This window comes from Chiloscyllium plagiosum, unplaced genomic scaffold (assembly GCF_037043375.1).
Source record: "Chiloscyllium plagiosum isolate Xiang-an unplaced genomic scaffold, Cpla_swu_hap1 HiC_scaffold_4, whole genome shotgun sequence".
NCBI classification, from domain to species: Eukaryota; Metazoa; Chordata; class Chondrichthyes; order Orectolobiformes; family Hemiscylliidae; genus Chiloscyllium; species Chiloscyllium plagiosum.
In genome coordinates, this window is record NW_028270142.1 from 104,100,914 (window position 1) to 104,994,695 (window position 893,782).

At 40.7% G+C, this 893,782-nt stretch overlaps 9 protein-coding genes and 1 pseudogene across 21 annotated transcripts; 2 read left to right on the forward strand and 8 right to left on the reverse strand.

Annotated features, from left to right (window-relative positions):
* Positions 1-48,024: 48,024 nt before the first annotated feature.
* LOC148150194 (uncharacterized) lies at positions 48,025-50,203 on the reverse strand (annotated as a pseudogene).
* Positions 50,204-153,795: 103,592 nt separating this feature from the next.
* Positions 153,796-251,540, reverse strand: cdh17 (cadherin 17, LI cadherin (liver-intestine)). Of its 5 annotated transcripts, none has more exons than XM_087986533.1 (18): positions 251,441-251,540; positions 247,255-247,324; positions 232,675-232,776; positions 226,636-226,770; positions 225,323-225,461; positions 211,484-211,642; positions 207,273-207,463; positions 191,827-191,964; positions 190,370-190,520; positions 186,896-187,114; positions 185,754-185,830; positions 183,937-184,128; positions 175,390-175,634; positions 171,539-171,666; positions 165,969-166,199; positions 163,800-163,919; positions 157,287-157,403; positions 153,796-157,163 (listed from the first exon to the last, which is right to left on the reverse strand). In XM_087986533.1, the coding sequence occupies exons 2-18, from the start codon at positions 247,309-247,311 to the stop codon at positions 157,045-157,047; spliced, it is 2,520 nt and encodes an 839-aa protein (XP_087842659.1). In that variant the 5' UTR covers positions 247,312-247,324; positions 251,441-251,540; the 3' UTR covers positions 153,796-157,044. The 5 variants fall into 5 exon arrangements, with proteins under 5 accessions (XP_087842659.1, XP_087842660.1, XP_087842663.1 ...); XM_087986534.1 differs by lacking the exon at positions 251,441-251,540 and adding an exon at positions 251,301-251,427; XM_087986537.1 differs by lacking the exon at positions 251,441-251,540 and adding an exon at positions 251,187-251,292.
* On the forward strand, positions 204,305-593,974 carry rnf41l (ring finger protein 41, like). Of its 2 annotated transcripts, XM_087986538.1 has the most exons (9): positions 204,305-204,563; positions 396,441-396,551; positions 559,981-560,206; positions 566,347-566,486; positions 577,301-577,327; positions 579,070-579,232; positions 581,515-581,635; positions 583,265-583,510; positions 591,293-593,974. In XM_087986538.1, the coding sequence occupies exons 2-8, from the start codon at positions 396,461-396,463 to the stop codon at positions 583,502-583,504; spliced, it is 1,008 nt and encodes a 335-aa protein (XP_087842664.1). In that variant the 5' UTR covers positions 204,305-204,563; positions 396,441-396,460; the 3' UTR covers positions 583,505-583,510; positions 591,293-593,974. The 2 variants fall into 2 exon arrangements, with proteins under 2 accessions (XP_087842664.1, XP_087842665.1); XM_087986539.1 differs by lacking the exons at positions 204,305-204,563; positions 577,301-577,327 and having other exon boundaries at positions 396,487-396,551.
* On the reverse strand, positions 295,975-317,297 carry gem (GTP binding protein overexpressed in skeletal muscle). The gene is made up of 5 exons (XM_043688060.2): positions 317,173-317,297; positions 316,148-316,489; positions 304,572-304,648; positions 303,439-303,643; positions 295,975-299,340 (listed from the first exon to the last, which is right to left on the reverse strand). The coding sequence occupies exons 2-5, from the start codon at positions 316,467-316,469 to the stop codon at positions 299,063-299,065; spliced, it is 882 nt and encodes a 293-aa protein (XP_043543995.1). The 5' UTR covers positions 316,470-316,489; positions 317,173-317,297; the 3' UTR covers positions 295,975-299,062.
* On the reverse strand, positions 329,571-540,430 carry rad54b (RAD54 homolog B). Its single transcript, XM_043688055.2, has 14 exons — positions 540,173-540,430; positions 504,225-504,426; positions 413,222-413,488; positions 403,889-404,182; positions 397,833-397,995; positions 396,796-397,021; positions 382,417-382,624; positions 381,238-381,377; positions 373,820-374,110; positions 362,213-362,397; positions 353,687-353,948; positions 351,006-351,072; positions 341,721-341,921; positions 329,571-329,901 (listed from the first exon to the last, which is right to left on the reverse strand). Exons 1-14 carry the CDS (start codon positions 540,290-540,292, stop codon positions 329,678-329,680), a joined length of 2,850 nt encoding a protein of 949 aa, XP_043543990.1. The 5' UTR covers positions 540,293-540,430; the 3' UTR covers positions 329,571-329,677.
* On the reverse strand, positions 448,107-456,700 carry LOC122548990 (uncharacterized). 2 transcript variants are annotated; one of them, XM_043688058.2, is made up of 2 exons: positions 455,947-456,700; positions 448,107-451,919 (listed from the first exon to the last, which is right to left on the reverse strand). In XM_043688058.2, the coding sequence occupies exons 1-2, from the start codon at positions 456,633-456,635 to the stop codon at positions 451,364-451,366; spliced, it is 1,245 nt and encodes a 414-aa protein (XP_043543993.1). In that variant the 5' UTR covers positions 456,636-456,700; the 3' UTR covers positions 448,107-451,363. The 2 variants fall into 2 exon arrangements, 1 of the variants encoding a protein (XP_043543993.1); XR_015756853.1 differs by lacking the exon at positions 455,947-456,700 and adding an exon at positions 454,348-454,404 and having other exon boundaries at positions 451,795-451,919.
* Positions 478,696-502,630, reverse strand: LOC122548991 (fibrinogen silencer-binding protein-like). The gene is made up of 2 exons (XM_043688059.2): positions 502,088-502,630; positions 478,696-479,290 (listed from the first exon to the last, which is right to left on the reverse strand). The coding sequence occupies exons 1-2, from the start codon at positions 502,486-502,488 to the stop codon at positions 478,729-478,731; spliced, it is 963 nt and encodes a 320-aa protein (XP_043543994.2). The 5' UTR covers positions 502,489-502,630; the 3' UTR covers positions 478,696-478,728.
* Positions 593,975-597,910: 3,936 nt separating the features above from the next.
* Positions 597,911-706,710, reverse strand: virma (vir like m6A methyltransferase associated). 3 transcript variants are annotated; one of them, XM_043688053.2, is made up of 26 exons: positions 706,649-706,710; positions 694,776-694,888; positions 694,358-694,444; positions 693,035-693,083; positions 689,531-689,762; positions 686,919-687,041; positions 674,330-674,581; positions 671,037-672,183; positions 666,559-667,050; positions 664,115-664,269; positions 659,504-659,586; positions 647,266-647,368; positions 645,374-645,918; positions 641,528-641,763; positions 641,021-641,273; positions 637,416-637,633; positions 624,844-624,976; positions 620,777-620,929; positions 617,166-617,326; positions 616,486-616,582; positions 613,538-613,704; positions 609,802-610,127; positions 606,183-606,242; positions 601,788-601,850; positions 601,210-601,344; positions 597,911-598,296 (listed from the first exon to the last, which is right to left on the reverse strand). In XM_043688053.2, the coding sequence occupies exons 1-26, from the start codon at positions 706,706-706,708 to the stop codon at positions 598,160-598,162; spliced, it is 5,580 nt and encodes a 1,859-aa protein (XP_043543988.1). In that variant the 5' UTR covers positions 706,709-706,710; the 3' UTR covers positions 597,911-598,159. The 3 variants fall into 3 exon arrangements, with proteins under 3 accessions (XP_043543988.1, XP_043543987.1, XP_043543989.1); XM_043688052.2 differs by having other exon boundaries at positions 694,776-694,891; XM_043688054.2 differs by lacking the exon at positions 601,788-601,850 and having other exon boundaries at positions 694,776-694,891.
* A 21,827-nt stretch (positions 706,711-728,537) lies between these two features.
* On the forward strand, positions 728,538-812,749 carry esrp1 (epithelial splicing regulatory protein 1). 5 transcript variants are annotated; one of them, XM_043688051.2, is made up of 16 exons: positions 728,540-728,807; positions 728,980-729,108; positions 730,612-730,725; positions 731,058-731,172; positions 737,999-738,097; positions 738,176-738,230; positions 746,112-746,222; positions 753,458-753,590; positions 755,890-755,932; positions 757,120-757,421; positions 764,571-764,789; positions 769,324-769,522; positions 781,116-781,290; positions 793,639-793,783; positions 808,505-808,627; positions 810,270-810,403. In XM_043688051.2, exons 1-15 carry the CDS (start codon positions 728,676-728,678, stop codon positions 808,592-808,594), a joined length of 2,061 nt encoding a protein of 686 aa, XP_043543986.2. In that variant the 5' UTR covers positions 728,540-728,675; the 3' UTR covers positions 808,595-808,627; positions 810,270-810,403. The 5 variants fall into 5 exon arrangements, with proteins under 5 accessions (XP_087842667.1, XP_043543984.2, XP_043543985.2 ...); XM_087986540.1 differs by having other exon boundaries at positions 808,505-808,631; positions 810,270-810,377; XM_043688049.2 differs by lacking the exon at positions 808,505-808,627 and having other exon boundaries at positions 728,539-728,807; positions 810,270-812,749.
* Positions 812,750-883,348: 70,599 nt separating this feature from the next.
* On the reverse strand, positions 883,349-885,213 carry gbp (glycogen synthase kinase binding protein). The gene has a single exon (XM_043688047.2). It carries the CDS (start codon positions 884,809-884,811, stop codon positions 884,218-884,220), a length of 594 nt encoding a protein of 197 aa, XP_043543982.2. The 5' UTR covers positions 884,812-885,213; the 3' UTR covers positions 883,349-884,217.
* Between the last annotated feature and the right edge of the window lie 8,569 nt (positions 885,214-893,782).

Below are 893,782 nucleotides of genomic sequence, written 5' to 3' on the forward strand. Positions count from 1 at the left end.
CAGTGGGTGTTCTTGAAGCATTTTGAGATCCATCCAGACCATATCAAACCCACAAAGCATTCAAGAATATCCAAGGGCTTGACAGTGTGTTTCCTAGGAGTCTAGGGCCAGAGGTCAGAATCTCAAAAGAAGGGGGTCACTCAATTTGGATAGAAGAGGAATTTCTCCTGAGGGTAGTGAAGCCTTTGAGTAGGAGAATTCATCATTCTAAACTCAGCTGGTTCAGGAATTTACCATTTTGATCAAGTTACCATGAGCCCACAATCAGACATTCTAAATTGACCTACAGCTGGAGAAATTTGGGTCTGACAGAAAATTGGCCAGACTAAACTAAACAGCAGCCAACAGCTATTAGCTAAGAGAACAGTGGAAACCAAGGACAAAAAAGCTTCAAGGGGAACCAGTTACAACCAGCCTGAGGATTGATAATTCTCCAATACACAATCAGACTTTCTGGCACCTTGACTGCCAGTCAGCACCTAAGGGTGTGTATTTTACTGCTCCCTCGCATGGCAACAGTGAAGGGTGTTTTTGCAATCCTGTTGGTTGCTTTGAACTATGCTCATCACCACATTGGCCAAAGTCACAGAACATTCAGGAAGGTCTGGGGCAAGGGGGATAAAAAATACACCTCTGGAAGCCATCATCTCACTGAAGAGTTACAGCAAGACTCAAAGCAGCAGGGATGTGGTGGCCCTGGAGAAGATACCCCTTGACCTGCAAGACCCACCTTTGTGGAAGACAGTTAACATAGCCCTACAACAGAGAGGAAGACTAACAGCCCAGCTGAAACATATGGATCATTGTGGATAATACCTTTTCCCAGGTAGACAGAGCTAGATAAAAGGTAAATATTGTGGAAATTTGGGAAATGCTGACATAGTATTTTTGATAAGGATATTTTGTTAATAAAATTCAGTTGAACTACAAACTGAATTCTGTGTCCCTTTGTCCATCTCACTAATAAGAGTGCTTGGGTCAAGAATTTTAATGCACAAACTGGTCAAAGTGTCCAAAGCATGAACTATAGCTTACACTGTTGACATCACTGTGCATTGCAAACCAGCTATCCAGCCAACTGAGCAAATCAGTCCCCTCTCAAACACTCATTCAACTAACACAAAAGAAAAAGACTTTGCAGAAGTGATATTTTAAACTCATGAGAGAAAAGATCTTTTTCAAACCAGCTTTGCCTCAGTTGGAAATCAGCTGGGTCCAAGTCCGTGGAGAGTGGTCAAAGTTCTGCTTCTTAGGGTTTACAAAGTAGTAAAAATACTACAGAATAGAATGTTTATTAGGTTCTCAAATATCTCAATCAAAAGAGGAAGGGAAAGACTTGCTTTTAATGCAAACTTTGGAGGCTTTTTAAATTCCGATTTTCAAGGTTTATTAAACGGAAACCAAGACGACAAAGAGTTACTATGCAACCATCAGTACAGCACCCAGAGGTTAAGGCCAATATGCCTTTAAAAATTTTGCTTGCCTGTTTTTCCAAAACCATTTGACATTTTTAGGTGACTTCAGCCTACACTAAATCATTGAGCTCAATCCTTAGGAATCCAGTTCAATATAGAAAATGTCCATATTGCACAAAATCTTCCAATTTTTCACTAGCCCATAAATATAGATTCGTAGTCCCAGAAATAACTCTGTTCCTTGTCCTCCCTAACCTTAATGAAATGACCTATCCATAGATTAGATTAGATTAGATTAGATTACAGTGTGGAAACAGGCCCTTCGGCCCAACAAGTCCACACCGACCCGCCGAAGTGAAACCCACCCATACCCCTACATTTACCCCTTACAAAACACTATGGGCAATTTAGTATGGCCAATTCACCTGACCCTGCACATCTTTGGACTGTGGGAGGAAACCGGAGCACCCGGAGGAAACCCACGCAGACACGGGGAGAACGTGCAAACTCCACACAGTCAGTCGCCTGAGTCGGGAATTGAACCCGGGTCTCTGGCGCTGTGAGGCAGCAGTGCTAACCACTGTGCCACCGTGCCGCCCACAAATTGATAAAGTCTAATTCATTCATTATTTTAAATATCGGAGTCATCCTTGTCTGACTTTTTAAATACTGCTTACTTTTGTAGCAACTTGTCAACCAGGTCTGAGTGTAGTAGTCCTACTTTGACAACTTCATAAGGCCTGATTAAACCTACCAAGTGAGAGGATCAAAGCTGGACACCTTGTATTCTAAATATGAAATAATTATCAAAAACAGTATGGTGTACGAGTTTATTCATCCAAGGAATATATCCTAACAGTTATCTGCTTCTGAAATATATTGGTCATGCATTACTGGTCATGAGCAGTCATCGAGTCATAAAGGTGTGCAGCACGAAAACTGACCTTTCGTCCCAACTTGTCCATGCCGACCAGACTACCTAAATTAATCTAGTCTCGTTTGCCAGCATTTGGTTCATATCCCTCGAAATCCTTCCTGTTCATATACCTTTTAAATGTTGTAATTGTGCTAGCCCCCACCACTGGCATTTCATTCCATAATACGCATCTCCCTCTGCATGAAAACATTACCTCTATGCTCCCTTTGAAATCTTTCCCCTCTCACCTTTAATCTATTTCTCTAATTTTGGACTCCACCACCCTGGGAAAAAGACCAAGGCTATCCACTCTATCCATGCCCCTTGTTATTTTAAAAACTTCTATAAGGTCACCCCTTAGCCCAGCATATTCAGCATCTCCCTGTAGCTCAAACCCATTCAACCCTGACAACATCCGTGTAAATCTTTTCTGAACCCTTTCAAGTTTCACAATATCTTTCCTACAGCAGGGAGTCTAGAATTGAACACAGTATTGCAGAAACGATCTAACCAATGTCCTGTACAGCTGCAACATGACCTCTCAACTCCTATACTCAATGCACTGACCAATAAAGGCAAACATACCAAACTAATCATATTTTGCAATGCTTTCATCTTTCTTGCACTCAAAAGCCAGGATCTCAATCCTTTTTGGCAGTGTTTAAAGTACAATTTGAGAATAGCCATCCACACTTGCCTACAAAATTAAAGTCAGTTTACACTCAAAAAAATTAATTTGATCTTGAGGATATGAGAGGAGGTGAAAAGGTTTGTGAGTTACGTTATCATAGAGATGTACAGCATAGACACAGACCCTTTGGTCCAATCCGTTCATGCCAACCAGATATCCCAACCCAATCTAGTCCCACCTGCCAGCACCCGGCCCATATCCCTCCAAACCCTTCCTATTCATATACCCATCCAAATGCCTTTTAAATGTTGCAATTGTACCAGCCTCCACCACATCCTCTGGCAGCTCATTCCATACACGTACCATCCTCTGCATGAAAAAGTTGCCCCTTAGGTCTCTTTTATATCTTTCCCCTCTCACCCTAAACCTATGCCCTCTAGTTCTGGACTCCCCGATCGCAGGGAAAAGACTTTGTTTATTTATCCTATCCATGCTCCTCATAATTTTGTTTAACCATGAGGGAGAAGTGAGGTGAATGGAGAAACTGAAGAAGTTAATCAGGAAACTGGAGTATCCGTTAAACAAGGGAATTGAATTTCCGATTGAGTGTGGCTATGGAATGTAAAAGATACAATATTAATTACATACATGGAACTTCCACAGTGCTGTCCGTTTTCACAATGGTTAATTAATTACAGGAAGGACATTATTAAGCTGGACAGGGTTCAGAAGAGACTTATCAGGATGTTGCCGGGAATGGTACGTTTGGGATATAAGGAGAGACTGGATAAACTGGGATTCTTTCACTGGGCATGAGAGGTTGAAAGGTGACCTTATAGAGTTTTATTAAATAATGAGTGGTACAGATAAGGTGAACGGCAGGTGGGGATTTGAAGACTAGGGGACTATTTCTTTTAGGTGATAGGAGAAAGATTAAAATAAGACATGGGCAACTTTTTTTAACAGAGTGGTTTGTATGTGGCATGAACTTCCAGAGGAAGTGGTGGGTGTGAGTACAGTCGCAACGTTTAAAAGACATTTAGATAAGTACATAATAAGAAATGTTTGGGTGGATATGGGCCACACACAGGCAATTGGGAGTAGTTTAGTTTGGGATTATGCTCGGCATGGACTAGTTGGACTGAACGGTCCGTTTCCATGCTGTATGACTTTATAATGAATGAGTTGAGAATGTGGAAAAGCACAGCAGGTCAGGGCAGCAGCTGAGAAGGAGAATCAATGTTTCGGGCAAGAGCCCTTCATCAGGAATGAGACCCGTGAGCCAAGGGGAGGAAGAGATAAATGGGAGGTGGTAGGGCTGGGGGGGAAGGTAGCTGAGAGTGCGATAAGTAGATGAAGGTTGGGGTAAAGGTGATAGGTCAGAGAGGAGGGTGGAGCGGATAGGTCGGAAGGAAGATGGACAGGTAAGACAGATCATGGGGATGGTGCCATGTTGGAAAGTTGAAACTGGGATAAGGTGGGGGGAGGAGAAATGAGGAAACTGGTGTGGTTGGAGGGTCCCAAGGCAGAAAATGAGGCATTCCTCCAGGCGTCAGGTGGTTAGGGTGTGGCGATGGAGGAGGCCCAGGACCTGCATGTGCTTGGCTGAGTAGAAGGGAGATTTGAAGGGTTTAGCCACAGGGCAGTGGGATTTGTTGATGTGGGTGCCCCAGAGATATTCTCTGAAGCACACTGCAAGTAAGCATCCTGTGTCCCAAATGTAGAGGATACTGCATTGGGAGCAACGGATACAATAAATGATAGCAGAGGCAGTGAAATTGGGAATAAAATATTGTGTTTTTACGCGAGGCAGGGTGGGCGAAGGCATAATCCAGGTGGGTTTGTAGAAGATGTCTGTTTGGCGCACTGTCCTCTACACCGCTGAAGCCAGGGACCAATCTGAAGACACTTCCTGCTGCTCCCTTGACCATGACCTCAGCGCCCCCATCACCAAACCATCATGTCCCAGACTGTGCACATCCTCATCATCTCAGGGGACCTCCCACCCATAGCTTCCAACCTCATCGTTCAGGAACCCTGCACCGCCTGGTTCTATCTCCTACCGAAGATTCACAAACCTGACTGCCCTGGCTGACCCATTGTCTCAGCCTGCTCCTGCACCACCGAACTCATCTCCACATACTTTGATACCTATCCACCCAGTACAGGAGCTCCCCACATATGTTCAGGACACCACCCACGCCCTTCACCTCCTCCAAGACTTTCGTTTCATGGCCCCCAATGCCTTATCTTCATCATGGACATCCAGTCCCTAAAAACATCTATCTGCCATGACGTAGGCCTCCAAGTCCTCCATTTCTTCCCCTCCTGGCGTCCCTACCAGTACCCCTCCACTGACGTTCTCATTTGTTTGGCTGAACTAGTCCTCACTCTCAATAATTTTTCCTTTGAATCTTCCCACTTCCTCCAGACGAAAGGTGTAGTCATTGGCACCATCACGGGCCCCAGCTATGCCTGTCTTTTTGTCGATTACATGGAACAGTCCATTTTCTGCAGTTACACCAGCACCATTCCCCACATTTTCCTCCACTACATTGATGATTGTATCTGCAATACCTTGTGCTCCCACAAGGATGTTAAACAGTTCATTAACTTCATCAACATATTCAATCCTGACCTTAAGGAAGGGGAGGACACCTCACTCCCCTTCCTGGACCCCTCCATCTCCATCAACGAGGACCGACTCAACATTGACATCTTCTACAAACCCACCGACTCCAACAGCTACTTGGAATACACCTGCTCCCACCCCGCCTCCTGTAAAAATGCTATCCCTTATTCCCAATTCCTCTGCCTCCCCGCATCTGCTCCCAGGAGGAAGAGTTCCACCAACAACACACCAGATGGGCTCCTTCTTCAAAGACTGCAATTTCACCTCCCATGTGATCGATGATGCCCTCCAGTGCATCTCATCCACTTCCCACATCTTAGCCCTCAAACGCCACCCCTCCAACTGCAACAAGGACAGAAACCCCCTGGTTTTCACCTTCCATCCCACCAACCTCAGTATACATCGCATCATCCACCACCATTTCCGCCACCTACAAACGGACCCCCACCATCACCAGAGATACATTTCCCTCTCCACCCCTATCCATTTTCCGTAAAGACCATTCCCTCAGCGACTCTCTCGTCTGGTCCGCGCTCCGCATCAACCGACTCTCCCCTCCTGGCACCTTCCCCTGCCACCACAGGAATTGCAAATCCTGCACCCACACCTCCCCCTCACCTCCGTCCAAGGCTCCAAAGCAGCCTTCCACATTCATCAGAGTTTTACCTGCACTTTGACACGTCATTTACTGTATCCGTCTCTTCTGATACAGTCGCCTCTACATTGGGGAGACAGGACGCCTACTTGCAGAGCGCTTCAGCCAACAGCTCTGAAACACCCACACCAATCAACCCCACCCCTCCATGGCTGAATGCTTCAACTCCCCCTCTCCCTTGGCCAAGGACATGCAGGTTCAGGGCCTCCTCCATCACCAAACCCTAACCACCCGATGCCTGGAGGACGAACACCTCATCTTCTGCCTTGCGACCCTCCAACCCCTGGATTTCAACAGTTTTCTCATTCCCCTCCCCCCACCTTTTCCCAGTTCCAACTTTCCAACTCAGCACTGCCTTCATGACCTGTCCTACCTGACCATCTTCCTTCCCACTATTTGCTCCACCCTCCTCTCCGACCTCGCACCTTTACCCCTACCTCCATCTACCTATCGCCATCTCAGCTACCTTCACACTAGCCCCACCCTCTCCCATTTATCTCTCCACCCCCGTCATTCCTGATGAAGTGCTCTTGCCCAAAACGTCAATTCTCCTGCTCCTCGGATGCTGACTGGCCTGCTGTGCTTTTCCAGCATCACACTCTGGACTCTGATGTCCAGCATCTGCAGTCCTCACTTTCTCCTCGATAATCTATGATTAGATTAGATTACTTACAGTGTGGAAACAGGCCCTTCGGCCCAAAAAGTCCACACCAACCCTCCGAAGAGCAACCCACCCATACCTATTACCCTACATTTACCCCTTCACCTAACACTACGGGCAATTTAGCATGGCCAATTCACATAACCTGCACATTTTTTTTGGACTGTGGGAGGAAACCGGAGCACCCGGTGGAAACCCACGCAAACGTGGGGAGAATGTGGAAACTCCACACAGCGAGTCGACTGAGGCAGGAATTGAACCCGGGTCTCTGGCACTGTGAGGCAGCAGTGCTAACCACTGTGCCACCGTGCCTCCCACTATGAGTCTGGGATCTCAATTTTGCACAGCCACCTAGTGGCAGTATTTGGTACTGCAGCCAGATTTAAACCGAACTCTTCAATCATGAATTACATAAATTCACAGCAGATTTTGACTTTTGGGCAATTAGCCAATTGTTCAATTTTGACCTTTCTAAGTATACAGGATACATTGTTGTAGCTTTAGAGACAGTTTACTAATGTATTAAAAAAATAAACAACTTGTCCAGGCACATACATCGAAATACCCCTCTCTCTTCGATTCCTCCTCCATCACCCAACTACTAAACAGTGTTCATAACATTCTTACAAAGTGCAGTGCAGGAAGATGTTAACCACATATGTGCACAACAATTCTTAGCATCATCTAGGATACTCAGTGATCAGTGATGGATCAACCCAGTCTCTTTCATCCAGGTCAAACATAATCCCACAGGTTACCATCTATCCGTCTGATCACTTCCCCACTCCATCCCCACCCTCAGCTGATAAACCAACATTCCCCATGTTGAAAATCAAGAGGGTGAGAAAAGCATAGAATGTACTTTGAGTGGGTGGTTTCAATGATAACCATCAAGAGTAGCTTAGTAGAACCATTACTTAACAAGCTGGCAAAGTCCTAAAGAACATAACTGCTAGGCTGGAACTGACAGAAAGAGAGAAAATTCCAAACAACCTCAGCCTCCCTGAGCTATCTGTTACAGATGCTGTGACCATCAACAGCAGAAGAATTGTATTAAATACCATGCAACATTGACTTTGATTTTTGAATTCTATCATTTGATTTTAATACTTGAGATTTTTATGCACCAAAATAGTTTTTAAAAAGACTTAAAATGGACACAGGGATTTGCTGACGACACACGTTCACGAAGCTTCATGAAACTAATGTAAAGTAAATGAAATTATCTGAAGTGAAATTAAAATGTTATAAAAAGATGTTGAAACCCGTCCACCCAAATCAGATGTGAAAGGCCTTTGGATGATCCCAACTCGATTTATACATGTACGATAAATTTCATATATTGGAGATGAAATACATCATGTTTCAATTATTATGCTTGGAAGTAACAAACTGTAAAATTGAAACACAAAATACAAAAATCAGTTTACATTTCATAATGACTGCATCTGCTTTTGCCTCTCTTGGCTCAACAAGAAGGAGAAATACCTAATGACATAAATTGTTTAAAAGAAACACCAAAACAGCAAAAACTCAAATTTAAACTTACATCAAAACCTTACAACTCAATGTCACCCTAATAACTTTAAAGTGTATATTCCTTTCATTTTCCTTTTGTACTGAACACTATACTTTTTTTTAACTTTATACATGAGTGTGTGTATGCTTGATGTTATATCTTTAGTGTGTTTTTTTTCAGGTTCGCCTATAATAATAATGCTGTTTCTTTTGCTTAAGAAACCTGACAAATAGCTCCATATTGATACTGTAGTATTGGTAACCTATTTTCCTTTGAGAGTGGTGTAGCTGGTGTTGTGAAAAGAATTTGTAACGTTTGTTGAAGCTAAACATGGAGATTTAAAAAAGGGAAGGCAACTTGCACCTCCTCACTTTGTTGTAAAATCAGCCACAATTTGTAACTTCATGGCCCGGCTTAGCACCCACAGTTACTACTGAGCCGGATGATCAACTTTGTTTCAATGAAAAGTAAAGGAATGCAGGAGCGTTCAGCTGGGGACCCTACAACACAAGATAGCAGGAATCCCTGATAAAATTTAAGAAACACCCTTAAATGTGCACTTGCGATGCCAAGGCATATAGAGCTATCGGCAAAAGTGAGGACTGCAGATGCTGGAAACCAAAGTTTAGATCAGAGTGGTGCTGGAAACACCTGATGAAGGGCTTTTGCCCGAAACATCGATTTTCCTGCTCCCTCAGATGCTGCCTGACCTACTTGCTTTTCCAGCACCACGCTGACCAAAAATATAAAGCTATAGGCCAAGTATTGGAAAATAGGCTAAGAATAGCTAGATGCTTGTTTTTGACCAGCACAGACCTGATAGCCTGAAGGGTATTTTTCTTTGCTGTAAACCTCTATGAGTCTATGACTTTATCTCAAGACTATTTGAATGCTAAGCATCAGAAATAGCATGCAGCAAAATGTTCCTACAATCAATGGATGAAAACTATGCTCTGCAATCATGACCTATCCAGTTGTGAATGGTGGTAGACAATTAAACAACTAACAGGAGGAAGGGGATCCACAAAAATCCTCTTTCTAAATATTGGGGGAGCCTGGCACATTAGTTTGAGGGCCAAGGCTGAAGCATTTGTAATTATCTTCAGCAGAAGTGATTGGTTGATTTATTGTCGCATGTCATGAGATACAATAAAAAGTGTTGTTTTGCATGTTATCTAGTAAATGCACCAGGATAGCAGAACAGAGTGCAGCATGCTGTGTTACAACAACGGAGAAGGTGCAGAGAGAAAAATCAGAATTAATATTTGAGAGGTCCATTCAAACGTCTGGTAACAGCAGGGACCAAGCTGTTCTTGAATCTATGTGTGCATGTATTTACACTTTTATAACTTCTGTTTGTTGGAAGACAGAGGAAGACGGTATATCCAGGGTGGGAAGAATCTTCGATTATGTTGGTTGCTCTCCTGCTCTCAGTTCCAAAACCGTACAACCCAGATGGCCTCCTTCTTCAAGGACCGCAATTTCCCGCCAGACGTAGTCGACGATGCCCTCCACCGCATCTCTTCCACTTCCCGCTCCTCCGCCCTTGAGCCCCGCCCCGCCAACCGCCACCAGGACAGAACCCCACTGGTCCTCACCTACCACCCCACAAACCTCCATGTACAACGTATCATCTGCTGTCATTTCCGCCACCTCCAAACAGACCCCACCACCAGTGATATATTTCCCTCCCCTCCCGTATCAGCGTTCCGAAAAGACCACTCCCTCCGTGACTCCCTCGTCAGGTCCACACCCCCCACCAACCCAACCTCCACTCCCGGCACCTTCCCCTGCAACCGCAAGAAATGCAAAACTTGCGCCCACACCTCCCCTCTTACTTCCCTCCAAGGCCCCAAGGGACACTTCCATATCCACCACAAATTCACCTGCAATGCCACACACATCATCTATTGCATCCGCTGCACCCGATGTGGCCTCCTCTATATGGGGGAGACAGGCCGCCTACTTGCGGAACGTTTCAGAGAACACCTCTGGGACACCTGGACCAATCAACCTAACCACCCCGTAGCCCAACACTTTAACTCCCCCTCCCACTCCACCAAGGACATGCAGGTCCTTGGACTCCTCCATCGCCAGACCATGGCAACACGACAGTTGGAGGAAGAGCGCCTCATCTTCTGCCTGAGAACCCTCCAACCACAAGGGATGAACTCAGACTTCTCCAGTTTCCTCATTTCCCCTCCCCCCACCTTGTCTCAGTCAAATCCCTCAAACTCAGCACCGCCTTCCTAACCTGCAATCTTCTTCCTGACCTCTCTGCCGCCACCCCACTCCGGCCTATCGCCCTTACCTTGACCTCCCTCCACCTATCGCATTTCCAAAGCCCCTCCCCAAGTCCCTCCTCCCTACCTTTTATCTTAGCCTGCTGGACACACTTTCCTCATTCCTGAAGAAGGGCTTATGCCCGAAACGTCGATTCTCCTGTTCCTTGGATGCTGCCTGACCTGCTGCGCTTTTCCAGCAACACATTTTCAGCTCTGATCTCCAGCATCTGCAGCCCTCACTTGCTCTCCTGAGACAGCAGGAAATAAAGATGGAATCAATGGATGGAATACATGATCCTCCCTGAGGTCCCCAGCATCATCAAAGCAGTCTTCAGCCAATTTGATTCATAACATGTGATGTCAAGAAATGGCAGAAGGCATTGGAGACTGTAACATAGCTGACAACATGCTCCAGAATTAGCCATGCCTCTAGTCAAGCTGTTCCAGTTCAATTACAACTCAGACATCTACCTAGCAGTATGGAAAATTACCCAGGTCTGTCCTGTCCAAAAGAAGCAGGACAAGTCCAACTCAGCCAACTACTGCCCAGCAGTCTATGCTTGCTCATCAATAAAGTGATGAAAGGGATTGTCAGCAATGCTATTAAGCGGCTCATGCTCAGCAATAACCTACATACTGACAGTCATGTTATGTTCTGCCAGGGTACTTAGCTTCTGACTTAATTATAACCTTGGCCTAAACATGGACAAAACAGCTGACCTTGAAGTGAGATTAGTATGATTGCCTTGACATCAATGCAGCATTTAACCAAGTATGGCAAAATGAACTCTAGCAAATCCAGAGACCATTTTTCTTTTAATTTCCTCAGTTTTTTGGCTTGGAACTAAAAGTTGAAATTAAGAATTGAACTCTTAATAGCAGATTTTTTGAAAAGAAAATAGAATAAAGACAAATGTTTTCTGTTGGGAATTCTCCGGAAAAGTATGTGACTTAATTATTTATCTTAGGATACTGCCGATGAATTGGCATGGATGCTATACTCAAAGCTAGCAGTAAGTTGGGAATATAGAATTGGTCAGTAAAGGGAGAACTGATGCTGAGCATAGAGAATATTGATTGAAAAGAGAGCAAAGAGGACTGCTTCTGACTAGGTTTTGGCAGGAGCCAGTATTATTTTTGTGTGTTTCTGGAGATTGAACTGCTTTGTTTTATACTCTCTCTCTCCTTTCTCTCCAGTTATTTAATTGTTGAATGTTCTGAGAAAAGAAACCATGTATATAAGAAATAAATAAATGTTTCTAGAAGCTTTTGAAACTGTTTGTATTAACTGGTAACATCAGAATTCAAGCAAGATATACAGTTCTACTATCCTGTGAACAACTCCATTGTCTGAAGATTACATGAAGCCTGGTATTCAATGTTTGAAACTGTTAATTTTCCTGGGAAATTGCAAAACTTTTACTTTCTTTCTAATATTATGCCTTCACTGCATTTGTCTGTCTGTATGAGTGGACAGTTATGATCAAAAGAAGATTGGGCTTTAGATCATAGATATTAATGAAATCACATTATTGATTCTCTTTATTTTGTTAGTTAATTATTAATAATAATCTGTTAACTTTCATTTAAGTTATAAACTTGGTGTCCAAGTTATTCAGAAAATCTGGTTAGGAACAATTAGGGAATTAGGTGGGACATCGAATGTTTCAATTTCACTGCATTGCTAATCCAGTGATAGTAAGCTGATTTGGTTCGGATTGCTATCCCTATGTTGTAAACAAGAGCCAATGCAGTCAAAAAGAAAACTTTCCACTGATTGAAGTCATACCTATTACAAGGCATTCCTTCCCTTGTTATACTAGAAATCAAGATGTTCATTGATCTTGTATAATAATCAGCACCATTCACAACTCCTCAGATGGAAGCAAGCTTTGTCCATACACAGAAAGACTTGGACAACATCTAGGCTTGGGCTGTTAATTGGCAAGTAACATTCGAACTATGTAAGTGTCACACTTGATAGAATCCAACGAATTATCCCTGACATTCAATGATATTACTATCATTGAACTCTACCACTATCACCAGTTTCTGTCCACTTCCTACATACTGGTGATAGTGGCGGAATTTCCACTTGCCTGGATGATTGCAGCTCCAACTATTATCAAGGACCATGGCACCATCTGGGAAAAGGCACTGCACTTAATTAGCAGCCCATTCACCTTCCATGTGGGCTAGGTCAAGATATTCTAGAGATTATTCCTTCTGAGGTTATGATTTGAATTTGGAGCCTAATTCCTCGGACTCTTTCAATAGAACACCATTCCTATTTATGTCATTGTTTGTTATGTGGACCAGGACAACTGGATCCCTACTCCCCCATTGAAACTTCTTGTCCAGCAAGAGGAGTTCTTTAACACTGGCACCTACAAGTTACATAACTTTTGTGCAGACAAGATGAGCCTAGTGTCCTTCTTATGTGCTTAACAATTCTGTGATTCTGTGAGAGGTGTGGAAGTCGAGAGTTTGACTTCATGGGTCATTGGCATCTGTTCTGGGCAAGGAGTGATTTGTTTCATTGGATCTAGCTCCACTTTACACCAGGATTTAACCAGTGACTTGGTAAATAAGTAGATTCGCTGATGGGACTTTAAACTAAAATGTGAGAAGGAATGTGATGTAGGAGAACTAATCTTTTATTAATGTGACCATCAAGTGCACTCATTGTACAGTTCTTGTGATTATTCCCTGGTGAGTGATTTACTTATCAAATATTAAATAGGAGGATTCAAGAAAAGAAAATATTCAACAACAACAAGAAACATGTCAAGACTCTCAAGCAGGTTAGGATTTTGATAAAAATAAGAAGAGTAGATCAAGGAGGGATAAAGAGAGTAGCAAATGTATAGAGCATTAATGGCCAAAATGATTTCAGGGAAAATTGCAAAAGAGTAAAATCTAAATGCTTAAAATCTGAAAGTGCAGTATATTTTAAACACATTGAATGAATTAATAGCACAAATATAAATCAATAAGTTTGTTCTAATAAACACGAATGCAATGTGGTTGCAAATTGGCTTAGTTGTGTAATAAACATTGTAAAATACTTAACCTTTATACTTAACTTGACAAAAAGAGAAAAAGCAGAAGGGTAACCCTAAAATTAATGAATAAGATAAAGACAGCAGAGAGAAAACATTTGTTCAGGTAAAATCAAGAAGTAGAGCGAAAAAGCTTCAAGTGGCAGAAAATCTAATGGGAGTTGTTCTGTGTGGAGTTTGCACATTCTCCCTGTGTCTGTGTGGGTTTTCTCTGGGTGCTCCGGTTTCCTCTCACTGTCCAAAAATGTGCAGGTTAGGTAAATTGGCCGCGCTAAATTGCCCATAGTGTTAGGAGAATGGGCTTGGGTGGGTTGCTCTTCGGAGGGTCGGTGTGGACTTGTTGGGCCGAAGGGCCTGTTTCCACACTGTAGGTAATCTAATTAGTTCTGGTGTCAGGCCGGGTTTGAGTCAGGGAACAAATAACAAAGAAGTTATAAGCACAGGGAACTTTCAACTTCATATAGACTGGGCAAATTAAATTTATAGCAGTGCTGGATGAGGTTATGGAATATACACTCAATGGTTTTCAAGATCAGTCTAGAAACCAGGAGTGGCAGTAGGCCATTCAACCCTTTGATCCAGATCCACCATTTACCATGACTGCGGCTGATCTTCTATCTCAATGTTATATTTCTACTTTCTCTCCAGAGCCCTTGCTACATTTAATATTTAAAATTTATAATAGTTTTATTAAATATACTCAGTATCATGGCCTCCCAGCTTTCTGTGGTAGAAACTTCCACAAGTTGACCATCCACTGAGTGAAGAAATGTTTCCTTGTATCAATAATAAATGAGGCACCCATATCCTGAAACAGTGTCCCCTGGTTCTCCCTAGTTAGGCGAAGCATCTAGTCTACCTAGTCTAAAACTTTATGTGTTTTAATCAGATGCCATCTCATTCTTCTAAATTTGAGTGAATCCAAGCCCATCAATCCAATCTGTCCTCATACAACAGTTTTGCCATTTCTAATATTAGTCTGGTGAATCTTCACTGCACTTCATCTATGGCAAATATATCCCCTTTTTAATAAGGAAACTAAAACTGCACACAATATTCCAGTTGTGGTCTCTCCAAGCTCTTGTATCCCTACTTCTGAAATCAGATTCTCTTGCAATGAGGGCCCATATACCATTTGCATTCCTAATTGCTTGCTGCACCTGCCTGTTTGTTTTAATTGAGTGGAGTACAAGGACACCCAGATCTTTTTTGAACAACCATATTTCCCAATGTATTACCACTTAAATAATACACCGTCTTTCTGCTTTTCACACTGAACTGCACAATTCCATAATTATCAACAAATCACTGTGTTTGCCTGTGTTGATTACTCTGAAGCCTCCTTACATCCTCCTCACAACTGACAATCTCATCTAATTTTGTGTCATCAGCAAACTTGGAAATATTGCATTTGGTTCCCTCACCTAAGTGATTCAGTAAATAGCTGGGGCCCAAGCACCGATCCTTGCAGTACATCAGTAGTCCACACCCAGAAAAAGATCCATGTATTCACAATCTTTGTCTGTGAACTCTCTCTCAACCCACACCAGTACATTGCTCCAATCCAATGTGATATAAATTTACCCACTAACCTGATATGTGGGACCTTATCAAAATCCATTTTGAAATTTGACTATGTCATAGTCACTGGTTCTCCCTTACCTATTCTCCAGTTACATCCTCAAAAGATTTCGGAAGATTGAATAAGTATGATTTCTCTTTCATAAACCTATGTTGACTTTGTCTAATCCTATTAATGCTTCCCAAATGGTCCGTTATCACATTTTCTATAATAGACTCACATTTTCCCACTTCTGATGTCAGGCTAACAGATCTGTAATTCTTGTTTCTCTTTCTCTCTCCTTCCCTTTTGCAGGGTGACATTCACCACCTTCCGATTTGACGGAACTACTCCAAAGACTATGGAATGTTGGAAGATGATCACCAATGCTTCCAATATTTCCAGGGCCATTTTCTGGGATGTAAATTATCAGATCAAGGTGACTTGTCAGCCTTTAACTGCATTAATTTATCTTGCTGCAATTTTCTTTTACTGATTAGTACTGGTTTCTTCTGTTCCTCCATGTAACTGGATCCCTTGTTTCTTACATTTCTGGGAAATTATGTGTCCTCTTCTGTGCAGACAGAGCCAAACTATGTGTTCAATTCTTTTGTCATGTCTTTGTTCCTCATTATAATTTCCTTTATTTCTGACTGTGAATGACCTACATCTGTTTTCACTAATCTTTTTCTCTTCACATATTAATTGTAGCTTTTATGGTAAGTTTAGTCTCATACTATGCTTTCCTCTGCTTGATCAAACTTATTATTCCTTCTGCTAAATTCTAAACCATCTCCCTGTCCTTGGGCTTGTTTTTTCTGGCTATATTATATGTCTCCTGTTTGGTTCTTATACTATCAGTAAATTCTTTTGTAAGCCATAGTTGAGCTGCCATTACTGTACTATTTTTGAGTCAGATGGAAATGAATAACTTTTGTAACTCATGCATACATTCCGAAATATTTGCGATTTTCTATCCACTGCCAACTCTCTTAGTAAAGTTCCCCAATCAATCATTGCCATCTTGCACTTCATACCCTCATATAGTATGTCTTCATTTTGATTTGGAACATTAGTTTCAGATTCAAATTCTTCACTCTCTGTCTTAATAAACAACATTATCATTTCATGGTCGTTCTTTCCCAATGAACACTGCACAAAAAGATTGTTAATGAATTATTTCTCATTACACAACACCCAATCTGTCATGTTGGTTCCTCTTTAAAAAACACACACACTCCAGAATCCTTCTCCACAGTATTGCTACAAGTTTGATTTATCCAATTTATATTTAGGCTAAAGTCACTATGGTTACAATTGTTCCCTTATTGCTTGCATCTCTAAGTTCCTGTTTACTAGCTTCCCTTACATCTCTTCTATTACTCAGCAATCTATAGACATTGATATTTTCTTGGTGTTTCATACCCTCACCCATACATATTCTGCAGCACGATTTTGTGAGCAAATATCCTTCTTCACAATTGCAAATTTTGCCTTCAATAAAAATGATACCTCATCTTCATTCTCTATTTGTCTGTCATTCACAGCTATTGAATATTCCTGAATGTTCCCAACCTCGGTCACTCTGCAGTCAATCCTCTGTAATTGCAACTACATCAGAACTATACATCTCTCTTGTGATGTTAATTCATCTACCTTATTTCAAATATTCCATATGTTAAGACACAATGCCCTGAGACTCATTCTTTTAACCTTGTTAGTCAACTTATTTTAATTTGCACTGTAGCCCCATTTGTTTCTCGTCCTCGTATCTGCTTCCACTTTTGCTTCTGATTTTTCGGTATTTTATTTCTCTCCTTGTTTCCCCCCCTCTCTGTCTCCTTTTTCAGGTTCCAATCTCCCTGCTGTTCTAGTTTAAACCCTCCCTAACAGCATAAGCAAATAGCATCCTGAGGACATTAATCCTAACCCTGCCCAAATGCAACCCTATTTGTTAGTATCAGTCCCGGAACCGGTCCCAGAATCCCAGGAATCTGAATCCCTTGCCCCACACCATTCCTTCAGCCACGTATTTATCTGACATATCCTGTTATTTCTACATCACCAGTACATGGCACTGATAGTAATCCTGAGATTACTATCTTTGAAGTCTTACTTTATAATTTAAGTCCTAGCTGCCTTGTAGGGTCTCATCCTTTTTCTAAACCTATGTTGTTGATACCAATACGTACCATGATCAAAAGCTGTTGATCTTCCACTTCAGAATGCCCTATGGCCTCTCCAAGATTTCCTTGACCCTGGCACCAAGAGACAATATACCATCTTTTTTAGCTACAGAAATATCTGTCTGTTCCTCTTAACATTCAATATCCTAAAACTATAGCCCTACCATTTTCCTTACTGCCATCTTGTAAGCCAATGCTACCTGGGGTGACGTGGACCTGGCTCCCGGCTCTATCGTCTGAGAAATTATCTCCACCAACAGTCTACAAAGCTATATATCTGTTAGAGAGACAGATGGCCACAGGGAACCCCTGCACTACCTGCCTTCCTTAACTCTGCCCAATGAACACCCACCACCTTTCTGCTGTTCAATCTTTACCTGTGGTGTGACCACTTCACATGGTGTGCTGACCACGACTTTGTCAGCATCACAGATATTTAACGGTGAGTCCAACTTCGAAACATGATTGGTCAAGATGGTCACCAATGATACTGGAAATGTCAATGAATTTTCATATTGCACAGGAGGAGTATATCATAGATATGAGCTCTACTCCCTTTAAAGAATATTATTTACACTAAGGTCCTTTTACAACTTTGAATACTCCCACTATTGGACTTTAAGGTATTGGACTGCAGCAGTTTATTTAGTAGAAAATGTGGAAATAGAAATACTTATCCTACTCTGGGTGCTTCCTATTTTAGAGTTATTTAAAAATGTATCCTTCAGCACTTAGACTAAGTTTACCACTCTCCTCATGTGCTCCTTTATGCTGAGTTCTTCTCAGTCCACTTCATAATGGAATATGATTTGGAGATGCCGGTGTTGGACTGGGGTGTACAAAGTTAAAAATCACACAATACAACCCACCTGATGAAGGAGCGTCGCTCCGAAAGCTAGTGTGCTTCCAATTAAACCTGTTGGACTATAACCTGGTGTTGTGTAATTTTTAACTTCATAATGGAACAGTGTTCCAGTGAATCACAGCGCAAACTAGAGGAACAACACCTCATCTTCAGACGAGGCACTTTACAGTGTTAATATTGGGTTCAACACCTTTCAATTGTGAAACCATTTCTTTCCTTTCTTTTAGCTTGCTATCATGTTATCTCTCCCCTCCCCCCATCCCAGGAAAGGAATGACTGTCCTTTCAAGTCTGGCAGGAGACACACCATTGTTCTGCCATTGTCACATTCCAGTCACTTAATCAGTCTCCATCAGCACTCTACACTCGCTACCCCCACCTCCAAACTATAGCATAAATACTCCCCCCTCCACACTTCACCAGTTCTGATAAAGAGTCATCTGGACTCAAAACATTAGCTTGCACTCCCCCCGCGATTTCATCTGATCTGCTGTGATCTCCAATATTTGTTGTTTTCTTTTTTTTAATTTGTTGCAAAATATACTTTATTCATAGAAAGAAATTTTGGTACCGATACAGTTAATGTAGCCATTTATATCCATACCCTCTTTACTTACACAGATCAAATTAAGTCTTTTATGTTCACCATTCTCTATATTTGCAGTCAACCTTATTTTCTTTTTATTTTATTTCGAAACATATTTTATTCATAGAAAATAAATCTTTGGTACATGGACAGTTAATGAACCCATTCAGATTTATTCTCTTTTTACTTACAGATGACAAATTAAGTTTTTGAGGATTTGGAGATGCCGGTGTTGGACTGGGGTGGACAAAGTTAAAAATCACACAACACCAGATTATAGTCCAACAGGTTTAATTGGAAGAACACTAGCTTTCGGAGCGACGCTCCTTCATCAGGTGTTGTGTGATTTTTAACTAAGTCTTTGATGTCCACCATACTCTACATTTACATATAATCTCTTGGCCTATAGCTGAGGTGACAGCGGGGCCCAGTTGTTGAATGGGCCATCCCTTATTCTTTGGCAGAGGGACCTTACACGGTGGTCTTTCCCTACCGTGCCTTGGCAGTAGCTGGCCCAAGCTTCAATGCGTTCCTCACCACTGGACCTTGTCCTGGACCTTGGAGTGGGCCAGTTTGCGACACTCAGTCGGGGTCAACTCCTTCAGCTGGAAGACCAACAGGTTTCAGGCAGACCAAAGAGTGTCTTTTACCGAGTTGATGATCCTCCAGGCACAGTTGATATTCAACTCGGTGTACGTCCCGAGGAACAGGCCATAGAGAACAGCATCTCACGTCACAGAGCTGCTCGGGAAAAACCTTGACGAACACCACTGCATTCCTCTCCAGACTTCCGTTGTGTAAGCATATTCCAGAAGTAGGTGTGTGACAGTCTCATCCCCTCCACAGCTGCTTTGAGGGCAGTGTGCGTGGTGCAGAGAATCTGGGCATGCATAAAGGATCTCACAGACAGAGGCCTTCTCACCATTGTCAAACCATATCCTGGTGCTTGTTGGAAAGTTCTGGCAATGAGACATTCTGCCAAATGGTTTTGACAGTCTGCTCAGGGAACCGTTCGATAGGATCCGCCCTCTCCTTTTCCCGAAGAATCTCAAGGATACTACGTGCTGACCACTTCCTGATGGACTTGTGGTTAAAGGTGTTTTTCTTCATAAATTTCTCCACGAAGGACAGGTGATACGGAACGGTCCAACTACTCGCAGCGAGGCCAGGCCCATCCTTCGTAGTGACACTTGGTGTTTGCGTACCGGGGATCCACGCACAGCTTGATGCAGCCACATGCAAAGGTGGCCTTCAGGGTGAAGGTGGCATTTGTTGTGTTTTTCCCCCATTGCCCAGAGCTTTGTACAGCGAGTCCCATCGGACTCTGGCCATCTTTGATCTCCATACAAAATGGAGGATGGCCCAGGTGACTGCGACTGCTCAGGTCCTAGGAATAGGCCAGACCTGTGCCACATATAACAACACTGACAGTGCCTCACACCTGATGACCAGATTTTTTCCCGCGATGGAGAGCGACCGTAGCTTCCATCTGCCCAGTTTCTGCCTCACTTTCTTGTTACGCTCCCCCCAAGACTTGGCTCACGCGCAAGCCCCTCCGAACCAAATACCCAGCACCTTCAGGTGGTCAGTCCTGACGGTGAAGGGGATGGAGGATTAGTCGGCCCAGTTCCCGAAGAGCATGGCTTCGCTCTTGTCTCAGTTTACCTTGGCCTCTGAGACCTGTTCGAACTAGTCACATATGCATATGAGTCCGTGCACAGACAGCGGATCCGAGCAGAAAACGGCGACGTCATCCATGTACAGGGAGGCCTTGACCTGCAGGCCCCCGCTGCCAGGAATAGTCACCCCTCTCAGGCTCGCATCCTTCCTGATGGACTCGGCAAATGGCTCTATGCAGCACACAAACAAGGCAGGAGAGAGATTTGACTGGGAAGCTAGCTGATTCCCACCCACTGATTGAGACTGCACTGACAATGTTAGTGAAGAGCAGTCTGATCCAACTGCAGATTTCTTCCCCAAAGCCCATTTTGGAGAGAACCTCTCTCATGTACGTGTGCAATATCCTGTCAAAGGCTTTCCCCTGGTCCAGGCTGATGAGGCAAGTGTCCATACCCCTCCTGCACGTAGGCAATCATATCCCTGAGGAGTGCAAGATTCTGATACTGCACACGTTTGGTCGGGGTGAATCACTGATCTCAAAGCAGACCTGACCCATTCGGCAATGACCTTTGACAAGATTTTGTAGTCCACATTTAACAGTGAGATTGGTCACCAATTTCTAATTTCCTCTCTCCCCCTTCCACTTGAAGATGAGGGTGATGATGCCTTTCCTCATGGATTCACTCATGGTACCTGCCTGAAGCATACTGACATACACCTCCAGCAGGTCCTGGCCGATCGAGTACCACAGAGCGGAATAGGGCTCGACCGGTAAACCGTCGCTTCCGGGAGTTTTATTCTTTTCGAAGGACTTGAGGGCCTTGGGGAGCTTGTCCAGAGATAGTGAGGACTGCAGATGCTGGAGATTGGAGTCAAGATTAGAGTGGTCCTGGAAATACACAGCAGGTCAGGCAGCATCCGAGGAGCAGGAAAATCGACGTCAGATGCTGCCTGACCAGCTGTGTATTTCCAGGACCACTCTAATCTTGTCTCCACATAGTGGCTGGTCCAGCCTCTCCTGCGTGCTGTCACCTAAGACCTCCGTGATAGAGGACAGGAACGACTAGGAGGCCGTGCTGTCTGAGGGCTTCGAGTCATACAGACTGGTATAAAAGGATTTACTGATCCTCATGATGTCAGCTTAAGATGACATCACCAAGCCATATTCTTCCTTCAGGCTGCTGAGCACGGAGCTCTCCTTGTGCACCTTTTGGAAGAAGAAACGTGAGCACATCTAGCCCTGCTCCACAGAGTGGACCCTGGACCGGAAGATTTTCTTGGAGACCTCCGAGGTGAAGACCTCCATCATCTGCAGCAGGAGCAGGTTCTGCATATGATCCTGGAGTCTGGACTGTTATCCCCGCCTCTCTCTCACCTTCTGAATACCTTTGAGGATGAGGAACCTCTTAATGTTGCCTTTTATCGATTCCTACCAGTCTGCTGGAGACTCAAAGAGGGGCTTCATCGTTCTCCAACCTATGTAATCCTTCTTGAGCTCCTCAATGTTTTCTGGGGTCAACAACCTTCCACATTCAGCTTCCACGTTCCCTTACCAGCCCGCTGCTCGGCCTGTAGGTGACAGTCGGCCAGCAGGAGGCAGTTGCCGGAGAAGAACACCAACTTGACCTCGGCGGATCTGACCAAGAACGTTCAGGACACAAACAGGTAATCTCTGCTTGAGCAGTCAGACCCATCCGTCTGTGACCAGGTATATCTAGGCTGTGCTCCGTCTGCAGGGGTGCTGAAGACTTCATGCAGCTTGGCATCTTTGACCATTTCCATCAGGACTCTGGACGTGGCGTCTAGTTTACCGAACCCCCAACCAACACTGGATCATTTGTCTGCATCAATGATACAGTTGAAGTCTCTGGCCAGAATGACCAGCCTGGATGTAGCCAGCAACAGTGGAAGCTGCTGCAGGATGGCCAACCGTTCACTCTTACCCACTGGGGTGTACACATTGATTAGTCTCAGGGGAGCATTTCTGGGCACAACGTCGGTGACGAGGAGGCACCTCCTTAACCTTGGAGATGGTGAAGTTGTCTCTTTGCAGCAGGATACCCAGGCCGGAGGGGCAGTTATCATGACCCCACTCCACCTCCCACCGAACAAACCTATGGCCCATAAGCTCGACCATCTCCTGTGGCTGCTGAGGTACGATATCCCACAGTCCTGCAGAAACAGTACATCTGCTTTAATGTTGGTGAGGAAAGCCATCTTGGAAACACTTTGTGTAGAAGATATGATGCCACACATGTTAATACTAGCAATTTTAGCACCCATTTTACGGTTTATGAGGTTACCGTTGTCCATTTACCGATGGTTCTGTCCCTGGACAGCTGCCTGCATCCCCGTGATGTAGGTGAATTGTTGGACCCTCGTAAGACTGAGGCAGCTATCCAATTCTTCCTTGGGGTCATTTCCACACTCTGGTGTCATCAGGCTGAGACCAGGATCAGCAGAGTCCAGTTCTGAGTCTGAGAGCGGGGCTGCCAGAGGATCGCGGCTCCCAGTTACCTGGAGTTTTGGGGCAGTGGATACCTCCTGGTTCTCACCGGGTGGGAGCTGAGCTTTATCTGTACCCTTGGAAGGTCTGTCATTTCCAGGTTAGGGTGGCACTCCTCTCCTTTTGCACCGTGGCACTCTGCCTCTTTTTTTGGTGATGACCATCCTTCTGCCTGTCTTCGCCATCTGAGTTGCTGCTGGAGTCATCCTTGTGCAGCTGTCATTCCCCCCTTTCCAGTGAGGCTTTGGGGGCCTGGCAGGTTTTCCTTTTCCTGTATTTCACCAGAATCCATGCACCCGCTTCCTGGGTTTCCTCCTCCTCCATTGCTTCCACCTGTCCAGCTGGAGCTCGGCTCGGCTGCTCTGTCTCCACGCTGGCTGTTGTCTGTCCCACTTCAACCTGTTCTTCCTTTAGGGTGCTGCCTGACTCTATTCCCCTGTTGGATGGTAGTGCCTTGCTGATCTTTGGGGGTCCACGACCCACATTGCCACCTCTGGCATACAGGGCACACCCCACCGTCTTGGGCAAGTCTTGTACATGTGGCCCGATTCTCCATATAGGTTACAGCTTTTCAATTCCTTACAGTCCTTGGTCAGGTGACCTTCCTGTTTGCAGTTCCTACAGATGGTCACCTTACAATCCGCTGTCATTGCCCAGCCCTCCTGCAGGCTCGGCACACTCTGGGCTGCCCTATATACATCAGGTAGCCCCTTCTCCCTCCAATTGTGAAGCTGGAGGATGGGTGGAGGATGTTTCCACTGGCATCCACCCTCAGCCTTAACCTGCCACTTGCTAGTTCAGATTCCAAAGGAGTCCATAACATCAGTGCTGTCTCCTTCAAGATGCACATACCTTCCCAGGAAGGTCAGGACATCAACTACTGGGACATGTGGGTTGTATACATGGATTGCAACAATCCAGCTCCTCTGTGCAGAGAAAACACACAACAGCACCACAGATGGGATGGAGAACAGAGCCTCCCTTTCTTTCTCCTTGAATACCTTCAGGAGATGCTCACATTGCTTCACACTCCTGAAGATATTCAGCATTGGGGAACTCCTGCAGGCAGATGTCTGCTGTTTGGATTTTCTTTTTTTATTTCAAAAATATACTTTATTCATAAAATATTTTGATGATCTGTACAATTGGTCATGCCATACATACGTAAACATTCCATTTCTTTGCACACAAAGATCAGAATTTATCATTTCTATATACAGGTCTGTACGTTTACCAATCATATATCCATATGTTTAGTTGAGGCGTCAGCAGAGCCCACTTACTGCGTGGGCCCCTGTTCTTTAGCAGGCAGATGTTACACGGTGGTCTATCCCCACTGCGCCTTGGCGGCTGCTGCCCCAACCTTCAGTGCGTCCCTCAACACCTAGTCCCTGACCTTGGAATATGCCAGTCTGCAACACTCAGTCGGGGTCAACTCCTTCAGCTGGAAGATCAGCAGGTTTCGGACCACCCAGAGAGCGTCCTTCACCGAGTTGATGATCCTCCAGGCACAGTTGATGTTCATCTCGATGTGCGTCCCGGGGAACAGGCCGTACAGCACAGAGTCCCGCGTCACGGCGCTGCTCGGGATGAACCTCGACAAACACCACTGCATTCCTCTCCAGACTTCCTCTGCGTAGGCACATTCCAGAAGGAGGTGTGTGATAGTCTCGTTCCCCCTGCAGCCGCTTCGAGGGCAGCGTGCGGTGCGGCTGAGAGTCCGGGTGTGCATAAAGGATCTCACAGGCAGAGCCCTTCTCACCACCAGCCAAGCCATGTCTTGGTGCTTGTTGGAAAGTTCTGGCGATGAGGCTTTCTGCCAAATGGCTTTGACAGTCTGCTCAGGGAATTGCTCGATAGGATCTGCCCTCTCCTTTTCCTGAAGGGTCTCAAGGACACTACGTGCTGACCACTTCCTGATGGACTTGTGGTCAAAGGTGTTTTTCTTCATAAACTTCTCCACGAAGGATAGGTGATATGGAACGGTCCAACTACTCGGAGCGTTCCGCGGCAGCAAGACCAGGCCCATCCTTCGCAAACCGGGGACAGGTAGAACCTCAGTACGTAGTGACACTAGGTGTTGGATTTTCTGTAAAAATTCCAGCATCTGCAATAATTTGTTCCTCCACCTTACTATGATCCTGCCAGTTGCAGGCTCCTCCCAGTCCACTTCACAGTGGTACTGACTGCTACACACATCTAATTCAGATAAATGCGAGATTCTGCATTTTGGGAAAGCAAATCTTAGCAGGACTTATACACTTGATGGTAAGATGAGGGAGTATTGCTGAACAAAGAGACCTTGGAGTGCAGGTTCATAGCTCCTTGAAAGTGGAGTCACAGGTAGATAGGATAGTGAAGAAGGTGTTTGGTATGCTTTCTTTTATTGGTCAGAGTATTAAGTACAGGAGTTAGGAGGTCATGTTGCGGCTGTACAGGACATTGGTTAGGCCACTGTTGGAATATTGAGTGCAATTCTGGTCTCCTTCCTGTTGGAAAGATGTTGCAAAACTTGAAAGGGTTCAGAAAAGATTTACAAGGATGTTGCCAGGGTTGGAGGATTTGAGCTATAGGGAGAGGCTGAACAGGCTGGCGCTTTTTTCCCTGGAGCGTTGGAGGCTGAGGGGTGACCTTATAGAGGTTTACAAAATTATGAGGGGCATGGATAGAATAAATAGTCTGGAACTAGAAGGCATAGGTTTAGAGTGAGAGGGGATAGATATAAAAGAGACCTAAGGGGCAACTTTTTCACACAGAGGGTGGTACGTATATGGAATGAGCTGCCAGAGGAAGTGGTGGAGTCTGGTACAATTGCAACATTTAAGAGGCATTTGGATGGGTATACGAATAGGAAGGGTTTGGAGGGATATGAGCCGGATGCTGACAGGTGGGACTAGATTGGGTTGGGATATCTGGTTGGCATGGATGGGTTGGACCAAAGGGTCTGTTTCCATGCTGTACATCTCTATGACTACATCTGTATGACCTCACTGTGATGTGACTGCTGCACATTCCTCCCGCTCTCCTTGACACCCTCTCAGTCTGCTTCACAGTGATTTTTTATTTATTCACGAGGGTTTTTAATCCCGAATTATTCAGAAGGTAGGAGTCAACCACATTGCTGTGGGTCTGAAATCACATGTAAGTTATGGCAGGTAAGGATGGCATAGTGAATGTCCTTCACTAAAAGACATTAGTGACCCAGATATGTTTTTTCCAACAATTCATGCCTTAGACTCCTAATTCCATTTTATTGAATTCAAATTTCACAATCTGCCATGGTGGGAGTTGAATACAAGTTCCCAGAGCATTATCTGGGTCTCTGGGTTAACATTCCAGTGATAACACCACTAGGCCATCTCCTCCTCTTGATGTGATTACAGCACACTCCTCCCAGTCCATGTACTCCTCAGAGTGAAAAATGAAATAAACCACTGCACTACTCCCACACTATCTTGTTGCTGTGTACACATCATTCCTTATGAGTGAATGAGGTTCTTAGTCGACCTTGATTTTGATGAATTTCAATGAAAACAATTAATTCAGACACAAGATGGCAGTGTAGGAGCAGACATAAATAGCCAAGTTAAGACTTATCAGTGAATTGGACATGATTTGGAGAAGACGCTGTTGGACTGGGGTGTACAAAGTTAAAAATCACATAACACCAGGTTATAGTCCAACAGGCTTAATTGGAAGCACTAGCTTTCAGAGCGCTGCTCCTTCATCAGGTGGTTGTGGAGGACACAATTGTAAAGCACAGAATTTATAGCAAAAATTTACAGTGTGATATAACTGAAATTATACATTGAAAAATACCTTGACTGTTTGTTAAGTATCTGGGCTGACACTAATTGTTACAGTTAACCTGAGAATGTTACTTTAAAAAAAATGTTTTGTGATTTACACATGAAAGAAGTGAAACCATCACGGTCATTCTAACAGATGAGAGACTCAACAAACAATCATGGTATTTTTCAATGTAGAATTTCAGCCACACCACACTGCAAACCCTTGCTATAAACTCTGTGTCTTACAATTGTGTCCTCCACAACCACCTGATGAAGAAGCAGCGCTCTGAAAGTGTGCTTCCAATTAAACCTGTTGGACTATAACCTGGTGTTGTGTGATTTTTAACAGTGAATTAGAACTGGCATTGTTGAAGCTGATCTCGGTAATGGAGAAAGGGAGGGAGATGCTATTTAAATAATCTTGGTGAGTTGCTGCTCTGCATCCTAAAATTGTAACTACCATGAACTGGTGATGCAGAATAATGGATGTTGATTCCATAACATTCACTGGAAAGCAAATCGCTGTATCTTCAAATGGTGGTCAGAGGCTTGCATTTTAGTGTAGCTGCACCTATAGGTGGTGATTTCTCCATTACATTCTTGACTTCGATGGTGGAGAGACTTTGAGCAGGAGGAAGGTGAGCCGCTTGCCACACAATGCTCACTCCCTATTCTTCTGGGTTTGTCCAAGTGACTGCTGCTTCAAAAACAAAATCCCCAAGATCAAGGTCTTAATGCTAATTATGCTACTGAAGTTATAGAGTGATATATAGGATTTCTCTTCATCACAATGGTTAACATCCAATAATATATTACAACTGAAACTGGACAGGCCATTTCTTAATTCGATAATTTATTAATGGAGAACTGACAGCAAGTAACTCCACTCTTAAACTTAATATGGAGGAAAGGTCATTGATAAAACTTTAAGCCAGGAGTTAATCTGAGGACCCTTATCTGGAAGACCTCTGCAAAGAGATTCTGAGGTTATGATGATTGTCCTCACAACCATTTTTCTTTTGAAACATGGAAACAGGGGAGCAGCAGGAGGCTGGCTATATCACCCTGAAACTTCTTTATATCTGCCTCACAACAGCTTATACTCCCACCAAGTTTTGTATCAACTATAAACGTGAAAATATTACAACCGATGCCCATGTCCAAATCATTGATATAAATTTTGAAAAGCTGGAGCTCAAACACTGATTGTTGTCGTATCTCACTGGTCACAGCCTGCCAATCTGAGAATGACACTTTATTTATATTCTCTGCTTTCAGACTGTCAACCAGTCTTCAATCTCTCCTTCGGATGAGTCCTATCACTGATTACATTTCTCTTTGTTCTTTTACCTCAGTTTTCCAACTTTCTTATGTGTATTAAAAACAAAGCTACTCTGATGTCATCTAATCAACCTGCTCAGAGATGTTATTGCACACTGCTGGAACAGCTGAGACTTAAACCTAGGCCTCCTGGCTCAGACCTAGAGATGGTACCACTGTACCACTAGAGCCTTCCAATAAATACTCTCTAACATCAGACAAAAGAGGCTGGAAATTTGAAATAAGAAGAAGTACTGGAAATGCTCAGCTGATCAGAGAATATGCATTGAGACAGAAAGTCTTCAATTCAGATTTTTGATTTTCAACAAAAATTGAAGCTGAAATTTCCAAATTCTAACAATAGGCCTTTGACCTAAAACACAATTCTATTTCTCCTTCCACAGATTTTCCCTAAGATATTTAGCAAAGTTTATTTTTATGTCTTTAAAAAATGTTGATTACAACATTGTAGAACAAAGAGACATGGGGGTTCAGGTTCTTTGAAGTTTGCATTACATATGGTGGTTAAGAAGATGTTTAGCACGCTTGCCTTCATTGCTCAGACATTTGAGTACAGGGGTTGGGATGTTAAGTTGAGGTTGTACATGACGTTGGTGATGCCACTTCTTTAGTACTGTGTCCAGTTCTGGTATCCATGTTATAGGAAGGTCATTATTAAGCTAGAGAGGGTGCAGAAGCGATTTACCAGGATGTTGCCGAGAATGGAAGCTTTGAGTTAGAAGGAGAGGCTGGAATGGCTAGGGCTTTTTTCACTGGAGTGTCGGAGGTCGAGAGGTGATCTTGTAAAGGTTTATAAAATCATGATGGGTATAGATCAGGTGAATAGAAGGTGTCTTTTCCCTAGGGTGGGAGATTTCAAGACTAAGGGACGTATTTTTAAGATGAGATGAGAAGGACTTTAAAAAGACATGAGGGCCAATTATATTACACAGAGAGTGGTTCATGTGTGAAATGAACTTCCAGACGAAGTGGTGGGTGTGGGTACAGTTACAACATTTAAAAGACATTTAGGTAAGAATATGAATAAGAAATGTCTGAATGGATATGGGCCAAACACAGGCAGGTGGGAGTGGTTTCATTTGGGATTATGGTCACCATGGACTGGTTGGGCCAAAGGGTCTGTTTCCATGCTGAATGACTGAATGACGCTATGATTCTATCTGAGATACTCAGCCTTGAATTAATTAATTATGTAATTACTTCGATAGCAAGCATGATTTTTATCTCAATAGATCTCTGAAATTCATACCGAAGACCTAATCTCAGAAAGTATTCTGACTGCTACTCAATTTTTTGCTGGCTTTCATGGCAATTTTTTTTATGGACAAGCCTATCTTGAATTGGCAGGGCCTCCAGTTCGTCATAAAGGAAGTTCATCAGATATTTACGGCAACTCTAAAATAAACCCATCATAGTTACAAATATTTAACTATTTTTCCCCAAATATTTTTCCTTCTGATTAAGGCAGATAACATGAAGGCAAGAGAGTTAAAGACCCTTTTTTTTATAAAAAGGAAGCAAAAAGAATTTATATTTACTGAAAGCTATGTGGAATTTCAGGTTGTGTCTTTGTGTTTCTCTGCCAGTCATGTACTTTGTAGGGTAGTCGCTCTTGTAATGTAGGAAAATGTGACTGCCAATTTACATACAGTAAGATTTGGCAAGAAGCAATGAAATGAATGATACCTTCAGGTCCTGATGTGCATTATTTCACCCACTCCCTTCAACAAAAGTAAAATATTATTTTAACTTAATTGGTTAAGTTTCACTTTTTTCATTATAGAGCCCCTTTGATTGGTTATCAATTAGTTAATTTTTTTTTGATAGTTTTGTTAAAAAATTGTACTCCCAGCATCAATCTCTGGGTACTGCTTTCCACCTTGCTCCCCAAGTACCTTCTGATACATCACATTATGAGTTATCAGTTTAAGAACACACAATCTTTCTCTCTTATTCTGTTGATCATTTTTTAATAAATGATGTGCTCTATTGTTGTTGGGGGATGTGGTGTCAATTAAATCAGCTGTTTTGTCCTGGGTTGTGTTGAGGTTCTTGAGTTTGTTGGATCTGCATTCATCCAGAATAGTGGAAAGTATTTCTTTCGGGGAGGTGATGCCCCAGAGGCATTATTGCTAGACTATTAATCCAAGGAGAAAGTGAGGACTGCAGATGCTGGAGATCAGAGCTGAAAATGTGTTGCTGGAAAAGCGCAGCAGGTTAGGCAGCATCAAAGGAGCAGGAGAATCGACGTTTCGGGCATAAGCCCTTCTTCAGGCTTATGCCCGAAACGTCGATTCTCCAGCTTCTTTGATGCTGCCTGACCTGCTGTGCTTTTCCAGCAACACATTTTTCAGCTATTAATCCAAGGACCCAGGTAATGTTCTGCAGACATGGGCTCAAATCCCACCGTGACAGCTGGTGGAATTTGAAGTCAATATAAATCTGAATTAAGAGTCTAATGATGACCATTGGCAATTGTTGGGAAAATCCATCTGGTTCACTAACAGATTCACTAATCTGGTTTGGACAGCTCGGTGGGTCAGTGGTTAGCACTGCTACCTCACAGCACCAGGGTCCTACGTTCGATTCCAGCCTTGGGCGACTGTCTGTGTAGAGTTTGCACATCCTCCCTGTGTCTGTGTGGGTTTCCTCCAGGTGCTCTGGTTTTCCTCCCACAGTCCAAAGATGTGCAGGTCAGGTGAATTGTCCATGTTAAATTGCCCATAGTGTTAGGTGAATTAGTCAGAGGTAAATGGGTTTGACTGGGTTACTCTTCGGAGGGTCGGTGTGGACTTGTTGGGCCGAAGGGCCTGTTTCCACGCTGTAGGGAATCTAATCCTTTGGAGAAGGAACCTGCTATTGTTACCTGATAAATCCTACATGTAACTCGAGATACACACCAATGTGTTGTTGAATCTTAACTAGGGATGGACAATAAATTGATGAAGCAGATGAAGATGTTCGGGCCTGGGAACTCCAACGAGGATGTCCTGGTCTGAGATGATCATCCTTCAACAACCAAAACTATTGTCCTTTGGGCCATGGCAATCACACTTATCTCATCTTTTGAGTTCAGCAGCTTTGTGTATACTTGGGCCAAGACTCTAATAAAGTCAGGGGGAAAGTGGTCCTCGCAGGACACAAACTGAGAATTGGTGAGCAGGTCATTGCTTTATAAATGCTGTATAAATACTGCTTGAAGGCACTGTCCATTATACTTTCCATCACTTTGCTGATGACAAAGAATAGGTTGTTGAAATGGTAAGTGGCTCCATTCTCATCAAATGCTGGAAGACCCAGTCTGGCAAAAATGTTCTTCAGAACCTATCAGTACAAACAGTAACACCACCTTTCAAGATGGACGTTGAAGCACCCCTTGTAGAGTGCATTCTGTGCCCCATGTTAATGCTTCTTCCAAGTGGTTTACAACATGGAGAACTTTATCTGGCAAGAGGTGTGGTAAGTGGAAACTTCCTTGCTCATGTTTAACCTAATGTTTTAATACTTAATGGGGACCTGAGTCAATGTCACAGCCTCCCGTAGCAACTACCTTCTTAAAATAAGCAAAATACTGTGGATGCTGGAAATCTGAAACAAACTCAGAGAAAAAGACTTAAGTTTCAACTCCAGTATGATCTTCTTCAGAACATCAGTAAAAGAAACATTTACTTTGTTTCTCTCTCCACAGATGCTGCCAAATCTGTTGAGTTTCTCAGCATTGCCTGTGTTTACACTCTCTTGAATATGTAGCTCTGAGCAACTGCAGTCTCTGCTGGCTCTGTCTTTCTGGTTGAAGAGGGCATATCCAAGAATAATGAAGGATATGCCTGAGACATTTGGTGAGGGGTATGCCTATGTCAGGCTGTGGAAAAACGTACCTGTGGACAAGCATTCACAATTTTAGGCACAAACCTCCAGGTTACTGAAGAGGGCTTTGCCAGGCCAACTGATCCATTGTAATTTCCAATGCCTAGATTGATGCCCCAGGTGATGTGTCTGACTTCAGTCCTTTTTGCCTTTTCCCCAGCCCATAGATACAACTAAATGGTTTGCTAGATCATTTCAGATGGCAGAGAGTTAATCATATTGTATGAGTCTGCAGTCACATGGAGTTCAGTCCAGGTAAAGATGACAGATATTCTTCCTTAAAAAGCATAAGAGAATCAAATGGGTTTGATGGCAATCAATTAAGTTTCAATGAAGCTGCTCCTGAGACTGGCTTTAATTGATGTATCGATTGATTTGTTTTTCCACTAGCTGCCATGACCATGAGCATCAGCATGGACCTAATCTATCAACTCTTCCACTTTTGCAGTATCTTCTTCCCTGATAAAAGCTTGAACATACTCTTTTTCTGCTTTATGTGTAGCTCTCTATCCATTCCATCATGGTGAAAATTATTTTGTGAAAACGCAACAGCAGAGCTCATCTTCAAGAGTCTCTGTCATGTGGATATAATCACTGAAACAAATGCAGCATCACCAATCTGAAGCTGAGTGGAAAATGGAATCATGGAAAAGTGATTTAAAAAGCACTTTGGGAAGAATTCCAATTTCTAGTTACGAAATGGTTTTATGAAAGCCACAAAAAGATCAGCCAAATCTAAGAAAAGATCATGTGAGCTTGTAACAGACTTTAGTAAAGGAAATTATGAGTAATTAACAAATCAGAGGAAGCAAATAGAAATTGAATTTGCACTGTTTTTCTTTTGGAAAAGTAATAAAAGATTGTGGAAAAGCCTTTTTGTGGTAAATTCAGACTTAAACGTTTAGATTTAGACTTTATTGTCGCATATAATCAAGTACAGAAGTATAGGAGTACAATAAAAAGTTTTCAATGTTGCCACACACAGTGCCATCTTAGGTACAATTACCTGGATACAAAAACTTAAGAACAAAGTAAAAAGAAATCGGAACAAAGTTACAAGTTAAACATTATTGGAGCTCTTAGTATAGTCTACAAAGTAAAGAAATAAAGCTAAAAGTTAAACATTACAGTCATTCTTAGTATTAAGTTGAAAAATAAAGAAATAAAGCTAAACGTTCAACCACTATAGTCTTTCTTCAGTGCTTAGCCATCCCAGGACTGCACTTCTTACAAGTGCTTGATCTCTTCCATTTTGGCATGCTTTACAGTCTCACTTTTCAGATCTTTGTCTACCATAGTCTTGAACCAGGCTTGCAGCCACTGCCACATACAAGACTGCTAAAGCCTGATCCATGTGCTGTCCATGTCAGGCTTTGGCCTTGCCTTTGGCCTGTGCACTGGGTATTGGGAACTCACCAAGAGTCCTGGGTCAGGCCCCCAGCTGCTGCCTCTTACTGGATAAACAGCTGACTGCGAAATTCAATGAGCCCAATACCACCACCACTACTGCCTCTCACCTAAAGATAAGTTAGTAGAAAAAAAATTAGAGCCATTCTTATCCCCACACTTGGTGTTGCTTTTCCATGCTGCTCTCGGTGTTGTTAATTTAGGATGAAAACTAGAAATGTGGGTGTTGAGCAACTAAGTAGTATAGTGATAGATAAAGATGAGGTGTTATAAAGGCTGACAGCTCTCAAGGTAGGGAAGTCACCAGGCTCAGAAGCATTGTTGCCGAAAGAGGTGAGAGAGTAAATTGCGGCATCATTGATAGAGATTTTCTAGGCCTCTCTGAGCACAGGATTAATCCTGGGGGACTGGAGGATTGCAAATGTAACACTGTTGTTTAAAAAAGGGGCAAATGATAACTCAGGAAACTGCAGACTTGTCAACTTGACATTAATAATGGGAAAACTGATGGAATCCATAATATGGGATAAATAAATATACACTTAGAGAATGTAAGTTAATACAAGACAGTCAACATGCTTTGTCAAGGGCAGGTCATGTCTGACAAATTTAATTAAATTATTTGATGAAGTGACACAGACAATGGATGAGGGTAGTGATGTGCATGTTATACAATTGAACTTTCAGAGACCATTTGATATGGTGCAACATGGCAGATTAGTTAGCAAATTATAAATGTTTGGAATTGATGGGTCTTTGTTGGCATGGATTAGAAGTTGGCTATTATATAAGAAGGAGAAAGTGAGGTCTGCAGATGCTGGAGATCAGAGCTGAAAATGTGTTGCTGGAAAAGCGCAGCAGGTCAGGCAGCATCCAGGGAACAGGAGAATCGACGTTTAGGGCATAAGCCCTTCTTCAGGAATGAGGAAAGTTTGTCCAGCAGGCTAAGATAAAAGGTAGGGAGGAGGGACTTGGGGGAGGGGCGTCGGAAATGTGATAGGTGGAAAGAGGTCAAGGTGAGGGTGATAGGTCAGACTGGGGTGGGGGCGGAGAGGTCAGGAAGAAGATTGCAGGTTAGGAAGGCGGTGCTGAATTCGATGGATTTGACTGAGACAAGGTGGGGGGAGGGGAAATGAGGAAACTGGTGAAATCCGAGTTCATCCCTTATGGTTGGAGGGTTCCTAGGCGGAAGATGAGGCGCTCTTCCTCCAACCGTCGTGTTGTTGTGGTTTGGCGATGGAGGAGTCCAAAGACCTGCATATCCTTGGTGGAGTGGGAGGGGGAGTTGAAGTGTTGAGCCACAGGGTGGTTGGGTTGGTTGGTCCGGGTGTCCCAGAGGTGTTCTCTGAAACGCTCCGCAAGTAGGCGGCCTGTCTCCCCAATATAGAGGAGGCCACATCGGGTGCAGAGGATGCAATAGATGATGTGTGTGGAGGTGCAGGTGAATCTGTGGCGGATATGGAAGTTTCCTTTGGGGCCCTGGAGGGAGGTGAGGGGGGAGGTGTGGGCGCAAGTCTTGCACCTCCTGCGGTTGCAGGGGAAGGTGCCGGGAGTGGAGGTTGGGTTGGTGGGGGGTATGGATCTGACGAGGGAGTCATGAAGGGAGTGGTCTTTATGGAATGCTGATAGGGGAGGGGAGGGAAATATATCCTTGGTGGTGGGGTCCGTTTGGAGGCGGCGGAAATGACGGCGGATGATGCGCTGTACATGGAGATTGGTGGGGTGATAGGTGAGGACCAGTGGGGTTCTGTCCTGGTGGCGGTTGGAGGGGCGGGGCTATAATATAGGAAACAGAGAGTAGGTATAGATGGGCATTTTCAACTGAGACCATTTGAAAATAGTGTTCCCCTGGGACTGGCTTTGGGACTCTAGCTTTTTCTGATTTTTATTAACAACCTAGAGATGGATTTTGAGGTAATGCATTTTGTTTGAAGAAACATGGAGAGACAATACAGGCTCGATGGTACAACTCTGAGAGGAGTACAGGAGCAGAGGGATTTCAGGGTTCACAAAATTCTCTGAATGTGGCTTGGCAAGTTGAAACAATTGTTAAGAAAGTTTATAGTATCCTTGAGTTTATAAATAGAGGCACAGAATATAAAAGCAAGGAACCAATGCTACATCTCTACAACACATTGGTCAGACCACATTTGAGTACTGTGTTCAGTTCTGGGCATCTTATTTAAGGAAGGGTGTTAAAGCCTTGGAGAGAGTGCAAAAGATATTTACTAGACCGAGAACAGGAATTAGGGATTTAGATACAAAGAAATATTCGAGAAATTGGGCTTATTGACCTTGGAGCAGAGAAGATTAAGAGGTCACTTTGTTGAGGTATTCAAAATTATAAACAATTTTGACAGGACCAAGAAGGATATTCTGTTTACATTAATAGGTACATCAGTAGCTAGGGGTCACATTTTCTTGATTGTCAGTAAGAGAACTAAGAGTGAAATGAGGAGAAACTTCTTTATGCGGAGTTGTTGGGATTTGGAATGTGCTGTTTGAGAGGGTGGTGGAGACGGATTCCATACGATGTTTCTAAAGAGAGATAGATATAAATTTGAAAGTGATTAATTTAAAGGGGTACAGATATAGGGTGGAGAATGAGACAAGTTAGGCAGCTCTTTTGGCAACTGGTAAAGGCACAATGGATCAAATGGCCTCCTATTGCACTGTAACCTTCTCTGGTTCTGTGAATGCAAAGGGTGTGAGGCCCAATCATCCTCACTGCAGGTAGTAAAGGTGATTAATTCAGGCTATCCTCAATAAGCAAGTTAATATTGGAATGAATCAGTGATACTAATCTGTGGCAACCAATTCATTCTGTGAATGTTAATGGTGAGAAATTTCATTGATACAATTGCACTGATATTGCCAAATAACAATACTATTGTAAAGAGCATTTATACATAGGTTGTTGCTCCTAAACGTTACACCATCCATGTTTAATGTATAGAATGAGTAGATTGGAGACCCTTTTGTGGGACCAGTTCCTGGCCCTGGCAAAATCCGCTGTGTGTAGATTGTCAGGATGTGTTCTCCCACTAATGATCTATACTGAGTCAAAAGAGAAGCTTCAATGTTTCTGCAAATATACTGACTGCAATGACTGCAGTGTTAGAACTGCCAGCTGGAGGACACCCTTAAAGATTGCTAGTGCCTAAAATTAGATGAGGTTTTGAAAAACAACCTGACTTTTAGGCACATGGTTTGGGTCACATAAGGTAATAAGCAGTCATCTCTTCACCCTTTATTTGCTAAGATATCGACTGAACTTCACCTATAACTCCTCCCCCACCCCCATCTCTCATATGAATCACCCAGTTCAATGTTTTCACTTTTATTATCTATTGTATCTGACCTGATGAATAAGAATGAAAAAGCAAGTGACAACTGGGTGATTGGAGTAAAGAAATGGGGCAGCATCTTGTTCCTAGGACTCCTGCTTGTTCTAGTACTCATTCTCCTTATTATCATTGTCAATAAGGAAAAACATTTATTCCCTGCTATTCTAGCTCCTGATCATGATACTGGTCCTTCTCCACATTATCTGTTATACATTGCTACGATGCATCTATAGGAGAGAGGATAAGTTAAGATTGACCTCTGAAATTATATTGACAAAGTAGGTATGGGAAACTTTTGTTTGGGTTGTGATTCACAGTCACGCTACAATTATATTATCCTGTAAATACTAAACATTGCAGCCACGGTAAGTCAATTGTCATGGGAAAGTGACTTTCCATCAGCTTGACAGCCTAAGTGGGAGGGTATGAGATGTTAAATTTGCCAAAGTTGCAGGTTCCCCATCAATATGCTGCTTTTCATGGACATTGTGTACATATTTCCCCTGTAGCAAAGTTAAATGCTTTAGCTGGTGGCATCAAATGATTGGTGTCAAGATTTTGTCTGCAAGCAATTGCTGTTAACGTGAATGGCAAGAGGCCTTGTTAGTGACTCCATTCACCACATAGTGCACACAAGGTGATATGTGAAAGTAAAATGTTTGGAGGCTGAACATGCTTCTCAAGGAAGGGAAAGTGACCCATGTGCTGCCTATAACTACAGAGTGTGCTTGTACTGGAAGGAGAGTGTAATAAAAACTATGGTTTTACATGAAAATGTTTCATTCTAAGTCTTGACAAAGCAATTAATTAAAGAAAAAAAAGCAGCAAATTATTTGGTTACTTATTTGAAGGTTGTATTAAAAAAGCCAGGTCAGAACGGCACGGTGGCACAGTGGTTAGCACTGCTGCCTCACAGCGCCAGAGACCCGGGCGACTGACTGTGTGGAGTTGCACGTTCTCCCCGTGTCTGCGTGGGTTTCCTCCGGGTGCTCCGGTTTCCTCCCACAGTCCAAAGATGTGCAAGTCAGGTGAATTGGCCATGCTAAATTGCCCATAGTGTTAGGTAAGGGGTAAATGTAGGGGTATGGGTGGGGTTATGCTTCGCGGGTCGGTGTGGACTTGTTGGGCCGAAGGGCCTGTTTCCACACTGTAATGTAATCTAAAAAAAATCTAATGTAATCTAAAAAAAAGAAAGTCCTACTGAAACAATGACCTAATCCAATAAGCGTCAGTTAGCAAGGAAGCTCTACACAGTTAAGAATAAATGTTTGTATCCTGGTTATTTATAACTGACAGATAAATGTTAAAGATCTCAGACAAAAATAAAAATTGCTGGAGAAACTCAACAGGTCTTGCAGCATCTGTGAAGACAGAGTTAGTGTTTCAAGTCATAGAGATAGACAACATGAAAACAGACCCTTTAATCCAACTCATCCATGCTAACCAGATATCCTAAATTACACTTGTAACACACTTGTAACACACAAACCTTTGTTTACAAGGGGCATTTGTTTGTCGTAGTGATGTTGAGAAGTCACATCATACTGATTGACTCTTGCAACATAATCAGCACTAGCTTACATTCCTGCTTCTGAGAGAGTTTGCTCCTTCCAGATGAGGGCTGTGCATGAGTGCATCTTGATATTTCTTTAACATCTGTCTCTTTGATCAAGCAATAGTTAACATTGAATTTTACTTGCTAACATGCTCATGAACCTTTGATGCTCTACTATATTGAAGGCAAAGTTAAAAAGGGATAGTTATTGTGATTACAGTTATTACAACTGTTGCTAATGAGGTAATGTTCTTTCACAATTTATCTAATAAATTGAATGCTTCCAAGAGGACAGTTTTTGGACAATTGTTGATGATATATTTTATAAATCCGTACTGGCCTTTTACCATTGTTAACCTTACAAATGTTGATATGGCACAGTCATCAAGCAATATATTTCTCCTTCCTCCTTTCCTCTACCTCCCTCAGGCGACTCTCTGTGTGGAGTTTGCACATTCTCCCCGTGTCTGCGTGGGTTTCCTCCGGGTGCTCCGGTTTTCCTCCCACAATCCAAAAATGTGCAGGTTATGTGAATTGGCCATGCTAAATTGCCTGTAGTGTTAGGTGAAGGGGTAAATGTAGGGGAATGGGTCTGGGTGGGTTGCGCTTCGGTGGGTCGGTGTGGACTTGTTGGGCCAGAGGGCCTGTTTCCACACTGTAAGTAATCTAATCTAATCTAATCTAATGTGAATATAATGGCCAGCTTTATGACAGTTTAAAGTACCTACCATCCAGCACCACTTTCTGTTCATTATATATTGGTTTGATATATTGAATAGATGAATGCTCGCCCATTTCCTTTGTCTCAAGTATTAATCTGCCCTCAGATCAATTTAAATAAGATCTGAGGATTTAGATTAAACAGTGAATTAATCTAGTTCAATATTACTCTTTAAACTTAGAGAGGGAACATATATTTGAACTTGTCGCAACTAATTGTTTAACAGGAAAGATTCCATTAAATGTGAGTTTTTCATTTTGATCTGAAGAGTTATGCTGCTAAGCAGTGGAAATTATTTTATTTGCTTTCTTAATATGACAATTTCATAAATTTATCTAACGTGAACCAATGTAAATAAGCTTTGGTGTGAAGGTATGGGATACAGCTATGTTCTTGAACAACAACTCCCGCTATCTGTTTACAACTATTGTATGTTCCACTATGACTACATTTAGATTATTGCAAAGGTTTCTTGTGACATGTTGACATTTAAGAATAATTTATTATAAAGATAGCTAAATGTCTCAATCAGATGCTATATTCTACATCAGAGTCTGGGTAATTTTGTATTAATTTCAATAGTAGGCAATTTTAATTAAGGAAGCACAACAACACCTGAAAGAAATGTACCACAAAAAGGCAGAAGTAAGCCAGCCAGTCCTTTGAGTTTGTTTTAGTCAATCATGTAGCAATTTGACAGTATGTTGTTCACCCACAAGCACAAACACCATCTCCTGGGAATGGACTTTTTAAAATCTAACCAAATTAGGGGGTGAGTACTTGTGGGAGATTCCTCTTTGATCCCTGAACTCAATTGAAATTTCCTAAAACAATTCAATTAGCAGATCATCAACACTGATCTTTCAGAATCATAAAATGGAAATAAAAGAAACAAGAAAAGCAAAAATGGAACCAATGAGAGAAATAATGAAGATGAAATAAGTGAGTTTATAATTGTCATTTGATACCAAAGAACTTGAGTATTACTGAATAAAGGCACATTTTGCCAAAGCTTTTCATTTTGTATTATCAGGTTATTTATCTTTTAACCCCTTCCCCGGTTACTTTTTTAGGAGAAAACGTTTCATTTTCAGACGATTTTTTAATTGCTTTTTTTGATAGTTTTTTAATGCTAATTATGGAAATAACTTTTGTTTTTATCTATGTCCAATATTTTACTTGAAATTTTATTTTGAAGATACCATTTTCGGCAAAAAAAAATTGGTCTTTCAAGTAGTTCATCTTTCGACCAGTTCATTTCTTGATCTGGCATTTTCACAATACCCCCAAGCATTTTCAAGGCGAAAAACACACAAATTTCTGCCTTTGTTACAGGGCGCCACATACAATCTCTTTCTCCAGTTTGTTCAGCAAAGCGATTAGTTTCGTCCACAACTCGATCAATAATTCTGTTGTCACATAAAAGACTAAAAAAATCCAAAGGAGTCATATCAGCTGTGTCTTGATCAATTGATATTCCAGGATTTCCAGTGAATGGAAAGCGTGGTGGTGGAGGAAGCATGCATTCTTCCGACACCACATGGCGACACCAAATTCGTCCATCCTCTTCCTCCTCTTCCTCCTCACTTGAGAGGGAATAGCCATTATCAGACGAGCTTGCACTCTCATCTGATGTATCCAAGCTTCTAATAGAAGGTTCATACTCATTGTCATCTTCTGAGCTCGACATCTGGGCGTAATTTGTAAAAAAACACAGAAAAAAACGAATGACAGTGTGTGCCCAAAAGCGGTGTGTCGATGTTTCTTGCAATGCCTGAGACGGAAGAGACACAGCTACCAGACGTATGAGTCACCGAGTTTACTCGTTTCTAGCTGAGAAGGGCCCAGAAATGCAGAGAATTGACGTATAAACTCATCTGTGGCTGTTTTTGAAATTATATGTTTTGGACGAGTTCACTGGTCACACTCTGAAAAAGACAAATTGGGTGAAGACAAGTTAACTCGTCTTTGCTGGGTAAGGGGTTAATTTGCATTCTTGCAAAATGTCCTGATGACTGCAAGATGAAAAGCTTCAACAAAGTATGTCTTTTTTTCAGAAATATTCCAGCTTACAATTGTCAGTTGATAATCTTGTATCAGCCTGAGTGAACAAATCAAAAAAACTATGACAATGATTATATTCCTTCTGTCTTTTGGATTTCCATTCTTGTGTAGATGCAGGAAAGTACATAGGGGAAAGAACCAGGAAAGTAAATGCAGAAACAAAGATATGTTCTATTGTATAACAGGACAGCTCCTGATATAGGAGAATTGTAAACACTTCCAAAGAATTACACATGATAAAACTGCTCTTCCAAAAAAATACAATTCCTCTCTTCACATTAACATCATGTAAGTTATTTCAGCTTTGTGACTTAAAAATGGGGATTCTAACAGTTGAGAGACCTATCAACAACAATCAAAACTATGTATGAGTTCAACTCAAAAAATTGGAATAACAAAGATGAATGATTTGGAATCAATCTCATTGTGCAAATCTCACCGCAATAGCATGACCTAACTCAGCAACGGAAGTGGGTAGTTTCTACATTGTGCTGTTTTTTTTCCAGCAAGCCGATACACAGAGCCATTTTTAAAAGAAAGCATAAATATTTGTTTTATAGCAGCAACCACTTTTGAAGCTAGGGATTGTTATTCCAATGAGTAACATTTTATTTGTTTAATTTGTGACATGCTATTAAAACAAAATACTGTCCCTTCAGGATATCATGTCACTTATTTATAATGGAATATGAATGAACAGTAAATCTTCATTACAAGCTTATTTACATCAGAGATTATAAAGTTTTACTTTCTGATGTAAGTTTAACGTTCCTAAACAGGATTCCAAAGTGATTATTACATCAAAGTGTCTGATGCTGTTTATACACTGCAGTTTTTTTCCTTCTCTTAAATGCATTCATTTGTATGTGAGCATGCTTCATAACCATGTTTATCAGTGTTTCATGTTAATACAAATCCATAATAAAGTGTGGCATGTACAAATAATTTGTATTTATTCATGGGTGGTCTAAATTATGCTAAAGGTGGATAGCACGCCTGAATTTATTGTATCTTTGCTGTCTGTAAATTTCATAAACTACTTAACTGCTTTACTTCTGCCAACATCATAGCAAAGATACCAAGATAAGAAATTTGCATGTATTATAATACAGAAGGTCTACACAATTGCTAGGAAGTTGAAATGGAACCCCCTCAACCCCCAAACAACCCATAGCTGGATTTAGTGCTGGCTATAGGTATCTTGCCATTGGACCCAAAAAGGAATTGTGATCCTGCTATGGCAAACGATGGGACCCATGTCAAGTCTGCCATCCCCGTTCAGAACCAGGTAATGTGTTGGCTTCTTCAGCTGTGCTTTCAGGAGAAGGCCCCATTTATATATGGTCCTGTATTAGTAAGAAATGCCTTGGTTTTCTTTTGGAACTGCAGGGAATGCCAAATTCCAATGTTTGTTTGTTCTTTGTGTGTAAGGACTGTACAGGAACACTTCAGCAACTGTGTATGTATATAAAGTGTTTTGCCTGAATAAAGTCATTTTTGCAATACAAAACGGAGTGTGAATTGATGGATAGCCTACAAACAATTATGTAGGATCTGGGACATTTAACACTAGATAGGGAAGATGAGGCAAGTGAGACTTAGAGATGCTGTTGCTACTGGAAAACACTTCTGTGGGTCAAAAACTGGCAAAAAAGACATGTTCCCCTGCCCTCCCAGGGTATACCTGTTGGCTTCCTCACAAAACATTGCCCACAGCTCCACCTTAATTCATTGAATGTCAATAAGACATTGAAACAATTGATTTTGTGAGTTGATTCAATTTGGCTTTGGGAAGAAAACCATCTGCCACCTTTCCTACTGCTAACAGGCATTTTATTAGCCCACTATTACGCAGGCAATCCCCAAATGACTGGAAAAATACAGCTCAGTTTGTCCTTTTAATCAGAACTTTGTTTTCTGTTATCAGCAGTGACCATGATTCCAGGCAAAGCACTTAAACCAAATAAAAGTGTTCAACCCATGCAAACTGCTGTTAATTACCAGACATAAAGCCAATTGTTTTTATCCAGATTTTCAAAAAAAATTGCAACTTTCCATAGCACTTTATTATTAAACAATGTTCATACATTCAGTGATTAATGGTTTGCTATTGCTTGTAATGACTTGCAAGTTTTTTAAACAAATGCAGTGTGCATCTGTGTTTGCAATCTGTGATTTGCCAAATGTCTGTTTCACATTAATGAAAAAAAGTAAAAAATCACACAACACCAGTTCCTTCACCACCTTCACCAGCGCCGTTCCTTCACCACCTGAAGAAGGACTGGAGCTCCGAAAGCTAGTGCTTCCAATTAAACCTATTGGACTATAACCTGGTGTTGTGTGATTTTTAACTTTATACACCCCAGTCCAACACCGGCACCTCCAAATCATAAAAAAAAGTTATTCCAAGTCAAAGTTATGATTCAGATTGGATTTCTGTCAGCTCTGTCCTAATCTATGCTCTTTACATGACATTTCCATTTCATTTGGGAATTTCCAACTTTGCACATTTGTTTCTGGAATGCCTGTATCTGGAATTTGTTCCAACAGCTCATGGTAATCAGCTGAGAAATCTGTGCTCTCCAGATGGCAATTTCGATTTTCCATTTGAGATCATTGGATCACTGGAGTAATTTTGGGAAATGGAAATGGATATTTCTTTACAAATCACTCAACTCACTATTAGTGAGTTTTCTGCCAAAAGTAATGAAGATGGATCCACCCATATGTGGGTGACAAGATTATCCAATGTATTTTGAGGAGAAAATGAAGACTGCAGATGCTGGAGATCAGAGCTGAAAATGTGTTGCTGGAAAAGCGCAGCAGGTCAGGCAGCATCCAAGGAGCTGGAGAATCATGCATGAGCCCTTCTTCAGGAATGAGGAAAGTGTGTCCAGCAGGCTAAGATAAAAGGTAGAGAGGAGGGACTTGGAGGAGGGGCGTTGGAAATGCAATAGGTGGAAGGAGGTTAAGGTGAGGGTGATAGGCCGGAGTGGGGGTGGGGCGGAGAGGTCAGGAAGAAGATTGCAGGTTAGGAAGGTGGTGCTGAGTTCGAGGGTTGGGACTGAGACAAGGTGGGGGAGGGGAAATGAGGAAACTGGAGAAATCTGAGTTCATCCCTTGTGGTTGGAGGGTTCCGAGGCGGAAGATGAGGCGCTCTTCCTCCAGCCGTCATGTTGCTATGGTCTGGCGATGGAGGAGTCCAAGGACCTGCATGTCCTTGGTGGAGTGGGAGGGGGAGTTGAAGTGTTGAGCCACGGGGTGGTTGGGTTGGTTGGTCCGGGTGTCCCAGAGGTGTTCTCTGAAACGTTCCGCAAGTAGGCGGCCTGTCTCCCCAATATAGAGTCCCTCCTCCCTACCTTTTATCTTAGCCTGCTGGACACACTTTCCTCATTCCTGAAGAAGGGCTCATGCCCGAAACGTCGATTCTCCTGCTCCTTGGATGCTGCCTGACCTGCTGCGCTTTTCCAGCAACACATTTTCAGCTCGTATCCAATGTATTTCTCCTACTTGGTGCAATAAATTCTGTTTCCCCTCAATGTATTACATTATAATTGTTGATAGTAACGACTTTTAAATGAGCAAAAAAGATATGATTGGTTGTTTTTGCATATTTTTAAAGTTTTTAATTTAATTGCAGTTAATATTTGTTGACCTTTGTCAGTAATCCAAGTGATATTGAAGTTGCAAAAATCAGCCCAATAATATGAGTATGAACCTTGCACCAAAGCTGTGAAAACAGAAAATCTTGATAATACCATCACTCTGAGTGATCGCTGGGTACCTGCTCTTTTTGAATACACTGTATAGATGATTTTCCTCTGCTCTTCATAGTTCCTCTGTGCTGCAGTGTGTGGCGGTTCTTTGAAGTAATGTTTTAATGCAGCTTTGTATGTGCATGTTGTCATTTACAAAATACCTTGCAGGAACTGTAACCAACACTACATTGGACAAACAGGCAGAAAACTAACCACCAGGATACATGAACATCAGTAGCCACAAAAAGACATGACCCACTCTCACTGGTATCCTTACATACGAATGAGGAAGGACACCATTTCAACTGGGACAACACATCCATCCTAGGACAAGCTAAACAAAGACATGCACGAGAATTCCTAGAAGCATGGTATTCCAACTGAAACTCTATCAACAAACATGTTGACTTGGATCCCATTTACCACCCTCTGAGAAAAATAACAGGAAATGACATCACCATTGGAAATGACGTCACCAGAGGAAATTGCACCACCAACCCATGGAAACCCAAATATATAAATAGAAAGCAGGTTACATCGCCAGTGCTTCATCTGTTAGGCAGAAGTGGATACTGCAAATGCTGGAGATTAGAGTCAAACTTACAGTGATGCTAGAAAAGCACAGCAGGTCAGGCAGCTTCTGAGGAGCAGGAAAATTGACATTTCGAGCAAAAGCCCTTCATCAGGAATGAACTGAAGACGAACCTTCCAGCTCAGCGAGCAAACCTACATCCAGATCCTGCAACTCTCTTCCTAACAGTATTGTTGATGTAACTACAGCATTTGGACTGCGGGGGTTCAAGTAGACAGCTCGCCATCACCTTCTCAAGGGCAGCGAGGGTAGTCCTCACTTTCTCCAAGACAATAAATGATGGCCTAGTCTGCTACACCCATATGCCATGAAATAAAAATGTGAATCAGCAGGGCTATGTCTTCGATAAAACAGAATCAGAAGCAGGCCAATAAACTGGGTTTGTGGAATAGATAATACAGTCAGTTCTGCTATAAGGTGTATTTCTTCAATGTGAATTGGTTTTAACATGATTGAAGAATTTAGACATCATTTGTAGAATTTGAAGTTTCCTTACCTGTATGGGCTATAATTCAATTCCAGTTCCATTAGGTTAAATGGCATGGCTATTGCACAATTTTCTTATAACGTGAGATCGCACAAGAACAGACCTATCGCATTATATCAGAATTGTCTGTATTCATTATGAATACACATATATAGGAAACAATTATAATATATTATGAGAGGTTTTAGAAGAGGCTGAAGAACTTCAAGTCATGGAAAAGTTTGTGATCTTATTGTATCTTGAGACATATCTTGAGATTTGACAGGCTATGTCATAGTCATTAGGCTTTCATTCAAAGTGAAACAATGGGAGCTAGAGAGTTTCTCTTGTATGAATTTTCCATCAGAGATTGACAAAAAGAATATGCTTTGTAGCTTTACCATGCTTGTAGATTGTTATACTGAAATAGCTGATAACTATGAAACCTTTGCAGGCCATCTTCATTGTGCAAACAGAAATGGGTTATTCAATAGTTTATATCATGTTATCACATTCAGAGTCTTCATTTTTTCTAAGTTACATTTGTGGGAAGCTGAACAACCACAGCCTGCCTGGCCACCCAGGTCTGCGGTGGAAGGTCCAGCACGGATCTGATGACTGTTCAAAGAATAAAAGTGACTTTTTCTGATCCACAGACCAATATTTAACCTCAACCAACCATGAAAGAAAGGGCTGTCTGGTCACCTATTACTTGTTTATTGTGAATTGGTACACAAAGTAGCAGCAACATTAGGTAAACGATTGACTCCTTTAATAACATATTGAAAATGAGACATGCTGTATAAATACAAGCTATTCTCCTTTCTTATTATGAATAGTTGCGCTATGTAACTTTGTTGATTTAATTCCAAAATGTCTTTGTGTGCTTTGACAATCCTGTATTTGGTATTAATTAGCTCAAAATTATATGTACTGCAGGTAAAGGTAGATAATTCTTTTGTATAGAAATGAAGGATCTTCTTCCATTAATAATTTTGAAAGAACATAAACCCAAGAAAACGATATTGAAACTGTTTTGCAACAGATCCGAAAGAGGCCCTGTTTGTAATTGGGTTATTTTGATTATTTAAGTTAAATTATTAAATTGTTTAATTTTTTTAGGGGAAGTTAGGACATTATATTCAATATGCAAGAAAATGCCTCTTGCCTATAATCACGTTTGTCATATATTAATTCAAAAAAGGCCCTGAATTTCCAGGGAGTTTCTAACAATCTCCTCAACAGAATTCCTTACCAGAGAAACGGAGCAAACTGCTACATAAAACAAGGAAAATCACTATATGTCCTTGGAGATGATTCTGAAGAATAGGTTTGATATGCATTTGGAGAGGCAAGGAATGATTAGGGAGAGTCAGCATCATTTGTTCAAGGGAAATTGTATCTCACAAACTTGATTGAGTTTTTCTGAGGAAATTACAAGAAGATTGATGAGGGTAGAGTGGTAGATATTGTTTACTTGGACTTTAGTAAAGCCTTTGACAAGGTTCCATATGGTAGACAAATTAATAAAGTTAGATCACATGGGATTCAGGGTGAGCTTGCCAGTTGGATACAAAATTGACTCAATGGTAGGAGACAGAGATTGTTTTTTGGACTGGAGGACTATTACCAGTGGTCTTCCAAAGGGTTCAGTGCTTTTGTTTGTCATTTATATAAATGATTTGGATGAGAATACAGCAGGCATGGTTAGTAAGCTTGCAGATGGTATCAAAGTTGGTGGTATAGTGAACAGTGAAGAAGGTTATCTAAGATTACTAAAAGATCTTAATCAATTGTGTCAATAGGCTAAGGAGTGGTCAGTAGAGTTTAATTTGGATAAATATGTTAGCGCGGATGAAATAATATCAGTCCGAGCCCAGAATGCGGTTCAACAATCGGTAATGTTTATTGCTACAGTAACGCCGGCGGAGACCAACCAAGGTCCGAATCTCAGCTGCTCTGCTCTTCCCGCGCGAAGCTACATATTATATACTTTTAGTTGTCAGGATGTGTGGAATTTGAGGATGAATGGGATGATAGTTCCCCATCATCACTGGAATAGGTGCAAACAGTATGTTTCCTGCCGTCCCAGGAGAGTTGCAGGGCACGCACAATAGGGTGCTAATTGGTTTATGTAAAACGGGTCCGGGTATTATCTGCTTGTCTCTCTCTGTGAGGGCAGGGGCTAGCACCTCCCTTTGTTCCCTTGGGGTGTTGGTGTGTATTGGTCTGTCCGTTCCTGTATGGTAGATGCCTGTCCTTTGTGTCAGAATGGCTCCGTATCGATGGGTATGAGTGTGTTTCAGTCAGTCTCTTGATGTGATTAGGAGATGGGTTTCCATATTAATTAATTCCGGAGTTTTGGTCCATGAGTCATGGATAATGTTGGTCTAGTGTGGATTCTATCTGTCCTCTGTCTCCTATCTCCCAGTCACGTGGGCGGACCGGCAGCTGCTGAGTTTTTGTGGGTTTAAAGCTGCGACTGCTGTTTAAAACACAAAATGAATTCTTATCGTTTCCTGATGTAGGCATAGTCCCGTGGCAAAAGCAGGGCGGCTCTGATGCCCGCTTGCAGTCCCCCCTTTCGGCAAGGGGTTGGACACGTCCACACCCCCGATGCCGATATTTTAAAAGTCGTTTCCTCACCCGGTACATTCCGCCAGCCGTCATGCTGCAGTCATGGGGCCTTTGGATAGTCCCGGGAGAAGGTCACATTAACTCGAGCCCTGTGAGCTCACGGTGCCTGATCGCCCGCCAGGAGTCGATGGCGTGGAGCATGGTCTTCCTGGCCTTTCGTTTCTTGTGCTGGCGGCATGAATGACACGCCAGCAGGAGCCAGGCCTGAGCCAGCAGTAACTGTATGCCTACAATGGTGTGCGAGATGATTCGGATCTAGGGATGGATGTTTACGTTCAGGCCCCAATCCCACACCCTCTGCGCCCATCCCTGGGACTGCAGAGCTGTGTCTGTGTCCTCCTCTAGGTCCTTTACATGCAACTGCAACTGGTGATACAATTTCACTGAGTGTCCTACTCGGGTCCTAAGCTCCCGTAAGACCTCAGCCAAATGTGGGACGGGGCTTGTTCAGGCTCCTGATATTCCCTGAGGGTGTCCCTGAATTTATCAGTAGTTTGTATGGACTCGGGGTTCCGTCGTCGGACCTCTGAGATGTGAGCTTGCCCAACCGTGACTGGGCGCCTGGGGGTGTAGCAGAACTCGTGCTGGGGAATCGGGCACTGCAGTCCATTATACCAAAATGAGGTTTCAAGAGTGGAGACACAATATCGTCCCCCCTCCACCATACCCCGCCCTAGTGAAGTGGGGGCCCGTGTGTTCGATTTCAAGGGTGCAGCCCTGTGTCCGGTTGAACCCGCAGTCCGCTGTTTCACTCCTTCGTAAGGGGTGAGGGCAGATGGTAATTGCCCCCCGCTGCTTGCAGCCTGCAAGCGGCACCCCGTACACAGCGCCGTTTTGAGATATGGCTATGTGGTGAGCTAATCGATATTTGAGGGAAGCGTTTTCCCGTATGACTCCGATGTTCTCAATGTGAAACAGGGGAAATGGCCCCGATTCTGGGGTGACCATGGGGATCAGGAGGACAATCCCGACTCCTGTCGCCTCACTGACATCACAGTCGGGAACCACTGGGTATACTCTGGTCATACCCTTCAGAGTCCGGCTGTCGAGCGGCCCGGAGCGCCCCGCGAGTGAGGCCAGTTTGGCACTGTCGATCCAGTTGGGCACCTCCCCCCCTTTGGACCTGGTCAAGATTATGCCGGATCTGGGCTACCATCCACAGGCCATACGCATGGCACAGCTGTCCCTCGTGGATATGGGCCGTGTTTTCCCTTTCCCGGTCTATAAGTCGGTTAATGGTGTGGGCGTGTGTCTCCAGGACTGCAATGCCGTCGAGCTGGGTGTATGCTCCCTCTTCCCCCAGGCGTGCCTGGTCTGCCTGATTTGTGAGAGACCTCTGTAGCAGGTCCCTCATTACCCCTTTTAGTTGCTCGACCTTTTCGTTAAGGCCCTGGATGTCTAGGGAGTTTACTACGGATGTTCCCGTGTTGAGTCCTGTGAGAGCATCGTTGAGTATGTCCCGTCTGTGTCGTTGTGTGTGCGTGTTATGTATGTCATTTCGGTAGTGGGTTGCCCCCATGGCGTCTATGGCCCTCTCTATAACCTCCTTCCCCATCATGGCGTATAGGTTCCGTACCTGTGCTGTGCAATAGTCCGGTACCCGGATGCCCGATATATTGACCAGCACAGGCACGATCTCATGTCGGACGTTGCCATAAAGGGCCTCTCCCTCATCCCACAATACCAGTCCCCCGCGGGCCCCGGTCCCAGAGAGGGGCATGGCAATATCTCGGGAGTTGTGGTCGGGGGCGGTGTGGTTGGGGCGGGTGGAAAGCACAAATACAAAGAGACTACCACGGCATCAGTAGGCTCGTAATATCCGCAAACAGACAGATCCCGTACAGTAAAGGCATCAAAGGCCGGGGCAGAGGAGAGGTCCTCTGGCATGGCACACATTGTCCCGAACATGCAACCCCCAAGTCCATCGCCTCAGCACGCCGGAGGCAGGTCGGCCGCGGGTCGCGCTCCGACGTGCAGAATAAACACATGTGTCTGTACGCCAGGGAGAACTTCCAGCCAGGCATTGTAGAACGCGTCGATCACATCGGGCTTGTCCCTTGCAGGAATACAGATGGCGTCGGACGCGTTGAAGGCAACACCGTGGCGGTAGAAGTTGTCATATATTTCGGGGAAGGAAGGCACTAGTCGTAGGGCGAAGAGGAGAGCAGGGAGGAGAGCGGTGCACCGGTGAAGAGAGGGAGAGAGGCACCCTTACCAAGGGTGTAGGGTTAGTGTGTGTAGGAGCAGGTCTCCCTGGAACCGGTCCACCTGTTGCACTGTAAGGAGAAAGAGGGGCGGTTAGAGTCAAGTCAAGGTGGGGGGGGGGGGTGGGGGGAGTGTCTGTCCGGTCGGGGCTTAAGGGTAGGGCTTAAGCTGGGACCAGTGTTTCCACCTGCCCTTTCCCTTCATGTCGACACAGGCGCATGTGTCGCTGGTGAGGATGATTTCGTGCGGTCCCAGCCACCGGGAGGCGAAGCCGGGCTGTTCGGGGGCAGCCCTGACTAGGACTTTGTCCCCAACGCCGGGAAGGGGTTGGGCGGGCAGATGCGGCTGCGGTTTTGCCTGGTCCCTAATGTCCTGCTGGTCGCGTGCAGTTTGTCTAAGGGCCCGCAGCTGCGTGTCCAGCTGCCTGATATAGCGCGTCACCCTGTCCCTCAGGGGGCCATGTCTTCCCCCCCGACCATGACGTTCTCTGGTAGTCGCATGGCCCTCCCCGTCATGAGCTCGAAGGGAGTGAGGCCAGTGGAGCGGCCTGGGGTGGCCCTTAGGCGCATCAGTATGCAGGGCAGAACGTCCACCCAGCCCTGCCCTGTTTCGGCGATCACCTGTGCGATCGCAGCTTTGAGGGTCCGGTTCATGCGCTCGACCATCCCGGAGCTCTGGGGATGGAACGGGACGTGGAAGCACTGTCTGATGCCGAGGAGGCGGCAGGCCAGTTTCATTGCGCGCCTGGTGAAGAGCGTGCCCTGATCTGAGTCAATCTAGAGGGGGGCCCCCAGTGAGGGAAGATGTCGAAGGCCAGCACTCTGGCCACGGTGGCGGATGTACAGTCCCGTGTAGGGAAGGCGCGTGAAATGGTCAACGATCACCAGGCAATACTTCTTGCCACGGCTGGGGGGGTAGGGGTCCTGTGAAATCAACTTGGAGGTTCTCCCAGGGCTCCTTGGGCCGTGGCTGGTGCGCCAGGGGAATGCGCAGGGACCGCCCCGGGTTGTGCTGGGCGCAGACAACGCATCGGCGGCAGTGTTTGGCCAAGTCGCGGCCGAGGCCGGGCCACCACCAGACAGTCGGGAGCCTAGCAAGTGTACCATCACGGCCCGCATGGTCCGGCTCGTGGTGTAGTTGCATCAAGGTCGTTCTGATAGCCGCGGGTGCCACGACCCTGTCGCCGTGCCGCCACACCCCATCGGGGCCGCAGGCTGCGCCCTTTGCCAGCCAGTCCTCTAACTCACCGGGCTGCGCGCAATTCTGGACGTCCAGGACATTCACGTTCCGGACCTCAGTAGTGGGTGCTGCATGCGTGGGCAGTAGCGCTGCGCCCGCGGCAGCCTTGGCGGCCAGGTCGGCCCAATGATTCCCTAGCTGTTCAGCGGTGGTGACCCGCTGGTGTGCTTTGATTTTTATCACCGCAGCGATCAGGGGGAGGCATGCGGCCGCCACCAGGTCGCGGACCGTATTTTCGTGTTTAATCTGACCACCGCCGGCCGTGATAAAGCCCCGGCGGCTCCATGCTGCCATGTAATCATGGACTACCCCGAAAGCGTACTGGCTGTCGGTAAAGATGTTTACCCACTTGCCTGTTCCCAGGCGGAGTGCGGCGGTGAGGGCGACCAACTCCGCGACCTGGGCGGAGGTGTCGCCCCCCATCGTTCCTAGTGCTCGGGTGGTCCCGGTATGGTCAACCACCGCCCATCCCGTTTGGTAGGACCCCTCGACAAGCCTACGTGAGCCGTCCACATACAAGGTCAGGTCGGGATCAGGGACCGGGCTGTCGGCCACGCAGTCCCCCTCCGCCGAGTCGATGGCGGCCTGGCAACGGTGGGGTCACCCACCGCGATAATCCCGTCGGCGGGGTTTGACCCTGTGTCCCTAACGATCTGAATGGACTGGTCCCGGGGGAGGAGAACCGCCTCCCAGGTTGCCCTGCGGGCATCCGAGACCGTCCGGAGGCGGCCCGTGTTCAGGAGTTCAACTATCGTGTGTCTAGTGTGTAGTATTATCTGTCCGGACATAGTGACCGGCTCACACACCCGGACCGCCCATGCGGCGCAATCCAGCGCCGCCACACAGCGGTGCATGCCCTTCACGACTGGGGACTCCTTTGTGGAGTAGTAAGTGAGGTCTGCAGATGCTGGAGATCAGAGATGGAAATGTATTGCTGGAAAAGCGCAGCAGGTCAGGCAGCATCTAGGGAACAGGAGAATCGACGTTTCGGGCATTAGCCCTTCTTCAGGAATGAGGAAAGTTGGTCCAGCAGGCTAAGATAAAAGATAGGGAGGAGGGACTTGGGGGAGGGGCGTTGGAAATGTGATAGGTGGAAAGAGGTCAAGGTGAGGGTGATAGGTCAGACTGGGGTGGGGGCGGAGAGGTCGGGAAGAAGATTGCAGGTTAGGAAGGTGGTGCTGAATTTGATGGATTTGACTGAGACAGGCTGGGGGGAGGGGAAATGAGGAAACTGGTGAAATCCGAGTTCATCCCTTGTGGTTGGAGGGTTCCTAGCCGGAAGATGAGGCGTTCTTCCTCCAACCGTCGTTTCGCTGTGGTCTGACGATGGAGGAGTCCAAAGACCTGCATATCCTTGGTGGAGTGGGAGGGGGAATTGAAATGTTGAGCTACAGGGTGGTTGGGTTGATTGGTCCGGGTGTCCCAGAGGTGTTCCCTGAAACGCTCCGCAAGTAGGCGGCCCGTCTCCCCAATATAGAGGAGGCCACATCGGGTGCAAAGGATGCAATAGATGATATGTGTGGAGGTACAGGTGAATCTGTGGCGGATATGGAAGTTTCCTTTGGGGCCTTGGAGGGAGGTGAGGGGGGAGGTGTGGGCGCAAGTCTTGCACCTCCTGCGGTTGCAGGGGAAGGTGCCGGGAGTGGAGGTTGGGTTGGTGGGGGGTGTGGATCTGACGAGGGAGTCACGGAGGGAGTGGTCTTTACGGAATGCTGATAGGGGAGGGGAGGGAAATATATCCTTGGTGGTGGGGTCCGTTTGGAGGTGGCGGAAATGGCGGCGGATGATGCGCTGTACATGGAGGTTAGTGGGGTGGTAGGTGAGGACCAGTGGGGTTCTGTCCTGGTGGCGGTTGGAAGGGCGGGGTTCAAGGGCGGAGAATCGGGAAGTGGAAGAGATGCGGTGGAGGGCATCTTCGACCACGTCGGGGGGGACATTGCGGTCCTTGAAGAAGGAGGCCATCTGGGATGTGCATTTTTGGCACTGGTCCTCCTGGGAGCAGATGGGGCGGAGTCGAAGGAATTGGGAGAATGGGATGGCGTTTTTACAGGGGGCAGGATGGGAGGAGGTGTAGTCCAGGTAGCTGTGGGAGTCGGTTGGTTTGTAGTAGATGTCCGTGTTGATTTGGTCGCCTGAGATAGAAATAGAAAAGTCGAGGAAGGGGAGGGAGGAATCTGAGACTGTCCAGGTGAATTTGAGGTCGGGGTGGAAGGTGTTGGTGAAGTGGATGAACTGTTCAACCTCCTCGTGGGACATCGATACAGTCATCAATGTAGCGGAGGAAAAGGTGGGGGGTGGGGCCAGTGTAGTTGTGGAAGATGGATTGTTCCACATATCCTACGAAGAGGCAGGCATAGCTGGGGCCCATGCGGGTGCCCATGGCTACTCCTTTCGTTTGGAGGAAGTGAGAGGATTGGAAAGAGAAGTTGTTCAGGGTGAGGACCAGTTCAGTCAGTCGAAGGAGGGTGTCTGTGGAAGGGTACTATTCGGTACGGCGGGAAAGAAAGAAGCGGAGGGCTCTGACACCACCCATGCCCTCCACCTGCTCCATGATTTTCGCTTCCCCGGTCACCATGGACATCCAGTCCCTGTACACCTCCATCCCCCATCACGAAGGACTCAGTCGCTGACATCAGCCTTGAAGTCGGCGAGGGCAACCTCCTGTTCGCGACGGTTGTCGCTGAGGTCAGTGCACCAGGACCCGGTCTGGTGCGCGGGCCGGAGCCTGGACCACAGGTTCTCCGGGAGTTTGGTCCAAACCAGGCCGGCCACGTCCCTATTGTGAAGGTTGTGGCAGATCTGCATCTCCCTAAGCCTCTGCCAAAATTCAGCGTTATTGTGCCGGGGCTTAAGGGCGGGGAGTCTGTCCAGAAGTTTCATGGTGTCGCCCGGGGTCAGGGAGACGTAGGTCATCTTAAAGAGGGGGTTATGGGCAAGGGTCGTGGCCCGTCCCCTCTCCCCTCCCCCAGGGGTATATTCAACATTTACCGGGGCTGCACGGGCATAGCCCGAGCATGATTCCCGGGGGTCCTGATTGTCCGTGAGCCCCTCCCAGTCCCAGGTGGGGGACGGCGGGGTGCTGGGTGCATCGGTTAAGGTCGGTAAAACTGTACGGGCAGCAAGCGCCTGGGTTTCTAGGTGCTCCGTGGCCTGCTGCTTCTTGTCTTCGGCATAAAGCTGAACCTTGCCAGCAAGCCTGACGTGTGCCTGCAGCACCAGGACGCAAGCTTTCTCGTACTTATCTTTCTTCTGGCGGACCCACCACTCGCGAAGTACATCCAGCGGGTCAGCGGGCTCCCAGCCTGAGCGAAGCATAACCTTAATAAGTGTCTTATTCTTGTCGGGTATAAAACGGGTAAGGGAACCCTCTGGCCCCCAATCTAGGTCTTCGGCCGCGCTCCCACCCATGGTAGGGGCGCAGCGGGTGTAACTTAACAGAAGCTAATTTAAAGTAAAGCTAGCAGGCGTGCTAAGGGATGTTGCTGGCACTGGCTTATTAATCTCCCAGTCGGGGAGCCCACCCCCTCTAAGTCGAACCCTAGCCCCGCGGGTCAACTTGGACAGGGGGGGGAATAGTTACAGACGGGGCGCGTGTCGATTCCTGAGCGCGCAACCCCGGGTTTCCGTGAGTCTCTCTCTCACCGCCTGACGTTCAGCGGCCGTGTGTACCCCACAACCACTGGGCGTGAACCCGGGGCCCGAGTGCAAGGGGGGGGGGGGCGTGAAGTCAGACCTAACCGCGCCTGATCCTACAGAGGCCAATACCTCAGGACCGCGAGGTCAATGGGCAGAGCGTATAACCGCCGGTTGGCCCAAAGGCCCCGCGTCTCGGGCTGGTTTGGAGGACTTCCCTTCTTGTAGCGCGCGTAGACCTCCCAGCCTCTACCGCGTACGCAAGGAAGGCGCTAAAACCGGGCTCAACGTACAATGGGGTCCCCTAACTCCCACTGCAGAGGTCAACCAGGAAGGCTTGTTTGGTCGGTTTTTAAACGGGGGGGGGTCAATCTGTCAGGGTCTCGTACCTAAAGTCGTCAGTCCAAGGATAGTCCGTCAGTCACAGTAGCACATTGACAATAAACGACAATAATAATAATCACGCACACTTTTACTGGTGTTCCGCGACCCCAATCGCCCACCCATGAAGGATTACTCACACACACACACACACACACACACACTTTTAAAGAGTACTCTACCGTTACACGACTGCCGGACTCACTGTTCACAGGTTCAGATAACGGCCAGCAGTGAAGTCCCTTGCGGGGCACTGGGAGACTTTTACACGAGAAGTAAAAGAGTAAAGATACTCACCCAGTGCCGTCGCAGGGATCCAGCAGCCGTCGTTAACCAGGATGAAGCCCCCAATTGTTAGCGCGGATGAAATGATATCAGTCCGAGCCCAGAGTGCGGTTCAACAATCGGTAACGTTTATTGCTACAGTAACGCCGGCGGAGACCAACCGAGGTCCGAATCTCAGCTGCTCTGCTCTTCCCACGTGAAGCTACATATTGTATACTTTTAGTTGTCAGGATGTGTGGAATTTGAGGATGAATGGGATGATCGTTCCCCATCATCACTGGAGTAGGTGCAAATAGGCTGTTTCCTGCCGTCCCAGGAGAGTTGCGGGGCACGCACAATAGGGTGCTAATTGGTTTATGTAAAACGCGTCCGGGTATTATCTGCTTGTCTCTCTCTGTGAGGGCAGGGGCTAGCACCCCCCTTTGTTCCCTTGGGGTGTTGGTGTGTATTGGTCTGTCTGTTCCTGTCTGGTGGATGCCTGTCCTTTGTGTCAGGATGGCTCCGTATCAATGGGTATGGGTGTGTTTCAGTCAGTCTCTTGATGTGATTAGGAGATGGGTTTCCATATTAATTAATTCCGGAGTTTTGGTCCATGAGTCATGGGTAGTGTTGGTCTAGTGTGGATTTTATCTGTCTTCTGTCTCCTATCTCCCGGTCACGTGGGCGGACCGGCAGCTGCTGAGTTCTGTGGGTTTAAAGCTGTGACTGCTGTTTAAAACACAAAATTAATTCTTATCGTTTCCTGATGTAGGCATAGTCCCGTGGCAAAAGCAGGGCGGCTCTGATGCCCGCTTGCAAATGCGAGCTGTTGCATTTTGGTAAAACAAACAAGGGCAGGACTTGTACCATTAAAAGTAGGGCTTTGAGTTGTATTGTAAAACAGAAAGACCCAGTAGTTCAGGTGGAAAGTTCTTTGAGTTTGTGTTACATGTAGACAGAGTGGTTAAGAAGGTGTGTAGCCTTCATTGCTCAGACATTTGAGTATAGGATTCGGGATATCATGTTGAGGTTGTTGGTGAGACGACTTCTTGAGTACTGTGTCCAGTTCTGGTCATCCTGTTATAGGAAGTATATTATTAAGATGGAGAGAGTTCAGAAAAGATTTACCAGAATGTTTCCCGGAATGGAGAATTTGGGTTATAAAGCGAGGTTAGATAGAGTGGGACTTTATCACTGGAGCATTGGAGGTTGAGGGGTGACCTTTTAGAGGTATATAAAATGATGAGAGGTATAAATAAGGTTAAAGGAAGTTGTCTTTTCCCTAGATTGGGGAAATTTCAAGACTAGGGTGCATATTTTGAAGGTGAGATTTAAAACGGACATGAGCGCAACATTTTTACACAGAGAGTGATTTATGTGTCAAATGAACATGCAGACGAAGTAGTGGAAATGGGTGCCGTTACAATGTGTAAAAGACATTTGGATAAGAAATGTTGGAAGCATATGGGTCAAGTGGAGGCAGGTTGGACTAGTTTAGTTTTGGAAAATGGTCATTCTGGGCTGGTTGGACTGAAGGGTCTGTTTCCATGCTGTATGACTCAATAACAGTCGTGAATTATTAACATCCTTTCTTCGTCATATGATGATTTCAGTAAATTGCACTAGTTGAAATAAGTAGGAAACAGGGAAATATATCTTCTGGCAACCATGTGCAAGAATATCATAAACAATTGTACAAATAAAACATTTGTAATGTGTTACTAATAGTACATAAACAAAATATCCCCCAATCCTAACCCAACCCCATCATGCAAACAGTCTCTTGTTTTCAAAGATATTCTAATCTTCAGTTCAGAACAGCCAAAAAACAGGCAAATTTGCATTTAATGTCAAGTTAAATATAGTTTTTAGCATACTGGTTAAAAAAAAGCTCTGACATTTCTAGCTTTCCATTCATTGAAGCCAGCGACATCAGAAACCTCCTGACATCTGACTGTTAAGCTGCTAACGATTTCTCTTAAACAATTAAGGATAGCTGCTATGTGCGAATGGAAAACAGTCACTTTGAAAGATGGGTTTCAGTGTTGCAGATGAATCGCTAAAAAAAGAATGAGGGCTGGGAAGGAAGCTGGTTATTGCAAAAATGTTCTTTCTACTAAACGTAAACTGTTTGGGGTCTGGAATCTTTCTATAAACACTCAGCTCCTAACTTTTTGTTATACAAATATTGATAAGGTTCACAGCCTCATTGTTTTTCATCAGCACTGATCAGATCATATAACTAAAAGTTAAAAAAAGGTTGGGAGGAAAAGGGCTCAAGAACATTTTTTCCGAATAAGCTCACACAGCAAAAATTATTATTGTTAACAAATGGAATGAGTAGTTAGAATGGAAATATGATCCCCTGTGTGTTTCAAAATCAAGCTCTGCTGACAAAGAAATATAGAGCTGTTGGAAAGGGTACAAAAAGAGCAATTAAGGATATATCAATTTATATAACAGAGGATCCTCTAGAGGATTAAAAAGAAGGTAGAATTCAAGTTAAAGACATAGCAGAGAAAAGGCACTTTGTGTACAATGAGCAAGCCTGAGATATACTGAACTTAAGAAACTTCTATCCGTTGTAAATCCTATCCTCACTTAGCAGGAAGATACATTAGTTCTAATGAGGAACCTGACAAGAGTGTGATCAATTCGGTAGTAAAATGTTGACAATGGCAATTTGGTTCAATTGATATTATTTATGCTTCAATCATGTAAGACACTGGTGAGACCAAATCTTGAATACTTTGCCCTCCCTTTTTTAAGGAAAGATGGAAATGCATCAAAGGCAGTTTGGAGGATGTTTACCAGATTGTAACCTGGAATAGATATGTCTTGCACAGCTGGGATTGTATACATTGGATTTTAGAAGAATGAGAGGTATCTTGATTGAAGTGTTTAAGACCCTGAATGGTTGTGGCAAGGGAAACATGGAAAGAGAGTGTCCTCTTATGGGTTAATGCAAAGCAAGGGGGCTGTGCTTTTAAAACAAGGGTCACCCTTTGGGACTGAGATTAGGAGAAATTTTTCTTTCAGAGGATTGTGCAACTTTGGACACCTCTGTCTGAGAAGGCGGTGGATGTGGGATCATTGAATACTTTCAAGACAGAGATGGATAGATTCTTATTAGAATGAGGAATCAAGAGGTTATCAGAAGTAGGTGGAAATGTGGAATTTAAATCACAAACAGATCAACCATAATTGTATTGAAAGGCAGAGCAGGCCTGAGGAGCTATTTCTGCTCCTATATGGTATGTTTTCTTTTTGTGTGGAAGAGAATTTGTTTCCAGATTGTGAAAAGGCAAACACTAGGAAGAAGAAGAAAACAAAGTGTTAAGTAAAAGCATTGTTTGAACTTGGTAGGTAGCAGTGATGCAAAATCAATAAAGTGGATTTCTTTTATTTGCTTTTTACATTATAATTTAAAGTTGATTAATTTAGAAACACTTTAAAACTTTACATTAAGGTATTAAGTAGAGAAATCTTTCATCAACATACTTACTATATCCTACACATAATGAGCGTGAGAATTCTTCTTACCCTAATGCACTGAAATTGCACTGTGATTAAGTAGTAATCACACTAATGTGACTATTACCAAACACTTTACCATATGGAAATTTTAACAGGAGAAAGTTTAAACAAGGAAGGCAAAGTGACTGAGCATAGAAGTGAGGAAAGATCATTTCAAAGAAAGGGGAATGATAGTGTGGGATTTTGTTAACTAAATATGAACAAACTCACATGAAATTCTTTGCTCACTAGTTGAAGAAAAGTTTATTGGTTTGCTATAATTGTTTTTAAACAGTGAAGGCACATATTTCACAATAATTGCTAATACTTTTATTAAAATCAGTATCATAATATTATACTTTTAGCCAGACATCTTTGAAAAAGCTAATATTATCTCAGAACAATGTGAAGAAGCAGCTGAAGTCTATAACAAAGAAAACAAAAGACAAAATGTAACACTATTTTATTATTGACTCTAATGAAAAGGAAACTAGTTCTTAGAGCACACTTTTGGAGGAGGCTATAATGCTTTCACCAAAACAAATACTTGAATTGCTCCAGCCTTATACATGCAGCACAGATATAGATAAACCAGTTTGCAGCCAGGATAGTTATTGCTGTATCTACAATATTTATTGGTTGAAATATCAAATTTAAAATGATTTCAATTTCATTTCACTTCAGTGTGGTAAAATTATAAGATAAAGGTAGTTTCACCCTTGTACATGCAGATGAAAAATGATTTGCTGTTAGTGAATATTTGTTTCAAATCGAGAAAAGTCTTGACATTTGAATGAATGACATAAGTTCAAGTACATTAGTATTCTTCCCTTCACCACCTGGAATAAAGTTACAGAACATAAAATAATGTGGCCAAGAATACTTATCTTGGACTTGGGATTCGGCAGGCCAATTTTTGTTTTTTCCACTTGAGCAGTAAATTGGCAAACTATGTGAACCGACGAATTAGGAGTTTAATTACCTACAATCTGCATTTCCTTGTTTTCAAAACTTCCACCAGTGGGAACAATGTTTTCCTACTTAGTCTGTCCAAGATTTTGAATACCTCTCTCAGCTTACTCTTCTCCAAGAAAAACATTTCAAACTTCAACTGAAGTTTTGCATTGCTAGAACTATTCCCATGAATCCTTGCTTCACGAGGTCTATCTTCATATCCTTTCTGAACTGGTGTGCTCAGAACTGGACACAATAATCCAGTTGAGGTTAAACTAGTATTCCAGACAATTTGATATAACCTACACGCTTTTACATTTAATGGTCCTCTTAATAAAGCCTAGGTATCTGTATGTTTTAGTAACTTTACTCCCAACATGTACCGCTATCTTCAATGATCTATGTGCATATACATCCATGTTCCTCTTCTCCTGCACCCGCATTAGAATTTTAAATTGTCTACCTGAGTCCTTCTGAACAAAATAAATTACTTTGCACTTCTCTGCATTAAGTGTTATCTGCCACTTTTTTTGCCTATTCTACCACCATCTTTACATCCTTTTGATGTTATCCATTATCATTCTTACATTTCACAATGTTTCACATCATCTGCAAATTTTGAAATTGTCTAGTGACTCCACAATTTCCTTTTTCACTTCCCTCATTATCCCTGAATATGTCCTGGCCAATCCTGGTGCCTCATCTTATCAGAATATTGACAGCCTATTGAATACTTCCTCCTTATCAATTTTAAACCATTCAAATGTTTGAATTTGCTCCTATTTCTTGAAGGAAAAAGCAGCATCAAGTTGATTGATAAAGACAGATGCAAATATGAATTTATGACTTTAGCCATACTCCCTACTTCCAAGTGTACATTTCCTTTTTTGGTCTTTAATCAGACTCACCCCTCCTTTTCCATCTTGTTAATATTTATAAGCCTAGACAAGACTTTTGAATTTCTTTTTATTTTAGCTGCTGATCTCTCCATACTTTTTCTTTGCTTTTCTTGTATGTTGTTCACTTCCCCTCTAGAGCTTTTACATTCATCTTAGTCCCCACCTCTTCAATCAACCAGGTAGTTATAAGTATAATATTATGATACTGTTTGCCCCACCTCTCCATTTTTGTGAGAATTTACCTTGCCTGTGCTAGTGGTCTGTTTTATTATCATCTTTGTTTTGCATGTGAATAAAGATTGTGAAATTTATAACAATATGCTTCCACCAGCCATAAAAATTCCATCATGAAACAAAATTGTTGGATGAACCAACTATGAAGGTAATGACTGGTATGTGAAGACTTAGCAAGGGTTTTCATTTTGAACATTGATCTGCTGCCATCTTTCCCTTGGCAAATATATCCTGGATTTGTATATTTATGATGATATCTTTTTCCAACTCCACAGCTTCTGAAATACTCAGAAAAAGAATGAAGTAAGTGATGTATGAAGTATTTACTTTGTTTTACAGAGTCTGGAACAAAGTGAAATAACAGTTCAGACTTCACTATATGGAAAAGCTCAAAAGAAAACTATTAGCTTTTTAAATATTATGCTTCTTTAGTAATTTTGAATGTTCGTTATTTAATAATTCCTTTTTGACAAGAGTTGGTGAAGAATTTGCTTTTCTTGTGTTGCTTTTGTGTGTACGAAAGTAGACATGAGCCAAACAAACAGTTTTATCCTGAGGCCTGATCAAAATTGAGCCTTGGGTTTTAATTTTAAATATTTGGCATTCTTGCAATGTGAGCTTGGCTGACTATACCAGCATTTATTGCCCATTTAGCAGATATGCGTTAACCTCATTCTTGTGGATCTTGAGCTGAATGTAATTTAGACCAGGAAATTACTGGCCCTGGAAGGCATTAGCAAACCAGATGAGTTTTTATAACAATTAACAATGGTCACCTGGTCACCATTAAGCCATCTTTTAATTCCAGGTTTTTTCTGAATTCAAATTTCACTGTCTGCCATGATGGGATTTGAACTGACATCCTTGGAACATTAGTTTGAGGTTCTGGATTACTTACACATTACCATGACATTATTATTATGCGACTGTTCCCCACTTCTGTTTGCAAAGGTTCAGTAATCTGGAAATCCCAGTATGGCTTTTAAAAGCAGTTTGATAACTGAAGATTGAACCACTCATATTGGCTTTCAGATTAAGTCAGACTACTGTATGTCCTGGAGAGATTGGAGTAGGGAAGGGGAGGCAGAGTGGGCAGAGGGAGGGAAGTCCTGACCACTAATGTGGATAATTCTTTTGTGGACTTACTACTGCTACCCCTGGATCCATTGAAAAATGACTTGAAAATATTTTCGGATGGTGTTGTTTGGAATGGGGTCCAGTACTCTCTTTAAGGACCACTCATTAGATAGATGGAGAACTGGAATGATCAGGTGGACTATGCATGTTTCATATTTGCTGACTGATTGCAAGATCCAATTTTAGATACATTGATAATTTGTTTGTATAGGCCCCTAGCACCTGTTTCAGCTGTGTGTATCCTTGCGCGTAGGAGATTGAGAAGCAACCTGATAGGAGTTTATAAAGTAATGAAAGGTATAGATAGATTTAATGGTAGGTGTCTTTTTCCTAGGACGTGGCATTTCAACACTAGGGGACATATTTTTAAGGTGAGAGGAGAGAGAATTAAAAAAGACATGAGAGGCAATTCTTTGACACAGAGGGTGGTTCACATGTGTAATAATCTTCTTGAGGAAGTGGTGCATGTGTAGAGTAGAGTACAGTAGCTTTTTTTTTCATTTCTACCATATACAACTGATACAGTAAAAACAAGACAGCAGTCCTCCAGGACCAAGGGTGCTACGTGTACAACACAAACTACACAATTGTATGTAGTGCAATTAGCATAAACTGCATTAGAAGTGCAAAACACGCAAGTTACAGTGTAATAGAAGAATGAAAAATAATAGACATTTTTCTAGCAGCAATACAAAAGAATTTTCAGATGGAAAAGAGACTGATCATTCTATGTTAAGGAGCCTGATGGCTTGGGGGGGAAAAAATTGTTGCACAGTTTGGCCATGAAAGATCAAATGCCCCGATGTCTTCTGCCAGATGGCAGGAGAGAAAAGAGTTTGAGTGAGGGGTGTGTGGGGTCTTCCACAAAGTTCTTAGCCTTTCGGATGCAGTGTGTGGAGTAAATGCCTGTAATGGAGGGAAGAGAGACCCTGATGATCTTTTCAGCTGTCCTCACTATCCATTGTAGGGTCTTACAATCAGAGACAGTGCAATTCCCGAACCAGGCAGTGATGCAACATCTCAGGGTACTCTCAATGAACCCTCTATAGAATGTGATGAGGATGGGGGGGTGGGAGGTGGGCTTTCCTCAACCTGCGCAGAAAGTAGAGATGCTGCTGGGCTTTCTTGGCTATAGAACTGGTGTTGGGGGTCCAGTTGAGATTTTCCACCAGGTGGACACCAAGAAATTTGGTGCTCTTCACAATCTCCGCTGGGGAGCCGTCGATGTCCATCAGAGAGTGGTCGCTCTATGCCTTCCTGAAGTCAACAACCATCTCTTTAATCTTGCCCACGTTCAGAGACAGGTTGTTGGCTCTGCACCAGTCTGTAGCCTCTGCACCTCCTTTCTGTATGCTGACATTGGTGTTTTTTTTAGATTAGATTAGATTCGATTCTTTACAGTGTGGAAACAGGCCCTTCGACTCAACAAGTCCACACCGACTCTCCAAAAAGTAACCCACCCAGATCCATTTCCTTCTAACTAATGCACCTAACACTATGGGCAATTTAGCATGGCACACCTTTAGACTGTGGGAGGATACCGGAGCACCCAAAGGAAATCCATGCAGAGACGGGGAGAATGTACCAACACAGACAGTTACCCAAGGCTGGAATCAAACCTGGGACTCTGGTGCTGTGAGGCAGCAGTGCTAACCACTAAGTCACCGTGCTGCCCCATCAGTTTATGCTGATGAGACCCACTACAGTCATATCATCAGTGAACTTGATGTGATTTGACCTGTACATCAGTGCACAGTTGTGTGTCAGCTGGGTGAACAGCAGTGGACTGAGCACACAGCCCTGGGGGACCCCCTACACAGTTTATTAGTGTTGAAGATGTTGTTCCCAATCTGGACTGATTGAGGTCTCCCAGTTAGGAAGTTCAGGATCCAGTTACAAAGGGAGGTATTCAGGCCCAGTAGACTCAGCTTTCCGATCAGGTGCTGAGGAATGATAGTGTTAAATGCAGAACTGAAATCTATGACAGCAAACTGACATAGGTATCCTTCTTCTCCAGGTGGGTCAAGACCAGATGGAGGGTGGTGGAAATGGCATCATCTGTTGAACGGTTGGATTGATACATGAACTGCAGGGTGTCCAGTTAGGGGGGCAGCAGGGTCTTAATAAGCTTCATCACAAGCCACTTGAAGCACCTCATTATGATGGATGTAAGATTAGATTAGATTACAGTGTAGAAACAGGCCCTTCGGCCCAACAAGTCCACACCGACCCGCCGAAGCGAAACCCACCCATACCCCTACATTTACCCCTTACCTAACACTACGGGCAATTTAGTATGGCCAATTCACCTGACCCTGCACATCTTTGTAAGTAGTCATTGAGACAGGACGCTAAAGACTTCATCGGCACAGGGACAATGGAGCACATTGGAACTATGGCGCAGCTCAGGCAGATGTTGAAGATGTCCGTGAGAACATTCACCAGTATGTCAGAACATCCTCGGAGCACCCTGCTCAGGGATGTTATCTGGTCCAGCAGCCTTCCGTGGGTTGACTCTGCATACGGTTTTCCTCATGTCAGCCGTGGTAAGACACAGCACCTGGTCATTGGGAGGGGAAGTAGACTTCCTCATTACCACATCATTTTCATGCCTCAAACTGTGCATAACAGGGTAGAAATACAATGTTTAAAAGATGTTGGATAGGTGCATGAGTAGGAAAGGTTTGGAGGGATACGGACCCGGAGCAGGCAGGTGGAACTAATTAAACTTGGGTTATGTTTGGCATGGACTGGTTGGACTGAAGGATCTATTTCCATGCTGTATGACTCTTTAACAGAGCATAAGAAAAACAAAGTCACAAATCCAACTTGGCAAGATTGCAAGAAGATTAAACATAGGAGATTATGACCCAAAAATACATCCCACCAAAATTTATTTTCACATTTGACACTCACAAAATTGGTGCAAAGATATTCCTACAGGGAACAATCTGAACTTGTACGAACAAGTCAAAAGAAATAGAACTAGGCCATTCACTTTTCAAATGTGTTCTACTATTTAATTAGATGGTGACTGACCCAAACTTCTTCTTTATTCACATGTCTTTGTTCTATAACAATTGATGGTCTGACGTAATATAAATTGATTTCAATATGTAAGTTTACGTTGTTCCTGCACCCAAAGGTTTCCAGGGAACATTGTCACCCTTCTAGTATTCTTAGAACGAAATGTTAAGATTATGCCTTATTGTTACTGCATTCCCCAACTTTATAAAAATAATTCTTTGTAATAACCCTGACAACTTCCTTCACCATTTTACAAACCTAAATTAAATTACTCTTCCCTACTCAAGGGAATAAAAACCATGTTTATAGAATCTGTCATCAGAATTTACCTCTTTAGTTTTTACTATCATTTTGATAAGTCTGTGACACACTCCTTCCACAGCGTTGTATCATAGAAACTTCTTTTACAGAATTCGTAATGCACAAGAAGAGATTATTGATGCGACAAAACGATAGAGATCATTATGAAGCGATAAACTGATCCAAGAAGACCTCTTAATGCACTTTAAAACTACAAGGAAATTGCTGTTTGGATTTTGCATCTGGAGTCCCAGTTTGCATCCAGAATTCAGTTGTCGATGCTGGTGGATCAGAGCAGACAGGTCAACTTGGAAGGTGGAGGCTAGATCCAGGAGCTGGGAATATGCAAATATCCTCAGTTGTTGCAACAGTTTTTGTTGTCTTCAAGATAGCATTAGTAAATCAAAGGTTGACATAAGGAGAGTTGAGGACGTTTTGCAGCTGTATATCATTTTGGGGCCCCTGATAGAAAGCATGGGGGAAATTTATTTTTAAGTAGTAAATGGTTATGATCTTCAATGTGGCAACCATTCTGCAATTGTCTGGGGAAGGTTTTGCTGTGGACTTTGGGATTTTGATTTTGGGATGAAATGGATGTTCCTTGCTAGCATAAGAGCATATGCACACACTAAAATCTTAAAAAAAGTAAAGTTTGAGTTAGTGAAATCAAAACCATTTGGGACAAATGCAAACTATTTCATGTAACATGGCAATGAGAGACCCAGGCCAATCAAAGTACAGTCAGTAACCCATTTTTGGAATACCGTTGAATATCCACCCACTTGGAATGCAAGTATGTAATTTCCTTCTGGTTTTTGGGAACAGTAAAGTAAAGGTAATGTTGGCAAGTCATCAGCCAAAGGAAATGAGTAAAATAAACACCACAAGTGCTCTGATCAGAGTTACAGTCACTTCTTAACTGTTCTGACACTTCACAAGACTCACAATTGATGCAGTGCCCTGATCCATTTTGAAACCATTATGCTGTGGCTCATCAGCAAAGCCTATGTGAAGACTTTCATGTTAGAGTTGAATCAGCCAAAATATTTTTCCCACTACATCTTTCATCTAGCGATGTCTTATTTTCCAGACAAATTTAGCTAGCTCTGGATGAATTCAAATTACTAAACCATGACCGAATGAACGCTGTTTTGACAGTTCAGCAGCTGTTTGGAGATTTGCCATCATTTTTAAAACATTGAAAGCAAATGCAATGCTGTCTTGAGGTCTTTGTTCTCAATTATGGAAAATAATATCAAATGTAAATTGTCAGTTCCGAGATAATTCATTGAAACATTCAAAGTGAGGATAAACATTTGCATCAAACTAACAGATATATAAACTTTCACGGTCCAGATTCTCAGGCCATCACATGAAGATGACCAGCTTTGAAAAATAAAAAGGCACAAAAACAGAGTAGATGTAAAAGAAAACAAAATCGCAGATATTGAAAATCTAAAATAAACAACAGAAGTTGAATGCTCTGTATACTACTATCTGGACTGTTTAACGCACCACATATCCACCATTCCCACCAACAATCATGACTTTTGCCTGACTTACAAAGCTTCACCTGACTTTCATTTATTTCACACTGTTCCAATCCTCACATCTACATCTCACAGCTCACACACAGTGACAACTGGGCCAGTGGGCTGAGGAATGGCAGATGGAGTTTAATTCAGATAAATATGAGGTGTTTGTTTTGGTAAACAAACCAGGCAGGACTTACACAGTTAAGTTAGGGTCCTTGAGAGTTTTATGGAACAGAGAGACCTCGGGGTGCAGGCATATAGTTCCATGAAAGAGACATCACGGTTAGACAGAGTGATGAAGAAGCTGTCTACAATGTTGGTTACCCTGCTTTGGGAAGGATGTTATTAAACTGGAACGGATGCAAAAAAAATTTACAACGATGTTACCAAGCCTGGAAGGTTTGAGTCAAAAGGAGAGGCTGAATAATTTGGGACAATTTTCCCTGGAGCATCGGAGGCTGAGGGGTGACCTTATAGAGGTTTATATAATCATGGGGGCATAGAAAAGGCGAATGGCCAAAGTCTTTTCCCCAGGGCAGGAATGCCCAAAACTAGAGGGCACAGATTTAAGGTGAGAGGGGAAAGATTTAAAAGGGACCAGAGGGGCCACTTTTAGCACAGAGAGTGGTGCATATACAGAAGGAGGTGCCAGAGGAAGTGGTAGAGGCAGGTACAATTACAACATTTAAAAGACATTTGGGCATGTACATATATAGGAAACATTTAGAGGGATGTGGTACAAATTGAGGCAAATGGGACTTGTTTAGGAAACCGGGTTGGCATGGACGAGTTGATTGTTTCCAGATGTATGGCTCAATTAAACTATAACAGTCACATAATCTAAATGATTGTGTCATGTTCATTGGCATACTCCCCACCCTCTTGCGCTTGCAACTTTCTTCTTCTGTACTCAACCTGATCACGTAGTGATGGGACAACAAGAAACTGATAAGCAACAAGTCACTGATAATGAAGGAGCATCAACATGTGATTTGATATTCACAGACATCAGTTGAAATATTGACACTTCGCATTGTTAACGCTTTCATTGATTTCTCGTTATTTTTGTTTCATTCTTTTATCAGTTTTGGTTTAGAGCTGTGAAGTAGGAACTATGAGCTAAAGGTGACTTTTGGACTATGGGTAACAACTTGTGTGGAAAGAAAAACAAAGAAATAAGCTTTTGCTTATTTGTGAGGCCAGGCTTTGAAGTTAATTACAGTTTGGTTCCTGACAAAGGTTCAGCAGATGCTTCATCACTGGGGAAGATCACTATCGTTAAACAGAGATCACTGTTCAAACAGAGAGCGGAAGCAAGTACCTGGGACTAAATCTGTAAAAGACCTTTATGCTCTAACAGATGGCAAAAATGGAATGGTAATGGGACCTTGCAGAGGAGACAGTCAGTGTGTCAGAGAGTGGTCAGAGTTGAATTGCAATTTGGACTGTGTTTTCTGCAAAAAAGGAATATAGCTGTTGGTATACAGCTTGAAGACTTGAAAGCTGCCTGCCTAACTTCCTACGATCACCTATTAGAAGCTCAGAGAGTAGAAGCTAAGTTATAAATATTATTGCCTTTATCTGAGTGAACTGCAAAGGTGATCTTTCTTCAGAAAATCACCAAGAAACTATTATCTATGCTTGTGGAATAATGCATCAGAAGAACATAATCTGGCCAGTTTTGTTATTTTCTTTTACTTATCCTTTAACTATTTGTTTGTTGTCTTTTGTATGAATGTGGCTGAAAGCAATGTGGGCAGCACGGTGGCACAGTGGTTAGCACTGCTGCCTCACAGCGCCAGAGACCCGGGTTCAATTCCCGACTCAGGCGACTTACTGTGTGGAGTTTGCACATTCTCCCCGTGTCTGCTTGGGTTTCCTCCGGGTGCTCTGGTTTCCTCCCACAGTCCAAAGATGTGCAGGTCAGGTGAATTGGCCATGCTAAATTGCCCGTAGTGTTAGGTAAAGGGGTAAATGTACGGGAATGGGTGGGTTGTGCTTCAGCGGGTCGATGTAGACTTGTTGGGCCAAAGGGCCTGTTTCCACACTGTAATGTAATGTAATCAAAGCTTTTTGGGTTTATTGCTTAGATCAATTAGGTAACTGTTCAATTTTGTTATACTAAAGTTATTGTATTGTAAATAAATTGGTATGTCTTTTGTTTAAGATACAAGCCAGTGTCTGGAATTGAATTTATTAAAAATCTTGTTCGCATCCATTGGTGATGACTTTGAAGGTATTTGAAGGTTTTAATTTTATTGTATTGTGAATACAAAGGTAGAAAGGCTGATTTGGTTTGGCTGTCTGTCTCCAAAATGTAACAACATGATTAAAAGAAAGCAATAAAGTGGAGTGTAAAAGGGTATGAGTGACTAGTGACCTAGGTAGAAGAAAATGATAATACGTGTGCTGGCTTGCTAGGGTGGGTGGAAGTCTTACATGACTTATACAGCAGACTATCTACATAACTGCAGTGAGGTAGACTACAAGAAAATGATTAGTACAATGACATGCCTGCCAAAATGCAGGTGTGTAAATCCTAAAAGTATGGAGGGGTCGGGCATCAAATTGTAATAGAGCTTTATGCAGATCTGAGAGGCCAGCCTTTCCAATTTGGGAGGCTTGGCCAAATCATTAGCACATTAGTGGTTTCAGCCATGAATAAATGTTTGATCCAACAATCAACATGGTAGTGCTGTAATTGAAGGTGAGACTGCTGTCATACTGGATCATTTAGGTATCAAGACTGAGATTTGCTGCCTTTGCCCGATATTCCTTAATATCTTCGGTTAACAAACCTAGCACTAATTGTCATTTGAAGAAGAGTATTATAAACTTCGACCATCCTCATACAGAGATGTTCCTAATTTCAATTTTGTGAAGTCTGGCCAAGTTTTAGATTATGTGCCCTAGCGCCAGCCATCCCAACCAGCAGGAATAGTTTATTTCAATTGATCTTAAAGTATTCAAAATCTCAATCAAATCACCCCCTCATCTTCCAAATTCCTAAAGTGCAGTACATTGGACAGTCCACAAGACTCCATAGTTGTAGTATGAACTGCTTCATAATTTCAATTCCCCACCATCATTACACATCATGTCTTTGGTATAAAGGGCAACATTTCTTTTGCTTTTCTGTTAATGCAAAAATGGTAGATGAGCCTGAAAATCAGAAGTCCTTCCCCTGGGCAGCTTCCATTTCTTGCATAAATATTCCCCAAAGACAGTTGCTCAAATAAATCTGCAGCTGCCTCCACTTGTGTGCTTTGGTGTCACAGATGTATAGCTGTCTTTTTAACGTGACAGGCAGCATTTTATAGTGAAGTATGTCACTTAGGTTGCCTTTTCATAAGTTTGCACAAGATGCAGTGAGAAATTATCTGATTAGGGTAATCATTACCCCACAGAATGATTTACTGCACACTTTTTCAGCAGCAAGTTTACAGATGAACAAATGCCTTGGGTAATATTTATAAGGTAGCTGAGAAGGCCAATTGTTTCGTGCATGGAACTGTAGGTATCCCAATGTCTGCACGGACTAGTGAAAGTAAGCTTACAGTTGATAGTATTGGACAACCCCTTTGTTGATTTCTTAACTAGAATATTGAGGAAGGTGAGCTCAGTTGACTATTCCACTGCAAATTTTGAGAAGTATGGCACTGGAAAAGCATAGCAGATCAGGCAGCAGCTGAGGAGCAGGACAGTCGATGTTTTGTGCATAGGCCCTTCACCTGCAAATGTAATTCAGTGCATTCACAGGCTCCCCTTTATCTGATTTGCTTGATGTGTCTGAAAAGAACACCAGCAATTTAGGCAAACATGAATTTCCTTTCACACAATCATGTTAACTGTCAGATTGCATTGAGTTATTTTTAAAGTATCCTGCTAAACCCTCCCTAATATTAAATTCCAATATTTTCCCTAAGACAAATTTTGCGATAACTGGCCTAGAGTTTCTTGATATGGTGTTGCACAGGGGTGGTCAAAGTCACATGACACCACATTTTAGACCAACAGGTTTATTTAAACAAACTAGTTGGACTAATGTGGTTACTGACTATAGTTTCTTGAACAGGGAAGGATTTCTCGAGCTCAGGCACTAGGCATCTGAAGGCATGGTCAACAATGACAGAGCAACTAAATAGGTAGTCATATTCTGACAGTTTTGGAAGACAATCAAGGTCTTCAAGAATTGCTGGGTTGGAGAAGGTTGCAGGGATAGGGAATGAGGAGTCCATAAAGGGATTTGAAAACTTGTTTGAGAACTTAAAAATTGTGGTTGGCTGATCTGATGCCTATGTAAATCAGCAAGCTGAGGGGTACTAATGGTGTTAAAATTACTCTAACACACCCATTGAAATCAACAATGTTCAACAACTCAATTAAATTGCCTTCCAAATTTTTTGGTTCATATAGAATTCCCTAGTTTAATCATTTTGAATGAGTTGCAGGTAACTGGCTTTAAGTTGTGAGCCAATTATAAGGAAGGAAAAGTTACAACTTAGAAATGGTGTAATTTCTGGCAATCCTGTACTGCCCGCAGGAAATGTGCTGAGACCGCAGAATGAATTAGACATTAGATTCTGTCTACTCCCTCATCATTTAGATAATATTATATTCACAAAGTATCATATGAAAAGGTGTCAGTTCTCATTCAAAGTTGCTCAGTTGCAATTAATAGTGAGAAATGTATTTGCTTAAGGATTGCTGTGACTGTTAAGGTCAAAGCATATTTCTGAGTTCTAATATCTGACCCAGTGGGACCATCACAACATCAACAGCCCACAACATGGCAAGCTAAGTGGAAACTGGTGACCTGACCCTGAGAGCATGCCAGAAGCTAATTCTGACAGAATTTAGCTGCTGGAGGATTTGGATTATTGCATTGTTTTTATTAGGTTGCACACTAACAGAAGTTTTCTCATTTAGTCTGATCTGATAATATTGCTCCCAACAATAAATTACATAAGAAGGATAAAAGAATAACTTTATTTTTGCCAATATGTTTTTAGATTTGTCACAAACTTTCAAGGTATAATTTATTAAATCATTACTAATCTGTCTTGAATTCTTTCCATTGTTTTGTCATATTCTCTTTTCCATCTTCAGAAGATAGAAAGCATTATAATTGTCAGAAGATATTTCTGTAATTATGTTTGCAATAGATTTCAAATGAATGAAGACTGTCTGCATACAGAAGGAAGGAAGGAAGTTTAGAGATAGTGAGACAAACTCTATAAACAAAAGCAAAATACTACAGATACTGGAAATATGAAAATAAAAATAGAATAAGTTGGAAATGCTCAACAAGTCAGATAACATCTGTGGAGAAACATAAGTCAGTCAGTCATGCTTTCAAGTTCAAAGGTCTGTCTGGTTCTACAGAGATGTCGCCTGACCTGTTGAACATTTCCAACTTTTTCTGAGTTAAAACTTTCAGTGCACATCACCATGAAGGGATGGTGTTGCTGGCTGAGGTAAGTGATTGCTGGCTTTCATATCTTTCTGCTTTTGAACAGACATCAACCCTCTGTTATTTCTTGAAGGCTGACAAATTGTTTCATTCTTCTGCTGGGTAAGTCTGTAACATAACTTACGGAGTGAATTAACTTTTACAAAGGTAACTGGTTACTCTTCTTGCTGCTTCATCAGCAAGAATGGTGCTCCAGTGGGATTCTACTCACAGCATCTCTAATGTGCGAATCTCTTATGTGATCTAGAGCAAGAATCACAAAAAATTAGTACACACGTATTCGTTAAGGATGTTATGTTTATTGCAAGGGGAATTGAAAACAAAACTGGGGTGATTATGCTTCAGTTGTACTGTGCATTGGTGGATTACTGGGTACGATGTTAATTAACAAGGAATAAACAATGTTGGAAGGAGTTCAGAGAATGTTTACTAACTAATATCTGGAATATATAAATGGTCTTATGGAAAAAACTTGGACAGGTTAAGGTTGTGAACACTGGAGTTTAAAACTGTAGGGTGACTTGATTGAAAACAATTTGATCCTGTGTCGTCTTGGCGGAACATGTGGAAAGAATGTTTTCTCTTCCGCTGATGTCTGCTGATCACCGTATCTCTGTTTTCAAAACCTATGCCTATATCATGATCTAATTGCGATCTGATACATCCTGATTCATGATATGCACTCTTTGTTTTAACTGTGAGGAGGATACAGTGAGTCTGCAAAGGAATGTACAAAGGTTCAGTATGTCGGCAAAAATTTGATAGCTGGAGTATAATGTGGAAAATGTGAGGTTGTTGACTTTGTGAGGAAGTAAAGTAGTACATTATTTAATGGAGAGAGACTGCAGAACTCTAAGGTACAGAGACATCCAGATGGCCTTGTAGATTAATCACAGAAGTTAAAATGTAAGTCCAACAAGTAATTGAGAAAGCAAATAGAATATTGGCCTTTATTTCAAAGAGGGTGGAGTTTAAATTTGGGAGGTCTTCTTACATCTGTTCAGGACATTGATGTAACTGAACCTGGAGTAACATAGAATCCCTACAGTGTGAAAACAGGCCATTTGGCCCATCAAGTCTACACCAACTCTCCAAAGAGCAGTCTACCCCTCTGTAACCCTGCATTCCCCATGGGGGATCCATGTAGCCTGCAATTCCCAGGAAACAATGGAGAAATTTACTATGTCCAATCTACTTAAACTGCACGTCTTTGGACTGTAGGAGGAAACCCACACAGACACAAGAAGAATGTGCAAGCTCCACCCAAGCAGTTGCCCGAGACTGGCATCAAACCCAGGTCTGGTGCTGTAAGGCAGCAATAGTAACCACAGAGCTTTCATGCCCTATGTACTTTGTACAGTTTTGGAGTCTTTACTTAAGAATTTGAAACAGTTCAGAGGAGTTTCATTAGGCTGACTCCTGGGATGAAGACATTGTTTTATGAGAAAAGGTTGAACAGCTGGAGCCAATACTCACCATGTCAAGAAAAACGAGGGGTGATTTTATTGAAACATACAAAATTCTGAAAGACACGGCAGGGTGGAAGCTAATTATATATATAAGATGGAGTCATTGAGGAATTTCTTCTCTCAACAAGTCTTTGGTCTTTTGAATTCTCTTTTTACAGAAAGCAATGGAGGTTGCGTCATGAAATGCATTCAAGGCTGAGTTAGGACATGTATTCGATCTATAAAAGAATTAAGGATTATGGGGAGCAGTCCAAAAAATGGATTTAAGGCCACAATCAGATCAGCCATGAACTTATTGATTGGTGGATGAGGATCAATTGGCTAAATGACCTTCTCTGGCTCCTAGTTCTTATATTCTTACCTCCTTCTTAAATTATGATAAATATTTGAATTATTGAGTGGGTACAGGAAATAAATGATGCACACAGAATGTGAATCTTTGGACGTAAGGATTTTAAGACCTTGAGACTTAAAAGCAGTGAACCATTCAGCCCATTGAGTCTGCTCTGCTATTTTATTTCATCATGGCAAATCTAGTAACCCTCAACTCCACATTCTTATCTTTTCACCAGAACCCCTTGTGCCCTTACTGATTAAAAATCTGTCTATTTCAGCCCTGGATACAGAGGAACCTCAAGTATTCAAAGAACACGGGCGGGGAGTATTTTGTATGGTTAATCAATTCCTGGATTGATATCATCTGGATAATATCATCTAGCCAAGTATCAGGACCTTGCAATCTTGCTCGGATAATCCGAAATTTGGATAATAGAATGCCAGATAATCAAGGTTCCTCTGTATACTTAACAACCCAACCTCTACATCCTTTGCAGTAAAAATCCACAGATTCACTAACATTTGAAAAAAGAAATTTTTCTTCTCATAAATGTCAGCCCACCTTTCTGAGACTCTGCACTCTGGTCCGAGAATCTCCCATTACTGGAAAAAAGTCTCTTCAAATCTCCCCTGTCAAGTGTCTTAAAAATCTAATATATATTTAAATACATGACTCAAAACAAGAAGGACAAAGGAGCAGCACTCTGAAAGCTTGTGCTTTCAAATGAACCGGTTAGACTATAATCTGGTATCATGTTATTTTTACTCATGATTGAAAGGACAAATCAATATCAAATCAAAGAGTACAATAGAGAATCTTCATAGTGGAAGAGTTATCTTCACTGTTAACTGGTCTTCTCTTTAGGGTTGCAATATGATCTTGCTGTCTGTTTTTAGTATGTTCTGTTTGTTTTAATTTTGCAGGTATCAATGGCCAGGCAAGCATGTAACTTTAATGTTAGGTGATCAAATATGTGTCACGTTACACCATGTGATGTTGTGCTATGCTCATGTGGTATTCTTGTTTAAAAGTATCGGTCTCCACCCTGTGAAGAATTTGCCCCCTTATTCCCCTTGACTCCTGTTTTGATAGGGCCCCTTGATGTGACATTCAGTTAAATGCTGGCTTGATGGCAGTCACTTTCCCCTCACCTCTGGAATTCTGCTGCACGGTGTTGCCACCAAGTATTGAAGAATCCTGAGTACCATTGTCCATGAGTACTAAATACCAACAGACAGGTGTGGCAAAGTATTAGGTAGGCAAATGGTTGGCCTACATTGCGATAGGATTTGAGTACATGAGTAAAGGTGTCTTATATTGTCTTTATATAGTCTTATATAGTTTTATATAGTCTTATATAGTCTTATATAGTTTTATATTGATGCAGATATAGTTTTATGCAGTTTTATATAGTCTTATGTTCAGCTGAAATGTTCCGGTTCCAATTTTGGTTCCCTTATCTAAGGAAGGATATACTTGTCTTCAAGCAAGAGAAATTATGGTGTGCCAGATTGATCAATGGGGCGGTAGATTGTTTTATGAGGCGGGATTAAGGAGACTGGAATCTTAAAGAATGATAGGTGTGACCTCATTGAAATTTATAAAATTGTTACAAGTATGATAGGGTGGAAGTAAATTAGGTGGTTCTCTGACTGGTGAACCTTTCTCTACATCTGTCCATTGGTATTTAGTGATACTCAGGACTCATCAATATTTGGTGGCAAGACTAAACAGCTGAATTTCAGAGGTGAGGGGAGAGTGACTCCTTTGACATCAAGCTGACATTTGACAGAGTGTGACATCAGGGACCCTCACAAAGCAGAAGTCAATGGGCAGTAGGGAGTAAAGACCAATTGTTTTATGGTTCAGATGAGGGAGCTCTTTCTGTAAGAGTCAGTAAAATTATAAGTATGGAATACAATAAACTTGACAAATTTCCAGATCCACTAATCTCTTGAAAAGAGACAGCTGGCAGTTGTTACCATAAAATTAGTGGCATGCCTTCGAATAATAGTTCCATACTGCACTTAAAGTGCCCAAGGAGATCCCTAAACAAGAGAAGCCAACAATCAGCAGCTTAGCGCTTCAGCAGTATAGAGTCTTTTTGCCAACTTGAAATGCTGCTCACAACCTGTTACACAGAACAGATGACCTCACCCTCAACTGTTTATAGTCAAGTTTGTCAGCTTTTCATTTGTACTCTTAATCACCAAGTGGCTGTCAAAAGTGACAACAATTACGCACCCACAACACACATAAAACATGCACCCAAACAACCTCTTTTAGACTGTGTGATTAATTACCCAAAATATGTACAAATAGCATTTCCCATCCCTTACCATTCCTGGCATTGCCTATTTCTAATTACTGTCATACTTCACAACCAGATGGATAAAAAAAAAATTGCTTGCTTCCAAAAGAAAGTGGGGGAAAGCTTTTATAATATAAATTACAACTACTAAAGTAATTATAACAATCATTTGTTTATACATTTTTAGTATTTCTCCAGTTTAAAATAATAATGATTATAAAAGAAACAATGCCACAGTAATTTAAATTTGATGATTTCATATGATTTTACTCCTTTGCTTCCAAAAGTGAAGGGAGAAGGTGTATTTTAGATATATGTTAATATAACAAAGCCCATTTACCATTTGTCGTCACCTGTTACTTTTGGCAGTGGCTTTCTTTGTAGGGCAAAACGATGTGAAGTCAACTTGGGATACAATTACATTAAAACGAGAATAGTGAAATGTGCTAAGGTGTATTTGTAATCTAACAATAAAAGACTCCTCGAGGAACAAGTGATCATAGAAACATAGAAGATAGAAGTAGGAGGAGGCCATTTGATCCATCGAGCCTGCTCTGCCATTCATCATGGTCGCAGCTGATCACCCAGCTCAACAGCCTAATCCCTGATTTCTTCTTATGGCCTTTGATCCCATTTGCCTCAAGTGCTATATCAAGCCACCTCTTGAATACATACAATGTTTTGGCATCAACTACTTTCTGTGGTATGAATTCCACAGGTTCACCACTCTGAGTGAAGAACTGTCTCCTCATCTCCGTCCTAAATGGTCTACCCTGAATCCTCAGATTGTGACCCCCTGGTGACATGCCCACCATCGGAAACATCCTCCCTGCATCTACCCTGTCTAGTCTTGTTAGAATTATGGTAGAATTCCATGCTAATTTTGAATAAAATGTTCTCCAGTTTAAACTTAAAGCCAACTTCATAGATGAGTTGGGAGTTGGGATAAATAGGCTAAAAGGTAAGCATCGCTGGGCAATCCAAGATTTTTTGCCCATCCCTAATTTCCCTTGAGGTGGTGGTAATGGTAAGCTGTCTTGTTAAATCATGACAGCCTTGCAATGTAGGTACATACACAGTGCTGTCAGGAAGGGAATTCCATAACTCTGATCAAAGAAAAGTGGAAGAATAGTGAAAATCTTCTTAAAAATAAAATTGGTAGATAGTTTGGACTGTATTTTGCAGATGATCATGTTCCTATACTCCTGCAATGCTATCCTAACACTGAGATCCAATTGGCATCCAACAAACACAACCATACTGTCTGCCTTTGTGTGAGATATGGCTCCAACTAACAGGTAAGATTTCCTCTTGATTCGAATTGACACTAGGGTTCCTTATGTCTGGAGAAAGAGAGGACTGCAGATGCTGAAGATCAGAGTCAAAGAAGTGTGGTGTTGGTAAAGCACAGCCAGTCAGGCAGTTTCTAAGGAACAGGAGAGTCAATGTTTCAAGCATAACCTCTTCATCCTTGGGTTCCCACTCATTCCTGATGAAGAGCTGATGCTCAAAGCATCGACTCTCTTACTCCTCAGAAGCTGCCTGAGTGGCTGTGCTTTTCTAGCACCACACTTTTTGACTTCTTTTATGCCAGACTTAGTCAAATGCTGGAGTTCAGCTCTTTGTCCATGTTTGAATTGAGGCTGTAATGAGGTTAGGGAGGATGTCAGTGGCCCTGAAAAATCCAAAATATGTGCCAGTGAGCAGTTTCCACTGACCGAGTACAGCTTTGTAGGATTGTAGATGGACCATTCTATCATGTTGCTCATGATCAAGAGCAGACTGATGGGGTGGTAAAGAATCAGGTTGGATATGTCCTGCTTTTTGTACATAGGACCTTCCTTTCCACTTTGCTGGGTAGATGTCCGTGTTGTAAACACACTACAACAGCATTGTTAGGGGCACAGCTAGCCCTGGAGCACAATTCTGTACTATTGCCAGAATATAGTCAGGGCCCATAGCCTTTACAGAATCCAGTGCTTTCAGCCATTTCATGATATTCCACAATGGACTTGAATTGTTTGATATCTATGATATGGAGGAGGCCAAAATCGATCATTAACTTGGCATTTGTAGCTGAAGATGAATGCAAATCCTTCACTCATCTTTTGCACTGATGTGCTGGTCTCGTCCAAGATTAATGATAAGGAAATTTATAAGACAACCACCTCCTGCTGGTTCTTTAGTTATTCCCCATCATTCAGAAGTGCCTTAGTAACTGCTCTCTCAACCTGTCCAATCAACTTTATTGGTCCCTGAGGATTTGAGTACAAGAGCAGAGATGTCTATCTGCATTTGTACAGGGCCTTGGCAAGACTACCCCAAAGTAACTGTATGCAGTTTTGGAATTCTTATCTGAGGAAGGATGTGCTGACTATCGAAGGAGTGCAATATAGACTTATAAGACTGATCATAGGCTGGCAGCACTGACATATGGAAGATAGAAAATATGAGCAAGAGGAGGCTGTATGCCTCTTTGAGCCTGTTCCATAAAGTTGGACTGGCTTGATGAGGACTATATCCACTGGAGTTTAGAGGAATGAGGAGAGATCTCATAGTAACCTCTAAAATTCTGAGGACTGAACAGGGAAAATGCAGGGAAGAAGTTCCCGATGAGCAAGGAGTCAAGAATTGGAGCTCTGCAAAATTTTCTACTGGCTGTTTCTTTATCTTTTTTGTGGAAGAGATTGTATTTTCCATATTTGAGTGAAACTGAGGAGAAGGCAAGATCTTCCACACAGGATAGAAAATGATTACTTGTGAAGTATTTACAGTTCCTTATGTTGGAGAGATGATTATAATATAAACATTAAGTGCAATGTCCCCTGGCTGATATGTTAAACTTCTTTCAGTTATAATTAGTGTTTGTCAACCAAAGACTGTCTGTCTGGCAGTAGCAGGAGACACTTGAGCCCATGTCTATCTTTAAATTCATTAAGATATCCATTAATACAAATGCTTGCATGCCAAAATGTTTGGTCTGGGCCACTGATTTTCCACAGAAAATCTTTGGGTTTATCTTCTACTGGAGAACATCCTCCCTCGCTTATCTACGTGTCTTTTGCTTGTCTCTGATCATGTCCTGCTTTAGAGCATTTTCGAAAAGCAACTTACTCTCTTACTACAAAAATATTCAGATTCAGAAGCTGGGCACAGTTCATGCCTGGCTGGTTTATTTTCTCCACAAGCATTGCCAAGGACTTCTAGTGCCTGGTATTTGTCTTACTTATTTCAGTGGCTTAACTGGAGTGATTTTCTTTTAGTAGTTATTTACCTTAAGAAAATAAGGGAAGTTTTATGTTTTCCTCTGACAATTAGTTTGTTTTGCTTTAGACCTCTGCTTCACTCACCATCTGAGTTGTATTTTCTTTGGACTGTAATAAATCTGAGATAGACTTACAAATAATACCTAGGAGAAAGTGAGCACTGTAGATGCTGGAGATCAGAGTCGAGAGTGTGGTGCTGGAAAAGCACCGCAGGTCAGGCAGCATCGAAGGAAAAGGAGGATGGATGTTTTGGGCATGAGCTCTTCATCAGGAATTCTTCATGAAGGGCTTATGCCCGAAGCATCCATCCTCCTGCTGCTTGAATGCTGCCTGACCTGTTGTGCTTTTCCAGCACCATAATCTTGACTTGTCAATAATATCTACAACAATCCCATATCCGATGAATTATGACTTGAAGTCACCATAATTGTATCTCGCTACTAGCCTGTGGAGATCATTAATCAAACCATCTACACAGTCATCTATAAATAGTGCTGGTCACCACAGCTTACAATGTTGTGCAGAAATTCAGCATTGTCCCCATGTTGTGTGTCAGTTCCTTCAAGCCTAAAGTCATTTGGCTTGGATTAAGATACCCATCTTCCTGGTCTAACTAGAAGAGTCTTGTTGGGTAAACAATATGAAATTTATTGCATTCCTATTTACAGATTACATTAAAATGATCTAATGGGATTAGATAGAGTAAACGCAGGAAGGATGCTCCCAATGACTGGGGAGCACAGAAACATGGGTCACAGTCTAAGATATAAGGCAGGTTATTTTAGACTGAGAAAAGAAAGCATTTCTTCATCTAGAGAGGGGATGAGCGTGTGGATTTCCCTGCAACAGAAAGGGGTGAGACCAAAGCATTCAATGTTTTCAAAAAGGAGATACAGAGGAACCTCGATTATTCGGCATTTGATTATCTGAATTTTGGATTATCTGGACAAGGTCGTAAGGTCCCGATGCTTGGCTAAACTGTGTTATCCAGCATTCGGTTATCTGAACGTTCGATAATCCGAGCAAAATACACCTCACCCGTGTCGTTCAGATAATCAAGGTTCTTCTATATCTCCTTTTTGAAAACATTGAATGCTTTTCACAGTTCTTCAGGCTAAACGAATTGAAGTGTATGGGGTGATAGCAGAAACAGGGGTACTGAGTAGGATGATCAGCTTTGATCATATTGAATGGTAGTGCAGGCTCAAAGGGCCTAATGGCCTTCTCCTGCTCCTATTTTCTATGTTTCTATTATTACTTAGATTGTGAGGAGCTCACTAATCCCAAGTCTGTCTCCTACAAGCTCCTTCTTTATTCTGACCAAGTACCCATGGCATCATCACCATGGGTTATTGCACTCAGTCATTTATTAAGACTTTCAGACTCATATGCAACTCTGCCAACTAAATTATCTGGTTGTGTATGTCTTACATTTTACTGCATTATAAGTGCTATAAAATTGCAGGTTACTGCTGCTTATATGCTGCCAAAGAAAGTGCTCTAAGATCGCTGGCTCTATATGTCGAGACTGTTTATGTTAATTTATGAACTGCTATTTAATGTTTTTTTTTATGTTTATTGGGCATAATTGATCACTGGGGAATTACTGTGAGTGTTTGAAGATAAATTAAAGATTTTCTAGTCATCGTTTCTGGAGCACCCTGATTGTACTTTCAAGTTCTTTAACAAGCTTCATACAGCAAGATTTTGTTACTGTAACATATCATATTTTTGGCAAGAAGAGAAAGAAGTGTCATTGTATGAGTTGTTGAATTTTAAACTATAGCTAACTGATTTTTCTGTTGACTGTATTTGCTTACTCTATTTGTTTTATTTCTTTTAAACAAATGATACTGGCATGAAGTTCCTCACCATGAATCCTTAAGTGCTGAATGTGACTGTTTGCTAGATGGTGCTAAAACATAAAGCCCAAAAATGGTCTTTATCCACTACTCCTAAGGATGTACTCCACATATTTTACTGTAAACTTACTATGACTGATGAAGGCTTACAAACCTTCAGTACACCCTTTTACATGCATTATCATCTGTTTGATGGTTTGTATGGACCACTGTTTTGGAACATGTATCCTAGATACTGCTGTACCCTGACCTCAATCATCTAAATAAAGTCAACTGACATTAACGGAAAGCATAGCAGACTTAGGATTCAACGCAGATTGATTCAATGATTCAGGCAAGATGTAAAGTAATAAAACAGAGAAAATTTATAGAGTTACAAAGACCAGAGAGGCTTTTCATACTTCAATTCCAACTTTTCTTTTGTGACACATTAAAGAAAATGTGCTTTGTATATTTTATTGCCCTTTTTTAATGGTGAAAATATATAACAAACATTGTGGAAGTGAACGTTTTATACTTTACTTGTTTCAGGTATGTCTTTTTCCTCTGATCTTTTTACTTTTCTTTTTAACTTAGTATTCCTTTTTAATACCCTAATTTTTTTTTAATATGGGTCAGTGATTATTTTCTTCCCAAAACTTTACCACTGTTATCACGATTATGTATTGCACTATACGATTAGGGGTGGTCTTAAAGTGTTTGTACAAGAATATTTTCACTTTGAAGGCATCATTTGTTTAATTTTTACAGCTATTTGCAATCGAGGTTATCATATTCTTTACTAGAAATTTAGTTTATATAAAGCTATGCACACCAGGACCTATTTTTCCAGGAAGTGTTTTTTTTTATACTTAATTTGTGGCCACTATCAGAAGTTTTATCTGCTTTCAATCATTTTTGGTTTCCTTAGTTTCACAAGCTCACAAGTGCATTTTGAAATGACAGGAATAAAAATTGTGATAAGTTATGTTACTTTTCTGATTGAACAAAACAGGCTCAAAGCATGTGAAACTATCAACAAAATAGTCTACATCCACAAAGGAGGTTGATGAGGGGAAAGCGGTAGATGTGGTATATATGGATTTTAGTAAGGCGTTCGATAAGGTTCCCCATGGTAGGCTACTGCAGAAAATACGGAGATATGGCATTGAGGGTGAGTTGGAGGTTTGGATTAGGAATTGGCTGGATGGAAGAAGACAGAGGGTAGTAGTTGATGGCAAAGTTTCTACATGGAGTGCCGTCACTAGCGGTGTTCCGCAAGGATCTGTTTTGGGACCATTGCTGTTTGTCATTTTTATAAATGACCTGGAAGAGGGGTTAGAAGGTTGGGTGAGCAAGTTTGCGGATGACACGAAAGTCGGAGGAGTTGTTGACAGTGAGGAAGCATGTGGCAGGTTACAGCAGGATATAGAGAAGCTGCAGAGCTGGGCAGAAAGGTGGCAGATGGAATTCAATGTAGCTAAGTGCGAGGTGATTCACTTTGGGAAGAATAACAAAAAGATGGGGTACTGGGCTAATGGTCGGATACTTGGTAGTGTGGATGAGCAGAGGGATCTTGGTGTCCATGTACACAGATCTCTGAAAGTTGCCACCCAGGTAAATAGTGCGGTGAGGAAGGCATATGGCGTACTGGCTTTTATTGGTAGAGGAATTGAGTTCCGGAGTCCTGAGGTCATGATGCAGTTGTATAAGACTCTGGTACGGCCGCATCTGGAATATTGTGTGCAGTTTTGGTCGCCATACTATAGGAAGGATGTGGAGGCATTGGAACGGGTGCAGAGGAGGTTTACCAGGATGTTGCCTGGTATGAAAGGAAAATCGTATGAGGAAAGACTGAGGCACTTGGGGCTGTTTTCACTAGAGAAAAGAAGGTTTAGGGGTGACTTGATTGAGGTGTACAAGATGATTAGGGGGTTAGATAGGGTCGACAGTATGAACCTTTTCCCGCGTATTGAGTCGGGTATTACAAGGGGGCATAGCTTTAAATTAAGGGGGGGTAGATATAGGACTGATGTTAGGGGTAGGTTCTTCACTCAGCGAGTCGTTAGTTCATGGAATGCCCTGCCAGTAACAGTGGTGGACTCTCCCTCTTTATGGGCATTTAAGAGGGCATTGGATAGGTATATGGAGGATAGTGGGTTAGTGTAGTTTAGGTGGGCTTGGATCGGCGCAACATCGAGGGCCCAAGGGCCTGTACTGCACTGTATTCTTCTATGTTCTATGTTCTAAAAGTCAAAATTGCTGGAGAAACTCAGCAGGTCTGGCAGGTCTGTGGAGAGAAAGAAGAGTTAATGGTTAGAGTCCAGTGACCCTTCTTTAGAACTCCTGGACTCAAAACGTAAGTCTGCTTTCTCTCCACGATACAGAATGCAGTGAAGATTTACTAGAATGTTGCCAGGGCTAGAGAATTGTAGCTATGAGGAGAGATTGGAGAGGTTGGGATTGTTTTTCTTGGAACAGAGAAGGCTGGGGGGTGACATGATTGAGGTATACAACATTATAAAGGGTAGACAGGGGGAACCTTTGGCAGGGAGTTCAAAAGCCAAGCTAGATAGCAAAAAGATTAGAGGGGACATAAGGACAACTTTTTTTAATGCAGAATGTGGTGAGTATCTGGAATTCGCTGCCTCTGTTAGTAGTGGAAGCATTGACCCTAAACTCTGACCAAGTAACAGTTGTGTCAAGTCTTTAGAGGGTGTCTTACAACGAGCTCTAACAAGGTTTCTCACCCCACCTCTGTGGTGTTGCATCATCTGATTCTGGCCTCATCATACTATAGACCAAGTCCTGGAACAACTCATCCCTCAGCAGATAACCATCAAAAACCAACATCCCTGGTCACCCATGTCAAAGGCTGCTCGACACATGGACAAGCATTAGTGCTTTAAATCTGCCCTGCATGGTGATGGACAACCGTGTTGAAGATGTCACTAAAGTGAGAGATGGCACTGTGATTCTCCAATAAGGACTTCTCCTCAGCAGGATGTCCTGGCTGAGTGGTTGGTACCATAAAGATGGGTAATCATCATGGACATCCACAGATATGACTCTTCTGGGCCAAAATAAATAGAGTAAGAGTAAATAGCATAAGAGTTGAAACTTTATTGCTGGAACAGCACAGCAGGTCAGGCAGCATCCAGGGAACAGGAGATTCGACGTTTCGGGCACAGGCCCTTCTTCAGGAATGAGCAGAGAGTGTTCAGCAGGAGAAGATAAAAGGTAGGGAGGAGGGACTTGGAGGATGGGCGTTGGAAATGTGATAGGTGGAAAGAGGTCAAGGTGAGGGTGATAGGTCGGAGTAGGATGGAGGCGGAGAGGTCAAGAAGAAGACTGCAGGTCAGGAAGGCGGTGCCGGGCTGGAGGGATCCGGCTGAGACAAGGTGGGGGGAGGGGGGTGAAGAAACTGGTGAAGTCCAAGTTCATCCCCTGCGGTTGGAGGGTTCCCAGTCGGAAGATAAGACGCTCCTCCTCCGACCGTCGGGTTGTTGTGGTTTGGCGGTGGATGAGTCCAATGACCTGCATATCCTCGGTGGAGTGGGAGGGGGAGTTGAAATGCTGTGCTACAGGTTGGTTGGGTTGGTTCGTCCGGGTGGCCCAGAGGTGCTCTCTGAATCGCTCCGCAAGTAGGCGGCCTGTCTCCCCAATATAGAGGAGGCCACACCGGCTGCAGCGGATGCAGTAGATGATGTGGGTGGAGGTGCAGGTGAATCTGTGGCGGATATGGAAGTTTCCTTTGGGGCCTTGGAGAGAAGTGAGGGGGGAGGTGTGGGCGCAAGTGTTGCACCTCCTGCAGTTGCAAGGGAAGGTGCCGGGAGTGGAGGTTGGGTCGGTGGGGGGTGTTGATAGCATAATAGCATAAGAGCCCAAGTATACAGCAAAACAACAGCTCTGTTTTAGGTCTAATGCTTCCCTATGCTGTCTATCCATAGTTAAACAAAGGTACACGGTAGATACACAAAGAATATGATTGCTCAAAAATAGAATATGTTAGAGAAACACAGCATCTGCAGTGAGAAGAATGTGACCACCTTCCCCTGTGATGATGACCCTCTCCCAACACCTCTAGGTCCTGCATTGCTCCCTGAACAGCCAAATAATTTTTGACTATTCACACTTTTCATTAGCTTCCTGTCAAGCATTTGTCATTCTCTTGGCTTACCATTAGCTGCCTCTTTGTTAGCCTATCCCTTTCTTTCCCTCTCTCTCTCTCTCTCTCTCTCTCTCTGAGCTCTGTCACCATTCATTTTATTCACTCCACGATCCACTGCCTCCCCCACCCACATTATCAGCATAAATGCCACCTTTTCCCAGCTATCTTTGATTCTGATGAAAGGTCTCTGAACTCGAAACGTTAACTTTGTTTTCTCACTGCAGACGCTGCCAGATACGTTTCATCCAACACTCTTTGTTTTTGTTTCAGATTTCCAGCATCCACAGTTTGTTATGTTTAATTAAGATAATGTGCTCCCTAAGCTAAGGTGCTGTGGCACCTACAGCAGACTTGTAATATACCAACTTTGATCTTTTTTATTTTCCTTTGGTGTGCCCCTAATATTGGATTTCATTTTCATAAAGGGAAGGCTATTGCTCGATTCATTGGAGTCAATACTAAACTTTGAAGGGTTAATTGCATTGCTATCTGTAAATCTATTTTCCTTTCAGAAATAAAAATATGAAGAAGCAGAGTATTAAAAAAAAATTCTTAAAAGATCATCTATGTGGACTGTTGCACAGGAATTAATCTGGCCTTAACATCTTTCAACTATGATCTATATGTCTGAGTGAAAATTGTCACTTCTAAGATGTGACAATTGATGTGATTATTATTGCTGCAAATATAAACTGTGAGCCAACTTTTACTCTGAATTGTAATATTGGATAACAATGGTTTCAAAGCCACACCAAAGTTCTAAATAATAAACTGGTTTCAAGCTGGTAATAAAAGCATAATCTTAAAGAGTCAGGCTCCTTCAACTGATAAAATGAGATCTAAATCTAAGCTCAACAGTAAGACTCCAAAACATTCTATTTCTGTTCATTAATAAGGTGGAGGAAAAATTACACAAATTGTCTGTGGTCGTGCCAAATGAAGTCATGTTTTAATATTTCCAGGCAACAGGACCAAAGGTAATGATACTTTCTGGAAACTGTTAACATTAAAAACTTCATTCAGTGGCTTTTCAAAAAACAGAAGTTTCAAAGCGTGGAATAATAGCAGGTTAAATTTCATGATTGATGTTCCTGGGTGCAGAAACAGAAACATACAGCATAATCTGTTTGTGGCCAATTTACATCATTCAAATGAAAATCATACAGGATATGAATCAGGTTTCCTTGCCTAAATTACTATGCAAAGCCGTGTACCCAGAATGCCAGGATATCACCATGATTCTCATTTTAGAGTTATGCTCAATTTAACTGCCACCATAGATAGGCAGCACTGTGGCACATGGTTAGCACTACTGCCTCATAGGGCCAGGGGTCTTGGTTTGATTCTAGTCTTGGGTGACTCTCTGTGTGGAGTTTGCATGTTCTCCCCACGTTTGCGTGGGTTTTGACTGGGTGCTCTGGCTTCCCCCCACAGTCTAAAGATTTGTAGGTTCGATAGATTAGCCACGTAAATGTGGAAATAGGGTGGGGTGTAGGTCTGGGTGGGGTGCTCTTTCGAGGGTAGGTGCAGGCTCAATGGGCTGAATGGTCTCTAGCTGCACTGGAGAGATCTTATGATTCAAAGATAAATTCTAGAATTCAATTTCTGGACAGGTCAGATATGAAGAGAATAGGAAAGCCTTCACCCTATTTCTTGTGTTCTTTGATGCAAATGTTCGCACTGCAAAGTGACAAGGCCCCATGTAATCCACCTCTGAATAGGAGGGTGTTGAAACCTCTTGGAATGCATCATCACATCATTCCCTGCACTCTTCTTAAAGCAGCAGGAACAGATTCAATGTTTTAATTTTCTTCATGGAGTATAGCACTGTAAGGTAATGACCTGTGATTATTGATTGCATTCTCGTGTGCTTGATTTTACTGACTCACACATTCTGTTTTGGAATAATTTCATAATATAAACGGTGTGCATCATAGCCACTGAGTATCTACAGGGAGAGACAAACAGAGTTCATGGGTGGAATTTATTTGAGGAGATCGGAGTGCTGAATTCTGGCTGGAGAACCAGTGAAAGCTCTAAATCATCTTACCATGGAATTTTGAACACATTTTAAGAACAGTGACTTGGACAGCAACATGCCATGAACTCAGTCAAAGCCTCCCTTGGGGAAAAATCCAAGCACCATTAATAGATTGGCAACTCTCCAGTACCATCAGTTACTTTTGCTAGAAATCTACTGACCCTCAGGGATTGTTGCTAGATCCCCAGATGGAGTGAGATTTATTATTGGTGGGGTGAGAGTTCTCTGGTGAGGAATCTTAGCCAGACGCAAGGGCATGTGTGTAGCTTTCAGCAGCCTCTACCTTTGACTACTGGGCACTGACTGAGAGAAACGGCTGCCCACCCCCTTACAGGCTGGCAGGATTTTCTGGGTGCATTTTGGGAGATGCAGGAGACCTGTGTCAGTCACATTCAGTTCTTGAGTCACAATTAATTCCAGTTGAGTTTAAAGATAATTGCTGTGCACAGGCTCATGAATGAGCCTAAGAGACATCTCACTGCCACAGTGATGATTCTCGTGGCATTCCTTCCTCCAAATCTATCTGCCTCTAAATTTATTTAATGGTTCTGCATCCACTGCCTTTTGGGGAAGGGAATTCCAAAGATTCACAAACCCTCTGAGAGAATGCCTGTGATGGGTGGGAATATAGGAGAATGAAATGTTAAAACATTTGATGATGCAAGGCCAAAGTGAGTGGGAAAAGTAAAGAAACAAATGGTGCAATTGGAGAAAGTGTGAATGTCTGAATGCTAGTTTCTCTGTCTCTTACACTACATCTACTTTGAAGATGTAAACTTCCATATAAGTGCTTCTCATTCATCCTCCTTCTTCCTCAGCAGAAGATTCTTCCCCCACATCAACTACAGGACATAGTCATGTCCATTTATTTCCCACAATTCCACATTAATCTCTACACCTCCCTCCCAGAACAATGACACGATTCCCCTCCCCCTTACCTTCCAGCTCTCAAGGCTTTATAATCAACAGATCATCCTCCATCATTTCTGCCATTATCTATGATGACCCCATTCCCAAAAGTTCTTTTGAGGATTTGAGGTGCCTCTTTCCTCCATCACATGCTTGTCCATTTCTCAAACATCCCAATACTCCTTCCCTATCTTTGGCAGCAACCATGCAAGTGCAGAAAATGCAACATTTATTTTACATATTTGTGGAATGTGGACATCTCTGCCTAGACTGACATTTATTATCCATCCTTATTTACCCTTCAGAAAGTGGTGGTGAATTGCCTTTTTGAACTACTGAAGTCCATGTGCTGTAAGTAGATCTACAATGTTGTTAGGGATGGAATTCAAGCATTTTGACCTACTAACATTGAAAGAATAGCAATATATTTCCAAGACAGGATGGTGAGTGGCTTGATGGGGAACTTGCAAGTAGTGGTGTCCCCAAGTATCTGCTGCCTTTGTCCTTCTAGATGGAAGTGGTCATGGATTTGAAAAGTGTGTCTAAGGTTTTTGGCAATTTTCTGTAGTGCGTCTTGTAGATAGTAGACACAGCTGCTACTGAATGGTAGAAGGAATGAATATTTGTGGATGCTGTGCCAATCAAGCAAGCCACTTTGTCCTGGGTGGTGCCAAGTTTCTTGAGAGGTGTTGGAGCTTCACCCTTCCAAGCAAATGGGGGGTATTCAATCACAGTCTTGATTTATGCCTTGTAGATGGTAGACCAGCTTTGGGGAGTCAGGTGGCTAGTTACTCACTGCAGGATTATCATCTCTGACCTGCTTTTATAACTATTGTTTTATATGGCTAGTTCAGTTCAGTTTCTGGTTAACCCCCACAACTTTGCCACCAGGTTGATATCCTTGGGGGTTTCAGGGATTCAAAACCATTGAATGTCAAGGGACAGTAGTTAAATGATCTCTTGTTGGAGTTGGTAATTGGTTGGCAATTGTATAGTGCAACTATTCCTTGCACATTTCTGAGCTCAAGCCTGGATATCATCCAAGTTTAGTTGCATTTGGGCATGGATTGGTTCAGTATATTTGGAGCTGAGAATGGTATTGAACACTGTGCAATCATCGAAGGACGTGCCACCTCTGCCCATATAATGGAGGTAAGGTCATTGATGAAGCAGCTGAAAATGTTTAGGACTAGGACACTATCCTGAGAACTCCGGTAGAGATGTCCAAGGACCAGGAGACTGATCTCTAATAACCACAACCATCTTCCATTGTGGAAATTATGACTCCAGTCAGTGGAGTGTTGTCCATGATACACATTGATTCCAGTTTTGCTATGGCAAATTGATGCCACACTCAGTTTAATACAGCCTTGACACAAAGAGCTGTCACTCTTACCACGCCTCTGGAATTCAGTTCTTTTGTTTGAACCAAGACTGTAATGAGGTCAGGAGCTGAGTGGCTCTGGTGCAACCCAAACTGGGTGTCACTTATTGCTGAGCAGGTGCTGCTTCTGAAAGAAGAAATTCCTCCTTATCTCTGTCTTAAATGTCTAACCCCTTATTCTGAGAATATGCCTAGACTGTCCTACAATGGGAAACAAGATCTCCAAATCTACCGTGTCAACTCCCCTAGAATCTTATATTTTCAAAAAGATTGCCACTCATTATTCTAAACTCAATGAATACAATACATGTAAAAGGTCAAAATAACTACAAAAGTACAAAACAATTTACAGAATCCAATTCCAAAATAATGCCCACATACTACAGGCTTGTTGTGTATACTTTTTTTTTTAAATAATTTTTTCCATAGGTACTAAATTAAACTCAGCCAATTTCAAATCAAAAGTATTTCACTTCAAAGCTTTTATTGTATCCTCCAATAAAGCTACAAAAACCTCTCTCTCACTGGAGTAATAACATTACAAACCAATATATTCTTAAATTTAACCATGTGGCAATACTGACTTAAATAAAATGTGTCTTACGTTGACTTCAGTTAAGCAGAATATTATATTAGTACCTCACTTTCTGGATTAGGTCAAAATAACTAAACTAAAGCTTTGTTAATCATTAGCCTTCCTACAAGTCCACTCTGACAGTCTATTTGCTTTCTTTGTTTTCAATTTTTCCTCATCCTTCACTGGTTTCTAAAATTTCCCAATCTTTTGCCATACCACTAATCTTCGCAGTTAAAAATCCCACAACACCAGGTTATAGTCCAACAGGTTTAATTGGAAGCACTAGCTTTCGGAGCGACGCTCCTTCATCAGATGGTTATAGCTACAACCACCTGATGAAGGAGCAGTGCTCCAAAAGCTAGTGTGCTTCCAATTAAATCTGTTGGACTATAACCTGATGTTGTTTGATTTTTAGCTTTGCACACCCCAGTCCAACACCGGCATCTCCATATCATGACTAATCTTCACAACATTGTATGACTTCTCTTTCAATTTCACCTCATTCTTAATTTCTTTTGTTCATCATATATAGTTTATCATTCTCATAAGTTCTTATTTCTCAATGAAATATATCTGAGCGGAAACATATGAAGTACCTCCTTAAATATCTAACACTGCTTATCCACCATTTTATCCTTTTTAAATCTAGTTTTCAATCCAACCATTGCATTTGCCTTTATTTAAATGTAAGAACTAGTGTTTGATCCAGGTTACTCACTATCAAACTGAATGTGAAATTTCAACCTGGTATAATTATTCTTCCAAGAGGATTCTTTACTGTAAGATCATTAATTAATCCTGTCTCAGTACACATGATTGGACTTAAAATAACCTGTTACTTGTTTGGTTATACAATGCATCAGTCTAAGAAGCCGTTCTAAATACATTCTTTTACCAGATTTGGGTCTGGTTATATCAATTGGCTAAATTGCTAGCATGCAGTGTGAAACAATGCAGCCAGTGCAGTTTCAATTCCTGTTACAACTGTGATAGGCTTGGGATAAATTTCCTTACCCTGAGAATGGAATATATCAGCATGCCATTGCTGACACAATCCAACTATGTGAATTGCAAAGAACTTATGGGATGAAGTATGAAGATTGAAGTAGCAATAATTATTCTAACATCTTTCTGACATGCCCGAATTATTTCTTGATTTAAGCTTCATCCTGCAGGTAGCTACTATTCAGGGATTCATAGGCAACTCCGAATGGTGACTTCTTTCCCTTGCTTTGCTGACCTTCTCCCAAATGGACACCATATCTTAATTTTCTGAATCAAGAGCCTTTCACATTACTGCACTGAACTCATTGTATATTAAAGAGCTATTGTATCATATTTACCTTTCTGCCTGTTGTTCCAAAATGTCAAATATTACTGAATATTCAGTTCCTAGCCTTATTAACCTTGCAATCATATCAATGTAATGGCCATTATCTCATGTCAATTTCTATTTATGCCATCATCATATCTACCTTTAATGTACTTTTGCATAAACAGTCTCTAATTTTATCCTTTTTCCATCGAATATGGTTATATTTCACTACCCTGACCCTTCCCCCTTCCTCCCCGTATATCTTGAACTAAATACTAGGAACGATAAAATTTATTATAGCTCACACTAACATGCAGAGTTACAGCAGCACTTTGGCCTTTTTAAATTCGTCTTTTGATCTTTATAAATAAATGTAATTTTAGCTTGCATGCAGTTAAGGACAGAAATTGCAAATAAGGAGCAGGCACAGAGAATGCCACATTCAGTGAAACTTAAGTGCTTTGTTATGATATAGTAAATCAACTTTAAATCTGATTCACTTGGGAGTAGTCCAGGATTGCCTGCAGCAAAGAGCTTTGAAAGGATTGGGCAAATTATTTTGAAGGGTCAGCAAGGTGTCTGTAGCTGTTCAAAGTGCTGCAGGCTGAAAAGGTTTATTTGTATTTTCAGATGAGAAGCTGACTCCAACATAACTAACAAGGAAATCATTGTGGTATGAATTAATCCTACAATATGGTAATCAATAATAGCTTTAGCTGGCTATTAAAATGTACATTGGGGTTATAATACTTTGCCTGTGAAACAGCATCAGGAATGCCAATGCTGGACACAAGACTCTGCTAAGCGAGAGATATAGTTTACTTCAGGGGATGAAGTTTGGTGTAGGAACCACAGGAATGGCCCTTCATGGGTAAGGGGCATGATCGACATGAGGTCAGGTCCATTGACATATAAAATTCAGATATTTGCAAACAGTGTGGGAGCAAAACATGCCTGGCTTTCCGACAGCTCTGGAACCTGTGGGTTCTCTCTCTCCATGAAGCATTGAAGATACCTTGGAATCTAAAATGGTCACAGAAGATGTTACTACATCAACAACTTGCTACCTGAAGAAGAGAATGAATTTCTTCTGAGACATTCTGGGTGCATGAGGCAAGCTAGTGTTCCAGTGCAATGTTCCAGTGAAGCTCAATGCAAACTGGAGGAACAGCATCTCATCTTCCAACTAGGCACGTTACAGCCTGCTGGTCTCAACATTGCATTCAAAAACTTCAGATGATTATCCCATCTCGACCCCTCTGTTTTCATTGAGCTCCACAATTTTATTTCATTTATTTTATTTACCCCTTTAAAAATATTTTTTCACTGTTCTGTACCTCTTATTTCTTGATTGTCTCTCTATCTCTCTCTTACCCACTCTCTCATCACCTTTTTCCTCTCCTCTTCCCCCTTGCTACCCTTCTCCCCTGTTTTTCATTTTGCCTCTGCTGCACCCATCCCCCCATCCCTCCCATATTTTGTCACATAGCACCGGCTTCAGCCATGATCATTCACAGCTCCTAATCTCCCTATAATCTCTCTATGCACTGTCATTATCACCTCTTTATTGCTATCTTTGCTTCTGGAGTCATGACTCACCTTCTCTCAGCCTTGCATAAATACCTCCCTATTTCTCCCTTTTTTTTAACTTTGACAAAGGGTCAGTTAGACTTAAAACGTCAGCTCCTTTCTCTCCTTACAGATGCTGCCAGACCTGCTGAGATTTTCCAGCATTTTCTCTTTTGACAAGGATATGAACTTCCGTTAGCCTACCCTGTAGCTCATATGCTCCACTTGCTGCATTTTCCAATGACAAAGCCCATTTGTAATGCCTGTTTGAAGTTCAATTGGGCTTCAACTAGTAGGTGCTTTTGCACGGATAAATCTTTAATCTCACATACCAAATGGTCTCTCAGCACTTCATTGAGGATTAAACCATAGTTACATGTATCTGCCAGTTGTCTTAACCTCGTCGAAAATCCCAATATGGATTCCCCTGATTTGCACTCTTGTCTCATTGTTTCGTGGGGTGGGATTTTCAGGTAAAATTTTGGGCCTGGTTGGCTGGATATCTGATTTTTAGCCAGTACAATCTTTCACCTCTAATTTTGTGGGTTACACACGAGAGACGTTGTACTCTACTGCTTGAAATTGTAATGCAGGTCCTGCTGCACAAAACTGTACCCAACTGCTGGCGATATTTGTCTCATGCATGTTTAATTAAATGTGCTGTTTGGTAATGGAATCAAGTGAGTTTTAAACTCAAACCAGTCCCTAACTTGTTAACATAAGTCAACCTTATTACTAATTGGTTTGTCATTTTCTTCATGTTGTAGTTGACTATTGGTAAATGGAAAGTTGTAATACAATAAAGTTGGTGTTGGCTCAGGAACATAGGAAGATAGCATAGAAGTTATCAGATTTTGAGTCAGAGAAAAATAAAGCATGAATCAATGGATTAATGACTATAATGCATAAAAATTGATAAAGACTACTCGTGGGGGTGCTGCACTAAACTAATCCCATTTCATAGCATTTAAAGACAAGTGACAAGTAATTAAATAAACTTGACATCTATTCGCTAACTTGACTTCATAAGGCTGTGAGAATCTGGAGGTCTGAGCCATTGATCTGGCTGTCCATTACTCATGTCTCCCTGGTTTGTGACCAACCATTTTTGCACATATAAAATAAATATATGCCATGACAATCATTAGTAGAAGGTACCAGTAGATGTATCTAATTTAACTATTTTTATTATAATTATTTAAACAACTTATACTGTTATAGCATCTTTAATATAACTAAATATCACACAGCACTTCCCATTGTAAGACAAGGTATTATACTGAGTCACATAAGAAGATATTAGATCAGATGACCATAAAATTGAGTCAAAGCTCTAGGCCTGATGGAGATTCTTAATACAGGAAAGCCAAATACCAAAGCAGAGAATTGTTAGGGTGAGTAATTCTGAACATGAACTCTAAACAAACAAAAACATCAGTACCAATAGTGGATCAGTTAAAATTAGCAAGGCACAGGATGCCAGGTGTTGAAGTGTGCAGATACTTTGGAAGGTTGTGGGGCTGGAGAAGTTTTTATAAAGAAAGGCAAGACTAAGCCCATGGATAAATGTGAAAACAATAAAGTTGACTTGGTGAGGAACTAATGTGTTCAACTAACACAGTGGTGATAGGGGAATGAGTCTTGCTGCAATTTAAGACATGTGAGAAGCAGAATTTTGGGTGAGCTCAAGTTTATAGAGAGTAGAAAGTGGGAGACCAACCTGGACAATGTTGGAATTGTCAAACCTGGAGAAGCTAAAGGCATGAATTAAGGTTTTGGTGATGGATGAGCTGAGATAAGGGTAAAGTTGGACAGTCTACTGCAGGTGGAAATGGGAGGCCTTAGTGATAACATGAATATAAATAGTTTGTTAGGATCACATGTGATGCCAAGGTTAGGAGCAGACTGCCTTAAACTCAAGCTGTTGCCCAGGAGATGGGTGGAGTCAGTAGTGCGAATAAAGAGTAAGCGATGAAAACAATGACTGAATACAGTGTTCCCAGTATTTAATTGGAAGAAATTTCTGCTCATGCGGTATTGGATTTCAGACAAGCAGTCTCATAATTATTGAAGTCAGCTGATGGTTTATATTTCCAAATTCATCATGTTCACTTTATATTTTCTACGAAAGGCCTTTGGCACAGTCGCTGTGATTCTCAATCCAAGAAAGTAAAACAGAGTGATACCAGAGCAGAAAGAACAATGTAACTTTATGGAATGGCCAGCAGGAGGCGTGCACTGTCCATAAATGTGTGAGCCAAGATTTCCCTTTCCAGCCAATAGCTGTCATTTGATCGTGAAATGTCCCACTGTGTGGTACAGCAGAAAATTGACCAAATTACTGATGCATTTGTCACAAAGGTTGAAATCAGAGCCTGGAAGTGCAGCATGTGATCTGGATCCGTCCTGAAATTATCCTGCTGCTACACAAGGAGACTGATTGCCTGCTGCTCTTTTCAAGACAATCTGAAGGAACAAAAACCTTATAATTTAAATCCTTGCCTGCCAAACAGGTTATTGGAGCATAGCTCTTTTAACCTGCTTGTGGAACTGTATTCCATAAGATTTTAAATGTTCAGAACTGCTTTCAATCTACAAGACATGAAGCAGTTTTTCACTTCCTGCCTCTTTTAGACAACTTGACCACTGAACCTAGTCCCTGGAATGGAAAAACTGAGCATGAAAAGTAACTATACATGACTTCCAGCTGGCTGATAGATAGTTTCTTGTGAGTCATATATTTTTCAACAAAAAAGCCTGGAGAATATCAGCAATTAAAGTGGAAAAAATGCAACCTGGGTGGTTTTAGTTGGAACACAGAACTTATAATGAGAGTGAATAGGGTAGGAGGAGGGATTCCAATTTCACAGTCTTTATACTGATAGCTCACAGAGTTTGATTACAAGCCAAGCATTGACTGATTTTTACTTAAGCATGTAAAGATTCATACTATGATCATCTGCATTTAATAAACAAACATACAAATGCTTAGACATACATTAATGCATATACATTTATAAATATAATGACACATATAATCTACACATCGTGCATTTTGATATGATCCCAGCTGATGCTCACACCAAGCAGGTCAGATCCAAAAATGAAACCTGGCTTGATAGAGCATGCATTTTGCAATTTGTTTACCATGGCCTCAGTCACTGAATATATTCACAAGAGGCTGCCAGTACAATTTTAACAAAAGAAATGCAAAGCTTGTTCCAAGTAAAAGGGAATAAGCTCATCTATTTTAGATTAGAAGAACTATTTAAAATGACTGTTATTGCAAATATTAGAAATAAAATGTCAACAATTCCGACTATCAAAACAATAGACAAACCTCAGTGATGACCTACCTTCTTTCTACTTCAACATTTCTCATTTGGTTTGCATAACTATACCTTGTTTCTTTCTGCGTTCACACCATCTTCTTTAGTTAATGTATCATCATGAGACTTTTAAACAAATATTAACAAGGTTCACTTAATTCTTAACATAGATTCCTTAAACTCCTCTTCCAAACCCTTCTCTTTTGTGAGCTTCTCATACAGGTATCAAACCACTCAGGACTTCTTTTCTCCAGCCCTGACTGTTTGGGAGATGGCTAAACTGCACAGTTACTCTTTCAGGCCTTTCTCCATGAATGATATGCTCTCTCACTGATTTTCTAGATGCTCCTACATTTCTAAAAGGAAACTGCTTCTGCCTCTGTTTCCATATGTCATATGGCACTTCATGAGGGACATAAGACAACAGTCCTTTTTTTCTCTTCTACTCTTCATTTTCTAAAACACTGAATGATTCACCTCAAAGGTTTTTTATAAAATCTCATTAAAATTGTTGTTAACAAATTTCCAGACAATCCACCTACATTCACAGATGCAAGAAACGAAACCATGTCCTTTCCTTTGGAAAGCACACATTATTGAATTGATAATCCAATTTAAAGCTGTATAATGTTCTGTCGATTTCAGAATGCAAGTTTCCTAATAATGCATCATGAAGCTTTATCAAACAATTGACTGTTCTGGCAAGTTGGAAATCATTTACCCACAGATCCTCAGTCATTCTGATTAGTAAAATAAAACACTTTTGTTATGCTTTTCTTATTTTTAAAATATAGGGTTATAGTCATACTCATTATACTTTAAAACAAACATGTACTTGGGATGTGTGTGTTTCGGACAAAACCAACATTTCTAAACCATCCCTATTTGCCCTTGAGGAGTTGGTGCTGAACCTCCTTCAAGAACTGCTGCAGTGAATGTGGAATGGGTGCATCCACAGAGCTGCCTGGGAGGAGATCTCAGGATTGCAGGAATGGCAATGTTTATTCAAAAAGAGAAGAAAACCAAAAGCAGTAGACTACAGGCCAGTTAGTCTAAAATCTGTCAAAGTGAAGATGTTTAAATCCATTATTAAAAATGTTACAACAAGCTACATAAAAAAAGTTAATCAGGCAGTTTTCGTCAAAGGGAAACTATATTCAACCAAGTTATTGGACTTCTTGAAGAAATGACATGCACCCCAGATAAAGGGGAATTAGTGGATATTCTGTGCTTAAATTTGGAGAAAGTCATTTGATATGTGCCACATCAAAGCTAGCTGTGATAAAGTAAAAGTTCATGCACTTGGTGATATAATATTAGCCTGGATTGGCTAGTTAATGGGAAAACAGAAAGTTGACCTAAATCAGTCATTTTCAGAAAATAAATGGGCCATCTTCAGCGAATAAATTAGTTATTTTCAAGTTGGCAAGGTGTAATGACATGTGTACCACAATGTGTTGTGGCCTCAACATTTTACAATCCAAATCAACATCTTCATGAAGGGATCAAAGATAAGGCTGCGAAGTTTGTTGATGACACATGGATAGGTAGGAGAGTAAGTTGTGAAAAGAAGTGTGAAATTGCATGAGGTTAGAGGTAATTTAGCATGGATAGAGGATTAGCTAACCAGCAGAAAGCAGAGAGTCAGGATAAATGAGTCTTCTTCAGGTTGGCAATATGTAATTAGTGGGGCACCACAATTATAACCACAGATTATGGCAGTGATCGGTGAGCCTGGAGTGGGTTCTGGCGGCGGCATTGAGGATGTTGGTGGAGGGGTGAGTACGGGACCCAGTATTGGCTGTCACGTCAACGGAGGCAACGTCAGCGTCGAACCAGTGATGAAAGTTGGCGCCTGAGGATTAGCGAATTTGATATCGGTCGGGTCCAGTTTTGGCAGCAGCAGAATTCAAAATGGTTCCAGATCATGGTGACAGTAGAAGGATTTCATTGTATTTTACTGTAATTTTCACTGTAGAATACATGTAACAATAAAATCATTCATTCATTCGCAAGATAAAAAAAAACAAATCGTGGATGCTGGAAATCAGAACCGAAAACAGAAATTGCTGGCAAAGTTCAGCAGGTCTGGCAGCATCTGTACGGCAAATCAGAGTTAACATTTTGGGTTCCGTGACCCTTCTTCAGAACTGTTCTGAAGGAAGGGTCACCGAATCCAAAATAATAACTCTGATTTCTCTCCACAGATACTACCAGACCTCCTGAGATTTTCCAGCAATTTCTGGTTTTGATTCATTCATTCATAAGGTTTGCTCCTCGAGGACCAAACTATTTATGATCAATGGTAATGACATGAATATAGGTATAGGAAATACTATAGTCAAATTTGCAGATGACTAGGGCGGCACGGTGGCACAGTGGTTAGCACTGCTGCCTCACAGCGCCTGAGACCCGGTTCAATTCCCGCCTCAGGCGACTGACTGTGTGGAGTTTGCACATTCTCCCCGTGTCTGCGTGGGTTTCCTCCGGGTGCTCCGGTTTCCTCCCACAGTCCAAAAGATGTGCAGGGTCAGGTGAATTGGCCATGCTAAATTGCCCGTAGTGTTAGGTAAGGGGTAAATGTAGAGGTATGGGTGGGTTTCGCTTCGGCGGGTCGGTGTGGACTTGTTGGGCCGAAGGGCCTGTTTCCACACTGTAATGTAATCTAATCTAAATCTAATCTAAATGAGAAAGTAAATTGCAATGCAGAAATAAGAAATTTATAAATGGATGAAGATAGGTATGGTGAATGGGCCAAAATTTGGCAGATGCAGTTTAATGTGTGTAAGTGTGAGCTTATTCATTTTGCTTGGAAAAATAGAAAAGTAACATATGGTCTAAATGGACAGAAAGTTCAGAGTCTTTCAGTGCAGAGGGATGTGGGTGCCCTCATGCTTGTATCGCAGAAAACTAATATGCAGGTACCGCAAGTAATAAGAAAGGGAAATGGAATTTACATTTAATATGCACATATTTAAAGTAGTGAAGCATTGCTGCAGCTGTATAAGGTATTAATGAGATGACACCTATATTGCGTCCAATTTCTGGAGTGCTGTTCTGCATGGAGGCAATTCAGAGGACATTCGCTAGATTGATTTCAGAGGGAAAGGGCTTGTCTTACAAAGAGAGATTGAATAGTTCAGACCTATACTCTCTAGAGTTTAGAACAATGAGAGGAGATCAAATTGAGGTACATAAGTTGCTACAGTGGATTGACAAAGTAGATGCAGACAGAATGTTCCCTCTTTTGGGGCAATTGAGAATGAGAGGTCATAGTTTTAGGATAAGGGAAAGCAGATTTAAAACGGAGGTAGGAAGAAATTACTTCTTTTAAAGGGCCATTAATCTGTGAAATTTATTAGGCTGAGTGTGGTGGATGTCAGGACATTGAGTAAATTTAGAAAGTGATAGACAGACTTTTAATCAGTAATGGGTTGAACTGATATTGAGAACAGACAGGAAAGTCAAATTGATGCTGAGATGAAATCAGCCATGATCATATTAAAAGGCAGAAACAAGCTTGAGGGGCTGAATTCTCCTAACAGTACTACATCTTTTATTCATTGGTCAAAAAATGAACTGAGTTTCTCACTAGGCACTGGTGAGTTGTCATTGAAGGGAATTGTTGCTTGTTAAGCACCTTATTAATAGCACAACTCATCCCATTAGTATCAGTTTCCGATCTTACCAAACATCCCAGACAAGCTAGACATTAAGAATTCTTGGTGTGCAGGTCAGAATTGATAGCTGGCAACTTCAGTTGACATCTGGCCCCAAATTAACTCCACGTTGCGCTCTGGACACCAATATCTTGGGACTTGCGCCATGGTGACTGGCCACAATCACCCCAGATCCATGGACATTGGCATCTGACATTTGCCAGCCTCTGAGTACTCTCGTTGCTCATCTTAGTGGTTCCATGCTGCACCTTGAGCTGCACCAGCAACTACCATTGTAATGCTGCAGTAAGGACACTGTGTGCTCAGTGACATGCACCCAGCTCATGGGCTGCACCAGGTTGCATCTCTGTGTTCTTCACTTGCTCTCATTCACTCACATTGAGATCACCTGGATACTAATGGCCTCCGTGCCTTGCATTATCTTTTTTGTGCTTTGCCATCTCAGCCAGAGATATCAGAGTTTTTATTACTTCTATTTGCTTTTGTGCATTTAAAGCAGACACAAAGCAAGGAGGGTTATCATGGTAGTCAGCAGGCCTCTGTCAAGTCCAGTCAAGGGAAGTACTTTCGCTCAGAAGGGAAGTCAAGGGCAGTTTCTGATATCAGTCCTGGGTTTTGGATATGGTCAATCAGCCATGCAGGATGATCAGAGTCAGGATGTTAAATGCAAAGGGACTGAGAAGCTGAATGGAGGACAGCCCACCTCTTTCTGCTCTATTGTGGACTATTTTCCACCTGGGATGACAAAGAGGCGAACATCAAGGGAGACAAAATTGGGTGCTACAGTAGTTATTTTTGGTTCAGATGGGGAGGTGTCCGAAACAAATGAGTAGGCAGCAGAGAGGGCTTACAGGGTTAGTGTTTTTGGGAGGAAAACTGCTAGTCATGGGACAGAGGACATCCTGCATCTTTCATCACCCCATTTACTTGGAGCTGTAGGTCCCTGTCTGCAAAACTGGGCACCAATTTCACCTTGTCTATCTTGCCTGAAGCAAATATCAAGGATTGTGCAAGGCAGCTTCTCAGGGTACATAACAGGCTTTTGTAGATGGCATGGGCACAAGGATTCTAGTCTTCTTGCAGATATTTGGTGAGCGGTGAGTTGTCAAAGGAATGGTGTGTGGTAAGATATGGATAAATTCAAATATAAAGGACAATGTGGAAGTGAAGTCAGTATTTAATAAGCTGAGTTTAGTAAGGTATGGTAGGAAATCTTACTACCCTCATAGAAAGAAACTCTCTGAAAAATTGAAACATTACCTGCCTTTAGCAAAAGCAATGTGAGATTCCTTAGGACTGATGGCTAAAAACTTTTTTAATAGGTTTCTTTTGAGGCTGGAATCATTAGGGAGGTAATTCCAGAGTTTAGGGGTCTGAACTTGATTGAGTTGTTTGAGTAAGTAACAAAGAGGATTGATGAGGGAAGAGTGGTAAATGTGATCTATATGGACTTCAGTAAAGCATTCAACAAGGTTCCCCATGGGAGACTGATTAGCAAGGTTAGACCTCACGAAATACAGGGAGAACTAGCCATTTGGATACAGAACTGGCTCAAAGGTAGAAGACAGAGGGTGGTAGTGAAGGGTTGTTTTTCAGACTGGAAGCCTGTGACCAATGGAGTGCCATAAGGATCGGTGCTGGGTCCTCTACTTTTGTCATTTACATAAATGATTTGGATACGAGCATAAGAGGTATAGTTAGTAAGTTTGCAGATGACACCAAAATTGGAGGGGTAGTGGACAGCAAAGAGGGTTACCTCAGATTACAACAGGATCTGGACCAGATGGGCCAATGGGCTGAGAAGTGGCAGATGGAGTTTAATTCCGATAAATGTGAGGTGCTGCATTTTGGGAAAGCAATTCTTAGCAGGACTTATACACTTAATGGGAAGGTCCTAGGGAGTGTTGCTGAACCTTGGAATGCAGGTTCATAGCTCCTTGAAAGTGGAGCTGCAGGTAGATAGGATAGTGAAGAAGGTGTTTGGTATGTTTTCCTTTATTGGTCAGAGTATTGAGTACAGGAGTTGGGAGGTCATGTTGTGGCTGTAGAGGACATTGGTTAGACCACTGTTGAAATATTGTGTACAATTCTGGTCTCCTTCCAATCGGAAAGATGCTGTGAAACGTGAAAGGGTTTAGAAAAGATTTACAAGGATGTTGCTAGGGTTGGAGCATTTGAGCTCTAGGGAGAAGCTGACCAGGCTGGGGCTGTTTTCCCTGGAGCATCGGAGGCTGGGGGGTGACCTTATAGAGGTTTACAAAATTATAAGGGGCATGGATAGGGTAAATAGGCAAAGTCTTTTCCTTGGGGTCAGGGGGTCCAGAACTAGAGGGCATGGGTTTAGGGTGAGAAGGGAAAGATATAAAAGAGACCTACGGGGCAACTTTTTCACACAGAGGGTGGTACGTGTGTGGAATGAGCTACCAGAGGAAGTGGTGGAGTCTGGTACAATTGCAACATTTAAAAGGCATCTGGATGGGTATATGAATAGGAAGGGTTTGGAGGGATATGGGCCGGGTGCAGGCAGGTGGGACTAGATTGGGTTGGGATATCTGGTTGGCATGGATGGGTTGGACCGAAGGGTCTGTTTCCATGCTGTACATCTCTATGACTCTATGACTGAGGCATATGCACCAACATTAGACAATTAAAATGAGGGATGCTCAAATGGCCAGAATTAAAGGTGTACACAGTGGTAGGGAGGGGCAAAGTTATAAAGGAACTTGTAAACAAGCATGAAAATACTACAATTGAAGTCTTGCTTAATGGGAACAAATTAGAATAAAGACAAGAATGACATGTAAATGGGGCATGGTATGATGAAGAATACTGGAGAGAGATTTCAGTTTCTTCAAATTTAAGGTGTGTGAGGACTTTCATCCTTGAATATGTTGAAATAGGCAAGTCTAGGGGTAACAAAAGGCGTGGATAAGATTTTAATCAGGAATACATAGATTTTCATGATATTTCAGAGGTAGAAATAGGTGATTTTAGCAATGTTGTCTGATTCTCTATGAGAAAATCCCACTTCACGGTTTAAAGAAATGAACAACTATCCTCCCTCATCCAATATCACCCAAAGTAATTATCTACTAATATAAATATATATTAGTGTCATGTTCAGTGACAGAGCTCACCTCTCAATCAAAAGGCTTGGGAATTTCGAGGCTCAAACCAGAGATTTGAGCACTTAATGTTGAATCATCAGCTACTTCCTGGCTGCATTTACAGCAAATCAGACGTTAAGCTAAGGTTTCATTCATCTCTTTGCAAATTAAAATATACCAGGTCATTTTTCAAAGAAAACAGGCAAGTTTGCTCTTGACCAACATTACTAAAAATAAAATATTATCTGATCATTTACCTTATTGTTTGGATTACCTTGCTGTGTGAAAACAGTTTGCCATATGACAACCAAGACTACACCCTGAAAGCTTATTGATTGACTATCATATATCATGTGAAGCTCAACAAGCTGTTTGGGAGAGTTCCGTCTGTTATTTTAACAGAAGGCGGATCCCATTTTAAACATAAAGCCTAATTAATACTTTGATGTTGGACAGACAGTAACTTCTCAACCTTCCAAAAAAGTAGACTTCCATCTTTGCTCTTGTTATACTTTGAGCTATTTTGTGTTATATAATCACTTTATGTCAAAAAAATAACTTATATCAACCATTTGCAATGGCACCAAGGGTTGATGATAGTTACACTGTACAAATCAATATAATGATACTTCTTCTGAGATCCTACTAACAATTTTCCCTCATCTCCAAATGCAGTCTCCACAGGATTTCTTTACACACACATTTGCAACCTAGCAGCCTTCAGCAGTCCCATCTTTCTTTCCACTCTTCAATATATCGTGCGCAAAAACACAATTCATCCTGTAAAATAAAAGCAAAGTACTGTGGATGCTGGACAGATTAAATGAAAACAGAGAGCGCTGTAGAAACTCAGTAGCTCTGGCAGCATATCTAGAAAGAGAAACAGAGCTAGTGTTTTGAGTCCTGCATGACTCCTCTTCACATTGGTTATAAGATTATATGTGTTATCCTTGTAGAGAAACTGAACAAATTGAGAAATTGAATTAACTGAGATTTAGCATGTATGATGAGTCATACTCATGTAATCCCCAACAGGACAACATAATTAACTGTGTGACACATACTCACATGCCTATTATTCCTGGTGAGGTGGTGAGTTTTAGGGGATGTGTGGTCTCTGTAGATACAAACAACGTTGTATAACTAGGAGCAGAAATTGCTGCACCAATTATGAGACAATTGCACACCAGTTGAGATATGTAATGCTGTGGCATCCTTTTCAAGACCCAGAAAAGATAAAATCAATGGGTAAAATGTTGTCAGCAACAACAAAATCCTTATATTGTAAAGTGGATGGCATCTCTGTGCAACCAGAGACTTACAAAGGAATGTTATTGTTACTCTCTAGTTAATGAATGGTGGTCAGGGGTCGTGGCTAATTAAGGAAGGTAAATCAGCCGTCGACAATGTTGCCCCCACCAAAGAAATGACTGTTTTCCATCTTTAAAAACATCTCCACAAGAGATGGCCAACACTAAGGATATAGATAGAAATTCGTTGTTATTATATTTGTGAAAATACAGTAAAACGTGTATAAGTCACCACGATAATAGAGCCATTTAATTACATAAATTATACATTTCAAAAAAAAGTTAAAACAAATATTATTTTTTGCTCATTCCACGGCCTCTGGTTTCATGAACTGGCACTGCCAAAGACTGGGGCCTGTCCAACTACTGAAGATAGTACAGGGGGAGCCTCCAGAAACCTCCAAGAATGCGGCGGCTGTTGATGATCGGGCAAGCCTGTTGAAACTGCCCAAGAGCCGGGGCCTGTTGAAACTGTCGATGACCGTGCAAGCTTCTTGAAACTGCTCTAGAGCCAGGGGCGTATTGAAACTTTCGATGACCGTGCAAGCTTCTTGAAACTGCCCAAGAGCCAGGAGCCTGTTGAAACTGTCGATGACCGTGCAAGCTTCTTGAAACTGCTCTAGAGCCAGGGGCCTATTGAAACTTTCGATGACTGGGTAAGCTTCTTGAAATTGCCCAAGAGCCAGGGGCCTATTGAAACTGTTGATGACCGGGCAAGTTTCTTGAAACTGTGAGGAGGCAGGGGCCTATTGAAACTGCTCAGAACCCGGGGCTATCCAAAACTGCCATACCTCAGCCACAGACAGAAGGAAAAATAAATTTGATACAAAAGATGAAATAAAAAGTAATATTAAGAAATAATAAAAATAATTTTAAAAAGAATGTGGCTGGTCAGCTGAAAGGGAGTGTATGGGCCAGGAACCCAAACACTACCTAATCTGTTGTCTCCACCATCTTGCCGGCTTTAGGGATTGTCCCAAAGTGGCTCCCCAGCTAACATTCTTCCCAGTGCCTCATCCCCCAGCTGGTAACATCCCAGCCATTGTCACCAACAATGTTGCCTGGTTGGCTCCCTCCTGTTCAGGGACTAAACCAACTTTTTAAAAGTTGGAATCAAATGATCCTAGATTCCAGTGGCACTAAATTGCACAGTCACACCTTTACTTTGTCTAAAATTTGGCTCACTCTAGGTAGAGTAATTTTGCTCCTAATTACACATTGCGGTTTATATCTGCACAGACACATCAGGAGTAAACAGCATGCAAAATGCACAATCAATTGCGTTGATCTACAAATCTGAGCCATTGTGCATCTAAATGTAAACTGTTCCTTTCAGTTTCTATTTTGTTTACTCATTCATGGGATATGAGGTTAAAAATCATACAACACCAGGTTATAGTCCAACAGGTTTATTTGGAAGCACTATCTTTCAGAGCACTGCTCCTTCATCAGGTGGTTATGGAGTATAGAATCCTAAAACACAGAAGTTATAGTAAAAGTTTACAGTGTGATGTAATTGAAATTATATATCAAAAAACACCTGGATTGTTTGTTAAATCTCTCATCTTTTAGAATGGGTATTTTGGTTTCAGTTCTTTCATATGTAAATTGCAGAATTACACATGTCGGCCCAGATAATGCATTTAAGGTGTGAGGTGCCCTGTGTGAGACTGTAAATGCCACAATATTCAGACTGATTCTAATCTAAAAAACAGATTTACAAAATCTTACATGGATTCTTGCAGTTCTTGAGCAAAATAAAGTGTAATTTTGCAAGTACAAATTCACCCCACAAACCTATGTGTGTGTGTGTGTGCATGTGGGTGTGTGTATGGAGGGGGGATGTTATAAGTGTCTGTGAGAGAGTGTGTGTATGTGTGTGAGTGTGGGTGTAAAGGGGTATAAGTCTGTGAGAGGGTGTGTGTGCATGTGAGTGTGGGAGTATGTGTGTGTGAGAGCTTCCATATGAGAGAGGGTCTGTGTGAGTGTATGGGTCTGTAGGAGTGTGTATGTGCTTGTAGGACTGTGTATGTGGCTGTAGGAGTATGTGTTTGTAGGAGTGTCTGTGTGTGTGTGTATCTGTGTCTGTGTCTGTCTGTCTGTGAGTGTGCATCAGTCTATGTGTGTGTGTGTGTGTGTGTGTGGGTGTAGTGCAGTGGGGTCCCCTGTAGTGTGACATAAACTCAAGGTCCCGGTTGAGGCCATCCCCATGGATACCGAACTTGGTTATCAGCCTCTGCTTGGCCACTTTTCGTTGTTGCCTGTCCCAAAGTCAGCCTTGGAGGATGGTCACCTGAAGGTGCGAGGTCAAATGTCCCAGACCGCTGAAGTGTTCTCCGACTGGGAGGAACATTTTTTCAATATATAATTTCAGTTAAATCACACTGTAAAGCTTTGCTATAAATTCTGTGTCTTACGATCTTATACTCCACAACCACCTGATGAAGGAGCAACACTCTAAAAGCTAGTACTTCCAAATAAACCTGTTGGACTATAATCTGGTGTTGTGTGATTTTTAACTTTGTACACCCCAGTCTAGCACCAGCACTTCCAAATTATGGGATATAGGCATTGCTGGCTAGGCCAACATGTATTGCCCATCCCGAATTATCCAGTGGGCGGCACGGTGGCACAGTGGTTAGCACTGTTGCCTCACAGCGCCAGAGACCCGGGTTCACTTCCCGCCTCAGGCGACTGACTGTGTGGAGTTTGCACGTTCTCCCCGTGTCTGCGTGGGTTTCCTCCGGGTGCTCCGGTTTCCTCCCACAGTCCAAAGATGTGCAGGGCCAGGTGAATTGGCCGTACTAAATTGCCCGTAGTGTTAGGTAAGGGGTAAATGTAGGGGTATGGGTGGGTTCGCTTCGGCGGGTCGGTGTGGACTTGTTGGGCCGAAGGGCCTGTTTCCACACTGTAATGTAATCTAATGTAATCTAATCTAATAATTAAAAGTCAATAATTGCTGTTGGTCTGAAGTCACATGTAGACCAGACCAGACCAGATAAGGATAGCAGTTTCCTTCCCTAAATGGCATTCGGGAACCAAATGGGTTTTTCTGATGTCAGCAATGATGTCATGATCATTATTTTTTTCTGAGACTTAGTTGTTTGAGCAGTAAAAATGTAAAGCTCCAGTTTCATACCTTTATACAAACCAGATCTCATAATCCCTTAATTTGTGAATTTATTAGAATATCAAAGATTGGCAGTATTTATACACGTGGAATACAGACAAGGAACAGTAAACTGCACACTATCTGCTGTCTGCACACCTGTAGTATAAAAGAGTTTAGTGACACTAATGCCAAGAGGGTTACAGTTTGCTGGGTGGGTGCATTTTATTATCCTTTCTTCACAAATCAGTTACTTTAAAGCTCAGTCACACACCTAACCTTTAGCTGAACTCTTAAAAATGGATATTATCAGTCAGTATTCAGTTGACTGCTGCTGTATTCTTGGGAGCTGTCAATGTTGGAACAGGGATAATGGTCATGCAGGTGAAGTGTATAAGTGAATCAGACCTTTAATACATCACATACCTTTGGCATGCTGTGTTAATTCAATGCTTATTCAGTTATGCAGCTGTTCCTTGGGGATTTCCACTTCTTGTTAATGTTCTGCACATGCAAAGCTGTTAAATATAAGCACTGAGGTGACTTCGTACTAATTGAGATCTAACATCATGCTCTGAAAACACTGCTCATTTTTTGACAGGTGTGGCAAATTCTATCAGAACAGCTCAGACAACTTATTACATTCTAACCAAACGGCAACATTCTACATATTGCAGAAAAAGACATAATTTGTCAAAGTTTTTTTTACCTTGAACTCAACAGAACAATTCATAAGAACCATCAAGGTGAAGGAAATCAGTCCATTTGTTTATACTATAAGATGGGAGTTCTGGTTAGTTGGCAAGTCAATTCTGATTGGTAGAAGCATTATCATGGGAACTGCAACAGTTAGATGATGACTGACAGTTAGCTACCAAACTTTGCTTAAGTATTAATCCAGGCAGATTGACTCTGCTTGGTCAAAGCATTGTGCAGATAAACGAACCAAACTGTATCCTTCACCTGTTTTGTTGTGTTATGTATCTGTTCTTTCTGTCTGCAAAGAACAGAACCTTGTGTGTTAACATACATAGCTTCAAATGCACAATATTGCAAGCCTGATTGACAATATTGGTTATCTATAAAGTTACCAGGTAAGTTTGGCTGAGTTTCTTTCCTAAAGGATATTCATAAACTCATCAGGATTTTACAACAAGCATCAATGGTCTCATAATAGCCATTCCATGATGCACATTAGATGCATATTCCAAATTATTAATTCAATTTGAATTATACCAGTGGAATTTGAACCCATGTGTTTATATTATATTATATCAGAATTATTATTATTGAGGATATTGATTAATTTTTCTAATTCTGTTTCTGAGTGATTCAAGATATTCCAAGTCATCACAGAGCTGTCCTTACAATATAATTGCATCACATAATAAATTAGTTTGTGAAAATGACAAAGGAGGCCCTAAAAATGAAATTATTCCCCCAAAGTCTTGAGAAAATCTCAAGAAGAACCTTGAAAAGAAAAATTGTGCTCTTCCTCAAGTTCATTTATGAATTATAAGGTGGTGAATTGGCACTGTACCGGAATATTTGAGGCTAAGTGTATTACAATGGATCAGACAAAAGCCCCTCAAAATATATTTAGAAGATAGCCTAGAGCCTTTCTTATTACAAAGTTAAGTGTAAGGTATTGCATTCCAGATGCAATTTAATTGGTCAAACTACTTGACTTTAAGCAAAACGTACTTTATCTTTACAGTTAAAATACAGACAAAACAAAATAAAAGAAAATAATTGGCATAACTGTAACTCTATCAAAATGCTTAACAAAATAATGCAACACCAGGTTATAGTCCAACAGGTTTATTTGTAAGTACTAGCTTTCAGAGCACTGCTTCTTGATCAGGTAACTAGTGGAACCTTCCAAAATAAACCTGTGGACTATAACCAGGTGTTGTGTGATTTTTAACTTTGTCCACCCCAGTACAACACCAGCACCTCCACATCATAACAAAATATTAACTACTATCAATTAACAGGTCCAATATAATAACATCCCTTGGTAAAAGAAAATTTAGTAAAATAAATTGTCTGACATAGAATTCTAGCAGCAGGAAGATAACCCCAAATTATAGCTGTAACAGAGAGAGGAATAAGAGCTTCCACATCTAGCTTCAAGATTCCAACAGCTGAAAGCTACAACTAAAAATCCTAGTTCTAGTGGAAGTTTGACCCGACCCATTCAGGCTGCTTCTATTGCTCCAAGTTAAAAAAAAAACCCAAAGGCCTCACAAGCTGTTAATTTCATTGGCTTAGAACAGATTACTTGGTTCATTCATCTCAGCCTTTCTTCATCATAGAAAAGGACAAAATATACCTCTTAAAGCCATTGTACTATCAAAGTATTTATTTTTTAAATGTTGTAAATGCATTATGGACACTGTAACGGAAGTGACATTTTCATATTAATGTTGCAAATGGACAAGGACCCTTGGTATTTCCATAAGGAAGGATCAAATATGTAAAAGAACAAAACTGTTGAGCCATTACTTAGATCACGACTGAAATAATTTAGAAAGAACAGAACCTTGAAAGAGACCCCAGGATATGATGTGTTCCCAGGAGAACTGAGCATGGGGAAACGGGTAAAATGTAGTCAGTAACTTATATACGCAAAAATGTAACCAGAGTCTGGTTAACACCGATTCTTGCATGGTGCTAATGATATAAAGTATTTTAGGACAGGGTTAAGCTTTAGCAATTTATAATCTGGAACATTTTTAAGAATGCAAATCAGTCAGCTTTAAAAACTTGAAATACCTTCACATGTAAGGATCTTGGATGCCATGTTACTGTGCTCACTGGATATTAACTTTCATTCCATTATGAATGCTGTTACAATCCTTTTATGCACCTATCGTATGTAGCGATTTTTCGTTTTTGCAGACATGAGACTTGAAATGGATTATTAAGTCCAAACTAGGGCAAAATATTGATGCATTTTTAAATTGTTGCAGACGCTTGCTTTATTTGCCAGCTGTATAGTTGTAATACTTGGAACTTGATGAGACCAACAATTGTGGAGATGCCTTGCAAAAGCATAGTGTTACTGATTGTTTTGTTCCTCCTCACTGATAATTGAGTTACTGTTAAGGTAATAACATTTATTTCTGAGAAACATGAAAAGCATGCAACAAAATAAATGTGTTTTTGCCTTACTTAAATACTTTATAATGTCTTCCCACACAATTGAAATCCAACTGACTTAAAAATATATATTTACATCAGGGTAAAACATATGAGAACATATGTTTTGCATCAGGGTTAATTTTCAACTATAGAAAAGTGAAAACAAGCTTATGATTCACTATAATTCCATTTTGTGTAAATGGTACACAATCTGAGAATGACACTCAGTGTGTGAGGCTGACGTGATGTGGCTATTCTAGTTAACTGACACCAATATGAAAAAGCTATGCGATGTGGGCGAGAATTAAATGACAATGACTAACTTCATTCCCTTAGTCTTACACATCAGCTCATACAGTCATACAGCTCTAAAGCACAGAAAAAAGCCCATCATGTCCTTATTGGTCAAAAATAACCACTTAACTATTCTAATCCTATTTTCCAGCATCTGGCCATTGCCTTGTACATCTTGGCATTGCAAGTGCACATCTAAACATCTCTTAAATACTATGAGAGGTTCTGCCTTAACCACCTTCATCTGAGTCCCAGATTCACTCCACCTTCTGGTTGAAGACATTTTTCCTCACATCTCGTCTATAGTTCACAATGGAAGCAGCATAGAAGGACTGGAGAGAACAAGGGGGCACTGCATATTATAACACTTGTGAAGGAGTAAGTGCTGCATATGAAGGAATGGGGCTTTAACAAGATCATTTTGCTGTGTACTTCCTGCCACAAATATAGATGTCCATTTTCAAGAAGGGAGGTTGACCAGCCACGCTCATACCAGTGGTAGAGAAATTATGGGAGAAAATTCTGAAGGAGAGAATTAATCTCCACTTGGAAAGGCAAGATTTTGATCAGGGATAGTCAGCATGGCTTTGGCAGAGAGCTAGGAGAAAGTGAGGACTGCAGATGCTGGAGACAAATTGGAGTTGAAAAATGTGATGCTGGAAAAACACAGCAGGCCAGGCAGCATCCGAGGAGCAGGAGAATCGACATTTCGGGCATAAGCCCTTCTTCAGGAATAAGCCTGAAACGTCGATTCTCCTGCTCCTCGGATGCTGCCTGCCCTGCTGTGTTTTTCCAGCATCACATTTGGCAGAGAGCTGTCATGCCAAATAAATTTAACTGGGTTTTTCAAGGAGGTGTCCAGATGTGTAGGTGAAGTTGATGTAGCTTATATGGATTTCTGTATGGCCCTTTGACAAGGTCCCAGATGAGATATTGGTAAAGACGGTTAAAGCACATGGGATCCAAGATGACATTACAAGTTAGATCCAAAATCTGTTTAGTGGTAGGGGAGAGGGGACAGTGATAGAAGGCTCCTTGTGGTACTGGAAAACAGCAGTGTTCAGTTAATATCAGCCCTGCATTGTTTGTGATATAAATAAATGATATAGAAGAAAATGTTTGAGAGATGATAGGTAAGTTTTAGGTGACACAAGAATTGCTGGGAGATTGACAGTGAGGAAGAAGGCTACAAGAGGAAATAAATGGGTGAGTCAGTCGGACAGGTAAGTGGTGAATGGAATTCAACCCTGACAAGTGTGAAGTGATGCACTTTGAAGAAGTTTCAAGACAAGGGAATACTTAACGAATGGCAAGACAGAGAGGGATCTTGGATGCTATGATAGATTACTTAAGGCAGCAGCGCAGGTGAATCAGATAGTTAGGAAGAATTTAGGACACTTGCCATTATCGGCCGTAAGACAGATTTTAAGGGCAGGGAGATTATGTTGGAGCTCTACAAGACGTTTCTTAGGTCACAATTGAAACAGTGTATTCAGTCTGATCACTACACTATCGGAAGGATGTGATTGCATTGGAGGAGCTGCAGAGGTGATTCACCATGATTTTGTCAAAGATGGAGCAGTTTAGCTATGAAGGGAGGCTAGATAAACTCAGATTGTTTTCTTTCACGCAGAGAAGGCTAAGAGAAGACCTGATTGAGTTGAATACGATTATGAGGGATATGGAGAGGATCAATAGAAAGCAGCTGTCTTCCCTTAGTTGAAGGATCAACAACAATGGGGAATAATTTAAAAGTGAAAGCCAGGAGGTTTTGACAGGAATTAAGAAAAACCCTTCTCACCCAGAGGGTGGTAGGAATCTGGAATGCACTAGTGCAGGATTGTTGAATCAGGAAACCTCACAACATTTAAAAATTACTTGGATGAGTAGCCAAGAGCTGGAACATGGGACTAGTATCGATTTAGAGTGATTTTGTCAGCATAGGCTCAGTGGGCCAAATGTGTCTTCTGCCTTATTAATTTTTTATTCTATTCTATGATCTCGGACCGTAAGTGTCAAACTGTGTGTGTTTGGTACTTCAAACACAGGCGCTATGCAGAGCAATCCAACATCAAAATCCTTCAAGAGTCATCTATCATTTCCGTCTCTAATACTCTTCACAAAGTTCTGTTATGCTATCTGCTGTACAGTTTCAAATGAATATCAAAGCAATTCAAAAAAATTATTTAGAATAATCCCACAACAGACCACATGAGAAACAGGAGGAGCAAATTTTCCAGGAGAATATATAAATTAGGTTGCTAAAACAGCACTGTCCAAACCCATGACCATAACTTTTTAGGAGAACAAGGGAAGCAGAAACACCATTGAAATGGGAACATCACCATTTGCAAATTCCCTTCCAATCCACTCACCATCCTGACTTGGAAATAAAGCATTGTCCCTTCAGTGTCATTGGATCGATATCCTGGAATTCTCTCCCTTATGGATCTACCTCTGCACATGGATTGCAACAGTTCAAGAAGGCAGTTTACAAGTACCTTCTCAAGGGCAACTAGGGAGATGCAATAAATGCTGGTCCAGCCAGGAACATCCACGTTCCATGAATGAATGAAATAAAGAAATAGTCTGACATTGTCTGGGCTTCAATCCTTTTTGCATTAAAAAATGTACCATTGTAAAGGCCAGTTTATAAACTCCATTCAATAACCAAGGATTTCTTAAGTTTGATTCAGAATCTCCTTGGATAATGGGAATGCAGTAGACAGCTGGCAGTCCCATTGACTCTTTAACAGGATTAAATATTAACCAGTCCCTGAAATACAGGGAGGTAGGCATTGAGCTCCTTTTGAGGCAGAAAACAACATTGTAGTGATCAGCATAAATTGGTTGATCTATAGTCATTCTCTTACACTTGGGTAATGATTTATAGCATTCTATGGTACAGACGTTCATTCAATTAAACAGAACTGTAGAAATCCTTGTCCAATTCAGCATTCGATATGGATGCTGATACCTCAGATTTCAAAAACTTGGGTATTTCCAGCTGGAATGGCTGTGCACTTGATCTGCTGTGCTCATCAACTGCTCCTGATTAGCTAAAATTTATAGAAAGCTGATCTCATGCAGCAACCATGACTCAACTGATCATTCAGCATGCATATTCTGAATAATTGCAGTGCACTCAGCTGTGCCTTAAGACAATTTTTAACCTCCACTGCAAACTTTAGAAGGTCAAAGCCTGCTTGTGGTTCATTCCATTCCTTAGATAGATGTTGTATCTATTCTGAGAACAAGTCCTTGACCTTCAGCTCCTCCCTGATGAACCCTCTACTGAGGTATCTGTGTCCACACCTGACTCTACGTTCTTTAAATACTCAAATAGAAAATTGCCTCACGTAGTTCCCTGCTGTCAATGGAAGCCTTGTGCTTCTTTCCTTGTCTGGATACAGTCTCAGCTGCTTACTATGTGACTATGCAGTGTTACTGAATGAGCAAGGCATGAAGGGGTGTTTCCTGCCTGTACCACTTGGCTTTGAATCAACACTACACCAAGGCCACATATCCCAATCAGCTGGCGTGATGCCAAGTTTTCAAATTTGGGCAGTTCATGGCCACGCAGCTTCCTCATGATTTATTTTGCAAATAAGAAGCATGAAGCAGCAACATGAGCCCTGTGCTAAGGTAAGTGGTGATGTTGTAATAATGTCACTGGACTACATTTCTAGAATCCCAAGATAGTGTTCTGGGGTCATGAGTCCAAAACGCCATCATTGTAGATGGTGAAATTTGAAAGCAATAAAAAATCTGGAATAGAAAGCTTCCCTAATGGTCACCTTGTAACCCACTCTTGGTTGCCTTAAAGACCTGTCTGGTTCAGTCATGCCATTTAGGAAAGGAAATTTGCTAAACCTACTTGTCTGGCCTACAAGTGACTGCAGACAGCTATCACAGCAATGTGTTTAACTCTTAACTGCCCTCTGAACAATTACAGGTGGGCATTAAAAGCCAAACTATGTAATAATGTCCCCAACCTTCAACAAATAACAAAAGCACCCTAAAACAGCAGATAAGATAATCTTTTGGATGTTTTTGATTGAAAAGTGTCTGGAGATATTCTAGCTCTTTTCTGAAGGTGTTGCAGAGGAAGTCTTGATTTGGCAGAAAGTATTGTTGCATCTCCAAAGATGGAGCAGAGGTGTGGTTGACCTGTCCACCACACAAAGGCTGCAAAGGTTTAGTGGACAGTGCTGCCAGTGCTTCTGGATTGGTACAGCAATACAGAGAAGTAGCAGAGCCCACAGAGATGCAGGTTCTGTTTGATTATATCAGACATATTGAAACAAGACTCCTCCTTGCTCCTTGACAGTGACAGGAGGCTGATACACCCAATATCTCAAATAAAAGCAAAACACTGCAGATGTTGGAAAGCTGAAACAAACAAATCCAATGCTGAAGACATCCAGCAGATCTGGCAACATTTGTGAAGAGAGAAAAACAGAGTTAATGCCTCGAGTCCAGTGTAATTCATCTTCAATTCTGACTGATGAGCTCAGGTTAAAAGAAAACATTCACCAGGTTTCTGTACTTAGCAAAAAATAATTGTTTATGGGACTTCTTTCTTTGGAGTGTAGAAGGTTGAGGGGTGACCATATTGAGGTTTATGAAATCATGAGGGCTTTAGATAAGGTGAATAGCAAGTGCGTTTTCCCTAAGGTAGGGGATTTCAAGACTAAGGTGCATATTTTTAAGGTGAGGGGAGAAAAATCTGAGGGGCAACCTTTTTATATAGAGTGTGGAATGAACTTCCCCAGAGGAAGTGGCAGATGCAGGTATAGTTACAAAGTTTAAAATACATTTGGGTAAGTACGTGAATAAGAAATATTTGCAGGGATACGGGCCAAGCACAGGCAAGTGGGACTAGTTTATTTTGGGATTATGATCGGCATGGATTGGTTGGAATGAAGACTCTGTTTCCATTCCGTATGACTCTGTGACTCGGTTACAGTTTGTCTTTAACTAATAGCATTTATAAAATATGAATTGCTAACTCTACATATTAAACTATATCCTCCTTCAATTTCCATCTTCACAAACAAAGACAGTAAAGATATGGATATTAAGGGTGAGAAAAGAAAAAATAAATCAGGACAATATAGTTCAATGGCATCAATCTGGATCATGGTTCAATGTGTTGTTTCTTTTTCTTCCTTTCTTTTCAGTTCTTTGCTGCTGACACACTCTTGTCTGCGCACTCTGAAAGTATGAAGGCTCTGAGGGTCACTTGACCTGAAAAGTTAACTCTGCTTTCACTCCACAGATGCTGCCAGACCTACTGAGTTTTTCCAACAATGTCTGATATTGTTTGCATGCATTCTGTCTTTCATGTATCGATTATAAATTTGTCCTTTCACTGTCTTTGAAGGCATTTTATTCCTTCAACAAGGAATTTGCAGAGAAATGTGAGTGAAAGGTGTTCAGCTGTTACTGGAAACATTCTAGTAACCTCCACATCGGAGAGACAGACAGAGAGAGAGAGAGATAGACAGAGAGCTTTCACTGGTCTCTCTTTGCAGACTAGGTAGTTCTCTGCTGCACTAGTACCCACACAAGCCATAATTACCTGCTCAGGGCTAATCAGAACATTATTGCTTCAATCATAGAATCTCTACAGTACAGAAAGATGCCACTCAGTCAATCGAGCCTGCACTAACCTACAAAGAGCATTCCAGACCCTCATAATCCAACTAGACTGCACATCCCTGAACAATACAATTTGGCAATTCAGGATAGTTAATCCACCTAACCTCACACAACTGTGGAAAGAAACGGAGCACCCAGAGAGAATGGACACAGGAGAACATATAAACTCCACACAGGCAGTCACTCAAGGCTGGAATCAAACCCAGGTCACTGAGTCACAGTGCTGCCTTGTCAAACAGCTCTCCACTAGTTCTGCTCAATGATGACTGCTTTAGCCCTCACTGGTCAATGAAAGCAAGATTAGATACAACTCACAATATGCTTCAATAAATGTGATTTTTAAAATTCCAGTATTCCCTTTGCACTGTCACTGGACTTTAGTAGAATAGAGAGAGATCTAATATAAGCCAAGAATATTCTAACATGCTTAGACAGGGTAGATGCAGGAAGGATGTTCCTGATGACAGCAGAGTCCAGAACTAGGGGTCACAGTCTAAGGATACAGGTAGACCATTTGGGACTGAGATGAGGAGAATTTCTTTCACCAGGGAGTGGTGAGCCTGTGGAATTTGCTACCACAGAAAACAGACAAGGCCAAAACATGATTTCAAGAAGGTATTGATTATAACACTCGCAGCTAAAAGATAGTTTCTCAAGCCCTATAGACTGGTGCTAATGAACTGTGTTTCCCCAGTGTTTTTCATTCCACCCATTCCTGAAGAAGGGCTTATGCCCGAAACGTCGATTCTCCTGTTCCCTAGATGCTGCCTGACCTGCTGCGCTTTTCCAGCAACACACTTCCAGCTCAGATTCCACCCATATTGCCAATTTATTTGTCTGTGTATCTGCATGAGTGTGTAGGGGTTTGGGGAAGGTTGGTTAGCTCAACTGATTGGATGGCTGGTTTGCGATGCAGAGTGAGATCAACAGCATAGCTTCAATTTCTGCACCAGCTGAGCTCACCATGAAGTTCCCACCTTCTCAACCTTACCCTTCATCTGAGGCATGGTGACCCTTACATCAAACTGCCACCAGTCAATTCTCTCTAATGAGAGAATAGCCCTATGATACTCTGGGACTATGCTGATTTTACTTGTTTAGGTCTTTAAAAAGGGGGTAGAGTATCAGATAATAGAGTTATTTGAATGACATATTTGACAGTTCAAAGTTTTGTTTACCTATGCCTTACTTATTTGTAAGAAACAGTAGTTTCTGTTAAGTGCAAGAACCTGGTCAATATTTACTGTTAATCTTATACAATCAGACAGATTAATTTGGAACTATGAATCCTTTGATTAAATTGTTACCTTTGATGGTGACCCGGAGAGTAGTGAAGTACAAGAATCAGTGCATTTTCTCAAGTTGGTCCAAACAGAAGCAGGCAGACCAACCGGCAGTGGACCTGTGTCAACAATGATATTTAAAGTGGCCACAAGAACATGAATATCCCAGAAACAGATAGAGCTGCTTCAACAATGTCAGAGTTTGAGACAGCAGGAGAACAGATGAGTAAGTAATGGGAATTTCTCTCTCATCTCTTGTGCCTAGATATTACATTAAAGTAAGGCCCTGTGAGACACTGTGTTTCTTTAGGTTAAAGGTAAGTAAAGGTTATCTTTACTACTCACTCACCAGCTTGTTATATTAATCAATACTGGGTTCCTGTTCATTCATATTTCTTTACTAGCCTGTTATTTACTAATACACAGTTTCATTCATTCATTCAGAAAACCACAGTTTTGTAATATATTTTACTATCATAAGGTAGACAAAATTAAAGCAACACTTTCTGATTAAAACAACTCTTTCAATCATTACTGCTTTTTCACACCTTCAATTCTTATCAGCCTTTGCTACAAGCAGTGTTTAGGCCTAGCTACCTCTGAAAAGGTATCAATATCGTAAACAATACCATCCCCATCAAGTCTCCACAAAACATTATAACATTAATCAATCCTTACCAACCACCTCCTGGACCGGAATAGATTACAGAACACCAGTTTCCCCAATTAGCATGTACTGTTTAAAATACCTTTTAACTGGGCCGTTATCCCTTTAAGAAACTAACTGTCAAAACATTGTTTAAGTGAAATTGCATGAATAAATGAAATTCACATCAGCAAATAGTAAACCAATCTACAACCCAGCTGCAGTAATCAGTTTAATATCTTCTATTCTTTTTTGAAGTGCAGGTGCAATTTCTAACTTATTCAGAGCATATAAGCCTATTATTTTCCCTAACATTTAGTAACTTAAAAGACCAAAGGACTAATGTCTCTTAATTATCAAGAAGACCAGACAGATACTCTTAATTCCATCAGAAAGAACAGCCAGCATTTAGTAATAGAGTCATAGAGATGTACAGCATTGAATCAGATCCTTCAGTCCAACCCATCCATGCCAACCAGACATCCCTATCTAATCTAGTCCCATTTGCCAGCATTTGGCCCATATCACTCTAACCCTTCCTGTTCGTATATCCATCCAGATGCATTTTAAATGTTGTAATTGTTCCAGCCTCCACCACTCCATCTGGCAGCTCATTCCATACACACACCACCCTCTGTGTGAAAATGTTGCCCCAAAGTCCCTTTCAAATTTTTCCCCTCTCACACAAAACCTCTAACTCTGGACTCTCCCTCGCCAGAGAAATGATTTTGTCTATTTATGCTATTCATGCCTCTCATGATTTTGTGAAAAGGGCCACCTCAGCCTCTGATGCTCCAGGAAAAACAGCTCCAGCCCATTCGGACTCTCCCTATAGCTCAAATCCTCCAACCCTGGCAACATCCTGGGGCAGCACGGTGGCTCAGTGGTCAACACTGCTGCCTCACAGGGCCAAGGACCTGGGTTTGATTCCAGCCTCGGGTGACTGTAAGTGTGAAGATTGCACATCCTCCCTGTGTTTGCGAGAGTTTCTTCCGGGTGCCCCGGATTCTCCCACATTCCAAAAGATGGGCAGGTCAGATGAATTGGGCAATGCTAAATTGCCCATAATGTTAGGTGCATTAGTAAAGGGGACATTTAGGGAAATGAGCCAGGATGGGTTATTCTTCAGAGGATCAGTGTGGACTTGTTGGGTTGAAGGGCCTGTTTCCACACAGTAGGGAATCTAAACATATAAAATCCTTGTAAATCCTTTCTGAATCCTTTCAAGTTTCACATTATCCTTCCATTAAGATGGAGACCAGAATTGCAAGCAATATTCTAAAACTGGCCTAATCAATGTCCTGTACAGCTGCAACTTGATCTCCCAACTCCTATACTCAATGCTCTGACCAATAAAAGAAAGCATACCAAACGCCTTCTTCAGTATCCTATCTACCTGTGACTCCACTTTCAAGGAGCTATGAACCTACACTCCAAGGTCTCTATGTTCAGCAACACTCCCAAGGGCTTCCCATTAAGTGTATAGGTCTTGCTCTGATTTGCTTTTCCAAAATGCAGCACCTCACATTTATCTAAATTAAACTCCATCTGCCACTTCTCAGCCCATTTGCCAATCTGATCAAGACCCTGTTGTACTCTGAAGTAACCTTCTTCACTGTCTATGACACCTCCAAATTTTGTGTCATCTGCAAACTTACTAACGATACTCCCTATGTTCACATCCAAATCATTTATATAAATGATGAAAAGGAATGGACCCCTCACTGATCCTTGTGACACACCACTGGTCACAGGCTTCCAGTCTTAAAAGCAATCAACACTCTCTGTCTTCTACCTTTGAGTCAGTTCTGTATCCAAATCCCTAGTTCTCCCTGACTTCATCAAGGTATTTGATAAGGTTCCCCATGGTAGGCCCATTCATAAAGTCAGGAAGTATGGGATACAGGGAGATTTGACTATCTGGATTCAGAATTGGCTGGCTGACAGAAGGCAGAGAATGGTTGTAGATGAAAAGTATTCTGCCTGGAGGTCAGTATTGAGTGGTGTCCCGCAGGGCTCAGTTCTTGGGCCTCTGTTCTTTGTAGTTTTTATAAATTACTTGGATGAGGAGGTTGACGGGTAGATATGTAAATTTGCAGATGATATAAAGTTTGGAGATGTCATTGATAGTATAGAGGGCTACTGCAGGCTGCAGCACGATACAGACAGGATGCAGAGCTGGGCTGAGAAATTGCAGATGGAGTTCAAACTGGATAAATGCGAAGTGATACATTTTGGAAGGTCGAACTCGAATGCTTATTATAGGATTAAAGAAAGGATTGTTGGCAGTGTGAAGGAACAAAGGGATCTGGGTGTGCAAGTTGCCTCAAAGTTGCCAACCAAGTGGATAGGGTTGTTAAGAAAGCATATGGTGTTTTGGCTTTCATAACCAGGCGGATTGAGTTTAAGAGCCACAAGGTTTTGCTACAGTTCTACAAGTCCCTGGTGAGACCACACTTGGAATATTGTGTCCAGTTCTGGTCACCCTACTATAGGAAAGATATAGAGGCTTTGGAGAGGATGCAAAGAAGGTTTACCAGGATGCTGCCTGGACTGGAGGGCTTGCCTTATGAAGAAAGGTTGAATAAGCTCGGACTTTTCTCTCTGGAAAGAAGGAGGAAGAGAGGAGACCTGATCGAGGTGTACAAGATAATGAGTGGAATAGATACAGTCAATAGCCAGAGACTTTTCCCCAGGGCAGGATTGACTGGTACGAGGAGTCATAGTTTGAAGATATTAGGAAGAAGGTATAAAGGAGACGTCAGAGGTAGGTTCTTTACGCAGAGAGTTGTAAATGCATGGAATGCATTGCCAGCGGTGGTGGTGGAAGCAGAGTCATTGGGGACATTTAAGCGACTGCTGGACATGCACATGAATAACAGTGTGTTGAGGGATGCATAGGTTAAGTTATTATATTTTACATTAGGATTTAACTTTGGCACAACATCGTGGGCCAAAGGGCCTGTTCTGTGCTGTACTTTTCTATGTTCTATATTCCACGTACTACTGCCTTCATACTCTTCTAAGGATTCACTTCATCTCTGTTATCTATATCTGACATCTGTTTCCTTCTTTTCCTTAACAAAAACCCCAATTTCTCTAGTCATCCAGTATTCCCTACACCTACCAGCCTTTCCTTTCATTTTAAAAGGAGTATACTGTCTCTGAACTCTTGTCATCTCATTTTTGAAGGCTTCTCATTTTCTAATCGTCCTTTACCTATGAACATCTGCCCCCAGTCAGCTTTTGGAAGCTCTTGCCTCATACCATCAAAATTGAATTTCCTCCAATTTAGACCTTCAACTTTTAGATCCTGTCTATCCTTCATCACTATTTTAAAACTAATAGAATTATGGTTGCTGGCCCCAAAGTCTTCCCCCACTAATACCTCAGTCATCTGCCCTGCCTTTTTTTCCCAAGAGTAGGTCAAGATTTGCATCTTCTCTTGTAGATATATCCATATACTTTAAACCACATGTTTTAACCCATTCCTGTCTCCCAGGACAGAAACCCTTCAAACCTTTGTGTACTATAGATAAAACAATGTATCATCATAATAATGGAATTTTCCTATATGTAAGAACTGTGTATAAAGGGGCTCTTGTAAGAACTGTATTTTGGGATTCTTTTGCCGCCTCACATTTGTGCTGAATAAAGGGGCTCTTTTCACCACTCACTGTCCAGTCATTATTTGAACATGATCCCACAGCCATAAATAAAGCTTAAAAGCTTATATTGAAAATTAAGGAGCATGAGCCAGATGAGCTGAGGGTACTGATGGCACATGAAAATATAACATCATAATTGATCCAAGACTTGACTGAGAGATAATCAGGATTGGTGGTTCAACATACATGGTTATCAGGTATTCAGATGAGATATTGAGGGGGAGAGAGGTGGTAGGGGTGATGGATCACAATATTGATTAAGGAATGAATTATAAAAGTGAGGAGGGATGATATCTTGGAAGGATCATCGAATGAGGTCGTTTGGTTAGAAGCAAAGAACACAAGGAGGACAAATCCTCAGTTGGGTGAGTATTGTTGTCACCCAAACAATCAGGAGAGATAGGAGATTACATTTATTACCAAATTTCAGAGATGTGTGGGAATAATAAGGCAATATCATAAGGGATTTTAACTATCCAAGTCTCAACTTTGTTAGTTTTATTGTGCAAGTTAGGCAGGAGCCAAAATTTTTAATTGGCATCCAATAGATCCTTTTACCCATCACATAGAAATTCCAAAAAGTTAGGATGTCATTCTGGACCTTATATTCAGGAAGGGGAGCATTTTGGAGATAGTGACAATAATGCAGTTGGATTTTAGATAGTTGTGCATAATTATAAGCCAAGAATAAAAATTGTTAACTGAGGAAAGGCTAGTTTTACCAAAATAAGACATGGAAGCAGTTACTTGCCAATAAAACATTGTCAGAGCAGTGGGAAGCATTCAAGGAAGAAATAGGGAGAGTGCAAGGCAAATATGGTCCCATAAAGACAAATAGTGGGACCAAGATAGAGTACTCTGCATGTCAAGTGGCATTAAGATTAGAAGTAAGACAAAAGAGTTGTGTGTGGCAAATACTGAGGACAATATGTGAGAATTTTTAGAGGACTATAAAAAGTGCAACAGGAACTTTAAGGGAAATTAGAAAAGCTAAGCGAGTGCTTAAGAAATCATTGGCAGGTAGAATAAAGGAAAACCTAATGAGGTTTTTAAAAGATATATAAAGAGCAGTGTTAATATAGGCAATGCATTTAATATGATCCACATGGACTTCAGAAAGATTTTTTGAAGTTCAAGTAAAAGCCAATGGAATACAAGATAAATTAGCATATTTGCCACTTGCCAATTCAAAAACAAGAAGGTTATGCTGGAACTGTATAAAGTGCTGGTTAGGCCAGAACAGGAGTACTGCATATAATTTTGGTCACCATGTTATTTGAAGGATATGATTGCACTGGAGTGGATGCAGAGGACATTTACCAAGATGCTACCTGGGCCAAGGTATCTGAGATCTGAAGAAAGATTGGATAGGCTGAGTTATCTTCCTTGGAGAAGCAAAGGTTAAGTAGGGGACAGATGTGGGGGAAGGCATAAGAAGGTACACTTTTCATTAGTAGATGTGTCAATAGCCAGAGAACATGGATTTAAGGTAAGAGGTAGAAGGCTAAGATAAGAATTGAGGAGAAGGTGAAGGAGGCCTGGAGCTCATTGAGAAATTGTGGTTGCGTCAGAAACTCTTGAAATATTTCAGCAGTATTTAGATAGTCATTTGCATTGTTACAGCCTCCACATCCAAGAAATGAAAGTTAGGATTAGTGGAGTCAAAACTTTGTTAACCAGAGAGGGCATGATGGGTCAAAATGACCGCCTTCTGTGCTGTAAATGTCTACAAGTTTATAACACTAGAACATTATTTGGTAAATTATGGAGTCAGTTCCTATTTTGCATTCTTTTTCAAAAAGCAGTGAATGAGTCTGGTTCACAATGTGTCTGCAGATTATCGGTATTAGCAACAATTCCACATTGAATTATGGAAAGCACCATGCATTTGACATAGAACAGCTTTGAAACCCACTTAATAGAGTGCTGTAGCTTGATTCAAGTGCCAAAGTTTGTATTACAATCACCAAATAATAACAATAAATTAACATATGCTGTTAGCAGCTCTACAATGGGCTTGTAGACAAAGATGTTTCTTGAAGCTCATAGTTCAATACCAGTGCAGGGAAACACCACAATGTAAGTCAGCACATAGCTCTGCAGAAATATGATGCTTAAACCCTATAGCCTGGAGGGAATCCATGCAGTAATCTCTGTGGCATGGATTTCACCTTTCCTGACATTTATTTATTTTTGGATGCCAAGCTAAGGGACTTTTCAGGAATGCAGCAACATTGATGTCATCAAATAGATCAGCAGTCTATCACAATGATGATTTCTCACAGTTACCAAACAAGGAAATTTTCCAGCATGTTAAGACAGAAAATATGCAGCAAGACCTGGGACAACACCTTGGTTTGGGCTAACAAGTAACAAGTAATATTTGCACCACACAAGTGATAGGCAATGACAATCTCCAAAGAGACCATCCGAATATCACGTTCAAACATTCAATTGCATCCTCATTAACGAATCCCCAACACCAAAATCCTGGAGTTTATCATTGGTCAGAAACTAAACAGGACTAGTGTACAAGAGCAGGGGCTTGGCATCCTGCAGCAAGTAGCTCATCTTCTTACTCTTCAAAGCCTGTCAACCATCTCCAAGGCACAGATCAGGAATGTGATGGAATATTCTCCAATTGTCTGGATGAGTACAGCTCCAACATTCAAGAACCTTGACAAAGCAGCCTGTTTTTCTGGCATCATATCTACAACATTCAGTCTCTTCATCACTGACACTCAGGAGTAGCAGTCTGTACTATCTATAAGATGCACTGTTAAAATTCACTTACAGCACCTTCTAGATCCACTGCCATCTAGAAGGAGAATGGTAGCAGATGTGTGCAATTTGCAAGTACCCCTCTAAGTCACTCAACATCCTGACTTGGGAAATATATTGCCTTTCTTTCAGTGTTGCCGGGTCAAAATTTTGGAATTCCTCCCTAATGATATTTTGGTCTACCTGTACGAAGTGGATTCCAGTTCAAGAAGGTATTTCACCATTACCTTCTCAAGGGAACGAGGAACAGACAATAAAAGTTGGCCCAACTGATAATGTCCATATCAGATGAATGAATGAATAACAAAAAGATAAAATGTCACAAACAACCTTAAAAAAATATTATTAAAATATGTGGATTACTTTTATTCTAATGGAGAAATTTGACATCCACTAAATGACTCTTTCAGGGCAGGTGAGGATGTTTATCTATACCTGTGAACTTAACATTTTATTAAAAACCCAGTCATGCCTATTGAACAAGGTTCCTCAAGTCCAGAAAGAGCTTCCACTTACATTGAGATTCAATGAAGTCATCCCACGGATTTGGGAGGATAAAAATCTTCCCCGCTTAATTTGCAAAAATGTTAATGCTCATCAAGAAAGTTGATGTAACATATTGTGAAAATGATCAAGATTTCTGTATCTCTCAAGATTTTTCCTTCTTATCCATAGAAGGGAAAATCCTACTTGCATTCTCCAGAATGAATTATTTCCTGGCACTGAGGAGGTCCTTCAAAATGCAATGCTTTAGACCTTCCAGAGGAACATTTAAGATGGTCTTCATTATCAAACAAATCTAAGTAAAATGTCAAAAATAACAACAGTAACTTATCATTGACAAAAACATCAAAAAACAGTATCAGTAACTCATACTGTCAATTTGCTGTAGCTCATTTTTACAGCAAATTGACAGATGTAAGTAGAAGTGTTCATCAATTCAGTGATTTCTAATTATTTGCAGTCTTCAGGAGATAATGCATCGTAAGGAGAAGTGTAGAATCATGGTTAGGAGCTTCGGCATTTAGCTGCACATGTGAATATTCCAGGGTTGAATTTCACCGCGGGGAATGGAAACAGGAGTTAAGTCTGTTCCTGGGTCAGAAACCCATCTCGAATGGGAATTTCAGATTTTCCAAGAGTGAGCTTTTTACTGGCAATGAGATGAGTTTCCTTAAACTCACTATCCTTGCCTGGTTATTTACAGCCAGCGCTGGATGGGTGTCTTGAAATTTGCACACTGCCTGGCGCTCGTATTTTCAGGCAACTCACTGCACTTCACTTCACCCCACTATATTCCAACATCCAGGAAAACCCATCTCCAGAAATTTTGTCCACAGAGGTTCCTGCTAGTTTTAGATGAGGAACGACAGCAAGCATTGACAGTTTAACATTACTTCTATTACAAAACTGAAAGGTCATAGAATCATAGAGTCATACAGCATGGAAGCAGATCCATCCATCCAACTCGTAGGTGCTGACCAGACGTCCCATTTGTTTGACCTAGTCCCATTTGTTAACACCTGGCTGATATCCCTCTAGATCCTCCCTATTCATATATCCATCCAGGTGCCTTTTAAATGTTGCAATTGTACCAGCCTCCACCACTTCCTCTGGCAGCTTGTTCCATCCACCCTCTGCCGTGAAAAAGTTGCTCAAGTCCTTTTTAAATCTATCTTCTATCACCTTAAACGTATGCTCTCTTGTTTTGGACTCCCCCACCCTTGGAAAAACACCTTGACTATTTAACTTATCCATGTCGTTCATGGTTTTATAAACCTCTATAGTGTCACACCTCATCCTCTAACACTCCGGGGAAAAAGTGCCAGCTTATTCAGCTTCACCCTATAACTCAAACCCTCCAACCTTGGCAACATTCTTATCAATCTTTTCTGCACCTCTCAAGTTTAACAATATCCTTTTTACGGAAAGGCAACAAGAACTTTACGCAGTATTATTTTTGTACAGCTACAACATGACATTCAATTCTCAATGTCCTGACCAATGAAGACAAGCATGCCAAATGCCTTCTTCGCCACGCTGTCTACCTGTGCTTCCACTTTCAAGGAACTATGCACCTGCACCCCAGGTTTCCTTGTTCAGCAACACTCCCAGGGCCCTACCATTAACTGCATAAATCCTGCCCTGATATGCCTTACCATAACGCAGCACCATTGAGCCCATTGAGACTTTGTGCATTTACAATAATCATGGGATGTGGACCAAAGTGTACTCCAAACTCAGTGGTGTGATTTCAATCAATTTCTTTAATCTTTGAAATGAAGTCAGATTTAACAAATGTATGTTAGTGAAATTGTTTTTTTTTTCAGTTCACTATAAAGACTGGAAAAAAATTTGTGGTTCATCATTGACTAATTAAAAATGTCCATCTGCTTTGCGTATGCCAAAGCCACACATAACACTTGAGGGAAATATTCCAAATTTTATTATATATTTACCAGGTGAACTATGTTCAGGAGAATTAGAAAGGGAGGACTGAAAAATTGCACCCCCCCCCCCCCCAGTTTCCTTTATAATCCTTACACAAATTAGAGTGGACCTTTTCTCCTATATAATTCTTTCCACTGGCATATCTGAGCTGAACAGAGGTGTTCTCTCAGCTCCTATCACAGTATGCTCCCTGGCATTAATTATTTCTTAGATCATTGGCACTCAAAACTTCAAGTAAATTCAGATACTTTGGTACAAGTAATGGTGTGAAGTCATGAGTAACTCTCTTTAAGTTGACTTTCTTGAGTTACTAAATAAGTTAACCTTACTGCAGTAAAGGTGTTTTAGTTAAAGCAATGTTCAGTTTTACATTCTTAATAAGCTAACATCAGTGCTATATTCTTTCATGTGCTGGAAACAATATAAATAAAGGCTACACAAAGCTTGATTCAGTGCTCAAGCTGGCATCAAACTAGACTGCGTTGGCAGGGGACAAGGAAGCTTTCATCAAAGTGTACAAGCCTTACAACCTTCTGCTAACAATTTATACATGGTGCAAAGTTTAGCAAAGGATCATGACACCCGTCAACTCTCCAACAAAATGCACATAAAATACATAATCACCCTAATGTTAAGACATAAAACCCTGATAGGATGTCATGATAGGAGAAAGTGAGGACTGCAGATGCTGGAGATCAGAGCTGAAAATGTGTTGCTGGAAAAGCGCAGCAGGTCAGGCAGCATCCAAGGAGCAGGAGAAAGAAGGGCTCATGCCCGAAACCTCGATGATTCCTGAAAAAGGGCTCATGTCTGAAACGTCGATTCTCCTGCTCCTTGGATGCTGCCTGACCTGCTGCGCTTTTCCAGCAACACATTTTCAGCTCAGGATGTCACTAATAGTCAGGAAGGTTAAAAGCTAGTTAGCCATGGTGGCATAAGGAGTAGTGAAAGGAGTAGTTTTGAGCAGATTACTCTAAATGATGCAGGAAAGTCAGTTACAATGAAGATATAAGAAATTTACAAATGAATATGGATAGGTTAGGTGACTAGGTCAAAATTTGGCAGATAGATATGAACGTGGCAACTTATGATCTTAATGGAGAGGAACGTCAAAGTACTTCAGTGCAGAGGGATCTGGATGCCCTCATGCATGAATCACAGAAAATTAGTGCCCAGATACAGCAGGTAGTAAGGAAGACAAATGGAATTTTGGCATTTATTGTTAAAGGAATAGATTACGAAGCTGAAAATGTGTTGCTGAAAAAACGCAGCAGGTCAGGCAGCATCCAGAGAACAGGAGAATCGACGTTTCAGGCATAAGCCCTTCTTCAGGATGCTGGATGCTGCCTGACCTGCTGCGCTTTTCCAGCAACACATTTTCAGCTCTGATCTCCAGCATCTGCAGACCTCACTTTCTCCTCAATAGATTACGAAAACAGGGAAGCATTGCTGCAACTACACAAGGCATTAATGGGACAGCATCTGGGGTTTTGAATTCAGTTTGGTCCCCTTTCTTGAGGTGGGATGTAATTGCATTGAAGGCAATTCAGAGGACATTCATTAGATTGATTTCAGGGATTTGTCTAATGAAGAAACAATTAGCAGGTCAGACCTATACTCTCTAAAGTTTAGAAGAATGAGATGTAATCTAATTGAGTACATAAGATGCTAGATTTGATTGGCAAAGTAGATGTAGCAAGGATGTTTCCTCATGTGGGGCAATCTGGAAAGACAGGAGCATAATTTTAGGACAAGGAATGGCAGATCTAAGATGGGGATGAGGAGAAATTCTTTCAAAGGGTGATGAATCTTTGTAAATAACTCGTGGATGCTGGGACACAGTAAATTTAAGGAGGAGATAGACAGATGTTTAATTAGTAACAAGTTAAAGGGTTATGGAGAGTGGGCAGAAAAGTGGAATTGATGTCATAATGGGATCAACTATGATCGCATTGAATGGCTGAGCAGGTTGGAATGGCTGAATTGCCTATTCCTGCTCCTAGTTGTTATGTTCATATGTACAGGAGTCGTGAAGTCTTACTTCAATTGTATAGAAGTTCGGTTAGACCCCACGTAAAGAGCGTCCCATGCAGTTTTGAATCCTTATCTTAGGAAGGACATTATTGCCACCAATGGAGTAAAATGGCAGTTTGCCAGTCTTGCCCCAGAGTGGCAGGACTGTCCTCTGAAGAGAGATTGGATAATTTGAGTATATATTCTCTCGAGTTTCACAGAATGGGCAGTGATCTCATTGAAGCTTACAAAATGCTTAATGTAATAAAACAGGACAGATGCAGGTAAGCTGTTTCCCCTTGTTGAGGAGTCTAAAACCAGCGGGCAAAATTTAAAAAATAAGGGAATGTCATTTGGGACAGAGAGTAGGTGAACTATTTTTTACAGTGAGATATCTGGAATTGTTTAAGGCAGAAAGCTGTGGAAGCTTAGTCTTTGGGTATGTTTAACATCAAGATTGATGGATGTCTGACAACAATGAAGTAAATGGTTAGGAGGATAGATTAGATTACCTACAGTGTGAAAACAAGCCCTTCGGCCCAACAAGTCCATACCGACCCTCCGAGGAGTAATCCACCCAGACCCATTTCCCTCTGACTAATGCACCTAACACTATGGGCAATTTACCTGGCATTCAATGGCTTCCTACCTGAGCACCTGGAGGAAACCCAGACAGACACAGGGAGAATGTGCAAACTCCACACAGACAGTCATCCAAGGCTGGAATTGAACCTAGGACCCTGATGCTGTGAGGCAGTATTTCTAGCCACCATGCCATCCCTACTGTGGCTAAAAGCCATTGAAGTGTCCAACAGCCATATTTGTAAAAAATGATAGAACAGGCTTGACAGGTTGAATGGTCTGTTCTTGTTCCTCTGACCTTCCGTCTCCAAGAAAGCATTTCAAAACATATTGCAAAGTCTTCGGAAACTTTATGAGGTAGAAAACAGATCTTTTTACTTGAAAAAAAATAAGATGCGAAAAGTTGAAGTTAAAGAAGAAGAAAATAATTTGTGATTATAGGTCCCAACACACTGTCAATGGGGAGAAAGGGTTGCACTGTTGGAAGGGTCTTAGAGTGTGAGGCTGCTTGAATCGTGCTGCTGTAGGTAAAGGTACAGGAGATGAAACTCCATCTATTGGCAGACGTTTGCAGCCGCATGAACAACTGTGAAACAATGAAGATGCCTGTATAAGGAGTGGAGAATACTTGTATATTACAGATTGAGCCAATGCTGTGGTCCCGGTTTCTGCACCAGGATTCCTATCCCTTTGGTAGTGTGTGCACGTTTTCCATAAACTGGCACTTAAGGTGACTGCTCCCTGCTGAGTCTTACTGCTTTGTACCTCCAGCCATCTGTTTTCCCTGCCTCCTAATAATAGCTTCGATTTATTAGCTGAGACTGCCTGCTCCAGACCACATTGTGCTGTCTTTCATTTGGATTCTGCTTCTACTGCCAAGACATTGCACGCAAAGAAGACTGACAGTTTTCTTTTTTAGGAATAAAATCAGAAAGTCCTGCAAACACTCAGAAGGTCTAGTAGCCCTTGAAGAGAGAGAAATAGGGTGAATATTTCACATCAATAATTGCTCATCAGAACTGCAAATCCTTAAAGCTACTAGAGGTTTTAAGCAATTACAAAGCAAGAAAAGAATGGAAAAGAAGGAAAGAACAAAATGGATTATGAAACATGTCTTAACAATTCACTTGGAAATTTTGGTATGATCAGGCAGTGACAACATGCTTTACAAATGGGAACTCATGTTTGTCAAAACTGAATGGTGAGGTCAAACACTATGTTGTCTGTGCTGACACTAATACCTTCCAGGCACATGTTTCTCCAAGGCTTACATGGTCTGGTAGGGATGAGAATAGCCACCTCCAGGTCTAATTGAAAGGGACTATTATAATAAATAAGGCATAATTTATTGCATCTCTACAACTATCTCCATGTACAAGGATATAGCATGTTATATTAAAGAGACTGGAGACCTAAGACTTATAATACAAACCTAAGAGACTCCAACAAGAACCTTTGTTACCCTACCCACGAGTCCTCCTGACATCATCAAAGGGTGATGCTTATGGGACTCATACAGTATTAACCCCTTTAGATTCTTTCAGACCTTCATGTAGCATCAAATTCACAAAATAATTTTTGAGGATCTAATTTCTTGGTAGATGTAAAGGATCCAGTAATTTCTTTTCTTTACTCATTCACAGAATGTGAGTATCAGATATTGCAGAGAAAAAAGCACTCATTGGGACACTTCACATGAATTATCAACGCTGTATTAGCCTTGCCCCAGAACTGATACCCACATACCGATATTAATCATTTGTATAATAAGTTTAGCTAGGTAAAAAGGGCTGTACATCCCAAACACTTATGGTTCATGTCAAACTGCACATCCTTCTGGTTGTTCACTGCAAGCAGCTGTTGACCATGCCAAATCAGTCTGTGCTTGCAAACCTCATAACACAGTGCCCAATATAGATGTCATTCTGTGAATGGGTAACATATGCTAAAATATCCTGAGTGTGCACACAATTATGCTGATAGCCAATTTAGGATTGCCAGTTAGTCTCAGTGTGGTGCACTTGCATGCACTGAAGACTACACATCTTAATGCACAGGGCTCTGTGCAGCCAAATAATTAAATGGTCTGTTTCTACACTGTAGGGATTTTATGATTCTATGACAAGTCTTCCTGCCTCCCCATTTTGCTCCTCAGCTACTGTTATGAAGATGTGGGTATACTGTACCTTTAAGAGTTAAAGCTAGCAGTGACAGCACCAAATGTTCTCAATAAGACACAATGTAACATGTGCTCCAGCGTAGCTGGTTGCCTGGAAACAACAAAAAAACAGATTCGAATTAGAACAATCAGTTTAAATTATACCCCGAAAACTACCAAATTCCAATCAAGTTTGTATTGAGTATACTGACAATCTTAAAAGCCAATGACACAATCTGATGCTCTGGGGTATAAGACTGGAGAAAACTTGAACAGTTGGGAGGAGAACTGCCAAGATACCAACATGTAAAAAGATTGCCTGAAAAATATCTCACTTAAAAGTATCTTTATCGATCAGTAACTTGTGAAGCAGATATCCCTACGAAGAAGAAAATAAGATTTAGGAAGATCCAAATAGAAGAACCGAAGCTGTCTTTTTGAGATAAGAAAGTTTGTTTTGTAAATTTTAATTGGGAGTTTTATCGGATTAGTATTATAGTAGAGAAGGTAAAAGATAGGTTAGAGTAAGGACTTGTGAATATAACTTGTTAGTTGATTATACCTCTGTTATACTTTAAGAAATAAAGTTGTTAATTTTTACTTTAAATAGTATTTGGCTACTTGAATTTTTACAGATTACTGCAGAGGATAAATCTTTTCTGTGTTGCTGGTTTTAAATTAAGCAGGAAGGCTTACCCCATGTCATAATAATTACCCAACAGCGGGATGTCCAAATAAAGTATATAGAGAAGTTTGTGCTGAGAACCCCAGAATCTGGCCAGTCTTTAGATGTCCAAAGGAAGCTTGAGGATGCCTTAAAAGAGAAACAGAAATCACTTTGTAAGTTTTCAGGATCTCATCTCTTTCTCACGCAACCTTCCAGTCCTGATTTTCTTCTGTTTTGTGGGTTGGTTGCAAACTAAATGTACAAACCAGTATAAATTGCAAATCACACATATTGGTCTGACTTTTATACGTCAGAACAGTGCTTCAGTACAATCCAAGTATTTCTCTTTTTTTCCCTGTGGGGAATGCTTTGCCCTGTCAGGGTTCAGAACTTCACTTGAAATATATCTGCATTCGGCAAACGGTCTGTCATGGAAGAAGTGCAGGAACTTCTTTCCTTGTAAGTACAGTACTTTGCAGATACACAGTTCCTAACAGGTCCCTGAACAGCAAAGTGTAAACTGCATTCCTCTCATCTTGTTTATTATTTTAGTGAAGGAGTAGCCTAGTTAAATATTTGGTAAAATGAGCAAAGTCAAAATTATTTCCTCAATATAAGTTGCATTAAAAAATGTAAAGCAAGGTTCAGATTTGGCTCTCTGGCTTAGTTTCTCTTGCTAGACCTAAGAATAATAGCCAAATAACTACTAATAAATGTTCGACTGATAGCTGGTAGCTGGTCGGATGGGTAGATGAGTGGCAAATGGAATTTTAGCCTGGAGAAATGTGAAATGATGTATTTGGGATGTCAAATAAGGCAAGATAATCTACAATTAATGGGTGAATATTGAGGTATAGAGGAAGTGAGGAAACTCAAAGTGAATGTCTACTGATCCCTGAAGATGGCAGGATATCTTGATAGTTGGCAGGGAAAGCATGTAGACACCCTCCTTGTATTGGCTGAGGTATTGCATGTACAAATAGCAGGGTTACAGCTGAACTGTGTAAACATTAATTTGGTCACGAAAAGACTAATGTGTACAGTTCTGGTCATCACATTACAGAGAAGGATGTAGTTATGCCCAAGTGGTTACAGAATCAATATTCACTAAATACCTTAGAATTAGATTTTATTGTCATGTGTACTCAAGTACAAGGATTCAGGAGTACAGTAAAAAGTGTACAAAGTTGCCATTCCCTGAACCATCTTAGGTACAATGGTACAAAAGTACAAAATCTTAGGTATAAAGTAGAAAAATATAAGTTTAACATGACAGTCCTTCTTAAGTGCTTAGCTGTGGGCATGAGTTGAGCTCTTCCACCCTGACTCTGAGACCAAGCACGAAGCAGTTGGCCAGCCTTGAGTCCCTTCACCGTACTGCTGCCACAGAATGGTATCACCATTCTTCGGCAGCATCTTGCCTTGACTGCTGCTGCCACCATGAATGTGCACCGGACCAATGTCGGCAATGCAGCTGCCACTGAAGCTGTTGGGTCCCACACTGAACACTAGGCCCAGATTCACCTCCTTTTGCAGCCACCAGGAACACAATCTAACCTCCCTCTGCCACCACCACCACCACCAGCAGCACAAACCCAACTCCCACTGCTACCATCGCCGACAAGAAACATTGCACTGGACACCGAGCTCTCCACAGAAGGTAGGTAAAGTTAAAGCAAGAAGAAAAATCAGAGGATAAAGAAAAAAAGATTACAAGCAGATGGAGTTGATGGGCCCACGCTCTGCGCTGCTACTCCACTGGTACTCTGTTCAAAATAAAAAAAAGTATGATTTGGAAAAACAGTAACTGTCAATAGAATGGAAAGTACAGTTGGCAACTGCAGTTTGGATAAACAATAGGAGACATGTACTCTGCTACACCAGAATAATTTAGGGACATGCTGCTGTTACTCGAAAAATGCTGCATTGTGGAATGATTGGCTAGATTGGAGTTGTTCTCCTTGGAATATGGGAGTCTGAGGGGAGACTAGATTAAGTTGTATAAAAATGTGTGGGGATTGATTATATTTACTTTAGCAGAGCAGTTAGTGACTAAGGAACATTAAATTTAAAATATTGATAGAAAATTTAGAGGGAAGATAAGGAAAATCATTTTTCATCCATAGGCTGGGAAAGGTCTGGAACTCACTGACTAACAGGGTAGTAGATGTAGAAACATTGAAAAGGAGGCTAGATCCAAACCTCAAGGGCCGTAATCTGCAGGGCAATGGGCATAATACTGGAAACTGGGATTAGGCTGGATGGTTCCATTTTCAACGGCCACAATGGCTGTTTCTCTGTTGCAAATATGTTTTGATTCTATTATACTCCTCATGGTCTTCAAATTATAGTGCCTTGCTCGGTAATTAAAAAAACGACAAGACTGGAGTCAAATCAAATTGTAAGTAAAGCTTCCAAATTTAGTCTTGGATGGAAGGAACTGCAAAACCAGTCTATCAATTTGACTTTGTATAACGTGGTTAGTTTCACACGTAGCTTTCTTTCTTGATATGATAGGCTGAATTTTATCCCGGGCTTCAAGACTCTACTGTCAGGAATGGATCAACAATTTCATCAGACACCCTCATCTGATTAAGGAGCCTGATGCTGCCCGCTGTAATGGAGAAAAGGCAGCTTTGACCATTCAGCAGCTCCACTTATAGAGGGGGCAGTGCTGAGGCAAGCAGATCAACCTTACGGGAGCCCCCAGTTAAATAATCAAATTAAAATAAGATCAGGGTACTGGGGGGATCGGAGAGGAAGCCCCTCTTGGGGAATTATTGGCCTTGCATTCGCTGCCCACATTCAATTCTTTGCCCCATGGAGCCTCAGCCTGCAATGGCCTGATAGATTGTGACAAGAAGCTGGCATGAAGCTGGCAGCCTTGCCATGTGGCTGCAGACCACTCTCCATGAGTAAAATCCCAGCAGGCTCATTTCATGATTCCCAAAAAGGACCTTTTGAAGTAAAAGCAGCTAAGTGAGTCAATCCACTCTCCAAACAGTGACTGGGAAGCCTCCCTATCAAGGGACAGAATCTGAAAACCATCATCATTCAACACCCAGCTATTTTACCAGCATTCCAGTTCTGTTCCTACCACTGACCAGCCTGTAAGATTCAATCCATGTTGCTCAGCAAAGTATCAGAAAGATGAACTCTCTGATTATGGGGCTGACAGAATAATTGATTCACAGAATAATGGAAAACATTAAGTTCAATTATGGAAAATTAACCACTTAAAGCTGTGTTGATGTTAACTGTAATAAAAATACCAGGCTGGACTTGAATTCAAACATAAGTATTTTGAGAGTATGGAAATAAAAAATATCTGATTTGGAAAAAGGGCAGCTGTCAGTTGCCAACTGCAACTGAGATAAACAATAAGAGACATTCACTCTGCTGCACCAAGATAATCCAAGTTATTTATGACCTTCACGGAATCAACCCCTAACTTAATCATACTCTCCAAGCTTACTCTCCTAAAAAAAAGTCCCTAATTAAATTAACATGTCATCAAAATGACTGTAACTCATCACTTTGATCTTTATCTCTTGTCTGATATGGGCATTTTTGAATGTTCTATATACGGGGAAGAAAATCGCCTAAAATAATATGAAGCCAGAGATGGGACTACACTGGAAAAATTAATTTCAGGCAAAAGTTTTTCTCCATAGGGAGAGAGAGTGAAAAGAAAATGTATCTTTAACAACTGGACTGAGAACTTTCTTTATTTCTCTGAACATCTCGAAAAACAATGCTGAGTGATAAAGCAAATCAGAGGAGAATCCATGCACAAATTTTGTCACTGCTGATTATTCAATGCATCAATTGAAGAACCGCGGTCTAAAGTTAAAATCTAGCACCAAAAGGAATCCAAGGACTTTTTGAACTGCCTATACTTGGTTTCCTATTTTGTTTAAGGCACACTCCTTTTTTTCCAAACTTTATAACTATACTTGTGTGTGTGTTGTATTTTATTAGTTTTCTTAGATTACTGAGTAACAAAATTCTTCTTTCATAATGAAAACCTTGTGAGGTTGCAGCCGATTCACTCCTCTTCACCTGCTCATAACATCTTCCATCAGTTCCAGCCCTTCTGTCTTTTCTGAAAAAGAGAAGATTATTGTGGTATTATTGATGTTTTGAAAAGGCTCTTATTTTAAAGAAAATATATCAGAGTCCTACTCTATTTTAAAAAATATAGGCTCAGTTGTCATCGACAATATAGGCTAAATAGCCTTCTTCTGCATCCTACTAATTCTGTGATTCTGTAAAAAATGAAAATGCAGTAAATACCCAGCAACTCAGACAGCATCAGCAAAAAGGAAAACAGTATTAACATTTCAGGTATGTGGGACCTTTTAAAAATAGTTATCACAGAGAAACAACCCTTTCCTGGATGATTCATTGGCTTCCTTAGTCTGTTGCATTTCCCTACAGAACATCATTTGATACAAAGCACTGGGGAATTAGCTCAAATGGTAGAGTGCTTGCTTTACATGTGAGAGGTAACGGGATTGATGCCCGCATTCACCACTCCCTTTTGGGTGGCACGGTAGCACAGTGATAAGCACTGCTGCCTCACAGCGCCAGAGACTGGGGTTCAATTCCTGCCTCAGGCGACTGTGTGGAGTTTGCACATTCTCCCCATGTCTGCGTGGGTTTCCTCCGGGTGCTCCGGTTTCCTCCCACAGTCCAAAAAATGTGCAGGTTAGGTGAATTGGCCATGCTAAATTGCCCGTAGTGTTAGGTGAAGGTAGAGGAATGGGTCTGGGTGAGTTGCGCTTCGGCGGGTCGGTGTGGATTTGTTGGGCCGAAGGGCCTGTTTCCATGCTGTAAGTAATCTAATCTAATCTAATCACTGGTGGGACATCTTAACATTGGAATGCTGCAATACAAATGTCGCCTCAGTTCTACACTTAATTTTACAGTTATAGCAATTCAATTAATCTTGGATTCTAAGTAGTATCATTTAAATCCATTATCCAGTGAATTCCATTAATATCTTATCTTAACTAAGTAGTGTTTGGATAATATTAACAAATTACTTTGGAATTTGAAATGCAGTTTAAAGAAACGCAATTGGCTTTAAATGCATAAAGATCATTAGTTTTTGTAAATTTGACAGACTTGATTTTGTAGAAGTGCTAGGAAGTTCGATTCTGTCACTCTTAATTGACCTTACCAGATTTTTTAAAAATTGCACAGTACTTCTAGCAAGTGTAGTCCTTGGAATCACTTAACAGCTACTCAATACATAAGATATGCTCAGAAACCTATCCCTCAATTTTACTTCTCTAGCCCCATCATTTTGTGTGTTTACTTGAATTAGCTCTTTCTTTCCTGCTGCATTAAAAACAAGACCTGTTGTCTCCCCAGGCATGTTCGAAGTCAAAATATTTTCCATATGAGCTCAGCAGTAGCTCAAGGCTATGAGCTGATATATGAGTTGAGATAACAGCTTGTATGTAAGCAAAAAGATAGGAAACTCAACAAAATATCAGAGGTGAAAGGAATGGAGTTGAGCCACAATACTTTGACATAATTTAACATTTTAATCAATCAGAAATGATATCACTTTTGGAAAATAGATTACAAGAGATTATTAAATGGAAAGAAGAGATTAGTATAGTAGAACAACATATGCGGCATTCGCTTGGTTCAGAGGATAAGCTCTGAAATTGTACATGTTGTACCTTTGAAATGACCTGGATTAATGTTGATCAAAAATGTAATCGTATTTAAGCCTCGATAACCACAATGATTTGGATTTCTTTGATTATGCAAGTTCTCCAATGCCAGATGTTGTTATTTTTTCTTCTTTTAAGTTCTCATTGAAATGAGGAATTTAAATACTGAGAACTGTTTGTATCTTTTCATTTCCAGTGTCAGCATCAGATTGTCTAGCTCAAGCCAACACAGCCAGATGTAGATTAAAGCACCCTCCTTGATAATATGCTTTTGCTCTTAACCTTAGTAAAGCATGAGATTTTTTTCACTGCTTTCTCCAGATGCAGGCTTCAGACCACACTCCAAAGTGCACAGAAACCAACAACAAACAGCAGTGTGAACGGAACTGTGATGTAGATCTGGTTTCATTGATTTGAGTTTCTGGACATCAGTTTGTATCAAACACCAGAAAGGAGCACACATGGAGAGTCAGGTAAGATCGTAGAGAGCCAACCCCACTTGGAATTCAATCCTGGATCAAACAACAAGAAAAGATGATCAGATATCAAATTTTCTATTGATGTGATAAGAACCAATTACTGCTATCTGCAAACTGATTAAACTCACAGTCCTGAAAAGGATCCTACATCATACTGTGCAGCTGCCCCCTTATAAGATGAAAGCAGTTTCACATTCTGAAATGGAAAAGGCCTTGCAGCCAACTTCACTTCGGTTGTTGTGTACATATCATGCAGATTAGTGGAATTTATTATGCCAGCTGATCCTATCTTTTTATTTTTAAAAAAACTACTTTTGTCCTTTAATACTGGTATGCAGAAGATCAGGACACAAGGAAATTGAAAAAGAAAAATGTTTTTGAGAATTCCAATGAAATAAAGAAAATTCGTGGAATTAAGTATAGAGTTTCATCATTTCAACACCCCCTTTAAAACGATAGCATTTTGAGACCAGGTAGGCCTATATCAAACATTATCAGAAATAAAGACACATTAATAAACCTTAAATAAAATATTGAACTGTGGATGCCAGAGATCTGAAACAAACAAAAACAGAGATTGCTGAAGAAACTGGCTGCATCAGTGGAGAGAAAAAATTAACATTTTAAGCCAGTGACCCTTCTTCAGACCTCATGTTTCTGTTTACTTGCATTAACTTTCGTTGTTTGTAATCAGCCCTCATTTTCAGAGCTGTGCTAGTGGTGGCGAAGGTGACCACAGCCCATGATTTTATCTGCTGAAATTTCTCCAGCTTGCTACATGTGATTTGATTTGACCTGTTGTAGTCACATGTACCTAAGCACGGTGAAGGTTTTGTTTTGCAGAATCATACAGGCAGATCATAGCAAACAAGGACAGATAGATCATAGGGTGTTTAGACAGGGTGAGGCATATAAGGTTACGGCTGCACAGCAAGTGTGCAAAGCAAGATCAACATTATTTGAAGTTAGTGAGGCCCATTCATCAGTTTAATAACAGCGGTTCTTGAACTGGTTGGTGCATGCATTCAAGCTTCTGTATCTTCTACCTGATGGAAGAGGTTGAATGACAGTGTTACCAGGATGGGAGGGGTCTTTGATTTTGGCAGTCTTTCTGCAGCAACAAGAAGTGTAAATAGAGTCCATGGATGGGAGCTTAGCTTCTGTGATGGTCTGGGCTTTCTATAGTTTCTTACAGTCCTGGGCAGAGCAGTTGCTGTACCAGACTGTTATGCACTTGCATAGAATGCTTTCTTTGGTGCATCTGTAAAAGTAGGTGAGGGTCCTTGTGGACATATCAAATTTCCTAAGCCAACTGAGGAAGAAGAGGTTTTTGTGCCTTCAAGTTCTCAATTCACTTCATTTCTGCACCAGAGAGGTAACAAAGGCATTGTGATGCAATGGAGCTTTGTTGCATTCTCTGTAAACAGAGAGAACTAGCAAGAGTGTATGGATGGTTTTGCCGAAATAGCAGGTTTTCTCTTAGTATGTGATACCATCAGTTGTAGAGACATGGCTTTTCAAGTGTTGTGTCTCAGTGCTTAAAAATACTGGAGCCACATAAGTTACCAGCAACTCAGTGGGCTGTTAATGCGTGATCACATGCTGGTGAATGCTAGCTTTGTTGGCAGGAATTAAGCTCTCCCTCACTGACCTGTTACCAGGGTAATTCCTCTGAATTCCACTGAATTCACCATCACTATCTGATGAGCCTCCAGACCCCCTGATGTTTATAAAACTCTCTCCTCCAGAGTACCTTCTAGATCAGGACCTCCAAAAACCTTGAGGCACATCTTCTAACTTATTGTGACATTTCAAAGCACTTTTCTGAGCAACATAAGAATATGAACATTAGTGGAAAGTCCCTCAAGTCTATAGAATCCTATAAGCTATTCAGCCCATTGAATGACTGACTCTTAAGAGCATCCCGCCCAGACCCTACCCCATCCCCAAAGCCTTGCATTTCCCACAGTTAATCTACCTAGCCTGGACATCTTTGGACTGTGGGAGGAAGCTGGAGGAGCCAGAGGAAACCCACACAGATGGGAGGGGTGAGGGGGGGGTGGGGTGGGGGATGAGCGGGGGGTGGGGAGCAGAGCTATGGTTGTGCAAACTCCACACAGACAATTGCCTGAAGGTGGAATTGAATCCAGTAGGTTTGACTCTAGTGTGAATCAGCACTGCCAATCTCTGAGCCACCATACTGCTCCATTGGCTCTGCCATTCAATATAAATTTTAATAGATCTTTTGCCTCAACATTAATTCAGTTTCCCTTTATTCTCTGAAAGACCAAAATGCAATCTATTTAAATGTATGCAACAATAGAGTACCCAAAAAGTTCTAGGACAGGAAATTTCAAAAGATTCTTAATCCTTTAATTGAATCGATTTCTCATCCCAGCCAGTAATGATCAAACCTTCAGAAAGACAATCACTCTACATCCATCTGTCCTGATTTGGAGATGCTGGTGTTGGACTGCGGTGTACAAAGTTAAAGTTAAAAATAACAAAACATCAGGTTATAGTCCAACAGGTTTAATTGGAAGCACTAGCTTTCAGAGTGCTGCTCCTTGATCCACAACCACCAATTAAACCGTTGGACTATAGCTTGGTGTTGTGTGATTTTTAACTCCATCTGTCCTGTCATTTTAACAAAAACATCTCTAAATCATCCTGACTCCAAAAATCATGCACACAATTTATTCAGCCTATCAATATAGGACATCCTTCTCACCCTGGGAATCAATCAAGTGAATTATTTATTGTGCCAAACCCAAAGCTGAGGTGGAGATCAGGAGGACCTGAGTCTTAATTCTTCAGTAACCAATTCAACTCCTGCTACCTCTCTGCAGTTTTGATTTAAGCAGATTAAGTCTAACCTCAGGTGTCTGCTGAGGCTTGCAGTCACTCAAAAGCGGGTTCTGCAACTCACTATTATAATTAGAAGCACAACATTTGCTTACAGCCTGCATGACTTTGAATGGGTGTGGATTAATCATTAGCCACAATCCTGGTACCTGATCTCACACCCCATTCTTTAAGTAATTAAAGGAGGGACAGCACTGTTTTACACTGTTTGCAGAGAGATTTTTACCTGATTTCTATATGGATTTATGTAAGGTTAAAGGTTATTTTAGCCACACATGAAAACATGCTTTAACTGAACACTTTACTAATAAGAAATTCACAGTTGAAAATGTGGATCTACCTTATAATTTGGGAGGTGGGAAATGATTAGCAGGTTTTAAACATGCCTGTAAGTGCTGAAATCATTAGTAGTAGGTTCAGCTCTCAAGTGCTGATTAGATACAATTTTCCTGGAACTGTCTATGTAGGTTTTACTCACCCACTTGCGCTGAAGGTGTGGAGTGGGCTGTTTAACACATAGGGTTAGGTTTCAGAAAGGCCCAGGGACCACAGTGGGAGCACAGATTCTCAGGTATGGCACTAGTCCAAGTGGAGGAGTTCCTGTATCTGGAGCAGCAGATGAGATCCACTTCATTCTTCCTGTCCCTTTTTTTAAATCTGAAATCATGTTCTTTCATTTCTCCTTCACACCAAAGGAAACTACTAGAGAAAATTCTGAAGGAGAGAATTATTATCCATTCAGAGAAGCAAGCTTTGATCAGAGACAGTCAGGATGGCTTCGTCAGAGGCAGGTCATGCCAAATAAATTTGATTAAATTTTTAGAGGAGGTGATTAGGTGGGTAGATGTGGGTAGTGCAGTTGATGTAGTTTATATAGATGTTAGCAAAGCATTTGACAAGTTTTCACATGGGAGGCTGATAAGAAGGTAAAAGCACATGTGGTCGAAGGTAACTTGGCAATTGTATCCAGTTGTAGCTGAGTGGCAGGCAATAGAGGGTAGTGGTAGAAGGCTTTTTGAGTGACTGGAGGCTGGTGTCCAGTGACGTATCACAGGGATCAGTACTGGGTCCCAATTTGTTGTGATATATATAGACGATAGAGAAGAAAATATGGAAACAATGGTAAATTTGTGGATGATACAAAGATTGGCCAGGCGCTGGACAATGGGGAAGAAGTTCTTTGGTTATAGGACAACATAGATGGATTGCTCAGATGGGCAGAATGGAACTTAACTTAGTGGGCGGCACGGTGGCATAGTGGTTAGCACTGCTGCCTCACAGCGCCAGAGACCCGGGTTCAATTCCCGACTCAGGCGACTGACTGTGTGGAGTTTGCACGTTCTCCCTGTATCTGCGTGGGTTTCCTCCGGGTGCTCCGGTTTCCTCCCACAGTCCAAAGATGTGCAGGTCAGGTGAATTGGCCATGCTATATTGCCCGTAGTGTTAGGTAAGGGGTAAATGTAGGGGTATGGGTGGGTTGCGCTTCGGCGGGGCGGTGTGGACTTGTTGGGCCGAAGGGCCTGTTTCCACACTGTAAGTAATCTAATCTAAAAAAAAATTAACGCTGATACATGTAAGATGATGCACTTTGAAAGAAGTAACAAGACAAGGGATTACACAGTAAATGACAGGACAAATAGGAAGCTCAGAGGAACAGAGGGATCTTGGAATGCTTATACACAGATTCCTAAAGGCAGCACGGCAGATCAATAGGTTATTTAAAAAGACATATGGGACAATTGCCTTTACCAGTTGTGGCATAAGTCGTATGAGCAAGGAGATCATCTTGGAGCTGTATGAAATTTTAATTAGACCACAGCTGGAGTACTGTGTGTTTTTTTCAGTCACATCACTATACGAAGGATGTGAGTGCACTGGGGGGTGTATAAACGTGATTCACGAGGATATTTTCTGGGATAGAGCAGTTTATCAATGAAGAGAGGGTGGATGGGCTCAGGTTGTTTTCTTTAGAGCAGAGAAGGGTGAGGTGTATAAGATTTTGAGATTTGGAGTTGCTGGTGTTGAACTGGGAAGGACAAAGTTTAAAAATCACACAACACCAGGTTATAGCCCAAGGTTTATTTGGAAGCACTAGCTTTTGAAGCGTTGCTTCTTCATCAGTTGGTTGTGGAGCAGAATCATAAGACACAAGACTTTATAGCAACAGAATTGCAGTGTCATGGAATACAATATTAAACAAATTTAGCTTAAGTCTTTCATCTTTTAGAATGACCATGTTAGTTTCACTTCCTTCATATATAAATCTCAGAACTTTTTTAAAGTTGCACTCTCAAGATAGCTTTTAACAATAGGTGTCTTCTCAGCTCAGAAAGTGCATTGAAGGTGTGAAGTTAAAGTCTGTGTCCCAGTGTTAGGTGAGACTGATTCTATTTCTAAAGTGGGAGTAACAGAATCTTGCATGGATGTATGCAGTTTTTAAGCAAAATAAAATGTAATTCTGCAAGTACAAATTCACCTCAAACTTTTATGTGTGTGTGTGCAGGGAAGACCGAGTGAGTGTATGCATGTGGGTGGGTGTGTGGGGTGGGGGGGGGGGAGAGGAATCTGTGAGAGACTTGTGTGTCTGTGTGTGAGTGTAATGGGGTATACGCCTGTCAGAGGGTGTGTGTGAGGGTGAGTGTGGGGATGGTTGTGTGTGTGAGCATATGAGAGAGAGCTTGTGTATGAGAGAGGGGCTGTGTGAGTCTGGAGGAGTGTGTGTGTATGTGTATATATACAGTGTAGTGGGATCACCTGTAGTGTGACATGAACCTAAGGTCCCGGTTGAGGCCATCCTCATGGGTAATGAACTTGGCTATCAGCCTCTGCTCAGCTACTTTTCATTGTTGTCTGTCTTGAAGTCTGCCTTGGAGGATGGTCACCCAAAGGACCGAGGCCGAATGTCCTGGACTGTTGAAGAGTTCCCCGACTGGGAGGGAGCACTCCTGCCTGGTGATTCTTATGCGGTTTCCATTCATCCGTTGCCATAGCTTCTGCTCGGTCTCGCCAATGTACCATGCCTCAAGGCATGGATAGAGTGGATGGAAAGCAGCTTTTCCTCTTAGTTGAAGTGTCAATACAAGGGGGCTATAATTTTAAGGTGAAAGGCAGGAGTTTTAGTGGGGATTTGAGGAAAACCTTTTGACCCAGAGGATGGTGAGAGTCTGAAATCCACTGCCTGGGAGAGTAGTCGAGCCAGAAAACCTCACAACCTTTAAAATGAACTTGGATGAGCACTTGAGATATCATACATTCAAGACTGTGTGGAAACTACTGGAAAGTGGGACGAGTGTAGGTTTTATGTATTTTTTGTCAGTGCAGACTTGATGAATCAAAGGGCCTATTTTCCACTGTGTAATTGATTCTATAACCCCTCGCAAGATGCCAGTGATGAAACATTCTCTCTCTGAGGTTGGTACTACAGGTATATAATCTTTATCCGTGAAATATCTGAAGTCAAACTCGATATTAATAGATTTTTGGTGAAGTATTGACAATATGTCTTCAGAAAGTCACCCAATGTCAACATTCGTCTTCAAAGTTCCAATAACAAACAAACAGAAAAGGTAATATAACTTTCAATAACATTGGAACCCCTCAGCACCAATTTATTTAAGAACATAGGAGCAGGAGTAGGCCATCCAGCACCAAGAACTTCTTTACCATTTAATGAGATTGTGCATGAGTTTCTACTTCAACTCCATTTCTTGCACTATACTAATATCATTCAATGTATTTAATTTGTAGAAATCTGTTGACCTCAGCCTGGAATATACTCAATGACTGACCCCCCCATAAGGCTCTTTTAAAGAAGAGCTATCAGACTCAAAACATTAGCTCCTACTCTCTCTTCCAGGTGCTGCCAAGCCTGCTGAGTTTCTACAGCACTTTCTGTTTCTATTGCAGCTGGGGCTTTGTGTTTTCAAATGATGTAGAAATATTTCTTGTAAATTCAACACTGATAGAAATAACCGTAATATAAATATAACCATAAGTTGGTAAGACCTTTTATTGGTATGACTCAGATTCAGTCAGGGATCCTGTTGCTACTTTATTTTCCTGTTAAATTATACTTCATTGTTAATCAATAGCAGTAGGTAGGAAGCTGTTATACAACAGCTCTTCCTGAATGGTTGTTGCTCAATGGCAGAAGACAAACACTGTAATAAAAGAAACTCAGCAGGAAAAGGTAGATTGAAAGGAAGCGGGAGCCCATTGTGTAGCTGATCAGCTCACTAATTTAAAACCTACTGCCAAAATAGATTGAAAAAAGTTTTAAAATCAGGGCACCAATGATCCTGCACTGACAGAGTCACAATTATATCAGGAAGCGTGGGAGGAAAAGGCTCCTTTTGCATGTGATTCCCCAACATCGCTACAACTAAAAGTCGAATGTTAGTAAATGGCAGTCATTCGTGCTGACAATTAATTTTCTTTACTGGAAACAAATATTTTCTGTATAAGTGGAATCTGATTTTATTAAAAAGGTTGTTGTTAAGCTGGGTCTCATAAGTTCTCTCTCCTTGACACAAAACAATTTTCACAAAACCAATAATTAAGTTTTACAGAAGACATTTATTCCGACTTATGTGGATGGGTTGTTTGTACGACCTTTCAGTTCCAGTTGGAGCAGCCAGGATCTGAAAATTGTAGAATATGTGACAAAAACTTTCGGAGCTGTTTTTATTTTTGCTGAGAAATCATGAGCTAGAAACATGAGAATTTGGAGCACGAGTCAGCCAATCAACCCATCAAGCATACTTGGAAATATGTTGCTGGAAAAGCGCAGCAGCAGGTCAGGCAGCATCCAGGGAACAGGAGAATCGACGTTTCGGGCATAAGCCCTTCTTCAGGAATCCTGAAGAAGGGCTTATGCCCGAAACGTCGATTCTCCTGTTCCCTGGATGCTGCCTGACCTGCTGCGCTTTTCCAGCAACACATTTCCAGCTCTGATCTCCAGCATCTGCAGACCTCACTTTCTCCATCAAGCATACTTCACCATTCTGAACCATGGTTAATCATTTATGTCTACACCAGTATCCACCTATTCTTCGATGGCATTGCTATCCAGAATTCTATCAATTTATGTCTTGAACTTGTTCAATATTTGCACATTCATAGTCCTTATGGGTAGAGAATTATAAATGTTTGTCACCCTCTGAATGAAGAAATTCCTCTTCATCTCAATTTTAATGGGTTTCCCTATATCATGCAACCATAAATCCTGATTTCAGACTTTGTAGCCAGAGAAATTATTCTATCTAATCTGTCTTATCATGTCCTGTAAGGATTTTCTCCGAAGATCTGGAGAAATAGGTCAAGTTTCCTCATTCTGCCATCCTGGTAGTTGGTCTACTGAACATCTGTTGCACTCCCTCAATGGCAGCAAGACCAAAATTGTACACAACAGTCCAGGTGTAATCTCAGCAAGGTGATTTACAATCACAGAAAAATAGCTTTATGTCTTGTACTCAAATCCTTTTCAAAGGAAGGCCCATCATCATCTGCTTACCCATTTGTTTGTTGCATGGGCAAGCTAGCTATTAGTGCCTCATGAACAATGACACCCCAGGTTCCTTGAGTATCAACAACTTCTCCCTTCTTACCATTTAAGAAATACTCTGCCTTACACATTCGCATTATATTTTATATCCTAAGTTCTCGCCTATTCACGTGGCCTGTTCAAATTCAAATGAACCTTCATAACAACTTACATTCTCAATTATATGTGCAATCAGCAATTTTTTAATTCACTTGTCAAATGTGAGCAACACTGGCTGGACCAGCATTTTTTGCCCATCCCTAGTTGCCCTTCAGAAGGTGTCATGAGCAGTCTTCTTGAATTTCTGCAGACCATGTACTATAGGTAGACACACAATGCTATTTAGGAAGGAATTCCAGAACTTTGATCCAATGATAATGAAGAAATAGTTCTGTATTTCTTAGTGTGGATGGGTTTGGAGGGGAACTTGTAGATCGCGGTGTTCCCATGTATCTGCTGCCCTTGTCCTTCTAGATGAAAGTGATCATGATCGAGAGTCTGGTGCTGGAAAAACACAGCAGGTCAGGCAGCATCTGTGGAGCAGGAGTATCGAAGTTTCGGGCATATGCCCTTCATCAGAAATGAGGCTCGTGGGTCGGGGCTGAGAGATAAATGGGAGAGGTATGGGTTGGGGGGAGGTAGCTGGAAAAGCGATAGGTGGATGAAGATGAGGGAGAAGGTGTTGGTCAGAGGGGGCAGTGATGGATGGGTCCAGAGGGCAGTGTCGAGTTGGAGGCTTGGGACTGGGATAATGTGGGGGCAGGGCAAGTGAGGAAGATGTTGAAATCCATATTTATCCCATGTGGTTGCAGGGTCCCAAGGCGGAATATGAGGCGTTCCTTCTCTAGGCATCAGGTGGTAACGGTTTGGCAGTGGAGGAGGACCTGCATGTCACTGACGGAGTGGGAGGGGGAGTTGAAGTGTTTTGGAAAGTGCTACATAAGCATCTTCGGCATATTTCTGCAGTGTGTCCTGTAGATAGTACACAATGCTGTTACTGAGCATTGGTAGTAGATGGAGTGGATGCTTGTGGGTGTTGTGCCAATCAAGTCAGCTGCTTTCTCCTCAATGGTGGCAAACTTCTTGAGTGTTGTTGGAGCTGCACTGCAAGTGCCTCGTGGATGGTGAACAGGCTTTGGTGAGTTACTCCCTATGATATTTCTAGCCTCTGACTTGCTTTGGTAGTCACTGTACTTATATAGCTAGTCCAATTCAGTTTCTGATCGATGGTAACTCCAGGGTGTTGATGCAGGAGGATTATGTGATGATCTCATATTCGAGCTGGCATTGCCTGGTGTGACTGTTACTTGCCATTATTCAGCCCAAATCTAGGTATTGTCCAGGTCTTTTGCTTCAAGTTCAGGAAATATTATATTTGGGTCCAAAATCAAAATCGTTTATATATATTTTGAAATCATTTTTGCTAAATGTGATTTCTTAAAATAGTTTGTCTTAATGTAGCACTCTTCATTAACTCCCCTCTTTCACAGTTAGTTGAGCTATTTTTCTTTCTCTCATCCTGTACCCTCTCTTAATGCCACGAGTCCACTCTTCCCTTACCTTTAGGGTTCTTTTGCCTTCACTGTGACATTTCTCTCCTGATAAGTTTCATCCTCCATTTTCTGCAGGTATTATGTCAAGGAGTCAATTGTTGTTACATACTTTAGAAAGAATTTTCTTTATCTCACAATTTCTAGGCGGCATTTTGTTTGGATAATCAAATGTGTGGATAATTGAAACCCAGATTACACATTTCAGCCAAGTACTGGGACTTTGTGATCTTGTCTGGATAATCTGAAATTCAGATAATTGAATGCCAGATAATCAAGGTTCCTCTGTATATATATTTGCACTCTAAACATTTTGATAATAATCTGTGTATCCTTACTTGAATAGATTTTGGTTTGTAATAAATGAGTTCAGGAGGCAGTGACATTGTGATAGTGTCACAAGTACTCCAGAACCCCAGGTAATGCTCTGTAAACATGGAACAAATCCCAACTTGGCAATGGGGCAATTTGAAATCTAGAATTACGAATTTGTCCAATGTGATGTGTAATCATTGTTAATGTCTTAAAACGATTAAAGGTGGATAAATCCCCAGGACCTGATCAGGTGTACCCGAGAACTCTGTGGGAAGCTGGAGAAGTGATTGCTGGGCCTCTTGCTGAGATATTTGTATCATCGATAGTCACAGGTGAGGTGCCGGAAGACTAAAGGTTGGCAAACGTGGTGCCACTGTTTAAGAAGGGCGGTAAGGACAAGCCAGGGAACTATAGACCGGTGAGCCTGACCTCGGTGGTGGGCAAGTTGTTGGAGGGAATCCTGAGGGACAGGATGTACATGTATTTGGAAAGACAAGGACTGATTCGGGATAGTCAACATGGCTTTGTGCGTGGGAAATCATGTCTCACAAACTTGATTGAGTTTTTTGGAAAAGTAACAAAGAGGATTGATGAGGGCAGAGCAGTAGATGTGATCTATATGGACTTCAGTAAGGTGTTCAACAAGGTTCCCCATGGGAGACTGATTAGCAAGGTTAGATCTCATGGAATACAAGGAGAACTAGCCAGTTGGATACAGAACTGGCTCAAAGGTAGAAGACAGAGGGTGGTGGTGGAGGGTTTTTCAGACTGGAGGCTTGTGACCAGTGGAGTGCCACAAGGATCGGTGCTGGGCCCACTACTTTTTGTCATTTACATGATTTAGATGCGAGCATAAGAGGTACAGTTAGTAAGTTTGCAGATGACACTAAAATTGGAGGTGTAGTGGACAGCAAAGAGGGTTACCTCAGATTACAACAGGATCTGGACCAGATGGGCCAATGGGCTGAGAAGTGGCAGACAGAGTTTAATTCAGATAAATGCGAGGTGCTGCATTTTGGGAAAGCAAGTCTTAGCAGGACCTATACATTTAATGGTAAGGTCCTGGGGAGTGTTGCTGAACAAAGAGACTTTGGAGTGCAGGTTCATAGCTCCTTGAAAGTGGAGTCGCAGGTAGATAGGATAGTGAAGAAGGCATTTGGTATGCTTTCCTTTATTGGTCAGAGTATTGAGTACAGGAGTTGGGAGGTCATGTTGCGGCTGTACAGGACATTGGTTAGGCCACTGTTGGAATACTGCATGCAGTTCTGGTCTCCTTCCTATCGGAAAGATGTTGTGAAACTTGAAAGGGTTCAGAAAAGATTTACAAGGATGTTGCCAGGGTTGGAGGATCTGAGCTACAGGGAGAGGCTGAACAGGCTGGGGCTGTTTTCCCTGGACCGTCGGAGGCTGAGGGGTGACTTTATAGAAGTTTACAAAATTATGAGGGGCATGGATAGGATAAATAGACAAAGTCTTTTCTCTGGGATCGGGGAGTCCAGAACTAGAGGGCATAGGTTTAGGGTGAGAGGGGAAAGATATAAAAGAGACCTAAGGGGCAACTTCTTCACGCAGAGGGTGTATGGAATGAGCTGCCAGAGGATGTGGTGGAGGCTGGTACAATTGCAACATTTAAGAGGCATTTGGGTGGGTATATGAATAGGAAGGGTTTAGAGGGAAATGGGCCGGGTGCTGGCAGGTGGGGCTAGATTGGGTTGGAATATCTGGTCGGCATGGACGGGTTGGACCAAACAGTCTGTTTCCATGCTGCACATCTCTCTGACTCTATGACTCTAATTGTTGTGAAAGCTCACCTGGTTTACTAATGTCCTTTAGAGAATGACCTTACTGGTCTGGCCTACATGTGACTTCAGACCCATAGCAATGTGGCTGATTCTTAAATGCCCATTGAAATTTCCTAGCAGGTACTTATGAACAATTACGAATATGCCAACAACTTCCACAATCCATTATCAAATGAAAATTAAGTTATTTTTAACTAAAGACGCCTGGCTTGCTTATTTTGAATCCTGAATTAATACATTATACAGATAACATAATTGACAATCTCACCATCCTTTTTTTAAATTCACATTTTGTTATGACCAGAGAAGCAGCGGGATTAAGAAAGGAATCTGTTCCCGTTTCCAACCTAATGATATCAATAAGCTTCTTAACAAGCTTCTTAAGCAGCCAGACAGAATGATTGGAGATGGAAACTCAAAGAATTTTCCCCTCTCCAAGTTAAAGGCGCTGAGGCGTTCTCAGCTCCTCCTCCTCCTCACTGGAATCAACATAGATTGCAGGTCAAATATGGGTCTGTGCCAGACAATCTGGGACTTTTTAAAAACACTTGACTCTTCATCAGGCTATGGTAATACCGCAGCTGATATGATTCTATCATGAAATTATCTTCTAAATGTATTCTATTCCAGATCCACTGCACACTGTCGCTTCACATCCCAATTATAATCAGCTCATACTCTTTTTGAGAATAATGTTCAAAATCAGAAATCTGTCAATGGTAATTAGTGACTAAAATCACAGTCTTTCTAGAAATAGTTACTTCTCATTTTATGAAGGGTACCCTCAATTTCTCCTAACTTTTTTTTCTAACTTGATTTTTGAATTCTTCTACATAGATGTGCACACCCACACAGAAATCTAACAACTAACTAGATAATTAAAGCATCAGCATTTGAAGAAAGAACATGGACGTAAGCAGAAAATCAACAAGGTAAATATGAAAGGAATCTAAGTTTACAAAAGCAGATAAGAATAAGCAAATCAGACCTCTTAAAAAGTACGAAAATATTTTTTTCAGAAAGACTTGCAATCTTTTTCTCATTTTTAAAATTTATTTTTTAATACCCAGATCATACAAAAATGTTACAACAAAGTAGCTTAGTTCCGTTTCAGCTTTTTGCAGTTTTCATCATCCCTAGTGCTGAGGATAGACCGTGTATAAAAACATTACAGATTGGAATTATATGAGCAATATAGTTGTACAAAAACATAACAGTGGCATTACAATAAAACTGGATTGTAAAAATGGCTCAGTCCCATTTGTGAATATGTTTCTATTCTTGTGACTGCTTCTAAATTGGCACCCAATGCCAGTATAGAACACCTTTCAAGTCTCATGGATAGCACAACTTTGATGAAGAGCAACACTTTCATGCTGTAGTATAATATGTTTATTATACTATTAATCACTTTAGCTATCCTCATGGCCATTTTTTTCCAGGATTCCCAATTTGTATTGCATTAGAAACTAAAACCATCCAAGCTTATTTAAACAAAAAGCTAGCAGAAAGAGTAAACTTTCATCCCATTGATTTGAAACCAAATACCACAACTAAAAGGATAATTTGCTAACTCATTGCAGCACCTGATTCTTAAATAGTAACAACCTGATATCAAAGCGCTATACTGACAATTCAGCATCATAGTCTTTCATCTGTGTTCTTCCTGTGGCTCAGTGATCAGTGTGGAATTGAGATACACTGATCCTGAAAATCCCAGCTTTGTATGTGCTGACTTAGTTAATCTGAATCTAGAAATTTATTTTCACTGAATATAGAAATCATGATCAGTTTTCACCCTCACAAAAGTATTAATGCTCGGGCTGTTAGATCCTCATCCTGATTAAAATCCATCAGCAGCACGTAATATAGGTTCAAAATAAAACCCTTACTGCCACATTATTTACTGAACCAACAGGGAAGCAAAGGTACAATTACCTAGATTTGAGTTTATAAGAAAAAAAAGACTGGCCAAGCTTTTCTAGTTATTTCATGTTGGATATTGGGAAACTCTTACAATTCAACTAAGAAGCTAAATGTGTTTCTAGGTAAAAAGCAGTTATATAACATGCTACTCTGATTTCCCATCACTACATCAGAAAAGCTAATATGTTATACAATATTCACTCCTTTACTTGAATGCAATAAGCTACTGAACTACGACGCTTCAATCTCTTTCAGTGCAACACTGCAATATCTTAGCAATCCAATCTTCAAGAGTAATTCAATTTTGAAAATGACGTTCCAGGTATTCCAAATGTATATCTTGCAGGACATTTAATCTCAAGTACTGGAATATGCCACATAACAAGGTTTCGTGCTGACGTTGGATAGTAATTGCACCAGCTTTCAGAGGTAGTGTGCATCTTTAAATGCCTTTATTATGACATTTTCCCCATGACAGGAAAGTAAAGGTGATAATTTAATAATCAGATGATTGAGGATTCACTCTGCTCATTCGCCTCACAAGGTTTGTTAGCATTTTTGGAACGTTCAAGAATGCTATTACAGCATGGTTTAAAACAATTCAATAATTTTTAACAAACTAGTCACCAGGTCCTTTGAGCATGATATTCTTGGCATTCAACTGTTAATTATCAGTAGTACTAGTTATCCCTGAGTTGTAGTAAAAAGGAGCCCCATGAGAAGATTATATGCAAAAGAAAATGATCACTGCACCACAAAAAGTTAGAATGGCTTTCTTTTACATTGAACTTATCACATACAGCCATTAAGGAGAAAACATTTTGAGGTTGAAAAGGATTTCCATATACATAACCAGCACTATTTCAAATATGATCACAAAAGATTACAAAGGAATTGAATTAAGTTGCATTTCCTTTTAAAACCTGTCCTTTGTTCTTCTTGTGCTGTAGCAGAAACATCATAGCATTTACTTGTTGTCATTAATATTTCAATTAATATTGTGGAAAGATATGTAAAAACAGCTGGTACAAAAACACTATCATTCAAACATAAATCCTATTTACATAGCACTTTCTTTGGCATGAAGACTCAGAAGGAATGAGAAGAAGTATATCCTTGGAACAGAAATTATTTCAACAAACAACAGTCTCTTTAACTGGAGTGCGACTGAAGTGGTGTATTTACAGCAAGTATTTCTCCTTCTCCCTCACCCACCTAATTTATCTTTGCTGCTTACTCTTGTTTTCCTGAAAGCACTGATGTTTGTTTGGATACAGCTATCCAATATTCTGCCCTGAAATACTTTTGTGTGAAACCTAAATAATAAAATGCTATCAGGCTGTTCACAACAGAGATCATTAGAGCCAAGCTCTAACCATGTCTCATCTGATATTCACACACGTCTGTTTTGTACAAGAAGTCATTGGATAATGTTCAGGAATGAAATTCCTGGCTACTTTTACAATTCCTTAGTCTGGTGATGCACTAACAGCAATGCCTGCATTGCTGCATTTGTTTACCTCATCAAATGCAGCACTGCTCATTCATCAGAGATAATGCCACACATTTCTCAAGCATTTTTCTAAGCAGACATGAAACATAATAATGAGCATCCAGACAAGCTGTAGGCTTGCATCACTGCCATGTAATCTCAATGAAATCAGAAAAGGTGCATGGTTTATACCACATATTAAACAAAGGATCAGGGCATAAACTGCCATATTTGACTGAAGGCCGAAGCATATTTTAAAATAAAAATTGAAAGGCTTGGTCCTTCAATTTTGGATGTCAAAATATATTTCATAAAGTCAGTGCCCTTTTGATATGTACAACAGGTATATGCTTGTCCTATATGAGTGGTTCATTTTGTGTTCACTTAGAGTCATCCCACTTTATGTATTTTACTAGCTGACAAAGGAAATAATGAAATTACATGTTGGTATTTTGGCAAGAAGTATGTGCAGACTGGCATAAATCAAATTTTAATTGTAATTTACAAAAAACAAACAAATTCTGACAAAGAGAACTCTGAGAATGAATTCTCTGGTCACATTCACTCAAAACAAGCTTCAAATTAATGTTCTAACAAGTGAAATTAATGAATAGCATTCGAAATACTATACATCACACTTAATGGAAAAGTAGAGAAACGAACACACTCTAAGCACACATCCTTCAATTTTTTTTGAGGACTGTATAAAATTCTCTAGTTATAAATAAATGTTTTGAGTAAAATTAACACCAAATTAAGTTGCATTCAAAATGTTTGTCACTCATAAAAAGGTAAGGAAAGAATGCGAAATTGACCCTGAAAAATGATTTCCTTCGGGTGCGGGATATTCAAGCTTCTTGCATTATGCATTAGCCAGGGGTATTGTTTCATTCTCAGTCCGTGCTGCTTTTGGATCTATTTTATCACCCTTTCCGCCTTTCTTGCTTTTCATTTTTAAAAGTACCACTGCAAGGATCAAACCTATGGGAACATTTTGAGAATAAGTGTTATTATTTAAGTCAATTCTTGGAAAAAAAATGAAATGACATTTTAGCCACAGAAGCTTTTATCAGACCAGTAATTTGGTTCTTGGTCTACACATACCTATAAAAGCAAAGGTTCCAAGCAATATTCCAACTGCAAGAGCGACTTTTGATGATCCAGATAAACCTTCTACTGGAATGAAGCATACATTTTTATCTGTGCATTTACAGACAGCAACTGAGGAGGAAGAAAACAGAATGGTAAAAAATGTATATTTGACTGTTAACATCACATTAAATGCTGAAATCAATGTGGTAAATTACATAGAGACATGGAAGATAGGTGCAGGAGGAGGTCATTCGGCCCTTTGAGCCTGCTCTGCCATTCATCACGGTCATGGCTGATCGCCCCACTCAAAAGCCTAATCCTGTTTTCTGCCTATAACCTTTGATCCCATTTGCCCTAAGTGTTATATCTAGCTGCCTCTTGAATCCATCCAATGTTTTGACATCAACTACTTCCTGTGGTTATGAATTGCACAGGCTCACCACATCTTCATCCTAAATGGTCCATCCTGAATCCTCAGATTGTGACCCCTGGTTCTGGGCACACCCACCATGGGAACATCCTCCTTGCATCTACCCTGTATAGTCCTGTTAGAATTTTAAAAGTCTCTATGAGATCCCCTCATTCATCTGAACTCTAGCAAAAGCAATCCTAACCCAGTCAATCTCTCCTCTTACGTCAGTCCCGCCATCCCTGGAATCAGCCTGGTAAACCTTCACTGCACGTCCTCAAGAGCAAGAGTATCCTTCCTCAGAAAACTGCACACAATATTCTAGGTGTGGCCTCAGCATTTGATCTTACGGCATGGCTAAGCACTGAGAAACCTAAGTGAGGTTTAAAGATGATACGCAAGTTAATTCTGAAGACAAGATGAGATTGGCAATAGATGCAACCTTACTTATTATGGTCACTGAGAGCGAATAGTACCCAGGAATAACACACTTTATATCTAGTTTAAGGCAATGTAGATTGGAGGCTTGCTACATTTATTTTTATTCTGCGCTAATTATCCAACCATTCTTGACAATTTGCCAAAGGACCAAAGATTTTAACAATTCCTGCTAAATCTATCTGTTACAAAAGGACCTCAGGTGAGGTTCTCCGATTTGTTAAGCTCTCATGTGTGGAAGGTTGAACTGACTGACTATGTTTATTTATTGCCCTCTCATTTGGTCATAACATGGTTAATTTAAAAAGCATCACTTCCCCTGTGGATACCTTTCTCCCTGATCATTTTTTTTTAAAGGAGCCCACTTAACCTAGGCTTTCTTAAATTAACAAAAAGACGGAATTTATTAATTACTAAACATGAGAAAAAATAGTAATGGAGCAACACGTATACTCAGAACAGAATTTTCCTAGCCCCTAAATGACACGAGTGAGTTGGGAGTGTATGGCAACAGCTGAAAAATAAGATTCACACCTCTACAAAATTGTTCAATTCTACAAATACGTTTTAAACGATGTGGCAATAATCTCACTAGTGAGTGGTGCGGTGCATATTTGCATGCACTTGCATGTCATTTGTAACTAATCTCATCTCATTTATATGCAGATTCCTATTCTCCCACGCGCTGGAGAGAATTTAGACAGTGATAATTCCCAATATGAAAGTCAGAGCAGGTATCTGCTGGCTCCAGTTAATCACTTGCTGTACCAAGTGTCCATCTTGGACAGTAGTCCCCTGCAATAGATGTTACATTCCAGAGGCAGCAACCGCCTGCAGCACTCCTATTCACACATTACGACATTAGACATGGACCAGCCTCATTACATCCTCATGGCACATCTCTGGCTCACTTAGAGTACAGTTCCCTACTTCAATGCTACATTTTGAAGCTCACCATCATCTTACATCATTATACTGTTGTCAGGTCACTTTGAGCGCAGCGCCAAGCACCTGTCTCACGGATTGCACCAGCGTGCATGCAGAGCTCCCAGCTTGCTCTCATAATGCTCACTCAACTGGAACCTACTTGGATACTCACAGTATCTCTACCTTGCTTTGCCTTTTTGAGGTGTGCCGTTTCACATAGACCCTAAAACTACTTCTGCTCTATTTTGTTGAGTGGGAAGTAATGGCTTAATGGTATTAATCCGAGGACCAGGTAATGTTCTGGGTTCTGGGTTTGACTACCACCACAGCAGATAGTGGAGTTTGAATTTGATAAATATCTGGATTTAAGAGTCTAATGATGACTATGAATCCATTACTGATTGTCAGAAAAACTCATTTGGTTCACTAGTGTCCTTTAAGGAAGGAAACTGGCAACCTTACCTGGTTTGGCCTACATGTGAGTCCAAACCCACAGCAATGTTGTTGATCTTAAAAGCACTTTGGAAAGGGCAATAGATGCTGGCTTAGACAGAAACACCCTGATTCTATGAATACTTTTTTTAAAAAAAACAGGCAGCTCATCGTAGCTGTCAGCAACAGTCAGCTAATGGGGTGGATACCTTGCTGTATGGCACCACGCTACATCAATGTCTCGCATACAGCATGTGGCAACAGCCTATGTGGCAAACACAGTGTATGTGTCTCAACCAAAATCTAATAAAGCAATTCTCTGGAAAGTCAAAGGCAATTGTCATCAGTGAGGGGGTCTGCCACAGTCAGTCAAGGGTAGCACATGATCTCAGTCGAGAGGTTTGGACTTCATCAGTTCAGCCATTTAGCATTGTCAAGGTACATGGGATTTGTATCGCATAGTCCAAGAAGTCGGTCCCAGTCATTGTCTGTCCTGTAAGTCCAGTTCAACCAGTGCAGGGCGGGCGGGGAGGGGGGGAGGAGGGGGTGGGGGTGGGGATGGGGGGGCAGTACGTCAGTTAGAAGCTGCACAGAGATCAGTCAGGAGTCTGGGCACTCTTCAGTTGGGGTTGTCTGTCCAACTTAGTCATTATCAGTGCTGGGGATCTGCTCACTGAAAGTCAAGCGGCGTTAACAGGACCTCTGCTGTGTTAGGGACACTGAGAATGTCAATTGGAGAGAGTGAGCTAGACTGCAGAGTGGTAAATAATTGTGAAACTGGCATAACTCAACTTTTAAGGATGGGAGACAATAATGCCCTGGAGGACATGAGTTACTATGAAGGAGTCTTCATTATCCATGATCTTCCTTATTTTGAGAGAGGAGTGTGCAGTATGTTTGGCATGACTAAGCTGTAGGGTTGAGGCTTAGGGAGTGGGAATTTGAGAGATGAAAATGTAAATGAAGGAGTTTGGTGGGAACATGTAGAAGCTCACTAATGATGGGGTCACTGGGGAGTATAGGATAAAAAGAACATGGAAGTTCAGGAGGGTTCCTTGATTCCCAGGCTGAGACCGCAACTCACTCTGCCAAGCTCCATCTGAGCTGCCTCAAATCTTCATCTGAATTGCAAATGAGGACTGGAATTGAAAATGACTTTGGCCACACCTGGAATGGGTAGCATGTTTTTAACCCTCCTCGGCACATGGGCTCTCTATGTACGTGATTTGAGGCTTTCAAAGGGATTTAGATATCGACACAGATAAGAAATCAATATTCATAGTATCCTGTATGTGAAATGCAGACTGTAACCAACAATGTGGGATTCAAATCCTGTTCATAAGCAATCTTATTCATGTTATTGTTCATTACAGATTGATCACCGTCATCTCCAAGAAACAAACATAATCAGACACAAGGTGAAAGTGAGGACTGCAGATGCTGGAGATTAGAGTTGAGAGTGTGGTGCTGGAAAAGCACAGCAGGTCAGGCAGCATCCGAGGAGCAGGAGAATCGATGTCTCAGGCAAAAGCCCTTCAATCAGGAATTCTTGATGAAGGGCTTTTGCCCGAAACGTCGATTCTCCTGATAATCAGATGCAAACCTAACAGTCTCACCAATGGGCCCATAATTCAAAGACAAATCAAGATCCCAAAGGCTGCAGGAAGGGCATGGAGCAGATTTCTTCTCACCTTACCTGTAAGCGTTCACCAGCATGCTCTTACATGTAATCCTACCCTTCATGGGTGATGTAGGAGCACACATATTAGAAATCCTACAATTTCCATTTGGAGAGCAAGATTTGGAGATGTATATATTGGAATAAGGTTCCCTATCTCAAAGGTCAATATGGAAAAATTCCATGGCCCTTCCTTACCAGAGTTTCCATGTACCACACATTCAAGACAATGCTAAATCGTAATCCGTATGTGATGTGAATGCTAATTCGCAGATTACTCAGAAGCTGTTCTGGTTCTGATATTCCTTTTACAGGTTCACTCAAACCGAGACCAATGGATTCAACCAGACTAGATGTTGTCATCACTGTGATTACAGTGCATTGAATCATAGAATCTTAGAATCCCTACAGTGTAGAAACAGGCTCTTCAGCCCAACAAGTCCACACCGACCTTCTGAAAAGTAACCCACCCAAACCATTTCCCTCCCCTCTTACTCTACTTTTACCCCTGACTAATGCACCTAACCTACACATCCCCCTAAACACTATGGGCAATTTAGCACGGCCAAGTCACCTAAACTGCACATCTTTGGATTGTGGGAGGAAACCGAGCACCCAGAGGAAACTTGCGCACACACAGGGAGAATGTGCAAACTCCACACAGACAGTCACCTGAGGCTGGAATCGACCCTTTAGTTTTATTTTTATCTGTTTTCTACAGAGTTACTGACTCGCACAGACCAACACAATAACTTACCTGTTAACATTTTGGGTAATTTCTCAACTTAATGCCGTAAAATGAATTAGTTTTCTTTATCTTTCTTAACAATGAACTAAATAATGCAGACTGAGTTTTGGTGTCAGTAAATGAAGAGTGCAACACAGAAATATTGGCTTACACATATGACAGACTGATTTCCGATTAATATGAATAAAGGCAAAGAACTGATAAGAGTTAGAATTCTAGCTTGGCCAAGGGAAGCATGATATGCATGCAAAGGAATGCATGACATGCCTAAATTATCTCACCTTGAAACATGTCCTAACATATACAAATAGTGATCCTGTCAGCAGGCATCCACAGAGAAAAGGCAACCAGAGAAACGACTGGATTAAACATAGATTTTGTGGTAAGCATGATGTATAACTCAACCTGAAGAGGAGAGCTTTTGGAATATTTGACACACAACTGGCACACATCCATTCTCAATCTAGTTCAATCATAACAAGTTCCATCTGGCCTCATTTGCTGCAGAAACAATTCACTATCTAATATTTTTTAATTAATCTGTTCAAAAATGTTGGAATAGGTGGGATTTGAATCTGGGCCTCCTGAATCAGAAGATTCTGTCACAAGATCCAGTCACTGTTCAAGGATTATATTGATCATTGATTGAACATGTGACTTGTTTTCTTAATCACCAAACATCTCCGAGAACTCACTTTTCTTCTCCTGCAAACTCATATCACCAACTTGGCAGGGCTCAAGAAATTCTTTATTAAGTATAGATTCTCCAGTGGGTTAGATCAGAGTGGTGCTGGAAAAGCACAGCAGGTCAGGGAGTATCCGAGGAGCAGGAAAATCGACGTTTCGGATAAAAGCCCTTCATCAGGAATAGTCTATTGGTCTTTCCTAAAGTGTCTAGAATTGGTCACAATATCAATGGTTCTATAAAGTTTGTCATAACTCGTTTGCTCTGATACCCTATTTTTCTATTTATAGAGCCTAAAATCCTACATTCCTCATTAACTACTTTCTGAAGAGCCCTGTTACCTTATTTTATGGAAGTAAGACTCAAATAGAGCAAAGAAAAAATTGACACACATTTTATATGTCACTTTCATAGCCAACAAAATACCTGTGAATTTCATTCACTATTGCGATGTCAGGAGATTTACTGGAAAATATACGTTTTAGCCTGATATTTTCCAGATTGGTGCAAATTCTACAACCGCAAGGTAGGTTCATGCTTTGAAAAGTGAAGGCCCATATCAGTTAAAAATTAATTACATAAGAACTTAAGAATTAGGAGCAGGAGTCACCAATTCAGTCCCTTGAGCCTGCTCCACCACTCAATACAGTCATGGCTAATCTCACTCTCAGCCTCAACTTAATTTCCTGCGCACTCTCCATAACCCTTCAGTACATTACTAATTAAATATCTGTCTATTCCTCCTTAAATTTACTCACTGTCCAGGCATCCACCACATTCTGGGGTAGTGAATTCCACAGGTTCACAACTATTTGAAAGAATGGTCTCTCCTCATTTCTCCTCATCTCTGTTTTAAATCTGCCACCCCTAATCCTAAAGGTGTGGTCTATTGAAAGTAACAGCAAGGGACAAACTCACAGAAGCATTAGAGACAGATAATACTGAAGCAATTAACAGAGATCCATGAAAGAGTGGACAATTCAGAAATATTTATTTTTGGGGCCAACCAGATAAATATTGACAAAAATATTTGCCATTGGGAGAAAGTGGGACAAATATTTGCTATTGTCTTTCTTAAGAACCTTGGGTTGATGAGTCATGAAACATAAACCGAATGACCCACCCCTAAAATGGCTATTTTTCCTACATCATATAAGCATTTATGAAAAACTAGTTGGCATTTTAAGATGATACCATTGAAAAATTACCTGTTATGTTATCAATTCCTTGTAGAGGTGGAGAGCCACTATCAGTGATTAGTACACGAAGATTATATTTTGTTTCTTCACTGTGTCGGCCAAATTTCATGGTGACATAGGCATGAGTACCTGTGAAGACAATAACCATGGTAGTGACATTATTCAGGTACAGTACAAGCATTTGCAGTTACACTAGAAGGATTGCAAACATCTGTTTCAAATTTCTTCTCATTAATCCCAAATGTCGGTTACATTTACATCAAATTCTAACTGGAAAAATTTGCTGTAATACAGTAAAAATGCAACATTGAGTTTTAAAAAATGATTTCTCTCCTAAAATTAGAAGTGCTTTAAGATAAAAGATGCCTGATGTTCAGATCTAAACATAAATCCAGATGTGAGTAGATGAAGTGATTTTTTTCAGCCTTCAGTCAAGGCAGGTGACAGTTTTTGAGTTTGCAATCTTTCTGCTGGTTGTGATTAAGCTTCAGAAGTGAAATGCGTTCTCCATCATCCATAGTTAGTCCAAACTTGGGGGAGGAAAATGAATTTCTGAGCATTTTTTTGGAGAGTATACTTGTATACTCTATATCTTTAAGACAAAATTGGATTATGTCCAAATTCAAAGTTCAAAACTTATTACTCTGGTTAAAACAAACAATAGGAACAGCGTCCGGCTGAGCACCAACGTAAATCTATGGAAATGGCCAACCTCCCCTCAGCAGACAAAGAGAAGCAACTGTAGAGGTTCTAGAAGCATATAAGGCTGTTGAAGATTAAAGTTAATCACGAAAAAAAGAGCTTGAGTGGATTGCAGTCAAACAGAATTGAAAGTCTAACTATCTCAAAGAGTCTGCTCATTTAAAAGCCCAGCTATTGGAAGTTATAGGACAAAGTTAAGCTTTGAAAACTGAGATGGAAAAAGCCTCAGAAGATCTTCAGAAATCCTCTGCATACACAGCCAACGTTCTCAAGTGATTGACACAAAAAAGATACATTGATGTACAAAATAATCTCTCCTTAAAAGGAATATTCAAAGTTTCAAAATCACTGTGCGCTATTATAGGAGGACAATATTCACTCTTAATTAATGAGTGATGATTTTCTGTTTAAAACAGACTCTTGAGAGAGAAAAAAAAAGCTTTCCTTTATGATTGCAACAGATTATCACAGAGAAGCAAGTCCTTATTTAGAATAGAGATCAACTGCTGCATTACCATGATATTTGGAAAAAAGGCTTAGAAAGTTAAGGGCCAATAAAGCAAATTGCCATCCAGTTTGCAGATCATTGTGATGTGCAAGGACATCTTATAAATTCTGCTCCAGATTCTTATTTCCTCACAAGCAATGATGCACTTCTCTTGTCTTATAGAACTAAGAAATGTTTTTGTCTGTAGAGAAGCTGTCATCTGACTCAAATTCTATGGTCACCCTGACATCAATAGGGGGTTCATGCATTATATACATTCTTCAAGAGAGCCGAGAGTATTTTTCAAGATTAATGCCTCAAATCAAAGAGACTTGTGGAGTTTTGGGGAGATGGGAATAAAGAGTTAAAAGGTTATGGTTAAATATACTTCATAAAAAAACTTGGGGTGGGTGTAGAATAAAGCGTTTCTCTTACGATGACGATTGAGCGTGTGCGAAAGGAGCTATATCATAGCAACATCAGATCACATGAACAAAGGTATGAGTCTATAAGATTGCAGTATAGTGTGTCCTCAACACACCCAATTCCAACCTTTCTGGTCCCAAGTTTCCACACAAGCTGCCATTTTCTTGCTTCTTTTCATTATGTCACAGAGTTCAAAAAGGTTATCGCTGACTGCATAAGGAGTCAGTTAGCTGGACAGCTGGTATATGATGCAGATTGATGCCAATAGCGTGGATTCAACTGCCGCAATGGCTGAGGTTACCATGAACATTTCCTTCTCAAACCTTCCCCTCACATGATGTGTTGTGACCCTTAGGTTAAACCACCACTTCTCTCTCACAAAAACACAGCCATATTGCCCAGCAGGACAATGTTAATTTTACCTTATCCTGACCACTCTTCTTATAATCTAAAAGATATACACATGAAACAATGAATTCAAGATACAGTTTATATGTAAATTTATGAAACACTGACTTGTATTATTATGCTTAAAAAGACATGAGTTATTGGTTTTCATTTACCATTTATGGTTTCAACTTTCAATTCTTTGCCTGGGTCTGCAGGAATAGAAAACATGAACGGTGGACCATTTTCTTTATCATCATCTACAGCATGAATTATTATTTTCTTCTCTTCTACAGCTGGTAAGCAAATGGAAAACTGAGAGGAATCTTTTGCTAATTTGGGAGCATTGTCATTAACATCGTTAAAGTAAACGGAGACTTCCACCGAAGATCTCTTTTTAGGTCTGTCTACAATAAAACACAAAGCAAATATTTAGTTAACATTAAACTTTGAATGATTTTTATGCGAGGTCAATTGAATCAAAATTGGAACAACTTGAGAAACAATAATTGTACAAATAAATTCTTAATACCTTGTGAACAAAAGAAATGGACATTCATGTATGAGCCTCAATTCAATGATGTCTCAAATTCTTTTAGATAGAACTGAAGAGGACTTTGAGCAAGACATAAATGAATTTAGACCTCAGTCACTAAACTCGTTGCAAGTTTTTAAATGACTGTTGAAAACAGAAAGTTAGAAAATCAGAGAATTCTAGGCAGAACAATTACAGAGGATTGAATAACCCTGGCTGGTTGACAGAATCCCAACAGTGTGGAAGCAGGCCATTAGGCCCATCAACTCCACACCAACCCTCTGAAGAACATCCCATCCATACCCACCTTCCAACCCATCCCTGTAATCCTGCAATTCCCAAGATTAATCCACCTAGCCTGCACATCCCCATTCACTGTGGACAATTTAACATGGTCAATCCACCTGACCTGCACATCTTTGGACTGTGGGAGAAAGCCAAAGTACCCAGGGGAAACCCATGCAGGTCTATATCCTGCTGTATCCTTTGACAACCTTTTTCACTATCCACAACTCCACCATTTTTTTGTCATCTGCAAACTTACTTATCAGAGCACCTACATTTCATCCAAATCATTTATATATATTACAAGCAATGGAGTGGACTAATCTTGGTGGAACACCACTGTTCATAGACTTCTGGTCAAAAATACACCCCTCCATAACTACCCTCTGTCTTCTTTGACAATTTTGAATCACCAACTCACTGTGGATCCCATGTGACTTAATCTTCTGGATCAGCCTACCATGAGGGATATTGTCAAATGCCTTAATAAAATCCATATAGACTACATCCACTGTCCTACACTCAATCATCTTTGTTATTTCCTGAAAAACTCATTCAAATTTATGAAACAAAACATGCCCCTCAAAATACCATGCTGACTATTCCTAGTAAGTCCATTATCTTCAAATGTGAGTAAATCCTGTCCCTTTGTACCTTTGCTAAAAGTTTCACTATTGCTAATGTAAGGCTCACTGACCTATGCTCAAATTAATTCATATTTGAGGAGTGAAACATTTGGTTTGGACCTGGATCCCATAAAAGGGATGAGTCAGGAAACAGATAATTATATTTATCTAGCAATCATATAGTCAGGGAGCAAATCCTTCTATAAACTATTGTGGTTATCTCAAACAAAAGAAATCTTCATCGTACTCATACAATTATGAGTTTCATTGTGTGATATATATAGGGACGAAAGCCAAATACAATAAACTTAAGATCAATCATTAACTGATGAATCAGTCTTTACGTATCTTGATTAATTCAAGTGATGTGGGTGTTGCTGGAAAGGTCAGCAATTATTAACCATTCCTAATTGCTCTGAAGGTAGTGAGGGTGAGCTGTCTTTTTGAACTGCTGCTGTCCTTAGGTTGTAGGTTGACCCACAATGCTTTTAGGAAGTTTTTGACCCAGTGAAAGAATGACAATATAGTCCCAAGTCAGGATGACACATGGCTTGGAGGGGAATTCACAGTGTTCATATTTCTTTGCATTTTGTAGATGTTAGTCACTGTGAGTTTGAAAGGTCCTGTCAAATGAGCCTTGGAGAATTGCTGGAGTGCATCTTGTAAACACATATATTGCTGCCATTATGTATCAATGATAAAGGGACTGAATGCTGAAGGTGGTAGTTATGGTGTTAATCAAGTGGGATGCTTTGCCCTGGATGCTGTCAAGGTTCTTGCATTTTGTTGGAGCTGCACTCATCCAAGCAAGTTAAAGTACTCTTTTCCACTCTTGACTTGTATCTTGTTGATAGTAGACTGGCATTGAGGAGTCAGGAGGTGAGTTACGTGTCACAATATTCCTGACCTCAATATATCTTTAAGTTTGAATGGTTGCTTATAAATGAGAAAACTGTAAATTTTTGTCATTCTGCCCTGTCAATAGATATGACATCTCCTGCTATGTGTACTGAAATGGAAATAGGAAGCCCATTTACTCTAACTGCTACTTTATCAAACACCATTCCTTACATATTTTCTCATTCAGCCTGTTCCCAGCACCAGTATGGGGTCCACTGCAGACCAACTGATAGACATTGTCTGTTATTTCCCAACCTCTTCCTTCTTCTAGCTTGGTGATTCCCTTACCTCACTTCAAAGCAATTCCATGGAGATGTAGAAGACCATTAAGATCTCAGACACAAAGTTTAGAGCTTAACAAAGAGTAAACTGAATGTGGTTGTAAACCAAATTCTGATTTCAGTATTCCAATTCAGTTGTAAACTAATTTGGTGCTCACATCTATCCTGGATGACCAACTCTGGGGACTCAATAAAAAGAGAGATTTTGACGTGAGGTGGGCATGCAGTAACACTGGAGAGACTACAGACTGGGCTAGGTTGAGGGAGATAGAGGAGCAATGGAGAGACTGGAGTATGGTGGGGTGGAAAAGAAAGTTTAATCATTGCCAAGACAGCTAAAATCCTTGCTGACAGATTTGAGAGACAGTTTTGTGTAGAAGTCGGGTTTAAGGTTGTATAGTGATATGATTCTGCATGAATCACTCTGAAGTTGTTGCTGTAGTTATGTTGGTTTCAAACAGATGTACGATTAACTTTTTGTCAGTTTGCTTTAAATGTTATGTACACGAGTGTTGTGCTTTATAGTCACATTGATGTCTTGTCAAAAAGGCTAAACAATCCATTTGCTGATGTTCTACACTAAGTTGATCTGTAAGCTGACTCTGTGCAATGCTGATACTGTGTTAGGCAAGACAGGACCTTAAAAGTTGTAAAGAACTAACATGACATATCTAGGGGCATAAATGATTTTATCCTGAGGTCAAGTTTTTATTCATTCTCAGATTGTGGGGTCATTGATAAAACCAGCTCTTAGTTTTCATCTCTAATTGCCTTGAAATGGTTTCATACACTGAGTGGTATGGTGAAATATTTAACAGCTGAGAAAATCACATTGAAGTCCCATTAAAATTGGACCAGGTGGAGTCTGGAACATTCCCTTCCCTGGAGGATCAGTTGAGTTTTTAATGGCACTTCTAGAATTATGACTCATTCAAAACTAGATATAAAACAGGCTAGGAAGTTGATTCATTAGAATGGAAATTCTACTTACAGGTTTAAAAGTAATCCTGAACTCAAGAAAATAATCTAGAGTAATATCTTAAAATTACAATAGCTTTAAAAGTATCTTTTTAAATATATGGATGAAAGCTTTAATTACGCCATCATGTAAGCAGATACTGGATTGTATTATTCAAAAATATTTAGAACAAAATAAAATTCAACTGAATAATTACAGTTTATAATTAAATCACACCATTGAAATAATGAAATATCCAAAAGGCACCTCACAGGAGCATTATAATATATAATGTGGCATTGAGCCACATAAGAGAGGGCTTAGAATTTCACCAAGTCAGGTAGACATGTGAATCTTATAGAAATGGTGGTCGGGATCCAATTGTGGGATTTCTGACCCGATGTCTGGGGTTTCAGGGCTATCTTTTAGGGAGGGAGGCTGGTTCAGATTGCAAGCTCACATCCAACTGTTTCCACTGCAGAAAAAAAAATGTGACATGCTTCTCCACAATATTTACGGAGTTGAACCAACTTTTGAAAGATTCATGATTCATAGATTGACAGGGATGGCATGAACTGTAACCTGTATGAGGGAACCTTTGAAAGTTGAGATCAGAAGGTCTGCCTGACACACCCCATGCCAAGGTATGCCCCAGAAATCTCCTCTTGCCTCCTTGTACCTCCATGATAAAGTATAGCACTTTAATGCCAAATCATGCACTTTATATAGGCAAAAAGCTCAACTGCATGAGAGTTGCATGTGTAAAAAAATGTTTTCTTTGGAAGAGAGTTGCTTATAATTTTTCAATATGTTAAAATGAACATGTTTTTTAAAAGCTCCCTTCTACCATAGTGCAATAAAAGCAATCATCCACATGCTTTAAGCTTCAATATTTGAAAACGCAAGGGATTTGAAATCACTTAACCTTCTGTGAAAAACAATTGTGAAATTGAGGTATCAGACAACTAGAGCTGTCAATCAAGCTGCGTGCTACTGTTTCAACAATTGAATGATATCTAGGCACTTGGAAAAGAATGCAATGCTTGTCATGGGAGCATGATGGGTCACAATGACGTCTGCATGACCATACTTTGGACTGAGTTGAGGGGTTGCCTATTGTGGGGCAGGGAGTTGGGTTGGTGACTTGAGGAAAGGTATACATATATAAGGAGCAATGGGCATGTTTGGATTGATTAGGATGTAATATGGAAATGGCATGTGAAGAATGTGGATGTGAGGAGATGTGAGGGGTGAGGACTGCTGGACTTTTTTTTAACAGCTGAGGTGAACAGTACTGAGGTAGGTTTTTTAAAGTGCCCGTTTCTGCATTCTTCAGCCAACAGACCTGTGTACGAAGCTTTGCAAAGTTGGTTGACCTGACTTCAGCAGACACCAAGCTTCCTTCAATAAATATCTCATCTCACGAACTGGTGTTCCCCAAGATGGAAATGTAAAACTTTCATCACTAAAACTTGTCTTAAAAATTGTAAGTTCAGCCCATTAAGTCAGATAAACAAAAGCTTAGACAACAAAGTAGTTTTAAGGTGAATCTTAATGAACAAAAAATGAAATGAGAAGGTAGAGAAGTGTTGGGAATGAATTCCAGAGCTCAGGGCCTGGACAATTTAGGACACAGCTACCAATTACAGAGCACATGTAATTGAGAATGTACAAGAGGCAAGATTTAGGGGAACACAAATATTTTAGAAATTGAGAGCCTGGAGGAGATCACAAAAATGCCATGAAGAGATTGAAAATAAACGACGAGAATTTATAAATTCTATAAGAACAATTTTCATGCTGTGTTGGTGGTGGAAACCAGAACAAAATGTAGGATCATTGTGTTTTGAAATACCAACTATCATACACATGTTGCCATAGAACATTGTTAGTTTATATTAATCCCCTACTGTTCCTCCACAATGTTGACAGTGATCAGAATTGGAATGGTCTCTCTGGTGCAAACTTAAGTTTGTTTTTACTTTAAGCAAATTAAGGGATGCAGGGAAAGTAAAGGATGGATTTGAGGTAAAAGATTCGCCATGATCTTGGTGAATGGTAAAGCAGGTTTGAAGAGCCAGTTGGCCTACTCCCACTCCAATCATAATGTTCATTTAGTTTTATTATTCTCTTCTTCAAAGCATGAATATACAGTTCTTACCTTTCTCCATTGCAAAAGCCTTAATCTTAAGATGATTTTGCTTTTCTGCATCCAATTCATTCTTAACGAAGATTTCTCCAGTTTTTGAGTCAATCCTGAACAATTGAAGTGGATCTTGTATGCTATAGCTAAACATTCAAATTCAGATCATTAGTCTTATTTCTCAATCCAAATAATCTCTATCTGCCTGCATCAGTCACATGGTAAAATTTAAACAGCTATGTTTAGATTTTCCCAAATCATTTGAAATGGCACTTTGACAACAAAAGAACAGCTAAAGGATAAAATGAATTTTAACAAAAGTTACTAAATGTACTAAATAACTTTGAAACATTTCTCTTCATTATAATTTCCCTTATTATACAGATACTGCTCAAGCAACAAAATGCTTACAGCTTGCTTGCACTGACCACTGTGAAAGTTCACATGACATTGCGAGTAATGACCATCTTTAAGGATGCTGGGCAACAGAGGGTTAATATGAGAAGAATTCCAAATCTCAGTGGCAGGTTTATCCCACCAGATTCCATTAACAATCCAACCTGCAGTTCTTGGGAAGTTAGTTGTGAAAGCAGCTGTACATCTCTCTCACATACAGCTAAAAGCTTGGGTTCTATCTCTGTTACCAGAATTACATGTGAGACAATCTGTTTTACTAACTTTGCTCTTGCCAAGGGTTATGTGGTGTTATTATATTAGAGTAGTTGCTGTTTAGTAGTTAAATAATCCATTATTCTGACAGGTTTTCCAATAGAGTTAAAGTTATATCAATTCTTCCTTTTTATTTATCTTTAAACTGTAGAGTGAGAATAAAAAGTGTTTTCCTTCTAGCCAAGTAGTGTAACCAATCAAATTACACCTGGAGCAAAGCACCTTATGCTTGCCTTTAAACAAGATAAAAGTTAGGGTACAGGTTAACTCCTTGCTATATTTAAAAGTGGTTTGGTTTGCAACCTGTAATTGTTGGAGTACCAGAGATGCTGGAGCCACAATTCTTTCAATATATATCAATAAAATGGATGGGAAAGTGAATGTATTATAGCCAAATTGCAGACCCCATTTGTGGGATGGCAAGTAGTGAGGATAACACAAAGAGATTTCAGAGGGATATAGGCAGGTTAAGTAGGTGGGCAAAATTTCAGATGGAATAGAATGTGGGAAATTGTGAGATCAAGCACTTAAGCAAGATGAACAGAGGAGCTAACTATTACTTAAGTGGGGAGGAAAGACAGCAGAGAAACTGTGACACAGGATGATTTCGGGGTTCTAATGCATGAATCACAGAAACAAAACTGGCATCTGAGTTCAGCAGGTGATAGGGAAAGGAAATCAACTGTTGCTATTTATTTAAAGGGAATGAAGTATAAAGATCAGGAGACCTTGCTAAAACTATACAAGGCACAAGTCAGACCACAGCTGGAATACTGTTTCCCTTATTGAATGAAAGATATCCTGGGATGGTACACTCCCTCACAGAGCCAGAGACCTGGGTTCAGTTACACACTTGGGTGACTATCTGTGTGGAGTTTGAACTTCTTCCTGTGTCTGTGTGGGTTTCTTCCGGTGCTCCATTTTCCTCTGACTATCCAAAGGTGTGCAAGTTAAGTGGATTCTTCGCTGTGCCCATAATGGGTCTGGCTGGGATGATCCTCAGAAAATCAGTATGGGCTTGATGGGCCAAATGGCCTGATTCTACATTGTAGGGATTCATATGGGCCAACCCAGCAAATGGTCACTAAATTTATACCCTGGTACAGAATGGCTTTCTTATGAAGAGAGGTTGAAAGGGTTGCAATCATACCTATAGGAGTTCAAAAGAATGAGAAGAGACCTTATTTAAAGATCCAAGATTCTTAGGCTGTTTGATAGGCTTGATATGGAGAGGTTATTTAATTGGTGGGAGATTCTCAGCCCAGAAGGTATCATTTCAGAGTCAGTGATCATGAATATAATGCAGAGATGAGGAGGAATTTGTTCTCTCAGAAAGTAGTGAATTGATGGATCTTATTTTACCGCAGAGGGCTATTGAGGCTGGTACATTATGTATTTTCAAAGGTGAGAGACAGAATTTTAAGCAGTAATGACATCAAGGGTTATGAGGAAAAGGCAGGAAAGTGGAATTAAGGATTTACAGATCAGCTGTGATCTAATTGAATGGGAGGGGATGTTCAATGGGCCAAAAGACCTACTTCTACTTCTATGTCTTACAGTCTTATTATTCTTTAGCAATTTCTTGGTCCTCATTTGCTAAATTCTAAAGTGACCCCGTTTTCAGACTGCCTAGTTTTTTTTGACGACTTCTCTTGTTAGCCACGTGCATTACCTTTACAGCTGGGTGTCAGTGTCTCAAACAAATGCACCTTTGTTCCAAACCCTGAATTTTTTTTTTATTTGTTAAAATTAATTTGCCTGTCTGTTATCATACCTTTTAATTTATTTTCTGAACCTAACATAGCCAATTTAATCATCATACCTTTGTAGTTTCCTTTCTTTAGATTTAAGACCCTAGTTTCAGAAAGAATTAACCTAATCCGTGGTACAGCACTTTCAAATTTCAACTAAAATTCTAAATATTATGGTCATCCTCCCCAACTGGATTTTTAATTAGCTCATTCTCATTACTCGATATTTGATCTGATGTAACCTACTCTTTAGTTCCCCAATATTCTGTTCTACAAAACCAATCTACATACATTGCAGGAATTTATGCTGTGCAGTATTATTTACGAGGTCAATACATAGATTGAATTATCAGTTTATTAGTCTTGTACAAAGCATTTGGTGCCCTTTCTTATCATTATTATTTGGTGATCTAAAAACAGCTCCTACCAGTGGGCGTCACGGCGGCATAGTGGTTAGCACTGCTGCCTCACAGCGCCAGAGACCCGGGTTCAATTCCGGCCTCAGGCTACTGCCTGTGTGGAGTTTGCACGTTCTCCCCGTGTCGGTGTGGGTTTCCTCTGGGTGCTCTGGTTTCCTCCCACAGTCCAAGGATGTACAGGTCAGGTGAATTGGCCATGCTAAATTGCCCGTAGAGTTAGGTAAGGGGTAAATGTAGGGGTATGGGTGGGTTACGCTTCGGTGGGTCGGTGTGGCCGAAGGGCCTGTTTCCACACTGTAATGTAATCTAATCAGTGTTTGAAGCCATTTATTAGCTTTACCCAAACTGAGACTATATTGTGATTTTCTGATCGTAGATCCTCTCCACTAATTTAATAATCTTAGCCTTTATTAACAGCGTCACCCCTCTTCCATTTTTTTTCCTTACTAGTTGTTCCTAAACATTGAAATTCTTGAACATGCAGCTGTCACCCGTGGTCATCCTGCAGTGACATCTCCATAATGACAGTTTAATCACATGTGTTTAAATCATGCCTGCTTGCTCCTATGGTGCACACAATTATTTCTATATTGAATAATTTAAATGCTTTGTAACAAAATAATCAATGGACTACCATTCTTGGGAGTATGTTTTTCTTAATCTTTTTACTAAGGCTTTGGCTTGTTATTTAAATTTCTGAAAAATAATTCTGCAAGTCTTCAATCTTAGCCGCTTGTGTCCAATATGGAACCCATCTGGTTCACTAATGTCCTTTAGAGAAGGCAACTGCCATGCTTACCGAGTTTTGGCTACATATGACTCCAGGCCCACAGCACTGTGATTGATTCTTAACTGCCTTCTGGGCATTTAGGGATGGACAACAGATGCTGGCCCCTCCATCAGTACCCATAATCCCATGAATGAATAAAAAAAAATTTCCTTTGAGGCTCTGATCTTGAATAATCTCTGGCATTGTGCTTGTGTAAATGTTTAAATGTGTTTTAGTAAGCAGAGACTGACTATTTAGTACCTCACTTCAGCACCTTCAGGATCTTTGGCTTCCACTTTAAGCAAGAAATCACCTAAGGAGGCATTCTCGAATATCCATTTTCGATACAAAGATTTTAAGAACTGTGGTGGTTCATCAGTATCGGTCACATTAATGAACAGGAAGGCAAAAGAGCTTGAGTTGTACTCCACTCCTTCCACAAGCGGTTCTGGATTTGTGGCACTGATCGTTAACATGTAAGATGAATACTCTTCAAAGTCTAGTGGCTGAGGGAACAGACAGTAAAAACAATTAACTATCTCAAGCGGAATAAGTCTCTCTATTCCTAAAGAGAATTAAATTTCACTGATAACACCTAGGTTCACACATCAACTTTATTGTTATATCTTGGCAGGACTGTGTACTGTGCAAATGTAAGCATTTTCTTACTGGACTTCAAATTATGACCAATATTCTCTCTACCAAGACTTACATCAGCCTACATGATCCAACCACAGCTTTTAAACTAATATTCATTTTACCTCACTTGCTCTTCTCTTTGCAATTCTCATTTGAACTTTTTAATTTCCATTCTTCTCAATTTCATTTCACCTTAATTCCAATTCCCTTGTCTTACCTTTATCTGTCCTTGGAGAAAGTGAGGACTGCAGATGCTGGAGATCAGAGCTGAAAAATGTGTAGCTGGAAAAGTGCAGCAGGTCAGGCAGCATCCAAGGAGCAGGAGAATCGACGTTTCGGGATTCCTGAAGAAGGGCTTATGCCCAAAACGTCAATTCTCCTGCTCCTTGGATGCTGCCTAACCTGCAGCGCTTTTCCAGCAACACGTTTTTCAGCTCTCTATCTGTCCTTGCCTTCTTCTTTTCTGCCAACTTTAGTTTCTTAATTTTTCTCCTCATTCTCAAGCTGCTTTTACTGTAATTGAATATCACCTGATTCTGATGCTTCAGTAATTGATGTATTTGGTCTCTCTAGTATTTCCTCTGCATTATCAGCTCAGTTTCTGTGCCTTTCTTATGCTACTAGGCAATGCTATCACCAGTATCTGCCAATTCAATCAACCTGAGCTTTGAAAGTTTCTTTAAGACTAACAGTGACAATGCTGCCATTGTCAAGAAATTGTTTGCCAATTCCAGTGCAATGTTTTATTTGCAGTATATAATCCTGTGTTTTCTTTCTGTGTTATTTAGTAATACCTCACAGTCAAGCCCCACACTTTGTTACACTCACTCACAAAAGCTAGACTTTTTTTTAAAATATGGAAGATTCCCCAATTTATGGTTTCTTCGACCCAGATTAACAAAGCATGGACCAGGTTTCCATACTCCAGGCAAATTGCTATAAATAAATAGATTCTAGCTAGAGATAAACAATTATGAGCCATCAGTATAAAATCTATTAATTAAAACTCTCACTCCCTTATGCAAACACACACAGACAGACAGACAGACAGAGATAGGAAATATCACATGGATGCAATGGGTGATGGAAGAGACTGGAAGGTTCATCAAGATGATCATTTTGTGTGTCAGAACATGATGCTTCCTTATTTTTCTTCTCCAAAGTAGTGATTCACATTTTAGAAAATCTCTGACTTCCTTGTCAAGAGTCATAGCTGACTGGAACTGCTGAGATAAGCTGTTTTTTTTTCAGACTAATGGTGTACTTTTAATGCAGAGAAAGGAAACAGCTCCTGCTCTTGCATGGATCCAATGGTTTCTCTCAAACATTCATTCCTACCCAGCTGTTCAGCTACCTGGAAGTCAATCACACTGTTGTTGGCAGGCAGAAGACCTTTGTTGTCAATTACTGATCAATAACCCACAAACCAATCAGCTACTTGTTGCCAGCCAAAGCTCCATTCATACAGAGTCCTTGGCTCCAGATCATCTGCAAACCATCATTCTCTGTCAAGTTGTAAGTACTTTCAGTGATATAACCACAAATCTCCACAGTAAGAATTCCAGATATTTACTACTTCTGCAAGAAGAAATTACTTCACATCTCAAACATGAATGCCAGCCTCCTTGTGCTATAATTCTGTAACTTAGTTTCAGATAACCTCACTAGGGAAACATCTTCTCAACATCTACTCTATCAAGCACCTTCAAAATCTTGTACGTTTTAATATGATCACATCCCATTCTTCTAAAGGCCTTATCTGTTTCATTATTCTTGATAAATTAACTCCTTTATCCCAGGAATGAGCCTAATGAATCTCTTTTAAACTGTCTGTAATGCCTGTATATCCTTTCTTAAATATGGGGATTAAAATTGCACAAGGTACTCCAGGTGTGGACTCACCAATACCTTGTACAGTTAGTGAGTTTTGACAAGATTTGTAGCTCAGGTTGTGGTTCTGGATGTAAGTTTGCTCACAGAGCTGGAAGGTTTGTTTTCCGACGTTTCATCACCATACTAGGTAACATCATCAGTGAGCCTTTGGTGAAGCACTGGTGTTAGTGGCCCACTTTCTACTTATGAACATCATAATGTTGTTATCAACACATGAACATCAACTAGCCACAGAAAGACATGACCCACTCTCACTAGTATCCTTACATATAGATGAGGAAAGACACAATTTCAACTGGGACAACACATCTATTCTAGAACAAGCCAAACAGAGACATGCACGAGAATTCCTAAAAGCATGACATTCCAACCAGAACTCTATCAACAAACACATCAACTTGGACCCCATTTACCACCCTCTGAGAAAAAGAACAGGAAATGACATCACCACAGCAAAGGACATCACCGCAGGAACTAACATCACCACAAGAAATAATATCATCAATCCAAAGGAACCTGAACATGTAAATAGAAAGTGGGATACCAATACCAGTGCTTCACCGGAGGCTCACTGATGATGTTTCCTAGTATGGTGATAAAACATCTGAAAACGAACCTTCCAGCTCAGTGAGCAAACTTACATCCAGAACCTCAACCTGAGCTACAAATCTTCTCAAAACTCGCTAATGCCTACTGGGGCAATATGCTAAAACTGGTCTGAAAATAGGAAACCAACACCATCTGACAGACCGCCACCCCGAAAAAGCTGTACTTCCTGCACAAATGCCTAAGGAAAAAGCTACTATGAAATGTCTTAAATACAAACCTCCCCTTAACACCCTACTAGCCAAAAGAACAGCAGAGTAAAATGGCCACAGAATGTTTAGAGAAATGATTAATGATGTCCACAACAGACTCTGTAAATACAATTGATAAATTTCGCGCCAAAAAACATTACTCATTAATGCAACAGACCATGAATGGATGGACACAGTATAACAAGACATAGACATTAGACAGTGACACACACAGAAAATGAAAAGACTAGACCTGCAGAAAAAAACAAGACAAACACACTTTAGGATGCTTGACAGTCATTTTAAACCAAACAGACTACATTGAGAAAGCAAACGCACTGCTTACAGATACTGACACTTACCAACAGGTGGTGACAGACCCAACCCCGCAACTAGAAAACTGAATCACAGCCCTACTCAAAAAACTTCGGAAATCTAGAGAATTAAACAAGACAGACATCCAAAAAATGAAACCAGATGGATCCAACACAACACGCTTCTACGGATTACCCAAAATTCACAAACGAGGGCCCCCCCTCAGACCCTTAGTCTCCCTACCTGGAACACTAATGTACAGATTAGCCAAGGAGCTACACAAAAGACTAAAACACTTATTAGAAGACTCAGACCACTCCATCCACTCCACCTAAGGATTCCTGAACACCATCAAAGATACCAAGATAGAAGAGGATGAAATAATGGTCTCCTTTGATGTAACAGTCCTGTTCACATCCATCAACATCAACCTGGCCAAGGAAACATGAGTACACTTTTAGAACCATAGACGCTTACTCCAAACACCACCAACTTCATCAGCAAGGACAATGTTGTTAAGCTACTGGACCTATGCCTTACCACCCACTTCACTTGCAATAACAAAACCTGCAGACAAACCAACAGAACACCCATGGGATCTCCGATATCAGAGTTGATAACAGAGGCAGTAATGCAGAGACTCAAGCAAACAGCTCTGCCAATCATCCAACCCAAACTTTGGGTCCGCTATGTAGATGACACATCTGTCATCACTCAACAAAACAAATTAGAGGAAACCTTCAAGACCATCAATAATATCTTAACAGCATAAAATTCACTAAAGAGGAGAAAAACAACAACAAACTGCCATTCCTAGATGTCACAGTAGAGCAAACAGACATTGGGGAACTTCAAACCAGCATCGACAGGAAAAGAACACGTATGAACTAAATACTGAATACACCTACACCTACAAACAAAGCTGCATTAGATCATTGTTTCAAAGAGCCATCACACACTGCAGCACAGAGGAACTACGAAGAGCAGAGGAAAATCACTTATATAGTGTATTCAAAAAACACGGGTACCCAATGAACACAGTCCACCAATTTCTCAGCAACAAACCTAAACAAGCAGACAATACATGTCCAGAAACCCAAGTCATTCTCCCCTACATCAAAGGCATCTCGGAAATGACTGCCAGACTACACAGACCTCTTGGCATCATGGTAGCCCACAAACCCACCAACACACTAAAACAGCAACTAATGAACTTGAAAGACACCATACAGACGTCAAGCAAAACTAAAGTCATTTACAAAATACCTTGCAAGAACTGTAATTGGACAAACAGGCAGAAAGCTTACTACAGCATACATGGACATCAACTAGCCACAAAAATACATGACCGACTCTCACTAGTATCTTTACATACAGATGAAGAAGGTCACCACTTTGACTGGGACAACACATTCATCCTAGGATAAGCCAAAAAAGAGACAGGCACGACAATTCCTATAAGCACAGCATTCCAACTGAACTCTATCAATAAACACATCAACTTGGACCCCATTTACCACCCTTTGAAAAAAAGAACAGGAAATGATATCACCAAAGGAACTGGAATCACCAACCTAAGGAAACCTAAACACATAAATAGAAAGCGAGTCACTAACACCAGTGTTTCCCAGAGATTCACTGATGATGTTACCTAGTATGGTGATGAATCATCTGAAAACAAACTTTCCAGCTCAGCATGCAAACTTACATCCCGAATCTTGTACAGTTGTAACAATACTTCATTATTCTTACATATCCTAACAATGAAGTCCAAAACTCCATTTGTCATCTTATTTACTTACACGCAAACTTCTTGTGTTTCATGCATAAAAACACCCAGATCTCTCCACACTGCATGTTTTGGAGTTTCTCTCTCTCTCTCTCTCTTTTTCTCTCTCTATTTAAATAATGGCCTGCCTTTGGATTCTTCCCACCAAAATACATGACCTCACACTTTCTACATAAAAGTCCATTTACTAAGTTTGTGTCCACTCACTCAACTTTTCTATCTCCCATTAGAGATTCTATATATTCTCATCAAAAACATAGTCAGCAAATTTGGATACACTATTCTCTGCCCCCTCTTCCAAGTCATTAATTGTGCTATTTCACTAGTTACTTATTTCTAACCTGAAAACGATCCATTAATACAGACACTCTGTCTTCTGAGTGTTAACCAATCCTCAATTCATGCTAAGGCATTACCCTAATACAGTGAGCCCTTTTTTCCCCAATAACCTTTCATGTGGCATATTATTGAATGCCTTCTGGCAATCCAAATACATCTGTTAGTTACTTCTTATCAATTCTGCTTGTATATCCTCAAACAACTCGAGCAAGTATGTCAAACATGGTTTCCCTTTCACAAACCATTTTGATTCTACTTGTTTTTAATCAAGCTTTTCTAAATGTCCTGTTATTGCTTCTCGAATAATGGACTCTAGCTTTTGCCCAATGACAAATTTTAGGCCATCTGGCTGATAGTTTCCTCCCTTCTGGAATAGGGGCATCACATTACCAGCTTCCATTTTACTGGAAGCCTCTTGCAATACAATGATTTGTGGGATATTTTGACAGATGCCACCAATATCTCTGTACCCACTTCCTTTAAAACCCCTGGATGCAAACCATCAGATCCTGATGACTTGTCTGACTTTAATACCATTAGTTTGTCAATACTTTGTGCCATATGCTGAGTCTGTTACAATACCTTTTCTCTCATTAGCACCTCACTTACTTAATATCTTTGGGATGTTTATAGCATCCATAAAAAATACTGTTTTAAATTATCTGCCATTTCCCTATTTTCTGTTTTTATTTCCCCAGCTGCATCCTTCACACTTACTTTAGCTACTCTCTTTTTTATTTATCCATTAGTTATTGTTAATTGTTATTATATTTTTTGCCAATTTAATTTTATAATCAATTTTCTCCCTTCATGTTAGTGTTTTAGCCATCTGAGCTGGCCCCTAATAAAAATCCCAATATTCTGACCTACCGCTTGTTTTAAACCATTTTGTTTTTGATTGGATACTCTCCTTGACCACCTTTGTCAACCATGGGTGGTTTATGCTTCTCATTGAGTCCTTCATTTTGATTAGAATTAATTTTTTTATGAATGTTATGAAATATCTGCCTAAATGTCTGCCACTGCTCATCCATCGACATCTCCTTTAGTCCATTTTCACCACCTACTAAAGACAATTCTTTCTTCATACCTCTGTAATTGTGTTTAATTAAGCTGAAGACACTGGTTTGACAGCAGAGTTTTAAATTCTATCATACTATGATTGCTACACTCCCAGAGGATCCTTAACTATGAAATTTCTTATTAATCCTACCTCATTGCACATTAGTAACTCAGTTTGCTGGACAACTGCAATATGGAGTGATATCAACAGTGTGGGTTCAATACCTGCACCAGCTGAATTTACTATGAAGGACTTTCCTTTTCAACTTCTTCCCTTGCCTAAGGCCTGGTGACTCTAGGTTTAAAACACCACAAGTTGTTTCTCTTTAATGAAAGAACAGCTCTGTGGTCCAGTAAGATTATGGCTACTTTACCTTTACCTTACACCCAAAATATCATGTTCTTGTGTAGTTTTACAGTATATTCCTCACACACTCCACAAATTTCTCTTCCTTGTTACCATTGACCATCCGATTTTTCCAATCCAAATGCAAATTAAAATCATCCATACGAAGTAGGAGCAGAAGTAGACTAATCAATGCATCCTGTATGCTCTGCCATTTAATGAGACAATGGCTGAGTGATAATCCTCAACTACATTTTCCTGTCTTTTCCCCATTAGCCTCGATTGCTACCAATTGTTAAAACTGTGTCTACCTCAGCCCTGAATATGCTTTACAATCCCATCCAAGGTAAAGAATTCCACAGATTCAACACCCTCTGAGAAAAAAATGCATTTATATAGCATCGCTAATGTAGCAAAATATCTCGAAACACCTCAATGAATCTGAATGAAAAGTATGACAGTCAGCCACACTTGGATATGGCAATACGTAATTTGACACAGGTTTTAAAGAGAGAGGTGCAGAGGTGTTTAAGAGGACATTTCCATGTTACCTCAGTATACCTTATTAAGGCACTACAAAAGTGCCGAATCAGATATCAGAAGTGATTAGTTCACTAGTGATCACTACAGACAAATTAGTAGTGAACCACTTGGCCATTTAAGCCTGCTCATCATTCAGTAAGTTCAAGGTTGATCTGGTTACTCCACTTTCTAGCTTAACTCGAAAAATCTTTAACCCCCTTGTTTCCTTTGGGATATTACTGAGGAATTTGCTGAGCATTGCATCACTGAAAATTCTTCTTTGCTATCTAGCTAACAACAGTCTTGATGGTGGGGAAACCCAAGAGAGTGAACCTCAGAGAAAGAAAGGAAAATGTTTCACTCCAGGCAGAGAGTAGAAGCAATCTTTAAACCAATTTAATTATCCAAGCGGATTGTATTCCACAAGACAGTGTTTGTGTAGGGAAACAGAGTTCTTGAGATATCACTGTCCCACTGTTGAAAGCCTCAAACCAGCTAACAACAAAATTGCACAGCATAACAATTCACCCCTTCCTAGCCCAAATGCGCTCACTGAACTATTTCCAGGTTCGTACCTACTAGATTACAATAATTGGATATTTCCCATCCACTCCAAGTTCACATGCAGCCCAGAAGAGATGTTCTTCACAAACATTTTCCTGACTTTCTTCTTAGCTCTCCCATAAAGCCAAGCATTAACCATCAGAAACATTTATAGTAAGCATTTTATTTTCTAAGTCTAATGCTATAACCCAAATTCCATTACCGCCAGAAATGTATTCATAGCCTTTAGAAGGAGCTAATCAACTTCACGGTTTGTACAGTTAGAGCTTATGATACCCTCATGCTCATTGGCTTTTTCTTGGGTATTTCATGGGGAATAGACAACACAGAATAGGTGAAAGAGAAAGAGATAACATAAAAGTAATATAAATACAAGAGTATAAAGTATCACATTGCTTTACCCAGCCTGAGCTCAATCATTACAAAGGATTCAGCAGTTGATTGTCAGGAAATTATTGATAAGAAAACAGTTCAAAAGTGCAGCCCTACAAACACAAACTACTTTGCAAGCACAAAAGCTATAATGCTTTTCAAAACCTTACCTTCACCAGCTGCACTCTTCCTTTATTTGTTTTTGGATCGGTTATTATTTTGAAAGTCCCATTGGTATCACCCTCTACAACATGATACTCAATCTCAGAGCTGCCTGTGAATGGCTCATCATCATCTGTTGCCTGAATCTCTATCAGTACCGTGTCCAATGAAGTATCTTCTCGTAAAGTGATGGGACCGTACTAGCAAAATCAGAACACAAAGCATTAGCAAGTAAAGGCACATTCATAAGAATAGTTTTGCCTTTAGTTAAGAATATGTCCCTCAATTGCTTGTTGTCAGTGTGTGGACCTCTAAGGTCCATTCATGGCAGTGACTTGTGGAATTGGAAGTCAATGCGAAACAAAAACAGAAGTTGCTGGGGAAATTCAGCTGGCCTGGGGAGAAGAAGCAGAGTCTCCATGTTGGAATCCAGTGACCCTTCTTCAGTGTGCACGGAAGCTCAGATTGGCTGCACAGCCACTTAGCATACAGAGGTCACTGCAGGATTTTATTTTAATTTAACCTATTTTTCAAATCAATTTTATTACACTACAGGAGCATGTGGGACTTGAACCCAGGCCTCCCAGTACAGTAGTAGGGGCACTAACACTGCATCAAAAGAAGGCCCTAAACAGGATTTATTATGGCTGATTGAGATAGATCTCAATTGAAAGGGCTATAAATAGACCAACTGAACATCAAAAGTTTTCAAGCATTTTAATAAGCTGTGTTTGTATTTCTATGATGCAAGAAACTCAGCTGAACCTTGAACTCCTGTGCTAACTAGTATTAAACACATTTATCTGAGGTTCCATCACTATTTCAATTGTTGTGGTTATGCTCCTTACACAAACCACAAGAGGACTCAAGAACACAGATGAACTTTGCATTTATCCAAACAATCTCTGTGTTAGATTGTCTAAACAGAATTCTGTACAATACTCTGTCCTGGCTGTGTTCCATGTCTCGGCCCAACGGCTGTCTCTCATTGCTCTCCCACATCTATCCATTATATCCAGAAAATCATCAATCTTTATGCACATGCACTGGTTACACTTCATTCTTGTACAAAAAAGAGAAATCTTCTAATCTTAGAATTTCATTTATCCTGTATACAAGGATCTTTTTACATTCTAGTTTGCTCTCAAGTTTGATAAAGGCCTTAGTTTGTACAAGGTTACTTTCCAGTCATTTCTGCTGACGTGGACACTTAAGATGTTCAAGGTTCATGCCTTCTAACATAAGCTTTACGACATGTAGCTTATAAGGTGCTACCTTTCTCCCATCGTAACATTTTTTTTGTAAAATTTTATTTAACTTGCACTACGCCTGCAAGGACGGAAACAAATAATGACTATAATGAGTAATTTTCAAACTTCAAAAGCAATCTCAATAAAAACGAGTCAACCAATGTCACCTAAAATTATATTTGTCAAACAATATATCTTGAAGTATCCCAAATTTCAAATATTACATATTTGTTTAATGTAGGGACAGCAAAAATATATAGTAAGAAATATTGAGAGTAAACCATTTCAAACAAATAGGTTTTAACATTGACTTGCTGATCTTAGCCAAAATCTGGATCCAAATATGAAGAACGACAGCTTGTGTGTTAATAATTGCATTGATGTATGTTACTTTGCACTATACTGGCTGTAGTGTTCGGACAAAAGTATGTCGATAAAAATAAAACATTAACATAAGTAAATTCTAATCCATAATCAGGCCTTGTCCTACATTCTGCTGCAATAAACTGCAATAATGCACCCTCTTTACGTTCTTCAAATATTACTGGTCTGGTGAAATTTTCTTTACTTTTTACCTCTGATTTCTGAAAGATAGGAATCTTGTCATTGATATCAATAACAGAGATATTGACAATGCATTCAGTGGACAGTCCTAGGAAAGGAACAAGAAGCTTTAATCATTAAATAATACAAACTGTTATTAGAATGACTGTTAATAATCTGGAAATTACAACAAATTTTGTTTGGTATAATATGTGCCATGCAAATATTTGAGCATGTAAATTATAGACTGAGGAAGGGAATCCAAGGTAGGTCAAGAACGTAGATGGCAAAGGTAGTGAGGACCATGAGTGAAGAATTGAACTACTTCTGAATTTTGAATCTTGCAGAATGCAAGATCTTTTAAAATCTAACCCAAGGTCTTTGCAACCAGATGTGCCTGAGTTAACTCTTTCTGTGTGAGACCCTGTGGAGCTTCCTCCAAACTAAGGACCCCAAGATATGCACTCAGCATCACCCTAGAGGAAGTTTGTCAGAGGAAAAAACTAACAAATGTTCAAGGGGATTTTTGTGGTGGAATGTCCAGCTGAAAGCGGTTTGGTAACAAGGGTACCTCTCAGGTTGCTCTCAGCAGTCATGCCTCTGTCAAAGGTTCATGTTTTCAATCATGCACAATTTATTGTAGATTGAGCGACTCTCACCACCACGCCTCTCCAGTTGTACAGGCTGCATGTCAACAGATTCATTTGGAGGTGGTAATAATGCAGCTGAGGCAAGAAGAGATCCTTAAATGGTCACTAAGTGTTCATTGATTGACCACTTAAGGCTCTTAAATGGATGTAGGGTGGGTTGGCTGCCCATGGACCTTCCCAATTAGAAATTAATTGCACAGCGGTGAGAAGGATCAGCAATTAGTCCTGTTGACAATTCACCTCATTGTCAAGGCACCCACCTCCTTTCTTGCTTCCTGTAGTCTCAGAATATTCTGCCCTATGCTTGTGCAAAAATAAAATGGCCTCACTGCATAAAGTGAAGTTGTCTTATTTGTGGTTTAAAAAGGGAGGAAGGGATAGACAAAGTAATTACCTAGATGGCCTGGGCAATTTAAAAACAATAAAAGCAAAGCATTTACAAGAGTCATGAACTCTTCTAAGTGTGTGTCAATATATCATATTACTTCTGGCTTGTTGAGATTTATACAGATCTTCCCTTTTACCTGGTTGGTCGCTGACTAGGACTGTTAAAATATAATCTGGTGCAATGCGTTTCAGTAGATGTCCTTGGAAACGCTTGATCTCTCCTTTGAAATCATCAATACTGAACATTTCATCCTCTGGAATTTTTGGTTCTTGATCAATGATTTTAAAGCTCAAAAGAGTATTAACTGATCCATCTTCATCCATGTCATTTGCAAGCACAGTTCCGATGTAGCTTCCTGAGTTGGAAAAGTGTAGATGTGACATAAAGTAAAATATGTTTTAAAATTCATCAAAGACAAAAATAGAAAGTGTTTAAAGTACTCAGGGAGTAATTGGGAGTGAGAAGCAGAGTTAACTTTTCAGATTGGTAACTTACCTGCAGTTAACAGCAGTGACTTAAAGGTGTAAAGCATATTAAGCAAGAACAGGAAGCAGAAGAGAGGGGAGATATACATTAAAGCTTTGTGACAAACTGGATGGTAGGAGAGATTAACTTACAAATATTGATGGTGCAAGAATAATGGAGGTGGCTAACATGGCAATTAAACAAATACAAATATGATCTAATAAAGGTGTAAATTGGAATTATCAAAAAGAGAAGAAATATTGACTTATGATACGGGTATTTTTGCAGTTCAGCACCTATTCTTGGAGGGTGTTAGTAAATATTGATGGTTGGGCAATATTGAGGTGAATAACAGTGCACTAAGGGTTCAAGTTGACCATGTAAAGATGGGGTAATACTAGACACGAGGACTTAATACGAAGCATTTATGGAAGGTGAACTGGAGGATAAAATGGGCTTTGGCGTAAGAGTAATTGGTGAAGGAGAAGGAAAGGGAAGATCACATTTTCCTTTAACCTCTGTTCCAAATACAGAGTGGAGGATTCAATTGATCCTTTATTCACTGAAAACAATGCCACTTGCCTCCCACCCAGATGGAAAAAGAAAAGATTTTAATTGGCTATCTTTTATCTCATGAATATAAAATGTATCACCGTGATCTACACACATCTGAATTCCAACAGCATCACTTCATGGATCTGAGCAAAATATCTTGTCACAGGTCAGTTTACTTTTGGCAGACGGGAGGTGAGTAATGGAGAATTTAGGAAATACTCTCATCCCACCAGTGCACCTTTTACTGTCGGTTTCCACAGAACAGACAGAACTCCCACCCACCTCCAGCCATCCACACCTAACCCTCTGAGACTATTCTCTTCAAGTGATCTTTCAGTTGAAGGTACAACTCCAGTTTCCTTCATGTGTTCCTGCCTTCAGGGTCAATAATTCTCTACCTCTAAATGTGTGAAGGAAACAGAAAAGGAATAATGAGACCGATTGGATACCTAACAAATTTGTTATTTTAAAAAAATGACCTATTTAATCACCATCACTGGGCAGGGCTTAATGTAGGTGTCAAGGATGTTGCTGCCAGATGGGGAGCTGAGGGGCACACATGACTTACTTTTGAAAAAGCTTGCTGACGTAAATGCAGCATCAGGCCTGATTTGGGATCAAGAACTCTGGAGCTCTAAATCCATCTGTTCTTTGATGTTCAGTAGTGACAGCAAGGAAATGGTGGCTGCTGTCAGTACTGCAGCCACTAAGACCCAGGATTGCTGATGGGCCCAGAAGTAGATAAGTGATGGCAGGAGAGATGTTCCTGATGTGCGGGACATAAGAGGGAGAGTTGGCGGCAAGGACACAGAGCTGGTTCTTCCCTCCTTTCCAATGGTGGGTCTCAATCATGCACTGAGTATCTAACGAGGGACCTACCTCATCCCCTCCAGAAGACCCCAGCTATCTCCAACAGCATATCATTTTGAGCTTTCCATAGGACAGTCTTCCCATTCTCTACTGGGGCAGAAGCAGGCAATTGGGTCTCCACCTGCCACAGCCCACTGAATTAAATGCCCTAAACACCAAACCTTCTGGGGAAAGGGCATTTAATTTAGCCCATGATGACTGCTGGGCACAGGGGGCATAATAAAGTGCTTATAATATTGGATTAGTAACCCAGAACCCAAGGCTAAAGTTCTGAAGAACTGGATTTGAAACCCACCATGGCATATGGTGAAATCAGAGTTTGATAAAAAGCTAGTCTAATGGCACTCCTATAAATACTTTTGTTTGTTGTAAAAACTTGTTTGTGTCATCAATGTCTCTTTAGGGAAAAGAAATCTGTTGTCCTTAGCTGCTTTAGTCTGTAATTCCAGAACTGAAAATGTGTTGCTGGAAAAGTGCAGCAGGTCAGGCAGCAACCAAGGAACAGGAGAATCGGCGTTTCGGGCATAAGCCCTTCTTCAGGAATGAGGAAAGTGTGTCCAGCAGGGAGGAGGGACTTGGGGGAGGGGCATTGGAATTGCGATAGGTGGAGGGAGGTCAAGGTGAGGGTGATAGGCCGGAGTGGGGTGGGGCGGAGAGGTCAGGAAGAAGATTGCAGGTTAGGAAGGCGGTGCTGAGTTCGAGGGATTTGACTGAGACAAGGTGGGGGGAGAGGAAATGAGGAAACTGGAGAAATCTGAGTTCATCCCTTGTGGTTGGAGGGTTCCCAAGCAGAAGATGAGGCGCACTTCCTCCAACCGTCGTGTTGCCATGGTCTGGCGATGGAGGAGTCCAAGGACCTGCATGTCCTTGGTGGAGTGGGAGGGGGAGTTAAAGTGTTGGGCTATGGGGTGATTGGGTTGGTGGTCCGAGTGCGCCAGAGGTGTTCTCTGTAATTCCAGAACCACAGCAATGTAGTTGATTCTTAACTGCCTTCTGAAGTGGCCTCAGAAGGTACTCAGTTCAAGGTGAATTAGGAACATGTGTCAAATACTGGCCTTGCCATACATTTCCACATCCTATGCAAGAATGTTAAAAGTTCAATCTCTTTATATTGCTTTTTCACTCTGTGGGCCAGTCTAAGCTTCTATTTTATTACTATCATGTGAATTTTTGTGCCTAACTGTGAGATAGTTGCACAAATGTGTATTTAATTTACAAAATAATGCCTTTTAAAAAATCTTAAACCTTGAAAAACATTTTTTTTTTAAATAGACCCATGAAGGAAGTAAACTATAAATATTACAAATTTTGAACATTAGCAATTTGTACACCTCAACTACGGTGCTTGGCACATTGATTACAAAACTACTAGTGCTCCAGCACCTCATGAGCTGAAAGACTCTGAAGCAGCAACTAAGTTTGTCGCGAGTCAATGTTCACACCTGGGAAATAGTCATTTATAAAAAGACCTTAACTCATTTAACTTAGGTGAGGCAGCACAACTTTAAAAAATAAATCCAGCATCATACATATGAACATTTAACAGGGAAACCCATTGGTGGGGAAAAAAACTAGAAAAAGGATTACACTACCTGAAATGTTTTATTCTTTTTATCAGTTATTCATTTTAGTGGTTTTGACTATATATGGTTAATTCTAACCCAGGTGCTTTTACACAAAGAACATGATATCTTACATTTTATGATGTGACTGTGCTCACCTATAGGTTCATTTTCTTGGACTTCAAGAAACTTTACTTCTGGGTTACAAATGGGGTAATTATCATTGATATCTTCCACGATGATCGTAATTTCCAATGGCTCTTCCAGTGGCTGTCTGTTTTCGTCCAGTGCGTAAACTAAAAGTATATACTAAACACATGCCAAAAGAAATTAGACAATGAGGAGTATTAACCAGTAGGTAGAAAATTGCACAACTCCTACACCACCAAAATGTAGTCTTATGCAGATCACATTATCTTTTCCTATAGATTTAATAATATTACTACATCACTTACAAAAGTCATGGTTAAGCTGTGAAATATGCAAGAATAGTAATTCTATAAAAAGGAAGACAAAGCATTTTCTGTTCAAGAACTGTAACTTCTCTGTAACTTGCCAATTGCAAATCAGTTCCCATGTGGTTGGCGAGTGCCAGCTGAAACGCTGATCGCAAAACTGACCAGAGTGCAGCCCACCTCAAAAAAAGTGACCACTCTGGGACTTGCCACAGTAAATAAACTTTAGTTCAGGTAGTAATAACAGGAACAGTTTCCACAATGAATACCCTCACAGGATTTCTGAAGACTTCAATTTAAATATATGGTTTATTGTAATGTGTACTCAAGTACGGGTTCCAAGAACACATTGAAAAGTGTACAGTGTCACCACACACAAAATTCCTACATGCAAAATCTTAGTTACAGAATTGGAAAAATTGAGAAATAAGTTAAAATGTTCAGCATTACAGTCTTTAGATTAGATTTCCTACAGAGTGGAAACAGGCACTTCAGTCCAAAAAGTCCACACCGACCACCCAGACCCATTTCCCTCTGACTGATGCACCTAACACTATGGGCAATTTAGCATGGCCAATTCACCTAACCTACACATCGTTGAACTGTGGGAGGAAACCCATGCAGACATGGGGAGAATGTGCAAACTCTGCACAGTCACCAAAGATTGGAATCGAACCTGGGTCCCTGGCACTGTGAGGCAGCAGTGGTAAACACTGAGTCATCGTGCCAACTCAAAATGTAATGTCTTCCTAGTATGGTCTTCTCTTTTCCTGATTCCACATTAAATTTTACAACTTAATTTGAACAAAACTCCCTCAGATTGCTGAAAATGAATAAAAAAATAGAAGTGGCATGGTCGAGGGCAACATCACATTTGCAGCAAATAAATGCCCAACCCAAAACAACTTGAATTTTTCCAAAGTTTTTATGTTTTGTGTATAATAGGTCAATTAAATTCTACATTTAGAAATCAATTGAATCAAAATCAGACAGGTTCTACAGCGACCAGGCAATCCTCTCTGCCAGATTATCATGAATGTTGTAAAGCTATATCTCGAAATACAAAAATATCAATTAGTTCCGCTCCTCAACCACTTTAAGAACTTAGTACCAACATTTGAAGAAAATATGTTTTGTAACTTGTAGGCATGGCAACATACCTCACTAATCTGTTCTCTGTCTAATGGTTCTGTCACACTAATGTTGCCATTCGCATCGACTGCAAATGGAAACTTGGGATAAGCAAGCTCGACCTTTGGCTTGACTTCATATATTGCACCAGGTTCATTCCATTGCACCTGAATTAGAGAAACAATGCAGAGTTATAATAATTAAGGAATTATTGTCCATATTTTCTTCCTTAGAAATTAAGTTAATAAACCTTCATTTTTGTCAACGTTTTAACTTCTACTATTTAAGATGGATTATCAGCACATATTTTCATAAAATGTGAATAATTTTGCAAGAACACTATATCTCACATATATAAAATGCCAAAAAGCTGATGATTTCATTGTGACATATATAATAGTGGCACAAAATCAGTGAGTCACAGTCTACCCATTGGCAGCCTATGGGTAAACTGTGACTCACTGTTTTTGTGGCACTGTTATACATGTGATCAATCTTCTTTGTAATAGTGTTACTGGAAATGAACAATAGTCCATTGAATAACTGAATAAAAACCCCACACCTCCCACATTTAAAAAAATGTAAAACCAGACTGTGGGTAGACAGTTCTTGAATGAGTCGGCAAAAGTGAGGACTGCAGATGCTGGAAACCAGAGTTTAGATCAGACTAGCGCTGGAAATGCACAGCAGGTCAGGCAGCATCCAAGGTGCAGGAAAATCGACATTTTGGGCAAAAGCTCTTCATCAGGAATAGAGGCAGAAGCCTCCAGGGTGGAGAGATATCTGCATTTGTTTCTCCTCAGCTAGGATTTTAAATTCCAGGAAAATAGCTGAGTATGTTGGATATGCTGCCTACCTGGGAGTTTCAATTGGAGGCCTGACTGTTATTATTTGTTGAGACTGACAAATGTTGTCAACTGGCCTCCCAAGTAGGCAGTCTATCTTTTCACTGCTTCTTCCTCCTGAGAAATAAAAGTTTCCCTGCAGTAACAGCTACAAGCAGGAGGTTGATTTATGTAGTCAACCCAGCTGTTGTTTTCCATTGCAATATTGTTGGCAAGAACCTTTCTACTTCCTTCCTGAATTTTCCAAATATGTTCGTCTATGTGATTTTGAAGTATTTTTGTCCACATTCAATTTTAACATAGATCTTCAATTTCTGACATTTTTTTCAAGTAGTTTTGTGAAAACTAACAGTTTAATATTTCAACAATTTATAAGTTTTCAATCAACAGTTTTTATCAGTGTTTTTTAAATGATCCATCCTACTTTGTAGCCTTTCTTAAAACCTGATATGCTTGAACACTAATATACTTAAATTTTAAACTATATTTTTCTCACAATTCATCTTTGCTGCCCTTCTCAGTTTCTTGGCACCCCGAGTCTATTTTTATAGCGATTTATATTTTGTCTTCCTCCCTAATGCCTTTCAGTAAGTGTCATGGATCTAATTTGTTTGACCAATCTCTTTGACAAATTTCAAATATACAGTAAGTTTCCCCTTAAAATAACCTCTTCATCTACCCTTCAAATACTTTCATTTCAGTATCTGTTCCAATATTACTATTCCTATATCTTCCCCCAGAATTAGTATTTTACACACATCTATGTTCCCACCTCTCAACAATGCATTCACCTCACTTTAATTAATTCTTGGTCTGTTGAATATTATTATTGCCAACATTTTCTCTTGCCATTCAAAAAAGACCCCAAACCACTTCAAGCATTAACTCCAATGTACTCAGTCCTCCCTTACAAATAATTCCACCTCACTTCCTGTTTTCTCTTCACAGTGCTTTCTGAAACACAAATCACTTGCTATCAATGAAGTTCCAGTTATCCTACAATATCCAGTTGTTGCTTATATTCTAACATTTCTCAACATCAATAACATATTTGACCCATATAGAATATCAAACATACTAAAATGTGGTTAGGTACTTCACTAGAGCATAAAAAATTGATTCTGAGCCACAAGGAGAGATATTAAGGCTGATGATCAAAAATTTGGTCAAAGAATAGATTTTAAGTAGCATTTTAAAGAAGAAAAGAGAAGTGAAAGGTTTAAGCAGGGAATTCTAAACCTCAGACTTGGTAGTTAAAGACACACCCAGAAACATTCATAATAAGAGACCAAAATTGCAAGACTGCAAATATCTTACATGTTGTGGAACTGGATGAGATTAGAAGCAGGGAGGGGTGAAGCAATGCAGGATTTAGAAAAGAAGGATGAGAATTATACAATTAACTCATTGCTTAACTGGAAGCCAATGTAAGTCAATAAACACTGGTGTTATGGATAAATAGGACTAGTTGTGACTCAAAGTTTACGCAAAATTTACACTCCTTGCATTCACATAAGCACAATTACCCTATTCTTAATATTCTTTCTTTCTCTTTCCTAATTATTCTTGATCTATAGGCTGCCATTGCTTTCCATTACCACTGCCATATTAATTTAACTCTACCCTCATTTCCTTATTTATCCTTTTACCAGAAGATATTACAGAATTATAGAATTATAGAATCATACAGCACAGAAACAGACCCTTCAGTCCAACTCATCCAAGCCAACCAAATTTCCAAAACTTGACAAGTCCCATTTGTCTGCATTTGGCCAATATCCCTCTAAATCTTTTATATTCATGTATCTGTCCAAGTGTCTTTTCGATGTTGTAACTGCACCTGCATCTACCAGTTTATCTTGCAGTTCATTCTACACACGAACCACCCTCTGTGTGAAAAAGTTGCCTCTCCTGTCCTTCTTAAATATTTCTCCTCTCATCTTAATATTATGCCCTCTTATTTTGAACTGCCCAATCCTAGGGAAAAGACTTCTGCTATTGCTTTCTGCCCATTGAGCCTGCTCAACCATTCAGTTATGGCTGATATGTTGCTCAACCTCATGCTCCTGCATATAATATCACTGCGCTAGAAATTCATAAGTCCAGACTAATGTTTTAGGGATGTTTGTTCGAAACCCACCTTTTCAGATGGTGAAACCTGAATTCATTAAACAATCCAGGATATAGATCTGGCTTAATGACAATCATGTAACTGCTGCTATAAAAGCTGCTCTAGTTTACTAATATTCTTCCAGTAAGGACATTTTGCCTGTGTGTGACTTTGGGCCCACAGTAATGTGGTTGACTCCACCTGTCCTCTGAACAACTAAGAATGAGCAACAAATTCTGGCCCACCAGTGATGCTGACAACTCATGAAAGAATGTTTGAAAAAGCCCTGAAGTCACATCTAATCGAGTTAATCCATCTAAGTCGAACCCATATGATGAAATAACCCTGAGATTCCTCCTTTAAGAACTTGTGCTGTAGTTTTGACATTAACTCTCATACTACCTCGGCAAAACCTCCTCCTTTTCTTATGTCCATCCTTTTCCCAAATTTCAGAAATTTCAGAGCTCAGGTCCATGGCATCTGAAGATTCAACAACTTAATGAATGTTTGTTGATGGCTCTTCACTGTTTAATTATTTTCCTAAGAATGGTCATTTATATTTTCTGTTCATTGCTCTTGCCCTAACCCTGAACTTACATCTTTCTCAAGGGGTTCCCTATCTGCCCTCATGCTGTCTCTGAACTCATCTAGTCCACAAATCCCATCTTTTGCTTTCTTGACCATTTTTCCACGAAACTGCTGGCCATTCAATTTCTCTCCTTCACACAAATCTTATGGATGGAAGGAAGCCATTTGTGCCTTCACTGACTCACTAAAAGAGCATTATTACCTCATGCCAATCTTCTACTTTTTCCCCATGCTCTTTTATACTGTTTTTAATCCAAATAGTTATCCAATACCATCTTCAATTGAACCTGCCTCCACCATAATTTCAGGTAATGCTCTCCAGATCCCAAATGTTCACTGAATGGAAATGTTGCTTTGTTTGCAAATCACTTTCAAGTCATTGTGGTCTATCACTCAGACAATTTTTGAATCCATATTGCTACTGACATTTTTAATCATGACCTATAACCTTCCCACATGTTGGTGGTGTGACATTATATTGAAACACCCTCTGAAAATCTGTGTGCCCATCAACATCAATACCATTTCCTATATTGAGTCCATCTGATACCTCTTTAAAGAACTACAGAAAGCTAGTTAAACATAAGTTCCTCTTAATAAATCCTGGTTGGCTTTTCTTAAACAACCCATCATTTCTACATGACTACTAATTCTGTCTTGGATCATTGTTTGCAGAAACCTCCCCAACAACAAAGTTAAACTGACTATTCCTTCTTGGTATCAGTGTCACTGATACTGTTACATAGTGAATGGTTTCCTCTCTCCAGAGACTTTCACCCACTCTTTAAATTGTGCACCATTAACCTCCCCACAAAAAGAAATGTCCTTCATTTAGACTCTGAAGGCCAAACTCTCTCAAGTTTAGACAAATGAGAGGAAATCTAATTGAAATATATAAGCTGCTAATACAGATTGACAAAGTAGATATAGAAAGATGTTTCCTCTTATGGAACAATCTGGAACGATAGACTATGGTTTTAAGATAAAGGTAGCAGATTTAAAACAGATGAGGAAATATTTCTTCTCTCAAAGGGTTGTGTATCCGTAGAATTCATTACCCCGAGTGTGGTGGATGCTGGGAATAAATTTGAGGAGATAGACAGATTTTTAATTATTAATAGGTTGAAAGGTTATGAAGACTGGGCAAGAATGTGAAGTTGAGGCCAAGAAAGATCAACCACGAAAATGTTTAATGGTGGAGGAGACTCAAAGGGCTGATTTGCCTACTTCTGCTCTTGGTTCTTATGCTTTTCTGCCCTGCAAATCTCCATTCATCACTCATTTCTCTTTCCTGTCCAAAATCTTTGAACATACTATTATCATAAAGATGTGACCATCTTTTTCACAGCTCTACAATACTTTCCAATTAGGATTCTGACACTGCTATCGAACTGAAACAGCCCTAAGCTCAGTCACCAATTGCTTGCTCTATAATTCACTTTGCAGCACTATTCCTGATTCATCTAAACTGGCAACAGGTCAGCTCCTTGAAATTTTAACTCACATTTATCACTCCACAGATGCTGTCAAATCTTTTGAGGTCTTCCAGAACTTTTTATTTTTATTTCAGATTTCCAGCATTTACAGTATTTTGATTTTGTTGAAGTGAATGCAGACAGACTGCAGTTCTTGAACCTCCCAGACAGTAAACAAATCAAATGAAGTTTGCTAATTTTTAATTAGTAGCTATATTATGCCATGTCTACTTGGTTCACTAGTTTGCTTATACCTCTGTGTGGAAGTATGTAAGCACTTTATTTCAACATGTTGATTAGGTCGGACATGTTCATTCTCTGTCTATGGTTGTCTTACAACACATTTTCACCTCCTCAGTCATTTTACTGAAGGATTGTTGTTTACTTAGCAGTCTCTTTGCCTAATTTTTAAAAAATAATTTAAAAATGAAGTATTGAAATGTTACTCTTGAACTTGCTTTGGCTCATCATTTGGCATCAAAGTTAAATCTACTTTATCAATATGCTCAGTGCTATCTTGTTGTCTGAAAAACCTTTATAAAAAATTCAACAATTAGCTCAAGTGGGATATATTGCTCATCCTTGTTCTCAGTATGTGCGACTTCAGGCAATTGGCTGATATTTGTCTTCTGAATTTTCTCCAGTGATGATAGGAAAGGAAAACATTTCCACCAGTCCTGCAAAGTCTATGTGTTCTTTGCATTTGATAATATGAAACAATTCTCTTCTGTCACCGTACATAATTCCAATAGATTCATTCTTCTTTGTAGGTTCTGCTAGGAAGCCCAAAAATATCTTCTATTGGTTGCACCTTAACCAGTTAGATGTCACTGGTTTGTGTTTAAAGCTGCTGTTCTGTAGGAATTAGTTGAATTCTGACTACTATAGTTAGGACATTCATGCAAGTTCATGCATGAGAGGGATTGATGATAAGCTACATTTTCAACTTTCCTCCCCAATTTTCACTGCAGTGTTGCTCGTGCCAGACTCTTGCTCTGAAGAGCTACTCCATCTGTGCCATGCAATATCATCTCTGTAGGCTGTAACTTCTTCAGTCATGGCATTTCATCCAAAAGAACTCTCATCTACATCAAATTGCAAATTAATGGAAAGGCCATTGACATAGATAAATTCTGTCAAACCCGAATGGGATACATCATCAATTTCCCTCGAGAGTCTATCAGGTATCTTTTCCAGTGGTCATTGTGCAATTGGTTTGAGTTCTATGCACATGTAACCTCTATTATGTTTGCTACTCTGATATTATCCTTGTTTTGCACATCATGCAGAAGTGATCTATTATTTTATACATATAGTAACATTTTGGTTGTACAGAGCACTGCTTGTTCTTGTGAGGCTTTTATGTTCCACAGCGCTGACATTGACTCTTTATATCTGCGGATTGGCTTACTCTCTGAAATGGTTTGTCATTTGTGTCTGTAACATGTTATTAAGTGGATGAGTCTGAGGTCTGCTCCCGTAAGACTCCTTCCCAGGATTTGTCTGTGAGTCTTTCTAGTTTCTGTTTCTAATACGATTTGAATAGTCTCCTTCAAAGTCTGATCTTGCTTGGACTGTAATAAATCTGACAAGATTCATCAATAATTGCAAAAATTGCTCTGGCTCTTATGAATGCTGGCTTCATATTTCCACAGTCGCAATTCTCCACTAATCAGCAGAGGTCATTAGTGAATTTATTTCTAGACTCCCTTGATGCTGAACACTTCTGTTAAATGTTGTTTTTTTTAAATAGAAGTTATTTAATTTCAGATTGAAGTGCGACCAAAAGCTGTCAGAACTTTTTCAAAAGTATCTGTGTTATCTTTTATATTTTGGTGAGTTACAAGGTCATCTGCAGAAGAACCTACTGAATGCAATTGTTTATAGACAATAGACAATAGGTGCAGGAGTAGGCCATTCTGCCCTTCAAGCCAGCACCACCATTCATTATAATCATGGCTGATCATCCTCAATCAGTATCCTGTTCCTGCCTTATCCCCGTAACCCTTGATTCCACTATCCTTAAGAGCTCTATCCAACTCTTTCTTGAAAGTATCCAGAGACTTGGCCTCCACAGCCTTCTGGGGCCGTTTACATCCTGTTGATATTTAATATTTAATTTTAAAGCAATACATTAGCCTAAAATCAATATGTCCAATTGTCACTCAATTTGTCTTATCTCTGACAATAAAACTTGATGGCAAGAAGATATTTTCTACCTTTTTTTTCTTACCTTTTAAGATCTGTTGGATAGGAGTTAGCAACACTGAATCTCCGTACTACTTACTCGGGACATGTTTGTTCTTATAAAAAACCAAAATGTTGTTTCCTAACATCTGAAGTGGGCGGCACGGTGGCACAGTGGTTAGCACTGCTGCCTCACAGCGCCAGAGACCCGGGTTCAATTCCCACCTCAGGCGACTGACTGTGTGGCGTTTGCACATTCTCCCCGTGTCTGCGTGGGTTTCCTCCGGGTGCTCCGGTTTCCTCCCACAAGTCCAAAAATCTGCAAGTTAGGTGAATTGGCCATGCTAAATTGCCCGTAGTGTTAGATGAAAGGGTAAATGTAGGGGAATGGGTCTGGGTGGGTTGCGCTTCGGCAGGTCGGTGGGTTGGTGTGGACTTGTTGGGCCAAAGGGCCTGTTTCCACACAGTAAGTAATCTAATCTGAAAGTTTTCTTGCTTTCTGTGGCTAAGATGGAAGTTTCCTACTTCTTAATGAGCAAAACTCAGAACTCAAGAAAATGTATTGATTTGATAATTTCTTCTGGTCTCAACGTAAATGTTGAATACTACCGTTTCAAAAGCTCTCAAATTATTCGAACAATATTTGTTCCCTAGATTGTGAATATTACAATATTTCCACTCTTCTTGCTAAAAGTGTAGATTTTACAGATGAGACGGGTATAAATCCTGTCACAGTTGATGTTGGCAGCCAAAGAGAAATCCCTTCCTGATAAAGAGCTTTTGCCCAAAACATTGATTTCCCTGCTCCTTGGATGCTGCCTGATATGCTGTACTTTTCCAGCACCACTCTAATCTTGACTCTAATCTCTAGCATCTGTAGTACTCACTTTCGCCTAGCCAAAGAGAAATGTTGAGTAATGAGAAACGTTGGACTGTTCCGAAAGTAGAACCAGTTTTAGGAAGATGTAAAGATTGTTCTTCAGGAACAAGCAAAATTGTGATATATTGTCTCAGCACAAATACAGGGAAGGGCTGAAATAGTGCAGTGCTCACAAAGAGAAATTATTGACTTAAATTTATTATAGGTTATGGTACAGCTATTTTAGTTACATGTACTACCTTTAATAGAAGATGCCTTTAAGCACATCATAGCTATGCTGTTAACATGAACATGGTGTGGTTTTAGAATTTTGAAATAGCAAGATACATAGTGCCATTTGAAGGTGCCACATAAAATACCAGTAGATGGGGTTGTAAGAAGAAGCAGAAAACCTCAGTATTGTAGGAACATGTCTCATTTTTACTGTTTCAGATATATATGAGAGAAATGACAAATAAAAGCTACTCTATTTTACTCCACCCTACTTGAAAACATGGAATGATTGTTTAATAAAAGAGCCATTTTGTTTGTTCATGCAATATTGAATCTTGATCTGTCTCTAGCAGTACCAAAAACCTGCACCAGCCAAGAATGAATTAATAGAACCACTGCAACTAAAAACACTCACACACTCTGCTTTTTGTTTTTCTTTTGTTTTGCCATGTTACAAACAAATGCATTGAAAGGAAAAAGCATAAAAACCATTTACGATTCCTAATCAGAATTGCAAATTTGTTATATTTAGACATGTTCTCAGGATGCTCTATCACTAGCAAGTTCACATTTTTTGCTTAGTCCATCTGAGAATGTACTTTGGTGCTGCCTTTAAAGCCTTCAGTTGTTGATGTTGTGGTGCTCTCACCATGGGGTTGCATAAGAGACTCAAGGATTCTGACCTGGCAACAATGAAATCCTTTCATATTTCAGGGAATGTACTAATACTCATAAATATCTAACTTATTCCAGAAGGTAACAACTAAAAAGGTATTTATTGATTTGCATATGAGATAAACATGCACTGCTGACTATTTTAATTCTAACTACTTAAATACTTAACCTAACTCTTATGATAATATTAATTACTGCAGAATTCGTATGTTGAAAGTCTCAGCCTCCAGGCAATTGCTTTCCCAAGTCTTACCAAATTCTGAAGTATCTATTCTAATGTCCTTCTTATTTTATACCTACCTGTCACTCTAGTTACATGAGAATAGATATGTTTTTCAGTAATACTTTGTCCCTTATTCATTGAATGAATTTTGGTCTTAATAAGAAAGTTTCCCACACATTTTGTCAAGGTTTCTTTTGACAAAGTCATCAATCAAGTCATACAGTTGCGTGAGTTTTCACTTGTCTAATGCCTCCCTAGGAGAATACTTGTTAGGGCAAAGAAAATTTGTAGCTGCATGCTATCAGCTGAAATCTCTGAAAGTCTGTTTTTTCAATGGAAGTGAAACTTATTTTTAAAGACTTTCAACAGAAAGTCACTGTAAAGCTAAAATTAACATAGCAAATTTAACTACCATATTTATACCCATTTGTTTTACATGACTTATAACTGAGAGTATTAACAATATCATGACACAAAGAATGACTAACAAAGCCCTGATGCCAAATAACTTGGTAAGTAACTTATACATTTATAGATAAAGCATCCATTTCATAAAAGGTGAGACTATTTTCGCACCTGACAAATATTATAGAGAACAGAATTCAGTGCACATACGAAGGAATTTCTCCACTTTCTACTTGTACCAAACATCTAAGAACAGCTTAAAACGTACATTTTCACAATAAAAAGGGTGAATACAATATGACACAATTGATATTTTACTTTTGTTTGGATAGTTGCAATAGTTCAGTTTAAGGGCTTTATCCTATTTCGGGTTTCTTTGGCAGGTTTATGTAGGACTAGAGTATGTGACATATCTGTGGCTATCAATGTCTCCAAAGGAACGACAGAGCTGAAGTATGATCAATTTGAATGGCAGGACTATAGAACTTAGATGAGGGACAATAAAATAACATTAAATTAGTTTAGTATAAAATAATATTTTTTCTAATACCATTTGGCTGTAAAAGGCTGTAAATAGAAGTAACCAAGGCAAGTCAAAGACAACTATCATTAAAATAGTACTACATGGACACTGTGCACTTAGAAAGATATCCTCAGTTTGTGGAGTGGACTAGGCTGCATCTTCAGCCTTTTTTGCTTGTTCTGTTAGCATCCACTCACTCTGAACTTATCTGAATTCGCACAGCATAAAGACAAATGCCTTGTCTTTCTATACTTTGCCGCCTCAACCAGAGATATCAGACTCATACAACTTCTGCCCTGACTTGCTGCTTAGTGTAGACACAAAGCCAGGAAGCCTGTTATAGTTATCAGCAGGCTTTAGTCAGATCAAGAGGAATAGCCTTCACAGAGTAAGTCAACAGCAGGCTCCAAAACTGGTCCAGGGACTTGCAGATGGTCAGTCAGCCACATGGAACAATCAGAGTTAGGATTCTGTCTACACAAGGGGAGGAGCCAAATGATGAGCAGAATACTTGCTGTTTTGATGCTTCCTTCCTATTGGGAATTGCTTTCCTCCTGGAATGTGAAAGACACAGCTATCACCTGAGATGAAAGTGGGTGGCATAGCTATTACTCTTGGTGTTGGTGGGGAGATGTGGATTGTAATGGGTGAGAGCAGGATGCGAAGATGTTGCAGGCATTAGTGAGAATGGTAGAGCATGACCCTTGGTGGCTATATAGAGTGAGTTTTCAGAGAGACGATGGTGGCATTTACACATGTGGTGTGGAGGAGGACATTGACTTTCTTCTTACAGTTCTGGACATTCCTCCAAAGGCTGCTTTTTTACCAACGTGGCAACTTCAGACTGGGCTATTGTGGGCTCCATCTTTCGTCCTAGGGGAAGAGGAAGTCCCATTCACCTCAAATCCCTCCAGCAGGACGCCCAAGACACTGACAGCAAATCGAGGCACTGATTTCCCCATGTCTGCCATGTCTAGCGCAAATGTCAGGAACTGAACAGGACATCTCCAAGATGACTGGTTGCACAGTGATCTTTCAAAGGTGGTGCAGGCACAAGTATTTCACTGGCTGTCTGCTGTGTGGTGAGCTGTTCTAGGACCAATGCTTCGTAAGATGCAGCAGAAATTGAATGTGAAGGATACCGTAGTGATCAGGATGGATAAATAATGAGACACTTTTGGTAAGATACAGTGAGAGAATTCACTTGATCTTGCAGTGACAAACCCCAAAAGCTTCATGGCAAGGCAGGTTTTGCCAAATCAAAAACATAAGGTTCAGGTCAGAAATTTCAGCAGTTAATATTATAAAAAATGTTAATGCAATTCCAGGAGTCCATTTTAATCCAAGCAGTTCAGCAGGAAACTAACAGAATCAAACCAACTGTTACTTAACATCTGACTTTAGTTTCCAATGAAGTTAAAACAACTCAAATTTATTACAAGAGTTATATAATAAATAAGCCAAGAGGTAAAACTATATAGAACCTTAGTAAGACCTCAGTGTTTTATTCAACTTGTGCACAGTGTTGAACCCCCAGTATAATGGATATTGAGACTTTAGAGAAGGCACAGGGAGGAATTATAGTGAGGACTGCAGATGCTGGAGATCAGAGTCAGAGAGTGTAGTGCTGAAAAAGCACAGCAGGTCAGGCAGCATCCGAGGAGCAGGAGAATCGACATTTTGGGCATAAGCCCTTCATCAGGAAATGAGAAAATCTAGAGAAGGTACAGTGCGGATTAATTATGAAGCTATCTGCCTTATAGAATGTGAATAAACAGAGAATGCAGAAAATTAAAAGCAGAGTACTATGAATGATGGAGGTTTGAAATAAAAACAAGTGCTGAAGAAGCTCAGTCATTCTGTGGATCATAGAAAATCCTTTACAAAGAGACTTGAGATGGTGGAGTTCACCTTAAAGGATAGCAGTTTGTTCAAATAATGTGCCAACATTCAAAATTAGATTGGATAGGTGGATGAAGACAAAGGGAGGAAAGTGGAATGGGAACTGAATAATTAACTGTAATTTGGGATCATTTGCTGTTGTGGAAAATAAAGACTAGCAGAGACTGTTTGGTTCAAATGGATTGTTTCTGTATATTTCGAAGAGTTTCTCCACAGAAAAAACTCTGCAGGTATGCCGGTTTCTTGGAGAATCACAGCAACGAAAATCAATGGCACAGACATTCTGCTTTGTTCTCCAATTATCCATTTCAAGTTTGGCAGACACCCCAGGAAAATTATGTAAATTGTTGGAACTTTGTTTAGAGACCAGGAGAATGTCTGGGGAGTTCTCTGCCAGTGACCAAAACCGCAGTCCAGTTTTTTTGGATGTGGGATGTATTGCAACATAGCTTGTTTATTTCAAATTTTTGTTCACTTTTAGGTTTCAAGAAATTCTGCATATGAAGTTTCTGTAATTATAAGGTGATGTTTGTGGTGAATAGGCAATAGGACATCTGACATCTCTCTGAACAATGGGACAAATTTATTTAACAGTGAAATTAAAGGACGGAGGAATGACCAAAGAAAAGGCTGGAAAGAAGAATCTCATCAAAGTGAATTCAACTTTACTTCATGCACAAAAATAACGAGGAAGAAAAGTGAATAAAGATAGAAAGAAAACAATTTGTTGCGAAAGCAAGGTAAGGAATTTAAAGGAATTCACTTCAAAAGTATACAAAAACCTGAAATGTAACGTTTTCAAATCAACAACAAATATTCAATATTAATGAATAAGATTTCTTTAATTGCTCACTTTTTGAACAAGGATATTGATTGGAAATCATCAAAATGATCATTTTTTTACTGTACTTCTGTTGTTAATTGCTAGATGGCTCTCTGGGGTAAAGTCAATGAACAATTAATGTCTAAATGCAGCAAATCCATGAAAAGTAAAAGGAGGTTACATCCATGAAGCAGAATTTGCAGAACAAATTCTGCAATGTATACAATGCATAGTTCACAGAACATCTCTTTCTGACCTCAGGTTGATGACCAATTTGTTTACTGATAAAAGCTTACATTCAGATACCATTATCGTTTTAGCAAAATCTGAAGCAATATTATTTTGATAACTTATTTCAGATTTAATATTAATTGCACTCCAAAGTCCTTCAGGAAATGGGCATAATGAATTGGAAAAAGGGGTGGAGACCCATGATCTTGGCTTTTCACTCATTTTTGTAGAAGCAGTTGTTGGCTATTCGGTTCATCATGTCTGCCATGACATTCAATAAGACCAAGGCTAATATAGTTATCCTCAACTCCACTTCCTCGCCTTTTCCACACAATGCTCAAATCCCTTACTGATTAAAAGTCTGTCTACCTTAGACATGAAAGTACTTCGTGACAGAGCTTGTACATCCCTCTGACATAAAGAATTCCACAAATTTACTGCCATCTCATAAGACAAAATCCTCCTCATTTCTGCTTCAACTGGTCAACCTCTGAAATTGAGATTATGCCTTTTATTTCATAGAATCCCGACAGTATGGAAACAGGCATTTCCCATTTCTGATCTACCTAGCCTGCATGTCTCTGGATACTATGGGCAATTTAGTATGGCCAATTCACCTAAACTGCACAACTTCAGACTGTGGGAGGAAACCTGACCACCTGGAGGAAACCCACACAGAGAATGAGCAAACTCCACACAGGCAGTTGCCCGAGGGTGGAATCAAACCTGGATCCCTGGCATTGTGAGGCAGCTACTAAGGACTGAGCCACTTGCCGCCCCTCTTCTCCCATAGGGAAACAACGTCTGCACCTATGCCCTACCAAACCCCCTAAGAATCTAAATGTTTCAATAAAATCTCCACTCATTTCTTCTAAATACCAATGAGTACAAGTCCAAACTGCTCAACCTCCCCATAAGAAAATCTATCTATTCTCAGAATTAAACTTCTCAACCTTCTCTGGATTGCCTCCAATACCAGTATATTTTTCCTTAGATAACAGGACCAAAACTGTTCAGAATATTCTAGATGCAGTCTGATTAATGCCTCATAAGGTTTTAATAAGACTTCCCTAGTTTGAAATAAGGGCCAATGTTCCCAGCCAGCCTCTAAACTTGGATGCTGGCTTTCTGTTAATTATGCATGAGCATTTCCAAATCCTTCTGTGCTGCAGCTTTCTTCAATTTTTCTTTGTTAAATACTATTCAGCTCTTCTATTCTCCCTCTGCAAAGTGCATAACCACACATTTTCCGATGTTATATTCCATCTTTCAAGATTTTGCCCACACAGGTAACCTCCCGATATCCATTTGTAGACTCTTAGTGACATTATCTCTATTTACATTCCTGTATATCTTTGTGCCATCTACAAACTTCCTGATAGTACATTCACTTTCCTCATGAAATTCATTAGATTAAATAGTCAATGAATGTGGCCCCAGCACTGATCCCTGTTAAACTCTATTAATTTCAGCTTGACATCCTGTTTTATCCCAAACCTCTGACTTCTGTCTTCTAGCCTACCCTGTAAGCAAACTAAATGCAACCCCTAACACAATGGGCTCTTATTTTATTAATTAGCCATATATGTGCTATGTTATCAAACTCCTTTTGGAAATCCAAATACATTATAACCGCTGGTTCCACTTTACTATCCTGCTTGTTACTTTTTCAAAGAATTCTAATATATGTGGCAGACATGATTTCCCTTTGAAACCATGTTGACTCTGTTTGATTGAAATGTCTATTTCTAAATGTTCTGCTATCACATCCTTTACAATATACCATAATAGTTTCAAAATGGCAGATGCTTAGCTAACTTGCCCATGGTTACCTGTTTCTGCCTCACTCCAATTTTGAATAAGGGTTTTACATTAGCAGTTTTCCAATCCCACTGGAACTGTTTCAAAATGCAAGGACGTTTTAAGGACTGTTGCCAATGTATCCATTATCTCTGTATCTAATTCCTTTAATATTTTAGGATGCAACTCCGCAGTTCCAGGGGATTTATCGGCTTTAGTGGGATTAGTTTCCCTTGCATGTTTTCTCTAATGATAGTTATTTATTCATTTTCTCCCCACCTTTGGTCCCTTGATTATTTCATAATTTTGAAATCCCATTGGTGTCCACAACCGTAAACACTGATGCAAAATATTTATTCAATTTGTCTGCTTATTTCCTGCCTCCAATTATTATTTTCTGGATTAGTGGTGTTGGAAGAGCACAGCAGTTCAGGCAGCATCTAAGGAGCTCATCAGCCTCGAAAAGCATGTTCACTTTTGCCAATGTTTTCCTTTCTATATATTTAAAGAAGCTCTTGCTAACATTCCTATCTTACCTGCCACCTTAATGTTCAATTCAGATGGACATAGGGATAAGCATTAAAAAAAAGCCTACCCGTATGAATGTCTTTGGATGAGGGTCTGTAGAATTCTCGGTAATGCTTATTTTACCAGGTGCCTTCCACAAATTTTCTTTTACAGTAATCTTTACTGCAGCATTTGTGCTCAGCGACAAGACAGCTGCATCGTTTGCACTCACTATCAGCTGGTAGTTGTCTTGTACCTTTGGATCAAGTGACTGGTATCCTGAAAAAACGCACATATTAAATAAAATGTCACTTGTTATCATTCATCACTCTTCCTGATTTAGAAGCAACAAAGGCATAAGGCACTATTGACTTCACGAGGTGAAAGTGAGGACTGCGGATGCTGGAGATCAGAGTCTAGATTAGAGTGGTGCTGGAAAAGCACAGCAGGTCAGGCAGCATCCGAGGAGCAGGAAAATCAACATCAGTTTTCCTGCTCTTCGGATGCTACCTGACCTGCTGTGCTTTTCCGGCACCACTCTAATATAGACTATCGACTTCACTATTAAGCAGTGTACTACAGGCATTGAATGGGATGCCATCCACTTTCAATGCTCAAGACAAATTTCTAGCTCTGCAAATTCTTCCACCTGTGAGCAACTTTACAGCAGACCAACTTCAACTTATGGTGCTTCAGGCGTTAATTATCGCAGTATTCATTAGAGATGGTGGGCTATGGTCTGTGTGCAAGAAGATGGGATGAGAAAGCGCACTGGATATCTTCATTAGAGATGCACTATACAACGGCAAACATTTATGTTTCATCATGAATTTATTTAATGTGATACTTTAATAATATTTGTATTTTAAATGTGCTAATATAGTGGTAAATATATTTTATTATTATAGTGATGTGGGAAGTAAAAGGTTACCAGGGTTCACATTAAAATTTGTTTTCTGTCTCTAGACCACTGACTGCTCTGGCAAAAAAAACCCATGATCAGTGGATTCCATAAGTTTAACAATGTTAGCTTTATATCAGCCCAAGTTTATTTGCATCCAATTGACTGCTGAGGCCTCCTTGGAAACTCAGAGATTGTAAAGTATGGCATGGTCAGAGTGACGAAAGGAGAAAAGAAAAGTACAAGAAACAAGATTGTATTTAGCATCACCAATGCTAACAAACAGGCTGTGGGAATGGTCTTAGCACGTACTTCGATGAGTTAAGGAGCTTTTGGATTGAGGGCTAGGGACACTGGCCAATGGATTGGTCATAGTCAGAAAATTTAGTGCATATTTCTAAAGGTAAAGAACATTTTGTACAAGAGAAGGACCAGAATAGTGAGACAAGTTGCAAGCACTGAATAATCAAGTACCAGGTGTTTTACTGAACATAGCCTAAGAAGATAGTGGAAGAATGAAATTGGCGCAAGTGGCCCTTCACTGAATACTTGTTCTGCAAATACAGAAATTTAGGATTTAATTGGTTGGATTATGGAACAGCAAAGGTATTGGAGTGAAAAAGAACGAAAGAATAAAACAGATAAGTGAGTCATAGCTCTGTGTTATGTGCACGTACAATTGTGTAAATCAACGATCAAGCTCAAAAATGACAGAATTGATGTAATGTGGAGGAGTTGGTATTGAACTGGGGTGGACAAAGTTAACAGTCACACAACACCAGACTATAGTCCAACAAGATTAGTGAAGTACTAGCTTTCGAAGTGCTGTCTTTTCATCAGGTACCCGATGAAGGAGCAGAGCTTCAAAAGCTAGTGCTTCCAAATAAACCTGTTGGACTGTGACCTGGTTTAGTGTGACCTTTAGAATTGATGTATGAAGAAAACTGGATTGTTAGGACTATTTTAACTGAAGTTTACAAGAATGAGGGGCACTCTCATTGGAATTTATGAAATTCTAACAGGACTAGACAGATAAATATAGGAAGGATCTTCCCAAACCAGATAGTCAAGAACCAGGGGTTGCAAACTAAGGATACAGGAATAGGACATTGAGAACTGAGATAATAAATTTCTTCATCCAAAGAATGGTGAGCCTGTGGAATTCTCTGCCACAGAAGGGAGTTGAGTCCAAAACATTGAATATTTCATTAGGGAGCTGCCATAGTTTTTAGAGCTAAAGGGATCAAAAGCAGAAAGAGGGTGTTGATCAGCCATGACCATGTTAAATGAAGGGCTGAGTGGTCTATTCCTGCTCCTGTTTTCTATGTAACTACATAAAAAGGAAAGAAGAACTTGAAAGAGAATTATTTAAGGAAGTGGGTCTGTTATATGTGGCAATCACAAGGAAAGATGATAAAGCAACTCCAAATTAATTACTTATGACCTTCTTAGATCTAACCTGTACTGACTAAGTTTAGAGTCAATGGAAAAATTGCTAGAATCAATCCTGAGAGTTTGGATGAACTGTGACTTGGAAAGACATAGACTCTTCAGGGATAATTGGCATGGTCTCTTTTAAGCGAATATCGTGCCTCACAAATTTGATTGAATTTTTTGAGGAAGTGACAAGGAAGATCCAATGAGGGTGTGCTGTGGATTTGTCTACATGGTTTTTAGTAAGGCATTTGACAAGGTCCCACATGGCTTACTGGCCAAAGAAGTAAAAGTATATGAGATAGACGGCAATATGTTCAACTGGATGAAAAGTTGGCTCAGTAATAAGAAACAAAGGGCAATTGTTGATGACTACCCTTGCGAAAGGAAAGCTGTTTCAAACTTTGTTCCAAAGGGTGTTGAGATCCCTGTGGGGTGCTATGGGCTGTGTGCAGGAAGATGGGATGAGAAAGCGCATCAGGTGTCATAAGGTCAGCATGGGCATGATGGGCAGAATGACTCTCTTCTATGCTGCCTCTTTTCTATGGTTCTAGGATAGCTAAGGGAAAGTACATTTGAAGGGCCAGAGTAAACCAACATACTGTTGGAAAGATTAAAACAGAAGAAAGCATGTGTGCCTTCTTCTCTTTAGATTAGTTGTACAACAGAAATGCCAACTCTTTTAAACATGTGTCACAATGAGAAATATAAGACAGATTAAAAGGATGACATAACTAAACTAACTAGAAGTTTTGCTCTAAGATTTAAGTTTAGATTCCTGGTTAAAAAGCACAAGCTGAACATATTTTAAATGTGGGAATTGTAATCTGGATATAAATTCACAAATGAGAACAAATGGTGACATTTAACTTTGGATACTGCTAATTGGAATTGAAAGATTGCTTGGGTCTGAATTAATGCATGTGTATTCAGTTTGAATAAAAGGAAGAAAATTTGACAGAGAAATCTAAAGGAGAACTTGAAACTTTGAAACACTATTCTGAAATTCTCAAATTCAACTTCCTCACTTGCTTGAGAAATATCAATTGAGAAGATTCCATTGCACATGGTTTGTTCTGTTTTCACAGACAAGGGGTGGTGACATCATTACTATTAGATCTGAGAATTTTTACCCACCCCCTTTTAGACAAAGTTAACCTTTTGCACTGGCAGTTTAAGCTGAACATATAACTTTCCAAATGTATTTATATTGAGCATCATAAGAACTTTTAAGTTTGTGAATTGTCAGATAGGTCTGAATGCATTAATTCATCCTATTTTGAGCAAAATAGATCTTTGTAATTTCTACATCTAAGTAATTGCAATTGCAGGCAGCTTCGGTTGTTTGGTCAATCATCAGCAATGCATTAACGTTGATAAATCAAATTCAGTTAAACTAAATTAAGTTGGCATTCTGAAATTAAATTTTAAAATGACAGTAGGAAAACAGCTTTAATGTTACAAGCTCTGGTAACGAGAAAGAAACTCAATTTTAATTCTATAAACTCTGATAACACTTTACTTTTTATGTCAACAGAATCTTTTGAAAGTATCTACATTGAACGGTAAAGATGGCAATTTCAATAATGATGATACAAGGATACGGTGGCACAGTGGTTAGCACTGCTGCTTCACAGCCCCTGAGACCCGGGTTCAATTCCCGCCTCAGGCGACTCTCTGTGTGGAGTTTGCACATTCTCCCCGTGTCTGTGTGGGTTTCCTCCGGGTGCTCCGGTTTCCTCCCACAATCCAAAAATGTGCCGGTTAGGTGAATTGGCCATATTAAATTGCCCGTAGTGTTAGGTTAAGGGGTAAATATAGGCGAATGGGTCTGGGTGGGTTACGCTTCGGCGGGTCGGTGTGGACTTGTTGGGCCGAAAGGGCCTGTTTCCACATTGTAATTAATCTAATCTATATAGTTCAAATAGCCATTTTAGTAAAAGAAATGGTCATGATTAACATACCTTCTTCTGTTGTGGAGATTTTTCCTGTTTGGTTATCAATCTGGAAAAACATGATGTCATTACTGTTTGGGATTTGTTGTAAAATGCTGTAGTAGATTTTAGCATTAGGAGTTTCAGGATCATCCAAATCAGTTGCAGTTACAGACATGAAAGGCTTCCCTGTAAATAGATTTAGAAAATTACATTATAAGCACACAAATATAACTTCCCCTTACCCAGTGTGAAAGCTCCACTTTTCATTGCTCGAGAGTACCCTCCCCAATATCTCACGAAGTAGCCATTCGTCAGGGGAGAATATGTGTTACGACATGGGGTATACCCCTCTGCTAATTTAAACCCGATACACAGAGAAGCTCACCTCGCGCTATAATCTGTTAAATTTTGAGAGGCAAAAGAATTATCCTAGATTTCACTATTGAAAGTAATAGTTAATAATTGTATTCTTGAAGTCCAACAGAGAACATTAGAACCACTACTTACAACTCCTTTCTCGTAAACCTATCTTTTACTTCCCACTCTACAATACTGGTCCAATAAATTCCCTCTTAAATTTATGGCAAAATCATTTTCAAACCCAGGTATAGTCTTCAGCTGTCAGACTTTCTCTGTACATTCCTCTAGGTTGACTTTGTGTTCTGCTGCACAAATTTCTTAAGGACAGGTACCTTCCAGAGAGTTATTCTGCTGGCAGTTGTTGCTTCTTGGCAACTCTTTTTTGTTCTCCTCCTAACTGTTCAAAATGTCCGGTTTTATACCTCAAAACATCAAATCATTTCACTGGTTTGATGTCCTCCCAAACAGTAAAATTCAAATTCAGTTGGATTTTTGTATCTGGGCATAATTTAAATTGATTGCCCGAATTTGAATTTGTTTTTGTTCCATGACAACACAATTCCAGCTATTTGTTTCAACCAAATGTTACATTTTTAAATTGTTCAGCACACTCTGTGTTTCTGTCTCTTAAAGGTACAGTACACCTCTACACCTTCATAACATACTGATGGAATTTAATGGGAACCAGGCCTGCAACTTGCTCATGGTTGAGAGTGCGGTGCCAGAAAAGCACAGCAGGTCAGGCAGCATCTGTGGAGCAGGAGAATCGATGTTTTGGGCATAAGCCCTTCATCAGGAATGAGGTTTGTGGGCCAGGAAGGCTGAGAAATAAATGGGGGGTGTGGGTTGGAGGGAAGGTAACTGAGAATGTGATAGATAGATGAAGGTGGGGGAGAAGGTGATAGGTTGGAGATGAGGGTGGAGCGGATAGATGGGAAAGGTAATGGTCTGGTCAAGAGGGCAATGCCAAGTTGGAGGCTTGAGACTGGGATAATATGAGGGGAGGGGAAATGAGGAAACTGGTGAAATCCTCATTGATTCGGTGTGGTCACAGTGTTCCAAGGCGGAATTAGAGGTGTTCTTCCTCCAGGCATCAGGTGGTAAGGATTTGGCGATAGAGGAGATCCAGGACCTGCATGTCCTTGGTGGAGTGGGAGGAAGAGTTGAAGTGTTCAGCCACGGGGTGGTGGGGTTGGTTAGTGCGGTCATCCCAGAGATGTTCTCTGACATAATCCACAAGGAGGCGTCCTGTCTCCCCAATGTAGTGGCAACCACATTTGGTGCAACGGATACAGTAGATGACATTGTTGGAGGATACAGGTAAATTTCTGTCGGATCCTCACTTTCTCCCTGCAACTTGCTCACGTAACATGACCAATGGCTGTCACTCCTCACTGACACTGACATGTTTGTGAAGTCAGCCCAAAGTCTAATCATTCAACAGCAACTTAATATACACTTACTATTGTAACCTACTCAACAATAGTATTATTAAAAACAAAACAGTTTTGACATTTCTTAAATCCAAGCCATAGAAAGAAAATTTAGGAAAGATGAGTAAAAGCCTGTTTGAAGTAATAGCTTTTTAAAAAGACATCTTATAACAGAAGAAAGAGAAAGAAGTTTCATTGGATGAAAAGTATCATCGTCTCACAGTCACATCTCTGCCAAAACCATTTAATCAATATGATCATCAGTAGTAAACCCAAGAATAGCAAAGGCTTTCTTCAAGGACGTCATTAATTCTAGGTCCAAGTGACACAGGAAGCATTGATAGTTCACCTGTCATTCTACCAGGGCAAAGCTGAGAGCAATAAACAGAATTGCAAGGAGATTGGCAAGAATAAGCCATGGGTTAGGAAGATGTTGAATAGATTAGGTTTGGGCAGTTGAGGTTGCTGAGCCTCACACCCATTGTTGAGACAGAAGGGAGTTGCAAACCTATTTAAGACAGAACCAAACCTGGCAACAACAGAGTAGGAAAGACACTGTACCGGAAGAATTAGCACTTTCAAGAGTACATTACTCGAGGTCAAAGAAAGAAAAGCAAGCATAGCAGCAGGGTGGGAGTGGTGGGTAAAGAGAGAAGAGGAGATGTGAGTTTTAAATGTGGAACTTTTAAATAATCTTATAATTATGGGAATTTTTGACTTTTTTCAGAGTTGTGGAGATGCAACAGAGCTTTAAAAATGATGGATGTGAACTGATTCCAGATCCTTATCCCCATTCCCACTTCTCACATCTTTTGATATGAGAGAAGGCCACAGGCAGAAATCCAAGCCCTTCTGTTCTGGACCTGGTTGGCTACACTGTGGGTGTCAGTATCTCCTGGCTACAATCAATTATCAGGGAGTCTGGCTTACCTCTCAAGGACTCATTGTTCACTTCGTCTAAGAGAAGTAGTGAACTATAGTCCAGATATGGGGACCTTTGAAGAGATAACTTCAGAAGGACTTAGACATGCCCCAGACCAATGCATGCTCTCTGATCCACCTCCAGTAGCCCTTCATAACCTCCCTACATCCTCTTCGAACTCCCAATGGCCTCTCATTCCCTCCATGAAAACTCATAATACACCTATGTTCATTCATCCAGTACACACTATGCATAAATTCAATGAACCAGACAGTAACAACAGTATAGGAAAATATGTTTAAAAAAAAAGCCAGGTGTAAACTTTCTTTAAAAAATGCTGCTACAAAACCCATTAAATTCTCTATCAACCAGACCTTTAAATTATTAATAACAGAAACTAAAAGCATTTGGCAGCTCTGTAACTTGTGTGACTAAACATTGAACCAGTGACAAAATTAAACCCATTACTGTCTGTAAAGCTGGGTTTTCTCTTCTGTGCATCTGTTTCAACAAAGTAATGGAGTGCTGGGGCATTCAATAAGCTTCATCGTGCATTTGTTTTGTTTTATCTGCAAACATGTATTCCACTCAGAGTGACAAACTAAGGCCCCAGTAGCCAGCTTTGCAGCATCTTTCTAATAACTGCCAGCCAATCTTTAAATTACCAGATTATTTTTATTCTTTGTTTTCTGTTGTTTAACCGCTTTTTAAAATCCATGCTAATATTCTCCTGACACATAAATAGGGAAAGGAAAGCTGCGATGAAACTGGAGCCATCAAAGTCGGAAAGGATAAAATCACAAGCAGTGCTGGAAGTATAGAATAATTATTTTACTTCAAAGAGGTAGAACCAGTAACATTTGGTTTCCATATTGTAAAAAGGCTGTAAAGGCACTGGGGAGAATGCAAATATGGTTTACATGAAACAGTTGCAGGAGGTTGCAGTATATATTGACGTTGCTATTTTCAGTGCAACTTCCTGCACAAGATTAGATTCTCTACAGTGTGGAAACAGGCCCTTTGGCCCAACAAGTTCGCACCAACCCACCTCCCTCTGCCTAACACTGGGCAATTTAACATGGCCAATTCACCTGACCTGCACATCTTTGGACCATGGGAGGAAACCCATGCAGACACAGATAGAATGTGCAAACTCCACACAGTCAGTCACCCGAGGTGGGAATTGAACCTGGGATGCTGGTGCTGTGAGGCAACAATGCTAACCACTGAGCCACCGTACCACAAGGTAAGCATGGCAATAGAGCAATGATTCACTTTCTTCTGGAAGGGTAAACCAGAGAAGGGTCTTTGTATTCATTATGTTGTGTTTGCCATCACGAATTAAATCACAGATATGCTGACAGAATTTACAATTGATATTAACAAACAACTCATGACCCTATATCTTCAGCTTAGTGTCACACTAATCAGTGATTGTGCCCTCCACTCAATTTTACTGATGAAACCCAAAAAGCCTTTATGCAGATTTAGATTCTGTATTGGCTGCCATACCAAAAATAAAACAAACCAGTTCTACTGGAAGATTTTAATATCAGAGTTGGATTTGCCTATATCAGTCGTCGAAAAGTGTGGTACTGGAAAAACAGAGCGGGTCAGGCAGCACCCAAGGAATGTTCCTGATGAAGGGCTTATGCCCGAAACGTTGACCCTCCTGCTACTTGGATGCTGCCTAACCTGCTGTGCTTTTCCAGTGCACACTTTTCAACTCTGACCTCCAGCATCTGCAGTCCTCGCTTTCTCCTCCTTCACCTACACCATTTTGAAGAGTGCCATCGAGAAGGAAGGGTGGACAAATCAAATACCAAGAGACCCCAACCACCTCATCAAGTACACTAATTATGGTCTCACCATCGCAAATGTATTTTCATCAGAAAGATAAATACAAGGCAATCTCAAAACACCCTGATCCAACCATTGACACCTCTAGGACTATATCACTGTCTGCATCTGGGCTGGGAAGGTTCCAGACTTCATTCACATCATTCAGCATGAAAATAACTGCTAGATAGGCCACAGGCATTTACACTCCCCCATGAGCTTGCACCTGTCATCAAAACACAGGATATACACAACAAAATCAAGGAGAAAACTTAACATCTCTTTCTCTAAGATATAGAGATAAGAGAACAATCCAAAGTGCAATATTCCTCCTGTCTTGTTCTCACCGGCTTGATAGATAAAGAAGGTCAAAATATTCAATTCTATGCAGTTCTGCACAATACAGATAGCTTCTTCCATGTGATCAATTCTATAAAAAGCAAATGGTGCACACCCCCCACTCAACCGAAAACAGCAAAATTCTTCCCAAAGTCGATGCAGCTATCGCAAGAAAGTCGGAAGGAACAGGACCGAAATCTCTCAACCAGGTACCTTTAGTATCAGACAAAACAATCAAAACAATCTTTCAACAACTTCAAAGATCAAATTTGGGTGAGCTGCCAACACTTGTTGAATTACAAATGTCTGTTCTACAGATGATGAATAACAAGCTGTGTGGTCCCAACAACATTCCTGTATTCATTATGAAGAACATTCATAAAGCTGGTGTTCATAAACTCAATCTGAGATCTTGTTGCAAAAATCAGTGAAGAGCAGGTATGTACTTCATGACTTCCACAATGTCATCACTGGTTCACTTTTCAAGAAATAAATTTGTGAAATCTATAGAAGCATCTTCTTTCTGTAGGGAATGTTTCCACACAAATCCTTCGGGAAAACACCCCGTCCACCAACAAACATATAAATCTGACAACCCCTGTGCAGTTTCTCATCATCCACTAAACCGCAGGCATGATATTTGTTGCTCAACAAATCCAAGGGGAGTGCCTGAAAGAATGCAAATTGCTCTACAAGACATTTATTGATGCGTAAAAGGCAGACTGACAAATAGCCTTACATTTTTTAATGATTGTCCCTTATTTTGATTGTTTCTACTGGAAAAAATGGCAAAGTGGCCTACTGCTCTGAATCTAAATATTTTATCCATCATTTCTAGAACAGGTCTTGCTCTTCTGGTCACCACCATCTCTCTACTGTAATGATTCCCCTTAGAAGCCCTTTCAAGAATGCTCCAGAGACATGACTGTACAGCAAATTTGTTACTATTCTGCAATTTTCTCATAATAGTATGACATCTTTTACAATGGAATGGATGCTAGGCCTTTTTGGGTTCAGATTAGCACAAGGTAAAATAGTGTGATTGTGATAACTGACTGCAATGTCTACCACTTTCTTTTCATAGTAATTTGAGTCCAACTTTCACATGATATGATTGAATTTCACCTTGGTTGAATGTTTTCAACTTCAACAAGGTGAAAGCCAAGACTAAGACAGCTCTCCAAGTTATCTAAAACTTATAATATCCTGAAAATTGCATTTTCATGGCTCATAATAGAAGCAAGCTCTTCAACTCTGTGTATAAATGGTTGTTCTCTCACTTAACTACAGCAAGACCAAAATACTCCATCAGCCTTCCCCTATAGAAGCACCTACAACTATTATTATTGACAAGAGATGTGAGAGGTAGCTGAATACCTTTCAAATCTTAACAATTTTGTTTTTAAAAGGATCCTATCAAAGTGGAATGCTACAATGCTAACAAAGACATCCAAAAATTATGCAAATATGTCTTTGACAAAGGACATTAGTGGACAAAGGATTCAGGCTCCAATACTGTTGCTGTCTGTACTTTTTTACATGGCAGAGCGATTAGGTTGACCTACAAAAGTCACATCTGGATGCTGGAGAATTTCCATCATGCTGTTCTTATAGGATACTCAAAGTCACGTGAGAAGATAGCTGAACAAACTTCAGCATCCTCAGCAAGTCCCTCCAGCATTGTAAACATGATTGTGCAAAATCAGAACTGCTGGTCCATGGCATCCTCATGACAAATCACTAGCTTCCAAAGCAGACTGCCTTTTCACAACTTTAATATGACACCTAATCTTGAGGAGGACAGGGTAAATGTTTTTTAGAACACTTTGAAAGTCTCAGTGAAAGGGAAACAAATTGACATCAGCGCAGAGGAGGAATTTGTTATGAACTCTACCATATGGCAACATTTCTTCCAACAAGCAGGAACATAATCAAAAACTGACTGCAGCGAAGTGGCAAAAGATGAAAGCGAGAGTAAAAACCTAACACAAAACACCCCCATTCCATGGGATGGCTCTCATTCTCTCTGCCCAAGATTATGTAGCTTCAGGATTGACCTGTTGAGTCACCTGAGGATGCACAAATCATGAAGCCAGATAGATATTGGCTTCATTTCAAGAGATTGACAATGGCAACAGCAAGAAATGCAAGATTATCCCTATCAGGAAAGGATGTGCAGGCTGAATCCCTTGAAAGGGTTGGCTAAGTATTGACCTAATTTGAGAGCTATACAATTGGCAGTGGTTTGAATGGAGTAAATAGAGAAAGAGACCTGATTTCCAGCAAGCTGGCGGCGCGGTGGCACAGTGGTTAGCACTGCTGCCTCACAGCGCCAGAGACCCGGGTTCAGTTCCTGCCTCAGGTGACTGACTGTGTGGAGTTTGCACGTTCTCCCCGTGTCTGTGTGGGTTTCCTCCGGGTGCTCCGGTTTCCTCCCACAGTCCAAAGATGTGCAGGTCAGGTGAATTGGCCATGCTAAATTGCCCGTAGTGTTAGGTAAGGGGTAAATGTAGGGGTATGGGTGGGTTGCACTTCGGCGGGTCGGTGTGGACGTGTTGGGCCGAAGGGCCTGTTTCCACACTGTAAAGTAATCTAATCTAATCTCTGGCCGTGAAAGTGACAGGGTTTGTCATAAATTGTAGGTCCTTCCCCAAATCCCAGCCTGCCTCATTATCACTGAGTGAGATTGGGGATAAGCCAGTTTTAGGACACAGATAATCATTTAAATGACCATTTACCTGCAGTGATTTCTTTTGGAGTCTGTGAAATGTAGAAGCTAGAGTGGGAAAAATAGACTGGGAAACAACAGATCTGTTTTCAATGTGTTTCTTTTGGATAGATGGGGTACTCCTTTGGAGAACTGAGCTACGCCTTCAAATATGGTCCTGGAACAGATTAGAGATAAGAGTTCTTTTGGTAAAGGCTTCAGTTATCCTTTGGAGGTAGGTGTCAGTAGTCCTTTGGGGGTAATTGTGATCAGATGCCCTTGGGACTGTTAACTATGGAAGGGATTGTGCATAAATGTTGCATAAAGCCTTTGAAATTGTCAAACTTATCACAAGCTATCAACAACAGCTTCACCTGTCAAGAGGTGTCTGGAAGTATCAAAATATCTATTTATGAATAACAAGAGAGCAATCTGCAATATAGAGGTTTATGTACTACAAATATATTTCTTCTCCTATGTGCATGGGTAGTTGTGGATTTGTTTTTATTTATTCATGGGATTTGTTAGTCATTGCTACAAAAGCCAACATTTATTATCCATCCCTAATTGCCCTGGAGAAGGCAAAGGCGATCTACCATCTCAAACTGCTGCAGTCCTTGTGGTGTTTGTTATGCAGTGACAAAAGGTTATGCAAAAGGTTTTTGGAGAAGGAATACTAGGATTTTGACCAAGCAACAGTAAAGGGAAAATAGTATTGTTCCGAGTCAGGATGGTGTATGTTGGAAGGAAATTTGCAAGAAGTGGTGTTCCCATGCAACAACTACCCATGTCCTTCTCAATGCTACAGTTTGCAGGTTTGAAAGGTGCTATTAAAGGAGCTTTGGTGAGTTGTTGCAGTCCTCCTGTAGATAGTACATTCTGCTGCCACTGTGAATCATGGCAGAAAGAATAAATGTTGCTTGGGTTTAATGGGTCCTCAATTAAACAAATTGTGTTGGTCTAGGTAGTATAAAATTTCTTATTGTAGGAGTTGCATTCCAGAATATTGTACAGTTAGCATGGTAAGTAAAGGGCAAACTGCAGGTGGAATTAGGCACTACGTTGGTATATAGGGATATGGGATACCAGGCCAATGCTCACAGTGGATTATGTTGTATGGCTGGGCACACATAAGACAAGGGATTGAATGGTGATGAGGGAAGTGAAGTGGTGTGAGCTGAATGTTGTTTTTGGGACAACTTTGGTGGAAGTAAGATATCTTTTGGGATTGTGAAAAAGCATGCTTGTGTGTAGAAAGTACATATGCTCATTGGGACTTGCATGGTTGTCAAAAAACTGTCCAAAATGTGCAGTTAAAATAAGTGGGTATTTGAGAGTATCTTTTTGTGCAAATGCATTATAGGTTTGTGCTGCTTAATTGATGTTTCAAACTCTCACTTTCATAATTTTCTCCACTAGGTTGTTGAACAGAATTGTTTACTGACATAAGGTTTTAGTACTTGAGTGCCAGGTTTGTTGACATAAGGTATCTTAACTGTCTTAGTAAAATGGTTTACATAAATTATTAAAAACTTAAATGAAAGTGTTATCATTGAGGATTTGTTGAAACAATTTCACCATATTAGATGTATGCTTTGCATTAATGAGAGGGTTATTTTTATAATAATAACATAACCAATAGACTGGTAACACTACTTTGTGTCATAATGCTGCCAGGTTAATACGCATTCTGGATAATAAGTGGCCTGATATGGAAAGAAAAGGGAAAAGTGTGGTGAGTGAGATATAAAGGTTGTCAACAGAGCTATAACGATCCATGGAGATAACTGAGACATATGGTGGGGCAACATGAAATAGACATAAGGTGGCAAGGAGGGCCAGTAAACCTGTACAAAATGTATGAAGTGTCATGGGGGTTAATACAGGGGCATGGGCTGACACAGGGTATATGAGGGACATGTGGATGGATGTGTGTGCAAAAGGGTTATGAGCTTGAAACAGGAGGATAGATTATTTATTGTTATAAAGGATATGGGCATCTCTGACAATCACCAGCACTTTTTGTCCACCCCTTGTTTCATTTGAACTGAGTGCTTGTTAGAACGTTTCGGAGAGTAGTTAAGAATAAACCACATTGCTCTGGGCCCAGAGTGGCATGTGGGCCAAACTGGTTAAGGATGACATATTTCCTTCCAGAAAGGATTTTGGTAAACTAAATCAAATTTTACAACTATTGGCTGTGGTTAGTTGGTCACTATTAGATTAGATTTTAATTCCATATTTTTGTGTCGAGATTTGAACTCATGTTTCCAGATCATCAGCCTGTGCCTATGTGGGCGGCACGGTAGCACAGTGGTTAGCACTGCTGCTTCACAGCGCCAGAGACCCGGGTTCAATTCCCGCCTCAGGCGACTCTCTGTGTGGAGTTTGCACATTGTCTGCGTGGGTTTCCTCCGGGTGCTCCAGTTTCCTCCCACAATCCAAAAATGTGCAGGTTAGGTGAATTGGCCCTGCTAAATTGCCCATAGAGTTAGGTGAAGGGGTAAATGTAGGAGAATGGGTCTGGGTGGGTTACGCTTCGCCGGGTCGGTGTGGACTTGTTGGCCGAAGGGCCTGTTTCCACACTGTAAGTAATCTAATCCCACGTGGTTAAAGATGCCCTCCAACGCATCTCGTCTACATCCCACACCTCCGCCCTCAGACCCCACCCCTCCAACCATAACAAGGGCAGAACGCCCCTGGTGCTCACCTTCCACCCTACCAACCTTCGCATAAACCAAATCATCCGCCGACATTTCCGCTACCTCCAAACAGACCCCACCACCAGGGATATATTTCCCTCCCCACCCCTTTCCGCCTTCCGCAAAGACCGTTCCCTCCGTGACTACCTGGTCAGGTCCACGCCCCCCTACAACTCACCCTCCCATCCTGGCACTTTCCCCTGCCACCGCAGGAAATGTAAAACCTGCGCCCACACCTCCTCCCTCACCTCTATCCAAGACCCTAAAGGAGCCTTCCACATCCATCAAAGTTTTACTTGCACATCCACTAATATCATTTATTGTATCCGTTGCTCCCGATGCGGTCTCCTCTACATTGGGGAGACTGGGCGCCTCCTAGCAGAGCGCTTTAGGGAACATCTCCGGGACACCTGCACCAATCAATCAAACCGCCCCGTGGCCCAACATTTCAACTCCCCCTCCCACTCTGCCGAGGACATGGAGGTCCTGGGCCTCCTTCACCGCCGCTCCCTCACCACCAGACGTCTGGAGGAAGAATGCCTCATCTTCCTCCTCGGAACACTTCAACCCCAGGGCATCAATGTGGACCAACAGTTTCCTCATTTCCCCTTCCCCCACCTCACCCTAGTTCTAAACTTCCAGCTCAGCACTGTCCCCATGACTTGTCCGGACTTGTCCTACCTGCCTATCTCCTTTTCCACCTATCCACTCCACCCTCTCCTCCCTGACCTACAATCTTCATCACCTCCCCCACTCACCCATTGTACCATATGCTACTTTCTCCCCACCCCCACCCTCCTCTAGCTTATCTCTCCACGCTCCAGGCTTACTACCTTTATTCCTGATGAAGGGCTTTTGCCCGAAACGTCAATTTCGAAGCTCCTTGGATGCTGCCTGAACTGCTGTGCTCTTCCAGCACCACTAATCCAGAATACATAATCCTTTGTATTACTAGTCCACTGACAACTCCACTAGACCACTGATGACCCCGTGAAGGTTGACAAATACAAGTATAAAATATGAATGCAGGAGTAGGAGGGATGTATCCTATTTTTCCTTTATTTCCAAACTTGTGTAATGTGCTGCAGTTTCCAAGAAGACTTTTTGCCCAGTCATCCTCAGGTACCAGGATGTCTCCCTGGATCTTCCTGACTCGCCTGGTCAGGCTCCCAATCCAGTGTGTATTCTTGACTGAACTCCGAAGTGTAGCAGGTCACTTGTAAAAGTGAGGTTCACAAAACTGGGATTTCTCCCACTTCTGATCCTCATTCAGAAACCAAATGGCCTTTTTTCTGTGCTGCATGTTCTATGTAATTCATTATCAATGGATCAATGACCTAGAGCAATATCCCACTTACTATAGTGGGAAGTCCAATGCTACAAAGATTGCACCAACTGAAGAACTCCACAGGCAAGGACCATCTTCTAGGGTCAAGTGAGAAATGAATATGATTTTGTCAGGGTCATACATGTCTCAAGTAAGTCTTTTTTTTAATAAAATGAATGTATTTTAGAGAAGCAGAGGACAAGAGAGGACACCTGAAGTAGAGTGCAGGAAACACTGGCAATAGCAAAGCAGGAATTTGCCCACCGGAAGCGAAGAGTTTTTACAAGCAGCAATGGAAACATCAAACGAAGAAGTGCAACAAAATAAATCAGGACAGAGAAGCCTTAAGAAATAGCATGAGAAACATCAGCAGAATGATAGCAGTAAAACACTGTGGGAGGAAAGAATAATGGTAAAAAGCAGAGGTATATCACAAACTGCTGCCACAGAACAAGGGGTCACATGGGATGAGCACAATCAGAATTGTTTTTTTCATTTTAAATTATGTTCTTAATTGTTATTATACTTTAATTAGGCTAACTAACTGTAAAGTAAGTCCAAATGAGTTCATTAGTACAAATTAATTTGTCATTTGTCTTATCACTACAGTTTTCAAATAATAAATTAAATCTAAGGATGTTTAAAATGAAAAAGAAAGGGAATGCAATTTTAAAGAGTTCTGAATTTTTCAGTATTGTAAATAACAGGACTTAAGTAACATGTTGAATTTAACCACCCTGGTGAGTAACGTGGCATCAAATTAAGGAAATGAGCTGATTAGTCAGTGGGTAGTGAGCTTTTATTTGTGTCTGAAATTCACTTCTGCTACATCAATTAATGGTGTAATAAGGGCAAGGCAGAACATCTCAACTCCTTGGAATAATAATTTGTTGCACGGCAGGGCAACAGGATGCTGTGTATCATGCACAATCACGTGTGCAGAAAATGTAATAGTCTTGATAAGTCATATTGCAGGTTTTGGAGTTTGAGCAGCGCTGCCTTCACTTTATTGCATTGTGACATTGACAGTTTTGAGATGTTTTGTGAGGCTGAGTTTATTAACATGCCCAATCCATACTTTAAGAGCTTGTAGGTAGGTAGAAAATAGTGACAGCCAGGCATTCAAGGAGGACCAGGCAGATTGTACAGCATTCCCTCAGTACATCTCACTCTCTAAACCATAGGTGAGGCAATGATCTAGTAATGCATCGTCACTGGACTAGTAATTCCAAGACCCAGGTTAATGTTTTATGTTCTGAGTTCAAATCTGACCATGGCATATGATAAAATTTGAATTCAATAAGAGTATGAAATTTAATTCTAAAAATTAATTTTTAAAAAGCCTAACGGTGACCATGGAAACATTGGCAAATGTCATTAAAAAATCTGATTCACTAATGGCATTTAGGGAAGGGAATCTGTGATCCTTACTTGGTCTGGCCTATATGTGACTCCAAACCCACAGCAATATGGTTGTCCATTATCTGTCCTCTGAAATACCTATAGCAAATCACTTAGTTCAAAGGATAATTAGGTTCTGACAATAACAATGTTGACCCAGCCAGCTATTCACACATCCCATAAATGAATTTAAAAAAAGACAACTTCATTCTGAGCTATACAAGAGAAGGTAGGGAAGAGGGAGCAGGAGGAAGATTGGGAAAGCAGTAGTGATGGAGATTCTGCAACTGGGGAATGGACACTATTTCTGCAGCCAGAGTTGTGAGTCCAGGATAATGGGTTGCCTCTTAATGCCAGGGTCAAGGATGTTACTAATCAGCTACAGAGCATGCGCAACAGTGACAGTGAATAATTTCCCAATGTTCATATTGATATAAAGAGGGATGAGGTCCTACAAAATAGCGTTTAAGGAACTAGGAAAGGAATTAAGAAATCACAAAAGGGTTCAATTAACCTCCTTGTCTGGAATGCCCTTGGAGTTAAGACTTCCAACACAATTTGGTTCTCTGCAGACAACAACTATGGTTTTTCGCATAGCTACCACTGACTTTACTCGACAATTCACAACTGAACCTGGGACTGTCTGCCCCATTACACTCTCAATAGCAGTTTTTTTGTCATCCAATTGCTTCATTCATTCATTCGCTGGCTGTGCCAGCATTTATTTTTCATCCCCAGTTGCCCTTGAGTGGATAGTGAGCTACCTTCTCGAACTGAAAAAGTATCAAAATTATCCACATTTGTAATTGGACCTTAGTTAGAGAAATGTCACATACCAGGCCTGGAATTCTGGCGGACAACTCCATCAAACTGTTGTTCTGTGAATATTGGTTGATTGTCATTTATATCACGAAGTAAAACGGTGACAACTTCAGGTCCTTCAACTGTTTCGTGAGCATCATTTTGACCTACTATCTAAAAGCAAAGAAGGTGAGACAACAATTATTTTTTAAAAAATTAAATTATTCTATTCACCAATAGAGAATTGCATGAAAAAGAAGCCATTCAAATCTATCACTTCTCCACCAAGAGAGGGGGTCATGGATAGCATTTTTCGTGAATTGGGAGGGAGGCCGAGATGATCACCCACTCAGTGCTTCTGGCTAAAGCTAGATGCAAATACTTCAGCCTTATCATTTGCACTGATGTGCTGGTCTCCCACATTGTTGAGGATGAGGATGTTTGTGGAGTCTCCTCCTCTTGTTTAATCATCCACAATTATACACAACTGAATGTGGCAAGAATACAGAGCTTAGATCTGATCCACTGGTTGTTAAACTGTTTAGCCCTCTGTTCTGCATATTGCTTTTGATAGTTATCTTGCATTGTAGATACATTGTTTCGATATTACTGATGCAGTTTCTGGCATGATGGCAATAGTAGAATGTGGGTTGCACTAAGCCGAATGGTCACAGATTGTGTTTGGATCAATTCTACTGATGGCCACAGTGTCTCACAGATACTCAGTTTTGAGTTGCTAGATCTATTTGAAGCCTGTCCATTTTACACAATGGTAGTGCCATACAATATCATGGATCGTAGCGTCAACGTGAAGATGAGTCTTTTTCTTCACAATGATTGTGCCGTTGTCACTCCTACTGATACTGACATTGATGGATGTATATGTGACAGGTTGTTTGGAAGGACATTGTTGAATAGATTTTCCCTCTTACTCATTCCCTTACTGTGTGCCGCTGACCCAGTTTAGCAACTATATCCTTTAGGACATGGCCCTCATCATCAGTAGTGCTGTTACTAAGCCACTGTTGATGAAGAACATTGATGCTCTCAACTAGACTACGTTCTATACATTCGGCACCCTCAGTTCTTATGGAATAGGATCCTCCCAGATGTTAGTAAGAAGGACTTTACAGACACAACAGGCCTGTGTTTGCCATTGTCATTGCCATCGGTGAATGTAAGATGCTCCCCAAGACTAAATGTAGACTCAGAGACTGGTTTGCGGAGCATCTGCGCTCTGCACACATCAACCAATGTAATTGGCTTCATCTCTTTTCAACCTATATATTTGCATCATCGCTGACATACAGCAATGTTTCAGTATTTGGAATTTATTCTTTCTGCTTACCTTTAATTCATACGACGCTTTTTCTTCACGGTCCAGGGTCACATTGGCAACCAACCAGTTGTCTAAAATGTTGAACACGCCTTTTGTTTCACCAATTATTGCAAAAGTCGTCACATCAACATTCTCTGATGTAAACTATAGTGAAGGAAATGATATAATAATCTAGTGTGGGTGCGACACTGTAAACTTTACAATCAAGTACCAAATTATTCTACTATCAGCAATAAAAATAACTAAAGTAAAATTCTATTGTATCTGCATGAGTATCTTAGGAGTTACAGGGTGGATGTTATGGGGCAGCTAGGTCCTCAGCAACCTGACTATTGCGCTCAGTAATTTAATGCTGGGAGCAGGAATAATTGCTTTAAGGTGGGACCTCTGCTTCCCCAATTACCATGTTGGTGGTGGTGGGGGGTGCATGTGGATGGAGGGGTGGGGGGTTGCTTCTGGCCAATCAGAGGCCCAGCAGCTCAGTAGTCCCTGCAGCCCCAGGTTTAAAAACTGGCTACTGCTGGGACTACAGACAGTCCCAGAACACAGGAGCTTTTGGAGCCCTGACTCAGGGGGTTTCTCTGATAGGCCTGGATGAGAAGAGTGGGAGTTGGAGGGCCCAAGTTTGACAGACTGGGGGAAAGTTGGTGTAGTGGGTGACAGGTGGTGGAATGGTGCCCTATTTGAGCCTAGGGTTCTACAATGGAGTACTCCTCAGTTTCCTGACACCAGTCCATATTCCTAAAGCCACCAGGCTATCATTTGACAAGGGTGATTTCCTGCCAAGGGTAAAAGAACATAATAAAGCCTTTCAGTGGCCATTAATTGCCATCACCTCCATTATCCCCATAACAGCTAGCACTGGTTGATGGTAGCAGGCAGACTACTCAGTGAATTTTATGAGCCCCTACCTACTTTCAAACATATAAAATTCAACTCACAGTGTACCTCAACAAGGCTCCAATGTGAACCTAACACCTGTTCTCCATTTCTAGTTCTATGGAGGGGACCTATACAATCAATTATAACCTATGTAAAATAAAGGAATTGGTAACAAAGGGGCTGGTTTATAACCGCCTGTGGATTACCTACCATTTGGCATGTGTGACACGTATGGTAAAAGTTAACCACATTCTTGTGCTTTCCAGCCAATAAAACTGTTTTTGTACCTTAGCCTGAGTCTTTTGTATCCCTAGATGACCTCCTACAGGTAGTTCATGTGCTACCCATAACACTTCTTGTCTGTATTCTATCTGCAATACAATCTGGTGCACGTCAGCCCATTACTTCTCTGCACTAACCTGCCTTGGTCTCCATTTCTGTTTTAGGGTTCTATCTTTCAGATAAGAACCCTCACAAATATCGAGTTATAGTCCAACAGGTTTAATTAGAAGCACTAGCTTTCAGAGCACTGCTCCTTCACTTGATGAAGAAGCAGCACACCGACAGCTAGTGCTTCCAATTAAATCTGTTGGACTATAACCTGGTGTTGTGTGATTTTTAACTTTGTACACCCCAGTCCAACACCGGCCTCTCCAAATCATTATTCATGAATATCCTCTGCCTCCTTTTCAGAGTACGCATTCTCATATATATCTTTTATTGTCTTGTCTTTCTGTTGCAAGACCCTTAGCCTTTCAGGACTAAACACTTCTGTCTAACCCTTTGCCTGTTTAGGTTTTTCCTGCACCATTACGTCAAACAGGGTATCCACTAACTGAACCTCAACTCCATAATCTTTCTCTTTACTTTTTGCTTTGTGCTGTGACTTAAGATAGTGGAATCTGATTACTACACAGTCTGGGAAAATACCAGGATATTTCTGATTTAACTCCTCAGTTTCTTGGTCTTCTTTGGGCTTTTCCACAACAAGGAGTGTCACTCCCACCTTGGATCCTGCTTAATAATTCCCAAAAACAAACTGGATTCCTGGAACTGATACTCTGTCAATCACTCCCACTGTAACTTCCCCAATCTTGAGTTGGTATTGCAACTTGATCTTGCAGTTTAGATTAGATAACTTACAGTGTGGCAACAGGCCCTTCGGCCCAACAAGTCCACACCAACCCACCGAAGCGCAACCCACCCAGACCCATTCCCCTACATTTACCCCTTCACCTAACACTACGGGCAATTTGGCATGGCCAATTCACCTAACCTGCACATTTTTGGAGTGTGGGAGGAAACCAGAGCTCCCGGAGAAAGCCCACGCCGACACAGGGAGAATGTGCAAACTCCACATAGAGAGTCGCCTGAGGCGGGAACTGAACCCGGGTCTCTGGCACTGTGAGGCAGCAGTGCTAACCACTGTGCCACTATGCCGCCCTATCTTACATAGGGGAATGCTAAATTTCTGTCCATCGATCCCATAAATTACCATACCCTAGGGTGACAGATCAGAACGAGTGCAAATTTGCTCATCTCTTACTATTGAAGACTGGTTAGATGCTGTATCTCTCAACATTATAACTTCTTGTCCTTCTCCCCCTGTTTTTCCTGAGTAAACTTTACCCAGAGACAAACTCTTTGTAGAGATCAGGTACTAACTCCATACCCAGCCCCTGCCAAGGCTGTGCACTCTCCTGCAGATCCTCAACTCTTCTTGGGGTTTCCTTTACTACTTTCCCTATTGCCACTGGCTTAGCTTCTTTTACCACATCTTTTCCCACAGTGCCTTTCTTTAATGACCAGCACTGTGATTTTACCCATCTTCTGGCAGTGAAAACACCTTTTCCCAGTACCCTTCTAAACCACCAGCATTGTAATTTTCTTTGTCCCACTCCATTACAGTGAAAATGCCTGAGGCCTTTCACCTGCTTTCCACCCTCTTGGGCTTCTTTAACCTATGGTACACTCTTGCCAGCATTTTCTACTCTTTCTTTCATAGTGTAGGATCTCCTCTTTTCCCTTCAATCCCTCACAGGATAAAATTCTGGCCAGAAGCTTGTCTTATGCTCCAACATGTAATCATCTGCTAACTCTGCTGCCCTTTTCACTTCCTGAAATTTCTGTTCCTTGACCTGAATTATTATCATCTCTGGAAGTGAATTTTTAAACGCCTCCAGCAGAATAATCTCTCTTAGAGCCTCATAGGTCTCATCTATCTTTAAAGCCCGCACCCATCTATCAAAATAACTATGTTTAATTCTTTCAAACTCAAGTAATTCTGACCTGGTTCCTTCTTTATGTTTCTGAACTGCTGTCTATAGGCTTCTGGTACCTTTTCAGAAACATTTAAAATAGTCTCTTTGACCTCTTCCTAATCTCTTGACCCCTCATCTGACAGCGCAGCAAATACCTCACTAGCTCTGCCTACCAGTTTAGTCTGAACTAGCATAACCCATAAATCCTCAGATCACTCTATCATCCTAGCCAATTTTTCAAATGAAATAAAGAAAGCTTCAACATCTTTCTCATCAAAATGTGGCAGAGTTTTGACATATTTGTATATATCGCTATCTTCTCTTTTAATCTCCATCCTGTTAACTTGACTTGGCTGACTAAGTTGCAACTTCTCAAGTTAAAATTCTCTCTCTTTTCGCTCAGCTAAGAATCTTCTCTCTCTCTTTTTCCCTCTCGCTCTCTCTTCTCTCTCTCTCTCTTTCCCTTTCTCTCTCCCTTTACCTTCTAACTCCATTTTCCTCAATTGTAATTTAAGTTTTTCAAACTCTACTGCACTTGTCTGTTTCTCTGACACACCTAAGTGTTGGAGTAACTCCCTTACAATTTCAGCTTTACTTTTGTGCTTGCTTAACCCAAATCTAACTTCTTTGCTAGTTATAAAAGTATGGCCTTTTTCTTTCCTTCTAAACTTACTTGGCAAATTTGAGAATCATCTTCAAACTCCAGAACTTCTTTAGCAATTTTAAGAGCTATTTCTCTCACTTTTAATTTAACCAACCGCAAACCACCTAAATTAAACAAATTGACTTACCTGCATTTTGTTTAAAGATCTAGGACACTAACCTGCATGCGTTTAAATTTGTGGGGCTTTTTCATACCCCAAATTTATTCCAACCTGTCCAAATTCAGACTGGATCTGTCTAAACCTGTTCACATCAGACAAACACCCCCAAGCTGTTATGACACTAGGTAAACCCCTCTGCTAATGTAAACCCCACACACAGAGAAGCTCACCTCACGCTTTAATCTGTTAAAGTTTGAGAGGCAAAGAACTATCCCAGAGGTCATTATTTAAATAAAAAATTGACAACCTTATTCTTTAAGTCCAACAGAGAATACTAAAACCAATAACTATTTACAACTCCTTTCTCTTAAACCTATCTTTTACCTCCCACTCTACAATGCTGGTTAGATATAAAATTACGATTAAAATTTACAAACAAAAAATCATATTTCAAATCCCAGTCCGCTTTGTCGATTCTCCTTTGTAGATTAAAGTTTGTGCGAAGATTTGTAGCTCGGGTGTTCGTTGCTGTGGTTCTGTTCGCCGAGCTGGAAGTTTTTGTTGCAAACGTTTCGTCCCCTGGCTAGGCGACATCATCAGTGCTTGGGAGCCTCCTGCGAAGCGCTTCTTTGATGTTTCCTCCGGTGTTTATAGTGGTCTGTCCCTGCCACTTCCGGTTGTCAGTTTCATCTGTCCGCTGTAGTGGTTGGTATATTGGATCCAGGTCGATGTGTTTGTTGATGGAGTTTGTGGATGAATGCCATGCCTCTAGGAATTCCCTGGCTGTTCTCTGTCTGGGTTGCCCTATGATAGTAGTGTTGTCCCAGTCGAATTCATGTTGCTTGTTTCTGCGTGTGTGACAACACTACTATCACAGGGCAAGCCAGACAGAGAACAGCCAGGGAATTCCTAGAGGCATGGCATTCATCCACAAACTCCATCAACAAACACATCGACCTGGATCCAATATACCAACCACTACAGCGGACAGCTGAAACTGACAACCGGAAGCGGCAGGGACAGACCACTATAAACACCGGAGGAAACATCAAAGAAGCGCTTCGCAGGAGGCTCCCAAGCACTGATGATGTCGCCTAGCCAGGGGACGAAACGTTTGCAACAAAAACTTCCAGCTCGGCGAACAGAACCACAGCAACCTTTGTAGATTTTCTACTGTAGATGTTGTTTAGGTCAGTTTCAATGTTCTCCTGTGCAAACCTATTATAGACAGTACCTTTTGTACAGCTGTTCAGCTAGAGGTTTATATTTGTTGATGTCCTTGGCAGTTCTCTTTTTTAACTGTTCAAAATGTTTTATACCCCAAAACATTGGATCATTTCATTGGTTTTAATATTATGGAAATACTAAATTTAAGTTTGGTTCCATTTTGGTTCCTTGGGACATAATTTAAACTGTTTGGCTGCATTTGAATTTGTTTTTTTGTTTCATGGCAACTCATCTGCAGCTATATGTTTCAACCAAGTGTTACATTTTTACTTTGTTTGGGACTCTCTGTGTTTTGTCAGTCTTTGCAAGCTTTTCAACTCTTTTAAAGGTACAGAACTCAACTACACCTTCATGACATTTGACCCCACATGAAAAGAAAGCAAAGCCCATTATTGGACTGGCGAGTTCAGATGATGATATGAAGACTTCTGTTCCTTCACTGAGCTTGGGAAAACACACACCTTTTGTTTCTTTTTATTCCAAATTTCAGCACCACAATTGCTTTCCTCATAGAACACAAGATAGCTGATTGAGGCAGTATGCTGTTCAATGCACTCCATAATTAACAGTATTAGATTTTTGTTCTTGAGATGCAAAGTCAGATAACAATGGAGAAACTTTTTGAAAGAGTGAGATCCTTCCTGCCGTTAGGAATGCCAGCAATGGCCCACCAACCCATACGTTACTTAGCAACTGAGGCACTCACTTAAGGTAGAACAAGTAGTGTGGATGGGAAAGTGACATGTGGTGTCAAGGAAACTTGGGGCACCATTTTTGAGAGTTGGTCTTCTGTAGTTAAGTAAAGGAGTAAGATATGCTGTCAACAATTTTATGACATAAAATTTACTTTTTATTTACTATTCACTGTGTAGAGGTCAAGATGAAACAAATGCAACCATAATTATGAATGTTACCTGATATATCATAAAAGGAGCGGTGAATTCCTCAGTAATAGAAAGTTCCATTGTCGTCAATGGGCCTTTGGGCAAGTTTGCATTAATTCCAGTGGTTAAAATCTGCAGTTAACATAAAGAAATGAAATCAAACATGTACAGAAGCTATTTTTATATCAAAATATCAATACTTAACAAGATATTACTGTTAAAAACATGCCATCATATTTTGTCATAGTCATAGAGTCATAGAGATGTACAGCATGGAAACAGACCCTTCAGTCCAACCCGTCCATGCTGCCCAGATATCCCAACCCAATCTAGTCCCACCTGCCAGCACCCGGCCCATATCTCTCCAAACCCTTCCTATTCATATACCCATCCAAATGCCTCTTAAATGTTGCAATTGTACCAGCTTCCACCACATCCTCTGGCAGCTCATTCCATACACATACCACCCTCTGCGTGAAAATGGTGCCCCTTAGGTCTCTTTTATATCTTTCCCCTCTCACTCTAAACCTATGCCCCCTAGTTCTGGACTCCCCGACCCCAGGGAAAAGACTTTGTCTATCTATCCTATCCATGCCCCTCATAATTTTGTAAACTTCTATAAGGTCACCCCTCAACCTCCGACGCTTCAGGGAAAACAGACCCAGCCTGTTCAGCCTCTCCCTATAGCTCAGATCCTCCAACCTGGCAACATCTTTGTAAATCTTTTCTGAACCCTTTCAAGATTCACAACATCTTTCCAGTAGGAAGGAGACCAGATTGCACGCAATATTCCAACAGTGGCCTAACCAATGTCCTGTACAGCCACAACATGACCTCCCAACTCCTGTACTCAATACCAAATACCTTCTTCACTATCCTATCTACCTGCGACTCCACTTTCAAGGAGCTATGAACCTGCACTCCAAGGTCTCTTTGTTCAGCAACACTCCCTAGGACCTTACCATTAAGTGTATAAGTCCTGCTAAGATTTGCTTTCCCAAAATGTAGCACCTCGCGTTTATCTGAATTAAACTCCATCTGCCACTTCTCAGCCCATTGGCCCATCTGGTCCAGATCCAGTTATAATCTGAGGTAGCCCTCTTCGCTGTCCACTACACCTCCAATTTTAGTGTCATCTGCAAACTTACTAACTGTACCTCTTATGCTCGCATCCAAATCATCTATGTAAATGGTTGTCAAGCGTACACCTTTGAATAAAGTAGACTTTGTGCCCGTCAATTTAGAATGCAGATAGTTTCAAAGCTTTCTCAAATTTTTAACTGTGAGAAAACTCAGTCAATTAAATCCATCTGGATTGTAATCATAATTGCAACTAGGAAAACACAGCAGAATGTATGTACAGAGCAAGCTCTCAAAAACAATAATGAGATAAACAACCAGGTAATTTCTTTTCATGCTTGTGTTTGATGGATAAATATTCATCAAAACTCAAAAAGTAACTTTCCTGCTCAACTTTGCGTAGTTTCCTCAAATATTTACACCTACCTGAGAGGGCAAACAGGATCTCAGTTTAATGTCTTAATTAGAAATCATTGGGGGAAATTGCGACCTACCCATGATTGAATGCCGAATAAGTAGCCATCGTTAATTGTTATTACCAAGGCGTTAGATGGGAAGTTTGGAGCTGACCTAAGAACTGGAGGTCTCCTTAATATTTCAATAATAATCAGTTGAAAATTATGAAGGCAGTACGTGGATAATTACTATCACTGAAAATCCTTTGAAGAAGTTAAATGATCTCACAAGGTCAGTAAAGCTAAATATGATGGCAGAAAGCTGCTACTCATCTATTGTTAACATTCAAGGTGTATGTCATAACAATAAACATGTTGTTATATCCAGTGTGAATTAAGTTTAGAGACTTCTTCACAACTAAGCAATAAAGTCTGTGCTTGTAGAATCGTGTAATGCATATAACTCCTTCAAGCAATATTTCTTGCTATGAATATTCTATGAGACATTTCCAATAATTATGAAATAAACATGTCTGAGCTTGAAAATGACAAGCTGGTGCACAATTCCCACAAATGACAAGTTTCAGGGAAAATTACAATTGGTTTCACTGAGCCCAGTTTCAGACCTCACTTAGAGGTAGCTTTCTTAATTAAAAGATAATAGGGTCGACCCCTTTTCCTGAAGATCTCACAAATAATAATAGAAAAACTGGCTTATCAATCTGTTGTAGCTGGTATTGGCTCGGGCTTTATGAAAACACCTTGTCTTTGAATAACTGTACAGAAAGGGGATAGTCAGCCAATCAAGTTCAGCCTGGAACTGTGATATGAAACTTTAATTCCACCCGTGTGAGAGCAAGCTAATGTTTCGAGTCAAGATGACTCTTCATCAGAGCCGAAATGAAGTGTGGAGGGGGCAGCATTTATTCAACAGTTGGTGCGCAGAGGTGGGGGCGGGCATGTGGCAGTGGTGGGGTGTAGAATGCTAGTGGAGAAAAGATGGTGATAGTTCAGATTAAGTGAATGGAATGTGGGAAGGTGAGAATGAAGGAACAAAAGAAGAACAAAGGAGCTCCAAGACTTTCTGCCCCTCTAATGGAGGTGCACAGAGAGACAGGGAGCCCTTCAAACACATTATTGAAAGGCAGCAAGTGAGAGCAGACAGTTGTGGAGCTAACTGTCAACAACCAAGCTCCAAAGACTTGGATGTAGCACTGCAAAAAGCGAAATGGGCTCAAACGAGTAGACAAGGCCATTAAATGGATCTTCATATGTCATATCCTATCAAGTGCTCAGCCAGCATCAGCCATTTCATATTTCAGCACAACCCAACATACTAACAATCTCTACTGATCACAATTCGCACCCAACATTCACGGACTCCAATGCATTCCTATGCACTTAGAGCAGCTGCAAACCTCTCACACACATATCTCACAGGGTTTCATGCTCACAGCTATTCAAACATGGCAGCCACATTATTCAAAAAGGGATTTCACAACCTCAACTGACAAACTTTCCTCCTTGTTGCAGGACAAAATGATGCACATATGGAGGCAGCAAAAGGATATGTACAATTATATATCCTAAACCCTGTGAAGATCCTGGAGATGCTATCCATTACTGGAACATCCAGTGGTGAATGAGTTGCTAATGGCAGAGCTGAAACCATTTAATATGACAATCTCCTCTTATGTAAACTTCCCCACTTCCTACTTAATCCCATCCTACAATCTCTCCTGATTTAATAGCTGCGGATGATGTTAGCAAGCCCTTGGTACTTTTCTCCCTCCTTGTACCACTACCCTTTCTTGCAGAATGCAGTTGTAACTAGTATTGAGAGCAATTTTGAGCCCCATACCTCAGGGAAAATGTATGGACACTGGAGCAGCTCCAGAGGAGATTCACGAGAATGATCCCAGGAATTAAAGTCTTATATGAGGAATCTGGGACTATATTCAATGGAGTTTTGAAGGATGAGGAGGGATCTTATTGAAGCTTTCAGAATATTTAACAGCCTGGGCAGCGTGGACATAAGGAAGATGTTTCCATTGGCAGGAGAGATGAGAACATGAGGGCACAGCCTTAGAATAAAGGGAATATCTTTTAGAACAAACATGAGGAGAAACATCTTTAGGCAGAGACTGGTGAATCTGTGTAATTCATCACCACAGAAGACTGGAGGCCTAGTCATTGAGTATATTTAAAACAGAGAAGATAAGTTTTTGATTGCCAAGGGGATCAAAGGTTACAGGGAGAAAGCGGGAAAATGGGGGATGAAAAGCCTATCAGCCATGATTGAATGGCAGAGCAGACTTGATTGGCTGAATGGCCTACTTTCTACTCCTATGTCTAATGGTCTTAAATGTTAGCAAGTCCCCTGGATCCAATTGCTTGAATTCTAGGGTCTTAGTGGCACTGATTGCTAAGGTAATGGATGCATTCGTTGAAAGCTTCTGAAATTCCTGAGATTCTGGAAAGATTTCAGTGGATTTAAAAAGTGCAGATGTAACACTACTAATAAAGAAAGGATGGAGACAGAAATCAGGAAAATACAGAACAGTTAAAATAATATCTTTGCCACTGAGAAAATGCTAGAATATTGTTAATGAGATAGAGCAGGACATTTAGAAAATCATAGTACAATCAGACAGCGTGAACGTAGTTTTGTGAAGGAAAAATCAAGCTTGATAAGGATAGAACAAACAGCATAGAATCAAAGGAAACCAGTGGGTGTAGTCTATTTGATTTTCCAAATGTTATTTGCTAAGTGCCACATAAAAGGTTTCTATACAGGAGGTTATGGTAGTGGTGTTGATACAGGAGTAAGAATAGAGTATTGCCCAACCAGCAGGAAATAGTAAGTCCAGATAAATGCATCATTTTCAGATTGCCTACCTGTAAGTAATGGTGTGTCGTAGGGGTCAATTGTGGGGCCACAACTATTTTAAGCTATCTTAATGACTTAGGTGAAGGAAGCAACTACATTGCAGCCAATTTTGATGGTCATACAAATCCAAGCGGGGAGGTAAGTTGTGAAGAAGATACAAAGGCCTGATTTTTATTTCCAAGTTGGATGTGCAGAGTTAGAAGAAATTAATTCAAGAACAGAATGGACATGGCAAGTAGTTCTGCAGATACCATAGATAGAAAATATATTCAAAAAGGATATGCAGATTCTGTGGACCAAGAGTTTAAATCACAAGGGTGGCATGAGCACCCTCCTCATAGCTCTTTTGGTTTTTCATGACAGCAGATTATTGTTAACAGAGGAAGTCTTCAATTTGGTAGCAGGTCAATTGGAATTAGATTTTTCTTTAATTATGAACTTTGAAAGTCTTTTAGTGCTTTGTTTTCCCACTTACAGAGAGAGAGGGAGACTTGTCTTGGCTTGTAGGCTTTTTGGAAATCTGAGTGCAATTTACTTTCCACAACTTAATGATAACAATGGTTACTAGGTAGTTTTTAACCCAAAGGAACGAGGTGCCCTCTAGTCTGATAGGAGAATAAAATCTAGCTTCTCCAAAAGTTACATGACTTTATGTAACCACACACTTCCATTTTTTCCTTTGAGTTGGTTAAAAAAAAGTACATTCTCTGCATCACAGCAAATTATTGAAGCTTTCATTTTCCGGGCTCCAATGAAGTATATGTAGTTTTTACAACATTTTGGAAGGCCCTGACACCTCTTGACAGATTGACACTTGTTAACACTATGTAGACAATTCTTGACAAGTCTTTACATTTGTAGACACTCATGATACTTCTTAACATGTCGACACCTGTTGTACCCTTTGTAATGTTAAATAGTACCAAGCAATGTATGCTTGCTTTATGTATAATCTTCTCCACAGCTAACAGTCTCAAAGGAGACCTAAAAATCACCCAAAGGAGCTCTGTTTCACTCCCCTGCCCCTCTCCCAGAGTATATCTGATGGTCATCCTACCAAATAATCCCTCTTCCTAATTCTAATCCCTGTAAGTTATTCAGGGGAATTATTTTTAGGCAAACCTCAACTCTCCAAAAGGGTATCCTGGATACTCAAAAGAAATAAACTGAGGGTAAACCTCTTCTCTTCTCTGGTCTAGCTTCCACACTGTGTTCCAAACACTTGGGACTCCAAAATCCAATTTCAGTGGAGACAGATGGTCACTTAATTAGCTAGCTGTCTCGAGGAATGGGGCAAGCCCAAAATAAGCCCATCTGACAATCTCGCCTTAGTGGAAATTAGAAATTCTGGATGCAAAGGCAGGTCTTAGACTCTTTATATTTTCTGATGTTTCAGTGAGTTCTGGCAAACATTGAGGCTGAAGAGTCTGAAAAGGGATATTGATTTGTTGAGGGGCAAGGCAAAAAATTAACAGATGGGGTATTATGTGGGAAGATGTGAGGTTGGTCAGTTTGTGAGGAAGAGTAAAATGCTCATCATAATTTAAATGGAAAGAGGTTGCAGGATGCTGCAGTACAGAACAACTTGAGAGTCTTTGTACACGTGTCACAAAATGTTTGCACACAATACAGCAAGTAATTAGGAAGCCAAATGGAAACTTGCCTGTTTGTATAAGCTGAATGAAATACAAACCTAGGCAAGTCTTATTGCAACTGGACTAGGCTTTGTTGAGACCTCATCTAGTGTACAATGTACAATTTGGCCTCCTTACTTCAGACAAAATCACAGATGTGATATGGCAGAGGAGGCCAATTAGACTTTCAGAGAGCATTGGGAAACTCACCCCGGCGTGGCAAGGAGAATGGGGCCTACTGAAAAGCTGGCAGACATTTGGAACTTAATCTTCAAAGGGAACATAAACTGAACATGTTTCAGTTAAGTTAGTCATTGGAGAAGTACATTTTATCTTGTCTTTAGTGTATTAGTTGTGTTTAATAATGTTTAGTCTATGTTAATTTTAGTTTGTTTACTACATACAATGAGCAAGTAAAATACGATGGAGATCACCTGTTATAGGATTGCACCAACAGTGGAGAAATAAATCAATGAGCAATAAATACCTTTAAAAAACCATTTTAAATAACACTGATCAATGATTCTTCATGCTGCTTAATGTGTCAGTTGTGCAACATAAGGCGTTGCCTGGAGCATGAAACTCCAAGATGTCAATGGTGGTGTCAATTCATTTACAAGGAACTGGTATAAAGCTGAAAACAAGAAATGCTGGAGAACACAGCGGGTCAAACAACATCCATGGAGAGAGAGTAAGCTAATGTTTTGAGTCCACACTGCACTTCAACTTTGATGAAGAGTCACCTGGTGTACCCTAGAACTCTGTGGGAAGGAAGTGATCCTGGGCCCCTAGCTGAGATATTTGTATCATCAATAGCCACAGGTGATGTGCAGGAAGACTGGAGGTTGGCTAAAGTGGTGCCACAATTTAAGAAAATCCAGGGAAGTCAGTCAGCCTGACATCAGTGGTGGGCAAGTTGTTAGAGGGAATCCTGAGGGAGAGGATTTACATGTTTTTGGAAAGGCAAGGACTGATTATGGACAGTTTACATGACTTTGTGCATGGGAAATCACTAACTTGATTCAGTTTTTTGAAGAAATAATGACGAGATTGATGAGACCAGAGCAGTGTATGTGATCTCTATTGACTTCAGTAAGGCATTCTACAAGGTTCTCTGTGGGAGATTGGTTAGCAAGATTAGATCTCACTGAATACAGGCAGAATTAACCTTTTGAACACAAAACTAACATGAAGGTAGAAGACAAAGGGTGATGGTGGAGGGTGGTTTTTCAGACTGGAGACCTGTGACCAGCAGTGTGTCACAAGGATCGGTGCTGGGACCTTGTTATCTAAATGATTTAAATGTGAACATAGGAGGTATAGTTAGTAAGTTTGCAGAAGACATCAAAATTGGAGGTTACCTCAGAATATGACCAGATCTTGACCAGATGGCCCAATAGGCCAAGGAGTTTAATTTAGATAAATGTGAGGTGCTGCATATTGGAAAAGCAAAACAGGGCAGGACTTATACACTTAATAGCAAGGTCCTGTGGAGTGTTACTGAACAAAGAGACCTTGGAGTGCAAGTTCATAGTTCCTTGAAAGCAGAGACGCAAATAGACAGTATAGCGCAGAAGGCATTTGGTAAGCTTGCCTTTATTGGTCAGAACACTGAGTATAGGAGTTGGGAGGTCATGTTGTGACTGTACAGGATATTTGTTAGGCCAGTTTTGGAATACTGTGTGCAATTCTGGTCTCCCTGTTATAGGAAGGATGGTGTGAAACTTGAAAGGATTCAGAAAAGATTTACAAGGATGTTGCTGAAGTTGGAAGATTTGAGCTGTAGGGACAGGTTGAATACACTGGATCTATTTTTCCTGGAGCGTCGGAGACTGAGTGGTGACCTTATAGAGGTTTATAAAATCATGAGTGGCATGGATAGATTGAATAGCCAAGGTCTTTTCCCCAGGGTTTGGGAGTCCAAAACGAGAGGGCATAGGTTTAAAGTGAGAGAAGAAAGATTTAAAAGGGATATAAGGGTATTTTTTTCATGCAGAGGGTGATGCACGTGTAAAATGAGTTACCAAAGGAAGTTGTGGAAGCTGGTATAATTAGAGCATTTAAAAGGCACCTGGATGGGGATATGAATAGGAAGGGTTTAGAGGGATATGGGCCAAGTGCTGGCAAATGGGACTAGATTAATTTAGGATATCTGATTGGCATGAGCCAGTTAGACAGAAGGGTCTGTTTCCATGCTGTACAATTCTGTGACTCTACGACTCTATTTAGACTCGAAATATTAGCTTGCTCTCTCTCAGGGATGGTGTCTGACCTGCTGTGATCTCCAACATTTGTTGTTTTCAATACAGATTCCAGCACCTGCAGTATTTTGCTCCTACTGGTATTGGGGCAGTAGGGGAATGAATTGAGTGAGTTAAGAAAGAGAGAGAGCTGAATTTTGAATGATCTCAAGTTCCCATAGGGTAGAATGTGGCAAGCAAGTAGAAGTGCATTGGAATAGTCTTCAGGTATGAGGGTTTCAGCTGCAGATGAACTGGGACAACAGGAGGTTGGGCAATGTTACAGAGGTGGAAATAGGCACGGATATAAGGTCAGAAGCTCACCTCCAAATCACATGTGACACCAAGGTTACAAGCAATGAGGCTTAACCCCAGATTGTTGCCAAGGAGAAAGATGGAGTTGGTTGCTATGAAACTGAGGTTGGAACCACTTCAACAAGAAGGTACTCACTCAACCGCTCCTTAATCAAGATTTGGCTGAGCGCTCAACCGAAGAATCATATTTAACTCAAATGTTAACTGTTTCTCTTTCCACAGATGTTGCCAGATCTGCTGAGTATTTCAAGCATTTTCTGTATTTCCTACTTGAACGTTTTACAAGGACTGGCATTGTGTATGGCATATTAATCCACTCTAATGAATATCCTATCTGTCTTTTTTGTTTCTGCTTTCATTAATTTATAATTTGCTGTCCATTAGGAAATTAAGGCCTTATGCCCCAGTACTGTACTTCTGAAAAAGAAGGACATAACAATCCTTCACAGAATTGCGACAGTGCAAAAGAGGCCATTTGGCTCATCTTGTCTGCACCAGTTCTATTGCCAATCTCCTTCCTTTTCCCCATATCTTTGCACATCAATTGTATCCAAATAATCATCCAATGCCCTCTTGAATGCCTCAATTAAACCTGCCTCCACCATCTTTCCAGGCAGTGCATTTCACCCCTTAACTACTCACTGAGGGAAAGCATTTTTTCTTACATTACCTTTGATTCATTTGCACATCACTTTAAGCAAAGTAAAAATGAAGTTTTTGATGCCACTACCACAATATAGAGTGGATATTAGTATGAAGTTCGGGTCACACCTGCAATTGCTAATTTGAAAATTTCTGTCATGATCACAGAGAGAAATATGGTATAAGAACTTGTATGATTGGTAACAGATTGAGGGGATGACCTAGTGGCATTATTGCTGAACTATTAATCCAGAGACCTGGGCAATATTCTAGGGACCTGATTTTGAATCCACTAAAAATAGTGAAATAAGAATCAGGGATGACTATAAAACTGATGTCATTTGCTAGAAAAAAAAATCATCGGCTTAACTAATGTCCCTTGAAGGAAACTGTCATCCTTACCCTGCCTGGATTACATGTGACTCCAGACCCATAAGCAATGTTGTTGACTCTCATTGGCCCTCTGGATGGGCATTAAATGATGGCCTAGCCAGCGATGCTCTCTTCCCATGAATGAATATTAAAAAAACATGGGCAACACAATAATCATGGTGACTTCAATCTACATATGGACTGGATAAAACAAATGAGAAGTAAAGTTGTGGAGGATAAGTTTCTGGAATATGTTTTGTTTGGTCTTCCAGAGGAGCACGTTGAGGAACTGACTGGAAGGCAGGATATTTTAGACTATTATTAAGTTCTGGAAAAATGCAAGTATTGTAAAAGAACCTTTAGAGTTGAATGACACAATGTGATAGAATTTTACATTATGTATAAAAGAGACGTAGTTCACTCTGAAGCAAGGATGTAAAATTTGATGAAGGGAAATTCTGAAGGCATGAGGCACAATTGACTGAGCTGAATTGGGAGAATTCATTAAAAGGCATGATTTGTGTATAGGCAATTAGCAGTCTTTAAATAATTACATGGCTTACAGCAACTGTACATTCCTTTGAGGTACAAACATTCAAAAAGATCAGTTAACAGTAACTGACAAAGGAAGTTAAGATTTGCATAATATTTAAAAATTAAGTGGTCAGAAATAGTAATAAATCTGAGGATTAGGAAGTATTTTTAAATACAGCAAAGGACATCCTTGGAAAAGAAAAGGGAAGTGAGAATAGGATAGCAATGAAATTTAACAAAACAACATTAAAACAGATTTTTAAAACTTTAGCATGTGCGCAGAAAGGAAATGTTGGCTAAGACAAATGGGGAATCCATTTCAGGCAGTGTCAGGAGAGTTTAGAATACTAATTGATCTCAAAACAGTAACTCCATCTCACACTTAGGGCTTGAAGCTAAGATGTGAAGGTGAGCATGGGTGTGAATGTTCAAGAATATTGAGAAATTAAAAATGCAATGAAGAAAATGAGTTAAACTGCAATGTATAGAAGCAATGCACACACAACTATATTCATGATCTGGAGATGCCGGTGTTGGACTGGGGTGTACAAAGTTAAAAATCACACAACACCAGGTTATAGTCCAACAGGTTTAATTGGAAGCACACTAGCTTTCAGAGCGTCGCTCCTTCATCAGGTAATTCATCAATCACCTGGTGAAGGAGCAGCGTTCCGAAAACTAGTGTGCTTCCAATTAAACCTGTTGGACCTGGTTTTGTGTGATTTTGAGCTATATTCACCTAACTATTGCATCACAGAGGTACTCATTACCTCTAGAGTACTTTGAAGTGTTCTGATATGTGAAAAGTAATACATAAATGCAGATCTTTATCAAGTTATTTGAAGAATGTGGGAGTTGAAGCATGCTGAACAATCATCCAATGGAAAGGTAAGGGTTAGGGACAAAATTCAGGATGGCACTGAGAGGGAAACTCAATGTACTGCTTAAAACAAAAAAAATTCTAAACAGGTTGTAAAGATATGGAAACTAAGTCAGAGAGAATGCCAATTAATTATAGGACAATAACAGAGAGATGAGTCAAATTAGGTGGGCAGTTGACAAACCTTTAGCAAACATTCTAATAGATTTTCCACCTGTTAATAAATCCAGTATTTGATAAAATACCTATTGACCATAAATGGAAATATAACTGCAATAAAGGTTTGGACTACCAGTCCTCAAGGAAGAAGTTTCAAATTTTTGAAAAGTTTGGATACTGAGTAAGAAGGAACAATAATACAGTTTGACTTAATTCTGGCATTATGTTTGAGGAATGAAACAATGAGGACTAATGTAGGGAAATCAAAATGTTTAACAGTGAAAATATTGAGTTTTGAGGAGAAATTTCCAATCAACAACAGGAATTGGGAGGGTGGTGATTTCAACTTAATCAGGTGACTTACCCACCAATGCCCCTCTACCACCATTACAACCCCCCCAACCCCCTCCAGATCCTGTGAGCTTCGATTTTAACCAGTTTTCACCTTCTGAGTGGGTGACTAAAGCATATACCTGAAGCAATACACATTTCTCTTTTCATATGAGGATCAGGGTACAATGATGTCAGGGGGTTTTGATTACAATTTTAACTCCAGACTGAGTGAGGAAGCCATTACAGTTTGTCCTGCCATTTGAAATCAAATAATAAACTAATGGCAGACGAAGGCATTAATTTAATAGCTTCCCTTTGTGCGGGCAGGGGGAGCTACCTAGGTCCTCTTAAGATTTTCAAATGTTTGTGGGGGCAAAAAGAGGATTGGATGCACCTTGCAAATAATATGCCCAGATGTCATGCCTATGTCCCAACATTAGCAATACAACACAATACAATGCAATACAATTCAAACTGAAGGCCAAGAGTTGGGACATTGGAATCTGCTCATCCTCAGGTTAAGTTCCATGAGGAGATTGTTCATGAGACAGGAAGGATGAGAAGGCAATTTTCAATTTGTGAATACATTGTTTATGTTGAAAAAGTTTAGAACCAGAGGATTTTGTTCCATATTGAATGCCAAACCTCACAATTAGTCATTTGGCCGCTCTCGCATACGGTGAAGTTGCTGCACTTTGAAGGTGCTGCCTTTTCTCTTCTGCAAAGCAGCAACATCGGCCCTATCAAGGCTGACATCAACCTTTCTGTTGCACCCACTCCCCCTACCCCATAATGCTCAGTACCGCTAACTGGCACCAAGCTTACTGCCAGCTCAATTAGAGCATTTGCCTTTTAAAACTGTATCCCACCAGCAATGCAGATGTTGTGTCGTGTTGGGACCCAGGGTTTTCGAATCGAACTGAGAAGTCAAGACCCAAGTCCCCACATTTACCTGGAAACTACTGGACACTCATTAAAATACATCTATTTCTCTGCAGGGTCTTTGCATCCTTCTCATAACTTGCTTTCTTGTCGAGCTTCATATTATCAGAAGACATGGATACAACACAATTGGTCACATTATCCAGATCATTGGATCACTAATAATAGAGGGCCCAACACTGTCACAGTCTACCATCCTGAAAATGACCCTCTTTCTGAGTTCTGAAGAAGTCATTTCGAACTTGAAAGACTAACTCTGTTTCCCTATCCACAGCTGCTGCCTGACTGATGAGTTTCCCCACCTTTCTCTGTGTCTACCTCCTCATTATCCTCCCTGTTTGTCAAATCCTCAAAGAGTCTAATAAGTTTGTCAAACACTATTTTCCTTTCACAAAACAATGTTGATATTGCCTGGTTGTATTTTCTAATTGTTCAGAATGTTATTGAGCATTTTCCCAAAGACAGACTTTAGACTAACTGGCTTACATTTTGTCTCTTCCTTCTTTTTAACAGCAGCTTTACATTTTGCTGCTTTTCAATACATTGAGACTTTCCCAGAACCTCTGAAATGTTGGAAGGTTACAGCTAATGTGTACCCTATCTTTTATTTGAAGATCCTACAGTGTAGGCCATTAGGGGGCATGTTAGCTTTAATTTCCATTAGTTTGCCCATTTTGTTATTCTTTAGTGCAAATGATTGTTCGAAGTTCATCCATTTTCCTCCTAATTTTCTCCTACTTCTGACTGTTTTTTATAACTTCTTCTGTGAAAGCAGATACTAAGTACTTATTCAAACTCTCAGCCTTTCCTTCATTTCCCAATATAAACTCCCCAGTTTCAGGAACTTTAAGGAATGTTTAGCTATTCTCAATTCCTTTTAGCTTGGAGAAGAATTTACTGACTGTTTCTTTTCCTTGATAATTTTCTCTCATATTCAAGCACTCCCTCTTCATTTATTTTTTAAGACATCCTTCGTTGGATTCTAAACTTTCCCAATCTTCTGGGCTACTATTAATTTTTATAACTGTTTCTTCCAATTTGACACCACCCTTAACCTATTTAGGTCAATGGTCTCTCCTTCAGGTAGAGTCTTCCTTCCTTAATGGAATATATGGTTTTGAGAGTTAGAAATGTTTCCTTAAATGTCTACCATGTGCTGCACTGTTAGCTTCCCTTTTAAACTATTTTCCCAATACTCTTTGACAAACTCTATCTTCATACCCTTATAATTTATTTTATTTAAGTTTAAGGCATTTGCATTTCTCACTCCCAAACAGAATGCAAAGTTTTCAGCTAGGATCACTCTTGCCTAGAGGATTCATTACTATGAAGGCTTTAATTAATCTTGTCTTATCACACATTATCAGATACAAAATAACCAGTTCCTTGTTAGGTTCAAGACTGTATTGTTCTATTAATATCTGTCCTCCTGTTTCATTCATTGACTAATTGTTTTATCTTTATTTAATTTATTATTAATATTAATTTGTGAAAAAGCCCCTTGCAAAGACCTATTTCTGAATGTAATAGGTGTATAGGTCAAATTATTTATGAGAGGTGTCACCTCTTTTGAAACTTGTTTTTTTTTGTACGGCATATGTAAGTAAGTTTCCAGCTTCAACTGCGCAGCAAGTTTTCCAATAATTTTCTTCCAATAAGATCCTTCCAATAAATTCAATGCTTAATAAAGTGCCTACTAGCCCTTGCTTCATTAAGCACAATTAAAAGTGATGTAAGCAGTCTTAAAACGGAATTAGTGTCAACTTGTAGCTGGTGGTCCTATAAGATATTTCTACTGCCAATTGTTAAACTGCTGAAATTTTAAATTATTCCCTCAGGCAAACTGTTTCTCAGTTGCCGCCTTCCTGTAACTGAACAAAGAGATCTGTCTCTAAACTCAAATTCCAGTTAAGCAATCTGTTCCTGTCTCCCAGTATTGAAGGTGTGGCAAAAGATAATTTGGTAAATATTTGTGCAAGAAACATTCATGAGAGTATCAGAAACAGGGCACTGGCCATCTCACTTTGTTAATAAGATCCTGAGAACATTAGAACAACTCATACTTAACTTCACTTACACTCAATGAAAATCATTCTGCCAATCAACTGTACAATTCAACTCACATAAAGACATCATTAATTGTTCATTAATAATATAAATTATAAAATAAAACTGACACAGCATGAAAACTTACCACTGCGAGAATAAGCAACAACAGTTTATCATTGTTTTGGTATTTGGATGCCTTCATGATGTCTGAGTATCTGTAACATGGACACAAATTAATAACAAAATTGTTAATTGCAACAATTGCGTGGTAAAAGAACTTTCCATATTCCATCAGGAAAATTTAAATCACTTTATATAACACATGTAGGATTTTTTGGCTAGTATTTCACTGCTTGAAAAAATATTGGGGAAGGTTTCCATTTCCATCTGATAGGACAGATAACAGCCTCTTTATAAAATTAACCTGATTGTCATTCCACTGAAATAAATGGAAAGGAAATCAAGAATGTTCTGCAAAGAGTATATAATTATCCTGCCAGATTACCAGCCAGGCGCTAAAGAAAGCATGTCTAACCTATTATTAAACTACAAATCATATTAAGCAATATAGAACTTAAATATAACTCCTCATGTATACAAAATGCCTTACAACTGAGAGGTGAACAAACATGTATTGAAGGTGCTTTGGGCATAAACAATGTTACAAGAGGAAAGGTTAGAGATAATGAAAGGCTTTTGAAGATGGACAGAGATACAAGTCGAAACATTTAAGAAGAGATGTGAAGCGTGATGATGTCATGAGGCCAAAGACTCTGCCACTTAAAGTAGAGATGGGCATGGGCGCAAACATACATCTGAAGCAATTGTAGAAATAAATTAGAATTAGATCATATCTTATAAAATAAGACTGGCATTTGGGTTCAACAGATGGCAATGTGGACTAATAAATCAGTTATGCAGGTGAAGTATAAGTATAGAGACATAAGCAAGAGTGGAAAGAGTCAAGGTCCTGAAATTTGGCTGTTCCAACTTTTGGGCACATGCTTGAGACAAAGAGTATTCCTGATGTCTGAATGGTGAAGCTTTAGGCCCATAATTATTTGAGGTTCCGGCTTTTATGTTAGAATTAAAGCAATCTTAGAGGAAAACAGTAAGACAATATCAGGCTACAGCTGATGGAATTCAGGTGAATTGGTCTAAGGTTTCAGGCTGGGATTCAGGCCCTGATCAAATTTAGACTGGAAATGGGGATCTGTAAAATGACAGGGGCACTTTCTGAAGTTGATTGAGGATTCAATAGACCTGCAATTGAGAAAGGCTCTACAATCAGCTCGATCTTTCTTGACTGACAGGTGATTTGAATGGATTGATCCCCGGCCAGTGATGCGAGCTCCAACCACTGGTTGCTTCATGGTAAACTGACTCTAGAGACAAGACCTCAATATGTGCAAAAGGCAAGAAGTTTGCTTGAAGGTATGGATAAAGCATGTCGTTTCTTTGTCCTTTCCCAATGTGGTGGATTGTGCAACATTGACTTAGGAGCAGAACTCGGCTACTCGGTCCTTCGAGCATGGTCTGTCATTCAATAAGACCATGGCTTATTTGGCTGTGTCCGCAACAGCACTGTGCTGTCTCTCTATCATAACCCTTTGCTTCTATCAAAAATCTATCCAACTCTGTCTTGAGAAAATTTAATGGCCAGCATCCACTGCTCTCCATGGAAAAAAACGTTCTATAGACCAACAATTATTTAATAGAAGAAAAGTTATCGTCATTGATTCTTTCTCTTATAAGGCAGATCTCCTCAACTGTGTTTCGAGTTCTAGTCTTCTCACAAGGGGAAATATCCATCTGGGTTTCTACCCTATCGGGTCCCCTCAGAACCTTATAAGTTCCAGTAAATTTGTGCACATATTTCACTTCTGCCATGTTTGGGAGTTAGTGTGCAAGTTAGCTACTGCAAATAGTTGTTCACTGAACATATAGACCAATATATCTTCAGGCCTCACATTCCCATCAACTCCACAATTTCATTTATATTTTATCCACAATGTTTGATTTACTATTGAAAACAGTAAATTAACACACAAATATATTATGTTTAACATTGGTATCAGATATAGTAAACAACTAGCATTGTGTTAAAAGTTGAAACCCTATCTCAAGGAACCATCACTCTCTGTAAATTGCTTGCCCTGCTTTCACTTCTGTTTGCTAAGACATTATTAAAGTACTTGCCTTGTAACTCCTAGCTATTTCATCACAAGCAAGGAAAGCAGTCAGCCAGAATTCACTTTTGTGGTATGGATTCCGCAGAACTATGCAAGATACCATCATGCAACAGGACACAGCACTGGTAGTCATGCCATAGGTAAGCAGGATCTACTGGCAGGGCCTCCTAACAAAAGTAGAATTTGCCTCTTCAATTAAACCTAACTAAATGACAATAACAGATTCCTGTGTATACAAATCAGACAAATATAGGATTATTGCCCAACGCCTTAATTTTTCAATTAGATCTGCATAAACATGGTAGCAGTGAGGTATATATAAAATTATACACATGCAAACAAAAGTAATGTCACATTTGAATGTTTCTACATTATCTGAGTTAAAGCATAACAAATGAGTATATATTTTGTTAAGATTAGATTTTGGAAAATAAATAATAGAAAACCTGTTTTATTTTCATCTTTTAATTTCTACAATTAGTTTTCCTTCTTTTCTTTAGACATCTTGATGCACATGAATTCCCAATAGCAATGACAGTTTGGAGACCTTACTTCTCAATCATTATGAATACTGCTCCTTAAATTACTATGCAGTGTTATATAATGAGGACAGCCTCATGTTGGTTTCTTTGGGTGGGATTGAAGCTCCATATTTAAATCTGCGATGGGAGGAAGCTTACTTTTCTCTCTTTGCAAATTGACTTATGAAATGGCTAGAATTTATGGAATGATTTGCTTTTATAGAGAAGAATAATTTGGATTCTTTCAAATAAAAGTCTCTTCACTTTTTTATTATCTTTTCCTGACAATGTACCAAAATCAAGAACTCTCTGACTGTAGCAGCTCTGCACTCAATCAAAAAACAAAGATTATGTCACCTCCACCTGCACTGTCTATTTCAGAGGCCTATGCATGGCTGAAGTTAATCATTACTAGATGTTAAGCCATACTTTATTTCTTTTTCATGAAATCAATCCCATTTTTGTTGGCAATGTTTTACACGCAAATGGAACTAACAAATTCCTGAAAATCTGCTTAATATTTAAACTCTGGGCTTTTTTGAAAGGCATTTAAAAACAGCGATTAAAAGCACAGAAACTATAAAATTTCAAATAATCTGTAGCTTGGAAATTATGCTGCGATATTGTCCAAACACAGATTAGCTTTGTGTTCAATGTTTGTACAATCTCTTCCATCTGCTATTTTACAGGAGATAGTAACCTGTTTATTTTTGTCATACAATACCATACAGAAAAATAACCAGGCTTATTTGTTTTTTTTAAACACCTAAAAAGCATAGCAACCTTTCTAAAAATTCAAATTTTACATATGAGGTACATTTACTATGATAATAAAGAATGGTTCTTGATATATAAGGGCAGTAGAAGCTGTCATCATTTATAAATGCATGTTTTATAAGAATCCATACAGAAGCATAGCAAACAAGTTTCTACAAACCTGTTGGACCTGATTGTAACAGACTGTATTAATCGGGTGGGTCTCAATAACAACCTGAGACAGTCACCATTTTTACATTAACAAGAGCTGGTTAACAATTCTTTTTCTTTCAAAACAGCCCCTCAATCATCAATTGGATAAAGAAAACTTCAATCAGCACCTGAACAAAAATACAAATTGGTCACAAGACTGTATTGAGCTGATTTTCTTCATACACAGATTATTGAAGATTTCACTGAGACAAATTGGTGAAATGATTACATTTTGCAGTATGTTTCCACACTATTAAATAAAGTTATTTTAAGACATGTTGCTTAAATCCAAAACAGAAACTTTTCTACATATGTTAGGTTGTAGTCTAAGCTTGCCACCAATTGTCAATTGCATAACATTAACCAAGAACTACGCCCTTTTGAAAAGTCTTCACCTTGCTAAAAGGTTGTGCTTCTCTGTAAGTTTGATTGCTGCCTTACTTTAAATCTTAAATCTTCAAGCTACACACAAACAGCAGCTGCAACTTATAAACTAAATATTCAGTTACCTGTCAATCAGATTGTTCACTTTTGCTCTATTTCCTGTGGTTTAGAGACTAAACGTAACAAAATAAAACCTGATTCAAAATAGGCGTTGGCAAACTTTAACCGTCACTTTATTGCAGCTAATGATTTGCTCAGTCCATACCTGATAAAGTACAATTGGTGTACTTTAACAAATAAAGTGGAAAGATCCCTCCTTCAACTGGTTTCGGTGATGTACAAAGGTGCAGAAACAGCAGTCTACAGTTTTGTCAAACCCCACAATAAAACTATCAAGACACGCCCCTTTGCTATAATCATTTGAATTTCTGTACTGCTTAACAATTTCCAACTCTACACTGTTGCACAATTTGCATTGCCCATTTACTCCCAAGATGAGCAAGCCTGTTTCTTTTTCAAATAAGCCAGTTTATTTTCTTTTCAGTGGAAAATCTTCCCATTTCATTTTTAGAAAAATAATTTAACTTGCTTTAATCTTTTTAAAACATAATATCCTACCTATCGACTGTTAATGAAAATCATCGCATTCAATGTCAGCAGTAGTCTTGGTTAGAGTGGACAGCTTCAGTAGCAATGAGATGCCTCCATTCCAACTGTCAATGTCCCTTCTTAGTCTGAAATCCTGGGATCTGCAAAACCAAAATACGTTGGGCAGGCACCTGAGTCATCATCATGGGCCTACCTGATGGGTAGTTATTGGGTGTCTGAGTTAGATAGGAAGTAGCAAAAGTTCTGTTGAAGAAAACGTGCTGCTCGAGCTTAATGGAACATTATTGAGCTGAAAGTATCTCTAGGAGTGGGACTGAGTGGAAAAGGAATGAAAATTTTAATCTATCTTAATTAGTTATTATACTTTATGATGTCAAATTGAAGACTGGAACATGGCTTTTTCATCAGGTTACTGCGTGAAGAGAATCTTTGATCAGTTGTTGTCCAGTTCGTATTCTGTAAGTGACCTCAAGATAGTGAAGCTTTGTGATCAGTCCACTTTGAGCATAAATGTCAAAACATGTGGTATGCTATATTTCTATGATTTTTTAATGTCTTTATTCTTTTGTGTGATGTGAGCTGCACTGGTAAGACCCACTCTTGTTGCCCAATCTTAAATGCCTTGAGCTGAGTAACGTTGTGGACCATTTCAGAGGGTGGTTAGGCATTAAACATTGCTGTTGGTGTTGATCTGTGAGTGGGCCCAACTGGGTAAAGATGATGGCACTTGCTTCTCTAAAAGACATTAGTGAACCAGATATTTGTTTACACTAATCGATAGTCACCTTTACTGAAACTTGTTTTATCTTCCAGATTTATTCATTGAATTCAAATGTCACCACCTGTTGTAGTGGGATTTGAACATATGAACCTATCAAATTGAATCAAAGATAGGACATTTGACTCTTCAAACCTGCTCTACCATTCAATATAATTATGACTGATCTGTTTATGTTTAAAATTTCATTTTACATCTACTCCCAATAACCTTTGATTCCCTTATCTAATAAGAATCTATCCAACACTCCCTTAAAAATACTAATTGACCCCACCTCCCTGACCTTCTGAGGCAGAGTTCCAAAGCTGAACAACTCTCAGAGCAAAAGATAATGTCTCCTAGTTCTCCTTTTCCTGTTCACCTTGCTAAAATCATTCAGAATATCATACATTTAAATCAAATCAACACTCAATCTTCTAAACTCTTGTGGAAACAAGCCCAGTCTGTCCAATCTATTCTCATTCCAGATATCAATGTAATGAACCTCCTCTGAAACACTTCCAATACATTTACATCTTTCTTTTAAAAAAGAGGAGACTAAAATGTACACAGCATTCAAGATGTGTTGTTGGCAAGTGTAATACATAGCTGAAGCATAACATCCTCAATTTCTTTCATAATAAAGAATAATATCATCAATCTTCTTGATTGCAGTAATCTAGCAAAGAACATAAAAATGGACTGTAAAAGTTTCTTTAGATGTATAAAAAAGAAACAACTAGCTAAATCAAAATTAGGTCCATTACAGGCAAAGTCAGGGGAATCTATAACCTTGAGGCAGATTCAATTGAGGCATTCAAGAGAACATTGGATGATTATTTGGGTAGAAGTGATGTGCAGGGATATGAAGAAAAGGTTGTAGATTGTCACTGGGGAATAGAATCAATACAGGCACAATGGGCTGAATGGCCTACTTCTGCACCACAACAATGCTGTGATTACATGCATGTATCTGCATTCTAACCTTTGTGACATGTAGTTCCCTATGCACCATGGAATTCCACCATTGTTCTTCATTTAAGTGACGCCCATGCTTTTATTCTTCCAGGCATTGTGAAGAACTTCACATTTTCTACGTTATAATCACTCTGCCAGATGTTTGCCCACCCTCTCAACCAATCCATTTCTGATGACTTCACAGCATACCTTACTAGCTATCTTTATATTGCACGTGAATTTCACTCCATGCCTTCACTTCTGTTATCCAATCATTGATGTAAGTTGTAAAACAATGAGACTCCACTCATCACATCAAAGTAAAAATTCTGCAGATGCTAGAAATCTGAAATGAAAAGAGGAAATGCTGGAGAAACTCAGCAGAACAGGCAGCATCTGTGGAGAAACAAACAAAGTGCTACTGGTCATGAACAATTTTTTATTACAAGCTCCCATCAACTCCCTTCCCAGCCATGTCTTGTTTGAGTCATGCTGGTTTTGCTTTCAGCAGAACAGAACCATTTTCTCCTTACCTCACCAATCCTTTATAATTACAGTGGCGCCTCGGAATCCAAATTTAGTTCGTTCCAGGAGGCTGTTCGGATTGCGAAAAGTTTGGATTCCGAAACTATTTTCCCCATAAGAAATAATGGAAAGTGAATTAATCCATTTCTGGACCCAAAAAAAAACATTTTCAAGACACTTTTAATAAAAGCAAGAAATAAATGTACTAACATGAAAATAACTTCATTTACCTTAGTGAGGAGTGCTAATGGTGAATGCACTTATTTGCTCCACTGCTATTCTTGGTTGCAATGGCACAACGGTGATAATTAAAAAAAGCAGCACAAATCATGAGGTAAACTAGTGATGGACACACGAGAGATGCTTTCACGACTACTTCCAGGGATAAACTGAACAAACAATGTGCGACCTGAACAGTACGTGATGTTCAGATTCTGAAAATGTGTTCGGATTTTAGCGCAAAATTTTCTCGAAATAATTGTTAGGATTCCGATTTGTTCGAACAATAGGGCGTTCGCATTCCAGGGTCACCACTGTATTTTATTTCTCTATTTCGCCTTCACCTATTGAGGCCTGTCAAAGTGGCTGCAATAGCAGTAATTCTATTTGATTAGGAGGTTTTTAGAACACGGCAAAGGAAGACCAGGAAACTGATAAGAAAAGGGAGAATGGAATATTAAAACAATCTTGCAAAAGACTCAAAAGCCGGTTGTAAAAAGCTTTTATAGATATATTAAAATGATTGACTTTGCTAAGACAAGTGTGAATCTGTCACAGGCAGTATCAGGTGAATGTGTAATGGGAAGTAGAGAATTGTGCAGAGAAGTTAAATAATTACTTTGCGCCTGTTTTCACTGAAGAAGATACCAGAAACCTCTCAGACCTAGAAATCCAAGTGTCCTGCAAGATTAAATAGTTGAAGGAAATTAGCAAAAAGATCAAGATTGTACTGGAGAAATTAATAGAACTGAAAGTTAAATCCCTAGGATCTAGTCTACATCCCAGAGTGTTGAAAGTGGTGGCTGGAAAAGGGTAAGGAGGACAGGAGAGAGTAAAAGGGGAAAACCATATGGAAAAGAATGGAATACTGTAAAAAAACAGAACACAGTAGAGAATAAGCTTGGACGTGAGTAGGCTAAGAGAGCAAGGAGTAGTGCTTAAAATTCATCTGAGGAAATAGATAGTGCGACATAGGCAATTCAACCCCAGAAACATAGAAAGGGAATAATCAGCAGTTACTGAAGGAGCAGTTGTTATCTGTGTTGGGCAAGATGGTCATGCTACATGACCCTAGACCATAGGTTAGCTATGTATAGGTATACAGAATGTGGAAGATAGACTGTGAAATCAGATTAGCACTGTGTGGGAACAGGGAAACAGAGGGTCTGGTGGAAACATGAAAAACAAAATTGGGAGCTGACAAGTAAATAATTGACATGGTACATAATTTATACCAAAGCTTCATGAAAACATCTTGACACAAAAATATGTAATCATGTTTTTTTGAGCCGGAAATGAAAGTGTCCCTGAGCTTGATTTAGAGACATCTCCTGCATATATATGATAAAAACATGAGTAAATTTACATTGCTACTAAGTAAGTAAGTTAGCTCACTGAGCTGGAAGGTTTGTTTGCAGACATTTCGTTACCTTGACTAGGTAACTTCATCAGTGAGAGTCTCCAGTGAAGCGCTGGTGGTATGTCCCCACTCTCTATTTATAGATCTTGGTTTCTTAATGTGCATGATGTCATTTCTGGTTCATTTTTTCAAGGGAAGGTAGATGGAGTCTAAGTTGATGTGATTATTAATGGAGCTCTGGTTGGAATGCCATGCCTCTGAGTATTCTCATCTGTATCTTTGTTTCACCTGTCCTAGGATGTGTGTGTTGTCCCAGTCAAAGTGGTGTCCTTCTTTGTCTGTATCTATGGAAACTAGTGATGGTGGCTCATTTCTTTTTGGTGGCTTGTTGGTGTCGATGTATCCTGATGGCAAGTTGCCTGCTTGATTGTCCAATGTAGCGTTTTTTTTAACAGTTCTTGCATGGTATTTTGTAAATGACATTAGTTTTGCTGGTGGTATCTAATAGATCCTTTAGGTTCATTAGTCGTTGTGTTGGTAGGTATGTGGCTACTATGATGCCAAGGGGTCTGAGTAGTCTGGAAGTCATTTCTGATATGTTTTTGATGTAAGGTAATGTGACTATAGTTTTTGGTTGCATTGTGTCTGCTTGTTTGGGTTTGTTTCTGAGGAATCGGTGGATTGTGTTTATTTGGGTACCCATTTTTCTGAAAATGTTGCAAGATATTTTTCTTGTGCTGTTTGTCATTCTTGGGTGCTGCAGTGTGATGTAGAATGTTAAAATAATGTCTTGATGCAGCTCTATTTATGGGTTTTGGGATGATTGCTTCTGAAGTTAAATATTTATTCTGTGTTTGTTGTTTTACTGGTGTTGTGTGTTTTCTCTAATTTCCCTGTACCAGTGGCTACAGAAATATATTATTATTGATGATTATCATCCAAAGTTCTACAGATTCTGGAATGATTCCTCAGGATTGGAATGTAACATAATTATTCTGCTATTTTAAAAGAGAACAGAAGAGAAAACTGGGAACAACAGAATTGTTAGCCTTACATTAGTAGTAGAATAAATGCTATGATCGACTGTAAAGGATGGAATGAATAGACATATAGTAATAATGATCTAACTGAGCATAGCCAGCATGGATTTGCAAATGGAAAATCATATTTGATAAACATGTTGGAGTTTTTTTGAAGATTTTTCTAATAAAATGGATAAAGGAGATCCGATGAGCATAGTATGCTTTGATTTTCAAAAGTTTTTTGATCAAAACTCCATCAAGAGGCTGATTAATAAAATTAAAGCACATGATGCAGAAGGCAATATGCATAGATGAATGATTGACTACCACACAGAAAACAGAGAATAGAAATAAATGGGTCATTCTCATGTTGGCAGACTGTGACTAGTGGGATACCACAAGGATCAACAGTTGGGCCCCAGCTATACACACTGTAGATCATTAATTTAAAGGTGATGATCAAATGTAATATTCTCAAATATCTGGCTGATACAAAGCTTCGTAGGAATGTGTGTTGTGAGGAAGATATAAAGCAATTTCAGGAGGATTTGGATGGGTTAGTGAGTAAGCAAGACCATGGCAGATGGAGTCTAATGTGGAAGATGTGGGGTTTTTCACTTTGGTGAGAGAAACAGATATGCAGAGTATTTCTTAAATGACAAGAGATTGGAAAATGTAAATGTAATGCAATTGAATGTCAAGGAGAGATGGTTTAATTGTTTCTTGTTCGAGATGGTCATTAACAGTGACACATGTGTGGTGCAAGTGGTCCATGTCACTTATCAGAACAAGCCTGGACGTTGTCCAGATTTTGATGCATCTGGTTCTTCAATACCTGAGGAATTGCGAATGGTGTTGAACATGTGCAATAATTGGTGAATATCCCACTTCTGATTTTATGATGGAGGGAAAGTCATTGATGAAATAACTAAAGATGGAGGGGTCAATGACACTACCCTGAGCAATTAGAAGGTCTCTTGTGGTGTACAGGTAGTGTCTAGAGTAGTGTAATGACAGGTTGATTAGAAAACATCTACCCTGAGGAACTCCAGCAAAGATGTCCTGTGACTATGATAATTACCCACCAACAATAACAACTATTTTCCTTTTGATCAGGTATGATCCCAACCAAGATAACTACTCCTAAATTCTTAGGATATTTGTCAAATCCTTTAACATGTTCTACTTGATAAAAGTCATTTGAGGTAGTTTGCTGGCATCAAACCACTAAGTCTTTTTTTTTACCACATGTTTGCCCTAGCATTTCTGACCAGTTTCTGAAGGAAGGTTTCCCTTTGAGGTGCTGAGTTGCCTTTTTGCCACTGCCAGGTTATTATAGTTGCTCTCTCTATCGGCCATCATGTTTCAGCTGCTGATTGCTTGTTTTCATAAGGCTTTAATGCTTTTAAACTGGTAAACTCACCTGCTTGCAAGTTTTTTTCTTCTGGCTCTCTTGAATTTCTTCTCATATTGAGGGTCAGATTCACACTACTGCAACAAAGTGGCATTTTCACAAATTATCGCTCTTGTACGTTGTGATATTTGCAACTCCTACCAATGTGGGGCAGTGGGTAAGGGCTGTTTGTTTTTGCTTTGCCTTGGGCTTTAATAGCATACAGGACAAACTGGATAAAAATGTTTCAGAAAAGTACTAATGCATTGACGCAACAAGCATTACTACTTGCCAGGAGAAAGTGAGGTCTGCAGATGCTGGAGATCAGAGATGGAAATGTGTTGCTGGAAAAGCGCAGCAGGTCAGGCAGCATCTAGGGAACAGGAGAATCGACGTTTCGGGCATTAGCCCTTCTTCAGGAATGAGGAAAGTTGGTCCTCCTGTTCCCTAGATGCTGCCTGACCTGCTGCGCTTTTCCAGCAACACATTTCCATTACTACTTGCCAGTCATACATAAACATCGGGAACTTTAAGACCTTCTTACTTCCTTCAAGAGTCTGTGTGCGACTTCAGTAGAATGGATGATGCTATTTAACATGCACATTGACCCCTTAAGAACTACTACCTCATGCAACAGAGAGTTTTCCCTCCCAATTCCCATTGATTCACATTTTCCTAGGGTTCCTTGATGTTACACTTGGTCAAATGCTACACTGATGTCAATTGATGGAGCATAAATTATCATTTGTGGAACGATTATCCAAAACATGCATCAAACTTCGCATGAAAAAGCATTTCCTAAGTTCATTCTGAAAATTTATGGTCCTAATTATTTGACCATGCCCTTATCCCTAGACTCCTCAACAAACCAGAATCACTTTTCCCAATCTGGCAAATTTTCTATGTGTGATATCCTGAAAATATTCTTCAAACCTATCATACCTTTAATCATATGTCAACTTTCAAAATTCTGTGAATTACAATGCTAATTTATGTAAATTCCCCTTGAAACTTAACACTTGGTAAATCCTGGTAAATCTGTAGTGAAATCCCTTTGAAGTCTTCTTTCTAAACTGTAGCACCCTGAACTGTTCAAGTCTTCCAACCATTGTCTGACATGGGATATTTTATTGTTCATTGAGTAGCCCCACTGTGGAATTACTTATTGTGACCTTCTTCCATGACTTTGTAAAATATAAACGTGACCATATAATGATATATTAGCTGGCTTGCCACTTTCCACTTGCCATAAACTTGAACTCCTCTTATCTTCCACCAATCACCTATCATTCCTGTGCTCACTGATCTACTTTGGCTCCTGGCCTGACACAGTTTGATTTTATAATTCTTCCTTTTTTTTAATTCCTGCAGAGTCCAACTGCCCTCAGCCTTTATAATATCTAACAATCCTTTAAGATCTCAGCTGCACTCCTCCAATTCTGTGATTCAATGAATTCTGCCATTTATGCAAGTCTGCTTTTAATCACTCCACTCATGCCAGTCATGGATTCCACTACATGTGCCTTAAACACAGAAATTCTCTTCCTTAACACCTCTGTCTGTCTATCTATCTACCTTTAAGACATTGCTTAAAGCACAACTATTGTCATCATCCCATTGTCTCCTAATGTGGACTCATGTCAAATTTTAATTATGACACCTTAATAAAATGTCTTGGGATTAATATTCTTGCTAAACTATGCAGTTGTGCATCCATACAGCAGCCTGACAGCACAGTTGCACAGGCGTTATTCTAGAATCGAATATCCTTTATTGTAATGTGTACTCAAGTACAGAGGAACAGGAGTACAGTGAAAAGTTTACAATGTCACCTCTTATGGCACCAGCCTAATTACAAGTTACCTAGGTACAAATCTTAGATACAAAAATATGAATAAAAAAGGAAAAGTAGAGTCATAGAGATGTACAACATGGAAACAGACCCTTCGGTTCAACTCGTCAATGCCGACCAGATATCCCAACCCAAACTAGTCCCACCTGCTAGCACCCGGCCCATATCTCTCCAAACCCTTCCTATTCATATACCCATCCAATTGCCTCTTAAATGTTGCAATTGTACCGGCCTCCACTACATCCTCTGGCAGCTCATTCCATACACGTACCACTCTCTGTGTGAAAATGTTGCCTCTTAGGTCTCTTTTATATCTTTCCCCTCTCACCCTAAACCTATGCCCTCTAGTTCTGGACTCCCCCACCCCAGGGAAAAGACTTTGTCTATTTATCCTATCCATGCCCCTCATAATTTTGTAAACCTCTATAAGGTCACCCAGATCCTCCAACCCTGGCAACATCCTTGTAAATCTTTTCTGAACCCTTTCAAGTTTCACAACATCTTTCCAATAGGAAGGAGACCAGAATTGCATGCAATATTCCAACAGTAGCCTAACCAATGTCCTGTACAACCGCAACATGACCTCCCAATTCCTGTACTCAATACTCTGACCAATAAAGGAAAGCATACCAAACGCCTTCTTCACTATCCTATCTACCTGCGACTCCACTTTCAAGGAGCTATGAACCTGCACTCCAAGGTCTCTTTGTTCAACAACACTGCCTAGGACCTTACAATTAAATGTATAAGTCCTGCTAAGATTTGCTTTCCCCAAATGCAGCACCTCGCATTTATCTGAATTAAACTCCATCTGCCACTTCTCAGCCCATTGGCCCATCTGGTCAAGGTCCTGTTGTAATCTGAGGTAACCCTCTTCGCTGTCCACTGCACCTCCAATTTTGGTGTCATCTGCAAACTTACTAACTGTACCTCTTATGCTCGCATCCAAATCATTTATGTAAATGACAAAAAGTAGAGGACCCAGCACCGATCCTTGTGACACTCCACTGGTCACAGGCCTCCAGTCTGAAAAACAATTCTCCACCACCACCCTCTGTCTTCAACCTTTGAGCCAGGTCTGTATCCAAATGGCTAGTTCTCCCTGTATTCTGTGAGATCTAACCTTGCTAATCAGTCTCCCATGGGGAATCTTGTCGAATGCCTTACTGAAGTCCATATAGATCACATCTACTGCTCTGCCCTCATCAATCTTCTTTGTTACTTCTTCAAAAAACTCAATCAAGTTTGTGAGACATGATTTCCCACACACTATCCTGAATCAGTCCTTGCCTTTCCAAATACATGTACATTCTGTCCCTCAGGACTCCCTCCAACAACTTGCCCACCACCGACGCCAGGCTCACTGGTCTATAGTTCCCTGGCTTGTCCTTACCATCCTTCTTAAACAGTGGCACCACGTTTGCCAACCTCCAGTCTTCCGGCACCTCACCTGTGACTATCGATGATACAAATATCTCAGCAAGAGGCCCAGCAATCACTTCTCTAGCAGTTGCATTATTTCACAGTGATTCATAGTATGAGTTAGAAATATGACATAATTGAAAGGATAGACATCACAGTCACATAAACAAATTACAAATTAACATTATATTGCAGTAGCTCAGCGCAGGGGCTTCCACACGTTTTCTGACTATTCATTCCAGGCCACAGTCCAACAATTATCCCTACTCTGCACCAAGCCTCCAGTCCACTCCGCACCAACTCTCAGCTGCTCCAAGGTAAGTTTTCTCCAGGACTTGTTTCCCCATGCCAGCCTCCGCTCCAGGACTCTCAGATTAATCAAGTGCAGTGCAGAAAATATTGTTATTGTAGTCTCTATGAAAAAAAGGGTGTGCTCATCAGCTAAATAGGGCCTCTTAAAGATCAACAATGTCATCTATGTGAGGAACCACAAGAAATAGATAAGATCCTAACTGAATATTTCTCATCAGTATTTACCATCGAGAAAGGCATGGGCTCTAGGGAACTTGGGGAAATAAATAGTGATATCTTGAAGAGAGTTTACATTATAGAAGATTCTATGATTCTATGAGGAGGTGCTGGAAGTCTGAAAATACATTAAGGTAGCTAAATCCCCAGGGCCTGATGAAGTGTATCCCAGGACCTTATGGAAACTAAGGAGGAAATTATGGGGCCCCTAGTAGAGATATTTACATCATCGACAGCCATGGATGAAGAGCCCAAAGATTGGAGGGTGGCTAACGTTGTGTCATGATTTAAGAAAGGCTGCAGGAAAATGTCTGCGAACTATAGATCAGTGAGCCTAATGTCCGTGGTGGGTAAGTTGCTTGAGGGGATTCTGAGAGACAGGATCTACAGACATTTGGAGAGGCAAGGACTCATTTGGGATCGTTAGCGTGACTTTTTGCATGGCAAATCATGTCTCACAAATTTGACTGAGAATTTTGAAGAGGTGACCAGGAAAGAAAATTAGGGCAGTGCAGTAGACATTGTCTACATAGACTGTAGCAAGGCCTTTGACAAGATACTGCATGGTGGATTGTTGAGTAAGATTAAATCTCACAGGATCCAGGGACAGCTAGACAATTGGATACAAAATTGGCTTGAAGGTAGAAGACTGAGGGTGATTGTAGAGAGTTGTTCTTCAAACTGGAGACCTGTGACCAACGGTGTGCCACAGGATTTGGTGCTGGGTTCATTATTATTCTTTATTTATATAAATGATTTGGATGAGAATTTAAGAAGTACAGTTAGCACGTTTGTGATTTACACCAAGGTTGGTGTTATAGTGGACAACGAAGAAGGTCATCTAGAAATACAGTGAAATCTTGATCACTGGGCCAATGGACTGAGGAATGGCAGGTGGAGTTTAATTTAGATAAATGGAAAATGTTGCATTTTGGTGAGTTGCACCAGGGCAGGACTTACATAGTCAATGGTGGGGCCCAGAGTGTGTTATAGAACACAGGTTCATAGCTCCTTTGAAAGTGGACTCACAGGTAGACAGGGTAATGAAGAAGACTTTCCGTATGTTTGCTTTCATCAGTCAGAGCACTGAGTACAGGAGTTGGGCATCTTATTGCAACATTGGTAAAGCCACAGTTGGAGTACTGAGTGCTGTTCAAGTCACCCTAACATAGAAAGGATATTGTTAAATGAGAATGAGTGCAGAAAAGATTGACTAGAATGTCAACTGGACTAAAATGTTTGGGTTATTAGGAGAGGCTGGATAGGCTGGGACTTTATCTCTGGAAGTAGGAGACTGAGGGGTGATCTTATGGAGGTATATTGAAATAACTGCATAGAGGTCAGATCCCTTCACCAAATCACACTTTGTTTACTGGAGCATAGCACATGGTTGTGGCTAGCCAGCTTGGAGTCAGTTCTTGAACTGAAGAGATTCGGATCTCCTGGTTATATTGGCCAGCCAAGGCTTTCCTGATTGGCCCAGGTTAACAACCCCAGTAAATGGGCCTCGTGGTCAACAGGATCCATCTGGTTGCAGTCACTACATTTGTAAAATTATGACAGGTACAGATAAAGTAGATAGCCATGGTAGCAGAGTTTTAAACTAAAGGGTGTAGGTTAAAAGTTCAAGGTGAGAGATGAAAGGAGAGAGGTACGGAAGGGTCTAGAAGGGCAATTTTTCCATACACAGGGTGGCGACTGTCTGGAACAGGCTGCCAGAGACAGTGCTGTAGGTGAGTACAATTTTGTCATTTAAGAAACATTTGGACAGGTACATGGATGGGATAGGTATGGTGGGGCATGGACCAAATGCAGGCAAATAGGACTGGATTAATTGTCAAAACTGGGCAGCATAGACAAGTTGGTCTGAAGCTGAAAATGTGTTGCTGGAAAAGTGCAGCAGATCAGGCAGCATCCAGGGAACAGGAGAATAGACGTTTCAGGCATAAGCCCTTCTTCAGGAATGAGGAAAGTTTGTCCAGCAGGCTAAGATAAAAGGTAGGGAGGAGGGACTTGGGGGAGGGGCGTCGGAAATGTGATAGGTGGAAAGAGGTCAAGGTGAGGGTGATAGGTCAGACTGGGGTGGGGGCGGAGAGGTCAGGAAGAAGATTGCAGGTTAGGAAGGCGGTCATGAATTCATGGATTTGACTGAGACAAGGTTGGGGGAGGGGAAATGAGGAAACTGGTGAAATCCGAGTTCATCCCTTGTGGTTGGAGGGTTCCTAGGCGGAAGATGAGGCGCTCTTCCTCCAACCATCGTGTTGTTGTGGTCTGGCGATGGAGGAGTCCAAAGACCTGCATATCCTTGGTGGAGTGGGAGGGGGAGTTAAAGTGTTGAGCCACAGGGTGGTTGGGTTGGTTGGTCCGGGTGTCCCAGAGGTGTTCTCTGAAACGCTCCGCAAGTAGCTCTGAAGGGCTTGTTTCCATGCTGTAACATTCTATGACTTTATAAATTTCAATGATACTACATTTTAATATCTTAAAGGGTCCTGCTGTTGTTGCTATATATGATGCTATTGGTTTGTCTGTCATGTTTTTTGTCGCAGCTTAAAAGCAACCAACAATGATTGTGCGTTTCTCAGCTAAAGCATTCCAACTGACACAAAATGTCCATTGAAAAGAACTTCTGGGTCACATCAGCTTTCATTTACTTAATACTAATTCCTTCATAACCTTAAAAAAGGAGAGAGGCAGAGAAAGAGGGAAAGAGAAAAGTAAAAGACAGACAGTCTGACCTGTAGCCACCTAATTACTGATTGTAAAAATGCAAGCAATTACAATTTAGCTAAGCATATGCCTGATTATTATCACCAAAGTTTTATGTTAAACATTATCTAAAGTCTTTCTAAAGTTGCACATGTTATGACTTAGTACGAGGAGCCACATTCTTATGAATTAGTTAAACCTAGTATAGAATCATAGAATCCCAACAGTGCAAATAGAGGCCATTCAGCCACCGAGTCTGCACTGACCCTCCAAAGAGCATCCCACGCAAACCCACCCTTCCCTGTAATCCCACGTTTCCCATGGTTAATCTATAAGCCTACTTTTCCCTGAACACCAAGGAGCAATTTAGCATGGTCAATTCACATAACTTGCATTCCTTTAGACTGTAGGAGGAAACCAGAGGTGTTAAGATCTACATTTTCTGTTCAGATTACCATACCAGGTGTGTACTTGGTGAGCTTCATTTCTTCCTGAACTTTGGGGTGAATACTTTTTGCTTTGCCCTTCTCCTGATATGGGTTTCATTAATGCATGCACTGATTTGTGTGAAATTCCTCCAAACATACTCGAAGCTTTGAAGGGGAGGACTGGGGCTGTGTCTGTGGTGTAGTCTGAATCAAAAGCATCCAAGGGATAGGAGACTTCAAGTTAGGGAGGGTCATTGGATTGAGGATGAGCCACTATCTCTTCAGTGGTGAGATATATTCTAGACAAAGATGGGGAACTGTCTGTTCCAGAGTCAGATACAGTCTGGTCAAAGGTGAAAGGTGATCTCTCAGTTGCTTGTTCAGTCCTGCACATTTGGGTTATGGCTAGCACAGGACAGTCAGAGATGCCTGTCAAAAGTGGGGCTCTTGCTGTAAGAAGCTCCTGTGTGCTGATGTCTCTTGGTGGTAGTCAGTCACACAGTCACGAGGGTGAGGTTGACCTGGTCAGGTGGCAGTTGGAGAGCATATTGTGTCTAAGTGGAAATCTTGGAAAATGATAGTCCAGGTAACATCAGTAATAGGAAAGTAGAAGGTTAGGAGGGTCACTAGGATCTGGATTACCAGAGGGTCTGAGAGGGTAAAGTGAGCAAGTTAATGAAAATATGGATAGGATCGCGATAAACAGAAGGCGATTATGGGGTTTCAGGGTTGCAGAGATTGGAAAGGACTCTAGGAAGTAATTGATTTTTATGGGTGACAGAGGGGGGTCTAACCAATTATTTATGAAGCAACTTTGAACATCCCAAAGTTGTTCTTAATAAATGCATTTTCTTTCTTTATTTACTTGTTTTTCTTTAGTTTTTCATGAGATATGAACATGCCTAAAAAGGCCAGCATTTGTGGGCCAATCTAATTGAGTGAATTCACTGGCTTACTAGGCCATTTCAGAGGGCAGCTAAGAGTCAACCACAGTTAGGGATTCAGGGTCTCATGTGTGAGACATCAGATAAAGATGGCAGATTTCCTTACACGAAGGCTTTAGCAGCACTGGTTACATCTAATTACAAACTTATTAATTGAATTCAATTTGTACCCACTCTTGTTTAGATTAGATTACCTAAAGTAACAACAAGGCCACACCGACTCTCCTAAGAGTAATCCACCCAGACCCATTACCCAATATTTACCCCTAACTAATGCACCTAACACTATAGGCAATTCAGCATGGCCAATTCAACTGACCTGTACATCTTTGGATTGTGGGAGGAAACTAGACCACCCAGAGGAAACCCACACAGACACGGGGAGAATGTGCAAACTCCACACAGGCAGTCAACCAAGACAGGAACTGAATCCAGGTCCCTGGCGTTGTGAGGCAGCAGTGATTAACACTGAGCCACCATGCCACAGATCAATCCTTTGTCACCAATGCATTAATCTGATTCCTTGGATTCCTAGTACAGTGCCAATAACACCCCACTACTACTTCACTCTTTATTTCATTGTAAAACATAAAGGATGGATTTGGAAGTTGCATGCATCACAGCAGCTACCAGCTGCAGTCACATGATGGAGCTGGCACCTGGTATGAGATCACTGTAGGAAATGCAGAAGTTTCAGTACCGACACTTAGAAACTTTGTCAGTGAGAGTATCGTGTTGCTCAATTCATTATGAAATCCTTTAATCGTCTTAAATATATGTTAATATTAATGGCTCAGTAATCTGTCTTACAAAAGATAGCTGTTTGAAATGATTCATACTCAAAAGTTATGTGTGACAGCTCAGATAAAGTAAACTGCCTTTGTGACTCTTCCTGTTGTATGTTTGGTTAATCTAGCTGTTGTACCTGTGACTTGCATTTAAGGGAGTTCACCATTAAGGACTCCATGGGCTGGGCATATTTTTTGTTCAGTTCACCTGTGGGAGGTGGGCATCACAGGCTAGACCACCCGTCATATTTGCCACTTGAACTGCTGCAGTCCAAGTTCTGTACCTGGACCCACAATGCTGTTAGGGAGGGAATTCCAATATTTTGACGGAATGGCACTAAAAGAATTATAATATATTTCCAAGTCAGGATGGTTGAAGAGGAACTTGCAAGTGATCTTGTTCCTACACATTTAATTTCTGGTCCTTCTAAATAGCAGTGGCTGTGGATATGGAAGATATATAAAGACTTTTAGTGAATGTTTGCAGTGCATATTGTAGATAGTACGCACTGTTGCTACTGAGCTTCGGTGATGGAGTGACTGAATGTTTGTGGATGTGGTCCCAATGAATCAGATTGCTTTGTCCAGGATGATGACAAATTTCTTGAGTGTTGTTGGAGCTGCATTTATCCAGATAAGTGGGCAGTATTCCATCACACCCCTGATTTGTGCCTCGTAGATGGTGGACAGACTTTGGGGTGTCAGGAGGTGAGTTACTTGCTGCGTTATGTCTAGCCTCTGACATGTTGCAGCTATTGTATTTATGTGGCAAGGCTAGTTCAGTTCTGGTCACGCCCAATTGTTGATAGTGGGGAATTCAGTGATGGTAACACCATTGAATGTCAAAGGGTGATTAAATTCTCTCTTGTTGGAGATGGTCACTGTCCAGCATTGGTCAGGCATGAATGTTACTTGTCACATCTCAGGCCAAGCCTGGCTATTGCCCAGATTGTTGCTGCATTTGGACATGAACTGCTCAGTGTCTGAGGAACTACAAATGATGCTGAAAACTATGCAATTATCAGCAAACATTGCACTCCTGACCTTATGATGGAGGGTAGGTCATTGATGAAGCAGCTCATGATGATTGGGCATATGACATCATGCTGAGCAACTCCTGCAGAGATGTCCTGCAATTGAGATGACTGACCTCTAATAGTCACAACCATTTACCTAGTGCCAGATATGACTCCAACCAGCAGAAGGCTTTCCCCCATTCCTATTTATTCCAATTTTACCTGGGCTCCTTGATGTCACACTTGGTCAACTGCAGCCTTGGTGTCAAGATTAGAGTAGTGCTGGAAAAGTTTGGTGTCAAGGGCTAGCACTGTCATCTCTCCTCTGGAATTGAGCTCTTTCGTCCATATTTGAACCAAGGATGTAATGAGATCAGGAGCTGAGCAACTCTGGTGCAACCCAAACTGGGTGCGTCACTGAGCAGGTTATTGCTGAGCAACACTATTGATGACATCACTTTACTGATGATCAAAAGTAGACTGATGGGGGCGATAATTGGCCAGGCTGGATTTGCCCTGATTTTAGTGTAAAGGACATACCTAGGCAATTTTCAACATTGTTGGGTAGATGCCAATGTTGCAACTATACTAGATCAGCTTGGCTAGGGGAGCAGCAAGTTATGAAGCACAAGTCTTCAGGACTATTGACAGAATGTTGTCTGGGCACAACAGCATTGTGAATAACACTTGTGATAAGGTAAAAAACACATGAGAAACTTGAGAGACAATTGTTGTGGCTTCAGTCGAGTAATTCGTACTTTAAAAAATTGTATACAGGGATTGATTAACTCCCTGGATTAATTTATTTAAAGCGGAAAAACATATTATAATATCCAAAGCAGACATTAGAGCAAACCAGCTGATTTCTCTGTGTGCAGCATTCAGACCCACATCAGCTTAACTGCTAAGCAAAGTCACATTGTAAACTCCAGAAGAATCTGCAACTCATGGCCCAGCATACCCCCACTCTACTAATACCATCAAGCCAGGGTATCAACCCTGGCTCAATGAAGAGTGCATGAGGGCATGCCAGGAGTAGCACCAAGCATACATAGAGTCATAGAGATGTACAGCATGGATACAGACCCTTCGGTCCAACCCGTCAATGCTGACCAGATATCCCAACCCAATCTAGTCCCACCTGCCAGCACCCGGCCCATATCCTTCCAAACCCTTCCTATTCATATACCCATCCAAATTCCTCTTAAATGTTGCAATTGTACCAGCCTCCACCACATCCTCTGGTAGCTCATTCCATACACGTACCACCCTCTGCGTGAAAAAGTCTCTTTTATATCTTTCCTCTCTCACCCTAAACCTGTGCCCACTAGTTCTGGACTCCCTGGCCCTAGGAAAAGACTTTGCCTATTTATCCTATCCATGCCCCTCATAATTTTGTAAACCTCTATAAGGTCACCCCTCAGCCTCCGACGCTCAAGGGAAAACAGCCCCAGCCTATTCAGCCTCTCCCTATAGCTCAAATCCACCAATCCTGGAAACAACCTTGTAAATCTTTACTGAACCCTTACAAATTTCACATAGGAAATCTTTCCGATAGGAAGGAGACCAGAATTGCACGCAATATTCCAAAACTGGCCTAACCAATGTCCTGTACAACCACAACATGACCTCCCAACTCCTGTACTCAATACTCTGACCAATAAAGGAAAGCATACCAAACGCCTTCTTCATATCCTATCTACCTGCGACTCCACTTTCAAGGAGCTATGTGGCATGTGCCCTCCTGTAGTGCCCTCCTAGCATTGGCGTGGTGACCTCCTGACCTAGTGCTGCAGCCTCCTGACTTGGCGCAGTGGCCTTCTCCTGTAGGGGCCTCCCACGTGGCGTGGTGACCTCCCAGTCTGGTAGCAGCCTCCTGACGTGGTGCATCGCTGGTGTGGTGTGGAGCCAGGGCCGGTGCAGACTAGAAGTTAGGTGCCAATGTGGTTTGCTGTACTGAACTCTTTTCTTTAATGCTAGGCATTTTATTCCTGTAATGTCTAAAATCTCTCATCAAAAGAAGCTGTTCCTAGATAGTTTTGTATCTAAGTTAGCGCTGTAATTGACGATATATAAACTTTTCACTATGCTCATTGAGTATATGTGACAGTAAAAGCTATTCTATTCTATTCCATTCTACAAAACTGGACACTTGTGAGTCAAACAACTTCAGCAGCAAGTAATAGACAGAGCTAAGTGATCCCACAACCTGCTGTGTTTTATCTGGATTCAAGAGACTCCTAGCTAGTTCTCTACAGCAGATCTAACTCTAACATTTCTTATAACCATTCTGCCCACCTTATGATCTGTATGTCTTTGCTTACTAGGATCTGTCTCTACTGCTCAGTAAACAAAGCTTTTCATTGTACTTAGGTCACATGACAATAAATCAAATCAAATCAAACAATCATAAATGGTAGTGGACAATTGAACAGGATGAAGAGTTTCCACAAATATCCCCAAATATGGGACAGTACACCACAACAATACAATGATAAGGCTGAAACATTCGCAACAACCTTCAGCCAGAAGTGCCACATGGATGATCCATCTCAGCCTACTCCAGAGATCTTCAACATCATAGATATCAGTCTTCAGCTAATTTGATTAACTCTGCATGATGCTAAGCAATGTTTAAAGCCACTGGCTGCTGCAAAGGCTATCATCTTCTTATCAAATTTAGAAGGTCAGTAGTATTTCTCAGAACTCTAGTTTCTTTGTTTGGATGGACTTAATTGAAGTTTGTAATATCCTATTCTTTCTACATTTCTGGTTCATCTAATTTGATGATGGATTGATGCCTTTGATGAATAGAAATAAGATTCCTCCAGCTTATTTTTCTAGTACAACTTGAAATATGTATTAAATATCATCACACTGGAAAATTACTTGTCTCTGTCTTGGTCTCAGACAAATGCATTTTCTCTTCCCATCAACATGAGAGGTTCTTGGTGCAATATCTCTTGTTATAATTATAAATTTTTTGCTTCATGTGGATGACTCAAAACTTGGTGGCATAGTAGACAGTGAAGAAGGTTTTCTAAGATTACAGTTGGATCTTGATCAAATGGGTCAATGGGCTGAAAATGGCAGATGGAGTTCAATCTGGATAAATGTGAGGTATTGCATTTTGGAACAACAAGCAAGAATAGGTCTTATACAATTAATGGTAGCATCTTTGGTAGTGTTGTAGAACAGAGGGACCGAGGGGTGCAGGGATGTAATTCTTTGAAGTTTGCATCACATATAGACAGGGTGGTTAGAAAGGCATTTGGCATGCTTGCCTTCATTGCTCAGTCCTTTGAGTGTAGGAGTTGGGAAGTCATGTTGAGGCTATACAGGACATTTGTGAGGCCTGTTCTGAAATGTTACATTCAGTTCTGGTCGCCCAGTTATAGGAAGGATATTATCAAGCTGGAGAGGGCTCAGAAGAGATTTACCAGAATATTACCGAATATGGAAGGTTTGAGTTATAAAGGAAGGTTGGATAGGCTGGGACTTTATTTCACTGGTATGTAGGAGGTTGAGAGGTGACCTTATCGAAGCTTATAAAATAATGAAGGATGTAGATAAAGTTAGTGATAGTTGCCTTTTCCCTAGGATGGCAGCTTTCAAGACTAGGGGGCACATTTTTAAGGTGACAGAAGAGAAATCTTTAAAAAGACGTGAAAGGCAAGTTTTTTTATACAGAGGGTGGTTTGCGTGTGGAATGAACTTCCTGAGAAAGTGGTGGATGTGGGAACAATGACAACTTTTAAGAGCCATTTGGATAGGTACATGAATAGGAAAGATTTAGTGGATATGGGCCAGGAGCAGGCAGGTAGGATTAGTTTAGTTTGGGCTTATTTCTGAATGGACTAATTGGAACAAAGGGTCTGTTTCTGTGCTGTATAACTTTATGACTCTATGACTTCTTTGTATGAACTCTCAGACAATTCAGGACTTCTACCCTAGAAATAATATCTTTGGGTAGGATGGGAATTTGTGTTCTGAGTTTTCTTTCCACCAATAGTTCTGATGTAACATTTGCGCCAGGCTATGACCATCACAATACCGAGCTATGACCATCACAATACCAGGCTATGACCATCACCAATAAGAGACAACCTAACCTCCACCCCTTGTCATTCAATGGTGTTACCAACACTGAATCCCCTACTATCAATATTCTGGGAATTACCATTGACCAAAAACATACCTGGACTCACCACATAAATACCGTGGCTGCAAGAGCAGGTCAGAGGCTCGGAATACTGCGGCATGTAACTCATCTTCTGACCCCCAAAGCCTATCCATCATCTACAAAGCAGGAGTCAGGAGTGTGATGGAATACTCCCCACTTGCCTGGATGAGTGCAGCTCCAACAACACTCAAGAAGTGTGACACCATCCAGAACAAAGTAGCTTGCTTGATTGGCACTACATCCACAAGCATGCACTCCTTTCACCACTGGCGCTCAGTTGCAGAGTGTGTTCTATCTACAAGATACAGTGCAGAAACTCATCAAAGATCCTCAGACAGGATCAGTTACATTATGATAATTTACAGGAATCCCATTAACTTTAATTTCATTGTTTTAGATGAAATTTGGACACTGCACACCTGAATTTAAAGGTTGCTATATCTAGCACAGACCACAAAAGATTTTTATTGCTAAACCACAAAATTAGAATATTACAGAAAGGGTGATAAGGTACATTTGGACCACTTTCTATGGATGCACCATAGAAAGCATTCTATTTGGATACATCATGACTTGATACAGCAACTGCTCTATCAAGACTGTAAGAAACTTAGAGAAAGTTGTGAACACAGCCCAGACCATCACGCAAGCCTATTATCCATTGACTCCATCTTCACCTCCCACTGCTGTGGAAAGGCAGCCAACATCATCAAAGACCCCTCCCATCATGGTTATAACCCCTTCCAACCTCTTCTGTCAGGCAGAAGGTGCAAAAGCTTAAACACATGTACCAACATGTTCAATAACACATTCTTCCCCATTGTTATTAGACTCCGGATGAACCTTTCAAATTTCAAAACTAATGTTAATCTTGTTTTTTGTGCACTTTCTCTGCAGCCATAACTTATTATTCCTCACTCTGTTCCATCACTCTATAATCTTTGTATGTTATGATCTGCCTGTACTGCACGCAAAACAGAATTTTTCACTATACTTAGGCGCATGTGACAATATTAAATCAAATCAAATCAAATCAGAAAACAAATGCCTTTGGGACTGCAGTTCTGCCTTTGAATTGTCCAGGCAACAACATTTGTTTAACGAAGGTGCTCCATAGAAGGAACAAAGGTTAAAACAGTTAGGTGCCCCTTTTGATTTTTAACAGTTTGTTGGTGGAAAGGGATTGTATCTACTTCTCTCCCTCATTCCCAGTAAAACTTCTGTCAAATTCTGAAGAAGATTGAAATTCAGCTGAGCTGGCTGCCACCCTAAGTCCAGACCACCTGATAAACGACCACCAACATTGTATTCTTTGTAAACTCCTGGGTTGCATTTTGAATGATCCTGATGATAAAATGCATTGGATAATTATAGGGCTCAGAACCCACCCTTGGTTTTGCCAAAGGCAAGTCTCAGTTTGTCCTAAACAAAAACAATTAGCATGAGAGAAGTCAAGGCTTTGGGAGCAAGTATTCTCTGCCTGGGAGATTCTATACTCTCAGCCTGGGAAAGTGTAGAGCAGCAAAAGAATAAAGCATATCAGCCTCAGGAATGACATTGGTGTGTTTCACAGAGAGTCATATGTAACCGATTTGTAGGAATTTGAAAGAGTAACATGCACTGTGGATAAGGGGGAGCCTGTAGACTCATACTGCAATTCCCAGAAGGCATTTTATAAGGTGTCACATCAAAGGTTATTGAGTGAAATAGTGTAGGAGGTAATATATTAGCATGGATAGAAGATTGACTGCTGGTACAAAACAGAGAATATGCAGAGATGGGTCTTGGTCTAAATGGCAGGATGTGATGAATGGACTCTTGTGGGAGTCTGTGCTAGGGCCACAATTCACAATAAAAGGAGCTAAGGCATGACGTTTTCAGGTCAAACCAACCTGGGTAGGTAAGCATGGAAAGTAGGAAATCCTACCATTGCAATTTAAATCATAGCCCTGATCCTTGAAATGCTGGAAGGATCAGGTTTAGAGGTCTATAGTAGAAACATTCCACCACTTACAGCTAAACATGCCTTTCCTACTCAAATCCCCAAGGATTTTTAGCCAATATATATTTCAACGAAGTGTGATTAAGGTTATGCACAACATTGTCTTTCATGTACTTGAACAGTGCACTAACTACTTTTTCTAAGAAGCGCTCAGTATCCCTAAAAGGGCATGATGTTATAATTTTCACACAGCACTAGTATTCTGTGCCTAAGTTATAGCGGCACTCTCATGCATGGCTGGGATTCTGTCAGCACAAGTGGCAGATTGCCTGAAGCTGGATGGACTGTTATTTGAAACCAATGGTGAAATGTATCTTCCAGATAAAATTCTGCACCTTGTGACCTGTTAAGCTTCATATCTGATGGCATATACAAAATTTGAACCACACCACAACTGGTTACAAGAATTATCCAAAGGCTTTCTGCTGCATGTCTGCTTGGTTTCCGTTTGCTGCAATTTCAACACAGTTCACTTCTGAACCTGTTAAGGCATACAGGGAACTCTCAGTAATGTATGCCAACTGGAGTTCTTAACATTGATAGGACCTTAGAGTCATAGAATCATAGAGATGTACAGCATGGAAACAGATCCTTTGGTCCAACTTGTCCATGCCAACCAGATATCCTAACCTCATCTAGTCCCATTTGCCAGCACTTGACCCATATCTCTCTAAACCATTCCTATTCATACACCCATCCAGATGCCTTTTAAATGTTGTATTTGTACAGGTCTCCACCACTTCTTCTGGCAGCTCATTCCATACACACACCACCATCTGCGTGAAAAAGTTGCCCGATAGGTCCCTTGTAAATTTTTGCCCTCTCATCCTAAACTTTTGCCCTCTAGTTCTGACCTCCCCACCCCAGGGAAAACACCTTGTCTATTTATCCTACCCATGCCCCCCAGTGCTCTGACCAATAAAGGAAAGCAAACTAAATGCCTTCTTCACTATCCTATCTACCTGTGACTCCACTTTCAGGCAGCTATGAACCTGCACTCCAAGGTCTTCTTGTTCAGCAACATTTCCCAGGGCCTTACTGTTAAGTGCATAAGTCCTGCTGGGATTTGCTTTTTCAAAATGCAGCACGTCGCATTTATCTAAATTAAACTCCATCTGTCACTTCTCAGCCCATTGGACCAGCTGATCAGGATCCAGTTGTACTCTGAGGTAACCTTCTTCACTTTCCACTACACCTCTAATTTTGGTGTCATCTGCAAACTTACTAACTATAACTCTTATGCTCACATCCAAATCATTTATATAAATGATGAAAAGTAGTGGACCCAGCAACAATCCTTGTGGCACACTGCTGGTCACAGGCCTCCAGTCTGAAAGGCAACCCTCCACCACCACCACCCTCTGTCTTCTACCTTTGAGCCAGTTCTGTATCCAAATGGATTCTCCTTGTATTCCATGAGATCTAACCTTGCTAGCTAGTCTAACATGAGGGACACCCTCATCAATCTTCTTTGTTACTTCTTCAAAAAACTTAATCATGTTCGTGAGACATGATTTCCCATGCGCAAAGTCATGTCGACTATCTCTTATCAGTCCTTGCCTTTCCAAATAGATGTAAATCTTGTTCCTCTGGATTCCCTCCAACAACTTGCCCATCACCAATGTCAGACTCACCGGTCTATAGTTCCCTGGCCTTTCCTTACCCTCTTTCTTAAATAGTGGTACCACGTTAGCCAACCTCCAGTCTTCCAGCACCTTGCCTGTGACTATCAATACAAATATCCCAGCAAGGGGCCCAGCAATCACTTGCCTAGCTTCCCAAAGATTTCTCGACTTTTATATGTTTTAAAACATTGAGAACTCCTCTGTAATATGGACATTTTTCAATAAGTCACCATCAATTTCCCCACATTCTATATCTTCCATGTCCTTCTCCACAGTAAACACTGAGTCAAAATACTCTTTTTTAGTATTTCCCCATCTCCTGCGGTTCCACACATAGACTGCCTTGCTGATCTTTGAAAGGCCCTATTCTCTCCCTAGTTACCCTTTTGTCCTTAATTTATTTACCTTGATGGAATAATAACAGCCCAATGGGAACGCTGCATCTTATGGACATCCAACTTGGTAAGGTAGTAGAGGAGGCCGTCAAAGTCAAATACTTGCTTTAGTGGAGACAGAATGCAAATGAGCGTACCTTAAGACATCAAAGTAAAAGTCTTAATCGCGACTGTTCTGTGTTTCCTCCATGCTGCCCCCAATATTCCCTCCAAACCTACTTCGGTGTTGGCAGACAGCAATTGAATCCCATAATTCCGACCTGCTTGAATCCATATTAGCTGCCTCTCTGCTTGTCACCAGGCAAGCTATTAACCAGCAATTGTAAATGAACTCTGGTTGTTAAAATCATCTGAGTACTGCAATGGGGATTCTCCTTATGTAAGATGTGTAGAAAAGGAAATGAAGTTGCAATGTTGTATGATGAAATATTGACCAAAATTTCCACATTTATGAATAGTACTACATTGACTGTGGTGTTCCGTGAAACTAAGAATTATAATCTAAAATGTGAAATTCTGAGATTAAGTAGGAGTTGGGTAAGAAATAGGAGAAGAAGTAGACTATCCAGCCCATCACCCATGACCCACCATTCAATAAGATCATGGTTGATTAACCTCCCTTTAAACACTTTCAGCGATCTAGCCTCCACAGTTTTCTGAGATAGAGAATTGCAGATATTTTTACTACTGTCTGGCAGAAGAAGTTTCTTTGTGTCTCACTTTTAAATGAGTGTCCTCTTATTCTGTATTGTCCCTTAATTTGAGACTCCCCCATGAGTAGAAACATCTTCTCAATATTTAGCCTTTTGATTTTCCTCAGAATCTAACATGTTTCAATATGATCACCCATCATTCTTCAAAATTCTAATGAATAAAGGCTTAGCCTTTTGAGCCATTTTTTGATAGGTTAACCCCTTCATCCCATAAATCAGCCTACTAGATCCCTTTTAATGTATCTCCAATTCCAGTCAGCAATGCTATTACACACCTCTGCAGCATATGGGACTTGAACCTAACTCTCTTAGCTCAGAGTTAGGAACACAATCACTGTGCCACAAGAACCCATCAATGCCATTGCACTGGTGTTTTTAAAAAGGAGGACCTAAACAATACACAATATTCCAGGTGTGGCCTCCCTAATAACCTGTATAGATAAGACTTCCCCATTTTTAAACTCCGTTCCTTATCAATAAAGGTCAAATGCATAACCTGGATTTTAAACTTTCGGTGTTTCACCCATTTCAGCACCCAGATCTCACTTGCTCCACTTTTTTTGGAGTCTCTCTCTCTCTCTCTCTCTCTCTCTCTCTCTCCATTTAAATTACAGTCTGCCTTTTGTCCTTCCTACCAAAATGCATAACCTAACACTTTCTTACATTGAACTGTAACTATCAAGTTTTTGCCCACTCACTAAACCTATCTATCTCTCCTTGCAGGTTGTTAGGTTCTTAGGACAACATGCCTTTGCATGTTGTTTCTGAATCATTAGCAAATTTGGATTCATTACACTCTATAGTCTCCTCCAAGTTGTGAATATAGGCTATAAATAATTGAAGGCCTCGGACTGATCCTTGTGAATGCCGACTCGTTACATCTTTCCAACCTGTAAAAGGCCCATTAATCCCGACAGTGTTGCCTGTGTGTTAATCAATCATCAATCCATGTAAAATGTTACCCCCAATACCACAAGCTCCGATCTTTTGTGATAATCTTTCATGTGACAATTTATTGAGTACTTCTTGAAAATTCAGATATGCTGCCATATTGAATCTGCTGATTGCGCCATGCTTTTCCAAATGTCCTGCTTTTTCTTACTTAATTATAGACCTTAGCATTTTTCCAGTGACAGATGTTAGGCCAACTGATCTTAATTTCAACTGTTTTCGATAGCCAATAGCAGCTGGCTGCTGTTTAATGTAGTTTGGCCAATTTTCAGTCAGGCCCAATTTCTCCAGTTGTAGATCAAGTTAGAATGTCCACTTTTGGGCCTATGGTCTCTTAACCACACAGGAACTTTGAGAAAGTGAAGCAGTGGAGCGGTGGAGAGGTGAAGGGATTTAACGAGGAAAAGACAGGGTGTGAGGACTACACAGGCGATTGCATGGTCAGGTGAAGAAATGGCAAGGAAGTGAAGTACAAATGTTTTGTACTGCATTGTTGGGCTTGTCTCTAGTGTCAGAACAGTATGTTGTTGCTCTGAGACTCTAGCCAATGTATTGGGAGGTTTTATTGATGTTCTCCGATAGGCACGCTGCACTAACAGGGAAAATTTAAATAGTGCTTCCCCTAACTAGGTGTAAGGTGGTCAGAGTTTCAACAAAAATTCTTCCCACCTCAATTTTCTGCCCTTGTATCTTGAAAACATAAATGCATTCCACAGTTGTCAGTTATTTGTCTGTTATCTCACTTAAGTAGCATTCTTCATGCGTCAACTTCGCGTAATGGTTGGCTGTTTGACTATGAAAACTGTAAGGACTGATTCCAGCTTTTATACACACACAGCTTTTAAAAAACAACACTTTTCAGCAATCCAAGAGGAAATGCCGCTGATTTTTCAAATGCCGCGACCTCAAAATCCAATGCTGACATTTGTTCTGCATTCTTGCCAAAAAATCTGTATGTTACTATATCTGAAAGTTTCAATTCTTAGGAAAATAAACCAAACAGCTGAGGGCAACTAACGCTAACTTTATGCTGACAAGACAATTAGGAAAGGGCATTTTCATTCATAATGGCAAGACTTCTATGTCTTGCTAATGATCAAGGAACACTTCAGTCCTTTGAAGGATCTGTCTGGACAGGTTTGGAATGAAGATACAGATAAGCTAACTAAATATTTTGAAATAGTTCTGAGGCCAATGGCACATTTCCAATTTTCAATGATACAGATAAAACCAATTCAACAGAATTAAAAACAAAAGTAGTTTTAGCTTATATTGCAAAAATGTGCTTAAAGCTGATAGTAGAGCTGAAGCTGAAACCATACATTCCCAGGTAATGAAGTAAGTGGCGGTTATACATGGGATGCTCGTTCGTGAAGGTAGTTCCCATGGATTTGATTTTTTTTTAATAGATCTGTTCAGACACCCATCGCACACCTCTGGAGCAAATGGGACTTGAGTTAGTTCCTCCCATGGATAAAAGCTGTCTTATGTGATCACATAGTTTAAGAAAGGGAACCCAAACTGAGTCCTGGAAATAAGAAGACCATGTGCTTGACTTCATATATATATGTGCAAGCTGATGGTAACTGAGATTGGGATTTGATGTTTTGAAAGATGAGCCGCATACCAGTTTTTGCTGACAAAAATGTGAGCATGAACAGTGCCTCTGTTTTTGAACACTCTTCCTGAATAAATTCTGTTGTGAAATGGTTCCTATATTACGAATAGAGATTTTCATGTGGACAGATGTTTACTATCCACTAGCAATATAACTTCTGCAGTCAAACTAGTATTGATTAAAGGCAAAGGAAAGAGAAGAATGGGTAAAAATGAAGGAACAAAATACAATTCAGTATGGAGTTGTGTTGAAACAGATGAATATTTATCTGCAAGACAATGTTAAAATTGATGGGCTACGGCCACAGAGTTGGAGTGCGATCACAGAATCACTGAGAGGTTATGGCACAGAATGAGACTATTCAGCCCCTTATTCCTGGACCAGCTCATTAGAAAAGCAACAATCATTATCTGATGTCAATCTCCTGCTATTCCCCAAACCTTTCGAGTTATCTTTATCCAAGTAATCATTTAATGCCCTCTCGAATGCTTCAATTGAACCTTCCTCTGCCATACTTCCAGATAATGCATTCCATACCATAAGTACTCACTTCAGTGAAAATGTTTGACTTCACTTCATCCTTGCTTCTTTTGCAGATCACTTTAAATCTATAGCTTGTTGAGGTATCGGTTATACAAGTTTCAGTCTGGTCAATCTACTAAAACTTAAATGTTACTCTTTCTCCTTTCTCAGTGTGAAAACTCATTGGTATGTAAGTGCTTCCATTTAGCCAGAAAAGAAGCTAAGGAAAAATATGTAATATTTTTTGTCCTGGGACTTCTTTGAATTACACCACCATTTCCATTTGCAACATTTGCATTTTTCACTTAAAATTTTGATTTTTAGCGTATTTATTTGTTAGTCCAACACAAGTGGGCGGCACGATGGCACAGTGGTTAGCACTGCTGCCTCACAGCGCCAGAGACCCGGGTTCAATTCCCGACTCAGGCGACTGACTGTGTGGAGTTTGCACATTCTCCCCGTGTCTGCGTGGGTTTCCTCCGGGTGCTCTGGTTTCCTCCCACAGTCCAAAGATGTGCAGGTCAGGTGAATTGGCCATGCTAAATTGCCTGTAGTGTTAGGTAAAGGGGTAAATGTACGGGAATGGGTGGGTTACGCTTCGGCGAGTCGGTGTGGACTTGTTGGGCCGAAGGGCCTGTTTCCACACTGTAAGTAATCTAATCTAAGTGCAAGAGTAACTAGAGAATACATGGGAAATATTCTGTAGGTAAGTCAGCATTTATAAACGAGCTGTCAAATTAATAATTCAAGTGAGGATACTTCTGCAGTTGTTTTTCATGCATTTATCCAATGTGTCACCATTGCTTATATAATAATAACTTCATGTTTTGACACGTTGCAGGGTTATAATCCAGGTATTTTTTTCAACGATAGAGTGTTTTTGAGGTCTATTTTTCAAACATGCCCAGCTCGCACCCCTTGCCCAGCAAGGTCACAGAAATCTACTGATCGTGCAGGTGACAGGCTAAGCATGGACAAGGGGTGGGGATTCACTGGAAAATACCCTCCAATTTTTATGAACTTTGCTCAGCTGGGGAAGGGAGTGTTCATTGGTGAAACAATCAGGAAGGCAGTACTATATCTTTATACTAACACAAAGATCAAAGACAGAACCCACTCCTGAGCCAGTGTTGCAAGGAACAAGTGAAACTGCTTTGGATGTACTTATTACTAATTTAGATTAATTTATAACCTACAACACAAATTTTTATTTGTTTTCCTGACTGTCACTGATAAGTGAAGTGAGCTCCTTCCTGCTCTGTTACTTCAAGAAAATTGACATAAAATTCAGCAGGAGAGAGGAGGATATGCATACAGTTGCCAGCATCTAAACAAATTGAGGGAAGGAGGGCACTGTCATGTGAAATAGCATCTGAGCGAGCACACACAGGAAGAGAGAGCGAGGTCTGCAGCTGGTCAAACAGCACAAGAGAGCTTGTGGACAGCAGCTTCACAAAGAGAAGAGCAGAACCAATGAGAAGCCGGGGCAGCAGGATTAAAACTGGCACCAGAGAGCCCCTTCAACCTGTTTCTACCTGTCAAAACCAAAATATCACTTAACAGGAAAACTTATCTGATGTTGGTGGGTATTTGTTCTGTATTTCTTTTGATTGATAAAGTGGTTTAGATCAGGAGGTATTATTAAAGCTGAAGAATACAGTGAATATACTCATAAACTGTTGAACATCCAAATTAATTCATTAACTGAATAGAGATAACAGGATAGGTGATTTGTTGCAGCTGTAGTATGTAGGAGCTGTTGGATGCTGATGTAATCTATGGTAACCACCTAAAACCACAGATCAGGTTCACTGAGGTAACCCCTGGTATGGAGGGATTGTCTTATGAGCAAAAGCTAAGCAGGTTGAGACTTAATCACTGAGTTTAGAAGAATGAGAGGTGATCTCATTGAAACATATAGAATTCTTAAGGGGCTTTCCAGGATAATGCTGACAGGATGTTTTCCCCCATGGGAGAGTCTGGGACCAGAGGGAATAGTTTGAGAATAAAGAGACTTAGTTAGGATTGAGATGAGGGGGAATTTCTTCTCTCAGAAGGTTGTAATCTTTGGAACTCCTTGCCACAAAGAGCTGTAGGAGCCTGTCCTTGTGTGTATTTGAGGCAGATTCTTGATCAATAGGGGAGTCAAGGGTTATGTGAATATGCAGGAAATTGGATATAAGGAATGTCAGATCAGCCATTATCCTATTGAATAACAGAGCAGGCTCAAGGGGCCAAATGGCCTTCTCATTTACTACCTTTTATGGTCTTACAAACGGCTAGTATTTGTTGCTCAAAGAACTTCGGCTTAGAGTTAATGAGCTGGAGTATGAGTTTCCGACACTATCACACATTAAGCAAACGTGGGAGGGATACCTGGAACACATGCTTCAAGGGGCAGTCACACCGCTTAGAGTAATTACATCAACATTTGGTTTATGGTTAGGTTTCAGGAGGATGTGAGTGTGAGTGGGACATTTATGGGGATCCAGAATTTAGCTTTCCAATTGGTCTAAAGTATCTGTTCCAGGTGTGGATGATGTTAGAGACAGCAGAGTGAACTGACAAAAACTAAACAGCTAATGCCTATATTCATTGGAGTTTAGAATAATGAGTAATCTTACTGAAAATTATAAGATTCTGAGGGGGCTTGACAATGTAGTTGTTGTTGCACTAGTTGGAGGAGCTCAAATTAGGGAATATAGTTGTAAAATAATTGTGCACTCATTTAAAGCAGAGGCATGTTAGGGATTTCTTATCCCAGAGGGTAGTGAACATCTGGATTTCCTCATCTCAGAAAGTCGTGGATGCTAGATCACTAAAAGCTTTTAAAGAAAAGGTAGACAGATTATTTTTTAAAGATTGGGAATTTGAGGGCATTTGAGGAGCTGGAAGGAAGGAGGAGTTGAGGCCTGGGGGGGGGGGGGGGGGGGGTGGATTAACATAATGTTATTGAATGATGGGCCAGGTTTGATAGGCTGGACAGTCTACTCCTGCTCCTATTTCTTAGGTTCTTATATTCAGAATTTTCTGAAATAATGTGGTACTGCTAGACCTCATTACTGAAACTGAGATGGGATAAGTGCATCATTTAAAGAATATTTTAGGAAGCAGTGCTGAATATATCATAAGATTTAGGTTTGCTATGGAATTGTACAAAAAAAGATATAGTTATTTGGAAGGAAGGTATCATCATTGAGATAAGAATAGATAAGGGTCAGATGAATTGGAATCAATGATTGGAAGGGAAAATAGCAACTGAACAAAAGGCAACCTTGACAAAAGGAGAGATTTAGGCACAGACAAAGTAAATGCCCACAAAGGGTGAAATAAGGCAAACAAATCCATAACTCTTTGCATAATGAAAGAGATTAAAATGAAGCAGAAAAAAGCATGTGCATCTTGGGGGTTTTATCTTTAATCTTATTCCTTCTCTTTCACCATCTCCAACCAAAGAGAGGAAAAAAGAATCTTGGTCACTGAGGCTTAGCTGAAATAGGTCAATCCTGGGCTTTCTTGGGGAGTGGGGCCAGGGGGAGAGAGTGAAGGAAGGTGGGCAGGGAAGAGAGAGAGGGATGAGTGGGCTGGGAAAAGAATTTAAAAAGAGAAAACTTAAAAATAACAAAAACAAAGGATGGCACCATGGCTCAGTGATTAACACTGTTGCCCTGGACTAAGGTTCAATTCCACCCTCAGGCGACTGTCTATGTAGAGTTTGCACACTCTCCTTAGGACTGCAAGTGTTTCCACCAGGTGCTCCAGTTTCCACCCACAGCCCAAAGATGTGCAAGTTAGGTGGATTGGCCATGTTAAATTGACCATAGTGTCCAGGGATATGCAGGCTAGGTGGATTAGCCATGAGAAATGCAAAGTTACAGAGATAGGGTTTGGGATGTGTCTGGGTGGAATGTTCTTTGGAGGGTTGATGTGATATCAATGGACCTGCTTCCACACTGTAGGGATTCTATGATTCTAGGTGTGCTCATGACTTAATGTCAGGTGAATGAGAACCCAGAGTGAATATAGACTGTTCCGAGAGAAAATGGAAAAGTCAATAAGAAAAACAAAGGATGTACGAAAAGAGACTAACGTGAAAGGGAAATGTCTGCAATAAACTAATAAATAGTAAAATATTGACAAAAGGAAGAAAAGTTGGGCTGATTAGGGACCAAAAATGGATTTATTAATGGGAGCCAGGGCATTACTGAGGTAGTTAATGAATACATTGCATCTGTTTCTATCAAGGAAAAGATGCCACATAGGTGATAGTGAAAGAGGTTTGAAAATTGATAATGAATATGTATAAAATAGGCTGTCTATATTTAAGACTGAAACGGCACCAAAACCAGAGGAGATGCTTTGAAGAATATTAAAGGAGGTGAGACTGAAAATTCTGAAGGTCCTGGTTATAATTTTCCTTAGACTCAGGTGTAGTTCCAGAGGACTGGCAAATTGCAATAGTCACACTATTCCCCAAAGCTAGGCCTAGCAACTGCAGGTCACAGATTAACTTTAGTGATAGGGATATTTTTAGAAGCAATAATTAGGAACCAAAATTGAAAGTCATTTGGACAAATGCAGCTTATGGGTTACAGAGGAACCTCGATTATCCGGCATTCGATTAACTGAATTTCAGATTATCCGAACAAGATCGCAAGGTCCTGATGCTTGACTAACTATGTTATCCGGCATTTGATTACCCGGTATTTGGTTAACTGAACAAAATACTCCCTGCCCATGACCTTCGGATAATCGAGGTTCCCCTGTAGTTAAGGGAAATCATACTTAACTAACCTTCTAAGGTTTTTGACAAGGTAGGGATTGATCAGAGTATTGTCATAAGTGTATTTTACATAGACTTTCATAGTCTAAGGTCTGTTAAGACCATAAGACAATAAGAAATAAGAACAGGAGTAGACCTTTTGGCTCCTTGAGCCTGCTCCTCCAGTCAATAGGATCATGGCTGATCCAACAACATCCCTCCCTTCCACTTTTCTGTATTTCCCCATAACCCTTGATTCCCCTACTGGTCAAGAATCTATCTATCTCGACCTTAAATACACACAAAGACTCTGCCAGCATAGCTCTCTATAGCAAGGAGTTTCAAAGATTACAAGCTTCTGAGAGAAGAAATTCCACCTCATCTCAGTCTTAAATTGAAGTCTCTTTCTTCTGAGACTCTCCCATGAGGGGAGACATCCTCTAAGCATTTACCCTGTCTAACCCCTTAAGAATCCTTTATGTTTCAATGAGATCACCTCTCATTCTTCTAAACTCCAGTAAGTAGAACCTCAACCTGTTTAGCCTTTGCTCATAGGACAATCTCTTCATATCACTGACCATCCTAGTGATCTTTCTCTGAACTTCCTCCAAAGAAGTGATATCCCTCCTTGGGAATTGGTTTAGTTCAATTGGCTGGAATGTTGGTTTGCAGAGCAGTGTGGGTTCAATTCCCATCATTGGTTTGAGGTTACCATTTCTTCCTCAACCTCTTCCCTCACCTGAGGTCTAGTGGCGCACAGATTAAATCACCACCAGTTGCTTATCTCTAATAAGAGAGCAGCCCTTATGAACTGTTAAGACTATGGTGACACAACTCAACAATATTTCCTTAAATAAGGGGACTAAAAAATCTCACAGTACTCCAGATATAGTCACACCAGCCCCTTATACAGTTGTAGTAAGATGTCCCTACTCTTATACTCCTACCTCATTGAAATAAGGACCAACAATCCAGTAACCTTCCTGATTACCTGCTGTACCTGTGTGCTAGCTTTGTGTTTTGTGCACCAGTACCAAGTTCCTTTGCGGTGCAGCTTTCTCCAGTTTTGTCCTTTTTGTTATTCCTTTCAAAATGAATAACTTTGCATTTTCCCACATTACACTTTATTTACCAACTTTTTATCCACTTAGTTAACCTATCAATATGTCTCTGTAAACTGTTTGTATCCCTCTCACAACCTGCCTTTCCACCTTTTTTTGTGTTGTCAGTAAATTTGGCTACAGTGCATTGACTTCCTTCCTCCAAGTCATTAATATATAGTGTAAGTAGTTGTGGTCCCAGCATTGATCTTATATTAGATACTAACAGTGTGGAAACAGGCCACAAGCCCACACCAACCCGCCGAAGCGCAACCCACCCAGACCCATTCCCCTACATTTACCACCTTCACTTAACACTACGGGCAATTTTAGCATGTCCAATTCACCTAACCCACACATTTTTGGACTGTGGGAGGAAACCCACGCAGACACGGGGAGAATGTGCAAACCCCACACAGTCAGTTACCTGAGACGGGAATTGAATCCAGGTCTCTGGCGTTGTGAGGCAGCAGTGCTAACCACTGTGTCACTCGATCTCTGTGGACTTAAACTTATACTAAACACAGGTTTAATATAACATAGATTCTGGATCAGTGGTGATAGCACAGTGGCTCAGTGGTTAGCACGCTGCCTCACAGTACCAGGGTCCCAGGTTCAATTCCAGCCTTGGCTGACTGTCTGTATGGAGTTTGCACATTCTCCTCGTGTTTGTGGGTTTTTAATATAACACAGTCTCACCTAGAAGATTGCATTTAATACTGGGTGCTATAGTTTAGAAAATATGTGAAAACATTAGAATTAAGAAAAGGCACTTGAGAATAGTTCCAGGGATAAGGAAGTTCAGTCACTTTGATAGATTGGATAAGATTGGAAGATTCAGTGATTCTGCAATAACTAGGAATCTAAAGATCAAATAGAATACATTTTCAAAAAAATAAAATGAAGTGCAGAATTTAACCCAGCAAAAGTTTATTTTGTTACTTTTTGTTATACATTGGGGATCAAAAGTCAATTGTAAAATGGTACACGCACACACATATTAATCTCATAATGAGACTCTGAATCAGAATTGTTATCTCAATGCGCACTGATTGAACTTTGGTCCTGCAATTTGTCTTTGCTATAGTGAAAGGTGTGTTACTAGCACACACATTGTGTGACATTGACCAAAAATCCTGTGTGGCTTCCAAGGTCAGAGTCATAGTAATTGTGAATGAGGAAATCAGATACCACTAATGTACTGACTACCAGATAATATTGTACCTTCCACAAATCAGGGTCCACTATAGACAAATCATACAGGTACCATCACAAAACAGTTTTCTTCTTGACATCAGAAACATGCCAGAATTTAAATTCATGGTTAACAGCCAATAAAATATTATCAGCCAGATTAATAAAGAAAAACAGTTACATTGTACTGCCAGTTTCTTAAAGGGTTAAACGCTTTTGAATCAGGATCAGGACGCAAGACAGTAATTTGGATTTCTTTCAAGATGCCTTCCAACTGCATGAGAATATAACACTTTTTTATTATCTTTTGAAGTTAGCAATTGAAGTTTATGAAGGTAATTACCCACAAAATACAATTTCAATTATACTATGGAAACTGCAGTGTCAAAGACAGGACTTGGACATGAAAAGTAAAGTGCAGAATGAATTTTGCTTACTTTTGGCTAAATCTCAGTTTTGTGAGGTTTTTGGAGGGTTTTCTTGCTGCAAGGCCTAATGAGATCAGTTGCCAATTCTGACCAAACCTGTCTGATGAGCTCCCCACCACACTCCTATGATGTTCCTCTGCCAAATTCTAGTCCACCATGCCATGCACTGTTCCTGTTACAACTTGTCATGCAGTTGACATCTGTCAAAAAAATCAAAATGCCTAGCACCCATGCTACACTCCAAAGGCTGCAGAGCACAAGAAGTTGCCCTGCTCAGTGATGGACATTCAGTCAAAAGATGTCTGAGAAGGGACAAATGGAGCCATGATTCTCTGAGGGGGACCTGAAGCTTCTGGTGAATGAATGGACTGGCATCCTCTTCCAGCAGGACTGGCAGAGAAAGCCATGACACCAAACCTTTAACCTATTCCTATCCTAACCCTAAACTTAATCCTAACCCTAACCCTAATCCTAACCCTAAATCTAAACATAACCCCATCTTAATCATAATCCTAATCCTAACTTTAGACATTCTGTTTTTAAGCTTAGCTGCTAGCTGCTCAAATTATTTCGGTTGAACTTCCTTTCCAGTCCTATGAATGTACTTGGTACCAAGTGAATGTCAAGATTTTGGGCTTTCCCCTCCCACTTGAATTTTCTCTCTATCCCTGAGGAGATGCCCTTAACCCTAACACTAGGCTGTAAATACACAGTCACAGCTGCAGAGAACATACCATATGACATAAGAGCAAAGTAGGTCATTCAGCCCATTGAGACTGCTGTACCATTCAATGAAATCATTGCTGATCTGATCATTCTTAACTCCACTTTCATGCCTTATTTCCATAACCTTGATTCTCTTACTGTCTACCTCAGCCTTGAATATATTTAATGACCCATTGTCGATGGCCACCTGCAGAAGACCATAAGATACAGGGAGAGCATGAGGCTATTTGGTCCATTGAGCCTTCAACACCATTCGATCATACCTGACATGTTTCTCAACCTCATTCCCCTCCTTCTCCCCTTAACCCTCTCCCCTTCGTGGGTGGCATGGTGGCACAGTGGTTAGCACTGCTGCCTCACAGCGCCAGAGACCCGGGTTCAATTCCCAACTCAGGCGACTGACTGTGTGGAGTTTGCACATTCTCCCAGTGTCTGCGTGGGTTTCCTCTGGGTGCTCTGGTTTCCTCCCACAGTCCAAAGATGTGCAGGTTATTGGCCATGCTAAATTGCCCGTAGTGTTAGGTAAGGGGTAAATGTAGGGGTATGGGTGGGTTGCGCTTCGGCGGGGCGGTGTGGACTTGTTGGGCCGAAGGGCCTGTTTCCACATTGTAAGTAATCTAATCTAAACCTTTGATCCATTTACCAGTCAGGAACACATCTATCTCTTTCTTAACTACACTCAAGGACTTGGCCTCCACAGCCCTCTGAGACAATGAGTTCGCAGATGCACCACCCTCTGGCTGAAGAAATTCCTCCTCACCTCAATTTGAAAGGATCTCTTCACTCTGAGGCTATGCCCTCAGGTCCTAGTCTCCTCTACTAATGCAAACATCTGCTCCACATCCAATGTCTCCAAGCTTCTTAGTATTCTGTAACTTGCATCAGGCCCCCTCTCATCCTTCTAAATTCTACCGATTACAGACCCAAAATCCTCAATCACTCCTCATTTGGCTAGCCTTTCATCCCCCAGATTATTCTTGTAAACCTCCTCTGGACCTCCTCCAATGCCATCTTTATCTAGATAGGGGGGGGGGCCAAAACTCATCACAATATGCCAAATGCAATGTAATCAGAGCCTTATGCAGCCTCAGCAGTGTATCTCTGCTCTTGCAGTCTAGCGCTCTTGAAATAAATGCCAACAATGCATTTGCCTTCCTAATTGCTAATTGAACCTGCATGTTAACTTTAAGACAATCCTAAACCAGTACTCAGATTACCATAGCCTTTCCCCATCTACAAAATAGTCTACACTTCTATTTTTCCTAAAGAAGTGTATAATGTCACAATTTCCCACATTGCATTCCATCTGCCATTTCTTTCTAGCCCATCCAAGTCCTTCTGTAGCTTCCCTGCCACCTCAGCAGTATCTGTCTCTCCACATATCTTTGTCTTTCCTGCAAACATAGCAACAATAGTCACAGTTCCTTTGTCCAGACTGTTAATATATAACATGAAAGTTTGTGGTCCCATGGTTTCCTGCGGACCTCCACTAGTCACTGACTGCCATCCTGAAAAAGACCCCTTTATCCCTACTCTCTGCCTTCTATCAATCAGCTATCTTGTACCTTGCCCCTATCACCACAGGCTCTTATCTTATTTAGCAGTCTCCTTGATGGAAACCCAGATTGATAGGGTTGTTAAGAAGGCATACAATGTTTTGGCCTTTATTAGTAGAGGAATTGAGTTCCGGAACCAGGAGGTTATGCTGCAGCTGTACAAAGCTCTGGTAAGGCCATACTTGGGAGTATTGTGTACAGTTCTGGTCACTGCATTATAAGAAGGATGTGGAAGCTTTGGAAAGGGTGCAGAGGAGATTTACTAGGATGTTGCCTGGTATGGAAGAAATGCCTTTCGAGGAAAGGCTGAGGGCCTTGAGGCTGTTCTTGTTAGAGAGAAGAAAGTTGAGAGGTGACTTAATAGAGATATACAAGATAATCAGAGGGTTAGATAGGGTGGACAGGGAGAGCCTTTTTCCAAGTATGGGGACGGCAAACACGAGGGGACACAACTTTAAAGTGAGGGGAGATAGGTATAAGACAGATGTCAGAGGTAGTTTCTTTACTCAGAGATTAGTAAGGGTATGGAATGCTTTGCCTGCAACGGTAGTAGATTCGCCAAGTTTAAGTGCATTTGAGTCATCATTGGACAGACATATGGACGTACATGGAATAGTGTAGGTGGGATGGGCTTCAGATTAGTATAACAGGGTGGCGCAACATCGAGGGTCGAAAGGTCTGTATTGCGCTGTAATGTTCTATGTTCTATGTCAAAGGCCTTCTGGAAATCCAAACAGGTTGTGTCTACTGGATCTCCTTTGTCTAAATTGCTCATTATCTCCTCAAAGAATTCTGACAGAATTTTCAGTCATGACTTCCCCTTGACGAAGCTGTACAGTAAAGAATTCCACAAATTCACCACTACCTGAGAGAAGAAATTCCTGTTCATCTCTGTTTTCAATGTGTGACTCCTTATTTGAGATTATGTCCTCCAGTCCTAGACTCTCTTGGTTTCATATAACTGTTTTCTCAGCCTCATTCTGTAGGGGTCCAATGTTCATTTTGTCTCTCTCCTTTTTTATGTATTATATACTTAAGGAAACTCATAGTCTCTGGCTTTATATAGCTTTCTAGTTTGTTCTCATAGTTTACTTTCTCCCTTTCTATGGAATTTTTTTTAAAGCTGTCAATATTAATCATTTCACCTCAGTGTTGGCTTCCTAGACATTATATGAAGCCCATCTTCAATCTATTTAAGCCAATCTTTATTGTCAATTTGCTGCCACATTTGTGTTGAAGTATGTAAACACTTTTTTGGTTAATTTTAGTTTAGGTTACAGATTTTCATTCACTCTCTGTGACCAGCTTATGAACAAACCCAACATGTTCATATCCTTCGCAATACTACTTGAAGATTGTTGCTGACTTAGTTCTGTCACTGAGATTTTCCTTGAAGGTGAAGAATTGAAAATTCCTTGTGCAGTTGTGTCATTCTAACATCTGACAAATTTGAATGAAATTGCAATTTGTTCTTGAGGCTGTGTTGACCATTTCGCTTCAAGAATAATCAATGAGGTCAACTAGATTGTACAGCTCATATTTATTCTTCTCATCTGCATCTTCTCATAAACTTCTCTGTTTCTGATATCTGAATATTATTCTGTGATTAAGACTGTTTTTCCATCCTGTGCATTTGCAGATTTTATAATGAGTTATTAGCCTGAGCTCTCTGGTCACCACACTGTTAGCTGTCCACCTGGAGACTCCGAAGATGTCTGGTGTATCCTTTCCAGGTCAGCTTCCCGAAAGCAAGCTGAAATAACTAGTCTCCTGTCATACTCAAGGAAGTCAAGGTTTGGTCAGTTATGATTGGTATGGCTTTGTCAGAGGGAGATCATGCCTAACAAATCTGATTGAAGTTTTCAAGGTGGTTTGCAGATGAAGGCAGTGCAGTTGATGTTGACAAAGCCATTGACAAGGTCCAACTGGGAGATTGATAAAGAAGGTAACAGCAAATGGGAGTAACTTGGCAATTTGGATCCAAAATTTTCTTAGTGGTAGGAGAGAGGGTGAAGGTAGAAGTCTGCTTGTGTGACTGGATACCAATGTCCTGTGGAATGATGAAGATGATCTTAGGTTACAGGAAGATATAGACAGATTGGTCAGATGAGCAGGTCAGTGGCAGATGGGCTAAGTGGCAAAAGTGTAAGTGTACAATTTGGCAGAAGTAACAAATAAGGGAGTACTCAATGCATGGCAGGGCATTAGGAAGCTCAGAGGAACAGAGGAAGCTTGAAGTGCTTGTTCACAAATCCCTGAAGGTGACAGGACAATTTAATCAGGTAGTTAAGAAGGCATATGGGATAACTGCTATTATCAGTCATGGCACAGATTATAAGGGCAATAAGATTATGCTGGAGCGGTACAGGACTTCTGAGGCCACACTGGAGTACTGTGTGCAGTTCTGGTCACGATACTATAGGAAGGCTGTAATTGCACTGGAAGGGATGCAGAGGAGATTCATCAAGATATAGTCTGGGATGAAGCAGCTTAGCTCTGAAGAGAGGCTGGATAACCTTGGGTTGTTTTCGAGCAGAAACGTTTAAGGCGGGACCCAATTTGAGGTGCATAAGATTATGAGGTGCATAAACAAGGTGGATAGGAAGCAGCTGTTCCCTTAGTCGATGGTTCAATAATAAGGGGGGTCACTAATTTAAGGTGAAAGACAGGAGGTTTGTAGGGGATTTGAGGAAAACTTTTTTCACCTAAAGGCTGGTGGGAATCTGGAATGCACTGCCTGGGAGGATTGTTGAAGTAAGAAACCTCACAACCTTTAAAAAAATACTTGCATGAGCACTTGAAATGTCATGACATTCAAGGCTATGGGTCAAGTATTGTAAAATGGGAGTAGTGTAGATTGAGAGCACATTTGTGACTGTGCAGAGTCAATGGGCCCAAGGGCCACTTCTGTACTGGATGATTCTAAGTTATCTGTGAATGGGAAATGCGGTTGGTACTCAAAATATGTTTGCTTGGCCAACCTTTAGTGTGGCCATCCTTTAATGCAATACCAATGAATGGCAGCAAATCTCAGTCAATCTGTTGTTGAATTACTTGAGTGTATTTTTGATCTGGTGACTATTAATTCCTCTTGGCAATAAAACACATATTTCTTATGCCATCACAGCTAATCTCAATGGATTCTTTCTTTTTTGTGACCCATTATAAGCTTAGGAAGCCCAATGAAATATGCCAGCAATGGTTGCTTAACCAATTGTTCAATGTTTTTTTCATTTTTTTGCTTTGGAATCGTGAATTGAAGTTAAGAATTGAACTTTGACCAACAGTTTTTAAAGAGAAGAGAACAAAGTCAGATGAGTTCTGTTGGGAACTGGGCTGAAAAATAATGCAACTTATTTACTGATCTATGAAAATATAAATGAATCAGCACTGCGCTGTTGTTATGCTGAGTGTCGGCAGCTGGTTGGATGTTGAGTTGGTTAATCGAGAGAGTATTGGTTTTGACTGGGCTGGCAGAAAGCAGAATAATTTTTGGAAATCTCTACAGACAGAGCTATTTTATCTTTCTCTGTCGGTTTTTTTTCCAGACATTGAATTATTGAAGATTCTGAGAAAAAAATCCTGGTCTGAAAGAAATAAGTAAACATTTCTAGGAGGCTGCTGAAAGCATTTGCAGTAAATGGCGACTTCAGAATACAAGATATACAATTCCACTTGCCTGTGAACACCCCATTGTCTATGGATTTGATAAAGACATCGTATCATTCATTGGAAACTGTTTACAGAGGAGTCTTGATTATCCGGCTTTTGATTATCCGGATATTGGATTATCCGGCAAGATCACAATGCTCTAATGCTCCGCTAAACTATGTTATCCAACTTTCAAATATCTGGAATTTGATTAACTGAACAAAATACTCCCCACCCGTGTCATTCAGATAATCGAGGTTCCTCTGACAAATTATAATTCTTTTATTTTCTTTTTTCATTTATCCCTTCATGTGTCTATCTATATGTGAGTTGGGGTTTGATCAAAGCTCGAGATCATAGAGATTAATTAGATTACCTATTATTTATCTATGTTCTGCTAAAGTTACATTACTATTAATAAATTGTCAATTTTTGTATACATTATACTTGTATAAGTTATACTTACAGTTTTTGATGTTTGAGACGGTGTTGAAATACTGTGTAAGTACAACAAACTTTTATCTACCTCCCCTCCATAACCAGCGCTCTTCAAACATTCCAGAAGATTCCCCCGGCCTCTCTCCACCCTGCAGGCACTCTGCCTCTATTCCTGATGAAGGGCTTTTGCCCGAAACGTCGATTTTCCTGCTCCTCGGATGCTGCCTGACCTACTGCGCTTTTCCAGCACCACTCTAATCTAGAATCTGGTTTCCAGCATCTGCAGTCATTGTTTTTATCCAATGCAAATATCCAAACCAAACCAAAGAAATCCTTGAGCCATTTCTGCAGAAATATCCATTACCATTAAAGCAACTCATCGCACAGATAATAAATTTCTCTGGTGATGCCATTAACTGCTGAGTGAGAATATGCAGTAAATACATATTTTCCATTGTTCTCTTTGTCAACATTCATTGCACCATTTTCAGGAATTATGTAGTTGCCTCCAACAAAACAAAATCGAGTCATACAGTCATAGAGATATACATCTTCTTAATAAAATTTGATAGATAAGTGACTCTTTTTAAAATTTGTTTGTGGGATGTGGACGCTATTGACTAGACCTGCATTTATTACCCATCCCTATTTGCTGTAAGGGAAAAATCAAACATATTGCTATGATTCTAGAGTCACACGTAGGGCAGATAGGGCTAGATAAGGATAGAAGATTTTCTTCGCTGAAGGACATTGCTGAAACAAATGTTGTGCTTTAGTAATATAGATCAGCGGTAAGACTACATTTTGAATACTATGTGCAATTTTGGTCTCCTGATTTGAAGAAGAATGAAAGTAAATTGGAGGCATTTCAAGAGGTTGATTAAATTGATATTTGGAATAAACAGGTTAGCTTATGAGAGAGGGACTCACTGGGCTTGTTTCCACTAAAGATTAGAGGACAGAAGCGTGGCTTAATTCAAATATATAAGGTCCTGTGTAGTATTAACAAGGTGGGTACGGAAAGGATATTTTCTCTTGAGGGTTAGTTCAGAATTAGGGGACCCTGTTTAAAAACTAGAGGTCGCCTTTTTAGTACAGAAATGAGAAAAAATGCTTTTCTGAGGATTGTTGTTTGATTTTGGAACTTTCTTCCTCAGAAAGTGTGGCAGTGGAGTCATTCAATAATTTTAGGGCAGAGGTATGAAGATTCTTCTCAGGCAAGGGAGTCAAATGTAATCGGCAATACATGGGAACTATGGAAATCATAAGACAAGCAAACAAGCCATGATCTTATTGAATGTTGGAACAGGCTTGAGGAGAGGAATGACCTACTTCTATTCATAACTTATATGTTTAAATGTCCCCTCTGTATAAACATTTAAAATCATCCAAGCATTGGGCGGCACTGCAGATCAGTGGTTAGCACTGCTGCCTCACAGTGCCAGGGAGCCAGGTTCGATTCCAGCCTCAGGCGACTGTGTGGAGTTTGCATGCTCCCTGTGTCTGCGTGGGTTTCCTCCAGGTGCTCTGGTTTCCTCCCACAATCCAAAGATGTGCAGGTTAGGTGAATTGGCCATGCTAAATTGCCCATAGTGTAGGTTATTAGTCAGGAGTGAATATAGGGTACAGGAATGGGTCTGGGTGGGTTACTGTTCGGAGGGTCAGTACTTCGTTCAAAAACTGCATGAATCCATGTAAGATTCTGTAAATCCATTTTTTTAGATTAGAATCAGTCTGACCATTATGGCACAGGCAGCCTCACATACAGAAGCTCACACCTTCAATACATTATCTGGGCCAACATGACACCATTTGTTAAAATTCACTTGAGAATGCAACTTTTAAAAAATGGCTTTGTGATTTACATATGAAAGAACTGAAACCAACATGATCATTCTAAAAGATGAGAGACTTAACAAACAATCGAGGTCTTTTCCAATTTATAATTTCAGTTACATCACACTGCAAACTTTTGCTATAAATTCTGTATCTTACAACCTTATTCTCCACAACCACCTGAAGGAGCAGCGCTCCGAAAGCTCGTGCTTCCAAATAAACCTGTTGGACTATAGCCTGGTGTTGTACAATTTTTTAACTGTGTACACCCCAGTCCAACACTGGTGACTTCAAAGCAGGAGTAAATAGAGGTGGGCCTTCTAGCATGTTGATTCCATTTTCTGCCCAGCTGCCTTGGTCCCTCGGGTGGCAGCAGGCCTGATTCCATTACTTTCCACCTCCTCAGAACCAAACTAATTTTAAAGAAGATAGATTTGGCAAAGTGGGAAGCTTCCCAACTCAACATTGCCCTAATTCACTTAAGGCATGTGAAGTCACTCATGCTCGGTAGCCATAAGTAATGAAAAAATACACAGTATGTACACCATACAATAAAACCCATAGAAATGCGTATTTCTTTTGAAAAAAGGATTTTATTAAATATCTGTATGTTGTTATATGAATGGTATACTTTGATGATTAAAAGCAATGTTCCAGTACAAATATGGAGCCATATTATTTCTCCATTGAAGTGTAGAAACAAAGTATAAAATTGAATATAAACTGAATTTGTCAATTGCATGAAGATCTTGAAACTGAGAAAATAATATTGAACAATTTAATTTTGTTCTATTATAAATCGCAATTTCAAAACATTGTCTAAATAATAAAGGACCAATTTCAAGACCAGATTATGATTCTCATTCAGTCACATTTATACCTCACTCTCTTTATTAAACATCATGCAGGAGATTTATTGCAAATTAAAATAACAAATTTAAATAAAAGTTCAACAGGACCAAAACAATTTTTGTTTGATTTCCCAAAGATATCTAAAAGGTATCGGTCATTGCATTTTTAAAAAAAATAAATCTCTTGATTCTCCATGCATTATTTTTCTACCATATTCATTAGCGAGATTTCTTTAATAAGACTAATCTAGTTTTTTTTCCTGCATTTCTCAAAGTGGTAGCTACCTATTGAAAATCAATGAAGGTGTCAATGTTCACAGTCCTCTATTCACGTACTAAAAGTTACTGATCAATTACAGGGCGACCCCCTGTAATTGTTTTCTGTGGTTTCAGTTACCTTTGGTTTACCGTGGCCCAAACATATTAGGGAGAACCTTCCGGAATCATTGGCCTACCGGGAAGGTAAATTTCCCATTTAAATAAATGGGTTTGCACAGTTTCGGGCTTCCACGCTAAGTCTTGGAACATATCCCCCATGGGTACAGGGGGACTACTGTATATAATTAAGTAAATCAGCAATAATCCAAAAATTATTTGCCATTCAATGGAAGTCATTTATTCATGAATGCATAGATTAGTAATTTTCCCACAACCTGTTGTTCATTAACTACCTGAAACTAATTTCCAACTCACTCCCAAACAATCAAAAATACTCACATTCATCTCACAGTGTCAGCATATTCAACTGAACAACAAAGAGCAGACAGACTGAAATATTCAATCCTTTTAAGACGGATTCAATCAAAATCAGAAAAGAAACATCAGATTTTCTTCAAATAAATTAGAGCTTTTATATTATTTTGGGATATAGGCTGCAAAATGTCTTACTAAGTTGCTTTTCATGGTTTTTATATGTGGAAATTGCACATCCTTGAAAACATCATAAGTTAAACAGTTCTACAACACTGAATGTCAACAATATGTAAGAGTTTACATTGTACAAACAAAAATACAAAACTGTTGATTAATGGACAAAAGGAAAAATAACAAATTTATTTCAGGAGCTAAAGTTTCTCTGCAAACAAATTGGAGAATTTACTTGTCTGGACATATAAAAAAAAGCTTAATTTTGAAAAACCAGATTATTGACCCTAATGCTCAGTTTCAATAGATCTTCTTTCACCATAATGCACAGATTGTTTGAAGTACAAACCAGTATACTTTACACAAAGTAATAATTTGAAGGTAATCATTTTGTAGTAAAATTAATAAAGTACATTATTTTGCTTAAAAGTAGAATATTATAAGTAGAAACTTACAAAATAAATACAAAATATTGTCAACACTTCGTTATAAAAGACATCTGGTTAGATTGTTCATAATAAATACACAAACCTTGTTTGGAAAAATATATAAAGCTACATATAATGTAGTAAAAATTAAACGTATTCAAAAGGGATATAATGCAGTTCAGAAAGACGTTAGTTTGTTCATCATATTTGTTCATATAAACAACGGCATTTTAAATAAAGCACACTTTTAATACTGACAGTAAAAAGGTTGGAAAGTTGAAAAATCTAAAACGTATTAAGAAATGAATAATAGCTTTCAGGGGATTGGAACAAAGTTACATACGCTATAAGTTTGTTGAACTGAATATCTCCTTCTATAGCATAAAATTTGATGGTTCAATTTTAGATCTCATGCTCTTTTCATCCATTCTGGTGGCGAATATGATCAGGGTGCAGCATTTTGAGATATTAATGTGCCAAATACACAAATTCGCCCTTCTCTCCTCCCAGCTGTACCAAGTAAAATACTGGAGACAGGTTGATCAGTAAGACATTTGTGTTGTCATGGAAGGAGACAAAAATTTCCATATAGTCCCCTCATAATTCCTGGTGGCTGATACAGACCAACAATATCAGATATCAAAACATATTTCTTATCTTTCTTCTTAAGTGGGACAATTGGTGGAAGTTATCATCCTTACTGTAATAGCAAATAATTGTCCAAAAGGTTTTGCTTTGGAAACTCAACATGATTCATTTTGAGGATACTTACACGACTATACCAAATGATACTCCTATTTTTGGCATGTCTGACAAGTACTTTGTTGTTGCTGTCATAATAATCAAGCACTCAAATCCGGCTTCAAAGTTTCTTCACTTAAAGGAAGAAAATATTAATTTAGTGCGATAAATGTGGTCATGTAGCTGAACTGCAGTTGTCATGTTCCACTGTCTATGGTAACAGAAAGTCATGACAGAACACAATTGTGACCTTTGGCTAACAATCATAAGGCAGAGTATGGAATAGAACAAGAACAATCAACCTCTATTTCATCTTACTGTTAATTTTCTCTTTTTTTAAAAAAACAGGCCTTCATCAGAAGGTCAAAAATTATTTTTATGGTAGAAATGCTTGTAAGTTTGAAACTTCCCTGTCACAATTCCTTTTGGGATATGTAACCCTAAGCAAGTCCCCGTTTCAGGTGCAATACAAAATTAATACTGGAGGTGCCTCACTGACAGGCAATGGAGAAAATTCACCAACACAGGAAGTTGTGTCATTGTTAATTCAAATATATTGTAAACGAACTGAGTCCAATAGACTGCCATCTAATATAGATTGATTATCCCATAACCTTCCAATAATCCAAATGCAGAAGGTTCTAATGAAAGGACATCAATCTGAAGTGTTTCGCTCTTTACAGATGCTGCCAGTATTTCCAGCATTTTCAGTTTTTTATCCCTCACAATAATAACTTGATGATTAACAGTCACTACTTTCATGTCTATCTGTACATTTTATAGTACAGACAGATCATGACAAGATTTTGATCTCACTTTATAAGCCATTTTTTTATTGTTCTTTGCAACGATTCTATCCAAAAAGCGTCGGGCCTTCCTAGGGAAGCTCTCCCTTCTTTTGTACAGTGCCATTCTTCGCTCATTTACTTCTTTGCTGTCTCTCCTGAGCCGTACCTGTCGCACAATTCCTTCAAAGAGTTCTTGTACATTGTGCTGGACTGCAGCAGAGGTCTCGATGAACTTGCAGTCAAAAACAACAGCACAAGATCTGCCCTCTGCAAATGAAAAAAAATTCAATGTTTAAAAGAGAAGACGTACATCTGCCTTCTGCTTAACAAAATTAGTCATTTGGCTGTTGCCAATCTGTTCCTCAACAAGTGATGCAGAATTCTTTGAAATTTTTTATATGAATTGCAAAGTCTTTGATGTTATGGTTGGAAGTAAGGTGTTCCCCCAAGTAAAGCAAGTGCAACTGGAAATAACTGAGATTTAACTGGTTGTGTACTGCTAGTTGTGATCACTGCAACTTAGTGAATGTTGCATCTACTGACATACCAACTGCTGAAACGGTGTATTAATAATAAATAATACTTGCATCTATGTTGTGCTTTATCAAGTCAGAATATCTCAAATTGTCAGACACACAATGTACTTCAAAAGTACAAAAAAACTGTTATGCAAACAATGCAACCAATCTGAAGAACGAAATGATGAATCAATTAAATTTCTGAGTGTTTTTGTTGGTGAAGCAGAAATCATTGGTTTTCTTTGAATACTGACATGAGAGATTAGGATCCATCATGCTATAAAATTCCTGCATTCATGGGTTTTTTTCTTTTGTCCAAATATTGGCCAATCTTGATCATTCCTGTCAGTTTTAAGGTATTGACTCCAGACCAGAAATCCTTAGTTATTTCCCCACCTGGTTTATTCATCAGTTTTGACAGCTAGTATCAGGAGGCTGTAAAACTGGAGAGCATTCCCAGCCAACTCCTTATTGTGACAGTGATTGAAATTACTTCAGAGTTCAGATTCTTTATGTAACTACAACAACAATAATAATAATAATGATCTGAATGTTGGTCATGAATGTTTACAATAACAGTACACCTCCAAGATTTTGAAAATTGGAAGCTCAGAGTAGGTTGTGAAATGCACTCACCTTGATTCAACCAAACTCTATTTGGTTGGGGGAAATCCAACAATATATATGCCTTTGGTCCTTTAAGATTTAACTTGGAGCGCTCCTCTCCCTAAAATGGTTGGTAAGATCAGCTAAAGAGTCTTGGAGGGGATGGAGAGAAGGAGTAAGGGGTCTTACAAAGAGGACTGTTCTTAAATGTAAAAGGGAAACACTATGGCTCTTCTAAATCTTTTCAAACCTTTCTTGATGGGAAAATTAGCATCTATTGTCCATTTCTAAGTCCTCTTGGGAAAGTGGTGAGCAACATTCTTGAACAACTACAGTTCATGTGATGTACCTAGAGTGCTGTGAGCAAGGGAGTTCAGGGATTTTGACCCAATGACACTAAAAGAATGGTGATATAGTTCTAAGTCAGGATGGTGTGTGCCTTAGAGAGGATGGTAGGGAGGTAGTGTTGTCCTTGTCCTTCCATGTTGTAGAGGAGGTTACCTTTTCTATCATGTTGCTACACCTTCCCTGTTTATTGTTCCATGTAGGCTCGATCTCAAGAGTTGAACATCATCAATTCTAATAATGGAGGGAAATTTAGGAAATTTCACATTGTTTGGGATTTGTCCCTGCAATCCAGTTGACAGAAATCTGTATCCTAATGTTTGCATTAGGATCTTATAGCAGCCAACACGAGATCTGAAGTAATTGAGACATATGACTCTATATCCTACTGTTTCTTGATCAAATGGATTGATCTAGATCATTAGACAATGCCTGTGTCATCATCTGCAGCCATGCTCAGCAAGGCAGCAGCTGTGGGACCTACAGTCTAGGGATTAGAGTATAAATAAGAAGTTACTCTACTTGAGTTTCTTTGATGATGACTCTTGTTGGAAGAAATAGTGATAAGGCAACTAGCCTGCTTTTTACTTGCTACATTGGCGTGGCTTGCCTTCTCATGGTGTGCTCAGCAACGCCAGCAAGCATGTACAGATGATTTACTTCAGCTTTCAGTCAGCGAGTAACAGCTCTGCAAGCTGTGAAAAGTAACGGATCCAAATTTGTCATGGAGAAAGCATTTTCAGATTGGATAGGCATATTCCCGCTCCTAGGTAACACAGAGAATGGGTAGCTGTTTGCAATGCTCTTGAGTCAGTTCTTCATTTAGTTTTGATGAGCTTCCATAAAAGTTTGGTTGTGACCACTTTGATGGCATGATCTTTGACACAACCGCTTGATGAAGGAGCAGCGCTCCCAAAGCTAGTGCTTCCAATTAAACCTGTTTGACTATAACCTGGTGTTGTGTGACTTTTATCTTTGAAACTTGGCATGCAATGTAACATTGCTCTAAGCTATATTGGCATAACTTTGTGAGCTAGCATTCTCTCGTAACAGAATATTTGAAGTTCATGTCTTGCACTCATATTCTCAAGAATGAAAAGAACTGATCTTTGATTTTTCAGCCTTGGCCTACAGATGAATAAATGCATGGCAGTTGGTTTGCTATGATATTGCTGGTGATTGAGAATAGATTACTGGTTGGTAATTAGCTGGATTATATTCATCCTACTTTTTGTGGGCAAGTCATCCAGGGTAATTTTTCTGGATTTTCTGGAGCACAGATGTTCAGTACAACAACCAATTCTTGATATCAGGTTCTGGGCTTGGACTGAAGGCTTGGGCTTGGAACAGGGCACTCCTGGAACAGGATTTATTAATTTGGTTTTACTTTTTGTTGAAGGTGAGACTGAAGTTATCGCATGGATTGGTGAACAAATCCATATAACACTGCATGTTTAGTTCTGGATGAGCAACCAGTCACAGTTCCTGGCAAACAGGAAACTGCAAGGTATGTTGCTGGAGATCTTGGTCTTTGCCTGGTGTCTTCTTAGTTTGAGCATCTTTCCATCCATGTGACATATGACTTCACTGTCATGGAAGGCATTGGGCAGCATGGCCAAGAAATCCATGCTGTAGAGGAATGGTGCGAACACGCAGTCTGGTTTAACTCCATTAATGACTGGGAATGGTTCAGAAGACACCATTATCCAGGACAAACATATTGTCATAGGACTATTAAATTATTGAGAGCAAATAAATTTATCTATTACTTTCCAAGAGTCCTCACTGATGTCTGGGTCAAAGGCTTTTGTCAAATCAACAAAATAGTATTGAGGTCCAATAGAGGTACAGCCACACACAATGATGCAAGACTGAACTTTGTTTCCAAAAGGAGTGTGCTATGGACTCCTCTTCTACCAATAGTGTCATACAATAGGCAGCTAGGTGAGAATTAAGTTTTTTTTTCCTCTTGTTGGTTCTTTCACCTCCTGTTACAGGTCCAGTCTGTCAGATAAATCATTCAGAATTCGATCAACTTGATCAGTGGTACTACCAAGCCATCTTGGTAATGGACAATGAAGTTCCCCACACAGAGTATATTCTGTGTCATTGCTACCATTAACATGTCTTCCATGTGGCGATTACAATGGTACTTCTTAACAGACTGATATCTATATGTTGAATTAAGAAGCAAAAGACTTTATGACATGTACAATTGTTTTATTGTCAATCTATAGTTTAGCACAAACACCAGTTTCTACCTTTTCCTTCTGGCCCTTTTCTCTATCCACATGCTGAAACCTATATTGATAAAAAATATGGTTCTTTTTCAAAAAATATACCAAATTAACAATGTAACAAGTCATCCAATTAATAAGACAGCTCCTTTTTCCTTATTTTTCTTTTCGTTTTTTTATTAATTAGAAGTGTTATCACACAGAATCAAATGGCTTTTTCCCACCACCAAATCGCCAGCATTTAGTTTTCATCCATTAACCACCACCAGTAAATCAGCTGTGTTTCCAATTGAATAATTTTCATGAAAAACCTGTTAAGGGCAATGCAGGCTACCAAAGGGTAGACAGAGGTAGGGAGAGGGAAAGGGGGCTAAATCAAATGGAGTTGGAAGGGAGGGTAGGCACTCCACCCCTGTGGTGTCCACCTCCCTCTCTAAAAGCATCAGGAATATTGGTGGACACCAAGAAGAGAGCTCTTTTGTTTTATAGCCAGAAGTGCTATCACATACTGTTTTTAACTACTAACCACCTCCAGTAACCACCATGTAGTCAAATCAAACAAGCAAAACCCAAAGTAGGCAATGTTGATTTAAAAAAAAAATCAAGAATCAACTTATTCACATCCCAATCTGGAGTATTGAGTAAAACAGGAGACATACCTGCCACAGAAACTTCTCGACATCGCACAAGGTCACACTTGTTCCCGACTAATATAATTGGAATATCCTCAGCCTGTCGTGTTCGCCGGAGCTGGATGCGAAGCTCAGAAGCTTTCTCAAAGCTTGCTCTGTCAGTGATGGAGTATACAATGAGATATGCATCGCCTATCAGCATACAATGATTCTGTTTCCAGTTGTCTTCATCCTACCAGCAGACAAAAGTAAAGGCTAAGATGTCAGCTTCTATTTTAATTCTAGAAATAGAAAAATGATTGGATGCAACAACTGAAAGAATATGTTTTACAGTTTATAGGCTGCTGTGAATTACAATGCAAAAGAAACCAGCTGTTAAGGAAACTCAACTGAACAGAAAATGCAGCTGGTACTATTTACTCAGATCAACTGATTTATTGTTAGGTTTAGAAATTTGTTGGCATAATCTTCATGAAGCAAAATGTACAGCATATTTAACCATTTCACACCTAAACCTCTCATGTGGCTTTTCTGGATTAATTTCCATGGCATCATCCTCAGAGTCATTAACATCTAATTAATGCGTCCTTTTAAGGTGATTGGCTTGAATACTGATTAAACAAACTGAGCTTTTCTTTTTAAGGAATAATTATCTATAAATACTGAAATTAAATCTGTTTGAACAACGTATGTGATTGGCATATTCTGAAATTTCTTAAATGCAAAATGAATACTTGGCACAGTTCTGGAAGGAATTTGCCACAATCTTATCATTTGTTCCTTTTCTGAAAAAATTTAAGGTCACCTTTGTTCCGATTATTGATCTATTTACAAAGGAATCTTCAGGGATAGTTCTATTGATAGTAGAAACGTGTGAAACATAAATATGTAATATTTGTGTTTATATAGTTTTCTTGTTGCAGCAACTCAAAATGTTCTACGTAGCATTTTCTTTCCTCCAGATGTGGTGGCTGTTATGTTAGCAGGGTTAATTATTGTTATTAGGTTACTTTACCAGGGACATAAAAGATGCAGTATTATAGCACTAAGGTTAGCTTTCCAGACTTAGCATATGTCAACTATAGGAGAAATCCACCACTCTGTACTACATGGTCAACTCATACACTTGCATTCCAAGCATTAAAAAATTGTTGTACTACCTTATTTTCCCACGTGTCCATCACAACAAGGGTAGCTCCCTCTCCATCTACGGTGATTGTTCGCTCATAGGTGTCTTCTACAAAGAGTAAGGAAAATGACATTTATAAGTGAACACATTATGGAAATTTAGCAATTTAATAAATAGAAGAATGTCACAGATCAATGATAATTAACCCATATAGATAGTTGCTGAGGTACACTGTATGGCACTGACAAACTACTATAAATGACCTTGATCAATTTTGGCCTTTACCTCATTTGGTAGCTGTGCTTTCAGGCATCTAATTATTAATTGGTTTCTCTCAATAAGCCCTTTCTTCTCCTGTCCGACTGTAAGTCAGTACTTAAAATCTCCTTCATAGACTGAGCTTTGGCCACCTGTGTTAATGTCTACTTATGTGGTCAGGCATCAGGTTTGTTGGGAAGCTTTTCTATTAAGCAACTTGGGATTTTTTGATGACTTTACAGTTGATGACTTACATTAAGTTTATGCTCCTTGGTAGTTGACTAATGAGAAAGGTTTCTCTCTGTCTTTGCTCCTCATTAATTTGTATACCTCAATCAGGTTTTCCTTCAACCTTCAGGGGAAAACAGTCCCAGCCTACTCAGCCTCTCTTCACAGCTGATTTGCTCCAGAGATAGGTAACATCCTGGTGAAAACAGAAAGAACTGTGGATGCTGTAAATCAGAAACACATACAGAAATTGCTGGAAAAACTCAGCAGGTCTGGCAGCATCTCTGGAGTGGAATCAGAACTGAGGATGGGTTACTCAATCTGATACGTTAACTGTGATTTCTCTCCACAGATGCTGCCAGACCTACTGAGCTTTTCCAACAATTTCTGTTTTTGTAACATCCCCGTGAATCTCTTCTACATCCTCTCTGGCATAACTGCATCCATCCTGCAGTATATTGACAAGAACTGCATGCAGTTCTCCAACAATGGCCAAACTATAATGTTTTAAAAAGCTATTTTGAAAGAAATTATATTTAAACACTGAATACTGACGGTATAATTAAATAACTTTTTTTAGGTGGGGTTTTGTGAAATAAATTTGGACAACCGTCTTTCTGACATCCAGCTTCAGCAAGAAACACACAAGACAGGGGTACACTGCAGAAAGCTGCAGGTTAAAACTCCCAGTGGTGTACACAGCAAAGAATATGGAACCTGACAACGTCCAAAACAGCACATTACAGTCCTATCAACAATATGATGGAAGGTGACATCAACAGTATTATCCAGCAATACTGACTCTGCAATAAATGCTCACTTTTGAATCCCCAGGAGTACTCAGTTCAATGTTTCATTTCTGTCTGATGTGTCCTTTACTTCAGATTTGATGAAGTATGGCATTTAGAAGGTTAAGGGGTGACCTGACCTAATTTCAAGATATTATCAGGGAAAGGCAGAATAGATAAAGATAAAACTGTTTTCACTGGTTGTAAATTCTAGAATTAAGGGGCATAGTCTAAAAATAAGGGCCAGACTGCTCAGGAAATGTTAGGATGAATTTCTACACACAAATGGTATTAGAGATTAGGCACTCCCTTCCTCAAATGGCACTTGATGCTAGATCAGTTGTTCATTTTGAATCAGAGATAGATTGTGTTTTGTTAAGCAAAGGTACTAAGGGATATGGGCCATAGATAGTTATAAGGACTTACTCCACAGATCAGCCATGATATCATTGACTTGGCAGAACATGTTCAAGGGGCTGAATGGCCAATGCCTGTTCCTATACTTGAAAACAATGGGAATCAGAGACAAACACTCCACTGCTTGGAGTCATTCAATCCCAAAGGATGGTTGTGATTGATGAAGGTCATTCATCTGCGTCCTAGGACATCACCAAGAGCTCCTCAGGATAGGTTCTAAGGCCCAGTCATCTTCAGCTGCTTGATCAATGACCTTATTTCCAAAATAAAGGCAAAAATGGGAGATGCCTGCTGATGACTGCACAGCATTCAGTAACATTCATGACTCATAAGCTAGACCAACATCTACTGGACATCCCAAAATGCCTTTGAGAAGTGGATAATTGGTTTCGTTCTGAACAGCTACCATCGTTAAGGTGCAGGAACATCCACAACACTGTAGGGGAAAGGAGTTCCAGGATTTTGACCCAGCAACATTGAAGCAACAACAATGTATAGTTCCATATCAGGATGATACGTAGCTTGGAGGGAAACTTAATGGTGGTCCCATGCTGCTGCTGCCCTTAACGCTTTAGGTGGTGATGGGCATGGGTTTGGAAGGTGCTGTTAAAGAAGCCTTGGTGAATTGCTGCAGGACATCTTATACATAGTACACACTGCTGCCCCTGAGCATTGATGGTGAAAGCAGGGAGTGTTAAAGTGGTGGATGTGGTGTCAGTTAAGTGGCTGCTTTGTTCCGACGGAGCTATCAGGAAATTGGAGAGTATACCTTCATACTCCTGGCTTTGGCCTTATATATTTTGAACAGTTTTTCGGGATCGGGAAGTGAAGTACCTGCATCAAGATTTCCAGCATCTGGCCTGTGTCGAGTGCAGTTCTTCTTTTGCTCATTGGTAGTCCCAGGATATTGATAGTGGTAATGCTATTGAATGCCATACAATTCCAAGTCTTTGAACTGCTACCATAGCCAAAATGTTCAGAAGGCCAGTTCAATTAAGCCTCTAGTTATTGGTAACCTCAAGGACATTGATTGTGGGCGATTCAGTAATGGTAATGTCATTGAATATTAAGGTGTGAATGGTTCAATTCTTTTTTTATGGAGATGGTCATTGACTGGCACTTAACAGCCTAAGCCTGGATGTCATCCAGGTCTTGCTACATGTGGACACAGACTGCTTTAATGTCTGAGGAATTGTAAATGGCATTGAATATTATGCAACCATCAGTAATTATCATAAAATCTGGCCTTCTGACGTGGATGGGCAAGGTCATTTCTGAAGCAGCTGTCAATAGTTGGGCCTTGGACATTATTTTGATGTAGCCAAGATGATCAACCTCCAACAACCACAATCGTTTTTCTCTGTGACATGTACGGCTCCTACCAGCAGAAAGATTTATCCCCAGTTCCCACTGACTTCAGTTTTGCTAATGCTTTTGCTGCCACATTCAGTCAAATACTGTTTAATGTCAAAGGTACTTACTCTCAACTTACTCTGGAGTTCAGCTCTTTAGGTCCATGTTTGTCACAAAGCTACAAATGAAGTAAGGAGTAAAGTGGAGGAACTCAAACTGAGTAAGTTAGTTCTTTGGAAATGGCACTGTTGACGGTCCCTTTTATCACTTTGCTGATGGTCGAGAATAGATGGATGGGTGTTAATTAGGCAGCTTGCATCTTGCCCATTATTTTTGTGCACAGGATGTATCTAGGGATTTTTTCACATTGTCAGCTAGATGCCAATACTGTAGCTGGTACAGCTTGCCTAGGGGTGTAGCTATTTATGGCAAACAGGTCTTTCGTACTATTTCTGGAATGTTGTCATGGCCCATAGTTTTTGCAGTATCTATTGTCTTCAGTCAATTCATAACATCATATGGAGTGAATCTAATTGGCTGAAAACTGCCATCTGTGATGTTGGATACTTATAAAGAAGCCAAAATAAATCAGCTGAATGAAGTTTTCAGCCTTGTCATTTGCGTCAATTTGCTGGGCTCCTTCACTATTGATTACAAAGATATTTGTGGAGCCCCACCTGCATTAGTTATTTAACTGTCCACCACCATTTGCAACTGGGTGAGACAGAACTGCAGAGCTTAGATCTGATCCAATGATTGTGGGATCATTAAGCCCTCCCTATCAAGTATTGCTTCCGCTGTTTGGCATGAAAGCAGTGCTGTGTTATAGATTCATGAGGTTGACACTTTATTTTTCGATGTGCCCGATGGTGATGGCATGCCTTCCTACACTCTTTATTGATCACCTGGCTTCATAGGAATGGCAACATCTCAGCATGAGGTTACAGATTGTGGGTGAATACAATTCTGTTGCTGCTGATAGACCACAGTGCCTGATAGATACCCAGTTTTGAGTTGCTGGATTTGTTTGGAGCCTGCCCATTTACAATGGTGGAACGGAAAATAACCTCAACTTAAAGTCAGGACTGTTGTCTCCACAATTATTGCATGGTAGTCACTCCTACAGATACTGACGTAGACGGATCAGCCTGCGAAAGGTGACTTGATGAGGATATGGTTAAACAGATGGTTTTTCCTTTTGTTGGTTACTTCACCATCTGCTACAAACACAGCTTAGCATCTATGTCTTCTGGCATTTGACCAGCTCAGTCCATTCTGGTGCACTGAGTCACTTGTGGACATTGAAGCCAGGGTACATGCTATGCCCTTTACCACCTTTGGGCTTCCACCAAATCATGTTCAACATGGTGGAGTACTGGTGTATCAGCCAGGTAGAAGGGTGAGCAGGTTGGAGAGATGAGGGAGGGGGACAGAGAGAGAGAAAGAGAGAGGAGAGAGAGAGGAGGGACAAAGAGAGAGAGAGACAGACAGAGAGAGACAGAGACAGAAAGAGAGACAGGCAGAGACAGAGAAAGAGACAGACAGAGAGAGAGAGAGAGAGAGAGAGACTGGGAGAGACAGAGACTGAGAGAGACAGAGACTGAGAGAGACAAACAGATAGAAAGAGCAGTCAGTTGTAATCAGCATGAGGTTTCCTTGCTCCAGTTGACTTGCTGCCATGAGACTTTGTGGAGCTTGCAGACAATGTTGAGGGCTCCCAGTACAACTCCTTCCTGATCATATTCCATTGCGCCTCCACCTCTGATGGCTCTGTCCTGCAAGTGGGACAGGACACATCGAGGGAAGGTGATAATTGTGTCTTAGCCAGTGTCTGTAATTATGACTATGTTAGGCTGATGCTTGATTCGTCCATGAGATATTATTAGGGAGGATTGTGCAGAAATGATTGCCTTGGGTTTACCATTGTTGTTTCCGTTATCTAGGTCAATTCTAGTGTTCTGTCTGGTTTCATTCTTTTGTTTAGTCTTTTTATGAGGTTTGGTTACAACTGAGTAACTTGCAATGCTATTTCAGAGGGCAGTTAAAAGTCAAAGACTTTGCTACAGATTTAAATGACCATGTAGGCCAAACTAGGTAAGGATGACAGATTTCCTTCCCTACAGGATATTAGCAAACTTTTTTACAACAATAACAATAGTTACATTGTCAAGCTAGATTATAATTAAAAAGTTCTATTGAGTTCAAATTCCACTATCTGCCATGGTGGAAATCAAACCGTAATCCCTAAGATATGAGTAGGTCCGAGGCTAGGAATGCTGTGGCTCACCTCTTGACTTCTGAAACTTCCCAACATCAATACACACAAGTCACAATGGTGAGTATTAGTGAAAAAAGTTCAACTCTATTCAGGGGAAAGTAGCCTGTTGGATCAGAACGCTGTTTACCAGTTTAAAGAGTCAGTCACTTCACAACTGGTGCACAATTGTGCATACCATCTGAAGTATGCACTGCAGCAACTCACCTTGACACCTTTGACAGAATCGTTCAAACCTGTGACCTCTACCATCTAAAAGGGCAAGGTTAAAGATGCAAAGGAACTTTACCACCTGAAAAATTCCTCTCCAGGTTACAAACCCTGCTCCACTTGGAGCTATATGACTGCTCCTTTGCTGTCACTGTATCCACTGTCAACATCCAGGAACTCTCCACGTAACACCATTGGAGATGTACCTACCCCACATAGTCCGCAATAGCTCAAGAACAGCTCATCGATATCTTTGCAATATCATTTAAGGATGGGAAACAAATGCTGCCTTTGCCCATGGCATTCATGTCCTATTAATGGATAATAAGACCTAAACTCAGTCCAAGACCTTATAGCTTTCCTTTTTATCATGTCAATCGTGTTTATTGCATATGAGGAAGATTTTAAATTTTATACCCAGTACAGTGTAAAATTGATAAATCTACAGTTGCTAAAGAGTATTAGTCCCTGGGTTGCTTTTAATGAGTTGAAGTTACAAGTTAATTTATTCCCGCCTTTAATTAATCTGTTCAGATATGTCACGACACACCTCTGAAGCAAGTGGGACTTAGCCTAAGTCTAAAGATGTACAGGTCAGGTGAATTGGCCATGCAAAATTGCCCATAGTGATAGGTGCATTAGTTGGAGGGAAGTGGGTCTGGGTGGGTTACTCTTCGCAGGGTCGGTGTGGACTTGTTGGGCCAAAGGGCCTCTTTCCACATTGTAGGTAATCTAATCTAAGTCTCCTGGCTCAGACGTGGGGACATGACCACAGCACAAGATCCTATTTATCCCCTTCTTCAGTCAATTTCAGAACTCCGACAGCAACTTCTAATAGTAACATTATCATGCTTTTACAGAGGCTTAGAATTAAACCAATTTATAGCTGAGTCCAAAATTCCCATTTAGATCCTCTATCTGCTGAATTAGCTCAGTCAAGCTTCCAATCTTCGGCTCGAAATAACCTGTCTTGGTTCCTTTTCCTTCGCATTATTCAATGACTCATGTTGGTCAGGAAATTTTAAGTTGTGTCGACTAAAGCAATTGTGAAAATACATCCCTTTCAGTAATATGCACAGGCTAAATAATATCCCACAACATTCAAAGATTCAGGTCTGTCAAAAAAAAGTTCCTTTAAAATGATTTCATTCAACAATAACAGTTGTACTAAATTAAATACATCCAGGCGTACTTCTGTTATTCAATGAACAAGACATCTGTGAAGAAACCAGGTAATCTCTTGTGGAGGACTCCAGAACCTTCTGCAAGGTGAAAGAGCTCATGAGGTGCAATGGGAGTGAGCGACCTCTGTTCCAGGAGGCCTGGTTCAAGTCCCACCTGCTCCAGAGGTGTGTTATAACATCCCTGAACAGGTTTGTTTAAAAAATATACTCTGCTCTGCAAGGTGGATTTACATTCAGTCAAGGGCTCTTGTGTTGTAGTGGTTCTGTCCCTACTTCTGACCCGGGAGGCCCAAGTTCAAGTCCCAACTGCTTTAAAGATATGTAATAACATCTCTGAACAGAATAATTAGAAAACATTCTGGCTATTGAGGGAGTGCAGCGTAGGTTCATGAGGTCAATTCCCGGAATGGCGGGACTATCTTACACTGAAAGATTGGAGCGATTGGGCTTTTATACGCTTGAGTTTAGAAGATGAGAGGGGATCTGATTGAGACGTATAAGATTATTAAAGGATTGGTCACTCTGGAGGCAGGAAGCATGTTTCCGCTGATGGGTGAGTCCCGAACCAGAGGACACAGTTTAAAAATAAGGGGTAGGCCACTTAGAACAGAGTTGAGGAGAAACTTCTTCACCCAGAGAGTAGTGGGTGTATGGAATGCCCTGCCCCAGAAGGCTGTGGAAGTCAAGTCTCTGGATACTTTCAAGAAAGAGTTGGATAGAGCTCTTAAGGATAGTGGAATCAAGGGTTATGGGGATAAGGCAGGAATAGGATACTGATTGTGGATAATCAGCCATGATCATAATGAATGGTGGTGCAGGCTTGAAGGGCAGAATGGCCTACTCCTGCACCTATTGTCTATTGTCTATAAAACATCTATTTACCTTCAGTCAAGGGCTCTTGTGGAACAGTGGTAGTGCCCCTACCTCAGATCCATAAGGCCCAGGTTCAAGACCTACCTGATCTAGAAGTGTATGACCATTTAAAAATACCTAGTTACCTTCAGTTTTCAATTGCATGTTATGTTTAGTTACAATAGGAACCAAGAATTGCAGTCTGTTTAAAACACAATATACTACTGAACTGGATAACTTACTCCAAACCATACTCAACTGTGCTCATTGAAAAAAGTTATTAAACTGTTGATTAAAATATTGCAGCCTATGACTAAAATAAGTACAAACAACCACATAAATATTGATCTCAATCTCCTGAATTTGCAGTAATGAATTTTCGAACTCTCAGATTTAAAGGTCATCCCACAAATAGTATATTGTGAACTGAAAAAAGACAGCTAAGGAAACAGCTACACCTACACACAGATCTCTCAGATTGAGGTGGTAACGTTACAAGAAGCTCCCAAAAGGAATGCAGGCTTAAGGTTCTGATTCTTTACTCAACAGCAAATTATGCTTGAGATACTAAAGATATAAAAATGTCATAGCCGCATAGAAGGAGACCATTCAGCTCTCAGAGTCCATGCCAGCATTTTGTTGAGTAACCAAATCCATTTCTCTGCTCTAACCATTATTCCTACAAGTTCAATTCCCTCAACTGCCCATTCAATTTTATTTGAAAGCCTGAATTTTCTACAATTCCACAAGTCTTGTAGATTTGTCAGATATGGTGTTAATGTATTGCATAAAGAAAATGTACTGGCACAGGGATTTTGCAGAGGCAAAATGAATATTTAAAGGTTTAATTACCAGAAATTGGCATTATTGTTAAGGCCAGGATTTATTACCCATCCCTAATTGTGCTTGAGGATGTGGTGATGGAACCTATTCTTGAACTGCTACGATTCCATGCAGACATGTTCTTTTTCCACAATATTGATGTGTAGAGATTTCTGGGATTATATTCATGACTGCAAAAGAATGGGCATAGATGTCTAAATCAACTCATTGTGAGGTTTGGAGGTGCTCTCAAAGAAGCTCTGACAATCTCTTACAATGCATGCTGTAAACTGAAAATTACAGCCATTGCCTGCCATGTACAGAGGGAACAATGTTTACGCCAGTGGATGTGATAATGAACATGCAGATTGGTTTAGCTTAGAGGGTATCAATCACTTTGATTTAGGTTGATTAGGAAATTATGTTATAAGGATAATGGTACATCTTTAAAGAATAATGTGGCTACCTCACAGGGCCAGGGACTTGGGTTTGATTCCACCCTTGGGTGGAGTTTGCACATTTTCCCTGTGTCTACGAGATTTCCTCTAGGTGGTCTGGTTTCCTCCCACAATCCAAAAATGTGCAGATTAGGCGGATTGGTCATGAGAAATTTAGTGTTACAGAAATAGAAGAGGGGGTGGATCTGGGTGATGTCAGCATGAACTTGATGGGCCAGATGGCTTGCTTCCACACTGTAGGGATTCTATGAAATATACATTCCTTGAAGGTGCAAACATTTCACAAAAAATTATCCAAATGTGACTAATAAGAAGAGTTACAAGATCCTTACATGAAATTCAAAGATATTGCCAAGACATTCTTAATGTTGCCAAAAGGAACAGGAAGTATGATAGTTTGGAGGATTTTACAATTTAGATTTTAGAATGGATGACATTGACAAAGAAAAAAGAAAGAATTGAGAAGACTAGCAAGAAACAAAAAGAGACTTTAAACATTTCCATAGTTACTTAAACAGGAAGAAATTAATAAAAGTGAATATGGCATATTAGACACAGTAATATCTGAAATTATAATGAGAAGGAAGGTGATGGTCGAGATATGAAAAAATATTCTGGGCAGATTTTTTTCCTGTGAGTTTCTGAAGCCCACCATCAGGCTGAAAAGTGGGACAGACACTTGGGGTGTGTGGAAAACAGTCATTTTGTTGTGGCTTTCATTTGGGCAGCTAATTAATGGCCAAGGGCTGGCCCTGCTGTCAACCTAAGTATGCAAAAGTGAGGACTGCAGATGCTGGAGATCAGAATCGAGCGCGTAGTGCTGGAAAAGCACAGCAGGTCAGGCAGCTTCCGAGGAGCAGGAGAACTGACATTTCAACTGCATGCAACTCCAGACACACAACAATGTGGTTAACTTTAATTGAAATAACTTAGCAGGTGCCTCAGTCATATCTACTTGTTACAAAGTCTGATAAAATGAATGAAAATGTATAAACCACCTAGCAATAACTAACTAACCACAAAAGGCAATCTTGTAAACTTTCCTTATTGACATCTGGGAATGTATACCAAACTTAGGTGGATTGGCCATGGAGAGAGCTGATCCACAGACTTGGCAAGGAACAGCCTGGACCTGTCTATCAGATATGATTCCATGAGAATGGCTATGTCCCAGACACCACCACCACTATCTCTCGTTACATTCCAACTGGCAGGACAGACCCATGAGAGGTGGCGGCACAATAGGAATTAAGTAGAAAGGAGTTGCCCTGCTAGTTCTCCACAGTGACTATGATCATGAAGTCTCATGGCATCAGGTCAAATCAGCAAGGAAACCTCCTGCTAATTACTATCTACCACTCCCCCCCTCAGCTTTTAGATGACTACTGTCCACATTAACACCACTTGGAGAAGCATTTATGGTGGCAAGGCTACAGAATATATTCTGGGTAGAGGACTTCAATGTCAGCCACGAAGGGTTTCTTGACAAGACCATTATTTACTAAACTGACCAAATCCTAAAAGTACATAGAGTTATAGAGACTGACAACATGAAAACAGACCCTTCGGTCCAACTCGATATCCTAAATTAATCTAGTCCTATTTGCCAGCATTTGGACCACATCCCTCTAAACCCTTTCTATTCATATACCCATCCAGATAGCTTTTAAATGTTGCAATTGTACCAGCCACCACCACTTCCTCTGGCAGCTCATTCCCTAGACGCACCACCCTTTGTATGAAAATGTTGCCCCTTAGGTCCTTTTTAAATCTTTCCCCTCTCACCCTAAATCCATGTCCTCTAGTTCTGGACTCCCCCACCCCAGGGAAAAGACCTTGTCTATTAACCCTATCCATGACCCTCATGATTTTATAAATCTCGCCAAGGGCACCCCTCAGCCTCTGATGCTCCAGGGAAAACAGCTCCAGCCTATTCAGCCTCTCCCTATAGCTCAAACCCTCCAACCCTGGCAACACTGGGCCTGTGCTAAGTGAATGAACTAACAAGAGCAATAAATTTTCTTGACCTTATTCTCACTAATGTAAGGAGCAATGCTCCTGAAGATAGTACTTCCAAATAAACCTATTGGACTATAAACTGGTGTTGTGTGATTTTTAACTCTGTCCACCCCAGTCCAACACCAGCACCGCTGCATCATAATTTATTTATAGCAGATGTATCTACACGTCGTTTTGGTTGGAATGATCCCCGCACAGTCCAATGGAAATGAATTCCTACCTTCACATTTAGGATACCCTCTATCACCATTGCATGGAAATACTACCATGCTGAATGGCATAGATTTTGAACAGACCTAGCAACTCAAGACTGGGCATCCATGACGTGCTTTGGCCAATCACCAGCAGCAGAACTGTACTCAAACAAAGTCTGCAATCTCGTGAACTGTCATATCTCCCATCCCCAACAAGCCAGGACATCCATGGAAGAGAGCAGGAAAGCCCACCTAAAAATGAGGTGTCAACCTGGTAAAGCTATAGCGAGAGCAGCAGATCAATGACACAACTAAACGATCTCACAGTCAATGAATCAGATTTAAGGTCTACAGTCCTGCCACACCTGAACGTTGATCTCAGTGCAAATTTGTGGAAGTTTTGCTCTGCACAGAACGAAAGTCGTGCGTTCTCACTTTACAAGAACGATTATAATTCAGACGTACTTCATTGGCTGTGAAACATGGCGGTGCAGTGCAAATTTTTTCTTTAAAACGAAAATGAAGGGTGCACGGTATCAGAATTCTTACCGCCCAAAACGCCCCAGTTCTCCAGATTGTTTTGCAGTCCAGCAAATATACTTGTCAATGTGGACTTTCCAACTCCTGTTTCTCCGATCAGGACCACCCTGTACAGGTTGTTGCCGGAATCTGTGGATGTGACCGAGTCGGAGGACTCAGAGGACCAGCTCCCTCTGCAGGGTTCTCCAGGGTTCATGCAGGATTTCGATCGCACCACATGCGTGTCCCCCCTCCACAGCTGCCTGCCGTCTGCTGGAATGCTCCAACGCTGCTGTACGGGTGTCGGCGTCAACGACGAGCTACTTCGCCTCCTAGTGTCGTTTAAAGTCATGTTTCACACCATACAGGGCACTGCCAACAAAGATCAGAGCGATTCAATAGACTGAGCACAGGTTAACGACTGTTGATTTTACCGATCAGGGCGAACAATTCAAAAACATTCGGTTTGTGCTTCGGGGACAGACAATTAACTGGTGAGCTCCTTCCATCGTTGGTTCATCATTAACAAACTTTACGGAATAAAAAGGACCCAGTCACTGAGGAAACTACAATCAGATAGTAGCAGAGAAACTGAGCAACTCCGTAAGGATTTGTGGAGGGAGAAACAGAATTCACGTTTCGAGCCCAATCTGACTTGTTTGCAATTAGTTGAATTGGCCACTTTCCCTCCAGATCTCTCTCCTCTCTCTGGTTAAAGTTCTTTGCTCGTAAACTTTTCCAGGACGCCTGGAGTTAGCATTCTGGGTAAAAGGACAAAACTAAAGGACTTTCGTATTTGGGGAAAAAGGTGGGAGACTAACATTGAAAAGCCAAGCCTCCCTCTTTCACCACTCACTAATATCTTGCAAATTTATATCGTTAATAATATTTCACAAATATTAAGTCTTGTCTACACAGAAGAAAGACAACACTCGGTGATTGTTTAGAAACAGCCCTTAATTGATTTGACAATTGCATTAAGATATATATTTTTAAAGAAAAATGCTATTCAAAATACACTGTAAGTGTAATAGTTTGTGGATAAAACATCTTACCCTGCAGTCTCTTTGCCGTTCTGGGTTATTTCTAATTGAAGAAGTCTGCGGGTGCTGATTTATACATTACCCCCCCCCCCCCCCCGATGGTGTTGTCGTCCTGGCTCTAATTCTTTCTGATCTCTCCTCTGGTTTATATTAAGCAGATCAGATCAGAACAGGGCTTTTCCGTGATGTCACTAAAACTCCAAGCTCCCCTGACAGCTCCTGGAGATTTTAAAACAGACCACAAATCCCATCGTCTCCTCCTCCTCTTCCAATACCCCCCTCCCCCTCCAGAAGGATGTGAGAAAGTTAAGAGGGTTCTGATATGAACAGGAAAAGAAAGTAACGGTGCAAGTAGCTAGTGGTGTAATTCAACCTCAACTAACACTGTAACATTGAAAAGATACGAATGAACATTTTAGCAAAATGTTCAGTTTAAATGAGAAAAGTGGCCAGATGGAGTTATACAATATAGTTAGCAATGATTTTGCTGAAGTACGGAAGGAGTCTGCAAGTTGTACCCAAGTCCCCAAGGCGGCTTCATAACGAGGCATCGTGGTCATGGCTCCGCCTGTCTCCACTTCTGTGTCGCAGAACCGGGCAGTGTTCTGAAGATGTCAGCTCCTTGTTAGATGTATATTTTACACAAGTATAGCTCATTGAAAGTTATACTTAAGTATTTTTTGAGAGGACACTGCTAGCATGACAGGAATAGCTGGGATCAGGAGATCTGCAGACCCATATCTAACTTGTGTTTCTAATTTCTTTATTTACATCATGCTCGATTTCGGGGTAACCCTCGGTTTGAACCGCATGCACCCCCACTTTCACCAGCAATTGAAAATTAACGAAATTCGTATTGGATGAACCAACGCAATGGTAGTGCAGACCAGAAACCGAAACCATATATCTTTTTCATATCCAGAAAGGAATAAACCTAGATCTAAAATAACATAATTACAGCAACCGTGGAGCAAACCCATACTTTTTGATGTTCCCCCACAGGCGTCAACAGAACATCAGACGCTTGCTAAAATAAAACAAATATTTATCCTTTCTGTTAATAGAAAATAGTATTGTCATAGACTCCCGTACTGATCCCGCAGGACTCTGAATTAACATAAATAAGTTTGAGTTGTAAGAGTAGTATTGGTAGATCTAACAATGTTATGCTTGTAAGGATTAGCAAACTGAAGTTCCTGCCTTTAAACCGTCGACATACTGATCCCGGCTGAGGATGGGGACTGGAATTCCTTTCCGTTATTGGTTCATTGCTAAAGAAAGGCCAACTGGGATAAGGCATTGGATAGTGCTTTAACCCATGAAAAAGTACATTGTGCAAGACGGCGAAAGAGCAAAGCAATCTTAGAAATGTGATAGAGAAATTGATGGAGTTCAATTTTAATAGTTTTGCTGGTAGTAGAACCCTGTTTTTAGCAAACCATTTGTGAAAACTTATATTTTGTAGTATTCCGAATTTTGAAATAATTGTAAACAAAGTCAGTTAAGTAAAATTACACATGTCAAATTTAATATTTGACCAATGCCAGAAAACTATACGTAATCAAATAAAGTTCAATATCCTCCAGAAGTTGCCTTTCAATTGAAATTCAGTCATGGTCTGTTTTAATGATAAAGATTAGTGTTATCAAAGATAAGTAAAAATAACAAGCTATAACATTTGGATATGGAACTCTAAATTTCCGAATCCCAGCCATTCCTGTGAATTTAGAATTGTCTTTAATAAAAAGTATACCTGGGTCATCGTCTGAGTACCGCTATTGGCTACTATGGGCTCTATTTGGGAGATGGAACGTGAAACATTCAGTGAGGTCACATGGTGGGTTCCTTCAAGTCACTGTAGGTCCTGCAAGAGCCTAGTTGCTGACTGCAGCATTTTGCCTTGCACTGGGCAGCTTACTCCAGCTATCTATGGCACCTAACAAGGGCAGTACTGGTGAGGCATGCATGCTGTCATCTGGAGTGAGGAGAGCAGGTGCCTTTCATATATTATTTTTCCTCTGAGACTGTCTCAACACACCTTGGGCTCTGCATGAGACAGTGCACGAGTAATGTGACACTCTGGAAGTTCCTGTCAATATTACATCCAGAGCTAAATATTATAACCATCCATCCATGGCTGGCTGCCATGAAAACTGCCTGGGGAAGTTCCATTAAGTTGGACACTGCTGTCTTATTTAGAAAGCTGACCACACATTCCACATTTGGCAAATAAGCCCCAATGATCTGCAAAACCCAGACACACTGGATTCCTCCACATTCCAAGCTATTAAATGCAAGGTAATTGACAGGCTGCCCAGCATACCAACTATTTTATGGTGTATTCCCACAGCTTTGCTAAACCAGGTTTTCAAAGTTTTCTGCAGCAGAGCTAGTATTTGATCAAGCTCTCCAGCAAGGTTAATATTTAGTCTTATCACGTGCACATCACAGAATTGCAGGCAGTGTTGTCCCAATTTGTCTGCTTTCTTTTTTCCAGACTAGTGTTGTTGAAGGACTCTAGGATTGATGCTGCATCTAATATATTGTACACACTGTTGCTGTAGTATGCTGACTTAATGTTTATTTTGTTGGAAGGGATACTGGTCAAATATGATGCTTTGGTCCAGATCCTGTCAAGTATTTGGTTGTTGCTGGGGTTACATTCACCCAGCCAAGTACAGGGTTTTCCATCATTCTGCTGACTTGTGTCTTGCAGATGATGAATAGAGTTAGGAAGTAAATTGTTCACTACAATATTCCAGTGTCCATCTTGTTATTGTAGCCACAGTATTTATAGGGCTGGCCCAATTAAGATCTTGGTCAATAGTTACCTACATGGATATGGATAATGAAGAATTCAGTGATAGTAATGCCAGTGAAAATCCAGGGGAAATGGTTATATTCTCTTTTGTTCAAGATGATCATTACCCATCAGCTAATTGCTCAGACATGTACTGAACACAAAAAGCAAGATATAATCCAACATGCTCAATTTTTACCCCCTTCATCAGTACAGTATTAGAAGGTGCCACTTGCAGTGCTATCAAGCAGAATTTGCTGAGCAATAATCTACTCAGTTTGGATTCTACCAGGGCCGCTCAGTTCCTAAATCTCATTACATCCCAAACATGGACAGAAGAGATGAATACATAGTGAGAGAAGAATGTTCACCCATGATGTCATGACAGTATTCGGCAGAATGTGGTATCAAAGTGCCTAAGCAAAACTAAAGGCAATAGAAATTGGGGAAATCTCCCCATCATTCATGTTTTAGTAGTGCAACGGAAGATGATTCTGATTGTTGGAAGTCATTCGCCTCAGAGCCAAGTCATCACTGGAATATTTCAGGGCAGTGTCCTAGGTACAACTATCTTCAGCAGCTTTATCAATTAGCTTCCCTATCATAAGGTCATAAGTTAGAATATTGTTGATAACAGTATAATATTCACCAGCATCCATAACTATTCAGATATTGATGTCAAAACATAGCAAAACCTGTACAACATTTAGGCTGGGGCTAATTGAAAGCTACTAGCATTTTTGCCACCAGGTAATGACCATCTGCCCTTGACATTCATTAGTGTTACCACTACAGAATCCCTGCACTATCAATAATTTAGTGGCTAACATTGACCAGAGGCTGAACTGGACAGCCTTATTAATACTGTAGCAACAAAAGCAGGTCAGAGGCTGGGACTACTGTGGCAAGTAACTCACTCCCAAAGCACAAGTCAAGAGTGTAATGGAATATTTTTCATTTGCCAATATCAGTGCAGCTTCAACAACACAAGAAATACAGTGTTAAAGTACCTATCTGAGGTCGCTCAGGAAATCCCTAATGGACTTGATCTGTAGCCTCTCTTGGTTCTTCTTGGAGATTGTACTCTGCGGTAATCTGGAATATAACTCTTACAGACAGTTTAGTTTAAATTATTACCTTTATTTACCAATGGCATAAATGTTACACTATAACATAGATACCTACAAGCCAGGCTTGAGCTGAGGCTCTAAAGCCTTTAGCAGAGGAGTGGTGCCAGCTCTTAACCCGAAGAGCTCTCTTTGGCTTAACACCCCCCCACCCCGCGCTTATTGCTGCAAACAAGCTAACTTTATACAGAAATTGATATTAAAATTACAAAAATGCTACATGTCCTTAATCAGATAAGCAGCAATAAAATGGTAAAAGTTTGCAGAGGAAGAGAAACTCTGACAGGTCTGAGTATGCTTGACTAATTAAGTTACATGCACATCAAAGTGGGAACCCTTGATCAAGTTTGGCCAATTGCTTTGGCTAGTACATCATAACAAGAGACTAGTCTAAATTATGTGGGAAAAGGTCATGAGGTAATCTTGCTCAGCTAACATGTTCAGTATCACTGTCCTACAAAATGGCTTTTTCCTTTTAAAATCATCTTAGATTCCCAGAATACAAATTAAATACATAACATTCCCAGATCTCAAACTCCAGGGAACAACACACACACACACATTCAATCCATGATAAGCCAATGCACACTCAAATCAGATCATAAAGAGTTAAACTTTCCACCAGCTTCCGTCCTGTCTCTCTCCCTCTCTCCATGTCCCTTGAACCCTTGGGTCAATGAATGTAATTTACAGAAAAATGTTTTCTCTTTCTCACTCACACATGAACATCTTCCAACTTTCAGCCTTCATGTTTTCCTAGCCTGTAAGGGTAATGAGACATTCACTTTCCAGAACAGTCAAGATGAGGGAGCTGAGTTTCATAAATTCAGACCTGCTCATTGTGGTACACATGAAAATGTATTAGGATTGTTCTATTATGTGCTTATTCCACTCAGCTTATTAAATTACAAGTTATTTTCCTATTGAGTATGAGCTTTGTTAAGAGTTTTTGATAGAACCAGAAGTTTTAGTTATCCGACATCCTACTGTGAAAATGTGCAATCTTCCAGCCCTGGGGTGAGAAGGAAGTACTGCCACACATTCCACAGTGAACAAATGTTATCACCTTGTTTACACCGACCCATTGACATTAACAAATATCTTTAATTCTTCTGAACAAATGCCACCCCCACCCCCACAACTGTGGTCAAGCACTTTCCCACATCTTCTGTAACAGATGTGTCACATCTAAAGCTACAAGCTTTCTCAACAGCAATCCATTTTCAACATTCACTCACCCCATGATTGGCGCATTATGATAGCAGTATGCACTGTCTACAAGATGCACTGTTTAAATTAATCTAGGTTCCCTTAACACACCTTCTAAACCAATTTTTATCATCTAGAAGGACAAGAGCATCAGGTACGTAGGTACACGACCCTTCTGCAAGTTCCATTTACAAGTCAGGATGGTGTATGCTTGAAGTATATCACTTCTCCTGGATTCCAATCCCAATATTAATGTGAGTGTTCCTACTCCCCAAACATTACACAAATTCCAAAAGGCAACTCAGCATCTTCTTCTCAAGGGCGTTTGGGAATGGGCAATAAATGCTGGCCTAGCAAGCAATACTCTATCTCACAACAGGACATTTTTAAAATAATATATAGACATTGAGTCTTTCAGTATGTGAAATGTTACAGTACCAACACAATGCACTGATTGCTGAATATTCTCACTTCTGACCTTATGATGGAAGGAACATCATTGGTAAAGCAATAATGTGATTGTTTGGATTCTGTGAAGACTCCTTGATGCCACACACTATCAAATGCTATCCTCATTTCATCTCTTGATTTCAGTCTTTTCTCCATGGTTTATTTGATAATCATGCATGAACCTAAAATAGCAAAACCTCCCTCCAACATTATCTTTCATTCTCTTCACTCTGCTATCCCTCTGCTATCTCTGGGATGAAGCTTCCTTATTGATTGTTCCTAAATCTCTACCCAAGATGATATGAAATGTGTCAATGGGGCCTTGATTGATCCATTCTTCATCTATATCATCCTCCTGAAAGAAAATCACCTTACTTAAATTTGATTCAAATTAAGAGTTAGTCTTATAAAGGACCCATGGAAGAAATTTACCTTCCCTGATGGGATGTATCACCAGGCCACAATCACAGCTTCAGTATGAGGACTATTTCACAAATATCATGCATTATTATTTACAATCACACTAAATGCACATGCCACTGTCAACAGAAATGAAAAACAAAATTTATATTGTCTGAACATATAGTATTGTTATTATTTTATTTAATATTTGAGAAAACACGTTCATATTTAAAAATATTTAGAAGATATTCACTTGATGGGTTTATTAGAAACATATTGTGTAGTGCAGAAGCACATTTATAATCTTTTACCTACATTGAGATAGGTGACCTTATCCAGTTCAGCAGTTGGGGATTATTTACCAGTATTATAACATAGGAACTGTCGAATTTCAACTTACAGTATCTGATTGTCATACCTGAGATTTTTCATGGAATAAGATGTTTTTTGTTTGAAACTAAAGACTGAAAATAACTGCCATGATCACCTAGCCACAGGTTGAGATAATTCCAGGAGACCCATACAGAATCAAATAACAGTCTGCACTAAAATTAGTGCTTTACCAAATAAATCAAAACCAGACAAGCGAATCAGTATCAAGAAATTTGTTTCTTCTGTTTTAAATTCATACTTGTATGATATTTCACATACTGAGATGAAAGGGTTATCTGAAAGATAGCTTGAGAAAACAATGAAGCTAGGCTGAGGAATATACACTGGGTTATATTGTGAACTGTATGAGAAATCGGTTCAATTGGGCCTGCATTTACTAGAGTTTAGGAGAATGAGAGGCATCTGACTGAAATGTATTTTAGACAGACGTGGTGCAGAGAAGGTGCTTCCCCACCTGATGAGCCTGAAGCGAGGGGTCACTGTCTCAGAATATGGAGTAGGTCATTTAAGACGGAGATAAGAAAATATTTCTTAACTCACAGGATGGTCAACTTGAGCAATTTTCTACCTCAGAAAGCTTTGGGGGCTATGTCACTGAGTATATTAAAGGAAGAGATTGATAAACTTTACTTTTTTTAAATTCACTAGTAGGAAGTGGAAATTGCTGTCTGGGTTAGTGTTTACTACCTGTCCCTGGTTAACCTTGAGAAGATGATGGTGAGCTGCCTTCTTGAACTGCTGCAATCCAGGTTCTTTTAGTGATGGAATTCTAGGATTTTGACCCAGCAACAGTGAAGGAATGACAATATATTTCCAAGTCAGGATAGTGAGTGGCTTGGAGGGGAATTTGCAGGTGGTGTTCCAATTTATCTGCTACTCTTGTTCTTCTGATGGAATTAGAATGTGTAATCTAAGGATCTTTTGCGAATATCTATATTACACCTTGCAGATAGTACACACTGCTGCTACTGAGTATCTATGGTGGAACAACTGAATGTTTGTGGATTTAGTGTCCTTAGTGGACTCCTTTATCCCAGATGGTGTCAAGCTTCTAGAGAGTTGTTGGGGTTGCACTGATCCAGGCAATGGGAAGTATTCTAATACACTCCTGACTTGTGTCTTGTCGCTGGCGGTTTTGGGGAGTCAGGTGTTGAGTTACTTGCCACAGCATTCCTAGCCTTTGACCTACTCTTATAACCAATGTACTTATGTGGCAAGTCTATTTCAATTTCTGGTCAATGATAATATTGATAGGAGGGGTTCGTGATGACAACAATATTAAATGTCAAGGGGTGGTGATTACATTGTCTCTTTTTGGAGATGGTCAGTGCATTGCATTGGTGGTGCATGTTACTTGCCACTTTTCAGTCCTGGTCTGGGCGGCATGATGGCACAGTGGTTAGCACTGCTGCCTCACAGCATCAGAGACCCGGGTTCAATTCCCGCCTCAGGCGACTCTGTGTGGAGTTTGCACATTCTCCCTGTGTCTGCGTGGGTTTCCTCCGGGTGCTCCGGTTTCCTCCCACAATCCAAAAATGTGCAGGTTAGGTGAATTGGCCAGGCTAAATTGCCCGTAGTGTTAGGTGAAGGGGTAAATGTAGGGGAATGGGTCTGGGTGGATTGCGCTTCGGCAGGTCGGTGTGGACTTGTTGGGCCGAAGGGCCTGCTTCCACACTGTAACGTAATCTAATACTGATCTTAAACACAGCACATCCCAAACATGCTGCAGCATAGCAAGCTATCCACACAATGGCATCAGTGGGATTTGAACCCACACCTCTTTAGAGATTGGAACCTTAATCCAGCACCTTACACCACTCTGCCACACCACCATTCCTGATGAAGAGCGTTTGCCTGAAATGTCGATTCTCCTGCTCCTTGGGTGCTGCCTGACCTGCTGTGCTTCTCCTGCACCATACACTTGACTCTAATCTTCAACATTTGCAGTCCTCACTTTCTCATAATTAAAATTCAATGTGAGGAGTTGGGTGGGTGGGTGGGATTATAAAGAACAAAGAATATTGCAGCACAGGAACAGGCCCTTTGGTCCTCCAAGCCTGTACCGATCCAGATCCTCTATCTAAACCTTGACCTATTTGGCAACGATTTGTATCCTTCTGCTCCTTGCCCATTCATGTATCTGTCTAGATTCACTTTGAATGATGTGATCATCCCTGCCTCTACCACCTCCACTAGCAACATGTTCAAAGCACCCACCACCCTCTGCATAAAGAACTTTCCATGCATATTTGACTTAACTTTTCCCCTCTCACCCTCGAACTCGTGACCCTAGTAACGGAGTCGCCCCACCCTGGGGAAAAAGCTTCTTGCTATCAACCCTGTCTATACTTCTCATGATTTTGTAGACCTTAATCAGGTCCCCCCTCAACCTCTGTCTTTCTAATGAAAATAATCCCAATATAATCAACCTCTCTTCGTAGCTAGTGCCCTCCATACCAGGCAACATCCCTGGTATGAACCTCCTCTGCACCCTCTCCAAAACATCCCCATCCTTCTGGTAATGTGGCAACCGGAACTGTATGCAGTATTCCAAATGTGGCTGAACTAAAGTCTTATACAACTGTAACATTAGTAATCTAATCTAATCTAATCTAATCGTTCAGTATTGCTGCATTAGTCAGTTGGAATACTATGAACAGTTCTGGTCGCTTTACCTAAGGAAATAAATATCGACATTGGAGGCAATCTAGAGAAAGTTCACTAGATCAATCCTGAGTTTGGAGGGATTTTCTTATGAGGAAATGTTGAAAAGGTTGGAGTTTCAGACAATGAGAGGATACCTTATTGAAACAGACAAGATTCTTAGGGAGCTTGACAGGGTAGATTCAGAGAGACTGTTTCCCTTTGAAAGTGTGTCTAGGAGCAGATGGCATCATTTGAGAGTTAGGGACTGCCCATTTAAACAGAGATGAAAGGATTTTTTTTTCCTCTGAGGGTGAATCTGTATAATTCTTTACTGCAGACTGCTGGGTTGATAACAACATTTCAAGACTGAGATATTAAGGGAATCGAGGGTTATGGGGAAAATGTCGAAAGTCAATTGAGGATCATCAGATCAGCCACAATCTCACTGAATGGCATAATGGACTCATTTGACTGAATGATCTACCTCTGTTCTTATGGTCTTATCATCCTATCTCCTGAAAAAGCCACTTTTTCAAGGTTATAAAAAATAAGACCTAAAACATATATTTTAAATTTGGAATATTTTAAATATATTTGCAGAGACAATCCTAGTAAATAACAAGATACAAAGACTGTACCTAGGCCTGATTTCAGTAAGTGTATGCTAAAACCACACTGCTAAATACTATTTGAGCAAACTTTCAAAGCGCAATTGAAGCAGCAGTAGGAATGCCAACAGTTACTTCAAGAGATGAAGTTTGGTGTTGGAGTCATGGAAGTGGCCCTGCAAGGGTACGAGATGCAGTCAGGTCCCGTGTCACACAAAATTCATGGAGGTGAGACAGTCCTGAATAAACACGTAAATTACTTGAAAGTTGCTACCTCGCAAACAGGGCAGGAGCAAAACATACCTGGCCCCTTAGAACAGCCAGAAAGACTATCAGAAACCGTGGGTTCTCCCTCTCTGTCGAGAAACCTCAGAATCCGAGATGGATGTAGCCTCAATAGCATTTCTGCCTGAAGAGAAGGAGGAGGCTCTCCCGAGACACTTGGCATAAGAGACGGGCTACGGTCTGGTACATACCGCTTATGTCCAAGTCAAGAGTTGGAGGTCTGAGGCAAAAATATCCCAGGAGAACCTACAAGAAGCAGCCTACATCCCCAGACTTTTTATCACGCAGCCCGGTAGTGGGGTGATGTAATGATTGGAACGAGGGCAAGGTTGGATCTCATTTCCAGTTGATCCAAAATCACATGCCTCTGCCAGTTATCTTACCCTTGTCAAAAATACCAACATGGATTCCCCTCGTTCTCAAATTGCCGAATAAAACTAATAGCATCTCAGAATTAGAGGCTTGGGGTCTAATATTACTTATAAATGTCAATTCTTGAATGATTTTAGTATGTGGTGCCACAGGGAAAGTAAGGCTCCTAATAACCCAACTGCTGCAGGTCCGCAAGCAGTCAGAAAGATTACTCATTGCTTTTCATTGGCCTCAATGTCATTCATTGGAAAAGGTAACAGATCTTTCCACATACTGGGCCCAATCTTCTACAGCAGGATCAACAAGACATGCTTCCCAAATAAAGACAAGGTGCCAGAAATGCTTACCCCAACTCAAAGGTGACTCTGTGAGCGAATTTTCTTCAATTGTGTACTGTTTTCTCTCATTGCCACTAAAATAACTGCAGAGGTCGGTATCCCATCACCAAGTCACCCTTTATTTACATGTGCACAGTACACAGGTTCTGACCAGCCAGCTCAGAGCAAGTCCCTAGAATGAGACTTTCTGAATCTCTTGTTTCTATGTAATCCAAGGTTCCCTGATTGGCTCAGGTTAACAACCACACTGCCGCGTGACCGAAGAACGCCTCATCTTCTGCATTGGGACCCTCCAACCCCATGGCATGTCTGTGGATTTCACCAGTTTCCTCATTTCCCCTCCCCCCCACTTTACTCCAGTTCCAACTTTACAGCTCAGCACCGTCCTCATGACCTGTCCCATCAGTCCTTATTCCTTTCCACCTATCTGCATCACCCCCCCGACCTATTATACTCTCAGCTACCTTACCCCCAGCCCCAGCCCCCTCCCATTTATCTCTCCACCCCCGAAGCTTCCAGCCTCATTCCTAATGAAGGGCTTTTGCCTGAAGTATCGATTCTCTGCTCCTCAGATGCTGCCTGACCTGCTATGCTTTTCCAGGACCACACTCTTGACTCTAATCTCCTGCATCTGCAATACTCACTTTCACCTCAGATTAACAACCTCAATCAAGGATCTCATAGTCAATGAGATCCACCTGGCCCCCGTTCCAATCACTACAGTAATGTTAATCTTCTCTGAGTTAACAATGAAATAGAGAACAATTGAACATCTTACAGGAAAACAGCCTTACTGAAAAGGCTTGCTGGATTGTCACTAGCATTACCATGAACAGTTTTGCAGACAGAGCAGATCTTTTAATGACTCTACAATTCACCAGCTCGCACAAATAAAAGTTATAGATTTTGTCTGAACGTAAGAATCTTTTATTTTCCCTTTCCAAATAAAGCATAAATCCACTTCTTTACATGATAAACTTCCCGCATATTGGCATGCTAGCTCCCCCATTAGTTGAACAAGTAAATTCAGACCTTATTTTTTATGAAGTATAACCAGGAAGGTTTGATCCCTGACCAGTGATGAGCTAGTTGAGCGAAATTCTCCTAACTGCTTCAGGGCTAGGGTGGAATCCGATTTGGTCTCTATCAAATTCGCTACCTACAGGACAAAGGTTTTTTAAAATTAAATTATCAGCTGTAGAGCTTTGCGATGTCCTGGAGATGCGAAATTTGTTATACAAGTACAGTTTATTTCTAGCCAATGACCCCTACTGGAAAGAATGTGTGGAGTGTCTGTCAACAGCGAGCTAGAATCAGAACTATACTTATGATCACCAGAGCTTACAACCATACAGAATATTTTATAGCAAACTGCAAAGTAAACAAAATTTACTCACGATGTCTGTTTTAACAGTCTCTATGACTTCCAGCAAACAGAATTAGTGTCTGTAAAACCATTTCTACTCACTCTCATTACTAGAGTCTCCTGACATGATTGGCAGGGCAAGTATCCAATTCTAAGGCCCCAAGATGATATGTCAATTTGCTATGCAAAAATAATGGGGCACGAACTGACAATGTCAATATTATCACACTAAGTCAGCATCAGAGTGGTTGGTCTGAGAAATAGTTGGAATTAAGGGATGGTGTTGGGATGGGCTGAAGGGAGTTTATTCTAGTCAAACTGATGGATTGCTGACTCTACTTGTTTAAATCAGTGATATCAAGTTCATAAACTGCAAAAAACAAATACAAAGTAAACCCCATGAACTCAGACAGGGTGAGTACAGTGCCAAAATATTTATCCAGAACTTATAACCAAGTTTCTAAAAAAGGGTAAATCCAATTACAAATTTAATTGCATGTGTACATATTTTCATCCTTTCCTCAGCTGGATATGGCCGATGGTTTTGTTGTGTTTTGAAAGATGAAGGTGATATTTTCTTTAGCTTTTTCAAGAACAGGATCAGGGAAGTGTTGAGTTTCTCCAGAAAAATGTTTCCAGTACATCAGATCTGACATAGAGAGGTGTTTTTGGGCATCAGACTTCTCTGAAGTATGGCCAAGTTGACAGGCTCTAGGAGTTGCAGCCTTTTTAGTAGTGAGATTATCTGGAATGAAAGCATGAATTCATTTAAATATTAGAGATTCGGTTGAATGTTTTTATATTTTCAGAACAGTTCTGACAGTTAAAACTGGTGAAGTTCAACCTTTGGTATGACACATTATCAAGCATTCACATTGGGGAATTTCAGAAAGATGATGATGATAATGCAACTAAAATGAGGGTAACCAGAGCCTGTAGTAAGAGAAAGGACCTTAAGGGAGGGTAAATCAGGAGACAGAAATGTAAAGAGTGGCTTGAAAGAAACAGAAATGGAAAATCAGGAAACAATTCAAATCAAGTAATACTGGAAAAAAAGGCAGCAGAATCTGAGAAAAGCAAACAAACTGATTTTTAAAAGGTCTCAGAATGAAATATACCACAGTAAGGCACAATTAACGTACTGCACATTCAATATATCAACAAGAGTAAAGGGAGAGTTTCCAGGCCAATCTTTAAATCTACTTATGTGCTGTAATTTATATAATAGTTTGGCCTTTTAGACAGTGTGATAACATCAGGATGATGATGCTTTGAACAAAATTACTTCACTGTCGGCCAACTATTTAACTGACCACTGAACATTCCAGTTCTGCATCAGTGATACTAAGGAAGATTCAGCAGTCAAGCAACATAGCTAAATCCAGTAATGCAAAGAAAACTGCTGGTGCCAGTGAACAACATGCATGTCTGCGTAGGAAAATTTTAACTTTTTTTCACATTAATCCCATAATGAAGCAGACTAATGCCAGAACCAGCGAGAGAGATTGATGGAAATTATTTATGTTTTCTAGATTAGGCAATAAAAATAAATCCGGAACTAAATTGGGGATATGGATTAAACTCATGTTGGCAGATTTGGGTCAGTCTGTTATCCCAATATATGATAAAGAATAGGACTGTGTGTGTGTATTTGTGGGTAAGAAAGTCTAAATCTTCAATTTGTATAAGCCTAAAATAGTTGGTAGTTGACAATAAAATGAAACCTACAGCTTGAAATATTCAGAAGCTAGCCTTAAGCAAGGTTTTGCAGTGAAAGAGCAGACTAATTAAGAACCAGCTGAAATTAGACTCTCATCGATTGACTAAGCTAGGCCTTTATGTTCAGAGTGTATACATTCAGCAAGCAAACTGAGTTCAAGTTAAGACTGAGTGCATGCATTTTCTGGGTAAGAAAGTTTAAAATTTCAATTTTTACAAATCTGATTCAGTTTAATTTAGTTTGTTGTTGGCATGAAACTGAAATCTACTGTTTAAATTCTAATGGCGCTAACCTTAAAAGATTTCTTTTTTCCAAACTTTGCAGTGAAAGAGCAAATTAATTAAGAATCATCTGAAACTAGAACATCATTAAGTGACTCAGATAGACCCTTTAAGTTGTGAGCAAATACAGGTAGCCAACTTAATGCAACTTAGCTCCTGAAAGTGCAATGTGCATTAGAGTGCTGTAGTTGAGCATCTCAAGGAGTTAAATGGAGAAAGGAGTGGGGTGTTTGATTGTTTTTACAGAAATAAAGCAGCTGATTGGTTAAATTAACAATTTCCTTTCCAGAGACATAGATGATGTTCACCGCATAGGCATTAGCAACCATTTTGTGCCTATAAAACAACTGATTGTTGAGTATTTCTAGTCTTTAGAGTAAAACTAAACTACATAGTTTGTTTAGGTTGCCAGTTCTTTTTCTTTAATTTTTTTATAAATACTTTGCTAGGTTTAAAATCAGTGGGAAAAATAATTAGACTAAACAATAAAGAGCAAGGATAAATGAAATATAATATGATAGAGATGGTAGGTCACGTGCTGCATTTCTACGTGGCATATAGGAGCTGCTGGATGCCAAGGTGATCCAGACTGAACATATTTGCAGCTTGAGCAACTTTGGACCCAAGTTGAGGATCTGGAGACCAAGCTGCAGACCTTATTCCAGGAAAAAGTACCTGGGCTCTTTAATCCAAGAAACAATGACAACCCTCATTCACATTTGTTCTGCGATCAGGAACTGGAGGCTGCGACTGCATGAAAGACAGATACAGGACCCAAAGGATAACTTTTGAGGAGCCTCAGCCCAGCAACTGTCTGACAATAATGAAAGCTGGATGGATGGAAGCAGGGAGTCCAAGGAGGCTGAAGGAACTGACAATGGCAACATGATACAAGGAACCATTCAAATGGGGGAGTCAATACGAATATAATGTTGTCAGGGGAAAATATAATTAAGGATATAAACACTTGGCATTCATCAGCATGAATCCTGAAGGCTGTGTTGCCTGCCTGGTTACAGGTTAAGAACATCTCCTCAGGACTGAGGAACTTGGAAAAGAAGGTAAGAATTCAGCTGTTGTATACATTGATACCAACAGCTTAGATGGGAAGGAGGATCTGCAGAAAGATTTTGAACAGATAGCAGCTAAACTAAAAAGCAGAACCTCCAAGTTAATAATCTCAAGATTACTAACTGAGCCACAGGCAAATAAATATAAGGTAAATAAAGTGAAGTAACTAAATATAGTGTAAAGTATCAAGCTTTATCCCCCAAGGTGGAGGGACTAATTACTGGGGAACACAGGTTCAAGGCGCGAGGAGGGAAGTTTAAAAGAGATGTACATGGCACACTCAAAGGTGGTGGTGAGTGCCTGGAACACGCTGCCAGAGGTGGTGGTCAAAGCAGACATAATAGCAGCATTCAGAAAGCACCTGGATGAATACTTGAATACAAAGGGAACGGGGGATACGGATTCTGTAAGTGAAGACAGGTTTAGTATGGAAAGGCAAAATGTGTCAGCGCAGGCTTGGAGGGCCAAAGGACCTGTTCCGGTGCCATATTATTCTTTGCTCTAAATGCGTGGCTGAATGATTGGTGTACAAGGAAAAGGTTTCAGTGCACAGGGTACTGGCACCAGTACTGGGATAGAAGGGAACTGTTACTGTGTAATGGGCTTCACTTCAATAATGCTGGGAACAGTGTCGTGGTGAATAGCTAGTTTGTAGAGAGAGCATTAATCTAATTGATGGGGTGGGGAGAAGATTGGAGGAGGGTTCTGGAGAAGAGACACATTGGCTGATAAAGCAGAAGACTAGGGCAACATTATAAGGCAGTTAATTAGGCAATGATTCCCAGAATGGGACTGCAATGGACAGAGTGCATAAACCTTTAAAAAACGCAAATATGGTCAAAGTGAGAAAGAATGGCAACAAGGCCAAATTAATGGCTCTTTACTTCAATGCACATAAAATTCAGAAGAACATAAATGAATTATTTCAAATAGAATAGAACAGTAATTAATGGGTATGATCTTATAGCCACTATAGACAGTTACATGGAGATCAAAGCTGGGAAACAAATATTCACAAGTTTCTGACTTTTCAAAGGGCAAGATTTCAAAATTTTGGTGTGGTGGAGTAACTTTGTGAATATAGAATGGAATAAACATGATAGCAAGAAATGATCTGCATTGGAAAATGTAGAATCATGGTTGGCGGTAAGAAATAATAAATGGGAAAAAAAAAGACATTAGTGGGAGCATTCTATTGGAAGACCAGAAAAGGTTTGCTAGATGATCTTGAGTATGAAAGGATATTCTTGAGGAAAGGTTGAGTAGACTGGGCATGTACTCCATTGAGTTTAGAAGAATGATACATGATCTTTTCGAAACATACAAGATTCTTAAGGGTTTTGTGAAGGTAACTGTGGAAAGGTTGTTGCCCCTTGTAGGAGGAGTCTGGGACATATGATCATAATTTCGGAGTAAGGGAGTGGCTATTTAAAAAAGATGAGGAGGAATTTCTTCCTTAGAGGGTGGTGAATGTGCGGAACTCTGTGCCACAGCAGGCTGCAGAGGTTAGATATTTAAGAATATTCAAAGCTTAGATGGAGTCACACATAGAAAGCGTAGTAAAGGAGATGTTTGGGACGTTTGCCTTTATTTGGTCAGTGCATTGAATATGTCATGTTGTGACTGTACAGGACATTGATTAGGCCACTTTTGGAATACTGTGTTCAATTCTGGTCTCGTTGCTGTAGGAAAGCTGTAGTTCAACTTGAAAGGGTTCAGAGAAGATTTACAAGCATGTTGCCAGGGTTGGAGAGTTTGAGCTATAAAGAGAGGCTGAATAGACTAGGGGTATTTTCCCTGGAGCATTGGAGGCTGGAGGGTGACCTTATGGAGGTTTATAAAATCTGACAGGCATGAATAGGGTGAATAGCCAATGCCTTTTCCCAGGCTAGGGGAGTCCAAAACTAGAGGACACAGGTTTAAGGTGAGAGGGAAGGAGATAAAAGGACCTAAGGGGCAACCTTTTTACGCAGAGGGTGGTGGGTGCTTGAAATGAACTGCCAATAGACATGATGGAAGCTGGTACAATTACAACATTTAAAAGGGAGATGGATGGCTACATGAATAGGAAGGGTTTAGATGGATATGGTCCAAATACTGGCAAATGGGTCTAGATTAATTTAGTTGAAACTTTATTGCTGGAACAGCACAGCAGGTCAGGCAGCATCCAGGGAACAGGAGATTCGACGTTTCGGGCACAGGCCCTTCTTCAGGAATGAGCAGAGAGTGTTCAGCAGGAGAAGATAAAAGGTAGGGAGGAGGGACTTGGAGGAGGGGAGTTGGAAATGTGATAGGTGGAAAGAGGTCAAGGTGAGGGTGATAGGTCGGAGTAGGGTGGAGGCGGAGAGGTCAAGAAGAAGACTGCAGGTCAGGAAGGCGGTGCCGGGCTGGAAGGATCCGGCTGAGACAAGGTGGGGGGAGGGGGGATGAAGAAACTGGTGAAGTCCAAGTTCATCCCCTGCGGTTGGAGGGTTCCCAGTCGGAAGATAAGACGCTCCTCCTCCGACCGTCGGGTTGTTGTGGTTTGGCGGTGGATGAGTCCAATGACCTGCATATCCTCGGTGGAGTGGGAGGGGGAGTTGAAATGCTGTGCCACAGGTTGGTTGGGTTGGTTCGTCCGGGTGGCCCAGAGGTGCTCCCTGAATCGCTCCGCAAGTAGGCGGCCTGTCTCCCCAATATAGAGGAGGCCACACCGGCTGCAGCGGATGCAGTAGATGATGTGGGTGGAGGTGCAGGTGAATCTGTGGCGGATATGGAAGTTTCCCTTGGGGCCTTGGAGAGAAGTGAGGGGGGAGGTGTGGGCGCAAGTGTTGCACCTCCTGCGGTTGCAAGGGAAGGTGCCGGGAGTGGTGGTTGGGTCGGTGGGGGGTGTGGATCTGACAAGGGAGTCGCGGAGGGAGTGGTCTCTACGGAAAGCTGATAGGGGAGGGGAGGGAAATATATCCTTGGTGCTGGGGTCTGTTTGGAGGTGGCGGAAGTGACGGCGGATGATGCGCTGTACATGGAGATTGGTGGGGTGGTAGGTGAGGACCAGTGGGGTTCTGTCCTGGTGGCGGTTGGAGGGGCGGGGCTCAAGGGCGGAGGAGCGGGAAGTGGAGGAGATGCGGTGGAGGGCACCGTCGACCACGTCGGGGGGGAAATTGCGGTCCTTGAAGAAGGAGGCCATCTGTGTTGTACGTATTTTGAACTGGTCCTCCTGGGAGCAGATGCGGCGGAGACGAAGGAATTGGGAGAATGGGATGGCGTTTTTACAGGGGGCAGGATGGGAGGAGGTGTAGTCCAGGTAGCTGTGGGAGTCGATCATCTCAAGGTCACAAGCGTTTTCTATAGTTTTGCTAAGCATGAGTTTCTCACCATGAGTGGCAGGCTGCCAGTTAAGGGGGTTAACACTTGTGAAGCACCTTAGTGAGACCACAAAACATCATATTATGCCTTAGTGCCTTTTTTCCCCTCAACCAGAGCTACCTGGCTTATATTACTTCTGTCTAGCCTTGATGATTACTGTAGGCACAAAGTCCGAAAGCATGTCATGGTTGATAGCAAACCTCAATTCAGTCAAGGGGTCTTTTCAGAATTCTCAGAACAGTAAAGAAAAGGCAGCCTCCAATACCTGTACAGGTGTTTGGACATGGTCAATTAGCTGGTTTGGAGTGGTCAGATTCAGAATCCTCTCCCAGTAATGTAATGGAACCGAACCGACAAGGGAGCAAGCTATCCTAGATTAATTTAGGTGATCTGGTTGTCGTGGACAAGTTGGACTAAAGGGTCTGTTTCCATGTTATACAACTCTGTGACAGATTTTTTTTATATAAGTAAGAGAATCAAGGATTATGGAGAAAAAGCAGGAAGTGGAATTGAAGGTTCCCAGATTAGCCATGGCCTCAATGAATGGTGGAGCAGACTTGACAGGCTGAATGGTCTACTTATGGTCTTCTGATAATTATATAAACATGATGCACTTAAATATTTTGTGACTTGAAATACAGGTTGGAATCTTTTAAGGCCATGTGACTTGGGCTATGATGAAATTTGATGCAGAATCAGATGAAAAGTTTGAAAGAATCATCTCAAGGTCACAAGCGTTTTCTATAGTTTTGCTAAGCATGAGTTTCTCACCATGAGTGGCAGGCTGCCAGTTAAGGGGGTTAACACTTGTGAAGCACCTTAGTGAGACCACAAAACATCATATTATGCCTTAGTGCCTTTTTTCCCCTCAACCAGAGCTACCTGGCTTATATTACTTCTGTCTAGCCTTGATGATTACTGTAGGCACAAAGTCCGAAAGCATGTCATGGTTGATAGCAAACCTCAATTCAGTCAAGGGGTCTTTTCAGAATTCTCAGAACAGTAAAGAAAAGGCAGCCTCCAATACCTGTACAGGTGTTTGGACATGGTCAATTAGCTGGTTTGGAGTGGTCAGATTCAGAATCCTCTCCCAGTAATGTAATGGAACCGAACCGACAAGGGAGCAAGCTATCCTAGACCTGGTCCTGTGTTATGAGACAGAATAATTAATGATATCATAGTTTGGGATTCTCCTGAAAGGCGCAATCACAGTATTGTTGAATTTAGAATACAGATGGACAGTGTGAAGATAAAATCCAATACCATGATTCTGTGCTTAAACAAGGGAAGCTACACAGGATGAGGGAGGACTTGGCTAATGTAGACTGGAAACAAAGACTTTATGGTGGGACAGTTGACGAGCAGTGGAGGACTTTCAAAGCAATTTTTCAAAGTGCTCAGCAGAAGCATATTCCAATGAAAAGGAAGGACTGTAAGAAAAGGGGTAATCTGCCATGGGTGTCTCAGGAAATAAGGAAGGCTAACAAATTGAAAGAGAAGGCATACAAAGTGTCCAAGCTCAGCGGGAAACAAGAAGATTGGGAAAGCATTAAAGGTTAATAGAAAGCCAGAAAAAGAGCTATAAAAAAAATTAAGACAGAACATGAGAAAAAAACTGGCACAGAATATAAAGACAGCTAGCAAATGTTTCTATAAATATATAAAATGAACAGGAGTGACTAAAATAAATCTTGGTCTTTTAGAGGATGAACAAAGAATTACGAAAATTACAGCACAGGATCAGGCCCTTTGGCCCTCTAAGCCTGCACCGATCCAGATCCTCTATCTAAACCTGTTAACTATTATCTAAGGATCTGTATCCCTCTGTTTCCTGCCCATTCATGTATCTGTCCAGATACATCTTAAATGACGGCATCATGCCCACCTCTACCACCTCCGCAAGCAACGCGTTCCAGGCACCCACCACCCTCTGTGTAAAGAGCTTTCCATGCAGATCTCCCTTAAACCTTTCCCCTCTCACCTTGAACTCATGACCCCTAGTAATTGAGTCCCTCCAATCTGGGAAAATGCTTCTTGCTATCCATCCTATCTATACCTCTCAGGATTTTGTAGATCTCAATCAGGTCCCCCAAACCCCCAACTTCTGTCTTTCTAATGAAAATAATCCGAATCTACTCAACTACTCTTCATAGCTAGTGCCCTCCATACCAGGCAACATCCTGTTGAACCTCCTCTGCACCCTCTCCAAAGCATCCAAATCCTTTTGGTGATATGGCGACCAGAACTGGATGCAGTATTCTAAATGTGGCCGATCCAAAGTCCTGTACAACTGTAACATGACCAGCCAACTCTTGTACTCAATACCCTGTCCAATGAAGTATGCCTTCTTGACTACTTTATCGACCTGCATTGCCACCTTCAGGATACAATGGCCTTAACACCCAGATCCCTCTATACATCCATTATCCCCAGGACTTTTCCATTTACCATATAGTTCACTCTTGAATTGGATCTTCCAAAATGAAAACCTCATATTTGCTCAGGTTGAACTCCTTCTGCCAGTTCTCTGCCCAACTCTCCAATCTATATATATTCTGCTGCATTTTCTGACAGTCCCTTCACTATGTGCCACTCCACTAATCTTAGTGTCATCTGCAAACTTGGTAATCAGACGACTTATACCTTCCTCCAGATCATTTATGTCTATCACAAACAACAATGGTCTCAACATGGATTCCTGTAGAACACCACTGGTCACAGTTCTCCATTTTGAGAAACTCCCTTCCACTACTACTCTCTCTTCTGCTGGCCAGCCAGTTCTCTATACATCTAGCTTGAACACCCTGGACCCCATGTGACTTCACTTTCTCCATCAGCCTACATGGGGAATCTTATCAAACGCCTTACTGAAGTACATGTATATGACATCTACAGCCCTTCCTTCATCAATCAACTGTGTCACTTTCTCAAAGAATTCAATTAAATTGGTAAGACCTGACCTTTCCTGCACAAAACCATGTTTCCTATCACTGATAAGCCCATTTTCTTCCAAATGTAAATAGATCCTATTCCTCAGTATCTTCTCCAGCAGCTTCCCTACCACTGACATCAGGCTCAACAGTCTATAATTAATCTAGATTATTCCAGCTAGCCTTCTTAAACAAAAGGACACTATTAGCAATTCTCCAGTCCTCCAGGACCTCACCCATGTTCAAGGATGCTGCAAAGATATCTGTTAATGCTAAAGGTCTGTTAATCATAGAGTATGATGAAATGGCCAGGGCATTGAATAGGTATTTTGTGTCAGTCTTCACAGTGAAGGACACGAATAACATGCCTTTAATTGACAAAGAGACAAAAGTAGTTGAGGATCTGGAACAAATCATTATCATGGAAGTAGTAGTGTTAGGCAAGCTAATGGAGCTAAGGGTAGATAAGTTCTCTGGCCCTGATGGAATACATTCCAGGGTACTAAAAGAGATGGTGGGAGAAATAGCAAGTGCACTTTTGTAATTTTTCAAATTCGCTAGACTCTGGGGCAATTTCAGCAGATTAGAAAACAGCAAATGTGATGCCACTGTTTAAAAAGGGCAATAGACAAAAGATGAGGAATTATAGACTGGTTAGCTTAACTTCTGTAGTGGTGACGATCCTTGAGTCTATTATCAAGGAAGAAATAGTAAGGCATCTAGATAGACCCCTTGGGCAGTTGCAGCATGAAGGGCAGGTCATGCTTATCTAATTTTTTGGAATTCTATGAAGACATTACGAGCACAGTGGACAACATGTATCCAGTAGATTTAGTGTACCTAGATTTCCAAAAGGTGTTCAACAAGGTACTGCAGAAGAGACTGTTGCATAAGATAAGGATGCATAGCATTAAGTACAAAGTATTAGCAAGGATAGAAGATTGGCTAACGAACAGGAAGCATAGAGTGGGCATAAATGAGTACTATTCTGGTTAGCATTCAGTAACTATGGGTGTGCCTCGGGGATCAGTGTTGGGACCGCAATTACTCATAATTTACATAAAATGGAGTTGGAGGTCACGTGTCAAAGTTTGCAAATGAACATAGATACTTTAAGTGAGTTGGCAAAAGCCTGGCCGTTGGAGTACAATATTAATAAATGTAAAGTCATAAATTTTGGTGGGAATAACAGTAAAAAGGACTATTACTTGAACGGTAAAAAGTTACAGCATGTTGCTATGCGGACAGACCTGGGTGTCCTTGTGCGTGAATCACAGAAGGTCGGTCTGCAGGTACAATGGGTTATTAGGAAGGCAAATGGAATTTTGTCCTTCATTGCTAAAGGGGTTGAGTTTAAAAACAGGGAGGTTATATTGCAGTTGTACAGGGTGTTGGTGAGGCCAGTTTTAGTCTGCTTACTTGAGAAAGGATATACTGGCACTAAAGGGGTTGCAGACTAGGTTCACTAGGTTGATTCTGGAGTTGAAGGGATTGGCTTATGAGGAGAGACTGAGTAGAACGGGATTATATTCATTGAAATTTCGAAGAATGTTGGGGGGGGGTTCTTGTAGAAACATATAAAATTATGAAGGGAACAGGTAAGATAGACATAGAGAGGATGTTTCCACTTGCAAATGAAACTAGGACAAGAGAACATAGCTTCAAAATTAGGGGGAGCAGACTTAGGACTGAATTGAGAAGGAACCTCTTCACCCAGAGGATTGTGAATCTATGGAATGTCCTGCTCAGTGAAGTAGTTGACGCTACTTCAGTAAATGTTTTTAAAGCTAAGATAGATTTTGTTTTGAAAAATGAAGGGATTAAGGGTTACGGTGAAGGGCAGGTAAGTGGAACTGAGGCCATGAAAGGATCAGCCATGATCTTACTGAAAGGCAGAGCAGGCTGTTCCTGGTTCTTATGTTCTTCTCATAAATGGTGAGAAGGGCCCACCAACCATGCTGATTATTTCCAACCTAGTGTAGGCTTCCTGAAATGTGAGAGATGCAGTTTTAACAGGACTTGAAAGTGCCTGGTCCAGTTGTTGCTTTCAGCGCAGATGGGAATGAGTATGTAGAGCGGAGGGCGTCCATGGTTGAAATGTTGTGGGTTGGAAGGGAATATCCTGAATGCAAGTGTGAGTGGTAGAGCTTGAATTTTGTTTTTTTTTGGGGGAGGTGGAGAGAATGGCAGAAATAGAATGAGGTAGCAGGGACAAGATGTTGGCAATTACACTGGTAGAGTGGAACAGGTTATTGATCTTCCTATATTTTTGGGCTACCTTCAAATGGATGAGCCTGAAATGACCTCGGTGGTAACCCCAGATCAGGTTGGAATGGTCTAGTGTTTTGCCTCCTCTGGTGTTCCTGGGAAGGAGGATGTACTGTGTCTGCATTATCCCCTCCACCAGAACCTCCAGGTTATGATGCACACAATGAGGTTCCAATTTCTGGACCAAGTTTGATGATCAGCCATATTCATATTGAATGCTGGAACAAGTTCAAGGAGTCAAATGGCTCCTGTCTTTCTATGTTATCCCTGAATTCTCTTCTAACTCTATGAAAGCTCTTTAACCACTTACTGCACTCCCAATTTTTGTGCATTCTGTCATCTGCAATTCAGTCTCCACCTACCAAGACTATCTTCTGGAATTCCTTCCTGAAACCTCTCTCCATCTCTACCACTACATTCTCTTTTCAGGTGCTCCTTAAAACTTATTGCATCTGTCTTGATATCTCCTTGTATGGCCTGATGTCAATTTGTGCTTGATAAAGCCCCTATGAAGTCCCTTGTGAGGTTTTACTGTGCTGATGGTGTCATAATTGTAAGTTGGTAATGTTGCTCAAGATTCCTCAGTGGAGATTCCAAAACATCATAAAGTCAGTGGAGGAATTATTTGCTTCTCTGCAGCAAGAAGGATAAATGGTAGATGTATCAACTCAGGTTAATTCTCAGTGGATGGTCACAGAAATTCACATAAGTTGATAGATTCTGAGAAGGGCAGATATTAGAAGTTGAATGTCAATAAGGAAAAACGTATCTACTTTGAACAAGTGCTGGTACTCTTGATTCAAAGATAATCAATCTGAAGGGGCATTATACCAAAACGTTTTACCTCTTATTATCTTGGGCCTACTTCTACTGTAATAATTACATACCTCTACTTTATCAGCACTTAATTAAAATAGGTTTATGATGCTCAACAAAGCCCAGTGCTTACCTATTGGCTGTCCGTTTCTCAAGCAGTTGCAATATAGGAGGTCATGGGTAAGACAATTAGTATCTTCTTCTAATTGGAAAAGATTTCGAAGTTCTTCTAAAGAAAAGCTGGCATGCTCACTCTTCTTTTTTAGGTCAACCACTGTTCCAGACAAACTTTGTTTACTGACCTGCCGCTGATAAATTTTCTCTTCTATGGTCCCTGAAAATGGAAAAATGCATTAAATTTCTTTGCTGATAATGCATGTCTCATCTCTGTATCTTTTACCAACTGACCCCATAATATCATTATATATTGGCTAAGATTAACTATCTAGCTGAACCATAGCAGGAAAATGAATAAATATTTACAATGTTATTGGGAACAAGTGTGATATTGGGATTAACTTCAGATTAACTGAGCAAACAGCAAATGCACACACGAGGCAAAATTGTCATCTGATCTGCTGTAAACTTAAAAGTTTCAACAGCTTCCTAATAATTATTGTCAGAGAGATATCTTCTTTGACTTACATACTTTTACACCTGCCTGAGAGATTCACTGGGCTTCAGTTAGGATTTCTCTCAGTACTGTATTGGAGTACCAGCACAGATTTTGTGTTCAAGTTCTCAGGTGGAACTTAAACCCATAAATATTTGAAATGGATGTTACCAACTAACAGTGGCAACTCTCAGAATTGACAAAGCAGATCACTCTCTTCAGTCACAAGTCATTTAATGCTCAGGAGCATCAGAAACGATAAAACAATAAGAATAAAACCGTTCTTTTTCAGACCTCAATTGCAAGACTCAAAATGACACAGTAAAAAGATGGATTTCCTATATTTTATGACTGCTGGTCAATCTTTATTACAGACACACTGTGACAAAAATGTAATCACCAAATTAATGTTAAAATACTGTGGGCACAACCTGTCGGCATTAGAAAAAATACCCTTTTTGAGGAAAAGGCATTTTACTTAACCAATTGGAGTTTTTAAAGCCACTCTAATTATTAAGTAAAATCTCACAATGTAATTAATCAGTGTTGGAAATGCCAGTATGTTTATTGCTTCCATAAAACTAATTTAAAGTCAGTGAAAACCATGGAAAATATGAGCAACCAGTGACATTTACTGATACTGATGATGTAGCATGATAATTTAAAAATGAACTCAACTACTGAAAGTCATGCCAAATCAGTTCAAAATCTGCAATTTTATGGTTTTAAAATCTTGGGGTGATTGATTTGTATTCATAGACAAAAGGACAGAGACAGATACAGATGTAAATGTGTTTGCATTTTTTAATGATTTATGGAGGATAGCATGGCTAATTTGTCAGGAAACTTGGATTAACATCAACAGTAAATGCTAATGAAGAGAGTTTCCACAGAGAGGCAAACTTCTCCATTTATAATCCAATTGGTCTGTTTTTATTAGAGAGAAAAAAATGCTGCAATGAAAAGCCATCAAAGTCTTTTTTTTAATAAAACCCACAGTGTTTTGGTTAAAAGATTTCTAAATTTTGTAACTGTTTAGACAGAAGACTATGAAAAATGTTCAGTTTAAATTTATCCGTTGCAGCCATGCTCCATCTTGTGGCTGATTATGGTAATAGGTTTTGCACTATTACGATAGTAATGGGGGAAGGGGGGGGGGGGAGGGGGGGGATTCCGATTTACTAGAGAGGAAGAAAAGGACAACCAACTCCCATTCCTAGACGTGATGGTACAGATAACACCGAACGGAGAATTCACCACAAAGGTTTACAAGAAAGCCATACATACAGACCAAGTCCTAAACTATGAAAGCAACCACCCCAACACACACAAACGAAGTTGCATCAAGACACTATTCAAAAGGGCCACAACACACTGCAGCACACCAGGACTGCAAAAAGAGGAAGAGGAACACCTATACAAGGTATTCGCCAAAAACGGATACCCTCGCAATTTCATCAATAGATGCCTAAGGGAAAGACAACGGAACGAGGACATGCTGCAACCCAAAGGACTAGCCACATTACTATACATCAGAAGCATTTCCGAACTGACAGCCAGACTACTGCGACCACTAGGACTCATAACAGCACACAAACCAACAGCCACTCTCAGACAACAACTCACCAGAACGAAGGACCCGATACCCAACATGAGCAAAACCAATGTAGTGTACAAAATCCCATGCAAGGACTACACAAAACACTACATAGGACAAACAGGAAGACAGCTAACGATCCGTATCCATGAACACCAACTAGCCACGAAATGACTCGACCAGCTATCCTTAGTAGCCACACACGCAGATGACAACGAGTTCGACTGGGACAACACTACCATTATAGGGCAAGCCAAACAGAGAACAGCCAGGGAATTCCTAGAGGCATGGCACTCATCCACAGACTCTATCAACAAACACATCGACCTGGACCCAATATGCCGGCCACGACAGCGGACAGCTGGAACTGACAACCGGAAGCGGCAGAGACAGGACACTATAAATGCCGGAGGAAACATCACAGAAGCGCTTCACAGGAGGCTCCCAAGCACTGAGGATGTCACCTAGACAGGGGATGAAACGTTTGCAAGACAAATTCCCAGCTCGGCGAACAGAACCACACCAAAAAACCCATAATGTTACTCAAACTGCTAAATAAAATCGATTATGACCCAGAGTTAGAGGCCTGGGGTCATAATATTCCTTAATTAAATCTGTCAGCTCTTGAAAGTTTTTAGAAAGTTAGGTTCCGAAAACCAAAAATGCTATAGGTCAGCAAGAAGACAGAAGGATTATTCATTGCTTTTCAGCTGCTCTGTTCGTCTAGAAAAAAAAAGTTTCTTTCCCCATGGTATGCCCAGTCTTTGACAGCAAGATCGAACAAGTCAAGCTCCCCAAATAAAGGCATGATACCAGAAATGCTAATCCCAGTTCAAAGATGACTGGTGCAGCAAATTTTCTTCAGGAGCAAACTGTTTTCCCTTGTCAACATTTCGGGCACAAGCCCTTCTTCAGGAATGAGGAAACGTCGATTCTCCTGTTCCCTGGATGCTGCCTGACCTGCTGCGCTTTTCCAGCAACACATTTTCAACATGGACTCCCAGCCAACTAAGAATCAGATAACTGAAGTCTCCTCACAAATTTGTTCCTCAATTTCCCACTTTGAGGGGGTCTATAATACAATCCCAATAAGGTGATCACCCCTTTCTTATTTCTCAGTTCCACCCAAATAACTTCCCTGGATGTATTCCCAGGAATATCCTCCCTAAGTGCAGCAGTAATGCTAAGACTTATCAAAAATGCCTCTCCCCCTCCGCTCTTGCCCCCTTTCTATCCTTCCTATCACATTTGTAGCCTAGAATATTAAGCTGCCAATCCTATCCATCCCTTAGCTATGTTTCCGAAATTGCTATGATATCCCAGTCCCACGTTCCTAACCATGCCCTGAGTTCATCTGCCTTCCCTGTTCAGCCTCTTGCATTGAAGTAAATACAGTTTAATTTAGCAGTCCTACCTTGTTCTCTGCTTTGTCCCTGCCAGCCCTGACTATTTGACCCGTTCCCTTTCCCAACCGTACCAGTCTCAGATTGATCTCTTTCCTCACTATTTCCCTGGTTCCACTCCCCACCCCACCAACATTGCTAATTTAATTCCTCCCGAGCAGCTCTAGCGAATGTCCCTGACAGCATATTAGTCCTCTTCCAATTCAGGTGCTAGCTATCCTTCTTGTACAGGTCACTTCTACCCCAGAAAAGATGCCAATGACCCAAAAATGTGAACCCCTCCCCCCCAGCACCAGTTCCTCAGCCACGCATTCATCTGCTCTATCCTTCTATTCCTACACTCACTAACTCGTAGCACCAGTAGTAATCTAGATATTACTACCCTCGAGGACTTCCTTTTTTAAATTCCTGCCTAACTTTCTATATTCAGAATCTCATCCTTTTCCCTTCTTATGTTGTTAGTTCCAATGTGTACAATGACCTCCAAATGGTCCCTCTCAACATTCTGTACCCTCGCTAAGATATCCTTGATCCTGGCACCAGAGAGGCAACACACCATTGTGATTTGTAGCTGCTGGCCACTGAAATGTCTGTCTGTGCCTTTGACTAGAGAGTCTCCTATCACAATCGATCTCTTGGAACCCGACATACCTCTCATAACATTCAATACCAGAAACTTGGTTGGTCGTGCTACATTCCCTTGAGAGTCCATCACCCCCTACATTTTCCAAAACAGCATACTTGTTTGAAATGGGAATAGCCACAGAAGATTCATGCACTACCTGCCTACCCCATCTACCTTTCCTGGAGTTAACCCATATACCTCACTATATTTGTGTCTTTTCTCCCTTCCCCTAACTACCATCCATCACACCCCTAGTTCTTGTAAATTCATCATTGCCTCTAACTGCCACTCCAACCGATCCATGCGATCTGATAGGATTTGCAACCAAATACACTCCCGGCAGACATGATCATCAGTAACATGGAAACTCTCCCTAAACTCTCACATCTGACAGGAAGAGCAAATCACTCTACTAAAGGACATCTTTGCTCCTTCACAAGCTACAGACCCAGAAAATAGCACCGTCATTTTGCTCTGAAAGTGCTAAAAAGAAACCCTGGCTAGTAACAAGGCTAACTTATTACTTGTGGTTTATATTTTTAAAATTTAATCAACAAACAGCTCTCAATAAAATATATAATCAAGAAACCACTCTACTCACTACTGTCAACTTACAGCAAGGTTACATGTTAAAAACTGTGCACTTATCAGTTCCTGTGCTGTGAGATCTCCCACACAGGTTCCTCCAAGCTCAACTGTGAATTTCGCTGTTTGTTAATTTTTCCTAAACGCATTCCGATGTCAAGAGATACATGAACTCAAACGGCAAAGGTAGTAACTGTGTACATTCACTGCTGTGTCAGATTTCTTTCTCTCTCTCTCTCCCTTACTGACTGTGTGCTCACTACGTTTTATCTGTAATTTCTCCTTTTAAAAGTGCCATTGTTGGTCTTTTTCCCCAAAGTCCCAAAGCAATACAACAATTGATAAAACAGTAATTGCTACTTCTGGAATTCAAGGAAATCCCCTCCAACACCTAAAATACCTAAAAAAAAAGCAGCTCTTATAGCCACAAGGTTTTCCCGTCCTCTTTCTTGGGTTATCCAAAATAATGTTAAAAGTCAACCTAGTTATAATAAAGGCACATACTCAACAGAATTCAGTGGATTATTGGCAAGAAACAGTAATTTGAAGGAGGATCTTACTAGTATGAAAACAGTTTGGGAAAATTTATAAAAGCTAAATTATTGCATAACTGGTGAGTACAGGTTCTTTTGGTAATTACATTCTTCGATGACAGCTTTGCTTTTTTTCTGTATCCTCACCAATTTCAATTCAGTGAAACACTTAAAGATGTTGACATGGATGCCATTTGCATTTGGTCATTTCTTGAACGCTAGATCATGGATCAACCATTATCTTCTTGCCCACTTAACTCTCGAATCAAGGTAGGGAGCATTGTAGGTCTTTTAGGTTTTATGGATGTAGTGATTGTAATAAGGTCAGCCAGTTGGACTTCACAGAATATGAATTCCCTGATTGAGGCTGTTAATCTGCCCAATCAGGGACCCCTGACAGACATAAAAGGATGAATGCCAGAGATATTGAGCCAGAGGAATGTCTGAGACAGTGAGATGCCATGCTAACGCCAAAGGTTATGCATTTGTAAATAAAGGGTGTTTGGTGACAGGATGCCAACCTCTGAAGAGTTATTTCAGTGGCGATGAGTTTGGGATTTTAAATAAAGAGTAAACTGTTTCTCGCAGTTGGATAAATATCCAATCCCTCAGATAGAGGATTCCTACGCAAAGTTGGCAGGAAGTTTGTCCTTCACAAAGCTTGACATGAGCCATACTTACATATACAACAGGATTCTCAGAAGTATGCTACAATTAATACCCATAAAGGCTTGTGCCAATATACCAGACTACCGTTTGGCATATCATCAAATGTTCAATATTTCAGCTGACGACCGGGAGCATTTTGCAAGGTCTACCTCATGTCGCTATTTATCTAGATGACAGGGAAAACTATTAAGGAACACTTTAAGAACTTTGATATCATTTTAAGGAGTTTTTCCGAGTTAGAAATATGCCTATGAAGGGAACATGTGTTCCAGGCCCCAAGTGACCTCCTGGGCTACAGGGTCAACAAGACCATTGCAAGATAAAGTGAGGGCGATCAAAGGTGACCTGGCCCACATGTCTGTCCAGGAGCCCAAGTCATTTCTGGGTCTGGTTAATTATTATAGAAAGTTCATACACAATCACATAGTTCAATTCCCGCCTCAGGCGGCTGATTGTGTGGAGTTTGCACATTCTCCCTGTGTCTGCGTGGGTTTCCTCCAGGTGCTCCGGTTTCCTCCCACAGTCCAAAAATGTGCAGGTTAGGTGAATTGGCCATGCTAAATTGCCCGTAGTGTTAGGTGCAGGGGTAAATGTAGGGGAATGGGTCTGGGTGGGTGCGCTTCGGCGGGTCAGTGTGGACTTGTTGGGCCGAAGGGCCTGTTTCCACACTGTAAGAAAGTAAAGTAAAGTAATCTGGCATCTATCCTAACCTATCCAGCACCAATGCATCAACTCCTAAAAAAGGGTCAGCTTTGGAAAAGCTCTCTTGGAAAGACCCTAGCTTTCGATGAAGTAAAGAAACAGCTGACCAACTGGAGAGGAATTCTCAATAGGAACTCTCAAAATCCAAGACTTTGATTAATGCAGAATGCCCAAGTAGAAAAAGAATGATCAATGATCATATTTGGAGTCAGAAAGTTTCACCAATGCCTCTATGGGCGAAGATTTGTAATAATCATGGACCATAAACTCCTACTTAGTGTGCTTAAAGAAGATAAGGTATCGCTGCTCATAGCATCGGGCCCTAATGTTAAGTGCTTATAATTACAAATTAGAACACTGTCTGGGAGGCCAAGGAGCGAATACAGATGCACTGAACTGCTATTCATGGCAAATATGCCAGTATCGTACCCCCAATAGAAGAGCTGGTCATGAAAATGAATTTATTGGACACACTGCCCATCACAGTTAACAACATCAGAATTTGCACACAGAAAAATCCAATCCTTTCCAACTGAACAACTGGTATTAATAGGGGAAACCAAAGGACCACTGCAGCTAGAATTAAACCTTTTTTTGGACCCAGAGAGACCAGCTCGCAGTAGAGGATGGCATTTTGTTAGGGGAAGCAAGAGTGATTGTCCCAAGTAAAGGTTGCCAACAAATATTGGCTGAACTTCACCAAAATGAAGATGCTGGCTAGAAATTATATCTGGTGGCCAGGCTTGGATGCAGACATTGTTGTGTTGGTAGGGAGGTGTCCAGAGTGCCCACAATGAAAAAGATTACTGCCAGTAGCTTCCCCACATCCGTGGGAATGGCTGGGTAAACCTTGGACTCTTGTTGCATGTCAATTGCGAAGGTCCTTTCATGGGTTCAATGTTTTTAGTTATTGTAGATGCCCATTCTAAGTGTTTGGATATGCATGGAGTCCATTCATCAAATACTGGAGTGACAACAGAAAAGTTACACTCCTCTTCTGTGACACACGGAATTCTGGAAGTATTTGTTATAAACAGGCCATCATTTACCAGCAGGGACTTCAGTACTTCTTAAAGTTCAACATGATTCATCATATTAGAACTGTTCCATACTACCCATCAGCCAATGGCTTGGCAGAAAGAGCAGTCCAAACTTTAAAGGTGGACTTACAAAACAGCCAATAGCCTCATTAAATACTTTGCTTGATTCTAGGACCACAACACCACTTGCAAATACAGGCAAAGCACTGGCACAGGTGCTAATGGGTAGAGGACTGTACACCAGTCTGATCTTCCTGGACCTGGGAGAGGGGCAGCAAGGTGAAATAGCATCAGGAACTCCAATGCTGAATCCAAGACTCTACCAAGCCGGAGAAACATTTTGATATGGGGTCAACGTTTGGTACGGGAATCGTGTAAATGGCCATGCATACAACGCGAAATCAGGACCAATGACGTATGAAGTTCAGGTAGGTGCAATTGTCCTGAATAAGCATGTGAACCATTTGAAAGCCGCAAATTTGCAGACTGCTCAGGAGCAAAACTGGCCCTGCCCCTTGGAGCCTTCAGAAATGCTTCAGGGACCTGGTGAATCACCTCTCCATCAAACATTGTCAAGGTCTCTGAATCAGAGACAGACATGACGGAAGTAGCCGCCTCAAAGCTTCTGCCTCTCTAAGAGGGGAATGAAAGTCTGTGGAGGCACAAGAGGCGAGTTCCCATTTGTTACATGCCTCCCGTGTTGGATTCCAATTTGGAGGAACCTGACCCAATGAACCTGACACTCTTGGAGGTTCTCAAAGGAATCAACTGCACTGTGTCCGTGGATTCGGAGGGGAAGGGATGTAGCTATTGTAATGAAGTCAGCCAGCTGGACCTCATAAAATATGAATTCCCTCATAGGGCTGTTAATCTGGTCCAACTGGGGAGAATTGGCTGACAATAAAAGGAAGAACGTTAGGGATATTAAGCCTCTGGAATGCCTGACTCAGTGGGAGGCAGCGCTATTGTCAAAGGTTTTGCATTTGTAAATAAAGGATGACTGATGATGGAATGCTGGCTTCTGAAGAGTTATTTCAATAGGGTAATATCACAATCTTGGACTGCTCTTATATCGCTATCAACACTGAACAGTGACAAATGGGAAAACAGGATATCAAGTAGGAACACACAGTTGGGCTGATTTTTCTCCTTGTTTAGTGATATTATTATACTCCTCTGGAGCAGGTAAGACTTGAACCTATGCCTCTTGGCTCAAGCTCTTATCAAATGATTTCTGACAACCAGTCAGTTATGCTCATTGTATGGCTTGTAACCTTGTCAACAGATCCAGCTTGTGATCTTACTCCTAAAACCACTGTAATTACTTGTGATGGTTACTCTGCTCCTGAGACTAGTATACCACTTATCTGACAGACTAAACCCATGCTTTCCATCATCACAGATTCTGCAATACTTCGCATCATTGTTTCATGCAATAAAATCTTTAAAAATGGTTATATCTGTTGCTTAGCAGAAAAACCATTATGTTCAGGTTATTTAGAGACAATTTAAAAGAATATCTAATTTTCCAATTTAGCATTTAAGTCTGTAAACTTTCAGCTGACATTTGAGGGGACATCAATACTCAAATTGCAGTTAAAAGTGGTAATTTTAATAATTATCAAATATGGAATAAGGCATCAAAACAAACCTGTTGTTAGTAGTCTGTAAATATGTACAGATCTCTTTTGACCATCTCTCCATACTCTAGCCATAGCCTTGAGGAATAGAAGCATATAAAATTAATGTTTGCAAAGAACAGCAGCCTTCAATCATACGGCGTGTGCACTGATACTTTGTACTGGTAGTAGTGGGTACTGGCAAAATTAGCTCAAAGGCTTTCTTAGGATATGAGAGATAGTGGGATCAATGCATCAATCTCCACTTTAGCAAGTTCAATCAAGGCATTTAAAACGAAAATAGATTGTGAATGAAAAGGAACTGAGAGAAGGCAGGATAATGACACTAAATGAGGTGTTCATTTGGACATCTGGCACAAATACTGTACATAGGAAACCAGGAGAAGGAGGTGGCTGCTCAGTCCATCAAGCTTAGTCTGCGATTCTGTTAGATCGTGATTAGTCTTCTATACTAGCAAGTGTGATTCTAGTGCTGCAACATAGACTCTTTTCCAGTTTTGGTCATGCCAGGACATGAAGTTTGGAACTATACTAAAAAAAACTTATGTTATCAGACTTATGAACTGATCTCCCATATATTAGGACCTTTGCACCTTCTCTGTAGCTGGATCACTATATTCTGCGTTTTGTTCGATTGTGACAATAAATCAAATCAGACGTCAGAGATGAGGTTAAGTGTAAGAATGAGGAAAATAATGCTCAGTAAATTGTGCCAAGGGAATCGATGAATAGAAAGGTTTGATGTGTTTGGGCACAAATCATTGAAGGTACCAGGGCAGGTTAACAAAGTACACGGAACTATAAGCTTTAGAAATGGAGTACAAAAGCCAGGAATTTATGTTAAATCTTCATACACACCAATTTGGCCTCAGTTGATATTGCATCAGAATCTGGACATCTTACTTTGGGAAGGTTTGGAGAGGATGAAGAAAGTATTTAATATAATTGTTTCAGGGCTAAGGATGTCACGATAATTCACCATAGTCATGGATTACTTCCAGACATATTAAGCTTTGAAGTAAAATGAGTTGTTTTAATAAAAAGGACATGTAGGCCAAAGATGGTTGAGAATACAATTCAGTGGCCGACTGAAAACATTTCTGTCAGTTAAGAGAAGCTCAAGAGAAACCATGGACAACTGGACAACTATCCGTCTAAGGTGAACAGCTACGCAGCCTCACTGAGTGCACATGCACCCCAAATAGCATGTCACACCCTTCAAAGCATTGAATTCCAATTTCAGAAGTCACTGACGTGCATGGACGTCAGAAGTTGGCACAGATGAACACAAAGTTAGGGGGAACATAGCACCTGGAAGGTTGTCGAGATATTTGAGAAAGACACTTTAGAGAAAGAGATACAATGCAAAAACCTGAAGCATCTCCAGTGAGTTACATCCTCGACTGGAAACGTACTGACTGGCAAAGGAAAGCAAACTGGACAAAAGATATGTATTCCTGCCAAAAGACACAAGAGCGGGCTTAAAAAAAAACTGTACTTCTAGTGTGTGCACTCTAGTATTGGGTGCTAGTCTGGTGTCCTAGTGCACTCTTAAGGTAACAGATGAGAACAACTTGCAAGACTCCGTGCTTGCAAGTGAAAAAAAGGACAAAAGGACATGGAGGCTTTAGACAGGGTGCAGAAGAGGCTGCCTAGATTAGAAGGTATGAGCTATAACCAAAGTCTAGAAAAACTCGGATTGTTTTCTCTGGAGCGGCAGAGGCCGAGGGGAGACTTCACAGAAATTTATAAAATTATGAGATGCATAATTTAGTTGACGATCAGAATCTTTTTCCCACAGAGTTGATGTATCTAATATTAGGGGGCATGCATTTAAGATGAGAGGAGGAAAGGTCAAATGAGGTGTGAAGGGCATTTTTTTTTTAAACAAAGAGAGTGGTAGGAGTCTGGAACTCACTGCCGGGGTGGTGGTGGAGGCAGATATGATAGTGGTGTTTAAGAGATTTTTAGATAAGCACATGAATATGCAAGGAATGGAGGGACCAAGGGCAGGTTGAAGGGCTTAGTTTAATCTAACATCAGGTTTGGCATGACACTGGGCCGGAAGGCCCATTCCTATATTGCACTGTTCTATGTTCTATGACACGAAGTCTTTCTGTCTCTGATTACGGGGAGCAAGTTTCCGGTCAAAAGCCACTAGGAAACCTGACAACTTTCTGACAATCTACTCCAAAGTTTAGGTTTGGCGTGTAAAATACAGGCAGTGGTACAGTGGTTAGCACTGCTACCTCACAGCGTCAGGGACCCGGGTTCAATTCCCGTCTTGAGCAACTGTCTGTGTGGAGTTTGCACATTCTCCCCATCTGCATGGGTTTCCTCTGGGTGCTCCAGTTTCCTCCCACAGTACAAAGATGTGCAGGTTATGTGAATTGGCCATGCTAAATTGCCTGTAGTGTCAGGTGAAGGGGTAAATGTAGGGTTGCTCTTTGGAGGGTAGGTGTGGACGTGTTGGGCTGAAGGGCCTGTTTCCACACTAAGTAATCTAATCATCATTTATAAAAAAAGTGGATTATATCTTTACCTCGGAATGATTAATTATAACTAAAACAAAAGCTGAACGTCATGAACCGTTAGCACACTATTAATTAAAAATAGTTTTAGCCTCAAAAATTAGTGAGTTTATGTAGTATTTATTACAAGAGCATTCTGTGTATATTTCTTGTCAAGTTACCTGAACATCATTTGCAGGATTCCAATCGATATCATACAGAACCAACCGAGATGCTCCAATTAGATTTAATCCAACTCCGCCAGCCTTTGAGCTGAGCAGGAAGATGAAAGTCTGGCTGTGTTTGTTATTAAATGAATCCACAATGTTTTGTCGGTGGCTGACTGCGGTTTGTCCATCCAGTCGGGTATAGCTATACCCAAAACACTTGCACATTTCTTGCAGTACATCTAATGTCTGAGTATAATTTGAAACCAGCACAACTCTGCAATAAAGTTAAAATAAACGTTTAAGCAATGGTGTGCTGTCACTACCTTTCATTTACAAACATAGTACAACGAATTTGTGCAAGTGTGAACTTTTAGAGAGAAATACAATCCTGAATAAGAACTTTTAATGTTATGATACTGGTTAAATATTAATTAACAATATCTGACTTCCATTATTAGATTTTAATACCCAAGATCTCCATGGACTAAAAATGGTTTTAGTGAGGATAAATACTTATATAAAATTGCTGCTGTGATCACTTGACTAGGTTTAGCCAAACTTACAAAACCATCAGTTAATAAGGACAATTTCTAGCTGAAGTCCCCAAAATACTAATCAGGGTCAAAAACTCTGTTTCCAACCATCAGATTAAAAAAAAATACACATGACTTATTTCTAAATTTCTTGGACAGGAGCTGCCTGTTAAACTTCGGGGGAGACCGATTTAGGAATCCTCGCAGCGAGTAGGGAAGGATCATCGTCAAAATCACCCCTATTGCAGCAGTAAGTGTTTTAAAATGTCTAGCAGCTCAGCCAGACACTCTGACAGCTCCTGCGAAAGTATTAAGTATGTAACACAGGTATGGGGCTGGTATAGCAGGTAGCTGGGATAGACTGGCAAGTTGCAGTTGGGTAAAGGGGGAGGGGGGGAAGAACAGCTGCTGGGTGAATGTATGTTTAAGGTTATTTGACAGATTGGTCTTAGGGAAGTGGTTCAGTCATGCACAGTGATGGGGGATAGGCACGGGATGGGTAGATTGTCAAGTCATCTCCAAAGGCAGGGAATGACAGGAGTGTCCAGTGGGGTCAGGATAACAGCTGAACAGTTCAGATTTCACACAGGTAACCCAAGGACTTTAAAAAGCTTTAAATTGCCTTTATTTTCCAGTCCACAGACACCCTGCCATCCTCTTCTCTTCATATGATTACCAGTGTTGTGCCCTGAATGTTTGAGACTATGTTTTCTTATATATCTAAGATATAAAAGATAAAAAAATTCATACTCACTAACAAGATCCTTGAAACTGGCACTCTTTTATTTTCAATCTGGTTAACAGTTTAATTGAAATGTGATGGTTATGTGCTAACTAAAGAAAATGCTGCCACTACTGAAAGCGGCTTCTGTAGCCAATCACCCACCCTCTACACCTTGTTGTGACATTAACATGAATAGAAAGAATTTGGAGAGATATGGGCCAGGAGCAGGCAAGTGGGACTAGTTTAGTTTGGGATTACGTTCGGCATGGTCTGGTTGGACCGAAGGGTCGGTCTCCATGCTGTATGACTCCATGACTTCATTTTATAGAGGTCGTAATGTCACTGGGACCACATCGAAATCTATCTGTCTTATATAATCCTTATTTTATTTTTCCTTGACTTTTATTTGAACAAACATTTTGTACAGAGAATAATCTGACTGGATGAATTTTTAGTTGAATTTACATTGGTACAAATAGAGTCAAAGGCTCAGATCTTGCTGTCTCCAGAATTTTAAATTTCCAGTGGCATTTGGAAACCTCCAAAAACATAAAAATAACTAAGTCGGCTTACTATAAAACCAGCATGCCCACCGCAACCCCCATGGACACCCAACCTGACCACACATCTCTACCAACTCCACATTCCCACCCACCTCAGACCCGCGCATTCCTTTTCCTCCAAATCCTAATCAACTCAACCTTCCACCAAACTTGACCAATACACACGGTCACCTCACCCATCATGTCACCCAACTATCTTATCACACACTCCCATCATCTTAACCTACTCACCTGAAATACACAAACTCACTAACACGAGTAAGAACTGTTTAAATGTCTCACAATTATTCAACATGAGAGTAAATTAATGAATCTACAACCTAATATTCTGGTAACAAAAGGGGATGGCTTGCTGAATCAAAAGGTACAATGTACATTTCTAAGGCCTCTAGCATGGAATGTCAGCCCAGGAATGTGACAGATGGACACTGAAAATTTGGGTACAAAGGCAGCAATCTGACAATGATTGCTGCACTTGGATGATTCAAGCCATTATTCAGCTAAGATGTCCACTCAGCTCCCTCATGTGGCTAGTTTATCTACATCTCAACTTCACTATAATTTTTTTAACCAAAGATGTACACAAACTCTCTATCAAATTATTACCTTGAATACATTTCAAGGAAATAAATCAACATTACAAACAACAATGTGCATGTATAAAAATATTTAACTCAATCTGTGTAGGCATGTTATGGCATGTGAGCAGATGGGACTTGAACCCAGACCTTCGAGCGCAGAGGTAGGGACTATAACTGCACTACAAGATCCCTTACAACTTGCATTTAATGTAGCAAAATGTCCCAACTGTGTCACTGATTAAAAATATTTATAATGCTGCAGCCACGGGATATATCAAGGCATAAAAATATTCATCTGTGCAGTGATGAATGGGAAAAAATTAGAATTAACAAAATCAAGTCTAAACGCAGGGATGTGGAGGTGGGTGTGAGGCGAGCTAGGAAGAGGAAAAACAGAACTTGTGAAAGGTAGAGATTAAATTCTAGAATTGTAACTACACAGATCATTCAGGCTATCGAGCCCATGTCAGCCCTCTGAAAGAGAGGTTGAGTTATGTCTATACCTTGGTGACTGGGATAGTGAAAAGAGAGGGGATAAAAGGTGTTGCATTTCCTACGCTTGCATGGAAAGGTGCTGTGGGAATGGGGAAAAGTGTGTTCAGATGACTGAGGAGGTACCAGGATGTTGCTGAGGAAATGGTCCTTTTGGAATGCTGAAAGGGGAGCAAAAGGGAAGACATGTTTGGTAGTGGCATCATGTTGGAAAATGTTATTACAGGGACAGTCAAATAGAATTACATGTGTGTCTTTCATAAGAGAGCTTCAGTTCAGTGGCAGAAATCATACTGGATAGATTCAAATACAAAATTATAGGAAAAATGAGCATAGATTTGGAAGGTGACAACATATTTGAGAGAAAAAGGTGACTGGAGATAATGTAGTAGTTTGTAAGGACAATGGTATCCAGGGTAGGTTTTTGAGCAGAGAGGTAATGACATTAGATTTAAAGCAAAGGGATACAGTACTTGAGAAGAGAGAATTGCTAATATGATTTCGAAATTGAAATTTCTAAATTTTCCAATCGAAATTAGGTGCTCAATAGTTTGATAGGAATAGGGATAGAGAAACAGAAGGTGGGCCTCAAGATCCACTTGGAGACAGCTGAGGGATGGGATAGTTACTGAAGAAAATTAGGAGTTTAGAGTTAGAGCAGAAGGAAATATTAGGAAATGTTTGGCCCAATGGACTAGGGGAAGCAAAGGAAGTAGCAGAGAATGGTCTTATGTTTGTGATAAGAATATCCACCTTTTGTTGGAATTGATGAGAGTAGTCCAAGAAGTCTGCTTGTTGTGGAAAAAAAAAACGGAAAGTTATTGGTGCATTCCAGGTTCAACCTTGAATTGTTATGAATCAAAAGTAAGCTTCAATGGTGTTTTAAGAAATTCAGTTAAACCACAGGCATTCATATGTGTCCTTTGGACTTAAGACTACAAAGTAAGTGGGAGAATGCTCGGGATGATGGTTTTATGATATTAAGGGCGTCAAGATTAGCAAATTGTCAGCTGAAAAAAGTATGAGGAGTTGCGAGTCAAAGGTTACATGATTGGAAACTTAAAGGTGTGGTGTCTAACAAAACAGACTCAGAATAAAAGTAAAATAACAGTAAACAATTATGCCAAATCTAAATTTTAAATAAGTTACATCAGATTTTAATTGAAAAAAGATGGTATGATTTAAGGGCGGCACAGTGGTTAGCACTGCTGCCTTACATCGCCAGAGACCCGGGTTCAATTCCCGCCTCAGGCGACTGTGTGTGGAGTTTGCACATTCTCCCTGTGTCTGCGTGGGTTTCCTCCGGGTGCTCCAGTTTCCTCCCACAATCCAAAAAGATGTGCAGGTCAGGTGAATTGGCCATGCTAAATTGCCTGTAGTGTTAGGTGTAGGGGTATGGGAGGGTTGCGCTTCGGCGGGTCGGTGTGGACTTGTTGGGCCGAAAGGCATGTTTCCACACTGTAAGTAATCTAATTTAATCACAGTACTGGTTGAATTTTATTCTCAGAGCCTAAGGCAACAATTGAATCTCTCAATGTATTTCTGTTTATTTATGTCCTCCAGCAAATGCAGCACCTCTTATCAAAATAGGAAAGCAATTAATCAGAAAAACATGGACCAATCTATTCAATAGCAGCAGTAAAATAAAAAAAGAATAAAATTGCTGTTTAAAAATGCCGCAGATTTATTAAATACAGTTGGAAGATTTGTAAAAGCACACATTTGTCTAACAAATGTATTACTTCTTTATATAATGACATGCCACAGAGGAAACTTGCTGATTAAAGGGAAATTAAAGATTAAAGGGAAAGTGGCAGGATGGATAGCGTGTTGACGAAAAGGAAAAAAATAACAAAAACAAATGTGTTTTTCATATTGTACCTTTCATGACCAATAGCTTACTTCAGAAATAAAGTCAACATTTTTATGCAGGCAAATACAGCTGCCAATATGCACAATGCAAATGAGTTGTAACGATTTGAATGCCCACGTAATCTGCTCTTGCTCACAACAATTATTCGAGGGAAGAATGCTGATGCGACAGGGTGAAGGACAAATTTTCTAATGTTTTAACAATAACTTGCATTCATAAAGCATCTTTAAAATAATAAAACATTTCAAGATGCTTCACATAGGCAATATAAAACAAAATATGATTCCAAGCCACATAAATGGGCGGCACGGTGGCACAGTGGTTAGCATTGCTGCCTCACAGCGCCAGAGATCCGGGTTCAATTCCCGCCTCCGGCGACTGACTGTGTGGAGTTTGCACGTTCTCCCCGTGTCTGCGTGGGTTTCCTCCGGGTGCTCCGGTTTCCTCCCACAATCCAAAGATGTGCAGGTCAGGTAAATTGGCCATGCTAAATTGCCCGTAGTGTTTGGTAAGGGGTAAATGTAGGGGTATGGGTGGGTTGCGCTTCGGCGGGTCGGTGTGGACTTGTTGGGCCGAAGGGCCTGTTTCCACACTGTAAGTAATCTAATCTAATCTAATCTAATAAATAGATGGTAAGTCAGATGGCTTACAGATTAGTCAAGCAGTAGGTTTTAGGAATAAAGGGAAGAGGACAGGCAAAGAGGTTTAGGGAGGATGGAATTCCAGAGCTTAGGACCTGGACAGCTAAAGATTCAGCCATCAGTGGGGCAAGTTTTAAAATTAGGAATCACATCTGAAAGATGGCAACTCCAACAATGCAATACTGTCTTAATAATTCATGGAAGGTCAATCTAGTCAAATCCTGACAAGGGACTCAACTCCACAACTAAAGATTCAGAGGCTACAAAGTTAATCTAGTGGTAGTTTTCAGAACAGAAGTTAGTATAGTTATCTTATATAGAATATACAGACAAAGGAATATATTTGACAAATAGATATTTAATGAAGATTAAAGCAGAAAAATATGAGATGATACACTTTGGAAACAAAAATAAGAAAGCGAAGCAAACTGATAAGACATTAAAACAAGTTAAAAGAAAACACGACAAGAGAGAACAACGGAACAAGATAATGAGCAGCAGGACACAAGGAAAAGGAACAGGGGGATTTTGGGATGCTTGTTTATAGATACCTGTAGGCAATAGGACAAGCTAATAGGTCATTAAGACAGCATGAGGGACACTTGCCTTTATTACTCCAAATACGGATTATCAGACCAGAGAGGTTATGTTGGAGCTATCCTTTGGTTAGGCCAAAGCTGCAATACAGTATGCAGTTCTGGTCATCACACTTTGAGAAGGATGTGATTTTACTGAATGGGATTGTATTGGGATATTCACCAGAATGTTGCATGGATTGCAGCAGTTTAACTATGAAGAGAGGTTGAGGAGAGACTTGATTGAGGTTTATAAGATTTTGAAGAGCAAGGTCAGGGTGGATAGGAAGAAGCTGTTCCCCTTAGTTGAAGGAGATGACGAAGAGGCATATCTTTTAAGGTGAAAAGCAGGAGGTACAATAGCTCAGTGGTTAGCACTGCAGCAGATACCAGGATTCAATTCCAGCCTCAGGCGACTGTCTGTGTGGAGTTTGCAGATTCGCCCCGTATCTGTGTGGGTTCCCTCTGGGAGCTCTGGTCCAAAGATGTGCAGCTTAGGTGGATTAGCCTTGCTAAATTGCCCATAGTGTTCAAGGATGTACAGGTTGGATGGGAAATGCAGGGTTACAGGGATAGGGTAGGTGGGTGAGTCTAGATGGGATTCTCTTTAGAGAGTCAGTGTGGACTTGACAGGCTGAGTGGTGTTGGGGTTCTGTGATTCTAGTTTTTTAAGGGATTTGAAGAAAATAAGTTTTAGCCAGAGGGCAGTGGGAATCTGGAATACACTCCCTGGGAGAGCAGCAGAGGCAAGAACCTCACAACCTTTATAAATGTTGATGAGCACTTGAAATGTCATAACATTCAGGCCAAGTGCTAGACAAATGAGATTAATGTTGACAAGTCAGCATGGACTCAATTACTCTAAGTAGAATAGCAATGCACCTGAATGATTTAGATACAAATCACTAAATTGGCATTGTTTGAATAGAAACAATCACCCAATTGGATTAGGTTCCCTATAATGTGGAAGCAGGCCATTTCACCCAACAAGTCCACACCGACCCTCCGAAGAGTAACCCACCCAGACCTATTTCCCTCTGACTAGAGCACATAACACTATGGGCAATTTAGCATGGCCAACTCACCTAACCTGCACATCTTTGGACTTTGGGAGGAAGCCGGAGCACCTGGAGGAAACCCACACAGACATGGGGAGAATGTGCAAACGCCACACACAGTTGCCCGAGATGGGAATCGAACCAGTGTCCCAGGCGCTGTGAAGCAGCAGTGCTAACTACTGAGCCACTGTGCCACCTCTGTGCAGCATAAACCCATTGTGCAAGGGATTAGGGAAAAGGCATGTGAATGGTACTAAGTCATAATGCTCATTAAAGAGTTGATACAAGAGAGAGACAATGGGCTGAATGGCTGCTGATCAGAATGTTGCATGGATTTGAGATGGCAAAAGTTGCAGGTTGGAAGGTGTTATTGAAAGAGCTTGGGTGAGTTAACGCTAGTCTCTAACCTGCTCTTGTAGCCACAGTAGTTATACAGCTATTCCAGTTCAGTTTCTGGTCAATAGTAACCCCCAGGATGTCAATGGTGGGGGATTTAGCAATGGTAATGCCACTGAGCATCAAGAGATGATGGTTAGTTTCTGTCTTATTGGAGACAGTCAATGCTTGGCACCAATGTTACTTGCCATTTGTCAGCCCAATTCTGGATGTCATTGTATTTGGACAAGTACTGCTTCAATATGTGCATCATGTACAATCAAAGCAGTCACACATTCAACTTCCACAAATTAAGTGCCAAATCATGCCCACCCACTTAACCTGTCTACATCCCTTTCTAGATTCTTTTGAGAGATCCTCACCACTTGCCTTCATGCCTAGTTTATATGATCCACAAAAATTATAGCTCATTCACTTACTTTACCTTCACATCCTTCTACATCTTCTCTGCATCCTCTCCGGTGGTTCTATTTCTCTTTAGCATAACTTTGAATTTTTAATTCTCTCTCTTTAGAAATAAAGTCTAGTGCTTGGTTTACTTTTCTTATCACCTTGATTTGTAGTGCACCTTTAATTATTGGTGCATTTGCACTCCAAAGTCCATTTGTCCCTCTACGCTACCTGGACTTGCACATTCAGATGAACAACTTACCTCTCTACACCTACAAAAAAAGATACTAATTCACATTTATCTGTGTTGAACTTCATTTGCCATTTATTTGTATATATCTTTTCCAGAGTTTCCATTCATCTTGTCTAAAAGTTACAATGGGTGGTCAGGGAAACTCCATGGAAATTCTATCTCATTACAGAATGAAAAGAAAATTATTTCAGGGATCTGGCGCAGGCACAATAAGTTGAATGGCTTACTCCTGTGCTGTAAAATTCCATTATATATTAACAAACAGTCAGATAATCAAGTTATTTTCATTCTCTGGCAAGTTATGAAATATTATCAAAGCAATGATTTTAGGAGATAATCTTTTGAATTTTTTAAATCAAGGAGAAAAGGAAAATATACTTGTTCTTAAAAAAAAGCAGTGCTGTTCGGTTCCGTACAACTGAAATGTTGTACAATTCAAATGTTGAAGCCTTTCCCTACCTTTCAGCCGAATTCTGTTCATGAATGTTTGCCAAAAGATCTATCAATACTTGTAGTTTCCCTGAATCCTTTGCAGTGAATGCAGCTGGTTCATAATTTATTGGAAATATCCCGGTCAGATCATCATAAGGGCTGCTTTCCAACTGATGGTCAAAATCAGTTGTCTTGCAGAGATTTTCCTTTCCCTAAGGGAAGAGACAGAAAATAAACTACCTCCATTTATAACACAAAGTGTATACCAAAGTCAATTTTCATTCATTTCACAGTAAGTGTCTGCTCCAAGTTGTAAGTTTATGCTTTAGGGTTTGCTTGTGCAAGCTGGTTGAATATCTGCCTTTTATTAATAACTAAAGGATAATGCTGATGCTGTTTGATACAATCAACTAACTGTTCTCACTTACAGCCTGTCATCATACCAGTACTAAAACTGATGCACTGTGTTATTCAACTCTGTGGGAGACACAATCTTTTTGGACTGATGACCTCATAGTTAGTCGAAAATACCACTAATGTAGCCACTGCATATTACAGCATGAAACATCTTGCTTAATCTGTTGTTCATTTTCTTATAAAACTTTGCCATTCCAGAATAATTTGAAGCAGAAGGGATACTTTTCAGGTAGAAAAATATGGCCTTTCCTGATTGGGAGGGTGAGCAAGCCTGAGCAATTTAACAGTTACACTAATAACCAAATTAAGGTAAATTAGTCAAGCTTGTAGTATGGCTTGCTTAATTATTTTCAATCAATCTGTTCAGATATGTTATGTCACACCTCTGGTAGGTAGGACTCATACCTGAAACATAGAGTACAGGAGCAGATGTAGGCCCTTCAACCCTGCTCCATTCATTAGTAGGATCATGGCTGATTATACAATTCAGTACCGTATTCCTGCTTTCACCTTATATCTTTTGATCCCTTTAGTTACAAGAACCATATCGATATCTTACTTGAAAATCTTCAATGTTTTGGCTTCGAGTTTCTATGCCAGAGAATTCTACAGGATCACCACCTCCTATGTGAAGAAATCTCTCTTCATATATGTCCTAAAAGGCCTACCCCTTATTGTTAGAACTTTCTGGTCCAGAGGTAGGGACATACCACTGTATCATAAGCTCATTCATGGATGCTCAAAACAACATACATTCATAAGCAGGAACACATTCTCTGCTTAAAAGAAAAAGGAATATGTTTTAACATTTGTGTCTTCATTTTTGTATCACTTGGAGTTGGGGACTTAATGGTCCCTAGTTGCTTTCCCCATGACAATGCTGTGGTTAATCAGAGTCAACGTGGCAACTAATCAGCACAGTTTTCCCATATATAAACTGCTGTGATTTTTTTTGAAATTTGGCACTTTTGCATTGGCCTGATGAATGTAAATCAAAAAGCTTCAGCAAAAAAAAAAAACTTTTTTCAGCAATATTCAAGGTCTGCACAACCAAGCAACTGGCATTATGAAGCTGTTCCTTTTAAATAACATTTCAGCTGTTGAAGCATGGAGGAGTAAATGTCAATAGCATTAACAAATTCTGCTCCTAACTTGACAATGTAGTTTTTGATACGAGATTGAACTTTATGAGGCTGCAGTTAGTGCCATTATAAGGATATTGTATTTGATGCTGACACACATGTACATTACAACAAAAATGACAGAATTTTATAGGAATGTAAACAGCTGATTTCATCTCCTTTAGCCAATAGCATCTAAATCAACTGTATTATCTATTCTGTCACCTAAGATTATGTAACAATACAAAGGGTAGTTCAATTCTACTTATGAACAATAGGAGACTCCAGCAGAAAAGTTAACCCATTTAACCCAGTTTTTCTATGCTTGTTTTTTCCTCTGGGAAATTCTGAAAAACCATCATTTGAGACAAAAGTTAATGAGCACTTAAAGATGCACTAACAGTGAGAAGCAACCAATGGATATTTGTTTTGAGGATAAGCCATGTTTTACCAATGGTTCATAGAACCTACATCCAAACAGATAAATAAAGGAATGCAGTCACTGTGGTTTACATGATCTTTAGATAGCATTTGATAGGTGCCTTATAGGATACTTATTGCAAAAAATCAAGTATGTAGTGTAAAACAAAACCAAAAGTATAAAATGCAACTAATACTAACTTGGTGTTGGTTTGCAAACAAAAAGTAATGAATTAAAGTTGCAATGATGGTTTATCGTACTTTTTTTTTTATTATTTAGCAACGTGAATTACCAAGATGATGGCACCAGCATGGCAGCCACTTCTTCACTTCTTTTCTGACTCTTTTTGTCTTTTACTTCGTCTTCTTCCCTTCGGTGGTGATGGAGGGGACAACATCAAAGAGGAGAGGGTCAGAGTAGGATTCTTGGCAAGGCGGGACTCCTAGTTGTAGTGGGACCAGAGCAGGGATTCCGGGCGTTGGCAAGTGGCAGCAGTGTGGTATGCCCAGAGCGAGGACTCAAGGCATGGGCGAGGTGGCAGCTTCAGCACAGCTACTTTAGTGGAGCTAGGGACTCCTGGTTGTAGTGGGCCCAGAGCAGGGATTCCAGTCTTTGGTGAGGCAGGGCTGAAGAAGCCATGGTGTGGCATGCTAGGAGTAGGAACTCCAGGCATCAGTGAGGCGGCAGCAGCAGAGCCACAAACCCCTGGTTGTGGTAGGCTCAGAGCGGAAAATCCTGGTGGTGGCAGTTCTTGGTTGTGTTAGGACCAGAGCCAGGGTCTCCTGGTTATTGATGAGGTGGTAGCAGCAGCGGAGTTGGAGACTCGGGTTGCATGGGACCTGGAATCGGCAGCCCATTGGTTGGGTGGGCCCAGTGATGAAGAGGTGGTGTCTGAAGAGTGGTAACTCTGATGTTGACGGGTCCTGCGCAGGTGGTGGCGCTGGTGTCATTGGTCGGCGGGCACAGGTCTCCGGATTCACAGTAGAGACAGTTTCAGCTTTGCCTTTTTATTCTTAAGGTATTCAAATGGAATTTGGTTATGGCAACAGTTGAAGCTTTTTACTGTATTTTACCATGTTGTTAACTGTGGAGTACAAGTGGCAATAAATCATCATCATTCATTCAAATTATCAAATTGTAATTGCTTTTGAGTAATAAACTTTGTTCTTTTGTCAGCAATACACTGACAGTGTACATGTTTTGTTTTATTCATTCCTAAAATATGGGTGTTACTGGCTGGATCAACATTTATTGGCCATCTCTAACTGCCCTTAAGAAAATGGATGAGCGGACTTTGTAGTCCATTTGCTGTAAGTATAATGCTGTTAGGGAGAGAGCTCCAGGATCTTGACTTAGAATGGTGGGTAGCTTGGGGGGAGGGCAGAATTTTGAAGGTGAGGGTGTTCATTCCATGTATTTGTTGTCCTTGTCCTTCTAGATGGTTGTGACTATGAGTTTGGAAGGTGCTGTATAAGAAGCCTTGGTGAATTTCTGCAAGGTATCTGGTAGATGGGTACACACTGCTGCTACTGAGTGTTGATGGTGGAGGGACTGAATGTGATGGAGTGCATTCAAGTGGGCTGCTTTGTCCTGGATGGTGTCAAGCTTCTTGAGTATTGTTGAAGCTACACTCATGTGGGGAGCATTGCAACACATTGAAACGTAGAAAATAGGAACAGGTGTAGGCTATCCAACATGACCATAGTTGATCATCCAACTCAGTACTAGTTCCCACTTTTTCCCCATACCCTTTCATCCCTATAGCCCCAAGAACTATATCTAACTCCTTCTTGAAAACATTCAATGTTTTAGCCACAACCACTTTCTGTGGCCAAGTATTCCACAAAAACTCACCACTCACTTGTTATCTTCTCATCTAAGTTCTAAATGACCAACCCTATATCCTTAACTTCTAAGAAAACAAACAAACATACATGATAATTTGAATACAACACTGACATAGAAAAGTATAGCACAGAACAGTCCCTTCGGCCCACGATGTTGTGCCAAGGATTATTCCTAATCTAAAATAAAATACCGAACCTACACACCCCTCAATTCACTGCTGTTCATGTGCATGTCCAGCAGTCACTTAAATGTCCCTAATGACTCTGCTTCCACCACCACCACTGACAACACATTCCATGCATTCACAACTCTCTGCGTAAAGAACCTAGCTCTGACGTTTTCTCTATACCTTCTTCCTAATATCTTAAAACAATGACCCCTCGTGCCAGTCAATCCTGCCCTGGGAAAAAAGTCTCTGGCTATTGACCATGGCTCTCATTACCTTGTATACCTCGATCAGGTCACCTCTCTTCCTCCTTCTCTCCAGAAAGAAAAGTCCGAGCTTAGTCAACCACTCTTCATAAGACAATGCTCCAGCAGCATCCTGGTAAACCTTCTTTGCACCCTCTCTAAAGCCCCCCATCTTTCCTATAATAGGGCAACCAGAACTGGACACATTATTCTAAGTTTGGTCTGACCAGGGTCTTGTAAAGTTGCAGCAAAACCTCACGGCTCTTTAACAGGGGATTGAGTTTATGAAAGCCAAAACACCATATGCTTTCTTAAAAACCCTATTCACTTGGGTGGCAACTTTGAGGGATCTATGCATTTGAACACCAAGATCCCTCTGTTCCTCCACACTGCCAAGAATTTTGTGTTTAATCCTATATTCAGCATTCAAGTTCAACCTTCCAAAATGCATCACTTCGCATTTATCCATGTTGAACTCCAGGAATGAATGATGATTTATTGTCTCTTGTACTTTACAATGAACCACACAAAATACTCTCCCTTTGCCCAGATGAATGCAATTTTAACAACATGCAGGAAGTTCAACACTATTCAGGATGAGGTTGCCTATTTGACTGTAGTCCCCATCCATCATCTTAACCCTCAGTGCCTGAACCCATTCAATGTGGTAGCAGTGGGACAACCAAAAAGTAATAAGAGCATGGAGGTTGTTGGAGCTGTATAAAACTTTGGCTGGGCCACAGCTGGAGTACTGTATGCAGTTCTGGACACCACACTATAGAAAGGATGTGATTGCACTGGAGGGGTACAGATGAGATTCACCAGGATGTTGCCTGGGTTGGAGCAGTTCAACCATGAAGAGAGGCTGCACCAGCTCATATTGTTTTCTTCAGAGCACAGTAAACCGAGAATGGGACCAGAATGAGGTGTATAAGATTATGAGGGGCATGAACAAGGTTGACAGGAATGTCAGAACATTCAAGGCTATGGGCAAAGTGCTGATAAGTCAGCTCAGACCTGATGGGCTAAAGGGCCTCTTCGGCGCTGTATGACCAAATAGCAACTTACTAAATGTTCTGGGATACCTTGCAAGTCTCAAAAGCTATTGTCTAGAAAAACAAAAACACTAGACTAAAGAGATCATCACTTGGAAGCTCCTCCAGGACCAAGATTCACACTGTGCTGATTTGGAAATATATTGCTGCTTCATTATAGCCGCAAGATCAAAATCTTGGAATTTATTACTTAACAGTATCTTCACTACACAGACTACAATGACTGACCACCATCTCAGGACCAAAACAGATTTGGCACCAAATGCTGACCTTACCAATGTGCCCATATCCCATGAATGATTGAAAAATGCTGAATTCACTTTCATTTTTGAGGTTGGAGTTGGCCATAAAAATCACATTATTGAAATTTACTAAAACACAAAAGTACACCATTTGACAAACAGCAGGGTAAACTGCAATATACATCAGGAAAATAAATAAGGACTCTATTCCATTCCTCCATTTCCTCAGTCGCCATTGCAAGACCCCCCTTCCTAGCTTATTCCTACCAAACGTACAATCTCTGGAGAACAAGATGGATGAATGCAGATCACAGCTTCCAGCGTGAACTGCGGGACTGCTGTGCACTCTGCTTCACGGAAACCTGGCTCAACCCATCTATTCCTGACTGTGAACTTCAGGCTAATCATTTTTCTATCCATCGTATGGACCGTACAGCGTCCTCAGGTAAGACAAAGGGTGGAGGGGTTTGCTTTTTCATGAACAACTTGTGGTGCACAGGCATTGCAAACCTGGGCAGCCATTGCTCCCCAAACCTTGAATTCCTCAACATCAAATGCCGCCCCTTCTATCTACCACGAGAATTTACAGCTGCTATACTAACTGCTGTGTACATACCACCACAAGCAAAGGTTGAGGAAGCTCTGGATGTGCTGTACTCCACCATGAACACCCTGGAGACAGAACACCCCGAGGCCCTGTTTATTGTAACTGGCGACTTCAATCAAGCCAATCTAAGGAAGGTGTTGCCCAAGTACCAGCAGAACATTACCTGCCCCACCAGGGGCCTGAATATTTTAGACCATGCTACACCACTGTGAAGGATGCCTACCACTCCATCCCCTGCCCTCAATTCAGGAACTCCGATCACAATGCTGTGTTTCTTATTCCTGCTTACCGGCAAAAGCTCAAGCAGGAGACCCCCTCACGGATACAGGTCCAGTGCTGGTCGGAGGAGGCAGAGGATCAACTCCGGTGCTGTCTGGAATCGGCTGATTGGGCCATGTTCAAACAGTCCGCAGGTACCTTGAATAAGTACACCACCACCGTCACAGACTTTATCGGCAAGTGTGTGGAGGACTGCATACCACGGAAGTCAATCCGGGTGTTCCCCAACAGGAAACCCTGGATGAATCAAAACATACAGAACCTGCTAAAAACCAGGCGTGAAGCCTTCAGATCAGGAGACCCACTCAAATATAAGGATTCCAAGTATGATCTTCGGAGAGCCATTAAGACCGCCAAGGACCAATTCCGATCCAAACTAGAGACCCAGACACCCAGCGACTATGGCAAAGACTGAATGACATCACAGGTTCTAAAAAGAGACAGTGCAAGATAGCAGACAATGACATATTCCTCCCAGATCGTCTCAATGCCTTCTATACTCACTTTAAGCAAAATTTCAGCGGAGAGATGACACCTATTCTGACAAGTCCTGACGAACCTATCCTAATAGTCAAAGCATCAGAGGTCAGATCAGTTTTCCTTCCTGTGATTCCCAAGGGCGGCACGATGGCACAGTGGTTAGCACTGCTGCCTCACAGCGCCAGAGACCCGGGTTCAATTCCCGCCTCAGGTGACTCTGTGTGGAGTTTGCACATTCTCCCCGTGTCTGCGTAGGTTTCCTCCAGGTGCCCTCCCACAGTCCAAAAGTGTGCAGTTAGGTGAATTGGCCATGCTAAATTGCCCGTAGTGTTAGGTGAAGCGGTAAATGTAGGGGAATGGGTCTGGGTGGGTTGCGCTTCGGCGGGTCGGTGTGGACTTGTGGGCCAAAAGGCCTGTTTCCACATTGTAAGTAATCTAGAAAGCGATGGGATCACATGGAGTACCAAGCAGTATATTCGGAGCATGCACAGATCAACTGGCAGAGGTGTCCTTGGACATCTTCAACCTGTCCCTGCCTGTTTCAAGAGGGCCAACATCATCTCTGTGCCTAAGAAGGATCGTGCAGCATGTCTCAACGACAACTCAATGTCTCAACCGCCCAGTGGCCCTAAGTTTGGTGGTCATGAAGTGCTTTGAAAGGCTGGTCATGGCATTAGTCACTTCCAGCATCCCCACTACTCTTGACCCACTCCAATTTGCCTAATGGACCAACAGATCCATGTCAGATATCATATCATTTCCCCTTCACTCCTCCCTAGAACATCTTGACACCAAGAACAGCTACGTAAGAATCCTACTCATTGACTACAGTTCACCCTTGAGACTGATTACTAAACTTAGTGATCGCAGAGTCTCACACTCCTCAACTGGGTCCTCAGTTTCCTGACCCACAGGCCGCAATCAGTGAAGATTGGGGATAATATTTCATCCTCACTAACACTCAACACTGGAACCCTCCAGTGGTGTGTATTCAGCCCCTTACTGTACTCACTGTCTACCCATGACTGCGTTGCTAAATACCAGACTAATGCCATTTACAAGTACGTTGCTGACACCATCATAGTTGGTCAAATGTCAGATGGCAACAAAACAGACTATAGACGGGAGGTGGAAGACCTGGAAAAATGGTGCACTGCGAACAACCTGTCTTTCAATGGCAGCAAAAGCAAGGAACTCATTATTGACTTTTGGCAGGATGTTACTCATGCCCCCCACTAGAAATTAACAGCACAGAGGTGGAACAAGTGGGAAGTGTCAAGCTCCTGGGGATATCATCCACAACATGGTGCCTTGGACTCTTCTTATGGACGCACTGGTTACAAAGGCCCAACAGTGTTGCTTCTTCAGGCAGCTGAGGAAATTTGACATGATGGCGAATACCCTTGCCAATTTTTATAGGTGTGCCATTGAGAGCATTCTGTCTGGATATATCACTACCTGCTATGGCAACTATACCATTCAAGATCAGAGACTGTTACAGAGTGGTGAACTCAGCCTGGACAATCACAAAGGCCAACCTCCCATTTATAGAATCCATCTACTAGGCCTGCTGTCAAGGAAGGGCAGCAAGCATTCTCAAAGATCCATCCCTGGCAATGTTTTTCTACAACCTCTACCATCGGGGAGACAGTACAGAAGCCTGAACACATGCACCAGCCGGATTCAAAACAGTTTCTACCCTACTATTGTTAGAATACGGAATGGACTCTCAAACTCTTAACATTCACCTGCACCTGTGTTTTTGTTTTTGCTGGGTTTACCTATTATTTACTATCTATGCTACCTAACTACGTGAGCTGCCTGTACTGCTCGCAAGACAAAGCTTTTCACTGTGCCTCGGTACACGTGACAATAAATTCAATTCAATTCAATGTTCAGAAAACGCGATCTTCCATACTAGTATTTCTAATGTGCCTTCCCGTTCCCTCAACCTAGGTTTCTTCATTCCACATTGTGAGAAGTTATACAACACCAGGTTATATTAAAACAGGTTTATTTGAAATCTTTCAGAGCTTTCAAGCTTTCAGAGTACAGCCCCTTCAGAGAGAAGAGCACACAGTCACAGAATTTATAGACAGAGAGATCAAAAAGATCATACAACTCTCTATGAACTGATGAGTGTGGTTCAAATAATAAGTCTCTGCAAGTGACCAAGAGTGTTAGATGGTGTGAGGGTGAGGAATCTTGTAACTCTGATTTAAGTTAGAGAAACACAATCATTCCTAATGTGGGTTGTGTGTAAAAAAGGCATGCAAAAGAAGCAATTTGCAGAGTTCAGCCATTTTGATGGAACATACTCAGTTAGGATTTCCCAAAGTTTAAAATAACTCTGATTAGTGATTGAGGTTCTGAATGCATGCATTGTTTAGCCCACGGGCTCTGCGACTCTCTTACGAAATTGTGTTTTAAGGACAGATGTCTTTATACGGTAATGATTTATGGTATACTTTGGAAAGAAAAGCACCAAAATCCCAGCAGAATTCCAAATGTAACTACAAGAAATGGAAGGAAAACACTAAGTAGCCCAATGGACCAAATGTTCAACTTTAATAGCAAGGGTTTGTTTGAAAATATATAATCTCTCTAGGCAAATGCTCTGCAACTGCACTTTGCTATTCAATTTACTGTGCTTCCTTGAGTACATTCAAAAAAATGAAATGAAAAATGTGATTAAATGGGTTCTCCTCTAGAAAAGAGACATGAACAATGTGTCTATGTCAGCACACATTTAAGAGCGTTATATAATGTGCATTTTATTTACTTAAGCTCTGACCTTCACTATGTGTAGTTTCTCCCAATAACTAAGCCAGAACAAGCACTTCAGGGCAGAGGTCAAATACAGTTCACAATCTTGATCTCTAATAGGCATAAGCAAAAAGTATGTAAGTGTCACATTTCAAGGATGACTTTTGGTGAGCAGAGAACACCGAATTCTCTTTTAAATCCTACTTCTAGCTAACCTCTATTCAATAGTGCAGGATTCTTGCTAGGCATACATATCTTAATATAATTAAAAATCATGCTTTTTCCCCTCTGTTCCTCTGCCTTATAAAAAAAAATTGGCAGTGTGCTGCATGCCCCCGCCATTGCCCTTCAGAACATAGAACATAGAAAAGTACAGCGCAGTACAGGCCCTTTGGCCCTCAATGTTGCGCCAATCCAAGCCCACCTAACCAACACTAGCCCACTATCCTCCATATGCCTATCCAATGCCCGTTTAAATGCCCATTAAGAGGGAGAGTCCACCACTGCTACTGGCAGGGCATTCCATGAACTCACGACTCGCTGAGTAAAGAATCTACCCCTAACATCTGTCCTATAGCTACCACCCCTTAATTTAAAGCTATGCCCCCTCGTAATAGCTGACTCCATACGTGGAAAAAGGTTCTCATGGTCAACCCTATCTAAACCCCTAATCATCTTGTACACCTCTATCAAGTCACCCCTAAACCTTCTTTTCTCAATGAAAACAGCCCCAAGTGCCTCAGCCTTTCCTCATACGATCTTCCTACCATACCAGGCAACATCCTGGTAAATCTCCTCTGCACCCGTTCCAGTGCCTCCACATCCTTCCTATAGTAGGGCGACCAAAACTGCACACAATACTCCAGATGCGGCCGCACCAGAGTCTTATACAACTGCAACATGACCTCAGGGCTCCGGAACTCAATTCCTCTACCAATAAAAGCCAGTACGCCATATGCCTTCTTCACCGCACTATTTACCTGAGTGGCAACTTTCAGAGATCTGTGTACATGGATACCAAGATCCCTCTGCTCATCCACACTACCAAGTATCCGACCATTAGCCCAGTACCCCGTCTTTTTGTTACTCTTACCAAAGTGAATCACCTCACACTTACTTACATTGAACTCCATTTGCTACCTTTCTGCCCAGCTCTGCAACTTATCTATATCCCGCTGTAACCTGACACATCCTTCCTCACTGTCAACAACTCCACCGACTTTCGTATCATCCGCAAACTTGCTCACCCAACCTTCTAGCCCCTCCTCCAGGTCACTTATAAAAATGACAAACAGCAATGGTCCCAAAACAGATCCTTGCGGAACACCGCTAGTAACTGCACTCCAAGATGAACCTTTACCATCAACTACTACCCTCTGTCTTCTTCCAGCCAGCCAATTCCTAATCCAAACCTCCAACTCACCCTCAATGCCATACCTCCGTATATTTTGCAGTAGCCTACCATGGGGAACCTTATCAAACCTTATCAAAAATCCATATACACCACATCTACCTCTTTACCCTCGTCTACCTCCTTAGTCACCTTCTCAAAGAATTCAGAACTGGTTACCTGGGGTGGTTTTCTCTTGTATACCTAATGCCTAGCTTCTATTTTATGCCTCCTTAATATATCATGGATGCTTTGGGGAAGAGAGCAGGAGAAATTAAATCTGCATTTCACATCAGTGAAATTTCTTTCTACATAATACTTTTTGCTTAGTTAATAAACATAGCATTAAAATTATACACAAACATAAATATATTAAAAAAAATTAAAATATATATTTTCTGACACACTGCAGCATTAAAATGGCAGCTCTCCCCTAACATTTTCACTTTTAGATCACATTGGTTGCAGTTGTTTTCGTTCAAAAATGTTCTTGGATAAGGAAATTATTTATGTGTAACAGCATACATGATCTACTTACAAATAAACAAGTCACACATACTCACTATTTTTCTGCTAGGCAAGATTTCAAACACATACCTTAATTGATTTAAAGAAGAGTGTAGGATGATTGCAGAGTTTTTTCAGTAACCCTATGCATATTAAGTGGGAGCTGTTCTCCAAACTTCCCTGTAGGCAAGATTTCACTGCATGGGATGCCAGCAGTTTGTGATAAAGTTCAAGTTGCAATACAGCTGGACGGCAGAAGACAATCCATTCAGTCTTCGGAGGGAGGTAATTGTTAATGATGTCCTGTGTCCGTCGAAGTATAAAGAACCCAGTTAATCGGCAGAGCTCAGTTGCTCTCTCTTCACCCAATTGCTTTTCATCCTAAAGACAAAACGAAATGGCAAAACAGCAAAAGCTGGAATGTTCAAATGCAGAGGGAAGAATTCTGGAATTGATGGCTTTTAAACAAGACTGCACTGTTTATTCTTCAGCTATTCAGACCTAACTATATGTGGTTTTGACAAAGAATCTGAACAGCAGTCAATGTTAAACTTGTTAGGTTGCTGAAAATGTCTTTTAAAAAAAACGTTTTGTGACGTTCTTAAACAGTCAATGTGGCCAACTTAACACAAACAGATTTAATTCCATCAGTAGAAAGTTTGACAATTGAAAGTTTGTGCTTCATTTACAATGTTCCCTTCTTTCTCCTAATGAAAAGTAAGAGCAACTGGCCTGTGCAGACTGCCTACCAAAGCTAGTCTGAAAGCAACTGCTTGAGAGGTATATTTGGGTGTCAATAAGGAAGGACCAGGTGCCTGTGCATGGTTGCATACTAAAATCATGAACTGTATATGAAGACAATGTTCCTTCTAATTACTTTTCCTGCTGTACAAAAAATTTCAACAGATCTTGGCAGTTAACTGGCAGCCAAATTAACTTGTGCATTCTCCACCAGAGTTGCACTTGCCAACCAATTAGTACTCTCCTGCCTCCCTGTGCTTTGGTATTTCTTGCAAATAGTCCTGATGAGAGCAAGATGAAAGGTTTTGACAAATCATGCTGGATTTCCTCATCCTTTGATACTGGAATGATCAGGTGAATTGGAAAAATAGGGTGAGATTGGCAGTAATGAAATTCCTAATGTTGCGAAGAGAAAGTCTAATTCTCATTTTAAGTCTAGTTCTAACATTGAATAGCAAAATGTGAATCTGAATCATGAGTAGCAGGAAGCTTATTTGCATCCATTTAAATGTATTAGCATTCGATTATTATCTAATCTTACCTGATTTATTTGGTTGATTTATTTATTGTCATGTGTATTTATTACAAATATAGTAAAAAGTTTGTTTAATATTGCCACTGTGGCACCATTTTAAAACAGAAAATTAACAAACCAAACGCAGAATATGGAGACAGAAAAATAAAACAAATAAGTTCATAGAATTCCTAGTGTGTAAGTAGGCCATTTGGCCCATAGAGTTCACATCCAACTCTTCAAACAGCATCCCTGCATTTTCCCATGGCTAATCCACTTAGCCTGAACATCCCTGAACACTATGGGCAATTTAGAGGAAACCCAAGCACTGGATCAGGGGCAAGGATGTAAACAGTTGGTGGAGATGGAGCTGAAAGCGATTACAAAAGTGGAGCAACAAAAAAAATGGATAATTGTGAGCCAGGGAGAAAGAAAAGCTGCTAATGACAACCTTTGGTGGTTGAAAATAGGTTGGTTGTGGTGAAAGCAGCCCATATAATGACAGTGCCTAGAGTATGGGGTGAGGGGAGAAGTGTTCAGACCCTAAAATTATTGAACTCAATATGGAGTCCTGAAGGCTGTGGGATTCACAAGTGAAAAGTAAGATGCTGCAATAATTCTCATCAAGATGGAGAGTGAGGTGGTTGATTCTGAGACTAAGATCCTAGATCTTAATAAGGGAAACTACAGTTCTATGAGACACCAGTTGGCTACAATGGATTGGGAAATGTTACATGTTTAAGAAATGACAATGGATAGTTAATGAGAAAGATTCAAAGAGCGAAAGAGTGAACTACAAACATTGTCTGGCCCAAACCATGGCTTACAGGGGAGGTAGAGATAGTATTAGATACAAAAAAAAGAGACATACAAATTGGCAAGAAAAAAAAATAGAGCTGAGGATTAGAAAACAGTGAAGAAGGACCAAGAGATTGATTCAGAAGCGGGAAAGAAAAGAGAGTCTGAGATAAGCTTGTGGGGAACAAATGATTGTAAAAGTTTCAATAGGTATGTAAAGAGAAAAAGATTGGTCAGCAATGGGGGAATTTATAATGGGGAACAAAGAAATGGCTCATGAACGAAACTTTCACAGGGGAGGACGTGAATATTGTACCAGAAATGGTAAAGAACACATTCTTAAAGAAAAGGGAGGAACTGAAGCAAATCTGTATTAGTAGGGCATTGTGTTAGAGAAATTAATGGGATTGAAGGCCGATAATCTACATCTCAGAGTACTTAAGAAAATGGCTCTGGGGGCAGCATGGTGGCTCAATGGTTAGCACTGCCGCCTCACAGCACCAGGGACCCGGTTCAATTCCAGCCTCGGGCGACTGTCTGGGTGAAGTTTACACATTCTCTCCGTGTCTGCGTGGGTTTCCTCTGGGTGCTCCGGTTTGCTCCCACAGTCCAAAGATGTGAAGGTTAGGTGAATTGGTAATGCTAAATTGCCTGTAGAGTTAGGTACATTAGTTAGGGGGAATGGGTCTGAGTGGGTTACTCTTCGGAGGGTCAGTGTGGACTAGTTGGGCCTAAGGGCCTGTTTCCACACTGTAGGGAATCTAATCTTACAAATAGTGAAGGCATTGGTGGTCGTCATCTTCCAAGGTTCTTTAGATTCTGGAACAGTTCTTACAGATTGGATGGCAGCTAATGCAACCTCACTATTTAAAAAGGGAGGTAGAGAGAAAACAGGGAATTACAAATCAGTGAGTCTGATGTTGGTAGTGGAGGAGATGCTCAAGTCCATTATCAGTAAATTATACAGCAGAGCACTTAAAAGACTGTAGTAGAATCAGACACAGCCATCATAGATCTACAGAAGGGAAATCATGCTTGATAAATCTGTGGAATTCTTTGAAGATACAACTAGTACAGTTGATCAACGTGGTTTACTTGGACTTTCAGAAGGCTTTTGACAAAGGCCTATTATAAGAGATTAATGTGTAAAGTTAAAGTGCATGGAATTGGGGTAGAGTACTGAGATAGATAGAAAATTGGTTAGCAGATAGGAAACAAAAATGGGCAAGAATAAATTGATCTTTTCCTAATAACATGCAGTGATTAGTGGAGTACCACAGGGATCAGTATTTGTACCACAGCTTTTCACAATATACATAAGTGATTTAAATAAGTTGAAGTAAATGTAATTTCACAAAATATGAAGCTAACACAAAGCTGGGTGGAAGGGTGAACTACGAGGAGGATGCAGATGTTACTGTGTAATTTGAGTGGGGTGAGTGAGTGGGTTGAATGCATGGCAGATGTCCTCATGCACCAATTGCTGAAAATAAGCACACAGATGTACAGCAGGCAGTAAAGGCGGCAAACTGCATGTTGGCTTTCATAGAAAGCACATTCGAGTACAAGAACAAGTGTTTCATGCTGCAATTATATAGAACATTGTTGAGGCCACACCTGGAATATTGGGAGCAGTTTTAGTCTCCTTATCTGGGGAAGGATGTTCTTGCAATAAAGGGAGTGCAACAAAGGTTTACCAAATTGATTACAGGGATGGCAGAATTAATGTACGAAGACAGGTTGAGTCAGTTAGGATTGCATTCACTGGAGTTTAGAGAAATGAGGGGGGATCTCATTGAAACCCTTAAAATTCAAAATGAACGAAATAGATTAGATGCAGGATGGATCTATGGTGGGGAAATCCAGAACCAGGAGTCATTGTTTAAGGATAAAGGGTCAAGGTATTTGAACTGACATAAGAAAAAAAAATCTTCACCCAAAGAGCCTATGAAATTAACTACCACAGAAAGTGGTTGAGGCCAAAACATTACATATCTTCAAGGAAGAGGATGAATGTTTCAGGGGATATGGGGAGGGGAAAGAAGACAGGATAAGGGTTTTAAGCTTGATTATCTGCCATTGATCACATTAAATGGCAGAGCAGGTTTGAGGGATAAAATGGCCTATTCCTATTTTCTACGTTTCTATAGTATTGAAGGCTATGGGGAAGTGTACGAAAGTAAGTTGAGTAAGCAGCATATTTTTTGGAAGCACAGACTCGATGGCTTTCTTCTATACTACAGGTTTCTTGATTCTATGGCTAAGGGGGGGGGGGGGGGTGAACATGATGTTTGGCATCATTAAGCTGTAGTCCATAGCTCAAAAAGTAATGTTTGGAGAAAAAATCATATTACAAAGAAAGCCATGGTAACACATGGAAGTTCAATACTGTTGGGATCAACAAGGAATGTCAAGCAGGAAAGAAACATGTAGTTTCAAGGGGCCACCTTAATTACGAAGCTAAGCCAAGTGCAATCTGAATTGCCATCCATACTCATGCAAATCACAAATATGCAATGGAAATGAAAAATGGCAGCTACCACAACAGAAATGGATGAAGCATTTTCTCCTGTGTGAGCACCTGTCAGGTTCTATGTGATTGATATGAGGCCCTTCGAGGGCAATTTCATTAATCAGGAACTTTTACAGTACACGTCGAAGCCATGTGTGGTCATATTGCCCTGCATGCAAAAAGTGCCTAAACCTGTGGGATACAAATACTGGTCACAAAAAATATTAACTGCTTTTTTATTCATTGCAATTTGAAGACAGTCATCTCTGTGAAGCAAGAGCAATCAAAGGCAACCTTAAAAGTTACACCAGCTTGCTACAATTCACAAAGATAATCCAAGATCTCTCAGAAGCAAAATGCTATGATGCTGGAAATTTGATCAAATATAGAATTCTGGAGAAACTCATCAGGTCTGGCAGCATCTGTGAGGAGAGAAACAGAATTAACATGTTGAGTTTAGTAAGAAGAACTGAAAAAGACTCAAACCAGACTCGAAACATTAACTTGATTTCTCACTCCCCTGTTGCTGTCACACCCTGAAGAGTTCCTCCCGCATTCTCTATATTTATCCATAGGCTTCACAAGGCCATGAATCAGATTTCATCTCACTTTGAACTGTGAATATTCACCATTCTGATGTGAGGGGTAGGGAGATAAGTATCAGGAGTGATTCAGCACTTACAATCTCTTACTGTACTTGCACAACATGACTTGTGCTGCAATTATCAAAATAAGCTCCCTATGTCAAAAACCCATGTGGAGGTATTTCATGGCCCTCCTTGTTCAAGTCCTCCATGTCACACTGTATGGAGGAATATGTTAAACCAACAAGGGTCGGATGTCTTACAAAGATGGCTAGTAGGAGAATAGGATTGCCCTCTATAACCATGGCTGATGTCTCCATTATCCAGAAACATTTGACCAAGACTGAGCAGAGATAAATTATAGCCTATTCTTGGAGCAGACAATAGGTCTGCTGAAGATGAGAGTGCAATGCTTGGATCGGTCTGGAGACTGGGAGATGAAAGCATTGCCTTACAGTTCAGACAATATGTCACACAATCTAAGCATGCTGTGCTGAGCTGTGCATAACTGCAACGGGCAGAGAGGGAATGTAATGGACTTGAGCTAAGAGCACATTTAGCATGACAGAGCAATACAGTGCCAGATAGGACTTAATTAGCAGCCACTTCAGTACATGTGAGCTGGGCACAGTGATTATTTGTTGGCTGTAAATCTGCTGCTGCTCAAAGGTAAGCTGTTCCCAGAAGCCAATCCATCTTTTATTCCTGTGTTTTGTTCTTTACCTTTGCTGTTGCTAAATACATGTGATAGTTTTCAACTGTTTGAAGACTCCAGTATATAAGACCATAAGACATAGGAGTGGAAGTAAGGCCATTCGGCCCATCGAGTCCACTCCGCCATTCAATCATGGCTGATGGGCATTTCAACTCCACTTACCCGCATTCTCCCTGTAGCCCTTAATTCTTTGTGACATCAAGAATTTATCAATTTCTGCCCTGAAGACATTTAGCGTCCCAGCCTCCACTGCACTCTGAGGCAATGAATTCCACAGGCCCACCACTCTCTGGCTGAAGAAATGTCTCCGCATTTCTGTTCTGAATTTACCCCCTCTAATTCTAAGGCTGTGTCCACTGGTCCTAGTCTCGCCTAATGGAAACAATTTCCTAGCGTCCACCCTCTCCAAGCCATGTATTATCTTGTAAGTTTCTATTAGATCTCCCCTTAATCTTCTAACCTCCAATGAATACAATCCCAGGATCCTCAGCCGTTCCTCATATGTTAGACCTACCATTCCAGGGATCATCCGTGTGAATCTCCGCTGGACATGCTCCAGTGCCAGTATGTCCTTCCTGAGGTGTAGGGACCAAAACTGGACACAGTACTCCAAATGTGGCCTAACAAGAGCTTTATAAAGTCTCAGTAGCACAACGGTGCTTTTATATTCCAACCCTCTTGAGATATTTGACAACATTGCATTCGCTTTCTTAATCACGGACTCAACCTGCATGTTTACCTTTAGAGAATCCTCAACTAGCACTCCCAGGTCCCTCTGTACTTTGGCTTTACGAATTTTCTCACCGTTTAGAAAGTAGTCCATGTTTGTATTCTTTTTTCCAAAGTGCAAGACCTCGCATATGTTCCACATTGAACAATGAAATGATGTTATACTGCACTAGGCACTGGGGAAAGAGTAGCATTCCCTTAGGCAGGCTTCTAAGATGGAATAATGTTATTATGTGTAACCTGTATAGCTTGTTTCTTAAATATCAATAAATTTATGAACATGCACTTGTAATAAAATAATAGCTGTGCCAATTATGCATCCTGAGAAGTGTTTCTTTTGGTTCCCACCCCACTGCATACATGTTGAATGGCAACTCCTGGTTGACAGCATTTAATGGAATATGGCTGGGTTTAAAAAATAGTGCCAGCACCAGGAATCCTGGGAGGTGCCAGCAGAGTCAGATATTCCTGCTTCTGGCAAGGGAGAAAAAAAATGTAGAGAGCCACAGAGGTAATTAGGCAAGAAAATAGCATGAGAAAGAAAAGAGAAGAAACCTCCAGGAAAGTTTTGTCAAATTTGACAATTTCTGGTAAAATTCAACCCACTATCTTAACAACATTTAAATATTTTATGAACAAATAACTATTTGATTACTATCTAATGTCTCACTGGTAACTTTGTGGATTATCATTAAGACAGAATTTATATCAGCTAGGAAATAGCCCATGCTTCATAGTGCACAGACTTCCACGTCCAAATTCACACAGAGAAAGTGCCTTCACAGAAGAGCTAATGGAAGTCTACTGATAACTATAATTACATCCCTACATTAAACGTTTTCTGCCGAAAGGATGGATGGTCTCACTGTTGCAGTTTGTGCATTCATTTAAAAAAAAACAAATATTACATCTTACTTTTGTTGCAGAGGGCTGTTGAGACCTGATAATAGGCTCTTCATAAATCTTTCTGTAGGTGGAAGAGGATCCAATGATTCCTGGATTCACAAACTCTATTAGAGAGTAAAACTCTTGAAGATCATTTTGTACTGGAGTACCTAAACAGACAAAGATTTACGATGTACTATTTAAAAGTGACATAACACAAGCAAAACTTTTCTTTGGTAGAGTAAACACAAACATAAATAAATTGTGAAATGTCCTTATTTATCTTTGCACATTAATGACCTAGTTCAGAAAACATGTGATTGAGATAAGCTGTGAAACTGCCATAATGAAGAGTATTCTGTTCTTGGCAATGATTCGGCGGTCACAAATATTGGTTCTGAAGCAGAAAATTTCAGATTGCTAGTGCCTATCAGTACTCTCTTCTCATTGAGTATAAAATGTTTCATTTACATTGGTATTGTTGTGCATGCAATGATGAAAAGCTCAGACAAAATGCTTCTTTTTTCAGCAATTTCAAGTTCTGCTCCACAAAATCACAATTAGTATCAGTATAATTCATAAAAACTATTTATATTTACAAACAACAGTGGTGCTTTGTTTCTAGAGGAAGACAACAAAGGTTGCAAAGTTGTTCCACGTCTTTAGAAGCATACAATTTGCTTCATTTGTATGACGGGTAAATCTCCAAAAGGTAGACCCTTGCTTCTCCTCCAAAGCTATATACAATAGGTACAAGTTTTAATGAACAGAAGTATGTCGCTTTACAGGAAAAAGGTATTGCTCAGATGTTTTATGTTACATTCATAGAATCCCTATATTTGGCCCATCAAGTCCACACCAACCCTCCAATGTGCATCCCTCCCAGACCTACCTCTCTACCTTTTCCCTGTAGCTCTGCATTTCCCATGGCTAACCCACCGAGCCTGCACATCCCTGGACATTATGGGAAATTTAGCAAGGCTAATCCACCTAATCCAAAGTCTTTGGACTGTGGGAGAAAACTCTCCCAGTGCACCCAAAGGAAATCCAAGCAGACACCAGGAGAATGTGCAAACACCATACAGATAGTCGCCCAAAGGTGGATTGGAATCCCTAGCACTGAGAGGCATCAATGCTAACCATTCAGCCACGATGTACGCCTGACTGTGTAATATTTTCCAGATTTTTAATGATTTAGGAACAACTTACCAGTGAGAATCACTCTTCTGTCACAAGAGAGGCTAAGAATTGCTGTGGATGTCTTAATTGAACTATTTTTTAAACGGTGACCTTCATCACAAATTATCAGGTTAAATTCAAAGCCTTGAATTTGTTCTAAGCACCGCAGTAACATCTCATAGCTGATTATGAGGACAGGGTACAGCGGAGAATTGATGAAGTCTTCCACTTTGTGGTCCTTCAAAGTAAATACAAAATAAACAAGTAAATAAAACATGCAGAGAAATTAGCAAAGAAATTATCATGCAGACAAGTTTTCGTTTTGTAACATGACTGGATGGATTTCTATCAGATCATTGTGCCTTTCTTCAACACCAGACCACGGCTAATCTTCTCTCATTTATGTTCCCATGCAAAGCTGCCAATTTTAATGCCAATATATATGAAAATGGAGGGAGTTTGGAATGACATTTATCTCAGACCAGGATTAATTCAAGTGTTAATTCAAGTATAGCATGAAATTCATTACTGATTGCCGACTTCTGTTTCCCTGCCTTGCCCGTGATCATGCTATTTGCTGTCTTGGTCTATTCAGTGATCCACACCCTGAGATTTTCAAACAACTTTAAAATGCTCCCAAATCACCTGCTATCTTTATAGACAGTCCATATTCAAGATTGTTTTTAAAAGCTTTTCTTCAATCTTCTCTCCTCCGCATCCATCAAAAATCTTTCAGCAGCCCCCTTCTGTCCTAATGCACAGACTCTCAATCTGGCACTGAGTGGCTACCAATGGAGAACCTCCCAGAGTGCCACCTGCAAATCCATTGTAATTGCTGATTGGTCTTGGGGAGGCTCAGGAATGTTGTGCAGCTCCCATATAATCCCTGACCTCGTTAGTAGTACTTAGGTCAGCGATAGCTGGTATGAAGGCAGGATTCTTATATGGAGTCCTTCCCACAACTTTGTTAAATTTTTGCCTAAGTTGGGAATCCAATGTGAATATAGGAACACAAGACCTAGGAACAGGAGTAGACCATCTGGCCCTTTGAGCCTGCTCCACTCTTTAATAAGATCAGGGCTGATCTTTTCATAGCCACAGCTCCACTTACCCGCCCTTTCTCCATAACCCTTAATTCCTTTACTATTCAAAAAAGTATCTAACTTAGCTTCAAAACGATTTACTGAGGAAACCTGGGCATGAATTCGATAGATTAACAACCCTCTGGGTGAAGAAGTTTCTTCTCAATTCAGTCCGAAATCTGGTCTCCCTAATTTTGAGGCTATGCCCACTTGTCTAAGCTACACCCACCAGTGAAAACATCCTCTCTACCTCTATCTTATCTATTCCCTTCATAATTTTATATGTTTCTATAAAATCCCCCCCTCATTCTTCTAAATTCCAATCTGGGTAATCCAAGATGGAGGATGGGAAAAATATCCGGCTACACTAGCTGCTCCTTTTTGGAGGTATTTTAGGCATTAGAGGTAATTTCCTTGAATTCCAGGAGCATCAATTACTGTTTTATATGCTGGTGCGTTGCTTTGGAACTTTGAAGAGAAAAAAAAGTTGAAACAACAGCACTTTTAAAAGGGAGAGGAACAGGCAAAGGAAGCACATGGTGAGGTCAGTGTAGGAGACAGAGAGAGAAAGAAACTGTGAACCTGCACAGTTAATGCCTTTGCTGTTTGAATTCACGTATCGCTGGACATCAGACTGCGGCTGGGAAAATGAACAAACAGTGAAATGCATAACTGATCTTGGAGGAGCCTATTTGGGAGAGGTCACAGCACAGAAACAGATAAGTGGATATTTTAAGCATGGCCTTATAGTAAGTCTGCAGTAGTGAGTAGAGTGGGTTCTTTCTTGATTATATGTTTTATTGAGATATGTCTCTTGATTAAACACAAAACTTAAGCCAGAAGTATTAATTTAACCTGGATCAGTTTTTTTGTAGAGGAATAAGATAGTGCTATTTTCTGGGTCTGTAGATTGAAAGAAGCAAAAATGGCCTTTAGTAGAATGATATGCTCTTCTTGTCAGATGTGGGAGTTGAGGGAGACTTTACAGGTTACTGAGGATTACATCTGCAATAAATGCTGTTGGTTGCGAATCCTGTCAGATCGAATGGATCGATTGGAGAGACAGAGGCAATGATGAATTTGCAAGAGCAAGGGGATGTTATGGATGGATGGCAATTATAGGAAGGGAGAAAAGTCGCAGATACAGTCACATAGATAGGTTAACTCCAGGAAAGGTAAGAGAGGTAGGCAGTTAGTGCAGGAGTCTTCTGTGGTTATACCCATTTCAAACAAGTGTATGCTGTTTTGGAAAATGTAGCTGGTTTGGTTAAGAAAGAGACGGAAGCATATCTCAGGTATAGACAGGATAGATCAAGTGAATCCTTAGAAGAGTATAAAGGAAGTAGGAGTATACTTAAGAGGGAAATCAGGAGGGCAAAAAGGGGACATGAGATAGCTTTGACAAATAGAGTTAAGGAGAATCCAAAGGGTTTTTACAAATACATTAAGGACAAAAGGGTAACTAGGGAGAGAATAGGGCCGCTCAAAGATCAGCAAGGCAGCCTTTGTGTGGAGCCGCAGGAGATGGGGGAGATACTAAACAAGAATTTTGCATCAGTATTTACTCTGGAAAAGGACATGGAAGATATAGAATATAGGGAAATAGATGGTGACATCTTGAAAAATGTCCATATTATAAGAGGAGAAAGTGCTGGATGTCTTGAAATGCATAGAAGTGGATAAATCCCCAGGACCTGATCAGGTGTACCCTCGAACTCTGTGGGAAGCGAGGGAAGTGATTGTTGGGTCTCTTACTGAGATATTTGTATCATTAATAATCACAGGTGAGGTGCTGGAAGACTGGAGGTTGGCTAACATGGTGCCACTGTTTAAGAAAGGTGATAAGGACAGTGGTGGGCAAGTTGTTGGATGGAATCCTGAGGGGCAGGACATACATGTATTTGGAAAGGCAAGGACTGATTCGGGATAATCAACATGGCTTTATGTGTGGGGAATCGTGTCTCACAAACTTGATTAAGTTTTCTGAAGAAGTAACAAGGTTCCCCATGGGAGACTGGTTAGCAAGGTTTGACCTCATGGAATACAGGAAGAACTAGCCATTTGGATACAGAACAAGCTCAAAGGTAGAAGACAGAGGGTAGTGGTAGAAGCTTGATTTTCAGACTGGAGGCCTGTGACCAGTGGAGTGCCACAAGGATTGGTGATGGTCCCACTAGGTGATCATAAGAGCTGTAGTTAGTAAGTTTGCAGATGACACCAAAATTGGAGGTATAATGGACAGTGAAGAAGGTTAGTTCAGATTATAATGGGATCTTGATCAGAAGGGCAAATGGGCTGAGTGGCAGATGGAGTTTAATTTCAATAAATGTGAGGTGTTGCATTTTTGGAAAGCAAATCTTAGCAGGACTTATACACTTAATGGTCAGGTCCTAGGGAGTGTTGCTGAACAAAAAGACCTTGGAGTACAGGTTCATAGCTCCTTCAAAGTGGAGTTGCAGGTAGATAGGATAGTGAAGAAGTGTTTTCCTTTATTGGTCAGAGTATTGAGTATAGGAGTTGGGAGGTCATGTTGAAGCTGTACAGGACATTTGTTTGGCCACTATTGGAATATTGCATGCAGTTCTGATGTTGTGAAACTTGAAAGGGTTCAGAAAAGGTTTACAAGGATGTTGCCAGGGTTGGAGGATTTGAGCTATAGGGAGAGGTTGAATCAGCTACGGCTGTTTTCCCTGGAGCGTCGTGGCTGAAGGGTGACCTTATAGAGGTTTATAAAATCATGAGGGGCCTGGATAGGTTAAATAGACAAAGTCTTTTCCCTGGGGTCGGGGAGTCCAGAACCAGAGGGCATAGGTTTAGGATGAGAGGGGAAAGGTATAAAGAGACCTAAGGGGCAACTTTTTCATGCAGAGGGTGGTATATGTATGGAATAAGCTGCCAGAGGAAATGGTGGAGGATAGTATAATTGCAACATTTAAAAGGCATTTGGATAGGTATATGAATAGGAAGGGTTTGGAGGGATATGGGCCAGGTGCTGGCAGGTGGGACTAGATTCGGTTGGGATATCTGGTCAGCATGGACGAGTTGGACCAAAGGATCTGTTTCGGTGCTGTCCATCTCTATGACTATGATATAATCCCAGTCTAATCAGTCTTGCCTTGTAACCCAACCCTCTCAACTTCAGAATTAACCCAGTGAATCTGCTCTGTACCCCTCTAGTGCCAGTATATCCTTTCTCAAGTAAGGACACCAAAACTGCATGCAGTACACCAGGTATGGCCTCACCAGCGCCATATACAGCTACAACATAATCTCCCTCTTTTTAAACTCAATTCCTTTAGCAATGAAGGACAACATTTCGTTTGCCTTCCTAATTATCCGTTTGCACCTGCAGGCCAAATTTCTGTGATTCATGCACAAGGACACCCAGCATGCTGTAATTTTTTTTACCATTCAAATAATGTCGTTTTTATTGTTATTCCTACCAAAATGTATGACTTCACATTTATTAATATTGTACTCCATCTGCCAGACTTTTGCCCACTCACTTAAAGTATCTATGTCCCTCTGCAAAGTTTCACATTCCTCTGTACGCTTTGCCCTACCACTCATCTTAGTGCCAGCCACAAACTTTGACACACTTCACGTGGTCCCCAACTCCAAATCATCTATATAACTTGCGAATAATTGCAGTCCCAACACTGATCCCTGAGGCAAACCATGAGTTAATTTCTGGTTGGCAGTTAATTTGAGTTTCTATAATGCATGAACCAATTCTATTAACCAATCCTCTATCCATGTTAATACATTACCCATAACGCCATGCATCGATATCTTATGTAGCAGCCTTTTGTGCGGCACTTTATCGAATGCCTTTTGGAAATCTAGGTACAGCACATCTACTGCGTCCCTGTTGTCCACTGTGCTTGTAATGTCTTCATAGAATTCGAATAGATTAGTTAAGTATGACCTGACTTTCATGAACCCATGCTGCTTCTGCCCAATGGGACAATCTCTATCGAGATGTTATGAGATACTGTGTTATGAGATAGTACTATAGGCTATCTTTATTAACTCACTCATCACCTCGTTATATTCATTAAAAGCAGGTTCCTGTTCATTCATTCATAGCCCTTTAATAACCCATTATTTACTACAACATGGTTTCATTCATTCATTCATAAAACCAGTTCTGTAGTATCCAAATTTAAAAACAACCCTTTCAAACCCATTACTGCATTTCCACACCTTAAAAGCTATCCCCAACAAGTCTCAATAAAATATCAGAATATTAATCAGCCCTTACCAACCATCTTGTGGACCTGAATAGATTAAGTACCTGTTAAATGCCTTGAAACTGGGCCATTATCCCTTTAAGAAACTAACTGACAAAACAGTGCTTCCATGAAATTGCATGAATTAATGAAACTCATACCAGCAAATAGTAAATAAATCTCATCATACAGCTGCAAAAATCAGTTTAACATCATTTATTATCTTATTACGATTTCTAACTTACTTACAGCATATAGCCCTTGTATTTTTACTAACAGTTACTAATTTAAAAGATAAATGGGCTAACATCTCCTAATTATGCAAGCAGACTGGACAGACATCCCATCCGAAGTAGCAGCCAGAATTTATCATGTTTTCACCCATCTCCTGTCTCCCAGGGCAGATGCCCTTCAACCCTTTCTGTACTATAGATAAAAAATGTAACACTATAGCAATGAGATTTTAATATATGTAAGAGCTGTGTATTATGGCGCTCTTGTAAGAACTGTATTTCGGGATTCTATTGCTGCCTTGACTTTGTGCTGTGATTGCTGAATAAAAAGGCTGTTTTTCGCCACTCACTGATTTCGGTCATTATTTGAACACGAACCCACAACTTAGCATTGTTGGACAGGATCGCTGGGAACATAGTCTAAACTGATGGGTCATTGACAGTTCTTCGAGGATAAGAAACTTCCATCTGAGAGTTGTGATCTAGTCCCTGAACGCGATGCCAAACCTTTCGTGAATTGTCTGTTTTATTTATTTTGAATCCCCTGCCTCTAGACCTCAGATCTGCTAACTTTAGATTAGATTAGATTACATTACAGTGTGGAAACAGGCCCTTCGGCCCAACAAGTCCACACCGACCCGCCGAAGCGAAACCCACCCATACCCCTACCGAACACTACGGGCAATTTAGCATGGCCAATTCACCTGCCCCTGCACATCTTTGGACTGTGGGAGGAAACCGGAGCACCCGGAGGAAACCCACGCAGACACGGGGAGAACGTGCAAACTCCACACAGTCAGTCGCCTGAGGCGGGAATTGAACCCAGGTCTCAGGCGCTGTGAGGCAGCAGTGCTAACATAGTCTATGGTAGGGAATTCCCCATGGCAGAGCTGAAAATGTGTTGCTGGAAAAGCGCAGCAAGTCAGGCAGCATCCAGGGAACAGGAGAATCGACGTTTCGGGCATAAGCCCTTCTTCAAGGGCTTATGCCCGAAACGTCGATTCTCCTGTTCCCTGGATGCTGCCTGACTTGCTGCGCTTTTCCAGCAACACATTTTCAGCTCTGATCTCCAGCATCTGCAGACCTCACTTTCTCCTCAAAGAATTGCCCATGGCAGAAAATTGTCCATGACGTGTGAATTCGGGTGATCATGAGTGACCCTGGGAAACTGCCTACAATCTTCAGAGGTGAGCTAGCCCCTCCTGACATAACTGAGGAAGAAATAGCTGTGGAACTACCTTGAGGTACAGCTCTCGTTAGGGAACACCCTAACCAAGATCGGGCAGGAGTATAATGTGGCCCAAGAACAGCGGACCCTAGGTGACATGAGATGGGTTTGGGGAAAAAACATTTGATAGAAAAATAAAGGCAGGGTTAAATGGTCCCTTACATTAATGGGACAAATTTGCCAAAGAAATGAAGTCATGCCCCGATCAGCCCATGATTGTGAAGTAACTCAACTTAAAGAGCAATGAAAACCAATGCATGACCAGATGCAGAAAGAAAGATCTAAACAGGAAACAGCTCAATTTAAAATTCAGGAGCTTAAAAAAAAGAACAAGAAGGATGAGATAACAATCCTGCCAGTTTCTTCCCCGGTTCTCAAGCACACACAGAATTTGTACCCGATCACCCAAAACATCCAGGAAGGGATTCGGAAAAACTAGTTATTGCCCTTGGAAAACAGAGGGACTCCAGCAGTGAAGGTGATGAGGACCTCATATCCCCAGTACAATTTTTACAAACCTTTAAAATCAGGTAAGATAGAAAAAATGGTCAGGCAGAGATTAGAGGATGGCCCTGAGGTGATTGTTCTGGTACTATGGACTGAAATGCACACTGTGCATGGATTTGCGACCCCTGAGAATATGGACAGGTGGTCTAAAGAAATGCATCACCCAAAGAAAGGGCCAATGAAGACATGGGAAAGCCTAGACCAGTTAGGCGGAATATACATGTTCCATTCTCTGGGACAGGGTACAGATTCTGAATGTTATAGTAACTAAAAGAGAAGGATGCCACCTTCATGAGGCAGTCAAAGATGCTTTTGGAGAGTACAAGCAAGAACTGCAAATTAACTGGAATGCAATAAAACAATAGTTACAGGGGTATAGTGCACATAAGACTGATTAGACAAAAGTCACAGTTTGCTATCAAAAACCCACAGAAGTTACAGAATATGAGGAAAGGTTTAGGACAATCTGGAAAGAATATGCAGAAGTCTCAAATGTGCAGGATGACAGCAATTTTGTGATTATGGCCCACTGACGTCTGCTTTTGTGGCCGGACTTAAACCTGAGCTCACTAAAATATTAAAGCTCAACAAACCGGACTGAGACCAGAGGGGGACTAATTACTGTGAATTGGTGGACCAGCCCGGCAGCTCGACAGAGATATGGGCGTCAAACTGCAAGCCCTACAGATGAAGCAAATGGGACAGACCCTTAATAACACTGGGAGAACTCAAGACAAATGCCCAAGAAAAAGTTATGTCTGTAAGAAGGAAGGCAACTGGGCCAGGAGGTGCTGGCAAAAAGGAAAGGGGAGAAATTGCCTACTAAGCAATGAGGAAGAGGAGACCCTGGAAGTGGGGAGTAACACCAATCTCCTAGAATGGTTTAAAAAGCTAACCATCCACGAACAGCAGGAGCTGCTAAAGTTGACAAAAAAACTGAAAGAGCCTGCCTGGTACCCCTTTATGCTCCTACTGGCTTTTTGCTAGCAGGGGGGAGGCGGACTACATCTGAACATGAGAGCCAACAACCTGGACATTGAGTGTCTTTTGGACACAGAAACAAATCAACGTGCCTACCTCAGAATTGAAGAGTGTGTTGCTTGAAAAGCACAGCCAATCAGGCAGCATCTGAGGAGTAGGAGAGTCTATGTTTCGAGCATAAGCCCCTCACCAGGAATGAGGGAGTGGCCCAAGGGGGCTGCGAGATAAATGGGGGTTGGAGGGGGGGGGCGGTGTTGGGGTGGTAGGAAGCTGGGCTGCAGTGGGGAGGTAGCTGGGAATGCGATAGGCAGATGACGGTGGGGTGAAGGTGATGTGTTGCACCAACCTCTACACCGCTGAATCCAGGTGCCAACTTGCAGACACCTCCTCGGCCACAACCTCACTTCCCATCAACAAATATCATCTCCGACCATCCACAACCTCATCATCTCAGGGGATCTCCCACCACAGCCTCCAACCTCAGTTCGGCAACCCCACACCGCCCAGTTCTACCTCATACCCAGAATTCACAAACCTGACTGCCCCAGTCAACCCATCATCTCAGCCTGCAACTGCCCCATCAAACTTAACTCTGCATACCTTGACACCATCCTGTCCCCCTTGGTTCAGGATCTCACCACATACATTTGGGACACCACCAACACTCTCCACCTCCTCCATTACTTTTGTTTCTCCGGCCCCCAACGCTTCATCTTCGCATCAAGTCCCTTTACACATCAATTCAACATGATGAAGGCCTCCAAGCCTTCCATTTCTTCCTCTCCTGCTGACCCGAGTACCCTTCAACTGACACATTCATTCGATTGGTTGAACTGATCCTCACTTTCAACAATTTCTCCTTCGAATCCTCCCACTTCCTCCAGACCAAAGGGGGAGCCATGGGCACCCAAATGGGCCCCAGCTTTGCCTGCCTTTTCTTCGGGTACATGGAACAGTCCATCTTCCAGAGCTACAGTGACACCCCTCCCCACCTTTTCCTCCGTCACATTGATAACTGTATCAGTGCCACCTCTTGCTCCCACAAAGGGATTGAACAGTTCATCAACGTCATGAACACATTCCAACCCGACTATCTCAGACACCTCCCTCCCCTTCCTGGACCTTTCCATTTCCATTTATGGCGACTGACACAACACGGACATCTACTTCAAACCCAATGACTCCCACAGCTATCCGGACTATACCTCCTCCCACCTTGCCTCCAGTAAAAATGTTATCCCTTATTCCCAATTCTTCCACCTCCGCAGTATCTGCTCCCAAGAGGACCATATCCACCACAGAACATCCCAGATGTTCCTCCTTCAAAGACTGCAATTTCCCCTCCCATGTAGTTGAAGATGCTCTCCAGCGCATCTCCACTTCCCACATCTCCGCTCTTGAACCTCACCCCTCAAATCACAACAAAGACAGAACCCCCTGCCTCCCTGGTCCGCACCTTCTACCCCACCTACCTCGGATACATCACATCATCCTCTGCTATTTCCACCATCTACAAACATACCACATCACCAGGGATATACTTCCTGCCCCACCCCATTTACGTTCCGGAAAGACAATTCCCTCTGCGACTCCCTTGCTAGGTCCATGCCCCCCACCAACTCACTCTCCACTCGCTGCACCTTCCCCTGCCACCACAAGAAGTGCAAATGCTGCACCCACACCTTTCCCCTCACCTCCCTCCAAGACCCCAAAAGATCTTTCCACATCCGACAGAGATTTACCTGTACTTCCACACAGGTCATCTCAGTGTCTTTGGTTCTCGATGTCGTGTCTTCTACATTGGGAAGACAGGACGGCAACTTGCGGAAATTTCAGAGAACATTTCTGGGATACACACTAAACAGCCCCACCACCCTGTGGCTAAACAATTTAACGCCCTCTCGCCAGGGACATGCAAGCCCTTGCCTCCACCACCGTCAAAATCTAGCCACTGCCATAGTCTAGAAGAATGCCTCATCTTCCGCCTTGGGACCCTCCAACCATATCAATATGTATTTCACCAGTTTCCTCATTTCCCCTCCACCCATCTTATCCCAGATCCAACCTTCCAACTCGGCACCACGCTCTTGAACTGTCCTACCTGTCCATCTTCCTTCCCCCATATCCGCTCCACCGTCTTCTCCAACCTATCACCTTCACCCCAACCTTCATCTACCTATCACGTTCTCAGCTACCTTTGCCCCAGCCCCATCCCTGTCCCATTTATCTCTCAGTCCATGGGCCACCCTTCATTCCTGATGAAGAGCTTACGCTCGAAACGTCGACTCCCCTGCTCCTCGGATGCTGCCTGATCGGCTGTGCTTTTCAAGCACTACACTCTTCAACTCTGACCTCCAGCATCTGCAGTCCTCACTTTCTCCTAGTGCCTACCCCAGAGGTATGAAACCAAACTCCTCTAGACGGGACAGTGAGGACAGCTTATGAAGCAGGAGTTAACAGGATTGAAATCAAACTGGCAAACCCATACGCTTTGATTTCAGCCCCCACAAGTTAGTAAACCATATATGAGTTGGACCTGCAGCCCAGCCGCTCCTCAGAATGGATATCCTCACCCAGCTGATTTCGTCTTTACATTTTGATGATGGACAGGTAATGTGGTCCATCAGAACTCTACAAAACGAAGAATTAAAAGTTCACCCCATCTGGGCTAAAAGCAAAGATGACTGCGGAGTACTGAAAAGGAAACCCCTGATGTTTACAAGAACATCTCGACCTTGTACCAAACAGGATATTAACTACAGATAACAGAAAAACCGGACTGTCAAGATATTCAGCACTGTCTTGACATTGGGAAACCTACCCCTGGAGCATCTGCACAGGCAACAGAAATATAGGCTCTAACTGATGCCTGCAGAACAGCAGAGGATCAGTCTGCCAACTTTTACACAGGCTCCCGTTTTGCTGCAGACTGTCATCTTACCGTCTTACTAACCAATGCTTAAAGTTCTACTTCCTCATAGGTATCAGCTGCCTGGAATGACTCTCTGGAGGGAGGTCACAACACTGTACCAGCCGAGTTGGTTCTTGTGAAAAAGACCCACAAGGAACCCTTAGGTTTGAATTGGGAAGGACCATACCAGTGCTGTCAAGGTCCAAGGAAAGGAGGCCTGGATTCATGCCTCCCAAATCAAATGGGCATCCCACAATACAGCGAGATCAAAGACCGACTGACCACCATGATTTTTTTTTATTGTTATTTCAACTGTGGATGTTTTTGTTTTGTAAAGTGTAGTTGCCAAACTGTTAAAAGTCTGTAAGCTAGGATACGGATTGTGTGACTCTTTTCGAGAGGTCTCAGTAGAATCAAAAGGGGCTACTATGAGATACTGTGTTATGAGATATTGTGTTATCAACTCACTCACCACCTCGCTATATTCATAAATACCCGGTTCCTGTTCATTCATTCATAACCCTTTAGTAACCCATTATTTACTATAACCCAGTTTCATTCATTCATAAAACCAGTTCTGTAGTATCCAAATTTAAAAACAACCCTTTCAAACCCATTACTGCATTTCCACACCTTATCAGCATACATAACAAAACCATCCCCATCAAGTCTCCATGAAACATCAGAATATTAATCAGCCCTTATCAACCATCTTGTGACCCTGAATAGATTAAGTACCTGTTAAATACCTTGAAACTGGGCCATTATCCCTTTAAGAAACTAACTGACAAAACAGCACTTACATGAAATTGCATGAATTAATGAAACTCATACCAGCAAATAGGAAATAAATTTCACCATACAGCTGCAGTAATCAGGTTAACATAGTTTATTATCTTATTACGATTTCTAACTTACTTACAGCATATAGCCCTTGTATTTTTACTAACAGTTACTAATTTAAAAGATAAATGGGCTAACATCTCCTAATTATGCAAGCAGACTGGACAGACATCCCATCCGAAGTAGCAGCCAGAATTTATCATGTTTTCACATATCTCTTGTCTCCCAGGGCAGAAGCCCTTCAAACCTTTGTGTACTCCAGATAAAAAATGTAACACTATAGTAATGAGATTTTAATATATGTAAGAATTGTGTATAAAGGGGCTCTTGTATTTCAGGATTCTTTTGCCGCCTCAAATTTGTGTTATGAGTCATTCCAGGCAGCTGATACCTATGAGGAAGTAGAACTTTAAGCATTGGTTAGTAAGACGGTAAGATGACAGTCTGCAGCAAAACGGGAACCTGTGTAAAAGTTGGCAGACTGATCCTCTGCTGTTCTGCAGGCATCAGTTAGAGCCTATATTTCTGTTGCCTGTGCAGATGCTCCAGGGGTAGGTTTCCCAATGTCAAGACAATGCTGAATATCTTGACAGTCCATCCAGTTTTTCACCACTCACCGATTTCGGTCGTTAGTTGAACACGATCCCACAACGTCTTGTTATTTCTTCCTTGATAGTAGATTCAGCCATTCCACGACAGAAGTTAAGCTAACCGGCCTATAATTCCCCATCTTTTTTCTTCCTTTTTTTTTAAACATTTAAATATTTTCACCTAATTCTCCTGTCTGACCACCATGATACCAACTTAGTGTGATCAAATTAAATTTAACACAGTGTTTTGGTTTGTGTTTACTATACTTAAAAAAAAAAATCCCCATGTTAACTTATGATTTTTTTCTACCACTTTTATTTTGCAAACAATGAACAAGTGCATTGTTTTGTAATGTTCTGAAAAGGTTGTTTCTGAAACCTGGGTGACCTGGCTCTATTTATTGCCATCCCTATTTGTCCTGAGAAGGTAGTGGATCCTCTCCTTGAGCCACCACAGGTCTTGTGTTAATTTAATTTGCTTTTGTAGCAGTCATTTCTCACCAGCTTCTGAAGGCATTAGAATGAGATAAATGTTGAACAGCCTGCAGCAATTTGTTGTTTTGGAGAAAATAGTGATGCAAAAGGAAAGTCTTATTGTTGTTATCAGAATCCTTTTGATTGTGTCCATATGGCATTTGGATTCATCACTTACAAACTAATTATTAGTCTTGCTGTAGCTTTTTATTATTCATAATAGTTTTTATGATAGCAAATTTTAATTTCCATCATCTGATTGCTACATCTGAGGCCTTTCATTGAATGAAATGGGTTTTAAAAGAGGTTAAATAGTGACCTAAAATGGCTGCCATGATCACCTGACCACAGATTGAGGCACTTGCAGGACACCCATAAGGAATAAACAAAATAGCCTACAATGAAATTCCATTTATTTAAAGACATCAAATCAGCCTCCTGAATCAGCATCAATAAAATTGTATCGCCTGCTTTAACTTAAAAATGCATAGACCGGATAGCAAACATTTCCCCCAACTGTTTGTCTTGGAAGGACAATTGGACCTGACATCAGAATACATCAATGAACCACATTTCAGCTTTTTGACCAGCACAACAGAAAAAATAGAATGATAGATTCATAATAGCAGAATCTGGAGAGCTTTCACTTTCTCTATCAGATTCCTCATGATCATCTTGAATGATAACTCTCAGTGAACAAATCTTTGAAACAACCATTTACCGTGAACTCAAAGATACTTACCAACTTCACCACTGCTGCAGTTTACAGCAATTAAAAAATTGTGATCTCAGGTTAAAAACATAATACCCTCAAGGACTCAAAGGATGCTCAAACTGTGTATTTGTTATGTTTCCTGTCTGTACCTGACACTGTTCCTTTATAAACTTATAACTTGTCGTGTATATGTTAAATGTTGCATTTCATTATCTTTCTAAGGGTTAATAGGCAGTATTACTTTTAATTTTTTTCCAGGTACACAGGTCTCTAAAGTTATGCACATTTATAACCTCCAGAATGAGATTAGTATGCCAATACTGATTGTTGTGCACAGAAGTCGTACCTTCGAGGGAATGCTGTTACTAGGTAATAAAACTCACCCTTCTTTTGCTCACAGAAATCTTATAATCAGTTCTTTCGTTCTGATCTAGTTGCCTACATTGTAACTGATGTGATAAAGCTGTGTCAAAAAAGAAATAAAAATACCTGTTGGAAAAATTATGAGGTGGTCAAAAAGGGAGCTGAATTACCTGTTTTCACCCGCTTACAACATAGTAACTCCATTACTACACCAAAATAGTAAGAAGCAGTAACAGCGCTGATAACTCACCTGATCAACTGCAAAAACCCTCAGCCTTTCCATTCCAAGCCATTTCTGGAATTCACTGACCCAGTTTTTTACGAGACTCCCTGGTGTGATGACAAGGGTCTTTCTGATTACAGGTTTGTTTCCATAAGGTCCTTGCCGCATCAGAGTCCAAATTAATGTAATGCACTGCAGAGTTTTCCCTAGACCCATTTCATCAGCCAAGATAGCACCAAACCTGCCAGCTGTTCTGGAAACAATAGTTACATAGAGTCTTTTCAAAGTATAATCAGCCACACTGCACCGACTTTTCAGGCAAGTATAGAAATATTGAAAATGAGCGAAATGTATCATGTTTATGTTTATTTGTAAATATCAAACAGGTTTGGGAAGAACAAGTTAGGAACAGAAAATGATATTACCTACTACAAGGGCCTTTCCTTCCTAAAATGTCTAGTACTCAATGGATTATTGTGTGGGATTAGAAAATAAAGTCTGAGGGGTGACCTTAAAGAGGTTTGTAAAATCATGAGGGGCATAGATAGGATAAATAGAAAAAGTATTTTCCCTGGGGTGGGGGAGTCCAGAACGAGAAGGCAGAGGTTTAGGATGAGAGGGGAAAGATATAAAAGGGACCTAAGGGGCAACTTTTTCATGCAGACGGTGGTGCGGGAATGGAATGAGCTACCAGAGGAAATGGTGGAGGTTGGTACAATTGCAACATTTAAAAGGCATCAGGTGGGTATATGAATAGAAAGGGTTGAGGGGGATATGGGCCAAATGCTGGCAAATGGGACTAGATTTCGTTGGAATATCTGGTTGGCATGGACGAGTTGGGCTGAAGGGTCTGTTTCCATGCTATACATCTCTACGACTCTATGACCAGGTCAGAAATAAGGCTTTAGATTTCACAAGTACTTTATGCGAAAAATTGCTTGCAAATTAAAAGTGTTATTGACTGTCAAAGACTTGGAACAACCTAAATTGATCTTATCGACTAGCTTTAGACTCAAATATCCTGTTTGCACCCATTCCACAAAGTAGAAGACAGGCTCACTTACCTCATTCCCATTATGCACTCATATAAGAAAATCACACCATCCCATTGGTGAGGTCGTAGGTGCATAGCAAGGTAAGGATCCACCACTACATCCACTAATGGGAGACCAGCTTTATTAAACAGCCACTGGTGACTAAGGTTTGGTCGTGGCATTACTAACGCATCTGTTGGTAAATAAAGAACTGTACATTTATCTATTACTTGAAAACTTCTGCAAAGTTTTCCATAACTTAAATACAAAAGTGTTGCATATATATGCCTACATTTTTGGTGTACATTCGACTAGAATATGAAAACAGTGAAGCATATAAAACAGCTAAGGATTTGAGGTGAGTTTCTACAGAAATGGTTCCTTTAATTGCAAAGAAGTTACAAATATATTAGATTCTTTTACTGATTCAAGATCTTTAATTTGCTGATTTATGGGAAAGACCATAGCATGAAACTAATTGAACAATTCTCTCAAAGAGACTGAATATTGGATGGAAACTAACTTGGCGATGGGATGGAATCCAGAGAGAAGGTTCAGCAGGGGTTGATGAATGACCAAAATTAGAAGAGACATCAAAGGAGTCAAGAAGGCATAGAAATTATATTCCAGCTAAGCGAAGAGAGTTTGGCAAGGTTGGTTGGTATTATTTTAATGTAAGGAGTCTCATAAAAAAGGCAGATGAGTTGAAGGCAAAACTTAAAACATGGAGGTATGACGTAATTGCAGTCACTAAGACATGGTTGAGAAGGGACAGGATTGACAGCTCAATTATCCAGGCTGTAGGGTCTTCAGGCGAGGCAGGGAAGAAGATAAACAAGGAGGGAGTGGCACAATATTGATCAATTACATCAGTGAGCAGGGATGACATCTTAGAAGGCTCCTCAAATGAAGTCAGATGGGTAGAACATAAGACCAAAGAGGAGCAATCATACTGCTAGCAGTGTACTTTAGGATCCCATCAGTCCACGAGAAATAGAACTGCAGATGCTAAAGCAAATTTCAGAGAAGTGTAAAAGTAATATGGTAGTGACAGTAAAGTTTTCAACTTGCCCACCATTAACTAGGGTGGTCATAGTATGAAAGATTTACAGGGACTGTGATTCTTAAAATGTATCCAGGACAGATTTTCAAGCTAACATGTAGAAGGCTCTGTACACAAGAGAAGGTGTGGTCCTGGACTAAATTATAGGTAAAAAAGCCGGGTAAGTGGTTGAAGTATCATTGGGGGAGCATTTTGCTGACAAGCACAACTAGCAGAGGTGATGGCCTACTGGTATTATCGCTTGAATATTAATCCAGAAACTCAGCAAATATTTTGGGGATTTTGGTTTGAATCACGCCACAGCAGGTGACGGAATTTGAATTTAATTTTCTTAAAAATCTCAAATTAAGAATGTATTGATGACCATGCTATCACTGCCAGTTGTCAGAAAAATCCATCTGGCTCACTAATGTCCTTCACGGAAAGAAACCTTTATTCTCGCCTAGTCTAGCCTCCATGTGACTCGAGACTCACAGCAATGTGGTTGACTTTCAAATGCCCTCTGAAATGGCCTAGCAAGCCACTCAATAGACAATAGGTGCAGGAGTAGGCCATTCTGCCCTTCGAGCCTGCACCACCATTCAATATGATCATGGCTGATCATCCTTAATCAGTATCCTGTTCCTGCCTTATCTCCATAACCCTTGATTCCACTATCCTTGAGAGCTCTATCCAACTCTTTCTTAAATGAATCCAGAGACTGGGCCTCCACTGTCCTCTGGGGCAGAGCATTCCACACAGATACCACTCTCTGGGTGAAGAAGTTTCGTCTCATCTCTGTCCTAAATGGTCTACCTCGAATTTGTAAGCTGTGTCCTCTGGTTCGGCACTCACCCATCAGCGGGTGAGTTTCCTGCCTGCAGAGTGTCCAATCCTTTAATAATCTTATATGTCTCAATCAGATCCCCTCTCAGTCTTCTAAACTCAAGGGTATACAAGCCCAGTCGCTCCAGTCTTTCAGCATAAGGTAGTCCCGCCATTCCAGGAATTGACCTCATGAACCTACGCTGCACTTCCTCAATAGCCAGAATGTCTTTCCTCAAATTTGGAGACCAGAACTGCACACAATACTCCCGGTGTGGTCTCACCAGGGCCCTGTACAGCTACAGAAGAACCTCTTTGCTTCTATACTCAATCCCTCTTGTTATGAAGGCCAGCATGCTATTAGCCTTCTTCACTACCTGCTATACCTGCATGCTTACCTTCATTGACTGGTGTACAAGAACACCCAGATCTCTTTGTATTGCCCCTTTACCTAAATTGATTCCATTTAGGTAGTAATCTGCCTTCCTGTTCTTGCCACCAAAGTGGATAACCATACATTTATCCACATTAAACTGCATCTGCCATGCATCTGACCACTCACCTAACCTGTCCAGGTCACCCTGTAATCTCCTAACATCCTCCTCACATTTCACCCTGCCATCCAGCTTAGTATCATTAGCAAATTTGCTAATGTTATTACTAATACCATCTTCTATATCATTAATATATATTGTAAAAAGCTGCTGTCCCAGTACTGATCCCTGCGGTACCCCACTGATCACTGCCTGCCATTCCAAAATGGAGCCGCTTATCACTACTCTTTGTTTCCTATCAGCCAACCAACTTTCAATCCAAGTTAGTACTTTGCCCCCAATACCATGCGCCCTAATTTTGCTCACTAACCTCCTATGTGGGACTTTATCAAAAGCTTTCTGAAAGTCCAGGTACACTACATCTATTGGATCTTCCTCGTCCATCTTCAGAGTTACATCCTCAAAGAATTCCAGAAGATTAGTCAAGCATGATTTCCCCTTCATAAATCCATGCTGACTCTGACCTATCCTGTTCAAGAGGAGCTTGAGCAGTCTATAAATACTGGCCAGCCAATAACATCCACATCCCATGAGTAAATGAAAACAAAAGTCCATTAGATTCAAGATTGCTATAGGAAAGAACAAGGATGGGCCTGAAATCAAAGTTCTAAACTGGGGGATGGCCAATTTTAATAAGATCAGGCATGTTTTGGCCAAAGTGGACTGGGGGTATATACTTTTAGGTAAATCGGTGGCAGACATTCAAGCAGGCAATAGGTAAAGTACAAAGTCAACATGTTCCAATGTGGACAAAGATGGGATGAACAAATCCTGTGAACCTGTATATCAAAACGTGTACAGGATTGGATAAAAAGAAAAAGTGGGGTTTTTAACAGATACCAGGAGCTCAAAAACCCAAGAAGAGTACAGAATGTGCAAGGGGAAGCTTACAAAGAAAATTAGAAGAGCATAAAGGTGGCATTAAAGAATGATGGCAGGTAAAATAAAGGAAAATCTGAAGTTATTTTATAAATATATTAAGGATAAAAGGATAACCAGAGAAAGACAGAGGCCTATCAAGAACAACAGTGTCAACTGGCGTGAGGTTATGTTAGAACGGTATAAAAGGTTGTTTAGTGTGCGGTTCTGGAATCTGCATTATTGGAGAGATCTGGTTGCACTGGAGAGGGTGAAGGGGAGATTTAACAGGATTTTGCTTGGGCTGGAGAGTTTTGGTTATGAAGAGAAATTGGACAGATTGAGGCTGTTTTCCTCGGAACAGAGGAGACTGAAGAGGAACGTGATTGAGATGTATAAAATTATGAGGGGTAGACAGGAATAAATATTCCCCTTGGTGGAGGGATCAATAACCAAGGGCATAAATTTAAAGGTTAAGGTACGGTACAGCAGGTTTAGAAAGAATGAAATGATTTTCTTTTTCATCCAGAGGGTAGTGTGAAACTTGGACTCATTGCTTTTGAGAGTGATGGGGGCAGAAACCGTCACAACATCTGAGAAGTATTTTGCTGCACACTTGTGAAATACATACAAGTCTATGTGGCAAGTACTGAAAACGGGATGAGAACAGTTAGAGTCACAGAGGTCTTCAGCATAGAAGTCGTCCCTTTGGATTATCCAGTCTCTTCCAGTCAAAACCATCACCTAACTATTCTAGGTTAGTTCAGTGGTTATCTTTGGCGCAAACTCAGCATTTTTGGAAAGCAAATCTTAGCAGGAGTTACACATTTAATGGTAAGGTCCTTGGGAGTGTTACTGAACAAAGAGACTTTGGAGTACAGGTTCATAGTTCCTTGAAAGTAGAGTCGCAGGTAGATAGGATAGTGAAGGAGGCGTTTGGTATGCTTTCTTTTATTGGTCAGAGTATTGAGTACAGGAGTTGGGAGGTCATGTTGCGGCTGTACAGGACATTGGTTAGGTCACTTTTGGAATACTGCGTGCAATTCTGGTCGCCTTCCTATTGGAAAGATGTCGTGAAATTTGAAAGGGTTCAGAAACGATTTACAAGGATGGTGCCAGGGTTGGAGGATTTGAGCTATAGGGAGAGGTTGAATAGGCTAGGGCAGTTTTCCCTGGAGCATCGTGGCTGAGGGGTGACCTTATAGAGGTTTATAAAATCATGAGGGGCATGGATAGGATAAACAGACAAAGTCTTTTCCGTGGGGTGGGCAGTTCAGAATTAGAGGGCATAGGTTCAGGGTGAGAGGGGAAAGATATAAAAGAGACCTAAGGGGCAACTTTTTCACACAGAGGTTGGTATGTGTATGGAATGAGCTACCAGAGGAAGTGGTGGAGGCTAGTACAATTGCAACATTTAAAAGGCATTTGGATGGGTATATGAATAGGACGGGTTTGGAGGGCTATGGGCCAGGTGCTGGCAGGTGGGACTAGATTGGGTTGGGATATCTGGTCGGCATGGACGGGTTGGACCAAATGGTCTGTTTCTATGCAGTATATCTTTATGACTCTATGACTTCTGTGCTGCAGACTTCTATAATTCTCAGAAAAAAAATAAAGCTCTAGCAAAAGTATAACATTGTTTCAGAAAAGTTTTTTTTTGCTCTGTCCTTCCTTAGAACCGAATTATGTATCCAGATGCCAGAAGTCTGTTACTTAGCCCAAATGGTAGTTCTTTATTGGTTAGCATAGACAGTTGAATATCTGCAGAACATTTAACATAAGAGGGCATTACAATGAAGGAATTATAGATGAACTCAAACATTCGTACAAACATTCTTAACAAATGCCACTAGACAAGAATAACAAGCCTGGTTAATTATTTTCCTTTCTACCCTCAGGATGCCAAGACACTCTCGTGCTAAACAACCCAGCTCCTGAAACACTTTATCTATTGGAGTAAATGGACTCAGTAAACCCAAATAAACAGCTTATGTGGTTTAGGGCTATACAGACAACTCATTAAGACTCCTTCTTGAACAACACCTTCCAGACCCATAACCTCTACTTTTCAACAGAAAGACAAAGACAGCATGTGCATGGAACACTATCACTTTCAAGATCCTTCCAAATCACACATCATCCTGACTTGGATCTACATTGCCATTCATTCACTGTCACAGTCATAGCGTCATACACATAGAAAAGGCCTTTTGGCCCAATGAATCTGTGCTAACCTATCTACACTTATCTCACTTTGTAGCACTTGGCCTACTTGTTATGACATTTCAATTACTCATTCACATACTTTTGAAAGGTTGCGAAGTTTCCCACTCTACAGCCTGCCCAGGCAGTTCAGTTCAGATTCCCAACACCCTCTGGATGAAAATCTTTACCTCAGACCCCTTTTGAACCTTCTGTCTTTTGCCTTAAAATTCTTGCCTCCTCATTAATGACTTTTCAACTAAGGAAAACAGCTCCTTCCTCTCCCACTTGTCCATGCCCCTCATCTTATGCACCTGTCACTAGCTGAAAATCCTGGAACCTCCTCCCGAGTAGCTTTGTCAGCAACCTTCTTATGCAGTAATTTATAAAAATGACTCAACACCAATTAAGGACAACAATTAAAGTTGGAAAGTAATTTCTGTTCTTGCCATTGATGCTATATCCTAAGATATAGGCATTTATCAAAAACAAATTTTAAAAATGCCTTCTTCATGAGTTTACTGGAAAGTTTGGCAGGTATCATAATTACTCAATGGTTGAACAAATAACCCAAACTTACAAGAATTATCAATTAAATTGCTTACTTGGCGCATTTGGATCATGCCTAGGTTTACAATCAATTTTGGTTTTTTGAACAATTTCTGTTTGACTGGACCCAGCACTGTTCTTCAATGGGTTTGTAAAAGGTTTTAGCAAAGGTTGTTGTGAAAAAGTTGCCATTGGTACATGTGATGAACCAGCAACTGTGGAGTGAAAACAACGGCCACTCATAAAGTCCTCCACAGAGATTGGTCCCATTATCTCAATCTCTTTCCCACCAAGCATTAAGGTCTGGCCTTCAGAAAGCGTTTCAAGTTCTTTTGCTTTGTATCCAGTACCTGAAGAAAAAACAAAACAATATCTTGTCAGTCTTATGGAAGTGATATCATATATGGACTTCGTCGTTTGGTCAGACATGTCTTGGCAATATGCAATTATAAATTTTGGCAGCAAAGGAATGAACATTGATTACCTGTAATGTATAATTCTAGTACATATCTGAGTCCTTATGAAATTCCATGCAGATGCTATGTCATTTCTACCTAATTTTGTTATTAGGATATACTATCCCATTGGTAATCCCAGTTGATACACTTCAACATGACGATGCATTATAATATATTTTAAGTGCTTTTGGTGGGGGGGTGGAGAGAAGAACACAAATGCACAAGTAAATTAATATTTTGAATGCTTTCGGGATCATAAATCGAAGTGCTCTCACCTAATATTCAAAAGTGTCACCTGACTGATTCATTCTCCTTCTCTTGAAAGCCCTCATTAGAAAATAATGTCCTCATTTAAGATTTTATATGTATACGATATTGCTTCCAATTAGTTTGCAGATGTATTTAAGCAGATGACTTTAGAACCTAAGGTTCAGAAGAGTGCAGAATTCAGATTGAAAGATGGAATTATTCCTTTTAAAGAAGGTAAAACAAGCTTTTACCATTTCAGATCAAGGGAATCAGTCAATTCAGCAGAAACGGTTTATGTTCTGTGAAGCTGTAGTGTTTGAACAGAAATCTTCAAGTTGTTAGAATGGAGCAAGGTTGGGCCATCAGAACAGGACAATTGAAGAAATAGGAACAAGAGTAAGCTGTTTGGCCCCTTGAATCTGCTTCACAATTCCATCGGATCATGGCTGATCCAACATTCCTCACATCCACTTTCCTGCTTTTTCTCCATAACCCTTGATTCACCTACTGATCAAAAATTTATCTCAGCCTTTAAATATGCACAAGAAATTCCTTATCTCAGACTTAAATTGGCACCCCTTTTCTGAGACTAAGCCCTCTAGTTCTAGACTCTCACATAACGGAAATCATCCTTACAGCATTTACTCTGTCACGCCCCATAAGAATCCTACATATTTTAATGAGATCATCTCTCATCCTTCTAAACTTCATTGAGTATATAGTTCTAATCTGTTTAGCCTTTGCTTGTAAGACAATCCCTTTATACCTGGGCTCACCCTAGTAAACCTTCTCTGAACTACCTCAAAAAAAAGTGATATTTTTCCCTAAATAAGGGAACCAAAACTGTCCTTCGTACTTCAGATGTGGTCTCACCAGCGACTTGTATAATCGCAGTAAGACTTCCCTATTCTTACAGTTCAACACCTTTGATGTAAGGGCCAACATTCCATTAACCTTCCTGATTGTCTCGACACAAGTGTAGCAAGTGATGTACCTCCTGAAACACATAACAGCTTTCTTTTTGCCTTATCAAAATGGAGATAGTCACAGTATTCAACTGTGGAAGAATGGTCCAACTGCTTGTATAAAAGACCTTATTATCTTCAGATGATTTGTGCGAGGATGAGCTAATCAAAGCTACCTTTTAGAATACCGATTTGACTTTTGAACATTTAGTGCATATTACAGAAAAATCATGTGACCAATCGAGCTTTTTGTGTGTTGAATTGGGACATGTTTTGGAAGGCCAGCAAGTTCTTAAATTCATAAGATATAGGAACAGAATTAGGCCATTTGACCCATCGAGTTTGCTCTGCCATTCGACTATGGCTGATATGTTGTTCACCCCTAGTTTCCTGCATTCTTCCCATAACCCTTCAACTCTTTACCAATTAAAAATCTGTCTAACTCCTCCTTAAATTGTCCCAGTTTCCACCACACTTTGGGGTAGCAAATTCCAGAGTTGCAATCCTTTGGGAGAAATAGAGTCATAGAGATGTACAGTACTGAAACAGAACCATCAGTCCAACTTATCCATGAGAACCAGCATTTGGCCCATATCCCTCTCAACCCTTCCTACATATACCCATCCAGATGCTTTTTAAACCTTCGAATTGTACCTGCCTCCACCATTTCCTCTGGTAGCTCATTCCATACATATACCACCCTCTGAATGAAAAAGTTGCCCCTTAGGACCCTCAACTCTTTTAAATTTGCTACCCCTTATCCTAAGACTATGACCTCTCATCCTAGAATGCTCCATAAGAGGAAGTATCCACTCCACTTTTATTTTACCCAAACCTTTTGTCATCCTGAATTCTTCATCTTGATCTCCCCTCATTCTTCTAAATTCTAAATTCTTCTAAATCTGTCTTCATACAACAAACCCCTGATCTCTGGGATCAATCGAGTGAACCTCCTCTGTACTGCCTCCAATGCCACTACATCTCTCTCTCTCTCTCTCTCTCTCTATCTCCAATTTAGCTGGCACCATTCGTTGAGTTTGATGGCATCTACAAGCACACAGACAGCTTTTGTTTTATAGGTATTTTTATTGAAATAAAGAAAATTTTTAAGACTTTTTACAAAATTACAAAAGTAATACAAACAAGTGTAAGCACCAATAGACAGCTTTTAAAGGAGGACTTGAACATCCACAGCAATATTTCCAGTAGAAGAAACCAGCTGCAATTTTAAACTACCAGCTGAGAACCAAAGCCTTTGAGCAACCAGACCAGATGACCAGCTCCAAGTGTACTTACTGATATTTTTCAAATTGAATTTTTGACTCATGTTATCTTCCTCTGCTCTGTTATTCATACATTTTGTACATTTGGTTTGGGTATGTTGGTTTGCACACTAAGTCCTGTCTGAATAAATCTTTATCAAGTGCACACATTGAACTGACAAATACATTCTAAATTTAAAAAAACAATATTATTAACAAACAAGGCATAGCAAAAGCCAAGAGTAATTCTAGTTTTGCCTAAAAACTGTCCTTTTAGAATATTCGCCATGTCTCCAGACAATGAATTAAAAATTTGTAAGTGACATGATCAGATTTTTAAAAACACTCAACTTTCAAAAGCACATTATCATTGAAAAAATAAGGACTGAAGAGATTTAATAGTCTTAAGTAGTTTAGCTGGCTATCTTAAAATTATTTTTATATGAAAACATTCCAAACAACTGAAAATCATAATGAATGAGCTTGTTAATTAGTGACAAGGCTGCAAAAGCAAAGACATTATAATACTTCAATTTCTGTTTTGTCAGGGGGCAGGGACAGGTGGTGGGGTTGACAGAGAAGGGAGATTTCTAATTTGAAATAGATTTGGAGCTGTGGCTTTGTCCAGAAAGTTAACTGTCTCCTCGCTACTCCATTGAACATGCTGCTACTTGACCTTCAATTTTGTCTGAAGCTGCAAAGTTGGAGAAACACAGACAAGCTCAGGGTCTGACATGAAACTCCTCTTCACCTTCACTGAGAATCAACTCAGTGCATCTCCATTAATCCTACGGAACAAACTCAGGGCAACTCTTTGTACAAACCCTGGGAGAATCGTGTTCTGTCTGGGTCATTTTGACCTGAATGGAATGTAATCTGCAGAGGTCTTAAATTATGAATGAGGTGTAAGAGCATACAAAAGCATCTGAAAATTTTGCCATACTTTTCAATAAGATAGCAGTTTATCTTAATACAATAAATACCTATACACCATTTTATATTCTGATACTAGATCATGTCACCACAGACTTTTTAATGAATAATATTCATTTCTGTCGAATGGATCAAGGAACATGTCTTTTTTGATCATTTTACTAGAAGTGGGCGGCATGGTGGCACAGTGGTTAGCACTGCTGCCTCACAGCGCCAGAGACCCGGGTTCAATTCCCGCGTCAGGTGACTGACTGTGTGGAGTTTGCACATTCTCCCCGTGTCTGCGTGGGTTTCCTCTAGGTGCTCTGGTTTCCTCCCACAGTCCAAAAATGTCCAGGTTAGGTGAATTGGCCATGCTAAATTGCCCATAGTGGTAGGCGAAGGGGTAAATGTAGGGGAATGAGTGTGGGTGGGTTGCGGTTCGGTGGGTCGGTGTGGACTTGTTGAGCCGAAGGGCCTGTTTCCACACTGTAAGTAATCTAATCTAAGTAATCTAATCTAATCTAATCTAAGTGGTCGGAATTCTGAAATAAAAATATCTGCCACAAATCCCTTTGAAAATGAATAGCCAGTCCGCTTTCTAATTCTTCCTGTTGATAATGCTTTCCCATCTTGCTCATCACATTTCACAGCTAAGATGGTGATGTTCATATGTTTATACAATACAGTAGCTGCCTCTGATAATAAAGCAGCTTGATACTAAGTCACAACAAAAGAAAACATTCATCCACAGTGGGCCTGCAGTTTTACCCAAGAATCATACAGAAAAAAAAAAGTCCTATTTAAAATCTCTAGTCCTGTGCTGAGAAAACAGAGTTTGGACAGCCACTTAACTGGTTTCAGTGTTTCAGGGTTACAGAGGGCATAATAATTCAGTGAGGAATTCCACCAATGGTCACTACCAGAAAATACTTTTGGAAATTATTAATCTAGATCATGAGATTTGGCTATGATGACCCCTCTCATTAACCTCAAAGTCCTTTTCCAACCTCCTCTACAACTCCAATTGCCATTCACCACTCAATGCTCAACTACGTCACCCATTTTGACAGGATGTTAGAAGTAGGTAAAAGTGAGGACTGCAGATGCTGGAAACCAGAGTTTAGATCAGAGTGGTGCTGGAAAAGCACAGCAGTTCAGGTAGCATCCGAGGAGCAGGAAAATCGACGTTTCGGGCAAAAGCCAAGGATATTAGAAGTGACCAGTTACTGTGAAATGGCATTCCAGCATCAGTTAATTGGTTCACACAAATAAAAGGGAGAAAGGTTACAGAGAAAAATCATAGACTAAAATATTGTCAACAAAGCTTTTTAGTAGTTGCTTTGAAGTCACACTTCACTATTTTCTAGCCACAGCACCAGTTCATTGTCCAGGGAGGCCGATAATGACAACTTAAGGAAATCTATAATCATTGGCACATACAGCCAAGGCATGGATAAGTGGAAAAGAAACTGCCAACACAGTCATGCTCACTGGTGTAGTGTGGAGGAAATCTGGCCTCACTATTCCCATAATTCTCAGATAGGTTAAAAATGTTATCCAAGTATCAATTAAGCTATTGGTAGATCCATGTGAACGGCAAATAAAGACCAAGTTTCTGTTCTGAAAGAGAGTCACAGAAATGTACAAAACGGAAACTGACCCTTCAGTCCAACTCGTCCATGCCGATTAGATATCCCAAAGTAATCTAGTCCCATTTGCCTGCATTTGGCTCACATCCCTCCAAACCCTTCCAATTCATATACCCATCCAGATGCCTTTTAAACGTTGCAATTGTACTAACCTCCTCACTTCCTTTAGCAACTCATTCCATAAACGCACCAGCCTCTGCATGAAAATGTTGCCGCATAGGTCCCTTTTATATATTTTCCCTCTCACCCTAAAGCTATGTCCTCTAGTTCTGGACTCCTCCACACCAGGGAAAAGACTTTGTCTATTTATTCTATCCATGCCCCTCATAATTTTATAAACCTCTACAAGGTCACACTTTAGCCTCTGACGTTCCAGGGAAAACAGCCCTAGCCTATTCAACCACTGCCTATAGCTCAAATCCTCCAACCCTGGCAACATCCTTGTAAGTCTTTTCTGAACCCTTTCAAGTTTCACAACATCTTTCTGATACGAAGGAGACGAGAATTGCATCCAATATTCTAAAAGTGGCCTCACCAATGTCCTATACAGCCATAACATGACCTCCCAACTCTTATACTCAATGCTGTGACCAATAAATGAAAACATACCAAACACCTTCTTCACTATCCTATCTACCTACAACTCTACTTTCAAGGAGCTATGAACCTGCATTCCAAGGTCTCTTTGTTCAGCAATTCTCCCCAAGACCTTACCCATTAAGTGTATACGTCCTGCTTTGATTTGCTTCTCTGAAATGCAGCACCTCACATTTATCTAAATTAAACTCCATCTGCCACTCCTCAGTCCAATGGCCTATCTGATCTAGTTCCCATTGTACTATGAGCTCGCCATAGTCCCAGGGGACTTAAGGCTGCTCCCTCATTAGAGAGAGCCAAACAACTATTTATTTCATAGATTTTAATCACAGATAAGGAACTGTGAAGTGCCAAAATTTAACTCTGCTGTTAGATCTCTTGCAGTGCAGTGGTAGAGTTCCTTCCTCTGGACAAGGATTCCAGCCTTTAAGTTCCACCTGCTCCAGAAGTGTGCAAGAACATCTCTGAACAGGTTGATCAGAAAATATCTACAACTCTACTGTTTAAAATTCTAATCTCCCCTCTAAACCTCCCAAGTCACTCATACAAAAAGACGCAAACAAAAAATATGTGGTTTTATGAATTAAGGGAGTAAACTGGGATTCACAGTTCAACTGCACCAGTCCCTAGGATTCACGGAGATAATCATTTTGATCATCAGGACTTTCTATTCTTCAAGCTCTTTCTTCAGTTTCTTTTCACTTTGAAGGAAGAGGCACCAATTGTACACTTCCTGTAAAATCTAATAGTTACAATCTAAACATCACAACTGCAGCAACTGGTCAGAGAAATATAAACTAGCTATCCTCAGCATTTAGGTACTTTACTGGAGACTGTGTGTGTGTGTGTGTGTGTGTGTGTGTGTGTGCGTGCGTGCGTGCGTGCGTGCGAGAGAGAGAGAGAGCGAGAGCGAGCGTGTGAGAGAGAGAGAGAGAGAGAGAGAGCGAGCGAGTGAGAGCATGACACACACTATCTGTCCTTTCAGCAGTCCAAAGGCCTCTGCCAATATCATTTGCACCCACATGCTGTTCAGCAACTCAAGAGACAATTAGGTAGTTGTCAGCCCAATGGTCTTTGTCATCTACAGATGGTCACAACTCCACAAATCAATCAGCAACCTGCTGCCTGCTAAATCTCACTTTGCACATAGTTTGCTGGAGTTGCCCCATCTCCTGTTACATTTCTCCTGCTGCTTGCAAAAAAAAAGTGTAAATTTGACTTAAAGTAAGTGCCAATAGCTTGCTTTTTAAAAAAGTATGGCAATTCCTTTCTCAGTCCTTTTCCCAATTCAGTGCATAGTTAAAAATAAATTAAAGATACACAGACTTTACACTACATCTCTAGCCAAATCAATACCGTGTGTTCATTGAGACAGCATGCCCTGACAAAAACATTCTTTGCAGTGGTCCTGTCATATTCAGAATATAAAAATCTGATTGCCAAATGATGCTGCTGCTGAGATTCACAGTATAAATCACAATTTTACTAGTATTTCCATTCCCCTCCTGTAAGGGATGATGTTGGTTCAGCTGTCACTTTTCTTCCAAAAGCTCATTACACAAAATTAGCCTGAGACTAGAGATACATTTGCGGATTTCATGTCTATCCATTGTTTCACATAGCCTAAATTTTTATTGATTAGTCAATGTTTCCATCAACTAAGTGGAACTTCAGGACAAAAATGTAAAAACTGAGTCCAATAATCACAAACAAAATGATTACCTCTTTTTTGTTTGCAAATAAAATCACGACTTCCTGGTCACACACGATCATTGAAAGTTGATTTAGGCACATGCACATTTCTTATAGATGTGTAAATGTTAGCAAACCCTCATGGAACTGAGCAATTCTAAGGGTATATTTCTAATTAATTTTTAATAATATCTCTCCATTTGTAAACTAAAGTTCTGCATTTTACACCAAAGCAAAAGACTGTTCTTGTAGATGAACCATGCTTCCTAAGCAGTGAAGCAAGCCCTTGTGCTCAAAGGAATGAGAGATAACATGCCCACAGCTTATAACACATATCTTTATTATCGCTAGATTGCACAAATAATTTCTACTAGATACACATGTCAATTTCAATAAAAATGAATATCAGGAAAGCCAGACTCTGTGTAACACACTAACTTACAAGTCACACTAGCAACAGTGAATTTCTGAAGCTAGGGCAAATAACAATGCTAATTAAAAGTAACTTGCTGGTGCACAATGTTAGCAAGAAAAAGAAATGCAGCATGTTAAAATCATTCTGTCAGTAGCATCTATTCCAAGTATCAAACTGTACTTAATTGATCTCATTCTGCCAAAAAAAGGCAGTCTTTTTGGAAGATTCAGTGTAATGGCTACTCCTATATGATTTTCTGTCTATGCACTCAAGTTAACAGTTTAACGTAAGAGAAAATTCTTTGTGAAAGTCCATGGGCTGAAAAATTAATGGATTGTTGATCAATGGCAAAGTGATTTTGTACATGTCAAAAGTAGAGCTTTAAATGTACGTTCTTCCAGACTTTGACATTTTAAGCTTGGAATTTATTAGCCCATCTGTACAATTCATACCAATTTTCCTCCACCTTTAACTTTGAAACATCTTACATCAGGTAACATACAAGTAGAACAGCAGGCAATAACATAGCAGAATTCCCAAAGCTTTGTATCTGGTAAGCAGAAGATCCTATGATTTCATTGCTGCAAGATAAACTGGTGATACTCAGAACTGAGGAAGGGTCACTGGACCCAAAACATTAATACTGATTTCTCTCCACAGATGCAGCTACATCTGCTGACCTTTTCCAACAATTTCTGTTTTTGTAATGCTCTGAAGACATGGGGTCATGTCCCACTGACAACAGACGGTGGAACGAGAGCCAATTAATAAAACTGGAACATGTAGTTCAAATCAGTAATGATGACCATCATCAATTGTTGGAAAAATCAATCTGGTTCACTAATGTCCTTTCTTCCTTTAAGAAAGAAACTTTATCATACGCCCATTTATGTCCAAAACCACAGTAACCATGGTTTATTCTGAATTACCCTCTGAGATAGCTGAGGAAGCCACTCAGTTTCAAGGGCAGTTATGCACGGCCTGCAAATTCTGGGCTTCCCAGTGATACCTAAATTCTGTGAATTAATGAAAGGAAAATATTCTTTATCTTATTCTTTATCTTATTCTTTGGTTGGATTTTTCCAGTTTTGTAATTTGTGGAAATTATGGTTTTTCAAGAATTTGTAATAATGATGTCCTAACGCAAATTGAATATAACAAATTGATTTTAACATTAACATGCTTACCTTTTCCGATGTCTTTGCCCTCCATGTCCTTGAGAACTGCAGACGTCTTTCTGACAATCAAGACTGCATCCCCCTCCCATTTCTTGTGTTTTTTCTTTGATGCTTTACACCACAAGACACTGTAGTATGTGGTGAATGAACTGGACACGTTATGTTCATCGTGATTTTCTTGATTTGTCTGATGTGACACAAGTGGCAGTGATGTGCGAATTTGTTTTGGTACTGCAAAGAGTCGGGATGGCTTCAGCTGTTGCTGAGGAACAAAACCTGCACAAAAGCAAAATATGCTTAGATTACAAACTGTATTGAAGAAGAAAAAATACACTTATATGAGAAATATCAATTCAGGCTCTGGAGCAGATAATGATCATTAACTGAGGAAAGTAAAACTACATAATATTCCCATTTTCTTGTGGAGTTCACTACCCAAGAGTGCAGTGGACAGTAGGACACAGAGTAAATTTAAAGAGAAAGACAGATTTATATTTGGTATTAGGTTAAAGGGTTATGGGGAGCAGGCAGGAAAGTGGAGTTGAGGCAGTCATGAGTTTAGCCATGATTGCATTAAATGGTGGAATAGGCAAGAGGGGCTAAATTGCCTACACGCATTGTTGGTTCTTATGTTTTTTCAGGAAATGTTGCACTGTATACACATCAAATACAAGTTATACCCCAAACTCATTTAAAATGAAAGTCTCATAGATATCCAGATTTGAGTTGCTTGATCAGTTCAAAGTCTGTCAAACGTAGCATGGCTTGAATACCATACAACACAATGGAGGATATTCTCTATGCAAAGATGGGACTTTCTCCCCACAATGACCATGTGATGGTCACTTCTACTGATACTCATGGGTGGATGCAACTGTGACAGATACCGATTAGTGAATTCAAGGTTAAAGAGGTCAGTTCCTCTTGTTGGCACCCTCAGTACCTGCCACAGACTCAGTCTGGCAGCTATGTCTTTTTGGTCTCAGCAAGCTTGAGCAGTTACAGAGCTGCTGGACACTCTTGGTAATGGACACTGAAGGCCCCCATCCAGAGTACATTCTGTGTCATTGTTACCCTCAGTGGTGTTCAACGGTGTCATGCAAGATTGTTGACTGTTTGATTATATTATGTGTTTGGAAATGTTCTGCTATTATACCCTTTATAATAGATTCTAGTATTTTTTCCCCTAATAGCAGATGTTAAGCTAACTGACCTATAGTTACCTGGTGGAATTTTTGTCTCCATCCCTCCTTGAATAAGGGTATTAACATTGGCAATTTTCCAACTCTCTGGGACTATTACAGAAGCTAAGGATTCCTGGAAGATTACTACCATACATCCACCATCTCTGTTGCTACTCCCTCGAAAATCCCATTAGGTCCACAGAACATATCAGCAATTAGCCCTATTAGTTTCCTAATCACTCTTTTCTCTGAAGATAATTATTATATTTTTTTCCTCACTCCCCTTTAGTCCCTTTTTTAATATCTCTGCAATGCTATTTGTGTCCTCTACTGTGAAAATTGATGCTAAGTATTTTTTCAACTCCTGTGCCATTTCCTGGTTTTCCATTAGTATTCTCACAGCCTCGTTCTCTAAAGGGTCAGGGTCATTTTGGCTTCTTTTTTCCTTTATACATATTTAAAGAATCTCTTATTGTCTGTTTTTATAGTACTTGCTGTTTTCTCCCTCTTTTATTGGTTTTCTTTAATACATCCAAATTTCACAACCATGTCAATCTCCAAAATCTTGTACAATAATTGTGTGCGTGTCTAAACATCAGCTTCCAGCTGACTCTGTAGTCCTATATTTCAGATCCCATCCCAGAGTTTGTCATAAAACACAGACACAAAGTCTATTCCACTTCAGGAAAAGTCATGCTCCAGTAACTCAATCACAGTCACAGTTTATCAAGTCTGACAGACATACATTTAGGGTTGAGCGAAACCTTCTACCACATACAATACCTTGACTGGTTAAGTGAAATTACAAGTCTTTAGCGAGTCAGCTTTTATGCTCCTCCAGTCAGAGCAGTAAGTAGAAACTCAAATCTTTACTTGCCCCCAAGTATTGTTGAAGTAGCCGACTCAGTAAACTGACAAAGTTAGTTTTCTTTGGTGCTCTTGGCTCTGCAAGAACCTCTAACTAGCACATTGAGAAAAGCGTAACGTATTAAAGACAGGAAGTAAAATAGAAGATGAATGAAAAATGCTGGATATATTTAGTAGCTTGGCAGCATCTGTTGGGAAAAAAAGTTAACTTTTGAGGCAGATATTTTTCTCTGGAAAGTTATCACTTGACATTACAGAAGTCAGAAAATAAGCCAGCTGAAATATCATATTCCCTTTTTATATGTGTTCAACTTCGCAATGTGGCACTCTTGAGAAAAAGTCCACATTCCACATTTGGGAACATGGTGGCCAAGTGATAATGTCACTGAGCTAGTATTCCAGAGACCAGTCTAATACTTAAGGATCATTGGTGCAAATCCCAGCATGGTAGCTTGTACAATTTAAGTTGAATAAATAAAATCTGCATTTGATAGCATAGTGGTATAGAGATATAATAGTTGAGTATTAACAGATGGAGCTACTTAACAAAATGACTCATCAATACAGGTATGGTAATTCAATGTATTTGTGTTTAAATCATAGTTAACAGATGCCAAGTATTAATTTTAGAAACGAGCAGTGACTGATATCATTACAGCTGGTGAGATTAAGGTTAAATCCCAAAATTACTAACAAGTGTAGCAGCCTGCTGACAACTAAAAGATAGATAGATTGCTAACCTGACCAAACATCGAGGGATGTTGGGTCTATTGGCAAAGTAAAACACTGAAGTCACAAAACCCACACATCAGACACAGTGCAAACAAAGTAGCCACGTGCTAATGACATTAGCATAATTTAAAAAGCAACAGTTATCCTAGACAGGCATATCTCCAACAACTTATCCACCACACTCAGGAGGGCCCAGATAGAAAGACACTGGGTCCTGCCAAACAAAGAAACAACCATTCAAATGTTTGACAATGTCTCAAACTATTAAGTGTGTCTCCCTGATTGGCTAGAACTATAGAAAGTTCCAGAACACCAATGAAAAATATTTAAACACAGGGTTAATCTGCAGACTGCTCTCTTGGAGTCTTGAATCTTCTGGACATTCTGAGGAGAGCAGCATGGCCAATGACAGAGAACTGCTGACTGTCCAGAGAGAGGGAGGAAGAGCAAAAACTGCTTTGCAGTCCCACAGAGTCTAAGGGAGACAGACTTGAGAAGCATTGTAAGGTTAAGGGGCCAAATAAGATTACAGATAGTATTGTTTTGTCACAAAAACTATTGTAACTTGTTTACAAATAAAGTTGGGACAGTTTTGCATTTGTACCAACTTGTGTTCACATAGATTTGACTGCTTCAGTATTGTCGGACACCTGGGAAATTCATGCATAATATTCTAGATGGAGTTGTCTAACTTGTGTTAACAGATTTGGACAGCCAGTCAATTGAGCAAGTTAACATTTGGATACCAAGAGTTAGTATACCAATGATTCAACCCCATCTGGAGTACTGGGCAATTGGCACCACACTTCAGCAAAAGGAGAAATTGACCTGAGAAGAGGATTTGTACACATGCACCAGAATGAAGCTGGAGACAAAAGGATTAAATTATGAGATCAGATTGCATAAACTAAACTTGTATTTTTTCGAATTTAGAAAGTTAAGGTTGATAAATTAATAAGGCTAAAGCAGAAGTTGATTTTCTTTTTTGGAAAGGGCATTAAGGAAGTTAACCATCACCTAGCTGAATGGAAGAAGTCTTGAAGGACTGACTTAGCTAAAAAAAAACTTGGCACGCAGGGGACAATTTCCAAGTTTGCAGATGACACTAAAATTGGAAGAACTATAAACTGTGAGGAGGGTAGTGTGGAACTCCAAAAAGATATTAACAAGTTGGTGGAACGAGCAGATAAGGTTGAATGTAGTGAAGTGTGAGCTGAAACATTTCGGTTGGAATAACACTGAAAGACAATAAATAGTGGGTACAATTCTAAAGGGAGTGCAGGAGCACAGAGTTCTGAGTGTATATGCGCACAGATCAACAAAGGTGGCAGGACAGTGAAAAGAGTAGATAATGAAGCATGCTAGGTTTTTGGCTGTTTTAATAAGGGCACAGAGTACAAAAGCAAGGTGGTGATGTCGAACTTGTACAAGACCCTTGTTAGACCTCATCTGGAATATTATGCAGCGTGGATGCCACATGATGGCAAAAATGTGAATGCATTCAGAAGAGTGGAGGAGCCACTTACAAGAATGGGACCAGCTATGAGAATAGATTGAAGAAATCAATACAAGTCACTTATCTCGGAGCAATGGTGGCAGTCAGGAGGAAATGACACAGTAACCTGCAAGACTAGAAATCAAGTGCAATGGAGATTCAAGCCTAGTCTTTACAGGGTACTTAGCTTGGAGCAGCAACAGCCGGACTTCAGGAAGGGACTAGTAACTGGTAAACTGCAGGAACACCACAAGAATCTTCAGTGCAGCTTCTGTTGAAGTTATAACTCCATAGGTGAGAAAATGTCCAGATTTGAGAATATTGGTCACTTGATAATTACTGATTAACCTTTCTTATCTTACAGATTTATAGCAGTGGGAACTTAGCTACAGTTAACCTTTTCATAACCGTAGTGATAGAGTAGGAAATCTAATGCTTCTGGTTTAAGGCATTAATTATATGTGTAAGAGATGTTAGGAGAGGCCAGCTGAGTGGAATGTGTAATTTGTCACACGTGGGGAAGCCTGGATGCTGCCAGTGTCCTAAATGACTACATACAGAAAGTTCTCCCAGCCTCAGAAGCTGGAGCCCTGGGTCTCAGAGCTTGAGCAGCAGTTGGAGACAACTGTGGATCATTTGCAGGACTGAGAGTTATGTGGATAGCATGTTTAAAGAGGTGGTCACACCACAGCTCAAGGGACTAGAAGAAAGAAGGGAATGGGTGAGCACTAGACAGTCTGAAAGAACAGGCAGATGAATGGCCTATGGGACCACTTGCTTTTAGCTGTCATGGCATAGAACATAAGAACAAGGATGTAATATTGGAGTTGTACAGAGCATTGGTTAGACCACAGCTGGACTACTGTGTGCAGTTCTGGTCACCTCACTACATGAAGGATGTGACAGCACGAGAAAGTGTACAGAGGAAGTTCACCAGGATGCTGTCGGGGATGGAAAAATTGAGCTATAAGGAGAGACTAGATAATCGTTTCTGCTCTACAGAAAACAATCCAAGCATAAGTGTGGGACATGATTGAGGTGTATAAGATTATGAGGGTTATGGACAAGGTGAATATACAGCACTTATTCCCATTGGTTGAGGGATCAATCATAAGAGGGCATAGTTTTAGTGGAAGGGGCACAAGATTCAGAGGGGATTTAAGAAAAAGCTTTTTCACTCAGAAGGCAGTGGGAATCTGGAATGCACTGCCTGGGACAGTAGTAGAAACTGGAAAAGTCACAACGTTTAAAAAATATTTGAATGAGCACTTCAAATATCATAACATTGATGAATATGGAATTAGTGTGTCTTTAGTGGTAGTTATGTCAGTACAGACGCAATGTGTCACAGTGCCTTTTCTGCACTGTAGGTCTCTATAGGACCAGAAAAAATTGTGACCGTAAGAACTGCTCCTTTTTTTGAGATATTTTAGGTGTTCGAGGTGACTTCCTCAAATTCCAGGAGCAGCAATTACTGTGTTATACGCTGTTGCATTGTTTTGTATCTTTAGGGAAAAAAGTCAAAACAACAGCACTTTTAAAAGGAGAAAGACAGACAAAAGGCAGTGACCACCTGATTAATGAGGGGGAGAGAAACCTACACTGCTAACTGACAGTAGTGAATCTGCACAGTTACTGCCTTTGTTGTGGGAGTTCATGTATCTCTGGACATCAGAGTGCGTCTAGGAAAAATTAACAAACAGTGAAATTCACAGCTGACCTTGGAGGAACCTGTGTGGGAGATCTCACAGTACAGGAACAGATAAGTGCATAGTTTTTAATGTGTAACCTTGCTGTAAGTCTACTGTAATGAGTAGAGTGGGTTCTTTCTTGATTATATGTTTTATTGAGATAACAGGAGTCCAGAGACAGTATAAACTTGTTAGGGTGAAGGGAAAGGATGGTAGGTATAGGGAATGCTGGATGAATAAAAAAATTGAGGTTTTGGTTAAGAAAAAGAAGGAAGCATATGTCAGGTAGATAGATCGAATGAATCCTTAGAGGATAAAGGCAGTAGGAGTATACTTAAGAGGGAAATCAGGAGGGCAAAAAGGGGACATGAGATAGCTTTGGCAAATAGAGTTAAGAGAATCCAAAGGGTTTTTACAAATACATTAAGGACAAAAGGGAAACCAAGGAGAGAATAGGGCCTCTCAAAGATCAGCGAGGCAGCCTATTGCATGGAGTCGCAGGAGATGGGGAGATACCAAATGAGTATAGTGCATCAGTGTTTCCTGTGAAGAAGATATAGAATGTGTGGAAATAGATAGTAACAATTTGGGCGGCACAGTGGCTGGTACTGCTGCCTCACAGCACCAGGGTCCCAGGTTTGATTCCAGCCTCGGGCAACTGTCTTTGTGGAGTTTGCACATTCTCCCTGTGTCTGCGTGGGTTTTCTCTGGGTGCTCCGGTTTCCTCCCACAATCCAAAGATGTGCAGGTCAGGTGAATTGGCCATACTAAATTGTCCACAGTGTTAGGTGCATTAGTCAGAAGGGGTGGGTGGGTTACTCTTCGGAGGGATGGTGTGGATTTGTTGGGTCAAAATGCCTGTTTCCACATGGTAGGTAATCTAATCTAATATAAACTTGCAAAATGTCTATATGACAGAGGAGGAGATGCTGGATGTCTTGAAATGCATAAAAGTGGATAAAACCTCGGATCTGATCAGGTATGTCCTAGAACTCTGTGGGAATTTAGGGAAGTAATTGCTGGGCCCCTTGCTGAGATATTTGCATCATCAATAGTCACAGATGAGGTTGGAAAGTCGGAGGTTGGTCAACATGGTGCCACTATTTAAGAAAGGAAGTAAGGAGAAGCTAGGGAACTCTTGGCTAGTGAGCCTGACATCATTGGTGGGCAAGTTGTTGGAGGGAATCCTGAGGGACAGGATTTACATGCATTTGGCAAGGCGAAGACTGATTAGGGATAGTCAGCATGGCATTGTGCATGGGAAATCATGTCTCACAACCTTGATTGAGTTTTTAGAAGATGTAACAAAAAGGATTGATGAGGGCAGAGCCGTGGACGTAATCTAAATGGACTTCAGTAAGGCGTTCAACGTGGTTCCTGGTGGGAGACTGGTTAGCAAGATAAGATCTCAGGGAATACAGGGAGAATGAGCCATTTGGATACAGAATTGGCTCGAAGGTAGAAATGTGTTGCTGGAAAAGCGCAGCAGGTCAGGCAGCATCCAAGGAACAGGAGAATCGACGTTTCGGGCATAAGCCCTTCTTCAGGAAGGGCTTATGCCCGAAACGTCGATTCTCCTGTTCCTTGGATGCTGCCTGACCTGCTGCGCTTTTCCAGCAACACATTTCCAGCTCTGATCTCCAGCATCTGCAGACCTCACTTTCTCCTCGAAGGTAGAAAACAGTGTGGTGGTTATGGTTGCTTTTCAGACTGGAGGCCAGTGACCAGTGGTGTGCCAGGAGGATTGGTGCTGGGTGAACTACTTTTCATCATTTATATAAATGATTTGGATGTGAACAGAGGAGGTATCGTTAGTAAGTTTGCAGTTGACACCAAAATTGGAGAGGTACTGTACAACGAAGGTTACCTCAGAATACAACGGGATCACGATCAGATGGGCCAATGGACTGAAGAGTGGCAGATGGAGTTTAATTTAGATAAATGTGAGGTGTTGCATTTTGGAGAAGCAAATCAGAGCAGGACTTGTACACTTAATGGTAGGGTCCTGCTGAACAAAAAGACCTTGGAGTGCAGATTCATAGTTCCTTGAAAATAGAGTTGTAGCTAGATAGGATGGTGAAGGCAGCATTTGGTCCTTTATTTGCTTTCCTTTATTGGTCAGAGCATTGAGTACAGGCGTTGGGAGGTCATGTTGCGGCTGTACAGGACATTGGTTAGGCCACTGTTGGAATATTGCGTGCAATTCTGGTCTCCTTTCTATCGGAAAGATGTTGTGAAATTTGAAAGGGTTCAGAAAAGACTTACAAGGATGTTGCCAGGCTTGGGGAATTTGAGCTATAGGGAGAGGCTGAATAGGCTGTGGCTGTTTTCCCTGGAGTGTCAGAGACTGAGGTGCGACTTTGTAGAGGTTTATAAAGTCATGAGGGGCGTGAATAGGATAAATAGACAAGGTATTTTCCCTGGGGTGGGGGAGTCCAGGACTGGAGGGCATAGGTTCAGGGTGAGAGGGGAAAGATATAAAAGGGACCTAAAGAGCAACATTTTCACACAGAGGGTGCTGTGTGTATGGAATGAGCTGCCAGAGGAAGTGATGGAGGCTTGTACAATTACAGCATTTAAAAGTCATCTGGATGGGTAAATGAGTAGGAAGGGTTTAGAGGGATATATGCCAAGTGCTGGCAAATAGGACCAGATTAGGTTAGGATATTTGGTCAGCATGGACGAGTTAGACCGAAGGGTCTGTTTCCGTGCAGTACCTCTCTATGGCTCATTGTTCAGATTGTTTTCCTTGGAGGGAGGAAGGCTGAAGGAAGATTTGGTTGACGTATTCAAAGTCATGAGTGGGCGGGACAGAGTCGATCAGGTAAAGCTGTTTCTGTTTGGAAAAGATTTAATGAGAGAGCATACATTTAAAAGGGATGTGCAAACAAAGCAAGGGTAATGGTGAGAAAAAAATGTTTCACACAGCAAGTAGTCAAGATATGGATTGTAGAGACTGGAAATGTGGTGCAGGCAGGTTCAGTTGAGGTGTTCAAGAGGGCATGGATGGTTTTTTTGGACAGTAATAGTGTGCACAGATGTAGGGGAAAGGCAGGAGATCAGCACTACTTAATTCCCCAATGGTCTCCTTATGCACCGTAATAATTCTGTGACTCCTGTTCCTATGTGGCCAGGTAACGAGTGCTATAGTAGTCAGCACAGCAGCACATAATAAAATGAAGGAACAGGGGGTGAGATATTTAAGGTAAGAAAGGGTAGGCTTAATTAATGAATATTTGGATTCTGATAAATTCACTTACACCAAAAATAAATGAATCAGAAATACACCATTGCAATTATAGAGTTGCAGTCATACAGCTTGGGAAAAGACCCTTTGGTTGTTTCTTGATGGCTCACCACAATAAGAAAGCAAGCCAAATCTGACTGACAAGATCCTAGCTTCAGTCCCCAGCCAGTGCTCAAACAGTCAAGGGGCTATCTATTTACATCAGTACCACTTAGTGAAAGAAACATTTGAATCTGATTTGTGTCAGATCTGCCAGCCCGCTAGCTATGTGTGGATGCTAAATGAAGAACTGATTAGGCTTTGAAGTGAAAAACCTATCAATTAAACTCATGGAAAAAGAAGAGTGATGTACCAGAATGTGGTTGTGTTGTTACGGAATCAAAGTTTTTAGGAGAAGAGAATAAATTGATGGAATATGTATTGGAATAAAGAATAATTATTGTCCATGGTCTTCTTTATAAAGCAAGAAGTGAAACACTGATCAGCTGGAACAATAAAACAGGTATGAAAATGCTACTAAATATCTGCAGAGCACACTGTCAATTGGCCCTTTAACCACTGCTTTGAGAAACAAAATGAATCATTCAGAATGATAATATATATTTAAGATGAACAGAAACAGTTAGTTTAATTCCCTCCTCTGTACTTAGGATCCATAATCAATCAAAAAGCTCAGATCAAAAATCTCTTTTGAGAATTGCACATTGAAAACCATTTTTCACAATGCTTGGTGTTTTAAAACAATACAAAGTCATTAAAAAACATTGATTAATAACAATGAAACATTTTTTTCCAACACAAGTCTAGCAGGAAAAGAAACAAATCATTTTAATCCATCAATACAATGGTAACTTTAGACTTTAACAACATTTTAAAAAATCTTCTAAAAGGTTCAATCAATCTTATAAATGCAGGATTTAATTTGCTGGGTGACTGGTTTGATCATTTTATATTTGATATGAATCTAAGACACTGTAAGTAATCTAATCTAATCTACATCATGAACCTGTTTCAAGTTTTAAGACTATTTAAAAAGAAACACACACAATTTGGCTGGGAATGTGCCAAAAATGAAGCTCAGGAAAAGTTTTCTTTTCCCCATGTGTTCCAAAAAGACACATTTCTTCTTGGTGATAAATTAATGTACATACATTAAGCAGAACGAATTAGGTGGAGTAAAGATACATGTTTTTTATATATGTGGTCAAATTAGATGGTCCAAAATCAAGAATAAAGAATTACAATGCACAATTTACCCATACACATTAGGTTAAACACGGGCATTACAGCAGCACTTTATTACTCACATCATAACGATCAGTGCAGCTAGCACTAACAATGCTGTTCATTGGCTGCAAGCATTAGCAACGGCCCAAACCTGAATCTTTCCAGCAGCACTTCAAGTTCAACTGCGCTCCTGAAATTAATCAAAACCTCTTAAAAGGGAGATGTGCTACAGCTGGGGCAGGTGCTGAGAATCATTTGGGAACTGAACGTTTCCTTTGTTATATTTTTATGCAAAAGAACAGGCTCCAATATTCTGACGTTGTATTGAAGTCTTAGTAAAGGAAGTGAAAGTAGGATGGATGTCTTGTATCCAGAGAGGGTGGAGGACCTTCCAAAATCAGTCAGAGGGTTTGAAATCAGCAATCTGTCATCCACTAGCTAACTGGATTTGGAATATCAGTTTAGCTCAGTTGGCTGGATCATTGGTTTACAGAGCAGTGTGATGCCAACAGCGTGGGTTCAGTTTCCATCACCAGTTTGAGGTTACCACGAAGGACTCTCCCTTTCAACCTCTTCTCAGGTGGCCCTCAGGTTAAATCACCACCAGTCGCTTCTCTTTAATGAGAGAGCAGCCTCAATGGTCTAGTAAGTCTATGGCGACACAACTGGATTCACTGAGCCATTTCTCTGTAATTGCATTGATTCCATGGATAGAAGGCAGCTGTGCTCTCAAGATGCCAGCATTTGTCCCTTCAACCCAACTACTCTGCTAGTGTCCTTGCTGTTGCTGGTCAGTCAGTCAATCCACACTGCTGCTACCAATGCCAACACAGTACAGGTCACCATCAGTCACCTTAGCCTTGAACTGCTAGAGGACATCCTCCAGGATTATCTGCATTCTCCTCCACTGCAATCATTTTCCACCAGCCATTGTGCAATCATTGCAGCTGCGCTGTATAAAAGCAGGACCACAGGCAAAAGCGCATGGAATTTAGGTTTCGCACAAGTGATTAATTTCTGTTTCTGTGAAATATAGCATGATGTAATTGATATATCTAGCTGAAAGGTTTATTTAATGGTGCTTTTTATCTTTGTATTATGACCAACAGTTGCTGTGCCAGTCACTGCAAGATGGAAGATGTGGTTTCTGGTATATAAACTCTCGTGTAGGTGAATGGGAAACTGGGGTTGCATTTACTGCTGTCACAATCCAATTCATTTTTCAATGACAGTCTTGGCAGTAGTGGGCTATGCCCAGATTTCCTTCTTTTTCCCCACTTCCTGTGCCTCAGCTGCTTGGCATACAGCTGATGGTGGGGTCTGTCCCTTACAACAATGAGATGGTCTGCACAATCAGAAATTCTGACAGCTTCTCAGGTAAGTGCTACAGTACACTGCTTTGGATCAAACCGTGCAGCAGATACGTTGTTTCAACAACCCAATGATGCACACTGTCACAGATTGTGTGAAACTATAACTTTCTCTTTATATTAGCTTATTTGTGAGCTCCAGAGGCAAGGGCTCCGTGGTCTAAAGATAGCCTTTGATGTCGAGTAGGCAGCCTTTACTTTGTCCTGGCATCGCAAATGCACAGCAGCCTACCACTGTTGAAATGAAAGTTGCATGATTTATTGAAATATAGCAAGATACTAACCTGCATAACGTGATTATTCACTAGATGCACGTTAAGGGAATGGGATTCTTGTCTGTTATGGCATATCGCAGTTGACATGCATCAGTCTCAAAGCAGAATGTGTGCTGTGAATGGCTCCCGATATAATTGGGAAACCTGCAATTCCTGAGAACAGATGTTGCCACCTGCCTGCACATCTATAGCAAGGCAGATTGTTACTCAGCATTCTTGGAAATTAGAGTTTCAGTCCTTTACCTAATGCAACAATGCCAGCAAATTAAAGGCTAGTAGGCTTCTCCAGAAATATTGTTTTGGCACCTCAGTGACATCCATGGTCACATTTTGGGTGGCAGCCTAGTTCTCATATTATGCCTGACATGCATTCACTTAAACATGCACATTGAAGTCATCAGCGATACAAGCAAAGAAATTAGGAGGAGCAGGCTATTAAACCCTTCAAGCCTGCTCCATCATTTGATAAGATCAAGCTGCTCTGTTTGTAACCTTAAAATCACATTATCGCATACTCATAATAACCTTTAAAACTTTGCTCAAAAAAAATGAGCCCAGCTCTGCCTTCAAGATATTGAAGGACTCACTGCCTGAAAAGTTGAAGGAACCAGAGTTCCAAAGATTCATCTGTAGAGAAGAGCAAGCTAATGTTGAGAGTCTGATGAACAGTCATCCAAACGAAGATGGCTCTGATGAAGAGTCTAGGTTAGATTAGATTCCTTACAGTGTGGAAACAGGCCCTTCAGCCCAACAAGTCCACACCAATCTGAAACATTAGCATGCTCTCTCTCCATGGATGCTGCATGATCTGCTATGATTTCCAGCATTTTTTGTTTTCAGTACAGATTCCAGCATCTGCAATAATTTACTCCTCCAAAGATTCATGATCTTCTTAGGAAGATAATTTCACTTAACATTTGTTTTAAATGGGCCATTCCTGATTTTCAAACAGTGACTCCAAGTTCCATATTATTCCATAAGAAATATCCACATCAACCTCTCAGTCAGCCTAGGCTTCTTAACTGCAGGTGGAAGTGAGCTGTCACAGAATGGAGCACCATAACTGCTGCCAGCAGACCAAGCATTCACCTTCACAACTCACAGCCCATCGTCATATACCAGCAGAAAATTGATGGAATAAAATCCTTCTGGTTCCAGTATATCGCAGAGTTGACATGTGGTGGCTGGAAGAGACATGTCTGTTGTCAATGTAACCTGCTGTATGTAAAGCCTGCAATCCTCACCAAGCAACATGCTCCCATTGCTTGCTAATTTCTGGCAAGAGAACCAAATGTAGCCAGTTCACTTTGAAAACATCTCAGTGATTCCTCCAACCCTATACCCCATCCATGCCAAAAACAAACGTGGACAACCTAGTACAAGATATCCTCCTCCACCTTCCAGCGGCTTGTTTTGTTCTGCATAATCTCTTCTCATTTTCCTACTATGATGTACTCAAACAGGTGGGGAGCTGCCTTCTTGTGCACCCATGTCTGGGATCAAAGTTTGTTTGTGCAGAATCCTTCAAGACACCTCAGCACCTGTCAGCCCCCTTGCTGTAGATCTTTTGCACATGAAAAGAACCAAGGACAGCATGGAAAAAAATGCAGAATTGTTACAACAGCAATAAGAGATTAATCAGCAACTAGCCTCTACGTAAAATGATCCTTTTAGTTAAGTAGATCAACTAATCTGCAGCTTAACATGTGCTCAGCTTAACAGAAAGTTCTGTAGAACAATGTGCTCCAAAAGGCATAGATGCATAATCACCATTGTAAACTGACTGACACCGTGACCTACCTGTTCTAGATATTTTTTACATATGTCAGTTGCACAGATATGAACACCCGCACCAAGCTAGCTCACCTTGATTCAAGGCATGAGTGAAAGATGATACACTGTACACTGTTTTGGTTTGAAGAGAGCCCCAGGTATACAAACAATACGTTTCACCAAGCACAGGTTCATGCCATATATGTTTAGCATAAACTTGTAAGCAATTAAGAAAATCTCAAGTTTCAAAACAATCAATGTGGATCCTGCTTCAGAATAAATTACATGACACAAAACACAGGTCAACCTTCAGTTCAGTGGATGAAATTTAACTTAGAGAGCTAATGAAATTTTTGAAGGAAATGCATAGCATTTAACACATATAGAACTTAATCCAAGATGTGTTTGATATTGTACTTAGAGGCACAATATTTCAAGGATTATTTCTCATAGCACAGAGAACTTGCTAACCCCAATCTCAATCTCTCCCCTAAACTCACCTAATGATCAAGCCTTGTTCTGCTCCTGCTCCTTATCATACTCCTGTTCTCATCTCACTTCACTGTCCTGTTGCTCTATTAAGACTTTTCCCATACCTGTGATGGTATTCCCATGCATATCCTGTCCTTGCTCTTCTAGCTGGTAGAGATGGAATTTTGGAAAGGCACTGACAGAGGGACATTGATGAGTCTCTAAAGTGTATCTTATAGATGGTGTAGTGTTGGCAGTGAAGGAAGTTAAAACATAAGTGAAGGAAAAGAGTGTCAATCAGGTGGGCTGTCCAGTTTTGATAAAATTGACTTGCTAGACAATTTCAGAGGGTAGTTAAGAATCAATCACATTGCTGACAGTCTGCAGTCACATGTAGGCCAGACCAGTAAGGATGTCAGATACCTTTCCCTAAAGCACATTAACGAACCAAACAGATTTTTACAGCACTCAAATTTGATGAAAAATGGGCTTCTGACCACATAACTGCAACATTCAAAGAGTGCTTATTTTCATTTTCATAATATCACAATTTACTCCCTTACTCAAGCTCATCTGTCTCAAGCTCATCTGTTTCAATCCCACATCCACACCTTTATTTCTTCTAGATTTTACAATTCCAATGCACTACTGATAGGCTGCCCATATTCCATCCTCTGTAAAGTTTAGGTTGCTAAAAAGACATTTTGTCAAAGCTTTCCATCTTTCACTCATCAGGACATCGTGCAAGATTTAAATTCAAGGAGTAAACCAACACTTTTACTGCATTAGGGAAGAGTGCTGATAAGTGGGCAAGTGGACTCTGATTGGTAGATGCACTGCTTTTTTTATTCATGGCATGTAGATGTCATTGACTGGGCCAGCATTTAATGCCCATCCTTGGTTGCCCTTTAAAATATAGTGGTGAGCTGCCTTATTGAAACACTGCAGTTCATTTGGCACAGGCACATCCACAATGCCATTGATTTTGATCATGAGATTGAGTTATTTATTGTCACATATACCTAGAAAGATAGAGTGAAAAGTGTGTTGTCGCCATAAGAGTGCTATTTTGAGTTACAAAAGTAATAAAAAGTTATTACATAAATAGAATTATCCTTCTGTACAAAGGGTCTTCAAACACAGCTTCAGGACTTCTGCAAATGTCTTTGCAAGTTGTCCCAGGCCTGAAGGACTACCCCCGCTTCAGGCCTATTGTAGCCAGGAGTCCCCACCCAGCTACCAGCTCCACCACAGCAACCCATCAACATCAAGATTCCCCAGGCGAAAGTGAGGACTGCAAGAGTCAACAATCTGGGCACCACCACTGGCACAGCCGATGACCCGCCGAACACTATCTCAGGCAACAATCTACTGAATCTACAATCTGGGCCTACCATAGTCAAAGTCCTCACTCTAGGCACTACCACCATCACAGCTGATGACCTGCTGAATACCACACCAGCTTCCCCATAACATCAGAAGATGAAGAAAAGAGGGAGAAAAAGCAAGATAAAGAAAAGGACAAAAAGAGAAGGATGAGATCTGCCTGGATGGGCTCAGGAGCCTGAACACTATCTACTGTGCTGGCACAGCCATCTTAGTAGAATTGAGGGAATTCTTGGATTTTGACCGAGTAACAATGATTTAATAACAATATGTTTCCAAAAGAGGTGGTGAGTGGCTTTGAGGGGAACATAAAAATGGTGGTATTCCCATGCATCTGCTGCCCTTCTCCTTCTGGGAAACAGTGACCGTGAGTTTAGAAGTTGCTAAGCAGCATGGTGAATTTGGCAGTATATCTTGTGATGGAACACACTGCTGCCCCTGAGCTTCAGTAACGGAGTGAGTGACTTTTTGTGAAGGTGGTAACATTCAAGCAGGCTGCTTTATCCTGGATGGTGTCAAGCTTCTTAAGTGTTGTTGGAGTTCCACTCATCCAGCTAAGTGTGCAGTATTCCATCACACTCCTGAATTGTGATGTAAATGGACAGTTAGTAGGTGAATTACTCCCTCTGACCAGTCGGGATACTGGTGCTGGCTGACAGTTAAGCTGGGTCTTATTGAACTTTGAAACCAGGCGGTATAACCAATTGGTCTTGGAATTGCCCCAAGAACGAACCAGTAAATGGCTGGTTGAGTTGAGTTGAGTTGAATCAGACACTATGCATGCACATGTTCTTTCTGCCTGCAAACAACAGGACCCTGAGTGGGTTACTCTTCAGAGGGTCAGTGTGGACTTGTTGGGCCGAAGGGCCTGTTTCCATACTATAGGGAATCTAATCTAATTAATATATGGAGCTTCTAATATACACAAGCCCAACACATTGCAATCCTGACTCTCAATCTTAAATTGGCTGTCAGTATTATTCTTCATACTTTCAGGATGATCCAGCAATGTTGTCCAATTTGAGAATCACATCTAATGTTAGGCTGTGTTACAGTTTTACAAGTAGTACAAGTTTTGTACTACAAATAACTATTTATAAAGCTGAGGTTATTCAAAACTCTGTTGCCTGTGTCCTAACTTATATCAAGTCGTATTTACTCTCAATGCCATGTTCGTTGACGATTATTGGTTCTCGATTAAGCATAAACTTGATTTAAAAATTTTTACCCTGGTTTTCAGATTCCACCACGGCTTTGCCCTAACTTCTGTGCAAACGTCACGAGCTCCACATTCTCCAAAATAGCTGCACTTCTCTAATTCTGGCCTGTTTAGCATCCCCGATTTTAATTACTTTATCAGCTATGAAGGCCCAGGGTCTGGAGTTCCCTCCCTAAACCTCCGTGTCTCTCTTTGCATTCATCTTAAAACCTTCACAAAGGGGGACACAAGTAACATCAGAAATGTTGGGGAACACAGCACTGACTGAGAGAGAAACCGAAGCAAGTCAGTATTAGTAGGGAAACGGTGTTGGTGAAATTGATGGGATTGAAGCTCAATAAATCATGAGGGCCTGATAACTTACATCCCAGAGCACTTAAGGAAGTAGCCCTAGAAACAGTGGATGCATTGGTGGTCATCTTTTAAGGGTTTATAGACTCCAGACAGTTCCTACAGAATGGAGGGTAGCTAATGTAACCTCTGTATTTAAAAAAGGAAGTCAGAGAGAAAACCGGGTATGATAAATTATGTCAGGCTGATATAGTTGAGAAAATCCTAAATTCATTTAAAAAGAATTAATAGCTGAGTATTTGGAAAACAGTGGCAGGACCAGACAGAGTCAACATTGATCTACAAAAGAGAAATTACGTTTGATAAATTTACTGGAATTCTCTGAGGATGTAATGTGTAGATTTGATGAAGGGAAGCCAGTGTACATCTTACTTGGACATTTACAAAGTTTTCATCATAGTCTCACATAAAAGAAAGTACATAAAATTAAAGTGCACGGGATTGGGGGTAGTGTATTGAAAACTGGTTGGCAGATAGGAAACAAAGACTAGGAATAAACACAGTTTTTTCTGAAAGACAGACAGTGACTAATAGGGTAACACTGGGATCAATACTAGGATCCCAGCTACTCTCAACATATATTAATGATTTGGATACTACATTTAATACCTCAAACTTTGCAGATGTCTCAAAACTGGTAGGAGAGTGAACTGTGAAGAAGATGTAAAGATACTTTAGTGCAATTTGGACAAGCTGAGTGAGGAAAATGCATGGTAGATGCAGTATAATTTGCATAAATGCAAGATTTTGCATTTTGATAACAAAAACAGGAAGGCAGATTATTATCTGAGTGACTGTAAATTGAAAGAGGAGAATGTACAACAAGACCTTGGTGTCCTCATACACCATTCGCTGAAGATAAGCATGCAGGAGTAGTAGGTGGTAAAGAAGGCAAATGTGTATATTGGCTTTCATAGTGAGAGGATTTGAATACAGAGGTAAGGATTTCTTTCTGCAATTTACAGGGTCTTGATGAGGCCACACCTGGAATATTGTGTACATCTCCTTATCTGAGGAAGGATGTGCAGTGAAAGTCTATCAGACTGACTCCTGCTGAGATGGCAGGACTGATAGGAGAGGTTGAATCAATTAGGATGATATTCATAGAGTCATAGAGATGTGCAGCATGGAAACAGACCCTATGGTCCAACTCATCCAAGCTGACCAGATATCCTAAATAAATCTTTTCCCATTTGCCAGCATTTGGCCCATACCCCTCTAAACCATTCCTGTTCATATACCTATCCAGATGGCTTTTAAATGTTGTAATTATACTAGCCTCCACCATTTCCTTTGGCAGCTTATTCCACACACGCACCACCCTCTACTTGAAAATGTTGCATCTTGGATCCCTTTTAAATTTTTTCCTTCTCATCTTAAACCTATGCCCTCTAGGTTTGGAGTCCCCCACCTTGGGGGGCTATGTACCCTAACCATGTCCCTCAATCTTTTCTGAACCCTTTCAGGTTTCACAACATTCTTCCTATGGAAAGGGCACAAGAACTGCATGCAGTATTCCAATAGTGGCCTAATCAATGCCATGTACAGCTGCAACAGGACCTCCCAACTCCTATACTCAACGTTGTGAGCAATAAAGGCAAGCATACCTTCACTATTCTACCTACCTGAGACTCTACTTTCAAGGAGCTATGAACCTTCACTCTAAGGTCTCTTTGTTCAGCTTCACTACCCAGGACCTTACCATTAAGTGTATAAGTCCTGCTCTGATTCACCTTCCCAAAATGCAGCATCATGATTTATCTAAATTAAACGCCACCTGCCACGCCTCAGCCCATTGGCCCATCTGATCAAGATCCTGTTGTACTCTCAGGTAACCTTCTTCACTGCCCACTGAGCCTCAAATTTTGGTGTCATCTGCAAACTTATTAACCATACCTTCTATATTCACATGATGGAAAGCAGTGGACCCAGCACCAATCCTTGTGGCACACTGCTGGTCACAGGCCTCCAGTCTGAAAAGCAACCCTCCACCACCACTATGTCTTCTAACTTCCAGCCAGTTCTGTATCAAATAACTAGTTCTCCCTCGATTCTACGCGATCTAACCTTGCTAACCAGTCTACCTTGTCGAAAGCCTTACTATCACGTCCACCACTCTGCCCTCATTAATCCTCTTCGTTATTTCTTCAAAAAACTTCAAGTTCATCAGACACAATTTTCACATATAGAGCTATCTGCTCGAGTTCAGAAAAATAAGAGGCAATCTCACAAAAGCTTATAAAATTCTAACAGAACTAGACAGGGTAGTTGCAGGAAGGATGCTCCCAATAGCAGGGAAGTGCAAAACAAGGGGTCACAGTTTAAGCATATGGGGGGAACCATTTAGGACTGAGACAAGGAGGAATTTCTTCAACCAGAGAATGGTGAATCTGGTTAATTTGCTACCATGGAAGGCAGCCGATGCCAAGTATTTTATGATTTCAAGAAGGAGCTAAACATAACACCTTGGGCTAAAGAGACCAAAGGATATGGGGAAAAGCAGGAACAGGCTATTGAGTGGACTGATTAGCCATGATCATAATGAATGGAGGAGCAGGCTTAAAGGGCTGAATGGCCTACTCCTAATCCTATTTTCTATGTGGCTATGTTAAAGACACGATATTAACACATATTACCTGCATAAATTACAACGCTAGACACCACTAAAACCACACTGAAGTCTTTGTATCAGTAAAATTCAAATTCAAGGTTAATATTTACAAGACTCTTGAAGTTGACCACATAATGGATTGCATCCTGAGAGACTGTGTAGACATGTAGCCAGGCATCAACAGTGAGATCTCAATCTCAGAAAATCTTATCGAGTCACTGAATCATACAGCATGAAAATAGACCATTCAATCTAACTCATCCATGCCGAACTATGTAACGAGTCCCATTTGCCTGCATTTGGTCCATATCCCTCTAAACCTTTCCTATTCATGTACCTGTCCAAATGTCTTGAAAATTTTGTAATTGTACCTGCCTCTACCACTTCCTCTGGCAGCTCATTCCATATATGCAACATCACTTGTGAGAAAAAGTTTCCCCCCAGGTCCCTTCTAAATCATTCCTGTCTCACCTTAAAGCTATGCCCTCTAGTTTTGGATTCCCCTAACCTTAAAAAAAAAAGACTTTGGCTATTCCTTTATCTATCCTCCTCATAATTTTTATAAACATCTATAAGGTCACCCCTCACCCTCCGATGCTCCAGGGAAAAAAATCCCAACCAATTCAGTCTCTCCATATAACTCAAATCCTCAAGTCCTGGCAACATCCTTGTAATTATTTTTCTGCACTGTCTCTAGTTTAATACCATATTTCAATAGCAGGGAACCAGAATTGTACATGGTATTCCCAAAACTGGTCTCACTAATGTCTTGTACAACTGCAACATGACGTCCCAACTCCTATACTCAATGCTCTGATCAATGAAGGCAAATGTGCCAAACGCCTTCCCCACCCAGTCTACATGCAACACTGCTTTCAAGGAAACATCAACCTGTATCCTGAGGTCCCTCTGTTCAACTGCTCTCCCCAGGGTCCTACCATTAACTGTTATAAGTTACAAATGCTAAATGGCTCACAGCAAACAATCAATTCCCACTACCCACCAGCACAAGATTGGAAATTGACTACTCACAATTGAACTAGCTACGTTACATAGCCTGCTGTGTGGAAAGTGGTTTAGGCTTTTGTACCAATGCAAATTTATGCAGTGCATTTTCGGCAACAGTGCAATTCAGTCAGTGGCACGCGTACTTTTTTGGAGCTTCGCTGTATTAACTACAGACCAGTCTAAATCCACTAATATGCCCAGGCATCTGTTTTTGTAAAGTTTAATCTCGCATCTTTACCAAATTAATAACTAATTAAGTCAATAAATAAAGGTTGAAATGGCAGTATGTCATAACTGCAGCACATAGGAACCTGCAGAGAGCACTGTGACTCAGACAAGTAGGCCTGGGGCAGCCCTAGGCATTTGGCTCATATTGTTGAGAGGGAAATTTATCTGGACACACTGTTCCAAACTCTAGTCATAGTCCTTATTGTAAGTGAAACTTCTGAATTGGTCACGTGTGATTACTGATCAAGCATATATGGCAATCCAGATTATGGAATGAAGATGTCTTGGCCTTTGACCATTATCAACAAGAATGAGGCACGTGTTACCTGTGCAGCTGAGATCAAGGACTGCAAGATGGATGAGCCATTTTTTTTTCTTATTCAATCATGGGATGCGGGCTTCACTGACTAGGTATTTATTACCCACTTCAAACTGCCCTTGAGAAGATGCTGAGCTGCTTTATTGAAACACTGCAGTCCTTGAGGTCTAAAGATATGCACGGTGCTGTTTGGAAGGGAGTTCTAGGATTTTGACTCTGTAACAGTATGGTGATATAATTCCAAGAGCGATGGTGTGTGACAGGGAAGGGAACTTGCAGGTTCCTGGCATGTGCTGTCCATGTCTGTCCAGATCCTAGTAGTGAGGGTTTTGAAGATGCTGTTGAAGGACATATTGCTGTCCAGGTCTTGCTGCATTTGGGCATTAACTGCTGCTGTATCTGAATAGTCACAAATGGTGTTGAACATTGTGCTGTCATCAGCAGACATCCCATTTCTGATTTCATGATGGAAGGAAGATGAAGCAGTTGATGATGGTTGGGCCTAGGACCCCCACACTGAGAAACTTCTGCAGACATGCCCTGGAGCAGAGATGACTGACTGATTTCCAACAGCCACGACCAACCTCCTTTGTGACAGGTATGACCCGAACCAAATAGTTCTTTCTCCCAATTCCCAATGACTCCAGTTTCTTTTAAAATTCTTTGATGCCACACTCAGTCAACTGCTGCCTTAATGCCAAAGGCAGTCACTTACAACTCAGATTTGGAGTACAGTTCTTTTGTCCATTTTGGACCGAAGCTGTAACGAGTTCTGAATGATATTGCCAGAACATAAACGAAGCATCAGTGGGCACGTTGTTACAGTGCTGTCATTGACCCATTCCACCAAATTGCTGAGTTAAAAATCATACAACACCAGGTTATAGTCCAACAGGTTTATTTGGAAGTACTAGCTTCCAGAGCGCTGCTCCTTTGTCATGTGACTAAGGAATCTGGTGGTTTGATTTTTAACTTTGTCCACCCCAGTCCAGCACTGACACAACTAAAACAAACAACTAAAACGGTCCTTCAAGCCTACACTGATCCAGAACCTCTACCTAAACCTACTGACTATTTTCTAAGGGTCTGTATCCCTTTGCTCCCTGCCCATTCATGTATCTGTCTAGATACATCTTAAATGACGCTATCGTGCCCGCCTCTACCACCTCCACTGGCAACATGTTCCAGGCACTCATCATCCTCTGCATAAAGAACCTCCTATACATATCTCCCCTAAACTTTTCTCCTCTCACTTTGAACACGTGATCCTTAGTAATTGAGTGCCCTACTCTGGGAAAAAGTTTCTTGCTATCAACCCTGTCTGTACCTGTCATGATTTTGTAGACTTCAATCAGGTCTCCCCTCAACCTCAGTCTTTCTAATGAAAAAATCCTAATCTACTCAACCTCTCTTCATAGCTAGCGCCCTCCATACCTGGCAACATCCTGGTGAACCTCCTCTGTATTCTTTCCAATTCATCCACATCCTTTTGGTAATGTGGCGAACAGAACTGTACGCCGTATTCCAAATGTGGCTGAACCAGAGTGTTCTACAACTGGAACATAACTGCCAACTCTTGTACTCAATATCTCGTCCAATGAAGGGAAGCACGCCGTATGTCTTTTTGACCACACTATTGATCTATGTTGCCACCTTCAGGGAACAATGGACCTGAACACCCAGATCTCTCTGTACATCAGTTTTCCCCAGGGCTTTTCCATGTACTGTACAGTTCGCTCTTGAATTGGATCTTCCAAAATGCATCATCTCACAATTACCTGGATTGAACTCCATCTGCCATTTCTCTGCCCAACTCTCGAATCTATATTCTGCTCTATTCTTTGACAGTCCCCTTCACTATCTGCTACTCCACCAATCTTCGTGTCATCTGCAAACTTGCTAATCAGACCACCTGTACCTTACTCCAAATCATTTATGTATATCACAAACAAGTAGTCCCAGGACAGATCCCTGTGGAACACCACTGGTCACAGGTCTCCATTTTGAGAAACTCCCTTTCACGACTACTTTCTGTCTCCTGTTGCCCAACCAGTTCTCTATCCATCAAGCTACTGCACCCTGGACTCCGTGCGACTTCACCTTCCCCATCAGCCTATCAGGGGCATCCTTATCAAATGCTTTACTAAAGTCCATGTATATGACATCGATAGCCCTTCCCTCATCAATCAGTTTTGTCACTTCCTCAAAGAATTCTATTAAGTTGTAAGACATGACATTCCCTGCATAAAACCATGTTGCCTATCACTAATAATTCCATTTTCTTCCAAATGGGAATAGATCCTATCCCTCAGTATCTTCTCCAGCAGCTTCTCTGCCACTAATGTCAGGCTCACCAGTTTAAAATTACCTGAATTTTCCTTGCTAACCTTCTTAAATTAGGGAACAACATTAGCAATTCTCCAGTTCTCCAGGTCCTCACCCATGTTCAAGGATGCTACAAAGATATCTGTTAAGGCCCTTGCTATTTCCTCTCTTGCTTTCCTCAGTAACCTGGGACAGATACTAGCTGGACCTGGGGACTTGTCTGCCTTAATGCCTTTTAGAATACCCAACACTTGCTCCCTCCTTATGCGGACTTAACCTGGAGTAATCAACCAATGAAACCGATGGAAAGTACTCATTAAAAATCTCATCCCTTTTCTTTGACTCCACGCATAACTTTCCTCCTTTGTCCTTGAGTAGGCCAACCCTTTCTTTGGTTACCCTTTTGCTGCCTATGTATGAATAAAAGGCTTTGAGATTTTCCTTAACCCTATTTGCTAAAGATATCTCATGATCCCTTTTAGCTCTCTTAATTCATTGTTTCAGATTGGTCCTACATTCCCAATATTCTTCCAAAGCTTCGTCTGTTTTCAGTCACCTAGACATTATGTACACTTCCTTTTTCCTCTTAGCTAGTCTCACAATTTCACCTGTCATCCATGGTTCCCTAATCTTGCCATTTCTATCCCTCATTTTCACGGGAACATATCTCTCCTGAACTCTAATCAACCTCTCTTTAAAAGCCTCCCACATATCAAATGTGCATTTACTTTCAAACGGTTGCTCTCAACCTACATTCCCCAGCATCTGCCAAATTTTGCTTTGTTGGCTTTCCGCCAATTTAGCACTCTTCCTTTTGGACCCCTCTTATCTTTGTCCATGAGCATTCTAAAACTTACAGAATTGTGATCACTATTCCCAAAGTAATCCCTACTGAAACTTCAACCACCTGGCCAGGCTCATTCCCCAACGCCAGGTCCAGTATGGCCTTCTTCCCGAATTGGACTATTTACATTCTACTCTTGAAAACCCTCCTGGATGCTCCTTACAAATTCTGCTCCATCGAAACCTCTAACACTAAGTGAATCCTAGTCAATCTCTTTTCACCACCACCCTTTTGCTCCTACATATTTCCATAATCTGTCTACATATTTGTACCTCTATCTCACGCTCGCTGTTGGGAGGCCTGAAGTACAGCCTCAACATTGTTACTACACCGTTCCTATTTCTGAGCTCTACCCATATTGGCCCACTGCTGAGTCTTCCATAGTGCCCTTCAGCACAGCTGTGATATCCTCTTTGACCAGTAATGCAACTCCTCCACCCCTTTCAACCCCCTCTCTATCCCGCCTGAAGCATTGATATCCTGGGATATTTAGTTGCCAATCATGCACTTTCCTCAACCAAGTCTCAGTAACAGCAATAACATCATACTCTTAGGTCCTAATCCAAGCCCTAAGTTCATTTGCCTTACCCACTACACTTCTTGCATTAAAACAAATACACCTCTGATCACCTATTCCTTTGTGTTCATCATCTGCTCTCTGCCTACTCTTCCCCTTACTAACTTTAGTTACTACCTCCTTACCGTCCACTAACCTCCTCATTTGGTTCAGATCCCCCTGCCATATTAAGTTAAACCCTCCCCAACAGTGTTAGCTAGCAAAAGCACCCCCTAGGACATTGGTGTAGACCGTCCAATTTGTAATAGTCCCAGCTCTCCCAGAACTAATCCATATGTGCCAAAAATCTGAACCCCTCCCTCTTGCACCATATCTCAAGCCACTCATTCATCCTGCCTATTATTTAATTTCTATCTGACTCACATGTGGCACTCGTAGCAATCCTGAGAATACTACCTCTGAGGTCCTACTTTTTAAACTTGGCTCCTAACTCCCTAAATTAGGACCTTATCCAATTTACTACTTACAGCATTGGTGCCTATATGCACCATGACTCTGTCCTCCTTGAGAATGTTCTGCTGCTGATCTGAGACATCCCTGACTTGTGCACTTGGGAGTCTCGTTTTCGACCACAGAACTGCCAATCTACTCCCCTTACAATTGAATCCCCTATGACTATAGCCCTTCCACTCTTTTTTTTCCCCCACCTTTCTACAGCAGAGCCAGCCATGGTATCATGAACGTGGCTATTGCTGCCTTCCCCTGATGAGCCATCTCCCCCAACAGCATCCAAAATGGTAGACCTGTTTTGGAGGGAGATGACAACAGGAGACACCTGCACTGCCTTCTTCTCTTTCTCTGCCTTTTGGTCACCCATTCCTTTTTTCCCTCAGCAATCCTCATCTGCAATGTGACCAATTCACTAACCGTGCTATTCATGACTCCCTCAGCATCGCATATGTTTCAAAGTGAGTCCATCTGCAGCTCCAGAGCCGTCACGTGGTCGAACAAGAGATGCAGCGGCATCTCCACATGACTAGCACATTGCTGAGACAGACTGCAATTGGGCAGGTTAGACTATCTTGCTTTCTGTAGACAAGACAAGATCGAAGTTAAGACAAATGTCTCCCAGTTGGGAAATCTGGGAGGTAGGGTTGCAATTCAGAATGAGAAGTCGGTCATTTAGTACTGAGATGAGGACTCAAAAAGAAATTCTTTCCAATGTGCCACAACATGAAATATAAACAGAATATATATTGAAAATGAATGAGATTTGTATCCAACAGTCCATAATTCAGGAACTATGGCCAGAACTTTCCCATTTTTAGTTCAGGTGTTCTGTCGAGTGAGAATTGTAGCAGCTGAGCTGCCATGGCTCGGAGCAACCTTCACATGTAATTTTCACCTCTTCTCATTAAGTAAGGTTCCTCAGTGTCCTTCTCATCCAATTGCATGGCAGGGGAGGCAGAGGAGCTCACTAGCGCCAGGACCTTATCCACTGGCACCATATTAAAAGTCCAGCTGCATATCACTTCAGATGCTGATAGCGAGGAAATGGCCCTCACATTGTGGTACTCCACCAATTACACAGAGGACATAACCCAGAAAGAAAGCTCGCACCCCACTTTGCTGGCAGCAACCTGGGAGTGCAAAGAATGGTCATCCTTTATTCAGCTGTCAACACCAGGAGGCCATATCACCAGAAACAATCAGCCTAGACAGAGATAACTGTCCGAGTCACTGTGGGTTAAAAGGAACACCTGCAATGATTTTCTGTGGTCTTCAAAGGTAAGTATCACCACCTTCTCTCTGCTACCTAAAACTCTCAGAGTAACCACAGATTAAAACTGTGCCACTGCACAAACCTCACTTGGGCTCACAGACAACAACCGTTAATATTGCATATATAAATGATTTGGATGTGAACATGGGAGATATAGTTAGTAAGTTTGCAGATTACACCAAAATTAGAGGTGTAGTGGACAGCGAAGAGGGTTACCTCAGGTTACAATGGGATCTTGATCAGATGGGTCAATGAGTTGAGGAGTGGCAGATGGAGTTTCATTCAGATAAATGTGAGGTGCCGCATTTTGGGGAAGCAAATCTTAGCAGGACTTATACACTTAATGGTAAGGTCCTAGGGAATATTGCTGAACAGAGAGACCTCGGAGTGCAGGTTCACAGTTCCTTGAAAGTAGAGTCGCAGGTAGATAGGACAGTGAAGGCGGCATTTGGTATGCTTTCCTTTATTGTTCAGAGCACTGAGTATTGGAGTTGGGAGGTCATGTTGTGGCTGTAAAGGACATTGGTTAAGCCACTTTTGGAATATTGCATGCAATTCTGGTCTCCCTCCTATACAAAGAATGTTGTGAAACATGAAAGGGTTCAGAAAAGATTTACAAGGATGTTGCCAGAGTTGGAGGATTTGAGCTACGTGGAAAGGTTGAACAGGCTGGGGCTGTTTTCCCTGGAGTGTCGGAGGCTGAGGGGTAACCTTATAAAGGTTTATAAAGTCATGAAGGGCATGGATAGCGTAAATAGACAAGGTATTTTCCCTGGAGTCAGGCAGTCCAGAACTAGAGGGCATAGGTTTATGGTGAGAGGGGAAAGATATAAAAGAGACCTAAGGGGCAACTTTTCCATGCAGAGGGTGGTGCCTGCATGGAATGAGCTGCAGAGAAAGTGGTGGAGTCTAGTACAATTGCAGCATTCAAAAGGCATTTGGATGGGTATATGAATAGGAAGGGTTTGGAGGGATATGGGCCGGATGCTGGAAAGTGGGACTAGATTAGGTTGGGATATCTGGTCAGCATGGACGAATTGGACTGAAGGGTCTGTTTCAATGCTGTACATCTCTATGACTCTATAAGTCATGTCCACTCAATGGCTCTCACTCACCTCATCCTTCCAAGCTATTAAGCTTTGCTCCCCTCTCAGTTTCCCACTCACTCAGTGGAGAAACCTTGCTAGCTCTTGTGCTCCTGCATTACCACTAACTGTTCTTCCATCGTACTGAATTCCCCAGTCTGTCACACTAGCTGACCTCCTGGAGATATGTCCCAACAATATTCCAACCGAACTACCTCTACTCTAGACAGGTTACACATAATCTTCACGACTGACAGTGCCCCAAACCTTCATCTGCAAGGTCACAGATTCCAGCACTCTGAAAGGACCATAAACCTGACTGGACTGCAATCAAACATGACTCTTGATTGAGTGTACAATGACTGACTAGTTCTCTTTGACCCACTGAGGAATGGTTCCACTTGACATTTAGGGATGGCTATTTGCTTGAAGTGCATGCAGTGTTTGCCATGCAAGCTGCTGTCACATGCTTCGGGTCTGATATTTATGTAGCCCAGTTATGCGATGTGTCCACCCCTTTGATCGTGCAGTGCTTCCTACTGAGACAAGCTGCCTTCCTCTCCCTCTGCAACAAAGTAAAATGTAGATCTATGGTGTGACAACGAAAGCATTTTTTGGTCTTTTTTTTCACTGTTTCTATTTATTCTCATTAAGTTGGAAAAGCTGAAGTACCTTGAAAGAAACAAACTTCAGCAGTTGAGTAACTATCAAGCATGCAGATCAAATCTAGCTGTCAGGCCACAAGAAAGAATCTTTCAGTAACACAGTCTCAGATCTCTTCAGCCATTACATGTCTTCCCTGACAACCAAATACAGCCGAGCAAACATCCCTGCCCCTCCTCCAAAAATATTTCATTGAGAAAGGCAGGCAACACACATTATACTCTTAACTGTATTACAATTTTTTTAAACACACTTGCACTTGTCTTAATGATTCACTGTGTATTAGAAACACAGATTCGAGTAACAGGTTTTATTTCAGACCACAGCATTTCATTTTTAGAAATAACCCTTTCCAAACCCTGTACAAGCTGCAATGTGTGTATGGAATTAATCAACAACCATTGGTTGTTACTTCCTCAGCTACACAGCACAATAAATCAGAATTCTTTGGCACCAGCCCTGGACCAGAATGTTAAAAAGGTACTAGAATGAAAGTGGTAAATTTATCTTGTTCCAATTTACCATTGCTCTGGGGTTAATTCAAAGGCTTTTATGGTACCTCAGTGTGAGCAGCTCTAAAAGTATCGAAAACTTTAAGGGTTTATCCATACACAAGCACTTAAGTTCAACTTAATTTCAAGTTCCCCTTTGCTTTTTCCATCCATAGACAAGCTACTAAAAACAGAGTGAATGTGGAAAATGCAGTCTTTCATGGAGCGGTGAAAAATGTGACCCAAATTGCTAAGTAGCTTAATTCCTTGGTGACAAAGCTAGTCTGTAAAGTTCCATGGTTTTCAAGCTGCAGTGATTAGCTTCAGTTGAACAGAAGAAAACATTTCTACACATGGACAGTGCTGACAAGCTTCTCGGTAAAAGGCCTACAGATTATAAACTTATGGCAGTGTTTAAAATTATCACACACTTGTTTCATTTTTATTGTTAGGCTCCAGGAAGTTTAGTCAGACAAACTCAAATCTTTCTAACTGTAGGCTAGTCTGACTAGAAGCACTAAGTTAACATTTACACACACCATAAACCAATCTATTTCAATAAACATTGATTAACCTGATTTATTCAGATGAACTGCTAATGATTTGAGTATCTCAGAGGCAAGGAGAAAAAAGTGTAAACAAGATGATACCTAGGATCAGGCAATAACAGGTCAAATGTTACCAAATTAGTAAGGACATGATCTAGCAAATATAGTATTGTGTGCACATGTTAACAATACGAAAGCAGTACTCATGGCTACTTATGCCATATAGAAATTCAGAACTATCGCATCTGATCACTCAGCACAGTTCAAAAATCATCAAAACTGCGCAATTTCAAGTAAATTAAATTAGTCTGTTTTCAAGCCAAACAGATGCTCCAATACCTCCTCATTTCCTATGCCAGACTGTGCAAGTTCTCAGTGCCTTTTCCTGCATTCCATACCTACATTCTACTTTTCCACAGTGAAGACCGAAGAGAAATATTTATTTGACACCCTTCCAATATTCTGCAGCTTTACACATGCTACCCACTTAGTGTTAATGGACTCTGCTCTATTTAACCTCTTCCCTATAATGTATTTATAAAATATCTTCATATTCTAATTCTGTTCGCAAGTTCTTTTTCGTGCCTCCCTTTTTGTTCTTCTCATTGGTTTCTTAAGTTCCCTCTTGCACTTCCTGTACTGCTCTAGGGCCACAACTGAATTTCTCCCTTTGGATTTGCTAAAAACCTTACTCTCTTCTTTTTCTAGTTCTGAATTGTCATAGACATCTGGCCAGATCCTGCTTTATTTTAATAAAATCTGTCTTTCCCCACTCCAAAGCCATCTTTTGCAGGCCATTGTTTCCATGACCAGAACAAAATTGAACCATACCATCTTGTGGTCGCTGTCACTAAAATGTTCGATGGCAAGTGGCAGTAGGAGAACATTTGTATGTTTTCTTTCCCCAGAACCAGATCCAACACTCCACCATCCCTTGTTGGGCCTTCTACACACTGATAGAAAAAACTCCCCTGTATACATTTCAAGAAGTCCACCCCTTCTAAACTCTTAAGGCTATGCCTATTGCAATTCATGTTGGGAAAGTTGAAATCCCTAATGTAACTACTCGATTACTGTTACACACCTCTGTGAACAGTCTACATATTTGCTCCTCTATTACCCACTGACTCTTTTGGGGCCTATACTACGCTCTTTGGGGCCTATAATATTATAATACCTAAAATAGTAAATTAGATGCCCCCTTAACTTCCCTAAGTTCTACGCACAAAGCCTCATTTGAGGACCCTTCCAAGATATCATCTCTACTTATTGCAGTAATTGACTCCTTAATTAATAATGCTATATCACCATCCTTTTACACCCTCCTCTGTCTTACCTAAAGATCCTATAGCACAGAATGTTAAGTTAGCAACCTAGCCCTTCCCTCACCATGTTTCTCTGATGGCAACAATATCATTCTTCTGTGTGTCAATCCCCGCCATTAACTCATCAGTCCTGCCTATAACATTCCTCAAGACCATCCAGCCTTGCCTTACTCTCTTGACACTAAACATAGCTGAACTCACTCAGACGTGATTCATTGCTGTAGAATGATGTGTCAGTTTAATTGATATTCAGTGTCTCTCCGACCCTGCCAGACTATTTTAAACTCCTCCCAGCAGCACTAGTAAACCTATCTCCAAGGATGTTGGTCCCAATGTGGTTCAGTTGTAGATCATCCTGTTTGTACATGTCCCACCTACCCTACAAACAGTTCCAGAGATCCTTCTTGCACTAACTCTTGAGCCAAGCATTTATCTGTCCTATTTTCCTATTTCTAAACTCACTAGCACTTGGCACTGAGTGTAATCCAGAGATTACAACCAGTGAGGTTCTGCTTTTTAGTTTAGTGCCTAGCTCCCTGAATTCTTGATGTAAGATTTCATTCTTTACCAACATGGTATCAACTTGGTATTTGGTACCAACATGTACAACATATGGGGAGGTGATGGCCTATATTATTATCACTAGGCTATTAGTCCTTAAACCCAGGTAATATTCTAGCGACCCGGGTTCGAATCCCACCATGGCAGAGGGTGGAATTTGAATTGAATAAAAATCTTGAATTAAAAATCTAACCATGATTATGAATCCATTACTGACTGTCAGAAAAATCATCTGGTTGTAAGAATAATAGGGTGGTTATGGTAGGGGATTTTAACTTTTCAAACATCAACTGGGACTGCCATAGTGTTAAAGGTTTAGATGGAGAGGAACTTCTAAAGTGTGTACAAGACAATTTTCTGATTCAGTATGTGGATGTGCCTACTAGAGAAGGTGCAAAACTTGACCTACTCTTGGGAAATAAGGCAGGGCAGGTGACTGAGGTGTCAGTGGGGGAGCACGTTGGGGCCAGTGACCATAATTCTATTCGTTTTAAAATAGTGATGGAAAAGGATAGACCAGATCTAAAAGTTGAAGTTCTAAATTGGAGAAAGGCCAATTTTGACGGTATTAGGCAAGAACTTTCAAAAGCTGATTGGAGGCAGATATTCGCAGGTAAAGGGACGGCTAAAAAATGGGAAGCCTTCAGAAATGAGACAACAAGAATCCAGAGAAAGTATATTCCTGTCAGGGTGAAAGGGAAGGCTGGTAACTATAGGGAATGCTGGAGGACTAAAGAAATTGAGGGTTTGGTTAAGAAAAAGAAGGAAGCATATGTCAGGTACAGACAGGATAGATCAAGTGAATCCTTAGAAGAGTATAACGAAAGCAGGAGTATACTTAAGAGGGAAATCAGGAGGGCAAAACGGGGACATGAGATAGCTTTGGCAAATAAAATTAAGGAAAATCCAAAGGGTTTTTACAAATATGTGAAGGACAAAAGGGTAACTAGGGAGAGAATAGGGCCCCTCAAAGATCAGCAAGGCAGCCTTTGTGGAGCCACAGAAAATGGGGGAGATACTAAATGAATATTTTGCATCAGTATTTACTGTGGAAAAGGACATGGAAGATATAGACTGTAGGGAAATAGATGGCGACATCTTGCAAAATGTCCAGATTACACAGGAGGAAGTGCTGGATGTCTTGAAACATTTGAAGGTGGATAAATCCCCACGACTTGATCAGGTGTACCCGAGAACTCTGTGGGAAGCTAGGGAAGTGATTGCTGGGCCTCTTGCTGAGATATTTGTATCATCGATAGTCACAGGTGAGGTGCCGGAAGACTGGAGGTTGGCTAACGTGGTGCCACTGTTTAAGAAGGGTGGTAAGGACAAGCCAGGGAGCTATAGACCAGTGAGCCTGACCTCGGTGGTGGGCAAGTTGTTGGAGGGAATCCTGAGGGACATGATGTACATGTATTTGGAAAGGCAAGGACTGATTCGGGATAGTCAACATGGCTTTGTGCATGGGGAATCATGTCTCACAAACTTGATTGAGTTTTTTGATGAACAAACAAAGAAGATTGATGAGGGCAGAGCAGTAGATGTGACCTATATGAACTTCAGTAAGGCGTTCGACAAGGTTCCCCATGGGAGACTGATTAGCAAGGTTAGATCTCATGTAATACAGGGAGAACTAGCCATTTGGATACAGAACTGGCTCAAAGGTGGTGGTGGAGGGTTGTTTTTCAGACTGGAGGCCTGTGACCAGTGGAGTGCCACAAGGATCGGTGCTTGACCCTCTACTTTTTGTCATTTACATAAATGATTTGGATGCGAGCATAAGAGGTACAGTTAGTAAGTTTGCAGATGACACCAAAATTGGAGGTGTAGTGGACAGCGACGAAGGTTACCTCTGATTACAACAGGATCTGGACCAGATGGGCCAATGGGCTGAGAAGTGACAGATGGAGTTTAATTCAGATAAATGCGAGGTGCTGCATTTTGGGAAAGCAAATCTTAGCAGGACTTATACACTTAATGGTAAGGTCCCAGGGAGTGTTGCTGAACAAAGAGACCTTGGAGTGCAGGTTCATAGCTCCTTGAAAGTGGAGTCGCAGGTAGATAGGATAGTGAAGAAGGCGTTTGGTATGCTTTCCTTTATTGGTCAGTGTATTGAGTACTGGAGTTGGGAGGTCATGTTGCGGCTGTACAGGACATTGGTTAGGCTACTGTTGGAATATTGCATGAAATTCTGGTCTCCTTCCTATCGGAAAGATGTTGTGAAACTTGAAAAGGTTCAGAAAAGATTTACAAGGATGTTGCCAGGGTTGGAGGATCTGAGCTACAGGGAGAGGCTGAACAGGCTGGGGCTGTTTTCCCTGGAGCGTCGGAGGATGAGGGATGACCTTATAGAGGTTAACAAAATTATGAGGGGCATGGATAGAATAAATAGGCAAAGTCTTTTTCCTGGGGTTTGGGAGTCCAGAACTAGAGGGCATAGGTTTAGGGTGAGAGGGGAAAGATATAAAAGAGACCTAAGGGGCAACCTTTTCACGTAGAGGATGGTACATGCATGGAATGAGCTGCCAGAGGATGTGGTGGAGGCTGGTACAATTGTAACATTTAAGAGGCATTTGGATGGGTATACGAATAGGAAGGGTTTGGAGGGATATGGGCCGGATGCTGGCAGGAGGGACTATATTGGGTTGGGATATCTGGTTGGCACGGACAGGTTGGACCGAAGGGTCTGTTTCCATGCTGTATATGTCTATGACTCTATGTCCTTTTGGGAAGGAAACTGCCAATCTGAGATGGTTTGCTCTACATGTGATGGGGTTGACTCAACTGCCCTTTGGGCAATTAAGGATGAGCAATAAATGCCGGCCAAGCTGGTGATCCCTCCATCCCGTGAATGAATTATAAAAAAAAGGAAAAACCACAACCTCTAACTCATCACACTCCCATTTCAGAATGCCCTGCAGCTGTTCAGTGACAAACTTGACCTTAGCACCAGGAAGACAATACACCATTCTGGAGTCACGTCTTCAGCCACAGAAACACCTGTCTGCTCACCCACCTGAAGTATCCTCTGTCATTGTTGCTTATTCTTTCTTATTCTCCCCTCCCTGTACAGTCAAGCCACTTATGGTGCCAGAAGCTTGCCTCTGACCGCATTCCTCCAAGATACCAGCTCCATCAGCTTTCAAAATTGAATACTGTTATGTACTATGCCAGACCACTCAAAACATTCGTAAGCAGGCAGTCCAGACTGAAACTTTGCTATTTGTTTTGGTAAGTGTACAGTCAAAATTACCTGAAGTTAGCTAGGTTGACTACCAGGTTTTAAAACAGACAAAAATTTATTCACAAAATTATGGAATGAAACATAAAGAGCAGAATAAAGAATACCCACAGAACTCAGTCTATCCAAACCAGACTTAATTATGCTGTTCCGAAAGTACACAACAGTCCCAATAAACAAACCCCTTAAACATAGAGTAAAACTGAAACATAGGCTTACAGGTCTAAGTTAGAAGGGCAGAAAGAGAGAGAGTCTAGCAGCCTGTTTTAGTCCTCTGCTGAACTGAACTAAAACAAGACTTCAGCTTCTGGGACTGACTACTCCCCTTTCAATATACAGGTCACTTCTAAAACGTAAAAGCTTTGGTCTACAGTTTCATCTGTTTACATATAAACAAAACGCCTCTCAGTAAACCCTTTCAACACTGTACAAACCAGTCGATTCGGAGCCTGGACTGTTTTACGACCTCTCTGGAAAAAAAACATAGTATTCTGGAGAAAAGGAACAGCTTTTAGAAAAAAGAACCAGCTTTGTGACAATACTGGTTAGGGAGTGCTCCATCTTCTGCAGCTGGGAGCAGTTCCAGCACATGGTCATTTAGGACACTGGCCATGTTCAGGACTTGCCATACTCCCCAGCTGCACATCCCACCTGGCTGGCCTCTCCTGGCATCTCTTAAACTTACAAATAATGCCTCAGACTAGAATTATTAGTCTTATTTTATTAGACTTCCTACTCTAAGGTTATGAAAAGGTTAACTAAGTTCGCCCCTCTATAATAACTACCCAACAAGGTCATGGCTCCCTCACAGTTTCTCACCTCCAACCACATAGATTCTATCTAGGAACACATCTCATTCAGGGGGGATTAGACTATTTGTGACCAAGACTGCCACACCTTCTCCCTTTTTACATAACTTGTTTCTATTGAAAGCCTTATAACCTGAGATATTAAGAATCCAGTCCTACTCTGGCTTGAGCCAATTAATGCAGAGTTTCTTGTAAATTCTGATTGGTTTCTCTAGAGCTTGAAACTGATCATGTATTTGCAAACTGCCTCTGCAACAAGCTGCTTTATCTTAAATGTAAGCGTGAGCCACAACAATTAATAACAAAATAAGAAAAAAAGCTATGTTAATCATCTTATGGTCAGATTTTTAAAATATGAAAGTAGGAAACCCACACAAACTACTTAGCTCTTTTACTGTCATAGAAAGATTATTTTGCCAAATTTTGGCCCAGGCCACACATTATGAAATCTGCCATGTTATATGCATTCTGGTTCATGCCCCAAATGTCTACTGATGCTTCACCCTAAGACACTTTCTGGACAGTTCTAATCAGTGGTAGTTTGTCTCTCTGGGATAGGTCAAGGAAACAGATAGCAAGCTCACCTCAGCCTGAATGGGTTTCAAAGTCATAATGTTAGATATTATTCTGAATCACATGCTAGCCATCCAACCAACAGACTTAACCAAATTTTATCTACAAGTGCCTAGGTGAACACAGCTGTAAAATACAATGTGTATGCTTCTGAGGTGCCACAATTTATTTTAACAAAGAAACATTTTAGCATAAGATGCAAATGGGGAAGACTGATGCACAAAACTGCAATGCTTCAGGTATATGCTATCAATCTTACAAGAATAAAAACCTTTTCATGGAACAGTCCAGAATTTGGGATCTATCCTAAATGGCAACAGGCCCTCGAACCATATCTGACCATTTCTGGGGGAGGGAAATGAAGGTGGACCACAATCCCACAAAACGAAATCCTGACATCAGCAATGCAGGAGGACAGATAAAGTCAGCAGAACTGTAGCACGTTATTTCAACAGCCAGCCCTTTAACAATTTCCAATTGCCAACTGTAAGTACAATTAAGGCTCAGCTACTGTCTTCAACTTATTATCATTAAGCAAGAGAGAGGAGGTGGTGGTTGCAAATTCACAATTCAATTGACAGCTCTAAAAGTTAATAAAGAATTAGCTGCCTTGAATGTGGGGCAATATATGCAATTCTGTGGGATTTGCCAGGAGTTAAGTACTTGAGCAGGTACTTCATTCTTTACATGTGAGAAAACATTATTTTTAGCCTGTTATTTAAATGCAAAATTATAATTTATAAGCTGAGCTTGCCCTTGGACTCAGAAGATAGCTGAATTGCCTTTGCTTGCCCACGATGAACACATTTCTGTGAAATCCTTTGAAAGTCACCTAAAAGATACACTAGTTTGTTTAAACTAGAGTTAACTAAAAAGCAGAAAGTGCTGAAGAAACATAATACATGTAGCAGCATCTATGGAGAGAGAAACAGGTTTAACGTTTCGAGTTCAACGTGATGATGCACCTCTTCTTCTTGAGTTTGACAAAAGTCATACTGAATTCAAAACATTAACTTTCTCTCTCTACAGATGCCGCCAGACCTGTTGTGTTTCTCCAGCAATGTTTTTATTTACAATTTCCAGTATCTGCAGTATTTTGTTTTTATTACTGAGTGAACTACTGTATTTAATTTTTTAAAAAGCATGTAAGTTGAAATGGAACTGACATGGATAACAAGGAGATGAAAAAGAAATCTTTCACTTGGTAAGTTTGAAAGCAAGGCTGACAGATTGCTGGTGTTATTCAAATTGGACAAATTACTACTTTGCACAAGAGCTGGCAAACAAATGGAATGGGCTGCCAAAGAACTATCAAAATATTACACAGTGGTTATCACAACTGTCATGAGGTATGTTATTCCCTCAACATCAACCAATAAACCATAAGGATCTCTTACTGTCCTAAATAACATTTCTGAAGAGTTAGAATACAATAAAAAGGCATGTTATTAAAACGTGTTCTACAACCAAAGTTAATTAAATATCTAGTGTTCAAAGGCGCTATTTCTAACAAAATGGCGATATAGTGGTGCTGAAAGGGAATGATAATCAGCCCATGGATATCGATGCCAACTGCTGTATTGCCTCCACAATTTACATCAATGAACACAAAGCAGAGTGAGTTTAAACTTACAACATCTCATCTGTTAGACTCAGTTATATATCATGTGATATTTATTCACTGACCAAAGCAGATTTACTGTTTTTAAATTCAATATTATCATATACCAGTCTGGTCTATCATCCTGCTAAACTGCTGATAAAAATCAGGGTAAACTTTTATAAGGTCCCTTGATTCTTCCAGCAAAGTCAGTGTGCTTTAATGGGAGAATCCTCATTGGAATTCACTCTTTTCATCTCAACAATGTTCCTTGGTAAAATGTCACAGTCAGGATCACAGAGCTGAATAAACAAGCAATGAAGGTTCTCCTTTCAGGAGTCCTTGAGCACTGACAATTCTCGCAGTCGTGATGCTTTTAATTGTTCAACTTCAATTTTAGCTCTGAGCAGTTCTTCCTCCAGTACATGTAATCTTTTAAGACTTTCCCTTTTCTCATCAAGGTACAATCCAAATTTCCTTTGGTTTTCTAGAATAAGCTCTTGCTCTTCTGTGGATGCTGCTGGCACTTCAGTCTCATTCCTGGTTCCATAGCGTGGGATGCCCGTTTGATGCTGCTGCAGAAATAAAAGGTCATCTCTTGTAAGAGGTCTAGGAGATGATGTTGAGGGTATTCTAGCACAGGTTGGAGAAAGCGATATATTTGTAATTTGATGAGTCTCTGCCTTGTCCAATCCTTCAAAGCTGTTACTCAGCTGTGGCTGAGTAGTTAACAGAGATTTCCCTTCACTTCGTTTTCGTCCTGCCTCTGGGGCTATCCACCTAGGAAATGCATAAGACTGGTAGCCTGAGGTTCCAGGCTGTGAGTAAGAACTACTAGGCACTTCCATACAGATATCTTTTCTTGAAGCAGAAATCCTTCCATAAGGCCTGTATTAAAATAAATTTTCAAAATTGCATGAATATTTCAGCTCAATAATGACCCAAAGCTTTAGTGCACAATAAAGGTGTTTCAAAATATTTATGATTTGACGTCAACCGCAGCATGTCTTCTTGTGGAGTTTATGAATTTACAAGGTGTAAAACCACATCCAAAGTTTCACATTGTTTATGAACAAGTGTATTCACTATTTTTTAAAACATTGCAATTTTTTAGTTGCTTGTGATTATATGTAGAGAAATAGTTTTCCTGATGGCTACATAAATTTAAAAGCTGGAAGCGGGTAGTACAGATGCTGGAGATTAGAGTCAAGATTATAATGGTGCTGGAAAAGCACAGCAGGTCAGGGAGCATCCGAGAAGCAGGAAAATCAATGCTTCGGGCAAAAGCCCTTCATCAGGTTCCTGATGAAGAGCTTTTGCCCAAAACGTCGATTTTCCTGCTCCTCGGATACTGCCTGACCTGCTGTGCTTTTCCAGCACCAATCTAATCTTGATATACATTTAAAAGGCAATTAAAGGCATCTTACAGAAAAGAGAAGTCTAATTCCCCAACTTTGCCTGAATTAATTCATCCAGTATAGAGATAAGCATGCTAAACTACTTCAAAACTGAAGGGGAAATAATCACAGGGTTCTGATCACAGCTAAACACTAAACCGTTACAGCCATTTCACTTATTCTGCCTGCACCAACTCTTTAAATTAGCACCATAAAAAAAGACTGCAGATGCTGGAGATCTGAAACAAAAAGAAGGATCCTGAAAAAAAAATCACTGAACCCAAAAAAGTGATTCTGCTTTCTCTCCACAGATACTAGCAGTCATGTTGAGTTTTTTCAGCAATTTCCATTTTTGTTTAAAATGAGCACCATAAAATAGTGCCAATCTTCTGCTTTTTCCCATACCCTTACACATTATCTTTATCCAAATAAACATCCAATGTCTCTTGAAGGCCTTGAATGTCTAATGACCCTTTTTTATAAAAACAAAAAATCTGCCATCCTTAATGCGACACCAAATCCACAGCAAAATGGTAGACTCTTTAACTGCCCTCTGAAATGGCTCTAGCAAGGCCCTCAGTTTACGGACAATTAAAGGTCAGCAATAAATGCTGACCCAGCCGGCGACAGCCAGATTCACAAACAAATTAATAAAACACAACTGGCTCGGCTCAGCTCAGCTGGAAGCACATGACTTGGTCGCATGTTATAGGCTGATACTTGAGGAGGCAGTGGCCTAGTAGGCGGCACAGTGGCAAGCACTGTTGCCTCACAGCGCCAGAGACCAGAGTTCAATTCCCGCCTCAGGCGACTGACTGTGTGGAGTTTGCACATTCTCCCCGTGTCTGCGTGGGTTTCCTCCGGGTGCTCCGGTTTCCTCCCACTATCCAAAAAATGTGCAGGTTAGGCGAACTGGCCATGCTAAGTTGCCCGTAGTGTTAGGTGAAAGGATAAATGTAGGGGAATGGGTCTGGGTGGGTTACGCTTTGGCGGGTCGGTGTGGACTTGTTGGGCCGAAGGGCCTGTTTCCACACTGTAAGTAATCTAATCTAATCTAATCTAATCTAATCTAATGTCACTGGATTTATAATCCAGACTGCAGGCTAACGTTCCAAGGACATGGGTGCAAATTCCATCATGGCAGATGATGAAATTTGAATTTCAGAAAAATCTGGAATTAAAAACTAGCCCAATGGTGACCATTTAACCATCATCAAATATCATAAGTACTCATCTAGTTTACTAATATACTTTAGGCAAGGAAATCTGCCATTTTTGCTTCGTCTGGCCTACATGTCACTCCAGATGCACAACATGGTTGACTCTCAATTGCCCTCTGGGTGAATAGGGATTGGCAATAAATACTGGCCTAGCTAGCCAACCCACATGCCTTGAATGAGTAATGAGAGTTGTAAACGTTGTCATTTATTGATCTAAGTGTCATCCCCTAAATGGAATACTAAACTAAGATCTTGTCCCAGATAGATGTTGACACCTCTTAATGGAATTTCTCTTGGTGTCTTTTAACCAATATCACCTAAAACAGGTAGACATTATTTATCTAGCTGCTGTGCATAACGTAATGACAAAATTTTGCTTACATTACACTTGACAGAAGACTCCAGAAGTGATTTGTTACCTGTAAAAAACACTTTGGGACATTTCTAGTGTGATGAGGTATATTACAATTGTAAATTATTTCTGTTTCTTCTCTTTAGCAGCAACCAGCAGCATTTGCCAATTTAATTCAGTTGGATGTTTATTACTGGTGTGATAAGGTGATATATCACAACTACTGTCAATGTCTCTGAACTATATGAAAGGAGGGAAAAAGATTCAGGGTTCAACTATTTAACCTGGAATTTCAGCAGCCATTACAACCAAGAAAGAGGGAGGTAAAAACAACGCAAGCAGCCAACCTGTCAACTCTCCAGCTCCATCCTGCATCTGGGTAATTTTTATGAAGGTGGAACCAGCATCGAGAAAACCTTCCTTCTTCTTAACATCCATCACAGCCAGTTGCTCCCTTAAAGCTGAAAGCCACTGATTAGCCCTTTAGTTTCAAGAGATTATCCGATGGCCTTAAGCTCTCTATCCAGTAAACTGGCTACCAAAATGAATGTCACATTGAGTGAATAACTTACATCGTCCACCCCTTCTACATTGTCCTCAATATTCTAAAATGTTTCACAGCTGGTTGGATATTTTTGAGGTATAACGACAGTTATGTAGGCAAAGATGTCAATCAATTTCAATACACCAAGATTCAAGAAACTCCAAATAAATTAGGATGGTATAATCTTTCAGTGATGCAGGATGAAAAAGAGGTTTGTGGGTCAGGATAACAAAGGGAGTTTTCATACTTTTCTGGTAGATAGAGTTTTAATTTACAGAAATGTGAGGTGCTGCATTTTGGAAAGGCAAACCAGGGCAGGACTTGTACACTTAATGATAAGGTGCTGGGGAGTGTTGCTGATCAAAGCGACCTCCGAGTGCAGGTTCATAGTTCCTTAAAAGTGGAGACACCGTAGATAGGATAGTGAAGGCGGTGTTGGGTATGCTTTCCTTTACTGATCAGAGCATTGAGTATCAGAATGGGGAGATCATGTTGCAGCTGTACAGGACATTGGTTAGGCCACTTTTGGAACATTGTGCGCAATGCTGGTCTCCTTCCTATACAAAGGATGTTGTGAAACTTGAAAGGGTTCAGAAAAGATTTACAAGGATGTTGCCAGGGTTGAAGGATTTGAGCCATAGGGACAGGTTGAATAGGCTGGGGCTGTTTTCCCTGGAGCATTGGTTGTGGAGGAGTGACCATACAGAGGTTTATAAAATCATGAGGGGCATGGACAGGGTAAATAGAGAAGGTCTTTTCCCTGGGGTGGACTCCAGAACTTGAAGGCATAGGTTTAAGGTGAGAGGGGAAAGATGTAAAAGGGACAGAATGGGCAGCTTTTTCACGGAGAGGGTGATGCATGTATGGAACGAGCTTCCAGAGGAAGTGGTGGAGGCTGATACAGTTACAATATTTAAAAGCATCTGGACGAATAGGAAGGGTTTAGAGGAATATGGGCCAAGTGCTGGCAAATGGGACGAGATTAATTTAGGATATTTGGTCGGCATGGATGAGTTAGACCGAAGGGTCAGTTTCATGCTGTATATCTCTATGACTATCTTTTACATCCACTTCAGAAGACACATGACACCTAAATTTATTGGTTTGTCTTCAACAATGCAGCATCTCCAAAATATTGGATCAAACGTCAATTCAGACTATAAACTCAAATCTGAAACTAATTGAACCAAAACCTCCTCAGAGGCAAGCAGGTGATCAACTGAGTCAAGATAATACAATACATATTTAAATCTAAATCTTGGCAGCAGAAAAGTATAATGCAAAGTGCAACTCACTATAGGGGAAGTAAAATAGGAAAAAACCCTAAAATGTATTTAGGGTCTTTATTTTTGAAAATTTAGGAAACTCATTAAAAGTTGTCTCGAAAAGCAATTAAACTTACGTATTATATTGGTTCAACAAAGGTGTTATTTGGCCATTACTTCCTCTTGCCATCTTAAAAGTAGGGATAGTTTTCTCTTCCTCAACATCAATAGCTTCTGATTTCGTAATTGCTTTCATGGCGTTTCCTGGTTCTTGATCAGCTATATCCCAAACACACACTTTAATAGCAGCTTGTTCCACATACTGATGAAATTCTTCTTCAGTCATTCCTTCTGGTGGCACAACCTCTTGTGATGCACTGCCTGATGACTGACTTCTGCCATCTATTTCTCCATGTGCTTGTTGCAGAAAGGGACCATGACGAGCTTTCCACCTGTTGATCCAGCCAACAGTTGGAACAAAATTTCTGATCTGCATAGCATCTGCCAGGCCCTTGGCCTTTGCAGCCAAGGCTTCATCTGAGACAACTACATGTTGTGCTCTGGCAACCTGGAACCACTGTAAGAGGGCAGTATCCACATCAGTATCCCTCCCTTCTCTTTTCCTTTTACGATCTGGATTGCTGTTATTGTGCCATTCCATTAATACTTTTTCCTTGTTCTTGATTAGCCTGGAGATGACAGGCTGTGTAACACCAAAGCGCTTTGCCAATTCCATCTGGGATATTTTTTGCCTCTGAAGCAATTCAAGCACTTGAATCTTCTCAGATAAAGTAAGTTCCTTCTGTTTTTTTCTTGTGGATTCCATGGTGTAACTGAACTGTTCAGCAACTAAACTTTGCACTGAATAATCTAGAGCTCTGACTTGCTCGTTTAAATCAGACTACCTCCAAAGGCCAGCCCCCACTTCAGAAACACACCCAAAACCTGCTTTCTTAGGTAATGATGTGCAAAAGGGCCCATTCAGTTTGAATTTTTAGAGTAATGAGGTGCTGAATGTCTCTATTGTGCAGCATAAAACCCTGAGTCTTGCATAATGCTAAACCAGGGGTCAAGGAAGGTCAGACTAATCCCTCAATGACTGTGTAAGAAACGCCCAGCTAATCCATTGAAGCTGTTAAGTGTATAATGGAAAGCTGTCAATGGCCATTATTCTACACATCTGCAACTACGTATAAACTTATTTCCTATAAACTTAGCTGTTCTGAAATGTGTGCAGCTGCAGCACAAGTTTTAAAAGTTTATACAATACTCTGAAATAACCTTCATACACAAACTGCAAACTCACATATTCCATATCTATTTTTAAAGCTCACTTGCCTATCTAGTAAACATGTTGTAAAACCATATAAACTTTGAAAGTTTTGCCACTTTTTTCTTCCACATTAAACCTACAATCACGTGTTTTGTATACAAATGCTACTGACCTCTACTCTTCACCCCTAGCTCCTACCAACCACTGCGACAGGAACGAAGCTGTAAGGGGGGAGGGGAGAAAGAGATTCCTTCACTATCATTAGTACAATACAAAACATGGACTTTAAATCTCACAAGGAAGGCACCATTTTAAAAATCTTTAGAGCTGAACTGTGCACACAACAGATTGCTTTTTACAACTGAACATTCAAAAATAGAAATTCGAGTTTTGTAAACTGCATCACCTTCTACTCTAATTATGATCCATTCCTTTCCTGAAGATATTGACATAAGGTCAGGTATGTTTACATGCATGTCTACAGTCTTACAAAATCATGGCCTTTTAGCTGTTCTTCACATGTGAGGCTTGTCTGGGGTAAATGCAGCTGAACCAAATTATATTCTCAGCGCATGCTTGCACATGTACATTTTCAGACAGTATTCACTGTAATCATAATTCAGATAATTTTCACTGTTCTGTGCAAGGGTACTAATATAATTTTAACACTGAATTCTAGTTGAAATCTATTAACTAAACATGGAAATTGAAAACAGGCAGTTACTAGCTAAGCATCACACCAGGCAGTCCATTTATCTGTGGGGCCATTGGTAAAGTCTGAGCCACTGTTTGTTTTTGTTGTTTACATGCAGTAACAAGACATAATGGTTCATTGCATAAGTGAGAATCTTATTAAACATTAGGGAGATTATATAAACTGATTTTATACTGCAGATATTTCATTCTTATAATACAGAGCACATTCAGAAATAGGTAAATTAGGCATACATAGTTTCTGCAAAATCACACTCAGGATCATCATCTGCTAATGATTAGTGTTATCATTAGCAGAAGAGGCAGAATGAGCCCTCAGCCGATCGGGTTATAGTTGATCCATTTACAAATGGCAGTGAATATTATTTACCTCTTAACTGACAGCTGGCACTTAAATCGTTCAAAGCAGGGTTTAACTTTCCTTAGGATAATTCCCCTGAAAGCACGTGAATCATGTCATTTTTCAATGATATAGTGTAGCTGTTACACGAGGCAAGCCTTGAGTTGAAACAAAGATACAAAGAAAATGACACATAGATGAAGGTACAGGTAATGTTGAGGAGGCAGGGAGACTACAGAATGACTTGGACATGCTGCAGAATGGGCGAAAAAGTGACAGATGGAATACAATGTGGGAAAGTGTATGGTTATGCACTTTGCTACGTAGAATAGAGGCATAGATTACTTTCTAAATTAGAAAGGCTTTGGCAATCTGAAGTACAAAGGCACTTAGGAGTCCTATTTCAGGATTCTTAAGGTTAGCATGTAGATTCAGTTGGTAGTTGAATGAATGAATGACTTATTTATTGTCACATTTATCTTCAGAGATATAGTAAAAAGTGATATAATCACAATCTGGCACCATTTTGAGATACTGTACAAGAAAAATAAAAAGCCAGAAGGTGATGAATCTGTAGAATTCATTGATGCAAAGGGCTAGAGAGGCCAAGTCATTGAGAGTATTTAAGACAGAGATAGATAGGTTCCTGATTAGTAATGGGATCAAACATTACGGGGAGAAGTCAGGAGAATAGAGGTTGGAAACTTGTCAACAAAGATTAAACGGTGGAGCAGACTCCATGGACCTAATAAAAAATGAGAAAGCTTGTTCTGTGTTAGCACCTATGGGAATGAGTAATATTTGTGAATGCAGAGCAAAATAATATCATACATCAGCCTTTAACTGTTTAAATAAATACAGCTCAAGTCACACAATGTCACCATTTTGTTTTAATACCCAGTGCTGCAAACAGTAGAAATAAATCGAGTGATCAAAACAATCCACATTCTCAATAAGATACATAAAATTTGCACACTACACCATGTTCTGTAAATTTATTCCTTCCCTTCAATTAGTACGCACACATTGAATGCTTTAAGTCACAGGATAATGAATTTGCATCTCAATGATATACATAGTATATCTGCACAGTACTACTGTATTTACAAGGCATGTCATTGCTATTCTGTACACAGCCCTTTCAGAAATCCAGCCAGGATAATTCCCTGCAGAAAACTATTCAGTGCCACAAAGAAAGGATCACCACTTCATACTGCTATGTTAGTCAGTTAATTAGTGGGAACTCCACAAGAATACACTTTAACTGCAACACTGATAATGATAATGGAACTCAGCACTCAAACTTATCTGGCTTGCTAACCTTTAAACCTTTTCATTTTTCAGCCAATAAATCATTCAATATATGAAATTCAGAAGCAATAAATGCTTACACATACAATAATTATGAACAGCAAGACAGCTGGTGGGGAGGAAAGCAAATTAAATTGAATCTATGGAACCTCAATTCAGCATAACATTTGTTGGAATGCTATTTCTATGAATCTAAGATTTTTGATTTACATATATTGCTGGGTTAATTTTTTGATGCATTACTTGATCTGCACAAAGAACTTGTGAAACAGGGAAGCTGATTTCTGTTTGAACATGGAAAAGGAGCAAAGAGTTTCTCATGAGTGGTGAAAGGACAAAGCTAAGCTTCCCTTTCAATTTGTAGCTGGTAGTCTGGTATCCAGCCATTTCATAGTACATACATTTTCAGAGAAATAGTGAAATACAAAGACAATTTCAGTACATTCATAATCATTTAATGTTGCAGTTGACATTTCAGTTTTCTGATCATAGATCTGATATTGGAAGATGCTCTGCACAGGTTAGCAATGAAAATAAAATAGTTGGTGACCCACGGATAGTAATATTTTCTGTTGGCAGCATGTGAGAGAAAAAAAGCCCTCCTATGATGGTTTGCCATGTTGCCATATGCACTAATGCCATCAGTAACATTACAGCAGCATAACCGGCACAGGAACAATAATGGGTGGTAGCGATGCAACACAATTCCAACATTAAAAAATGTAAAGACATGTAGACAAAGTAGTGTATTGCAGTTGGCTAACTGTAGTTTAATCAAGTCACACAACATGCAGTTCCAAGGTGATATTGCCTTTATTTCAGAGTTCTTTGAATGAATAACACAATAACAATTTGATTATCACAGCTCTGTTACCAGAACAAAATATTCCAGTTTACCTTAGAAATGACAGAACAAGCCATTAAATAGAAATTAGGATGTGGAATCTAATCCTTATCCAAAATATTAAGGAAGGTGTACTGATGTTTAGGTGGGCAATGCCTATGACCACTAAAATGCAGCCCCCAATGGTGAGGCAAAGATACGGCTGTGAACAACAAACCAAAGGCAGAATGGGAATTTTATGGACCGGGAATTGTAAGGCTGAATTAATGGCAGCAAGAAGAAAAAGAAGAAAAGAGACAGACTTGTAGAAGTTTAAACACATGGATATGGTTTTTACATTTGAGGTACTGGCATTCCAAGATCCAATCCAGCAAGGATGAGTGAGTTGGACCAGATGAATGATACGACATGGATCCAATGTTTGGGTTAGTGAAAGCTTGCATATGGTTGAGTGGTTGGGAGGCAGGCCAGAACAACACAATAATAAACTACCCTGCAGGTTCCATGTTCAGATACCAAAGCTAGTTTAAAAATGTAAAATTACCACTCTGAAGAAGTTTAAAATGAAATACAGGTTGTCTTTTTAAAAAACATTATTCCTTTTTCACATCTAAGTTCCGTATTCATTCAGAAATTAGAAACATTCCTGTGTTCATCTGTGGAGTGCAACAACAACTGAAAATAATGCAATCACTTGGTAGTACTGAATTTGAATATTGTTGAAAAGACATATTGCTGAAAATGTTTGTCTAGAGACAAAAAAAACTGCAGATGCTGGAATCCGAAATACACAGGCAGGAGGCTGGAAGAACACAGCAAGCCAGGCATCATCAGGAGGTGGAGAAGTCAACATTTCGGGTGTAACCCTTCTTCAGGACTGGGGGTGAATGTGGGGGGAGCTGCAGATAAAGGAGTTGGCAGGGGCAGGGTGGTGAAGTGGGGGAGGTGAAGACAGGTAAAGGGTACAACCTGGTTGGTCAGTGGGAGGAATGAATCCGATTGGTGGCAAGGAGTAGTGGAAGGGGTGGGGAGGAGAAGGGGTGGGGAGGGGAAGGGGGGGTATTTGAAATTGGAGAACTCAATGTTGAGTCATCCAGGCTGTAGGCTGCCCAGGTGGAAAATGAGGTGTTGTTCCTCCGCACTGGAGGAGGTCAAGGATGGTCATGTCAGAAAGGGGAGTGGTTGGGGAAATTGAAATGGGTGGTGACTGAGGGGTCCGGTCAGTCCCTGCAGCATCTGTAGGTTTGTAAAAAACTGTCTCCCGCAACAGTCTCCAGATGAATGTTTTCTACAAACCTACAGACTCCCATAACTATCTGGACAACACGTCCTCCCACCCAGCATCCTGCAAGAATTCCATCCCATTCTCCCAATTTCTCCACCTCATCTGCTCGGACAAGGAGACGTTCCAGTCACGAGTTTTCCAGATGTCCACCTATTTTGAACAATGTGCTTTTCCTCCCCCTGTCTTCCAGACAGCCCTTCACTACACACCTCCATTCCCCGTTCCACTGCTATAACCCCCCCTTCCCCAACAATACGCAATAAAGACTGAGTCCCCCTGGTCCTCACCTGTCACCCCACCAGTCTCCGTATCCAACGCATCATCCTTAAACACTTTTGCCAACTCCAAATAGACCCCACCGCCAAGAACATCTTCCCCTCCCTACCCCTCTCTGCCTTCCACAAGGACCATTCCCTTCAACAGTCCTTGGTTTGCGTCGCTCTCCCCACCGAACTAGCAGACACAATGGGCTGAATGGCCTCTTTCTGCATTGAAAAGGTTCTGTGCTTCTAAGTCATGCTCTGGATCAGATTGTGTCGCTGATTAAGAGTCAAAAGGTGTGGTGCTGGAAAAGCACAGCCAGCCAGTCAAGCAACATCCGAGGAGCGGGAGAGTTGACGTTTCCCAATATTCCTGATGAAGAGGTCACTTTCTCCCTGTGTTGCTCATTAACAATTGTTCAATTAACTGGTAAATTAGACTTAGATTTGTCACATGCATATAAAAATACAGTGAAAAGTATCTTTTTACATGTTAGGTGCAAAGTGTCACTACACTCTGATATCGTCTTGAAGCACTGAATATAATGCAAGATTTTACTGCAACAAAGTTCATCTTTCTGTCTTCTTCTTGATGCTCCACATCAGCTGGGGTATCTGAAATGGGTTCCTGAATCTGTAACATGCTCTGGGGTCTCAGTTGTAGACCTCTGCCACTGCCACAATCGCAAATGCCGTGTCCAAGCTGGAGCCAAGCTGGGCTTGGGAATGTGCTGGTTCCATACATCCTGTTCCTCATCCAACAGTTCTCTAAGATGCTGCCGCCCATTAACAGGGTCCTCCACCATCCCTTTTGTCAACTCTTCCATTCATTCAAGTGCCCAGGCCTAGCTGCGGACCTGGAGCCTTTGATCAGCCTGCAACGCCAGGCCAGGACAGTCAGCCTGGGGTCCTGCACATCACTCGCTGGGAGACCCTGGGCTGTGTGTGGAGATGCGTCTAACGGATCCTGGTATTTCTGCCCACTGCCACCAGAGATTCTCTCCTTCACTTGCCACTCTCCAGAGAAACTAAAGAGCAAAAGCAAAAGGAAAAGAGAAAGAAAGTAGACAGGAGCCCTAGGCTGAGCCCTATTACTCTGCCACCATCCTGGAGTTAATTTGATATGAATTTATAAAACTAGAAATTGCTAGAGAAACTCACCAAGCATGGCAGCATCTGTGGAGAGAAAAAAAGTTAATGTTTCAAATCCAGTGACCCTTCATCAGATCTATATTTAAAATGTTGACTTCTTTTTGCTCCAAAGGTGCTGTCAGACCTGCTGAGTTTCTCTAGCAATTTTTTTGTTTCAGATTTCCAATATATGCAGCTCTTTATTTGATTCTAGATAAAATTACTTGCCCGCTAACAAAGATCTCAAGTGTTGCAATGCTTTACCTTTTTGATATGCAGTATGTTCCAATGTAAAAACCAGAGAATGTCTGTGGGTAATGATTAAGTCAAGTCTGTACCTCACCATGGGGTAGGTATGCTGCCACCATCCTCTTCACATCAAGGAGTCTGCAGGGCCTACTAAGTACAGTGTGATGGAGTAAAGCTGTCTCTTGGTCTAACTAAAATGGGCTCTTGTTTAAAACAAGTAGTTTATTACATGTTTGCAACTATTTACAAGTTACACTGACATGGTAAGCATTATAACAGAGGCCATGACCTCATTAAAATGCTACCAGGCAAATTGTCGGAATGAAATAAGTGGCCTGCAGTATCCCTTTAAGCAGCATGTCAGGCTGCTTAATGACTGGTATAATTAGCCAGTGCATAAGCTCTGCCCAATTGAACCTAAATTTCACTTTCGGGGTACTACAATTGACAAATTAGATTTGTTTGTATTTTTTTAAAAAGAAACCTAATGCTTATTTCAAATGGGTGTTTTGGATTATTCCAGCAACTTTTTGCCCCTCCATCATCACATCATGCTTCAATATCCTTTGCTCCTTCCCAATACTTTGCCACCTCCGCTCCTATGGTTCACTTTACTTTCACAATCACAGTACTTTATGAGGCCAAGTTTGGCAGTGTAAATTTGGTAATTGCAAGCAATGCAAACAAAATAAAAGAGACTATTGGAATCCACAGGAACAACAATCACAAGATGACCACATTCAATGTAGTTTGGATTCAAATATAAAGCATCAGAATTCAAGCATATACTTTTAGAAAGGCTAATGGATACAACTGTAAAAGGAAATTATAGAAAAGCTTAAGTAAATTAATTTATGGGAGTTATTCAACTATTAAGAAAAGGCTGAACATCTTTAACAGCATATCACTAAAACAAGAAAGATATATGCAACAGTTAAACAAGTGTGTACTGAACTTTATTAATCAGAAGCCACTTTTGGAATACTGCGTACAATTCTAGTCTCCCTGCTATAGGAAGGATGTTGTGAAACTTGAAAGAGTTCAGAAAACATCTAAAAGTACTGCCATAGTTGGAAGGATTGAACTTTAGGGAGAGAATGAAGAGGCTGGGGCTGTTTTCCCTGGACCATCAGAGGATTAGGGGTAACCTAATAGAGGTCCATAAAATCATGAGGAGCATGGACAGGGTAAATAGACAAGGACTTATCCCTGGGGTGGGTGAGTCCAGAACTAAAGGGCCAAGTTTAAGATGAAAGGGAAAAGATTTAAAAGTTTTCATGGAGAGGGTGGTGTACATATGGAATGAGCTGCTAGAGGAAGTGGTGGAGGCTGGTACAATTACAACATTTAAAAGGTATCTGGATGGGTGTATGAATAGGAAGGGTTTAAGAGAGACAAGGAAGGGTCTAGAAAGATACGGGCCAAATGTTGGCAGATGGGATTAGATTTATTTAGGATATCACGTCAGGATGGACAAGTTAACAGAAGGGTCTGTTTTCAAGCTGTTCAGCTCTATGTCTCTAAATGAAACAAAGGAGGAAGCTAGTTTGCAAATCATCCAAGGAGAAAAGAAGCAAAGTTTGTTTGCACAGAGTCCGTGAACTTAGACAAGATTGTTTTAGAAACATTCGTTTTAAACTGGGGCAGAAATTTAAAAGTATCTGTTGCCAGAATTTATGTTAAATATCTTGATTACCTTTGATAAGAGTCGTAATCACCATAATTTGTCCATAAAGAAAGTAGTCTGTGTAATAACAATTCAAGTGAAAGATTCAATATGATGAATAGCCCAACCAGAGTCAAACCAAACTTTTCACCAAGTGCAGCCTTTTCAGCTAAATAATGAACAAATCAGCGGTACAGTTGATGGTAAACTTCATCGACAAAACCTAAATATTGTTGTGAGACTATGCTGGCAATACAACTAGATAGGCCAAAATGCTAGTGCAAACAATTCAATACCAACCAGACTGCATCTGCTGATTTAAAAACTCAATTTGCAAGAATCTGGCGCAAGAAAAGCACAATGTGCAGATATAGCACTTCTTATCAAGTTGAGTTTTGGATAGCCCATGAAACACTGATCACTGTAGGAACCATCAGATACAATGATGGGCAAAGCAAAGTATACACTGGTGATTCATAAAATTTGAGCAGAAAAGCTATTTCACTAAACTCAAATCAATGGAAATTCAAAGTGAAATTTGGAGCTAGCTAAGAAATAGGCTGATATATAGCAAACAAGAGGAGTTTATAAGAGAAATTATGCCAGGCAGAGAGGTCTATGACAAATTTTATTAACATTCAAAAATGCAATTTCCCACATCCAGATTTCCAATTGGACATTTGTGGATAATACTGAGCAATGCTTTAGTAACATATTCACCCTTGCTGATGTCCATGAAATCTTGATGATATGCTGTGTTAAGCTATGAAGTACAGCAAGTTCTTTGCACTTTATCAATCTCTGAACTTACCAATTTATATACTGCACTTCACAAAATCCATCTGTACAACATTCTTTTTCTCTGTACAGGACAATTCTGGGAAAAATGTTTTGAGTTAAATACTATTGATATGGTTGCAGACATTCAGGCATCAGGGGCTAAAATATTTAAAAGAACCAAAATACTGTGTATTATACCTGTATAAAGGAGAACATGCAAGTTACTCATCTGGGCAGACTAGGATGCATGAAAATAAATGAAATATTTATTAATGAATTAAATATTACTTAAAAGTTAGAAGAAAAATAATAAAGATTTCTGCTGTAGTTTTAATCAAGCTGTAATCTTGGAAACAATGTGGATACTATCAACCTCTTAACTGTAATTACCTGAATAACTGTACTGTTAATCAATAACGAAAGAGGCAACTTCAATTCCCGCAGAGCAAGGCATTCAATCCTTGGCAAGAGTAAAGTGAAAAAAAATTCTGAAGCAATCCATTATTTTTGTGTTTTGAAAGATATGGCTATTTGCATCTGAATTTTGAACTATCACAAATCTAGCATCGGTGGTTCTGCCACATTTCCCAGATAACAGATTTGGAAAAATATAACTAGACTACAACACTGTGTCTTTATGAGAACTGGGATTACACTGCAATGCTTATAGTGATCATGAAAGTAATGGTTGATTGAAACCTTATTTCAATTGGGTGACTAGCCATCATTATGTTCCTCCCATCCCATGATTTAGTTAGTTCCTGTCTCCTACTTCAGCACCAAACTAATTGGACCACTCAGGACAACATTCATCATCATATGGTTCAGAGATTTGCACCATAGTATTCCAAAATTGGATATGCTCATTGCAGCGCTAACAATACATAATTAGCATAAAATGCTTTTAAAATAAATATTTTACGAGCCATAATGAACATGTTTATTGGGTAGCAGGGAGGGAAGGGGCTTTAGTAAGAACTATAAACACTGTAATAATGCACACAGGAAGTCATGCACTGGCAGAGCCAAATTAAATTGAGAGGAACAAAGCTGCTGAACCAAAGGCACTGGCGTTACAAATTGAGTGTGGGGGTTGGGAAGGAGAGTGGGAGAGAGAATGAGACTGTGAAAACAGGAGTATAATCAAAGTTTCAGACAGACAGAAATACAAAGTTAAACTATCTTCCAAAAAAAAATCCACTTAAAGTACTACATGGTATATTACTCTAAAAAAACATCAAAGTTTTATTAAAATTTTGTCTTACTCAGATGGCTCATTGACCTCTAATGAATAGTGCATAGCAAAATCCAGGATGATACCTCCTAGTATTGATTCCTGCCTTTGATGAACGAGTTAGTCTCAGTCATTTGCTTACAGATTTAATCCAGTCCTCAGTCCCAACTGTATGCTTTTCTGACCTCAAACAGTTACTGATCTTTCAGGTTCTTTCTCCTCCAATCAATAACTTAACAATATATATATCATTACCTCACAATCACAAGAGTCGGTTAGCTCAGGTGGCTGGACAGTTGGTTTACAATACAGAATGACTCCAACAGCGCTAGTTCAATTCCTATACTGGCTGAGGTCACCATGAAGGTTCTGCCTTCTTGATCTCAGCCCTTGCCTGAGGTTTGGTGACCCAGTCATGCCTCTCTGATTAGAAAGTGGGACCACCGGGAATCAGTTAGCTGGATGGCTGGTGTGAATGCAGAGTGATGCCAAGACAGCAGGCTCAATTCCCATACTGGCTGAGGCTACCATGAAGGTCCTGCTTTCTCAATCTCAGCGTCTTCGTCTGAGGGCTCATGTTAAACTCACCACCAGTTATTTCTATTGAATGAGAGCACGGAACTATAGTGACCCTTTTTGTTTCCTACACAAATAGGGAAAAAAGCAGAGAAATATTTGCAAGCTGGACAATGGCTAGATGCTTTGTCCGATTATCCCTCCCTGAAACAGCTTAGGTATTTTTTTCAATCTTAAAGAGGGGTTTCACAAAGGCAAGTAATTGTTGCTGTCATGTGCTCTCTTCATTCTGGATTAGTGGTGCTGGAAAAGCACAGCAGTTCAGGCAGCATTAGAGGAGCAGTAAAAGCGACGTTTTGGGCAAAAGCCCTTCATCAGGAATATAGGCAGAGTGCCTGAAGGGTAGAGAGATAAATGAGAGAAGGGTGGGGGTGGGGATGGGGAGAAAGTAGCATAGAGTACAACAGGTGAGTGGGGTGGGGATGAAGGTGATAGGTCAGGGAGGAGGGTGGGGGAAGGTAGCAAAGAGTACAATGGGTGGATGGGGGTGGGATGAAGGTGATAGGTGGAAAAGAAGATAGACAGGTAGGACAAGTCATGGGGACAGTGCTGATCTGGAAGTTTGGAACTGGGGTGAGGTGGGGGAAGGGGAAATGAGGAAACTGTTGAAGTCCACATTGATGCCCTGGGGTTGAAGTGTTCCGAGGCGGAAGATGAAGCGTTCTTCCTCCAGGCATCGGATGGTGAGGGAGCGGCGGTGAAGGAGGCCCAGGACCTACATGTCCTTGGCAGAGTGGGAGGGGGAGTTGAAATGTTGGGCCACAGGGCGGTGTGGTTGATTGGTGCGGGTGTCCCAGAGATGTTCCCTAAAGCGCTCTGCTAGGAGGTGTCCAGTCTTGGGACGGATCGGGAGCAACGGATACAATAAATGATATTAGTGGATGTGCAGGTAAAACTTTGATGGATGTGGAAGGCTCCTTTAGGGCCTTGGATGGAGATGAGGGAGGAGGTGTGGGCACAGGTTTTGCAACTCCTGCGGTGGCAAGGGAAGGTGCAGGACGGGAGGGTGGGTTGTAGGGGGACGTGGACCTGACCAGGTAGTCACAGAGGGAACGGTCTTTGCGGAAGGCGGAAAGGGGTGGGGAGGGAAATATATCCCTGGTGGTGAGGTCGGTTTGGAGGTGACAGAAATGTCGGCGGATTATTTGGTTTATGCAAAGGTTGGTAGGGTGGAAAGGTGAGCACCAGGGGGGTTCTGTCCTTGTTATGGTTGGAGGGGTGGGGTCTGAGGGTGGAGGTGCGGGATGTGGACAAGATGCGTTGGAGGGCATCTTTAACCATGTGGGAAGGGAAATCGTTTACCGTTGCTCCCGATGCGGTCTCCTCTACATTGGGGAGACTGGACTGCTCCTAGCAGAGCGCTTTAGGGAATATCTCTGGGACACCTGCACCAATCAACCACTCCGCCCTGTGGCCCAACATTTCAACTCCCCCTCTCACTCTGCCAAGGACATGGAGGTCCTGGGCCTCCTCCACTGCCGCTCCCTCACCACTCGACGCCTGGAGGAAGAACGCCTCATCTTCCGCCTCGGAACACTTCAACCCCAGGGCATCAATGTGGGCTTCAACAGTTTCCTCATTTCCCCTTCTCCCACCTCACCCTAGTTCCAAACTTCCAGATCAGCACTGTCCCCATGACTTGTCCAACCTGCCTATCTTCTTTTCCACCTATCCACTCCACCCTCCTCTCTGACCTATCACCTTCATCCCATCCCCATCCACCCATTGTACTCTTTGCTACCTTCCACCACCCTCCTCCCTGACCTATCACCTTAATTCCCACCCCCACTCACCTCTCATTTATCTCTCTACCCTTCAGGCACTCTGTCTGTATTCCTGGTGAAGAGCTTTTGCCCGAAACGTCGATCTTATTGCTCCTCGGATGCTGCCTGAACTGCTGTGCTTTTCCAGCACCACTAATCCAGAATCTGGTTTCCAGCATCTGCAGTCATTGTTTTTACCTATGTACTCTCTTCACAAATGCCACCCAACCTGATGACTGTTTCCAACATTTTCTGTTAATTTTGCTTCATATTTCCAATATTTGTGCTTTAATTTCTGTCATCCATTTCTCGCTCCCTATAGCAGAGCTTAGCGGACCATTTTCCAATATGATGCCATTTTAACACTAAAAATGACCCCAGACAACAGCAAAAACATAACAAAAGCAGCACTGTAACATTCAGTATATAATTAGATTTGCATATTATAGTTACATATTATGTTTGAAATATATATATGAAATTCTTGATTTATAAAGTAGTTTTAAAACTATATTAGTTTTGTACACATATAAACTAAGCTTGCAAGATTCACTGACACAAGATTCAGCGAAGCCTCTTCCCCTTTGTCCTCTCACACATTACATTAAGCCCTTTTCCCCCAAACCACATTCACCACTCTGAAGTAAGCCCACTGTTTTAACTGGCCAGCAGTTAGCCTTCTCTGGGATCAAGAATATGTTAAGAGAGGTACTGAGAATAACTGAAGGCTTATCCAAGAGTCAAATCTGTGAGGGCAGTAGTGATGGATGGAGTGAGGATTAGGATAGCAACACAAGACCTCGAACAACTTTGCTTAAAGCAAGGCACGCTTAATTGCTGGAGAATGTAGTTATTTCCTCAAGCTGAAAAAGGAGAGGGCAAGCCAGTTCCTGATAGCTGATTCAGACTGTCTCTCTTTTCCAGATCCAAATAGAGAGAAGAAAGCTGGAACAAATAAAAATAAAAGATGTAGGACAAGAAACTATGAGAAAAGTGTGCCTGGGAAAGAAACAAAATGTAGCTTTTCATTTAGGAATAATATGTTGCACATGGTCATTCTTGCTGGTATTCAGAGGTTAATGATTAGGCAGAACAGCTATACATGAACAAATAAATGATAGCACATATCTACCCAATTGTTAGTTTTTCACATAACTAGGACTTTGGTAGTTAGATAGGTTGTCTAGCATGAACAAAAGCGGAAATTGCCAGAAAACTCAGCAGGTCTGGCAGCATTGTGCAGTCAAAGCAGAATCTTCTTTGAACAGTCACTGGACCCTAAATGTTAATTCTGTTTTGCCTCCACAGATGCAGCCACACCTGAGTTTTTCTAGCAATTTCTGCTTTTTTTTCCCTGATTTCCAGCATCCACAGCTCTTTGGGCTTTTTTGTCTAGTAGGGTTAGCCTTTAATCAGAAAACTGAGAATGTGGACCTGGAAAAGAGAGACAGTCTGAATCAGCTACCAGGAACTGGCTTGCCCTCTCCTTTATCAGCTTGAGGGAATAACTACATTCTCCAGCAATTAAGCATGTCTTGTTTTAAGCAAAGTTGTTCTAGGTCTTGTGTTGCATGAATGCCTGTTGCATTTGAGATTTTAGAAACCATAGGATGGCTGTCTGGTCCATCTACAATGTGAAGAACCCACCAAGAGTGGAAGTCTCCTCAAGTTATTCAATCTTTGATTCACATGTGTATTTCTTGTTTGATGCTGCTTCAGTGGTTGCTGTCCAGGAGAATAATCTGAAATCTGATCCGAATGCCAGGCTCTTCATGGGAGTTATATTCTGAGCTTTGTCCCCATGGGAAAATGAATGCCCCTTGAAAAAGAGGCAGGCTTATGTTCTTTTGTCCTTTTTGTCTGCCTTTTGCAAGCATTCAATAGAGGTTGAATAAGGTCACAGAGCTTCTGAAGTTTCTACTTTTCTTTGTCCTTTTAAGAAAGTCTCAACATATTTTGCAGGCTACAAATTTTGTAGTTTAACATAAGATATCATCGTTTCCTTTCAGAAATACTAGTTGAAAAAAATTTTCTACAATCTAATGTAATTGTCATTTTTTGGGATGATTAGAATGTAAAGAATTACTTCAGTATTATTTAACATTGGATTAAGTCTGTTAAATGAAAGTATAATCAAAGTGTCTCGTTGCAATGGAGGCTGGCCATAGAAGAAGAATTAATTCAAACACATAAGAGGAATGAACTCTGTTAGACAGCATGGCTCAAGCTAAAACCTCTTAATGAAGCATGCATTCAATAACCCCAATTGCATTTATGCCTTACCCATGCTACATGAAACAATATAAAAAGTCAAATAAATTGTTTTGATGTTTTTACAGTGAATGATTGACAAAACTTTTTTTATTTATTCATGAGTTAAAGGTGATACTGGCAAAGCCACATATTTATTACTCATTTCTAAACCTTCAAGAAGAAACAACTTCCTTAAACCACTGAAGTCCGTGTGGAGATGTTCCCACAACACTGCTAAGGATGGAGTTCCAGGATTTGCAACCAGCACAATGAAAACAATTATGATGTATTTCCAAGTTAAAAGTTGTGTCATTTGGGTACTTGCAAATAGCAGAGTTCCCATCAAGCCTTGCCCTTTTAATCTCAGGTGACAGAAGATTTGGAAGGTGCTGTCCAAAAAAGTCTTAGTGAGTTACTGATGGTATCTGCAAAATTGGTCCAACTGATGAATCAGTACTTCTTTTTAAGGAGGCACTGAGGATGACAAAAGTGCAGATCATACTCTGGGACGGGCAGGGGAGGAACTTTGAAGAATGGCTCAACAGCACAACCACTGCCTGAACTGATTGAGTCCTAAAGGACATAGCTATTAAAACAATAGTGAAGCAGTTGGTGAGTGAATCAACAAGAGGGAAAAACATACTTGACTTCATTCTCATCAATCTATTACAACCACATCTGTTTATGATTTGGAGGTGCCAGTGTTGAACTGAGGTGTACAAAGTTTAAAATCACACAACACCAGGTTATAGTCCTATTGGTTTATTTGGAAGCACTAGCTTTTGGAGCGCAGATCCTTCATCAGGTGGTTGTGGACTATAACTAATGAAACAATCTACATCGAGATGGCCTGGCATATCCCCCACTCTACCATTACCAGCAAGCCAAAATATCACTACTGGTTCGATGAAGAGTGCAGAAAGGCATGCCAGGAATAGCACCATGCATACTTAAAAATGAGGTATCATCGTTTGAAACTACTACATAGGAAAAATTGTGTGCCAAACAGTCTAAGCAGAAACTGACAGAGCCAAGCGATTTTATGACAAATGGATCAGATCTAAGCTTTCTAGTCCTGTCACATGTAGTTGCGAATGCTACTGGACAATTAAGCAAATCATAAGAGAAGGTTCTATCCATATCCATATCCCTAGCCTCAACAATGAGGAACCCAGCACATCAGTGCAAAAGGCAAGGCTAAAGCATTTGCAACAATCATGAACTGGAGGTGCTGAGTGGAAGATTCATCTCTACCTCCTCCAGAAGTTCCCAGGATCATAGAGGTCAAATTTCAGCCATTATGATACATTCCAAATATATCAATAAATAGCTATAGGCACTGGAAACCCTGAGCAATACTACTACAAACTTGTGCTCCAGAACTAACTGCATCATTAGCCAAGCTGATCCAGAGCAGCTATAAAAACTGGCATCTCCCTGACAATGTGGAAAACTGCCTCCAAATGTCCCTCATGCAAAAAGCAAGAAAATTCCCAGCCAATTATTACCTCAGCAGTCTACTCTTGGTCATCAGCAAAGTGAAGGAAGGGGCTATTTACAGTGCTACAAAGCAGCATTTGCTTGGTAAAAATGTGCTTATGGTCATCCAGTTGGGTTCCACCAGAGCCACTCCTGACCTCATTATAGCCTTGACCCAACATGGACAACAGAATTAACTCCAAAGGTGAGGTGAAAGTGACTGCCCTTGATATCAAGGATTCATTGATCCAGTGTCATATTAAGAAGCCTAGTAAAATGAGTCACTGGGAATTGGGGGAAACCTCTCCTTTTTGGAAGTCAGCCATCTCATCTCTAGGACATCACTTTAGGAAGTTCGTCAGGGTACAAAGGTACATCTAACTACTTTTAACTGTTTCAACAGTGACCTTACCTCCATCATAAGGTCAGAAAGAGGGATGATTGCAAACGATTGCACAATGTTCAGCAATGATTCTTCAGATTTGAAGTAGTCCAAGTCCAACAAGACATAACTAGGTTTGAGCTGACAAGCACGTGGTCCCTGCTCTTCTACTTCATGTTCATGTGTCTGTCTAAATACCCTTTACACGCATCGTATTTGCATCTACCATCTCCCCTGGCAGCATATTCCAAGCACATACCACCCTCTGTGGCAAAACACTTGACTCACACATCTCCTTTAAAGTTACTCTATCTCACCTTAAACCTATTCCCCCTAGGATTTGGCATTTCCATGCTGAAAAAAAGATTCCAATCATTCACCCTGTCCATGCCTCTCATAATTTTATATTCTTCTACCAGGTCATCCCTCAGCCTCCAATGCTCTAGTGAAAACAACCAAGTTTGTCCAAACTCTCCTCATAGTTAATATGCTGCAATCCAGGCAACAACCTGCGAAACCTCTTTTGTACCCTTTCCGAAGCCTCCACATCCTTCCTAAAGTGTGGCATCCAGAACTTTACAGAATACTACACATGTGGCCTAAGTAAAGTTTTATGCAGCTGTAATTTTACTTGCCAATTTTTGCACTGAATGTCCCAAACAATGAAGGCAAATATGCTGTATGCTTTCTTTCCCACCTTATCCATTTGTGCTGCCATTTTCAGGGATCTATGGACTGGGACCCCAGGCTAAGTATACTAATACTCCGAAGGATCCTGCCATTTATTACATACATTCCTCTTGCATTTAATCTTCATTTCACACTTCTCTTGATTAAACTCCATCTATCATTTCGCAGCCGAACTTTCCATTAGATCCAACTATTGTATCTTTTGACAACCTTCCTCACTATCCACAACTCCATAATTTGTGTGTTGTCTGCAAACTTACTAATCAGACCAACTACATTTTCATACAAATTATTTAGATACATTACAAAAGAGAGTCTCAGTACTGATCCTTACGGAACATCACTAGTCACAGACCTCCAGACAGGAAAACATCCCACCATCTATCCTCTGTCTCTATGACTCAGCCAGTTTATCAACTCACTGTTGATCCCATGTGAACTAATCTTGTCAACCAGCCTATCATGAGGAGCGTTGACAAATGCTTCAGTAAAGTCCACAATGACAACATCCACTGTCAATCCTCATCAATCATTTTTGTCACTTCTCCCAAAAACTCAATCAAATCAAGACCTTCCCTGTACAAAGCCATGCTAATTATCTCTGATAAGTCGACTCCTTTCCAAATGCAAGTAAATCCTGTTCTTAAGAATCCTCTCCAATAATTTCACTACCACTGATACCAGCCTATAATTTTCTGGATTATGCCTGTTGCCTTTCTTAAAGAGGAACAACATTGGCTATTCTCCAGTCTTCTGGCATCTCGCCTGTGGCTAAAATAGATTTCTGTCAAGGACCCAACAATCCCCTCCCTTGCCTCCCTCATTAACAGGGATCTATGGACTGGGACCCCAGGCTAAGTATACTAATACTCCGAAGGATCCTGCCATAGATTCCAGCAGGCCCTGTGGATTATTTACCTTAAATGTTTTTGAAAACACCCAACATCTCCTTCTTAATATCGACATGTCCTAGACTATCAGCATATCTCTCCCTAAAATTACCATCATCCATGTCCTTCATCTTGTTGAATACTAACGCGACGTACTCATGAAATGATCTCACCTGCTTCCTCTGGCTTCACACACATACAAATTTCCTCCCTTGTCCTTCAGTGGACCCATCCTTTTCTAGCTACCCTCTTGCTCCTAATACATGTACACAATCTCTTGAGATTCTCCTTAATCCTACTTATTAATGATATTCCATGTCTCCCCTCACCCCCCCCTCCCCCACCCCTTTCCCTTTAAACCTGGTAATTTCTTGTTTAAGTTTTTACTGCTTCCTCTACATTCCTCAAGGGCCTTGATTGATTTCTGTTTTCTAAACTTCACATATGCTTCCTTTTTGATTAAACTTTCAATATCTCTTATCATCCAGAGTTCCCGAATCTTGGCACCCTTATCTTTTACCCACATAGGAACATTCTGGTCCTGACTTCTGATAAATTGACCTTTAAAAGACTCCCAACTGTCAGATGTGAATTTACCCTATCTAGCCCCCATCCAATTTCTCCAATTCCTGTCTAATACTGTGGGAATTAACCTTCCCCTAATTTAATACTTTCATCCGAGGACCAATAACTCATCCATAACTATGTTAAAACATACAAATGATGATCACTGTTCCCAAAATACTACCCCACTAAAACCTCAATCACCTGGCCAGGTTCTTTCCCCAATACAAGGTCTAGTATGGCCCTTCCCTAATTGAACTATTTCAAGAAACCCTCCTGGATACACCTAACAAACCCTGCCTCATTTAAGCCTCTGGCACAAAGGGAGTCTGGGTCAATATTGGGAAAGTTAGAATCACCCATTACAACAACCCTGTTGTTTTTACATCTTTCTATGATTGGCTTACATATCTGTTCCACTATATTCTGCTGACTTTTTGGAAGCCTGAAGAAGAACTCCATCATTGTGATGGCATCTTTCTCATTCCTGAGTTCTACCCATATGGTCTCGGTGAATGAGCCTTCTAAGACGTCCTCTGTTAGTGCAGTATAACATTCTCCATAATCAGTAATGCAACTCCTCCCACCCCTTTTACATCCTTCTCTATCATACCTGAAACATCTAAACCCTGTTAGAAATCACACAAGACCAGGTTATTGTCAAACAGGTTTATTTGGAAGCACTAGCTTTCAGAGTATCAGGTAGTTATGAAGAAGCAGCGCTCTGAAAGCTAGCATTTCCCAATAAACCTGTTGGACTATAACCTGGTTTTGTGTGATTTTTAACTGTGTCCACCCTAGTCCAACACCATCTCCTCCGCATCATCAAAACCCTGGAATATTGAGCTTCCAGTCCTGCTCTCCTCCCAACCAAGTTTCTGTAATGGCTACAACATAATAGTTCCATGATTAACCCAGGTTCTAAGCTCTCATGCCTTCCCTGAAATAATCAGACTTCCAGTACTGCCACATTCATTGATCTGCCTGTTCTTCATGGTAGACTTCCTTTAATTAACTTCTACATTCTCCTCAATCACTTCAATTGCTAACTTACTGCTCTGGTTCCAACACCCTACCACACTAGTTTACACTCTTCTGAGTGGCACTAGCACCATCTCCAACGAGACAAAATCTAACCATAGTGCCTTGGCTTTCAATGGTAATATGATTGAGGAATCCTCCATTATTAACATCCTGGGATTACCACTGACCAAAACTGACTGTACTAGCCTAATAAATACAATATCTACAAAAGCAGGTCAGGGGTTAGGAATCCTGCAATAAGTAACTCACCTGGATTGTCCAAAGCCTGTCCACCATTCACAAAGAATAGGTCAGGAGTGTGATGGAAAACTCTCCACTTGCCTGGATGAGTGCACTCCAACAACACTCAAGAGCTTGACACTAGAGAGCAGCCTTCATTGACACCACATGCACTAACATTCACTTATTCACTACTGATAAGTGCTGGCCAGCCAACAATGCCCACATCCCACGAGTGATTAAAAAAAGGCAGCAAATACAATTTACAAGATGCACTGCAAAAATTCACAAGAGCTTCTTAGGCAGCACCTTCCAAACCATGTCCTCTCCCATCTGTAAGGGCAAGGGCATCAAATGCAGGAAGCACCAAGACTTCAGGTGCCTCTCCAAGCCACTCACTATCCTGACTTCAAAATATATTGCCACTCCTGCTGAATCAAATTTTTTAATAAGTTAATGATTAATTGTACTTAGATGTACATTCACATGGACTGCAGCTCACCACTACATTCTCCAGGTCAACTGCCGATGGGCAATAAAGGCTGATATAGCCAGTGAAGCTCACATCTTCTGAAAGAATAAAAGTAAATGGTCATCCAGAAGATGCTGACAGTGGGAATTTCAGTGCTAGCAACTGTTAGCATTGGTGTTCATTACCCTGCGATAAGCAGAGTTAGAATCTATCTTGATGGAGATGCTCACCTCTTGGCACTTTAATAAACATTATTTGGCATTTTTCTGAACAAGCTGAGTGTTTTCTAGATTTTGCTGAACATAGACATAAATAATTTCATTATGAGGAGCTATGAATGGAAATGAATGCCTTGCCAGTGATTATTATCACTGTGATCTTGTGATGAGGTGTGGGGGGGTTGGGAGAGGGAGGGAGAGAGACAGAGAGAGAAAAAGATGGGGAGTTTCTGCAAGCAGCTCAAATAAGACACAGACTATGCACATTGGGCTCAATCTGATTTAACTGCCAGCTAGATAGTCTCCAAATCTGAAATGCAGTGGTTTAGATGATGTCAATGGTATTCAGTTGTAGAAAGCACTGCCTACTAAGAACAAAATCCAGTTAATAGAGTCAGTCACTACTTTTGACTACCAGCAAGTAGTCAAAAGTAGTGACTGAAAAGACAAGAAAAGAGCAAGGGTGGGATTTATTATGACTGCAAAGAGAAGATGAAAAATTACGACAGGATATGCACCTAATGTGATGGGACAGATAGCAGATGATGATTACAATAGCTGCACACGTGAGAAGTTTCAAATGGACTCAAATCCTTTCAGAAATGGAGGAGCAAGGAAATATAGTTGGGTGTAATATGTGCCCATAAAAACTGGCTAAATTTCAATATGTTAAAAATCTTTAACGATTTATTTCACACCATGGATTAATTTTTTCTGTTTAGAACTTTTGATTTGTGCAAGTACCATGAACAAGTTGAAGCTATTCTCACTTAACTGTTCAAATAAATAAATTCTAAATTAAAAAGAAGGATTCCAAAGCATTGCATTCTTAAGTTTCCACAAGCTACTACTGCATACATATTATAGTAACTCTTCCTTGAAGGGCCTGGTTAAGTATGGTCCCATAATGCACCACATCATTTGCAATGTGAATTGTGCTATGCCAACCAAATCAGCCAAGTGGAGCTCTGCTCATTTTGTAAACAACCCCTCATTTTGATAAGGGTGTAAAGGTGTGAGATTTGATTGGGATACAACAAAACATAGAAACTGTTCATCTCATTTGTAAGTTCAAAGTATTTTCATTGCCAAGTAGAAACCATTGTTGAACAATTATTAAATTTAGCCAAAATATTATGCAATGTTTTTAATATAATGTAATTACTGCACTGTAATAACAATTTAAGAAGTCAGTGGCATACTGTGGTATCAATAAAAATCTCAGGCATCGGTATAATGTTTTTACTTGATTTTAATAAAGAAAATAATTTACAAATACTTCTTACAGGGCTGGCAAGCCTTGTTGCAGTCTTGCTGCCTTTAATTCTTCCACTCTGATTTTTGCCCTTAATAGGTCTTCCTCCAGCACTTGCCTTCTTTTAAGACTCTCTCTTTTCTCATCAAGATACAGTCCAAACTTTCTTTGATTCTCCATAATTATCTCATGTTCCTCTGCTGACATTAACTGTACTTGCTCATTATCATGGCTGGACAAATAGTGTAGGGCACCTCTATGGCACTGGTGGATACTGAGCACATCATCTTCCCTTCTCGCAAGTCTGGGAGATGGTGTTAAGGATATTCGTGCCCCACAAGATGAAAATGGTGAGGCAGAGCCATTTGTAGTCTGCTGAGTCTCTGTTTTCTTCTGGTGCTCCACTACATTTGGCTGCGAGAGTACAGTTAATAAGGGGGGTGGTTTCTCTTCATGCTCGGGTTCTGACTCTGGTGTTACCCAATCAGGACAGGGTTGAGACGTGCAGCTTGAGGTTCCAGGTTGTGGATACAAGCTAGTAGGCTGTTCCACACAGGAATCTTGTTCAGAAGCAGAACTTCCACAAGGCCTGAAGAAAATAATATATATATAGAAAGATAAAATTAACACAATAAATTCAAAGCAATGAAAAATGTTTAAATAAAACAATGAAGCTGAATGTCAAGTGAACTAAACATAATAAAAGACTTACAAATCGTTCAATGAATCCCTACAACAGGTTCTATAAAATATTTGTTTGGCCTTGCCATCCGAGTCAGCCTCTTTCCCACTATTCTGCCTGAAAAATCAAATTGTGTAGTTTGCTGCTACCACGCATAACCATCAATTCTAAGTCCACCACAATTTACTTGCAACTTAAATCACATCATTTCTCCTATCCACATGTTTGTTTTAGACTTGGTCTGTCCTCTAAAGTTAATGGTTAAATATTGGTTATTTTTCTTCCATTTCCTGCCATAATACGAAGTGGTACAGATGGAAAATAACAAAGCAGGAATACCATTGGGGCTGCAACTCTTCAAAACTAGTGGGCTTTCATTCACACCAGGATTCCATCCACTCCTGCAACTTCAGCAATACAACAAACTTTAACTACATTGAGTAAGGAAGTAAATCATGCTATGGAAACTAGTAAAGTTTTTTTCTCCTACCAATGACAAAGAAAATATTCCCAGTGATAGAGACAGTACAGCTTTAGAGTGACCTTGCCGTGGAATCACTGATACGATCTTTGTTCACTGACAAATCCAAGGAAAATATGGAGCTCACCAACAAAAATACTTCACTGCATTCATCAACATGATGAAAACATTTAACATTTGGAAGTTTTGTGGCTTGTACTCAAAAGATTTGGATTCCAAGAATATTTCTGAACTGTTTCTTGATTACATGACTGGGAGGTTGAACAGTTCACCAACTTCACTAACACCTTCTACCCCTGACTTCAAGTTCACCTGGACCATTTCGGATACCACCCTCACCTTCCTGGACCTCTCCATCTCCATTTACGGCGACCAACTCAACACGGATATCTACTACAAACCCACGACTGTCACAGCCTGGATTACACCTCTTCCCACCCTGCGTTCCTATAAAAACGCTTTCACTTATTCCCAATTCCTCCGCCTCCACCGCATCTGCTCTCAGGAGGACCAATTCCACCATAGAACATCCCAGATGGCTTCCTTCTTCAAAGACCACAATTTCCCCTCCCACGTGGTCAACCAGGCCCCCAGCATATCTCTGAGGAGAAAGTAAGGTCTGCAGATGCTGGAGATCAGAGCTGGAAATGTGTTGCTGGAAAAGCGCAGCAGGTCAGGCAGCATCCAGGGAACAGGAGAATCGACGTTTCGGGCATAAGCCCTTCTTCAGGAAGGGCTTATGCCCGAAACGTCGATTCTCCTGTTCCCTGGATGCTGCCTGACCTGCTGCGCTTTTCCAGCAACACATTTCCACCCCAGCATATCTCTTCCACTTTCCACACCTCCAATCGCAACAAGGACAGAACCACCCCCTTGTTCCTCACCTTCCACCCTACCAACCTCCGCATCATTCTCTGCCATTTGCACCACCTACAAACCGACCCCACCACCAGGGATATATTTCCCTCGCCATCCCTGTCTGCATTGCAGAGAGACCATTCCCTCCGCAACTCCCTTGTTAGATCCACGTCCTGCACCAACCCACCTTACATTTTCAGTACCTTCCTCTGCCACCACAGGAAGTGCAAAGCCAGCGCCCACACCTTTCCCCTTACCTCCACAAGGCCCCCAACAGAGATTTATCTGTACTTCCACACGTCATCTACTGTGTCTGCTGCCACCGATGTGGTCTCTTCTACATTGGGGAGACAGAATGCCAATTTGCGGAACATTTCAGAGAACATCTCTGGGATACATGCATTAAACAACCCTACCACTTTAACTCCCCCCCCCCCCCCCCCCGACTCCGCCAATGACATATAAGTCCTGGGCCTCCGGCACCATCAAACCCTAACCATCCGACACCTGGAGGAAGAACACCTCATCTTCCGCCTTGGGACCCTCTAATGTGGATTTCACCAGTTTCCTCACTTCCCCTCCCACTCACCTTATCCCAGATCCAACCTTCCAACTTAGCACTACCTTCAAGTTGTCCTACCTGTCTTATCTTCCTTCCCACCTATCCGCTCCACTCTCTCTCCGACCTATCACCTTCACCCTCACCTTCATCTATCTATCGCATTCCCAGCTACCTCCCCCACCCCCACCATTTATCTATCAGCCCCCTTGGGCCACAAGCTTCATTCCATTATCTAAATGGTGAGAGACTGCAAAGCTCCAAGATGCAGAAAGATCTTAGTGCATGAATTGCAAAAGGCTAGTACACAGATCTAAAGTAATTAGCAAAGTTAATAAAGTTATCATTTACAGAGAGGGAATTTGAAAACAAAACAGCTTGGTTATGTTTCAGTGACACGGTGAGATCATATCTGGAGTACTATGTACAGTACTGGCCTCCTTATTTAAGGAAGGATGAAAATGGAAGTTTTACTAAACTTATAACTGGAATGGGGATTTGTCTTATGACGAAAGTTTGATCAGAGTATGCTTGTATCCACCGAAGAAGAGTAAGAGACGACTTAAATGAAACACGAAAGATCCTGAGGTAACTTGACTGTATGGATGTGGAAAAGATGTTTTCTGTTGTGGGAAAAACTGTAACTTTTAAAAAGTAAAGGATTATCCAGTCAACACAAAGATGAAGAGAAGTCTGGCTCTAAGAGGGTGATGAGTCTTTTGAACATTCTACCTCAAAGGTCATAGTATCATAGTTATAGAGCACAGAAACAGACTCTTCAGTCTGACTCGCCTGCATCAACCAGATATCCCAATCTGACCTAGTCCCATTTGCCAGTATTTGGCCCATATCCCTCTAAACCCTTATAATCATCCAGGTGTCTTTAAATGCTCCAGTTTCCTCCCACAGTCCAAAGATGTGCAGGTCAGGTGAATTGGCTATGCTAAATTGCCCGTAGTGTTAGGTAACGGGTATATGTAGGGGTATGGGTGGGTTGTGCTTCGGCGGGTCAGTGTGGACTTGTTGGGCCGAAGCGCCTGTTTCCACACTGGATGTAATGTAATCTAAATGTTATCATTGTACCAGCCTCCACCACCTCCTCTGGCAGCGCATGCCATACATCCACCACCCTCAGCATGATAAAGTTGCCCCTGTCAGGTCTTTTTAAAGTCTTTCCCTTTCACCTTAAACCTACGCCCTTTAACTTTGGACTCCGCCAGCCTAGGGAAAAGACCTTGGCTATTCACCTGGGAGAGGTCATCTCAGTCACTGCGACCAAGGAGGGGAACACCGAAGAGCTGGTGTCAGCAAACCATGCAAGGGCATCCAACAGAGGGTGCTGCTGAGAAGGATTCTGGGAGGAGTCATCTCAGTCACTGCCCATGAGCAAACAAATGGAAGGCAAATTAAATGGAGGAGTCATTTTGAGACAGGCAGCTTAGTGATTGAAGGTTTAAGTGTAGGTTTAAGTGAATGCCAGGTTTTGGTGAGGCAGGCAGTGAGGTAAGAGAGTCGAAGGAGGAGCAAACTACTGCACCTGCTGAAGACACAGGGTAAAGGAGAAGTAGAAGTAAGTTTTAACCACGAAGTCACAGGCAGCAGGTGAGTGAATGATGAGTAGTTTTTCTTCTTTCTTTATTTTCTCTTTGCTTTGCTCTTGTCATTAACTTAAGGTTGAGTCATAGCAGGAGTTTCCAGATGCATGTCATGTTCCTCCTCTGACAAGTGGGAATTCAGGGACCATTCCGATGTCCCTGACTCCTTCACATGCAGGCAATGTGTCCAGCTGCAGTTCCTGTCTGACTGCTTGACAGCTCTGGAGCTGTGGCTGGATTCACTTTGGAGCATCCACAAAGCTGAGGGAATTGTGGATAGCATGTTGGTCACGCCACAGATAAAAATTATTGAGAAGAAAATGGGTGACCAACAGACAGAGGAAGAATAGGAGTGCAGTGCAGGGGTCCCATGCGGTCATCTCCCTCCAAAACCAGTATCATTTTGGATACTGTTAGGGGAGATGGCTCACCAGGGGAAGGTAGCAGCAGCCAGATTCATGGCATCATGGCCAGCTCTGCTGCAAAGGAGGGCAGGAAAAAGAGTGGCAGACCTATAGTGAGAGAGGAATCAATCATAAGGGCAATAGACAGGCACTTGTGCAAACACAGACGTGAGTCCTGGCTGGTATGTTGCCTCCCTGGTGCAAGAGTCAAGGATGTCTTGGAGCGACTGCAGGACATTTTGGACTGGGGATGGGGAACAGCCGGGTGTCGTGGGGCATATAGGCACCAACGATATAGGCAAAAAAGAAACAGATGAGATCCTACAAGCTGAATTTAGGGAGTTAAGAGTTAAACTAAAAAGTACGACCTCAAAGGTAGTAGTCTTGAGACTGCTAGCTCTATCACATGCCAGCCAGAGTAGGAATGGCAGGATACCTAAAATGAATACACGGCTTGAAGAATGGTGCAAGAGGGAGCAATTCAAATTCCTGGGACATTGGAATTGGTTTTGGGGGAGGTAGGAAAAGTACAAACTGGACAGTTTGCCCCTTGGCAGGACTGGAATGCATGTTCTAGGGAGAGTGTTTGCTAGTGCTGTTGGGAAGGGTTTAAACTAATACAGCAGGGGGATGGGAACTAATGCAGGAAGTCAGAGGGAAGTCAAGTGGGGACAGAAACAAAGGACAGTAAGGGGAAAAGTGAATGTGGAAGGCACAGAAACCAAAGACAAAAAACAAAAAGGGCACATTTCATAATGATTCTAAATGGACAAAACATATCAAAAATATGAGCCTGAAGGCTCTGTGCCTCAATGCAAGGAGCATGTGTAATAAGATGGATGAATTCACTGCACAGTTATTAATGTATATAATGTAATTGGGATCACAGAGACCTGGCTACAGGTGACCAAGGATGGATATTCAATGTCCAGGGTTATTCAATTTTCAGGAAAGATAGACAGAAAGGAAAGGGAGGTGGAGTAGTGTTGCTGGTTAAGGAGATATTAACACAGTAGTAAGGGAGGATATTAGCCTGGATGATGTGGAATCAGTATGGGTAGAGCTGTAGAACACCAAAGAGAAAAAGATGTTAATTGGAGTTGTGTACAGAACACCAAACAGTAGTCGTGATATTGGGGACAGGATCAAACACGAAATTTGAGGTGCCTGCAGTAACGGTACATCTACTATTATGGGTGACTTCAATCTACACATTGATTGGTCTAACCAAACTAGTAGCAATGCGATGGAGGAAGATTTCCTGGAATGTGTGAGGGATAATTTCCTCAATGGTTTTGTGTAACAAGAGAAGATTAATTAGCAACATTATGGTGCAAGATCCTTTGGGGAAGAGTGACTATAATATGATAGAATTCTTCATTGAGATGGACAGAGAGACAAATAAATCCGAAGCTAGGGTCCTAAACTTAAAAAAAGCTAATTTCGATTGTATGAGGCATGCATTGGCTAGGATAAACTGGCCAAGGATAGGTAGATAGGCAATGGCAACATTTAAAGGACACAAGTGTATATCCCTGTCTGGTGTAAGAATAAAACAGGGAAGGTGGCTCAAACATGGTTAACAAGGTAAATCAGCAACAGTATTAAAGCCAAACGTGGAGGCATATAAATTGGCCAAAAAAAGCAACAAATCCGAGGACTGAGATTTAAAATTCAGCAAAGGAAGACAAAGGGAACATTGAATATGAAAGTAAGCTTGCAGAAAACATAGAAACTGACTGATAAAGCTTCTATAGATTTGTGAAGAGAAAAAAGATGGTGAAAGCAAATGTAGATACCTTGCAGTTAGAATCAGGTGAATTCATGATGGACAACAAAGAGATGGCACACCAGTTGAACAAGTACCTTGAATCTGTCTTAGAACAAAGTAAATAATCTTCAGGAAATGCCGGGGACAGAGAGTCAAGCATGAAGGAGGAATTGAAGGAAATCCTTATTAGTCAGAAAGGAATTGAGGAAATTGATGGGATTAAAACCCGATAAGTCCCCAGGGTCTGATGCTCTGCATCCCAGAGTACTTAAGGAAGTGGCCCTAAAAATAGTAAATGCATTGGTGATCGTTTTCCAGCATTCTGCAGACTTTGGCCTGGTGGGTAACTAATTTAACTCCACTCTTTAAAAAAAGGAGGGAGAGAGTAAATGGGGAATTATAGGTCAGGTTACCCTGACATCAATGGTGGGGAAGATGCTGAACTCAATCATTAAGGAAATAATAACTGAGCATTTGGAAAGCGGGAACAGAATCGGTCCTAGTCAGCATGGATTCACTAAAGGGAAATCATGCTTCACAAATCTTCTGGAATCTTTTTGAGAATGTGACCAGTAGAGTAGACAATGGTGAATCAACAAATGCTGTGTATCTGTACTTTCAAAAAGCTTTTGACAAGGTTCCACACAAGAAATTAGTAAGAAAAATTAAAACTCATGATAGCAGAGGCAACACACGACGTGGATAAAGAACTGGTTGGCAGAAAGGAAGCAGAGAGTTAGAATAAATGGGTTCTTGTCAGAATTGCATGCAGTGATGAATAGGGTGCTGCAGGGTTCAGTGCTGGGACCTCAACTGTTCAAAATATACATTAACGGTTTGGATGAAGGTATTGAATGCCATATCTCCAAATTTGCAGATGATATTAAGCTGGGTGGCAGTGTGTGCTGTGAGGAGGATGCTAAGAGGCCGCAAGGTGGCTTGGACAGACTGGCTGGGTGGGCAAGTACTTGGCAAATTAAATAAAATGTGAATAAATGTGAGGTTATCCACTTTGGTCACAAAAGCAGGAAGGCAGGTTATTATGTCAATGGTAGCAGTTCAGAAAAAAGTGATGATGGAACAGTTGGTCAAGGTTGGCATGCAGGTGCAGCAGGCAGTGAGGAAAGTTAATGGCATGCTGCCCTTCATACAAGAGGATTTGCACATCAGAGCAAGGATGTCTTGCCGCACTTGTGTGGGAGGAAGTGTGGACTGCAGATGCTGGTGATCTGCAGTCCTTGAGTACTGTGTGCAGCTTTGGTCTTCTTGAAGGAAGGACATTCTTGCTGTTGAAGGAGTCCAGTGAAGGTTCATTAGACTGATCTCCCTACATTCTATATCTTCCATATCCTTTTCCACAGTAAATACTGATGCAAAATACTCGTTTAGTATCTTCCCCCATTTTCTGCGGCTGCACACAAAGGCCGCCTTGCTGATCTTTGAGGAGCCCTCTTCGCTCCCTAGTTACCCTTTTCTCCTTAATGTATTTGTTAAAACCCTTTGAATTCTCCTTAATTCTATTTGCCAAGGCTATCTCATGTTCCCTTTTTGCCCTCCTGATTTCCCTCTTAAGTATATTCCTAGTGCTTTTATACTCTTCTAAGGATTCACTCAATCTCTTCTGTCTATACCTTACATATGCTTCCTTCTTTTTCTTAACCAAACCCTCAATCTCTTTAGTCATCCAGCATTCCCTATACCTACCAGCCTTTCCTTTCACCCTGACAGGAATATACTTTCTCTGGATTCTCGTTATCTCATTTCTGACGGCGTGGGCGGCACGGTGGCACAGTGGTTAGCACTGCTGCCTCACAGCGCCAGAGACCCGGGTTCAATACCCGCCTCAGGCGACTGACTGTGTGGAGTTTGCACATTCTCCCCGTGTCTGCGTGGGTTTCCTCCGGGTGCTCCGGTTTCCTCCCACAGTCCAAAGATGTGCAGGTCAGGTGAATTGGCCATGCTAAATTGCCCGTAGTGTTAGGTAACTGCCCTGACTGTATGTAGGGGTATGGGTGGGTTGCGCTCCGGCGGGGCGGTGTGGACTTGTTGGGCTGAAGGGCCTGTTTCCACTACTGTAAGTAATCTAATCTAATCTAATCTAATTTTCCAGCCGTCCCTTTACCTGTGAACATCTGCCCCCAATCAGCTTTTGAAAGTTCTTACCTAATACCGTCAAAATTAGCCTTTCTCCAATTTAGAATTTCAACATTTAGATCTGGTCTACCCTTGTCCATCACTATTTAAAATCTAATGGAATTATGGTCGCTGGCCCCAAAATGCTCCCCCACTGACACCTCAGTCACCTGACCTGCCTCTAGTAGGTACATTCAGAATCAGAAAATTGTCTTGTACACACTTAACAAATTCCTCTCCATCTAAACCCTTAACACTATGGCGGTCGCAGTCCATGTTTGGAAAATTAACATCTCCTACCATAACCACCCTATTATTCTTACAGATAGTTGAGATCTCCTTACAAGTTTGTTTCTCAATTTCCCTCTGACTATTAGAGGGTCTATAATACAATCCCAATAAGGTGATCATCCCTTTCTTATTTCTCAGTTCCACCCAAATAACTTCCCTGGATGTATTTCTGGGAATATCCTCCCTGTAATGCTATCCCTTATCAAAAACGCCACTCCCCCTCCTCTCTTGCCTCCCTTTCTATCCTTCCTGTAGCATTTGTATCCTGGAACATTAAGCTGCCAGTCTTGCCCATCCCTGAGCCATGTTTCTGTAATTGCTATGGTATCCCAGTCCCATGTTCCTAGCCATGCCCTGAGTTCATCTGCCTTCCCTATTAGACTCATTGCATTGAAATAAATGCAGTTTAATTTATTAGTCGTACTTTGTCCCTGCCTGCCCTGACTGTATGACTTGCTTCTGTTCTCAACTGTACCAGTCTCAGACTGATCTCTTTCCTCACTATCTCCCTGGGTCCCCCCCACCTTACTAGTTTAAATCTTCCTGAACAGCTCGAGCAAATCCCTCTGCCAGTATATTAGTCCCCTTCCAATTTAGGTGCAATCCATCCTTCTTGTACAGGTAGTTTCTACCCCAAATAAGATTCCAAGGATACGAAAATGTGAATCCTTCTCCCATACACCAGCTCCTCGGCCATGCATTCATCTGCTATATCCTCCTATTCCTGCCCTCACTAGCTCGTAGCACTGGGAGTAATCCAGATATTACTACTCTCGAGGACTTCCTTTTTAAACTCCAGCCTAACTCTCTATAATCTCCCTTCAGAATCTCAACCTTTTCCCTTCCTATGTCGTTGGTTCCAATGTGGACAATGATCTCCTGCTGGCCCCTCTCCCCTGTGAGAACATTCTGTACCCTGTCTGAGACATCCTTGATCCTGGCACCAGGGAAGCAACACACCATTCTGATTTTTCGCTGCTGGCCACAAACGTCTGTCTGTACCTCGGACTAGAGAATCCCCTAATACAATTGATCTCTTTAAACCTAGGTAAAAACAAGGGCTGCAGATTCTGTAAACCAGATTCTAGATCAGAGTGGTGCTGGAAAAGCACAGCAGTTCAGGCAGCATCTGAGGAGCAGGAAAATTGACGTTTCGGGCAAAAGCCCTTTATCAGGAATAGAGGCAGAGTGCCTGCAGAGTGGAGAGATAAATGAGAGGAGGGTGGGGGTGGGGAGAAAGTAGCAAAGAGTACAATGGGTGAATGGGGGTGGGGATGAAGGTGATAGGTCAGAAGAGCTTCAGGGCAGAGGAAATGACCTGGGAGTTGCAGTGGGAGACTTATCTCTCCACCCTGCAGGCACTCTGCCTCTATTCCTGATGAAGGGCTTTTGCCCGAAACGTCGATTTTCCTGCTCCTCAGATGCTGCCTGAACTGCTTTTCCAGCACCACTCTAATCTCTTGAAACCTGATGTACCCCTCGTTGCATTTGAGCCAGTCTTAATACCAGAAAATTGGCTGTTCGTGATACGTTCCCCTGAGAATCCATCACCCCCTACATTTTCCAAAACAGCATACTTGTTTGAAATGTGTATAGCCACAGAAGGGTCCTGCACTAGCTGCCTAGCTCTCTTACCTTTCCTGGATTTACCCCATCTATGTGACTGTATCTGAGACTTCACCCCCCCTTCCTATAACTGCCATCCATCACATACTGTTTGCTGTTGTAAATTCCTCATTGCTTCTAATTATCGGTCCAACCAATTCATTCGATCTGATCGGATTCACAACCAATAGCATTTATTGCAGATATAATCCACAGTAACCCTTAAACTCTCTTTCAACTCCCACATCTGACAAGAAGCACATATCACTCTACTAAAGGCCATTTTTGCTCCTTCACAATCAACAGACCCAGAAAATAACACCATCTTATTCCTCTACAAAACAGTGCCCCAGGTTAAATTAATAGTTATGGCTTATATTTTAAGTTTAGTCAAGAGACATATCTCAAAAAACATAATCAAGAAAAAACCCAACTACTCACTACTGCAGACTTTCTGTAGCCCACACTTAAAAACAATTCACTTATCTGATTCTGCGCTGTGAACTTCGCCCAAACAGTTCCTCCAAGATCAGTTGTGAATTACACTGTTTGTTAATTTTCCCAGACAAACTCCGATGTCCAGCAATAAATTCAAACAGCAAAGGCAGTAACTGTGCAGGTATACTGTGATGTCAGTTTCTTTCTCTCTCTCTCTTCAATTCTCAAATAGCCAGCATTCTTTGGGAGGACAAAATAGGGCAATAAAAAATCTGGTAGGTTGACACTCAAGATACTGCAGTCATTGTTTTTACCTACTCAAGATATCTGTCTCCTTCCTGCCACCTCAGGAATGCCGATAGTGAACCTTCCACAGCAGCCATCAATTAATGCCCCTGGTCAACCTGTCTGAACCATAATCAATTATCAACCACTTAGAGACCTCGACATACCACCTGTGTAACTTACTTTGTTCTCAGCAGGAAAAAGAAATGGCAGCATTCCTGACTGGGAAAACGGGGTGACAGAAAATTTGAATTGCCCCAATCTAGGTACGGTGTATGGACAGGGAGGCTGAAAATCAACCATCTGCCCTTACTTCCAACAATCCTTCCAAATAAAATTACTCACCTTTTGCTGGTCCCAGACCTTAGTGCTGCAATGCAGTCAGTAACCCAGGCATTCCGCGGCTCACTGCTGGTCTTTTCAGGGGGACAGGACGTCCCATGACGTGACTGGTCTAGAACCCCATTAGGTTGTCACTTATGTGTCTGACTGGCACTTGAATTAGCTGGTTTTCCCACTGGTGAGGACCCCTCTCACTCATAAATACGCTTGCTCCGCTTGAAAAGATGAAAATCCAACTACTTCTTTCTGTTCTTCCTACCGAAGTGAATAACTTTACATTTCTCTGCATTGCACCCCCATCTCATATTCTTGGCCATTTACAGATCCCTTTGCAGACTCAGTGAGCTCAGAGAACCTCAGTGGCAGGCAAGGGAAGCATGTTGGAGAGGGTGAGGCAGGGTAGAAAATTAGGGAGCAGCTTCACTACAACAATTCTTTAATACATTCCTACTGCTCCAAAATATTCCAATGGGAGAACTGAGAAACAGATTGACTGTCCAGTCTAACAAAAGCAGAAGCCAATTTGCATAGTTAAGACCACAATAAGGACATGAGGAGACTGTCAGCTCTTTCAGAATGCATGTGTGACCAAAGAAATTCACACAAGGGCTTGTAGGGGGAGGAGGAAGTTATTCAGAGTGGCAGAAGGATCAGTGCTGGAACCATTTCTGTTCACAAATTTTCAAATGAATTAAAGAAAATTGTAGTGGCGTTTTATCTCTTTCCTAAATACCTTGAAAACACATTGATATAATCTCTATCCAGAGCAGGGGCTTTATCCTTTGAGAGTTTATTTAATTTGACAATCCCTTTTTTAAAATTTTAATTGCGATTATCTCATTGCTCATCTCATCATCCCATATCATGCCTATGTCCTTGGTAAGTAACAAAGCAAAGTATTTGTTTAAATATGTCTACCATTACTATACTGGTTTTATTCTGTACACCTCTTAAAAAGGATCAATTTCATTATTTTGACTTTGGAATCAAAAGCAATTTCTAAATTCACAGTTGACACCAAACTGACTGAAGGAGGAGAAAATGGGAAATTGTCCATAGTGAGGAAGACTGTAAAAATTAGAAGAGGACATAAACAAACTTGAAGAATGTGAAAATAATTAGCATGCCAAGTGCAACACAAGTAAATGCGTGGTAGAACACTTTGGTAGGAAGAATAAAAAAGGTCATTGATGATTTGGAATGTACAAGTCATGGTGCTGTAGAGAATAAATGGATCAGAGTATAAATACACCACATAGAGTTGCACCCTCGGTTCGCAGGGACACACAAAAAAACTTTTGTCTAACGCAATCAAATTGAAAAGTAGGGAAGTTACACTGAACTTGCAAATTTTGGTTAGACCACAATGAGAATACTACGTATAGTCTGGTCACCACATTACAAAAATGCATGATAACAAGGATACAGAAACAGTTTACAATGGTTGATAGCAGATATGAATAGATATAAATATCAGAAAAGGATTGACAGACTAAGTCTCTCTTTCCCTTCAAACATAAAGTGGATTGGCTACCTGCTAAATGGCTCTAAAATTAATGAAAGGTTTTGAGAAAAGGGCTACAGAGAGATTATTTCCTCTAGTCGGGAAGCAAGTAAAGATAATCAAGAAATATAACACATAATTCAAAGGAAACATCTTTACACAGAAGAAAGTCTAAAACTTGCTGCCACAAGACGTTACAGTGAATAGTTTCAATTCATTTTAGTAGTAGCAGAGTGGGTTCTTTCTTGATTATATGTTTTTTGCGATATGTCTCTTGATTAAACTTAAAATATAAGCCATAACTATTAATTTAACCTGGGGCAGTGTTTTGTAGAGGAATAAGACGGTGACATTTTCTGGGTCTGTTGATTGTGAAGGAGCAAAAATGGCCTTTAGTAGAGTAATATGTGCCTCTTGTCAGAATTGGGAGTTTAAAGGTTACTGGGATTATATCTGCAATAAACGCTGTTGGTTATGAATCTTATCAGATCGAACGGATTGGTTGGAGAGACAGTGACAAGCAATGAGGAATTTGCAACAGCAACATTATGTGATGGATGGCAGTTATAGGAAGGGGGGAAAGTCTCAGATACAGTCACATAGATGGGGTAAATCCAGGAAATGTAAGATTGGTAGGCAGCTAGTGCAGGAGCCTTCTGTGGCTATACCCATTTCAAACAAGTATGCTGTTTTGGAAAAGGTAGGGGTTGTTGAATTCTCAGGGGAACGTAGCACGACAGCCAATTTTCTGGTATTGAGACTGGCTCTAATGCAATGAAGGGTACGTCAAGTTTAAAGAGATCAATTGTGTTAGGGGATTCTCTAGTCCGAGGTACAGACAGATGTTTCTGTGGCCAGCAGCAAAAAATCAGAATGGTGTGTTGCTTTCCTAGTGCCAGGATCAAGGGTGCCTCAGACAGGGTGCAGAATGTTCTCACGGGGGAGAGGGGCCAGCAGGAGATCATTGTCCACATTGGAACCAACGACATAGGAAGGGAAAAGGTTGAGATTCTGAAGGGAGATTACAGAGAGAAAGGCAGTGTTTAAAAAGGAGGTCCTCAAGAGGCACGGTGGCACAGTGGTTAGCACTGCTGCCTCACAGCGCCAGAGACCCGGGTTCAATTCCTGCCTCAGGCGACTGACTGTGTGGAGTTTGCACGTTCTCCCCGTGTCTGCGTGGGTTTCCTCCGAGTGCTCCGGTTTCCGCCCACCATCCAAAGATGTGCAGGGTCAGGTGAATTGGCCATACTAAATTACCTGTAGTGTTAGGTTAGGGGTATGGGTGGGTTTCGTTTCGGCGGGTTGGTGTGGACTTGTTGGGCCGAAGGGCCTGTTTCCACACTGTAATCTAATCTAATCTAAATCTAAATCTAAAGAGTAGTAATATCTGGATTACTCCCGGTGCAATAAGATAGTGAGGGCAGGAATAGGAGGATATAGCAGATGAATGGATGGCCAAGGAGCTGGTGTATGGGAGAAGGATTCACAATTTTGGACCACTGGAATATCTTTTGGGGTAGAAGTGACCTGTACAAGAAGGACAGTTTGCACCTAAATTGGAAGAGGACTAATATACTGGCAGGGAGATTTGCTAGAACTGCTCGAGAGGATTTAAGCTAGTAAATGGGGGAGGGGGGAGGATCCCAGGGAGATAGTGAGGAAAGAGATCAATCTGAGACTGGTACAGTTGAGAACAGAAGCAAGTCAAACTTGAAGAAGGAACAAAGGAGATTGATGAGGGCAGAGCAGTAGACGTGATCTATATGGACTTCAGTAAGGCGTTTGACAAGGTTCCCCATGGGAGACTGATTAGCAAGGTTAGATCTCATGTAATACAGGGAGAACTAGCCATTTGGATACAGAACTGGCTCAAAGGTAGGAGACAGAGGGTGGTGGTGGAGAGTTGTTTTTCAGACTGGAAGCCTGTTACCAGTGGAGTGCCACAAGGATCGGTGCTGGGTCCTCTACTTTTTTGTCATTTACACAAATGATTTGGATGCGAGCATAACAGGTACAGTTAGTAAGTTTGCAGATGACACTAAAATTGGAGGTGTAGTGGACAGCAAAGAGGGTTACCTCAGATTACAACAGGATCTGGACCAGATTGGCCAATGGGCTGAGAAGTGGCAGACGGAGTTTAATTCAGATAAATGCGAGGTGCTGCATTTTGGGAAAGCAAATCTTAGCAGGACATATACACTTAATGGTAAGGTCCCAGGGAGTGTTGCTGAACAAAGAGACCTTGGAGTGCAGGTTCATAGCTCCTTGAAAGTGGAGTCGCAGGTAGATAGAATAGTGAAGAAGGCATTTGGTATGCTTTCCTTTATTGGTCTGAGTATTGAGTACAGGAGTTGGGAGGTCATGTTGCGGCTGTACAGGACATTAATTAGGCCACTGTTGGAATGTTGTGTGCAATTCTGGTCTCCTTCCTATGGGAAAGATGTTGTGAAACTTGAAAGGGTTCAGAAAAGATTTACAAAGATGTTGCCAGGGTTGGAGGATCTGAGCTACAGGAGAGGCTGAACAGGCTGGGGCTGTTTTCCCTGGAGCGTCGGTGGCTGAGGGATGACCTTATAGAGGTTTACAAAATAATGAGGGGCAAGGCTGGGATAAATAGACAGAGTGTTTTCTCTGGCATTGCGAGTCAAGAACTAGAGGGCATAGGTTTAGGGTGAGAGGGGAAAGATATAAAAGAGACCTAAGGGACAACTTTTTCCATGCACAGGGTGGTACGTGTATGGAATGAGCTGCCAGATGATGTGGTGGAGGCTGGTACAATTGCAACATTTAAGAGGCATTTGGATGCGTATATGAATAGGAAGGGTTTGGAGGGATATGAGCCGGGTGCTGGCAGGTGGGACTAGATTGGGTTGGGATATCTGGTCGGCATGGACGGGTGGGACCGAAGGGTCTGTTTCCATGCTGTACATCTCTATGACTCTATAAACAGTCAGGGCAGGCAGGGACAAGGTAAGACGAATAAATTAAACTGCAAAACAGCATTTATTTCAATGCAAGGGGACTAACAGGGAAGGCAGATGAACTCAGGACATGGTTAGGAACATGGGACTGCAATATCATATCAATTACAGAAACATGAATCAGGGATGGGCAGGATTGGCAGTTTAATGTTCCAGGATACAAATGTACAGGAAGGATAGAAAGGAAGGCGAGACAGGAGGGGGAGTGGCGTTTTTGATAAGGGACAGCATTATAGCTGTGCTGAAGGAGGATATTCCTGGAAATACATCCAGGGAAGTTATTTGGGTGGAACTGAGAAATAAGAAAGGGATGATTACTTGATTGGGACTGTATTATAGACCCCCTAATAGTCAGAGGGAAATTGACAAACAAATTTGTAAGGAGATCTCAGCTATCTGTACGAATAATGGGGTGGTTATGGTAGGGAATTTTAACTTTCCAAACATAGACCAGGACTGCCACTGAGTGAAGGGTTTAGATGGAGAGGAATTTGTTAAGTGTGTACAAGACAATTTTCTGATTCTGAATGTGGATATACCTACTAGAGGCAAGGCAGGTGACTGAGGTGTCAGTGGGGGAGCATGTTGGGGCCAGCGACCATAAAATCCATTAGATTTAAAATAGTGATGGACAAGGGTAGACCAGATCTAAATGTTGAAGTTCTAAATTGGAGAAAGGCCAATTTTAACGGTATTAGGCAAGAACTTTCAAAAGCTGATTGGGGATGGATGTTCGCAGGTAAAGGGACGGCTGGAAAATGGGAAGCCTTCAGAAATGAGATAACAAAAATCCAGAGAAAGTATATTCCTGTTAGGGCTAAAGGAAAGGCTAGTAGGTATAGGGAATGCTGGATGACTAAAGAAATTGAGGGTTTGGTTAAGACAAAGGAAGCATATATAAGGTATAGACAGGATAGATTGAGTGATCCTTAGAAGAGTATAAAGGAAGTAGGGAGGGAAATCAGGAGGGCAAAAAGGTGACATGAGATAGCTTTGGCAAACAGAATTAAGGAGAATTCAAAGGGCTGTTACAAATACATTAAGGACAAAACGGTAACTAGGGAGAGAATAGGGCCCCTCAAAGATTCCTGAAGAAGGGCTTATGCCCGAAACGTCGATTCTCCTGTTCCTTGGATGCTGCCTGACCTGCTGCGCTTTTCCAGCAACACATTTTCACCCCTCAAAGATCAGCAAGGCAGCCTATGTGTGGAGCCACAGAAAATGGGAGAGATACTAAACGAGTATTTTGCATCAGTATTTACTGTGGAAAAGGATATGGAAGATATAGACTGTAGGGAAATAGATGGTGACACCTTGCAAAGTGTCCATATTACAGAGGAGGAAGTTCTGGATGTTTTGAAATGCATAAAGGTGGATAAATCCCCAGGACCTGATCAGGTGCACCCGAGAACTCTGTGGGAAGCTAGGGAAGTGATTGCTGGGCCTCTTGCTGAGATATTTGTATCATCGGTAGTCACAGGTGAGGTGCTGGAAGACTGGAGGTTGGCTAACGTGGTGCCACTGTTTAAGAAGGGTGGTAAGGACAATTCAGGGAACTACAGACCAGTGAGCCTGATGTCGGTGGTGGGCAAGTTGTTGGAGGGAATCCTGAGGGACAGGATGTACATGTATTTGGAAAGGCAAAGACCGATTAGGGATAGTCAACATGGCTTTGTGCGTGGGAAATCATGTCTCACAAACTTGATTGAGTTTTTGGAAGAAGAAACAAAGAGGATTGATGAGGGCAGAGCAGTAAATGTGATCTATATGGGATTCAGTAAGGCGTTTAACAAGGTTCCTCATGGGAGACTGATTAGCAAGGTTAGATCTCATGGAATACAGGGAGAACTAGCCATTTGGATACAGAACTGGCTCAAAAGGTAGAAGACAGAGGGTGGTGATGGAGGGTTGTTTTTCAGACTGGAGGCCTGTGACCAGTGGAGTGCCATCAGGATTGGTGCTGGGTCGTCTACTTTTTGTCATTTATACAAAAGATTTGGATGCGAGCATAGGAAGTATAGTTAGTAAGTTCGCAGATGACACCAAAATTGGAGGTATAGTGGACAGCGAAAAGGGTTACCTCAGATTACAACAGGAGGTGCTGCATTTTGGGAAAGCAAATCTTAGCCGGACTTGTACACTTAATGGTAAAGTCCTAGGGAGTGCTGCTGAACAAAGAGACCTTGGAGTGCAAGTTCATAGCTCCTTGAAAGTGGAGTCGCAGGCAGATAGGATAGTGAAGGCAGCGTTTGATATGCTTTCTTTTATTGGTCAGAGTACCGAGTACAGGAGTTGGGAGGTCATGTTGCAGCTGTACAGGTCATTGGTTCGGCCACTGTTGGAATATTGTGTGCAATTCTGGTCTCCTTCCTATGGGAAAGATGTTGTGAAACTTGAAAGGTTCAGAGAAGATTTACAAGGATCTTGCCAGAATTGGAAGATTTGAGCTATGGGAAGAGGCAGATCAGGCTGGGGCTGTTTTCCCTAGAGCGTCGGAGGCTGTGAGGGGTGACCTGATAGAGGTTTACAAAATTATGAGGGGCATGGATAGGATAAATAGACAAATCCTTTTCCCTGGGGTCGGGGAGTCCAGAACTAGACGGCATAGATTTAGGGCGAGAGGGGAAAGATATAAAAGGGACCTCAGGGGCAACGTTTTCATTCAGAGAGTGGTACGTGTATGGAATGAGCTGCCAGAGGAAGTGGTGGAGGCTGGTACAATTGCAACATTTAAAAGGCATTTGGATGGGTATATGAATAGGAAGGGTTTGGAGGGATATGGGCCGGGTGCTGGCAGGTGGGACTAGATTGGGTTGGGATATCTGGTCAGCATGGACGGGTTGGACCGAAGGGTCTGTTTCCATACTGTACATCTCTATGACTCTAAGGTGCAGCAGCATAAAATGGAGCTGGGAATAGACTGTTACAATGATAGATTTAAATGAGAAAAGAAGGAAGGCGGCTCAAGTACAGCATAAACACTGGCATGGGTTGGTTAGCCAAATGGTGTATTTCTGCACTAGATATCCATGTAAAACTTTGTAAACACTGGAATTGATAGAAATTACAAGGCTCTGGTGAAAGAGCATGGGAGTGGGATTATTATAATAACTCCAAAGAATCAGCATAGGCACAAAGAATCAAATACCTTCCTTCAGTGCTAAATCATTGGATTACATTTTCCCATCCATAAACTAAGCTGAAGTTTGCCATTGATCAAAAATCTAACAGGGCTAGCCATAAAAATACCACAGCCATCAGAACATGTCAGATACCAAGGGAATTCTTTAGTGGGTAACTCAAATGCTGATTTCCCAAACGTTGGTCAGCATCTACAAGGCACAAGTCAAGGTTGAAGGAATATTCTCTATTTGTGTGGATGAGCGCAGCTCCATCAACAATCTAGAAGCTCAATACCATCCAGGAAAAAGTACCCACTTGATTAGAACCTCATCCACCACCTTCCAAATTCACTCCAACCATTGATGCACAAGTGGCAGCAGAGTGGACTACACAGGATATGCGCTGCACAGCTCATTAAGCATTCTTTGGAAATTTTCCAAACACACAACCTATTCTACATTGAAGAATAAGAGTAGCAGAGACCTGGGACATCTTGACATGCAAGTTGTCCTCCAAGCCACACACCATCCAGGCTTGCAACCATATCACGGTTCTTTCATTATTGTTTGATAAAAATACTGGCTCTCCCTAATAGTACTCTGTGTTCTGGATTAAGATACTGGCTTTCCTCAACAGTGCCGAGTCCCCCCTACATCACATGATCTGCAGCAAGTGATCACCACGATTTTATCAAGGAAAATTAAGGATATGCAACAAACGCTAGCTTTGTCAGCTATGAACAAATCCAAAAAATGAAAGGTGAAAAACACAAATAAAAACAGAATGTTAACTCTATTTCTCTATCTACACAGATTCTGTCTAACATTATTCCCAGAATGTTTTGTGAAGGCTGAAAGTCTGAAATAAAAACAATGTTCTACTTTTCAATTCATGTTTGAAAAATCTGTTCCTCAAATTCAAGATTGCGACCATACAGAATTTAGCGAGATCTGCGTTTCCATTTCATGAACATCAGACTGTGTTCTTCAGCACAATTGGTGAGTCCAGAATGCAAATAAAACACCAACTTCTTTTGCTGCGTACCAATGCTTTAAACACCTGTCCATTGCCTCCTCCACCCTCATCTCCAACATGGAGAGTTCATGGATTCTTTAATCCAAGAATGCAGGGTCAACACTGTTGCTCAGTGGTAAGCACTACTGACTCACAGTGCCAGGTATCCAGGTTTGATTCCAACCTCGGGTGATTGTGCAAAATCCACACACATTCTCCCAATGCCTGCATGGGTTTCCTCAAGGTGGTCTGGTTTCCTTCCACAGTCCAAAGATGTGCAAGTTAGGTGGATTGGTCATGGTAAACTGCCCATAGTGTCCAAGGATGTGTGGGTTAGCCATGGGAAATACAGAGAGTCTGGGTGGGATGCTGTTTATAGAGGTGGTGTGGATTCAAAAGGGCAAATGGCCTACTTCCACACTTGAGGGATTCTATGAATCTGTGCTAATCTGTTGATCTCTGACAAAACCTACCATTCCACTTCTCATGAATAGTCATCAAACTGAAAAAATAATCTTATCTTTCCACAGATGCAGCCTGACATACTGAGTATTTTTTAAAATATTTTCTGTTTTTCCTTCAGTTTTCCTTTCCTTGCCAACATATGCTTAATCCAAAACTTCCACCTTGCCTCGCCCCAAAATCTACATTGTTCTCCAGCTTCTCTTTTGTTACCCAACATGCACTCTCAGTCTTTCCAAAAGATTTGCCTATTGGTTTGACCTATTACAACCACAGTACACTCACTATTCAACTTCTCCTCCTGAACACCATGCCAGTGTCCTCTCTCCCTTTAAGTCTGATATCACTATCTCTTCCCTAAACACTCTGCCCTTGACTTTCTCTATCGTGCAAATGATTAATGCACTTCCAAAGTCCTAGAATATATGTTGTGACCTCCAAAATCTGTGCCTATTTTTCCAATAATTCCATTTCGAATCGCTCCATTTAGTTCAAAACCCTAACATGGCCCAAATAGTGTGTGATCAAAATAGCAACACACACTTCTTTCTTTACTTCTTGAAGTCTTTTCAGCCTTTGACATTGTTGGATCATGAAACTGTCCTTCAATACCTCTCCTCCATTGTTCAGCTGAGTGAACTACCACTGCCGATAGTCAGCTCCAGAAATGTCTTCCTTTTCCCTCCACTGAAGAATTTCCCTTTTACCTCCTTTTTTTCATATACATGTGGCAAATACATCTCAATGCCATGACGTTGGAAGATAACTGTAAGTTCCACATGTCATAAGGTCAAAGAGATGTGTTGATAGCTAACAGCTATTATCCACCAACACCTCTGTCAACCACTTGTCGTCTATGTAGGCACATTTTCCTCCATTTAAAACATTGGAAAGATCAATGCATTCAACAGACCGTTGTACCGTTGTTTGTAGTCCACAGTCTTCACTCCTCTCCATTTCACTCACCACGCCCTACTACTCAAATCTCCTAGAGATACATTTATGAAACCTTAAATTGAAGCTACGTGCTTCAAATATCCACGTGGCAGTGCATTCTACATTCTTATCACATTTGTGTAAAGATCTGTTAGTGCCTATTTTATTTTATCCAATACACACAAAATAAGTTAAACATTAGCAATTGATTGACTTCTCAGCTAAGCTACCCAAAGTTCAGTGTCGCCAAACACTTGCAGTTGCCAGACCCAATTAAGGAATAAGCATTCAACTAGAGTCATGGAGTCAGAGATATACAGCATGGAAACAGACCTTTCAGTCCAACTCGTCCACGCCGACCAGATATCCCAACCTGCCAGCACCCGGCCCATATCCCCCCAAACCCTTCCTATTCATATACCCATTCAAATGCCTTTTAAATGTTGCAATTGTACCAGCCTCCACCACATCCTCTAGCAGCTCATTCCATACACGTACCACCCTCTGTGTGAAATGGACGGGTTGGACCGAAGGGTCTGTTTCCATGCTGTACATCTCTATGACTCTATGACTTGGGTCTCTTTTATATCTTTCCCCTCTCACCCTAAACCTGTACCCTCTAGTTCTGGACTCCCCGACCCCAGGGAAAAGACTTTGTCTATTTACCCTATCCATGCCCCTCATAATTTTGTAAACCTCTATAAGGTCACCCCTCAGCCTCCGACGCTCTAGGGAAAACAGCCCCAGCCTGTTCAGCCTCTCCCTATAGCTCAAATCCTCCAACCCTGGCAACATCTTTGTAAATCTTTTCTGAACCCTTTCAAGTTTCACAACATCTTTCCCATAGGAAGGAGACCAGAATTGCACTCAATATTCCAACAGTGGCCTAACCAATGTCCTGTACAGCCGCAACATGACCTCTCAACTCCTGTACTCAATACTCTGACCAATAAAAGAAAGCATACCAAATGCCTTCATCAATATCCTATCTACCTGCGACTCCACTTTCAAGGAGCTATGAATTTGCACTCCAAGGTCTCTTTGTTCAGCAACACTCCCTGCTAAAGATTTGCTTTCCCAAAATGCAGCATCTCTGCGTTTAAACTCAGTCTGCCACTTCTCAGCCCATTGGCCCATCTGATCAAGATCCTGTTGTAATCTGAGGTAAGCTTCGCTGTACACTACACCTCCAATTTTGGTGTCATCTGCAAACTTACTAACTGTACCTCCTATGCTCGCAGCTAAATCATTTATGTAAATGATAAAAACGTAGAGGACCCAGCACCGATCCTTGTGGGACTCCACTGGTCACAGGCCTCCAGTCTGAAAAACAAATCTCCACCACCACCCTCTGTCTTCTACCTTTGAGCCAGTTCTGTATCCAAATGGCCAGTTCTCAGTGTATTCCGTGAGTTCTAACCTTGCTAATCAGTCTCCCATGGGGAACCTTGTCGAACACCTTACTGAATCCCATATAGCTCACATCTACCGCTCTGCCCTCATCAATCCTCTTTGTTTCTTCTTCAAAAAAACTCAATCAAGTTTGTGAGACATGATTTCCCATGCACAAAGCCATGTTGACTATCCCTAATCAATCCTTGCCTTTCCAAATACATGTACATCCTGTCCCTCAGGATTCCCTCCAACAACTTGCCCACCACCGACGTCAGGCTCACTGGTCTATAGTTCCCTGGATTGTCCTTACCACCATTCTTAAACAGTGGCACCAAACTAATTAAAGTCGAGTTCCAAAATTAGAATAGAAATGATTGTATTATGTTGGTCATCTCAATACGCCAGCCACATGTAATCACCTTTCCAATTCTAGAGACATGGATGAAGTGATCATGGCAATAAGAGTTCTGTATACACGCCTCAAGTGAAGAGCATATTTTATAGACAGTAAAATAAGACATCCTTACCTTTGTAAGTGATCGGGGTCTACCACCTTCAGAAGCGGTTGGAAAATGTGAGGATTCATTTCTAGAATTCTTCTGGTTGGCTCAGAGACGTTTCCTTTATACTCTGGATGCAATTGTTCTCTCCTGGCTATCTCTTGTTTAGCACTTTCTTTAATGCGTTTATAGAGTGTTCGCAAAGCCTGTGCGCTACGAGGAGGACGATCCACTCCAACAGCATTGTATTGCTGTGCTATAGTTTCCCAGCAACGATTTTTTTCAACAATTATAGCTTGATTATTTTTATGAACCTCCAAAACTTTGACGTGCGGCCGTACAAGTTTTAACAGATCAATCTTTTCATATATGGTAAAATTTGAGGATCGGTTCGATTTCTTCCCTAGCATATTTTCTGTAGAGCACATCACACAAACTTCCACTGACTGCAAAGCATTCACTCAATCAATAAGCTGAAGCTTAACTAGGCCAGCCTATTTAGGCCTACGCCTATCAGGAGGGGTTCACTGAAATTCCTTTCAGCTTGGCTTCATTCAGAGATCATCTGCAGTTGATCATCTGCAGGCTGGCTAAGCCAGGCCTGACCTACTTAAGGCTCTAGACTAAAGTGAGACTGTGCAAGCCCCTGATGCGCAGACCAATCAAGTGCAGGGCTGTTTTGTTATCTGATCTGTTTCTTTGGTTTTGAAAGCATTTGCAAAAGAATCATTGTGCAAAGGTGCAGGTGTTCAAAAGCTACATTTTGCTGTATTCTATGCAAATCTACATAACCAAAATTAGCCTAATCTTTATGCTAGTCAGTGTAGCTGCTTAAAACTAAGTCTTTAAGGATACAGCTAAACTTAGTCTCGACTTCATGTTTGAAATATAAAACATTACATCAAACTATGAACAAAGATATTATTGTTATTGTTAAACAACAGAATGCATGAGTATTCTGCAGTTCTGTAGTGATCCCTGACAGGGCCCCAGTAATCCTGCTGTGGAGCTTTTAGTGTTGTTTGCATTCCCCATGCTAGCTCTGATGTCAATCGAGGAATTTCACTTCCTCTATCATGCTGGATTGTATTCCATTCGATAAGTTTAAATAAACTGTAGCATTACAACTGCCACCAAATCAGTGTTTTTTTGATTAAACGATGTCATTAAGTTGAAGTCATGTTGTCATTTTTTTAAAAATAGAGTTGAAAACAAATTGTAACATAAGCTGAAAGACAGATCTTTTGGCAACAAAAGCAGGCTGAAAGCTGAAACCATGAAAACCACACAACAGTTTATAAAAAGTCAGACTGTTCTATCAAAATGTTAGTTCCTTCATGATTTGAATTCAAATACCCTAGCATAATTTATGAATCTTTAAGACTGGCAATTGCTTAAAAGCACACATTACTATTTTAAATTTAATCAAAACTCAGGGGTAGATTCTGAAAGATTAATTTCTAAACCCAGTCTATATAGGGTATCTGTCAGAATACCGACAAAGTTGGAGATGTCACCATATTGCCATCTGCTGACATCTCAATGGATACAATTCGTGATAATTGCATCCTGGTAATAATTATAGACCATTGCACTCAGTGAGCAAAAATGTTCAAGTATAATATAATAAAGCAATAAACACATGAATAAGAATATTTTTGGAGGAAGACTGTAACTTTGAATTTTAAAGAATTTAGAAGTACAACAGTATAATGTATACACAATTATATCATTTAAAAGAGACATATCACTCAAAGTGTTAACATAAATATTCAGTCTGCTGTTCACAATAAAACCCGAATTCCATGAGATATTACAAAAAGTTATGAATGATTTACACTTCTCTAATATACAGGGAAATTGTTGAATGATAGCTGCGAAGAAAATTCACATGCCAACATTATGCTGTGAAATTAAAAGTTCTACTACTGTCAAGATTTTCAAAAGTTCAAACGTTTGAGGCGCATTCGTACTCCGTTTAAGATAATGTTTTAATGGAAAGACACTTAGTGTTACTAGTAAGCCTCCTTGCTTAGTCAGTGTATGCCTTACCTCCTTTTCTCTGAGGCAGAGGGAATTTTCTAAGAAATAGCAAACCACACAACCCTTACGAGTGAAATCCAGAATTGTTTTTAACAATGCAACACAATGAGGTTATAATTACCAGCTTGACTTGTACTTGCTGGTTCCACTGACAAAGTAGGTACGGCATTCAGATGGTCAGATTCAGATCTCTTTAGATGATCATTTTCATCCTTATTTCCTGTAATTAGTTGAGGAGGACAGCTCTTAACCAGTTCATATTTTTCAAACAATGCTTTGGATTGCAATGAAGAAATCTCATTATTGTCATTTTCATGAGGTACCTAAAATAAGAAGTGACAGAATAAAATAATACGAAAACCACCTCACAATCTAATCATTATTATTGATTTTCATTATTTTAAAGGTGACACTTGAAATATTAAAATAAAATCTGTAAGGTCAGATGAAAGTCAAAGACACCAACATAGATTTATAAATCAGAAAATAAAGACATGTAATACGTAATATGCCTTGTTTTAAAAAGTATTTTAAGATAAGGCTGAAGTATTTGCAACAATCTTCAGTCAGAAGTGAATGGACAATCTATCTAGACCTTCTTCAAAGATGACCAACATATAGATGCCAATTTTCAATCAATTCAATTCGTTTTTACTTAAAATCAAGAAACTGAAGGCAATGAATACTGCAAAGCCAATAGCATTGAACTCATATTCCAGAATTTTCTGCATCCTTAATAAAACTGTTTCAGTGTATACCTGAGCAATTTTCCACAATAAAAGCATGAAAATCCAACCCAGCTAATTATTGCCCCGTCAATTACTCTTCATCAGTGGAAGGGATCATCAACAGTGCTACCAGTCAGCACTTATTCAGCAATAACCTGCTCACTTACACCTGATTTGATTTCTGCCAGGGCCATTCAGCTCCTTACATTGTTACAGTCTTATTTCAGACTTAGAGAAAAAAGTTGAACTCCAAAGATGAGTTGAGGTGAGAGTGACTGCTCTTGACATCACGGCTGCATTTGGACCAGTGTGGAATCGAGGAGGCCTAGCAAAACTAGAGTCAACAGGAATCAGGGATAAAACTCCACTGGGTAGCCATACATGACAGAACAGGTTTTGGGAGGACAGTCATCTCATCTCAGTCATTTCAGGACAACACTGTAGCAGTTCCTCAACAGAGTGTCGTGGACCCAATCATATTCAGCTGTTTCATCAATGACCTACTCTTCACCACATGGTCAGAAGCAGGAATGCTCACTGATGTTTACACAATGTTCAGCATCATCTGTGGCTCCTCAGGCATGGAAACAGTCCATGTCCAAATGCAGTAAGACCTGGACACCATCCAGATTTCGGCTGTTGAGCTGATAAGTGGGAAGCAACATTCACACTACACAAGTGCTGGGCAATGACCATGTCCAACAAGACAGAATCCTTGACGTTCAATGGAATTACATTGCTGAATCCCCACAAATGACATCCACTGGGGTGGGGGGTGGGGTGGGGGTAACCACTGACCAGAAACCAAACTGGAGCAGCTATATAAATACTGTGATCACAACAGCAGGTCATCAGCTAGGTATCCTGCCTCAATTTACTCACCTCCTCACTCTCTAAAGAACATAAGAACTAGGAGCAGGAGTAGGCCGTATGGCCCCTCGAGCCTGCTCTGCCATTCAATAAGATCATGGCCAATTTGTTCATGGATTCACATCCACTTACCCACGCTCTCACCATATCCCTTAATACCTTTATTATTCAAAAAAAACTATCTTAGCTTTAAAAACATTTACTGAAGTAGCATCAACTACTTCACTGGACAAAGAATTCCACAAATGTACAACCCTCTGGATGAAGAGGTTCCTTCTCAATTCAGTCCTAAATCTGCTCCCTCTAATCTTGAGGCTATGCCCTCTTGTCCTAGTTTCACCTGCCAGTGGAAACATCCTCTCTACATCTATCTTATCTATTCCCTTCATAATTCTGTTTGTTTCTATAAGATCCCCCCTCAATCTTCTGAATTCCAATAGATATAATCCCAGTCTACACAGTCTTTCCTCATAAGTCAATCCCCTCAACTCCGTAATCAATCTAATGAACCTCCTGTACACCCCTCCAGTGCCAGTACATCCTTTCTCAAGTAAAGAGACCAAAACTGCACAGCATACTCCGGGTGTGGCCTTACCAGCACCCTGTACAACTGCAACAAAACCACCCTGCCGTTAAACTCAACCCCTTCAGCAATGAAGGGCAAAATTCCATTTGTCTTCCTAATTAGTTGTTGTACCTGCAGACCAACCTTCTGTGATTAATGCTCAAGGACTCTCAGGTCCCTCTGCGCAGCAGCATGCTGCAACTTTTTACCATTCAAGTAATAGTCCTTTTCGCTGTTATTCCTTCCAAAATGGATGACCTCACATTTATTAACATTGTATTCAATCTGCCAGGCCTTTGCCCACTCACTCGTAGTATCTATGTTCCTCTGCAAAGTTTCACAGTACTCTGCACACTTTGCTCTGCCACTCACCTTAGTGTCATCTGCAAACTTTGACACACTATATGTGGACCCCAACTCCAAATCATCTATATAAATTGTGAATAATTGCAGTCCCAACACTGATCCCTGAGGCATACCACTAGTCACCGATTGCCAGCCAGAATAGCACTCATTTATCCCCACTCTTTGCTTCCTGTTAATCAACCAATCCTCTATCCATGCTAATACTTTACCCGTAATGCCATGCATCCTTATCTTAAGCAGCAGCCTCTTGTGCAGCACCTTGTCGAAGGCCTTTTGAAAATCTAGGTACACCACATCCATGGGTGCCCGTTGTCCACTGTGCTCGTAATGTCTTCATAGACCTTCAAAAGATTTATTATGCATGAACTGGCCTTCACGAACCCATGCTGCGTGTGCCTGACCTGACATATTGAGATGCCTTGCTATTTCATTCTTGATAATAGACTCAAGCATATTCCCCACTACAGAGGCTAAGCTAACTGGTCCATAATTCCTCATCTTTTGTCTCCCATCATTTTTAAACAGTGGCATTACATATGCTGTTTTCCAATCTGTTGGGACTGCTTCAGAGTCAAACGAGTTTTGGAAAATTACCACTGGTGCACTTACTATTTCTCCCAACATCTCTTTTAGTACCCTGGGATGTATTCCATCAAGGTCAGGAGACCTGTCTACCCTTAGCTCCATTAGCTTGCCCAACACTACCTCTTCCATAATAATGACTGTTTCCAGGTCCTCCCTTACCTTCCTGTCTGTCCTTCCGAATAGTCTGATACCCCTGGATATTTAACTCCCAGTCGTGACCATCCTGTAACCATGTCTCCGTAATGGCTACTAAATCATATTTGCAATGATTTGTGCCGTTAACTCACCAACCTTGTTACAAATGCTACAAGCATTCAGATAAAGTGCCAGTATGCTCGCATGATTTCCAACATCTCTAATAATATCTCCAGAGTTATCCTTCCTTTTTACTACTTTTCAGAGTCTGCCTTGAACTTAAATCCTCCTGCACACATGCTAACCTGCTGCTTAACTGTTTATTTACCATCATACTTCCTATCATTTTCCCTCTCCCTTCCCCTGACTCACAAATTTAAAGTCCTAGTGACCACCTTACTTATCCTTTTTGCTAGATCAATTCAAGTGGAGACTGTCCCATCAGTACAGATCCCCCTCCCGTTCCAAAACCCCAATGCCCCATGAAATAGAACCCCTCTTTCCCACATCACTTCCTTAGCCATGTGTTTACTTCCCTAGTTTTGTTATCCCTACGCCAATTTACATGTGGCTCAGGCAGTAATCTGGAGATTAAAACCCTTGAGGACCTGTTCCTTAATTTTATTTATAGTGCTTGATAGTGCCCAAACAGGTCCTCCATCCTAGCCTTGCCTACATTGTTTGTCTAAATTGGACCACAACAACTGGATCCTCCCCCTCCCACTCCAATATCCATTCAAGCTGGTCAGAGACATACTGCGCCCTGGAACCAGGCAGACAACACACCATGTGGGACTCCCGATCTGGCTTGCAAAGCTCCAACTACACTCAAGAAGCTTGATACCACTAATCAGCCAGCTTGAATGACTCTCAATTCGCAAACATTTACTCCCTCCACACCAATGCACAGCAGCAGCAGTGCATACCATTGACAAGATGAATTGCAGAAATTCACCAGGCTCCTTTGGTAGAACTTTTCAAATAAAACCATAAGACATAGGAACAGCATTAGGCCAATAGGGTCATCAAGTCAGCTCTGCCATTCAATGTCATGATGGCTAATCTGAAAGTCCTCAATTCCATTCTCCTGCCCCATAACCTTTGATTGCCTTATTGATTAAGGGTTCATCTCAACCTTGAATGCACTTGACCCAGGCTTACCAGCCCTCTGCAGTAAAAAATTCCACATATTCACCAAGGTAAGAGAGAAAAAATTCTTCCTCATCTGTCTTAAATATTTGACCACTGACCTCTAGAAGGGCAATGACAGCAAATACATGGGTACACCACTACCTGCAAATTCCTCTCTCACACCATTTTGAATGAGAATATCACATTCCTTCACTGGTTTGGGACAAAGTCCTTGAACACCCTCCTGAATAACATTGTGAGTGTACATGCACCAAATGGACTGCAACAACTCAAAAAGGCAGCTCGTGACCACATTCTCAAGGGCAACTAGGGATGCACAAAAACTGCTGGCCCAGCCATAAATGCCCTCATTCCCTGAATAAGTATTAAAAATAAAAGTTTTAAAACCAGCAAATTTTGGAATAGAAAGAACACCATGGCAAATATCAAGCTCCACATTATAAAATTCAGAAAGAGAGAGTTGGGTAAAGATGGGGCATAAATCTGGAATTTACATAAAAGATATAAGAAATGGGAACAGGAGAAGTCATTTGGTCCTGAAGCCTTTCAATAAAATCATGGCTGTTTGGATTATGGCTTTACCTCCACTTTTCCTCTGGCAGCTCATTCCATACATGCACCACTCTCTGTGTGAAAACGTTGCCCATCAGGTCCCTTTTAAATCTTTTCCCTTTCACCTTAAATTTATACCCTCTAGTTTTGGATATCCGTACCCTAGGAAAAAGACCTTGGGCTATTCACTCTATCCATGCTCCTCATGACTTTATGAATGTCTAAGATCACAACTCAGCCTCCGACGCTCCAGGGGAAAAAAAGCCTCAGTCTATTCAGCCGCTCCCTACATCTCAAACCCTCAAACCCTAACAACGTTATTGTAAACCTTTCCTGAACCCTTTCAAGTTTAACAACATCTTTCCTATAGCAGGGAGACCAGAACTGAATTGTAAAAGTGGCCTCATGAGTATCCCAGGCGAATGTGAGGACTGCAGATGGTGGAGATTAGAGTTGAGAATGTGGTGCTGGAAAAGCACAGTAGGTCAGGCAGCAGCCAAGGAGCAGGACAGTCAACATTTCGACCAAAATCCCTTCATCAGGAATGAGCCAAGGGCTTTTGTCCAAAATGTCAACTCTCCTGATATTCGGATGCTGCTTGACCTGCTGTGCTTTTCCAGCACCACACTCTCGTCATGAATATCCTGTACAGCCGCAACATGATATCCCAATTCCTATACTCAAGTGCACGGACAATGCGTACCAGACACCACCTTCACCACTCTGTCTACCTGCGACTCCACTTATAAGTTTGACAAAATGGTGGACTGACAGTTGCATGGATATTGCAACTGCTCCAGTGTTGCAAGCTTTCTTGTCTAATTCTAATGTTTTTTACATTACAGAATCATAAGATTTTTACTTTGATTCATTTTGGAACTCTTGTAGTCCAACTAGTTACAAAACAAAACACAAAGAAGTAGAGATGTTTTTTAAAACATAGTTTGTGTCTGGGGGCATCCACGTGTTTGTCAAGTAGCGATTTGTAGAGAGATCTTTTCTTTATTTATAAAAATATACATCTTAAAAAATCAGTTTCTTTACAATCGTGAAGAAGCAGAGTTTTTTCTTCAACAGAGTTTGTGTTTCAATCTGCAGAAGGAATTTTTTTTAGCTTTGTACATAAAAAGACACAAAAAAGATTACTTATATACAAAGCTTATGGACAGGCCTATATGTGGGTGGCTCTGGAAAGAATTTATTTTTATCTGAAGACTGAAAGATTAATGTTGGATTATTTGAGGGGGAGTTGTTTTTTTTCTTTGTTCAACTAATTTATTTTTAATATTTATTAGTTTAAATCTTCTCTTTGCATGCTAAAATTAAATCTGTTGGAAAGCGGTTTAGTTTTACATATGAAGTGTTATTAAGAGCTTCTTTTTTTCAGGCTTGATATCACAGAGGGCGTACAAGAGACACTGAGTGCGATGACTAGTAGATTTAGAGAAGAGATTACACAATAAGATCAGTCAATTAGATGGGTGACTCTCAGGAAAGGTAAGAAGTAAGTTCAGAAGCCTCCGGGGGCTATTCCTCTCTCAAACAAATATACCATATTGGGTATTGTTGAGAAAGATAGCGTCTCAAAGGAAAATAGAATTACTAGTCAGATCTTGGGCACTGAGAATGACTCTTATGTTAAACAGAGTTTGTCAAGATTTAAAAGAATAATTGTTATAAGGGACAGGTGCACAGCCAGGATTAGGTGCGAATATAGGATACTATGTTGCTTTCCAGGTGCCAGGGTTAAGAACGTCTCAAATGTTTGAAGCATATTGTCAAAGGGGAGAGTGAGAAGCAAGAAGTTGTTGTACACATTGGTAGGAATAACATAGTTTAGGAAATTAAAAATCACATAACACCAGTTTATAGACCAACAGGTTTATTTGGAAGCAATAATTTTTGAAGTGCCTACCTGATGAAGGAGCAGCGCTCCGAAAGCCATTGCTTCCAAATAAACCTGTTGGACTATAAACTGGTCTTATGTGATTTTTGACTTTGTCCACCCACTCCAACATCGGCTCCTCCAAATCATAGTTAAGGAAGAATTAAGGCTTTGCAGAGGGAATGTAAGCGGTTAGGTAAAAGCTTTAAAAGCAGAACATAAAAAGTATTAATCTCTGGTTTACTTCCAGTGCCAAGTTCTAATGAGGGAAGAGAAATAAAAGCATAGGGGAGATAAATCAGTGGCTGAAAAGGTGATGCCATATGTAGGGATTCAGTTTCTTGGATCATTGGGACCTCTTTTGGGATAGAAAAGATCTGTTCAAAAAGGATGGGTTGCACCTGAAGTGGAAAGAGACCAATATCCTGGCGGGGAGAGTTGCTAATTTCGAGAGCCTATCAACTTTTTTTGGGAGTGAGGGGGTTCTTTCTTTAACAATGAAAATAGAAAGAAAGATAAAGATGATTCTGAATCAGAAAAGAGCAACTTAATTCAAAAGGACAGACAAGAGTCAGTGAAGAAAGTAACTCTCAAGAATTAAACTGCACTTATTTCAATTCAAGACTTCTTTTGGATAAGACTGATGAACTCAGGGCATGTATGGGAACATGGAACTGGGATATTGATAGCTATTACAGAAACTTGGCTGAGGGAAGGACAGGACTGGCAGCTCAATGTTCTGGGTTTTAAGGTGATATAGGAAGGATAGAAAGAGAAGCGAGGAGAGGGAGTAGCATTTTTGATTAAGGAAAACATTACAATTATAATTAAAGATATTCTTGAGGGATCATTTAGTGAAAATGTATGGGTTAAAATTAAAAATAAAGAAAGGGGATGATCACCTTGAGACTGTAGAGGGATTATAGCCTACCTCCTGCATAGTCAGAGGGAAATTGAGAAGCAAATATGTAGACAGATCACAAATATGTAAGAATAACAAGGTTGTAATAGAAGGGGAATTTAATTTTCCAAACAATTATAAAGATAGCCTGGGATTTTTTTCTGCTGGAGTGTAGAAGGTTGAGGAGTTATCTTATAGAGGTTTATAAAATCATGAGGGGCATGAATACAGTGAATAGCAAAGGTATTTTCTCAAAAGGTGGGGGGTTCAAAACTAGGGGGCATATTTTTAAGGTGAGAGGAGAAACATTTAAAAAGGACGAGGGGCAACTTCTTTCTTTTACAGAGTGTGTGGAATCAACTGCCAGAGGAAGTGGTGGATGCAGGTACAATTACAAAGGTACATGAATATGAACTAGTTTAGTTTGGGAACATGGTTGGCATGGACTTGTTGGATCAAAGGGTCTGTTTCCATATTATATGACTCTCTGACTATGACTCTATTGACTGGGATTGCCATTGTGTTAAAGGGTTGAATGGTGAAGAACTTAAATATGTTCAAGAAGATTTCTTTATCAATGTTCCTACTAGAGAAGGAGCAAAATTTGACCCTCCCTTGGGAAGTAAGGCAGGACAAGTGACCGAAGTGTTAGTAGGGGAACACCTTGGGACTAGTGGTCATAATATTATTAGTTTAAAGTAGTTATGGAAAAGAATAAGCCTCTATAAAAGTAAATATTATTAATTGGAGTGAGGCAAATTTCAAGGGCTTGAGATAAGAACTTTCAAAAGTTGATTGGAGTAGACTATTTTCAGGTAAAGGGGCAATTGACAAGGGTGATAACAGTTCAGAGGCATTATGTTTCTGTTAGGGTGAAAGGCAAGGCTGGTATGATTAGGGAACAATGGATTGAGGTTATCAAGAATAAAAAAATGGTATATTAGATATAGATAACTGGGATTTTGAACAGTAAGAATGTTGGGGTATTCTTAAGAAGGAAATCAGGAAAGCAAAGACAGCATATAAGATAACCTTGGCAGATAAGGTTAAAATAATTCGAAAAGATTCTACAATTACATTAAGAGCAAGAGAGCAACTGGAGAGGGTAGGCTCCCTTTAAGATCAACAAGCTCATCTTTGTAGTGAACCTCGGGAAATGGGGGAGATATTAAACTAATATTTTGCGTCAATTTTTACTGCTGAGAAAGAAATGGAGGCTAGAGAATTCAGAGAAATAAACATTGATGTTTTGAAAACAGGAAGTGCTGGATATCTCAGAAAACAAAAACATCTTCAGGACCTGATCAAGTGTCTCAAGATAATGTGGGAAGTTAGGGAGGAAATTGCGGGGCTCCGAGCAGAAATATTTGTATCATCCATAAACAGGGGTGATTCACTGGCGGACTGGAGGGTAGCTAATGGTATGCAACTGTTTAAGAAACATTGTAAGGGAAAACCTGGAAAACTATGGACGTGAGAGTCTGACATCGGTGGTGAGTGAGTTGTTGGAGGTGATTCTGAAAGATAGGATTTACATGCTTTGAAAAAGCAAGGATTCTTTAGGGATAGTCACCATGGTTTTGAACAAGGAAAGTTGTGTCTCACAAACTTGATTGAATTTTTTAATGAAGTAACCAAAAAAGTTGATGGCGGCAGCAAGGTTAGCATTGTTTACTTGGACTTTACTAAAGCCTTTGACAAGGTTCCGCATGGTAGACTAATCCGTAAAGTTAGATCACATGGGATAACAGGATGAACTTGACAACTGGATACAACATTGGCTTTATGGTCGGAGACAGAGGGTGGCGATAGAGGGTTGCTTTTCAGAGGCTTGTCATCAGTGGTATTCCACAGGATTTGGTACTGGGTCCACTTTTATTTGTCATTTATACAAATGATTTGGTTGAGAATATAGGAGGCATGGTTAGTAAGTGTGCAGATGACACCAAAATTGGTGCTAGTGTGGACAATGAAGAAGGTTATCTAAGATTACAAAGAGATCTTGACAAGATAGGCCAATAGGCCGAGGAGTGGCAGATGAAGTTTAATTTGAATTAATGAGGTGTTGCATTTTAGTAAGATAAGTAATGGTGGTCATTGGGTAATGTTGTAGAATGAAAAGACCTAGGGGTTCAGGTGCATAATTCCTTGAAATTTGCATCACAGGTAGACAGGTTAAGAAAGCGTTTCACATGCTTGCCTTCATTGCTCAAACTTATTGAATACAGGAGTTGGAATGTCATGTTGAGGTTGTGCGGGACACTGGTGAGGACTCTTCTGGAGTACAATGTGCAGTTCTGGTTGCCCTGTTAGAGGAAGGATATTATTAAACTAGTGAGGGTTCAGAAAAGATTTACAGGATGTTACTGGGAATGAAGAGTTTAAGATATAAAAATAGACATGGGTCTATGTCACCAAGTCCAGGGAATGGGTTGCAGGAATAATGCAAACAGACCAGAGATGTGTGTTGTCAGTTGGGGCCTGGTCACCCATCAAGTGGGGCTGTCTGACCGAACAGCTCAATGGAAGTCAAGAGCAGTGATCAGGAGCCACTTGTGCAGAATTGAAGTTCTAAAAGTCAATTCTGGGGATTGGAGGCATGCTGGAAAGCAGAGGAATAATATTAAAAATGAGCTACTCAAAACATAATGGGAGAGGCACAGTGAGGAGATAGTGAACAGGTGGACATGGATTACTGTGATGGATTACATCAATGATGACCACTACCCTGGCTTCGATAGGTGCACAATGCAGCATGGTGGTTGGCACAGCAAAGCTGTAGGGCCAATAGAGTCATAGAGATATACAACATAGAAACAGACCCTTCGGTCCAACCTATCCATGCTGACCAGATATCCCAACCCAATCTAGTCCCACCTGCCAGCACCCGGCCCATATCCCTCCAAACCCTTCCTATTCATATACCCATCCAAATGCCTTTTAAATGTTGCAATTGTACCAGCCTTCACCACATCCTCTGGCAGCTCATTCCATACACGTACCACCATCTGCGTGAAAAAGTTGCCCCTTACGTCTCTTTTATATCTTTCCCCTCTCACCCTCAACCTATGCTCTGTTGAGCTTTGAGCACTACTTGTGAATGATGTGAGGCCCTTCAAGAGACAACTGAATTAATATAGTACTTTAACAGTATAGATTGTAGTCACCTGTAATCATATGTGAAATAATATCCAACTGCGCTAGTTACATATTCTGGTCACAAGTAATCTTGCCAGTGAAATTTGTCTTTACAGATTGACCAGTAATGCAGAGGTAATCACATGCAACCTTTAAAAAGGCCACTATTCACAAAGACAATCTAAGTATCCAAGGCTGCACAAGTGGTGATTTTCTCTCATCTTGAACTGTAAATATTCGCCAACATACTCTTTTATGCAATACAGCCTTTCTTCGGTGATGCCAGAGGTGGGGATGGTGGGACAACCTATTAGCAATCATACAGCACTTACAATCCCCTATTGTATTGAGCAACATGGACTATGCCATATTCTTTGTAACAAAGTCGCTGTGTCAAAAGTCCATGTCGAGGCATTCCATAGCTCTCCTTGTCAGACTTGTATATGGCCCACTTTGTATATGAATATGCTAAATGTCATTTATGAATAATGTCACTCTCTGATGTTCCCACAAGGGTTCATTGGAATTGTGACCAATAAGTCCAGCCTCAGCAGAGATCTTCGCCAGTTTGGCTGTGGTGCAATGAAGGTCAAAGAAATTGAAGAGGAACGGATGCATCAGCAAGCCCAGGACCCAGGAACAATTTTTCCTGGCTGCTGAACAGTTTCCACTTTAAGAAGTTGCAGCTGAAGGTTTCATCAGGATGATTGCGAGGTATGGAAGGACCAGGATGTCATTTCGGCAGTGTCACTATAGATTGCAAATGTCCTAGAACACTGTCACAGAATGATGCCAAATGCTGCAGCAGGTCCTAGAACCTGGCAGGGTAGGTGGTAGTCCTATTCTAGTGGCTGTCAAGATAACAGCTATGATAAAATGTTTGTATCTGGCTGTAAGCCTTGTGCACCATCTTTACAAGGCCACTGTGCACCTGCACAAGCATTGGCAATCCGATGTTACCCCTCAGTGGCAGTCTGATGGCACTCAGTCTCTCGCACATGCAACCCCATTCATGCAATGTAGATGCCATTTAACCACAAGGCCACATACTTAATCTGACTTTAGAGAGATAGCTATCCATATCTAATCTGTCCTGTCTGAAAACCCTCTCTGAATCCCCAGTACTATTTCCCCAATAACTGCATTTCGTCATTGACCAATAGGGTAGGATCACATACAAGCAAACATTTGGACGATACAAACAAAGGAAACAAATACGGAGGAATACAAATACAAGATCCTATATTACTATTCATTTGAAGAATCCAATATTTGAAATTCGCTCATACTAACAAAGGGATATTTATATTGTACTACATTGTGTTCTAACTTGCATGTACAAGTCAACTTACAAATGCACTCAAACAGGTTTCATTCTTGTAACCCAGGGACTGCCTGTACAGGCTACAGTTCACAATGCAAATGAAAAGCTAGTTGATGATCTTGGTAGTCCATGATGGTCTTCTACATCCAGCTCACATCTCCTGAGGCTAAGTGTCAATCAGGTTCTCTCTGCATGTAGGACCCAATAGTTAAGCTGTGTCACCCAAGAGAAGAGCTTCCTCCAGCTCATCCTTCTTCATAGATGACTGCTCCCATTCAATGGGTTCCTCAGCATTAATCAAGTCGCCTTGGTGCCTGGTCTAATTGTACAGTCTAATATCTAAACAGCTTGAGAAATTATTACAGACAAAGAGGGGTGAGGTCGTGAGGGATTGGCAAACATGAGCATTTTTAAAGGGAGATGTCGTGAGAGGTCAACACAGGCAGGCAACAAGCAGACAGTTGACGGATTCATGGGATTTGGTGTGATTTACAAACTTGGGCAGCAAGAACTTTGAACGAAATTAAGTTTCTGAAAATTGAAAGATAGGGGTACATTCAACTCAAGTCTGCAGATAACAAAGACATTGATGATAAAGATTTTTGAAAATAAGCTGAAAAACTAGATAATGAGGTGGAAATAGACAGTATTTGACTTCGATGTTGTGGCCATTTTGGAAACATGGATAGAGCAGGGGCAGGAATGTTGTTGCAGGTTCCAGGATTTAGCTGTTTCAGTAAGAACAGAGAAGATGGTAAAAGGGGCGAGGTATGGCATTGTTTGTCAAGGACAGTATGACGGTGGCTGAAAGGTCTTCGAGGACTCATTAACTGAGGTAGTGTGGGCTGAAGGTAGAAACAGGAAAGGAGAGGCAACCCTATTGGGAGTTTTCTATAGGCCTCCGAATAGCTCGAGATGTCGATCAAAGGAGAGCAAAGATGATTCTGGATAGAAGCAAGAATAAGAGGGTCGTTACTATGGGGGACTTGAACTTTCCAAATATTGACTGGAACTACTATAGTTCAAGTACTTTAGATAGGTCAGTTTTTGTCCAATGTGTGCAGGAGGGTTTCCTGACACAGTATGTAGCTGAAAATGTGTTGCTAGTAAAGCACAGCAGGTCAGGCAGCATCCAAGGAACAGGAGAATCGACGTTTCAGGCATAAGCCCTTCATCAGGAATGTAGACAGTATGTAGACAGGCCAACAAGAGGCGAGGCCACATTGGATTTGGTACTGAGTAATGAATCCACCCAGGTGTTAGATTTGGAGGCAGGTGAGCACTTTGGTGATAGTGACCACAATTCAGTTATGTTTACTTTAGCGATGGAAAGGGATAGATATATACCTCAGGGCAAGAGTTAGAGCTGGGGGAAAGGCAATTATGATGCAATTCGGCAAGATTTATAATGTATAGGATGGGGAAGGATACTGCAGAGGATGGGGACAATTGAAAGTGGAGTTTATTCAAGGAAGTGTACTTGTTATGTATGTACCTGTCAGGCAAGGAGGAAGTGGTCGAGTGAGGGAGCAGCGGTTTACAAAAGAAGTTGAAATTCTTGTCAAGAGGAAAAAGAAGGCTTATGTTAGGATGAGACGTGAAGGCGCAGTTAGGGCGCTAGAGAGTTACAAGTTAGCCAGGAAGGAACTAAAGAGAGATCTAAGAGGAGCCAGGAGGGGACCTGAGAAGTTGTTGGCAAATAGGATCAAGGAAAGCCCTCAGGCTTTCTATAGCTATGTCAGGAATAAAAGAATAAGATTAGGGCCAATCAAGGACAGTAGTAGGAAGCTGTGCATGAAGTCAGAGGAGATAGGAGAAGCGCTAAATTAATATTTTTCGTTTAGTATTCACACTGGAAAATGACAGGAGAGGAGAATAATGAGATACAGGCAACTAGACTAGACGGGATTGAGGTTCACAAGGAGGGGGTGTAAGCAATTCTGGAAAGTGTGAATATAGATAAGTCCCCTGGGCCGGATGGGATTTATCCTAGGATTCTCTGGGGGTCTAGGGAGGAGATTGCAGAGCCTTTGGCTTTGATCTTTATGTTGTCATTGTCTACAGGAATAGTAAGGATAGCAAAGATTTCCCCTTGTTCAAAAAGGGGAGTAGAGACAACCCTGGTAATTACAGACCAGTGAGCCTTACTTCAGTTATGGGTAAAGTGCTGGAAAAGGTTATAAGAGATAGGATTTATAATAATCTAGAAAGGAATAAGTTGATTAGGGATAGTCAACACAGTTTTGTGAAGAGTAGGTTGTGCCTCATAAATTTTAATTAGTTCTTTGAGAGGATGACCAAACAGGTGGATGAGGGTCAAGCAGTTGATGTGGTGTATATGGATTTCAGGAAGGTGTTTGATAAGGTTTCCCATATTAGGCTATTGCACAAAATACAAAGGCATGGGATTGAGGGTGTTTTAGCGGTTTGGATAAGAAATTGGCTAGCTGAAAGAAGACAGAGCATGGTGGTTGATGGGAGGTGTTCAGTTACTGGTGGTGTACCGCAAGGATCTGTTTTAGGGCCACGGTTGTTTGTCATTTTTATAAATGACCTGAATGAGGGCATAGAAGGATGGGTTAGTAAATTTGTGGATAACACTAAGGTCGGTGGAGTTGTGGATAGTACTGAAGGATGTTGCAGGTTACAGCAGGACATAGGTAAACAATAGAGCTGGGCTGAGAGGTAGCAAATAGAGTTTAATGCGGAAAAGTGTGAAGGAGCAACAGGAATAAAGAGTACTGGGCTAATGGTACGATTCTTGGTGGTGTAGATGAGCAGAGATCTCGGTGTCCCTGTACAGAGGCACCTCGATTATCCAAATATCAATTACACGAATTTCAGATTATCCGAAGATCTCAACACTGACCGTGTCTCTTGTTTACAATGATTAAAAGTGAATGAAGCTTATTGAAATGCTGCCAAGAGCAGTCCTGAACATCGATGGGAGTCCAAACACTGCCTCCATATGACTGACTCCCGTGGTCTCTCTCTCCCCACACTTTCCCTGGGGTTCCAGACATGGGTGTACCCTACCCCCCCCCCCCGCCCGCCCCCCCCCCCCCCCCCTTCCCCAGATAATCTCTCCAACATTGTCCTGTATAGGGCAGAATGGGAACTTATCAAAACGTTGCTTGTGTGTTTGCATGCGTGTGTGTGCTATTTTGAGGTTCCGAGGAGAGTTAGAACATAGGAAGGTACAGTACAGAACAGGCCCTTTGGCCCACGATGTTGTGCCAAGGATTAATCCTAATGTAAAATATAATAACTTAACCGAAGCACCCCTCAACTCACTGTTATCCATGTGCATGTCCAGCAGTCGCTTAAATGTCCCTAATAACTCTGCTTCCACCACCACCGCTGGCAACACATTCCATGCATTCACAACTCTCTGCGTAAAGAACCTACCTCTGACGTCTCCTTTATACCTTCCTCCTAATATCTTCAAACTATGACTCCTCATACCAGTCAATCCTGCCCTGGGGAAAAGTCTCTGGTTATTGACTCTATCTATTCCACTCATTATCTTGTATACCTCAATCAGGTCTCCTCTCTTCCTCCTTCTCTCCAGAGGGAAAAGTCCAAGCTTATTCAACTTTTCTTCATAAGGCAAGTCCTCCAGTTCCAGCAGCACCCTGGTGAAACTTCTTTTCACCCTCTCCAAAGCCTCTGTATCTTTCCTATTGTAAGGCGACCAGAACTGGACACAATATTCCAAGTGTGGTCTCACTTGGGAGTTGCAGAGCTGTAGCAAAACCTCGCAGCTCTTAAACTCGATCCCTCTGTTAATGAAAGCCAAAACACCATATGCTTTCTTAATAACCCTATCCACTTGGGTGGCAACTTTCAGGGAATTATGTACTTGAACACCCAGATCCCTCTGTTCCTCCACACTGCCAAGAATCCTGTCTTTAATCCTATATTCAGCATTCGGGTTTGACCTTCCAAATGCATCACTTCACATTTATCCAGGGTGAATTCCATCTGCCATTTCTCAGCCCAGCTCTGCATCGTGTCTATGTCGCGCTGCTGCCTGCAGTAGCCCTCGATACTATCGACGACACCTTCAACCTTTGTGTCATCTGCAAAGTTACTAACCCATCCCTCAAAACTCCTCATCCAAGTCATTTATAAAAACTACAAAGTGCAGAGGCCCAAGAACAGAGCCCTGCGGGAACCCACTCAACATTGACCTCCAGGCAGAATACTTTCCATCTACAACCACTCTCCACCTTCTGTCAGCCAGCCATTTCTGAATCCAGATAGCCAAATCTCCCTGTATCCCATACTTCCTAACTTTATGAATGAGGAGAAAGTGAGGGCTGCAGATGCTGGAGATCAGAGCTGAAAATGTGTTGCTGGAAAAGCGCAGCAGGTCAGGCAGCATCCAAGGAACAGGAGAATCGACGTTTCGGGCACAAGCCCTTCTTCAGGAATCCTGAAGGGGGGCTTGTGCCCGAAACGTCGATTCTCCTGTTCCTTGGATGCTGCCTGACCTGCTGCGCTTTTCCAGCAACACATTTTCAGTAACTTTATGAATGAGCCTACCATGGGGAACCTTATCGAATGCTTTGCTGAAGTCTACATACACCTCATCCACTGCTCAACCTTCGTCGACCTGTCTTGTCACCCCTTCAAAGAACTCAATAAGATTTCTGAGGCATGACCTGCCCCTCACAAAGCCACACTGACTGCCTTTAATCACACTGTGCTTTGCCAAATTGTCATAAACCCTATCCCTCAGAATTCTTTCCAAAACTTTGCTGACCACAGATGTAAGACTGACTGGTCTGTAATTGTCAGAGATTTCCCTATTACCCCTCTTGAAAAGAGGAAAAACATTAGTCTCCTTCTAATCCTCCAGAATGACTCCAGTGGAGAGGGAGGAGGCAAATATCCTCGCCAGTGGCTTAGCAACCTCCTTTCTCGCTTCCCGGAGCAGCCCGGGATAAATCTGGTCTGACCCTGAGGACTTATCTATCTTAATGCTTTCCAAAAGTTTCCACATATCAACTTCATCAATCTTGATCTGGTCAAGACTGTATCCCAGCTCCTCAAAGTTTTCATTCACAACACTGTCACTTTCCTTGGTGAAAACCGAAGCAAAAACTCATTTAGGGCTTCCCTTATCTGCTCAGACTCCACGCACAAGTTCCCTCCGCTATCCCTGTTCGGCCCTACCTTCTCCCTGATCATTCTCTTATTCCTCACGTATGAGTAAAATGCCTTTGGGTTCTCCCTCGTCCTTACCAAGCCTTTTTTGTGTCCCCTCCTGGCTCTCCTCAGTCCATTCTAGCCTTCTAGCAAGCCTGTAATCCTCTAAAGCTGTGCTAGATCCTTGCATCCTCCACCTTACGTAAGCTGCCTTCTTTGTTTTGATGAGAAGCTCCTCTGTTCTCGTCATCCAAAGTTCCTTAATCCTACCCCTTCTTACCTGTCTCAGAGGAACAAATTCATGCATCACTCGCAACAACTGCTCCTTAAACAGTCTCCACATGTCTGCTGTGCCTTTTCTGTGGAACAATTGCTTCCAGTCTGTACTTCCCAACTCCTGTCTGATAGCATCATAATTTCCTTTTCCCCAATTAAATATCTTACCTCCGTAACTGCTCCTTTCCCTCTCCAAGGCTACTGTAAATGTAAGTCAGTTGTGGTCACTGTCACCAAAGTGTTCTCCCACCGCGAGATCTGACACCTATCCTGGCTCATTGCCAAGCACCAAATCCAAAATGGCCTCTCCCCTCATCGGTCTGTCTACGTACTGAGTAAGGAAACCCTCCTGAACATACCTGACTAAAACAACTCCATCCAAACCATCTGAACTTAGGAGGTACCAATCGATATTGGGAAAGTTAAAATCACCCATAACAACAACCCTGCTACTTCTGCATTTTTCCAGAATCTGCCTTCCCATGAGTTCTTCAATCTCTCTCCTGCTATTAGGTGGTCTGTAGAAAACCCCTAATGCGGTGGCTGTTCCCTTGCTGTTCCTAACTTCCACTCATACTAACTCAGTAGTCAAACCTTCCTCAACAACCTTCGTTTCTGTAGCCGTGATGCACTCTCCGATTAGCAATGCTACACCCCCTTCTCTTTTTCCATCCTCCCTGTTCTTTCTAAATGTTCTAAACCCTGAAACATCAAGCAACTATTTCTGCCCTAGTGAAACCCATGTCTCAGTTATGGCCACAACATCGTAGCCCCAAGTACTGATCCATGCTTTAAGTTCGTCACTCTTATTTCGGACACTCCTTGCGTTAAAGCAGACACACTTTAACCAATTCCTTTGTTTCACTGCGTGAGAAACCTCCCCAGTAGATTCAATACATCCTGTCTCTGCCCCATCTGCAAATATCCCCCTCTCAGACAGGTGGGTCTGATTCCCTGCCAAACTAGTTTAAACCCTCCCGAATCACATGAGCAAATCTCCCACCCAGGACATTTGTGCCCCTCCAATTCAGGTGCAATCCGTCCTTCATGTACAGGTCCCACCTTCCCCAGAAGGTATCCCAATGGTCTCGGTATCTGAAGCCCTCCCTCCTGCACCAGCCTCGCAGCCACATGTTAAGCTGCATTCGCTGACTGTTCCTCATCTCACTATCTCGTGGCACTGGTAGCAAACCTGAAATCACTACTCTACTCGTCCTGGTCTTTTGCTTCCAACCTAACTCTTTGTAGTCACTTTTCAGATCCTCAATCCCGTTCCTGGCTATATCATTGGTGCCAATATGTACCACGATTTCTGGCTGCTCACCCTCCCCCTTCAGAATCCTGTAAACACGATCGGTGACAACCCGGCACCTTCCGGGAGTCCCGTTCCTGACCACAAAATCTCCTGTCAATCCGGCTAACTATTGAGTCCCTTTCCACTTGCGCTTTTCTATTTGCCCCCTTCCCTTCTGAGCCACAGTGCCAGGCTCAGTGCCAGAGACCTGACAACTATGGCTTTCCCCTGGTAGGCTGTCCCCACCAGCAGTATCCAAAACGGTATACTTATTGCAGAGGGGAACAGGCACAGGGGATCCCTGCTCTGACCATCGGTTCCCTTTCCTTCCCCCTGACAGTAACCCAGCTGTCCTTATTCTGTGTCTGGGGAGGCCATCTGGGAGGCTCCTTCAAGGACCGCAATTTCCCCCCAGACGTGGTCAACGATGCCCTCCACCTCATCTCTTCCACTTCCCGCTCCTCCGCCCTTGAGCCCCGCCCCTCCAACCGCCACCAGGACAGAACCCCACTGGTCCTCACCTACCACACCACCAACCTCCATGTACAGCGTATCATCCGCCATCATTTCCGCCACCTCGAAACGGACCCCACCACCAGGGATATATTTCCCTCCCCTCCCCTATCAGTGTTCCGAAAAGACCACTCCCTCCATGACTCCCTCGTCAGGTCCACACCCCCCACCAACCCAACCTCCACTCCCGGCACCTTCCCCTGCAACCGCAAGAAATGCAAAACTTGCGCCCACACCTCCCCCCTAACTTCCCTCCAAGGCCCCAAGGGATCCTTCCATATCCGCCACAAATTCACCTGCACCTCCACACACATCATCTATTGCATCCGCTGCCTCTATATTAGGGAGACAGGCCGCCTACTTGCGGAACGTTTCAGAGAACACCTCTGGGACACCCGGACCAACCAACCCGTGGCTCAACACTTCAACTCCCCCTCCTACTCCACCAAGGACATGCAGGTCCTTGGACTCCTCCATCGCCAGACCATAGCAACACGACGGTTGGAGGAAGAGCGCCTCATCTTCCGCCTAGGAACCCTCCAACCACAAGGGATGAACTCAGATTTCTCCAGTTTCCTCATTTCCCCTCCCCCCCACCTTGTCTCAGTCAAATCCCTCGAACTCAGCGCCGCCTTCCTAACCTGCAATCTTCTTCCTGACCTCTCTGCCCCCACCCCACTCCGGCCTATCACCCTCACCTTGACCTCCTTCCACCTATCGCATTTCCAACGCCCCTCCCCCAAGTCCCTCCTCCCTACCTTTTATCTTAGCCTGCTAGACACACTTTCCTCATTCCTGAAGAAGGGCTTATGCCCGAAACGTCGATTCTCCTGTTCCTTGGATGCTGCCTGACCTGTTGCGCTTTTCCAGCAGCACATTTTCAGCTCTGATCTCCAGCATCTGCAGTCCTCACTTTCTCCTACTCCACAGGTAGCAAACAATGACAGGGAAGATCCATAAATCAATCATTTGCCAATGCATTAGCTACAGATTTCAGAAGACACTACCATGCATGGACCGCAGAGATCTACGCACTGAAAAAAAAGTAGTGGGAAATCTCCAGCATCTCAGATGCCAGTCTTAAGCCAATTCAGTTCACTTCATATGATATCAAGAAAGGGCTGGAGACACTGGATACAACAAAGGTCATGGGCCCTGTGAGATATTGTGTTATAGGTATCTTTACTAACTCACTTTCCAGCTCGCTGTATTCATTAATACCGCGTTCCCATTCATTTATTCATAACCCTTTACCAACCTGTTGTTTACTATAATACATTTCATTCATTCATAAAACCATGTTTTTGTAGTATATTTTACAATTACAAGATAGACTAAATTAAAACACTCCTTTCAACCCATTACGTACTGCTTTTTCATAACTTCAATGCTTATCAGCCAATACTGCAAGCAGTGTTTAGGCCTATTTCCACATCAAAAGCTACCTCTGAATAAGTGTCAATGTAGTTATGTATTCAAAACAATACCCTCCCGACATTGCGTCTCTACGACTCAACCAAAACATTGGAAATATTATTATAATAAAAATCAGCCCTTACCAACCATTTCTCAGGACCTACATAGGTTACAGAACATCAAACAGTTTCCCCAACTTGTTAAATATTTTAAAACAGGCCCGCTATCCCCTTTACTATCAAAGCAACACTTCTGTGAAATTGCATGAATGAAACTCACACCAGCAAATAGTAAACAAATCCTGCGACTCATCTGTGGTAATCAGTTTAATATCTTTTGTCCTTTTCTTAACCCCCCCACACTACTGCCTAACTGCAGTAGTGCTTATTTTTCCCCAGCACCCAAATTGTGTGTGTGCAGGTGTGAGACACAGTGAAAGACACAAGGTGCACAAATTTTTATTCAATGCCCACCACCAGGAAGAAAGGAAACACCCAAGTAGCTAATGACAAGCAGTGCCCTTCTCATCAAAAGGCAATTCTGCATGATCGTACAGTGAAGGGGAGGGCAGGAATTAAATCAAAATAGAGTTGGAGGGGGAAGTATACACTCCACTCCCTGCGGTGCCCATCTCTCCCTGAACAGCTCAAGGGTATTGGTGGACACCGCATGCTCCTTCTCCAGAGACTCCCAGGCTCTGACATACCCGCAGAAGAGGGACAGGCAATCGGCCCTAATGACCCCCTCCACGGCCCACTACCTGGACCTGTCCTTTGTTCTTTTATTATGTACATGTATAATATCTAACATATTTAAAGCATATACGTCTCATACTTTTACTTACATTTACTAACTTAAAAGATAACTTAAAAGACGAACACATCTTAAGTATGCAAGCAGACCGAACAGACGTTCTTAATCCTGTCTGGAGTAGCAGGCAACACTTAGCAAAAGTTCAAACAATCTCCTGCTTTCAAAATTTAGTGTACAATAAATAAAACAATGTTAAAACACCATAGTGATAGATTTTTAATATATGTAAGAACAGAAGCTACTGTAAGAACTGTCATGATTTGGAGGTGCCAATGTTCGACTCGGGTGTAAAGTTAAAAATCACATAAACCAGCTTATAGTCCAACAGGTTTATTTGGAATCACTAGCTTTTGGGATTCCATCGCCACCTCAAACTGCTATTGCAGTTGCTGAATGAAAAGGCTATTTACACCACTCACCAATTTCATTTGTTATTTGAATAGCCCACTGCCCTGACCACAAACCAGCATTAGTACTGAAGACTTATACTCCAGAACTTGACATGTCCCTCGCCTCTGTCCATTACAGTTACAAAATTGGCACCTACAAGAAAATGTGGATAATTGCCCAGGTATATCCTGTCCATAAAGAGCAGGACAACTCTAACCCAGCAATTACCACCCCATCAGTTTACTCTCAATCAAAATCCACCTACCTTTCCTCCAGCCCCACCCCCATTTATTTCTCAGCCTCCTGCCCCCTCCCCAGTCCTGATTAAGGGTCCTGCCCAAAACGCTGACTCTCCTGTTCCTCAGAGACTACCTGATCCGCTGTGCTTTTTCCAGCACCACACTCTATCTACTCTGACTCCCCAGCAGCTGCAGTCCTCACTATCTCTCAAGCACCAGTAAAGTGCTGGAAAGTGTCATCAACAGTGCTATGAAGCCTGCTCCCTGATACTCAGTTTGGGTTCCCCAGAGCCATTTAACTCTTATATATTAGAGTGTTCCCTCCAATATACTTAACAGCTGCACAGGCTTCCAAAGCCCGTGCATGGCAGCAACTTCTGAAACCAGGAGTCAACACTACAATCGTTGTGCCTTGCACAGAACATCAAAGCAACTGTGTACAGCTAAAAAGAGACATTGCTCTTGATCTCAATTTAGCCTTCATTTAAACATGGATAAAAGAGGCGAATTTAAGACATGAGGTGAGAGTGAGTGCCCTTGACATCAAGGCAGGATTTGACCATGTGTAGCATTAAGGACCAATCGCAAAAATGGAGTCAATGAAAATTACGGAAAAATCTCTTTGCTGGTTGAAGTCGTACTTGGCACAAAGGAAGGCGGTTAAGGTTATTGGAGGTCAGTCATTAGTGAAGCAGCTGAAGGTGGTTGGACATGGCTTACTACTCTGATGAACCTCTGCAGAGATATCCTCAGTTCCAGGATATCTCTGCAGAGGTTCATCAGAGTAGTAAGCCATGTCCAACCACCTTCAGCTGCTTCACTAATGTCCTTCTCTCCATCATTAGATCAGCAGCATGAATGCTTGCTGATGACTGCATAATGTTCAGTATCATTTACAACTCCTTTGATACTGAAGTAGTCCTAGACCAAATGCAAAGGATAAGTGACAAGCAACATATGTACTACACAAATGCCAAGCAATATCCATCTCCAGCAAGAATCTAACTATCACCCCTGGCCATTAAATGGCATTATCATCACTGAATCACCCACAAACAACATTCTGAGGATTAGCATCGACCAGATACTGAACTGCTTTTACCAAAGAACACTGGCCACCAAGAGGATTAAAAGAACTTACCTCGACGCCAACAGTCTTTTCTCAGCAGAGAGCGGCGCGAGCTGGGCGGAAGAGAGGTTGGAGCGCAGAGCTGGTCGGGAAGGTAAGTGATTGATATTTGAGTGGGTGTGTGCTAGACCCCAGGCGCCTACATAGTAGGGCCTCCCTCCCATCCTCCTCCTCTAACCTAATTTTAAAGTCCACAGGTAAGCTACTCAGTGTTCTTGTTTTGGAGACGAGGTGTACAGTAATGGCAGCGCAGGCAGTGGAATGTTCCTCCTGCAGGATGTTTGAGGTAGGGGTGACCACCGATACTCCTGCCGACTTCATCTGCAGGAAATGCAGTCAGATACTGCTCCTCACAGAACGAGTTAGGGAACTGGAACTGGAGTTGGATGAACTGAGGATTATTCGAGAGGCTGAGAGGGTGATAGATAAAAGCTACAGGGACATAGCTACACCAGAGAACAGAGGTAGCTGGGTAACAGTTAGAGGTGGGAAGGGGAGGAAGCAGGCAGTGCAGGGATCCCCTGTGGTCGTTCCACTAAACAATAAGTATACCGCTTTGGATACTGTTGGGGGGGATGGCCTAGCAGGGGTAAGCTGCAGTGACTGGGTCTGTGGCGCGAGGTCTGGCTCTGAGACTCAGAAGGGAAAGGGGGAAGAGGAGGAGAGCGCTAGTTATAGGAGACTCTCTAGTTAGAGGGACGGACAGGCGGTTCTGTGGACATGGGCGAAATTTCGGATGGTTTGTTGCCTCCCGGGTGCCAGGGTCCGAGGCGTCTCAGACCGTGTCTTCAGAATCCTTAAGGGGAGGGTGTGCAGCCAGAAGTCGTGGTGCACGTTGGCACCAACGACATAGGTAGGAAGAGGGGTGGGGAGGTCATTCAAGAGCTCAGGGAGTTAGGCTAGAAGCTAAAAGCTAGGACAGACAGAGTCGTCATCTCTGGGTTGTTGCCAGTGCCACGTGACAGTGAGGCAAGGAATAGGGAGAGAGTGCAGTTGAACACGTGGCTGCGAGGATGGTGTAGGAGGGAGGGCTTCAGGTATTTGGACAATTGGACTGCATTCTGGGGAAGGTGGGACCTGTACAAGCAGGACGGGTTGCACCTGAACCAGAAGGACACCAATATCCTGGGAAGTAGGTTTGCTAGCACTCTTCGGGGGGGTTTAAACTAATTTGGCAGGGGGATGGGATCCAGACTTGTAGTCCAGCAAGTAGGCTAGCTGTTTGTCAGGATGTCCAAGAATGTAGGGAGGCTGTGAAGAAGGTAGCACTGACAGGGAATACTTGGGTTCAAGTGCGTATACTTCAACGCAAGGAGTATCAGAAATAAGGTGGGTGAACTTAAGGCGTGGATCAGTACCTGGGACTACGATGTTGTGGCCATCACGGAAACGTGGATAGAAGAGGGACAGGAATTGTTGTTGGAGGTTCCTGGTTACAGATGTTTCAGTAAGATTAGGGAGGGTGGTAAAAAAGGAGGGGAGGTGGCGTTGCTAATTAGAAATGGTATAACGGCTGCAGAAAGGCAGTTCGAGGGGGATCTGCCTTTGGAGGTAGTATGAGCTGAAGTCAGAAATAGGAAAGGTGCAGTCACCTTGTTGGGTGCTATTGGGTGCCCCCCAATAGCAGCAGAGATGTGGAGAAACAGATTTGGAAACAGATTTTGGAAAGGTGCAGAAGCCACAGGGTAGTAGTCATGGGCGATTTCAACTTCCCAAATATTGATTGGAAGCTCTTTAGATCAAGTAGATTGGATGGGGCGGTATTTGCGCAGTGTGTCCAGGAAGCTTTTCTAACTCAGTATGTAGATTGTCCGACCAGAGGGGAGGCCATATTGGATTTAGTACTCGGTAATGAACTGGGACGAGTGATGGGCTTGTTAGTGGGTGAACATTTTGGTGATTGTGACCACAATTCTGTGACTTTCACCTTGGTTATGGAGAGAGATAGGTGCGTGCAACAGGGTAGGTTTTACAATTGGGGGAAGAGTAATTACGATGCTGTAAGACAGGATCTGAGGAGCATAAGTTGGGAGCATAGGCTGTCAGGGAAGGATGTCATTGAAATGTGGAACTTTTTCAAGGAACAGATACGACGTGTCCTTGATATGTATGTACCTGTCAGGCAGGAAAGAAATGGTCGTATGAGGGAACCTTGGTTGACGAGGGAGGTTGAATGTCTTGTAAAGAGGAAGAAGGAGGCTTACATAAGGTTGAGGAAACAGGGTTCAGACAGAGCAGTGGAGGGATACAGGATAGCCAGAAGGGACCTGAAGAAAGGGATTAGGAGAGCTAAGAGAGGGCATGAAAAATCTTTGGCGGATAAGATTAAGGATAACCCAAAGGCATTTTATGCGTATGTGAGAAACATGAGAATGACAAGAACGAGGGTAGGTCCGATCAAGGACAGTAGTGGGAGACTGTGTATTGAGTCAGAAGAGATAGGAGAGGTCTTGAATGAGTACTTTTCTTCAGTATTTACGAACGAGAGGGACCGTATTGTTGAAGAGGAGAGTGTGAAACGGACTGGTAAGCTAGAGGAGATACTTGTTAGGAAGGAAGATGTGTTGGACATATTGAACAACTTGAGGATAGACAAGTCCCCCGGGCCTACGGGATATATCCTAGGATTATGTGGGAAGCAAGAGAGGAAATTGCAGTACCGTTTGCAATGATCTTTTCGTCTTCACTGTCAATGGGGGTGGTACCAGGGGACTGGAGAGTGGCGAATGTTGTGCCCCTGTTCAAAAAAGGGAATAGGGATAACCCCGGGAATTACAGGCCAGTTAGTCTTACTTTGGTGGTAGGCAAAGTAATGGAAAGGGTACTGAGGGATAGGATTTATGAGTATCTGGAAAGACACTGCTTGATCAGGGACAGCCAGCACGGATTTGTGAAGGGTAGGTCTTGCCTTACAAGTCTTATTGAATTCTTTGAGGAGGTGACCAAGCATGTGGATGAGGGTAGAGCAGTGGATGTAGTATACATGGATTTTAGTAAGGCATTTGATAAGGTTCCCCATGGTAGGCTTATGCGGAAAGTCAGGAGGCATGGGATAGAGGGAAATTTGGCCATTTGGATAGAAAACTGGCTAACCGGTCGAAGTCAGAGAGTGGTGGTAGATGGTAAATATTCAGCCTGGAGCCCAGTTACAAGTGGAGTTCTGCAGGGATCAGTTCTGGGTCCTCTGCTGTTTGTAATTTTTATTAATGACTTGGATGAGGGAGTCGAAGGGTGGGTCAGTAAATTTGCAGATGATACGAAGATTGGTGGAGTTGTGGATAGTGAGGAGGGCTCTTGTCGGCTGCAAAGGGACTTAGATATGATGCAGAGCTGGGCTGAGGAGTGGCAGATGGAGTTCAACCCTGCCAAGTGTGAGGTTGTCCATTTTGGAAAGACAAATAAGAATGCGGAATACAGGGTTAACGGTAGGGTTCTTAGTGAGGTGGAGGAACAGAGGGATCTTGGGGTCTATGTTCATAAATCTTTGAAAGTTGCCACTCAGGTGGATAGAGCTAGTAAGAAGGCCTATGGTGTATTAGCGTTCATTAGCAGAGGGATTGAATTCAAGAGTCGTGAAGTGATGTTGCAACTGTACAGGACTTTGGTTAGGCCACATTTGGAGTACTGTGTGCAGTTCTGGTCGCCTCACTTTAGGAAAGATGTGGAAGCTTTGGAGAGGGTGCAGAGAAGATTTACCAGGATGTTGCCTGGAATGGAGAATAGGTCATACGATGATAGGTTGAGAGTGCTAGGCCTTTTCTCGTTGGAACGGCGAAGGATGAGGGGTAACTTGATAGAGGTTTATAAGATGATCAGAGGAATAGATAGAGTAGACAGTCAGAAACTTTTTCCCCGGGTACAACAGAGTGTTACAAGGGGGCATAAATTTAAGGTGAAGGGTGAAAGGTATAGGGGAGATGTCAGGGGTGGGTTCTTTACCCAGAGAGTGGTGGGGGCATGGAATGCGCTGCCTGTGGGAGTGGTAGAGTCAGAATCTTTGGTGACCTTTAAGCGGCAATTGGATAGGTACATGGATGGGTGCTTAAGCTAGGACAAATGTTCGGCACAACATTGTGGGCCGAAGGGCCTGTTCTGTGCTGTATTGTTCTATGTTCTATGTTCTATTAAAAGCTAGGAAATCTGCAGTGAGTAATACCTCCTGCCTCCCCAAATTGTATCCATAAGGTGCAAATCAGTGTGATCACTTGCCAGATAGGTGCAAATCAAACAAAGCTCAGGAAGCCTAATACCATCCAGGATAAAGTAGTCTGCTCGATTGGCACATCATCTACAAAAAATCACCCTCTCCACCACTAATGTCCAGTACTACAAAATTCACCAAGGCTTTGTAGACAGCACCTTCCATGCCAAAGGTCAGTATCACCTAGAAGCCAAGGACAGCAGATACATGGGAACACCACCACCTGCAAGTTTCCCTCCAAGACATTCATCATCCAAAAATATAACATAATTCCTTCAATGTGGCTGCATAAAGATTCCAAAACTCACTTCCTAACAGCATTGTGGTTGTACCTACCCAAAATGGACTTCAGTGATTCAAGAAGGCAGCTCACTACCACTTTCTCAAGGGTAATTACACATGGGCAATAAATGCTGGCCTAGCCTGCAACACTAACATCATATGAAAGAATAATAAAAAGACAATGCTCCATCTCATGCAGGTACATCATAGCACTGTTTCAAAGGAATTGGTGGAAGGGAAATTGAGTCCCAAGTCAGAACCATATGAACTCAAAGAAAAAATTCTGTGATGACGTTCTCAAGTATGCTCAATGGAAGAAGTTTCCAATTTGGAAAATGGTGTTACAGGAACCTAGATTAGTTATGGTAGACCTTCTTGTATGTAGCGTACACTGCTGCCACTATGCACCAGTGTAGACACAGTGAATCATTATAGTAGTGGAAGAGGTGTTGATTAGACATTCTCTTGTGTCCTGGATGTTGTTAATCTTTGAGTGTCACGGGATCTGCGCTCATCAACGTAAGTGAAGGACATTCTGACATACTCCTGACTTGTGAATTGTAGATAGTGGTTACGTTTTGGAGAGGCAGACATCATTCACAACACAGCATTTCCAGCCCCTGATCTGCCTTTGCAGCCACAATATGTATAGTTAGGTTTCTGCTTCCTAGTAACCTGGGTGATGATGGAGATGGCAAATTTAACAATGGTAACATCATTAAAATGTCAAGGGAAGATTGTCTAATTTGCTGGAGATAAATCATCAGTTACTACTTGTGTGGCACAAATGTTACTTGCCACTTATCAGCCCAAGTTAAATCAAGGACTGCAGATGCTGGAAACCAGAGTCTAGATTAGAGTGGTGCTGGAAAAGCACAGCAGGTCAGGCAGCAACTGAGGAGCAGGAAAATCGACGCTTTGGGCAAAAGCCCTTCATCAGGAATAAAGGCAGGGTGCCTGCAGAGTGGAAAGATAAGTGAGAGGGGGGTGGGGGTGGGGATAGGTGATAGGTCAGGGAGGAGGGTGGGGGAAGGTAGCAAAGAGTACAATGAGGTGAATGGGGGTGGGGATGAAGGTGATAGGTCAGAAAGGAGGGAAGGAAGATAAGCAGGTAGTACAGGTCATGAGGACAGTGCTGAGCTGGAAGGTTGGAGCTAGGGTGAGGTGGGGGAAGGGGAAATGAGGAAACTGGTGAAATCCACATTGATGCCATGGGGTTGAAGTGTTCCGAGGCGGAAGGTGAGGCGTTCTTCCTCCAGGCATCGGGTGGTGGAGGAGGCCCAGGACCTCCATGTCCTCGGCAGAGTGAGAGGGGGAGTTGAAATGTTGGACCACAGGGCGGTGGGATTGATTGGTGCAGGTGTCCCAGAGATGTTCCCTAAAGCGCTCTGCTAGGGGGCGTCCAGCCTCCCCAATGTAAAGGAGACTGCATCTGGAGCAACGGATACAATAAATGATATTGGTGGATGTGCTGGTAAAACTTTGATGGATGTGGAAGGCTCCTTTAGGGCCTTGGATGGAGGTGAGGGAGGAGGTGTGGGCGCAGGTTTTGCAATTCCTGCAGTGTCGGGGGAGGGTGCCAGGAAGGGAGGATGGGTTGTTGGGGGGCATGGACCTGACCAGGTAGTCACGGAGGGAACGATCTTTGCGGGAAGCGGAAATGGGTGGGGAGGGAAATAAATATATCCAAGGTGGTGGGGTCCGTTTGGAGGCGGCGGAAATGTCTTCAGATGATGTGGTTTAAGCAAAGGTTGATAGAGTGGAAGGTGAGTACCAGGGGAGTTCTGTCCTTGTTACGGTTGGAGGGGTGGGGTTTGAGGGCGGAGGGGCAGGAGGTGGACGAGATGCATTGGAGGGCATCTTTAACCACGTGGGAAGGGAAATTGCTGTCTCTAAAGGAGGAGGCCATCTGGTGTGTTCTGTGGTGGAACTGATCCTCATGGGAGCAAATACGGCAGAGGCGGAGGAATTGGGAATACGGGATGGCATTTTTGCAAGAGGTAGGTTGGGAAGAGTTGTAATCCAGGTAGCTGTGGAAGTCAGTGGGTTTGTAAAAAACGTCAGTGTCAAGTCGGTCGTCATTAATGGAGATGGAGAGGTGCAGGAAGGGGAGGGAGGTGAGAGAGGGAGTTATCAGCCCAAGCCTGAACATTTCCATGCTCGTGCTGCGTACGAGCACAGAGTGCTTCAGTACCTGTCTCGATGGTGCTGAACACCATACAGTGAACAATTCACTTTTGAACTGATGTTTGAGTGTGATAAACTCAGACTTGAACAAAAAACTAAGAAACATTTATACCGGCATGGGCAAGTCCAAGGTCAAATAGTACATGTAGCAGCAGTAAAAGGCCTTCACTAAAACTTTGTTAAATTTGTGACTTTTATTAGCTTAAGATGTGACTGTAAGGTTGTTGGTGACACTGCTGAGTTGACCTCGGATACTACCCAAAGAAACTACTGCAGCAATGTCTTTGGACTCAGATATAGTCATAGAGATGTACAGCATGGAAACAGATCTTTCGGTCCAATCCTTCCATGCTGACCAGATATCCCAACCAGATATCTCAACCCACCTGCCAGCACCCGGCCCATATCCCTCCAAACCCTTCCTATTCATATACCCATCCAAATGCCTCTTAAATGTACCAGCCTCCACCACTTATTCTGGCAGCTCATTCCATACACGTACCACCCTCTGTGTGAAAACGTCGGCCCTTAGGTCTCTTTTATATCTTTCCCCTCTCACCCGAAACCTCTAGTTCTGGACTCTCTAACCCCAGGGAAAAGACTTTGCCTATTTACCCTATCCATGACCCTCATAATTTTGTAAACCTCTATCAGGTCAACCCTTAGCCTCCGACGCTCCAAGGAAAACAGCCCCAGCCTGTTCAGCCTCTCCCTATAGCTCAAATCCTCCAACCCTGGCAACATCATTGTAAATCTTTTCTGAACCCTTTCAAGTTTCACAACATCCTTCCGATGACCTCCCAACTCCTGTACTCAATACTCTGACCAATAAAAGAAAGCATACCAAACGCTGCCTTCACTATCCTATCTACCTGGGACTCCACTTTCAAGGAGCTATGAACCTGCACTCCAAGGTCTCTTTGTTCAGCAACACTCCTTGGGACCTTGCCATTAAGTCCTAAGATTTGCTTTCCCAAAATGCAGCACTTCGCACTTATCTGAATTAAATTCCATCTGTCACTTCTCAGCCCATTGGCCCATCTGGTCAAGATCCTGTTGTAATCTGAGGTAACCCTCTTCACTGTCCACTACACCTCCAATTTTGGTGTCATCTGCAAACTTACTAACTGTACCGCTTATGCTCGCATCCAAATCATTTATGTAAATGAAAAAAAGGAGAGGACCCAGCACCGATCCTTATGGCACTCCACTGGTCACAGGCCTCCAGTCTGAAAAACAACCCTCCATCACCACCCTCCGTCTTCTACCTTTTGAGCCAGTTCTGTATCCAAATGGCTAGTTCTCCCTGTATTCCATGAGATCTAACCTTGCTAACCAGTCTCCCATGGGGATGATTGCTTTCCAACAATCACAATCTTTGTGTTAGTGTACCTTTAATCAGTGAATTGTCACTGAATTCAATTTAGTTTAAGCACCTTGATGCCATTCTCAGCAAAATGCTACCTTGATAAGGGCACCCACTTCTCCTGAACAGCTGGTCTCAATTTTAGAGACAAGATGTGGAGGTATAGGTGTTGGACCTGGATGGACAAAGTTGAAAATCACACCAGGTTACAGTACAATTGGTTTCTTTGGAAATACAAGCTTTTGGAGCGCTACTCCATCACCAGGTAGCTCGTGGGACAGGATCATATGACACAGAATTTATAGTAAAAGACCAAAGTGTCATACAACTGATACGATGTATTGAACAAACCTAAATTGCTGTTAAGTCTTTAGTCACTTAGGATGGGGTTGCAGGTTTCGATTCATTAATATGTAAATCCCAGAATTTCTTTCAAGTCATATTCCTGAGATAACAAGATTTAATTTTAAATAAGTGACATCTCAGCTCAGACAATGCATTAAAAGGTGTTAGGTTAGAGTCTGTCTGTATCCCAAGCTTGGGTCACATTTAAGTTAAAAATCACACAACACCAGGTTATAGTCCAACAGATTTACTTGGAAGCACTAGCTTTCGGAGCGCTGCACCTTCATCAGGTGGTTCATCAGCAGCGCTCCGAAAGCTTGTTTGATGTTTAACTTTGTACACCCCAGTCCAATACCAGCACCTCCAAACCACTGAGTCAGACTGGTTCAATAAAATGTCAGATGGACTGACTGCGTACAGATTGTGTGCTTTTTGAACAAAACAGAGTATATCTGCAAATACAAATGCATCCCATAGACGTGTGTGTGTGTGTGTGTGCGCGTGCATGTTTGTGCGTAAAGTGTATAATGTAGTGGGGTTACCTCTAGTGTGACAGGAACCAGAGTTGCCAGTTCAGGCCATCCTGGGGCGTTGGGAATGCGATAGGTGGAAGGAGGTTAAGGGTGAGGGTGATAGGCCAGAGAGAAGGTGGGGGCGGAGAGGTTGGGAAGAAGTTTGCAGGTCATCTTCTTCCCGACCTCTCCGCCCCGACCCCCATTCCGGCCTATCACCCTCACTTTAACCTCCTTCCATCTATCGCATTCCCAACGCACCCCCCCTCCCCCAAGTCCCTCCTCCCTATCTTTTTATCTTAGCCTGCTTAGCACACCCTCCTCATTCCTGAAGAAGGGCTTATGCCCGAAACTTCGATTCTCCTGCTCCTTTGATGCTGCCTGACCTGCTGTGCTTTTCCAGCAACACATTTTTCAGCTCTGATCTCCAGCATCTGCAGTCCTCACTTTCTCCTTGGAGGGTGGTCACCCAAAGATCTAAGGCCAAAAGTCCTTGACCACTGAAGTGTTCCCCAATTGGGAGGGAACATCCCTGTCTGGCGATTGCTGAACGGTGTCCATTCATCCATTGTCATAGCGTCTACTTGGTCTTGCCAATGTACCATGCCTCAGGACATCCTTGCCTGCAGCGTATGAGATAGACAACATTGGCAGAGTCACATGAGTACCTGCCGTGCATGTGGTGGGTGGCGTCCCCACATGTAATAGTAGCATCCATGTTGACACTCTGACATGTCTTGCAGTGGTTGCCATGACATGACATGTATGATGTTGTGATCGATATTGTCCTGAAGGCTGGGCAGTTTGCTACAAACAATGGTCTGTCTAAGGTTTGGCGGTTGTTTAATGGAGAGAAGTGGAAGCGTAAGGAAGATCCTGGCGAGGTGCTTATCCTCATCGATAATGTGTTGCAGGCTGCATAGTTTCTCCACTCCCAGGACATACTAGACAACAAAGGGTACCTTACTGGTCGTCTCTAGTGTCTGTCTCCTGAGGAGGAGATTATGGTTTCTCGCTGTGGCACTTGGGAACTGGTGATATCCTGTTGTTATGAGGAGATGCTCAACTGTCACGTTCCTCCTCATCTGAGCAGATCCTGTGTATGCATAGAGCTTATGTGTGGAGGATAGCTGTTTTAATATGTTTGGAGTGGAAGCTAGAGAAGTGCAGCATCATGAGGTTATCCGTGGACTTGCAGCATCATGAAGTACTGAGCAGCCCTCCTTGATGGAGATGCTTATATTCAAGAATGAGAATAAACAGTAATCCATGGCAAGTCTGATGGTGGTATTAAACTTGTTGATATCACTGTGTAGTTGTCTCCAGAGAATGGGCGGCACGGTGGCACAGTGGTTAGCACTGCTGCCTCACAGCGCCAGAGACCCGGGTTCAATTCCCGCCTCAGGTGACTGTGTGGAGTTTGCACGTTCTCCCAGTGTCTGCGTGGGTTTCCTCCGGGTGCTCCGGTTTCCTCCCACAGTCCAAAGATGTGCAGGTCAGGTGAATTGGCCATGCTAAATTGCCCGTAGCGTTAGGTAAGGGGTAAATGTAGGGGTATGGGCAGGTTGCGCTTCGGTGGGTTGGTGTGGACTTGTTGGGCCAAAGGGCCTGTTTCCACATTGTAATGTAATCTAAAAAAAAAGAAAATGTAATCTAAAAAAAAAGAAAATGTCGCCAATATATCTGGTGCATTGTATTCGTTAGAGGCCCTGTGCAGCAAGGAAGTCTTGTCTGAACTCGTGCATGAAAATGTTAGCATATTGGGGTGCAAATTTGGTTCCCATGGCTGTTCCATGAGTCTGGATGAAGAACTGGTTGTCAAAGGTGAAGACGTTGTGATCGGGGATAAAGCAAACAAGTTGTAGAATGGTGCCTGGAGATTGGCAGTTGTTAGTATCGAGTGCTGAGGCTGTTGCAGCAATGCTGTTGTCATAGGGGATACTGGTGTAGAATGCCAAAACATTCATTGTGACAAGGAATCTTCCAGGTTCGACTGGTCCGTGGGTGCTGCGTTTCTGTAAGAAATCTATCGTGTCGCAACAGGAGCTAGGGGTCCCATGTACAATGTGTTTTCTATACCCTTGACATACCAAGAGAGCTGAAAATGTGTTGCTGGAAAAGCGCAGGTCAGGCAGCATCTGCTGGAAAAGCGCAGCTGGTCAGGCAGCATCTGCAGACCTCACTTCCATACCAAGAGAGAATCTCACACAGGGCGCCGTTGCCTGATATGACGGAATGACCAGATGTTTTGGCTTTGTGTATCTTCGGAAGGCAACAGAAGTCCCCTATACGAGAAGCACTTGAGATGAGAGTCATAGGGTACCTTTAAAGACTGGATCAAATGTCTTTATCAATCTGTTTAGTTCATGGGCGTGTTCTTTGGTTGAATCGACTGGTAGTAGCCTGTCATGTTCCTAGTTGTTCAGTTGTCAGTATACTTCCTTGCAGTAGTCTGTTCTATTCTGAATGACGATGGCACCTTCTTTGTCTGCTGGTTTGATGACAATGTTGTGATTGATCTCAAAAGCATGGATGGTGTTGCATTGCGTTCAGATGATGTTTTGCTATACCTTGTGATTGCAGCTGATGAATCTGGCATTTACACATTTCCTGACAATTTGAACAAATGTGTCAAGCCCAGGGCAACGGCCCTCCGGATGGATCCAAATTGACTCATTCTTTGGTCGCTCCACTACGGATCTCTCTGGTGATTGTTCCAGCTCGTCGGTTGTCTCATTGGGCTCATTGCCAACATCTTGGAAGAATCTCCAGAGTCTCATTCGTCTGATGAATTCCTCCATGTCTGCTGCAAGACCAATGGTCCTCACACCTTTAATGTCTGAGCTGAGATGCCACTTTTATTTTACATAAAACCTTAAATTATCTCAGGAATGTGACTTGAAAGAAGTTCTGAGATTTACATATTCATTAATTGAAACCTGCAACCCCATTCTAAGTGACTATAGACTTAAGAACAATCTAGCTTTGTTCAATACATTGCATCACAAACTGTATGACACTTTGATCCTCTGCCATAAATTCTGTATCCTATGATCCTGCCCCACTCGCTACCTGAAGGAGCCGTGCTCTTAGAGACAAGGCAGAAATTGAATGTCTCATAGTTATCATTGGAAGTGAGGCATGTAAGAAAGCGGTTTGTAGTGGAGAAAATAAGCCTGGAATTAACTTTATATTACAGAATGTTCAATAAAGAATAAGCAGTTTGGCAAGAAAGCCTGACCCAACAACGTGTTGCTGCTAGGTCCCGTAATGAATGGCTGCATCAGTTATCTGCAATAGTCCATTGAAGGTAAAACAGCAAACTTGACGATGATGAGGCTGGGGGACAAAGCTCCAGAAACAAGGCTTAAGCCTGTTCATCACCAAATATAAAGCCTCAGTGAGTGAATACTAATTAATATTAAAAGACTAACTTTGGATACCTTCTCCTCCTAACTTGAAGCCAACTATGACGTCCCTGCAGCCAAAAGGAAAACTGGAATAAATTAATGTTCCTAGAGAGCTACACATAGAGTAGGATCACAGAGCGCAGCATGGGGTCTTCATAAACTCACAGTTAGTCTGTAGATTGCATAAGATACTGCCTGTGGTGCTCCCCGGCCACAATGATGGGAATTAAAGTTTTGCAGACGTGTCCACATCAGCAGCGGTTACCACAACAAGCCTGTGACAGCTAAGCGACAAACTCGAAACAGACTGCAGGTACATTTTAATTTAATTTAGATTGTACCTGACTCCTTGCGGGGAGACTGGCGGTTGCTGAAGCAGGCCCCCTGACCCCGGGGGGGATAAACTTGAACCTTTTAGCTGCGTTGCCGCTGAGCTGACTCGGAGCTGCAGACCTCCGCATTTCAATCGCCTGTCAGTCTAGCCTCCTGGAGAGAGGTACCTGGCTGCCTGGACATGATCTAAGCCCGCGGTTCCAGGTGGGCCCGGCCTCCCGGCGGACGGTGATAAAATGTCGCCGCTCGGTCACTTCGTGTTTCCCGCTTCCGAGGGAGCTGCCGTACAGCGCAGTGCGCATGTGCTGCTCTCACTTCACCCTCGTCAAACACTGTATTTGCTTTCACAAGTCTATCGAGGCCTTGTCCCACTGATGCGGCGAAATATAAAGCTTTATCCTATTTACCATTGCCTCTCCACTCTGGAATCTGCCTTTGCAAGCAGGGCTGCAAAGGAGATGAGTTTAGTCCCCAGTGACTTGCACCAAAACAAACAACTGCTGGAGGACCATCAACCCAATCCACCCAAGCTGTGGACAACTGAGTGCTGCAGACAGGCACATAGCGCCCACAAGTCCATCAGGAAGTGGTCAGCACATAGTGTACTTGAGACCCTTCAGGAAAAGGAGAGGGCGGATCCTATCGAATGGTTCCCTGAGCAGACTGTCAAAGCCATTTGGCAGAATGCCTCATCGCCAGAACTTTCCAAAAAGCACCAAGACATGGCTTGGCTGGTGGTGAGAAGGGCTCTGCCTGTGAGATCCTTTATGCACGCCCGGACTCTCAGCCGCACCGCACACTGCCCTCGAAGCGGCTGCGGGGGGGACGAGACTATCACACACCTCCTTCTAGAATGTACCTACGCAGAAGGAGTCTGGAGAGGAATGCAATGGTGTTTGTCGAGGTTCGTCCCGAGCAGCGCCGTGACGCGGGACTCCGTGCTCTACGGCCTGTTCCCCGGGACGCACATCGAGACGAACATCAACTGTACCTTGAGGATCATCAACTTGGTGAAGGACGCTCTCTGGGCGGTCCGAAACCTGTTGATCTTCCAGCTGAAGGAGTTGACCCCGACTGAGTGTTGCAGACTGGCACATTCCAAGGTCCAGGACTACGTGTTGAGGGACGCGCTGAAGCTTGGGGCAGCTGCCGCCAAGGCGTGATGGGGAAAGACCACCGTGTAACATCTGCCTGCCTAAAGAAGAACAGGGGGCCCGCGCAGTCATTTGGGCTCTGCTGACGCCTCAGCTAAAAATGTAATCGTACAGACCTGTAAATAGGAATTTACGGTTTTCGGTATGCAAATAAATGGAATGTTTACATATGTATGGCATGTCCAGTTGTACAGATCATCAAAGTATTTTATGAATAAAGTATATTTTTGAAATAAAAATAAGAAAGGTTGGGACAGTCATTCCAAATCCTTATGGAGGAGGCTGAGGGATGACCTTATAGAGATTTACAAAATAATGAGGGGCAAGGATAGGATAAGTAGACAGAGTCTTTTCCCTGGCATTGCGAGTCCAGAACTAGAGGGCATAGGTTTAGGGTGAAAGGGGAAAGATATAAAAGAGACCTAAGGGGCAACTTTTTCACGCAAAGTGTGGTGCGTGTATGGAATGAGTTGCCTGAGCAAGTGGTGGAGGCGAGTATAATTACAACATTTAAAAGACATCTGGATGGGTATATGAATAGGAAGGGTTTAGAGGGATATGGGCCAAGTGCTGGCAAATGGGACTAGATTAATTTAGGATATCTGGTCGGCACGGATGAGTTGTACCAAGGGATCTGTTTCTGTGATGTACATCCCTATGACTCTATGTGCAGACTTGGTGGATTAGCCATGGTAAACGCGGTTTTTCAGAGGGTTGGTACAGGTTTGATGGGCAGAATGGCCTCTATCTGCTCTGTAGGGGTTCTATGATTTTATTCTATGAGGTAACAAGCAGCATAGATAAAGGGAAACCAGTAGGTGTAATATATTTGGATTTCCAAAAGGTATTTGAATAACTACCACACATTAGGCTACTTTGTAAAAGCTCATGGTGTTGGGAGTAGTATCACAGAATTGTTACAGATCTGGCCAATCGTGCCTCTATGGGCTCTTCAATTGAGCATCATTACCTAATACTAATCTTCTGCCTTTTCCTCATACCCTTGCACACTATTTCTATCCAAATAATCCAATATTTTCTTGAATTCCTCACCTGAACCTGCCTCCACCTATTATTAGTATATATAGGGAATTATTTAATTAATAGAAGACAGAGAATTGGAACAAAGGGGTATGCGGCATTTGTTGGAGTCATACCTGGTACATATGAGAATGGCTGTTGTTATTGAAGGTCAACCATCTTTGAAAGACATCTCTGGACAAAAGAATTGAACTCCAGAGGTGAGGTGCGAGTGACTGCACTTGACATCAAGGCTGCATTGACCCAGCGTGGAATCAAGGAGCACTGACAAAATAGTCAATAGGAATCAGGGAGAAAACTCCTCTGAGTAGCTATATGTGACACAGAGCAAGATAATTATGGTTATGGAAGGTTAGTCATTTAATTTCCAGGACATCACTGTAGCAATTTCTCATGGAATGTCTGGACCTAACCATCTTCAGCTGTTTCATTAGGTCAGAAATGGGAATGTTCAACAATGATTGCACAATGTTCAGCACCATCTGCAATTCTTCGGAAGCAGTCCATGTTCAAATGCAACAATATCTGGACAATTAGATTAGTTACAGTGTGGAAACAGGCCCTTCGGTCCAACAAGTCCTCACTGACCCTCCGAAGAGCAACCCACCCAGACCCATTCCCCTACATTTACCCCTTCACCTAACACTACGGGCAATTTAGCATGGCCAATTCACCTAACCTGCACATTTTTGGACTGTGGGAGGAAACCGGAGCACCCGGAGGAAACTCACGGAGACACAGGGAGAATGTGCAAACTCCACACAGACAGTTGCCTGAGGTGGGAATTGAATCCGGGTCTCTGGTGCTGTGAGGCAGCAGTGCTAACCACTGTGCCACCGGGCCGCCCCAAAATATCCAGGTTTGGGTTGAAAAGTGGCAAATATTTTCAGTGCCTCATAAATACCAGGTACTGACAATTTCCAATAAGAGAGAATCTAACCATGGTCCCTTGACATTCAATGATATTACCATCACTGAATCCCCCCTGTCAATTTCTTGGGGGTTACCATTGACCACAAATTCACCTGAACTTGCCACACAAATATTGGCTAAATGTCAGAAGCTAGGAATACCGCAGCAAGTAATTCACCTCCTGATTCCCCAAAGCCTGTCCACCAATTACAAAATACAAGTCAGGACTGTGTTAGAATACTCCCTACCAGCCTGGATCCAACAACACAAGAAGCTTGACACCATAAGGACAAAGCAACCCACTTGATTGGAACTACATCCACTCTGTCACCATTAATGCACTGTAGCAACGGTGTGTACTATCTACAAGATGCATTGCAGAAATTTCACCAAAGATTCTAAAACAGCACCTTCCTAACCCACGTCCACTTCCATCTAGAAGGTCAATTACAGCAGATGCATGGGAAAACCACCATCTCCAAGCCACTCACCATCCAGACTTGGAAATACACTGCCATTCCTTTGGTGGTGTTAGGATACAATCCTGGAATTCCTTCCTCAGCACATACCTATAGCACATGGACTGCAGTGTTTCACAGAGGCAGCTGACCACCACTTTCTCAAAGGCAACTAGGAATGGACAATAAAGCAATACCCACATCCCATGAGTGAATAAAAATGAAAATCCAGGATGACAGCATGTAACTAAAGGAATGCCGCTGGGGCCATAATTATTTACAATAATAACTTGGATGAGAGAAGTGAATGTACTATCACTAAGATTTTGGATGACACTAAAGTAGGTGGAAGGCAAGTGGTGAGGATGGCACAAAGAGTCTGCAGATATATGCAGGTTAAATGAGTGGCCAGGAACCAGTGGATGGCAATACAGTACTTAGATTTCCAGAAAGTATTTGATAAGGTGCCACATCAAATTTTGTCACAGAAATTTAAAGCTCATAATATGGGGCTAGCATATTGGCAGATGCAAGATTTGCTAATTAACAACAAACCAAGAGTAGATGTCAATCAGTCCTTTTTGGGTTAGCAAGACGTGATCAGTGGTAAGCTACAAGGATCATTTCTGGTACCTCAACTGTTTGCAGTTTATATCAATAATTTAAGATGAAGGAATGTAAGTGTAAGGGTGTGTTTAACCCTTTATTTCATCTGAAACCAGATGAGACACAGTGTCCTTTGTTGTTATTCATGTATGTATGGGAGATATATGCTTCAAGAAAATGACATACAGCCAAAACTCTATTATAAGGATGTATATTTTATATCAGTTTTACAGATAACAAGCTTCTAGTCATCTATTGCTACAGATAACAATTTTCAGTCAGAAGGTTACACAATTACTCCCTATATCTCCATCCAACTGTGTTTGCAGAGTTCACGTACACATGACTATATATCCAGTCATGTCTAAACTATTACATATGATTATATTATCCAATCACAACATTACATTTCCTAGCTATAGTACATATTTGTGATTACAGAAAACTGATACTGTTTATTTTCCCACCTATTAGAAGGTATGATTGCCAAATTTGCTGACAACAGAAAAGTTAGGTAGCAAAGTTAAACGTGGACACAAAGAGATTAAAAAATAATATTGATAAAGTAAATGAGTTGGCAAATATGTGGCAAATGGGGCAAAATATGACAAAATATAAAATTGTCCACTCTGGCAGTAAGGCTAAAAACATAGCTTATTATCTAGGTAGCCATGGATTGTACAGAACTCCAAGATAGAGATTTAGGTGTCCTTATGTTTTGCAGGTTAATTGACATTATTTTGTCCTGGTTCCTTTCAACAATGGCTGCTGGGTAGCTGGTTCCCAGCACTCAAAGCAGGGGAGTCCTTCTGTGATCCTGGTTCCTTTTGACTGGCTTGGTGGCTAGTTGGCTTCCAGCATTCAGAGTGAGAGAAACATTTTCTCTTTCTTTACTTGCATTGCAGGGATTCTTAGAACTGTTATCAAAGCTGTGACCTTCACAGTATGCTCCTCCATACAGCAGGACGGAAGGCCACTAAACCCTGTCTCTGTGTATTCTTCAAAATGGAAGATGCAACTATATTGCTTGCACAGACTGCTTTCTTTTTTAACATCATGGTCACAGTCTGAGATGCACGTAGGAGATTACAATTTAGTCTGTAGTGCATTTTCTCCCCTTTTATGTCTATTCCCATCGAAGCGTCCTTGACACTTCATCAGGTATGACATTCTACTATATATCTCTCCAGACAGGCACTGAATATACATTTGTAGTCAACATTTGGGTGTATGTCCTTTTAAAACGTTATAGCTAAAGCTTACTCTGTCAGTAGGTGATTCAGATTTATAATACATGGTCATGACACAGTCCAAGCTTTCAAAGTCAGAGAGAAGTCTTTTATTTTAGCAGTTAAAATAGATAGATAAAATTTTCTTAAAGGTTGGTTAGGAAAAGTTAGCGAAGTCAGTGACTGTATCTCAGAGGAAGACAGTAATGGAAACAATCATATCCAGTGAACATGTAGAAATTTGCCAAAGGATATGCTTGCAATCTCATCAGTTAAATAAGAAATTAAGGAATTAAGATGGAATGATACTTTACTAGGTTTGAGTGTCTCTATAAAGAATTTTGGTTGGAGAAGGTTTGATTGTGAAATGAACTTTGGCAGTCTTGTGAGAATATCTTTAATATTCTCACCAGTGACAGGGACCTGGGTTTGATTCTCACCTCAGGCGACTGTCTGTGTGGAGTTTGCACATTCTCCCCATGTCTGCATGAGTTTCCTCCAGGTGCTCCAATTTCTTCACACAATCCAAACATGTGCAAGTCAGATGAATTAGCCATGCTAAATTTCCCATTGCGTTTAGGGACGTTAGTCAAGGGTAAATATAGGGTCTGGGTGGCTTACTCTTCGGAGGATCAGTGTGGACTTGTTGGGCCGAAGGGCCTGTTTCCATACTGTAGGGAATCTAATCTAATCTAATGACTGACCACAATGGTAAGCAAGTTGCAAAAAACAAATCCTATGATCCATGAAGTCAAGTTTCACTCTGAGATCTGACTTGTCCTGAATTACCATATGCCTATGCTTTTTTTAGATTGTACTTTTCAAACTTAGTGTTCTAAACTGCTTTGTAAGTACTGAAATAGTTTTGACGTATAATCACAATCATAAATATAGAAACTATAGAATCAAATTTGTACATAGTAACATGCCAAAAATAAGTGTGATAATAATCAGATATCCTTTTCTAGTTATGGGATTAAAGTGGCAATATTACGAGCAAGATCTCCACTGCGCTTTCTTATAATGGTATGGGACTTTCATGTAAGTTGACAAGGTGGACCAGAGCCCTGGTTTACTACCTCATCCAAAAGATGGGACTCTGACACTCCTGTGTCAGCCAGATTTTATACTTAGGTCTCGAGCGTCGGATGCTAAAGTGCGTCTCACAACCTTCTAATTCAAGAGGTGTGATTGTCAAGGCTGGCAGTGTCATATTTGTGTTTTCTGAGCCTGTTTTAGGTTTTACTAATTGTATGTCAATTGTGTTTAATTAAATGGGGTAGAGAGCATTAATTGAGATTTCCCTTAAACAGATAACTGAAACTGTGATATCATTGAGACAGAAGGTGTATGCCTATAATATTTCACTTTGTGAGTAAACATTTGACTGACTAGAGATCGGCTCCAGTATTATTAAGACCATAAGACATGGGAGCAGAAACAATGCCAGTCAGCCCATTGAGTTTGCTCCGCCACTCAATCATGGCTGGTAAGTTCTCAACACCATTGTCCTGCTTCTTCCCCGTAACTCTTGATCTCCTTGATACTCAAGAACCTATTTATCTCAGTCTTACATACAGGTATACTCAATGACCTGGCCTCCACAGCCTTCTGTGACAATGAATTCTATAGAATCACCACTCACTGGCTGAAGAAGTTTCTCCTTATCTCTATTCTAAACGATCTTCCCCTTAAGGCTACGCCCTTGGATCTTAGTCTCTCCTACCAATGGAAGCATCTTCCCAACAACTACTCTGTCCAGGCCATTCAGTATTCTGTATGTTTCAATTAGATTCCCACCTCTTTCTTCTAAACTCCATTGAGTATAGACGTAAGTCCTCAAACATTTTCATATGTTAAGCTTTTCATTCCTGGGACCATTCTCACTAATCTCCTTTGAACAAGCTCCAAGGCCAGTACATCTTTCCTGAAATATGGGGCCCAAAACTGCACAATACTCCAAATGTAGTCTGACCAGAGCATTGTGGAGCTTCAGAAGTACATCCCTGTTTTTATATTCAAGTCCTCTCAAAATAAATGCCATCTACTGACTCAACCTGCAAGTTTACCTTGAGAGAATCCTGGACTAGAACTCCCAAGTCTATTTGCACTTCAGACTTCTGAATTTTCTCCCCATTTAGAAAACAGTCCCATGTCTCTACTCTTTCTAACAAAGTGCATGACCTCACACTTTCTCACAGTGTACTTCTTTGCCCACTCTCTTAACCTGTCCAAGTCCTTCTGCTGCTACCCACCTCCTCAATACTACCTCTCCTTGTACCTATCTTTATATCATCTGCAAAATTAGCCAGAATGCCTTCAGTTTCTAGGTCGTTAATTATAAGGTGAGAAGTTAAGTCCCAAGACTGAGCCTTGCGGAATACCATTTGTCACCGGCTGCCATCCTGAGAAGGACCCTTTTATCCCCACTTTCTGCATTCTGCCAGATAGCTAAGCTTCTATCCATGCGAGCACCTTGCCTCTAACATCATGGGCCCTCATCTTACTCAGTACACCTTGTCAAAGGCCTTCATGAAATCCAGGTATATAACATCCATTGGCTCTCCTTAGTCCAGCCTGCTTGTTACTTCCTCAAAGAATTCTAGCAGATTTGTCAGGCATGACCTCCTCTTGATGAAACCATGCTGACTTTGCCCTACTTTACCACACACTTCCAAGTACTCAGAAATCTCATCCTTCACAGTGGATTCCAGGATATTACCCACAATTGATGTTGTGCTAATCGGTCTGTAATTTTCCATTTTTGCCTTACTCTCTTTTTAAACAGTAATTTTCCAGTCCTCTGGGACCTTCCCTGATTCTAGTGATTCCTGAAAGATCATCATTAAGACTTCCACTATCTCTTCAGCTGTTTCCCTTAGAACTCTGGAGTGGAGCCATCTGGTCCAGGTGTTTGTCCAACTTCAGGCCATTCAGTTTTTCTAGTACCTTCTCCTTGGCGATGGCCACCACAGTGAGCTCTGACCCCTCACTGTCTTGAAGTTTTGGGATATTACTCTCGTCTTCCACCATGAAGACTGATGCAAAGTAATTATTCAGTTCCTCAGCCATTTCCTTGTTCCCCACTACTATCTCTCTATTGTACTTTTCCAGTAATCCAATGTCCACTCTTGTCTCTCTTTTTCCCTTTATATTTTAAAGAAACTCTTACAGTATTCCTTTATATTACTGGCTATCTTAGCCTCATATTTAATCTTCTCCCTCCTTATTTCTTTTTTTGTTGCCCTCTGTTGGTCTTTGTAAGCTTCCCTATCCTCTGCTTTCCCACTGCCCTTTGCCACATTATATGCTTTTTCTTTTTCTTTTATGCTATCCCTGACTTCCCTAGTCAGTTATGTTGCCTCATCCTCCTTGTACCATGCTTCTTTTTCCTCAGGCTGAATCTCTGCTGTATCTCCTGAATTACTCCCAGAAATTCCTGCCATTACTGTTCCACTGTCTTTCCTGCTAGGCTCCTCTTCCAGTCAATTCTACCCAGCTCCTCCCTCATGCTTCTGCAGTTGCCTTTATTCGGCTGTAATACCGTGACCTCTGATTCGATCTTCTCCCTCTCAAATTGCAGAGTAAATTCACTGCCTTCTAAGGGTTTCTTCACCTTAAGTTCCCTTATCAAGTCTGCCTCATTGCATAACACTAAATCCAATATTGCCTGTTCCTTAGTGGGCTCCACCACAACCTGCTCCAAAAAAGTCATCTCGTAGACATTCCACAAATTCTTTTTCTTGCAATCCACTACCAACCTGATTTTCCCAGTCCACCTGCATATTGAAATCCCTCATGATCACTTTAACTTTGCCTTTTCTACACATATTTTCTATCTCCTAGTGTACCTTGCGCCTAGCTCCTGACTACTGTATGGAGAGGCCTGTACGTAACTCCAATTATGGGTTTTTCACCTTTGCAGTTCCTCGATTCCACCCACACAGATTCTACACCATCTGACCCTATTTCTTCATTAACTGACTTTATGGAATACAATAGTGTAGCAGAGAATGGTTGCCTGAAGATGAAATTTGGAAACTAGAAGTAAAAAACCATCAGAAGGAAGACTGCAATTCCAATAACTATTGTAAGAAATAGAAGAAAGAAGTTGTAAATTTCAGAGTGTAACTATCTTCCAACGTTTTTAAGAGCCTGAATACTATAAAACTAGAATTTTTTAAGTGGCTATGTAGGTAAAGAGCATGTCCTCACTAGGAGGAAACACGATATATCCTTTGTTATTATTTCTTCCTACAAGACATAAAATCAGAAAGAAAATCTTTTGTGAGCTGGATGACCATGAATTACATTCCGAAAATGTGGATCTTCCGTTAAAGTTCTAGTATGAAACTCTCAAAAATGATAACCTAATAAATGCCTACGGCCACAATCAGACTTTGAAAACTGATTTATTCAATGTAGAAATACACAAGAACACAAGAATTAGGAGCAGGAGTACATTATTCAGTAAGAACATGGCTGATCTGATTGTGGCCTCAGCTCCACTTTCCTAGATGGTCTCCAAGCCATTTATGGCATAATTAAAAACCTATCTAATTTAACTTTGAATATGTTCAATTCCTTGCCTCCACTGCTAAGGAAGAGAACAAACATTTGCTCAGAGAAGAAAATCATCTTTATTTTAAACTTTAATGGGAGACCCCAATTTTAAAATATGTCTGTTAGTCTCCCACAAGGGGAACTATCCTTCCTGTTAGAGTTCCCTCAAGATTCTTATGCATTTCACTTCTTATTCAAAACCTCAATTATTAAAAACCCAACCTGATCAGCCTTACATCATAAAATAATTCCATCAACCCAGGAAATGGTTCCGCGAATCTTCTCTAAACTGCTTCTAATGTAATTATACGCCTTCTTAAAGAGATATTTATGCCACAACAGCAACACAATAGAAAAAGTAACTCCAAAGCAAAAAATTATTAAAGACATTATACAGGATCACTTATAAAAATTTCAAGGCAATCAATGTAGTTTTGTGAAAAGAAAGTCATGTTTAACCAATTTATTGGAGTCCTTTGAAGAAATGTGAGGTGTTGCATTTTGGAAAGACAAATCAAAGCAGGACTTATACACTTGATGGTAAGAACCTGGGGAGTGTTGCTGAACAAAGAGACCTTAGACTGCAATTTGTAGTTCCTTGGTAGTGAGTCGCAGGTCGATAGGACAGTGAAGAAGACATTTGGTATGCTTGCCTTGATTAGTCAGTGCATTGCGTATAGGAATAGGGAGATCATGTTGCGGCTGCTTAGGACATTGGTTAGGCCAGTTTTGGAATATTGCATGCAATTCTGATCTCTCTGCTATAGGAAGGATAGAGTACAGCACAGAAACAGACCCTTCAGTCCAACTCGTCCATCCCAACCAGATATCCTAAATTAATCCAGTCCCATCTATCAGCACTAGGTCCAAATCCCTCTAAACCTTTGCTATTCATTTACCCATCTAGATGCCTTTTAAATGTTGTAATTGTACCAGCCTCCACTGCTTCCTCTGGCAGCTCATTCCACTCACACACCACTCTCTTGCTGAAAATGTTACCCCTTTGGTCCCTTTTAAATCTCTTCCCTCTTATCTTAAACCTACGTCCTCTAGTTCTGAACTCCCCGCACATCAGGGAAAAGACCTTGTCTGTTTACCCTCTCCATGCCCCTTATGATTTTATAAAGCTCCATAAGGTCACCCCTCAGCCTCCGACACTCCAGGGAAAACAGCCCCAGGCTATTCAGCCTCTACCTATAGCTCAAATCCTCCAAGTGAGACCAAGTACACATAATATTCCAAAAGTGGCCTAACCAATGTCCTGTACAGCCACAACATCACCTCCCAACTCCTGTACTCAGTGCTCTGACCAATAAAGGAAAGCATACCAAACGCCTTCTTCACTATCCTATCTACCTGCAACTCCACTTTCAAGCATGTTGTGAAACTTTAAAGGGTTCATAAATGATATACAAGGATGTTACCAGGGTTGGAGGGTTTGAGCTATAGGAAGAGGTTGAATAGACTGGAGCTATTTACCCTGGAATGTTGGAGGCTGAGGGGTGACCTTATAGAAGTTTATGAAATCATGAGTGGCATGAATAGGATAAATAGACAAGGTATCTTCCCTAGGGTTGGGGGAGTCCAAAACTAGAGGACATAGGTTTAAGGTAAGAGAGAAAAGATTTAATAGGGACCTAAGGGGCAACTTTTTCACGCAGACTGTTGTGTGTAAGGAATAAGCTACCAGAGGAAGTGGTGAAGGCTGGTACAATTATAACATTTAAAAGGCATCTGGATGGGTATATGAATGGGAAGAATTTAGATGGATATGGGCCAAATACTGGCAAATGGTGCTACATTTATTTAGGATAACTGATCGGTATGAAGGGTCTGTTTCCGTGTTGTACATCTGTATGACTCTATAATTAACATGCTGTGAATGAAGAGGAACCAGAATACATATATTTCTAGTAAACCTTCTGGAAAGTGTCACGTGAAAGGTTATTATGGAAAGTAAAAGTTCACAGTGTCGGGGAGGGGTAACATATCTGCATGGCTAGCTAACAGGATATAGTAATCATAAATGCATCTTTTCCTGGAGCTTCAACATTTTTTCAATTATTATAAATGATTTGAAGAGACTAAAGGTACATTGCTACAATTGCTGATCACACAAAGATAGTTAGGAATGTCAGTTGTGAAGCGGGCATAAAAAACATACAAAGGGACATAGGTTAGGTCAGTGAACAAAGATCTGGTAGAGTGTAATTTGAGAAAAAAACTGAAAGATTGACCATTTTGGCAGGAGAAATAAAACTGTATGTTATCTAAATGTGAGAAACTGCAGAGCTCAGGGATGTGAGGGATTTCAGTGTCTGAGTGTATGAATTGCAAGAGTTGTGGCTATTCTAGCACATTAGTTGCAAACATTTAGCCTGTGGTTACAGCAAATAATTAGGAAAGCGAATAGAATGTTATGGTTTATTATAAGTATTGACTACAAAAGTAGGGAGGTTATGCATCAGTTTTACAGGGCACTAGTGAGACCACACCTGGAGTATTGTGTATAGTACTGAACTCCTCATTTAAGGAAGAACATAAATGCATTTTTATCATTTCAGAGGTCTCTCATAATCCTACGCACCTCTATTGAGAAACCATCCAATGCATCCCTGAATACCTCAATTGAGCAGCACATTCCAAACCCTACCTAATTGCTGTGAATTTTTTTCTCACCTTGCACTCTGTAAACTACTCTTGCCTCCATTTCAAACAGACAGTTCACAGCCTTGTCTTACTGTTTAACACTGAGCTAAATTTCAGACTCCAAATTGCCTCTAACTGTAGCTCAGATCCTCCAACCCTGGCAACATCCTTGTAAATCTTTTCTAAACCCTTTCAAGTTTCACAACATCTTTCCGAAAGGAAGGAGACCAGAATTGCACACAATATTCCAACAGTGGCCTAACCAATGTCCTATTGCCTATGTCAGCCATTTTACTGAGTCCCCTGTATGTGCCTTCAATAACATTGAATGTAATTATTTCAACACTCTGAGGGTCTCACTTCTCCATCAACGGCATGGATACATCACACATACATCATGCCTGACAAGCATCATTGAATTTTTTGACGAGGTGACTAAAGTATTGGTTAGGGGAATGTCTATGGATGTTAGCGAGTTTTGAGAAGATTTGTAGCTCAGGTTGGGGTTTTGGATATAGGTTTGCTCGCTGAGCTGCAAGGTTCATTTCCAGACTTTTCATCACCCTACTAGGTAACATCTTCGGTGAGCCTCAGATGAAGCACTGCTGATAATTCCTGCTTTCTATTATATGTTTGGGTTTCGTTGGGTTGGTGATGTTACCTCGCAGGGGGACGAAATGTCTGGAAATGAAATTTCCAGCTCAGCAAGCAAAACTACATCCAAACTTCTATAGCTGTTGTTTATACTGTCTCCCAGAAGGCATTTTATAAAGCCTCACACAAGAGACTGTTAACTAAGATAGAAGCCCATAGATTTGAAGGTAAATTTGCAGATGACAGGAAGTAGGGATAATGGATAGGCACTCAAAATGGCAGGATAGGATGTGACCAGTGGTATTTTACAAGGATCTGTGTTAGGACCTTAATCATTCACATTATTTATTAACAATTTGCATTATGTTATAGGAAGTCATACATCCAAATTTTATAATGAGATAAAGTTAGGTGACACTGTAGAGCATAAAATTACAAACAGATATAGAGTAGGCGAATGGGCAAAACTATAGCAGATGTAGTTCAATGTAAGCAAGTGTCACGTTATCTATTTTGGACTGAAAAGGGATAGTTCAGGGTGCTTTCTAAATGGTACAAAGTTAAATACAGTGGATGTCCAAATAGACTTGGGGATCAAGGTGCATAAATATTTAAAATACCACAAACAAGTGCAGAACATAATCAAGAAGGCTAATGGGTTACTGGCCTTTATATCTAGAGGACAGGATTATAAGGACATAGAAGTTAAGTCGCAAAATAAAATCCTGGTTAGACTCCATTTGGAGTACTGTGAGCAGATTTGGGCACCATATCTTAGGAAGGATAAACTAACTTTGGAGGGAATAAAATGAATGACAATTTTACCTGGAGTTCACAGGTTAGGTTATGTGGAGAAATTGTACAAATTCAGCCAATTTTCTCTGGAATTTAGAAGATTGAAGGGGTTTGATCAAAGTCATAGAGTCATAGAGATGTACAGCATGGAAACAGACCCTTCGGTCCAACCTGTCCATGCCGACCAGATATTCCAACCCAATCTAGTCCCACCTGCCAGCACCCGGACCATATCCCTCCAAACCCTTCCTATTCATATACCCATCCAAATGCCTCTTAAATGTTGCAATTGTACCAGCCTCCACCACATCCTCTGGCAGCTCATTCCATACACGTACCACCCTCTGCGTGAAAAAGTTGCCCCTTAGGTCTCGTTTATATCTTTCCCCTCTCACTCTAAACCTATGCCCTCTAGTTCTGGACTCCCCAACCACAGGGAAAAGACTTTGCCTATTGATTCTATCTATGCCTCTCATAATTTTGTTAACCTCTATAAGGTCACCCCTCCGACGCTCCAGGGAAAACAGCCCCACCCTGCTCAGCCTCTCCCTGTAGCTCAGATCCTCCAACCATGGCAACATCCTTGTAAATCTTTTCTAAACCCTTTCAAGTTTCACAACATCTTTCCGAAAGGAAGGAGACCAGAATTGCACACAATATTCCAACAGTGGCCTAACCAATGTCCTGTACAACCGCTACGTGACCTCGCAACTCCTGTACTCAATACTCTGACCAATAAAGGAAAGCATACCAAACGCCTTCTTCACTACCCTATCTACCTGCGACTCCACTTTCAAGGATCTATGAACCTGCACTCCAAGGTCTCTTTGTTCAGCAACACTCCCTAGGATCTTACCATTAAGTGTATATGTCCTGCTAAGATTTGCTTTCCCAAAATGCAGCACCTCGCGTTTATCTGAATTAAACTCCATCTGCCACTTCTCAGCCCATTGGCCCATCTAGTCCAGATCCTGTTGTAATCTGAGGTAACCCTCTTCGTTGTCCACTACACCTCCAATTTTGGTGTCATCTGCAAACTTACTAACATTCAACATATTAACAGAAAAGGACAGAAAAGGTAGATAAAGATAAACTATGTCCATCAGTTAAGAATTCTAGAACTAGGGTCATAGTCTAAACATTGGGTCAGACTGTTGAGGAGAGATGTTAGGAAGCACTTCTACACATAAAGGATGATAGAGGTTTAGAATTCTCTTGCACAAACTGCATTCGTTACTAGATCAGTTGTTAATTTTAAATCTTTTTAAATTTTAGATAGATTAATTTTTAAGGAAAGGCATTTAAGGAGATGGGCCAAAGATCCAAAGATATGGAATTAGACCACAGATCAGCCATGATCTCTTTGAATAGTGGAATAGGCTTGAGGGGTTGAATGGCCTATTCCTGTTCCAATGAATAGCATGTGCACATGTTCTCTTGCAAAATAAGTTTGACTCACTCATTACTCATTTCCAAATATGTTAAATTTCAAATCCTTGAGCTCATATTTAACTCGTTTATGACCCTGCCTCATTAGACTTCTGTAACCCAACCATCCACCTTTTGGCTTTTTATGTAATTTCATTTTCTACTGTCCCTCCACTCTTTCTGAAGTTTGCAGATGCTTTACACCTAGTTTAGAATTTCACCTATTTCATTTTTTAAAATAATCTGCTTGAAATAGCAGGTCTTCAGTCAAGCCTTCTCTACCTCACTCTTTGGCCTACACTAACATGCTTGTAGTCATTTTTTTAAGGTGTTATACAAATTAATATATAAATTATATAAAGGTTTTCCATTTAGATCTTACTCTTACTCACTGAAAATCCCAAGAGAGGCAGCATAAGAAAGAAGTTAACCAGAATTCTGAAGTGCTGCTCAGTGACTGTTCTGTGTGATTCAGGGAGAAAAAGATGTCTGAGATCTTATTAATTATGATTTGGAGATGCCGGTGTTGGACAGGGGTGTACAAAGTTAAAAATCACACAGCGCCAGGTTATAGTCTTATTAATTGGATTAGTAGATGCTGTAATATCGCTGCCCTGTACAGTTGTAAGGATTATTTTTGTTGAATGTAATTATTTCATATATCTATTTTATCAAATTTATGTTTAACTGCCAGAGGAAGTGGTGGAGGTTGGTACAATTGCAACATTTAAAAGGCATCTGCATGGGTATATGAATGGGAAGAGTTTAGAGGGATATGGGCCAAGAGTTGGCAAATGGGACTGGATTAGGTTGGGATATCTGTTCGGCGTGGATGAGTTGGACCGAAGGGTCTGTTTCCGTGCTGTACATCTCTATGACTACAAATACAGAAAAAAAGGTGGCTCAGTGGTTAGCACTGCTGCCTCACAATGCCAGGAACCCGGGTTCAATTCAACCCTAGAGGGATCATGTGGACTTTGCACATGTTCCTGGTATCTGTGTGGATTTCCTCCCACAGTCCAAAAATGTGAAGGTTAGGTGGATTGGCCATACTAAATTACCCATAGTGTCCAGAGTTGTGCAGGCGAGGTGGGATGCATCGGAAATGCTGGGTTATGAGGACAAGATGCTCTTTGGACGGTCAGTGTGGCCTCGGTGGGCCGAATGGCCTGTTTCCACACTGTAGGGATTCTAAGAAGAAATCATAAAGCCCACTTTGTTTCAAATACAAACCCAACTGTCAGGTGTGACATCTGCCTTCATTCACGTTTGTCTAACAGTATCGAAATTAGGACTGTCTTTTTGTCAACTTTCCCTGAAACCGATCCCAGTCCAAACTAATATTTTCAATTTGTCGCTGATAAATAGAGGGTACATTTTAAAACGCCGAACGACAAATTATTTAGCGGCAGTCGCTGATTTCCGCTCTGGTTACCATTGGCAACGAGAGGCGTAAACTTCAGCCGGCGTCTGGTTTGCGACATTTTACGGTAACGGTTGCTAAGTGAAGTTGGAGAGGATTGAGCGGAGCGGGAGAGAGGTACTGCTTTTATATGGATAGAATCGATATTGTTGTTTGATCAGTTTATTAAAGCACAAATACCGATTAAATCTTTTGGATTGACATCACAGGAATATGCCAGCGGGTCCAGTAAATTAAAGGTGGCTGTTTACGCTCTGCACCACACCCATCCCCACCTCCTCCACCTCTCCCCTGTAACATTATTCCTTCTATTTCTTTGCTGCTGCATGGGTTTATTTTCATTCCCGTTAAATTCACTTTTGACGTTCGCCTCAGCCACCCCCATGTGATACCGAGTGAAGGCATTTCTCAGGAATTCCTCATTAATTACAGACTGGCTTCACGGTCCATCAAAAGGTGAAACACCGAAGTTATCTTGGAAATCTGAAATAAAACCAGAAATTGCTGCACGTAATCAACAGGTCAGACAGCATCGGTCCATGGAGGAAAACGGTTAACGTTTCATGTCCTTGACATCTTATTAGAGGAGGAGGAGGAGGAGGAGGAGAAAGTTATAGGTGTGGCAGTGGCTACCAGTGTTTTTCCTTTAATGTCTTGAGGCGTTTCATAGAGGTATTGCACGAGTTATTTAAGGAACTGTTATGTCACCAAAAGCTTGGTCTTTAATTTCTTAAAGGAGGAAAGTGAAACAGAAAAGTGTAAGGTGGGTATTCAGATCAGGGGGCTTAAGTACCTGAAGTCACGACCACCGATTTAAAGTTCGGGTGTGCAAGTGACTAGGATTAGAGGAATACACATATCTAAGGATTGTGGGGCATGAAGGAGATGGAGTTCCACAATTTTGATGCTGGGAAAATGAAGGAAAAGTGATATGTTTCCAAGCCAGGGTGATGTGTGGCTTGGTGGGGACCTTGCATGTAGTAGTATTTTGTGTATTGGCTGCCCTTATGGAGTGGAGTGATTGTGGAGTTAGAAGGTACTGTCTTGAGGACCCTTGGTGAATTTCTTTAGTGCATCTTGTAGGAAGTACACACATTTACCACCGAGCATCAGTGCTGAAGGGAGTGAATGTTTGTGGATGTGGTGTCAATCAAGGAGGCTGCTTTGTTCTAGAGGTTGTCAAGTTTCTAAGGAATATCCGTCACATTCCTGACTTGTACTATCTAGATGATCACAGGCTTTGAGATGTCAAGGACCTAGCACCTGACCTGCTTTCGTCGCCACAGTATTTATATGGCCATTTGAGTTCAGTTTCTGATGAATGATAAATCTCACGATATTGATAATGGGAGATTCCAATGGTAATGCTATTGATTATCAGGGTTAATGATTAGATTATCTTTTTGTGGAAATGGTCATTGCCTGGCACTTGCATGGCATGAATGTTGTAGATTATGGAAACAGACCCTTAGGTCCAATTCATCCATGCTGACCAGATATCCTAACCTAATCTAGTACTATTTGCCCATACCCCTCTAAACCCTTCCTATTGATAGATCCATCCAGATGCCTTTTAAATGCTGCAATTGTGCCAGCCTCCACCACTTCCTCTGGCAGCTCATTCCATATATGCACCACCCTCTACATGAAAAAGCTGCCCCTTAGATCCCTTTTATATCTTTCCCCTCTCACCATAAACTTATGCCTTCTAGTTCTGGACTCCCTCACCCCAGAAAAAAGGCTTTATCTATTTATCCTATCTATGCCCCTCGTGATTTTATAAACCTCTATAAGGTCACCCCTCAGCTTCCAATACTCCAGGGAAAACAGCCCCAGCCTATTCAGCCTCTCCCTATAGCTCAAATCCTCCAACCCTGGCAACATCCTTAATCTTTTCTGAACCCTTTCAAGTTTCACAACGTCTTTCCAAGAGGAAGGAGATGAGAATTGCACACAATATTCCAAAAATGGCCTAACCCATGTCCTGTACAGCCGCAACATGACCTCCCAACTCCTATACTCAATACTCTGACCAATAAAGGAAAGCATACCAAACACCTCCTTCACTATCCTATCTACTTGCGACTCTAATTTCAAGAGCTATGAATCTGTACTCCGAGATGTCTCTTTTCAGCGATACTCCCTAGGATCTTACCATTAAGTGTATAAGTCCAGGTCTGTTTTTCGCTCTGTTACTGAAGATTAAGTGCATATGTTAATCAGTTATTGCATTTTCATTGAATAGGTTTTGTTTGAATAAATTAGTAATTGTGTTCATTAAGGAAACTGGGTTGATAGATCATATTGATAAAAACCTGATGTGGACGAGATATTTATTTAATCATCTTGGTAATTGTTTTGAAGTATTTATATTTCATGTCATGAAAATCATTGGAACATTAAGTGAAGTGCATTTCATTCAGCGAATAGTGAAAGTAAGTCAACCAGTGACTTGAAACAGCTTATAAGTCGCAGGGTTTCTTCATCATCAGAGTCTGCTACATGATTTATGCATCAATAAGCTGTATTACTTAGATGCTATCACACTGGTTTAATATAGCTACTTGTCCACTATCTATGTCTATACATACATTTCTGCTGGAGGTTACTGAATACAGATTCGGAGTGGGAACTGAAGCCCATTTTCTTTTCTAACCTGGGGGAAACTGTAACCAATTTCGGTGCTTTTGCTGCGTTCCTAGTTAAGGTCAACAATTTAAGCACTGATTTCAAATCTGGTATCTTCAATACCTAAATATCTCAGGAAATCACTTCGATCAATAAATCAAAGTTTGGTGTCATCATGCCAAATATGTCTGAGGTGTTGTAGACATCAAACTTGTAATGTTTATCAATTAGTTAGGAAGTAAGAACAATGTCTTTATTCGGTATTAACACAAAAATTATATTGCGTCAGGTAATTTATTTTTAAACTTTAACATCTTATTTTCTTTTTGAAAATAGGTACAGCATATAGTAATACAATGGGATATGACATTGATCGATTTGTAGGCTATGTAAATGAAGGATTGCTGTGTTGCATCTGTCGAGATGTGTTGGAGAATCCTTTACAGGCTCCGTGTGAACATGCCTTCTGTACTACTTGCATTCATGGCTGGCTCGTGCAGAATCATAATTGCCCTGAAGATCGTCAGGCTTTGGATGTATCCATGCTTCGACCATTGTTTAGGTAATCTAGCCATTTACCCGTAATATTTAAAGAAAAGGATGTGTATATTTATTTCCTGTGGCACGTTTTTGTTACACTTAATGGACATATTGATGACACAAAATTTGCTCATGCTTCTTCTATTGGGATGTGCTAAAAGATTCTTCCACCAACTGAACATACTCTAATACAGAGGTCAGAATATCTGTAGACTATGGTCTATAAATATTAATTTCGTTCCAAGATGGAGCGCACACTCCCACTCCATGAGCATCAGTTTTGTTAATCAGCCTTTTATTTGGTACTTTGTCAAACATTTTCTTTAAATCTACAAAGACAACAACCATTGCATTCCCTTTGTTAACTTTTTGTTATTTAATCAAAAAATGCAATTAGTCAAACACTTTAAGTAGACAGGGTGGTTAAAAAGATGTTTGGCACACTTGCATTTATTGCTGAGTCCTTTGAGTATAGGAGTTGGTAAGTCTCGTTGAGGTTGTACAGAACATTGGTGAGGCCTCTTCTGGAATACTGTGTCCAGTTTTGGTTGCCCAGTTATAGGAATGATATTAAGAAGCTGGAGAGGTTCAAAAGAGATTTACCAGGATGTTGCCAGGTATGGAAGGTTTGAGTTATAAGGAAAGGCTGGGACTTTTTCCAGTGGAGCTTAGGAGGTTGAGAGGAGACCTGATAGAAGTTTGTAAAATAATGAGGGGTATAGCCGAAGTTAATGGTAGTTGTCTTTTCCCAAGGATGGGGGATTTCAAGCCTAGGGGACACATTTTTAAGGTGAGAGGAGAGAGAATTAATAAACATGAGGGGCAAATTGTTTTTACAGTGTGGTTCGCATGGTGGTTGTAGGTAACATTACAATGTTGTATAATTACAACATTTAAGACATTTGGAGGGATATGGGCCAGGAGCAGGCAGGTGAGACCAGTTTAATTTGGGATTATCTTCGGCATGGACTGGTTGGACTGAAGGATCTGTTTCAGTGCTGTATGACTCAATGACTCTCTGACTTTTAACTTTACAAATGCATGTTGACTATTCTTAATTGAGTCATCCCTTTCCAAATTAAATTGACTGGTCTGTAATTACGTAAAAACAATGACCGCAGATGCTGGAAATCAGATTCTGGATTAGAGTGATGCTGGAAAAGAACAGCAGTGCAGACAGCATCTAAGGAGCAGGAAAATCAAGGTTTTGGGCAAAAGCCTTCATCAGGAATACAAGCAGAGTGCCTGAATGGTGGAGAGGTAAGTGAGAGGAGAGTGGGGGTGGGGGTGGGGAGAAAGAGCATAGAGTACAATAGGTGAGTGGGGGTGGGGATGAAGGTGATAGGTCAGGGAGGAGGGTAGAGTGGATAGGTGGGAAGGAAGATAGGCAGGTAGGACAAGTCATGGGGATACTGCTGAGCTAGAAGTTTGGAGCTGGGGTGAGGTGGGGGGGCAAGGGAAATGAGGAAACTGTTGAAGTTCACATTGATGCCCTGGGGTTGAAGTATTCCGAGGCGGAAGATGAGGCGGACTTCCTCCAGGCTTCGGGTGGTGAGGGAGCGGCGGTGGAGGCGGCCCAGGACCTCCATGTCCTCGGCTGAGTGGAAGGGGGAATTGAAATGGTGGGCCACAGGGAGGTGTGGTTGATTGGTGCAGGTGTCCCAGAGATGTTCTCTAAAGCGCTCTGCTAGGAGGCATCCAGTCTCCCCAATGTAGAGGAGACTGTATCGGGAGCAACGGATACAATAAATGATATTGGTGGATGTGCTGGTAAAACTTGGATGGATGTGGAAGGCTCCTTTAGGGCCTTGGATGGAGGTGAGGGAGGAGGTGTGGGCGCAGGTTTTGCAATTCCTGCAGTGGCAGGGGAAGGTGCCAGGACCTGACCAGGTAGTCACGGAGGGAACAGTCTTTGTGGAAGGCGGAAAGGGGTGGGGAGGGAAATATATCCCTGTGGTGGAGTCCGTTTGGAGGTGACAAAAATGTCGGTGGATGATTTGGTTTATGCGAAGGTTGGTAGGGTGGAAGGTGAGCACCAGGGGTGTTCTGTCCTTGTTACAGTTGGAGGGGTGGGGTCTGAGGGTGGAGGTGCAGGATGTGGACGAGATGCGGTGGAGGGCATCTTTAACCACGTGGGAAGGGAAATTGCAGTCTCTGAAGAAGGAGGCCATCTGGTGTGTTCTGTGGTGGAACTGGTCCTCCTGGGAGCAGATACGTCGGAGGCAGAGGAATTGGGAATACAGGATGGCACTTTTACAGGAGGTAGGGTGGGAAGAGGTGTAATCCAGGTAGCTGTAGGAGTCGGTGGGTTTGTAAAAAATGTCAGTGTCAAGTCAGTCGTCATTAATGGAGATGGAGAGGTCCAGGAAGGGGAGGGAGGTGTCAGAGATGGTCCAGGTAAATTTAAGGTCAGGGTGGAATGTGTTGGTGAAGTTGATGAATTGCTCAACCTCCTCACGGGAGCAGGAGGTGGTGCCAATGCAGTCATCAATGTAGCGGAGGAAGAGGTGGGGAGTGGTGCCGGTGTAATTACGAAAGATGCACTGTTCTACGTAGCCAACAAAGAGGCAGTCATAGCTGAGGCCCATATGGGTGCCCATGGCTACCCCTTTGGTCTGGAGGAAGTGGGAGGATTCGAAGGAGAAATTGTTAATGTTGAGGACCAGTTCAGCCAAATGAATGAGAGTGTCGGTGGAAGGGTACTGTTGGAAACGTAGGGAGAGGAAGAAACGGAGGACTTGGAGGCCCTGGTCTTGGCGGATGGAGATGTAGAGGGATTGGATATCCATGGTGAAGATGAGGTGTTGGGGGCCGGGGAAACGGAAGTCTTGGAGGAGCTGAAGGGCATGGGTGGTGTCTCGAATGTATGTGGGGAGTTCCGGGACTAGGAGGGATAGGACAGTATAGAGATGAGTTCAGTGGGGCAGGAGCATGCTGAGACAATGGGTCGGCCAGGGTGGTCAGGCTTGTAGATCTTGGGATGGAGGTAGAACCGGGCAGCGCAGGGTTCCTGGACTATGAGGTTGGAATCTGTGGGTGGGAGATCTCCTGAGGTGATGAGGTTCTGTATGGTCTGTGAGATGATTTGATGATGAGGGGCGGGGTCATGGTCAAGGGGGCGGTAGGAGGTGTCTTCAAGTTGGCGTCTGGCTTCAGTGGTGTAGAGGTCAGTGCGCCAGACTACCACTGCACCCCCTTTATCTGCTGGCTTGATAGTGAGGTTGGGATTGGAGCAGAGGGAGTGGAGGGCAGTGCGTTGTGAGGGTGAGAGGTTGGAGTGGGGGAGGGGGGTAGACAAGTTGAGGTGGTTAATGTCTCGGCGACAGTTGAAAATGAAGAGGTCGAGGGCGGGTAATAGGCCAGCACGGGGTGTCCAGGTGGATGGAGTGTGTTGGAGGTGGGCAAAGGGGTCCTCGGAAGGTGGGCGTGAGTCCTAATTGTGAAAGTAAGCTCGGAGGCGGAGCTGGTGCCGGTGGAAGAAGTGTTCGACATCACGGCGTGTATTAATTTCATTGATGCGTGGATGGAGGGAGATGAAGCTGAGTCCTTTGCTGAGGACTGATCGTTCATCCTCAGTGAGGGGAAGGTCTGGGGGGATGGTGAAAACTTGGCAGGGCTGGGAGCTGGGATCTGGGATCTGGTGTGGGTGTGGAGCTGGGAGTAGGGGCGGAGCCTGTAACTGGAGTGGGTGTGGTAGTGGGGGGAATTGGGGTGGAGTTGTGAGCAGGGGTGGTGTTCCCCTCAGGGTTCTAGGGAGCGGGGATGGTGACAGTGGGATCTGTGGGGGGCATGTCAGCAGAATGCAGGTGAGTAACAGTGGGGGTGAAAGTGGTGGCAAACACAGCACTGGGGAGAGGGGGCGTTATGTGAGGGGCGGAAGTGGTGCCACGTGTAGTGCATGAAGAATTGAGGGGCAGAAGTGGCTGTGGAAGTGGCCATGATGGGGGCAGAAGTGATGTCATCCATCACCGTGGGGACGAGTCCTCAGTGAGGGGGAGGTCTGGAGGGATGGTGAAAACTCGACAGGGCTGGGAGCTGGTAACTGGTGTGGGTGTGGAGCTGGGAGTAGGGGCGGAGCTGGGTGACCTTTCACCATTTCTTGAGCAAGAGTATCCACTTTTCAATCCTCTGGCACCTCCATCCCATTTGATTTGATTTATTATTGTCAAATGTATTGTGATATAGTGAAAAGTATTGTTTTGCATGCTACTTTGGCTAATCATACCATACATAAGTACATTTGGGTAATAGAACAGAATGCAGAAGATAGTGTTACAGCTACAAAGAAGGTGCAGAGAAATATCAACTTTAATATGAGGGGTCCATTGAAAAGTCTAAAAACAGTGAGGAAGAAGCTATTCTTGAATCTAGTCGTACATGTAATCCCAAATTCCCACTTCTCTAAGCAACCTGGGATACAAGCCATCCGGAGCAGGCAGTTCATACACTAAGCCATTCCAATTGACCATTACCTTTATCATTTTCAAAATTTTGTTCTTGTGTAAAGGCTTTGATTCTTCCTTATCTTTGTAAATAGAGATAACTTTGCATATATGAGTTGGCAGCTCTATTTATGACTGCTCAATGCAAAGATGGGTATAGTTGAAGATCATTTGACCGAGGACACTGCCCTGAAATGAACATGTAATGGAAATACAAAATACTGCCTATTTTTTTAACAATTGATTATCAAGGAAAAACTTGAATTTTCTGCTTCTGAGCTGGTGTATTTGGGTTTCAAAAATATTTCTATGGAAGTGTGCATTCTTCATTAATTCCTTCTCCCTGGCACTGATTCAACTCTGTAGACTTCAATTAATTGTGACCTATATCATGTATCATTTGTTGTTCTAAACATTTTTTTTCTCCAAAAGTAATAAGTTAAAGCTCTGTAAGATAGATAGCAATATAGCTTTGGCTCTTGTTTTACTTTGAGATTAATTTTAATTTACAATGAACTGCATTAACTAAAGCATAAGTGATGTTCAAGATTACAAACTAACACAGATATTGTGAAATTTTAAAACAGAATACAAATTGCATTATTTATAGCTATTATTAAAACTGAGATCAATAACTTTATATTTTGAGACTGCAGTTTAGATGGGGTAAAATGAAGGGAGGGATGTGACCTGTTCTGGAGTCTAGGCAGAAGTGAGGACTGCAGATGCTGGAAACCAGAGTTTAGATCAGTGTGGTGCTGGAAAAGCACAGCAGGTCAGGCAACATCTGAGGAGCAGGATGTGCCTAATAGCTGCTTCGATTGCTCAAGATCGAGGAAAGACTTGACTTATTTTGAAAATTTTAAAGGGGGAGGCCTAGTGGTATTATCACTAGACTATTAATCCTGAGACCCTAGTAATGTTCTGGGTCACCCAGATTTGAATCCCACTCTGGCAGAAATTGAATATGGTGGAATTTTAGTCCTGTAGAAGTCTGGAATTAAGAGTCTAATGAAATGATTTCATGATGGTGAAACAATTATCAGAAAAGCTCATCATATTCACTAATGCCCTTTAGAGAAGGAAACTACCAAGTCTGGCTGATATGTGACTCCAGACCCATAGCAATATGGTTGACTCTTCATTGCCCTCTGAAATGCCCTAGAAAGACACTCAGTTGTAACAATCGCTATAAAGTCTCAAAAAAGAAATGAAACTGTATTACCTGATACCAGACTAAGAACTGGAAGCGACAATGGCAAAATCAGTCCAATCGGCCCAGCAGAGTCAAAATTTGGAAAGCTGTCTAAGACTAATCAAATACGCCCTGAATCATGTCTATTCCTGGATATGATCTATCTCACTGTCCTGACAGGCCCAGAGCAATGGCAGCACAGATGAATACAGAGGTGAGGGAGTTGCCCTGGGAGTCATCAATATTGACTCCAGACACCATTAAGTCTCAGTTTTGGCATCAGGTCGAACACACACAAAAAGTCTCTGTTGAATGGCATGTAAAGATCCCTCTCAGCTGCTGGATCAGTACGTACCCATGTTGAACAACACTAGGAGCAAGCACAAAGAGTGGAAAAGGCACAGAATGTACTGTGGGTAGGGTATTTCAGTCTCCATCACCAAGAGTGACTCAGCAGCACCCACTGCTCAGGTACTAAAGGATGCTGCTGCGAAATGGTCATTAAACTTTTTTTTTACTTGTTAGGTATATGCGAAATGATTTGAATCGCCTACAGATTTGGTGCAAAAATAGGCAGCATGGTTGTGAAACAATCTGTTCTTTAGAAGCTGTTGACAGGCACGAAAGAGAATGTGAATACAGCCAAATTCCTTGCTTAAATGCTGGTAAGTAAAAAGTAACCAAAATAATTTTAAATCAATGTTGTTCTTATTATCTAGAGGTGCTTACAATTTCTGGCTTAGATAGCTCTTTCTAATGAGGGTGAATAGTCTAATTTGAGAAAATATGCTCTCCTTTTTGAAGTACAAGGGTCATATACATTTAACCTGAGTGCAGCTTAACATTTTTGAGTTTCCATAAATTATTATAAGAAGAGAAGATACCTCAGATTTTGATACCTCAGATATATTTTGATTATTAGGATTTCAAATATTTTATGCGGACAGAAACACTAAATGATTTGTTTTGTAAAACTGTAGAATGTGTCTAACTTCTTTACTCCATGTTAAATTATCTGTTATTATATAGGACTGAATTTTTATTAGTTCCTAAAATTGTGAATCTTTTCAGAATTTGTTTGGGGAAAGAAATACAAATTCAAATTGTTGATTCATGAGAAAACTGTGCTCACTTCTGGTTGGATTTTATTCTTCTGATCTCTGCCCTCTGGTGGCTAAACAAAGAATTAACTGCAGTCTGTTAGTTCTTGGCCCAGATGTAGAGAGATCGTTATTGCAGTAGCATATATAGCAGTTGCATGTTAGGACCGTACAGAAGTTCCGATTTGGATGATTCCACGGAAATTACCTAGGAAGTTGCAATTACCTGGCATCTGGAACTCTCAGATAAAGTCTTGAGTTAGAGTCAGAGATTTTCAATGAATCTGTTTTGACTTTACTTAATAATTACCCAGGAAAAGTTAGAGGAATTAAAACCTATTACACCTTCTGGTTAACTATTAAATTGAACCCCAACTCACCATTACCTGAAGCTCACTTCTATTTAACCTGCCACTGTATGAACCTTGGCGAAAGTGAGGACTGCAGATGTTGGAGATTAGAGTCAAGATTAGAGTGGTGCTGGAAAAGCACAGCAGGTTAGGCGGCATCCGAGGTGCAGGAAAATCGATGTTTCGGGCAGGAGCCCTTCATCATTGGACTAGAACCCATTCCTGATGAAGGGCTCCTACCCGAAACATCGATTTTCCTGCTCCTCGGATGTTGCCTGACCTGCTGTGCATTTCCAGCACCACTCTAATCTTGACAGTATGAACCTTGCCATCCTCCAAGCTTGCCCCTTTACTTATTTAGCTCGCACGACCTCTTAACTCACATCTTCACTTGAAACCATTAAATAAAGCTGAATATAAATAAATACTAATTTTACCTGGAATTAATATGAATGAAGACATTAAATCTTAAAAAAACACATAAAAATAATCAAAAAAAGTTTAAAAACAACTTTTAAAATAATTTCAAGATGCTGTGTAATTGCCTACCATAGCTTCATTACACTTGTCTTTCAATGTTAATTTCAATGCTGCTGACCTTTCAGTGGCATACCCAGGTTCTGTGTCATCGTGGGCAGTTTCTTTGGGGGAGGGGTATGTGATATTTCTTCACTTCTATTGTACTGTGTTGAGGTCTACACAGCAGCTTGGAATGGAGGTGTCTGGGAGCAGCCAAACTCTCATCTGGCCTATATGATACATGGAAAGCTAAGTGGATATTTTTTTGATTGGACAAATCTGTTACAACAGCAATTGGACGTCCGTGATCTTGATCATGAAGATTTTAATTAACTTGTACCCCAGAAAGTATGTTTTTAATCTAATCTGCCAGGAAGGAATTCATTGAATTCCTGAATATCTGTATCTTGCAAGTCAGACCAAAAATCGTACTGTGGAATATCTTGCCTGCAAGAATTGAGAAAATTCTCAGCTGTGCATACTGACCAGGAACAAAACGTGAATGAGAAATTATCGTTTGACCAATAATATTCTGTCTCCACACCCCTTTTCTGCTCCTGTTCGTTTATTGATTTTTTTTCATTGTAGCGGTTAGGGTAGAAAATCTTTAAGCTCAAGTATTTAAACCAAGTCTAACTGTTCCTATGTAAAATAAAAGGTGCGATATGGCATTTGGTGCACTGTGTTAAGTTTGGGTCCTCTTACTCAGTAAAAGGAGTATGATTTATATGTGTTCATATTTTTCTTCAAAATTTGTATTAAACAAATATCATATTGGTGTTGGTCTATTTTAGTGAAGAGATTAAACATTAACTAGACTAAAGTTTCCAAAACCATGATTTTAAACCATGGTTTAAAATCATGGTTTAAAATGTGTCAGAGAGTAGTTGAAGGCTTCTTGGAGTGTTTAATGGAAGTTTTGTTTTCTTTGTTGTAAATTACACAATAAAATTAAACTATTAACTTACAAACTAAGATGACCAAGTTTCTTTTAACAAAAAAATTTTAAATTAAGTTTGAAGGAGACCTGACTAAAGTAAAAGCTAATACAGCTTCTTGAAAAAAAAGGGGATTGTTCAGAACAATTAAGGAGATAAATTAAATAATTTCTTAAACCATTTGCACTACTTACCAGCACACAATAAACAAAAAAGAAAAACTTTACCTTTCCAACACACCAGAGTCTTTTTTTTGGTTAGAGGGGAGGACGGGTGGGAGACACTACACGTGTAGTATCTCGGGTTTAGCCACTGTCCAAATATAACAATTCACTCACCTTCCCAGAGCGCAATTCGAGCGCTCCCATTCAGCACCTTGCTCAGTGAAAGTGTTTAGTTTGTAGAACCCTCAGACTGGGAGTATTTGGTTGGAAATCTGTATTAGTTATTATAGAATCATAGAATCCTGAGTGCAGAAAAAAGCCATTTGGCCTATTGAGTCTGCACTGACTGTTCGAACAGCTCCATTTTGTCGCAGCAGAGGGAGCAGTGAGAGCGAGGACCAGGGGGCTGCTGGGAAGGTAAGTTTCCCATTTAAGTACTAACCTCATGGAATCCGCGGCCTCCAGTTCACAGCGGGAGCAGTGAGAGCAAGGAGCTGAATGGGATTGCTCAAATTGCGCTCTGGGAAGGTGAGTGAATTGTTATATTTGGACAGTGGCTAAACCCGAGATACTACACGTGTAGTGTCTCCCACCCGTCCTCCCCTCGAACCAAAAAAAAAGACTCTGGTGTGTTGGAAAGGTAAAGTTTTTCTCTTTTGTTTATTGTGTGCTGGTAAGTAGTGCAATTGGTTTAAAAAATTATTTAATTTATCTATTATTTGATTTTGTAGTTGGACTAAATTAATCTTAAGAGTAAAAATGGCAGGACATCACAGACCTGTGTTATGCTCCTCTCGCTCAACATGGGAGCTCAGGGTTGTAGCTGATGTACCTGGCTTCTTCACGTGCAGGAGATGTGTCCAGCTGCAGGTCTTGTTAGACCATATGATGGCTCTGGGGCTGCGGATGGACTTACTTTGGGACATCTGTGACACTGAGGAGGTCGTGGATAGCATGTTTAGCAAATTGGTCACACCGCAGATTAGGATTGCTGAGGGAGAAAGGGAATGGATGACCAAAAGGCAGAGAAAGAGCAGGAAGGCAGTGCAGGTATCCCCTGTGGTAATCTCCGTCCAAAACAGGTATACTGTTCTGGATACTGTTGGAGGGGGATGACTCACCAAGGGAAGGCAGCAGTAGTCAGGTTCATGGCACCGAGGCTGCCTCTGCTGGACAGAAAGAAGGGAAAAAGAGTGAAAGGGCTATAGTCATAGGGGATTCAATTGTAAGGGGAGTAGATTGGCGGTTCTGTGGCTGAAAATGAGACTCCCAAATGGTATGTTGCCTCCCAGGTGCACGAGTCAGGGATGTCTCAGATCAGCAGCAGAACATTCATAATGGAGAGGGTGAACAGCCAGCTGCCATGATGCACATAGGCACCAATGATGTAGGTTAAAAAGAACTGGATGAGGTTCTACAAGCAGAATCTAGGGAGATAGGGGCAAAGTTAAAAAGTAGGACCTCAGAGGTAGGAATGTCAGGCTTGCTACCAGTGCCACATGCTAGTCAGAGTAGAAATTAAATAATAGGCAGGATGAATGAGTGGCTTGAGAGATGGTGCGGGGGGAGGGATTCAGATTTTTGGGACATTGGGACCAATTCCGGGGGTGGTGGGACAATTACAAATCGGACGGTCTACATCTGGGCCAGATTAGAACCAATGTCCAAGGGTGTTGGGGAGGGATTGAACTAATGTGGCAGGGCAGTGGGAACCAAATGAGGTGGTTAGTGGACAGTAAAGAGGTAGTAACTAAAGTCTGTAAGGAACTAGGTAATGAAACCTCTACTTTTTGTCATTTACATAAATGATTTGGATGCGAGCATAAGAGGTACAGTTAGTAAGTTTGCAGATGACACCAAAATTGGAGGTGTAGTGGACAGCAACAGGTTACCTCAGATTACAACAGGATCTTGACCAGATGAACCAATGGGCTGAGAGGTGGCAGATGAGGTTTAATTCAGATAAATGTGAGGTGCTGCACTTTGGGAAAGCAAATCTTAGCAGGACTTATACACTTAATGGTAAGGTCCTAGAGGGTGTTGCTGAACAAAAAGACCTTGGAGTGCAGGTTCATAGCTCCTTGAAAGTGGAGTCGCAGGTAAATAGGATAGTGAAGAAGGCATTTGGTATGCTTTCCTTTATTGGTCAGAGTATTGAGTACAGGAGTTGGGAGGTCATGTTGCGGCTATACCTGACATTGGTTAGGCCACTATTGGAATATTGCATGCAATTCTGGTTTCCTTCCTATCGGAAAGATGTTGTGAGACTTGAAAGGGTTCAGAAAAGATTTACAAGGATGTTGCTAGGGTTGGTGAATTTGAGCCATAGAGAGAGGCTGAACAGGCTGGGCTGCTTTCCCCAGAGCATTGGAGGCTGAGGGGTGACCTTAAAGAAGTTTACAAAATTATAAGGGACATGGATAGGATAAATAGACAAAGTCTTTTCCCTGGGGTTGGGGAGTCCAGAACTAGAGAGCATAGGTTTAGGGTGAGAGGGGAAAGATATTAAAGAAACCTAAGGGCCAACCTTTTCACACCGAGGGTGGTACGTGTTTGGAATGAGCTGCCAGAGGAAGTGGTGGAGGCTGGTACAATTGCAACATTTAAGAGGCATTTGGATGGGTATATGAATAGGAAGAGTTTGGAGGGATATGGGCCCGGTGCTGGCAGGTGGGACTAGATTGGGTTGGGATATCTGGTCGGCATGGATGGGTTGGACCGAAGGGTCTGTTTCCATGCTGTAGATCTCTATGACTAAGGGGAAGATTATGGGACATCTGTGACACTGAGGAGGTCGTGGATAGCATGTTTAGCAAATGGGACAGGTGATCAGAGGTGTTATTTGTTTTAATGCGAGAAGTGTAGTAGGTAAAGCAGATGAACTTAGGGCTTGGATTAGTACCTGGGAGTATGATGTTATCACTATTACTGAGACTTGGTTGAGGGAAGGGAAAAATTGACAACTAAATATCTCAGGATATGGATGCTTCATGCTGGATAGAGAAGGAGGTAAAAGGGGTCGAGGAGTTGCATTACTTGGTCAGAGGTGATATCACAGCTGTGCTGAAGGAGGGCACAATGGAGGACTCGAGCAGTGAGGCAATGTGGACAGAGCTCAGAAATAGGAAGGGTGTGCTACTAATGTTGGGGCTGTACTACAGGCCTCCCAACAGCGAGCGTGAGATGGAGGTACAAATATGTAAACCAATTATGGAAAGATATAGGAGCAACAGGATGGTGTTAATGGGAGATTTGAATTTTCCCAACATTGACAGGGCTTCATTTAGTGTTAGTGGTTTAGATGGAGCAGAATTTGTAAGGAGCATCCAGGAGGGCTTTCTAGAGCAGTATGTAAATAGACCAACTTGGGAAAGGGCTATACTGGACCTGGTGATGGGGAATGAGCCCGGCCAGGTCATTGAAGTTTCAATTGGGGATTACTTTGGGATAGTAATCACAATTCCATGAGTTATAGACGAGAGTTGTCTTAAAGAGAGTGCGAAATTGGGGGAAGGCCAACCCGAGCAAAATTCAGCAAGAGTTGGGGAACGTGGATTGGGAGCAGCTGTTTGAGGGTAAATCTACATTTGATATGTGGGAGGCTTTCAAAGAGGGATTGATTAGAGTGCAGAACATATGTGTTCCTGTGAAAATGAGGGATAGAAATGGCAAGTATGACAGGTGAAATTGTGAGACTAGCTAAGAGGAAAAAGGATACATTTGTAAGGTCTAAGCTACTGAAAACAGACAAAGCTTTGGAAGACTATTTGGAAATTACGACCAATCTGAACCGAGGAATTAAGAGGGCTAAAGGAGTCATAAAATATCTTTAGCAAACAGGGTTAAGGAAGATCCCAAAGCCTTTTATTCATATATAAGGAGCAAGAGGGTAACTAGAGAAATGGTTGGGCCACAAGGACAAAGGAGGAAAATTATGCGTGGAGTCAGAGAAAATGGGTGAGATTCTTAATGATTACTTTACATTGGTATTCACCGAGGAGAGGGACATGATGGATGTTGAGGGTAGGGATAGATGTTTGATTACTCTAGGTCAAGTCGGCATAAGGATGGAGCAAGTGTTGGGTACTCTGAAAAGCATTAAGGTGGACAAGTCCTCAGGTCCAGATGGGATCTATCCCAGGTTACTGAGGGAAGGAAGAAAGGAAATATCAGGGGCCTTAACGGATGTCTTTGCAGCATCCTTGAACATGGGTGAGGTCCTGGAGGATTGGAGAATTGCTAATGTTGTCCCCTTGTTTAAGAAGGGTAGCAAAGATAATCCAGATAATTTTAGAATGGTGAGCCTGACATCACTGGTAGGGAAGCTGCTTTAGAAGATACTGAGGGATAGGATCTGCTCCAATTTGGAAGAAAATGGGCTTATCAGTGATAGGCAGCATGGTTTTGTGCAGGGAAGATCATGTCTTACCAACTTAATAAAATTATTTGAGGAAGTGACAAAGTTGGTTGATGAGGGAAGAGCTATAGATGTCATTTACATGGACTTCAGTAAAGCTTTTGATAAGGCTTCCCTTGGTAGGCTGATGGTGAAAGTGAAGTCGCATGAGGTCCAGGGTGTACTAGCTAGATGGATAGAGAACTGGCTGGCAACAGGAGACAGAAGGGAAGTTTCTCAAAATGGAGAACTGTGACCAGTGGTGTTCCACAGGGATCCGTGCTGGGACCATTCATGTGTTATATACATAAATGATCTGGAGGAAGGTATAGGTGGTCTGATTAGCAAGTTTATAGATTGGTGGAGTAGCAGATAGTGAAGGGAACTGTCAGAGAATGTAGCAGAATATAGAGAGATTAGGAGAGTTGGGAGGAGAAATGGCGGATAGAGTTCAATCTGGGCAAACGCTAGGTGATGCATTTTGGATGATCCAATTGAAGAGCGAAGTATATGGTAAATGGAAAAGCCCTGGGGATAATGGATGTACAGAGAGATCTGGTGTTGAGGTCCATTGTACCCTGAAGGTGGCAGCGCAGGTTGATATTGGTCAAGAAGGCATATGCATGCTTTCCTTCATCGGACAGGATATTGAGTACAAGAATTGGCAGATCATGTTACAGTTGTATAAGACTTTAGTTCAGCCACATTTGGAATACTACATACAGTTCCGGTTGCCACATTACCAGAAGGATGGGGATGTTTTGGAGAGGGTGCAGAGGGGGTTCATACCAGGGATGTTGCCTGGTATGGAGGGCACTAGCTACGAAGAGAGGTTGATTAGATTGGGATTATTTTCATTAGAAAGACAGAGGTTGAGGGGGGACCTGATTAAGGTCTACAAAATCATGAGAGGTATAGACAGGGTTGATAGCAAGAAGCTTTTTCCCCAGGGTGGGGGGACTCTGTTACTAGGGTCACGAGTTTGAGGTGAGAGGAGAAAAGTTAAGTCAAATATGCATGGAAAGTTCTTTATGCAGAGGGTGGTGGGTGCTTGGAACATGTTGCTAGTGGAGGTGGTAGAGGCAGGGATGATCACATCATTCAAAGTGAATCTAGACAGATACATGAATGGGCAAGGAGCAGAAGGATACAAATCGTTGCCAAATAGGTCAAGGTTTAGATAGAGGATCTGGATCGGTACAGGCTTGGAGGACCAAAGGGCCTGTTCCTGTGCTGCAATATTCTTTGTTCTTTATAATCCCACCCACCCACCCAACTCCTCACATTGAATTTTAATTATGAGAAAGTGAGGACTGCAAATGTTGAAGGTTAGAGTCAAGTGTGTGGTGCAGGAGAAGCACAGCAGGTCAGGCAGCACCCAAGGAGCAGGAGAATCGACATTTCAGGCAAACGCTCTTCATCAGGAATTGTGGTGTGGCAGAGTGGTGTAAGGTGCTGGATTAAGGTTCCAATCTCTAAGGAGGTGTGGGTTCAAATCCCACCGATGCCATTGTGTGGATAGCTTGCTATGCTGCAGCATGTTCGGGATATGCTGTGTTTAAGATCTGTATCGGCCCAACAAGTCCACACCGACCCGCCGAAGCGCAACCCACCCATACCCCTACATTTACCCCTTACCTAACACTATGGGCAATTTAGTATGGCCAATTCACCTGACCCTGCACATCTTTGGACTGTGGGAGGAAACCGGAGCACCCGGAGGAAACCCACGCAGACACGGGGAGAACGTGCAAACTCCACACAGTCAGTCGCCTGCGGCGGGAATCGAACCCGGGTCTCTGGTGCTGTGAGGCAGCAGTACTAACCACTGTGCCACCGTGCCGCCCACTAACAAAGTATAACAAGGTGCATTTTATCATGGCTAATCCACCTAGCCTGCATGTCCCTAGACATTACAAGGCAATTTTTTTTATTTTAGCTTGGCCAATCCACCTAACCTGCATACCTCTGGACTGTGGGAGAAAACTGGAGCACCCAGTGGAATCCCATGCAGACATGGGGAAAACATGCAAACTTGACACAGACAATGACCTGAGGGCCATGGCACAATGAGACAGCATTGCCAACCACTGAGGTTGAATCAATAAATAAGATTATTTAAAGCTGAGAAAGTCGAAGATTTCACTCATGAGAGTGATCAAGGGAAGAGTTTTCTTTACAGCAGAGCTGAGAGTAAGCAGTTAAGTTAAATCTACAAGTTTGATTGGGAAGGAATTTGTCTTGATTTGTAAATAACTGTAAAATATGGTATTGGAGAGAAGGGAATTTGCTTTGCCATGTGTTTTGAAAATCTTACGCCCTAAGTTACTTTTAGATTGTTTGGTTTGTTTAATTTTAGTTTTATTCCTTATCTGTAATAAAGTTCTGTTTTTTTTTATGAAAATCGAAGTTGCAGCCTAGTATACTTTCATTGAAAGGCTGCCATGTTATTTCTTTTTTAAAAAAACTATTAACCCAGTTATCCGGCAGTAACAACAGTTGGAATCATGATTTGCTTAAGAAAAGATACATTTGCATTGAATGCAATTCAGAGAAAGTCTAAAAAAATTGATTTCCCAGAATGAAAGTATTATAAGGAAAATTTGAACAGGTTGGGCTTCTCCTTGTTGGAGTTCAAAAGAATGAGAGACTATTTTTTTGAAAAATATCAGATTTTATGAGAACATGATAGAACAGATGTTGAGAGGAATTTTTTTTTCTTTATGGGAGAAGCTTTAGCTAGAGGACATGGTTTCAAAATGAGGGTCGCCCAATAATGACAGAGGTGAGAATCAGGTAAGCATAGAGTGGCACGGTGGCTGGGTGGTTAACACTGCTGCCTCACAGTGCCAGGGACTAGCCTTGGGCGACTGTCTATGTGGAGCTTGCACATTCTCCCCATGTCTGCGTGGGTTTCCTTCAGGTGCTCCGGTTTCCTCCCACAATCCAAAGATGTGGAGGTTAGGTGAACTGGCCATGCTAAATTGCCCATAGTGTTCAGGGATATGTAGGTTAGGTGCATTAGTCAGGTGTAAATGTAGGATAATATGGTAGGGAATGGGTCTGGTGGGTTACTCTTCGGAGGGTCAGTGTCGGCTTGTTGGGCCGAAGGTCCAGTTTCCATACCGTAGGGATTCTAAGAAGCTCCAATAGAAATCTCTAACCTTGTAAAAGGTCATTGTTACTCTTGGATCATCCTGGAGAGCAAGCATGATCCCTGGCTTCTTAGCAATATGACCAACATTCTTCTTAAATTATTTTCCTCTGCTCCTTTATCTTGGTGACAGAAAATACAGAGGTCATTAGTTGCTTCTTTACTACACCCTCACTTCCTGCTAAGAGAAACCTCTCCGTTCATCCTCCTCTCAGAACCATCATTTCTCTCACTTTGTTTAACTTCTGTCTCTCCATAGGTCCTTTCCAAGCTCCCTTCTGCACCTTTGGACCCAAATTGTTAGTCACCCAACTTTCCTTCCAGCTGATACTACAAATGATTCCCAGTCCTCAAATATTGCCTTCCTAAATGAAGAATTTTCTTCATCACCAACTTACTAAATAAATACATTGTTACACTGTCTTTGAAAACAACCCTCCTTTTTTTTGTTTTTCCTTTATTCTACAAAGTCCTTGAATGTGTTGCTATCTCGATTATTCCTGCAACTCTGTTTGAATATGTGCAATTAAGTTTCCACTCCTTCTTTCACACCAAAATGGCCCCTAATGAAAAAGTCACTAATGATGTTCACTGTTTGACTGTGATCAGAGTTATTAATATTCTGCTTGATGTCTACAGTTTTTGACATTGCCAACCAATCTATTGCGTCCAGTGACTTGCTTTAGGTTTCTTGGATGGTTGTATATATTTCAGTATGTAATAATAGTGGCGATATAATGGAGATGATTCCTTATGGATCATTTAAATTCAGAAGACTTCTTCAATAAGAGTAAAGCTATGCTTTGCAAATTTTTAGCCCAAGTGCTTGAAGTATGTTTTTACCAACTTTTTTTTTAGGTGGAATTTACATGTGTTATGATTGTGGTATGTACTTAACAATGAATTTTGTTGCAGTGCAATATTTAACTTTGAATTTTAAAGTTTCATTAAAATTCATTTTGTGTATTTTTTGGTGCTGTGATTTGAATTGGTTAAAAATCGATTAACTAATTTGCATGTTTACCTTTTGTTCATATTGTGAATCAAAGTTCTGCAGATAACTTGAGCGGAGTGCATAATTGCCGAGCATGTTATCCTTCGATGGGACCAATGTACTATAGCCCTTTGAGTTCAGTTAGCCCTTATCGATGCAATTATTCACACTAGAGCAGACAAATCTCACCACATTTAACATTGAGTCCTCCATAAAATAGCAGCTAGAAATATCTGCTGTGTCTTTGGGGCAGGGGCAACTAACTTTATCTGTGTAAACAACTTCAGAGAAAAAAATTAAAAGCTTTAGTACACCCATCAACACGTAGTCCTCAGCCTAAGAGCAGCCTGTCGAGCACTAAGTCCTGTGTTTTATAGAGCTGCATAGGCAGAGTCCAAGAGGAAGTACACATTTTCTTTCCCGCTACTGCTGCTGCCTTGAGAGCAGCATGAAGAGAGTGTATTGTTTCAGGATGATGCAGAAGAAAGCGTGTTGAGTCAGATTTTTTTTTCTCCTACCTTTGGCCTTGTATCGTATGTTCCTATTTAACTGAACATTGTCAGATCTTCAACATCAGCTTCTCTTCCAACTCACTAATTAGATTTTCCAGTTCTCCAGTATCTTACTTGTAAACCCTACCCTATTTTTGCAGATTTTTCCAACCTAATGTTACCTTCTACATCCTCTCATCTTCCAACTCCTAAGCTTCTGTACATGTCTTATTTCATTCAATTATGTTAAAACTTAAAATTGCCTTCTGGAGTTTCCTTGCTAAACCTCTCCATCTCTGCATATCCTTTAAAACCTTTCCTAGCATCCACCTTTTTGGCTCAGCTTTATGTCACATCCCTTTAGCTCTCTTAAATTATGCATTAGTCTTTATTCATTTAATTATTTCCCCCCTTAAAATAGTGTGTGTAAAAATGCTGTACAAATGCATACTATTTATTATTTGAAATATAATGTAACCTGTGAAGTTAAAAAATTATTAATTCTTAAAATGACTAATTTTGGATCACATTATTTTTATCCCCTATGTAAATAATAGTGTTTGAGTGTGTGTTTCCATCAGAGTGGGGATGCAGTTAGGCATAAGTGAGTGAATAGACATTAAAAAGACAAAGTAATCAAAGCAACTCCAACAGCGATAAAAAGCTCTTACAAACAGCCAGCAAAAGCACAATGGGCTTCATCCCTCCTCCTGTAAATGTACACAGTTTGGAAATTGAAATCACCAGCTCCACAACGCATCAGTGGACAATTAATTTTGAGAAACACATCACAATCCAGTTCAAGGAATTGCACGAATGTTTCATCTTAATACCTTATGCATCGGTTGAAATTAGATTCTCCAACCAATGTACAAGGATGTCATTGAGTAGACATTTTCCACACTTTTACATTTATTCATCTTCTCCCTACATTGAGGTAAGTAGCCTACCAAGTTGGAAAGCCATCATGATTGGTCTTAAATTCTTTGACCAGAAAATGAAATTTGAACACACCTTCAGGTCAAACTTGTACTGCTGCCTCCTTGTGTGTTTTGCATGTTCTGATGCCACATTGCTGTTTTGTAATATTTAAAATTTTAACTGTGACTGTTTAAAGCGTATTTATGCAATTATTTTCATAGGCTGTACTGTTCAGGTAGAGCGACGCAATCTGGATTCTCACTTGGCAGTATGTGAATATCGAAGTCGTGAATGCCCAAATGGATGTGGTTATGCTATTCTTAGTGCAGATGATGCTCAACACAACTGTATAGCAGAGTTGAGGACTGAATTAGAATTGCTCAGGTATGTCATGGATCACTTCAGAACCTGATCTCAAGCTGTGAAAAGGATTGAGTACTAATTTAAGCCAGTCCATATTTTAAATTCCTGGTCCTTGCGGGAACTTGTAATTTATCTGATATTCCTAATACAAGTTTGAGGATTAGTAAAAATTCATTAATTGTTGAATTTCATGCCATATCAATGGTACCATTCATAGCAGAACAATTATCAGGATGTGATGAGAATTACCCCTACAATCTTCATACTCATTTCACTAGTAATTCCCTACCTAAACCCCCCCACTGCACTCTCCTTTAACCTATCTCTTAGTCGATCTTTCTAATAATATTTGGTGCAGTGCCCACTTTTGCCTGATTATTCTTCTGTAAAGTACTTTGATTTGTTTTCTGTCCATTAAACATGTCACATAAATTCAGATGTTTCCATAAATTGTATTACAGTGAGTGGGTTGCATCTGTTAAAAGACCAGGTGGTCAGATACTATCTTGTATAAACACAAGATTTATATTTCATATAATATACATTTTGTTTGTGTGTACATAAAATATAAGCTCATGTCAACATTTGAATGTGACTGCCTATGTAAACTTGACATGCTGTAGCTATGTTGTAACTATACCTTCTGCCAAGCAACGCTGTTGTCTTGCCTTTAACAGTTCCTCCACTTTTATTTAAAGAAGCTCCTATTCTTTAACAAACTCTGCTTCACAAATTTGAGATTTCACTTGAGAACTATTTGATGTCATTGGCATTTTTCCATCTGTAAGAGTTGATTGACATGCAGTAACAATTCATTTAGAGGGTGTCTTCATTTGATGCATCTTTGGTGATTTCTGTGAAGGCCTGATCCTCAGAAGCAGGTTCTACCACAGAATTGTGGGTTAGGGTATGCACCAGACGTCTATTGAGGGCCAGAAAATGGAGTTTGGGGGTGAGGCAAATCGAGCAGCCATGTGAGTGGTAGTGTCAGAACTGATGGTGGTTGGAGGGAAAGGAGAAAATTTGGGTGTATTGGGACAGGGAAGATCTGCTGTAAGGTTGGTAGGGTCGGAGGTGTTTTTGGGAATGTCATGGGCCAAGTATCAGGTGTGTTTGGATTTTACAGGGGTTGGGGTTGGGTTTGAGGTGAGGTTAGTTTTACACGCTTCCCTGGAAATGCAGCATGTGTTAATCCTTCCAACATTTTCTGGCTAACTATTCAAGAGTGAGAACCATCCAAGGTCTCCAACTCTTAATTCTGAGTTGACAGTTTCTCTGAGGACTTCAGACACCTGAATAATTGTCCATTGGAGGTTGTAATTTCCAGGGCAGTTCCCATGAAGACCAGACTTCTATATGGTGTCTTGAAAGTGGAGACACAGGTTGATGGGGCAGTGAAGAAAGCGTTTGGTACACTTACCATTATCGGTCAGTGCATTGGGTATAGGAGTTGGCATGTCATGTTGCAGCTGTCCAGGATATTGGTGAGGCTACTTCTAGAATACTGTGTTCAGTTCTAGTCTCTCTGCTATAGGAAAGATGTTGTGAAACTTGGAAGTATTCAGAAAAGTCTTACAAGGATGTTGCTGGGATTGGAGGGTTTGAGCTATAGGGAGAGTCTGAATAGGCTGGGGCTGTTTTCCCTGGAGCATCAGTCTGCAGATTGATCTTATAGAGGTTTGTAAAATCTTGAAGGGCATGGATATGGTGAATAGCCAAGGTCTATTTTTCTCATGGTAGGGAAGTCCAAAACTGGAAGGCATAAGTTTGAGGTAAGAGGGGAAAGATTTCAAAGGGATTAGTAACTTTTTCATGCAGAGGGTAGTTTGTGTGTGGAACAAGCTGCCAGAGGAAGTGGTGAAGATGGGTACAATTCCAATGTTTAAAACGTAGCTGGATGAGTATATGATTAGGAAGGATTGAGGGATATTGGCCAAATGCTGGCAAATGGGACTAGATCAGTTTAGGATATCTGGTTAGCGTGGATGAGTTGGTCCCGAAGGGTCTGTTTCCATGCTGTATAATTATGCGAGTCGTCTTTTCAACCTATCCCTTTGCCTGAGGTGTTAAACCACCATCCTGTGTCTCTGTCTCTAATGCAAGAGCAGCCATATAGTCCAGTTACACTACAGCCCTTTACCTTTGCTGAAAATGTGCATATGTACATTGGGTGGAGACATGATTGGGCTTTGTTATGACGACCTCAGCGTAAGTCAGTATTTTCTGTAAAAAGGTCGAAAGGAAGAAAATTGAGCAAAATGAATGATATATCTGATGTCAAGTATGTTTACTTTTTATAAAAGGTCTGAAATGATTTGTAAAATTGAAGAAGTAAGGCATGAAATGGAGTCCCGTTTAGATTCCCAAAGAAGGCATATGGTCCAGAAAGAAAGTGTGCTGCAAAATGAAATTGAGGAACTTAAAGTTAGTATGTTTTATTATTATATGAAATTGAATGAATATATATACACACATACACACACACACACACACACACACACTGAAAATGTACAGACAGTAACAAGGTTAAATTGATGGTAATTTATTTGAATAAGGCTGCCTGCCCAACACCAGTGCATCATAAATGCTTGAGTGTAAACTGCAAGCCTGAGCCATCATTAGCTGTGGGTTCTAGGCATCCCATATATGGGATGCAGGCTGTTTCTTTATCCCTGTTCAGCCCATTTCTGTCTATCTGGGTGGATTGACCTTTGGTCTGAGACTGGGTTTCTTAAAGTCTTTAAATGCAGAAAAGTCTTCATAAACAGTATTCTATCAAACATTGGGTCTTTGACTTTATAGAGGGTGAACTAGTACTTACAGCATTTTCTGTTTCCATTTCAGTTTTTCAGTGTTTGCAGTATTTTGCTGTTGCAGGATGTTTGACATGTGCAGATTAGTTGTGGAAATTTTGAACTTAGATTGTTACTTAAAGACATGTCCTTCACAAAGAGCTCTGCACATATTACACTACAGAAAGTTGGCAATTACTGACATCAGTAAGAATTTTGACTTTCTTACTTCCATGCTACCATTGAGACATCTACTGTTTCAAGGAGATTGTCAGGTTTAACTGGGTTTTTAATAGTGATATTGTCAATCAACTTTTCAACAGCAGAATTGCCTTGAGAAAGTAACGTTGTGACAGAGAAGTGCTGTTAATTGAATAATTTAGTAGATTTTTTTTGTTTTAGCTTCACCCTATCTATCTCCCATTTGTACAAACCTCCCCATGTGTGCCTTCTACAAGATGTGCAGCAGAAACTCGCTAAGCCTCCTTTGTGGAGGTACCTTTCAAACCTGTGCTACCACCTTAAAGGACAAGGTATCAGGTACACACAAAAACTATCACCTGCAAGTTCACCTACAAGTCACATACTGTTCTGATCTGGAACTGCAGTACCATTCCTTCATCATCGTCTGGTCAAACTCCTGGAGCTCCCACCTGAACAGCACTATAACTGTCTCACGGACTGTAGCCATTTGCAACCACTTTCACTGAGGCAATTAGAGATCAGTAATAATGTGAGGATAGTGAGTGATGCTCATAATGGATACAGAGTGAAAAAGTTGTGATTTTATTTCACTAGTAATTTGCAGGGCTACAGTCATAACAATTTCACTGGGTTACTGGACTAGTAAAATTCAAGTTCCACTATCTCCCATGCTATGATTGGAACCTGAACCTGGAACTGGAACAGTACCTGGGTTACTGGATCAATAGTCTAGCATTAATATCACTGGACCATTGCCTCACCCAGCTTACCAGTCAGTCCTACATCAATACTAGAAGTGCAGGAAGAAAGCAACAATGCAAGGGCAATAAATTACCATATCCTGGAATATAATTCGAGGAGCACAAGTGAGCCCTAAAATCATTGCTAGTCCAGGAAGTCTGGTCAAACCAGATGTGATTCCACCAAGCACATACAAATCCCAGAGAAGGCCAAATGGGCAAGTGTGGTCCACCCTCTTCCCCAATTAAGATGGCCAATTTTAACATTCCAGAGTTTCTTGTCCCTAGTAGGCAATAAAGGAAACTTGTATTTTCAGAGTCAGATGTCACGTGTGATGTCAGATATGCGGACACTCGTTGCAGAAGAAAGACAACATCGTCAGGAACTCGAACAAGCAGAACTTGAAAAAAGAGAACTGATGGAATTGTTGAAAAGCCTGCATAAAGAAAATAAGCTTACCACTGGAGAGGGAAGTGGCAAAAGAAACACTGGTGGCAGACCTCTGAACCGACTAGAAAGCATGAAAAGAAAACCTAAAGAAGTCACTATTATCTAGGAGATGGTAAGTTAGTCCAAGATTGGTCAAAAGAAGTATTTCCGTGGAATGTGTTTTAAAGAACATGCATTTTGTTCTCTTCTCAGTGGAAAGAACAAAATTAACATTTCAGAACATTGACAAGAATTAACTATTGCAACAGGGATGTTTTCTAGGCCCATTTGCTGTATCTGGTCCCTTCAGCCACTTCTCAATGTCATATAGGATGAATCATATTGTCTGACTACCCGTTACAATAGGGATCACAGGTGGATCTAGAAGTAGATCAAGCAAAGAAAAACAACATACAATGTAACAAAGATTATTGGTTATGCAGAGTCATAGAGTTGTACAACACGGAAACAGACTCTTCGTCCAACTCGTCCATGCGGCTCAGATGTCCTCACCTAATCTAGTCCCGTTTGCCAGCATTTGTCCTATATACCTCTAAACCGTTCCTATTCATATACCCATCTAGCTGCCTTTTAAATGTGGTAATTAGACCAGCCTCCACCACTTCCTTTGGCAGCTCATTCCATACACTACTCAGCCTCCGACCTTCCAGTGAAAACAGCCCCAGCCTATTCAACCACTCCCTATTGCTCAAAACCTCCAACCCTGGCAACATCCTTGCAAATCTCTTCTGAATCCTTTCCAGTTTCACAACATCTTTCCTATAGCAGGGAGACCAGAATTGCACACAATATTCCAAAAGTGGCCTAACCAATGTCCTTTACAGCCACAACATAACATCCCTACTCCTATACTCAATGCTCTGACCAATAAAGAAAATCATACCAACCATTCCTCACTATCCTATTGAGCCACGATTCCACTTTCAAAGAACTACGAACCTGCACTTCAATGTCTCCTTCTTCAGCAACACTCCCTAGGACCTTACCATTAAGTGTATACGTCCTGCTCTCATTTGCCTTTCCAAAATGTAGCATCTCACATTTATCTAAATTAAACTCCATCTGCCACCCCTCAGCCCATTGGCACATCTGAGCCAGGTTCCTTTGTATTCTGAGGAAACCTTCTTTGCTGTTCACTACACCTCCAATTTTGGTGTCATCTGCAAATTTTCTAACTATACCTCCTATGTTCACATCCAAGTTGTTTTAGATAAATGATAAAAAACAGTGGACTGAATCTTGTGTCACACCACTGGTCACAGACCTCCAGTCTGAAAGGCAATCCTCTACCACCACCCTCTGTCGTCTACTTTCAAGTCAGTTCTGTATCCAAATGGCTGGTTCTCCCTGTATTCCATGAGATCTAACCTTGCTAACCAGTCTAACATGAGGAACCTTGTCAGAAGCTTTACTGAAGTCCATATTGATCACGTCCACCACTCTGCCTTCATCAATCCTCTTCGTTACTTCTTCAAAAAACTGAATCAAGTTCGTGAGACATGATTTCCCATGCACAATGCCATGTTGGCTATCCCTAATCAGTCTTTGCCTTTCCAAATACGTGCACATCCTGTGCCTCAGGATTCCCTCCAACAACTTGCCCACCGGTCTACAGTTGGCTTTTCCTTACCACCTTTTAAGAAATAGTGGCACTATGTTAGCCAACATCCAGTTTTCCAGCACCTCACCTGTGACTATCAATGATACAAATACCTCAGCAAGGAGCCCAGCAATCACTTCCTTAGCTTCCCACAGAGTTATAGGGTATACCTGATCAGGTCCTGGGGATTTACCCACCTTTATGTGCTTTAAAACATCCAGCAGCACCACCTCTGTAATATGTACATTTTTAAAGATTCATTATCTATTTCCCAACATTCTATATCTTCCATGTTCTTTTCCTCAGTAAACACTAGTGCAAAATACTTGTTTCGTATCTCCCCCCACCCCCCCATCTCCTGCTGACGCATAGGCTGCCTTGCTGATCATTGAGGGGGACAAAGTGAGGAGGGGCCCTATTATCTCCCTAATTACCCTTCTGTCCTTAATGTGTTTATAAAATTCCTTTGGATTCTGCTCAACCCTATTTGCCAAAGCTATCTCATGTCCCCTTTTGCTCTCCAGTATACTCCTACTGCCTTTATACTCTTCCAAGAATTCAGTCAATCTCTGCTGTCTATACTTGACACATGCTAGATTCTTTTTCTTAACCAAAACCTTAATTTGTCTAGTTATCCAGCATTCCCTACCCCTATGAGGCTTGCTTTTCAACTGAACAGGAATATACCATCACTGGACTCTCATCTTATTTTTGAAGTGTTCCCATTTTCCAGTCATCCCTTTACCTGTGAACGTCCACCCCCAATCAACTTTTGAAAGTTCTTGCCTAATACAGTAGTCCCCCTGTACTTGCAGCAGATACATTCCAAGACCTATTGCAGAAGCCTGAAACTGTGGATAGGAGCAAACCCATTCATTTAAATGGGAAATGTACCTTCCCAGCAGTCTCCTGGTTCCTGGTTCTGGAATGTTCCCTTTTATATATTCAGACTGCAGTAAACCATGGGTGACTGAAACCATGGATACGGGTGGTAACGAATTTCACAGGTTGACCACCCTCAGTGATTTGTTTCCTCATCTCAGTTCTTAAACTGCACACCGTACTTCACATATTCAGTTTATATCATACCAATGGATGCAATGGTCCAGTGGTACAATCAGTAGACTATTAATCCAGAGACCTGGGTAATGTCCTGTACCATCTTGTACTGTCAAAATGAGCCTTCCTTCTGTTTAGAACTTCAACTTTTAGATCTGGTCTATCCTTTTCCATCACTGTTTTAAAACTAATAGAATTATGGCCGCTGGCCACAAAATGCTCCCCCACTGACACCTCAGTCACCTGCCCTGCCTTATTTCCCAAGAGTATGTCAAGTTTTGCACCTTCTTGAATAGGTACATACACTGAATCATAAAATTTTCTTGTATACATTTAACAAGTTCTTTTTCATCTTAACACTATGCCAGTCCCAGTCTATGTTTGGAAAGTTAAAATCCCCTACCATAACCACCCTATTATTCTTGCAGATAACTGAGATCTCCTTACAAGTTTGTTTCTCAATTTCCTACTCACTAATGGGTGGTCTATAATACAATCCCAAGGTGATCATCCCTTTCTTATTTCTCAGTTCCACCTAAATAACTTCCATAGATGTATTCCTTGGAATACCCTAAGTACAGTCATGCTATCCCTTATCACAAATGGCACTCTCCCTCCTCTCTTACCCTGCCCCTTCTATATATTGCATTTGTATCCTGGAACATTAAGCTGTTAGTCCTGTCCATCCCGGAGCCACTCTGTAATTGCTATGATATTCCAGTCCCATGTTCCTAACAATGCCCTGAGTTCATCTGCCTTCCCTGTTCGTCCTCTTGTATTGAAATAAATGCAGTTTAATTTATCAGTCCTCCCTTGTTCTCTGCTTTGTTCCTGCCTACCGACAGTATGACTCGCTCCTTTTCCGAACTGTATCCATCTCAGATTGATCTCTTTCCTCAAGTTTTAAAAGGAAACAAAATGGATAAAGAGTGCAAAAATATGATTTTAATTCACTATGATTATGACAATTTCACTGAATAACTAGATTAGTAATTAAATGCGACAAACTCCCATATGGGATTTGAATCTGGGTCCAGAACATTACCTATGTCTCTGGATTAATAGTCTCGTGATTGTACCATTGGACCATTGCATCCCAGAGGAATGATATAAACTGAAGATGTGAAGTATGGTGTGCAGTTTAAGAACTGAGATGAGGAAAACAAATCGCTGAGGGTGGTCAACCTGTGAAATTTGTTACCACAGAAGGCTGTGAAAGCCAAGCCATTGACTATATTCAAGAAAGAGGTAATTTTTAACAAAATTTTAAAGGCTTTGAGGGTTACGGAAAGAAAGTTGGAATAAGGAATTGAGATGGAGAGTTAGTATGAATCGTGGAGCAAGCTAGAAGAGCTAAATAGTCTACTCTTTCTATGAGATAAAAAGTGTGGGAAATAAATGTTTCAGGATACAGCATTTTGAAAACATGGGCAGAATGCAACTGGAGGAGGGGTAGTAATGATAACAAAGGATAATATAAGGAGATTAGTGAGAAAGGATCTGGGCTAGGAAGGTAAGTATCTGTAGAGATCAGTAGTTTGGGTCAGAAAAAAATAAGTTATGTATAGCTAACCTCAGTAGTTATACTGTTGAACAAAGCACAAACATGATAAATATGGGTTATTTTAATCTTATAACCTAAACCAACCAAATTCATGAAGGTAGTCTAAAAGATTCTCTTTTTTTTAGTTTGTAGACTGCTTGTGTAACAGTTCCTATATTGTGAAATCACTTTTTGATGTAGTAATATGCAATGAGGCAGAATTAATCAGTAATGCTGTTGTAAAAATCCACTGGGGACTGCGATCATAATACAGTCATTCCACAAAATGTTCTAAACATGACACAATAATAGAAAAGAATTGTAAACACAGCCAATTGCATGGGTATGTTGGAGTGAGTTTGACATAATTGATTGGGAAAATAGTCGATAAACAAAGACACCTCTAGAAACAAAGTGAATCCTTAGAAGAGTATAAAGGCAGTAAGATATACTTTAACGGGAAACCAGGAGGGCAAAAAGGGTTAAGGAGAATGCAAAGGCACTTTATAAATACATTAGGACAAAAGAGTAGCCAGGGAAGTGATTGCTGGGCCCCTTCCTGAGATATTTGTATCAGCGACAGTCACAGGTGTAGTGCTGGAAAACTGGAGGTTGGATAACGTGGTGCTACTATTTAAGAAAGGTGGTAAGGAAAAGCCAGGGGACTAAAGACTGGTGAGCCTGACATCAATAGTGGACAAATTGTTAGAGGGAATCCTGAGGGACAGGATTTACATGTATTTGTAAAGGCAAGGACTGATTAGGGATAGTCAGCATGGCTTTGTGCATGGGAAATCATGTCTCACAAACATGAGTTTTTTGAAGAACTAACAGAGGATTGATGAGGTGGAAGTGATCTTTATGGACTTCAGTAAGGCATTCAACAAGGTTCCTCTCGGTAGACTGGTTAGCAAGGTTAGATCACATGGAATTCGGAGAACTAGCCATTTGGATACGAACTTGCTTGAAGGTAGAAGACAGGGTGGTGGTGGAGGGTGGTCACAGGCCTCCAGTCTGAAAAGCAACCCTCCACCACCACCCTCTGTGTTCTACCTTTGAGCCAGTTGTGTATCTAAATGGCTACTTTTCCCTGTATTCCATGAGATCTAACCTTGCTAATCAGTCTCCCATGGGGAACCTTGTCGAACGCCTTACTGAAGTCCATATAGATCACATCTACTGCTCTGCCCTCATCAATGTTCTTTGTTACTTCTTCAAAAAACTCAATCAAGTTTGTGAGACATCAGTCCTTGCCTTTCCAAATACATGTACATCCTGTCCCTTAGGATTCCGTCCAACAACTTGCCCACCACCGAGGTCAGGCTCACCATTCTATAGTTCCCTGGCTTGTCTTTACCGCCCTTCTTAAACAGTGACATCACGTTTGCCAACCCCCAGTCTTCCGGCACCTCACCTGTGACGATTGATGATACAAATATCTCAGTAAGCGGCCTAGTAATCACTTCCCTAGCTTCCCACAGAGTTCTCAGGTACACCTGATCAGGTCCTGGGGATTTATCCACGTTTAACCATTTCAAGACATCCAGCACTTCCTCTCTGTAATCTGGATATTTTGCAAGATGTCACCATCTATTTCCCTACAGTCTATATCTTCCATATCCTTTTCAACAGTAAATACTGATGCAACCCTGGCAACATCCTTGTAAATCTTTTCTGAACCCTTTCAAGTTTCACAACATATTTCCCATAGAAAGGAGACCAGAATTGCACACAATATTCCAACAGTGGCTTAACCAATGTCCTGTACAGCCACAACATGACCTCTCAACTCCTGAACTCAATAACTCTGATCAATAAAAAGCATACCAAACGCCTTCTTCACTATCCTATCTATTGCTGAACAAGAGACCTTGGAGTGCAGGTTCACAGTTCCTTGAAAATGGAGTCGCAGGTATATAGGATAGTGAAGATGACGTTTGTATGCTTTCTTTAACTGGTCAGAACATCGAGTATAGGAGTTGGGAAGTCATGTTGCGGCTGTATTGGACATTGATTAGGCCACTTTTAGAGTATTGCATGGAATTCTGGTCTCCCTCCTGTCAGAAGAATGTTGTGAAACTTGAAAGGTTTCAGAAAAGATTTACAAGGATGTTGCCTGGGTTGGAGAATTTGAGCTCGAGGTAGATGCTGAATAGGCTGGGGTGTGACCTTATGGAGGTTTATAAAATCATGAGGGGCGTGGATCAGGTAAATAGACAAGGTTTTTTCCCTGGGGTGGGGGGAGTCAAGAACTAGAGGGCTTTGGTTAAGGATGAGAGTAGAAAAATTTAAAAGGGACCTAAGGGGCAACTTTTTCACCCAGAGGATGGTGCGTGTATGGAATGAGCTGTCAGAGGACGTGATGGAGGCTAGCACATTTACAATATTTAAAAGGCATCTGGATAGTATATGAATAAGAATGGGGATATGACTCAAGTGCTAGCAAATGGGACTAGGGGTGGGTTAGGATATCTGGTCCGCATGGCTGAGTTGGACTGAAGGGTCTGATTTTGTGCTGTACATCTCCGCTACTGTCTATTTCAAAACATTTTTAAAAAATCAAGGACGATCCATCCATTACTTAATAAGATTAAAAGGAGGTTTCTAATGTTGTAAAGAATGGTAGTAAATCTGATAACTGGGGCTGCTTCAGAAGAAAAGCACCACTAATAAGCTGATTTATGATCTATAAAAACATTTGTCTATTAGAGACAGGAACAGAGGAAATTATCAGGGAATGAGGAAATGAAAAAGAAGTTGAACAATTAGTTTCTGCTTTCACAGTCCAACACAGAACATACATTCCCACCTCAGGCGACTGACTGGGTGGAGTTTGCACGTTCTCCCCGTGTCTGCGTGGGTTTCCTCCGGGTGCTCCGGTTTCCTCCCACAGTCCAAAGATGTGCAGGGCCAGGTGAATTGGCTATGCTAAATTGCCCGTAGTGTTAGGTAAGGGGTAAATGTAGGGGTATGGGTGGGTTCGCTTCGGCGGGTCGGTGTGGATTTGTTGGGCCGAAGGGCCTGTTTCCACACTGTAATGTAATCTAATCTAATCTAATACAGACCAAAAATACAGTGTAACTTAGAGGCTAGTAAGAGTGATCAAATTAGATCAGATTAGGTTAGATTACTTAGTGTGGAAACAGGCCCTTCGGCCCAACAAGTCCACACCAACCCTCTGAAGAGCAACCCACCCAGACCCATTCCCCTAAATTTACCTCTTCACCTAACACTATTGACAATTTAGCATGGCCAATTCACCTGACCTGCACATCTTTGGACTGTGGGAGAAAACCAGAGCACCCGGAGGAAACCCACGCAGACATTGGGAGAATGTGCAAACTCTGCACAGACAATTGCCAAGGCAGGAATTGAACCCAGGTCCCTGGTGCTGTGAGGTAGCAGTGCTAACCATTGTACAAAATAAAGTGGAGGCAGTGATGAAGCGGTATTGTCTCTGGACTAGTAATTCAGAACTATAGACTAACGTTCTGGGGACGTGGGTTTGATTCATACCACAGCAGTTAGTGCAATTTAAAATCAGTTAAGAATCCGGAATTAAAACCTAGTCTAATAGTAAATGGTAATTATTATTGATTGTTCTAAAGACCTATCTGGTTCACTAATGTGCTCTGGGGAAGGAAATGTGCTGTTCTTAAATCTTGCTGAAATCTCTGTAATTCCTTCCTCAGAACCTTAAACGATTTAAGTCATTTGCTGAACTTCTCAGAAGATTTGATTTCAAGTATTGCTGTCGGATTTCTCCAAAACGTATGAAATTCAGGATGATGTTGTGGAGCATTTTCCTATTATGAAGAGGATAGATAGCTTGAGTATGCAACTGCTTTTCCTGCCTGTCCAGAAACAAAAACAACAATCACTGATTTATATTACTGACAATGATTAGATCAGTTATTGTGTTTGCACTTTAGCCACATAACCTTTCAAGAGGTTACCAATTCTTCGGCAAAAATCAGAATTTAAAGAAATCAGCTACCACACTGAAACTAAAAGTGATGTATAATATGTTTGTGTTTGAAATAAAGACAGTTACACAATCAGTACTTTCTACATAGTGGTGACTCATACTCTTAAAAGGATAGTTAAGCACAAAAATTATTTTCCTTGCAAAATGCCAGTACGAGTAAAATGTTGAAACAAAATAAATATGAACATGCTTATGGTTCTCAATTGCAAAGAATTACAATGAAGCAGGAATTCAAGCTATGTTTAAGTGCTATTCTCAGTATCATGCATGCAAGTCCGATAGATGAAATAATGTACCTTTATCCACCTGTCACATCTGATGGATATACACTAAGTATTTCTTTTGTCATGTAATGTTCCGAGTTTATCGTAGATTATCTTTCCAATGCCACACCAATGTCTTCAGTGCAGATCACATTTCAATCCATTACTCGACATTAAGCAGAATGGTAAATTGACATGAAAAACAAAATCTTGGTCCCTTTTATTTAAACCCTTCTGCTTCCAAGTCCAAATGTATACAGATAGACAGTCTGCTTTTTACTACATTGGAACCTCCCAGTCATCTCATGACCAGGAAACTTTATGGAAATACTGTCCAACATTTCTATTCAAATTTGTTGGGTTTTGCAAAGGACACGAAGAATTGACAATAACGTCAATCTCAGTCACAAACGTAGTAGTAATCTTAATTGAGCCTGGCGTTGATTAGATGTCAGTTTGCCTTTTTCTTGAAGTTTGACTTTCTTGAAGTCTTGATCCTTCAATACTTCTATAGCTGTCCACATTGGTCTTTACGTTTCCTGTTCTTCATGCACAATTTGAATAGTTTCACGCATATTAGACAAATCCAGAGTCTTAGGCACAATATGCTATGTCAGTTGCCCTGGCATTTCCACACCCAGGAACTGCACTCTGGGTACACAACTATTGTTTTACTGAAATTATACTACTTCCTCACTTAAATTTTCATAGAATACAAACTTCAATGTTAATGAATTTGAAAATAGGCGGCATGATAACTTCAAGCATTGGTTTCATGAAACACACCATTCCTGAGTAAACCTACTTTTACCTCAAAATCCCAGCCCTCTGTGATTTATAAATTCTGCAAGAGCCCCCCACTTCCAGACCAGAATAATAACTTTGCTTTATGACCCAAGACTGATGGCTAGCTTGAAGTTATGACTTTTTATTTTTAAAAGTAAACCAAATGTGAGTTGCAGGAAATTTACAAAGAGAATAGAGCCACAAGATTCCATGGTTTCAAACAAATGACTACGACATAAATTGGAACAGTTACACAATCTATGGTCCATGTTCAACTTATTTCTGTGATTGAATACCCCACAGCGCAAATCGAATACAACCAAGATTAATCCCTTGGATTTTTTTTTTTAAAACTAACTTTCCCCAAACATTAATTACAAGGTGAATCATTAAATCTCATTAAACTTCACAAGGTATTGCAATCTAAGCTTACTTGTATTGATCTGGCCTTGACCGCTCTCTTGAGTGCTGTCTTGTCATAGACTGACTCAACAATGATCTAGGTGCAGTCAATTACCCTCGTTTCCTGGGTCTAATGTCCTCATGATGCAAAAACCTGTTCTACAACACTTACTCTCCCCACTATTCCAGCTTTTCACCAGTGTCTATTTCAGAGTCTTAGTGCAGATGCCTTCTCAACAATGCAGCTCAACAAATAATTACTGCATGACAATGAGATACAGGAGCAGATGCAGGCCATTTAACTCCACCATTCAATGAGATTGTGGCTAATCTGGTCACCCACAACTCCACTTTCCTGCCCTTTTTCCTATAACGTGTGATTTCCTTATGAATTTTTAAAAAAAATCTTAGCATTGAATATAGTTAATAACCCTGCCTTGACAGCCATCTACAGTAAGGAATTCCTCATCTCGCTATAAAATGGGCAACTCCTTTTTCTGAGATTATGCCCTCTGATCCTAAACTCTACCACAAGGGGAAAACATGTTTTCCACGTCTATTCTGTCAAGTCCTGTAAGAATCTTGTATGTTTAAGTAAGGTCACCTCTCTCTTATAAATTCCAATGAGTACAAGCCCAATCTAATCAACCTCGCCTCAGAAAGCAGTGCCTCTATATTCAGTATCAGCAATAGTGAACATTCTCTTCATTGCCTATCTTTCTATAGATAACGGACCCAAAACTATTTTAGCTGTTGTTTAACAAGTGCCTTTTATAGTTTTCGCAAGACTTCTTTACTTTTATACTCCATTCCCTTTGAAAATGGCAAAAATTCCGTTTGCTTTCCCAATTACCCAATGAACTGAAGAAGTGGTAGATATGGGTACAATTAAAACATTTAAAAGATGTTTGGATAAGTACATGAATAGGAAAGGATGGGAGGGAGATGAGCTAGGTGGGACTAGTTTAGTTTGAGATTATGGTCGGCATGGCCTGGTTGGACCAATAGGTCTGCTTCTGTGCTGTATGATTCTATGATTCCTAAACTGCTATGTGATGTAGCTTTCGGCAGTCTCTCTTCATTTAAATAATATTCAGCTCCTATAGTCTTTCACAGTGCATAACCTCTCATTTCCCCACATTTCATCTGCATGATTTTGCTCATTCACTTAAGCGCATTTGGATAAATCTCTATCTTTCTGCAGACCTATTTCATGCCTTCCCACCTTCTTTTGTCATCCATAAACCTTGACTATAGTACATTCACTTCCCTCATTCAAGTGATTGATATATATTGTAAATAATTGTAGTCTCAGCACTGATCTGTGCCATACCACTTGCTACAGTCATCATCTTGAAAATGCTCCACTTATCCCAACTCATACTTGTAGTTGTTAGCCAAATCTCCAGCTATGCTAGTAATCTACCTCCAGCACCATGGGCTCTTAAATAACCAAATGTGTGGTTAGTTATCAAAAGCCTTCTGCAAAACCAAATATGTATGCTGCTTTCCCTTTATCTATTCTTCCACCTCAAAGAATTCTAAAAAAACCTGTCAAATTCGTGAAGTCATGCCTCCCCGATCATATTAAGTATTTCAATCCTTTATAATAAGACTCACCATTTTCCCAAAAACAGATGTTAAGCTAACTGGCCAATAGTTTTTTTTTGTCTCCTATTTTTAAGTGCAGATCTTGCATTTTTTCTAATCTAAGGATTTCTGGATAATTGCTACCAGTGCATCCACTATGTCTCGTTACTTCTTTTAAAATCCAGGATACATCCCATCAGGGCCAGGGGATTTATCTGTCTTTAGCCTCATTACTTTTGCTAGCACTTTTTCACTAGTAATAGTTACTGTATTTATTTCCTCTCCTTTTGTCCCTTAATTATTCAGTAATTGTGGAATGTCTTTATCATGAACAGTGATTTAAAATACTTATTCAACTCCTCTGCCATTTCCTGGTTCCCCATTATTTCCCCAGATTCATCCTTAAAGGAGCATAAAAAGCTCACAATCAAGTTAATTGGATAATAGGGAAAGAAAATGGAATTTTTGGCCCATTTCTATATTTAAAGAAATTCTTGTTGTCGATCTTCATATCAATTGCAAGTTTGTCAAAGTTTATCTTCTCTCATTAATTTTTAGTCAGTGCTCCTAACAATGGAAAGTTCATCTCTTAAGTCTCACGATTCACTGATCTTCAGTCCCTATTTTTTGATCTGTGTCTTCTATGACCCCTAAACTGTCCTGTGACTTATAAAAAAATTCAAATTTGTTGTGATGTTTTAATCCTGTCCCCTTTTAATAAGCACTCTGCCTTCCATTATTTTATTTATTCCTCCCCTGTTTTAATCCTGTTTTCATCACTCCTTATGCATATGCTACCATTTGTCACACTCCCATTCCTCCCATTTATACTTCCTAATTTGCAAATTATTCTGTCTTTATTTTTACCTTCCTGCTCCAGTTCAGTTTAATCAATTCCATTTACTCCCTTTACACTTTTTCGTTGCCATCTCTCACAACCAATCTGATTTTCCATTTGTAAACCTATCTTACAGATCTCAGTGCAGGAATCTATTGACGGCATCAAACAAATATTTTGACTAAGACTTAATTTGAATAAGCAGTAATATTCACCAAGTTTGCATAAAACAAACAGATGGGTAATAAAACAAGTGAAGAATACATATATGTTATTGTGGTTCTGTTCGCCGAGCTGGAAGTTTTTGTTGCAAATGTTTCGTCCCCTGTCTAGGTGACATCCTCAGTGCTTGGAAGCCTCCTGTGAAGCGCTTCTGTGGTGTTTCCTCCGGCATTTATAGTGGCCACTATAAATGCCGGAGGAAACACCACAGAAGCGCTTCACAGGAGGCTCCCAAGCACTGAGGATGTCACCTAGACAGGGGACGAAATGTTTGCAACAAAAACTTCCAGCGCGGCGAACAGAACCACAGCAACGAGCACCCGAGCTACAAATCTTCTCAAACTTTGAACATATATGTTATCTATTTTAAAACATTTTATTGTGTTGGAGTGTATAACCCTTTCTTTGTGCATTATTATTGAGATTTTATTCAGTCAATGGATAGACAGTACTTGCATGTACTTATCATTGACCAAAATTCAATGTACAATCAAAAACATATTTTGTTTGTGAAGCCATAAAATGCTTGGATTGTTACTATTAAAATTTCAAAACATTAAAGCACAGAGCAATTTTAGCACAAGTAATTTTGATGAGTTTCTTTTCAAACATGTCAAGATTTGAAGTGTCATGTTTAAAAAACAATTTCAAACCTGAAATATTGAAATTCAAGATCTTTCAAAACTAAAGATGAAATTCAATGGTTTTTCGAGGCTTGTGTAGAATTACTAGGGTGCAGTTGACTACCTTGATATTGTTTGCCCTTAGATGCTTCCTCCTAGAAGATCGCTTTGGGGATTCTGGAGTTACCCATGTGGGAAACATGGCCCTGCCCAACTAAGCTTTATTTTCTGGAGGGCACTTGCATGTTGTCAAGCCCAACACAATGGGTGGACTTTTTTTTGTGATTTTGTCCCTTCATCCAATTCTTGTGATGAGCCACAGATATTTGTGGTAGAAGTGTTGCAAAGTTTTGATGTGGTATCTACAGCAGACTCAAGATTATGTGTCTTCTAGCAGGAAAATGCTTTGGTACTATCTGATTTCTTCTTCAGTGTAATGCTTTCAAGAAGTGATCAGAGAGTCTCCAATAGCGTGTTTAAAGTAGTAAAAAGCAGGAAAACAGTTTGTTGAAGAGTAAAGACTTTTCTTAGCAATACGAGTTTGTTTCTCAAGTTCCAGATGTAAAATCTGTAGAATGTAGAGTAGGTGACATTCCTTAAAAAGAGTGAGGCAATCAAATTCAAGCACATGAAAATCCATTAAGTAAATTCTTCCACATTGATAACCAGGAACATAATGGGGAAAATGGATTCATGCCCATTTTCCCTGATCGTGTTATCTATTATTGAAGTGCTTCTCTTGGAACATTACCAGTTGTTAACTGATGTTAATGTTTTAGCATCCAAACTAGCTGCAGAAACTACAGGTATATTTGATAATCCAGTGCACAACTAAACTATTTCTGCGGAAGAGCCGGAGAATGCTGCAAAATGTGGGAACATGAGTAACAAAAGTCTTTAAACGTGAAATATTAAATTGGCATAATGAAGCAAATCTTGGAACGTTTTAACAAAACAAGATTCATATAGCTTATCTAAAATACATCATCTTCATAAAAGCTAAGTATTGCAGATTCTGGTGATTTCTACAAAATTAGGAAGTGCTGGAGAATCTCAGTAGGTCTGGAACATCTGAAGAGAGTGGAAGAGTTAAGTGCACAGGACGACTCTTCAGAACTTCAGAATCAATTTTATACTGCTAATCTATGGGAATTAGGAATAAAAAAAGATTAGTGCATTGGTTACAATTCCATTTTATGTTTAACTGATCTAATGCTTATGACATTAGGATGTTATCAGCATATTGAAGGTTTCTGGGCTTAAAGGATGGCATTTATTTAATCTTATTCTGCTTGGTTGCAGCAGAGAAGTGTTTTAATTAAATAGTTTAATATCTGGATCTGTTCAGTCACAGTCTTAAATACTTTCTTACTGTAAACATATTTCATAAGTCTGACCTCTGTAGTTTAGTCTTCAATAAAATTGAGAAAACTTGAATGAATGCTGACAATGCAGAACTTAGACCAAGTCTTTAACTATGTAAGGCACAGTATGTTGAAAATAAGATGGCCTATTCCACAATCTTGATGAAAATTTTGTGTGGTCCCTCTTTTCCCTCAGTTAATAGGCCCATCACAATTAAAAGAAATTACAATCACTTGCCTTTTTGATGATCCATTTTATTAAAATTCCAATACTGCTATAAAAGGACAACATCTTCCAAATTTCTTCAACGAAAATATCCACTTTTCTTGAAACTAAATCTCACAACCAGAAATTAATGGAGTCAAATATTGGTCCTTCAGTGCCACAATCTCCGCTACAGAATCTTGCACACAACTTCATTGTCTTGAGGGCAAAAAAAAAATTACTTGTTCACAGATATCGAAATCGTGCAAAAATATCCATTAGCGGGTAAAGGATCGCACATGTCTACCCCTTCCGCTGCTTCCTCCACTGAACTTTCCCCTTGAGCTGCCTCCTCCCCATGATGGTCCTGCTCCTCGACCCCTCGACGTACGATCACGAGGACTTTGACGGTATCCTGAAAACAAACACAAACCACCAGTGAAATATATGTCTCATTTCATTTGCACATTAGACCAAAATTCTGTCAGGAGTGGAGAAGCTACAATAAATTATAAAATTCATTTCAAACACAACATTTAACTTCAAATAAATTATAACAATTTTCCTAAGGAGCTAACGTACTGGTGAAAAAAAATCAAAATACTGCAGATTGTGGAAATCTGAAATAAAAGTAGAAAATGCTTGAAATGTTCAGGTTTACGAGCATTTGTGAGAAAAGAAACAGAACTCAGATTGACGACCTTGAATTGAAATATTAACTCTTTCTCTCTACAGATACTAGAACTGCTAGACCAAGGATATTTAGAGCATTTTCGGTTTTGATTTCACCTTTCAGTGAAATTGATTCAGGATTGTATCTCACTTAACTATACTGTAAATACTGTCATATACGATGTACTCTTCGTTGCCACCCTGTCAGTGTCAAAGAAGTATCCACTTATGATAGAATTATCAATATTCCAACTGAAGCTTATCCTCGCATGTACATTGCTCTTTAACACATGATAAATATTAGAAGAAACTTCCTGGTCATTTCTCTTCTTAACTGAGGAAATGAAGTAGATTCAAACTGGAAAGCAAATTAAATACATAACAACAGGCATCAAGTTCAACTGTGAAAATTCACACTGACTTCTAATTAGGAAGTCTGATATTGTAGGATAGACTCACCAACTTGTGCCTAAAACTAGTTATTCAATGGTGGGGTAGCAGAACCTGTTGTGGTTCTGTTCGCCGAGCTGGAAGTTTTTGTTGCAAACGTTTCGTCCCCTGGCGAAGCGACATCATCAGTGCTTGGGAGCCTCCTGCGAAGCGCTTCTTTGATGTTTCCTCCGGTGTTTATAGTGGTCTGTCCCTGCTGCTTCCGGTTGTCAGTTTCAGCTGTCCGCTGTAGTGGTTGGTATATTGGGTCCAGGTCGATGTGTTTGTTGATGGAGTTTGTGGATGAGTGCCATGCCTCTAGGAATTCCCTGGCTGTTCTCTGTCTGGCTTGCCCTATGATAGTAGTGTTGTCCCAGTCGAATTCATGTTGCTTGTTGTCTGCGTGTGTGGCTACTAAGGATAGCTGGTCGTGTCGTTTCGTGGCTAGTTGATGTTCATGTATGCGGATTGTTAGCTGTCTTCCTGTTTGTCCTATATAGTGTTTAGTGCAGTCCTTGCATGGTATTTTGTACACTACATTCGTCTTGCTCATGTTGGGTATCGGGTCCTTCGTTCTGGTGAGTTGTTGTCTGAGCGTGGCTGTTGGTTTGTGTGCCGTTATGAGTCCTAGGGGTCGCAGTAGTCTGGCTGTCAATTCCGAGATGCTCCTAGTGTATGGTAGTGTGGCTAGTTCTTTTGGTTGTGGTATGTCCTTGTTCCGTGGTCTTTCTCTTAGGCATCTGTTGATGAAGTTGCGCGGGTATCCGTTTTTGGCGAATACCTTGTATAGGTGTTCCTCTTCTTCTTTTTGCAGTTCTGGTGTACTGCTGTGTGTTGTGGCCCTTTTGAATAGTGTCCTGATGCAGCTTCGTTTGTGTGTGTTTGTTTGTGTTCTTCTTTCCGATTCACGAAAGAAGAAGAAAAGGATAGCCAACTCCCATTCCTAAACGTGATGGTACAGAGAACACTGAACGGAGAATTCACTACAAGGGTATACAGGAAAGCCACACACACAGACCAAGTCCTAAACTATAAAAGTAACCACCCCAACACACAGCCACGCTCAGACAACAACTCACCAGAACGAAGGACGCGATACCCAACATGAGCAAGACGAATGTAGTGTACAAAATACCATGCAAGGACTGCACTAAACACTATATAGGACAAACAGGAAGACAGCTAACAATCCGCATACATGAACATCAACTAGCCACGAAACGACGCGACCAGCTATCCTTAGTAGCCACACACGCAGACAACAAGCAACATGAATTCGACTGGGACAACACTACTATCATAGGGCAAGCCAGACAGAGAACAGCCAGGGAATTCCTAGAGGCATGGCACTCATCCACAAACTCCATCAACAAACACATCGACCTGGACCCAATATACCAACCACTACAGCGGACAGCTGAAACTGACAACCGGAAGCGGCAGGGACAGACCACTATAAATACCGGAGGAAACATCAAAGAAGCGCTTCGCAGGAGGCTCCCAAGCACTGATGATGTCGCCTAGCCAGGGGACGAAATGTTTGCAACAAAAACTTCCAGCTCGGCGAACAGAACCACAACAACGAGCACCCGAGCTACAAATCTTCGCACAAACTTTGTAGCAGAACCTTTCAGAATCCAAATGGGCAGTTTTAATCCTACATTACTAAAATGTTGTATTAGGAGGCACTTCATTGAGGCACCTTTAGTTTTTTTTTTAAGAGGACTTTTTCGGGAAGTATAAGAATGAATATGTCCAAAAGATTATCATATTGCCTGGTGGTGGGGGGAAGCAATCAGAACATTGGTTCTAATTCCTGTTTTTGATTCTCTGTGTTTTTAATTCTATTGATATGATTCACATGCACATTAATTCAAATACAAATGGCAACCTCTGATCACCAAGTGCAAACACACAGACACATTACTGATTAAACATTTTAACAACTGTGGAAATGACAATAAGATAAAAGTTCAGAAGAACTTATATTAAAGTATTTTAGTACTTAAAAGGCTCCAATCAGCATTTTAATGGAGTCATTACACATTAGGCAATTTTTGCCACTCTTTCAAACAGAACATCAACTCCTTTACTTACTCGCAAGATATTTCAATAATAGATGTTTCAGAAGTTTCACGCTTTCCCGATTTACCTCTGGCTGTTAATATTCTTAATCCTTAATGTTAGAACTAGAAAGTAAGAACTGCAAGATTTTCAGTAGCTTTACCTGTTGAAGGCTGTCTTGATGGCAGCCCTTTGTTAAAATTGCTTTGACCACCTCGATTTTCACTGTATGTACCACGGGGACTATTCTGGACACTCCAGCTTGACCCACGTCCTCCTTCACGACGGCTATAATTTCCTACAGTAAAATTAAATTTCTTCAAAAAGCATTCTAAAAATAATTACTAAACACACAATGTATTAGAAGAATGGACACAAATTACAGCTGGAAAAAAATCCCCTCCATCTTTAATATACTTAAATATTTTGCATTGAATATACCTTCACCATGCAATCATTAAACACAGACATAGCGAGCTTCCCATAGGAGTGGGGAAATGGCACATGTTTAAAAGGTCAAGAAAGCCACAAGAAGACAAACAGCTATGCACAGAGGAGTGGGAGAATGATTTACAAGCCAAACCATAGCATGCTTCCCACTGCTATCCTGGGTAAGTAGAGCTGCAGTGGGCATCCTTCCCAACAAGAGGATGCCATCTTTTCTGTTGCATATCCTTGAATTTTGTTAACAGTTAAATACTGTGCAAACAGATATAAATATGAAATGTAGTATTGTAGTACCCCATTCATCCAGACTGTTTGCTGCATAAAAAGGGCTTGAAATACCACCGCACAAATGAAATTCTGTAGAAATGAAAGGGACTTTAAAAAAATTGTTTATCCATCAGAAAGCACAATTGTGATACTGTTAAAATTAAATTCACAAAATAATCTGCAGAAGAAACATTTTGCTGCAGTGAAACTTACTCTTGCAGCAAGGTGGCCAGTTTTGATTCTTACAGCCAAATGCATGAGATTTAAAATATATTCACAGCTGACTGGAGACTGGGAATTAGTTTATTTATGGGACACATGAAATTTCACATTTGTATTTATGCAAGTCTGAAAGTAAGTGGCATTGAAAGTTATATTTTCAATTGATATTATGTACTTTTTAAATAGAATTTTGTTAAGATTATAGTTGCTCAGTTAATGTGTTAATCCTTTTAACATCTTGAAAGTACATTGATATCATTTTATGAAAAGTTTAAATTTAAAGTCAGAAAATGAAATGGAAAAAATTGAACTATTAAGAAACACAGTAAACAAAAGATACTGTGTAGACAAAGCTTGGCAACTTTGCTGTATTATTTAAATAAATGCACTTGCCTAAACAACACCGAAATAATTTATTTGCTCTACGTTTACATTTGGGGATTACAATTCCTGAAGAAGGGCTTGTGCCCGAAACGTCGATTCTCCTGTTCCTTGGATGCTGCCTGACCTGCTGCGCTTTTCCAGCAACACATTTTCAGCTCTGATCTCCAGCATCTGCAGCCCTCACTTTCTCTCGAAGGTTACAATTCAATGGCAATCTACAATTAACTCATGTAAGTAGCTACCAAAATGAGTCTGAGAGAGTTTCAAAGCCCATTAATCTGCATGGAACACCATAGCTGAGCCTTGCCTTGTTTTCAGTCAACATCTATGATATATTTATGATCCAGCAGAGATCACTGAAAGCAATGAGGAGCAAAAGGAATAATTAATTTCACCTCTTCCCTTGTCTTTAGCCCAAAGACATTCAGGTCATTTGTACCTTGTATTATTACCTCAACCAACATGTATGAGAAAACAAACCCAGGATTTTGTGGCCTTTTGCCTTCACTAACAAGGCCATCTTTAGAGCTCCCGGTGTTTGATATTTTATGTACTATTTAATGTCTTAAGTGCATTGGTTTGGCTCAGTTGGAAATATTGTTAACATTAAATTCTTTTTCACATTTAGAGACAAGGTACTCCAGCTAATGTAAAGCATTTGTTAAGACTATTTTGAGTTGACAAAAGAAAGAGTTATAGATAATAGGCTGCTAGGTAAAGAATGGACAATAATCACCATTGTTAGCCATTTTGAAAAAAATGGAAGAAACCAACTTATATGAAGTTAATTGAGCACATTCAAGGCAGCTAATATGTAAAGCCAGTGAGTAAGATTAATGCTTTTGTAGGATAGTGTTCAGAGTTGGAAACTAGCAGGAAAAAAAATAAAGCTGGGACAATGCGTTTAGATAATTTGATGGAACAGGTAATTTACATCAGGTGAAGATGATGAATGGAAAATGTGTTTGAAAAATCGCAACATCAAAATTACACAATATGAAAAATATAATTTAATCTCAGCTTTAATGGCTAAACAAAAAGGTATTTCAGTAATTTGAGGGATATGGGAGGGGTAGTAAACCAACCACACCATATGATATCAAAATAAATCACTACCGTAGGCACTATGTTCTCATCTTTAATAATAAAGAACATAAATTTCTTTAGCCACCTCCACATAATATTCTAACAATGTACATTAAGGGCTGTGCATTTGCCGAGATGAGTATAAGTTGCAAACGTTCATTGAAGCACACATCAATTTGTATCCAGTTGCAGTCAGTGATCGATGAAACGGAGGCAGATATACGCAAGTGACCTTGGAAGAGACTTATGGCACTCAGTATGGCACTCCTTAAGTTTCTAATAGATAACTCTGCTACAAGGTAGGGTGTGCATTTCTAGTGAATGGCAAGTTTATTCAAGTTGTTGAGCTCAGTGAACTCTATTTGAAATATATACGGATTTCTTGTGCCAGATGGAATTCTCATTCATGATTCTCGTACTCCTCATTTTCATACTCCTTGAACCAGTACTGTATTTGTGTGACTGAGTCCTACATACACACTAGCATTATTGTGCTATGACTTCATATTTCAATAGCACAATTCATTCAGTCAATTATACCACGAGAAGCTGAAGTCTAATAACATAGTGTAGTATTCTAAGGAGAATCCCATACCCTGGATATCGATATTCTGCTTCAATCACTCACTGTGGATAAACATTACTTGCTTTACCAACTCGTGTGAAAGAAAATTCTCCAAACCTCTTTCCTCATTTTTGGTGAAAATTTTAAAACTGTGACCTTTCCTCCCCCTTACCTAACTTCCCAAACAAGAGTGGACAATAGAAAAAAAATGTGAAAGCTTGAAACCTTTTTTTAAATGCTGGATTAAATTGCTCCATGGAAATAATCCCAGTATTTTATGACTCTCCTCATGGCTATGGTGTATCTTTTCTGTAATGAGCCTAATGAAATGGGACGATGGTTTTAACATCCTTTCTAATCACTAAGCAGGTAAATGAATTGAAGTTTGAATGCAAAATCAGTTAGTTAAAAGATTTTTTCCATGTCTGCTAGAGGTTACGATTGGTCTCAGCTTCCACTGTCTGATTGCTATCTTGGACTTCTCAATGTGGTTTTTACTGAAAGATTTGCTGACAACATACCCTTGACAAAGAGACCAAGCTGTTGCGTAGGATGAAAGACCATTTAGACAAGATGGTGTAAAGGACGTGGCGTAAATGAACCAAGTTACAAGACAATGTTGGGGAAAAAATTAGAATTTTTTTCTTTTTAGAAGTGCCAAACTATATTCATCCAGCACTGTAAAAAGCAATGCGTGAGGAAACATTTCAGAAGCAGGCAAAGAAATACTGGCAGTAGTTCAGAGAACATGGAAAAGTAAACAAAATTTAAATATTCAAGAAAGGGCAGAAAGATGATCGGAAATATCTTTAAGTCAGATGAAAATTAGTTTAAAACAAGCTATTCATAAATGTTACACAGGATGTTTTTTGGTGCTACTTTGCAAAATTTGAATAAGGAGCAGAAAGAGTGCAATTGAGAGTACTGTGCAATGTTCACAACTTTAGCCACGATAGAATCTTAAATCAATAATAAACTAACTTGATTCTCCCCATACAAAATATTCTTCATAAGGATTAATACAGTTTACTTAGGTCCCGATCAATGAAGTAAATGATGGAGCATTTAACTAAACTGAATAATTTATTTTTAAAACACCCATCACCACCCCAAAACAAATGCCTGAAAGCTCTAAAATAACTTTAAAGTTCAAAAGCAGTGGAAATTTTTTCATTTATGAAGAACATGCTTCTTATTCTCCACATGTATTGTATAGCTTCTCTACGCGATTAGTAAAAATGGAGGACAGTTTCATATGAATTGCTTTACTGCACTAGCTAACATATTTAGACTTGAATCGAGTATTATATGTAAGTGGAAAAGTGTTATATATAGAATCCACAACAGCAAATCATGCATTTCTGCACAGGTACAATTAAAAATACGAGTGTATATCCTAATTTAGAATTTAAACTCTCTTGAGTTAATTTAGAATTTAAAAATGCATTAGGATTAAACTTGTCAGCTTTATGAATAACCAGTTGTTGAAGCAGTAAGATAAAAAACATCCCTAAATTTTAATCTTAAAATTAAATTTAAGAATGTCAATATTGTATATTGACCAATGTGCAGTATTTTGTTCTATTCAGGAGTTAGAACTTGAAAATTAAGCCAGAAGAAAGTTTATTGAACTATAAACGTGTAGTTAACGGATGACAATTGATGATTTATTTTTGATGGAATTTTGTACTTAGTTTAATGCTAATGTATAGAATATTAACACATGATATCTGGTGGCAGCATCGACCACCTCACCACCCCAGAACAGGTCTAATATAACCAACTGCAGAGTTAAGTTCCTTTTACACAGTCTCAATATTGGAATAGCACACACAACTGCACCACTATAATTTTAATTTCCCAAACCAGTCATCCTTGGAACCTCTGATTAAGATTGCCAGTTCAGTGCCAAATTTATTCCCATTAATCTGGGATGGATTCAAGCCCCTTTGTGCCAATAACTATCATGGATGGAATATGGTGTATGAGCAATCACAATCAAAAATTATTACAAGGAGAGATACTTACTGCCCAAATATTATTTCAGATAAATTCAAATGTGATCAGGTTTACAATGACCATAACAGACCATAAATCTTTTCTACTCTTCACATGAATCAACATTCAATTATTTTACATCAACACACAGACACCAAATTACTTACGATTTCTGGTGCTAGGATGAAGGAGTCCTACTGCATGACCTGGAAGAAAAGTTAGATCTTCTACAAAGAGAAAAAGAATAATATTAATAAAAGAACCGCCAACTGGGTCATGTTGCATTATTTCTAATTTACTCAATGCTTCTATTGTACCCTACCTTTATTTTCAATACTTTTTGAAACAAAATATTACCAATGTGTTTGCTGTGACAATTGTATGACAGAAAATACAAGAACTATTTGTGTGTCATGGACACTTCTTTTTCTGGATTCTAATCCCACTGTCAGGAGGGAATCTGGGTGAGGACATCACTTCTGGGTCAGATCTACATCAAAAATGGAATTCAAAAGGATGGGCTCCTGAGATTGCAGGGCCAACAGAAGGCCCGCCAGGTATATATAAAAAAAATTGCAGCCCCTCCATTAGAAGTAAAAGGTGCAAGTGCAGGTAGGGGAAAAGAAACAAGAAACAAATGTTAAAATGAAAAATAAGAACCTGTATACGAACAGGATAAGAGCAGTTAAATTGGTCCTTAAAAAAGAAAAGACTGGTAAACTAACAATGATATAATAGGAAATGACAGACTTTGAATGCATATTTTTTGCACTTGTCATCATGGCAGAAGACACTAATGGCATCTGAATAAACTACAAAATTAGAAGGCAAAAGGGAGAGATGAATACCAGGGTAAATAATGAAGCAAAGTAATGGGACTTATGGCTGACAATTCCCTTTGAATTGATTAGCCTACAGCTCGGGTCCCAAACTAAGTAGCTGCAGAGACTTGGTGCAGTGGTTGTAATCTTCCAACATTCCTTAGATTCTGGAAAGGTCCCAGCTTTAAAGAACAGAAAAACTGTAAATTCAGAAAAAGAGGGAGACAGAAAGCAGGAAATTATAGACCAGTTAGTTTAATATCATCAAGAAGAGAGACCAGGATATTAAACTTCCACAGTCTAGTCCCTCAAGACACACATACAATGCCTTCAGAACTTATGGACTCCTCATTTGGAAATGATAACTGCTAACACTACGATTGAGAAGTAAGCTTGCTACCTATCTCTGAAGGAGAAAGAGATAAAACGGGGGGGAATGATTGACCAGTTGCGTCACATTTATTGTCCAGAAATGATTAAAGTCTGCAATTGCTAAGTGTGACAGAACACCCCGAAAATTTTCAGCTGATCAGAGACAGTGTAGCGATTTTAGAAAGATTAACCAGATTGAACTTTTGAAGTGGAAAGAATTTCATTTATAGTGGTCTTCCAGAAAGCTTTTGACGAAATCCCTCATGAAACACTGTTAGCTTAAGGTGAAATTAATAGAATTGTAGGTATATTATTGATCTGGTTAGAATGTGGTAGAGTGGCAAGATAAAATAAAGATAAGAGCAAGTACTCTAAATGGCACACTGTCAATACTGAAATCTCACGAAGAACGGTTTAATTTGATTGAGGTGTCGAGAACAGAATGAGTATTGTAAAAACAAAATAAAGGTCAGACTTTCAGAAGTTAGCTAACACCTCTACAAACCAAAGTAAAAGTTTGGAATTCTTATCCTAAATGGCAATTAATGTGTTGTTACTTTTAAACCTTAGATTGATGCATTTTTGCTAACCAAATTGTACTAAGGGACATTTGGCAAAAGCAGGTTTATTCAGTTAGGTTAGAAATCGACCAGGAACTTATCAAAAATCTGAGGTTGAGGTAAGACAAATAGGAGTGGGAAGAAAACCCATTGTATCTACTGGTTGGGTTATGATTGAACTCTAAGGAGTTTAACAAAATGAGGCCAGTCCCACTCAGCTGGACAATAGAAGCAAGTTTATTGAATCAGGATGATGTGATCAACCAAGTAAAAGCACAATCAATATCAAAGAAGATGTCATTTGTGACTCTGTGCAGTGCCATTAAGGGTGCTTTAGCAGGAGCGGAAACCTGACTAAAGAGATTCAGCTAATCATGTACCACATAATTTTACCCCAACCAAGAAATAATCCAGACCCCACCCCGAAGGTATGCAGAGGAACAGCACACTCCAGACAAGTTGGCATTACATTCCACAGGCTCAAACAGGGAAAAAAAACAGCACCTAACCTTCAGTCTGTTCCAATTTTTGATAGTTTAAATGTTTGTCCCTGGTTCCCCCAATTTGCCAAACTGAAATAACCGATCAACAGGCACAACTGAGTCACTTCATTACCTTACTTAACTAAATCAGATCATCTTCAAATCTATGCTGCTCTAAATTAAGTAGATGCTTTTTTTAAGCCGGAGGAAGTATGATTCTTTACAGTTAGAAATCATTCTCTTAATTCACCTCTGAATTGTTTGCAAGCTCTGTATATTACCTATTGTAAGATGTTCGAAACTGGCCACAGTACTCCACATGTGGTGTGACCAATTACTTGTATTCCCAATTAAACGTTATCTCCTTCGATTTGTACTGAAGGGTGTATACTGAAGTCTCACGAAGATCTACATTGTTAGCTTAATTTATTTTTCATCTTATCTGTTCATCATCAAGTAGATAGCCAACTATCCAAATTTGTAGATAGTGCAAATACAAGGGACATGATAAGCAGCATAGATGGAAGCATAAAATTAAAAAAAAAGTGGCGTAAGTATATGGGAAAAACTGTGCTAATTGGATTTTAATGTAGACAAATATGAGCACATCTTCTTTCAACCAAAAAAGGGATAGAACTTCCTAGTTGTGAAAAGCTAGGTTTTCGTTTTGACCATAGCCTCTGTAATGTTTATGAAACCTCAATAACAGTTTGATACTTTCCCTCTTAATTCCTTTCATTTTTATTCCCAGTAAATGATAAATGTACTCTGTTACTATTACATGCATGGCATCACACTTATCTAATCTGTCATATGCCTCTATTTGGGTCCATTCCTCCTGCACATCTTAATCAATTGTTTTAATCCTTGAACAAATTTTATTATCTTAAAACATAATCATACCTGCTACACTATCATGATTGCTAATTACAGTGATAACAGTAAACAGTAACCATTCTAAAATTTCTCTGGTGGACACCACTGCCTGCAGGGTGATACACAACTTTTGACTACAAACCTTTAGTTGTACAATCTGAGCTAATTCTTGATCCAGCATATCAAGTTCCCAGTGTTACCACAGGATTTCATCTCAAAGTAATCGAATGAGGCACCCTTTTCAAAGCTTCTGAAAGTCCCCGTGGATATTACCAACTAGGTAGCCTTCAGTCACTAACTTACAATACTTCCAAAAATGTCAAATCAAGTTCATAACGAAAAACGTTCTTTTCTAAAAGTCATGTTGAGAATCCCTTGCCTTTTCCAGTGATCATAAGAGAATGTCTCTGAATCCTTTCAGACATCTTACCAATAATAAATGTAATGACCAACTGTTTCCTAGGTTAGATTTATTCGCATTTTTGAGAATTGTAACTTTATGTGCTACTTTGCAATGTGAGGGAACTAACTCTGATTCCATTGAGCCTCCTGAAAATAGTTCTTGCTGAAATACTAAGAGAAAGAAATGAAAATACAAATAACCAAATTATTTCAATTTTCTCACTATCACACTAAATCATATGGCAAACATCTATAGGGTAAATGGAAACAAACCTTTGGGAGCAGGTGGAGAAAAGAAACGGTTCTGATTATGAAAGACACCACGACCTCCTCTATTTCCAGAAAATCCACCACGAGGAGCTTTCTGAGGTCCTTTATTTGTCCTTTTTGCTGGGGGTGGACCAGAGGAAGGAACATCTTTGCACTCTGCTGCTACAAAATCGTCCACATGCATTGAAGGCGGTCTGCTTGTGTTTTGCTTCCGTTGCCGAAATATATCATGAGGTCTACAATTTGACCCAAATCCCCCTCTGCCTCGACCTCGGGGAGGTGGTACTATATGGGCTCGTTTGGCAGGCTCTATATATTCAGATTTTCCACTAAAATAGAATTGAGAAATACATTTTATAAAAAATGTAAACAATTCTACAATATTGTTACACATACCATCACTCAAAAATGCAATTAGAACTTACAGAACCGCACAAAAAGCATACTTTAATTATATTTTTGGTTAATGATTACATTCAGTTTAAGTTAAGATAGTAAACATAAATTTCCTTAGAAGTCTGATTTCCATAACAACCCCTCTTTCAGAACTGTTCAGCGGTCTTGCATCTACTGGATAGGTGCTTCCTTTAGATCAAATTAAAATCTTGAAAAGAAATTTCATTTTTCACCTCCTAAAAGTGCAAGGTAACTGCACTAAAGATTGGAATGCCTTCCGATTTTAATCACAAAGTGATTATAGCAGACATATATGTAAATAATCGGTCTAATCTCTTCTTCCAAAACTGGTACTCTTCCAGTCAGATATTTGCTGTTTCTATATCAAACCACCTGGAACTTCTTTAAGTAATGATATTATTAGTACCAAGATTGAGGCAATTGTGTATTACTGTCCACATTCAACAGAAACTCAGCTGCAACTTCTCAGTTCCAGTTCATGTGGGATATTTATATTTCTAGTCAACAGAATCATTAAATCATCATTCCATCAATATGGAACACATTTAAATCAAGGGAGTGGAGTGGGTGTTTTTGAATATGCTATGGGTATGCTGGGCTGATGTTAATTCAACTAATCCACCCCCAACGTCAAACTTTATTTTTACTTGCAAATGAGACATCAGATTCACAGACTCCCTTCTCATGCTATTTAAATGAGACATACCTACATGCAAAGGATGGTCTTTTTTGCAAATCATATCAAATGTTAATTATAAATCTGTGATTGACAGACTTTTGCTAACCAAGTGCATGAAGGAATATAAGACAACTGTGGGTCACACATCAGCTGTGATCTGATCGAATGGCAGAATAGATTTCATGGGTGATTCTTATACTTCAATGCAATCCCAGGAGGTTGGGGAGAAGGTGGAATTAATAAAGTCAAAATCAGAATTGGAAAAAAGGCCAGCAGAGGAGCAAATGTCACATCAGCATTAAAAAAAAAGAGGGGTACAAAGTAAGCCAGACCACTGTATTCATGGATAGGCAGCATGGATGTGTGAAGGTTAGAATATGCTTAACCACCTTAATTAAATTTGAGGAACGCCCAAACTGTAGAGTTAAAGGGAATGCAATAAACATGGTAGAACAAAACTGCTTCTTGATGTGGGTAAGGCTGTTTACCCCAGGAATGTGCGTCTGGACCTCATTTTCAATTTATAGTTAGATAGTGACACAACAGAAGCTTACTGGTTATATTAAATTCTATGGGATTGAAGAAGAATGCATGAAAATACAAAAAGATTCAGAGAAAGGGCAGGCAGAGGAAGATGCTGGTTAATAAACAGAAATTTTACTTAGCTGTTTACTTGAACGAAAAGAAGAGTTAAGTGTTAAGATTAGAGGAACAATTCTTAAAGAAAATAAATTTTAAAAATATGAGAGTGTCAGTATAACAGTCAACAAAAACAAGCATGTGGAATTCTTGGTCTTACATAGATGTAAAGTGTGTTGAGATGAATTACACCAGATGTAGGGTGCTAGATTTCTGGGCCATATACAACAAAGTTGCTAAATTCACTTCAAAAACGAGTAGCAATAATCATAATATCTTCAAGATTTGTAATATTAAGACTCTTCCACTGACAAAGAGAAGATCAAGGAAGAATCAAGTATTTTCAAAGGTTCTCAGGTCTTTAAAGCTTCAAGAGATAGTCAAAGATGGTTTATACTCATTGCTAAATCAGTAACAATGAGATTGTGCTCATGATAAATTTGATTCTATGAAGAGAGAAGTTAAAGAATAAATGTTTCCGTAGATATCATTAACACACAGAATGTTTTACTACAACAGGCTATTGACCAAAAAATTAATATCCAGCTTAATTAGTGCGTGTAAAAGAATTTTACGAAACATTTCAAGGGAAAGAGTAAAGGAACGAGGTGAGGATAGCCAGTTCCTGGTGTGGAACTAGCACTGACATAGGCTTTTTTTTTGTTAAGCGTTTATTGGACTTCAAGATTTCTGTGGCATGGAGATCAAAACTTAGCAATGCAGAGTGCTGATAGAGGTCATTCTGCACATCAAATCTGTACAGACCCTTCAAAGAGCATCCCACCCGGACCCATGCCCATAGCCCCAAATTTATCATGGCCAATTCCACCAAGGCTGCTCTCTCACTAGAGAGAAACAACTGGTGATGATTTAATTCAAGGGTCACCTCACCTCAGGCGAGGGGAGAAGTTGAGTCCTTCATGCTAATCTCAGCTGAATGAATGAATGATTGATTTTATTGTCAGGTGTATTTTACAGCGATAAAAGCAGTAAAATACAATGAAAAGCTTTTTGACAGTCGCCACGATCCAACACTATTTTGATTAGTTTTAAGGATAACAAAAAAAAGTAAGATATAGCTTAGGGAGAGCCCATCAGTCCTGCTGCCATCCCTCCTCCACCACCGCATCACTGTCTACATCAGACCTAACCAATGCAGAAGTGACCACTCTTCAGGCACCATCTCTCACTGCTGGGCCGATTTTCCTTCATCACTGCCTCGCCACTACCTGTGCCAAACCAACCAATGTCAGAGTCGCATCTCTTGCGACTGGGCACACCTTGCCAACGTCACTGTGATATCCTGTTGCCACCAATTCACTGTCACAAACGCCGGACTCAACAACAAAGTCACCAATGCTCAGGCGCCATCATTGCCCACTGGGCCTACCTTGCTGATGTTGCCTCCACCAATGTAGTAGCCACCTATTCAGATGTCAGGTCCCATGCTCACCCTGGAAAAGTAAGAGGTCACTCGGGTCTATTCTAGGTCCACTTACCACCACCACCACGAGGTGTGCACTGGGATCACTCAAGTCTATACTGGGGATCCTCGCTACTGCTAATGCTGTCTGAGCTTAGGACAAGAGGTAAGTAAAAAGAAAAAGTGAAAAAAGAAAAGGAGAGAAAAGCAGTCGGAGCAGACAAGCTCTACTCTGCGTCATCTTGATGACATTCTTGATAACACAGACTCACGGTGTTGGCATTATTCTGCATCACACATCAGCTGTCCAGCCAACTGAGCTAACCAACTGCGAAATAAAAATCTTTTTTAAAACAAGTGTATTGTTATATAAAGAGAGATATGAAAATATTGTAACTTGTTCAAAAGCATGGAGTGATAGATAAAAAGGTAGAAAAAACTATTATACTTACTGTAAACATCATTTATATTCAAATAACATAGATAATTCTGTTAAGTACACTAAAGACCTACAGAACAGTAAAATTATTTACTAATGTTTTTACCTTGTAGTTTCAAGAGGGTCAACTTTGACATCTCACCTGGAAGTAATGAAGGTTTCATGCTTGTGTTTTCCCAGTTTAAAGCCTTTTGCTACCTTGGCTACAACAGGAGACGAGGGTTCTGAAAGGAATGATCTTTCCAGTTCTGCTTTCAGATCCATATCACAGCAGTACTTCTCAGCTAGGTCAATCAAGTCAACCTTGACCTGAATAAAATATTATCATCAGCCAATTAATACAAGACGCCTAATCCATTAAAGCATACACAGGAGTTTGAATGCCAAAATCAGAGTCATAGCACAGAAGGCAGCCGTTTGGTCCACTGAGTCCATGCTCTATAGCACAATCCAATCAATCATTCATATTCCCTTGCTCTATCCTCCTCTACATCTCTTGCCCAAAACCTTAAATCCATGTCTAACCTTGTCCTTAGAGAATGAGAACAGCCATTCTGTATCTAACTTGTAGTTTTACTACAACCTTTCATACTTCTATCAAATCTCCTCTCAACTTCCTTTACTTTAAGATGAACAACCCCAGCTTCTCCAACCTAGCCTTGCAGCTAAAGAAATCTCATCCCTGAAACTCTCCTGATGACATCATCTGTCCCCTCTCGAGGACACTCATATCCTTTTTCAAGTGTAGTGACCATAACCGACATTAACATTGCGGCCTAACCAGAGCAGTCAAAATATTTTCTTTGCTTATGTATTCAATAGATGGAAATGTGTTGCTGGAAAAGCGCAGCAGGTCAGGCAGCATCTAGGGAACAGGAGAATCGACGTTTCGGGCATTAGCCCGAAAGAAGGGCTAATGCCCGAAACGTCGATTCTCCTGTTCCCTAGATGCTGCCTGACCTGCTGCGCTTTTCCAGCAACACATTTCCATCTCTGATCTCCAGCATCTGCAGACCTCACTTTCTCCTTATGTATTCAATACCTTGATAAATTGCTTGATATGCTTTGCTAACCAATAAATCCTGCCACCTTCAAAGTTCAATACATATGAGCTCCCAAGTCCCTCTGTCTCTATATACTCTTTAGAACTATGCCATTAAGTTTAAGATGTCTCTAACTATCTCTTCTGCCAAAATATATAAACTCACAATACTTTATATCAAACCCCAACTTATTTACCATTCAGTTTACCAATGTATTGATGCAGTCAATTAGCACCCTCATTATCTGCCGTATCTCCAAATTTCATATCAAAGCCAAATTTTGAAATTTTACTCTTCATTCCAATATATAGAATATGCATATATATAAACCCCAAAATTTCTTGTCTTAAAACTTTGTGATCACCACTGTCTGTCATCTTCTGGGCATAAAAACAACTGGGTACTGCAAGTCACTGTATTTTGTTCTTATACCAAATTTTCAACCCAGATGACATTGATTCTTCTATTTCAGAACCAGCCTTTTATGTGGGACTTTATCAAACACTTGCTTAACATCCATAAACCACAGCCATTATTTTTCCTTTATCAACAACCCTTGCTGTTCCTCTTCACAAGATTCACTTTGATTAGTCAAGGCAATCTGCCCTATACAAATTTGTGCTAGCTCTCCTTAGATATCTCACACCTCTCGAAGTGCTTCAATTATTGTTTCTAAAACCTAAGTATCAAAAGACTTACCAGTGTAACCTGAGTATCAATTTTCTAAGCCAGCCATTTATCAATATTTTGGCAGCATCCTTTTCCTCAATGAATACTTTGTATCCATGCTTACTCAGAGTTCTAGCTTTGCTCTGCATCTCCAAGCATACATTACCACCCAGAACTCTACTGGATCCATGTCTGCCCCTTACTGCCCAATTAGCATTTACATGCCATTAGAAGACTTACAGATTCTCTTTTATTTAGCTGCTGTCTTATTATCAAATTCTCTCTGTATCTAAACCTATACTCTTTACATCTTAGCATCTATGTACATCAATAAATCTTTTTAAATCTGTCCCATTTAGTACTATGATGGAGCCAGGTAACAAGATGGACAGTGCCTTCAGTAAGAAAACCCACCTACATGTCCACAAGGACTGTGTGGTAGACACTGTTAGTTATACGGTTACAGGCAACTGCATCAGCGCGAGGTAAACTGTGACAAGGTAGGTCAAATGGCATCTCCTTTCTGGCTGCCTTTTGCCACCTGCTGCAGTCTAATCTGGGAGTTATGTCCTTCAGGACTCAGCCAATGTGGTTAGTAGTGGTGACATGAGCTTGGTGATGCATGTTGAAATCTGCCATCCAGACTAAATTCTGCCACCTTGCTACCTTCAGTGCTTCTTCCAAGTGGTGCTCAACATGGACAAGTATTGGTTTATCACCTATGGGTGGGTAGCATTTGGCAAACAACAAGAAACTAAATTGCACGCATGACCCCCATGATATGAGAACCTCATGGATTCTAGAGTCAATGTTGAAAACTCCCAAAGCAATTATCTCTCAGCTAAATGCCACTGTGCCACCACATTTGGTGGATCCATCCTGTTAATGGGAAGTACATACTGAGAGATGGCAATGAGGCATCTAGGACATTGGCCGCATGGTATGCCTGTTATGCTGTTTAATGACTATTCCAACGCTTCAATTTTGGCATAAGCTCCCAATGTTATTAAGGAAGACTATTTGCATAGGATGGGTTATTGTTATTTCCAGTGCCTGGTGAACGGCAGGTGGTCCATTGTATTCTATTTTGACTTTATATGGTTGTTTGATACTACTGACAGTTAGGACATTTCAGAGGGCATTTAGGAGTCAATCTCATTGTACGGGTCTTGAATTGCATGTTGACCAGACCAGGTAAGGACATCAGGATTGCCTTGCCCAAAAACACTGGTGAACTATATGAGTTTTTACAATAATCTGATAATTTTGCAGTCAACAAAACTGAAAATTAGCTTTTAAATCTGGATTTAATCAATCAATTGAATTTAACTCCACAGCTTTTGCTTATAATTCAGATGTGCTTAAAGTTTGTATTTACCATATCTATATCTGTGTCAATCTCTTCGGTTTGAAACGGGGAAAGCCATAATGTCTTTAGCTGGTCATCCAGGACATCTGCCAAGACATATGCTGTCCTAGAAGAAAACAAAGGCTTTTCTTCAGTCCTGTCTGGAAATACAGAACCTAATTGATAGTCAGATCTTTTAAGGTTGAAGTTCAAAACATTTAATGCTTAGAAAATGTGAATTAGATTGATACTAAAATTATTCCACTTGTATAATGTAATTCAGGTGTGAAGTCACCTGAACTGTAACACGCTAAGAAGTGAGAGACTGCTGGAAGAAAGCAAATTTAAACTATTTACAGACCACGAGAGCTTTTTTAATCAAGATCAATTTTATAACCATTTTGAACTGTTCAGCTGAATCAATTGATCTTGATCTGACTGAACAGTCGAAAACAGTTATAAAATTGAGCTTCACAAGAACATGATTGCAGAAAATATTTGCAATGGTTCTTTTAGATCTCATAAGGTTTCAAAACATAGTCTTTACTTTAAGCGTTGGACTCAATTGCTCATCTTGAAGCTCACTGTCATAGCAATGAGCTTTTTTTTAAAGAAATATGCAATACTTTGAAGCTAGTCATACTGGCCCCGTGAACAAATGATGACTGAAAATAACATATTTTGAAGATTCAAAGATATAGCTTCTTTACCTGTTGTTAAACTGGACTGGAAGAGATTCAGAAACAGGAAGAACAGGTTCCACATCTTGTGTAGTAACAGGCAATACATCTGTAGTTGATTCTAACATCTGCCGCAATCCAACAACATTTTCTAATAAAGAGTCGAAACTATCATCCTCTTTACACAGTTCCTATATTGACAAAGAAATTTATATTTATAAATCTGCCTCCCTGGCTCATATACTTCAAAGAACAGGAGGACAGCAATAAAATCCATTAAAGGTGAGACTAATTTATCACAGAATACAGTAACAAATATTTTGGAAATATTTATTACAAAGCACTCACCATTACCAATAAATAGCTTAAAAATGCAGTTATTTGTAGATAATAATGCACTGCCCATTGTTGCAAATATTATCTCAACTACCCTCAAGTCTCTTTGATTCAAAAAAAGCTGAATGTTTTAATTCTCAAATGTGCATTCACTTTCAGACTCAATCCCATTTGAGACTAACAGGATAACATGGAAGTGCAATATGTAACCACTTCTTTGCAGAGCTCTTAGTATATGAATAAAGTAGTATTTTCACCCAGCTGAGGTCAGGATAACATTGGTCTTAACGCATTTTCAAATCATCCAATGTCATTTCTGAGTAATGCAGAATTTCGTATGAAATGGCTGCAAGTTAATAATGAATACATATCAAGGAAGTAAAACATGAGAAAGGCAGTGATTTATCTGCTTCAAAAAGAAAGCTATAGCAAGTTTTATTTAAATGACAGCAGTCAGTCTTTCCTTTGGAGTGTTTCTTCCAAAGGGAATTCTGAAGTCAGAAGATTTGTGCAAAGTTAGGTCATCTGGAAGAGAACTCCATAAAAAGGCAGAAAAATACAATTTTGCCAAATAAGCTATTGTGAATTGACAAAAGCATTGTTGATTAAGAAAACCTGAGAATTGTAGTAATACCTAGGGATAATAAGATATTTAGTGCTCTGGGCTACAAATGCATTTGTCAAAACATTTTGTTAATGAGGATTCTCTGTAATGTTGAATAAGCAAATTTATAATTTCATAACTCACTAGGTGTCTAATGCAATTAGGGTGTTGACAAGACGACCTTAAAGCCATAAGATGTCAGAGCAGTAGCAGACTATTCAGCCCATTGTGTCTGCTCTCTGCCATTCAATTAGATCATGGCGACATATTCCTGCCTTTTCCCCATAACCCTCGATTCCCATACCAGTTAAAAAGCTGACCATCACAGCCTTGGATATATTTAATGACCCAGGCTCACCAACCCGCTGTTGCAAAGAATTCAAGCGATTCATTATCCTTGGAGAAAATAAATCCTCATCCCTGTTTTAAATGTGTGACCACTTAATCTGAGATTTATGCTTTCTGGTCCTAGGCTATCCCACAAATAAACAACCTCTCTGAATCTACCTGAAGTCCTCTAATAATCTTGTGTATTTAATAAGGTCCCTCTCATTCTTCTAATCTCCAAATTTTTCTGAGCGTAACCAACTTAACCTCTTCTTATAAGACAATCCGTCCGTACAGGATCAGCCAAGTGAATCCTCTCTGGACTGTCTCCAAAGCCAGTTTAACTTTCCTTAGATAAGGCATCCAAAGATATTCACAGTATTCCAGCTGTGGTCTGACTAGTGGGTTCTACAGTTTGAATAAAATTCCCTATTCCCTTTGAAATAAAGGAAAATATTCAATTTGCCTTCCTTATTACCCAATGAACTTGGATACTTTTTTTTTGATTCACATTCTGTGGTTTCTGTAGTCTTTTTCTATTTTAATAATTTTCAGCTCCTGAAGGCTGGTACAATTTAGAAGGCATCTGGATGGGTATATGAATAGGAATGTTTGGAGGGATATGGGCCAGGTGCTGGCAAGTGGGACTAGATTACGTTGGGATATCTGGTCGGCATGGTGCACATTCCTCATCCAAGTCATTAACATACATTATGAATAACTGTGGGCCCAGTACTAGTCTCTGTGACACCCCATGAGTTACACGTTGTTTTCCTGAATATGCCCAATTATCACAACTCTGCTTTCTATTAGTTAGTCAATCCTCTCTGTTCAATCATTTCTGGCAAAACTAAAACAAGAAAGGTGGTTTAACTGTGGCTAACAAGGGAAATTAGGGATCGTACTAGATTCAAGGATCCAGGTTCGAACCAGTCTGGTCTTATTTGAATTTTATATGTTTTAATATAATCCTCCCATCATTCTATTGAACTCCAGTGAATATAATCCCAACCCATTCAACTTCTTCTCATACTTCGTCCCTTCCAATCCAGAAATTAATCTGCTACACTCCATTTATCAGATAAGGATAACAAAATTTTATACAATATTCCTGGCATGGTCTCATTAAGACCTCTATAATTGCAACAAGGTATCCCTGCTCCTGAACTCAAATCCTCTCACTACAACATTCCATTTCCTTCTTGACCTCCTACCACTTACCTTCAGTTACTGCTGTACGAGGACACCCAGGTCTCATTGCACATTCCCTTCTCTCAACTTACCGCCATTATGATAATAATCTGCTTTCCTGTTTTTGCTACCAAAGTGGACAACCTCATTTATCCACATTATACTGCATTTGCCCACTCACTCAATTTATCCAAATCATACTGAAGCATCTCTGCATCCTCCTTACAGCTCATCCAGCTGTGTCATTGGAAATTTTGAGATACTATATTTAGTTCTCTCATCTAAATTATTAATATACCTTGTGAATAGCTAGGGGCCTAGTTTTAAACCCTGTGATCTTGCACTAGTCCCCTGGCCTGCCATTCAGGAAAACAACCCATTTAGTCCTACTCATTGTTTCCTGTCTGCCATTGCTATCCACTTCAATATACTACCCAAAACTCAAGTACTTTAATTTAGTTCTTAGGACGAAAATAATCAAAGAATATGGGGATAAAGGGGGAACATGGTACTGAGATGGATGATCAGCTGTGATCATATGGAATAATGGAGCAAGCTCAAAGGGTTGAATAGTTTATACCTGCTCCTATTTACAAGGTTTCTATATGCTATCTCCGCTATCATGGGCTCTTACCTTATTACGTACCCTAATGTGTGGTATTTTCTCCATCACCACCTGAAAATCTAAATATATTACATCCTATATTACATTCATTGCTTCCTGTTTATCTATCCTGTTTATTCCTTCTCTAAAGAATTCTATCCAATGAAGCAGGATTTTTTTTTCCCTCTTGCTCAGGGTGTAACAGGCTTTACTTTCATATTCTGCCGCAACTACAAGCAGATTATTTTAATATCCCTATTCCTTTCAACTGTTCTCTCCATTTCAGAAAGGCACCTACCCAAGCTGATATATGGTCAAGCAAAGAAATGCACCAGCAGTCCAACTAACTCCTCCATTGCCACCATGGTGGTAGAAGGGAACATAATAGTCTAAAGCGTGTCATGTCTAACACTCAAAAGTAATGTTTATATAGAAACTCTTAATATGATGCATAATCTCTTACTTTTCTTAAAAACATAGATAGTTTTCTGTCAAAACAATTAGGTCTTGAAAAACACAGACAAAAACAGCTGGATCATTTTCAACCACCTGATACAGTGCCTTTATAAAAGCTCATACCGTAACAACTTTATCCAGTTCAAACAGCAAATGATCATCTGCAGATTCCTTCCATTTTAGGAGCTGCTTCACTTCTGCACCACTGAGTGCTGAAGAACGGGGAGTTTGGAAACCATCTACTTCCATAGGAGCACCTTCATCGCCACAATTACCCTGTAAAATACATTATTACATGAAACTGTAAATCCGAATCCATAAGAAATGTATTCAATAAGCTAATGTGCTATGCCTAATCGCGTGAGTATTGATAGAGATGTATTTTGTTGAAGCTTTTTGTCTTGTATTTGTTAGGACAATTCACAGAAATACTGTATATACTCGTGTAAGAGTCAAATTTTTTACACTATGTTTTAAGATTAAATTTATGGGTCAAATATTTCATGGATACTTTTGAGGGGCTGAAATTCGTGCCCATCAAAAATTCATTCCATATCATTAGAAGCCCAGCTGATCTCTAAACAACAAAAAAGACACAATGAATTACAGTAATTATTGGATAAAGAGTATAGACATAAATGAATAAGTAATTATTCCATCTGCCTTTTCTTTGTTCTCTTGTTATTCTCTTTTGATAAAAAAAACTTGCCTTGGAGAAGCAATGACATCATTGGTGCAGCTAAGGGCTAGACCCGAATCCCAGAATGGAGCAAGAGCGCTGGCCGATCAAAGTCCCGGAGCGGGAGAGCCGGCAGACCAGAGTCCCGGAATGGAGCAGGACAGCTGGCAGACCAGAGTCCCGGAATGGAGCAGGACAGCCGGCCGAGCAGAGTCCCGGAGTGGGAGAGCCGGCAGACCAGAGTCCTGGAGCGGGAAAGCCGGCAACCAGAGTCCCAGACGGCTGGCAGACCAGAAGGGGACAGACAGCAGACCGGAGGCCCGGAGTGGAGCAGGATGACTGGCAGACCGGAGGTCCTGAATGGAGCAGGACGGCTGCGGAACGGAGTCCCAGAACGGAGCAAGGCAGCTGGCAGAATGAAGTCCCAGAGAAAGCAGGACAGCCGGTAGAATAGAGCAGGATGGCTGGAAGATTGGAGTCCTGGAACGGAGGGGAACGGCCGGCAAACTGGAGCAGGTCAGCCAGAAGATCGGAGTTCCAGAACGGAGCGGGACGGCCAGCAGACCAGTGTCCCGGAACAGAGCCGGACTGCTAGCAGAACAGAAGAGGACAGACAGCAGACCAGAGGCCTGGAATGGAGCAGGACAGCTGGCAGAACGGAATCCCAGAACGGAGCAGGACAGCCAGCAGAACAGATCCCCAGGGCCAAACAGGATGGCTGGCAGAACAGCGCAGGACAGCTGGAAGACCGGAGCGGAACAACCATACATAAAGTGAATACTAATTATACTAACTATTGTACTCATTCAATAATGAACTTAAGAAATATGAAGAGAAAGTGAGGACTGCAGATGCTGGAGATCAGAGCTGAAAAATGTTTTGCTGGAAAAGCACAGCAGGTCAGGCAGCATCCAAGGAGTAGGAGAATCGACATTTCGGGCATAAGCCCTTTTTCAGGAAGGGCTCTCCCGCTCCAGGACTCTGGTCTGCCGGCTCTCCCACTCCGGGACTCTGCTCGGCCGGCTGTCCTGCTCCATTCCAGGACTCTGGTCTGCCGGCTCTCCCGCCCTGGGACTTTGATCGGCCAGCTCTCCTGCTACATTCTGGGATTCCGGTCTAGCCCTTAGCTGCACCAATGATGTCATTGCCTCTCCAAGGTAAGCTTTTTTTATCAAAAGAGAATAACAAGAGAACAAAGAAAAGGCAGATGGAATAATTACTAATTCATTTATGTCTATTCTCTTTATCCAATAATTCCTGAAGAAGGGCTTATGCCCGAAATGTCGATTCTCCTACTCCTTGGATGCTGCCTGACCTGCTGTGCTCTCCAGCAACACATTTTTCAGCTTTTACTTGAGTATACATGGTAACAATATAAAGGGAAATATAAATTTATGCTGTATTGGTAGAGGTGTTGTCTGAGGAATGCACCAATTAATGCTCATTGACAGTTAACTGTGAAGCTTTGTTTAAATTTTAAACCAGGTGTGTTAACTCTGATTGGTCAGGACACTGCCAAAAGCAAATGCTCATCAATTAATTTGCTGAGTCCAACCAGATTGGAAGTGATAGCATAGTGGTATTAGCTGGACTGTTAACCCAGAGACCCAGATAATGTTCTGGGGACACGGGTTCTAATCCCACAATGGCTGATAAATATCAAGAATTAAGAGTCTAATAATGACCATGAACCCTATTGCCAATTGACAGAAAAACCCATCTGGTTTGCTAATGTCCTTCAGGGAAAGAATTTGCCATCCTTACGTCTTCTGGCCTACATCTGACTCCGGATCCACAGCAATGTGCTTGATCTCTTAACTGCCCTCTGGGCAATTAGGGATAGGCAATAAATGCTGCCTAGCCAGCGATGTCCTCACCCCATAAATGAATAAATTAAAAAACATATGCGGTGCATGCAGATGTTTTTTCTGTCTGCAAAGAACAGGGTTCTTCATATGGAGCTTCAATAAATGCAAGTGTGATACAATGCAAGCCCAACTGATAATCCTAAATTGATTTCAATGTAATTCTTCAAACACATAGGATTATTGAGTATATGTCGTCAAGCTACAGAACTACACTTAACACTGGACATTGTGATAAAAGCTTTGCAAACTGCTGGGGCACAGTCAGTACCTTTCTTGATGCGATCAGACAAATGGTGTGATGCTAGATTTGTAGATCCTGCATTCCAAATCTAGTGGACCTAATCAAACAACATATCCCCATGGCTGTCTGCAATACGTAAGATATGACCAACCAGCCTATGTTGGTAAAACATGCAATAGTGTCCAACATTAAATAGGACTGCAATTGAACATTTTCTGGATACTTTAGTGCGAGAAGAATTAAGCTGACTACTAATTTAGAATAATCAAACAGGTTCAATGTGGTGCACCTATGTACAGTCAGTTCCGCTTTAATGCGGTCGTTCCGTTCTCATGCAACCCCGTGTTATAAGACAATCGCGTGATAGCAGCATAGTTTAAACAATGGGGTCGGAATTGCGTTATAACAAACACATGGTTTAAAACTTTACACTTTAGAAGCTGTGTAACAATTCGTTAATCGCATTATGGCAAATTCACATTAACAAAACACGTGATATAGCAGAACGACCAGTATACTTGAACTAAATATATTAACAAACAGAGACCTATTCTTTGCAGACAGAAAGAACAGGTATGCACATTATACCTATTTCAACTGAACAAAAGGCATGACAATTATTTACTGGTTCATTTCTCAGGGCTTCACCTAACTGATCAGTCAATCTGCCTAGTTTAGAATTTAAACAAAGTTGACAGTTAACTGTCAATCATAATTAATTGATGCATATCCCATGACAACAGCTCTCTATTTCAGAATCCACTTGGACTCTCCCCTCATGCAGAAAAAGTACTGGTTTTCCCCTTGACATGCTACTGCTGTGCATACTCCATATTGACTGCAAGATGATAAACTTCATCAAAACGTCTTTTTATCTGCAATGTCCAAGTTTTGCATCATCATTGACCAAGTACTGTTGAAAACAGAGACATGTCATTGAAGTTTTACATGCTGCACACATCAGAACAAATAAACGAATATTATACTTCAAATGATCTTAACAATTTGTATTAGAAGGAAAGATTGTGGAGTGATTACAGTTGACTCTGATTGGCGCACCCACTGCCATGAAGAAAGTAATGGGGATCACAGCCTTCGCAAGCTTCCAAGTAATTCAAAGAAGGTGCAAGATGTGAACGTGTTCCTTTTGTTTTTAGGAGAACAAGTCCCTACACACGCTTGTTCATGAATGTACATCTCAGCCAGAGACAACTTGCCAACCAATCGTGCCATTTTCTCCAAAGTTAAGGTTTGAAGACTTACTAATTTCACAACTGACTTTGACAAACACATCTGCAAGTAATGTTGACAAGTTTAACAAATCTTAAGGGCACTTTATAGGAATTGTAGAAATGATTTCAAAACTGAAAACAGTAATATAAAACACATTTCTGTCACTTACCAAACTATCTGTGTTTATGATCTGGCGCAAAAAATCCAACAATGAAGAAGCCAGCTCAGCCATTTCTTTGTTGAAGTTATGGACCACACGTTTCAGCAGACAATGGATCGCATTATTATTTTGTCTCAAAGCACTATTGAGGAAGAAAAAGACTGACTAACCCCATGTACAAAGTCAAACATAACCATTATTTAATATTTCACACTCCAAATTGAGTTATAGGCAAAAACATCTTCAGGTACTACTTGAAGCACAATTTTTTTGTTGCACTCAGCAGTGAGAGATCTGTTTTGTTCATAATAGATGTGAGACCAAGTTGATAATTAATGCTTTTGTATTATATCTTTTCTGGAGCAGACAAATAGCAATTGTAGGGATTATTGTTTATTTTGATGCTCAAATAACATTTTTCAAAATTCTTTTGTGGAATGTGGGCATCACTTATCGCATGTCCCTAATATCCTGGAACTGGATAGTATACCATTTCAGAGAGTTAAGAATCAACTACATTGCTGAGAGTCTCGAGTCATTGGCCATTTTCATTCCTCAGGCTTTTTTCAAAAAAACACAATTAGTGATAGTTGTTTCAGATTAATTAAATCAATTTAAATTGCACCAGGTGCAGTAGTGTCAGAATATTAGTCTGATCACCTGGGTTACTAATCCTTCTTCAGGAAGGGCTTATGCCCGAAACGTCGATTCTCCTGTTCCCTGGATGCTGCCTGACCTGCTGCGCTTTTCCAGCAACACATTTTCAGCTACTAATCCAGTAACATTACCAATACACCACCATCACCCATTTACAAAGAATCACTTAAAAGATACAGATAAACAATGTATATTGGCACAAATAAGATAGTTGGAGAGTTGAAAGAAAGGATATTTGTTGAAAATTAAAATCAAATGGTGTTGAAGCTATTATTACAAGCCATATGCATAAATAATATTGACTGAATATCTCAAGAAAGAATCGCAAAATTTACTAAGGTATCAAATGTTCAGATGTGGGTATGGCAAAAACTAACAAAGAATAAGGAAAGACTACAAAAGAACTTAAGACAGATAAGCAGGATTACAGCTAGAAATTTCAATATCAAAATAAGTGGTGAAATTTTAACAGAAATAGAGAAGCAGAGAGCCCAGTTCTGGGTATAAAGATCCAGCAATTACTACAGGTTATAGCACACAAGAAAGGCCGTAGTAAAAGTATAAACTCTATCCTGCACCAAAAGTCATTGAAGGTAATACTGAATTTGTACAAGACATCAGTATGGCTAAACCTGAAGTCTCAAATTTAGTTTCAGAAACTTTGGCATAAAATCACAGAAAGGAATTAATCTAAATTTATATATCTTGGAATTTCCTGGGAGCTTCAAAGGCAGTAAACTATTTTAAAATATTTTATTAGCAAATGAATAAATCATTTTTCACACAGCAGCATTTTTCAAACAAAATTAGTCTGGGAATCTCTGCTGCTAATATGGCAAACATATCCTTCTTTGGGTAATGGGACCAAAATTGCACACAGTACTCCAGATACAGTCTCAGCAATGTTCGGTACAACTGAAGTAAAACATTTACAGTCTTGTCCACAAATCCTCTTGCAAAAAATGGCCAAAATACTACTGGCTTTCCCAATAGCTTGCTGCATCTGCATATTTCAGTGACTATAGAAAATTAAAATACACTAGTGCATCGCTGGCTCCCCCTTACCTAGCCTGCTCCTAAGATCTTCAAAACCTCCAAGTGGCTTATAAAATCAGCAAACAAACCTGTCAGTCACAACTTTAATAAAAGCTGATTTACGCGCATATTCTGCTGTACCATTTTCCCTTTCTTCAAGAAATTAAACTGAAAAAAAATACTGGAAACACTGGTCAGACAGTTTACATTGTGAAAAATGGAATCAGCAGTTCAGATCATTGGAACTTGGAAAAGCTAGAAATGAAAGAGCTTTTAAAGAGCAAGATGGAAGGTGATGAACTCAAAATAAACAAGAAGGTCCATGATAGGATGGAAGGCAGCAGATATTACATGACAGAAGAATTGCTAAGATTAGCAAATGGAGGCAACACGTTTGGACTGATCGGTGAGTAACACCTGCACTGTCAAAGTGCAGGAAATGACCATCTCCAACAAGAGAGAATCAAGCCTCTGACATTCAATGCCATTACCCTACTCCCAACATCCTGGATGTTACCACTGATAGCAAACTGAACTGAAGTGGCCATATAAATACTGTAGCTACAACAACAGGTTAGAGGTGAGGAATTATGGAGCAAGTACCTCACTTCCTGTCTCCTTAACGCCTGTCCACAAAGCACAAGTCATGAATGCAATGGAATACTCTCCGCTTGCCTGAATGCGTGCAGCTCCAAGAACATGCAAGAGTTTGGCAGCATCCAATACAAAGCAGCCCAAGCAATAGCATTCTATCCCCACCTTCAGCATTTACTTCCTTCATCGCTGATGGTCACTAGCAGCAGAGTACACCGGCTACAAATACACTGTTATAACTTACCAAGGTTCCTCAGACATCACCTTTCAAACTCTCAACCTCTCTTGAAGAACAAGGGCAGTAAATACATTGGCATACTACCACCTGCAAGTTCCTCTGTCAGCAACACATCATCCTGACTTGAAACTATATTGCTGCTCTTTCACAACCACTGGATCAATATCCTGGACGTCCCTCACTAATACCACAGTAGGTTCCCTTACACCAAGAGCTGAAACAGTTCAAGAAGACAGCTCTCCACCATCTCCTCCAGGGCAGTTAGGAATGGGCAAGAAACACTGACCTCGCAGCAGCATCAATACCAGATGAATAGGTACTCAGTAAAAGAAACAAGCGATGGGTCCATAGGAGATATAAATGGTAAAAAAAAACAATGCTCTCGTCAGAAAGCAAAATTTAGGAAAAACACAGCTTTGCATGAAACCTGAAAAGGAAATAATATTGAGGGCTTTTGAGACAAATGATGATGGTCTAACTTGTTAAACTCAATTTTGAGTGCAGAAGGGTGTAAAGGGCCACAAAGAAGATTGAGGAGCTTTTTCTTGAACTTGTGTTGAACTTCACTAGAACACTGCAATAGCAGAGCACAAATATGTCAGCATGACAAGCTCAAGGTCATGTTTGTCAATGCAATAGAGCTGTTCTGCAAATCACCCTAAAACGGGCCAAAAGATTGATCCAGGAGAAGACAGAATTATATTTAAAGATGCTCCAAAACAGTCCAGAAGAAGGGTGGTACACATATGGAATGAGTTGCCAGCGGAAATGGTTGAGGCAGGTACATTAACAACATTTAAAAGCCATTTGGGCAAATACATGAATAGGAAAGAGAAGAATATGGGCCGTGGGATTAGGGTGGGCAGACATTTTGGTCAGCATGGACCAGTTTGGGTCAAAGGGTCTGTCTCCGTGTTGTAGACTCTCTGACTCTAAGTGAGTACAGTGAGCTTTAATAGCTAAAAGGAGCTGATTGCAGAAATGTCATTGCAAGAATAAATTCCAAGAAAACATCTCTTAGTGTTTTTGACTTATTATCGAAAGATTTCAATTTAGAGAAAACCTAAGATTTTGTAATTAAATGAAATTTAAGGTCAGGATTCACAAAATATTAATATTTAAATCTATTCAGCCAGTCTTTATTGTAAACATCTATACATGCAACAAAAATCTACATGCTGAACAGGATTGGACTACTGGACCCATTCTCAGAAGGCTATGAGGTCAAGCCCTATTTCTGAGATTTAACTATGTAATCCAGACTATGATTGAAGAATTCAAAATCAGCACTGGACGCTAGGACTTCATTGATGTTCAAATATCAGAGCAGAAGTAGTAAATTAATTGACTATAATGGTTGTAACACAAATCAGGGAAAATGTCTTTGTTAGCACCAGATGAAAGAAAGAATGCTAAAGATTCTGATGATTCATAAACTGACAATCACCTTATACAGAGGTCACAATTTATGGAGAAAGATTTTGGATGTATTCTGTGGAGTGTGTCTATAAGGCCCAGCATTCTCCAGACACTACACTTGAATGTACAAAGTTAAATTAGATAACTTAATAATTACATAGCTCTCTGCTCCCAGCCAATCATGGTACAATCAAGCTGCCTTCTTCATATCAGAGACTACCAATCACCTGTGTGGGAGAGATCTTGCAAAACTGTACTCTCTCTACCTTTGGGCCAGCAGGTCCTGGTTCAAGTCCCATCTGCCCCAAATGTCCTAACAGGTTGATTCAAATAGAAAGAAACCTTTGTGGAGTGGCAAAGCTTTCTACATTTTTCTTTAAGTATTTCACTCTGTAGCATAGAAGAAAAGGATTACTGAACAGGAAGAGGAGCAAAGTAGATTGAGGGGGGTTCAGGTTGAAGTGTGAGAACCATGGTGAAAGAATGTTTATATTTAACATGGCTAGAAGGATTAAGTTTTGAACGACTGTGGAAAAAAGAATTTATTTTGAGTTTTATGGACATACCTAGAGAGGTTTCTTCAAAACAATCTTTGAAAGGTGGACAATGGAGATACTTGGTAAACAAGGCTTCCTAGAAATCACATGACATGAAGGAATAAGAAAGAGGATGGTGGTGGAGGGTTGCTTTTCAGATTGGAGGCCTGTGACCAGCAGTGTGCTACAAAGACAGGTGCTGGGTTCACTACTTTTTGTCATTTATATAAATTATTTTAATGAGAACATAGGAGGTATGGTTAGTAAGTTTGCAGATGACAACAGGTGCAGCAGACAGCAAAGGAGGTTACCTCAGAATATAATGAGATCTTGATCAGTTAAGCTAATGGGCCAAGGAGTGGCAGGTGGAGTTTAATTTATGTAAGGGTGAGGTGCTGTACTTTGTTAATGCAAATCAGGGCAGGATTTATATACTTAACGGGAAGATTCTGGCGATTGTTGTTGGAGAAAGAGACCTGGGAGTGCAGGTTCATAGTTCCTTGAAAGTAGAGTCATAGGTAGACAGGATAGTGAAGGAGGCATTTGGTATGCTTGCCTTTATTGGTCAGTGAATTGAGTACATGAGTTGAGGGGTCATGTAATGGCTGTACAGGACATTGGTTAGGCCACTTTTGGAATATTAGAGTCATAGAGATGTAGTGCACAGAAACAGACCCTTCAGTCCAACCTGTCCTTGCCGATCAGATATCCCAACCCAATCTAGTCCCATCTGCTAGCACCCGGCCCATATCCCTCCAAACCCTTCCTATTCATAAACCCATCCAGATGCCTTTTAAATGTTGCAGTTGTACTAGCCTCCACCACTTCCTCTGGCAGCTCATTCCATACACGTACCACTCTCTGCGTGAAAAAGTTGCCTCTTAGGTCTCTTTTATATCTTTCCCCTCTCACCCAAAACCTATACTCTCTAGCTCTAGACTCCCCGACCCCAGGGAAAATACTTGGTCTATTTATCCTATCCATGCCCCTCATAATTTTGTAAACCTCTATAAGGTCACCCCTCAGCCTCCGACGCTCCAGGGAAAACAGCCCCAGCCTGTTCAGCCTCTCCCTATAGCTCAAATCCTCCAACCCTGGCAACAGCCTTGTAAATCTTTTCTAAACCCTTTCAAGTTTCACAACATCTTTCCGAAAGGAAGGAGACCAGAATTTCACACAATATTCCAACAGTGGCCTAACCAATGTCCTGCACAGCGACAACATGACATCCCAACTCCTGTACTCAATACTCTGACCAATAAAAGAAAGCATACCAAACACTTTCTTCACTATCCTATCTACCTGCGACTCCACTTTCAAGGAGCTGTGAACCTGCACTCCAAGGTCTCTTTGATCAGCAACACTCTCTAGGACCTTACCATTAAGTGTATAAGCCCTGCTAAGATTTGCTTTCCCAAAAGTACTTATCTGAATTAAAGTCCATCTGCCACTTCTTGGCCCATTGGCCCATCAAGATCCTGTTGTAATCTGAGGTAACCTTCTTCGCTGTCCACTACATCTCCAATTTTGGTGTCATCTGCAAATTTACTAACTATACCTCTTATGCTCACATCCAAATCATTTATATAAATGACAAAAAGTAGTGGACCTAGCACCGATCCTTCTGTCACTCCACTGGTCACAGGCTTCCAGTCTAAAAAACAACCCTCTATCACCACCCTCTGTCTTCTACCTTTGAACCAGTTCTGTATCCAAATGGCTAGTTCCCCCTGTATTCCGTGAGATCTAAGCAGTCTCCCATAGGGAACCTTGGGGAATATTGCATGCAATTCTGATTTTATTCCTATAGGAAAGATTAGATTAGATTAGATTAGATTAGATTACAGTGTGGAAACAGGCCCTTCGGCCCAACAAGTCCACACCGATCCGCCGAAGCGAAACCCACCCATACCCCTACATTTACCCCTTACCTAACACTATGGGCAATTTAGTATGACCAATTCACCTGACCCTGCACATCTTTGGATGGTGGGAGGAAACCGGAGCACCCGGAGGAAACCCACGCAGACACGGGGAGAATGTGCAAACTCCACTCAGTCAGTCGCCTGAGGCGGGAATTGAACCCGGGTCTCTGGCGCTGTGAGGCAGCAGTGCTAACCACTGTGCCACCGTGCCGCCCATAAATGTTGTGAAACTTGAAAGAGTTCAGAAAAGATTGACAAGGATGTTGCCAGGGTTGGAGGATTTGAGCTATAGGGAGAGGCTGAACAGGCTGGGGCTGTTTTCCCTGTTGCCAGAGTTGCAGGGGTTGAGCTTTCAGAAGAAGCTGACTAGGCTGGGGCTATTTTCCCTGGAGCATCAGAGGGTGACGTTATAGAGGTTTATAAAATCATGATGGGTCATGGATAGGTTGAATCGACAAAGGTTTTTCCCCAGGGTGGAGGAGTCCAAAACTAGAAGGCATAGGTTAAAGGTGGGATGGGACAGATTTAAAAAGGGACCTAAGGAGCAACTTTTTCACGCAGAGGTTGGTGTGTATAGGCTGCCAGAGGAAGTGGTGGAGGCTAGTACAATTACAATATTTAAAAGGCACCTGGATGGCTATATGAATAGGAACAGTTTAGAAGGATATGAGTAGCAAATGGGACTAGATTTATTTAGCATATCTGGTCGTCATGAACAAGTTGGAACGAACAGTCTGTTTCATACCCTACAGCTCTATGACACTATGGTGATTATTTCCCGATTTGCAGTTGTATCACTTTTGAACAATAATAGGTTTTATCCTTTGTTTCAAGGAAAGAAAGCCTGTTAAGAAACAGATGAATTGTAGGGAAGCCTGGTCTATGTGTCTAAGCATGAGAGAGACAGAATACATAAGAGAGAAAAGGGGGGAGGGGAAGAGAGAGAGAGCACGAGAGTGAGTGTACGTGTATTTGTTCTTTTGTTTTTTGGGGTTATTATTGGACTAAGAACTTAAACTTCCCTATACGGGAAGCTATGATAATGTCATTTCCCAAAAATCCAAACCCAAGGGCATTGTCAATGTTCTACAGACAAAGGTTCAAATCCCACCACGGCTGATGGTGAAATTTGAATTCAATAAAAATCTGGAGTAAAAAGCTAGCCTAATGGCCATTATGTACAAACCTATCAGGTTCACTTTTGTCCTTTAGGGAAGGAAGTCAGACATCCTTACATGGTCTGGCCTATGTGCTACTCGAGACCCACAGCAATCATGTTGACTCTACATTGATGGATAATAAATAGATGGCATCTCGCCAATTCCACGAACAATTTTTTGAAACAATTTCCTGACTGCATGTGTTAACCAGTTATTACATCTTTCTCCAATAAGTTTATTTTGATAATAAATCCATAATTGTGTTTAATAAGAAACCTGATTATAAAAGGGATTTTGATTTCATGTTGCAACCATGGAATAGTGGGATCATAGTGGTGGTGGACTCTATCACCGCAGTTCTAACAGTTGATTTTATGTATTTGTTTTAAAGCAGGAGAGAAGTGACATAAAGCAGTCAATCCACACATTGACCAGGAGGGTAATGCAATTAGTTGCACTTGCACAGGGTTTGCACTGGTAGTAGTTGACATCAGTCCTTGACATTACTAGTTTATGTGCCCCATAGCAGGGATGGGCGAGCAGTCGAGCAACATAGGGGCAAGGAAGGCTTTGAGACAGATGCTACAGACAGCCGTAACTAGTGTGAGCATTGACCCCAAGTTTTGGAAATATATTAACAAGAAGCAGTAGCTGCACAACAACACCATAGGGAGCCAAGGTTAAATACTTGGAGGTTTCCAGGGAAAGTGGTGCAAGAATTGTTAGATTCCTTATTGCTGGAATGAGTTGGATAAGAGCACAATCCAGCAAGGACAGATCCACTAAGCTGGTGACTGGAGGTAGCGGTATGACTGACAAACGAAAACTCCCAAGAAGTCAACAAGAATGAGAAGGTATAGTGCACCACAATCATAATCACAGACAATACGATTTGTGACTTTAGTTGGTACCTTTTCAATGTATGGCAGACAGGGATCAGTTGTATATGAGAGAAATGACAAATAAAAGCTACTCTACTCTACTAGATTCAAATAGAGATGCAGGAAAGATGGTCACGAATTTGCAAAAAATCAACCATAAGAATTAGAATTAGAAATATGCTTTCAACCCTTCAAGACTGCTCCACAAATCAATAAGATTGTGGCTGATCTGTTTGTGAACTGCTTGCAACATGCAAGAGGACAGAGAGAATGATAATGGGAGTTCTGAAAAGGGAGGCACTGTTCCAAACTATGAACTATTCCTATTATGGGCTAGTGTGGGGCTAGGAAAGAAAGTTGAGTTGTCAGCAGATCAATAGGATTAAGGTCAAGGTAGGAGGAGTCATGAATTGTAGAAAGAGCACTGCAACAAATCTAGAGAAAGATACAAGGATCAATCAGTGATCAGAAGCATCAAGTTGCTTACAGATGCATAAGATTAGGAAGGAAATGAAAATAGAAGTAAAAAATTAAGAATGTGCAGAAAGAAGGTAACCGTGACAGCATCAGTAACATAGAAGATGTCAAGAAAGGCTACAACAGCTGTAGAGAGATTGGAAGTGTGAAACGAGGCTGTAGATGACACAATTTTAGGGGCTTTTGTGGCATACAATGTTTCCATACCTCTGAGCGAGGATGCTTTGGTTCAAGTCCCACTCTGCTCCCAAGTGGATAATACCATATCTGAATAGGGTGCTTCGAAAATGTCAAAATTCAAAGGTCTCTCAGTGCTGCTTAGATGCAGAATGTGAATCCAGGAGTTGTTTCAGTGAGGGAAATTAGTTAAGGAGGGAAATTATAAATTAATTGAAAAATATAAATAAGTTTAATTATTACTAAATATCATTGGACAGGTGATTGTCACAGGTTGAGTATGTAGAAGCTCCAAGATGCTAGAACGTCATGGTAGTGACTGCAGCTTGATGTATCCGCTCAGAGTTGTCAAAACATCGAAATAGGAGAAATAGGCCATTAAGCTCTTTCAGTTTGCTCAACCATTCAATGTGACCCTAGTTGATCATTCAACTCAGTATCCTGTTCCCAACTTCTTCCCTTGTCCTTGGAATCCTTTACTTCCTACAGCTATATTTATTTCCTTCTTGAAAACATTCAATAAATGGCCTCAACCACTTTCTGTAGCAGAGAACTCCACAGGTTCACCACTTTCTAGGTGAAGAAATTTCCCTGATTTCGTCCTAAATGGGTTAGCCCATATCCTTAGATGTGACCCTGAGTACTGCACTTGCCACTCATCAGAAACATCCTTCCTGTGTTTACTCTGTTTAGTCTGATTAGAATTTAATTGGCTTCTATTAGATTCCACCACCTGTAAATTTGGTCCTAACTGATCTAGTTTCTCTTCATACATCAGTCCTGCCATCCCAGGAATCAGTCTGGTAAACTTGCATTGTACTCCCTCCATAGCAGAGAGATCTTTCCTCAGATAGGGAGTCCAAAACTGCACACAATACTCAGGTATGGTTTCATCCTGTACAGGTGCGGCAAGACATCTCTGCTCCTGTACTCGAATCATCCCACAATGGAGGCCAACATACAAAATGTCTTCTTCACCACCTGTTGCACTTGTATGCTTGATTTCAGCAAATGGTGGACAAGGACATGCAAGTCTCGCTGCACCATTCCCAATCTATCGCCATTCAGTTAATAATCAGCCCTTATGGTATTGCAACCAAAGTGGATAACCTCATTTGCCCACATTATACTTAATCAGCCATGCATTTGCCTACACACTCAACTTTTTCTAATATGACTGAACGTTCTCTGCATCCTCCTCACAGTTCACCCTTCCTCCCAATTTTGTGTCATTTGCAAACTGGGTGATATTACATTTAGTTCCCACATCTAAATAATTAATATATATTGTGAATATATATGCTGGGGTTCCAAGCACTGATCCCTGCAATACTTGCTAGTCACTACCTGCCACTCAGAAATAAAAACCTACATTCCTACATTTTGTTTTCTGTCTACCATCCAGTTGTCTATCTATGTCAGTACACTACCCCTGATCCCATGCAGTTTAACGTTACAAGCTAATCTCTTATATAGGACCTTATCAAAAGCCTTCTGAAAGTCCAAGTAAACCTCATCCTCTGGCTCCCCCAGAGTTACATCCATGAATAATTTCAGTGAGTTTTCAAGTATGATTTGCCTTTTGTAAATCCATCTTGACTATGCTCAATCCTGTCACTGTTTTCTAAGTGATCTGCTATTAAATATTTTATCACAGACTCCAGCATTTCCCCTAATATCACTGTCAGGGTAGCTGGTCTAAAATCCCCTGTTTTCTATGTTATTTTTAAAATACATTAGAAACCCTCCAGTTTAAAATACAGCATTAGCACTGTAATGTCAGGTTACATTAGTTCCAAAGTTCAAGAATGTAGAATCAGTTTGGGTGGAACTAAGAATTTATCAAGTAGCAGAAAATATTCGTGAAATTGTTTATTGGCCACCAACAGCAGTCAATCACGGGATAAGTCAGGAAATTAGAGGTTCGTATAACAAGGGTAGTACAGCGATCTTGAGAAGTTTAAACTACATACAGACTGAGGAAACCAAATTAGGACGAATGTTGTGAAGGACGAATGTTTGGATTGCATGCAAGGTTGTTTACTAGAACAGAACGCTGAGGAACCAGATAGGGAATAGGCTATTTTAGATCCAGCACTGTGAAATGAAAATGTGTTAATTCATCAGCTTCAGCAGAGAATGGCCACAATATGATAGCATGTTATTTCAAGCTTGAGAATTATGCTGTCCAATCAGAAATTAAATCTACCAAACAAAATTATGAAGCTGTGAGGGGCAAACTGCTGATGGTGGATTAGGCAAGTACATATAATGTCAGATGGTAGACAGGAAGTGACTAACAGTCACAGAACTAATGTATGGTCTACAACCAAAGTGTATTTTTTTAACGCACAATAATCCAGCCAAGTGTTCCAACTGCAGTGACAAAATAAATCAAGGATTGTATTAGATCAAAGGAAATGGACTACAGAGCTAATGAAATTAAAATGGCAAGCCAGAGAAACAAGACAATGAAGATTCAGTAAATTAACTCTGAGATGGGAGGGAAATACTCTCTGAGAAAAAAAAATAACTGGTCTACATTCTCTGGTAAATTCTGACAAGGATTTACAAAGTTGATGCAAGGTCATTTCCTCTGGTTTGGTGATGTGAGGAGGTTAGAATCAGGGGATAAAGTCTCAGAAATTAGAACTGAAATGAGAGGAACGTCTTCACTCAGAGGAATCCTCGACTGCAACAGGCTGTGGAGGTTTAGTCATCATGTATGTTCACAATAGAGATTAATAAGACTTTATATATAAAAAATATCAAGGAACACAGGGATAGTACAGGAAAATTGAGTTTGAATGGAAGGTCAGTCAGTATCTCACTGGATGGCAGAGTAGGCTTGAAGGGCTGAACGGCCTACTGTTACTCCTACTTGGTATATTCTCATATTGTCATGTTCTTAAAAGAGAAATCCAAACTTCTTGGAAGCAGATTTATTATGGATGTGAAGTGGAATTTCAACCAAGTTGGAGAACATAATGCAAATAATCTTGATACATAAAAACTTAAGGAAGCATCTACTAAAGAAAAAGCTATTATTAAGACTTACAGAAGTATGCAGACAGTTTAGCAAACTTGGTTCACAAGCTAATTTACATTTGTATGGCTCCCGGTGAAAATCTGATGGACAGCACTATCCAAAAAACAATTTGTGAGCTACCAATTATGGGTCACTATCTCAAACTCAAATAAAATAATTAATTATTCAGTATGGAATTCAGATGGTTACTGAAGTGTTTCAATGGTATAAGGACTGCTTCATAGGTTAATGCGCACATTCTTCATTCTGCTCCACAAGTTCAGCAGATTTTCAGTGCTGAATAACTGCAAGACCACAATCCTTTCAAACTGAACAAAATTATTCATTTTGGTGATAGCTAACTCAGATCAAATTCCCAGCATATTGTACTTCTATTTTTCAATCTAAAAAGGCTTAAATTAAAAAGCTTTAAAAATGTCTCCAATACCATTACCTCTTCAAATAGAAAAAGCCATATTCATGTTCTGTTAAAAACATCATGGTCCTGAGACATGTAAGTACTGTGGTATAAGTGGTCTCACTGTTAGCTAGTGCTTGCAAGAAACTGTCACATATTTGTGATAGAAGTTCTCCGTTTGGCAGGGAATTGGATAGCTGTTCCAGGTCAGAACCAGGTCCCTCAGTTGAGTTTGTCAACATCAATGAAATGTCCTGCAAGTGTGGGGGGAAAGGAACCAATATCAAAATACCATTTACCGATTTTTGTTTGAGCTTACATTACAGAACATATTTTACAATGTCTCATTAGAATGAGAAGCACCTAATAATAATCCACAATGAAGGGTGAACTCAAATACAATTCAAGAAATAATCAAACTTACAATCTTAAAAGCGGTGATACAAAAAGTCCGATTTTGGTTTCAAAAAGTAGAATGAACTTCAAATGTTTTTTGTTATACAGAAACCAGCAACTAGGGAGCACCAAACCTTTATTAGAAGAATAGTAGTTGACCAATAATCAAATAGATTGATTGTCTAAGTGGGTCTTCTCCATCCAGAACAATTATTGGTGATTTTGCATAACTGAGAAATCATGAGCAATTATATGTTTTGTGAAACAGTCTTGAAGGGAAATACAGACTCTTTTCTATTTCTTTTGCCTTTCCTCCAAGATTACGCCTTTTTCAGATCTACTAATTTGACAATGAGGTACAGTTATAAACAACAACATTTAAAAGGCATCTGGATGGGTACATGAATAGGAAAGATTTAGAAGGATATGCGCCAAACTCTGGCAAATGGGACTAGGTTAATTTAGGATATCTGGTCGGCATGGACAAGTTGGACTGAAGGGTCTGTTTCTGTGCAGTACATCGCTGTGACTCGATAATATGAATTAGGAACAGGAGAAGGCCAGTTGCCTGAAGAGTTGTTGCTTAAAAGCTTGCCTGATAATTACACCTAAAACCAATGAAGAGGGGACTTTCTGGAAAGGTATTAGTAAATAAACTTGCAACAGTTTATGATTTTGGATTTATACAAACTCATTCTCAACACAATTTTTATACCATTCCTTGCTCACAATACAAATCTTGTGAAATATTACATAAATTGTCATCTCTGAATATAGTATATGAGTCAGCAGTAGAATGGATTCAGATTTGCTAGAAGAGCTAAACAATACAGAAGGATTTTTTTTCTTTAATAAAGAGGAGTGATTATTCAGCTGGTGGCATGTTTTTTGTCAATGTTTGGTACTAGGATTCACAAGTGAGTCGCAGTGCAAGCTTTTATTCACTCTGACCCCAAACCATGCCAACATAAGAATATTCTCAATCTGTCAGTGCAGTATTTTCCATTCTCTATACAGTACAAGACATTTTGTGGTCTAGGAATGATTGCCAATTGGTGATAAATTACCCGTTTTGCACTTTGGGCTCACAGCCACTACAAACTGATTAAAACTAGCAAAACTAATTTCATTCATGACTCTCACAGCAGGATGACAGAACCCAATGGATACTATCAGTCTGGATTAGTCTAGACTGAAGTAAAGTCAGATACAGATGATAGGGCAGTCATTTAACTATTCTCAATATTAGAATTTTCAAGCAGTGCAAAATTGGGAAAATAAACATCAATTTCCTATTAACGTAAATTAAATTTCGTATTACCTTCACCTAAATTGAAAACGGCCCAGTCATCCTGCTGCAGGTTCATAAAACCATGTCAGTTATTTTAGATAGATTTAATTAAGGCTGAATAGCTGAGAACGGACACTCAACTGGCTTCACATGCAAACACTTTCCATTTACAGCACAAGAAGTCCTGTGCTATGACAATTCTTTGGAAAACAGAATCATGTAAACTATTAATTTCCTTTCTTAAAGCTTGGGGAAAAAAAACTTCCTGTTGGCACTGGGAGCTCTCCTGATTTGCAGAGCCAAATGCATATTACTGTACATAGATGAAAACAAACATTTTTATGAAAACAGCTTACTGCCTTTCCCTGTTGCAATTCTAGATATCTTACTATGCTTGTTGTGAAGATTAATCTGTTATTATTTTCCATGGATTAATATCAATACCAATCTGTAAACATAACTCAGCATCTGAATTTCTCCTCTCACATTGCATCCTTAATTTTCAGGTCTTCTCTTTTGTCAAAACATACAAGTCATATAGGTGTACAGAATGGAAACAAATCTGTCAGTCCAACTCATCCATGCTGACCAGATATCCTAAATTAATCTAGCCCCACTTACCAGCACTTGCCATTCCTCTAAACCCTTCCTATTCATGTATCCAACCAGATGCCTTTTAAATGTTGTAATTGTACCCACCCCACCACTTCCTCTGGCAGTTCATTAAACACTCACACACACTCCGGGTGATTTGGAGATGCCGGTGTTGGGCTGGGGTGTACAAAGTTAAAAATCACAAAACCCTTTTTTTTTAAAGTTGCATTCTCGGGTTAGCTGTTAACAATGGTGATAGCTAGACAATATGTTGATTTACACATGAAAGAAGTGAAACTATCACTGTATTCTAACAGATGAAAGGCTGAACAGACAATCAATTTTTCGATGTATAATTTCAGTTATATCACACTGCAAATTTTTGCTATAAATTCTGTGTTACGATCGAGCCCTCCACAATCACCTGATGAAGGAGCGTCGCTCCGAAAGCTAGTGTGCTTCCAATTAAACCTTTTGGACTATAACCTGGTGTTATGTGATTTTTAACTTTGCACACTCCGGGTGAAAATGGTGCCTCTTAGGTCCCTTTTATCTCTTTTCCCTCTCACCTTAAACCTATGCCCTCTAGGTTTGGACTCCCCTACCCTGGGAAAAAGACCTTGGCGATTCACCATACCCTTGTCCCTCATGATTTTATAAAACTCTAAGGTTATCCCTCAGCTTCCGATGTACCAGGGAAATGAGCCCCAGCCTATTCAGCCTCTCACTATAGCTCAAATCCTCCAACCCCCACAACATTCTTGTCAATTTTTGCTGCATCCTTTCAAGTTTAATAACATCTTTCCTAGAGCAGGGAGACCAGAATTGAACATAACATTCAAAAGTGGCCTAACCAATGTCCTACTTACAGAAATGCAGTTTCAAACCAATGTGAGAGTAAAAGAAACTGCTTGTTTCATCTGACTGAGTTTGCTTGTATTAAAAAAAAACTGTGCTTAAGGGATCGACCAGTATTGTTATTTCAAATATAAATTTAAATATATATAAAAATTGAAGGGTAATAATTTTCATTAATAGATATTCTCAGTATTTAGACATCACTTTTTAAACTCTCTTCGCTTTGCTCTCTCTTCGCTTTGCTATTAGGGAATTCAATGAGAAACACAGAATACAAAAATGTCTTTTACAAGGCTGCATCTAGTACTTGGTTCTGTCAGCAATTGTGAATACTGCCTTATCATCATCATATGCTCAGCAACGTGAAGTAAAGGTCTGTATTAATTTCAAGGAAACTCAATTATTTTGCTAACAAAGTGAAAAGAACTTGTGTCCATAAATGCCTGGGATTAAAGAACAAGATGAGAGAAAGGTTAGCTTTTAAACTAATAACAAAAATTACCTGGTCACAGAGGGACTGCACAAAAGAAGCAATATATTCAGCACAGTGCTGGTGATGTACGTTGTCAACTGCTGTCTGTAGCAATTCCAGCATTACTTGAAAGACCTCCACAAATCTCTCATCACCTTTGCTGGTTCCACTTAAAAGATGTAAAAGGGCAGCCTTGCAAGCTCCATGTGAAGCTAAAGAATCCAGCAGTGCAAGCAGACGTGCAGTCTGGGCAGTGGAGACTCTCTCTTTTCCTTCTAAAGGACTGTGAAATAGAAATTATTTAAACATTGCAGCCAAGACTTTCTTACTTGAATGAAAAAAAAAGCCTCCTGCTCAAACAAATGAAACAACTAAAAATAAAGCATTTTACATGTTCTATTCTTTCAACTCAAACTTGCCCAAAGTAAATAAAAGTCTTAAAACGCTCTTTAAAAACAATTCCTCAGCTACTTGCAGAAAAAAAAACTGTTGGTACCATAATCAAGTAAAGCAGACTAGAGCACAAAAACTGATTACCTGCTCAAATCTTCTACAATCAAGTCCAATACAGTCCTTAGGATAAGGAGAGCTGTAGGAGAAGCCAGATCGCACAGTTGTATGCACACACGCCTAAGTATCTGTTGCAGAGTTTGACATGTGGATCCAAAGCTGGAACGTACTATTTCTTGCAGGAACTTTGCTTGTATTTGAAGGTGAATGCTCCACAGTTTTCGGGTATTCAGTGCAATAGCTACACCTTCTGATGAAATTGGCTAACAAGCGGGATAATATATTTGTGGTTACATGAAATATAAAAATGTTGGACTTTTTAAGCTAAAATATGAATGTTAATCCTAAAGATCACCAGTTACAACAGCCTTACAAATTAAAAAGCTTTGTTTAGAGGCATTTATCACACATTTGAAATCACATTTGTGATTCAATATATTGTAATACAACACAATACCTCAGAACACTGTGTTTTGAACCTTACAATTATTTTAAAAAGAAAGACAGTTTAAATGTCATTTTACTCAGCTTCATTAGCCTATGAATAAAAGCTGCCATTCTATACTGTAAAGTTTTTCTTGGAGAACCAACTTGCTTTTCTTTAGTGGCTACGAACATTTACTTTAAACTTATGAATACTCAAAGCGAATTGACTGAATTACAGAGTGCCACACGAATGCACTAAACTATATGCAACTTCGGAGACAGCAGAGAAGGAAACAGAAAAATTGTTGAAAAAAAGCAATTCTGTACTTACCCTGACATCAGTTCTTTGCAACATTTTCCTCCTTGGCCCACATTAAATGAAACACTCAAGGTAAAGCCTCATGATGCATATTTGTCTACTTTTACATACTGAAAACACCTCATACAACTATTTTTGAAATGCTCAACTTCATGAAATTGTGGTTTGACTTGTCCTTCATCTGGGACATCAATGATTCAACATTAAGGCTCAGCCTACATCCCTGAACCTCGGTTCTCATCACATCCCGTTGCTCATCAGCAGTAATTGGAGGTGTTGTGAACCCAAAGTTGAAAAATAGGCTTCTATAGCAAGCAGCATCAGTAAAATTGGCATCTAATAAGAAAGCCAGCCATTAAGGTCAGCTTTAAAAATATAACATAGAGATAGCTTGTGTATTAACTGAATGAATGATAAAAGCCTTCCTTTGACCAAACATGGACTCAACCTGAAATTGCTCTTTGACTTAAATCACAAATATATCCAAGGGTTTAAAAAAAGCAACTTATATTCAAATTGTTGTGCTTTCACAACAGTGAGAATCAAAGATTTCTTTTAAAAACTATCTTTCTTGGTCATTTCAAAACCTCACCCCTCCATGCCCACCTTATCAAAGTAATTGAGAACTTGCCAGATGCAATTGCACTATCGAAGGTGATACTGAAATGCCTTGCCTTAAATAATTATCTTCTTGCATGAGCCTGAACATCAAGTATTTTGTGCAACAACTTTAGGGAATTTAGATCTCGGCATGATCCTGTCTGCAGCTAGCTGCAACATACAATAACTTTTAGAAAGCACCTTTCCACTCTATTGCTTATTAACTATAAATGAGATTCTTCTCCACAAAACGAAGTGTAAAGGTTCGCTGAATTAAGCTTACTATTAGCTCACTGCTAATTAGCTCTAAGTATCGAATCAGGGACTTGCCCAGTCTATCTGGGGCAAACGTCTCCAAATGCCTAAAACATTTTGCTGATATTTGCATTTTTGTCTGTACTGAACATGTGTTAAAATGCATACATACACATGTTTAAAAATGTTTCATCATTTCCTAACATCCACTTAAACGGATAGGCCTTCTAAGTGATTTCACTTGATATTAACAAAGTAAACAGTGGTAGAAACAAGAAGGCATTAATCCACTACCTGGTCCATAAATTAATATTTAAAGCCAAGAATGGATTTACTCTGCTATAAATCTAACTAAATCAGAGATATAATAAGAATCATGGAATTCCTATAGTGTGGAAGCAGGTCATTTGGCCCATCAAGTTCACACCGACCCTCTGAAGAACATCCCACCAAAACCCACCCTATCCCTCTAATGCTGCATTCCCAATAGCTAATGCATCCAGCCTGCACATCCCCGGACTGTGGGAGGAAACCAGAGCACCCAGAGAAACCCATACAGACATGAAAGAATGTGCAAACTCCACAAAAAAGGTGCCTGAGGGTTGAATGAAGCCTGGATCCTTGGTGCTGTGAGACAACAGCATTAACCACTGAGCCACTGTGCCATTAGATTATTTAACAGACTATACATTATTCATGATTAGGGGTGACCTTAATATTCATGTTGATTGGGATCACCAAAGGAATAATTTATACAGCCTATTCTGGACAGTTTTCCAGAACAATGTGCTGTGAATCCAAGCAATGATATGGCTATCTTGGATCTAGTGATGTGTAATGAGACACATTTAATAGATGATGTCAAAGATCCACTTAGAAACAAAAACCATAACATGGTAGAATTTAGCATTCAGTTTGAGCGACAGGTACTTGGGTCAGAAACAATTGTGATAAGCTTAAATAAGGGTGATTACAACGGAATGAGGGCAGAGGTGGCTGGTGCGGACTGGGAAAGGAGTTTAGCAGCATAAATGGTTGAGTCTCAGAAGCTAAACATTCATGGTTCACAGCAAAGGCATATTCTTTTGGGGGGGGGGGGGGGGGGCAGAAAAGATTCCAGGAAGGGGATAAATGAACCACGATTAACAGGTTAGGAAACCATGTTTAACTAGGCAAGTTAATGGTAGCAACAGACTGAAAGAAACAGTGTGGCAAAGATTAGCAGTAAGTCAGAGGATTGTGAAAGTTTTCAAAACCAACAAAAGACAACAATAAAAAAAGAGATAATATACTTTGACAGTAGACTTGCACATAATATTAAGACAGCAGGGCCTTTTTTTAAATATATTAAAAAAGAGAATCCAAAGTGAACATAGGCTCCTTACAGAATGAGGCTGAAGAAATATTAATGGGGAACCAGGAAATGGCTGGGGAGTTGAATAAATACTTTGCATCACACAAATAGCACCCCAAAATTACTATAATAGATTTAAGTGGCAAAAGGACAGGAAATGAATAAAATAACTATCGCTAGGGAAACTAAGATGGCTAAAGACCAAGAGTTCCCCAGGACCAGATGGGATGCATCCTAGGTGGTTACAGGAAGCAGCTACAGAGATAGTGGAAACACTAATAGTAATTTTCTAGGAATCCTCAGATTCTGAAAAGTCCCAGAGGACTAGAAAACTGTCAATGCAAACTTCATTAAAAGGGAAGATGACAAATAACACAACTACTGGCCAGTTAGCTTAACATCTGTTTTTAGGAAAACATTAGACTGCATTATAAAGGATACAATATTATAGCATTTAAGAATACACAATATGATCAATCAGAAATAGCATAGTTTCATGAAGGAGAATTCATGCCTAACAAATTTATTAGAATTCATTAAGGAGGTAACAAGTAGTATACATAATGGGGAACAAGGAGATGTAATATACTTGGGCCAATGAGGGCCACAAAGATTGGCTGGTGACAGAGCCACAGGATACCAATGGAATGTCTCGTCTTATTTGGAAAATTGAATTCTTTAATTATTAGCTCTGAGCCGGTACTGATCAACATATCTCAATACTTCAACAATGATTCCACTTGAGATGAGACTAACATGATTTTTAAGTAAACTAGATTTTTGAGTAAAACAATATTTTCCATACAGAAAGATCACTTCCCATGAAACCATTGAAAACAGATATAATGATCGGTATACTACTGACAGGCATTCAATGTTCACGAGTCATTTGAAAGCAAACTAAAGGAACGAATCTTACCTGTGTGGTTTGCATGGGCAGTGGAAAAGGCAAGAGTTCTGAAAGCAGTAACATTCCAGAGAAAAATCCTTCTGGTGTTTTCAATACAAAGGAAAGGACTTCCTTTAACATTAATGACCATGTGTTGTTTGCCAACGATTCCTCAGAATAAGCAACCTGCTCATTGACTCCTTGAGTAAAAGTAAGTAGAATATCAACAATGTCATTCTGAATCTTTTGCTCTTCATCATCCAGTCGTCCAGACAGAGGTATAGAGCAAAGAACCATGTGGAGTGTAACCAGTACTGTGGGAACTCGGACATCCTTAAATTCAAAAGACCCTCCTCTTAGAAGTTCTGTCAACATTGCCTTCAAAAGGGAAAGAGTGCATCTTGTAATGGAAAGGATCATAATCCTCTGCAATGTAGTTCCCATATTTGCATGCAGTCTCCAGGGAAGTATTAAGACACTGTTGAGTTTTTGAAGTATTCGAATAAGTATGTCCATGCCTTCTGCAGAAAACAATTGAATAATTGCAAGATTCCACTTAAGATCTTTCTGCTGACCTAGTGAAGGAAATAGAATAATATTTTCAAGTATAAAACACACTTCATTTTTAAATAAAATGCATGCTGTCAATCCATAACCTCCAAACAGCATAATTAAAATCAATTTTAGGATTCACTGGCTAAATGCCAATTTTTTGAAGATAGTTTTCAAAGTGAACCGGAGCAAAACCACGCACACTCATTTGCTAATGTGGGCAAGATATCTAAAAAAAAAATGTAGTCATTCACCAGTTCCAGATCAGAAAGGTTTTGAAAACGGTGTTTCACTGAAATTAGTAAATTATTTAGTGAAAGATGAAGAATTAGTGAAATCAGTTTCTAATACCTGCATTTGGACTGATAATGGTAAACAATAACGGTGAAATCGATATTTTATTGCTAGGATCAAAACAGAAGAAATTAATTATCTCCAGTTAGGAAGCTCAGGGCCTTAAATACTGTCAAACCATTAGTGAGGTTAATAGCAACCACTGTTTTTTATGTACAAATGTTGCAGTAATTTCTGACAAATGACAGATGGACAATTAAATACAAAAATCCCAGAATAAATGTCAGAGATACACTACTTCACAATTAGCTTCATCACAAATTAACAGCTGTCTGCCTCACAACTGAAATCAACTGAAGAGCATGAAGGTTCTATATTTACACTACAGATACAAACTAAACTCTCCACAAAAAGTTTCATCCATTCCAGTTAAATTCCCTTTTATCAAAGTGATCATTGGTAAACAAGACACCAGCATTAACTATAAAATTGGTGGATTCATATATGGGGCTTTAATTATTGTTGAAGGCTTTTAAAATGTAAAATATTCATTTTATAAAACATATTTTACTGGATGTCTCTATCTCTTCCCCTAAATTCAATCTTTGCCCCAGTTTCTGCTTCTCTTTCTGTACCTGATTTGACATTGAATTCACTCACGTGAATTTTTACTCCCTTGTGAGTTCTTGTGCTGCAAACTTCACAATTCTTCAATCTGATTGGTAAAGAAAATATATAGTTGCTCATCCTTTTCATACCACTTCCCTCACTTCAACCTTATCAGCTCTTTCACTGAGCAACATTTCTTTTAAAAAAAAGTGTAAAAAAATTTAACTGGGCAAGTTTTACTCACAGCAGATACCACTAGATGCCCTGCAACAGCATGTTATGATGCAGCTTCTTGGTTCTAAAGATAAGATCACCACCTCCAAGACTTACCAATAAATGCTTATGTTTTTTTTTATCTTAAAGAGGACATCAATCAAAAAGCTCTAACATTGACTTTTGAAATAACTAAAGTAGCAATTACTAAAACTGATATTACTATTCTATTAATGTAATCCCATTTGCCATACCTTCAAGAGGGTGAGGGGGGCACGCAATGTGACAAAGGACACGTAGTGCAGTGGTTAGTCCAGCACCTTCCTGAGTCATTTGAATGGTCAAATTATCCAGATTCTAAAAAAAAGTTAAACAACATTCTTCTTGAAATGATCAATGCCAAATACTGATAGTCTAAACCGGCAAGTTACTAAAATAATCAGTTTCAAATTTTAGTTCAATGCAAAGAATTTCAAAAATTACTGATACATACAATATTTCTGTATTGTCAAAATTAATCATCTTCCACAACTGTGAACTCGTGAATTTTTATAGAAAAATTATAAAAATCTGGAATTCAAAAAGTTATCAAATTCAAAACCACTACTACATTTATAAATAGTGTTGAACTTGAATAAGATTGAATAAAAACAAAGAAGGTCAGTATTTGCTTTCTTTATCCATTGGAAATAGTTAGACTGTAAGATGTAAGAGCACAAGCAGGCAATTAAGCCCATCGAGTCCACTCCGCCATTCAGTGAGATCATGGCTGAACTGGTAATCTTCATTGCCACATTCCAACCTTTTCCCCATAATCCTTGATGCTGTTACAGATTAAAAGGCTGTCTATCCAGGCCTCGAATATAACATTCCAGCCTCAACAGCCCTCCATGGGTTCACTACCCTGAGAAGAAATTCGATCTCATCTGTCTTAAATATGTGACCTCTTATTAGATTATGTCCTCTGGTCCTAGCCTCTCCCACAAGGGGAAAACGACCTTTCTAGATATACCGTCATTGAGAAGGTGACCAAATAGGTGGATGAGGGTAAAGCCGTTGATGTGGTGTACACGGATTTCAGTAAGGCATTTGATAAGGATCCCCATAATAGGCTGTAGCACAAAATACGGAGGCATGGGATTGAGGACGATTTAGCGGTTTGGATCAGAAATTGGCTTGCTGAAAGACAGAGGATGGTGGTTGATGGAAAATATTCATCCTAGAGTTCAGTTACTAGTGAGATTCGGCAAGGATCTGTTTTGGGTCCACTGCTGTTTGTCATTTTTATAAACTACCTGGATGAGGGTGCAGAGGGATGGGTTAGTAAATTTGCCGACGACACTAAGGCCAGTACAATTGTGGATTGTGCTGAAGGTTGTTGTAGGTTACAGAGGGACATAGATAAGCTGCAGAGCTGGATTGAGAGCCAGTTTAAATGGAGTTTAATGCAGAAAGGTGTGAGGTGATTTACAGGAGTAACAGGAATGCGGAGTAGTGAGCTGATGGTAGGATTCTTGGTAGTATAGATGAGCAGAGAGATCTCTGTCTCCATGTACATAGATGCCTCAAAGTTGTCTCTTAGGTTGATAGGGTTGTTAAGAAGGCAGAGTCTGTTAGCTTTTATGAGTAGAGGGATTGAGTTTCGGAACCATAGGTCATGCTGCAGTTGTAAGACTCTCTTGTGTGGCCTCACTTGCAGTACTGCATACAGTTCTGGTCACCGCATTATAGGAAGGATGTGGAAGGGTTCAGAGGAGATTTACTAGGATGTTGCCTGGTATGAAGGGAAGGTCTTATGAGGAAAGGCTGAGGGACTTGAGGCTGTTTTCATTAGAGAGAAGATGGTCGAGAGGTGACCTAAGTGAGACACATAACATAATCAGAGGGTTAGATAGGTTGGACAGTGAGAGCCTTTTTCCTCGGATGGCGATGCCTAGCACGAGGGAAAAAGCTTTAAATTGAGGGGTAATAGATATAGGACAGATAACAGAGGTAGTTTCTTTACTCAGAGAGTAGTAGGGGCGTGGAACGGCCTGCCTGCAACAGTAGTAGACTCAACAACATTAAAGGCATTTAAATAATCATTGGATAAACATATGGACGAGAATGGAACAGTGTAGGTTAGATGGGTTTCCGAATGGTTTCACAGGTTGACGCAACATCGAGGGCTAAAGAGCCTGTACTTCACTGTAATGTTCTACTTTCTGTAAGTTTTCTAAGAATCATGCACATTTCGATAAGTTCTCCTCTCATTCTTCTATATTTCAATGTGTACACGTTCAATGTATTCAAACTCTTCTCATAAGACAGTCCCTCTATGCCTGGTGTCAGCCTACTGCACCTTTTCTGGACTGTCTTCAACACAGTATCTTTCCCTAGAAAGAGGGCCCAAATATTTGAGAAGCGGTCTAACTTGTACCTTTGTATGGCAGATTTCCTTCCTTAAAATTTCCCTAAATTTCAATACTATTAAGGGTTTTACTAACAACCGTAATAGTTTCACGGTCATCGTTGGACTCTTAACTTCAGACTTTTATTCTATTCAATTCAAATCATCAGTTATGGCAGGATTCAAACCCAGGTCCCCAGAACACTATCTGAATCACGGGATTAATAGTCCAGCAATGATATCACGAGGCCATCACCTTGCCTTCCACTAGACACTAGCTTTTTGTGTTTCATGAAAAATAAATTTCAATAATCTTTTCAGCGATCAGAGTGGCAGTATTTCAAGACAGGACGTTATCTCCCTGGACTTACTAATTTTGGGGTTGTTCTTTGTTCATTTACCACTACACTAAGGAAAAGTGATATTGGAGCATCAAAGCTGCTTAAGCGAAAGGAGTCACTGCTGTAATGTTTAACTCAACTTAAATCATATAAACTACTTTCTTTTAATATCGGAATAAAAATTGAAACACTACCTTCAGCTCATCATTTCCTCCACGTTATTCCATAATTTTACTTGAACTCGCTTTTGCTCTAAAAGAAAGTATAACAAGCTTTCACTTGCCTTTAGTTTTCTGCCTTCCTGCTCATACACCTATTATACAGTGATGATTGTTTTGTTTAATTTCACTTCATACTTACATAAAAAGTTTGCTTTGTATTTAACAACATGAAAAATTGTAACCTGGTTTTATCATTTAATTAGTGGGCATTGGATTTCTCTTTAATTTTTTTTATTTCCTCATGGAAGGTTGGCATTGCAGGGCAATTAAGCGTATTACTACGATGTTGGAGTCACATCTGTGCCAATGTAAGTTAGTCTTTCCCTAGAGGACATTAGTTAATCAGATGGATTTTTATGACAATCACCAATGATAGCCAGTAAGCTAGCAAATATTTTTATTGAATTAAAATTTTACTGTTGCCATGGTGGTTTTCAAACCTACATCATCAGAACATTAGCCTGGGGCTCTGGATACTAGCCCAGTGACATTACCACAAACTACTGCCACCCTGACCCATAACAGAATCATAACACTAGCAATAGGATCAATAGTATATAACTTTATTAATTGCATTAATTATTTTATGAGGCATGTACAAAGAAACAAATATATTGCGGCCTTAGGGCAAAGCTGACAACCAGACCATGCTCATAATATGCAGATTTGCACTGAATTTCATTAATTCCACAAATAACACTCATTGATATCATTCTTCACATAGTCATAGAGTCATATAGCACAGAAACAGACTCTTTGGTCCAACCAGTCTGTGCCGAAGATAGTCTCAAACTAAATTAGTCCCACGTACCGACTCCTGGCTCATATCCCTCCAGATCTTTCCCATTCATGTACGCATCCAAATATCTTTAAATGTTGCATTATGCCCACTTCCAACACTCCCTCTGGAAGTTCAGTCCACAAGCAAACCACCGTCGATGTAAAACATTTGCCCTCATGTTTTTTTTATTAAATGTCTCTCTTCTCACCTTAAAAATGTGCTCCCTAGTCTTGAAATCTCCTATCCCAGGGAAAAGATAACTACCATTAACCCTATCTATACCTCTCATGATTCTATTAACTTCTATAAAGTCACCTCTCAACCTTCTACGCTCCAGTGAAAAAAGTCTCAGCCTATCCAGCCTTTCTTTATGACTCAAACTTCCATACCTGGCAACACCTTTGTAAATCTCTTCTCAACTCTCTCAATAGACAATAGGTGCAGGGGTAGACCATTCTGCCCTTCGAGCCTGCACCACCATTCAATATGATTATGGCTGATGATCCTTAATCAGTATCCTGTTCCCGCCTTATCTCCATAACCCTTGATTCCACTATCCTTGAGAGCTCTATCCAACTCTTTCTTAAATGAACCTAGAAACTGGGCCTCCACTGTCCTCTGGGGCAGAGCATTCCACACAGCCACCACTCTCTGGGTGAAGACGTTTCTCCTCATCTCTGTCCTAAATGGTCTACCCCCTATTTTTAAGCTGTGTCCTCTGGTTCAGCACACAACCATCATCGGAAACATGTTTCCTGCCTGCAGAGTGTCCAATCCTTTAACAATCTTATATGTTTCAATCAGATCCCTCTCAGTCTTCTAAACTCAAGGGTATACAAGCCCAGTTGCTCTAGTCTTTCAGCGTAAGGTAGTCCTGCCATTCCAGGAATTGACTTCGTGAACCTACGCTGCACTCCCTCAATAGCCAGAATGTCTTTCCTCAAATTTGGAGACCAGAACTCCACACAGTACTCCAGGTGTGGTCTCACCAGGGCCATGTACAGGTGCAGAAAAACCTCTTTGCTTCTATACTCAATCCCTCTTGTTATGAAGGCCAGCATGCTATTAGCCTGCTTCACTACCTGCTGTACCTGCATGCTTACCTTCATTGACTGCTGTACAAGAACACCCAGATCTCTTTGTACAGCACCTTTACCTAAATTGATTCCATTTAGGTAGTAATCTGCCTTCCTGTTCTTGCTACCAAAGTGGATAACCATACATTTATCCACATTAAACTGCATCTGCCATGCATCTGACCACTCACCTAACCTGTCCAGGTCACCCTGTAATCTCCTAACATCCTCATCACATTTCACCCTGCCACCCAGCTTAGTATCATCAGCAAATTTGCTAATGTTATTACTAATACCATCTTCTATATCATTAACATATATTGTAAAAAGCTGCAGTCCCAGCACTGATCCCTGCGGTACCCCACTGCTCACTGCCTGCCATTCCGAAATGGAGCCGTTTATCACTATTCTTTGTTTCCTATCAGCCAACCAATTTTCAATCCAAGTTAGTACTTTGCCCCCAATACCATGCGCCCTAATTTTGCTCACTAACCTCCTATGTGGGACTTTATCAAAAGCTTTCTGAAAGTCCAGGTACACTACATCTACTGGATCTCCCTTGTCCATCTTCAGAGATACATCCTCAAAAAATTCCAGAAGATTAGTCAAGCATGATTTCCCCTTCATAAATCCATGCTGACTCTGTCCTATCCTGTTACTACTATCCAGATGTGTCGTAATTTCATCCTTTATAATAGACTCCAGCATCTTTCTCATCACTGAGGTCAGACTAACTGGTCTATAATTTCCTGCTTTCTCACTCTCACCTCTCTTAAAAAGTGGTACAACATTAGCCACCCTCCAATCCGCAGGAACTGATCCTGAATCTATCAAACTCTGGAAAATAATCACCAACGCATCCACGATTTCTCGAGCCACCTCCTTCAGTACCCTGGGATGTAGACCATCAGGCCCCGGGGACTTATCAACCTTCAGACCTAACAGTCTCTCCAACACCAATTCCTGGCAAATATAAATTCCCTTAAGTTCAGGTCCTTCAGTCACTGTTACCTCAGGGAGATTGCTTGTGTCTTCCCCAGTGAACACAGATCTGAAGTACCAATTCAATTCTTCTGCCATTTCTTTGTTCCCCGTAATATATTCCCCTGTTTCTGTCTTCAAGGGCCCAATTTTAGTCTTAACCATTTTTTTGCCTTTCACATACCTAAGAAAGCTTTTACTATCCTCCTTTATATTTTTGGCCAGTTTACCTTCGTACCTCATTTTTTCTCTGCATATTTCCTTCTTAGTAATCCTCTGTTGTTCTTTAAAAGCTTCCCAGTCCTCCATTTTCCCACTTATCTTTGCTATGTTATACTTTTTCTCTTTTAACTTTATATGTTTCTTAACTTCCCTCGTCAGCCACGGCCACCCATGCCTCCTCCTAGGATCTTTCTTCCTTATTGGAATGAACTGATCCTGCATCTTCTGCATTATACACAGAAATATCCGCCATTGTTCCTCCACTGTCATCCCTGCTAAGGTATTGCACCATTGAACTTTGGCCAGCTCCTCTCTCATAGCTGCATAGTTCCCTGTATTCAACAGAAATATTGTCACTTCCGATTGTACCTTCTCCCTCTCAAATTGCAGATTGAAGCTTATTGTATTATGGTTACTACTTCCCAATGGCTCCTTCACTTCGAGGTCCCTGATCAATTCTGGTTCGTTGCACAATACCAGATCCAGAATTGCCTTCTCCCTGGTAGACTCCAGCACCAGCTGTTCTAAAAATCCATCTCGGAGGCACTCACAAAGTCTCTTTCTTGAGGTCCAATACCATCCTGATTCTCCCAGTCTACCTGCATGTTGAAATCCCACATAACAACTGTAGTAACATCTTTGCGACAGGTCAATTTCAGCTCCTGATTTAACTTGCATCTGACATCCAGACTACTGTTTGGGGCCTGTAGATAACTCCCAAGAGGGCCATTTTACCCTTAGAATTTCTTAGCTCTACCCACACTGACTCTACATCCCCTGATTCTAGGTTCCCCCGCGCAAGGGACTGAACATCATCCCTGACCAACACGGCCACCCACCCCCTCTGCCCGTCAGTCTGTCCTTACGATAGCACGTGTAGCCTTGAATATTCATTTGGGGAGAAAGTGAGGACTGCAGATGCTGGAGATCAGAGCTGAAAATGTGTTGCTGGAAAAGCGCAGTAGGTCAGGCAGCATCCAAGTAACAGGAGAATCGACGTTTCGGGCATAAGCCCTTCTTCAGGAATGAATATTCATTTCCCAGGCCCTGTCCACTTGAATCCACGTCTCAGTTATCCCCACAATATCGTATCTGCCAATCTCCAAAAGAGCCTCAAGCTCATCCATCTTATTTCTAATGCTTCGTGCATTCATGTTTAGTATTTTTAATTTGTTACTGCCCTCACCCTTCCCATCAACTCCTATTTCACTCAACCTTACAGCATGATCCCTTTTTGAGTTTTCTGCCTCATTGATACAGTTGTCTTTCTTGACTTCCCTTGTTCTAACTTTCCCTTCAATTTCTTTCTTAAACATCCAGTTTGTCCCCTCCCTCCCGCTACTTAGTTTAAATGTAGCCGTGTTGCAGTAGCAAACCTGCCTGCCAGAATGCTGGTCCCTAACCTATTAAGGTGCAAACCGTCTCTCTTGTAATAATTTATGCTTACCACAAAACATACCCCAGTGATCCAAGAAATTAAATCCTTGCTTCCTACACCAGTTCCCCAGCCACACGTTCAAGTCCATTATCTCCCTGTTTCTGGCCTCACCAGCCCGAGGAACTGGGTGCAAACCGGAGATAACCACCCTGGACGTCCTGCTTTTCAGCCTTCTTCCTAGTTTTCCGAAGTCCCGCTGTAGTATGTTCCTCCTCTTCTTCCCGACATCATTTGTGCCGACATGTACCACCACCTCTGGCTCTTCACCTTCGTCCTTGAGGATTTCCTGCACTCTGTCTGTGATGTCTTTAACCCTCACATCTGGAAGGCAACACACCATCCTTAAGTCCCGCCTGCTGCCACAAAAACCCCGGTCAGTTCCTCTCACTATGGAGTCCCCTATTACCAGGCTCTGTGCGATGTCAGACTCTTCCGCTCTGCCTCCACGCCAACCTTTGATTGACAGACCTGGCCGCCTTGCGGACTGGCAGTGTCATCTGTCTCTACTGTTTCCAAAAGATTCAACTTGTTCCTGACAGGTACTTCCCCCGGGGTCTCTTGCACCTGTCTTCTCTCTGCCTTCCTCTGCCACTCGTCTGCTCTCTTCTGGTATGGTCGGTGTAATAACCTCGCTGAAGGTATTGTCCAGGAAGATCTCATTCTCTCGGATGAGCCTAAGGTCCTCGAGTTCTTTCATCAGTGCTGCAATATGCTCTGTCAGTAGCTGAACGTGCACACACTTTCCACACTTGTACGAGCCAGACACACCAGAGTCATTGACCTCCCACATCAAGCACGTAGCACACTGAACCAGCTTGGCTGTCATGTCTTCACCCTCTGCAAATTCACTCAACCTCCTTGTCAAAGACTCATGAGCTAAAGCCTCACTCTTCAATCCACAGGAACTTCCTTGGACCCTCTTTTCGGGGAAAGTCTGTGGACTTTTAATTTAGGTTAGAGGACTTTGTAGGACCTGGGGTCTAGAACACACCCACTCAAATAACAATCACTTACCTTCCCGACCGATTTTGCGCTCCGACTTCTTTTCCGCCCAGCTCCCGCCACTCTCTGCTGCAAAAAGCTTAATAATAACCTTCCTATAACTGGGTGACCAGATCTGGATTCCAGAAGATACCTCACCAATGTCCTATACAATCTCAACATGACTTCTAAATTCCGATGCTCAAAGGACTGAGTAACAAAAGCAAGTATGCTAAACGCCTTTTTAACTTTGTGTCTATATGTGACACAAACTTCAAAGAATTATGTACGTAAATCCTTAGGTCCCTTTGCTCTACAACGTCACCCATGGCCTGACCTTTAATTGTGTAAGTCTTATCCAGTTTGTTGTACCAAAATGCAATACCTCACATTTATTCAGATTGAACTCCATCTGCAATTTTTCAGCCAGTTGACCTAATTGATCAAGATCCCTTGTAATCATAGAAAACCACTGTCTACTGTGCCACCAGTTTTTGTGTCTGTCTAAATAATATACACATATATTATAAAGCATAGCATATTTACTTTTTGGTGGCTACTACTGCCACATTCATTTTGTTGACCAACTAAATTTATGGGAGCTAAACCAGTATGTCCAGGTGCAATTCCTTTACTTTTTATGTTCAATTTTCTGATTAAATATTGATCGTTCTATGTATAATTAATCTTTTGGATTGACAGAGGTATTTACTTATCCAAGCATTGTTAAATTGCATTTGAAGATGCTTCCACATATCCACAATTGACCTGATCATTTATATGATGTAACTAAGTCAATCTTCATAATCAGTCCTTTTACTTCAAGTTGGTTCCTCTGATCCCACGAGGGACAATGGACAACAAGACTCTTTCACCAGCCCTGGTCCATTGTACTCTTTTTCGCTTTATCACGGGTGATGTCCAACTCTTGAACATCCTTTTTAAATATACTTCCACTTTGGCTGAACGGGTTAACTGTTCCGCCTGTTGGGTTTTCATTCTACTATCACTCTGACAGGATATACATATCCAGGAAGCCAAAAAAACCTATCCTGCTAATATCAATCACCTCCTCTTCCATAATGTCTTGGAGGCTTCTCTGACCAGTCCTGTGTGGCTTTTTCTTTTGGTGAAGTTGCCTCTCCAAGTGATGGCCAGGATCTTATGTAGACAATGCTGGTCAAAGAGTCCAGATTAGATTGAACCTTGCTGCTCTCTGCCATGCCTTGCAGGCATAATTTGCAGTTGGTACAACAATGGACATGTGGAATCACAACTTCATGTCTGTCCTGATTAGATGCCCACAGCATATGGAGCTGCTGGAAGATCATTGCTGCTTTGCCAATTCTTGTAAGGAGATCAATCTCTACATTTCCTACCACTACCCTACCTTCACCTCGACCCCCCAACCCCACCTCACCCAAACCTGTCCAACCTCCCCAACGGCCCCCCCAACCCATCCAATACATTGCTGTTGAGGTAAGGGAAGTGGTCAATTTCCTGGATGTTCTGTTGCCCAGTTGTGATATTGGGGCACAACCCTGTTGACAACTTTTCATCATCGTCTTGATTTTCCGAGAGTTGATAAATAGGCCAACACTGCTACTCACAATACTGGTGGTCATGCCTTGGAACAGCATGATTTGTCAACAAAGTAATGGTGTCTGCCAAATTCAGATTGATGAACCAATGGTGATGCCAAAGTTTACACCTACCCTGTCCTTCATGAAGGTCTCAATAGAGCATCCAGCCTGGTCATACATCTATGATGATGTTGAACAAGTGCTTATGCCTATGTTCATGATGCAGTAGCTGGAGTCACTGTTGAAGTCTTTGAGATTGTTAATATATTGCTCCAGCATGCCACACCATTTGTGATGTAACATAGTGACTGCCATCAGACATAATTAAAAACATTCTTGAAATCAGTGAAGTTAGTAAAAGCAACTTGATGTTCTGGGCTCTGCTTGGCTATGATATCTCAGAATATAAAGATCTGCTCGCACCATCCTGGAAACTATCTGCTTTTCATGAAGAGTACCACTGACTTCTACGTTCAATCTATTGAGGAAATTGCCCAAGAATGTTCCAAAGTGTCAAGTGTGGTGATGGTTTTGGTGTTGAGGATTGTAAGGAATTGGATTTCATTTCAGCCAAGCCTCTCAAAGGTACATTCTTGGATGTGTCATCCTTTCCTTGCTGGGGTTTACTGGTATGACTATTTCTTGCTGGTTCTGAAGTAGTTATACTATAAGGGTACTTAACCTTCCTCCATTTCAAACCAGGCTTGGGAACAGCTTCAACAGAGTTCTGCCCTTTTTGGCTACAAAAATAATCTTTAAAGCTAATTGAAAATTATTTTTCAAACATCTTGATCCCACCCACCAACATGAATAACAAGGAGAAATGAACATAATAAACAGAACCTAGAGCTGACATCCCTAAGATTACTATGCTACTCAATACAATCATGGATAATCTACTAGCTCTACTCCACTTTCTTGCATTCTGCACATAGGGCATCTGATATCCATTCCTTTCCACAACCGAGGACTCCACCACACTGTGGTTTGCATATTCCTTAACTATTTGCAACCCATTTCCCAAACTTCTCCATCCAACTGCTCCTCTCCCTTGACAGCCACATAGGTTTTCCATTGTCGTGTCTACCACTTTCAGCATGATGCCATCACTAAACACATTGATCCCTCCCTTCTCCATGTCAGCATTCATCTGCGACATCCTGATCCATCTCTCAATCACTCCCAATGGCTCATCCACTTCCCATGTAATCACAGTAGATATAACGCCTGTCCTTTTCTTATTTAAGTTTCTGCATCCTGATGGAACTTCATCCTGGGGTCTTAAAAGTGGCTAGTGAGATAGTTGATGTATTAGTTTTAATTTTTCAAAACTGCTTCAGTTCAGGGAAGGACCCATAAAATTGGAAGATAACAAACATAACTCTGTTATTCAAAGAGGGAGGGAAGTAGAAAATGGGTAACTACTAGCCAGTTAGCTTAACATCAGAGAAAATATTAGAAGCTATCATGATGAAAGTTATTCCAGGGTACTTAGATAAGTTCACGTCAATCAGACAGTCAATATGATTTTTTTGAAAGGAATATCATGTTTAACCAACCTATTGTAGACAAAGAAGAAAAGGTGGATGCACTGTACTTCGATTTTCAGAAGGCACAAGGGGTCTGGTACAAAATAAAAGGTCATGGTGTAGTGGGTGACACATTAACAGGAACAGAAGATTGACTGGCTAACAGGATGCACAGAGTAGGCATAAATGAGTTTTTATTAAGGTTGGCAAGATGTAGTTAGTGGTGTGCCAGAGCAACCTCAACAGTTGCAATTTATATAAATGCCTGTATGAAGCGATAAAAGGTATAATTGCCAAATCTGCTGATAATGTAAAATTATGTTGGAAAGTAGTTTGTGAAGATGATTTATGGAAGCTAGAAACAGTTATAGATAGGTCATGCAAGTGTGCAAAGATATAACAAATGAAGTATAATGATGGAAAATATAATATCAATTTTAGCAGGAAGACTGAAAATGAACCACATTATCTAAATTCAAATAGGTGTCAGAGCTCCAGTGTGCAGCAGAATCTGGGCATTGTAGTGCATGACTTGCAAAAGGCTTTAGGGGCTGAATAACCTCCTCCTGCTCTTTGTTCATATGCAACATTGTTTCTGGCTCTCTCTCCACAGATGCTACCATGCCAGCCAAATATTTCTAGCACTTTCTCATTTTGCAAGTTCTGAACTAAACCAGTTTACCCAAAATTTCCCTGAATCTGCCAGCAATCCAGTGAATAAAGTCAAAATATCTGACCATAAATCACAAATATCGAGTCTTAACTCATAACTAATCCGGTTAGTTTTTGCTCAATTAAAGAAAATTAACTGACTTATGAGTCATCGGGAACAAAATGGAACAATTGTGGGAATGCCACAGACCTTAAAAACAGAACTTGACATACATGTGTTATTTCACCCCACTTTTGCAGAACACAAAACATTTCAAGAAGCCTAATAATTCACTCACCTGTTTAATATATTCAAGAAGACTAGGAATACAATTAATTTCAAACTTGAGATTCTTCAGTGGCTCCAACCATTTACCCAATTCTAAAAAACAAAAAAAATTAATGAGCACCAAACTTCATGACATATACTCGTGAACATCGCTTAATTGGGGTATCAGCAACGTAAGTTGTATTTGAGTGTCATTTAGTCATAATATTTCTCAAAACATGATGCACAATTGAAGTATTAACATCTGTTCTAAATAAAAACAAGCCAAAAATTATGACCAATATCACCATTCCAATAGAATTTAATGCATGCCCATGCTTTTTCCTTGAAAGATTACTGTATGTTATAAAATTGTTGTAAATAATATTTTTTACAATAGGATGAAATTTTAACAGAACAGTGAAACAAAATGAGGCATGTAAAAAGTAGCTTGCAAAACACCACAGATTTAGTACTGAAGAGCCAAGACATAGCAAAGAAAATTTTGTGATTAATACTTCAGCAAATTTAGCTAAAAATATAAGTGGATGATTTATTCCCAATAAAATTAAAACCAACAAATGCAAACCAATTGTTCAGTGTGAACTACTAACATTCAAAATGAAACGTTTACGTTGAAGTGCTAGTCTCCTATTCAGTTAACAGACTCTCATTACAGTTTTTAAAGAAAATAATTCCAGTACCCTGGAAATTTAAACTACTTGTTTTACTTATGGCTTGTGGATTTGAACATTAGCAAGAAATAATGAACTAGTAAACCTGGTCATTCCCAAGATACTTTAGGATTAATGTATCAGGGCACAATATAGCTGATCATACTGTTTAACTATTGCCAAACAATCATCAGTGGACTATTTGTGATCACTACATTGTGAAACAAGATGGCCAAGAAAGTCTAAAGTCAGAAATTGGAATAATAGACCAGGATGGTAGAAAGGGTGATGCCGGATGATTCTTTTTGGAAGCATTTCATTTCTGGGTTGTTGTTTACAATCGCTTTGCCATGCCATAACTCACGAGTACTCAGGTGCATTAAAACTAATTTATGATTATCTTAAACTGTAGACAGAGTTTGGATTGAACATATCAATGAAGGCTACATTTCAAAGATGGGTTAATTGCATTTATTTCTGCGTATTTCTTTTTAAAAATGTGTTCATTCATGGGACATGGGCTTCGCTGAATAAGCCAACTTTTAATGGACATCCCTAGTTGCCGAGAAAACAGTTAAGAGTTGGAGTCACGTGTAGGCCAGACCAAGGAAGGATGGCAGATTTCCTTCCCTGAAGAACATTAGAGAACCAGATGGGTTTTTACAACAATCAGAATGGGGTCCATAGTCACCATTAGACTTTTTTAAAATTCCAGATTTTATTGAATTCAAATTTCACCATCTGCCATGGTGGGATTTGAATCATGACCCCAGAACATAAAGCTGGGGTTTTGGGTTCGGTAGACCAATGGCATTCTCGCACCACTACCTCACAAATCTATCATAAGGCTTCAGACAAATATAAACAATTTGGGTAATGCATTAACATACCCTTTCAACACATGAAAAACTGGCTTCATGAGCATGCAGTGTTTCCAAATCACCAGACTTTTATTGAAAAATAGTGAACAGCCTTAAGTTATCTCTACATAAAGTTTAACCAGTATCTATTTTCCCCCAAAAGTAGAACTCTGATAAACATATTTCAAAACACAACATGCATAACTTATGAAGAGATTTCAGCTGGGGAACAAGGAAATTGCTGAGGAGTCAAACAGGGTATTTTGCATCATTCTTTACAGTGGAAGATATTTTAAACATCCTATTCATACTAAAGAATATGGGGAGGAAGTAAGTTCCACTATCAGAGAAGCAGTATTAAACAAACTAATGGGCCTAAAGGCAGTTAAGACCCCTGGTCCTGATGCCAGATATTGTGAGAATGTGTATAGGATATGAGCAGGTACAGAAAGAGTTAACATTTGAATTTTGTTAAACAAGAGGTTCTGCTGAGCATGACTCAGATTGGATAAGAGCTTGCAGTTAACAATGGGGTGCTGGAGGCAAGGGTAATGGGTTAACAAGGTGGAAAAGTATTCATTATGCAGAGCCATTTAACAATATTGGAAGCATTCAATATGTAAGGTCAGTTTAACAAGATGAAAAGCCTTCATTATGTGAAGCCAGTTATTCAGTGTGTAACAGCAGATGGCTTAATCTTTACTATTGACACTCGCTGATTGTAACAGTCATCCAATCATTATGTATGTTCCCTTATCTGGATGTTCCTCCCTGTAAAATGACGATATAATTCATTAAGAAACTGCTGTTCGAGAGAGAAGATAGAGAACTCATGTCCCTGTGCACATGGGCTATCGTTCTCTCTCCCTCCCTCCATGGCCCAAAGATGAAGGAGGCAAAACTACACTGTGTCTCTTGAGTGTTTTGCTTCGACAGAGGGGGGAATGGGATGACACTAGGATTATAAATGAATAGCTACAGAAATATTGGATGCATTGATTGTAATTTTCCAAAAGTTCTTGGATTCTGAACAGGTACCTATTTTTTGGAAAAATGTTGGAATCAATTATTAAGGAATAATAGCAGTACATTTGAAAAATCATAACCTAATCAAGCAGAGTCAGTGTAGCTTCATAAAGGAGAAATTGTATCTGACTAATTTATTCAGGTTTTTAAGGAAACCTCCACCAGAGAGGACAGAGGAAAACCAGTAGATGTATTGTATTTGGACTTCCAGAAGGCATTAGACAACGCACCTCACAAAAGAACCCATGGTATAGCATGTGCTATATTGGCATGGATAGCGAATTAGCTAATGGGCAGGAAACAGCAAATAGAATAAGGGGTCCTTTTTCAGCTTTGCAAACTGCAACCAGTAGGGTTCGACAGGGATCAGTGCTGGGACTGCAACTGTTACAACATATACTGATGACTTGGAAGAAGTGAATCGAATGCAGCCAAATTTATAGATGACACAAGAGTAGGTAGTTGGAAGGATAAGCTGTGAGAGGGGTTCAAAAAGTTTACAAAAAAAAATTGATATGTTAAGCAAGAAGTTCACAAATGGTGTATAATACGGGAAACTGTGAAGTTGTTCATTTGAAAGGGAAAACAAAAGAACAGAATATTACTTAAAGGGAGAAAATTTCAGGAAGCTGCAACACTTGGGGGTACTTGTGCAGGAAACAAAAAAAGCTAGCACACAGGTGCAGCAGGTAATCAGAAAAGCTAATGGAACATTGACTCTTATTTCAAGGGGTTTATAAGAGTAAGGAAGTCCTACTATAACTGCTCAAAGGGCTGGTGAGACTACATCCAGAGTACACTGAGCAATTTTGGTCCCTTTATTTAAGGATAGACAACAATTCATTGGAGACGGTTCAGGGAAGATTCACTAGGGATGATCCTTGTTATGGAGAGTTTGTCTTATGAGCAAAGGCTAAACAGATTCGGGTTCAACATACTGCAGATTAAAAGAATGAGAGGTGATCTCATTGAAACGGTTAAGATTCTAAGGGGTTTGACAGAGTAAATGCTGAGAGGGTGTTTCCCTTCATGACAGTGTCTATAATGTGACGGTATAATTTCAGAATAATGGGGCATCAAATTTAAGACTGAGATGAGGAGAAATTTTTTCTCTCAGAAGGCTGAGTATCTTTGCAAGTCCTTGCTCCTGACAGCTGTGGGGCAGAATCCTTGTGAATATTTAAGGCTGAGATAGATAAATTCTCGATCAGTAGGGTAATCAGAGTTATAGGATGTGAAGAATGTCACATCAGCCATGATCCGATCGAATGGTGGAGCAGGCTCAAGGGGCAATACAGCTACTCCTGTTCCTATTTCTCATGGTCTTATCTATTCATTTAAAGGACATATTCTCAAAAATCTGTGTTTATTTTCTGAATCACTTGTTTTTCCTCACCAAGAAAAGTCATAGAACCTGCTCCAAGGCCCTTATGAATGTTAACCACCAGAATAGGTACAGCAAAATTTTGAAGCAGGTAGATATTCATCCATTTAAATGGATGATGGGTGCGTCTTGACTTCACAATGCACATATAACATATTAAGTGTAAATACAAGTCTACATCTTTGTCAAAGGATCAAGAACAAGGAGGCACACTTTTCAAGTGAAAGGCAAGTTTAGAGGGGATTTCTCACCAGAGGGTGGAGGGGTTCTGGTAGGATAATTCGAGCAGGTAACCTCACAATTTTTAAAAAGTACTTGGGCGAACACTTGAAGTGTCAAACATTAAAGGCTCTAGGCCCAGTGCAGGAATGTGGGACCATTGTAGGTAGCAGAGTATTTTGACAGTACAGACTTGACGGGCTGAAGAGGGTCAGGCAGCATCCGAGGAGCAGGAAAAATCAGGAATGACTGATGAAGGGCTTTTGCCTGAAACGCCGATTTTTCCTGCTCCTAGGATGCTGCCTGACCTGCTGTGCATTTCCAGCACCACTTTAATCTTGACTCTAATCTCCAGCATCTGCAGTACCCACTTCTGCCCTGATGGGCTGAAGGGCCTCTTCTACACTGTATGATTCTATGATCTGACCATTGTGATATAGACAGACACATTAAGACCAAAATAATTAAAATCATTTCACCTTGTAGTTTGGGATTGGTATCATCAGCCTTACAGAGTCTCAGTAATCCAGCAGAATGCTGTTCCAGCATTTGTGCATCATGAGTTGATTGCACTGTTAGCAAAATAAGCATGCAGGCATAATTGCATGCAACAGATTTTCTGGACTTTGTGTCTCTAAAATTAAAAAAAAAATCAAGATGCACCACTTAGAATACTAAATAAATAATGTATAATTTACAAACATATTCATTTCAGATTATTTCCATTTGGTCCCTTTTTGTTTATTCCAATCTGCGATACAAACCAAGGGATTGAAGGGAGCAGGGGTTCACAGCAGAGAGAACGAGCTGCATCCTAAACCATTGTAAAAGCTGTACAGGATTTTTCAAAAAAACCTAAAGGCTGCCTCAAAAAAACCCAGCAAAATCAATGTTCCTGTCATGATATTTACATCTGACTTTTAATTTTAACACACAGATATTCATGCTGATGATATTATACTGCTACTCCTCATTGATTTGTGGTTAGTTTAAGTGTTATGTTGTGGCATTAAATACAGGACATCAGGGGTAAATTTGGGGCAAGTCCTACTAACCCCCAAAATATTGCATGAAATAAATTTACCCCTGATGTCCTGTATTTAATGCCACAACATAACACTTAAACTAACCACAAATCAATGAGGAGTAGCAGTATAATATCATCAGCATGAATATCTGTGTGTTAAAATTAAAAGGCGGCACGGTGGCACAGTGGTTAGCACTGCTGCCTCACAGCGCCAGAGACCCGGGTTCAATTCCCGACTCAGGCGACTGACTGTGTGGAGTTTGCATGTTCTCCCCGTGTCTGCGTGGGTTTCCTCCGGGTGCTCCGGTTTCCTCCCACAATCCAAAGATGTGCAGGGTCAGGTGAATTGGCCATGCTAAATTGCCCGTAGTGTTAGGTAAGGGGTAAATGTAGGGGTATGGGTGGGTTGCGCTTCGGCGGGGCGGTGTGGACTTGTTGGGCCGAAGGGCCTGTTTCCACATTGTAAGTAATCTAATCTAAATGGATTCAAAGACTATGCAAAAGACAGAACAGTTTACCATTGGATATCAACCACTGATGGAGCCCTGGCATTAGAAATGTACAAGCTGTAAATACTACTACAAATATTTCTGTCATGCTCTTCATGTGCAAGCAGACATCTCAGAGTTTTGCATTAAAGGATGCAAAAAAAAGTTTGTTAAGCAGGAGAGAAAAATGAGTGAAAAGATACACCTCGGGGTGTTGGCAAGTTGGAAGCTTGAAAGGACTGGAACCTTGGCAGTACAGATTTGATGGGCCATAGGAGAAGCAAGGCACTGATGCCTCATGGCAGAAATGAGTGGAATCAGGATACATCAATACTATGCAGGCACTCTTGAGTTAGCAGCATTAAATGAGGATGTTGTCAATGGTCGTAAAGAGTCCTCAGAGAATAATTAGAGACAGAAAGTTATTACAAAAGTCATATGGGTATTAATTTTGATTCTAACTATGCTAAAGATATATGCAAACATTCTGAGCAACAAATAACAGGACTATTGTAGGAAGAGAACCAAAGGAACTGTTGATGATAACTGATAGTAATTAGAGTGAATTACTTGATTAAACATCGATTTCCAGGAGGAGTGAGGAAACAACAATCATGAGATAGAGTGTCAATAGCGTTAGGGAAAGAACCAAACACACAATATATAAAATAGAATGAATGGAATCACTGCTGCGGTGGTGCTGGCAGGTGAGACTAGATTGGGTTGGGATATCTGGTCAGCATGGACGGGTTGGACCAAAGGGTCTGTTTCCATGCTGTACATCTCTATGACTCTAAGTGGAGTGCAAGTGCAGGACCAAGTAAAATGATATGTATCTTATTTCTATATAAAATGACATCAGATAGGAAACTTGATCAATTTTTAAAATTTTAACAGTGTTATGCATTCATTGACAGATCAGTCTTAAAACAGGATTTAATTTTAAAAACTACAATGCTTCCAAAGATAACTTTAAAATGGTTTCAATTTCACATTCTACTAAAAATATGTATTTTTGTCTGCAAAATGTGCAAATATATTCAATAATTTCCATTTTAAAAATTAATGTGCTTTACACAAACATAAAATACTCGAAGTAGTTTAGTGAACTATTTAGTAAACATCCTCCTCTCCCTTACTCCAGTCTAATATATTTGTAAATCTATGACTCAAAACGATGTTTAAGCTCATGTATAAATGCAGCTGTTTAGGCAGATTCTCTGGACTAAAAAAAGAGCAACAAGATAAACGTGTATATTATAATGATTTTTTTTACAAACAAAAATATTTCAACTTAGTTAATAAAGAACACTTTCAAAAACATGCAAGGGTCACAGAGTAGTCTTCATTACTTTTATTTGTGCTAAATTAGCTTGCTTAAAAGATCTATAAAAATAAGATCACTTACCCCAAGAGCTCTTTGGAATAGTATTCCATAAGAGTAATGAGACTGGAAAGATTTTTATCCAGCTGGAGGACATGGGACACAGCATTTCGTCCAATTGGATTGAATGTAATCAGATAGAGGCTATGAAGAGTTCCTAATACATCTGCACGATCTGTTTCCTCAACTGCTAAACCTCGATTTAAGTAGTCAAAAAGTTCAGAAACATACTGCAATGCCTGTAATGAATACAAAAGCCATATAGCCAATGTATCATCATTGCTATTCTCAGTTTGGATACCCTCCTCCTGATCTTGATCAGAAGTCTGAGACAAGGCTCGTATCAGCAAATTCGTCGCTTCGTACTCAGTACTGAGGAATAAAAGACCAGTTTGTATCTGAATTAGGAATTTAATCAGGTCTTTAATAGACTGTAACACGCTAGGATGGCCATTGGTTGCAGGAATAGACAGCAGCAGAGTGAGTGATTCCAAAAAATGGCAGCTGTTAAGATACCTGCAAAAAAAATCAAATAGTCACGTTATTCTAATCTTAAGAATTCTGAAATCAATGTTGGCCTTCATGTCATCTAGTTATCGATATTTAACAGAAAACTGACTATATAGAGTATAAGCACATTGACCTGAATAATTATTCCATTAATTGGCCTTTTTATTTTATCAGTGATATTGCTTAATACATTTGGAAATTTTAAATTTAGGCTGGAGAACTTCAATCAAGTTTGAAATTCTTTAGTTTCATACATCCAAATAATGAAATTAAATTAGTTTAATTTTTTACCAAAACTTCATTCAATATATGCAGGTAACTTACACAATGCAGAGACATAATGCATTCTAACGTTTAGCTATTTAATGTATTTACTGTACCAGGGGATGCAATAGTGCATTGTTCTGTATTGTAACCAAACTAACCATAAATGAACATGCCCCTTGGTGTCAACAAGTGCAGTTTTTTTATTAATTATAAAGCAACATGACAGCAGTCATTCTTCTGTGGCAAAGCTTGCAACCGCAGATGACAGAGTGAGTTAGTTCTGAAGATAGAGAGGAGTCCATGCTGAGAAACCAAAAGAAAGAGCTAAAAAAAAACTTCATTCTACCAAACTAAATTCAAGCATTTAAGTGGAAATGGAAGAATAAGGAGACCAAGTTGTGTTTCCCAGATTACTACGAATACTTGACATGATGTGATAGCACAATAATCACTCGCGTAAAATTGGTGGCTGGTTTAAGCCATATTAAACAGTGCTGGCTTAAAGCTGGGTACAAAAGAAAGAGGTTAGTATCACTAACTGAAGAATAGGTACAGTAACTGCAACATAGGATGGAATTAAAAACTTATTTAAAATAAAATAAAGGAGGAAGGGAGATAAACTAATGTAAGAACAAAAAAATTGGATGTTGATCAAAAAGGATATCAAGATTAAAAAATAACAAACTTAGGAAAATCAAAAATCTAGGATAAAAGGAACAAACATAATTAAGTTCTTCAGCTGAAATGTCATAAGTATTCAGAATGCATACTAGAATGAGAAAGTTTTGCAGTAGAGGAAGAGTATTACATTATTACTGTGAAACTGTGGCTCAGACAAGGATTTATTATACATTTATTTATTAATGAAAAATAGAGCTGACAGCAGTTAAGCAAAGATTATCTAATGCGCTAATTTGAAAATTAAGCAAATTCACCTCGGTGAAAAGCAAATGTATGAGTCAGTCAAGCTGCAGAAAATTATTAATTTGAGGGCAGGTCAAACAAGTCAGCTACAAAGCATCAGGACAAGTGAACAGTAATAGAATTTAATACATGGAGTGAAGAGTGCGCATACAGAAAATAACATGGATGCAATGGAGTTACTTCATTTAACTTTATGTGAACAAAGAATATGCTTGCACACATCAGACAACAGAGTCAGAAACAGTAAATATTACACAAACTCCTTTTAAACCCACTGCATTAGGAACCCTACTCAGGTGATAATACTACTAGATCAGATTCCTGAAAGTAGTCAGAATGACAACAATAATGAAATATTAGTGAATTCAATGAGAACAAATGATAACAATAGTATAAAAACTAAGACCATCTACAGTCAACATATTAAGGATGGAGACTGGAAGTATAAGAGTTCATGAAAATTGGATTCAGTGATAATTAAAATAAATTAACTGGGAAGCATTGTTGAAAAGAAACACTATCGAAGTTAAATAACAGTTTCACAGGAAAGTGAATAACATACACAAGAAGAATAAGTATCAATTAAAAATCAGTACCAAAATATACTAACTAACTCAAAATGGAAATGTAATACAAAGAAAAATAACTTCATGCAAAGTATACGTCATGATAGGAAAGGAAGCAATTGGTAAACAATACAAGATAAAGCTAAAAACTGTAGAGTCAGGATTCTAAAGGCAAAACTGATGACAACCATATGAATTGTTGATTCTGTACAAGAACAGAGCAAATTATGAATTGTTACATCAAGCTCCCAGAAGTAGGCTACATGGCCCTGCAAACCTACCCCACCATTCTCCTTGCAATAAGCAACAAAATTCCATTTGCCTTCCAAAACACTTGCTGTACTTTCTGTGATTCATGTACCAGGACACCCAGATCCCTCTTTATGACTGAGTTCTGCAATATTTCTCCACTAAATTGTACACTCTTTATTTATTCATCCTGCCAGAATGAACAAGTTCACATTTATACACCTATACACTATCTGGCAAATTTTGCCTACTTCCTTGTCCATATTCCTTTGCAGACTCTATCCTATCTGTTAGCAAATTGAACTACCACACATTCAGTCCCTTCATTCAAATTATTGAAATAGATTGTAAATGATATAGGACAAAGCACTGATCCAATTACAGCTTGCCAATCTGAAAAAAATTATCCCCCCTCTTTGGTCCCTGCAATCCTTTTTCCACACTAATATATTACTGCTACACCATATTTTCTTCTTTTCTTCAGCAATATTTGATGAGGCACCTTATCATATGACTTTTGAAATCCACAAACACCGCATTCATCAATTTTGCTCCATCAAGGTTCATTCAACATTATTTCTCTTTCAGAAAGCCATTTTGATTTTCACTGATCACATTGTGATATTCTAAGTATCCTGCTCTCACCTGAAAAGCAAAGGATTCTAGTGACTTCACAATGACAGATTAACTGGCCTATAGTTTCCTGCTTCCTGTCTCCCTCCTTTTGAATAGATTCATTATATTTACAATTTTCCAATCCACAAGGACCACTCCGGGATCTAAGAAAATTTGAAAGATTCTAACCAACGTCATCTGGTTCTGATTATATATTAGCCTTCAACTTCTCAACCTCCAAAATCACCTGATTTTCAATTACCTTTGGAAAATTTGCCAAATCTTCTACAGTGAAGACAGAAACAAAATATTTGCACAAAAATATTCCACTTTTTTTTCCATTATCAATTCCCCTGACACTATTTCACAAGACTTGAACATATTTCAACATTAAAATCTATACAATTTTCATCAGGTGGATTATAGCAGTGTCACAGAGTTATTACATCCTTTACAATAAATTTCAGCATTTTTCTACTACTGATGTCAGGTTAACGTTTCTATTGTTCCTTGTGTTTTCTCTCCATTTCGTAAAGTGTGGTGTTACATTTACTATTTTCCAATTTGCAGGTCACATTGTAAAATATTTAAAATATTGGAAGGTGAGCTCCATTTGGCCATTTCTGTGGACCAAGCTTTTAATTAGCTTACAGCACCCAATTCAAATCAAGTGTATATGACTGAACTTGATGGTTATATGTGCACAGTATAGATAGAAAATAAGTACTGAAACCTTCGTGTACCATAAAGAAAACTTTTGACAGCCAATCTCAAAAGAACAAAATATTGTAATAATGCAGTCTTATCAATGGAATTTATTCCAATACTCTAGATATGGAATCAGTGCAAGAATGCAATTGATAACTTCTGTATAATTAAACATTCCTCCTTAGAAAATGTTTTATTAATCTGTTAAACAATTGGCAAAAACACGATAAAAATACTTGCATACACAAGATGCCTCAAAGTGGTTCACACAATGCAGCTACAAAGTATTGTCTTCACCAGACAAACCACAACTTCTATCACCTAGAAAAACCAGGGCAGCAAACACAAAGGAACATCACCACTTGATAGTTCCTCTTCAAGTCACACGTTATCCTTACACAGAAATATACCATTGCTCCTTCATTCTTTGTGAACCAAACTACTGGAGCTCCCCCGATTAAGTCGCACTCAGGAAGTATCTACACCACACTTACGGCAATGCTTCAATGCAGCAGCTGACTTTGCAAGGGCATTCAGGCATGGTCAATTAGCATTGGCTTTGGTATACCGTGTATGACTAAATAATACATTTGTATTAAGAGCCAAGAAGCACCTTCTTAAATACATGTATGTAACCTATCTATTGAGAGAAGAAAAACATACCTTAACAGAGCAGGTGCAGGATCATCCCTTTCTGGAGGGCCTGTGATGCGAGCAGCTGTTGGAAATGACTTAACAGGTGGCTGGGTCATTGAATAAGGTGCAGCCTCCAACAAGTGCAAAAGTTCATCAAGAATGCTAACAATTTTTTCTACTTCCACTTCACTTATATTAGAAGCTTCTAATAAATGGTCCAAATCCATCGGAGCCTCGAGATCTACTTCTTCATTACTTTTGTTTCCTTTCTCTTGCCCAATATTAACATCATGGTCTACTTCACTCATGTTTGAAGGGACAGGAGTACTTTCTGCAAGATGAGAAGCCAACCTTTCCAAATCTGACAAAAGCTCATAGAAGTGGCATTTTTGCACTATAGCACTGCCTGCTGTCACAACCCTCACAGTTTGGTCAGTCAGTATAAGTTCCACTAACCTTTGATACCCACTTTTTTGTTCTTCTGTCTTACTGTTCAAGAATTTTTCCATTCCCTCTGCTACACTAACAAAACTATCCAAAGCTTTGAGTGTGTTTAGTTTTAAAGAAGATGACATATGTTCTGCAAACAACAGAACGAAGAGTTTATCAATAATACCTGCTGCTGAAAGGGCTGAAACTCCTTCAGACCCACATTCAGCCAAAGAAGAAACAAGCTTTGTCCCAGCTTTTAGCTGTCTGACATTCAGTGCTATAGGTTGTGTTACAGCTGTGTGAAGGCTTAAAGCATCCATGGTCCAGTCTACTAGTTGTTTCAGATGGTCCTGATCACTTTCAAATAGCTGAACATAACTCAAACCCTTAACCAGTAAACTCGGCACCTCTTCCAAAGCCATTACCCATTTGGCACCTCGGTCATCTTTGTATAGTTCAAGCAGTTCTTTTAACTTAACAGCAGCTTCTATATTTGCTGCACCCACTTTGTCTAAGTCAAGTTCCTTTAATCTAGCAACTTCATTTTCATATTTAGTCCTATAGGGAGGATTAAAGTATAAAAGAGGTCCTATGTCTCTGTCATAAGGATCATATGCCATAGTCGGCACGGATGCCAGATCTTCAGCGGTATAATCAATGTCAAAATTTAATTTATAATTTTCACGTTCCAAATCTGCAATTCCATCTTCATCACTGGAGATTTGTTCATAGCCATCATCTTCTACAAAATAAAAACAAAGATAGTTATATATCTTCCCTGTTGAACTTCAATAATTTTAGCATCATTAATACAATACAAAGTTATGTATTTGATCTAGCACTAAACTATTGCACAAATAATCCAAAGAATATGAATTCAAATACCACTATAGCAATTAGAAAATTTCAAATTCAGTTTAAAATCTGGGGTCACTAAAAATGATCATGAAGCTATCAGATAAAAACTAAACTGATTCACTCAGGTATTTTAAGGACGAACACTGTCATCCTTACTCAGTCTCATCTGCATGTGATTCTAATCTGACAAAACAGTTGACCTTTTGGGAAATATTGCTAGTCGTACCAACAACACATAGCACAAGACATTTCTTTAAAATAATACAATTACTTCTTCGTTTTCAGTACAGTTACACATACAACTGTAACATTCTGAAGAGATGAGAATTGTAAAATAATCCTAGAGTTTATTCAATGACAATTGCTCAGAAAGAATCCTAGACATCCCAAAGGACAAATGAAAATGGAAGAAATTGTAGTGATTTAAAAACAAAATGTGATAATTCAAATTGGTAAGCACATAATGCACCAGTGATCAGAAGTAGAGCACTCCCCAAGCTGCTCCACATGCAACATAACAGACTCAAGGAAATCATTGTACCACAGGATTCTCTGAGCTAAATTACAGTTTATGTTGTTACTTGTGACAGGCATTGTTGGATTACGGGCTGGGATCACATACAGAGATATGTCTCTGGCAGAGGCAGCAGGCACTTGAGGAAGTTGTTCAGCATGATTGTCTATGCCTCTTCTGATGTCTGTGCCCCATTGTTTTTAATGAGGAAGCATTAGGTGTCCACTGCACACGTGAGGTCTTGCTTGGCTGTTAGGCATTATAAGGGATTGAGTGTATTCTTCATTTCCAAAACAGCATTCTAATTTTAACGTTGTTAATTTAAACTTGAATCCTTGATTTCAATTCCAGTGATCCTTTAAGAGGCCATCATCCTTTAACAGAGTTTAATGTGTTTTATTTGAATTAATTTGAGTTTATTTATTTCAAAATAGCTATAATGGCTTAATACTCATGAGAGACAAAGCCAGCAAAGGTCTCAGTAAAAGTTATGGTAAATGGCACAGTAAAATTGTCCAAGAGAATATTCAAGTTATCATGAAACCAGGTATTCACCATATAGTTCAATGCGGGTCATTAAACACATCTCTGGGCTCAGACATGAGGAAACCACATTAGATCTTGAAAATTCTACTGGAAAATATTCTCTAGAGTCAGCTGGGACATTCAGTTGGGAGGCAGAGAATTATAAGGCTGCATCCACATGAATAACCTACTATCAAGGAAAAGAATTGTATCTTGTGCCATTCTTCATCATCTGTGTTAGACCCACTGAATACCGATGGTACATTTGACACAGTTAGAAGCTATAATCTATTGTGATTTAATGCAGACAAATGTAGACAAAGAATATTTGTTTATGAAGTCAATCAGAGGAAGCCTAAACACAATTAAACGGTGATTTTTCCTGCTCCTTAAGTTTCATGTAGCCTTGAATGTAATTGCCGAATTTCCTCATTTACTTGGATACCAATTCAGTTATATGATCATAGAATCCCTACAGTGTGGAAGCAGGCCATTTTAGCCTAAGGAGTCCACATCGACCCTCCAAAAAGCATCCCACCCAGACCCAAATCTCTAACCTACTCCTGTAACCCTGCATTTCACATGGCTCATCCATCTAGCCTGCACATCCTTGGATTGTGGGAGGAAACAGGAGCATGCGGAGGAATGCGATGCAGAGAAACGAGGGGATTGTGCAAATTCCACACAGTGAGTCACCCAAGGCTGGACTCGAACCTGGGTCCTTGGCACTGCGAGGCAGCAGTGCTAACCACTGAGCCATTGTGCTGCCTTAATGTTAACCTTGGCTCTCAATCTTGAATTTAGATTTTCCTTTTGCATTTCTGGTGTTATTCTATTCATTCTACTTTCATATTCAATTTACTTGCATAGTTTTCATTGAATTTGAGAAGAATAACATTGAATGACCTTTTATTTGGTAAAGGTTTTCACTTCCCATCCAACCAAAAGTTGATTTGCACAATTCTGGAATTCTTTACAACACCGTACATACCATCAACTTCTTCCCTTGCTTCCTCTTCCACATCACCCTCCTCTTCTTCAATGCTTTCAACGGTTTGTTGATCTTCATCTTCCTCTTCTACTTCCGGATCTTCCTCCTCATCTTCCTTTTCCTCCTCTGGAGGCTCTTCCTCTTCTTCAGCATCGGTTAACTGTGCCTCCTGGTGATTGGAAGAATGATCTGGAGAGATGGGTTCAAAGTAATCCTCTCTATGTTCACTTTCATCCACTTTATCTGGACACACTGAAAGAATAAGCCATAAATCTAACCATTAGCGATACTTTACACAATACAAAAACAGAGTCTGCTATAAGCATTTATTTTACTATGAACATTGTCCGTTGGCATCCACTTCAACCACCTGTATTTATATGGTTTTAACAAATTTACTAATTAAGATTATGTCCAATTGAAAGTTGTAAGCAAACAAAGCAATTCATAACACAGTCGAAGCTTCTCTCCAAATATTCTCCCAACTTAGCAGTCACCATATACTGAACATTTCATTTGTTCAGAATACCATAAGACATAAGAGCAGAACTAGGTTATTCACACCATCTGACATTCAATGAGATCATGGCTGATCCCATAATCCTTAACTTCATTTTTCTAACTTACAACCAGAACTCTTCATTCCATTATTGTTTAATAATATGTCTATCTCAGCCTTGAATATACTCAATGACCCAGCCATGACAGTGGTCGACGGTGCCCTCCACCGCATCTCCTCCACTTCCCGCTCCTCCGCCCTTGAGCCCCGCCCCTCCAACCGCCACCAGGACAGAACCCCACTGGTCCTCACCTACCACCCCACCAACCTCCATGTACAGCGCATCATCCGCCGTCACTTCCGCCACCTCCAAACAGACCCCAGCACCAAGGATATATTTCCCTCCCCTCCCCTATCAGCTTTCCGTAGAGACCACTCCCTCCGCGACTCCCTTGTCAGATCCACACCCCCCACCGACCCAACCACCACTCCCGGCACCTTCCCTTGCAACCGCAGGAGGTGCAACACTTGCGCCCACACCTCCCCCCTCACTTCTCTCCAAGGCCCCAAGGGAAACTTCCATATCCGCCACAGATTCACCTGCACCTCCACCCACATCATCTACTGCATCCGCTGCAGCCGGTGTGGCCTCCTCTATATTGGGGAGACAGGCCGCCTACTTGCGGAGCGATTCAGGGAGCACCTCTGGGCCACCCGGACGAACCAACCCAACCAACCTGCGGCACAGCATTTCAACTCCCCCTCCCACTCCACCGAGGATATGCAGGTCATTGGACTCATCCACCGCCAAACCACAACAACCCGACGGTCGGAGGAGGAGCGTCTTATCTTCCGACTGGGAACCCTCCAACCGCAGGGGATGAACTTGGACTTCACCAGTTTCTTCATCCCCCCTCCCCCCACCTTGTCTCAGCCGGATCCTTCCATCCCGGCACCGCCTTCCTGACCTGCAGTCTTCTTCTTGACCTCTCCGCCTCCACCCTACTCCGACCTATCACCCTCACCTTGACCTCTTTCCACCTATCACATTTCCAACTCCCCTCCTCCAAGTCCCTCCTCCCTACCTTTTATCTTCTCCTGCTGAACACTCTCTGCTCATTCCTGAAGAAGGGCCTGTGCCCGAAACGTCGAATCTCCTGTTCCCTGGATGCTGCCTGACCTGCTGTGCTGTTCCAGCAATAAAGTTTCAACTTTGATCTCCAGCATCTGCAGACCTCACTTTCTCCCAGCCATGACAGCCCTTGGCAGTTAAGAATTCCACAGATTCATTGCCATCAGAGTGAAAGTTCCTCCTCATCTTCATCTTAAATGGGCATCCCTTAATCTGAGTTTTTGTCTTTTGGTCCTTGACACTTTAATAAGGGGAAACAACTCTCCATATCTACACTGTCAAGCCCATAAGAATCTCAGAAGTTTCAATAAGGTCACTTCTCTAAATTCCAATGAGTAAAAGTTTAACCTATTCAACCTTTCTTCACAAGATTTGGAGCAGCCGGTGTTGGACTGGGATGGACAAAGTTAAAGAAAATCACAATTTGCACAATTATATTTCATTTTACTCAAAACAAAATGCATAACCTACAGTCAATCCATGCAAGATTCTGTAAATCCCACTTTTGAAATAGAACCAGTCTGACTCAAGATTGAGACACTGACAGACTTTAACCTCACAGCTTTAATGCATTGTCTGAGCTGAGGTGTCACATTTTGTTAGAAAACCTCAAGTTATCTTGAGAATGTGACTGAAAAGGAGTTCTAGGATTTACATGTTAACGAACCAACACTAGCAAAACCATTCTAAAAGATGAAAGACTTAATCTAAGATTATTTAATACATTTCAGCCGCATGACACTGTAACCTATTGCTATAAATTCTGTGTCTTATGGTCCTACTCCACAGCCACCTGATGAAGAAGCAGCACTTCAAAAGCTAGTGCTTCCAAATAAACATGTCGGTCTATAACCTGGTGTTGTGAGATATTTAAAAAATTTTCTTCACAAGACAACATTGAATCCAACCTTCTCTGGACTGCCTCCAATGCCAGTGTATCTTTCTTCAGATAATAGGATTTAAACCTTTTATAATATTCAAGCTGTGGTTCTGACTATTGCTTTAGATAGTTTCAGAAAGTTTTCTCAAGTTTTACACTCCATTCCATGTGAAATAAAAGTCAAGAATCCATTTGTCTTCCTTATTTCCTGCTGAATTTGGACACCAGCTTTTTATATTTCATGCACTAAAGCCGCCAAATCTCTCATTTCCGGCAATTTGCTGGAGTCTTTCTGAATTTAAATTTTATTCAGCTCCTCATTTTTTCAAGCCAAAGTGCATAACCTTACATTTCCCCACACTATATTCCACCTGCCAGATTTTCACCCATTCACTCAACCTGTTTATGTCACTCTGTAGACTGTGTCACCGTCAATATTTGGCTTCCCACCTATTTTTGTGGCGTCTGCAAAGTTGGTGATTCACTTCTGGCATCCAAACCATCAATATATATTTTAAATAATTGTGTTTCCTGTAATACCGTCATGTGGACATCAAAGTTCAATATATGGCAGCAGCTTCCATGGGCAGAAGCCAATGCATTGTCATAACAACTGTATGTTCATGGAACCTCCCAACAGTTGCACAATGTGCATCTCAGAATAACGTGGCCGACTGATCCCTGTGGCACCCTACCAGTTGGACTGCTATCCTAAAAATGCCCCATTTATCCCAACTCTCCACCTTGTATTTATTAGCCAATCCTCTATCCATGGTAACAATACACGACCCCTCCACACCAAGAGTACTTATGTACTGTACTTTATTGAATGCATTTTAGAAATCCAAATATATATTACCTATTGAAGCATTTAACAAGGTCCCTCATTGTAGGTTGGCCCAGAAAAGTCAATCGCAGTGAGTTGGTAAGTTAGATATAAAATTGGCTTGGTCACACAACACAGACAGTGGTTGTGAAAGGGACCACTGTCGTCTGGATATATATTTATTAAAAAAATTTGAATCAAAGTATAGGTAGTTGGTTAGTAAGTTTGCAGATGGCACAGAATTGGAAGAGTTATAGATAGTGAGGAAGATTGCCAAAGAGTACAGCAGGATACAGAACTGTTGGAAAGTTAGGTGGAAAAATCGCAGAGGGAGCTTAATCTGGACAAGTTTAAGGTGATGCATTTTGGGAGGTTAAATGCAAGAAGAAAGTATACAATTAATGGTAGGAACCTTAGGATCGCTGATGGACAAAGAGATCGTGGGTTGCAACTCCATAGCTCCCTGAAAGTGGCAACATAAGTGGATAAAGTGATAAAAACAATGAAAAACATGCTTGCCTGCATCAGTCAGGGCAACAGTTGACAAGGTCATGTTGTAGCTGTATAAATCGTCAGATAGACCACATTTGGAGTACTGTGTACAGTTCTGGTCGCCACATTACAGGAAGGATGCGGACGTTTTGGAGAGTGTGCAAAAGATGTTTAGCAGGATGTTGCCTGAATTGAAGTCAATTAGCTGTATGGAGAGGTTGGACAAACTTTGATTGTTTTCACAAGACCACCAGAGGATGAGGGGTGACCTGACAGAAGTACAGCAAACTTTGTTTCAAACAGCACCTTATGAACTGGCAAAAAGTATATATCTGAAATACCAGGAATTTACTGTATTATCACAGTCTCTGTGATGTCCAAAGAGTCAGTTGACCGTGTAAGTGAGAATGCTGTCAATTTAAGGCAAAGTTGCATTATTATTGAAGTGATTTATGCTGCAAATAAAGTATACCAGTGATGTATGTCCTCCTTGCATTATATTGCTGTGTTTTTACATTAATTATGTGGATCTCTTGATCAACCGGTATATTTGATCAACTGTACACTCAAGGTCCATAAAACATTTGCTGTATATAAAATGACAAGAGACAGGTTTAGGATGGATAGTCAGTCTTCTTCCCATGGAAATGTCAAATATGAAAGGCGTAAGTTTAAGCAAGTGGGAAAAAGTTGCAAGGGATTTTCTTTTTACACAGAAGATGATAGGTGTCTGGATGAGCTGCCAGGGGAGGTATAGAAGCAGATATGATAGCATCATTTAACAGGCATTTAGGCAGACACAAGAACAGGCAGCTTTAGAGGGATACAAATAATGTTTAGGCAGATGGGATTAGTTTAGAATGACATTGTGGTCAGCACAGACATGGCGGGCCAAAGAACCTGTTACTGCGCTCTACTGTTCTATGCCCGATGTACTGGTTCCCCTTTTTCTATACAAGTAGCTTTCGCAACTCAACTGGAAGGATGCTTGGGCAATCAGCATCTTAAATAGGATAATGTCTAAAGTGATAAATCTAACATCTCTGAACAGGCTGATTAGAAAAACAGACTAACAAAATTAAAGGAAAACAATCCTAGCCTATCCAATCTTTCCTCACAGCTGATATTTTAAGGCTCTCTTGTGGTGCATTAGTAGTGTCCCTATCCCTGGACCAGGAGTCCTAGGTTCAAGTTCCACTTGTTCCAAAGGCGTGTAATAACATCTCTGAACAGGGTGATTAGGGAAATAGCTTAAATGTTAAAAAAAATAAAGCAAACTTGTGGAGAGGGCTCTTGTGACGGAGTGGTAGTGTCTCTACCCTGGATCGGGAGACCTCAGTTTTTGTACCTCCTGCTCCAGAGGTGCATCTCTGAACAGGTTGATTAAAAAAAAGTGATGTATCTAATACAAGCTTTACGTTCAACACCTACACAACACAACATTTGCATTTAAACATTTCAGTTCAAACAAAGGAATTACATAAATTTCAATGTTTGATGTCCCTCACAGCAACTGTCCAAATTTTTTATTCATTCATTCCAGCAAAATGGGCACTGCTGGCTGGACCAGCATCTATTGTCCATCCCCAATTACCCTTAACCTGAATGGTTTGGTAGAGCTGCTTAGAGGGCAGTTAAGAGTCAACAACATTGCTGTGGGGCAGCATTCACATATAGGACAGAGCAGGTATGAACCCCAAGGGGATTAGTGAACCAGATGGATTTTAATGACAATCATTCATGGTTGATTTTAGGCCAGCTTTTCTCAATCCAGATCTTTATTGAAGTCAAATTTCACCATCAGCCATGGTGGGATTTGAATTTACAGCTCAAGAGAATTTACATGGAGTACTGGATTACTAAAAGAAACTGAGGACTGTAGATGCTAGAGAGTCAGAGTCGAAAAGTGCTAAGCCAGAAAAGCCCAGCAGGTCAGGCAGCATCTGAGGAGCAGGAGAGTCGACATGTTGGGCATAAGACCTTCATCAGGAACGGATTACTGGCCTGGTAATATGACCATTACACCACTGCCTCAAACGTGGAAATCTAGCTGCTGAGCGACTTGAACTGAGAGCTTCTAACTCGGAGGTATAGGCACTACATACAAGAACTCTACCATGTCATCTATTGCTCTCATTCCAAATGAAAAGCATACGTCTAAGGGAATAAACAAAAGCCACAAAGCAGACAGGAGACAAAATGCTACCTGAAATATATTAAAACTTCCCATAACCCTCTCTCCTATCACAATACTGGCTAGAAAGTCAAACATCTTGTTATGTACAACCAAGTTTCACAATGGTATTGAATTAGATGACATTAAAATCCATCATTAGCATGAGCTAGTTGCAAAGGTGAAGTCAGGTGAGAGATGGAATACCCCAACAACAGCAGCTACATGAAGAGTCAAGAAACTTGACACCACAACAATGCAGCCTGCTTGATTTACACTATATCACCAAAGTATCCACTCCTTCCAACACCAATACTCAACAGCTAGAAGATGCACAACAGAAATTCATCAAAGATCCTTCGACACCACCTTCTAAACCCATGAACATTACCCATGAAAGACAAGGGCAACAAAAGAAATGGTACACTACCACCTGCAAGTTTCCCCTCAAGCGACTCACCTTCCAATATGTGTTAAGAATCAGTGTTAAGAAGAAGGAAAACTCCAGTTTCAAACCTCTACTGCCTTGTGGTCAGACACACATGTAGGAAAGATTTCAAGAGTAAAACCTCGAGGAAAAAATCCAGAGCTGGAGCCCCAAAGGCAGTTTGTTGTTACTTACGATCTCGTTCTGGCAGCTCCTGCAACGGCGCTGGTACCAAACTGTTACAGCTTTGCTGTTCCTTTGGATTAGCCAGTGTCGTGGAGTTTTTGGTGGCGGTGGAGGGGGGTGGTGTTGGGGTCGTGCTTAATGGGCAACAACTTGTTCCTCATAGCACATCGCCTAGACTTGCATTCTACCACCATCGCACCTGGAGAGGAAACTCCAGTTTCACCCGCATCGTCAAGGTAACATAGGAGCAGCAGATACCAGTCTTAAGTCATCGCTAGATTGGCTTACAGCACGACACTAGGGGTTGCTCCCGAGAAAGCAGAGAGTCGGCTTTGCAGTAAAGAACAGCCTGATGAACAAAGTAGAACCAGGCAGCAATGGCTCAGAGCAACTCATGCCTCTTCACCTCAACACCACAACAGGCCCAGTCACCCTTGTCAGTGTGTATGCCCCAATGCTGTCCTCCATGTCAGTCTCAAAGGACGAGTTCTACGACAATCTTGCGCCCCTCATTAGCAGAATCCCTAGGAAAGAGCAACTTGTTTTTCTGGGTGATTTCAACGCCAGCATGAGTGCAGACCACAACTCGTGACCTTCCTGGCTTGGGCATTTTGGTGTGGGCAAAATGAATGAGGATGGACAGTGACTGTTTGAGATTTGCACTTTCCATGATTTGGCAACACTAATTCCTACTTCCAGACAAAGCCTCAGCATAAGGTTTCCTGGAGACACCCGCGCTCAAAGCACTGGCACCAACTTGATCTGATCCTAGTTAGGCGTGCCACCATCAAACACGTTCTCCAAAGGTGCTCTTACCATAGTGCAAACTGTGACGCAGACCACATCTTAATACGTTGCAAAGTCAGGCTCAACCTAAGAGATTCCATCGCCCTAAGCTATAGGGGAACCCTCTCATCAATGTCAGCAAGATGTCTCAGCCAGACCTTGTGCAACAGTTCTTAGAGGCTTTCGAGAGAAAACTCAGTGCCTTGCGACACGAAGACTCTGCCACAGAGAAGGGGGAAACCTTGCAGGGCACCATGCACCTCACATCCCTGGCTATCTTCGAGAAGAAGACGTGCAAGAGACATGACTGGTTTGAGGCTAAGGCAACTGAGATGACCCCTGCCGTTGAAGCCAAGCGTGTCACCCTAGCTGAGTACAAGCAGTCAGCTAGCAGGAAGAACCTGCAGATTCTCAGGGCTGCCAGGAACAAGGTTCAACAGACTGCCAGATGTTGCACTAACAAGTAGACTAACAAGTACTAGACACAGCTAAGCGAGGAAATAGCCGTTATAACAGGGAACATTAGGGGAATGTACCAAGGCATCAAGAAGGCACCAGGACCAGCTCATAGCAAGACGGCCCCACCCCCCCAAATCCTCTACTGGGAAGCAATCACAGACAAAAGGCAGCAGATGGAGAGGTGGGTTGAACATTACTCCAGACAGTATACTGTGTCCACTTCATCACTTGATGCCATCACATGCTTGCTGACCATGGACGAGCTAGACACAGAGTCATCAGTAGAAGAGTTCAGCAAGGCCATTGACAGCCTGGCCTCATGCAAGGCCCCGGGTAGCGATGGGATTCCTCCTAGTCTGATCAAGTTCTGCAAGACTAGCTTACTGCTCCCATTGCATGAAGTCCTCTGCCAATGCTGGCAAGAAGGAGCTGTACCGCAAGCCGTGAGGAATGCCAAGATCATTGCCTCTACAAAACAAGGGCGAGAGAAGCAACTGCAACAACTACAGAGGCATCTCTCTCCTCAACACTGTTAGCAAAGCCTTTGCTTGGGTCATCTTGACTCGCCTGCAGAAACTGGCAGAATGTGTATACTCAGTCACAGTGTGCATTCCAAGCTAAAAGGTCAACAATAGACATGATCTTCTCCCTTCACCAAGGCAGGAGAAGTGCAGAGAACAGAAAATGCCCTTGTATGTCACTTTCATCGACCTCAGCAAGGGATTCGACCTGGTCAGCAGAAACGGCCCTTTCAAGGTTCTCCTGAAGATCGGTTGCCCACCAAAACTGCTGAGCATGATCAAACCCTTCCACAGTAACATGAAGGGGACAGTACAGTTCCAAAGCAGCTCTTCTGAGCCCTTCAACATCCGCAGTGACATCAAACAAAGCTGCGTCCTTGCTCCCAGACTCCTTGAGATTTTTTTTGCTATGCTCCTGAAACATGCCTTTGGCATGGCAATGGAGGGGATTACTACCGTACTAGATCAGACGGCAGGCTCTTCAACCTGGCCCGCCTTACACCCAAGACAAAAGTACACGCAGCAGTCATCAGGGACATGCTGTTTGCTGATGATGCTGCAGTTGCAACACGCACCCAGCAGGAACCCCAGTTACTGACAGACCACCTCTCTCACACTTGCAAGGATTTCAGGCTGACTATCAATCTGAAGAAGACAAGTGTCCTGGGACAGTACACAGACGCATTGCCAGTGACCACCATTGACAACTACAAACTCAATGTCGTCCATCAGTTTACTTACCTTGGCTCTACCATCACTGACAACCTCTTTTGGACACAGAGGATTGGGAAAGCAGCCTCAACTCTTGCTCGCCTCACGACTCGAGCATGGACAAATCCCAAGCGGACAGTGAAGACAAAAATGTCAGTTGACAACGTCTGCATCATAACCACACTGCTGTACAGCAGTGAAATGTGGATTACAGATAACAGACAAGAGAGAAGACTGAACACCTTCCACTTGAGGAATATCTGCCATATCCTGAGCATACCCTGGCAAGACAGAGTGTCCAATGCAGCGGTCCTATCTCACGCTGGCCTTCCCAGCATGCACGCTGTGCTCTGGCAGCGGAGACTGTGCTGGCTGGGCCAGGTCCACCACATGCAGGACGGCCACATCCCAAGGATATCCTCTACGGAAAGCGTACACCCAGGAAGAGACCCACTGGGCATCCCCAACTGTGCTAAAGGACATCTGCATGAGGGACATGAAGGCACTTGATATCATTATGGAGTCCTGGGGACAGCTTGCAGCTGACTGCATGAGATGGAGAAGCATCCTGAACCAACATCTCAAAACAGGGGAAAAGCAGCTGATGAGCACTGCAGCAGACAAACGGACACAAAGGAAGGTATGCAGCAGTTCTAGCAGATCAACGACCACATACAGATGTGACCTCTGCGATCAGGACTGTCATTCCAGCATTAGTCTCTTCGGTCACAAGCAACATTGCTTCAGGGAAGCAGAAAGCCAGAACAATGAGGATGCAACCCATAGTCAGCCATGACCGAAAGGGGCCTCACTTTCAGCGTTATTTGGATAAAATCCTGAATTGTCTGCCTAATGGTAGATCTACCTTCAGCATATGGCTTGTAAGCAGGTCACAAAGGCAGCTCATCACCACCTTCCCAAGGACAACTGGGCTGATTCATGTTGGCCCAGCCAGTGACACCTACATCTCATGAGTGTATGAGAAGGTCAATAATGACAGACAAGTTGAAAAGTTATGTTCATATTAGTTGCAGAAAAGCTTTGAATGCAAACGTCTGGTTAGCTTTGAGGTTCATGGTTGGAAATCAAAGGCAGAATATTGCCATGGGCTTATAGTCACCAGTATCAGGGTAAAATCTGAAAAACAGCACCCAGATGCAATTTTCTTGAGACTGGCCACATTTGCTAGTCAATTAAGCTCAATGGGCTCTCAAAACCACAATGCCAATGGCTCTGTAACAGTGCTGTAGAAGCAGACTGCTTTTTGAAGTATCACAGAGAGATGAAATTTCAACACTGAAGTTGTTTTCTGTCCAATTTCATTTCAAAATAAAAATTGCACACAGGATCAGGTACACATTTATGGAAGGTGAATCCCTCAATTGTGCAACCTCAGGCTACAACTGAAGTCTGGTACACGAGTAGCCGGAGTGGAGGGTCGGTCCCCAAGATTCTACAGGGACCTGCTTTGAGCTACCATACTTTCCCCAATGTCTCACAAGGTCCTGATGCTTCTGAAAACTCTCTCATATTTGGGCTTAATACATTCATTCAGAGCAGTGTGAATCAGCGCGACCAACAGGGTTATAAACAGCAGGGAGGCGCAAAAATAATGATGGGTATAGACAGAGTTAATGGTATTTGTTTTTTCTCTAGGATGGAGGATTTCATGACAAGGGACACATTTTTAAGGTGAGAGGAGAGAGATTCAAAATAGACGTGGGGCAACCTTTTTTGCACAGAGGGTGGTTCACATGTGGAATGAACTCCCAGAGGTGGTGGTAGATTGGGTTCAATTGTAACATTTAAAATACATTTGGATAAGTACATGAATAGGAAAGGTTTGGAGGGATATGGGCCAGGAGCAGGCAGGTGGGACGAGTTTAGCTTGGGATTATGTTTGGCTTGGATTGGTTGGACTGAAGTGACTGTTTCTGTGCTGCATGACTCTATAAGCATAGTGTGGAACTTCAAATTGATGGAGAGAAGTTGGAAATTCAATGAAGTGCAACAAAGTTTTGGCAGAAAGATCATGGAGGGATAATATAAATTAAAGGGCACAACCCAAAAGTAGGTGCAGAAGCACAGGCACATGGATGTATATGTGCATGTCATTAAAGGTGGCAGGAAAGATTAAGAGAACACTTAATAAACATAAGGTATTCTGGCCTTTATTAATAGGAGCAAAATTAAGAAGGTTACGCTGAGGTTATATAAGACACTAGTTTTGCCTCAGCTGGGGCATTTAATCCAATTTTGAGCATCCCACTTTCGTGAGAACGTGAAGGTACTGCAGAGAATGCAGAAGAGTTTTATAAAAATGGCTCCAGTGATGAGGAAATTCAGCTATTAGATTACTTACAGTGTGGAAACAGGCCCTTCGGCCCAACATGTCCACACCGACCCGCCGAAGCGCAACCCACCCATACCTCTACATTTACCCCTTTAACCTAATACTACAGGCAATTTAGCATGGCCAATTCACCTGACCCGCACATCTTTGCGACTGTGGGAGGAAACCGGAGCACCCGGAGGAAACCCACGCAGACATGGGGAGAATGGGCAAACTCCACACAGTCAGTCGCCTGAGTCGGGAATTAAACCCGGGTCTCTGGCGCTGTGAGGCAGCAGTGCTAACCACTGTGCCACCGTGCCGCCCACATGGTGATGATGGTAGATTGTAGAAGCTGGGACTGTTATCCATGGAGAGAAGGCCAAGAGAAAATCTGATTGAAATATCCAAAACCATGAGAAGTCTGGACACAGTAAATAGCAAAACAAATGGCAGGGCACAGATTTAAAGCAAAATTATCAGTAAAGATGTGAAGTTGATACAAGGAAAAACATTTATAGAACAAATAATTAAGGTCTGGAATACATTGTCTGAGTGTGATGCAGACAGGTTCAATCGTCAGGCTCAAAAAATAAACTAAATATTCCAAGAGGGTTATTAGGTGATGATTGTCACACATAGAATACTCAGTCCAGAGTCAATATAGGCACAATAGACCAAATGGCCTTTTTAACAATGCAACTCTGATTCATTGCCCTTCCACTATTCCACCTTGAAGAAAATTACTCAGGTCAGGATGATGAGGGGAAATTAGCAATCAGACAAGCATTGAAAATTTGAACAAGCTATAGTATAGCAGCAGTATTGCTCGACTAGTAATTCACAGCCCTTTGGGATCATGGGTTCAAATCCACCATGAAACGGTGAAATCTAACTTAGTAGAAATCTAGTACTAAAATCTACTGTAATGACAACTATGTAACCATTGGCAGTTATTATAACAACCCACTTGGTTCACTATAGTCTCCTGACCTACATGTAACTCCAAACCCAAGAAACATGACTGACTTTTAACAGTCTTGACAGCCCATCACTTCAAAAGCAGCTTACTCCAATATGCTGCATTGGTATGTTTAGAATAGAATTAGACCCTAACTCAAGTGTACTGGTAAGTACATTGGATATAATAAAAAGAAAGATTTACAGGTCTGTGGCAGTGTCTCCTCCTCATCATCATCATCAGGTGGAGGAGGACCAGGTGGTGTTCGTGGTCCCCTTGGCTGTGGTCTTGGAGGATTTTCATTGTATTGATCCTCTTTATCCCAATCTAAGATATTTGATAAAACACATTTTTGAGCTAAACATAAATAAATACTTAATATATTTAAAACATTTGATGACCGCAAATATCCAGAGTCTATTAACAACTAAACACTGTGAACCTGAAAATTAGCTGATGTCATGCACAAAACTTGTGCCGTGGAACTGTGCATGCAGTATCTTTCTCATATTAACTTGCATTAAGTTCACAGTTCTTTGAGAAAAATCTTGTTTTGTAACCAATAATAATAATTTTCCATGAGAAATTATGCTAGTATACATGCATGTTATGACAAGAAAATTTGACTTCAAATACATAATTTAAATGTGCCAAACAGAATATTATTCATTAACAACGAGCAATTATTTCCCTTTGAACAAAATTGTACTCCAAGTCACGTTCATTCCTTCCAACCAACAAATTGCAAAAGACAAACTTTCTTCAATTTTGGTGCATCTTGCTGAATATTTTATGAAAAGTGAAGGAAATCTGGCCTGGATTGGTTCTTTTCATGCAGAATGATTCTAGTACATTCAGACTACACAATGAAATATGACAGGCCAGATTTTCAAGTCAATGCCAACCTCATGCAAATTGGGCCAGGGCAAAGAAGGAATATCGGGTCAGGACGGAGGGGTGTAAGGGATCTGTTCAAGACCTATGGGTTCAGTATGGAATCTGTTTAATAGATACTCAGGAGTTAGACAATATATTTAGTATTTTCCTAAGTAACTATCTTATCTAATTTTATCAGAACAATCCAAAGTCCCTGATTTTAAAGAGTCTTGTAGGGTTCCAGTAATGGAATTGCCAAGAAGGAAATTCAACTTGCCCAACATATCCTTTGGAATGTGTTCCACAGGGTTCCCTCATGCAGTGATGATGCACACTTGCATAACTACTGTTTGGCTAGAGGAAAATGTGGCCCAATGTCCAAGCCAGAAGAGCAGTTAAGATCTTGCTTTACTCATCTTATTTCAAATCGGAAATGATGACCTAAAATGGTGTTATATTTCCGGCCAAGGACAATGGATCCTGGGCGGGTAGGGGAGTCTCTTGTTAAGGTGATCTGTTTGAGGGTGAAATGTTGATGTCATTTGATCAAATAACTCAGAAATATGGATCATCAAGTAGGGACCTCTTCCGTTTCTTTCAGATGAGAGATTTCATCCAAAAGGAGACCTCACTTTTGACTGAGTGTTATAGATCTGATACAGAAAAGAGGGTGCTTCAGGCTAAGAGCACTCTTTCAGTGAGTACTCTCTATCATTTGTTGGGGGGAGGTTCCTCGGGTGACATCGAGTGTCTATGGGAGGGCTGGGAGAGTTAGGAATGGAGATAACTTCAGAAACAGGGTAGGACATTTGTGAGAATACAAAAAGGATTTTGATATGTAATAGGACCCATGCTACACAGTTAAAGATTCTTCATCAGGCTCATTTGGCCCCAGATCATCTTGCGAAATTTAAGCAGGCAGCATTTTCAATGTGCCCCAAAAGTAAAATAAATACAGGTATTCTCACTCATTGTTTGTGGTCCTGCCACAGGCTCCGTGCTTATCGGAGCACTGTGGCAGGAGTAATAGAGAGGGTCTTGGGGACCGAAGTCAAGGTGGACCCAGTCTCTGCTCCTGGGTCTGCTGAATTTGCCTCACTTAGATGTACATGGTAAAAGCTCTTTAACCTTCTCACTTTTTGTGCGAGGAAGAACATTCTGATGTGCTGGGTATCTTAGAATCCGCCCCCCCGTGTCTGTCAGGTGGCATAAGTTAATTACGGAACACATTCCTTAAGACTTTCTTACAAATATGGTGCACCACAAGATGTGGTAGTCCTTTTTGAATTGCTTGGAAGCAGATCTGTCCGCTTTTGATGAAGGCTTTTGTCTACTATGATGGTTTGGTCTGATAAATCTAAGGCCGTATGAGGAAGAATTTTGAACAAATGTGGGTTTAATAATTGATGCTCTCAAAGGTTGAGAACTATGGTCTTGATGCGCTGAGTGGTGTTACTTATCTATTGATTGATTGATTGATTTGTAATAAGTGTAGTTTTGATTTCTTTTGTACAGTAGTATAGTAGTTGGTTTTATTGTTGTTTTTGATGTTATGATGGTATATTTTCATGTTTCTGTAACTTTCAAATTTTGTAAGGAAAAATTTTTCAATAAAAATATTTCGAAAAAAACAAGGATAGCTAATGTGACAAATAGAAATATTTCAGTAATAACAAGTATTTTTTTGATGCCTTAGCTGCGCATCCATACAAATCTTCGGCAGTGATCATTAAAAGATTATCATAAATATAAACTCAGCTAATTTATTTTTCCCTTCACAGTTGACAGGCAATAAAACCACATCCCGCAACCTTTCTACAGCAGAGACCAATTAACTCACTACAAATCAAATGCCTCAGCTCCCACTGTACTAACCAATTAGCAGCAATGTTTATCCAACAAAATCCCACATCCTTCTGCTCTTTTAAATCACCTCTTACCATGTTTTATGCTCCTTTTAAGAGTTGGCTGTTGCTGCTGCAGCTGAAGTTGCTGTGGCTGAAGTTGCTGCTGCTGCTGCTGCTGTTGTTGCTGCTGTTGCGGTGGAGGAGGTGGGGGTGGAGGTGGAGGAGGGGAATCTCTGTCATGACTTATCACCCGATCAACAGTTCCATAAATTGCCACAGTTAGACAGTTGTACCAACCTCTCAGGACAATTCCATCTGTATTGATCTGTGGCAAACATTTGGGAAACAATGTTGCAAATCAAATTCCTTTGCATCACCGAACAGCACTGCCTGATCGCAGTTACAGCCCAGGTCCTGCTCCAAACAAGTCTGGAATACAACTGTTTTTTTTGCTGCAGTTGAAGGTCTAATGACTGAACCAAGTCATAGTCATAAAGCCATACAGCATAGAAAGAATCTTCAGCTCACCATGTCTTTGCCAATTAACAAACATCAAACAACACTAATCCCATTTACCTGCACTTGGTCCATAACCACCCTGGCATTTTAAGTGCTCATCCAGATACTTCTTCAATGTTGTGTAAGTACTCACCTCAACCAACAACTCAGCTAGCACATTCCATATTTCAACCACCCTCTGGGTGGACCACCTTGGATCTCCCCTAAACCACTTTAACCTCACCGAAAACTTTCACCATCTGGTCTTTGATATGTCCACTTTGGGGAAAATATTTCTCACATTCTATCCTACCTATGCCTCTCAGAGTCTTGTTCACCTCAATCAGATCCCCTCCTCAGTCTCCTATGCTCCAAGGAAAACAAACCCAGACTATCCAATCTCTCCTCATAACTGAGACTTTTCACCCCAGGCAACATCCTGGTGAATCTCCAATGCATTCTGGATTAGTGGTGCTGGAAAAGCACAGCAGGTCAGGCAGCATCCGAGGAGCAGGAAAATCGATGTTTTGGGCCAAAGCCCTTCATCAGGAATACAGGCAGAGTGCCTGCAGGGTGGAGAGATAAATGAGAGGAGGGTGGGGGTGGGGAGAAAGTATCATAGAGTACAATAGGTGAGTGGGGGAGGGGATGAAGGTGATAGGTCAGGGAGGAGGGTGGATTGGATCGGTGGAAAACAAGATAGGCAAGTAGGACAAGTCATGGGGACAGTGCTGAGCTGGAAGTTTGGAACTGGGATGAGGTGGGAGAAGGGGAAATGAGGAAACTGTTGAAGTCCACATTGATGCCCTGGGGTTGAAGTGTTCCGAGGCAGAAGATGAGGCGTTCTTCCTCCAGGTGTCGGGTGGTGAGGGAGCGGCGGTGAAGGAGGCCCAGGACCTCCATGTCCTCGGCAGAGTGGGAGGGGGAATTGAAATGTTGGGCCACAGGGCAGTGTGGTTGATTGGTTCAATCTCCTCTGCACCTTTGTCTTTGCAAAGGTATGGCAATCAGAACTGCACACAGTATTCTATCTGTGGCGTATACTGCATTTCATAATGTTGTAAAAAGACTTCCTTGCTCCTATACTGTACACCACAGTTAATGAAATCAAACATTCCGTATGCCGCTTTCATCAGCCTATCTACCTGTGCTGAGATCTTCAGGGATCTATGGATTTGTTCACTAAAGTCTCTTTGTTCCTCAGACCTTCCTTGAGACCTATCATTGTGTTTATTCTTCTTGTATCAGACCTCCCGAAATGCATCACCTCACACTTATCAGGATTAAATTCCATCTGCCATTGCTCTACCCAATTCACCACGTGATCAATATCAGATAGTAACCGGAGATCATGCTCCTCACAATACCATCAATTTTCATGTCATCAGGCTTCTAATGATACAAACAACCCTCCATGATTTGGCCCTTATTTGCAAGACAATTTTGGATTCAGTTTAGCCAACCTGCCTTGAATCCCATGGACTCTTACCATTTGGACCAGCTTTCCACAGGAGACCTAATCAAAATCCTTACTTAAGTCCATGTAAACCACAACAACTGCACTACCCTCATTAATATATTTAGTCACCCTTTTAAAAAACTCAATTAATCAGACAAGATCTCCCTTTAACAAATCTGCATTGACTATCCCTGATCAATCCCTGCCTTTCCAAGTTTTTATTAATCCTGTCTCTCAGAAATGTTTCCAATAGTTTTCCTACCACTGATGTCAGACAAACTGGTCTGTGATTACCTGGCTATCCGTGCCACCCTTCTTTAACAAAGGAACAACATTATCTATCCTCCAGTCATTTGGCATTCACCTGTGGCCAGCAAATTATTAGATACATTTGCTAGGATGCCAGCAATCTCCTCCTTAGACTCCTAAAGCAGCCTACAATACATCTGATCAGACTATTTGGATTTATGCACACTTATGCCCACCAAATCATCTAATATCTTCTCCTTATTAATCTTAACATGTTCTAAAACCTCACCATCCCAGTTAATATCTCTGGCTACAATATTTTTCTCTTTTGTGAATATAGATAAGAAATACTCCTTTAAGATCTCAATCACATTCTTTGATTCTATGCTCAGGTTGCTCCCTTTGTATCTAATAAATCCCACTCTTTCCCTGGTAATCCTTTCACTCTTAATATAATTAAGAATTGCCTTAGGGTTTGTCCTTAATCCTACCTGCCAAAGATTGCTGCCCTTCTGCCTATTCCTAGTTTTTTTTTAAGCACACCCCTACACACAAAATACTTTTAAAGGGCCTCACCTTTTATAATGCGCTGCACCTAACATAGGCTTCCTTCTTTTTCTTTATCAAGCTCACGATATCCTCCAACATCCAAGGTTCCCCGGATTTGCTGCCCTTGAGTTTCACTCTTAGGGGGAACACATTGGCTCTGAATTCTCTCTATACCACTTATAAATGACTCCAACTTTCCAAATATGGATTTGGTTTGCTCACTTTTGGTTATCCACTCTACTCAGTAAAAATAAATTTTGAAACAACCGAATAAACATCATATTATCCTGGAGAAAGTGAGGGCCACAGATGCTGGAGATCAGAGTCAAAAAGTGTGGTGCTGGAAAAGCACAGCTGGTCAGGCAGCATCTAAGGAGTGGGACAGTCGATGTTTCTTAGTCCTGACGAAGAGCCTATGCTCGAAACGTCGACTCTCCTGCTCCTTGGATGCTGCCTGACCAGCTGTGCTTTTCCAGCACCATATTTTTAGACATCATATCATCCTGCCTTGGAGGTACCCAGTTTAATCATTCATGGTTCCTAATTAGTACTGAAGCACTCAAAGGGAGATAATTCACAACTTCTTTATAAAAATAGTTACCCATAGTTATCTGAATGATCTGAAAATAAAAGGAAGAAGAAACACTGCAGAGATCAGACAGTTGATATAGCAGCTAAGGCAGATCTCCTGCCTTATCCATTCAGTGACAATGATAATTTAAAACAGAAGGAAAACACACACTAGGTAAATAAAAGGAAAATAAACAAGACAAAAGCATGAAAATTATATAAAAAAACACTTGCACAACAGAAGACACAATGTGCAGTACAAAAAATTTTACCTTATTATTTGGTCTAAATATAATAGATGCATTTTCATCGTAATCAAGGCTAAGGAAAAATGAGAAAAAAGATAAAGGCATAATTTCTTTAAAATATTGCTTTATCAAATTATTTACTGCTACGCAATGAAAAAATATCATTTTGTAAAGAAATCTAATCAAATCAGTCCAACAAAAATAGATCCTCATTTGAACATTCTTGAATTTTTAATGTTCCAACTGAGTGTTCAAATATTGTCTCCACCAAGTTTATTATTCTTCTTTATATTTACATGATAAATCAGATATTACTGTAAAAAAATATAAAATGGATAGTTATGATAGTCACTGGTTACTTTGGCATTGAAAATTTACAAAAGCCTCATAAATTATGCCACAGAAACATAACGCAAGTTCATTTTCTTCCTCTTCACATCCTGCCACACTTTGCAGTGCTACTTATCACTCCTGAAAGCTGGTGAAGAGACACCAAGTGAAGGTCAATCCATCACCACAAAAGGAATGGTGAAAAATCTGACTGCATAACGATGAATGGATGTACTTGACTGAATACCATCTAAATGTTAATACTGACAGAAATACAACAGACAGAGATAATTGCAAAAATAAAAACTGCTACAATGAAGAGTGCTTGAAAATTAAGCTTTGCATTTTAACAGGCTGTAGAACTTAAGTCAGCCTTGGGAATATGGTAGACACATTATTATATAATTCTGTTATTTAAAGATCTGTATGGGTTTCACTGTGTCCCATTATTAAACTCTCCAATAAGTTTGACAAAACATTTGTTTAACAGGAAGATCTAGCTCTTATATTAATCTACAAATGGGTACATAAATTCCTTGGTCCAAAAAGACCTCAAATACATCAACATATATTTGCTACTTTGCAATTAAGAGTGATAGGCCCTTTGACAATTTATTTGAAGCAAATTTTATTCTTTGTGAAAGATATCAGTTCAGTTCCCCACCAATGGAAGCTCTTCTGAGCATGGAAATATTATGAAAACGTTACTTTTGCCTGCTACAGCCCAAGTCAATTCATACATCCATACAGGTGGACACCTGTGCTCTTAAACTGGGTGTAATGCGATTAGCAAAAAGATAAGGAGAATTTTAAAAAGTAAAATCTCTTGTCCACAAGAAAATATAAAGCTTGACTTAGTTAATGGTTCAAACAGTTTAGATGGGATCCAATTTAAAGCATAAACCAAACAATAAAGAAAAGGGTTGAAGGCAGTATTTGTTTTAGTCTAATGTAACTACATCTGTAGAAACTATTAATGCAGCACCTCAGTCAGGGCTTAAGCTTGGATAGCCTTACCTTCCTAATCGATCAAAAACAGGCGCACTTGGTTTGCTGACATTGTTGAAAAACAGGTCTAGCTGAAATGCATGAGGTGAGGTCTCCCTGAGGTGAGTGAAACAATTGCACTTGTTAGGTAAAACTCTACATGCTAAAATCTAGGCAGTTTACAACTTAAGCATAGATACAAATAAATATACAAATATCCATATAAATACATGAACACAAATGCATACACATTCTTGCGTATGCACCTGTCATTCATTAATTCAGAAGTAAACATTTTATAACAAACAAACCAGTAATGTGATCAAAGGTTATGATCAAGTCAAAATAAACACATTACTTTAGATGCAGAAGTATCCTGTCAATTACATTTAAATTCTTAAATTGCTTTAAAGAAAACACAGGGATTTCCCATTCACCCCTCACTTACCCATATGCCCTGCTATCAGGCAAGTTGTTGTGAGCTTTGACACCAGGAGGAATAACTCGAACTTCATTTATGTAAACCACACACGGAAAGCGAACGACATCCACATGCGTATTCTGCTATAATGTAACAGAATAAAAGACAAGAATTCTTTTAAATTTTAAATAGCAATTCTAGAATTAACATGAATATTCGCCTAAAGTTATATGCTGGAAATGCAAGATTTACATTTGCATAGGAAGAATACATTCCATTAACCTCACGAAATACATTGATAAATTTCGATCACAGTTTACTGACAAAGCTTTATATGAAGTCCTTTCTCGTCTTCATAGCACCCAGCATACATTGACACACACTGACCAAGAGTCAGAAGAACCTGCCTCTGACATCTCCCCTAAACCTTCCTCCAATCACCTTAAAATTATGTCCCCTCATGATAGACCTTTCTACCGTAGGAAAAACTCTCTGGCTATCAACTCTATCTATGCCTCTTATCATCTTGCACACCTCGATCAAGTCATCTCTCATCCTTCTCCGGTCCAATGAGAAATGCCCTAGCTCCCTCAACCTTTCTTCATAAGACATGCCCTCCAGTCCAGGCAGCATCCTGGCAAATCTCCTCTGCAACCTCTCTGAAGCTTCCATGTCTTTCCTATAATGAGATAACCAGAACTGAACACAATATTCCAAGTGTGGTCCAATCAGGACTCGACAGAGCTGCAGCATAACCTCCCGGCTCTTACACTCAATCTCCTGCTAATAAAACCAACTCACCATATGCCTTCTTTACAACCCTATCAACTTGGATGGCAACTTTGAGGAATCTATGGACATGGACACCAAGATCCCTCTGTCCTCCACACTACAGGCTCAGTGGTTAGCACTGCTGCCTCACAGCACCAGGGTCCCAGGTTCGATTCCAATCTCGGGCAACTGTCTGTGTGGAATTTGCACATTCTCCCTGTATCTGTGTGGGTTTCCTCCGGGTGCTCCAGTTTCCTCCCACAGTCCAAAGATGTGCAGGTCAGGTGAATTGGCCATGTTAAATTGCCCATAGCGTTAGGTGCATTAGTCAGAGGGAAATGGGTCTGGGTGGGTTACTCTTCAGAGGGTAAGTGTGGACTTGTTGGGCCGAAGGGCCTATTTTCACACTGTAGAGAATCTAATCTAATCACTACCAAGAATTCTGCCTTTAATCCTGTAACCTGTATTCAAATTCGACCTTCCAAAATGAATCACTTCACACTTTTCCAGTTGAACACCATCTGCCACTTCTTAGCCCATCTCTGCATCCTTGGCTAGTTGAGATGGTCACTGGAACAAATAGGTGGGTGGGACAGTGTCACTCAGTTTCCAGTATGCACTATGCTTCATTTCACTTGGATCAAAATGGAAATTTAATGTTTCAAAAGAACTAACAATGTACATCCACTTCTCAACGTCCAGAGCCGTTTCCCAAGATTTGAAGATATTTAGAATCTAACTCAGCACTAGAAACTAACCTTAAAGCTTTTGAGCTGGAAAAGAAATTTTGCCAGTGTTTCCACACTCTGTTATCATTTGTGTGTGTGTGTGTGTCAAATAAGTATACAGTCAGGTTCAATAGTAACATTATAAAAATCTGCCAGCATCAAGTGAAGACTCACAACCGACAGCTGAGTGACTGCAGATGATCAATGGTCATGGAACCTTCCTGAAAAATTAAGTACTTCGGACAATTTCACAAGTGGTACTTATGGCTGATTTTGTCTTTCCAGAATCAGTTTGTTCAGACATCAAAAGAAGAACACGTGATCTTATCCAACTTCACCATGTTCTGTGGTCTGATTCTGATCATCTTTGTTCTTGAGGAAGGATACCAATCATTTAGCTTGAAGATGTGGGAGCAGAAACTTGTCCACGCAAGTAAACATGTTTGCTGAAATTAGTGCACAGATGCAGCTGATTAACTTCAGAGTATTCAAGCATCCTCTCCCCCGACACTGCCTTGACGGTGTTAGTTTGCTCTCAGCATAGTTGAACTATTTTCTACTATTCACACCATTAACACCCATTTTATACCTGCATCTGTCCTTCACACCATTAGCACTCCCATTGATTTTTTTTTGTTCTGAGTACCCTCACTATCTGTTCCACTTACGTCTCCCCTTTGTCAACTGCTGAAAAGCCTTAATCTGCTAATACCCTTCAGTTCTATAGAAGTCAATAAACCCAAAGTATTCATTCTGTTTCTCTCTCCATCAATGCTGCTAGACCTGCTGACTTTTTCCAGCACTTTGTTTTTATTTAAAGTCTGCAGTCCTCCTACACTCCATATTAATGGTGAAGGATGATGAAACAACAAACAGAAGATGGCAGCTCCACAAATATCTCCATCCTCGATGACTGGGAAGCCCAGCACATCAGTACCAAAGAAGCATCTTCAGCCAGAATCACCAAAGGATAATTCATCTCAGTTTCCTCCCAGGTCCACAGCATCAGAGACGTTAGTCCTCAGCCAATTTCATTAAGACAGTGAATTATGGGCCCTGACAACATTCCAGCACTGGTACTGAAGATGTGTGCATCAGAACATGCCACGTTGTCCCAATATAATGACAATATTGGCGTCTACAGGTGTCTTGTGCACTACAGATAGGATAAATGGAACTCAGCAAATTACTACTATATCAATCTCCTCTCGATCATGAGTAATGGGGACGACAAGAGTGTTATCAAGCAATACTTGCAAAGGAGTAACATGCTCACTAATGTTCACTTTGGGTTTGCCAGGTTCACTCAACTCCTGACTTCATTACAGCCTTGAACTAAACATGGACAAACAAGGTGAACTCCAGAAGTGGGGACAGAATGAACTTCCCTTGATATCAAGGCAGCATTTGACAAGTGTGGCATCAAGAAGCCCTAGCAAAACTGTAGTTAAACAGAAGCAGGGGAACAATCTCCAAGGTTAGTGTCATTCTTAACACACATTTAGATGACTGTGGTTGTTTGAGGTCAATTATCTAAGCTCCAGCACATCATTTCAGGAGTTCCTCTGGACTGTGACTTGGGCCCAAATATCTTCAGCTACTTCATCAATGATCTTTCTTCTACAAAGTCATAATTTGGACTGTTTGTTGATGAATGTACAATATTCAACACCATTCAGTAATCCTCAGATAGTGAAGCAGTACTTGTCCATATGCAGCAAGACCTGGACATTATCTAGGCTTCAGCTGAGAAGCAGCATGTAGTGACAAGTCACAGACATGCCACATCTCTATCTCCAACAAAAGAGAAGCTAACCAATACCCATTGGCATTCAATGGCATTATTATAACAGAAATCCTCGATATCTATATCCTGGTAGTTACTATTCACCAGATACTAAACTGAACCAGTCGTATAAATACTGCGGGAAAAGCAGCAGGTCCGAGGCTAAGAATTCTGCAGCAAGTACAAGTCTTGTCTCCCCAGTACCTGTCCACCATCTAAAAAGAACAAGTCAGGAGTGCAATGGAATAGACTCCACCTGCCTGGATGGGTGTAACTCTAAAAACACAAGCTGCTAACACCATCCAGGACAAAGCAGCCTGCTTGACTCTCACCCCATCCATCACCTTCAACATCAGTCCTTCCACTGCAAAACAGAATGACAGCACCCTGTACCATCTATAAGAGGTACTGCAGTAACTGGCTCATGTTTCCACCAACACCTTCCAAATCTAGGATCTCTACTACCTAGAAGGATAAAGTTCATGGATGCATGGGAACACCAGCAAGTTCTCCTCAAAGCCACACATGTCTTGGAACTACACCACCAATCTTTCACTGTCACTGGGTCAAAACCCCTGAAATCCCTCCAAACCCTTCTCCTAGCAGCACTGGATGGTGTCAAGCTTCTTGAGTGTTATCAAAGCTGCAGTCAACCAGGCAAGTAGGGAATATACCATCACACTTCTGACCTGTGCCTTGTAGATGGTGGACAGGCTTTAAGGAATCGGGTGGTGAACTTATTTTTATTATCATACTGTTCAGAGATGTATTATCCACCTCTGGAGCAGGTGGGTCTTGAACCCAGGCCTCTTAGTTCACAGATAGAGACACTACTATTGTACCATAAGAAGGCCCTTAGTCAGGTGGTGAATTACTCATTGCAGTGTTCCTTGCACCTGAACGACTTTTGTAGCTAAATGTTATTTATATGGCTTTTGCAGTTCAGTTTCTGGTTAATGGTAACCCACATTGTATAAGCAGTTTATTTTAACGTTCCAGATCAGCAGTGTTTGGTTTTAAAAAAAGGGTTACTTGAAGCTGAGAAAAGTTAAGGTGAGTTACATGAACTAATCAAAAAAAGAGGTAATCAGATTCTAACAACCATAAATTGAAGCCACAGCTAAGTCAAACTTTATGTGGGATCGAGAAGGACATTAAGTATTGTAATGGGACACTTAAGTGTTTTGAAATCTTTAAATCGGTGTTATATGTAAATGGTTTGGTTTATTCTAATTTCATTTCTTTTGCATAAAGTTTTGCAAAAAATTTTGGCTTTTAACTTTGGTAAAAATATTTAATGCTGATTCACAATGTACACAGACTGACTTCAAATCATTAGCACATAATCTTTCATAATTCTTCCATGCTCCTCTGAACCAACTTGGATAGCTGGATACTGGAACCCAGGTATTTCCAATAGTCGAAGGAAAACAGCAGAGGTTTAGTTTTCCTCATTTAAATATAACTGCATGCTCCTGCCCAAACATAAGCAGATGCTGGGTGTAGTACTGGAAAATGATTAGGGTGTAGTAGAAACAGTTGGAACATGAGGGCACAGCAACTCAGTGCAATTCTACAAACACTACTGCATAGGAATTCACAGATGCTGTAGCGATTGATTAATTTTCCTCTTTACTTATTCTTGAGTTATCTTCAATCATTCGTCAACCCAGAATAATTAGTACAGCTGTCTACAAGAATGAACCAAATAACAGAATTCAACTCGTGTCTCTTATTTCCTCTTATGACAGGAAAATACTGCCAACTCCATTGGGTACAGCTTAGTTTGAGTATTAAGTGAAGGGGAAATCAATCGATCATGAGTAATGAGGACGACGATTTCAACAAAATAGTTTACAAACCTAGGTAGTTTGCTCGTGTTGTTGGGAAGGTTTTAAATTAATTTGGCAAGCAGGTAGAGCAGATGTAAAGTTGGAAGCAGGGTCCCACCAGACATAGAAAGGATGCTTGGGCAGTCAGCAGTTGGAGAAGACATGGACATCTTCCAGAAAGCTAAATTACATCCATTTTAATGCAAGGAACTTGACTGTTAAGGCTAATGATCTTAGAGCACTGAGCATGGGAATATGATACCTTTGCTATAACTAAGACATGGTTGAAGGAAAGATTGACAGAAAAAGAAGTGGCAGCTCAACCTCAGGTTATACAGGTTTGAAGCACAATAGCTTGGGTGGGGAATGTAAGGGAGGTGAAGGCATTGCATTGCTGATAAAGGAAACCACCATTGCAGTAAAGAGGGAGGATTTTGTATAAGGATCTTTAAATGAGGCCATCTGGGTACAGTTTAGAAATAAAAAAAAAAGGTGATTATTTTACTGATATTAAATGACAGGCCTACCAACAGACGGGGAGATAGAGGTGATACGTGGACAAAACACAAAGATGTAACAGAAATAGGGTTATTGTTGTAAGAAAGTTAAACTTTGCTAACATGAACTGGAATCACATTATTGTGAAAGGGTCAGACGGGGTAAAATGTTTCAAGTGCATCCAGGAGAATTTCTTGTACCCGTATGCAGATCTTAGGGACTGAAGCCAGCCAAGTGATTGAGGTTTCAGCAGGTGAGCATTTTGGGGATAGCGACCAAGAGTCTGTAAGTTTCAAAGTCACTATGGAAAGAAATAAGGATAATGCAGAAGTGTCTAAATTGAGAGAAAGGCTGATTTCAATACCTTTAGATGAGATCTGGCAAACAGACTGGGAACAGCTACTTGCAGGTAAGTCTACATTTGGAAAGTGGGAATAATTGAAAAGTCGTATAGTGAGAATTCAAAGTCTGTAGAGGATATGGGCAGCATGTCCTGGGAACCCTGTAAGTCAAGAGAATTTGATAAAGAAAACGAAGGAAACACATGTCAGGCATAGGCATGAAAAACTGAGGAGACTCTTCAAAGGTGTGCATGGGTTGCTTAAAAATAAATTAGGAGGGCAAAGAAGGGCCACAAAATATCTTTGGCCGACAGGATCAATGAAATCCCTAATTTTTTTTTAAGAAGTCTATTCAGAGTAAGAGGATTATGAGGGGAAGAATGGGACCTATTAGAGACAAAAGGAGCAACCTGTTCATGGAGCCTGAGGGTGTAGGAGAGATCATAAATGAATATCTCTCATCTGTATTCACAAAAGAGAAAGACATTTGAGATTTTGGAGGAGATTTGTAGTTCAGGTTGTGGATCGGGTTGTAAGTTTGCATGCTGAGCTGGTAGATGTGTGCTCAGATGTTTCATCACCATGCGAGGTATCATCATCGGTGAGCCTCCGGTGAAGTGTCGGTGTTCTGCCCCGCTTGCTATTTATCTGTCTCAGTTTGTTGTGGTGGGTGATATCATTTCCAGTTCTGTTTCTGAGAGGTTGGTAAAAGTGGTCCAAATCTATATGTTTGTTAATGGAGTTCCGGTTTGAATGCCAGGCCTCTAGGAATTCCCCTGCATGTCTTTGTTTAGCCTGTCCCAGGATGGATGTATTGTCCCAGTCAAACTGGTGTCCCTCTTCACCTGTGTTTGGATACAAGTTATAGTTGGTCATGTCTTTTGGTAGCTAGTTGGTGTTCATTTATCCTGGAGGCTAGTTTTATGCCCGTTTGTCAAATGTAATGTTTGTTGCAGTCCTTGCGGGGTATGTTGTATATGCCCTTCATTCTGCTGGTTGTTGGTACAGGGTTCTTTAAATTCATCAGCAGTGTTTCAGTGTGGTGGTAGGTTTATGGCTACCATGATGCCTTGGAGTCAGTAGTCTGGTTGTCATCTCTGAGATGTCTTTGATGTATGGCAGTGTGGCTAGAGTCTCTGGGAGTGTTGTGTCACCTTGTTTAGGTCTGTTGCGCATGAATTTAAAGGATCCCATACCAACTACCAGCAAAACAAATGGCATGTACAAAATACTCTGCAAGGACTGCAACAAACATTACACTGGACAAACAGGCAGGAAACTAGCCACCAAACGACATAACCAACTATCACTGGTATCCATCCGCATGGATGAAGAGGGACACCAGTTCCAATGGAACAATACATCCATCCTGGATGAACAAAGACATGCAGGGGAATTCCTGGAGGCCTGGCATTCAAACTGGAACTCCATTAACAAACATATAGATTTGGACCCCATTTACCAACCTCTCAGAAACTGAACCAGAAATGAAATCATCTAAGTGATATAGCAAATCGAGACAGATAAATAGCAAGCAGGGCAGAACAACAATGCTTCACCAGAGGCACACTAATGATGTTATCGAGCATGGTGACAAAATGTCTCAGAACAAAATCTACCATTTCAGCGAGCAAACTAAAAACAGTGAAAGACATTGTGACTGGGGATTTGGTAAAGTTCTAGACATGTTAAGATTAATAAGGAGGAGTTGTGAGGTGATTTAGCAGGCTTCTTTGGGAGACAAGGGAGAACATTGCTGGGGTCAAGATTAGAGTAGTGCTGGAAAAGCACAGCAGGTCAGGCAGCATCCGAGGAGCATAAAAATCAATGTTTCGGACCAAAACCCTTCATCAGGAATGAGGCTCATTCCTGACTGAAGGGCTTTGGCCTGAAACATCAATTTTCCTGCTCTTCGGATGCTGCCTGACCTGCTGTGCTTTTTCAGCACTGCATTAATCTTGACTCTAATCTCCAGTATCTGCAGTATTCACTTTTGCTTAGAAGACTGCTTGTGCCCTGGTGGACATATTTAATATTTCACTGGCCATAGGTGAAGAGCCAGATAACTGGCTCTTTTGTTCAAGAAGGTCAGCATGGATAGGCCAGGTAATTGCAGACCAGTTCATCTGACGTCAGCAGTAAGGCAATTATTGGAGGTATTCTGAGGTCAGGATTAATCAACACTTGGAGAGGCAGGGTCAATCAGGGATCGTCAGCATAGATTTGTTCGACGGAGATCATGTCTGACTAATTCAACTGAGTTTTTTGAAAAAGTGACTAATATATTGATAAGGGTAGTGTGACTGATCTGATTTGCATGGACTTCAGGAAGACCTTTGACAAGGCCTCACATGGAAAGCTGGTCCAAAAGGTAAGAGTACATAGGCTCAAAGGCAAGTTGGCAAACTGGATCCAAAACTGGCTTGCAAAGAGAAGGCAAAGGGTAATGGTGGAAGATTGCTTTTTTGTGACTGGAAGATTGTGAACACTGGTGTTTCACAGGATTTGGTGCTGAGACTCTTGCTCTTTGTGATGTACATTAACAACTTGGATGTGAATGCATAAGGTATAATTAGTAAATTTGTGGATGACAGGAAAACTAATGGTGTTGTTGGTGGCGAGGATGATCTCAGGCTACTGTTTGATATTGATCATGTGGTAAATTGGGCAGAGCAATGGTAGATAGAGTTTAATCCTGATACGTGAGAGGTGATGCATTTTGGAAGTTCTAATAAGGGAAGAATAAACACAATGAGTGATAGGTCCCAAGGGAGATCTGAGGTACAAAGAGACCTTTGTGAACAAGTCCATAGTTCCCTGAAGATCTCAGCACAGGTAGATGGGATGGTGAAGGCAGCATACGGGATGCTTGACTTCATTAACTGGGGTGTACAATATATGAGCAAGGAAGTCTTGTTACATTATAAAATGCAGTTTAGGCCACAGCTGGAATACTGTATGTAGTTCTGATTGCCATACTTTTGGAATGACATGATTGCACTGGAGACAGTGCAGAGGAGATTCACCAGGATGTTGCCTGGGATGAAAAGTCTGGGTTTGTTTTCTTGGAGCAAAGGAAGCTGAGGGTCGATCTGATTTGAGAAATGCAAGATTATGAGAGGTATAGATGAGAAATGATACTCACGATCTACCCTATGTCTGACCAGAGGGCAAAAGTTTAAAGCAAGGGGTAAGTGGTTCAGAGGAGACCTGAGGAAAACATTTTTCACTCAGACGGTAGGAGAAATATGCAATATGCTACCTGAGTGGATGGTTGAGACAGGTATTTGCACAACATTTAAGAAGCATCTGGATAAGCACTTAAAATGCCAGGGCATGGTAGGCTATAGACTCAATATTGATATAAGGGATTAGTGTAATTTGGTGTTTCTTGGTTGGCATAGACATGGTGACCAAAGTGCCTCTTTCTGTGCTGCGTGACTCTACAAGATCAAGACTTCAGATTTTTGAATTTAATTTTACTTATTGGAAAAACTATCAAAGTTTACCACAGGTTTAAGGCAGTATGGTATTGTACAGTTCAATTTATGGTATTGATCGTGTTCAAAGTCAACAGTTTAAAGACTCATTTATTTAATTAAAAATAATCACAGGCACAGTTCCAAGACATCTCAAGATTCAGTTAGGATTTGCAATTAATTTCCAACTGCCTGCTGGAGAGTATATGCTTAAGCAAGGTCAGAATCAAACAAATTTAATACCCCTCACTAATAACAGCCTGGTAAGCTTCACATGTCACATAAAAATGTTACCTGGACCAAATTTATGAAGCACTACCACCACCCATAGTTCAATTTAATGAGTATCTTCAACAGACCTTAATTTGAGATAACAATAAAGATACTGTAGAAAAATAGTAACACTTGACAAACTATAAGCTACTTTGGCATTATGGTTGCCCACAAACCTACCAACACACTGAAACAGTTGCTGATGTACCTAAAGGACCACATACCAACAACCAGCAAAACTAATGTCATATTCAAAATACCCTGCAAGGACTACAACAAACACTACATTGGACAGACAGGCCAGAAACTAGCCACCAGGATACACAAGCACCAACTAGCCACCAAAAGATCTTTACACACAGATGAAGGAGGACACCATTTTGACTGGGACAATACATCCAACCTAGGACATGCTAAACAAAGACACGGAGGGGAATTCCTACAGGCCTGGCATTCAAACTAGAACTCCATCAATAAACACATTGGTAAATAGGATCAAATCAATCTCTCAGAAAAAGAATCAGAAATGATATCACCAACTTTAACAGAGCAAATAGAAAGCGGGACAGAACACCAGCTTCAACAGAGGCTCAGTGACAATGTTGCCTTGCATGGTGATGAAACATCCGAGAACAAACCTCTCAGCTCAGCGAGCAAACTTACAACCTGAACCTCAAGCGGAGGTACAAATCTTCTCAAAACTCGCAAACTATAAATGTTGCTGTGCTCCAAATTGTAACCTGCTGCCAATTAGCTTTACAACTAATTTTGTTCTTTTGCGTGAAGTCAGAAAAGCAAATCTATTTTCCTGCAATTCAGGTTATGTTGAATAATCTCGTTTAAATCTGGTTTTTGAAATTTTTTAATACTGCAATTTTAGTGACAATTCTAGCAATGCACAAAGTGAATCTTTTTATCAACCACTGTAACAGCAGGATAATAAGATTAACAAATCAGTGATCCAGAGGACCAAATATTTTGAAGGCATGAGATGCAATCACATACAACTTCAATTCAATTCAGCTGTAAATCCAAAATAAAAAAACTAATCTCAGTCAATATCATTGGTAAACCATCATGTTTTCATGAAAATCCAATCGAGTCTATCAGTATGCTGTGGGAAGGAAATCTGCTAGTGTTATCCAGTCTGATTGCGACTCCAGATCCACATCAATGTGGCAGTCTCGTAACTGCCTTCTGAAACATAAGTTACCTGATTAAATATTTGTGTTAATTTGAGATAAAGTGACGTCATCTTGAACTAAGATAATGGTCAGAAACACTCCTTCTTTCTCTATCTTCAATTCCCTACTGAAATTGAAATTTTTAAACCCCAAATTACTGCACAGTGTACAAAACTGAACATTTACATCCAGTAACTTAACAGCAGAATCTACTATTTAACGTAAACATATTCCATGCCATTAAAAATCTATACACTAATTTTCCCTTAGTATAATTTGAGGACACGTGTTATCCTGTGAATATTTCCAGATGAATTATAACCATTTATTTTTAACTTGGAAATCATAGCCAACCACTGACTATTCGGTTGCACAACTTCTGAGACAACTATAAACACTAGCATTCCTGGCCTGTAAAAGTGATCTCCTTCAATGTTTCAGCCTTGCCTTACAGATGCTGGTAAAATGTAACTGGTGTATAATGCAAGATCTGCTAAAATAATTTAAAATGCTTTATGGTCTCCCTTAACAATTGCGTGCAATCAGCGCAGCACATTCTCGTTTATCATCAGCCATCCCGGAAAGCGCTGCACAGAAATTGCTGGCAGCTTCTTCAAGTCTTTAAATTTGAGTCCCATTTTCCAGATCAGTTCTTGAATTTCGCTCTGGGCGAGGGAAAGGGGGCGGTAACTATCACTTGACCAGAAACAAAACAAACAGGTAATGCCGGAGGACAAGGGTGCAAGAGAGACAATAGCAATTCGAAACTACAGCGTGTACTGCTCGACCCATAAGCTCTGTCGGTCCCGCGGGAGAGGAAAGGGCACTGATCCTGGGTCACTGTAACACCCCGGCCCGATCCCACTCCCACCGCTATTAAAGGCCCAGTTCAGGCTGCAGCACGCCGAGCGCTATTTACAAAAGCAACTGCGGCAAGAGAAGTCAAGCAAAAGTGATGGGAGAAGCCAGTCCCGATGAATGACGAAAAGGACGACCCCAGGACTTTACCTCTGAGTTTGAGTGTTTAAACGTATCTAAAAACAGCAGCTCAGCCGCTGTATCCGCCATGTCTCCTCATGCGTCACTTCCGTTCCAGATTCTTCCGGTTGTCCAGGGCGCATGCCCGAAGCGGGGCGGGAAGAGTGTGGATGGCTCGAGCAGTGGCAGTTATGGAGTAGTTACATATTGTACCTTATTCATGGGTTTTATAAACCTTAAAAGGAAGATGCCATCGGGAGTTAGCAAACTGTGTTAATCGAGTATCTCTTGTTAGTAATGTGTGCCAGGCTACAACCTGCGAACAGGGACTTTATTTTGTTTATTCGTTTGGGGGTCTTTTCGAAGTCACTGGGTGATTGTATGGATTGAACGAATGTACTGCCCAAAGAGTAAGGGGGTAGGGGAGAAATGGAAAACTGTCAGTTAGTAATGCCACTCGTTTGAACAGCTCGTACAGGTACGATGGGCCGAATGGCGTCTTGCGCCCATTCCTTGTTGCCCTTGTGAAGGTGGTGGCGAGTTGGTACTGTTGTCCATGTGCTATAAGTTCACCGCACTCCCACCAATGTTGCTGTGATTGAAGGAAGAAACCAGTATCCTTTGTCCAACTTCTCAGATTGAAGTTGGCATACACTAAGATTCTCAAGGTTCTTTCTCTCCCAGATAGTATCTGGCCCCTTGTGTCAATACCATATTTTTAATTTATGCAAATTTGAATTAAGAGGTGTCAGTACGCCATTCAACTCTTCAAGCATGCTCTATCACTCATAGAGGCATAGAGATGTACAGCATGGAAGCAGACCCTTCGGTCCAACCCGTTCATGCCGACCAGATATCCCAACCCAATCTAGTCCCACCTCCCAGCACCCGGCCCATATCCCTCCAAACCCTTCCTGTCCATAAACCCATACAAATGCCTCTTAAATATGCAATTGTACCAGCCTCCACCACTTCCTCTGGCAGTTCATTTCATACACGTACCACCCTCTGTGTGAAAAAGTTGCCCCATTAGGTCTCTTTTATATCTTTCCCCACTCACCCTAAACCTATGCCCTCTAGTTCTGGTCTCCCTGACCCCAGGGAAAAGACTTTGCCTATTTACCCTATCCATGCCTCTCATAATTTTGTAAACCTCTATAAGGTCACCGCTGAAAATGTGTTGCTGGAAAAGCGCAGCAGGTCAGGCAGCATCCAGGGAACAGGAGAATCGATGTTTCGGGCATAAGCCCTTCTTCAGGAATTCCTGAAGAAGGGCTTATGCCCGAAACGTCGATTCTCCTGTTCCCTGGATGCTGCCTGACCTGCTGCGCTTTTCCAGCAACACATTTTCAGCTCTGATCTCCAGTATCTGCAGACCTCACTTTCTCTATAAGGTCACCCCTCAGCCTCTGACGCTCCAGGAAAAACAGCCCCAGCCTGTTCAGCCTCTCCCTATAACTGAAATCCTCCAACCCTGGCAACATCCTTGTAAATCTTTTCAGAACCCTTTCAGGTTTCACAACATCTTGCCGATAGGAAGGAAACCAGAATTGCACGCAATATTCCAATAGTGACCTAACCAATGTCCTGTACAGCCGTAACATGACCTCCCAACTCCTGTACTCAATACTCTGACCAATAAAGGAAAGCATACCAAACACCTTCTTCACTATCTTACCAACCTGCAACTCCACTTTCAAGGAGCTATGAACCTGCATTCCAAGGTCTCTTTGTTCAGCAACACTCCCAAGGACCTTACCATTAAGTGTATAAGTCCTGCTAAGATTTGCTTTCCCAAAATGCAGCACCTTGCATTTATCTGAATTAAACTCCATCTGTCACTTCTCAGCCCATTGGCTCATCTGGTCAAGATGCTGTTGTACTCTGAGGTAACCCTCTTTGCTGTCCACTACACCTCCAATTTTGGTGTCATCTGCAAACTTACTAACTGTACCTCTTATGCTCGTATCCAAATCGTTTATGTAAATGACAAAAGGCAGAGGACCCAGCACTGATCCTTGTGGCATTCCACTGGTCACAGGCCTCCAGACTGAAAAACAATCCTCCACCACCACTCTCTGTCTTCTCCCTTTGAGCCAGTTCTGCATTCAAATGGCTAGTTCTCCCTGTGTTCAGTGAGATCTAACCTTGCTAATCAGTCTCCCATGGGGAACCTTGTCGAACACCTTACTGAAGTCCATATAGATTACATGGCACATTTGATTCTGACTTCAATGCTTTCCTACCTAAGTGTGACCCCGCCCACCAACTCCTATACCTTTTAACTCCTTAGTCTGTCTTAATATATTGACCCTACCGCCACTGCTCTCAGGGAAAGAGATTTGTAAAGCCTCACAGTTCTTTGGGAGGAAATATTTCTGCTCATCTTTGTACTAAAATTAATTGGAGATGACTTATTTTTAAAATATCACCCCTCGTCTCATCCACAAGAGGAACCATCCTTTCAGAATTCACCCATTCAGGGATGTAGGAACAGTGGTGGCCATTCACCCCATTGGGCTTGCTCCTTCATTCTATGTGATAATGGCAGATCAAACACTTTACCCATCTGTACGTATTTGGAAATCAATTTATCAATATCTGTCTTAAACATGCTGAGCTTTCATAGCCTTCTTGGGGAACGAATTCCAAAGGTTCACAGCCCTCTGAGCAAATTAAAATTCTCCTCATCTTGGATCTGAGTGGCAACCCCAAATTGTACCTCCTGCTTCTGGACTCCTCATCAGGGGAAACATCTTACCTGCATTTATCCTGTCTATCCCTTTAAACATTTTTAAAGTTTCAGTGAGATCACTTCTCATTCTTCGAATTGAGGAAATACAGGCTCAGTTTTCCCCACCTCGTCATAACACGGTCCTACGGTCCCAAGAACAAGTCTGGTGAATCTTTGTTGTAGTAATATCTTACCTGAAATAAGGAGGTTAAATCTGCACATAATATTTCAGTGTGGTCTAACCAAGCTTCTATACAATTGAAGCAAGACTTCACTACTAATTTCACTACTACTCATTCCTGAAGAAGGGCCTGTGCCCGAAACGTCGAATCTCCTGTTCCCTGGATGCTGCCTGACCTGCTGTGCTGTTCCAGCAATAAAGTTTCAACTTTGATCTCCAGCATCTGCAGTCCTCACTTTCTCCTTCACTACTAATTTACTCAAGTTCTTTTGCAATAAAGGCTATCATTACAAAAGCATCACTAATGGCTGCTATACTTGTATGTTAACCTTCAGTGACATCTTTACAAGGATACCCAGATCCCTTTGTATACCTTAGTTTTCAATACTCCAGATGCGGCCGCACCAGAGTCTTATACAACTGCATCATGACCTCAGGACTCCGGAACTCAAGTCCTCTACCAATAAAAGCCAGTACGCCATATGCCTTCCTCACCGCACTATTTACCTGGGTGGCAACTTTCAGAGATCTGTGTACATGGACACCAAGATCCCTCTGCTCTTCCACACTACCAAGTATCCGACCATTAGCCCAGTACCCCATCTTTTTGTTATTCTTCCCAAAGTGAATCACCTCACACTTAGCTACATTGAATTCCATTTGCCACCTTTCTGCCCAGCTCTGCAGCTTCTCTATATCCTGCTGTAACCTGCCACATCCTTCCTCACTGTCAACAACTCCTCCGACTTTTGTATCATCCGCAAACTTGCTCACCCAACCTTCTAACCCCTCTTCCAGGTCATTTATAAAAATGACAAACAGCAATGGTCCCAAAACAGATCCTTGCGGAACACCGCTAGTGACGGCACTCCATGAAGAAACTTTGCCATCAACTACTACCCTCTGTCTTCTTCCATCCAGCCAATTCCTAATCCAAACCTCCAACTCACCCTCAATGCCATATCTCCGTATTTTCTGCAGTAGCCTACTGGACTTATACCCCTCTAAACTCAAGTTACTATACCCCTCACTGATCCAGTCTGTCTTCATGTGTCAAACCTGGTATTCCAGGAATCAGCTTGGTAAACCTTTGTTGTGCTCCCTCCATAGCCAGAATACCCTTTCTCAGAGGAGACCATGCCACGCATCTGCCCACTCACTCAATTTGTCCAAATCACACTGAAGCATTTCAGCATTTTCCTCACAGTTCACACACACATCCAACTTTGTGTTGTCTGCACTCTTGGAGATATTGTATTTAGTTTTCTCATTTAAATCATTAATATGTATTTTGAATAACTGGAGTCCTAGCACTGATCCCTGCAATACCTCACTAGTAACTATCTGCCACTTGGAAAAAGATATGTTTATTCCTACTCTGTTTTCACAGTGTCATTAGTTTGGGTGTTCCAGGATTTTAACCCATTAACACTGAAGGAACGATAACATAGTTCCACATCAGAATGGTGTGAGGCTTAGAAGGGAATTTGCAGGTGGGTGATGTTCCCATGCATCTGCTACCCTTGCCCTTCTAGATTGTAGGGGTTGTGGGATTACAAAGTGTTGTCAAAAGAGCCTTGGTGAATTGCTGCAATATATCTTGTAGACGGTACACTTAGCTGCACTGTGTGTCAGTGGTGAAGTGTAAATGTAGTGGATCGGAAGGTGATCAAACAGGCTACTTTATCCTGGTCACTGGAGCGGTACCCATTCAGGCAATTGGAGAATATTTATCATACGCCTGGCATGCCTTGAACTTGCTGGATAAACACTGAGGACATAGGAGGTGAGTTGCTCACTACAGAATTCCTGCACTTTGATTTATAGCTAAAGTATTTAAATAGCTAGTTTAATTAGTTTATAATCAGTCAAAAACATCGACAATAGGGTTTCAGCAATGGTAATGCCATTGAGCATCAGGAGACAATTGTTAGACTGTAGCTTGTTAGAGATGGTCAATGACTATCATTTAAGTGAAATTAATGTTACTGTTCACTTGTGAGCCCAAATTTGAAAGTCACCCAGGTTTTGCTGCATATCAAAACACAGCTTCAGAATCTAAGGAATGGTGAAAATAGTGTTCAACATTGTGCAATCATCAGCCAATATCCCCAGTTCTGACAGAAGAGAGGTCATTCATGAAGCAGCCAAAGGTTATTGAGCTTTGTTTTTACTTGCAGCTAGGAAAGTAAGTTATCAAGCAGAGGTAGAAAATTTGCAAAGTGAGTTGAATAGATGAAGTGAATTGGCAAAAATTTAATGATGGAGTATAATGTAGGAAAATGTGAACTTGTCTACTTTGGTAGGAGGAGTAGAAAAGCAGTATTCTGTTTAAATGGAGAGAGATTTGAGAACTCTGAAATGCTTGGATATCTGTGAATCCTGAGGTTAGGGGACATTAAGGAAAGGTAGAAAAGTTGATTTGAGGACACAATCAGATCAGGTCTAAACTTATCCATAGTGGAACAGAAAAAGGGACTGAAAAGCCTGCTCCTGCTCCTTGTTGGTATATACAAGTGCACTATGTCCAGCTTCAGATAAATATGGATTGGCAAAAGGAAGCATTACTTTCATTGTGTTTGTTGCAATGCCTGGATAGTCAATCTTCATATTGAACCTGAACTCTGATAGAGAAACACTTTGGAGCTTTTCTTCCCCCCATAAATTAAACACATGGATGTTCATGAACAGTTTTAACTGCCAGTTTTTCATGTCATATGGCAAACATTGAAAAGTGTTTTGGACACAAGTAAATTTTCTCACATCTAATCAGATAAGCTGTATAGAAAGTAGTGGTTCAGATTGCCAATCTTCAGAAATGGGACATTGTTTGATTTTATTGTTAAACAGAAACTTGGAATATTGTGAGAAGAAAGTATAGTACTTCAGCACTCTTCCAAAATGTAAATTCCTTCATGATTGCTGTAATTCAATCACTTAATTGAAGAAGGCTGCATTCTTTCTTTGCATATTTGCATTAAGTCAATTTAGTTTCCATATCTATCACTGGCATTAAGGGAGAAATCTTGTTTTTATCACAAAGAAAATCAAATTCTGCTTTTATGCAATCTATGCAAATGTACACAGCTGGTCATTTTTTAAGAAAATCCTTTGCAGGACCTTTCCCCTCAACAACCAGTGTGAAATAACATCATGTGATCAGACCCATGCCTTAATGTAGCATTGCAAACAGACGTGCACAAATTGGGTGAAGTTTAATGTAATTAAAAACTTTATGTGGAGCCAGTACCGACTTAACCTAACTCTGGGCTCAGTTCTTCCAGTTTGAATTGTTCCCTGGGAATAATGTAGGGAATCCAAACAGCAGATGGAGCAACTCTCCTCACCACACTATGCAGGCCTGACTCACATCTGACCATAGAATGGAGAAACATCAGTACAAAGTTGATTCTCAATGCAGCCCTGTAACACACTGAATATTCCCTCTGTCATTCCATGTTCAGGAAGCATGAGCAGAATAGATTGTCTTCAAAAATGCTATTATCTACAAGTAGCGCATAAAAAGCCAATATATGCACATCATGCTACTCTCAGCTCTCATCATTCTCCTTTCAGAGTCATAGAGATATACAGCACAGAAACAGACCCTTCGGTCCAACTTGTCCATACGGACCAGATATCCCAACTCAATATAGTCCCACCTGCCAGCACCCAGCCCATACCCCTGCAAACCCTGCCTATTCATATACCCATTCAGATGCCTCCACCATTTCCTCTGGCAGCTCATTCCATACTTGTACCACTCTGCATGAAAACGTTGCCCCTTAGGGCTCTTTTATATCTTTCCCCTCTCACCCTAAACCTATGCCCTCTACTTCTGGACCCCACCACCCCAGGGAAAAGACTGTCTATTTATCCTATCCATGCCTCTCACGATTTTATAAACCTCTATAAGGTCACCCCTCAGCCTTCAATGCTCCAGGTAAAACAGCCCTAGCCTATTCAACCTCTCCCAATAGCTCAAATCCTCTAACCCTGGCAACATCTTTGTAAATCTTTTCTGAACCCTTTCAGGTTTCACAAAATCTTTCCGATAGGTGGCCTAACCAATGTCCTGTACAGCTGCAACATGACCACCCAACTCCTGTACTCAATACTCTGACCAGTAAAGAAAAGCATACCAAACGCCTTCTTCACTATCCTATCTACCTGTGACTACTTTCAAGGAGCTATGAACATGCAATCCAAGGTTTCTTTGTTCAGCAACATTCCCTAGGACCTTACCATTAAGTGTAATAGTCCTGCTAAGATTTGGTTTCCCAAAATGCAGCACCTCGCATTTATCTAAATTAAACTCCATCTGCCACTTCTCAGCACATTCGCCTATCTGATCAAGATCCTGTTGTAACCTGAGGTAACCTTCTTTGCTGTCCACTACACCTCCAATTTTGGTGTCATCTGCAAACTTACTTACTATACCTATTATGCTTACATCTAAATCATTTATATAAATGATGAAAAGTAGTGGACCCAACACCGATCATTGTGGCACTCCACTGGTCACAGACCTCCGTCTGAAAGGCAACCCTCCACCACCACCACCCTCTGTCTTCTACCTTTGAGCCAGTTCTGTATCCAAATGGCTCGTTCTCCTTGTATTCCATGAGATCTAACTTTGCTAACCAGTCTCACATGGGGAACCTTGTTGAATGTCTTACTGAAGTCCATATAGATGACATTTACCACTCTGCCCTCATCAATCTTCTTTGTTACTTCATCAAAAAACTTAATCAAGTTCTTGAGACATGATTTCCCAAGCACAAAGCTATGCTGACTGTCCCTAATCAGTCCTTGCCTTTCCAAATACATGTGCATCCTGTCCCCCAGGATTCACTCCAACAACTTGCCCACCACTGACGTCAGGCTTACTAGTCTACAGTTAGGTGGCTTTCCTTTCCTTACCTTTTGTAAAAAGTGGCACCATGTTAGCCAACCTCCAGTCTTCCAGCACCTCACCTGTGACTATCGATGATACAAATATCTCAGTAAGAGGCCCAGCAATCACTTCCCCAGCTTCCCACAGAGTTCTCAGGTTTTTGTTGCTGAACAGCAATTGCTGTATTCCTTGTAGAGAAAGTGAGGACTACAGACACTGGAGATCAGAGTCCAGGGTGTAGTGCTGGAAAAGCACAGCCGGCAGGCAGCATCTCAGGAGCAGGAGAATCAATATTTCGGGCATAAGCCCTTCATCAGAAATGAGGCTTGTGGGCCGGGGGGCTAAGAGATAAATGGGAGGGGGTTGGGCTGGAGGGAAGGTAGTTGAGAATGTGATAGGTAGATGAAGGTGGGGAGAAGGTGATAAGTCAGAGAGGAGGGTGGAGTGGATAGATGGGAAAAATATTGAACAGGTCAAGGGGCAGTGCCAAGTGGGAGGCTCGGGACTGGGATAATGTGAGGGGAGGGTAAATGAGGAAACTGGTGAAACCCACATTAATCCTGTGTGGTTGCAGAGTCCCGGGGGGAAGATGAGGTGTTCTTCCTCCAGGGTTTGGGTCGTCAGGGTTTGTCGATGCAGGAGGCCCAGGACCTGCATGTCCTTGGAGGAGTGGGAGGAGGAGTTGAAGTGTTCAGCCACAAGGTGCTAGGGTTGATTGGTGCGGGTGTCCCAGAGGTGTTCTCTGAAACGATCCGCGTCCAGTCTCCCCGAAGTAGAGGCGACCACACCGGGTGCAATGTCATACAGTAGATGACATTGGTCGAGGTGCAAGTAAATTTCTGTCGGATGTGGAAGGTTCCTTTGGGGTCTTGGACGGAGGTGAGGGGGGACGTGTGGGCACAGGCTTTGCACTTCCTGCGGTGGCAGGGGAAGGTGCCAGGAGTGTGGTGTGAGCTGGTGGAGTCCATGGATGTGACGAGGGCATAGGGAGGGAATTGTCTCTCTGGAACGCTGATAAGGTTGGGGAGAGAAATAGATCCCTAGTGGTGGCGTCTGTTTGTAGGTTGCGGAGGATGATGCAATGTATACAGAGGTTGGTGGGGTGGAAGGTGAAGTGAAATGTCGATTCTTCTACTCCTCAGATGCTGCCTGACTGGCTGTGCTTTTCCAGAATGTACTCCTTGTGAATGGTTTCCAAATATCATTTCCCTTATTTGATCATGGTTTAGCTGGACAGCACTAAGAGATAAATGTAGCTGTTTGGATTATTTTTAAGATTTGGCAGCAACACTTGTGAAGTCAAGGAAAATCTTGTTGTATTTACAGGTATGTTTGTTAATCTCTTGTTTCTCACTTGCAACCAAGTCAGAAGGCTCACTGCCCTAAGTAGAAGCTCTGCATAGCAATTTGTCCGAGATGTTAGAAACAAGTTGGAATTAGTTATCAAACAACTGTCACTTGTGCTAGTCATGTCAGTATGACTTTTAAAAGACACTTACTTCAATGCAAGTGTAATGAGAAAAAATCTAATCCAATTCTGATGTTCTGTCTTCATGAATATCTCTACATTTCTGACAGCAGAAAGATTTGCAGAACATTATAATTTGGAATTATTTCACAAGGATAGGTAGATCCATGTGTTGTGCACATTGAATGTAGTTATTGCACAGTCTGCAAAGTATTTTTCGTGGGCCAATTTGCTTTTCAGGGGTTCTTTTTTAGAGCTTCTACAAGGCTACTTCTTGACTTTCAGGGGCTCATTTTCCATTATAACTCATTTCTTTATTAGGTGAAGCAGTCACATGGTTTTTGTCCTTTTTTAGCACTTCCTTTTTTGGACAAATGAAGACAATAATATCAAAGACTGTATAAATACTTTAAAAAATATTTTTTGGATTATGAACTAAAAATGGAGAAAGATACTGTTTTACACCAAAGGATTGTGGAAGAAAATGTTGCAATTTTTTAAAATGAAATTAGTTACCAGATCTCATTCTGTGTTGTGTCTATAATATGGCCTGATCCAAGCAGTGAAAGTTTGCTCTCTGTGTGTCCAGGGCAGATTTGCTAATGATAGAAGGGGTGTGTTTGTGTTTAAGAGCTCTTAACATAGTGCCAACTTCTTGATTGATTCCTGAACAAGTGATGAGCAGTTTTCCCACTGGTTTACTTCTTATGCCATGGGCATCCAGGGTCTGTGTGCAGCAGTGAATTCTGGAACTGGAAGACAATGCCCACATCAGTGTGCTGTGTCGATTACCATGGGTGAAATATTGGAGTGGGCTGCTGTGCAGCTTAGAGGGACCACACAAAACCAAAAACAACTGAAGAAACTCAGCAGGTCTGGTAGCATCTAGGGAGAGAAAACAGATTTGAGGTTTTGAATCCAGTGACTTTTTTTTTGAGGGAACATTGGTGACTGCAGATTTGTGTTTGGACAATACATCAGAAACACCCAGCCTGTAAAGGAGGAAACATTCTCTTTTGTGAGTGGAGAAGTAAAAGAAAATGCTCAGAAGCTCGCTACCTGCTTTGCAAATTCCTTTCCTGAAAAGCAGAATACCACCTTCACAGACACTGAAATAGTGAATCCTCAACTGTTGAAAGGTTATGAAATTGTGTGTTTACACCTCATGTCCTCCTCAATGTATTTAAAGTTGTCAGAAAAGAATTGAAGGGAAACATCTCATCACCTGTAATGCAAACTAGAGCCAGAACTGTGATTCACTGACTTTATTTTTTTCCTTCTCCACCATAATATTTGTGCCTTGTCTTGTGTATGGGAATATTTTTAAATGGGTAGAATTTAAGTTATGAAGATTATTACTTAGTAATTTGTGTATTTTGTTTAACCATTGATTAAATACAATCTGTTTCCAATAACTAGTTGTTTACTACTGAAATCTGATGAGTGTTTTCTTTTAACCTATATTCATCAGTCAGGTAAATTGGGGACTTTGAATGGTTCGAATAAATCCTCTCTCGTGTGTTCACTCCAGGAACAATGGGGTTTGATTTCCACTGAACTACTCCAGTAACTCATGACAATTGAAGTAAAGACAAAGCAAGATTGATTGTAGATTCAGAGTAAGTAATAAAGACTAAAAGGATAAATGCCAGGTCTTGTACGAGTGACTGCTCTCGAAGCTGCTAAAGACCTCCTGTAATCGGAAATGCTGTCCTTGACAAACTTAAAAAAGAGAAACAAGAGTTATGAGTATAAGTCGGGAAAGTAGATTTAAGATTAACAAATCAGCCATGAACTCATTAGCAGAGCAGAATAGCTTACTTTTGTTCCTATCTCTTAAGGTCTTATAGATCACAAAAAAATTATGATTGAATGGGCAGGTAAATTAGAACTGGGGTCACACGAGCTAAGAATGCATAAATAGTTGAAAGATGAGCACAGCATTTGGGTTGGTAGAGATACAGGAGAGAACAGGTGTTCCCAAATAGTGCCAAATTGAGATCTATTCCTATTGAAGTTACAGTTTAGCAGTTTCAACATAACAGCTAGAGGTAGAAATTAGAAATTATAATTAAAATACCAATGGAAAAGGGAAACAAAAGCAAAATAGAACACAAATATAAACTTTAAATGATGCTGTTTCAGAGAAGGGGGCTTCAGGTGTCTATACAAGTTCTGGTGAGGATAATCCTAGTCATAATCTAAAGTCTAATAGGAAATGTTTAAGAATATACAGGTTATTACAAAGGTTTGAGAAAATATGCATAATTTGAGGAAATAACTGGAAAAATAAATTGGTCAAAGGAAAACTGGAAATTGATGGAGATCAAATTGACAGGTAAAGCACGGGAAATTTATGCTTTACTCTGAGACACTGAGGGATTATGATACTAAAAATATATAACATCAGATGCATATGAGTTGGTGAGCAGCAAACGGACAGCAGTTTCAACATTTATGGACACAGCCTGGACAAACCTACTTTTAATTTTAAAGATTAAGTGAAGTAATTTTGACAAGTGGGTCGGAGAATTAGAAATTGAAGCTATGTATGATTTTCTCAAAGACTTAATTTTCTCAAACCAATTTAAGAACCTACTATGTTTTGTTATTGAAGACCAGATAGAGAGCAGTAATGTCGGACAGGTGTGAGCTGATTCTTAAAACTAAACCTTTTTTCTGATGTCTCCATAAACTTGAGAAAGATGGAGGAAAGCAAGTAGCCAGGGCAAAAAATGGACCAAGATTTCCTCAGATCAGAAAGAAAGGTATAACGGTAGAAGTGAAAATTAAAGGCTGAAGTGTTTCCATTGTAATTGTTCAGAATGCTGAAAGTTGCAAGGGAAGCCTATGCACCCTGTTGGGCTTCACAAGAGTGAGTCTGAATAAGGAACTCAAAGTAAGAATACCACTGTTCAAATTGTACCTTTTACTAAAACGAGAAGACTGGCGGTTCAATCTGCAATAACTACAGGTGAGATGAATAGGGTAGATGAAAGATAAAAAGGGTTATATCAAAAGGTAAAACAAATTCTTTCAACAATGCAGCCAAACGTATAACTATTAAGAGCCATGGGAACTGGAGACCCCTCCGCCCCCAGAGGAATATGAAAAATTTCAGAGGCCAGTATCCCATCACCAAGTCACCCTTTATTTACACATGGAGAATCTTTGACTTGATCCAGCTTCCTCAGAGACAGCTCTCAGAGTCAACAGACGCTCTGACACTTCTGATCATATCTGCTAGTAGAGGTCCCCGATTGGACCAGCTTGACAGCCCCATTCAGGAAACTCATTTTCTATTACATCCACCTCCTTGACCTTGTTACAATCACGACATCCCTCCCCTTCTGAGTCGGATGCAATGCCACTTGGGGCATTTTAGCACCAGGTCAGCTTCCTCCAACTCTGCCTTTGATATGGCAGCGTGTAACACACAGTGGCTCACTTCTTGCACTCGGAGTGTCGAAAGAAATTCATTTTTGTCTTCAAACAGTAACAGTGTCAAGGTGACAATATCCACTGTGTCCATCACAGATTTCAAGGTATCTTCAACATTTGATGAAGAGAGAGAATCCATGGGTTCTGGAATGGTTGGAAAGGCAGTCAATGAGCTAGGCATGTTTTGCTTTTGCACCATTTCAGCTTCTTACAGCTTTCATGTGGTCCACGTGCTTGTTCAGGGCTGTCGCAGTCCTGAACTTTATACGTCACTGGACCTGACCTAACGTCGATCATGCCTTTTGCCTACGCAGGCCTATTCCCATGGTTCTTAGACCAAACTCATCCCCTGAAGTAAACTGTCTCTCTCGCTTAACAGAATCTTGTGTCCAGCATTGGCATTTCTGATGCCATTTCACTACCTCCCACAATGGTCCAGGAGGATCAGATTTAACCTGGTGCAGAGCCTTCTCCCCATTAGCAACACTGCTGGAGCTATCCTGTAGTTGCATGAGAGTCGGTCCTGTAATCAAATAGGAACCGGGACAGTTTGGTATCTAATAAAGCAGTAAGTTGTTTCATTAAGTGTGCCTTCAAAGTTTGGACTGCACTTTGTGTCAGAGCATTGGACGATGGATGGGTATAGAACTGCGCTTACATGATGAATACCATTTGACTTTAGGAAATATCCATTTAAGTCCAGTGGGACTCTTGTTGTCTCAAGTCCGTATACTAGCAGCAACCGGCTTGCAGGACTGGATCCTGAAGAAAATTTTAACCATATGGCCAAGGGTTTTGGGGTTTTGCTGTGGGCTGACCCAGACTCCCTCTAATCTGGATATGTCTTGAATGAGGCTATGGAATTGCCTTTACTCAAGTGGTGTTCACTCAGCTCAATCAGACTGGCGAGTGTGTCTACTTCTGTTGGAATACACTAACTCATGCTCCACTTGCCGCATTTCCAATGATAAAGCCAGTTGTAGCGCCTGTTTGACGTCCAGCTGGACTTCAGCTAGTAGATGTTTTTGCATGGTCACATCATTAATTCCACATACCAAACTGTCTTTCCACATTTCATTAAGGCCTAAACCAAAGTCTCATGCCTCTGCTAGTCATCTTAATCTAATCAAACATCCTATTATGGACTTTCCTGGTTCGCAAATTGCCAAGTAAAACTGTTGTGATATTATCTAACTAAAACCATCAGCTCTTGAAAGGTTTTCATATCTGGTGCCTCAGGAAAAGTGAGGCTCCATATAATCAAAAAAGCTGCAGGTCCACAAGCATTTGCTCCAATGTCATTTGCCCTGAAAAACCAGGCCCAGTCTTTGACAGTGGGATCAAACATGTCAAACTTCCCAATAATGGGCATGATGCCAGTCATGCTTACTCTAATTCAAAGACAACTGCTGCAAATGAATTGCTTTCAGAACAAGCTTTTCTTTTGATGCCACTGAAGTAACTCCACAGAGACCGGTATCCCTTTGTATCACTTGGTATTCCACCAAGTCTCCCTTTACTTACACATGGATAGTCCTTGACATTGCTCCACTTCCTCAGAGCCAGCCCTTAGAGTGAACAGAACCTCTGACATTCATGTTTATATCTGTGGCAGGCAATGCAGGAATACATAAACCTCAAGCATTTATAAACAGGCATTTTATATGGCCCAGACTGCATTTCATGTCCCCACTCCTCCCTACTCTTTCCCCATGGCCCTGCATTTTTATTCCCTTGGAAGATATATTGGATCATAAGACATGGGAGCAGAAGTTGGCCATTCAGCTGATTGTGTCTGCTTCACCACTCATTTAAAATAATGGGTGATCCGATTGCGCTCTGTTCCACTTCGCTGCTTCATCCCCCAAAATCCCTGATTCCCTAACTGATTAAAAATCTGTCAATCTCAGCTTTGAGTATTCTTATTGATCCAGTTTCAGAGAGAATAAATTTCTCCTTATCCCTCTGTTAAATTGGCAACCTGCACTCTAAAATTATGACGTCTAACCTGAGACTCTTCCACAAGGGGAACAACCTCTTGGCATCTACCTTGTCAAGCTGCCTCAGAATATTTTATATTTCATTAAGGTCACTCTCCTTCTAAACCCCAAAACAGAATTCCAACCTACTCAATCTCTTCTATCCAAATTTTTCCATAACCAGGATCAACCTTGTGAAACTTCTCTGGACTGCCTCCAATGCTAGTATTTCTTTCCTTAGTGTCTTGTATAGTTTTAGCAAGTCTTCCCTATTTGTACTCTCCATTTCTTTTTTTAAAAAAGGATGTTTCTTTATCCCTATTATCTGCTGAACTTGTATGCTAGATTTTTGTGATTTATGCATGAGGAAATCACCCCCCTTCCCCATCCCTCTGTGCTGCAGCTTTCTGCATTTAAATAATATTTAGCTCCTCTATTCTTCCAGCCAAAGTCCATAACTTTACATTTCCCACGTTATTTCCATCTACCAAGGTTTTGCATAATATACCCCTAACTAAATTCCTCTGCAGATTATTTGTGTCATCCTTACTACTTACCTTCCCAACTATTTTGTGTCACCTACGAAGCTCCTTGGATGCTGCCTGAACTGCTGTGCTCTTGCAGCACCACTAATCCAGAATGTAGCTTATTCATACCAATTGTTTTCCTGTAACAACAATATGCCATCATTAGATTCTTAAATGAATTCAAATTCCACCACAACAAGGCAGAATTAAAATCCACATTCCCAGAACATTACTTCAGTCTCTGGCTTAATAGGTCTGGCAATTATACCACGAGACATTACCTCCACACATAATTATGTTTATGACAAATGTCAAGTGTATTAGACAATTAAGAACCAGGCTGACTACAGAAGATTCAGATAGAAATTGATAAACCAAATTTAAAAGCAAAGAGAATATGAAAATGAGACTGACAACTAACATGGAAAGGTATCCTATAGTCTTCTATAGTCATTAATAGTTTGAACAGGCAGGGAATAAAAGGAGTGTGGTGCTGGAAAAGCACAGCAGGTCAGGTAGAGTCCGAGGAGCAGGAGAATCAACGTTTCGGGCATAAGCCCTTCATCAGGAATAAGGATTGTGAGCCAAGGGGGTAGAGAGATAAATGGGAGGGGTTTGGGGATGGGGTGAGAGTAGCTGAGAGTGTAAGTAGATGAACATGGAGGTGATGGTTAAAGATTAGAAAGGAGGGTGGAGCAGATAGGTGGGAAGGAAGATGGACAGGTAGGACAGGTCATGAGGACGGTGCCGAGTTAGAAGGTTGGATCTGGGATAAGGTGGGGCAAGGCGAAATTAGGAAACTGGTGAAGTCCACATTAATCCAAGGCGGAAGATGAGGCATTCCTCCTCCAGGCATCAGGTGGTTGGGGTTTGGCAATGGAGGAGGCCAAGCAGCTGCATGTCCTTGGCAGAGTGGGAGGGGTTTTAAAATGATCGCCCAGGGGGAGTGGGGTTGCTTCGTGCATGTGTCCCAGAGATGTTCTCTGAAGTGTTCTGCAAGTAGGCATCCTGTCTCCCCAATGTAGAGGAGACTGCATCAGGAGCAACGGATACAATAAATGATGTGTGGAAGTGCAGGTAAATCTATGATGAATGTGGAAGGCTCTTTTGGGGCCTTGGACGGAGGTCTTGGCGCAGGTTTTGCAATTCTTGTGGTGGCAGGGGAAGGTGCCGGGAGTGGAGGGTGGGTTGGTAGAGGGCGTGGACCTGACAAGAGAGTCATGGAGGGAACATTTACAGAATGCAGGTAGGTTGGGGAGGGAAATATATCTCTGGTGGGGTCCATTTGTAGGTGGCGGAAATGGCAGAGGATGATATGATGTATCCGGAGGTAGGTGGGGTAGAAGGTGAACACCGGGGGGTTCTGACTTTGTTGTAGTTGGAGGGGTGGGCTTCAAGGGCATCGGTGTGGGAAGTGGAAGAAGGGCATCACTGACCACGTGGGAGGGGAAATTGCGGTTTTTGTAGAAGGAGGCCATCTGGTGTGTCTGGGATAAGGTCGGGGAGAGGGGAAATGACCTGGGATAAGGTGGGCAGAGGGGAAATGGTCTGGGCTAAGATGAGAGAGAGTAATGATCTGACCTACTGTGCTTTTCCAGCACCACACTCTCGACTCTGATCTCCAGCATCTGCAGACATCACTTTCTCTTAAATAATAAAAGGATACAGAGCACGTGCAGGCAAATGGGATTATTTTAGAATGGTATCATGGTCAGTGTAGATGGTGGGCTGAAGGGCCTGTGTCTGCACTTTTCTATGTTCTAAAAGTTGTTAAAAGTAGGAGTGGTACTTTTCTTTGCATAAAAAGGATGACACATTAAGGCATGGCAATGTTGAGATCTGTTAGTAGACGGTACCCTTTCATTCTCGCCCTTGTATTTACCTAACCTCCCCTTAAATGCATCGACATACTTTGACTCAATTAATCTTTGGTGAATAAGAAATGCAAAGAGACAAGGACAGATCCTTGTGGGACTACTCAGATAACAATAAAAGGACAGAATAATTATTTGGTGATCCACCTCAAAGGCTACAGGGAGGTTGACAAGAATGGAGATGCGTCCTCCTCCAGATTGCAGTGTATGAAGCCATGTATGATTTTCATTCTAGAGCTTTGTTGGGGCAGTATCTGGTTTAGAAAGCTTCAAATATGAAATGTTTGAGAAACTTTATTTACTAATTACTATTTACTAATAAATTTGAGGGAAGGTAATTTATCGTCCTTACCTGGTCTGGCTGATACGGGTAGTCCAGACCCACAGCGAAGTATTTGACTCTTAACTTCCCTCTGAAATGGCCCTAGCAAGTCACTCAGATCAAGGGGAAATAAGGGATAGACAGTTAATGCTGGCCCAGCCACTGTCACCCACAATCTATGAACTAATAAAAAATAAACTGGGATATAGGTATTCATCAGCAAAACCAGATTCTGACAAATGACAATAAAGCAGTGAGAAAAAGAATATCCAGATCAAGATGTTGTGTAACTTTGAAAGAAATGTTGAAGTCATGGCATTTCCATGTGTTTGTCCTCCTCTTTATAGGCAATAGTTCTGAGATTTACTATCAAAGACACCTTGGCAAGTTATTATAGTGGATCCTGAATATAATACATTCTACAACCACAATACACCAAAGCTGGAGAGAATAGATGTTGAAATAATATTACTTTTATTTATATATAACACTTTTAAAGTAATATAAAATGCTGAAAAAATCTGAAAGTGCTTCAGAAGAGTGTTACAAAGCAACACTTGATACTTAGCTGTGTGAGATATTAAGGCAGATAACAAAGACTTTGCGAAAGAGGTGCATCCTAATGGGTAAAAGGGATGTTTAGAGGTTTAAAAAGGGAATCATCAAAAAATTGTTACAGAACAGAACGAGGTCATTTGAGGACTACATATCTGCACCAGCTCTCCAAATGTTCATTATGACTTAATGCCATTCTCCCACTTAATCCGTGAACCTCTGCACATTCTTTCTGTTAAAATAATATTCAATACCTGCTTAAATGTCTTAATTGAACCTACTTCCACATTTCCAAACACCTATTGTGTGAAAAAAGCTTTTCTCACATCACATTTGCTACTTTTGCAAATCACTTTAAATTTGTATTCTCTTGATTATGATCCTTTTAGTAATGGGAACAGATTCTCCTTCTTTACTTTATCTAGACATTGCATAATTTTGAAACTTCTATCAGACTTCCTCTTAATTTTTGCTCTCCATGGAAAATACTCCTAATCTAAGAAAGGAGTGGGAGAGGGGTGCTAAGTGAATGAGTAGGGGATGGGTTTGAACAGTGGGGTTACTGCGAATGCCTGCCTAATCGGAGAATTGGTTAGAGATAAGTGTGTATATTGGAAAGTAGTGTAAGCAGTATCAGTGAAGTGAGGTAGCAGACTATAAATAAACTTTTGATATGTGAACCGTTTGTAAGGGATATTGTATTGAAGTTGAAAAATTATTTTATTTGGTTAATAATTATCAATCCCCACCACACTCAGGCATCCCCACCACCTGACCTCTGGCCTTGCCAGCTCCTGGAGTCCCTGATTTAATTTCTCTGATATTACACCCATGTACATCTCTGTGTCACTCAATCGGTATTTGGTCTTTCCAGTATAGAAGACACCATACATTGAGCATCTAATACAGTGTAGGAAATGAAAGAATTAGAGATAAATCATTTCAGCTGGAAGAGTGTTTAGAATCTTCCAGTGAGGAGAAAAAGATAAAAAGAATTGCATTCATATATTTATTTCATAACCCTTCTGTAGAACTTTGCAGCCAATTAAGTATTTTGAAATGTAGTCACTATTGTCCTTTCTTCTTAGTCAGTCGCTCAAGATTGAGGATATTTTCTTCCACGCCAGTATTGTGGCTCCAGGGGTTACTAAATGTCCAATATTGAATCCACAAACATTGCCATGGATGTGGCTGGTGTTATTTTGATGAGGCAATTGGGTGGGACGCTTAGGATTGTACACATTCCTCCCACTGTACTGGGCCTATTGAAGATTCTCAAAACTGCATGTGTCATTGCACATGCTTCTTCTCCCATTTGGGCAGTCGTGGATTAGAGATTCCTATATATTTTTTGGGATATTATTTTTCTTAGAGAGTCTTTATGGACATTCCTGAAGTGTTTTGTCTATCCTATTGGTAGTCACTAGCCATGACAAAACTTGGATTCGACTGCTTGAATTGGAAATTTGTGTTAGGCCCATGGATGATGTAGCCTACCTGTGCGGCTAATTGATGGTAACCCATGCCTTGATACTGGAAATTTTGGCTGGAAGAGAATACTGAAATTGGACCATCTGTCTTGCCAATGCATTTGCAGGATTTTGCAGAGGCATTGCTATTGATATTTCTCAAGGAGTTTGAGATGCCAACTTTATGTTGTTCATGTCTTTGCCTATAGAAAAGCTGTATACTTTGCTGCCCTCATGTATATGGGAGTTCTGTGGCAAGGAAGATGGAAAATGGCATTGGTGTGATGATATAGTCTTGGTTGACCCTTGGTTTACATATGCATTGGATCTTTGGTGGATCCATTGATGAAGATCATGGCTTGAATGCTCTTATTCAGTCGACAGGAGAAGGTGATACATTTCTGCAGGCGGCCAAATTTGAGAAGGACACTACAGAATCCCTCCAGGGTGTTAAGAGTCAAAGGTTTTGTCTTGTTGAAGCTACCTCTCTCTATACTTTTTCTGAATTTGTCTTGCTATGAAGATCATGTCTACTGTGCTTCTTGATGGATTGAATCCACATCTTGACTCCATTAAGAGCTTTTTATCTGGCAAGAATGGTTGAGGATGGATTTTGCAATGACCTTCCCTCTGGTGGATAGCAGAGATCACCCTTGTAATTTCTGCAATCAGCCTTATCTCATTTCTTAAACATGGTCACAGTTGCAGCATCTCAGAGATATGCAGGCATATGCTCCTCCTTCCAGGTGAGAAAGGTCAGGACTTCAGTGGGGTTTTCAAAAGTGTTGGAAGTCTTGTTGGTTCTCAGTTGTCAAATGGCTTTTTCAATCTCATGTCAAATTGATTCTTTGGTGAGATGGTATTGTGCAGCATGCTGTGGGATGTAATGCAATGCTGTTTCAGCTAGAAAAGTGTGGGGCATTTGAAAGTGAGGTGTGAGAGAGAGAAAAACACAAAAAGTTTGCATTTATGTAGTGTCTTTCACAATCTATTGTACCTCCTAAAGTGGTTTGTAGCATTTACTACCTTGTAGGGAAGTAGGAAGCGCAGCAGTTAATTTACACACAGCATGCTCCCGCAATCAAGAAATGTGCTGATGACCAGGTAACTTGTGTATTAATAGAGTTACCCCTATTGTTTGGGTGCAGGAGGGGGGCAAGAATAATTCCTCAGCTCTTTTACAGAGTAATGTCAAGGAATCTATTATGTCCTCCTGAAAATGTAGATGGAACTATGGATTTAGATCTCCATATGGAAGATGACAGCTCTAACAGTGTACTGAAAACGTCTTGATAGTCACTTTTTTGTATTATTTCTTTTGTAAATTTCTCAACATAAACCAGAAAAGCCGCTCATTGTAGCCATCCAAGTGTCTGCTACTCAAAGTAACTAATTCACCACTCCCAGACCCCAAAACGAAAACTAAAGATGGTATTTTTTTAATCTAGCTGACTTCGTTATTCATTCGTGATTCCGATTTAATATTTTTTTAAACGGCTCCCACAGTTTGCCCACCCATCGAACATTTTTAGTGTACTGAATAATAATAAAATGGTCAGTAAGAAGCTTTGGAAATGATTTCCGGGAAGTTGCGGGGCGTAGGCTTCAAAATTTGGGTATTTAAAATGAACACTTTTCTTTCTTCCTTATTCGGATACTTCCGGTGGGGAATAAATTAACAGGGTTTAAAAAGAAAAAGCATCAAACAAAAGATCCCGTCAGTTGTGTCAATCGGCAATCCATGCATTCATGCCCTGTGACTGATTTATGACCACCTCAAATCTGCCCGTATCCTCTTGACCTTGAGACTGTAATTAAAGGTGTGGACACACCTTCCCACGGGATCCAGTGAGGAAAGATCACGCCCGCCTTCATCATCCGGTCGGAATGCCTGGCACATACACATTCACCTTGATCTTGCGATTCCTTCTGCACTCAAAACTTTCCCTCGACCCAATTCAGCTCAAACCCCCCTGGAACTTGGTTCAATGCAATAAACGAGCAGGTTAGATCTCACGATAAGATCCAACATCTCCGTTTTTGAAACGGTGTTCCCAAAATTGTTAGGTGGGATGAAACGAAAACAGATCAAGTTTTGACAACTGAGACGTTTTCTTCGATACATGTTTAATTCAATGTGGATATTTAATTTAAATACCTATTAGCTTGTGTGGCAGAGAAATGGCATGAAGTCGGCCCGGGGGTGCATCACTTTCCTGCCCACCTTGCAAACGGAACAAATATGAGCTTTCCAGTGACTGCCACTGAACGCTGCTGTTCCATTCTGTTCAGACATTGTGCCACGTACCTGTAGCAATGCAACCAATGGCTCCTGTTCTGCTGGAGCCAGGTACGTTTCTCAACTCACGTGGTTGTGGGCAGGTAAATGCAAAACAAAACGAGCCCACTGAAGGTGGAGCAGCGTATTTGCATGGATTCTCACGCAAGCAAAAAAAAAGTGGAGCGACCTACCCCCCTCCCCCGCTGTGTTTTAGACGGTTGTAGGGTGTCCTGGTCTAGGTGTCGGGTGGCTTCGTCTGCTTTACCGGGGGGAGGGGAGCGTTTCATTTCGGGTCATTTCTCGGGGTTTAATGGTGTTTAGAGTTGAGCATGACGGCGCCTCTTGATTATTTGGTGGTTTTGTTTGGGGCAACTGCCGGGGCACATGGGAAAAAGTTGGGATCTGATGAGAAGGAGTTGGTGCTTCTGTTGTGGCAAGTGGTGGATTTGGTCAATCAAGAGGTATGGAACCATTTTATTACTGACACTCTACTATGAAAAGCTGTGGGGCGGGGAATAAAGAAAGAAATCGTTACTATTACAGATAGAGAATGGCTGGTCTCCCATCCCAGTCCCGAAATGTAAATACAACTGACTCGGTTTAATAGTTCTTGTATTTGTTTATTTTCCCCAGGCGGGGAAAGTGCACAAAGTATTTATAAAGCCGAATAACTTGGAGCTCACAGAGCAATGTACGGAGCACACTGACATCACTGTGGAAGACCTGACCACGGCAGAAAGTCTGGAGCAAGTCCTTCAACAGGTGAATGTACCGCCTTCGCTGAACACAAACTTTGTCGAATTGGTGTGCGATTGGCAGACGCTGCTCGCCACTGATGCTGCTGTTGGCTTGTTTTTCTCTCTCTTTGCCACTTGGACGATTTCTGTTATCTTGATGTCAGTACACCTTGGGTGGGTGGGGGGAGGAGGGAATTGTTTAGTTCTACTTTTGCAATAGTTTTAGTTTGGGAAACTTCATATTTTGCGAGTGAAAGTAAAGGTAAAAATTGGCTCATTCGAGCTCCTAAATACAGGACTGTAAATAGAACTCGAACAACGCTGTCAATAAATTCGCTCTTCAAAATTCTGCTAATTTTCCTGAACAAGACGTAGATATTAAGTTGCCATCGAGCAGAAACAAATACAAGCTGTTTAATTACGGCATTGAGGAGTTTGAGAATGACAGGTGAAGGAGCAGCTCTCAGAAAGCTAGTGCTTCCAATGAAATCGATTGGACTATAACCTGATGTTGTGTGATTTTTAACTTTGTACACCCCAGTTGTGGGCAGGTAAATGCAAATCAAAACGAGCCCACTGAAGGTGGAGCAGCGTATTTGCATGGATTCTCACGCAAGCAAAAAAAGTGGAGCGACCTCCCCGCTGTGCTTTAGACGGTTGTAGGTTGTCCTGGTGTAGGTGTGGGGTAGCTTCGTCTGCTTTACTAGGGGGAGGGGAGCCGGCATCTCCAAATCATGACTATTTAAATGATTTCAGTAAGGCGCTTGACAATGAAAAGAAGTTCTTTAAAGATAATGATTGAAGTGTTTTCAGGCAGTGTGGTGCGGGTTAATATAAATACAACTGTTGACATCGGAGTGCTGTTCGGGGACTGAACAGTTAAGTGTTTGGAGCGTATTTGGAATCTAATAAATTATGTTTTTATACCGACGTGTCTAACCCACAACACAGCTGAATGGCACTGTCGGCCTGTAGGATGAATAGAACACCACAGACTCCCAGCAAAACCACTGTGCAAGTTCCTTGGAACACAGGACAAACTGAACCGACCCTTTCAGCTGACACTGGTAACAAGATGACCGTCAATTTAACTGAACGCGGCAAGATGAACATACTTGGATGACAAGATTGGAAAAGTAAAACGATTGATTGTAGAATCAAATCCGTTTTTGAACATTGTTTCACATGAAGTCATTTGAGCAGAAGGGATTCCGTACAATAATCAGTATAATAAAATTTCAAACATAGTCATAAAGGTTAATACATAGATAGGCAGACATCAAAAGCAACACCCCTTCAGTGAACAGAAGCTGTCAATAATGATTTGTGTTTCATAATGTTCAAGTGGACCACTTTGCGCCTACTTTAAAGGTGCTATAGAGGTGTAAGTTTTGGTGGTGACGTTTCATGCTTGGCGTTTGTTTCTCACGGTTTATGTTCGGCGGGGTGTGAGTTTCATTGACGGATCGTTTATTTTGTAGAATTCACAGGCAAGTGCTGATATTGATCACCTATTGTTCTTACGCAGTTCAATCGATCTGTGAGTACTGAGTTGAACATCGGAGTGGGCACTTCCTTCTGCCTTTGTACAGATAGCCAACTACTAATCCGCCAAGTCTTCCACCCCGAGGCTTCCAACAAGGTCAGCACATTCACAAATGAGTCCCTTTTTATATATAAACAAGCATAATGTTCTAATGTCTACTCCAAATAAGTTATAACATATCAACTTCGGCCTGATGATATAGGGTCAAACCTGATATCAGACCTGTTTTTAAGATCAGTTTAACCGACATGTTTAAATTGTGTAATGTTTTGCTGTCGATTGTCCCCAGTAACTTCACTGTGCTCCCTACTGGTGTTAGAAATTGCTTCTCACTGTCACTTCTAATCCGCGAATATGGTCTTTGTTGTGAATTATATTTTATAAACAAAGGGTTGTGATTTCCATTTCGTTCTTGCTTCCTCTGGCAGAATGTCGTGTTACCAGAGTGCTTCTATTCCTTTTTCGATCTACAAAAAGAATTTAAGAAATGCTGCCCAGATGCTCCTGTTCTCCAGGAACTTGATCTCAGTGTTATGTCCAAACGTATCCTTTGCAATTTTTATTTTGCTCTTTCCACCCCGCCCCCATCACGAGCAGGCGGTTTCACATGCGGAAGTGAATTGCTTCGCAGTTTCCCGGCGGGGCTGTGTTTCAAAACCACGTACAAATTTTGGAACACTTGCCATCCAGAAATACCGTGCAGGAAGGAAAGAAACACAACCAGCTGGACATGGTGAAATTCAGGTTTCCTGGAAAACCAGATCTATTTAAAGAGACATCGTGTTTAGCAAAACGCATGTCTCACTTAGTTTATAAACAAAGACGACCCATAAAGTGTCACACTTTAGGCTAGTCATTAAGAACCCATGTGTTGGAGGTAATATATTAGCACTAATAAGGGACTTCTAATAATTGAAAACTGAGAGTTGGATAAAGGGGATGTTTTCAAAATGACAATCTATAACTCGTGGAGTGTCATTGGAATCAATGCTAGGGCCACATTTATGGATTAGGGAAGTGAATATAATATTGCCATGATTGTGCATGAAATAAAATATGTAAGTGGAAAGGCAAGTAGTGAGGATGACAAAAACAATCTGCAGAGGCACATAGATAGGTTAAGTGAATGGGCAAAATAACATTGGAATATAGTGTGAGGAGAGGTGAGTTTATGTAGTTTAGCAGGAAGAATAGAGAAACTGAATATTATTTAAATGGAGAAAGCCTGCAGAAAGCTACATTACAAAGAGATTTGAGAGTCCTTGTGCAGAAGTCAAAAACAGAACTAGCATACAGGTTCAGCAGGCAATAGGAAAGGCCAATGGAATGTTGTCCATTATTTCAAAGGAAATGGGTATAAAATGGGGAGGTCTTACTAAACCTATTTGAGGAGCTAGTCAGATCACAGCTGGAATACTTTGAACAGTTTTGCTCCCCTTATTTAAGGAAACACATACCCCCATTGGAAGCAGCCCAGTTCACTGGGTTGATCCCGGGCATGGAGGATTTTACTTCTAAGGTGAGGTTGAGTAGGTTGTGCTTGTACTCATTGGAGTTTGGGAGAATGAGACAAGACTTTATTGAATGGAGTAAGTTTCTTGGAGGCTTGATAGGGTAGTTTTGGAGTGGTTTCTTTTTGTGTGAGTTCAGGATTAGAGGTCATAATCTCAGAGTAAGTAGTCACCCATTTAAGACAGTGTTTAGATGAGAATGGTGCTGGAAAAGCACATCAGGTCAGGCAGCATCCGAGGAGCAGGAAAATCAATGTTTCGGGCAAAAGCCCTTCATCAGGAATAGAGGAAGGAAGCCTCCAGGGTGGAGAGATAAATGGGGGGTTGGGGGGGGTTGCGCTGAGGAGAAGGTAGCAAAGAGTACAATAGGTGAATGGGGTGGGGATGGAGTGGGGGAAGGCAGCAAAGAGTACAATAGATGAATGGGGGTGGGGATGGAGGTGATAGGTCAGAGGGGAGGGTGGAGCAGATAGGTGGGAAGGGAGATCAGCAGGTAGGACAGGTCATGGGGACAGTGCTGAGCTGGAAAGGTGGAACTGGGGTAAGGTGGGGGAAGGGGAAATGAGAAAACTGGTGAAGTCCACATTGATCCCTTGGGGTTGAAATGTTCCGAGGCGGAAGATGAGGCGTTCTTCCTCCAGGTCGGGCGATGAGGGAGGGGCGGTGGAAGAGGCCCAGGACCTGCATGTCCTTGGCAGAGTGGGAGGAGGAGTTGAAATGTTGGGCCATGTCGCAGTGAGGTTGATTGGTGCAGGTGTCCTGGAGATGTTCCCTGAAGCGCTCTGTGAGGAGGTGTCCAGTCTCCTCAATGTAGAGGAGACCGCATCGGGAGCAACGGATACAATAAATGACATTGGTGGATGTGCATGTGAAACTTTGATGGATGTGGAAGGCTTCTTTGGGGCCTTGGATGGAGGTGAGGGAGGAGGTGTGGGTGCAGGTTTTGCAATTCCTGCGGTGGCAAGGGAGGCTGCCAGGACGGGATGGTGGGTTGTTGGGGGGCGTGGACCTGACCAGGTAGTCACGGAGGGAACGGTCTTTGTGGAAAGCAGAAAGGGGTGGGGAGGGAAATATATCTCTGGTGGTGGGGTCCGTTTGGAGATGGCGGAAATGTCGGCAGATCATGCGGTTAATGTAAAGGTTGTTAGGTTGGAAAGTGAGGACCGGGAGGGTTCTGTCCTTGTTACTGTTGCAGAGGTGGGGTTTGAGGGCGGAGGTGCGGAATGTGGATGAGATGCATTGGAGGGCATCTTCAACCACGTGAGAAGGGAAATTGCGATCTCTAAAGAAGGAGGCCATCTGGTGTGTTCTGTGGTGGAACTGGTCCTCCTGGGAGCAGATATGGCGAAGACAGACGAGAAAACATATTTCTTTTTCTGAGGATAGTGAATTTGTCAAATTCTTACCACAATGCTGTCGAGGCTGTGTCATAAAGTATATTCAAACTGAGTAGACAGATATTTAAATAGTAAGGAAATCAAGCATTATGGAGATAAGGTAGGAAAATGATATTGCAGAATGTCATCTCAGCCGTGATCTCATCGAATGACAGATCAGACTCAATGGTTTACTCCTGTTCCTGCATTCTATGATTTAAAAGAAATGCATTCTTCTCAACTGTATAGCAAAGTAAAAGTGATCATTCTGTGCACAATGTGACTGTGACAAAAACCAACCCCCATCTCGTGAGTCATCTTGCCATAAACAATGAGAGCCCCATCTGCCTTTACTTTAATTGTCTACTGTTGTTGAAATTTAAGTGACCCTATCCTCAAGGACAATATACAATATTACTCGAAGTGTGTGATGATGCTTGATGAGATAATGATGTAAAACATGCCTTGTCAAATTCTAGATGTAGGAAGAATTTTCTTGACTGCCATATGCTGCAATCTGCCTAAAATCTCAGCCCTGAGGCATAAATTGTTTTGCAGAGATCTATATGTAAGCAAGCAAATAAAAAGTGTGAATTTAGAACTCTCATAGGATCCATGATGGCTGTATACGTGCATGCTGCAGTGAAGCATCAAGTCCTGAAGACCAAATTAATTTTGGGCTCTGTACTGCCCTGTATTGACACCAGTTAACTGAATGTAGTGGGAGGTGACTGCACTGGACCAAAGATTCTTTGACTAGAAGCAGAAAAATCAGCAAAAGTCACTCTGCTGCAGTTATGACCAGCATCCTACCTTATCCCTGGCTAATCTTGAAGTCAACCAACGTCTGCCCATGTCCCTACTCTCACTAATGTGCATTCACCTTTGTGCTCAGTGATGCATGTTGGCTCCCAATAAAGCAATTCCTCATTTTATAAAGAGATAGATCTTATTTTCAAATTCCTCTGTGACCTCTTCCACATTGTGCCTATCCAATTCTGTAATCTCTTGCATTCTGGCCTCTTGAGCATCCTGGACTTTAGCTTTTCCATTTTTGGTGGCTGTATCTTCAGACTAGATCCTAGACTCTGAAGTTGCCCACCATGCAACTTCACTTACCACTTTTAAGACATCCTTTCAAACCTTTCTATTTGGTAAAGCCTTGCCTATCTAATCTAGTGTCTCCTTGTGTGGCTTGATGTCATACCTTGGAATGCTTTTATTCCATTAAAGGCCCTCCCTAAATACAAGTGACATGTTGTAGTGATTTCTGTTAAATAAAATTTATTTGTGTTAATACTGGGTGAAAAAAGAATGAGATTCTGACCGATATTTCCACAATCAAAAAATCTTACAACACTCATTGTCTAGTCTTGTTGCATAATGACTGGATGGGTGAGAACTTCCTCAATGATCCAGTGGTTAAAGGCATCATCTGGATAGTCTGCTATAGGTTTGAGCCACAATGTAGAATAAATTTTCTGATATGAGCCAACATTTCTGCTATTATTCTGGGTGTTTCTTGGTTAGAGAGATGATAAATCAGCTGTGGTTCTCATTGCTGATTGTACCCAGTGACCCATATTGGAAACGTCATATGTGTGAATATTGTGTTGAGACCAGGACAAAGATAGCCAATGAGGCACATCCAAATCTCCCATTTAAAGTTACTGGCTTAGTTTCACATAACCTTTTCTGAAGTTAACTACTCATACTGGGAAACCATTTCACTGATGACAAATCAAATTTGAAGTTCAGTAAATGTTTTGCAGTTGTATGAGCCAAGGCACTCAAGTTTCAGCAAGCTGCTTTGATTGTAAGAACGTAATCACGTCCTCATTTAATGTTAGTATATTCACTTTGCAAAAACTAGGTGTCACTGGATCTAGAGCAAGAATATTGACTGTTAAGCTACCAGGCTAGAGATAATGCTGACATATGTGTACACCGTAGCTCAGCCCTATTAAATGGGAACAAATGTGTGTACTGGTAGGATTATTGCAGCAGCAGTGTCCTTATCTCAGAGTCAGGAAACCCAGGATCAAGTTCAAATTACTCCAGAAGTGTGTAATAACATCTCTGATCAGGTTGATTTGAAATATCTAATGGATCCTGTTTATATGCCTCAATACAGTGCAACTCTCCATTAAATTGGCCTTGAACAGCCACTTGGAATTTAACATTGATTTTGAAAGTCTCTAATGATCCAAAGTAGAGTCTGTTTTTCTTTCTATCACCCACGCATCCAGCTGCGGTGTAGTGGGTGAAGGGTTCAGTGGAGATGATTGGGTGGCATTTAATTTTTCTCATGAATACGTTTTCATGTGAATGATTCACACAGATATTTTGCTGTTAACTCTTTAGCAGATCAATCAGCTCACTACTCAATAAACCTTTGTAAGAGAGCCTAAAGTAATTTATGAGAAAAATGTTTTCCTCTAACACGTAGTCTTAAATGTTTTGAGGCAATTGGGAATCTTAATCCCACATTGGTATACTTAAGATTTTTCAGCCTATTGCCCTCTTGTTTAAGTTCATGTTCGGTCCTGTGCTGATCATTTTAAATTTATTTTCCATTGCAAATAAATATCGTTATATTGCTGATTAAACAAAAATGTATGCATTTTTATGGTGGCTTCAAGCAAACCCCTCAAGTTTGTAAATAAATAATTTTTAGTAGATGCTCCTTTATTATGCTGTTACATTTTACTAACCAGAATCAGTGATCCAATTATTTTCTGTGATACTCAAAATTGATTTAACTTCAGTCAAGGATATTTTTAAACAAGAAATGACAAAAGTTCCTTGGAGTGGGTGATCCCAATGATGCATTTGGGTGCAAGCGTCAATATGTTTTCATAATGAGGAATGGTGCAAAAATTAAGGAAGAACATTTTATCTTTGCCAAGGTTTAATAGCACTCAAATTATTTGTTAAGAAATAAGGAAATGATACGTATGATACTAAAACACAAAAGGATCGATTGTGCATTATGTCAAATACAAAATATTAGTTTTCTGCCACCACAAAGGATAAAATAATGTCAAAGACTTGATCAAAGAGTGGTCTCCTTTGAAGGGGAATTAGAGGAGAGTTATAGTCTTGGGCCTACAGAAGACATTTCACTGTCCCCCACTCCCAAATATTATCTTTTATTACCCCTTTTTCCTATCTGAAGATAGTGTGATATACTCCAATAGCAGTATGACAATGTGGACAGGTTTCTGTTAGCTCATTGAAATAGGTGTTAATGCGCAAACATTAACAATGGGTTGTCAGCAAACAAGAAGGATTATGGTTGCCTCCGTGCTGCTCATATCTGTAGTCCAAGCATGTCCAATAAGGATCCCCAATAGAAATTTGAGCATGAATCCTGACTGATATGTATTCATTAGCTCAGGGTATTTAAGTCTATCGCACAAATTTCTCTGTCTGCACTAATACAGATTAAAGATAAACCTGGCACCTTTCCAGCCTGAATGCTCAGTACCAATTAATAGAATAGAATAACAGTTTATTGTTTACGAAAAAAATGCAGTGAAATATTTTGTAAGTCGCCATAACATGGGGCCTAAATTAATGACAGAAGTGAATAAGAAAAAAAGAGTAAAAATTGATCATAATTCAATTTATTTCAATGTTGACAGTACATCTGTATATTCAAGAAGTGGGAGTAGGAGGAACAGAGCATTGAATAAAGGAGTTGGGACATCATGTTACCGCTGCACAAAACATTGTTATAGCCGCATCTGGAGTACTGAGTACAATTTTGGTTGCCCTGTTATAGGAAGAATGTTATTAAATTGGAAAGAGTGCAAAAAAATGATTTACAAGGATGTTACTGAAACTGGAGTATTTGCGTTACAAGGAGAGGCTGGATAGGCTGAGACTTTTTTCCTTGGAATGTAGGAGTCTGAGGAGTGACCTTGTAGATGTTTATAAAATCATGAGGGGCATAGATAAGATGAATAGCCAAGGTCTTTTTCCCAGGGTAGGGGATCCAAAACTCAAGGGCATAGAGTAAAAGAGACAGGGAAAAGATTTAAATTGGATCTGAGGGACAACTTTTTCACACAGAAGGTGGTGCGTATTTGGAATGAGAAGTGGTACCGGCGAATACAATTACAACATTTAAAAGACATTTGGACAGGGACAATAATAGGAAAGATTTAGAGGGATATGGGCCAAATGTAGACAAATTAGACTAGTTCAGTTTAGGAGACCTGGCTGGCTTGGACGAGTTGGGCCGAAGAGCCTGTTTCTATGCTGTATGACTCTATGACTCTAGATGGGACGGCTTGGATTAGAGGTTGACATAAATTTGTATCTATCCCATGTTATCCAATTTAGCAGTAAATTCATTGTTTGTGTGGTGGATAGATCTTACAAAATTTGCAATCAGTTTTTAAGATGTCTAATCCTGCAACGCGATACTGTTAGACCATTATTTTTAAGCACTTCTTTCCTTGATAATTTCTGCAGATCTACATCTTGAAAATAGATCGGACTCCTTCCAGTTTGGTGTTTCAGATATTATGACTTCAAGTGACATTATATTAACCATTATAGCTGAACCCCACAGTAAGGAACATCAGCTCAGCAGACTTCTGTTTGTTTTCATGTGAATAAATTGAATTTATAACACTTTGCTCTGTTTAGATCACAGGTTTACCAATCCAGAAAGAGTGAATCACAAATTCGAAACTGGCACTTGGTAAGTCTTCAAAATCTAAAATTATGAAGCTCAGAGACATTCCATGATAATACTGGTTTAGTCTTTACTTCTTTATGCCTTATATTTTTTGCTGCATTTTTATTCCACTGAAGTGTGAGTGTTGTCAAATATTGGAACAATTGGAATTAATGGCAAAAAATAAGGATTAGGCAATTATTTAGGAGGTGGGAGTTGCATGACAAGTTTTGTATTCCTCCAGTTATCTATACTGAAGGGTCAGCTTTTCACGATATTTTTTCAAAGTCATTTAGAAATACAGAAAATGCTATCCACAAGACATAGGAGCAGAAAGTAGGTCATTCAGCCCATCAAGTCTGTTCCGCCATTCAATCATGGCTGATAAGTTTCTCAACCCCATTCTCCCAATTTCTCCCATAACCCTTGATCCATTTGATACTCAAGAACTTATCTATCTCGGTCTTAAGTATACTCAATGACCTGGCCTCCACAGCATTCTGTGGCAATGAATTCCATAGATACACCACTCTCTGGCTGAAGAATTTTCTCCTTATCTCTTCCCTTTAATCTCAAGCTGTGCCCTTGGGTTCAAGTCTGTCCTACAATGGAAACATCTTCCCAAAACCTACTCTGTCCAGGCCATTCAATATTCTATATGTTTCAAACAGATCCCCTTGCATCCTTATAAATTCCATCCAGTATTGACCCAGAGTCCTCAAACCTCCTCATATGTTAAGCTTTTCATTTCTGGCACCATTCTTGTACACACTACAAAACCAGTACATCCTTCCTGAGGTATGGGGCCCAAAACTGCGCACAATACTCCAAATGCAGTCTGACCAGAGAGATATAGAGCCTCAGAAGTACATCCCTGCTTTTATATTCAAGGCCTCTCAAAATAAATGCCATCATTGCATTTGCCTTCCTAACTACTGTCTCAAGCTGCAAGTTAACTTGAGAGAATCCTAAACGAGAATTCTCAAGTCTCTTTGTACTTCAGACTCCTGAATTTTCTCCCCATTTAGTAAATAGTCCATGCCTCTATTCTTCCTACGAAAATGCATGACCTCACACTTTCTCACGTTGTACTCTATCTGTCACTTCTCACCTCCACAATGCTATCAGTCCCTCTACTTGTCTTTGTATCATCTGCAAACTTAGCCAGAATGCCGTCAGTTCCTTCATGTAGATCGTTAATGTATAAAGTGACAAGTTGTGGTCTCAATACTGAGCTTTGCGGAACACCACTTGTCACCGGCTGCCATCCTGAGAAAGACCCTTTTATCCCCACTCTCTGCTTTCTGCCAGATAGCCAAGCTTCTATCCATGCTAGCATCTTGCCTCTAATACCTTGGGCTTTTACCTTACTCAGTAGCCTCGTGTGCGGCACCTTGTCAAAGGCCTTCTTGAAGTCCAGGTAGATAACATCCATTGGCTGTCCTTGGTCTAGCCTGTTCATTACTTCATCAAAGAATTCTGGAAGATTTATTAGGCATAACCTCCCTATGATGAAACCGTACTGACTTTGCCCTATTGTACCATTCACTTCTAAATCTCATCCTTCTCAATAGATTTCAGGATCTTACTCATGACGGAGGTTTGGTTGATCAGTCTGTAATTTTCCATCTTTTGCCTTACTCCTTTTTTAAAATTAGGATGTCATGTTAGCAATTTTACAATCCTCTGGGACCCTTCCTAATTCTAGCGATTCCTGAAAGATTACCACTAACGCCTCCACTACTTCTTCAGCTATCTCCCTTAGAACACTGGGGTGTGGTCCATCTCATTCTTGATGGAGGGCTTTTGCCGGAAACGTCAATTTTCATGCTCCTCAGATGCTGCCTGACCTGCTGTGCTTTTCCAGCACCACTCTAATCTTGACTCTAATCTCCAGCATCTGCAGTACCTACTTCTGCCTGTAGTCCATCTGGTCCAGATGATTTATGCATCTCCTTAGAGATGTACAGCATGGAAACAGACCCGTCGGTCGTACTCGTCCATGCCAACCAGATGTCCTAACCCAATCTAGTCCCACCTGCCAGCATCCATTCCATACCCTCCAAACCCTTCCTATTCATATACCCATTCCGATGCCTTTTAAATGTTGCAATTGTACTGGCCTCCACCACTTTCTCTGGCAGCTCATTACATACACGTACCACCTTCTGTGTGAAAAAGTTGCCCCTTAGGTCTCTTTTATATCTTTCCCTTCTCACCCTAAACCTATGCTCTCTAGTTCAGTACTCCCCCACCCTAGGGAAAAGACTTTGTCTATTTATCCTATCCATGACCCCGTGATTTTGTAAACCTCTACGGGGAGAATGCGGGTAAGTGGAGTTGAAATGCCCATCAGTCATGATTGAATGGCGGAGTGGACTTGATGGGCCGAATGGCCTTACTTCCGCTCCTATGTCTTATGGTCTTATGGTCTATAAGGTCACCCCTCAGTCTCCGATATTAAAGGGAAAACAGCCCCAGCCTATTCAACCTCTCCCTATAGCTCAAATTCTCCAACCTTGGCAACATCCTTGTAAATCTTTTCTTAACTCTTTCAAGTTTCACAACATCTTGCCGATAGGAAGGAGACCAGAATTGCACACAATATTCCAACAGTGGCCTAACCAATGTCCTGTACAGCCACAACATGACCTCCCAACTCCTGTACTCAATACTCTGACCAATAAAGAAAAGCATACCAAACGCCTTCTTCACTATCCTATCTACCTGCAACTCCACTTTCAAGAAGCTATCAACCTGCATTCCAAGGTCTCTTTGTTCAGCAACACTCCCTATGACCTTACCATTAAGTATATAAGTCCTGCTAAGATTTGCTTTCCCAAAATGCAGCACCTCACATTTATCTGATTTATCTGGCACTTCTCAGCCCATTAGTCCATCTGATCAAGATCCTGTTGTAATCTGAGGTAACCTTCTTCGCTGTTCACTACACCTCCAATTTTGTTGTCATCTGCAAATTACTAACTATACCTTTTATGCTCACACCCAAATCATTTGTATAAATGATGAAAAGTAGTGGACCCAGCACCGATCCTTGTGGCACTCCACTGGTCACAGGCTTCCAGTCTGAAAAACAACCCTCCACCACCACTCTCTGTCTTCTACCTTTGAGCCAGTTTTGTATCCAAATGGCTAATTCTCCCTGTATTCCATGAGATCTAACTTTGCTAACCAAACTCCCGTGGGGAACCTTGTTGAACACCTTACTGAAGTCCATATAAATCACGTCTACCACTCTGCTCTTACCAATCCTCTTTGTTACTTCCTTAAAAAACTCAATCAAGTTTGTGAGACATGATTTCCCATGCACAAAGCCATGATGACTATCCCTAATCAGTCCTTGCCTTTCCAAATACATGTACATCCTGTCCCTCAGAACTCCCTCCAACAACTTGCCCACCGCCGATGTCAGGCTCACTGGTCTATAGTTCCCTGGCTTGTCCTTACCACCTTTCTTAAACAGTGGCACCACGTTAGCCAACCTCCAATCTTCCGGCACCTCATCTCAGCAAGAGGCCTAGCAATCACTTCCCTAGGTTCCCACAGAGTTCTAGGGTACACCTGATCAGTTCCTGGAGATTTATCCACTTTTATGCATTTCAAGACATCCAGCATTTCCTCCTCTCTAATATGAACATTTTTTAAGATACCACCATCTATTTCCCTACATTCTATATCTTCCATGTCCTTTTCCCCAGTAAATACTGATGCAAAATACAGATCATTGCTGATCTTTGATTTCTGTTCCACTTCTGTAAATGTGTTCATTACTACTTAATACTCAATAAGCAAAATTTGTCTCTTACATTTAGATGTGATCAACAACAAAACTTCAGCAATCTCTACAAAATTCCATTTGTAGATTAAATGACAAGTCAATGCTGTAATGGATAAAGTTCAATTTGGGAATGTATGAAACCACTCACTTGAAAACCTCTCGGCACCACCCCTACACACCCCCCCCACCCAAAAAAATTGATCAATGGAAAGTTTCAAAACTGAGATGGATAAATATATTGGACCGGAATATTCACAGTTATTGAACCAAGACAGGTAAATGCAGGAGAGATCAGCAATGATTTAATTGAGTGGTACACATAAAAGTGGATAGATCCCCAGGACCTGATCAAGTGTACCTAGAACTCTATGGGAAGCTAGGGAAGTGATTACTGGGCCTCTTACTGATTAATTTGTATCATTTAATTAAAGAGGCTAAATGATCTATTTCTGTTCTGGTTTTCTTATTTGATTGTAATGAATTCATTGCTGTGATCCCCACCACAGGCGCTTGTTACGAAATTTATATTACGGACTCAAGAATGATAGATTAGAGTATTTTAACCATAGTGTGAAATTAGGAAATAAGGAGTAATAGTGAGGTTATTTGGTCTCCTATGAAGATCAGCATAGCTAGACTAAATAATGAAGAATTCTATTAATATACTGACTTTTTTTCTCAAGGGTTGAACTTTCAAATAGTTGAAGTTATTTTACACATATATAAAAACCTGATTAGACTCCATTTAGAGTATTAAGTTCAGTTCTGAGCAATATGCTGCAGAAGTCTGTTCTCGCCTTGGAGAGAGCGCAAGGCAGAATCACTAGAATAATACTAGGATGAAAAATTATAATTATAAAGAAGGGTTGCACAGATTAGCCTTTTATTTCCTTAGTATGGGAGATTAATTAATAATATAGTTGAGATGATTGTGATAATTATAAGTGTTGACATAATAAATAAGGAAAAATTACATCCTGTAGTGGAGGTTGGCAGTGTGGAGAGGAGAATGGGTGTGTTGGAGAAGACTACAAACTAATATTTTTAATTAGTATTCTACATTCATGTGTGATATTAAGAAGCACTTCCTCACACCAGGTACTGAAAACCTGAAAATCTCTTTCCCCCACAAAAAAAATCAATGGAATATTTCAAAACTGAAATAGATAAATATGTTGGACTGGGATATTCCCAGTTATAGATCCAGTTATGGTGGATATCAGCAATTATCTAATTGAACGGTGGGACAGACTGAAAGGCTAAGTGGTTTATTTCTGTTCTTCTTTTCTCATTTGAGTGTAGTGAGCCCATTGCTGTGGTCTACACTACAGGCTATTGATATGAAATTTATACTGTAGCCAGGTACTGTACACACACTGGTGAAGGAGTTTGAGAAGAATTAATTCCATTCCTGTTCTTGCCACTTGCTATCATATGCACTTTGCAACAGAGACAAAAAAAGATGGCTGTGCTACTCTGGGAACATGATTAAAATGACCTGTTGTTGACATGCCTTTTTTTGTGTTTCATTTCCTTCCCTTCTCTTGGGGAAGCATTGAAAATGCACTCCTTGTTAGAAGAGTGGAAATTTGCTTTATGGGCATTTTGAGTCCGAAGTCAGAAAGCACCAATGCGCACTGTGAACTAAGTTCAATGCATTGTCACTGTATTATACTGTCAAGTGGCGTTTGTTTGTCATTGCACAAGAAGATTGTAATTTTAATTCCAACCCTGATTCCACCTACAATTAATTATCTTCAAATATTGCCTTTAGTTCTTCCACAATTTCCATATCCTTGCCACAAGCTCCCTTCCTAGCCACATTCTGGGTTAACCAAGCTCTTGATAATTTCAACATCTCTTAGCTGAATTTTTGATCTCTTATCTTCACCATCATAATGACTGCTCACTTACACCTAAATAACTTTGCCTGCCTACACTATTAAATGTTTGTTACTGAAATATTTATTCATGCTTTACACTCATCAAATCTGGATTGATAATGGTTTTCCTACACCTTCCCACTTTCCAGCCTTCATTCCAACTTTTCCTAATTGTATTCCATATCCTATTCCAAGATCGGTCACAAAACTTCAGGTTTAAATCTTATTCTAAGGCTTGAGTATATTTTTAAAAGCTGATACTGTGCAGTGCTGATGGAGCCACATTTGGATGAGAATTTGAGCTAAGGTCCCGTCTGCCTCCACTCCTCTGGCATTATTTCACAAATGAGCAGAGGGATTATCCCCAATGTCTTAGCCAATGGTAATCACTCAATCAGCAAGACAAAAAAAACAGATTATCTGACCAGTTTTACATTACTGTTTCCTACAGTACAATAATAGTTTTAATAAATACTCATTAGCTGCAAAGTGCTTTGAACAATCTGGTTGTGAAAAGTGTAATTATAAATGGAAGCCTCCTTCCCTCTTTTTTTACCTTAGCTCCTTCTCCACTTCCTCCAATTTTAAATTCTTGTCTTTGATTTTTAATTTTTTCTTGCAGACACTTCATCTCTTCCAAGCATTTCAATCTCCTAAAACCTATAAATTCTTCTCCTTTAAAATTCTCCTTGCTCCGATTCATGCCTTCACCTCAGTGTTCAGAGTTCTGTCTTTCACAGAGCAGACTGGCTGATTTGAATTGAGCTTGATTTTTCCCTATTCCTACAGATAAAGGGAATGCTGATAACACTGCTAACTATTTATGAGTTACCATCAAAATGATCAATGCATTTGCACTGATACCACCATACTTTAGAATTCTCTCTCCAAACCCCTCTACTTCTCCATCTCATCCTCCTACTGCAGGACCCTTTTTTAAAAATGCATCACTGGCCAAATTTTTTTTGTTGTTTTCTACTTTCACTTTCTTTTGCTTGGCATCTGTTTTTCCTTGCATCTCTATAAAAAGCCTTGAGATAATTTTCTATGTGCAAGCCCTCCTGGTTAATTTATTGAATATGTAATGTCTGTGCAGCTTAATGATTTTCTTATAATCATTCGAATAACTGGGCAGCACGGTGGCACAGTGGTTAGCACTGCTGCCTCACAGCGCCAGAGACCCAGATTCAATTCCCGCCTCAGGCGACTGACTGTGTGGAGTTTGCACATTCTCCCCGTGTCTGCGTGGGTTTCCTCCGGGTGCTCCGGTTTCCTCCCACAGACCAAAGATGTGCAGGTCTGGTGAACTGGCCATGCTAAATTGCCCGTAGTGTTAGGTAAGGGGTACATGTAGGGGTATGGGTGGGTTGCGCTTCGGCGGGTCGGTGTGGACTTGTTGGGCCGAAGGACCTGTTTCCACACTGTAAGTAATCTAATCTAATATGAGAAGATATGTTAAGTGTGTCAATCAAATATAAATGCTGAGTGCTATGATCACTGCATGTAAATTGCTATCTGCTCCTCTTGTTGAGGGAAAGAAAAATGATTATCTCTTAATTCGACACATGCACCTCAAATTATTCTTTGAATATTAGAACAGAGTACATATAATAAAATGCTAAGGTATTTTAATTAAGACTTGGACCTGTTTATTTCAAATGAATTAAAGAAGCCTCAATTAAATAAAGAAATCATTTTCCTACAGAAGTGTGAAACCTTTTTATACCAGTACATGAAAGCTCAAAGTAGATTTTCTTCATAGCAACCAATGAATTTGGCTAGTGGAATTATTTCCTCAGCTTTTTAGAACCTAAAATAAATGGCAACTGTTAACTTAATTTGCACTATCCAGTCCAAATTATTCAACATTTCTTCATGCTAATTACAATATCAAAGTAATATAGCTATTGTGAAATTCATTTCTAACTCGGTCCATGTACTACTACAAAAGCAGGACAATGAAACGCTAGACATGAAGTAAACACAAAGAAGCACTAGAAATAATCAACAACCCTTCTTTCTATGGGGCAAGAAAGAGTTTAAATATTAATGTCATTCTCACTATGGAATGCTGCTTGACCTGGGTATTTCCATTATTTTTTGTTTTTATTACATTTGGCTAATTTTGTATACATAACATTGACTGAGTGTTAGTTGATTGGAAATTAAGTCTTATATTTCTTGGATTTTAAAAAGTTTACATTTTTTAAATTTTATTGACAGCAGCAAGATGGAGATCATTGATGATAATACAATAATCAGAGCGAGGGGGTTACCCTGGCAGTCATCTGACCAAGACATTGCTCGATTCTTCAGGGGTCTGAACATAGCTAAGTTAGTATCTAACAGAATAAGAAAAGATTATGATAATGGTACACTAATACTACTTTCCAAACAATTATCCTCTGATTATATATTTTTTGAAATGTAATTGTGGTCTTGTTCAGGTTGGTCATCTTTTTCTTTTCCTCGGTCTCCACACGTCAAATTTCATCTCCTCCCTTGTTAAGATAGTATGTACACTGAACCTGTTTCCACCTCACCAATGTCAAGTGCATAAATTTTCATAGAATCATAGAATCCCTATAGTGTGGAAATAGGCCATTAGGCCCAACAAGTCCACACTGATCCTCCAAAGAGTAACCCACCCAGACTCATTCCCCTACCCTATTCTCTACATTTACCCCCTGACTCATGTACCTAATTCACACATCCCTGAACACTATAGGCAATTTACCAAAGCCAGTTCACCTAACCTGCACATCTTTGGATTGTGAGAGGAGCACCAGGAGGAAACCTACACAGACACGGGGAGAATGTGCAAACTTCAAAAAGACAGTCACCCAAGGCTGGAATCCAACCTGGGTCCCTGACATTGTGTGGCAGCAGTCTAACCACTGAGCCACCGTGCCACCCTAAAAAAAATTTTAGGTGGATATTTTTGTATAGGTTTGGCTGCATGATTCCATATCGAAGAGGCATGGATGTTATGTGTTCTCACTAATTGTGTTTTCAGGGGTGGAGGGTGTGGGAGGAAGTAAAATAGGTAAGATAACTAATTCACCATCTTCCAACCCATGAGTTCCCAGAATAATACTGAGGCTGGGCAGGACACCCACCATATATAAAGAAATAATTAGAGTAAAAAGCTTTTTAAAAAAGGCATGAAGGAAGGGATACATTTTTTGAAGCTACTCTTCTTTAAACTAACTCTGATTCCAATGTTCCTTCTAAGCTAAACGGTCATGTCAGTCGGCATGCTGATGCCATTTGTGGGGTTGATTCTGGTTCTAAAAGTAAAATGTTATTCACTATAATATTTCCTGCTACCACCCACAACTCGCTTCCTATAGGTCATCCCATTTCTCCCCCTCCCGCCCCATCAAATCCTTCCTAAAGCCCTTGACTCATCAGGATCTGGCTTCATGGGGCTTCCTGAGTCCCAGCAGCACCCAGAATGGGATTCTGGCCGGTCACTGTGTTGCTTCACCAGGAGCACATTGGATTTTCTGGCAGCTCCAGATGATGGGCCTCCTGTTCTTTGAGGGGTGGAAGTTCCACTTTGCATTGATTTTTACCCATCCACAGCACTTTATTGCTGCAGGCTTGACTCATTCTTCAACTGTTAGCTCACTGACATATATCCAACTCTTGTCTTCCTTCACACCACCTAGATTCATAGAAACACAGTACACAAGAGCCAAAGTAAGCCATTGTTCCTCTGAACCTGCTCTGCCATTAAGATTATCGCTGATCTGGTTGTGGTGTCAACTCAACTTTCATGCCTGACCCCCATAATCAGACTCCTTGTCTATCAAAAAAATCAACTTTTCTGTCTTGAATGAATTCAGTGAACTCGCCCCCACTGATTTGACTGTTTCTCTGCATTCCAAACTGATCTCTCATATGCTATCCTCCAAAGGTTTGAGGCAATCTGAAACTGAACTGTTCATTTCTGAGCTCATAGCTAATCCATTTCACAGCTCACCCATGTGCTCACCTACTGATGTTAGCACCCAGTCAAGCAATTTTAAAATATTATTGAGACATCCAAGATCTTTAGAATCACAATAATGTGAGCTACATTCCTTCCAATTCATAGAATCCCAACAGCGTGGAAACAGGCCATTTGACCCAACAAATCCACACTGACCCCCTGAAGAGTATCCCACCCAGACCACTCCCCTACCCTGTTTCTCTGCATTTACTCTGACTCATGCACCTAGCCTACACATCCCTGAACACCATGGGCAATTTAGCCTTTTTTTATCCTTGTTTTCAAATCATTCCATTGTTTCATCTCTTCTCCGAACTCTACAACACTCCAGGATATCTGTCATACCTTCTTCTTAAATGGGTAGGAAACAGACTGATCAAGAAAATTCACCTGAACACACATTAGAAATATTTCCCTCCCCTATCCTTGGCAACACAGTGCCTCACAGCGCCAGAGACCTGGGTTCAATTCAAGCCTCGGATGACTGGCTTGTGGAGTTTGCACATTCTCCCAGATTTCCTCTGAGTGCTCTGGTTTTCTCCCACAGTGCAAAGATGTGCAGTTAGGTGAATTGGCCATGCTAAATTGCCCATGGTGTTCAGTGATGTGTAGGCTAGGTGCATTAGTCAGGGTAAATGTAGAGTAGTAGGATAGGGGAATGGGTCTAGGTGGGATACTTTTCAGAGGGTCAGTATGGACTTGCTGGGTCAAATGGCCTGTTTCCACACTGTAGGGATTCTATGAATTGGAAGGAATAAAACTCATTATTGACATTCTAAAGATCTTGGATGTCTCAATAATATTTTGTAGATCTACTCAGCACAGAAACAGACCCTTCATCAATGCCAACCAGATGTCCTAAATAAATCTAGTCCCATTTCCCAGCATTTGGTCCACAGCCCTCTAAATCCTTCATATTCATATACCCATCCAGATACCTTTTAAATGTTGTAACTGTCCCAGCTTCACCACTTCCTCTAGCAGCACTACCCTCTTAGGTCCCTTTTAAATCTTTCTCCTCTCACCTTAAATCTATGCTCTCTAGTTTTGGACACCCCCACCCTAGGGAAAAGTTCATGTCTATTTACCCTATCCATGCTCCTCATGATTTTATAAACCTTTATAAGGTCACCCCTCAGCCTCTGATGCTCCAGGGAAAATAGCCCTGGTCTATTCAGCCTCACCCTACAGCTCAAACCCTCCAACTCTGACAACATCCTTGTAAATCTTTTCAAGTTGCACAAAATCCTTCCTACAGCAGACATCCTTCACTTTATTTGGATGTCAGTACAATACACTCAGTAGCATTTTCACTCTTTTTCTTGACTTTTGCTTCCAAATAGAGTCTTTCACTCCTCATCCTCCCTTTTGAGCTCTGTAATATTATATTTCCCTATCTTTGTTGACATCTATGGATATTAACCATCCAGTCCTCCATTTCTATATGATTCAGATCTCACTAATAAGTAACTCCTACAAGGTACAAGTCAGGAGTGTGATGGAATACTCTCCACTTGCCAGCATGAATGCAAGAAGTTTGATACTATTAGAGATAATGCTGCTAGCTGTTGCATCTGCTGCCTTCAACATCCATTTGCTTTACCACTGACACACAGTGGCAACTGTGTATCATCCTCAATATGCAACGCAGTGATTCACCAAGGCTCGTTCGACAGCACCGTCTACCACCTAGAAGGAAAAGGGCAGGAGATGGAAACCTGCAAGTTCCCATCCAAAACATGTGGAGCCTTTCCTTCGCTGTCAATGGCTCAAAATCCTGAAACTCCCTCACAGCACTGTGCTTGTCTGTTCACTGTAAGGATGTGTTGCAAGTGTTGAAGAAAGAGCACATTATCTCCTTCTTCAAGGCAGTTGGGGATGGGTAACAAATGCTGGCCTAGTTAGCAATGCCCACATTCCATGAATACATAAAAAAAACAAAATCCACAACTGACTGGCTGTCCACTGGAATATCAAATTTCCACTGCATACCTGCTTTTGGCTCATAGGACCTGACACCTTGAGGTTTTGATTCCGTTAATGGTGTGCAATGCCGAATTTTGTTTGAGGAGAAAATGAGAACTGCAGATGCTGGCGAACAGATTTGAGAATGTGGTGCTGGAAAAGCGCAGCAGGTCAGGCAGCATCCGAGGAACAGGAGAATCGACTTTTCGGGCATAAGCCCTTCATCAGGAGTGGGGCTCATTCCTGACGAAGGGCTTATGCCCGAAACGTCGAATCTCCTGCTCCTTTGATGCTGCCTGACCTGCTGTGCTTTTCCAACACCACACTTTCGACTTTAAATTTTGTTCGAGAATACCACGTTTCCAAACGATTTGTTTGCTGCTATCCTCTTCCTCCTTTCTGATTCCCACTTACTTGCAACTTTGAAGCCCTTATGGCTGTATGCTGACAACTTCCTACAGCCTTTGATCCAGGAAACTGTTAGCTGATCAAATGCTATGCAGTGAATCCAACTGCACTTCAAGCTCAGAAATCCCTTAGTGGGAGTTGAGACAGCTGGTGTTGTTTTCTGTAAACATAGGCCCTCCAGGACTCAAATTCTGATGTTGCTACTTGATTTTAGTAATGCATTTTACAGCTCATTTTGTCTTTTAACTCTACTTAGAAATATTAAAAGAAACATCTTAGATAAAGAATGATATATATGGTTGCAGTTCCTCTAGGCATAAATCATATCAATTTTCAGTATCTTGCCCAGATTAAATCAATCAAAGGCCAAATTCTTTACTTAAATTTATCAAGAAACCATGAAATATTAAATACTCATATTGGAATCCATGGATTCTACTCATTGAAGATTCTCTGAGCAGTTGCAATCATAATAGATATTTTGTTACTCATTTGCGGTGTGGGTAATGTTGACTCAGCCAGCACTTTTTCCCCATCCCTAATTACCTTGGGAAAGGTGGGAATGACCTGCCTTTTTGAATCACTGCTGTTTTTGCTGTGCCCAGCTAAGACTTCAAAATATGTGTTTAGCCTTATTTTATATATCTTTCTGCTACTTTACAATATTTTCATTTCTATAATTAAGATTTGCGCTGAGTATGATTTTGCAAGTGCTGAGCACTCACCAGCAACTTGCTAACTTAGCTACTCTTATGTGTACTTGGGCATTTGAGTATGATCAAGCTTCATGACCATAAGACTAATTTCTTACCTGCACCCTCTTACCCCAATGTGTGCTTCAGGACACTTTCCAGGGGAAATCATTGGACAATGATCATAGATTCATATATCTTACAGCGTAGAAGAAACCTGTCAGCCTGTTGTCTCTGCTGACATTTTTGGAAAAGAATTGTGCGAAGTCTCACATTTCCACATCTTACCCATAGCCCTGAGAAGTTCTTCATTCCCACTGTTTTCTGCTCCCAAGGTCACAGCTCTAACTTTGAAAGGTCAATTTCTCATCCCTGGCAATGTGTTCGTAATCATCCACTGTAACGTGGTTTTTACATCAGACAAAGCAAACTCAGTTGATGTTCTCCACCTTTATCTGCCATCCCATTCAACTACTAACTCTGAGGTGCTGAATTGTCTCTATCAGTGTCCTGGCTGCATTCATTAAACCTCAATGCAGACTAAAGATCAAACCCGGGACCTGCTGGTATGTATGACTTGCCTCCATACTGGATTGTGAACTTACAGCAAAGCCGTTTAAGAGTCTTACATTTACTTTGTTTCATCTGTATTTACTGTTTATTTTCTTTTGATTAACTCAAGACAAAAATGTGTGAAGTTATATATTTGGGATGAAATAACCCATTGGTTTTTCCCCTTTTGCTGATATGCAACTGCTGAAAATATCAAGTTTAAAATGGACACCGGATTTAATTTTTCTACATTTCACTAAAGATTTGCAAATAATGCTTGAGGTTTCATTTACAAAACTATTATAATTTGAATTTTTACATTACCAATTTAAACATCACACAACACCAGGTTATAGTCCAATAGGTTTAATTAGAAGCACTCGCTCTCGGAGCACTGCTGCTTCATCAGGTGGTTGTGGAGGACACAATTGTCAGACACAGAATTTATAGCAAAAGTTTACAGTGTGATGTAACTGAAATTATACATTGAAAAATACCTTGATTGTTTGTTAAGTCTCTCATCTGTTAGAATGACCATGTTAGTTTCACTTCTTTCACATGTAAATCACAAAACATTTTTTAAAAGTTACATACTCAGGTTAACTTTAACAATTGGTGTCAGCCCAGATAATGTGTTGAAGGTGTTAGCCCCTGTGTGCTGTCTGTGCCATAATGTTTAGACTGATTCTAATCTAAAAAATGAATTAACAAAATCTTACATGGATTCATGCAGTTTTACAGCAAAGAACAATGTAACTCTGCAAGTACAAATTCACCCCACAAACACATATTTGTATGTGTGCATGTGGGTTTGTGCGTGTGTGTTGTGGGGGGGGGGGGGGGTGGGAGGTGGGAGGTTGTGAGTGTCTGTGAGAGAGAGTGTATATGCAGGTGTGTGAGTGTAAAGGGGTCTAAGTTTGTGAGAGGGTGCATGTGTGAGTGTGTGTTTGTAGGTGTGTGTGTGTGTGTGTATAAGAGTGCCTGTGTGTGTGTAAGAGTGCCTGTGTGAGTGTAGGAGTGCCTGTGTGTGTGTATAGTACAATGGTGGTCACCTGCAGTGTGACATGAACCCAAGATCCCGGTTGAGGCCATCCCTATGGGTACTGAACTTAGCTATCAGCCTCTGCTCAGCCACTTTTCACTGCTGCCTGTCCCCATGTCTGCCTTGGAGGTTGGTTCATTGCCAATACCTTACCAATGGTACTCAAATCTGAGTTTGATATACTGTACGTTCCTTGAGATATGATATCCTTGGTGATTACCCACAATGTGATATCACAATGACCAAGAATAGATTAATTAAAATTAAAGTGATTAAGGAAAGAAAAAAGACAAAAAAGCTTTAAAAAAGAACATGATAATAAATAGTAATTCATAATTATTACAAATAGGTAACTGAAATAAAACTAATCAATGTTTAGATGGCAAAGGTAAGTTTCTTGAATTTAGATCTTGCAGTTGCTTATCTCTTCAGAAGTGATCTGCTGGATAACCATCTACTAATTTGCTGGAAACGTCGATGTCCTCCTTATATTGTTTACATTCACTTTTAATAACATTCACTTTGAATTCCATTAAGTTCACAAGAAAAAAACTTTTTGGCAAGGACTTGAACTGAATTTAGCTTTTAAATGTTTTTTATGATCTTTGTACTGCTTGAGATATAGTTTCCAGTGGTGTTCTATTTTAAGGATGATGTGTGATTAACAGTATTACACTAAATGCTCTGTTACTTCTGAATAACATTTGTTTGAGTAAATAACTGATACTTTAAAGATAGTGATTGTTTTCACTTTGAAATTCTTTTTTTTCAGGCTTAAATACCTTACACGTAATCAGTTACATTACTTGTTTGGGAGGAATTGTATTCGTTTCAAATTTTGCAATTTGTCAATGTGTTTGTCTGAGTAGTATTTTTCAGCTGTTAATTATAATGTTCTTATTCTTATTTACAGGGGTGGTGCTGCATTATGCCTAAATTCACAGGGAAGACGAAATGGAGAAGCTCTTGTAAGATTCATTAATGATGAACACAGAGACCTGGCACTGCAAAGGCACAAGCATCATATGGGAAACAGATATATTGAGGTATCTATTATGAATTTCTTGAATCTAGGATTGTTGAATTATGGATGATCTGTAACCTGTACATTTAGATATCATACGCAATTAAAACTCTATAACATTTCTCAACGTTTTCCTGCACTATTGACATTTTCAATATATCTTTCTGTTACAATTAATGTTGAAAAATTTCAAAATATATAGTTTTGATTTATGGGTCTTCTTTGTCAATGTTTATAATTATGAGGAATATTTAATTTAGCACAAACTGATTCTATCTGAACAATGCTGAAAGCGTTGCAACAGTTTAGATATGAAATATTCATATTTACAGAAAAAGATACATTCATGACTAACGAAAGAGTCAATGATAATCAGAATTAAGTGGGAATGTGGAGTTTAGTTCATACTCCAATCAGGCAAGATGTAATTGAATGACCACTCCCCTAATTCAGACATTCTTTGTACTAAATTGTATGAAATGATGAAATGAACTATTTGAAAAATAATTCACATTTATTTAGAGTAAAACTGAGAAATAGTAATTTTTTAAGGGGGCACATTGTGTGCAATCTATACAACTAATGATTTAAGTGAAGTTTAACGATACTATATGAGTAATCAGAATCACCAGGGCAAATCTCGACCAATCAACATCAACTTGCCAACTAAACAACACTCTCCTCTCAAGAAATTTCAATGTCTTTACCCTTTACATTGGCATTCCTTGAGATTGTCCTGAAGAGTGCAAAACGAAATGCTTCAAAATATGACTCTTTCCAGTAACACTTTAATTTGAAACTGCAAAATGATTATTTGTATAGTGTAGCACCTTAGCCAAAGGTTTCCTTTTACTTCATCAATGAATTCGCTCAAATTAGTCAAATATAATCTGCTTATAATAAATCTGTTAGCAGCTAACAATGGGTTATTTGTGGTAACAGTACATGTGATGACGAGGTCTGGTGTGGTTGGGTAAGGACATGGGAGAGATGCTCAGGCTCTAAAATTATTGAACTCGATATTGACTCCTAAAAGCTTCAGGGTTCCTAAGTCGAAAATGAGATGTTGATCTTCCAGCTTGCGCTAAGCTTCACTAAAGCACTATAGCAAGCCCAGGACAGAGATGTTGGCCAGGAAACACGATAGTATGTTGAAATGGCAGGCAACCAGAAGCTAGCAGTCATTTGTACAGAGGGAACTTGGAATGCTGAACTATGTAGCCATATAACAAGGCTCAAGCAGTACAATAGTAATATAGAAGATTTGGGTTTAAGTCTGCTCCAAGAATGTGTCATAACATGTCACAATGTTTAAAAATAATTATAACCAAAAGATTATAATTCAATTTGTAGAAGATAGCATCAGGATATAGCATGGTATTCTGGTCCTGTCACTGAAAACACACAGGAGAAATTGAGATTTTTTTCAGCACAATGAGGAAGTGTCTAATTAAAAACCTTGGAGATAAATGGGCATAGAGGAAATAAATTTAGAATAATTAATATAATTTTAATGCTGATATCAAGAAGTCACTCTTCATATAATGATCAACACACAGAATGGACTTCCAGAGAAAATAATGGAGGCCAAAATACTGTATTATTTAAGAAATATTAGATGCTGCAATGGGTAGCGTTCAGGATATGAAAAGTAAATGGGCCAATTATCATCTTAGTTTTGAAAATTAGCTGGAGTGTGCAGTCTATTCTTGCTGATTTTCAATATTTTACACCTAGGGGTTAAAAGAGTTGTAAGTAGCCTTTTCTCTCTTCTTTCTATCTAAATTATTTGTCTTGCACATTGCTCTATCATATGTAATATTCTTATATTATCTGAGTGCAACACATTAACTGTGTGGCTTCCATTTAAGATATTCAATATGTTTATTTATAGCTAAACTAATAAATACAGCAGCTAAACTAATATATATAGCGCAGAATAATTTCCAGATAAAGCCTATGCAGACAGTTTGTAGACATGTGATAACATTTGGGTACTTCATTCCTTTGTACATTGATCTGTTAAAGGGACATCATTCCAAAATGATATCACAACACCATGCACCATTTTCATTGTTTCGTGTTTAACATTTTGTGAATGTAGCAAATAGAGTGAGCTTCATATGATAATTTGCACTTTAAAATGTAATATTTATAAAACATTTATGTGTCAATGATAGGAAAAAACATTGCATTTGAGTAGTTATAATCTCTGGGCATTCCAAAGCACTTTACAGCCAATGAAGTGCTTTTCAAGTGTACTGTATACTGAAAACACACAGCTATTTTGCACAATATTCTCATTGTTAAATCTTCTCCAGGTATACAAGGCAACAGGGGAAGATTTTCTGAAAATTGCAGGAGGTAAAGTTGGAGCATATGTTTCTTGTATTTTGATATTACTTTGCAAACCAAGAAAGTCGAAATGCACACTTTATGGATTGAGTTTAACATTATAAGCTGATAACATGGAGGGAAATGTTAACATCTGTATAATCAAGATAATCTGAAGCAGAGGTTCAGCATTGGAATGCAGAAATTTAATGCTGAATGGCAAAGAATCAAAAGATAGAGAAAACTATGTGCTCTAATGAAATCTGGGTGGGCATTTCTGGTTTAAATTTCAATCAGGTTACTTGGATTTGCAAGTTACCAACCATCAAAACAAAAGCATACAGATGTTAGGGTTTAACTAAGAGAATTGTTGATACTGGGTCAATCAGATTGTTTGATTTTCATAAACAGTCAGGTGCTGTGTTTCCTTCTTTATCATCCTCTATTTTTCCCTGACTCCTGATTGAGCTGACGAAAGTACAGTTCTACAGGAATCTGCCATTCTTAGTTTTCTCCCTTGAGTGATTTCTAAATGTAGGGTGGCACAGTGGCTCAGTGGTTAGCATTGCTGCCTCACAGCGCCAGGGACCCAGGTTTGATTCCCACCTTGGGTGACTGTCTATGTGGAGTTTGCACGTTCTCCCCATGTCTGCATGGGTTTCCTCCGGGTGCTCTGGTTTCCTCCCACAATCCAAAGATGTGCAAGTCAGGTGAATTGGCCATGCTAAATTATCCATAGTGTTTAGGGTAAATGTAGGGAAATGGGTCTGTTTGGGTTACTCTCTGGAGGGTTGGTGTGGACCTGTTGGGCTGAAGGGCCTTTTTCAATGCTGTCGGTAATCTCATCTAAATAGCAAAATAATCATTTCATCTCCAATACAATTGTGTTCCCGTATTTGCCTTTACTTGTGCACATGGAGGCTATGTTGTGACTGGCAACCAATCACTGATCTATTGTCCCAGATTAAATTTGAAGTAGAAGATTTCAAACTTGAAAATGCTATGCATGCAGAAAGCATGAAAAATGCCCCAGCTACAGACATGTTCAAAGTATTTGCTTCAGAACCTATGATTCAAATCATCTGTTTGACTAAATTCTGCTGTTCTGGTAACTTGTAATTAGACCTTCTGTGATATGCTTTATGTGGATGCACATGTATTATCTTTCTTCTTTCTTCTATCAGCCACTTACTTAAAGTCACTTCGTATCTTTCTAGGTACCTCGAATGAAGTTGCACAGTTCTTATCGAAAGAGAATCAGGTTATTATTCGTATGCGTGGCCTTCCATTCACAGCCACAGCAGAAAATGTCTTGACATTTTTTGGATCAAACTGCCCAGTAACAGGTGGAAAAGAGGGAATCCTTTTCGTCAAGTATCCTGATGAGAGACCAACGGGTGATGCTTTTGTGTTGTTTGCCTGTGAGGGGTATGCCCAAAATGCCCTCAAGAAACACAAGGATATGTTGGGCAAGCGGTACATTGAACTGTTCAGGAGTACAGCAGCTGAAGTTCAACAGGTTAGTCATATCATACTTTTGATGGTCATGTTAATTGATTCAAATCATGGAATGAAGAATTGAAAATGTCCTGACAGCACCTTTTTCAAGCTTTCTCTTTTTCATTACCAATTATTGTCTTTGAAGTGGTGAGTCACTTTTAATAAACTCCATCAATAAAGGTTATGTGTTGAATATCAGACCTACTCGTGGCTTTCCTGTTATTTGAAGTACCACAGTGAAGCGCAGCAGGAAACCTTGTGTAGTTGCATGCTCTTTTTTGATATTTCTTTGAAATCATTTGCTTGTTCATGTTCTATTTCAGCATTCCTGATTTCATTAGATGGCACAAAAGAAAAAATCATCATATTGTTTGTATATATTTTTGCAATGGTAATACCCAGATACAACAATGCAAATAGTCAACATGGCTTTGTGTGTGGGAAATCATATCTCATGAACTTGATTGTGTTTTTTGAAAAAGTAACAAAGAGGTTTGATGAGGGCAGAGCGGTGGACGTGATCCATGTGGACTTCATTCAGGCATTTGGCAAGGTTCCCATGGGAGATTGGTTAGCAAGATTAGATCTCATGGAATACAGGAGAACCAGCTGTCTGGGTACAGAGCTGGCTCGAAGGTAGAAGACAGATGGTGGTGCGGGAGGGTTGTGTTTTTCAGACTGGAGGACTGTGACCAGTGGAGTGTCACAAGGATTGGTGCTGGGTCCACTACTTTTTGTCATTTATATAAATGTGAACATAAGAGATATAGTTAGTAAGTTTGCAGGTGACACCAAAATAGGAGGTGTAGTGGACAGCGAAGAGGGTTACCTCAGGTTACAATGGGATCTTGATCAGATGAACCAATGGGCTGAGGAGTGGCAGATGGAGTTTAATTTAGATAAATACAAGGTATTGCATTTTGGGAAAGCAAATCTTAGCAGGGCTTACACCCTTAATGGTAAGATCCTAGGGAGTGTTGCTGAACACAGAGACCTTTGAGTGCAGTTTCATAGCTCCTTGAAAGTAGAGTCACAGGTAGATAGGATAGTGAAGAAGGCATTTCCTTTATTGGTCAGATATTCAGTATAGGAGTCAGGAGGTCATGTTGCTGCTGTACAGGATGTTGGTTAGGCAACAGTTGGAATATTGCGTACAATTCTGTTCTCCTTCCTATTGGAAGGATATTATCAAATGTGAAAGGGTTCAGAAAAGATTTACAAGAATGTTGCCAGGGTTGGGGGATTTGAGCTATTGGGAGAGGCTGAATAGGCTGTGGCTGTTTTCCCTGTAGGCTGAGGTGTGACTTTGTGGAGGTTTATAAAAGGGCATGGATAGGATAAATAGACAAGGTCTTTTCCACTGGGGTGGGGCATAGGTTTAGGGTGAGAGGGGAAAGATATAGAAGAAACCTAAGAGGCAACTTTTTCACGTAGAGAGTGGTGTGTGTATGCAATAAGCTGCCAGAGGAAATGGTGGAGGCTGGTACAGGTACAACATTTAAAAGGCATCTGGATGGATATATGAATAGGAACGGTTTGGAGGGATATGGACTGGGTGCTGGCAAGTGGGACTAGATTAGGTTGGAATATCTTGTCGGCGTGAATGAGTTGGACCGAAGGATCTGTTTCAGTGCTGTACATCTCTATGACTCCATATGTGGTTTCCTGAATGATATGTAGTGCAGTGAATATTTGGCAAAGTTGAGATCCATTAGGCCAACTACATAGTTATGAGATATTGTGCTGTACTCTAGCTGAGTTTGCAGCACTAACCCACTTAAAATTAACTGAGTAACAATCAATGATACAATTGAGAAAACCTACAATTTAATGCCTTTTCACTTATATTTGGATACTCTCCCTGAGAAGACTACCCACACCATGATCAGGATCAACACATGTCAGAAATGGGTCTAAAATAGGAGTTGGGCTCCCTGATCTGCATAGGCAATGGACAAGCTACATATTAAAGTGGATACATCAGCTTCAATTTCTTGGTCTAACTATCCAAACTTTATAAATGCAGAATGGCCATTTATTCAATGTACCAGATAACTAATATTACCCATGGAATTTTACAAAAGCACGAAGAACAGAAAGGAGAATATGTTGGTTAGAAAGCAAAAATATAAACCTGTTTCTGTCTCTGTCCATAAAAAAAACAAAGAGAATCTAATTTTAAAACCCACTCTAGTTGGCACTGAGTTTTCAGTAAAGAATGATAAGGCAGAGGCATCAAGTAATGGGTTTCGCGGTAGTGCTTTATTATGAATGGTTTGGATGGATTGTTAACCTCAATACCAACCCATAATTGCTTCGCCAGCTATATGAATAACAAAAATCTGCTTGCCAGTGTTAGAAAAAAAATCTTTGAATCTTCAGGAGTACAATGCATTATTGCTATGTCGTGAGTAAATACCAGAAGCATGTTCAGCACGTCTAGCAACATTACCTACTTACCTATTCTTCCAATAAGGATACAACTAACATAGGGGAAAATGTAGATCCAAAGGAACACTGCTATATATTGGCAGTACCATGACATAAAGTAGTTATTGCAGCAGTCCTCCTTCCTGCTGTAATGATATGACAAAATATTTATTTATAGTGTATTCTATAATCAAGAATTTATAGTCATTTAGACACCATTTCAACCAGTTAATTGTTACTTTAGTTTTTTACAGTGGTAATTCAAATGCTGCTGACTGATAACAACAGATTGCACTGTAACACAATGTGATGTTAATTAAAATTTTCTCCATCGATCTTGCCAGTGGATTTGGTAATAATTTAACAGCAATGGATAAACATCCTGTGCAATGACTTAGTTTTGTTACATCTGCGGTTGGTTTGTCATAAAATCCTGACGATATGGAAGCAGACCATTTGGCCCATTGGGTCCACACCAATTCTCTGAAGACCTCCTCATCACTGTAACCCTGCATTTCCCATGGCTTATGCACCTAACCTGCTCATCCCTGGTCACTATGGGCAGTTTAATATTGCCAATCCACCTAATCTGCACATCTTTAGATCCTGAGAGGAAACTGCAGCACCAACAGGAAACTCACACAGACAGAGGGAGAACGTGCAAACTCCACACAGACAGTCACCCAAGGCTGGAATTGAATCTGGCTTCCTGGTGCTGTGAGACAGCAGTGCAAATCACTGAGTCACCATGCTGCCTGACTAGTAGTTTAATATTTTTTGAAATGGGCATTGCACATCTGATTTTAATGAATGAGATGTGTGGGTGTCCCATTTAATTTCACGAGGTGACCTGAAACATTAAAGAGTGTGCCTCATATTTGTAAGAGCTGTTTTGTTTTAATGCCTTAGGAAATCCAGAAGCTGTAAGGAGAAATAAAGAGCTGAATCCTTCAGCTGAGTCAGGAAGAACATCTATGTTTCCCCATCCATCCAACAAATGTCCCTCCATGCCAACAGATCCCTGTGGTATCCAACCTATGCCCTTTCACAACTGAAACAATAGGTGGAATCCTTTAATTTGGCTCATGTACAGTCTTAAAAGGCCAAGACACCTTTGTTCCTTTAGATGGAATGCCCACCGGACCTCCTGCCTGCTAGGTACTTCTGAGGGCACTGGCAGGCCTTCTTCCCAATGGAAGATTCCAGTATACCATGTCCCACTTCCCAAAAAGCTGTCAGTGTATTAGAGACAAACAGCTTTCAGTAAATGGCAGCATCATGCAAGCAATAGTGACCGCTGTCCATACTGCAATTTCTGTAGCCCCAGAATTGATGAGCATCCCAAGGAAAAGGGAAGAGTTAGAATAGAATCCCTACAGTGTGGGGGCAGGCCATTCAGCCCATTATGTCCACACTGATCTTCAAAAGAGCATCCCCTACGCTATAACTTTGCATTTCTCATGGTTAATCCACATAGCTTGCACACCCCTGCACACTATGTGCAATTTACCATAGCCAGTTCACTTAGCCTGTACATCTTTGAACTGTGGGAGGAAACCAGAGCAAACCTACGCAGACACGGGGAGAATATGCAAACCCCACACTGACAGTCACCAGAAGGTAGTATTGAAACTGGGTCCTTCAGGCTATCAGGCATCAGTAATAACCACTGAGCTACTATGCCAACCCTTTGTTGTCAGTAGTCACCCGCCCATTCCATGTCCTTGCCCTCGATCAAGCAGAAATTTATTGCCTGGTGAGACCCCCTGCCCCTTTAACTAACAGACACTCTATGCAAAGTAGCTGAAGTGAGGCATTTGGTATGCTTGCCTTTATTGGTCAGAGTACTGACCAATAAAGTTGGGAGATCATGTTGTGGCTGTACAGGACATTGGTTAGGCCACTGTTGGAGTATTGCGTGCAATTCTGGTCTCCTTTTTATCGGAAAGATGTTGTGAAACTTGAAATGGTTCAGAAAAGATTTACAAGGATGTTGCCAGGGTTGGAGGATTTGAGCTATAGGGAGAGGCTGAACAGGCTGGGGGTAGGGCTAGATTGGGTTGGGATATCTGATCGGCGTGGACAGGATGGACCAAAGGGTCTGTTTCCATGCTGTACATCTCTATGACTATGAATAGAATAAATGCATTCAAGGAGCAGCTTGATTAGCTCATGAGGATGAATGAAGTAGAAGGACATGCTGATCATGTCAGGAGATTTAGAATAGACTAGCTATCCCAGTGGCCCATTCGTTATAGTTCAAATTTCAAAACTAAGTACATCGAGTCACTTTACTTCATCAAGCCAATTCATACATGCATATATTTTAGTTAAAGTTCTCTTTGTGCAGATTTTTAATATTTTAATTTGAACAGCAAAACCTAACTCAATAAGTGTACTGAATACAATCAAAGCTTGGAGGATGATGCGACAGGATGAGGGTAATTCACAGAAACCCTCTCCTTCTACTCTTATAGTGGGAATGTTGGGATTTCAGCCAGGCTTGACTGACGTTGGATTTAAAATTTGGGAGTCCAGAGGTATCTCCTGTTTGGGAGATCTGTTCAATGGGGAGGTTATGATGTCCTTCGAACAGTTGCGTCAGAAGTTCGCGTTGCCAAACAAGGACCTTTTTTGATATTTTCAACTACGAGATTTCATACAAAAAAAGACCACATTGATGACTAATCTGTACAAGTCAGATATGGAAAGGAGAGTGCTTCGGCCAATGGGTGCACCCTCGGTCAGTACTCTCTACCACTCGCTAGGTAATAAGGTATCGAAGGACATGGAATGATGATATAAAACCTGGAATCAAGAATTAGGGATGGAAATCTCCTTAGGGTGTGGGAGGATATCTGGGGAAGTGCTAGGTAGATCTTATCTGTAATAAACTCAGGCTATTTGATTGAAGATACTACATAGGGCTCATATGGCACCAGAGCGACTTGCAAAGTTCAAGGCAAGAGCATCCACAATGTGCCCTAAATGTAAAATAGAAGTTGGTACTCTCAGTCATTGTCTGTGGACATGCCATAAGATTCGTAGATATTGTGACAGTATAGCGAATGCCTTGGTGAAGATTTTGGGAACGGAGATTGGGTTGGACCCAGTGTTGTCTCTCCTTTTGGGCTTTCCAAATTTTCCTTCTCTAGATGCATACGGGAAGAAACTATTTACTATCCTTTCTGTTTGTGCGAGGAAAAATATTTTAGTAAGTTGGGTATTGGAAAGCCCCTCCGGGACTTTTGAATTGGCATAGGATTGTTATGGAATATATTCGCCTGGACTTCCTTACGAATATGGTGCACCAAAAAATGGAATTATTTTACAGAACATGGCGGTCCTTTTTGAACTACACCGATGCAGATGTACTGGCCATACTGTTTAGGGCCTTTGTTTTGCTGTAAGGATGATGTTTGTTGCTTCAGGGGCACCTGGGAGGAAAGAGTCCCGTATAAATACAGGTTTTGTTGGACGTGGTAAAATTTTAGTTTGAATGTGTGTTTATTTATTTATTTACTTTTTTTCCCCCTTTTTTGTTGTCAATAATGTACGACCTGTGGTCTTTTTTTTATACGTAGAGTTTTCTTTCTTGTATCTTATTTTGTGTTTCGGTAGTTTGTAGAATAGATTAGTAGTTAGCTTTCTTAATTTTATATTGGTGCTGTTATTATATTGCAAAGTGGATACACTATTTTGTATTAATTTTGTAATTTAATTATGAAAAACTCAATTTTTTTACAAAAAAAATCTCTACTGGGAATATATTAAAAGCATCACTTGAGCATGCTTTTCTCTGACACACTTGTTTTGGTGTTCGAGTTTGATGCCATGACTAGGAGGTGCCAGAATTGGACTGTGGTGGACAAGGTTGAAAATCACACAGCGGACTGCCGTTCCTTCATCAGGTGGTTGTGATGGGGAGGGCAGCGTTCCGGGGGCTGGTGCTTCCAGGTGGACCTGTTGGTCTGTGGCCTGGTGTTGTGTGGTTTTTTGACTTGCAAGTTTGGTGCAATAGCAAATAATTACTTCTTTCAGTATCACACTAGACCTCACAAAATTTGTATGGCACTCATTAGAAACCAAAGGCAAATTATGTGTGAGGAGAATAGCTTGAAAGTTCCAGAGAGGAATTGTTGCAAAAATTTTAAATGTGAATCAAACTTGAGTGGTCAGCAAATTCCACCAATAAAATGAAGTTGAATGAGAAAAAAGAATAGGCTGCGGTTGTTTTCTCTGGACCAAAGGCTGAAGGGTGACCTTGTAGAGGTTTATAAAATCATGAAGGGCATGGATAGAATAAACAGACAAAGTCTCTTCCCTGGCATGGGTGAATCCAGAACCAGAGAGCATAGGTTTAGGATGAGAGGGGAAAGATATAAAAGAGACCTAAGGGGCAACTTTTTCATGCAGAAGGTGGTACGTGTGTGGAATGATCTGCCAGAGGAAGTGGTGGAGGCCAGTACGATTGCATCATTTAAAAGGCATCTGGAGGGTTTGGAGGAATATCGGCCAGGTGCTGGCAAGTGGGACTAGATTGGGATATCTGGTCGGCATGGACGATTGGACTGAAGGGTCTGTTTCTGTGCTGTACATCTCTATGACTCTATGAGTAGTTATTGAACTAGTTTTACCAGTTTCAGAAATTTGAAATTTAAGGGAATTTTCTTTAGGTTAGGGAATATATTTGCTTTAGAAACTTAATATCCTTTTTTTATGTTTAAATTTTCTACAGGTTCTTAACAGATATACATCCACTCCTCTCATGCCCATAGCTCCTGCTCCTATTATTCCTATGATACCCCAACCATTTGTGCCATCTACTAATCTGCGTGACTGTATTCGTTTGCGAGGCTTACCTTACGCTGCTACTATTGAGGACATTCTACAGTTCCTAGGTGAATTTACTTCTGATATACGACCTCATGGAGTGCACATGGTGTTAAATCAGCAGGTAAGAAAGTAAATCAAATTTTATTGAGAATCTCGCATTAATTTTAGGATGTTGTGGTTCTGTTCGCCGAGCTGGGAATTTGTGTTGCAGACGCTTTGTCCCCTGTTCTAGGTGACATCCTCAGTGCTTGGGAGCCGCCTGTGAAGCGCTTCTGTGTTGTTTCCTCCGGCATTTATAGTGGTTTGTCTCTGCCGCTTCCGGTTGTCCATTCCAGCTGTCCACTGCAGTGGCTGGTATATTGGGTCCAGGTCGATGTGTTTGTTGATCGAATCTGTGGATGAGTGCCATGCCTCTAGGAATTCCCTGGCTGTTCTGTTTGGCTTGTCCTATAATAGTAGTGTCAAACTCATGTTGTTTGTCATCTGTGTGTGTGGCTACGAAGGATAGCCGATCGTGTCATTTCGTGGCTAGTTGGTGTTCATGGATACGGATCGTTAGCTGTCTTCCTGTTTGTCCTATGTAGTGTTTTGTGCAGTCCTTGCATGGGATTTTGTACACTATGTTGGTTTTGTTCATGCTGGGTATCAGGTCCTTTGTCTTGATGAGTTGTTGTCTGAGAGTGGCTGTTGGTTTGTGAGCTGTTATGAGTCCTCGTGGTCGTAGTAGTCTGGCTGTCAGTTCAGAAATGTTCTTGATGTATGGTAACGTGGCTAGTGCTTTGGGTTGTGGCATGTCCTCATTCCGTTGTCTTTCCCTTAGGCATCTGTTGATGAAATTGCGAGGGTATCCGTTTTTGGCGAATACATTGTAGAGGTGTTCTTCTTCCTCTTTTTGCAGTTCAGGTGTGCTGCAGTGTGTTGTGGCCCTTTTGAACAGTGTCTTGATGCAACTTCTTTCGTGTGTGTTGGGGTGGTTGCTTTCATAGTTCAGGACTTGGTCTGTGTGTGTGGCTTTCCTGTATACCTGCAGCACACCTGAATTGCAAAAAGAAGAAGAAGAACACCTCTACAATGTATTCACCAAAAACGGATACCTCCGCAATTTCATCAACAGATGCCTAAGGGAAAGACAATGGAATGAGGACATGCCACAACCCAAAGGACTAGCCATGTTACCATACATCAAGAACATTTCTGAACTGACAGCCAGACTACTACGACCACTAGAACTCATAACAGCTCACAAACCAACAGCCACTCTCAGACAATAACTCACCAGGACAAAGGACCCGATACCCAGCATGAGCAAAACCAACGTAGTGTACAAAATCCCATGCAAGGACTGCACAAAACACTACATAGAACAAACAGGAAGACAGCTAATGATCCGTATCCATGAACACCAACTAGCCACGAAATGACATGATCGGCTATCCTTCGTAGCCACACACACAGATGACAAACAACATGAGTTTGACACTACTATTATAGGACAAGCCAAACAGAACAGCCAGGGAATTCCTAGAGGCATGGCACTCATCCACAGATTCGATCAACAAACACATCGACCTGGACCCAATATACCAGCCACTGCAGTGGACAGCTGGAACGGACAACCGGAAGCGGCAGAGACAAACCACTATAAATGCCGGAGGAAACAACACAGAAGCGCTTCACAGGAGGCTCCTAAGCACTGAGGATGTCACTTGGACAGGGGACTAAGCGTCTGCAACACAAATTCTCAGCTCGGCGAACAGAACCACAACAACGAGCACCCGAGCTATAAATCTTCTCACAAACTTTAATTTTAGGATATTAGTAGAGGTATGTTAAATGCGATATATGTCAGGAAGTACACTCATTCAACATTAGTGAGTGATAAAATAGGATTACTTCTGCAATTGTGATCTAATGTTCTTTATCTAGATAGATTTTGTCTGGCTTATTCAGTTATGGAAAGTACGAATTGCTTGAAAATGTCATGCAGCAAAGATGATTTGGAGACATCGGTGTTGAACTGGAGTGTACAAAGTTAAAAATCACACAACATCACATTATAGTCCAACAGGTTTATTTGGAAGTACTAGCATTTGGAGCACTGCTCCTTCTTCAGATGATTGTGGAGAATAAGACTGCAAGACACAGAATTTAAAGCAAAAGTTTCCAGTGTGATGTAACTGAAATTATATATTGAAAAAGACCCGATTGATTGTTAAGTCTGTCAACTTTTAGAATGACCATGTTGGTATCAGTTCTGTCATATGTAAATCGCAAAACATTTTTTTAAAAGTTACATTCTCCAGTGCACTTTAACAATTAATGTCATGTTGGCCCAGATAAGGTATTGAAGGTGTTAACTCCCTGTGAGGCTGTCTGTGCCACAATGGTCAGACTGATTATAATCTAAAACACGGATTTCCAGAATCTTATTTGGATATATGCAGTTTTTGAGCAAAGTAAAATGTAATTTTGCAAGTACAGATTCACCCCACAAACTTTTATGTGTATGTGTGCATGTGGGTATGTGTGTTTGTGTTGGGGGGGGAGGTGGTGGGGGGGATAGTGAGGGAGGTAATGAGCGTCTGTGAGAGGGTGTATGTATGTGTGTGAGTGTGAGTGTAAAGGGGTTTAAGTCTGTGAGAGGGTGTGTGTGGGAACGTATGTGTGTGTACGAGAGAGAGTTTGTATGAGAGTGTGTGTGTATCTGTCTGGCTGTGTTCATCTATCTATGTGTGTGTGCATAGTGGAATGGAGTCACCTGTAGTGTGACATGAGGCCAGTTGAGGCCATTCCCATGGGTACCAAACTTGGCGATCATCCTCTGCTCGCCCACTTTTTCCTGATGAAGGGCTTTTGCGCGAAATGTCAATTTTCCTGCTCCTCGGATGCTGCCTGACCTGTGCTTTTCCAGCACCACTCTAATCTAAACTCTGGCTTCCAGCATCTGCAGTCCTCACTTTTGCCCACTTTTCATTGTTGCCTGTCCCGAAGTCCATCTTGGAGGACGGTCACCCGAAGGTCTGAGGTCGAAATTTCTGGACCGCTGAAGTGTTTGCCAACTGGGAAGGAACACTCCTGTCTGTTGATTGTTCTGCAGTGATCATTCATCCATTGCCGTAGCCTCTGTTTGGTCTCGCCAACATACCATGCCTCAGGGCATCCTTGCCTGCAGTGTATGAGATAGACAATGTTGGCTGAGTCCAAGGTGGACTTTGGGACAGGCAACAATGAAAAGTGGCCAAGCAGAGGCTAATAGCCAAGTTCGGTACCCATGGGAACAGCCTCAACTAGGACCTTGGGTTCATATCCCACTACAGGTTCATGTCCCATTGCACCACACACACACACACACTCTCAGACTTAAACCCCTTTATAGTCACACACATACACATACCCTCTCACAGACACTCATAACCCCCACCATCCCTCTCCCCCCCACACACACCCCCACATGCACATAAAAGTTTGTGGGGTGAATTTGTACTTGCAGAATTACATTTTACTTTGTTCAAAAACTGCGTGAATCTATGTAAGATTCTGAAAATCTGTTTTTTAGATTAGAATTAGTCTGACCATTGTGGCACAGACAGTCTCACAGGGAGTTAACACCTTCAATACTGTATCTGGGCAGATAATGCTCAAGTGCAATTGTTAAAGTGCACTTGAGAATGTAACATTTTTTTAAAAAGTTTTGCAATTTACATATGAAAGAAGTTAAAAATCACACAACACCAGATTTTTAATTTTGTATACCCCAGTCCAACACTAGCATCTCCAAATCATATGAAAGAACTGATACCAACATGGTCATTTTAAAAGATGAGAGACTTAACAAATAATCGGATCTTTTTCAATATATAGTTTCAGTTACATCACACTGGAAACTTTTGCTATAAGTACTGTGTCTTACAATCTTATTCTCCACAATCACCTGATGAAGGAGCAGCGTTCCGAAAGCTAGTGCTTCCAAATAAACCTGTTGGACTATAACCTGGTGTTGTGTGATTTTCAACTTTGTAAGCAGCAAACATATCTCAATTTGTGGAAGACGCTTGACAGGTCTTTAGAGTCAGCCTTTCTGTCTCAGCCTGAGGGCCAACACAGCCTCAGTAATTTAGTGGTCATAGTGATGGACTGGTAAATAATTTTCTTTACAGGTTTCCTCTAGTTTGAAGAACCCTTGTGTTCTTCCTGCTTTAGCATCTTCCAGTTCCTCTGGCTGGGCTGCAGGCAAGACTAATTGGCAAGTCCCCAAATTGTCTAATAATGGATGAGTCAACCAGGGACAGACCAGAGAATTTGTTGCCTCCAGTATGATTACAGACATGGATAAATAAGTATCAGCAGGGTTCAGGCCCACTTATGGTCTCAACTTCTGAAAATCTTTAAAGGAGGTAAGATTCCACTGTATGGAAAATGTCTCCCAATTAGTAAATATTAGATGGAAAGTACAGACTGACAAATTACCCAAAAGAACAACTTCTATCAAAATTAATTTTCTTCCAAGTAAAGATTAGATTAAAATAGGTCTGAGTTTATTACATTTCTTTTGTTTTCCTAGCGTGAGTTAATAAAGCTGTACTAGATCAGGGATTTCTTTCTGAGAAGGGAGATCTTTGCCAGACTTATTAACAGGAGCACAATTACCTCTTTAGGGCCGTCCTTCAGGTGATGCCTTTATCCAAATGAAATCATCAGATCGAGCATTCCTGACTTCTCAGAAGCGTCACAAAAGAACAATGAAGGACAGATATGTTGAAGTATTCCAGTGTTCTGCTGAGGAAATGAACTTTGTGTTAATGGGTGGCATTTTAAATCGAAATGGCTTGTCCCCACCGCCATGTAAGTTACCATGTAAGTTTGCTTAGCTCTTGATGGTGCTCTACGCTGCTTGCTGGTAGGTGCTGGAGCTTTATGACTCTTTACATTCCTGGTTCTTTGATTCGGAAGATTTGGTACTATGTTCTGAATTTCAGTAGCCTGACTTGTACTAGTTCGTTCTGCCTTGGTTGTGGTTGGCTAAATTTGAGAAAATGTTATTCACATAGGCTAGCCATGGAATTTGACATAACATGTACGTTATTTAACTTTGTTCTTGCCAATTCAAATCAGGTCAGTTATATTGTTAAGTTCAAATAAAATCATTAAAAATCATGATGACTCATTGAACAATCTTAATAGGTTAACAACTATTTCCATGAAAAAAACATTAAAAACACAGAAATAATGCAAAGTGTTAAATATAAACAAGTGCTTTCTGACGAAAAAAATTAACGTGCTGGTGTTAAATTTTACCAAAAGATCCCTAGTTGACTTGATAACTGATTTGTACTAATGCAGCTGGTCTCTACCAAGTGATCTTAATGTTATCCTCCTTCTCTCAGTACATACTTTCCAGAGTGACAGTGCTTGACAGGCTGAACTCTCCAGCGCTGAGTATCATATTGGAACTACTGTACTATAATCGAGTATCAACGTGCCAGCAGTACAAACATAACACACTAAATATATTGCCACTAGTACTCCACGGCCGGAAGTTAATGGTGAATGGAAAATCAGTATTGCAAATCTTTTGGTCACAAACAATTCTCCTACAATTGCCTCAAATTTTATTCAGCAGTCTTGTTCAAAATGGGTGTTCTACTTGAATGAAACTTTTCATATCACTCAGAAACTTTTAAATTCTTTGGTGACATTTGTAACAGTTAAATATTAACTTCCAAGTTGGTCTTAATTTATGTTTACAGACACTGATGTTTTAATTCCATGGCAAACCTATAACTAGTACATCTTTTGTTTCTGACTGGGCTTTTGCAATTCTCCTTTTTGAAGCAAAGGTAATCTTCTGAGGTAATGATTGCAGTGAGGGTTAGGTTGTGTCGTAGCTGTTCGGTGAAATAGCAAGAAAGTATTTAGTTCAAGACGGTCGGTGTAATTGGGAAGTGTGGGTGAGAGAGACTTCCCACTGTGGGACCGGGTAGGGGAGTCCAAAACTAGAGGGCATAGGGTTTAGGTGATTGGGGTAAGATTTAAAAAGGATTTGCAACTTTTTCATGCAGATAGTGGTGTGTGTATGGAATGAGCTACTACAGCAGGTAGTGGAGGCTGGTACAATTACAACATATAAATGGCATCTAGATGAATAGGAAAGGGTTTAGAAGGATATGTGCCAAATGCTGGCAAATGGGACTAGATTAATTTCGGATACCTGGTTGGCATGGACCGCAGGGTCTGTTTCTGTGCTGTACATCTTTATGACTATATGACTGTTAAGGAATCTCATGATGTGATTTCAGCAATTAAACTCATCCATAAATGTTACAGAAACATCTTGTTCTTTGCCAGTCAAATTAGCTTGCCAATGTTGATGCCTATTTTTCATTTACATGATGCCCCTAGTCAGCATTATCCAAGAGCACTAGCTGTTATGTCAATCATGATGATAGCTGGCTTCCTCAACAGTACTTCTTTTTAATTTATCCTCTGTTGCTAAGTTACAAGAATGATTATCTAATATTTACTATTGGGTTGTCAGAATTTTTGTCCAATAAATATTTGGAAGACAGTGAGTATTGTTTTTCATCCTCACATCAAACCTCGTCCCCTCGATACCAACTCAGTTCCTCTTCTTGGCAACAATCGGAGTTTAAGCCAGTCTGTTCACAAATTGAGTGGCATGTTTAAACCTGAAATGACCTTCTGACTTCAGTCATGCTATCATTAAGACTGCCTCTTTTCACCTCTATTATATTGCCTGACTTTGCCCTGCCATCAGCTTATGTCCTGTTGAAACAGTCATTCATTCCTTTGTTATTTTGACATGCAACCATTCTGCTGCATTCCTGGCTGGTCTCCCACATTCTATCCTTAGTAAACATGAAATCATTCAAAACTCAGCTGCCCATGTCATAATCAATAAGTAGTCTCGCTGGCTGACTTTTGCTCACAGTCAACATCTGGATTTTAGAATTCTCATTGTTGTTTTCAAATGGGTCCACGGCCTGACCCTCCCAGTCAATAAAGATCCGGGCTCCTATCATTCTAGTCTATTGTGCATGTCCAACTTAAATTGCTGCATTATCGATGGCCATGTTTTTAATTGCCTAGGCCCCCATGCTCTGGAATATTTTCCTACATCTCTTCATCTTGATTTCTTCTTTTTAAGAGAATTGTTAAAATGCTCTTCTTTGACAAACATTTGGTTATCTGACACAATACATCCTTATGTGGCCCACTGTTATGATTTGTTTTATAATATTCCCCTGAAGTGCCTTGAGACATTCCATTAAGGCACTATAGTAAATGTAAATTGTTAGAATTAAACTAGATTGAAGCCACTAAACGAATGGAAAAAGATAGAAATATAACATTTTTGTTAACTTGTTTGAATCCTTTATATCAGGTTTCTGACAATCTGACATCAGAAACTGTTCCAACTAAAGTGACAGATGTCATTCTCTGTAATGAACTGTAATGCATTAAGTCTCTTGTCATCCTTGATTTCTCTACATCATTTGGCACATTGGTTACACCAGCTTCCTCAAAAATCTTTACTCCATTTTCCAGTTTTGTGAAGTACAATCACTTTGTTCTATTATTGCTATCTAAATGGAATATTTTGAGAAATGACATTCTACTCCCATGCCATTTGAAGTCCTCAAAAAATGTATTCTTGGCCCAATCCTCTTCCTGATCAAAGTTCTTCTTTTTGGTCCCCTTAAATCTCCAGACATCGAGTCATCATCTACCTCGACACCAACTGTTTGGATCTCTTCATTGCATCTGTTCTAGCACCCAGATTTGGGTGACCTATTACTTTCATCAGCTAAACATTTAGGTCAGATCATGCACTCATTGCCCTTACAATGGAATATTAAGAACTTCTAGCAATTAATTCATAGAAAGAATGGACACAATACAAGCACGAACAGTTAATATTGCCTATAAACTATGTACGTAAGTATAGACAAAAAAACTTAATTCATGACCTGACATCACTGTGACTTAGTTACTAAACGTGTGTATAATTTGTATAGTTAACCATTTACTCCATACTTTCTGCTGACTCCATTTCTCTCTCTGTATTGCCTCACTTGAACTGGACTTCAATAAAATGTTATGATTAATCTGTAATTACCTTACAATTAAGAAGCCTGCCAACATCCACCTCCATAACATTATGCACTTCCTTCCCTTTCTTGGCCAATCTGCTGTTGAAACTGTTCAATATATTGCCTTGTTACCTTCGCACACTCAATTGTTCAAATTATAGCTGATCTCTTTTTTGCATTGTGTTCAGTATTGGTCTCTTTACTTAAAAGAAATACCTGCCAATAGGTGGGGTGCAGCAAATGTTTGCCAAGCTTATTGCGGGGATGCTACGCTTGTTATGAGGGAAGAATGGGAGTTTAGATGAATGAGACCAAATCTCATTGAAATGTACAAAATTCTCACGGGACTGGACAGACTGGATATATGGCTAATGTTTGCCCTGGCTGAGGGGTGGGTGGACGTCATGATCTCATGATACACATTAGATATTTTTGGCAGAGATAAAGGAAAACTTTTAGATTAGATTAGATTAGATTAGATTACTTACAGTGTGGAAACAGGCCCTTCGGCCCAACAAGTCCACACCGCCCCGCCGAAGCGCAAGCCACCCATACCCCTACATTTACCTCTTACCTAACACTACGGGCAATTTAGCATGGCCAATTCACCTAACCTGCACATCTTTGGATTGTGGGAGGAAACCGGAGCACCCGGAGGAAACCCACGCAGACACGGGGAGAACGTGCAAACTCCACACAGTCAGTCGCCTGAGGCGGGAATTGAACCCGGGTCTCTGGCGCTGCGAGGCAGCAGTGCTAACCACTGTGCCACCGTGCCGCCCACTAGATTAGATTAGATTACAGTGTGGAAACAGGCCCTTCGGCCCAACAAGTTCACACTGACCCGCCGAAGCGAAACCCACCCATACCCCTACATTTACCCCTTACCTAACACTACGGGCAATTTAGTATGGCCAATTCACCTGATCCTGCACATCTTTGGACTGTGGAGGAAACCGGAGCACCCGGAGGAAACCCACGCAGACACGGGAGAACGTGCAAACTCCACACAGTCAGTCGCCTGAGGCGGGAATTGAACCCGGGTCTCTGGCGCTGTGAGGCAGCAGTGCTAACCACTGTGCCACCGTGCCGCCCAACTTCTGCATTTTTAGAATGGTAAACCTATAGAATTGTCTATCATAGAAGGCGTTTGAGGCAAAATCACTGGATATTTTAAAATCTATAAAGATTTCTAGAGGCCAAAGGTGTCAAAGAGTAAGGTGAGTAAGCAGGAGGATGGGATTGTGATAAAGGATCAGTCTTGGTTGTGTTGAATGGCAAAGTGATGGGCCTCCTCCTGTTCCTATTTTCTACTCTTTATGATATTCAAATACATTAGGATCCAGAATCCCCCATCATCAACACCCTGGTGGTTATCATTGACTAGAAAGTGAACTTGACAAATCATATAAATACTGTGGCTATAAATGCAAGTTAAAGGCTAGGCCTTTTACATGAACACACTTGTCTATCATCTGCAAGGCATTCATCAGTCGAGTGATGGAATGGTCTTCACTTGTCTGAGTGACTGCAGCTCCTACAACACTGAATAAGTCCAAAACTATATAGAAGAAAGCTTCACAGTCACTGCATCTAACAGTTTAAACATTCACTACCTCTAATATCAATACACAGTGGTGAAAGTGTGTACCTGAAAAAGAAAGCCACCTTGGTTTCAACCTCTCATGTCCTTAAATGTCATGCACAGTTTCTAAGCCAAATAATGGTTTCCTGTATTAAGAGAGCTTGAAAGATTCACAATCAGGGCAACCGCTCTGTCCCACCTAACATGTTTTAAAAATGTAGGATGCAAACCGTCTGGTTCTGAAGATTTGTCACTCTTTACTTGCATTACTTTCTTCATTGTTATTTTGCGAAACTTGAGTTGAGTTCCTATCTTTTATTCAGTATCAGTTCATTTGGGATGTATGGTGTGCTATTCTCTTCCTCTGAAAAGAAAATTATTTAATATATGCAAGGGCCTGTGCATGGCATTACAGTTCCTATTATTAAATTATATTTTCCACATAGAAATAAAATAAAGTAGGTTTTAAAATCTCTCCAGTGCAATTCTTTCTTTTTAATTTATAGCCTATTCTGGTCTTCAGTAAGCCACCAATTTCTTTAAACTAGTGGTTCTCAGACTAGGTTCTGCAGAAGTCCTCAGAGGACCTGTGATGCTGTTGACAAGTGGGCAATCATTCAGGCTGCCCCAGTCAAGCGTCAGCAAGTGACGGTATAATCTGCTCCGCCTGTTCTCCTGCTGTTCCCTTTTTGTGCTGAATCTAGCATTCTGCTGTCCATGTGGTGTGCTTCCCCAGTGCTCTGCTCTCCTCCTGCTCCCTTGGTGTTGTCGAGATGCTCTTATCTCTATATACTTTCGATGAGGATAGATAGACTTTTCAGAAAAATCAGGTTCAACTGTTCCACTGATCTTTGTAAGTAAATGCTATCTGTTTTCCCAAAAGTTTTATTAATATAGCATTCAAATGCAGTGGTTTCATGTTATGAATTCCATTATTAGAGTTGAGGTGGAGTTTCTGTTTGAAATGGTGTCCTTCAATCGAAAATATTTGAGAATTATTGTTTTAAACATCGTAAAATCAAGCTGGAATTGGATTGTGAACAAGAGAGTAGGAATGGACAGGGAAATTGAGGGAAAGCAAGGGATGGCCTAGGTTTCACTGATAGTTCAAAGATCTCGTGCAGGCATAATTCCTTTTTTTGCGCAGTGACAATTCTATGAAAATGTATCTTAAAGATATTGGTGTATTCTGATAAAATGTACAGATGTCTTCAAATAACATCAACATTTAAATGATACTAACGTATCTCTGATTTCATTAGCCACAGTGAATCAAATGTAGCAATGTTTTCCCCTTCCCTCGATGTTTCATATTTAAAATAGTCATCTCTGTCCTGTTATGACCATGTCTGGACGATTGCACCATCACTGAAGTCCCACTATTCCAGAGCTTGTAACTTCTAAAAAATATTTTCTCATGGTCCAATTTTGGCTGAGTTAGACACTGTGATGCAAGAGCTAGGGGGAAAATGGATTATTTGTGCCAGGAAGCAGTCATACCCTTAGGGTTGGGTTGACTAATTTGGTTAGTATTCAGGCAAAGGGGCTTCAGGGATACAAGTGCATCAGACTTTGTATTATACAACCAGCTAATGGTACAGGGAATCACTTAGGAGGATGGAGTAAGAAAGAATATGAAGGTATTAGGTGATAGTATAGTGAGGAGGATTGACAACATCCTCTGGAGCAAAGTACATGAGTCTAGAGCATAATCTTTGCATTATTACATGAGCCATGTGAAATCCCTTAGGACAAATCAGAGAGATGAAAGCACAGTTCAGAGACTGACTTAGGAGAAGTGGGTTCCAGTTCATGGGTCACTGGCACTATTGCTGGGGCAAATGGAATTTAAACCAGTGTACCTGAGCCGTGCTGGGCTTGTGTACTTGCCAGCAGTATAATTAGCAAAGTAGAAAAGATTTTAAAGAGTAATGGAGCAAGGATTACATTTGAGAAGATATGGTAAATCAAAATGTAGTGTCAAGGCCAAAGGAAAATGTATGGGAAATTATAAACAGACTGGGACAGGATTGGATAATGAGTATGAACCTAAGAGTCATCCAACAGTAAGACTAAAATTTACAAAAGGAGTAAAAGGATAAAACTAAAATGTCTATATTTGAAAGATATTTGAAACATTCAGACAGAATGTGGAGGGGCCGGTGTTGGACTGGGGTGGACAAAGTTAAAAATCACACAACAGGTTACAGTCCAACAGGCTAATTTGGAAACACTAGCTTTCGGACCATCGCTCCTTCATCAAGTGGTTGCACTCAGACAGATTAGATGAGCTGATGAGACTGCAAATTGCAAAGAATAAATACAATATGGTCGCCATTAAAGAAACACTGCTGCAGGATGACATTAATTGGGACACAAATCTTTGAAAGGTACATTTAGGAATGAAAGGAAATTAGGAAAAGATGGACGGGGGTTGATCTGTTAATGTTAGCACAATGGAGAGGGATGACCTATGTTCAAGAAACCAAGGTGTGGAAATGGTTTGTAGAGAAGTGGGAAATGATAAGCATAAGAAATCAGTTGTGGGAGTGGTGAACAGGCCCCTTGATAGCAAGCACTCAGTACGCTAGGTATAAAGGAAGAAATTTTAAGAGCCTATCAGAAAGGCACAATAAAAAACATGGGAGACTTTGGTCCATGTATCAATCAGGATAGTTAGATAGACAAAGATAGCCTTATTAAAGAGTTCATAGAGTGTCTTCAGGATAGTTTCTTAGAGCAGCATGTTCTGAGGCCAACCAAAGAGCAGTTATGCTAGATCTGGTATTGTCCAATCAAATAGGATTAATTAATGATCTCATAGGGAGGGTACCCTGATGTAGTTTTACACTCAGTCTGTAAAAGACAGGAGTGGATCTGAGATTAGGAAGGGCAATTATGCATAAATGAAAATAAAGTGGCCAAAGTAATTGGGAAATTAGGTTAAAGAATAGGTCAATAGAATTGCATTGGCAGACATTTAAGGAGATTTCAGAATATAAAGAATTCTAATGAGTAAGAAAAGTTCTAGTTCCTCAATTCATGGTTAACTAGAAATGTAAAAGATAGAGACTGAATGAAAAGTAATACAATTGTGCAAAGATAGGTAACAGGTACAAAGATTGGACAAAATATAAAATAAAACCACAAACCTAATTAAGGAAAAATTAGATCATGAGTGAAAGCTAGCCAGAAATAGAAAAAAAAGATAGTAAGAGTTTCCATGAATATTTAAAGATGTGAAAAGCTTTAAAAAATAGAACACTAGTGATATAAAAAGTGAAACATGAGCATTGATAGTGGCAAATTAGAAAATGTCAGGAAGATTGGGCAGGTATTTTGCATTTGTCTTCATGAGAGAATACAGATACCATTCTAGAAGCAGCAATAAATTGGAAAAGGAAATAAGAAGGAACTCAGGAAATCACAATCAGAGATGTGGTCCAAAGTCTTAAAATAAATAGATAGTAAGATAGTTGATGCATTGCTTTTAATTTTCCAAAACATCCTTAATTGTGGAAGATCCAATGAGATTGTAAGATAAAGAATATGACTCTTTCAATCAAAAAGGAGGGAGACAGAAAGCAGCAAACTATAGACCAATTAGCATAATGTCTATCATAAGGAATGTGTTATGAGCTATTAAAGAAGTTTTAACAGGACACACGAATAAGTTCAAGATAATCAGCAGAGTCACCACAGTTTTGTGAAAGGGAAATTAAAATTGACCAATCTATTGGAGTTCTCTGGAAAAAGGGGAACTATACTTAGATTTCTACAAGGTATTTGATAAAGTGTCATATCAAAGTTTATTGCAGAAAATAAAACCTCATGGTGTGAGGGTAACTTATTGGCATGGATTACTGTCTAACAGGTTGCACCAAGTGGGTGTAAATGAGCCTTTTCAGATTGACACAATTCAATGAGTAACATGCCATAGGGATTGATGCTGGGACTGTAACTGTTTACTGTTTTTGTAAATTACTTAGATGCATAATATTGGTCATCTTATTTGAGGAAGTAGTTCAAAGATAGTTTACTAGACTAATACCAGGAATGGGTTAGTTGTCTGATGATGTAAGATTACACAAACTAGGCTTGCATCCACTGGATAGATAGATTCACTTAGAAAAGTAAGAGATGACTCAGTTGAAATGTATAAAATTCTGAAGAATATTGATTGGGTAGATGTGGGAAGGATGTTTCCTGATATGGGAGAATGTAAAACTAGGGATCAAAGTATAAAATTGCATGTTTAAAACAGAAATGAGATTATACTTTGCCTGAGTGTCATGAGTCTATGGAACTCTTTCCTGTGGTGGAAGCAGAGTCCTTGATTATTTTTAAGGCAGAGATAGTTTTTCGTTAAGCAAGAGTTTGAAAGTTATCAGGGTAGGCAGGAATGTAGATTTGAAGTTACAATCAGATTATTCATGATCTTATTGAATGTTGAATGAGGATCGAACAACCAAATGGCCTACTCCTGCTCTGGATTCATATATCATATGTAACATAGTCACAAATTTAAATACCTTATCTATGTCAACAAAAAAGTTCTATGAATTAAATTCGTTAATATTTCTCAATCTTTATTATCAAACCAAATCTTCTCCAATAAACATGCATAATTGGCTAATATACACAGTCAGCAACATATAAGCATCAGTGCTTATCTCTATCAATATTTCCAAAACTCAAACACAAATGCACTCATTTCAGGTAAAGAGGAAGTAAAACAGGCTTTTAGAAAACGAAAAAAAATCTGTTTGTCCAATGGTTTATTCTTGAGCACAAAAGGATAAAATGTACCACATACTAGAGTCAGTTGCTCCTTTCTGGCAAGTATGGTCAAACTACAAATCTCACACTGTCTTGCAGACACAGCTTGCTCAGAGAGCACAATCTTCACATGTTCTCTCAATCGCTCTTTAAAAGGAACAAATAGCTTTCTCCCTGAATTGACATAGAGGGTTTATTTTCAGAAATGGGCAACTTGTTTATAGCAAGGTTTTTTTCTAACTTAGTTTGTTCATAGCAGGTTTCCTCCAACTGACCAAATTAAAAGAAGAACCTCTCCAAGTCGGTCAGTATACAGTCCAGCAGTGGTCTTCAGCAAAGAAACAATTATCACCAGTCAAATGATTTCTAGAAAACTTTGTTTAAAATAAACCTCTAATGTTCACGGTGAACTTTCAAAGACCTCTTTTAAAGAATTCACTTAAGGCATGTCCAATAAGTTTCAAATGAATTCCTATTTCTACAATCCTCCAAATCTCGAATCCTCCAAGCTGTATTAATTACGAAGCTTCTTCATAACAGTGTTTAACTTTATTTCATGTCATCACATCTAGAATTCTGAACAATGTTAAAGTTTATTGTCTCGGAGACCCACTGTTAACCATGAAATTACTCCAATTTCATTTTCATTACCAATAGACATCCCAACCAATTGTCCAGTATGCTGTTCCCTTATTGTTTATTGGCAGCAGTAGTTTTTGTTAGCTTCAAATTTTGGCCTTTCCCAAAGAGGCTTCTGCGTATATTTAATAAGAGTATGCACTAAATACAATTTACTGAATTACCTTCATATTCACTGCAAAACACTCATCTTCTGTCATTAGCTGTCTGTGGCTCTGTATGGCTCTATATATCAAAGAAATATGGCTCTGAAGAGAACAAAATTTTGAAGGAAAATAATCTAAATTCTATGTCTTAATTTTATACAAATTTATGAACTGATTCTATTTGATGATTCCGCTTGTGTGTAATTTAGAGTGACTTGATGATCCCCAGAGGGCTTTACATAATTTTGATATGGTCTAAATGAGGACTGCTTGACAAGTACTAAAATGTGTTGGCTTTACAAAGTAGCACAATGATAAGAATGCATCTTACCCAATCATTAGATTGGGCACCAAATCCTGGAAAATAATTGATGGAGCTTTGAATTTAGCTGTTTGTATTTGCTCACTCAGTAGTGACCATGAAGCAGACCATGTTTGCTTTAAATGTTAAATCTGAATTAAGACTTTCAAGATATACAGAAAATATGTTAGCAATTAGAGAAGCAATTAAAAAGCCTTTTTAAGGACAAACATGTCCTTTAAAAGATGATATAAAGTGTTAATATAGGATTTCAATTTTATTAATCAGAGTACTTCCAAGTTATCTATAAACACTGAAAGCTTTTTTTTGTTCATGAATCCATTTATTTGTACGTTATGTTACTGATACTGAGCCAAGTAAGGATGTTAGGGCCAGGGACTGATAGCTTTGTGAAACTAATAGGTTTTCGAGAATGTTCTTGAAAAAATGTAAGAAAAACAAAGTTTCGGGTGGGATTTCCAGAGATTAGGCCAGTTGGCCATAAACCTTTCTTCCAGTGTTGGGATGAAGGTAAAAGAGAAATTTTGAGAGGCCAGAATTGGAGTAACATAGAGCTCTTGGAGGTTTGTAAGGTCAAAGGTGGTGATGGAGGTGGTGAATGTTGAGGCCATGAAGGGATTGAACATGACTCTTGCATAAAGGTCTAGTTACTTGGTTAAAGTACTAGTGTTTTCTTTGTCGCCTAGAAACCCTACTGCTGTGAACTATTGATTTCAAAAGGGGTATGGGAGAGAAAAAAAATTTCTTCTTGGATATTCACGAGGTGGCTAACTATGCATTATGGGCAAAGTGATCTAGAAGTTTACGGCTTTTACAGCTCTTAACACATGAGCAAATATTATGATTTCTCTGTTTTCCTGTCTAGGCTTGTCACCCTCAACATACAATACATTTCCAACACCGGCAACTATTATTTCAGCCGAATCTGCAGCTCTGTATCAGCAACCTGTGTTCATCAGTCCCCGAGCTCTCCCACCTTCTACAGCATTCTACCCAGCTGGGGCCCAGTTCTATATGAACTGTTCTGCATTATGTCCAAGGTGAGAATTTACATTGAGAAGCTTGTGATAAACCAAATGGTGTAATGTCCAATTAATGAGTCACTTAATCATGTACTGTAGAATGGTTATTGCAAAACCAGAAAAAATAAGTTCCTTCTTCAGTGATACACTCAATTCAGCTGTTGCTGTTGTTTAGACTTAGTCAAAGCAATTTTCCCTGAACGAATAATACATGTGTTCAAGCCATGTTCCAATGACATGAACACAACCTAGGCATATATTTCTGTGCAATGCTAAACAAGTACTATACTGCTGAAAATGCTTTTCTTTAGATACAACCAATGTCTGTTCTCCCCTCTGGATGAATGTAAAATATCCCATAATATGACTCAAAAAATAGCAACAAAATATTCCTTGCACCCTGGCTATATTTACCATTCAGTTAACATCTAAGGTAGAGGATCTGGACATTTATTTTGTTGCTGTTGATGTGAGCTTGCTGTATATAAGTTTGATGCCTTGTTTCTTTGATTACAACAGTGACTGCACCTCAAAAATCTTTCATTGGCCATTACGGACTTTAGGACATCTTAAGTTCAAGAAGAGTGCAAGATTAACTGATATTTTTTCTTTTTTTTCTTATGCAATAGTGAGGAAGTACATTAGCTCTGACAATGTGGAAGCTATATGGGAAGAGCTGAGAAACACTCAGGGCAAAACACATTAGTGGGCATTGTATATAGACCCCAAAACTCTAGGGTGTATTAGGGATGACATTAAATAGGAAATAAGAGATGCATGCAATAAAGTAACATCTTGTATTTATGTGTGACTTTAATATTGAAATAGATTGGGCAAATCGAATTGATAACAGTACCATAGAGGAGGAACGCCCGTATACAGGATGGTTTTCTAAACTAAAATGTTAAGGAACCAATCTATTAGAACAGGCCAGATTAGACTCTGTATTGTGTGATGAGAAACGAATAATTGGAAATCAAGTTGTGTGAGGCCCGCTGGGGATGAGCGACCACAATATGGTCAAACTCCTCATCAAGATGGAGAGTGATGGAGTTGATTCTGCAAATAGGATGCTTAATGTAAAAAGAAAGCCATAGAGCCAGGCATGTGATTTCCAGAAAAAAAAGTCCAGCCAATTAGCTTAAATCACATGACTTTCAAGAAATATCTTTAAATCAGCATTTGAAGGGAAATGGTGTGGGGAAATTGATCAGATTAAAGGCCAATAAATCCCCAAGTCCTGATAATCTACATCCCAGAATACATAAGAAAGTGGCACTAGAAATAATTGATATATTGATGTTCATCTTCCAAGATATTATAGACTGCCAAGCAGTCTCTATAGACTGAAAGGTAGCTACTGTAATTCCTCTATTTAAGAGGGTGGCAGAGAGAAAACCAGGAATTCTAGTCCAGTCAGCTTGACATCAATAGTGGGGAAAATGCTAGAGTACATTATAAAAAACTTAATAGCTGAGCATTTGAAAACAGTGGTAGGACTGGATAAAGTCAGCTGTGTTTACAAAAAGAAAATCGTGTTTGCCAAATCTACAGGAATTCTTTGAGGATGTAATTAGTAGAGTTGATGAAGCAAAGCCAATGAATGTTGATTACAGTATTTGGTGTTTCAGAAGACTTTTGACAAAGTCCCACATAAGAGATTAATGTGTAAAATTAAAGTGCATTGAATTATAGTGTCTTGAGATGGATGGAAAATTGGTAGGACTTGGCAGAACAGGAAACATAGAGTAGGAATAAACAGGTCTTTCACCAAATAGCACACAGTGACTGCAGTGAGGGATACTGCAGGAATTTGTGCTTGAACCCCAGCTATTCACAATATATATTAATTATTTGGATGAGGGAACTAAATGTAATATCTCCAAATTTGTAGACGACACAAAGTTGGGTGGGAGGGTGAGCTGTAAGGAGGATGCAGAGATGAAGTGTGATTTTGACAAACTGATTGAGTAGGCAATGTAGTCTAATGTGAGGTTATCCACTTAGGCAGCAAAAATAGGAAGGTAGATTATTATTTAAATGGCTGTAAATTGAGAGAGGAGAATTTTCAATGAGACCTGGATGTCCTTGTATACCAGTTGCTGAAGTAAAGGACACAGGGTGCAACTGGCAGTAAAGAGATCAAATGGTATTGTTATGGACCAGTCCAGATCCCCTCAAAACATTTCAAGAAGGTAGCCCAGACCCTAACTTTTCTAGTTGTTTTAAGCAGGTGTATGGTGGATATTCCAGGAGTGATGCAGCTGGTCAGAGCACTCGGTTTTAAATAAAACAGAATTTATTTACAGATAACTGAATGAAACATAAGCAAAAGGAAACAGAATTTAGAAAACAACTATTTGAAAACCCGACCGACATGATATCCCTCGCAACTCAACAAAGAGCTGTTCCGATTTCCTGCAACATCCCATAAACACACCCCTCGGCCAAAAAAGTAAATTCAAACACAAGTTCTTACAGGGGAGAGAGATTGCAGAGACGATCAGCCAGGGATCATTTGCTAAAACATGGAACCTCTTCCACTGCAGCTTCTCAGGGTCCCCAGGTAAGACTAAACTAAACTAGAAAAATCCTCGAGTTGGGAGAATGGCCACTCCCCTTTCATTGTACAAGTGTTTACAAAGAAAAAGCTTTTTCCTGATTATTGCCTTAGGTGGTATCTGTTAGCTATAATCAAAGCGGTCTAATCCCAGACAAATCAAAACATCTGCCTTTCACAAGCACTCTTGAAAAAAAACCAGGACAATATAATCTTGTTAAAGGAGCAGCATCGTCACAGTATGTTGACTTTCATAGCAAGAGAATTCGAGTACAGGAGCAAAGATGTCTTGCTGCAATTGTACAGGGTTTGGTGAGACCACAACCTGGAATATTGTATGCTCTTTTGGTCTCCTTATATCAGGAAGGATGCTCTTGGTACAGACTGATTCCTGGGATGGCAGGGCTGACATATGAGGAGAGGTTGAATGATTAGAATTATATTCACTGGAGTGAAGCGGAAACAAAGCTCTAAAATCCTACAGGTAAATGCAGTAAAGATATTCTCAATGGTAGGGGATTCCAGAACCAAGGGTCACAGTCCGAGGATACTGTGTTAACAATTTAGGACTAGATAAGGATAAAGTTCTTCAACCAGAGAGTTGTGAGCTTGTGGAACTCGCTATACAGAAAGCAGTCGAGCCCAAAGAATTGTATGATTTCAAGAAGGAATTAAATAGAACACTTAGTGCTAAAGGGATCAAAGAATATGAGGGAAAGTGGGAACAGACTATTGAGTTGTTGATTAATCATGATCATAATGAATGGCCTATTGATGCTGCTACTTTCTGTGTCTGTATGTTTCTTTGTTTGTAAATAGTGCACCCAGCTCAAGTCCAGCATTATTTACAAAAGAAGGATAATCTTTTGATGGGGAGGGGGCAGGGCGGTATGTGAGGGAGTTGCCAAACAGGGCATAAATTGATTTAATTGGCGTTGTTCTTCTTCTAGGCAGTGCATTCTTGTGAATTTTGTCTTATGAGCAGACGTAATTCTGAACTTGGTGAATGGATTGCTTTTTCTATAGGCCTACAAGGCAGGAATCCCAATTTGGGTCACTTTCCAAAGTTGTGATCTTGCCTCCTACCTGGGAAGTTTTTGGAATGCTCATGCAACTGTCAAAATAGACAAACAGTCATTCAACTTCACTTGGGGGAAAGCCTTTAATTCTCTTAGATGCTCATCAAACTGTTAAATCAAGTACAGTTATTCAAATAAAAGCAAATTACTACGGATGCTGGAATCTGAAACCAAAAGAGAAAATGCTGGAAAATCTTAGCAGGTCTGGCAGCATCTGTAAGGAGAGAAAAGAGCTGACATTTCGAGTCTAACTGACCCTTTGTCAAAGCTGACAAAGGGTCAGTTAGACTTGAAACATCAGCTCTTTTCTCTCATTGCAGCTGCTGCCAGACCTGCTGAGATTTTTCCAGCATTTTCTCTTTTGGTTACAGTTATTCAAATTTTTACTTGGAAATGTAATTCCTAGTCAGTGGTCATAAACTTGTCAAAATAAACCAATATTCAAAAATGCTTCCAGAAAACATAATTCTCTTGTGAATTCATTAAACTGTTGATCAAGACAAACTCACATTGAAGCAATTCAGACTTTAGCCAAGTATTCATAATGTGATTCAATTACATAACTGAATTAACAAAACCTTATGTCAAAGGGTGAATACGTAAACACCTTTGAAGTAATTGAACAGATACTAATCTGAGTGAAAGGTTGACTCAAATCTTTCAGACAAAGAAAAGGTTAAAGCTTGGGTGTAATTGACAAGGTGGAATTAAAATTCCACGTTATTCAAAATAAAAGAGCACTTTATCCAGTGGATAATTTAGTGTGACTTGTCCAAATACTTTTTGGCAATTATGACCACTTTTTAAACAAAGCCCTACCAAAAATCAAAATATTGACAACATATTTAACTTGTCATATAGCAATGCATTATGATGAAAAGTTGGCAACTTCTTTTGAATGCAAAACTAGAATGTCTCCCATGATTCATGACTCCTGAGTTGCTGTGAACAATGTTCCATCAACAGGCTCAACTTCCTGAAAATGCAAGCAGTCTAAAATGACTACCCCAGCAATGTGACCAAGGTAACAGACGTATCCTGTAAATACCCAGTGATAGAAATAGGGGTAGGAATCCCCATACCATTTTAAAGGCCACTAACCTCCATTCTGACACGGATGCAGACATGAAAATTTGGTCCTTATATCTGTATTAAGCATTTTGGTGTAAGCTAGGATAGGTTAAATGCATTTTAAAGCTTTGTTTTGTATTTAACATCATACCTTACCTCCGACATGTACTGAACCAAATGGAATTGTTTCTTCTCCAGTCAACATGTGATCTTTTGGATTGGAGGTGTCAATGCTGTGCACTTATCCCCACAATTAACTGAACTGAGAGAGTAACCATAATCACTTTATGTAGACTCCTTCAACCAGTAGTTTGTTTATTATTTTAATTAACTTGATTTGGATTTTTACACCTTCCATACATGAAATTGAAAAAACAATCTGTAATATAAACTTCGACTAGAACAATTGGTTTTATGCATGTGTCTCTCTGTGTTAGTGTATGTTTCAATTTTCCTGATAAGTTGCATGACCATCTGAATTTACCAACTGGCATGTGGACACATTGAGTTGAGTTTCCAGAAATCACGGCCTCGCACAAACCTTGCAAGTCAGCGCAGTGGCAGGAAAAATTAGACAGAACAGAGTTACATTTGTGCACCTCAGAATATTAGCTCCAGTATTTACTGAAGTGTTTACAAGACTCAGCCACTGCTGGCAACTTTTGACTGGAAGATAGGACTGCTAAAATTAAGCCAAAGATTGACTTTCTTATATAAGTAATTTATTGTGACACACCTATTAAATTAGTTTGCCATTCAGCATTTTAAATAAAGAAAGAAACATATGAGTTAATTATTTTGGTCTGACTGTATCAGAATCTGACTTAACCATTTAATGACCCCGTTATCTTGAATTAAGATCTTTAAATTCATGAACATGGAAAAGCAATAAAAGTATTTATAAAAATAGAGCAAGTTAATAACTAAACTGCAACCAATAAACTAACTGTGTTAGCTTTATCATAATGTCAAGAATGTTTTGACCCTTCATACAGTTGTGAACTACTTCTTGCTTTACACTTATAAGGTCATATATTATTGAGCATTGGTTCAGATTATCCTTGGCTCCTAATCTCTGGAAATAAGCAAGCAGCTTTCCTCAGTAAATTGTTTTTGTGTAGATGATTATTCTTTAAGTAGAGAGAATGTAATGATTGATAAGTTTACTAAAGCTCAACATGCATGGAATGCTATAGTACAGGTCTGTACCTGTATAGCCCACAAAGTGACCTCAGTTATGTCAGTGTTGGGAAGCATCCAATTAGAAGCCAATAGGAAAATATAAAGCAATTGCACAACTGTACCTTCTAAAGGCTAGTAATTGAACCAGACCAATGTGGCACATATTGCACATTCAGTCCTGAGGAAATTTTGCTGAAGGGGTTGGATAGTTGGAGGGTTGATCAATACAGAAGAAGAGGAGAAAATAATATTTATTGTACAAAAATAGATGAAAACGCTATGAAGTCTTTTCAAATGATTATAAGGTATATGAGCAGAAGTAAGCTATTTAGTCCCTCATAAGCCTGCTCTCCCATTCAATGAAATCATGGCCAATCTGGTAATCCTCAACATCACTGTCCTGCCTTTTCCCCATATCCCTTGATTCTTTTACTGATTAAAAATCTGTCCGTTTCAGCCTTGAATATCCTTAGCAACCCAGCTTCAACAGACGTCTACAGTAAAGAATTTCAGATTCACTGCCCTCTGAGAAATGAAATTCCCCTTAAAAGAGTAACACGTGATTATTTGAGATTATACCCTCTAGTCCTAGAATCTCTCACAGGAAAACTTTTCCAAATCTACACTGTCAACTCCCCTAATAACCTTACATGTGTGAATAAGTCAGTTCTCATTCCTTCAAATTCCAATGTGTACAGATCCAACCTCTTCAAACTCTTTTCACAAGAGTTTCACTCCTTCCTCTATACCTGGGGTCAGCATAGTGAATCTTCTTTGCACTGCCTGCATTGCTAGTATATCTTTCCTAAGAGAAGAGTCCCAAAATGGTATTCCAGCTGGTGTCTCACTCGTGCCTAGTATAGTTTGAGTAAGGCTCTATTCTCCTTGAAATGAAAACCATTTCTATTTGCCTTTCCATTATCTGCTGAACTCATGTGCTAGCTATTTGAGAGTTATGCAAAAGGACTCCTGAATCGCTCTATTCGTATCTTTCTGTAGTCTTTTTCCATTTAAATAATATTCAGTTCCTTTTCTTCCTGCCAAAATTCACAACGTCAAATCTTTCCACATTACATTCCATCTGCCAAGTTTTTGTCCACTGCTTAAACTGTTTATATCCCTCTGTTGAGTCTTTAGTCATCTTCACCACTTGACATCCCATCTAATTTTGTGTCATCTGCAAATTGTCTACATTCACTTTCCTCATCCAAATTATTAATATTTTATAAATAATTGTGCTCCCAACTGATCCTATGATACTGTCTTAGTTACAGTTTGCCATCCTGAAAATGCTCCTCTTATTCTATAAGTATATCTTCTATTAGTTGAATAATCCTCTATCTGTGCTGATATGCTACTTCCAATAGCATGGGCTTATCCTATTAAGTAACCTAACGTGCGGTGCTTTATCAAATGCCTTCTGAAAATCCAAACATATCATAACCCCTTCTTCTCCTTTATGAAACCTGCTCGTTATTTCCTCAAATAATTTAATACATTTGTCTGACATGATTTTTCCTTTGTGAAGCATTGCTGACTGCTTGATTATATTACATAATCCTAAATGTTCTGCCATTGCATCCTTTCTACCAGAAATCATCATTTCCCAAGAACAGGCATTATCCTAACTGGCCTATAGTTACCTATTGTCAGTTTTCCAGTCCTTTGGGACTTGTTGGAATCTAAGGATTCTTGAAAGATTACCACCAGTGCAGCCAGTAGCTCAGTAGCTACTTCTTCCAATATCCTAGGATGCAACCCATCAGGTCCAAAGGACTTATTGGTGATGTGCCCAATGGTTTCCTGAGCATTTGTTTTCTCTCGGGTTAGTTATTGAACCTATTTCCTCTCCTCCTTCTGCCCCTCAGTATTTAGTAATTTTGGAATACAACTGTGAAGCCTGATGCAATATATTTAATCAACTCCTCTGCCATTTCCATTGATATTTCCCTGACCTCATTCTCTAAGGAGCCTATGTTCACTTTGGCTTCTGTTTTTCTTTATATATTTAAAGAAGATCTTGCTGTTTGTCTTGATTTTACGTGCAAGTTTACTTTCAAAGTTTATCTTCTCCCTTTTATGTTGATTATATGGTTTTTTTTCAAACTTTCCCAATTCTCAGCTTTGCCATTAATTTTTATCACATTAATACAAACAGCATAGAACAGTGCAGCATAGGAACACAGGCCCTACAGCTCACCATGTCTGCATTGACCATAGAGCCATTCTGAACTAATTCTATTTCTTTCCGTTTGATCCTAGCCTTAACTTCTCTGGTTAACCATGCTTAGTGCTTATTTCCTTCCCACATTCCTTTTTTCTCCCTGGGATGTAATTTTGCTGTGAGCATCACACTATTTTCTCAACATCTTCCTTTTTTGTCTCAACTCTTTGCTGCTAAATGCCTGTCCCCGCCCACTCCAGCTTGCTCTGCTCTCATTCCTTTGTAATTGCCCTTGTACAAGCTTAGCACAGTTCTTTCCAACCAAAGATCATTTCCACTGAATGCTAAATTCTACCATATTATGGTCACTCTTTCCAAGAGAATCTTTTATTTTGACATCATTTATTGTATTTGCCTCAGCACACATCACCAGATCCAAAATACCCTGTTCCTCTTTGGATTCACAGCATTTTGTTTTAGGAAATGGTGTCAAACACACTGTCTATAAATTGTTCCTAATGGCTACCTCTACCACCACTTGCAAGATCCCCCCCATGCCACTCACTATCCTGACTTAGGTATATATTGCTATTTCTTCAGTGTCATTGGGTCAAATTCCTGAAAATCTCTCCCTAAGGCCATAGTGGGTCAACCTACTGCATGTGGATTGCAGTGGTTCAAGAGGCAGCTCACCATTACCGTTTCAAGAAAGCTCAAGACATGCAATAAATGCTGGCCAGCCAGCGACATCCACATCCCACAAGTGAATTAAAAAAAAACTTACAAAGCCTCATAACTGTTGGACAGTTGCAGGGACCAAGTCTCCTCCATTACAAACTCCAGGTCCCATATATGCCTCACCTGTAGTTACACCTTCCTGTTCCTATTCATCAACCAATTTTGAATTACTTAGTCTGTGTCCTACTGCCCTTTGGAGCAAAGTGCTTAGAGAACTTGTCCCTTCTCTGAATGCTGAGAATGTCTGCAATGTCTACAACTCAGATTCCAATTCCTCTTCTCAGATCTGAAGATCTCTGGGCTGCAAGCACTTAGTACAGATATGTTCACTCTCATCATATTGTTGTCCAGCAGCTTCTGCATGTTAAAGCCTGCTATCATATTTGATTTAATTTCCAAATTAATGGCTCTGAATTTCCAGTTCTTGACATTTTACTGTAATGTTTTACTTATAAAAGATTTTTAAGAAGTTACCAGTATCAATCTTATTCTTATGCAGCTATTTTTAAAAGAGAAGAAGAAAAACACTGGAGATTTAACCACAAACTGAAGACATTAGTTTCACTTTAAAGACTAGAAATATTCACCAGTCAGCTTCTTTCCCTGCACTCAAGTCGCACTGTGGATTGTACATCACTCCACAGCTGCATACTGTTTTGACATTTTCATTGAAACATTGCTTTGAATAAACCTTAAATACTTCGTTGAGTCAATAATCAATAGTTAACTAATAATAATTACAAAACAAAGTTTGCATATAATCACTTTTCAGTTGCGTAGCTGAACTGTATTGGTAAAACCATATCCAAGGAACCAAGACTCTGTTACTTTGCAGCATTACATTCTTTTTCTCTCTCTCTCTCTCCTTTTCATCTTTTTATCTTTCGTTTTTTCAAGATGATGCATCCTTCATCATCTTGACGTCATGGGGAAGCTGGAGCGGTGTGTTGGCAGTGAGTCCTAGCTTGTAGGCCCGATGTGTGGACTCCTGAATGGCAGCGGGGTGTCGGTTGCAATGATGGCAGAGCAGAGACTCCTAGCTGCAGTAGGCCTGGAGTGTGGACTCTTTTGGGAGCAGTGGGTTTCCAATTACAGCGGTGTCTGTGCCTGGAGCGTGAGCCCTGGCTCTGTAGGCCCAGAGCAGACACCTTGCAGAAGTCCTGAAACTGCATTTGGGACCCCAGTCAATGAAGATGAACTCTAGTTAAGTACTTTCTTTTTATCCTTTGGAGCCAGATTGTAGTGACAGAACATTTTTAAGTGTATCTCCCTCGATATATGTAACAATAAATCATTCATTCATTAAGTCAGTATTAATCTGAGATTGCTACCCCAATTACATGATGCATTCTGGAACTGCCTCTCTTCCCGTTGCATCAAACAGTGGTCAAAGAGCTTTTTTGGGAATAAAACAAATTACAGCAATGTAAATATAAGCGCATTCAAGTAACATTTCCATCTTTTGCAAATTTAGTTATTTGACAGGATCCATCAGTGCAGGTAGTCTGTCTTTTACTGGCACAAAGCGCAACTTTGCCCTCAGGTTTCAATTCTGCATAAACCTATCACCAGCTGCGCCAATGTAGAATATTAGGCTGAGCCTGTTTTCTCAAATTCTGATATGATACCATGAATACAAAGAATTGGCAACCTGCAAATAGGAACCCCAGGAATCAGTGCTGCGTTTCACCATTGTTTTCAATATACCTAAATGATTTGAATGAAGAATGTGAATGCACTATAGTCAATTTTGCAAATGATGCAAAAATAGGTGGTGTGGCAAGTAGTGAGGGTAACACAGAGTCTGAAGAGAAATATAAACAGGTTAAGTGAGTGGCAAAAACTTGGCAGATGGAACATAATGTGGGAAAATGTGAGGTTGTGCTCTTTGGCAGGAAGAATTGAGAAGCTGACTATTATTCAACTGAAGAAAAACTGAAAAAAGCCACGGAACAAAGTGATTTGGGAATCCTGATCCATGAATCTCAAAAACTAGCATCCATTCAGCAGGTAACAGGGAATGCAATTGAATGTGGGCCTTTGGAGTAGTTTAAAAGCAAGGAGGTTTTGCTCAAACTATACAAGGCACTAACCAAAAATAAAACTGTAGTCAGACCACAGCTGGAACAGTTTTGGGCACTTTATTTAAAGAAAGATATACTGACATTGGAGACAAAGCAGAGAAGGTTCACTATGTTAATACTAGGTATTGCTTTCTGAGGAGAGGTTGAGTAGGTTAGCACTGTACTTGTTTGAGTTTAGAAAAATGATAGTTGATCTTATTGAAACATACAAGATTCAATAAGAAAAGGGTTTGACAAGGTAGACCCAGAGAATTTGTTTCCCCTTGTTAGGGAGTCTGGGACTGAGAAGGCATAATCTCTGAATAGGGGGTTCCACATTTAAGACAGTGATTATAGTGATGAAGCAATGTCAGTCAGGTCAATTTCATAGCATATGAGTTCCCTAATTGGGGCTGTTAACCTGGTCTAATTAGTGAGTCCTGGCTGATAAATATAAATGCAAGTGTCAGGGGTTTTCTCACTCAAGAAGCTGGGTCTGTGCCACTGGATCAGTGTTACGTACTATGTACATGTAAGTAAAGGGAGACTGGATACTAGCCTTCGTGGAGTTATTCCAGAGATGAGGTGGAATTTCTTCACTCAGAGGGTAGTGAATCTGTGGATTTTTTTTACTGAAGAGCTGTCTTCCAGGCTGTAATAGATAGATTTTTAATCAGTCAAGGAATCAAGAGTTATGGAAAAAAGGCAGGAAAGTGCAGTCAAGGATTATCAAATCAGCCATAATTTCATTGAATGGCAAAGCAGTCTTGATGGGCTGAATGGCCTACTTCTGTTCCTACATTTTATGATCTTTTGATTTTAACAAAAACTAGCCTGGGCAAAGTAAAAGAAAGGTGTATATAAAAACAAAAATGCAGGTATTTATTAGAAAACTTTCCAAACTACTCAGTTAAAAATCAGATCTATCATAGTGCTGTTACATAATTAAAAGCTAGAAACATAGTTGATGGAATCATTATTTAACAGGATAAGTATTTTTACAATTCAAAATGTTTAATCAATGTTGATTCTTAAAAATGCTGTGTCTGGGTGAATTGTTCGAGATTTGTAGCAGAATTGCTGGATATTTTGGGTGAGTTCTCAATAGTTTATACCTGCATTGTTACTATGCATAATCATCTTTTCCTGACTGAATAGGAAACACTTTTTTAACAGAAATTATACACAATATTGTGGAATAAAAGAAGTATAAATGCTGTGAATTTGAAGTCAATGTATAATGTTGTAAATGACTGCGACCGAACAGGAAAAGAAAAGGCTTAGTATTTCAGATGTAATCTTTAGTCAGAACTGACATAAATAGCAAGGGCATAAATGTGGAAAATAAATATATTGCTATTTATTTTCATGAGAAATAATAGTTGAAATGTTAACCCGTTTCTAAGATGTCAGTCTGCCGGATGATATTTTCTATTTCTGTACAAATGTATGCTTCATGTAACCTCGTGAAGCATCTTTAATCTTTACTTGTCATCACTTTATTTCTAGTCCTCCTGGTTCCCTAACCAACATTGGCTATTTCCCATCGCCGACTGCCACTTTGCCAACCCAGCATGGCACCATCGTCAGGATGCAAGGACTAGCTTACAACACTGGAGTCAAGGAAATCCTTAATTTCTTCCAGGGCTATCAGGTTAGTAGCTTCATTATAAAAAAAGATCAGTGTACATATTTCAGACTGAGATAGATAGATTCTTGATCAGTGGAGAAATCAAGACCTACAGGGAAAGGGCAGGAAAGTAGACTTGAGGAGTGTCAGATCAACCATGATCCTATTGAACGATTCCAAGGGACCGAATGGCCTACTGCTGTTCCTGTTTCTCATGGTCTTTCAATTCATGGGACTCACATTCAGATAAATTTAATTGCTTCTGCAAACTAATTACAGGAAGATGTAGAATCTCCATCCCATCATTGGATCTATACAAAGTCATTGCAATGTAGCTAGTTGTACAAAATATGTTGAAACAATTTTATTGGTTGGCATTGGTTTCATCCTCAGTTTATTTTGAGATAACTGATCTCAGTTGACCACAGTAGGGTGTGTTTCATCGTGGTATCTGTACAGTTGAGTGACCTGTTAACACACTCAGTCCTGGAGTATTGGTGATAATAACCAGTGGGTGGGGTTCTAGAGGTTTACTAGCTCTAGTGCAGCCGGATTGTATTAAGCTCATTAAGGAAAAGCGGAACAAAGTGGAGACAGACAGAGCTGGTGAATCGTATTTGCCTTTTAAAAGTGTTCATTGGATGATTTGATATGGTAATGGGTTTATTCACTGTTTGACTATTGGGGCATGAACTCTTCACAGATTTTGAAACTCTAGCTTGGATTTGATTGTGCTGAAACCCTTTTGGCATTTTCATCAGCAAACTTTGGAAACTAGTTACCAATGTAATCATCAGACTTTGTTGGTGACAAATGGTTTCTTAAACATTTTTAGAAATAGAATATTAAATTGCAACAGAACAAGAAACATTATAGCATTAGTGAACAGACAAAGGATAACCAGAGATTACCTGTCACAATGCTTGGATTCACTTAAATCTCTAATGACCTGTGATATATGTTACATTGGTATGTGTGACAGTCAGTCAACAATAACTGTAGTAATACCATACCTTTTAGCCTGTTTACAGAAACATAATCATGAAATTGATATTTGCTATCAAAGTAGGATAATTTCATATTTACAGAGTACAACATTATTGGAGCAGTATACTCTACTGATTACTTATGGCAACATGACTGCATGCATTATGTTTCTCTTATTTAAGAATAGGGTGGAATCCTCAATGAATCCTGTACTACACGTCTTAAGATTGGCTCAAACTGACAAAGAAAGATGCAGATGTTAATTACTATAGTGTCTCATTGACCCATAATTAAGGTGAAATAGCCACAAGAATACCAATTATTAGATTAGATTAGATTAGATTACAGTGTGGAAACAGGCCCTGCCTGTTATTGCTAATTATTGCTAATAGCCTAAGTAACAATTCTTCATATTGAATATTGACTGACTTTTGGGTTTGTTGATATCTTATTCCAAAGTTTATTATTCAAATAAGCATTTCCAACAAGTTACTGGAAATAAACTAGAAGCAGAAACACCTGCTGACTGTCTATGTGTCACATCTGAGACCAAATATTGTATTTCTTTTGCACTATGCAGGTGAAATTACCTTGTATAAAGCAGAGATTCTTCCCTGGTGTGTATTATACAGTGTCACCTCATGCAGTGCACATGCTCACTCTGTTTCTGATGTTGTTTGTGTCATCACTCTCACCCCACCTTTAAGAGGAATGAAATTTTTTGAAATACTTCAATGATAATATCTTGTTACTTATGTGAGATAGATTATAACATACTCATTTAATAAGAGGAGAGCAATGTCAGCCATATTATCTCCTCACTGGACTGGCTGATCATGAAATGTGAAATGATTTTTTTCAATGATTTGCATTTTATCTACCTTAAGTCAAATGAGTCCGCAGTAAGCTGACAAGATGGCTACAAAACTGGCTTTGTCATAGAAGACAGAGTTGGGGTGGAAGGGTATTTTTCAGATTGGAGATCTGTGACCTGTGGTCTTCTGCAAGGATCAGTGCTGGGACTTTCTTGTTTGAAATGTATATAAACAACTTGGAGGAGAATGTAGGTGGCCTGATTAGTAAGTTTGCAGATGACACAAAGACTGAGGGAGCTGCAGATAGTGAGGAGGATTGTGAGAAGATACAGATAGGCTGGAGACTTGCGTGGAGAAATGGCAGGTGGAGTTTAATCAGAACAAGATGATGCATTTTGGGAGATCTAATGCAAAAGGGAAGTACATGGTAAATGGCAAAACCGATAGAAGAATTAACATATGGAGAGATCTAGGCATACATGTGTACAGTTCCTTGAATGTGAAAACACAAGTGAATAAGGTGGTCAAGAAGGCATATGGGATGGTTGCCTTCATTGTTTGGGGCATAAGTATAAAAATTGGCAAGTCATGTTATAGTAGCATAGAACCTTAGTTAGGGCACATTTGGAACATCATGTACACTTCTGATCACCACACTACCAGAGGATGTGGAGGCTTTGAAGAGGGTACAGTAATGGTTGAACAGGATGTTGTTTAATTTGGTGGGTATTATCTATGAGGAGAGATTGCACAAACTTGGTATGTTTTCACTTGAATGTCAAAGGATGAGGGATGAACTGATAGAAATTGATAAAATTATGACAGGCATGAATAGAATGGATATTTGGAGTCATTTTCCCAGAGTAGAAATCTCAATTAGTAGAGGACATAGGTTTAAGGTAAAAAGGGATGGTAAAGAAATATGAGATGCAGGTTTTTTTACACAGAGTGTGGTAAGTGCCTGGAATGTGCTGCCAGAGAAGGTAGTAGATGAGGATACAAGAGCAAGTTTAAGAGGCATCTTGGTAGACATATGAATAGGCAGTAAATAGATGGATAAGTAGATTAGATTACCTACAACATGGAAACAGGCCCTTCGGCCCAACAAGTCCACACTGACCCTCCAAAGAGTAACCCACCCAGACCCATTCCCCCACCCTATATTTACCCCTGACTAATGCATCTAACACAATGGCAATTTTTCTCCCAGTTCACCTGGGAGAAAACCATGGCACCCGGAGGGGACCCACGCAGACATGGGGAGAATGTGCAAACTCCACACAGTCACCCGAGGTGGGAATTGAACCCAGGTCCCTGGCACTGTGAGGCAGCAGTGCTAACCACTGAGCCACTGTGCCACCCCAAGTACTGCATAGCGGCAAAAGGTTTTTGATTTGGAAGGGCATCATGTGTCGACACAGTCTTGGTGGGCCAAAAAGCCAGTTCCTGGCTGTACTGTTCTATGCTTTTTATTACTGGGGTAATATTTCAAACAATCAGCTGAACAGAAAAAGTAACAAATGAAGTGTGAAGGAGAGTCAATAAATAAATTTGCTGAATGCATCTATGTAAAGGCAGAGAGCCTAGGAAAGACACAAGTTCAGAGGGAATGAACAAGTAAGATATATCTATGGAGGGAAGATTTTTTAAAAAAGGATTTTTTTCCCTTGTGTGTGAATCCAAAACAAGGGGGCTCTTTTTTAAGTTTATGTCCAAGCTTGATGGCTTGCAAATTGAAGAAAGTTATTGGAAAATGATAAGACTGGCAAAGGATAGAAACAATGAGAAGACTGAGTTAAGGATCTATTTTGGAGGACACAAGAAAATGATGTTGTACAAACCATATTCTCTCCTCTTTCACAGTTCTTTGTCAAAGTATTTTAACATATTAAAATGCTTAAACTGCCACCCCAATCTCATGATAATTAGGATTTAAAATTATGTTTGGATAATTTCTTCGAATCCCAACTTTCTTGAGAATGGGAGCTCACTTTACTTTACTGGTGGCTTTACGTTCATTGGCTCGTTATATCAAATCTTCTTTCCCATGCTGAATTGTCTCTATTTTTTACAGTTTTTCTATGTTGTGCATGAGAACGTTTCTTGGTTTGACCTAGTTAACTTTAAGAATAACACTACTTATCTCTGATAATGTTTGAGGCTTTCAGGGACTAGCAACTGGAAATAGTAAATCCAGGAGAAATACACAGTCATAATGTTTCTTGCCCTCTGGAGTAATTAATCCCTTTCTTTTTCTTTTTCTTTAAATTCAGACACACTTTGTCATCAAGATATTGCCTTTTTAACACAATCTTTGAGCCACCTTTACTCCTGACCTCCATTTGCTTCCATATTTGCAAGATTTTAAATGTAAAAATCGAAACAAATCTTCAAACAGCAAAATATATGAATCATCCTCCTTGTGTTTATATGTGGGATAATTTTTAACATTAAATTCATTTCCAAATTGTAAACTTTACATTCTTTTTCAGGAGACACTTGTTACTAAGGGGATCAAGAGTTACAGGTGAATTCAGGAGAATGGGGGTTGAGAAACATATCAGTCATGATTGAATGATGGAGTAGAGTCAATGGGCCAAATGGCCTAGTTCTTTTCGTGTATCATATGGTCTTAACACTACCTTTGTATAAGCCGTTTGTTATTTAGTCAAGGTAGATCCTCATTACTTTAAAAACTTTTGTTTTCAGGTTACGTTACTAAGATAAAATATCTTCATCTTTCTAGATAACTCATGAACTTATTTAAATTTCTGTTGCTTTTTTGTTCACCCACTCAGCATCCACATTTTTGTTTAGCAGTTCTTTTTGCACAACTGTTAAAGCTTTCTGATGAGTGGGTTGATTTGATAGAAGTGTATAAGATCCTGAATAATCTTGATTAGGTGGATTTAGAAGGAATGTTTTCCCTTGTGGGTGAATCCAGAACAATGGGTTCTTTTTTAAAAAAGAATTAGGAGTCACACTTTTAGGCCAGAACTGTTTTCTGAGGGTTGTGTGATTTCAGAACTCTGCACCAGAAGGCACGTCCGGTGGGATCATGAAATATTTTTACAGTAGAGGCAGATAGATTCTTATTCTGTAGGCGGATTATGTGGGGGTTGGGTGTGAATAGGAATATGGAATTCGAAACACACAATCAGATCAGCCATGATCTTCTTGGATGGTGGAAGGGCTGAAGAGTCAACTTTTGTGATAATTTTGTCTTTCATTATGTTCATATGTCCATCATTTTGAAGTTTTAATGTATTATTGAAGAATATACATCAGCAGCATCTTTATTGATGCATAGCCGAATCTTTGGTTTCTATGCAATCCTTCTCTTTTATTTCATCATTAGCTTTGAAGATTGCTACTACCTGTCCTGAAACCTCTCAATCAGATTCTGCGGGCATATTTAAATCAAACAGGTTCAATTTGGCTCCAACCCTTAACCACTAATTGACAGTCTGAGGTTGGAATGTTCCTTTAAAATCAACAGCTTGAGCTTTTTTAACTCTGAGCAAATCAAAGATTGAAAATATTCATTTTCATAACAGGAACGCAGGAAGTCTTAGATTTTTACACATCACTTGATTCTCCCTTGAACATTTTCAGTTTCAGCAGTTTCATTGATCTTTTCTGAAACCATTTGAATGATAACACCTTACATCCAGCCAGGTTATTTCCCAATATAAAATCAGCATCTTTCACGGGCTACTGAGACACAATCCCCATAATTGTAGTTCTGGAAAAATGCTACATGTTAAGTTTGATGTATGCAATAGAGCAATTAAACAACTTCCATTAGTACACTTTATCAAATTTTTAATAGCTAATTTTCTGACCTGAAATCCCCTTCACCTGACTTTATCAACAATTGATCACATTCCATATCTGTAAGAATATTAATTTGCTTGCCTGTTTTTATTGGACTACTTATCTGGTCTCACAGAAATTAGATTTCATTCCTATGTTTTGTCACAAGCTCCCCCTTCAGGTACAGCGTGCCCTCAAGACATACTCTCACAAATGCAACTATTTTGGCTTTTATTTTGCAACACTTAGTGCTTATATGCAGTATTAAACAAAATTAACATGGTGATCCACGTAAGTAACCCTTATCCTCAATTCTGTATTTTTCACTGTTTTAAGGAATACATGTCTTTTCATTTCTGCTATCTTCCTCACTGCAACCAATATTCTGTTCATTATCAGATTGCTGAGCTCTCCTGTTTCTGAGTGGGTTTGCAATCAAAGGTTTACAGCTGCTCATATGTTTGAGATCATTCATAATCTCCAGCTATTATTGCAGTTTATACAATTTCTGCTGATTTTAGAAGTGGTATTGATTTCTGTGTGGGATCTTGTTCCTAAAAGGATGCACGTTTTTTCACATTCTTCCATAAGCATTACCTAGCTAAGTGTTTCAGAATCCTGTTCAACCTTCACAGATCTGTACCACTTATGAAATATCATTTGAGAAAATGTCACAGGAGTTTGATTCTGTTCTTTAAATTTCTAAACTTTTGCCTTTAAACTTCCAGAATTCACTTGTGGACATTGAGAACTACAGTTCTTACTGTACAATAAACACAAGACAATATATTTGAAAGAAATGAGTATATTTCTAATACTTTGCCCAGAACCATAATTTGCAATGAAACTATCCAGAGAAGTGGTAAATGGAATAAACTGTGGAAAAATGTGAAGTTATGTGCTTTAGTGGGAAGAAGAGAGGTGTAGACTATGTTCTAAATGGGAGAAGGCTTTGGAAATAGTCATAGAGATGTACAGCACAAAAACAGACCTTTGGTCCAACTCATCCATGCCAACCAGATATCCTAAACTAATCTGGTCCTATTTGCCAAAATTTGGCCCATATCCCTCCAAACCCTTCCTATTCATATACCCATCCAGATGCCTTTTAAGTGTTGTAATTTTACCAGCCTCCACCACTTCCTCTGGCAGCTCATTCCATAGATGCGCCACCCTCTGCATGAAAAAGTTGTCCCTTGGGTCCCTTTTAAATCTTTCCCCCTCAACTTAATCCTATGCCCACTAGTTTTGGCCTCCCCTACCCTGTGGAAAAGACATTAGCTATTCAGCCTAGCCCTGCCCCTCATGATTTTATAAACCTCTTTAAATGTCAGCTCTCAGCCTCCAAAACTCCAGGCCAAGTAGCCCCAGCCTACTCAACCTCTCCCTATAACTCAAATCCTCCAATCCTGCCAACACCCTTTGTAAATCTTTTCTGAAGTTCAAGTTTCACAACATCTTTCCTGTAGCAGGTAGACCAGAATTGAATGCAATATTCCAAAAGTGGCCTAACCAATGTCCTGTACAGCCTCCCAACTCCTATACTCAATGCACAGTCCAATAAAGGCAAGAGTGCTGCATGCATTCTTCACCACCCTGTTACAACATAGAGAAAAACAGCTGACATTATGCTTCTCAATCCCATTTTCTTGCCTTCTTCCTGTAACCCTTGATTCCCTTACAAATAAAAAATCTACAAATCAGAAACCTGTACCCAAACATTAATTCTGTTTTCTCTCCACAGATGCTGATAGACCTGCTGAGTTTCTTCAGCAATTTCTGTTTTTGTTTCAGGTTTCCAGCATCCTCGGTTTTTTGTTTTTGTTTTTTTTTAAATAGGAAGCCCTGTTTAGTCGTGTAAACAAAAGAAGAATACTGCCGATTCTGGAGATCTAAAATAAAAACAAGTTCTGGAGAAACTCAGTAGATCTGACTGTTCCTCAGAATCATTATGTAGTAATAGTTGGACTCTACATCAACTCTATTTCTCTCTCCACAAATGCTGCCAAACCTGCTGACCTTCTCCAGCACTTGCTGTTTTTCTATTATTCAGTCTCAATCTTCCAGTGTTAGTACCACAGAGTATTAAGCTCAAACCTGTCTTCTTCATAAACCATATTTGCTCAGTGTATAACATGAAGAATAAATTGACTCTGTCAAGAAAGTTTGTCAAGCTTTCCTTCTGGAGGAGAACTGTGGTGTCAATTCACTGCAAGCAGAAACATGGTCTTGGAGGGAGGGGTGGGACACAAATTTTTTTTACTGATAAACAGCTAAAGTTAACTTTGAGAAAGTGAGGACTGCAGATGCTGGAGAGTCAGATCTGAAAAGAGTGGTGCTGGAAAAGCACAGCAGGTCAGGCAGCACCCACGGAGCAGGAGAGTCAACATTTCGGGCATAAGTCCTTCATCAGGAAAGTGGGTGAGGGGAATGGGGTGGGGGGGGGGAGGGGTGGAAGAGGGTGCATAGAGGACTCAGAGATAAATAGGAGAGTAGGGTGGGACTGGGAGGGATGGTAACTGGGAAGGTGATAGATGGATGCAGGTGGAGGTTGATTGTGATAGGTCAGAGGGGAGGATGGAGCAGATAGGTAGGAAGGAAGATGGACAGGTAGAACAGTTTAAGAGAGCAGTGCCAAGTTGGAGGGTTGGATCTGGGATGAGGTGGGGGGAGGGGAGATTTGGAAACTAGTGAAGTTGATGTTGCTGCCATGTGATTGAAGGGTCCCAGTTGGCAGTGGAGGACTCCAAGATTTGCATGTCCTTGGGGGAGTGGGAGGGGGGGAGTTGAAGTGGTAGGTCACAGGGTGGCGGAGTTGTTTGGTGCAGGTGTCCCAAAAATGTTCCCCGAAACACTTCACGAGTTGGCATTCGGTCTCCCTGATGGGGTGGGGGGAGGGGAGATTTGGAAACTAGTGAAGTTGATGTTGCTGCCATGTGATTGAAGGGTCCCAGTTGGCAGTGGAGGACTCCAAGATTTGCATGTCCTTGGGGGAGTGGGAGGGGGGGAGTTGACAGGGTCACAGGGTGGCGGAGTTGTTTGGTGCAGGTGTCCCAAAAATGTTCCCCGAAACACTTCACGAGTTGGCATTCGGTCTCCCTGATGTAGAGGAGACCACATCGAGAGCAATGGACACAGTAGATGAGGTGGGTGGATTTGCAGGAAAATCTTTGCCAGATGTGAAAAGATCCTTTGGGATCTTGGACGGAGTTGAGAGGGGAGAGGTGGGCACAGGTTTTACATCTTATGCGGTGGCAGGGGGAGGTGCCGGGAGTGGAAGGTGGTTAGATGTAGGGGCATGGACCTAACAAGTGAATCGCTGAGGGAATGGTTTCTGCAGAACACAGAAAGGAGTGGGAAGGGAAAACTATATTGCGTTCTGCAGAGACCATTCCCTCCGTGACTCCCTTGTTTGGTCCTTGATGGTGGAGTCTGACTGGAGGTGGCTGAAATGGCAGAGGATAACGTGCTATATCTGGAGATTAGTGGGGTGAAAGGTGGCGACCGGGGTAAGGGAGTGGGTTTAGGGGGTTCTATTCTTGTTGTGGTTGGAGAGATGGGGTTTGAGAGTGGAGGTGCGGGAAGTGGAGGAGATGCACTAGAGAGCATTGTTGATCACGTGGGAGGGAAGATTGCGGTCACTGAAATAGGAATCCATTTGGGATGTCCAGGAGTGGAATTGTTCTTCCTGGGAGTAGATACAGTAGAGGTGGGAGGAATTGGGAGGAAGGGGTTTGTGAGGCGGTGTAGTCGAGGTAGTGTGGGAGTCGGTGGGTTTGAAATAGATGTCAGTGTTAACTTTGAGTCTAATGATATTAATCCTGATCCCCCAACAAATGACTAAAGCAACTCACAAAGAAGATTAAAACAAACCTTAAAAATGCAAATCCGGGTATGACTGTAGAGTTTAAAAAATTATTTTGGATGGAGCCTCTGACTTATTTCTGTAGGTAACAGCATGTTTTACATAATTTTTCCAAAAAAGTTTAATTATCATTAATCTACTATTGTAATGACCATTTATTTTCAAAAGTATTTGTGGTTACATCATTCAGACATGTCCAATAATTCTTTACAGTTAGGTCTCTTCATGAGCACTCCGTTTTCTGTGCATCTCAGTGTCAGTAATATTGACGATATGGTTTACTCTGTGATATAATGTTCACCCCTACAAATCAATCATGCACACAATTGTGGAGTCATGAGGCTTCTTTGAAATCTCTGAACTTGAGTAGTGCAGTGCTAGAACAGTTCGAAATCTGCCTTCCTATAGCCATGATTTTTGCTCATAAGAATATTCCAAGCAAAATCTTCTGATGGCTGAGTGCTAAATGGTATTGGAACCATCAGTTGTGAGGGAATCTAAATTTTCTTTTGGTGTCATGTAGTAGTTCTGGAAGCCCATGGGGAATAGGTAACCTGAATGCAAAGAGGAGTTAGCAATGTAATTAAATTATTAAAAATTGGAAAATAAAATCTGTGCTTCATAATATAAAATGTGCAAGCATGGATTTAGAATGTTCATTAATGAAAACTAATATGGAAGTGTTTACAGTTTATACACTGTGACTAAATCTCGAGTGTTATCACTATAAACTTTTTCTCAACTGTGTATGTGCCAGATGATATACTAAAAGATAATAAACTTGCAATGAAGGAGACAGTACAGATTACTAATCCTCAGAAACCTACACTTACTGGTTAAAGGCACAACTTAGGTGACATGTGACATGGAGGTGATGAAACATTGGTCTTGGATGCCTTGATTGTTTCAGGTCAAATGCTCATTTTCTAATTAATTCATCAAAGGCAGGGCACTGTGCCCTGGTGCTTTTTTCCTTAAATAGTTATTTTCTTCAGAGTGCCATTGTTTTTCAGAGCATGTTGCCATGCCATTGAACAAATTACTGCCTTGTGATTATCCGTATATGTGCCTTTTCCAAAATTTAACAGATGACCACTTTTATGGTTGTTCATGTGGAACACTAAAAATTCAATTGATGAGTGAAGGAATACTTAACTACTAGAGCTACAATCCTAGTGATGCATCTTGTATGAGGTAAATTAAATTCATTTTAACTTCAGAACAGTGTTTTTAAAGCTCACTTATTCACCTTCTGTTACTGAGTACAACATTAAAATCTTAAACGTCCTTGAGTCAGAAGGGTAACCTTGCCAAGGTTTCAAGTTGCAGACTGCTATTCAGTGACTATGTTGGGATTTATGGGGATGTCTGTTAAGAGCAGGACCGTATTCAGCTATTAATGAATTTGACTGCATGAGATCTGTCTGCATCCGAGGATGCATCTGGGTGAACTAGGTGGAGTTGACCAAGAGGTGGCAAGCATCTGTTGGTCTGTAACTATTTAGAAATGACAATATTGAGGAGAGGTAAATTAAGTGAAATATTGATAAGTGCTTCTTGCTAATATTGATAATTTCAGCCATTCCAGCTGAGCACAATTTTTCAATCATATATTTTGATCTTACCAACCGAGGTATCCGATCCACTTATTTATATAGACCTGATTTGTATGCTAGAAATTCTAAAAATGTCTATGCCGTAGATGCATGATTTTCCATTTTCTCTCCATCAGTTTCTAGATGAAAATAAATGCAATTCAATCTGGTATATTTCCAATGACTAATCTATTTCAGTGGCAGCTGGTGATATTTTTGACAAATGACAGATAGCTATACATGCATAGTTAATACAGCATGTTACCATGACAATTATCCCTTCCAATATACTTCTAGCACCAACCTGATTTATAAGTGATTTATACTGCTATCAAGCACAGGAAAATACTTTGTTACAAATGTGCATTTTTTACAGAGTTTTTGATATTACTGATGTATATGTGATTTGCAGTGTGTTTAAGTAAGGGCAAGTTGTAGGTTTTTAAATCATTTTTTCCCATACAGCCATTCCTTAATCAAAAATCTGCAGGTTGATTTAGAACTTATTGCTTACTAATGTGACCTGTTCTCTTTGGAACCCTGGCACTCTAGTCTTTTGTTGCTTATCTGAGCACTTGGGCTTTTACAACTCCACCTCCAATTGCAGTACTAGTTGATCTTCAGGGAAAGCAGCTGCAATTTCAATTTAATAGTCTCCACCACTATTCTGTTACCTCCTGAATTCTTCACTCTCTCCTTTTTAAATCGCAAAAAGAGCAAAGACTCCCTTATGCCTACCTCAGATTCAGATTTCAGATATCTAGGTTGTGTATCTGAAGTATCTGTTGGAGTATTTGCAAGTAGAAAGGCCTAAGGCCTATTTTAGACTATTTTCCAAAGCTAGGCTGTACTAAATGCTGTTACTGGTGTTTGGCTTCAGGATAAGAAGGTCTGTTTATACTGTTTAAACAGCGACATGGGGGCCTCTGCCAGAAACTTAAGTATTGTTTGAAACACTTGCCTGATGGTGTAGACTAAATAAATAGAGTATAGGTGTGTACAAAAATGTGGGAAACTAGAAGTGAAAGCGACCATAAAGTTTTGAGTTGCAATTTAAAAACTAAATTGATGCACTTCTATCCTTGAGAAAGGAAACCTACTGTTCATGTAAAAGCAAAATACTATGGATGCTAGAACAGTAAAACAAATAGACAATGTTGAAGAAACTCAACAGGTCTGGTAACATCTGTGAAGAAAAATAGAACAAATATTTTGAGCTTAGTATGACTTCTTCAGAACAAGAAAAGGTGAGATGAAGAAATCACACCAGACTCAAAACATTTATTCTATTTCACTCCACAGATGCTGATAGACCTGCTGACTTTCTCCAGTTTCCTTTGTGTTTAACTTACTGTTCTTACCCATCCTGCCTGTTGTGTGTGTGTGTCTTTAGTCCTACACCAATGTATTGTGATTCCTTACTGTTCTCTGATGGAACCTCATAATCCAAACTGCTGCCAATAATTCAAGATGATTTGTTATAATACAGGGTAAATCCCCCACCCCACCCTCACCTGCTAATTTTAAACCAACAACACAGAAAAGATCTATCCTGTGCAATAATTTGCAAAAATTTGAGTGGCCAAAGTAAAAATTAACAAATTTATTTCTTAAAGTAAAGCAGAGAATAATTAACTAACAAGTATTTACAACTCCTTCCTCTAACCTATCTTTTACTTGCCCTTCTATAATTCTAGTCCAATAAAACACTCCAATTAAGACTTACTGAAAAACTCAAATTTCAAAACCAGCCAGCTGTCAAATCTCTTTGTAGATTTGCTCTCCAGGTCAACATTGATGTTTTTCTGTGTGCAAATTCCTTCTCTCGACAGGTACCTCTCAGAGAGTTCTGACTAGCAGCCTACAACTATTGGTCCTTTGGCAGTTCTCCCTCAACTGTTCAATTTTTCCCAGTCTTATATCCCCAAAGCATTGGATTGTGTCATTGGCTTTTGATATTGTCAATGTACTAAATTCATACTTAATTCGAGTTTGGTTATTTTGGGGGTTATAATTTAAACTGATTGGCCTAATTCAAATTGGTTTTTGTCTCCAGGCAACTAGATACCCTGGCTGCTGGACCACATGTTCCATTGTATCTTAATCAGAACACTTGGTGCTGTCAGGTAGTTCTGCTAGCTTTTAACTCTCTTAAAGGTACAGTGCAGCCACATCTTCATAACACCTCTACCCTTAAGAAAAAATGAAACATTATAATGAAAATATGGCTTCATTTTTTTCTATTCTTTAAATATATCATCCTAACATACTGATAACTTTAATCTAAGTTCACCTTAACTTCTTGCCATATAACTGTGTGTGTGTGTGTGTGTGTGTGTATATATATATAAATAAATAAATACAAATCTCATCTAAACTTTATCAGTTAAATCCGTGATAATGCATCTGTGATTATATTCTTACAACCCGCAACGTGTATGATTTTTAAATTAACAGTCTGTAACATAAGACTCCAACTAAATAATCTCATATTCTTGCCTATAAAGCGTTCTAAGAATGTAAGCGGATTGTGATCCCTGTACACAACCGTCTCTGACACTTTGTTCATGACATACATATTAGAATGTTCTGAGGTCAATACCAAACGCATTAGTTCTTTTTTGATCGTGGAGTACTTCCTCTGGTGGATGTTGAGCTTCTTCGAAAAGTAACCAACTGGCAGTTCAATCCCATCCTCAGGTTCCTGTAGGAGTACAGCTGTAACTCCTATGTCACTAGCATCGATGGCAACTTTAAAAGGTTTTGAAACGTTTGGTGTAGCTAAAACTGGTTTGGTGGTTAATATCGATATAGCATCCATTCATGGTGATTAAGGAAGTTCAGTAGGCACAATACCTAGATTTCAACAATGATTTTTTAAAATCTGGTTAAGAAACTGGTGTTTATTTTTGGAGAGTGTATTCATAACTTGAGATAATTGAGTACTTTGAAGTCTCAAAGTAACTAATGTCATTCAGAATGTTGTTCAGGGGCCCTATAAATATTCCCATGCAGACATGGTGGATGTAAATCCAAAAATCAGGCTATTTAGGGTGGCATGGCAGCCCAGTGGTCAGCACTGCTGCCTCACTGTGCCAGGAACCTGGGTTCAATTCCAGCCTTGGTCAACTATCTTTGTGAAGTTTGCACATTCTCCCCATGTCTGGGTGTGGGTTTCCTCTGGGTGCACCAGTTTCCTGCCACAGTCTGAAGATGTGCAGATTAGGTGGATTGGCCATGCTAAGATGCCCATGGTGACAAGGGACATGCAGACTGGGAAAAAGGGGGTGAGTCTGGTGGGATGCTGTTCGGAGGGTCAGTGTAGATTTGATGGGCCGAATGGCCTGCTTCCACCCTCTAGGGATTCTATAATATTTGAACTAATTTAACCTGACTATACAACTGTATAAGGCCTAGCTTCTGGACAGTGTCGCCAGTAAAATATGGGGCTATGGAATATTGTTAAGAAGTCATACAGATATAATGTGTCCTAATTCTGACATTTCACCTATTCTTATATCTTCACTCAAAAGTTACTGTCTGAGAATTGAGAATTATTGCATTTAATGCAGCAAAGCACAGCAGCATTTTAATTTTCTTTTTCTTTGATGAGACAGAAGTTGTTTGAGTTTAATAGATATTTTATATATGTTCAACCTTGTATCAGTATCCAGCTGAGGAATGCCAAGGACTTGTACATGCGCATGACCAAGCCAGAACAGTGTTCACACATCCCAAAGAATGGGTCTGTATATAAATGGCTCATAAGCTAGACTTCTTATAAGAGAAGGTAGGTAAGGAAGTACTATATCCACCTAACTGGGTCACTTGACCTGTATTAAGGATGCTTTCACAAATCATGTGGTGTTGGGAAACCTGATGGTGTACGTGTGTGTAAAGCATTGTGGATCAGCTGTCTGCTTTTTTCATTTGTTTGGGTTTAAGGATTTTCAAATATTTTTGTTGCTGCACTACATTAGGACATGTGTTTAAGTATCTGTTTCAAAATATACAGTTTCCTTTTTAAACCTTTTAGATGCTTCTAAATTAACATTAGTCACTGTAAAGTAAAATGTGAAGAATTTATTTTGAAAGCTGATCAGCAAAATAATCTTGAATACATTCGGTGTGGTCAGTTTAGAGGTACAATGGGAAAATAAGTCAGAATCCTTTGATTCTGTAAACTACTAGAACAACAACTAGGAATTTTCTCTGTCTTCTGATATTTATTGCTCAGTCAAACTTGCCAAAACTGTTTGTGTATGTTATTTAATTGCTGATTGTGGGACTTTGCTTAATGGAATTTAGTTTCTGTATTTCCCTAATATTAAGACAGTAGCTACACTTCAAAACTGGCTGTGAAATGAATTGAATATCCAGTGCTTCCATAATACATGTTTTTCTTTCTGTGTACACACATATTGAAAAGATTAACAATTGCTTCAAAACCTTTACTAGTTCCAAGGAGTTGCACAGGCCGTTTGGAATGGCTTCGTCTTTGGCTGTCTTCTCTCACTCGAGAGAAGTGATATGCTTTACTTTGACTCCACAATTTCTATTACAACACTTCTAGGATGAGCAATATGGCAAGCATAAGTCTTTATTTTTTAAAATATAGCTGCCTGAGATAAAAGTAAGATGGCACTTGCACAGCACTGGCATATAATACAGAAATGCTGTATGAACATTCCTTATTTACACTGTCTCTGCATGATCACTTAAAATTCACTTAATTTTAAAAATCCCATTTCTTTTGTAGCAGCTTGATTCTGATCTTGCAACCGATTTGATGTTTACTTGCACATTTCCCTGTTGTTCAAACTTTAGAGTTCTAATATGGGAAATGTGTAATTCAATCACAGCAGTTACTATAAAAATCATTTGCCATATTCAATAGTGATATTATAGGGCATTTTAGCCTACCCCACAAGATCTCATTCCATGCATGATTCTGTAAATTAGGAGTTCCTCATTTTGTTTATTGTACAGTAAAGATCATCAGAAGATACCAGGCACTTTCATACAAAGAATACATCAGAAGCATTAACAGAGGCTTATTATTACCAGCAAGATTATATCTTGGGATGTAACTGTGAAACTGTTTTGAGTTTGTCTTTCTTTCACGACTTCTGACTATGATTTTCCATCCTGACATTAAATTGTTGTGATTCCCTGTATATGTAACAGATACTTATCCATATGAAACACAATTGCAGCAGCACTTTGAAACAGAGGTAGGGTTTATTGGAGTGTTCTAAATTAGCAACAAATATGGACAATAGCAAAATGAACCTTAAGGTGATGGGAATTGCAAATAACTGAATAAAAGAAACCTGTCTGGTGCTGGGACTTTATGTGTTGAATGGCTCATGTTAATGTGGGCTATGTTTCCAGTTATCTATTATTACGTTCCATTTATTTATTTGATGCAGATTCCCCCTGAGTCCGTGCTGATCATGTCCAACTTGTATGGACAATCTGGCGATGCTTTTGTGATATTCCCATCATTGGATGCTGCCAAGCAAGCTGTGGTAGAGAAGAACCACCAACACATTGGCAGTCGCTATGTGGATCTTTATTTGTTGTAAAATCTGATATGGAATACTCAATATGAAACATAGGTCATAAGCATGCAAAACTAATAGCATTTATAACAAAAATCAAGAATGAAGATGTTTCTTAAGATAATTTTTTATAACCACAAAATTAGAACTGTGCCATGTTCATTCTATGCTAGAGGATAAGTGAAGCAGGACATTGAAAGAATTAACAATATCACCAAACAATAATTTGGTTTAGTTAGCACAACCAATAAGGCAAAGGCTTTTTAAAATTAAAACTTTGATGCCATTGTGACATGTACATACAGGGTTCTCCACTTCAAACAATTTTGTTATGGATGATGTATATAGTAATGATCCAAGCTGACCCTTACTATTGTGCAAAATATATTCGGCTCATCCATGCCAGACATTATTGTAACACCTCAACCAGGCCATTTCCAAGTGATACAATAATACACTTGTGCAAAGTACTTCCTCACTAATTATTGCTGTAACATTCTGCAAGCTTTTGCATGTCATTTACTGTAGCTGTTTTATGGGAGGTCTGCTTTGACCTATTACACAGCAGTACAGGAATCATCCATGCCAATCATTACCATAGCTTGCTGGTAAAGATCAGTATACTTAGTGTAACACATCTATACTGGGAATTTCCATATCATTAACATAAGAAATCGCTTGTTAGGAATCACCTATGTTTTTGTTACAGTAAGACATCTGAAAAGCACTCATCTATACCAAATATAAATACAATAGATATGTACAGAAAACTTCTAATTTGTTAAATGCTTTCACATTTCTTTAGAAGCCTCCACAATGTCTCTGTGTCACACCTGTACAAGGGCTCTTCCCTATCACTTCCGATTGTAACATTCTTTTTTAAAAAGGCTCATTTATTAAAATCATTGCTGTAACATAACATAAAAGATTCTTTGACTCTGATAGTACACATACAGGATGATCCTAGAATAAGTGTTGGAATGGGTGACATTATCAGACACTGCTTCATCATTATTCTAATCCAAATACAAGCCTCATATCTGCCAATGGTTACTCTGACAACCCAATTTCATGCCAATGTTTTTCTGCAGTTGGAAGTTTATTTATCCTGCTATTTAACATTTAAAAGATTTAGTCCGTGAACTATCATTTTCTTTTCTAAGTCTCATAAATGTATCTTTTAAGTTAAATGAAAGTCATAAATATAAATTTTATATGTATGAATAGTTTACAAACATAGTTAGCTCTATTAAAGCTGTGTGCCTCTTAAAATAATCAAGATGAAGTATTGACTAAAATGTTCCAGTGTGCATTTTTTATTATCTTGGAACTTTGGTAGCCAAAATTACATACTAACACGCACACTCTTCTGACTGGAATTTTATCCTAGTTACAGTCAAATCTGAATATCAGTGTCAGTACAGACAAACAAATGAAATGGCCAAAGACATAGATAGTGTTAAAGCATAATTGTTTGATAGTACAAAGCTTAAACATTGTTAAGAAGAGACATAAAGCCAAAAAAACCTTTGACCTTGTTCTCATCAGGACTGGAATGTGAGAAACCAATTTTTGAAAGGGAACATCAATTTATACAGCACAAGCAACAGTGCACATAGGTGCTATTTGGTTGGCATGGAGATGCAGCTGGATCAGTTAATTTAGTTTAGTTCACTGATTAACCACAGATTAGGCAGGTAGACTATGATTAGTCAGTTTCTGTAACAATGCCACAATTAAAAAGATACAATATAGGCATTAACTCCTTTTACCTGCACAGAACAGGGTCCTGTGTGTGAAGGTATCTACCTTCTATTAAATGCAAATTAAATACACTGCAAGCTCAACTGATAATTTTAAATCCATGCTAACAGTGATTCAGCCAATTAGCACCCGCAACTCATATTGTATAAATTAGTGCTCCAATTTTAATGTGTCCTCGTCCTGATGAGTGCTATATGGGATGCTTTGCCTTGATGTATCTTTTTAGCAAATGTTGCAAAATGTATAGGCATGATTAGATTATCAATTACTAACTAATAAATATTATACATAAAATATTGTCAATCAAATATTACCAGATAACTCTGATATAAAATATTAGATATTAATGTCTATGAGCAGTAAAATGCTGAATAAATATTTTTATGTGGCAAGAATTAACGCAAGGAGTGCAATACTTGAGGATAATTCTGCGAGTTACAGTATGTGCAACCAGTATCCTAATGTTTGATTCAATGAAATGTCAAAGGAATGACTTTTTAAAGAAATACTGTAAATGCATACAATTATATATTTCAGTACATTTATATATTAAATTCAGTGTTAAATAAAATACTTCAAATATATTTGTAATAGTTCCTGGTCTTTTATTAGTCATTATAGATTTAGAAGTCAAATTGAATCCTTAAGATTGTATAGTGCCTAAGTGGAAAATGAGGTGCAGTTCCTCCAGCATTCATTGGGCTTTGCTGAAACAGTGCAGCATGCCTAGCCCAGAAACATTAATATGGGAGCAAGATGGTTTACTGAAATCGCAAGCAACTGGAAAGTTGGGTCATTCTGACAGAGTGGAAATATTCAGCAAAGCTGTCACCCAGTCTGCTTTTCATCTTACCAATGTAGACAAGACTGCCTTTTGAGTAATGAACACAATAGACTATATTGAAAGAAGTACAAGTAAATCCCAGCTTGAGACTGATTGACACCATGGACATTGAGGAAAGAGAGGGACAACTGTGAATGTTATACTTCCTGAAGGCTGTGCCTATGTGCAAAATGAGGTGCTATTCCTCCACATTTGAGTGACTTAACAAGAATTTTTTCTCTTCTCATGTCATAGATTCACAGAGTCATAGAGATGTACAGCATGGAAACCCGTCCATGCCGACAGATATCCCAACCCAATCTAGTCCCACCTCCCAGCACCCGGCCCATATCCCTCCAAACCCTTCCTATTCATATACACATCCAAATGCCTCTTAAATGTTGCAATGTACCAGCCTCCACCACATCCTCTGGCAGCTCATTCCATACACATACCACCCTTGTGTGAAACAGTTGCCCCTTAGGTCTCTTTTATATCTTTTCCCCCTCACCCTAAACCTATGCCCTCTAGTTCTGGACTCCCCGACCCCACGGAAAAGACTTTGTCTATTTATCCTATCCATGCACCTCATAATTTTGTAAACCTCTATAAGGTCACCCCACAGCCTCCAACGCTCCAGGGAAAAAAGCCCCAGCCTGTTCAGCCTCTCCTTGTAGCTCAGATTCTCCAATCCTGGCAACATCCTTGTAAATCTTTTCTGAACCCTTTCAAGTTTCACAACATCTTTCCGATAGGAAGGAGACCAGAATTGCACTCAATATTCCAACAGTAGCCTAACCAATGTCCTGTACAGCCGCAACATGACCTCCCAACTCCTGTACTCAATACTCTGACCAATAAAGGAAAGCATACCAAACGCCTTCTTCACTATCCTATCTACCTGCGACTCCACTTTCAAGGAGCTATGAACCTGTACTCCAAGGTCTCTTAGTTCAGCAACACTCCCTAGGACCTTACCATTAAGTGTATAAATCCTGCTGAGATTTGCTTTCCCAAAATGCAGCACCTCGCATTTATCGGAATTAAACTCCATCTGCCACTTCTCAGCCCATTGGCCCATCTGGTCCAGATCCTGTTGTAATCTGAGGTAACCCTCTTCGCTGTCCACTGCACCTCCAATTTTGGTGTCATCTGCAAACTTACTAACTGTACCGCTTATGCTCGCATCCAAATCATTTATGTAAATGACAAAAAGTAAAGGGCCCAGCACCGATCCTTGTGGCACTCCACTGGTCACAGGCCTCCAGTCTGAAAAACAACCTCCCCCACCACCCTCTGTCTTCTACCTTTGAGCCAGTTCTGTATCCAAATGGCTAGTTCTCCCTGTATTTCGTGAGGTCTAACCTTGCTAATCAGTCTCCCATGGGGAACCTTGTCGAACGCCTTACTAAAGTCCATATAGATCACATCTACTGCTCTGCCCTCATCAATCTTCTTTGTTACTTCTTCAATAAACTCAATCAAGTTTGTGAGACATGATTTCCCACACACAAAGCCATGTTTTTTCTATCCCAAATCAGTCTTTGCCTTTCCAAATACATGTACATCCTGTCCCTCAGGATTCCCTCCAACAACTTGCCCACCACTGAGGTCAGGCTCACTGGCCTATAGTTCCCTGGCTTGTTTTTACCGCCCTTTTTAAACAGTGGCACCAACCTCCAGTCTTCTGGCACCTCACCTGTGACTATTGATGATACAAATATCTTAGCAAGAGGCCCAGCAATCACTTCTCTAGCTTCCCACAGAGTTCTCGGGTACACCTGATCAGGTCTTGGGGATTTATCCACCTTTAACTGTTTTAAGACATCCAGCACTTCCTCCTCTGTAATCTGGACATTTTGCAAGATGTCACCATCTATTTCCCTACAGTCTATATCTTCCATATCCTTTTCCACAGTAAATACTGATGCAACATATTCATTTAGTATCTCCCCCATTTTCTGTGGCTCCACACAAAGGCCACCTTGCTGATTTTTGAGGGGCCCTATTCCCTCCCTGGTTACCCTTTTGTCCTTAATATATTTAAGAAGGTGTTAAGAAATGCAGGCTTGAAAAGCTCACAGGTACCCATACTCTTCTGGATACTTGTTTCCACCTGACTCCATCCCTTCTAATTCCATCTCTTGTGTTCACTCTGTCCTATCCATTTTGACATTGAATTATATGAACTCATCAAAGAACTCCATTTTATCCCATTATACCCACAGAACAATTAAATTTGGATATGACCTGAAGATGAACTCTTTCAATTGCCTTTGCCTCTGTGCCTAGTTCTGTGTCCTCTCTTCGCACCAGTGGTCTCCAATACTTTTCCTCCACCTGGACCATTTCTTCCAGTTTCTTACCTAGCCTTAATCTTTTCATCAAGACTGTCAATGTGACAGTAGCCACCATAATTTTTTTACTCACCTCATCAACTCTAATTGGTCTCCCTCTGAACCTTCTGCCCTCCATTCTCTCCAGTCTAACCCTGACTTTATTATCAAACTTATGATAAGGGTTGATTTGTTATCTGGTATGCCAATCTCTTCCTTGCCAAGGCTAAGAACCCACTGTCACACACTTCCTTCTGTCTCACCCTGAACTATGGGCTTCACCATTGAACACCAAGCTATTATTTCTAGGACTGTCACTGACCTCAACTCCTCCGTAGCTGCTTCCCATCTCAGAGTCCCCCAAACCACTCAGTCTGCTTCGACTTTCCACCAACAAGACTGTCCTTGAAGATCCATTGTTTCATCCTATTCCTTCCCTGCTGGATGTATTTCTTCAATCTTGACTCCAACTTTTCCACTCCTTCCTTGAAAAGTAGCATGAACAGTCACCATCACCCTCCACCTGGCTGAGATCATCCCTTCCAAATAAATAAAACCTTGCAGATTTGCTCTTATCAGAGCTGATAAATTTTCTGCTGCTAACACCTGCTATTAATATCTAAAGTTCATCTATATCACTCCACTGCTACCTTAAGCTCTTCTTTTGTCTTTTGCTCTGGATGACTTTACCATCTTGCCCCTCCTCCACCTTTGTTAACAGTATAAAAACCATTAATTTCTAGACCCTACAGTTCCAACTGAGGGTCATATTGGACTCAAAATGTTATCTGTTTCCAAATGCTCCAGACTTGCTGAGTTTCTGTTTTTCTGGCTATATATACAAGTTTTTTGATGACTCAAAGTTAGGCATCATCATTAGCAATGTAGATGGAAACATAAAATTACAAAGAGAACTTAATCAAATGATTAAGCAAATTTGTGGCAAATTGATTCAATGTTAAAAATCACACAACACCAGGTTATAGTCCAACAGGTTTATTTGGAAGCACTAGCTTTCAGCAAACTGCTCCTTCATCAAGTGGTTGTGAAGACTAAGATTGTAAGACGCAAATTTTATAACAAAAGTTTACAGTGTGATGTAACTGAAATTATACAGTGAAAAAGACCTGGAATATTTGTTAAGTCTCTCATCTTTTAGGATGAACATGTTGGTTTCAGTTCTTTCATACATAAATCGCAAAACCTTTTTTAAAATAAAGTTACATTATCAAGTGAACTTTTAACAATTGGTGTCATGTTGGTCCAGATAATGTGTTGAAGGTGCGAGCTTCCCTCTGTGAGGCTGTCTGTGCCACAATGGACAGAAAGCTTCTAATCTAAAAAGCAGATTTACAGAATCTTACATGGATTCATGCAGTTTTTTGAGCAAAGTAAAATGTAATTCTGCAAGTACAAATTCACCCCACAAACGTTTTTGTGTATGTATGCGTGTGGTTGTGTGGGGGGGGGAGGCAGAGGGATTATGTGAGAGATTATGTGTATGTGTGTGAGTATGAATGTAAAAGGGTATAAGTCTGTGAGAGGGTGTGTGTGTAAGTGTATGTATGAGCATATGAGAGAGGGTCTGCGTGAGTGTGTATGTGTAGGAGTATCTGTGTGTGTGTAGGTCTGGAGGTCTGTGTGTGTATATAGTGCAATGGGGTCACCTGTAGTGTGACATGAACCCAAGGTCCCAGTTGAGGCCATTCCCATGGGGACCGAACTTGGTTATCAGCCTCTGCTCGGCCATTTTTCGTTGTTGCCTGTTCCAAAGTCCGCCTTGGAGGATGGTCACCCAAAGGTCCGAAGTTGAATGTCCCAGACTGCTGAAGTGTTCTCTGACTGGGAGGGAACACTCCTGTCTATTGATTGTTGTGCAGTGTCCATTCATCCATTGCCATAGCCTCTGCTTAGTCTCGCCAATGTACCATGCCTCAGGTACATTGCCTGCAGCGTATGAGATAGACAATGTTGGCTGAGTCACATGAGTACCTGACACATACATGGTGGGAGGTGTCCCCACGTGTAATGGTAGTGTCTGAATCGACATTCTGACACGGCCTGCAGCATCTACCGTGACAAGGTTGTATGGTATTGTCCTGAAAGCTGGGCAGTTTGTTACAAACAATGATCTATTTGAGATTTGGTGGTTGTTTAAAGGCGAGAAGTGGAGGTGTGGGAAAGGTATTGGCGAGGTGCTCATCCTCATTGATAATGTATTGCAGGCTGTGAAGAACATGGCGTAGTTGTTTGGCTCCTGGGAAGTACTGGACAAAGAAGGGTATCCTGCCGGTTGCAGCCCGTGTCTGTCTCCTGAGGAGGTTATTACGGTTCCTCGCTGTGGTACGTCGGAACTGGAGGTCGATGAGTTGAGCATCGTACCCCGTTCTTATGAGGGCATCCTTGAGTACTTCCAAGTGCCCGTCACGTCCTCCTCATCTGAACAGATCCTGTATATGTGTAGGGCTCATCCATAGCAGATGGTTGTTTTAATATGTTTCAGGTGGAAGCTGGAGAAGTGTAGCATCATGAGGTTATCTGTGGGTTTGCAGTTGAGTGAGGTGCTGAGATGCCCATCCTTGATGACACAAAGTTATCTTGCATGTGTCCAAGAATGAGATAGATAGTAGGGAGTTGTGTGATTTTTAACTTTGTACACCCTAGTCCAACACCGGCATCTCCAAATCATGATTCCAATGTAGACAAATATAAGATCATTCATTTTGGAGCCAAAACGTATAGAACAGAGTACCAGAAACAGTTGTGGTTCAAGGAAACTAGGCTGGATCCAGGTGACGAGCTGGAAAGCACTTATCTCGAGGGTGTTTGTAACAGATGGTCCATTTTGCAGGAGTCAGCTGCATCCTGCCTCATGACTGGAGGAATAAATGCACCCAGTCATTGGCACTCATTGAGGTTCTTATTAGTGGCCCATCATAACTTCCTGTGCATACATTCTGTATGGTTCATATAGCAAGCTAGATGAGGGTAGCATGTGGGCTGGTGTCCACATGTATAGGAGAATACCTATCTCTAACCACTCTGTTAGATCTCATATTGTCCAATGAAAGTCCGAATCATGGGGCAGTGTCAGGTAACCTTTATTGCAGGTTTAATTTTTAATACAGCTTAATTTCTCCAGAACAATAAGGCATACAAAAAGCTTCAGAATGTCTTAACTTATACAGTTTAAATTTAGAGCCCATGCCCCCTTCCCCCCTTGTTTGCTATTGGTCAGCAGCACTGAGTTATCCCTTTGTTATTGAATCTCTGGTACAACATCTTATAGAGTTCAAGCTTGTCTCAGCAATTTCAATGTGTTTCCAATTAAGCCATTCATATCACTAAACAACAAAAACAGATGGACAGACTTATGGTCCACCCTTTCCTTCATAATGTTTCCCAGACACTCTCATCTTCTCTCTTGAGGCTTTTCACAATGGATACTATGTTCAAGTAACACTTGCGAGCTGTACTGTGTTTACTGCAAATTAATTGAATAATTGCCCATTACTTCGGGCCCTTTTAAATTCCTCAATACAGGAAATATAAAATAATATTGATTTTTGATCAGTTCCTACAAAGTTATGTGGTTACACCTAATGTTAGAATTCTTTAGCTAACAAGTTGTATCTTTGGTAAAGTTTCCCATGGTAGGCTACTGCATAAAATAAGGAGGCATGGGGTTGAGGGTGATTTAGCAGTTTGGATCAGAAATTGGCTATCTGAAAGAAGACCAATGGGTGGTGGTGGTGGGAAATGTTTATCCTGGAGTTCTGTTACTAGTGAGATACCACAAAGATCTGTTTTAGGTCCACTGCTGTTTGTCATTTTAATAAACTACCTGGATGAGGGCGCAGAAGGATGGGTTAGTAAATTTGCGGATGACACTAAGGTCAGTACAGTTGTGGATAGTGCCAAAAGATGTTGTAGGTTACAGAGGAACATAGATAAGCTGGAGAGCTGGGCTGAGAGGTGGGAAATGGAATTTAATGCAGAAAAGTGTGAGGTGATTCACTTTGGAAGGAGTAACAGGAATGCAGAGTATTGGGTGAATGGTAAGATTCTTGGTAGTATAGATGAACAGAGAGATCTTGGTGTCCATGTAAATAATCCCTCAAAGTTGCCACCCAGGTTGCTAGGGCTGTTAAAAAGGCATATGGTGTTTTAGTTTTTATTAGTAGAGGGATTGAGTTTCAGAACCATGAGGTCATGCTGCAGCTGTACAGAACTCTGGTGCGGCCACACTTGGAGTATTGTGTGCAGTTCTGGTCACCGCATTATAGGTAGGATGTGGAGGCTTTGGAAAGGGTTCAGGGGAGATTTACTAGGATGTTGCCTGGTATGGTGGGAAGGTCTTATGAGGAATGGTTGAGGGAATTGAGGCTGTTTTCATTTGAGAGAAGAAGGTTGAAAGGTTACTTAATTGAGACATACAAGATAATCAGAGGGCTAGATCAGGCGGAAAGTGAGAGCCTTTTTCCCAAGATAGTGATGGCTAGCATGAGGAGGCATAGCTTCAAACTGAGGGGTGATAAATATAGGACAGAAGTCAGAGGTAGTTTCTTTACTCAGAGAGTAGTAAGGGTGTGGAAGGCACTGCCTGCAGTAGTTGTAGACTCGCCAATTTTACGGGCATTTAAATGATCATTGGATAGGCATATGGACGAGAATGGAATAGCAGAGATTAGATGAGCTTCAGACTGGTTTTGCAGGGCGGCGTAACATCAAAGGCTGAAGGGCCTGTACTGCACTGTAATATTCTATGTTCTAATGTGTTCATTCAATCCACGTTCTAATGTCTGTTAATTTCTATACCTATGATTCAATTTCTCCCTCTAATGATATGGACCTGCTGTTGCTGTCTGCAACTGGTTTTAATCTTTTCCTGAAATGCTTTTAGTGACTTTTTCATATAGGTGGATCTATAATTACTTCAGAATTTCTATCAATGATCATCTGAATTCTCTTAACTAAAACCTACTCTTAATATTGTAACAGATTGATTAAGTAACTGAAGAGAAACAACTAATTAGTATGAAATGTTCTTATCTATGTCTTATGCGTAAACACTGCAGCTGGATATTCTATCTCAGTTCAGTAATCCTGAGTGTACAGAGCTACTATTCTTCTCCTTGTGAAGACTACATTAAGCAGATGTTTTTCCCAGCCATGTTCTGCTGCATTAGCCATGGCATCCATTGGCCATCTTGTGCCATTCAGTCATGGGCAGCCCGAACACACACTTTCTCATGGCACAGATCATTATCTTGATGGATGAAACAGAAGAAATGGTATTCCATACTGTTACAAAAAGCTACAGCGCACGACTGCATGGATAGCTGTAAAGCCTAATTACACGGGCACTAATGGTGTTGAAGATAATCCACTGCAAATAACCACATCTCTGATAATTATGACTTGTAAACAGACATGAAAGACTAAGAAAATGAGGCTGGCCATGTACAACCCATTCACAATCATACTAATGTAGAGTTGTTTCCTCTGTCCAGACCTCATCAACTCCCTCACATTCATTCCTGTCATATCTGGAAATGCACTTCTTTAATATTCACACAGGCAGTAAAGCATCTTCCAGTCAAGACAAGAAGAAGAAGAAACAGAAACTCTGCTTAGCTTCTTGGATTGTATGAACTTGACTTGATAAGGATAACAACTCCTGAACCCAGCAGAGAACAGCTCTGATTGACTTGTGGCTAGCACTGTAAGCCAATAAAGCATTCAGCAAAGTGCCACATAAACAGGCTACTACACAAGATTGTACTGGGATTAATGTATTAGGATAGATTGAGGATGGGTTAACACAGACAACAGACAGTTGGAATTAATAGATCAATCATAAAGTCTCAGTTGTTTATTATGTATATCAGTGACTTGGAGAAGAGGCAAAGAGTAATGCATCCAAATTTCCTGGTGATACAGAAATAGATGGTAAGGAATTTTGCCTGAGGACATAAGGAATTGCAAAGGTTATCCATTGGTTGAGTGAGTGGGCAAAACAATTTGCAGATGAGTTTAATGTGGGAAAGTATGAGGTGGTACACATTGGTTGGAAGAAACAAGAGGTAAGCTATTATTCAAATGGTGAGAGGTTTCAAGAAAATGCAGCACAGAGGATCCGAATGTTCTTATGCAAGAAATACAAAACATTAGCATACTGCTGCAGCAAGTAACCAAGAAGATGAATGTAATTTTTGGCCTTCATTGCTAGGAGGTAGAGTTTAAAAATAGGAAAATCTAGTTATAACAGTAATGGGTGTTGATGAGGCTTTACCTGGAGTACTGTGACTCATCTTGGTCCCTGTATTTAAGAAAGCATATAATGGTACTGGAAGCAGTTCAAAACAATTTACTAGATTGATTCCTGGGATGCAGGTGTGGACCTATCAAGAATGGCTGAATAGGTTAGGCTTTTATTCATTAGGGTTTAGAACACTGAGGGACAATCGTACTGAAACATTCACAATTCTGAGGAGGCATTTTATTTACTTATGGGACTTGGGTGTCACTGACTGGCCAGCATTTATTGCCCATCTCTAGTTGCTATTGAGAAGATGGTGGTGAGCTTCACAGGGTAAATGTTGAGAAGCCATTTTCACTCAAATGTGGAAATCTTGTACCTGGGGACACAGTTAAGAATAACAGGACAATCATTTAAAACTGAGATGCAAAGGAATTTCATCTCATGGAGGCTGGTGAATGTTATAGAGTTTCACAGTGTTGTGGAGGCTACCTCACTGAAAGTATTTAGAATTAGATTTAGGTTTACGTCATATGTACTCAAGTTATAAAAGAACAGGAGTACAGTGAAAAGTGTAGAATGTCATCCACATGTGGCACCATCTTAGATACAAAGTACCCAGTTACAAAAAAATAGAAAAAAATAAAGAAAAAGTTACACTACATGACAGACAGCGTAGGTTAGAAAAATAAGAAATAAAACTACAAACATAGAGATTGCAGTCTTTCTATAACAGCTTCCAAGTGGTCTGACCAGGCTCCACCAGTGCCCAGCCAGTAGCCAACTTCACTCCAGGCCCGCAGTCCACCGTCTCCAGTCTGCTCTGGGTCTCTGGCCACCCACTCTGGGCTGCTGGTCACCCCTGTTCCCAAAGGTGGCCACCCCCACTCTGCTCCGACTGCTGGCTGCCCTTGCTCCGCTCCACTCTGGGCTGCTGCTTGTCACCCCTCCACACACACACACACACACAAAACCCCAAACCGGACTGCTGGCTGCCCCTGCTCTGCTCTGGGCTGCTGCTGCTGGTCACCCTCCCCACCATGCTCCCACACTCCCACACAACCCCACATTGGACTGCTGGCTGCCCCTGCTCTGCTCTGGGCCGCTGCAGCTGGTCACCCCTTCCCACCATGCTCCCTCACGACCCCACATTGGACTGCTGGCTGCCCACACTTTCCTCCAAGCTTTTGGCTGGCTCTGCTCTGGACCACTGGCAAGAGAGGAAAACAACAGAAGAGAAAAAAAAGGAATGGATTCCGCCATTATCTTGGATTCACTCATTAATTTAAAGAGGAGGTCAGTAGACGTCTGAAAAATTGAAGAGTTGAGGGCTTTGAGGATGAGAGAGGAGTTAAGGCATGGAGCAGATAATCCATCATCTTAAAGAATGGTAGGGTAGTCTTGAGGGGCTGAATGTCCTATTTCTACTTCTATTTTTTATGGTCTTATGGTTTTAAATGTTTTTAGATTAAATATACATTTAGAATATATGGCGGTAATACCCCTGCCCCTTCTTACCGCATGACATTAAATGCTTTGACTTCTCACTGTTTGGGTACTGTCAACATGAAAAATAATTTTCCTGAAACATAATGAACGTCCCTCTATAAACACTATATATACACCCCCACCTTTCTGAAAATGCTATCTCCATTGTACATCCTGTCCATTGTTCTCAGTTTAAAGGCCTCCAAACAGTGAAATAGTGATAGTGGATTTTGTTGGCTTGGCTTTGCAGACATAGTTTTGATAAACTCTTTGTGTAGTTTGTAAACGTGATCTACTTTGCCAGAGGGCTACAGGATTCAGAGATTATATTAATTACATCAATCATTAAAACATTACTGATTGGCAGTAAATATGGGGTTTGTTACAGCATTGTTCAAACAGACTTAGATATGTTATTGAAAGTTTTCACAGTAAATCAGCAAGGATCCGGTGTAAATTAAGTCAATTTTGAAAGGAATGGGCTATGTTTGCCAGCTATGCCTGTCTCTTTGTTGGCTACGTAGAACAGTTGATCTTCCGTAATTACACCGGCACCACTCCCCACCTCTTCCTCCGCTACATTGATGACTGCATTGGCGCCACCTCGTGCTCCCGCGAGGAGGTTGAGCAATTCATTAACTTCACCAACACATTCCACCCTGACCTTAAATTTACCTGGACCATCTCTGACACCTCCCTCCCCTTTCTGGACCTCTCCATCTCCATTAGTGAAGACCGACTTGACACTGACATTTTTTATAAACCCACCGACTCCCACAGCTACCTGGATTACACCTCTTCCCACCCTATCTCTTGCAAAAATGCCATCCCGTATTCCCAATTCCTCCGCCTCCGCCGTATCTGCTCCCAGGAGGACCAGTTCCACCACAGAACACACCAGATGGCCTCCTTCTTTAGAGACCGCAATTTCCCTTCCCACGTGGTTAAAGGTGCCCTCCAACGCATCTCGTCCACATCCCGCACCTCCGCCCTCAGACCCCACCCCTCCAACCGTAACAAGGACAGAACGCCCCTGGTGCTCACCTTCCACCCTACAAACCTCCGCATAAACCAAATCATCCGCCGACATTTCCGCCACCTCCAAAAAGACCCCACCACCAGGGATATATTTCCCTCCCCACCCCTCTCCGCCTTCCGCAAAGACCGTTCCCTCCATGACTACCTGGTCAGGTCCAGGCCCCCCTACAACCCACCCTCACATCCTGGCAGTTTCCCCTGCGACCACAGGAATTGTAAAACCTGTGCCCACACCTCCTCCCTCACCTCTATCCAAGGCCCTAAAGGAGCCTTCCATATCCATCAAAATTTTACCTGCACATCCACTAATATCATTTATTGTATCCGTTGCTCCCGATGCGATCTCCTCTATATTGGGGAGACTGGGCGCCTCCTAGCAGAGCGCTTTAGGGAACATCTCCGAGACACCCGCACCAATCAACCAAACTGTCCCGTGGCCCAACATTTCAACTCCCCCTCCCACTCTGCCGAGGACATGGAGGTCCTGGGCCTCCTTCACCGCCGCTCCCTCACCACCAGACGCCTGGAAGAAGAACGCCTCATCTTCCTCCTCGGAACACTTCAACCCCAGGGCATCAATGTGGACTTCAACAGCTTCCTCATTTCCCCTTCCCCCACCTCATCCTAGTTTCAAACTTCCAGTCCCCTTGACTTGTCCGGACTTGTCCGACCTGTCTAGCTCCTTTTCCACCTATCCACTCCACCCTCTCCTCCCTGACCTATCACCTTCATCTCCTCCCCCACTCACCCATTGTACTCTATGCTACTCTCTCCCCACCCCCACCCTCCCCTAGCTTATCTCTCTACACTTCAGGCTCTCTGCCTTATTCCTGATGAAGGCTTTTGCCCGAAACGTCGATTTTGCTGAAGCTCCTCGATGCTGCCTGAATTGCTGTGCTCTTCCAGCACCATTGATCCAGAATCTATGTTTGCTTCTTGTCTGGGTTGTAGGGAGTGCCTCTCTGTTTTGTACTGTTGATTTGGTACAGGTGTAAGTACTGGCAGCTATTGAAGTGCACAGAGTAATGCTGCAGAATTACCTTTCACTCAAACCACTGTGTGACTGCGCAATGCTATGGCAAAATCTATGAGATCAGTTAGCAACTCCTACTCAGTAAATTTACCAAATGCTGTGATGCTGAGCTTCTCAGAAAGCAAAGTTTGAGTTTCATCATTACATTATTGACAATCAGTTCATTTCAGCTATAAGGCAGCATTAATGGGCTTGAAGCATTTCAAATCTCAGAGTTGAGATGGGTCCCGGTCCTGGAGACATGGGACAGTCTCCTGGCTATGGCAGGGCTGAGTATCGGCGGCAATGAGATGACGGGGACCCCTTCAGTGTGCTTCCTCTTTGGTGTCGTATCCTCGGGGAATGATTTGGCAGTTGCAGAGTGTGGCAGGGCCCGCAGCCAGTTGGGAAATCAAAAAGCTGTGTATGGAATAAAAAATGAAATTTGTCTGAACTTTGTATGATTTATTTCTTCTTATAATTTGTGTAATTAAAATGGCGCCAGCTTATGGCAATTTATACACATTTTACTGTATTATCATAAATATATGTAAGAATAAATTACCATTAATATTACTAATCTGTCAAAGAATTCTGTGACCGCCACATTTGCTCATGACTCATGCTAGAACCATAGCAGGTTCTGATGCTGATTTCGTATCATACCTTTTCACTTCAATTGTTAATCTAATCCAGAGGAAAGTATCTATCAGGATTGCTCCCAATTAGTTAATGACCCTAACGGAAACACCACTTGGGTAAGGTTGGAAAGAGAGGAATAGGAGCAGGGCAGTAGGTTGTATAACCATTTAATTGCTAATTGGTACCTCAACTTTACTTATCTGCCTTCACTTTATGCCTTTCAATGTTTTTAATCTAACAAAGAAAATTGACCTCAGTTTTCAACACTAGGTTTTGATTAGTATTTCCAATTTGTAGTTGAAACTTTATTGCTGGAACAGCACAGCAGGTCAGGCAGCATCCAGGGAACAGGAGATTCGACGTTTCGGGCACAGGCTGAAGAAGGGCCTGTGCCCGAAACGTCGAATCTCCTGTTCCCTGGATGCTGCCTGACCTGCTGTGCTGTTCCAGCAATAAAGTTTCAACTTTGATCTCCAGCATCTGCAGACCTCACTTTCTCCTCGAAGATTTCCAATTTGTACTATGGTCACCCAATCACAGACTGAGTACAAAGTTCAAGCTAGGAGTTCACTGTTGTGTTCTGTCTGCCATTGTAATGGTTCACAGGGCTGTTCCAGGTTGCAGTTCTTCTTTTGTTCTTTCCGTGTCTTTCTTCTTTTCATCTCCAACTACTTTTGTATTTCTAGCCAAGAAATTCAGAACAGAATGCAATGCCATAAATTTGAATTGGCTGAAAGTAAACACTATGGACTTGTGATTTATTTGGAAGAGTTATCACAAATATGTATATATGTAAATAACATCAAATATTTTTCTTCTTCATGCAGTGCAAATTAATTATAGAATGTAAATATATGCACAGTACTGTGATACCATATTTATATGCATGTACAAAAAGCTAATATGTTGATTAATTCAGGGATATTAGATTTTAGGTCTGTCTGAATTGCAGGCTTTTGGATTTCTGAAGTTGGATTGCATTCAAAGCAATTTCAATATGTTTACCTTAAAACATTTCCTTCACCATTCCATTACACAACTGTACTTGTATAGGTGTGAGTTGATAAGCGATGTTTTCTATGGTTGTGGAATGGGATGCAGCTATACAAATTGAAAACATGACTGTAGTCAGGCTTTAGATGTAGTTTTACAAGCACCATATTCTGTGAATTTAACATGTTCAAGAAAACTTCAAATGTTGATTGATGTTGATTCTCTTGAAAATGGGAAATTTCAAGAGAATACAATGTGCGACCTCAAAGTGATCCAACTGTGTTCCCAGCACCCTCGGGTCACAGGTGGTAGAAAGGAAAGCTAAAGCAAAACAGAGTTGTTTGCTAAATATCTTTTAACTCTTTCAAGCCTGTTTCACCACTTCTATAGTACGTTTGAAATCAACACTATTTTAACTTCTTATTGTCAGCTTCCTGTCTATAGTTGTTAATTTGTGCAAAAAACCCATAAATTTTATGGGTTATTTAGACTGAAGTGCCAGAAAGTGGATATTTTCTCATTTACAACAATAAGTTATATTTATGTGAATCCTTTAATATAACTAAACCTCTCATGGTACTTCACACAATTGCTTTATAGCACATTTTGTCACCAAGCCACATAAGGTGTGTTACAATCTCTAATGAGGGATAACATTTTAAAAGAAGTTAATTCCATAGCAATTAATGGAAATAGCCTAACTACAAGAATTCATGTTTTAAGATCTTTAGTAAACATAACAAAATCACCACAGACTAAACAGAAATCTAGGCAATTAACGCATAAACTTAAAAAAAAGTATTTCCCACCACAACCACAACATACTTTATGATATGTTTTTGCCTTGCAGCATTCTACTTGTGATCTGTTGTGGGGGGGGGGAGTGGAAAGGGAGGGGGGAACAGTGGCTCATTGGTTAGCACTGCTACCTCACAGTGCCGGAGACCTGGGTATGATTTCACCCTTGGGCAAGTGTCTGTGTGGAGTCTGCACATCTCCCGTGTCTCTGTTGATTTTCATCAGGGTGCTCTAGTTTATCCAAAGATGTGCAAGTTGGATAGATTGACAATGTTAAATTGCCCTTAGTATCCAAGGATATGCAGGCTAGGTAGATGTGAGACCAGAACTCGAAAAGTGCAGTTACCTCAGAAGGTTGCAGAAATTACAGTGATAAGTAGGGAGTAAGTCTATGAAAGGATTTTGAAGCACGGATTAGAATTTTTAAACTGAGACATTAGCAGACCAGGAGCTCACTGAAATCAGCCACTGTAGAAGTGAGCATGATTTAGTGTGACCGCTCCCTATCTCTAACACATGATGCTTTACTTGGCTGAAATTAAACACTGGATAAGCAGATATTTCTTTCAAATAGTTATCAGGGAGAGTGAAGACATTATCTTCATGCAGGTTAAGAAGTACAAGGAGGGAAAGTTTACCATGGTCACCTAGGTTGCATTTGTGACTGAATCCATTACAGTACTGTAGCAGGAGTCGACACTTGGTTGAATGAATTCAGATTGCAGCATGCTGTCATGCAGAAGGACCTGGGAGTGCTCGTACGTGGCTCGTTAAAAGTTGATTTGCTGGTGAAATAGGTAACCAGGAAGGCAAACAGAGTATTGGCTTTCCTTGCTAGAGGAATTGAATTTAAGAGCAGGGAGGTTCTGCTCCAATTGTATAAGCTGTTGGTGAGGCCGCAGCTGGAATATTGTGCGCAGTTCTGGTCTCCTCACTTGAGAAAGGATATACTGGCTTTGGAGGCAATGCAGAGGAGGGTCATCAGAGGAGGTTGATTCTGGAAATGCGGGGGTTACGCATTGAGGAGAGGTTGAGTAGCTGAAAATGTGTTGCTGGAAAAGCGCAGCAGGTCAGGCAGCATCCAGGGAACAGGAGAATCGACGTTTCGGGCATAAGCCCTTCTTCGGGCTTATGCCCGAAACGTCGATTCTCCTGTTCCCTGGATGCTGCCTGACCTGCTGCGCTTTTCCAGCAACACATTTTCAGCTCTGATCACCAACATCTGCAGACCTCACTTCCTCCTCAGAGAGGTTGAGTAGCCTGGGACAGTACTTGCTAGCATTTGGAAGAATGAGAGGGTATCTTATAAAAACATATGAAAGGGATAGATAAGATAGAGGCAGGCAAGTTGTTTTCACTGGTGGGTGAGACTGGGACTAGGGGACATGGCCTCAAGATTAGGGGGAGTAGATTTAGGACAGAGATGAGGAGGAACTGCTTTTACCAGAGAGTATTGAATCTATGAAATTCTCTGCCCAAGGAAGCTGTAGAGGCAGCTTCATTAAATATATTGGATGGGTGTTTGCATGGTAGGGGAATAAAGGGTTATAGGGATAATGCATGTAGGAGGAGCTGAGACAATGGATAGATCACTATGATCTTAATGGCAGAGTAGGCTTGACGGGCCAAATGGCCCATTCTTGCTTCTATTACTATGATTCTTTGCTTCAAACATGAATTGTAGGAAATTTGCTCATTTGGGAGATGAAAGTCATAAAAACAAATTGGAGGGAAAGGTAGGTTGGGGATGGGTGATATTTGCAAGGGTCTAAGGTGGGCTTTGAAGAGAGGGTTGATGTTTTGAAAGGTATAGGGGCAGAATTTATCATATTACATTATGAAATGATTTAAACAGCATGCAATTGTTAAATGTGTGAAATGAACATGTTTCACTGTTGAAATACAGGGCAAAATATTGTTTAGAAATCAAGAATGGTCTTCAAACAAAGTTGAGAAAACAAGAATGATTTAGACTTTGCTCTTCAGTCAGATCTCTTTTTTTCCAATATAAGAACACATGAAGTAGGAGCTTAAGTAAACCATACAGCCATAACAAGCCAAGACTGCTATCCAATACAATCATGGCTGATCTCAACTACCATAGATATTAATGTGGTGCATGTGTCCATAAAGCTTTAGATATAGTGCCTCATAACAGATTGTGTGCAAAGTTAAAGCTCATGAAATAAAAGGGGTAGCAGCAACTTGGAAACAACATTGGTCGAGTGACAGGAAACAAGAGTAATAATGAATGAAGGTTTCCCATTCAGGCAAAGGTTTAATATTGACCTCCCTTGGGACCAGTATTGGAGCCCTTGCTTTTCCTGATCCACATTAATGATCCAGACCTTGAGATACAGGGCTTCATTTCAAAATTTGCAGATGGTACAAAGCTCAGATGCATTTTAAACTTTAAGGAGGCTAGTGTTAACTACAAAAGGACATAGACAAGTAGAATGGGAGATAGGTGGCAGGTGAAGTTTGATTTGGAGAAGTGTGAGGTGAAAATATTTCGATATAAGAACATGGAGAGGCAGTATAAAATAACATGTACATCTCTATAGAATGTGTAGGAGCAGAGAAAATTGGGCATGTATGTACAGAACCCATTAAGAGTGACAGGACATTCTTTTTATTTCATTCTAAGGATATCAGCTTCGCTGTCTGGGCACTAACCCTGACTGCCCTTCAGAAGGTAGTGGTGAACTGCCTTCCTAAACTGCTGCATTCTCTTTATTGTAGGCACAACCACAATCCTCATTCCAAGATTTCAACCATGGATACTGAAGAAACTTTGATATATTTTCAAGTCAAGATGATGTGTGGATTGGAGAGGAAGTTGCAAGTGGTAGTTTTCCCATCTATTCACTGCCTTTGTCTTTCTAGATGGCAATGATTATTTATTTGGAAGGTGCAGTCTGAGGAACCTTTGTGAATTTCTGCAGTTCATCTTTTAGAAGATACACACTGCTGCTAATGGATATTGTTGGGCAAGGGAGTGGATATTTGTGCATGTGGTGCCAAACAAGAGCTTGCATTGTCCTGGATGGCATCAAGCTTTGGGGAGTCAGGAATCCTACTTGCTGTAGGATTCCTAGCTTCTGATCTACTCTTGTAGCCACTCCATTTACATGGTGAGTCCAGTTCACTTTCTCGTCAATGGTAACCGCCAATGTGTTAATAGTAAGTGATTCAGCAACGGTAATGCCATTGAATGTCGAGAACAATTATTCAATGCTTTCTTTTTGGAGATGGTCATTGTCAGGCACTTGGTTAGTTGCCAATGATCTTCTCAAGCCTAGACATTATCCAGGATTTGCTTCTTTTGAAAACAAACTGCTTCAGTATCTGGGGAATGGTGTTGAATTTGTGCAATTGTCTGCAAACAGAACAACCGAGAGACAACAGTTTAAAAAGCATATGGTGTCCTAGACTTTATTTAATTTATTATTAGGGGCATAGATTGCAAACACAAGAAGGTTATGTTGTGTTTGAGATACTAGTTTAGCTTCAGCTGCAGTATTGCATTCAGTTCTAGGCACTGTAATTTAGGAAGAATATGAAGGCAGTGGAGAGGAGGTTTATAAGAATGGTTCTAGGGATGAGGAATTCTCATTAAGAAATTGATTGAGAAACTGCAAATTATCTTGGTGAACAGAAGGCTGAGCTGAGATTTAATTGATGTATCCAAAATCATATAAAGACTACAGAGTAAATAGGAATAAAATATTGGCACTTGTGAATGCACTAAGAAAGAGTAGGCACACATTCAGAGTAATTAATAACAGAAGCATAATGGATATCAGAAAAAACCTTTCCATGCAGCGAGTGGTTAGGCCTGTAATCCACCACCTGCCATGTATCGGAGGGAAGTTCATTCAAAGTATTCTAAAGAGAATTAAATGGTTAATTCAAAAGGAACAATGTGCCAGAACATGAGGAGAAGACAGGAGTAAGGCATGAAGTGAGATGTTTGATCGGAGAGCCAGTGCAGACATAGTCTTCGTCTGCATAGTGTTAATTATGTGATAAGGAAACATCCTTCTGTTAAGTTGCAAAATTGTGCAGCAGCAACAGAGGTTATTCCCAGTCACATTGCTTTGCCTCCATTTGAAAATATGCTAAACTGTGAGTCTGTCAGTGACTCAGGGTCTGAACTATTAAAAGTCAAAGCCAATTGCTGCAAGCAACCTGAGTGAGTCAGGACTAACCTACTGCCCACTTCAAATAGGATTCTGCAGAACCTGTCTTTCCACCCTATGCTGTGAATAGGAATTATCTGGCTCGTAATTTGACAGAACTTGTTCACCAGAGCACCTTTGCTTGTTATTCTGTTGCTCCTGAAGGAGTACTTTGACATCAAGCCACAGGTGTGTAATGAGAGCTTCAAGCTTATTCTAGTTTGCTTGGGAAATGTTTTTTCATTCCTTAGCAATGTCAATCAAAATATAATCAGGAGCCTGAGGACAAAAACAAAATACTGTGGATGTCAGTGGTATGAAATAGCAATGGAAAAGGTAGGAAATATAGGAAATATTCTACAGGTTAGGCAGGATCTGAGGAGAGAAGCAGCAGATTTTTTCATCTGAATTGGAAACAGTTCAAGATGTACCAGGTGTTAAAGCAGTACAAAACTAGAAAAGGTGTGGTTTGTTGGAGGGTGGAGGTGAAGAAAGAACCAAAAGGGAAGGTCTTTGATAGTTTGGGAATTGGCATTTTTCCATTCTTCCAAGGTGACAAGGATATGATGGGCCAAGTGACCTCCTCCTACGCCAAGAATCTTTCTTTGATTGAATGAACTAGCAACAGTTTACCAAAATGTGGTTACCAAATGATTCCTAAACTGGGTGTGCTTTAGGTAGTGTTTGTGATCTCAGAAGGAGCTGTCAAGCACTCCCTTCCATGGAATGGTTAAAAAAAAGGCAAATTGTTCTGAGCTGCCACTCATAAACTGTTAGTGACAGTCCAAGATTAGTGTTGGAAAAAGCCAAGACCTGCTTCCTGCTCTGTTGCTGAGGTAATGTGCACTGATTAAACAGGCTTTTTTTTCTGCAAACAGCTCTCCTTAACCTGCTTTTCAGTTTTCTACCAAAACCTTCAGAAAACCCAATTCATGCCACAGTATAGACTCAAAGGACTCATGAATGGATATTCTTCATTTTTAAGGTATTGGCAGATTAATCAGCCTATTCACAGTGAACCCAGAAGGTAGAATTTCTTCTTTTATTCATGAAATATGTTACTTTTAGTATAAAACCTAATTCCATTTGTAACTTCTACTTTCAATCAATGAAGAACTACTGGATAGCATTCAGGAGCAGAAAATGACCCTTTAGTTCATCCAGTTAAACTTCTGTTTAGTTCATGATCTCTAATTGCATCTGCTAATTAAAGTCAGTCAATATATTGCATACAATTCCAGTCTCCTTCCTATCAGAAAGATGTTGTGAAACTTGAAAGGGTTCAGAAAAGATTTACAAGGATGTTGCCAGGGTTGGAGGATTTGAGCTATAGGGAGTGGTTGAATAGGCTGGGGCTGTTTTCCCTGGAGCGTCAGAGGCTGAGAGGTTTATGGAGGTTTATAAAATCATGAGGGGCATGGATAACATAAATAGACAAAGTTTTTTCTCTGGGGTGGGGAGTCCAGAACTAGAGGGCATAGGTTTAGGGTGAGAGGGGAAAGATATAAAAGAGACCTAAGGGGCAACCTTTTCAAGCAGAGGGTGGTACTTGTATGGAATGAGCTGCCAGAGGAAGTGGTGGAGGCTGGTACAATTGCAACAGTTAGAAGGCATCTGGATCGGTATATGAATAGGAAGGGTTTGGGGGGATATGGGCCGGGTGCTGGCAGGTGGGTCTAGATTGGGTTGGGATATCTGGTCGGCATGGATCGAAGAGTCTGTTTCCATGTTGTACATGTCTATGACTCTATAATACAGATTGCGAATCAATGCCAGGAATTTTCTGAAATAAAGAAAATCCGAAGAAATTCAGCTGGTCTGACTATCTTTGGAGACAGGATCAGAATGGATGTTTCGAGTCCAATATTATTATAGAATCCCTACAGTGTGGAAACATGCCATTTGGCCCAAGTCCACATCAATCCTCCGAAGAGTAACCCACCCAGACCCATTCCCTTAACCTATTATCCTACGTTTATCCCTGACTAATGCACCTAACCTACATCTCCCTGAACACTATGGGGCAATTTAGCACAGCCAATTCACTTGGGCTGCACATCTTTGGATTGTGGGAGGAAACTGGAGCACCCAGAGGAAACCAATGCAGACACTGGGAGAATGTGCAAACTCCACACAGACAGTCACCAAAGGCGGGAATCAAACTTGGGTCCCTGGCATTGTGAGGCAGCAGTGCTAACCACTGAGCTACGTGCCATCCTATAAGGTTATATTAGGCGAAGTTGACATAAAGGTTGCATTCCAAATTGTTACAGAAGAAGGCCATTCAGCCCACTGTGTCAGCAATGACCATTATGACTTAGTGTTCTCTTTGCTAAAGGAGTCATATGCTTTCCTGATTTATCGCAGTTCCGAAATTTTCAAACTAGCTACACGCATATTTTTGAGAATTTCAAACTGTTGACATTTTTTTGCCTTTGTTTGAAAATTCATCGATGAAGAGAAGTTGGTTTCTTGCCTCTGATTCCCAAAAAATTAATGTTTCTAACTTGCATGCCATGGAAGAGAGGTATGAAACAAATGTAATGGGTGAATGTATTTCAAGCAACCTATGCTTTCTTCTCAGGTAAAGGTTATCTTGAATTACATTTTGGAAAAGTATGTAAATGTTATTAAAAATGATCATTTAAATAGTTGAAACAGAGAACTAATGTATTCTTTGAAAATATATAGTGGTTCATTGTTTTATTCTGAAGTACAATCACACATTCTTAAATATTAATTGGATTTTGAACCAAATACTTGAAGCAAAGGAAAACAACCCTATTTAGTTAAGCTTAAGAGTTCAAACTTAATATTTCAGTCAAGTTGCACCACAGTCAGAAGACCATGGGAAATAGGAACAGTACAGTAGTAGGTTATTCAGTTCCCTTGATCCTGCTCTGTTATTACATTTGAGTCGAAAAGGGTGGTGCTGGAAAAGCACTCCAGGTCAGGCAGCATCCAAGGAGCAGAACGTTCAACATTTCAGGCATAAGCCCTTCATCAGGAATCCCTGACCTGCTGTGCTTTTCCAGCACCACTCTTTTTGACTCTGAATCTCCAGCTTCTGCAGTCCTCACGTTCTCCCCGTTACACCCAAGTTCATGGCTGAACTATACCAGGCATCAATTCCTCTTTCGTGCCACCCTTCATAGTCCTCAATTCCCCTGTATTTAAAAAATCTATCTGCCTCCTTTTTAACAAATCCAGCCTCCACAGCCATGGAATCATACACTTTGACAATACAGAAGGAAGCCATTCAACCCATCATGTCTGTAATGGCTATCCAGCTAGTCTCATTCTCCAACCTGATCTCCATGCCCTCTAAATTCATCTCTTTCAAATGTATAACAACAAGTTATAGGAGCAGAAGAAGGCTATTCAGCCCATCAAGTCTACTCCAGAATTCAGAGATCATGGCTGATCTGATAACCCTCAAAACCACTTACCTGCCTTTTCTCCATAGCCCTGATTTCCTTACTGATTATTTATCATCCATCATCCAGCCATCCATCCATCTATCCTTTTAATATATTTAATGGCCCAGCCTCTAAAGTCATCTTTTGGAAAGAGTTCCATATATTCCCCTCTGAGAGAGGAAATTCCATCTCATGTCCATCCTTACTGGGTGACACCTTACCCTGAGATTATACCCTCTGGCCTGAGACATACCACAATGGGAAGCATCTATCCTGTCATGTCCCTTCAGGATCTTGAGTATTTCAATAAGGTCACCTCTCAATCATTTAAACTCCAATGACTGTAGGCCAAGTCTACTTAACATCTCCTAAAAACTGATGTTAACGCCCTTGACAGTCAAGACGTGGTGATTAGAACGTCTCTTATTGGATATGATTATTGCCTGGTATTTGTGCAGTGTGAATGCTATTGCCATTTGTCATCCCAAGCCAGGATATTGTCCAGGTCTTGTGTGTTTGGATATGAGCTGGTCCAGTATCTGAGGAGTTGCAAATTGTGATGAACATTTTGCAATAATCAGCAAACCTTTGACTTTATGATGGAGGGAAGGTCATTGTTGGAACAGTTGAAGGTGGTTGCACCTAGGACATTACCCTGAAGAATTCCTACAAAAGATATCCTAGAGCTCAGATAACTGACTTCCAACAACCACAACTATCATCCTACGTACCAGGTATGACTCTAACCAATGTAAAGTCCTCTACTTGATACCATTTATTCCAATTTTGATGGGGGCTCCTTGATTCCACATTTGGTCAAATGAAGCCTTGACAGCAACAGCAGTCACTGTATCCTCAACTTTTATGTGACATCTTATTAAATGCCTTCTAGAAATCAAAATGCACTACATCTACTGGTTCCCCTTTATTAACTCTGCTTGTTATATCTTCAAAGATCTCTAGAAAACTTATCAAGGATAGTTACCCTTTCACAAAACCATAATACAATGTTGACTCTGACTGCATTTGGTTTTTTGAAATACCTTGCTATTTACTCCTTAATAATAAACTTTAGCATGTTCCCAATGTCAGAGGTTAGATTAGCTGACCTGCTCCCTGTCTCCCTCCATTCTTGAACAAGATTGTCACATTGTTTTTTATTTTCACTGGATTCCCCCTGAAATCCAGTAAGTTGTCTTTATCCCAATGCCGCCACTGTCTGTACAATCCCCTTTCCTTAAAATCTTTTCCACACCATCAAGGCCTGGCAACTTGTCCAACTTCAGTCCCATTAGTTTGACAAATACTTTGTCCCTTTGATAGAGTATGTTATATTCCTTTTCTTCTAGCTAGCACTTTGCTTATATAACATCTTTGGGATAATTATAGTGTCCTCCACCATGAAGATCAATGCAAAATATTTGTTTAAATTACCTGCTAGTTCCCCATTATTAACTCCCCATTCACATTCTGCAAGGATCCCACACATTTTAGTAATTCCCTTCCAATGTATCTAACCGTAGGATCCTTTTTTGTCTTATAATTCTTGCCAATTTATTTTCACAATCAATTTTCTCCCTTTTTATTAGCTTTTTAGTCATCATTGCTGGTTCTTAAAATGTTCCTCTGGCCTGTCACTTGCATTGTTGATCTAAGGTTTTGATTGGATAATCTACTTGACCACTGTTGTTAACAACTTTGGTTCAACCTTCTCATAGAGTCCTTCTTTTTGATTGGAGCAAACTTTTGCAAAGCCTTATGAAATATCTGCCACTGCTCATTTACTGACCTTTCTGTGTCTATTTTCCCAGCCTGCTTTAGTCAACTCTTTCTTCATACATCTGTCATTACCCTTATTTAAGTTGAGGACATTGTTTTGAGCCTCAAGATGTTCTCCCTCAAACTAAATTTGAAATTCTGTCATACTGCAATCATTGCCCCCTACAGGATCCTGAAATATGGATTTCTTATTAGTCTGACCTTATTACTCATTAATAGAAGTAAACTAGCCTGGTCCTGGGTAAGTTGTGCAGTGTACTACAAAACAATCCCTGATGCACTGTGCAAATTTATCTTTCATTACCCCATGTCCATCTGATTCGTTCAGTTGAAATTCTATTAAAAACGCTGTGTGCATTCAGATACATAGCCCTAGCTTTTGATTTTTTGCTATTATTATTTTTCTGCTTCTAACTTCCATTGCACTCTTTTATTTATATTTTGTGTCACATTTTGAATATTGTTTTCCTCTTCATTACTCTGCATCTCTGCTGTCTTGTTTCTTTTTAGTTTTAAACTATTTTTCAATTGAACCCTCCTCCCCTACCAATAATTAGTTTAAAGTTCTATCTACAACTTTAGTTGTACAATTTGCCAGGATACTGGTCCTAGTGTGATTCAGATGGAATCTGTCCCAACAGAACAGCTCTCACTTTCCCCGGTACTGGTTCCAGTGACCCATGAATTGGAATCCATTTCTGCCGTACCAATCTCTGAGCCTTGCATTAACTTTCTAATTTTATTTATTCTACACCAATTTGCATTTGATTGAGGTAGGATTCCAGAGATTGTTATCTTTCTGGTTCTCTTTTTCAATTTACCAAGCTGTTCAAAATCCTTCAGCAGGACTACTTTCTTAATTGCACTCGTGTTGTTATCCTGAGGAGTATAATTGCTTCCTGAATCACAGTGTCCAGTTACCTTTCCCCTTTCTCAATCAATATGTAGGTGGTCCTATTACAGAGGGGGCAAAACTCAACCTCCTCTTGGGAAATATGGCAGAGCAAGTGACTGAGGTGTTAGTGGGGGAGCACTTTGGGACCAGCAAGTAAAATTCTATTAGTTTTAAAATAGTTACGGAAAAGGATAGGTATAGTCAACAAGTTAAAGTTCTAAATTGGGCAAGGGCAATCTTAATGGTATTAGTTAGGAACTTTCAAAGGTTGATAGGGTGAAGCTGTTCATAGGTAGAGGGACAACTTGCATGTGGGAGACTTTCAAAAAAGAGACAAGAGTTCCAGGCTAGCATGTTCCTGTTAGTGTGAAGGGCAACACTGGCAGGAGTAGGGAACACTGGATAATTAGAGATAAAGAGGCTCTGGTCAAGAAAAAAGAAGGAGGCATATGACAATTATAGGCAGCTGGGATCAAGTGAATCCTTTTGAGGAGTACCTGTACAGGGGTATAGGAGTACATTTAAGAGGGAAATCAGGAGGGCAAAAAGGGAACATAAAATAGCATTGGCAGATAGGGTACAGGAAAATCCAAAGAGATTCTACAAGTATATTAGGGCAAAAGAATAAAAATGGAGAGAATAGGGGGATGGGTGCGATCCTAAGCGAATATTTCTTGTCAGTATTGCGGTGGAGAAAGGCATGGAAGCTAGGGAACTCAGGGAAGTAAATGGTAATGTCTTGAAAAGAGCCCACTTTATAGAAGAGGAGGTGCTGGAGGTCTTAAAACAGGTAGATAAATTCTCGGGACATGATAAGTGTATCCCAGGACACTGTGGGAAGCTAGGGAAGGAATTATGAGACCCCTAGCAGAGATATTTGTTTCATTCACAGCCACAGGTGAGGTACCAGGAGACTGGAGGGTGGCTAACATTATAACATTATTTTTAAAAGACTGCAAGGAAAAGGGTGAGCTATTGACCGGTGAACCTAACATCAGTATTGGGCAGGATATTAGAGAGGATTCTGAGAGACAGATGATACATGCATTTAGAAAGGCAAGGCCTGATTAGGGATAGTCAGAATGACTTTGTGCGTAGGAAATCATGTCTCACAAATTTGATTGAGTTTTTTGAACAGTTAATTAAGAAAACAGATAAAGGAAGAGCATTGGACGTTGTCTGTATGGACCTTAGCAAGGCTTTCAACAAGGTACCACATGGTAGATTGGTTAGTAAAGTTAGATCACATGGGATTCAGGAAGAGCTTGTAAATTGGATACAAAATTGACTTGACAGTAGGAGACAGTGTAGTGATTGTAGCTATTGTTCAGACTGGAGGTCTGTGACCAGTGGTGTACCACAAGGATCAGTGTTGGGTCCACTGTTGTTTGTCATTTATACAAATGATTCGGATGAAAATATAAGAGGCATAGTTAGTAAGTTTGTGAATGACACCAAAATTAGTTTGATTTATTTATTGTCACATGGCATTTATTACAAATATAGTGAAAAGTGTATTTTAGCATCACTACTCTCTGGCAGTATAGTGGACAGTGAAGATTACAAAGTGATCTTGATAACTGGGCCAGTTGGCCAAGGAATGGTGGATGAAGTTTAATTCAGATAAATGTGAGGTATTGCATTTTGGTAAGACATATCAGAGCTGGACTGGCACAGTTAATGGTATGGCCCTGGGGAATGTTGTCGAACAGATAGACCTAGGGGTGAAGGTACTCAGTTCCTTGAAAGTGACATCACAGGTAGACAGAGTGGTAAAGAAGACATTTGGAACACTTACTTCGATTGGTCAGATCATTGAATGCAGAGTTGGGCTGTCATGTTATAGTTGTACAAGACATTGGTGAGACCACATTTGGAGTACTGTACACAGTTCTGGTCATCTTGCCATCTGGCCATAAGAAGGATGTTATTAAACTGGGAAGGGTGCAAAAATATTTACAAGAATCTCACTGAGACTGGAGGGTTTGAGCAGTAGAGAAAGGTTGAATAGGCTGGGACTTTTTCCCTGGAGTGTCAGAGGCTCAGGGGTGATCTTGTAGAGGTTTACAAAGTCATGAGGGGCATGAATAGGGTAAATAGACAAAGTGTTTTCCCTGGGTTGGGGGAGTCCAAAGCTAGAGGGCACAGGTTTAAGGTAAGAGAAGAAAGATTTAAAAGGGACCTGAGGGGCAACCTTTTCATACAGTAGGTGTGCACATATGGAATGAGCTACCAGAGGAAGTGGTAAAGGTGAGAACAATACATTATTTAAAATACATTTGGACAGTTGCGTGGATAGGAAAGGTTTAGAGGGATTTGAGCTAAATGCAGGCAAATGGGACTAGTTCAGATTAGGAAACTTAGTTGGCATGGAGAGTGGGCAAAAGGACCTGGTTCTGTGACATCGGATTCTATGACTCTATCACGCTATCACTCTTGATGTGTTGCAGTGTCCCTGGCCTCTGGCACCAACACATCAACTCTGAGCCAAAGTTCTCAAGCAGCCAACACCAGATGTGGTGACTATGGGTTGCATTGGTATCCACGCACTGGCACATACCACAGCTGCTGTTCAATACTTCCCCATTTCTATTATATTGAATGAATTTTTAAAATGTCCATCCCATCTCTACTGTTCAGCAGTAACAACATCTCATGACTTAAGGCACTTAGCCAACCAAAAAAACTTAGAAAATATACCCATCTGCCCATTTTCCTGTGATGTCGCAGTTCTACTCTGAGTGGTAGAGTTCAGTTTCTGGTCAACAAAAACCCCCAGGAAGTTGAAGCAGAGAAATTCAGTGATGATATTGCCACTAAATGTCAATAGACAATAGGTGCAGGAGTAGGCCATTCTGCCCTTCGAGCCTGCACCACCATTCAATATGATCATGGCTGATCATCCTTAATCAGTATCCTGTTCCTGCCTTATCTCCATAACCCTTGATTCCACTATTCTTGAGAGCTCTATCCAACTCTTTCTTAAATGAATCCAGAGACTGGCCCTCCACTGCCCTCTGGGGCAGAGCATTCCACACAGCCACCACTCTCTGGGTGAAGAAGTTTCTCCTCATCTCTGTCCTAAATGGTCTACCCCCTATTTTTAAGCTGTGCCCTCTGGTTCAGCACTCACCCATCAGCGGGAACATGATTCCTGCCTCCAGAGTGTCTAATCTTATATCTTATATGTCTCAATCAGATCCCCTCTCAGTCTTCTAAACTCAAGGGTATACAAGCCCAGTCGCTCCAGTAAGGTAGTCCCACCATTCCAGGAATTGACCTCGTGAACCTACGCTGCACTCCCTCAATAGCCAGAATGCCTTTCCTCAAATTTGGAGACCAGAACTGCACACAGTACTCCAGGTGTGGTCTCACCAGGGCCCTGTACAGCTGCAGAAGAACCTCTTTGCTTCTATACTCAATCCCTCTTGTTATGAAGGCCAGCATGCTATTAGCCTTCTTCACTACCTGCTATATCTGCATGCTTACCTTCATTGACTGGTGCACAAGAACACCCAGATCTCTTTTTACTGCCCCTTTACCTAAATTGATTCCATTTAAGCAGTAATCTGCCTTCCTGTTCTTGCCACCAAAGTGGATAACCATACATTTATCCACACGAAACTGCATCTGCCATGCATCTGACCACTCACCTAACCTGTCCAGGTCACCCTGTAATCTCCTAATATCCTCCTCACATTTAACCCTGCCACCCAGCTTAGTATCATCAGCAAATTTGCTAATATTATTACTAATACCATCTTCTATATCATTAATATATATTGCAAAAAGCTGCGGTCCCAGCACTGATCCCTGCGGTACCCCACTGGTCACTGCCTGCCATTCCAAAATGGAGCCATTTATCACTACTCTTTGTTTCCTATCAGCCAACTTTCAATCCAAGTTAGTACTTTGACCCCAATACCATGTGCCCTAATTTTGCTCACTAACCTCCTATGTGGGACTTTATCAAAAGCTTTCTGAAAGTCCAGGTATACTACATCTACTGGATCTCCCTCATCCATCTTCAGACTTACATCCTCAAAAGATTCCAGAAGATTAGTCAAGGATGATTTCCCCTACATAAATCCATGCTGACTCTGACCTATCCTGTTACTACTATCCAGATGTGTCGTAATTTCATCCTTTATAATAGACTCCAGCATCTTTCCCACCACTGAGGTCAGACTAACTGGTCTATAATTTCCTGTGTTCTTTCTCCCACCTTTCTTAAAAAGTGGTACAACATTAGCCACCCTCCAATCTGCAGACAGATTGTTTGGATTCTCCCTTTTTTAAGATTTGCTGACAATCCACAGTGGTTTTGTGCTCAGTGTTACTGCTACTATCTTTTAATTTCAGATTTGTATATTGAATTCCACCAATTGTCGTGGTGGAATTTGGACCCAAACCACAGAGTATTAAACTGGGGCTCTTGATTATTAGTCCACTTCCACTATACCACTCTCTCTGCCCCGCACCTCCCTGCCCAGGTTGAAGGCAGTGAAATCAGTGATGATAATGCCATTCAATGGAAGATATTTAGATTCTTTCTTGATGGAGATGATCATTGTTGCAAATTAAGGTTTGGATGATGGTAAATGTGTGAGTGCAAGGATAAGGAAATGCGGTGAAGTGTGGTATTGTTATTGAAGGTCAGTGATGGATGGATAATATGAGAAATCTAGCTAGAGGTGTGAGCAGAGTGGAACTGTAGTACATTTTTACATTGACTACTCTGATCGGGTCATTACAGCTATGGCTTGGGAGCTAATTTTCTGGAATTAGCTTCTCTCTACATTTTTGCCACCAGCGGTGAAGTTGCCCAGAAGGTGCTCTTCCTCCTTCAATTAACCACCAGTACCTTATACAACATGACACTGAAGAACATGAGTGCCCAGTCTTTATCCAGACCTTCAAGTCTTCATTTTGCTTCTCTATATTCACATGCAATAATAGCTATTTCCTGGCTGTGATTACCCAGTTATTTGACTGATTTAATTTCCCAGAATTATATCGACTTGTGCTTGAACAAGAGAAGTGAAATCTTCAGACCAAGATTTTCTTCTTTTCTTCCTACACGAGCAGGAATAATCACAGTGACAACCATTTGAAAATCAATAGGAGTGAACTGACTTACTACAGGCAATGAGACTGCATACTTCTTCTGAAAACATAGCAATTAATGCAGAGAGTGAGAGAGGTAACGCCTTTCCTTTCTGCATAGTTTTATTTGTTCATTCTTTTTACTTAGCCAGCCTAAATGTTGTTTTAATACAACAAGCATTATCTTTTAGTTCCGTCTTGAACATCTGCACCAAGCCTATAACCAAATACAACTTCCTCAGACATGCAGGTTCAGTGGGTGGTCCTCTCTATTACTATTCTTCCCATTACTTACAAAATGTTACTGAGTTCTGCTATATAATTACAAAACATAAAAACACTTAACTTTTCATGTCTTACTCAAGGCATTACTGGGCAGAAATGCCTTGAAATAATTTCCACAATGCGAAAGGCAGGAAGAAATCAATAAAATATGGACAAATACACATGGTAAATGTCCTGTCAGTGATTAATGCAGAGTTTAAAGTTGTTGATGTACTTCCAATATTTTCTAGCCATCTAGCTGTAGCTTTCTTTTACATCTTCATTTTTTTCTTTTTCTCCTCAAGGTGATTACTTTGATGAGTGTAATAGAACGTGGTTCTGAAAAATGAGAGTGAAGGCAGGGGTGGGACAATTCACAAAGTCAAACTGCTGTGTCCTAATATGGAACACATCCAATGTGTTGTCCTTGTCCCATCCTGAGATCTACACTCAGTGCCATTGGTTGTCATATGCACACTTTCAACCTCTCTCTCCATCAGCACTACCTCATGTTGGTTCAGAGCTGCACTAAACCCCAGTTCCACTTCATCCTCTGGCTGATTCAACATTCTAATGAGAATCATTTTCTATTCCTTTCAGACTTTAAGGAACATAAGACGCAACAACTTAGAGTTACTAAAGACCTTCCAGAACCTTCCTCCCCTCCCCTTCCCTCTGACTCTAGCACTTCTCTCAACCCCACCTCCTATTGTGCATTTACTATCCCTTCAGACCTTCCACTTTCTGGTGTTGAATGTTCTGGGGTCAGCAAAGGTCTCCGTTTAATCCTCCTGCATTCCCACCTTAATAAATTTTGGACACGACATGATGTGGAACTTTTCTTCTGTCGCCTTCACCTCTGTGCACATTTCTTTAGCCGGGAGTCCTCTCCCCATTCAACAGCCCCCTTCACCCACCTCCAACACTCTCCCTCAACCTGGACCCCTCCTTCTATCCATTAATTTGCACTCGACCTGATCATAGAGAACTGTCAACATGACGTTAGTTGCCTCAATTTCTCTGCCCTCTTCAACCATTCCAATCTATCTTCCTCTGAACTGACTGTACTCCATACTCTCAGATCCAATCCTGACTTTGTCATGAAGCCTGCTGACAAGGGTGGTGCTCTTTTTGTCTCGCATGTGGAAGCTGAGCACCAGCTCTTGGATACATCCTCTTATCTCCTCCTGGATCACAACACCACCAGGGAACATCAGGTCATTGTGTCCAGAACAGTCACAAACCTCATTTCATCTGGTGATCTTCCCTACACCGCACCCCCCCCCCCCCCCCCCATCCCACTGCCTCCAAGCTAATGGTCTCCCAACCCTGAACAGCTCGCTTCGATCTCTTTTCCAAATCCACAAGCAAGACTGCCTGGGCAGACCTATTGTTTCTGCCTACTCCTGCCTACTCCTGCCTACTCCTGCCCACTCCTGCCTACTCCTGCCACACAGAACTCTTCTCTTCCTACCTCAACTCAGTTTTTTTCTCCCCTTGTCCAGTCTCTTGCCACTTACATCCACAATTCCTCCGACTTTACGCCAGTTTGCGGATTCCAGCTGCCTCCTCTTTACCATGGATGTGCAATCCCTTTTCATGTCCATCCTCCATCAGAATAGTCCACTTCTTCCAGGGAAAAAAGGCCCAAACCGTCCCTATCCAACACCACCCCCTTCCTCACTCTGAACAACTTCTCTTTTAACTTCTCTCACTTTCTTCAGATCCAAGCGATAGCCATGGGTACCTGCATGGGACCTAGTTATACTTGTCTCTTTGTAAGGTATGTGGAATATTCCTTGTTCCAGTCCTATTCTGGCCCCCACCTACAATTCTTTCTGTTATATCAATGACATTGTCAGTGCTGCTTCCCTGTCTCATTTGGAGTTGGAAAAATTTATCTATTTCACTTACAACTGTCTACCACCCAACTCTTACCTTCACCTGGTCCATCTCTGACGCCTCCATTCCCTTCTTTGATTTCTCTGTTTGCCTTTCTGGGGATATAGTGGTCATCAATATCCACTACAATCCACCAACTCCCACCGTTACCCTGACTATCCATTCCTGTAAAGACTCTGTTCCATTTTTCCATTCCTCTGTTTCTGTCACAACTGTTCTGATTATGTCAACTTTGGCAAGGGGACCTCTGAAATATCTGCCTTCTTCATTAACTGAGGATTCCACAGCACTTTAGTTGACAAGGGTCTCAGTCCGGTCCGACCCATCTCACACACCTTGACCCTCAGTCCGTCTTTTCCCTCCCACAACAGTGATAGGGTCCCCTTTGTCCTTACCTAAGATCCCACCAATATCCACATGCAAAGGATCAATAGCTGCTATTTCTGCCACCTCCTGTGGGATACCATATTCCCCTCCCTTCCCTGTCAGCATTCTGCAGACCTTTCCCCAGGACACCCTAGTACACTCCCCATTTACTCCCAATACGTTCCCACAGCCTCCCAGCACCTTCACCTGCTTCTTAAATGTGCCAGTAAGTTGTGAACTCCTGTTTTAGGACGTAAATCAGAAATTCTAATGAGAAGTGTTCGGACTCGAAATGTTAACTCTGTTTTCTCCCCACAATTGTTGTCAGACCTGCTGAGTTTTTCCAGCAATTTGTGTTTTTGTTTCAGAAATTGGTCTGTCCTGAACACAGAAGCTCATTGATCCCTGAATGCACCTCACCGAAAAGCTACATTTAAAAAAATATATCTTGCCTAACAGTGGAGCCAGAAGGAATGGGAACTCCAAGTAGCTGACACTAATGAAGCGATTTTGGTGTGTGGTGGTGCCATTGGTTAAATTAGATGGGTTCTGAAAAATAAATAGTTTTATACTCTCATATATTGGCATATGAGGCTGACAAAATGCGTACTTACTTTTGTTTCCACAGCTAGATTGCTAGCCTGTCACTAGATCTTGAAGGATGCCATTCTACATCAAACATGGCTGACAAGGAGACTTTCTCACTGCCCTCAGGATTTGCTGGAAGATAATCAGCCTGCTTTGTCATGTTACAAATATAGCATCCCAGCCATCAAGCTCCAAAGGGGAGACTTGAAAATGGAGTTTCTGGTTCGGAAGCCAAGTTGATGCCAATGCACTCCAAAACCTGCATACAAGAGACAGCATGCTGTTAAAATTATTAACAGCATTTATAATGCTTACATTTGCACTCATATGGTTACCAGTGCTTTCTGGCAACATTCATTAACTCATGTAACCATAATTAGATGTAAAGGAATATTGATGAATGGCAAGAGATTAGATCAGTTTGGAGTTTGGAAGAATGGGGAGATTTCAAAGAAACCTATAAAATTCTAAAAGGATTATATCAGGTAAGTACAGCAAGTATGTTCCTGAACAGGTCCACATCCAAAGTCACACTTGAAGGTTATGTGATAGGGCGTTAGGACTGAGATGTGGAGAATGATGAGCCTGTGGAATTCTCTACCACAGAAAACAGTTGAGGTCAAAACATTCAATGTTTTCAAGGAGGAGTTAGGTATAATTTTTTGGGCTAAAAGAATCAAAAGGGATGGGAAGAAAGTGCGAACAGTTGGATAATCAGCCCTCATCATATTGAAGACAGAACAGATCATATTGAATGGCCTATTCTTGTTCCTAGATTCTCTATTCTTATGTTTCAATGAAAACATTGATACCCTTATTTGTGTAATACAATTTCTGGATCTTTGCCCAAATACCCCATCAAACCACATACTTTTCTGACTTGAAACTATATGGATTTTCCTTCATTCACTGGCTCAAAACTCCTGTAAATCCCTTCCTAACAGCAATTTAGGAGTCCCTAAATCGAGGACTGCCGTAGTTAAAGAAGGCCTCTGATCACCACCTTCTCCAGGGCAATTAGTGATGGCTGGTTAATGCTTGCCCAGCCAGCATTGTCCACATCCAATTAAGCTCAACAGCACTTTACCCAAATGGTCTTTAATTATGTGCAAACCTAAATGGTGAGTCCTGGTAGGCAGGATGCAAAATAGCCCAAAATGTTCCTGTATTAACCCCCTTCCATTATATAAGTTAGTTGATCTCATCCTGAAAATTAGAGGTATGAAAATTGGCCTCAATACTCTGGACTAAAGATGGCTAAAAGATCACAAACAGTCAAAGAACAATCCCTGTGTCCAAATAGCAATGCATTTCAAATTTTGGCCTGTATTCTTAGGGTATTAGCTTGCAGGCCAAATGTCCTCCAAATGTCTTATCTAAATTATTGTTCTTCAATGAGAAGCCTAAATAATTACTTACAGAGTCATAGAGTCATACAGCACTGCAATATATCCTTCCATCCAACTCGTCACGCCGACCAGATATTCAAACTCATGTAGTCCCATTTGTCAGTATTTGGCCCATATCCCTCTAATCCCTTCCAATTCATGTACCAATTCAGATGCTGTTTAAATATTGCAAATGTATCTGTCTCCACCATTTCCACTGGAAGCTCATTCCATACATGCCTCACCCACTGTGTAAACAAATTCCCCGTCAGGTATTTTAAAAAATCTTTCCCCTCTCAACTTAAAAGAGCTCACCTTTAGTTCTGGATTCTCCCACCCTAGGAAAAAGACCTTGGCTATTCATCCTATCCATGCCCCTCATGATTTTATAAACCTCTATTAGGTCACCCCTCAACCTCCTATACTCTGAGGGAAAAAAGCCCCAGCCTATTCAGCCTCTCCCTCCAACCTTGGCAATACTCTTGCCCTGAGTCGGCCCTGATTTGCCTTACCTTGCAACATTTCACATTTATCTAAATTAATCTCCATTTGCCCCTTCTCAGCCCATTGGCCCATCTGATCAAGGTCCTGTTGTACTCTAATCTTCTTCACTGTCCACCACTTATTTAGAGCCATAGAGTCATAGAGATGTACAGCATGGAAACAGACCCTTCGGTCCAACCCGTCCATGCCGACCAGATATCCTGAATCAATCTAGTCCCACCTGCCAGCACCTGGCCCACATCCCTCCAAACCCTTCCTATTCATATACCCATCCAAATGCCTCTTAAATGTTGCAATTGTACCAGCCTCCACCACATCCTCTGGCAGCTCATTCAATACACGTACCACCCTCTGCGTGAAAATGTTGCCCAAATAGTGTAAAATTAAGTTTTAAAAGGCATGGGCAGCATGGTGGCACAGTGGTTAGCACTGTTGCCTCACAGCGCCAGAGACCCGGGTTCAATTCCTGCCTCAGGCGACTGACTGTGTGGAGTTTGCACGTTCTCCCCGTGTCTGCGTGGGTTTCCTCCGGGTGCTCCGGTTTCCTCCCACAGTCCAAAGATGTGCAGGTCAGGTGAATTGGCCATGCTAAATTGCCCGTAGTGTTAGGTAAGGGGTAAATGTAGGGGTATGGGTGGGTTGCACTTCAGCGGGTCGGTGTGAACTTGTTGGGTCGAAGGGCCATGTAATCTAAAAAAAAATGTAATCTAAAATCTAAGTTGTCTGAATCCTAACCAAAAGGCCCAGCTACAAAATGTATCTGTTCTCTTTTTCTGTTGTGAATGTGTTTTCAGAATTAGAAGACAAACTTACATTTATATAGCACCTTTCTGAACCTCAGGATGTGCCAAAGCACTTATTGACTGTTTTTTTGTGTGTGAATGTAGAGAAACACAACAATGTGGAACAATAGAGTTTCAAAAACAGCAATGCCTTAATTTGTTTTAAATGTTAAGCAATAACTATTGACACAAGAAAGAACTGCCCTGCTCTTCTTCTAAGTAGTACAATGAGATCTTTAACGTCTGCACAAGAGGGCAGACGGGATATTTATCTAACACTTCATTGAAAATGTGGCTCTATTGTCAGTGCAAAATTCCTTCAGTGCTGGTCAGGAGTGTCCGCCAGGTGCTCTTCTCTCTGCAGTGAAACCTAAAGCCGCAATTCTTTGATTCAGAGGTAATGATACTGCCATTGACTCTATGACTCTATATAGCTGACATCCAGTTAGTGAGGGAAGTGAAAACTGCATTAACATTTAAGAACAAGCTGAATGAATGGGAATAAAGGGATCAGAGAAGTAAGTAGATGATTGAAATTAAACTTTTGCTTATGTAGAGCTTAAACAACAACAGGAACTGTTTGGCCCAAATGTTTGAGCATGTAATCCGACTGTAGTGGTAAGAAGTAGATTAAAGTTGACATTCTACAAATCTATCTAATTTGTTTACATTCTTACAACAAACAAAACAAACACTTAGGAAAGTGCTGCTGTGGATTTGTTCATCAATGAGTGACTCTCCTTCTAATAGAAATGCTTGCAAATGGAATATTGAAGAAATTATCATCAGAACTCGAGGCATGAAAACACTCATTGTAATTTTCAATTGTAAAGTGACAGTTTACATCTCCCAACTTCCCCACATGCTACAATACATATTAATGAAATGGTATGATATACACAGGTGGAAAAAACAAAGAAAGAAGAGGAAAAGTAAAGAAGAATTAACATTCCTTGAGGGTGATAAGAATGTAACCTGTGAGTCACCACATCTCAGACAGGGCATGAGGTTGAAAAGGTGAAGCTTCATGGTCACATTGGCCAGTGCAAAAACTGAACCCTTACTGTTGACATTAAAATGCATTGCAATCCAGGCTAACAGTATCTCTTCTGATTCTGACAGACCCATAGCTATTTCATGCTCTGAGGAACATTAATTGACTCAGGATGGGACTGACTCCAGAGTAAGACCTGCCTCAAAGAGCTATTAGCCAATCCAACTTATTGACTGCTCAAGAACATCAACAGTACTATCATGAATGTGACCACTGCTGAGAGAGCAAGGAGCTCTTCGGCCTGGAGAAATTAGACCAAAACTATTCTTTTCAAAAATTGCCACTGGTAAAGGACACACCCTTACAAGGAAAACTTGGGGACCATAGGCACAACCCCATGACCATCACCACCTGCCAAGCTGCTGTTGGCAGGTGCCTATATTTAGCTGTCTGCCTCTAGAGAGCTTGGTTGATTCATTATCAGCACTTTTTCTGACAAAATTGCCCTTAGTTATGTCTTGCAATTTCAAATTGGCGCCCTGCCTCCTTGTAGTAGGTAGCATGTCTAATCCCTTACCCTCCATCAGTAAAACTTCCCTCTTATAGGACATGAAAGAAACAACATCGTTCCTATAGCAGGGAGATCAGAATTGAACGCAATATTCTAAAAGTGATCTCACCAATGTCCTGTACAGTTGCAACATGCTTTCATGCAGCAAGACCCGAACAGTATTCAGATTAGAACAGACGGTGCCAAGTAACATTCACCAGCATGTCTCAGGCAAAAACCATCTCAATAAGTGAATCTAACCACCTGTCTTTGATACATAAAGGCATTGTCATCATTAACTTCCACACCATTAATATTCTGGGATTACCTTTGACCTGAAACTTTAGTGCAAAGGCCATGCTAGTATTATGCATGCTAGTATTATGGCAATAAGGACTGTTCAGGAGCTGGGTATTCTGAGACCAGTGAGATAGGGCAGCATGTTGGCTCAGTGGTTGGCACTGACCTAGGTTCGATTCCAGCTTTGGGTGACTGCTTGTGTGAAATTTGCACTTTCTTCGTGTGTGCGCTGAGTTTCCTCTGGGTGCTGTGATTTCCTCCCATAGTCCAGGCTAGGTGGATTAGCCTCAGCAAATGCAGGGTTATGGGGATAGGGTAGGGCTGAATTGCCTGCTTCCACACTGTAGTGATTCTATGAGTGACTCAAATCTTGCATCTCAAAGTTTCCACTGAATATAAGACACAAATGAAAAAATAAGCACTACCACAGTTAGGAGGTAGCGCAGGGGAAAATTTAAAAAAATATAACCAGGAGATGAGGTCAGGCAACTGACTCTGTGCTGGCTTAAAGAAAATGCACAAATTATGAGGGGAATACTCTTGATAAGTATTGCGGCAGCAACACTCAAGAAAGTTGACACCAACCAGGCATCCATTGACGACCTTAAACGTGCACTCCTTCACCACCAATTCAAGTGGCAGTAATGCATATCATTTGCAAACAACATTCCAAGCCTGCTTTGACAGAACTTTTCAAACTTTTGACCTCGAACTGCTCGAACGGCAAATACAGCAGGCACTTGGGAAAACCACCACCTGCAAGTTTATGTACATTCAAGCACCATATCCTGATCTGGAAATATATTGATGCTTCTTCATTTTGCTGGATCAATATCCTGGAACTTTAACAATACTGACTATCTGATTCAACCACAGACTAGAGTTTCAAGAAGATAGTTCACCGCCACCTATTCAAGGAAAATTAGGGATGGGCAATGGATTCTGGCCATCCTAATGGCACTGACATCCCATAAATGAGTTTTTTGAAAGTCTGTTTTATGTAGATTTCAAACAACATTTTGTTATCCTGAAATGAAGCTCTCCACTGTCCTCTAGTGTTGTTCTGAATTAACTGCACCCAATAGGATCATAACATTTTACCAGATGGGAAAGGTGGTCAATTGGTCTTTGAAAGAGCTCCAAGTACTCCCAATTCTGTCTCCATAGCACTATATTTTTCCCCATTTCAACTATCTGTATACTAAATTTTCAAGCTGAATATCTTTTGAAAATTACTGTTAAATATCCTTCCACTAGTCTTTCAGTGCAATTCAGAACACCTGAGTGTTTTAAGAAAATTTGAACACTTCCAAAAAATCCTTCCTTACCCTCTTCTCCTTTAAGGAGAATAATCAAGAGCTTCTCTAATCATTTCTAATACCTGAAGTTTGCTTTACACCACTGATTTTGACTATACATTGCATTCTATCAGAATGATGATATTCATAGAGCATAACACACTGAGACCAATAATCGAGTACTGACTCCCTGTTTTTGGATACTAATACGTTTCAAGTTCGCAACGTGCACTGTTTATAAGTTTATAATAACCTCAGGTGCAGGTACAGTATGTGGAGCTTGCAAACTGTTTCAGTGCAGGCCTTGTTACACTGCAATACTGAAGCAATTTAGAGGAGGACCCCAAAATAAACTTGAAGCACCCAAAACTGCTCCAGATGCTCAATAGGATAAAGTGAGGACTGCAGATGCTGGAAATCAGAGTCAAGAATGTGGTGCTGAAAAAGGTCAGGCAGCATCCGAGGAGCAGGAGAATCGACAATTCGAGCAAAGTTGCTGATGAAGGGCATATGCCTGAAACTTCAATTCTCCTGCTCCTTGGATGCTGCCAGACCTGCTATGCTTTTCCAGCACCATACCCTCGACCCAGATGGTCAATACCAGCTGGATAACACAGTTCTAGTTTTCAGTTGACCCCCTTCGTTAAGAGGTGGATTTTTGTTTCTGTGGTAGAAATGAAAGCTGTAAATTATCTTGTAGTTTATTTTTGACAACTTCTCAATTGCATTTGTCAGAAATCTCTCTTTTCAAAGAATAATTCTTGTAAGAGCTGGTTTGAGATTATTTCAGTTTAGGGTTTTGGAGAAGGTTCACAGGAGACATGCATTGTTGGTATTGACATACTGGGAGGAATCTTATCCCGTCTGAGCAGTGTGAGCTATGGTGAGAATCAAAGAAAAACTGCAGCAAGGTCCAACTTGACGTCAGGAGCATCTCTCTCCATCTTTTATGCTGTTCACAAAGCAGTGTGGTGAGATTCTCATGAGATAACAATGAGCTGCCAATTGATGGTGATTATTGCTTGTTAAGCTTTGTTGATGACCCGACTCACCCCATTACTATTCCAGCGTTTTACTAAACTTGTCAAACAAGCTTGATGTTGGGAAAACAAACACCTCCAAATGGACCCCACCACCAGGGATATATTTCCCTCCCCACCCCTTTCCACCTTCCGCAAAGACCGTTCCCTCCGTGACTACCTGGTCAGGTCCACGCCCCCCAACAATCCACCCTCACATCGTGGCACCTTCCCCTGCCACCGCAGGAATTGCAAAACCTGCGCCCACCTCCATCCAAGGCCCCAAAGAAGCCTTCCACATCCATCAAAGTTTTACCTGCACATCCACCAATATCATTTATTGTATCCGTTGCTCCCGCTGCGGTCTCCTCTACATTGCAGAGACTGGATGCCTCCTCGCAAAGCGCTTTAGGGAACATCTCTGGGATACCTGCACCAATCAACCACACCTCCCTGCGGCCCAACATTTCAACTCCCCCTCCCACTCAGCTGAGGACATGGAGGTCCTGGGCCTCCTTCATCGCCACTCCCTCACCACCTGACGCCTGGAGGAAGAACGCCTCATCTTCCGCCTCGGAACACTTCAACCCCAGGGCATCAATGTGGACTTCACCAGTTTCCTCATTTCCCCTTCCCCCACCTCACCCCAGTTCCAAATTTCCAGCTCAGCACCGTCCCCATGACTTGTCCGGACTTGTCCTACCTGCCTCTCTTCTTTTCCACCTATCCACTCCACCCTCCTCTCTGACCTATCACCTTCATTCCACCCCCATTCACCCATTGTACTCTTTGCTACCTTCCCCCACCCTCCTCCCTGACCTATCACCTTCATCCCCACCCCCACTCACCTATTGTACTCTATGCTACTTTCTCCCCACCCCCACCCTCCTCTCATTGATCTCGCCACTCTTCAGGCACTCTGTCTGTATTCCTGATGAAGGGCTTTTGCCTGAAACGTCGATTTTCCTGCTCCTCGGATGCTGCCTGAACTGCTGTGCTTTTCCAGCACCACTCTATTCAAGAAAACAGTGTACACCTGGAAGATTCAATTTGCTATATACTCTCAACAACCTCCATGTTGTCTATCATCAAATTCTAGCTCAGGGCATGATTCACAGGCACCAGCTGCGCACACCCCTGGTACATGGACATTGGCATCGTGCATCTGCCAACGACTCACAACCACCATGGCACATTTCCAAGCACATTTCCAATACACTAGCATGCCACTGAGAATGCACAGTCTTGCATTGCAGTGCCCATCAATAACTAGCATGGAAAGGCTGCAGCATGTGTGTATGGACAGCCACCAAACTCAAGGATCAGACCAGGCAGCATCTCAGGTTTGTTTGCTTGCTCTCTTAGTGCTTGCCTAATTAGTGTCTATCTGCATATTCACAGCAACCATGCCTCACCATGCCAATTAGTGTATTAGTGCTTCAGCCAGAGCCAAAGGATGTCACTTGAGCCTTTTTTTAATGATTTCATGGGATCTGTGCATTGTTGTCTATGCCAGCAGTTATTATCCAATCCCTAATCCCAGTTAAGAGTCAAACACTTTGCTGTAGGTCTGGAGTCAGATGTAGACCAGACCAGATAAGGACAGCAACAGAAACAGAAATTGCTGGAAAATGCAGCGTCTGTCGGGACAAAGCAGTGTTAACATTTCAAGTCTAATTCCTCTTCAGGACAGCAGTTTCCTTCCCTAAAGGTTGTTAAGTGAACCACAGGACACTTTCTACAATTAACAATTTCATGCTCATCATTAGACACATAATTCCTGATTTTTATTGAATCCAACCTTCACTATCTGGGATTCAAACCTGGGTCTTGAGATGAATAGGGAAAAAGTGAGGTCTGCAGATGCTGAAGATCAGAGCTGAAAAATGTGTTGCTGGAAAAGCGCAGCAGGTCAGGCAGCATCCAAGGAGCAGGAGAATCAACATTTCGGGCATAAGCCCTTCTTCAGGAATCACTGAAGAAGGGCTTATGCCCGAAACGTCGATTCTCCTGCTCCTTGGATGCTGCCTGACCTGCTGCGCTTTTCCAACAATTTTCAGCTCTTGAGATGAATAGCTGAATCATTAATAATGCTCGGCCACTGTTAAGGTTCGCTATCATGCAGACAGGTTGCTTGTCATTTTTGTCAGTAGAAATCTGACCAGGGAAGGGTGGGGGTTCATCTTGATGAATGGTCATGACAGAGACTATGGTCTGGGGGTGTATGGAGGCAGCTGGGCATCAAGAAGATGCAATTCCAGGTTTCAGGAAGACAGTTGGAGGCCAATGTTCATTGTGGCAGGTCTCTACATGGGGGTGGAATGGGTTGAAAATGGCCCTCAGGCCAGTGTGAGGTAAAAGAGAACATAGAGGCCTTGTGAGTTACCTGGCAATCAGGCAGAGCTGGTGCTGATAGTGTCCACTGTGAGCCACATTTCTTACCATCACTTTGAATTCTCTAGATTTGAAATGCACCTGGAAAATGGCTGAGCCAATGGACTATATAGGCTGAGTCAATTTGATGGGCAGAAGCACAGGATCCATGATTGCTGGCTGTTAGGACACTGTAGCCACAAATGCATGAAGAAGTCCTTTGCAAAGACCAGTTTATTCAATTTGCAATCATTTCATCACCCATTTGCTAAGCATGTAGAATGAAGGCGTTTAGGGGTCAGATGCTGGCTGAATGTGATTTGCCATTGATGCTTGCCAATTGAACTCAGGCATCTCAATGAAAGTAAAGTTAGTAACAATGGTGTTACAAAAGGCTAATGTTGGCCATGGGGGAATCAAAATTCATCCAATTTCTAAGGATCCTGTGTAAGCGACACACTGATCCTCAGTTACCATGTTAGTGTTGCGATGATTCTAAACTGATTGTAGTGAGTAGTTGAGCCTTTGCTGGTGGGTCCAGGATGTAAAAGGTGTTGGTGCACTGTAGAAGTTCCTTCTGGATAGTATTAGGTGGTCCCCTCAGCCACGTGGTGCCTTCACTGAGTTGCTGCATATGCTGAACCTGAATGTGAATGTACATTGCCCTCATTATCCAGTGCAACATGTTTCACTGCATAGAGGAGTGTGCTCAGTCTTCATCTGCAGGGTATGCTTCTGAGAACTGTTCTGGGATCCAAGAACCTCTTTTGCTCATTCTTCCCATTTTATGCCATTTCCACCAAGATTCCTGGGCACCACAGCTGGTGGGATGTGGGTTGCAGTGGCTGACATTCTAAGAAGGTGAAGACAGAGGCAGATAGGGCCAACAGCAAGCACAGGAGCAGCAATAGTTCAATGTGGAGGACAAGGAACACAAAGCTCAGGGAGAGGTTGCTGCTGTAGGCCCCTCAGGATGCCTGAGTTGTGAATGAGGTACAGGGCTTTCAGCCTTTTATCCATTTCCTGGGTCTAAGTGAGGAGAAGTGTTGATGCAGACTCAGTCTGTCCTCAGACACTATGACAAGCTGTGCCAGATGCTGGATTGCAACCAGAGAGCTCCTGGAGTGGGAGGTTGTCCTCTCCCATGGCTGTGAAGACCACTGAGGAGCTGAACCTCTATGTGACAGGCTCCTTCCAGAGAGTGCTGAACAGCCTGTGTGCAGTCCCTCTCAAATAAATCAGGGCAGTAACTAATGCCATTTGTGCAGGGTCATAACATTTCATTTAATTCGCACACGAAGAGGTCAGTGCTACAGCGTGGGCAGTAGGATTGGGAATATAGCTGGAATGGTGCAGTGTACCATCGACCATACATATGACACTAAGAGGACTGTACCACAACACAGCAGAATTCATCAACAGGAAAGATGTGTTTTCCATTAATGTTCAGGCGATCAGTAATTACTGTTACCACTTCCTGGAGGCTCATGCTCGCTACGCTGGCAGCCAAAGCCACTCCTCATCCTGGACCACTCTCGTGTACCTTGACAACTTCTGACTGACGCACACAGCAGTTTCAACACCTCGACCAAAGTTATAATGGAGTAACAGTAGGACTGCTGAAGATGTAGTTCGACCGCTTGAATGGGCTCGGGGGTAGGGGAGGGTTGAGGGGGGAGGTGGTCCAGTACAGTCTGGACAGAGTACTCTACATTAGAGTGTACTGTCATCTGCACAATTGCAGTAGGCAACATGGCAATTTCCTGAATGCAGAGGAACTTGGAGAAAGGTAACAGTCTTTCAAGGAGGCAGATGAAGGCATTAGGGTAAGAAAATGTTGTCATTGTCTTTGGCAGAGCTATGCTGAATCAGGCACTACAAACCAGACATTGGCTTCCAATAGATGGGTTAGTGTTGGGGTTAGGGTTAGAGTTAGGATTAAGAATAGAGTTAGGGTTAGGTTTAGGGTTGGGTTTGGGGTTAGGACTAGGGTTCAGGCTAACTCAGGAATAGAGTTGGATTTGGGGCTTTGGTGCTGAAGACCATCGAGGATTGTAGTCATTCCATCATAATGCTTAAATGTAGTTTGTGTTGTTGGTCTGGTCTCATCTGTTATTGTGTCTCTTTTACTGTCCATAAGAAGAAGCTTGTGTTTGAAATTATCTGATTGCTTGCCTGTATTTGATGTTTCCCACGTGGACAATGACAAGCTGCAGGTTTCCAGTGGGCATTGGGCCTTAGATAGGTGTTCAGATGGTATTTAGCTGATGACAGATAAGCAATGTAGCATGTATTTACCAGTGACTAGGGTAAATTGTTGATGTAGAACAACTGAATGAGATGGAAGGAGGAAAATGGGCCAACGAAAAGATGGCTTCCATCTGCCCCAAACTCAGAAGGAATCTGGTTAAAAAAACATGAATGCTGATAAGTCAGCCTCTATTGCATGGTTTTAGATGTGTTTATATTTACCTACACTACATGTTACATTTTTATAAACATATTTTGTCATGTTAAACTGTTATATTGATGTTATAATGCCAGAGAAGAGAGGTGACATGATCAAGGTAGACAAGGTAATGAGAGGCATGGATAGAGTCAATAATCAGAGACTTTTTCCCAGGGCAGGATTGACTAGCACAAGGAGTCATAGTTTTAAGATATTAGGAGAAAGTTATAGAGGGGAAGTCAGAGGTAGATTTTTTATGCAGAGAGTTGTGAATGCATGGAATGTGTTGCCAGTGGTGATGATGGAAGCAGAGTGATTTGGGACATTTAAGCAACTGCTGGACATGCACTTGGACAGCAGTGAATTGAGGGATGCACAGGTTAGATTATTTTATTTTACATTAGGATTAACCCTCGGCACAACATCGTGGGCCGAAGGGCCTGTTCTGTGCTGTATTTTTCTATGTTCAGTGATCTATGTTCTGTAACACATCTCCATTCCAGTACGGTCACAATGTGGTACAGTGTCCTGGTATAATACAGTGGTATAGAGTGGAAAGTTTTGGTGGGATACAAGTTACAGGGCAAAGGTAAAATACAGTGGTTGCATGAAATCTAAAATGATTGTCTCTTTACTCAATTAATCTTCCAAAATGTGGCATTATAATCCCCAATGCAACAATTTATAAAGTAGTAAAAATGTCCTAAACAAGCTTCAATGACTTTCAGAAAAATGGCCTATCCAGATGGCAAAGCATACAAAGTTATGGCATAATCTAAAATAATGGTAAGATTTTATGAAGTGGCATTAAAGGAATTGATATCATGTTAAGCAAACTGTAAAACATTCAGCAAGTATAATTATTCTGATATTCAATTGATATTCAATTTAGCAAAATAGCTTTGTTAAAGTTATGAGTTTGTTCAGAGTGTTAGAATTTTCAATAAAGGGGAATTATGCAGATAGCAATAATTTTCAGTGAGGGGATGCTATAATACAGGTACTGATGTAACATTACCATTCCCTGATATGGCAGTATTCAAACTGTGGTGCTATTCAGTGAAATGAAACTAGACACAACCATGCAAAATCCAACACAAATAAACTCATTGGATTAGTCCTTGGTAACACAGACCTTCCCAAATTGTCTACCACCACTATACCTGTTTAGCAAGGTACATATGATCAGGCACAAATAATTTTTCGGTCTCAGGTCTCAGAGACTGGTCTGCTGCAGAATAAAAATGGCTCAGCTCAATGTCCAGCATTATGCATGCCTGACCTCACACAAAAATATAGCATCCCAGAAGACATTAGCAGATGGCTGCTGGAAGAACTGTCATCATTAAGACACATCTCTGCACATATTTGGTCCTGTTTCAGCCTTGAACCAGTCCAGCTGTGACTGGCCCAAGTTAGCAAACACCCATATATAATTCTGACAGTAAGGAAACACAACCTAGCACAGGTTTAAATTGATATCATTCAGTATCCGTTGTGAAACACATATTCTCAACAATTAATAATTAGGGAGTGATTTTAACCTCAATTAGGTGTCAGGAAATTAATGTGATTGTTTCAGCCATCCAATTAATGTCTGGCCCCAAATAAACTTTCCATTAGCATCAAAGCACTTTATGTCTATAATTTGGAGATGCTGGTGTTGGACTGGGGTGAACAAAGCTAAAAATCACACAACACCAAGTTATAGTCCAACAGGTTTATTTGGAAGCACTGGCTTTCGGAGCGATGCTCCTAATGAAGGAGCTGTACTCCAAAAGCTAGTGCTTCCAAATAAACCTGTTGGACTATAACCTGGTGTTGTGTGATTTTTGACTTTATGTCTATAGGCTGCTGATGAACGGTGTGCAGTACAGAGGTAGCACATCATTCTAGTCGTCACATAATCCCCAGGTTCACATGTTCTTAGCAGGAGTTATTTGGTCAGAAACCATCAATGGTCAACTTGCTGATTTTCACTATTAAAAAGCACTTTATGTCTATAATTTGGAGATGCCAGTGTTAGACTGGGGTATACAAAGCTAAAAATCACACAACACGAGGTTAGATTCCAACTATAGTTTTCTGTGCTCCTGTCACTATATCTACAGATAATGGAACAAACTAAACCCAGGACATTTCTGATCACTATGGCTGACCTCTAGAATGGCCAAGGCATATTCCAACTGCTCCAATTCAGTGTACATGGGATTTCTTTTTTCTTTTGGTTGGAATATGGAACAGCAATAGCATCTTGTACATATTTATGAGTAACCTGTTATAAACTATTCTGCTGTCAACATTGATGAATGATTGGCATCATGTACCACCTCTATTCAGCACATGATTAATATGTGCATGAAGCTACACAGCATGGCAAAGCTCTAAGCCATGTGGCTGTGTCTGTAAAATGATGGTGAGTTGAACATTTCAAACAATGTATTTTGCTTTAATCTTCTGAGACCACAATTTCAAGAGAATGTAGTTGGCTTCATTTGTTGTCTTAACTGCATGATTTATTATTCATTAAGACTGCAGGCTATTCTGGGAAACTCATTATATAATTTCTTGCTTCTGTGCTTGACTGAAATAGAAAATCGTAATGTGTGATTTGATTTCAGAACAGAAATGGTGTTAAATAAAGAAATGTATACAGCAGGAGTCATTGCCAATATCATGAATGAATGCATCGTGGTACTGTTAGTAACAGATATGGGAGACCAAAAACTCCCTAACTGCAGAAGGTCATGATATTGTGGATAGTATTTCAAGATAGAAGGTCAAAACTTCCACAAACATTTGCTGGGAGAGGGACTTTGGCCTATCATATTAGATAAGGTGGATCGATTCATACAGACTTGAGAGCGAACTTCATTAGAGGCTTCTTTAATGTTTTTGATGGAATTCCCCAATATTTTCCATTAGCTTCCTTTCTGTGTTCAGGAAAGAAATGTCTCCTATTTCTGAGACTGGAAATTAAGTAACACATCAATATGATTTGTACCAAGCTGTGAACCAACACATTTCCAGTTGATAAGGTCACTGACACACAAGTCCAAACTCCAGAGTTTACTTTGCACAGTTTAATCACACATGTTTGCCAACCTTTTTTTTTCAATTCATTTAAAAGGTTGGGCCATATACTTCTTTACCCTGTTTTTAAATAAACTAGCATTGTGATAAAATCAGTCTTGCTGTAAATTTACTGTCGGCAAGTTAGTAATTAAGCAAATATAGTTTTTGATCTCTCTGTAGGTTGAGCAAGGAAATTCAATAGTTCATGAACTATTGAGTCAAAACGACCAAATACTGGGTCATGCTCTGATCTTTGTTAAGTAATCTGGTTCCTACTGTAATAGTGGTCCCACAAGTGTCTGCTGTATTTTAAGTTAAATTTGAAATTACAACTAAAGATTCTGCTTCTAGTTTTTGATAAATGGCTCTGTGTGAAAAAGTATGCGAATAAGTGAAGGTTGAGTGGTGACAGGGTAATGGTCAGCTATGATGCTCCGCAGTTGAATAACTACTAACTGATCCTCAAGCTAGATGTCTCGATTATCTCTTTTAAGTGGGTTGCCATCATCTTTATTGAATGGTAAGCTGAAGTTTCAATATGTATGATGGGCAAATTAACCACAAAAATAGGTACAGAAAAGTAGGCCATTCAGCCCAGTTCTCTGCTCTGCTTTTCGATGAGTTCATGATAATCCTCAACTCCACTTTTCCACCTTTTCACCATAACTTTTGATTCCTTTCGTGATTGAAATCTATATAAGAACATAAGATATAGGAAAACAGATAGAAGTGGATCAATTGGCCATTACATTAATAATCAGACTCACTTCCAGGGTAGGTAGGATCTGAAATCAAACCTTCTGGCCCACAGGTAGGTTGCTACCAGTAAACTGCAAGCGCCTCCAAATGGGAGCTAACGTGGAACAAGATGTGTACTGCTCAATATCACCAAGTTGGAGTATAAGAGATTTGGAAGATAAAATGTCAACAAAGAGAACGCTTGATAGTGCAGATCTGGAGATAATGCATGTGCTGACTCTGATCTGGTTTCATATCCATCCTGCATGATGAAATCATTTATTACTTGCTGCTGAAACTTTTTTTTTAATGAAAATGAGTTTTTAGTTATCTTATTCCAGTTTTTAATTGACATAGATACAAACATGGATTCCCCACTAATTACCATCTGCATTATGTATCGGGCATTTGGATGATAAGAATTTAAAATCAAAAAAATGTTAGTGATCACTAACTCCAACTTTTGTTCCGAATTTAAACTGCGGTGTAAGAACAAAGTCTTTTTTCTTTGATTCTAATTAAAACAGAGGTGTGAAAATGACGTAATGAATGTGGTTAATGTGGTGTCTTCTTTGAAACTGATGACTTCAAGTTTTCGTTTGGACGGATGTGTCCCTTTGAAAAATACCCAAACAGAATTGCAGTAGACATCTAAATTATTTTTGTACATTCAAAATAAAACTCCATGTGTTTGGAAAGAGTGATGGCATTTGTGATGATGCACTTGCTTTACACTCTTGCCTACAATATTTGGGGTGGATTTTCCCAGCTTCTGAAAATTGCAGGCAGTGGTGAGACAGTTGAGAAAATATGTCAAGAATGGAAAATTGGAGTTCTATACTTTGAAAGAAAAAGGTCAGATTTTCTGCATCAGGTTTTAACATCCAAATGAGAATCTGGCTAGTGAGCACAAGGGATATATTTGCCTGTATTAGCATCTCAACATTACCTAATCTCACCTTGTTTGTCTGCACATTGCTGTTTTCCCAGGTCACAGAGGAAACCAGAAGATGCCAATTACCAAGATCATCTTTGCCAGCCCTCTATCTGACCAGCATTCCCCAACATCTTGGGGCACGCTACATGGCAAGCAAACCCCATTGGTTGTACTGGAGGAATTATCAATGGCAATAAAGTTGATAAGTCCTTGAAACGTGATAGTCTACATACCAGTGTGGTGATGTAGAGATGTAGGGGCAATAGAGAAGAGTGATTATCTATCAAAATTCCATAGATTATGGAATGATTCCTATAGATTGGAACCTTACAAATTTCATCCCACTATTTAAGAAAGGAACACGGAAACAATAAAGAAATATAGGCCTGTTAGCATTACATCAGTAGTAGGAGAAATGCTGGTATCTACCATAAAGGATACGATAAATGAATACAAATACTACTTCTCTGATTGGACATTGTCCGCATGGATTTGCAAATGGGATCTTGTGTTTGACAAACATAGTACAGGTTTTTCGAGGCTGTTACTAACAAAATTGACAAAGGGGAATGGATGGATACAGTTAATTTGGTTTTCTAAAGGTGTTTGAAATGATCCTCCAAATAGGTCATTTATCAAAATTAAAGCAGATGGCAAAAGAGGTAATATACTGGCATGGATTAGGATGCCAGAAGACAAAAAGAAGAAGGTCATTCTCATGTTGGCAGACAGTGACTAGTAGAATACCACAGGGATTCAGTATTTGGGCCCCAGCTGTTCACAATAAATATCAACAATTTGGAGTTTGGACCATATTTGCAGATGATACAAAGCTAAGCAGGGAAGTATGTTATGAGGAAGATTCAAAACCCTTAAGGAGGATTTGGATAGGTTTAATGTTTGGGCAAGAACGTGGTAGATGGGTATAATGTCAGAAAGTATGAAGCTAGCCACTTTCGTAAAAGGAACAGATAACCAGAGTATTTCTTAAATTGTGAAAGGTTAGAAAGTGGCAAGGAACCTGAGTGTCCTTGTCAATAAGCCACTGAAAGCTAACAGGCAGGTGCAGAAGGGAAATGGAATGTTAGTCTCACCAAACCTCAGAATGTTAGCAATGTTAATTAAGAGTCAGCCACTGCAATAAGGATGGATGATATCTGAAATAATTCTTCAAATGAGAACATATGGGGAAGAAATTAATCCCACCATATTTATTTCCTCTTGATAGCATCTTCCTGGTGAATCTCCTCCACGTCTTCACTGAAGAAATCACTATACAATGTTGACAAGTACTGCATGCTGTATTCCATCTGTGACCTGCCTATTATATACAACTCCATCTTAACCCTGCTCTTGTATTCAATGCCTCAATAAATAAAGGCAAGTATACGATATGCCTTACTTGGTTACTGGGGTGTTGAAGTTGATTTTGACCTGGATCTTCTCCAGAAAATTCAAGAATTCTGTCCTTATAGAGGTTGATGAGACAAATTTTGGCCACCCCACAACATAGTTTGGTCCTTTCAGGCCTACAGAGTGTTGTTTTTCTCCTGCAATGAGACGAAGGATTGAGTAAGGTATTAATGTTGATGCAGGTGGAGGAAAGGTGGTGAAGCAGCCTGAATGAGTGAACAGGAAGCACAGAGGGTATGATGGGTTTGTTGAGAGACAACGAGTGAAAATACTACTTGCAATAGCGAGTGCAGTACATCATGAGCCTTGATGGTAGGTGGATGCCGTAACATGGATAGAGTGAGTATGAGGTAGCAGAGAGAAAATGGTCACTGCCGGGCATTCTCCTGGATTGATGATACCACATTGACCCAAGGAGCAATCAAGCTGGTGGGTCCGACGCCATGGTCTCCTCTTCAAAGGGAAAGAGAGTAGTCCTCCTTTCAACCACCTCATTCACCAGACCCTCAAGGTCCCTGTCCATGAGCTGGACCATATCAGCAATCCTTTTTGGATACTTTTACGCTCTGTAACTGTGAAGGACTATTCTTGCATTGCAGCATTTGAAATGTGCACAGCTCAGCCTTAAATACAGTTCCAGTGACATCAAAGCTCTTGATGTTGGTATGAAAACCTATCAAAAACATGTCTGGTAAGTTTTTGAGGAAGGCCTGAAAACATTCTCAAGACATGCCCCAAACTGCAGTTAATAGGTTTTATCAAAACATGGCATAAATAGAAGATAATAAAAAATTATCTTGAAAATTCAAGACTTTTTTTGTCCCGACTTTAAGTTTTTGTATTATATTTTGGTTTAAATTGCGAGCCATTCCATCCTACTACAAAAATTCAACATACAGGAAACTAAATTAGAAAAAACCCTGTAGCTGAGAAAGAAACAGTCCAAGAACGTCATGTGCTCAATGTCATTTGATTTCACTTTAAGAACTTAACATACCTTATAAAATAACACTTGGTGGATCTTCCCCTTTGAAGACAAACTGTGCAGATTAAAGAAATTCCAGTTGTAGTCCTTGTTTTTTATTGAGTGAGACAGTTACTGGCAGATGTGTAGTTACTGTACTAAAATCAAATTCAAGGCCCTACAACAAGGAAGGTATTGTCTTCTACACCTCAATGAACCCTGATGATGCTTAAACACCTGTGCCTGTATTTTAGGTGAGGGCAGGAACATGGTCATGTTTGGACCATCTCCACATCCTGTCTGTAAACACATGGACTGAACCCATAAAGAAGTCATGCTGGTAAAGAGGAAAGGAATATGGTGGGAAGTAGAACAAAATTTAGCAGCCACATTTGAAAGTGCCATTTATTAGTTCTTTAATATTTTTACTAAATGCATCAGCCTTACAGCTGATGACGTTTTTAATTCAGGCTATGTTCTAGAAACATTCCAACTGAACATCTCTTAGATTGCTCCCTCACAAGTTAAAGGTTTATGGTTCAATCAAACCACGGTCCCCGTCATGTTATTATGTCCGATGGAACCAACTGTAAGTTACGCATAATCTCTCCATTCAATAACATTACTTCCTTTAGATTAACTTCTGCAGTCTTTGTTCTAACAGAATTTTACTAGTGAGTGGTGCTACTGAAAACAGTTTAGCAAACTGTCACAAGCTGCATTTTCCCTCTCTCGGGAGATTATATGAATGTTGGAGGAGGAGGTGCATTGCTGATTATGATTGGACAGACTGGACCAGTTTTCTGTTGCAAGTCAACAATACCAATTACAAACTTTCTGAATTTCAAACTTTGTACAAGATGGATATTTTACTAACAAAGAATGAGCTCAGTGTGGGCCTGATGTTGGAGTTTTAACATTTTTATGAAATCTAACTGCATTGTAATGAATGTGAGTAAAATCCTTACAATTAAGAACAGAATACACTGTAATATATTTTCTCATTAAAACTCAAAAGGGATAATTCTCTGCTATTTCCACCAAGTCTAAGGAAATGCCTCTACCAGAGGATCTGCCCCCATCCTCTGCTTTCTGCCTTCAAAAGCATCATCCCTCCACAATCTTCCACCACTCTAGACAACTGTTACCCTTTTAATGTGATCAAGATGGCAGTGAAGTAGCAATGTAGCATTCGAGCAGCTGAGCCCGGGTTCATCTGCTTCCATCTACCTTTTTCCTTTCTTTCTTTTTCTTTACTTTTTTACTTTTGTTCTGCATCTTTATCTTTTGTTCTGCACTTTTCAGCCTCTTTGGTGGGGCATTGGCGAAAGCAAGAGCAGAATTGCAGCAGAGTCAGGAGCGACATGTTCCAATATTCGGTAACAGCAACAACAGATGCAAGGAGCCAGTCCTGAGGGCATGAGGCGGCAACAGGATTAAGTTCTGAGGCCCTAAAGTGGCAGTGGCACTGAAACTCAAGGCAAAAGGGGAGGGGGGAGAGGCCCACTTACCTCAGGGAGGTAAGATTACTTTATGGAGATAAGACTTTGAGATCTGGATGCTCCCCCCTTTCTTCTTGACTCTTTATTTTTGTATTTCAGCTTTTGCTTTTTATGGTTGTTTGGTTTTTGTACCTAAGATGGTGTTCTTTTAAATTTGGATTTGGAGATGCAGTGTTGGACTGGGGTGTACAAAGTTAAAAATCACACAACACCAGGCTATAGTCCAATAGGTTTACTTGGAAGCACACTAGCTTTCAGAATGATGAAGGAGCAGCACTGCAAAAGATAGTGCTTCCAATTAAACCTTTTTAAATTTGGGTTTTTGTAGCTAAGATAGCAATGGAGAATGCCGATTTTGTACACTTTTCACTGTGCTCCTGGACTTCTGTACTTGAGAACACATGACAATAAACAAAATTCTAATCCTAATACTAATGCAACAGCACCTTAACATGCAAGCACAGCAGATGCAACATCTCTTTTCCAAAAAAAAACTGCTGGAAATCAGAAACAAAAACAGGAATTGCTGGAAAACCTTAGCAGGACTGGTAGCATCTATGGAGTTAGCATTTCAGCTCCAGTGATCCTTTTCTAGAACAGTTCACTTTTTAGTTTTTCCCTTCCTACTGTACAAGAGTCCCTGACACTCATTTATTTGTGAATCTTCAGACTTAGTGTACAATATTTGCTAATCATGATGTGGTGAGACAACTAGGGATTGGGTGAACACTTGCCAGAACATGTTCTTTCCACCAATGAGTGTGATCCTGAACACCCAGCCACCGGTCACTTAAAGTTTCATCCCATTGTCTACCCCTGTGCTTGACCTCCTGAAATTTGAAATTTGACAAACAGTACTCAGCTTTTGACTAGGCATGTCAACAGCTTCCAATCTTTAGACTAAATTTAATAATTTTTGGTCATAACCTCTTCTCCAATGTTTTTTCTGATGGCATATAGTGTATAATGGCTGCACCCTGTATTAAAAGCACTGGGAGTAGAAGACTGGCCTTGGATAATTCCCTTATCTATCTGTTTCATTATCACTTCATTTTGCCTTATACCTTTGTTATTTTTTCATTAAATTACTCCAACTCACTCTATCAGTTCTGACTGTTTTTGATTCTCTCATACTCCTTAATCCTGTGCTTGCTTAGAAACTGTTTATCTTAATGGACTTGGTGGTACCAATGTGCAACAGCATTAAAGATGGCCAACTTGTAAATCCATGTAACACCCACCAATGGCAGGCAGCTAGAGTGAGAGAGATTCCAGGTCAGCTGTGGGATGGAAAGCAAATTGGAGCCTCTGTTGGCTGGATGTTGACTGTTTTATATCAAATTGGTGTCAACACTTCAGGTTTCAATTTCATTGCAATGGATTCAACATCTGTTCTCTTGCTCCACACACAATGGTGGCTGTGGTACTATGGGTCATACTTGCCTTCAGGCAGAGAACTGGAAGAATCAAGCTGTTTTTAAACATGTTAATAGCAATCTTTTAGAGTCAGCTGGCTGGAATTAAATTTAGAAAGTGCTGACTGTTTGATAAAAGCACAGAGGAGGTCTCAATAAATCAGAAAAACTAAACAAATTCATACTTGACTTCACAACTGAAAACTTAATTTTAAGCAGTTGTCATTCTAAAGTGAGTTTCAAAAGTTCCTGTGGTGGAGTGTACATTGACTTCAGAATTAAAAATCACAAATCACATGGTGTTGTGTGATTTTTAACTTTGTACACCCCAGTCCAACACCGGCATCTCCAAATCTTGACTTCAGAAAGCCTTACATTTTCAAAACAAATGTTGCGCAAGTTTAAAGAAGTGGGGAACAAAGAAAAACAGAAATCGCTGCAAACGCATTGGCTCTGGCGGCATCTGTAGAGAAAAAAAAGAGTTGGCATTTCGAGTCCAGTGACCCTTCTGAATGTTAACTCTGTTTCTCTGTCCACAGGTGGTGCCAGGCCTGCTGAGTTTCTCCAGCAATTTCTGGTTTTGGTTGTTTCAAATCTCCAGCTTTCGCAGTTATTTGCTTCAGTTTAAAGCAATGGGGATTGCGGGTAAATGCTGCAGGTATCATTTGTAAAAAGAAACTAAACACCAGTAGTTGAAACACAACCACGTGCTCGACATGGGAACAGACAGTCTTCAGGAATGCTTGGAGTTTTGTTCTGGAGATGTGCATTGTAAGCCTTCTTATGTAAGAAACTGTTCAACAAGAGATTGGTACTTACCTCGCACTTTTCATGATCACCCGACGTGTCCAAACACTTTGCAACCACTGACCTATTACTTTAAAGTATTGTAATGGAGGTTAAGTGCACATTACAGTGATAATGGCCAGGTAATCAACATCATGACAAACTGATTGAAGGACATGAGGAATATTTCCAAAATAGTGACAAGGTATCTCTGAGACAGATGGTGTTTCAGTTTAAAATTTCATCCAAAACATCAGAATGTCCCTGACAGCTGAAGTGTTCCCTGACTGGCAATGTCGCACAGTGTCCATTCATCCATTGTCGTAATGTCTGCTTGGTCTCGCCAATGTACCATGCCTTGGTGCATCCTTGCCTACAGCATATGTAATAGACAACATTGACCGAGTCACATGAGTACCTGCCGCGTACATGCTGGGTGGTGTCCCCACATGTAATGGTAGTATCCATGTCGACATTCTGACATGACTTGCAGTGGTTGCCATGAAAGGGATGTATGGTGATGTGGTTGATGTTGTCTGAAGGCTGGGCAGTTTGATGCGAACAATGGTCTGTTCAAGGTTTGGTGGTTGTTTAAAGGTGAGAAGTGGAGGCGAAGGGAAGGTCTTGGCGAGGTGCTTATTCTCAACGATAATGTGTTGCAGGCTGCAAATAACATGACATAGTTTCTCCACTCCCTGGAAGTACTGGACAATGAAGGGTCTCCTATCGGTCCCATCCCGTGTTTGTCTCCTGAGGTGGTCACTACGATTTCTCACTGTGGCATGTCCAAACTGATCAATGAGTTGAGCATCGTATCCTGTTCTTATGAGAATGTCCTTCAGCACCTTCAGGTGTCTGTCGCATTCCTCTTCATCTGAACAGATCCTGTGTATGCATAGTGTTTGTCCATAGGGGATGGCCATTTTAATATGTTTAGGGTGGAAGCTAGAGAAATGCAGCATCGTGAGGTTATCCGTGGGTTTGCGGTAGATTGAGGTACTCAGGTGCCCATCTTGATGGAGGTGTGTGTCCAAGAATGAAACAGACACTAAAGAGCAGTCTATGCTAAATCTGATGGTGGGATGAAACTTGTTGATTTCACTATGTAGTCGTTTCAGTCAAGGATGAAGCAGATGAGTTGTAATATGGTGCTCAGAGATTGGCAGTTGTTGGTATTGAGTACTGAGGCTGTTGCAGCAATGCCATCATTGTGGGGGATGCTGGTGTAGAGTGTCAAAACATCCATTGTGATGAGGCATGTTCTTGGTTCGACTAGTCCATGAGTGCTGAGTTTCTGTAAGAAATCTGTAATGTCGCGACAGATGCTGGGGGTACCCTGTACAACGGGTTTCAAAATGCATTTGACACAGCCAGAGAGGTTCTCACACAGAGTGCCATGTCTGATATGATGGGACATGCTGGTGTGTTGGCTTTGTGTATCTTCAGAAGGCAGTAGAAGTCCCCTACATGAGAAGTATGTGGAATGTGGGTGCATCAGGAACTCTATAGGACTGGACACACCCTCTCACAGATTTATATTCCGTCACACTGATGCACACACTCTACCAAGCATTCCTGCTTTAGGAATCAAGACTGGGATACAGACACACCCTACCCTCACACCTTTAATGCATTACCTGAGCGGAGAGGTCACTTTTTAAAAAAAGATTCTAAAAGGTTATCTCGAAAATGTGTCTGGAAAGAAGTTCTGGGATTTACTTATTAATGAACCAAAACCTGAAACCCATTCTAAAAGATGAAAGACTTAACAGCAATTTAAGTTTTCTCAATATATTGTTTCAGATTCATGACACTGAGACTTTTGTGGTAAACTCTGTGTCTGATGATCCTGCTCTACAGCTACCTGATGAAGGAGCAGCAGTCTGAAAGCTAGTACTTCCAAACAAATCCATTGGATTATAACGTGGTCATAGAGTCATAAAGATGTACAGCACAGAAACAGACCCTTCAGTCCAACTCATCCATGCCAACCAGATATCCTGACCTAATCTAGTCCCATTTGCCAGCACTTGGCCCATATCCCTCTAAACTCTTCCTATTCTGATACCCATCCAGATGCCTTTTAAATGCTTAATTGTACTAGTCTCCACCACTTCCCCTGGTAGCTCAAGTCATACTTGTACCCTCCTCTGCATGAAAAAGTTGGTTCTTAGGTCCTTTTTATATCTTTTCCCTCTCACCCTGAACCTCTGCCTTCTAGTTCTGAACTCCTCCATCTTGAATATTTATCCTATCCATGCTCCTCATGATAAACCTCTCTAAGCTTACCCCTCAGCCTCTGACACACCAGGGAAAACACCCCAGCCTATACAGCCTCTCCCTATAGCTCAAATCCTCCAACCCTGGCAACATTCTTGTAAATTCTTCCTGAACACCTTTCAAGTTTCACAATATCCTTCCGATAGGAAGGAGACCAGAATTGCACACAATATTCCAAAAGTGGCCTAACCAATGTCCTGTACAGCCGCAGCATGACCTCCCAACTCCTATACTCAATGCTCTGACCAATAAAGGAAAGCATACCAAACACCTTCTTCCCTATCTTGTCTACCTAATACTCTATTTTCAAGGAACTATGAACCTGCATTCCAAGGTTTTTTTGTTCAGCAACACTCCCCAAGACCTTACCATTTAGTGTATAAGTCCTGCTCTGATTTGCTTTTTCAAAATGTAGCACCTCGCATTTATCTAAATTAAACTCCATCTGTCACTCTTCAGTCCATTGGCCCATCTGATCAAGATTCCGTTGTAATCTGAAGTAACCTTCTTCGCTGTCCACTACATCTCCAATTTTGGTGTCATCTGCAAACTTACTGACTACACCTCATATGTTCACATCCAAATCAATTATATAAGTGACAAAAAGTAGTGTACCCAGCACCGATCCTTGTGGCACACCATTGGTCACAGGCCTCCAGTCTGAAAAGCAACCCTCCAGCACCACCCTCTGTCTTCTACCTTCTAGCCAGTTCTGTATCCAAATGGCTAGTTCTCCCTGTATTCCAAGAGATCTAACCTTGCGAACCAATCTCCCATGGGGAACTTTGTCCAATGCCTTACTGAAGTCTATATATGTCCACCATCATATGCTCTCATCAATCCTCTTTGTTACTTCTTCAAAAAACTCAATCAAGTTCGTGAGACATGATTTCCCACTCAAAGATTTTTAAATAATTTTTAATGATTGTTTTTAAAATATTCAGTGATAGAGAGTTCAACGTTAGCAACAAATCTGCATTATCAAGGATAGTGCTGTGTACGTTCGCTGAGGTGCATGTTGAGAAAAAAATTCCACATTCTACTAATGGTGTTCCTTTTGTTAAAATGCCTGGCATACCTTGTGCTGACCGGCAAACACTGGTCTGAGAACTTGGGAGCAGAAAGGAAACAACCAGCAAGGACAAATGAGAGTTCCAGTTAAGAGCAGCTACATGACAGTCTACATACCTGGTGTTGAATTTAATGATGACTTGGAGCATTAAAGGATACACAGAGGTTCCTGTGCCTCTCCTGTATTTTATCATACCAGTCATTTGGATCTCTCAGTGTGATTTTTTTTTTAATGTATGACTGTTTGATTCTTCCTTCTATATTTGTATATGAATTCCCAATGGATGATAATCTGACTGTGCTGACCTTCATTTCCCTCTTTTCGCACTTATGGTTTCAAAAACTGGAATTTACTCTGGGTTTCAGAATTGAATTATCTGTGGCTCAGTTTAAATTGGGTAGCATTGGCTTGCAGGAAATCAGTGTGTAGTTACTTCTAGCATGCCAACAGAGATGATATTGCATTACAATCACTCAATGTATTTAATATTTAAATTTCACAAAGGTGATTGCATTAACTATAGTACATTTTCCAACATCTTTGTGAAAACCCCTGAATACATTTAAAATTTAAATTCTAGTATTTATTCAAACAAAAGGAATGATACATTTTCTTTTTCTTGAGTGCAGGCATCTATTAATCAACAGTTAGGTACAACCAATAAGTACAAAACAGTTACCTTAACTCACTGAAATAAAAACAGAGAAACTCAAATGGTCTGGCAGCATCTGTGGAGCGAAAAACAGAGCTAATGTTTTGAGTAAAATACAAGGTTCTAAAGATAAATTATACAGATGGTGTTGTAGCACATATAGAGAGGTCCATGACATTAAAGTCTGTCATAGGAAATTCAGTTGCCAGTATGCTCCTGCACATATGATGTCACCTATAATCAAGAATTGAGCTGAGATTCTAAGATAATGCACACTGTCAAATTGGGAACCTGGAGTAAAACAAAGTGAAGACTATCTGTAAGAATAATAGGGTTCTAGTGGTAGGGGATTTTAACTTTCCAAAATAAACTAGTGCTGTCATATTCTTAAGGGCTTAGATAGAGGGTAATTTGTTCAGTGTGGACAAGAACATTTTCTTATTCAGTATGTGGATGTACCTACTACGGAAGGTGCAAAACTTGACCTTCTCTTGGGAAATAAAGCATACAAGTGACTGAGGTGTCAGTAGGGGTGCACTTTGAGTCCAGTGATAATAATTCTAGTAGTTTTTAAATATTTATGGAAAATAATAGATCTGATCTAAAAGTTAAAGGTCTAAATTTGAGGAAGACCATTTTTGATTATATTAGGCAAGACTTTCAAAAATTGATTGGAGGAGGCTATTCACAGGTAAAGGAATGGGTGGAAAGTGGGAGGCTTTTAAAAATGCGATAAGAAGAGTTCAGAGACAGTATGTTCCTGATGGTGTGAAAAGCATCTTCTGTACTTACACTGGCACCATTCCCCAACTTTTCCTCTGCTACATTGATGACGTGCTCCCATGAGGAGGTTGAACAGTTCATCAACTTCACAAACACCTTCCAGCTTGACCTCAAGTTCACCTGGACCATCGCAGACACCTCCCTCCCCTTCCTGGACCTCTCCATCTCCATCTCTAGTGACCAACTCAACACGGACATCTAGTTCAAACCCACTGACTCTCAGAGCTACCCGGACTACACCTCCTCCCACCACCCCCCATCCCCCACCTGTAAAAATGCTATCCCTTACTCCCAATTCCTCCACCTCTGCCATATGTGCGCCCAGGAGGAGCAATTCCACACCAGGACATCCCAGATGGCCTCCTATTTCAAGGACTGTAATTTCCCCTTCCACGTGATTAACAATGCCCTCCAGCGCATCTCCGCCACTTCCTGTACCTCTGCCTTTGAACCCCACCCCTTCAACCGCAACAAGGATAGAAACCCTGGTCCTCACATTCCACCCTACTAATTTCCTGATACAGCACATTATCCTGAGCCATTTCTGCCACCAAAAATCACTCCCCACCACCAGAGATATATTTCCCTCCCGTATGAATCAACTGATTAACTCATGTCTGTCATTTTCTCATTCGCTGCAATCACAGTCACTAGTGCAACATCCTCGAGAACTAACAGAAAAAATATATGCGGCCTTCCCATTATCTGAATAGTTATTAATATGCCACAGGAAGCCAGAGGCCTTTTAAATTCTGGCTTAACTCTCATCAAATTAATGCTTGATATAGGAACAGAAATATTGCTGGCTGAGAAAGAACCAAGATTCATTTTCCTTAGTTGGGAAGCCGAGAACTGGAGCACAATTTAAAAGTTAGGAGGAGTGACACTAAAGTCCAAGATGGGGAGAAACTAATTTTCTCAGAGGGATGCAAACCTTTAGAATTCTCTACTACAGAGGCTCTGTCTCCACATTTTTCTGTCCCTGTCTTCATGTTTCCTGAGATAAGGTGACCAAACCTGCACACAATACTCCAGGTGCGGTCTTGCCAAGCTCTTACTTAATTGAAGTTAGACTTCATTACCCATGCACTCAAATCCTCTTGCAATAAAGGCTAACATTCCAACAGCCTTCCTAATAGTTTTCTGCACCTGAATGTCAGCGTTCCTTGACTCATTGACAAGATATCTAGGTACATTTGTATATTTACACTTTTTAACTCCTTACAATTTAAGAAATCAGTTCTTCCTCCCAAATGGATAACCTAACATTTTCCCACATTATACTCCATCTGCCATGTTATTGCCCATTCACTAAGTCTGTTCAAATCTTCCTGAAGCCACATTTCATCTTTCTCACAACATACATTCCCATTAAGCTTTGTAGTATTCGCAAATTTGGAAATGTTATATTTGGTGCCCGCCTTCAAAACATTGAAATATATTGTGAACAACTGGGTCCCAAGTACTGATTGTTGTAGTACCTCACCAGTCACTGGCTGCCAAAGTGAGAATAACTCATTTATTCCTACTCAATGTTTTCTGTCTGTTAGCCACTCATTAATCCAGTGCATTACTTCCTATCCTGCGTGCTTTGACTTTAATCATAGTGACAGAATGTTAGCAAGAAGTGTCCTGGTGATAAAATTGTGGATGGTGAATGCAAAAGAAAGGCTATAACACTGGAAGAGAAGCTAAATGTTATCAAGCGTTTTTTAGCAAAAGGAGAGAACATGAGATATGGCTCACTTAACAGGAATGAGACAAAGAGCATGTGCTGGCATTTCCTCTCATAGTTAAAATAAAACTGACAAAGGAGGCTACATCTTAGATCAAATCTTCAATTTGGATAAGACAGGTTTATACTGGAAGTGAATGCCAGCAAGAGCCTACATTTCTAAGAATAAAGCACATTATTCATGCTTTAAGGTGGCTTAGCATTGTATGACTGTGCTGCTGGGTGCCAGTCACAATGGAGACTTAAAGCTTAAGTCTGTGGTGGTGTATCAATCTGCCAATCCGTGAGCCTTGAAGAGTTACCTTTAGTCCGCTCTCAGTGCCTACTTCAGTTCAAGCAAAAAACGTTGGATGGCAGGGCAATTTTTTTCTGACCTAGTTGTTAATGTTTTAGACAGTATTGCAGGCAAAAAAATTTGGATTTCAAAGCTCTCCTCATCCTGAATAGTACACCAAGCTATCCTGCCTCCATTGGTGAGCTTTCAATGTAATGTGTTAAATTTGCTTTTGTTTCTTTAATAAGTATAATTTAAATTTTCATTCTGACTGTGCTATACTTTGTGTAGCCTTTTGGGTGATTTTTGAGTGATTCTGTTTTGCTGGTCTGCCCTTAACTCCACTTTTCCCATCGGCCCCATTATTTCTATTAAGCAACGTTTCACTGGAACATAACTGTGGTGTTATAGGTGAGCTACCTATATACCACATCCATTGGCTCTCTTTTATCAATTTTGATAATAACAATAATGGAATCCTGCTACATTCTAATTCTGTAAATGCACAATCCATCAAACGGCCTAAGTGTTGGCTTCAGACATGCCTACTTTTAATGAGCTTCTTGATACCAAGGTTGAGAGGAGGGAGGGAGCTATGACCTATTTTAACATGGCTTTAACAATGCAAACTAGTTGGCCTGCCTCAGTGGAATAGCCATCCAACCACTTCCCACCCACCCAGGGATAACTCCCAGAGGCAGGAGTGCTTCAGAAATGCTGACCAATTGTTAGAAATCATTTTGCATTGCCAAGCATGATGTGGGAAAACGTGTTGCAATCTTTCTGTTTTTAAATTACTCAATCAGCAGTTATACTGTTTGAGATGTGAGTCATTAACTGTCATTTTCTATCTTCCTAGGAAATCAAGTGACATTGATTTGTATTGGGTTTGCTTGGTTCACTTTCAAAAGATAAAAGCTATGAAGTGTATAAGCCATGAATACCCAGCTTAGGTAACATGAGAGTATTATTGCTATAGCCAAGGTTACGTTATGGTGCAAGTATATACAGGACTGAATGAGTCAATTTCTATAAGGGTACAGGAGCATTTACAGGAGCAACTGAGGCCACTGAACCCAAGAAGGTATCTATGTCAAACCTGAATTTCTAACAGATTTGGAACCTGTCCAATGTCCTAGATGAGCCTATATATGTTCACATATGTCATCAGAGATCTATGATCTTTAGTGGTAACTATAGTTAACTAGATTTCTCAGTATCCAGACAAACTAAACCCAATCGCAGTAGGCACTACCTGTCCCACCCCTTCCCAAGAATTTGTCCCAAGAACTCTTATCTTGTCAGAAGCAAACTGAGTCAGCTGAAGGTAAAATTCTAAAGTCTGTTCACCTGTTTCTACGTGGATGATCTACTTTTAAAAAAGGAAGATTTTGCACAAACCGGTTATTAAACATTTTTAGTGTTAGTATGTGTTGTAAATAAATCTTTGTAGTTACAATATGCATGAATGAGTTTTAAAATATTCTACCTCATTAAATCAAAGCAAAGAACAAAGGTCAAAGTAAATACACACAGTTAAACTCGTGTTAATTTGCAATTATGTTCTTTTTCCTTTTTAATTATTAGTTTATGATATTGTATAGCTGTACTTCTGATATAAACAAAAACATTGTATGAAGAGTAAACATGAATTAATAGCAGCTCTTATCTTTCCAGTAACATGACCTTGAATTAATATCAGTCTGCATCATGTTGTTTGTCAGATATTTTTAATCATTGGTGAGTAACAGGAAATCTAAGAGCTATCTGCTGTGCAACTGATACCACCATTATATTTGTTTCTTTTTTTTTGAAGTTCAATTCTGTGATGAATTATCTAGTCTCAGCTAGCTGCCATATGGCTGTTAACATTTGTCCCAGCACTATTGAAGGGAAATAAGATCTGACTTCCTACTCCCACAGTAGTTCCTACCTGGGCAGTATAGAGGTTATGTAAGGGGGTATTGGGTTCAGCTATGAGACACTCACCTTCAAATAGATGCAACACTCACTATGCAGAATATAAATAATACAAGTCATTTAGCCAGGATAATCAACCATCACTCCAACACATGACAGCATCCTGAGGAGTGGAGAGTCATGAAATATATACATCATGTCTGTGCAAATCAGGAACAGAATTAAATGCATGGAGATTAATCTAGCCATTATTTAGTTAATTCTTGGTCTGCAGTCCTGTCTTCAATATTGTTTTATTGTATAAACCATACTTCCCTGATGGAACTTCCAGTATAGGCAACATTTTACACCATTGTATGGAACGGAAAGTCCAGATTTTGTTTTGGGCTCATACTGGGTGCAACTGATTTCAGACCAGATTGCAGTTCAGGTATTCAAATTGACTTTATTTGGAATGTGGATTGATTCACAGTATAAATGAAAAGAATGTGGGGATTATTTTAGTAGAACATCTCAAGTGCTAAAGGGTTAAAGATGTGACCAAAAATATATTCTTAAACTGTAACATAGGTTTAGCCTGTATTTAGTATAAGTTCAACGAGGTAAAAACAATGACTGCAGATGCTGGAAACCAGATTCTGGATTAGTGGTGCTGGAAGAGCACAGCAGCTCAGGCAGCATCCAAGGAGCTTCAAAATCGACATTTCGGGCAAAAGCCTGAAACGTCGATTTCGAAGCTCCTTGGATGCTGCCTGAACTGCTGTGCTCTTCCAGCACCACTAATCCAGAATTTAGTGTAAGATGCCATCTTAGTAAAGGAGATGTGGGATGATTGACAGGCAGGTTGCCTCCTAGCATCCATTAAAGCAGTGGTACACCATTGTATTAGGTAATGTTTAACAACTTCACCACACAGTGACCAGCTGAACAGCGGTAAATAAGTCATGACAAAGATTTTCAATTGCTAAAGGTATATTCTCCCTTTCCTATTCAGTTACCGCTGGAGATTTGCAGAGAACCTTTGAAATACATATGGAAATGTTATGGGATACTTGGGTAAGACTTCAGCCAAAGTCTATCAATATGTTCTATATATATTATGGAAATTCTCTTCAGATTTCATCTAAACATATGAGTGCTGTACTACTCCATGTTATTGGACACCTGACACAAATCACCAGGAGAAAGGGTCACAGCCCCTCTCTACTGGGTCCCCCATCATCTGCAGGTGTTGTAGGAGGAGATGGGGCTGAACAAGAAAAGAAATCAGCCGCTGTAGAAAAGGGAACCGTGTAGGCAAGTAAGCTGCTTCCCATGCCTGCAGATACAGGACATTGTTCCTTCTCCGGACCCACTCCATTTGTCTTGGAGTGCTGATTTCAAGATTTTGTGCAACCTTTCCTTCGGTCCCTGAAACTGTTGTGTCTTATTTGCTCATAATTTATTTAGTACTGTTTTATGTGGTTTTACCAAGAGAATCCTGTGTGTCTCCATTTCACCTGAAGTCTTAACTTTTTAATGATTCCACGTGGAATATAAAACTGACTTTGTTATACATTCAAATGTATTGCTTTTGTAACTGATGGTACTTTTATTTGTTGTGCCATAAATTTATAGAATGACAGAGACTTACATAAGCTTTAATAATCTGTTACTGCCATAATTAATAACACCATGCTGTGTTGGAATTGTAATGAGCACAGGTTAATTTAAATTAAATTACTAGTTAATTTAAATTAACTAGTTACATGTTCCTATAAAGACAATGAGCATACAAAATCATTTTACTTATCACTGTTTTTTTTTTAGCTGCAATAAATCATTCTATCCTTGGTTTACATAGTATTCTTCAGAAAAAAATCACCCTGTCTGGAGTGCTCACAAACATAAAGACTGGAAAGATGATTATTATTAGGAAAACAATAAAAGCATTACCCCAGATGCCTTTCCATAATTTCTGTTTACAAATTAATTCTGTCACACAGGATTACCAGATGATCAAACTGTTCAAATTGTGCCATGCCATGTAGAGATCGATGCAACCCTTTGGCTAATTCATAGAAATATTACATTTATATTGCATATAAACATCATAGTTTCATTATATTAACTAGTCCAGAAAGCAGCAAAGGTGATATCAATGAAAAGAGAGTCATGAAGACATACAAATTGCTCTGCATTATTGTTTTTGGTCTGAATAAGAACCTTCCTTTCAATAACATACATACTTCCTTCAATTTAATAACTGCATCAGAAATAAGAAAAACATAGTAAATAGTTCAGATAATTAAAAGTAATGGTAATTTTAAAATGTGTAATCAATGTTTAATATCTTTTTTTTGTTTTATCATTCAACATGGGATATCAGCATAACTGGGTAGGCCTGTATGTTTTGTTCATCCCTAACTGAACAGCGGGCAGTTAAGAGTCAACCAAATTGCTGTGTGTCTGGAGTCAAATTACCAGACTAGGTAAGGATGGCAGATTTCCCTTCCCTAAAGGACATTAGTGAATCAGATGGATTTTTATAACAATTGTTGATGGTTAGGTGGTTGCCATAAGGACAACTTTTCATTCCAGATGTTTTATTGAATTCATATTTCACCATCTGCCACAGAGGAATTCGAACCCATGAACAATTGAACCTGATGTTCTTGATATTATTAATCCAGTGACATTACCACCATGTCACTTACTGCCTGGCCTACCCCTGAATTCCCATGGGGAGTTATCAATTTACTACATTTGTCTTGGAATTTCCAGGAGTCTGAAATTTACAGCCTAGAAGAAAGCCACTTGGTCCATGCTGAGTAACACTAGTAAAGTACTAACGATTAGTCCCCAGGCTCTCGTGGAAAAATCACAGAATTTGAAAACCATTTCTTTTCATTTTCTTTAAACATTTTCACCCTACTGGTTTTGAAAGCATTAGTACTTTTGGAAAAAGGTTGTTTGACTGGGTTGGATAGTTGCAAACAGATTGCCATGGGAAGCAACCTTGGAATACATCCAGAGTTAGCAACACTATTCCCATGACACTGCTTACAAATAGTCTGGGACCTGGAGTGTGGATTGTGACCTTTATCATGTCTTGCTGCAGACTAAAAGTGACAGCTGTATTCCCATCATTGTAATAGAATAACTTTACAACATATATCACATCACTGACTTGATGTGAAAGCATACTACTGACAGTCAGGCCAAACATTAAGATGATAGGAACTTTGTTTTCTTCTCCCTAAAATCACTTGATCTCAACTATTTACATTACAAATTTTTATACTGCTACTATAAGTCCCATGGAGGATTTCTAGATTTTTTTAAAAAGCTTTTATTGGTAAAACAGTAAACTAAGGGGCAATTTTCCATAGCTGAGTCTCCAATGAGTGGCATTTGAACAGGCAGTAATTTGCCATAGTGTGAGACTCATTACTTTCTGCAATATCACCAAACCACTTAGTAAACACTTTTCAGCATATTCACTTTTCAACATATCCATTCTTCTTATAAATATAAATCTCATCCCATGTAAGCACAAGATTTTTATTTAAACCATCTAATTCTTAAAAACACAGAAATACATTAATCCTTTTTTTTCAGCTGTTATTTATGTATCTGGTGTTTAACAAATTCCTGGGTGTTGTCATTTAACAATGGAAAGCTATAATTCCCAAGACACATTTCTCTCTTTCACAGAATTTCTCTACATGAATCCCCAGTGCTGATCGAGCTGTGTATTGGACCTAGTGCACACTATTGTGCACTAACATGGACTCCCTGACTATTTGTTTCAATACAAAGGTTCCAGTCATGATTCACTTGGAGAAAATGCTTTTTGATTGATGTTTGGTTTCAAGGTTTTTCTCAGGACAGTCCATATTGGATGTAAGTCAGACAGAATTTGGTTAAAATGCTCTTTGGAAGTTATAAAAATATGATTGGATTCTTCAGCTGGGCAATTCAAAGTACATCTCTCACTCACACTTTGATCTTTGTTTCATTGAGTGAGAATAAAGATGTGAGTGTAAAGGAGAGTTTTGAAAAAGGATAGCTGAAAAGGTAGTCAAATTTTCTTTGGCTAAGGGATGTATTGTGAAAGCCTTCACTTCAGAAAGGAATTTAAAATACTACAGGACATTTAGAAGACATTCTGTCAGATGACCTGTTTAAATTGTGGTGGCATGGAATGAAGTGGGTTAATGATTCAAACTAAGGTTTACATTACTGTTTATTCAGTCTGACTATATTGAGATTAAAAAAAATGTGCAAAACACACCAAAGCTCCAGTCCAGGTAATGGGTGTTTTCCTGTTACACCCTTGGGTTGGAAAATTGTACAAATAGATGAAGGCTTTGCTTCTTGTTTATTTGTTCCCTTGAGAATTTATACTGTTTCTTTTTATGTGTTCACATTTTGTAAATTTGACTTAAATAAGTGGTTATTTGAATAAATCTTGTTGTTTAGTCCCACAAATCTGTTTGATAAAACAGGAGCACTCTATTATTCAGCATGCAAAAACCTGCAATATATTAATAACCTATTTCCTGGAACATGTTAAACGTCTAATCAATGTAATCAATGTAATATAGTTTATGCAATAGAGATATATAAACACTGACAGATGTGAACATGTTTGGGGCAACAAATTTCCTAAGCGCCTTAAATTCCAGGCTCTAACGTAGAAACAATTAATCCATAGCCATTGTGCAATCTTGAGGTATTTTCAATAAAGCAGTCGGGCAAAAATATAGGGAAAATTAGAATAAAGTTTACTTTTGCTTTATTTTCTCCTGTTTCCCTTGTATTTTCTCCTGGTTCTCTCCAACTGAGTTTGTTGATACTGTCCAAATCTTGAAGACACTCTTACGATTTATTTTCCCTTAGTTGTGTCTTTATTTCCTCCTGATTTCATAAGACTCTCCCAGACTGTTCTATCATATACTTTTGTCTAACCATGACTTATCTCTGCTTTCTACTATTTGTTTTTGTTTTCAGTTACTAAAAATAGCTATATGGTATATCTGAAACTAGCTGTTTTCACGGTCTCAACAGTAATTCAGTTCTTTCCTTTCCTTATATTGATGGCTTAATTTCTCTAAACCAGCTTCCAGAAATTGGACAATGGACTAAACAATTCTGATTATACATCACCAATTTCAAAGTAGGAGTGGTATCGAGTTTTGAAAAAGTGGTAATCCATACTGTTCCATCAAAATACAGCACTTAAATGGCACTGAAAGGAAGGTAATTAAAATTATGGGCTATGTTTTCCTTCCCAATTATTAACTCCAAGATTTCATTTGAGTTAACTAATTTAAAAATCTTCAAAAGTAATCTTCACCACAAATAAAAATGATTCATTAAATACACATTTTTTCTTGACATACAGGTTACTAATTTGTATGAATTATTCAGAATAACGAAATTGTGGATTTATTCAGATTAAAGCAAAATAACATCTATAACCTAACCCATTGATTATTTGATGGGACGTTTATTCAACAGGCCATTTACACCATGTGTGTAATTCCAGTACCTAATTTACAACTAATTGGTATGAAAACTTTTATACAATTTATGGTATTTACATCAAGAGAATTGCAGTTTGCTGGTTTAGTAAATTCTGTTAATCTACATTACGTTGCAGATCTATCCACCTTGAGCAGGATGGTTCATTTATCCCAGCACTAATTCCACACTTCAAGAGCAACCACTGGAAATTTATGGTTATATAACATCTACAAAGCTTCAAGAAATTGTAGAATATTTCAATACAGGCATATGTGGTTCATTAAAACAACATGCATTTTTTAAAAATTCTGAAGCTTACCCCAAGTGATCAGCTCCTCTTGATGTAAATATTCACTGCAGCTGTAGGCCTGATCTAAATACAAATGGCTGAATAGTGCTGCCCTTCCACATACAATACACTATACACACACAATTTCTGCACGATTTCCTAATTAGCACAAGCAACATTAGAAAATCTTTTACTATGGTATCATACACAAACCACTTATTTCCTTTCAAACCGAATAAACCTCTGCAAATTAAGAGGCAAAATATATTTGAAGAATACGAACAAAAATTGTGGTTTAACTGCATTATTTTATTCAACATATCAATTCCTGAATAACAGGAACAACAAAATACTCCGTTACGAAGTATACACGTATTGATTGTGGCTAAAATTAAATGACTATTAAATAACAGCGAACTTAACCCTACTTGTCCATTATACCAGGTCCCAAAGCCCGTGGGGTACGACACGTACTGTAAACAGTTCGCGGAATTCCTGGTGTACAGTGTCTACAGTTGGAATGAGGGGTTGTCTCGTCTCAGCTGCCATGTGTTATTCAGTTCAACGCTGATAAAACGGTCTGGGGAATTCAAACATTTGTGGAAACGGTCAATCAAAACACGGAGTCCAAAGAGAAACCAAAAAAAAACAAATCCAGGTCGGCATGATAACGACCTTGTGGTGCCTTGACTTCAAAGAAACAAGCACCAGACACCAGTGCGATTCTCTGCTGTAAACATATGTTGTGTAACCTCAGGAATACCCGTTCCAAAAAAAAGTCAATATCCACCTTTTGTGTTTTGGATCGTTTGTTTAAAAAAAACTCTGTAGTCAGAGGACTGGTGCAAAAGTGGATCCCAAGGGTTTTATTAACCTCCCTAAGAATATCATACAGTGCTTTAAGACAAAACATTTTATATATAAAAAATAAGCTTTCAAATTTCACACCGTAGTCCTGCATCAATTCGAGTTGTGATCGTTTCGAAGTGTTCTATTTTATAGTCAGCCACGGTTGCTAATAAAGAAATGATCGGGGTTTTAAATTGTAGATTTATTTCTCTCTTCACCCTTTCTGTCTCCTCCGGTTGTATCCTGCACCATCCCCACCCCCACAAGCCCGGGGTGGGGGTGGATGATTGTTGCCAATGTCTTCTCCGCTACAGAGTGAGCTTTTCGGAGTAGATGTGTGCATAGTGGTGCCGGCTGTGGAGGCGCCTCACCGCCTCTTTGATCAGATTGCCGGAGGACAAGAGCTGCTCGAGTTTCTGGTGAGCGGGCTGCCGCGGACCGCACTCCGGGGACGGGCGCATGGTGTGCTGGCTGCTCTTGGCTGGGTTGGCCGCCGCCTCCCGGAGCCGGTGCGGCACGCTGTACGGCTTGTTGCGACTGGGCACCTTCCAGCGCTCGATACAACACAGGCCGCACTTGGCGGAGACGCGGGGCTCCTGCTGGTGTTGGGGGTACAGCCGCTGCTGGTACTGGAGTTGCTGACTCTGCTGCTGCTGGTGCTGCTGCTGTTGTTGCTGCTGCTGCTGCTGTTTCGTACCGTGGGGCATCCGCTGGAACTGCAACGTCTCCCCGATTTTAGCCACTAAAGCGTCGATCTCCTTCGAGTCGGCCGTGACGGCCTGTTCGAGCAGGAGGAAGCTCTCCCTGCGCCTCGGCATCTTGATCTTGCCCGTTGTCTCTGTGCTGCCGGTGGTGGATAATGCTCTTTCTTTCTGTCTCGTTTCTCTTTCGGTCGAACTCATTAGCTTGTACCTGCTAACATGGTGGTGTGTTATTTTTTTTTCTTTTGTTGACGGGAGGGGTGTGTGGGAAACAAAAGTGCCAATTTGAAGAATGAATGGATTGTAACGGCGGTCCCCGGGGCTGTGTTTAAAGAAGAGGGGGGCAGGGAGGTGTTAATGTTGAGGCAGCAGCGTTGCAGAGTTCGGTCCGAGTCCCGATCCCAGAGCCGCGGGCTTTCAGGTGTAAACAAAGGATGACGTCAACTCGGAAACAACCATCCTTCGAGCCAAGGAGAGGGGTGAACAACAAGACATCGCTCTCCCCTCCGGACAGTTCATTCGGTACAATTGGTTGAAAGTGGAGTGTTTTGCTTCATATCACCAATTTCCAGGCGTCCCAGGACGTGAATGAGCTGCTGAGATTTATCGTAGCCGAGAGATTACATTTCTGTGTTTCCTCATCACCCCCCTCCCCGCCTCCATGAGAATGGGTTCGCCCATGTGGAAGGGAATGAATGGCAGCCTACGTCAGTGGTTTTTGAAACAATTTGTGGCCCATGTGGAGCTGGATCGCAGGGAGGTGTTTGCGGCTGAGCTCATCACTCACACACTGACACAGCTCTCGCTTCATTGGGGATCAGCAGCGAATGGGCTGCGATTGTGTTTATTTAAAGACTTGGACCGTTGCGGTCCACGTACATGTGCACAACACCATTGCATGTCTACACATGATTTATCCTTACATTTAAGAAATGCATAAACATGTGTAACGGTGGAATTAAAAAAAATTGTAAGCGTTTGCTTTGTACCCGCACTCTCTCTGATACAAAACATAAACACTAGATTATTTATTTGTGCAGCTACTCAGTTATCTACAGTATTTACGGTTATTTGCCGGAACTGTGTCTTAGTCAGAACAGACAGCAATCGGCCAAAGGTTCTTTTTGTTGTTCCTTCCCGTAAATGGCCTATGTGGTTCGATAAATAACTCAACTCGAAACTAGAGATTGGTAATTATCAATAAAATAACCGAACTAAATAAACAAGTCAGAGGTTCTTAATCATAAAGAATTTCTGCGTATGACTCAGTTTTTTCTAATGAATAATAAAGAATCACACCAAAGCCCATGTATTTATCAACAATATTTTATTAATGTTAACAAAATACAAAATCTGATTTTTGTTTCAGATTTAAGCTAATTGCTTTATCGTTTTATTTCTCCATTATAAACTGCAACAGACTCAAACAAGGGACTGAGGTCATCTGAATTTGAAATGAAAATGGAATATTCTAAAAGTACTCAGCAGATCTGGCAACATCTGGAGACAAACAATTACTGATCTGCGTAAATTAACCTTACATGAGAACGTGTTGGGGTGTAGGATCAGTCAAAATTTTAACAAAATAAAACTAGGAAATGCCAAGAAAATATTACTTTTAAAGTAGTCATACATACAACAATTATTTGCCCTATGTTGGAAATGAATGTTGTGGTAAAAGGTACCAACAAAAGATACATATCCTCCATGCTTCATTGCTCACATTATTCCCAGTAGACATGATGCTCCCACAAAACTCACTTTGTAAGCTCCGTATTTAGATTTCTACTCATCCATAACTACCAGCTGTATTCCGACTTATACTCAAATTCCATTTATTCGTTGTTCTGTGATTGCTGAGCCAATGTATCTATGGCTGAACAAAACTTCAGTTCTTAAGTTTTGACAAATCCCCCTCATTGCTCCCCATCTCTGTGACTGCCTCCAATCCTACACCTCTATGATCTCTGTACTCTTACAATTTGTCCTCTCTTTGCACTTGTTTGTGACATTTTCATGGCCATGACCAACAATTAATCCAATTATTTATTTCTCCTCCATAAGATATGGCACTAAAGCTAATTCTTTGACAAAGCCTTTCATTATTTGTTCTATCGTCTCCTATGGGTGCTTAGTGTTAAATTTTAGGATTTATGTATATAAACCCAAGGTTTTTCTTTTTTAATTTCCTTGTCCAAAAAAATCTATCGTACAGCACAGAGACAGTTCCGACTGAAAACCCTATTCAATTAGAATGACCCTATTCTTTACAGTTTGTTTTTACTTTTAATCATTCATCCAATTCATTTTTGAATGTTACTATTACAGTTGTATTTTCCTTTCAGGCAGTACATTGCAGATCTTAACAGTTGCTGATTTTGAAAAAGAATCTTCTCTCCTTTTTGTCTCTTTACCAATTGTTTTAATCCATTGTGCCTTGCTTACAAGCCCTTCTGCAAGTGGAAACAGCTTTTCCCGGTCTAATCTAAAACCTCTCATACCTTTATTCAATTTCCCCAGAAGCTACTGTCAAGAGATCATTCTTGTTTCCTTTCTGATGTATGCAAAGAAGTTTGGACAGAATATGAAGAAAGATAAAGTTTTAATAAATTTATTGTAAGGGGAATTGAAAGCAGAAATTGAAAAGGAGGGACAAACTCAAGAAAATTAAATTACCAGAGGAGTGATATTGAGTAAACTGTTGGAACTGTGAGGTGACATGTCCTCAGGTCCTGGTGGATTTAATCCTTGAGACTTCAAAGAAGTAGCAAGTAAAATAATGATGGGCTGGTTATAATTTTCCAAAACACATCAGATTCAGGAAGGATTTCTTTATATTGGAAAATAGCTAATGTAACTTCTTCATTAAAAATATGGCTGTAGGCAGAAAGCAGGAAACTACAGGCCTGTTAGTTTAACATCTGTCACAGGGACAATGATAGAAGCTAATTATAAGTGTTATAACAAGGCACTCAGTAAGTTCGAGGTAAAGCCAACTTGATTTTGTCAAAGGGAAGTCATGTTTAAGTAATTTTTTGGACTTCTTTGAAGAAGTAACTTATGCATTATATTTAGATTGCCAAAAGTCTTTTGAAAAGGTAACACATCAAAGGTTATTGTGGAAAATTAAAGCATGTGGTATAGAGGGTAACATTTTGGCATGGATTGAAAATTAGTTTGCTCACAGGAACCAGAGAATAGGAATAAGTTGGGCTTTTATCAGACTGGTAGGATTTCACAAGCAGTGTACCACAGGGGTCAGTGCTGAGATCTCAACCTTTTACAACTTATATGAATAATTTGGATGCTGATGTCATAAAGGTAGGTGGGAAAGTGAGTTGTGAAGATGACATAAGAAGCCTACAAGGTGATATAGGTAGGTTAAACGAGTAAGCTAAGATCTGGCAAATGGAGTACAATGTTGACAAATGTGAAATTGTCGATTTTGACAGAAAAAATAATAAAGAAGCATATTATCTAAATGGTGAAAGGTTGCAGAACTCAAAGATGAAGAGAGATATGGGTGTTGTAGTGAATGAATCACAGAAGGTTAGTATGCAAGTATAGGAAGTAAATCAGGAAAGATAATAGAACATTTACATTTATTGTAAGGGGAATTGAATGCAAGAGTATGCTTTCTTTTATACAGTCATTGATGAGGTAACATTGAAGACTTGACATCATCCCTAAAGTACAATACCCATTGTGTACATCATTGCAGTTGAGTTCTAACTAGTGATTAACACAATTTTAATGTAACACGCTTGTTTTTGTGTCCACTTCCCCTTCTGGGAGCCAAGAATTTCATATGTGTTTTTTTAAAAATATAGGTTCATCACTTTGTCCTTACATCTGATGTGTGAATGTGCATCCTCAGGTTCTCCTTACATTCCCTTAACATTTTATTATTTAATTTAGATTTTCTCTTATTCTGTTCTTTCAAAATCCACTGCTTCACATTTCACTTTGTTAAGTTTTTTTTGCCAGATGTCTGTTCTTTTAGAATCACTGTCACTGTTTCCTAATATGTTGAGTTGGGTATTTAACTCTTTATTTAATTCTGTCTCAACATTTAAGAAAAAAGGCCAATAAGTGAGAGTCAGGCCAACAACTAAGAAATAAAACAGGAAAATATTGAAGATGATGAAAATATGAAATAAACAAGAGAAATGCTGGAAATCAGCAGATCTGGTAGCATCTGTGGAGAGAAAAACAGTTAATGTTTCAGTTAAAGGATCTTTCTTCAGAACAGGCAATAATATTTTTCCAGCCAGATTTGTATAAATTCAGAATGGTTAGAGATTGTGAATTGGAAAATGACTGGATATACATTTAGAAAGTCTGTAAAGACAAGCAAAATAATATGAAATTTTAACAAGACAAGATGTAGAGTTTTGGAAATACCTATGTATAATGCTACAGCATAACTTGAGCCACACTGGTGAATTTTATTTACAGCAAGTAAACATTAATGCTATATAAATAAACACTGTATTACACAACCAGAAAATTCGAAATTGTAAAGCAGTTTAGCAACCTCAGGCTACTTATTTACTTCATATAGCATTGACAACAACATGCATTTATGTAGAAGCTAAAACATAGAAAAATGTTCAAGGCATCCTGTAAATTGATAATATTAACATAATTTTGCATAGTCCTAAGGAAAAAGAATTGGTCACAGAATTGTATTAAAAGAAGAAATCCAGAAATTTTTGTACATGATTAAAAGGATTGGGAAATTCTTGTTCTTGTAAAGTAGAAGAGTTGTATAAAACAAAGAATAAAAAGTTCTTTATCAGGATGATGTGAAAACTCTTCAACATATTGCTTCCTTCACTGCAGAGAAAACCACAAATTGTGTGGTTACATGTTAGAAAATTGTCATTGGGAAATGTATGACTCTGTGGGTGTTAACTTGTGTTAGACTGGACTGGGTCAAGCTTAGTCTGTTGTTGATCCTGCATCTGACAATTTTTTAAAACAAAAATAAATTGTTTAGGAAACTGCTGAGTTAACACTTTTCAGCCTTGGAATTACATTGCCATTCTTTGACTGTTGATCAGTCAAAATTTTGAAGATCTCTTCCAAAGAGACTCTTGAATATACCTACTTGCATCAATGCAAGAAGATGGCTCACCGACACATTCTGAAAGGCATTTAACTATGGACAATAAATGCTGGCCTAGCCAGTGACACTAATATCTATCAGTGAACAAATAATATCTGACCTTTCAAAACAACATTGTGAAACTGAGCTATATTTTAAAAAATAAACTGTGGATTATTTGGACTTAAAATCAAAACAACAGCATTAGGAGAAAGAGAAAAGTTAAAAGTCCAGTGGAATAATTTTAAAAAGTACTGTGAGAAAGAAATAGGATAAATGTTTTCAGCATTTTCCATATTCTTTTAAAAACGAAGTGACTACTCAAATATGTTTTCGGTAATTGAAAGCATATCTGAATATGTGAATGTTTTGCTGCTGGACACATGATCTTGGATATTAATAAATTTAGAAGAAACTGTTGTTGTTTTAGGTTTTGACTTAAAATGATTTGGATTAATTGACAAATGTTTTATTATTGAAATATGAAATGGATTTCTGTGAATGGCTATTACAGTTAATGCAAATTGTGTGAATAATCCGCAGTCATGCAGAGATCACTAAAATATTCAGCATTTGAGAGTTCAGAACTCATTGCAAAAAGTAACATTTTAAGATTTATTTTTATTTCAATTTAAAATTGTGGCAGCAGAATGTGAGTCAGGATAGCAATTTTAGAAAAAAAGAGAAAAAATTGAAAATTTAATCATTTAATATTAAATATGAATGGTACACATTTATTTTGACTGCACAGTTTCAACAAAGAAGAGTTTACTGACAAAAAAGTTATAAAATCAGCTTTAGAGAACCAAGCCAGGAAGCTGCTGTTGTGAAATTTATTCCATACCATTCTGGCTCATGAGCAAGAATTAAACCATCCTTACTCTGGTTACCAAATTTCCAATTAAATTCCAGAAGTTAATTAGACTGACGACTTCTACTTCCTCAATGTGCACTGTACCTTTGCATCAGCTCATAGTGTTGCTACGACACTAATCTATGTTTTTGTTACTCTTAGACTTAATGTGCTGAATTTCACCAAGAATTGGTTAAGTATCAATTTCAGGGAGTTTCATGGAGAGTTTCTCTCTGTGAGCTTTAGGGAGTTACTTCACACAATTCTCTGCTGCTTGCTATCATAATGTAAGCACCACGTCTCTATTGTGTCTCTCTCTCTCTAGTCTCATCAGCAGTAGCCTGGATCTTCAGGGATTCCCACTGCCAATGCCATATTTAATACCCAAGAGCAAGTCAAATGCTGCCAACATTGAATGACCCTTCATTGTACCTGCAATAGGAGAGAAACAAACAAACAAACAAACAAACAACAGCTTTTGAGGTGGCCTGGATGATATTTCGTTGCAAATAGCACCTCGTATTTGTAAGTGTATTTCTACTTTACATTGCCATCTGTCCTTGTGACAGCAAGTATAAGAATCAAGCAACACAGGCTTTCTGTTCTTTGCACCCTATCATATTAGAATCGTGTCTGAAGGCTTGCCTTTCCTTCTGTCACACCCACTGCAGCATATCATGTTGTCATTGTTTAATATAGGAACATCACATGTTGGAAAGCCTCCAGACAGTTGAAAACATTAACCTTTATAAACAACAGCAAGAGGCAAGATAGGGCAAATGAAACAAAAAGCTGCATTTTCTTCTTGGGCTAATAAAGGGTTTTCCTTGCCTATTGAGCAACAACAAACTACAGTCTGTGAATTATCACCTCACCTAATTCAGATCAATTGGAAATGGGTTTCCAATTAGACTCTGAATGGCCCAGTACACCTGATACTGCACTACTTTATCATATTAAAGGTGATGTACCCCCTGCTGTTCTTCATCTTCTTCCTCAGAGAATTGCTGAGCTGTGCTGGTTTTTCAACATCCATTGATTTCCCCACTCTGCTGATCAAATTGTGTAGAGCATGGATTCAGTAACATACACTGTCTAGACAACCCCCCACGTTCCCCCCCCTCCCCCCAACCCACACCCCCAACATTGCTTTAATCAATGGAATTTCAAAAGGTGTTTGCTCCACATTGGCCCTGGTGGAAGAATGGGCTGTATCATATCTTCTTGTACATTGAGGGAATCCTTTTCTATTACTGAAGTCAGTCTGTTATGACATGGTATTCTCAATGTGTGTAGGGTCTGTAGCACTATTTACTTAGGGGAAGCCAGCTATGTTGGCAAAACCTACTGCCTGGGTCAGTGCTGCAGCCGGTCTCATCATGAGGAAATGAGACTAAGTGGTTTGGTCTGTCACAAATTGCATCAATAACAGACTTGATTCAAATTGACAGATCCCATACAGGACCCCCCAGTGGATCCTTGGAAGCTGCCAGTTGCATACAAATTTAGCATCATTGTTATCTTGAATGCTACTGAGATAGAATGACCACCCATTCTTTCAGGTCATGTGGCCTGTTCTAGTGACAACAAAGTTCTGTAATGGTGTCCTTGGACATCCATAGTCGATAGCAGCAATGTGCCTTGCTCATCTGGAGCAACATGGTATTGGCATTGGTAGATGCTGTGCTTCCTGTATTTCCTCTGCAAATTGAGGGGACCTTCTGCTGCAATTTCTTCACGTGGAAACTAATTGGCAACCGCTAGAGTTTGCTGCTGGTCCTGTTTACTGAAGTATATCTTCCCTCTCAATTTCTCCATGCCTTTGTCGTCCAGCAACCTCATTGATAATAATCTATTTTTTATTTTCAACACGTTTTCCCACTGACTGGCTATTGCCCACACCGACTGACGCTGGAAGATCACACCCAATATTACAACAAACTGAACGGCGTCCTACCTTCCACCCTAACCTAACCTCAAACAAAACTCTGCTGTTCATGCCTTAACAAATTGTGATAACAAATGGTGATAGGTTATAGTAGTGGCCCTAAACTGACTCCCAGTTAAGTAATGCATTGATTTTAGGGCGCTTCAGAGACACAAGTTAGCTAGGAAGGACCTAAAGAGAGAGCTAAGAGCCAGGAGGAGACATGATCCTATCTGCCAAAGACTTCAAGAAAACCCTAAACACTTTCTATCGGGATGTCAGGAATAAAAGAATGACTCGAGTAAGATTAGGGCTGGGAGAAAGTGAGGACTGCAGATGCTGGAGATCAGAGCTGAAAAATGTGTTGCTGGAAAAGCGCAGCAGGTCAGGCAGCATCCAAGAAACAGGAGAATTGACGTTTCGGGCATAAGCCCTTCTTCAGGAATGAGGACGGTGTGCCAAGCAGGCTAAGATAAAAGGTAGGGAGGAGGGACTTGGGGGAGGGGTGTTGGGAATGAGATAGGTGGAAGGAGGTTAAGGTGAGGGTGATAGCCCGGAGAGGGGGTGGGGGGGGGAGAGGTCAGGAAGAAGATTGCAGGTCAAGAAGGTGGTGCTGAGTCTGAGGTTTGGGACTGAGATAAGGTGGGGGGAGGGGAAATGAAGAAGCTGGAGAAATCTGCATTGGGCAGCACGGTGGCACAGTGGTTAGCACTGCTGCCTCACAGCGCCAGAGATCCAGGTTCAATTCCCACCTCAGGCGACTGACTGTGTGGAGTTTGCTCGTTCTCCCCGTGTCTGCGTGGGTTTCCTCTGGGTGCTCCGGTTTCCTCCCACTGTCCAAAGATGTGCAAGTCAGGTGAATTGGCTATGCTAAATTGCCCGTAGTGTTAGGTAAAGGGGTAAATGCACGGGAATGGGTGGGTTACGCTTCGGCGGGTCGGTGTGGACTTGTTGTGCCGAAGGGCCTGTTTCCACACTGTATGTAATCTAATCTAATCATCCCTTGCGGTTGGAGGGTTCCTAGGCAGAAGATGAGGCGCTCTTCCTCCAGGCGTCGTGTTGCCATGGTCTGGCGATGGAGGAGGCCAAGGACCTGCATGTCATTTCTCCTGCTCCTTGGACACTGCCTGGACCTGCTGTGCTTTTCCAGCAACACATTTTTCAGCTAAGATTAGGGCTGGTCATGTACAGTAGTGGGAAGTTGTGCCTGGAGTCCAAGGAGGTAGGAAGTGCTAAATGAATATTTTTCGTCAGTATTCACACAGGAAAAAGACAATGTTGT

What these genes read in the sequence shown, in the direction of transcription:
- cdh17 (XM_087986533.1), bottom strand. Translation starts at nt 247,311, where the DNA reads ATGAAGGCATCCAAATACCAAAACAATGATAAACTGTTGTTGCTTATT. An exon ending in CTCCTTTTATGATATATCAG is followed by an intron (nt 226,771 to 232,674) that starts GTAACATTCATA and finishes CCTTCACTATAG; the next exon opens with TTTACATCAGAGAATGTTGA. An exon ending in TGGAACCTTTGCTTTTATAG is followed by an intron (nt 157,164 to 157,286) that starts GTATGTGTAGAC and finishes ATGTTCCCATAG; the next exon opens with GTTTGATCCTTGCAGTGGTA.
- LOC122548991 (XM_043688059.2), bottom strand. Translation starts at nt 502,488, where the DNA reads ATGTGCTCTACAGAAAATATGCTAGGGAAGAAATCGAACCGATCCTCA. An exon ending in GACCCCGATCACTTACAAAG is followed by an intron (nt 479,291 to 502,087) that starts GTAAGGATGTCT and finishes TATTTTCTTCAG; the next exon opens with GCCTTGTGGAAGTTCTGCTT.
- rnf41l (XM_087986538.1), top strand. Translation starts at nt 396,461, where the DNA reads ATGCACATTTATAACCTCCAGAATGAGATTAGTATGCCAATACTGATT. An exon ending in CGAGGGAATGCTGTTACTAG is followed by an intron (nt 396,552 to 559,980) that starts GTAATAAAACTC and finishes TTTTGAAAATAG; the next exon opens with GTACAGCATATAGTAATACA. An exon ending in ATGAAATTGAGGAACTTAAA is followed by an intron (nt 581,636 to 583,264) that starts GTTAGTATGTTT and finishes TTGTATTTTCAG; the next exon opens with AGTCAGATGTCACGTGTGAT.
- virma (XM_043688052.2), bottom strand. Translation starts at nt 706,708, where the DNA reads ATGGCGGATACAGCGGCTGAGCTGCTGTTTTTAGATACGTTTAAACAC. An exon ending in TGCAGTCCCTCTGTGACCAG is followed by an intron (nt 637,634 to 641,020) that starts GTAATTTTTGTT and finishes CCACACTTGCAG; the next exon opens with GACATTTCATTGATGTTGAC. An exon ending in CCAGTCCAGTTTAACAACAG is followed by an intron (nt 616,583 to 617,165) that starts GTAAAGAAGCTA and finishes GTTTTCTTCTAG; the next exon opens with GACAGCATATGTCTTGGCAG.
- rad54b (XM_043688055.2), bottom strand. Translation starts at nt 540,292, where the DNA reads ATGCGGAGGTCTGCAGCTCCGAGTCAGCTCAGCGGCAACGCAGCTAAA. An exon ending in CAGAAGAGTGATTCTCACTG is followed by an intron (nt 381,378 to 382,416) that starts GTAAGTTGTTCC and finishes TTGTCTGTTTAG; the next exon opens with GTACTCCAGTACAAAATGAT. An exon ending in TCTTCTTTAAATCAATTAAG is followed by an intron (nt 362,398 to 373,819) that starts GTATGTGTTTGA and finishes CTCTTCCCTTAG; the next exon opens with GGAAAGGAAAATCTCTGCAA.
- gem (XM_043688060.2), bottom strand. Translation starts at nt 316,469, where the DNA reads ATGACTTTAAACGACACTAGGAGGCGAAGTAGCTCGTCGTTGACGCCG. An exon ending in GAACTGGGGCGTTTTGGGCG is followed by an intron (nt 304,649 to 316,147) that starts GTAAGAATTCTG and finishes TACTCTTTGTAG; the next exon opens with AAGACACCTATGAGCGAACA. An exon ending in TCGAGAAGTTTCTGTGGCAG is followed by an intron (nt 299,341 to 303,438) that starts GTATGTCTCCTG and finishes TTTCATTTGCAG; the next exon opens with AGGGCAGATCTTGTGCTGTT.
- LOC122548990 (XM_043688058.2), bottom strand. Translation starts at nt 456,635, where the DNA reads ATGGAATCCACAAGAAAAAAACAGAAGGAACTTACTTTATCTGAGAAG. An exon ending in TTGTTGAACCAATATAATAC is followed by an intron (nt 451,920 to 455,946) that starts GTAAGTTTAATT and finishes ATTTTAATACAG; the next exon opens with GCCTTATGGAAGGATTTCTG.
- gbp (XM_043688047.2), bottom strand. Translation starts at nt 884,811, where the DNA reads ATGAGTTCGACCGAAAGAGAAACGAGACAGAAAGAAAGAGCATTATCC.
- esrp1 (XM_043688049.2), top strand. Translation starts at nt 728,676, where the DNA reads ATGACGGCGCCTCTTGATTATTTGGTGGTTTTGTTTGGGGCAACTGCC. An exon ending in ACATGGTGTTAAATCAGCAG is followed by an intron (nt 764,790 to 769,323) that starts GTAAGAAAGTAA and finishes TTACCTCTTTAG; the next exon opens with GGCCGTCCTTCAGGTGATGC. An exon ending in TGTTCTGCATTATGTCCAAG is followed by an intron (nt 781,291 to 793,638) that starts GTGAGAATTTAC and finishes CTTTATTTCTAG; the next exon opens with TCCTCCTGGTTCCCTAACCA.